The sequence below is a fragment of the Lissotriton helveticus genome, chromosome 5_1 (assembly GCF_964261635.1).
Source record: "Lissotriton helveticus chromosome 5_1, aLisHel1.1, whole genome shotgun sequence".
Taxonomy (NCBI): Eukaryota; Metazoa; Chordata; class Amphibia; order Caudata; family Salamandridae; genus Lissotriton; species Lissotriton helveticus.
The window spans coordinates 1,795,121,338-1,796,274,770 of record NC_136065.1 but is presented as its reverse complement, the minus strand read 5'-3'; the positions used below and the strand labels follow the sequence as shown (position 1 = coordinate 1,796,274,770).

The 1,153,433-nt window shown below is 46.8% G+C and overlaps 2 protein-coding genes across 2 annotated transcripts; one reads left to right on the top strand and one right to left on the bottom strand.

Moving 5' to 3' along the window:
* The first annotated feature begins 219,903 nt into the window (after positions 1-219,903).
* NSF (N-ethylmaleimide sensitive factor, vesicle fusing ATPase) lies at positions 219,904-877,472 on the top strand. Its single transcript, XM_078645103.1, has 21 exons — positions 219,904-220,127; positions 338,764-338,849; positions 392,535-392,634; positions 400,898-400,937; positions 503,486-503,652; positions 511,723-511,830; positions 531,881-531,956; positions 564,243-564,398; positions 642,258-642,457; positions 663,058-663,223; positions 675,172-675,246; positions 676,192-676,379; positions 735,909-736,004; positions 736,253-736,409; positions 736,524-736,657; positions 748,850-748,916; positions 767,695-767,774; positions 822,008-822,142; positions 823,521-823,634; positions 847,878-847,933; positions 874,655-877,472. Exons 1-21 carry the CDS (start codon positions 220,116-220,118, stop codon positions 874,674-874,676), a joined length of 2,235 nt encoding a protein of 744 aa, XP_078501229.1. The 5' UTR covers positions 219,904-220,115; the 3' UTR covers positions 874,677-877,472.
* Positions 877,473-994,900: 117,428 nt separating this feature from the next.
* WNT3 (Wnt family member 3) lies at positions 994,901-1,033,956 on the bottom strand. The gene is made up of 4 exons (XM_078641385.1): positions 1,033,802-1,033,956; positions 1,009,008-1,009,273; positions 1,004,674-1,005,158; positions 994,901-996,753 (listed from the first exon to the last, which is right to left on the bottom strand). Exons 1-3 carry the CDS (start codon positions 1,033,926-1,033,928, stop codon positions 1,004,679-1,004,681), a joined length of 873 nt encoding a protein of 290 aa, XP_078497511.1. The 5' UTR covers positions 1,033,929-1,033,956; the 3' UTR covers positions 994,901-996,753; positions 1,004,674-1,004,678.
* Between the last annotated feature and the right edge of the window lie 119,477 nt (positions 1,033,957-1,153,433).

Genomic DNA, 1,153,433 nt, shown 5'->3' with positions numbered 1-1,153,433 from the left:
CTGTAAAGAAGTGCGTGGTGTGTTCATGGACTACCTTCAGTTTAGCTGGATACAAGAGAGCATATTGGATGCCAGCTTGCATCAGTATTTTCTTAGCTGGCAGGAACTCCTTTCGAGCCGCTTGGACCAGGGGGGTAAAGTCAGGGTAAAAGGAGATGTTGTTCCCTTTATGCGTGATCCGAACCTTTCTCCCTAGCAAGGCGTAGGATGAGGTCCCTGTCCTGAAAATTCAGCAGTTTAGCGAGAATGGGACGGGGCGGTGTGCCCGGCGCCGGTACCTTCCCAAGAGATCTGTGCGCTCTTTCAACTGTGAACACCTGTGAGAGGTGCGGGTCGAAGAGTTCATGTAGGAGGTCCGCCACAAACACCTCCATCTTGCCAGTGTTCGCCGTCTCAGGAATTCCCGTGATGCGAATATTCGATCTCCTGGAGCGCGCCTCCAAATCATCTGCCTTGGCTCGTAGGGATTCCAATTCCTTTTCGATATTGGTGATGTGCTGCTTAGTTTGGTGTTGGAATTCGCAGCACTCAGTTTGCCTGTTTTCTAAGCAGTCTAGCCTCGTTTCATGGGCATCCACTTTGGTTTTAACCGATTCCAACTGCGAGGACATTGCATCCAATTTAGTGTCAATGCTTTTCAGGCTCGCCCGGACTTCCATCATCAGTGCCCCAAAGTCCACGTCCGCACCGGCACCCTGAGACGAGGACTCGTCCGCGTCTTGATCCGCCGCAGTTTGCTTGTTAAGGCGCTTCTGTTCAAAATTGATCTTAGGCTGCCTTGCGTCATTTTTCCCCGTCTTGCAGCTAACAGTATGGCACGTGAGATGCCGCACAGCGGAGAGGGTCTCGTGGTAGCACGCACAGCGACAAGCAGGGCAGCTCACCAGCTCCAGACGTACACAAGGGCGTTGTGCATACAGCCCAGCCAAGCCTTCACGTCGTCGCGCGCCTGTCCACAGTACTGCAAGGGCAGGCAGGGGGGAGTCAAGCTGCAGTCCGGGCCCAGGCGAATGCACTTATTTTTTAAGATGCCGGTGACATCCGGACCTCTGCGCGCCAGAGCAGTCCAACGGCCTCCAGCAGTGAAGCGCCGAGCAGGCCCACCCCGCCAGGCAACGAGCAGCCACAGGTACTTGAGCACTACCGCATATAGGAGGAACCCTGTTCAGAGGCGCGGGTACAAAGCAGCAGACGGGAGGTTAGTGTGTCGGTGTAGGGGGCTGTGTCCAGAAGGCACTCACTCCCAAAGGTCAGTTTCTCACCAATCCACCGCTAGGCAGCGGGAGCAGGCCCAGTCCCCAGCCGCCGTGTGGCTCACCGCTACCAATCACCCGAGCGAAATGGCGGGCTCGGCTCAGGCGCGATCTCACCGTCCGCCCCCGGGAACCCAACGGCAGGTCCCGCAAAGCAACGGGGAGACCGCAAGTGGAGATCCCCGCAGTAGCTCAGCAGTAACTCACCGGCGGCTTCCGTAGAGGACAGCGCAGAATCACCGGGGTCCGCACGCCGCCTATTTCAGGGCCCCGGAAGGCCCGACGATCACCGGTCTGCAGTTGGAAGCGGCGCCCGGTGTAGGCTCCGCAGCAGCGGGTCTCCCGCGTCGCACAGCCCGCCCAGGTCCTGAGAGGCTGCAGCCGCGTCTGTCGGCGATCAGTGCGCTCCAATTTCAGGTCAGAGGAGTAGCTCTGTGTCCGCTACCAATTCACGGCTAGAACCAGGCACTTCTAGGTCATGGAGAAAGGATTTTGAAGGATTTCAATGTGTAGCCGGCGGAGCACACTCACAGAGCGGCCATCTCGCTGCCCGGTTGGCCACGCCCCCCGTTCGATATTTAATTTGGCCTAATTAGATCATTAATTTGTTCTGTAGTGAAATAGTACACCGAGCTTCTGCATTGCCAGCTAACCAGATCTGTCTGTCTCGACAACTCCAAAAAACCAAGAGGGCCGTGAAGTCAGTAGGTAACTGTTAAAAATTAGTGTACAGGTACTTGGGGATCAGGATTCAGACCAGAGCGGCGCGTTACTTAGTGAATTACCGTTTCTGGTAATGCAATTATGCTGTTTCCTTTCCTGTTAGCCGATTGTGAGCCCTTAGAGAATCCACCAGAGAACGAAGCCCGGTAAAGAAGCGTGCTTCTGGTCAGCAGTGCATCATTTGTTGATTGCGGCAGGGCTGCAGAGTCTGTGTTACCATGGCAGGTAGATCTAATAGGAGCCCCCAAAGGGCCCACCACTCACACACAGGGGTGTAGCTTGGGCAGTAAGATTAGGGGAGTGGGGGGAGGGCGGTAAGCTTCAGATTTCCCCAACAATCACGCTGACATACAATGTAAGACAAGCAGAGTGCATGAGAGGGGCCTAAGGGGAAGTGGCAAGGGAGAGGAATGCGAATTGGTAGGGGTACTAAGAGAGAAAACACACTATCCTTCTCACTCCAAATAACTGACTAATATCCACCACTGAGATTACTTTCATATTTCACCATACTAATTCACCACTAATCCTTTATGGGCTTCCGGAGGAGCGTGTTTCAGCACCCCATCAGGGGTAACAAGCGCTATATAAATACAAACCTTTTGTCTTCCTCTATCCTTCTGCTATCATTCCAAATCGAAAAAACTGAATAACCTATCCACCACTTAAAATGTACTTGCATGTTTCACTATACTAATCCAACACTAATCCTCTATGGGTCCCGGAGTAGCGTGCTACTCGCCGAAAAAGTGCTTTGACGCCGCGTCAGGGGTAGTAAGCGCTATATAAATGCAATTACAATACAATATAATACAATATTTAGTAAAATAACCAACATTTTCGAGGACTTGCTAAACAGGGAAAGTTAGTAATGTGCGTTTTTGTCTTTATGAATTAAAAATTCCTGGTAAAATCTGACAGACACATCTTCATACCCGACTGAAAGCCCCGATATTATTTATCAGAACAATACTCCGCACCCTCCTGAAGCAACACCCCGGCCCCCGCGGAAGCAGCAGCCTGAGTGTCTGCGTGATGGGAATACTAGTCATTATCAGGGAGAGTGTCAGAGCATTAGCGTCAGTGTGACGTCTGTCAACGAGTGAGTGCTTCGAGAGCACCCACGCACCTGGCTCTTCTGAAATAAGTGTCTGCCACACGCATCTGAACGCAGACCCCCCTTCACTGCTCCTGCTGTTCTTCAGCGGTTTTGTTGGTTGGGGTCATTGGTTCCTTGTTGTCCTTCATCGCTGTTGTTGAGCGTCAGCCTCCGGTTCTGGGTCTTAGATATTGACCCACTACATGCCATCTCTTTCTCCACACAAACATGCCAGGAGGGGAAACAGTTAGGAACAGGTGTGCAAGGGGCGTCCACTCCTACTTGGGAGTCACAATGAGATGTATCATAGGTTTGTGTCCACAACTGATGTTGCAAACCATTGATAACTTACAGTCCGCAGAGCAGGTAACCCATTTGCAAAGGAGACACCGTCCCTTTCGACATCTGCCCTTTGGAGAATTGACGGACTCAGAAGGAGCGCTGCCACATGTACCCAATGTGGTCTCAAATTGGAACAGTTTTAATGGTTTTTAAAGCATCAACGGTTCCTTTAAGTAACAAGGGCTGCTTCACAAAATTGCTTCTCATTTGGGAATGCCAATGCAGGGGTGATGGTCTACAATTCTTTGCAAACCACCTGTGTTCGTAACCATAATTAATCTTCATTAGGCAGGTAATTTAGCAACAGTTCAACACTGATGCACAAAGTTCCCCTGGGGGATGTATGTGTGTGAGTGATCTATCCGCCTCTCTCCAAGGGTGGTTGTGTGTGGGAGACAGGGACAGTTGCCCCTTATCGGAATTAGGGAAACCTCACACAACAGGTCGGTTCTACGGCTACTGTCATATTACCAACCGATTGCTTCGTGTCATCATCGGCTTCCTGCTCCTACGTCAGGCCGGCGCTGCAATGCCTGACGGGTAGCACTGAGTGCTACTCTTTTGCGGAGATCTTTTATTCCTGGCCGATGTGTGAGTGAGTGTGAGGGGCCCAAGTGGACAAGTAGTGAGCGTGAGGTGAGGTTTAAAAAAAGTTAGTATAGTCTACTCTGGGCAATTTTATTCTTGTAGCTAACTACTTTCTTTAAAAGTAAGAGGGGTATGGGGATTCAACCAGGCTATGTGTGGGAAAACCCGTTCAACCCTCCGAAGTGGTCAGGTCGACATGTTTCATGCCATCACGGCAATTCATCAGGACCTAAAAGTGCTCATATACTAGGGAGGAGCCCAAGGTGGGCCGCACAGTGTAATGGATACAACCTGAGGGGTCAGGAACGGGAACAGGAGGAGTTCCTGTGTTGTAGTCCGCCCTATAGGGGAGAGAAAGCATATAGTCATGTCTGTTCTCCCAGGGGTTGTCATACAATCCTAGAATCATGGTGAGAACCGCTGTGTTTATGCATTCACCCGGATTGTGGATCGACTAGAAAAGAGGAGAGAAGTGGAGTAACGTTTAAGACCATAGTGGTCGTGATCTGGTATAGCATGCCAAGTGAGATTGCCATCATATAAATTCCCAGTTTGTAGGAGTAGGAATTAAAGTTAGATAGCAGTTTGAGGGATTGTGTGCCAAAGGTGGGTCTCTTACAGACCACTAGTCAGAGATAGAGGCCACTTAATGGGACTTACCCTCAGTAGTTGTTGACGGTCCCCGCAGACTGCTCGAGCGGGACCAGTGTTATCGACTGTTAGTCTGGAAGGACAAGGGATAGAAAGAGGATTCTAAGTGGATAGAGACTGAGCAGTAGTTAGGCTCAAGGCAAGGCGGTTCATTGCCAAAGCCGGACACAACAGACAGTCGGTCATGGAGTGATCTTACTACCCAGCCGGCAACAGCGGCGGAAGTATCCCGTGCAGACCGAGTTGTAGCCAAGCACAGAGCCCCACAGGATGGTGTCCGGGTGGTCGCAGCATCCACAGCGCCTCCCCGGATGGGGTCCGCAGTGCCATCGGGGTGACACGCCTAAACAGACTGACTAAACCCAACACCAGAGGCTCAAAAGTGAGTAGATGCAGGTCCTGGGAATGCCAGTCCAAAGACGGCCCACGGGGATAGCGGCCGTGGCGGCCAGGAGCCTTAGCACCCTAGTTCGGTGGCCCCGGCGCGGCGCTGACATCTCAATTGTGGGACACTCCCCCCTGCTGTTTCCCCGCCGGCAGAAAATCCGTAGTCAGTAGACTCGGTCTGTTGTTTACCGGCCCACCTCCAAGGACTAGAGATTGTGTCAAGCCCAATTTGCCCCCTTACCTTGATGGCGTGAGGAAGTACCTCAATACCTAGGTCCGCATGACCGGCGCTGCTCGGTCGTGGAGCAGCTGGTAGTGAGAGACGCCTCCTGACGCGCTTTTAACTCGTAGTTGTTGGTTGTCCTGGGGGCGTGTCGGTTATGTCGGTAACTAAGCGACACACCCTCAAGCAGGCGCAGGGGTCTAGCGTGTAGGGATGACGGCGCGTGTCCGTCATCGTATTAGTCTGGGCGCCATCTTGGGATGGGATGAAATATATTGTATTACGAGGTGAGTGGGATGAATGCGTCTGCGTAGGTCAGAAGCGCACAGAAGCTAAGGTCCCGTTCACAGCTCTGTGGGTTTGTAACAATTTTATGAAGGGTAATGGGGGTTTGACAAGGGGCGCAATTTAAGGCTGGGCATTCACGCTGGTGAAATTTCAGTTTGCTTGTGGCTGGGTGTCACGTTTCCGAACACGCAAAGTGGCATAGTTGATGGAGATGACGGCGTCTATCCGTCATCGAGACAACCTGGGCGCCAACTGGGTGTGAGGTGGTAAGGTGTTTCTATTCGAAATTATATGTGAAGGATACGTCTAATGTAGCCGGGGTGGCGAGGTCTCCACAGTGTCGGTCAAACAGGTCAGGTGACAGAGCAGGGACTTAACGAGTAAGTGTGTTCCAAGGGACGGAATCATTCAGTCCCTCAGTGTCGAGATGCAAGCGATGCACCCATCTCTGTTCAATTTTGAACAGGGTCTGTTGATTTGATGAAGGATGCCACTCCAGTACTACCCACCGCATGTCCTCTGCCACATGGCTCCGTTGTTTACAGTGCTCATACAGGCGGGTATGGGTCTTATGGCAGCGGATATTGCTGTTGTGTTCCATGATGCGGGTCTTCACTGTGCGTGTCGTCATTCCGATATATTTCAGATCACAGGGGCATGTCAACATGTAGATGCATTTGCTGCTGTTGCAGTTCGTATGTCTGTTTAAGTGCCAAACAAATGTATCTGAGAGTTGAACAGTTTTGGTCTGGATGGTTTGAGGGCAAACGACACAATTGCCACAGCGGTAGTGCCCCGTCACTGGGGGCAGATCCCAAAGTGTGTTGTGGGGTCGGGTGCTTGTCTGTTTTGGACGGGTGTGGACCAATTGGTCCTTCAGATTAGAGGTTCTTTTGAACGCAAAGCGTGGGCGAGGGATGTCCAGATTAACTGAGTTCAGTATGCCCCAATGAGAGTTCACTGTTTTCTTGATGAAGGAGGAATTCTTTGTGTAGGATGTTACGCACGTGATCAGATCCTCCTTCTCTTTTGCGTTGTTTTCTAGCAGGGATTCCCTGTTGTTGTTCAGGGCTCTTTTCGCTGAGCGTCGCAGTAATTTTGTTGGGTATCCCCTCTCCTGGAGTTTGTGTTGTAGAAGGTTTGCTTCCTGTTGGTAATCGGAAGTGGTGGTACAGTTCCTACGGAGCCTAAGAAATTGTCCAAAAGGGAGATTATCCCTCAGTGCTCTGGTATGGTGACTGTTATAGAGCAACAGACTGTTTCTATCCGTCTCTTTTTTGTAGAGGGTGGTCGAAATCTCCGAAGGTCCCAGTATAATGGAGAGATCCAAGAAAGGTATAGAATGATGCGAGATGGTACCTGTGAATTTCAGATGAGGATCTTGGTGGTTAATCCATGTACAGAATGCGTCACAACTGGTCCGATCACCTTTCCAAAAGATCAGGATGTCGTCTATGTAACGACGCCACAGGGTGAGGTTCTCACAGAAGGGGTTGTGTTCTGGAGGGTAGATATATGTTTTTTCGAAGGCAGCCATGTAGATACATGCTACACTCGGCGTGAAGGTAGACCCCATAGAAGTTCCACGAATCTGGTGGAATAGTTCTGATTCGTACTTGAAAAAGATTTCTGTGTGGGCTATGTTGGCTAACTCCATGATAAAGGAGACTGGGGTGGGAGATGTCCATTCTTCCAGTCTCAGGGTGGATTCCACTGCCTCCAGGGTTGACTGTTGGGGAATGTTCGTGTAAAGAGCTTCCACGTCCAACGTTAGTAGGAGATCAACATCTGTTCTTCCGTCCACGTCGTTTATCAATCGGAGGACATCACTGGTATCCTGGAGGTAGGAAGGAATCTTTTTCACTACTGGTTGTAGGAAGACATCACAAAACTGGGACAGGGGTTCCGAGAGGGATCCGATGCCGGAGACAATTGGTCTGCCTGGCACTGGAGTCGTGCCCTTGTGGATCTTTGGCAGGGTGTAGAAGTACGGTGTTATGGGTTCTGGAGTGATAAGAAAGCCGGCCTCCTTCCTAGTGATCCACTCATTAGTTTCGGCTTCAATCACCAGGCTCATGATGGTGGTGGTCAAGCGTTTGGTGGGATCCACAGGTAGGGGCCTGTAGTGGGTGGTGTTGGAGAGTTGCCGTCTACATTCGAGATCATAGTCACAACGATCCTGTATGACCGTGACGCCACCCTTGTCTGCTTGTTTGATCACAATTGTGGTATCATTGCTCAGTGCGTCCGTGGCTTTTCTCTCAACAGTTGAAAAGTTGTTGAATTGTTTGATGTTGGGTTTCTTTGTCACACTCGTCAGGACTGCTCGCTCGAAAGTGAGTACCTCAGGGGGAACCATCCCATCCGTTGGGGTAAAGGTGGACGGTTTCTTCAGACCAGAATCTTGGTTGATTGATTCAGGTTTACCATCGAAGAAGGCTCGTAACCGTATTTTTCTGAAGAGATTCTTAATCTCAATCATTTCTTGGAAACTGTCCGGGGTGGGTGTGGGGACAAATCCTAGTCCTTTTTCCAGTACAATGGTTTCCACAGGGGTCAAGGTTCTCGAGGAGAGATTAACAATTAAACTTTTCTTCCTCTGGTGGTGGTGCCGATTGGTCGGACCACTGTACTCCCTTCTGTCCTCCTCTTTTTCGCCCTCTTCCTCTGCCCCAACCTCTGCCTTGAAAAGGTGGCGGATTGAGAGGGTAGAATTGTGGTGGACCTTGTGGAAAAAAGGGATACTGCCATGGGGGTGCCATCTGGGGAGGTCCCTCAAACCTTGGTCCTTGGTGGTATCCTTGCTGCCAGTGGGGCTGATATTGCATCCGGTTGTTCCTGGGAGCTTGTCCTCCACTGGAGTCACTGCTTGCAGACCCTCGTCTATTGTTATCATCTGAATTGTCGTCCGAGGAGTAGTTATTCTTTTTGCTCTTGAAGTCATCCTTAAGGTAAGGGTAGACCTTTTCTTTCTCGAATTTAGAGATATCCTTCTGTAACTTGTCCGTTTTTTGCTTCAACAGGTAGTCATGGTGATCTGCCATCTCCTTGTTGATATCTGCCAGTTTCGTGGTGAAGGAGGTCTTGTTGTTTTTATTGACTGCAGACTTCATTGTGGCCTCTATACTTGATATTTTGTCCAACAGCGCATCCGCGAGACGTTTCGCTGTTTGAGTGACTAGGAAGAGCAGATCTTTTGTGCATTTCCAAGACACTTGGCACCATTCGATCTTGAATTGCTTGTCTTCCAAGAAGAGTCTTGGTATAAGGTTCACTATTAGTCCACGTGGGGCTATGTTGTTCCTTAAATATTCTGTCATCATCACCCCATGTATGGTGATCCTTATCAGTTCTTTTTTTAATTCCGTGAGGGTAGTCTAATCCTCATTGGATGTACCTGAGGTGGAGGAAGCAGGATTATTCAATAGTGGAGGGGCTGATCTTAAGGCTTCGGCAATGGCATCCTCATCAAAACTCAGACCCGGTACATCCTCCATGGTACACAGAGGAATGTCGGGAATGTACGGGTAGGGGGAGGGTATAGAAAAAACGCAGGTGATTGTCTTTATCTGCGATTAGAAGTTGGGCCAGTACAGTGAAATAGTTTCACTGTTGGTAACCTTGGAAGTCCCGTGGGGGTAACCCACGCAAATCAATAACCAACGTAGAGGGACAGGGGTGGAGGGACAATATTTAGAGGGGTCCAGTGTGCACGTCCCACAAGATACAGTTCAACACTGATGCACAAAGTTCCCCTGGGGGATGTATGTGTGGGAGTGATCTATCCGCCTCTCTCCAAGGGTGGTTGTGTGTGGGAGACAGGGACAGTTGCCCCTTATCGGAATTAGGTAATTTAGCAACCCCATGAATGGAGATTTTGTGATGCAACCTATCAGCAACACACAGGTCACATAGCACAATTACAGTTAGGTCAGACAAAGTTGGCGCACAATTACATTTCTTGCTTTCCCACTTAATTTTGTCATCAGTATGGAATGCTAAAAATTGTGTATACGCTGCATGATCCAGGGCAAATTAGCAGATTCATTTCCTCAGGTGAATTTATTCAGACTTTTCCTATCTAACTTTTTCCACTGCTTGTTTCTTTTTTTAATGAAAAGTGGATGTTGAAATTGTTGCGCTGGGGTGTCTGAGGTGACCCACTTGGGCCATATCCACATCAGAATTTTAGGATAAACACTGAAGATGTAAAAAATGCCATGGAGATTAGGGATATGTAAATGTATCCAATGCAGGTAACAAGAAAATCCGGCATGGATCCGGTCCTTGAGCTCCAGTGTTGGGACACCCAATCTAGCTCAGGAAGATTAACACGGTCAGGAGCGTGAGTTTGGAATGCATGTGCATCTCCTCTCTGAGTTGTACACCCTGGGAGGTGGGGTGGTTGGATCTCCTCATACTGTTCTACATGAATTCAGGGATAATGCCTGAATCAAAAATCTTCAATTTTCGCTCCAGATTATGGAATGCCTTCATTTGCCATGCTTGATGGGAAGAGCACCAGTGCTTGGCCTCTGCCTCATTTCAGAAGTGACGGAACATTGCATTGTGCTCTCTGAGGGTGTATGCTTGTGGCCCGCAAACAGTGCGTATGCTGCTTCTTTGGAACGTTGGCTGCATTATTTACACTGCCAACACAGTGCTTACTCTCTAAGACCCCCTGCTCTAGTAAGTGGTTTGTCAGCTTCTGGGCAGCACAAACATCACTATGTGCAGTAGCTTGCCACTTGGGATGAACTGCAGTGGATGTCACACTGTGGGCTAACTGAGAGAAAGGTGACAGTTCCAGTATGTAAGTATCATTCTGTCCTCATGCTCATTTATTTATCCATCCTGTCACTTACTCTTCTAGCAATCACCCATATTTACTGTCATTTATATGCCCAACCCTCCGTTCACACCTGCCCTCCAGCTATCCATTTCCCACAGTCTCATTCTTTCCTCTTTTTATTTACCCTCAGAATTTCATTCAGTCACCCATGTATCCATCCATCAGTCCAGCAGCAGACTTGCATTCATTCATCCATCCTTGTGAGGCAGTTTCTCAGGACTCTGAAGTACTTTGTGGTCACTAGCTAGTATCTGTGGTGGGCATTGGTGATTACAATTGATACCCAAGTCCAAAGATATTGTCTTCAAATTGGATAACGAGGTACTCCTTTACAGATTCTCCAAGGGTAGTAGTAGGTGCCAGAACGCGTCTAGACACTCAACATGGTTGCAAGGTGTCCCTCCAGTCACTGTCTCAGTAGTTTGGACGGAGACCAGTTCATAATGGACGATTCTGTAAGGTGATTTGCTGATGTCTGCTAAACTCTAATTAACCTTCTAGGGCCATAAGTCCTAATATATTGTTGCAAAATATTGGCTGCAATTTGCCACCAGTATTTTTGCAACAAGTAAAATTTTTTAAGAACCAGCCTATGTATTAATAGGTTGATTCGGAAAAATTCTAATGTTAGTAGGTCTGACTCCTACCTACCTTATACATCCTATATTGATTTACAGAATATCCTTATTTACAGAATTTTAACTTTGTTAACATTATCTGTCTGAATTATGGCACCTTTGCACCTTTGTTAGTAGAAACTAAGAATGACAAGCACTGAACAAAACAATAACATATCCCCACTTCCTTTCCCCTCTGCCTTCCGCCTCTCCATACTTCAACCCAAGAAGCATCTGTCCACATAAGTGGAAGATTTAACTTTCAAACTTAGGGATCGATTACGATGGCAGACGGACCTGCGTCCGTCCGCCACCCCCGAGGTGGAGGGACCGTCCGCAGGGGCAGCGGCGTTCCCTCAGTAGGAATTAGGATGTGACCGCCACCCTGGCTGTCACATCCCGTATATTTAACATTGCGGCGGGTGCTGCTCTAAGCAGCACCCGCCGCAAAAATAAAAATGCATGCTGTGCCTGTCGCATTGTGCATGCAACTGCAGGGGGGTACCATAGGTACCCCCCATGTGCACCCCCCACCCCCCCTTCAACCTGGGGGCCCGCAACGGACCCCCAAAGCAGGAACCGTATGCCTTTTCGTGGCAGCATTGCCGCCACGGAAAGACATATCCCCCAGCACATCCTAATATGGCTGGCGGTGTCTGATAGACACCGCCACCATATTAGAACTTGCGACCGTGGCGGAAAAGCGGCGGACGGTCTTCCCCTCTGCCACGGTCCCCCCCGCCATCGTAATATGGCGGGGGAAAGGAAGGTGGCGTACGGGCAGGGATGGCGGACGGATCGCCACCGATCCGTCCGCCATCCTAACTGACCCCTTAGTGCCTGAAGCTCTGGGGTTTGTGTAGGGACCTTCGTCTTGTTGTCTCCCCACTGTGGGAGACTGAATCTCAATATTTCAATAAAACCAACATTTACCTCTGACGGTTCAGCTCCAGGAACCTTGGGGTATATTACCAACAACTAGCGATAATTTTTGTCTCTAACTTGTTTAGAGACAAAAATTATCGCCGCACATCGGCGATTTTTATCGCAGATAAACCTTGCTATTAGCAAGGTTTATCGCAAATGCGATAAAAAACGGCCGCAATGCATGAATATCGCTGAAAAGTCAGCGATATTCATGCATTATCGAGCAAATGCTCTTAGCCATGTTATCCACCTCCCATTGGATAACATGGTGAAGAACTGCTCAGGGCAGGTGTTAGCTTTTGGAGATATTCGCGCTTAGCGCGAATATCTCAAAAAGTTGGTAATAGGAGATAGCGATGTTAGCGACTGTTTCCAGTCGCTAACATCTTGGCACGCCCACTTTGCATGTCATTAGTGATAAATATCACTGACATGCAAAGCGGGGCCCAAGATGGTCGCTATCTCCTATTAGCTGTCACTAACTGGTGTTAGCGACAGCTTGGTAATAGGGAGATAATTTTATCTCCGCTTTCTTGGCTTTTAAAGCCAAAAAAGCGGAGATAAACCCCTTGATAATATACCCCCTTGATCTAGAGATAAACCCTCGATAACATCATGCCCAACAATTTAGCAGTGTGAACTCAAATTATAACTGGGAACCATTCAATAACTGAATTCTTGATTGATAAATAGTTAAAGAGTTTTATTACAAAAATCTCAATATAGCCAATATAGAGAAATACAGACAATACCATGAATGCTCAAGTACAGAGCATAAATTCAGAAATTAGAATCAGAATCTTTTAAAACCTAATAGTAAAAAGTCTCCCAAAAATATAAGTGTCAAACTCATCAAGGGTACTGACAGAATCCTAGGCTAAAATAAATATCTCAAGTAAATCCTACAGCTTATTAGGAGACAAATGAGAAGTAATTCCCCAAACCCCCCAAACCGGGAGTTTTTACACACATTTTATGCTTAATAACTAGCAAATCTGCAGATTCAGGATGACATGATTATCATTAACTCATATTGAACAAATCAGAAACAGAAATATAATTTAAGGCTTCAAAACACTAAGCCATTTCTAAGGTAAAATACTCCTCTTGTTAGCTTCCACAGCAACAGCAATCCAGAGATGCAAAATACAATATGAAACATTCTCAAACAAAGGCTCATACATTAGTGTAGTAGAAGGCCAACTACAGAACTTCAAGTGGAATTGTCCTCCAGAAACATACATCGGGAACACAATGGAAAGTTTCAATCACAATATATGCCTTCTATCAAAAACATCCAATTGTATCACAGTGTGCTGGGCGCTGTGTTCTGTAGAAACCGTGGGGTGAGAAGACTCACAGGGGATATTGATTGGGAGGGGGAATGAGTAGGAGCAAGATGAGCAGAGCACCAGAAACTGCATCCATTTTAATAAAATAATATCTATTAAGGAAATATGGCATAACTTAATTTACATTAACAAACACACTTCTAAACACTATAATTGAATCCATCATTTCAAGTTCATTAGTTAATAAGTTACCACTAAATTCAAAACAAAAATCATTGGCACATTAAAATTATTTGTCACTCAAAATTACATTTTATACAATTTGCCAGCAACACCACCCAGAGGTGTTGAAATGCTGGTGCTGGTATTGGCATCAGTTGTGCATAAGCCTGCACCTCTCAATACCTTAAGATAGAGTACCATGATGAGGGCCAATAAAGCTGGCATTCCCATAGTCGTTGGTAATGTGCTGCGGTGTGCTAAGGCTCATATTCTTCTGTGTCATGACTGTAGCTGACAAGTCTGTGGGGGGGAGGGTCAGTCCCTCCATATCGCAGGGAGAGCAGGTCTGTGGGCTTGTTTCAATTGTCGTGTCTTGATCCGCTGAATCACTTGACTTCCCCACTGCTGCTGCCTTGACAGGGTTTTTTCTCACGCCTCCCCCGCTGCCGATGGGATCTCTTCCTTTGTGGTTGCAGATGTGCCTCTGACCTTAGCACCGCTGTCTCGCCTCCAGGCTGCTTCATCACCTTTCTCTCCTCAATCCAGTCCCATGCTGCTTCCAGTGTATTAAAAACGTAGGTCTGGCCATTGAAGCAAATACAGAGTCTAGTGGAGTATTAACACATATTTTAGTTCCATTGCTCTAAGCTTTTGCTTAACATCCATGAATGAGTGCTCTCTTTGCTGCACAGTACAACTGTAATAAGGGAACACCATAATGTTTTGGTTCTTGTGCTGTTCCGTATCAATGGTGCATGCAGTTGTGAGGATGGCATTCCTGTCATCTAATTAAGGAGGCACACAACGATGGGCATTAAAGGAGCCGCAGTGAGGGCTTGGCCATCAGTGCCAGGTGATCCCACTCAATGAAAAAACAGTAGAAAGAGGTTATCGAAGAAAACCCAGGTCTTCAGCCAGCCCGTGAGAAAGCTCTGTGCACATGCCTCAACACCCTCCAGAATACCCACTATCCTGATGTTGTTCCTCTGGGTTCTCCCTTCAGTAACCTCAGATTTCTTCTAACTGCTTACATCCCTCCAACAGTCAGAGATATTTTCCTGCATTGATTGAACTTGGAGCCCAGTGCTGAAATGTGTGCTTCCACCGCCATCAGTCACTCTACTGTGTTGTTGAGGTCTTGCCTCAAAAGGGACATCTCTACCCAGATTTCTTCAATCAATTTTTCATCAAGGTACTCCCTGGCGTTTTTAATGACCTGTAACAGCAGGTCAGCAGAGGACGACAGCTTGTCACTTTGCACAGGGTGGGGTGCTTCTGATGCTGTGTCCAGATCTCCTTGCAATGCCCTAGTATAATGCTCCATCTTAGCCGCAGCTTGTTGGTTGACTTTATATTTTACCATGATTGCCTTGCTGTTGTGACCTTTGAATTTCACACTGTAGTGTGTTTGTTTACTAGTTAAGCGATCTATCCCAGTCTTACATGCTTAATGCATGGCCAGCTGCGGGGGATTAGGGACCAGCATTATTACCCTGGACCTCAGACGCTCCCCTCCTGTCACCAATCCTCGATAATTAAGACCTAACCACTGTCCACTCGGTGCACCAGAGCAGGATATGGCCATTCCCAAGCAAGGGTAGTAGGACGAGGGGAGACCCCAATGAGTAACTCTAATCCTAGGGCTGTCCAGTCTTTCAGTGGCCTCTCTTCACTTATTTCTGTCCATATTGCTACACCGCCTGGGCTGCAGGTCCAAGGTGAAATGCTCTACGGTGAGGTTCTATCTTGTCCTTGTACCACATATTTCCTAGTGGCGGGGGGACGATCCCCCACTCCCAGCCTCCCCATCTGCCAGCCACCTCTGTTTTCAGGTTCGCTGTGTGGCCTAAGCAATGCGACACCGGGTCTGTGACACCCTCCTCTTGCCTATGGATGGTATGGAATGGGGGGAGTGGTCCCGATCCAGCATACAGGCCCCCATCCACCCACTCCTGGCTTAGCACTTGGCTCCAACATGGCTGACTCCTTTGATACACACCAGGCCGTGGAGCCTCCACCCACAGGCTCCTCCCTGAAGGCTCAACAGCCTGCCACAGCCCTGGGGTGACCGGTGCCCAATTGTGCATTCCCTACTCCGCTAGGGCACTGCTTCTGCCAAGGAAAGGGAAAGTTTGAATAGCCTCCAGAATGCATGCGTCACTGCCACCAAGCAAGGCTACCTGCTATGGCTTGTTACTGTCTTGAATCTGACCTCACATCCACATTATCATCTCCTTCTTGGATGCTGGGCGTGTCCAAGAGTAGAAATTTAGAGCCAATGGGATCCCTTAGTCCCCACAGCTTGTGAAATCCACATGCTCACCTCAATGAAGTACAAGCTATTTTAGAATGGTTACGGATGGTGGAAGATTTCAAGAGGCACCAAATTAAGTGTCCACCATCTTGTCTATTTGCCACCCCTATCCTCACAGTTTTTAATCAGTCCTCACACTTGCATGCATTCCTCCATCCTTTAGTCTATACATTCATCCTCTCACTTACATCCAATGGTGTATTGCCTTCTGCATTCCTTCACTCATCAATCCTTCCTCACACATATATCAGTCCACTCATCCTTAATCTTTCAGTCTGACAAAAGTTATTTGTGATAGAGTAGTAGATCTGCGTAACAAGTTTGAATCCTATGAAAGGCAAAACAGTCATCCATTCTTCTGGTGTTAAAGTAGAGAATAGTAACACTTGATAATGTAATTACAGTGGCACTAGGGTTACACAAAAAACAATTAATATTTTTTCACCCATCTATTTTCTCTCTCTCTCTCTCTCTCTCTCTCTCTCTCTCTCTCTCTCTCCTCTCTCTCCCTCCACCATCCCCCATCAAAGCCTGTCTGGTGGACTGTCACACAGACAGCATCCCTGTGCTCATGACCGGAACCCACACACGCTGGCAGAGCTGTGTGCAGGTCTGTCAAAGTAGCACAAGATGCGGTGAGTGGATTGGGGGTATTGGCAGTGCTTGGCTTCATGTATTAAAACAGATGACGTCTGTGCGTCCGGATGCGCTCTGTATGCTGGACTGCATGGGTCATCCTATAGAAAGGTAAGGGGCAGGATTGATGCAGGTGAGAATGAAGGTGCTTTGGCACCATAAGAGGGTGCCAAGCCTGGAATCCACAGTGATGCTGCAGATCAGGATTGAGAAACACTGGTAGAAATGTATGTACGTCCCTGGTTTGCTACAGCAAGGATGCTGCAGGTTTGTAGTCGGGTGTATTGACTGTGTTGGCTCAGTTAGCAGTTGCAGGTCTCTGTGGCAAAGGTAGCCAGGGCTGATGTTACATTAAGGCAATTTTGGGCCTCTACCTTATGGCACAACCATTGTCGTCCACAAGAAGGCACCAAATTACAAAAAATGAATGCAAATTGACCTGCTGCTAGGAGAAAGGGATTGCAAACACAACAATGATGGACAGAATGTGGATCAATGTCACACATTCACCCCAGTGCAAAGATCTGGGCCCAAATCCATCGTTTTTCCACTCCACACCACCCTGGGTTAGACAATGGCGATATGCAAATCAGCGCTGACCCTGTGCCCCATGGGAACAGTCCAGTCCGAACTACAAAAGCCATGTCCTTCCCAGAACGGAAACAAGCATCCGAGGACCGGCCCGGTTTCGAGGTAACACCTCTCTTCAGCCCGGCTAGCTTGATTCCAGTGGTGTGGAGTGCCTGGGACTCACGTCTGAGCATCCCCAGTACACTTAGAGCGGTAACAGCAAACACAACAATGATGGACAGAATGTGGATCAATGTCACACATTCACCCCTAGGAGAAAGGGAGCACCTGAACGGGAAGCATTATTTGACCTGGATATCTGAATATCCTTGCACCAAAGCTGACAGAACTTCTACTTTGCTGTCTCTGACAACTATTAGGTTCCAAGAGGCCTGGAGGTCACATACTGGATGGGAGGACAGTCTTTCACAACACATTCTAATTGTCACGATTCACTCCCTATGCTCTCGTTCGCACCACTAGGGGGCCGAATTGTGGGGCTTTCCAGATTCTAATATGCTTCCAGACACTCCCCTGTATGCATATCCTGCCTTCCAGGCATTTGGACATCATGTAGAAATTGACATCCATTCAGGGCCGGACTGGGAACCAAAACCGGGCCTGGCAAAGTGCTCGGCCGGCCCCCCCGCCTCCCGGGCGGGAGGGGGGCGAGCGCTTTGCCAGGGCCGCTTTTCAGCCGATTTTGTTACAGGGCCGATTTTGCAGCTATGCTGCAAAAACGGCTCTGCAACAAAAACGTCCCCCAGGGCCCAAAACCGGCCCCCACCCTTGCGGCCGACCGGGGGATTGCCCGGTGCACACAACGGCCAGTCCAGACCTGTATCCATTCCCAATCCATGCGGGTTTCGTGGAAGCCAGTCTGTTCATGCTGGAAAATCCATTACCTATAATCCCCTGCTCAATGCTTTATCTCCACCCCTGAAGGCCAACTCACCTGTGGCTGGCTGCTGCTGGCCTGCTCACATCTGATGCGCATGGATTATGTGAGCTTTTTTAAGCCCCAGTTTCCTTCAGCCCAGAGTTGGTCATTGCAGCTGTTTTCCAGTGAGACCAGTCCTTGTTCCTGAGCTTTTGATATTCCTTTATTCCTGAGCTATAGCTATTCCTTGTGCCTGAATTAGCACTGCCTGCAGTGCTACCTTGTTTCCTGAGTTCCTGAGCTATAGCTATTTATTGTGCCTGAATTAGCACTGCCTGCAGTGCTACCTTGTTTCCTGAGTTCCTGAGCTATAGATATTCTTTGTTCCTGTTCCTGCGCTTCAGCTATTTCTTGTTCCTGATTTGCACTGCTTGCAGTGCTCTCTTGACTCCTTGTTTCCTGAGCAGTAGCTATTTCCAGTTTCCTTGAACCAGTACTACCTGCAGTGCTACCATGACTCCCGAAGCTTTAGTAATTCCCTGTTCTTGAACCAGCACTGCCTGCAGTGCTACCTTGACTCCTGAAGCTTTAGTAATTCCCCGTTCCTGAACCAGCACTGCCTGCAGTGCTAGCTTGACTCCTGAGCCTTAGCTCACTTCTTGTACCTGCCCAGCACTGCCTTCTATGCTTCTTAGTTTTCTTGATTCCTTAACCTGCACTATTATCGTATACCCTTGTAGCTCCCCCTTCTGTATATCCTTTTCTAGTCCCTGCCTTTCTTGCAATTTCCTTGGTTCCAGTTCTAATTTGCTGCCTTTCTATTCTGCTTTCTTGTTTCTGTTACCTTGTTTGTTTGTTACCTGCTTTCTGCCAAGTGTGCCCTGTGATTTCCTTCCTTTACTGTTAAGCACTTCTCCTTGAAAGCTCCTTGTCTATTGTGCTTATGTTTAGTTCTACCCCTTTGCTGTTACTGCCTTGCGTGTTCCGGTTTGTTCACCACATTCCCTTTATTGATAATGTTGTAATATATATATGTCTTGCACTTACGTCCTGGGTGCAGTTCGCCTGAATGCTAAATTGCCTTGTGAGTACCCTTCCTTTCTGAGTCTTAGCCATCTTGTACAGGGTACCCCTTTGGATCCCTTTTCCTCCTCCGACTCCTTGTGTGATCCTGGGCAGGGCTGTACTACTCTTTCTGTGCACGGTACATTGTCTACCCAGTCCCCAGTCCTTGCTCAAGTCCCTGACTGAGTTCCCGACATAGTGCTGGACAGTCACTGACACTGATAGACATAGGTAGCAATAATTACTGGCAGGTAGGAAGGGCCACCTGAATGTCCCCGCCGTGAGTTATAGTGGAACCCTTTAAAGAAATGCATTAACTTAAAGATATTGTGTTTGGTTCACAGCGCAGTTACCACTTGGGACCTGATTGCCCACTCATCCCCAGGCGAGCCCTTGTATCAAGTTTTAGGAGGTGCGCAGAGGTGGGCAAGGCTTTAGGATTCTTAGTTCCAAGCTGTGGACCTCGCTGCACCTCCTGCTGCTTTACAATGAACAATATAGTTTGTTTTGGACTGTCTTGGCTACATGTAAGTATCTTTTACACTTGGATGAGAATGTAGAAACAGCACATGTAAAGTCAGATTAGAACAGACAGCATATAGGATGACAGCCCACATAGGCATCTCTTGAGGACAAATAACTGGGCCGCATGAGGTTGATCAAAGCTGGTCCCACCTTTTATACTATATGGAAGAACGGGTTCCTAGGAATCATTCCTAGTCAGGTGCAAGGGCCAGATAACACTGGCAGGGCAAGCCCACATCACAGGCAACCTTTCCCCATGAAAGCAGAAAATGTTAACAAAACGTGCGTGAAAAGGGATCAGCAGGTTACATTTTAACACGTACATACAATCTTCAATCCTCGAGGCGCCTTGTGTCACACAGCGCCGGACTAGGGCCATACAGGAGCTCCCCTTGATCTGTCCACACTTCCAAAAAAGCTTCCAGACTTAGTTTGACAAAGGGGAGGAGCCATAGTTAAATAAAAAAAATAAGAGTCTGTGGGATCCACAAGCAAGATGTAGTCACCTTTGCTTCTTTATGAGGAAAGCCTTAGCTCCATTGAGAACTCTGGTGTTGAGAATGTCTGTATCCCACCCTCGTCGCCAGTGTAACAATGGGGTGCAAGTATTGAATACACGAGGCCCGTAAATCCAAGGTAGTAAGTTGTTTATTCACACAGAATGTCCCATTCAGTCCCCTTAAACACTGTCTTCCTTCTCCTCACTCCAACCTTCTTTCATTACATTCCACAACCACATTCTATACAACTAGCATAATTTATTACAGAACTGTTCCACAGAGATAGTTCCTCTGGTGTGGTGGTGGTGTGCAGGCTGTAAAATACATCTCCAATGGGTGTAGGTTATCTTATCCACCCTGCTGGCCACTTTTGCGCATTGGAGCTTCAAGTCTTTGAACAATGGACGGCACCTTACTCAACAGGACTTGAGTCAGGGAAAAGCACTACCCTAGCAATGAGAAAAATTACTATACATTTCCAAGCATACATTTACATTTATGAAAATGTTGGTGACCTTGTATTCCCATCAATAATGCATTTGAGCTAACATTCTACCGCTACTCGCTAATCCTTTTGTCCGCTGTGTCTGCTTCTCTGAACCCTTGTCCCATCTCGCTGTCCAATCTCCTCACCCATTCTCCTTGACCCTTTGCTTTCACCTTGTCCCGTCTGCAATTCTTATTCTGCACTGACACCCCCGCCGCCCTCCCCATTGTCTGTCGATTGACATGCCTTCTCCACTTTATGGGTCTGCAGAAGAGCCTCAATGCCTTGTGTGCCACTGTTACAGGTCATGGCTGCTACACATATATGCCACAGCTGCCACGTGTTGCTTGCATTTGCAGTTACAGGCCTGACCTATGTGCTTTGCCAGTTCTTGTTTACAATCAGCTTTACATCTGTTCTGCAGCAGGCGAGTTCAGTTACCACCCTTTGGTTGAGTCTTAGACTTCTGGTTCAAGAGGTCAAAAGAGACATGTAGCAAGCACATCCGGTTCAACAATGTTTGCCACATCCCATCACAATGCCCTTCCTGCATTGGCTAAAGCCTACAAGGTGTGTTGTGGAGGAAGATAGACTACACTATTGGGAGGGGGGGCCTTGTGCCCTACATTAGCTTATTCAAGGGTGGCAACAGCAGCATCAAGATACACACATAAGGAGTTGGCAGATTGTTAAATAAGAAACCTTCGGAAACTTGGTTTTTGGTTGAAGCGTAGGTTTATTTCAGTGAATAAATTCACCCACAACCAGAGTCGTCCAGTCGTGAAGATCTAACGTCCAGAATGACGTTCCTAGGAATCTTCACGACTGAAGAGCTGTGAAGTGGAACATAGAACATAGGACAAGGAGTCACGCGGTAGGTAGCACGTGACTCCTGACCACACACAGTAATAACACATCTGTAATTATACAACATCTTCCCCTCTTTGAAGGGCAACAAATAAAGATGAAATGAAAACAAGAATTAAAAACATTACCATGCAAGTAAGAATAAAAAGTGCATTGCTATTCCAAAACAAAATCTCTCAATCTGCAAGAAATTTGTTTTAAACGTGCTGCTCTTCTAGTTGTCACTTCAGAAGATTCTCCCGCAACTACATCCAAAGGTACAGATAATTGTTCTGTGACATAAGACTGCGCAGATTGGATTTTTGGTGTCTGTGAAAGACCACTAGAGGAAGATTGATCTGAAACAGGTGTTTGTGGTACACAACTAGAAGACTGACCTGAAGCAAGGCATTGTGTGAGTTGGCCTTCAGATGTCCCCAGAGCTCGACTAGAAGGTTGGAAGGAGGGAACCAAATCAAACCAGTCACAATGCTCTGAATCTGAATGCTCTCTGATAACATTGGCTTGAAGTGGAGAAATCTTGACAAGAACCTTTTGTTCCACCACCCCTTATTATCAAGAAGGGCAGAACCTCCACTAACATGTGTGACTAAAGTTGGAGAAGAGAAATGCGATTGCCCCTTCGGAACCCTTTTTGGATTTTAAATGAGTAACCAATCTCCTTTTGGTAAAGGCTGATCAAAGGAATGTTTACCTGCGTCAAAACGTGATTTCATAGAACATTGCTAAGCATTAACACGTTCTTGAAAAGAATTTAACTTAACAGACAAATTTCTATCACAATGCAACCAGCTGGGATTGAGTAGTGAATGCAAACTCCTCTTCCTAAGTAAAGTAAATGGTGCAACACCGGTGGTGGAGTATGGTGTGGTATTATATGCCCAAACTTTGTCATGTACAAAAGACAAAGGATCCAACCTAGCAGAGATTGCAGTTTTTATACCTTCCTTAATTATTCGATTACTCCATTCCTTCAATCCATTCGAAGAAGGAGAATATAACCTTGTAATGTGAAATATCATGTGTTTTGAAGAAAAGAGCACATCTTTTGAGACACAAAATGTGTCCCATTGTCAGTAACTATAGTTTTGGGAAAAGCTTCAACATCAAACACAGATTGTAAAAATTTAACAGCATTATCAGTTGATGCAGAATTGCAAAAGGAATAGTACAACCATTTAGTATGGTAATCAATCAAAACAATCAGATATTTGTTATCAATTGGTAAAACATCATAAGGACAGAAAAGTCCACGCCTACTTTGTCCCATGGATCCACAGGAAGAGGTACAGGACATAAAGGAGTAGACAGAGTCTTCCAATGTTTGTCAGAAAAAAGACATTGTGTACAACTATCAATCATCCTCCTGACATGTGCATCCATTAAAGGCAATAAAATTGCTTAACACGTTGACAGGTTTTGACAAGACCAAGATGACCTTGTTGAGCTGAACGAATAATTAAATTACGTAAAAATTCAGGTGGAACAAATAAATCATTGCGCATAACCATATTGTTAACTAAAGAAAGTTCTTCTGAAACATTTGCAAAAGCCTTTAAATCAGAAGACAGAGTCCTACGCTCAGGCCATTTGTTAATAATAAAATCCTTAATCTTTGAAAGTGTGACATCATCATTGTAGGCCGAATTCCATTGAGCCTCAGAAATGGGCTGACATTCTGCAATAGTATCAACTGTAGCAACAACACACTCAATATCATCATCAACCACTGAATTATCATTTAAAGACATTCTAGATAGACAGTCCACTCTGAAATGTTTGCCGCCTTAAATATGTTTGATAATAAAGTGAAATTCATGAAGCTTTGCTAAAAGACAAACATGTCTGGCAGAAGCCCAGAAGTGCTATCTGAAAGCATGTGCATAAGAGGTTTATGATCGGTGTAAATCTCAAACTCACGACCCCAAATATAAGATTTAAATTTCTGTATAGCCCAAACGCAAGCCAAGGCTTCTCTTTCTATTGCACTGTACCTAGTTTCAGCTGGAAGGAGTGTTCTGGTGCAAAGGCAACCGTTTCTTCTTTGCCTTCCACCGTTTGTCATAAAACAGTCCCCAAACCAGTGAGACTGGCATCAACAGTGATAAAACACTTCGACCCATCTAAAAAAGGATGCAAGGCTGATGAATCCTCAATAAGCTTTTTAACGTGCTCAAAAACGTTTTGTAAGTCTTCCGACCAGGAGAACTTCACACCTTTCCTCAAGAGCGTTCTCAACGGCTCAACAATTTGGGCATAGCCGTGCACGAATCTGGGATAATATTCTGCCAAGCCAAGAAATGAGCGAAGGGCATCTCTATCTTTGGGAGGTATGGCATCTCTAATGGCTTTTATTACCGAAAACTTAGGTTTGATGCCTTTGGAAGAAAGTGAATAGCCCAAATAATCCAATTCTTGAACCCCAAATTTGCATTTGTCATGCCTGACAGTCATACCAGCTTTTTCTAACCCTCCCAAAACCTTATCAAGAGTCTGATCATGTTGAAAAATGTCGTTGGCAACAATTAAAATATCATCCTGGTAGGCTTGCACCCCAGGAATATTCTGCAATAAGTTATCCTTTAGTTTTTGAAAAATGCTAGCTGCCGAAGCTAGACCAAATGGGAGTCTTAGGTACTTGAAAGCGCCAAACTGCCTAATGAAAGTTGTTAATTCTTGAGACTTAAGAGACAAAGAAATTTGGTGATAAGCGGACCTCAGGTCCAAGAGGGAGAAGTACTTAGCCCCACCCAAATTAGCCAGCAAATCATGAATTTTGGGTAAGGGATGGCAGTCCACGATGATATTGTTATTTAAGGACCGTAATGCGGCACATAATCTCACCTCGCCAGATTTTTTACGAACTAAAACTATGGGAGAAACCCATTCAGAGGAATTACAGGGTGCAATGATTCCCTCATCACATACATTTTTTAAAACCTTCTTCAATTCATCTCTTGCGCTCAATGGAAGAGAACAAACTTTGTGAATAACAGGTTGAGCATTGGGTTTAAGACGAATTTCATGCTTGAAACCCAATACCGTGCCCACCTTATCCTGGAAAACATTAGGAAAGGAATTAAGTAGGTTATCCATTTTACGATTTGGAAAAGACAAGTCCGCAACATTGAAGTTTCTAGTTTCATGACTAGTGTAGTAATCATGTGGAATGTCACCTAAAGCAATGGGTTGATCAGAACCAGGTTTAAGAATTAAACCCATCCTGGCTTAATCCAGCCAACCCAAACTGTCTCTGCCCTTAAGAGCAACATAGACTTTCGTGAAGGTGTATCTACCAATACATGCAATATTAGAGTAAAAGAAACCTAACATGTCTATATCCTTCTCGCCAAATGCTTTGGGATTTACATCAGATTTGTAAAGAACAACCTTTTTCCCCCAATTTGAGTAAAATGTGAGATCTGATAAAATGGTGATAGGTGAGCCAGAGTCAGCTTTGACCTGAAGTGGAACAGTACCAACCACTAACTCACACCAAGGACCCTTAATCTTTGACAACTCCACAGAATCACATTCAATTGACAACATTACATCATTAAGTCTAGTTGAGCAAGATTCTAAATTCTCATTAAACTCAATGTTGTTGACTCTAGTAAATTTTTTGCGACCCCTACAAACAGATGGAAAGTGTCCAATTTTCTTACACGAAGAACACTTTTTCCCAGATGCGGGACAACTAGGAGAATTACCAAGATGACTCCTCGAGCCACACCTATAGCAAATGATAGGTTTTTTAACTGATTGTCTGAAAGAATTGTTAACCAAGTCAATAGAACAAGTAGTAGAACCTTGATCAATCGTGTGAATACAGGGTTGAGAAATGCTTTCTTGCAAAATTTTTGACGAATTGGTTGCACGTTCAATACCTTTTGCGATATCTATTGTTTCAGACAAAGTGGGATTTTTACAGCCCGGTAAACGTTCTTGAATTTTTTTTTAAAAACAAGCAAAAATGAACTGATCTCTGATAGAAGCGTCTGTACTTGCACCAAAATCGCACGTAGAAGCCAAGATTCTGAGTTGTGCAATGTAGTCTCTCCACACTCTCATCTATACTTTGTTTACGTTTGAAAAAATTGTGACGTTCCAAAACAATGCTGGGTTCATCATCATTTTGCTTGTTGAGGCGTGCAAGAGCTTCTTGATAGACATTCCAATTGTCACCAGAGTCACCAGAGGGAGAAGGAATAACAGGAAGGTTCTCAAAAACTTGTTGAGCGGCAAAGCCTAGGCAACCATAGAGAATGGCAACCTTGCGAGCAAGATCCTATTTGGTGGCATCGATGGCCACTAAATAGTTCTCAAAACCTTTAATCCAGTTGCGCCAAATGAGAGGAGGTTTGCCTGGAGTTTGTAAAATTGGAACTGGTGTCTGAAACTGCTGTAAAGAAGCCATGAGAATGAATATGACGTTGCAAATGAAAGTCAAAGAACGTGCCTGTCACTGTTTCTTTTAAATGCAGAAAATGTCAAGAATACCACTTGTAGCACAAATAAAACAAAGCAAAAATGAAATGTGAATTTTATAGATAATCGTGCTAAACACTGTGACAAAGTTAAATATAAAGGAACTGAAACCCTGCGCTAGAAAGCAGGATAAGTAAGATTTATCTCGAAGCTAAAAGCGTGCCTATCGCTGTAGTAATATGAAAGCAAAGCGAAGGCAAAGAACATGCAAGATGCTTGAAAGCGCTTGTAAGGAACGATGAAAGATGGCCGTCTGATGCCGTTGTCACGGTGACTGTGGTACGTAGCTTTCGACAGTCAGTGGGCTTGATGAATCACAACTTGCGTTGTGACGTAGCAGGAACGTTGTGTGCATGTGAGGCAAGTTCCCTGGAGCGCGCTGCGTAGTGCGAGATGAAGTCCAACTGCCACAAGATTTAACAATAAAAAATATAAGAATACGACCTGAAAAGTGCCGAAAATAAAGATCTGGGCTGATGAGCTGCGCTGACGTCGTGTTTCTGATGTGAAAGACAAGAGTTGACAAGCAGCTGGGATCCCGGTAAGACTTCAATTTCTTCTCGGCTCGGCTATGTGGCGGTTGGTTTTAAGAAGTTTCCGCTCGTCGCCAAGTTGTTAAATAAAAAACCTTCAGAAACTTGGCTTTTGGTTGAAGCGTAGGTTTATTTCAGTGAATAAATTCACCCACAACCAGAGCCGTCCAGTCGTGAAGATCCAACGTTCAGAATGGCGTTCCTAGAAATCTTCACGACTGAAGAGCAGCGAAGTGGAACATAGAACATAGGACAAGGAGTCACGCTGTAGCACGCGACTCCTGACCACACACAGTAATAACACATCTGTAATTATACAACACAGACCGAAATCACTCTCACCCTGAGGTATCTGGAGGGCAGCCATTAGTTCAAAAGGGTAAGAGAGATGGCTGCCAAGCATAGCAAGAAAGCTTATAGCACATTAGGGGGTGGCACTTTAACATTCACTTTTGTTTGACATCCCCCTCACTTTCCAAGACTAATTTGTATGTCTTTCCCATGACTTAATCATATAGCAATTATTGGATCCCCCAGCTCTCTATAAAAATTATGAAGTAACAATTTATCAGTGTCACGGATTCTTGCATTTTTAAGTAATTCGTGTTAATTTTTAAAGGTGATTGAGGCTTTTAACCAAGAGTGACCCAATGAATTCCAATATGTGTTTTAACCCCTTTTACTGCATAGATAGTTATTATGAGTTTTGTGTCTTTTTTATTACACCCCCACATATAGAGTGCAATAAAAAACACACACCCCGGGTAAATTGCAGCCGGCCAAATCTGCCAATATGTGTCCAGGGAAAATACCCCTAAATGCAAATTTTGGTGCAATAAGCACCTAAATCCGCATGTTATGCCCCATTCAGGGGCAAAACTTGTAATTGACAATAATTAGTGCACATGATAAACAAAACACACAGAAGTGTTGGTTTTTATCATGTGCAATAATTTTTGCACATAAAACCGGTACGCGCATTATGAAGTTCTAAAAGTAAGTATATAGTACGATATGTTGAATGTGTCTTCTTCAAGATCTAATGGCCATAATGCTGACAACTACATCCCCTGTGGCGACACCAGCCCCCAACCCCCAACCCTTGAGGGGGGCACTCAAGTCAGACATAGACCAATGAGCATTTGTGAGATGTGGAAGACTCTGGGGCCTCCACAACATTCTGCAGGACTGCCCTCCATTTTGTGTGGAGCAGGCGAAGTCCCTTATTAAATGACCCAATTATTTACCAGTACTTTTCAGGATCCAATCTGTAGTCCTCCTTGTCAGAGTCTTCATTTGTGGACTGAGGCAATGAGAACGAAGATGAGGAGGTAATGATCCAATTGCTTACCGGTAATCTTCACTACCCTAATTTGTAGTCCTCCCCAAGTCCACAAATAAGGACTGGGACGAGGAGGAAGAAGCTGAGGGTGTAGGTTTTTTTCCACTGGACACCTCTCCAAAGGTACTTCCCAGCACTATTGAAGGGACTGTCGAGCATCGCTCAGAGAAGGCATCATGATAGCATCCCTCACAAGATGTCAGTAAACTTTCGTATTGGAGCCGACCATCACAACAGGGTCAAGGGCCCCTCGACCTTGGCAGAGATGAGGGTCCTCCCTTTGTATTGTATTGTAATTGCATTTGTATAGCTGTTCTCTAGAGGAGATGGAGTCACGGGGGCACTGAGAGACATTCACAGACAGGAATGTGCACATTCTAAGATGGCGGATAGAAGATGTTTCCCTTTGAATTACATTGTTCTGTCAAAACAGAGATCGCTATGGCAACGGGGATGGAGGAAAGTCTTTGCCCAGGGTAATTGGAAACTCCGCGCGCCTTCCAATGGGCGTGGGTGTGTATAGCTGAGAGGAGAGGAGGAACGAGTAATGACTGCTCAGTGGATTACCGCAGCGTTATCTTGTGTTACCGAGCTTTTTCCAGAATGCTTCTTAGGCCCCCAATTGTTCAAGGGTTTGCAATTGCAATCAGCTGTAATTACTGTCTGCGTGGAATCATTGTACACATCGATTTTCCCCTCGCAAATGTATTCGGAAGAAGACGAAAACCATGTTGTTTTACCTCGTTTTTTCCAAATCTGACATTCACAGCTCGACACCTACAGGGGATACAGGCCAGTTTCTGCTAATGCATACTGCCATGAAATATCCTTCTGGAGGTTTAATGTCCTGTCCATGCAGGTTAGGGGGGGGGGGGGCAGATGGACAAGCTGTCTGCATGGTTCAGAACATCTTCTTTTCATATTTCATTCGGTATATTCGATTTATTGCTGGTGATGGGTGGTGGAATCCTGTCACTTCCATTCACCCACAGTTCTTAGCAGCAGTAGTGCAGTTCTAGAGAGAGTCGACCTTGCTTTGAGGAGTCATCTGGGCAACGGGGATTAGCCTCTTCATCGAGGATTGAAACACGTTTCAGTTGTGGTGCCTGTTTAAGGTGCAGTAAACAGTTTTATGTTCCATTGTGTTTGGAAAGGGCAGCTCACATGTTTCCAAGAGCGTTGACAGAATCCACACATGTTCCAGAGGGCGATCATGCAGGGGGTCCTTGGTCATGCAGCTTTTCACCAATCAATCCAGTGTGTGTTCCTTAGCCACTCCAAGGTGTGATTTTGTGTGCTTTTAGTGTAGAGCAAGAGAGTAGCCAGAAAAATAAAATACTGCCCACTTTCTAGCACATAGCAATACGCGAGTTAACAAAGTGAGACATTCCTACCTTTCCTTGAAGGCGCATGGGTTTTCGTATTTCTTTTCTTCTTTGTTTCTTTTCCTTCTTCATTTTTTTCATCTTCAGTCCTTCCATCATATTCCTTCTTTCCCTAATTCTTTCCTTATTAACATAATTTCTATATTTCCTTCTCTACCCCTTTCCTTTGTTTCCTTTTCCATTCTTTTGTTACTTATTACCATTCTGCTTACTATCTTTGTTCTTTGCACGATTCCTTTCTTCCTTCAATCCACTCTCACACTCCATTTGCCATTCACCTATTTATTTCTTTGCCATTTTAATAATTTGTTATTTTCTTGATGGTGGACATGCACGCCCCTTTCTTGTTGCCCCTTACATTCGTTAGTGTCTATCTGTTATATTTAACCTGTCTTTGTGTTATATTTAACCTGTCTTCTTTCTACCTCTGGGGTTTCATGGTCACTCACATGATGTCACCACTAGAACCTTGGGTGACATCATGGAGTGTTTGTGGCTTAGCCTGGTGACAACTGGCAGTTGGAACCAGGCAGGCTGAGTGGCAAGCTAGTCACAAGTGGCAAGTGTCGTATTATTCTGCACCTACAGGGTGGTGTGCATCTATGGCTTGTTGTTTTTGGGGTCAGGAGGGCACTGTACAGTTTATTATAGGAGGAGTTGTTCTTGGAATCTGTATACACGGTTTCCATGTGTGGTTGAGTGTTGGGAGTTATAAACTTATATACTCCTATTTTAAAGATGTGTACCCTGTCTCACTTGTGGTTTTGGGATTATGATTGTATCCCAGTTATGGTTCACGGGGAGAGCTGTACCCTGTAACGTTGTAGAGTTTGTTCTTAAAATTTAAGGCGGTGAGTACCCCATTAGGGAATTGGGGGCGGAGCAATGGTTGCTCCAAGGTGCAGTTCATGGGGAGAGTTGTACCCCGTTGAGTGCCTCATTTAGGAAGTTGGGGACGGAGCAATGGCTACTCAAAGGTGTAGTTCACGGGGAGGGTTGTACCCCGTTACGGAGCAAAGTGGTCTCCATTAATTATTTTTCGTCTAATTTAGTTTGTGTTTGTGTTTCCCAAGGAAAGTGGATGGGACTTGGGACTAGTTGTGTTTGGGTTGTGTTGTCGTTGACTTGTGTTTGTAACTGTTTGGGATGTGTTTGTTCTCCATCTGTGGAATGGATGCTATGTGTACTTTCATATGGATGTGTACACACATGATAATTTTATCTATTGTATTTCCATCTTGTTGATTTCCCTAAAGAAAGGAGATGTGTTGTATTTAGCCTGTCTTCTTTCTACCTCTGGGGATTTCATAGTCACTCACATGATGTCACCACTAGAACCTTGGGTGACATCATGGAGTGTTTGGGGCTTGACCTGGTGACAACTGGCAGTTGGAACCAGGCAGGCTGAGTGGCAAGCGAGTCACTCCTGGTGGGTCTTCTTTGTAACTTGACTTAACATCCTGAAGACTTGAATAAAATAACCTACATGATATCAGGCTCCAGCTTCTATTTACAACACTATCACTAGTCACTGCTGCCTGAATCAGCCCAGAGTATTCCTGTGCCTGTCACTTCTCCCCCTGCCTGAACTGGCTGAAGGAACCCAGTGTCTGTAATTTGCCTTTCTACCTCACAATATCTGTTTGAATAACAATGGAGGGTCCAATCAGGCCCAGTGCTGTCACTCACACTGTATGCGGGACATAGATCCGACCATGTGTGCCCAGTCTGGAGCCAGTTGCTGGAGGGTCAGGATGCATGCAGAATGACTATGCAATCTAAGTACCAAAAACTAATTAAAAGGTCTCAAATGCTGCTATTACTATGGCTGGGGATATATTTGCTGGCCACCAAAGTCCCCTGGTAAAGTGTTGGCCCTAGAATAATGTTGATAATGTTGGCATATTGTGGTCATGTATAGTGCCTTGCACAACCCTCCTAAAATGCTGGCTCTGACATAATGGTGCTAATTTTTGGTTCATTGGGGCATCAATGAGATACAAGTGTTGACTGTTTGTATAATGCTGGCCATGTGACAGTGTTCTTAATTTTTGGAATAGTGTGGGTATCCATGACTTGACAGTGTCCACCCTTGACCCAGCTGACCATAGCATGCTGATGATAATTCTTAGCTTGTTTAGGGACAACTTTTGCTGGTGAGCTGTCTATTTCTCAGACTGTGAGTCATCTGCTGCACAGCAGGGCTGATTGGTGGGGCGGGGGGAGTGCTCTTAAACAGACTGGAGCAGACGTGCAGCTGAGGAGAGACACTTTAAACCACACCTAGGTTGTTTGTGAGTGCGCTAGAAACGCTAGAATCACTGTATTACTGTAATTAGAACGATAAACTTGAATTTGTCTGCTTCTTAAAATTAAGTACTGAATGTATTCATGAAAGCTTTGTTTCAGCTTTCTGCCCCCGGCTTGGCGGGTTTGCTGGTGAGCGGTATGGTTCTTCGCCTGTGAGTTATTTGCTGCACAGCAGGGCTGATTGGTGGGGTGGGGGAGTGCTCTTAAACAGGCTGGAGCGGATGAGCGGCGGGCACACCAAAGGTGCGCCAAAGACAGGCCCGTCTGTGCCTGTTTGCGCCCGTCTGCGTCTGACCGGGTCCAGGGGCTAGATGCCTCGTCAAGTACAGACTTACTCAGTAGAGGAACTATGGAAACTGAAAAGCAGGGACTGGTCCCTGAATAACTTGGTAGAAGGGAAATTAAGGGTAGATAACTTCTTACTAAATAAAGGGGTGTGTGAGAGGAGACTCACACAGATCCAGACTTCAAAGGGTGGGGTGAAGGGCGACCCCCGGGATTAAGGGAACCCATAGCAGCCCTGGCACATTTTGTCTGACCAGTCCTTGTCCTGTGCGTAGCAAGTGAGTGCAGCGAGCGAACCTGACCACTACGAAGAACATTTGGAAACAATCAATCAATCAATCAATCAAGGACATTTATAGAGCACACTACCTACCCGGAGGGTCTCAAGGCGCTTGGGGGGGGGGGGGGGGGGTGCTGCTACTGCTCGAACAGCCAGGTCTTGAGCTTCTTCCTGAAGGAGAGGTGGTCTTGGGTCAGGCGCAGGTCGGGAGGGAGGGAGTTCCAGGTCTTGGCGGCCAGGTGGGAGAAGGACCTTCCTCCTGTTGTCGTTCTTCGGATGCGGGGGACGGCGGCGAGGGCGGGGCTGGCTGATCGGAGGTGGCGTTTGGGAGCGTAGAAGTTGATGCGGTTGTTGAGGTAGCTCGGGCCTTGATCGTGTAGGGCTTTGTGTGCGTGGGTGAGGAGACGGAAGGTGATCCTTTTGTTGACGGGGAGCCAGTGCAGGTCTCTCAGATGTCCGGAGATGTGGCTGCGTCGGGGGATGTCGAGGATGAGTCTGGCTGAGGCGTTCTGGATCCGCTGGAGTCTCTTCTGGAGCTTGGCGGTGGTTCCGGCGTAGAGGGCGTTGCCGTAGTCCAGTCGGCTGGTGACGAGGGCCTGGGTGACCGTCTTCCTGGTCTCGATGGGGATCCACCGGAAGATCTTCCGTAGCATGCGCAGGATGTTGAAGCATGACGAGGAGACGGCGTTGACTTGTCTGGTCATGGAGAGGGAGGAGTCCAGGATGAAGCCCAGGTTGCGTGCGTGGTCTGTCGGTGTGGGTGCGGTGCCCAGGGCGGGGGGCCACCAGGAGTCGTCCCAGGCGGAGGGCGAGGAGCCCAGGATGAGGACTTCCGTCTTGTCTGAGTTCAGTTTCAGGTGGCTGGTCGTCATCCACTCGGCTACATCTTTCATCCCTTCGTGAAGGTTGGCTCTGGCAGCGGCGGGGTCGTTGGTCAGGGAGAGGATCAGCTGGGTGTCATCGGCGTAGGAGATGATGTTCAGGTTGTGTTAGCGTGCGATGGGCGCGAGGGGGCTCATGTAGACGTTGAAGAGGGTGGGGCTCAGCGAGGATCCTTGAGGGACGCCGCAGATGACTTCGGTGGCCTCTGACTTGTACGGTGGTAGACGGACTCTCTGTGTTCTTCCGTCGAGGAAGGAGACGATCCATTCCAGTGCCTTCTCCTGAATTCCGACGTTGCTGAGGCGCTGCACTAGGGTGCGGTGGCAGACAGTGTCGAATGCCGCGGAGAGGTCTAGGAGGATGAGGGCCGCTGTTTCTCCGTTGTCCATCAGGGCTCGGATGTCATCGGTGGCAGCGATGAGGGCGGTCTCGGTGCTGTGGTTGGCTCGGAAGCCAGACTGTGAGGGGTCAAGGGATCCATTCGTCTCGAGGAAGGCGGCCAGCTGTTTGTTGACGGTCTTCTCGATGACTTTGGCTGGAAACGGGAGGAGCGAGATGGGGCGGTAATTTTTGAGTTCGGTGGGGTCCGCTGTTGGTTTCTTTAGTAGAGCGCTGAGTTCGGCGTGCTTCCAGCTCTCCGGGAAGGTGGCGGTGTCGAAGGAGGTGTTGATGATGTCCCGCAGGTGGGGTGCGATGACGGTGTCGGCCTTGTTGAAGACGTGGTGAGGGCAGGGGTCGGTTGGAGATCCGGAGTGGATGGAGTTCATCATGCGGATGGTGTCATCGGTGCTGATCGGAGTCCAGGCGCGGAGGGTGGTGGTGGGCGGCGTTGCTGCGGTCGTTGTGTGCGATGGTTGAATGCTGAAGCTGTTGTGTATGTCCGCGATCTTGTTGTGGAAGTAGGTGGCGAGGGAGTTGCAGAGGTCTTGCGATGGGGTGATGTCGTTGTTTCCGGCGTTGGGTTGGAAAGCTCTTTCACGATGTTGAAGAGTTCCTTGCAGTTGTGTGCGTTGTTGTCCAGCCGGTCCTTGAATGCAGTTTTCTTGGTGGCGCGGATCAGTTGGTGGTGCTTCCGGGTGGCAAGCTTGAGGGTGGTCCTGTTGTCCGATGTTGGTTCCCTTCTCCAGACTTTCTCGAGGGCTCGGCAGTTCTTCTTGGAGCTCTTGAGTTTGTCGGTGAACCATGGGGCCTTCTTGCTGCCGGGTCTGCTAGGCGGGGTCCTCAGTGGGGCGAGTTCGTCCGCGCAGTTGCTGATCCACTTCGTGAGGTTGTCGGCGGCCTGGCTGGGGTTCGCTGAGCTGGCGGGAGGGTGCTGACTCAGGGAAGCGGCGAGCTGGTTGGCTGTGATCTTGTTCCAGCTTCTTCGGACAACCTGTTGCTGGTGGTGGTGGATCGTCGTTCTTCTGAAGGTGAAGTGGACGCAGCTGTGGTCCGTCCAGTGGAGTCCTGTGGCGTGGCTGAAGGCGATGTCTTTGCTGGATGAGAAGACGGTGTCGAGTGTGTGTCCGGCGAGGTGGGTGGGGGTGGTCACCAGCTGCTTGAGTCCCAGGTTTGCGAGGTTTTCCAGCAGGGTGGTGGTGTTGCGGTCGTCGTTGTTCTCCAGGTGGAAGTTGAGGTCCCCGAGGAGGATGTAGTCGGCGGAGAGGAGGGCGTGCGGGCTGATGAAGTCAGCGATGTCTTCGCTGAATTGTGTGCGTGGTCCCGGGGGTCTGTAGATGAGGGTGCCTCTGAGGGTGGTCTTGGGGTTGACGTGGATCTGGAAGTGCAGGTGTTCGGCGGGTGCGATGGTGTCGTCGGTGTTGGTCGAGATGCAGATGCTGTTCCTGTGGATGATGGCGATGCCTCCTCCTGTCTGGTTGACGCGGTCTCTCCGGATGATCTTGTAGCCATCCGGGATGGCGATGGCGATGTCGGGCGCTGAGGAGGCGTTCATCCAGGTTTCCGTGAGGAAGGCGACGTCTGGGTCTGTGGTGTCGAGCAGGTTCCAGAGCTCGACGGCGTGTCTGTGGACGGAGCGGGTGTTGAGCAGGATGCACTTCAGGTTGTTGCTGCTGGTGTTCTGCTCGGTGGACGCTGGTGCAGTGCAGGTCCGGATGCAGGAGAACTTGCAGGACTGGCAGATGAAGGGTCCGTGGGTGCGTCTCGGGGTGGCTCGGTAGCATCCAGGGGTTCGGCCGGCGTTGAGTGCGTTGAGGGTGGCGGCGTCGTACGTCCGGCGGGTGGGCTGGGGTCTGCGGGGGCCAGGGGTCCTGGCGCTGGGCGCGGTCCAGGCGCGGACGGGCGTAGACGGGCTTACCTTTGGCGCACCTTCGGCGCTCATTCGGTGCTCCCGCTGCGCGCGTCCGCTGCGCGGTCGCTCTGGGGGCGTCATAAGAAGCGAGCGGTGAGGGAGGGTCCGCTGGGGGGGCGGGTAGCGCGGGGACCAATCGGCAGGCGGGGGGGCGTGTTCGGGGCTGCTACGGCGGGAAAAACTGTGGCGGGAAAAGCTGGGGGCTCGGCTGGCGGCCCTGCGGCGGCTGGGGCGCTGGGGCGGCCCTGCGGCGGCTGGGGCGTAGGCTCGGCTTCGGCGTCTGGCAGCAGGTAAGGAGGAGCGGCAGGGGGGTGTGGGGGCGACCAGGCTGTGGGCGCAGTGGTCGCTCCTGGGTAGTGGAGTGGGTCCCCTTAAGAAGGGAGCGGTGAGGGAGGGTCCGCTGGGGGGCGGGTAGCGCGGGGACCAATCGGCAGGCGGGGGGGCGTGTTCGGGGCTGCTACGGCGGGAAAAACTGTGGCGGGAAAAGCTGGGGGCTCGGCTGGCGGCCCTGCGGCGGCTGGGGCGCTGGGGCGGCCCTGCGGCGGCTGGGGCGTAGGCTCGGCTTCGGCGTCTGGCAGCAGGTAAGGAGGAGCGGCAGGGGGGTGTGGGGGCGACCAGGCCGTGGGCGCAGTGGTCGCTCCTGGGTAGTGGAGTGGGTCCCCTTAAGAAGGGAGCGGTGAGGGAGGGTCCGCTGGGGGGCGGGTAGCGCGGGGACCAATCGGCAGGCGGGGGGGCGTGTTCGGGGCTGCTACGGCGGGAAAAACTGTGGCGGGAAAAGCTGGGGGCTCGGCTGGCGGCCCTGCGGCGGCTGGGGCGGCCCTGCTGGGCGGGTGGGGCGTAGGCTCGGCTTCAGCGTCTGGCAGCAGGTAAGGAGGAGCGGCAGGGGGGTGTGGGGGCGACCAGGCCGTGGGCGCAGTGGTCGCCCCCACACAAGCATTTACAATGCAATGGTCTCGGCATTATTAAAGGTAGAGCTATTGGCATTGCTCATGACATTTCTTTTTTTTTAAAAATCATAAATAAATGGTGTTAGAAAGGCAACCCCGGGGGAGGCAGAAGATGTCTGACTGACCACCCCTAGGTCCACCTCTCCGTCGAGAAGTAGCCGAGCGTTTACCGAGAGGCCTCCTGAATGAGGGTCCTCTCCTAGGATCGTACAGCAGAGTAATCACAACACTACAGATGGACACCACACAAGAGGTCAAGTTCTTAAGCTTTTATAGATAATAAAAGGTTGCGGGTTCTTGGCAGTATGTACAAACAGATCAAGGGATCTATAAAGTCTCGTAAAAGGGGGTAAGGTAGCGGGACAGTCTTACTCTGGGTGGTGGAAGGGATACCCTACGCACAGCTCTCAATCCTCGAGCTGGGGGGTTCCGAGAGGTCGCGCCGCGGCAGCGCCAGCAGGCTTGCAGGATGGTTCAGTGAGGTAGGCCGCGGCAGCGCCAGCAGGCTCTCAGATGGTTCAACAAGGTAGGCCGCGGCAGCGCCAGCAGGCTCTCAGATGGTTCAACAAGGTAGGCCGCGGCAGCGCCAGCAGGCTCTCGGACAGTTCAACAAGGTAGGCCGCGGCAGCGCCAGCAGGCTCTCAGATGGTTCAGCAAGGTAGGCCGCGGCAGCGCCAGCAGGCTCTCAGATGGTTCAACAAGGTAGGCCGCGGCAGCAGGCTCTCGGACAGTTCAGCAAGGTAGGCCGCGGCAGCGCCAGCAGGCTCTCAGAAGGTCGTCGGGTTACGGGGAGGATGAGTTCGTCTGGTGTCGGCCGTGACAGCGTCAGCAGGGCTTCCAGTCCAGGATACAACTGAAGACCTAATCCAGGGCTGGCCCAGATATAGGTCTGGAGGTCTTTGAAGTCCGGACCCTCGCGCCTGGGGGTCAGAGGGGCCGGGATGAAGGTGTCCAGACACCCAGCAAGGGGGTGGAGCCAGCGCCCAGGGAGGCCACAGGGCGATCGATACCAGGCGTCCGGGGACGGCTGGAGGGCCATCGAAACTCCTCTTCCTCCGGGATCTGTCGAGTGGCCACTCGACCACCTGGGTGGATCTTGGTGCCTCGATGTCGGGACCTCGCTGGGGCCTGGGCCGGGGCCGAGGCCACGTGGTTGTGATGTGGTGGCCCAAGATGGAGTCGGGCACGGCCTCGTGCTTAGGTCGTGATGGGCCTACGCGGGGGCAGGCCTGCGGTGGAGGACCGGGGTGGTAGCCGGCCCTGTGGTGTTGGGGCGTGCAGGATCGGGCCGAAGGGGCCGCCCGAGGTCCGGTGGAGGGCGGATATCGTCCTGGGCCCGCCATGCGGGAGGGGTAGGACCACGCCATGAGGCCGGGTCCAACACGCGTCCCCCCCAGCTGAAGGCAGGGGAGAGTTACCCATCCTCTTGGGGATTCTCCTCGCCAAGGCGGAAGAATCTGGACAGGCCGTCGGCATTGGCGTGGTCATTGCCGGGGCGATGTTCCACTGTGAAATCCATTCCCTGCAGCGAGATGGACCAGCGTAGCAGCTTCGGGGTTTTCTCCCCGCATCTGCATCAACCAACGCAGGGGCTGGTGGTCGGTCTGGACCCGGAAGTGGGTGCCGAAGAGGTAGGGCCGGAGCTTCTTGAGGGCCCACACCATGGCGAAGGCTTCCCTCTCGATGGTGCTCCAGCGTTGCTCTCTCGCTAGCAGGCGTCGGCTGATGAAGGCCACAGGCTGGTCGATTCCTTCGGGGTTGACTTGGGACAGGACCGCCCCGATGCCGTGCTCCGAGGCGTCGGTTTGGACTACAAACTCTCTGCTGTAGTCGGGGGCCTGGAGCACAGGGGTGGTGCACATGGCAGTCTTTAGAGTTTCAAAGGCCGTTTGGCACGCAGGGGTCCAGTGCACCTTCTTGGGTAGTCTCTTGGAGGTTAGTTCTGTAAGGGGCCCCACAATGCTCCCGTAGTCTTTTATAAAACGCCGATAATATCCGGTGAGCCCCAGGAAGGCTCGGACGGCGGTCTGGGTGACCGGGGGCTCCCAGTCCCAGATGGCGTCTATCTTTGGTTGGAGGGGAGCCACGTGGCCGCTCCCCACTTGGTGTCCCAGATAGGTCACGGACCCTTGGCCTATCTGGCACTTACTGGCTTTGATGGTGAGTCCGGCCCGCCGAAGGGCCGTCAGGACCGTCCAGAGGTGGGTCAGGTGCTCACCCCAGTGAAGGCTGTACACAGCAATGTCATCGAGGTAGGCGGCGCTGTACTCCTCTAGTCCGGCCAGCACCTGGTTCACGAGTCTCTGGAAGGTTGCGGGTGCGTTCTTCATGCCGAAGGGCATCACTTTGAAGTGATAGTGGCCGTCTGGGGTCGAGAAGGCTGATCGCTCCTGTGCACCAGGGGTAAGGCCGATCTGCCAATACCCCGCCGTGAGATCGAAGGTGCTGAGGAATTTGGCAGCTCCTAAGCGATCGATTAGTTCATCTGCCCTGGGGATAGGATGGGCATCGGTCCTGGTGACTGCATTTAGTCCCCTGTAGTCAACACAAAACCGGAGCTCTAGAGCCTCTCCGGGGGCGGCGGCTTTAGGGACCAGGACAACGGGACTGGCCCAGGGGCTGTTAGAGGGTTTGACCACCCCCAGAGCCAACATCTTGGCCACTTCTGATTGGATGCAGGCCCGAACCCGGTCGGGTACTCGAAAAGCTCGGTGTTTCACCGGCGGGCTGTCTCCGGTATCCACATCGTGGACACACCACCGGGTGACCCCCGGAGTGAGGGAAAACAGATCCGCAAACTGCTCCAGCAGCTTCCGGCAGTCTTGTTGCTGCTCTGGGGTCAGGGTAGAGGAGAGCCGGACCCCTTCGAAGGAGCCGTCTTTCTCGGAGGTGCTGAGGAGATCTGGCAGTGGGTCGGAGTCGTCTTCCGCTCCGTCATCGGTCGCTAGCAACAGACTTAGTTCAGTGCGGGCAAAGTGCGGCTTAAGTCGGTTAGCGTGTAGAACCCGGAGAGGGTTCCGGGGGGACTCCATGTCCACTAGGTAGGTGACGGGGCTCTTGCGCTCCACCACCTTGAAGGGCCCCGTCCACTTGTCCTGGAGGGCGCAGGGTTCGACCGGGGACATGACCCAGACCTGCTGGCCCGGCTCGAATTCAATGGACGAGGCGTTCTGGTCATACCAGCGTTTCATCTCCTCCTGACTAGCTTCTAGGTTGGCCTCGGCAAGTTCCCGGAACTTCCGAGTCTGGTTGCGGAGTGTCAGGAGGTACCGGTAGACATCAGGCGGGGCGTCTCGGACTGCCGTCTCCCAGCCTTCCTTGACCAGGCTGAGGGGGCCTTGGACCGGGTGTCCGTACAAGAGTTCAAAAAGGACTGAACCCCAAGGACTTCTGGGGTACCTCTCGGTAGGTGAACAGGAGGCAGGGCAGCAGGACATCCCACTTGCGCCGGAGTGGCTCTTCTAGGCCCTTGATCATTCCCTTCAGTGTTCTGTTAAATCGTTCTACTAGTCCATTGCCTTGGGGATGATACGGGGTGGTGAACTTATAGGCGACCCCGCACTGTTGCCATAGGGACTTCATATGCTTCGAGATAAAGTTGGAGCCCCGATCACTCACGACCTCTCGGGGGAAGCCGACTCGGGAGAAGATGCTCATGAGGGCTCGGCCCGCCACGGGGGCTGTGATGGTTCGGAGGGGGATGGCTTCGGGATATCGGGTCGCATGGTCTACCAGGACGAGGATGAAGCGGTGCCCCTGCGAGGTGCGAGGGTCCAGGGGCCCTACGATGTCGATCCCCACTCGCTCGAAGGGGGTGGTGACCACGGGAAAAGGCTGGAGCGGGGCTTTGACTTTCCCCCCGCTCTTCCCGCTGGCTTGACAGGTCGTATTTACAACAAGGGGTGGTGAGGGACAGAGTCTCTGAATTAAGCAGAATACTCTCACCCAGTCAAACGATCAGGGCTTGATCCAACACCGTTTTTTAGCTCATTGCACCATCCCAGTTTCAGAACCTGGCTGTATGCAAATTAGTCTGTTCCTGTCCCAGTGCATGATGGGAACAGGGCAAACCAAACTACAAAAGCCAATTCTTACACTGGGAAGGAAACAAGCTTCCGGGGACCGGTTTCTGGCATTACAGCCGTCTTCGGCCCGGCTTGCTTGAATCCTGATGGTGCAATGAGCAAGGGACTCATGTCTGAGTATACCCTTCCACGCTTAGGGTGGACAAAAATATTTACAACAAGGGGTGGTGAGGGACAGAGTCTCTGAATTAAGCAGAATACTCTCACCCAGTCAAAAGATCAGGGCTAGATCCAACACCGTTTTTTAGCTCATTGCACCATCCCAGTTTCAGAACCTGGCTGTATGCAAATTAGTCTGTTCCTGTCCCAGTGCATGATGGGAACAGGGCAAACCAAACTACAAAAGCCAATTCTTACACTGGGAAGGAAACAAGCTTCCGGGGACCGGTTTCTGGCATTACAGCCGTCTTCGGCCCGGCTTGCTTGAATCCTGATGGTGCAATGAGCAAGGGACTCATGTCTGAGTATACCCTTCCACGCTTAGGGTGGACAAAAATATTTACAACAAGGGGTTGTGAGGGACAGAGTCTCTGAATTAAGCAGAATACTCTCACCCAGTCAAAAGATCAGGGCTAGATCCAACACCGTTTTTTAGCTCATTGCAGGTCGGGCAGGTCCTGCAGTGGTTATGCACATCGTTCCGCATTTTCGGCCAGTAGAAATGGGTCACCAGGCGGCTGTAAGTTTTGTCCTGCCCCAGGTGCCCGGCGAGGGGCACATCGTGTGCTAAGTTTAGGAGGAAGTCTCTGAATCGGAGGGGCACGACCAGCACCCGGCTGGCCCCTAGTTTGGCAATCTTCTGCTCACTGTAGAGAAGGTCGTTGTCCTAATAGACCCAGTGGGACCCCGCGGGGTCTCCCGCGGCCTGTGTAGCGGCTTGCTGTCGAACCCCCTCAAGGGAGGGGCAGGTTTTCTGCTCCTGCCGGAACTGTTCGCGAGTGGGACCCCCTTCTTGGCGCCATTGAGCGGGTTCGGGGAGGTGTTGGAGCTCTGGGAGATTTTCTTGCTCGGGCTCTTGGGAGCCGTGTTCAAGGCCAGGGTCCTCGGGGATGACGGGTGGCGGCGGTGCGGGCCACTCCGGCTCTTCGGTCGGAGCTTTCCCCGCTGGGGTGGAGGCTCGGGCGGACATGGAACGGGTGGTCGCGCAGACCCACTCGGGAAGGCCTAGCATCCCTAGGTGCTCTCTTCTTTCGACGCCCGCCCATGGGGAACTTTCTAGGTCGTTCCCAAGGAGGCAGTCCACGGGGGCATCGTTGCGGACAGTCACTTTTAACACGCCCGACACTCCCCCCCACTCGAAGGGGATGCGGGCCATTTGGCACAAAGTCTCTGAGTTGTCTGCGGACCGGACTGGGCACAGGACGTTAGGAAGGATCTGTTCGGGGTCACCAAATGGCAGCGGACGGCTGTCACGCTGGCTCCGGTGTCACGGAGGGCTTCGGTTCGGTGACCATTGATGGTGACCCACTGGCGGTATTTCTGGGTGTTGCCGGGGATCGGCCCTCGGGGGATCAGATCGTGAGTCCCCAGGCAGGCTAAGGTCATGGCGGCGGGCTCCCACTCGGCCTGCTCGGGGCCGTTGTCCTCTTCCTCACTTCCTTCTTCACCCAGGGCCGCGGCCATTATCTGGCGGGCTGGAGGACCGGTGGTGCCGGGTCGCTGGTTCATCGGGCAGAGGGGGTCATTCGCGTAATGACCCTGTCGCTGGCATCTGTGGCACGTAACATTCGGGCGGGGCCCGGGTCTGGCTGGTGGGCCCCCTCTCTGGCCCAAGGGTGGCGACGTGGAGGCAGGGGATGACCCCTGGGGGGCATCCCGTCCCCGGCTCTGGCCTACTCTGCCGCCTCGGGGTCGGTGGTTTCCCGGGGATCCCCGGCCGGAGTCTTCCGTCGGACCCCGAGCGACTCGGGTGCTCGCCCATCTATCCACTTCGACAGCGAGTTTTCGTGGCTCAGTCAGTTTGCTGTCGAGGAGGTGTTGCCGGAGTTCGACGAAGCAGTTATTGGATAGATGTTCCCACAGAATGAGGTCGACCAGCTGCTGGTAGTTGGTGACCTGACAGCCCCGAGTCCACCCCTCAAAGGCTCTGCTGTAATAGTTCACGTACTCCACCCACGTGGTACCGGGGATTTTTTTGCAGTCTCGAAATCGCTGCCGGTACATCTCGGGGGTGAGTCCGTAGCGAGTGAGGAGGGCGGTCTTCATGTGCTCGTACGAGGTCATCTCGGTATCCGGGAGCTCCAGCAGGGCGTCTCTCCCTTCATTGATAAACTTCCCCCACAGGCCGGCGCCCCAGTCCTTGAGGGGTACTCGATGGGCGGTCATGGCAACCTCGTAGGCTTTAACCCACTGTTGGATGTCGTCGTTCTTATAGTACTCTTTGACGACATCCTTGGGTATATGTACCTTTGTGTCCACCGGGGGAGGTGAGGCCTTCCCCCCGGAGAGGCCAGTCTCGTTGGCCTTGGCTTTAACTTCCATTTCTTTGAGGACGCGCTCGTGCTCGAGCATGAGTTTTTTCTCCTCGAGATCTCTCTGTCTTCGCTTTTCTTCCAGGTCTCCTTCTAGCCGTAGCTGCTCGAGGGCTAACTTCCTTTCTGCCAGTTGGATCTCTCCTTCTTGTCTGAGTCGAGCGAGCTCCAACTCGTGGAGCCGGTTCTTCTCTCGTTCTCGGGCATCTTCGTGGGAGAGGCCCGTGACTGGGTTCGCGGGTCTCCCTCCCGCTGGGTTCGTCGCAGCCTCCGGGCCTCCGTTCGGGCCCGGGTTATCTTCCCTCGGGGGTGGCGCCTCGCCGGCGTCCACCCAGGCCTGCAGGGCCGATTTAAAGTCTTCTTTGGTGCTTAAGCCAGTGGTAGCGATGCCTAGGTCTTTGCAGAATTGCTTTAGCTCCTTGTGACTGTAGTCTTCCATTCTCTCTTTCTGGAATTCTGTGCTCATGGTCGCAGTGGGTTTTTCTTGGTAGTGAGCGAACTACTCTCTGTACGATCTACGTGGGCTCGGATCCCAGCGCTTGCCACCAATGTTAGAAAGGCAACCCCGGGGGAGGCAGAAGATGTCTGACTGACCACCCCTAGGTCCACCTCTCCGTCGAGAAGTAGCCGAGCGTTTACCGAGAGGCCTCCTGAATGAGGGTCCTCTCCTAGGATCGTACAGCAGAGTAATCACAACACTACAGATGGACACCACACAAGAGGTCAAGTTCTTAAGCTTTTATAGATAATAAAAGGTTGCGGGTTCTTGGCAGTATGTACAAACAGATCAAGGGATCTATAAAGTCTCGTAAAAGGGGGTAAGGTAGCGGGACAGTCTTACTCTGGGTGGAGGAAGGGATACCCTACGCACAGCTCTCAATCCTCGAGCTGGGGGGTTCCGAGAGGTCGCGCCGCGGCAGCGCCAGTAGGCTTGCAGGATGGTTCAGTGAGGTAGGCCGCGGCAGCGCCAGCAGGCTCTCGGACAGTTCAACAAGGTAGGCCGCGGCAGCGCCAGCAGGCTCTCAGATGGTTCAGCAAGGTAGGCCGCAGCAGCGCCAGCAGGCTCTCAGATGGTTCAACAAGGTAGGCCGCGGCAGCGCCAGCAGGCTCTCGGACAGTTCAGCAAGGTAGGCCGCGGCAGCGCCAGCAGGCTCTCAGAAGGTCGTCGGGTTACGGGGAGGATGAGTTCGTCTGGTGTCGGCCGTGACAGCGTCAGCAGGACTTCCAGTCCAGGATACAACTGAAGACCTAATCCAGGGCTGGCCCAGATATAGGTCTGGAGGTCTTTGAAGTCCGGACCCTCGCGCCTGGGGGTCAGAGGGGCCGGGATGAAGGTGTCCAGACACCCAGCAGGGGGGTGGAGCCAGCGCCCAGGGAGGCCAGAGGGCGATCGATACCAGGCGTCCGGGGACGGCTGGAGGGCCATCGAAACTCCTCTTCCTCCGGGATCTGTCGAGTGGCCACTCGACCACCTGGGTGGATCTTGGTGCCTCGATGTCGGGACCTCGCTGGGGCCTGGGCCGGGGCCGAGGCCACGTGGTTGTGACGTGGTGGCCCAAGATGGAGTCGGGCACGGCCTCGTGCTTAGGTCGTGATGGGCCTACGCGGGGGCAGGCCTGCGGTGGAGGACCGGGGTGGTAGCCGGCCCTGTGGTGTTGGGGCGTGCAGGATCGGGCCGAAGGGGCCGCCCAGGGTCCGGTGGAGGGCGGATATCGTCCTGGGCCCGCCATGCGGGAGGGGTAGGACCACGCCATGAGGCCGGGTCCAACAAATGGCATTGTCATTTATACTGGCAATAGCTTAATCGCTTGCATATGCGAGACCTACTGCATTAGCACCCACACACAGAGTAAGTAGTAGAGTAGTAGAGTGAGTTGTTGATAGTGAGTAGGAGAGTTATTAGTAAAGAGAGTATTAGAGAGCGAGTAGTAAAAAGTGAGAGTGAGTATTCAATAGTGAGAGTGAGTAGTAAAGAGTTCTAGAGCCACACACATTTACATGCACAGCCACACCCTTGCATATACAAAGTGTATTTTTAGTTTCAGTAGTAAAGAGTGAGTAGTATATATAGAGTGACTAATTATGAGTGAGTAATGTTGAGTAGTAGAGTGTGTGTGAGAGAGAGTGTGTGAGAGAGAGTGTGTGTGAGAGAGAGTGAATGTGAGAGAGAGAGCGTGTGAGAGACAGAACGTGTGAGAGACAGAGCGTGTGAGAGACAGAGCGTGTGAGAGACAGAGCGTGTGAGAGACAGAGCGTGTGAGAGAGAGCGTGTGAGAGACAGAGCGTGTGAGAGACAGAGCGTGTGAGAGACAGAGCGTGTGAGAGACAGAGCGTGTGAGAGAGAGAGCGTGTGAGAGATAGAGCGTGTGAGAGAGAGAGCGTGTGAGAGAGAGCGTGTGAGAGAGAGCGTGTGAGAGAGAGAGCGTGTGAGAGAGAGAGCGTGTGAGAGAGAGAGCGTGTGAGAGAGAGCGTGTGAGAGAGAGTGAATGTGAGAGAGAGAGCCTGTGAGAGAGAGCGTGTGAGAGACAGAGCGTGTGAGAGAGAGAGCGTGTGAGAGACAGAGCGTGTGAGAGAGAGTGAATGTGAGAGAGAGAGCGTGTGAGAGAGAGCGTGTGAGAGACAGAGCGTGTGAGAGAGAGAGCGTGTGAGAGAGAGAGCGTGTGAGAGACAGAGCGTGTGAGAGAGAGTGAATGTGAGAGAGAGAGCGTGTGAGAGAGAGCGTGTGAGAGACAGAGCGTGTGAGAGAGAGAGCGTGTGAGAGAGAGAGCGTGTGAGAGACAGAACGTGTGAGAGACAGAGCGTGTGAGAGACAGAGCGTGTGAGAGAGAGAGCGTGTGAGAGAGAGAGCGTGTGAGAGAGAGAGCGTGTGAGAGAGAGTGAATGTGAGAGAGAGAGCGTGTGAGAGAGAGCGTGTGAGAGACAGAGCGTGTGAGAGAGAGAGCGTGTGAGAGAGAGAGCATGTGAGAGAGAGAGCGTGTGAGAGAGAGCGTGTGAGAGAGAGTGAATGTGAGAGAGAGAGCGTGTGAGAGAGAGCGTGTGAGAGAGAGCGTGTGAGAGAGAGAGCGTGTGAGAGAGAGAGCGTGTGAGAGAGAGAACGTGTGAGAGAGAGTGAATGTGAGAGAGAGAGCGTGTGAGAGAGAGCGTGTGAGAGACAGAGCGTGTGAGAGAGAGCGTGTGAGAGAGAGAGCGTGTGAGAGAGAGAGCGTGTGAGAGAGAGCGTGTGAGAGAGAGTGAATGTGAGAGAGAGCGCGTGTGAGAGAGAGCGTGTGAGAGAGAGTGTGTGAGAGAGAGAGCGTGTGAGAGAGAGAGCGTGTGAGAGAGAGAGCGTGTGAGAGAGAGAGCGTGTGAGAGAGAGAGCGTGTGAGAGAGAGCGTGTGAGAGAGAGTGAATGTGAGAGAGAGAGCGTGTGAGAGAGAGCGTGTGAGAGAGAGCGTGTGAGAGACAGAGCGTGTGAGAGAGAGAGCGTGTGAGAGAGAGAGCGTGTGAGAGAGAGCGTGTGAGAGAGAGTGAATGTGAGAGAGAGTGAATGTGAGAGAGAGAGCGTGTGAGAGAGAGCGTGTGAGAGACAGAGCGTGTGAGAGACAGAGCGTGTGAGAGAGAGAGCGTGTGAGAGAGAGAGCGTGTGAGAGAGAGCGTGTGAGAGACAGAGCGTGTGAGAGAGAGAACGTGTGAGAGAGAGAGCGTGTGAGAGAGAGTGAATGTGAGAGAGAGAGCGTGTGAGAGAGAGCGTGTGAGAGACAGAGCGTGTGAGAGACAGAGCGTGTGAGAGAGAGAGCGTGTAAGAGAGAGAGCGTGTGAGAGACAGAGCGTGTGAGAGAGAGAGAGCGTGTGAGAGAGAGAGCGTGTGAGAGAGAGAGTGTGTGTGAGAGAGTGTGAGAGAGAGCGTGTGAGAGACAGAACGTGTGAGAGAGAGCGTGTGAGAGAGAGAGCATGTGAGAGACAGAGCGTGTGAGAGAGAGAGCGTGTGAGAGAGAGAGCGTGTGAGAGAGAGAGTGTGTGTGAGAGAGTGTGAGAGAGAAAGAGAGTGTGAAAGAGAGTGTGTGAGAGAGAGTGAGAGAGTGAGATTGAGAGAGAGAGAGTGAGATTGAGAGAGAGTGTGAGAGAGAGAGAGTGAGATTGAGAGAGAGTGTGAGAGAGAGAGTGTGTGAGAGTGTGTGAGAGTGAGATAGAGTGAGAGAGTGTACATGTTTTCCCCCCCACTTTCACAAACAAGACACAAAGAATGTTTCAAGCAGATTGTGCATCCCAGCTTGAAATGGACATCCCCATATTGTAAACGGACCTCTGCTCTTTAACGTGATGGAAAATTGGCTCGGTGTTTAGCAGCGAGATACACAAACACTTTAAGGGCATTTTTTTTCTTTATTTCTAACGTTGGCTGCAGGAAAAGGGACTCACTGCCTAGGGTCATACAAGTTGGTCTATTGGCTGGTTCATCCTAAAACAACTATAACATTCAATGCACTGTTGCAATACCAGTAGGGGAATAGTTATTTTTTTCCACTGCTTGAAGAATATTATATACTGGCAATTTATACAGTTGTGTATACAATCTTATAAAATATGAAACCCTGTGCTATTAGTGAATCATTTGCATTATTCTCAATTTTCCACATTATTTGGAAGCAAAATGGAATGTTGGAACGCAACTGCGTGATAACATCTCACTGGCTTGCAGGAGAAGCTAGAAAACAATTCAGACGTTCCTCACATGGAAATGCATAGCTCCTACTGCAAACTCTCACTAATGCAACAAAATAGCCTTCGACAAATTTGAAGATGTAAACAATGAGACTGAGATGGCAAACAATGTGCAAATCAACTGTTCATGAGGTGTTCAGTAAATCTTAGGGCAGAGGGCCGCTTACAACAGAGCTCAGGGCAGTGTAAGATCTCACAGGTTGTAAGTGAGGTAAGTTATAACAGACGGTCACTATATAGTAATCTCTCTAAAAGAAATCCATTTATCTGTGTTTCCGCTTTCCTCTGGACTCAACACAAAGAATGGATTGCATTGTCTATGTGAACTGCAATGCTGTAGTGGTTCAATGTTCTACAATGTGGGCTAATTCCAAACTTTTCTTACCTCCTCTTTGGTGAAATTTTTATCAGTCCCCAGCAGATACGGGGTTATAAAGCTCTCTCCTGGTCGCAGCTGCGTCATGAAGCCATGGAAACAGAGGTAGCAAGCCAGGAACTTCCAGCGCTTGCTTTCCACATCACGCACTGGCACCTCTGGTGGCGGTGCAAGTGGAGGCTGGGGAGCAGAGTCCTCATTATCTACAGCCATTCTCTGACTGTTCGTTACTCTAAGGCTACAGCGCCCTCCTACTGGGAAGATAAAATATGCATCCATTACCCTTGACCGTGCCTGGCAGGAGCTGCTGTTTAGTACATAACTTGAGTCCAGTAGATGAGATCAAGCTTGCAAGCACCAAACCTGGATACTCCATAACTCCTTGCTAAAGTTGCACAAGCACCATTCGGCGAAAAAGTAATCAAAGATTAAAAAAAAATACCACCAAATAAACACTGTTATACTTAAAACTTCTCAAAAAATCAAGGGTTCTGCAACCAATCAGAGTGTGCCCAACACACAGTCAGACACAGTAGCATCAAAACACACTGCACCTTAGTGCGTCCAAATGGAGATCCTGGTCCAGGCCCATCAACTTCACGTTCCTTCCGTTCAGCTCCCCACTATCAATAAAAGGCCTCCTGAACCAATCCAAAAAGCGTGAAACCTCTAAATTTCATCTTAAAGTAGTGTTCTCACCAAAATGTCTTCTTTCACCTGCTACAACTAATGGAGGAATCCTACATTCCTTACCGCAACAAGACTTCTCTGTGTATTACAGTCACAACATTGCACCTTGGATACCGCAATGCCATTACAATCCGACTCTCTGCTAAAACCATCGTTGAATGTGACGGGCTGGGGCCTATGCGGCGAAAATCATCTTTGGACCTTGCTGGTTGGACATCACCCTGATACAGGTTGCCTTGCATCAGTTACAGATCAAACGAAAAATCCCACTTCAAGACACTGCATAGTACCCATGCCACGATCTGGTAGGGTGTAAGTTTACCTTGCCAAAGCCTTGGGCCAATGTAATCACGCTAGAAACCGGAGGTCAGCCTGCCTGCGCCTAGGAGTGAACAGGCTTCATAGCAACTGATATTGGAGGCATCCTAAAACACAAGACTCCTTTGTCTGGAATCCTCTACCCCTCCACTAGCGCAAAGGGAAAATTCCTGCGATTTCGCAGAAACAATCTACGGAAGCCACCATGCTCCAGAGAGGTCATATTCAAATGACTGTAGTTCTAGTGGTCACGCAGAAAAAACCTATAAATAAAATAATACAAGAGGGGGGGTCAGATCGGCAGGTGAACGCACACTAAACATCCAACAACACAGAGGGAATCCTCAATACCACGAGGACAGAGGGAATAAGCACAACACCGCTGGAGAGGGAGGGAGGGGTGGGGGCCCGGGGGAGCGACAGAGGAGAGCTGCGGCAGAGGGAGGGGGGGGAGGCGACAGCGCGACACCAGGACCCAGCCGAGACAAGCTGGGATATGAACCTGTGACTATGAGGTTGTACACAGGCCCGCCCCTACAGTGGATGCATCAGACCACTGAGCCACCAGCGCTGCGGGAGACCCAACGAGGTGCGCATACGAGGAAGCAAGGGGCCATCAACAAACAGAAGTACGGAAGCATGGCGCAACACAGTACCAGTAATCATAGTAGAAACAGCTGAAACACAACCCAAATCTTGGAGGCAGTGAACATCCAACGTTGGATAATAATAAGAGAGTAATGTGCGTTATGGGGAGGCACAAAAGACACCGTAGTAGCGAAAACGAGGCAACTTCCCAAACGCATTGCAGCCCTGCTCCCGTGGGACAGCAGTAGTAAGCGCAACTCGTGAAAAACAGATTGCAACCGCAGGCAGACAAATTACCGTTGCCTACACTCCTGCCACCAAGTAACAACTCCGCCAGGTGAGCGCCAGCGGTCCCGCTACTAATTCAAAAGGTCACGAGTACAACAGATGTTTAATTGTTAGCCAACTCAATCTATTTATCTACCTGTGAAGGATGAACGGCTGAGTGGTCACGATAACCCCATGCCCCAGAGCCCGCTAGAGCCGGGCAGAAATGCCACTAGACGTGGGGGGAGGAGCGGAAATCACAGGTGCCTACCCTGACATAGGGAAAAACAGACGCAATCAACGAGCGGCGGTAACCTGCGTAACGGGAAAAGCAGCCGCAGGCCGAGTCGGGCCAGAGGCCAGAACCGGTCCGCCCCTAAACACAGTATGTAATGACTGGCAGGCAACCTAACACAAATATATGTGTTTTCATATCAAACAAACACGGTTGATAGCCAACCGAGCCTCGAGGCCACAACTGTACATATCAACATTAGAGGGGGCCGGGGATCCTCGTGCTTTCAGGTACAACAGTGACAAACTGGCAGCCGCCCCGGGAGCAGGGCTGGAACCACTCCCCGCCAGAGCACACAGAGACGGGCCGCCAAATGGCATAGCACAAACCCCAGAGCCCGCTATAGCAGGGCATCAAGTCACAAGGTGGGGGTGGGAGCGCTGGGCAGACCAGAAGTGCGAGGGCCAGAAGGTGGGGAACCAGTAACTGAGCCCGCTAGAGCTTGTCCCACTTACCTGTAATCTGGAGGAACTGCATCACAGAGCAAAACAAGACAAGAAAAGAGCTGGGCGAAAACGGGAGGCTCCTCCTGGTGCATTCCCGGGTAGAGACGCTGTGGGCCCAGCCGGGAGGACATGCTCAGCACGGAGCTGGTGGCCATGGGGAGTGCAGGCTGTGCGAGCTGCAGGACCGGGTGTGGTGTGGCTGCTGCTTGTGCGCCCTGGCTCCCGCTCCGTACCTGCAATCGTCCTGCCTCTCCTCAGCTGTGGAGACACCTTATGTTCGGCAGGCATGTCGCGGAGCTCCCCTTACTTCCCCAGGGGTGCAAACAGTCGCTCCTTCTCTGCTGATGCGGGGAAAAAAATGGCGGCCTCAAGCTTCGGAAATTTTTCGAATTCGGGGGCGTGTTTTGCTGTCCTGAGTGGCGGACGACGTCACCAGCTAAAGAACGCAAAAAATCACGCCCCCGAATCCGAAAAAGACGGAGCTTATTTGGACGGACGGCTCTTTCCTCCAATGGCTGGCCTCTGTTTAGGAAGCCAGCCAATGGAGGACAGACAGTACAGGGAGGTGGGTTCTGAAGGCCTACTAAAAAACATTAATTCTCCGGACCGGAAGCTGTGCTTTGCACAGCTTATAGGTCCCGAGACCTAAAAACTGGAAAAATGGTGCATTCTACAACACATTTTTCATGATATATTCAATTGAATCAGCTTTAAAAGCTTAGTATATGTTGACCTTACAGTGCACCAGGATACAACAATCTTTGTTGGGGCCCTTCAATGATTCTTTCACTATCATCCTTCATCAGTGCCCCTCATCTCTCCATAGCCTCTCTCTCACGTGTGTTTCATTTGTTTTATAGTGCCTCTCATATCTGTGTATGGTGTCAGACCATTTTACATCTCACACATACAGAGAGAATGAATCATAAGTGTGTGAATCAGTTGATAGAAAATGTTAGATAAGACATAAAGGAATACAAGGTGTAGGAGTCACGTGTCATCCAAACAAGTAGGCATTTTTTTAAGTGCTTAGTCTAGAGAAGCACAGACTCAGGATTCAAAATGTACCACAGTGGTTTGGGTTGGCTTTACAAATAATAATGTATTTCTACCCAACCACTTTTTAGCAACATCAAGATGATGAAATACTGGGAAAAGCATAACTTTTGAACCTGTTCTATGCAGTTTGCCTGCAGCTCTTTGATGGCAGTTCATAGCTCGCTGTACTGGGTTACGGTTGTAAGTTATGAACTGCAAATAACAAAAGGATCTCTGTTATACAAGCAGCAACCCACTGAGCTATGCACATATGCACATAAAATACAGTTCTGTGATCTGAATGGTACGCGTTCTTTGCAGCAGGCATACTACCCCTCTGTGAAACGTAAGACGAGTCAAAACTGCCAATAGACAAAACAATCCAGCAGGAAGAGGAACCCCCAGCGATATCAATCTTGACACTTTTATTGTTGCCTGAAAACTTCTAGATATACAAGGAACTCTGCAGCGAGAGTGAGAAGTGAGAGATTTTGGTGGCTAGGCTTGCTGATTTTGTTGCGATGCGCTGATATTGCAGCACTTCTGCAAAACCGCCCCCGATAACAAAACCGGCCCCACACGACTCCAGCCTCCCAGGGAAACGTCCAGTGCCCGGTTTGGCCAGTCCTGCCTTGATGAGGTGGCCTTTAAGACTATGCAGCCTTGGTATTCAGCGCACTGACTTTGAAAAGCGCCAGCAGCAGGCTTCTGAGCAAATGTTTGTGCCCTGGCCCTTATTCTGTTACAAATGTAGCACTGCCATAACCTGAATAAATACATATACAATACATATTTCTTATATTTGTTATCGTTGAAACATTTTATGAGTTGGAATTCATTTCTTACAGGATTTTATGTTGTTAACCAAAAAGCAACACAAAGTAATTATTAAAATTAGATATGAAGTGTATACAATAATCTCATGTCACCCTGAATTGTTTACAAGTCAAATATTGAACTATTGCCTGTACATGTAATTCTAACAGTTCTTTGCGCCAGGACAATGTTTACATGAAAGGCTTTCATTCAAAGTTTTCCTCTTGTAAGACAGTTGTTTGTCAAGTTCTGTTTCCTACGTTTAACATGAGTTAAAAAATAAATTGTGCTTTGATAACAACTTTTTCTTCACAGTGTTAATTAAGCAAGGGGCAAATGCCTCTTAATAATTTTAGCTCTTTAGTGTGCTGCTTTCTTTAAATGTCCATGTGAGGAAGCAGGCTTTTTGCAGGCCCCACTCCCACTTTTTGCCCCCTTTTGGGCTACTAACTGTGGGTCTTTCAACTCTGAGAGTGCACTTAGTACTGCTAACCAGACCTCAGTGCCAGTGTTCCAACCACTTAAAAATATATGGTGAACTGGCTACCCTCAATTGACATAAGCTGACTTACTTATAAGTAATATAGGAATAGTATATGGTACCAAGGGTGCCCAGGCATGTAAGTTTGAGTGTCCCCCCAGGGCTGCAGCACTGATTGTGCCATCCTGTGTGTGACAAAGTACAAAATGGATCCCAGCCTGCCACTGCAGCCTGGATGAACAGTTTTAAAACTGCTAGTTCGACTTTGCCAATTAAACTAATGTCAAAGTCCCCACTTCCCTTAACACTATATAAAAGTCTCCCCAAAGGAAGGCCTGTGGAGCCCTAAGCCAGGGAGCTGTATATTAATAAGTAGGACATATTCTTTTAACATGTCCTAGCAGCAAAACTTCCAAATTGTCTTCTTTGCTATGGCTGACATAAAGCTATAGTCTGACCTCTCAGCCCAGCTAATTTCTGAATGGGACTATTTGAATGGGTACTTCAAGGTATCAAATTAATCATGGCAGTAAACCAGACTTGATGCCTAAGTCATATTTGATGTCACTTTAACAGAAATATTTAGTAAGGACGTGGGGAAACCCAATATACCCTTGGCGGCTTGGGAGGAATCAACAGTATCGAGTAAAAGTGCCTACACGGGATTTTGTGTAGACAGAACAATTCTTTTCCACAGATTCCACAGATTCAATATCAATACATTCTGCGAACCTATATGTATTTTTCCCAAATACAGGCACTAAATGCACAATGGTTTTAGTCAAGAACAACAAACCCGGGGATATCTTTTGAAGAATGTATTATCTTTTTAGCCTTCAAAGTTTATAGGGTACATTCAACATTCAAGTTGATTTCAAATGCACACAAATGAAAAAAGGTACATTTTATTTCAACCTATATTTCATAAGCAAAAATCCTCTCCCAATAAAATCATAAGAGTCACTAATATTTTCACTGAATAACACAGTCATTTAATGTATATTAATACATGAGGAGTTGGATAGTACAGTCGACGTTTCGGTATTCTATCGTGCAAATCCTTTAGACCATCTTCAGGACAACACAATCTGCATTTAGCAATGACCCTTCCAGAGACTAGACAAACGTTCAGACCTTGGCCGTGTTGCATAGACTTCTAAAACTGGTTTTCCTGATTGTATTCTGGTATCTTCGATTTTTAACACAGTGAAATCTAAATCTTCACGTAATGTCTTTTCGAAAGGAAGTCTCTCTCATATTCATGTCTCTAGAAGGGTCATTGCTAAATGCAGATTGTGTTGTCCTGAAGATGGTCTAAAGCAGAGGTCTTCAAACTTTTCCAGGTTGAGCCCCCCCACCTGAATTCCCTCAGATGTTGGGCCCCCCCACCACCCAACAGAAACCTCGGGAATCCGGCACACCACATGATCGACTGCCACGCGCACACCACGGGCCATATCCGGCAAACAATGCTCAACACAGCAAGAGAGCCTAGCCAACTGCAGGCCTGTGAGTGGGTGTGGCGAAACGACAGAGGCGTACCACACAGCTCAAAACACAATCCTCCAAGACAAAATGTGTGCAAATTCTCCCCACTAGGATGCCCTGCCTTACACAGGACACAGATCAACATCCATCCCCTCACCAATCCATCCACTCTTCCACCCATCCATCCACCCACTCATCCATCCAACCATTCACACCTTCACCCAAGCTATCCTTCCACTCATCCATCCACTCCTCCACTCATCCATCCACTCTTCCACCCATCCATCCACTACTCCACCCATCCATCCATTCACTCATCCATCCAACCACCCACCCTCTCACCCATCCAGCCATCCCCCTACCCATTCATCCATCCACCCAGTCACTCATCCGTCCACCCACTCAACCCCCCACTCATCCAACCACCCATCCATCCCTCCCGCTCTCCACCCTCCCCCCCACTCATGCATGCACTCTCTGACCCACCCATCTCCATGCTCCTCTCCTCACCCATCCATGCACACACCTGCCCATCCACTCTGCCAATCATTCATCCATCTCCTAACTCATCCATCCATCCATCCTCCCCCTCTCTCGCCATTCCGCCCTCACCCAGCCACCCATCCCTCCATCCACCCTTCACCCATCCACCCACTCATCCATCCACTCATCTACTCATGAATCCATCCATTGACCACTCATCCACCCCTTCACTCCTCCATCCATCCCCTGCCCATCCACCCTCCTCAATCACCCATCCATCCCCATATCCACCCCTTCACTCATCCATCCATCCATTCATTCATTCACCCCTTCACCCATCAATACATCAATCCATCCATCACCTCTCTCATCCATCCACCCACCGGCTCGTCCACGATCCACCCCCCATCGAACCACCCACCATTTCACTGATCCATCCACCCCTCCACCCATCCATCTACCCTTCCAACCATACACACATCTATCCACTCCTATCCATCCCTCCACTCATGCATCCATCCTCTCTCCCACCATCCATTCACCCCTTCACTCACCATCCACCCACCCCTTCACCCATCCATCCATCCCCTCCCTCATCCATTCACCCCCCACCCATACATCCACCATGTCACCCACACATCCACCATGTCACCCACACATCCACCATTCCACCCATCACCCCACCCATACATCCACCACTCCACCCATACATCTATTCACCCACATGGCAACATAACGGATGTCTGTTGGCCGGCTCCACCCGAGATCCCTCACACATTTGATGATTCAAATTCGAATCTGCAGACCAACTTCCATGAAAACACCGACACTTTGGTGCCACACAAAGATCCTCATGAGTTGAGGACCGCAGACCAGAGCCCACCGTCCCGATTCATGGCCCAAACCAGGATTGCAACCTCTCCCTCCCTTCCCAAAATAACTGAAGGACTCCCGCCCCCCCCTCACTCCCACCCCCCTTGAAAGGCTGGGGCCCTGGGCCAGAGCCCACCCCGCCCGTGTGATGGGATAAAAATTCGATAAACACATATTATTGGCCTAATATATACAATATAACCGTATAACTGTATGATTAGCATTGCATCATTTCGTTGTATTAATGTAGTATGAAATGATTCACTTTTAGCTCACATAAACCTATTGATATGACTGAAGCCATTTTGTTTCGTTTCTCTGTGTGCAAGTACTGTTTCCCTGAAATCACGTGATTCAGCCTTCTGTACGAAACCACGATGGCCGGTTTAGCTGTCTGCTCCTCTTGCTAGTTTGTAGCTCAGGGAAACCCAAGGTCACACCTACCCTTCTTGTGGGATGCGCACATTCTAGCAGATCCCGTTCCTGTACTCCCCGAGCTACAGATAGAAAGGGAGGCACCTTACTGACCTGCCCCCGGAATAGCTTAGGCCTAGCTACTAGCAATCAATTGTGCCTTATGTGGGTTTTCCTGCTGGCCCGCTGACAACTTGTATTTCTCCAAGTAAGGTGCCATCGTGGGGTGTGTGAAACGTATATAGGCTTTGTCTCATTTGTATGAAGTCAGTCTCCTCTGCGCACCTCTGAGGGTCGTGTAGACTGAGGCTCCCCTGTCAGGGCTTGTATTTGCTGAATAAACGATTGAACCTTCTCCATTGCCGACTGAATTCTTATTAAAGATATTGGTATATGGGCCATTGGTGAGTATGGTCCATTTGTATAATATTTGAATCCTTCAGTTGGCGACTCCGCCGGGACCCCACGATAGGGTCGTCCCCTCCTGTAAACAGGAGTGAAGGGACAAGGAGGAGTTCTGGCCGAGTGGGTGGATGGAAAGAGGATCCTGATTTGAAACACCCGTTTGTGGTACGAAAACAAGCAACTCCACTCTCGAGCCCAGTATCCCAGTATCCCTCCCAGCTGCTGAAGACCCTACGCCGGAGTCCTACGGGCTTTACCCGAGAAAAGAACAGACTGTGTCGGTCTGTTTAGGTGTCGGCAGTGGAGAATTCGCAATCGACCTGAGTGCACCAGGTGAGTGACTTTTTGATTGGATTGGATAAGAAACGCTTGGAAGAAGTGTTTTCTTTGGTAACGGTTAACTGTTTTTGTTGGTGGCCGGGGAAGCCGGACCACAAGGGAATTTGGGGGTCTGACGTCGCGGCGAAGTGGCTGTACGGGTAGATACCTCACGGACTTGTTTGGTGAAAACTTGAGACCACACCTGGTGCCTTAGCGGTGTACGGATTTACTCGCTCGGCCGAATCCTCTTCGGGAAAGCCCTGGGAGCAACTGGGTAAGCTAGGGTTCTGGAGCTACGTGCCCAGACGCCCGTTCCAATCAGAACAGGACCATGGGATGGCCTGTAAGAGGGTTCGCGATTCGCCTGCCAGGTGATCTCAGAACAGTCTAGTGACTGTTTCTTTTTGTTGTTGAATTTTGTTGGTCCGGAATTCTTTTGAATCGATTCCCCGAACAAGAGTCAATGGGCTCTGTTCGTTTTTTTGAAGACGTCATTTGCATAAAATAAACACTTATTATTGCCTTTCACTGTTTTACAGCACTTTATTGCAACGATTGGAAGAAAGTGAGAGAGTGAGTGATGAGAAGGACGCGTCCGAATGTGAATTGGGTTTTGAAGTTTGTGAATAGAATCGTGTGCTTATTATAATGTCTTGTTTTAGCAAAATATGTTTTGGGTGCTGCTGTCGGCGAAGTACACGGCTCGAAGAAAGGCAGCCTGCCCCTCCCGAGGGCAGTCCCAGTTTTGATATGTATGTCAAACATGGTCTGCAGCCAATTTTATTTAATACCCTTTGGCACAAGTATACAAAGGATAATTCTGATTTACAATGGCCTCTAACGGGGTCATTTGATGAGAAGAAGATTAATTACATACAAAATAAATTGTTTATGAAAAAAGCCGTCAGTCGATGTTTGATTCCTTGAACCTATGGTTAACGGAGGCAAAACGACGACGGATTAGAGAAGAGAAGTTGACAAAGATTAAAACAGGACAGACAGTCACCCAGAAAGCCGTACCTTATGATAAAGGGAAGGTGGAAGAGAACATTGTACGGATGGATAGGCAGTTCCGTTTAGAAACGGATAAAAGTTATGTGGCTCGACCAGATACTGGAGACGAAATAGAAGACTTATTGGAAGCTCGACCACCTCCCCCTTATGCTCCGCAGGGTTTATACCCAGCCGTGCCTTTGGTATGAGCCGACCAACTGGGAGCAGCATCGGCCGCTGGAGCACCGGTGGGAACGGTCACCACGGCCCCTGCTGATGGATCAGTACGGAGTACCTTACTTTCCCCTCCCACTCTTCGACAGTCTACTTCATCCTTGATATTCTTACAGCCGGACCCGGCTGTTCCCTCCCCTTCGCACCCTGTATTTCTCTCCCCTCCGGTTCAGACCGCCATGGATCCACGATGTATGGCTGGCTTGGATACCACGCCCAAGCGACCTAGCTCTGACTTGAGTAGTCAGCGAGCCTATACTTGGTCGTTGTTGGGTGCGGAAGAAAGGAGGGCCATAATAGTTCAGGCATCCCAGTGGATGCAGAACGCTATTTACACCTTGGAGGACATTTGGAGCACTATGAAAGATTTTGAACTAGTTGCACAACAGCTGGCTCTAGAAAGTATGGCGATTCGACTGATTTCACTATGGGAACAGTGTTTTGAGGAGGGACTCCCTCCTCAGATACTGCGTGATATAAGGGATCGAGCTCATAAATTTCAATTACAGGCTGATGAGGTATATCACAACGTAACAACTCTTCTACATTATCGGGAGCGAATGCACCGAAAGTGTGCTGATTGGGGAGCACAGCACCCCTTGAGAGAGGTGCACCCCCTCTTCTATCCCGAACTACCGGAAATAAGAGATGCCAATAATGCAATAACTAGGGCTCGTGTGGATGCTAGGATTCAGGAACAATGGGTTTATACCCCTTGGAAACGAAGCAAGGTCCTCACACTAAAAGCTCAACTCCCCGACCCCTGTAAAAATCCTACTGCATACTATAAAGAATTGGCCGAGGCTGCTAATTCTGCCATCATGACTATACCTGATATAGAGTTATTTTTTGGTCTCTTGATCCCGGTAGACATCTGGAGACCAATACATGATACGGACCATGTTCCCAAATTAAGTGGGACGTGGGACCAATTGAAAAATTGGGACAAGGAGCGAAAGCCTGGAGAAAAACCTAGAGACTAAGTACTAGCAGTACCAGATAAAATTATTGCATATATGAAGACTCTCCTCCCTCCTCGAAAAGTCGATTAGGACAAATTAACAGCCTGTAAACAGAAGAAAGATGAGAGTCTGTCAGATATCTTTACTAGATTTGAAAAAGTCTTTATAGATTTCAGTGGACAGGACCTATCCACGGAAGGGGGTATACGGTTATTTGTGAACAGGTTTGTTACAAATTTGCTCCCAGAAGTTAAGTCCCGCCTCCAAGCGGCAGAGAGCACATGGACTACGGCCGCTCCGTCTGTAATTCTCAGTATGGCCCAATATTATGAACATTGAGAAAATGAAAGTAAAGAAAAGTCAGAGAAGAAGACTAAGGACTTAAAGACTAGAGTACTGTTGCAGCAAGTCAGTAGAGGACAAAGTGCAGGACGGGGAGTGCGTGGCTCATTTCAGAGGGGTGCAGTAGCGGGACGAGGTAGAGGAGGTCCTCCGAACATTGGTATAAATCAATGTTCCTATTGTAAGCAGGAAGGACATTGGAGGGCGGATTGCCCTCTGTTGCTGGCGAGGAATGGTCCTAATAGAGGACGGGGAAGGGGTCGAGGAAATATCGACCGAAATAGTATGCGAAGAGAGGATATGCAACATGAGGGTTCTCGAAAGAATTATTTTGATGATCCCCAGAACAGACAGTATTACAACAAGACTTATAGGGATGATGTGTACGATGGACAAGACTATGCATGAGACAGCCATGGACAGAGCGGGGGCCATATTACAGTACCAGTTGACCAGGAGGGACCTTATGTACAAGGAGAACTGTTGGGAACATCGGGAAAATTTCTAGTGGATACTGGGGCAATGAATAGTTCAGTTGCCCATACACTGGTCCCAGGGGCTGCTCTGTCTGGCCAAAATAACGTATCAGTAGGATTCTCTGGAATACTGGTGGTAAGCCCCGTTTCGAAACCCCAGCCTTTTACCATAGGCCCCATTTCCATGCATACGCCTTTTCTCTTGACTTCTAATTGTGGCGAAAACCTTTTGGTTTTAGACATTTTGAAAAAGTTAAATGCATGGATTTATTGTTCCCCTGATGGTGTTTATCTCACCATGCAGAAGCCACCTGTAAAAGCAGATCAATATTTTGCTAAAAATGAGAACCTTCCCCCTGAGTTCTCTACAATCCCTCAAACCCTGTGGGCTACAGGAGACACTGATGTCGGTCTGTTAAGAATAGCCCAGTGTCAATAACCTTGAAACCTAATGCCCAGCTGCCCCCATTCCTCAGTATAAAATTTCACCAGAAGGTGAACAGGCCTTGTTGCACATTATTCGAGACCTCATTCAAAGGGGTGTAGTAGAAGTGACTGCTGCTAACGTTTGTAACAGTCCGATTTTGCTGATTTTGAAAAAGACACCAATTGATGGTGCCCCGGATTATAAGAATATATATTGTTTTGTAATTGACCTCCGGGAAGTCAACAAAATAGTGGTCCCACAATACCCAGTGGTACCAGATATTACTGCAATATTAACAATGATTCCCCCTATGGCTAAATATTTTTCAGTAATTGATCTAAAGAACGCTTTCTTTAGCATTCCAATTCACCCTGATAGTAGACATATTTTCGGATTCTCATTAGCTGGCTGAAGCTTTAGATTTACACGCGCACCTCAAGGCTATACAGAAAGTCCTAGCATATATAGCCAGGCCTTGAAGGCAGTTCTTGATGAATTAATCTTGCCATCAGGGAATACGATCATCCAGTATGTGGATGACATTTTGGTGGCCTCCAATACAGAGGAAGGCTGTAAGGAAGCAACGGTTAAATTGTTGAAACATTTGGCTGACAAAGGAAATAAAGTCTCCCTTTCCAAATTCCAATATTGTCGACAGGAAGTGACCTACCTTGGCCACTTACTGTCGAAAGCGGGGAGACGATTGACTCCAGAACGGATATCTGTGATAACTAACATGTCTGTACCTCGTACTCAACGTGATGTTCGTGCTTTCCTTGGCATAACCCCTTACTGTCGCCAGTGGATTCCTAACTATTCACTCCTCTCTAAACCCTTGTTGTATTTGACGTCCAAAGATGTGCATGAACCCCTACCCTGGACGGATGAATGTCAAAAAGCCTTTGATTCTTTAAAGTCTGCTCTTTGTTCTGCACCTGTCTTGGGTACTCCGGATTACTGGAAGCCTTTTTCACTTTATGTGCACGAGGTGGACGGTTGTTCGCTTTCAGTGTGAACGCAGGGTTTCGGCGGAAAGCAAAGACCCCGCGCATTCTTTTCATCAGTCTTGGATACTGTTGCACGAACTCTCCCGAGTTGTCTGAGGGCCACTGCTGCAGTAGCTGTGGCCATCCGACAATCGGAAGGAATAGTCCAGAACATGGACCTCACAGTCATGGTACCGCATGCTGTGGATATTCTTTTGAATAGAACTAAGACCCAGCACCTTACGAGTGCTCGACTAACGGGATATGAGTTAACCTTGTTTGCACCCCATATCACAATTCAAAGATGTGCTACTTTGAACCCAGCTACATTATTGCCTCTCCCTTCAAATGATGGAAAGGACGACTGCCATGATTGTATATTTAGAACTGAGGAAGAAAGAAAAGGGTGTGTAGATCTCACTGACACCCCTTTACCAGAACCCCAAGGAGAGCTGTATGTAGATGGTTCTTGTTTTAAGTTACCAGATGGTACTACGACAGCTGCCTATGCTGATACGACATTAAAGACGGTGGTGGAAACCGCAAGGATTTGTCATCACTCAGCTCAGGCAGCTGAACTAATAGCCTTGTTAAGAGCATGCGAGTTGAGTGAAGGGCTTAGGGTGAACATTTTTACAGACAGCCAGTACGCCTTTGGCGTGGCCCATAGCTTTGGGAGGCTGTGGAGGGAGAGGGGTTTCTTTGCCACACATGGCCAGAAAATTCAACATGGTCCTTTAATTGATCGATTGTTATTTGCTTTGACACTACTAGAGAAAGTAGCCATCATTAAATGCAGCGCCCATAAGAAAGTCATTGATTCTACTGGAAAGGGAAATGCTTTTGCTGATTCGGTAGCTAAAGAAACGGCTCACACTAGAATGACTCCCATGTTTCCTAGTACTTCGGCTCGGTGGGTGGCGGAAACATCCTTGTTTGATAATATTATTGAAAGTGTGAGAGAACTACAGAAGGACGCCACTATAGATGAAGTACAGAGATGGGAACAGGAAGTAGGAAAATTAGACAAAAATGAATGTTGGATAGATCGATCTGAGAAGCAGCGATGGTTACTTCTTAATGCATTGGTATATGCTGTAGTGACTATGGCCCATGGCCCAGCCCATATAGGTGCGAAAGGTATTTGTGCCGTGTTGGACCCAGTCTGGAATAACCCACACATTCCCAAGACTGCAGCACACATAGTTAAATATTGCCCTGTGTGTCTACGTTACAATCCCGGGGGTAGAGAATCTGTCCTGAGTGGAAATTTTGCACCACTATCTCTGCCTTTCGAGGTAATACAATTTGATTACATTCAAATGGAAAGAGTGAATAATTTGAAGTATGTATTGGTGGTGGTTTGCGCTTTTAGTAAATGGGTTGAAGCCTACCCCACTTAAAGAAGCCACTGCAGTTGCAACTGCCAAAGCCCTGATTAAAGAATATTTCCCCCGATACTGTTTGCCCCGGATTATCTGGTCCGACAACAGGCCACATTTTAATGCTTTGTTAGTTCAAAGTGTCTGTGAAGGTTTGCAGATCAAACAAAAGTTTCATGCCGCCAGACATCCCCAGTCAGCTGGTCTGGTCGAAAAATATAACGGCACTTTGAAATTGAAATGGGCCAAGATCTGTGCAAGTACTGGATTAAAGTGGCCCGATGCACTCCCATTAGCATTGTTGTCCCTAAGAACAACTCCTCACACCAGAACTGGTTTGTCACCTTATGAAGTGATCTTTGCCCGCCCCACCAATGTGTGGGGGGTCCCCAGACCCCGATCCTTTAGGGATATTGATTACCCTTTGATGACAGACTACTTGTATGCTTTGACTAAAGTATACAGAAACAAGCAAAAGTCCCTACTTGGTGGGGATATACCCTGGGGCGTAGAATAACCTGACCGAACGGCTTTAGGGGTTATCTATGCTCACACAACTGGAAATATATCAACATAACATCATCTTATCATACAAATGGCGGCCAATAGTCAGTGTAGGGACCCTATCTATATACACACACAACAGTTAAAAGACTGTAATCATTACCAGTGAGAAATCAACAATTTATTAAAAAGTCATACATAATCATTTGCAACACAAAAACATTGCACAATAAAATACACAATTAAAAAAAAACAAAGGTCGACGCGGCGTTTCGGTGTCTTTTGATTGATGATGACACCTTCTTCAGGACAGGGTTTTTTTGTTAAAAGTATCTAAAAGGTAAAGTTACAGAAAACACATAATCAATAGGGGCCTATTATACACTGACTGTTAGGCTTCAGCTAGATGACACATCTGCTTTAAGAGCCACTCCGTTATTTTGCATTGTGACATTATTACATAGCAGTTAGTTATCTGCTATCCATTCAAACATTTTTAAACTTTATACTTTGTGCTTAGCTAATACATGTATACCATCGTAGTAACTTTATACCAATTTTCTTGTACAGAAATGTAGAAATTCTATTCAAGGAATTCGTATCAGGATACATAACAGTAGCTGCAGCATATAGAAACATTAATTGTAGCTATTTTCTGTTTTAAAATAAGAAAAGGCCTATGCTGAATTTCAACTGTTATACAATCACTTTTCAGATTTGAGACGTTTTTTACATTGTATAAGCGGCCAAGTTCCATTTCTTTTCTTAACATGCATATAGTCATTCTATCAAATCACACTCTGGATTTTTGGGTAACAGCTTTTTTTAAAATATATGACCTACCTCAACAATTAAGGGAGATATGAAGCATATGTGCTCTCTTACAAAAGCAGATTATTTTATCTTTATTCTGCCATTTGCGAGTTTTTCTTCATTGGCGGAATTATCTCAAATAGTTAATCCACCTGGAGAATAAATAACAAGATTCAAATGTATCCCGCTTTGTTTTAAGACTAAGCCTGCTTTAGTTATAGATTAGTCTTCCCATCAAAAACGCTCATTACCTGAATTTAAAATTTCGTATATATGGTCTTTGCTGTATCTGGGGCGACCACCGTCTATTTTTTAGGCTTTAACCACACGTCACTAAAGAGGGACAGAAATACATAGTAGTCTTGGTAAACAATACAAAACGATGGAGAACCTCAGCCTTTTGGAATAAGGATCAATGAATTTATTGAAGAACCGACTCTACCTTTTGTAGTGGTATCTATGCAGCGGTCCAATTTTTCATTTGTAGGTAGGGCGTACGTTTGCTACTTTTTAACAAAAAAACCCTGTCCTGAAGAAGGTGTCATCATCAATCAAAAGACACCGAAACGCCGCGTCGACCTTTGTTTTTTTTTAATTGTGTATTTTATTGTGCAATGTTTTTGTGTTGCAAATGATTATGTATGACTTTTTAATAAATTGTTGATTTCTCACTGGTAATGATTACAGTCTTTTAACTGTTGTGTGTGTATATAGATAGGGTCCCTACACTGACTATTGGCCGCCATTTGTATGATAAGATGATGTTATGTTGATATATTTCCAGTTGTGTGAGCATAGATAACCCCTAAAGCCGTTCGGTCAGGTTATTCTACGCCCCAGGGTATATCCCCACCAAGTAGGGACTTTTGCTTGTTTCTGTATACTTTCTACCCGGTCCCCTAAACGGTCCCAAGGGTACCTCCCTCCTTGTGTTGTGCTTTGACTAAAGATCTGCGTTCTATTCATCAACAGGTATCGGGCACATTGCAGTCACTACCGGAGGGTCCTGGACATCGTCTGGAGCCGGGCCAGTGGGTCTTGGTGAAGAACTATTAACGGAAGTCAAGTTTGGAACCGAAGTGGTCTGATCCCTATCAAATTATCTTGGCAACGAGGTCTGCGGTGAAAGTGTATGGGAGAAAGCACTGGATCCACATCAGCCATCTGAAACGCCTGCCGCTGCCTTTGCCCTTTGATTTACAAAACCGCGAAGGAATTCCGAGCCAAGAAGGAGAGCTGATTCAAAGCTTTGTGCCCTTTTCAGACGCCCAGGAAAGGGGGCAGCCAAGTGAAGTGTTGCCCACAGGTGAAAGGGCGGCGGCTCAACCAGCGGAGGCTGTTCCTGGTGCATCACAGGTTTCGAATGCATCAGATGCTCTTGCAGCAAAATTGTTTTCTGACCAGGAGCAGCCTGGTCTTGGTAAATACGACCTGCGGCCCCGAAAACAGTGCGGTACCCCAGTTTCTAATGGTAGGAGCTAGACAAAGACTTGAGTTGAGGAACATGGGATAGAATTACTGGGTACTTAGCGAGACACTGGACTGAACCCGTTGAGAGCTTGGAACATTGTGCTAAATAGCTCTGTTCAGGGCCGCGGTCGTTCCACTGGAAAATAAAAGTTGTTTCTCTTTGATGAACGATAGGAGTCTACCTGTGAGGCTCTAAACAGACACAAGGATAAGATCCCTTAGTGGGAAGAAGAACCCCTCTGATGGTGTGCTTGTTTGTGGATACAAGATTAGTTTTGGACTTTTAGAGAGAGACCGAGTTAGATTTTGGGACTTTTAAAGAGCATGTTTCCTTTTGCTCGATTTGCAATTGAGGATGAACGACCACTTGCCCCTCGGCGGTATATTGATAATATGCAATTATTTTCCGGATGGCCCACAAGAGTGAAGGTGGCATTCGTTGCTTTTATTGTCATAATCACAATAATTTTGATGTGTGTATTTGTGTAGTTAGAATTCCAACACCCTGTACAGAAACTGCTAGGAACTACCCCTGCTCCAGAGGAACACCTCTTTTATTCCTTACCTCCACATAAGGCGAGGCATAGAGAAAAATATGCGAAAAATGTTTTTATTGAAATGTTGCATCAGACCCATAGTACGACAAATAGAACGAATTGCTGGGTTTGTGGGTTGCTCCCGTCAGTAATGCATCAGCATGAATTATTTATTTCCTTACCCTTGTCACACTTAGCTAGCTGTGAAGCCTGGTTCCAATTATTGTCACTAATGTATTCTCATTATGTAGCTAATCCTAAAATATATACTGAAAAAGATTATGAGGCTATTCTGAAGTACATAGAGCAGCATCAGGGATTTGATGCCGAAGGAAATGGAGGAGAGGGGTCCTTGGATCCAGATGCTTGCATGAATGTATATACCGAATATAAAAATGCTACGTGGTTACAAGAAGAAATGCAGGATTTTGAGCTTTTCAACTCTACCATGTATTTTCAACATTTCAAAGAACGAAATGTCACAAATGACAAAGCCTTGCCAATTCCCATTATAAACACCACTTCCCCCTTTTGCATCCAGGGACGAGGTCATGTTAAAGTAGGGAGCAGTAAGTGTAATTATACATACACCCTTCAGACGTATAGCACTCCCCCCGTGATCACTCCTCCTAATGTGTATTTTGTATGCGGGGAAAACGCATATACTTGGCTTCCCCGGGGATGGGCAGGATGGTGTTACCTTTCATTTCTGTATCCCCCAGTTTATATTGCCCCATCTAATTATCATAAGACACATCGCTTAGTTAAAAGAGAGATAGAATCCAACGGAAGTATTAGGAGCTTTGATACTGATAGCACTGATCAAACTGATACCTCCTTACAACAGTTTGAGGATTTTGCCAAAGGTCTTACCCCATTTTGGGGACCAATTTTTAATAGCCGTAGTATAAGACGCCTGTCGAGAATAGTGGAAAATGTGGTGCAGACCACGACTGGGATTCTGGCTAATCTTACTGTTGCTTCAGCTGCAGTGGGAGGCAAGGGGTCTCCTCTGCTAAAACTGAAAGCGTGTCTGTTTGTTTGCGTTCGTTTTTAGCAGAGGAGACCCCCGCCTCGCACCGCAGCCGAAGCCGTCAACTCCATGAACCAACCACCTCCTGGGAGAATCACCCAGACAAAGGAACGGGCACAAAGGGAAGATCGGTGTGGAGCGCGCGCCCCCCCTGGGATGGTGCCGCGCCCACCCAGGGGGGCGCGCCCCACAGATTGAAGAACCCTTGTCTAAAGGATTCGCACGATAGAAGACCGAAACGTCGACTGTACTATCCCACTCCTCATGTATTAATATACATTAAGGGCCATATGTAGGTGGCCAAATAGGTTCTGTATCGATCCCCCTATTCCTGACCCTGTTCTGGTTAACAAGTTAACTAGCAGCCATCCCATGATGCAGAAACCGTTATCTGATTAAGCCACACCACGGCACAGGAACGTGTTATCTGATTAGGTCATAACGCTTGCCATCTAATTAGACAAGCGATATTCCTCCAGCCCCTGATAAGGCATACGGAGTTCTCAAAACAAATCAAACCTATGACAACCTGGGAAAAACCCTGCGGCCATTGTTTTGATTTCACCGAGAACTTCAGCAAAAGAATGTGCTAACGACCAGCTCGTATGACATCCTTATTGACGTATCTATGTCCATCCTTACATCAATCTCGGCACCTTACAGGTATAAATATTACCGGTATTGCCTTAAGCAAACACACGCGGTGGTGACGAGATCGGAGCAGCCAGACTTGCCGAAGCCCAGAGCAGAGCAGACCCCGCTGGCGCAGCCCCGCCTTCCTGACGCGCTGAGAACGAGACGCTGCTTTCTCCTGCCGAGAAATCCAGCTCCGGCGCTTCCGAGCAGCCCTCGCAGGCAGCTTGGAATATCGAGACCAGAGACGAGAGATACCATCCCTCATTCATCCTAAATTCCAGGTACAGAACTGAATAACCCCTTGCAGAGAATTCTTGAGTCAGTCACTTGGCAAAACAAACTTAACTTAAACTGCTACTTTCTATTCCCGCCCACGTATTAGGCTTAGGTCAGGTACACTGGGGTAGGCGTAGTTAGAAACACCAGTTGAGTACGATTAGTCAAATGTATATGTGTATGTATCTATTTTATCCATTTTAAACCACCTTATGGCTTAGAAACCATATAAATGTTTTTACAGTATTATTTTATACTTCTGCTTTTATTGTATGCACTTTACTTAACCATAAGTATTGCGATAATATCGATCCATTTCTCTTGTATGAGAAAAGAGACTGATCAATAAATACCATCTTTTATTGAACACGCCCGTCTCTTCCTTTTCTCTACAATCTGATGAAACTAAGAATGCACGTACTGACTGAGTAAAATAAGTTGTCTTTTGTTTTCACACGACTCTAGAGATACACTCTTGAATTAGGGGAGAGCAAAGTTGTCATGTTCTATGGTTGTCAGAAACTAAATCCCTTCTTGTCTATCCAGGGAGGTTCAACTCCTCCTTGCCTATTCGAGAAAGTTTCTAGTGAACTCTGAGCTAGCTGGCAAACCCAAAACTTTAAGTCTAATATCGACAATAGAAGACCTAGTTAACGTCTGGTCTAGGCCTATACTATTGAAGGTATTATTCCAATGCGCAGAGCCTATTGGAATGATAGGAACTACACTACATGGCGCCCAAACGTTTGGAAAGGCGATAAAACTAACGCAAGACATTAGAGTAACTCAGTCGTGCTTTTTCACTCAGACCCCTTTTTTCCCATAATACTCCAAAGACGTCTGGAGTGGGTGAAAGGTCATATCCGCCAAACCTCGCAGGAGGAAACTCCTATGTATGGTTCTTGGTTTAGTCAACGTTGAAGGATACACTGTTCCAAAATATTGTGCATCTAATCTTTGTTTCCATAAGAAACCTGATCTGCAAACAAACGGAATAACCTTCCTGACGGTAAAATGGTAGACAGTGATGAAGAAAGAGAGACAGCTAGATTAGCAGCTGAGCTCGTAGCAGCTGATACTACTATGCAAGAAGCAGACCCGGATATAATACTCATCCCGGTCAACATAAGAAAATCTATAACTTTAAAACTTATAGAAAATGGACTGACACCTAGAGGTGGCACAGTCATATTCGTAATAGAGGCACACGAATATCGGCAGACAGAGGTATTCTATTCATGGATACACTTTCCAGCAGCAAACGCTGTAACAAAACACTTCCACTATTACAAAACAGAGGAACCTCCTATTGAGTACACTCCTTTCGAGGAGGTGGAAGTACCACTCAAATTTCAAGAGCACCTGCTCTTGTTTAATGGCGCCCTAAAACATAATAATCACATCACCAGGCTCGGTCCATTAGGTAGACCAGGAGCAACGTGGCCGGTCCTAGCCGGATACACACCACATCCAGACATCGAAAGAATGTCTGCAGCAGATCTTTTAATACAACTAAAACAATTAATAAAAGTACATAGACAATTAGTCCAATATGTAATGCGGACTTCAACAATTCAACCAGCAATTAAAATTCCACAGCTGACCCCTCATCAGGGGAACACAAATAAAATTACACCACAGAACATACAGTCCTGCCTAGGTAAAGTACCAGCTAAACGGGAACAAATACCATTCTGGTTAGCACAAAAAATCACCCAAATAGAGGCGGTGTTTCCAGACACCACCCCTGTGGATAAACACAGGATTCTGACTATCTGTCTTCCAATGGGAATTGCACCACACGTGGAGGACTGTGACACTTGGGGTACAGTCTTTGCTTCCATTTACACAAATACGCATGGTGTTCCATCCATCTCGGTAATACCAGATGTGCTAAAACAAATTCAAGATGAATACGGTCCAGAACCCGCTTTAACTCTTGGTATGAAATTACTAAAAGACTTCAAGCAGGTCTCGGCAATATTATTAGCCAACATAAAGGGAGAAGCAGCAAACGTGGCGATCCGCCAAAGGTTAAAAGAAACAGATATAGCAGACCAACCAGCTGAAATTGCCAGAATTATAGAAAAATCCTATGAGGAACTAGGTAGAGATAGTTTAGGTGGAATACCAGTAAAACCCCGACTGATTGAAAGTCCTGAAAAAGTATTTTTTAATAATAATTTAACATCACAAAAAAAGAGCTGGGATGGAAACAAACAATCCAACCCCAAAGTGAGCCCTCTGGGAAAAGATACAACCTTAGAAATAGGGATAATATTAAGAAACCTGATAGATATCAAGAAATTGATACACGCCCCTCTCAATCTTTTCAGACTTCCTCGCAGAAATCGGAAAGAAGAGGACGATCAGAACAAAGAGAAGAGCACGCCAAGTCCAAAGACAAGGAACCTGCTCATCTAAAAAAGAAATTACAATTTCCAAAAAAGAAGGTAGCCAGTATTAAAGTAGTTAACAATGCCGAGAATACTGAGGACACAACTGAAAAACGGAGAATGGGCTCAGACAATGCTAGACAGCGCAGCAGAAGTGAGCATAGCTCGCAAAGTCCTTATGAATCATCTGGAGACAGTGGACACGAATGAATATCTTCAAGTGGAAACTGCAGACACCAGAGTTAGCAAACCTCACAAAATATATGAAATAACTTTACGTATAGAAGGGGATAAGACTAGAAAAATAAGGGGACTATTTTGGGATAATCTCTCCAAGGGCTATGACATCCTTCTAGCTGAAAAAGACTGGCCACCAGAGTTTGTCAGGGACTGCCCTCATGGCGAAGAAATAATTATGCCTGCCTTCTCAAATCATATCCCAATTCATAAAAAATACACACTTGCCAGAAAGTGGGCAGTAGCTCAAGCTCCTGCTTTATATAAAAATCACGTAGGATGGGATGAGGACTCTCCTCCTCACAAAATCCAGTTAAAAACACAACCTACTGCACAAAGACAGTACCCAATTAAGCAAGAAGCTAAAAAACAGGTAAAAGAAATCCTAGATCAACTAGAATACCAGGGGGTGATTGAAACTTGCACCTCACAAATGAACAACCCTTTGTTTCCGGTTTCCAAACCAGACAATACATATCGTTTAGTTTTGGATTACAGACACCTTAACTCATGTTGCAAAACTTTTGCAGTGCAAAACTCGCATAGTGCTGCACTAATGAATAACATAGTGCGCAAAAAATACAAAACAATATTAGACATCTCTAATGGATTCTTTTGTCAAAAAATAGCACCAGAGAGCAGATATTTGTCCGCGTTCTCAATAAATGGCGCTCAAAAACAATTCTGTTGGTTACCCCAGGGGTTTAAGAACAGCCCAGGATTATTCTCAGCGGGAGTAACAGAGTTACTACAAACATATGATGACGAAGCATTATCTTATGTCGACGACATATACCTAACAGATGATGACTTGGATACTCACTTGAAGAGAGTGAATACCATAATACTTGGGTTCGCAGCAGAGGGTTACAAATTCAACTTTAAAAAATCTAGAATTGCCCATCTAACAGTCCTGTTCTTAGTATATGAATTATCAAGTGAAGGCAAAAGCCTGGCTGACAATTTCCTAGAGAAATGCGCCGTACTCCAAGCACCTAGAACACTAAAAAACCTACAGTCAATTCTAGGCTTCCTAAATTTCGGAAGAACATACATTGCAAATTACGCAGAAAGGGTCAAGCCCCTTTATGATCTAATAAAACCAGATTTTAAAAGAACCAATTGGACTCAAATACACACAGAAATTCTGAGATCCTTACAAACAGACATGTTAATAAAAACAAAATTAGAAACACGTGATAACACACGCAATCTTGTGATTCGAGTCATCCCAGGAAGATGCGGATTCACATACCTGACCTCTAATGAGGGAGAAAAGGTACCAATTGCATTCAAATCACACTTGTACACAGAAGCTGAAAAGAAGTTCAACATTAAAGAAAACATTGTTCATGCAGTTCAAACCGCAATAGCTAGAGAAAAAGATAAAGCTGACGGTAGACGTATTACAGTCAGAACAGCAGAATCAGCCTTTGAGGCATTAACAACACCGTGTAATTTACCTACAACAGCATTGAATCCGGAATGGATACAATGGGTGAATTCAATTACAACGGACAAAGTAAAATACTACTTTGATCCAGAATTAAAAGAATTGAAAAATCTAGAATATGAAAAAACATTCCCTCTGCCAATCGATATTCTGCCCTTACGACAATACGCCTGTGTAATCTATACAGACGGACATGCTCAACCCTCCGTTTGGGGAGAACAAGCATACAACCCCACATGTGAGATTACAAAAGAAGTGTGGCGCGGAGGTAAACTAAGACCTCTATTAACAAAAACACACTCAGTAGAAACTAATTCAGAACAACAGACTGAAATAATAGCATTGAAAATGGCGCTAGATAATGCAGATCGCGAATTCCCGACACTTATAGTGTCCGATTCATATTACTGCGTCAAATCATATAACAACGATTTGTAGACATGGATTCAAAACGGTTACAAAGATGACACAGGTGCAACAATAAAGCAAAAACTGCTTTGGGAACAAATAGTTCTGTTACAAAAAGAACTACCAAAGACTCACGTGATACATACACTGAGTCATCAACGTGATGGCGTTCACGTTGAAGGGAATTCATTGGCTGAGACAGCCACAGCGGTAGCAACTAAATCGGCTTCCGTAGCTAGAAAAAAGCGTACAGTGAAATACATTGACGGTGAAACAGTGCTGGCGGTGAAAACGTCATCAAAAGGCGACTGCTCAGCGCTACCGATCAACTATCCACTCAATTATACATACACAATCGATGCAAACTCCGTCCCTTTTGCTCGAATCCCTGGAGTGGGGGATAGAGTAATTCCAAACAAGGACAGGAGAACGTTGTTAATAGCAGACGCACATATGGGCGAGGGTCTCAGACACCTCAAACTAAAAGATTCTCTGGAAGAATTACATTCAGTGTACTGGTGGCCAGGCATGAGTCTGCAGCATCACATTTTTGTAAAAAATTGCCCGAACTGCAACAGAGATCGCAGTGGCGAGAGAAACGGTATACTACCGTGGCGTTTCACTCCAGAAAGGATCAACAGTAAAAAGCAAAGCGTCCGATTAACATATACAGGCTAGTTTCCACTTATAATGTAGATCCCCAGCACTCGGCTGACGTCTGGACTGTTATACAAAGATTTGCGAGTCTAAATGGCATATACGCTAGGAGCATGCTACGTTTGACCAATGTTTTCACTTTAGCCCTCAAGCCTGTGGGGAAACATGGCTAAATGAGCATAGCACAGCGGGATTCTTCTCACTTCCTTCCTGAGGGATACGGGATGGTGTAAAGAAAAAACCAAGGCATAAAGCTATCTATAACGGAAAGGATATTAGGTTCGGGAGCTGGGTGGGTCAAACATCTAATAAGTGTCCAACGTAGTCTAAACAACCTGCCAAGAAATTCTCTGAAGGGATTCAGTCCGTACGAATTATTGTTTGGAACTAGGATGTTAGTCTTAGATCTTGACAGTCAGACTTCAGTGGTGAAGGAAAAATGCTTTGATATCAAAGATCATTTGGCTATTTTGCAGGACTTAAACAAAACAAGAAAAGACCTGAGCAACATAAAGTTGAAACAGCAGCCAACAACCACTGAAGAACCACCACCTGTCCCAGCAAGACCTGTCTGGATTCCAAAAGTCGGGGATCTAGTCAGAGAAAAGATTGCGGTAAAGAAGGAATTTGGGCCTTCTTACAGAAAAGCAGTTCCTGTCTTGTCTATCAACGGGACAAGATCAGTTGTACTACCGCCGCTTGCTGGTAAAAAGGAGAACCGAGTTGTATCCATCGACCTGGTAAAACCACAATCATGTGGCCGATAAAAAACAGTAGGCCAAGTGGACTCCCGATAAGTAGTAGAACACCAAGGTTTGCTACCAATACAGAGGTCCTAACTAAGAGGCTAATCACATTCGAAACGCCTACAGAAGAACAACAAGGACTGTGCAACAATGCAATGGAACTTAAACCTCTGACAACCCAAATAAAAACATTTAGTAAAGACACACCAACCTACAATGAAGTAACAAACGAATATGCAAGAAACAGTAATCCTGAAGCAATTGGAACAATTGACAGAACTGCATCCGGCTGCTTCATAAACTTCGATGATTCCTCTGAAGACCTCAGTGAATCAAAGACACAGCCATCAACAAAAACCTTTAAAGATAAAGCTAAAGAACTTTTGAAACAACTGAAAGAAACCTATCTGATTTCTCCATGGATTGAATTTTGGGTGGGCTTTGGTGCATTTATCCTCATACTTTGGCTCATCATGGTACTAACTTTGGGACGCTTCATTGAGGGAAAATATGCTAAAATGGACACAGCAAGTCAGAAAATCAACTTGATCCTCAAACCACACACATCTTCACACGTCGAGAAAAGAGAACTTTCTTCAGTCAACTTCACAGCCAATCCTATACCGGGTGGGGTAGCATGGGACAATACTGACTACGAAATTTATGGTCCGGTCGAAATCCTGAAATATCCACACCAAATCAAGATCTCATTGAGTGACTTTGTAAAACCAAGCTCATTTGCTGATGATTGGGACTTTGAAAGTATAAATAATATGATGTCTGACCTAGTGATGTCTGCTAAATTTACCAAACATGATTATTTGCAGGGTTCGACTAATTATGATAGTATGTACTGTTACAACCACTATGGTAACCATTTTTTACATAAATCGGCACAACCTAGAAATGTTTTAAATTATAATCAATGGGAACATTGTGCAACCCCTCCAAAAGGTAGCTCAAGAACCTTTTATGACAAATATTCATACTTTTCAGGGTTCAACACAAGTAATGCTGAAACATTTTATTTCAAATTGTCAAATAAGACAGGGACAAAGACCATGCTAACAAACACGAAATTGATATATTCAGACTCATTTTTTGAGCAAATGAATACTTTTGGTTTTGATTATTGGGACAAAAAGGTTGAAGTAAAAAGTGTTTGGGGTACAAAAGAATGGCAAGTACAAGGTATAGAATCATTGTTTAGAGCCTGCATGATCCCAGAACAAATTATATTTTTGAATGACACTGTTCAACAAACTACCTGTCTTGGCCTAGCCAAAATCAAAGACTTAAATAAACCGTTCATTCCAAAGCCGACTATAAACAGCAATAGCTCTACAGATGAAGAGATAGACGTAAACTATGTATTAAACCAAAACAGAACACATCCTGATTGGAAACAATGGTTGATCTGGCCCACAGATACTAATAACTGTCAAGATAGATTCCTGAACAAAACACAGGGGTTCACATTGACCAGGCCAGACCCTAGATATTCCCAAAGACAACACCCAGGGATAATCACCACCTACAGTGTGGGCAAACTCTGCCTTCAGTGGCTACAAACTTCCACACTGGCAGAAATTAAGCAACACCTAACTTTACTTACTGATGGTGCTGACTTGCGTGATTTCATTATGGGACTGCGCAAACAGCGTCAAAAACGCTTCATAGCAGCCTCTGTATATGCAGCATACAATGAGGCCTGGAAGGTAACTCAAATTGAGACAGCAGAAAGTATACGGGAAATTGACCGTATTAATTTGGAAAAATCACTTTCTGTAGTGGACAATGGGTTAATGACTCTGTCCTCCAGAATTTTTTCTTTGGACAGCATTGTGTCTTCAGCAATCGACATATTATCGCACGACTTACTGTTGTTACAACACGGTCAGTCTCAATTGCGTTCTATTGTACAGCTTGGCTGGACGTTACAAAATCTGCGTTCAGGCTATGTGCCTTGGCGTTTAATCAACACAACGTCACTATTCAATATCTTTAACCTTACTGATAAACAAGTCAGTATGGCACAGAAGGGTGCTGATTATACAATCCTGAGCATTGAGAAACTCGAGAGATTACCAGTGACAATGTCAGAACGACCTGTCAGTGAATGGATAATACATGGGATAATTAATATTCCAATATCAACCTTCAGGTTTCAATACTGCCAAAAATATATACAGGCTGGCATGTACGAAAAATTGGGAAAAGGGTACATTAAGACAACATGGAATTTGCCCTATTCACATGCATGTGTCAGTAATAAAGGACAGAAAGTGTTTCTTAGTGGCAATAATTGTGCGATGTCACTAAGCGGTACACTTCTGTGTAATGGAATTAGTTTGTATGGAGCCTGTGAAGGGAACTCAAATAACCTTTCATGTCACCAGCTAGGCACACCTGCAACAGAGATAGAACCATTTTTTCAAAGACTCTATAATGGGAGTTACATTCTAATTGTGGACCGCAGATGTTGTAGTCTTATGCCCGGGACTCCTTATCTCGTAACTACGACTGCGAAGGTCAAGTGCTGTGGACGCTTATTGTTCCCCAGCTCCTTTCCAGACAGGGAGGCAAGGGCATGGCCTAACTTGAAAATTACTTCTATTCGAATAGATACTTTAAGCAGAATGAAAACAGTGCTTCTTCAGACGCCGACCAGGCTCACGTCATCAAAAGAAACGTATGATCTCCTAGTCGCAAGGACGACTGCAGAGATTCACTCATTGTTATCAACTAATTCCCCCATACATTTTGCAGAAATCCTGAATGAAATCTTAAATATTTCTGATACCAGTGGAGTCTCAAAAGTATTTAAGACAGTATTTTCAATGGCATTAACACCATTCAAAGCCATACTGGGTATTTTTCCAGATTTCGTCCATTCGATTTTTGGCAGACTTCCCCTCATTTTGGGACTAATTGCAGGAATCCTATTCTTAGTCCTTATATTTCGTTATGGCAAACCATGTCACAGACAAAACACCTGCGACAAGGGAAGAAACAATCCGAGCCATTGGATACCGGGACCGGATATCAAAAATCCTGGGACTTTCCCGGCTTAGAGACCTGAACATGACTTGGTTTCTTTCATTTCGACCAATGTGGCATCGATGTGTTTTACCTGTATTAAGGTGCTTGCTGTGCGGAGAAGAATGCGTGTTGGACACCTGTCTGACGCTACAATCAGATGCGCCAATGGATGCAGAAACATTGTTGAGTCCAATAACGGCTCATGCTTTGTGCTGCCCTCAATGGCTACCAATCCTGATGACGGCATTCGTGGAAACTTCACCACTACGATTAAGGGGTAGTGAAGTTCAAGATGAAAGCAGCATCGATCAGGTACGACCTTCTGTCAGCAATACTAATCAAAACGTCAATGGAGACAATCATGCGCACGAATGCATGGTTACATCTTTTTCCGAGTTAGTGGAACTCTCCCAGGAAGCTGTTGACAGCTTTTTCGACAGTCTAAATGATATGATGTTCTCACCAGAGCAGAAATAGAGACTTTTGAGCAAGCTAGCACACGGCGTTCCCAATACCCTGAATTTGGCCTTCAACTTTAATGATAAAATTACATGAAAAATTTCCCCTCCAGTTCACGGACAGCAATTTTTTCAGCAGCCCCAAAATATTTTTACGATTTTTTCGGGACACTAATCATCTGCTTAAAGTAAGAACTATTCTTAGAGAACTAAAATTTCTATTTTCAGAAACTTTATAGACATTAGCTGCCCGCTGGTATGTTCATAATTATGTTTATTCTGTGATGAAATGGTCTCGAACTTTTTTTCTGTATTAAGAGCCATTTCATGTGTAAATTCTCATATACAACTTAGCAATAGTGTATACATATGCGTGATTACTTTAGCACTATTCTACAGCGTGAGTGCATATAATACATGTGACTGCTTTTTCCGTATATTAGATAAATTCGAAATGCATTATATGTATTTTGGGGTGGTAAGGTATACACGATGCTCTACAGTATGTTTTACTATGCCTAGATTCGTAAATATGGCCATAGTTAGCGTGGAGTGGGTGTGATGTATTCCTATAGGTTCTGTATCGATCCCCCTATTCCTGACCCTGTTCTGGTTAACAAGTTAACTAGCAGCCATCCCATGATGCAGAAACCGTTATCTGATTAAGCCACACCACAGCACAGGAACGTGTTATCTGATTAGGTCATAACGCTTGCCATCTAATTAGACAAGCGATATTCCTCCAGCCCCTGATAAGGCATACGGAGTTCTCAAAACAAATCAAACCTATGACAACCTGGGAAAAACCCTGCGGCCATTGTTTTGATTTCACCGAGAACTTCAGCAAAAGAATGTGCTAACGACCAGCTCGTATGACATCCTTATTGACGTATCTATGTCCATCCTTATGTCAATCTCGGCACCTTACAGGTATAAATATTACTGGTATTGCCTTAAGCAAACACACGCGGTGGTGACGAGATCGGAGCAGCCAGACTTGCCGAAGCCCAGAGCAGAGCAGACCCCGCTGGCGCAGCCCCGCCTTCCTGACGCGCTGAGAACGAGACGCTGCTTTCTCCTGCCGAGAAATCCAGCTCCGGCGCTTCCGAGCAGCCCTCGCAGGCAGCTTGGAATATCGAGACAAGAGACGAGAGATACCATCCCTCATTCATCCTAAATTCCAGGTACAGAACTGAATAACCCCTTGCAGAGAATTCTTGAGTCAGTCACTTGGCAAAACAAACTTAACTTAAACTGCTACTTTCTATTCCCACCCACGTATTAGGCTTAGGTCAGGTACACTGGGGTAGGCGTAGTTAGAAACACCAGTTGAGTACGATTAGTCAAATGTATATGTGTATGTATCTATTTTATCCATTTTAAACCACCTTATGGCTTAGAAACCATATAAATGTTTTTACAGTATTATTTTATACTTCTGCTTTTATTGTATGCACTTTACTTAACCATAAGTATTGCGATAATATCGATCCATTTCTCTTGTATGAGAAAAGAGACTGATCAATAAATACCATCTTTTATTGAACACGCCCGTCTCTTCCTTTTCTCTACAATCTGATGAAACTAAGAATGCACGTACTGACTGAGTAAAATAAGTTGTTTTTTATTTTCACACGACTCTAGAGATACACTCTTGATTAGGGGAGAGCAAAGTTGTCATGTTCTATGGTTGTCAGAAACTAAATCCCTTCTTGTCTATCCAGGGAGGTTCAACTCCTCCTTGCCTATTCGAGAAAGTTTCTAGTGAACTCTGAGCTAGCTGGCAAACCCAAAACTTTAAGTCTAATATCGACAATAGAAGACCTAGTTAACGTCTGGTCTAGGCCTATACTATTGAAGGTATTATTCCAATGCGCAGAGCCTATTGGGATAATAGGAACTACACTACACCTGTATTTGTGAAAAATACATATAGGTTTGCAGAATTTATTGATATTGGATCTGTGGAAAAGAATTGTTCTGTCTAAACAAAATCCCTTGTAGGCACCTTTACTCAATACTTTAACAGAAAGGCAACTTTTGCAAAGTATCCTCTCTGTTGCACAGTTTGCCCAGGGGCCTCTCACAGTTGCTGGCCCCCAAACAACCTTCTGTCGTCCTGGGGAGTAGTGTGAATGACTCCCAGGCTCGAACAATAGTAGCTTGTTACAGAGGTAGGTCTTACCTCCCTTGCAGGAAGCTACTCAGGGTGTTGGTTCTTAAGGCGAGCTTCAAAGGTGAAGCCGTCTTTAGTTGTAAATGATAATCACACTCCTGAGGGGCTGCCCTTTGTTCAAGTACACAGGCATGCGGCAGGAATAGAGAGGGTAGACAAGTGCTGAAGCCGGTTTTCCTGTGGCCAAACTACTACCAAGCGCCTAACATCCAAGGAATGGTTCAGACATCTTGAGAGTGGACATAATGGTGCACTCTGGTATTGGTAGATTCCATACATAGCTGTAAGTCATCATAGGGCTAGTTGGATCCTGGTAGCCCATTGGCTAGTGACTGCTTCATCCCCGATGGCCCTTTCTGGGCATAAATATGGCACACCTGGCACCCTGAGCCTTAGATCATGCCGGAACTGGAGAAAGGAGAGAAGAAGAACTGTCCTGCTGATTGCTGGTTTGCGCAAAAGAGGCTGCACCGTCTGCTGGACTGCACCTGCCGAACCTTGGGTTATCAAAGAGAGGACTGTGCCTGTGTCTTCTGGCTCATGGAAAAGTGACTCCTGAGCCCCAGACCAAAGAAGTTACTCCAAGGGTAAGTCAGCGGACCCCCTAGAAACAGAACCAGGGCCATCAAAGCTGAAGGGCCCATTCTGGCAAGTCAGCAACCAAATTCTCCAAATCACAGCTGACCGCCACTGGGCAACCCAAGAGATCAATCGTTGATGGCCAAATTCATCTGAGTCCAGATTGGCTGTTAAAGATGGGAACCATTCTTCACCAAATGATACCGCTGGACCCGCTGTGGACGGAGTTCAGTAGCCGAGTTGTAGCTGGTCTTCTTCTGGCTCAAAGAGGACTTCGAGGGACACCAAACTCTGTTGCCAAAGTTGCCCTACTTATCTGTGGACCAAGGGATAACAGCAAGGACACCCCAGTCAACCATACAGCACCCAGCTCATCTTTCAGCATCCCCTGCACCCTGTATCTCTAGCATCAGGAACACTCCAATGAAGTCTACGGTGGTCTTAATGTAAAGTGTGGAACTGGACTTTAGACTGCTTTGATGACCAGGTAAATGTCCAAGTGCTCCTTAGTGACCCTCCCTGACCCTTTTCCTGTCAGATTTGGTTGTGGCACTCGTGTCAGAGTAGCCGAAAACTTTACAAAAGTTTCTAAACTTTACAGTTAACAATGCTTGTTTGTGCTTTGGGATTAAAAAGGTGAGATTTACATTTTACTTTAAAATATATATTGCTGGAATCCTCTGTGAATTTTGCTTATCTTTCTGTCTCAAAACTCACAAAATATTATCTATTTTCATGAATTTGTTTCAGATTTCTTTCATGTTGCAGCGCTTTCTCATTTCATTTTTTAGTGCTTCTAAATGCTTTATATTAAAGCCTTTGTTTAAGCCTTGCGGATCGAAGCCACAGCTACCCAGGGTCGAGCTAAAGGTTTTACAAATGACCCCTACTTGCCCCAAGACACTTTTGCAAGTGTATTACATGGTAAGGACAAACAACCATACCATACAATACACCACAAACCTCACAGTCCAGAAGAAATTTCACTTTAAAATAATTAAAGTTCACAGATCAGTGCATTTGGGGATGGAAAGCATCGCCCTGCATCACGAAGACTCTCTGGGGCTCCACAAAACTCCAATAGCGGCCCGCTGGGATGCCATATTGTAGGACTTTCAAACAGCTGGCATACAGACGAGGAGCTCCAGGCTTCCACAGTTGGCACTGACAAAGTATGAGTTGTGGTGCGCTAGTGCACACAGTGGGCACACTAGGTGGCTAAACTATCAATCTGCTCTCCTTTCCCCCTTATGCATAATCCAGATGCATGACTTTCATTATGCATCATTGATACTATCACCGAGTGGCAAACACAGGCAACGTAGAAGCGACTAGGAGCGGCAGAGAAATGCGTTGGGCAGAGGTTCACGTTGTTTTTTCTTTTAACCCATTTTCCCGCCCTCCCCCGCATGTTATGCTCAGCCTTGCATACCACTGAAGCCAGCTACAACAACCAACTCCCATACACCGCGAGTCACATACCAATAGGCGTTCCTGCAGCACTTGCTGCGAGATGCACTAGAGGCCACGAATTGCACTGTTACTTGAACTGTTGTAACCTGTGATGTGTGCGTCATGGTAACTAAGCTGAGCTAATGCATGTTTCTGTACGACAATTCATGCTTAAAAACCAATAAAGAAATAAAATAAAAAATCTCTGCATTATGGCAGTCAATCAATCAATTAATCAATCAATATGGGGTTTGTATAACGTGGCTACTCACAGGTTAGGGTCTTTAGACATTGGGGGAAGGGGGGCTGCAAATCGTTCTCGATGTGGAGATTCAGTCAAAGAGCCAGGTCTTCTGGTCCTTCCTCCATTAGGTCAATGATGCGGATTGCCTGAGGTGGAGGGGCAGGGTGTTCCAGGTCTTGGCAGTGAGGTAGGAGAAGGATCTTCCTGCGCTTCTGATATTGTGTGTAGGAAGGGGGAGTCTCTAGTTGGCGCAGTGCAGCACTGGCGACAAGCAGGGACTCTCTCTTCCCCGTCAGGGCTGAGGGTTACCTTCAAGACAACCTCTGCTTACCCTCTAGGTAGTGTGGCTTAAGCAGTCTTAGGCTAATCTCTGGGGCATGTAGGGTTAAACATTTGCACTATTACACCATCGCCACCAACCCACCACACAATGACACCAAACTGTATTTGTAAAAATATATGTTCTTTATATAAATCTCAAGCAGGCTTGTAAATACAGTCTTGGTTACTTCTTCAATGCAGGTTCCAGTATTCTTTATCACAAAGTCACAGTTCGTTAAATAAATGCACTCTTTTGGGCCTTCTGCCCAGCTTTAGAAAGGTTCCAGTGTCTTATAGCGCTTCAAGGCGCTTCCCGCTGTCTCCGCTCTCGAAATGAGTCACCCTTCGGGGCTCGACTCGGGGAGAGGGGGCCGCGGGCCTCGGAGAGCGTCAGGCGGGGCCTCGGGGGCCAAGAGCAGAGCGAGCCTCTGACTCTGGGGCGGCTCGCGCTGCCAAGCAAACAGCAGCTGCGAGGCTCCCGGGGTGCCTGAGATCAGACCGCGCGGTGCGAGCTCAGATTGCAGGATGCTCGCGCCGCGGAGGGGGCAAAGACAGTACCTTTCACTTCTTGTGGTGATCTTCGGAGAGGGCGGCTGAAGGGGGAGCTGTCCCACGTCGCGTTGCTTCCTTGACGGGCGAGGCGAGCGGCGGCTCGAGGCAGCAGGTCACGGGTCACCCGGGGGCGGCGGTGCTCGATGGGGGCTCAGGTCCTTTTACTCCGTCTTCTCTTTCGGCCTGACGGCGGCGGCTGGGTGTGGCGCAGTGGCAGTACGGTCCCCAAGTGCGGGACGTACCCAGCCAAAGTGCCGGTCGCGGTGATGTCCCTTCAGCGGGGCAGCAGGCCAGACGCTGATAGCGAGGGAGATGACAAGGGCGGCAGTCCGTCGTTGCGGGGGAATCTACGGCGCTTGTGCCCAGTAGACTTCGGTGCTTGGACCGGACGGGTCCTCCGTTACTTTGCTCTCGTGGGGCCAGGTGCAGATGCCGTCACGGTGTTCAGGCCAGCGGCGGGCTGGGCTTCACGTTGTTATGGCGATCTGCTCACCCACGGTCACGGTGTGCAGGGGGGCTTGATGCTCTCGTCTTCCTCAGACAGCGCTGCAGCGATAAGCAGCACACACAGCAGATGCTTGGGTCAGGGGTTAGCGCTCACTGTTCCTGGAGCGCTGGTCAGGGGGCAAGTTCAACAGCAAGCCCTTGGAGATCTTTTCAGCAGAGTTTGGCACAAAGTTCAAAATAAAGCAAAAGTCTCTTGTAGTCTTTTCTCTTCCTCTCCTTAGGCAGCAAGGCACCAGACACAGGCCAGAGTCAGCACTCCTCCTTGTAGTCCTTCCAGGTCCTTCTCTTCGGGCAGAGTTTCTCTTGTAGCACAAACAGGATCTAATTTACAAGGAGCAGGGCTCCTTCTTTTATACCCAGTTTCTTTTGTTCTAGCAAGCCAGGGGGGCCTCTGCATAACTGCTCCAGTCTCTGAGTACTTGTTGTGGGTACTTCTGGCTTCTGTATTCAGTGTGAGGGCAGGCACATCAGCCGCTCCCCAGGGGGGCGGAGCCGGCATTGTGAGGACAGGAGTAGCCTGAGCACTTTGTTGACAAGCTTCGGTCCTTCCGGGACCAGGTGCAGGCTGAGTCATCAGTCGCTCCCCAGGAGGGCGGAGCCAGCATTGTGGTGGCAGAGCACAGCCTGATGCATCATTCAGGGGAAACTCCCACCACCCACTAAGGTGTCATCTGGCTATTCACTACCTGTCAACTCCCAGCCCTGTCACTCACACACACCAGACAGTCAGATCCACATCCAAGCAGAGGCGGGCTGAAATGGTTAGGCAAGCAAATGCTAACTTTCTAAAAGTAGCATTTGCAAACACAGGATATTAAAATAAACTTTACTAAAAGAAGTATTTTATTATTCTGAGTTCAGGCATACTAAACATGAATTTCTACCAGGTTCCCTGAGCCTGCTGGGATTATAGAGTGTAATAATTCCAGCAGCCCATCTGGCCTAGAAGGGAACAGGTAGCCTTACAATAGTGAAAAACGAATTTGGTAGTAATTCACTATTAGAACATGCCACACACCTCAGGGCATGTTCTACCTTATACTTACAATGCACCCTGCCCTCAGGCCTACCATAGGGGTGACTAATATGAAGTTTAAGGGAAGGTTTAGGGGCTGGCAAGTGTGTGCACTTGCCCAGCCAGGGTGACAGTACCAGACTGCACGTAGGTTCTGCAATGGCAGACCCTAGACACATTTTAAGGCTGCTTCTGTGGGTGGCGCAACCAGCGCTGCAGGCCCACTAGCAGTGTTGGCATTCACAAGCCCTGGCACTCCTGGTGCACTTTACTAGGGACTAACAGTAAATCCAATGAACCAATCATGGACATCAATCACATGTACACTTTACAGTAGGGAGCACTTGCACTGCGGCACGGGTTGGCCGTGGCGCAGTGCCCTGAGTAGCAGACACCAGCAAAACATTTGAGGCACAACAGCAAAAAGTGGAAGGGAAACTCACGCCAAGGTGCCAGGTCTAACACGTGTCCCCTCCAGCTGAAATGTGGGGAGAACTACCCTTCCCCAGGGAGTTCCTCATCACTAAGGCGGAAAAATCTGGACAGACCATCAGCGTTGGCGTGATCTGTGCCAGGGCGGTGTTCCACCGTGAAGTCCATACCCTGTAGGGAGATGGACCACCTCAACAGTTTTGGGTTTTCACCCCTCATTTGCATCAACCATCTGAGGGGCCTGTGGTCCGTCTGAACCCGGAAGTGAGACCCAAACAAGTAGGGTCTTAGCTTCTTCAGCGCCCAGACCACAGCAAATGCTTCTCGCTCTATTGCACTCCACCTACTTTCCCGTGGAAGTAACCTCCTACTGATGAAGGCTACGGGTTGGTCCCAGCCTTCCTCAGTCATCTGTGAGAGAACAGCCCCTACACCATGCTCTGAAGCGTCTGTTTGCACTATGAATTCCTTGGAGAAATCAGGAGCCAGGAGCACGGGCGCCGTGCACATGGCAGTCTTCAGGGTGTCAAAAGCCTTCTGACAGGTGTCAGTCCAAATCACATTCCTGGGCTGCTTCTTAGAAGTCAGTTCTGTCAAGGGGGTCACAATAGTGCCATAGCCCTTGACAAACCTCCTGTAATACCCAGTGAGCCCCAGGAAGGCTCTCACTGCAGTCTGGGTCTTGGGGGGTTCCCAAGCCAGGATGGTCTCAATTTTGGGTTGCAAGGGTGCCACCTTGCCACTCCCCACTTGGTGTCCCAAGTACACCACTGAACCCTGCCCAATCTGGCACTTGCTTGCCTTGATTGTGAGGCCTGCCTTGCGCAGCGCCATCAACACTTCCCAGAGGTGTCGCAGGTGTTCTGGCCAGGTGCCACTGAACACTGCGATGTCATCCAGGTAGGCGGCACTGAACTCATCCAGCCCAACCAACACCTGGTTGACCAACCTCTGAAAGGTGGCAGGGGCATTCTTCATCCCAAATGGCATAACCCGGAACTGGAAATGCCCATCTGGTGTGGAGAATGCTGACCTCTCCTTTGCCCCATCGGTCAAGGCGATCTGCCAGTACCCAGACGTTAAATCAAACGTGCTGAGGAACCGGGCAGCCCCTAGCCGATCAATGAGCTCATCAGCTCTGGGGATAGGGTGCGCGTCAGTCTTGGTGACTGAATTGAGTCCTCTGTAGTCCACACAGAACCGGAGTTCAGGTGTGGCTCCCGGCGCAGCAGCCTTTGGGACCAAGACCACGGGGCTGGACCAAGGACTGCTGGAAGACTCAACCACCCTAAGAGCAAGCATCTTGGAGACCTCCTCCTTGATGCAGGCCCGGACCCTGTCAGTTACCCTGTAAGCCTTATGCTTCACAGGTAAGCTGTCTCCTGTGTCCACATCATGGACGCACCAATCTGTGACACTAGGAACCAGGGAGAATAGGTCTGGAAACTGCCCCAGCAACTGGCGGCAGTCTTCCGGTTGCTCAGGGGTCAGGGTGGGTGAGAGGTTAACTCCATCCACTGACCCATCCTTCTCACAGGCCACTAAGAGGTCAGGAAGAGGCTCTGACTCCTCTTCCATTCCATCATCAGTGGCCAACAGCATGCCCACTTCGGACCTTTTCAAGTGGGGCTTGAGGCGGTTGACATGTAAGACCCTTAAAGGATTCCTGGGCGTCTTCATGTCCACCAAGTATGTCACTGAGCTCTTGCGCTCCACAACCTCAAATGGGCCTGTCCACTTATCCTGAAGTGCACAGGGTTCCACTGGGGCCAAGACATACACCTCTTGTCCAGGCTGAAGCTCTACCAGAGTGGCATTCTGGTCGTACCACCGCTTCATCTCCTCCTGGCTAGCTTCCAGATTTGCCTCAGCAAGTTGTCTGAAGCGCCTGGTTTGGTTTCTGAAGGCCAGCATGTAGCTATATACATTCTGGGGAGGTTTCCTGGGAGATTGCTCCCAGCCTTCCTTTACCAAACTCAGTGGTCCTCTCACGGGGTGGCCATACAGCAGCTCAAAGGGGCTGAACCCTAGAGACTTCTGTGGCACCTCGCGGTATGCGAAGAGCAGGCATGGTAAGAGGACGTCCCACTTACGCCTCATTGGACCTTCCAGGCCCATGATCATGCCCTTCAGGGTTCGGTTGAATCTTTCAACCAACCCATTTCCTTGGGGATGGTAAGGGGTGGTGAACTTGTAGGTTACACCACACTCTTGCCAAAGGGACTTCATATACTTGGATATAAAGTTGGTCCCCCTGTCGCTCACCACCTCTAGAGGGAATCCCACTCTGGAGAAAATTCCCATCAGTGCACGCCCCACCACGGGGGCCGTCACTGTCCTCAGAGGGATGGCTTCAGGGTACCGGGTGGCATGATCCACCAAGACCAGGATGAACCTGTTGCCCATGGCTGTCTTGGGGTCCAGAGGCCCAACAATATCAATACCCACTCGTTGGAATGGCGTACTGACCACAGGGAAGGGTTGGAGGGGAGCCTTGTTCTTCCCTCCGCTCTTCCCACTTGCCTGGCAAGTTGGACAGGTCCTACAATGAGCATCTGAGCTCTTGTGCATTTGGGGCCAGTAGAAGTGGGTGACAAGCCGGTCATAGGTCTTGTCCATCCCCAAATGTCCTGCTAAAGGCACATCATGAGCCAGTCCCAGTAGGAAGGCTCTGAACTTCTGGGGTACCACCAGCACACGGGCTGACCCAGGTTCAGCAGCCTTAGGCTCTGAGTACAGGAGGTCATTCTCCCAGTACACATAATGTGTTTTGGCCTGAACACCATTGGCCTGGTCTGCAGCCTGCTGCCGCATACCCACGAGAGAAGGGCATTCTTTCTGCTCCCTGCAGAATTCCTCCCTGGAGGGGCCTCCTTCTTGCTGCCAATGGGTCAGCTCAGGCAGGTCCCCCAGTTCGGCAATCTGTTCCCCAGTAGGCTCCAGGGCATCCCCCTCAAGGTCTGCTTCCTCCTGGACCGTGGGAACTTCAGGGGCCGGTTTCCCGCGCACCCTGCGCCTTCTCCCTAAGGCCGGTTCCTGGGCCTCTCCGTCAGGCCCCAGGACCTCTTGATCACCCCTACTGGCTGCCATTGACCGGGTGGTCACGCACGCCCAGTCAGGTAGACCCACCATCTTCAGGTGAGTCGTTTTCTCCACCTTTTCCCAAGGGGAGTCCTCCAAGTCGTTCCCTAGCAAACAGTCAACAGGCATGGCTTTCCTCACACAGACCTGCAGAGTACCAGAGACCCCCCCCCACTCGAAGGGAACTTGAGCCATCGGACACTGACTCTCTGAATTGTCAGCGTTGACAACCCTACAGTAGGCATGGGGTACAACCTGCTCTTGAGACACCAGGTGATGCCTCACTGCAGTCACACTGGCTCCTGTGTCTCTAAGAGCCTCAGCTTTCTTACCATTGATGGTAACCACCTGCCCATATTTTTTAGTGTTAGAGGGCAGGTAGCTTGTAGGGACCATCTCACTGTCTCCTAGTGAGACTAGGGTCATCTGAACAGGATCTCCACCCCCCGGGGCCATCACTTCTTCTCCTAAGTGAACACTGGTCACTTGTCGGGGCGGAGCACCAGTGGGTGCTGGTTTTCCAAACAGGCGACACTTGGGGTCACTGGCTATGTGCCCCGGGTCACCACATTTGTAACAATTGAAGGGCCCCTTTGGAACAGGTCGACCTGTCGGGGCCCCATTCTGCTTAGGGGGTGGGGGAGGCTGAGAACCTTTCTGCTGGTCCCCTTGGGGATTACTTTGGGGGCCTTTTTGGAACCCTTTCTGTTTTCCCTTGTCCCCCCCACTCTTCTGCTGGGGACCCTGCCCACCCTTGGCGGAGTCTCCCACTGGACCCTTGTGGACCCTGGTGCTGAGCCAGCGGTCCGCCTCCTCAGCAAGTTTCCTCGGGTTGGACAACTTGCTATCAATCAGGTGCTGGCGTAACTCAGGAAAACATTGATCAGACAAGTGCTCCCATGCAATTAAATCAAAGAGACCTTGAAAATCATTCACTTTGTTACCCTTCACCCAACCATCCAGTGCTCTGCAAAAAAAAGTCACAAACTCCACATACGTATTCCCAGGCCGCTTATTACACCCCCTAAACTTCTGTCTATACATTTCAGGGGTAAGCCCATACCTGGTCATTAAAGCTTCTTTCATATGGGGATAGGATCTCTGGTCTTCAGAGGGCAAATCTAGCAGGGTGTCCCGCCCTTCGCTAAGGAACCTTCCCCATAACCCCGCTCCCCAATCCTTCTCAGGGACCCGGTGGGAAAGCATGGCTACCTCATATGCCCTAAACCACTGTCCTATGTCATCCCCCTTAAAGAACTCTTTAACTACATCTTTGGGGATGTGCACTCTTGACTCTACCTGCACCGGCGTTGTGCTGCCACCAGAGGGAGGATGATCCAAGGTTTTCTCTTTTAGACTCATCTCCCTCATTTTCACATCATACTCCAATTGGAGTTTTCTTTCTTCCAGAGCCATTTTTTTGCTTTCAAGCTCCATTTGGCCCTTCAACTTTAATTCTGCCATCTTTATCTCATGATCCCTGGTTGCCTGTCTGTCTGCCAGCTCCTCTGGCGACAGGCCTCTGCCAAAGCTAAGAACGCTGTCTGGTTTTTCCAGACTCACAGGATCCACAGGTGCATCCTGATCCTCAGGTGTCTTCCTAGATTCAAGCCAGGCTCTCATGGCCTTGTAGAACTCAGGTTTGTTTCTGCATCCTGCGTGTGGAACCTTGAGTTTCCTGCAAAAATAACTCAACTGCTTCTTTGTGTAGTCATCCAGCTTTGATGCGTCCCATTCTAGCCCCTGCGCACTAGAGGCTATGGACTCTCCTCCATCAATGCTGTTTGTGCCAGGCATGTTTGCAACACTAGGGATCTTCTTCTTTAGCAAAATTAAAAAATCCAAGAGTCTGTGGCTAAGTTACTGGACTGTAATCACTATGCAATGGTCAGTAGCTAAGGTAAAACACTGCAAATGTAAATTCGCGAATCCTCACCGCTGCGTCCAATGTAGGAAGGGGGAGTCTCTAGTTGGCGCAGTGCAGCACTGGCGACAAGCAGGGACTCTCTCTTCCCCGTCAGGGCTGAGGGTTACCTTCAAGACAACCTCTGCTTACCCTCTAGGTAGTGTGGCTTAAGCAGTCTTAGGCTAATCTCTGGGGCATGTAGGGTTAAACATTTGCACTATTACACCATCGCCACCAACCCACCACACAATGACACCAAACTGTATTTGTAAAAATATATGTTCTTTATATAAATCTCAAGCAGGCTTGTAAATACAGTCTTGGTTACTTCTTCAATGCAGGTTCCAGTATTCTTTATCACAAAGTCACAGTTCGTTAAATAAATGCACTCTTTTGGGCCTTCTGCCCAGCTTTAGAAAGGTTCCAGTGTCTTATAGCGCTTCAAGGCGCTTCCCGCTGTCTCCGCTCTCGAAATGAGTCACCCTTCGGGGCTCGACTCGGGGAGAGGGGGCCGCGGGCCTCGGAGAGCATCAGGCGGGGCCTCGGGGGCCAAGAGCAGAGCGAGCCTCTGACTCTGGGGCGGCTCGCGCTGCCAAGCAAACAGCAGCTGCGAGGCTCCCGGGGTGCCTGAGATCAGACCGCGCGGTGCGAGCTCAGATTGCAGGATGCTCGCGCCGCGGAGGGGGCAAAGACAGTACCTTTCACTTCTTGTGGTGATCTTCGGAGAGGGCGGCTGAAGGGGGAGCTGTCCCACGTCGCGTTGCTTCCTTGACGGGCGAGGCGAGCGGCGGCTCGAGGCAGCAGGTCACGGGTCACCCGGGGGCGGCGGTGCTCGATGGGGGCTCAGGTCCTTTTACTCCGTCTTCTCTTTCGGCCTGACGGCGGCGGCTGGGTGTGGCGCAGTGGCAGTACGGTCCCCAAGTGCGGGACGTACCCAGCCAAAGTGCCGGTCGCGGTGATGTCCCTTCAGCGGGGCAGCAGGCCAGACGCTGATAGCGAGGGAGATGACAAGGGCGGCAGTCCGTCGTTGCGGGGGAATCTACGGCGCTTGTGCCCAGTAGACTTCGGTGCTTGGACCGGACGGGTCCTCCGTTACTTTGCTCTCGTGGGGCCAGGTGCAGATGCCGTCACGGTGTTCAGGCCAGCGGCGGGCTGGGCTTCACGTTGTTATGGCGATCTGCTCACCCACGGTCACGGTGTGCAGGGGGGCTTGATGCTCTCGTCTTCCTCAGACAGCGCTGCAGCGATAAGCAGCACACACAGCAGATGCTTGGGTCAGGGGTTAGCGCTCACTGTTCCTGGAGCGCTGGTCAGGGGGCAAGTTCAACAGCAAGCCCTTGGAGATCTTTTCAGCAGAGTTTGGCACAAAGTTCAAAATAAAGCAAAAGTCTCTTGTAGTCTTTTCTCTTCCTCTCCTTTGGCAGCAAGGCACCAGACACAGGCCAGAGTCAGCACTCCTCCTTGTAGTCCTTCCAGGTCCTTCTCTTCGGGCAGAGTTTCTCTTGTAGCACAAACAGGATCTAATTTACAAGGAGCAGGGCTCCTTCTTTTATACCCAGTTTCTTTTGTTCTAGCAAGCCAGGGGGGCCTCTGCATAACTGCTCCAGTCTCTGAGTACTTGTTGTGGGTACTTCTGGCTTCTGTATTCAGTGTGAGGGCAGGCACATCAGCCGCTCCCCAGGGGGGCGGAGCCGGCATTGTGAGGACAGGAGTAGCCTGAGCACTTTGTTGACAAGCTTCGGTCCTTCCGGGACCAGGTGCAGGCTGAGTCATCAGTCGCTCCCCAGGAGGGCGGAGCCAGCATTGTGGTGGCAGAGCACAGCCTGATGCATCATTCAGGGGAAACTCCCACCACCCACTAAGTTGTCATCTGGCTATTCACTACCTGTCAACTCCCAGCCCTGTCACTCACACACACCAGACAGTCAGATCCACATCCAAGCAGAGGCGGGCTGAAATGGTTAGGCAAGCAAATGCTAACTTTCTAAAAGTAGCATTTGCAAACACAGGATATTAAAATAAACTTTACTAAAAGAAGTATTTTATTATTCTGAGTTCAGGCATACTAAACATGAATTTCTACCAGGTTCCCTGAGCCTGCTGGGATTATAGAGTGTAATAATTCCAGCAGCCCATCTGGCCTAGAAGGGAACAGGTAGCCTTACAATAGTGAAAAACGAATTTGGTAGTAATTCACTATTAGAACATGCCACACACCTCAGGGCATGTTCTACCTTATACTTACAATGCACCCTGCCCTCAGGCCTACCATAGGGGTGACTAATATGAAGTTTAAGGGAAGGTTTAGGGGCTGGCAAGTGTGTGCACTTGCCCAGCCAGGGTGACAGTACCAGACTGCACGTAGGTTCTGCAATGGCAGACCCTAGACACATTTTAAGGCTGCTTCTGTGGGTGGCGCAACCAGCGCTGCAGGCCCACTAGCAGTGTTGGCATTCACAAGCCCTGGCACTCCTGGTGCACTTTACTAGGGACTAACAGTAAATCCAATGAACCAATCATGGACATCAATCACATGTACACTTTACAGTAGGGAGCACTTGCACTGCGGCACGGGTTGGCCGTGGCGCAGTGCCCTGAGTAGCAGACACCAGCAAAACATTTGAGGCACAACAGCAAAAAGTGGAAGGGAAACTCACGCCAAGGTGCCAGGTCTAACATTGTGGATCTGTGGGACGGAGGTCAGGGCGAGTTGGGCGGAGCGGAGTTGTCTGGCGGGTGTGTGGAATGCGAGGCGGTGGTTCAGATATTCTGGTCCTGCATTGTGGAGCGCTTTGTAGGCATGTGTGAGGAGCTTAAAGGTTATTCTCTTGTTGATTGGGAGCCAGTGGAGTTGTCGGAGGTGTTGTGGCTGTGGCGGGTTATTTCAAGTACCAGTCTGGCTGAGGTGTTTTGGATATTCTGTAGTTTCCAAAGCTGTTTCTGGGTGACTCTGGCGTAGCATGCATTGCCGTAGTCGAGTTTGCTGGTGATCAGTTCATGGGTGACCGTCTTTCTGGACTCTGTGGGGATCCATTTGAATGTCTTTCGAAGCAGGCGGAGCATGTGGAAGCAAGATGGGAATACTGCGTTGATTTGGCTATTCATTGAGAGCGAGGAATCCAGTATGATGCAGAGGTTGCCTGCGTGGCCCATAGGGGTGGGAGGGGTTCTTAGCATGGTGGGCCACCATGAGTCATCCCAGGCTGAGGGTGGGTACTTTGGTTGTGTCCTAGTTCAGCTTGAGGCAGCTGTCTTTCACCCAGCTCGCAACAGCCTTCATTCCACTGTGAAAGTTAGTGAGGGAGAGGATGAGCTGGGTGTCGTCCACGTAGGAGACAATGTTGAGTAGTGGCTTCTGATGATGGCTGCAAGGGGGGCCTTGTAGACGTTGAAGAGAGTGGGGGCTCAGTGAGGAGCTCTGGGGCCCTCCGATGATGAACTCTGTTGCTTCTGAGAGGAACGGGGGTGGTATAAATCACTGTGTTCAGCCAGTAAGGTAGGAGTGGATCCAGTCCAGTACCTTGTGATGGATGCCGGCATCATGGAATCTCTTGATTAGGGTGTAGCGGGTGATGGTGATGGTGTCGAAAGCAGCCGAGAGGTCCAGTAGGATGAAGGCTGTGGTTTCGCCCTGGTCGAGGAGGAAGTGGTTGTCGTCGGTGGCAGTGAGGAGTGCAGTCTCGGTGCTGTGGTTGCGGTGGATACAGAAAAGGGGGTGGTGATGAACAGAGTGTCTGAATTAAGCAGACCACTCTTACCCAGTCCAAAGATCAGGGCTTGATCCATCACCGTTATTTATCTCACTGCCCCATCCCAGCTCAGAACCTGGCTATATGCAAATTAGTCTGTCCCTGGCCCAGTGCATCATGGGAACAGGGCAGACCAAACTACCAAGCCAATTCTTCACCAGAAAGGAGACAAGCTACCGGGGACCGGTTTCTGGCATTTCAGCCTCTTCGGCCCGGCTTGCTTGAATCCTGATGGAGCAGTGAGAAAGGGACTCATGTCTGAGTATACCCTGCCACACCTATAGTGGCCAAAAACGATACAGAAAAGGGGGTGGTGATGAACAGAGTGTCTGAATTAAGCAGACCACTCTTACCCAGTCCAAAGATCAGGGCTTGATCCATCACCGTTATTTATCTCACTGCCCCATCCCAGCTCAGAACCTGGCTATATGCAAATTAGTCTGTCCCTGGCCCAGTGCATCATGGGAACAGGGCAGACCAAACTACCAAGCCAATTCTTCACCAGAAAGGAGACAAGCTACCGGGGACCGGTTTCTGGCATTTCAGCCTCTTCGGCCCGGCTTGCTTGAATCCTGATGGAGCAGTGAGAAAGGGACTCATGTCTGAGTATACCCTGCCACACCTATAGTGGCCAAAAACGATACAGAAAAGGGGGTGGTGATGAACAGAGTGTCTGAATTAAGCAGACCACTCTTACCCAGTCCAAAGATCAGGGCTTGATCCATCACCGTTATTTATCTCACTGCCCCATCCCAGCTCAGAACCTGGCTATATGCAAATTAGTCTGTCCCTGGCCCAGTGCATCATGGGAACAGGGCAGACCAAACTACCAAGCCAATTCTTCACCAGAAAGGAGACAAGCTACCGGGGACCGGTTTCTGGCATTTCAGCCTCTTCGGCCCGGCTTGCTTGAATCCTGATGGAGCAGTGAGAAAGGGACTGTTGGACAGGCCGCATGTTCGAGCTGTACCCCCTCCCCGCAATGGGACCAGGACCCTGGCTCTCCCTGCATCCCCCGCCAGAGTCCACCAACGACCACCCGAAGTACCCTGCAATCCCTCCACTACAAGACACCAGCTCCGGACCCAGCTGGCCCGGGTCACCATCTACCCCACGACATCGACCCGGCCGCCATCTTGGGGCACTGCAGCACGAGGCCGCGTGGCCTCAACTCGACCCTCACCCTGGGCCCGGCCGGGCCCGACATCGAGGCACCAACCTCCCCCCAGGAGGCAGAGTGACCACTTGGCGAGTCAATGGGAGAAGGAATCGTCAACGGCTCTCCCCCGCCAGGTGTCGATCACCCCAGGCCGCCTGGGCGCTGGCTCCACCCCCCTGCTGGGTGTCTGGACTCCCTCATCCCGGACCTCCCGGCCCCCAGGCGCGAGGGTCCGGACATCAAAGGGGACCAGACCTATAACTGGGGCAGGACCAGACCAGGAAGGCAGTTGTATCCTGGAGTCGAGAGACCCGAGAAGAACTCATCCGTGACTTGGCCTGCTGGCGCTGCCGCGGCCCTCTGCCTCGTGAAACTATCGTCTTGGCCTGCTGGCGCTGCCGCGGCCCTCTGCCTCGTGAAACCATCGTCTTGGCCTGCTGGCGCTGCCGCGGCCCTCTGCCTCGTGAAACCATCGTCTTGGCCTGCTGGCGCTGCCGCGGCCCTCTGCCTCGTGAAACCATCGTCTTGGCCTGCTGGCGCTGCCGCGGCCCTCTGCCTCGTGAAACCATCGTCTTGGCCTGCTGGCGCTGCCGCGGCCCTCTGCCTCGTGAAACCATCGACTTGGCCTGCTGGCGCTGCCGCGGCCCTCTGCTTTATGAGACTATCACCTTGGCCTGCTGGCGCTGCCGCGGCCCGATCCACAGACCCTCCAGCTCGAGGATTGTGAGCTCGCCTTTTACCACCACCTGTACCGATCCGGTACTAAGACTGTCCCGCTACCCCCTTTCCCTACAGAGACTAGAAGTGAGAGGACCCCCGGGTCCAAGTTATCCTGTATCGCTGATATCCTTGCCTTAAGAACCTTATATAAAGCCTTGAACTCGACTTGGTGTGGTGCCTGTTTGTGGGGAGGGAGGGTACTTGTCTGTACGATCGCCGGAGACGGTCCCCCTCGGGGATCTCTCCCTCGGTATCCGGCCGACCCTCAGGGTCCCCGTCTAACAGGGACTCATGTCTGAGTATACCCTGCCACACCTATAGTGGCCAAAAACGATACAGAAAAGGGGGTGGTGATGAACAGAGTGTCTGAATTAAGCAGACCACTCTTACCCAGTCCAAAGATCAGGGCTTGATCCATCACCGTTATTTATCTCACTGCCCCATCCCAGCTCAGAACCTGGCTATATGCAAATTAGTCTGTCCCTGGCCCAGTGCATCATGGGAACAGGGCAGACCAAACTACCAAGCCAATTCTTCACCAGAAAGGAGACAAGCTACCGGGGACCGGTTTCTGGCATTTCAGCCTCTTCGGCCCGGCTTGCTTGAATCCTGATGGAGCAGTGAGAAAGGGACTCATGTCTGAGTATACCCTGCCACACCTATAGTGGCCAAAAATGATACAGAAAAGGGGGTGGTGATGAACAGAGTGTCTGAATTAAGCAGACCACTCTTACCCAGTCCAAAGATCAGGGCTTGATCCATCACCGTTATTTATCTCACTGCCCCATCCCAGCTCAGAACCTGGCTATATGCAAATTAGTCTGTCCCTGGCCCAGTGCATCATGGGAACAGGGCAGACCAAACTACCAAGCCAATTCTTCACCAGAAAGGAGACAAGCTACCGGGAACCGGTTTCTGGCATTTCAGCCTCTTCGGCCCGGCTTGCTTGAATCCTGATGGAGCAGTGAGAAAGGGACTCATGTCTGAGTATACCCTGCCACACCTATAGTGGCCAAAAACGATACAGAAAAGGGGGTGGTGATGAACAGAGTGTCTGAATTAAGCAGACCACTCTTACCCAGTCCAAAGATCAGGGCTTGATCCATCACCGTTATTTATCTCACTGCCCCATCCCAGCTCAGAACCTGGCTATATGCAAATTAGTCTGTCCCTGGCCCAGTGCATCATGGGAACAGGGCAGACCAAACTACCAAGCCAATTCTTCACCAGAAAGGAGACAAGCTACCGGGGACCGGTTTCTGGCATTTCAGCCTCTTCGGCCCGGCTTGCTTGAATCCTGATGGAGCAGTGAGAAAGGGACTCATGTCTGAGTATACCCTGCCACACCTATAGTGGCCAAAAACGATACAGAAAAGGGGGTGGTGATGAACAGAGTGTCTGAATTAAGCAGACCACTCTTACCCAGTCCAAAGATCAGGGCTTGATCCATCACCGTTATTTATCTCACTGCCCCATCCCAGCTCAGAACCTGGCTATATGCAAATTAGTCTGTCCCTGGCCCAGTGCATCATGGGAACAGGGCAGACCAAACTACCAAGCCAATTCTTCACCAGAAAGGAGACAAGCTACCGGGGACCGGTTTCTGGCATTTCAGCCTCTTCGGCCCGGCTTGCTTGAATCCTGATGGAGCAGTGAGAAAGGGACTCATGTCTGAGTATACCCTGCCACACCTATAGTGGCCAAAAACGATACAGAAAAGGGGGTGGTGATGAACAGAGTGTCTGAATTAAGCAGACCACTCTTACCCAGTCCAAAGATCAGGGCTTGATCCATCACCGTTATTTATCTCACTGCCCCATCCCAGCTCAGAACCTGGCTATATGCAAATTAGTCTGTCCCTGGCCCAGTGCATCATGGGAACAGGGCAGACCAAACTACCAAGCCAATTCTTCACCAGAAAGGAGACAAGCTACCGGGGACCGGTTTCTGGCATTTCAGCCTCTTCGGCCCGGCTTGCTTGAATCCTGATGGAGCAGTGAGAAAGGGACTCATGTCTGAGTATACCCTGCCACACCTATAGTGGCCAAAAACGATACAGAAAAGGGGGTGGTGATGAACAGAGTGTCTGAATTAAGCAGACCACTCTTACCCAGTCCAAAGATCAGGGCTTGATCCATCACCGTTATTTATCTCACTGCCCCATCCCAGCTCAGAACCTGGCTATATGCAAATTAGTCTGTCCCTGGCCCAGTGCATCATGGGAACAGGGCAGACCAAACTACCAAGCCAATTCTTCACCAGAAAGGAGACAAGCTACCGGGGACCGGTTTCTGGCATTTCAGCCTCTTCGGCCCGGCTTGCTTGAATCCTGATGGAGCAGTGAGAAAGGGACTCATGTCTGAGTATACCCTGCCACACCTATAGTGGCCAAAAACGATACAGAAAAGGGGGTGGTGATGAACAGAGTGTCTGAATTAAGCAGACCACTCTTACCCAGTCCAAAGATCAGGGCTTGATCCATCACCGTTATTTATCTCACTGCCCCATCCCAGCTCAGAACCTGGCTATATGCAAATTAGTCTGTCCCTGGCCCAGTGCATCATGGGAACAGGGCAGACCAAACTACCAAGCCAATTCTTCACCAGAAAGGAGACAAGCTACCGGGGACCGGTTTCTGGCATTTCAGCCTCTTCGGCCCGGCTTGCTTGAATCCTGATGGAGCAGTGAGAAAGGGACTCATGTCTGAGTATACCCTGCCACACCTATAGTGGCCAAAAACGATACAGAAAAGGGGGTGGTGATGAACAGAGTGTCTGAATTAAGCAGACCACTCTTACCCAGTCCAAAGATCAGGGCTTGATCCATCACCGTTATTTATCTCACTGCCCCATCCCAGCTCAGAACCTGGCTATATGCAAATTAGTCTGTCCCTGGCCCAGTGCATCATGGGAACAGGGCAGACCAAACTACCAAGCCAATTCTTCACCAGAAAGGAGACAAGCTACCGGGGACCGGTTTCTGGCATTTCAGCCTCTTCGGCCCGGCTTGCTTGAATCCTGATGGAGCAGTGAGAAAGGGACTCATGTCTGAGTATACCCTGCCACACCTATAGTGGCCAAAAACGATACAGAAAAGGGGGTGGTGATGAACAGAGTGTCTGAATTAAGCAGACCACTCTTACCCAGTCCAAAGATCAGGGCTTGATCCATCACCGTTATTTATCTCACTGCCCCATCCCAGCTCAGAACCTGGCTATATGCAAATTAGTCTGTCCCTGGCCCAGTGCATCATGGGAACAGGGCAGACCAAACTACCAAGCCAATTCTTCACCAGAAAGGAGACAAGCTACCGGGGACCGGTTTCTGGCATTTCAGCCTCTTCGGCCCGGCTTGCTTGAATCCTGATGGAGCAGTGAGAAAGGGACTCATGTCTGAGTATACCCTGCCACACCTATAGTGGCCAAAAACGATACAGAAAAGGGGGTGGTGATGAACAGAGTGTCTGAATTAAGCAGACCACTCTTACCCAGTCCAAAGATCAGGGCTTGATCCATCACCGTTATTTATCTCACTGCCCCATCCCAGCTCAGAACCTGGCTATATGCAAATTAGTCTGTCCCTGGCCCAGTGCATCATGGGAACAGGGCAGACCAAACTACCAAGCCAATTCTTCACCAGAAAGGAGACAAGCTACCGGGGACCGGTTTCTGGCATTTCAGCCTCTTCGGCCCGGCTTGCTTGAATCCTGATGGAGCAGTGAGAAAGGGACTCATGTCTGAGTATACCCTGCCACACCTATAGTGGCCAAAAACGATACAGAAAAGGGGGTGGTGATGAACAGAGTGTCTGAATTAAGCAGACCACTCTTACCCAGTCCAAAGATCAGGGCTTGATCCATCACCGTTATTTATCTCACTGCCCCATCCCAGCTCAGAACCTGGCTATATGCAAATTAGTCTGTCCCTGGCCCAGTGCATCATGGGAACAGGGCAGACCAAACTACCAAGCCAATTCTTCACCAGAAAGGAGACAAGCTACCGGGGACCGGTTTCTGGCATTTCAGCCTCTTCGGCCCGGCTTGCTTGAATCCTGATGGAGCAGTGAGAAAGGGACTCATGTCTGAGTATACCCTGCCACACCTATAGTGGCCAAAAACGATACAGAAAAGGGGGTGGTGATGAACAGAGTGTCTGAATTAAGCAGACCACTCTTACCCAGTCCAAAGATCAGGGCTTGATCCATCACCGTTATTTATCTCACTGCCCCATCCCAGCTCAGAACCTGGCTATATGCAAATTAGTCTGTCCCTGGCCCAGTGCATCATGGGAACAGGGCAGACCAAACTACCAAGCCAATTCTTCACCAGAAAGGAGACAAGCTACCGGGGACCGGTTTCTGGCATTTCAGCCTCTTCGGCCCGGCTTGCTTGAATCCTGATGGAGCAGTGAGAAAGGGACTCATGTCTGAGTATACCCTGCCACACCTATAGTTGCGGTGGAAGCGTGATTTGCAGGTGTGCATGGTGTAGTTCTCTTCAATGAACACGGAGAGTTGGGTGTTGATGGCCTTCTGGATGACCTTGGCTGGGAAGGAGGGGAAGGGTCTGAAGTTCTTGAGATCTCTTGGGTCAGCGGACAGCTTCTTCAGCAGGGGGTTGATCTCAGTGTGTTTCCAGTAGTCAGGGAAGGTGGCAGTTTTGATAGAGCAGTTGTTGGTGCTGCAAAGCTGGGGGCGAAGGAGGCGGCTGCTCTATGGAAGATGTGGTACAGACAAGCATCTAATGGGGTTCCTGAGTGGATGCTATTCATGGTCTTGAGTGTGTCGTCTGTGGTGAGCGGAGTCCAGATGAGCACGATCTGTTGGGGTGCGGTGTGGTTGCATGCAGTGGTGTTGGGCCTAGTGGCAGGTACTTGGGTGTTGAGGCTGTCATAGATCTGCCTAATGTTGTGGGGGAAGAAGGTGCCACGTTTGTTGCAGAGGTCTTTGGAGAGGGGGATGTCTGTGGTCTCGCTTTTGGGCCTTGCAAACTCCTTGATGATGGCGAATAGTTATTTGCTGCGGTGTGCGTTGGCATTGATTCTGTCATGGAAGGCTGTTTTCTTTGTTGTTTTGAGGAGAAGGTGGTGCACGTTGATTGCAGATTTGAATGTTGCGTGGGTGTCCAGAGGTTTTATTGTTCTTCCATCTCTTCTTGAGTCGTCGGCAGGTGCAAGTGGACTCATGGAGGGCGGGAGTTAACCAGCTGGCTTTCTTGGAGTGTTGCATGCCTGGTATCTTCTTGAGGGGTGCCAGTGTGTCGGCGCAGTTGGAGATCCATAGGTGAAGGTTGCGTACTGTGGTGTGGGCATCTGTTGCAGTAGGCTGAGCGGTCGTGCTGAGGAAGTCGTTGAGAAGTCTTTTGGTGGCCCTGTTCCAGCTATGACAGAGGGGGACAGCGGTGATGAGGGCGGTAGTGTACGGTGGGCGTGGTGAAGGTGAAATGCACGCAGTGATGGTCGGTCCAGAGGAGTTTGGTGGTGTGGTCATTTGATCTTCAAACCAATAAGGCCATATCAATCCTACTGGCTGTATTTTAATTCTTATGGCCAGATTCAATGTTTAGTGGGTGGATTACTCTGTGTAATTCCTCACAATGTGCCGGATAGCCCATCTGTATTATTACAAGTGCAATAGGATATACTGCACTGACATGTTTGTGACTGAGTAACACACCTGCTAAACTCTAAACCAGGCTCTAAATAATTAGGATCAAGCAAGTGAGCATAGGACCTACATCTGGGCATACCCATTCCACTTAGGGCGAAAAGTGTTACAGCAAACAAATGATGGACAGAATGCTGGCAATGTAAACATTTATTTGCTGTAACACTTTTCGCTTGTTTCTGGTCCAGGGAGGACCTGGCCTGGCAGTTCGGTCTGGACTGTTCCCATGAAACACAGGGTCTAGACTGATTTGCATATGGCTGGGTCCAAAGTGGGGTCACGTAGTGGGCAAAAGAACGATGGATTTAACCCAGTTCTTTTGACTGGGGGAGAATGTTTGCATTGTCAGCATTCCGTCCATCATTTGTTTGCTGTAAAACGTTTAGCCCTCTGTGGGATGGGTATGCCCAGAAGTGGGTCCCTTGCTAACTGTGCCACTGGATTCAAGCTAGCCTGGCTGAAGAAGGGTGACATACCCTTAAACCGGTCACAGGATGCTTGCTTCCGATCCAGGAAAGACCTGGCCTGGCAGTTCGGTCGGTACTGTTCCCATGGGGCACAGAGTCAAGACTGATTTGCAAATGGCTGGGTCCAAACTGGGATGGGGTAGTGGGCAAAAGAACAATGGATTTAACCCAGATCTTTTGACTTGGGGAGAATGTTTGTAATGTCAGCATTCCGTCCTTCATTTCCAGTCCAGGGAGGACCTGGCCTGGCAGTTCGGTCTGGACTGTTCCCATGGGGCACTGGGTCAAGACTGATTTGCATATGGCTGGGTCCAAACTGGGGTGGTGTAATGGGCAAAAGAACTATGGATTTAACCCAGATCTTTTGACTGAGGGAGAACGTTTGCATTGTCAGCATTCCGTCAATCATTTTTTTGGCTGTAACACTTTTCGCCCTAAGTAGGATGGGTATGCCATGACATGGGTGCCTTGCTCTCTTTGCCTCTGGATTCAAGCTAGCCTGGCTGAAGAAGGGTGACATACCCTGAAAGCAGTCCAAGGATGCTTGTTTCTGGTCCAGGGAGGACCTGGCCTGGCAGTTCGGTCTGGACTGTTCCCATGGGGCACAGGGTCAAGACTGATTTGCAAATGGCTGGGTCCAAACTGGGATGGGTTAGTGGGCAAAAGAACAATGGATTTAACCTAGATCTTTTGACTGGGGGAAAATGTTTGTAATGTCAGCATTACGTCCATCATTTCCAGACCAGGGAGGACCTGGCCTGGCAGTTTGGTCTGGACTGTTCCCATGGGGCACAGGGTCAAGACTAGTTTGCATATGGCTGGGTCCAAACTGAGGTGGTGTAGTGGGCAAAAGAACGATGGATTTAACCCAAATATTTTGACTGGGGGAGATTGTTTGCATTGTCAGCATTCCGTCCATCATTTGTTTGCTGTAACGCTTTTCATCCTAAGTGGGATGAGTATGCCCAGACGTGGGTCCCATGATCACTGTGCCACTGGATTCAAGCTAGCCTGGCTGAAGAAGGGTGACATACCCTGAAACCAGTCCAAGGATGCTTATTTCTGGTCCAGGGAGGACCTGGCCTGACAGTTCGGTCTGGACTGTTCCCATGGGGCACAGGGTCAAGACTGATTTGCATATGGCTGGGTCCAAACTGGGGTGGCATAGTGGGCAAAAAAATGATGGATATAACCCAGATCTTTTGACTGGGGGAGAATGTTTGCATTGTCAGCATTCCATCCATCATTTGTGTGCTGTAAACTTTTTGACCTTAGAGGGATGGGTATGCCCAGACGTGGGTCCCTTGCTCACTGTGCCACTGGATTCAAGCTAGCTTGGCTGAAGAAGGGTGACATACCCTGAAACCAGTCCCAGAATGCTTGTTTCCGGTCCAGGGAGTACCTGGCCTTGCAGTTCAGGCTGGACTGTTCCCATGGGGCACAGGGTCAAGACTGATTTGCATATGGCTGGGTCCAAACAAGAACGATGGATTTAACCCACATCTTTTGACTGGGGGAGAATGTTTGCATTGTCATCAATCCATCCATCATTTGTTTGCTGTAACGCCTTCACTATTCCTGGCTTCACAAATTACAACGGTTGGCATTCTGGAATTCTTTTTTTTATAACAAACTTTATTGAGTTTTGTGTAGAGTGTAACAACCCCAAAGCAAAGCACCAGCATGTGGTTTCCCACCCCCAAAACCTGTCAACAATTTACGGTGTGTATTATGTACTGTGGAGGAAATGAAACTGCACTAATCGTAGCCTTGATGAAATGGCAAGGGTATGGGAGGCCCTTTGAGCATCCCTCCAATCTGCATAGCCTAAGATGCAGACACTTTCTTCCCATGTGTGCTTGATGTTTGGGAATTTGTCAGGGGTGTTGCGGATCAATGATTTGTAGATTTGAGAGATACCTCCGTTACCTGGTGGTCCTGTTAGGATCCTGGCACTAAACTCCGGAATTTCCTGCAAAATCGTAGAGTACACTGAAAGTGGGTGCCTACTTTGAAGGTATTTATTGAAATTGCATAGTCAATAGTGAGAAATGTTCCTGTATTTCTAGATCCCGAACCTATTCCACTTGGCGAACCCCTCTACTTGGGTCAACTGGTGAAGCCAGGTGCCCCTCCAGAGTGGCATGAGCTGTGTGGGTTTCTTGTCCCAGCCCATTAGCCGTCTTGCCCATCTCCATATCTGGAGCACCCCTATAGTTGGGCTGGGTTGGTCCACGGAATCAGACCCCCATAGATCACATATAGGACATTGTCTACACTAAGGAGCACAAGCTCAGCTGCGTAGGCCGGGCATCTCAAGCCACGAGTAAGCCATTTGTTAATCACTAGAAGGTGAGAGGCCAAGTAGTACAGCTTATAGTCAGCCATGTGAAGACCCCCATCATATGTTGACTGGCAACATTTGTCAAGTGCAATTAGTCGTGAGCCAGAGTCTTTGGATGGGTGAGATATAGGAGCACATCATCTGAATACAGCACTATATTGTCCTTGCCTCTTCCTTCCTAACCCCAGCCTCTGAGGTGGGTGTCATGTCGAACAAGTCTGGCTAGGGGTTTAATTACCAGGGTGAGAGGAGAGAGCACAGAGGGCAGCCCTACCTCACCCCCTTTGAATAGGAAAACGATCTGAAAGAACTCCATTGACGCATAATGGACAGCCCATGAGGAGTACAAGAGTTGTAAGTATTGTCAGAATCCTGGACCACATCCTGTTTTGACCAGCACTGCATCCAGGAAGGACCAGATGACTGTGTCCAATGCCTTCCCGAAATTGACTAAAAGAAGCACACCAGGTGTATGCAGCTCGTGTCTGCGGGCCAACGCCAAGTGGAGGAACTTGTAACTGGTGTTACAGGAAGGCATGAAGCTGCACTGGTCTGGATGGATCAGAGAGGGAAGCACTGAAAGAAGCTGACGGCAAGGATCTTTGTGAAGAGCTTAAGCTCCTTGTTGATTAGTGATCTTGATCTATATGAGGGCAATGTTATGGTGGTTTCCCAGGTTTGTGAATCAACACTATGGTAGCAAAGTCAAGTTTCGGGAGGAACTCTCCATGGCCTATTGCTTCCAAACAGAAGTTATGTGAAAAGGGGGTCAGCAATTTTACCCGGAAATTGCCTTAGAGTGTTTTCCCAACTCTAAGCTCTGAAAGGGTGTCCTCGACCACTCCGTGGTCAGGGGATGCTCGAGTTGTCCTCTTCAGGTTACTGAGATCATGGGTAGAAGGATATCATGAAGGATGGGATTTGTTCGTTACTCGCAGGACAAGGAGGCATGGACATTTAGTGATCGATAATAATTACCAAAGGTTTGTGCGATTTGTGATGCACATGTCTTTTGACGTCCCCACCCGTCATCAAGTATTTCAGGTACAATCCTAGATGCTAGATCTGCAGTGGCCATCCAGAAGATGAGCTTGCCAGATTTATCTCCATGTTCGTAAACTGACTGGGTGGTAGTGATACAGCACTGACTGCCTTATAAAGGGCAAGTTGTCAAAGTGAGCATTTGTCCAGCTCCAGTTTCTGGAATGTGCTGGGGCTCGGATCGAGGATGCATTGTGTCTCCTGTGCCACAATTTGGGCCTCGAGCTTTGAGATCTGGTGCCGCCTCACCCATCCTTTACAACGGGCGTGAGCCTTAGGAAGCCCTCTAATAGTGGCTTTTCCAGCCACCCAAAGCTTACCTACCAATGAGACTGTACCAATTGCCTTGGAATTAGGTCTCAATTTTTGAAGCCAACATGTTTGTACAGGCTGGATCTGTCAAATGCCATGCATTAAGCCTCCACATTAGCTATTTAGCCACTGTGTGGGAACCAATATGAAGATGGATCAGGGAGTGGTCGGAGATGCCACAGGGGAAGAGTTTCTATGTTGGTAACCTGTAGCACTTCTGAGCCAGGTAAAAGAAGTAGTCAATATTGGATTTTTTGGAGGGCAGAGTTGTGGGTGTAATCCCAGGCGTGGGGATATCAGATCCTCCAAACATTGCATAGACCCATGGCCTCATTCCAGTTTTGGAGCAATTTTGTCATACTGATTTTGTAGGCTGTCGACCTTGAAGTTGTGTCTGTGTGAACATCTGGGGCTGTATTAAAGTCACACGGGAATATCGTGCATCCCTGGGGAAACCGTGCTAGCAGGGAGATGTAAGCACTTTGGATGTAGAGGTGTGTTCCTACCAGGAGGGCCAATGTACCCGCTAAGGAGGTGTATTTTCGAGATGTCCAGGGAAGAGGTTTTCCGTAGAACAATAGCCACTCACCTCTAACCCCTGGCGAAGCCAGAGTGGTAGACTCTCTTATAGCCATATTGGCCCAGGAATCTCCTGGAGCATAATTACTGCCAGAGCCATTTGTTTGGCATATCAGATGACTGCTGTTTGTTTGATATGGTCTAGGAGGCTGATTAAAGCCCAAGAGAGGAACGTGGTATCAGCCATAGAAGCAGGTTGGGGAGGTGGGGGGAGTCTGATATCGCAGGTCGGGTCACTTTCTTGTGGATAGTGTTGCAGGAAGGAACTGACTAGTCACAGGGAGGTAGCGGGACACATGTTAGCTTAATAAAGCAGAAAGAAAGCTTCTTAGAACAAACAACTTTGAACTTAACTGTATACCCCCATACCTCCCAACACCCCCACCCCATACTTACCCCCAAGAAGCATCTGTTGCCCCCAAATGCAGAGCTGGACTGTTCCCATGAGGCACAGGATCAAGGATGATTTGCATATAGCTGGATCTGAACTGAGGTGGCAAAGTGAGCTAAAGAACGATGATGGATTCAACCCAGATCTATGACTGGGGATGAGTGTCTGAAAAGTTTCAGCACTCCGTCCATCATCTCCTTGTATTTGCTTTGTTCGCCCTAAGTTGGCAGGGTATGCCCAGACGTGGGTCCCTTGCTCACTTTGCCACTGGATTCAAGCTAACCTGGCTGATGAGGGGTGTTACCCCGAAACAAGTCCCAGGATGCCTGTTTCTGGTTCAGGGAAGACCTTGCTTGGGAGTTTGGGCTGGACTGTTCCCATGAGGCACAGGGTCAAGGCTGATTTGCATATAGCTTGGTCTGAACTGAGATGGCAGAGTGATGATGGATTCAACCCAGATCTGTGACTTGGGGTAACTATCTCAAAGGTTTCAGCACTCCGTCCATCATCTCCTAGTGTTTGCCAACTTTAGAAAATTGCCACTTTGTTGCTCTAAGTCTCCAGCAGCGATTTTCGGTTGCACAGAATCTTCTGCCCTCCTGGAGAAGGGTAAGAATGACTCTCAGGAAAGCAATCAAAAGACCTGCTGAAGGATCAGCTATGACATTCTTCTAACAGGATGGTCACAAGTGGATGTGTGCCCAAATGGCAAGCTTTAAATGAGAAGCCACCTTTGAAGGGCAAATTGCGATCACACGAGGAAGGGGGCGCTCCTTTGTTAGGGCAGACAGGCTGGCATCTCGGGCAGAGAGAGAGAAGCCATTCTCAAAACTTTTTTTCATGGGGAATGTCACCCCAAATTAGCCACATCTCTGGGTTGGGCTAGGAAGATCCCCACACAAGAGAAGGGTTCTGTCATATTGGGAATGGGCAGAATAGTACATTCTGATCTAGCCAGATGTCAACCTTCACAAAAAGTCATCACTTGGCAGGAGAAGACAAAGAAGTCCACTGGCTAGTGGTCATCATATTCCCCAGGCCAAGATACGGACATAAAAATGGCACTCCTGGCATCCAGGCCACAGATCACATCTGTACTGAAGACTGGACTTAAGAAGGACTGCCCTGCTGTTAGCTGGACCCAGTAAAGAGAAGCTGTCCCAAGACAGGACTAGAAATGCTGCTTCTTGGGTAGCATAGAGAGGGTTGTGACTGTGGTGTACTGCTCGAGAGAACGTCATCGCCAAGCCTCAGACAGAAGAGACTCCAAGAATCAGTTGGCTGACTTCCCGGTACAGCTATATGGCCACAACAGCTAAAGAAGCCTACCTTTGTGAGTTTCCTAGCCAAGAATGCCTGACCACTACTTACCGCCAATGTGCAGTTGTGACCCTCAAAAGTTGCACCCTAGTCTGCTGGACCCAGGAATGCAGTTTGGTCACCCAGCAAGGATATTATCTCCTGTCAAAGTAAACCACTGGTTTTGTTGTAACTAAAGGTCAGTAGACCAGTGACAACTGGTTTTTGGATGGACTTTAAGGGACATAGACCCCTGTGACCATAGTCACCCCACCTTGTTTATGGGCCAAGGAGTAGCCACAGGAAGACCCGTGTCACTGGATCAGCTTCCTTAGCATCCTTCATCATCCTCTATCCCTTGCCTCAGAACAGATACATTAAAGTATATAGTAGTTCGTCCATAGTGTCTGGAAATTGACTGGAGACTGCTTTGACTGTGGGATAACTGTTCTACCAAGCCACTTTAGCCCCTGTAACGTGTTCCTTGCTGGAGCTGGTCACCCACAGCGGGCTGGAGTAGTAGTTTATAACTCTATAAAAGTTTTCCAAAGTTTGCATAGTTGACCGCGAGGGCAGTCATTGAAATGATTTGCTGCACTTATGATTTGTTGTTCCTTCAGAAATTCATATCACCAGAACCCTACAGTGGATTTTTGTCTTTGAGGTGTCTATTTGGAAACAAAAATCTAACTTAACTTTATAAATTGGTGTCGGAAAGTTAATTGAGTCTTGTTTCTTTCTTATTGAGCTCTTTAAAAAAAAATCTTTTTATTGGTATTTCTGTCAATAACAAAGTATTCAATGTACTGCATCATCTCAAAGCAGATACCTTGCTCGCTACGAAGGGCGTCTTTGCCCAAATCATTTAACATATGCGGCGTTACTATATACATTGCTGAAGTTTGTTAGATAACCAATAGCGTATTAGAACCATCCTTAGTTTAAACCATTTGTGCCCAGCCAAAATACTCCTGTTCAATCAAACATAATCACTCATCAGGAACATTTGCACAGTGTAATACACTCACCCCAGTCATCAGGATCCGCCACAAGTGGGTGATGACCAAAGTACTTACATCAACCAGAATGTGCTGTGTTCCCCTCTGGGAACTGCAGTCCAGATGCCTTCCCTTCCTACACTCGAATAATATCAATAAGAGATGCCCAGTCTGCTGATATGGGATGGGAGCAGAGTCCTCTGTGCACAGCAATTGCCCATTTAGCCAATCAAAGTCCCAGGTCAATGAATTTGGAGCTCAATTTGGCAGCTAAGGATTTGTAGTAAAAAGCCAGCAGACAGACTTCTGATGTTTTGATATTCAGACAGTGTGCAATACAGCCCAGATCAGGGGCCACTTGCTGCCAGAATGCCATGATCGTTGGACATTCCCATACCATATGCAGGAATCCCGCATCCTCCAAGGAGAAGCGAGGGCAGGATTTGTCCGCAGTACCCATTATGGCATTCAATCTGAGTAGCATGAGATATATGGCATGCAGGTAATTGAGCTGGGTATATTCAAACCTAGTGTCTCTAGAGAATCTGCATGTGTGCTACAAATGGCAGAAAATTTAAAAAAAGCTCAGGCACCCAATTCTTACCACTCCCAAACGTAAGGAGAGTTTGTATAACATCACGTTACTGAGGTTCCATCTGGTTCTCCCCCTCACAAGGCATGAGCTGAGCTTCTTAGGTCTCCATACGTAAGGAACTGGGACTGAGGCAAGTTTTCCTCAGTCATGTCTTCAAAACTGCTCAACACACCATATACATAATAGTCTCCGATAGTGAGAATCCCCGCTCCTATCCAGCCAGCCATTCGTCGGGCGGAAAGGTAGCCCCCTCTAAGAGTTGGGAGCCCCACAAGTGGGAACGCCTTGGCGTACAAAGGTCTATCCCCAGTTCTGCGCACTATTCCCATTCCAGCACCTCATTGTGATCGTGAGCATCTTCATGGCGTCAAGAGCAGGGATCTTCACATCTAGCTTCAGCGCCGTCAGGGCTCCCTCATTCTGGGCATTACCCAAGGGACCCATCTCCTCTCGTCGCTCCCCTCCCAGCAATTGTGCCAGCCATAGCAGCTGTGCTGTGCATAGTGTAATTTTAGGTCAGGTACAGTCAACCCACCCTCCCCAAGTGACCGCTGAAGGAGGCAGAACGAGACCCTGTGTCAACTACCATCCTATATGAGCTCTCTCACAAGAGTTTTCATGGCCCTAAACCATGTCTGCGCGATCCAATTTGGTAACCGCGCAAATAAATATAGGACATGGGTGAGTATCACCATTTTAGTTAGGGCCACTATGGGAATGAGGCGCAGGTGTAGTGTGCAACAAATAGCCACTTTAGCTCTCAGTGAGCGTAGGGCAGGTCCCAAATTGCCACCAATAATGCCAACATCCGCAAGATTAACTTTGACCCCCAGATATTTAAACGTCATCTGTTCTCACAGTATGCGGAGGTTAAGCACCGATTGAGGGGCCTCCAACATGGTGGGTAACACTGGGAATGCGCATGTTTGGTCCCACTTAGGCCTGAGTCACATGATTTTCCCTTATTCAACTGTTTTGGTACTTCTTAATGCTTTACACTTGTTTCATTGATTAAGCTTGACTGCTCAGAGCCACATCTACCCAGAGTTGAGCTAAGGTTTTTCAAACGAATCTGCCTGGACCCAGTACCGGTAGTTAGTTTATTACATGGTGAGGTCTCACAACCACACCAAATAATAAACAGCTTTCCTCATAAGTTGGTATACCTGTATTATCCGGGGACCAAGGGAACGCAACATGGTGTACACAGAAGTGTAAGACTCTGTAAACTGAATAACCGGAACAGCCACACACAAACTCTAATGGAGACGTCTGCTTAATAGTGGTATGTCAGACCAGAGTCCCCCTTTCTACTGAAGGGTTTATTACATTTATATAAAAAAAATAGGACATCTCGTTATTTTATTGAGATTTGAAATGTAACCAGACTATTTAAAATGGAGGGTGGACAATTATATGGGCTAATGTGTGTTGCATTGTCACAGATCACTGGATGGCACAAGAGGTGCAGTAATATTAGTCTTTACAACTAGTCCAGCTTATTTGACAGAAATATTGCACTCACAGGTAGAATTTAAGACAGTGGAAGTGGCCACTGGACACGTTGGGTAAGCCCATATCCCTCCTACTAAATCTGTCCTATATGAAAGACAGAAGATTCACATTTAATTTCAAGAACACTTGCAGTGGTTTAGTGGGGAGCTGCCTCATGTTGTAGAACCCACTAGAGTGGGACTGTTAAGCTTTCCGGGACACATGTGCCTAATGTTAGTGGGAAACACAGCGCACCCACTGGGGGACAATCTAACGGCAGACCTGTTAAGACACCCATTAGCTGAATTAATAAGAGTCTTTAGATAACTTAGGCAATGCATTTTACAGACAATAGGAAAAATGTAATCAGATAGCTAGACACACTCCATCAAACACAGAAAAGGCGATGAGAGGAATGCTTGCAATGTGTCTAACCATTGCTTTCTCTTAGGGTAGCATACCAACACATTGTTATTTTGCTCACCATTCCACCTCCGTTTGGACCAAGCTATGTGCAAATCAGCATTGACTCTGCTCCTCGTGGGACCAGTACAGCCCAAACTGCTAGGCCAACGCCTCAACGAACCGGAACACAAGCAACCTAGGAGTGGTTTCACCCTGGTAACAGCTCATCGGCTTGGTATAATCCGTACTCAGCCCGCCTCTCAGTCGCTTTGCGACAAACTATCTCAATTTTTTTAGGATAAAATCGAGGCCATTTACTCCTCCTTTCCCATCCCTAACACAGGAGGGCGACAAAATGAACATGTGACCTCCCCGCTTCCGCAGCCTATTCTACTCGAATTTGCATCCATATCAGAAGCAGATTCTATGGCTGAACTTATCAAATGCAAATCAGGTTCACCCAAAGACCCTTGGCCTGCCAAGCAATATAAAAATCTTGCATCCCTCCTCAACCCCCACCTCAACCTTATCTGGAATGACTCCCTCAGAACGGGCTGTTTTCCTGCCAAATGGAAACATGCCTCTTTAGTCCCCATCCTAAAAAAACCCAACCTAGACCCAGACAACCCCAGTAATTACAGGCCTATTTCTCTCCTGCCTGCTCCAGCCAAGATCCTGGAAAAACTGGTGCATTCGCAGTTGTCGAATTACATTGAAACCAATGGGCTTCTCCACGACTCCCAGCATGGTTTCAGATCGGGCCACAGCACCGAGTCGGCCCTTATTGAAATGGCTGACTCGGTGAGGTGGACGCTTGACCAAGGATCGAGGGCGGTGTTGGTGTTGCTGGATCTCTCGGCAGCATTCGACACCGTCTCTCACAAAATCCTGCTGGAAAGACTGGAGGACCTTGGGTTGGGAGGCGCTGTTCTGAAGTGGCTCTTATCCTACCTTTCGGAACGCACTCAGCAGGTCTTCACTCCTCCATTTACCTCTCCTGCCAGACCACTCAAATGGGGAGTTCCTCAGGGTTCCTCCCTGAGCCCGCTCCTTTTTAATGTGTATTTCACCCCCCTGGCCAAGCTGATTGCACAGACGGGGATTAAATCGACTTCCTACGCTGACGACATCCAGCTTCTTTTCACCTTTGATTTCCCCTCTGCCTCAGCTTTTGATCCACTTAAATCCTGCCTTAGGGACATTTCGAGCTGGATGGATGCTAATTCCCTCCGACTCAATGCTGGAAAAACAGAGATCCTCTTTTTCAACACCCCATCCCCCCTGGACTCCAGTATATGGTGGCCAGAAGATCTGTGCCTAGCTCCCACCCCTAAAGACTCGGTGAGAAATCTCGGAGTTCGCTGGGACAATCAACTTAGCTTTAACAATCAGGTGCAAACAGTTGCATCCTCCTGCTTCGCTAAGATCCGTACCATAAAACGCCTCATTAATTTCTTGCTGGCGGAATGCCGTAAAACTGTGATCCAGGCACTGATCATATCTCACCTCGATCATGCCAATGCCCTCTACCTTGGGATCACAGCAGGCCTCTGCCATAAACTTCAGACGGTTCAAAATGCCGCCGCCAGGCTGGTGGAGAGCATTCCTGCTAGACACCATATTACTCCACACCTCCGCAGACTCCATTGGCTGCCCATAGCCAAAAGATGTGAGTTCAAGGCCATGACACTGGCCTTTCGAGCATCAAAAGGCAGTGGATCGGCACACCTGAAAAACACTCTGCGACCCTATGCCAATTCCAGGACTCTACGATCCAATACTCTCCACTTCCTGGAAACTCCCCGATTTAAACGTTCCCGGGCAGGTGGAAAAACTTTTGAGGTCTGTACCTCTAAGCGCTGGAACAAGCTCCCACTAGCCCTACGCACTTGTCAGACAGAATCAGCTTTCCGTAAATCTCTGAAAACACATCTATTCTCCTCTTAACAGTGGAATTCTGACCCCATGACCTCTATTTTTCAGAGTTCTCAGCGCCGGGACGCCCCGTTGGGGTCGCTGCGCGCTCTACAAAATTCTCCCAAAAAAATATATATAACTTGGTTATTATTTGGGCCACGGTATCAACTATCTGTTCCAATTCTTGGTGTAGAAGGCCTTCATCAACCACCTCGCCTCAGTTGCCCAGCACGAAAAAATTGTAAAGTATTGCTTGAGCATGTAAAGAAGCATCATGTGGCTGATCCTGTTCAATGGTCCGCTGTCGATGCTGAAGTGCCTCGAGATTTAGTCCATTATGCCCTTACCTATTCTGGAGCTACACCAAGAAGGAATTAGCTGAGCTCATATCTAGAGAAGGGGAAACCACTGTGCCTCCTGTTTTACCATTGTCAGCACAAAAGTATGACAGCTACCATTTGCTGCTAGGTTACTTCGCTTTACAAAAAGCACTTAGGCATAGTAATGTTTCATTTTTTTATTTACCATTCCAAATGTCATCCACAATCTTGGAGAGGTAAATGAAAAAGCAACAAAATGGTGCCTATATGTCATTTAATAGGTAGACGTATGCGTGATGAAGCATGCAGCTTTATATGTCATCACAGTTGCACATACCAATAAATAAATATAGAATACCAAGGCCCACTGGCAGCACTATTCACTGTATCTAATTTTCCTGATGCGTACAGCACCAGCAAAAGGCTTGGACAAATCCAATAGGCCAAAAAGACAAGACATTTTGGCTTTGCCAATGCATGTTTTTCTATCTACCTGATCTTCTTTTTGCATCTCTTCTTTTGTTTCCTTTGGTTTTGTGTGTTTTTTGGGTTATGGTAAATATTGTATACAAAAAAGAGACTACTGTTATTTAACCTTTTCTCTTTTTTCAATATATATTTCTTTAGGCATAGAGGTACAAATGCTTGAATCCAGAGACCTTGTTCTAACAAGGACACTGGGTAATAACTAATAACCCAGCTGGATCTCACAGACTGAGCCTGGCCTTGTCAGCAATGGGCAGCCCGTTATTACCAAACAGGTATGCAATGATGTATCCACCTCTCATAATGCTCGCAATGCACTGACAATGGTGGTTAGTGTTAATCGAATATTAATGGCATTATGTATTTGAAGGGGAATAGGAGATGGGTTTCTCCACTAAGATATTTCCTCAAGAGATATCTGTCAATTATGTCATTTTATTCACATTGTATAGGAGAATGTATTTTTCCAAGGTAAAAAAAAAATTAACATGCGCATGCATATTTGGGTTGTATTGCTGCATGTGGATTTTTATGCATGTTTAGTGTTTTGCACGCGGGGAGTACATCAGTACTGTGGAAGACTACAACAGTTGCAGGAGTACTCTTGGCATTGTCTGAAATTTTTTTAAAAAGTCGAAAAATCTGCTTCAAACAGGAGTATGCCCAGAGAAGCAAGCTTTTCCGTACCGGGCTCACTGATTACACTGGGTTACACTGAAGCAGGACCACCAAAGATCCACTTTCTAAGATTCTACCCCCTTCTCCCTCAAATCTACACACTTTTCAAATTACTGTCTTTTTAATATATTAATATACCAGATAACTTACAATGTGCTTCTGTATCCCCATATGGCTCTAATTCTTTATGTTATTACTAATGCAATTTTTGCACGTTGTGATAAAAATGCTGTAGGGCTGAGGTCAGTCAAATCCCCGTAAAATCACATCCACAAATGACTGCAATTCCCTGGCTGGTGACGGAGGAACAGCAGAACGCGTGCACGCGGCACTTGTGATGAGGCGAAGGATGACGCACTCGTTTTTGTCTGCAAGTGGGGCTGACATACATTGATTGCTAACAGAGAATTGATATTACAAACGGCGGGGAGGCTGGTCTGTGACTGCTGGAAAGAAACTGCCAACAGAAATATGCTTTCAGCTTCAGGGTGTCTCAGCTCTGCAGGGAGCTTTGCAACTCTGTTGCTGCTGCCTTCAACCACTCTGGCAAAGCTGCTTTACAAGAACCTCGGGAAACTCTGCACAATCCACTTCCTAAAATATTCACCTACCATTTACTTCCAACTCTGAGGAGGCTAATCCTCAGATTAATTTAGTAGTTTGAGAGGAGGCTTCTTCGACACAGTACTGGGGGTCTCTCAAAGGGATGTGGCTGGTGTAATTAAGGGTGTGGCTTAAAAACACGTACACTGAAAATCTGTGCTTAGCATAGTGTGCCACATAGTGTGCCACCGGACTGATATTTTGTTGCGTCTATCACTGCATCCATATATATAATACAACAAGTAACATTACACCTAAAAGGAGCCAGGACTATTGACTATATCAATGATTGTTAGTTGTATATGCTAAATAAGCAACACCTATGGCTTTGTTGTATATAATATTGAAAATGCGTCTGTTCAAGTCTCTTTGACGCTGCCTCAAAGGCTGTGAAGGGTGGTACTGCTGCAGAGTGAAGACTTATTTTTCACCGAGGGCAAAAATGGAGAGTCCAGTAGGGACTGTCTCAGCACCTGCTTGTTAGAACTGCCGGTGCTGAGACCCGCCCCACTTAAAGCTCTGCTTACTCCACAAGGCTCTACCTCATGTTGGAGATAGAAAATCAGTTCTACTTCCATAGCAGAATAATCTCGCGTCACTGTCCATGACTTTCTCCATAAGGCCCATCAAGGCCCGCCTTTAGCATGGGCAGGCTGGGCCCACGCCCAGGGCGCTGACCTTCAAAGGACCGCCGGAGCAACCTGCAGCAACCTCCTTCCAAACTGGCTCTAAAGAAAAGGTATGAATTCTGTTTTTCTCCTTTCTTCTATTCCCCTCACCTTCCACATACCCCTACCATTTTACCAACGCAATGACGACTAGTGGGAGGGAGTGTGTTTTAGCCAGGGCGCTTTCTGAGCAAAGGCCAGCTCTTCAGCCCACTATTGATGATGGCGCGTCCATGACAAACTGCACAGGTGGAATGAGGATTGCAGGAGGAGATCTAGGGAGCCGGCATTCTGAGTAATGTAGTTTAACATTACTTAATTTAAGCAATACCTCCTCACAGTTCTTTAAAAAGATATTTGTTTATGGGCTTTCGCTTAGAAATACAAACATCATTGTACTTATTGCCAGTACAATCTTGCTTTTCCTGATGGGCAACTTCCAATCGTTTCACATAGAAGTCCTATATATTAGTGAAATTCGCTTTTTGGTCAAACATCTGTCAGATCCCTTGTTTTCACTAGGGAAACAGACCTTCACTTGTGCATAACATGCTTCACTATGCTCAGTTGTCACTCTACTGTCACTGTAGCATATGGGCATGTTCTTTGACAATACACTTTTCCAGACATGTCTGGTAGTGGGGTGTTGCCATGCTGTAATCGCCAATTTAATATGTTCGAGGAGCAATTGTTGGACTTTCCTGTTGACTGTAGCTCACAAATATCCTTCACTCCCTAGGATGCGTTTGTCAGCTCTCAGGGATAGTTCTTGTTGTGAATTAAATCCCCATTCATTTATTATTTTAAGGTGAGATGCCCAATACTACTTAAGGTCGGATGTATGACGTTACAACGTATACTTTTACAACGCCTACCTTTACATCGCAAGTTTTACAACGCATACCATTACAACGCATAGTGCTTTGGGGCGCTGGATAGTGAATAGTTTAATTTACTATTCCAACTCCAGTCCCCGTGGATAGTAGGGAAGGTGTTGGATAGTACATTAAACCTATTCCCTATCCTAGAGCGCCCCCCAGCGCAATGCGTTGTAATGGTTTGCGTTGTAAAAGTTGCGTCGTAAAAGCACTGCGTGGTAAAAGTTGCGTTGTAAAGGATGTTTACCCTTAAGGTCTGGCAGAGCTATCCCTCATTAACACATCCACTTCCAATCTTAGTCAGAGCTATCCTTGAAAGACCCCTCCATGTCAGCGGGTGCAATATGTCATCCACACCTTTAAAGAATTCTTTATCAACTCAGTAAGGTATATTTTGGAGAATTGATAGCAACTTGAGCTGGATTAAAACGCAGCTCAACACAAGATCAAAAGTGCAGTAGCCATCTCCAGTGCGCTAGGTGAGCTTTAAATCCCTTTAGGGTTCCTAGTAGGTTCTGTTCATAGAGCATACCCTTGTCTTGTGTGGAATATAATCTCTGATATTGAAAGCCTTTGTCTTAGAACATGCAGGAGCATCTCAAGAAATGTCAAGGGCACCACATTGTCAAAGGGATCCTGCAACTGCGCCAGTTAATACTAAATCTGGAATAATTTCACAATATCGTAAATACTGGCAGTACAGCTTCTATGGATCATTCTGGATCTGCCACGTGTAGGAGAATTTCGTTAATATGTTGCGATATTCTTCCATCCTAGGAGACCACCCACTCAAGTCCCATAATAAGGTAACATGACAAAAGTTCTAATGCAAAAGCATCTAATAATGGTGATCCGGAGCAGACTTTTTTCAGTACCCCTGCCTCTATCATAGACATCTGACAGGACACCACTTACCTTAACTCTTGCCAATAGCACCATGTATAGCAGCTGAGTCCATGATATACTGACCAAAATACTTCTTTGTCCAAATTGAGCAGCATATATGACAATTCAATAGTCAAATGCTTTAGAGGCATCTAGACATAGAACTACAGCTGGTACGCTTACATTTTATGTGTATTCCAAACATCATAGTGCTGCATGATATTTAATCTTGTATACAAAATCGGCATAAAGCCTGAACAATCCAGGTGTGCCAGATTTTTGATGACCTTCCCCAATTTATTTGCTGGTATTCTTGCTAATTTTTTTGTTTCTAACAACGAGATTGGTCTATTTAAGGGGAATTCAGATTTAAGTTTCCTAGCCTTATTCACTAGTACCAACTTGAACATTTGCAAATTTTTGGCCAAATACCCATCTTACTTTCTACTCCTAAATATAAATGTAGGGATCATTGACAGAATATCCGAAACAAAAATACTGTGTGGACAGATTTGGTGATGCAGCGCACGCAATGAAATTCGTTTTATTTATTTCTTTGTTTACTTATCTCTGTTCGGCCGTATGCCGGATTTTACTACCCTTCCCCTCCCCCTACCCACGTCAGCCCCGGCAGCACTCTCACCATGGGCCGCTACTGCTGGGCCTCTACACCCATTCATCCAAACTGACACCTAACAAAACAGTAAAGGATAGAAAACAAAAAACAGTAACTCATGTTGCAGGTTTGGAATGATCTGCGACCTCAGTTCACAGCATGGCTGTCGCTGTCCATCGTACACGAGTTTACTTAAACTAAGAATGATACCCCAAACGTTTAAGGCGTTGATTAATCATATCAGCTATGTTTATACCTTCTAAGTGCTTAAACAAAGAGCTTTAACCCCTTTAGTGCTGCGCACGTTCAGCGGACGTCGCGCGCACTAACTTGGTAGTGCTGCGCACGTCCGCTGAGCGTCACGGCCCCGCCTGCGAAATAGAACGTTCCGCACCTGCGCGGAACGTTCAGCGCAGCAGAGGGGTTAAAACTGTTGGTCCCTTGGTCCTAAGATATGTCTGATACCAAACACTTGTAACCTTCCTCCCCAGTATACACCAAAGCGAACAATCTCCAGTCATGGGGAAAAAGAGTTCTGGTCCTCCAATCCTCCATCTCAGAATCTTGGGCAACAAATACTGGCAGAACATTGTTGGTTGGAAAGGCTACCAGGATTTTGTATATCAACTGAAAGTTCATGTTTCGGAACTAGTGAGAGAGGAAGAAGGGTTAGCATTAGGTTTGTCTTGCTTAGCTAATAGTCCGCCATCAGTGAAACAGGTGTGTTTCTGACCACACAAAGAGCTCCTGGGGTTGCACACTATGCCCCCCCTCCTTGTTTGTTGACCATTGTCAGTCAAAACCAACCTCACATGAAAGTGAACGCATGGAGCAGAGGTGAAAAAAGCCATGTGGATGCCAGACAATTCTCTTAAGTTAGTGGACTACAAATCTTCAGACCTGAACCCCTTTCCTGACCCCTCTCCAAGAGTGACCCCCACGCCATGTGACCGGCATCCACTGGAGAATCAGTAGAATGGGAGGTGGAACAGACACACCCTCCCTCGTTGTTGGGGAAAACAGCCATTGTAGGACTAACTCGATGTCCTGAGTCAGTGAAACTGAAGGTTCCTGATCTGCGCTCAGAGGGTTTCATTATCTTAAGGCAGCATGAATCCAGGGGGAGCCCAAGGAGCAACAACAAACCCTGAGACCTCAACCAGTCTCCGGAGGACGCTCTATACTTAGCAAGCATGGCTCATGTATGGGACAACAGCATCAGTTCTATTTAAAGCATCCACTGGGGCTAACACCTTGGTAAACACATAAGACGAGCTGAAGAGAGAACCAGTGGAAGTATCTTAAAGTCAACATAGTGAAATGATTATTCCCCTTGATGTGCATACTAGGACATGCAACTAAGCATCACGGAGGACAAGTGATGCCAAAATATCCCCCTTCTGAGGCAGAGGAAGGTTAGTCTGGAGACTGGTCATCCTGAAAGTAATATGCCTCACACACTTGTTTGAAGTTGGTTACAGACCTGAATTCGCCTGAGTGGTTGGGTACTAAAAAGAGAATACTATAAAGTTTGAAAATGTTCCTTCTCTTCATTAGGATTATTTCCTGCTTGCCCCTTAAAGTCTCTATGCTCACAGGAGAGCCTGCTGCCCCGGGTGGCATCGCGATAGAGGGGTGAGACAAAAAACAGGGTCTAGAGGATTGATGGCAAAATTGGTGGTGTAGCTCCTTCCTATGATATTCCAGATACAAGATTCCTTCACTTGGTCCATAATTGTTGACACAGAGATGACTTTCTACCAGCATCTGATCCCCAATCAGGAGCAACGAAGTAATGTCTAGGGTGCTCGTGTGAGGTGGGAAGGCTGTGACTAGGTACAATCTCTGGAGGGGCCCTCCATGAAGGTGCTGCAGCCTGTCCGTGTGCTTAGGCTACTGAGAATGGAGACATGTGGGCGCATCCAGATATAGGGTGAAATGCCATGGCCACCCTAGCTATGTGTCTTAGGAATCAGAAAAGAACATAGTAACCATCTCCACTGCTGCCAGCAGGTCCACGCAGTCTTCTTCATTCCCCATGAGCTGCAAGGGGCCTGCCAATGGGAGGAGGTAGATGCAGCAAAGTGCCTTTTCTGGGCCACTACAACCGTACGAGCCCTAGGATCTCCACAAACCCCATTTTCGAAAGAGACTGAAAGATATTTACCCTGAATTCCTTGCAAATTAAAATGTTTAGAAAAGGTCTGAGAAATCAGGACCTTTCAACGTTGTTCATCTCCTTGTACTCCATGCATCAAATTGTTTTATGAAATGTACAGGGCGTTTCACACCTAGGGCATCGGCTAAAAAAGCATTGTCTTCCATTCCAGGCTTAGGGGTGGGTATCTCCCTGATGTACGCCTGGACCTCTTGGATCTGACGATCCTGAACATATCGTCTGTTTGGTATAGGATAAGCCGCTTCTCCATACAAGGAGGCGGCGAGGTCAAATATGGCGGCTCTTTTTGGAGGAGGATCCTGATGCTCAGTAGATTCTACATCTCAATCACATGGCTTGCTGCTTCTCCTGAGAAAGAGAGATAAAAAATAGGCTGGAGAGGAGCAGGGCACTTGTTGGGGGCCTTTGCAGCCTCTACATGCCTCCCCGCAGTGGAGTGTCAACCGGTGAGTGTGGGTCATTGGTACAGTGGCTGCCATGGCATGTTCTGCACTTTAAAAATGCACATCAGTTTGCCTACAATATGTTTTAAAAGGGTATTTGTTTAAAGGTTATGTAAGGCACCATCTTGTGACAGAAAGCCACTTCCCTGCGCTGATAACTCCGGATCAGAAGTTCTTGCTGGCCCCCATCTTTTCAGGATACCTGAAGATCTGTGTAAGGACATTTGGCAATCTCTTAACACACAGTTCAGCGTTTAACCCTGGGAAAGCATGACTTAAATTCGAAGTGGCCGTGTCCCTTCTTAAGCGATAGGGATAGACATAGTATGCTGGTTTCCATGGTCAAAGGTGAAGGCCTCAGTGAATAAGGTTATGTTATGTTGCAAATATTTATGGAGCGCACATATGCGACAACTTCTTGGCTCTAACAAAGATACATACAAATGTAACTATTGAGAATAAAATAAAGATCAGAGTGTAAATAGACAAGACTGTAAAAGATTTGATTTTTGAACGTAAGAAGTTGGCTTTCAGAAAGCATCTTAAATAGGAGGACGTCTCAGGACCTGGCAGATTTTCTTCCAGAGCTTTTTATTGAAAGCTGACACATTGGGAGAGTTCTCCTCTTTAAGGAGAATTTTTTTTCGAGTTGAGCGCCTAGAGCATAGAACGATGACCTCTGACCCCCCTTGGATTGAAACCTGGCCTGTGCAATCAGGTTTGACTTGCTGGAAATCAAGCTGTGATTAGGTGCTTAGTTTACAACGCATCATTTAAATATTTTGGGCCAGAGGCTTCCAGGGAACTTAAAGACAGCATCGAGGAGTCTGAATTTAATTTTCTGCAACACTAGAAGCAACTGGAGGTCTTTGAAGGCTGGCGAGATATGAGTCTTTTTTGAGGTTGAGGCACAGTTTGGCAGCTTGGGTTTACAATCCATGGAGCTCCAGTTTAAGCAACAGTTCAAAATCATATCAGACGGGAAGTCACCGTGAGTTCGTGCAATGAGGAAGTAGCAGGAATGACCTTCATAACAGCCTAGAAGTTGTTATTTAAGATCACTATTCTGGTTTGATGACCACAACACAGATAGATATTCATCAGATTATATTCCTAGATTCGTTACTGTCATAAAGGGGAACGGGGACGCTCCTAATCCATTCGGCCAAATAAAGGGTACACTATTATCTGATGGAAATCGAGTTCTGGGAATCTCAGTCTTAAAGCTAGTCAGGCACAAGTAGCTGTCATTCTTTTTGTTGTTTTTTATGTAACGCAAACTCGGCTCAAGGGCATTGGAGCGCTTTACATGAGCACCAGCTGCAATCTAATCCAATTCAATAACTCTTTATTCAGCTTTGTATAAGCTATAAAAGCACAATAAATAACACATACTATACATTTAGAATCACAGACTATTAAAAAGAAATAATTAATTATATTTAGGAAATCTAATTGATCAAATACAGGTGAGCAAATTATCACTGGCCTTGTTCTAATTTTCATTGCTACATGGACAAAGCTAATGACCCTACTGCAAAGGTGATGTATAAGACACATCGCAGATTTATACCTCTGTAATGGGGTCACCCTGGCGCACCCCGCCATAGGGCGCGAACTGATCAACTGTGCCCCCCCCCCTTTTCTTTCCACAGCCCTCGCAATATTCCGAGTGGAACAGCCCGGACACTTACAGCTGTGATGAGGAAGACGCCTGGCCCTTTAACCAGTCCGGAGGTGGAGAAGAGGAGGAGCCCCGCAGGTGGATAAAGACGGAGAACGCCCATCACCAGGTGTGTCTATACACCGGAGGAGAGGTCAGAGCGGAGAGGTGCGGAGAGGCGGGAAGCAGCGAGGAGGAGCGGAGAGAAGAAGGACGGGAGAGCAGAGAAGAGGAGCGGAGGAGAGGAGGAAGCAGAGAAAGCGTGGCCAAGCAGAGCGGCGGTGTCAAGTGGAGCGGCGAGACAGGAGAACAGCCGGATTGGGAGCGGAGCTGGGAGCAGATCTCCGAGGGCTGCGGGGACCGCGCACTGACAGAGGGAGAAGACGCCGAGAGAGCGGAGAAGGAAAGGGGAACGCCTGGAGGCCAACAACACGCGCCGCCCAGCCGTACGCCTGGAGGGGTACGGCTCACTGAGGTGCGTGATCGCTTCCTGGGGTGGTTCAGCAATAAGGCCAGAGGGTTAACTGGAAGGGGGGGAGGAATCTGAGGGACGACGCACGGGAGACTCGCACGAGCACACGCCCTCCTCCTTGAAGTAACATAACGGGCTAGGAGCATTGCACTGGGTGTTTCCCCTCACTACCCTTTCCTGGGGTTGCTAACTGCCGCCCCGTTATACAGTTCTGATACGTGCCTCTCTTTTCTTTTCTTTCCCTTCGGCGTCGGCGTGGGTGGCCAGCACGGAGCCTCCAGAGCCCCCTAGACGGAGGAGCCCGATTCTGAGGAAAGAAGAGGGTGCTCGCAGAAAACCACGCCAGGAGAGAAGCAGATCTCCTCGGAGGACAGTAGTTCGAAAAACCTGTACAGATGCTCTGTATGACCAATTAAAATCACGAGTCACAAAAACACGTCTCCTGCCCTTTTCTGGTCCCGCGGTTACAACCTCATAATATAAAAATTGAAGTAACGGAATAATAAAGTGTTGCTGTGTAGTTTATACAATGTGCAAAATAGCATAAGGTGCAAAGTGCTCTGTTTCTTAACATTATTGCCAGTGCAAGCTCGGAAATTTCCAAACCAAATACCAGTCAATGCAAATGCAAAGAAAAAACGTAAAATGTTCAGTTTCAATCACATCAAACAAAACCTATACTGATTGTTGCAAACAAAAAATAAAGATGGTTCAATAGTATCTGACGGGGACAACAATAGATGTTTTCCCTGAGGGTTTCAGGGTCTCTTCATCTCCACGCTCATTCATCAAGAGATCGAAAACATATGCTTCGCCTTTTCTTTAGTTATCCCATCAATGCATGCAGGGTGTACAAATAATTCAGGGGTCCTATGTATTTCAAGGGTTAGAACTCCTTTGGAGCATGCCCAGAACCGGTTTAGGCTTGCCGGTTTTGTCTGCTGCTTCAGGCAACACCAACATTACTTACCCTCTGTTAACCCCTAAAACCGCTGCCATGTATCACGCATCCCAAATTAGACTAGCGTATGCTGCCAACTTCTTCCGTTTAAGCAGGAGGGCCCAGAATGCTCTCATATATTAGATAACTGAGCTGCCAGCTTGGGTTTCAATGATGCCATGGCCCTTTGGAGAGGCCACCAGGACCCACTGCTCAGTTTGACCTTACTACCAAAAAATGCCCCACCATCCATGTGACAGAGTTGCACTGATCAAAGGGCAAAATAAGTTGCGCTGCTGCTGCATTCTTAGTCTCATTTTTCTTTTTTTAAGTGGCTTTGGTTTGGGAGTAGATCAGAAGAAATATTGCAGGCTTACTGGATGCTTTACCAGGCTTTTACAAGAATGATGTCTGTTTCATGTTATCACCCTTTTAGGTCTTGCGCCTAGTAGTGCATTGCGCAGCAGTGCTCGCGCAGCGTGAGACATTGTGTAGGTGAAAAACGGAAAATGTGAGCTAACCTAGGAATCGTACATGCTCGTGCGTGTGTGTTTCCTTTTGAACTCCCCCATTGGCCTTTACGTGCGTCTTATTGTAAAAGACCGCACGCATTAGGCTTGAGGCGCGCACATAGCTCCTCCCATGGCCTATTGGTGTCTATTACGCGCACCAAGCGCGTAATAAACACCAATAGGCCGTGGGAGGAGCAATGATCGTGCTCAGACACAGGCGTGATGGGCGCACCACTTGTTTTTCTTTACTTTTGGTATAAGTGCGGCACCCTCGCTTTACTTTTGATGTTATAAGTAAAGCACGGGTGCCGCGATTATACCAAAGGTAAAGAAATAGATTATTTTTTTCTATTTCTTTACTTGTGGTATAATCGCGGGAACCGCTCTTTACTTTTGATTTTATAAGTAAAGCGCAGGTGCCGTGATTATACCAAAGGTAAAGAAATAGAAAAAAACATCTATTTCTTTACTTTTGGTATAATCGTGGCACCCGCGCTTTACTTATAGTATTAAAAGTAAAGCGTGGGTGCCGCGATTATACCAACGGTAAAGAAATAGATTTTTTTTTTCTATTTCTTTACTTTTTGTATAATCGTGGCACCCGCGCCTTACTTTTAATGTTATAAGTAAAGCGCAGGTGTCGCAATTATACCAAAAGTAAAGGAATAGAAAAAAACATCTATTTCTTTACTTTTGGTATAATCGCAGCATCGGCGCTTTACTTTTAACATTCTATTTCTTTACTTGTGGTATAATTGGGCATACTTCAGCCTCTTCAGCCTGAAATCCACTGCTTTGTCCGGGAGGGACGGAGGCCATGTATGAGCCACAGCAGGCTCCATCACCCGGCCTGACATGGTCGGTTGGGGGTTCTTCGCCGTTTTCACTACTACCAAGCCTCACAACTTCAGTTCTGGTGCTTTATGGATAGGGCAAAAGTGGGAGAACATCTCTGAAAATCCTTTTGCTATGAAAGAACTAGACAGCTTGGGGTATGTTTCATCCCCTATAATGAGTGCCACCCTTAGGGTGTGGGAGCTGGTTGCTACTCGGAGGGCTATGACTTTGATCCCCTTTGCTGTTGTCACCAATCCCGGGAAACCCAAAGTTTAACCCAGACCGTCACCCAACCACTTATGCGGCCTGGCAGGTTGCTTGCTGTAGATCGATTGATCACCTGTTTGACATTGAAGGGCTCATTCCCTTCTAATAACTTAATGCGAACAATGGCCTGCCAGAAAAAGAACGGATGCGTTACCTGCAGGTCTGCCATTGAGTCACACATCTGGACTTACCAGGCGGGGATGCAACATGCACTTACACCCTTTGAAAATGTGCTCCTGTCCAAAAAGGGCGAGCAATGCATTTTCACCAAAATATTTGCCCTCTTGCTGCAATCACACATAGAGGAGAAAACATTGGTTCAGAGACAATAGAAACTTCAATTGGGGAGGACTCTGAGACAAAAGGAATGGGGGGGGGGGGTATCTACTACAGGGCAGGCCATACAGCACTCAACACTGCAAGTATAGAATCTGCAACGAAAATCGCAGCGTATTGGTATTTAACGCCATCGAGATTACATAGAGGGGACCCCAATCATAGTTCGGACTGCTGGAGGAGCTGCAGGCATGCGGGGACCTTACTCCACCTACTTTGGGATTGTCCAAAACTCACACAGTACTGGAATGCAGTCCTGATGATCATAGATAAGTATTTAGACACACTGCTTTGAATCCCTGCTTATATTATCCTGCGGGTCCCCAATTCCTTGACCTTTCCTCTTAAATTTAGAAAGGAAGGCACATTGGTTTGTCACTGGAAGAGGCATTGTAGGCAATCCTCTCACTTTGGGGCGCAGAGAAATCCCCAACGCTTACTGCTTGGCTCCACAGATTATGGCGCATAAAAGTAAAGGAATAGAAAAAAAATCTATTTATTTACTTTTGGTATAATCGCGGCAACGGAGCTTTACTTTTAACATTAAAAGTAAAGCGTGGGTGCTGCGATTATACCAAAGGTAAAGAAATAGATATTTTTTTCTATTTCTTTACTTGTGGTATAAACGCGGCACCCGCGCTTTACTTTTATTGTTATAAGTAAAGCGCGGGTGCCGCGATTATACCTAAAGTAAAGGAATAGAAAAAAACATCTATTTCTTTACTTTTGGTTTAGAGTACAGTTCATCATCTTCTGGAAGTGTCTTGTGCTACATTATCCCAGATCCTTGCTCCCTTCCAAAGTCCTCCATCCATTTGGCAGATTTTGCATAATGGGGTGTCTGAACTTAGAGTAACTCATGCCACGCAGTTCTCACCTTCTTTTTATTTCTTAATTTCTCTTCCCTGTCCCCTAATCTGCTCTTTTTCTTGTTATGCTTTACTGCTGCCATTATATGTTTTACCTGAGTGCAGAATTGGCTGCTGTGTTATCCTAAAATGGGAAAAGCACTCATTTGAGTGCTCCCTACATTAAGGATTCGGTAATTTACCGAATCGGTATTTAAAGAATTCGGTAATTTACCGATTCCTTAAATTACCGATTTGGTAAATTACCTAATCCTAACATTTGGCCCCTACATCTGAAAAGCCTAATACCGGTCGGTAACGGCTGAAATTCGGTAATTTCGACCGTTACCGACCGGTATAGGGCGACCTACATCTGGCCTCTAGTACCAAAGCCTCCAAGGTTATCATAACAAGGTAGCTGTTGTTCGAGCTGATCGGCTCACGTTTTAGCCATAACATATATGCTATTCAAAAAGTGGGGGTGGTGATGGACAGAGTATCTGAATTAAACAGAACACTCGTACCCAGTCAAAAGATCAGGGCTTGATCCATCACCGTTTTTTAGCTTACTGCACCATCCCAGCTCAGAACCTGGCTATATGCAAATTAGTCTGTCCCTGGCCCAGTGCATCATGGGAACAGGGCAGACCAAACTATCAAGCCAATTCTTTACTGGAAAGGAAACAAGCTTCCGGGGACCGGTTTCTGGCATTGCAGCCGTCTTCGGCCCGGCTTGCTTGAATCCTGATGGTGCAGTGAGCAAGGGACTCACATCTGAGTATTCCCTGCCACACTTGTGGTGGCTAAAACAATTCAAAAAGTGGGGGTGGTGATGGACAGAGTATCTGAATTAAACAGAACACTCGTACCCAGTCAAAAGATCAGGGCTTGATCCATCACCGTTTTTTAGCTCACTGCATCATCCCAGCTCAGAACCTGGCTATATGCAAATTAGTCTGTCCCTGGCCCAGTGCATCATGGGAACAGGGCAGACCAAACTACCAAGCCAATTCTTTACTGGAAAGGAAACAAGCTTCCTTTTTGGCCACCATAAGTGTGGAAGGGTATGCTCAGACATGAGTCCCTTGCTCACTGCACCATCAGGATTCAAGCAAGCCGGGCCGAAGACGGCTGTAATGCCAGAAACCGGTCCCCGGAAGCTTGTTTCCTTTCCAGTGAAGAATTGGCTTGGTAGTTTGGTCTGCCCTGTTCCCATGATGCACTGGGCCAGGGACAGACTAATTTGCATGTAGCCAGGTTCTGAACTGGGATGGTGCAGTGAGCTAAAAAACGGTGATGGATCAAGCCCTGATCTGTTGACTGGGTAGGAGTGTTCTGATTAACTCAGATACTCTGTCCATCACCACCCCCTTTTTGAAATTATTTTGGCCACCATAAGTGTGGAAGGGTATGCTCAGACATGAGTCCCTTGCTCACTGCACCATCAGGATTCAAGCAAGCCGGGCCGAATACGGCTGTAATGCCAGAAACTGGTCCCGGAAGCTTGTTTCCTTTCCAGTGAAGAATTGGCTTGGTAGTTTGGTCTGCCCTGTTCCCATGATGCACTGGGCCAGGGACAGACTAATTTGCATGTAGCCAGGTTCTGAACGGGGATGGTGCAGTGAGCTAAAAAACGGTGATGGATCAAGCCCTGATCTGTTGACTGGGTAGGAGTGTTCTGAATAACTCAGATACTCTGTCCATCACCACCCCCTTTTTGAAATTATTTTGGCCACCATAAGTGTGGAAGGGTATGCTCAGACATGAGTCCCTTGCTCACTGCACCATCAGGATTCAAGCAAGCCGGGCCGAAGACGGCTGTAATGCCAGAAACCGGTCCCCGGAAGCTTGTTTCCTTTCCAGTGAAGAATTGGCTTGGTAGTTTGGTCTGCCCTGTTCCCATGATGCACTGGGCCAGGGACAGACTAATTTGCATGTAGCCAGGTTCTGAACTGGGATGGTGCAGTGAGCTAAAAAACGGTGATGGATCAAGCCCTGATCTGTTGACTGGGTAGGAGTGTTCTGATTAACTCAGATACTCTGTCCATCACCACCCCCTTTTTGAAATTATAACATATATGCAGCTGCAAGCCAACGTGATTCTGGCGCCTTTATTAATGCATTGTAAGCATGATTTCAGGCACTTTGAAGAAACCCGTTTTTTCCAGAGAGACAGAGAGCTTTTGCAGATCCTGATGTCATACACTTCTGCTGATTCTAGAGGTATGGGGTCCCCAAACAAGCCGAAGAGACCTTCTATATTTTATAAAAATATAGTTCCTATCTAGGGAGGGTGTTATATTAGGTGCTATAAGACCTATTTTCACCATCATTGTAATATGATTTCTTCTTTTGTATTTTATGAAATTGTAACAATGCTGACCATATTATTTCTGATTGTATGTCTGCTTATGTTAGCAAAAATACTGCGTCTTAGAGCACGTCATTAAAACAAATATTTTAACTTTGCCCGTGTCTCTATTTACTCCTGTTGTGGATTGGTATGAAAGTATAACAAAAGAGTGTTTTTATTTCCCACCATTCATGAGTATAACCTAAGTCGCATGCTCTGGGTTGTCTAATCATTGGTTCCTTTGCTGTAGGACGAAGAAGTAATGTGACACTGATGCTAGCTGGTTAGGGTTTCTAGGCACTAAGGTGAGTTTTTTGGTACACCACAATTCACTGAGGTCCTGGGTCTCTGTGCACAGTTCTGTGTAGGAGCAGAATCCCTGCGACAAGTTAACTGCACTCTCTTCAATCTACTTTGTGAGAGATGTTCACGCACAATCTAAAGAATATTTTTGGTCCATCATCATTTTTTTCCACTGCTCTTTCACCAGCTCATGTTAACCTTGCTGTTTTTTGTGACTCAGAGCATTTTTTCATCTCTATGGACATAGAGATAAACCAAGAGACAAAACCCATCAGAATCATGGTGGATTCGGGGGCTACTGGCTATTTTATGGACAGAGAAGAAGTCATTAGACTTGTGGTGTTACTCATCCGCAAGAATACACCGGAACAAGTATATGCAGTTGATGGCAAAGAACTGGAATCCGGACCGATTAGTCATAGCACCCCAGAATGTGTTCTCACCTTTGAGGGGTATCATGAGGAACAGATATCATTCAATATCCTTCAAGCCCCTCATTACGGGGTGATAATAGGACTCCTGTGGCTGCAGAACCATGAGCCTTTGATCAACTGGGCCAATAAGATCTTGCAGTTACAGTCAAACTATTGCCCGGAGCATTGTAACCATTCGACAACTTGACCTTCAACGGTTTTAGCCACCTTGCATCATTTCGCAACGGCGGCGGAAAAGGATGTAGTTCTTTCAGAATGCTATTAAGCCTACATAGAAGTATTCAGCGACACCAAGCAAAAGAACTCCCCCCGCATCGGGATTATGATTGTCGTATCGACTTGGTCCCAGGGGCGGTTGTACCCTGTGGTCGGATTTACGCTCTTATCAAACCAGAGAACCGACATCTACTGAGTTACTTGGACAAGCTCCTGGAACTGGGATTCATTCGTCCTTCGCGGTCTCTGGCAGCCTCTCCCCTCTTTTTTATTCCAAAGGCCAACGGGGAATTGAGGAGCTGCATAGACTTCAGGGCATTAAAAGCCATTAAAGTAAAGAACCAATACCCGCTCCCATTGATCCCTTTTGGAACAGGTGAGAGCGGCAGGCATATATACAAAGCTGGACTTGAGAAGGGCATATCACCTTGTGCGGATGCGCAAGGGTGATGAATGGAAGACTGCCTTTAAGAGGCGGTATGGGCTATTCGAAAATCTTGTGATGCCCTTTGGATTATGTAACGTCCCTGCGGCGTTTCAATTCTTCCTCAACTAAGTTCTGAGGGAATATCTGGATATCTTCGTAGTCATTTACATTGACGACATCCTTATATACTCAGCAACAGAAGAGGAGCATATCTTTCATGTGTGCCAAGTATTGCAGGGCTTGCAGAAAAATCGATTGTTTTGTAAACTCACAAAATGTGAGTTCAATGTGGCTACAGTGGAATTCCTAGGGGTTATGCTCACTCCTTCGTTTCAGGTCATGGCTGAAAAAAGGTTAAGGCCATAGTAGACTGGCCATGTCCACACAACGTCAAAACCAACCAAAGCCTTTTGGGCTTTGCAAACTTTTATAGGAGGTTCATTGGACATTTCTCAAACACGGTAGCACCTCTGACCAGATTGACTCGGAAGAAGACACAGTTTTTATGGATGACGGATGCGCAAAGAGCGTTTGATCTCTTGAAGGAGGCATTCACCACAGCTCCAGTTCTCACTCATGCAAACCCTAAGTTGCTGTTCATCGTAGAGGCCGACGCGTCCGAAGTAGAGGTAGGAGCTGTACTATACCAAAGACACAAGACTACAGAATACCTCCATCCCATCGCATTCATGTCCCGGAAGCTGAACTCTGCCGAGCAGAACTATACAATAGCCGAGAAGGAGCTACTGGCTATCAGGGATGCTTTCCTGGTGTGCAGACATTGGCTTATGGGTGTCACTGCTGCTCGATCCCCGCGGCAGCACACATGGAGGGCGGGGCTCCGATGCTTTAAAAAAAATCCCTATTGTTGCTCGGAAGAACGCTTCGCGTTCTAGTGTTTGAGTCCGGGTTTACCTCACTTCCGGTTCACTTCGAGCGCTTCCGGTTCCCGCTACGCCGCTCCTACTCGAGTGACTCTCCTGCTGGCTCCATATCGGGCTCGTCCTGCCTCCACTTTTTGTCGGACCCGCGCTGTGGATCTCTGGTTGCTCCTGCCACCGTTTCTCCTATGCTGAGGCGGTAACGCGCTTGCGCTGTTTCTCAGTCACTGCCTCTCACCTGATCCTTGGGCAGTTCGTGCTCGCGCTGGTGGCATATTTTCTATGTTTTCCTTGATTCCTTGGCATTACATGCTCTATGATGTGCATACTAATTAATGGGCGTTACGCATGGGCACCTGTATTTTTCTTTAGTTGTTAGTACAAACTGAGCATTCCCTAAGAAATTCCTTGCCGCATTCTCTTGAAGCTAAGGGGAATCGTGGAGTTCTATGATTTCAGTTATTATTTAGCCTCATTATATTTAGCCTTATATTCTCCTAGTAGAAGGAGCCAAGGCTATCTGCTAGTTGTGCTCACATGTTTTATTTGTGCTATTTCAGTCCCTCATGAATTATTGATTTGTACTCACATGTGTCAAACATTGGTGCCCCACTTGTTGTTTTCATTATAAGCGGCACTGATTTGCTGGTTCTAACCCTGAGGGACTTTTCTTCTCTGGCTATATACTCCATTGGTAAGCATTTTCACGTACACTATACATTTAGATACTATAATTTCTGCACCAAATTGACTATTTATCTGGTCTGTATTCCTCTCGGAAGATTATCAATCTCTGCAACATTTACCTCAGTTTTTGGACACAAACGGAAGAGTGGAGTAAGACAGGTAGATTATTACATAGTTCATGTATTGGTGTGAAATGTCTTAGTTAATTACATTGCAGATCAGTGTGTTGACCCAGTTTTTGTTCACAGGATCACAGAAGTCTCCAGTGACGAATCCTAGATGCCGGGCCGTGCTGAGGGATTATCTTCGGGTTTCTCTTCCCCTTCTTTCCCCTCTTCCCCCACGTACTGATCTCGCTTTGACTAAGTTGGGCGAATTAGTTGTGGCTGGAAGTTGGGAATTAACTTCGGTGGTGAGACCCTCGCTCCTGCAGAAATCTCAGGTGAGCCCTGACAGAGGGGGCATCTCATCAAGTAACGGTATATACCGACCACCGCAGCCTCCAATTTATGCAAGCGGCTCGACACCTCACTCCACGACAACTACAGTGGATGTTGTTTTTTTGCTGAATTCTAGTTCATTGTTACTTTCCGACCAGGAATCAACAACAAGAAAGCTGACGCTCTTACGAGACAAGAAAAACTCTCTACAACTGGTAGGGTCCTCGGAAAGAGCTATTATTGAGCCCAGTAGAGTACTTTGTGTAGTACAGACAGACGATTTCCTGCAGAGAACCAGAAGAGGCATACAGGGTTTGAGTGGAGGAAATGGCTCAAGTTCCACCCCGAGTGGCGGATACGTCAAATTCTCCCCATGAAAGTCCGGCAAGTGCTAGTCCCAACTGCAACCCTACGAAAGATGACATTTACTTGGTGACATGACCTTACATGAGCAGGTCATATGGGAGGCGCATATGGGAGCCTTTTCTTTCTCTGTGGCTCCAATCAGGAGGCCAGCCAACTAGCCCACGGAGTCACTCTGGTGGTCCTGGGTTCAAGATGCAGGTCCTGTCCTTCTCACTCAGTCAGCAGGGCAGCGGGGCAACAGAGTAGCAGGGTAGGAGGGCACTTCTTCTGGCAGCACAGCATAATTTTTTGAGTCTTCCACAGATCCAGAAATGTACTGAAGTGTTGGATTTGAAGGTCCAATATTTATACTTGGTGCCCGCTTTGAAGTGGGAGAAACTTCTAGAGTCCTCCCCCTATAGAGATGTCTGGAATTCCTGCCTCCCTGTCCTGACCACAGCTTGTCTGGGGCAAAAAAGACTTGCAGAAGGATTTGGAGCAGCTGGGTCTTAGATGACTGCACCACCAGGAGTAGTCACAAGTTGTATACAATATTGCCCACCTCAAATGATACGCTGCATATAGACCACAAATATAGCAAAGTGAATTGGTTGGATGAGAGGCAATATATAGGCACAGACAAATTAAAAGCACAAAAACACTTAAAGAAAAGGCATTTGCAGAAGAATATTTTCTGTTCTTTTTATTTTCAATTGTGCTTTGTATGGTTAACACCAGCGAATGGGTTTCGCCCAAACATGAGCTTCTTCAGGGCAAATGGTGTAAAAATGCTATGTATCCTCAGATGCGTATGTCAGGAAACTTAAAGCGAATCCTAGGGTGCAAAAGTAGGCTCACGGTAGAGCAAAGTCCTTAAGGTATATTTAGAATGGCATACTTAAAACGGTATTAGCCGCATGAGTACAAAGAAGCCGTGTCCGTAGAAAGCGTACTTAAACCAGCACGACACTTGGGAACTGGGAAGAGCCAGCCAATGCTTTTAAGAGCATTGGCTGGCTCTTCCCAGTTCCCGAGTCAAGTCCGCCATTCTAAATATACCTAAAGGTTCTACACCATTTGCCCTGAAGAAGCCCATGTTTGGGCGAAACGCGTTGGCTGGTGTTAACCATACAAAGCCCAACTGAGAATAAAAAGAACAGAAAATATTCTTCTGCAAATGCCTTTTCTTTAAATGTTCTTGTGTTTTTAATTTGTCTGTGCCTATATATTGCCTCTCATCCAACCAATTCAAAAAAGACTTGTGCTAAATTCTTTGTGAGTTTTTTTCATGTGTAAGTGTGGTATGTGACAACCCTCCCCCTGATCCTGACAGAGATGTTCTAACCTGCCAGCACCTATCCCCACTTCATGTTATTATCTGGGAGCAATACACAAAGATCAATTGGCAGCTACACCTAGTCATGGGGAATGGGATACAGGCAGCAGGCACCAAATGGTTACGACAAAAAAATGCCAGCTTTCTAAAAGTGACATTTTCTGAATTATGACTTAACTTCCAACTTTACCATTAAAGGAGGGTTTTAAATCACAATTCTTTAGAGACCAAACTTGACTTTCTTACCTGCTCCCAACTGAAAGTTATCACTTATTAAACTTAATAAGATAACTCACTGTTATCCTATGGAAAAGACAGGGCTTTTAGTAGTTAAAAGCAAACTAAGAGTTTTTCGCTACGAGAATATTGTAAAAGTTAAAAGTGATTGTCCAACTTTTTAGACACACTGCACCCTACCCTAAGAAATGTTTAGGGTCTTTCCTAGGGGTGACATATGTATTAAAAAGGTAGGTTTGGAACATGCAAACGGTTTATTGTGCAAGATCTAAATGGCAGCTTAAACTGCACGCACAGGCTGCAATGGCAGGCCTGAGACAGGTTTAAACGGCTACTTAAGTAGGTTGCACAATCAGTGCTGTAGGTCCACTAGTAGCATTTATGTTACCGGCCTGAGCACATGTAGTACCACTTTCCTAGGGGTTTAGAAGTAAATTAAATGTGCCAATTGGATGTTAGCCATTTTCAACATGTTTAAAGGGGAGAGCACAAGCACTTTAGCACTGGTTAGCAGTGGTAAAGTTTGCGTAGTCCTAAGGCCAGCAAAAATGAATTCAGCTAAAACAGGAGGAGTAAGGCATAAATCAGGGGGAAAGACCACTCTAAGGCTGACAGGTCAAAGAGCAGCAGCTAAGGTTGTCACTATCCTGTACACAGGAATAGGGGTGAAGCATGAAAATAAATGGTGCAGCAATGATCCTGGCTAAGTGATGTATAAAGAGGTGAAAGGGGTCTTGATGCTGACCTTTCAGGATTGGACAAATAAACTGGCACAAGGGGAGTCAACACAAATTCCCTTTTTCACTGTTCAGTGTATGAGGTTTCAGGCCTTCCAAGGGCGGAGATAGGCTTACATTTTACAATAGGAGTCCATGATTGACACATTCCTCCATAGACACAGAATGTATACAAACCCTGAAACGTCAGGCTACATTCTGTGTGGTGTGATCATTTTGTTCTAATTCTGCTAATTATTCTCAGTTGCAATTGGCTATTTATAGTCATTTTGACATTTGTAGGTCTCGCGGCTAGCGGTGCACTGCGCAGCAGTGCTTGCCCAGCCTGAAACATTTAGTGGGTGAAAAACGGGGTATTCAGGCTGACCTAGGAATCGCACACTTTTGTGTTAGGCGATAGGCCTTAGCGTGTGTCTTTTTATTAAAGACTGCACACAATTGGCTAGAGGCGGGCGCATAACTTCGCCCATGGCCTATTGGTGTCTATTATGCACCACTCGCGGGCTTCTTTCATAGGGAGGCACGCAGTGCTGGCTGACTGGTTTCTTCTATGGCGGTAAGGACATGTGGTAACGCAGCTCCCGTCCTCTTGCACCTCGCTGGTTATTTTGGAGTGTTATTTATTTTACAACCCGGCAAGGAATGTTTGCGGCTGTACATTTCTTAAATTACGTGTAAAAAAATGAGACATAGACTGGGCTAGTACACTACATACGGATATGACATGTATACATAGTTATATATCCACATTTCATAGGCCGAGGATGCAAGCTAATATTTGAGACGTGTAATATTTTTAGCTAAAAACATGAGAATTTGAAATTCGCATTCGGTTATAGTACGTGTTATTTTTTGTTATGGTTAATATTTTTGTTTCGTTGATTGTGCGTGGTGAAAACACAGCTTTTCACCCTTTAAAAGTTGCATGGAATGGCCTACGTGTTTTTCTCGCACCTATATGAGTCATTCAAACCTGAACGCTGAGCACACCATCAAGAAAACAATGTAGTTTAACAACAGCATGTTTGTTGAGCGGATTATTTTCCTTCATAAATGATGTCATATGCAAAGCCACGAGGTAACACAACTGCATGACTTGTAATTGAATCTAACGTCACAAATGCAATACTTTTATTAGTAAAGGTATGGCGCGGATTTCAAACTCATGGTGTCTGGGCCATTCGTACAATTCATGAGTAACTGACGCGCTTTATCATGATTGCAAATCAGACACAGCGTGTCTCGTGGCACAGGCAGAGACCAGCTGTACTTAAAACATTGGGATGATTCATGTAACACAATTTTGTAATGGTGTGCATCACTTCATGGTTTGGTTTATTTTGATATCGATTGTTGGCAAAGATTGAATCCACACAATGTGTTCAATGTTTTATCCTTTCATAGTTACATGCCAGAATCTAGTTCAGCACGTCCCGTATGACATCATAGGCTGGCTAAACTAAAACATCTGGGTGCCCTGGTCGATTTCATTCAGAGCTCGCTATTTTAGATCTGGCTAGATGAAGGTTTAATTTAGTGTTCGAGCTCATGCCGTTGCAAAACAAGCATTCCCAAGAACATAGATCTGGTTTTAATGAGATAACGTATGTGATAAAGAAGTGAAAAGTTGTATATATGCATTTATTCTGCGTCAGGGAGACAAGTAATGAGATGAATGCCACAGTCTATAGCTCTCATCCTGAGACAGAGAACCTGGCAACAGGGAGACAGCGACATGCATCCTGGGAGAGGAGACACAAACAGCGAGACGGGAGGCAACGCTCCAGTGAAAGACATACATAGCTACTAACACCTGGACAGTGACACTGGCGACTCGGAGACACCGATATGCATACCGAGGCGGAGACCCCCAGAAAATGTGGGAGGGGAGACACATAAAATCACTGACGTATGAGACACTCCCACGTGCCACATAACATAAATTCTGGTTAAATGTGACTGTCATATTAATTGTACAACAATTACCTGAATGATTGCAAAGAATTGTGTTCCTGAACATTGAGATTTTCTTCAGCGATAGTTGTGTTTGTTATGTTATGTTATTTATGCTTCTAGAGTACTCGAATGCCCTGAGGCTTCTTGGCGCTAACTAAAATAGCAGAAAGGAGGCCCTAAAAAGGGAAGACTAATTGGCAGAAAACGGCCATGTTTTCACAGCTTTTCAAACAATCATTTACAAACCAATAGGTCTCGCATTATTAAAGTTTGAGCTATTGGTGTTGCATTTTTTAGCAACCAATAGCTCAAACTTTATTAATGCGAGACCCATTGCATTGCCAATGCTTGTTCTTATTTGCTATGAAATCTGATATTGCATTTTATTTGTACCCTCATTTGCACTACCTGAAATGCGGACTAAAAAGTACATTAAAAACCGTGATTCAGGTTTCCCTCTCATTTCCAGAGTGTGAGCCTCACAGGGGCACGATTCACTTCATTTCATGTGAAGCAGGCTGGAGCTAGAAAGGTAAGCAGCCCTGCCAAGTATCACGCTTCACGTGTGATACTAACGCATTTCAGTGTGGTGATCCGCATCACCGCACTGAAATGCATTGTCACGCATTATAGCGCCTCCTCAGCTGCCACGTGGAGCGCTGCTATAATGCTCATATGATGGACTGTGATGCCTCTCAGTGCCATGTGCACTGCTCCCGGTAAACAGAGGCAAAGAGGCTGGCTTAATCAGCTTGCAGCTCTACAAGTACTGAGTGCTACAATGTAATTGTATCCAAGTTAAGCACAAACTGGGGGCCGATTTACGTGGCGCCGAATTTAGACTGACGTCACTACAGTCAGAGTCCAATGGTAGACACTGACAGTGAGATAAATAGCTACCTTGAGTCAGGGTCCGTCCTCCTGCTGCCACCCCGCGCTTTTCGAGGTTCAATTGCGCAGCTCCTCACCTCCCGGCTCTCACTGCAGGTGGTGGATTTCCACCGTCGATGGCTCATTAATCCAATCTGGAAAAGGATCCCACCTGCAGCATTCGGCCACAGGCTGACTCACCAGTCAGTATCATCGAGGCAGCACCGGGGGCCAGTTCCAGTGAGAGAGTGGGTGCAGCATGATTAATGGCACAGCGGCAGCCGTAATATCTGACACAACCAGCGCACCGGGCCTCGCCACCCCCAGCCGGGCTCAGCTGCCCAGCGAGGATCATGATTTTTCAGTAACTCTATTTAATTGGATGGAGAAACGCAAATAAGAAGAGAAAGGTAAAATAACAATGTTTCGTTTTAAAATCAATTAAGCAGACTTAAATTGGGAGTGCTGTCTTCTATGATTGTTACTTCGCGCGGTACCCCACATACTGCACCGCTTAGAATATTGGGACCAAACGGGAAATTCATGGTTAGTTTATTTACATATGTACCTACACTACTATTTAACGCTTTGGCCACGTCATGGACTAAACCATTAAGCACGAGATATTCCTTGCTACGCCCGCACCCAAACATAGTAAAGCAGTGTTCTGCTTGGGAGAGCAGAAAATATTAACTGTAATTTTACATTGCGTCTTAAAAAAACTTCTTTGTGTGCGCTCGCATTTCTAGTGCTTTCGGATGTTTATTTCCTGCCTCAGCCCTGCCCCAGCCCAGGCCCCTAGATTTTCTTGCTGTCGGCTGGCCACACTAGCACTCCTGAACACTGCTCTGAGTCCGGGAGAGGCTGAGCAGGTCGTGTTTACGGCAGGCACGCCTCTCATATACGACTAGCAGGGAACTACAAATCCAATCAAAGAAATTGTTTAACAGAAACAAACCATGCAGGTTTGAAGGATCTCTAATTCAGATAAAAAGGTTCCCATTAGTGCACAAAACATAAATATGCATCTCAGTGACCAGTTTTTCATTCAGAGGTCCTCAGCAGTCGTGACTGGTGTAAAGGTGGACGGTAAGGCCTAACACGTGGACAGAGCACAACTAACAATGGACACAGGCACTGATTACTAGTTAGTCGGAAAGACCACGAGCGGTCTTCCGCTTGTTTATTTATACCTAGGGGCGAGCCCGCCCCAAGGCTGCGTGTGCGTGCATGCTAGAAAGGATACATTGTAGGTGAGAGCCCGAGTGGCTCTCTACATCCCTCCTTGATTTTAGTCCTTTTCAGCAGGCACTTTCTGAGACTCGTGTTCAGGGAGATGACCAGGCAAAGTCCAGCAACCGTTGACTCGGCCTCGGATTGGGCCGCAAGTTGTAGCGACGATCCTGGGTCCGAGGTAGTTCGACAACCCCAGCCGGGGTTGTCCTCGGACCTTCGCTTACATCTTCGACCCTTGGCTGACTCCGCCCGACATACATGCCTGGTGGCATTGGCCTTGGCGAAGTGCCCTCTCTTGACGGGGTAGGTGCTGGACCAGGAGAGTTGTCGAAGTCCACGTCTTCTGGGTCTCTGGGTTCCACTCTCTCTGCTCTCTGAGGCACATCGATGGTGTCGGTTACCTTCCTGAAGCATGAGACATTTCTCGTCACAGCTTGGCCGTCTCTTCTCGCTGTGATCATGGTCCCTTGCACTCGTTCCACTATCCACACTTCGGGCTCAAAGGGCGTCCGAAACTTCCATCCGGGATGGCGATCCTTGACAATGACCGCATCCCCCTGTCGGAGGGCTGGTTCTTTAGCGTGACGATGCACACTTGCTTTAATGTTCGTGGCTTGGCGTCGAGCTTGTATGGCCTCAGCGTCCCTCTCTTCCGGCACCCACGTGCTTGCAGTGGGGATGCCGTCTCTCGGAGCTCGCTTGAACAGTACATGGGAGGGAGCACACTTGGTCGTTGAGTGGGGCGTCTGACGGTAGGCTCCGAGGAATTGGTCCAGGGCAGTCTCCGGGTCTTCACCATTGTCTACGGCTATCCTGAGTGCTCTATTTAATGTTCGCATCAGCCTCTCGACTTCCCCATTGGCTTGGGGCCACAGGGGTGTGATTTTACGGTGCTTGATCCGGAGAGCTTCCAGGTAGGCCTGGAATTCCCTCCCTTGAAAGGGCGGTCCGTTGTCGGACTTGATTTCTTCGGGGAGCCCCATCGTGGCGAACACCCGGTTTAAGACCTTCTTTACTTGCGGGAATGCAGTGGACGCGATGACCTCCACGATTGGGAATTTTGAGAACGAATCAACCAGCACCAGCATGTGCCGGCCGTCCGGGAAGCTGCCAAAGTCAATGCTGAGTTGAGCCCACGGGGTCTGGGGTGCTTCTTCCGTGAGCACGGGTGCTGGGGCAGGCTCCCCGCCAGTGATCGTGCATGCGTGGCAAGACCGTATCATTGCTTCCACCTGGCTGTCCATCGCGGGAAACCACACTTTACTCCTCAAGCAGGCCTTGGTCTTAGCCATACCTTGGTGCCCTACGTGAGCCAGGCTCAGGGCTCGTTGCTGAAGACCTTCGGGCATGACGATGAGATGTCCGCGTAGCACCACTCCCTCATCTCCGATGCTTAGTTCACTGCGTATTTGCCACAACTGCTGCCTGACATGACTCACTTCTGGCCGGAGGCTGGAGGCGCCGTCAAGAAAATGGGCCCAGCGATTTCCTTCAAGGGCCTGTCGAACTTTCACTAGGGTCTCATCCGCCGCCGTGGCGTCGCCAATCTCCTTGAGCGTCATGTTCTCAGGGCACGCTGCTTGGGTGATCATGTGCACGATCTCCTCTACTTCTTCTCCGTCTTCGGCGAGGGACGGTGGCGGGATGACGTCAGGATGTCGCGACAGGTAGTCGGCGGGATTGTGTGCTCCCGGTCTGAACACCACCTTGAACCGGTATCCCTGCAGCTGGACAGCCCATCGTTCGATGCGCGGGGGAGCTAGTCGTGACGTTCCCGCAAAGAGAGGCAGAAGGGGTTTGTGGTCTGTGACCACTGTGAATTCCTGTCCGCAGAGGTAGAGGTGAAAGTGCTGGCACGCCCATTTGATGGCCAGGGCTTCTCTCTCAATTTGGGCGTACCTGGTCTCAGTGTCCGACAGGGCCTTGCTGGCATAGGCAACCGGTTTCCACTCTTCAGGCCCGTACTCTTGCAGCAGAACGGCCCCCAACCCTACTGGACTGGCATCTACAATCAATTCGGTCCGCCTGCGGGGCTGGAAGTAGGCCATGGTGGTGTTGTCCAAAAGGCTGGCCTTGATGGTCTGGAACGCTTTGTTAGCGGCGGCGGTCCAGTCCCATTTCTGATCAGCACGGGTGAGGGCTCGGAGGGGCTCCGCAATGGCAGCGAGGTTCGGGATGAACCGGCCGCAGTATGTGGCCATGCCCAAGAAGCTGCGGACTTCAGTTTGACTCCGTGGGGTGCTGGCTGCTTTGATGGCTTCCGCCTTCTTGGGATCCACTTTTAGGCCTTCCCTCGTAAACGTGTATCCAAAGAAATCCACTGACTCTTGATAGAACGCACATTTAGCTCGGTGCAAGGTCAGGCCGCTGTCGGCGAGTCTTTGCAGGGTCGCTCTCAAGTTGGCATGGTGTTCCTCGAGGGTCGTTGAGTACACCAGGATGTCATCACTCAGGTTGATCACCCCTCGTAGGCCGGATAGCACCTCGCGAATGGCGTTTTGAAAAACTTCGGCTGCCGATGAGACACCAAAGCTGAGCCGAGTGTAGCGACGCAGCCCCACGTGCGTCGAAAAGGTGGTGATGTATCTGCTAGCCGGCTCTAACTCAAGCTGGTGATATCCTGAGTTGAGGTCCAGCTTTGAGAACCACTTCGCCCCGTTGAGGTCAGCTATGATGTCATCCATAGTAGGGGTGATGTGCCGTTCACGCTTGACAGCGGTGTTGGGGAGCCTCATGTCCACGCACAAACGTATGGCTCCCGGCTGCTTCGGCTTGGGGGCGACCACCAGGGGTGAGACCCAGGGCGTCGGGCCCGACACCTTCTCGATTACCCCCAATTCTTCAAGTTTGCGAAGTTCTTCCTCCACTTGAGGCCTGAGGTTGAAAGGCACTCGCCGGTGCCTGAGAGCAACAGGTTTCACGGTTGCGTCGATATGCAGCTTAAACTTCTTTCCTTGGAGCTTGCCGAGGCCTTTGAACAGTTCCGGGAAGTCTTTTAGCATGAAGTCTGCATGAGCCTGGTGCACTTGGTTGGCGAAGAACACCAGTCCCAGGTCCTCTGCTGTGTGGCAGCTCAGGAGGGTGCCCTTCTTGCCCTCGGTGATATGAAACTTGGTCACTGTGGAGTACTCCCCATTGACAACGGTGGTTTGGATCACTCCACGAAGAGGCATGGGTTCCGTCCCTCCATAGGTGTAGATGCGTGCCGCGGACGGTGCCAACGTTGGTTTCGGGGACATGCGCTCGTACTGGTCCGAGTCCATAACATTCACGGACGCCCCTGTATCGATCAGCGCGTTGACACTCGTCCCGTCAACTGAGACGGAACACATGGGAGGCGGCCGCCTTTTCGTGGATGCACGGCTCACGTAGGAGATGACATACACTTCGTCGTCTTCATCGTCTTCGTACCTGGGCCGGCGGTCTTGTGCCTCTGTGTCGGGAGGGGGCCTCTCCTGGTCGAGAGACAGCTGTCGGACACGCTGTGTTACTGTTCTGGCGCGCGGGCCTGCTGATCGGAACTTCCCTCCCCGACAGACGGCGGCAAAATGATTCAGACGTCCGCACTTGAGGCACGTCTTGCCTTTGGCGCCACACGTGGCTGTGGCAGGGTGGTCTTCCCCGCAATACCCGCATTGATTGCCTCTTGGCGGGCCACCTCGCGGCCTTGCAGGCGGGAATCGTCTGTGGACCGCATCCACTCGTTCTTCTTTGATGGTCGGTGCCCTCGCCGCCGACGGGGCGATCACCGGGGTGCGCAGCGCTATCTCCATCTCCTCTGCACGGGCATCGGACAGTTCGTGCGATCTAGCCAGGATGAGGATCTCGTCGAGAGTGATTCCTGGTTGCCTGAGTATTAGCTTCCTCAGTAGCTTTGACTTGCAGCCAACTATGATTTGATCCCTGATTTCGTCACGAGGATTGGTGAACGGACACGTGCTTGCAAGCCGTCGGAGTCGAGTGTAATACATGTCGACCGACTCTGAGTCCATCTGCCATGCACGTTTGAACTTGAACTTTTCAAAGTCATTGTTAAGCTGAGGATCAAAATGCGCGTTGAGGGCCGCGACAGCGGCATCGTAGTTATCCTCAGGCCCGGTGTTGGGGAGCGACTCAAACAGATCATAAATCTCTTGACCCCCATATAGGATGAGGAGCGCCCTCTTCACCGTCCCGTCTGTTTCCCTAGTGCCTTTGAAGTAAAGGTTGAGGCGACCGACCCATGCTTTCCAGCGGATAGCAGCCGTCGCTGGGTCCGCAGATTCGCTGAACGGCGGGATGGGTGCTGCGCCGGCGTGCTGATGCGCGTGAGGCGCAGGTGTGGGGGGACCCACTGGGGCCACCGCTCCAGCTTGAGCTTGAGCCTGTGGTTGAGCTGCGGGCAAGACCGGTGGCGGCTGGATCACCTGCTGGGGGGGCTGGCCAGCCCCGTCCTGGGCTGCCCCTGTCGCGTTCTGGCTCATGGCGTGGCGTCACGCAGGCCGTGCAGGTGCTTTCCGGATGTGGGTGTCGTGTAGACGGGGTCAAGGCACCGGGCGCAGGGGGCGCAGACGCGATGTGTGTGGGGCACTTGGAGCCCTTGACGGTAGCTGGTGTCTCGCAAAAGCCCTTGCTTGCTGTGTTGCGCTATATGCCCTGCAAAAGTCCTTGCATTTGCCAATGCTTGATGTATTGTGCCTTTTGCAATAGTTCACTCTCCCTGATTAATCCCCTTCAATTTTCCTTGTGCTCGCAGAGGCCCACGGAGCAGCTGTGATTGTAGGCGGCCGGTGTGCTGCGAGGGCCGGAGTGGAGCGGGAGGGGCTTGGTGCCATGCTCCGTGCATTCCGCGGTAGGGGCGCTGCACGCGCCCCTCTGCCGGGAGTGAAGGCGGATCCTCCGCAGGCAGCAGCCACGTGGTATGGCGTCGGGGATCCGGGGAACACCAGCGGCCGGCAGGCGCACCTCCTCCGCGCAGTCTTGCGAGAGGAGGCGAGGCGAGGCCGCGCAGGCGGGGCAGACGGCACACTCACCCGCAGGATCCAGAAGCAGCGCGCCGGCTCCACGAGTCCCGCCGGCTGAAGGCGCTCCCTCACGGGAGACGCGTGGGCGGGCCTCGTCAGGAGGGGAACCAGCACACAACAGCGGGTGGGCACCGCAGCAGGAGGCAGGCAGCGCAGCAGGCCGGAGGCACCGGGCACACGTGGGAAGAGAGCCGGCCTCGTCGCCAATGTAAAGGTGGACGGTAAGGCCTAACACGTGGACAGAGCACAACTAACAATGGACACAGGCACTGATTACTAGTTAGTCGGAAAGACCACGAGCGGTCTTCCGCTTGTTTATTTATACCTAGGGGCGAGCCCGCCCCAAGGCTGCGTGTGCGTGCATGCTAGAAAGGATACATTGTAGGTGAGAGCCCGAGTGGCTCTCTACAACTGGGGACAGACTGACTACGATACTGTGCAGCAGGTGAGAGAGTATGCAGCCTGCTGAAAAGACAGATATTTCTCTCAAGGACTTCGGCAGATGCACTATTTTTTATTTTTCCCAGTCTAGGTGCGGGACGGTAGTGTTTTAACTTTACTGAAGAAAAGGTAACAGTGATTTCGCACAGAGGGGTTAAATATCCCTGTTGAAAGGTGTTGGCTGTACAGCAGTTTTAACATTTTCTTAGTTTCTTGTTGCTCAAATGGGTGTCATTTCTAATATTTATTTGTTTCCCTTGCTTTATTACTTGATTTTGTTCGAGAGAAAGTGTCACTCATTGTGGTTGAAATGTCACTCATAATTACACTGAAATTATAAAAATGTCACACATGGCCATCTGAAACCTTGGCAGCTATGGGTAAGATATGGTCAATCCTCTTTCTGTTCACGCCTCTAGTGTCGGGGGGGCGAGAGTGGGGGTCACGGAAAGTCACGTTCTCAGTTCAGTTCATAATTGGTGAACACGTTTATAAATAACTTCATTAACAGCATTGCACCAACAACAGTTGGCAATTACAACATGGAAAACAATTCTTATAAAAGCCTGTAGGAGGCACCAGAGAACCACTTTTGAAACAAGACGTATATATGTTGACAATATTTGCAAAAACATTTTACGAGAGGCAAGAAACATGGTATTAATATGTATTTATTTTTTGGTACTGATTCTAAATGCACAAATACTGAATCACAAAAAGGCCTACTAACTTCCGAAAAGGCTTAGCATCCACAATGATAGGAGACTCACTGAGGTCGCCTGATTCACAAAAGGAAAACGTGCAAACTATATGTCTATGCTAACTTCGACTGGGACCAATTCACCCAAAAAAACGAAATCCAGGCTGCCCATGATACTGGCCTACTTTTTGAGTTTATCGACACATGTTTCTGCTTTCACAAATAATGAATCCTAAATCCTACACCTTCTCTTGCCGCGCGTTACCATTCCTGGTTCACAAAGGCCTCAGGTGTACTCAAGGCAATATTGCGCTTTTCCTAGTTTTTCTTGGAGTCACCCAACCCCCAGGGTGACCAGACGTCCCGGTGTCATGACAGTTTTTGCTAAAACAAAGAAAAGTCCCGGTTTTGAGAGAGGGTCGGGTGAGCCCGCACATTAATCAGCGTGGTGCAGGCCGCCGGTTGCTATGACTCTCTCTTAGCACCAGGAACAGATGTTTAGCGGTAGAGTTGTCTGTTCACAAAACGTAGGAAGTTCAGTTGTACTTGTTTCAAAAGCTGCTTGCTGTGTTGCATCGCCTCATTCATGCCAGGTCCGGCCTAAGGCATGTGCAAGCTGTGCACCTGCACAGGGCCACCAAACCCCAGGGGCCGCCACGCCAATATATATCCTTAGATACATATTTGCGTGGCGGCCCCTGGCAGGGATTTGGCCTACCTACACTCCCTGCTCAGGGCCTCCGTGAGCCTAGAGCCGGCCCTGTTCATGCAGCACTGCAGGATTTAAAGGGAGGGAATAGGCGTCACATCACCCCAAACCTTGCTCATTAGTAGCCTGCTACTGGGTCACATCACAAGAGGGAAAAAAGGGAAACAAGCATTTGCAATGCAATGGGGCTCACATTTACGCGAGTTTGAGCTATTGTCATTGTAAATGTCAATGCCTTTTATTTATGTTTTGGGTTTTAAAGCATAAATAAAAGGCATTGTCATTTACAATACTAATAGAGTAAACTCTTGCAAATGCGAGACCTATTGCATTGCAATAAAGGGCCTTCTAGACAGCTTGTTAGATTGTAAATATCAGAGGAAGAGACCGGCCTGTGACGTCTTCAAAGTAGTGATAAATAGTGGAGTAAAGAAGATGTGCAAGTGTTGTAAATTACACAGACACTAAGTGTGAAGTGAGAGTTACATATGATCCGAGCTATAAAAATTAAAAAGCGCTCCAACACCTTTCGCTCTGTGATTACATTGCCGTGGCTCAGGAGGAAGAGCGGAACGGCAGGCTGTTTCCTGCCCTCTTCATGATTTGAGTGTGCAGTGTGGCATTGCATAATGTCATTGCTATCTTTGGCCTAATAAAAAACACTCCAGCTGTAGTAGTGAACTGGCTTCACCTCCTGGTGCAGGACGGACTGTACTTTATGGCAGGCATGGAGGGAGGGAGAGATGGTCTTGGCTGCAGCTCCGGCCTCGTAAAGGGCCCCTGCTATTACTAGTGAGCGATAAGCGCTGAGGTGGTGGTATTGGTATTGGTGGTGGTGGAGGTGGTATTGATGGTGGTGCTGACCTTGGTGGTATTGGGGGTGGTTTTGTTGGTGGTGGCATTGGTAGTATTCGTGGTGGTATTGGTGGTGGTGGTGGTGGTACCGGTGGTGGTGGTATTGGTGGTGGTGGTACTGGTATTGGTGGTGGTGATGTCTGTAATGGTATTGGGGGTGGTATTGGTATTGTGGTGGTATTGGTATTGGTGATGGTGGTACAGGGAGTGGTGGTATTGGTATTGGTGGAGGTGGTGGTATTGATGGTGGTGGTATTGGTGGTGGTGGTGTTGTTGTTAATAAAAGAGGTTTTTGAAAACAACTAGTCAGGTGGCTTTAGTTCAGATGACATGTATTGATGGTGGTATTGATGGTGGTGGTATTGGTGGTGGTGGTGCTATTGGTGGTGGTGGTATTGGTGGTGGGAGTGGCATTTTTGGTGGCGTTGATGCTGGTGGTATTAGTGGCCATGGTATTGTTGTTGGTTGTGGTATTGTTGGTGGTGGTATTGGTGGTGGTGGTATTTGTGGAGGTGATGGTATTGGTGGTGATATTGGTACTGGTGGTATTGGTATTGGCGGTGGTGGAATCGGTGGTGGTGGTAGTATTGGTGGCAGTGGTATTGGTGGTGTTGGTATTGGTGGTGGTGGTATTGGTGGTGGTGGTGGTGTTGGTGGTGTTTTTGTTAATAAGAGAGGCTTTTGAAAGCAACTGGTTAGGTGGCTTTAGCTCAGATGACGTGTAACACAGATGTGCTGTTGTCAGCTTCAGTCCATTAGCACACGATTATGTGCTACCTTGAATTCACATGACTTGATTTGCTAATCAATCCAAAATCCATTTTATTTGGGGGGTTGTAACAGACCCAAGATAATGCCTGATTGAAAGCGGGCACCCGTATAGCGGGGCTGGCCGTACCTCTCAAAAAACACACGCGGTTTCAGCTGAAGCAGCACATGTCCGGTCTGCAGTTAGAGAAACTCAATAAAGTAAATAGTGCTTACAGACTAAATAACAGGCCCCGTGAATTGGTGGTGGTGGTGGTGTTGGTGGTGTTGGTATTGGTGGTGTTGGTATTGGTGGTGGTGATATTGGTGGTGGTAATATTGGTGGTGGTGGTATTGGTGGTGATATTGGAGGTGGTGGCGGTATTGGTGGTGGTGGTATTGGTGGTGATATTGGAGGTGGTGGCGGTATTGGTGGTGGTGGTATTGATGGTATTGGTGGTAGTATTGGTTGTGTAGGTGGTATTGGTTGTGGTGGTGGTGGAGGTGGTAGTATTGATGGTGGTGGTGGCATTGGTGGTGGCTTTGGTGACATTGGGGGTGGTATTGATGGTGGTGGTATTGGTAGGGGTGGTGTTGGTGGTGTGGTGGTATTGGTGGTGGTAGTGGTATTGGTGGTGGAATTGGTGGTGTTGATGGTGGTGGTATTGGTGGTGATGTTATTGGTGGTGGTATTGATGATGGTGGTGGTTGTGGTATTGGTGGTGGTTTTGTTGGTGGTATTGTGGTGGTGGTATTGGTGGTGTATTGGTGGAGGGAGTGTTGTGGTGGTGTTAGTGGTGGTATTGATGGTGGTGGTGGTATTGGTGGTGGTATTGGCAGTGGTACTGGTGGTGGTATTGGTGGAAGGGGTGGTATTGGTGGAGGTGGTGGTATTGGTGGTGGTAATGGTGGTGGTATTGGTGGTGGTTTTGGTATTGGTTGTATTGTTATGGGTGATGGTATTGGTGGTGGTATTGGTGGTGGTGGTATTGGTGGTGGTGGTATTAGTGGTGGTGGTATTAGTGGTGGTATTGGTGGTGGGGCTGGTGGTGGTGGTATTGGTGGTGATGGTATTGGTGGTGGTATTGGTGGAGGTGGTGGTATTGATGGTGGTATTGGTGGTGGTATTGGTGGCTGTGGTATTGGTAGTGGTATTGGTGGTGATGGTATTGGTGGTGCGGGTGGCCATGCTATTGGTGGTGGTGGTATTCGTGGTGGTGGTAGTGTTGGTGGTAGTGAAATTGGTGGTGTTGATGGTGGTGTTGGTGGTGGTGGTATTGGCGGTAGTGCTGGCATTGGAGGTGGTATTGGTGTTGGTGTTGGTGGTGGTGTTGGTGGTGGTATTGGTGGAGGTGGTGGTATTGATGGTGGTGGTATTAGTGGTGGTGGTGGTAATAAAACAGGCTTTTGAAAACAACCTGTTAGGTGGCATTAGTACAGATGACATGTAACACAGATGTGCTGTTGTCAGCTTAAGCCCATTAGCTCATGATTATGTGCTATCTGGAATTCACATGACTTAATTTGCTAATCATTTCTAAATCCATTTTTCTTTGGGGGGTTGAAACAGACCCAAGATAATGCCGGTTAAAGTGATTGAAAGCGGGCACCCATGTGACGAGTGCGGCCGTGCCGCTCAAAAAAACACACGCGTTTCAGCTAAAGCAGCGCATGTCCGGCCTGCAGTAAGAGAAACTCAATAAACTAAATAGTGCTTACAGACTAAATAACTGAAGTAAAAGGGACAGTCGCCATGGGAGGGTACAAATGAAGACAAGGCCATACTAAGGAGGGATTAACAAGCCTATTAACGAATCCGAAGGTAGCATTTGCGAAAGACAATGACACAAGCCAATGAAATATATGGGAGGAGAGTGGACGCGGCTTCTCTCACATACTCTAGTACAGCAGTCTCAAGTAGCGTATGCGTGCTGCGGCTAGGCTCGACTTAAAAAATAAGAATTATATATATATATATATATATATATATATATATATATATATATATATATATATATATATATATATATATATATATATATATATATATATATATATATATATATATGTGATAGATTAGGATAGACCGTCAGAACCTCCATAATCCTCATGTAGCAAAACCTTGCAGACGCAAAATTGGAACATTACAAAATGGACAACTATTGATTACTCAAATCTTTTGTTGCAGGTATGTGCTACAACTACGAGGGATGTGTGGACAGGCGAGGCACACAGACTTGGAAATTAAATGTGTCAATTCCATTGGAGACATTTGTTGATGACTGCAAAATGCAACTAAAGAGCCAGAATAACATGCAATTTGCTCCCACTGAGGGTTTAAAAGAATGCCATGGTGTTTTAGTGGAGGAATTGGAAAACTTAAAGGGTTTACACATAAGATTCGAGTGAAATCGAATGCTACCCACAAAGTACGTCATATTCCTTTTATAGATAGGGATGAAGTTAAAAAAAGAGCTTAAAAAATGCAGGATGCACAAAATATTGAGCCTATTGAGGTTTCAGAATGGGTTTCTCAAATAGTTATAGCAAGACGTGCCAATGGCAGCATTCGGATGTGCATTGATTTGAGGTATTTAAACAACAATATCATAGTGGACCAATTTCCTTTACCCAGGATTGATGAAATGCTTTCTTTAACAAAAGGTGCAAAATGGTTTTCGACCATTGATCGCTCCTCTGCATATCACCAGATTTCTCTACATCCTTCTAGCAGAGAATACACTGCTTTTTGCACAACCTTTGGTTGTTTCCAATATCGCTGCATGCTTTTTGGTTTGGCATCTGCGGCAGCAGTCTTTCAAAGATTCATGTCAGAAATATTTGGTGATATGCAAGGAGTCATTTCAAGATGACATATTAATTATGGGTGCTAATAAAAAAATCCATGATGAACGGTTGAGAGAGGTAATGAGAATCCTGTAGAGTAAAGATGTGACAGCTGAAATTTTTAAATGTAAATTTGCAGAAAAGAAAGTTACATTAAATAAATCCTGAGATCAATGCTTCTGGTATTAGACCAAAAACCAGCTTAGTAAGAGCCATCATTGATGTTCCTCTTAAATCTTTCTTAGGACTCGCAGAATTGTATGCAAATTTGTGGAACAATTCTCTGAAAAAACTTATGCTATGAGATCTTTACTTAAGAACAAATTACAATTTGTCTGTCGAGAGACTTGTTAGTGTTTTTTTGTAGAAAGTATTAATGCTATTGGCGTAAAAGAGACAAAACTTGCTGACTAATGTGGAAGGTAGTCAACTCATGAGACCACGGGTCACTGCCCCATGGTACTCAGAGGAGCTTAGAACAAAAAAGCGCCACTGCAAAAGGCTCGAAAGGAAGTTGTGTTTGGAATATGCCACCATAGATAAAGCTGTTTACAGGGAAGCCATCAAAGCCTACAAACTTGAAATAAAAAAATCGCAATCAAGATATTATAACGAACAAATAACCAGAGCCAGGTCAAAACTACGCGAGATCTACCAAATAGTCAAGCGCCTAACCAAGCTCCCCCCACCTATATGCCCCGAAGATAATCCAACCGCACGTTGTAACGACCTAGCCGAGTTCTTTTTTCAGAAAATAAATAAAATCTACGTAACATTCGCAAACTCAATCACAGACCCACCCACTGCCCCCCAGCCCCCTTGGGAGGTAGGGATCTCTCCTCGAGAAACTCTGAATCACTTTCCTCTGCTAGACCTAGAGACCCTGGAAAAACTATCACTCCAAGTAAAATCGGGATCCCCCTGTGACCCAGCTCCTCCCCGCACCATGGTTGAGGCCAGCCAAGTTATTCTTCCCACCCTTATGGAGCTACTCAATAACTCCATAATAAAGAGTACGGTTCCATCTGGCTGGAAGAAAGCTATGGTGAGAGCACTCCTGAAAAAGCCCAACCTGGATCCTAATAACCTCACCAACTACCGCCCCATCTCCCTGCTGCCTTGGGCGAGTAAGATACTGGAAAAGCATATCAACCTTCACCTATCCAGATTCCTCGAGTCTAACCATCTACTCGATACATCGCAGACAGGGTTCCGTCCCAAACATGGAACGGAAACGGCCCTCCTAGCAGTAACGGAAGAAGCCAGGCGGATTCTGGATCAAGGAGGATCAGTGGCAGTGATCCTCCTCGATCTGAGTGCCGCATTCGACAAGGTTTGCCATAAAACTCTGCTGGGTCGACTTTCCAATCTGGGAGTGTCCGGAGATGCTCTGACCTGGCTGAGATCCTTTTTGAGCGGAAGGACTTTCCAAGTCTTTGAGGGAGATTCCTCCTCCGCTAGCAGGCCTCTGAACTGCGGGGTACCACAGGGCTCGTCACTAAGCCCCACCCTGTTCAATGTGTACATGGAGCCGCTGGCTGAGATCGTCCGCCCATATGATATCAAGATCATTTCATACGTGGACGATACTCAGTTAGTGGTATCCCTTGCACAGAAGAACAGCGTACCCACACAGACCAACCTAGCGGCCTGCATGGAGGAGGTAAGGGCATGGATGACTACTTCCTCCCTCAAACTCAACGGGGACAAAACCGAGCTTATGTTACTCGGTCCCCCAGCGCTGCCGACCTTTGACCATCTTTGGCCCATCAGCTTGGGTGCTCCACCGACCCCGAAAGACAACATCAAAAGCCTAGGGGTCTGGTTGGACAAATCCCTAACTCTCAACACCCAAGCTACCAAAACATCTGCAACCTCAAAAAAATCCTCCCAGTCCTCCCTTTTGAAGCAAAACAGATTGTGATACAAGGTCTAATACAATCTCGACTCGATTTCAGTAATGCCCTTTACATGGGGGCACCTGAATACGTGTTGCAAAAACTCCAGCGAGTCCAGAACTGTGCCGCACGCACGCTGCTTCAGATTCCACGCAGAACCTCAATAGAAACTGGACTGAGAACCCTACACTGGCCTCCCAGTTAGGGAGAGAATAAAATTCAAGGCTATGTGTGTGTCCCATCAAGCCTTCTGGAGAACCGGACCCAAGATCAACCACTCCCTTCTCTCCCCTTATGGCCCCAACAGGCAGCTCCGCTCCACTCAAGCTTTTTTGGCGGCAGTCCCCCGTATCAAAAGGTCAAGAGTAGGAGGAAGATCCTTCACGTTCAACGCGGCCAAGTTATGGAACTCACTTCCTATACACTTAATATCCAATCCCAACCTGTCATCCTTCCGCAGACAGCTTAAAACCTTCCTCTTTGCTAATTAAACTCCTCCTTAAGCTGTGACCTCATAAGGCACTATCCTTCTTTTTAGCGCCTGGACGCCTTAGGGCAGCAGTCACGCTTAACAAAACCCCTTTTCATTTCATTTCATTTAATTTCATTTCATGTATAATATCTTAACACACCATGAATGCACCATTGAATATTGTTGTAATGTATCGTTTACCGTCACTTGCAAAATGCCAATAAAAAATGTTTTAAAAAAAAACAGAATGCTATTCGCCAAGCACCAAATTTACAAGGTTTTGATCCTCTTGCAGGTACTATTGTCACCACCGATGCTAGCAGCCAACGATGTCCTCACTCAACTGGATGGCAATAATAAAGAAGTTTTGACTGCTTTTGCATCCCATTCGCTCACGCCTACTGAGGAGAAGTACTCGTTTATTAAACAAGAAACTCTGGCATGAGTGTGGGCGCTAGAACATTTCAAAAGGCTTTTGTGGGGCAGAAAGTTTACACTGCGTTGTGATCACAAACCTCTTACCAAATTGTTAACTACAGAAGGTTTGATTAATGCTACTGCAAGAATTGCAAGACTCTCCATGAGGTTGCAATATTTCATGTACGCACTACTGCATGTACGACATTCAATATGTTCCATGGGGTAAAAAAATTCACAGGTGATGTTCTTAGTAGAATGTCTTTACTGTTGACAGAAGTAGACAATAGTCCTTGGAACAAATTCTCTGTTGCTAATGTGTCACTGAATGGATTTCAGAACAGTTTTAGCAAGGAGGAATGGATGGAAGCTGAAAGGTGTTACTTGAAGTGAAAGAATGGATTGTGAATGAATGGAATAGTATAGGGAAAGATGAATACAGAGGTTTCTGGGAAGTGCGTAATGTGTGATTCATTAGTCCTACGTGTAGACAAGGTGGTTCCTCCTTAAAAATTACGAGCATATATTATTAATTTACGTCATGAAGGTCAATCAGGCATCACACGTACTAAACACTGTCTCAAGGAACTATGTTGGTGGCCCAATGTGGAAGTAGACGAACGATTTTTCAGATTATTTGTCAAGTGTGAGATATCTGATAAAACCATGAAAACGTTTAACGTTCCTCTCGTTGTACAAAGCTACCATGGGAGGTAATTGCATTGGATATCATAGGACCCATCTCATGGCAAGATGGTTCAAGAAATACATCCTAGTTCTGGTGGATACCTTTTCAAGGTGATAAGAAGTTTGTGTTGTAGAGGTTATCAACACAAGAACAGTGATTTCATTTTTGGATGAGATATTTTTAAGGGTTGGGTTTCTAGCTGTAATCCTTTCAGACAATGAGGTGCAATTCAAATCTTCTGAAATGAAGAATTACCTTTTTGCTTCTGGGATTTAACAATGGTTCACTGCTTACATCATCCCGTTTTGGCCATCAAGTTTATATGGCTATGCATGTTCAGGCTGCCGTCAAAAGTTATTCCAAGAGATTTCGCCGGGTAAACAATGGTAGGAGGGCAGTTTAGCGCTGTGATGGTCTTGATTCATTTCTGGATGTCTGGATTGGGTTTGGGTGGGGAGATCAGGAGAAATTCAGTTTTACTTGCATTGAGTTTTAGCTGGTTGGCGGTGAGCCAGTGGACTGTCAGCTTCAGGGCCTTGTTCAGGGAGAGAAAGTCCTCAGGGGAAGAGATTTGTATGTAGATCTGAGTATCATCAGCGTACATAAGGTACGAGATGTTGGCGGCACGTAGCACCTCGGTGAGAGGTTCAAGGTAAAGGTTGAAGAGAGATGGGGAGAGGGTTGATCCTTGGGGGACTCCAACCGTAACCGAAGAGGGGGCGGATAGATTACCGTTGATGAGGACTCTCTGTGAGCTGTTCTGGAGGAAGGATCTAAACCATTTAAGGACTGTGTCTTTCAACCCCATCCTAAGTTTGAGACATTCTAGGAGAATTTCGTGGTTAACCGTATCAAAGGCAGACGACAGGTCTAGGAGGATTAGGAGACAAGTTTTGCTTAGGTCAAGGGCTTGGAGGGCGTCATCCACTATGTGGAGGAGGGTGGTTTCCGTGATGTGACCTAGTCTGAACCCAGATTGGAAGTCATCTAGCAGGTGAAAGTTGAAGATGTGTAGGCTTAGCTGCTGTTGCACACATTTTTCCAGAACTTTGGCAAGGAGAGGGATGTTGGATATGGGTCTATAATTCTCGGCGGAGGCAGGGCCCAGCGTTGTTTTTTTTTAGGATGGGGATAACTTGGCCAGCTTTGAGTGAATCAGGACTTGAGCCCTGTAGGAGAGAGGCATTGATTATTGAGGTCCAGGAAGGGATGATGGCCTGAGAGTCAGCAGCTAGGCAGTTAGAGGGGAGAGGATCATTGAAGTGATTGTTCGGTTTTAAGGAGGCAAGAATTCTCGAGATAGAATGTTCGTCATAGGTTTTAAATTTGGACCAGTGCGCTAGGTTTTTGGGTGAGGTTTGGGGGGACAGCGCAGAGAGAGAAGGTGAAGCAGGCGGATTTTGGTTTTGGTTGTGAGTAGCGGATTTAAGTTCATTTCTAAGGGCAGTGATTTTGTTGCAGAAGGAGGAAGAGAATTCCTCGCTTGATATTAGGGGTAAGGTGTTTCTTTGGTGGTTTTCGCTAGTTTGTTGGATTGATGTTTGACTAAGTCGAACAGCTTGCGAGGTCGATTTTTGGTATTCTCTACTTCAGATCTGAAGAATTCTTTTTTAGTGTTGAGGATTTTCTTATTGTAGGCATTTCTGTCCTGGTGGAGAAGTTTTAGATTTGCTGCGGAAGGGTGTTGTTTCCAATTTTGTTCAGTCTGTCGAAGGGATCTCCTCTCCTTGTTGAGGGATCCGCTGACCCAGGGGTTTCGGTCTTCGACCTCGGTTCTTTTTAAGAGTAGTGGTGCCAGGTCATCGAGAATGTCAGATATGGTTGCAGAGTAATGAGTCGCTAGGTTGTCGACTGAGGTGCACTGAGGGGGCGGGGGGACGTCAGACACACAACGCGCTTCCAGTTTCTCATGATCAAGGTTCTTAGTGTCTCTAACCCAGTGTTTGGGAATCGCGGATTGAGGTGTCCATGTTTTGTGGGTTCTGGGCAGGAGAAAGGTGATGGCGTGATGGTCAAACCAATTGCAGGGATCAATAGAGAGAAGTTTGACCGCTGATTCCTTAGCAATGATCCAGCCTAGAGTGGCGCCTTTCGAATGAGTAGGGAGGGAGCAGGCTTGGGTAAGGGCTTGATCGGCCAAGAAGTCTCTGATGGTTTTGACCTGAGGGTCCTTAGGATCGTTCCAATGCAGGTTAAAGTCGCCAAGGAAAATGTCATTAGAGTTTGGTGAAACCTTGGCTGTGATGATTTCCATGAGGAGGTCCGTGAAGGAGTCGTTCTTGTCTGGGGGGTGGTAAAAGATGTGAAGTTTGCACAGCTGAGACTTGTTGTTGGAGATGGAGAGCGCAAACTATATGCAGGAGTCTGTGGGGTCCACTGGCAGTTCCATAACAATGAGGTTGGAGCGGTGGATACAGGCAATGCCACACCCTTTTTTCTTTGGGTGCCTATCCATCCTTACGATGTTATAGTTGGGCGGGACTAAGAGATCTAGGTAGGGCAATGAGGATTCCTTGAGCCAGGATTCAGTCAAGATTGCTAGGTCCGACTTATGACTCAGAATGAGGTCGTCTACATCAGATGCATGCTTTACATCTAACTTGCAGTTTATTAGGAGGCCGGCAAGGGAGGGGTAGGAGTGATTGTCAAGGGTAGCAGCGGCGGTGGGAATTTTAGCTAGGTTGCTGTTGACCACCCCTCTGGTGCGGATGGTAGCAGATCTGTTAGGGTTGGTTGCAACCGTACAGATAGGGTGTTCTTCCCTCAGGTGTAAGGGACGAGGGGTTGTCAAGGCAGAGTCGTAACTACTGAGGAGGTCAGCCACTTCTTCCTCCATGAGTTCAGAGGGATTGATCGTGCCAGGGGTGGGTGTGCAGGTGTGGAGGAGAGCAAGAATTTCCTTCTCCGAGAGGTGGCAAGGTTGTTTGCGTAGGCGCAAGTGTCTCAGGGATAGGGGTAGAGGGTGAAGGAGGGGCTTTGTGAAGGGAATGTGGGTCGCATTCTGTGAGAGCCTGAGATTCGAGAAGGAAAGTTCAGTGATGTGAAGGAGGTGCTTTAGGTCCAGAATCGATTTGTGGATGCTCCGTGTTAATTCGGAGGAACTGCGGTGCAGATTATCAATATCTTTTAGAGAGGTATGTTCTGGCAAGCAGGGGGACAGATGCAAGGGGCGGTGGTTCTGATGGCATGTGCAGGTAGCCAAGAGGTGGGTTTAGGCGGACGGTCAGCATCCCTATGAGATCAAGAGCGTAACATGAGTGGCTAGTCTCCCTCACCCAGGATGGAATTTAGGGACAGTCTGCTGAGGTATAGAACTAGTCAAGAAATTCCTTTCCACTTAGATTCGCTCTGCCACCTCACCTGGCACAGTCATCTCAGTCAGTGGTTCTTGCCATGCCCATTGGCATTACCAACTAGTCCATCTCTCTAGTACATAGCTTGTTTCCCAAACTTTCCATGTCCCAGAGCTTCCTTAAACCTAAAATCTGAGTGGGAAGGATATAAGTCTCCTTATAAAGGATGATTATCGTGTGTGTGAAAGAAGAGTGCACACTCTGTGCAAGACCATAGGCAAAAGGAGGTAAGGAAGAGAATGTCAACATTTTCAGAGGCAGCACCTGAAGTCTAAGTGCCTCAACTAGAAGTAATGCAGGGATCAGGCCAAATGCTGTTTGCGGCCAAACCCGCAGGAAGGGAGTGAAATCCAAAATCAGGCTCTAGCAAAAAAGTCTTGACCAGCCCCAAACGGCATAAGGCGGGAACTAGAATTGGGACATAGATGGTTGGTTGGGAGAGGGCATCACAACCTGCTATGAAACAACACTCTTAGCCTACAGCCCACCTCGAAATTGGGATGCAGGTGGAGCGATTGCCAGTGGCTGAGATTAAGTCAAGCATTCCATCCATCACCTTGGTGTTGTTGAAGTTGCCAAAGTGCAATGGGTATGGCCAGACGTGGGTCCCATGCTCTCTGTGCCACTAGAATCAAGCTATACATGGCTGATGAGCTCATAATGAGGGCAAAACTGGTCCTGGGTTGCTTGTTTTCCAGTTCAGGGAGGACCTTGACTGGCAGTTCGGGCTACACTGTTCTGACTGGAGCATGGTCAAGACTGATTTACATATGGCTTGGTCTAAACTGAGTGGCATGGTGGGTGAAAAAGTGAATTGGGATGCGGCCCGGAGCGATTGCCAGTGGCTGAGATTATTTCAAGAATTCCATCCATCACCTTTTTGTTGCAGTTTCCACCCTAAGTGTGACGGGTATGCCCAGACGTGGGCCATTGTGCCACTGAAATCAAGCTATACCTGGCTGATGAGCCGATAATGAGGGCGAAACCAGTCCTAGGTTGCATGTTTTCTGATTCAGAAAGGACCTGGCCTGGCTGTTCGGGCTAGGGTCAATGCTGATTTGCATATAGCTGGATCTAAACTGAGGTGGCATGGTGGGTGAAAAACAATGGATTAGGATTCGGCCCTAAGCAATTGCCAGTGGCTCAGATTATTTCAAGCATTCCATCCATTACCTCGTTGTTATTGCAGTTGCTGCCCTAAGTGTGACAGGTATGCCCAGACATGGGCCCCATGCTCACATAATGAGGGAGAAACTGGTCTTGGGTTGATTGTTTTCCGGTTCAGGGAGGTCCTGGCAGTTTCGCGGGGAGTGTTCCGAATAGAGCAGGGTCGAGGCTGATTTGCATATGGCTGGGCCCAAACTGAGGTGGCATGGTGGGCGAAAAACGATGGATTGGGATGCAACCCGAGAGATTTCCAGTGGCCGAGATTAATTCAAGTATTCCATCAATCCCCTTGTTGCTGTTGCAGTTCCTGCCCTAAGTGTGGCAGGTAAGCCCAGATATGGGTCCCATACTCACTTTACCACGGGAATCAAGCTATAGCTGGCTGATGAGCCCATAATGAGGGAGAAACCAGTCCTGGGTTGCTTATTTTCCGGTTCAGGAAGGACCTGGCCTGGCAGTTCGGACTGAACTGTTTCGGTTGGAGCAGAGTAAAGGCTGATTTACATATGGCGCGTCCAAACTGAGGTGGCATAGTGGGCAAAAAACAATGGATTGGGATGAAGCCCGACCGACTGCCAGTGCTTGAGATTCATTCAAGCATTCCATCCATCACCTTGTTGTTGTTGCAGTATTTGTAAACAGCAAACTTCTAATCTTAGATCGATGTGCTTATGTGCACCCCACAATGCTGTAGTATTGGGAAAGAGAATGGGTGGTCCAGGGAAGGGGTGCATAGAAAGTTTGGGAATGCACAGAATCATGTGGATTTGTGGGTATTCTCAAATTGTTCTCCAACGATTTCCATTCTAGAAATAGCCTGTGAATTACTTCTAGCCTTTGCTGGGCGGTAACATCCCCAAAACTGGTGGGGGTGCAGAAAATTGGGTTTTTTCCACTGGGTAAAATATATTCCCCACAGATAATAAAAATAAAAGTGCTATTGCATAAATACAATGCATTTTCCCATGTGCAATCATACATTATGTAAAATTAGAAGTACCAACACATATTGGCAAATGTTGATATACACGAACTTTCCAGCAATCCACAAGGAAACCCCCAGGGAAAGGTTTGTGCATAGTACAAAGTTACAAATCCTTACCCATTAAAAGGCCTAGCTAATCCGTGAATTTCCTTACTCTAGGGATGACGCTCCCCTTCACAGCAACAAAATGTGTACAGACCATTGCAATTTAAATATTCTTTACAGAAATGTTTCATATATTGTATTGTATTGTAATTGCATTTATATAGCGCTTACTACCCCTGACGAGGCGTTGAAGCGCTTTTTAGGCGAGTAGTACGCTACTCTGGGACCCATAGAGGATTAGTGTTGAATTAGTATAGTGAAACATGCAAGTACATTTTACGTGGCGGATAGGTAAGTCAGTTATTTGGATTCGGAAGGCTAGCAGAAGGATAGAAGAGGAGAAAAAAGGTTTGTATTTATATAGTGCTTGTTACCCCTGATGGGGTGTTGAAGCACGCTACTCCGGAAACCCATAAAGGATTAGTGCTGTATTAGTATGGTGAAATATGAAAGTAATTTGACTGGTGGATATTAGTCATTTATTTGGAGTGAGAAGGATAGCGGAGGGATAAAAAGGAAGAAAGGTTTGCATTCATGTAGCACCTGTTACCCCTGATGGGTGTTGAAGCGGTTTTCTGGCGAGTAGGACGCTACTCCGGAGCCCATAAAGGATTAGTGTTGAAAATTAGTATAGAAAAAGAAGAAGTCATTTCAGTGGTGGATATGTTATTCAGTTATTTGGATAGAGAATGGTAGGTTGCGGGATAGAAGAGGGAAAGAGGTTTGTATTTATATAGCACTTGTTACCCCTTGATGGGGTGTTGAAGTGATTTATTGGCGAGTAGCACACTATTCTGGAACCCGTAGGATTACTGTTAAACTAGTATGGCGAAACATGAAAGTAATGTGAGTGGTGGATATGTTAGTCAGTTTAGTCAGTATATTTGATGGGAGGGACAATTAAATGTTCTCGAAGAATGTCAAACTAGAGATGGGCCATGAATCACGTACAAATGTTGACATTTAAATTCATTTCTGTAGCAGTAATGTTGACAAGAAACACAGCTCAATTAATGCGTATTTATTGCTTAACTGTACGACGACGCCAGCACCCTCTACGCACTCAATGCCGGCCAAAACCACACCTGCTTCCAGGCCGCCCCGAAACGGACTCACGGACCTTTCTCCTGCCATACCTGCAGCTTTACCTGTGACAGAGCCACCAAACCTCCAAAGACTGGACCCAACCACCTTCGCTGCATACTCCTCAACACCCGTTCCGCACGCAAACACGCCGTTGAGCTCTGGGATCTGCTCGACACCTCCACCCCAGACGTGGCCTTCCTGACCGTAACCTGGTGGAACGACTCCTCGGCGCCCGACATCGCCATAGCCATCCCGGACGGCTACAAGATCACCCGCAGGGATCGTACCAATGGAATCAGAGGAGGAATAGCCATCGTCCACAAGTCTACCCTCAAGGTCGCCACCCACGCAGACGACACCATCAACACCGCCGAACACCTGCACTTCCGGATCCACACCGACCCCAACACCACCCTCAGAGGAACACTCATCTACAGACCCCCGGACCCTGAGCTCAGTTCAGCGACTCCATCGCCAACCTCACCAGCACCCACGCACTCGCCTCCACGGACTACATCCTCCTCGGGGACCTGAACTTTCACCTCAAGAACATTAACGACTCCAACTCCGCCACCCTGATCGACAACCTCGCCAACCTCGGCCTCATACAACTCGTCACCACACCCACCCACGCCGCTGGCCACACGCTGGGCCCCGTCTTCTTCACAAGCACCCACGTCGCCTTCAACCATACCACCGAACTCCACTGGACCGACCACCGCTGCATCCATTTCACCTTCAAGAAACCAACCACGCACCACCGCACCCAACAGCTACCTCGCCGCTGCTGGAGCAAAGTCACCGAAGACCAGCTGATCACCACCCTCGCCCAGAACCCACCCACCGACCCCACCAACCCAGAAACCGCAGCCCGCAACCTCAGACAGTGGATCGACGACAGCGCCAACACCCTCGCCCCGCTGAAGAAACCCTCCAACAACCACACCAGCAAGACAGCCACCTGGTTCACCGACGAGCTTCAGACCTCCAAACGCGCATGCCGGAAACTGGAGAAGATATGGCTCCACAAACGCACACCGGACAACCATGCTGCCCACAAGGACGCCACCCACAGACATCACCACCTCATCGGATTAGCCAAGAGATCCTCCTTCAAAGACCGCCTGGATAACAACGCACACGACAGCAAAGAGCTCTTCAGCATCATGAAGGAACTCTCCAACCCCAGCGTCAACGACATACCGCCCTCACAAGAACTGTACGACTCACTAGCTATCTTCTTCTACCGCAAGATCGCTGACATCCATGACAGCTTCAACACCACGACCGCCCCGACTACGCCAGACCCCACCTCCCCTGTGAACACCACCAGCGCCAACCGCCTGACCTCCTGGTCCAACGTCAACGACGACGAGACATGCAAGGTCATGAACTCCATCCACTCAGGATCTCCGTCAGACCCGTACCCACACCACGTATTCAACAAAGCAGACACAGCCATCACACCCCAACTACGGAAGGTCATCAACATCTCCTTCGAAACAGCCACATTCCCGGAAAGCTGGAAGCACGCCGAAATCAACATCCTCCTCAAGAAGCCCAAGGCGGACCCCAAGGACTTCAAGAACATCCGGCCCATCTCCCTGCTCCCGTTCCCGGCGAAGGTCATCAAGAAAATTGCCAACTGGCCCGCCATCTGGAAGACAACAACATCTTGGACCCATCCCAGTCCGGGTTCAGACTAAACCACAGCACCGAGACAGCCCTCATCGCCGCCACAGACGATATCATGCGCCAACTTGACAACGGAAAAACATCAGCCCTCATCCTCCTGGACCTGTCAGCCACCTTCGACACGGTCTGCCATCGCACTCTAAAGACACGCCTCCTAGAAGCCGGAATCCAAGAGAAGGCCCTTGACTGGACCATGTCCTTCCTCTCCGGCAGAACCCAGAGTGTCCGCCTCCTGCCCTTCCGATCCGAAGCCACCGACATCATCTGCGACGTCCCCCAGGGTTCATCCCTCAGCCCAAAGCTGTTCAATGTCTACATGGCCCCCCTCGCACAAGTGGCCCCCCAGCACGACCTCAACATCATCTCCTACGCCGACGACACCCAGCTCATCCTCTCCCTCACCAAGGACCCGCACACCGCCAAAACCAACCTCCAAGAGGGAATGAAGGCCGTCGCCGACTGGATGAGGAACAGCCGTCTGAAGCTAAACTTGGACAAGACGGTGGTACTCATCCTCAGACCCACCCCCTCAGCCTGGGACGACTCCTGGTGGCCGACCACACTGGGAACAACACCAAAACCCACCGACCATGCACGCAACCTAGGATTCATCCTCGACTCCTCCCTCTCCATGTCTAAACAGGTCAACGCCGTCTCCTCCTCCTGCTACAACACCCTCCGCAAGCTCCGCAGGATCTACAAGTGGATCCTGACCGAAACAAGAAGAACGGTGACACAGGCCCTCGTCAGCAGCAAGACTGGACTGGACTACGGCAACGCACTCTACGTAAGAATCCCAGCCAAACACCTACGACGACTACAAAGCATCCAAAACGCCTCCGCCTGACTGATAGTCAACGTCCCCCGCCGCAGCCACATCACCCCCCACCTGAGAGCCCTACACTGGCTCCCCGTCGACAAGAGGATCACCTTCAAGCTCCTCACCCACACACACAAAGCACTCCACAACGCCGGACCAGCCTTCCTGAACAGCAGACTCAGCTTCTACACCCCCACCCGCCAGCTCCGCTCCACCAGCCTCGCCCTCGCCGCTGTCCCCCGCATCCAACGAACAACCTCCGGCAGCAGATCCTTCTCCTACCTCGCCGCCAAGACTTGGAACACCCTCCCTACCAACCTACTGCAGACCCGGGACCTGCTCGCCTTCAGAAGACTCCTCAAGACCTGGCTCTTCGAGCAGCAGCGGCACTCCCCTCCCCTCAGCGCCTTGAGACCCTCACGGGTAAGTAGCGCGCTTTACAAGTACTCTGATTGATTGATTAACTGTAGTGTACTAATATTAAATATCTACTAAATTACAATTTTGTAAATTTACCTCAGGTCAGTTTTTGTACGATATGTGCAGAACAAGACTGATAGTGATACCCTCAGCCCATGTGACGTCATTTGTGGGATGTTATATAGACTAGTTTACAACACTTCCCCTTTTCGCTGAAATCCACGGTGACCCTGGGTTTTGGAAATTGGAAAGCAGCAGCTTCCCAGAGCCCCGGCTGGCAACCAAGAGTAGAAAGAGCAGGTGGGAAGCAGCCTGGAGGAGACAACCTCTACTGAGATAATCTGAGAAATTGGCGCCAGTCACGGTTTTCTGTCCCGGCGAGACGCCGCTAAGCACTGCGTAATGGCGCAGCACGCTGCACGAGCAGATGGGGTTCCCATGAAATATTCCTGCAAGGGATGGTCGCCACTGCTCGGAATAGGGAGTAATGTAAACCTGTGGTTTTAACCAGGCAGCAGCCCAAGCGGATTCTAGAAAAACAACAAAATCCTCAACTAGTGACAAGATGATTTATTACTACATATCAGACGTTGACAAAAACAACTCCGTTTGCTATATACGACTAAAGGTGCTAGTGCTTGCTGCACAGGCCAAATGTAAGGTTCTTTGAGGTATTTCTACTGGCTTTGGCTTATTTGCGCTAATAAAAAATGACAAGAAAAGAAGCGGCCAACATGCATTCTGTGGTCACCTTATGCTGATGTGTAGCAGGCAGCTGGCACTTTTTGGACAAGATGGGAAGCGAGCAGGAGTATCTTGCTTGCTATCCTCCGGAGGGGTGGTTGGCCCAGCTGGGGTAGAGGTCTTGAGTTTGACATAGATAGAATGGTTCTGGTACGACCACCTACAGTGCAGTTTGAATAGGGGTCTCTACCACGATGAACAGGTGAATGTAGGTGATTGAACCTCACCTTGGAGCTCAGAGAACATGGAGAGCAGGAGCAGAAGGATACTTTTGGAGCAGGGCACTGCACCTGAGAAGTACAAATGGCATACGCTATACTCAGTATAAATAAATACGCCAAAATACCAGTTCACAATAGAAAGCAGGTTTATTACCTGTACCTGCAAAAACACAGTTCAGACATTAAGCAGGTATGTACTGTATCACTGAAGGTCCCAAACCCAAGGACAGCCCCTTGAACGTTCTACCAAAGGAATCCTTTCTGTGTAGGGAGACCAGAATTTTAAAGCCAAATATCTGGACATTTCAAGGAAATAGAAGAAGGACTACAATTTTACTTCAAGCGAGAGGACAGAATCACAGCGCTCTTCAGCATAGCATTACAGATTAGGCAGTTAGAACATACATAAAAAGCAATTTTTTAAACCCAGTAGCTTGCCTGATAATTAAATTGTTTTCTTGAAACAATTGATAACTTTCTCTATTTTGTAAAACATTAAAAAGCACCTCCTGCCGTTTTCCGTCTACCCTTTCTAAAAACCGGGACAGGAGCTACATTTCCTGAAATCTGCCGGGACAGCTGGTGAAAACCCGGGACCGTCCGGGCAAATCCGGGACGCCTGTTCACCCTATTTCTGTGCCTTTTAATAAAAAAGTTAGCCATTGTGGCATGAAAAAATGGTACACATGGGTGATATGGGGCCGTAGCACCTAGTCTTGATGGGAGTAGAGCTGTAGAGTTATTTCACCTGCAGTGTGTAAACAGGGAGAGCGGTAAGAAGGAAATTTAGTTTCTGGAGAATGGATGGTGAGCCCTACAGGAACTAATCCCAAGGAGACATGCAGCGGGAGGATGAGGGTCGCGGATGTAAGGTATTAGGTGGAATAATTAACCGCAGAGTGCTTCAGCAGGGCTTGCAGTGCACACACATGGCAGCTAGGACACAGAGCTTAAAAGTCTGCAATAAATACAGCAGCTGGTAATTTGCTGCAGTGTCACCACAAAAACAACACAGCTCAAACTGCAATTTACTGCAACAATCCATGAAGATCTGGTGATTCTGGTGTATTGTCCTACCTCTACCAGGAATAGGCAGGGTAAAGGCAAATTCTTACAGTTTATAACAAGCAAAGTGAGGGGCGAAGAGTCCCCTTGGTCACCACAGACGAGGACCTCTCCATGCTGTTGGAGCAACCGTGGGTTGGGACCATGAGTCGCATGAGTAGTGGTCACCCACAGCCATTCCAGATCTTCTGGGAACCCCCCAGGAGAACCTTTGGTCCAACCACTCACTGATTCCATGCCCAGAAAATGGCTGACCAAAGGCTTACATTATTCTCATAATTGGAAATTTACTCAACGACTCCTACACCACATTTAGTTCTAGTGAATTTCAACAATAAATATTTGTTTTAGTGTTGCAATTCCTATAATGAAATGACTACACAAACATGCATGCAGTGTCCACTCTCTATATTTACAGTGTGTTGTAGTGAAGTGCTCAGATCTGTCATGAAAACATGCCCATGTCTCTGATGGAGAAGTGCATGTCTGTATGGTGAAGTAAATGTTTAAGGTAGTCAACTGTGGAACAACTCAGACTGCACACCTATAGTTGGTTCTGCAGACACAAGATGATTTGTATGCATTTACACATTTTCCAAAGTCGTGAGTGGACCCAGCTAAGTAGTGTAATGAAGTACATAAGTTGATATACAATCTCAAATGTTGGAGAGATTTGAATTCATTATTTGAAACTGTGGTTCCTTGAGATTTATGGCTGGAGTGTAAGGTTGTGGTTGGCTGGCCAACACAGCAACCGGCTAGAATTGGTCCTAACAATGCACCAGCTAAATAAACAGCGGACAAATATAAGGCGGTGATTGAGTATTTGAAATAAATGAGTTTATTGGAAAGATAGAAATTGGCATAAAATGTTGAAAACCTCACTAGATTCGAAAAATTCAGTGCATTTTTTTACGAGAGGCAAATTAATATTTATAAGAAACACAGTGGAGTTGAAAATCCCAAAAAAGATGTGGTTAGTTGTTTCGTGTTTGCTTTCGCGAATGGATTGAGGCTGGAGATTAGAAATCATATTCAGCAGAGTGAATTGTGTTGGCAGACAAAGAGCATAGAGGTGATCTTGGTGTTGGTGAAATTAATAGTGATTACTTTAAAACAAAGCAGAAGAAGCTCAAAGAAAAGCTGATGATTGCTCGGACAAAGCAGTTTGAGAAAGGGTCCAGAAACACCTTGTATCTGACTCAAGTGCAGATACAAGCTGTTGGTAGAGGTGATGGTATGAATGTGAATGTTGAAATGATGAAAAAGAATATAGCTTGTCACTTCTGTGGGAAGACTAGGCACTGGAAGAGGGGGGTTTCGTCAGAGTCCTAACAGGATTCAAGGAAATGCCGAACATGTTCCACAGTTGCAGATAAATAATATGATTATTTCAAATATGTAGAATTCAGACCTGAATGTGCCAAGTCAGAAATCATTTTAAATGCAAATACTAATAGCTCCACTGATGTAACACATCAGGAGAAACAGGTTGCCCTATTGTGCAGGGTACCAACAGAATCCATGAATTCTGAGTGATGAATTGGCAGAGAGCAGTTCAAAACCACAGTGCCTGAGGGGGATGAGGATTGCATGCTTGGAGCAGTCCCAGAGGTAGACCAGGTTGACAGAGAAGTCTGTAGCCTTCCCATTTGATTTTTGATTGATATAGGGCTACCCATTCTACAGTTGATTCTGTAGAAGTCCCAAACCTACCACTCTCTGGAAGAGAAGTGGACGCTGTAGAGATCAGCAATAAACAAATCGTTTACCAGGTTACAGCAGATGTTCCAGTTAAAACGGACGAGATGGAGAATACGCATTAGTTTATTTTATGTGGCTCAAGTCCTGTTCATTTGTTAGGAAGGGATTTACTTTTTAAATGAATGGTGTAAATTATTATACACAGGATGGTGTTGCCATTGAAACACATGATGAGGATTCAGTTTTTAAATCCAGTTCAGGAGATTCAAGAGTTGAGTTGTTTCCAGTCTTTTCTAAAGAAGACCTGACTTTGGATTTAAAACATACCGTCAAGGATGAGGTATGCGATTATACAGACAAAGAGATTGGACTGATTAAAAAAGCAAAACAAATTAGAATAATAGTTAAACCAGATGCAATATTTGACTGAATGGCAAATGGAGAAGCATACAAGATCCCCGCAAGATTAACATAATTGTTGTTCCATGTTGTCAAGTGGTACAGAACCCAGCAGTGATTTCATTTCAAATTTCATCAAAAGCGGAATGGTATACAGTCATCAACTTATCCTAAGTGTTCTTCTCAATACCTCTTCATGAGGATTCACAATTCATTTTCGTGTTCCAATTTTTTAACAAAGTATTTGTATGGTGTAGGGTCCCACAAGGGTATAGTGAAACTCCTTCAATCTTCTTGCAAATTCTGAAGAAAGATGTAAAGAATTTGAGGTTGCCCACTAATTCAGTCTTTGTGCAATATATTCATGATCTACTGTTCACATTTAAGACAAAAGAGGACTGTGAGCTTTATACAATTGTCTTGTTGAGTTATCTAGCTGAAAATAGACATAAGGTCTCCCCAAGAAGAAGTGATCTATCTTGGACACCATAGTGAAAAAAAGTGTAACAAAAGAACACGTACCTGCAATTCTCAAATTTAGTTAGTCAACCACCCAGAGGGAGGTGTATCATTTTACTCAGGACACCGAGGGGAATGCTGGGTTGTAGAAAATGTGTGCTGGCATGGTGATCCCAATGTGATTTTGTAGCTGTATTTGAGGTTTGCAGGGGATTCTCTGTAAGAAAACTTTGGGGGACCCACGCAAGCCACACAGCCTTGGACTACCCGGGTGTCTAGTTTTCAGGCTTGGACTCCCCGGCTGTCTAGTTTTCAGAAATGTCTGGGTTTGGTAGGTTTCCCCAGATGGCCATCGAGCCAGGAACCAAAAAGGCAGGTGTCCCCCATGCAAAAAGATCATTTTGAGGTCTCCACAATACGTATTGGGCCCTTATCTGTAGCATGCTCGTGGAATGCTGAGTGGTAGAAAATTTGAGTCGGCCCAGTGATCCCACAATTTTCCCATACAGAAATGTGATTTTTTTTTAGCAAAATTTGAGGTTTGCAGGTTTTTTGGGTAAGAAATCCTTGGGAAATCCAAGCAAGCCACACCTCCATGGACTCCCTGGTTGTCTAGTTTACAGAACTGTCTGGATCTGTAGGTTTTCCTAGATGGCCGCAGAGTCCTGGACCAAAAACGCAGATGACCCCCTTGAAAAACCAGGTCATTTTATGATTGATCATTTTTGATGCCTCTACAATAGCTTTTGGTGTCTTCCCTGTCGCTGGCCCTTGGCCCAACCACACAAGTGAGGTAGCATTTTTGTTGAGAGATCTAGGAGAACGCTGGGCGATAGGAAATGTGTGTTTTTGGTGATCCCACAACTTTCCCACACAGAAATGTGAGGAAAATGTGATTTTTTTAAAGCAAATTTTTATGTTTTCAGGGGATTCTGGGTAAGAAAACCTTAGGGGATCCACTCAAGCCACACATCACTCGAATCCCCTGGGTGTCTAGTTTTCAGAACTGTCTGCATTTGGTAAGATTCCCTAATTGGCCACCGAGACCGGTACCAAAAACGCAGATGACCCCGTTGCAAAACCAGGTCATTTTGTGATCGATCATTTTTGATTCCTCTACAATACGTTTTAGGCCCTTCCCTGTCGCAGGCCCTCGGCCCTTACACACAAGCGAGGTACCATTTTTATTGGGAGACCTGGGGGAATGCTGGGTGGTAGGAAATTTGTGTGGGCTCTGTGATCCCACAACTTTCCCACAAAGAAATGTGAGGAAAACATATTTTTTTTAGCTAAATTTGAGGTTTGCAGGGGATTTTGGGTTAAAAAAAATGTTGGGGGATCCACGCAAGCCGCACCTCCTTGGACTCCCCCAGATGTCTAGTTTTCAGAAATGTCTGGGCTTGGTACGTTTCCCTATATTGTCCCCGAGCCCGGGACATAAAATGCAGGTGAACCCTTTCATAAACAAGTTGTTTTGTGATAGATAGGGTGCACTTATATTTTTTGTCCTGGGCTTGGCGGACAGCTAGGGACATTTTTGTTTGGGTGGGTGTGGGCATTGACATGCCTATTTTGGCAGCCGCCATCCTTACATAATAAAAACAAATCCCTGGTGCCTAGTGGGCTTTCTATCCCCCAGGAGGGCAGAAATACTTTTTTTTGTTATTGTGGTTGGGGGCATGGTCTTGCCCATTGTGGGCAGCCCCATTCATCTTTCATAATAAAAATAGAAAACTGTTGTCCAGTGGGCTTTCTGCTCCTCCCTGGGGGCAGATCAGGGGTAATAACCCTCATCTGCCTCCGTGGGGGGATGGAGGGGAGACTGTTTTGGGTGTGTGGGCATTGGCATTCTATCCGGTCCTGGCGGAGAGGGGTAGGCAAACAAACGCAGACACGGGAGCATGAACCTTAGCTACAGAGGCTTGACTCACCGATGTTCATCCCGCCAGGCACTGCTGTTACATTTAAAAATTGACCTCTAGGCATGGAACAATGTATATGCAGGTACTTCATTCCCAATTATGAATATAAGCACTGATACCTAGATAGATCACCTATATTGTAGACTGCGAGTACTTCTGGATAGGTCCTGATGAATCGCTGGTGAATGCACCCTTAGCGAGAAACATGTCGACCACTATCTACACTTGTTAGTATAGTCTTGAGCGTGGAAAACATTACTTTCCAGACCTCCCAGACTAACTACTGTTTTTAGTTGACGCGTGGGACCACCCGAATAAAGTTACTTCCGGTACCCTTGCGTCATTTTAATTCACATTTTCGTCTACAACACTTTGGCCCCTCACCCACACTTCACCCATAGGCAGTTGGATAAAAAGATCTCCGCCAAAGAGCCCCTCTTTGAGGCGTTGCCCGTTGGGAATTGCACCGCCTACCCAACGAGGAGCATTGCCTATGATGAAGCATGACACCTGCAAAGGTGTGTGAGGCCAGCATATCCAACAAAATGGATACCCACTGGTAGGTTACCATTTAACTGCCGTTCTATATCCACACCCCAGTGACCTGCACACATACCCCAGGAACAGCCCAGTCCTTTTGTTTGTAATGGGCATTGGCATGCCCATTTTGGGCAGGCCCCACCGCTAGGTTTTGAAAATAAAATAATCCTTGGTGTCTAGTGTGCTTTCTGCCCCCCTAGGAAGTGACGCCTTTGGCATCCCCCTTCCTAATCGCATAATACTTTACCGACTCGAAAAATAGGGTTAGTACATGTGAAAAGACTATTTAGCGTTCGCAAAAGATCCAATTTTCCATTTGGGACCGCTAAAAGCCACTGTACATCTGGCCCTTGGTTTAGTGAATCAGGGAAAAGTTTTGGTATGGTTGGTAAGTGGTTACGTAGTATAGGTGGTGGTGTTCTTCAGTCAGTTCTACCTCCTATAATAATCATAATCATTTGTGCAATTGTTCTGCTCCTTGTACTAAAGTTGTTAGAGTGAAAATAGTTTGAGGAAAAGGAGAAGATCGATGGAAATAGATAACTTTACAGATAATGTTGACAACCAGTTAAAGATGGTGGAGGAAAATACTTGACAACTAAAGAAGATAAAGACCTCTTCTAAATAATGGCTGATTAATAAAGTTTTCTAATGGGTTTAAGTGAATAAAGCTTTTTCTAATGTGCAGTTTTGGGTAGCAGATAAACTGTGCACACTAATGATTTTACTTAGTATTATAGTTGTCAACGAAGAATTTATGATTTTGCACTTAAAATGATTTAAGTATAATGTTTAGAAGTGTGATCATTAACATAGTTTAGTTATGCCACATTTTCTTTTATTGAAATGGATGCAGTTTCTGGTATTCTGCTCATCTTGCTCCTGCTCATCTTGCTCCTGCTCTTGCTCCTGCTCATTCTGCTCAAGATGGTGGAGGAAAATACTTGACAACTAAAGAAGATAAAGACCTCTTCTAAATAATGGCTGATTAATAAAGTTTTCTAATGGGTTTAAGTGATTAACCGCTATATGTATCAACAAACCATTTTGCATTTCCTAAATAGCGAATTTTAAGGAATCGCTATTTAGGAAATGCAAAACGGTATGTATGTACAAAATCGCTTTCCAATAGCGATTCCTTAGCATTCCTTAATTTGAGATTAGCAAATTGTCAATCGCAAATTACCCCTTCATTTCCATGGGCCAGGAGGCCCATAGGAATGAAAGTGCAATTTGCAATTAGCACTTTGCTGATCGCAAATTAGGGATGTTTCCAAGGGTGCAGGGGTGTCTCAAGAACACCCTGCTGCACCCCTGAAAAAGACATTTGGGGGCATATGGCGCACATACATGCCCTAAGGGCATGTATGGGCGTCATATGGCACCTTTGGTTTTTATCAAAAAAGATTTTTGATAAGAATTCGCAAATTACCACCAACTAGAAGTTGGTGGTAATTTGCTACTCCTTAATGGCATTTTTTGCATTTTATTTGTTTGATACATTGCATTTAAGGAATCGCAAAATTTGCAATTCCTTAAGTGCAATCGCAAAATAAGGATTAGCAAATTTTGCTAATCCTTATTTTGCATCAAACTTGTTTGATACATTCCATTTGTCTATTTAGCATTCGCAAAGGCCGAAATTCGCAGAATTTCGGCCTTTGCGAATGCTAAATAGCTTGATACATATAGCGGTAAAGCTTTTTCTAATGTGCAGTTTTGGGTAGCAGATAAACTGTGCACACTAATGATTTTACTTAGTATTATAGTTGTCAACGAAGAATTTATGATTTTGCACTTAAAATGATTTAAGTATAATGTTTAGAAGTGTGATCATTAACATAGTTTAGTTATGCCACATTTTCTTTTATTGAGATGGATGCAGTTTCTGGTATTCTGCTCATCTTGCTCCTGCTCATTGCCTCTCCCAATCAATGTCCTCCTGTGAGTCATCTCTCCCCACTGTTTCGCAGAGCTTGGCACACTGTGATACAATTGATTATTTTCCTGAGAAAGCATGTATTGGAAAGGAAACTTCCCATCACGTTCTGTGGAAAATTAGTACGGTTTGGTAAACATTATCTGCGCCATCTTGCCTTTCCCCCTGATGCCACACTTTTTCGTGCGCGCCCGCCATTTTAAAATGCCTTGATCAGAACAGCCCTTTTTGCATGCCACTGGCCCCCGACATAGCCCTTCGCCCTCACCAAGCCTGCACGCTGACCAAACCCCCCCTGCTCGCACCTGCCTTGAGTCATAAACCCCTCTTCAGCGCGGCTCTGCCTCAGAACCCCATCCTGTTCCCAGCGCAACACCTCCCTTCATTCCTTTCATGGTCCCCGGCCCTTTTGATGCAAACCCCTTTTTTCCCCGTGTGCCCGTTTGTCTTCCTCGTTCCCAGGCCGACACCCAGCTCTGCCGATACTATTCCTTGCCCCTCCCCGTACAATAGAAAGCTTCCCACATCAAAGGACCCCCGAGTTGATCAAAGCCCCCACCCCATGAGATCCGATCGAACCCCACATTCCATGATTGGCGGAATATCCAGCTACGCGATAATCATCACCTGTTGTGACCAGGGTGGGGACTTCTACTGTAAATGTGTGTGGGAACGGGCCCGAAGGGGGGATTCCGGGAATGTCTTTCCGTACATCAAAGCATTGCCATGAGTATGTAAACTGTAATAAAGCCACCAAAAACCTGTATATAAGGGGCCAGGCCTCAGAAATGAGTTAGAGCACCTCATGACTATACCTGCTGTCTGTTTTGTTGTGTTCTCCTCCGGAGAGAATAAACCTTGTTTCCTGCTTTCCAGTCTCCAGCGCCTGCCTCTTCATTGATTAATAATTCGTGGGTTACAGAGGCAATACCGCCGGGCAAATATCGATTGTCCCCAACCCTAGGTTTTACAGTTCCTTATGTATCATTCTGAAGGACACCTCCACTGGAAGCACTGATGATGGCTTGCTAGCACACTAATGTATGAGTCCTTGTTTGAGAATGTTTCATATTGTATTTTACCTCTCTTGATTGCTGTTGCTGTGGAAGCTAATGGAAGGATTACCCTTCCTTAGAAATGGGTTAGTGTTATCAAACCTTAAATTACAAATTACAACATTGTTTCTGATTTGTCCAATCAATTTGAGCCAGAGATAGTCATGCCATTCTAAATCTGCATTTGCTAATTGTTTGTGCATAAAATGTGTATAAAAACCATCTGGTTTTGGGTTGTGTGAGAAGACTTTCCTTTCGAGACTCTCTGATTTAATTGAGAGTTTTATTTACCCTTAATGTGCTATCAGAACTCTTTATGGGTTTGACAGTTGCATTCAACTTTACTGCTTACTTGGATTCAAAAGATTTCTGATTTCATACTCTGTATCTGAGCCTTCATGGCATTTACTGCATTTCTCTGTATTGCCTATTTTGAGATTTTTGTAATACAACCCTTTTTCTTTTCATTGATCAAGAACTCAATTTGGTCCCAGTCACTCTTTTGATTTTTCTCTGATAAATTGTTGGACCTCATGTTGTGGAGCGTGGTGACTCTTATTGCAAGATCAAGTGTTCTGGAGCAGAACCATCAAAGGTAAATTCTGGGGTGTTCAAATATTGGGGTTCAGTGAATTATTAGCAGGGCCACTGGAATTATCTGAGTGCGCGGCTACAGCTTTGTTTCCGCCCAATTATGGATCTGCCGCCTTTGCCACAGAATCTGTCATCTTTTTATTAATCTGTAGATTTTAACGAAATTTTTTTGTCTCCAGCTCAAACGGGTAAAAAATGGCAAAAATGCAGCAATACCTTGCCGACCACTGAAAGGCCCTTTCCAAAAGTTGACTGGTCACCTTTCTTTTGCTTATTGGTATGTTTGAGTGTCAAACTTGTACTAATGAGGTGCAACCTATGACCATAGAAACACAAATAGATGATGAACGGAATGCTGAACATTGTCAAACATTACCTCAGTCACAGATCTGGGTTAAATCCATCGTTTTTTTGCTCACCGTACCACCCCATTTTGGACCCAGCCATATATAAATCAGTCTTTACCCTGATCCCTCTGGGAATAGTCCAGCCTGAACTGCCATGCCAGATCTGCTTTGGACCAGAAAGCAAGCATCCTGGGACCGGTTTCACCCCTTATCAGCCAGGCTAGCTTGTATCCAGCGGCAATCCACGGATTCCAGCCATATGCAAATCAGTCTTGACCCCGCTCCCCATGGGAACAGTCCTTTTCAACTGCCAGGCCATGTCCTCCCCAGACCAGAAAACAAGCATCCTGGGACGGGTTTTAGTGTTGCTATGGTCTCCCTAAGTGGGAAGGGTATGCCCAGACGTGGGTTCCGTGCTCGCTATGCCACTGAATTCAAGCTAGCCTGGTTGATGAGGGATGAAACCCTAAAACCATTCCCAGGGTGCTTGTTTTCTGATCCAGGGAGGACCTGGCCTGGCAGTTCGGGCTGGACTGTTCCCATGGGGAGCAGGGTCAAGACTGATTTCCATATGGCTGGGTCCATTCTGGGGTGGCACGGTGAGCAAAAAACTGATGGATTTAACCTAGATCTGTGATTGGGGTGAATGCTTGACAATGTTCAGCCTTCCTTCCATCATCTTTTTGTGTTTCTATAGTCGCCGTAAGTGGGAAGAGAATACTAAGAAGTGGGTCCCGTGCTCGCTATGGATTCAAGCTACCCTAGCTGATGAGGGGTAATATCCCAAACTGGTCCCAGGATGCTTGCTTTCAATCCAGGGAGGGCCTGGCCTCTCAGTTCTTGTTGGACTGTTCCTAGGTGGAGCAGGGTCAAGACTGATTTGCATATGGCTGTGTCCAAACTGGGGTGGCATGGTGAGCAAAAAACGATGGATTTAATCCAGATCTGTGACTGGGGGTGAATGTTTGATAATGTTCAGCATTCCGTCCATAATTTTTTTGTGTTGCAACCTTAACCAGACAGTATTAACTAGTGTACAAATGACAAAATAGTTAAGTTATATTATAGGAAAATGTGCTGCACCACTCTGCATAATTTTCCCTTTCTTGCTGCATAATTTAGTCAGCGCTGCAGCATAATTTGGCCATCTCCTACCGCATAATTCCTGACTACCATAGTATTCTTACAGATTTAACGTGTCAAGAGACGTCACTAGACTTCTACACATGCCCAGCACACTCATTTAAATTCATACAGAATTGTTGTGTTGGCGTGTCAATTAGTAAGCAGGTGCCACAGGAATTTCACGCAAAGAAGTCATGGCCATGAGGAATGCATCCCATGCTTCTAGTCAAATAACCGTAAACAACAGGTGAAAAGGCAAAAGATGTTACTGCCTGAAGACATGCACAGAAACACATCAGATACAACAAAGATTAAAACTAGATGCAATACAATCAACTGCCAGTTGTGAGCAGGAATCAGAAAATATAACATTGAAATGGTTCAGTGGGAGAAGCACTTGAAACCTTTATATTAGGATAAGGTGCACAGTTGGCTTAGTAAAAAACTGCCAGCTGGCACACTTGAAATGCTTTAACTAAAGTAATATTCTGACCCATACCAAGTTGCAGAACATTGTACATGATTTAAATGTTGTATCTGTTTTGGAACTGGATGAAGTAGGCTAAGTGATAAACCTTACCTGCAGCGCTGTGCTCAGATACCAGCAAAAATATGGATCTCACACCATCATTCTAGCAAAGTCGGGATAAAACGTCATGCTCAAGAAGCTGTCTCTCAAATGAAAGCCGGGCACCAATCTCTGTATTTACAAAGAGCTCAGGAAAAAGTTAGCAGTAGCCCTTGCTAACAGAGTCTTCCCTGATTTTTTATGAGTAGCCCTATCTCAGTCATCATTACTTCAAAGTGCAGGCTCCACCCTTACAGCCACAGGAATGAAGGCAATACACTTCCACTGTTTGGACAACTATACACACCCTCCATCTCATGCCAAGCTCGACAGTGCATTCCAAAATTGATCCCACTGGCTTCAGTTCTCAGTCTCATTTACACAGAGTCCTGCTGCCATACGTCACATGATCACTGTGCATGCACATTCAGTAGACATGCACATAGGATATCAGTGCCAGGTTTCACAGCCAGTGGAGCTCTGCACAAGAGGGTTCAGTACACTCCTTTCACTGTGACCCATGATAGTCTCTTATTTTATGTCAATGGCCTCAAGGTAGCCTAGCAGTGGAAAGGGCATTTGCCAGTTTCAAGCGCCTCTCAAGAGTACCTGATATAGCACTATCTCACAAGCAAATGCACATGAGATTGCATGCTATTTCAAAAGGTGCCCTCTGTATTCCTAAAACCTTGCATGAAAAATTAATCTACTTAAAACGTCAGACTGTTGCTTCCCCTTGTTGTCTTTCAAGTGACCCTCTCCTCACTCCATCCTCTGCATTCCTCTATTCTCTGAGTACAGCCTATTCATGCATATAAGCCCTGTTATTGTATTAACCCAACATACCCACACCTCATTTCATAGATCACCGTTCCTTCTATAAAACCATACCCCTGCAATCTAATAAAACATAATCCCCTCCAGGGTATCTATTGATCCTACCAATCATTTGCACGAACCCACATAGCCCCCACTAATGATCATATCTAACCATATCAATTTAATATATCACAGAGAATCTGGAACACATGCATAGAATGGTTTCCTGGAACACAAGACTAATACCAAAACTAATACCAACAACCATTAAACATGGGAGTAACCACTATCCTTAGATTCAATGGCAGCATGCTGCCAGGCCTAACATCTTCAACGCTTTGTCAGAGGTAGTAAGCCTCACATAAATGCAATTATAGTTCAGTTACAGTACAAGACACTATCTTGGCAGGGCAGTAGCACACAGTATCAGGATTCTCCTGGTCAAAGCTGCCAGTTATTCTTTAGTTTCATAAGCGTGAAGGATGCCAATCCCAGGGCTAGTAAAAGAGACTAATACATGCTCTGTACGAATCAGGATTGGGTACTTGCAAAGAGACAGGGGCCTGACAGCTATATCTGAGACCGGACACTCCCCTGGCCATTTGATGCCATGGGACGGGGCATTGTTTCAGAGCGAAGCGACAGACTCGAAAATTAAACTTTAAACGGAGAAAATGCAACTGGCTGTGCTGCTAGTCACGAGACAAATCTCAGACCATGTGATAATCCGCGGAATATACTAAATAGCAGTACTCTAACTTTAGATGTGTGACTCTTCTGTGATTCCATCCCCATGTTGGTTCATCCTACCTCTTGCATTACTTCTTTTTAATTTTGTTTACCAATCCATCTCAGACCATTAAAGAAAAAGAAAAAAAAGTCAATGCGTCATTTTGTCTGCATTCCCATGATTAGTGTGTACGCCTAAAACATTATTCTTTTTCTCTTTTTTAGTCATGCTGTACAGAATATCCGATGCTGTACAGCATGGCTAAAACCATAGGGAAAGCCAACAGGTCGCAAAAAATGAGACCTATTGGCTTTCCCAATGCTTGTTGTTGTTTGGAGTGACTGGCCACAAATTCAAGATTTACAACGGCCCATCCATTTGTACTTTGCTACATCCATAGGTACACATTCACAGATGCATGCACATTCGTACATGCACACAGATATTCCAGTCTCTGAGAACAAGGCCCCTCCTGACTTACTTCTGACCAGGATCTCATCTGCGGGCCACTGATCTTTCCCTTTCTGTTGCTGTTCTCTTCTGGCAAGCAACACTAGTATTGATAGACCTCTTCACTGCTCAGGAGAAAGAGTAGCAGCCTGCTCCCTGAGACAGCTTAGCACTAGCAACAGTTAGAAAAACTGCAGTTTTTGCTATTTCATGTCTGCTCTCAATGGTACCCCCTTAACACACAATGGAAGTTCCTGGCTGTGGAAATATTGAACGTGCTCAAAATTACATGCCCAGTGTACGCTTTGCCCTGCACCATCTCCCCTCCGCCTGCACCATCTCCCTCTCTGTCTGCACCATCCCCCCCTCCGCCTGCACCCCTCCCCCGCCTGCTGCTCATTAAACCCTTTCCTCGTCGCCTTCTCCACCCCCCTCCTCCCCCCCCCCCTCCCCCATGGATTCTTCCTCAGAGTTCTCGGCTTTTCTCAAAGTGACGGAAATAAACACATGAAATAATGTGCTTTGAATTCGTGCTCGCGCCGCTGAGAATAAGTTTAAATAGACACAGAGCAGAGGCGAGGCTGAGAGCTGTGTTACATACACAGCGCGTAACCAGATGGTGTCACCCCATGTGAGGGTGTCCCCAGGTGCGGTCCGCACCCCCCGCACCCCCGCTAGTGACGCCACTGCGCTTTTACACTAAATTGCGCTTATATTGACAGACTGGCAATACGAGTGCAACAGACAAGTAGATCAATCTCCTCATCTTCAAGCCCTGGTGCGGCCTCGTGCTAAATGTGTCCAGGAGGGACTCATAGCTGGACCTTCAGGACTTTTTTGGACACCCAAAGATGTTGACCCCATAACAGGGTGAAACACATGCCTGTTTTGTTTTACTCTTGCATGAAATGATACAATAACATAATGTATTAGAAGCAAGTATAACTAAAATACTCATAGGCCTTGATTATAAGGCACCCACTGCTACTTAATGTATCCAGTGAAATCTGACATCCTGGATTTGGAATTCACCAGATGCAATAAATAAAACAAATAACGAGTGGGTCCTAAAAAAATAGGGCATAACATTTAGATTCTGTAGCTACCCTCACCAAAATAAACATGTCCTGATGTTTATTGGACTTGTTCTCCTTCTTAAATTAGGTCAATTAATTGTATGACTTGTAATTGCAACTCTTGCTTCAATTTAAGAAAGCCATAATTTGTTTTCTCATGGTGTGGAGTTATGCTGGCCCCGTGATGGCACACATGCTCTTCACTACTCACTAAAGTATATTCTTGATTACTTGGCTCCTTTGTACAGTGTCCTAACTAGCGCTATCTAGATCCTATCTGGATCAAATTCTTTAGTTCTCTTTGATCATTCTCTGACACAAGTCTCTTTAAATCCTTCTGGTGGATCCTTTTGGGAGCAGGCCTTCTAGGTAGCATCATTGCACCCTGGTTAATGCTACCACAGTTGCTGACCATGTTAGGCTTAATTTGTCCTTCTTAGACTCAAAAACATTGGATTGAGGCTTGACCGGAAAACAAATGAGTTCCTGCGATCCAGCGTTAACTACTTCATATACAGATTTTCAGCAAAGGTAGGCACTACCATATCTATGAAAGTGTATCATATTTAAAGACCCCAGGATGTGGCCCATCCCGGGGGAATCTTGCAATAGGCCAGCAGCGTACTCCACTTTGTCTCTAGTGGGGTGGGGTGGAAGGTGGAGGTGAGCTTTAAATGCTTGTAACTTCAGCTCCATAGGGTCAGTCTTGCTGTTCTATGGCTCATTTTGCTTCTGGTCACCAGCCTTAGCCACCGGGCTCCTGGCCACTAACAGGCACTTTTTATGAGAAGTGGGGTTTCCGGCTCCTTGTGCCAGACCTGTCCTCTGCCTGGGGCTCTCTTTTGCTTGGGGGCACTTTCCAAAGCTCCTTCACAGCCAACAAGCAAAGCACCATCCCTGCCACAGTCCACAGGCTCCATAGCCTCTGATTGTCTGGCGGGGCACCTGTGTGACAGTAGGTGAGTTAAGGACATAGCCACAGAAGGTCCAGGGAAACCATCCAGGGTTCCCCAGCAGGTCCATTCCCCCAACTGTTCTTCATACAGCCAGCATGGACCAGTGCCACTGGCTTTGGAAAAAACTATCCAAGACCTGGGGATCACCTGGAGTCAAAGTCCCACAGTCTATCCTTGCATTTGCATCAATTAGCTCCCCTTTCCAGCTGGGCATTCTTTTGCCATTGTCGTTCCTAGGGTCAGTGTCTTCTCATCTTTCTCTCCATAGTGCAGAGGTTTTTAGGTGGGGATGGAAAGCTCTAGAAGCCAGGCACCCTTGTTCAATCCGAGGGTGCCACATCATCACTCCACCCCTGTCCCAACGCTCCTGCACAGAATTCTGGTACGATCCAACATGGCGACTTCAAGTTATCTATAGAAAGAGCCTCAGATCCACCCATAGGTGACAGAGCTACCTGAGCCCTTCCCACCAAATTTTCAATGGTGAGCTGTCCTGTGTTGGCTTCAGAGGTCTGGACCTCCTCCATTGCTTCTGTGGGCTGAGTCCCTTATGTGCCAGGCTAGCAGTGCCCATATACCAGGCTAGGCAAGACGTCAGTCTCACACGAGCAGCCTGCACATGTGCACACACACGTGCTCACGTGTTCATGTGTAACTGGCTCAGAGTTTCTTATCCTAGCTGTGCTGCAGCAGCCTTGTCTTATAAGGCAGACACCGGCAAGTAGCACTCTCAGTCCAATTACTCTGAATTTACCTTGAGTGGATCTCAAGTAATGAGACCCACTAATAATAATAGTCCAGAAATTGGTTAGTCAAATGCGAAAAATCATAGGGAAAGCAAAGAAGAAGTGTCACAAAACAGATTTGTATTCATAAGTCTGGCTGTCAAAAGACTCTCCAGGATTAGCCCAGAGACCCTTGAGTGTCTGAACACAGAATATGATGGTGGATCAGAATGGGCATATTAAGCATTGAGCATAGCATAGCCTTCTGTGAGTAAGAGCACAATCTGACCTCCAAAAGTCTGAGGGCCTGATTTAGGTCTTGGCAGACCGGTTACTCCGTCACAACAGTGACGGATATCCCGTCCACCGAGATATGAATACCATTATCTCCTATGGGATTTATATTACGGCAGATGAGATATCCGTCACCGTTGTAATGGAGTAACCTGTCTGACAAGATCTAAATCAGGCCCCGAGTCTCAATCTCAATGAGCAGGAGAACATACACCTGACCAGCCTTTCCAGGGGCTTGCAGGGGGCGTGCCAGCCCTGGCAGCCTGTATATTTTATTAGTGGCCTTTGCTGCTTGTTCTGCAGATTTTTCTGTTTGAAGCCACCTGGTGCAGTACTTTTCTTTATTATTTCTAAGTGCTCCAGCGCCACCCACAGCCTAATTCTGCAATGGATGATGCCGGGGGGGGGGGTGTGAAGGTCCCGCAGTGTCTGCTGGTGCACCTCCTGTACAGCATACAGAAGGAGGTACATCATTTGTTCTTCTCCATCCCTGTGGCAGCAGGTTCTCTTCTGGTCATGCCTGCGGATGGGGGCTGTGCACTTCCCCTACCCAGGAGAGGTGCAGGCAGGGGGGTAAGTAATTGACACGTCCGTCCCCTAAGACAAGGGGAAGGGTAATGCGCCCGACAGTTGCTTCAACCCAGGTGGGGGTCCACAGGGCCTTTACTCATGTGCCGCCCTTGGGGCAGATGGGGCCACAAGGTCAAAAATGTGCTTGGGGGGGTGTCCACCAATGGCTCCTATCCAATAGGTATAGGAATAGATGCTGTAAAGACACCACAGTCCAGTAGAGCCATTCTCACTGTTCTTCGGCTCATAATTCTTCTACTTCCCAGCCCTAGCCACCAGGAACATTTTCTTCAGGCCTCCTGGCTCCTGAGGCTCTCTTCTGCTTGGGGGCATCTTTCACAGCCTCTCCAATTTCTGAATGCAGAACAACCTCTCTGCTGCACTCCACGGACCCCTTGGCCTCCTTACAGGGCACCTGTGTGTATCAGCATTGGAGTCATGGTCATCTACAAAAGGTCCAGGGGAACTATCCCGAGTTCACAGCAGGTCGATACCTTCATCTGTTCCTCATGGAGTGTGAGCTGATCAGAGCCACTTTCCTTAGAGAGATCAATCCTAGTCCTGGGGGTCAGCTAGAATCAAAGTACCAATGTAGTGGTAGTATCAGGTGGCTACTCCAGATAGCCATCCTTTCACTGTTGTCACTTCTAGGTTCAGTGTCTTCCCATCTCTCTCCCTTGCGCAGTGGGGGCGTAAAGTTCTAGAGGCCAGGCACCCTTTATCAATTCTAGGGTGCAACATCATCACTACACTCCTGTCCCAACACTCCTGCACAGAATTCTGGGACAATCAAATATGGTGACTTCAAGTTGTCTTTGGAAAGTGCTCCCCTGAAAGGCTCATCTCTGCTACAGCTGCCTGAGCCCTTCACACCAAAATGTCAAAGGTGAGCTCTACTGGTTTGGGTCCAGATGTCTGCCCCTCCTCCTTTGTGTATGTGGGCATGAGCTGTTCCAGCCCAGACGCAGTTTGACAAGCTAATTACCAGATCTAGATATCCTTCTCACCCTTTCCTTCCCCAGGAATTGGGTCAAGCACCGGTATTGGCTCTGTTGCCTGGGGAGGCAATTGATCCTCCTAGCGGGGAGCAGAGTAACTAACTTGGCCAAATAGGAGGGACAGTTCTGGAACTTGATTAGGAGCTGAGCCATGAAAATATGACAATGTGTTAAGTACGGAGGGTAGATATGATGTCGGGGCCTGTAAATCTACATTCAGTAAATCTTTATCTCCAGACTGTTACCTTGCTTGACACTATAGGCTTAACCCCTTTGCTGCGGCGGCCATTCCGCCGCAGCGCTAAGGGGGAGGCGGGGCCGCGCGGCGGTCCCGTGCTCGTGACAGAACCGCTCCGTCACGGCCCTCGGGTGAGCTGTGCTTGTGACGGAACGGTTCCGTCATGGCCCCGCCCGCTCTTCAGAACGTCAGCGCAGGCGCGGAATTCGCGCCGCGCAGGCGCGGAATTCGCGCCGCGCAGGCGCGGCGAGCGGGCCGTGACGGAACCGTTCCGTCACCAGCACAGCCCACCCGAGGCTCGTGACTGAACGGTTCCGTCACGAGCATGGGAGGGGTTAAGTACAGTAAAACTGTACCTTAGTGGAAATTTCCCCTGTAGTGTGTAATGCACCTTAATCATCGGAGACATTCAGTAAACAAGCAGACCTACATTATGAATGCCTACTCAAATTATAAGCAAAAACAAGGTGATGGATGGAATGCTTGAATTAATCTCAGCCACTGTGTTAGAAATGGGTGTTTCTAGTTGGCAGGTTGTTACCCTGTCCAAGTAGGAACCCTTCTTCCTAGTCAGGATAAGGGGGATACACATCTAACATAACCCATGCTCATCCCCTTGGTAGCTTGGCATAAGCAGTCAGGCTTATCTCAGAGGCAGTTTGTAAGCATTTGCACATAACATACAGTAAAAACACTACACCACACCAATTTTAGAAAAGCATCCAATATTGTATCTGTGCAAACAAGAACAAAAACTATTTTTGAAAATCCACCATACAGTCCTTAGAAATATCAATAAGCAAAAACAGACTTAAAATACAGTTCCTTGAAGTCGATAGCTCCGTCCAGGGCTATCACGGCATCGTGAACAACAAATCCAAACAGTTCTGGCTGACCACGGCGTTGCGGGCCACCTACGGTGTTGTAAAGACCCGCAAACATTACTTTCAGAAATTCAGGGCGTCAGTGACCTTGTGATGAGCCTAGAAGAGCCGGCATCGGCAGGTGTCTGTTCTGGAGGTCTGTGTAGGAGTTGTCAGGCCCTTCAAGTCACACATGGTGCAGATCGAACACCGTGCCGTTGAAGTCAGGAGAGCTGGCGATGGTGCTGCAGTGCGAAGTGGAGTGGTGCGGAATGCCCTCAGGTCATGGTTCAGGCAGTGGCTCGGTGAAGGCATCCAGCGGCATCAGTGAGACCAGGGCTATGGTGCGTAGTGGGGCGGTGCTCGCAGCGGTGCTAGCAAGTCACATGCAAAAAGTGTTGTTGACGTTGCTGAGACACTGTCCTCGGCTGAGGAACTGGAGTCGATGACGCAGGTGACGGTAGGCCAAGGCTGCGGAGGGGGACGGGGCGGTGTGTCATATAACCTATGAGTGTTGCCCTCAAACCATGGTGTAAGCAGCGGCGTCAATGTTGGAGTGGAGCAGCGGTGTTGGGGCGGTGCACATAGGTCAGGGTGCAAGCAGCGCCTTGGTGGTGTCGTCGGGCATCGCCGTCGATGAGACCAGGATTGTGGTGCGAAGTGCAGTGGTGCCCTGTGCAATGGCTTCAGGACACAGAGCCAGCAGAGGTATCGTTGATGGCGTCTGGTTGCTTTTTCTTCTATTGCAGCACAAAACAAACAGCTCCCAGTGCTGGTAGCAGATGAACTTGAAGTCCTTGCTGTTCCTGAAACTTCTTGAACAGGGGGAAAGCTCCACCTCAAGCCCTTGGAGAATCGCAAACAAAGAAGTTGCAGAAAGTGCAGTCCTGTTCTTTCTCTGCCCAAGACAGAAGCCAACACAGCAAAGCCCACAGCAAAGTGGTTATTCCTCCTCACAGCTTCTCCAGCTCTTCTTCTTGGCAGGTTCCTTGATCCAAAAGAGGTTCAGGGCCCCAATATTTATACCACATTTACTGTGTGTTTTCTTTGTGGCAAGGGACTCCGAGTCCATTCCAAACCAGTTCTGCCCTTTCTGGCCCAGCTTCACTACAGGAGCTGGAGACAGCATTGTGCAGAGGAGACACTGTCTATTCAGGTGCTAGTGAAAACTCTACCCACCACTCTAAATGCAGACCAGGCCTATTCAGCCCAACTATGAGTCACTTAGGAAAGGCAGGACACACCTCAACCCTCCTTGTGGCTGTCTACAGTGAATGCACATCCCCAACCCCTGTCACTGCAAAACCAGTTAATACATAAACCAGCAGAGGCAAACAGAATGGTTAGAAAATTAAATACTCCCTTTCTAAAAGTGGTATTTTCATACATATAATATAAAAATCATCTATTCTAAAAGGTGTATTTTTACATCCTCAGTTCAGACATACTAAATTCTATTTCCCAATCTTGTCCCAATGGAAAGTTAGGCGTGTAGGATGTTACAAAGCAACTCCCATGTTAGCCTATGGTGAAGATAGCCTGTCAATAGTGAAAACAAAATTGGCAGTATTTCATTATGAGGACATGTCACACACACCAGGAAATGTCCTACCTTTACCTTTCACATACACTGTACCCTGCCCATGGGGGTACTTTGAACCTACCCGAGGTGTGCCTTACATGTAAGAAAAGAGAAAGTTAGGGCTTGGCAAGAGGGGGCACTTGCCAGGTTGACATGGCAGTAAAAGCTGCGTGCAGACACTGCAGTGGCAGGTCTGAAACACCTTTGAAAGGCTGCTTGTGTGGGTGGCACAATCAGTGCTGCAGGCCCACTAGCATCATTTGATTCTATCCTATCGTTCTGCATTGATTTGTTTGTCAGACAGCCCCACATCCTTCACTAGTTTTCTTTGCAAAACATGCTCAGTAGGCTAGTGACCTTCGTTTTCAGGGGTTTTGCAGCATTTCTTATTGCTCAAAGGTGGGCTTAAGTTATGATACTTATTTCTTTACATGGACTTCAGTGCTTGGTGTGCTTGCGAGAAAGTGTCGCTGAAAGTGTCACACATTGGCAGTAGAATGTCACTCATAAGTACACTGACACCTTAGAAATGTCACTCATAAGTGATCCAGCAAAGCTCACTAACAACCCTCAAACTCATCCCACTTGTCTCAGGATCAATTTACTTTTTACTCATCGGTGGGGCCCATAACACCACGAGTCGCACATTCACACACCACACTGCCCCTGAATCAGTGAAAAAGAGATCGAGCTGCTGGTTAGCGGGATACCTCCTTAGCCTACATTTTATATTCTATACATTATATACATTCCAGAAATCATTTAACTTTGTTATAAGGAAAACATAACATCAAGGTACTCCGCTATTTGGTCAATGGACCAACTAGTAGAAGTCAGTTGATGGCGATTAAGACCAGTTCAATCACAGTATGCCTATAACTTTTAGCATTAAATTGTGTGATTACTATAATTATAATAACAAAACAGACTTGAGTTTTTATTTTCAATAGTTTATCTACTTTCAATTAGGAAAGAAATTAGCATATTCTTTAGACAAGCAAAATTCTTAGCATTTATTTAGTACATTTAATAAATAAAGTTAGAAAAGAATATTACCGATCTGTCATAGGTGAATGACAGAGCCGCATTAAACAGGTTCCCAAGCTGACTGTCTCTCTATTCTCCTCAATGTCTCCCTTCCGACATGAAATCTCTGCAATTAATCATCTTCTCTTCCCCATCAAAGTTAAAATCCCCAAAAATATTTCAAAGTCTTTTGCACCATAAAGATCGTTCAAACCGACAGCATGTCGTGGTGCGAAATAAAATTAATGGAACCAACCCAATTCCTCCTTCACACAAGCTCTTTTATGCCCTTTTTTTAACTATCTAACTTAAATTTGAAACTTTTAGGGTCCATAGTAATTTCTGATTGGTCCATTAGAAGGTTGGGGATGATCACCTCATGTCCTCCTTGTTCAAACCAGTTCAAAATGTTGCCTTGTCATCCTGAAGGCTTTCTCATGATTTCATTGTTAAAGTTTGTACTTGTCGTCCATTCATTGTATCATTTGTACATAATGAAAGTTCTTTGACTTCCTTTCCCAGGCTTTTAGATACAGGCATCCTCTGGCACATCTCCCGCTCATAGGCCAAGCGGGCCTTGAAATCTCTCGCTTCGAACATAGTCTGTTCACTCACACTTCTTGTATACACTGAGCATGCGTAGGGGCCATCTTTTCGGATTCTTTTTCTCAATTCACTTAAACAGCCTTTTTAAAACGAGGCCGCACAGGCCTCAATGGGAACTAATGCGAAAATAAACACAACAGAAATTAGATTTAGCATTTTAACCATTCTGTTTACCTCCCACTATTCCTAGCAAAAGCACAAAAATAAGCGTAATTTTACTCACCATCTGCATTCTTTATTGCCACAAAACTTCTAATATAAGCACAAATACACACGTTTATTTAGCTAAATCTACAATACCACAGCTCTATATTAATAAGACTCGTATGTTTTTCATTAGTATTTTATTTCTGCGAAACAGCAATTAGTTTTCCCACGTGTTGTGTCGACTTTACGTGCATTTTGTTGATTAGTTTACATGCTTCATTCTATTAGTATTTTTATGGTTATGAGAGATTAACTTTACAAGGGGTACACAAAAAATTTCGTCTCTCCCTTGCTCCATCAACTCCCCCCTTTGGTGATTTATCACCAAAATCATCCCAACTAAATTTTCTAAGAACATGTTTCAGGTTCTTCAGTTTAGATTTTAGTATCTCTTACATTTTGTCCTTTTGAGTTTTTATACATTTTCTCTTTAAACTCTTCTAATTCAATTTCTCCCATTTCACGTTCTCTTTGTTTATTGTTTTCTATATTCATTTTAATTTGTCTTTCAACTTTTCTTTTCCTAATACAGACACAACCTAATCTTAATATTAATGCTATCATTATTACTATTGTTACTGGTATTAGTATTTTTCCCACTACTGAGCTACCTATTTCTACAAACCATTTCTTTACAGCAGAAAAAGTCTTACCAAGTTTCTCCAGAACACCATCAACCTCCCGTGGAGTAATTTCTTTATATTATTCAGTGATATTTCTGATATATCTTTAAATGCTCTGACTTTTGTTAGGAATGTACGTACAACAATGTTGCACTTTCAATACTCCACAAACTCCTCCTTCTTTTGCTAATAGAATGTCAAGTAAATGAACATAGAAAGGTGCCCCACCATTTATTTTTTATCCCACACTTGAGGGAAGTTGAAAACGCTGTTTGTCGTACTCAACTAGGTATTTTTATTTATACCATCCAATTTTTTGAATATCAAATTCTTTTTTGTCAAAAAAACTTATTATGAACAGACAAACACATATATACAATGTACATTAAACATGTAGTGTGACTTATATACACGGCAACGTGTTATCCAACAAATATTATTCACTGTTGACAAAAAATTAAATGCAGTAACATTTTACAACAGACAGTGATATTTACAATATAATAAATGGAGCACACATTATCAAATGTGAAATACTCTGTGCGAAAAACAATCAGTGATAAAGTGAAAGAATTAGGAAAGGAACGTAAAGGCAAATTCGAAATTAATTATCAGCCAGCAAGTGCTGGTTTCCAAATTGTCCTTTTCTAATTGGCCGACGCGTTTCGAATCCAGGAGATTATGTACCGCATTCTCATCAGGGCACAATTATTCTGTCTGTGAAGTTTGAAAAAAGAGAATAAGTCAAGTCAAGTTTGCCCGCAGACCAAGCCTTCCCGCGCCTAGTGGTTGAAACTCTAAGGTACGTTTCTCGTCACTCAGTTCAGTGCTTGTGGTTCGAGTAATTTGCAGCCATATATACTAATTCCGCACTGTCTGCACACAGCGCCCTGACTCATCCTTCAGTGAGATTCCACAGAAGTACCCAATTTCACACACGAAGGCGACTGCCCCCGTCAAGCAGAGAAGTAGCTGACGGTATGTGCATTTTTGTCCCTGTTCCAACCGAACTCTGCATTTTATACGTTCTGGCCGCACTAATGTCAATTCACCCTCTTGCAGGAAGTTCTGCCCCCCTGACTCCTTTTGGAGCCGGTCCTGCCTGCATTCAAACCTTTTCCCCGAATTTGTTTCTGCTGAAGACCCGGTAGGTTCTTTTGCTGTATGTCACTTCATAGGGAGCCCGGTCTTTTCATCCCGAATACTCAAAAACGTTATTCTCTTTTTTCAAACTTCACAGACAGAATAGTTGTGCCCTGATGAGAATCCGGTACATAATCTCCTGGATTCGAAACGCGTCGGCCAATTAGAAAAGGACAATTTGGAAACCAGCACTTGCTGGCTGATAATTAATTTCGAATTTGCCTTTACGTTCCTTTCCTAATTCTTTCACTTTATCACTGATTGTTTTTCGCACAGAGTATTTCACATTTGATAATGTGTGTTCCATTTATTATATTGTAAATATCACTGTCTGTTGTAAAATGTTACTGCATTTAATTTTTTGTCAACAGTGAATAATATTTGTTGGATAACACGTTGCCGTGTATATAAGTCACACTACATGTTTAATGTACATTGTATATATGTGTTTGTCTGTTCATAATAAGTTTTTTTGACAAAAAAGAATTTGATATTCAAAAAATTGGATGGTATAAATAAAAATACCTAGTTGAGTACGACAAACAGCGTTTTCAACTTCCCTCAAGTGTGGGATAAAAAATAAATGGTGGGGCACCTTTCTATTTTCATTTATCTAACTAGGCCCAGCCTCCCCATTTGTCCATCAGGGCCAAGCTCCTCTTTTGTTTCCCAATAGAATGTCAAGAGCAAGTCGATTTTGCATCACCATAGCTCTCATGGCAACCATTTCAGTGTTTACCATTAAAAATACTCCGGCAGTATTTGTTGATAAACGATCTACTATCGTTGATAACTTTCAAATTTAGTTTGCATTAAATGATATACCCTCTGCTGGTATCAATGCTCCAAAAATGTCACCTATTATCTCTACAAAACTCTCCCATCTTCTACGTGTTAATGGCTTACCTATCTCATAAATTCCATTAGTTCCTCTATCTACATGAAAGATTTTGAAAAGACCAGACCCACATAAAATGTCCCATACCAATGATCTGGCAATCTATAATAAGCTTTGTGTCAACATATAAAATCAATTGCAGGAAAAACAGGATCATTTCCCCCTTTAAACCCCCATCCCCCAATAATTATGTATGTGTCTTCACAATCACCTGCTCCCACAAAATAATTATCATACACAGTATTATCTCTATGAATACACAGTTTTCCCTGTTGGGGAAAATCTATTCCCAATGCAACATTATTGTCACCTTTTACATAATTTTCTTCATTAAATTCCCATGGGGTTGTTTTCATTTTACTTGCAGTTGCTTTTCTTTGATATACAATTCTTCTATCTTCTGCCATTTCTAAAAATACTTCCTCCTCCTTTTTTAGCTTACATGTTAAATTATTTCTAAAAGCATACTCTATAGTTAATTCTTTTGTTTCCAAGAAATATTCACCTAAAACTTTAGCAGGTTCCACTTTGTTTAGTCCATGTATTACAGACTCTTTAGCAAAAATGTCATCTACATCAGAATAATAATATTCTAATTTGCCTGTTTTATAAAATAAACTAGCTATTTCACTACAAGACATTCCATAAGTCAAACGAAGGTGATGATACGTTACACCTTCTGCTACTGATGCAGGTAACTGCATACAAACATAGCGATCACGAACATCCATCATTTCAACATATTCATACAATAATTTTGAAAAAACATTCTTTGAAAAATCATTAATTGATCTATCTTTATTAAGCTCAGTATTATTTATTTATTTATTTATTTATTTTATTTATCTATTTTCTTTGTTTTTATTTTATTTCAAATGTTTTATATAGCGCTACTGGACCCGAGAGTATCAGGGCTCTTTACAAGGCAGGTGAAAAGCAAACAATGGAATAGACTAAAATTTAGGCGAGAACGAGTTACATAATGATGCTGTGACAGCATGTCTAAAGGGGCAGGGAGAATAGAGATAGAGATAGAGATGGAGATGGATAACGAAAGTTAGGAGGGAGAGGGGAGTGAAGAGAGGGGGAGTAAGAGTACGAGGGAATAGAGAGGGGGAGTTGGGAGGAGTGCATAGTAGAGGAGAGGGGAGTGAGCAGGTAAGGAGTCATTAACATAAGATATCCTAATACTTAGATCATGTACAGTGTCATTAACATTGGATACCCCAATATTTGTTGAGAAGAAGTATTTTTAGTTCTTTTTTGAAGAGAGGGTAGGAGGGGTTGCAACTGATATCTTTTGGGATAGAGTTCCAGATAGTGGGAGCGTTACCGGAGAACGCACAAGATTGGGTTTTTTGACATTTTAGTCTAGGAGGGATGAGGACATGGGAGTTTGTGCTCCTCAGGCATCTAGAGCAACCTGCTTTGTGTAGTTTTGTTGCAAGGTAGGAGGGGGTGTTTTGGTGGAGAGCTTTGTGAGTGATGCAGGCAATCTTGTAGGTGGATCTACCTTCTATTGGGAGCCACTTGAGATTTTTGAGGACAAGGGAGATGTCATCAAATTTTCTGCAATCAGAGATGAGTCTAGCAGCAAGGCTGAGGACAGATTTAATTGGAGCAAGGTGGATTTTAGGGGAGCCAGCCAGAGTGGCGTTGCCGTAGTCAATCCTGGAGAGGACCAGCGATTGGACAACAAGTTTGAAATCTTCTGCAGGAATAAAAGGTTTAAGTTTATTGAGGTGGTGAAGGGTGAAAAGAGCGCTTTTGGATGTATTTTTAATGTGAGGGATGAGATTAAGATTTTGGTCAATACTGATGCCTAGGGATTTGACAGAATTAGAGGTGGAGAGATGGCAGTTTAGAGCTTTGATGTCATTTAACCAAAGTTGAATCGGAAGAGAATTATTTTTGGGGGAGAAAAATATGATTTCTGTTTTTTTGGGGTTCAGTTTGAGATGATTCAGATGGAACCAGGTTTGAATTTTTTCCAGGGTCACATTGAGGTGAAGGATGTCTTTGTGAGATTTGATTTTGTAGTATAATTGGGTGTCGTCAGCATAGAGGTGGTAATTGATATTAGCTTGTTTGAGGATGAGGGTGAGTGGTTCCATGAACAGATTAAATAGGGTAGGGGAGAGGATGGATCCTTGAGGGACGCCGAGTGAGACAGGTTAAGGTTTAGAGAGGAAATGGCTAAGCTTGATTTGTTGAGATCTATTTTGTAGGAATGAGGAGAACCATTTGTAAACGGTGCCTTCCAAACCGAATCGATCTTTGAGTGTGCTGAGAAGGGTGGGGTGGTGGACGGTATCAAATGCAGCTGAGAGGTCGAGAAGGATTAGTACTGATGATTCTCCTTTGTCAAGGGAACGATGAATGTCATCAATGATATTAAGCATAGCAGTTTCTGTGCTGCATCCCTGTCTAAAGCCAGACTGGAAGACATCAAGGAGGTTGAAGGAGACGATATGTTTTTCAAGTTGTAATAGGACACATTTTCACGGGCTTTGGATAGGAATGGAAGATTAGAGATAGGACGAAGGTTGTTAGGATCATTGGGGTCGGCAGCGGTGTTTTTGAGAATAGGCGAGATTTGACCAAGTTGAAGGGAGGCAGGGACACATCCAGTGGAAAGAGAGGAGTTGATGATTTTGGTCCATATGGGGGCAATGATGGATTTGAGTTCTTGAACCAGAGGGGGGGGGGATCTTTGGAGTGGGCAGAAGGTTTAAGTTTGACAATGGTGTTAGTGATCATAGCTTCTGTTACTGGACTGAAATCGCTCCAGGAGGCATTGTTTTTAGGAGTGGGGTTTGTTTTAGGAAGGGTATCCTGTTGGAGTAGAGCAGGGGGGGGGAACGGAGGTATAGAGCGGTGCAGAGAAGGTGGTCGAAGGAGAGTTTTGAGTGTTGGGGAGGGTGTGTAGGATGGTGGAAGGTTGTGGTGAGGATGGGAGGGAAGAGAACGAAAGTTCGATCATGTTGATTTTGCTTGTAAAGAAGCTGGCAATTTCTTCGCATTTGTCAATGGAGGCTAATATTTTAGGTGGGCCAGTGGAGGTTTGTTTTTTTACAATTTTAAAAAGTTCTCGAGGGCGGTTTCTGGCCTGATCTAGTTGAGAACGTAAGAAGGAGGCTTTTTCGTTAAAAATGTGTGTTTTGTACTGGGATCTAGCGGTTCTAAGGATAGCCAGATTGTCTACGCTTGGATGAGTTCTCCAGATCCGTTCAGAATGTCTAAGGGATCGTCTTACGTTGTTAAGTTCGGAATTGAACCAAGATTTAGGAGGAATCTTTTTTTGTAGTTTGAGTTTGATTGGGGCAATTTGGTCAAGGGTTTCAAGAATAGAATTGTTATAATGGTTGGTAAGGTCATTGGTGCTGTCAGAGAGAGGGGGGAGAGCTAAGTGAGCCTTAATTGCGGTTTCCAATTCGCCCGGAGGAATAAGGTGAAGGTTGCGGATGGATTTCTTGGATAGTGTGCTGGTGAGGGTGGGGGGAGCAATGGATTCAGTCATGGTGAAAAGGATAAGGTAGTGGTCAGACCAATCTACAGGAAGAATATTAGAGAGGGAGGCTAGATCTTTGTTCGTTATAATAGCATCAAAGGTAGCACCTTTGTTATGTGTGGGAGTATGGCAGAGTTGGGACATATTGGTGATGTCCATGGTATCGTTAAGTAGGATGACAGAGGGATCAACATTGTTGTTCCAATGGATGTTGTAATCACCGAGGAAGAGATTTTTAGAGTGTGAAAGTGACGATTGTATGATAAGATTAGTCAACTCTTCCGTAAAGGGGATGTTGTTTCCAGGGGGGTGGTAGATAGCGTGCAACCGGGTAGTGGGGGAGTCCGATATGATGAGATCGGCGCAAAGGTATTCAAAGGATGAGGGGTCTTGTAGATTGACTAGTGAGATGTTAAGTTCAGCTTTAAAAATTATGGCGAGACCACCGCCTGTTTCATCGATTCTGTCTTTTCTAATGATAGAATAACCAGGGGGGATAAGCAAGTCGAGGATGGGAGTGGAGTGGGAGGAGAGCCATGTTTCAGTTAGGAAAGCAATGTCAATGTTTTCACTAAGAATGGTTTCGGCGATTTCAGTGGCGTGACAGGAGGCAGATCTGCAGTTAATCAACATGCAGCAGAGGGGGTGATGACTGGTGGAAGGGAGGGGTGACAAGTAGGGATAGGTGTGAGTAGTTGGGGTGGTCTGGGGAGGAAGGAGAAAGTGAGAGTTTGCTTGTTCCTAAAGGAACTGGAATGGTGGACAGATGCGTGGGGTAGGAGGCAGATCGGCAGTTGGTCAACGTGCAACATAGAGGAGTGGGTTCGGGCGATTGGGAGGGGGGACAAGGGGGGATAGATCTGAGATGTTGGGGTGGTCTAGGTGGGGAGGGCGGAAGGGGGAGTCTTCTAGTTCCTATGGGTACTGGGATGGAAGATTTATGACTACAACGTAGATTGGATGACAGGGGATGTGGAGAGATAGTTAGGTTCAAGGAGTTGTTGGTTTTGGAGGATAGAGATGGAGAGATAGTTAGGTTAGAGGAACTGTTAGCTTCAGAGGGTGTTGGTTGAGTGCCATGTTGTGGTTGATTGGTCATGTTGGTGTTATATGGGGTCGCGATTTGTGAGGGTTGTTTGGGTAATGTGTCGGTTGTGTGGATGTTAGAGGGAGGAGTGAATTTGTAGGTGATAGGGTTATGGTGAGAGTATGTAGGTGTGCTGAGGAGGGTGTCAGTGTGTGAGGAGATAGTTTTCGAAAGGAGTGAAATATCATTTCTAAGAGAGGAGAGTTCTAAGATGAGGGACATAAGGATGAGTTCAATGGTAGGGGAAGCTGGAGAATGAGTTGATGGGTGTGGAGGGGCAGTACTTATTGGACTGTTCGTCAATTTAGGGTTGTGTGGTGTGGGAATAAAGTGTGGAGGAAGAGGTGAAAAGCCAGGAGGGGGTGGGAGGGAGTTGAGTGTGTGTTTGGAATAGAGGGAGATTTGAGGGTAAGAGGGGGATGTAGGAGGTAATGTTGTTTGGATGTAAGAAGTATTGCAAGGAGGCGGGATGTTGGGGGGAGGTTGAAAGGTGAGGCGTGTGCAATGGAGTGTAGAGAATTAGGAAGAGGCAATAAGGGGGGGAGAAGTGAGGGTAGATGGAGAGGGGGGTAAAGTTGTTAGGGTGTAGGAGGTGATGAAAGGAGGGGGAATGTTGGGGGGAGGTATAAAGGAGAGGCATGTGTAACAGTGCATGGCGAGTTATGAAGATGGGATAAGGGGGTGTGGGAGAAGAGAGGGTAGCTGAATGTGATTAGAGATGAGGAGGGTCTTGGGTATGAGGTAAGAGGGACAGGGATGAGATGGGGGGTGGTGACACTGGGGGTAGAAGACGGCTAATTTGTTGTTTATTGGGTACCGGAGAGGGAAGGGGTGAATCAGGAGGGAGCGATAGGGGGGAGGGAGAAATGAGGGGGGATGGGTGCAATAACAATTGGGGACAGTCAGAGGAACAAGGTGAGAGAGAGGGGGATAGAGTGGGGGTTTGTGGTGTAGTGCTAAGGTGTTTTCCATTGGGAGTAGGAGAGGGAGAGGTAGGATTATTAGGGAGCGATGGGGGGAGAGAGGAATGTAGGCAGATGACGGCGGTTGTTGGGGTAGGTCAGGGGAGTGAGGTAAGAGGGTAGAGGATGAAGTGGGGGGTGAAGGATCTAGGGCTAGATGGGGTGAGAGGGCAGTGTTCGGGGATTGAGTGGTGGTAAGGGATGAGGTGATAATATGTAGATCATTGGAAGTGGGAGAGGAAGGGGGGAATAAGGATGAGACGAGGGGGGAAAGGAATGGGGGAGATGCAGGCATTAGAGGTTGGGATTGGTCGGAGAGACAAGATATTGGAGATGGGGAAGAGAGGGGGGGAGGTGCGTCAAGGGGAAGAGGGTTATAGTGGGCCAGATTCAAGGGTTCTATGAGGGTTTGTGATACGGTATTAAAGTGTTGTTCAAAGATATCGAGGTGCTTTTCAGATGCTTGGATAAGTATGGTACCCGATTTGAAGATGAAGATATCTATTTTGCCAGAAAAGGATGAAGATGGTATGGTGGAGAGTTTAAAACCGTAGGGGATGTTGCGTGAATTAGAGATTAGGAAGTGACTTAGGAATATGCTTTTCCATTTAGAGGGGCGTTTAGTGAAGAAGATGAGGTTGGTGACAAGTAAAGAGTTAAGGTTGTTATGGTGATCAGCGAATAAGGTTTCAGGATGGAGACAGATAAGTTTGAGTTTGAGTTTTTTTTTGCCATGTTTAGAGAGACGGGGTGGGTAGATGATAGACCAAGAGTTAGGGCCAAATTTGGAGATGTGAGGGGTTGAGGTTGAAGGTGGAGGAGTGAGTGGAGGCATCGTTTAGAGAAAATAAGGGGGGGAGAGAAAGCACACCGGAGTGAGTACACACTGGTTTTCTAAGGGAGTGTGGAGGATGTGCTAATGGAAGAGGGGGGGTAAAATAAGTGAGAACAAAGCTGGTTACGCCAGAAAGTTGAGTGGGTGGAATTTAACTTAATCAAAAAAGGTGAGGGAGTAACGTAGTCTAAGGAGAAAACATTTTAGCAAGTGAGGATGTAAACATAAGATCAATGTGTGAGGTATTGACGTAAGTATATAAATAACAGTTTAAGGTGAGGGAGAGGCGGCCCAGAGAAATTAGTAGATAGGGTTGTGTAGTAGGGGAAGGAGTTGGGCAATATCCTGAACCAAATAGACAGTTAGGGTATAAATGTGATCTAACCCTAGTAACATAAGCAAACACATAGAGAAAAAGAAGGCAAAGTGATAGAAGGATTAAAGGATTAAACATAGAGAGCAGTCGGTAGAGTATCGTGAGACATATTACAATGATCGGCAATGGGGGTGGACTGAGCAGAGGAGAATCAAAATATACAATAAAACAGAGTATATAACAAAAAGAGGCTATAGCATAATGAACAGTCCCGTTTACATTGATATAAAATAGAAGGCGTCACAAAAAAGCATAGCCAAACGATATGAAAGAAGTGCACAAATAAAACATTTAGAACATTGTGAACTGAATGTGATCAAAAGGCTGTTAGACCGGAGGGAGCTAGAGATAGAAGTAGGAAATAATGAGGATAACTAGAATAGAAAGGGTATAGGTAGGAGGGGCATTCAGAATGGAGTATCAGTGGGATGGGTGATAAAATTGAGGGAGGTGGTAAAGGTAAAGTAATGAAGAATACGTAGTGTGATTGAGTGGGAAGAAGAATAAATAAAAGGCGGAATAAAAAAAGAAGGAAAGAAGAGAAAGGGAAGTAAGTGGAAAGAGGGAGTTATAATTATAGATAACAGGGGGTAATATATGTTAAGATAGAGTGCAGGGGAGAGAGGGACATATCACCAGGAACAGTCACTTAAATATAGAGAGTAGAAATTGAAAGGAATGACATATAAATTAAGAGAACATGATCAAAATAAAATGTTTAGACGGAGGAAGGACTAATACAAAATAGACAGTAATAAAAATTAAAGAGTTAAAGGCGAAGAAAGATATGCAGTGCAGAATTGAGAAAGAACAACAGTGAAATAATAAATTCAAATATAAATTAATAAAGTGCACAAAGTGAACAACAGTGAAAATAACAATCCAAGCATGAGTTTATAAAGTGCACAAAGTAATAAGGTAGAGAGTAGTGTGCCTATCACAGGGCAATCTAGTGGGGGGGGGGTGGAGATAATATCACAGATAAATAGGTGTAACATATAGTGTGAACAACTACACATCACATCACATCATGTTTCTTTTCACTCCTGGTGTGATCTTGTTTTCCATAAAAAAGTTCAAAATTCGGATTAATTGGAATAATTATTGCTAAAATGAGCCACATAAGCATTAATAAACCTGTGCAAATTAACCACATTCTACACCATTTACGTAAAATACCACATCTAGATTTTCTAGTGTAGTATCTAGGCATTTTCTTTTTAATATATATTTATAATTTCTTGTTCACTTCTTTGCACATGAAAAATATGTGTCCTTTAAAATCCTTTTGGTTGATTATGTCTCTTTTCTTTTATTTTGTTGACTTTTCTCTTAATTTGTCATTCTTGTTTTCCAATACAAACACAGTTCGTTTTCAATTGCCTTTTTCACTCACCGAAATCACTTTGAATCTCTTGACTTGTTTCAACTTCTTTTATATCAGGTAATGCAATGTAAATCCATTCAGGTGATTTATATTTCTGGTTTGGTTTCCTCCCTCTTTTTGATCTTTGTAAAATTTCTTTATTTCCTTCTATTTGACCTTCTTGACTTGTTATTTCATTCATTTGTTTCCTTTGATCTCTTTTCACATTTATCAGTTTGAACTTTACTTCTTTAATTTCTGTAGGCCAATTATCTCCTTTTCTTGGCTTTTTATTTTCAGGCTCAATTATTTCACGTTCAACTTTCCAAGCTCTTTTTCTGGGACTTTTTCTCAGAGCTGTTTCTCCTTCACCAGACTCTGTTTCAGACCTTATTTCACTTCCTCTTAATTTGAACTTAATGATTTCCGGTTCAACAACTGAATCTTGTTTTTCTTTAGCTAATTCAGTTCTTTTTACAAGGAACTTTTCCATAACTGGTACTTGGAGTCTCATCCTTATCGTGAGTTACTTCCTTTTCACCAGTTTCAAGATCAATGTTCCTTGTCTCTGAATTCTCTGTCTGATCTGCAGATTTCTCACTTTCACCAGTTTTATCTTGTTCTCTTTCAGTGTCCAAACTGGTATCTGATACATCCAGATGTCGACTTACAGGTCGATCGTCAAGATCTGGATTTTCAATTATCTCAATCAATCAATCAATCAATCATGCCATTTGTATAGCGCACTACTCACCCGGGAGGGTCTCAAGGCGCTTGAGGGGAGGGGTATGCTACTGCTCGAACAGCCAGGTCTTGAGTTGTTTCCTGAAGGCGAGATGGTCCTGGGTCAGCCGAAGGTGGATGGGGAGGGAGTTCCAAGTCTTGGCAGCCAGGTAAGAGAAGGATCTTCCTCCGGCGGTGGCTCTTCGGATGCGTGGTACGGCTGCGAGGGCGAGGCTGGTGGACCGTAGCTGGCGGGTGGGCGTGTAGAAGGTCAGGCAGTCGTTGAGGTACTTGGGGCCCAGGTCGTGGAGAGACTTGTGTGCGTGGGTGAGGAGCCGGAACGTGATCCTCTTGTCGACGGGGAGCCAGTGCAGGTTCCTCAGGTGGCTGGAGATGTGGCTGCGTCGGGGGACATCCAGGATGAGTCGGGCGGAGGCGTTCTGGATGCGCTGGAGTCTTTTCTGTAGCTTGGCTGTGGTTCCGGCGTAGAGGGCGTTTCCGTAGTCCAGTCGGCTGGTGACGAGTGCCTGGGTGACAGTCTTCCTGGTCTCGGTCGGGATCCAGCGGAAGATCTTGCGAAGCATACGCAGGGTGTTGAAGCACGATGAGGAGACGGCGTTGATTTGTCTGGTCATCGAGAGGGAGGGGTCCAGGATGAAGCCCAGGTTGCGTGCGTGGTCGGTTGGCTTGGGTGCGGTGCCCAGGGCTGGGGGCCACCAGGAGTCGTCCCAGGCGGAGGGCGAAGATCCCAGGATGAGGACTTCCGTCTTGTCCGAGTTCAGTTTCAGGCGGCTGTCCTTCATCCACTCGGCGACGTCTTTCATACCTTCGTGTAGGCAGGTTCTGGCGGTGTCGGGGTCTCTGGTGAGGGAGAGGATCAGCTGGGTGTCGTCGGCGTAAGAGATGATGTTGAGGTTGTGCTGGCATGCGATGGCTGCGAGAGGTTTCATGTAGATGTTGAAGAGGGTGGGGCTGAGTGAAGATCCTTGCGGGACGCCGCAGATGACTTCGGTGGCCTCGGAGCGAAACGGGGGGAGGCGGACTCTTTGTGTTTTTCCGGCGAGGAATGAGATGATCCACTCCAGTGCCTTCTTTTGGATACCGATGTTGCTGAGGCGCTGGACTAGGGTGCGGTGGCAGACCGTGTCGAACGCAGCGGAGAGGTCCAGGAGGAGGAGGGCCACTGTTTCCCCCTTGTCGAGCAGGGTCCGGATGTCGTCGGTGGCTGCGATGAGGGCGGTCTCGGTGCTGTGGTTGGCTCTGAAGCCGGACTGCGAGGGGTCGAGGGATCCGTTCGTCTCGAGGAAGGCGGTCAGCTGTCTGCTGACGATCTTCTCGATGACTTTAGCAGGAAAAGGGAGGAGCGAGATGGGGCGTAAGTTTTTGAGATCGGTGGGGTCCGCTGTAGGTTTCTTCAGGAGGGCGCTGATCTCGGCGTGCTTCCAGCTCTCCGCTGTAGGTTTCTTCAGGAGGGCGCTGATCTCGGCGTGCTTCCAGCTCTCCGGGAGGGTGGCGGTGTTGAAGGAGGCGTTGATGATGTTCCGGAGTTGGGGTGCGATGGTGGAGTCGGCCTTGTTGAAGACGTGGTGTGGGCGGGGGTCAGTCGGTGATCCGGAGTGGATGGTGTTCATCGTGCGGGCTGTGTCTTCGGTGGTCACCGTGGTCCAGGTGCGAAGGGTGGCGGTGGGGGGCGTTGGTTCGACGGTTGGGTGCGTGGGTGGGGCGCCGAAGCTGTTGTGGATGTCGGCGATCTTGCGGTGGAAGAACGAGGCGAGGGAGTCGCAGAGGTCTTGTGACGGAGTGATGTCGTTGGTGCCGGTGCTGGGGTTGGAGAACTCCTTGACGATAGTGAAGAGCTCTTTGCTCTAGTGGGCGTTGTTGTCCAGTCGTTCCTTCAGGGATTTCTTCTTGGTGGTGCGGATGAGCTGGTGGTGCTTGCGGGTAGCGTGTTTGAGGGCGATCATGTTGTCGGTGGTCCGGTCGAGGAGCCAGGCTTTCTCGAGGGTGCGGCAGGTCTTTTTGGAGTCCTTGAGGTCGTCGGTGAACCAGGATGCCTTCTTGCTTCTGGGTCTGCTGGGAGGGTTCTTTAGTGGCGCGAGGTCGTCGGCGCAGGCGGTCAGCCACTGTGTGAAGTTGCGGGCTGCTTCATTGGGGTCCGTTGTGTTGGCGGGTGGGCTCTGGCTGAGGGAGGTGGTGAGCTGGTCTGCGGTGATCTTGCTCCAATTCCTGAGAGGTACCTGTTGCGGGTGGTGGTGGGTCGTGGATCTTTTGAAGCTGAAGTGGACGCAGCTGTGGTCGGTCCAGTGGAGTCCGGTGGCGTGGCTGAAGGTGATGTACTTGCTGGAAGAGAAGACGGGATCAAGCGTGTGGCCGGCGTAGTGGGTGGGGGTGTTGACCAGTTGCTTGAGTCTGAGGTTGGCGAGGTTTTCCAGCAGGGCGGTGGTGTTGCGGTCCTTGTTGTTCTCCAGGTGGAAGTTGAGGTCCCCGAGGAGGATGTAGTCAGTGGAGGGGAGGGCGTGCGGGCTGATGAAGTCTGTGATGTCTTCGCTGAATTGTGTGCGTGGTCCCGGGGGTCTTTAGACGAGGGTGCCTCTGAGGGTCGTCTTAGGGTCGGTGTGAATCTGGAAGTGGAGATGTTCGGCTGCGGCGAAGGAGTCGTTGGCGTCGGTCGTGATGCGGATGGTGTTCATGTGGACGATGGCGATGCCACCTCCGGTCTGGTTGATGCGGTCCCTCCTGATGATCTTGTACCCGTCCGGGATGGCGATGGCGATGTCGGGTGCAGAGGAGGCGTTCATCCAGGTTTCCGTTAGGAAGGCGACGTCCGGTGATGTAGCGTCGAGGAGGTTCCAGAGTTCCACGGCGTGTCTGTGGACGGAGCGGGTGTTGATCAGGATGCACTTGAGGTGGTTGCTGCTGGTGTTTGACTTGGCGGGTGCGGGGCAGGTGCAGCAGGTGAAGGGTCCGTGGGTGCGTCTCGGGGTGGCTCGGCAGCAGGCGTGGGTCCGGCCGGCATTGAGTGCATTGAGAGTGGCGGCGTCGTAGGTCAGTCGGGTCGTCTTGCCTCGGCGGGGAGGGCCAGGGGCCCTGGTGCTGGGCGCGGGCCAGGAGCGGACGGGCGCAGACGGGTTTACCTGTGGCGCACCTTCAGCGATCAATCGACGCTCCCGCTGCGCGCGTCCGCTGCGCGGTCGCTCTGGGGGCATCATAAGTAAGGAGCCGGGAGGGAGGAGCAGCTGGGTGGCGGGAGCGGGGCGGCGAATGGAATCACAGGCAGGCGGGGCCGCAGGGAGGAAGCGGCGGGAAATTCCAAGAAGCAGCGGGCAGCGGGAAATTCCCAGGAGCAGCGGGAAATTCCCAGGAGCAGCGGGCAGCGAGCGAAGGAATCTGCAGGCAGGAGGCGGCAAAGGCAGGCAGGAGCGGCAGCAGTGAGTGGGGCGACCAAGCCCTGTGGAGGGCTGAGCGGTCACACTCTGTGGTCCCCTTAAGTAAGGAGCCGGGAGGAGCAGCTGGGTGGCGGGAGCGGGGCGGCGAAGGGAATCACAGGGGGGCGGGGCCGCAGGGAGGCAGCGGCGGGAAATTCCAAGAAGCAGCGGGCAGCGGGAAATTCCCAGGAGCAGCGGGAAATTCCCAGGAGCAGCGGGCAGCGAGCGAAGGAATCTGCAGGCAGGAGGCGGCAAAGGCAGGCAGGAGCGGCAGCAGTGAGTGGGGCGACCAAGCCCTGTGGAGGGCTGAGCGGTCACACTCTGTGGTCCCCTTAAGTAAGGAGCCGGGAGGGAGGAGCAGCTGGGTGGTGGGAGCGGGGCGGCGAATGGAATCACAGGGGGGCGGGCCCGCAGGGAGGCAGCGGCGGGAAATTCCAAGAAGCAGCGGGCAGCGGGAAATTCCCAGGAGCAGCGGGAAATTCCCAGGAGCAGCGGGCAGCGAGCGAAGGAATCTGCAGGCAGGAGGCGGCTAAGGCAGGCAGGAGCGGCAGCAGTGAGTGGGGCGACCAAGCCCTGTGGAGGGCTGAGCGGTCACACTCTGTGGTCCCCTACAGTCCCCTTAAGTAAGGAGCCGGGAGGGAGGAGCAGCTGGGTGGCGGGAGCGGGGCGGCGAATGGAATCACAGGGGGGCGGGGCCGCAGGGAGGCAGCGGCGGGAAATTCCAAGAAGCAGCGGGCAGCTGGAAATTCCCAGGAGCAGCGGGAAATTCCCAGGAGCAGTGGGCAGCGAGCGAAGGAATCTGCAGGCAGGAGGCGGCAAAGGCAGGCAGGAGCCGCAGCAGTGAGTGGGGCGACCAAGCCCTGTGGAGGGCTGAGCGGTAACACTCTGTGGTCCCCTACGGTCCCCTTAAGTAAGGAGCCGGGAGGGAGGAGCAGCTGGGTGGCGGGAGCGGGGCGGCAAATGGAATCACAGGGGGGCGGGGCCGCAGGGAGGTAGCGGCGGGAAATTCCAAGAAGCAGCGGGCAGCGGGAAATTCCCAGGAGCAGCGGGAAATTCCCAAGAGCAGCGGGCAGCGAGCGAAGGAATCTGCAGGCAGGAGGCGGCAAAGGCAGGCAGGAGCAGCAGCAGTGAGTGGGGCGACCAAGCCCTGTGGAGGGCTGAGCGGGGTAGGCGGGACACGGGGAGGGGCAAGAGGAACTAACACCGAGCCCTGAAGGTTGCTTTTAAGTGATGGCTTTATTTTCATAAACACTCTTCTCTGGCGGCTTGTAAGTCTTTCTCTCGCGAACGCCGCTGGATCCGTTTTGGTGTTCTTTAAGGGATCCAGTCTGTGACCGCTTTGGACCCGTAAGCCCCAAGTAGGAGTTCTCCAGAGTGGTAGGATTCTCTCACACCGGATGGTGCCAGGGACCAAAGAAGAGAAAAACAAAAGGAACAAAACACAAGTATTACGACGGTCGTCCTAGTTTCGAGACTCGAAAGGGGCCGGGAGTGAAGGAAACCGAGTTTTCTGGTGCCTGTCCTTTACAGAGGCAGTGCGGTACGTGCTCGTGGGGGGGGGGGGGGCGTGCAGACTCTTTAGGATCATGTACAACTATGTACAAGTGATGTAGGTCAAACAGGTGTGCTTAGGGAGCAGGAGTGGTACGCTGTCCCACCCAACCCGCTACCTTGCCCTGTACCTGTTGAAGCCACGCTCCTCCCATGGGAACGTGGCGACGCGACGCGTGGGGTCATTGGCCTCCTGGCTTGCCGTTACTGCCGCTGTTGTTCAGGCCACTGGTACCCTCGTCTGCTTCGTCCTCCGCTATCTCTCGATTTGCTCCCCTCTGTTCTCGCTCGTACTCCGCCTCCAGGGAAACGCCGTCCGTTCTCTTCCTGATTCCGTCCTCTTTTGACGGGTCCTGCATGACGTCAGCGAAAGTGGGAGGTGTCTCGTCCGGCTGATATTCCTAATTAAAGGCGCTGGTGTATTTTCCTTCCTCCCAACTCCATACCGGTTGCTCGTCCGGACCCCATTCAGCGCTTCGGTGAGGGTCAGACTGCTGTTGAAAGGGGACATAAGTGGGTGAGAGGGGAACGGCGGACCACCACTCCTTTATCACGTCTGGTCCCTCGGGTGTATGGCCCGCCCCGTCACACTCTGCTTCAGATGCTTAACTTGTATCCGATAGCTCCAGATGTTGCCTCACAGGTCGAGCTTTCTGATCTGGAGTTCTGTCTGATTCATCCTCTGTGTCTGAGTCTGAACTAGCATTTGCCTCTTCCAGATACTGATTTTCAGGTTCTGGTACTCGGATGGTGTGGCTAGTGTGCACCCACCTTTTCACACCTGTATATTTTACTGCCGTGGTGCAACCAAAATCACTTGACGTGGTTTGTCCCAGCATGGAACTAAGCAATTTCTTCTCCTGTGCACCTTTATTTGGACCCAGTCTCCAGGGCTCAGATCATGAGCTTGATGTTTTCTCTGAGAACACACATCAGTTCCAACCTGGTGCAACACAGAAGTCACCATGTCAGACAAACCCTTGCAGTAATCCAGTATGATATCATCATTTATAGTTAGTAGTTTGTTGACAGGTACAAATGCTTGCCTCATTACTGGTCCCATCAGTATCTCCTGAGGACTCAAACCTGTTTTTTTGTCTGGTATGCTCCTTAAGGGCATTAGAACAAGTGGCCATTTAAGTCCTACGGCCAAACACATTTTTCCCAGTCTGTTTTTTATTGTTCCATTTACTTGTTCGACTAGCCCAGAAGCCTTTGGTCTGTAAGCACAATGCAGTTTCTGACGAATGTCCAGTGCTTCACATATCAATTGTATGAGTTCATTTTGAAAATGACTTCCTCGGTCTGTTTAGATTGTTACTCGAAATCCAAATTTCGGGATGACTTCTCTCAAAAGGAGTTTTGCTACAGTTACTCCATCATTTCTCCTGGTTGGATAAGCCTCTACTTTAAAGAGAGGATTGCCTTAGAACTTTTACTCAGAGTTACAATCCTACCAAGAAATATACAGTACTATCAAGTGATATGTACACATACTGCTGCATTAAAACTAAATTAAAAACATATGTATTTTATTCAGCCAATCTCCTGGCACATTTATTAAAAAACACAGTTATTGCACAATATATAGTATATTTCTCATACACTCTCAGGTACAATGAATCTTACAATTCGTTGAGTGTACTTGTTATTTCACAAATAAAATATTTTCATAAAACCATTTTATCACATCAATTTGTCAAAACATATTATTTCTTCCTAGTACATTGATTATGACCTGCATAATTCAAACATTGAGACAACATAAAACAAAAGACCTCAACCTTGTCTAATTACTTGGCACATTGATATTCCTAGCCTGTGGTCAAAATATAATATTTATTATTGTACCCTCCTTTTGGCTAATATTCAATTGTGCTTTCTTTGCGTCGACGCGTTTCGGCGGTTGTCACATCAATTATTGCCGCTTTTTTCAAGACCAGAATTTGTTGTCTCGCAATCTTGTCACAATTCAAGCCTTTCTTTTCATGTAGTGTGGACCCTGTGTCTCACATGGAGTGGATCTCTTTCTATTCCTTGAATGGGGCAGTTCGATGTCTTTAAAATCCTATGTACTTGTGGTCATCCTTTAAAAACAGCTTGCTTCGATTTACTCGCTTCCCACCATTTGTTTGGGCTGGCTTAGAAATTCTGTGCACTTGCGGGTAGACCAGTTGCGGCACCTCGAATGCTGTATCCTTTGCTTTATAGCATTCAGTTTCGCTTTGTGTCTGTTGCTGTGCGTGGTACAGGGACTGGTCCGATAATCTTATTTTAAATTTCAAAGTTCCTGCACGCCAGTCTGCCGTGTCGTGGATAAGCCTCTACCCATCGTAAAAACAAGCAAACAATCACAAGGATATATCTTAGTCATCATCATCATCAAAATACTTTATTCGGTTTTACAAGTAGAAAACCATAAAAGCAACGTTACAGCAATAAAAAGAGGCAATTTTAAAAGACATATACATTAATCATGGACAGATATTATAAATAATTCATTTGAATATTGACAGAAAAATGTTAAAAACTATTGTCCATATAATATGTGCAAGCTCTAGAATAAAATGTAGTTAATACAATAGCCACAGTACGGGGATCCATTAATTCTGGAAGCTTTTTCTCAGACTCAGTGCCGATTTTAAGAATCCAACCACAAATAAAGTACTTTCTGGTTTTAGCAATTGCAAGAAGCAAAGGGCTGGGCAGACCTGGGTAAAATTCATCTTTTTAAAAGGGGTTTTAAAAAGAACCTCCGGGGGACATCATAGTAGTGGCAAAATAACATAAAGTGCGTCAGATCCTGTGGAGATGAATCATCGCAGCCACAGGGAGACAACACCTGTCCTCTGTGGCTTCCCTTTGGAACAGCAAGTAGAAGATGGTAATAATCAAACCTGAACCTTAGGAACCTTTCATAGGGAGAGAGGGGCCATGTAAGAGATGGTTCCAGCGATGGAACAGTTTTGGAACAGTTTTAAGTAGCATGAATTTTCGCACGCTGGATTTTGCCAAATCTGCCTCATCTCTATTGAATTTTTGCCATAGAGAAAAAGTATTTTTTACATAAACCACATCCCCAGCGGTGATCATGTCAGGGCTTAAAAAAAGGTCCGGACGTCCCAGATCGTTAAAGCAGGTTTTTAAATATTTTAGGCAGGGGATATTAAGCATATATATATATCTTAGTCTACTACATGGTGGCATCTCTATGAAATCCAACTGCATTCTGGTAAAAGGGCCTCCTTTCCTTCCTATGGTTCCCAGACTCACAACAGTTTTTCTTCCTGGATTCAATTGTTGACATATTAGACATCTCTGACACAAACTCTCAGCTATTACACGAAACTTGGGATTGTACCAAGTCTGTCTGAAAAGTCTAATCATTGCATCTCTGCCAATGTGTGCCTGTCCATGGTACATTCGAGCCATATTAGAGATCATGCTATCGGGCGTGACTGGTCTTTCATCTCTATATATCCAAATTTCATCTTCCTCTCTTTCTCTACAACCTGATTTTATCCATCTGTCTTTTTCCTCATCACTTGCTTCTTCTTGTTAGTATGCATTGAAGGACTAGAAACATGTTCTTTTTCTCTGTCCCGATTTATAGATGATTGGTTTCTGGCACAATATTGGGCTATAGCATCAGCAAATCGATTGCCCTCAGTGACATAATCATCTCCATTTTTGTGAGCAGCACACTTCACAACCGCTATACTTTTTGGCAGCTGTATTGCCTCAAGTAACATTCTTACAAACTCACCATTTCTGATGGGGGATCCTGCAGAGGTCATATACCCTCTCTGGGACCACAGTTGTCCATAATCATGCACAACTCCAAATCCATATTGACTGTCAGTCACTACAGTAATTCGAACATCTTTTTTCCAATTTGCATGCTCGAATCAAAGCAATCAGCTCAGCCACTTGGGCGGAACGTATTTCTTTCAAACAAGATGCTTTCATGACATCTGCCACTGTACATACAGCATATGCAGCACTCAAAGCTCCTTCATCTGTTCTCAAACATGAACCATCCACAAACAGCACATAGTCTGATTCTTCCAAGGGTTCATCCTTAATGTCAGGTCTTGGCTTTGTACAATACTCAAGCACATCCAAACATTTTTGATCAATGTAATTTTTGACTTCCACGTCCAAGGTATCAGGCAATAAGGTGGAAGAATTCACATTTACACATCTAGCAAGTGTTACATTGTCTGCACCCAGAATCACTTTTCATATCTAGTCAAACGGCTATTTGTCGTGTATTGCGTCTTGGTTCTAGTGAGGAGTATTTCAACTGAATGTGGCACATAGACCTTTACCGGGTACCCCATCACGATACCTTCACTTTGTTCCAAACTCACACTCGTAGCAGCTACAGCTTTCAGACACCCAGGTAATGCTCTTGCTACTATATCCAAAACAGCTGAAAAATACGCAATTGGTCTTCTCATTCTTCCATGCCTTTGAATCAGAACTGATAATGCACACCCATCTCTTTCACTGCAATACAATTCAAATTATTTTTCATAATCAGGCATGCTAAGTGCTGGCGTTTCGCATAAACAGTTTTTCAATTTTTCAAATGCTTCCATTTTTTTTCATTCAGCACTATAGGGTCTTTCACATCTCCTTTAGTCAATCGTTGCAATGGCTTTGCAATTAGTGTAAATCCACGTATCCACTGTCGGCAGTAACCAACCATTCCCAGAAACATTCTCACTTGCTTCGGTCTTTGGTGGATTCATTCCTCTGATAATCTTGATTCTTTCTGAGGTTACTTTTCTCACTCCTTTTCCAATCTTATGACCTAAATATTGTACTTCTTGTTGACAAAACTGCAATTTTGATGGAGACACTTTATGTCCTCCTTCTGTCAAATGCTTCAACAATGCATTTGTATCAGAAATGCAAGCTTCTTTGGTCTTTGATGCCACTAATAGGTCATCAATATATTGAACCAAAACAGATTTTACAGGCATGTTCAGATTTTCTACTGATTTCTTCAGCATTTGATTGAAAATGGAAGGACTTTCTGTATACCCTTGAGGAATTCTGCACCATGCCAAAATACGCTCATCAAACCTAAATGAAAATATTGGCTGGCTGTCAGGGTGCAATGGAACCGTAAAGAACACATCACACAAATCAATGACTGTGTGCCATTCTGCGTCATGTGGAATTTGATATAGTATCACAGCTAGATTTGGTACAATTAGACAACATGGAACGACTATTTTATTAACCTTCCTTAAATCGTGCACTATCCTAAAAGTTCTGTTTGGTTTTTTCAGCCCCATAATTGGTGAATTACATGGACTGCTCATTATCTCTTTCAGGATTCCTTGCTCAATCATTTTGTTTATTACTGGAGTTACTCCTTCAATTATTTCTGGTGTTAGTTTATACTGCGGGACATTTGGGCATATGGCATCTTCTTTCACAGTAATTTTTACAGGACTCACTTCATTCATCAGACCTATCTCTTCTTTCATCAGACCTATCTCTTCTCCTGTGAAGTCCCACACCTCTTCTTTAACTGTTTCGTTTAATTCAATTGGGATCTTCTCTTTGTCAAACACAGGAAATGTTTCACTCTTTTCTGTATCTATTATTGACATTGTCAATTTATACAGAATATCATCAGCTGCTGTTTGGAAAGCAATGCCATCTGGTGAACAGTAAATGGCACAATTCATTTTAAAGAGTAAGTCACGTCAAAGCAAATTTACAGGACTGCTGTCACATACAACAAAGCGATGCATTTCTTTAAAAGAACCAATTTCCACTTCCACGGGCTGTGTGAGTGGGGTTTTAAACTGTCTGTTCATTGCACCTACTACTTGGATGACATCTCCAGAGAGAGAGGAAGGTTTTGAATTTCTAACTGTTGAACGGGTAGCACCTTTGTCCACTAGGAAAGTAACATTTACACCATTCACCTTTCCATTCACAAAAGGACCAGACTGATCTACATCCAGAGTTTCGCCAAGCACGCACTCAACTTCCTCTCTTAGGCACCGTCAATAGCTCTCATCGGACTCGTTTCCAATCGATCTCAGCCAATTCTGTGGAACAGCGGCCACATGCGCCGATCTTTTTACCTGCTCTCCTCCGTAGAATCCTGTCTCTGCACTCTGCTGTGTGACTACCTGTTGCTGTGGTGGTGATTGTTGATTTACCTCATTCTGCACCTGTGGATTTAATGATTTATTTTCAGGATTAACTTTTGGGGGTAACTTACACTCGTTCTTCCATTGCCCTATCTTTCCGCAATTATGATATGGTCATTTCTTTTTAGCCTCATCTATATTCATTTGTCTTTTTCCTTTATTCATATTACCTTTCATCTTTGTCTGACCCATATCATTAGTTTGATTAGCCAATTGTGCTTCTTCTTGTTCTGCAACTTTTACTTGTGCCCACATTGCCTTTTCCTTAAGCTTACACTGCCTAGCTTCAATATCATCACTACAATATTTCGCATACCTCAAAATGTCATCATCAGAACTAGATTACCAACACATCATGTGATATCTTATCATATCCCCTGTTTCAGGTCTCAAACCAAACATGAACCTATATACAAAATTACTCATATCTTTCTCACTCAGATTTTCATATCCACTGTATTGTTTAAAAACTATAGGCAATCTTTCATAATAAGCTTGTACAGATTCTTTGGGTTTTGTGTAGTCCTATCAATGTTTAGCCAATCCGTTTCTTTTGGTGGAATTGTCGTGATATCAGTAGCTCAAGATAAGATGATGCCACTAACCTCGGAAGATCGTCAGCAGGAACGATGACAAGCAGAAAGGCCTCCCTATTCCCCTTGGCGCAACCCCACATAGAGTGAAGCAGACACTACTATGCAAGAATGCACCCCAGGGAAAAGGGAAGTGGATAAAACAATAAACACTGCAGACCAAACGGCTCTTCCTAGTCCTGCTTCCCTTTTCAGAAATACCACGTTCAGTACAGAAGCGTAGGGGTTCTTTTGAGGCAACTAGATATATAAATGAGACAAGAAGCCAGGGATTAGGAAAAGACATAAAAGGAACCAATTATACCAAACTGTTTTTACATAACTCTCACCACTCACAAGCGTAACACTGCAGTCCCCTGAAATAGTGGCAAGATGTTCTCTGTGGAAAGGAAATCCTGAAATCCCAAACTACACTCATAAGGGGTTAATTGAAGTTACATTGATTCAGAGTTGTCAAAGGAGTCAGCATAAAATATAAACCAAATATTCTGTTTCTTCACAGCATATACGTTTAAACGGAGAACCAACACCAGCAAGGGTTAACTCATTAACACCAGAAAGAAGTTTCCATGAAAAGCGCTCCTGCACTGACTTCTCTTAAAACACACCTAAATACCTGAAATAGTCACGCTTTGAAAGGCGCCTTGGTAATGCGGGAAAGATAACACCCCCCCTCCTAGTAGCTCGCTGGTAACGGCACCTGGGGCCCTCGTGACGCAAAGGCAGGCAAAGTAAAAAGGATCTGTCCGCTCGTCGGTAGCTGCCTGGAATCAGAATACAGAGACTCAGCAAAATCCAGCGGGGATCACCTCCCGCTATGCCGAGCTCCGAAACAGAAAACCACTCGACGGTGGCAAACCGGAATCTGAACACGGAGACTCAGAGGAAGCAGCTTGAAATCAGAACCCGGAGGCTTCAGCAATCTGCGGGGAACACCTTCCGCTTGCTGGAGCTCCGGACACGTTCGGGAAGTTTGTCAAGCCCCGATCCTGTTTAGAGGAGGGGCTTTGTAGCCTCTGTGTGGGCAGCAATGCCGGAGTCTGCTTCTGGTGTGCCGAGCACAAGGCTTCTGGGAGTTGTAGTACCTGATGTTCTGTGTGCCCCCAGTGGTCTCATGTGTAATGCGCTTTCTTGGGAATGGAAGGGAGAAGCGTGTCAAATGCTCTTTGCCCTTGTACATCACCCGTGATCGCTACAGGAATTTTATTTTTCAAAAATGTTATGACTTGGTCATATTTCCTCATTACCTCTGGACCTGGAGCACCTGTTTTTGCATCTCTTAGATATTCATCTTTTGGCCAATCGATAGTAATTTGACATTCAATCCATAAATCTGCAGGTACAACTATATCAAACAATCCATCTAAATCCTCCCACAACACCTTCGAAACTTTTACAAACCTGTCTACTTGTCTATACCACTCTACAGGTTTTTCTTGCAATCTTGGATAATCATTTGCGAATGATAATATATCCTGTCTGCTCCATGGTACATGCACATAACCTCCTCCTGATATTTCTCTCATGGGATATTCTGTTGCTACTGGTTCCTTTTCTTTAACACGGAAAGCTAAAGATATTTTATCTTTGGCATCTTCCTTTTCCTTTATCCACCTGCTTCTCCATCGGTCTACATCTCCCCATTTTCTTAGTAATACAATGAATTCTTTTATCTCAGTTAATCGCCCTGCTGTGTTCAGATTATCTATGTCTTTTACAGTGAAATCCACTTGGTAAGGGTTCTGTAATAATTTTATTTTTGCAAATTCTATCCCTAATTCATTTGCTGCTTCTTCTAGTTTATCATGTAGAGTTTTTGCTCTCCATGTTATACTTTTACACATGAACATCAGCTCATCATCCTGATAGGTTTTTAACTTTTCTGTTCCAATAGTTCCGATTATTAGTTCTTCCATATCTATTTTTAATCTAACCAAGTCTAAAAGTTTAGGTTCTGAATCTTTCTTTTGTAATGTTGTAACCCAATCATTTACAGCCAGATTCATCATCCAAAATTGCGATCGCAATCGCTGCGAATCAGCTATTGCGATCGCAATTCAATGATCTGCAATTCATGATAAGAAAAGTGATAAATTTGCGAATTTGCAAAATCGATTTAGCGAAATCGCAAATAAAATCGCAGAATCTAGGTGGAACCCCCTTAGCGAATCGGAATTTGCGAGATTCCAATGATTCTGCGATTTAATTTGCGAAATCGCTAAGTAATCGCTAACCAAATTCATCAAAATTCGCTAATTGCAAAAAAAAAAAAATCGCTAATTGCGAGGCACAATTTAAGGAGAACCCAAACCAGGTGGTAACCATGAAGTCAATGAAAAAAAAAATGAAAAAAAAAAAACTAGCCACAGGTGCGGCCCTGACCAAACACAATTAAGCAGACACAGTAGGAGCATGAGGACATTCACAATGCCAGGACTCTACATGGTGGTTAGGCGGCGAAGGCTCCAGGCTGCAGCAAGGAACAGACGCAGGATCCAGGAGCGAAATTTTCCGCCAGCGGATCACACTTCTGGGACAAACTGAGGAGCAAATCTACTCAAAGTACCGGCTGAATGGAGCAATGATTACCAAGCTCATCCGGGACCTTGATCCCTGATGCAGCACCCAACAAGGAGGACCAATGCTGTGCCCACCCAAGTCCAGGTCTTGTGCATCCTGCACCTCCTGGCCTCGGGTAGCTTCCAGGGGATAGTTGCCGTTGCAGGGGGGATCTCCCAGAGCACCATGTCCCGCTGCCTAAGTAGTTTCCTGGAGGCCATGCTGACCCGGCTACACCATTACATCACATTCCCGACTACCCAACATGACTTGAATCAAACCAAGCTTGATTTTTACAACATTGCGCAACTCCCCCATGTAATTGGATGCATTGACTGTACCCATATCCACATCTGCCCACCTGCACAAACAGAATACATGTACCGGGACCGCAGGTCCTACCACTCACTGAATATCCAGATGGTGTGCAATGCTAAGACAATCATCACGGACATAGTGGCACATTACCCGGGGAGCACACATGACTCCTTCATATTCCGGCACAGCGGCATGCACACACGACTGGCCAGGGAAGACTTTGGCAAAGGACACCTTCTAGGTAAGTACACATGCCAACAATCAGTACTTCGTAACCATGTAGCTGCGCATAACAGGCACTCACCCTCTGCTCCTTTTATTCAGGTGACAGCGCCTATGGTCTCCGTGAGTACCTCCTCACCCCATACCTCAACCCTGCCACACCACAGCAACGGCGTTACAATGCTGCACACATCTGCACAAGAAATTGCATTGAGCGGACATTTGGGCTTTTGAATAGCCGATTCCGCATGCTACACAAGACTGGTGGGGCCCTCAAATACCAGCCTGAGGTCTGCTGCCGCTTCGTGACCGTGTGTGCAATACTCCACAACATTGCTACCAAGCGGAGGATACCTGTAGAGATCTCTGGCAGTGAGTCGGAAGGGGACAACTGCCCACCTGCACATGTGCCTCATGCACGCGGGGAGAATCCTGCTGAAGGACACAGGCGCCGCAACCAAATCACAATGAACTGTTTCTAGTGCACCCACTCCCCTCACCCAACACTTCACTCATGCATGACAAAGGAAATAATGACATGTGTCAGATTAACTTGTGCATATTAAATATTATTGTTTTTCTCACAATAATGTAATTATTTTTTTTATATTGCATGAGAGCTGTATTAACTCATACATCCCCATGTTTGTGAAGAGGGCATTCTTGTATCATCAGCATATCCCTGCCGGTACATTAGAAAGAGTCAGTGGTGCCTCCGGGTGGACGCTCCCAGTCGCCTTTTCGACTTCCTCCACATCTGCATTTGCCCTTGAGGCTGCAGTGGGCCTGGTGCTGCGGCAGGGTACCGTCACCAGCGGCAACGACAGACTACTGTGGCTGGAATTGCCCTCACTGGCATCATCCCCCCCACTTGCTTGGCCATGGCCAGTCGCCTGCAGACTCTGCACTGCTGTGGTGACTTGCTCCAGTGCCCTAGCGATGTCCTGGCAGCATTACACCATTTGAATCTGCATCGCTAGGGAGCGACGCGATAGTTGGGAGGTGGCATTCCCGATAATATGATTGGAGCGTGTGTAAGCTGACAGGCGGGTCAGCAGCTGGCGGTGGCGGCGGCGGTTGACATCCTGCTGGGACAACAGGACCTGGCTGTTTTCCTGGACAGCAGCGGTCATGATTTGCATGCTGTCAGTGAGCTGTCCCACATTACGTGCAGTCTTGTGCAGCTGCAGGTGGATGGCTGCCAAGTGACGGGCGTGCGTCTGATGGACTCGGAGCATCCGACGTTCAATGGACAGGCCAGGATCCCGGACATTTACCCCCCTGCCAGTGCATGTTGTTGTGTCGCGCTGCTCCCTGACCAGTCCGCTGGACTGTGATCGCACAGTGGCTGTGCGCCTTGTCTGCTTCCTGGCTGCAGCTGTTGTGGCCTGTGCCACTGCCATGGGTGTTACACGGGCTGGTTGTGGCGCGCCTGTAGCTGCAGGGGTGGCACTGTCCACAGGGGCAGGTGGTGGTACTACTGCTGCTGGTGCTGCCTGTGATGGTCCTGGTTGAGGGGCAGGATGGCCCTCTCCCTCGGTGTCCTCGGGATTGTCGTCAATGTGTAGGGCCTCACTGTCGCTGCTGGGTTGTTCTGTGCCACCTGTGATGTAAATGGGACCGTGATTAATGACATGTTTCTTGCACATGGGAGGTTGCTACATGCATGCAGGCTAGCATTCCCTGACTGGCTTTAGGAATGACTCTCACTTGACAGGTCTGGCTGTATGGGGCTATCTGGAAATTGTGGTCACACTACAAGTCCCACAATGCAATTGGGCATTTCTGGTGTGCATGGCCTGCATGACTGGGGTTTTCTAATGGGTAGCTCTGGAGTCATGGCCATTGTTAGGGGACAGGGTCGCAGTGGCATGGCACTTACCTTGGGATTGTTGGGTGTGTCGGGAGGAGTCCAGCCGGGTGACCCCCACGCATGCTTTGGGAATCAGGGTGTCCTCCACAAGGTCCTCCAGTGGGGTGTTGGGTGGTACTGTGGGCTCTCCTCCTCCAGTTGAAAGTCGCTCCCCCAACCTCTCTGCAATTCGTTCCTTTGCACGCCCTCTGAGGTCATACCACCTCTTTTTTAGTTTGTCAATGGAGCGCTGGGTCACTCCCACTGCATTGACCTTAGTGCGGATGCGCAGCCAAATGCGCCTCTTGTCTGCCTCAGGAACCCTCCGTGAATCCTTACCGAAAAGCCGGTCATGGTCCTTTGTGACTCCCTCAATTAAATATTCAAGTTCCTGCTCGGAAAATTTAATTTTCCTTTTTCTTCCAGGGGCACTCCTCCCTGCTGCTTCCTGGGACATTTTATGGGGTTGTCTGTCTCCTGAATTGCAGCTGCAGATGGTTTGTAGTGGAGCTCTGGCCAGTGCTGCTTCCACTTTCAGGCTCAGTGAGCGGAATGAGGGAGGGAACTGCCTACTTCCTGGTTGTGATGTCATCATTGTGCTCTAAATGCGACTTCCCGTTTTTGCGATCTCGCAATTAGCGAGATCGCAATTTGCGATTTCGGTAATTGCGAGATCGCAATTTCATTACGGAAAAAGGGCGATTCTGCAAATTTTATGCAATTTTGGCAAAACCGCAAACGGCAATTGCGGCCGATTGCGATTCGCTTTTTTTTTAATCGCATTTCTTCATGAATCCCATTCTGCGAATTCTAAATTGCGATTCGGTAATTATCGCAATTTGGAATTCGCAGAATGTGGCTTTGATGAATCTAGGGGTTAGTTCTTCTGCTGTTGGTCATACTGGAGTTTTAGTCAAATCTATGCTAGCTACACTTTTCTCTGGAGTTTCAGTTGCTGATTCTGCTCCCATAGGAATCCTATATATTGGACTCTGATTCATAGTTAAATCTGGTGGTGTCGTTCTAATTGTACTCTTTGTTTCATTCAGATCTGGATACATTTTTTCTCTTACTTTTTGCAAACTAGAGTTTAAAGGAATAGTTAATGAATGCTCATCTATTTTCAGATTTTGAAAAAACGGTATAACAGGACCTATGGTTACTGGTACAGTTACAGCTTCTACATTTTTAGTTAATTCTTTAATTTTCTCTTCCAATTCTTTTGTTGAGCTCTCTAATTCAGAGGTCTTGAATTTTCAATTTGTACTAGTTCTTGTTTTTCAAGAGCACTTTTTACTTCTAAATATCGTTTTGGGTTTCGGTTATTCCAATCTCCATTGGCGGTGCATTCGGTGTCACCACTGCAGAAGTTGGTTGATATGGAGGGGGTCTCCTATTTAGAATGCTCTCCAACACCTCGTCCTCCGTATCACTCATTCCACATCCACTCTTTTCTGATACCTGCTGTTTTCTTTTCTCCGTACATTTTCTCCCTACAGTTTCATCTACTGTTCGCATTGGATACATACCATCCCACATATCAGCACACCTCCATCTTTTCATTTTACTCTCATGTGTAGTTCCCCATAATCCTCTTGAACTGCCTTGATTTTCTCTTACTCTCACACTAACGCAACAATCAGAGCAGGCTACGTCACAATCTTTCTAACCTATTCCAGCGCGTCTCACACTAACGCACCAATCAGGATTGTATATGTCACAGTCAAGTGGACCTATCCCAGCGCGATTCTTGCTGCTGTCAGCTCAACTCCTGCTTCTGCTGACCCTACCTTTACAAAAATTTATTGGCACAATATTTATATATTTTACACTACCTAAACCTGTTAATTACCACATAAAACACATTTTCATTGTCTGCTTCACTAAAACCAAAGAGATAATTTATCCAAACTTACAAGAATTCTGTATTTCCAGTAGGTAGCGCTTACCTCTTCCCTACCACAGAATTTTGTTTTGCTGATAAAGTAGCACTTCCCTCTACCTTACCCTTCTTTCAAGCTTAGGGGAAAACCTGTTACTCTCCCAGGGATAAGCGTTTTTCAGAGTTCAAAATAGACTCCTATTCTTAAGGCTGAGATTCTACAGGTGGCCTTCACTATACATTCACCACTCTCACAAGGAAAAATGTCCCGAAAGATAACACACAACGATGTTACCACTTTGAAATCAGACAATGCACTGTGCGACTTCACTTGCCACACATTTCCCTGCCTGCATACAGGGCAACCAACTTCCTACTTGCCGGAAGTCTTTAAATTCCGACTACACGTAACATAATACAAACTCAACATATAGTGTTAAACATAAAACATTCATAATCTCCAAACTGACCTATAGTAACCAGACCTCTGCTACCAAAAAATCTGATCCAGCAAAGCTCCCTAACAACCCTCAAACTCATCCCACTTGTCTCAGGAGCAATTTACTTTTTACTCATCAGTGGGGCCCATAACACCGCGAGTCACACATTCACACACCACACTGCCCCTGAATCAGTGAAAAAAGAGAGTGAGCTGCTGGTTAGCAGGGTACCTCCTTAGCCTAAATTGTATATTCTATACATTATATACATTCCAGAAATTATTTAACTTTGTAATAAGGAAAACATAACATCAAGGTACTCCGCTATTTGGTCGATGGACCAACTAGTAGAAGTCAGTTGATGGCGATTAAGACCAGCTCAATCACAGTATCACTATAACTTTTAGCATTAAATTGTGTCATGACTTTTATTATAGTAAAAAAACGGACTTGAGTTTATATTTTCAATAGATTATCTACTTTTAATTAGGAAAGAAATTAGCATATTCTTTAGACAAGCAAAATTCTTAGCATTTATTTAGTACATTTAAGAAATAAAGTTAGAAAAGCATATTACCAATCTGTCAAAGGTGAATGACAGAGCCGCATTAAACAGGTTCCAGAGCTGACTGCCTCTCTATTCTCCTCAATGTCTCCCTTCCGACATGAAATCTCTGCAATTATTCATCTTCTTGTCGTCCATTCCTTATCTCTTTTGTACATAATGAAAGTTCTTTGACTTCCTTTCCGAGTCTTTTAGATGCAGGCCTGCTTTTCACATCTCCCGCTCATAAGCCAAGCTGGCCTTGACATCTCTCGCTCTGCGCATAGGCCGTTCACTCACACTTCTTGTATACACTGCACATGCGTGGGGGCCATCTTTTCTGAGTCTTTTTCTCAATTCACTTAAACAGCCATTTTCAGACTAGGCCGCGCAGACCTCATGGGAACTAATGCGAAAATAAACACAACAGAAATTAGATTTAGAATTTTAACCCTTCCGTTTACCTCCCACTATTTTAAGTTCCCCGGTTAGATGTTACCTAGCAATAGCACACAAATAAGCGTCATTTTACTCACCATCTGCATTCTTTATTGCCACAAAACTTCTAATATAAGCACAAATACACGTTTATTTAGCTAAGTCTACAATACCACAGCTCTATGTTAATATGACTTGTTTGTTTTTTATTAGTATATTATTTCTGCGAGACAGCAATAAGTGTTCCCATGTGTTGTGTTGACTTTACATGCATTTTGTTGATTAGTTTACATGCTTCATTCTATTACTATTTTTATGGTTATGAAAGATTAACTTTACAAGGGGTACACAAACATTTTTGTCTCTCCCTTGCTCCATCATAAGCAGTGTGCAAACTTGGCAGCTATGATAATATCAATAAGTGGAGATCAGGGAATATGTAGCATCACATCAAGAAAGCATATCGACCAGAGCTGCTGACTTTAGGACTGGGGAACGAGGTAGCGAAAGCAACGACTGCTACTACCAAAGTACACTCTGGGCTTTCAAAAGTAACAGAGCAACACTCCGTTGTGTCAAAAGAGATGTATTACATTAAGTGGCATTTGTAGAAAAGCCTCCATTGTTGCGAAATTGCCTCTAGTCTTTTCGGCTCACATGAACTGCTTGTACATAGCAGAGCGTTAAATAGAGTTAGTGCTCAAGTTCTAGCCCTTACCAGATGTGACATTTAGCCTGCTGTGGGTAGAAGTTCAACTTGACCTCCAGATGTGTGAGTCTCACTTATTTTTTTATTTTATTTATTTATTGCGATTTTATATAGCGCGAACATTACCCGAAAGTGTCAGAGCGCTTTACAAAAGAACCAGTTGCGTTACATAAGGACTTTGGATTACATGAGTTGCATGAGAGATACAAACAGAAAAAAATTGCAAATGTACAAGGTGTAAAGTCACTCAAGGTAGAGATAAAAACAGGAAAAAATTGCACATGTTCAAGTTGTAAAGTCACTCAAGGAAGAGATACAAACAGAAAAACTCTAAAGTCACATAGGAATGGTAGTAAGTACAAAGGTCTACTACCCAACTGTTTTCAAGTTCTGGCTTCGAACTGCTGTCTGCCGAACAGAAAGCGCCCGCTGTAAAATGGCCGCCAACAGTTACTAGAACGTAGTGTAGTCAAGTCAGCCAGGCTGTGAGAGTCGCCAACAGCCGGTGCCGCGTGGGAGATGTAGAATCACTTATATAAAACGGCAATACGTTATACCTAAAATTTTACCGCTAGAGGTCTGCAGCCTTTGACAGGAATATTTTTCAGTGTAGTGAACAGAAGTAATTTTTAAAAATCTAAATAGTTTTATTGCAAGATATAGTGGCCAGATAAAAAAATGTTTAAATGATTTTTCGAATATCATGCACCTTTCTATGCGCCGAGTTCAGAGGTCAGTCTACTCTCTCCTTTCTTTTGCTTTCATTCTCAACGCCAACGTCATAAACGAAACGTTTCACTAAAATTACGTATGCGCATTTGCATACCTCTGCGCCAGATAGGGCGGGATTAGGCAAAACAGCATTTTTTCTGTTTCTTTATGAAAAAGGGGCGGAACTAAATCACCTGTTTTTCTAAACGGTGACGTCTGCCTGACTTTAAGATGGCAGTGACTGGGTCATAGTAATCACGCCCCAATGCGCAGTCTGGGGCTCGGGTGCGCGCAGAAACGGGCGAGCGGCTGATTCGAGAACGCGCTCTGTCAGTGCAGTCCCAGAATCAGAAGCGGTCTGATCGGGAGGGGAAGATGGCGGCGCGGGTGAGTCTTAAGACATTTGGTGTGGTGCTGTCGAGCTAAGTCATTCTATAAGAAATGTTGTGTTGAGATTTGGCAGGACAAGAGGCAGAAAGAAGGAAGGTGGACATTGACCCCTTCATGTCACTGTGACAGGGGAAGGAATGGATAGTCAGCACTATGCCCTCTATTACCCTGGTGGGGATGCGCATTGGGAGGGCGAATGTATGCTTACAGTCTTTTGCCCAGACCTCCAGTGCTGCTTGGTTGGCCTTCCTGCAACCCTCGATGACCTTGGCTTTGATCAGCATCTCTCTGCCCACCCGAGACAAGTACGGGAGCCACTGGCATCCATTGAGGGCTCAGGTTCTTCTGACACAAGTAATGCATTTGCCTCAGGTGAGGCTGCAGCTGTTTATTTAAAACAAGTGTCGCATTCCGAATGTGTCCTTCCTTTAGTGGCGTGACTGCCACTGACTACCCTACCCTAGGCTGACACGTCAGTGTCACTGCCACCACTGGTGGCCACTCCGTTCTATAAATTACAATTGACACAGCTCCGATGTGATGGCTACAAGTGGCATCTCACAAGTGAATCGTTGGTTGGTCTTGACCCTCCTTCTTCTCCTAGTGAAGCTAATATAACACAGGTGAAGTGGGTGATGCTGCCAGCACCAAGAAGGTGAAGTGGGTGATGCTGCCAGCACCAAGAAGTGATGCTGCCACCGACATCCCTTAAGTGAATGGCTGCCACTTTTTAGGCAAAGATGTCTCCATTGGCAACTTCACACTGACACTGTTACCACTGACACCTTCACAGATGTAGCCGCCATTCATTATGAAGGACACTGACAACATTTTACTTGATGCAGGAGTAGGTGACGCCCCTTAAATACACGCGTTCCTTCCTTACATACTTGTTTACATCCTTGGGTGATGTGGTTGTCATGGACATAAGTTCATCAAATTTGCTGCCGTTGACACCCATCAGATGAGGTGGATTTTAAGGTTTGAACTAATACCCATTAAGAGGTGGAATGGCCACCGACACCCCCCAGGTGACCCACTTAGCATTAACACTCCACAAGAGTTTCTTTTTTCTCCCAGATGTGAACCAGCTTTTACTGACACATTTTACATGAAGTTACTGCTACTGAAACCTCTTGGGTGATATGGGAGGCATCAACTCGATTGATACAGTGCCTTTGACGCCCTCTGGATCAGATGAATGCCAACACTTGTTCCACTTCATTCACCTAATGCTGCAAGTGATCCCCTTCCTCATGGCAGAATTGATGAAACTGACAGTATGCTTGCCAATTCCATCCTGCATAGATGTTGAGTCTGCAAGTGACATTTGGCATTGTTCCTCAAAGAAGAAATCCATTTATGGGTATTTTGGGTTGTAGCGGTGCACTGTAGAGAAGTGCTGCTTCCCCATTTGTTGAAAAGAAACCATGGGATTATATTTAACTCAGTTCATACTCTTGACTTCTCATATTTTTACAGTGCATATGACATGATTTTCAACCTGTGACTTCTAAGAAAGATGTTTTTATTTCTGTATGCCTCGAAGGTGTAGATTGTGTTTACCTAAGGCTTCCCAGTTTTGCAGATTGCTGCCTGGATTTTGTTATACTTGAAGAAAAGCAGCCACATTTTCAAGTTACTGCGTTGCTGGTCTACAAGAAAAATGTGTTGATGTTCTTAATGTAGCCAGACATTACCATTTCCGTAGGAATGTTAACCTCCTTAAGGCTATGCCCCCAACACCTTCTTTTCAAAATGTAATTGTTTTCTTTAGCTTATTATGGCAGACTTTTCTTCTGGTTACAAGCTGTTTTATATTGGGGAATTCTACCCAATTCTACCTTCAGTTCTGTAAAGCATTGAAAGCTTAATGTTACACACACTAAAGCCTTCGTACGTCTTAGAATGCTGTTCCATTTATTTCCACTGTTGCCCATAACCTTCTTAGATGGACATTATTCCTAATAAATACTCCATAATATGACAGCAGCTACTAAGGCCACTCCATATTTACCTGCAGCTGATAAGCTTAGTTAAATGGTTGCCTCTGATTTACACCATATGACGCTGCTAGCTTTGTGCTTCTTCATTTGTTAAGCGTGTTGTGCTTTGAGGGCTTATGATACTATGCGAGCTTTCAGACTGCTGGCATGGACATATAGCACCGAGGACATTTAACATTATGATGCTTAAGTAAACGATATTTGTAATGAGCTTCCCTAATACCTCCCCATCAATGATCCCACCATCTCCAAGTGAAAATACTGAGAACGCATCTTGCTCTTACATTCCCCTCTGTGAATTTATCCATCCAACCTTCTCACATTTGATTTTGTTCCAAGTTCAGGTCAAATGTACTAACCTTCGCTTGTTGAATGATCATTTAAAAAAAGTCTACACAGATGAAGAGTACTGTTAGTTTTATGGTGGGGCGAAAGAGATGTTTCAATGCATTCAGATCACACCCAGTGCCTCTTGTGACAACAACTCAAAATCTGACCCAGTGTTTCGTCTTTGACAACTGCAGCCTTGACCGTTCCCTGCACCAGTTCTCAGATGCACAACTTCCCTTTTTGGCTTCTGAGCCTTGACCAAATGGCTTGTTTTTGACACCTTCATTAGATCATTTGACCAGATCTTGCCCAATGACTTCTTATTGACAGCATCCTTTAGTCGTATCTATTGGTTCATGTGATATCACTCCTAGACCTGACTTTATGGCTTGATTCTGATGTCACACCTAGGCTTGACTTTATTGCTCATTACTGATTGCACCCTCACATCTCACTCTACAGCACCCATGCAATCGCATCCTTACACCTGACAGCATACACAGACCTTACTTATTGGCTCATCTTTAAAATAAACATTAAAAGGGAACCCTGAAGTCTGTTTGACACCCCCATCAGACCTGATCGAAAGGCTAACAGCTTCCACAGATCTTACTTTAGGTGGTATCTGACATGAATGCATCTGAGCCTATGATTTGTCTCTGATAGTATCACCAAAATATGTGCCTGTGTGTCACCTCTGAAAGTGCCCCTGTTCACACCTTGCACCTTGTTTATGATGGTACCTCCAAGTCTGACTTCCTGGCTCATCTCTGGCAGCAGTCCCGACATGGACCTCTATTTTGTCTCTGAAGACAATCCGAGATTATATTTTATCTGAATTCCCTCCACATTCTCTATGACACTATCGTTATGTCCAACCCCTTCCCTCCCCACCCCCCCCTTATTTGTGTAGTGAAAATTTTGACCTCGCCCACTAGAGCGTTTTACATGATTATCAGTTAACCGCTTCAGCGCGGCGCGAATTTTTGCGCTGTGCTGAGCGTTCTAATGAGCCAACGGGCTCATGACGGAACGGTTCCGTCATGAGCACAGGCCAACCGACGCTTATGACGGAACCGTTCCGTCATGAGCATCGAAGGGGTTAAATTACACAGGGTCTCATTGTTTTTTAGGTCGAGCCTGGCATACGCAGCGCGAAGCGCTGTTGCCAGCGAGGCTTATTGTTGTGGACTTGTTTTTTTAGACATGGGGAGATTAAGTTATTTGCCCAGATTCACAGGATGTGCAACTGATGCCAGGATTCAAACCTAGTTCCCCAATTCCAGAGTCTGCAGATCTGCCGTAACGCCACATCCATGTTCATCTTTGTGACTTTTGTCATCCCCACATTTGCATCTACTCAGTTGTTCTTATGATAGTAATGCCAAGACCTGTCCATGCTGCCCCATTGTGAGAGGCCTTTGCTGCTATAATCGTGATCATATTTCTTGGGCCACCATATTTTAACTAATCTGCTGACAGGCTTTGGAAAGTGAGTACTTATAGGGGACAGCCCATTCCCCTGCAATTTATCCAAAGTTACTTGCCCAGTCATTTAACTATGTCTGCTATTTATAGGAAACATGCCTTAATATTACTCAGTCACATTTATACTCGTAGCCCCAATTATGTGTCCTTGCCAAAGTCTGTCTCAGCCTGTAGTTGGTGGTGCGCCAAACCATGTAGGCATCCTTACTTTGCCTGTATATGCTTCCGGGTACACCATTGCCATACTAGGTAGTCATTACCATGTGTGTATTCTGACAGCATCCTAACTTCCACCTATGCAGCTCGGTAAAAGCATCCAATTACACACTCAACACTGTACAGCGTTTCGTATCTCCCACCCATCGGTGCCAAAGCTCCCATAGTAATCAGTGCAGGAGCAGACAGGATAAGTAGCAAGCGTCGATCCTGTTCTCACAGTCAAGATACTGGAGCTGCCTTTGAGCAGTCGCCTCATAGTGTGGCCGGGCCTTGTGTGGTTTGATGGGCACCTCCTCAATGGATGGCTTTGGGTGTCTGCTGTACTCGGGCTTCGGATTGTACTTCTTGCTTTAGTTCTTCCTGGCTTTCTGCCTTTATGAATTGATTCTCACACACCAGCCATGTGTGTGGTTCAAACTTTCACTTAACCTAAATAATTCAAAGTTTAAATTGACTGTGAATCAAATGCAGCATGCTGTCAATTAGGCTGCGAATCTGTGGAGCCTAAATGACAACGAGATGCATTTATTGATTTTGAAAGCTGTTGAGTTTTGTATTTCACACTTTGAATTAAAAAATAACTATCCGTTTTTAATACATATTTTTATGACAAGTGGATAATTTCACTGATTCAAGATTTTGTGGGGTGAAAGTCTGAACCATCTGAATTGCGGGTATGTGAGAAACATATATCACACCCGATTTCTCTTCGAAAAACCGGACACCGACACAGGAGCAGTTTAGATCATCGGCCTTTCAGGGTTATTTTATTATAAAAGCATGACGCGTTTCGGCATACCTGCCTTGTTCACATGGGCAGCCTTTAAAAATATAACATTCTTATACCAGAGCAAAAGGTCACATGATCATTATCTTCATGGACAACAGACTCATTTGTTTTTTTCGCAATTCACAACATCCGATAAAAATTTCTAATACATTTTCTATTAAAATCATAGAAATTCTGGACATATTTACAAGTTGCAATGTGTTACAATGTTCTTTTACTTTATGCTTTCTGATAAAAGCATTTGAATAGAAACAAAGACCATTATTTACATTTTTGTTTTCTTATTCATTCTCAAAAAATTGTTCTGGGCGTTGCTTCATGCCATCCTGCCCAACCTTTATTTTTTTCACATTACACAGAATTTTTGTATTTGTTCCACAGTAAATAAATTGTCCAGATTAAAATTCATCTTAAAATCCATTTTTTTAGGATTATTCTGATTGCATTACTCGGGTGTTGTTTTGCCATGTATGCATTCTTTTGTATGCTTTTTTTGAGGGTTTTTTCCCCCTTTACTCTCCGGGTTGTATGGATCCAAACTTTTCACCGGCATATATATAAAATGTTTTGTCTTCTTTTTGTTTCCAAGAACATCAAACAATACACTGTATCCATTAAACAATAGATCATCGCAGGCAGCACAGTTCATAAATGCAGCATCTCTCAGAATGTACGGCTTGGTTTATGGTCCGTCTCCAACCCTCAACTCCCCAGCCAGGCTCTGAATATAGGTAGCAGTGACTCTGTTGAACATAAACCCCCCTCCATCCACAGTCTGTGAGCAGATTCCCCCACAGTCTCGTTTTGGTATTAACGTATCATAATGTGTAAAATCATCAGTTTCGCTTTTTATCTCTCAGCGTCACATGGGATGCCTAATAGTTTACATTGTGGGCTACTGGGTGTGTGTACCTCCAGCTCTGCCATCCATCAGTTCAGAAACTATCTCTACCCAATATCTGTGTATGTTACGGCATTCGTGTGGAGGAAGGTCCCTTCAGTGGCACTGCATTTACCACATGGTGACAACATACTCTCGCTCGCATGGATTTTTCTGATGCTTTCATAGGCCAAGTGTAGCATCCAGTGACTTAAAAGCATATTTAATTTCTGCAAGCATGGCTGAACTAATGGAAACACATCTTTGTGAGGGGCTGCTCTAGTATGCGGAACTTGCTGAACCTAATGCAGCATTGTTCTATGCCTGTCACTTAATGAATTCCCTTAACGCACTTACTTCATTTGTAGGTCAGTATTATTCTGTCTCACCAATGTAGTCTAGGTGCCATGTTACTGGGTCTGACCTTTCCCAGCCTGTGGTTCATGGTTGCCTATGGGATGCTGTTCCATGATATATACATAAACCAGATCTAAACATATGAATAAGGAATGTCTTATTCAAGAATGTGCGTTGAAAATATTGTGGCTTTTTATGGAAAGCTGCAATCGGTATTTTTATTTGAACATATTATTTTGTCGCTGATTTTTAGTGCACATGATGAGGCCTGGGAGTGATTCTGCCCACTCTTAAACTCCTTCCTATCAAACAAAACACATGTTCTACATTGCTTTGTTTCATATTGGAAAGTATATGTACATACCAATTATATTCTAGATCATCCGAAGTACCCAATCCGAGTTAAATACTCAATTCACGCTATAAAGCTCATAGCTTTTGTTCATAAATGGCACAACATGCTGGTTCTCAATCTGAACGGAAAAGTGCGAAAATTGTTACCGACTTCTTGTTCCTGTGGTTCCCAGTCCAGAAGCGGAAAGGGAAGCAAAAAAACACGAGTGGAATGTAGAACAGAAGCACATCCGATTTGCTGCTACAGAAATAATGACTGAAAAACAAATGATCGAAAATACGGAAAACAATAATTTGCAAAATGTCTAAATATATTAATCCAGAGGCTCAAAAATCCACATATCTTGATCAAATAAGCCATTGCCATCAGTAAAGTCAGATAATAGGAGTACTGAATGGTGAGGGTTTTTTTTCTTTTAGATGGAAAAGTTTTAATTTATAAATAGAGACGGATGGATGCCTTAATGAAGATTAATGATCCATCCGATTGATGGGCTATAATTAAGGCTCCTGTTATTATGGTATGTATTCCTGTACATTTCTGTCTGCATTGGTCCATGTTTTTTTAATCCGGTTACTGGTATTTACCCATATTTACCCATATTTAAGTTGTTTGCTGAAAAAAGAATTTGCACCTAGTGTATTTCCACACTTGTTTAGTTGATACACGTGCACTCACTATTTGATTTCTGTAAGGTTTTAGTGTAGCAATGAGAGTATTCATGGTGTACTATTGCCAAAGGTGCATTTCTGCAGCAATTTCAACCTCATTATGGAACTGTACTACTTTAAAACGGAGGACTGGGAGCCCTGATGATGAAGCGGTTGGTGCAGATCTCCAAGACATCCTTGTGTGTGTGGTTGAGAATGTACTTGTCTAACTGGATCTGCGGGGCTTGGCATGTGTGAGGGCGGCTGGGGGAGATGTCGTGGCTTCTGATTACAAGCACATTCTCGTTAGTGTAAGGGAGCCCCTCGCTGCTGTGATTGCTCGCTGATGGACGGGTGATACCGGAAGGGGATGCCCACTCAAGGCTCTTCTATTGCTGTTCTGTCTGCATGCATGAATCCGCTGCACGTGGCACGTTTATGTAATGGGTGCAGTGGCCTGTGAGCTCGAGCCGTCTTCTCTGTACCATCTGTCACTTAGTGCCGCGGGTTTCAGATTCAGTGAGGCGGGCCTCTTCACTGCAGTGCCTGTTTGTGCAGGAGTAGACATATTGGATGTTGCAGTTTCTAATTGGGACTGGAGTGGAGGCCCGACACGCAGTGTGTAAGCATCGAACTGCTCACTGAGCAGGGTCGAGTGGCCTAGTGGACTGGACTAAAGCAACGACTGCAGGGAACTATACTATATGACACGGTCAGAGGGTTGAATCTTGGTCCAACCAGTCTTTCATCCACGCGAGGATGATAAACTAAATACTTTGAATTGTGTAGCAATAAACATCCATTTATAAAGCGCCAAGAAACCCCTGAGTGGATCATGCACTTTAAAAACCCCCACCATGGTATAGCCATTGGACATTTCAGGAGTTTTTGCGTTCTGTTAAATGACAGTAGTAAAAATGAGATAGAAGCGAGGAATATAGCGATTTTTCACAAGTAACAATATATTACAAGAGAAGCTGTCCACATCTGTAGATTTGAGCAGATGGACGCTATCATGTATGTTTTCTCACCTTTAAACACCATTTATGTTTATTTAAGCAACTATCCCTTCAGAGGGAGTATGCATAAGTGGACACCACTCGTCTGTGTCTATGGGGTTTTATATAGTACAAACCTAAGTGAAAAGAAACAGAGTTCAGCAAGGGGCTGTAGAAAATCATATATTCAGTGTTTCTAACCTAGTTACTAATGTTTTATAACCAAGACCAGCATGTAAACTATTTCTTTATCACCCTGCCTTTTCTTTCTGTTTGTGTGTATGTTTAAGAATGATAAAGCGTCAACCAACCTGCAAGTAGCAGAACACAGTACCTATCTGGTACAACAGTAAGTAGGGCACATACATCAGCTTGCTCAGGCTGTTTAATGGATACCTTCATGTTTATGGGCTGCCTCGCTTTCTTATTTAATTATAGGATTTGTAAGCAGTGAGTTAGCCATATTTATCCCAATGCGCTTCACATCCGGTCAAAAACATACTGGCAATCTAGCAAGGGGAATTTTGAGGTTATTATGTTATTGGATGACTATAAATTCCCAGGAAGCGCAATAGGTAAGAATTAGTAGTTCAAGCAGGAAGGGAAGGCAACTGTGCTTTTTTTTTAATTTTAATTTTATTTTACACAAATCAAAACAATTGGTACTTGGGCATAAAATCACAGTACTTATGCATTGCGTTACACACATGTATACAGTTACAACAGTTCTTGAATTGTTCTATGTCTTTCCAATTCACCAAAGAATGTTGAGGGTGTAGCCTAAAATGAGCTTCATAGGTAGCACACAATCTCACCACTTAACCAACGCTCAATCGCCAATGTCCGATATTGTGTCTTCTTGAGGGGGCTCGCATATATTGCCGCAGTAGGTGTTCCCTTTCGCCCAGATATGGGCAACTGTGCTTCTTTTAAAGGTTTTATCTCTGTAGTGATACCTGAAAGGAAAGTTTGTATGTTTGTTTTGAAGTAAATATGAGAGAAGCCATTGAAACTCAGCATTCCTCAAGGCTCCTCGCACAGCTCAGCACTGTTAAGCACATAGCCGCACATGCCAGTATCATCTACAACCACTGTCTCAACATAACACCCAGCTCATCCGCTCCCTCTCCACGAAATCCCCATCACCAGATGATGTTATCCAGCTGCATGCCTGAAGAAGCAAACTGGTTTAGGACCAACTGCCTGGAGCTCAACTCCGACAAGATGGAAGTGGTCCTCCCTGTGGTCTGTAGCCTGATGGCACTCAGAACTAGGACTAAAAGCTACTCTTGGAACTCTGCAAGGAACCTAGGGATTGTGATCGATAGTCATATGTCGATGGCTAAGCAGGTCAACATGGTGTCTACCACCTGCTTCCACACCTTCCAGTTCCTCAAGCAAGTCTTCATATGGCTCCCAATAAGCACTTGGACGACCATCACTCAAGCACTGGTCAGCAGCCAACTGACCTATGAAAGCACCCTCTATGACAGAAACACCTTGCACCTCATCAAAAGATTCCAGGTAATCCAGAAGACACAGAAACCGACCTACACAGAAACCGACCTACACAGAAACCGACCTACACACAGACCTACACACAGACCTACACACACACACACACACACACACACACACACACCCACCCCCCCCCACTCCCCCCTCTCTACACCTCCGTGACCTCCACTGGCTCCCTATACACAAATGCACCCTCTTTAAACTCCTTCACCCATACCTACAGAACTTTACACAAGCAAGGGCGTGCATACCTCAATACTCACATTAAATTTCACAGACTGAGCAGACACCTCCGCTGTGCCAACTCCCTGCTTGCCCACGTCCCCCTCATCTGTAGTGCCAGAGGTCATACCTTTTCTTACCTCGTTCTTCTCAAAGCCTGGAAAAAATTCCCGTTATAGATCAGATCCACCACCTTCATCCTAGAATTACACAAGAAACTGACAACACTGCTCTTTCAATAGGTTTTCAGTCAGGACAGCTCCTCACCTGGTCCTAGAAATCTTATTAACAGAAAAACTTGGTTGGAGTGGAGTTCCAGAATCTTGGGGAATATTAAGTCCTGCAAGTGGCTTGCTTCCGTTAGAATTCAATTATACTCTGTTTTTCTTTTCTATGTAAGGTTTGGTTGAGGTGAGTAACATTGTCAATAATGCATCATAATGTGAATTTAATTATTACTGTTGAGGGGGTACAGAGATGGGAGCCATAGCATCTGTTTCCATCCTCTCGGGCCAGAGATAGGCTGCAGACGGAATAATGGCCTTTCTTGTCATCGGTTTGAATTTGGAAAGACCTAAGAGCGGGCCTGTGCTGCTTGGGAGTACCCATGAGTTTGTCCTCCAGTAGTGACGTCTGAACACAGATTGTACTATTGACTGGCCACAGCAGTTCTGTTGCAGCAGTACAGTGTTCTCATGGGAAAGGAGAAAAAGACATCGAGGAAAGATAAAGGAAATGTCAACTCCCGACGCTGATCTGGTTATTTGTGGATCCTTGCTTTGAGCTGCCAAGCATTAAAGAGAGGCTAAATGTCCCTAAGGCATTGCAACATGCACAGCTAGGACATAATGTAGGAAAGCAAAATTACCCTCACTATCCTTGTGATGTCAAAAGCAATTGTGTGTGGTTTCTCATCAGTGAGAGTGTATGTGGTGTCTTTGTGGGGTTGTGTGGTTATTTGTGAAAGAGAGGGGAGAGTTTGTCTTGTTTTTTCTAAATGACTGTACCAGCTGTTTGACGTCTGTCCCACGTGTGAAGAAAAAGGGATGATTATGGGAGGCTGTGCTGTCTCATCTGTAAGGCAAGGGTGTGATGTAGTGTCTTGACATATCTATGAATGCATGACCTGAGTGGTGATAGTGTAGTAGTATATTGAGTGTGGATGCTTTGAAAATGGGATGTGTAGGTGTGTGTGCTTGTGCTAGCCTGCCAGTTAATTCACCCAAGTTTTAGAGCGGTCGTTGTAACTGTACACCATAACCTGAATGAAGAAATCTTACCTCCAACTTATATGGATCCTGAAGATTTTACCTCCTCGCTAAGTGGCTCCTAGCTTGTCTATGTTGAAGCTATAGTTAATACAGCTGTAAATAGTGAGAGCAGATTGTTCAGGGAGAGAGATGGAAACAAAGCTTTTAAGAGGGTTCAGTTTAAAGACTGCTTAAGACATCTAAGTTGTTTTCCATAATGTTCATGTCATCAAATGAAAGGAATATTTTGTTCGGAGAATGGAATCCGGAGAATGGAATCCGGAGTATCACATGCTCCATTTTTGTAATGGCCTGGGGATCCAGGTATTGGATGGGAGTACTGGAGGGAGGCTTTTGAAATATTTTTGGAGGTTGTGGGTGGAGTAGTATAAGGACTGCTCCAATTTAGGAAAGAGTTGAAGACTCACCTTCTTGAAGAACACTATTCAGTTCAACTTGGATTTATAGAGCGCAATTAATCACCCTAGGGAGTTTCAAGGCGCTTGTTCTTGCTGGGCTCAGTCGAAAGCCATATATTGAGTCCCTTTCTGAATTCCTGCAAGGAGGATGCTGTGCGGAGCTGGATGGGGGTAGTTCCAAAACTTGGCGGCGAGATAGGAGAAGGATTGTCGTCCACTGTAGCTTTGGCGGATGCAGGCATTGTGTGCAAGGTCGAGGGAGGCGGAGTTACAGATGTCTGGAGGGTTGGTGGAAGTTCAGGCGGTGGTTGATGTATGCTGGTTCTTGGGCTTGTACGCTTGTCAGCATCTTGAAGTGACATCTTTTCTGGATAGGGATCCAGTGGAGGTTGCTGGTGTGGGGTGGGAGGGTGAGGTAAGTCCATTTGTGGATATCAAGGATGAGTCTAGCAGCTTCACAATCCCAATGCATTAAACGTCCGCAACCCAGTTTATTCGCCCACTACTCTGACTTTATGCTTAAATTTGACCATGTAAGCGCTCTGCTTCTTTTTGGCTCGATTCCCACTATAGAAATTACATATACATACATACATACATACATACATACACACATATTTGTATGACATGCAAATTATCTTTGTTGAAGCATAATTTGCGTGTTAAACCTCCGACATTATCTTCTTGTGCCTAGGAGAGAGAGTATCCATAGAGATATACTTTAATGCCCCATCGACAGAGGATCGGACATTAAGTACCGTGTATCAGGTTTGACTCGACAAAAGGAAGGCAGGTGTTGTCCTTCTAGTAGCAGACCGGTTAATCCGCTGCATGCCTGTGTGGGTCGGTTTTGCGCCGCCTTCTCTCCCCCTAAATGCACACATTGAGGAGCTGAAACCTGTAGTGTTTCGAGAGTGAGCGTGTATTCTGTATAGTAGGTTGTTTAATTAAATGATGCAGTAACGCTTTTGAAAATGAATTTATATATTGTTGATTGTTGTGATGTATGTATTTTATTGTGTGTCCATGTTTATAGCCTTATATAGCCAATAAACCCGTGGACAAGGCATCTGGTGTGATCTGCAGGGTTCAAGTGCCAATGCCTTCCACGTCAACAGACCCTTTCGTCCTTTTCAGGTCGATACCATTACATTGCGTTTTAGTGACAGCCCTTGAAACTGTATGTAAAACCAGATTGTTGTTGTACTACAAAGAATTGTTGTACAATTGGTGTGTCTGACCTAGACCTAAATTGATTGCCCTTTCTATTTCCATTTTTGTACCCCAAAACATTGTTGGCGGCCATGGTCTTGGGCCCAGGCTCAGATCTTCCTTCTCTGCTGTATATTTTCTTAGCATGCTTCAGCTGCTCACACCTTTTGTGCATGCCTGCATGCACACTTCAAGTTCACGCCTTCACCACCGAATTTTACAGCCCGGGAAGTGATGCAGATAAGAGAGTACAGTTAACACGGCCCTCTTGTTCTTGCTAAATATAGCCTGCGGACGGGCATTAAAGATGGACTGCGGCGCATTATAAAAACTGCATGCACCTCGGGCTCATTAAACATGTACCTGGCCTCTGCGGGGCCAGAAACAGACGAGCTTCCCGCCCTAATGAGAGGAATCCAGGCCAGTCCGTGGACGGCGGGGATGTTCTATATTCGGCGGCAAATGCTTTTGCCAAAGCCACTAGGGAGTTTGAGCCCAAACGTGGCTGCTCACTCTAAGATTCTGTGTTTTGAGTTATTTGGTGCTCGTGCCATAAATGGCACAGGAAGGTTTTCCATTTTTTTTAAAAATTTTGAGCAATGGAATCCGAGAAAACCTGATCTTTGTAGTCTCTTCTGCAGTGCCCGGTTTATTCCTAGATTTCCACTTCTTTAGTTTTCTGTCTGACTAAAAAGATGGTCAAACAACTGAGATTCAAAGTTTGTATTAGTGTTTCGTGAATAGAGGGACGTTAAGAAGAGAGTTAAGTTTCGCTTTGCAAACGTAGTATCGTTCTATTAAGGGTGTGTGTTTTAAGTTTTTGTTAAGGAATTTTGCCTGCTGCTTTTTTTGTCTACGAATAATAGAAAAATTACGTTTGAAAGCGATACAATATGATTATAACTTAAGAGGGGAAAGTCGATAAACCTATGGAAGGAACGGGTAAAAAATAGGTCCGAGGTAGAAAGGAGAGGAGGGAAATAGAAAACACTACTCCCGGAGGCATTGAATTTACTAATGGAAGCGTCATACTGGCATGTTTTTCGTTGTTCTCCGTCGAGCCCCTGCCTCTTGCGGTGATCCTCTCTATTACTCGATAATGTGATGCTCGACAAATGATCTTTCTGCAGAGATTTTACTATATTTTGGGCGTTTCTTTGAAGAGTAAGGATACAACTCTCATCACACGTTGTATAAGGAAACATTCTTGCACAGTTCTTGATGTATATTATCTATATTATTTTTACATCTTCTTCAGTTTTAGCTTCTTGTTAATTTTCTTACTTCCCAATATTTTCTTTCCATCCTTTTCATCTTGTTGAAGCCAACCAAGTCATCTTTCTTCAGTACGTGTTTGAGGAAATAAAGTAACTGTGTGCTGTATTTGTCAAAAATCCCTATCCACAAGATGTGCTTTTGTGTCGCAGTTTTTTAGAGATCATTTTTGTGGTATACTGAATTAAGAGTAGAACAATAATGCAGTGTGGGAGAATGTTGAGTTTAGGTGCTTAAGGGTTCCGTTGATGGATGCTCACCTGGCCACCGGTGGGTTATGTTATAGTTTTCCTCTTAATTATACAATGTAAGCACGAACTTTGGAGCTGGCATATTTGCTTTGGTAAGGACGCAGAAGACTCCGATCACGAGCCGGGATTTGACTTGACTGACCCTAACAATGGGGTGATCTCCTGAGCTACCACACCAGTATTACAATCAACGAAAGTGTTGAGTATTTCACTTGATAAATTGAGCCCTGATGAAGTTCCTTTGGTCAACGGAACGAAACATGTTGGCTGATGGCCATTAATACTTCTATTACCAATAAAACAAACTAATGGACTAAAGCATACAACTCTGACTCCATTCCTAGTGCACCTTCTACTTCGAAAAGAACTTGTCTATTCTGGATACCAGCGGCGCATAACGGCGGCAAGTGCCGGAAGCTGATGCGCAGGACTTTTAATTTGCATTGATAGGGATTGATGTACAGAACTTTAGGTCAGCCATTGTAAGGAGTGTTTGTTTGTTTAAGCACAGATCTGAGTCGCCCTCATTATGCGACGCAGTGTTCTTTGTTACTGAAGGGTTATTAAGGTTGCCCCCTTTCTTACATCATGTGCTATGATTTCATAATGGTGTGCACATATTGTATATGAGCCCTAAATTGCCCATTTCTCATTGTAATTGGGAATTTCAGGTAGTGGTCCTGGTCCTGCCCGGTGAACACCAATCTATAAATGTGTCACATATTAATTTTACAACATTCACCTTTTCATTGTATGGCAGTGTTTTGATTCCTGCACCTACTGGCTTATAGCCACAGAGGAAATTGTAGGAGTTGGTATATCTTCCAGAAATTTTCTAGACTGTACTGAGATTATGCATCTTGCTGAAGAGTCCTAACGGTTTTGTTAAAAGAACATGATACTGCATTCCTTTGATGGTAAGGTTTTCATAAGGAGAATGTATGCTTAAGTCTGGTATTACCTGGCTAACCTTTAAATACTCTCTAATGTTATACTAGCCTTTCTTATCCTATACATAAAAGATCTCTAACTTGCAGCCATTAAAAATGTAATGCCCAAAAAGCTAAATTCATGGACTCTGCTGATTTTATTGTCCCAGTAAAATCGCCTTTCCTCTAATCTTGTTTTGGGCATCCCACAATCCTCTTTCATTTTAACTTCTGAATAATAATGCCAGATTCTTTGCTGTTATAATCCACTCTTTACGGGCACTGCTTCAGTGCATTACCTGATCAGGCCAGAAAGCCCAAGTTGTGTCCATATAATGAAAGCGTAAGGCCTATGAAGTAGCGTTTGGGTGCTTATTGCTGTCTCTTATATGAGGCATCTGGGCATATGTATAGAGGTAAAAAAAAAATCAGGAAATTCAAAATTCGCCCCTGATGTAGCTCGTTTTTTGGAAGAAAAAGTCAGTGAGTTGGCGACTTAGGCTGCCATGGACTACATTGGTGCATGCAGCTTACAATATTATCGGTCAGGTGTGGGACTTTTACTTATCTCAAGTAAATTCAAATATGCGCCTTAAACGTAAGGTCTAAGATAGAGTATATTTTGAGAATTGCATCTTAGTCTCGTTGGAATGTACATTAACTGGACCCCAAAGAATAAAGCTTAATACACTCTTTCCAGAAAGGGCTTAAAGCTTTCTTGTACAGGCCTACGTTTGTTTTGTTTTCTAGACATAAATCAGAATGATTATATTCTATAGTTTGGCCGTCAGTGCTGATTAGGCTCTTTAGCCTATAGAATTTAGAATCGTTCATAGCTCCTTCCGTGGACAGAGATAACACCACACAATTCCTCAAACACTAGGAATTCCCTTCTAGGCGCTACGGGGTGAAAGGGTTTCCTCCGAACAGGACCCCAATTTTCCAGAAGCTTTTTGAAAAGCTCAAGTCGAAGGTGCTGAGCCCCCCTCCCAGTCTTCTTTTCAGATTTTAGCGCTTTATCTCCTGCTTGATCATATGTTCCAGATATCAAAAGATTTGTATGTGAAACATTTTATTCCCAGTTGCTGATCCACCTCATCTTGTATGGCTGGACTTTTTTTTTTCCAAAGCAAATCGAGCTTGTTGAACCCTCACCCTCTGGTTACGATTGCAAAGATTTGTGTCTTGTCTGAAGCCTTTGTCTATTCATATCTGAAGGCCGTTCAAGTTGAATATCTGTCTTCTGCAGGGATTTTCCCTACAGATTATTGTGGGTAGGTCTTAAGTATAGCTTTGTGTATGTTCAGTACATGACATTGGGACTCATTAGCAGTAAGGGAAGCGTAAATCTTCGGTACAGCTTCAGTTCGTTGGGTGTGGAGTGGACCACATCTGAGACCTTCCATATCCTTCTTCCTCGCATGATGAGAAAGCATTAAAGAGCTTGTTCAGTCCAACTTCTGCACTCGCTCTCAATGAGACTGTCTAGAGTGACAGGTGTTGATGATTATGGCTACTGGGCAAAAGGCCCAATCGCTCATTTTACACTGGCTGCCAACCAGCAGCTACATTATAACTGTGTCTTCTGTGGGCCAGTGCAGATTTAAGTCCACAACATTAACCTAATCACCAAGTTTGCACATAGTAGGGTAAGATTGTCTTTAAAATCTAATAATTCACAGTAAATGGGTCAGAAATGAAATAAACGTATTCCCGACTTTGGGAGAATAAATACATATTTCAGCCACATATAATTAGGTAACATATAGTCTTGTATGTCTTAATGTTAGCATCTTTTACTGTACCACATTTTGCAGTTTAAAACAAATAATTGCGTATTTTTTCTATTCATATGTTGGCACTTGCCCAGTACAGCTACATGGTGACAGAATTACAATTTAGTAATAACTTTCTAGCTCAGAGTGAGTTGGTTCAGATCTAAACAAAAACGTTATTTTCCTAATGGCTTAATGCCGATTTGAATCAACGAAACATGGATGTAAGATCACCAGTAGCATTGGGTGAAGTAAAACCTTTTGATTTTTTTTTTGTAACACCACCTGCCTGTGTAGATTTGAGCCAGTGAAATTATTGCTTTCTGCATTAGCAACGGCCAGATCCTTGCTCATAAAAATATTCTTTTACTGTCTTGGTATCACCTAGGCGCCGATGCTTACCAGTTACCTAAATATATGGTCTTTACCAAGCTCCTTTGAAGTCAGCAAAGATGAATGCCCTGCATTTACAGATGTAAATTTTTCAGACACCGGTTCAACATACACTCTTTAAGAGCGTAAGAGCTTTCAAATATAATGTTTTGGTGCTGGTTGTGGAGCCAGCTGTGCATCTGGGTCCATCAGACTTTGGCTGCGTTGCTCTTCACTCAAAAACAATTTTGAAGACCGATTTGATTAATTGGATGTTTTGAAGAATGATCTGGATAATTATGAGAAATGGACCTAGTTTACAATTTTTTTTTGCTAATGAAACATTTTCATTGATTTAATAATTGTATATGTAAGGTGAACCATTTTTTGGATTCTAGTTTGTTAAATATGCACAGTTTAATGCCAATACTTTAGATTCTCAACAAGAAGGCTTGGAAATGAGCTCAAAATAAACCTTTGGCTTTATTGGTTGGGATTTTTTTGTTGTTTTTGTTTTCTAGTTTGCACTCCAAGCTCGCCCGCCTTCAGATGAACTGATATAGGTAAAAGAACACACATGCCACTTGTGCTTATGCTGGAAAAAAACAAAAACAATTTAGCAAGGAGGTGTAAACGTTTCTTCAGGTAGTATAGTTCAACCTTTTTGCTAAAGCAGTTAAAGATGCTGAAGGCCACTCTTCAAAGTGAAAATGAAATGATAGTTGATTGAGAATGACAAATATTAAAAAGACAAGTGTTTGGAGAAGTTAGACAAGAAGTTAAACTGAAGTTTGTAAATTGTGACCAAATGGCTAACCACTAAAAATAAATCCTCAAATTCAGCCTATTTCTGATTTACATAAATATCCATCCTCTTTATATTTCTAGTGGCACGAAACTAAAAAGCATTCTCCTGCCTTTTGTACGGTGTTGTATTTTGGTATAGGTTCTATACATAGAACATCTTACTGTGGGATTACCTTTCTCTGTCTAAATCTATTTACAGTAGCCAGATTTTTCCATATGTGCTACTTCCTGATTTTTTTTTTACAAAAAGTGGAAAAGCTGCACCGGCAATGCTAGAGAACTGTAGAGGTGATCATTTATTTATTTATTTATTTATTTTTGGCAATTTTTAAAGCGCTGCAAATACCCGTGGGTGTCTCGGCGCTAACAGCTAAAAGACACTAACCAGATAGTAAACAGAGAAACAGTGACTAAAGTGATCCACAAGAGTGTCATTGAGAAAACAGCCATGTCTTTAGCTGCTTTCTAAAGACAATCAAAGATGGACTGGTCTTTATATTGAGCGGAAGAGAGTTCCACAATTTCGCCGCTGCTATGGTGAAACGTCTGTCTCCCCAGGTCACTTTCCTTGTTCTGGGAATCTGAAGCATGTGAGCCGTGTTGGAACGCAACGTTCTAGGGGTTGGCAGAGGTTTAAAAGAACTTCTCAGAAATCTAGGTCCCATGTTATTTATTGCCTTGTAGACAATACAAAGGGTCTTGAACTTCGTGCGACTTCTGGCTGGAAGCCAGTGCAGTTGGTCAAGATGTCTAGAGACAGAGCTGTATTTAGGAATACCTAGTAGGACTCTAGCAGAGGCGTTTTGTATTAGTTGCAATTTGGAGATAACCTTTTTTTGAGCATTGAGGAAAAGGGAGTTGCAGTAATCGATGCGAGAAAACACCAGTGTGGATATGAGTGTTTTTCCCATAGCTGTGGGAAGATACGGTAGTAGTTTCTTTATCTTCCTTAGGATGTTAAAGGAGGATGACACTACCGAATTCGCATGATGATGGAAAAGGAGCTTGTTGTCGAATATCACTCCCAGATTTCTAACTTTACTGACAGGTTGTGGTGGGGATCCTAATTCCTCTGGCCACCACGAAGGGGACCACTCAGGTTGAATGTTTCCAAAGAGCATAACTTCTGTCTTAGCAGAGTTAAGTTTTAAGCAGTTGGAGGCCATCCAACTGCTAATGGCCCTCATACCATTCTTGAAGTTTGCTGCGACCGTAGGTCCATCTTTGTGAATAGACAGCACCAGCTGAGTATCATCAGCGTAAGTTGTCAAGTTGATGTTATGCTCCTTTATAACCCTCGCTAAGTCCGAAACATAGATATTAAAAAGGGTCGGACTTAGCGAGGAACCCTGAGGGACTCCACAGGGAAGGCTGAATGTGGGTGATGTGAAAGTACCCAGCTTGACCGCTTGGCTACGATCCGCCAAGAATGATGCAATGAGGTCCCTAGCTTTATGTTTAATGCCGATGGCCTCGACACGGCCGACCAAAGTTACGTGATCGACCGTGTCGAAAGCCGCCGACAGGTCCAACAGTATCAGGACAGCTTGTCCACCCTTATCCATTGTGGCCCTGATTTCGTCTGCCGCCTTGATCAGGGCAGTCTCTGTACCGTGACCTTGCCGGAAACCAAACTGGGTTTCATCTAGCAAGTCGTTGGTATGAATGTAGTCAGAAAGTTGTTTGTTCATGACCGATTCAAAAATCTTGGCAGGAAACGGCAGAGATGCAATGGGACGATAGCTGGAGGGTAGTGTAGGATCTAGGGAAGGTTTTTTAAGAAGCGGCCTAATAATGGTGTTTTTCCAAATGGTAGGGTAAGAACCAGTGGCAAACATACTGTTACAGATTCGTGCCAATGGCATTGAAATAATGTCTGGGATTTTATTGAGTATGGATGGGTGACAGGGATCCAAAGGGGAACCAGATTTGATTGACTGAGTTAATTTGTAAATGTCATGTGGGTTCGTGCTGGTGAATTCAGTAAATTCAGTGGAAGCTGTCAGAGTCTCATGTAGCTCGGGGTCAGAGGTATCAGAGGTTAACACTTTGGGGCTGAAGTCCCTAAATATAGATGTGACCTTTTCAGAGAAAAAGTCAGCCAGTGTGTTACAGAGATTTTGGGACGTTTCCGTCCGAGGATTAGAAGGTTCAGCAAGATGGTTGACAACTTCAAACAGTTTCTTCATGTTGCATTGGGCTTGGTTTATTTGGGCAGTATAATAGATGTTTTTCTCAGATATTATATTCTGCTTATAGCTGAGAAGTGCAGCTTTATAGGCACTCTTATCTGCTGAGTTGTAGTTTTTACGCCAATGTCGTTCCTTATTACGACAGTATTGGCGTTGGAGTCTGAGGTTTTCGGTAAACCATGGGGCCGAAGGGGTCTTCCTGTTACATTTTCGTGTTTTGAGGGGAGCCAAGGTGAGAAAAGCTTTTTCCAGAATAGAGGTGTAAGTAACTGCTACATTATTTGGGTCATGTGTAGTGTCTATACTAGCAAAGTCGTCAGTGAGGATCTGAGCAAGTTGATTAAAATCAAGGTTTTTCCAATCTCTGTAGGTGAAGTCAGATTTTAGAGACGTGGTGTAAGGAGCTGTAATTTTTATTCGTATATCAAATAAAATGGCAAAGTGGTCTGACCAAGTTAAAGGAAATATAGCGTTTTTGATAATATGAGGGTCATTAGTGAATATACCGTCAAGTGTATGGCCAGCTTCGTGGGTTGGCTCTGTGATCACTTGTTCAAGACCTACAGCAAGCAGATCGTTAATAAGCGGAGTATTCGGTGGGTGGTGGTTATACAGCGGTATTTTATAAAGCAAAAGATTCTGTGTACATCAAGGCCTGTTTCTGTATTAACTGATGTTCTGGATTTTTTTATGATTTGAACAACTGTAATTGTATTTATATAGCGCTTACTATCCCTGATGAGGCATTGAAGAGATTTTTGGGGAGTAGCACGCTACTCCGAAATCCAAAATGGATTAGTGGTAGATTAGTATAGGGACATATAAGTTGTTAACTTGAGCAGTGGACATCTGAGTGTTAGTTGGATGTAATATGGTAAAAGAGGGATCTAGGAGGGAAGAGTCTAGAAAGTGTTATTTGGGCGATCATAGTCGAATTAGGTTATGGGATGAGCAAAAGGGGGAAGTGTCTAGTGGTTATTGGAGAGCTCATGGTAGTAAAATGACGTTTGGGGTACTGTATTTTTTTATTTTATTTTTAAAGCGATTTTATATAGCGCAAACTTTACCCGAAGGTGTCAGAGTGCTTTACATAAGAACTAGTTGCAAAACATAAGGATTTAGGATTACATGCGTTACATAAAAGATACAAACAGAAAAAATTGCAAATGTACAAGATGTAAAGTCACACAAGGAAGAGATACAAACAGAAAGAAAAATTGCAAATGTTCAAGTAGTAGAGTCACTCAAGGAAGAGATATGAATGGATATACTATAAGAGTCACATAAGAATGGTAGAGTACAAAGGTCTACTGCATATACTAGTGATTAGAGTTATCTCTATATACAAAGGGAAGGGATGCGAATGGATATACTCTAAGAGTCACATAGGAATTAGTAGAGAGTACAAAGTTCTAGTGCATGTACTAGTGATTAGAGTTATCTCTATAAACATATATGTACAGACAGTAGATTTTCTCAGGTCAAGATCCCAAAAACAGGAGAGCAGAGTTCCATTAGGTGAGGGGGGGGGGGGCCTTCAGAGATGTTATGAATTTGTGTTGGAGGCTCGTCTGCTGCCCTCTCTGGGCGGCGAACATGGTGAGCGGGGGCTCGCACATCTGACCGCTTGCGGGCAGCCAGGTAGTGGTCGCAGGCCGAGGGGCATGCGGGAGAGACACTCGCTGTGGGCATGGAGGCACCTGGGATCCTGCAGCTGACGGCGGTGCTCTGTGGGCTCGACCTCGTACTCACATGTTGGCGGGCGGTTCTTCCCCTCCATGATCCGGATGGCGAGGGAGCTTCTATTCGCCATGATCTGGCGGGTTGGCGCGGCTGGTGCATCGGACTCCGTGTCCGGCAGGTCCACGAGCAGCGCAAAATCCGAGGGTACGCAAAGATCCGGGGGTGCGCAAAGATATGGGGGTCTGTGGCGCTGGGAGGGTCCACGGGGGTCGACACCCGGGGCCCGAACCGAGATCCTTGGGACCTAACCAACGCGCCGGGCCCCAAGAGGCGCTGGGCTGCCCGAGCCGCCTCACCTGCCCCACGGGCTCCGCTCCATCTTTTTAATTCCGCCCTAAAAACACGCAGATATCGGCGTAGCCCTAACAGGGCACATGAGGGCTAACACTTTGTACAGTCACTAGAAGAGAGTTCCACAGTATCGCCCTTATTGTTATAGAGTGGATTGGTAAAAACGTGACGTTGTATTTAATGCTGATGGTAGACTTGAACCCACAATCAGTGCCAGTTATGTTAGGACAGGAGCCATTTAAGTTACAAATTTGTTTCTTTTTCCTCAAAGTCCTCTGATGTACCGTGGCTGAGACACACCGGTTTGCACTATTCGGGTAACTGAGCAGATATGTACATACATAGATAGGCATTGTGGTTTTGTGCCTGTACCTGTAGATGCGGGGCTATATTGACTGGTGCGTCCCAGCCACCTATGGGCCGGTCCCAGGATGCTTCGACAGCGAGTCACTGTTAGCAACGACCCTTGGCTGTCTCATTAGCTTCTTAACATTCTGGGTAATACAGCAACCCATATAGGCTCGAATCCAGCCTCTTCACTCAGTCTCTCAAACCTTTTTAATCCACCCGCTTGCAGTCAGGGCATCCGAGGTCACAGGATCTAGGGATATGTTGGTGTTTGTTCAGGGGATGAGACGATGTACGAATATAGCTGGATTTACCTACTTCTTAATCCTGCGCTTCCGGTCCCTCGCGCGCTTCATCTTCCCCCGTGCTCCTGGACATGGGCTTCACAGCACTGGGCCGAAATGGAAGAGCTGTGATAGGCTAGCTGCAGACTTTCTGTCGTTCCTTGGGGGGCACCGAAGAGCTTGGGTGACTGTACCCTCACCGTCGTGCTCTGGTAGCCTGGGTTGCCGTGTAGCTCGCCAAGCTCTCCGAAGTGGCATTGAAGTCGATGCCAATGTTTAGTGGCCCGAGCACCTGCTGCAGAGGCCTGTGTATAACTCATGAGTCACACGCTTCTATCCGGGCTGGGTACGCACCTCTCTACTTTCCGACATCCTGTGATTCTGGGCAAATCACTTAATCTCCCTGTACCTTAAAAAAAAACATAAAAAAACGAGTAGCCTTGTGTGTCGCGCTAAAATAAAACTGCGAACAAATGGGACGTTGGAATAAATCACAACTAACGCAATTGGAGTTCGAGCAGCAGATGACCACGTTGCCAGCTTCGTTCCAGTGGGTGAAGAGTGAAGGTTTAAGTGTGTTCCAGGACATTTGACATACAGTTGTCATCACGCTTTGTAGGTGAAGCGTCATTTAAGTGTAGGGTTTACTTTAGAAGGCGGATTATATTCATTTGTACTAGATGACTGATCACCTTCAGATTATTTTTTTGTTACCCTTTCCGACTATCTGAAACACCTTTCTTTCCGACATGAACGGTGCTAAATGACTAGAAATCGAGTGAGTTATTTATCAACGCCATTTTTATAGCGAGATAGTAGCGACCAGGGCAATGTTGAGTCGGAAAAGAACACAACAAAGACTGGTACAGTAATTCAGTTGGTGGTGTCAGCCGAACATGCAGCACGTTTATAAGGCCACGAAGGTGTAATTCCACATGGCAAAGTGTCCTCGTTTTCTAGCAGCGGTTTGTGTCACGCTCTGAGCCCCTCACGTGCTTCTCTTAGACTAGCAAACTGCGGGTCAGAGTGACTGTAACACACAGGGCGAGAGAGAGCCTGGCATGCGGAAACAGGGAGTCGCGTTTTAGGGAACGCAGGCTGAGGAACGGAGGGGTTTCAAAATCCACCTTCCTTGGATTAGGACTGGAGTGTGCCAGTTAGTTGATAAGAGCATGGGTAATCGTAAACAATTTCTCAGGGGCTAGAAAGTCTGTTCGGTGGTTTCAGGGTGCTAGGCATGAGCAGTTGCCCAGCGCCTCACCCTCAGCCGACCAGCATGGGGCCTGCACAATTGCAACACACTACCGGACCTCATGTACCCCTGCTGATCGAATTGAAAGAATGGTGTCTCTTTGCAATTGTGCTTATGGGAGGAGGCTCCCCTCCCTGGGCTTCTCAGGGATGGTATGGGTAGGCCTTTGGGTGGGGCACATTTCCTCTTGTTCCAGTTGCAAGGAGACACATTTTTCAGGTTTGCATTGCAATTAGGCCCCCTGCCCGGCTGCCCATTCAGTGACACTGCGGGACGCCCTTTGTCCAGCACTTTAGCGATCCCACAGTTTTAACTCTCAGCCCCCTACCAATTCTAACTCGTTCTGCCTGATATTAGCTGTTAAAGATGTGCTTATAGGTGATTGAGAAGAGGAGCTGCGGCCCAGGAGATGTGTCCACAAAGCAGCTTCTGGAGCCCTGAAGGTGTCACTTTGAAAATTAGAGGGGCCTCACACATTGCCCTTTGCCCGGGGCCCCAAAAATCCTAGAACCGGCCATGGGTGGTGTAACTGAGGGCTGCACTGATGGCAGCAGGGTCGTTAGGGTTGTGGACGGGTAATTTGGCTGTAGGGGAAGCAAAGCAGGTACATCTAGTCAGGGACAGTTTAACCCCTTCGATGCTTGTGACGGAACCGTTCCGTCATCAGTCACGGCTGAGCTGTGCTGATGACTGAACGGTTCCGTCACGACCGCACCCTGTTCTGGAATGTCCAGCACAGGGGCGGAATCGGCGCCGCACGGAAGCGGTTAAGGATTTTGAGGGTCCGGTCTTAACGTATTTTGGGGGCCGCTGTTTGGAACAGCTCTGAATTATGGTGCGATTTCAGGTCTTTCATGCCCTCTTCGGTCATGTCACTGACAGGCACACTTGTCCAAAATCTAAAGTTGTTACATCTAATATTCAGGGAGAGTGATGTGTGTTTTCAATATTGTGATATAACAGTTCACTAATATTACTGCAAATAATCTCAGTGACACCCTCCCATTACTCTTATCTGAGCTGCTGTTTTGATCTAAAAGAAACTTTTTTTAACGGATGTTACTTGAAACATAAACACAACATTTCTCTGCAAAATGTCTGTAATAGACTCACACATCACTCACATTAAAAATAAATTAAAGGGAAACAATTTAAAACAATCTGTTTAAGAATCATTCAAGGTCATCAGGACATGTTTCTTGCAGAACAGCAGGCTCTATCAGGTGGTCCCCCGAAAGGCTGGGGCCCTGGGCCAGAGCCCACTTTTTAAAACTTATCTGAATCTAGTGACTAAATTGAATTGCTCTATGTGGAAGCCAAAAACCTGGTATCAATCCTGGCCTTCCCACTTGACCAAATTGTGTGATGCTAGGCAGTTGTTTTTTTTCACTTTCTCTCCTTATTCTTCATTATCACATATAGGAGGACCTCGAAATACACAACTTTAGGTTGTGCGCCATACAAAAACGTCTAAGTTTAATTTAATAAGCTGTAATGTTCATGTTTAATACAACCCCGGCCACCCAAACAGTGCACATAACTGATTTGCTTCTTAATTCACCTTTGGCATTGTTGTCTGGGTGTGGGGGAGGGGGGTATGAATGCTTCTAAATTAATGTTGGAAAACAAAAAAAATATTTGCACTGATATAATCTGATGTACTAAGTTGAAACGGTTCTGCTTGTTAATGAAATACACTATTTAAATTTTGAAGAGACTATCATAGTATTACACATTTGCAGCAAGAAGTCCTTATACATGAAGGTGCTCCTAAAGTGAAGCAGTGCAGGACACCTCAGTTACTTTATTTCTTTAACTGTAATTGACCTTTAAATAAATGCTTGCCAGTTTAACATATTTTGTTAGTCCTGAGTCGAGTTAACAGTAGCCCACTGCTGCTTGTTGACAAGTGGGCCTTATGTAAAGGTCAGGAGGGCCGAGCGGGCCCTGATCCATACTTTGAGTATCACTGGCATAAAGTATCAGTTTCCTTTTTTTAATTTCATCTCATTGGCTCCCTGAAAGATTTAACCGGTGAGTCTTGGAACTGCTGATTGTATATACTAACTAGTTTGTTAGCGTTTTACTTACTCCTCTGTTCCTCATCTCTCCTCCAAAGGCCTTTAATTCCAAGAGCTGGCAGTTGTTCTTGCCTAAAGGATCAACAATCTAACACAGCTCATGGGCTGGAATTTAGCAGTTTTTTTTGTTGCAGTTTTTTTTGTTGCAGTTTTTTTTGTTGCAGTTTTTTTTGTTGCAGTTGTATATATCACATACTCGACTGGAAGGTATTGGAGCGCTTTACATGAGCTCCAGTTGCATTGGACAAAGACAACATTTTTCATTTGTTTTCAGAATCACATGTTGTTGAGCCGATGCTAGACTCCAACCCGATTCTCTAGTTCCAAAGTCAGCAGCTGAGGCTTTTAAGCCAAATCCTCTTTCCATCTCTAAAGGGGAAGTCCAGCTTTTGATTTGCAGTGGTGGCAGCTGCTGGATTAGCACTAGAGTACCCAGTGTTAATATTGATTTAAGTATTGTTTTATAGTAACATCATACCGCCTTAATGGTGCTAGAGGCCTTTGAGGCATTATAAACCCAGAGACACAACGAGAACAATAAGGATGTTAATGTAGTAGGGACAACCGCAAAAATCAGAGCCAACCTTTGTAGGTTGCTGGCCGAGGATACGTGTTTTGCTGCTGAACACTTCTATGGAGGGCGTACTTCCAATATAAACTTCTGACTTGGTTTTCTCTTTGTAAATATGCATCCAAAATACAAAGGTGAATGTAGTGGCGTATATTTCTATCAAAAGGAGGTAAAGAGAATTTGTAAAGAAAGTCAGCATTCTTTTTATTGAAAGCATTGTACTTTCTTCCCCATGCCAGGTAGGTGTTAGTTTAAACAGTGAATTATGCACTTCATCATGGTTAACGAGAGACTTTCTCTTGAACAAGGAGCAGTTTGGAGGTGCATTCTATCTGTTATGAGTGTTGCAGCGTCAGATGGGGGCCAGTGTCCCTTATGCTGGTGGTGTCATCATAGTCTCAGCAGGTCTCATGCCTCCTTATGGGGGATTGGTGTGATAGCCTAAGATGGGGGTTTGGGTCTGTGATGCGGAAAAGGTGGTGTAGCTGTAAAAGGAATTTCTTGTTAATAATGAGGGATGGAAGGTGTAGCCTCTAACGGAACTCCTTGTAGATCATGGGAGATGGGTGGTATAGCTAGGCTGTTCTGTGAGACGGGGAAGGGTATGCAACCCTTGCTGTATCCTTGTATTCATACCATCTTTGTTCTGCAATGGATACATTCTCATGGTCTATGTGTTTAATGTATTATTCCCTCACCTAGTAATGTATCTCATTAGAGTATCTACTTTTTAAGTTTATTATTCTGGTTTGAAACTTTCACGGATGCATTTACTACAGCATGACACGTATAATCTGTACCTTTAGGCATGACAGACTATAATAGGTTTTTGTCTATGGTCATGCGTTTGCACATCTGTTTTGTGTTCCTAGGCCAAGAGTGGTTACTTCTAAGAACATTTTATGCATGGTATCTGTATATTTTGTAGCTCACATTGTATTTTGTTTCCTTTTAAATTATTTTGATTGTATTACTTTTATGGCCAACAGCTGAAATAAAGATAAGATAGGGTAATATAGCGTCAGATCGAGTCTCCTCTTTCTTGAGTGTTGGATGTTTTAGCCTCAGTGGTGTAACAAAGGGACCCTGCAGTGCGAGACCGCCCCCGAGCTCTATGGGCCCATCACCAAGGTACCCTGGCCTGAGCGCTCCTGAGTGAGTCCGGCGGGGGGGCCCCTCTGTGCATTTTGCAGGGGGGACCCCCCTCAAGTTTTGTTACGCCATTGTGTAGCCTGGTTTGTAGTCACAAGTCCTTTATGTGTAATGTTTTGTTACTTCAGATGGAACTTCATGTCATTTATTGTGATAGTGCGTTGCAGCCTCAGATGCCTTAATTCCTTCATGATAGGTGAGCCATAGCCTCATGCTATTGTAATGGCCATCATGAGGGATGATATGCTGGATCCTCATATGGAGCCCTATGCCTATCATGAAGGTTATATATTGTATCCTCTGCAGAACCATTTGTCTTTTACGACGCAAGATAGATTCTCACGTCCACAATGGGGTATGGTGTCGAACCCTGAGTTTCTAACACCTATCGTGATCGTCCTAGATAGCCGCCTTGTCTGGCCTCATGTTTATTCATAAGAGATCTGTGCTATAGCCAACTTGGAACCTCCTATTCGTTGTGAGAAATGAATGCTGTGGTCTCCGATTGAGTCATTGCAGCAAAGTGTTATAGCCCCAGCTGGGCCTAAAGTTTGAGGGTTGATTATTGTAGCACATGAGACTAGTGTTCATGTTGGAATTAACAAGTCATAACCTCAAGCAGCCTATTGTCTATGATGAGTGATAATTATTGAAGCTTCAGTTTGAAGCTTGTGTACATCATGAGTGATGGGCATTGTAGCCAATGAAGAAATCTAACTTTTATCCTGATGAAAGTGTGTCATAGTTTCAGACGAACCTCATTTCCACTCTCAGTAGTCTCACATCCATTAAGAACGATGGGTTTTGGCCTCAGTTTGAGCCTTGTGTCCATGATGATTGAGAGGCGTTTTAGTCCGATTAAGTCTAATGCCTTCTACAAAGCTGGTGATGAGTAATTGGTGTTGTGGTTGTCAGATAAAGTCTCATGTATTGGTCAGGAGAGGTGTTCAGTGTTTTCCCATATGCCAGCAGGGGTTCTTTAGGCTTAGATGAGTGGTAGAATTGTCATGCTCTTAGATTTTCATTAAAAACAGTGTTTTAATTGGGAGCCAGTGGAGTTGTTGGCAATATTGTGGCGGTGTAGTATGAACAACTGATATCAGTATAAGTATTACTATTACCTTTTGTATAATTTTAAGGCTTGCAGATAAAGTTTATAATTGTCCACGAAGATTGGATTGTAGATTTGTCATTAAAGCTTCTTCCTCATCACATCGAGAAAGCAAATTAAAAACATCTGTTTAGTAGAAAAGCATAGAGAAACTATTCATTTGCAAAATTTTATTATCGAGAAAAATTATTTTCAGACAGGGAGAATTAGTCAATTTGAGCAATACAATTGAATAATAATGGTAAAACTAACAATAATGGTAGTCATAAAAATATATTGATAATAAAATAGTAATAATGATGATATTTATCATCAGTGGTTTAAACCACACTGCAGTGTCTAACTTCGGTACATAAGAGGATGTGTTGTTACCAAATTCTTTCATAGTACTCTGTTTGCCAACTATGGAAGACGTTGTCATATTTCAACTATTAACCTGCAAATCACACTATTTCAGCAGTGAACATTCATTACACTGAAGCCCTCATAACAAGTTCAGACTCTGTTTGCACTGAAGAAGGAATTACAAGTTGTGTGATAATTAATGCACCCTCCCGAGTTTTCCCCTGACAGATTCCGGCAGGCTAGACATGCTGGAATTGATTGGAAGAAATGACCCATAAAAAATATGGCTTTTAGAATTGGGTACGTTTAATACTGTATCTACATTCTATGCTTAAGCGTCAAGTTGGAAAAACAGGAAGTATTTACCAAACTTGGTAAATAGCTCACCCTAGTGTATGTGTATTTCCCATGTGCGGTAAATGACCCACCCTATTCTGTCCAATTTGTATTGAGGGCCTACCTCATCTCGCAGACTCACCTCGTAATTTTTGAGGAAAAAAGCTTTGACCGAATTGTTTTGTTAGAACCTGTTACTCCTGGTTGTTTATTTTCTCCAAGATCACATGTGCATTTCTTGTAGACTACGGCTAAACCATGGAAGTCCCAAAGTCAGGTCTCAAAAATATGTCCGTTAGAGTTTACAATCTACATTGTGTCCATATATTTTACTTGGAAAGTAAAAATGATTTTGATCGTTGTCGGTGAGAACAACTCTTAATTGTTTTTCAAAAGAAACAAGACTTGGAAATAGGGAGTGAAAAAATGGGACGATAGCCCATGCACGATTGATAGAATACTGCATCCATAATCGATTAAAATGCATATTGCATTACAGTATTGATCAAACACTCCGACTTGCAGACACGCCAATCTATATTCCTCGAGGGAGCGGAAATGCTAGACAGATTGTGCACATGCAGCAGCGAGTGATATGGGGAAGGTTTCTTTGTATAGCTGTCTGCAGATGCTGAGGTCACTTGGTTGAAGCACTAGTAGGCCTGGATAGTACGATTATACTGTGGTGTATGGGTCGAGTGCTGCATGTTTACTGGGGGCTTTTGGGTATTTTAGGGATAGTCTGGTTATTATGGGGAGCTAAATGAGGTGATGGGATGTTATGATTACATGGAGCTAGGACTAACTTGGGGGTTTTCTGTTTTGTGAGGGATTCAACAATAATGTGGTTATTAGGAAGGTCTAATGACTGATGTGTTTATTATTTGGGATTTATAGCACTTCGGCATGATCTGGTATTGTGAAGGACCAAGTGCTGTGAAGGGGGAATGTGAGGGACTCAGTAGTGGTCTTGTGATGTTATTATATTTTTCTTCTTCAATGTTCTATGTGCCTGCTAATTACGTGGCACTTTATCTGGCTGGCAAGATTTTGCTTATCCAGGCCTATTCACACTTTCCGAATAATGTCCCAAGGCTGTAACATCACCCTCTCTGTTATGTTGTATTGATTTGTATAGTGCACTAGTCACCTGAGAGGGCATCCAGGTACTTGGGCACGTGTGTAGGTTTGTGGTGCCCAAAGTGCTTATACGAAGAGCCAGGTGTTCAACTTCTTGTTTAACTCAAGAAGTGAGGAGGAGGCTCTGATGTGTTGAGGGTGGTTGTTGCATGTCTTGGATGCGATGTAGGAGAATGAGAGACCTTCAGTTATGCTTTAGCGGATGCTGGGAATGTGTGAGTGTGAGGCACAGCATAGGTGTCTGGTGGGGTGGTGAAAGTGTATGTAGCTGTTCAGGTATTCTGGTCCTGTGTTATATAGGCCTTTGTATGTGTGTGTGAGAAGTTTGAATTGGCTGCGCTTTTGAATGGGGAGCCAGTGAAGTTTCCTGAGGTGTGATGTGATATGGGTGCAGCGTGGGAGGTAGAGTATGAGTCTTGCAGCGGTGTTCTGAATGGTCCGGAGTCTGTGTAGGAGTTGTATGGAGATTCCGACATAGAGTGTTGCCGTGGTCCAGCCTGCTGGTGAAAAGTGCTTGCGTGACAGTCCGTCTGGTGTTCTGAGGTAACTGTTAGAAGATTTTTCGCAGTAAGCGTAGGATGTGGAAGCAGAAGGTGCACACTGCGATGACTTGAGTCGACATGCTGAGCTTGTAATCTAGGATGATCCCTAGGGTTCTTGCATGTCCTGTGGGTGTGTGTGTGTGTTGGTCCTAGCTCTCTCTGGCCTATTTTTCCTTGGCAGACCCTCCTTCTCTAACTCATCCCCAGCACTTCTTCTATGCCTAGTTATGCTCCTCTTCTCACACCCCATACTGCTTCTCCATCCCATTTTCCTCTGCCTTTCTTGCCCTTCATCCCTTCTTCTTGACCTATCCCACTCACCTCACTTCTTTTCTCTAAATATTTTCCTCCAGCTTATGAGCAGTCACCTTGATCTCCCTCAACCAGCTTAATAAACAACAACTTGCTGATTTACCTCACCTCCCCATACATGCTTTGTGTTGCTACCTCCATCCTAGTCCTAGGACGCTCCCGCGCCGCACGGCCACCAGCTGCTGCGTGCGCTTCCCCCTCCGCTGTGCCTTGCTGCCCGACTGCCGCCTGTGCCCCTGGTGTATTCACTGTACTGCCTTAGCAGCATTGCCATTGTCTTAACTGTTTTTTCCCACGCTGTATTCGTCTTAATTGTTTTTCCCACGCTGTATCTTTCCTAATTGCTTTTCTCCCGCTGTATTTTACCTAATTGTTTTTATCACGCTATATCTGTCTTAACTGGGGCTTCCCCCGCTGTATTTGTACTACTGTGGTTTATTTTCCCGCTGTTTTCTGGTTTACCGCCCTCCGTCGTCCCTCCCCGCTTCCCGCCACCACCGCTGACCCCGCCCATTTCTTCCTTCTGTTCCCTCCCCGCTCCCGCCTCCCAGCTGCTCCGCGCACTTCGCCATATATGGCGACCGTGCGAACGCGCAGCGTTGACGCGCAGCGGGCGCGCCGATTGTGCGCCGAAGGCGCGCCAAAGGTAAGCCCGTCTGCGCCCGTCCGCGCCTGGACCGCGCCCAGGGCCAGGACCCCTGGCCCCCACCGACGGAAGCCGACCCGACGAACCTACAACGCCGCCGAACTCCTCGCACTCAACACCGGCGGCATCCCGGGATGTCACCGAGCCACCCCGAGGCACACCCACGGACCCTTCAGCTGCCACGCCTGCAAGTTCACCTGCACCCTGACCTACCCTGCACCTGCACCCGCCAAGCCGACCACCAGCAGCACCCACCTCAAGTGCATCCTGCTCAACACCCGCTCCGTCCACAGACACGCCATCGAACTCTGGAACCTCCTCGACACCACAGCCCCTGACATCGCCTTCCTCACGGAGACCTGGATGAACGCCTCCTCAGCGCCCGACATCGCCATCCCAGAGGGCTACAAGATCACCCGAAGGGACCGCACCGCCAACCAGACGGGAGGTGGCATCGCCATCATCCACAGGGACACCATCCGCATCACGACCAACACCGACGACACCCTAACCACCGCCGAACACCTGCACTTCCAGATCCACACCGCCCCGAAGACCACCCTCAGAGGCACCCTGATCTACCGACCCCCGGGACCACGCACACGATTCAGCGAGGACATCGCCGACTTCATCAGCCCGCATGCCCTCCCCTCCGCCGACTACATCCTCCTGGGGGACCTCAACTTCCACTTAGAGAACAACAGCGACCGGAACACCATCACCCTGCTCGACAACCTCGCCAACCTCGGACTCAAGCAGCTGGTGTCCACCCCCACCCACCTCGCCGGACACACACTCGACGCCGTCTTCTCATCCAGCAAAGACATCGCCTTCAGCCACGCAACAGGACTCCACTGGACGGACCACAGCTGTGTCCACTTCACCTTCAAAAGAACGACGATCCACCACCACCAGCAACAGGTTGCCCGCAGAAGCTGGAACAAGATCACAGCCGACCAGCTCACCGCTTCCCTGAGCCAGCACCCTCCTGCCGGCTCGGCGAACCCCAGCCAGGCCGCCGACAACCTCACGAAGTGGATCAGCAACTGCGCGGACGAACTCGCCCCCCTGAGGACCCCGCCCAGCAGACCCGGCTGCAGAAAAGCCCCATGGTTCACCGACGAACTCAAGAGCTCCAAGAAGAACTGCCGAGCCCTCGAGAAAGTCTGGAGAAGGGAACCGACACCGGACAACAGGACCTCCGTCAAACTTGCCACCCGGAAACACCACCAGCTGATCCGCGCCACCAAGAAAAATGCATACAAGGACCGGCTGGACAACAACGCACACAACTGCAAGGAACTCTTCAACATCGTGAAAGAGCTCTCCAGCCCCAACGCCGGAAACAACGACATCACCCCATCGCAAGACCTCTGCAACTCCCTCGCCTCCTACTTCCACAACAAGATCGCGGACATACACAACAGCTTCAGCACCCAACAGACGCACGCCACAACCGCAGCAATGCCACCCACCACCACCCTCCGCGCCTGGACTCCGATCAGCACCGAAGACACCGTCCGCACAATGAACTCCGTCCACTCCGGATCTCCGACCGACCCCTGCCCTCACCACGTCTTCAACAAGGCCGACGCTATCATCGCACCCCACCTACGGGACATCATCAATGCCTCCTTCGACACCGCCACCTTCCCTGAGAGCTGGAAGCACGCCGAACTCAGCGCTCTACTCAAGAAACCGACAGCGGACCCCACCGAACTCAAGAACTACCGTCCCATCTCGCTCCTCCCGTTCCCGGCCAAAGTCATCGAAAAGACCGTCAACAAACAGCTGGCCGCCTTCCTCGAGACGAATGGATCCCTCGACCCCTCACAGTCCGGCTTCCGAGCCAACCACAGCACCGAGACCGCCCTCATCGCTGCCACCGATGACATCCGAGCCCTGATGGACAACGGAGAAACAGCGGCCCTCATCCTCCTGGACCTCTCCGCGGCATTCGACACTGTCTGCCACCGCACCCTAGTGCAGCGCCTCGGCAACATCGGAATCCAGGAGAAGGCACTGGAATGGATCACCTCCTTCCTCGACGGAAGAACACAGAGTCCGCCTACCACCGTACAAATCAGAGGCCACCGAAGTCATCTGCGGCGTCCCTCAAGGATCCTCGCTGAGCCCCACCCTCTTCAACGTCTACATGAGCCCCCTCGCGGCCATCGCACGCCAACACAACCTCAACATAATCTCCTACGCCGACGACACCCAGCTGATCCTCTCCCTGACCAACGACCCCGCCGCCGCCAGAGCCAACCTGCACGAAGGGATGAAAGATGTAGCCGAGTGGATGACGACCAGCCGCCTAAAACTGAACTCAGACAAGACGGAGGTCCTCATCCTGGGCTCCTCGCCATCCGCCTGGGACGACTCCTGGTGGCCCCCCGCCCTGGGCACCGCACCCAAACCGACGGACCACGCACGCAACCTGGGCTTCATCCTGGACTCCTCCCTCTCCATGACCAGACAAGTCAACGCCGTCTCCTCGTCATGCTTCTACATCCTGCGCATGCTACGGAAGATCTTCTGGTGGATCCCCACCGAGACCAGGAAGACTGTCACCCAGGCCCTCGTCACCAGCCGACTGGACTACGGCAACGCCCTCTACGCCGGAACCACCGCCAAGCTCCAGAAGAGACTCCAGCGGATCCAGAACGCCTCAGCCAGACTCATCCTCGACATCCCACGAAACAGCCACATCTCCGGACACCTGAGAAATCTGCACTGGCTGCCAGTCAACAAAAGAATCACCTTCCGTCTCCTCACCCACGCACACAAAGCCCTACACGACCAAGGCCCGAGCTACCTCAACAACCGAATCAACTTCTACGCTCCCAAACGCCACCTCAGATCGACCAGCCACGCCCTCGCCGCCGTCCCCCGCATCCGAAGAGCGAATACAGGAGGAAGGTCCTTCTCCTACCTGGCCGCCAAGACCTGGAACTCCCTCCCGACCGACCTGCGCCTGACCCAAGACCACCTCTCCTTCAGGAAGAAGCTCAAGACCTGGCTGTTCGAGCAGTAACGGCACCCCCCCCCCCTAGCGCCTTGAGACCCCACGGGTGAGTAGTGCGCTCTATAAATGTCCTGATTGATTGATTGATTGATTGATTTCATCACCTAAGACATTTACTTTTCTCACCTTGCAATGACTGCATTCAACTGAACCCTGATCTGCTACACATTACTCTACCATATCTCTCAGCCCTCCACACCACATTTGCCAAAACTGTGAAAACCTTCTAAGGCATTATATTGTATATTCTCCCATTACCTATCTAATGACTAACTTGTGTATCTCCTCTATAATGTTCTCTAGCTTCTGCATATCTCCATCTCTACAAGCCTGCATCTGCGTAGCCTCTACATCTTCTCTATTTCCTCTGTCTTTCTATCTATGCAAACCTTTCCTGTCCACCCTAACCCTGTTTAAATCCTTACTCCTTCTTGACTCATCCGATGAACCCCGTGCCTCCCTTCTCCCTTGGACTCTGCAATCACACCAGCCGGAGAAACAATCAAAATAATATTGCTCATTGTTTTCCCAAAAAAACAAATCCTTAAAATAAAGAATGACATTAAGTAGGATACAAAAGAAATGGGTAATAATGTTTTCATCTATAATTTTTGCCCAGTGGCTGAATTGCAAAAGTAATATACCGTTACGTTCACAAGACCCTTCTGGTCACATAGATATATAGCATTGTTTGCATGGATATATAGCGTTTGTTGGTTTCTAACAACCCATATATATCCAAAGCCAAGAACTGAGCTGCACTTGATAATTATTTTTAAATGTGTACTGACTATGCATCAATTCATATGATAAAATCTAACACATTGGGTATGAAGGAAACCTACACGTTTCTGAAATTTGCCCAAGATACTGAATTTAAAAATGGAGGCTATTTGTACAACTCTGAATTTAGATATACCCTTAGTATCATGTAATGCAGAGGGCAGTCTGTAAACTGTGTTCTTTCTTGCAAACTAAGTCACATTTGGTAGCCAAAAATTAAGAGCAATTCAATTGTTAATAACAAATGTTCTACTATTCTGTGTTCCCCCACGTCTCCTGATCAAAATGGTATCCTACTTGCATGGCTAGGCCTATCACCTGTGACCGGAAAAGGCCCCAAAACGCAATGTGGAGGCATGAAATGTTGCCTTGTAAATGGCCTCATTATCCAGATGTTGGTAGGTGTGGTGTCTGGGCCTGGGATCAGCTTACACCAAGGAAAACGTCTCAAATTGAGAGGTTTCTGAAAACTAGGCGTCAAGGGGAGTCAGTCCCACTACATTTTCTTATTCAGAATGGTAGCAATCACGTTTTCCTCGTTTCTGTGAGGAAAGGTTCTGGAAACTACAGGGATTCAAACAGTTCCTACCACCCAATGCTCCCACAGTTCTCTCAATAAGATTGGCACTAGACTTGTGTGGTTGATCATATAGTCTGCAACAGGTCATAACTTGAAGTGAATGTGGTATCAATTTCTTATTCAGAATGGTAGCAATCACGTTTTCCTCGTTTCTGTGAGGAAAGGTTCTGGAACCTACAGGGATTCAAACAGTTCCTACCACCCAATGCTCCCACAGTTCTCTCAATAAGATTGGCACTAGACTTGTGTGGTTGATCATATAGTCTGCAACCGGTCATAACTTGAAGTGAATGTGGTATCAATAAGGTCTTCATATGGTTACAGTTTTGGTCCGTTGCTTTGATGTGTTAGGTTCACCCATACATGGGTGGGCACCACTTCAATTGTGAGCAGTGTGGGAATGTAGTGTGGTAAGACTTCGGCCATTTGGCTAGGATTGCCTTCGTTTTCTGTTCTAAATATGGGAAAATAGCCTTTTTTGACATTTACAGGGGATTCTGGGTAAGAATCCATGCTGGGATCAATGCAAGCCACCCCACCCTGCGAATTCCCCATTGTCTCTAGGTTTCAGAAATGCCCAGGATTTGTAGGGTTCCCTTGTTGCTGGCTCATCCAGAATCCAAATAGTGCAGCCATTCACCTTAAGAAGTATGAGAAATTATGATTTACCCCCTCTCTGCCAGCTTATGTGTTCAGAAGTACACCCAAAAGAATCCATATTACTTCTCACTTGCCATGGGGATGCTGTAGGGGCTTAAGGTGTACAAAGTATTGCCGGATTCACCCCCACCCCCGTACCCATTCTATTATTTTATTTGTAAAGATAATCCCTAGTTTTTAGGGGGCTTTCTGCAAGGGAGAGCATGTTGAGGGTGAACGATTGTTGTTTATGGGTGAGGGCCAGGCTCGATGGTTGGTTGGACCCCCCACTCTTTTTTTCCTAATTGCTCTGGGGCTAGTGGGCTTCCCCCCCCTTTTTTGGGGGGATGGGGAGGTGGGTGGGGTTGGGGTAGATTGAGAGCCCCCAACCCCCCAGAATCTCTTCTGCCCCAAAAGTGCAAAAAGACAATTTTTTTAACTCAATTTGTACTAGTAGGGAGCTCTTGCCAATGCCCCCCCCTCCGGAAGCCCCCCCCCCCCGCCCCAGATCCTTGGTGTCTAGTGGGTGGATCCGTACTTGGTGATCACTCTCCTGCAGCAAACCTCATGCAGTGATGCGCTAAGAAGGCATCCAACCGATACCTCTCCCACACTGATTGGTGCTTTGGTGGAGAATGCCTCGGAGTATTGATTAAAGTGAAAGCATTTACTGCAGTCTGGTTTCACTTTCATTGTGTGAAATCAGTGCATATCGTTTGTCGCATAATAAAAAATAAAAAAAGCAGGATACAAGGGAAGTTCTTCTCTCCTGTCCGACTTTATTTTACATGTGGAAAATCCTTCTGGTGCTTGTCTCATCCTCCACATTCTGCTGGTTAACTGGATCAAGATCTGCCTGGAAGAAAGTAAAAATCGTCAGGCTTCCTCCGTTCTTCACACCTCCATTACTAACTGGGTGGTTTTCCTTCACAACTATTGCCGCCTTTCTTTTTAATGTTTATTTCCCCACTCGAAGAAATTGTTGCCACCTTTAATCTTCTTTACTACGGTTACGCTGGCAACACCAAGATCACCCTTGAGCTGGAAAAGATATTTGACTTTGGGACATATCAAGGGGTTAACCACTACTTGATTGCAAGTGATACATGGATTCTACAGAATCACCTATTGTTTAGCTACAGAAAAACAGGGATATTTACTTGCTGAGTAGGCTGCAATATTAATCCACAACCGACTGACCCAAGGAAATCCGATCTCCCCAAACATCTCTGCATATGTATAGAATGTAGGAGCGATCATGAACACCAACCCCTCTCTAATGCCCACGTGACTCAAAATACAACCTTCACCTAAAACTCTTTCACAAGATCTTCCGTGACTTGGGACTCTCTCACAGACCTCTCTCTGCCCTTTACATCATTAGTACTGTCACACATAGACTACTGTAAACCCTTACAAATAAATAACAATAGATTCAGAATGCTGCAGCAAGACAATCTTTATACTTGAGCGGGTGTAACCATATCAGCCCTACCCTCAGGCTTTTCTTCTTTGTCTCCCGTTGGCTAGAAGAATTTTATTCAAAGCTCTGCATTGCTCACCAAGTGTTCTGGTGAACAGGATCCATCATTCTCCAATCGCAACTGAGGATCTAGAGCCAGTGGAGAACTATTTGATCCACAGTGGCACTATGCTTGTTATAATAAAATAAAATCTTGATTTCTTTGCTGAGACTTGCAAGCTTGAAGCAAGCAACCACCTGGAGTTCTGTAGCGCCATAAAGACCTGGCTGTTTCCCAAGACATAATAGCACCTTTGCTAAATCCAGAAGAATCACTGGTCAGTATATGCAGGCTGTGATCTACCTCTCTCTCCCCAAAGTGCTCCCCTAGTAGTGTGCTGCAACGTGACTCCTGTTCTTATAGTTATGCAGAGGGATGATTTACACTGCATACTTACGCTACATCGCCAAACCACACATCTCACCCTGCACTTGCCTTATAGCGCTCGCTGACACCCTCTACACCATAGGTTCCAATAGTAGCCCACTAACCTGATGCAAATTGGAGTGCACTGCAAGCCTTAGAAGTGGTATGAACTCCTCTAAAATGATACAAATGGCCTTGATCACCAGCAGACTCAATTTCGACAACACACTCTATGCAAGAATCAGTTAGTCAGCCGACTCCAAAACATTCAAAACACTGCAGCAAGACTCCTACTCAACCTCCCTTGCCGCACCCACATCACCCCCACCCCAAAGAGACTTGCATTGGCTCCCAGTTCACAAACGCATCCAATTCAAACTACTCCCACACATACAGAGCACTACACCACATCAGTTCTCCATACCTGAACAGCTGCATGCATGTCTACACACCTCTCAGCTGTACTCGCTGGCAAGCACACCCCACATCCACAAAGTCACATCCAGAGCATGTGCCTTCTCTTTTTTCTCCCCCAAAGCATGGAACAACCTCCCTCAGTCCATCAGAGCCTCCTCTACACCGCTCGTATTTCGCAAAAAGCCGAAAACATGTCTCTGATGAACCTTCATGTGACATCTGCCGGACCCACTACTAAGCGCCTAGATACCCTCGCAGATGATTAGTGCGCTATACAAGTACTCAAAACATAACCGAAGTTATTTACTCAACCACTTAGAACACGCTTTGAGACTTGCATGGAGGTAGGAAAGTGTTTTTTTTTTAAAGCTTTATTTTTCAGTTTTATGCATACATGAACAAGGTATACAGTACATTGCGGTATATAGTATCTGCAGTAACAGAATATATTTGCAGTATGACAAGTAGTATATGCTACATGTACTGGTGCACGTGGGCGGAAATCTAAGACCTACAATAAGGTGTTCAACAGAGTAATTTGCAGTACATGGAAATCTTCGATACTTGGAGTCCCTACTTAGCACATATAAAACTACATGCGAGTGGCGGATAATAAAGACTTTACAACTTCATGAATATTCGTTCCACACATTTCTAGCAGACCCCCTCAGGAACGATACTACTAGCTATCTGTGATGCATGCTCGGTTTGTTTCTTAGCGATGTAAGTCTTATAGGGACCCCAAATGTCCACTGGTCGAGAAGAGCTAGGGACCAGTGTAGAGTATTCTTCGCAGTTAATATTGCAAAATGCTAAACTGCGAAGCCATGACTGTAGTGTAGGGGCCCTTTTGCAACCCCATTGTAGAGCAATCTCCCGCTTAGCTAACAGGATAGCTAACGCTGCAAATTTCCTGACCTTCCTAGGGAAATTAACCACGTATCCAAACAGTGCGATCTCAGGAGTAGGTAGCAACTGCATGGAGAGTATGTCCCCTAACGTGATGTGTACTTGAGTCTAGTACTGGTGAATTTTAGGACATGTCCAGGAGAGGTGGGCAAAGTCGGCAAATGGAGCCAAGCATTTCTGGCAATGGTGGGGCCTGGTATGGTCTATCCTATGGGATCGTGCAGGCGTGTAATACATTCTACGGAGACATTTAAAATGAAGCAACGTATGCCTGCTGTTCAATGAGACCTCTTTAGTTGCCCTGCAGCATTGTTCACATTGGTCGTCTGTAATGGGCCTGCCCAAATCCACCTCCCAAGCCATGCGTACTTAAGCATCAAAGAAAGGTCTGGACGTCCCACATTGTTTGTATAGTTTTTAAATCAAATGTGCACCTGTAGGGCTTTTGATAAGCAGTGTCAGTGGTGGGGCCGGCTCAGGGGCCGATGGGAAGGAAGGGAACGTGGCCCAAAGCATGGAGTACATGCGCTTCAGAACAAAGGTGTCCATAAAGGAGCGTTCACTGAATCGAGCTTCCTCTGACACCGAGAAGACGTGATCATCAGGAAACAGGTCACCTATCGTGTGAATGTGGAATTTCTCAAGTGTGCGTTGAATCAAGACCTCCCCCGTTATGGGAAGCAATGAAGGGCTTGGCAGGGTAACTCCGGAGAATATAACTGAACAAGGCCCAACAGTCTACGCAGCCTGTCCCATGCCCAGCAGGTGGTGGAGACCGTTTGGATGTCACGGGGGTCTCTGGGGAAGCCCATGGGTAGGATAACGGAAAGATTTTGTGGGAGTACTAGGTCAGCCTCCGGTTTCAAATATGGGACACGTGCGTCCGGGTGGTACCAGGCATATGCATAACAACATTGTGCTGTCAGGTAGTACAAATGCATGTCTGGAACCCCAAAGCTCCCTCTCTCATACGGCAGGGTCAAGGTCTGCCAGTTCACATGCGGTGTCCTGTCCCCCCAAACGATACGCAAGAGGAGTGTACGTAGTTAAAGAAAAAAAGTCTGGGTGAGAGGAATGGGAATATTGTTAAAAAGGTATAAGAACCGGGGGAGGACCACCATTTTAAATGTAGCCACTCTCCCGGCCAGTGACAAAGGCAACCACAGCCATTTCACAATCTGCGGTTCCAGGGAGCTAATAGCCCAACCATAATTTAGCCTGATCATAATAGCGGTGTCTAGATGGATATAGACTCCAAGATACTTGACAGCATCTTGGCACCATTCAAGCGGCAATTCGCAGTCCCAGGAAGTCTTGCTAGCAGTCAACGGGAAAATAACCAATTTGTGCCAATTAACGCTGAGACCTGAAAACCCACCGACTCGAAATATTTCCAGAATAAGGGGTTCAAGGTTAAGATGGGGCAGTCTAACATACAAATTGGTATCATCCGCGAAGAGAGAAACCAGAAGAGGCCCAGTGCGAAATTGTAGGCCGCGTTGTAAATATTTTTCTTGAAAGTGTTGAACTAGTGGGTCCATTGCCAGTATAAAAAGCAATGGGGACAATGGGCATCCCTGCCTCGTGCCGCGCGATAAAGCAAAAGGACCGGAAAGAGTACCATTCAGGCGCAGTCTAGCTGTTGGTTCAGTGTAAAGGAGAGCAACCGTAGAGACAAAACATTCGGGCATGCCCATACAACTCATGACAGACAGGAAAAAGGACCATTTAAGGGAGTCTAATGCCTTCTCGGCGTCAAAGAGAACGGCGGCCGCAGGCCTGTCGCAGTCAATCCTGTGCACCACCATGAACAGAGTCTGCAAATTAAGTGACGTGGATGTATGAGGCACGAAGCCCGATTGGGCGGAGAAATTATGGATTCCATTAATAAAGATAACCGTATTGCGATTACCTTCACCAGTATTTTATAATCAAGGTTCAGTAGGGACAACGGTCTATAGGAGCCAATCAATCAATCAATCAGGAGTTTGTTAAAGCGCGACTACTCACCCGTAAGGGTCTCAAGGCGCTAGGGGTGGGGGGGGGGGTTAGGGGGTGCAGGTTCCATTCCATCAAGGAGGGGGTCTGTCGAAGAGCCAGGTTTTGAGGTTTCTTGCGAAGATGGGGAGCGATGTTGTCTGTCTGAGGTGGAGCGGAAGGGCGTTCCATGCTTTGGCCGCGAGGAAGGAGAAGGAGCGGCCTCCCGATCTGGTCTTTCTGGTGCGGGGGACCGCAGCGTAGGAAAGCTGGGCTGATCGTAGGGTCCTTTGGGGTGCGTGGAATTTGAGTCGGCTGTTCAGGTATGCTGGTCCGGTGCCGTGGAGGGCCTTGTGTGCGTGGGTGAGCATCTTAAAGGTGATTCTCGCCTCGACAGGGAGCCAGTGGAGTGTGCGCAGGTGCTGGGAGATGTGGCAGTGTTTTGGCAGGTTGAGGACCAGTCTTGCGGCGGCGTTCTGGATGTTCTGTAGCTTGCGGATGAGGTTTTTGTTTATTCCGGCGTAGAGTGCGTTGCCGTAGTCGAGTCTGCTGGTGACCAGGGCGTGAGTGACTGTCTTTCGGTGTTCGAGGGGGATCCATTTGAAGGTCTTACGAAGGAGGCGGTGGGTGTGGAAGCAGGAAGATGAGACAGAGTTGATCTGGCGGTCCATTTTGAGCTCGGAGTCCAGGATGATTCCCAGGTTGCGTGCGTGGTCTGTGGGGGTTGGCGGGTTTCCGAGGGCGGTGGGCCACCAGGTGTCACTCCAGGCGTCGGGGTTTGGGCCCATGATGAGTACTTCTGTTTTGTTGGTGTTTAGTTGTAGGCAGCTGTTTTTCATCCATTTGGCGACGGCTTCCATGCCTTCTCGAAAGTTGCGTCTGGCGGTGTTGGGCTCGTTGGATAGAGAGAGGATGAGCTGGGTGTCGTCTGCATATGACACGATGTTGAGTCCGTAGGTTCTGACGATGGGGGCAAGTGGAGCCATGTAGACGTTGAAGAGCGTCGGGCTGAGGGAGGAGCCCTGGGGGACTCCGCAGGTGATAGGTGTGGGGTCCGAGAGGAAAGGGGGGAGTCTGACCCGCTGCGTCCTGCTGGAGAGGAAGGAGCAGATCCAGTCGAGGGCCTTGTCCTGGATTCCTGCATCGTAGAGTCTGCGTATTAGGGTGCGGTGGGAGACTGTGTCGAACGCCGCTGATAGGTCGAGGAGGATGAGGGCTACTGTTTCTCCTTTGTCCAGTAAGGTGCGGATGTCGTCTGTTGCGGCGAGGAGGGCGGTTTCCGTACTGTGGTTTTTTCTGAAGCCGGATTGGGAGGAGTCGAGGATGTTGTGTTCTTCAATGAATGTGGCGAGTTGGCTGTTGATGACTTTCTCGATGACTTTCGCTGGGAACGGGAGCAGGGAGATGGGTCTGTAGTTTTTGAGGTCGGTGGGGTCCGCTGAGGGTTTCTTTAGGAGAGGGTTGACCTCGGCGTGTTTCCAGTCGTCGGGGAATGAGGCGGTCGCCAGGGAGCGGTTGATGGTTTGGCGGAGCATGGGTGCGATGGTGTTGGCGGCTCTGTTGAAGATGTGGTGGGGGCAGGGGTCCGTGGGGGCCCCTGAGTGGATTGACTTCATTGTCTTCAGTGTGTCTTCGGTGGTGAGGGCTGTCCAGTCATCAATCGCTGGTTTCCGGGTGTCGGGGGTGGTTGGTGAGGGTTCAGTGTGTTGGTTGTCTTCGTCGAAGTTGTCGTAGATGCTCTTGATTTTGTGGTGGAAAAAGATGCTGAGTTTGTCGCAGAGGTCTTGTGAGGGAGGGATGTCGGTAGACTCGCTGGTGGGTTGGGCGAACTCCTTGATGATGCTGAAGAGTTCCTTGCTGTTGTGTGCGTGGGTGGAGATTCTGTCTTCAATCGCTTTTTTCCTCGTTTCTCTGATGAGTTGATGGTGGGCGTTGGTGGCGGCTCTGAAGTTGTTGTGGGCTTCTGTGGATTTGGTGTTTCTCCAGGCCTTTTCGAGGCGGCGGCATGTGCGCCTGGACTCTCGAAGTTCGGTGGTAAACCATCTGGCTTTCTTGGCACGGGTATTGTTGTTTTTCTTGAGGGGGGCTATGGTGTTGGTGCTGTCCGAGATCCATCTATGCAGGGTTCGGGCTGCGGTGTTGGGGTCGTCGTTTTCCGCGATGGTTGGGGTGGAGTTGTTGAGTGAGGAGGTGAGCTGGTCATCGGTGATTTTGGTCCAGTTTCTTTGTGGAAGCAGGTGCTGGTGTCTGTGGATGGTGGGTGTTCTGAAGGTGAAGTGGACGCAACGATGGTCGGTCCATGGGAGTTCGGTGGTGTGGCTGAAGGTGATGGAGTTTCCTGTAGTGAAGAGGGGGTCGAGGGTGTGTCCTGCTGAGTGCGTGGGCTCGATCACGATCTGGCGGAGTCCAATGTTGTGGAGGTTGTCCAGGAGGGATGTGGTGTTGGGGTCCAGTTGATTGTCGAGGTGGAAGTTGAGGTCTCCCAGCAGGGTGTAGTTGGTGGATGCGATGGCCTGCGGGAAGATAATGTCCGTGATGGAGTTGGCGAAGGGTCCGCGGGGTCCAGGGGGTCGGTAGATGAGGGTTCCTCGAAGGGCGGCGGTGGGGCTGGCCAGTATCTTGAAGTGAAGGTGTTCCATCAGTTCTGTGGACTCGTCAGGGAGTGTGCTCAGGCGGAGGCTGGATTTGTGGACGATGGCGATTCCTCCTCCTGGGTGGATGGGGCGGTCCTTCCTGGAGATCTTGTATCCTTGGGGGATGGCGATGGCGATGTCCGGTCCCGAGGTGGTGTTGGTCCAGGTTTCGGTGAAGAATGCTACGTCTGGGGTTGTGCTGTCGAGGAGGTCCCAGATTTCTGTGGCGTGTTTGTGGAGGGATCGGACGTTGAGGAGGATGCATTGCAGGGTCTTCAGTTCGGTTGTGTTCTTGTGGGCGGGTTGTGCTGGATCCGTGTTCTTGGCGGTGCTGCAGGTGTGCCGGCAGCGGTGACAGCTGAAGGGTCCATGGGTGTCGGCTGGTGATGCTAGCTTGCAGTTGTTGTTGCAGCCTGGGTTGAGTGCGTGGAGTGCTGCTGGGTCGTAGCATTGGCGGGGCGGAGGTCCAGGGTTCCTGGTGCTGGTCGCGGACGGGTCGCAGACGGGCGCAGACGTGCTTGCCTTTGATGCGCCTTCGGTGCACCAGCGGCGCCATTAAGTAGGGGTCGGGGAGGGCTGGACAGCTGGGAGGCGGGGAGGGGAGCTGGATTGGGCCGGTCGTGCTGGGGGGGGAGGGGCCGCGGGGGCAGCAGCGGCGGGGAAAGGTAAAGGGAGGAAAGAAGGGATAAAGAAAAAAGGGAAAATAGGCAGAAATAAGGCACAAAAGAGCAGAGATGCAGAAAAGAGCAGAAAGGTGAAAGATAGAAAGTGTAAAAAAACGAGTGAAAACGAAAGAAGGAGCAGAGGGAGAGAAAGGGAAAATGGGCAAGAATAAGGCACAAAAGAGCAGAGGTGCAGAAAGGTGAAAGATAGAAAGGGGAGAAAAAACGAGTGAAGGAGCAGAAAGAAAGAAAGGAGACAGAGGTCCACTGGACCACCAGGGATGAGGCGCAGGGAAACCTGCGGGTGGAGGAGGGCCTCGATCACCAACACTCAAGAGTGCAGGGGCAGGGGCACCTCACTTAATGGTGGAGCTGCGAGGGTGGGAGAGCAATTTCACTGACAATGAGTCAGTGGTCTTGCTCGCCTGTCCCCGCAGTGGCCGCCATTAAGTAGGGGTCGGGGAGGGCTGGACAGTTGGGAGGCGGGAGCGGGGAGGGGAGCTGGATTGGGCCGGTCGTGCTGGGGGGGGGGAGGGGCCGCGGGGGCAGCAGCGGCGGGGAAAGGTAAAGGGAGGAAAGAAGGGATAAAGAAAAAAGGGAAAATAGGCAGAAATAAGGCACAAAAGAGCAGAGATGCAGAAAAGAGCAGAAAGGTGAAAGATAGAAAGTGTAAAAAAACGAGTGAAAACGAGAGAAGGAGCAGAGGGAGAGAAAGGGAAAATGGGCAAGAATAAGGCACAAAAGAGCAGAGGTGCAGAAAGGTGAAAGATAGAAAGGGGAAAAAACGAGTGAAGGAGCAGAGGGAGAGAAAGGGAAATGGGCAGAAATAAGGCGCAAAAGAACAGAGGTGCAGAAAGGTGAAAGATAGAAAGGGGAGAAAAACGAGTGAAGGAGCAGAAAGAAAGGAAGGAGACAGATGTCCACTGGACCACCAGGGATGAGGCGCAGGGAAACCTGCGGGTGGAGGAGGGCCTCGATCACCAACACTCAAGAGTGCAGGGGCAGGGGCACCTCACTTAATGGTGGAGCTGCGAGGGTGGGAGAGCAATTTCACTGACAATGAGTCAGTGGTCTTGCTCGCCTGTCCCCGCAGTGGCCGCCATTAAGTAGGGTAGCCACAAAGCTTAGGGTCTCTGCCCGGTTTGGGAAGAAGGATAATGACCGCTTCCCTGAACGTTGGAGGAAGAATACCCACTTCTAGCGCTTCAGCATACACCTCAACCAATCTTGGGACCAAAATATCTTTATACGCTTTATAAAAATCAGCCGAGAAGCCGTCGGGACCTGGAGCAGAAGAGCCCCGCAATGCCTTGATTGCCTCCAATATGCTTTCCTGAGATATTGGAACAGACAAAAAGTCCTGCATATACCGCTCTAGATAGACCATTGCATTTTCCGCCAGGTATTCCCCCTGGTCCCGCAGGTCTCCTGTGACTCTGGAGGTGTATAATGTTTTGCAGTATGAAAGGAACGTGCCCCGTATGTCTGGGGTAGAGTGCAATAGAGTGTCGTTCGGCCCTATGAGTTCCGTGATGTAAGCTGTATCCTCTGGAGGGTGTATGCTAGGATCCTTCCGGGTCTTTCGCCCTCACCATATCTCCGAGCGATATGCTCTTTATGAAGGAACAATAACTCTTGCTCTGCTGCCTCTCTAAATTCAAGCAGCAAAGCTAAGCGCCGGGTTTCCCTGGTCCCGGATACCGTTACCATTAAATCTCGGTCCAGGGCAGCGCTATCTGCCTCAATGCGCTTTAAAGTGGAGCGGAGATCCCGTAGGACCCTAGCATGTTTAGCGATACAGACTCCCCTGACATAGGCTTTGAATCCCTCCCAGAGTACCGCCCAGGTGTCCACCAACCCAGTGTTTGTTTCAAAGTAGTCCTCTATAGCCTGTCTTATTTCCTCCTGAAAAACCGGATCTAAAAGTGCGCTTCCAGGAAAGCGCCACTGTCTCTCATATCCTCCCGGTCTGGGAACGTTAATTTTAAGCACGACCGGAGAATGGTCTGAAAGCGTGCGCGGTAAAGTAAGCAATCATCCCAGCGATCCAGCAACTCCCAGTGAAACCAACCAGTAGTCTATCCTGAACCATGTGTTATGAAATCCAGAATAGTGCGTGTACTCCGTAAGATGTGGGTGCAATTTGTTTTCAACATCTAGTAAAGAGAAGTGGTTACATATGTCGTTAAGTGCCTGTCTTGAACGGGGTTTAGCGTCAGCAGATGGGGAAGTGCTATCCCTGGCTGGATCCAACAATAAATTGAAATCTCCCCCTATAATGGGAAGTCCGGGGTCTAGTGTCAATAGCCGCACCTGCAACTCATGGAAGAAGTCCGGGGAATCCACATTAGGACCATACACACAGACTAGTGAGATCTTGTGTCCCATCAATGAACCAGTAACAATCAGAGTTCGGCCCTCGCTGTCCACCAACATCTTGTGTAAGGAGAAGGGGATTCTTCTATGTATGAATATGGCAACCCCCCTAGCATATCGACTGTAATTTGAAAAAAATCTATGGGAACCCCAGTTCGCTGCGATAGGATTGTGATCAGAGTTGGACAGATGTGTTTCCTGCATGAACACAATATCAATGTTATGTCTCGCGATATAATTAAGGACTTGCCTACGTTTTCTAGTGTTGTTTAAACCTCTAACATTCCATGTAATCAAAGAGAGGAAGGACCGGGCTGGCGACCTAGCTGTACCATTGGAAAACAATCACCTCAAACGCACCGCAATGCATATCAACCTCATGCCGTATACTAGTAACCTGAGCAATGACTACAAAAGCAACATGGAAACCCAGCAAATATCCCCCCACAACCAGGCTCCTACCAACCCCTGCGAGGCATACCCAAACTCCCCATGCCAAATGACGGTGCAATGAAATCGACCACATCAATGTAGGAAACAAATATACACACTGTAAACTTGGCATGAGAAGCAAAGAAACCTTGGTATTCACCATGAGGCGCAGCAACGCCACGCCAGTCGGGCAATAAGGAATGTGATAGTATCAAACAGGATATAGATGCATTCATGATGTAAACACAGCAGTACACAAAAATAAATGCAATGACCGTTCAACCAGTCCTGGGATTAGAGAAGGGTTCAACGCTGGCTTCCGACCCACTCCTTGGCAGGGAAGTGGAACGCGGTGTGGCCGTTGCCCCGGATTGCTTTTTCTTGTACACTTGACAGAACTCCTGTGCCCCTGTCAGTGTCTCAAATATGCAAAATCTGCCGTCCACATCTACTTTTTAACCTCGCCGGGTAAAGCATACCGTACTTAAGACCCAGATTTTTCAGGGTGGCCTTGACTCCATGAAATTTGCTCCTCGCCTTCTGAACCATGATGGTGAAGTCAGGGAAAAAGGACAACTGACTCCCCTGCCACTGGATTTACCCACGGTCACGAGCGGAGCGGAGGGCCGTATCTCTGTCCCTAAAGTTCATGAGTCTAGCAATGACGGGTCACAGAAAAAGGCCCGGTCGAGGGCGGGGGCCCAGCGACCTATGAGCGCGTTCCACTGTAAATCCCTGCATGAAGGTTTCTCTCCCAACAACTCGGTCAGTAGTTGCTCCACAAAGGTGTCCCTGCGCCCGGTGGCGGCTGTTTCCGGCACTCCAATAATTCGGATGTTATTTTGGTGACTGCGAGCCTCCAAATCTTCGTTCTTAATTGCCACATCCTTAAGGATCTTTTCCACCCTTTCTAGCCGCCTCTGTGATGACGATGCACCGTCTTCGATGTCCGAGACCCTCTCCTCCACCACATCCAACCTCCGGTCATGCGCCTGGACTTTTGCACCCAATTTCTTATCCAGCGCATCAAATCTGCCATCTAGCGCCCTGAACCTAGCGCTCATCTCTTTTAGCATAGCTGCAGTAAGGGAGGCAAAGGCATCCGTGTCATCTGAGCCCAAATCCCCATCTTCCATGTTGGGAGGGTTGTCCGAGGTGGGGCAGGAGGCCTTATTGAATTGCAGCGTGCATTGTTTAGGGTCTTTCCTCCCCATACTTCAAGGAGGGCAAGGGGAACCCTTGTTGCCGTAGGAGCCAAACCAATGTCGCAAAACTAGAAGGCCAGAGATGTGCGGAGTCGTTGCGTGGGAGCACCCCAGCGACAGAGCCACTCAATGAAATCTCCAAGTGGCGGTCGGCGTAGTAGGGCACCTGCGGCAGCACCGGCCAAATGATGGGACACAGGCAGAACCCCAAGAAGGCTGGAACGTTGCAGCGCAGGCCAGGCCGCCCACCCAGAGAAGAGCGCAGAGGAGAACCTGGGCTGTCAAGTCAATGCGGTAAGAACAAACTGGTAAATGCGGAGTGTGCCAGGAAATGGCGGCAAGCCGCGGTGGCAGTGCATGAGTGGTATGCCAACATTCGAGGAGGCAGTAGCAGTGTCCAAATGCCCTGGTGAAATAAATCCCCAATGTCGGCCAATATGCAGGGGAGAGCCCAGCACAAAGAAGCAGACGGTGCCCCACAGCGACACACAGCTGGGGGCGGAATCTCGGCGCTACGTGCTTGATTGCGCACTTCTCCCTCAGGCCAGATTGCACTCTTCCTCCAAAATCGAGTGTCTGGGAGGGGGAGAGGGGAGCCGGCTCACTCGATGGGGCCCAGCGCAAACGCGGCTCCCCATCAAGACAACAGGGCCTCCTCACTAGCCCGCCTTACCCCCCGCCAGAACCAGCACGCCGAGCCCCGGCACGGTAACGCCCACAAGGCCTATGGAGCCCCACGAGTGCTCCGCACGCAGCGGGACCCAGCCAGCAGCTACAGCGGGGAGGACGGGATGAAGGGAAGCCTGCCAGACGGAGTGGGGGGAGCTTAAATCAGCGCCGGGCACCCACCAGGGCCACACTCACTGCTACCTCCGGTGTTAGCTCCTCAGTCGGGGAAGGCTGCATGTCTGCGCCCGTCCTCCGCGCAGGTCCTCCTCATGTCAGCCCCGCCTCTCAAAACGAGTTGGTCCGGGCATCAAAATGTTTCGCTCGTTCTCCCGGAACAAATGAAGCGTGTCTTACGGTGTGGGATCGCTCCTACATCAGGTAAAGCAGATTTTGTGTAGCCCGGCCAGCGGAGATTCAGGCAAAGGTGGCCATCTTAGTCGTCTCCATGGCCACGCCCGAGGTAGGAAAGTGTTTTACAAACACTAATACAATTTAATGCAGTCCACTTTGAGGGGCTCTGGGGTTGCCAGGTAATGTGAGGCACTCTGGGATTGCGAGGTGAGAGACTCGGCCATGTGTGCCAGTTTAGACCTGGATGTGAGAAGCTCTGGCGCGGTCTGAGGATGCCACTGACTTAATACTGTGATGTGCTATGCTATTGTATGGCTGATGATGTGAGGGTTTGAGCGTTCAGTGATATGAAAGGTTCAGGTACAGTATGGTGTGTTTACAGAAGGATGTGACCAGTGTAGGGATGGCATGATTATGCTTGTGATGGGATCTTTAATTATGTTGGGGGCTCTGATAAGTTCTAGGGTGGCATTAGCTTGGGGTGTCATGTGAATATAATGGTGGCTTGGCTCTACAGCGATGCAAGCAGGCTCCGTTTAAGTTTTGGACCTTGTTTGTGTCAGGGAACTGCTTGTGCTTAAGGAGCTGATCTGCTCGGCGTGGGTGTAGCTGTTAACGCATAGTCTCTTCAGGAAATCCTATGACACTTATCGCATCAGCTGAGAATATCACCCTCCTGTCTCTAACACTGAGCGCACAAAACCTCCAGAATCTGAAATCAGCATGTACAAAAAGAGCCAGCAGTGCGCACAGTAATGAAAACTGCTGAGAAGAATCCGAATTTTCCCCACTTCCTTTGTAAGGTGAAAAAAGAATGATTGACTGGTCAACCAGTGTGAACACTGCCTCCAACACCATTAAAATAACATTTCTCCATGGAAGATTGCAGATATATTTATTTAGTGTAACATTTTCCTGTCTTTGCCCATCTGTGTCCCAACTAAAGCACAGTAGCAATTAATGAAATGAAATTCGCTGGATTATTAAAAGTCAAGAATTATTCATGAACGTCCAAATAAGCAACACAGTCTTATCGTGTTTGCATTAATAATATAAAGACATTTAAAATGCACAAATCCCATTTTGATGCTGCACGACATAATGTCTCTCGTGGGTGGTGCTGTCGGGTGTTGTGCCGGTGGGAAGAATCTGTGCTGGCGATTTTAGATGGAGGATCCGCGCAGATGAGTTTTCCTGCCGTGACTGCCCCCCTAATCCCTCTCACAGCACTGCTTTCATCTGTAGGAAGGCTTTCAAGGGCTGCGTTCTCAAGCCTTTTTAATTGGGATTTTTAATGATCTGTGTTTTTTTTCATTTAGTGTTTGGCTAGGGATTGACTTTTCATTTGCTTCGGAATAGATGCAATGCTATCAAGGCTTTACATGAAATATGAACGAATGCTGCTTTAACATCTGTAATGGCATCATTCCTACAATGACACTTGCCCTTGATGGGTGACTGACCTTACTTGGCTCCTCAAATACCGGCTACTAATGCAGACAGTATAAGCTCATGTGGGTCTGTCTGACTAATTTCAAACCACATTTGCATTATTACATTGAATAAAAACCACCAGGCTCAATGATCGTTTGTCCAGTTCATTTAAACAATATGCGTTACTCAACATATCATGCTAAAGTTTTAAAAAATACTTCTCAATCTGCATGTGCAGCAGTTCTAGTGATAAAGTGCTCGTTCAGTACAAAAACTGCGCTAATACAAAATAATAATTATCCAACATAAATGTTCTGATTTCATCGTCAAAAAACCTGCCTCCGACCCATTTGCCAACATTCATCTAACAGTGGGACAATTACATGAATTTTATCCCGACCAGTGGCTAGTTGTCCAAGTGTAGGTTATGAAAGTGACATGTTTCGACCCCTTGATCAACATCTGTATCTCATATCGTCCACTGGGGTCTCCCTCAGGACCGAGCCAAAGATGGAAGGCATCCAAGCCTTACAGGGGCGAAGAGCCCCATTCGGTACTCACTCAGGAATCCTAATTTATGGGAATGATCGTTATTCTAAATATGGGTTTTCAAAAGATAAACGTAAACATGCTTCCGAAAAAACTGACAGGAACGTGCACGGAGGTCCTCCTATTCACTCACACGCTGGCTCACTCAACAACTCGAATATAGAAAAAGGTGGCTGGAAATGTGCTTGTCATAAACTACAAGTTGTTGAGCCACACTTATGTAAACATATTTCCTGGAAGCGGGATATAAAAGAGATATTCCTAAAACATATAAAAAACCAAGTCTGAAGAATTGTTGTGAGGGTGGCTACTTTAAGAGCTAAAGCTCACAATTTGAGACTAGACATTTAGAGGCAAGGCCCCGGAGAATCAGTAGCACAGGGTTTGTTAATGCAGTGAATGCATTGTTAATCTTTCACCTAGGTTTAGAAGACGTGAGCAGCAAGGGATCTCGAAAAACCTGTTATAGACATAGTCTCGAGAGCAAGAGGAACCAGTCTTAAGAGTTCCTGGAGAGATACACAGTGTGTATGGCCTTTGCTGTTTCTGCAGGTTGTCATGGTTTTCTGTCTTAAGTATTTAAATTATTTTGCACGCCAAACTTGGCCTTGGTTCCACAAGCGTTGTTGCCCGAAAGCACTTATCAGAAATGGAATGTATCATGCAACGCAACTGGCACAACTTCATGTCTCTAGCATTGTATTGTAGTCCAACTCATTCTCGCAATCCCTTTTGACCTACTTGCAAACAACAAGGAAATGGATAAACGAATAACTAAAAGCGCCTTCACATTGAAAATTCCATTTGTAGACATTACTTAGCTTAACAGTGCTGTTATCTATGGGATCAAAATGTTTCCATTCAGACTCGGGATCCTAGGAATTTTTTTTCATTCACTGTGGTACCTATAGTTTGGCATGTGTGCTCATAGGCGGTATACCTGTGCTCTAAGGTGCTCGGGATTTCTACATATAAGTATTTGTGAAAGGCTGTGTGTTTGCTGCTCCCTTGTATTCTACTGTGAAATAAAGTCTAGAATCGTGCTTCATCTTGTTGGGCGAGATTGCCATATGACACGAAAAAGATTAATTCAGGCTTTAACCGGAAGAATAAAAAGCGAAAAAATGGCAGGTTTGTGTTCAAACTTTGACTATAAAACTATTGTAACCGGTAATTTGCACCAATGCATATATGCCGTATTCATTAAAAAAATATTTTTTTTACTTTTTTTTTTTACTTTTTTCACGTGAAGCTGGCCAATGCAGCAGTCATTATAAAGATCAACAGAAATAGAAATAACAGCTCATGCACATAGTTTGGTTGAAGTTGCATAAACGAGGCACATAGACATCCATATTTTTCTGTTGTGGCCCCCATCAGTTTAGTAGCCCACCGTATCCACATTCATGATTGCATGTCTTCTATTTCTGGGCTGATTTAAGCCTCTATGGTAGAACCCTTAGTACGCTCACTCTGTCTGGTTTCAGGAATTGGCCTTGAAGGGTCCTGATGGGAGGCCCCATTCCCCTAGTCATGCACATCCTGCTACATCGGTCACCCAAGTCATCATGGACTACAGGATTATCTGTCAGCCAATTTAACATTTACGCATGCTCCTTAAGGTCAACCTCTTCGTTCATCTTTTTGGATCGACCTTAATTACAGTTATTCCTTCAGGACCCCTTCCTACATATCCTCACACCACTTTGACAGTCTGGGTCCCCATTGCAACAAGCAAACACAATAAGAAGAAACTTTTCAGACACTCACCCCCAGTCACTACAAGATATGGTTTGAATCCATCATCGTTCAGACCCAGCCATATGCAAAACAGTCTTTACCCTGTTCCTCATGGGAACAGTCCAGCCCGATCTGCCAAGCCAGGTCTTCCCTGGACCGGAAACAAGCATCCTGGGACCGATTTCAGGATAACAGTCAGGCTAGCTTGAATCCAGTGGCAAAGTTAGCAAGGGACCCACGCATACCCTGCCAACTTATGGCAAACAAGCAAACGCAATAAGATGATGGACGGAGCTCTGAAACTTTTCAGACACTGGACCATGACAGTTTCTGTGCTGTGACCCAATCAGAAGCCAGATTGGCAGAGGTCGAGGAGTTGCTTTGTGATTGAAATGCTGAAAGTGTACACATCTTTCTACAGGTTTAGCCAAAGTAGGGAGGTTTGAGATAGGGCATTAGTTTTTGGGGTTGGATTGGTGGGAGTTTAAAAAAAAAAAAAAAAAAAATTTAAGATAGGGGTAACCTGTAATTTTAACACAAAAAAGTTTCTGCCCTAAATTGATAATCAAAAAGGCTCCGTTAGAGTCCAAGCATAAGAGAAAACAGGCGAGCTCGCTGTTACCAGAAAGAGTATTTCACATAATCAAAATCACACCAAGTTTACAAAAAGATATAAATAGGATTTTATTCATTTTTTCAGATATAACAAAGAAATATCATTTCATTTGTGTATAAAGAGTCAACATATACATGATGTTGTACTCAGAATAAACAAATTACAAACACCCCAAACCACAAACACACTCATTCACACAAATCACACCTTCCATACTCACAGGCAAAGTCACACCCTCAAAATTCATTACAAACTCTTCAAGCTTCACGAGTCAGATGTTGCACAAAAAATCTGTCCGGAACAATTTTCCCCCGGCCTGCAGATAGAAACAGAAAGGCCTGGAGGCGGGACAGATAACCAAACGCCAACGTGCGTTTCGGTGCAGGGCCAGATCTATGGCCACACCTTCATCAGGGCAATCAGAGTAAGGGTTTGAGGAGAGAAGGGGTACAGCTTTAAGATCTGCAATAAAACAACAACATCACAAGATACAATCATTACTTGGCGTGAAAGTGGTATTTTATCCTTTTAAAGCAGCAGTTCTATTTATGCTACTAAGTTCAGAGTACATTCTGGTAAAAACAGCGAGCCCAACAACTGTGCACCACGATTTGAGAATAATAATATCAAGCTCAAAATGTGCGTAACCAATTATATCACACAACAAGCAGCATACAACACAGATAGTCTTCTCAACCGATTACAAGGCATCCTAAAATCAAATGGTTTCCATAAAGACTGATTGAAGAACTCAGGAGAGACACCCACCACAATCTCAAGGGGGGGGGGGGGGGGCGGGAGAGTTTAACAGAGAACATTTCTTTCCACAAAAGGCTAAATCTCATTAAACTTACCAGCCAGAAAAAACACAATGTCAGATGTTCGAAGTAAAAAAATCACATAAGATCCCACATCATTCAAAGAAAGGCTGGCGCTGGGAGAAATGATAAAACCTAGCATGAGTCTCAAATTACAAGGTACTGGATAATCTAGCGCTTTAAGATCCTCCGCTGCAAGGACATGAGAATACTAGACAGCATTCGCTTACCCGCAATACGATAAAGATTTTATATTCAATGGAAGCTCAATTCTAGATTTATTCAAGGATGGGCTAAAGAGCGGAATTCGGTCAGGTGCACAGCTCCCATAGGCCTTTCCAGCGTCTCACGATCTGAGGAGAGAAGAGGAAGCCAGTGAACCAAGCTACCAGATTTTAATTTAAGGTCCCAATTTGAATTGGGGGCTCCCGTGATCTCAACCAACCCTCACCTTAGTTTCCGTCTATTTTAAACCGGTATGGCCATAACGGACAGGGGGTCCAGACTTGCATAATAATTAGGGCGGTAAAAAAGCCCGGGGTGCCTTCGCATCGGGAAAATTACCTGATAATAACAGGGCAGCTGAAGCTCCGGCTTGCTGACCCTCGGATGGAACGAGATGAATTCAATAACCTATACATAGGAGAGCAGAATCATATTACAATAAACGCGCGATTTAAAACACAGCTTTTCCATTCGTAGCCTCCGGTATTCAGCGGGGTCATAGGACAAACTAGACCCCACATACCCCGTGGAGGGCATATTACAAAATCCGGAACGGCTCAGAGGGAAGATACATTTATTTTCCATCCCGAGGTCACACGGAAATAAAGTAAACAAAGCCCAGTTTCGCAGGGAAATTTCCCCAGCAACCCTCGGTCCATTTAAACCTAACGCTGTTCGGGGGGTTTAGTAGGTCGGCTTACCTGATAGATCCGAAAAGCAAGGCAGACCGAAATGCCCTCCACTATGTACACATTCCCGGGGGCCCACGTAGGAACCAGGAAGTAAACAACGTGAAGGCCCGCGTAATTTAAATCGGGCATTCGATAACTGAACAACCAATAGGAACCATCCAGCGCGATATGGCAAAAATTAAACTGTGAGATGGAGCCGAGCAGGCCAGCTCAAGCCTTCGATGGCATAAGTACTTGAACAGAATGTCAGCCTAACGAAAAAAGCCGGTCCAATACCCAAGTATCCGATGCCCACTAACCTATTCAATTCGCCTCTCAGAATGCACCAAAGAGATGGAGGCAAGATGGAACAACGGGCAGCTAGGTTCAAAAGCAACCTGGCCACATTTGAGGCAGTCTGGCAGGGAGCATTGGGAGAGTGAAGCATGAATTATCGTATTCTATAGTGGGAGTAGGAGGTGAATGGACTCCTTTAAGAGTTTGGAGGAGAGGGGAGCACTGAAGTGATTGGAGAATTTGAGAGAAGACAGAAGATATAAAGTGCCATTTACATCAAGGGTTTTGAATTTAGACCAGGAGGTTTTCTTTTTGGGTGAGATGGGTGATATTTCGGCCATGTATCATGATCAGGAGGGGATGGGTGAGGGGGTGTTCATGTGGTAGTCTGTAATAGTATTCTCAATATCGTTAGAGATTTGCAAGGTTTTCTATGCAAAAAAAGAGGCAAAGGTTTCACTGTTGGGTAACGTTTTTCTATCTGTGGAAGTGGGATCACTTTTGCGGGTTGATAGGTTTTTGATAATTTCGAAGAGTTTTTTAGGTTTGCAGAGTCTTGTTGATTTTGGAAGGAAGTTGCTTTGGAATACCTAATGTGTCTATTGTAACGGCTTCTTTTTTGACGTACAAGATTGAAGTTGGCCATGGAGGAGAGAATGTCTCCATGCTCTTTTGGCACATCTGAGGTGTCGGCCTTCTTAGTTTAGGTTAGAGATTGAACCGGCGGTTAGATCTTTTAGGCGCCATTCTGCTAAGTTGCTTGGGGGCCAGGGTATCCAAGATTTTGGTCATATAGTTGAAATAATGATCAGTGAGGTCATGTACGTTATTCATAGGGGAGGGTGCGGGCAGGTTGTTGCTGAGAGTTGATAAAGTTTGTAAGGTAATGTTGCGGGTGTCTCTGATCCACTGTTTGACTTTCGTTGGTTGGCCCATGGCATCAACCAGCTCGAGTGCCCTCCGACCTGACCTTGACCTGGGGAGCAGGGTGCTCCATTTTCATGCCCCATCTTCTCCTTTCTGTTGATCTGTTGGGACTGTAGCAGATCCTGAATGTGGTGTCTGGGCCTTCTAGGTGTCCCTGCTGCACCAACACTCTCAAGCCAATCCCACACATCCTCCGGGTTTGTGAAGAATTGTATCCTTCTCTTGTAGATTACTCGCAAATTGGCAGGGAACAGAAGTATGCAAACGATGTTGTTTTCTTTATTGCTGCTTCACCTCTCTATAAGACTTTCTTTGGGCTTGCACCTTCTTTGTGTAGTCCGGTAAGCTACGGATGATTGGACCGTCGAACTTGGGGTACCCCTGGAATTCTGCCCACTTCAGGATACTGTCTCTTTCCCTTTAATTGAGTATACAGACTTTTACAGCTCTTGAGGACACCATATGTGCTTTTTCAACAACAAAGATGGGGTAGGGTTGTCAGGGTCAATAATGCGTTTGAGTCCGCTTTCAAGAAACAATTTGGGAGTGTCCCCCTCAGTCTGTTCCGGGAATCCCACAAAGCCCAAGTTGCACATATTGGATCAGCCCTCCGCATCAAACCGGTCATCAAGATATATTGTTCAGTCCTTAAAGGTGCAGGTTGTTCGGATCTCCTCCATCTCTAGCAGTAGTCAGCCACATGTTGCTCCCTGGCCAGAGAATGTTCATTTACTTTGCTGCGGTCAGCTCTCAGCAGATTACCTCCATAGATATTGTATGCAATTTGTGTTCCAGTGTCTGCGAGGAGCGTCCAATTGCTACAAAGATCTGAACACTAGATAACTCCGATTGAGGGGAAGGTGTTTGGTCATCCCCTTTCTGAGTCCTTAGTTCGCTACGTTCATTGCCTTCTGTGTATTGATCCATTTTAGTTCGTTTCGTTGGCCGGGGTGTTCTATCCTGGCACAGGATTGACCTGTGCATCAAAAACCTCTGGTGCCTCAGGGCCACTCTTGTGGTCCGAAACACTGGCCAAATGTCCTGATGTGTTGTGTCCCCGGAGCTCCATTCCCTTCTGCCTCTTCCCTATGAGATTCACAATGTATTCTCCTCCCACCCTCTTAGAGGCAGTCAGGCCAGCTATACTAGTAGGTTATGGGGTAGTCTGCATCTGAGAGTCTATGCCAGGGGTCATCAAACTGCAGGACCTCAAGAGATCCCAGGGGGGGGAGGGGCGGTGGGGCGGTGGGCGCTAGGCTCTGGCCAAAAGAAGCATTATGCTGATAACAGTGCTTTTTTTTCAGTAGAAAAAAATTTGCGGCAGTAAGTCGCTCTGTAAGGGCCATCACTAATATCTTTTGTCATTTATATCCTGGCTGGATGAAGGTATCAAAAGCGAAGGGACTCCAAATGTTCTTGAAAACCCCCACCCCATTTCTAACAATCACACTGTGGATACGTTTACACGTTAGTAAGGCCTACCTGACTAGAATAGTATGTTTGGCAATCAAGTATTTGATTGCATTTTTAAAACGGTCCGCGCACTTAACTACAATGTTGAAATAAGTCTAGACCTATTTAAACATTGCCCGTTTAATAGAATAATTGTGAAAAATATTGCGGGCCCAGTGATTAATTTTTTTCACTGGGGGCGTGGCATTAAAAAGTTTGAAGACCACTGGTCTATGCTGCTGGGCGGTCGGTGCGGGACCTGTGGTATCATTCAGGTGTGCACTAGGAGCAGCACAGTTAGCCACTGCTCCCAGGTTCTGTTGGGTAGTCTACACTTCTGTGGGAGGGCCCCAGATGTACGTCGCTCTCTGCACATATACCAGTGGGGGTTCAGTAGGAGCGTCTGGCACAATCGGGCCCCATGGGGTCCACACTTTACATTTTCAGGCCTGAGGAGGGGAGCTGGTGGCATCCCCTCTACGTCAGCCAAGGCTCCACAGTGCTCAGCCGCGCCATTCTACCATGGCAGGCACCTCTCGATGTGCTGGTCCAGGCATGCCAGGGCGCCCGCGTGTATTCCGACCTCTGCGCGGCCTTCTTCTCGGTCTGGGCCGCAGGTGCACGGAGGTGCTCTCAGCGCTCACTTCTATCCCTTCATTCTGGTGTTCCAGTTCTGTGCAGGTGCTGCTTTATCCTCGCCTCCCAGGTCCTGCGCCTGGGACACCGGAGCCAAATGCGTCCTCCGTGCTCCAAAGCTGCCACACTGGAGTCCAGACACCTTCGTGGGACCAGCCGCCCTGCAGGCCCCTGCTGGAGCAGGGTGACTCGACGGCCGCTCCCACCATCAGATTCACTTCACAAACGGCCCCAGCACACCGGGGACCGTTTTTAGTGGCTAACTTCCAGGGGGGGGGGGGGCACAGGATGGTGGAGGATGATACAGGGGTTTCAGGGAACCCTTACTCAAGACGTCTGATCAGCCATCTTGGTGACACCCCCCCCCCCCCCAAAAGAAATGCAAGTAAACTTTACCCCATGCGTTGAGATCGATTATATCATTCTCCGTCGTGAGTTCAAAAGCAGGCACCAAAGCTATTGACATGTTTTCAGAGGATCCTCTTTGATAGACTTACGTTTTCATTCTATGTATTTCAGCATTGTGTTGTTAAATCGGGTGACTAACATACAATTTGCCATTCCTTCAGACTCGATAAAAGTGTTTACAAAAGGCGCAAGTTAACTTTTTTCATTTTCTATTTACCATTTTTTCATTTTTCACCTCTTAGCCGTGATCTCAAAGTCCCTGCCCTCCTTTGAGCTCTAGGCCCTGAACCTTTTGTCCTATCTTTCGCTCTTTGGGCATGAACAGCTGGCTTCTTTGTCATGGGCTCTGAGACGCTGCTTTTGCTGACTCTGGTCGACTGTTGTGTAGTTTGTTTTTCTCCCCGTGTGTTGTAGACTACCCTCATGTGTGGGTCGTGGTTTGCGATCTAGATTTACCACTTGGCTTTCTCATATGCACCTCCTTGTCCTAATGCACAGGGCAGCACAGCATTTCAATAGAGTGACGTGTTTCCTGCTCTGACCTCAACATTGTAGTGCAAGTAGGTACAGACTGTTACTGATCCAAATCTTGAATCTTTGTTCTATAATTTAGTCCTTATGTTAATCACATGAGGGGGAAAAGTGAACCTTCAGAGTTGTGCCACTCACTAACCTCTCTTCGGCCTTGTCGTTGTTGTTCTCAAAGGATTAAGTGCTTACTAGAGTTAGTCGCTGAAGGATGCGAGTTTCCCTAAAATGACTAGTGACCTTTTTGAACTCCTCTCTTCGCCTCTGCCCTTTTGTAAAATGGCACTTAAAGTAAATGTTCAGTAGAAACTGCCTTTTCTAGGTTGCCCCCATAAGAAATGTTATCGACCATTCAGCACTTAATGGGCCCGACAATAGGTACTGTGTCGACTGTATTAATTGAGCACTTAGGTGCCCTGCGACACCACGTTTTTGTTAAAACCTAGTCCAGTGATGCTCCAACACTAATTCATACAAAAAAGCCAATTTTCTTCAAAATCCCTGTTCAGTTCACAAGGGTGATGCTTCACTGTTGTAACTCTGGTAATTTGAGGATAACCTGAGGCTGATTTCTCGCTGAAAGAGCCTTAATCGATATTCTTGAAATGGCCAGAAGGAGCATTCTAGTTTTTCTTATCAGGTGTATCAAATAAATAGCCGAGCATGTATGAAATTCATCTTTAATGACCTGTGAGAAAACAAATGACGATCTTTGCAGAGTTGTTTATATCGGCAGTGCTTCTGAACACACTTTGATTTTTTGTTTTTTGCATTGCTTAAGAAACAGTCTCAATATGGCTGTATAACTGTGCACTGCAGAGTAGATGCCATGGTAAGGCAACGCTTGCCGTCAGCCTGCTCCTGATGGCCAGGATTCTCTAGCTTAGTCTGCAGTGTCGGCAGTGTTGGTAGAGCTTTAATAAAACAGTGGCCGTGTGATAGCAATTCCAGTCTCAATGTGTACGGGTGGACCTATCCCAGAAGCTCCAAGTAAATGAATTATTTAAAGGACTTGGAAATTTGAGAGCCTCTTTTAGAATGGTGCCCGCTTTGTTTTTGTTTTTGTTTATTTGTAATGTGTTGGACCTGGCCCTTCCTGCAGGATCACCTCCGAGTTTTGCCTCCCTTTGCTGAGCCCATTTCTGTTGGCTTTAGGACTCTGTGCACTTTTTCCCTGCTTATCATTGGTAATGAGCTTGTTATGTCCCTTGAAAATATAGTAAAATTGGCGTAAGCCTGATTGGAACATTTAATTTACTTAAAAGTCCCTAGTGTATGGTACTACATGTACCCAGGACCTTTATGTTAAATGCAAATTGTGAGCTGCACCTCTCATTGTGCCACCCACAAACGTAGCCTTTTAAAACATGCTTGAGGCCTGCCACTGCAGCCTGTGGTGCAGTTTTAAAGTGCCCTTGGAACCTAGCAAAATAAACCTTTAGCCAGGCCTAAACCTTCCTTTTTAATACTTCTAATTCACCCCAAAGTTGGCTGTAAAGGCTCATAGGGCAGGGTACATGGTATGTAAAAAGTACGATATGTGGACCTAAAGTTTTTCATTCTTGTAATGCCGATCTCTCCCATACACTGGGTTACCTTATAAACACTTTATATTTGCTATCTTCAGTATGAGACCAGATAGACACATACTGTGCCACTCAAATTAATTGTAATTTAAAATCCTCTTTAGTAGGTAGTAAAGTCTGATTTTTTTTGTTTTTGATTTTTTTTAATTTTAAGTTAAAAAAATGATTTTTATTGATTACAAATTGAGGTTTCACTTATACGGTTACAGTACAAATATTGTTATTCAATTTAAGCTTCTCAGTACAGTTATTTCGTCTGTTGAACTATACAGTTGATACCATTGCTTTCCCATAAATTGGTTGATATAGTCCCATGGTTGTTAGAGACAGCTCTAGTCTACTGGCGACCCACTTTGAGGGGAGCACATATATTCCCTCTGTATTTGTTCCACTTTCCCCATATTCGTTTCCATTTCTTGGGGCACCCTCGATGCACATATGCCGCCCTCTCTGCTACCATTGCGCTATCCATGTCCCCACACCATTCTTGGTACGTCGGAGCGGATTGAACTCCCCAGTGCCTGGCTATATTGCGTTTCGCGAACATCATTCCCAGTGTCACCCAGTCTTGAGCCGTGTGTTTGAGATCTGTGGGTTCCCATATGTTTAGGAGACGTCTCTTGGGCTCCGGGTGACAGTCACTACTTCAAATTGTGTAAGTACATGCATAATTGTTTCCCAGTAGGATACTATTACTGGGCATTCCCACAGTGTATGATAGTAGGTGCCAACTGCTCCGCACCACCTCAAAGAAAGCCGGCTGTCGGCCTTTCCTATCTTATGCAGGGTTACTCTGAAGTATTTTTAACTGTACACTGGGGGATACAAGCGCCTCCTGCCAATCAGTCTCGTATAATTCCCCCACCTCCCTCTGCCATTTTTCATGGAGCAATTTTGTGGGATCGGGTTGGTTGTTAATAATTTTGTGGTCGGTTAGGGAAGTGGCTATCTTGTCCATCTGTTCTGTTACGAGTGTATCCTCTAATGGGGAGGCCTTAGGGAATGTAGTGCCCGCTAGAATGGCTTTCATGAGCGCATATATGAAAAAAAAGGTTCTCTTGGACACACATAGAAATCCACCTTTAGTTAAATATGTAATGCTATATCACACATGCATGCATACACATCTAAATCAATCAACAATGGCACCCAAATTTGAACCCAGAGAACCACTGTATACCACAAAAAGATAAGAAATTCCAATCTATACAATACACTCGGAATTTATAAAAAAATATAATTACATTAAAAATGACAAAGTGATGACAATGATAAAATACATACATTCCAACGTACAAAACATCATGAGAGAAAAGTACAGTGTTTGAAATCATTAAATTCATCAAAAACAGTTATTCTCAGCAGGAATCAATTCATAAAACATCATCAGTCTATTACTTCATAATCAAATTAGACATGGGTTAGTTCCTGGATATAACCAAATCTGAACAAGCAGGCGTCGACGTGTTTCGGTAGTAGAGAATTATTGAAGTACCACCTTCATCAGGACAAGAACAATACATTTCTCTCTCAGTAATAGATTAACATTTTTATGAACCTAATTAAAACAAGAACGTTTTTAGGAAACACAATCCAAAATACATCTCACAATATTTACAAATATATACAACCAATTTTGTTTATTGTACCCCCCAGTGATCAATAAAAGAGCCCCGATCTGCCATTTTGAATGATCACTCACATACATATATTGGACAACATGAGATCCTAATTTCTATTATCTCAAAGCTTATGATGTCCAAACAGTTATATAAAGTTCAACATAAACCAGGGAACCCCAAGGCACTCATTCCCCCCCATAACAAGGTTTGTTATCAAGATGTCCACACAGTTGTTTAAATGGTTCAGCCAAGCAATTAATTTGTACATACCCCTCTGTATCAATCATACTATGAACAACACTCAATAAGCTGTATTCGTATTGAGTGTGCACACTTGAGTGGATATTTCAAGTGTTAAGCACAGAATCCAGAGAACTCCCATTCAACCCCAACACAACATATTGCCTCAATCAATCGCATTAGTGTAAAAAGGAAATATCCCTCATTCAGATACGCACCACTTTATAATGTATTTAGAAAAAAAGGAGATGGTATTATGGCCAATCCTCCTCAAACCTTTAAAATTTAACACGGTCCGTTAGATCCACTGTTACTGCATCTAGTTTATGAATAAAATCCTAGTTGGAGGAGAACACAAACAATATATTAAATATGGACCCTATCCAGTATATAATGACTTCGTACAATCTGGACATTAAGGCCCACCACTCACCATGATTAATTTGTATATGTTCACTTATCCCTGAAAGTGGGGTTATCAGAGAAGACTCTGGGCGAAGCCTGATATATGTTATCTGTAATCGTATTTCAGGGGTGGCTCATAAGATTTTCCACCTACAATGGTAGCATATTATATTTGTTATTATAGGAATTATCCTCGGTTCAGTGATTAACCTTCTGTACATTTGTGTTTAATTATTTTATTGTATTGTATTGTATCTGTGCTTATATAGCGCTACTGCCACCCTACAGGTATCCTGGCGCTCAGATAAATGAACACACAATCAACATGATGACGAGCAGAGAGATAGAACCTGAGGATCAGACTTTCGGAAAGAGCCAAGTTTTCATTTTCATTATAAAGATCAAGAACCTCTAAACAATGTAGTTGTCCGTTATTGACTATACTTGCTATTTATTATAGACCATTATCCCCATAAGGCTCACTTAGTATCCTCAGGGGGTGTCTGTTCTCAACCCCATCTTCTATCTAATATGGATCTGTATCCCCATCGAACTTGCTAACTGTCGGTGGCATGTTGCCATATAGTCTATCCATCTATTTTCAACGGATCGCTGACTTCAAAAGACTATGTCTACATCTTCACCGGTTTACTGACTTCTAGAGAGTGAGTATACATATAAGTATGTGTATATGTTTCAACCTATACTGGGTAGTTCATCAGTGTTGTATACATACTATATTAGAGTGCGGCCTCTCTATATCAAATAAACTATCTTAAAGATACCAACTTTCTCGCGTTTGTTTAAAACAAAGACATGAAAAAGGGAGTGCAAATCATAATGGTAAAAGCACACCAACAGTATAGGGCTGCTGTTATTCTACTTAATTATATTTCCTCATTATTTAAATGCGTTTTTATACACGCTCGTTATCACCCTACTTGATCAAGAAATCACGATTATCATTATATTCCTCCTTTCATCTACAGGCTATACTCCTAACTGGGACAAACAAAACTCGGTGCCGTATACCCCAGCAATAACGGTTTGTGCATCATTATATCCCTACTTTCATCTACCAGCTACAATAATAACTCTGTGCCGTATACCCCATCCCCTCTGTCTTTACGCTCAACCTTCGATCGAGGTTGAAGCAGATGGACGTGCGTCCCTAACATTTGTCCCCGTACGTCTCAACTGTAATTTTTGCACCAACTGACTAGCCGTCATTCTATGTTCACTTTTATACACATAAGACGAACGAAATTGATCTCACCTGTGGTGGATGCGTCATAATAGTGCGTCTGTTCCACCACATTTTCCTTAAAGCGGCCCATATCTACAATAAGCATTGGTGGGTCCCACCCCCAAAGATCCTATTACTGTAAGAGATTGAAAAAGTGAAATGCGGTAACAAATAAGGTTATTTTTGTCTTCAGTGAATGTGTCATGGCGAGTATCTACATTCCACATTTACTTAAGACGGCTCTTGCTCAGGACGAAGACCAATGGGTCCCACATGCAAAAAACTACAGATCAACGAAAAATGGGTTGAGACCAGACTGTGAATAATAATAATATTAATAATAACTCCCACTGTATACATGAAGGGGTCATTAAAAACTGGGTGTCCCATCTCTTCCAAGTATTATCGGTGAATCTAATATGTAAAGAATTTTTCTATGAATAAAGGATACTCAAATATTCGCTATAAAGAACAGACCTAGGGGTCACACTCATTTATGTGGGGTCATAGTACTGCCACCATTGTGACAAGAGTGGCTGCCGGTACACTATCACCACATATGAAAACTGGACCACCGTTCTTGAGTGCTTACCTGATCTGGGCATAGCGAAACAGTTCCGTGGGTGCCATTTCATATTTCTCTTGGAGTTGTGTATAAGTGACTAGTTCCACCTTATGCCAGAGGTCCCCAACTGTCGAGATTCCGATGGAGTCCCAGTGTTTAAAGCCTTTACTAGTACCGAGTCTGCCCAGCCGTTGAGTTTCCCAAAGTGGAGTTATTTAAGTTATGAGACCATCCCATCCTAGCTGCTTGAGTGCCGTGTAAGTCTGATTTTAAGTTACTAATGAAACTGCTACTGTTATATTGTTGCCATTTTTCTGTCCTAAACCAGCAGTGCCTTTCTGCCTATGTCTAAGGTCGTCACATGACTGTGTGTGGCTCCCCTATTGTGGGTTGTGTTTTGCTTCCAGGCATTGAGACAAAGAAGGCCTAGGTTTGAGGGGGGTGGGACCCCAGCATAACTGGCACTATAACGATACTGTCCTACTGTCCCTGGGCCAAGACGCCCCTGGGCATTCGTGCGCTATATACATTATAAAATCAAATCAAATTCCTGTCAGGATGGCTGGAGAGGTGCTGTACCCTGCACTGTTTAAACTTCAAAGGACCCGACCTTCATCGCACACAAAGGAACCTGCCACCAGAACAGCTCTCGGCTTTGTCACCCTAAATGGTTTGGAGCCACACAAAGACTGTCACCAGGTATAAAAGTTGGAATGTCAGATCTATCATCAGAATATTCCTTGACCTCTGGAAGATTGAGAAAAAGGACTGCCCTGCTGTCTGAGAAAGAGGGCCAAGGGTAAGTTGACTGACTTCATGTTTGAGATACAGAAACACAACATGCTTCCGGAGTCATTGCTGAAACTGCCCAGCTGACCAGCACCTGCTGGATCTACCTGAGCCCTGCTGCTGGCCTTTGCGGGAGTGATTCATGATCCCTAGGAGGTGCCCTTGAGGTCCTGAACCCTTTACTGGTATCATTGTGAACTTCTGAAGAAAATGTGAACATGCAGGAGATTTGAATTTCTCACAACCGAAAAGTGAAATCTTCATGCCCAGAATCCACCACCCATTGCTACTGCCAATGTGAAGCTCCAGAGGGACCTGCTTTTCGTGCCAACAGTGACTGTCCATGACCAGCAACTCTGGACCTGCACTTTGCGCCCACGGCGACAATCGGAAATGCGAAGCTGCAGCGCTCACTGACATTGTGCAACAGCAATGAGCGTCTGCGATGCTCGACCTGCTCCTTACTCCGACAGTGATCTTCTTATGTCCCCGCCAACGCACGTGGAACTCTTTCACTTAGTTTGAGAAGGTAACTCTCTAGCAGACTAACCTGTTTCCTCTCTGACCCACGCACCATTGCGGTCGGCCTGAACTTGTGACTTTATCCCGGTCCAGAGAGACCAGATCACAGCAAGTGGCGGTTTGTGCTTCTTGATGCGATTTTCACCTAAACCTTTAAAAACTCGTATCTCCAGTTCGACTAATTTTTTTGGGTGTCATTTTATTTATCAATTTCTACTTATTTATTTTTTATTGGTTTGAAATGTTTCTATTGTGTTTTCACTTTATTACTATTCGAGTGCTGCATAAATACTTTACAAATTGGTTTTAACTTAATCTTGGCTTTTTTGAGCCAAGGTACCAGAAGGTCAAGCACAGGTTTATTTCGTAACTTTTGCAGTTCACCCTGACAAGGATTGTGTTTGAATGGGGCTTGCACCCTTCTCAACTAATTGCCTAGTATCTTACATACTGTTTCCCCCTTCATCTATGTAAAGTTTTCTAGAATATGTGGTAATGTCATAGCCAACTGAGGCTGTACACAAACCCTTACTGGAAGGAATTGAAGCAAATGCACTTGATGACGAGGTGAATGCTGCCTTCTCCTAGGATTGGACTTTCTTCCCTAATACACCATGATGTTCTACACCCCCATAATCCAGGCAAGTTTAAACTTGTGTCTGAGCCTTTTCGCTGGCTTTGTCTATCCATAGTTGGCATCACAAAGCACTAACGTTACATTGTCTCAAGTCTTCAGCAGGTCACCCACACCAGTGTAAGTGTAGTCTGCAGACTTTTTATGTTGTCCCACTGAGGAATGATACTTAAGGAGTTTATGCACAGCGTTAGCCTCCAGTCGTGCTAAACAATCCATCTTAGCCCAGTGCATGTTCAATATGAAGTCCAGAGATATCATATTTGTAAAGATGAAAACGATCTTTCTGGCTTTAACCTTGTTGTCATGAAGCCCTGATGCCCATGGTAGGAGATATCGTCCCCCTCTACTTGTGTGAGTGAATCTACACTGTACTATGTCACTAGAAATACCAATCAGTTTGCTGGTTATGATTGTATCTACTAAAGCTTCTCCGTACATTCAGGGTATTTGCTTTCTTTAGCTTAGAAAATACTACTCAGTTTCCCCGTTCTTTTCTAGACTTGGTTGCTGTCATTTTCTAGTTTTCAGTTTCCTGCCCACCACATTTTGGTTTGTCCGAGAGACACTACATTGCCCCTGACAGCATTTCATAAAACTGAAAAATCTAAGCATGAAAATTAATGGAGTGCTAAACAAAACAGTTCAGCAACAACAAAAACAAATAATCCATTATATCAAATAGAACAAGATACATTCTTTTTTAATTGCTGTGCTGAATAGAATAGAAGAGATGGATAGAATTTTAAAAAGGGAAAAGACACTAGACCTAGGGATGGTAACACCGATCATGGCCCCTGAACAACACATAAAAACATGGAAGACAAATGAAGAGCATTTGCACGAGTGTGGGTACCCTAACTCCCCCCCCCCAAATTTTTTTTACCCACTTTATTTTCCATTTCCATGTAAATAAAATCACCGAATAATTCAAAACATTAAGACTTAAAAAATTCAAAAGGGTAAAGGATAACAATCTAGAGTGGGAAGCACAAAGAACTGATCCATATGACATTGTTGAGGGAAATCAAAATCAAAAGATAAGGTCAGAGAAATTGCATAGAATGTCATTAGGTGTGCAGTGCCAATGTCCTTTACAGTTATCAACGGGATTAAAAGTTCAGATCAGTCATTTCGGCTATCAACATCAGAAGGTTGGTTTAAACAGTTAAGGTGCTTTCATCTTCTGATCGGGAGAGTGCACAAACACCTGAGTTGTGTAGGATTGGTGTCACCAAAGGTGGAATCTTACCTGCACCCGCTCTCTTTTCACATGTGACAAAGGGGCACCATGTCTTCTTACATTTGTTCATGCTGTCATGGACCAATGCTGATAATCATTCCATAGCCTAAATCAACCACACTCCCTTCCAACATATCTTAATGGAAGGTGTTGTTTCCATAACTGAGCTATGCTAAGTTGAGCAGCTAGGAGCAAATGAGATATCTGTTTTCTCATTGGGGAAGTCCGAGGTTAAGTCCCTGGGGCTCCCGGGTGGCCAAGAAGGATGTGTGTTATTTGCTGTATTTGATTTAAGATCACATGCCAAAGATTTAAATATGTGGACAAGACCACCAAGTATGGATCACCGTCCCTTGTTCCCCACATCCCGTCCAGCAGATCTCTGAGCAAAGAAATTGTTTTAAGAGCTGAGCCAAACACAATAAGACAAAATGACAGCAGATGAAGAGAAATGATGAGCAGAGTGTTTAGCTTTGTGAAATTTAGAGGCAACAAAAAATCCCTGAATGGCTGCCACTGATTTCTGGGGTAATCTATTGCCTGCAGATTTATTGCAGTTGTCTGTCGGATATTTAGGCACATCTATGACCAGTGCCTTGAGTGTAATGCCTCACTGTTAAAAGCAAATCAAAATCGTAGAGGGAGGCAGGGGCACAATGATCAAGTTCACAGAGTGGAAACAAGAAAACTCTAAGTAAACAGATAACTGGACTGTAAAGCATTGGTGGTGAATATAAATTGAATGATCTGAAAATAGGACATGAGAATGAATGGTTTGTATCTTCTTTAAATGAAACATTAGAAAATAACTGGAAGAGACCCGTTTTTAATATGAGAAATAATTCAATTTGAACCCAAAGCTTTTACTATGAAAGGGACAGGAGAGCTGCCCAAAGTAGAAAGGGGAGACAAACGTGTGTATAGAATGAAGTACAATGAACCTATGAAGAAAATATGAGAAGCTCTGTTCTAGTAGGATTTACTTGTATAAAGTGATATGACAATAAGATAGCAGTTAGGCCAGGAGTTTCCAGAATCTCTCCATGGAGATGAAACCAGACTGGTGACGAAGAAAGGAAAGAAGGGCCATGGGGACTGAGCTTTAATGGTCCCTCTGGGAATTTCCATTAGAGGACAGGCAGTGATGGAGGAACCCCTTCTGCTCCCAAAAGAATGAAACACTGGAGATGTGGAGTGGGAAACAGCTTGGCACGGTCTTTTGGTAAGACTGACTGGAGCTGTCCGTGGGGGGACAGCATAGGAGACATTCCTACCTCCCACAGCCTTAAATATCTGCACATGTGCTGCAATTCTTTCAACTCGACGAGGAAACAGAGTGCTAACCCAGCCCTCCGGTGGTGCTTGCGATGGAGGTAGTGAGCCTTGAAGCCTGCATCATTGGATCAATTAGGGTCATGTGGAGAAGTCAAATGGAAGAACTTTAGGAGGCACACAAATGTCCTGTGTGGGTCTAATTGGAGTACTCACTACCTGACCCAGTCTACCCAGCCAGCCTCGCCCTCACCGCAGTCCCACGCATCCAACGGACTACCTCCGGGGGCAGATCTTTCTCCTTCCTCGCGGCCAAGACCTGGAACACCCTCCCTACCCACCTATGGCAGACCCAAGACCTACTCACCTTCAGAAGACTCCTCAAGACCTGGCTCTTCGAGCAGTAGCAGCACACCCTTCCCCTCAGCGCCTTGAATACATTGATTGATTGATTGACCTGGTTATAATGTAACCCAGTGCATTTATATGGTAGAGCCAACTTTGTTGCAGTGAAAACGTATTTATTGACTTTTCACTTCCAAGGCATGTGAAACTTAAGTACACACGTCCAACTTTTTAAATACCATGCACTCTGCCCTATGGACACTCGGTGCCTAACTTAGAGGTGGCTTGCCATTATTAACAAGCATTTACAATGCAATAGGTCTCCCAGTATTAAAGTTTGAGCTATTGGCATTGTATATTACAATGTGTTACATTAATTTGTTATCAAACTCTGAATTGTTGTATAAAGATGATTTGTGTCACGTGACTTCCCTACCATCTCCTGCATGGCCTGCTGCCTGCAATGTCGTAATGCAAGAGGATGTTCCTGACGGTCATCCAGTACTGTACGGCACTCCAACTGCTTGGTGCAGTCATCTGACCCCCACTAAATCCCAAGAAGGAGCCGACACCAACAAATCTTGAGTCAATCCCAGCCTAAGGCCACAACTGCCTGGAGAAGCACATCCCTGAGTGATCCCAGCCCAGAGGCTGCACGGCACAATGAGCACCCATCCGTTCTTGTGCTCGAAGCGAGGCCTGCCTTGAACTTTGGTCCCTGAGCAGCCCTGCTATGATACTGCTTCCTCACCACAGCTGCAGTACCAAGATAAATCTCTGTTGCAATCCTGCGTCAGCAGACAACTAACACGGTGCCAGACCAAGTACTGCCTGCCGGTGCGAGCGGACACCAACAAAGACAGCCGGTATCAAGGCCTCCAACAACAGACTAAAGCAGAAGCACAGGCCCTGTTCTGCAATGGGCACAGTGACTGTGACCCCCAACAATCCCGTTAGGTTGGGAACACATTTCTGAACAGAACTGCAAACTGCCCTGAGTGACTGGAGACCTAGTGAACAGCACCTGATCCTAAGATTAAAATAAAAGCACTCTAGCCATTAGAGGCCTAGCTCCTAGAATGGGGAGAGATTGCTATAGTAGGTGGGCATTTTTTAGATATGATTGTTAGTTATAATTTTGCACCTGAGACAGCCCCACTCACATCCGAGTCCTGTTACGGTTTGCTTGGGTAGTAAAGTATGTTTTTCCTATTAAAGTAAAGTCCACATTTGTAAAGCGCACAATCACCCGTGAGGGTCTCTAGGCGCTGGGGGCCGTCGGGAAGATTAAGCAAGCTATTGCCCAGAGTCACATGGTGCTGGGCTGACCTGCCGCCGGAGCCGGGGATCGAACCCTGATCCCCAGATTCCCGCGTCAGTCGCCCTGGCCGCTGCGCCACACCTCTCCCTTAATGACAAGCACTGGGCTCGACAGCGTAAGTAGTGTGTCTGTTAATCGGCTATTGAGTTATTAGCTCATGTCCCTCATCCCCCTGAGAATCCTTGGACTACTTTTCCTCGCTACCCTGAGAGCCACATGTAAAAGGGGGTGTACTTGGCCCACTTTACACACCCGTAATAAGATAAACCCCAGGAGACCAATAGTAACCATCTCAACCACCAGGTCGGGAGTCCTGTTGCTTGTAGCTGCACTATCCCCCTCCACCCGGGACTCCCACCCCCCAAACGGGGTCTGACAGATGAGCACTGCAATCCTACGACACAGCTGTGAGAGAACAATAAACACTGCGCATGTATACAGCACTCTTCGCCTCTTCCCAGAAGGTTGCGTTTTTTTTTCGTATTCCATTTCCATCCTTGGCAACTCCCCCTTCGAGAGTTATTGCAATAAACATCCACACAGTAATCATACCCAAACATGTTTCCCATGATGCCATAAGCTGGTTAAAGGAATGGGTGCGAAAGATCCACGAAACGTACATTATGTACGAGCAAAGCGGAAGGCCTGGCAGGGCTGAGAAAGAGTACGTTACACGCCGTGACACACATGTTTTAGTGGGGGAAAATCAACATCGCGTTAATCGCTCTAGTCCCAGCAGACACGAAGTTGAAAAGAAGGAAGTGGGAAGTGGGGGCGGGACTCCAGCTGGTCGTGTGCGCGTGAGGAAAACTACCGTGGGGCGGGACTTCCGTTTCCTGCTGGAAGCCGCGCCCACGGAGTGCCTGCCCAGGAGAGGAGCGGTGGCGGCTGAAGTCCGGAGTGGCGGTAAGTGGGGGCGGGGGGGCGCTCGGTGCACTTGTGGGTGTGTGTGTGCACGCGTGTGTGTATGCGACAGCGGGGGTAGGTTCTCTGTATGTGTGGGTGCGTGCGTGCATGGGCGCGTGTGTGTGTGTGTCTGTGTATGCGTCTGTGTATGCGCATGCGTGTTTGGTGAAAGAGCTTCCCGGGAGACAGCAGCTGAGCGCGTTCGCGAGCGCGTGCCCCGCTCAAATAGCCTCCTTGAAGAGGCAATGCGCGCGGCCAGCGCTGTCTCCTGGGAGGCATAGTCACTGACAAAAGATCTCCTGGCGGACACAGCGCTGACGCGCTGTTAAACGCCAGGAGACCTAAAAAGGAAGATTTAGGCCTGTCAGAAGGGTTACTTTGACAGGTCGATCTGTCAGTTTTTAAACTAACATGCTAGGCTGTAGTGGCAGGCCTAGAGTCATGTTTTCACATTGTCACTGTAGTGGTGGCACAATCCGTGGTGTCGTCTGCTAGTCTACTACTGACCTTTTACTTGCAGGTCCTGAATACAAAGAGTGCCATACTAGGAGCAGATCGGTATGTTATATATGCAAATCCGGTATTAGCCAATTGCACATATAGTTTAGAAAGTCAGAGCACATACACTAGGCTCTGGATGTCAGTGCCCAAGTATTCAGTGTCGATAAACCAGCACTAAATATAGAACAAGCATTAGGAATGCATTAGGGCTCGGGTTTGTTTTAAGTTAGAGATAATGGCATTGTAAATGGCAATGTGTTTTAGGCACTCTGCACTCTCAATCTGCACTCTGCACTCTCAATCTGCACTCTGCACTCTCAATCTGCACTCTGCACTCTCAATCTGCACTACCACTCTGCACTCTGCACTACCACTCTGCACTACCACTCTGCACTACCACTCTGCACTACCACTCTGCACTCTGCACTACCACTCTGCACTCTGCACTACCACTCTGCACTACCACTCTGCACTACCACTCTGCACTACCACTCTGCACTCTGCACTACCACTCTGCACTACCAATCTGCACTCTGCACTACCAATCTGCACTCTGCACTCTCAAACTGCACTCTGCACTACCACTCGCACTCTCAAACTGCACTCTGCACTCTGCACTACCACTCTGCACTCTGCACTACAACTCTGCACTACCACTCTGCACTCTGCACTACCACTCTGTACTCTGCACTACCACTCTGCACTACCACTCTGCACTACCAATCTGCACTCTGCACTCTCAATCTGCACTCTGCACTCTCAATCTGCACTCTGCACTACCACTCGCACTCTCAATCTGCACTCTCGCTCTGCACTACCACTCTGCGCTCTGCACTACCACTCTGCGCTCTGCACTACCACTCTGCACTCTGCACTACCACTCTGCACTCTGCACTACCACTCTGCACTACCACTCTGCACTCTGCACTACCACTCTGCACTCTGCACTACCACTCTGCACTCTGCACTACCACTCTGCACTCTGCACTACCACTCTGCACTCTGCACTACCACTCTGCACTCTACACTACCACTCTGCACTCTGCACTACCAATCTGCACTCTGCACTACCAATCTGCACTCTGCACTACCGCTCTGCACTACCACTCTGCACTCTGCACTACCACTCTGCACTCTGCACGAGCAGGGAAACTGTGTTCTCTCCTAGTGAGTGCCTGCAGCTGGCAAAAGCAAGGTGTGAAAAGCCCGGGTTTCATGGTTCGCTGGAAGGTGCACGTCTAGCAAGGTAAATTCACCATATTATTAAAGATGTGGTTGACGAAGACCCAGGTCATCAACATACATAATGTCCTGACTTTGAAGCGGATATCCATTTGAAAAAAAGAGAAGGTGTATTTATTTATCTCCCCTGTTATTCTTGTTTTTATGCTGCAGTTTGCAGCTAGGACATAATTCCCTGAGCTATTTCACCTGTAGTCTAAAACATGCGGGTTGTACAAGGCTCTAAGCAACAAACTCGCTATCCCACTAGTCTATGTTACACATAAATATGTGATCTACAAATATACGCTATATTCTGAAATAGGCATATTAATCATTTGAACTATTTTAACATTCAAACCTACGGCCAGAGGTTACACACAGATCTCTCGAGCGCAATAACCACAGGTTGCATCTTACCACTATTATACCCCAAGACTTGCAGGTCAGACAGTTGTTTGCAGCAGCCGGTTTATCCCCAAAGAACATTTAATGTAGTCTGTAACCATTACCGTAAGCCCCGGACAACTTTACATTTTGTCAGATTTTTTTTTTTTTTTTTTTACAGCTGAGGGTATTACTGCAATACGTAGCCTGGCTGTCCTGAAGTGTTCTGCTCATGGTGCTGCCTTCTGACAATCGCCTTTACCCAATTGGTAGGTTCGTAGATCATATTTCCCCATTAACCGAAATAAAAAAGATGACAGAAAAACGAAGCATAAGAAGTCACGGTCACCTTCAAGGGGTGGAGCGTGTTAAGAACTTTCCTCAAACTTGTGTGGGGTGCAAACCTGCTTCTAAAAAGCGTGCTAGCGGTCTTAAGCGAGATAATGATTTATTAGGTGACGTTTTTGTTTAAGACAAGTTCTTGAACTACGAAGAAGAGGCAAGTCTCGTTGGTGGCCACAACTTTAGTATTTAAAAACCCTCCAGTCACACAGATGACGTTTCGTTGTCGGCAGGCCATTCCCTCAGATATGCCCTCCTTTGAGCAGGTCATCCATCAACCGCAGCAGAAGAATAGCGCGCCGTCACCGACCAGCACTACGGAAACAAAGAGGCCACATCACGCCTCCCAGCTTTCACCGCCTGTTGCCAAGAGCCCTTTCATGCCTCCAACTGCACTCATTTAATAAACACAAACCGAAAAAAAAACCACATCAATTGTACACTTCCCTTGCATGTCGCCTTTGTGATTTAAACACATGCATGCAAAACGGACCCTGTCAGAATTAAATTCAACTCGTAGAAAACTTTACTGCGAGAGACCATTTTGAATTCGGGACTATATAACAACTGAACTTGTATTCGAAACAGGCCGTGGTTGAAACATTAATCGAGCTGATGTAACCTACCTGAAATTACAAGTCATAAATTCATAACAGACATGACAAAATGTTGTCTTTTCGCTATGACACTGATTCGCTATGCCTGTGTGCACGTGAGGAGGACGCGCGCCCGACAAACGCACTGCTCTATGGTGAACGCGCGCACACCATCTGGAATGCTTTACACGGCCACCCTGACAGCTCCTAATTAAGATTAATAAGTCTGCCGTGCACGTAACCACAGACAATATGCCATGCAACTGAAATAAATGACGGACGAAAAGTAAATATAGCCTATCACGTCAAGGCTACTAAATAGACAGCACAGCGAAGACGAATCACTAGGCAGATGCCATAAAAAACGCGGCGCGCACTAAGGAATGTGCCAGCCAGGACCCCTTTCAGAAATCTTTTTTTTTTCAAATACATAAGAGCTCGGAAGCTCCGCCCCCACTTCGTGGTGACGTAGGCCCGAGCCCTAAAAAAGTAGAACGATTGTGCAAAAAGGACCTTAACGTACAGCACCAAATAGTCCTTTTTCCCCCCTTCTTTTTGCAGTTTTCTTTGAAGTGTCTAGTCTTCTGTGTGCATCAGTCGAACAATGATGAGTCTTGCTGATATTTCGCTTTAATATCTTTGCCAGTAGTGCTGAGGTGTCGTTCTGTTGTCATAAGTTACCATAACGGTGAGGTACATTACTCGTTCCTGTATAGGAATTTTAATTCATAGATTTATACGAATTCTACTTCCCTCTCACGTTTTACAGACATGCCTTCAAAAAATGGTCATGGTTTAAATGGGAATAAGCAAATTCTACCTTTGCATAAGGCGAAAAGAATACATTTTGAGAAAGTGAGAACTTGGAGTAAAAATAATATTAATTACCTCCATTGAGACTGAACTCCCATCGACGCTCCGAGTAAGACCTTCCAGAGAGCAGTGTAACCTCTGCATGAAAAGTGACCAACGTCATTAATTGTAAAGGTAAACGTACCATGGAGAGGCCATTGAGTCTACCGTCTCATGTATGGACCTGAACCTTGACTGTCTTTCTGGGCCACAAGGCCGGAGGATGGCCTCATTCTGAAGTAACGACCGGCAGCAGATCCGATTTCCATTTAGATGACTTTAATGAGGATTTGTCTCTTGGGGGTTCATGGAAACCTTCCAGGACTCTGGCCCTCATCGATCCATATTGGGCACTCCTGTTTCCTTTTCGTTTCGCTGTCTGAGATTTCTCCAGGGAACCCATGTCCTAGCAGTACATGAAGACTGATCTCCTTTCTATAGATTATTTTCCTGACTTATGTATCATGTATTCATGGTGCTTGGTGAGATAGATTACTTAGGTGTGAGGATGGAGTGACTGCACGTGCAGCTGAAATTGCAGCTACGTGTGCTTTGTTGGCTTTGGGGCTATAGTCACTCCTTTGGCAAAGCATCAATTATATTTGCAATTTGAATGCAATTGTGGAGCGCGAGCAAACGCTTGACTGCTTTATTCAAAAGATTAGTGTGCACAGGGAGATCATTTCTGTGTTCACATGATGATTAATTTCTCCACCACCCACAACGGATTCTGTTAGTGTAATTTCTGCTGTTTCCCATCAGGGCCACGGATTTTTCAAAATTGAGATCCTCTTTCAGCTAAAAAAAAAGAAAGATAGGAGCTTTGACGAAGCGGATAGGTTTGGCCTCACTAAGCTGGTGCGGTGGTTATTTTTGTATTACATTATTATTGCGAGCCTGTGGCTCAAAAATAAACAGAAAACCTATCATGGCCTAATGTAGTAACCATATTATTGGATTTTTTTTATTTCAAAAAGTTAACCATCGCACATCATTTTAAAAGAGCAGCTTCTTAGCAGGCAGGTGTACTAGAAAAGGTATAGAAACCCCATTCACTTTTAGCGCGCATCACTGAAAATATTTTTCTTACTGGCGAAAGAAAAATGTGCTTTGGCTGTGAATTATATCTAGTAAGCTGAACTGAAGATTATTTATATATGTACAAAAAAGACTAAAATAAATGTAAAAATATAGAAAAATGCATTGTCACCATATTTTATTGGCACATGAACTCTGGCACGGAATGCACTTATATTCAGTTGGATGTGCACATGGGACAGAGAGAAATGTAATCTGGAGAGTCAATGTTACGTACACTTTTTTTAAAAAAAACAAGTTTTTACTGTTTACTTATGAGATGGGTACAACTATAACTGTCAGGCCTAAAAAAGGTTGGTGAGAAAGAGGCATGAGAACCATACATGTACCAATACAAGGCCTGCTAGAAACTGCGTTTGTCCTTGGTACCTTCTAGATTGATGATCAATAGAATGAGAGGTGAAAAGAGAGCAGCTAAGAGAGTTCCAAGTCAAAGAATATTTCAAATTGTGGTAGGAATACTGGTGACCCTGATTTCAAGCACCCAAGAGACTGATGGATCTCATTGGTGTGGAAAACGCCTGTCTGTCCTCGATGGTACATTACACGCTTCAGTAGTGTCTCAAAGCTGAACGTAAATCACAGTGTGACGGTAATCTTTCATTAAGGTTCTGTAAATAAGTGGGTTCTCCAAGAGGCAACTACAAAAGACACAGAGATTCAGGATGCCGGAGAACAAGGTGTTCAGAGATTCAGGATGCCGGAGAACAAGGTGTTCAGAAGGTTTTGGAGATCCCAAGGGTCAGAAACAAACGCTCCCTGTGCCTGTTGTTTGCCCGGCCCACATAAGATTGCTGCGGGCAATACTCAAATATTCAGGTCCCAGGAAGCGACGCATTTCTTTTCTTCTGTCAGTTGAAAGCGTCTTGCACTGTATTTTCCACAACTAGAAACACTGGAGAGGCGGCGTGGGCTGCATTGCAACTCTTGGTAAGCACTGCCAGCCTCTTGACTCCTTCTCATCGGTGAAACTGTCTCATTTTCATGTGGATTGAAAAGGGGCCCGAATTCTCCTTTGATAATGCTGGAAACCGATTAAACAAGCTGGTAATAGGATGGCCATTTCTGTTTTTCAGAAAGAAGGGTGCAATACTTGGAGTTAAAGGGTTCTGTTTGATCTTACAGTTGAAAGCATTGTACTAAAATGCATTTAAAAAAAAAAATAAGAATCATTCAGGATTGTTGGAGGCATTCTCCTCACGTTGGCACTGGACTACCTCCATCTCAAGTGGATGCAGTGTTCTGGGAAGGTGAAAGGTTGGCTCAGTGACCCATCGGTAGACGAGTAGGGATAGGCTTTGAACTTACACGCTGGTGTTGGCTGTTTCATTCTGTTTGAGCTTTTTTATCAGGGCCTCTAAAGAAACAAATCATACTACCAGAACGGCTTCCTTGGAGCCAAGAGTGGTCGGAGTTTTGTCTGGATTGTGATGTCGCTGGTTTCTGTGCCATATAAACACCCTACATATACCATGTTACTTTGATATCAAGGTAAAGCTCACGTATGGCTTGAAAGTCACAGGATCGTCATCCTAAAGCCTTCTTTCTGGAAAAAGTCTATAATCAAATTATTTTAACAGGCAAATATCTCAATCAGGAACTGGTAGCATTTATGGCTTCCCAGAATATCAGGGATCCTTCACAGAACGGCTTCCGCAGTGGCTAAAGCATGGTATCTGCTCTTTTGACAGCAACGGATCTCTATTGTTGCCAAGTTGATTGGGGACCCTGCCATCTTGGTGTTGCTGAACCTTTCTGCAGTGTTTGACACGGTGCCCCCCTCCAGCCTGGTTTACAGACTTCACCAGGCAGGGTTGAAGGCCACTGCTCTGACCCTGTTGGACTTCTTTCTCACTAACCGATCTTCATTGTGAGCTGTGGTCCGTTAAGGGCAAGCCCTTTCCAGCTACCCTGCGGGGTGCCGCAGGGGTCCTCTCTCAGCCTGCCTGATGCTGTTCAAATTGTATGTGGCCCCTTTGGCCATGTTGATCAGGTCTTTCGGCATCAGTGAACTTTTGTATGCGGATGATACACAAATGATTGTATCCATATCCGACGATATTCCAGAGGTGGCTAAGTGGTTTAAACACTGTAAGATCAACGTTAAGAACTGGATGATAGTGAATTGGCTTAAATTAAATGCCGATAAGATAAAAATCTTGATTTTCGAAGAGCAAATGTCATTATGGCCTAATTTTTGGTGGCCGGAGTCTTGCAGCCTTTTACCTTTTCCTGTTACAGAGGCAAAACCTTTTCTGTGTTCTTTGACACCTCTCTTTCCTTCAACATTCAGGTGAAAAGGATGGGGAGCGTTTGTTTTTACATCATCAAAACTCCAAGAAAGGTCTTTCCTTTTATTTCAACTGACATCAGAGTTGCAGTGCTCATCGCACTTACTACATCACGCATTGACTACTGCAATTTTCTATACTTTAAATATGAATATATCCATGCCTAACAAACGTGTCTTGTCCTGGATATTCCCAACCGTTTGTCAGTTATGTTATGTTAGGGGGCTATTCTATAGCGCTCGACTCACCCGGGGGCATCTCGGCGCATTATCTAAGCGAAACAGTAAGGTCGGAAGGAGAGAAAGAGGATTAGTAGATATCGATTGAAACAGGAAGGTTTTCAGATGTTTCCTGAAGTCCAAATAGGATGTGCATTTGCGTAGGGCCAATGGGAGCTGGTTCCAGTACTTTGGGATGACGTATGAAAATGCTCTACCACCAGTGCCTACGAGACGTATACGGGGAATCTTTAGCAGAGCTAGAGAGTTAGACCTAAGATTACAACCCGAAAACTGTTTAACGAGCTTCTTTTGAAGGTACAGGGGACCCTTGCCCTGCAAGGCCTTAAATGTAAGACAACAAATCTTAGAGAAGGATTGCTTTTTTACTGGCAACCAGTGGAGTTCCCTTAGTAGCGGGAGTGAGGGGGAGCCAGGGGGACGATTTAATGTCATACTTGCTGCAGTGTCAGTCAGAGAGGGCAATCCCTCCCTGCACTGGCTGCCAGTCAGGAAGCGTGTGATTTTCAAAGATCTTTGTCTAGTTCATACTGCTCTCTTCCGTCAGGGCCCTATGCACCTGAAAACGGCTTTTCACTGGTACTCTCCTAATAGACAGCTAAGGTCTGCCTCTCTCAGGAAGGTGGAGATACCGAGATTTTGTAAAGCCTGGTGGGGACGGGGGTGGGAGGGGGGTCGCTGCTGCCAATACTCTTCCCACCTATATTGCTGGTCTTTCCTCCCAGGTCGCCTTCCGTAAGCAGCTGAAAACCCCTGGCTTTTCTCCTTTCCGTGATGCTAGTTGTGGTCTTCTCTCTGGCAGTGGCTCTTCCTTAGCTAGTGCTTTGAAACCCTCAGGTATAAGCCACTTTAGATGTCTGCTTCGGCTATGTCTTCTACTCGAGTCTGCTTTCAATATTTCTTTTATTTATTTGAGCATTCCTGGATAATGCTTAAACCAAGATGTATTAGGATGCTGGACAGTGAAACAACACCATGCATTGCATCTACAGAAGAAATTTAAAATAGTGTGCTAGTAGAAAACTGAATAGAGCTTCGGAGCACTATTACGTGGGCGTGAGATGGAGCTACAGAAGCGAGAGGCTGTCAGAGTAGAAGTCTCAAAGGAGGTGAGGGCAGAGCACAGTTAACATTGTAACTCTGGGTGTAGTTTCCACACATTTAAGTTTGACGGCAAGTGAGCTCCAGAGTGCTGAGGCTGCTCCTCAAAGCTCTGGTAGCTCGGAAGCTCTTAGATTCAGGACTTACAGCTTACATGCTTTTAATATTCTAAGGCGGCCAGACTTCGTAAGTTCAATTATTTCAAAAAACAAAACCACAAAATTTGGACTAATTGGCAAGCAGTTGGAAGATGTATGTGGATATATGGTTTACACATATGTTGGTGTTTACAAAGCACAAACTCCAGGAGTGGCTGCTCCTGGGAAGCAACAGTGGGGCGGGAAGGGGGGAAGAGAGCGAGGACAAGGGGTTTAAAAGAAAAAAAATGTAACCACCTCCTGGCTGGCCGCCGCCGCCGCCTCTCCTGCATTCTGTTCCTAGTTTCTTCTCTGCAAAGAAAGGAGGAAGCAGTAAGCACCCGGCTCCCGGCCTCTCGATAGCCAATCACAATGCTACAATGCAGCGTTGTGAATGGTCTGAGCGCCGTGGTTCAGTACTCAGCCAGGTAATGGAAGGCTGAGCATGTTTTCAATGCAGGCTGTAATGCAGCCTGCATGGAGAACATGCAAAGTGTGCATGACTGTTTAGCCGGCACCTGAGGGCTGGTCAAACATTAATGAGCACTTATATAGTGCCCACCACTCCTCCCCCTGCTCTGTGAGCAGAGCAGATCTGCCCCGCCACCAGAGATGCCGCGGGTAGAATAAAATGATAACGTGGAGTTTCATTTTTCCTTTTTTTCCACTGCGAAAAGCATTGAGCTCCTCTGCCTTAGCTGAGGAGCTGCCACTGGCAAACTCGCTTTGGAGCAACCAAGTGATGTGTGTGAGCGTCATGGTCAAAGGCCAGGCCGTAAATGGGCAGAATAAGGGTGTGAGGCATTTATACACTGCCGCCAAATTATATTAGTTTTATCGTTAAAGAGTGCCCTCATATGAGCGCTGTCGATGTAATTCCCAGGGGGAGTGTTTTATGGAAAAGCACTCTTTATTGTGCACCATTTAAATAGGGCCGGAATACATTGCCAACAAATGGCCTGAATGGCTGCTCCAGTAAAATAGGTGTATATTGTGCTGATGTATGCACTTGCAGGCACCTCGTCGCTGTCTTCTCTTTATTTATTTAAACTTATAATGCGCAACAGCTACCCGCAGTGGGTTTCCCGGCACCAGGGATCGACAAAAGAAGAAAAAGAAAACACAACATAGTGCAATGAGCCAGCTAGTGCGAGGGCAGATCACTAGAAGAGCAGGGTCTTAAGTTTTTTCCGAAAGCAAAGTAGATCAGTCTCTGATTTCAGGGCTATAGGTAGTGCGTTCCAGGATTTGGGGTCTAGATGGGAGAAGGACCGACTCCCCATCTTTACAAGTTTAAATCTTGGAACAACAAAATCGCCATTTGCAGAAGATCTCAATGTGCGACTGGGTTTGTAGGTTTGGACAAGACTCTGTAAATATTTTGGGGCCGAGCCCTGCTTAATTTAAAAAAGATAACACAGGGCTTTGAATTTGATGCGCCTCGGGACCCTAAGCCAATGTAGGTCACGAAGAGCCTGCGAGGCCGAAGATCTCCTCGGTACATTACAAAGAAGGCGGGCCGACGAATTTTGCACGACCTGAAGTTTGTTGATGGTTAAAGTGTCGGCACCAAGATAGAGAACATTTCCATAGTCCTGGCGGGAATTTACTAGCGCCTGGACTACGGTTCTCTGGGTGGCACGGGGCAGCATCCATAGGATTTTCTGAAGCCATCTCAAGGTGGCAAAACAGACGGAGGCCACCTTAGTGGCCTGCTGCCTCATAGAGAGCTGGTCATCTATAAGAAATCCTAGGTTGCGAACCACAGAGACCGGTTGGGGAAGGGGTCCCATGTCACTAGGCCAGTGCTGAGGACCCCAGAGATCTATGTTCTTCCCCAACATAACGATCTCGGTCTTGTCACCGTTTAACTTAAGGAAGTGCCTCTGCATCCACTCAGCGACACGCGACAGTCCGACCTTCAGGACCGATATACTGTTGCACTCACTGCTGGAAAGGGAGAAAACAATCTGGGTATCATCGGCGTATGAAAATATTGTCAGCCCAGCGTCCTCTGCGATGGTAGCCAGGGGTCTAACCTAGATGTTAAATAGTAGGGGGCTGAGTATAGACCCCTGGGGAACGCCATACACCGATGAACAGGTGACAGATACAGCTTTCGTTGAAAAGACCTGGAAAGTGCGCTCACTTAAAAAGGAGGCAATCCAGGCTGGCGCAGGACCATCTACTCCCAGGGACCGGAGAGAGTTCAAGAGGATGGGATGGGACACGGTATCGAACGCAGCGCTCAAATCCAAAGGGATGAGTGCAGATGTCTCTCCGCGGTCGATACCGTGCCGCAAACTCTCCGTCACCCCAAGGAGCGCGGTCTCGCTGGAGTGGTGCGCTCGAAAGCCGGACTGCGAAGGATGTAAAAATCCCGAGCTTTCCACAAGGTGATTTAACTGAATGTTAACATGCCTTTCCAACACTTTTGAGAAAACAGGCAACAAGGATATGGGTCTAAAGTTGGCAAGATTGGACACGTCTGCTCCTGCCTTCTTTAGGAGAGGGACAACCATCGCATGTTTCCATTCCTGTAACACATGAGACTCTGTTAAAGATGCATTAAGAAGTCTCATTAGAACCCGCCGGGGTTCAAGGTCCAGTAACTTTAGGACTTTCGCAGGTACTGGATCACGAGGTGATCCAGATCTAACAATGTTCAAACAGGAAAGGAACGAGGTGTCATCAAACAGTTGCCAGTTTGTGACTTTCGCCATTGAAAGCGGCCGTTCAGTCGCCGCAGTCTGTCCTAATCGAGGTTCAATTACTGTCAAGGGAGTGCTCATAGAATCGTATATGCGTTCGACCTTGGCAATAAAGAACTCAGCAATAGAGTTGCATTGGGCTTCCTCCAAAGCTGGAGGGATCGGGACAGTATCCGCTCCTGTTAACTTCTTAACAACAGAAAAAAGAGTGCGCGGACAATTCTGTGCTTTTGTCACTGTACTCGCAGTGTATGCAGCTTTCGCAATTTTACATTGTGAGTGATACCCCTTCAAAGCTTCTTTATAAGCAGCTTTCCGAGAGACAGAGTAAGAATGCCTCCATTTCCTTTCGAGGGCCTTGCAGTTGGTTCGTAAGATCTTCAAATCATCCGAGAACCAAGGTGCAGGGGGATGGTGAGACCTAGAATGTTTTGGCGTTAAAGGGAGAAGAGTAGTTACAGCATTAGTGATCCAGTGTGATACTGCGGTGTTCAGTTCCAGAATAGGAACATCACTGTCAGGGCAAGTGTTCAAAAGGTACTGGTTTAACTTCGTAATATCAAGTTTACCCCATCGATGGATTAATTCGCCCTTACCGCAACCACCCTTCACCAGGCTCTTAGCATAAGATAAAGAAAAGTGGACTGCGAAGTGGTCAGACCACTCCAGCGGGCGAGCACTCTGAGAACAATCAAAATGTAGGTTGGAAAGAATAGGATCCAATTGATGTCCAGCAGAATGAGTAGACCCAAAGTTACGCAACGATAGATTAAGAACTTCAAGATCAGATAAAAAATGCTTGCTGGTAATGCATAAAGGGTCTTCAAGGTGCAAATTAAGATCACCTAAAATGGTGAAATTTGCCGTCCTGAGAAGTAGGGAAGCTATGGTCTCAGCGAATGAGGACGTCCAGGTATTAGCATTACCTGGAGGGCGATAAACCAAAAGGCCCGACAAAGTAAATTGGGGATCAATTGCTAGCTTAAAAAAGGCAGCTTCGCATCCGAACAAGGGAAAGGCTTCAAGCTTACAGATGTAAGTAGATTTAAAAATTATAGCAATGCCCCCCCTTTTCCGGAGTCTCTGTCTTGCCTTACTATAACGTAATTATTGGGGACTGCAGTGGCAATGTCAGGGCCGGAGCTTTCGTGGAGCCAAGTTTCAGTAAGAAATATGGCATCAGGCTGCTCATCAACAATGAAATCATAAATGTTTTCTTTGTTTCGGGAGGGACCTGCAATTGATGCTCCAAAACTGGAGAGGAGGGCGAGTAAGAGGAGTTTTTACGACCCTCTGTTTACCTCGTGTACGAGTATGATTCATTGCTTTACATCTAGACATTTTACCAGTAGAGAAATTACAGCCTGGACATTTAAAATTATGAATAGGTAGGATGCGGGAAGTGCAGTCAACGTGTATGGGAGGCCGTAGAAATTTTAAAACCTCACCGGTATAAGTATAAGTCCCCAAAGACACGCAGCAGGCTGCCGAACTTGATGCAGGAGTCATGGCCCCTGGGCCCGTCCCGGCGCGCACGGGCGCAGATGGGCTGAACTCAGGCGTAACTCCGGCGGGAATCCGGCGAGCCCACTGCGCGTGTCCGCTGCGCGTTAACATATCCGTATTAAATACAGGTCTAGCGTCCTTATGACGACTAGACTGTCAGCAAAGATGGCGCCGCCAGGCGTCCTTCTCTCCACACAAGATGTCCTCCGAGGAGGGGATGTCCGACAAGGGACCCGCCGAAATAGCGGTGCCTTTACAATTATGGTGCAAGCAAGTGGGCCAGATATTTAAGAACAGGGGAGAAGGCAACGTAAAACAAATTAAATATCAAATAACAGGATTTTAAAATATCGCTAAAATAGCTCGTAAATTAGCGCGATTAGGCGCAGCACGCACTGGTTCCTTGCTCGTGCCACCAGTCAGTTCTCAGTTCTTTGCGATGAAACACCTCTTATCACTTGCTTATTTATTTCTGGATGTGTTGCCGAACTTGCGGCACACTTTCTATTTTTAATGAGCTGGGAATCTGCTACCATCTTTCTGTTATACATGTGTTAGTGGCTGGTTTCTTGGACTCATTAACGCAGTTGCGATTAATACAAATGGTTTGTATCTTTGCTCCTTTCGCCCTCTTACAAGTTGGAAGTGGGCGCCATTTTATGAGCCCTGGTGAAGACGGAGAGTGCCCTTTGCTTAGGGTGACCAGGCATCCCCGTTTTGCCAGGACGGTCCCTGTTTTTAACCAGCTGTCCCAGCAAACTTCAAGAAATTTAGCTTATGTCCCCGTTTTTAGAGAGGGTCGACTGAAAACGGTGGGAGGTGTTTTTTATGTTTTACAAAGCAGGGATAGTTAGCAGTTGTCTCAAGAAGGCAATTTAATTAACAGGCATGCTACTGGGCTTAAAAATAGCATTTTATGTATGTTCTTACTGCCTGTTCTGTAATTTTTTGCTGAGGAGCGCTCTCATCACTTGAAGTAAAATTGTAGTCCTTCTTCTATTTTTGACAAATGTCCCGGTTTTTGGCTTTAAAATTCTGGTCACCCTACTTTGCTGCAGTAGTTTTCATGTGGTCTCAGACCGTTATGCTTCAGACTGTTCGAGAGGCTTCCTGAGGGGTCATGTCTGAGGGAGCCAGTCACACGTCAGACCCCACGGGAAGGCACGCACGGTCTCTGCCCCAGCCCTGCGGGTCTGTCAGGAGCGCGTGCCCGGCTTCGTGTCCTTACGGTGGCTGCATGGCCGCGGTTGCAGTACTTGGCGCGCTCCGCCGCAGCCCTTGGCGCGCTCATGTTTATTTCATCGCTGGTGCTGAAGGACAGCTGCCCGAAGGCCTCGTTAGTTATCCGTGTTTTCTGTGAGGCAGGACATATTTAATCACACGGCCATCATTTCAAGCACATCCCTGAAATTATCCGATGAAGTGCTGAGGCTAGAAGGAGCGTATGCTGGAGGGTGCGCTCGTCACGGCCTGCCCCCTGCTGCTCCTCGCCACTTCAACCACTTGATTCACGGCGCGTGCACAAACTGGGGCAAAGGATTGGCAACGAAGACTCAAAACCGCCCCACGTGATTTGTTTTGAAAGGAGACGCACTCCACCCATGTATGAAAAAAGAAAGGGTTAATTAGGAGGTGGCCTGCACTGTTTAGTTCAGAGGACGTATTATTCCATCAGTTTCACGATCGACGCCATGTCAGCTGTCGCCCAGGCCAGGGGACTGATTGTCCAACGAGCCCCGCCTTATACATTAATGGCTACTGCTATGCCTTCTGTAACGGTATTGGATGGAGCCTCCAAGCCACCATACCTCCCTTGAACCAGCGGTACCTGCGTTGCTGTACTTGCCCTGACTGAGGCTGCCACAAGAATATGTTTCACCCTCTGAGAAGATACATCCTTGGCAGTGATGCATATTTAATACTATTAGACGCAGTCCATACTGGTAACACCCTTAGCAGCTATCTATGATTGATTAAACATGTCAGCGGGCCTGACTAGTGAAGCTGGTGGAACCAAGTGAAACCGCTGGTACTGTCCTGCGCATTACATTTCTGTGGGGTCTTAGATCATTTTAAATGAGGTGGGTGGATGATTTCGCTGCTTCCGCCTTAAACAGCAAACCCCAAAAACAAAAAGTTTTTGGGCATGGGTGGTTCCTAGGCTGTAGTCTGTCAGCACGTATATACACACTGATTAAGTGATCCCCCCCAGTGTCCGTGTGTGCACAGGCACAGCAGCAAGGAGAAGGTCTTGTCTAAAGCCATAGTGTAGAAATCTTTGAGAAGATGGTCAGCATTGACCAAGCCAATAGGTATGACTTTTTGTTAGTGAAAGGGACGGGTAATATTTGGGCGACTTTGTGTGTGTTAACCCCAGTAGTCCTAAAAATGCCATACTGTAGCGACATATTGGGCTACAAAAACATGCAAGTGGGAGGTAGGGCTGTTTTCTTGAGCATGCTGCATTAGCAGAGTTCAGCAGTGGCCTCAACAAAAGTATCATGAAAAAAACCAGAAGATGAGGTTTTCTTTGTTAAGTGGTAAATCTAAAAGCCACACAGAAAATAATGCACAGTAGATAAGTTTGCCAAATGGCCAGTATTGTTGGTGCAACTTTAAGGAAGATTGATTGAGATAATCTATCAATCAGGGTTTGTAGAGCGCACTACTCACCCGTTAGGGGTTCAAGGCGCTGGAGGAGAGGGAAAGGAGTGTATGCAGCTCCGTTGGGGTCATTCAAAGAGCCAGGTCTTGAGGTCTTTCCTGAATTGGTGCAGTGTCGGGCTTCGTCGGAGGTCGTTCCAGGTCTTGGCTGCGAAGTAGGAGAAGGACATTCCACCCGCTCTGTTTCTTTAGAAGTGTGGGACAATGTCTAGGGTGAGGTTGACTGAGCAGAGGTTTCTCTTGGGGGTATGGAAGGAGAGGCAGTTGTTGAGGTATTGTGGTCTGATGATGTGGAGGGCCTTGTAGGAGTGCGAGAGCAGCTTGAAAGTTTTTTTTCTTTCGATGTGGAGCCAGTAGAGGTTGTGGAGGTGTTGGGTGATGTGGTTGCATCGTGGGCAGGGGCGGCTGGTGACATTTGAAAGTGGTGGGCGTAAACTAATTTGCATATTGCACCGCAGCGAGCGAGCCCGAACCACCTTGCATCCATCCATACATCATTCATGCATCCACCCACCCACCCACCCACCCACCCACCCATCCTGCATCCATACATCATTCATTCATGCATCCACCCATCCATCCATCATGCATCCACCCATCATGCATGCATGCATCCATGCATCCATCCATACATCATTCATGCATCCACCCATCCATCCACCCACCCATCCTGCATCCATACATCATTCATTCATGCATCCACCCATCCATCCATCATGCATCCACCCATCATGCATGCATCCATCCATCCATACATCATTCATGCATCCACCCATCCATCCATCCACCCACCCATCCTGCATCCATACATCATTCATTCATGCATCCACCCATCCATCCATCATGCATCCACCCATCATGCATGCATCCATCCATCCATACATCATTCATGCATCCACCCACCCATCCATCCATCCATCCATCCATCCATCCATCCATCCATCCATCCATCCATCCATCCATCCATCCATCCATCCATCCATCCATCCATCCATCCATCCATCCACCCATCCTGCATCCTGCATCCATACATCATTCATTCATCAGTTATGTGACCTGCAGGTTACAGAAGATCACTGCTGTAGGTACATTACTCCCTGATCTATCTAGCTGGAATTCAAACCTGAGTCCTCCAATCCCGAATACACATTAGTACAGCTCAGACCTTATATTCTAGAGTGTCACAGTCATTTGTGTATTGTTCTAGATACTTTTAAATTTGTGACTATGTACAGGAACAACTATTGTCAGGGTGACGTTAAATACGCGGCAAGGGAGGACTAAATTATGTAGCAAGAAATGGCAAAATATGTGCCATAATGGATGTCATTTTGTGAAAGTATTAATCCATTATGTTGTCATTTTAACACTTGTTAACACAGTCGGGCGTAGGTTTCAACATTATTAGTACCAGTGTAACACAGAATGATGACAACAAGTCCGGGTCTGCACCTCCTCTTCTCCTCAACCCCTTGGCACCTTCACGTCGTCGAATGGCACTGGCAGCCCCTTGCAGCCAATCCTGGCGCTGCAGGGGCACATGTTACTCTACGCCCACAGCACGCTCATTAGGAGACCGAAGGGCTCCTAATGGGCATGCGCAAAAAAGCACGAACACAAGTGCGCATGCCTGGGCACGGGTAAAAAATTCACCCTCCGTCCCCACGCATGAGCACTCGTGTTGCTGCCTGCCTGGTGACAATCATGTCAATCAACATGACGCCTCCTGACGTCATGCTGACTGGCATGCATTGTCAGTTCTCCCTCGGTTTCTCCTGCGGGCTGCTGCGGGCGGGGGGGCTACGCCCCCACACCCCTATGGACGCACCGTGCCTGATCGTGGGATATCCAGGATTAGTCTTGCTGCTGCGTTCTGGACTGTCTAGAATTTGCAGAGGAGTTTTTTGTTGCTTCCGGCATAGAGGGCGTTGCCGTAGTCAAGTCTGCTGGTTATGAGGGCCTGAGTGACCGTTTTCTTGGAGTTGGGGGTATCCAAATGAATGTTTTGCGAAGAATGCGGAGGGTTTTGAAGCATATAAGTTTACTAATCGAGGGTGCGCCCTCAAATCTAAGCAGGTCTTTAGTTTTAGGACAAAAATAACTACAAATCAAACATGTTATCATGACAGCAAAGTAAAACAATTTAATACAGAAGGGCGACTAGCTTTGTGTCTTTATACTACATAACAGGCTAAGGGATAAATAGAGCAAGCATTTTCAAAACCAGAAAAGCCATAGACCAGAAATTTAAATGTTGTGACAACAAAGTAAATACACAGTGGCTCTAAACCAATGGTTTTTAAACTATGGGGTGCCACCCTTTGAGAGTTGGGGGTGGGGGGATGGAATGTAGAGTAATCTGAAGGGGGGCACAGGTCCTCACCTTTCAGGGGTTTGCGAGTCCCACAAAATGAAACTCAGTAGGATTTTTCATTGAACTTTTTTTGCTTACTTTTGGCATTTTTTATTTTTTATAAAGGCAGTATGGCTATTACTGCTGATAATCAAAAGGGGAATGGATCACTTGTCCTGTTTTTTTACACCAGGGTTTTAAAAAAACCCTAATTAACGTGAGAAAATGTCGGAGCTGTATATCTTGATTTTCCGCTTCAGTTAATACGTGAAAAGTATCATCATGGGGTCTTTCTCCACCTGGAGGGAGACCAACTGGTAGTTTCAGTAGTGATCAGAAATAGTGAGTAAGTGTGCCAAGTGAAGTCAAAATTACCTCTAATTACCTCTAATTCTCAATGTTGTTTTATTCTTGTAGGAAATGGGGTAAGTGTTAGATTTGGGGGTCTCTAGTTGGCACAGGTAGGTACTTGTGACAAGTAGGGACCCTCTCCTCTAGTCAGGACAAGGGGATTACACACCTAAAATAACCCCTGCTCACCCTCTAGGTTGCGTGGCGCGAGCAGTCAAGGCTTATTTCAGAGGCGTTGTAAGTTAAGCAGTTGTTGCCACATACAGTAACCCAGTGACAACACTACAAATGGACACCACACAGGTTTTATATCAATAATAAGTAGATTTTATATAGAGTTACCACAAGACCATAAACGACAAAAATACACAGTATGATAACTTTAAGATGGTAGATTTAAGCTTAATTCAGTTCAGTTCTTAGATGCGACACTCTGCGTCAATGTACCTTAAGTTGCGTTTCGCTTCCACGACAAGCAATGTCGCAGCAATGGGACATGAGGCAAAGTCAGGTGCAAAGAAATAAAGATGTGACTATCTTCCAGATGCAACAAGGGGTGGTGATGGACAGAGTCTCTGAATTAAGCAGAGTACTCTCACCCAGTCAAAAGATCAGGGCTAGATCCAACACCGTTTTTTAGCTCATTGCACCATCCCAGTTTCAGAACCTGGCTGTATGCAAATTAGTCTGTCCCTGGCCCAGTGCATCATGGGAACAGGGCAGACCAGACTACAATCAGGATTCAAGCAAGCCGGGCCGAAGACGGCTGTAATGCCAGAAACCGGTCCCCGGAAGCTTGTTTCCTTCCCAGTGTAAGAATTGGCTTTTGTAGTTTGGTTTGCCCTGTTCCCATCATGCACTGGGACAGGAACAGACTAATTTGCATACAGCCAGGTTCTGAAACTGGGATGGTGCAGTGAGCTTAAAAACGGTGTTGGATCTAGCCCTGATCTCTTGACTGGGTGAGAGTATTCTGCTTAATTCAGAGACTCTGTCCCTCACCACCCCTTGTTGTAAATATTTTTGTCCACCCTAAGCGTGGAAGGGTATACTCAGACATGAGTCCCTTGCTCATTGCACCATCAGGATTCAAGCAAGCCGGGCCGAAGACGGCTGTAATGCCAGAAACCGGTCCCCGGAAGCTTGTTTCCTTCCCAGTGTAAGAATTGGCTTTTGTAGTTTGGTTTGCCCTGTTCCCATCATGCACTGGGACAGGAACAGACTAATTTGCATACAGCCAGGTTCTGAAACTGGGATGGTGCAGTGAGCTAAAAAACGGTGTTGGATCTAGCCCTGATCTCTTGACTGGGTGAGAGTATTCTGCTTAATTCAGAGACTCTGTCCCTCACCACCCCTTGTTGTAAATATTTTTGTCCACCCTAAGCGTGGAAGGGTATACTCAGACATGAGTCCCTTGCTCATTGCACCATCAGGATTCAAGCAAGCCGGGCCGAAGACTGCTGTAATGCCAGAAACCGGTCCCCGGAAGCTTGTTTCCTTCCCAGTGTAAGAATTGGCTCTTGTAGTTTGGTTTGCCCTGTTCCCATCATGCACTGGGACAGGAACAGACAAATTTGCATACAGCCAGGTTCTGAAACTGGGATGGTGCAGTGAGCTAAAAAACGGTGTTGGATCTAGCCCTGATCTCTTGACTGGGTGAGAGTATTCTGCTTAATTCAGAGACTCTGTCCCTCACCACCCCTTGTTGTAAATATCTTCCAGATGCGGCATGCTTTTCGGGGATGCAAGAAATTCTCCGTTCGATGTGTGGACTGCAGCGGCGATGCGACGGTAACAACTCCAGCGGCGACGCTGTTCTCCACGATGCGTGAAGCTTCCGCTCAATGCGACAACTACAGCGGCGACATCCAAGATGCGACGGCAGTAGCTCCGACGGCGACGCGCTTCTCAGGGATGCGAGGTGCTCTTGGTCGATGCGGTGCAATGCGACAGTTCCAGCGGCGACACCCTCCGGCTTCAGAGTTGCGACTGCAGGCACAGCGATGGCGACACGCTCCGACCTCGTTGCGAGATTCTTCTCCTGATGCGGTGCAGTGCGACAACCACAGCGGCGACACCCTCTTTCGGATTTGCGACGGCGACACGCTTCCTCTTCGTTGCGGCACGCTTCTCTCCGATGCGGTGCAGTGCGACAGTTCCAGCGGCGACACCCTCCTTCGGAGTTGTGACGGCGACACGCTTCTTCTCGTTGAGTCAGGCTTCCAGCTCCTTGCGACACGCAGTCCCTCAGAAGGCCCAAAACAGCAGCAGGAACTTCCAAAAGAACTCTGGGGAGCTGGGGGTGAAGTCTGTTGTCCCTGAGACTTCAGCAGGAGGCAAGCTCTTTTCCAAGCCCTTGGAGATCCTTCACAAGTTGAAAGCAAATTACACAAAGTTCCTTTATCCTTCCTTTTGCAGTAAGGCAACCACTGCAGGCCAATCCGCCAAGCAGCACTTCAGCTTGGGAATAGTCTCCCCTCAGTTTCCTCTCCTCAGTAAAGGTTTCTTCTTGTAGTCCAAAGTGATCTAATTTAATGGGAGCAGGGTCCCAATACTTATACCCCCAAATCCTTTGTTCTCTGAGGGGAGAGGTGCCTGTGCCTAGTCCAAATCAGTTCCTGAGCACTTTGTTTACCAGACTTCTCCTTTCCTTTCACAGTGCAGGGCAGAAACATCAGATGCCCCACAGGAGGTGGAGCCAGCATTGTGGAAGGCAAGTACAGTCCTGGAGCACTGTGTTGACAGGACTCCTTCTCTTCTTTCAGTGTGCAGGGCAGACCTCAGCCACTCCCCAGGAGGTGGAGTCAGCATTGTGGAAGGCAGGCACAGCCCTATTCAAGGTTCAGGTGCACTCCTCCCTCCCATCTAGATGCAGATCTCTCTCTCCGAAGCCCTGCACCACAAATCTCAAACACTTTTTATTATCAGAAGAACAATTTTGTCGTGTTGGCTGAGGCATGCCTATATACACCTAAAGGGCCCACTTGTGCCACCAAGGCTCGGGTGTAGCACTGCAGTTTCGTAGTTTGTGAGCGCACGTGCGCAGGGGCTGTAGATGTGAGTGCACGTACACAGGGGCTGTAGATGACTGTGTTTACTTCCACTATAAATCTGTGCACACTATGCTAGTCATGTCCCCAGTGTACTGTGACTGTTTGACTGCAAGCTGCCCTGTTCTGGGGATCGACTCTATCATCACTTGCCTCGTAGGCCTGTCATGGGTTGAGTGTAGTCCTCGTTCCTGCATAGGCTGCTGTCCTTCTTTGATGCCCGTGCATTTGTGTCTTTACTGTGGATAGAGTGATCAATATTATGTCCCCAGACAGGCAGTACCAGAACATGGCCCCCCAGCTCTGCCCCCCATAGAGTGGATTTCTTTTCTAGAGCAGCCCTTCTCCTGTGAATAACCTGTGAATATTTGGGAAACTGAGCTGACCGGATTGCAGGGTGTAGTTCTGTTTGGAATTACTGTGTGAAAAGTAACCCGGGGCAGCAGCGGACAGGTCCTGGAGCTGCGATTTGATTGATCGGCGGGTGAGGGGTAGGTAGGGGGATTTTTTTGGGGGGGTGGGGGGGGGGGGAGTGTCCAGGGGGTAGGAAGGGGAGTCAGGAGGGGGAGGGCGGGCACAGGCGGAAGGTTGGGGGCGATACAGCTCTGGCCTATACTTGCCAACCCCTAGTTTAACCCCTTCATTGTGGCGCACGTTCAGTGGACGTCGCGTGCACTACCTCGGTAGTGCTGTGCACGTCCGCTGAACGTTCCGGACCCGCCCGCGCAATAGAACGTTCCACACCAGCGCGGAACGTTCGGCGCAGCGGAGGGGTTAACTCTCTGTAAACGTCTTCACCCCTCCCCTACCCTTCTCAATCCAAATAACTGACTAACATATCCACCACTAAAATTACTTTCATGTTTCACCATACTAATTCAACACTAATCCTTATGGGTTTCAGAGTAGCGTGCTACTCGCGCTTCAAAACCCCATCAGAGGTAGCAAGCGCGATATATATAAATACAAACCTCTTTCCCTCTCCACCTACCCTTCTCTACTCAAATAACTGAATAACCTATCCACTACTCAAATTACTTCATATTTCATTATACTAATCTTGAACACTAATCCTTTATGGGTTCCAGAGTAGCGTGCTACTCGCCAGAAAAGCGCTTCAACACCCATTAGGGGTAACAAGTGCTATATGAATGCAAACTCTTCTTTCCCTTTTATCCCTCCGCCATCCTTCTCACTCCAAATAACTGACTAATATCTACCACTGAAATCATTTTCATATTTCACCATACTAATTCACCACTAATCCTTTATGGGCTTCCGGAGTAGCGTGCTTCAACACCCCATCAGGGGTAACAAGCGCTATATAAATACAAACCTTTTTTCCGCCTCTATCCTTCTGCTATCATTCCAATTCCAAATAACTGACTAACCTATCCACCGCTTAAAATGTACTTGCATGTTTCACTATACTAATCCAACACTAATCCTCTATGGGTCCCGGAGTAGCGCGCTACTCGCCGAAAAAGCGATTCGACGCCTCATCAGGGGTAGTAAGCCCTATATAAATGCAATTACAATACAATACAATACCTGCATTGACCTCATGGTTACCTGCCTGCGCCATGACTGGTGCCCGAAACCTGAACATTATACTTACAGTTAGTCCTATTGGTCAGGCTTGTATCATTGAAGAGAAGCGGGGTGCTTCGGTCTCGTGGGCAGGGCATCCATGTCCGAAACATTATGTTGCACTGTGTTCAGCTTGTGAAGAAATGCCTGCACTAGGCGCATGCACAGGGCGCCAGTGGAGAATGTGTCAGGATGTCATTGTCCTACTGAATAGCAATGGTCTACAGTAGCTCTATCTGCTTTTTGTGTAGATGTAAATCCTGACTTGACTGCTGCTTAGTATTGCTTTAAAATAGAAATATTTTTCTTTTTCATATCGAGAAATTATTAAATTAATAAGAATGGCTTTGGAATGTTTTAAGCAAGAGACTTCCCGGATGTTTTTTTAGCTGGAGATCTTCTTTCTTGATCTGGGTAAGGTTTCCTGCAGTCGAATAGCCACTGGGTTCCACCAGCGCCTGCATTTTAGAGTCGAAGTCTCATCTGCCACTGTCTCTCTATTTAAAATTGCTAATGCAGAAGTGCTTGAGGTAAGCAAGTCCTTGTTTCCTTGGCAACCGATGCAACATATTTGGATTTTTTATTTCCCGTCTCCTTCACTCCAACCGAGAGCGTTGGAAGTTGTTCTCAGGAGACTCCTGAAAAATCGGAACAGCCCTGAGGGCATCAGCCAGGCACTAGGCTCGGTGGAGAGCAGTGCCAGCCTCCAGACCATGACACTGCTAGACTGTTATTAAACACATGAACATAATTGTGTTTTAAAAATCTTTACTTTGCTCCCTCTGAGGCCAGCTCTGCGTGTTAAATTGCTGGGGATGATAGATAATACATTTCTCACGGTAGCGCTGCATGTCAACCGGTTGCAAGGGTCCGGATCAGCCATTATACACCCAGTAATTCGACAATAACGGAATTGTATATGGTTATTTAGTTACTTATTTTGGAGCCGTCATCTCACTAATCGTCATCAAACACATTGTCTGCTTGGCCATTTTATGGTGTGATGTGTGTGTAGCGAATCAAGATGCAGGTAGAGGGAACGGCGGTGGGCGAAACTGTTATAGAGTGGAAATGGAGAAGTAAGTGTAAGGGAAGTAGAAGAAGAGGAGATCAGATTGGGAATATGAAGCTGAAATGGAGAGCATGTGGTGAGTGGAACACAAGGATGTTCACTATTTACTCTCGCTTCCAGTAGGTAGCAGTTGTAATATTTCCCATGTTAAAAAATGTGTTCTAGAGGTCTGTCCTTTCACATTTGTCAATAAATCCCAGACTTTCGCTGTCTCCCCTGTCACAGTACTTGCCAGTATACATTTACTGCCAGATCTCCATAGACATAGTTGCAGAGTAAGGGCTGGTTTGAGAAGCAGTACTCCCTCACTTAGAAGCTCCACTATTAGGAGGCGCCACCTCTTCCTGTTCATCTCATGGCCAACCACCACGTTTTACGTGGACAGGCAGACCTGCCCAAGTCTGCCTTTTTGGGAATTACAGGAATGTCCTCTCCGAACTCGAGAGGAACATATTTTGCATTCAAGAGACAACTCCCCTCCGGATCAGGCTGCCAGGTTGGGCCCACAGTCCCATATGCTGGAGGTGAATGGGCAGTTGTGTGAAGAAGGAACTCATATAGCGTTTAAAACAGGAATTAAAATCACAATAAAACACATATGCATAGAGGATCAATTCTTAAAGAAAGAAAACTCTTTAATAAACACTTCCAAATCATAGAACAGTACAAATTAGTATAAATCTTGGTAGTATAATGTTCCTAAGACACAAGACCGAATGTTCATATGATGACAGATCACGTTGCCAGTGTTGAAGTTGCCTTTCACGAACTCATTTGGGTTCTGGTAGGGTGCCACTAAGGCATAAATCTAAGAACTTGTCGTTGTGGGAACCTTTGTGCATCACAGCCAAACACCTCCCTGGGAAACATGGGGAATGGGCTGTACCTTTTGTTTCTCTACGGGGGCAGCCATGCTCCATTTTATCCTTGGGGAGCCGGGGCTGCTCCATGAACTTTTGTGCTGGGACAACATTAGTCTTCCACCAGCGAGGGCTGTGAGTAATGGTGGGGTGGCATCATGTTTGAATAGCACTTCAGATTAGGGGGCACTCAAGTACAGTCAAAAATTAAAAGCGTGTGGGAACCTCTGTGGAGTTTCAACCTTTCATGCTGCCTACCAGTACCACTGAGGAGACATCTCATGTCTCAAGTCTCTCTTGCCAGCTTTTCTTACCTGATCAACGCTTCTTCTAAAATGAGCTGGGGGGGTGAGGGGCCGGGGGAGGGGGGTTGTGTGTGTGAGTGTGAGTGTGAGTGTGTGTGTGTGTGTGTGTGTGTTAGTGTGTTAAATAGAATATTTGATCACATTGTATTTTGTAAATATGGAAGTTTCAGGAAATGCCATCCGAAACTAGAATTTGTAAAACTGTTATTTTTGCTTTTCTCATATTTATGTATTTTTATAGTATGGCCTGCATTCGTAAGCCGCATCAATAAACAAACTAACATGTACATTGCTCTGATTCTACTAGCTTCCCATTTGATTTGTGATGCCAATTAAATATTGATTTATCAACCACAGAGTTCATCACATAGAGGCGCTTATACTTTCAATACATACGTGTTAACTCCAGTCACTTACAGTTAGTCACCTTATTGAACACAACCATCTCATGGACAGTCCCTCAGTATAAGACCATCAGCTGCGTAAAGACGTACCTTAAAAGTAGCTTCCTCCCCACTTGTAGAAAACACCCCTACATGGAAACTGTTGAAACTCTTCTCTTCTTGCAATCTTTGTCCCACCTCCCCAACGCACACAAAAGGTAGCCCTGTTGCGATGCATCTTGTATGAATGAGGTGCATGCTACACGTAGGAACATAAGAGACGTTAGTGGGAGATCGCCATGTTGCCAATAAATGCATGTGTTGTACTGTGCTCATCTAATCACGCCACAGGATCCAGCAGGTGTTGACAGCTGTCAGTTGCTGGCAGGGTTCCTGGCCTCCTGCAGTGACAGTGAATGCTCGTTATGTCAAACAGTCTTCAACATAACAACACTAGCTTTGTCACCTAACAGGCAACAAAGATGGAAACCAATAGTTTTACTGTGTGTGTTTGCTTCATCCTCAGACCACCCCACAGTTGGTCTGCTCGCTCATCGACGTGAGGGAATTCCAGCAGCCTATCAAGGAAGGGGAGGAATGTTTCTTCTTCCTCTGCAATAGTAACACCACAGAACCTCAGGATTTCTGAGAGGGAAAAATGGACACCCTTGTCTAAGATCATCAGTATTTTAGAGCACTGACATTTAGCTCTGAAAAAACATTGTTTGTGCATACAGAAATTGGCAGAATGCAAGTTGGTAGTTGAGATTTTACAACCGTGTGCCATGTACTTTGTGGCCAGTGTTTGATATCTGTGTATTAAATTCGGGACGGTTCGTCCTGATTAGGGAAGGCACTTGCCTGTTGAATTGTTCCACTGTTTTGTTCATTTCAGTTTAATTCAACATCTTCATGACTATATATTAATGACTTCATATTAATCCAAATGAATTTGTAAAATCAATCTCAGTAGTAAATTGTATGCTAAATGTGTTTCAGAACAAAGTTCCTTCTTCGGGAACATTAATTACATATACATTAATTGCTTGAGAAAGCTAGGCAAAAAAAGTTTAATACATTATTTTGTTTGCAGTTATTTCATACAGAATATCAAGCTCATCAACAGTATGCATTTCTGGTATTGTTTACCCAAATACCCAATCCCTATTTTCACCCATTTGTATGCCAATTTGCACACATAATGGCCGTTTCTCTGTGTTCAATCATCACATTTCAATTCGTCACAACAAAAAAGTACTGCTTTTGTTTCTTACATCTCATTGTATTAGTGTTCAAAATGTTGTAGCTTACGATTGAATTTCATGGAGTCGTTTTTGGTATAGGGTATTTAAATAATCAGTCTGCCACACTTTTTTTAGTAGGAATTTGCGAGTGATGTCACCTTCCTTCCTATATTAAGAACGTATTTTACAGTCCTAGAAATTGAATATATATGTAACTGTAAACCGTGTTTTTTTTAGTTCTACATCTAGTTCACAATACAGTTCTTCCTATCTAACCCTTCCTAGTGACTATCTAGTGTCTTGATCTCAAGTTAGGTCAGCCCTACCTACAATAGCAGGGTCTGTGCTGGGAGTGAAGGACACATACATGGCTGAGGCTTCTGTCCCAACCCAAAGCTCCAAGAGTTAAAAAAATAAATGGATAGGGACACCAGTACGAGAAATGTTTAAATGGTAGAAAAAAGCAGCATCTCTCGATCTTTACACGGAGGGGCTACAGATGTTTGTACGTTTATTAATGACTGGGAATTAACATGGAATAAGGAAGTGACTACTTTAAACTAGGAAATAAATAGTGGCAAATTTTGGATTAGACTAATGATGTACTAGAAAGATATCAACATTTCTCAAGGTATCAGTAGGCCAGCACAAGTTTGGAGGACTCAATATTTGCTAATGTTCGTTAGATTTAGACCACTATGAAGGAGGAAATTTGGTCCAATGGTTTGGTTACTGGCATTCCATCAAGGAGATTTGGCTCCAAAAGAGTGCGATTGTTGTCAAACCGCTTCAAATGAGTGTGCCTTATATTTTATATATGTGGCAAATGTGGGTGGAGAACAGCAAGCGCAGTAGAGTCCATCCCTCATCTTTTATTAATCGTATGTGGCTCATGGGAAGCTCTGGGATGAAAGCTGAAAAAGCCATGGTCATTGACAGGTGTGAGGTCCTCCAGTCATGAGTTGGAATGCTTCAGGAAGTCACGTATGAGGTCTCGTCACCCAATATTCCACATGCCAGCAGTACCCAGTACCAAAATGTAGAATGGGTAACTATTTCCTATTGCAGATTTCAACATTTCATTCAAAATTACTAGTAGGATTCAATTTTGATAGCAATCATCACCATCGTTTCTGAGGTTCAACTTAACAGCTGATTTTTCTTTATATTTTATTTTTATATTATGAGACAGTTTCATTTAATTGTAGTGTCAAGTCCTTTTCTGCAGTCCCATAGATGACTGAGATTCTGCAGGCAGATATGCCTGTTCTTCCGCTGCTGCTGTAGAATGGGCATGTTATTGATATCTTGTCATCCTCCTCGGCCACCAGGTCGCCCTACCAGTAGTGGGTGGTGCACTGGGAGGATGAATGCTCACTATTCTAACAGATACAGGGGGCTGAAGCTTGTTCAGCAATCCTCAGAGACGTCAAAATGCCAGCAGTGACACACCGAGGAAACACACGGCAAATGGATTTCCCTACAGTCTGCTCTGTTGAAGATGAGCAATAACATTCAGTAAAGGTGCAGTTTGCTCATACTTCTAATTTGCAAAATACCGTCCCTATTGCAACTAACAGCCGAGCATGTTTGAAAGGTAAATGAGTCTTCTTTCAACAGACATATGTTTTTTAATAACATTTGAACAACAAGCCATTGAAGCATCCTTATTTCGAGTTGTGTCTTGCAGCAATATTGAGGGAACAATATAATTCACCATCATGGCCTGGACAATGGTCAGTGTGACAATAAAAGTTAGGGGAATGGAGAAAATCCCAAAGCCAGTCCTTGATAATTAGTAGTGTAAGGTTATGAGAGGGAAGGTAACGAAGAAAGGGTGTGTGTAAGACGATGCAGCGGCACTCACTCTCGACCTCCCACACCATACTCGCATCACACACACAAATGTGCACAATTCAAACTCCTCACCCTCACTTTCAAGGCCTGCAAAGCACTTTCCCAGCATACTTCAACAATTGCCTGCTTTTCCAAACCTCGCAGGACTACTACTTGCACACGTCCCACGTATAGGGAAAACCAGATGCGGTGTTCAAGCCTTCTCCCACATTGCTACTGATCCTGCACGGCTCCGAACAAAACCCGCAAACCATCATTATACTTCCTAAGAGCTATTCACACATTACTCTTCAGTGGGGCCCATAACACCGCGAGTCAGTTACACACACATTCACCCTGCTCCCAGGATTAGTGAAGATCAGAGAAGAGCTGCTGGATTTTAGCGGAGTGTCTTATTCTTACTCTGTTTACACACTATATACACTTGCAGTTTGTCGATCTTACCATGGTTTTATTTTCAAGAAAACATTAAACACCCCACCATTTTGTCAATGGATCTGCTAGTAAAAGTTAAATAATGGACAACAAGACCAGCTTAATTCTCCATTTATTAAATTTTTATTTAGAGATTAAATCTCCTAGCATGACCTTACTTTATTCGTTCTATTTTAATAATCATTTAAACATTCAATAACCTAGAGAGAAAAAGAAGTTAAATTAGAACATATTTATTAGCATAACAGTTCAGGAAAATAAGTCAAAGTAATATTACCAAGATTTCAGGACAAGGACATCAGAGCAAGGACAGCATAGTTCCCAAAAACCATCTCTCTATTCTGTCTTGATGTTCACCTCACATCCGGACTCCGCACCCATCAAAAGTTAAAGAAAAGAAAATGTCAAAGTCTTTGCACCATTGAAAAGTTCGTCAGTCCGACAGTATGTCGTGTTTGCGAAAATAAAATCTAAAGCAAGCCTCTCTTTTTACTTCCAAACGTCTTCTTTTATACCCTTTTACCCTAACTTATCTATCTAAGATTTGAAACTTTTAGGGTCCTCGTTTATCCTCATTGGTCAAATTAAGGGGTGGATGAGCATAACTTCATCTCCTCATTGTCCATATTTCCGCCAAGTCATCATTATAGTGAAAATAAAATAAGGTCTCGATTTGTTCTTTAACAGTTTTTTTCACTTGTGTCCTTTAAATTGTTATTTGAGAGTGGTTTCCCATGCTCACTATGCGGACATACACATTTTTGTCTCTTGGTTGAATATTCAGGCCACTCTAACCTTGACCCACGCTGTACAGGCACAAGCTGCTTGCACTTCTCTCGAGCACAGTCGCGCATGCGTAGATCATCACAGTCTCAGAGTCTCGCAAACTTCCATTTTACTTTAGGCCTCATGGGCCTTTATGGGAACCATTATATACAAACACAATTAAACGTTAGATTTTGAAGTATAGCCCTTCTGTTTATATCCCCCCATTCTAAGGTAACCCTATTAGTTATTACCTAGACTTTTTAGCCTCAAATAAGCATGGTTTACTTACCATTCTCCATAATTTCTGCCACAATAAGACATACCAAAAGCATATACACATATATTTTCGTTAGATTATGACATTTGCGTACCAGATTGATACAACAACTTTACTTTATTAGTAGATCAAAATTCGCAATACGAGCAAATTAGTATCCCACGTGTATTTGTGTGTGTGCATTCTATTCTATGTCGGTTAATTTCAAAACCCCACGATTAATACATATTACAGTTATGGGGAAGAAATTTCACGAGGGGTATACAGAATTTTTTTTTCACCCTCGCTCCATCACTACTAACGTGTGACCTGCCGCTACAAATACATGATCCTCACTTCTTGAATTCTAGGAGAAACTGAAGACCTGGCTTTTTTGAGTAGTTCCACTAGGCCCTAGGTTTGGCTAGGCTTAAACCTGTTTAGCGCCAGGATACCCTCTTAATGATAGTGCGCTCTACAAATGTACATAACATGTAACATGACATAACATGCTATCACAATCAGTATGTTAGGAAAGACTTTCCAGATATTTTCAACCCTTAGACCTCCGCTTGGCAAGCTTTGTGCTGTACCTGACTCATCCCATTGAACACGGCTCCTTCTCCTTAGGGGAACAGTAATGGCTTTCTCACACTGGTTTCGAGTGTACACAACCTAAGTGATGAACCGTGGTTGGCGATATCCCCAGTGGGAAATGGTTTCCGAATGGAATCTATTATAAGTTAACACGTCCTGAGAGACCTGTCTCTACTACTGGTTAAGATGAGAAGTAGCTGAACTGCTTTTCTCTCTCGCTGTACTTCCTCTTCATCAACCCAGAGGAATCCCGATGCAGTGTTTTCATATCTTGTTTGTGCTAAACGGTGTGAGCAGGAGTCCGATTCAAGTCAAAAGTTGCATCTGGAAAGGTGACCAGATGTTCAGCCCCGTATTTAAAACATGACTTTACCTAGTCAGAAAATCGGATGTTGCTGCAGGTAAAAGCCCCCAATAAATAAATTTTGAGCAGAATGACTGGCTTCAGCGTGAACTTGTAGTTCAGTCCCTCTTATTTTTACTGATGTCACAGCTCTGTTCCATCCTCATTGAAATACCGGTGCATATCTACCAGCGTGAGTGAGTACTTCATTGTCTGAGATCATTGTTCTGATTAACCACTTACCCTTTCACCTACCGCTCTGTCTTTGCTTTGTTCGTGCTTCTGCTTATTTACGCTTGTTCAGCCAGAAGATCTCCAAGTGCTGCCTTGCCTACTGGCATACTCGACCTCACCCAGGTGCCTTAAAGCTTACACCCTGGTATGGCCAATATACCATACTTTTTTTTTCTCTCCTTTTAAAAACGTTATTAAAATTTTCTGAGTAACAGCAAGACATGACACTATACAACTTCATTGCAGGGATGTACAAAGAAACCGTGATCACAGCATGACGGCTCACAGTCAGACTTATCAGTTGTTTGGTTACCGTATACTTGTCCGCAAGGTTAACCAAAGCAAGCAACAAAAGCTCAAACTAAAGCACAGAGCAGGTCACCTCTATCGTAAAGCCGGGCCCCCAAGAAATTCTCCCCATCAGATGGCCCGGCAGCGCCCAGCAGTGTCACAGCGTAAACCCACAGATCCCTTGCAATGTCTGTTCAGTGTTAGTACGCCTAGGTTTCCTCATCATTACCTGCAGCAGCATCAGCACTTCCAGTCGCGTTATCCTTTGTCTGTAAATGTGTCTTGCACAACGACTAGGAGTTTTTACGACGACTATGCTGCGGAAGAAGGCGGCTATAGCTCTGTTTGCGTACTACAGAACACCATGTCCCTGGACCAGTCCGCAATCCTGGGAACCAGGCCTTTCAGCCTACATATCGCCACTCTGCGCCTAGCAATTAACATACTCATATCTACCAATCTGCGAATTGCTTTAGGGAGTGGCTTGGATTATCCCAGCAAAGCGAGCAGGGGATCCGCTATGAGTAGCATATCTATAATGCCTCTTAACTCTCTAAAGACTTGGTCCCAAAAGGTATTTATCCCCAGGCAGAACCACGCTAAATGTAAAAAATCTGCAGTTCTTTCGAGACAGCGTTTGCACTGAGACGTGTCACGCTTTCTTGTATTAAAATAACTACAGGTCAGGCCCCCGCTATTTGAGACGTTTCTCTAGGCAGCGCCAAGATGCCCCAGGGTGAGTCGAGCGCTATAAAAGAGCAACTAACATAACATAACATAACGCAGACCATATCTACATAATCTTTCCAGCGTGTAGTACACCCTATTTAAAAATTTTAAATGGATAAGCCTATGCCTCCCATTTAGCGAGATCTATTTCGTATTTTCGCAGCAATATTTCCAAGTTGCGTCATCTAACTCTCTAAATCAGTTTGCCAAGCAAGGCTCCTCTTGGTGTAAAAGTTTTCTTGGTACCCCAGTACTGATTTTTTTAGATTTTGGACACAATGTGTGTTGGTGTGTAAGCCTTTATTGTGCCTGTGAGGGGTGCCACTTCCGGTGGCTCATCTAAATCGCTGACTAATATGTCTGCAAGTGCATGTCGAGTTCTATCAAAGTGAAATTTAGGCTTCTCACATTCCTCCCATGTCTTCACCTTCCCCTCTAGGAACATATCGCCGATATTCTCTATGCCCAAATAGCCGAGCGCCCTCGTAACACCTCTGTCACGGCATGGAGGCAACCACTGACACCATTCCAAGGGAGCAATGGGGAGTATAGAATTGCCCCAGCTTGGAGCTTCAACAGGTGATACCATGGTTGCCTGGTCGCAATTATGGAGTCTAGAATCCCTCTCCTGCGCTCTGGCTGTGTAAACAACATAGCGAACACAACAAGGTCGCCACCTGCTCTATCTGAATATGTGGGGTACTTGGGGAGCCATGCATCCATTGATAGGCATGGGCACTTTGTGCTGCCCTATAATGCAAATTCAGGTCCCGAGCCCCCGTGCCCCTATTCGGTAATGGAGTGTAAGGACATCCCAGCGGACTCTGGCTTGCTTCCCAACCAAAGCTAATTTTACCAAAAGCGACCCGAGTGTGCAGAATAAAGACTTCGGGAGGACCATAGGAATATTAGAGATCAGAAATAGGAAACAGGGCAGTACCACCATTTTCATGATGAGATTCGACCCAACAGTAACAGCGGCATTCGGATCCATCTTTCTATCTCATCCTCCAACTTACTGATAGCTACTCCATAGTGCTCACAGAACACTACCTTGGAATCAGTATGAAGCTTGATTCCCAGGCATCTCACCGGGTCCGTTGTCCACTGCAGCAGGTAATTGGCGAAAAAGGGCACAGTAGCAGGAGTAAGGGGGAAAATTGTCGATTTCGACCAATTCACCCTGAGCCCCGAAATCGTGCCGTACTTCAATATTTCCCTTAGTATAGGAGACAGATTAGTCTCAGGCTCTCTAACATAAAGTAGCGTATCATTAGCGTACGTGGGAACTATCAGGTCATACCCTGGGAATCTTATACCCCTTTTACTATGGTATTCCCGCAATGCACAAGCCAGTGGTTACGCCACAAGCCCATATAAAATCCGGGATAAGGGGCGTCCTTGCCGCGTGCCCATGGTAGTACATATTGGGTCAGTAACTAAGTTGCCGATTTGTTTTCTGGCAGATGGAGAGTTCTACAATACCCCCATCATTTGTAAGAATATCTTTCCCATCCTCGTCAAAACATGCCCCATGAACATCCAGTTAACCAAATTGAAGGCCTTCTCCTTGTCCAAGAATACCGCTACTGCCTTTAAGTCTTGTCTAGTGTTCTGTGTTGCCCAAACACCGTTCTTCGGTTATAAGTCAGGTTCCTGCCAGGAACGAATCCCGCCTGCTCTGGTGCCACTAGAAATGGAACCAGTGATGCTAGTCCAGTCGCCAGTATCTAGGCATGCAGTTTAGTGTCAACATTTAATAGCGACAGGGGTCGATACGAGGAGCAGTCAGACGGGGCTTGTCCGGCTTCAATATCGCCATGATAACCGCTTCTCTCATCGAAGGAGGCATAACCCCATCCACCACCATCTCCTCAAATAATGTAGCCAGGTGCGGAACCAGGAGGTCCTTAAATTCTTTATAGAAGTTGACTGTAAGGCCATCTACCCTGGGAGCCCTTCTCTATTTCATCCCCGCAAACGCAGATATTATTTCTACCTTCTCCAGCAGACGCATTAAATGCTCACTAAGTTCATTAGTAAGCCATGGCAACTCAACATTAGTCAGATAGTCTAGAATTTCAGTCTCCACACATGCATTTCATGAGTCATATAATGCCGAGTAATACTGTCGAAACCGCCCAGCTATCTCGGTATTGGCCGTAATAGCCTCTCCCTCAGCCCCCTTGATTTCCGAAACCACTGTAGCTTCTCGGCGCTTTTTCAGGAGTGAGGCCAGGACAGCGCCCGGGCACTCACCTTCTCCATACGTACGTACTGTCGCATATTTACCTTATGGCCAATATACCATACTCTATTCAGAACCCCAATTAAAAATGAAAACCATTGTGGACAACATACATCTAGTCTCCAGCTTAAGAGCCTTCTCCATGTCTTTTTATCTCAAAATATCTACAGGTCAGCTGTGTAGTTGCAATGTTTGACTATGTGTCCTGTATGTTCTTCTGTTGTAACACCTAGTGCTGGGAATCATGATCCTTACATCTGCTGCTCTATAAGTACCTAATTGGTATACATGATCTTCTTTTCTGTTAATGTTCTTCCGGTAGTAGTATATTTTGTGCAGATAAAGATTAACAAAGGTGTTGGAAAGTGGATTATTAGTAGTGATAAATATTCAACTACCACTGGCAAATAGGCCACTAACACAGTCTAGGGCTCAGAATAGGTCTCAGAAATGTATTTCCATGCTCAACCCTTGGTAGCTTGGCTGCGAGGATTCTTAACTTTAGAGAGCTCCGTAAAGCATTTAAAAAAAACAATTCAGTAAATAATTAAGACACAACACAGTATAAAAATCCAACAAATCCTATGTAGGGAACTGGAGATATTCATTTGTAAAGATTTAGCACTATATAGCACGTAGAAACCTTATTGGACCATCTGGTTGTGCTAGACTGGGACAAAGTCAAAGTTTCAGGCCGACCGCGATGGAGCCCTGTGTGGCTACCCCTCGCGGTAGACCTCTGTCAAAGTTTTACGTTCTGACTTAGAAACTATTCTGGATCTTTTTCTCCTGGGGTCCCTCGAAGCTCTCCACCAGTCCGGATTCGGTGAAGGATCGCCGGCTTGTCTTGTGGCGAGCTCCCAGTCAAACCTATGGAAGCCAGACCTCAGAAGATTTCCAGCAGGGCGAGCCAGAGATCCAGGCCAGCTCGTGGTTGAAGGTGGGCGGCTTGACTCTCGCGGTTGGTCCCAGTTAACTCTTCTACCTTTGGACTTAGAAACTCTTACTGAGCTTTTTCTGCTGGGTCCCTCGATGCTCTTTACAGGGGCTGGGTTCAGTGAGGGTCCGCCGGCTTAGGTTTCGACCAGCTCCCAGTCAACTCTGGAAGTTGGGCCTCCGAAACCTTTTCAGTGGGATGAACCTGGAGGGGAGGGCGGCTCCTAGTTGAGGGTCGCCGGCTTGGCTGGTCAGGTTGAGCTGTCCACTAATGAAGCTTTTTCCCAAAGTTGCTCCAAACTTCTTCAAACCTTTCCCAAAGTGTCCAAAACTTACTTTAAGGGTCTAAAGCTCCAAGATGGTCCTTGAAAGTTTGGGACTTCAATTCCCACAGTCCACTTGGACAAAATAGTTACAGAACCTCTGTTGCCACTCCAGGCTAGAGATTCTTGGTGGTGATGGTCCAAGTGAGCTCTAGCTTGAAGGGAGTCCACTCTTTAGTCCTTTTGAAGCAAATTATGTCCACAGGGTTGTAGTTCCAGATTGTGCAGCAGCAGGCTCAGTCATTCCACGTGCAGGGCCTGGTTGGTGCAAATCATACTTGTCAGCATGGAACCTTCTTCTGCCTCGTGATTCAAGCATCAGATCTAAAAGGCTCTGTTCCTCTCAGATACTTATTCAGTGCTTTCTGGGTCAAGCAGGAGGGCACTCCTGTCCAATGAGGTTCAGGGCAATACGCCAGAGCTTGACAATTTCCTCCAGAGTGTGACACTATGGTCTCCCAGAAAGCACTATTCTTCCAAAATTCAACATGGCTCTAGTCTCAGCAGAGACTAAACCAACCTCCTCGATGGCTCATCTCCATAGTCTCCCTCCCATGGCATCTGCAAATTACTTCCTTAAGCCTGCCATCTGGCTGATTTCATAGTGGATGGGTGTAACTCCACCTGCCTTCTTCAGCCTGTCCCCTCCTTCCTTTGAAGATCATGGTTTATAAACTCTCCCCCTTACCCTGGCATTCCTGTGCAGCAGAACCCTCTCCTTCCAGGATGGCTCCTCAAGCCAGGTGCCACTTATCACTTCAACAAAGCAGCCTGGCTAATCCATTTAACTCTGACCAATCAGGTCAGACCACAGGAAGGCTGAATTTTGGCTTGCAGACAAAAAAGTCTTAACTTCTTTTCTGTACATTTTAAAACAAATCAACAGCAGCATGTTGCATTTATCAATACCATTCTCATACATCCTTGAATTATATTTTTCTGGAAAGCCTAGCGTTAGTTATTAACCACTTGGCTGCTATGGCTTTTCCCCTCCTGCGCTGAGAATTATTGAAGACCATTATTCATGACTAGCTCACCTTGTCATGAGCACAGCTCCAGTGTCCCTCATGACGAGCTGAGCTCGTCATGAGCCTCGAAGAGGTTAATTAATAACTGAATGCCATGTTAACCTATATGTCTGGGGAGCTACAGTGGGGAAAATGAACTGGGCGATTTCTCCTACACCAGAGCTTATAAAACATATTTTATAATGACCCTGCTTATATCTACAGGGCCCCCACCCCCTGGAACACCTTAGGGAGACTGTAGGGGTTCTGAATATGTAAAAATATTGCAGAGCCTTACTCCACAGTGCTCGTAGCACAGAAGTCAATTTTGGTGAAGCCCTTCCTACAATGAGGGAAGTGAAATATGCAATTTCACTATCCCCAGGGCACACAAAACCGATTGTATAAAGGTCTTCCTTATAAGTACCTGACCCACTACCCCGGGACACCTAGTTAAGACCTTGGGGTCACCTGTATGCCACAATATTTTAGTTTATTAATTTTAAGTGCCCCAAACACCAAAGTCTAGTTTGATCACAATTTAACATTTTAAAAGTAGCCCTGCAACACAGGGCTGCTATTAAACGGATCGCATGCCTCACTAATGCTTACAGAGTGCAGAAAGGGCTGCTGAACTCTAAACTGCCATGCACTATTATATACTAGGGACCTAATGGTAGTTTTAATCCCCCTGCCCTATTATGTGCCAGGGCCTTTTAGGGGAATTCATGCCAATCATAGGAGTACCCTAAGCCATAGTGTATCCTAGTGTATGTAGGTGTTTTCACTGTATTCTAAGTGTGTTTTTGGCATAGCACTGGCCCTGCTACTGGTTAGGCAGAACCCAGGGACAGTCAGTCAGTTACCAGCAGTACCAGTCGGCAAAATAAAATGGGGTTGTCCAGGGCACAGGATCACTTTGTAACAGAAGGAATATATTAATGTTCATAATTGATATGCGTAATCAAAACACTGCTGTGAGCAACAAAACTTTGTCACATTATAGCTGTCTGCACATTTCAAATATGAATTTCAGCGATCTTGTATGAGATGGGCAGTTGCACGAGGCTTCATATTTTCTGCCTAGTCATAGATTGTTTCTGTTCTATTTATTATAATACGGTGCGTGTTGCTGGAAGCATGGGCTACTACTGATTGATCTTTTTTTTCTTCTTTTTTTAAACAAACTAATGCTCATCAAGAAATAAAGTACTTTGTTCTGAAATTCTTGAAATGCATGCAATCCTTGACAAATGTGATAGCCTGCAGAGGCCAGTCATTCTTTCCAAGTATACAACAGTGTGCAACCAAACTGCAACTTGAATGTCAAATTCCAAACAATTGACACAGAAGCATCAGGGCTGCCTGGGCCCTCCACGCGGCAATCTTTAAACGTGTTCATAGGAGATTTACTCTTGTACTTCCTTTCACATTCCCACTGCACATTTCTCATCAGTTTTAAACTTTAATGTCAACATGAGGAAGAAAAAAACCGAATGTATTTATGGAATATAAGCCATTGCACATGAGGTTTGATAAAAATGCAGGGTGATGGTTGGCTTGGTGCATGCTGTTCTGTGGCTTGTGTCACAGTCCAGGTCGTTAAAACATTTCAGAATGATGGGGAGGGGGGCACACCTGGAGGTGTACCTCAATGGTGAAGCAGCCCAAGAGTTCTTCTGCCATTACCAATGTTTTAAACTAGTCGGCGATGAACTTATCAGGGTGCGAGCCCTCAATACCCTCTGGAACTCTCAGACTACCTCAAGCATGGCGTCTCAGGATGCCTGTTCCACTCGCACTTGAGGTGAGTATGTAGTTTCCTCCAATGACTGCATTCTGTGCTTCTGTGGGGGGAGGGGCAACGCGTAATTAACTACATAGCAAGACATAATTGCACAAACATAATCTTTTCATTCTATTTCATAACCAAGTCTAAAACCACATCCCTGCTGGCTTTTTTTTGCAAACGTGGTTCTCTGAAGAAGGCAGTTTGTCTCCAAGGGAGGCGAGGCCGCACTCTGAGTGTTTCCTTTCCCTCTCCAGCACACCCCACTCTAGGGATACCAGTTTCCAGTGTCGTCCCAGCTGTGTACTAGTGCGGGTAAGAGTGACCTGTTTAAACAATTGTTTACAGTCGAGTTCCCCACCAAAAATAGCTTCCTCCAGAGGGTTCTCCCATCCCATTCGTCGGTGGAAGTTGTTGTTCATTTCAGTAGGATATGAGCGATTCACTCAACATATATTTTTCCGGCATTTGCGCTTAACGTGGCCTTCTTTTGAGGCAGTTATTTGATGACATATTGTCAAAGGAGCTCGGAGAAAGCGTTTAGTTCATTCACTTCCTTGGCTTCCGGCTTCACTTTACGATACCCGATCATAAGATAGTCCCCAGTTACAGCTCTCGCAAAATAGCTAGCTATGGTTTATAAACATAATAGGTAAAACTCAAAACAGTGACTCTACAAAATAGTAAAAAAGTGAAGCGAACCTATTTATTTCAAATGTTTATTACGGTGTAATCCCTAAATCGATAGTCGTTTTCCTATGTAATGCACTGCCACAATATAGCCATTCCAAATACAGTCTTACTAAAGTAAATACTAGGCGAAAATAAAGTCTTGACTGGATGTGACATTTTTTTAAACCAGGGAGGATTCTCACAATCACGTGATCCCTAGACACACGGTGGCAAATTAACCATATGAACGCGTGCAACTTCACAACTGATGGAAAGGCTTGTATATTGCATGAGGGAAAAGACCCTAAAGACAAAGCCATGAAAATATGTTGAGAGGTTTCTCAGTTTTACAACCAAAGGAGGGACCTTCTTTGTAAGCGCAGTGCTCGGAGTACCTCTCTGTATAAGCTTGGAGCCCTGCACTTTTCAAGCCACATTCATCCAAGTGAGTGTGCTTGCCCTAAACAAACTCATTGCAGTTCCCCTAGGCTGAACAAATCCCTGGCCTTTCGTACCTTATCTAGATCCCTGCAATTATGTTTCTTGTGCTTTTAAATGGCTTTGGTTGGGTGTAAGAGTGACCGTGCTTTTCTGGTAGAAGTGCTTCTTGTCTGCAGTTTTTGATTGGATTTACAATCTCCATTTCTCAGGCGCTTGGCATGAGGACAGTTCCTCAAGGTTATTACAGTTTTACAGTAAGAGATGTAAGGCTGGGTCAATTGGCCGCCTTGCTGCAAGTATTATTATTATTTAATCTTTATTTCGGCCATGCGGCCATCAAAGATACACAACAACATAAAACATATACACCATAAAACATCATCAATAGTAATAAAACATACTATACATTATAAAACCGTTCATATCTGTAGATTAAAACTATCAGGATTACATATAGGAAACTGGAGCTAACTCATTGACCGTGACTTCAGTAAACTGGTGCGAATATGCCAGACATTGGTAAGAAATGTAGCCAATGCAAACACAGTTGGACTCGAAAGATCAGTTTTTAAAATTCTGTACATTGGGAGATACTCTCTGCCACCAAGGTTTCTAATAAGTGGGAGAAGCCAGTATTTCCTCGCTTTCGAGTATCTAGGGCAAAACAGAACTACATGCAAATCACTTTCCTCAGCATAAGAGCATGTTGGACACTGCTTAGGGGAGGGCGGGTTTGTCCAGGAGCTCGTAAAAGCCCGTAAGGGCAAGATGCCGTATCTCCATTGCAAAAACAGCTTCCTTGCCAGCACGGGGGATATAGCATCCAGCACCCTTTCCATCCTGTATGTATCTTTGCCCAACATAAATACAGAGGTCAGTGATCCCTCTCGCTGATTTTCCATAGCCGAGGATAGTTTATAGGCATGATAAGCATCGACCAAATTTCTGCGTGAGATGTTTAGTGAGGCCTCAGCAGGGACGGACCAGAGATCAGGAAACCCCAGTACCGTGCATGGATTCTGGATATATTTTAGCCAGGGGATCTGTAACGCTTTTGGGTGGGATATCAGCTCCCCTAGTTCAGCCCTATAGGCATAGAGTGCTTCACTGCTCCACAGTCTTCGCCAGAAGACTATGGGTCTCAGTCCTATTTCGTCGGCTATTGGTCTCAATCCCAGATTTAACCTCAGGGGGAGGAGCGGGGTACTTGGCGGGAGTGCAGTTATCTGCCTGATAAAATTATTCTCAGTTACCGACAGACTGCGAGTTGGTGTATGTCCCCACAGTTCCGCCCCATACATTGTGGCGCCCCTGGCCTGCGCTTTGTAGATCTGGATGAGCGGACCCAAAGGCCATTAAGTCGAATTTTTCAGCATCCGTGCAATGCCCCCAGTGGTCTGTACCAGTTTAAGATTGGCCCTGGTCCGGTGTGCCCCCCACGACATGGACTCATTCAAGGTTACACCTAGGTAATCGAAGGTGGAGACTCTTTCCAACCGTGCCTCTCCCAGCAGTGGATTTGGGCGCAATTTTTTACTTGGATTCAGGACCATGAATTTTGTTTTTCCGACGTTAATTTCTAGGCCCCTATCCATACAAAAGGCCACGAAAGAATCAAGGATCCGCTGGATCCCCATGGGGGTTTTGGACAGCAGCAGGGTGTCATCTGCAAACATAATTGCAGGCACCCTGCTGCCGTTCAGTTTTGGAGCATCAGTATGTTCAATGCCATTCAAATGGGCGATTACCCCGTTGACAAAGAGGCAGAACAGGGTCGGTGCAAGCACACAGCCCTGCCTAACCCCCCTGTCAACGGGGAATCTGTCCGTCAACTCCCCCGACTTTCCACACCGCACCCTGCAAGTATCTTATAGATAAAAGCTATGATGTTTTCTTGTTCATTTTGACAAATAACTTCATCTCACTGTACCTCAGTTCGCTTGTTTACCATAATTGTGAGCATAGACCAAGCCCTATATCAATGGCTGGTTAACATTTTACAACTTAATGGGCTGCAAAATATTCTGGCCCGATTCTTGATGCTATATACACGTGTGAGCGGGCTTACACATTCAAAAGTTGGTTTTGTGCTCATAAAAGGATTTAGTTCATGAAGATGGACGCACTCACACTGGTAGTTCCATGTAGTTCCATGGCTAGAATATCTTCGGAATCTGTGTCCAACTGCAAACCTACATGCTTGAGGACATTCACTAACTCCTTTCAAACCCATTTTCACTGTGGAAAAGGTTGGGAATGTACTTTTGAGAAGGGCAAGAGGAAAACGTTTTCCAGGGTGGGAAGGGACCAGTCCCGCCCAAAAATAAGGAGTGGTGTATAAAAAGAAGTTTCTTCATGGGGAACGTGGTTTTCCCATTGAAGGAAAAACCGTTTAAACAGATTAATGAGCACTTGCATTGCAGGTTTTCGTATGAGCACATGTAGCTGTGTATATTTGATCATGCCAAATTGTTATTTACAAACGTTGGTTAGGAGTATCGATTCCAGCCCTATTTATGGAGGTGAGTGTGAATTCCTGAACGTTGTATACCTGCACCAATGCAAGTCTATAGAGTTGCAGGTGCCTTTTTGTGGCTTTCTATACGAATGGGATCCCTAATTGTTTTTTCGCATGTTGCCCAATATGCTTTTAAAAGTATTATCCAATATTTTTTTAATATGCTAACATGCAAACTTATTTTATTGATTGTTACCGTAGAGAAATGGTATCTAAAGTAGTCCTGAATTGCTTGATAGTTTAGTCTGTTTCGTATGTTTTTTTTCAAATTGTAAATATTATTTGTGTACATTTTATTTTAAAAACATCCACCGACTTTGCTTCATACCTACACGTGTATAGTATAAAATCAAGGAGCCTTATGGGAGCATTTAAAATAGCCACCTACTGTTATATTATGCAAATGTGGACCTATTTTTAGAGAGCCCACCCCAATAGTAATAGTGCATTCGTGAAACATATGTACAATTTTGAACATTTTATACCCATGGATGTATATCTTTCCTTCGCTGTAGACGATCCTCTTTCCCACTACCATGTTGCACGCTGCAGATTGCCAGCCAAAGGATCTGTGCTGCAGAAGTTTCGTTCTATTTGTCCAGTGGGCAAAATAAACATTAACATGTGTTTTCCTTTTCACACAAACTATATGGCCTGGACATCCAATGATGGGAATTCCACACCCCTGTTCTTAATGTCCTGTCAATGATTAAGTTGATGTTGCACACGCCACTGGTCATGTATCTTAGTGATACTCCTCATTTCCATATCCTGATTCCTTTTCGTCTGTTTAGTTTTCAACCTGGTTTACTTCTCGGGGCTTCTCTGAAGGACTTTGCTGTGCTCTGGGATGTCTTCCTCTAATGTCCATTGCTGGTTAGAGGTAGTTGTCTTCATGCGAACAGAACTTCCAATCATGTGACAAGGTAGAACAGCAGGGCCCTCAGAAGAGCTCAGCCTAGGTCACACTTTTAGTGGAACGGGTAACACGCAGACTGAAAGGTTTGGGAAACCCCATCAATTCATCCAGTTATGGTTCACTGTCTATTCAATCAGTTTGTTTATAGTTTAGTGTAGAACTTCTAAGAGCTGATCCACTGCAATGCAGATTGAATGCAGTAAGGCATTTGCAGAATAAAACTCGCTGTCTCTTTGCAGGCTTTCTTTCACACTAGGGGATCAGGATCTTGCTTGGACTCGATCTGTTCCCTGTATTTCAGATCCAGGGCAGTTCAGACATGTAACTACATTGTTTTAAAGAGTCCTTCTTACAGACAAATGGTCCAGGCTGTCACATAGTCAAGGTGAAGGCAAAATAAGGAATTTATTCAGTGGGAATCTATAGAACAAAGAATCCTTAAAAAATTATATCCATAGACATAGGTAGATAGGCTTTGAGTCCGCTCTCTTTGGCCATTGGTCTGTTTGAGTGGCATTCAAATTCTTCCGGCCTTTTTTTTCCTTATATGCGTCCACTTCCATTCCTTCATTTGTTTTATTTCTTTTGTCTTGTTGTGTTTTAGAGGCCCGGCAGCTCACCAGACTGCTGCAGGGCTCCTTGCTTTCCGCCCATTTCATCTGCAGGTCACTGCTTCTTATGCAGCCATTGATTCTAAAATGGAAAGCCATTTTGGAATGTTATTGTACGTTGTATATAATAGCTTTACCATTCCACGAGGACCATAACATATAGCAGGAACATATTGCCCTTTTTGGATCAATGCAATAAAGCACAGTATGTATCATACAATAATGGCTAGTACTATCCAAGGTACCATTACAAAATGGCAACCTAGTTCTGAACTTACTGACCACCCATCTTGGAATGGAATTGTGCATAGCGTATCATTGTTTTACCATCCCAAAATGGCCAACCCTTTACTTCTAAATTTGGAGGCCATGTTGGAACTTTAAAACAATAGTACACTATGTACATTACCATTCCATAATGGATGCCTGCCACTATGTTTATTTGTAACTTTTTTTTATTGCAAGCATGTGGCGTTCTTGTGTAGGCAACTGCGTTTTTCCTATCATTGTTGTTTTAAGATGTATCTAGCATATGCCTGTTGAGTTTGTATGTGTGCTTCATTGTGGATGACGGAGTTGGGGAATTAAAGAGTCTGGGTACATCACACTCCCTTAACCTGTTTCAATGCACCACAGTCCTAAATTAATAAACATTTTCATCATTTGATTGACATCCAAATGTTCAAATATTTACTCCTTTTTCATGTGTCCCAATAATCTCCATCTTTGGACATGTGCCTACTGGGTGTGGTCATTTTGATCAGCTCTTTTTTATTATTCATCAAAGTCTCCTCTTTTTCTTCCCGCAGTCTATGCAAGCGGCAAGGTGCCCTACAGATGAACTATCCTTAAGCAACTGTGCAGTAGTCAATGAGAAGGAATTCCAGTCAGGCCTGTGAGTATATCATTTCTCTCAAACTTATAGTTGTAATCAGCTAAGTATGTCGAATATTTTCCATATTAAGAGCATTGACTGATCTGAAATAGGTCAATTACAATGGTCATCGTGAAGTGCATATTTATCCTAGAGTCGAGCAGTTTCTTCTGTTATTGGTTGGTGTGTCTTTTTGCATCTACAATAAAGCTACTTCATGTCAGTCCATGGTGTGTGTGTGTGTGTGTGTGTGTGGTGGTCATGATAACTGGAAAATCAAACCAACAAACCCTGGAAAAATATTTGAAAGTAACTATGAACACAGCATTTCTTGTGTGCAAAGTATTGTATTAGTTATTGTGTACATGTTTTAACATTCTTGGCATGTTTTGGATAGCTGGCACAAAATGGCTGACGGACAGAAGCCGCACTTGCACTTTTCCAATTATGCATTAACTTTGCATCATCAGACAGTTGCATGTGATGTGTGACATCCATTTTCCTTCCAGACTTCCGCCCGTTAGCACCCAGTGGTCAAGTTGGTGTCATATGTACTTGGCAGTGATTTCATCAGGGTGAGCTGTGGCACATGTTCTGAAGCAGTGTGAATTCCAACGATTGCAACACTTATCTGGCCCTTCAGTCTTCTCAGCCCGTATTGCCCTGTATGGCTTTGTGATTAATTTATTTTGCGTGGGAGTGGTCAGTATTCGCTGTAGGGATTGGAGAGCCTGAGGCTCGACCGGATATGTGTGGTAGTGTGATTTTCTAACGAGTCTCGGCTTAGGCTCAGCAAACCGAAAGAGTAGTGTTGGATTGACAATATACTGCAAGTCCTCAGGGGTGTGGAAGGTCGCACCTGGGTAAAGATCTCGCATAGTGCTCAGTCCTGCCTCCTCGAGTAGGCGCATCGGGCCCGCCTCTTTTGTTACCGAGAGCGCCATATGATGCTCCAATGGCATCGCCGTGGCCCGTGCTTTAAATGGGCCAGTACCCACCGGTACTGAGTACCGGCACTTCTGAATTTTCGGGCCCTCAGTACCGGCACCTCTCATTAGCCAGGGAGAGTACCGGTACCCTAAAAGTTGGCACTGCAGGCTCCGGTTGTTTATCTCCTCTAACACAGGTTAGATGCCGCTCTGCCTCTCAGGAGCTTGTAAGGGTGCCAAGCCTCCTGCAGTCGCTGCTGGAGATTCCAGCGTCGTCCATGTGAATGGCCCCACACTGCAGGGGTCTAAGAAGGCTTGCCGTGCGTCACGCTGTGCTTAACAGTGCAGGTGTTTATCTTCCCGAGGTCTATAATTGTCTTAAGTGACTAAAACCCACAGCAAAACAAAGGCTGCAGAATCAGTATTTCTGTAAAGTCATAAATCTGGTGCATTTCTTGACTTTAATTTTCAAGACGGCAAATTTAGGGGATGAGTACAGCATGTAGGGGAGAACAGGAGACTTGTGTGTGTGTGTGCCTGTTTTCTGTGAGAGAAAAGGGAGAGAATCAGGACTTTAGAGGGAATGTGTAGAATGCTTGTGTACGTCTGCTTGTTTCTGTGTATGTGTGCGCACGCTTAAGTGTATCTAGTATTGTGCCAAACACCAACAAATAACAGTATGGCATTAAGAAGCAGCAAATATTACAAAACATGGAACTGTTCACATATCATCCAATTTGGGTTTCATTTTGTGTAATGAGTTAACCGTTTCGTTTATATAAACACATTTCTCATGGGTTTTTCATAGTTGCTGCAACTGATATAAAAGTCATTGTGTCATCATATGTTGCCATAAGCCCCGCCCTTAGCCCCGCCCACTAGCCACGCCTCTAGCTCATATTAATGAGTAACGGCACTTATTATTTTCCATTTAAAGCCGTGGCATATATAGGCAATTTGTCAGCGATCTGCCCTATGGCTTGCCACGCCACCACCGTGGTGTCTATTGTGCTTATTTCCATTTTTGGAGAATCCCGTCGCGTGTGTGTGATGATACCTTGAAGAGGGACCGGAGAAGCATCGCCATCCTCAACTGCCATGTGTGGTATGAAGTCTTGTTTGTTGTACCAATAGTAAGCATATTGTGCCTATGCGCTCAGGTAATGTATGTATAGATCCGGTGCACCAGAACCCCCCCTGTCATAATCCAGGGTGATAGTGTCCCAAGCTACCTGCGCCTGCTTGCCTCCCCAGATCAGTAGACGTAGCGACGTACGCAGTGTACCGAAATATCTCTGTGTCAATTTTGTTGGGATATTGGAGAAGAGATATAAAAAGTGGGGCAATACCACCATTTTTAGGTCTCGTGGCGATTATAGCGCAAAGCGCTGTCTCGCCAGAGATCTATTGTCAGCGACTGTGCTTTCCAGGAGATAGCACCTGGCGGGGCGCATTTCCTCTCCGAGAAGGCGATCGGAGCGGGCCACGCGCACGCGAACGCGCTCGCTGTGGCCAGTTGCTGTCTCCTGGGAAGCTCCAACACCACACATGCATGCGCATACACACAGACACACACACACACACGAGCGCCCATGCACGCACATACATACAGAGACACCCCCCCCCACACATACACGCACAAACACACACACACACGAGTGCACCAAGGCCCCCCCGCCGTCGCACACATACATACATACGTGAGCATACATACACACATACACACACACACACGAGCGCACCGACAACCCCCCCCTGCCTCACCCCCACTACAAGTAAGGGCCACTTACCGCCACTACGGACATCTACAGCCTCCGCTGGGCTCTCCCTCGGGCATGGGAGCCCCGCGTCACCACTGCTCCTCGGGACAGGCACTCCGTGGGTGCGGGCTTCGCGCACAAGACGGAAGTCCCGCCCCCACCATAGGTTTCGTTTTTAGGAGTGCGCGCGCCTGGTGGAATGGAGGGGGAGTTTTCAGAGGGGTGCGCGGCGCTGAGAAACAGGTTGACGGAGGCTGCTGTCCCTCGCTGGACTTCCTGTGCTCGAGTGAAAGTAAGCCTGTGCGCTTCCTGATATAAATCTTCATATCTGCCATCTTCAGGCCTCCTGTCCCTTCCTGCCAGGGTCCGACTTCTGCTCCCGCACGCGAGTTTTTTAAATTTCAGCAGATTCCTGCCCAGAGGTCCTAGCGTATCGTCTCACTGCCACATTGCCTTGCTTCCCTGAGCAATTAATTCCCTGACACTTATTGAGCCCCTTACCGTAGCGTCCTCCTCCGTGTCAGCAACTCGGGGCTTCTCCCGTCTCGTTCCGCCGTCCTCTGTCCAGATAAGAGCTCAGATACAAACTCAGAACAGCTTGTGGCCCCCTCGGAGCTCGGTGCCTTGCTGTGACACAACGGCACTCATTACCGGCGTCCACAGACACCTCCTGCTTCACTCGCAGACAAAAAACAGAATCGGGCGAAAATGACCATGGGCGGCTTGATTCCTCACAGCGAAAACTCCGTGACCGCAGTAAGAGCTCAGGGGCAGGCGGCTAATTACAGCAAGTTACTGGATGAAATCAGAGCCGAGAGAAGCGGCCATCACACAGCAGCGGCTCCTTTCATGGCCATGGGCGGGGCTGTTATGCATTATTTGCTGCTTATGAATGTACTTTTAGCGATGCCACGTTACATGACATTGCCTTTGCTTAGGTTGCAAGTAATATGAACTCATATAATGACTGTTCCATCACCAAAGTAATAATCCGTTAAAAAAAAAAAAATTGTCGAAACAGATGAAACAACAAATTCCACTTGCGATACAATGGGCAGTGTTTCTTCCAAAAAGTATTCTGTCTTTCAACCTTCTTGGCAGAAAGAATGATTTGGAATAAACCATTCCGTAGCTCTCTTTCGTATCCTCCTTAGTGGCGTTTATTTCATGAATCCTGAAGAGCACAGTGCCTTTTGTGTTATTCATCTGCAATCATCTGTCCCTTGGTCCATGTCTCTATGGTGATCGATCTGGCAAGCACCCCTCTTTGTTATTGTGTTGTTGACAGATCCTTCCTGATCACAATCTGAGACTTGCCTGCATTTAGCTGATACACTGATTGTGATTATTAATTAAGCCCTGAAGAGGCTAAATATGGGACTGCGCACAAAAGGGATTTATTAGAGCTGCAGACGAGTGAGCGCCGCTTGTGCAGCTGTTGGGTGTGACCCGGGCTGACCATCCGAGAGCCGCCACGCCCACTGTGTAAACACCTTAATGTGTTTCACAAGATCCGCGGAGTCGCAAGAGATCAGGAAACTCGGTCATGGTGATTGCCACAGGCCTCGTTTCAAAATACCGTGGTTTTCAAACGTAGTTTTAGGTAATGTGGGCAGCTGTAGGGAAGTGGCTCCTGTCATGAAAGAGGAGGCGTCGCCAAGGAATTCTCGACTGACAGACATTTCACTGGCACTTTAAGAAGGCTATTTTGAGCGCTTCCTTTGCAGAGAATTTTAGTTCCCTATTCGTTCCTGCTATTGATATTGCATTTTTAACAAATAGAATGGTTTCAGTTGCCCTAACTTGAACATTGCGTGACACTTCAATGTTTAAGGGCCTTTGCCTAATCTATTGTGAAAGGGAGTGGATCTAACTGCATGTATGTAGTATATACTGGGGACTGAACCACTTATTGTAGTATGGGCACCGCTTTAAATTGGCAGGACATTTACTTCTTTAAATTGAAAGGTGTTGTAATTGCATTTAGTGCCCCCCGCCGAGCACCTTCTGTGGAGAGGATGTTTTCAGCATTCTGCCTCAGTGCACCCTGTATTGTGTGTCTGTTGGGAAAACTGCTTCGAAATGGGCTGATTTTTTTAAAAGGCGTGCCATCTGATAGGCAGGTAGGGCTGGTGCACATTGATTCGTGTCAATATAAATATGCAACTCCACATAAGTTTCATCAGATTTGACTAGCCTTGGAGGCACCGTCCTGCCGATTACTTTGGTAATTTCTCTATTTCCTGAATATGTTGTCACTGTGTGTGCTAATCTCTATTTCTGTCAAGATGTCTTCATGTTTTTGTCTCTGTTCTGCTATAGTCTGTCCTCTGCTGCTCCTCTGATTGCATTCCCTGTGTCCGACCCCTGGTGTGTCTCTATTCTGAGTTTCTACTCTCTGGCAGTCGGTATCCCTGTCTCTTCTTCGTCGCTTTTACCATGTGTGTCCCATGTCGCATTGTGTACTCTTCTGCACCACGGTATGATCTCCCTCTCTCTCACCCCTTCTGTCTCTGTGCGTCTATTGTAGGTCTCCTGGTGTAGCTGTACTTTTGGACGCCCCACACACACACAGCCACACACACACAGCCACACACACACAGCCACACACACACAGCCACACACACACACAACTACACACACACAACTACACATACACACAACCACACACACCACCACAAACACAACACACACAACTACACACACAACCACAACAACACACATAACCACACACACACAACCACACATACAGCCACACACAGAACCACATTGTCAGTGCACACTTTCACCAACCACAGACCCCATCAGTCATCAGAGCTGTGTGAATAATAACTGCGTCAGCCCCGTGCGTGAGGTGCATCATTAGAGCTGTGTGAATAATAACAGCTGTGAGCCCGTGCCTAAGGTGCATCATTAGAGCTGTGTGAATAATAACAGCTGTGAGCCCGTGCATGAGGTGCATCATCAGAGCTTTTTGAGTAATAACTGCGTCAGCCCAGTGCGTGAGGTGCATCATTAGAGCTGTGTGAATAATAACAGCTGTGAGCCCGTGCCTAAGGTGCATCATCAGAGCTGTGTGAATAATAACAGCTGTGAGCCCGTGCCGGAGGTGCATCATCAGAGCTGTATGAATAACAGCTGTGAGCCCGTGCATGAGGTGCATCATCAGAGCTTTGTGAATAATAACTGCGTCAGCCCCGTGCATGAGGGGCATCATTAGAGCTGTGTGAATAATAACAGCTGTGAGCAACAGCATACTCTTGCACACACTCTCACTGCTCCCCAATTCAAAGTTTGCTAAAAAATTTATGCAACGCATTGTCATACACAATGCCAATAACTCAAACTTTAATGCTGCGAGACCTATTGCATTGCAAATGCTTGTTATAATAGCTATGCGTCCGCTAAGGACTGCGGCAGTGCAATCTAGGTATCTATCTAGGCATCTATTTGTTGATCTAGCGATTCACTGGCCTGCCCATAATTCTCCCTTACGAAAATATCAGGGTCTCGGTGAACCCAAATCCCCAAATATTTGACCGGGTCCACTGACCATACTATCGGTTATTCCACAGGCGGTGCAGGGGTGACTGCCATCAGAGGGATAATAATCTACTTATCCAAGTTGATATTAAGTCCTGAGATCAGTCCAAATCTGATGTACTCTCTGAGTACCTGTGCCATATATCGGGCAGGTTCTCATAAAAAAAGTACCATGTCGTCGGCATAAAGTGAGATGCCGACGGGACGGTGATTAAAATTTAAAGCTATCTCTCTGTACCTTTGTTTTATCACGCACGCTAGGCGCTCAATTACAATAGCGAACAGAAGTGGCGACAGAGGGCAGTCCTGATGGGTACCTCGCATGACAGGGAAGGGCTCGGATGTTAGACCTCCTACTTGAACCCTTGCCGGCGGGTCATTATACAGTATTCCTACCCACCCCAGAAAAAGTGTTGGGAATCCCATACACAGCAGAATACGGAACATGTAGTCCCACTCTATGGAGTCAAACGCTTTGGCCGCATATAGCATGACCGCCGCAGCATGCAACTTGGGATCCAGAACATGCATCATCGCAAAAATAGCTCGTAGGTTATGCGACGTGGATCACTCCGGGATGAATCCCGATTGGTCAGGTAGGACCAAACACGACATAAATGGTTGGAGTTTTGTTACTAGGATCTTGGCGAGAATATTTTTGCGTCAATATTAATCAGAGATAGGGGCCGATAGGATTTGCACGCGTCAGGGACCTTGTCTTTCTTCAGAAGAGTGATGATTAGAGCTTGTCGAAGGGATGGTGGAAAAACACCAGCCTCATGCGCCTCAGCATGTATCTATAATAGGTGTGTAGTGATGAGGTCTGTGTAGGCTTTATAAAATTCTATGGTCAAACCGTCCGGCCCGGTGCTTTTGCAGTCCGTAGTGCATAGATTGTGGCTTTTATATCCACCTCGTCTATAGGTTGATTCAAGTACTCCCGATGCCCATCCGCCAGCCATGCACAGGCAATGTCATTTAGATATTCCTCTACTGCGGAGTCGGAACCCGCCCCCCAAGAAGTATACATATTGGCATAATAGTCTCTGAACTGCTCCACTATTTCCAAAGGAGCATAGTGTTCTCTTCCCTGGGCATCAGTTATTTGTTCAATATGATAATGGTCATCGCGTGCTCTGATTTTCCCAGCCAAAGTACGGCCTGGTCTGCCTTCCTCTCCATACTTCCTAGCCGTGTGTCGGCGTGAAATATAGCGAATTTCCGACTCCGCAGCTGTGTGTTAGTCATTAATCAATGCATGAATGCGTGATAATGTATCCGGGTCAGGGTTATCTGTGTAGTCTCTCTCTACGGTTTTTAGTGTGGTCTCTTTGTTGGCGAGTTGTGTCCTACGATCCTTCAGTATGCCGGCTGCGGTGCCTATACATACTCCCCGGATCGTCACATTAAATGCCTCCCAAAGTGTATCTACCGAGCCTTTGTTATCAAAGAAATAGTTTTCTATCTCCTTGCGGACGGTGTCGCTATACAAGGGATCCGATAACTCCTCCGAACGGAAACGTCAAGTGAATGGGCGGTGTATCGTATGGGGGATATGTAGAGCCATTTGCACTGGATTGTGATCAGTGAGCGTGCGTGGGTAGTTGGCTATCTGTCACCCACTCCGCCGCGCCCTCGCTAAGAAGCCAGTAGTCTAGTCTGGACCAGCTGTTATGCGCAGGCATGGTGTGTGTTCCTTCCCTCGCTGTGCTGTTACGTAGTCTCCATACATCTACCAGTCCGAACTCCAGCTTAGCTTGGTTAACACTCCGGGCCACTTTAGGCATACAGGTGCTTTGTGGGTTAGATTTATCCAGAGCGGGATCTAGATACGTATTCAGGTCCCCTCTTCCCCCCACAAAACGGCTGTTTCAGGCCACTGACTTAGCATATCATACATTCGTTGAAACACTTCTGGCTCGTCTGTTATGGGACCTTACATATTGATGAGGGTGATTAATGTAGTGCCTAATTTGCCCTGAACCATTACTCAGCGACCTTCGTCATCAACGTGGGTCTTGTGTGGCGTGAAAGGAATGCCCTTTTTGATCAGTATGATGACCCCCCTGGCATAGGATGAATATGATGAGGGTAATTTGTACCCCGCCCATTTAAGAGCAATGTTCGTTTCTGAGGCCTTGGTCAGGTGTGTTTCCTGCAAGAATGCGATCTGAGTACCATGGCGATTCAAATATGCAAAAACATGGCAAATTTTCTTAGGAGAGTTTAGCCCTCTGATGTTCCATGTTAGAAACCTATAGTTCTCACCCATTGGACCCCCAGGCGTGGCAAGTCTCAAATGAATTGTGTCGCTGTCTGACATAGTACCCTGGAATAAATGCACCGTACCCACAGTTGGTGTCATTACATCCACAATAATCAATCTTCACTGCGTTTATATATATATATATATATATATATATATATATATATATATATATATATATATATATATATATATATATATTGGCTAGTGTTTGACGCATAATACCCCAGAACCAACCTCCTACCCACTCCAACCTCCTAATTAGGTTGAGAATACAAACCCCTCCCCATCCCGACTTTAACCCCTTTCCCTATATAAAACTACTAAAACAATTGGGGGGGGGATCACCCTCGGGAGAAGGAACGACAGCAGACACCTACCAATCGGCAGGGTGGCCAGGCTGCAATACCAGTGTAACAACCTAGCTCTGCAATCCCTGGAAAAGGATACATATCGGACAGAAACCATACATATCAAATATAGTCTGACACTGACAGTAAGATACCGTCAGTACAGTGCCGTGGCCAGATCGCGGGCTTCTCTTTCGTACCATAGGCTAGTGTGCACATGTGCAGTTACGTGAATAAACAGCTATAATGTACATCAGTTTAGCAAGTTATTGGTCAGCATCACTGAGAGATGGCGACATCGTTGAGCTCTTTGAGACCTCTTTAGAAGGTTTACGAGGGCAGATGTGTTTCGTGAATTTCAGAGCGGACTTGGAATCCGTGAAAAAATGTACTTGACCATCGTGGGTGATTTTTAATTTCTCAGGGTATAGCATTTCGTAGGGAACGGAGGCAGACATAAAATCAGTTTCACTGGCATGAGCACCTTGCGGGCGGCCTGCACTGTTGAGGTGTAATCTGGATAGAAGGACAAGTTGTAACCCTGATGAATGATTGGGCTCTTGATCCTCGCCTCACGGAGAATAGCGTCCCTGTCTGCGTAGTTGAGGAGGCATGCTATTATCGGGAGCGGTGGTGCGCCAAGTACCGGTCGAGGTTCGAGTATCTAATGCACCCTCCCAATTATCATGACTGGGGATAGTCCCGGACCAAACAGCTCGCGTAGAAGGTTGTCAATGAAGGGCTCCATTTTCGTGATGGCTGTCGATTCTGGCAGGCCAATTATTCGAAGATTGTTCCCTCCAGAGCGTGCCTTCAAATCCTCATTTTTCATCCTTATGACTTCCATCACCTTCTCCATGTTAAGGATTTGTGTTCTCGCTTCAGCCGTGGAATGGTGAGTATCAAACTGCCTATTCTCCAGCACGTCCAGCCTGGTTTCGTGTGTGTCCACCTTTTTTTTGACAGCGTCAAGGCTGGACGTGAGGGCAACAATTTTTCTATAAATGGTTTTAAGACCAGTGCGCATTTCCAGCAATATGGACCGCAAGTCGTCCGCGGAGTCTGGTGGGGCTTGAGCGGCACCCTGCTCCACCGTCATGTCTACGGTGCTTGTGTGGCGCTTACATTCGAATGGGATCTTGCGGTGTTTAGGGTACGTCTTTCCCATGGTTGAGGGTTAGTGGCGGCTCAGTTAGATGTACCCCATTATGTGCGGTGCTGTGCCAAGCCGCGACGAGTCACGCCGTCTGTTGTAGGCCCAAGCCCGCCGTGGATCGGTGGAACCCAAGTAGTACTTCCAAGGCAAGAGAGGGCTTCCCTCTGCTTCGCCGCGATGTCAAATGGCGCAACACAAACACAGTGGGTCAGCAAGTGATGGGATAAATTCTACGGTGAGCACAGGGGCTTGACGTCAGCACTGAGTCACACTACAGTAGCACCCAGCAGGCAGTTCAGTCACAGGCAGTGAGCACGTGGCATCAGCAGACACACAGGCCACTTCTCGTAATCTCAATCACTGGCGTTCAGCTGGTGCCCCGGCCCAAAGTATTCTCCAGCTATAGGTCAGGGGATCTTGGCCGGCCTGCAGTGCAGGGGAAGGGGAGACCCGGAGGGCACGCACACCGCCAGAGAATCACCCCCCCTGCTAAGGGGGTGCCAGACAGTGCTCGCAGTCTACCTATAGTCGCACAATCCCCCCGACCCCGCAGGGATCACCCTGGGTGGAGGGAGCAGGGCAGGCCCAGGGCCCCCGTGTAGGCCAACCAAGACGCAACGCTAGTCGTGGACTCAGCAAGGCGATACTGCCAATGAAAGCCCAGGCCGCGCAGCGTTAATCTGCCCAACACCGGCCCCGCCGCTCTTACCTCATATCCTTTTGCACTCTGGGCGGTGTGAGGGGGGAGGAGGGGGCGGACGCTGTATAGATAGCCGCAGCCCTCTTCACCGCACAACTTCACGGCAGCCCCCAGCAGCTCGGAGGACATGGGGCCTCCAACGTCCGTCGCTCTCCAGATGTTTAGCGCTGGTGTCAGTAAGAGTGCGATAGGGCACAGCGCCATCACCAACTGCCGATTCGGCCAGTTGTGACGTCCCTTGTCTGGTCAACAGTGCCGCAGCCGCAACTCGTCTCTCATGCAGGTTCCCCTCATTCGGCCGTATCGCGATCGTTGGCGGTAATGTTCTCTTAGTCCCCGCCGCACAGCGCCTTCTTCCAATGCGGCGGATAGCCGTGGATTCCGGACTCGCAGATCACTGCTGCATGTCCCAGGTATGTCCATAAAGCAGTACTCCTGTTTTCAGCGAGCTTAGGTAGACTGTAAGGATGGTAGTAACAGTATTATGTAGCCTGGCCTGTGGAGCTCCCTTAGCAGGCAGCCATCTCGCAGTGCGCCGTAGCCACACCCAAACATTCCAATAAGTTATGTGCCTCTTACCAGTAGAACATTTTTTGCCAGCATATTAAATGTTGCTTTTACGTGATTTAGGGTTTGAGAGCAGAAATATACCTAAAATAATTCCAGAGCTGTTGATGGGAGTTGAAGGGGGAAGAGCCAGGGGAGTCCATGGGATGTCAGTAGAAATGATTGAATTGCACTTTGGGCCACAGATTAATGTGGTACTGGAGAGACAGATGGTTTAAGCCAGGGCACAACACAAGCCTGAATTTGACAGCATCACCCTTTACATACATGTGCTCGCTCTGTGAGAAGCGACCTTGCCATGACATTTTTTCTTGTTTCCTTCTTGGGGATTGATATTGAGATTCTGCTGGAAAATAGATACAGTCTTTGCTGGGTAATCTGACCCCATGTGGAATTGACGCCCACTCTTCACAGTAATGTTTCAGCTAAATAGAAATTGTTATGGTGCACAAGGGAGGGGGAACCACCCAATCTCCCACGTATCATCCTTGCGGATCTGCCTTATAAACAACTCCAAACCCGAGCACACATATATCCAGCTATCTTATTGTTAATTACAACATCGATATTCAAAACGCTGTTCGGCTTCTTGTGATTTATCTTCTTTCTTTGATGTTCCAGCCAACACGTGTTTCATCGTCCGGGAATAAAACCCATGACTTCCTCAGGGCTGTAAAGACAATTGTGTGAACAAACAGTAGAATCGTGTACATGGTCCTTTACATTGTGCATGTACTTTGGGGAAGACCCACATTTCAATATATATCTATGACACCCAGGAAAAAAAAGCCTTAAATTGTGAAACATCATATTCGTGCCCAAGTATGCCACATAGTCAGTTGTTCTGGACTCACATTAATATTCCATAACTTGTTATTGTGGGACGTGGTGCATCTATCAATATCACTGAAAATACAAGTCCGTGATAAGAGCCAAGAATTCATTTGTAAGGGAGGTGGGGAAAAGATGCAGAACAGCGTTATGAATACCGATGTTGTAATTAACAATAAGACAACTGGATATATGTGTGCTCGGGTTTGGTCCTGTTGGAAAATAGCACCACCATCCATTTCATCAAAATACAGGGCAGTGTGGGTTCAGGGACTCTATGTTGGGAGGTGATTCACCTGTGGCAACGGGCGCAGCAACTTGGAATTTTTCTGTTAGGGTCTCATCTTACTACCTCAATGTGAGGTTAGTGATATCCGTTGTTTCTCATTTGAGCACCACAAATGGGAACCACACCCCATTGTGTATCTCTTCACCATGGCCCAGAACAGAAAGTGATTTTGGTTATGTCATACCCTTAACTCAGAATAGTTCCCTGGGAGATGACTTCAGATTCAGCTGGTCTCAGGGCCTCATTTTGTTTAAACTTTTATTTCGTTTTTATGCATTCTGTGTACATTGTTTTCAATGAAGAAAATCGGGATAGTAATCACATTTACAGCCAAAGTATAGCTTTTAAGTGACATCTCAAAGCTGAGGAATAAAAAATTCAAATAGTTCAGAGGGTAGTGCAATCAATCAACTGATCACATAAATAACAAATTGCACGTGTTTAACACAATTCAGAAAGATTAAGCATCAAGTGGTTGACGTGAATCCAATGAGGGTCAGATAACAATACCTTTGCAATAGAGGAGAAACAATACCATTATATGAGAACAAAACAATAGGAGCTTGTAACTTCAGATCCCATCGCCTTGCCCCGCACTCAACCCACACTGACCAATGAAGTATCTAACTACGGCAGTAAATATGGATGATGAAATGCAACCTAAATGGGCCGTGGTAGGAAGAAAGACGGTCCGCCTAGTAAACCGCTAGTTAGTGTGCGTAGCGGCCAGCCGTTGCGCCATCTCAGTTTTCCCTATGCCTGAGTCGCTTCCATCGTTCTCCTATGTGAGACAGTATGGTGTCCCAGTTGGAGACGATGGGGATATTTGGGCACCCCCACAGCATCCTCCCTGTGCACGCCACACTTTCGACCCGTGCCCACACAAGGAAGGACTCCATCCATGCCTCAAGTAAAGGGGGCCCGGGTGACTTCCACATAAGGATGACGAGGTGTTTTGCCGTCAGGAAGCCCAAATCGAGAAATCTGGAGGTTACCGTAGTCTTTCTAGCCCTATGGAACAGACCCAGTAAGCAGTCTCGGCTCGCATGTCTGGCGGGTCGAGGGGCAGTTGGGGGGGGGGGGGGGGGTGAACGCAGAGGGGTTGCGCATGACTGATTTGGTTGGCCCCAGAGTGTGGATCAAACAGTCAGGGCCCACAAAAGTGGGCAAGTCACTCCTCCCCCAATCAGCCCCTCCCCAAACAGGCATACACTCCTGCCCACCCACAACCTGGCATACCCTGCCTTCTGCTTTCTTGCAGCGTGAGAAGCAGAAACATAAAATGGTATTTAAAATACCATTATATGTTCCTGCTTCTCGCACTGCGAGAAAGCAGTGGGGCGATGCTCCTCCACCCTAATGGAGGAGCCGCCCCTGCCAGCATGCATGTTTCCCCTTTATGTAATGCAGGGTACTCTATACAAGACGATAGCCAGGTCGTGATACCCTGCTAGTAAGTATGAAGAGAGGGGCAAGACCACAACATATAAGGTTGGTATGCATCAACCATAGCACATCGGGGGCAGGCAGCATCCAAACTGTGGAGATCTTGTTTGATTTTGGTAGGGGTTAAGTAGGCCCTGTGTTCAATATAAAACTAGATCAGTTTGAACCTCCTATTGCACAGTATATTAGTAGGGCTCGCCAGAATTGCAGCCCATTCCCCATCCACGCAGGGCTTCAGGTGGTGTGGTGTGGGTTTGCAGCAATTCTGCCAGCCAGTGTATCAGATGTCTTCTCTGTCCCATAACCTGCATATATTGCACTAATAAGTGGGTTGGTGGCTCGTTAGTTAAGTTCAATGTCAATGTCAATGGAGTCAAAGTCACCAGTAGGGAGTTGTATAAAATGAACTGTCCTGGTGGGAGATCAGCATCGCCTGTTAGTTTCTCTTAGGAGGAGAGAGCCCCATCACAGTAGAGATCAGCCAGAGCATGTAAGTCTACATCATGCCAAGTTTTGAGCTCCGCCATGGAAGTAAGGGCGGTGTTTCTAGGTGTGCCCATCACAGCTAGCACTGGTGCATAAGTGGGGGGGGGTGGGGTGGTGGTGTTGTTACTGAACATATGAGGTGGAGGCTCCATCGGTAGCAGCGATGTGCCACTCCCAATAACAAAGGGTCTGGCATCTTTACTCAGGTGATTAGGTGAAACAAGTGAAGAATACGTGGCAGTGTTCAGGGCAGCAGCATAGTGGCTGTGTCAGATAACTGCAGGTCGGCTAGCCATTTAGCCACCCACTGGAGTTGAGATGCAAGATAATATTGTTCTAGGTTCTTTACCACAAGGTTGTCCGGATCCAGGGGCGAGTATAATTTCGTCAACACCACTCTGCATCGCCCAGCTTTCGAGATGAATTGCCTAATCCGTTTCTCCAAATCTAGAAAAAAAATAGTCGGGATATATATAAGTAGGTTGGAAAAGTAATACAAAAAGCAAGGGAGGGCCACCATTTTCATCAGGGCATACCGGGCCATCACTGATAACGGCAGTGTCTGCCAAAAATACATCTGGGATCTAATAGTTGCGCTCGGGGGGTTGCCATCAGACAGGTCCACTGGAGAGTGGTATATGAGAATGCCCAAGTACTGGAACATCCTGGGTTGCCAGGCTATTGGTGCCCCGGTGAAGGTAAGGCATGCGTCCGTTAAGCCTGGTGTGAAGGGGAATAGACATGATTTTGCCCAGTCGAGTCGTAAGCCATACAGCACTGCAAAAGCGATGCAGTGCTGCTGCGATTGTGTAAGGGATATTATGGATGTCTCTGAGGAACAATAGCTGATCTTCCTCATAAATTGATATAGCGTGTAGACCATCACCCAGTGATATGCCCCAGGTCTCTCCTTGACACCGGAGCTCTGCAGCTAGCGTCTCTGTTGCTAAAGAAAAGAGTAAGGGGAAGAGCAGGCAACCCTGCCGGGTGCCTCTGTGATCAATATTGGCTCTGGGATAGAGGAGCCAGTCTTGACCCTAATCAGAGGATGTGTGTATAACAATTGCGCCAGGCCCAAAAAACGAGATCCAATGCCATATCGTTGCAGTGCCTCAATGTGAGAAGTTGGCCTGGTAGGGGATGTTTCCAATTCTGGAACCACCTACTACCTGACCAAACAATCCCTTATGGTGTCTGGTTGTAAGTCAACCTTATTAGACAAGCTATCCTAGGGGTAGCATGGACTAAGCAGCCTAAAGGCTTAACTTAAGAGGTCGTGTTAAGCGAGCTGTTTTACCACATACAATCCTGTAATACCAAATGAAAGGACACCACACAAGTATATATTATAAAAATATATGTGTTTATTACTAAAAACAATCCCCAGTATTCTTTATGAATAAAGGGGCACAAGCGTTAAATCAAAAGCACTGTTTAAACATACAAAGTTGCACAATTATGGATGAGGGCAGGGGGCCACTCAAACCATATACTAAACAAGTGGTATAAGAGATGCCACTCGAGCAGTGGTTAGGCCTAGGGCCTAGGGAATCGCTGGGAGCAGTCAGGACAAGCAATGCTGAAGTCGGGAATGGCCCTCGGGATTCGGGAGATGTGCGGAAAGCGCACGCATGCACCAATGTTAACCAATGGTGCGTAAAAGTTGTAAAGTTAAAGTTTAAGGACACTTCCGCTGAACCTAGAGGAACAAAACGTAACACACAGACCCTAGAGATGTGCACCAGTGTGGGAACACCGGCGGAGCAAAGTTACCTCACCCACAGGAAGTGGGTGCACAGGGTCGAAGAGGCGTCGGGTTTTGACACGCAGGTTCTGGGCGCTTGAAGCTGAAGACGCTGCAGGCGATGTGAAGGAGAAGTGTCCGGTGGATCCAAGGGTGGATCTGAAGTGGTGAAGACCTGAAAGCAGAGGGGACAGTGTTCAAAGTCACTGGCCAGTGACCACCGTGGAACCAGATTGGAACCAGGCAAAGTCGGGTGCAAACAGGTGATGAGGTGTTGCTTCTCTCTGCAGCCACGTGGACACGAAGAGGTCAAGGACGTCCAGGAGTCGATCACGAGCTGTCCCTCGAAGGCTCTAGCTGATGGCGGTGTCGGCAACTCGATTGAAGCAAACAAGCCTTGGCTAATGCAAGCCACGGGGAAAGTGAAAAAGGCTTATTACTCGGACCAGCAAGGTCAGAGCGGGTACTCCTTTCTACAGGAGCGAGGGCAGGTCTGGAGCAACCAGACCCACAGTGTAAATCGTAGGTTTCGTCGCCAAGATGGCCGCTGACCACGTGACAAGCGGCCGGGATGGCGAGTCGAGTGGCACAAAGCAAAAGGGCCCCACGCAGATCGTGGAGATGCTGGAGGGCTGATCTTTGGTGCAAATGCTGCTCGATTGTGGGGCTTCTCAAACCCCAAAGCACAGAGTCGAGGGTGCCTCGGGTGCTGCGCAGTCAGCGTCTCGGGGGTCTTTCAAGATGTCCGCTCCCACGTCTCTCGGTGCCTCCACGGGTCCCTTCTTTGCAGGGACTGTGGATCGGGCTGGGAGAAGTCTGGGAAGCTGGGTCTTGTTAGGCTCTGCACTCGGGCTCCGGCGGGAGGCGGCCGCAAAGCAGACGTCGAGGTGCTGGGTGGTGCCTGTGTTCACAGGGTGGCCCCTCCTAGGCCACAAGGGAGATTCTCTTCAGTCTTCTATCATCAGAATGTCGAAGTCCAGTCGTCTTCTTAGTTTAAAGGTGATTTCAGGATGATCTGATGTGCATTGGCACTGCTCCCACTCTTATTCCAATCTGGGGGGCGTGATTACCTGCTAGGTCCCTCCCTATGGGTGGGACCCAGGAAGGGGGTGGATACACCCCTTTCCTTTGATCCAGGCCGCCCTGGCATGAGGGCTGGAGGGCCCCAGAACCGGTTTGGCCGGATTATGCAAGGGGCAGCCTTGTGCGCCCCAGGCAGTGTCTGGTTTCTTTCAAACCTCCCTGCTACAATCCACTATCTCCTGTCTGGAGGGCGGTGACACCCTCCTGTGACAGGAAACCCTTTGTCCAGGACCCCTTTGGCTGAGTTTCGGTCAGCTGCAGGGGTCCAGACATTTGTCTGTGGCAGAGGCATCCATTTTGTGGATCTAAGGTCTTTGGAGAAATCAACCGCATTAAAGCAAAGTAACATGTCTTACCCCTCTAGAGGGGTGGAATGCTATCCCCGTCGCCAGAACTGGCGAGGGGATAGTATTCCAAATCGTATGACACCTTACACGACATGTTTTGATAAAGCCAAACCAAAGTTGCTATATAACCGCGAGGATTATAAGGCACTTAAGAGTATATGGTATGGCATTATCCTGAAACAGCTTAGGGAGTTGTTCCCGACAGCTGCAGACAGGCTCAGCTCATGCTAGAGCTCCATCTCACATGAAACCACGCACTCTGCCTCCAGGATTGATGAGGCCTTCCATAGGAGTGGCTCACAGGTTAATATGTGTCCAGATATAGGTTTAGATATAGGTATACTATATCTAAGCAAGGGGTGATTACACCACCTTACCCCAGCTGAGTGATCAGCCAGTTGTGTCAATTTAAGAACCAGCCAGGGGTGGCAAAAGATATGCTGCAGCCCCTGGTAGGCCTTGGTGGCCCCTATGCCCTGGGCACCTATAGTGCATTATACAGGGGCTGACAAGGGGTCCATTTCCAATTGGGGTATGTACCTAGAGTACATGGAATCCATTTTACAGAGAGAGCAGATGGCCTGGGGCCCTGATTAGCAGGGAACCAGGTCAACTAAGTCAAAAAACCAGCTAAACACAGGCGAAAAAAATCCGGGGTAACCATAGTCAGGTAGCCACCTTCCTACATAACCCCCCCCCAAACGAAAGGAGATAAGGCTATCCTTGGCCAGGTAAGCCTATATTGCCTGAGTGGCCATATAAGGAAGTACCTGCACTAGCATGGGTACCCCCTGTCTCATGGTCCACTAAGCAGTCCCTCACCCTTGGGGTATTAGAGGGTCTCCACCATAGGGAATCACTACCTTGGGTGTGTTTATGCAAAGTTAAAGGCTGGTTTGGATATGGAGTATTGAAGTGAGGCTCTACTAATTTAGGGCTTAGCTTCCTCCAATTATCTTCCACCATGTGTGCCTTTCTCTCTTTAACTGAGTTGCACTGTGCTCTCAGGGTCAACCTCTGGCTACCTAAAGCTGGAGGCTGGGTCCCTCTGTTTGGCTTGCTGGAGGGACAGTTCAGGTTTGGGCCCTTTGGGTCCCAGGTTTGGCTGTGCCCAACAGAATCCATCTGTGGGAGGTCCCTAACTGTTTTTAAGTGGGCTCCCTCAGGAGTTTTTAAAGTTTTCACCTTACTAGGGCTACTAGTTTTGGTGCCCCTAATCTGTTGATGGGGGTGCTTTATTTGACAGGGGGCCCTCTGGGTCTCACTGTCCTTCTTGTCCTCTGCAGCCCTGGGCTGGCTAAGGCAAGGGAGAGAGGGGCAGGTTACCTGCTCCAGACTGGGTCCCACCTGAGAAGGGTCCACTGACATCAGAGGTTCTGTCAGGCTAGGCCCAACCACCTCTGGGGCAGTTCCTTCATCAGGGGTAAGATCAGTTCCCTGAGGAGGCTGATCCTGTCCTAAAGTCTGGTGAGGGGGAGATTTCTCTTCCTCCTCCATGCTCTCAGTTTGTGTGGAGTTATCCATCATTTCAGGCTTCACAACACACATATCAGTTTGAGTTTGGGCTGTGGCCATCACAGCCCCACCAACCTTTTCAGGAGGAGACTCAGTTTGGGTTTCTGCTGTTATCATAACAGCTTTGCTATTCTGTTCAAGAAGAGCTTTTGCTAAAGATGGGGCAGAGAGTTTCTCAGCCCTACCAACCTTTTCAGGAAGGACATCTTGGATTGGGGCTGTAGCCATTACAGCCCCACTAACCTTTCCATTGGAATTTACCATTCTAGAATGGGTTTCCTGTTCAACCTCAGCCCAGGCTGAGATCTCCAAATCATTACCAAGTAGGCAGTCTACAGGCAAGTTTGGTGACACTGCCACTCTCTTTGGGCCAATGACACCTCCCCAGCTGAGACTTACTACTGCCATGGGATGATTTGTTTGGATTCCATCAATGTTTGTAACCTGGTATGTGGCACCAGGTAAAAGTTGCTTAGAGGGGACTATGCCATCAGCCACCATGGTGATGCTAGCCCCTGTGTCTCTAAAAGCTTCAACTTTCAAACCATTGATGATGGGTTCTTGTCTATACTTGCTCAAAGTATTTGGGCAAGCAGAGAAGTTGGCAAACCCCATGCCAGTCTCATAAACAAGATCATTGGGTGATGGGGACCTGGATAGGCCAGGGTCCACCTGAGCTCCAACAGTAAACCCACCCAGATTCCTGGGTGTGCTTCCACTTCCTGGGGGATTACTGCTGACAGTAACAGGAGGTGTTGAAGCTGGCTTTGGAGGTATATTTTCTTTATTGTTATTCTTGGGACAACAGTTGTCTGTTTTGTAATGCCCCACCTGTTTACAGGCATAACAATAAGGCTTTTTCTCAGTTGAAGAAGTGTCTTGGGACCCACCCCCATTCTTGGAGTTTTGGGGCCCTGGGGAAGTCTTTTCTTTATTTTTATCCCCACCCTTATCTTGAGGCTTGGTAGACTCCTTCTTCTGGTTACTGTCCTGATTCTTAGGCCTAATCCTGGTTCTGACCCATTTGTCTGCCTTCTTTCCCAATTCTTGGGGAGAGGTCAGATCAGAGTCCACCAGGTGCTGGTGTAAGAGCTGGTTCTGACAATTACTTAGGATCTGCTCCCTCATAATCAAATTATACAATCCTGTAAAGTCATGTACTTTGCTGCCATGTAGCCAACCCTCCAGAGCCTTAGTTGCACAATCTACAAAATCAGTCCAGTCCTGAGTCTGTGTCTTCTGGGTGTCTCTGAACTTCAACCTGTACTGTTCAGTGGTTAAGCCAAACCCATCTATCAGAACACTCTTCAGGACTTTGTAATTGTTTGCATCCTCATGTCTGACAGTGAGGAGCTTATCTCTCCCTTTCTCTGAAAAGGAGTACCATAAGATTGCTGCCCACTGTTCCTCAGGAACCTGCTGTACCATGCAGGCTCTCTCAAGAGCAGTTATCCACTTGTGGATGTCATCCCCTTCCTTGTAGGGGGGCACAATCTTTGTCAGGTTTCTACTATCATAGGACCTGGGTTTCTCTTTAGGAATATTGCTGCCACCAGTGGCATCTAAGCCACACAATTTTTGCTCTCTTGCCAAGGCAAGTTTAGCTTGAGCCAAGGCTACCTCCTCCCTCTCTATCTGGAGTTTGACAGCCCTCATTCTGGCCCTATGTTCTAGCTTTTGAGAAGCATTCATGCCTCTCTGTGATTCTCTGGAGGCACTAGAAAGATGAGAGTCTCCTGAGGGAGATCTCACTCTTCTGTTGCCTGGGAGAATAACATGTTGGGTTCTGGGGAGGTGCTGGCCCTCTCCATTCCCCAGTAGGTTCAAGTTGGCCTGGCTAAGCCTACCAACTGGAACCTGGCTACCCTGATCCTGTACTTCTAAGTCCTCAACATCTGAGTCCTCATCCAAGTCATCATCATCCTCCTCTTCAGGGGGATCAACTACAGGGGGGTTCCCTCCATTTCCTGTGTCTAGGGAAGCTGCTTTAGCCTTCTCTAAGTCATCCTGTTCTAGGATTTCTACCAGGATTAGGCAGGTGGGGCTTCTGCCCCTTTTTAACCCTCTTGCTTTGCACAAGGCAATCAAGTCTCTGCGGGTTAATTTGTCATATCCAAAAGTTGCCTGGGTAAGGTCAACTGTCACAGGAGTAGACCCTGAGGCTTTTCCTGTGTCAGACATGGTTACTAGTGAGGTGTAAGTGGTGCACTTACCTACACTAAGTGTTTTCCTACTGGACCTTGCTAGTGAGTTGTAGTCAGGGGTGTGCTACTCCCTTCAACCTACAACTACTAAGTTCAGTAGAACTTAATATGCTAAGCTTTTGATTTTATATGTACCTAGAGGTACTTGATGTGATCTTTCAATTTGATATAAAGATTGCAATGGTAAAACAACAGCAAGCTCAAATCCGCACCGCTGCTCACCAATGTGAGAAGTTGGCCTGGTAGGGGATGTTTCCAATTCTGGAACCACCTACTACCTGACCAAACAATCCCTTATGGTGTCTGGTTGTAAGTCAACCTTATTAGACAAGCTATCCTAGGGGTAGCATGGACTAAGCAGCCTAAAGGCTTAACTTAAGAGGTCGTGTTAAGCGAGCTGTTTTACCACATACAATCCTGTAATACCAAATGAAAGGACACCACACAAGTATATATTATAAAAATATATGTGTTTATTACTAAAAACAATCCCCAGTATTCTTTATGAATAAAGGGGCACAAGCGTTAAATCAAAAGCACTGTTTAAACATACAAAGTTGCACAATTATGGATGAGGGCAGGGGGCCACTCAAACCATATACTAAACAAGTGGTATAAGAGATGCCACTCGAGCAGTGGTTAGGCCTAGGGCCTAGGGAATCGCTGGGAGCAGTCAGGACAAGCAATGCTGAAGTCGGGAATGGCCCTCGGGATTCGGGAGATGTGCGGAAAGCGCACGCATGCACCAATGTTAACCAATGGTGCGTAAAAGTTGTAAAGTTAAAGTTTAAGGACACTTCCGCTGAACCTAGAGGAACAAAACTTAACACACAGACCCTAGAGATGTGCACCAGTGTGGGAACACCGGCGGAGCAAAGTTACCTCACCCACAGGAAGTGGGTGCACAGGGTCGAAGAGGCGTCGGGTTTTGACACGCAGGTTCTGGGCGCTTGAAGCTGAAGACGCTGCAGGCGATGTGAAGGAGAAGTGTCCGGTGGATCCAAGGGTGGATCTGAAGTGGTGAAGACCTGAAAGCAGAGGGGACAGTGTTCAAAGTCACTGGCCAGTGACCACCGTGGAACCAGATTGGAACCAGGCAAAGTCGGGTGCAAACAGGTGATGAGGTGTTGCTTCTCTCTGCAGCCACGTGGACACGAAGAGGTCAAGGACGTCCAGGAGTCGATCACGAGCTGTCCCTCGAAGGCTCTAGCTGATGGCGGTGTCGGCAACTCGATTGAAGCAAACAAGCCTTGGCTAATGCAAGCCACGGGGAAAGTGAAAAAGGCTTATTACTCGGACCAGCAAGGTCAGAGCGGGTACTCCTTTCTACAGGAGCGAGGGCAGGTCTGGAGCAACCAGACCCACAGTGTAAATCGTAGGTTTCGTCGCCAAGATGGCCGCTGACCACGTGACAAGCGGCCGGGATGGCGAGTCGAGTGGCACAAAGCAAAAGGGCCCCACGCAGATCGTGGAGATGCTGGAGGGCTGATCTTTGGTGCAAATGCTGCTCGATTGTGGGGCTTCTCAAACCCCAAAGCACAGAGTCGAGGGTGCCTCGGGTGCTGCGCAGTCAGCGTCTCGGGGGTCTTTCAAGATGTCCGCTCCCACGTCTCTCGGTGCCTCCACGGGTCCCTTCTTTGCAGGGACTGTGGATCGGGCTGGGAGAAGTCTGGGAAGCTGGGTCTTGTTAGGCTCTGCACTCGGGCTCCGGCGGGAGGCGGCGGCAAAGCAGACGTCGAGGTGCTGGGTGGTGCCTGTGTTCACAGGGTGGCCCCTCCTAGGCCGCAAGGGAGATTCTCTTCAGTCTTCTATCATCAGAATGTCGAAGTCCAGTCGTCTTCTTAGTTTAAAGGTGATTTCAGGATGATCTGATGTGCATTGGCACTGCTCCCACTCTTATTCCAATCTGGGGGGCGTGATTACCTACTAGGTCCCTCCCTATGGGTGGGACCCAGGAAGGGGGTGGATACACCCCTTTCCTTTGATCCAGGCCGCCCTGGCACGAGGGCTGGAGGGCCCCAGAACCGGTTTGGCCGCATTATGCAAGGGGCAGCCTTGTGCGCCCCAGGCAGTGTCTGGTTTCTTTCAAACCTCCCTGCTACAATCCACTATCTCCTGTCTGGAGGGCGGTGACACCCTCCTGTGACAGGAAACCCTTTGTCCAGGACCCCTTTGGCTGAGTTTCGGTCAGCTGCAGGGGTCCAGACATTTGTCTGTGGCAGAGGCATCCATTTTGTGGATCTAAGGTCTTTGGAGAAATCAACCGCATTAAAGCAAAGTAACATGTCTTACCCCTCTAGAGGGGTGGAATGCTATCCCCGTCGCCAGAACTGGCGAGGGGATAGTATTCCAAATCGTATGACACCTTACACGACATGTTTTGATAAAGCCAAACCAAAGTTGCTATATAACCGCGAGGATTATAAGGCACTTAAGAGTATATGGTATGGCATTATCCTGAAACAGCTTAGGGAGTTGTTCCCGACAGCTGCAGACAGGCTCAGCTCATGCTAGAGCTCCATCTCACATGAAACCACGCACTCTGCCTCCAGGATTGATGAGGCCTTCCATAGGAGTGGCTCACAGGTTAATATGTGTCCAGATATAGGTTTAGATATAGGTATACTATATCTAAGCAAGGGGTGATTACACCACCTTACCCCAGCTGAGTGATCAGCCAGTTGTGTCAATTTAAGAACCAGCCAGGGGTGGCAAAAGATATGCTGCAGCCCCTGGTAGGCCTTGGTGGCCCCTATGCCCTGGGCACCTATAGTGCATTATACAGGGGCTGACAAGGGGTCCATTTCCAATTGGGGTATGTACCTAGAGTACATGGAATCCATTTTACAGAGAGAGCAGATGGCCTGGGGCCCTGATTAGCAGGGAACCAGGTCAACTAAGTCAAAAAACCAGCTAAACACAGGCGAAAAAAATCCGGGGTAACCATAGTCAGGTAGCCACCTTCCTACACTCAAACACAAAGATCCCAGCTTCATGGGATCCTTGTCGGTTTTGGGGAGGGAGACAATCAGTGGCTCTTGCTGGGAGGTGGAGAAGGTAGAGGCAGTGCGGGCTTCCTTTATACAAGAGTTTCAGCCAGGGAGCAACTAGTGGACCATAAGCTTCATAAAATTCGGCAGGTAAGCCGTCGGGACCCAAAAGAATGGTTTCTTGTTTTTCAAACTGTGTATCAGGGTCATCCAGTTATGTTCGCTGCTCAGGAGTGATTTGAGGGAGTGAGATTGTGGAGAAGAATGTACTAAGTTTATCAAGGTAATGTAATGTAATATGCTCTTATATAGCATCTGTCACCCGACGGGTATCCTGGCGCTGAGAGAGTTAACCTTGATGATAACTACATACTACTGCAAGGCAGGTACTGGACAGATGGGGGCAAGAAAAAACTGTATGTTACTCCTCTCTTGGGAACAGCCAGGTTTTCAATTTGTTCTTGAATTGCACAAGATTATCAGTCTGTCTGATATCCATCGGGAGGTTGTTCCTTAATCGGGAGGCCACCGTACTAAAGGCTCTTCCTCCTGTTCTAGCTCTCTTAAAATGTCAATGAATTTCCTAGATAGGCTGGGGAGGAGCGAAGATTTCTCGCAGGCGAGTACCATGAGAATTTCCTCTGTAATGGTTTTGGACCCAATTCATGAACAACTTTAAAGACAACGTAGAGAGACTTAAATTGTATTCTTTGCTGCATAGGCAGCCAATGTAAGTCTCTCAATGCCAGAATTGTAGAAGACCTGTGTTGTCGATTTAACGCCAATTTGGTTGCTATGGTTTGGATCCTTTGCAACTTCCCTTTCAAGTAGTTTGGAGCTGCAATAGTCCAGCCTGCTCATGATAACACTCCTCACTATTTCTATTCAAGCCGAATTAGGAAGTAGTGGGAGTATCTTTCTTAGGGCTCTAATTAGTCAGCCACAGTGTTCAACTGATTTAAGGATGTGTAATGCCGGGTTAGTTCATGGTGTATATCGTGTTGGGTGTAGAGTAAGGCTCCGGTGGTAGAGCGCAATGCCATGATAGGGGAGCGGGATTCATCCTGGAAAATGAGCCAACATAGTCTCTCTTTCTCTGCACATGTTTGCTAATTGGAATGTCTCCTTCAGGTCATGTACGGCTTGGGTTTAGTTACAGAGAAGTGTGCGTTCAATGCGAGTAAGATCGCTTATGCATATTCCACTGGTACCCATGCAGTGTCCGCTTATAGTGACCTTGAATGCGTTCCATTCGAGAAGTTGTGTGGATGCAATGCAATTGATATGCTCAAAATATTCGGTTATGACTGTACCTAGGGATGCCCGGAAAGGAGGATCCTCTAGTGCCCCCGGCTGCAGTTGCCAAGTGGGAACGGCCGGGGTACTGGTATCCCATTACAACTGTAAGTATTGTGGGTTGTGGTCACAATGAGCCCAACCTTAATAGTTGGTTTGTAGAATTGATGGCAGCAGGTTAGTTGTACTGAGTATCCTGTCCAGTCGGACATGCAATTGATGTGGAGCAGAGAACACCCTCGCTGTAGCATTGCTTTGACGCCAAATATCAATCAACTGCCAGTGGTGGAGTCAGTCACGTAATGTTATGTTAACTGGTGTTTGTATAGCGCATAATCACCGACAGGTCGCTTAGCGCTTAGAGAGAGTGGCCAAGGACCACTGCCAGTTGCAAAACAACGCATGGCATCTGTTTAAATTGTGTCCAGAACCTCCCTGAACAGGAGTGTTTTGAGCCGTTTCCTGAAGGGAGGAGTATGGATTCCTTGCGAAGGGGATCAGGCAGTTGATTCCAGAGTTGTGGAAGTAGGACCGAGAAAGCTCTGCCACCTTTGGATGCTGTTTTGAACCATGGATAGGCCAAGCGGCCAACCCTGCATCAGTGTAAGACCCGGCACATAGTTCCCAAGGCTTTCATTAATATAAACTGGGGCTAGGCCATAAATGGCTTTGTGGGCAATGCAGAGACCCTTAAACTTTGCTCTCTGCTTAATGGGGAGCCAGTGCAACTTGCACAGCAAAGGGGTGGCATGAGGTCTTCTAGGAAGCCTGAAGATCGTAACGCTTGTGTGGGTCAAGGCCTGGCTGGAGGACACGGTTGAAGTCGCCGCCTATGAGCAAAGGAAGTCAGCTCCATCGGGAAAGGCCTGACAGTTCGTGCTGGACTGTTCCCATTGGGCGCAGGGTCAAGACTGATTTGCATATGGCTGGGTCCAAACTGGAATGGCATGGTAAGCAAAAAAACGATGGATTTAGGCCCAGATCTCTGTACTGGGGTGAATGTATGACATTGTTCTGCATTCTGTCTATCAATCGTTTTTTTTCTATCAGGAAATCGAGTCAGTTTATTGAGGAAAAGAGTTTGTTCTGAATTCGGTGTATAGACGAGCTGATTAGCACCTGTCAGCCATCTAGGTGTCCCCGCACAGAAACAGATCGATCCTCCGCGTCAATGTCAGATTTGTCTGCTACAAACTGTGTCCCTGGCGTAATCCATATTAGGGACCCTCTAGTGTAGGTGGAAAAATGTGTGGCAAACAGCTGACCACGCCAGCGTCTCTGGAACCTAGTGGCCTCCGGGAGTGTGAAATATGTCTCCTGTAGGAGTGCAATGTGGGTGGAGCGTCGTCTGAGGTATGAGTAGATGAGAGTATCTGGGTGTAGGCGTATGGATGCCCGCACGTGTCATGTTAGAATATTAGTGGGAGCCATTAGTGTAGTTGAAGAGGGTGGCACTGCCGACAGTTTCATAGCGGCCAGAAGCGCCCCATATAAACACAGTCCAGTACGCATGTGTATGCGTGGGGTCGGGCTCCTCCAAACAGCGAAAAAGAACATACCTGAACAGTTATTAACCAAAAAGCAAAAGCGGTAAATAACATCAGAGCAGAGGAACAACGTGTATCCGCTCAAACTATAGTCCGGCTCAACTATTGAAAAGGAAGACAGTACCTTTGGGAGAGTTGGGGCACAGGGAGCCTAGTAGGAGGTGCCCCTATCATGTTGAGGGAACAGGTATTAGCAGGATATATATTGCGTAGCAATATTTGTGACACAGCAGTTGAGTGCAAGTTCAGCACAACATCATATTAATTCAAAATAGGAAAGGAGATTGCGGTATCTAGCTTTTACCTACTTCGTACATACATCGATGTAAGGCAGTATTGACCATAAAACAGTGAGTATTGTTAGTAAGCAGCAGCAAGGGTTCCTCAATGCTGCACATTAACGGAGTTCACCTTAAATTATGTTGTCTGAAGCGAGCAGCAACTGAGAGGACTTAAAGGCGGTACCTATTACAAATAGTTGTGAGGTATCATAGTCCCAATCTGTAGGTACATTTAGTGTGTTCAATGCAGTGCGTCGTCAGGGTAGTGCTATATGTGCTGCAAGACCACGAGCGGAGGGCCTGCTTGCATACGCCAGTATGACCTGGGGGAGGCTCCATGTACTGCCTGCATCTTTACTTGACACCAGTGAGGTCTGTTCGGGTACTTCCAGGAGTTATGGCAGTATCAGAAGTAGAAGCAATGTTGTCACAGTATAGTAAGATGCACGGGCCTCCAGAGCAAGCAAGTCAGTTAGGTGTGACCCCAGTCCCTGTGGCTGTCCAGGTGAGATCCTCAGCAGGGTTTCCAACTGTTCTGCAGGATATTGGGAAGTTCTATACCTCCAAGGCCCAGTCTAGTTGTGGAACAAGACGCGAGACAGAGTCTCAGCCACTTCCACTGCATTATCCCAAGAATGGAGCGCTGCGGGGAAGTCAGCGAGGGAAGGTGGTTCCCTCTTTCTTACAGCGTTATTCATACTGCGCAAAACTTCGGATATAGCCTCACTCAAGACTCAACACAGCAGGCATGTAAATATTATGGGGGCCTCAATGATCCCTGAAGGCTGGGTGCAGCGGTAGGCACACAAATCCTTTAATCTCCAGCTCAAACTCGCCTCTGCAGAAATCTTACCCGGCTACAGATAGACATCAGCGCGGCCGGTGGAGGACCTTACATCCTGACGCTCTCCCAACAGCGCTGCTGAGCCAGGTGCCACAGGCCCCCTGCGGTGTCAGTTGTTTGGAGAGGGCAATTAGGTGAGCACAATTTTCTGCACCGGTGTCCAGCGGCGTCCACTTTCCCAGCCACGCTCCTAGAGTTTCTCCTGTCTGGTTCAAGCTGCACCCGTACTCTGCTCAAACCCGCCTGGTCTCCGCTTCCGAGGGCGTCAAGAGCGACTAGTGGTAAGGGACCCACACTGCCCGGTGGCACAGCGGGGCAGTCAGTACAGTGTGCCTTGCAGGTTTTCACGGCATCCGCGGCCGCACTCCAGCAGCACACTGCACTGTTCTTAGGCCACATATGTCGGCAGCGCTGCCCCTACCATCACCAGCTCTCACAGGCTTCCTGGCAAACAAGGGGGCCGCGCCGCAGCTCTCCAGGACGAGAGGAGTGCATTCTCCTATGTTTCAGTGTCAGATGGTACTCTAGCAAGCAGATAATTGCCGGATAATCGTGGCTTGTGGCAGAGCCTCGCTAAAGCACGTCCACCATCTTGGCAATCCATGCCATGCCCCCTGGTTTCAGGCCCTCATTATACATTTCTGCCAATTCCACTTTGGTTGGAAGTCCTGATTGCCCTAGATTGGGCTAGGATTACCTGGTACGCCTGTATTTTGGCACACTACATTTGACTACCTCTACCTTTTCTGTACTGATTGGATCTACTCTTGTAGCAAGGTGGGCAGGTCCTCCACTCCAATTTGCATCCACTGCAGTTACATGCTTCGAGATTGAGTGGTGCTAGTCAGTATCTTTCTACCTTGCTGACAAAGTCGCAGATTTCATCTTGGCTGCCAGGAAACCCACTACAAAATCCATTTATGTAGTTCACTGAAACAAATTTGCTTAATGGTCCAAGTCAGAAGGTCCAGCTCTACCTTTCAAACATCCTTTGATTCACTTTGCCCATTGCACCGCAGCGTCTGGCAGTGGTTCGAGATGAGGGTTATTTGGCTGCCCTATCTCATCAGCCATCTTACTGATCATGCCCATTCTTATGGTGGTATCTGTATTTCCAGTGTATTTCTTTCCATGCTTTTTCCCTCATCCACATCCTTACCAAGGAGGAGGAATGACTGCGTATATTGGATCCCACACATGCACTGTCCTATATCGACCAAACACAACTGGAGAGAGTAGATCATCCGTTCGATCTAGGCTTTGTTGGAGCTAAAAGGGCAAGGTTGTGAGTAAACGCACCATTTTCACGTTGGGTCAGTCTTTGTATCACTGTCTGGTATGCCCTGGCCGATAAAGGTCCTCCAGGCAGCATTCTTGCCCACCAAAGCTCTCTCTGGAAGAGTTCTTGTCGCCGACATCTTCTGGGTAGCAACATGATTATGATCTGTTTAAAGGATGAACTGGCGTAAGTAAAGAGAACCACGAGGGGACCGTGTTTGGAGTATTGAAGCAATTGACATCTAATGGACCCACTGTTCAGGTACAGAGGTCTCAGTTCCTGGTGTGTTTGGGTGAATACTCACTGCATGCCAGAGAGTGGACCAAACCCGGGATGAAGCTGCTAGAGGCAGTTTTGGAAGTGCTGAAGCATAGTAAATAAGGGCGAGGTGAGGGTCTTTCATTGGCTAGGCGAATATCATCCCGACCTTGTTGATTGACATCTTCATCAACTCTTTCAAAGGGATCACAGTTTCCTTTGAATTCGTTTCAAATTGCATTGCGCCTGGAAAGTAAAGAGTTAAGTGCAATGCCAGTATTTCCTCAGGGCACAGTGTTGATGTGTTTGACCATACATTCAGCTTGAACTAAACAACCATAACGTTTCTCGTGCAGCTTGTTATCCTGAGCTGCTGCGGGTTTCTTGGTTTTGGGACTAATATTATGGAGTTAACATATGCTAGGAGCTTTATTTGTGCATTGTTATAAAACGAACATGACCAGTTTTTATATAGAACAGTGGAGTTACCCTGTTGGGAGTGCCTCGGGTGCAATGTATTTATTGCCGAGCTTCTTCCCAGCCAGAGCCCCAAGGAAGCACATTAAGCAGAGATCAAAGGGAATGGGATTCTGTTAACAACCCTCTGACGCCTGTACAGACAAAGTGAAAGAGAAAGCAGTTCAGCTACTGTTGGACAGGCCACGTGTAAGGCTGGCTCCCTCCCCGCACGACCAGGCCCGAGCCCCGCTCCTCAGGTGTTACACGCAACAACAACCCGTTTCCCGTCTCCTATAAGGCCCCTGCCCCTGAACATCTCACATCAGGGGCCCGATTCCCTACCGGCCCCCTCGCCCGGCCTGGGCGCCATCTTGGACACAGCACCACGAGGCCGCGTGGCCTCCGATCAGCCCTGACCCTGGGCCTGGCCAGGCCCCGACATCCCGGCACCACCATCCACCCAGGAGGTGAGCGGACTACTTGGCAGGTCAATGGGAGAAAGAGGTGTCGATGGCTCTCCCCCACCAAGTGCCGATCGCCCCCAGCTCCCCCAGGCGCTGGCTCCACCCCCCTGCTGGGTGTCTGGACTCCCTCATCCCGGGCCTCCCGACCTCCCAGTGAGAGGGTCCGGACATCAAAGGGCGCCAGACCTATAACTGGGGCAGCTCCGGAGCAGGAGGGTAGTTGTATCCTGGAGTCGAGAGACGCAGCGAAGAACTCAACCTTGACGGACTACTGGCGCTGCCGTAGCCCTGCCTTGCACACTACCGACCTGCCGCTGGCGCTGCCGCGGCCCTCTACAACCTTCGTCGTCATCGGGACCTGCTGGCTCCGCCGCGGACCGTCGTTATCTTCAACCACCCTGGGACCTGCTGGCTCCGCCGCGGCCCGAACATCTAGAACGCCGAGCTCGAGGATTGTGAGCTAATTCACCTACCACCATATCCCCCAGCGTGGTAACGAGACTGTCCCGCTACCCCCTAACCCAACCAAGAGACTAGAATAGAGGGGACCTCGGAGTCCAGACCTCCTTGTACCATCTCACCGTTCTTAAAGAATTGCTTATAAAGTAACGTTGAACCTTATCCTGGTGTGGTGTACGTCAGTGGGGGGGGAAGTTATTTGCCTGTACGATCGTCGGAGACGGCTCTCCCCGGAGACCTCTCCTCTTATCTTCGGCCGACCCTCCCGGTCTGTCTAACATTGGTGGCCAGCGACGGGATCCGAATCAACGCATAATCGTACAGAGAGTAACTCACCCCACGACAAAACCACAATGTCAACCAAAGAAAGCGGATCCACCGAAAAATTCCAGATGGAGAAATTGGAAGAATACAACCATCGTGAGTTGAAACAATTCTGCATTGAACTAGGTATCGCTACCACCGGTCTGAATACTAAAGACGATTTCAAGCACGCCATTGAGTCATGGGCAGAAACTGGGGCCGTCAGACCCCCGGACCAAAATATCGCAGCAACAGAGAAAGACACAACGACTCCCGAGGAGCGAAGAACGGGTCTCTCGCCAGATGAAATCCAAGAACGAGAAAGAAACCGACTGCATGAACTAGAAATGGCCCGGCTCAAAATGGATGGCGAACTCAAATTAGCCGAACAAAAACTAAATCTAGAACATCTGCGGCTCCGAGAAGAACGGGAAGAGAAACAGAGACAAAGGGAGCTCAAAGAGAAGAGACTGGCGTATGAACACGAACGCAAACTAGCTGAGCTAGACTTACGCAAGCAGAACAAAGAATTAGGAGTACCCGAGCAACCACGCACCCCGGGGGCGACAGAAAGGAAGGTACACATCCCCAAGGACGTCGTTCGGGAATATTTCCGAGAGGACGACATACAACAATGGTTCAAGGCCTACGAGATCGCTATGACCTCCCACCGGATCGATCGAAGCGACTGGGGAGCCGGTCTATGGGGGAGGTTCGTCAATGAGGGCCGCGATGCCCTGCTACAGCTCCCAGACCATCTGATGACCTCCTATGACCACATGAAAGCTACCCTCCTCACCCGCTATGGACTCACACCCGAAATGTACCGCCAGAGGTTCCGGAACTGCACCCGGATCCAGGGTACAACTTGGGTGGAATACGTGAACTATTTCAGCCGGGCCTTCGAGGGGTGGATCAAGGGAAGCAACGTAACGACTTACGAGCAACTCTTCAATCTCATGGTATGGGAGCACCTATCGAACAACTGCTTCGTCGAGCTCAGGCAGCACCTCCTCGACAGTAAATTAACTGATCCACGACAGCTCGCCGCCGAGGCTGACCGGTGGGAAATTACCCGAGTGGGCCGAACTGGGCCCCATGAACAGAACCGGAACAACCACGGTCAGCACCGTCCCCGAGGAGGAGGGGGGGGCCAGGGACGAGGACGAGACAACGCCCCGGCCGCTCCCGCTACCAGCACCCCCCCCCCCCCCGGCCAACCGGGGCAACACCCCGGCGCGGCCGGGATACAGAGCCAATGTCACGTGTCACCGATGCCAGCGAGTCGGCCATTACGCCAACGACCCGAATTGTCCACAGAGCCAGACTCCGAGACCCCGCCAGATGGCGGCCGCCGCCCTGGGGGAAGAACAAATCTCCGAAGAAAACGAGGAATGTGAGCAAGAACACCAAGAATGGGAACCAGCCGCCATGGTCCTAGCGTGCCTAGGGGGAAGAGACATGGTCCCGCGGGTCCCCCTACCCGCCAACACCCGGAAGTACAGTCAATGGGTGAACATTAATGGACACCGGGCCGAAGCCCTACGTGACACCGGGGCCAGTGTCACGGCCGTCCGATGTCACCTGGTGACCCCAGAACAGATTCTGCCGAACGTCCTCTGCCCTGTCCGTTCAGCCGACAATTCGGAGAGTCTATGTCGGATGGCTCGCGTCCCCTTCGAGTGGGGAGGAGTCTCCGGCATATTGGAAGTGACGGTCCGAGATGATGCCCCCGTAGACTGCCTCCTGGAAAATGATCTCGAGAGTTCCCCATGGGCCGCCGTAGAGAGGAGAGAGCACCTGGGGATGTTGGGCATCCCGGACTGGGCGTGCGTAACCACCCGGTCCATGGCTGCCCGTGCCCTCCCCCGACCCGAAGAACCTGAATGGCCGGCACCTCCTCCCCCGGTCGCTCCATACACCGACCGTGCCGTCCCCCCAGAACAAACTCCCGAGGGGCTCGTCCAGCCTCAGGACCTTCCCGGACTGGATCAGTGGCGTCAGGAGGGGGGGCCCACCCAAGAACAGTTTCGCCACGAGCAGAAGGCCTGTCCCTCCCTCGAGGGACTCCGCCAACAAGCCCTCGCCCAGAGTGCAGGGGACACCTCCGGAACCCATTGGGTCTATTGGGACAATGACCTGTTGTACAGCGAACAGAGAATCGCGGAGTTAGGGGCCAGTCGAGTACTAGTGGTGCCCCTCCGCTTTAGAGACTTCTTACTAAATCTGGCCCACGATGTCCCCCTGGCCGGCCACCTGGGTCAGGATAAAACCTACAGTCGCCTGGTGACCCACTTCTTCTGGCCCAAGATGAGGAACGACGTACTCCAACACTGCCGATCTTGCCCCACGTGCCAGGCCAGCGGGAAGAGCGGCCGCAAGCTTAAAGCACCTCTGCAACCTTTTCCAGTGGTCACCACCCCGTTCGAGAGGGTGGGGATAGACATTGTGGGGCCCCTGGACCCCCGTACAGCACAAGGACATCGGTTCATCCTAGTACTGGTAGACCACGCCACCCGCTACCCCGAGGCTGTTCCCCTGCGCACTGTGACAGCCCCGGTAGTCGGCCGGGCCTTGATGGGGATCTTCTCCCGGGTGGGCTTCCCCCGAGAAGTCGTCAGCGACCGGGGCACAAACTTTATTTCAAAATACATGAAGTCCCTCTGGCAACAGTGTGGGGTCACCTACCGATTCACGACCCCCTATCACCCTCAACGGAACGGACTGGTTGAGCGGTTCAACCGCACGCTCAAAGGGATGATTGGGGGGTTGGAAGAGCCCCTCCGTCGCCAGTGGGATGTACTACTACCGTGCCTTCTCTTTGCCTACCGAGAAGTCCCCCAGAAGTCCCTCGGCTTCAGCCCTTTCGAACTCTTGTATGGACACCCGGTGCGAGGGCCGCTCAGCCTAGTCAAAGAGGGCTGGGAAATGCCCCCTCTAAAGAACCCTCCAGATGTTTTCAAGTACCTCCTAACCCTCCGCAACCAGACCAGACGGTTCAGAGAGATGGCAAAAGCCAACCTGGAGGCCAGTCAGGAGGACATGAAAAGATGGTATGATCAAAATGCATCCTCCATCGAATTTGAACCCGGCCAACAAGTGTGGGTAATGTCTCCCACCGAACCATGCGCCCTGCAAGACAAATGGACGGGGCCCTTCAAAGTAATCGAGCGCAAGAGCCCTGTCACCTATCTCATCGATATGGAATCTTCCCGAAACCCTCTCCGGGTCCTCCACGCTAATAGACTGAAACCCCACTTTGTACGCTCCGAACTCAGTCTCCTGATGGCAACCGACAATGGAACCGAGGAGGACTCCGAACCCCTCCCTGACCTCCTACGGTCGCGGGAGAAGGACGGCTCGTGGACGGGGTCCGACTCTCGGAGGCCCTTACCCTGGAACAGCGCCAAGGCTGCCGAGTCCTCCTGCTACAGTTCGCCACCCTGTTCTCCCTCACCCCAGGGGTCACCCCCTGGTGCTTACACGACGTGGACACTGGAGACAGTCCCCCTATCCGCCATCGGGCCTACCGCGTACCAGATCGGGTACGGGCCTGCATCCAAGAGGAGGTGGCCAAGATGCTCACACTCGGGATCATCGAGCCCTCAGACAGCCCCTGGGCCAGCCCAGTGGTACTGGTCCCCAAAGCGGCCGCCCCCGGCACCACGCCGGAGCTCCGGTTCTGCGTCGACTACCGGGGCTTGAATGCGGTCACCCGAACAGACGCACACCCCATCCCCCGAGCAGATGAACTAATCGACCGCATGGGAGCTGCCCGCTACCTCAGCATCTTCGACCTAACAGCGGGCTACTGGCAGATCGGTCTCACACCCCGGGCCCAAGAACGATCTGCATTCTCTACTCCTGATGGCCACTATCACTTCAAGGTCATGCCCTTCGGCATGAAGAATGCCCCAGCAACCTTTCAGCGGCTAGTAAACCAGGTCCTGGCAGGACTCGAAGAATTCAGCGCCGCCTACCTGGACGATATCGCTGTGTACAGCCACCACTGGTCCGACCACCTCCACCACCTCCGAGGGGTACTACAGGCCCTCCAACGAGCTGGCCTCACGATCAAGGCCAGCAAATGCCAAATCGGCCAGGGGTCCGTGACTTATCTCGGGCACCAGGTGGGAAGCGGTCTGGTGGCCCCTCTGCAACTCAAGATCGCTGCCATCCAGTCGTGGCAGCCCCCCATCACCCAGACCGAGGTCCGCGCCTTCTTGGGACTCACCGGCTACTACCGACGGTTCGTGAGGGACTATGGCAGCATCGTAGGGCCCCTCACGGAACTCACCTCCAAAAACCAACCAAAGAAGGTCAACTGGACTCCAGACTGTCAAGCGGCCTTCGAGAAACTGAAGGCCGCCATGTGCTCCGCCCCGGTGCTCCAGGCCCCCGACTACAGTCGGGAATTTATCGTCCAAACAGATGCCTCCGACCATGGCGTTGGGGCAGTCCTTTCCCAGCTGAACCCCGAAGGACTTGACCAGCCAGTGGCTTTCATCAGCAGACGGCTCCTGGCCCGAGAACAACGCTGGAGCACCATCGAGAGGGAGGCCTTCGCCGTGGTGTGGGCCCTCAAAAAGCTCCGGCCTTATCTCTTCGGCACCCACTTCCGGGTCCAAACCGATCATCGACCCCTACAATGGCTCATGCAGATGCGGGGGGAAAACCCGAAACTACTACGTTGGTCCATCTCCCTGCAGGGGATGGACTTCACTGTGGAACATCGACCCGGGCAAGACCACGCCAACGCAGATGGCCTGTCACGCTTTTTCCGCCTCGACGAGGAGAGTCCCCAAGAGGATGGGTGACTCTCCCTGCCTTCAGCTGGGGGGGACGCATGTTGGACAGGCCACGTGTAAGGCTGGCTCCCTCCCCGCACGACCAGGCCCGAGCCCCGCTCCTCAGGTGTTACACGCAACAACAACCCGTTTCCCGTCTCCTATAAGGCCCCTGCCCCTGAACATCTCACATCAGGGGCCCGATTCCCTACCGGCCCCCTCGCCCGGCCTGGGCGCCATCTTGGACACAGCACCACGAGGCCGCGTGGCCTCCGATCAGCCCTGACCCTGGGCCTGGCCAGGCCCCGACATCCCGGCACCACCATCCACCCAGGAGGTGAGCGGACTACTTGGCAGGTCAATGGGAGAAAGAGGTGTCGATGGCTCTCCCCCACCAAGTGCCGATCGCCCCCAGCTCCCTCAGGCGCTGGCTCCACCCCCCTGCTGGGTGTCTGGACTCCCTCATCCCGGGCCTCCCGACCTCCCAGTGAGAGGGTCCGGACATCAAAGGGCGCCAGACCTATAACTGGGGCAGCTCCGGAGCAGGAGGGTAGTTGTATCCTGGAGTCGAGAGACGCAGCGAAGAACTCAACCTTGACGGACTACTGGCGCTGCCGTAGCCCTGCCTTGCACACTACCGACCTGCCGCTGGCGCGGCCCTCTACAACCTTCGTCGTCATCGGGACCTGCTGGCTCCGCCGCGGACCGTCGTTATCTTCAACCACCCTGGGACCTGCTGGCTCCGCCGCGGCCCGAACATCTAGAACGCCGAGCTCGAGGATTGTGAGCTAATTCACCTACCACCATATCCCCCAGCGTGGTAACGAGACTGTCCCGCTACCCCCTAACCCAACCAAGAGACTAGAATAGAGGGGACCTCGGAGTCCAGACCTCCTTGTACCATCTCACCGTTCTTAAAGAATTGCTTATAAAGTAACGTTGAACCTTATCCTGGTGTGGTGTACGTCAGTGGGGGGGGAAGTTATTTGCCTGTACGATCGTCGGAGACGGCTCTCCCCGGAGACCTCTCCTCTTATCTTCGGCCGACCCTCCCGGTCCGTCTAACAGCTACGATTTGAATCTAAGCAGTAGAACCTCTCAAGACGTCTGATAGGTGGGTTCGCCTATTGCAGCTTTCATGAATTGTAGATGCTTATGGCTACAGTACCACCCATTCATCTCTTCTGTCCTTCTTCCTGCATGCTGCAACCCACAAAATGTCTGTTTGATTGGAACAGTCAAACTGAGCCCTAGAATAGTTTTTTTAAACTACATAGCCTGGAGGAGGCTGGAAGGGATATGGTGCCTTTAGGTGAGAATTTAGGTTTCAAAGAGTTTTTGGACACGCATTAGTAGGCTCAAGGACCCAGTATTAGACCTTTGGGTGGTGGTTGTTGAAGTGGTGCACTTCATTCAGTTTTTAGCTCTTCCTAAAATATTCCTATTATAGTATAGTTCACTTTTTAACATTTTAATTGAACGATCGCTTGAAGGTTGCATTTGGAGAAAACTGAAGTCATTACCAAAGCTCAATTCACTGTTGCAATCGTGTCAGAGGCCTAAAACTATTACCTCCCCAAACTATTCAGCAAATTACAGAATGCTGCTGCAAGCGGAGGGAGGTAACGGCTCTGCAAATTAGACCAAAATCAGATGACAAAATAGAGCATTCAGAGGTGCTCATGGAACCAAAACGGTATCGCCTTCACACCTGTCACCAAATCCCCATGTCGCATGCCACGCACTACATTACTGAGTGCAATATGAGTAATTGATTATTGTCCACCCGCTGAAACAACTGTGTGACTCGCTCTTTACTATCACTTGAAAAACGAGTAACAGTCCCACCCACTTATGTGAGGTTCGGTTGTGACGATGCGGACACGTCATCTGCTGCTTGCAAAGCAGGAGTGGAAACCTTACACACTGAACCTCTAAGGCTTACCTTTAAGGTTATGAATGTCAAAGGGCGTGGCCAATGTACATAAGGGCGTGGCTTAAAACAGATAAGCTAGAAATCAGTGCCTACTACGGTGTGCTGCCTGACTTGTATTTTGCTGTTTCTGTCATTGCATCCAGATATAGGATACAAGTAACATCATAGCTTCAACAAGTCGGGACAATTGGCTTTGTCAATGGTTGTTAATTGCATAAGATAAATAAGCAGCATCTATGGGTAGTATACAATATTAAACAAGCATTGGCATAGCCAATAGGTCTCGCCTTTGGAGCCTTATAAGTGTTTAGCCATGCGACAGTTGATGTTGTTGCACCAAGGGTAATTGTGCTGGTTAACTAAACACTTATAAGGTCCCAAAGGTGAGACCTATTGGCTATGCCAATGCTTGTTTAACTTGCCTTCAGCGGCCTGCACCTTACAGCTTTAACTGCTAGTGCTGGGTAGACTCTCTGGGCAGGAATACAGCTTCTTCCTGCCTCGGGAACTGAAGCAGAAAAAAGAACAGCTGGAGTTTCTGCACTGATGAGCAGGCTTCAGCTGTCAGTATCTTCCCTTTTCCACACTAACTCCCATATTTTCAAAAGATGGGGTCAGCAAGACTCCTGCATCCTCCAGCCTTGTAACAAGAAGGGAAATAGCAAGGTGACAGCTTGATTGACGGGTAGCCCTGGGTACTGCAAGGATTGCAGCAAGAGTACCAAATGCTACCACTACTTTTGATGCTGTAGTGCATCACTAATGGGAAGGCCCAGAGACCTGGGACTTTGCCTTCCCTGGTCGCGCCCTCTGATGCTTGGTGTGCGCCTGCACCAGACAGATTTACTGCCCCTTATCAGTTTGGTGGGGGCAGAAGGGGGAGCGTTGTGTTCCCCTGCAGTTTTGGGCAGGGCAGTAAGGAAGCCTGCATAGGGCGATTTAATGAGGGACGTGGGTGTGGTGATATGGGCATCGCATGTGCTAGGCTGCCAATGGGGTTGAACTGTATGAACAAAGTAGTCGCCATTTTAAAAGGGTGCTTTAGAAACTCAGGCACCACAGTGGGATACCATCACAGCTCTCAAGGCAGCAATGCTTTACACGTTCTTCTCTGGACAGCCATGTCTGAAGCATTGTGGGATCATGGTGAACAAAATTCACCTAGAAGGACGGTGACGTCAGTGTAATCTTACCAGCCACAATCTGGCCTTACTTGGTCTAGTCTGCTTTTCCCACAAGACACAGGCCACATTCAATTTATGTGCTGCAACTAGCTTAATGAGATGTCTGGCGGGTGAGCCTGGGAACCAGGCAACATCGGAGGCGCGCCCAGCTGGCCGGGCCTGTACCGTCTGCTGAGCTCGCCCTGTGGTACCGAGGTTGGGACAGTGCGGTGAGTACGGCCTGGGTCTTGTGCGTAGCTCGGAGGGTGCTGTGGGACCCGCGGCTGTTGGATCGGGCTGAACGTACTGCCTTCCGGTCCATGACGCTGCTGGGACCTGCGGGACGAGGCGAGTGCCCGGCTGGACAAGGCGAGTGCCCTGCAGATGAGGCAGTCCACCCCGGATGTGGCGTGATGCTCCCGCCCCACTCCGGTCGCCGATTCTGCATCTTACTCATCCTCCTACGGTATGGAATGGCGGATGGAACATTGAGGGGGTGTAGGAGCTGTGGGGTCCGTTCAGTGAGGAGTGCCTCTGTCCGTGTGCTTGGACAACTGAAATCCCAGGCGCTGCAATTTGAGGGAACACAAGTGCTGGGACTACCACGTCTCCTGTGGGGACGGTGCTGTGAGCCAGTAGGCAGCACGGTGGCTCTTAACTGTGGAAGTGGCGAGGCTAAGCCCTGGGGCGGTTTGTGGCGGGGCCCACAACAGTCAACAAGATCTCTTGGACACTTACCTTGGCCGGAAATAACTAACTTCATTTGTGGTGCACCAATCATCCCCGGATTGACTAGTCTAACTCCAGTGCCTTCAAGATGTCTAATGATAAACCACCCCCATCCACAGCAAAGCAGTGTACAATGGATCAATTCAAGCGGTCACAACCCAGCGGCACGGATCAGAGAAAGCCCCCCTAGAGTGGTCCTAACAATGCTGCCCTATTACCTGTCATTACTCAGTCTCGGGAGGCCATGGAGGTCAAAATTGGGGCCATGGGCACTGAGGTGAACTTACTGCGACCGGCACTAAGAAAAGCAGTTGACCGCAGTATCAGAAGTCGAGGTTTCTGGGCCACATTACAGCAGAAAGTAACAGCCCCCCTAACCGCAACAACCAAGAAGCTTGCTATCCGAGTATAGGACGCACAAGACGTAACAACCTGAAGTTTGTAGGCTTCCTGGAAGGGTGTGAGGGCTCCTCGGCGGAACAGTTCCTGTCGCAGTGGCTGAAATCCAGGATTCCGCCCGAGAGCCTATCCACATGCTTTGTAGTCGAGCGCGCCCACTGGGCCATGGTGAAGAAGCCATCCCTAGGCAAACCAATTATTGCAAAACTCCTAAACTACCTTTATCATCATGATGCGATTTTACGCTTTGCACGCAGCCAAGATAAAATTGTCTTCGAATCGGCTCATATAATGATTTACCCGCACTATACCAGAATGATACACCCCTTCCTGGCGGCAGAACAGAAATTGCAAAATCTTCAAATTCAATCTATGTTGCTGTACCCAGCAAGGCTCAGAGTGGTTTACAACACTCAGACGTTGTTCTTCGATACGCCGGAGTCCGCTTTCCAGTGGATAGATGAATCAGTGGCGATCAGACCACATTCCCCACCCTGCATGGACTCCGATTCATTTGCAGAGTGACTGCCGCTACTGACCCACAACTATGCGCTGCAACAGATCTTGCTCATCTTGGAGGAGCTCGTGTGCAGACATCTATCATTTAAACCCCTATAAGACTGCAGTCCTCTGTGAGACTGATATAATGAACACTTCACCCGTCCCCCATTTTCCTCATCACCATCTCAGCATGGTTTACCGGGTTTGCTGCCTTTTTCCTCCTTTATATGATACAACTACAAGGAAATGCAACATTGGTAAGGTGGGTTGACTGTACAGAGGGCACCGGCTGTGGTTGGCAGCCAGGTGGAGTGCAGTGGGGTGCACCCACGATGGTGTATCCACCATCACGTGTTAGTTATTTTGAACAGATATCACATCCGAAATGTTTGTTTATACTTTGGTCCCATGTAAGACGGATACCATGATTAGGACATTATCCCTCAAACCCCCCAACCTCCCCCGGCCCCCATGTTTCAAACCATGTATTGGATTTATAGATTTTCCGCATTCTGGTGAGCATAAACCTTGTATATGCATGCAGCACCCCGGGTGCGGGGTCATCGTGTTGTGGGGGGGGTGGAGTAGTGTCGGGTGGCTCTCCGTGGAGCTGAGAGCGTTCCTTACCTAAATGCTGCCACCCTAGAGTGTCATTCCTAGGAATCCTTTCTAGAGGTTATTTTTTTCCGGGTGTTGGGTTTTTGGGATTCTTTGGTGGCACTCTCTCCCATTCCCGCAGTTGGGGTTTGGTAGGGTCACAGGCCGCGACAGATACTTCCCATTTTGTAAAGTGTTGGGAAGGAGGAAGGGGCGGGAATGTTTGTCACAGTATTGTTTTTTGGATTTTGAACAGTCGCATTTACGTCATTCACACTACCTTAAGCACTCTTTTAGATCAGATCCTCCCTAAGCCGAGACTACACATGACTAATCGCATAACAGGAGACACAAGAGGTCAATTCCGCATTGTAACCTGGAACGAGAGGGAGGTTCTAGATCATATCAAGCGAGGATCAGTCCTCCTCCAGGCCATACACCTCGGGACAGATATCCTCCTCCTACAAGAGACTCATCTTGTGGGGACTAAAACTCCCTGTCTGGCCCGTCTTGGTTTTACCTAGGTGTTTCACTCTAGATTTACATGGGGCTCCTGAGGCACAGCCATTCTAATTCATCACCGGGTCCTGTTTACTATGTCGCTAAGACGTGTGACCTCCATGGGGAGCGGTTCACACAATTAAATATCTACGTGCCCCCCCCCCCCAACTAGGGGCTACCTTTGTGGAGTGCTTCCTTTATGTATTGGGTGATTTGCTGGATGGTCTCCGCCTGGTCGGGCGAGGGGACCAGAACAACGTCATCCATCTGAGGGTAAACACATGGCGGCCTAATAGGGTAAACCTAGTTCAACAAGACATTAAATTATCAACCTTGATAACCATACTGGGGTGGGCAGACACGTGGAGGACCTACCATCTGACTGAGAATGGGTATACATATTACTCAACGGGCTACAGATCCTTTTCTCATCTAGAATATCTCTTTATCCCGACCACATACCTGCACAGAGTGTCTTTGCCCCATATCCAACCACTGGGTCTCTCTTAATACTCCCTTGTCTCTATAGACTTACACACCTGGGCCAACTGCCCTAGGTTCTGGTGGCAGATGTCATCATGGCATCTCCAGAACCCAGTATACGGGCCACCCTACAAAAAGCAATCACAGGATACTTTACACTTAATACATCACCAGCCTCCACAAATGTAGTCCTATGGTAGGCCCTAAAGCCTACTGTGCAGGGGACCGTCTGGGAAGGGCCCAAGAACAAAAAGATTTTGAAATTCAAATCAAGAGGCTAGAAAATGAACGTAGGAAGCAGGACAACCCGGCCGCAAGGCTACAGCTAAATCTGACCCAACAACTATACAAACAACACATACTCGAGGCAAAGACGTCCTGGTTAGCCACACAACACCACATATTTCCCAGACTGTGCATGGCAGGGAGCAGAGTTGCGCCTGTTCTGGTGATGCAGGGACCCACAGGGAAATTTTATTTGTGGGCCAAAGGAAGTTGCCCAAAGCTTTGCTGGTTATTACAGCGAGCTCTATGCCCCAAATGACCATGTGAGTTTGGAGTTGGTCCAAGAATTTCACAAGGATATCCCTCCATGCGTTTTTTCAGCTAAGGCACGTCACCAGCTGGAGGAGAAGCTCAAGGTAGAGGAACTGGCGTCGGCCCTGGCAGAAATGCGAACCGGAAAGTCTCCGGGACCAAACTGTTTCCCGAGCGAGTTTCTGAAGCATTTTGTGTCACATCATTACTAGAGGCCATGAAGGAAACTTCAGACACCGCCATGCTCCCTCTGGACTGGTGACAGGCAGAGATTGTAGTCTTCCGAAAACCGGGGAGAACGCCAGATCTACATTCATCTTACCGACCAATTTCCCTTCTTAATTTCGATGTGAAGCTGCTGGCTAAAACCCTATCTAATAGATTGACGCACATGCCTGATCTGGTGCACTTGGACCAAGCGGGCTTTATGCCACAACGGTCCACACACCACAACATTCGACGCGTCTACAACACCCTGGCAATGGTCAATCGCTTGGCTGGCCCTGCAGAAGTTCTCTTAGCGGATATGGTCAAAGCTTTCGACTCGGTAAGCTGGCAGTTCTTGTTTGCTCTGCTGCAGAGCATTAACTTCGGCCCATGCTTCCTCAATTATGTGAAGCTCCTATATACCAATTTGACAGCCTCCGTTAGAGCAGCGGGGATGTCTTCGACCCCCTTCATGGTAAGTAGGTGAACCCGGCAGGGATGCCCACTCTCCCTGCTATTATTTGCCCTTGAAATAAAACCCTAGCAACCTAGGTCCGTTCGGACCCCCTGCTGACTAGATTTGAATGCTCACAGGACCACTCAGACTCTATGCTGATCATGCATTGTTCTTCCTCACTAATCCACGCTCCTCCGGCCTGCGTCTACTGAAGATCCTGCATATCTTTGGAGAGACGTCAGGATTGCATACGAACGCAGAGAAATCTGCAGTGTTCTTTATGAGAGAGTCTGAGAGAGATAGGGTATGGGCTTCTGATCTCAATATTGTAATGGAGGGTTTCAAATATTTGGGCGTATATATCACTCCGAATGCTGCTCTGGCCTTGGACCATAATATCGCCCCATTACTGCACCATGTGCGCGGGAGTAGATAAAGGTCTAGTCCCTATTGCATCTTTCCCTTTTGGGCAGTTCCATGATCTAAAAAATGGTGGCCATGCCGAGATTGCTCTATCAGTTACAGAAATACCCATACCCCATCCCCAAACATGGTTCAGGCCAACTCAGCACTTTCACAGTTCTTATGAGACGGGAGGCTGTGCGGATTGCACTCTGGACATGTGTTAAGTCCACTTTTAATGGGGGTATTGCTGTCCCAGACATTTAGTCCTACCATGCAGCATCTCACCTTCTCCTTATTAATGAATGGTAGTACGCATCATGGGCCGACCCAGCGTATGCGACAGAACTCACGGCGATGGGAGGTGCCTCACTTGCACACTGTCTTTACGGTGGCAAGATAGGCAGTCACATCCTACAGGCACCCCAAACAGTATTCCGACTGTGGAAACAAACATTGAAACGGATAGGATGGTGGGCCTTATTAACCTAGATGACATCTTTATGGGGGGGAACCTTTATGACTTAGGTGGCGTCCCACTCGGGATTCGATGTGGGATGCCATTGGCATCTCGACTCTAGGGGATATCACACATGGCCCAACTAGTAAATCCTTTCAGGAACTGTAGAATGATTTTCAACTGCACCGTCAACAACTGTATCAATACTTTCAAATACCGCACGCCATAACTCCCTATATACAGGGCTTGCAGGGACTATCAGAATTCAACGCTCTAGAGGGCAGATTATTGACTGGGGCGTTGGGCAATCATAAAATAAGGCAAGTATATCAGACACTAGTGACACATAGTACTTGCACACTCCCGGCCTTGAGTCAGACATGGCAGGCACCCACACTGGACAATGATGATTGGACCAAGGATCTGATGGCCCCACATGAAGCGCCTTATTCAATTGAAATTCCTTCATGGAATCTACTTTACTAGATGTCTGTTATGGTGCATGTGAGTCATTGCCTTGCTGAGGTGTGAATTGGCTGACGGCACCTTTTTACATACAGCCTGGGAGTGCACAATCTTGACGAGCTTCTAGAGAGGTGTAGTGACCTGTTTGAAGAGAGTGCTGTCATGGGAGATCCCCTTCCACAAAAAGATCATATTACTTCATAGTACAGATGGCATTGGAGGGAGTAGATACAAGCTACACTTAATCTTTCTGGGCCTAACCCAGGCTAAACTGGATATTGCTAGATTGTGGCGAGATGGGTCTCCACCCACAATAGGCACCTGGAAGTTGGGAATGGACCATTGCATGGGGATGGCAGTAGCGATGTTCCGAGGAAAGGGGGTGTCCACAGAAACACGTAAAGATTTGGCAGAGATGGGCACGCTACAGGGGTATTGCATTGGCACCAATGCTGTCAGTAGACTCACTTCTTGACACAAAGGTTCGACAGTTTAACGAAAGATCATGAATCGCCCGGTCCCCTTGCATACACTAACACACTGTTGTATTCCCTGAATAGAGCTCATGAGATTATTGTCCGCAATGGTAGGAGCGGTCTGCCTGCAAACTATTTATCAGTATTAAGGAGGGTGGGTGACGGGGTGTTACTGCACTGTAATGTTTTGTCTGGCCATGTTGGCCATTATGTAATATTCCAACAAAATCCAATAAAATGTGCATTAAAAAACGAAAAGTGTGCTGAATGCCCTTACACTAGAACCAGCATGCCTTACAGTGCATGCGCGCTGCTCGGCTTGACCTAAAAAGAAGCAAAAATAAGGGCGAACCTTTCGAAACTCCTCTGAAGTGAATCTTCAAGATGAAGAATTTCATAGCTGCTTTTTCATTGTTTTGTCATTGTAAGTTCTATTCCAGGGTTGAGGACATAGTTGTTTGGGAGCGGATATCTTACTGCCATGTACAAGGCGCTGTGACTGCAAGTAAGTATTCAGTTTGCAGCTGCAGTGTTTCGGGTCTTGACTTGACTGAAATTAAAGACCTGACCAGCTTTAAAATAGTAACATTACCACACATTTCTCTACTAACTAAACTATGTTTTCGGAAAGGTTGTGATCCGCAAATGCTGGCCACTTTATTTGAGGGTACCCAGGCTTATTGTTCGTCCAAATAAAACCCTGATTATCAGAGAGTTGCACCTGAGGACTTGAACTCCTAGCTCTGCATTGTGTCCCTCTCTCAACATGCCAGTTTTAATGTTTATATGTACTCTGCATTTCTAAAAGTGAGTATAACGGCACTAATGAATTTATATTTTGTGTTGTGCTTTAATACTGATTTGGAATTCATCACTTTGCAGAGCATCCGTACTTGCAATATAGCAGCAGTTTTCTCTATACTTAAATCCATTATATGGATTCTCAGGGAGCCTGCTTGTTGTTTTTGCACAATATATTGTACATTTGTTTTGCCTTGAAGTAGGCAGTGCTGGTTCATGCCAAGACATTGCACCCCGAGCCTCATTCCATCCTAGACTAATATCCCCGAACTGTGACATTCTCAGGGCACATGGGTCTTCTCTCCTTCTGGGCTAAGAGAGTTCGTGATTGAGCTGCTCGACCCTTGGCTTTTCGAGCCCTCCACTTCTCTTAGTTTTATCTTCCTCTGCTTTCTCTACAAACATTTATACATTCTCTCCCACAACAGTTTCTGTATTGCCATGCATAGAAATAACAAAATGTGTATTCCCTGCCCCCTCACCTTTCCCCCAATCAGATATTTCACAGATTGTATTTGCTGGTCATTAGTTTGCTTGTCCTTACTGTAAAGACAACATTTTGGATCTAGTTCAAACTAAGAAGACTTTCAAATAATTAAGGGAAAATAAATGGTGTTCTCACGATACAACTCTGTCCCGCAGCATGCATGAATAGTCCAGGAATGAGACATTTACAGCGGTGTTATGAGGCACCTCTCTCATGGCATGCAACAGGCACCCATGCCCCCATCCCACACCTGACACCACCCGGGAACTCTCAAAGAGCAACTGTTCTGATTTACAGTATATGTTCAAAAATCCAAGTCATTTAAAGCACTCTAAAAATTCATTTAGGCGGGAGGTGAAGCAAGTTCTCTGAAAGGGTAAGAAACCGGTCTACACCGAAAGCTGCTTATTCTGCAGATACACAGTTTCGTATTTCGCATCCTTTCATGGTTGATCGAGTGAGTGCCAGTGAGTTTAGCAATAACTTGCGAAACGAGTATTACCACAGATTACTTCCACATAATGCACTGAGCAAATGCTACCTGTTCCATCTACGTAACCCTGTGCGCTGGCTAGAGGGGTGAGCGAATCCCTTCCAAATTCTCCACACTAAGGTTTACGCTGAAAAGGTGAGCGAATCCCTTCCGAATTCTCCACGATGAGGGGGTGAGTGAATCTCTTCCAAATTCTCCACACTGAGGGTTACGCTGAGGGGGTTAGCGAATCCCTTCTGAATTCTCCACACTGAGGTTTATGCTGAGGGGATGAGCGAATCCCTTCCGAATTCTCCACACTGAGGTTTACGCTGAGGGGGTGAGTGAATTCCTTCCGAATTCTCCACATTGAGGTTTCGCTGAGGGGGTGAGTGAATCCCTTCCAAAGTCTCCACATTGAGGTTTACGCTGAGGGGGTGAGCGAATCCCTTCCGAATTCTCCACACTGAGGTTTACGCTGAAAGGGTGAGTGAATCCCTTCCAAATTCTCCACACTGAGCTTTGCGCTGAAAGGGTGAGTGAATCGCTTCTGAATTCTCCACACTGAGGGTTACGCTGAGGGGGTGAGTGAATCCCTTCCGAATTCTCCACACTGAGGTTTACGCTGAGGGGGTGAGTGAATCCCTTCCGAATTCTCCACACTGAGGTTTACGCTGAGGGGGTGAGTGAATCCCTTCCGAATTCTCCACACTGAGGTTTACGCTGAGGGGGTGAGTGAATCCCTTCCGAATTCTCCACACTGAGGTTTATGCTGAAAAGGTGAGTGAATCCCTTCCGAGTTCTCCACACTAAGGTTTACGCTGAAAAGGTGAGAGAATCCCTTCCGAATTCTCCACCCTGAGGTTTACGCTGAAAGGGTGAGTGAATCCCTTCCGAATTCTCCACACTGAGGTTTACGCTGAGCACATGCCACAGAAACTAACTTCGTTTCTGGTGCCATAGTGCAGGCCTGCTCTGTGATCAGGCGTGATCTGTGTGACCTCTGAGTAATATACACAGATATAAGAAGTCTGACTCTGTAGACATGTTTCTCCATACGTCTCTATATAATGCACTAGCAGCCCGACCCCAGCGTTGCCCGGGGCAGAAGGGGGCTGGGGGCAGCATTTGAGGCTTGCGTGCACTAAGGGCTCCCGCCCGTCCCTCTGTGCGCACCCGCTCCTGCCCCGACCCCCTTTCGCCCCGACTCCAATGTGTCCCTTTACCTTACCTGAGCCGCCGCTCCTCCCCGTGCTCCTCACTTCACCGCCGCTCCATGTCCGCCGCTCCTCCTCGTCATGACCCACCTGAGCCGCCGCTTCTCCCCGCGCTCCTCACTTCACCGCCGCTCCATGTCCGCCGCTCCTCCTCGTCATCACGCACGTCGTGGCTAGCGCTACGTCGCGGCCAGCGCTACTTTCAGGGCACTACTTTTTTTTAAAGTTATATTTTTAAATTTACTTTTTAAAAAAAAAATGTATAGCCTATGTCCATCTGCTCACCCTGACAATTTCTACGATGTATCGGGTGTGTGGATTGGCGCTGTGGTTCCCAAGTTTACCTGGCTCAAAGGTTTGTGTTCTCTCTTTATAAAAGTAGTATAGATAACCATCAGGGAGGGTAAGCACATGTGCCTGCTCTCCCGCGCCTCTTCCTGTCCTCCCCAAAAACAGTAAGGATGATTCACCCACGGGCAGATATTCCTCAAAACCTCCGTCCTTCTTAAAAATTATCAGGGGACATCTGCGAAGACGGCACATATTGCCCATGCCGGATTAAAGAGCAAAAGCCGCTTTATTAGGACAGGTGAACTATCGAAACTTAAATACATAACACAAACATCAACATCTTCGCCTTACTAATGTGAAGTTCAATCTAGCTTTCCCCACCCTTAATCGCCCCCCTCCACATCACCATGCACCTATCATTTCATTCATCGTAACTCACACCTGCCCCAACCATCCCTCCCCTGCAAAGGTCCGTCCTGCCATGTCCCAACTCTTCTGGCACATTTCGTGATCCTTTATGCTTTTCTGTCATCCAGAAAAAAACCAGAACAGGCATTTCCCCTCACGCACTACCCAACGCTATCATGAATCTAGTGTTCACAGCAAAGATGTGGCCCCAAGAGCCTCAAATATTTCCCTAACAACGGCTGTGCCTCCAACAGCATGAAAAAAGATTTAATAATACAATTGGGATGCTGCCAATTTATTTGCCAAGCTGTCTCTTAATTCAAGCAAGTACAATTCATTTCCCATGAAGGATAAATGCACCTCGTCTTGCCTATAGAACATAAAGTCCTCCCTTTTGATATCTACGTGCTGTACCGCCCTGTCGCCTCTACCTTGGCAAAAACACTGCGTTTCCCTATTTGTTTTTCTCCCAGTCCTTTCCACTGCAGTGTACGTCACAGCTCCCTGCCAAATCCATGTGCCATGAAAACTGTCCAAAACAGACAAGTGCCTGACCGTATTTGATCAATCATCTCTGAATCTTTCTTCATGTCTTTCAATAGCCCCAAACCTGATAACTGCAACAAATCATTCTCCCCAGGGTGAATTAATAATAGGTCAGAAAAGGGTCTCCTATGTGCACGGGTAGATACCCCTGACAATAGTTGACCCCATTTCATCCCCCCTCCCATTCAATCTTAATTTCCGTGGACCGAAAACCCACGTTTTTTCCAAAAAGACAAGCTTCTGTCTGCTTTGCTGTCCATTTAACAACGTAATGACTGATAATCCACACATAGAAACATACCAGTCTGGGTCCCGCCACTCAACCTAAAAACCAAAATGTAAGAAAACCGGGCTCTTTAAAGATGCCCCCTGCCCCCCCACTTGTTGCCCCCATTTGGACTACAAGATGCTGGTTTTCTACTCAGATAGTGCATTGAAGCCTGCTAACCAGGCTCCAGCGCCAGTGCTGTTCCTAGTATATGGTGCCAGTGGTACCCAGGACATGGGTGGTAAAGGGGTCCCCAGGGCTGCAGCATGGTTTTGTGCCACCCTAAGTAACCCATGTAAACTACTGTCAGCAGGTCTGCCATTGCAGACTGCAGGAGCAGTGCAAACTGTGTGGCACAGTCAATAGACTATCTTTAAGATATGTCAGACACACGCCGGCTTAGCCCAGGAGGCAGGGCGCAGTATATTTAGTGTGAGGACATTAAAGTGCAAGCCTATATGTCCCAACAGTGGCGTTCCCCTTTGGAAATGACTATAAGTGTTAGTGGTCCATAGGACAACGTGGGCAGCCACCGGGCATTCTCGAGGTTTGCAGCTCCATTATCGTACTGCCAAAATAGGTCATGTTTGGTATCACACAATGCACCTTCTCACCCCGACACCAATCTCGTGTCCTGGTTGATGTGGCATGCACCCAGGTGGCTTCCTTAGAGGTTGCCCACCAGATTCTCTGTGCTCTGGCTGGCAAGCCAGTGTTACCCAAGCCTGCTGCCACCAAGACAGGAATCTGACTTCCTGCCCGGCGGGGTGATCACTCCCGGGAGTCTGGAAAAAGGCTTGGGTCAGAAGGAGGTCCCACCTGCCTCCTCCCAAGCAGGCTAGTGAACTGCCACATCAAGGGTGTACACTCCCAAAAGGCTAGCCACACCTCCAGGATAAGCAGCCTGGTCTGTACTTTAAAATTTGACTTCTACTATCTTTACGAGTGGCAGAATAGGGGGTTCTGGGTAGGAAAGGTGCCCACAAGCCCAGAGTGTGGTCACCTCGGGGAGTGGCTAGCTGCGGGTATTAGCTGTCCATTGGCTACTAGCTCCCACACCCCTCACTCCCTTAAATTTAGGATTTAAGAGACCCCCTGACACCTAAACCTCCTTTCTGAACCACTTTCCACCTGGAAGTACCAAGACTGCAACAACAGGACTTTGCCCCCTGCACCAAGGCAAAAGAGGAATACTTTGTCCCTGTGGCAATAGACTTGGAATTGCGTGATCGAGCATTGTCCTTGGCTGAAGCTCAACACTTCCTGGCAGAGGGACTCATGTGGAAGCCTGAAGCACCCTTAGAAATCCCTGGATTAGTGGCACTAATCCCCTGCAAACTGCAGGTAAAACAAACCTCCAGGTCCGAAGAATCATTGGCCTTCGAGCCCTCCATGGGATCGTCCAAATACAGATGGTCTAGTGCATTGTGTGAACTGTAGTCCTGCCTTCCACGAAGTTACAGGCAGCTACCTTGCTCCCCTTGGCCAACGGACGTCGAAGTTACTTTCAACACTGTTTATTGCTCCCAACACTTGTTAGTCCTCAGTCCAGCAACATACCCCTTTACTCGACGCTGCATTAAGAGGGAATTCTATCCGACCATCGACTGACGTCCGCAGCCAGCTTCACTCTGTGGTAAAAGCAGCTCTCTAGCAGCCCCTGTTCAGCACCAAGGACAGCCAGGACAACTATGTACCAGGGCTCCACGGGCCAGTTAAGATTGAAGTAACTGTTGTGGCTTGGTTTTGGGACCCCAATCACCTTTGGCTTGCACAGGTACAACGCAACTCGACCTACAAGTGACAGATTGTCACTATTGTTTTTTCAATTGACTACACTGTTACTTGTAAAATCCATAACTCCAGTTGTATGTGTGCAATACAAAAAGAACAACTGCTGGACACAATGCCAAACAATGTCAAACACTCACCGCAGTCAGAGATCTGGGACTAAATCCATCTCTTTTATGCTCATCACTCCACCTCAGTTTGGACCCAGCCATATGCAAATCAGTCTTGACCCTGCTCCCCATGAGAACAGTCCAGCTCGAACTGCCAGGCCAGGTCCTCCCTGGAACCGAAACAAGAATCCTAGGACCGGTTTTGGGGGTATCACCCCTCATCTGGCAGGATAGCTTGAATCCAGTGGCATGGCAAGCATGGGACCCACAGCTGGGCATCCCCTTCCTATTTTGGGTGACTGATACAAAAAGAACAAAAGATGGACTGAATGCTGAACAATATCAAACACTCACCCCCAGTTAGAGAAATGGGCCTAATTCCATCATTTTTTTGCTCTCCACGCCTCTCCAGTTTGGACCCAGCCATATGCAAATCAGTCTTGATCATGCTACCCTTGGGAACAGTCCAGCCCGAGCTGCCAGACCAGGTCCTCCCTGGAACGGAAACAGGCATCCTAGGACCGGTTTTGGGGTTTCATCCTTCATCTGCCATGATAGCTTGAATCCAGTGGCATGGCAAGCATGGTACCCACGTCTGGGCATCCCCTTCCCATTTTGGGTGACAGATACATTTTTAAAAAAAAGATGGACTGAATGCTGAACAATATCAAACACTCACCCCCAGTTAGAGATACAGGCCTAATTCCATCGTTTTTGTGCTCTCCACGCCTCTCCGGTTTGGACCCAGCCATATGCAAATCAGTCCTGATCATGGTACCCTTGGGAACAGTCCAGCCTGAACTGTCAGGCCAGGTCCTCCATGAACCAGAAATAAGCATCCTATGTCCGATTTTGGGGTATCGCCCCATATCAGCCGGGATAGCTTGAATCTAGAGGCATGGCGAGCACGGGACCCACGTCTGGGCGTCCCCCTCCCACTTGGAGTGACAATTGCAAAAAGAACAATTGATGGATGGAATGCTGAACAATGTCAAACACTCAACCCCTAGTCCGAGATCTGGGCCTAAATACATCATTTTTGCTTATCCTGCTGATTTGAATATGGCTGGGTCCAAACTGAAATCACCTGCCTAACCTGGACCACAGTGTGATGCAGAGTGTCACCAACTGCCACCTCCTACCCTAACCTTTTTAACCCCGCCCTTGATTCCCAAGGGCCAATCCCCGACCACCTTAGGTCCGAAATGAAGCACTCACCCGAGGCACCCCGAGGGTGGGCGTCTATACGGCTGCCGCCCCCAGGAGCCCGCATAATGGCCACCATTACTTTACAAATGTTATGCAGCATGTAAAATTACATTTATCATGTCTTTTACCCTCTTGGTGTCCTGTAACGTCAGTGCTTATAGTGTCTCTTTCCTACCCCTGCCTACAACTTTGTGCCTGCGCATCTTGAGCATGTGCACATGCTGGAACATGTTGGCCTGACTTCGCCATGTGACGCACAGGTCTAACCATACTTTACAGTGCTGTGCTTGGTTGGCCAGCTGAGTAGAGTATTCTGTTTTCTATCAGTGACATTATTGCTAAGCGTTGTGCACATTGTTATTAGTAGATACAGCTACATTCCCACAAATGTACTTAGCATGCAGGTGCGGTCTTCTTTTTTTGCCTCCATGTATTATACACCTAGTTCGTGGCTAGCAGACTCTTTCTTTTGCATGATGTGTCATGATATTTTGAGTGGGTGGGTAGAACTGTTGACAGAGAAGTGTTGATTTGAGTTCTGTCACTTGTGAAAGGTATGTCACTCCTGTCTTACAGAAAAGGTTGACTTTGTCCTATTTTCCTTTCTTAGGCATGTTACAGTGCGAACCGCTGGCAACCACAAATTCATTTTCACTGTAAAAACCCATCACTCTGTGCTTCCGGGCAGTATCGCCTTCAGCCTTCCACAGGTACGTAGACGTCTACTTCTGTGTTGCCAAAGAACAGCAGTTCATTTTTTTCTCCCAAATGTATTAAATCGAACTCTTGATATCTTTTGAATGTGACATATCTATTAAGTTCAGTTGATGCTTGAATTCCTTTTTAATGTAAGGCTTATAAGATATGATGATACTCTCACCTCTTGCTGTCTGTGGCACAAACCTTTTACAGACATGTCAAATCACACGTACCACACGATTTCGTCTCTCTTCTCATGGTCCCCGGTGAGAAGCCGAAATCACATGGTGGCAGGTAAGAGGAGCTGGAAACCAATCAAAAGTGTGGATTTCCAGCTCCTCTTTGGAGGCAGTCAGCAGCTGATGTCCATTAAGATGTGTGAAAACGTCCCAGGACATCTGCACCAACCCCAGCAGCTTTTAGGTTTTATTTTTTTGAGGGGACAGAAGGTCGATGAGAGCGGGGCATGGGTGGGGTGAGGCTGGCGGGTTTCAAAGGTAGTTATTATCATAAAGTTCCACCCTTTCCAAGGCCACGCCCCCTTCTCACACAACAAATTTTATTTTCAAGATGGCAGGTCTGAATTTGAAGCCTGGCCACACAACCTCTCATGGTCAGTTTTGTGGACGAGTGATATTTTGGACTGTACATATGACTCGTGTATATGACTCTTGATGGCATTCCATATAACGAGCTGCTGTGACGGAGTACACTGATAGATTGATTCTTGTGGGAGCCCTCTCAGAATCTGCAGACAATGGGGGATTGGTTTGTTGGTTGGCATTGTTGGTCTTGTCTCGTCAAACCAGTGTAAAGAAATGAACTTTGAGTGTACTCTCTGATTCTTTAAGATCAGTGAGCTGGCCCTGTGGAGGCGTAATATCTTATTCCATAGTGTTGGGTTTTTCTTCAACTAAAGTACTTTGCAATTATTGTTCTGTACTTATTTTAAGGGGTATTGCTCAGAAATGTTACCTCACTGCCCACAACTTGTACCTCCTCAAAGATTCCAGGCTCAGCCGCCAGAGCCCAATGACCATTTTTTTTATTGTCACCCAAGGAGACCTTTGGCAGTTGCATCTTTTGTGAAATCTGAATTTATGTGTTGATTTAATTGTTTGGTGTAAAATGTGCATTTTGAACAGCAGGTATCTCCGTGATGCTACAGTTTCCTAGTTCACCGTTGCTACATCTCCGGCATTTTTTTTTTTACTTTTTTGCCCTCATCTTTTCCTTTTTCACCTTTTGAAATTGTTTTGTGCGTAAAGGCTGATTGTTGAGAAGAGGATGAATGAAAGCAGGGTTGTTGTCTCTCAGCTGCTTGGTTTCTGGTTCCGTACACAGAGGGATGTATACAATGTCTAATAAACCAATAAAGGGTCATCGATGACAGCCATTGTCTACATTTCATACCCAAGTGAAGGGACCAGAGAGCCTTTGGGTTTTTGCTTGCCCATTAGCTGGAAAAAAACAGGCAATTTGGAAATCCTTCTCCAGATAGTTTGGAAATGGGAAGCCGCCTGGTTTCGGAGTCTTTGTTGTGCCAATACTATGACATAGTCTACCAGCCCAACAGAAAACTCTCCGGACCATATCAAACCACCTCCTTAACCTTTTACCTTTGCATATCACAGTTGTAGGATGCCTTCGTTTTTGTGCTGAGAATAAAACTGCTGTTGGCACCAGTGGTTTGAAGGGATCCATACTTTTCAAGAAATTGCTCGGAGTTAAAAGAATAAGCTCTTGTCTCCCTTCTTCGGAAACAGGTTGGCTTTTTACACTTCTGTGTTACCCTGGCATAACAGGTGTGCCTAGAATCGGCCAGCACCATCTGCACTTACTGTGCCTTGTGACATTACTACCACTCAATAATTCACTGTGCCAACCCTGCAGATGTCATTTGAAGTATGTCTGTTTGCTGTAGCTAAACCGTAATGAGATTAGCTGCTGAGATGGCATTGTTTACAGTTTTTTGTTGGAAAGCTTATCCTGAAAGATCACCCCTTACTGCAGATTCTTTCCTTGTAGAATTTTCCAAGGTGCCAGACTGGATTCAGAAAACATAAAAGCAGTGCTACTGTGTGCCGGTAGGTGGCGCGATGCGACTCTGTGTCAAAACCATTCCACTCTGGAAGTGAAGAACAGAGCAGCTGATAAGTGTCACCCATGTACGCAGATGTCGGACGCGGTTCCGGCCCTCTGCTCCTTTCTTCTACACTTTGCGAAGGGATTTCTCCCGAAAAATATTTCAGTATTGAGTGGATGGCACTTCATAAAAAAACAGGATTCAAACCTTGTAGGGACTGTCGCCTCAGATGTCTGTGACAGAGCCCCACAAGCTGTGCTTCTGATACTTCTGTTTTTTGCATGACTTTGGGGCCTGCGACAACTGTGTCCAGATGAAATTGTAAAGCAGAGCTCTGCGTGGCCAAGCACTAGAAGGCTCCGTGCTGAACACAGTCAAGTTGAAGTTGAAAGCGAGGACCCATTCGTGCTGCCAAAGTCGTTCCTGAGGCAGATTTTCCACGCTGTCAAAGTCTTTGGGTAAGTTGAAGGAACCTAAGAAGTCCAAGTGGAACTTGACCCCATCCTGCCACTCTTATCCGTCAAAGAATGCTCAAAGGCATCACTGTACTTCCAGGGTTCGCTCCTGTTCCACCAGTGAAACTTTCTAGCCCTGGTCTCAATGTACACCAAGCCCCCAGGTCCATCGATGATGTCTCAACAGATTGAGGCCTTTCAGGAGACCATGCTGCATATTTTTGGCACCATTTTAGGCCCCTCTGTTGCACTTTCAGGCCCCAAGGATCCGCAGGGGCTCCCAGTCTGTTTACTGCCAAGGGGTTTCCCCTTTAAGCCATCTGGATCCCTTGAATTCTCTTCATGTTCCGTGTTGGGACCGGCACTGAAATCCGTGCCTGTTCATTGAGTGTCCACCCCGGCACCGAAGCCAGAGAAAGACCTGCAACCCAATATAGTGTCTGACTCCGAGCTGGCGTCATCTTGATGGAGGCGATGTCTTGATGTGCCACAGCCTCTATATTATCCCTCTGAATCCGACACAATCCAACTCCTGTGCAATCATCCAGAGACATTACACCAACTTTTTGCCTCTGATTTTGACCAGAGACTGCCTTATGGAGACGACAGTGGTCGGGATGATGAAGAGTTTTCCTCATCAATGATGATGACAACTGGTACATGGACCTAGAGGATGCCATCAGTCTTGGCACCTCACCTGATACTAGGTTGTTCCCCACTAACATTCATTTTCTACAGTGTTCAAGGAGTCCTTGATCTTCCCCTCCCCACTATGAAAGTAAAAACATATGTATTGACAAAGATCGCATAGCCTGGTCAGGCACCGACTTAGCTTCTTCTGCCCTTCTTTGAAGCCCTCGCTGGCACAATGCTGCAGACTTCAGCTATATCATGTTTAGTCACCAGGTAGCCTGGCGCCATAGATCTGCGCCAGGAGACCTGGACTTCTGAACACAGCATTCAACAACTGTTAGTCTGGTGTTACAGGCGTTCACCAGTAAAGTGAACTCTAATGTCTTTTCAACCATGTAAAAACGAATAGACTCATTCGTAAAGAGTATGTTCTCCTCAGCCAGCCTTGTCTTAAGGGTGGGCAATGCAAATTGGTGAGAAGGTGGATTAGACCCTTGAGCGTTTTAAGAGGAGTTCAGCCAAGGCGTGGAGTGGTGTGGCTCACTGGTTAGAGGCGGCAGACCCGTAAGCAGAGAACAGCCCGGGACCAGGGTTCAATTCCCGACGCGGCAGGGTCGTGGACCAGGGTCAAAACGGACTCGATAATTCTCGCCTCGGTGCCTACTCTAACCAGGGAACACACTCGGCAACTCTGGGCATTAAGCTTGCCTCATCTCTACAACGGCCCCCCACAGACGCTGGGGATGCCTGGTTTCACCTTGGAGTTACCCAGAAAGGGACCATCTCACAGGGAAAACCAGGACGGGTTCCCCAGCGGTCTTCAGCGCCAGGATACTCCGTGGAGTCGCAGTGCGCTTTAAAAGTACACCCACATTTACATTTACATTTACTTGGGCCTTTCTGCAGCCATCAGACAATCCCCCACTGATGTAATCCTTTTTCTTGGATATGCTAGGTCAATGGAATATTGGCAGTGTCAGGCCCCATCCCCTGCACAGCAGGCTTGCTAGCCCTTTCGAGGTCATGATGTGGGCCCAACAGACAACGACCTGGCCAGTAGAGACATCGCTTATCCCAGTCTTTTAACCGTCTGGCTACAATCTGCAAACCTCTTTAGTGCACCTATTAACGGCGCACAACCATCTGGTAGGGGGCAGGATCAGCCACTTTCTGCAGGAGTGTGGCTAAACATTAGACTCCACAAATGGGTCTTGCAGATTGTCCAACCAGGCTATACCCTGCCATTTCGTTTCAACCCACTGCGTCTGCCTCCGACCTTAGACCACTTCCAACGGATCATATGTCCTTTTTATTTCAGGAAGTGTAGGCTCATTTGGCCAAAGGAACCATAGAGATGGTGCTGGCATTGGAAGTAGAGGCTGGGTGCTATTTCTACTACTTCCATGGGTCAAAGAAGAATGCAGGCCTCTGTCCTATCCTAGATAATGTGCCCTCTCAATCTCCTCCTACACAAGTTCAAAATCAAAATGCCTACCCTGGACCAGGTTCTATCTGCCCTGGATCCCAGATTCTTGATATCATTCAACCTGTAGGATGCCTATTTTCACAACCTGCAGGCCCATAGTGTTTCAGGGTGGCTCACAGACACTTTCAGTTTGCTGGTCTCCCTTACGGGCTCACCAACATCCCTCGGGTTATCACAAAGTTTATGGTGGTGGTCGCTGCCCATCTTTCGAGGTCAGGGGTAAGAGTCTTCCCTACCTCAACGACTGACTGTTGAAGGTAGACTCGCCATAGTTAGTCCTGAACCACCTTCAGATGACCGCAAACCTCTTGACATCATGGGGTTCTCAGTCAACCTGCTGAAGTTACACCCGACTCCTTCAGAGGCTCACCTTTATCGGAGCAGTCTTGGATACTGTGCGCTTTTGAGCCTTTCATCACGACCAGTGATTCCAGGTCACTTGATATGATCCAGATGTTTCAGCCTCTGTGCTGGGTCTCGGTTTGGATGGCTCTGAAGCTTTTTGAACAAAGATAAAATAATTTTCTGTAGGTTAAACTAGTATTCAATCCCTATCCATTTACCACTTCACTCTTTTATTATATTTGTCTTCTTTATACCACACCAGCAGGGCTAAATGTTCTATAAGCACTAGGAATACAAACCATATCAAATTCCAAAACTATTGGTTAAATATGTATTCTTATTAATAAAAATCATCCTCTAATTCACTTTAGACAAGATAAAAATGACATCAAAACAACATGTAACTTGGGAACACATATTAAAGTATAAGCTCATCTATTACACTTTTAGAGTTGTACATATCCAACACATATGTTACTGTGCAATCATGTGTTGATAGATTATATACAATTGTGCAGTGCTGATGGATTATGCCTCTGTTTATATTCGACGCATTTTGGTTACTAACAAATTACTTATTAAACCACCTTCTTCAGAACGTAACAATTGTATATTTTTCCCCAATTAATATTGTTAAAACATTTATCATAATTGTCGTTGCAAAATCTCTTGTAATGTAAAGATGTAACTGGGGATAAAAAAAACGATGTAATTCTCTGTATAGGTTCCATCAGTTTCTTATCTCAATGAGGTTAAATCCCAATGGGCCTGATGTTCTTTTATTGTCCTCAGACAAGTCTCCTACTAATGTTGTTAGATAGATATAGTTTTATTCAACAATGAATGTCTACGGTCGGTCACATTACACCAACTTCGACAACCGGGCATTCTTTTATTTAACCTACTTGTATCGCCCTGTTTCTTTCTCTTAAAATATAAGGACTGCCAAGGTTGCATTCTCAGCCTCAGGAGCCTGCCCTCGGTTTCTCAAACAATAGAGTTGGGAGCAAAAGTCCTATGAAGCTTAAATAAAAAAAGATCCCTGGTTGTTGAAGTTGATGTGAGATGGCCAACCATAGACGTTAATTGTTGGCAACACTTTTGAGCACTGGAGTTCCAAAGAAGGCTATCTCATGGAGAAACGCTTAACCTGGAGTGGAGCACAGGACTCTTATGTTCTTTCCTGCTGCTATCGCCATGCTCTGAGTTCTGAAGAACAGGAATGACCTGGCCCGAGTCTTCCTAGTGGCTCCAGATTGGGCCAGGAGCGTGTGGTACCTACTTTTAGGCTTGAGCATCTATCCTCCAATCAAACGTTCACTCATTGTGGACCTTCTGTCACTGCAGTAGGGCAGGATCTTACACCCGGGCCTGCGCAACATGCAGCCTTGATGTCATGAGGCAGCCGGGCATCTCATCGAAATCTGTGTACGCAGGGCTCAGGGATAAGCTTGTGGCTTGGTGCAGTACTCACCAGTTGGACCCGTTGAATGTCAGATGTGTTGATGTTTGCTTTGTTTTTTGCTCCGTAAGGTCTTGCTCTGGACACAGAGCTTATTTGTTGGCCTTTTTAAGTTTGCCGGATCAACCGTCCGTTTTGAAAGCAGTGGTTGTGATTTGTTTTCTAAAATATTTACAGCCCGTCTTCACCTAAGGCCTTTGTGGAACTTACATCTGGTTCACATGTTTCTAATATGTACCCCTTTAGAACCAATTCACAGTTGTCTATTGTGCCTACTCACTCTAAGAACAATCTTCTTGGTTGCTATAACATCCGCACGCTGGGTGAGAGAACTTCAGGCCCTTTTGGTGTAGCCTCTCTCATTACCTTTATTCCAGAGAAACTGGTTTTGTGGACTTGAACTGCGTTCCTGACAAAGGTGGCAATGCCTTTTCATGTTGGCAAGCCGTCACGCTTCTGACTTTCTTTGCTTTGCCTCATCTCTCAAAGGAGGAACAGAAACTTCATAGTTTAGACCCAAAGAGAACACTCAGTTTTTACATCAGTCGCGCCAGAGAGCATTGGGTGAATTGTCAGCTTTTGGTGGGATTCTGTGGAGTGAAGAAATTCAAGGTGGTACAGAAAAGGACTATCTCTTGATGGATATTTCTCTGTATTAAGATCTGCTACACATTGGCTAAGAAGGAGCCTCCAGCATACCTAAGGGCCCCCTCCACCAGAGCCACGGCTGCTTCCACTGTGTTGTCGAGGGAAATTCATGTCCTGGATACTTGTCAGGACTTGTCCGGCACACGTTCCCAAAGCACTACTGCCTCGACAGTCGGGTCAGTCAAGATGGGATTTTGGCTTCCCGGTCCTGCAGAACCTTTGTTTGGGACATCCCACAGACCCACCACCCTGGGAGGGGCAGCTTTGGCATCTTACTCACAAGGCGAGGTATCCGCGGTTAGAATTATCCCTTAGAAGAATGCCTTCTTCTGTAGTGCTTTTCTGGTAGATTCTCTGCCTCATTATAAATTACTCTTGTCCCTCCCATCTCCCCTTTCTGTAGTATGGCCTTTTTCATCTCAAAAGATTCAGAGCGAAGACAGCGCACACTGGTTAGTTCAATTTGGGGATGGACTCCGCGTCTAGGTTGGCGGAAGTGTTCACGAAAGAAAATGGCGTCCGCATGTATGAGTGGAGCTTATATGTGGCTCCGTTAGTCACGTCCAGAGAAGAAAATTGTCAATGTAAAGTCGCACAGCACTACCTACTGCTGGGCAGGAACACTGCTTTTACGTTTTCTGAATCCAGTCTTGCACCTGGGGAGATCTCCAAGGTGAGGACTCTGTGGTTAGATGACGCATCCACCGAAAAGAGCTTCACCCAAGGTAAGTAATTTATTCTTTCGAGCTCTTCATTCTCAGCCTTCTAGGCCACCAAAGTTTCCGGTGCAGTCTAGAACGCCTTACGTATCTCACTACGAGTCCATCCTTATTGGATGTGTGTCTGTCTTTCCATGAGATATCCCTAAAAGCTGTTCAGCATATTAAGTTAGAAATGTTGACATTATGTAGACTTGGAGACATGTGTAGAATTAGCTCAAATCTCAACAGGGCAAATTCTGCCATCCATCCTTCCAAGGTCAGTAAATGAATCCCACTTAGTTTGGGTGGTAATAACATCTGCTATCTAAATGCTTTTCGATTAAAGGTCTTTTCACTGTGGTTTTAGTCTAGAGCATTTTTTCACTGCTGCTTTGAAAATTCTTAAACTGACTAATAGTTATCAGTTCATCTTCCTGACCTGTGATTGTGTTTTACAGCGGAAATGGGCCGGACTCTCCATCGGGCAGGATGTTGAAGGTAGGACTCGCTCATTTAATAGGGACCCTACACAAACCTTTTTAGGCTCAACTAAGAGTGCTCTGAAACCATGAAATTGGCCCTGTGTGTTTTTTTTTATACCAAATGCTTTATTTGTTTCAATGTAGTTGCCAGTTTTAAGCTTGCCAGTTGAAGTTACTTTGAAGATTATATCCAAATGATTCTTAACCCCCTGGGAAGCTGCGAAATTCGCAGTGTGATTTATACAGTAAAAACATTTGTGGCCTACAGGGTTCAAGTCTACAGATGAGTTTACAGCAACCTGAAGAGTGAGAACAAGTTTACTTGAGTTATCCTAGAAAACTGTGACACTAGTTAACAAAAAAGAACCTGGGAGCTACTTATTGGTAACCGCAGTATAAGCAATGTGAACACACGACGGGTGACCTTAGATACCCAACAGCAGAGTATTGGTCACCTCACAAGGTCAGTAACTGTCCTTCTGGGTCTTATTGTGAAGGATGATAAAGATATACTTTCATTGAGGATCTCCAATGGCTAGACTTGTTGTGTGCGAAAACCAGGAGTGTGAATCTGGGCACCAGTCATGAGACTAGGCCGTGACCTGGTGATTAGTATTAATTTCATCCGGAAAATTCAGACCTAAAGTACAAAGATTCTGTGCCTTGCAAGAAAAACTTATCAGTAAAATAAATCGTTTCTGTCACAATTCTTGTAGTATTAAGTATGTGGACAATTGTTGGAGACAGAGGAGAGGAGTTTATAATAGTGGTCAAGCCCAATATAGACCAAACCTTGGCAAAACCATCAGGCCTGGCTTTGGCAAACCTGTGATTTTTTTTTTCCGTTTTTTAAAGTTTGCAAATATTAAAAATGTAAAAATATTAACAAGTAAAAATTGACCCTTCTAAAAGTTACATGCATATGTTTAAGAAAACAGTAAGTAAAAAATAAACCATAGCAAAACAAAAGCAGAAATGAAAGCACAGAATATCCTACCAGCTTTACCACAGTAGAGTGGACTTCCTTTTAGGAGGATGTGCCCATATGTAAGAGGCAAATGCCGTTATTCACAACGGTGATCATTTCTCTCTCAGACAAACACACAGACACACAAACATTGCATTAGTGTCAGATGTCATAGATGGTCTTTGACAGGTATGTTTTTGATGCATCTCTATACGAAACTGACGCCTCGGATTCAGCAAACGCATGTGTTCGTATCAGCAAATTAGCCAGTTCATGTTTTACTTTGTGTTTGTACTTATGTCCTTCCCTATTTATTTTTTTATTTTTTTTTATTTTTCATTTCCTTATTGTTTCAATGAATAAGCAACATCAACTTACAGGCATGTACTGAATATGCAATGCTGTACCACATCTATTACAGTTTATCTAACGTTTTGCTACTTGTTTAATGTCACTCTTCCCGTTGCTTTACTTGAATATAAAAAGGACATAATTTCAAATCTCCCAACTCCCCCTCCACCTCAACTCCCCCACACCAGCTTCCTCCTTACCAACTTCTTTTATTGTATACCTTAGGTGGGCCGTTGACTATCACGGATTCACTCGTCCTGACTGTGAATTTCATCCAATTCCTTCCCTGTTCCTTATGCAAAACCTCAAGTACCAGGAAGCATAAATACATCTAAAGACTGGATACTTTCTAGACTAGGGGCTCCTTCAGAGTATCCTTGTCCCCCTGAACTCTTTTCTTCCCTCATCTTGTCACCAGTCAATGAGGCTAACGTACAAGCACACTGGAAAGTGTGAGCTCTTTCCCCAGCTCCTTTCACAGTAGGTTAGTAAGGTCGTTTCATTAGCTGTTGCTCTCTTCAGGTATTGCAGAAAGCAGGGGGTTTGGACACTCTTGAGAGATATATAAGATTTGAGATATGAGGAGGAGAAGTAAAAAGTGGCAAGAGAAGATTGTAAGGTGCCTAGAGTTTCCACACGGTCCCTTTTTTTACCTGCACAACAGAAATGAAAATTGGGAATATTAGTAAAAGTTAGAAACAAGAAGAAACCACTTTGAAGATATTGTAAAGTCTTTTAAGCTGTTCCTAAATAATAAAGCAAACACGATCAGAATTGCTAAGATAGATAACAGAGGGTTTTACCCAAGCTGATATTCAAGTACCAGTTGCAGGCTCTCGAGCAATCTCAATATATGAACAAATGGCTGTTATTTTCTAATAACATGGCAAGTGCAGCGCTGCCAGTCTGCCTATGTGTGATATTTCCATGTTGGCATCACATCACTGTGTGACATTACCAGGTGTTGTATGTTACACTTTGACAATTTATCATAAGTATAGTCACCAATCCAAGCAGTTTCATCTGCCATCAGCACGAAGTTCTTTCAGGGCTATAATCATGGAAACTTAGTAGAATAGTTGCCCTGACAGCAATGGAAATCCCCAGCAGCACTAAGTGCCTACATTGTACCCTCTGGTCAGATCAAACCACCGCACCTTCTAGCAATATTTCCCTGAGGGAGAAATAGCACCATCACCTGCTCAAGTAAAACTTGCACCTGCTTAAGTAAAACTTGCGTGTCCCCTTCCCACCGTCCACCCCTCAGAGACCCTCAGGCCCCTACATGCTTTGATGTCACGGACAACAGCATGGTAGTTCAGGGGAAACCCTGTTTTGGAAACCAAAAAACACACTAATACCCAACACTGCTGTAGATACTTGTTTTGGGAAAGCTACAATGTGATAACACATAAAGGCCTAATGACTGCATTGAAAGAGAAGTTTCATGTGCCACTTATGTGTACAAGAAAGTCATTCGTTACACCTTTAGTTAGTCCTCCTATTGTACTGTGGGAGTCAGGCTGACCTTTAACTATTGCGTTAACGAACTTGTAGTTGTGCATCTACAACGGGAAAAGCAAAACCACGAGCACCAGAATTCAAAGGGAAAAAAAGCAAGTCTCAAACTGCTGACAGCGACAACAAATACCACTTTAATTGATTATCATTATTTTTTTGTATTTTAACGGATTTTTCCCTTAATCGTGTCTTTGTGCCAACCTATGGGCTTCAGAGAATTCCACAACATTGTCAGTTGGCCATCATGTTTTTTTGACAGTTTTATATAGTTCGGACATGGCCCAAAGGAACTGTAGCGCTTTGTGAGCATCAGATTACATAGCACAAGTTCGGATTTCTTTTTTTCTTTCTTGGGGTAGAGATATTAAGGGATTCACCCAGAATCACAGGATGTTGAGCTGACACCTGCACGCTAAGCTGGTTCTCCAGGTCTAAAGTCAGCAGTTCCGGCCAATACACCTCATCTCCTCTTCAGTTCTTCTAAGAAATATGATAACATTGTTTGGTAGGAGGATTTTGTGAGCACAACGGGAGGAAGAGAGAACTTTGACCTGAAGGGATGCCCAGACAACTCAGGCAAGAAGTCTTGTTTTTTTTTATAACCCATTGTATTGATTTTCTATAAAACAAAAATTGGTACAACCTACATCCTCATTTGCTTTCATCAACCCTAGCCCATCTCCTCCAGTTGCCTTCCACTGACCTCTATCGTCCCAGTCCTGATTAGTCCTTAGCAGAAGCTTCCAATGACTAAGGGCTTCGAGGACATGGTTGCAGTAGAGTAGTTGGTATTGGGCTCAATCCTTTCATATCTTCTGCTACTTATGTGCATATCCCCTGGCCAAATAACCCAACTTCCCTAGCCCCGTGCAGTGGTCCGGCCCCTTCATCCACGTCCCCAACGACGGAGGCCCCACTTCTTTCCAGTTCTACGCATATCATTTTAAACACCAACAGGCCAATCCGTAACAAAGGTTGTTTGTATCTATTTCTGTCACCTTCCTCCTCAATATGCATCAGTGTATGCTTCGGATGATGAGGGAAAGTCCACCCTAGCACTGTATCGAAGGCAGATTGAACTCCCTCCTGGAAGGTGGCAGTAGTCTCACAGTTCAAACCATGTATAGCAAATCGCTGTTGTCTGCATTACATTTGAGGCGAAGTGGTGAACTGAGGCAAAGTGGTGTAGAGATCAACCCTCTTTACCACAGTTTTTGTTTAGTGAAATTTGGATGATGCAGGTATTTCAGTTGTATGAGTCTAAACTGAGAGGCGATGGCAGAATATGTGGGGGAGGCTCGGGATTCCCTCCAGTCTTTTACTGGCAGGGACCCAAATCTCCCTCCCAAGCCTCTTTCAAGCATGGGAAGGAGCAGGAGTATTGTTTATTAGTAATCTATGTATTTGTGTAGTCTTATCTTCGTTCAATTCCCCAGTCAATGCTTTTGCTTCTAAACGTCTGTAATCTGAGAACTTCGCTAGTCAAGTAGTTTAAGGTGTGAGTACATGTCTAAGCTGCAGGTATCTAAGCAACTCGCTACGCTAAAGCTCAAACTCTGACTGCAGTTCCTCAAAGTATTTCATCCCTATCCCTCACATAATTGCATCTAGTCAAGAGATACCAATGACATCCCGCTGGTGAAATCCCTGCAACTGAGACACTTGGGGAAGCCACCTCCACAACCATAGTGGGGTATCCTGTGTGAGCTTTTTCTTCCAACTTTGTTGATATCATGAGCAGATCACCACCACCTTTGTGACCTGTGTTAGAGTGATGTGTTGTTCCTCCATACACAAGATGTTGTACCTGTAGCCCTTGCATCACCCATCTTTGGGCCACAAGAACGTGGTTACCCTCTGTGTCATACCAACACTCATTCAAAATCACGCAGTGGGATGGGATTTAGTAAGACATCATGGCGGCTGCCGATATTCCCCCCCCCTCGTCTGTTGACTTAACACATTTCTATTTTTTTTTTTTTTTTTTTTTTTTTTTTTGGGGGAGTTTTATATAGCGCGAACTAGAACCGAACCGAATCAGTTATCAGAGCGCTTTACATAGCACCAGTTACGTTACATGAGGCACGGGGAGATTAAGTGATTTGCCCAGAATCACAGGGGTTTTTTGGCGTCGTTACCGAGACTCGAACCCAGATCCGAGGTCGAGCGCCTTAGCCGTTAGGCCAACCCCTCTCCCCTTTGCAATTCTGGATTCCCTGTCCTGCCAGAGACCCCCCCCCCCCGAGAGTGAAGTCTATTTTTATGAATGGGTTTTGCGGGTTTCTGAATGAATAGTAAGCAGCTAGTGCTGCCATTTTAAAGATCCGTGATCGCCCTAGAAGCAATAAGGGCAAAGGTGACCAGAACTTAATATCTCTTCGGAGTCTGTCAGTCTGCGGTTTTATATTCATCTCCCAGGCACATTAGGTAGTCTCTGTGGTGTATACACACACTATATTTAAAGCCCTCCGTCATGACGCGCACATCATGGGCCCATGCCAGGTCGTTTAGAGGATCACTGACCAGATGTAGGGAAGATTTGGATTTATTAATCTGTACACTAGTACATTTACAGAATACCTGGATAATCTCCAGTATTCTTGGTCCTGGCCATTGCAGATCACTTAGGAAAATCAATACATTGTCTACGTATAATGCCATCTTGTCCGCTATCCCCTGTGCCGAGTCTGTGTTTCACATGGGCATCTAATCCACTTTGCTTGTGGTTCAGTCGCGATAGCGGAGAGAGCAGTGGGGTCCGTGGATTGCCATGCCTAGCGCCTCACTGTTCCCAAAACTCATCTGATGTGCTGTCCCCACACCCTTGTTTGTGCCGTCAGCCTCGTATACAGTAATGACACATTTGTGGGGCCAATATGTAATCCGTCAAGCAGGAGAAACAAGTAGTCCCTTCCCACCGAGTTAAAGTCAAAATCGGTGAAATTTCGCCAATGGGCCCTTTGATCTGCCCAGTAGAGCCAACGCGTTGTGAACTCTTCTATTGTTTGTCGAGTAGCACGGCTAGGCATAAAGCCCGCTCTGTCCTTTTAAACAACTTTAGTCACCGTATTTACAAGAGCCTTAGCTTAAACTCGAACCTCTGTGTTCAACATGGGTAAAGGGCGGTACGACTTACACCGGTCACATGGGTGACCCGGTTTGTGGAGCACAAGTCTGATGCTTTTTAAATTTAAAAACACGTGTTTTCGTATTGCTGCAACTACCGTGTTTTCCCTTTATTATAGCCACGCCACAATGTGTTTCAACAGTTATATGGGTTTTCTACAGTCATTGAAGCTTGTTTTATGATCAGGAACGTCCCTGCTCCTCAAACAAGCTGAGAGGACTTTATAAGAAATCCCCGTTCTAGGAAGGAAATAGTGTGGCTTCAACACCGAAGTAAAAACGGGCCAGTTACAGCATTACAAAACATATCTTTTAAAAATTTTAAATAATACATGACTGGGTACCTTTTTGGCTGCAGACTTCTCCGATTCCATTTGTGAAAATAAAGCGGCCTTGTACGAAGCCTGGCTGAGGCCCTATGAGCTCGGGAGCTGCTGCGCTGTACAAATAAAGAGCTGCTGCGCTGTACAAATAAAGATGCATACAGCAATAGTGGATATTTAAATGCACCTTCCGACCTGCCAGTAATGGGAAGTCACTGAGTGGCCAGCGGCAGTGAGCTTGTAGAACACAGACTACATTGCGCATGCACTTCTGACCCTCCCCTGTTCCCCTCCACCTCTGATGCTACCGTGACCCCGGGGCCAAATCTCTTGTTGATTGGGAGCCATTGGAGTTGTTGCCATGTGGCTGTGGCTGTGGCAGGGGATGTCGAGGACCAGTCTGGCTGAGGCGTTTTAGACGTTGTGTAACTTCCTAAGCTCTTTCTGGGTGAAGCCGGCGTAGAGTGTGTTGCTGTAGCCCAGTCTGCTGGTGAAGAGTGCGTGGGTGACCGTCTTTATGGATTTAGTGGGAATCCATCTGAATGTCTTTCGAAGCAGGGAGAGTGTGTGGAAGCAGGATGAGGATACTGCGTTGATTTGGCGATTCATTGAGAACGAGCAGTCCAGCGTGATGTCAAGGTTGCGCGCATGATCTGTATTATACTGCTGGAGTTTAAACTACTGACAACTGCACTTGAGAATTCTCTGGGATTCTTAGAGATGTAGCGCCTTCTAAACTGTCAAAATCTAGTGAAATGCCCTCATCGCCCAGATGTAAACTAATTCATGGAAAATATTATTTTTGTGACAACACTGGCCATTAAGAGGACGTTACGGTAATTTCACTCATATCTGATCCAACCGTAGTTCCATCTTTCTCATTAGCTAAAGTGGGCACAGCTGAATTAGAGCTTATAATTGGGACCAAGGACACCGCGCAGTGTCCAGCCAATCCCTGTCCTTCCTTCCAACTGAATGATTTCTGTCAAGAGTTCGTGCCTGTCATATCTAAGATAATAACCAGTTCACTTATGGAGGTGCATATTCTAGATTGCTTGAAAAATCCTGGGTGAGACTACTGCTAAAATGCAGACCTGTTTAGATCTTAAGGCTGTAGACCAGTTGTTGGCACCACTTTGTTTGATAAAGATCTTGAAGAAAGTAATAACTTGTAGCTTTCTTTACATCTTTAGCAGCACAATCTGCATGGAGAGCACCAATCTGGTATTACATGGGAATGGTACATAGAAGTTTTTGATTTTTATTAATCTGAGGAAAAGATTGCTCAGTGCCGCAGACGATGCACCTGCAGCATTATTGGTGCCCTTGGCCAATGTTGCCACTAAGGACGATACTACCCTCATACATCACTTTTAGTAATTAGTGTGGGTTACACCGTCGTCCTTTAATAGTCTGAGGCGAATTGGTCATTTCAGTTTATCGGAAATGAGAACTTCTTTGCTCCCACCTCATGTCTATTTTGGATTTCTGCATGGTTCACTCCTGTCCTTGATACTTTTTAATATTTATAGGAAGCCTTTTAACAATCTGATGCCTTCACAGGGGCAGCATGCCATATACTGATGACACCAAAGTGGTCTCGACCACAAGAGGAATTTGATTAGGTTTGACTGTTGATATTTGCAAATGGCTGAAGAAGAGTTGGCCGGCCCCCAACTCTAGCAAACCTGAGTTGCTGCCTGTGGGTTTGAGGGTTGCAGTGCGCAAAATATGCACTCACTATAATTGCAAGATGGTAGCAGCTTGTGCTGTCAACCTTGCACAAAAATGTAAAACCTGCAAGTGGTCCTAGACTGCCATTTTACTATGGAATAGCCGGCAAGTACTGTTTGTGCTTATACACGCTAAACTATAGTTGTTTATCTCCGAAAATAATTGAGCCACTTTAACCTGCTCCAGATTGGATTACGGAATGCTCTTTTTACATGGCACTGCCCAGAAGGTTGTAGGTAGAGCCAGAAAATCATAAGTGCTAGGGCTACTTTTGTGGTGAAGTATTGGGAACACCTTGACCAACTGTTAATAAGTTACACCGGCTTTCTTCCAATGGCAGATTAGGCGAAATACCACATTTTGGTCCTGACCCACAAAGCTAACTAGACATCTGGTCCAGGTAATCTGCCTTTAGGCTTTACATTGTATGTTCCGACTAGGCATCTAAAACCCTATGGCAAGGCTCTGTTGGCTCCATCGTGTAAACAGTTCGACGGCAGGCAGTTGAAAGTAGCTGGACTTAGATGGTGGAATACCTCCTGCTGGACTTAAGGAAGAGCTTATGACTAGAGAGCTTCAGAAAAAAATATAAAAACATTTGATGAAAGCAGGGTCGAGCCCAGAAACTGTGCTGGCACCTTCATGTTTAGGCACCTTATAAATTGACTTGAAGGGCATTACTTTTCTCCAATAAGCAGCGTTATGCCAGGACTGCTGTAGGGAAATTGAAGTTGTGGCAAGTGGAAATATTCATGCGCACAAAACAGTTTGTGAAGTAGCAAATGTGGCTCATAATGTCTAACCATATCTCTTGCATTTGTTAGATTTTTGTAGATTTATAGATAATAATATAAAGAAAATGTGTGATTAAGACATACTATTTTTCCTGGAGGGACATGAAGAATTTTTTGATGGCCAAGGCCTATACCCCATCTGAGGTTTCCGCGGTTGCGTACTCTTTGTTTCCAAAGGCAAGATGCTATGTACATGTTACCCATGTGATCTGGGTGTTAAAGTGATGGGTCAGTAGGCATTGGGCATGTGGGATCACAGCATCAGATGTGATGCTAACGTAAGGCTTCTAAATATTTCAAACTGGCGAGCTTTGTCTTTTGATTTGTAGATGTGAAATACATCACTGGATTCAGACTATGTTTTGAGTAAACCATTTATAGCCCTTTTTTCATCCTTTTCACATAAATAGTAAACACACTGAATTTACCTTCCCCAGCATTATCAACATTATGTAAAATCAAGAATAACCTTATTGTAGGCCATCAGACACCAAAAGAGTACCCGGTTCCGTCTACATCTCCTGCGCAAAGATCTGTTGACGTGACCCCCCTACTGTTGCATTTGTAAATATTTTAGGAACTTTGGGAATTCAATGGCTAGTAGCTTGCTGAAAATATACAGAAGTGGGAAGCCTCCAAACTGAGTGGCTATGTTTTATTCAGTAGATGCAAAGGACTGCATGCTGCTATTTCATAATACATGCCTTTTAAGATTTGGTTTTAATGAAGTTAACTGTGCAGCATGCTTCATTTGGCTGACTTCGTAGGGACTCTGTGCTCTCCACCTCTCACTGTGAGAAGTAGGGAAAAAAGATGCACTCTGTATAAATTATTCTGTCATAGAAGGGAATGCTTGCTTCTTGTTCAGGAATCATGGTTTTGAGGATTTCTTTTCTTTTTTTTCTTCTGGCGGCCGCCAGTAGAAGCTCTACTCTGTCTATTGGTAGCTGGAGGTTATTCCACCTTGTGGATTACTTAATTATCTGGTGGTCTTTTAGGCGGTGCCTGAAGTTCAATGACCAATTTAGTTATCAGATGCTGTGATTAATCCTCTGGTTGAATTGAGATACACTAAGACTAAAAATAAGCAGACTCAAATCTTATTGTTATGCCAGTAAATTTGAATACCTTAAACAAATGCGCAGATGCAACTACCTTTAAAAAAGGGCGAAACAAGTATTATTACCAGGAGATAATCTCTGCAAAAAATGCCTCACAAGACCTCTTTAAAGCATTGTAACATCTAAGCAACCAGAGCTCCATTAGGAATATTCTTTCTCTTCCCAAGAATTAGTTGATATTCTATCAATGTCCTGCCATGACAAAGTGATCAATAACATTACACCAGTTATCCTGATGCTAGAGGAAACCAACATTACTTATGACCTTTTATCTGTCAAAAGCATTGCCTTTACTTCTCTTGTACTTAAATGATAATCTCATGCAAACCCTCCGGTTACCACTGGAAATTTATCTTACAACAAAATCGAAATTGTTTAGTCAGCCATTCCTCCTGCCATCATGTTTATATGAATGCATAATTCACAATAGGGACATTTTCTTTAACACAGCTTTTGTTTGACCCTTACTGAAAAAAACTCTTATTTCAGTTAACACTCGTCCGGTCTCACTGTTACAAAACATGGCCGAATTATTGGAAAAGATAACAACTAATAACCTCAAGCGTTTGTCCAAAACAGTCTACTAGATAGTATGCAAACGATTTTCAGACCATGGTTGGCACCAAACCAGTAATCATCTCAGTCATAGATGACCTCAAGATTTTGGCCTTCAGCGGAGGCTTAGGAGTGGTCATTCTCCTGGAATTATCCACTGTGTTTGAGACAATTGACCATGACGCGTTATTACAATGCTTATAGAATTTAAGCATCAAAGACCCTGTGCTTACTTGGTTGATTTCCATTAGTACTCAGTAACTTGAACAGGGTCCTTTGTACTTGGCACCATCCCCTTTATGTGGGGGTAGTCCCACAGGGATCTGCCTGTCAACGCTATAATTTAACGTGTATGTCCTAAGCCTTAAATCCCTATTAAAGATGTTTAATGTGATCACCAACTGTACACGGACGGCACTCAGATTTATGAATCTGGGAAATGTCTGGGAAAATCCGATCACGAGATAAGTCTGTATCAGAGCTATGAGGTGCATATGCTGGTTTTGTCAGAGCTATGAGCTGAACACTGCTAGTTTCAGAACTGAGATGCACGCCGTGCTGATACCAGAGCTGTGGGGCACGTATCCCGGTAGTGCCAGCTGTGAGATGTGCACGCCATAGTTGCTGAGCCCTGCGCTTTAGTAAAGAGAGAGAGAATAATTTAATCAGCTTTCGCCATTACACTAATAACCATATGCCAATGAATGACAAACAGTCAAAAAATCAAAAGGAGTTCTCCTTATAGTTCTAGTTTAGGGACAAGGAGAGTTAACAAGGCAAAAGAAGGGAGTCCCTGTGTTCCACAAATTTGGGAGTATTTGTGACAGTACCACTCTTTTAGAAGCACACAGGACCTACACATGTATCATGAATAGTTTACTGAATAATGCAAATACACCATTATTTAAGGTTAAACCTGTTTGTACAGTTTATTAAAAATATCGTATTTTCTTTAGCACTTAGTGCTCAAAATGTTTAGAAAATGATACACGAAGAACACAATTGATAAAAAACAAAAATAATTGCACTACAATTACTAACAATAATTGTCAATATACACCAGTTAAAAAACAGCAATTATTATTGCACATAAGTCGGTTAAAAAACAGCAGTAGTTGTTGCACACAAGTCACATAAGTCAGTTAAAAAACAGCAATCGTTGTTGCACACAAGTCGACGCAGCGTTTCGGTTTTATTTTTACACCTTCATCAGGACAGTATTCTAATCAAAAAAGAAACATACAGTTAGGAATCGCACTGATTACACTTTGTTTTTTATACATTGTTGTTGAGTCATGTTCATTATACAATAGGAACGTTGGTTCTTACTGGTGCTCTTACAAAAGGAACGTGTGGTACTAAAAGAGGATACTCTTTTTGTGGGGGTGAGATCACTAGAGGTACGGGTTCAATGCATGCAGTACACACAGAGTGTTAAAGTGTAGCTGTACCTTGTGATTGTCAAGAAAGGGAATAGCCAGGAGTCCTCTTTAATCAATTCGAGGTAATCAATTTTCTCGGGCCATTCGAATTATACACTGGCATCAATGCAGAGTGTAAGGAAATCTATGAAATAATGAATAATGGTCTTATTTATTCTGGAGCACAGCGTGAGATAATAGTACTCGGCTCGTCAGGATTGTTCTAGTTACCTTTATGTTTATAATACACAATCCTTACATCTGAGGGTCGAGGGAGCCACCGTTTTATTTTCTTAGAAGTCTCTTGGAGAGATGATTGTTCTAATTGTCATCAGACAAAGGAAGAGCGGACAAGAAAAGACCGTGAGGACTTATACTTCACTTGATAAATTATCACCCTTCCCCTTATCTTACAGATAGATTAAATTCTGTGGGACTTACCATTTTGGAGTGAAAAACATCTGAATGGATGCTCTTGACAACAGCTTTATCGATTGCCGTGTCCGTCACCGAACAGTCGTCCGTTTAGAAATACTTTTGCATCCGTGTTTCATCCGGATCTATAATTTAATACAGTATTCATTTACTTAATTTATCGTTTTTTTAAAACCAGTGTCTCGCTTAGGATCTATAGCGTTTGCAGGGTTAATGCAGATATTAAATCGGTTTATAAATTGTATAATTTTACACCATTTTATGCTTGCCTGGCAATGCGGTCTGATTTGCATAATTATCGTCTTAGCTCTTGCCTAGTGGGCGGCACTCTATTATGGAGTTTTTTTTTTAAAATGTGTGATTTCGCGCTTAAGTTTGAGGCGATTCATGTAACCCTTTTCAACATCAAAAGGTGACATTTTCGCTCACGTTAGGTTCCCAGTTACATATTTGGGAGTCTTACCCAATGCGGCTAACACTGGGAATGCGGTAAGTTATATGACCTCCCGTCTTTGCCGTTCCCAGTTCGAGGCAATAAGTTACAGTGCCTCAAGGGTTTGTATTAAGCGTAAAACTCATTAGCTAATGGAAGTCTAGGTGGTCGGGCCTCTATTAATACTAAAGCGAGTCCCGCTGCTGGCCAAGATTACGAGTATCCCTTCGTTAGTATCCATATTCTTACCTTTTGTATACAGGTCGGCCTCCCTGCTCCTCTCGACACCCTCGTTTTCCGGTATTCCCTTACACCCGGGGACTTCCTGTTTATAAGTCCGCAAGTGTATCCGGTCAATGACCTATTTCCCGCTAAATTTTGATTGGATATCCTGTCTGAGGCGGGAGCCTAAACTACATTTGTAGTTTTTTGTTTCTTACGCGCTGTATATGCGCTGTGAGGATACTAACGAAGGGATACTCGTAATCTTGGCCAGCAGCGGGACTCGCTTTAGTATTAATAGAGGCCCGACCACCTAGACTTCCATTAGCTAATGAGTTTTACATTTGATAATAAGTTGTCGCTTCCTAAGCGCTAGTCCTTTATCTTAAAGCCCCCTAATACATGGCTGAGAATGACACACGTGCTAAAATATTTTAATTTCGGAAGAGAGCTATATAATCTGCCGCATTCAAAACGCTTAATACAAACCCTTGAGGCACTGTAACTTATTGCCTCGAACTGGGAACGGCAAAGACGGGAGGTCATATAACTTACCGCATTCCCAGTGTTAGCCGCATTGGGTAAGACTCCCAAATATGTAACTGGGAACCTAACGTGAGCGAAAATTTCACCTTTTGATGTTGAAAAGGGTTACATGAATCGCCTCAAACTTAAGCGCGAAATCACACATTTTAAAAAAAAAAACTCCATAATAGAGTGCCGCCCACTAGGCAAGAGCTAAGACGATAATTATGCAAATCAGACCGCATTGCCAGGCAAGCATAAAATGGTGTAAAATTATACAATTTATAAACCGATTTAATATCTGCATTAACCCTGCAAACGCTATAGATCCTAAGCGAGACACTGGTTTTAAAAAAACGATAAATTAAGTAAATGAATACTGTATTAAATTATAGATCCGGATGAAACACGGATGCAAAAGTATTTCTAAACGGACGACTGTTCGGTGACGGACACGGCAATCGATAAAGCTGTTGTCAAGAGCATCCATTCAGATGTTTTTCACTCCAAAATGGTAAGTCCCACAGAATTTAATCTATCTGTGAGATAAGGGGAAGGGTGATAATTTATCAAGTGAAGTATAAGTCCTCACGGTCTTTTCTTGTCCGCTCTTCCTTTGTCTGATGACAATTAGAACAATCATCTCTCCAAGAGACTTCTAAGAAAATAAAACGGTGGCTCCCTCGACCCTCAGATGTAAGGATTGTGTATTATAAACATAAAGGTAACTAGAACAATCCTGACGAGCCGAGTACTATTATCTCACGCTGTGCTCCAGAATAAATAAGACCATTATTCATTATTTCATAGATTTCCTTACACTCTGCATTGATGCCAGTGTATAATTCGAATGGCCCGAGAAAATTGATTACCTCTAATTGATTAAAGAGGACTCCTGGCTATTCCCTTTCTTGACAATCACAAGGTACAGCTACACTTTAACACTCTGTGTGTACTGCATGCATTGAACCCGTACCTCTAGTGATCTCACCCCCACAAAAAGAGTATCCTCTTTTAGTACCACACGTTCCTTTTGTAAGAGCACCAGTAAGAACCAACGTTCCTATTGTATAATGAACATGACTCAACAACAATGTATAAAAAACAAAGTGTAATCAGTGCGATTCCTAACTGTATGTTTCTTTTTTGATTAGAATACTGTCCTGATGAAGGTGTAAAAATAAAACCGAAACGCTGCGTCGACTTGTGTGCAACAACGATTGCTGTTTTTTAACTGACTTATGTGACTTGTGTGCAACAACTACTGCTGTTTTTTAACCGACTTATGTGCAATAATAATTGCTGTTTTTTAACTGGTGTATATTGACAATTATTGTTAGTAATTGTAGTGCAATTATTTTTGTTTTTTTATCAATTGTGTTCTTCGTGTATCATTTTCTAAACATTTTGAGCACTAAGTGCTAAAGAAAATACGATATTTTTAATAAACTGTACAAACAGGTTTAACCTTAAATAATGGTGTATTTGCATTATTCAGTAAACTATTCATGATACATGTGTAGGTCCTGTGTGCTTCTAAAAGAGTGGTACTGTCACAAATACTCCCAAATTTGTGGAACACAGGGACTCCCTTCTTTTCCAATGAATGACAAACACCCTTTCCCCTCTGTCAGGACCAGTTTGCAAAATCAGTACAGCCCTGCATAAAACCATTATTCCATCTGGGGAACGTCTACTACATCCAGAGCCCCATAACATTTCACAGTATTAAACTACATTCACTGGATTAAGCCAAACACTCTAGAAACCTATTGCACTTGTCTTCAAAGTACAGCTAATATAATTTGCTACTGCATACTTAACATGTTGCGTGACGCATAAAAGTGAGAGTGCGTTGTCGCTATTGCACACCCACCATTTAATAAAAAGTGTGTAGGTTCTGCTTCATGGAGTCAGCATACCCTCGGCAGTCTGCCAAAATGTGGGACTGTTTTCTGTAACCCAGGCCCTACTTCCGGCATCAATGCATGCAGCCTCAATCTTGTTCTCTAGTATTCCCCCCGTTCCCCACTGGTACAATAGACACACAGTTTCTAAGTGAGGGTAATTATTTGATGACTGTTAAGTACCGCTGCTGGTTTTGGTGGACTGATAACCTGCAAGTCAGGGCCCTCATAATGTTTTAAGAATATCGTTATGGTAACTTCCAGTTTATAAATAGTACAGCTTTCTTAGTTTCACTGCTGTACAAGGCAGCACTGTTAAACCACAAGGAAAGATTTGGTAGGCGATCCACTAAGGATTAAGGATTATTCACTTCCCACGTTCTTCCCCAGGGTTTATTAATTCTCTTAATGTATTTAATCCACTTGCAGTGGTTCGGAAATATGATCAGAAGATAAGTTGTATTATTGACGCTACTGACCAGCTATGCACACTTTTAACTGTTATATTTTTATTATTGATTTGCTGTACTAATTTGCTCCCTCACGTACCTACCCCTCCCACTTATTATGTTTAAATTCACTCGCTTGTTGGTATTCCCGGCTTTGTAAAGCGCTCTGATATCTGCAAAGATCTTGTTCGCGCTATATAAAACTTTCAAAATAAATAAATAAATAAATAAGTTTAACTCTGAGCCGTAACCATCCAGTACAATTTTCCGGTTGTCTTCATCAAATCTTGGAACCTTGCTTTAAATTCTCAGAAGTACCTTTGGGTCTTTTTCAGCCTGTACTGAAGGCCTTCGAGGTTAAATCAATCAGCCCTTCATCATTGTGAACATTAGTGAACAATATAAAACACTGCCAGTTGAATTGGATTAGGTTAGTGTGTCCTTGAAGGTGAAGAGAGTGATCAAAATCAGTAACAAATAAGAAAAAAAAATTGGCCCTAGCACATTTCATTGCCACACCAGGAACCAGAAAGGTTTCAGAGCAAGAGAGAAAAGGCTCAGTAAAGCTTTCATCCTTGCGAGTTTGATCTAACATAGGTTAAAATGTTCAGTCAAAATGCCTTACTTAGGTCCAGAAAAACAGCATAACAATGTCTTCTTCATGTTAGATGACCATGAAATACCTTGAAAAAACAAGAGGCGTTTGGCAAAATAGGACAGTATTTAATCAAACGTGATGGCCAGGAAAACAGTTACAGGCGCAGGGTCTGTGGACTGTCTCAATTTACAATCGATCTGCGTCATTATTGTATACAGTTCAACGTAGCTAATAAACATTTCCAGCGATCCTTGTGTGGTGAAAAATGCACATTTCTGCCTTTGGGGTCATAAATTAATTGTCTAGTGGATAATACAGGTGGGCCTGGACCTTGCATGGGCACAATGTGGCCAGTGGGTAACGTGTCAAAATGTCTGGCATGCGGAGCGCGTGATCACTGTATGTGCTGGGTCCTATTTGGCAAAATGTTCCTAACTTATGTGGCATTTGACTTTATGGTGTTTATAGGAGCGTGTGTATCCCCCACACATGTGCTTCATTGGGGGCTAATCTCCCCTGACCATTGTAGGACTGATGTCAATTTTCCGGTCCGGGCCTTTGTCTGCCGGCTACATGCCACCCTACCTGTTATCTATCAATCAGTAACCTTGGCCCTTGGTCTCACTGCTTGCCTGCCTACATATTTTCGAGTCGGGTTGATGTCGAGTCCACAATGCGTGAATTAGTTTCATGAAAACACAATTTCGTTCACATAAATGTATTGTTTTTCATACCAGCATCGATTTTTTCCATATTAACAATCAAGTGCCCACATATTTTTTCAAATTGCGTTTTTCACACTGTGCAATGTCAATAGTTTAACTATCTCAAGACTATCTGGCTTGGAGGTGATTCAGTTTACTTTCCGGGGAATTAGTATTTACTTCTTGTGTATCATGCTTATAGAGTGACCGGGTGGAAATATTTGGCATCTGTAGTAGGCTTTTATTTTATTAATTGGTAAAATCAAAAAATGCCGCCAGGAACTGAAGACCGTCTTGATGTGTCCAATAGCTGTACACATTTCTGTAAACAAGTTTGCTCACCTTGCCGGATTGGTCACATACTCGTGCATGATAAATTAAGTGTACCATCCAGTGTCTGGGAGTAAAAGCTGACTCTTAGGGCACACGAACCACCTGTGACCTTGGCTACCATTTTCACAAATTCAATTATTTATTTCTCCTTAACAGCTTCCAGCTTTGTTCCATAGTTTGTAGGTATACATAGATTTAAAGCTCATCTTTATACATAGGTTTAATGAGTTTATTATAGCATTGTTTAACTAGGTCTAGCTTTTGAGCCGGTATATCTACTTGAAGGATCAGAATGAATTTATCCTAGTTATACAGTCATCATCAGGCCATGGGCCTTTGACTTCCAGGGTTTCACATAATACTCCATTGGACATTTTGACCATCAACTTTTAACACCTGGCCAGCAACATAGCAGAAATCTGATATCTCTCTTTTAATAATGAAAACCTTGCTAGGAAGCTCCTTGAGCACTTAGCAATCAATATGATTTCATTTCAGTTTTGAAGATTTTCTGGGTGGGATTAGTTCTGTTCGCAGGTGAGATAGTAACACAATTTCAGTGCTCTCCAAGAGAATGGTTGTTTGAGGATCCTAGTCTTCCCCAGATTGGAGGGTTCCAGCATTAGAGTGTATGGGGATCAGCGTTTTCGTAGCCTGTCCTAGATGGACTGTGTATTTGTTAAATGACTTGGAGTGTCAGAGTGGAGAGTTGTATGGATGCTGCTCGTCAGTTTAAGGTTGCTCTGGTTTTGTCATACTTCCTGGGTTCCATGGCTGATTGGACTGTGGCATGGAGTGCTACCTTTCAGGTGAGTGAGGTGTATCTTGGGGAAGATCTAGAGACTGGATCACTTGTTCAACCATTTGTTTGGTGTCTTTGTCAGGTAAGGAAGGATCACTCTCAGTATAATTGCACTGGATTGAAGGTTGAGATTATTGATCCAGCATTAATCATAATAATTTAGCAGGTTCCAAAATCGAAGGTTTATAATCCAAGATGTTTAGCCATGCTTGTGCAAGGGTTGAACTGTTAGGGTGAGTCAAGAAAGAAATCCGTTTTTACATGGTTTAACCCCTTAACTGCTGGGCCTTTCCCCCTCCTAGGGTGGAGCCCTTTTATGTGCGGGGACTCCCACTGACCTCAGTTTGATCCATTCTTGTCACTGGCAGTAGGCCCAGCCACACATCTGGTGCCGCATTTTTATCGGCACAAGTAGGGTAATGCTTGGTAGTAGGAATTTAGTGGATTCCTGTGGTTTCTTGAAGTTTTCATCACAATAATATAAGGAAAATGTGTGATTTCAGTCAACGTGTGAGGTTTGCAGGGCATTATTGATAAGAAAACCTTGTGGGATTCATGCACGGCACACCACCCTGGAATCCCCTGGTTGGCTAGTTTTCAAAACAGTCTGTGGTTTGTATGTTCGCATGGGTGGCGTCACAGTACGGTCCCAAATAACGCAGCTACCCCTGTCTCAGCTTAAAATTTTAGGACCTTTTGTGTTGTGGTCTTTAGGCTTGCCCACACACAAGTGAGGTATCGTTCTTATCAAGAGACTTGTGGCAACTGGGTGGTAGGAATCCTGTGGCTCTCCACTTATTCCAGATCTTTGTCACAGAAACGTTATAAAAATGAGTCTTTTTACTAAAGGGCGATGTTTGCAAGAGCTGCTGGGTAAATTTACTCCATGACAACCATGCAAGTCTTGCACCCCTGGACTTCCCTGTTTGACAAATTTTCAAAAATATGCAAGTTTGGTAGGTTGCTCTGGGTGGCAGCACAGACGAGCCCCAATGTCGAAAGCTAACCACATTGTGAAAACATTGTGATTTTCAGTGGGAAAATTTAATGTGTCCATGTTGTGTTTTTAGCACTTTCCAATCATTGCCGCTAGGACCATCCACAAAAATTGGGCTACATTTTGATGTGGAGATGTGTGGAATTGCTGGGTTGTTGTACAATTTCCATGTGCCTTTAGTGCACTCACTGTCCTGAATCTAACACCTTCCAGTTTGTGGATGCAACTTTGGGGTGCCCAAGAATGTTTTTTGAAACCTACATTCCTGAAGCGGAGTGAACATATATCTACATTTAAAACTAAGGGAAACATGCTGGGGTTTACTGCCTAAGTTCCCGAAAGTGTATACAAAAAATAACAATGTCTCAACAGGTAATACTTAAAGGCAATTATTTAGAAACATGCACAACAGTTGCACAAAGGAAGGAAACAGGGGGGCATCAATGATTTTTGTAATAATTTCTTAGAGCAGTCTGTATTCAAAATGGATTAGGATAAAGCACTATATTACATTGAATGTACATGTACCTGTACAAACTTGTGCACAATTGTGCTCGTGAAAGAAGTGAACGGCGCAAACTGGCAAGTGAAACCAGCGAGAGGGGGCGCAAAAAAGCAGTTATATCAATATTTATTAAAGAATATTCTTGGTGGCTCAAATTCTTTTAACAAGAACTGAAGTGAGTCAATTAGTGGTGGAAGAGGTGTGGCGCAGCGGCCAGGGTGACTTACTCCGGAACCCGGAGGCTCATGGTTCGTACCCAGTGCCGGAGGCAGATCAGCTAAGCACCATGTGACTCTGGGCAATAGCTTGCTGAATCTTTCCGACAGTCCCCAGCGCCTTGACATCTTCGGGTAATTGTTCGATCTTTACAAATACTCGACATTTACAAATACTGGACAATTAGTTCATGAAACAAAAGAAAAAAGTGCCAAATAATTGACCTGGGAGGTCGAACTCGTTTCAACCTGAATTCAGGTCATCATCAGGACCAGGTTACAGAATTTTGAAGTGCTGGGCAGAGGAGAGGAGATGTAGTTTTCTTAGGAAATATGTGGCTCCCCATGGGAGCCGCAATCGGCCTCCCAAGGGAAAACACACAGTGCCCCCCAAAAACTGGGGTCAGCTTATGCCAGGAGGGTCAACCCCATGACAATTATATTCTTTGTTTTAAAAAAAGATATATATTTTCACTTCCTCTAGAGGTTGTAATGGCTGAATCTACCCCCTCCCCCCGGCCCCCCCAATCAACAGGTCCTTGGTGGCCTAGTGGTTTTCCACAGCCAGGCAAACATTTCAGGAAGGCATTGTTGGAAAAGAGAGACTCTCTCCTTTTCCAACAATGCCTCCCTTAAGCCTGTAGAGAAATCACAGCCTCTCAAGATCCCACCACATGACAGAGCAAGAACTACCTTTTGTCTCTGCCACCGCCAGTGGGAATATGTGATGTTCGCACTACTTTTGGGGCTCTGAAATCATAGATAGATGGCAGGGGCTGATGCAGAAGTGGTTCTGCGTCTTCCCCATTTTTCACCCTTTGTTTACAAAAAAGGGAATCATCTGGTTTAAGCACCGGAGGATCCTTTGCAGCCCTCCCCAGTGGCTGACAGACTGTCCCTTACCGGACGTCCACACCGCCCTGGAGACAGGATCTGCAACGATCCTCCTCGTTCACCCCGGAAGTGAGGCAGAGGGGAGGAGTCAAGGAACGCCATGCGATGCTTAAAAACCGGATGTCGATGCCACAGCAATGTCGTCTGGAACGCGAAAAGGAGAAAAGCCGGAAGACGCAAAGAATATAGCAGGGGAACCAGAGGAGAGCGAAACAGCCGATCCGCTGTGCTAGGAGGAACAACTGAGATCCACTGGCAGGAGGAGCGGGACAGCGGCAACGTGGGAGGCAATGGTACGAGAATCCCAGAGAAGAGTGGAGCCTCATGCTCGTTCAAAGCTACACCGATCCAGCCTCACCCCTGGAGGGACGTGGCTACAACAGGTGCTTGAGAAGTTCACCCTAAGGGGCCTGAGGGCAGTTTTGGGTACAGGAGTAGGAAAAGAAAACCTCACCTGATAGTAACCTGATAAAGAGCCCTTTAACAATAAACGAGGAAAAATATTATATACCTGAACCCATTATTTGGAAGTTCTCTTTTTGTTTTAAGAACCTAGGACACTCTTCCCCTTTCTTACTTCCTGACCCAATGAGACCCCTTCTTTCCTCTTTTCACTCCCCATTACTAACTAACACCAATCACCTTCTGTTGTAGAAAGGTCTGAACTACTCCACCCAGGAAGCAGTACTAATCCACTTGAATTACTTAATCATCTCCCAGAACAAATTCTTTTTAAAAAAAAATCTTTTTATTGTAGTAACTAGCTCCATAAAAAACACACATTGGTCGGCATAGGAAATTCATTGGCACATAAAAGACAAAGTCAATCATACAATCATCGTTAACAATGTGACCTGCATACAAAGACCAAGCTCCTAGATATACGCCCATTTGTTAGCATCTGAACCTCGTAGGACACATAAATGGAGAAGGCCATCCTAAAATCATCAATAGCAGTTCGATCCCCACGTATCACCCAGGTCCATGACATGCCCTTAGTAGTCAATTTCATCAGTTCAGTGGGCTTACAGGAGGTAGAGTGACTCATAAAATCATCATATACAGTGTACTCAGCAATTAAAGACCAGAATACATGCACCACATTAACCGGGGTCAGACACAGACTGGGTATCCATTAATTTTCTCCCCTGTACAGTCTCCATGCCGCCCATATTTTCTCCCATTTCTTGGGGCATCCTCTGCTTTTATATATTACTTTCTCAGCCCGTTGGCACCAGTCTAGGTGCCGTCCCCAGTCCTCCACTGTTGGTAAGAGATTACTACTCCATAGCCGTGCTATATTTCTCTTGGCGACAATACTCGCCAATGCCAGCCAAACCTTGTCCTACTTCGGCCAAGTGATGTCGCTCGTCACACCTAGGATGTGCCATCTGGCTTCTAGTGGAACCTCCGCGCCCACCACTTCCGATGATGTCTGTCAGCCTGGACCAATATGCCCGGACCCTGGCACAGTCCCACAAAATGTGAAAAAAAGTGCCCTCCTCCCCACATCCCCTCAAGCAAAACCGTGAATCCACATAACCTATCCTGTATTGTGTAGTGCGTGGGATGTACGACCGGTGTAAAATGCGTAGCTGTACCAGCCTAAACCTGGCACGAATCTCCACCTCCCGGGGACTCTATAGTGCCTCCTTCCAGTCATCGTCCTCCAATAGCCCAATATCAGATTCCCATTTTTCCCTCAGAGGTCCCAGGGGCTCTGTCAAGTTATTAATTAGTTTTTTGTACGTGAGGGAGATGGCTTTGTCGATCATGGGGTCCATCAGTAACCTATATTCCAACGGGGCATAATCTGGTATTTGCTCCCCGTGGTGTAGATGTTGGTGTAGGGCATGTCTAAGCTGTTGGTAGTGCAGGAACTCCCCGCTCCCCATTTGAAATTCCATCTGTCGGGTAGTGAATCCCACCATACCCCCTCTTTTCCAGATATCGCCCAGCACATCAATACCAATTAGGCTCCATTGGCGAAGACCCAGTAATTTCGCAGCCTCTGGTAGGAAATTCCCGGTCCATAGTGGGGTTTGCGCTGCGAGTTTCGCCTCCCAGCCCAGCAGTTTGGTCGCCCGCTTCCACGCCGCAGCCGTTTGAGGTAGCAGAGGTAGGCTGTGTCTACCCCTGTTATAAAGAGCAGCCAAGTAGGTACCACTGCCGAAGACCATGCGGTCTACCCTATATTCCGGCTCCTCCATCGGGGCAAACACCCACCCATTGATGTTAACTAACTGCGTCGCCCAATAATAAAGACGGACATCCGGGACAGTGAGCCCTCCTTCATATGCCCCCCGCTGTAGCTTCTTGAGAGCAATTCTCGCGCATCCCCCACTCCATAGTAGAGAGCGTTGCTCCGATTCAACCACCCGAAAAATCTGTTCCGGGACCGGAAAGGGCGTACTTTGCAGAGCATATAGCAGACGGGGAAGGGTCATCATTTTAAATAAGACCGTGCCCCCCATTAAGGAGAGCGGGAGGGTTTTCCAATGCTCGACATCCCCATGTAGCCGCTCCAATTGAGCCGACACGTTCAGGCGCAGGAATTCCACTTCCGACTTTGTAACCCAAATACCCAGGTACCGGAATAACTCCTTCCAAACCAGCCCCCTACAATCCTCAGCTAAGCTCGGCAGCGGCTCCGCTAATACATGACCTATGGACTTATCCCAATTGATACGATAGCCGGAGTACTCACCGAACGTGCGCAGAATTTCCATCAGTGTCTGAATGGAGGCGGCTGGTCGTTGAACATATAATAAAACGTCATCAGCGTACAAAGATATACGCTCTTCCCAGCACCCCCCCCGCTCCCCACAAGTCTATGCCCCACACCATTGGGTACGTCCACACCCAGGTCGCCAACGGCTCCAGGGCCAAGGCGAATAAGGTCGGGGAGAGTGGACAGCCCTGCCTCGTGCCCCGCCCGAGTTGAAACTCCCTGGACAAGGCGCCATTGACTCGGACCCTTGCAATCGGCTCGGTGTACAACAGCTTCACCCATGACCGGAAGTTGGCTCCAAAGCCCAATTTTGCCAAAACTGCACATATGTACTGCCATTCCATCTATCAAAAGCCATATGGGCATCTAGAGACAGCAGGGCCGCCGTTACGCTCGGCCGGGTAGACACCGCCTGCAATACTCCAAAAAGGCGCCTTAAGTTGAGCCGCATGCTCCTGTGCGGCATAAAGCCCGACTGGTCCGGGTGGATCAGAGACTGAACAACCGCCCCCAGTCTGGTGGCCAGGATCTTTCCGAGGACCTTCTTTTCATAATTAAGGAGAGATATGGGCCTGTATGAGCTGCCCAAGTCTTGCGGTTTGCCGGATTTATGGATTACAACGATCATTGCGGACCTAAGATCCTTCGGAAGCATCCCCTTCTGTCTGGCCTCATTGAACATTCGTAACATATGAGGCGCAACTCTACTCGACACACATCCAAACGCCTCTGCCGGGAACCCATTAGGGCCCAGCGCCTTCCCTGTCTGTAGATCTCCCATAGCATCTTCTACCTCTTTCACTGTAATTTCGGACTCCAAGATTTCCCTATCTGCCGGATCCAGGGTAGGCATCTGTAAGGGGGCCAGATATTCCTCACACGCCCACTCTCCCCTTCTAGTTTGCGACCGATAAACCGCCGCATAATAAAGCACGAACTCCTCCGCTATGCCTACACTCGTGTCTTTCACCGTCCCATCTGTCTTTCGGATCCCGGGCACCCAGTTACGTTCCCTTTCCCATCTGTCTTTCGGATCCCGGGCACCCAGTTACGTTCCCTTTCCCGTTTCTCGAGCCAGGCTATCATCTTATTGGCCTTGTCCACTAAATCATAAACACGCCTCTGGATAGCTAATGCGCGCGATCTCGCCTGGTCAGATAGCACATCTTTCAGTTCTTTTTCTATGAGCTGCAACCTGTGTCGACGGTCCAGCTCCTGCGTTTCCCCCCTACCGCCCTCTAAGGCGTGAAACTCCAGTTCCGGTCTGTCAATTTGTGCATACTTGTCCTTTCGACGTTTTCCCACCTCCGCCTGTACAAAACCCCTAGCCACGGTCTTGTATGCCTCGCACACAATACCATGTGAGCTAACTGAGCCCACGTTTTCCTCAAAATATTGGTCTACGCACTCCCGGAACTGTTCCTGAAACTCTTGGTCCTTAAACAGAAAGGCATCAAGCCGGGGGCCGTAATTGCACCCCCACCGGGGAGTGATCGGATATACCTCTTGCCTTATGACAACCACCATGAAAGAGGCCCATATGACCCACCTGTGTGAATAAGTAATCTATCCTGGACCCTGAACCATGCGCTGCGGATATGTGTGTATTGCCGAAAGTGAGGGTTGTGTGCCCTCCACAGGTCCACCAAGCCCATAGCATGCGCAAAATCTCAGAGATGTCACATCCCCCCCTGGCCGGCAGAGCTTGTGACCTATCAATCTCCCTAGCCATGACATCATTCATATCCCCCCCCCCCCCCCCTAAGAGCAGGACCGCCGCCGGCATATCCAGGAGCAGCTTCCCAATATCGGGGAGAGTACTGCTGTGCAGCTTTGGGGGAATGTTAGGTGAACAGAGGTTAAGTGTCAGTCCCTCCCACTGTCCAGAAACTGCCGCATAGCGCCCCAATGGGTCTAACCATTGCCGCCCAATCACCAGCGGAAGGGAATTTTTAATTAGGATCCCAGCACCCCTGGAGTCAGTGGTGAAACCTGCATGGGCCCGGAACGTGTAGCCGAATCTATTAAGGGCCTTGTAATGGTTCCCGATCAGGTGTGTCTCCTGGAGTAGGACAATATCTGGGGCATGCCTATGGAGATATTGGAGTACCATGGTGCGCTTAATCTTGTTCTGCAGGCCATTAACGTTCCAGAACAATATAGTGACTTGTTGCGCCCTTGATGTGTGCATCATTGACATCTATCAGAAAGAACTTTAAGGACGGTTGCCCATCCCCACCGCCCGCCTGCCCACCATTAGTGCCTTTGGAGCCAAAAGAATTATACAGTGCATAAACAGAAATGCAAACATTCTACTCCCCCTCCCCCCCCCCACAACCTCGAGAACCCCCCCCCCCCGCAACCCTGCTTCGCAGGCCAACATGGCCCGACATACCCCAACAAGCAGAGCGCCTGTAGCCCTTACAACGAAAACCTAGAGGGTGAGTGTAACTACCAGTCTGGCAACCTGAGGGTTTCCCCCGGCCCTTCGCCATGTCGATCTAACCGTCTCACCATGTCGTGATACGGGAGACCAGGCAAGAGGTATAAGCCTCCTGAGTAAATACTTGCAACTTACAACTATTGCTGACAGTTTGTTGTGACATGTCCGATAGAGGTTAGATACACCCCCATGCCTCCCCGGGCCACCCTCTAGGACAGTGCCCCCTCAACACATCAGTGTCCCAGCAGTCCTATACACAGGAGGGTCAATATACTTTACGTTCACTCCATCTGCGCCCTTCATACCAGGACGCCCACGGCAGCTTCATCCTATGTCCGGCGAGGCAGACCGGCTCCGCGCCCTGTTCCTGTCTGGCGGTCGAGGACCGCCTTGCATCCGACGCTCCCTCCCCGTTGAGCCCATAGAAGAAGTCAGAGACTGGGCAACTGTGTTCCTCCAACTGTCTCCCGGCCTCGGACCACCCGATGACTGCGCATTCTCCTCCAGCCAGGCATGGACTTCCTCTGGGGATGTGAAGAAGAAGGATTTCCCGTTTGCTAGAAGCTTGAGATGTGCCGGAAAGAACATCATATATTTAATGCCACGATCACAAAGCTCTTTCTTGACTCCATCGAACGAGCAGCGCTCCTGCTGGACCTTAAGCGTAAAATCGGGAAGAATCTAATAGTGGCGTTGTCAATCCGAAGATCTCCATGTTGGCGGGCCGCCTGCAAAATGGCGTCCTGGTCCCTATAATTGAGGATCCGAGCTATTATTGTTCTCGGGGGAGCTCCGGGACGAGGCGGAGGCATCGGCGCCTTGTGTGCGCGCTCAATGACAAAAAAAATTGAGGCGTTTGGGCTTGAGGTGATTTAGGACCCCTCCACGCTGTCAGGAACAAATCAACACTCGGCCCTTCCATTTTCTCCTGCACTCCCACCACCTGTATATTATTCCTACGGGCCCTTCCTTCCTGGCCCTCCAGCCTGGCCGCTGCTTGCTTCTGTTGGTGGGTCAGGTGCTTGACCTGCTGCTGCAACAGCTTGGTGGTGCACTGAAGCTCCACAGTGTCCGCGGCGTTCTGAGTGGCCTTCTCTGAAGTTTTATTTAGGTTCACCCATTGCAGCGCCATCTCAATGGTCACTTTGTCGATCTTAGACTCTAACGTGGTGCCCAAAGTTTGTATGGCCTGCATGATGGAGGTCACGGAGGGTTCCGGCGCATCGGTCAAGTTCCTGGTGGGGGCCTCACCCCCCCACCTGCTGAGGCCGTATAATTGTCCATTGTGTTGGTTTGAGTGGTGGTGGATTTTTTGGGCTTAATGGCTTTCCTAGATGATGTCCACAAGGCGACAGAGGAGACGCACCGTTTTCCCGCGTCCTCAGTCACTCCGCCACTACACCGCTCCTGGCGCCGTCCACCCTTATCCCGACAGGCGTCTTTCCTGTATATTGCCTGGACTCTCGACTGGACTGCCTGTCCGTGATGTCTCCTCGCGGTGGTCAGTGCAGCTCAATCCTCGGCCTCCTCCACAGCGTGGGGGGCGACCCCCCCCGGCCCCACCAGCTCCACTCTTCCCCGGGCCTCCTACTGAGGGCCAACAGTGCATGCCACCCCCGGGAACCGTCGCTGTTGGGGGGCCCTTCCGCGGGTCACCCAATGTACCCCCGGTCCGGGGCCACAGTACCTCTCCAACTACCTCCAATCTCGTCCAGGTCCGCTCGCCAAACCCCTTGCTCGCCTCCACTCCCAGTCGCCTCGGGCTGCCTCTGTCCGCCGCCACGTGGATCAAAGACCAGGCCTTCCGGGCCCTCCGCCCTTCTGATGTGCGGGGCTCATGGCCGATCTTCACTCCTCGCCAGAAGGCGCAAAGCAATGTTGCTGGGGGGGGGGGGGCTGCTGTCAGGACGGGACCTGCCGCTCCCTGCCCCCGGGCCTCCGCTCTTCTCCCGGTTTAGCGCCGACGCGCCCTGTGCTCTTTTCCGCTTCCCCGGGACTTGGGCAGCTGTCTCCTGCCACCACGTGGGTCCAAGACCCGTTCTCCCAGGCCCTCTACTACTCCTATGCGCGCGGCTCGCAATCGGCCTCTGCCAGAAGGCTCAAGTCAATATTTCCGGGAGAGGCTGCTGATAAAATGGGGCCCGCTTCTCCTTGCCCCTCCACGCTGTCTGGCGCCGATGCGCCCCTGCTGTACCCGGCCCGCTTACCACGCAAGGCCGGTGCTCTCCTCCATTCACTTTTTCGGCCTAGGCCCCGGGGGATTCCCGGCTGCCGGGCGCCGCCGTGGTGTCACCCGTTGCCGGAGAGGGACCGGAGTAACTACCCCCCGACTCCGGAGCACACCCGCCGGCGAAATCTGGCTTTAAGGTCGGTGAAACAGCAGGATTGATGTAGGATTTTCGGGGCCTTCGGTTCGCCCCCAGCAGCGCCGCAGTATTATGCGACCATCTTGGTTGCCGCCAGGCCACCCCACCACCCCCAGAACAAATTCTTACCTGCTAATATTTTCTTTTTGCTGAGGGTATTGACGGGCTGGAACTCTGGAGACCCTGAAAAGGAAAGACGGTGCTTTTTCATTCTTCCTGGAAGCTACTTCAAAGCACTCTACTCCTAATGAAAAGCCTATTTCTTTTTTTTTGTTTGAAAACAATAGCTGTGAACCACGATGTTGTGAAATATAGAAACAAAGAGCTACAACACACCCTTCTCGGATATTCTTATGTGTCTCGCCATGTCAATAGCTGACACAGACGCACTGGGGAGGAGGTGCGATGTTGGTGGACACCTGCACCAAAGAAGTTAATATAAGGTGATATGTCATATGTCAGTGAATTTTTTTAAAGTCTGAGTAAAAACGGAAGTGTCTTCAGAAGAGGCTTCTGTCACCAGCATAAAAGTGGTAGAAGAAAAATTTGATTTCTTAAAATTATTATTTATTCTATAAGACATCTACTGCATTCTTTGTTTGCTCACACTTAAAGCGATATTAGGTAAGCTTTTAGTGTGGCAGAACTGGGAGTGTGAATAAGATCCTTAATCAAGTATATCTGTGGAAAGTGGAGATGTGTGCGGAGTGTGTTGGAAATTATTTGCTTCTGCTTAGAACGGTCTGACTATAGAAAGATGTGATTGAGATCATTAGGAAAGAGAGACAAGATCTTGTGGAGGATATTAGAAAGTATGAAGTCCAGAGGGTATCTAGCTGTAGTGCATCAAGCCTATATTCTGCCTTGCTGGCATGTAGAAGGAGGTGTATCAAGATGATAAACAGTAGAGATGACTAAAAAACTTGTGGGAACTGGTTGAAGTGATTTGGGCTGGGTATGAACATTCAGTGAAGAGAGAGGAGATGGGGACAAATGGGGTGATGAGAGGTAGAATGGCAGTGGAAGAAAGAGTAAAGGGTCAGAGCTCTTGATTTAATCAATCCGTTTGTCAATCAGCATTTGAAGAGCGCAGATGCATCACCCGTGAGGGTCCCGAGGTGCTGCGATATCATGCTGCCTGTTATCCTATTGGTCGAACATCCAATATTGAGTCTTTTCTGAACTGCTGGAGCAAAGGTGAGGCTCTCTGGTGCAGTGGGAGGTTGTTCCATGCCTTGGTCGCCAGTTGGGAGAAGGTGCCGCATCCACTGTTGGTCCGGCAGATGCGTCGGATGGCGGCTAGGGAGAGGGATTCGAAGCTGAGTTTCCTGATAGGTTGGGTTGATATTCATTTGATTGTTGAGGTACGCCCATTCTTCGGTGTGTAGTACTTTGTGAGCTTGGGTGAGCGGCTTGTACTGGCATCTCTTTGCGTTTGGTAGCCAGTGGAGTTTCCTGAGGTCAGGGGTGATGTGCCTCCATCTGGGGAGGTTAAGGATGAGTCTAGCTGCTATGTTCTGGATGGTCTGGAGTTTCTTCACAAGTCGGGCGGTGATTCCCATGTAGAGGGAATTGTCATAGTTTAATCTTTTGGTGACGAGCGCTTGTGTGACTGTTCGCCTGGTGTTGGGTGGGAGCCATCTGAAGACCTTCCTGAGCTTTCTGAGGGTCACGAAGCACGTGGAGGAGACAACGCTGATCTTCATGGATAGCTGGGTGTCGAGGATGATGCCAAGGTTGTGTGCTTGTTCGGTGGGTTTGGGAGTTGGGCCCAGCTCAGGTGGCCACCATTTGTTGTTCCAGAGATTGTCCTTGCCTTTCCTGAAGATTAGTACTTCGGTGTTGCGCTAGAGACCGTTGTTCATCGCCACATCTTTCATGCATCTTTGGAACTTGTCCTTGGTGGTAATTGGTCAGGAAGTATCAGTTGGGTGTGGTCGACATAGGAGATGATGATGATGAAGATGTTGCTCTTGACTATGTTGGCCAGGGGTGTCATGTATACATTGAAGAGCGTTGGGCTGAGGGATGAGCCTTGAGGAACAGTGCAGCTGATGTTCTTAGGTAGCGAGGAGTAGGGAGGATGACCTTATGCGTTCTTCCCGTGAGGTAGGATGTAATCCACTTGAGGGCTGCTCATTGGAATCCTGATTTGGTAGAGTCTGTTGATATGTGCGTGGTGGGATACAGTGATGAACGCTGCTGAGAGGTCAAGGAGGGTGACTGCTGCTGTTTTTCCGTGGTCTAGCAGCATTTTGATGTCGTCCGTGATTGCGAGTACGGCTGACTTGGTGCTGTGGTTTGCTTTGAAGATTGTGGTTCTCCAGATGTCTATTAAGCTGGATGTTGATGGCTTTCTCGATGACCTTTTTGGGGAGGGAAGGGAGATGGGAGATGAGTTGGTAGTTCTTAGGGTCTCCTGGGTCTGCGGATAGCTTCTTCAGCAGCAACTTCTTGTCGGCATGTTTCCATTTCTGTGGGAAGTGTGTCATGGTGATTGAGGAGTTGAGGACCTTCGTGAGTTCTTTGCTGATGGGTTGATTGCAGAGGTTGAATGTATGGTGTGAGCAGGGGTCTGCTGGGGCTTCGGAGTGGATGGATCTCATGATGGACGCCGTTTCCTTCTCAATGAGGGTGTTCCACAGGTGACCTTGTGTGGGTGTGCTGTTGTTGATGCGGGTGGCCAGGGTGGTCTTCTTGGTGTTCTTCAAAAGGAGAGCTTGTAACTTATGACAGAACTGGCAGATTGAGGGCAGTTGCAGAGAGGGGGAGGTAGGAAGAGGGGGTGTGAGCGTAAACAATAGGGAAAAGAAGATTTTTTGTGGGCTCAAATCAAGGCCATGAAATTTACATCAAATAATTACAGATTAACGAGAAGATTGTATCATAATCCTCCTGTATCAAAGATCAAGATTGAAACATTAATTTTGAAACTTGAAGAAGAGTAACCTGTCATTTATATCCTGAAGGGATGTTGAAGTTACAAGAAACATTTGGTTCTTTACAGAATGTTTGAACCGATAGAAAGGTGATGTGAGAGAAAAAGATGAGGTCTGTTTTTAATGTATCGTTTCTGCACAATACTGATGGTCAATGAGAGTTTCTGAATTCTCTCTCAGTTGCCTGGTAAAAGGATGAGGAGGCAAGGGTTCAAAAGGAGCCGTGGACAAATAATGGCAGTGGGAGACTCGAAGGTTGGAAAGTGTCATGCACTGACCTGTTTGTCCCACAGAGTCACCGCGGCGATTCAGGTGTTAGTTCCCAATTCCATCAGGATGCCCACAGTCTTATTCACGGTGGAACATGTCTAGTGCTGGGACAGTCCGTGGCAAAAGGGAATGGAATGAGAGAAAGAGAGAGAGCGAGAGATAGATATTGTTGTCACTTGTCTCAGTTCTGTGAATAGCGATGTCGTTGGATGGGATATTGTCCACATTGGATGCTCACCAGATAATTGGGACAGGCTGTAATTTCCTAAATGAAGATCACTCAGTTATTACTATGGCCTAGCCCAGTCTTTCCTTACAGCTACCCCTATTCATCCCTAAATAACCAGGTTTTATCCCCTTTCTCTCCTCTGTGGCTCCTTTCTCTCTTCTGAAGATGTGTGGCTAACTTGTGGACCCTGGAAATAAGGAGGAAGTGGTTAGTAGAAACGTAGTATAAGGTATGGGCTGTGTGAATACAATGAACACCAGAGCGGGTATTAGGTATGCACAAAGAGTTTATTTAAAGTCTTTTGGTTCAACGGAACAACAATACTCTGTTCTCTCACATCTTCCACTCAGAGGTAGGGTACTTCACAGCAGGTCATCGTCATCCAACCAAACCAAGGTTATCGTGAATTAAAAGAAAATAGGAAAGGAGGATGATTTAGGACAAGTGGTCAGATACTTGCTTTGGCTAAGGGAGGGGAGTGAGGGATGAGCGCCAACATCCGGTACTACCACCACCTGTATCGCGGTTCACAGCTATTGTTTTACGCTGCCATAAATGCCAGGGATGCCTGTTAAGCTCTCAACCCTCCCTTTTCTTTGCTAATGGCGTCACAGTGGCTGAGTTACCCTTGCTAAACCACCCCCCCCCCCCCCCAATTTGTCCACGTAACTCTGGGAGCCACGCTCCTCCAGGATCGTGGTACCGGATAGGGTCCGGCTCCCTATGGTTCTGGACTCTGGTCTTCGGATAGGAGATGGCGTCCTCTGTACGTCTTCAGCGGGGTTTTCTTGGTCGGAGTCCTTGAGTTCGATGCTGCTCCCGCACGTGGTCTCCGTCCTGGTTTCCTCGTCCTGCCACGTCACCAGGTTTTTCTCCCTCTCGTTGATTTCCACCAGGTTTCCGGATATAAAGACCTCCCGCTCGACCTCGATGGCTCAGATTGGTGCACGTGACAGTGTGACACATGGGTCGGCCTCGGTTCCAGGAAATGTAGCTGATTAAAGGGACTGGTACAGCCCTTAGCACTTTGACCAAAGGGAGACTGTAAATAAAGTATAGGAGAGACATAAAGGGGAATGCATCCTTGTTCTCCTCTTCCTCCCGATCCCGTTCAGGTACGTTGTGACAGGCTGTTTTAACACCTCTGACCGTTGCACCTGCCTATTGTAAACCTAGCTGCAGATCTTCCAGTTTTTTTACTAGATGAAAATTCTGGTCCTATCCCACTGTACCTGGGATTGGATTATAGTGGCAGACACATACATGAACTCAAGAGAATTTAAAAAATACACCTACAACTGACCATAACATACATGTCATAGTTCAGGTGATTGACCGATGTACACCGTATAATATTGACAAAATGTGGTAGTTTACATCATCGATCAATACACTATCCATGGATTAGCAGAAAAACAAAAAAAACAATATTAGCACACCAGGGTTGCTATGTTTCACATATCACATGACATAACATCACACTACGAACAAGTACATTGCAAGAAATATTGTATGCGCCAGGAGTTTTCAAATCATGGTCAATACATGAGAATTGGTGCTACTCATGCGTGTCCGGATCAAATTGTGGACACGGTTATCAGCACAGTGTAGAAGTTGTTACCTCCCAGCGTTCTGCCACATTTGGTCTTGATATGCTCCTCTCAAATTTGCCTAAAGGTAGGGGCTGATGCCTATTTTAGAATGGTTCTCAAAACACAAATCCTTAATCCGAGCTTAAAACCTAAGTGTTTCCGAGCGAGAGTTCTAATTGTTTACCAGGGACCCTAAATAGCGCAAAGCGGCACAAATGCGTTAGCACCAGGTTTTTCTCTTCTTTTCGTGGAATGAAGATCCTTGGGAGAAATCTGAAAATGCGGCCCACGTCTTCACACTGTCCGTGGTCCTCATCTAGGCTGTTACCGTGAGGAATTATTCTTTGTACAGCAAGCACAAGTACCATGGTGACGTTCCTTTTATAGCCACTGCTGTCAGCCACGACCCATCTGCAACATACTTGAAACCATAACTCTCTAGACCCATGGAAAACCCCCTTGCCTGAAAGGTCCCCATGCTGGAAAGTCCCTGACTTCAGGAACATGCTGAAATCCTTCCAACTCTTCTAGGACCAGGTGAAAACCTCCTGCTGGAAAACCCCTAGAAGTTTCAAGGTAGCAAGCATTGGGAGAGGCAAACTGAAGCATACTCAGTAAACATAATATAGCAAAGTGCCAGAGTACATGTCTAATACATCTACCAGTTTTCCTAGTCATAAATGGAAGGGGCACTTTAATGTTTTCAATTGGTTCCTGCTTTTTTTTCAAGGCCCGACAGTATACCCCTCCCAAGGTGCCCCCGACTGGTATAGGTTTCTCTGCATGGCGTTGGTGTCACTGGCGGATCAGCCCTGAGGCATGGACCTGTCCGGGTGGCTCCCATTAAAGGTCCTCGGGCCGTGCCTCTTCCAATCCAGTAAATAGTACAGTTTGTTGCGTATTCCTTTACTTCATACTCTGGTTGATTGTTCACCAGGATTGGGATGGGCGTTTTGTGCAGTGCATAATATCTGGTACTGGCTTTAATAACGAAATGTGGAATACTGGGTATATCGGTAGGTTGGAAGATAAATCCAGCTTCATTGCTACCTTATTGACCTTTTTAAGGATTGTACAAGGTCCAATAATTCTGGGGCGGAATTTTTGTCCCCTTTCATATTGATCTGTTTAAATGACAACCACACTCATTTGTGATATTCAGGACTTGGCCATCTCTTTTTGTCTGTGTATAATTTGTATGTCTTTTTGGCCAGTTGCAGGTTTTCCTGTGCTTGTTTTTGGAAGGGAAGCCAAATAAATGTGTTAAAAAGTCTTGTGCTGTGAGTGTAGGCAACTCGGGTTCTGCATCCATAAGTGGGTGGAAACCATAAGAATAGAAGAATGATAAGAATAGAAGAATGCACTGCATTATTGTACGCAAATCTTCTGAGCGTAAGCGATAGCACCGTAGGTGCTGTTCCATACACTGGGTCACTCTTTTGGTCTACCTATCCATTTGTGGGTGATGGCTTGATGAGAGGCGGACGTCCATATCCAATGCACTGCAAGGAGATTTCAAGAGGTTAAATACAAATTGTGCATCATGGTCAGAAATCAGTTTGGATGGAAGACCATGGAGGGGAACTACTGATTTTAGGAATATTTGAGCCAGTTAGGCTGTGGGTAAGCTTTATAGCGGAATAAAATGTGTCATTTTGATAAATTATCTACAGTTATGAGAATCGTAGTATAACCGGCCTTGGTACTTGGGTACTTACACCACAAATTCTAGTGAGGCTGTGTGACTTGGTGCAGGTGGAATGGGTTATGACACCAAAGAACCCGCAGAGGCTTGGCAAACACGTAGTTCAGATGCAGATTTCACCACCGGCGGAGGAAATCGACTACGACTATGAAGCGGATGTCGAAGGCCTAGACGTAGAAGAAGTCGTCGACGAGGTAGGAGACGACAATGAGGCCTATGGGGCCATGGAAGATAGCTCAGAGGAAGAGCTATGCCCCGTTCGAACAATTACAAAGGCTCAGGTCGAGGGATCGCCACACCGCCTTACCCAAGACCTTCTACCAGGATCCACGGCCCCGCCTCCGGGCCCGGCTACGGACACTTCGGCGGAGCCGCCATTGTCGAAACCGAAAGTGAAACCTTCGGTGTCGACAACAACTAAAGTGGTTGAAACGCCATCGAAACCGAAGACGTCTGCTCCCCTGTCGACACCCTCGTCTTCCGAGGTGTCGGGGCAACCCAAGCCGAAGAAAGCTGTCGACCCGGTGAAATCGGGCAAAGGCGTCGAGCCGAAGTTGGTCATGGGCGTCGAGCCGAAGTCCAAGAAGGGCGTCGAGCCGGAGTCAAGCAAAGGCGTCGAGCCGAAGTCCAAGAAGGGCGTCGAGCCGAAGTCCAGCAAGGGCGTCGAGCTGAAGACTGGGGCCCCGAAACTGGTTACCCATGCCGCCGATCCGAAACAGTCGGCGTCGACGTCTGCTGTCACGGAAGGAGGGCGTAGCGCCCCTAAGAAGGATGCTCCTACGCCTCGACCGGAAAAGGCCAAATCATCGACGCTCAAGTCTTCACATGTTGGTGGACCGAGATCATCTGTCGGGTCGACGAAACCGTCCGCTTCCTTTACGAAGCAGGTCTCGGACTCCCTGAAACGTATCAGGGACAAGGCTTCGGCGGAAGAACCAAAAACACCTTCCGCCCCGAAGCAATCTGTCCCAACGTCAAAGTCTTCGACGCCAATCCTCTTCACGTTGCCGCCGAAAGTGGCACCAAAGGCCTTCGCACCACGGTCCGTGCCCGAAGCGCACTTGCAGGGTTCTGCGGGGTCGAAGCCTACTCACCCGGCTGGGGGCTTGAAGCATCGACCACCATTGGTAGAGGAGCAGTCGGAGCGTTTCATCGATGCCGACACCGGGAAGCTTACGCTTTACAAAAGAAAGATTACGGCGACACAGCCTTTGGAGTCCTACACGATTCTTCTAAAGCGCAAAAAGCCTGCTTCAGATTCACCAGTCTTGGTCGAACCACTGGTTCCTCGGACTCCAAGAATTGCCACACCCTCACCAACTTATTCAGATGTGGAGGATGCTAGGGATGAGGACGAAGAATACAACTTTCCTGCCAACACAGATCCAGATGAACAACAGGACTCATGGGTAGGGACAGGAGACCAAGGGGATCAGCAACCCACCCATGACCCTCAGGTCTACAACCTCAAGACCTCTCCCACTGAGGATTCTGCGGCATTTAATGCCTTAATTGAGAGGGCGGCAAAAAACCACGACGTTGAGCTGCATGCTGACCCTGTTGAGGTGGACTTCCTCTTTGACACCTTTTCAACAGCTGAAAAGACTGTAAAGACTCTCCCAATGCTAAAGGAGGTCCTGAAACATTCTGCGGACATTTTTAAGGAACCCACGCGGTCAAGGGTAGTCAACCCTAGAATTGAAAAAAAAATACAGACCGGCACCTGGCGATCCTACCTACATCAAGGGCCAGTTGCCATTGGACTCTCTGGTCGTTTCTAATGCCCACAAAAGGGTGAATTCGCAGACCACTGGTGACGCTCCTCCCCCGGACAAAGAATCCAAAGTGCTGGAGGCATCAGGAAAGCGAGTAGCAGCTCAGGCGGCCAATATCTGGCGTATCTCTAACACGCAGGCACTCTTGGCTAGATACGACAGGGCACACTACGACACACGAGAGACCCTGTTGCAACATCTACCAGACCAATATAAAGAGGCAGCGGAGATGCTTATCCAGGAAGGGAAGCTCATCTCCAACGCTTCCATTAAGTGTGCCCTAGACGTTGCGGACACTGTAGCCAGGGCAATTAACACCAGTGTGATGTTGAGACGTCAGGCATGGCTCAGAATCTCCGGGTTTAAGCCGGAGATACAAACTACCATCCTCAACCAGCCGGTAAACCCTGACAGATTATTTGGTCCTGAGGTGGATACCACCCTGGAAAAAATAAAAAAGGATACCGAGACTGCTAAGTCCATGGGAGCTCTCCAGTCCCAACAGTTTAGAGGGAGCACTTTTCGTCGCTCAGGCAATAAAGGTGTTTCCAGAGGCCAGATGTCCCAGCAAACACAATTCAATAAAGGTGGGGCGCAATCCTCTTACACCAAGCAAAGTAGAGGAGGTTACCGGGGCAACAGCACCAAGGGCAGAGGCAGGGGCAACAACAACTCCCGTTCCTCCGCCTCCAACAAACAGTGACGCCCTGTCACTGACCCCGACCATTCCACACCTGTCGGGGGAGGCTCCAGCAGTTCCTGCCAGTCTGGAAATCCATCACCACAGATAGGTGGGTCAGGAAACGTATCCAGTTCGGTTATTGTTTGGAGCTCACGTCCACTCCACCCAACATACCACCAAAACACCGTCCTATGTCCACAGAGCATTTGCACTTATTGCAGCAGGAGGTTCTTGTCATGCTGCAAAAAGGCGCAATAGAGCTCGTGCCAGTGGAGGAAGAAGGCACAGGAGTGTACTCCCTGTACTTCTTGATCCCAAAGAAAGACGGGTCCCTCAGACCTATTCTGGACCTCAGGCCCCTAAACCAGTATATTCTCTCCGAACACTTCCACATGCTAACGCTGCAGCAAGTTCTTCTATTGCTCAATCAGGGATACTTCCTCGCAACCTTGGACCTCAAGGATGCTTACTTCCACATTCCACTCCATCCATCACACAGGAAATACCTCCGATTCACCATTCAAAATCGGCATTATCAATTCAAGGTCCTTCCTTTCGGAGTGACCACGGCCCCCAGAGTGTTCAAGAAATGTCTGGCGACAGTGGCTGCGCACCTCAGGAGACAGAACGTACATGTCTACCCTTATCTGGACGACTGGCTGGTTCAGGCAAAGTCAGCCCAGCAGTGCGCCACCAACATGTCCCACACCATTCACCTTCTTCACGGTCTGGGCTTCTCACTAAACTATCCGAAATCGCACCTTCAGCCAGCCCATGTGCGGCAGTATCTGGGGGCGACGATAGATACTCTGGCGGCCACGGCTCAGCCAAATTCAGTGAGGATCGACAACATCCAGTCGCTAATCCAAAAGTTTAGACTGCAACACTCACTTCCAGCGAGAGTGTTCATGCAGTTGATAGGCATGATGGCCTCCTGCATCCTCATAGTCCCGCACGCGAGGTTACATATGCGTCCGCTCCAAGAATGCTTGGTGCATCAGTGGACTCGGGCTCAGGGACAGTTGAACGACCTAGTGTTGGTGACCGGTCGGGCATACAACTCTCTGCATTGGTGGAATCCACACAACCTTTGCAAGGGCCGACCGTTCCAGGAGCCTGTGCCACAGATTATCCTGACGACGGACGCATCTCTCCAGGGATGGGGAGCTCATGTACTCCACTACACGGTGCAGGGACTATGGACGACGCAACAAAGGAAGATGCACATCAACTACCTAGAACTGATGGCAATCTTCATGGCGTTGAAGGCATTCAAAGTACATCTGTGCCACAAGGTCGTGTTGATCCGGACGGACAACATGACGGCCATGTACTACATCCAAAAGCAGGGAGGTACACACTCTCCACAGTTGTCTCATCTGGCTCAGAGCATGTGGAAGTGGGCTATTCAGAGGAACATCTTCCTCATGGCGGAACACCTCCCGGGCAAGGACAATCTGATGGCGGACCTGCTCAGCAGGTAGAGCCACCAAATGCACGAGTGGGAGATACATCCATCAGTACTCCGCCCGTACTGCCAGCAGTGGGGTCATCCAGAGATAGACCTGTTCGCCACAAGGGAAAACGCAAAATGCCAAAGCTTTGCCGCCAGGTTCCCTCACCCACAGTCGCAAGGCAATGCGATATGGATGAACTGGTCAGGCAGATTTGCGTACGCTTTTCCCCGAGCGCCTCTCATACCGCTGGTGGCAAGAAAGCTAAAGCAACACTCGATGACGCTCATCCTAGTTGCTCCAACGTGGGCACGCCAGCCATGGTACACCACGTTTCTAGAACTCTCCGTGGTCCCGCATCAACGGCTGCACCTCACACCCAGGCTTTTGATGCAGAACCATGGCGACATTCAGCATCCAGATCCGCAACAGCTCAATCTGGCGATCTGGCTCCTGAGGTCTTAGAGTTTGGCTACCTTGACTTGCCTCCAGAATGCATGGATATCATTCGGGAGGCGAGAAAGCCCACCACTAGAGCCTGCTATGCAGCGAAATGGAAGCGGTTTGTCATTTACTGTACTGAACACCACATCAACCCGCTAGATGCATCCATTCCCAACATCATATGTTATTTGTTACATCTTTACAAATGCAATCTTGCATATGCTTCCATTCGGATACACTTATCCGCCACAGCGGCTTATCTCCAAAACAGGCAGCATCTCTCCGTTTTCAGAGTGCCTGCCATTAAAGCCTTCCTGGAAGGACTAAAGCAGGTCATCCCTCCAAGGACCCCGCCAGCTCCTGTATGGAACCTCAATGTGGTCCTCACCAGGTTGATGGGCCCACCTTTTGAGCCTCTACATTCATGTGAGATTCAGTTCTTAATGTGGAAAGTGGCTTTTCTCATTGCCATTACGTCTCTACGACGTGTTAGTGAGCTGCAGGCGCTCACTGTACAAGAGCCATTCATTCAAATTCACTCTAACTGGGTGGTGCTGCGCACTAACCCTAAATTTCTTCCTAAAGTGGTTTCGCAGTTCCATGTCAATCAGACCATTGAACTGCCCGCGTTCTTTCAAAACCCAGAGACAGTAGCCGAAAGAATGCTCCACACTCTTGATGTCAAACGAGCTTTGATGTACTACATCGATAGGACCAAAGAATTTAGGAAGACACAACAACTCTTTGTCGCCTTTTCAGCCCAGCACAAAGGCAACCCCATTTCCAAAGCAGGTATCGCCAGGTGGATCGTTAAGTGTATTCAGATTTGCTATCACAAGGCTAAGCGCACTTTAACGGTCCCTCCCAGAGCCCACTCCACCCGCAAGTTGGGGGCCTCTATGGCTTTCCTTGGTAATATCCCTTTGGAAGATATTTGTTGAGCAGCCACATGGTCTACACCACATACATTTACTAAACATTATTGTGTAGATGTGCACTCCAAGCAGCAGGCAGCTGTAGGGCAGGCTGTTCTTAAAACACTTTTTCAGACTTCTGCAGCTGGCACAGGCGGCCGCCGTTAATGGAGGGACTATGTATTCTATGCTATAGATATGAATTCAGCAGCCCACATGCCTCGAACTGAATATGCTACTTACCAGTATGCATCTGTTCTTGGCATGTAGGGCTGCTGACATTCATATCGCCCGCCCTCCTACCCGGCGCCTGTAGCGGCTGCAGACTTTTTACACTTACTCTTAGCATGGCCATCGCTTACACTGTTACACTCCATCTTTGCCACAATGGCTAAAAACAATCTGAGGATGGAGTCGATGCCCATGCGCACTGTAGTCCAGGGGAGGAGCCACCCATCTCGTGATACTTCGAAGACTCTTCCAGGACAACAATGTGCAATCATCCGGACCCAACACTAGGCGGCGATCTATGCTATAGATATGAATGTCAGCAGACCTACATGCCAAGAACAGATGCATACTGGTAAGTAGCATATTCATTTTCTTTTCTCCTTGATGGCCAGCTAGTTTACCAGCATGACACCATTCTAACGCCTTAATCTGTGACTTATTATTATGGGAAAAAACATGTTTTGACTTACTCCATCATGAAGTGTAACCTCTGTTGTGTAGGATTTTAACAGTTCAGTGGCCTCTGGGCTTTTCTGCTCCCTTTTTGACTTCCTGTAGGACATCTGAATCTACTGTGGTGGCACCTGACAATCTATTTGAGGGAATACTTAAAGGTGGTTCCTCCCCTTGTTGGCTACAGGTGTGCCCATACCTAGAGAGTGCCTATGCCTTTCTTTGTGCGCCAATGTTGGAATTGGATGATGAAATTATACTCGCTAAAAAATTGGGACCATCTGAGTTGTTTTGCCGATGGAGCGTGTGCGGATTTCAAGAATTGTAAGTTCCTGTGGTCTGTCAGTATGGTCGCTGTATGTGTACTCCCTAAAAGGTAGTGTCTCCACTCCTTGATGGCCTTCTTAATTGCCAGCAGTACAGGATTGGCTACAGAATAGTTCACTTCTGCAAGATTCAATTTTTATGAGAAATATGCTACTGGATGCAATTCCCCAGTGAGGATGTCATGTTGGTAACGGACCCCTACTACCTCCATTTGAGAAGCATCAGCCTCAACCGCGTAAGGTTGAGTCAGGTCTGGGTTATCGGCGAATTATAGCTTTGCTAAATTTGTTCTTTAGTGACTGGAATGCCTTTTCTGCTTTGTTATTCCATTGAAACGTCACCCTTTTGCAAAGCAATCTGGTAATTAGGAACACTATTGTAGGAAATGAGTGATAAAGCATGTATAAAAGTTAGTGAAATCAAGGAAACTTTGCACTTCTATAAAACTCAACCTCCTGCACGTGAAGGTTACATTTTTCCTAGTTGGCATACAAACGGTATCATCAAAGTTCGTGGGGAATAGCTGTGACGTGGGCAACATGTTCCTGATATGAGTTAGAATAAACCAGGATGCTGTCGATGTAAACGAAGGCACATTGATCTATAAACTCTCTCAGGGCCATGTTGATAAAAAACTGGAAGGCTGCGGGCACGTAGGAAGTCAGAAAGGCATGTTGAGGTATTCGCAAAGACCGAACTTGGTATGCAAGGCTGTCTTCCACTCGCCGCCTTCTGGACTTTCACCAGATGGTAAGCACCCGCAGATCCAGTTTGGTGTAAAATTGCACATTCTTTTGGGCATGAAAATTGAGGTGACGATACTGGTGAGTGTGAAGGTCATATGAAACAGATAGCCAGGATTTCATCAAGATATTGTCAAAGATAAGTGTTTTCTTTCTCAGTTAGGACATACATGTGGCTACTCGTAATTTGAGAGCCAGATTGGAGATCGATCTGACATTCAGAGGGACGGTGTGGGGGTTGAGTGGTAAGCTTACTCTTATCAAACACATCTGCAAACTCCTGGTGTTCATAAGGCAATTATGTAGGCGAAACTGGGTTGTCTTGGGTAGCGGCATTTTCCTAGTGTGATGTGCGAGGGTGTTTCACCAACGTTTTGCACAAAAAGAGGATTCCAAGTTAACCTCCCTCTTAAACCAATCTAGGACTAGGTTATGCTTTTGGAGCCATGGTATACTGAGACGGCTCTAAACTGTGGTGCATGAATGAGATTGAACTTAATGGTTTTGCTATGATTCTCTTGCAAGAACATGGTAAGTTCAAAGGTGCTATTGGTTACAGGGCCAGAGGTCAAACGGCTACCATGAATTGTATTTACTACCACTGGACGTGTCTTGTGGAGAAGCGGTACGCCTAATTTATGGGCAACATCTGTGTCCGTGAAATTTCCTGTTGCCCCAGAATCAAAAAGCAGTTCTATTTGAACACGATTGTCAGTTGCTGCCCAACCTATGCGTACGGGCTGTAACAGGTGCCGAAAGTCAGTCTGGGCATTTGCTTGGGCTAAAGGATGGGAGACTATTGGCCGACAGATACCCGAACGACTAATCCCCACCATCATTGGGTGAATTAATTTCCCCTCTTAACCTTGACTTTTCCCAGTCCAGGTGACTCTGCCCCTATGTCTTTTTCTTGGGCTTAATGCTACAGTCCTTTAAGAAGTGCCCTTTTTTTATCGCAGTATAAGCATAATGTTCGAGGCATGTGGGCTGCTGATTTTATATCTATGCATAGATCGCCGCCTAGTGTTGGGTCCGGATGATTGCACATTGTTGTCCTGGAAGAGTCTTCGAAGTATCACGAGATAGGTGGCTCCTCCCCTGGACTACAGTGCACATGGGCATCCCCTCCATGCTCAGATTGTTTTTTTCCGCCATTGGGTTCGGATGTACTTCTTAACTCACGTTCGGAATTTATATTAAAAGTTACTCTTTCGAGGCCAAAAGGCCTTAGGGGCGTCGGTATTGTCTTTCGTTAGGTGCCTTTACCTTTCCAGTTCTTTGAACTCGACTTCGGAAGGTTTTTGCCTTTTGACGCCAAAGGCCCCTCGACGATCGACGATGAAACGGAGTCCGTTCAAGCGCTGCCCCGTCTGCAACTCAAACTATCCACACATCGACGTGCACCCGGTGTGCAACAAATGTCTCTTACAGGACCACGACGAGGCCAGCTGCATGGCCTGTTCAAAATTCAGGTCGAAGAAAACTCTCCGTCTTCGATGCGCTGCACGACAGACGGCGCGAGACTCGGCACCAGACCCAGAAAACATCTTCGGTGGTGACGACGAAGAACATGTACATGAAGAGGATCCGGAACTCTCGGACCCTGCGTCGGAGCCCGACGCCACCTACAACGAGGACGAGGGAGAACTCTACGTCCATGATGAAGACATCGTCGAGGTAGGAGACGACGTACAACCTATCGGCGCCGTCAACGACGACTCCAGCGAGGAGCTAGGCCTAACCGCAGTAGCGGGGCCACATAAAGACTCTTCCACGGCTCAGGTCGAGGCATCGCCGGAAGGCCTTAGCCAAGATCTTCAACACCGTTCTATAGTCCCGCTTCAAGGCCCGACTACGAACATTTCCAAAGAGCCCTCGGTCGATCGCCCACGCTCTGTGGAGAAATCAAAACCGAAATAAAAAGACATGAAATCGAAACCGACACTGGTTAAAACAACCATCGGCTCGACAACTTTGGAACCTTCCAAATCCAAACATTCGATCGACCCCTCGGGGTCGAAAGGGGGCGTCGAACCGAAGATCGGATCGACTACGCCTGTGTCTACAGTGAAGCACGTCACGCTCCCGTCGGCGTCGACTTCCGGCTCCAAAGATGGCGGCTCTTCCGAAGGCCTCGAAGCCCGGAACACCATCGATCCGAAGTTGAAGAAGCCGCTGCTGGTCAAAGCCTTCGACCCGAAGCCAAAAGTCGGATCGAAAGACCCTACCGCGTCGAAGCACAAGGGCGTTCCTGCAGCGCAACAACAGCTCGACTCGACGCAAGGCCTCAAACGCACTAAACTGTCGAAGTCGGTCGAATCGAAGACACCGCCTCCATCGAAGGCAGTCAGTCCGTCGCCGATGCTTACGGCGCCGATACAGTTCGGACTACCCCGGACAGCACGGCCTAAACCTGTTCAACATGCACAGGCTACCGGATCCGCCAAGTGGACGTCAGTTGCTGCATCCGCTCAGCCTCGGACGGAAGACGTTGTGTTCCAGCCACCGTCCCACGACAACCAGTCGAAATTATACATCGACTCCGAGTCAGGTAAACTTACAGTTTACAAACGTAAGATCAGGCCTGACGCACCTATGGAACATTATAGGATACCGCTGAAGAAAAAGAGCGACTCTACCACCTCTCCTATACTTTTTGAGCCCGTGCAGTCATATGGTCAGGAATATGCCTACTCTCCCACATATACCATTGAGGATGTGGAAGGAGGGGACAATGAGGACCAGTTCAACTATCCCATTGATACTGATCAGGATGAGTCTCAGCCGTGGGCTAACACCGTGGACCCTGCTGACCCTCACACCACCCCTGATACTCTTTCATATGCTGTCAAGCCTTTGCCTACTGAAGACACTGCTGCGTTCAACGCACTAATTGAGAGAGCGGCACATAACCATGACGTGGATATGCACGCTGACCCCGTAGAAGAAGACTTTCTTTTTGATACATTCTCCACATCAGAAAGGTCTATCAAAACTTTGCCTATGCTCAAAGGTGTGCTCAAACATGCAAGTGACATTTTTAAAGAGCCCACTAAAGCACGGGTGGTGGACCCAAGGATTGAGAGGAAGTACCGGCCTGCGCCCGTAGACCCTACCTACATCAAGGGCCAACTCCCACTGGACTCCTTAGTGGTGGCTAATGCTCGCAAAAGAGCGAACTCTTAGACAACGGGTGATGCTCCTCCTCCGGACAAAGATGGCGGAACATCTCCCAGGCAAGGACAACCAGATGGCGGACCTGCTCAGCAGACACAGCCATCAGATGCACGAGTGGGAGATCCACCCCTCAGTGCTCCAACCATATTTCCAGCGGTGGGGTCATCCAGAGATAGACCTCTTCGCCACACACGAAAACGCAAAATGCCGCACCTTCGCCGCCAGGTTCCCACACCCGCAGTCTCAGGGCAATGCGATATGGATGAACTGGTCGAACAAATTTGCGTACGCCTTTCCTGCAGCGCCACTCATACCGCTAGTGGCACGCAAACTGAGGCAACACTCCATGACGCTCATCCTGGTTGCTCCAACGTGGGCAAGGCAGGCGCGGTACACCACGTTTCTAGAACTTTCCGTGGTTCCCCACCAGCGCCTAAGACTCACGCCCAGTCTCCTCACTCAGAGCCATGGACACATTCAGCACCCAGATCAGCAACAGTTGAGTCTAGCAATATGGCTCCTTAGGTCATAGAGTTTGGCTACCTGGACCTGCCCCCTGACTGTATGGACATCATTAAGGAGGCTAGGCGACCTACCACCAGGGCCTGCTACGCGGCAAAATGGAAGCGTTTTGTTATCGATTGCTCCAATAATAACATAAATCCGCTTGATGCTTCCACGCAAAACATCATATGTTACTTGCTGCACCTATACAAGTGTAATCTAGCGTATAGTTCCATCAGGATACATTTAGCTGCTATGGCAGCTTATCTACAAAATAGACAGCACCTGTCCCTTTTCAGAGTTCCAGCCATGAAAGCTTTTATTGAGGGCCTAAAACGAGTCATTCCTCCAAGACACCCGCCTTCGCCGGTCTGGAACCTCAACATAGTCCTCACCAGGCTCATGGGCCCACCATTTGAACCTCTTCACTCTTGTGAGATACAATTTCTCACATGGAAAGGGGCTTTTCTCGTCGCAATTACGTCGCTACGACATGTTAGCGAGCTCCAAGCCCTCACAATTCAGGAGCCTTTCATTCAAATTCATGCTAATAGGGTTGTGCTCCGCACCAACCCCAAGTTTATGCCCAAGGTAGTGTCACAGTTCCACATAAACCAAACTATCGAACTACCTGTATTCTTCCCCAATCCTGATTCAGTGGCAGACAGAGCACTGCACACACTTGATGTTAAGAGGGCTCTCCTGTATTACATAGACAGGACTAAAGACTTCAGGAAAACTAAACAACTGTTTGTTGCCTTCTCTCCACAGCACAAAGGCAACCACATCTCTAAATCAGGTATAGCCAGATGGATTGTTAAGTGCATCCAGATCTGTTATCAAAAGGCTAAACGCACGTTAACAGTTCCCCCAAGAGCGCATTCCACACGCAAATTAGGGGCATCCATGGCTTTCCTAGGTAACATTCCTCTAGAGGACATATGTAGAGCAGCTACATGGACCACCATACACACATTCACCAAACACTACTGCGTGGATGTACACTCAAAACAGCAGGCTGCTGTAGGTCAGGCTGTTCTCAGAACTCTTTCAGACTGCTGCAGCTGGCACGGGTAACCGCCAATAAGGAGGGTACTACTATTTATTCTATGCATAGATATAAAATCAGCAGCCCACATGCCTCGAACGGAATATGCTACTTACCAGTATGCATCTGTTCTTGGCATGTAGGGCTGCTGATATTTATATCGCCCGCCCTCCTCCCCGGTGCCTGTCGCAGTTGTAGCACTCACACTTATTCTAACGCATGGTCATCACTTACTATATCACACTCCATCTCTGCCACAATGGCGAAAAACAATCTGAGCATGGAGGGGATGCCCATGCGCACTGTAGTCCAGGGGAGGAGCCACCTATCTCGTGATACTTCGAAGACTCTTCCAGGACAACAATGTGCAATCATCCGGACCCAACACTAGGTGGCGATCTATGCATAGATATAAATATCAGCAGCCCTACATGCCAAGGACAGATGCATACTGGTAAGTAGCATATTACTTATGGCCTAATCAACGTTGTTGTTCTTCCGTCTAGAAAAGGCCTCTAATGCCACCAATCTGCATTGGTTCACTTTGATCAGTTGTTTTGCTTGTCTCATGTTTCTTGTCCCTAATTACTACAGCCCTACTGTCTAAGCGACCCCGATCACTATGCCACTCCTAAAGGCGATGGTTCAGTTTTACCACCAGGTCTATTAGTTCCTCACATGTCGGATGGATTTACTACCTGTGTTAAAAGATCCCTTAGTTCATTTTGTAACCCTTTATAAAATAAAGACCCTCTCTTTTCCTCAGGCCACTCTGGTTCAGTAACCAGTCTATTAAAAGTGGTGATATAAGAAAGCAAATCTTTGTTACCTTGTCTTAAGTTAAGTAATTCAGTATCCACTGATTGCATAAAAGGGTGTTTATCAAAGAGCTTTTTCATTTCTGCTTTCAAGGAATGGTAGTTATATAACAAAGGATGATTTCGCTCAACGAGCAGAATTGACCAAGATGCTGCGGTGCCTGCTAAGTAGGCAAGCACAAATGCTACTTCAGCTTGTTCTTCTGTAAATGATGCTGGGCGGCACTAAAAGAGAAGCAGACACTGATTTAGAAATATTGCAACATAGCAGGATCCCCTGCAAAATGTTCCGAGGGGGCCAGGGGGAGCACTGGAGCTGCGGGTGGCATAGTTATTTGGATAACGGGTGCGTGTCCCGAGTCTTGTCCTTCATGATTGGCAGTAGTTTTTGGGAAAAACCCTGAGGTTCGTGAAACACCCTGAAGTCGAGCCCCATACTTCGTTTCCCAGGTTATCTTGGAAGGATTGTTCAAGGATTGTACAAGGTCCAATAAATCTGGGGTATATGCTTTGTAATTCATCCATGCACTGTGATATTGCTTGAGTCTCCCTCTGCAGGTTACCCAACCTGTTTAAGGATAACAAAAAGGGGGAGATTGAGTATATTCGTGTGGATTCGTTCTCCCTAAATTAATATGTATAAACAACAAGAATCCACCAGTGGGTGCAGCGTGTTCCCCACAGTGGTGGGGAGCACATAGTGTTTTTAAAATACCCCTCACACACAAAACGGACCCTTGGTGTCATGCTTCATCATTGGGGTCTTCGCACCCCTCTACAGGATGCGGCGTGCTACTACCTACGACTACGCGGGAGCACTTATTTCAATGACTATGCGTGGTGCGTATGAGGGTAAATGTGAGTGGGTGATGGGGTAATAGAGCGAGTGAATAATTAAAAAGTACCTGGCTCGTGGGATAATTAAAAAAATTTGTAATGGGCCCTGGGCTGGTACTGTTAAAAAGGTGAATTTAGAGGTGTTTATGTAATGTTATGTACATCACCTCTTGTGTGCGTCAACATGTTTCGGAGATGAACTCCTTCTTCAGGACGGGGTGCACAAATCCCCACCTTACTCACGTTTATCTATGCAAAAATCCATAGTTTATTTACAGAAAAGTGAAATGTGATGCAGGCTAAAATGTACCTACTACAGAAGTATTCGAAGGTTTCTGCAACTTGCACAACCTAATGAAGAAAAAAGGGGGAAAAAACAAAGATATTGCCTTCCGCTCCTTGTATCATTACTGGTTCAGTGACCTGAGAAAGATATACATATATATATATATATATATATGTAGTGTGGGCTACAATCACTAGACAAATGTTGTCATTCTACCTGTGACGGTGCACCCTGTAATAAAAAGGACAAAGACACGACATACACACTTTAAACATAAAACACACGCTCTATTTGTTAGTCCATCTGTGAATCTGGGACTTAATTTTTAGTGAGGAGGGTAAATAGAGAACGTTAGAATGCCTACTTGTTTTTCAATACATACATATATATATCTTTCTCAGGTCACTGAACCAGTCATGATACAAGGAGCAGAAGGCAATATCTTTGTTTTTTTCCCACTTTTTTCTTCATTAGGTTGTGCAAGTTGCAGAAACCTTCGAATACTTCTGTTGTAGGTAAATTTTAGCCTGCATCACATTTCACTTTTCTGTAAATAAACTACAGATTTTTGCATAGAGAAACGTGAGTAAGGTGGGGATTTGTGCACCCCGTCCTGAAGAAGGAGTTCATCTCAGAAACATGTTGACGCACACAAGAGGTGATGTACATAACATTACATAAGCACCTCTAAATTCACCTTTTTAACAGTACCAGCCCGGGGGCCCATTAATTTTTTTTATAGTTACCCCACGAGCCATGTACTTTTTAATTATTCACTCACTCTATAACCCCACCACCCACTCACATTTACCCTCATACGCACCATGCATAGTCATTGAAATAAGTGCTCCCGCGTAGACGTAGGTAGTAGCACGCCGCATCCCGTAGAGGGGTGCAAAAACCCCAATGATGAAGCATGACACCAAGGGTCCTTTTGGTGTGTGAGGGGTATTTTTAAAAAACTATGTGCTCCCCACCACTGTAGGGAACACGCTGCACCCACTGGTGGATTCTTGTTGTTTATACATACCCAACATGTTTGCCAGGTCTGTCAGAGTGACTTCCTGTGGCTCCATGGTGTCTGGGTGGGAATTTTTTAACGTGGGCTAGCGGTACTGTCAAGTACTGACCTATTTGTCCCATGGAGACACCACAGTGGCTCAGGTTGTTAGTTCCAAATTCCACCAGGATGACCCAGCCCTTTTCACAGTGGAACGTGTCTAGTGCTGGGACATATGTCTCCCCTAAGGTAGCTTCTAGACATCCCTAAGGGCAGGGTGCAGTATATTTAAAACGCAGGACATGCACTTTTCAGTTTTAAATGTCCTGGTAGTGAAAAACGATGACATTCGTTTTTTCACTACTTCAAGGCCTATCTCTCACAAATTTAACTTGGGGATTACCTTATTACATTTTAGAAGTATCATTTTCAATTGGGAAGAAATAGACATTTCAAGTTTGGTGTCTCTTGACTCAAATTTTTAAATCACAACTTATGGTAAGGTTGGCTTTATAGTTGCAGGTATGAAAATGCCACTTTTAGAAAGTTAACAATGTATGAGAGCGGGTGCTGCACTCTAATCAATTTTTGTGTCTTTGTACGATATGTGTGTGCTGTGTTAGACTAGTGTCTGCACACTAACGTAATATTTGTATATGGCCTGGCGCCAAGAGGCCCCCAGGACTCTAACACGCACTACTAAAAATGAAATACTTCGTTTATCAAGATACCAAAATTTTTATCCAATAAGATTCATCAAAATTCATCACATTACAGTCATTGTAAAGAAATACACTTATTGAATTGTCAATTTCACATTACATTTGGATTACATAAGTAAATCTTTATACGCAATAGAAAATGCAAAAACACCCAATGCATTTCGGGGCTTCAGCCCCTTCGTCAGGGGTCTGTGGAAAAAACAAAAAGGAAACCTTATTACTTTTGGTGTCAGGGGGAATCAATGCTGCCGTGTGTTAATTCCTAAATTATAGTGCTTACCTCGTAATTGCAAATACTCAATGCTACAGTGTAATGTGAAGCATTAAGAAAATTCTGATCTTCATTTAAGTGTGCAGAGTCTGTGAAAAAATAATGATCACAGGCTTTCAATAATAAGACTCAAAAATATATAAACAATGACATTTTAACGTCATTAATATCATGTGAAGCTCACCTGATGTTTTCTTAAATATGACCTTATTCCATCATATCTGTAATGAGCAAATAAGCAAAACTCAATATCTCAGGTCACATGCTTAAAAAAGCAGTATGGGTTTTAATATATAGGTGCTCTTATTACCTGCAAGGCTTCAATTAAAGCTTGACCTCGCTTTTTCACCTGCGGACTGTTCTACCTACAAAACAGTGAAGTCGAGGAAGTAAATGTACCGCTGCTAAACCTAGCACTGAAAAACTCTACAATCCCTCCTAATCTAGTTCCATGCCGCTTACCTGCGGGTTTCTGAATCTGAAGCAGGTCCGCTTCGTATTTTAAATGGTGCTTCGTTGTTTAATAACTCTGCGAGAAAAAAAGGGGGGTACACGCATGAGTTAGGCTACTTTGCGTGGACTCGGTGACAAAATTCACCGTTGGAATACTCGGAAAAAAGTTTGGCTTACCTATGCTAACGCTATAGCCCTGCTATCTGCACAACCGGAGACGCGAGCATCCATGCTCCGTCCGTGTTGCACTGTTTATGAAAAGGACTTTTCATAAACAGTGCAACACGGACGGAGCATGGATGCTCGCTTCTCCGGTTGTGCAGATAGCAGGGCTATAGCGTTAGCATAGGTAAGCCAAACTTTTTTCCGAGTATTCTAACGGTGAATTTTGTCACCGAGTCCACGCAAAGTAGCCTAACTCATGCGTGTACCCCCCTTTTTTTCCACGCAGAGTTATTAAACAACGAAGCGCCATTTAAAATACGAAGCGGACCTGCTTCAGATTCAGAAACCCGCAGGTAAGCGGCATGGAACTAGATTAGGAGGGATTGTAGAGTTTTTCAGTGCTAGGTTTAGCAGCTGTACATTTACTTCCTCGACTTCACTGTTTTGTAGGTAGAACAGTCCGCAGGTGAAAAAGCGAGGTCAAGCTTTAATTGAAGCCTTGCAGGTAATAAGAGCACCTATACATTAAAACCCATACTGCTTTTTTAAGCATGTGACCTGAGATATTGAGTTTTGCTTATTTGCTCATTACAGATATGATGGAATAAGGTCATATTCAAGAAAACATCAGGTGAGCTTCACATGATATTAATGACGTTAAAATGTCATTGTTTATATATTTTTGAGTCTTATTATTGAAAGCCTGTGATCATTATTTTTTCACAGACTCTGCACACTTAAATGAAGATCAGAATGTTCTTAATGCTTCACATTACACTGTAGCATTGAGTATTTGCAATTACGAGGTAAGCACTATAATTTAGGAATTAACACACGGCTGCATTGATTCCCCCTGACACCAAAAGTAATAAGGTTTCCTTTTTGTTTTTTCAACAGACCCCTGACGAAGGGGCTGAAGCCCCGAAATGCATTGGGTGTTTTTGTATTTTCTATTGCGTATAAAGATTTACTTATGTAATCCAAATGTAATGTGAAATTGACAATTCAATAAGTGTATTTCTTTACAATGACTGTAATGTGATGAATTTTGATGAATCTTATTGGATAAAAATTTTGGTATCTTGATAAACGAAGTATTTCATTTTTAGTAGTGCGTGTTAGTCCTGGGGGCCTCTTGGCGCCAGGCCATATACAAACTTTTAGAAAGTTGGCATTTTCTTACTTTAAACATTCTGTGTCTCCACCCGTCTCTGAATACAAGTTTGGGGTCGTGACAGCTGAGCTTTGTGTATTCCCTCTAGACAGCCGCACACAAAGCAAGCTTAGGTGTGGGACATCCACATCCTGCTGGCCTATTGACAACCTAATTGGCCATCCTGGGCAGGATGGGAGAGAAAAGCTGATGCTTGCACCTGAATAGGCTCAACCTGTCTCCAAACACAGAGCTTCATAGAGCTGGGCTTCATCCTGGACTCCTCCCTCTCCATGACCAGACAAGTCAACGCCGTCTCCTCGTCCTGTTTCAACATCCTGCGCATGCTACGTAAGATCTTCCGGTGGATCCCCACCGAGACCAGGAAGACGGTCACCCAGGCCCTCGTCACCAGCCGTCTGGACTACGGCAACGCCCTCTACGCCGGAACCACCGCCAAGCTCCAGAAGAGACTCCAGCGTATCCAGAACGCCTCGGCGAGACTCATCCTCGACGTCCCCAGACGAAGCCACATCTCCAGACACCTGAGAGACCTGCACTGGCTCCCGATCAACAAAAGAATCACCTTCCGGCTCCTCACCCACGCACACAAAGCCCTACACAACCAAGGCCCAACTTACCTCAACAGCCGCCTCAACTTCTACGCTCCCAAACGCCATCTCCGCTCGACCAGTCACGCCCTCGCCGCCGTCCCCCGCATCCGAAGAGCGACAACAGGAGGAAGGTCCTTCTCCCACCTGGCCGCCAAGACCTGGAACTCCCTCCCGACCGACCTACGCTTGACCCAAGACCACCTCTCCTTCAGGAAGAAGCTCAAGACCTGGCTGTTCGAGCAGTAGCGGACCCCCCCCCCCTAGCGCCTTGAGACCCTCCGGGTGAGTAGTGCGCGGTATAAATGCCTATGATTGATTGATTGATTGCATAGCCCCCTGTGGCGAGTCTGAAGCCATTACAGGAAGGGCAGGGACTTTCTAGATTTCAGAGGCCTCTTTTTGAAGTCTATTCCACTTCAAAGGCACAACTGGGTAAAGTACTGGACCTCAGACGCCACTACTCTGGTACACTTCTGGTCCTGAGGACCGTCTGCCAGGAAAAAGGACTGATGTGCTGCTGAATGGACTGTCACTCTGCTGAACTTTTAGAAAGTTGGCATTTTCTTACATTTGCTGGACTTCTATTTTGGTGTGCCTGCCCTGCTGCCTGCTGTGCTTCTTGCCTGGGAGTGAGAAGGACTGGACCTGCATCTCTGCATCCCTAGAACCAGAGTAACTCCAAGGGTTTGCTGGCTTGTCTCCTGTTCTAAAGTCTCGGGGACATCAAAGACTCTGCTAACTAAGAATCCTGCCTGACCAGGTGGTGCTTTTCCAGTCTTGGGCCCTTCCTTGGAAGTGGGTCTTCTGGCTTTTCTCCTGCATAATCCATGCATCGGTGTCGTTGTGCCAGTCAGAACCAACATACCTCTCCTTGACATTATCGCTGAGGACGAGGGCGATTTATCGCCCCCTCAGCTCCCCGCATTTGGTCTTCGACGTTGATGCATCCTCCATCCAAAGGTACTTTATTCAGCGGGACAGGGTTGGTCCCGGTTTCCGGCCCCGGCTCTATCGTGGTCGGCTTGAACTTTGAGATGTGACCTGGTCATGCGCGCCCAGATAGCCTCAATTGGCGCTTTGTTTCTAAACACTATATTTCAAGATATTCTTTAAAAAATCATAACTCTGGTTCTACTTAATGGATTTTTGTCGTTTTGGTCATTAAATTGAGCTCTATTTGTGTAACCTGGTGTAGATTATTTTTGTGTAGTATTTCTACTGTTTTTAATTGTTGCACAAATACTTTACACATTGCCTCTTTCGCCTGGCTGCTCTGTGACAAGTTACCAGAGAGTTAGGGCGAGTATATGACTTTCCCTGACTAGAATTGTGGTCCCTACTTGGACAGGGAGCATATTTCTGCCAAAAAGAGATCCAATTTCTAACAGTAGCTCAATGTGGTTAAAAAAGAGGGGAGGAGAAACTACCTGGAGGATGAGAGTCAAATGGTTACATTGGATTCCTCTATTAAACTGGGCACTTTTCGGGTAGCTAATCAGTTAGAGCAGTAGCATTTGCAGTAGAAATAAGATACAATCTTTTTACCAAATAAAGGTGAAGTCCATGACATATTCTTGTTTCCTATTCACGGGATTCATGTAAAACAGGTATTGGTGTCTCCAAGTTTAACAATTCGAATAAATTCTCCAGCATTTCATGTTTCATGTATTCACATGCTTAAATCATTCCTCCTCGTCAGGCTGAGTATGCCTGGTAACTTGAAATAGTATTAAAAGAGTGTAAATGGATAATGTTCAGTAGCACATCCACCTCATTTGAAACAACCCAAACTGCAGCCAGTGAGGTGCTGTGATGCGTGTGAGTAGATGAAGGAGTCCAACGCTGTGGAACTGGAGTCCCAGGTAGGTAAGTAACTAATTTCTTCTCCAGCCCTCAGTCTTACATATATTCACATGCTTGAATCGGAATAGCAGGCAGTAAATAATATTTTAATAAAGAGGGAGGCTGGCTCACCTTTAATGACACAGTTTGTGGAGAACTCCCTGTCCCTGCCACACTGTGCTTGTGTCAGAACTGTTTGTGACACATCCTGCTGGTGTCCGGGCTCAGAGCTGCACAGCTAGTGCCAGAACTTAGAACTACACACACAATCCCAGTGTCCATGTACTGGAGAGCTCTGTTTGTGTCAGTCCTGTGTGTGACACGCCCTTGATTGTGTCAAGGCCCAGGTCTGCACAACCTGCTAGTGCCAGAACTGAGAGCTACAAACACACTGCTAGTGTCCATGTAGCTGGAGAGCTCTGCTTGTGTCAGTCCTGTGTGTGACACACCTTGCTGGTGTCAGGGCTCAGAGCTGCACAGCCAGTGCCCATGTAGCTGGAGAGCTCTGCTTGTGTCAGTCCTGTGTGTGACACACCCTGCTGGTGTCAGGGCTCAGAGATGCACAGCTAGTGCCAGAACTGAGAGCTACAGACACACTGCCAGTGCCCATGTAGCTGGAGAGCTCTGCTTGTGTCAGTCCTGTGTGTGACACACCCTGCTGGTGTCAGGGCTCAGAGCTGCACAGCCAGTGCCCATGTAGCTGGAGAGCTCTGCTTGTGTCAGTCCTGTGTGTGACACCCCCTGCTGATGTCAGGGCTCAGAGCTGCACAGCCAGTGCCTATGTAGCTGGAGAGCTCTGCTTGTGTCAGTCCTGTGTGTGACACACCCTGCTGGTGTCAGGGCTCAGAGCTGCACAGCCAGTGCCCATGTAGCTGGAGAGCTCTGCTTGTGTCAGTACTGTGTGTGAACACACCCTGCTGGTGTCAGGGCTCAGAGATGCACAGCTAGTGCCAGAACTGAGAGCTACAGACACACTGCCAGTGCCCATGTAGCTGGAGAGCTCTGCTTGTGTCAGTCCTGTGTGTGACACACCCTGCTGGTGTCAGGGCTCAGAGCTGCACAGCCAGTGCCTATGTAGCTGGAGAGCTCTGCTTGTGTCAGTCCTGTGTGTGACACACCCTGCTGGTGTCAGGGCTCAGAGCTGCACAGCCAGTGCCCATGTAGCTGGAGAGCTCTGCTTGTGTCAGTCCTGTTTGTGACACCCCCTGCTGATGTCAAGGCTCGGAGTTGGACAGCCTGCTAGTGCACGAACAGAGAGCTACAGACACACTGCCAGTGTTCATGTACTGAAGAGCTCTGCTTGTGTCAGTCCTGCGTGTGACACACCCTGCTGGTGTCAGGGCTCAGAGTTGGACAGCCAGTGCCCATGTAGCTGGAGAGCTCTGCTTGTGTCAGTCTTGTGTGTGACACACCCTGCTGGTGTCAGGGCTCAGAGCTGCACAGCCAGTGCCCATGTAGCTGGAGAGCTCTGCTTGTGTCAGTCTTGTGTGTGACACACCCTGCTGGTGTCAGGGCTCAGAGATGCACAGCTAGTGCCAGAACTGAGAGCTACAGACACACTGCCAGTGCCCATGTAGCTGGAGAGCTCTGCTTGTGTCAGTCCTGTGTGTGACACCCCCTGCTGATGTCAAGGCTCGGAGTTGGACAACCTGCTAGTGCAAGAACCGAGAGCTACAGACACACTGCCAGTGTTCATGTACTGAAGAGCTCTGCTTGTGTCAGTCCTGCGTGTGACACATCCTGCTGGTGTCAGGGCTCAGAGTTGGACAGCCAGTGCCCATGTAGCTGGAGAGCTCTGCTTGTGTCAGTCTTGTGTGTGACACACCCTGCTGGTGTCAGGGCTCAGAGCTGCACAGCCAGTGCCTATGTAGCTGGAGAGCTCTGCTTGTGTCAGTCCTGTGTGTGACACCCCCTGCTGATGTCAAGGCTCGGAGTTGGACAACCTGCTAGTGCCAGAACAGAGCTACAGACACTGCTAGTGTCCATGCACTGGAGAGAGCCAAGTCTGTATATTCCCTCCCATGCTTCCTCTCTTCTCTTGCGGCGAGGTAGGTGGGTGTCTGGCACAGGCACTGCATCGCATTTTGAAGTGTTCTTGGGCAGGCGCTTTTGTGCTGCGTTTCTGAGTGTGTAATCCTCTGCAGTGCTTTACTGCTGATGTGTCTCCGGGGTGAATGACAGGCTTTCCTTGTTTAAGACCATAGTGTTCTCAGAGACCTGGCACACACAGCTCCCCTGAGAGCTCTTTAACACATTATGTACAGTACTGTCAGCAACTCTGTCCCTCCTTTCGCACACCCAGTGATGGATCTCTTCACTGACCACGGTTGCTTTTGGCCTGTGCTCATCAGTTGGAATCTACACAGGACTTACTGAAACGTGGCAAAATAACTTACTACTGGCAAAGTTACTGCAGCTGACCGTTGCCAGTCACGTGCTGCTAAGCAATTTCACCTTTTACTCGATATCTCTGCACTTTATAGGTTCTCTAGATGAGAAATGCAATGGAATTGGTGACCTTTTTGTATTTTGCCGAAATAGAAAAAAATATTCTACAGGCTGCGTTAGCTGTCTTTTGTTGAAGACCAGTTCTCTTGTACATTAAAATGTATAGAGAAATAGTGGACTTTGGGTCAAACCCCTGCTCATGATTGGATGGATTTCTTGTGTCTCTCATTTCCCTGCTTGTTTTTTGATAGCTTTTCCCCTTGTTTTTTTTTTTTTTTTGCCCTGACTCAGCAGCATTTATTCTTTACTGTCTTCTGATTGGATGATTTGTGGCCTTCCACTGCTCCCATTCACAGACCTAGTTTGTTCTTTTTATTTTAGCACTCCATGGCAGTGCTTGCGTTTTCTTGCTCTCTCCCCTCTCATTTGTCTGAGGCTTTACCTCTTCACCACTCTTCACACTCCGTCTTTCCCACCCCCCAGCTCGTCTGTTGCTTCCCCATTCCTGCCTGTCATGCTCAGTTTTTAACTTGACCTTCCCTCCCCGTTACTCCTCTGCCCCTCCTTGCTCACTGCTGCCACCATTTGCATTTGATTGCTCTGCCCACCTCCAGGACCTACATTTCTCCCCTGCCCCTCCCCATCCTATTTTTCATCTTTTGTTTTTTATTTTTCAATGTTTAGGAGAGCCTGCAACTGCAATTCGCTAAGGGGCGCTTGTTTTTGTAAATGCAATTCCATGCACATTTCATTTCATGTTTTTAAAATGTACTTCTACAAGATGGGCATCCACCATTTTGAAACAGTAAATAAAAAACCACAAAATGTCAGCCTGCAGAGACATACACATCTGCAAGTGTGGTGACACAAGCATAGGTATACGTCATCACACTGTGCCTGCGTTAGTGTCATGAGACATACACATGCATGCGTGATGATGCATGCACAAGTATACATCATAACACCTGTTTTTTTTCCTTTTAACAATCTTCATCATCATTGGCAAAGCCAATGCTTGTTTTTAATACTCGTCCTCCATCTTCCATCACCTTTTCTCTATTCTTAGACTGTTCACTCTTTTACTTTGCTCCCTCAGTGGTGAAAAAGAAGAGGGCGAGGTGTTTATTAATGGACTTTGGAGTCTGTGCAACAGGACATCTCAAACCCTTTGGCTGGAAGAATGTGACGCCCAAGAGTTCTATTGGTAGCAATAAGCAAAAGGAGCTTTTAAAGGTCATTAGAATGTGATGTATTCCTATAGGTTCTGTATCGATCCCCCTATTCCTGACCCTATTCTGGTTAACAAGTTAACTAGCAGCCATCCCATGATGCAGAAACCGTTATCTGATTACGCCAGACCACGGCACAGGAGCGCGTTATCTGATTAGGTCATAACGCTTGCCATCTAATTAGGCAAAGCAATATTCCTCCAGCCCCTGATAAGGCATACGGAGTTCTCAAAACAAATCAAACCTATGACAACCTGGGAAAAACCCTGCGGCCATTGTTTTGATTTCACCGAGAACTTCAGCAAAAGAATGTGCTAACGACCAGTTCGTATGACATCCTTATTGACGTATCTATGTCCATCCTTACGTCAATCTCGGCACCTTACAGGTATAAATATTACCGGTATTGCCTTAAGCAAACACACGCGGTGGTGACGAGATCGGAGCAGCCAGACTTGCCGAAGCCCAGAGCAGAGCAGACCCCGCTGGCGCAGCCCCGCCTTCCTGACGCGCTGAGAACGAGACGCTGCTTTCTCCTGCCGAGAAATCCAGCTCCGGCGCTTCCGGGCAGCCCTTGCAGGCAGCCTGGAATATCGAGACCAAAGACGAGAGATACCATCCCAGATTCAAGGTACAGAACTGAATAACCCCTTGCAGAGAATTCTTGAGTCAGTCACTTGGCAAAACAAACTTAACTTAAACTGCTACTTTCTATTCCCGCCCACGTATTAGGCTTAGGTCAGGTACACCGGGGTAGGCGTAGTTAGAAACACCAGTTGAGTACGATTAGTCAAATGTATATGTGTATGTATCTATTTCATCCATTTTAAACCACCATATGGCTTAGAAACCATATAAATGTTTTTACAGTATTATTTTATACTTCTGCTTTTATTGTATGCACTTTACTTAACCATAAGTATTGCGATAATATCGATTCATTTCTCTTGTATGAGAAAAGAGACTGATCAATAAATACCATCTTTTATTGAACACGCCCGTCTCTTCCTTTTCTCTACAATCTGGTGAAACTAAGAATGCACGTACTGACTGAGTAAAATAAGTTGTCTTTTGTTTTCACACGACTCTAGAGATACACTCTTGATTAGGGGAGAGCAAAGTTGTCATGTTCTATGGTTGTCAGAAACTAAATCCCTTCTTGTCTATCCAGGGAGGTTCAACTCCTCCTTGCCTATTCGAGAAAGTTTCTAGTGAACTCTGAGCTAGCTGGCAAACCCAAAACTTTAAGTCTAATATCGACAATAGAAGACCTAGTTAACGTCTGGTCTAGGCCTATACTATTGAAGGTATTATTCCAATGCGCTGAGCCTATTGGGATAATAGGAACTACACTACATGGCGCCCAACCGTTTGGAAAGGCGATAAAACTAACGCAAGACATTAGAGTAACTCAGTCGTGCTTTTTCACTCAGACCCCTTTTTTCCCATAATACTCCAAAGACGTCTGGAGTGGGTGAAAGGTCATATCCGCCAAACCTCGCAGGAGGGAACTCCTATGTATGGTTCTTGGTTCAATCAACGTTGAAGGATACACTGTTCCAAAATATTGTGCATCTAATCTTTGTTTCCATAAGAAACCTGATCTGCAAACAAACGGAATAACCTTCTGGACAGTACAATGTCAGACAGCGAAGGAGAAAGAGAGGCAGCTAGAATAGCAGCTGAACTCGTAGCAGCTGATAATACTATGCAAGAAGCAGACCCGGATATAATACTCATCCCGGTCAACATAAGAAAATCTATAACTTTAAAACTTATAGAAAATGGACTGACACCGAGAGGTGTCACAGTCATATTCGTAATTGAGGCACACGAATATCGTCAGACAGAGGTATTCTATTCATGGATACACTTTCCAGCAGCAAACGCTGTAACAAAGCACTTCCACTATTACAAAACAGAGGAACCTCCTAATGAATACACTCCTTTCGAGGAGGTGGAAGTACCACTTAAATTTCAAGAGCACCTGCTCTTGTTTAATGGCGCCCTAAAACATAATAATCACATCACCAGGCTCGGTCCATTAGGTAGACCAGGAGCAACGTGGCCGGTCCTAGCCGGATACACACCACATCCAGACATCGAAAGAATGTCTGTAGCAGATCTTTTAATACAACTAAAACAATTAATAAAAGTACATAGACAATTAGTCCAATATGTAATGCGGACTTCAACAATCCAACCAGCAATTAAAATTCCACAGCTGACCCCTCATCAGGGGAACACAAATAAAATTACACCACAGAACATACAGTCCTGCCTAGGCAAAGTACCAGCTAAACGGGAACAAATACCATTCTGGTTAGCACAAAAAATCACCCAAATAGAGGCGGTGTTTCCAGACACCACCCCGTTAGAAAAACACAGGATTCTGACTATCTGTCTTCCAATGGGAATCGCACCACACGTGGAGGACTGTGACACTTGGGGTACAGTCTTTGCTTCCATTTACACAAAAACGCATGGTGTTCCATCCATCTCAGTAATACCAGATGTGCTAAAACAAATGCCAGACGAATACGGTCCAGAACCCGCTTTAACTCTTGGTATGAAATTACTAAAAGACTTCAAGCAGGTCTCGGCAATATTACTAGCCAACATAAAAGGAGAAGCAGCGAATGTGGCGATCCGCCAGAGGTTAAAAGAGACAGATTTAGCAGACCAACCAGCTGAAATTGCCAGAATTATAGAAAAATCCTATGAGGAACTAGGTAGAGATAGTTTAGGCGGAATACCAGTAAAACCCCGACTGATTGAAAGTCCTGAAAAAGTATTTTTTAATAATAATTTAATATCACAAAAAAAGAGCTGGGATGGAAACAAACAATCCAATCCTAAAGAAAAGAAATTCCAGTCCAGAGGAAGGTCTCCTCGGCGGAGAGAAATATCTCCGAACCAAGGACGCAAGTCTCCCCAAAGGGAGCCCTCTGTGAAAAAATACAACCTTAGAAATAGGGATAACATAAAGAAACCGGATAGATATCAAGATTTTGATACACGTCCCTCTCAATCTTTTCAGACTTCCTTGCAGAAATCGGAAAGAAGAGGACGATCGGAACCCAGGGAAGGGCACGTCAAGTCCAAAGACAAGGAACCTGCTCATCCAAATACAAAATTACAGTTTCCCAAGAAGAAGGTAGCCAGCATTAAAGTATTCAACAATGCCGAGAATACTGAGGACACAGCTGAAAAACGGAGAGTGGGCTCAGACAATGCTAGACAGCGCAGCAGAAGTGAGCATAGCTCGCAAAGTCCTTATGAATCATCTGGAGACAGTGGACACGAATGAATACCTTCAAGTGGAAACTACAGACACCAGAGTTAGCAAACCTCACAAAATATATGAAGTAACTTTACGTATAGAAGGGGATAAGACTAGAAAAATAAGGGGACTATTTTGGGATAATCTCTCCAAGGGCTATGACATCCTTCTAGCTGAAAAAGACTGGCCACCAGAGTTTGTCAGGGACTGCCCTCATGGCGAAGAAATAATTATGCCTGCCTTCTCAAATCATATCCCAATTCATAAAAAATACACACTTGCTAGAAAGTGGGCAGTAGCTCAAGCTCCTGCTTTATATAAAATCATATAGGATGGGATGAGGACTCTCCTCCTCACAAAATCCAGTTAAAATCACAACCTACTGCACAAAGACAGTACCCAATTAAGCAAGAAGCTAAAAAACAGGTAAAAGAAATCCTAGATCAACTAGAATACCAGGGGGTGATTGAAACTTGCACCTCACAAATAAACAACCCTTTGTTTCCTGTCTCCAAACCAGACAATTCATATCGTCTAGTTTTGGATTACAGACACCTTAACTCATGTTGCAAAACTTTTGCAGTGCAAAACTCGCATAGTGCAGCACTAATGAGTAACATAGTGCGCAAAAAATACAAAACAACATTAGACATCTCTAATGGATTCTTTTGTCAAAATATAGCACCAGAGAGCAGATATTTGTCCGCGTTCTCAATAAATGGCGCTCAAAAACAATTCTGTCGGTTACCCCAGGGGTACAAGAACAGCCCAGGGTTATTCTCAGCGAGAGTAACAGAGTTACTACAAACATATGATGACGAAGCATTATCGTATGTCGACGACATATACCTAACAGACGATGACTTGGATACTCACTTGAAGAGAGTGAACACCATAATACTTGGGTTCGCAGCAGAGGGTTACAAATTCAACTTTAAAAAATCTAGAATAGCCCATCTAACAGTCCTGTTCTTAGGATATGAATTATCAAGTGAAGGCAAAAGCCTGGCTGACAATTTCCTAGAGAAATGTGCCGTACTCCAAGCACCTAGAACACTAAAAAACGTAGTCAATTCTAGGCTTCCTAAATTTCGGAAGAACATACATTGCAAATTACGCAGAAAGGGTCAAACCCCTTTATGATCTAATAAAACCAGATTTTAAAAGAACGAATTGGACTCAAATACACACAGAAATTCTGAGATCCTTACAAACAGACATGTTAATTAAAACAAAATTAGAAACACGTGATAACACACGCAATCTTGTGATTTGAGTCATCCCAGGAAGATGCGGATTCACATACCTGACCTCTAATGAGGGAGAAAAGGTACCAATTGCATTCAAATCACACTTATACACAGAAGCTGAAAAGAAGTTCAGCATTAAAGAAAACATTGTTCATGCAGTTCAAACCGCAATAGCTAGAGAAAAAGATAAAGCTGACGGTAGACGTATCACAGTCAGAACAGCAGAATCAGCCTTTGAGGCATTAACAACACCGTGTAATTTACCAACAACAGCATTGAATCCGGAATGGATACAATGGGTGAATTCAATTACAACGGACAAAGTAAAATACTACCTTGATCCAGGATTAAAAGAATTAAAAAATCTAGAATATGAAAGAACATTCCCTCTGCCAATCGACATTCTGCCATTACGACAGTACGCGTGTGTAATCTATACAGACGGACATGCTCAACCCTCCGTTTGGGGAGAACAAGCATACAACCCCACATGTGAGATTACAAAAGAAGTCTTATACACACTGAGCACTGGGGTTTGGGGCTATAGACAATTGCACTTATCCACTAGTGTCAATATTTGTATCTACAGAATTTAAGGTGCTAAGGACAGGAGATCCAAAACCCCTCGATCTCCCCAAGACTAACAAGTCTCAAACAACACAATTCAAAAAATGTCCAGCACTACTTAACAAAGTGAAAATAATCTATTGTTATACATTATAACAAGTTGTAATAAACAATATTGCATCTCAGTGTTCCATTCATTGAGTCCTGGTAAATGATGAGTCTTCAGTGGAAAATTGATAAATCTTTATTTAATTCAAAAAAAGGAGGTTCTTTCTTCATAAAAACAAACTGTAGCCGGTGCCTACGCGTTTCGTCCAAACGGACTTCTTCAGGGCTACAAACAACATATATATACATTAATTACACACTAAACATATTTTATAAATTACACGTGTCATCAAATAACTTTGTTATAAAAACAATACATATACACTATTTACAAACTTTGTACATATTCAACAATTATTATCGGTTCCACTGAAGCATTTTCTTTCTGTACATTAACTCTATTTATACATATCAAAAATCAGACTCTATATATTTTTGGACAGGAAAAAACTGTTTATAGTATACTTTTTTTTAAAAATCGGTGGGTTGACGTTCTTTCTCTTGATCATGCTCGTACTGATTAAGTGATTTTGGAGCAACTGAGGAAAATAGTATTTTTTCATAAATATTTTTTCAGGATTTACATCCTCATGGTACATTAAATCAGGACATTATTATTATTTCTATAGTTGTCTAATTTTCTTGGTAATCCAAAACTATTGCAATGTTCCAGTTTTCAATGCAGTCATCCAAAACCTGACCATTGACAGAAAAAAGGGAAACAGGTATACATAGTATTCTTACCAAATAAATTGCTGTCCAAGTTTTCCCAATATTTGAAAAAGGGTTTTGCTAATTCTTCCTATGATAACTGTTGGCATAGGTCGCAAATCCTGTGTGGCTACCGTGCTATAAGAAAAAGGAAGCTGTATTCAATTTATATAAATGTCTCCCTTCTAGTAGAACTGAAATCGTGGAAAGCGAAAATAATATCACTTTTGTTACCTATGTAGGTGCATCAAAAAAAATTTATTTTATAATAAGCATCTTTTGACCTACCTTGTAAGTTTGGAAATCAGATTTCTCCTAGTTGATATCTCTTAATCTTTCGATGACAAATAAACTGCAATGCGCTGGCTTTTTACAGGTCCAACATACTGCAATAGTAGATTAAGTTTGTGTTTTATTCATCAAATATTTTTTAAGAAAATAAGTTAACACTTGAAAAGACCATAAATATTGTATTTTTGCTACATGTTTTATTGGCGAGTTTTATAACTGGATGTGAGCCTATCCAGTTTAGTAAAAAAAACTCAGGCATTTTGTTACCTCCCTGCTATAGTACTGGGGCAAGTTACACATATGTTGAGTGAATGGGAAGTAATTATTAAAAATAACTAAACCCATGTGAACTTATAAAGGAGTGGAGCAAAGATAGGTAGATCTTATACATTAGTCGGCTGTATTAGTAGTGAAAATGCCATTCTATTAAAAAAGGGGTTTTTAGCATAACGTGAGAAAAGGATTCAGAGCAGAGTAACCCCTTAAACTTACTTGTATTAGAGTCGGCAACTCGCTTCGTGGCGTCGTATCTGCAATGGTTTGCGAGGGTATGTCCTATTCTCGGTGTTTAAATAACCCGCTCGGATTCAATAATAGAAAACAGGTGAGTCTAATTTGCGCGTCAGCGTGTTTCAAGTTCATACATGCGCGCCATCTTTAAATGCCCAAAAATACAGCGTCTTGTGCTGAACAATTGAATAACATTTCTTTATTTAAAAATTCAAGTCTTTTAATCACTCGATGTGGTGTATGGTTTGTGTTATTTAAACAAAGTTGGATTTCTCGATTTGTTAGGTTGGTTTGACATATATTACTCGCCAATGACGAATTTAAGTCGTCATTTCCATGGGCCGGTGTTTTTTGCCACAACCGAAGGGCGCCATCTTAGAACAGTAAAGAGGCGCTATATTATTATCGAATGAGGGCAATAAATCGAAGGTGTAACAAAATGATAACGCATTGTGTGGTCCTACCCAGTACGTGCCACATGTCCTGAATATTTCTATTCAGATACCGATTTTTAATATTAAATTAAAAACAACGTTTAGCGTGAGAACATTTTTATATTTATTGGTAATGATATTGATTTGAAGAAAGTATGTTGGTTTCCTAACCACCCTAGTTCATACACTTGTTCATAAAATTAAAAAGAACACAAGAAATGGTCTATCAGTTTTGGACACGATTATTTAGTCTATCGCGGCCGCCATCTTTAAGTGGTCAAGCTATCTTTATTGCGCATATTACGATCTGTGCACAGCGTCAAGATTGATCCACACCGATATCGAATTTGTCTTAAATGTTACATGGATTTTGTATTCAGTACAATCACGGAAAGCATTCAAGTTGTATTAAGCGATCGGATATGATTATTCAAAAATTATGTGAGTGACTTGAGAAACTGAAATGTCACATTGTTGTTAAATCTCAGTTCCCTAATTCATACACTTTGATATATACAGTAATCTGCAGAGCATGTCCAATCAGCCGATTGGAGAACTAGTTTATCTTTGGCTCTTTAGGATTTATGCTTGGATAAAGGTAAATCTGTATATTCTGAACATTTTTTGTGTGGTAATATGCCAGCCTGCTAGTTGTAAAAACAGTATCAACAGGTATATAATGGCATATTTCTTTAACGTTAGCCAGAAAACTTCCAGGCTATCATATGATTCTATTACTGTCCATAAAAAATAAATAAACGTATCATAGAAAGTGATGCAGTTCATTGTTGATGTTAAGACCCAACGTCGTGGCCCGCAATCTACAAATCCATCCAGCTTCAGCTTTTCTTAGTAGTGTTTCCCTGTTTCCTCCCCGTAGTGGGCTTTTTATATGTTCCAAGGCATGGAACCATATATCACTTTGCAGTGGATGTTGTTCCTGTATATGAACAGCTACAGGATATTTTGCATCTTTATTTTTAATCGCTCGAACATGCTCCTGAATCCTAGTTTTCAGGCTTCGAATACTGCTTCCGACATAAATTTTTCCGCATGTACAGCCCAACACATCAACTGTATGAGTTGTATTGCAGTTTATGAAGGTTCGTATAGTGTAGTTTTTGGTGGTGTTATATTTGAACTCCATTTTTTTATTGAGTCCAATCTTGCACACTGTACAAGACCCACAGATATGGAATCCTACTGGCCTGGTGGGTATCCAATTTTTAGAGGAGGGTTTACTGGTTGTGTTGGTCACATAGCTGGGGCATAATTTTTTCTTGAGAGTTTCCCCTCTCCTATAGACCACTTTTGGTTTGTCAGAGACAGTCCCAACCGGCATGGAGCCAGAATTGATCAAGTGCCAGTTTCTGCGAAGAATATTATAGATCTGATCGCTGTACGCATTATATTTTGTTATAAACAGTACCTCATCTCTCTTATTATCGTTTTTAGAACTACTTTCTTTTGGCTTAAGAGTAGTTTTACGTTCTACTAAAAGGGCCTTAGATTCAGCTTTTTTCAGGCACTGTTTGGAATATCCTCTCTCACCAAACTTGTGTTTGATGGTTCTGAGTTGTTTTTGGAAATTGTGGTTTTCGCTACAGTTCCTACGAGCCCTGATCATTTCTCCGTAGGGTATCGCATTAATAGTACTTCTGGGTTGCGCACTTTCTGCGTGCAGAACACTATTGCAGGCTGTGGATTTCATGTGAATATCACTGTTTATTTTGGTGTCCTTTATATACAGTCTTAGGTCTAGAAAATCAATTTGTTTTTCAGAGTAATTCATGGTCAACCTTACATTAAATTGATTGTTGTTAAGATACTCCAGATAGTTAGTTAGATCGAGGACACTCCCATTCCAAATCATTAGGATGTCGTCGATATATCTGCCGTAAAAGATGATGTTATCATTCCACTGTCTGGAGCCAGGTCCCCAGGCATGCTCCGCCTCATACAGGCCCATGAAAAGGCCTGCATAAGACGGAGCAAACCTGGATCCCATCGCTGTCCCCTGTTTCTGCAAGAATCATGTACCGTTGTGCAAAAATGCATTTAGGTCCAGGATCATGCGAGCCATTTCAAGCAGCATAAGCGTATGTTCTAGATTACTGGCATCCCGTTTGTAAAGAAAATATTTCAAGGCTCTCAAGCCGCAATCAGTTTTGATGCACGTATATAGGCTTTCCACATCAAGTGTGACAAATAGCAGATCTGGACTGTCCCAAGAAAAGTCCTCCAATTTACAGAGGACATCACCACTGTCCTTTAGATAGGCGGGTAAGTTCTTAACAAAGGGCTGTAGGTATTTATCTACATATTCCGAAAGATGTTCGGTGGGCCCTCCATTCCCTGATATTATGGGTCTTCCGGGGGGGAAACCTGCCCCCCCCCTTTGTGGATTTTTGGAAGTACATAGATACACGGAAAGCGAGAATCTCGTGCCTGCAAATATTTATACTCGGTATCTGACAATAGACATGATTCATGCCTGTCTTCTAAGCATGAATTTATGTTCTGTTCAATCTTTTTAGTCGGATTTTCAGTCAGTTTCATATAGCAACTGGTGTTTCCTAGTTGCCTGTCTATTTCGTTTAGGTAGTCTGACCGGTTCATGATGACAATATTTCCGCCTTTGTCAGCTTCTCGAATGACTAGATTGCTATTTTCCTGTAATGCATTGATGATATCTCTATCTCTTCTAGACATGTTGTAGTCGTGTTTGCAATATGAGTTCGGACCATGTTTGTCTTCTAGTTGGTATAGTTGTTGTGTAACCCTCATATAAAACTCATCAATAAAGGTGTCCTGTGGTCTAATTGGGACAAATTTGGATTTCAATCTCAAACCACTATCATTGCTAACATTTTCAGTTATATTTAACATATTGGCTGTGTCAGTAATCTCAAGATTGTCATCTTCTCCATCCAAAGTGGATAGAAGATACGTAGCATGTAAATCCCCAATAGACATTGTTAGTTGACTTGTTTCAGTAGGCAAAACATCATGTACAACAGATTGATGCTCAAAGAATTTTTTTATCTTAGTTTCCTTGTAAATTTATACAGATCAACATGTAAATCAACAAAGTTGCACGTATTAGTTACACAAAAATTGAGACCTTTCTGTAGTGCAATATTTTCTTCATTAGAAAGGACTTTATCCGACAAGTTAACAATATGCAATTGATTTGGTATACAATCATTACTGATATCATTCTCTACTTCCTCATCTGAGTCTTGCTTTGCAATCTTGTTTGCACCCCTTGTTTTTTGTTTCCTCCCTCCCCTTCTGATTCTGGATTTGGGTTTTTCTTTTTGTTGCCCAGCCTGTATCGCTGGACCTCTTTTAAAAAAAGGGAAGAATTGGAGGTGTTTTGTTTACTTGTTCCCTCACCTGGGTCACTATCAATTGAAGACAGGGAGGTACTACTAGAGGATACACTGGCGGCTCTCTCACTATTATTCTGAGCCGGTGTTTGCTTTGATGTAACATCATCATATTTCTTTGAGAAAGTAAATATGCGCCCATTGGCATAGTCTTTCGTCCCTCAACATTTTTTTCAACTTTTTCTCTTTTAAGTAAACTTGATATGCTGCCAGTTCTATTTTCAGGATGTCATAATTTTTAAGTGTGGCATCCTTCAAATTCATATCCATTATCTCTTTTTCAAGTTCTGATATTTCTTCCTTTATCTTGCTCACTTTCCTTTCCGCATTAGTTATAAGGATTTTCATCATGCGATATGAAGCGTCATATAGACCTTCCTCCCAATCGTCTAATAAGTCCTGTTCCAAGTCCTCATAATTTGGAAAAATTAGGATTCTCAGTCCTCGAGGTATTTTTTTGTTATCAATATATTTACGCAGGGTCGCCCCATCCCACCATTTGGCGAGTTCCTGTTTTTTCAATTTTTCCAATTTATAGAATTTCTCTTTTAATCCCTCATTCTTTGGAGCTGAGGATTTAGGGGCACTAGTGCTGGGACCTTTAGATTTAAATAGGTCACCTGCCATCTCTTCTCGTTTATCGTCAAAATCCATATTGTGGAAGGATAGTGCTAATTAGCCCAATTAATTAATTTTATACACACTGAGCACTGGGGTTTGGGGCTATAGACAATTGCACTTATCCACTAGTGTCAATATTTGTATCTACAGAATTTAAGGTGCTAAGGACAGGAGATCCAAAACCCCTCGATCTCCCCAAGACTAACAAGTCTCAAACACAATTCAAAAAATGTCCAGCACTACTTAACAAAGTGAAAATAATCTATTGTTATACATTATAACAAGTTGTAATAAACAATATTGCATCTCAGTGGTCCATTCATTGAGTCCTGGTAAATGATGAGTCTTCAGTGGAAAATTGATAAATCTTTATTTAATTCAAAAAAAGGAGGTTCTTTCTTCATAAAAACAAACTGTAGCCGGTGCCTACGCGTTTCGTCCAAACGGACTTCTTCAGGGCTACAAACAACATATATATACATTAATTACACACTAAACATATTTTATAAATTACACGTGTCCTCAAATAACTTTGTTATAAAAACAATACATATACACTATTTACAAACTTTGTACATATTCAACAAATATTATCGGTTCCACTGAAGCATTTTCTTTCTGTACATTAACTCTATTTATACATATCAAAAATCAGACTCTATATATTTTTGGACAGGAAAAAACTGTTTATAGTATACTTTTTTTTTAAAAATCGGTGGGTTGACGTTCTTTCTCTTGATCATGCTCGTACTGATTAAGTGATTTTGGAGCAACTGAGGAAAATAGTATTTTTTCATAAATATTTTTTCAGGATTTACATCCTCATGGTACATTAAATCAGGACATTATTATTATTTCTATAGTTGTCTAATTTTCTTGGTAATTCAAAACTATTGCAATGTTCCAGTTTTCAATGCAGTCATCCAAAACCTGACCATTGACCGAAAAAAGGGAAACAGGTATACATAGTATTCTTACCAAATAAATTGCTGTCCAAGTTTTCCCAATATTTGAAAAAGGGTTTTGCTAATTCTTCCTATGATAACTGTTGGCATAGGTCGCAAATCCTGTGTGGCTACCGTGCTATAAGAAAAAGGAAGCTGTATTCAATTTATATAAATGTCTCCCTTCTAGTAGAACTGAAATAGTGGAAAGCGAAAATAATATCACTTTTGTTACCTATGTAGGTGCATCAAAAAAAAATTATTTTATAATAAGCATCTTTTGGCCTACCTTGTAAGTTTGGAAATCAGATTTCTCCTAGTTGATATCTCTTAATCTTTCGATGACAAATAAACTGCAATGCGCTGGCTTTTTACAGGTCCAACATACTGCAATAGTAGATTAAGTTTGTGTTTTATTCATCAAATATTTTTTAAGAAAATAAGTTAACACTTGAAAAGACCATAAATATTGTATTTTTGCGACATGTTTTATTGGCGAGTTTTATAACTGGATGTGAGCCTATCCAGTTTAGTAAAAAAAACTCAGGCATTTTGTTACCTCCCTGCTATAGTACTGGGGCAAGTTACACATATGTTGAGTGAATGGGAAGTAATTATTACAAATAACTAAACCCATGTGAACTTATAAAGGAGTGGAGCAAAGATAGGTAGATCTTATACATTAGTCGGCTGTATTAGTAGTGAAAATGCCATTCTATTAAAAAAGGGTTTTTTAGCATAACGTGAGAAAAGGATTCAGAGCAGAGTAACCCCTTAAACTTACTTGTATTAGAGTCGGCAACTCGCTTCGTGGCGTCGTATCTGCAATGGTTTGCGAGGGTATGTCCTATTCTCGGTGTTTAAATAACCCGCTCGGATTCAATAATAGAAAACAGGTGAGTCTAATTTGCGCGTCAGCGTGTTTCAAGTTCATACATGCGCGCCATCTTTAAATGCCCAAAAATACAGCATCTTGTGCTGAACAATTGAATAACATTTCTTTATTTAAAAATTCGAGTCTTTTAATCACTCGATGTGGTGTATGGTTTGTGTTATTTAAACAAAGTTGGATTTCTCGATTTGTTAGGGTGGTTTGACATATATTACTCGCCAATGACGAATTTAAGTCGTCATTTCCATGGGCCGGTGTTTTTTGCCACAACCGAAGGGCGCCATCTTAGAACAGTAAAGAGGCGCTATATTATTATCGAATGAGGGCAATAAATCGAAGGTGTAACAAAATGATAACGCATTGTGTGGTCCTACCCAGTACGTGCCACATGTCCTGAATATTTCTATTCAGATACCGATTTTTAATATTAAATTAAAAACAACGTTTAGCGTGAGAACATTTTTATATTTATTGGTAATGTTATTGATTTGAAGAAAGTATGTTGGTTTCCTAACCACCCTAGTTCATACACTTGTTCATAAAATTAAAAAGAACACAACAAATGGTCTATCAGTTTTGGACACGATTATTTAGTCTATCGCGGCCGCCATCTTTAAGTGGTCAAGCTATCTTTATTGCGCATATTACGATCTGTGCACAGCGTCAAGATTGATCCACACTGATATCGAATTTGTCTTAAATGTTACATGGATTTTGTATTCAGTACAATCACTATAACATATACGGAAAGCATTCAAGTTGTATTAAGCGATCGGATATGATTATTCAAAAATTATGTGAGTGACTTGAGAAACTGAAATGTCACATTGTTGTTAAATCTCAGTTCCCTAATTCATACACTTTGATATATACAGTAATCTGCAGAGCATGTCCAATCAGCCGATTGGAGAACTAGTTTATCTTTGGCTCTTTAGGATTTATGCTTGGATAAAGGTAAATCTGTATATTCTGAACATTTTTTGTGTGGTAATATGCCAGCCTGCTAGTTGTAAAAACAGTATCAACAGGTATATAATGGCATATTTCTTTAACGTTAGCCAGAAAACTTCCAGGCTATCATATGATTCTATTACTGTCCATAAAAAAAATAAACGTATCATAGAAAGTGATGCAGTTCATTGTTGATGTTAAGACCCAACATCGTGGCCCGCAATCTACAAATCCATCCAGCTTCAGCTTTTCTTAGTAGTGTTTCCCTGTTTCCTCCCCGTAATGGGCTTTTTATATGTTCCAAGGCATGGAACCATATATCACTTTGCAGTGGATGTTGTTCCTGTATATGAACAGCTACAGGATATTTTGCATCTTTATTTTTAATCGCTCGAACATGCTCCTGAATCCTAGTTTTCAGGCTTCGAATACTGCTTCCGACATAAATTTTTCCGCATGTACAGCCCAACACATAAACTGTATGAGAAGTGTGGCGCGGAGGTAAACTAAGACCTCTATTAACAAAAACACACTCAGTAGAAACTAATTCAGAACAACAGACTGAAATAATAGCATTGAAAATGGCGCTAGATAATGCAGATCGCGAATTCCCGACACTCATAGTGTCCGATTCGTATTACTGCGTCAAATCATATAACAGCGATTTACAGAAATGGATTCAAAACGGTTACAAAGATGACACAGGTGCAACAATAAAGCAAAAACTGCTTTGGGAACAAGTAGCTCTTTTACAAAAAGAACTACCAAAGACTCACGTGACACACTCACTGAGTCATTAGCGTGATGGCGTTCACGTTGCAGGGAATTCATTGGCTGAGACAGCCACAGCGGTAGCAACTAAATCGGCTTCCGTAGCTAGAAAAAAGCGTACAGTGAAATACATTGACGGTGAAACAGTGCTGGCTGTGAAAACGTCATCAAAAGGCGACTGCTCAGCGCTATCGATCAACTATCCACTCAATTATACATACATAATCGATGCAAACTCCGTCCCTTTTGCTCGAATCCCTGGAGTGGGGGACAGAGTAATTCCAAACATGGACAGGAGAACTTTGTTAATTGTAGACGCACATATAGGTGAGGGTCTTAGTCATCTCAAACTAAAAGATTCTCTGGAAGAACTACAATCAGTGTACTGGTGGCCAGGCATGAGCCTGCAGCATCACATTTTTGTAAATAAATGCCCGGACTGCAACAGAGATCGCAGTGGCGAGAGAAACGGTATACTACCGTGGCGTTTCACTCCAGAAAGGATCAACAGTAAAAAGCATAGCGTCCGATTAACATATACAGGCTAGTTTCCACTTATAATGTAGATACCCAGCACTCGGCTGACGTCTGAACTGTTATAAAAAGATTTGCGAGTCTATAATGGCGTATGTACGCTAGAAGCATGCTACGTTAGGCTAAAGTTTTTCCACGTGCCTTATTTGCGCATGGAAAAACAAGGTCAAATGAGCATAGCATGGCGGGACTCTTCTCACTTCCTACCTGAGGGAACGGGATGGTGTAAAGAAAAAACCAAGGCATAAAGCTATCTATAACGGAAAGGATATTCGGTTCGGGAGCTGGGTGGGTCAAACATCTAATAAGTGTCCAACGTAGTCTAAACAACCTGCCAAGAAATTCTCTGAGGGGATTCGGTCCGTACGAATTATTGTTTGGAACTAGGATGTTAGTCTTAGATCTTGACAGTCAGACTTCAGTGGTGAAGGACAAAAGCTTTGATATCAAAGATCGTTTGGCTATTTTGCAGGACTTAAACGAAACAAGAAAAGACCTGAGCAACATAAAGTTGAAACAACAGCCAACAACCACTGAAGAACCACCACCTGTCCCAGCAAGACCTGTCTGGTTTCCAAAAGTCGGGGATCTAGTCAGAGAAAAAATCGCGGTAAAGAAGGAATTTGGGCCTTCTTACAGAAAAGAAGTTCCTGTCTTGTCTATCAACGGGACAAGATCAGTTGTACTACCGCCGCTTGCTGGTAAAAAGGAGAACCGAGTTGTATCCATCGACCTGGTAAAACCACAATCATGTGACCGATAACAAACAGTAGGCCAAGTGGACTCCCAATAAGTAGCAGAACACCAAGGTTTGCTACCAATACAGAGGTGCCAACTAAAAGGCTAATCACATTCGAAACGCCTACAGAACAACAACAAGGACTATGCAACAATGCAATGGAACTCACACCTCTGAAAACCCAAATAATAACATTTAGTAGAGACACACCAACCTACAATGAAGTAACAAACGAAGCTGCAAGAAACAGTAATCCTGAAGCAATTGGAACAATTGGCAGAACAGCATCCGGCTACTTCATAAACTTCGATGATTCCTCTGAAGACCTCAGTGAATCAAAGACACAGCCATCAACAAAAACCTTTAAAGATAAAGCTTAAGAACTTTTGAACCAACTGAAAGAAACCTATCTGATTTCTCCATGGATTGAATTTTGGGTCGCCTTTGGTGCATTTATCCTCATGCTTTGGCTCATCATGATACTATGCTTGGGACGCTTCATTGAGGGAAAATATGCTAAAATGGACACAGCAAGCCAGAAAATCAACTTGATCCTCAAGCCACACACATCTTCACACGTCGAGAAAAGAGAACTTTCTTCAGTTAACTTCACAGCCAATCCTATACCGGGTGGGGTAGCATGGGACAACACTGACTATGAAATTTATGGTCCGGTTGAAATCCTGAAATATCCACACCAAATCAAGATCTCATTGAGTGACTTTGTAAAACCGAGCTCATTTGCTGATGATTGGGACTTTGAAAGTATAAATAATATGATGTCTGACCTAGTGATGTCTGCTAAATTTACCAGAGTTGCAAAAAAGGGGGGGTGCTGCACTGTTCCTATTGAGAGATAAAGTAGGGGGGGGAAAGGATTTATCTGGCGTGACCAAGGGTGTTCCAATGATACCCTGGGGCATCCATTATGTTGGACGTAATTGCCTCACACACCCAGAAGGGTGTCATGCTTCATCATTGGCGGTTGCTCCTCGTCGGGGAGGCGGTGCAATCCCCGACGGGCTCACCTCAAAGAGGGGCTCTTTAGCGGAGATCTTTTTCCAACAGCCTATTGGTGAAGTGGGGGTGTGTGGGCAGATGGTATACTCCTGTGATGGGATGATTAAAATGTAGCTAAGGGTACCGGAATTAACTTTATTCTGGGGGTCCCTTGGCTGCAATTAAAAAGTGGGGCTAGCTCGCTAGGTGTCAACTAATAAAGGTTGTGTGACCCTAGAGGAGACTAGTAGTGAGTGTGGTCGACATGTTTCTCGCTAAGGGTGGATCACCCGCGATTCTTCAGGACCTATACACAAAAGGTGAAGTGCAAAGACAACAACGACATGCTTGTATCATATGTGTTGTGTTACCTCAGTGGATTCTCCTATGCCTGTACATAGAGAAGGAACAAGGAAACAACAGTAATTTACATTCAGTACAGATATGCAAGTCACAACATTGGCCAGAGGAAGTAAAAATATATTGCCATGCTGGTGGTACTAGGAGTGATTCTATATAACCACCGCATGCCCTGTGTATTGAGCGTGCAAAGTTCAGGGTGAAGAGCACACGCAATAACTCTATCTGTGGCAGGGTCTGTGGTTGGTGAAGGTGAGGGTTAAAATCAATATTTAAAAAGGTATTAAGGTTAAAATGCAGCAGTTCTAAAGTGATTCTCTGCCTATAGTGTGTTGGAGAGATAGGCAGGTCTCATGTGAGGACACCATTTATAATAGTAGCTGGATGCAGTAAAAAGCTCACACAGTGATATGTAAAGCAATGCAAATGAAACACTTATATGCTACCCTACTCACCTATTGGTCATGAACTAATAACCACATGAGGGTTCGGCGGGGCAGTACATCAGAGCAGAGCCCAAAGGTTTAGTAGCTGGTATAGCGGAAGAGGTAAAGGTAAAGAAAAGCGCCCCTTAGTAACTGCCTGAAGACTCAATCGGGATGCAGGCTGATGGTCATGGTGCCCGCCCCCTACTCTGCGCTAACGCACTCACCTCCAGTCCTCCGTGTCTGTGTCCAGTGACCTACCCATTCCCGCCGAGCTCGAGTAGATGTCTGAGCTCGGCGGCGCGGGTCATTTAAACAGCACCGGAGGACCGGCGCGCCCAGTCAAGTCTCCGCCTACCGCCATAGGTCACATGGGCAAAGACGAATGCGTGGCGGCCATCTTAAAAGGGTGCCGTATTTGCGGAGTTGAGGCATTTATTCTCGTCCTTAAGTTAAGGCTCAAATAGTGGCTCTGACAGCAGTGGAGATAACAATCCTGCACAGATGCCCCCCAGAGCGAAAAGAGGCAAGGGACGGGGACAACATAATTTCCCCAATTACCATAATCAGGGGCAACCTGAAGGTCCACCGTTTTGGCAATATCCACAGTTCCCCCATTTCCAACCTCCTTTTGGAGCACAATATCCTCCATTCTATCCCCCGCAGAACCCTACACACCCTCCTTTTTTAGGCAGAGGTTGGGGCAGAGGGCGAGGGCGAAAAAGAGGGAACGCAGCAGAGAAAAGAGTCCAGTGGGAGGACACACGCCCCCAAGGGATGGACACGAGGAGCACGAGCCGGTCAGGGCAACAGTGAGCCTGGTAGTCAACTTATCTGACCGCCACCTCACTCGAGGAGAGGAAGAAGTCTTGCAAAGAGGTTTGGGCTTCGTCCCAACACCCAGGATTGACCCATTCCAACAAACCAGGGAACTGAAAGCTTTTTTCAGAAAGATAAGGTTGAAAACATTTTTTTGAAGGGAAACCAAGTGAGCCCACGGAGGATTCCGGTCTCCACAACCCCTCAACCTTCACACCACATAATGGAATGGTCCCAAACGAAGTATTGACATTCGAACAAGCGGTTTTGAGAGATATCAATAACCTCAACCGCCAGATACCACACTCCAACATCTCTAAGAATGAGTTGGCAATACTAAAATCATTGGCAGATGACCCCTCTATTACAATCAAACAGGCGGACAAAGGGGGAGCCACAGTTCTAATGAACACAGTGGATTATGAGCTGGAATGTACGAGACAACTCAGCGACCAAAGGTACTACACTCCAATTACTAATGACCCAACCATGAGATTACAAACCAAAATCACAAGCCTGGTTACTAGCGCTGAATGTGATCAATGGATCACCAGAAAGGAGGCAGAATTTCTGATAAAACGGGACCCGAGGGTACCATATTTTTATATCCTGCCAAAGATCCATAAAGCCACTAGACCGGTACCAGGGAGACCAATAGTCTCAGGGATAGACTCAGTGTTGGAGCCCCTATCACAATTCTGTGACCATTTCCTTCAACCCCTTGTAAAAAGCATCCCTTCCTACATTCAGGATACCACAGATGTCCTACGAATACTGGATACTGTCCAGGACACAGGAGAGATTGACCTTTTGATAACCCTAGATGTAGAGGCCCTTTACACCAACATCCCCCAGAGGGCCACTCTAGAGGTTATTGAGGAAAGACTGGGTCATGAACCTTGGAATTCGAACACTCCTCAAACCTTTATCATGGAGTGTGCCACCCTAGCCTTGACGGAAAACTATTTTGAATATAAGGGCAAGTTTTACCACCAGACCCAGGGGACCTCTATGGGCAGTACCTTTGCCCCTTCGGTGGCCTGTCTGTATATGGCCAACTTCGAAGAGGCACACATACACCATGAATCAAATCCCTTCTTGAAAAACATCAAAATGTGGAAACGCTTCATAGATGACATCCTGATCCTGTGGAGCGGTCCACTAACCTCACACGAAGGCTTTTTGGTCTGGGTCAACACATTAAACCCCCACCTACGCTTCACAATGGCCTCCTCACCCCATGAAATTGCGTTCCTAGATCTAACTATCAGACTAGAAGCAGGATCCATAAACACCACCATGTATCGCAAACCTACAGACCGCAACAGCTTACTGCACTACAAAAGTCATCATCCAAAGGCATTACGTACCAACCTGCCCTTTGGCCAATTCTTACGAATTAGGCGCAACTGCAGTGCTGTGTCTGATTACAAGAAAGAATCCGCAATTCTCTCAAGGAACCTACTTGACAGAGGGTATCCCAAGAGTGATGTTTCCAAAGCGAGGAAACGGGCCAGAAATAACAACCGCGAAGCACTCCTTGAAAGGCATGAGAGAGTCCCAGTTGAGAATCAACCGATCACTTGCGTAACCACATTTACCCCCTTGTCCAATAAGATCAGGAACACGATCAAACACCACTGGGGCATACTCAATACAGGAGACATGTCCCTAGAGGAACCTAGGTTCGCCTTTAAGAGGTCACAAAATCTGAAAGACATCTTAATCAGCACCAGGCCAAAGCAAGTGAGGAAACAAACCCAACTTACCTTATGGCATCTACCCCCTGTGACGGGCCACTACCCGTGCGGTATGTGTGGGGTTTGTAAGTACACCTTGACACTCAAGACCATACAACTTTCTGAGACCTTCAATTGGGAACTTAGACAACATACAAATTGCAACACATCACACTGTATATACTTACTCATATGCCCTTGTGGCCTGCAGTACATAGGGATGACTACCCGCCCTATCAAGACACGGATCATAGAACATCGCAGCAATTTTCGCTGCAAAAAGACCCACACTAAAATGTGCAAACATTATGTGGAGTCCGACCACGATGAAAATTCCATGAAATGGGTGGTTCTGGAATCTAGCCCCAACTGCCCTACTAGAGCCCTGTTCAACAAAGAACAGAGATGGGTACATCGCTTGTCCTCTGATAAACAGGGTCTCAATGAAGATATACCCTGGCACTCATTATAATATTTGGAGCTGCACCATGAGTTGCCTTGATCAGCCATATTCCTGGATAAGAATCTGACTTTAACACTTATTACAAGCCTATCCTACCCGTAGTCACTACCACCTATTCAGCGCCTTTGACAACCTTGATCCTTCCACTGCCTACTGTCCTCCATCACACGAACAGTAAGACCTTACTATGAAGAGGGGGCACATAAAATCATACCTGCACCACCTTAAGATGGCCGCCACGCAACCGGCCTCTCCCTTGTGACCTATGGCAGAGGGCCATGTATTCTTGAATGGTTCGTTCTATAGATGGGCGAAATCCCTGACCCCCCCAACACAACGGCCACTAATAATCTATACACGAATCGGCCCGACCCTATCCACATAACGCCGGATATTGAATATACATGACATCCTCCCAATATACCCCAATTACAGGGCTTCACCGCCGTAATTAAACTATATATTACTCCCCGCTAGCGAGGTTGACATGTGGCTAAACTAGCGGCGGGTTAACTTAAGGACGAGAATAAATGCCTCAACTCCGCAAATACGGCACCCTTTTAAGATGGCCGCCACGCATTCGTCTTTGCCCATGTGACCTATGGCGGTAGGCGGAGACTTGACTGGGCGCGCCGGTCCTCCGGTGCTGTTTAAATGACCCGCGCCGCCGAGCTCAGACATCTACTCGAGCTCGGCGGGAATGGGTAGGTCACTGGACACAGACACGGAGGACTGGAGGTGAGTGCGTTAGCGCAGAGTAGGGGGCGGGCACCATGACCATCAGCCTGCATCCCGATTGAGTCTTCAGGCAGTTACTAAGGGGCGCTTTTCTTTACCTTTACCTCTTCCGCTATACCAGCTACTAAACCTTTGGGCTCTGCTCTGATGTACTGCCCCGCCGAACCCTCATGTGGTTATTAGTTCATGACCAATAGGTGAGTAGGGTAGCATATAAGTGTTTCATTTGCATTGCTTTACATATCACTGTGTGAGCTTTTTACTGCATCCAGCTACTATTATAAATGGTGTCCTCACATGAGACCTGCCTATCTCTCCAACACACTATAGGCAGAGAATCACTTTAGAACTGCTGCATTTTAACCTTAATACCTTTTTAAATATTGATTTTAACCCTCACCTTCACCAACCACAGACCCTGCCACAGATAGAGTTATTGCGTGTGCTCTTCACCCTGAACTTTGCACGCTCAATACACAGGGCATGCGGTGGTTATATAGAATCACTCCTAGTACCACCAGCATGGCAATATATTTTTACTTCCTCTGGCCAATGTTGTGACTTGCATATCTGTACTGAATGTAAATTACTGTTGTTTCCTTGTTCCTTCTCTATGTACAGGCATAGGAGAATCCACTGAGGTAACACAACACATATGATACAAGCATGTCGTTGTTGTCTTTGCACTTCACCTTTTGTGTATAGGTCCTGAAGAATCGCGGGTGATCCACCCTTAGCGAGAAACATGTCGACCACACTCACTACTAGTCTCCTCTAGGGTCACACAACCTTTATTAGTTGACACCTAGCGAGCTAGCCCCACTTTTTAATTGCAGCCAAGGGACCCCCAGAATAAAGTTAATTCCGGTACCCTTAGCTACATTTTAATCATCCCATCACAGGAGTATACCATCTGCCCACACACCCCCACTTCACCAATAGGCTGTTGGAAAAAGATCTCCGCTAAAGAGCCCCTCTTTGAGGTGAGCCCGTCGGGGATTGCACCGCCTCCCCGACGAGGAGCAACCGCCAATGATGAAGCATGACACCCTTCTGGGTGTGTGAGGCAATTACGTCCAACATAATGGATGCCCCAGGGTATCATTGGAACACCCTTGGTCACGCCAGATAAATCCTTTCCCCCCCTACTTTATCTCTCAATAGGAACAGTGCAGCACCCCCCCTTTTTTGCAACTCCAGTACTGTGTACGGACACCCTGCTGCTACTGGACCTTCCACCATCCTGAGTGGTAAATAGTGTCCGCTGACCTCCCTTCTTTTGAAATATATGCTAAATTTACCAAACATGATTATTTGCAGGGTTCGTCTAATTATGATAGTATGTACTGTTACAACCACTATGGTAACCATTTTTTACATAAATCTGCGCAACCTAGAAATGTTTTAAATTATAATCAATGGGAACATTGTGCAACCCCTCCAAAAAGAAGCTCAAGAACCTTTTATGACAAATATTCATACTTTTCAGGGTTCAACACAAGTAATGCTGAAACATTTTATTTCAAATTGTCAAATAAGACAGGGACAAAGACCATGCTTACAAATACGAAATTGATATATTCAGACTCGTTTTTTGAACAAATGAATACTTTTGGTTTTGATTATTGGGACAAAAATGTTGAAGTAAAAAGTGTTTGGAGTACAAAAGAATGGCAAGTACAAGGTATAGAATCATTGTTTAGAGCCTGCATGATCCCAGAACAAATTATATTTTTGAATGACACTGTTCAACAAACTACCTGTCTTGGCCTAGCCAAAATCAAAGACTTACCCGTATTTTCTGGCGTATAAGACGACTGGGCGTATAAGACGACCCTCTACTTTTCCTTTTAAAATATAGGGTTTGGGTTATATTCGCTTGCTTATTAAATGATACCGGCGTATAAGACGACTCCCAACTTTTGAAAAGATTTTCAAGGGTTAAAAAGTCGTCTTATACGCCAGAAAATACAGTAAATAAACCGTCTATTCCAAAGCCAACTATAAAAAGCAATAGCTCTACAGATGAAGAGATGGACGTAAACTATGTATTAAACCAAAACAGAACACATCCTGATTGGAAACAATGGTTAATCTGGCCCACAGATACTAATAACTGTCAAGACAGATTCCTGAACAAAATACAGGGGTTCACATTGACCAGGCCAGATCCTAGATATTCCCAAAGACAACACCCAGGGATAATAACCACCTACAGTGTGGGCAAACTCTGCCTTCAATGGCTACAAACTTCCACACTGACAGAAATTAAGCAACACCTAACTTTACTTACTGATGGTGCTGACTTGCGTGATTTCATTATGGGACCACGCAAACAGCGTCAAAAACGCTTCATAGCAGCCTCTGTATATGCAGCTTACAACGAGGCCTGGAAGGTAACTCAAATTGAGACAGCAGAAAGTATACGGGAAATTGACCGTATTAATTTGGAAAAATCACTTTCTGTAGTGGACAATGGGTTAATGACTCTGTCCTCCAGAATTTTTTCTTTGGACAGCATTGTGTCTTCAGCAATCGACATAATTTCGCAAGACTTACTGTTGTTACAACACGGTCAGTCTCAATTGCGTTCTATTGTACAGCTTGGCTGGACGTTACAAAACCTGCGTTCAGGCTATGTGCCTTGGCGTTTAATCAACACAACGTCACTATTCAATATCTTTAACCTTACTGATAAACAAATCAGTATGGCACAAAAGGGTGCTGATTATACAATCCTGAGCATTGAGAAACTCGAGAGATTACCAGTGACAATGTCAGAACGACCTGTCAGTGAATGGATAATACATGGGATAATTAATATTCCAATATCAACCTTCAGGTTTCAATACTGCCAAAAATATATACAGGCTGGCATGTACGAAAAATTGGGAAAAGGGTACATTAAGACAACATGGAACTTGCCCTATTCACATGCATGTGTCAGTAATAAAGGACAGAAAGTGTTTCTTAGTGGCAATAATTGTGCGATGTCACTAAGCGGTACACTTCTGTGTAATGGAATTAGTTTGCATGGAGCCTGTGAAGGGAACTCAAATAACCTTTCATGTCACCAGCTAGGCGCACCTGCAACAGAGATAGAACCATTCTTTAAAAGACTCTATAACGGGAGTTACATTCTAATTGTGGATCGCAGATGTTGTAGTTTACTGCCCGGGGTTCCTTATCTCATAAGTACGACTGCGAAGGTCATGTGCTGTGGACGCTTATTGTTCCCCAGCTCCTTTCCAGACAGGGAGGCAAGGGCATGGCCTACCTTGAAAATTACTTCTATTCGAATAGATACTTTAAGCAGAATGAAAACAGTGCTTCTTCAGACACCGACCAGACTCACGTCATCAAAAGAAACGTATGATCTCCTAGTCGCAAGGACGACTGCAGAGATTCACTCTTTGTTATCAACTAATTCCCCCATACATTTCGCAGAAATCCTGAATGAAATCTTAAATATTTCTGATACCAGTGGAGTCTCAAAAGTATTTAAGACAGTATTTTTGATGGCATTAACACCATTCAAAGCCATACTGGGTATTTTTCCAGATTTCGTCCATTCGATTTTTGGCGGACTTCCCCTCATTTTGGGACTAATTGCAGGAATCCTATTCTTGGTCCTTATATTTCGTTATGGCAAACCATGTCACAGACAAAACACCTGCGACAAGGGAAGAAACAATCCGAGCCATTGGATACCGGGACCGGATATCAAAAATCCTGGGACTATCCCGGCTTAGAGACCTAAACATGACTTGGTTTCTTTCATTTCGACCAATGTGGCATCGATGTGTTTTACCTGTGTTAAGGTGCTTGCTGTGCGGAGAAGAATGCGTGTTGGACACCTGTCTGACGCTACAATCGGATGCGCCAATGGATGCAGAAGCATTGTTGGGTCCGGTAACGGCCCATGCATTGTGCTGCCCTCAACGGCTGCCAATCCTGATGACGGCATTCGTGGAAACTTCACCACTACGATTAAGGGGTAGTGAAGTTCAAGATGAAAGCAGCATCGATCAGGTACGACCTTCTGTCAGCAATACTAATCAAAACGTCAATGGAGACAATCATGCACATGAATGCATGGTTTCACCTTTTTCCGAGTTAGTGGAACTTTCACAGGAAGCTGTTGACAGCTTTTTCGACAGTCTCAATGATATGATGTTCTCACCAGAGCAGAAATAACGACTTTTGAGCAAGCTAGCACACGGCGTTCCCAACATCCTGAATTTGGCCTTCAACTTTAATAATAAAGTAGCATGAACAATTTTCCCTCCAGTTCACGGACAGCAATTTTTCAGCAGCCCCAAAATATTTTTACGATTTTTCGGGACACTTATCTTCTGCTTAAAGTAAGAACTATTCTTAGAGAACAAAATTTCTACTTTTAGAAACTTTATAGACATTAGCTGCCCGCTGGTATGTTCATAATTATTTTATTCTGTGATGAAATGGTCTCGAACTTTTCTTCTGTATTAAGAGCCATTTCATGTGTAATTCTCATATTCAAATAGTAATTATGTATACATATGCGTGATTATTTTAGGATTATTCTACAGCTTGAGTGCATATAGTATATATGACTGTTTTTCCGTATATTACATAATTTCGAAATGCATTATATGTATTTTGGGGTGGTAAGGTATACACGATACTCTACAGTATGTTTTACTATGCCTAGATTGGTAAATATGGCCATAGTTAGCGTGGAGTGGGTTGATGTATTCCCATAGGTTCTGTATCGATCCCCCTATTCCTGACCCTATTCTGGTTAACAAGTTAACTAGCAGCCATCCCATGATGCAGAAACCGTTATCTGATTACGCCAGACCACGGCACAGGAGCGCGTTATCTGATTAGGTCATAACGCTTGCCATCTAATTAGGCAAAGCAATATTCCTCCAGCCCCTGATAAGGCATACGGAGTTCTCAAAACAAATCAAACCTATGACAACCTGGGAAAAACCCTGCGGCCATTGTTTTGATTTCACCGAGAACTTCAGCAAAAGAATGTGCTAACGACCAGTTCGTATGACATCCTTATTGACGTATCTATGTCCATCCTTACGTCAATCTCGGCACCTTACAGGTATAAATATTACCGGTATTGCCTTAAGCAAACACACGCGGTGGTGACGAGATCGGAGCAGCCAGACTTGCCGAAGCCCAGAGCAGAGCAGACCCCGCTGGCGCAGCCCCGCCTTCCTGACGCGCTGAGAACGAGACGCTGCTTTCTCCTGCCGAGAAATCCAGCTCCGGCGCTTCCGGGCAGCCCTTGCAGGCAGCCTGGAATATCGAGACCAAAAACGAGAGATACCATCCCTCAACCATCCCAGATTCAAGGTACAGAACTGAATAACCCCTTGCAGAGAATTCATGAGTCAGTCACTTGGCAAAACAAACTTAACTTAAACTGCTACTTTCTATTCCCGCCCACGTATTAGGCTTAGGTCAGGTACACCGGGGTAGGCGTAGTTAGAAACACCAGTTGAGTACGATTAGTCAAATGTCTATGTGTATGTATCTATTTCATCCATTTTAAACCACCATATGGCTTAGAAACCATATAAATGTTTTTACAGTATTATTTTATACTTCTGCTTTTATTGTATGCACTTTACTTAACCATAAGTATTGCGATAATATCGATTCATTTCTCTTGTATGAGAAAAGAGACTGATCAATAAATACCATCTTTTATTGAACACGCCCGTCTCTTCCTTTTCTCTACAATCTGGTGAAACTAAGAATGCACGTACTGACTGAGTAAAATAAGTTGTCTTTTGTTTTCACACGACTCTAGAGATACACTCTTGATTAGGGGAGAGCAAAGTTGTCATGTTCTATGGTTGTCAGAAACTAAATCCCTTCTTGTCTATCCAGGGAGTTTCAACTCCTCCTTGCCTATTCGAGAAAGTTTCTAGTGAACTCTGAGCTAGCTGGCAAACCCAAAACTTTAAGTCTAATATCGACAATAGAAGACCTAGTTAACGTCTGGTCTAGGCCTATACTATTGAAGGTATTATTCCAATGCGCAGAGCCTATTGGGATAATAGGAACTACACTACAAGAACTTCGGAATGTTGGGAGCTCCATTGAAGACAATGGAGTGCTCCGGGCTTCTAATGGCCGGTAGAAGCCCGGAGCATCAACATTCAAATGTTTGTTAGGAGCAACAGCTGTGAACAATGGCCTCACAGCGCCCGAGGGGATTTCAACCCCCTCTGGCTGTGGTAGGCCTTTGTTTTACAAAGGAGAACCATTTGCCTTCTAGGGGCAGAATGTTCTAATAGCCTTAGAGCAATCCGTAGCGGGCTGTACCGCCAATTGAAGGCCCTCTCCTTCAGCTAAGGCCTTTAACGCTGGAGCAGGCCTTTAATGGCCAGTAGATCCCGCTATGGTGGTCTCTAAGGCTATATTAATGAACTGACATTCAGAAACGGTATAACTAACCTTATTACTTTTTCTTAGCACTTCTGCAAAGAGCTTGTCCGCTTCTTTATATTTAAAATGAAACAATTCGGATCTCCATTGCTAATGATAGCTCAAACTCTGCATAGTTGTTTTCTTTTGCAACGTGTCCTATGCCACATGGTCTGAAAATCACCTTCTAGATATGTTAAAACCTCTTTAACTTCTGGCATACTGTGGACAGATTCCCCTTTAGACCAGTTCTGGCAAGTCTTTTATGCCTCTTTATAGATTATGTAGGACTTTCCCTTTTGGAGATTTTAAATTCCCTCACTTTCAGCAGGTCATGTTTCAGCTTCTTTCAAAGTTGGGTGGGTGTATTACAGCTCGTGAGAGTTGGTGTCAGCATACCCAAAATGGTTTATAGTTCAATACCAAAGGCGCTTTGTAAGATGTATTTATTATGTGCACATCCACTTGCATAATTTAATGAGAATACAATGTAACAGGCGCTGTACTTGTTTAATTCTCTTCTAAGATCATAAAACCCTGTAAGGACTCTGTTGAGGGTAGAGAGGGTGTCTGTTTTTGACTTTCCAATAGTTAAAGCTGCTAGATATTATTTAGTGCTCCTTTAGAGGCCCCATATATGAATCTCTTCCCTGGCCCTTATATCTGCATCCAGAGACCATAGTTCTTTTGAAGTTCCTGTCATCAACCTTTAGTTCCTGCGGGATTATGGTTGAGGTGTGCCTCTCATTTGAGATAGTGAATAACTGTATTTCACAATAAGTTGCATTTGAATATTTCCCAAGGATAAATTCTGTTCAAATTTCCGAAACACAATCCTGCTGTTTTTATGCTATCTTGTGGTATTCTTTGCTCTCAAACACCTAAATCGCCCTTTTCAAAAAGGGAGTACAGCTGCATATTTTCTCTGTGGAAAATCAATTAGCTCTATTGTAAGACAAATTTGTGTGAATTTTGCATTATTTGTTAAGGGGACTCAGATTGGTGATTGGTAATTCGCGGGATTTCCTTTACTTTTAAATAAAATTTTGATACCACACTACTTAAACACATTTTTGGGGTGTTTCCCTGCACATTACCGCACTTCTTACCGCGTCTCATTAAGCTAGGTATCCCTTGACATTTCGCAGGTAGTTGTACTTAGTTAAATATTTACTTCCCCTTTATACTCAAACATCGAGGGCTACGCTTAGATGGCTTCTAATTGTGTTAACTAATAACATTTAATACAGTTCAACACTACTGAAGTGAAGTTTGTGACTACCAGAAGGAGAGCAGCTTTCATGACTTTACGAAGTTATGCCTTTTCCTAAATGGATTGTGTGAACCTTAATCACATTGTGATTAAGGTTTTCTCAATTCTTTCTAGCTTGATTGTCAAGCTAATGAGGTGAATTGAATTACCGCTTTGCTGGTTGATCTCAATCGGGAACAGAGTTTGGTCCTGACTGAAATGTACCTTGAAGTTTTATCTGTGCCTTATCGTAGATGGGTAGGTAGTGAGTGAGAAGAGTGGGTCTTAAAAGTGAGGTGATATCTGGATTTAGGAGAGAGTGCCTTATAAAGGATTGATGGCATATATAAGAAGTCATTACTATCCAGGAAGGGATGAGGAGAGTGTGCATTACTGTGGCAACTGGTTGTTGGACAGGTGAGAAATTACATTTCAATGGAAAATGAATACATTGAAATGTTCTAAGGTGGAAATATTAAGACTTTATAAGAAGGAAAGAGGAAAGCAGACCTTTCTAGGATAGGTTATAATCAATAAAAGGTATAGGAGTGAGAAGACCCCACGTGGGAAGGTTGGAGAGACATGAGAGGTTGATATCTGATGAAAAGGACAAGAGATTAGGTCCCATGAGAAAAGATGTTAATCCGATTGACGATTGAGGTCTTGCTAAAAAATATAAAATCTTGATAGGGTATACTGAGCAGAAGGGCTCTTTCAGTGGAAGGAGAGGTACACATTCAGCAACAGTACCTTACTTGGGAGTGTGAGGAAATAGAACAACTTCAAAGGAAAGTTAATATCTGAATGGAAAGGATTCAGGGGAGAGAGTTTTTAGGGAATGCATTATACGCAGTGAGGAGAGCATCTTAGCAAACTAAATAAGATAAAGGATTTATTTGAAAGAGGAGAGGCAGAATAGGAGGAAGAAGGAAAGAGGCTTCTCTGCCCGTGTGAGAGCAGCTTTGGGAGGGCAACTGCCCAACATGTTGGCTGATAATGGCTCCATGTTCTCTGGATTACCGAATTTGTAGTCTTTTGTTTAAAAAAACAATCCAACCTCAAAACTTGATGTTTGAGGCATATGAGCTGCAGATTACACACTATGCATAGATGGCCACCTAGTGTTGGGCCCAGATGTTTGCAGTTTGTTTTGTTGTAGAAAAGTCTTTGGAAGTCACGGGATAGGTGACTCCTCCTTTGGACGATACTGCGCATGGGTATCGGCTCCATCCCCAGATTGTTTTTTTCCGCCACCGGGCTCGGATGTGTTTCCTTCGCTCCGTGTTGGAACCGATTTCTGTCGCCGCGCAATCCTCACCAGCTTTGAGAATTCAGTTTAGAACGCGTTTCCAGTCGACGCTACTCTATCAACATCCAGGACTTCGATTCCGGTCGCCGTCGAAGGCCTTCGGGCCCAACTAGGCCTCAACTCCAGCTCATGGAAAGGACGCCATTTAAAAAGTGTCCTCAATGTGGGTCGAAGTTTCCCCACACCGACCTTCATGAGGTGTGTAACCTTTGCCTCTCCCCGGAGCACGAGGCCAGAAACTGTTCTGCTTGTGCCTCCTTCCGCTCCAAGTAGACGATCCGGGACCGAAGAGCTCGGAGAACAATGGCTCAAAGATCTTCAGCTCCGATTCCAGACGACATCTTCGAGGAAGGCGTCGACGTCCCAGAACAACATGGCGTCGACAGCAACTCCGAGGCAGAAGATTCCGATGTCGAGGACCTCACTCCAGCGCAGCGGGTCGTGAGTAAGACAGTCGACCCCGACCCTTCCTCGACACACCCCAAAAAGGCTTCGGTCACACCCTCGCCCTCGGGCTCGGGTACACACCGAGACACTGCTTCTACTGCCCCACCTTCGGGCCATGCTAAGAAAGCCTTCAGGCGACTCTGGCTCGAGTCGACCTCCACACAGTGGCGACGCACAAATACCGGCACCGAAAAAGACACCATTGGTTGCCACATCGAAACCTTCGGCACCGAAACAAGCAGTTCCTACCTCGACACCGAAACCAAGGTCGGAGCCAGGCAAAGCTTCGGATCCGAAGAAACAACCCGATCCGAACCCTTCATCGGCACCGAGAAAATCGTCGGAGCCGAAAAAACATTCGGAGCCGAAAAAGATCCCAGCTTCTCCTGTAAAGGACATCATCAAAAAACCAAAAGAAGCAACTTCGGTGCCAAAACCTTCCTCCACACCAAAAGATCAGTTCTGCAGAGGACTTATTTCACCCGGACCCTGCACAAAAGACTTTGGTGAAAGATCCAACTACTGGTCGACTAACTTTAAGTTCAAAGAAACGACCATTAGAAACACCAGCACCGGCTCCTCCCCCAAAGAAGAAGGACATAGCCACTTCCCCGCTAAGAGTGCCTTCCCCTTCTCCTCCACCTATGCCATCACCACCTGTTCCCCTGCCACAGCATTCCCCTACACACTCTATCATACATGATGATAATGGGGATGATAACTCTGATGACATAGGAGGTAACCCAGATGATACATCTATTCCCCCAGGCTCACCTGACCCATGGGACGATTATAACACTTCAGACGTTCCAAATGTCCCTCAAGAAGACATATACCCCTCTAGGCCACCAGAAGACACTATGGGCTTTAATCAGTTGGTACAAAGAGCTGCGCAATATCATGGGGTGGATATGCATACAGACACAGTAGAGGAAGACTTCCTACTAGATACATTTGACAATGCACAAAGATCTTCATCCATTTTACCCATGCTCAAAGGAGTTATTATGTAAATAGGAACAGTTCCCAACAGGTGTTATTTAAAAGACAATTTTCACAATGTATGCATTTTGCATTACAAAAAATAACCAACAAGGAGTCACTAGAGTTTTTTGAAAAAGGTATTATTCACCAATTGTAAAAAGGTTTTTTTTTTCATGGCAATACAGTTAGACAGCACTGTACAGAAGGAATCCTGTGACAACCCAGTGGCACTTGGTAAGTGGTGATATATACACAGGGATGTGGAATTCCTATAGCCCGACGCCCAGGACATATTGTTTAGGGTCTAGGGCAACAAGTTTTAATGTGTATTTTGTCCTTGGGACAAGTAGGCCCAACCCCCTGCAGCACAAATCCTTTGGCTGCCAGTTTGCAGTACCACATTAAGGATCGGGGAAGGGTACTGCCTGTAGTTTAGTTAATATTTGTGTACATGTGTTAATGCTGTTCAAAACTTGCATTTATGGTTCATTACTTGAAAGCCTTTATTATTAGGGAGAGCTCTCTAAGTAAATGTACGTTCTGACTGCACTACTGACAGTGGTTCCAGTATGAAAATGTGTACACACGGTTTCAAAGTTTAGCAACATGAGGCTATGCATGATGCTCACAGAATGCTCTCTGATTAGATGCAAATATTTGCAGAAGCTTGAAAGCAAGATTAATGTTTCTTTGCTTTCAATATAAAATGTTCCTAAAAAATGAAAGTAGGGAAATAACTTTTTGCTAAACTACTGTAAAATTTCAGGTACCATTTCTTTGCCGCATCATTTAGTAAAATGTGTTGATGCATGCTAGTATTTACCAAAAATATTCATATTGGAAAATTTGTGTAACCAGTTTCAATAGGATTATGGGAAACAAAAATAAACAAGCCTTGGCAAAGCCAGAAGTTCTTACATTGGTGGTCAGCTTTTTAGTTTTGGCAATGTGTGACTTGTTTTGGCATGGCTTTTGTAAAACATTATTGATGTGAGAGCTGCCAGGCCCTCACCATTATAACAAACATTGGCAAACGCAAAAATTGTTTTGGGTCTCAAAAAAGCACACACTGCCACTTTAGTTACTGGCACTGAACATAACTACTTTGTGTACCGATATGCTCCTTGTGAAAGAGCAGAATGCTGTCACTCACAGTGATGCCAGCCGATTCAGAGAGAGAGAATTTTAATAAACACAAAAGGTCATGGTTAACGCCAGACCAAATTAGGGGCTCAATTATTAAAGAAAGTCTCAAAAGTGCACCTTTGGTATATGGCTTTCGTGAATTCACAAGAAATTGTACTTCTACAAAATATTTGAGAACTGCATTTTAGCATGAGCAAATATGCATGTGTAGATTTGCTCATGTGAAAACCTGCATGTTTGAAAGTTCATTTTCCCTCCAACTACTTTTTTCCCAACTCTGAAAGAAGGTTTACGTATGCCACTCTCAGGAGTAAATTTCCAACATTTCTCAGTATGGGAAAGATTAGAGAAGATTTGTTGAAAACCCTAAAACATGCAAGTAAGTAGGTTTGCACAGACACAATAGGACATTCCAAGCCTGGAACTACTGCTTACCACCATCTTCAGTCCCAGTATGTGGAGCTGCGGAAACGTGGCGACATAAAATGATTACTAGTATTCAAACACTACTATGGGATATGCCCTGGCATAATCCGAGAGGCTATATTAGAGCTCTTATATAATGAGATTGCTGCCATAATTTGTGGCAGCACTACATGGCACCAAAGGGACAAGTGGATTTTGTTACAGGACAAGTAGATTTATGAAGCAACCTGCCCCATGGACAAGTAGATATTTTAATAAATTCCACACCCCTGTATACAGTAGGTGACTGTGAAGGTGCAAGTGCTAAAGTGAGCAGCGTGATCGGCGCATAGTGACAAATAATAAAACAATGATGGCTCCAAAATAAGATCAAGTTGTAGTCACTTAGAACATGATTCAAAGAATTTAACAGGAGCACAAAACTTAATATGCGTCTTATGATTATGCTGTAAGGTCGACGGCGTTTCGATCCCCGTGAGTTGGGATCTTCATCAGGACAGGGTTGTCGATATAACCAGTGATCGTCAGCCAGGCGGGAGCTTATCGGTGGCTTAGCGTCCAAAGATATCTTTGACTGAGGACACCGAGCCCCACGTAGCTCCGGCATTAGTTGCTAGCTCGACTTGATCCAACAGAGCCCTCATCGCCCCTAGCTGCCTTGATTCATACAGGCGCCCGACGACCCCCTCGCTGATCTGACTCTACTCATTGCACGATCAGCCTTCAACTCCTGAGCGATCACCTGGACGCTAAGCCACCGATAAGCTCCCGCCTGGCTGACGATCACTGGTTATATCGACAACCCTGTCCTGATGAAGATCCCAACTCACGGGGATCGAAACGCCGTCGACCTTACAGCATAATCATAAGACGCATATTAAGTTTTGTGCTCCTGTTAAATTCTTTGAATCATGTTCTAAGTGACTACAACTTGATCTTATTTTGGAGCCATCATTGTTTTATTATTTGTCACTATGCGCCGATCACGCTGCTCACTTTAGCACTTGCACCTTCACAGTCACCTACTGTATATATCACCACTTACCAAGTGCCACTGGGTTGTCACATGATTCCTTCTGTACAGTGCTGTCTAACTGTATTGCCATGAAAAAACCCCCCTTTTTACAATTGGTGAATAATACCTTTTTCAAAAAACTCTAGTGACTCCTTGTTGGTTATTTTTTGTAATGCAAAATGCATACATTGTGAAAATTGTCTTTTAAATAACACCTGTTGGGAACTGTTCCTATTTACATTATACACCCATCCCAACCTGGTTTATGGGTCCCCTCCTGTTACTCTTATACAAAGGAGTTATTAAACACGCCATTGAGGTTTTCAAAGACCCAGTTAGAACTCGGGTCATTAACCCAAGAATAGAGAAAAAATATAAAGCTGCACCCTCAGATCCAGCTTACATTAAAGGCCCAGTTCCCCATGACTCGCTTGTAGTGTCAAACGCACGCAAAAGGGCTAACTCACAAACGTCCGGTGAGGCTCCCCCACCTGACAAAGAGTCTAAACTCCTTGATGCGTCAGGGAAGAGAACCGCCTCACAAGCAGCAAACATGTGGCGTATCCCCAATACACAAGCACTATTGGCACGTTACGACAGAGCACACTATGATGAACTAGAGTCACTGATGCAGCACCTCCCGGATAAGTACAAAGATAGAGCTAATGAGCTTATCCAAGAAGGGAAAAATATTACTAACACCTCAATTCGTTGTGCACTGGACGCAGGAGACACCGCCTCCAGGGCAGTTAACACAAGTGTTTTACTGCGTAGACATGCGTGGCTACGCATATCAGGTTTTAAACCCGAAGTCCAGAGTGCTATACTCAATCAACCCTTTGATGAGCAACACTTATTCGGACCCAATGTGGACGTATCCCTCGAAGAAGGATACAGACACAGCAAAATCTATGGGAGCCTTGCAGTCCCAGGCTCCCGGACGTTCATTTCGACGCTCATCCTATAGAGGTAACAACACAGGATATGCTTCAGACACAGCTTCCACCTCCTACAAAGCCCCCACACAATCTACATATAGTAAGGGCTACCAAAGGGGTGGTTACAGAGGTAACAACAACAAGGGCAGAGGCAGGACCAACAATTCCCGCTCTGCCTCCACCCCTACCCAATGACTCCCCTCCCCTTCCCCGCCCCATTCCACTCCGGTCGGGGGAAGACTACAGCAATATCTACCAGCCTGGGAAAACATCACATCAGACAGGTGGGCGCTTCAAATAATCCAGTCAGGTTACTGTTTAGAACTAACATCCACCCCCCAAACATACCACCCAGACAGCGTCCAATGTCACAAGAACATTTGACACTGCTCAGACAGGAAGTGGTATCTCTCCTGCAGAAAAATGCAATAGAAATAGTTCCAAAGCATCAGCACAACAAGGGAGTATACTCCCTATATTTCTTAATTCCAAAGAAGGACGGATCTCTGAGACCTGGAACTGAATGGAGTGGTGCACTACCAAAGTTCAATGATATTCAGTTAGGAAGCACAATCAGTTTCTTCTTTAAAATGTATTCTTTATTGAAGTTCATCAAAGACTTGTATGAACATAAAACCTCAGCCAACGTGTTTTGTTCTAGACGTGAACTTCGTCAGGGCCCGGAATTTGGATGACAAGTCTGAGTCACGGTACATCAGACGAGGATGTGGTCTCATCTCAGATTCCACCAAATCTTACATCAATTCTTGCAGCCTCCATGATAAGGGCGAATATGAACTCAATTCGGAGTGTAGGTGTCTCGGGTCTTCTACGATCTCTGAGACCTATTCTAGACCTCAGACCTCTAAACATTTGCATACAGTCAGACCATTTTCATATGGTCACACTTCAACAAGTTGTTCCGCTCCTGTTACAAAACGACTTCCTTGTAACTCTAGATCTCAAGGACACCTACTTCCACATTCCTATCCACACAGCGCACAGAAAAGATCTCAGATTTGTGCTAGACGGGCAGCACTACCAGTTCAAAGTGCTCCCATTCGGAGTCACAACAGCACCAAGAGTGTTTACCAAATGCCTAGCAGTCATAGCAGCACACTTAAGAAGACCGCAGATTCACGTCTTCCCATAACTGGACGACTGGCTCATAAAAGCAAGCGAATACGGCCAGTGTGTACAACACACTCACGCCACATTTCTACTACTCCACAACTTGGGATTCACAGTAAATCACACCAAGTCACACCTGCTACCCTCGCACACACAACAATACCTCGGTGCTACAATAAACACCCAATTAACACTAGCTTATCCCTCTCCAGCCAGGATAACAAGTGTACAAACGCTACTAACAAAATTCAAACCACAACACTCGCTTCCAGCTCGAGTGTTCATGCAACTCATAGGAATTATGGCGTCTTGCATTTTTATAGTACCTCACGCAAGACTGCAAATTGGTCCACTTCAAGAGTGCCTAGCACGACAGTGGAACCAGGCTCATGGTCAATTAACAGACATAGTGTTGGTAGACAGTTGGACTCATCGCTCTCTGCAATGCTGGAACACAAAAAAACCTTTCAAAGGGCCGACCGTTCCTAGAGCCAGTTCCCCAAATAATCATGACAGTGGACACGTCGCTCTCCGGCTGGGGAGCTCACCTACTGCATCACACCATGCAAGGCAGGTGGACACCGCAACAAAAGCTACTCCACATCAACCACTTAGCGTTGCTAGCTGTCTTTCTAGCCCTAAAAGCATTTCAAACTCAAGTGTCAGGCAAAGCTGTCTTAGTCCGCACAGACAATATGACAGCAATGTACTACATAAACAAACAAGGCGGGACACACTCTCTGCAGCTCTCTCAGTTAGCACAGCAGATATGGAGATGGGCTATACCTCTAAAGATCTTCCTCTTAGCCCAACATGTCCCAGGAGTACAAAACACCATGGCAGATCTACTAAGTTGACAGACACAGCAGATCCACGAGTGGGAACTTCATTCGCAAGTTCTTTAAACGTTTTTCAAAACGTGGGGACACCCTCAGATAGGCCTCTTCGCCACCCACGAAAATGCAAAATGCCCAAACTTCGCCGCCAGATACCCACACCCATTGTCCAAAGGCAATGCGATATGGATGAACTGGTCAGGACGATTTGCGTACGCCTTTCCTCCTCTACTTCCATTAGTGGTACGCAAACTACAGCAACATTCCCTAACACTCATTCTAGTTGCTCCAACTTGGGCCAGACAACCGTGGTACACCACACTGCTACAACTATCTGTGGTGCCACACCAAAAACTAAGCCTATCTCCACACCTATTAACACAGAACCATGGAGAGATCAGACACCCGGACCCAGCTCAGCTCAACCTGGCGATCTGGCTCCTGAAGTCATAGAGTTTGGTTACCTTAACCTTCCTGAAGAATGTATGAACGTCATCAAAGAAGCTAGACGTCCCACTACCAGAGCATGTTATGCTGCGAAGTGGAAAAGGTTTGTGATATACTTTCAAAACAATCACATAAACCTCCTGGATGTGTCTATTCAACACATTATAGGATACCTCCTACACCTTCAAAAGTGTGACTTAGCATACACATCTATCAGGTTACATCTTGCTGCTATAGCGGCATATTTACAAAAAAGACAACATCTATCTCTTTTTAGGTACCAGCTATAAAAGGTTTCATGGAAGGGCTGAAAAGAATAATCCCTCCCAGAACACCACCTTCACCAGTGTGGAACTTAAACATCGTTCTCACACGTCTCATGGGACCGCCCTTTGAACCTTTACACAAATGCGAATTGCAATTCCTAACTTGGAAAGTAGCTTTCCTAGTAGCCATTACTTCTCTTAGAAGAGTAAGCGAACTTCAAGCATTTACCATTCAAGAACCTCTCCTGCAAATGCATCATAACAAAGTGGTTCTTCGTACTAATCCTAAATTCCTTCCAAAAGTAATTTCACCATTCCATCTAAATCAATCTGTGGAGCTGCCCGTATTCTTCTCGCAGCCACAAACAGTCGCTGAAAGAGCTCTACACACTTTAGATGTTAAAAGAGTGCTACTTTATTACATAGAAAGAACACAAAGTTTTTGCACAACAAAACAACTGTTTGTGTCCTTTTCACCACCACATAAAGGAAATCCCATATCAAAATTTGGGATTGCAAGGTGGATTGTCAAATGCATACAAATCTGTTGCCAGAAAGCCAAGCGTACGTTAACAATTCCCCCAAAAGCCCATTCTACAAGAAAGTTAGGGGCTTCTATGGCATTCTTAGGGAACATTCCCTTATATGACATATGCAAAGCAGCTACATGGTCTACACGGCACACATTCACAAAACACTATTGTGTAGATGTGCAAACTAAGCAACAAGCCACTGTGGGCCAGCCTGTACTAAAAACTCTATTTCAAACAACTGCAACAGATAGGGGTGGTCGCCGCTAAGGTGGGTACTGCTATACAATCTATGCATAGTGTGTAATCTGCAGCTCATATGCCTCGAACGGAAAATGCTACCTTTATCTTTTCCAGTATTATCTTGATTAGATACAGACTACATGGACATCACTACTTCTTGTACAGCTCCATCACTTCCCTAATGGCGAAAAACAATCTGGGGATGGAGCCGATGCCCATGCGCAGTATCATCCAAAAGAGGAGTCACCTATCCTGTGACTTCCAAAGAGTTTTCTACAACAAAACAAACTGCAAACAACCGGGCCCAACACTAAGTGGCCATCTATGCATAGTTTGTAACTCTGCAGCTCTACATGCCAGGAACAGAGGCATACTGGTAAGTAGCATTTTCCTATTGGGACATACTCGAACTCACTGGCCACCAGCACCAGGTTGCAGTTGTTTCTAAGCAGCAAGCCTGCAGGTGCAAACAACATTTCGTGATGGTATGAAACCAAGCTGTCTCCCTACTTGCATGGGAGGGGTTTGTGAGAACTGAATACAGGTGACCAGTGCGCTAAAGCAGTCTTTCAGCCTTTTCTATGAAGACAGCTACTTCTGGTCAACTAAAATCATCCCGATCCACGAACAAATATTGCCAGCATTGCAATAGCAGCCACAATAGACGGTGTTGCTTAGTGATTGTCCTTTGCAGAGCGATAGGCAGTGACCACCCAGTTGAATCAAGCAGGGGGCAGCAGTCAAATAATGAAACATTTTTATAAATATGCATGCGTAAGGAAATAACAAACGTAACATCAAGTGCCCTTGGGTACAAAGAAAACTACATTGGCAATTAATCTCACATACTCTGCATAAATTACTATTTAATTACCACCTTAAATGTATTTAACAATGAAATAATAATGTTGTCTTTAAACATCAGCGCATCAGTTTTAAAAAAAATGCACCCATATAGCCTTCAAATGTACACTTTTGGTAAACAAATACATTTCCATTAAGCAAAACTTGGAATTTTATTAAATCATTCTTTTCACCCAAAGGAACAGTTTTTAACTGTTTAGTGAATGCTCAGTTTAGCCCCAAAATCAGCATCTCATTTAATCAAGTACAGTTGTCTCGTGTGTCAGTATCTTACCATTTTATCACATACCAGAGATGGTCATCATAAATCCGGGGGTGATCACAATATGCCAAATATTGCCACTACTCCCCTAAGGATGAGCATCAATTGGTGTTAAGGCTACCCCAAATATATCAGGAAAGGCCAACATGATGCTAGAGTTGGATATTATGATACCTTGGATGCCCACAATATGCCAAGGATGGAAATCGTGCAAGAGGTTGCCACCATAGTACCAGATGTGGCATGGTTAAGCCAAGGTTGAGCACATTATGCATAGAATGGGGACCAATATGCCTGGTCTGGACACCTGAATTCCAGGGATGGCCACAGTATGTCAAGAATAGACATTACTCTGCTAGTCTGCCCACCTTTATTGTGGAAAAGGCTACCATTATACCTGGGCTGACCACCAGTATGGCATATGCAATGATTAGGCCATGGGTACTTCGAGAGAGACCACGGGTGTCCTTTTTTAGGTTGGTGGAGGGCTATTATGCTCTGGTTGCTGAAAATGTTGCCTTTGCCTACTTTTGTGCTGAAAGGACATACATAGACCATGGATGTCCAAAGTATGCCGAGAAGAATCGCAAGTATGAATAACTATGCTGGTATGGCTACTGTTATGTCTGGAATGGCCATCATTATACCAGAGGTAATCACTGCATGGCAGCAGCAAGGCCACCGGGTGGCAGTGGTGTCCCAGGTGGCAGATAGTGCCACCAGTGGTGGACATTGTGTGCTGGCGATGGTCTCCATACCAGACACACATCCCACTCAAACGTCTGCGCTCTTGCTCCTGTTCTCATAGCTCTTTAAATGGATGTGCATCCGGCTCACAAACTTCCACGTCCGATCGAGCCGTCCTGCCTGACACTCGCCTTCTACTCCTGTCCCCTATGTGTGGGAGCACGTGACCTTGCCATTGGTGGGCCTGTCATTCCAAGAGTTGGGCAGTGCGGTGCTTCCTTCTTGATTGAGTAGTGCTGCTCACCTACAGACTCTGAAGGTCTTAGGGAGATGGACTCCAAATTCTTAGGCTTGACTGGCAGATAGCCAGCTGCTGGAGCCTCATGAGCTACTAGTCTGAGATCCTTGCTCTAGTCAGAAAACCCACCCGTTAATCGATACAGAGTGTCAACTGGTTGCCCAACTTGAGCAGTGGGTGAGGAATGAGCAGTGGTAGAAGTATGCAGGAACGGAAGGGCACGGCGTGCCCCTACTTCTAAAAATAATTTCAGTCCGTTCCCCTACTTCTTATTTTCATAAAAGCATCCTGGGACAGCAAGAATAGTCCTACTTAAAAACAAGAACTTTTTTTCATTCAGATTCCAGGGACTGCTCGCACTTCTCTGTTGAACTCCAGAGGCTGCAGCAGCCCCTCCCTGAGCTTGCACAGACCAAGGGCAGGCCCATTGTCATTCCGATTGAGGATGATTATCCCCTTTCGAATGACAATGCACCGCCCTCTGCCTTTAGCATGTCAAGTGCCAGTGAGATCGGAGTTGGTGATTACAGAGGAGCTTTCCGCAGACAGAGTACTGTGGGGAACTTGACACCTTGTGTAATGTGTTGATGTTGTACACAGAGTGAACTGGGCAAGGACAGAAGAGGCGACAGGAAAGGAGAGGTACTAGGGCAGGAGAGGTGACGGGGCAGGAGAGGTGACGGGGCAGGAGAGGTGACGGGGCAGGAGAGGTGACGGGGCAGGAGAGATGACGGGGCAGGAGAGGTGACGGGGCAGGAGAGGTGACGGGGCAGGAGAGGTGACGGGGCAGGAGAGGTGACGGGGCAGGAGAGGTGACGGGGCAGGAGAGGTGACGGGGCAGGAGAGGTGACGGGGCAGGAGAGGTGACGGGGCAGGAGAGGTGACGGGGCAGGAGAGGTGACGGGGCAGGAGAGGTGACGGGGCAGGAGAGGCGACTGGGCAGGAGAGGCGCCGGGGCAGGAGAGGCGCCGGGGCAGGAGAGGCGCCGGGGCAGGAGAGGCGCCGGGGCAGGAGAGGCAACTGGGCAGAAGCAGTGATTAGGCATGAGCAGGAGCAGTGACCGGGCAGGAGCGGGGAATGGGGCAGGAGCGGGGAATGGGGCAGGAGTGGTAAACTGGGCAGGAGTGGTAAACTGGGCAGGAGTGGTAAACTGGGCAGGAGTGGTAAACTGGGCAGGAGCGGTAAACTGGGCAGGAGCGGTAAACGGGGCAGGAGCGGTAAACGGGGCAGGAGCGGTAAACGGGGCAGGAGCGGTGAGCGGGGCAGGAGCGGTGAGCGGGGCAGGAGCGGTGAGCGGGGCAGGAGCGGTGAACGGGGCAGGAGCGGTGACGGGCCAGGAGAAGGGAGGGGGCAGGGGAATTGATGAAGCAGGAGTGTTGATCGAGCATGAGCAGGAGTACTGACTGGACAGGAGCAGTGAAAGGGCAGGAGCAGGCGTTTCCCAGGGCGACTGGAAGGGAAAGGGGCCAGTTTAGTTTGGGGGAATCGCTTTTGTACAAGTGCAGAAGTTTTAAAAACACTGCAAAGTTCTTTGTATACTCAGCAGGTTTCGGTCAACAATACAAGCGCCAAGATAACTTTGGTGATCAATGTACCTGCTGGAGAGAGATGGGAGCAAGTTTTGTCTAGTGGCTGTTTTACTCATCTAAGGTAGTGCAGAGGGGTAATATGCCTGCTGCAAAAACATGTACCATGCATATTAAAGAGCAATATGTTATGTGCATAGTTCAGTGGGTACTGCTTTGTGTTCACTTCCCGAATGAAAGGACACTTGAATACATATGGCCTGGCAGTTCGGGCTGGACTGTTCACATTGGGTGCAGGATCAAGACTGATTTGCATATTGCTGGGTCCAAACTGGAATGGCATGGTGAGCAAAGAAACAATGGATTTAGGCCCAGATCTCTGTACTGGGGTGAATTGTTCTGCATTCTGTCCACCAGTTGTTCTTCTTGCTATATTATGATTGAGCAGCTAGCTGGCTGACATGAATATGAAGGAGCCTTTGTGGGTTTACGTGAGTCTAGAATCTAGACTCACGTAAACCCACAAAGGCTCCTTCATATTCATGTCAGCCAGCTAGCTGCTCAATCATAATATAGCAAAAAGAGAAAGGGACTCTTCAGGAGAATCTAGACTCTAGATTCTCCTGAAGAGTCTCTCTCTCTTCTGAGTTAACACATGTGTACAGGAGGAGCCCTGTATTCGTGACCTCAATGTTTGAGACAAAAAATAATCATGGATTTCTGAACAATGAGAGTAAAAGCATTAAGGTAACATGTTGTTCCTGCTTATATTTCACACGCTTTACATAAACCTGTATTCCCTATGAGTGTTTGCTTTCTCCTGAATGAAACCTCAAATAAACATGTTTATCCATTGTTTTAATTAAATAACGTTATAAGCTGTAACTGGCCAGTGAAATGCTAAACGTACTGAAAATTGGTATGTTTTGCTATTTCTAGCCACATCCCTGACTCCGCCCACTGATTCAATCTTCGGTTATTCCCGCCCCCTGATTCTACACCCATAGTTCCCCTACTTTTCTTCCCACTTAGACCACTGGGTATGAGGGAGCTGTGGAGTGTGTATGGTGTTGGTTTTCTTCCATGTCTTCTGCTTTGGGGTTGCACAAGAACAGCTGCGTAGATTGATGTCTTGTGGAAAGATGAAGCTTACAAACTTAACATGTATTTCTTTTTCTCCCAAGTCTGCCTGTATAATTTTGACAAGACCAAGCAGTGCATCGGCACCATGACCATCGAGATTGACTTCCTACAGAAGAAAAGTGTTGATTCCAACCCCTATGACTCGGACAAGATGGCGGGAGAATTTATTCAACAGTTTAACAACCAAGCCTTCTCCGTGGGGCAGCAGGTGAGGTCCAAACCAAGCAGACCTAACCACTTTTCTGGCGAGTAGAGACCGTTTCTTCACCCTCTTCATCAGGAGTATTGCTGTGAGGCCACATGGAAGGCACTGTCACTGCTGTCACTGGGGTGGGGTAGAGTGGGGAAGGATGCCTTGTGTGTGCGCAAATCAACTCTTTCTCCGGTTTAAGAATCAACTGAGTTCTGAGCCGTGGTCATTCCTCTGGCAAAGATATATATGACTCGGAATGATGCATGGTTAGGTCATGGGCGAATTGCTTCTCGGATTGTGGGTGGGGGAGGGTGTGACAAGGAATGAATTTATTGCTCCAAAAAATTAGTGCCGATTGTCCTCGCCTTTAAATTCCCTCCTAAAATTAACTTTTAGGTGAATCTCACTGCTTCTGTAGTGTGGGCTTGTGAAAAAAATCCCACAAATAAGGACTTAATCAGGGCTTTAAGTGGGATGAAAGAACTGGAGGGTGCCCCAAAGGGGCGTGGTCGATGTAATCAAGGGCGTGGCTTACAAACACCTAAGCTAAAAATCTGTGTTTAGCATAGTGTGCCGTGTGACTGGTGTTTTGTCTGTTTGTGTCATTGCATCCAGATATATAATAATACAGCAAGTAACATTATACCTACAACAAGCCAGGTCTGTTGGCTTTGTCAGTGGTTGTTAGTTGTATAAGATAAATAAGCACCAACTAAGGCTTTGTTGTATATAACATTTAAAATGCTTCAGTTATGAAATGATAGGAATGTGCAAGAACTAAAACGACTCTCTTCGAAGTTACATCAACGGCTTTGAGCAGTGGCACTGCTACAGAGTTGAGATTTTCTTCACCCTGGAGGGCATAATTGAGGGACCCTTCTCAGCACCTGCATTTAAGAACTTCCGGTGCTGAGCACCGGCAAGACCCGGCCCACTTAAAGCCCTGGACTTAATTACGTTAATTCCAGCCTTAATAAGGAGTTCGCTAGTAGCTGAGAGTAGAATATTTTGGACTGACTAATGTGATGTGACGCAATGGACGGGTCTTTTACAAAAAAATCAAGATGCATGAGCTTTAAAGGGATACATCCGTAAGCAACTGGGGCTGGTGACAGGACTCTGGGAATGGGACGCACGTGCCCAGCACCGTCTCTGTCCCACCTCTTTCCATTGGACCATGGCCTCCGCTTTGCCATCTGACTGGACCATGCCCTGGCCGTGTCGTCATAATAAGCGCTTCGACGCCTCGTCAGGGGTAGTAAGCTCTATATAAATGCAATTACAATACAATACAATAATGCGACCTGCTCTCTTTGCAGAAGTGCTGCTCTGGTTCGAGCTGCCTTCTATAATCTCTGCCTCGGCTCGGACTGGCCTTGAGCGCCATCTGGCAGTGGAGTAAATGGGCCCGGTTTTTTGGCTGTTTGTGGGTCTGTTTCATGGTTTGTTGGGAAGATTTTTACTGTCGACTCTCCTGATTTTGCCACACACATTCGCTGCAGCAGCGCCCAATGTATGCTGCTTCCCACATCTGGCAGACAACTATAATTTCAAAAACAGCCCCGACTTGCAGAATTTGGACCACTTTTTTTTTTTTTTACTGTGTTTTGCTAATAGGAGCCTCTTTTTTAGGCCTGGGCCTATTTTTAATCCCACACGGCCCGGTCACAGCTCCTTGCTCGTAGGCATGGACAAGTTCTGGGCACCTCGTGCCTTGCCACATGACTGCGGGAGTGCTGTCTGGTTGCTGCTACCGCCGAATACAGCACCCCGCCACAGTCTTGTCACTGCTTCCCTATGGCTGCACCCTCTGAGCTGGAAGCTCGGGGGAGGGGTGAACCCTGTGACTTCCCCGCCCGATCTCACAATCTGAAAAGAGTGCTAAATTAGCAGTCACCAGTTGACTGTAACTGTAGAGGTGGGTGACCAACACATTAACAGGGAGAGCCAATCAAGGCTCGGCTCTAAGACCCCGTGCACGAGCCAAGTCCTTAAATAATTGGAACAAACAATGCAGCAAAAATCATGTAAAAATATGATACAGATGCTTGGAAATTCAAAAGAGTGCATTTATTTATCGTGCTTCACCTTAGTACATTCAATGATATCCTTATATTGAAAGGCATTATGTAAAGTTTTTATGCATGAATTTAGAGACATTCCTCCCCCCACGGCAATGCTATTAGTGAACTAAGGGCCAGATGTAGGTAGCCCAATACCGGTCGGTAACGGCCGAAATTACCAAATTTCGGCCGTTACCGACATTGGGCATTGGGATGTAGGGGAGGATTCGGTAAATAACGAATCTGTATTTACCGAATCATCATTTACCGATTCTGTATTTACCGAATCGGTAAATGACATGTAGAAAGCACTTTGAAGAGTGATTCTGTGCTTTAAGGATTCGTTCTTTACCACCAACTATTAGTTGGTGGTAAATAACGAATACCTCTGTAAATGCAAATCTGTGCATTTACACCTGTGCCATGTGACAGACATACATGCCCTTAGGGCATGTACGTGTGCCACACGTGCACACAAGCACTATTCAGGGGTGCAACAGGGTGTCAAAGTGAAACCCTGCCACCCTTGACTCTTTCCCTATTTTACCGAATCTGTAATTACTGATTCAGTAATTGCCATTCATTGCTATGGGCCTCCAGGCCCATAGGAATGAATGGCAATTACCGAATCAGTAAATACCGATTCGGTAAACACTGAATCTTAACGATTCGGTAATTTTTACCGAATTATTAGCTACATAGGATTTACCGATTCTAAAATACCGAATCGGTAAAATTCGGTATTTTAGAATCGGTAAATCCTATTTACCTACATCTAGCCCTAAGAGGCAAGTGAGTTGTCACCTACATTCGATAGGTTGCCTAAATTATTAGACATGGAGCAACATTATTGTCTATTATTGCCTATTAAATCAAATCCGAAGATTGTGTCCAGCGCACTTTCTGAACTGAAGTAATTGAAGATGCTCTTATAAATGGTAACGAATGGTAACGAATAAGAGGACGCCTGGTGAAGTAAAATCTTTGCCTAGTATAACACAGTTTGGTTAAGCGGGGAAGGCAGGATTGAGCCCAAGTTTTCTGGTTTAACATTATGCTATCTCTTTCTCATTTTTCGCTTCATAGTTTTATGCTATGTTTTTAATTCGTGGTGCATAAGATTAGGGCTTGGGTGGCAGGCAGAAGCCACATAAAAGCTCGGCTCGCTTTGGGCTCGGGTCCAAAGGGACCTCGAGCTGAGTCGTTCCCCTGGCTCAAGCCTTCAGTGCCAGGCCCACTTCTATCCAAATGCATTAGGGATACCTGACAGCCACTATTAATGGTGTTGTAGGGTTGCTGAGTAGTGATTATCTAGGATCGAGGATGAGTTTATGGCTCAGCCACATCTCTGCCCGATAATTATTTTGAATCTTCTGACAGTGGTACAAGAGTTATGGTTTAGGGTATATTTCCGCGCCAGGATACTTGTTAGTAACAGAGCGCGTTATAAAAGTTTTTATAACATAACATAACATAAATACCGTTTCTTGTTCAAAACCGGCCATCACCTTGCTTTGATCGATACCATGGCAAACGAAAAAGCTTTTATGCTTTCAGTGCAAACATGTAGTAAGAAGAGGCCCACTCTACAGTAGACCCTAGTGTACTTGTAGACTTCCGGTTTGTGCGCACATAGACAATTCAGCCATTACCCGCTACCGCTAGTGGGTTTGAACGGGGATTCAGCAAAACCAAATGTCAGTCAAGAAACCCTAAAAGAAAAAACAGCTGTTTACTAGGCAAGAAGCTGAAAACCAACAGTTGATGGACAGAATGCAGAACAATGTCATGCATTCAACCCAGTACAGAGATCTGGGCCTAAATCCATCGTTTTTTTGCACTCCACACCACCCCAGTTCAGACATGGCCATATGCAAATCAGCCTTGACCCTGTGCCTCATGGGAACAGTCCAGCCCGAACTGCCAAGCCAGAAACCGGTCCTCGGAAGCTTGTTTCCGGTCCAGGGAAGGCATGGCTTGGCAGTTTGGACTGGACTGTTCCCATGAGGCACAGGGTCAGACTGATTTGCATATGGCCATGTCTGCATATGGCAGAGTGGGCTAAAGAACGGTGATGGATTAAACCCAGATCTGTTGACTGGGTGTGAGTGTTTGATTGGTTCCGATGCTCCGTCCATCACCACCCCCTTTTGTATCACTTTGTTCACCATAAGTGGGCAGGGTATGCTCAGACGTGAGTCCCTTGCTCATTTTGCCACTGGATTCAAGCAAGCCGGGCTGAAGATGGCTGAAATGCCAGAAACCGGTCCTTGGAAGCTTGTTTCCGGTCCAGGCAAGGCATGGCTTGGCAGTTCGGGCTGGACTGTTCCCATGAGTGAGGCACAGGGTCAGACTGATTTGCATATGGCCATGTCTGAACTGGGGTGGCAGAGTGGGCTAAAGAACGGTGATGGATAAAACACAGATCTGTTGACTGGGAGTGAGTGTTTGATTGGTTCAGATGCTCCGTCCATCACCACCCCCTTTTGTATCACTAGGCAAGAAGCGCTAGGCTAGATGTTGTTCTACTCGTCCCGCATTCAGAATGGCGGACCCTTAAATGGTTTCTTGTGTTTATATGGCCATCCTTAATTACTTAAAGCGAGATTCATCTCCGGGGAACTCCATTCGGACGCTTATTTATTTGAATCTGGTTTAATAAAAACGCCGGATGGTTTAAATCGTCTTCATCCGATGTTAATTTCATTTTCGCCATTAGATGGCAGTATTGAGCTATCGTCAAGCGTTTCTTTTTTTTTCTGGCTTCATGTGGACTCTTTTTCTATGTAACCGGAGTTATTTTTTCACCTGAGAAGTCCCGCAAACCCTTTAGCACTTGTAGCCCTCTGTGTAAGTTACTTTAGTTTGTTTATCGCATGCTTTACTTTCTACACTATATATTGACATTTTTGCTTTAGCTCCGTGTTTAGATTGCTTGCTTCTCAATATTTCCATTCCCTCTTTTTTATTTCGATTTAATTAATCAGAAATATTTCTATCCCCAATTTATTGAACCGAAAGGCTAATGTTGAAGATGATGCTCTTCAATTTTAAAGCAATGCTGTTCTCCCAAATTATTATACCATACTTTCTTGCTGATCTTGAGGAGGCCATTTTGCCTGCAAGATCCGTTAAGGTAGACCAGGCACGTCACAAACCTTTATAAGCAATTGGATTAAAGGAACCGATCCATATCTAACACTCCGACTGAGTTGCTAGAGACATTAGGCCCAATGAAGGTGATGTTTCCGGGCTCAAAGGTTATGAGCACAGCCAATCCATGCGGAAAGCATTTTAACAGATTTTTTCCCAGGCTTTGAAGAGAGGAATGCATATACCAGAGTGATTAGTTAAATATCCCGATTGGGGCCGCCTGTCTCCAGCTCTTAACAGGACTATTAAGTCCATGCTGTGCTGGAACTGGGGGTGCAAGCAGACAGGGGGGCACATGTTGTGCCCCCCACCCCTCAATGCATCCACTTTGTAGGAGGTATGGGGGCCCTGTAGGGCCCCCTTTGTTCCCCAACTGCCAGCCTTGTTGTGGAGGCTCACCGCCATGAAAAGGCTGGAGGTGAGAGGAACTCGTAATATGCTCGGCGGGATTGTGCCAGTCTCGCTGAGCATATTGTATTGCCCCTCCACCCTGCCACCGCCAGGGAACAGCAGTTTCTGACACAGCTGGCAGTCGAGCAATGAAACGACGCAGAGAGTCAGAATCTGGCAGACGGAACACTGCCACAGTGAGTCTGTGGACCATGGACCGCCAGACTCATAATCAGGCCCCATCTCATTTGTTTCTGACTGCTTTCTTTCTACTTCTAAGATTGCCCATGTTCTTCTTGAATCCATTGATACATCCCACAGCTACAGTGACAGTCTTTCATCTGATGTCTTCAGGGGCGCATATTAAGAGCATGACAAAAACAAGTCGTCTGATGAAAAATCTTTAAAACCAATCCCTATGGAAATTAATCTTGGTCATTTTGTTCCTTTCCCTAACCAAATTCTGTTTTAAAAGTTTTAATTACTTTGATTCTACTGTCTCATGTTTAGTCAGTACATTGTTCAATTTGCGTTATACTCATGTTACGACATAAAGAAATGACCGAGTGTAAATGAATCTCAATAATATTCTCACCCTGTTTAGGACTATTGTGCCTCGGTGTTTTGCCTTGAAACTGCCCAGTCCTTTGACTTTTGGGCTGTGATCTAAATCTAGCCTTCTTCCCCAGGAATGTGATCAAAGTTAGCTTGTTCAACTATATTTTTTAATGTGTACTGCAACTTTTTGCTTGTGGTTATTGTTTAGTGTTGGTTTGGTGCTTGATACTTGGCGTGTAATTTTAAACTGAGGTAGCCCTCCTTCCGTATGGAATATTCTAAATATGTATTGTCTCTGTTTACTTGTGATTTTGGTGTAAAGTTAGGCTGGACGGGTCCGCTCTACACATGGTTGGTCCTTAATGTTCGTATTCGTTTTTAATTGTATGGTGACTCATGTGCCTCATGGCTGGGTTCCAACAGTCCTTGTTTCTCAGGGACGTGGTCTAAATTTGGGCAAGTGTTTATTCCCCAGAACCTTGATCGAAAGTTATTGGTTATTGATCTCATTGTTTTGATTGAACTCCTCAGGATATCCCCAACTGTCCCAAGTGGATTTTTGTACTGGACCGATCCTGCATCTCCAGTGCTGGTTTGTAAGAGGTGTATTCTCAGACTGAGGTAGACCTTATTCCAATGAGTTTTAATTTTAATGCTGAGCTCACCACATTCTCCTTAGTTATTTTTTTAACCTGAACTCACCATCCTTTTCCAGGGTGAAGAATTGCATCTCCGACTGGCCTTCATCTTCACAGCTACGGTCTAAATTTGGTCTGAACCGCCGGGTCATTGCCTTAGTCTGGTTCAGGTTCCTCGGAGCTGTGATTTCCAGGTTTAAAATGGTGCTTGTTCACCACAGTCTGCGTTTGTCCCCTGCTACTCAAAGCTGCTATCTCAGACTTGAGCCTAGACTAGCTTAGACCTAGTTACCTGAAGTTTATGGCATAAATGTGCCGGTTCCTAAATATTAGGATTAACTTTCATTTATCTGACGCCTGGGATTTTGAGGTCCAGCACTGGCCATCCCACTGCTTCTCAGATGTCCAAGTTCCAGCAGACCAATTATATCATTCTTGCACAGTATACATTACAGAGTTTCTACTCTTTTTGAATCGTTGGAATTTAAAAGTGAAAAAAGAAACATTTTAAAAATGTGAAACCAAAATGTAGAATTAATATGGATTCTATTCATTTCTTAATTCATTTGAAAGGCAAAAGTTTGAAATGCCAATTTTTTTACATTTGTTTTGAATTTAACTCTCGCCTAACCTCAAATGCTATGCTAACCGTAATGTTGACCGCAAAACGTACCCCTTAGAATTATGAACCCTAACATTTACTGTTCCCAAACCCATCTCTATTCGTAACCTTTACCCTTATGCTTTGCGTAACCTAAGTTCTCACCCTATCCCTGACTTTAAAACAAGTCATTATCCTAACCCAGTTTCTTCCCCTTAACTCGCCTCTAAAATTAACCGTATCACTGAGTAGACCCTAGCCCACATCGTCTGTCTTCCCTAACCCTAGCCTGACAAGACAATATGTTTTCTCTTACCCTTGGCCTAAAGCTCACCCTAAGCCTGTCCCTTAACCGTCTTATTTGGGTTTCCCAATTTTTGTTTTAGAAATTTAGAACAAATACCGCGTTCACACTGGTGTTTTTTATTGCCAAGTACGGCAAAGCCATTATCACAAAAAAACTCTAATAGACCCATTGAGTAGATTCAGATTAAAATATGCATAGTTAATTCAGCAAATATTAATTTATCCAGTAGTATGAGGCTATTATTCACATTTTCAAGGAACCACCAGGAAAAGTGAGTCCAAAAGACACAGAGGCAAATGGTGTAGTACAAAACAAAACAAAACAATGCATATACAAGATTTTCTGTACTCAGTTGCCTTCTCTGTTCTGTTACAGCTAGTCTTCCAGTTCTGTGATAAGCTTTTCGGTCTGGTGGTAAAGGACATTGAGGGTATGGATCCCAGCATCCTGAAAGGAGAGAGCGCCACTGGCAAGCAACCTAAGGTAAGAACCACATGTCATACTGAACTGAGTACAAGGGTTTTGCTATAACCCCGAACATAAATATGTTAAAATAAGTTCGTAATATAGAGGGCAATAGTTTCGCCTGTCACAGCCCATTTATGTGGAATGTGTGCCCAATGATGTTTAGACTGAAACTGGTTCAGCTAATTCAACTTTAACCTTTGAACAGACTGTTGCATAGACCCCCATAAGTTGATGTTGTAGTAGATTCCAGGCATCCACAGTTATGTCAGCCATTTCAGATGTCAGGTGTAGGAAGGTAGGATCCTTCTAGCATGGTTAACGCCACTTTTTGCCAGGTGTCGGTGTGTTTTGGACTGGTCTGACTGGGATCCTGCTAATCAGGATCCCAGTCTCTGTGCTTTCTCCCTAAATCGGACTATAGTAAGTGCTTTTGTACCTTTCCAGTTGGCTACTAGTGTATCCGTATAAGTCCCTAGTATATGCTACTAAGGTGCCAAGGGCATAGGTACACTAGGGGTAGCATTTATAATGCCACCCATGAGAGACTATTCCAACTGTGACTAAAAACCTGCCATTTCCACCCTGTGTGAGTTGGTGTTAGCACCACATACAGCAGATATAATTTTCATATTATCTGAGGTTACTGCACTTAAAACCTATAAGTCACCCCTAAGGCAAGCCTTTCAATCCTGAAGGAAGGGTGCTAGGTTATAAGTGTAAGGGTGCCCCTGCATAAGCAGGACACCCCCTGCAAACCAGGAGCCGATTCTCAAGGCTTTGTAAGCGAGGTCAGCCATTTAATACATATAGTTGACATTAAGTCAATTACGAGATTTCTAACTATATATTGGCTGCACCAAAACTGGTCATGTTTGGTATCAAACATGTTGGAATCCTACCCCCAACACTGATTTCTGTGTTAGATGTAGAAATCCCATGTACTGGGGGCCTCCCATAGGCAACCCACATGTATTCCCGGTATCAGCCTTTTAGTGTATAACAGCAAGCTAGTGCTGCTGACCACAGACACAATTCTGCCCTCCTGTTGCTGAGCTCCTACAAGGGAAGGTAGAACAATAGGTTTCCTGTCACCGGTAGGTGTAACCACCTCCCAGACAGGACTTTGGGTATTTGGCTGTGGTGGGGGCACTTGCCAGCACCACCAGACTGCTTTGAAGGGCACATATGTTGCCCTCCTTGCATACTCCAGTTTCTCTACTGACCATGATCAATCACAAATCCTGCACCAGCATTCAGCCTCTCTTCGGATGCATGCTTGGCACCTGAATTCAATTAATTCAAAGATTTAGACATCCCCCCAGGACTAGAGGAATGTTTTTTTCCAGGCCTAGAGGTGAGTCCACCATAAAACATGCATATTAAAATGGAAGTGTTTTTGTTCTTGGTGCCTTCGGAATTACATCCACCCTCTTCTCTCTTCTCTGGAACAAGTTTTGCGTTCTCTACTCCCTCTGGCAAAGTCAGGACTGGTGTACGCATCGGTGAGAGTCCACCTCGCAGCCATCTCCCGATACAGGCATACTTCTGATACTTCCTCTCGTATCAACAAACAATTCATGAAAGGATTATTTAGGACATTTCCTCTCATTCGGCCCCCTCCGCCAGTCGTGGCGTCTCAACATAGTCCTGTCTCAACTGATGAAAACACAGTTTGAGCCAAAGCACAAAAAAGAGAGTTTCTGACTTGGAGAGTGGCATTACTTCTTGCTCTTACCTCTGAGGAAAGTAAGTAAAATCCAAGCTTTCACTATGAGAACCTTATCCACGATTCACAGAGGACTACGTTTCACTAAGAACAAATCCTAAATTCATCCCGACGGTTCCAACTCAATTTCACCTTAATGAGCCTATTGTCCTCCGCACATTTTTTCCAAATCCATCCTCTCCAGCAGAGAAATCGCTTTACTCTTTAGATGTCAAAAGATGTCTGAAGTTTTATTCGCAAAGAACTAAACAACTACGCAAAATGAACCAATTGCTGGTCTCATATGGACCTCAAAGACTGGGTGCTTCAGTCACAAAGAGTATTATTGCAGGATGGATTGCTACAACTATTCAGCTCTGCCATACTAAAGCAGGAACACCGCTCACAGTCCAAACCAAAGTACATTCCACAAGGGCAATATCCTCTTCTGCTGCTCTGTTTGCTGACGTCCCGTTAGACAAGATTTGCCGTGCTGCAAAATGGAAGAGTATGCGTACTTTCACGTAGCATTATTGTCTGGATCTGACAACTTGCAGTGACGCAGCTGTAGGACAGGTGGTCTTGTGGTATCTGTTTCAGTAAGGTAAGCCTCTACTCTTAGTTATTTTTTCCTTCATTTATGTGGTTTTACCATTATAAAGTTTTGGGATGCTTCTTTACCTTCACATGTTACATGCCTGACACAGTGATAAGAACTACATTGTGTGTGTATGCATATATATATGTGTGTGTGTGTGTGTGTGTGTGTATGTGTGTGTATATATATATATATATAAGTTACCCACCATCCTCTAAGGGTATTTTTTTTTGTTTCTATGAATATTTGTTTATACAACTGCTATCTACTATGATTCAAGCATGTGAATCTATGGAAGATCCAATACTGAAGAGGAAAATGAGTTACCTCTAACTACGGCTCTCCAGGATTGGTGTCTTGCATAGATTCACATGCGACCCATCCTCCTCCCCTGAGTGGCTTCCCTTATTTCCTCAAATATAAAGTTTCACCCTTGTGCTTGAAAATTTGAGGAACTCAGCCTCTCTTTGGAGTGTCCTACAGGGCGCTGTCGCCTTATTGTTTGTTGTTTAAGTTTGGTCCTTTTTTACAAAAGAAGGTAGACGGGCTATTGCAGTGACTATTCATTGTATTGTAGCCTATGTTAGTATTATCTACTGCTTTTATAATGATACCATGGGACTCCCACTATGATGACAGGGATGATTCAATCATGTGAATCTATGAAAGACTCCAATATTGGAGAACCATAGTTACAGATAAGTAACTCATTTTCTTTCCACATATCGCAGCAGGACTAGGATGCCATGTTGGGATTCCTGGGGTCATATTATGTATGCCGCTCTTTTTCCTGATTATCACTGGTGCACCTTTCAAAAGGTGGGTCCTTCCTAACCAGGAAAATGTGGCCTTATGGTAAACGAGCAGTGTATTAAATTGAAAAGCGGAGCAGCTGCTTTAAATGCTGTCCGTGTTTTCACAGTGCAGGTGGCAACCCGCCTGCAATTTTAAAGAGAATTAAAGATTCCCTTGCAGGTAGGTCCTTGAGTGACTGCACCCGCCTGCAAGGGGATTTCTGTGGGGTTCATGGGACCTCCTTTCCCCCGCTAGAGGGCTGTAATCAGGGTGCGCACTGACAGTGCTCCACCTTTTAGGTGGAGCACTGTTGGTGCACCTCCTGGGAGCTTCTTTGCTTCTGTTCCTGCAATATGGCATGGGCTTAGATTTAAAGGGATTCCCTCATTTGCATGGGGGCACACTCCCATGCAAAAGAGGAAAGGCCCTCTTGAGGAAATGCTGTATGTGTGTCAGCACTTTAAGTATTACAGAAGGGGAAGCACAAGCGTCAGTTGGTGATTTTTAATCACTTTTTTTCTGGTAGAAATTACATTTTTTTTACTTCACTTGGCGTCTTTAGTACTTAGCTGACTAAGTATACAATTTTTTCTGATTTTTGGCTATTTTTTCCTGTCAAAATGCCGGCCTTCTTTAATAAGTGCCCGGCCTGTGGAAGAAAGATGGCCAAATCAGACCCTCATTCGGTCTGTATTGCTTGTTTACCTTCTTCTCACAAGCCAGACCAATGTTACCACTGCAGCAAGTTGTCTAAGAGAACCCTCAGGGAAAGGGAGAAGATTAAGCTGCAATCCATGCTGGAGAGAGTAAATGAAACCGTGAGTGGGCAAGAAGAAAATCACTCAAGAAAGCCCTCCTCTCAACCAAGAGAGCGCAAAGAAAAAGGTGAGAAAAGCAGGCATCGGTCTCCTGCGCCATCGAGGGACAGATCGACATCCAAGGTACCTTTGTGCTCAGAGTCGGCGTCGAAATCGCCGTCGAGTTTTCCGTCGATGTCGAAACATCCTTCGCCGTCGAGACATCCTTTGCCGTCCAGACATCATTCACCATCGACATCATTCGCCGTCGAGACTTCATTCGCCGCCGAGACAAGGTGAGAAGACACATAGGATGAAGTCGACATCCACGTGTAGGCGGTCCAAGTCTGGCTCGCCTACGATGCCAAGAGGCCAGGGCTCCACGTTGACACATCAACGTCGCCGCCGAGAGGTTCTGGACCGACGTCGAGATCGCCGCCGACGGCGAGAGGTCCCATGGCATCGACGTCGAGCCGAACACCAAGGACTTCGACGCCGAAGAGACCCAGACAGTCGACGTCAAGACACATGCCATCGACGTCGTCGACGAGGAGATCACCGTCAAGGAGATCGACGATGATATCTAGGAAAAGGCCTACTGAATCTAAAAGGTCGCGATCCAGATCGACGTCGAGGGGGTCGACGTCGAGGAGGTCCACGTCGAGGAGATCACCATCAGATCATGGATCTCCGCCAGCGAAGAGGCCTAGAGAGTCGTCGAAGGACCATTCGACGTGGGACGCCCAGGTGGTGACGTCAAGGAGTGCTTCCTCCTCCCCAGGGCTTCAAATAGTGCAAGTGTCTACAGAACAATCACCAGTACCGTCTCCAGCCCCGCCAACTAATATCTTGCCGAGATGGCTAGGAGACATTAGAGAGTGGAAGATCCACAGGATTAATCTACCACATTCTCCATCAAGGTCCAAGTCACCTTTGATTCAGTCTGTACATTCTTCGGAAAGACAGGAACGTACCACTGCAAGAAGGTCTCCATCGATAAGAAGGCGGTCATCACGCTCTCCTAGGAGTCGGGTACCTAGATCTCGACACCGATCTCCTAGAAGACGTAGCCTTAGATCTTCTTCATGGTCGTCGGATTCCAAGGCTGACTATTCTCCGACTCTTTCTTCCTCTCCTCCAAGTAGAATATCGCCTGTTGATGATATTCTGACCTTCAATGAGGTTCTCTGCCGGGGGGCGGCTTCACACTGAAATGCGGGTCTCTACCACCATAACATCGGTGATCTTTGAAACCCTGCACCAAAAGTCGTCTTCTAGACCGTTGCTCCCTCTAGTGCCAGGATTGTTGGAGCCCGCTCTGCACAAATTTCTCACTCCAGTATCGGTGGAAGCTGCACCATCTCGGATCACCAAGAAATATAAGGCTCCTGAAAATGATCCTTTCTTTCTGAGGGCTGAACCTCCACCAGACTCTGTTATTGTCTCAGCTGCTTGAAAAAATCAGACAGGGGCAGCATCATCAGCAGTGCCCCCACATAAGGACAGTAAAGCTATGGATTCTGTGGGGAAGATGATGTGCACGCCCTCGGCTTCTCACATGAAAGTAGCCAGTGCCTCAGCCTTTCTGGGTCGATACAACCGTTACTTATGGGACTCCATTTCACGGAGAAGCTCCCAAAAGAGGACAAGCAAGATTTCTTAGAAATTCTGCATAAAGGTGGCTTAGTGGGCAATCAAGTGATCAGTGCAGCGACTGATGCATCAGATCTAGCTGCCCAGGGCTATTCTCATTGGATTTGTGCCCGACGCTTTGCCTGGTTGAGATTGCCGGGGCTAAAACCTGAAGCACAACATCGCATTCTTAATCTCTCCTTCAATGGAACATCACTCTTCGGCTCTCATGCTGATGATGAGATGTCTAGAATGAAAACCGAGCTGGATACAGTGAAAGCTGTGGGGCTCGAGAAGAGGAAGGACTTCAGGCGACGTTACCGCCCTTACGACCGGTGACAAAACCAACAGAGGGTTCAAACCCCTCAGTGGTCCTCCCAGCAAAATCAAGGAATATCACAATTCTCCCAGCGTCGTCCTGGTAGAGGAAGAGGGGGTAACTCTAGACAGTCCACACCGGCTGCCAAGAAACAACAACAAAAGCAGTGAGTACTTGCTTCCCCTATCTCCATCACCCACTCCGGTGGGGGAAAGTGTCAGTTTATACCTGGAAGAGTAGACAAAAATCACACTAGACAAGTGGGTGCTGAATATTGTAAAGAATGGGTATACCATCAGGTTCAAGTCCCTGCCACCTTCCATTCCTCCTCAGAGGACTGTCACCCATCGTATAAATCTTTTGAGGAAAGAGGTGTCTGCTCTACTCTTAAAGAACGCCATCGAGGAGGTTCCATGGCATCAACGTCGGCAGGGGATCTACTCTCGCTACTTTTTGGTCCCAAAGAAAGGTCCAAACAAGGAGTTCAGGCCTATACTAGATCTCAGACGTCTCAACAAATTCATTCTACGAGAAAAATCAGAATGCTGGCATTACATCAAATAATACAGCTTCTGCATCAAGTGGACTGGATGTGTTCCATAGTTCTCCAGTATTAGGGGTGTCTTTCATAGATTCACATGCCTGAATCATTCCCTGTCGTCGGAGTGGGAGTCCCACGGTACATAAAAAAGCAATAATATGCTATAAATACATAGTAAATATCAATAAAAACAAACCAGGAAGTAAAGTAGCCAAAGCTACAGTAGAAAAAACTTCCACACCTATGACTATCCTAGTCATTTTGTATAGTCCAAAATACAGCCAATCAGGCGCCAGCACCCACCAGAAGGTTCTCCCCAGAGGCTCAGGCTCTCAGATTTTCTACCGCACGTCATGTGAAGGGAGTCTCCCTGAGCTCTGCTCAGTTTTCTTCTCTTTCTTCCTTTTGGATCTTTTCTTCAAGAATGTCTTCAAAGAAATCTCTGTTTAGAGCCTGTGATTCTTGTGGTAAGCTCCGGCTTTTTAAAGAGGACCCCCACAAAAAATGTATTTATTGCCTGTACCCAGATCACCAAGTCAAGGACTGTAAGATCTGTAGAACTTTTCCTCAGAAGACTCTCAGAGATAGAGAGGGTTGGTTGCTTTTGTGGCTACAACAGCTTAAGGATTCTGATAATCCTGTCTCTGAGATTGGCAGTATTGCCTGTGGTTCCACTTCAGCGTCTAGAAAGAGGCCTGCGTCTGAGGTATTGCCATCTCCTGGAGCTAAGGTTGCTAAAAAACATCAACCTTCTAAGGGATCTGACAAGCCTTCCACTTCTAAGGCTATCCCCACAGGCAAGGACATGGAGTGTTCTTCTGCACCTCAAAAACGGTCCACCAAAAGATTGCCTCAGACAGTTGTCAAAGTTTCACCTCAGGCTGTTTCTTTATCGTCGACGACGCAATCTACTGTCTCATCGTCGACGAAGACCTCCGTCGACGCTGCATCTACGTCGACAGTGACATTCTCATCTCCCAAGCCCCAGATGATCATGTCGACGGCAGCTTCTTCACCAACTATGGTCTATGTATCTGTTAGACCTCTCTCGTCGACGACGGCCATCGTTGACGCCTCGTCGTCGACTCCTCTGAAGGCTCTACCGTCAACGAAGAAGAAGACACCATTGACGGGCTCGTCGGCGAGCTCCGCTCCGTCGACGAAGTTACCACCGTCGACGAAGGCATCGACGAAGATGGTACCGTCGACGACGATCCTACCGTCGACGAAGCCCAATCCGTCGACGACTGCCATCCTGTCGACGAAGCCTGTCCCGTCGACTATGTCTATACCGTCGACGAAGCCTGTACCGTCGCCGAAGCTCGTTCCGTCGACAAAGCCTGTACCGTCGACGAAGCTCGTTCCGTCGACGAAGCCCATTTCGTCGACGAAGTCCATTCCGTCGACGAAGCCGGTACCGTCGACGAAGCCTATTTCGGCGTCGAAGTCTATGCCGTCGACGACGGAACCATTGACGTCTGCTCCATAGGCAACGGCGGACACACCGTCGACGCCGCAATTGTCATCTTGCACTGCGTTGCAGGTCTGGTCACCGTCTACGGTGTTCTTGACACCAAAGCAGTCTTTAGTTCAAAGGCGTGAACCAGCTCTCCAGCTCTCACCCCTACATATTTCACCTCAGAAGTCGCCGTCGCAGGTTCCTGACCAGCTTTTAGACTCTGACAGTGAGGATGAAGTGGTTCAAAGGACATTCGGAGCAGCCACTAGTCCTTCTGAGTTAAATATAAAGTTTCAAGAAGAGGAACAGGAGGATATACAATCACCTGTACGAATGGAGTCCCCTGTAAGCAGTGTCCCTGTCTCGCAGGTGCCAATTGCTTCACTTACCAACCTACAGTATATGTTGGATGATTATTATAGAAGGTTTCCGCCATCTGAATCTACAGGCTCAGTGCCTGTTACTCCGGCTACTGAAGCGCCTTTACCAGTTTTTCAACCAGCAAATCCTTCTACACCTACACCACTCAATCAGCCTGCGGATCCTCAATCTTCGGATGAAGATGATCAAAAAGAAGACGCAGAGGTACAGGATGAGTCGGAGTGGGATGAATACCAGGTGCAAACTCCTTCTCCTCAGACTGTCTCAATTTCACCGCCGGTGGACATGGGCAGCTTCCACCTTTTGATGGAGCGTGCAACTAAACGCTTCCATATTGATATGGAACATATGGAACAAGACTGTTTTCTATATGACTTTAAAGATCAGCCCAGAAAACAAATCAAGTCTATACCCATCATTGACTTTATTTGGCAGGAGGGAATAATGGTCATGGCAACCCCGGCATCCATTCCTCCCGTCTTGCCACGAATGGAAAAAAAGTAAAGGGCACTGGACAAATCACCTGCGTGCCTCATTAGACAGCCGAAGCTTGACTCTGTAATTGTCCAAGCAGCCCAAAAGAGGGCTAGAAACCCTTCCTTTCCTGTTACAGCCCCGCCGGACAGAGATGTCAAACGCCTAGATTCTATTGGGAAGCGTGTCTCCACCATGGCGGCTACGACTGTTCGAGCGGCTAATTCATTGGCCATCTTAGGAAGATATGACCGACAGATGTGGTCGGACATCGCACCGTTCATTGACCTCCTTCCTGAGCCTTCCAAGGCTGAGGCGCTGAAAATCCTACAAGAAGGCCAAAGAATCTCAGAAGAGATTATTGAGTCAGCAGTTGATGTAGCCTCAACTGGCTTTCGACAACTAGCGGGCGCTGCGGTTCTCCGTAGGCAGGGGTGGCTACGTTCCATTTCCTTCAGACAAGAGGTCCAGAATAAGGTATTGGACATGCCATATGATGGTGAATATCTGTTTGGCCCCCAAGTGGAGGAAGCCTTGCAGACGATTAAAAAGGATACGGAAACAGTGAAATCCTTGGGCAGCCTTCAATTCCGCAAGCCGCCCTTTCGAGGAGCGAGAGGACGGGGATCATCCTCCAACAGAGGTGGATACAACCAGCAATCCTCCTACAGACAAGGCAATCAGCGCTTTCACACCCAGCGCTACCAATCTTATGGCCAGAGAAAGTCTACTTATACCCAGAACAGGGGAAAGACAAATTACCGTGGAAAGGATAAGCGCCAATGAGACATTTCACCTGCCACCACCACAGCCCCACTCTCGAGAAAAAATTGGAGGACGAATATCAAAATTGTACTCAAATTGGCTGTCGCTAACGTCAGACAAATGGGTCCTGGAGATGGTAGCCAGGGACCATGCCCTAGAATTCGAAAAATTTCCTCCAAATGTCCCACCGAAAGGACAACCTCCAGCTCACCTGAAGGAGCTGTTTGCCCAAATCAAATTGATGATTCAAAAAGGAGCGATCGAGAGCGTACCTCAGAAGATGAGGGGAATGGGGTTTTACTCCAGATTTTTCCTAATAAAGAAGAAAAACGGAGAGTGGCGCCCGATCCTAGATCTTCGCGCTCTAAACAAGTATTTAAAGAAGTTAACATTCAGGATGTTAGCGCTTCAGGAAATATTACATCTTTTGGCAGCGGGAGATTACATGGTCACCTTCGATCTCCAAGATGCATATTTCCATATCCCCATTCTACCTCGCCACAGGAAATTCCTGCGCTTCAGGGTGGCTGGCAGGGATTACCAATTCAAAGTCCTACCTTTCGGACTACGGTCAGCGCCAAGAGTATTTACGAAAGTTTTGGCCCCGGTGGCGGCGCACCTCCCGCTGGAGGGAATTCAAATTTTCCCATATTTAGACGACTGCCTTATAAAGGCCAGTTCTCGCGAGGTTGCACATTATCATCTACAACAGTGTCTACACCTGTTTCAGTCTCTGGGTCTGTCCGTCAACCTCGACAAATCCCAAATGAAACCTTCTCAAAGACGAGCTTTCTTAGGAGCAACATTGGACACCCAAAAGCTCCAAGCCTTTGTCTCGGAGGAGAGGCAAATGAAGATAAAACACATGGCGCAGAATCTGCTATCAAGAAGATTAGTTTCAGTTCGACTGTACAAGTCTTTTCTGGGGATGATATCTTCTTGCATCCCATTAATACCAAACTGCCGCCTCAGGATGAGACCGCTTCAGGAAGAACTGAGCCTACAGTGGCTACAGGTCTCCGGCACCTTCGAAGATCTCATCAGGATCACACCGCTCATGCGGAATTCTCTCCTCTGGTGGACAAAAAAGCGACATCTCCAGCAGGGGTGCGCATTCCTTCAAGAGGCACCAAGCCTTACCATCACTACAGATGCGTCTCTCGAGGGCTGAGGAGTGCATCTTCAAGGCCTCACAATCAGCGGCAAGTGGACTGCTCAACAAAGGCGGTGGCACATCAACCGTCTGGAACTGAGAGCCATTTTTCTTGCACTCAAGGCGTTTTGTGCAATCATTCAGGATGCCAATGTGTTGGTGAGAACAGACAACACAACAAGCATGCACTACGTCAACAAGCAGGGAGGAACACGGTCACTTCTCCTGTCCCAAGAAGCACAAGACCTATGGGCATGGGCTTTAAAGCACAACATAAATCTTCAAGCAGTGCATGTTCCGGTAACAGAGAACGTCCTGGCAGACGCACTCAGCAGGACGACGGTCTCCACTCACGAGTGGGAACTGCATCAGCAGACAGTGGAGCGCATCTTTCACCTGTGGGGTCGACCAGACCTAGACCTATTTGCGACAAAGACCAACAGCAAATGCCAATTCTTCGCAAGCTGGCATCCCCACAAGGACTCTCAGGGGAATGCGTTTTCGATAGATTGGTCTCTGACATATGCGTACGCTTTTCCACCAATTCCACTAGTCTCCAAGGTCCTGCGGAAAATGAAGAGGGAACCATGCCGACTGATTCTAATTGCTCCCAGATGGCCACGCCAGTATTGGTTTACAAAGCTCCTTCTTCTGTCGGAGTGCGAACCGATTCAGCTGAATCCAATCCCGAACTTACTCAGCATTCAGAACGGACAGGTTTACCATCCGGATCCAACATCATTGAGATTAGCGGCCTGGCGCCTGAGTACCATGAGTTCGCCCACCTAAACATCCCGGAAGACTGCAAAGAGGTTCTGGCCAAGGCAAGGGCGCCCGCTACCATAAAGACATACAGTCTTAAATGGAAGCGTTTTTGCATCTGGTGTCGCTCAACCGGGGTTCAACCTTTTTCAGCAAAGCCGGAGGAGATTCTGCCTTTCTTCCTGCAATTAGCAAGATCAGGCCTGTCTCACGCAACCTTGAAGGTCTTTCTGGCTGCGATCTCAAGGTATCGACAGGATGGGACCAATTCCCTTTATTCTGCGAGGATTATACAACAATTCTTTAAGGGCCTCTTTAGAAGGTTCCAGTACGCCGTCCACCTCCGGCGTGGCATCTAAATGTGGTCCTGGTCCTGGCACAACTCGTGCGTCACCCATTCAAACCCATCCACAAAGCAGACCTGAAATATCTCTTGTGGAAGGTATCATTGCTGCTGGCTTTAACATCCTCCAGGAGAATCAGTGATATCCAGGCTTTCACTGTTCACCATCCTTTCCTGCAGTTTACAAGTGACTCTGTAATGCTCCGCACTAATCCGAAGTATATCCCCAAAGTACCTTCGGATTTTCACCTCAACTAACCTATAATTCTAAAGTCATTCTTTCCTAACCCACAAACACCGGCGGAAAGAGCGTTGCATACGCTGGACGTTAAAAGGTGTCTTAAATTTTATCTGCAGAGAACATCCGCTTTGCGCAGTTCTGACCAACTATTTATCACCTACGGTTCAATTCGTAGGGGGCAGGCAGTTTCTAAACAGACTATTGCGAGATGGATATCTTCTGCCATTGCCTTTTGCCATGCACAAGCAGGACGACCGTTGCAAGCAGCTCCTAGAGCGCACTCTACAAGAGCAATGTCGTCATCTACGGCTTTATTTGCTGGAGTTCCCCTTCAGCAGATCTGCAGGGCGGCTACTTGGGCCAGTCGCCATACATTTACCAGACATTATTGTCTGGAGGCAACCAGCGAAGCTGATCCTTCTGTGGGTCGAGCAGTTCTACGGAATCTTTTCCACTAATGTGAGCCTCTGTTTCCCACCTCCTTTTACTGCTGTCAGACGCTTCCTATGTTCTATTTGTTGCACTCTGCTTTGCTTAAAATGCTTGTAATATGACTTATATGCTGACAAGCTTGACTACAATTGGCGTCTGCCTAGCACGGATGTGTACTGCTAGCTACTCTGATTCAGGCATGTGAATCTATGAAAGACACCCCTAATACTGGAGAAGAACAATAGTTACTTACCTGTAACCTGTGGTTCTCCAGTATTGGTGTCTTTCATAGATTCACATGCAACCCGCCCACCTCCCCTCAGAGGCTTTTAGGCTATATTGGTTTACTTTCACTCCTTGCGAGAAAATCTGAGAGCCTTAGCCTCTGGGGAGAACCTTCTGGTGGGTGCTGGCGCCCGATTGGCTGTATTTTGGACTATACAAAATGACTTTACTTCCTGGTTTGTTTTTATTGGTATTTACTATGTATTTATAGCATATTATTGCTTTTTTATGTACCGTGGGACTCCCACTCCGACGACGGGGAATGATTCTATGAAAGACACCAATACTGGAGAACCACAGATTACAGGTAAGTAACTATTGTTCATCTTCAAGATGCTTATTTCCACATACCAATCTCTCCAAAGCATTGGAAGTTCCTAAGGTTTCGCATCCAATCAAACCACTTCCAATTCACGGTCCTGTCCTTCGGTCTGAAGTCGGCTCTTCGCACATTCTCAAAGTGCATGGCAGTAGTAGCTGCTTTCTTGAGGAAACAGCACATATTCGTGTACCCTTACCTAGACAACTGGCTTTTCAAGAGTGCGTCACCCACTCTTCTGCAACAGCACCTCACGCACTGCATTCGCCAGTTGCATCGGCTCTGGCTGCATGTAAACTTCAAAAAGTCCATCCTCAATCCAACACAGAGGATACACTATCTAGGTGCAAATCTCGGGATCAGTCAACGCAAGAGCGAATCCTTCGGAGGAGAGACTGTCATCCATTCTCCACAAGTGTCAAAATCTCCTGAAGATACCTCAGCCCACGGCTAGGCAAATCTCCTCTCTGCTGGGGTCCATGGCCTTGTGCATTTTTCTCGTTCCAAATGCCAGGCTTCAAATGAGGCCTCTGCAGCAGACTCTGGAGGATCAGTGGTCCCAAATCTCTAATCGTTGGGAAGACGAGTTATCAATACCTTTGTCAGTCCGACTCTCCATCCGATGGTGGATGTGACGGGCTCATCTCATCGTGGAAGTTCCTTTTCAAGAGGAAATGCCTCAACAGACTCTGGTGACGGATGCGTCCCTTCAGGGATGGGGTGCTCATATGGGATCATTACAGATTCAAGGGATGTGTTCAGAGAAAGAGCAACTATACCACATAAACATGCTGGAACTCAGAGCGGTGCATCTAGCTCTCAAAGTGTTTATTCCTTCAGTCACAACGACTACTCTACTTGTTCAGACGGACAACACAACAACGATGTACTACCTGAACAAACAGGGGGGAACCAGATCCAGACTCCTGTCTCTGGAAGCACAGACGATTTGGAAATGGCTTCGAGCAAGAGACATGAAAATATCTGCGATTCACTTACCGGGCATCCTCAACGTCCAAGCGGATGACTCTAGCAGGCACTTCGCAGAAGCACACAACTGGGTGCTAAAACCAGAAGTGGTACAAGACATCTTCCACAACTGGGAAACACCAGACATCGATCTCTTTGCGGACGCAGAAAACGCAAAATGCCACGTCTTCGCCTCCAGGTACCCTCAACCAGGTTCAAAGGGGAATGCTCTGTATATAGATTGGTCAGAGACATTACTCTACGCTTTTCCACCAATTCCACTTAATCCAATGGTAATCAGGAAGCTGTACAAGTCCAAAACAGACATGATCCTGGTTGCTCCAGAGTGGCCTCGCCAGTGGTGGACCTTCTTCACCTGTCCAAAGTACCACACAGGAGGTTCCCATGTCATCCAGATCTGCTGACCAGGGCGGGCAGCAAGGTGTTCCACCCCAACCTGCCGTCCCTGAGATTAGCAGCATGGCTCTTGAGTTCATCCAATATGGACATTTAGGACTTTCTCAGAACTGCATGCAGATCTTGAAGGAGGCTAGGAGAGCTTCAACGAGACAGTCCTACGCTTTTAAGTGGAAGCATTTTTAAATGTGGTGTACTGCTGCATGTCATGACCCTATTCGAGGTCAGCAACAGGTACTTTTACCATACTTACTGTATTTGGCCAAAGCAGGTTTACAATACTCCTCCATAAAAGTTCACCTGGCAGCGATAACAGCATATAGAAAGTCTCCCACTCAGGCTGCGTTCTTTCAAATGCCAGTTGTTAAGGATTTCCTGGAGGGTCTCAAGAAGGTTTATCCTCCCGTTAGGGCCCCATCTCCTCCTTGGGAGCTGAAGGTAGTCCTCTCTAAACTAATGGGTCCCCCATTCGAACCCATCCACAAAGCTTCCCTTCAGCATCTTTCGTGGAAGACTGCTTTTCTCGTGGCAATCACATCAGGGTGCCGGGATGGGCTTGCTACTCTATTCAGTGCTTATGACTATTGATGAGTATCCCCTGGAAGAGAATGATAAATTACTGACCTGTAATCCTAGTTATCTTCTAGGGGTATACTCATCATAGTCATTAGCAACCCTCCCTCCTCCCTGGGCGAATACCAGACCTATATATGTACCTGTTACCCACATTGTGATTACACTCTTATACCCCATCCAAAATAACTGACCTAACTGTCACCTGTGGTGCATGATGGGAGCCTGGGGGTTCCTGGAGGTCTTAAAGGCACAGCGCCAATTTTTCAAAATGGTTTCTATGCAGCCTGTCTAGACTAAATCTGCCTCTATGATCCTGCCTTTTTTACCTTTGAAAATAAAGGTTGTGTGTTTCAAATCAAACTCAGGGCAGTTTTCTTCTTTACATATATCATATATGGTGACTTATATGTCTTTATTTTGTCAAATGTAAAAGATTTACATGCTATGATGGCAGATTTGGAGCCTAATATGGTGTTTTTCAGGCTGCATATGTATATGCATATTATCTATATACATGGGTATTTATGTATATATATGTAGATATATGCATATTATTGGCTATTGCTCCGCCGTCCCGCACGTGGGCGGGACTATTCAGTGCTTATGACTATGCAGTGCTTATGACTATGATGAGTATATCCCTGGAAGAGAACTAGGATTACAGGTAAGTAATGTATCCTTCTCAGACCTCCATCCTTCTTGGTAACTAATAACTGAATGGTATATAATCCAATGCGCCTGCCCTCTGGAGGAGCCACCTCTATGGCCCCTTTTTTAGAGCAGGGCAAGAACATGTGCACCAAAATAGTGGTATGTTCTAGAGTGCACGTCTTAGTGAAAAGAGGTCAGTCTGGAGAATAGGACAAAAAAGGTAGGGTGTAGCCCTCGTGGATTAGCAGGATTACCCAGAGATTCTTTTTCGCCATCTCCCAATTGGTGGAAGAATGGTAGACCCGTCTCTCCACTGGAAATGTAGCTTAAGGAGGTTTGCTGACTCTGAGAGATTTTGAGGCCGTAAAGCCAGAGATTTATGGTCAGGGACTAGATCTGTTCTTGGTAATCAGTCGAAATAGATCCACGCCTCTCCCAAAAGGAGTTGTACATTTGTTGGGGTTGGGGGCATATTCGTAAGAAGGATGTCTCTTCTGGGACCATTGTACCCTGGAATAACCTTTAGACCTCCTGAGCTGGTTGTGACACTGCATCACAGGAGATGCGAGTTTCAACAAGAAAGCCCTAACTTTGTTATTTTAGAAGCTTTCCCGGGAGGAATAAAACTTTTTGCACCCAAAGCCATTTGCCATTGAATGGCATGTCCATAAGTGTGGCTTGTACATCTCCAGAGAAGTTTCTGCAACGCATCGAAGCATGAATGCGTATTTCGACCCCTATGCCCATGGATTGAGCCATTATGTCAGTTGAAAGCAAGCTGGCTTTAGGATTTGGTTGGAAGAGGGTCAGAAATGGAGTTATTAATTTAGACTGAGGATAAACTCTCCCAACTTAATGTACACAGCCTGGTTAGGCTAACACACCGTATTTAGAGCATCTCTGCCTAACCCCTTGTAACTGGTACAAAAATCAAGCAGTCCCCGGAAGAATACTTTTTATGTTCAAACAGTACCAACAATTTTATAGTCAAGAAAACAACAAATCAATTTATAAAAATAGAAATGTAATGAACAGAAAGACTCATAATTGGGTAAGTGAAACCGAAGATATGTTTTTAAAAATTGTTTAAGACAAAAGCTACATAGAAAAAGTAAAGAATCTTTGAAAAACAGGAGTTTTCGGTTGACTGGACTGAGACGCAATTTCAGGCTGACTTCATTGCTGGATACCCCATGCAGATGTCTCTGATAAGATTTACCCTACGGACTCAGTCTCTTAAGTCAGTAAAAATCCTTCAGCAGTGTAAGGTCTAAGACAAAGGCTGGCAAGGGTCCTTTGAAATCCAGTGCGTTGTTGTCAAACTCCTACTGAATCCATTTGTTTTGGCACCAATAACTCAGAGTCATTGAAAAGGTTGCTTTGCATGTTGAATAGATTTGCTGCCTTGCACCAAACTAAGATTTAACTTTCGTACTTTGGCCCTTATTTAGAGTTTGGTGGATTGGATACCCTGTATGAAAACGCTGCAGAAGTCCCATCAGCTCTATTACAAGTGCATTAGAGTCCATGGCACTTGCGATATTGCGGACGGGATATCTGCTACATTTTGATCTGCTAAATAAAATAAGGCTCTAAGTAACTTTTTTGGTTCTCAGCATCCTCCAGCAGGGCACGACTGGAAACTGTGGCTGCCCAAGGCTCCATGGGGCCAAATACCTTCACTGCGAGGTCCTGCTGAACTAGCTTTCAGTAAGGCAAAAAGCTCTGAGCCAGACAAACAAGGTATTCTTGTCCGCATTTTATGCAAACGCCCTGGGAAACCCCAAACACCTTGTCCTGGTCCTCCATAGGTGGAAAATAGGACTATATAGGCCTATTTCTCCAGTAACCGTAAAGTTTCTTCTGGTCACTACTGCAACCTCTACCTCCTCCAGATGTATCTCCTACCAGGTATCCTTCAGTATCCAGTCCTCTGTGATAAGCTGGGCTCTCTAGGAGTCAGGGGTCCTTCTGCTCTTTGTGTCCTTGAAGCAGACCAATAGGTGGCCCACTACTTGACTATTGGAGAGCAGTTATAGTCCCTATGTGCTAGCAAGTGTTCGAGTTACTTGAATCATCTTCTTTCAGTAGTAGTCCGGAATGGTCTTTCTTCATATAGCCTTCTTCAGGGATAGTTGTCCCAGGTCCAGGAATGTTCTGACGACTTGGTGGTGAGGTACCAGTTTTAAATGTGCAATAACTACTGATTGGGGAAATTCAGCTGCCCAACCCTGGCTACTTTATCTCTCTGTGCTCACCTCTTTTAGCAGCACTTCCTATTGGCCTTCCTACAAAATTACCTCGGAGGCCCTGTTTCAAAAAGGCAGGACATTTTTTTCTACCAGGTATGTCTGTCTTCTACTGCTAGACATGTCCCTATTTAGTAGAACTCTCCTCCCACCTGACAGGGTTCAAACTAGTTCTGTCTCCCATTGTGATGGGGCTCAACCTTCTAAGAGGGTTCTGGGAATAATTAGCAGCAGGCCTCTTTGCCAGCTCTAGTTGAAAAAGCAATGTCAAGGCCGTCCTTTGTTCTGCCAGGTATACCTGTCTATTTCCAGATACCTAATGCCTGCTTTGTGGCCAGTAGTTAACACCACGCTGTTCTTCCTGAGCTCCAAGCAGACTATTGCCTTCTGATCAAGGGTTGTTAACCCTCGCAGCTAAGGATGTGGGGTCCATCTCAGAAGGGTGTGATGAGTGACAGAACTGGTTTTAAGCCAGGTCTGGCTCAGGCAGCCTTAAGCGCACCTCAAGTGTTATATGTAAAACCTTTGCAGACATGTCAAGCAGTATTTGACATTCAAGCAGGCTTTTGGCAATCAAATGACTAAAAAGATGCTCACAGCTCCACCCTGCATATTCTTTCAGGTTTGGAGAGGTCATCTCTGTCCAATCATATCACCTTATTTGCTCCTGGAAAGCATTTCACACCCATTCACACATAATCACATCCTGATTACTGGCTGGCAGAAGTGTGAGAACAAGTGCAAATGGGCCCTCAGAGAAGTTAGGCAGGGAAAAGATAACTTTCTCAAAATAATTTTCTGTAATACTTATCATAAATCCAGCATCACCATTGAATTGGTGGTTTTATACAGTATTAAAAATATCGAAATACTTATCTAGCTCTTTTCTAACTAAAATTAGCAGTATTAGTTGTAATAATGTAACCCAGCAGTTATGGAACAGCCAGCCTTGCAACAGTAAAAACAGATTTTGTATCTTTTTCACTGTTGAGGCATGTTTAACATTAAAATCCTGCATGTCCTACTTTTAAATACCGTGCATCCTACATTACTAGGTGAATTATAAATATTTTAAAGGAAAGTTTTAACCTGTTGATGGGAGTTATTTTGACAGGTCGAACTTTGCAGGTAGGCCTGCAGAAATGTTTGCACTGTCAATATAGTGTGTGGCACAATGGGTGCTGCAGTCCACTAGTGACAATTAACATGCAGGCCCTGGGTACAATTTGTACTATATACTAGGACTTTTAGAAATGTAATTACAGGTATGCCAATTTCCCCATGTTGAAAGGGGGAGCACAGGCATTTTAGGACTGGTCTGCAGAGGTAAGGTGAACAGTGATGTTCGGCCAGCAAACATATAAAGTCAAGCAAAAGGCAAAAAATCTGGGGTGACCCTGAAGAAGGGGCAAAAGTCCTACAGCTACTGTGCTTGAAAGTCAATGTGTCCTTTTACACACATAATATGGTGTGATGGTAATGGGGGTAACGTTTTACACAGAGCGAAAAGAGGTTAAGAGCCAGAAATGGCTAGAATGCCATTGATTATTAATCGAATTGGCTTAATAAACTGCGTACATTCACTATGTTTCCTGGTATTTAAATTTTTTTATTTTGAGTGCTGGATTATGTTGTTTAGAACTGACATTGGATCACACAGGAGCAAAGCCTCTTGCAGAAAGAAAATGTTGATGTATTTGTGCAGTAAGAAGTCCATACGAGTCTCTGCAGTTAGAGGAACTGAGTTGCAAGAAATATGGTGATGTCAGTGAAGGATTATTCAGAACGGCTTTTAAAGTAGTTCGCAGGTTTCTGTTCTTGCTATTTTCTAAGATGTTAAGCTGTGATTGTGAAATGGGATGCCTGAAGGAATATTGTTGTAAGGCGACCAATGTATGTGAAGAATAGTATGCCCGAAAGCAAGTAGTGCTTATAAAAATTGTACATGTGTCATGTGTCTGGCCTGCGTGAACACCCTGTCTGAAAAAAATCCTATACCTATGAAGAGCAGTGCTTTGACGTTATGCAGAGCTGTAATTAGTAGTGTTTATAGAAATTTGGAGAGAAAGGCACTCCAGTAGTAGTGTTTTAGGTCTGGCCTGGTGCCTTTGTTCGTATTACTGTTGTGCTAGACTGTGGTGACAAAGTAGCCTATGGTAGAGACCCAAGCTACATTGTTGATTGCTTTTCTTGCTTTTCCAGATTGAAGCAGGCCTTGTCGTTGGAAACAGCCAAGTTGTGTTTGAAAAGGCGGACAGCTCTTCCCTCACCTTAATTGGTAAGTCTTGCATGGCTTTTAGAAAATCCTTTCTTAGCTCCTTTATCATTTATAGTGGTCATATTTCCAGCAGCTTTCGACGTCTTGATTTCTTTTGATCTGTGTTCCCAATGTTTTACTTTGGTGGTGTTGGTTGGAGAGAGACCGATAGTTAACCAACACCTTTTGACTGGCAGTTGGGTTCTTCAGAGGAGGCAGGATGGTGTCTTTCTGTGGTAATGGACAGATCCTTTGGGGGGGGGGGGGTGGCATTACTCAAGGGTGAGACTTCAAGAAAGGAGATAAACTGCTTGAGGCATGCTCCGTAGACCGTTTGGGAATTTCAGCTTTCCAGGCTAGTTTCAACATCTCTTTGGTCATGTGGTAGAATGCTGAAAGAGAGGACTGAAGAGGACGACCTAAAACTGAGGTAATGGAGGTTCTGAGGTAAAAGAGACAGAATAATGCATTTTGATTCATTTTGGCTCGAAGAACGTCCGATGATTCTCGCAGCGCTGTTGGATCATATAGTTGAGAATTGTAAGTGTCCAGTTTTGGCACCTTCTGATAGATGTTGAAAATTCCCTTGTTTGGTTTAAGCCTCAAAATTAGTTTTAGTTACTCTTTTCTGAATTTCTTCAGTACCTTGTAGCCCCACTATGTATCTTACATTAGATCTTTTTTTACACTGGCCATGCAGTTGAGCTTTGACTCTGAAGAATGTGGCTTGTTCCTTTTAACTTGGCCACCTCTCTATTTCTTGGGGAATATGATTCCTTTGGCCCTTTCGATTAAAGTGGTTTAAGCGTGTCCAGTGAAAATGAAACATTGATATATGGATGTTACCACAGGGTTCGGGTTGTGAGGATGTCTGAGTCTGTGTGCCTAAGCTATAGGTTGCTTATCATTTCTTTACAATAAAATTGTTATGGATGAGATGAGTTGTAGTGGGTGACATTTCTGGGGTTAAGATAGTGTAGCAGGTTGGAAAGGGGATGGGAATGAGGAGTAGTCTGGTTGGAACTGTGATCGCACGGAAATGTTGGAAGATTGATTTCTTTTATGTAGAAGTACTAGATCCAGTGTGCTACAACCTCCGTATTCATCCCACCACCCACCTGATGGAAGGTCAGCACCTGATTATTTAGAAGAAAGTCTGTACTAGCTGAGTCTACAGTCAGTTAACCTGCAGATTGAAGTCATCTACAATCAGAGGGTTTCTACGCTAATATTTGTAGATGATTGGTGCTTTTAGGAATTCATGCACTTCTATAATGGAGGAAGGTAGATTACTGCACCAGTAAATGTTTTTGGGTTGAAGGTGCAGTAAACAACTGCGCGCCCCACTCCCTCAGAGTCCGTTATTATTTTGAATCCTGCTGGAAGGCAGGAGGGTGTTGGCACTGAGCCATGTTTCTTTTAACACAGCAACATGGCACTTTATCTATAAAAGTAGATTGTGAGTGTCTAGGTCATGCATATGGCCCCATTCTAAAGTTTAAGTTTCTTTTTGCTGAAGTGTTCTACCAGACGTTTAAGGTGGTCATTAACTGAAAATACATTCCATAGGAGATGGTACATGGTGGTATAAATGTCTAGTCTACAGTTCATTGGATAGGTCTAACTCTGAACTGGTAGGTTGGTGCTAGTGGAGCCTGCTCCATTTTGTTAGTAGTCTTTTCTGGCAATGGCAATAGATAATGAATCAGAGGGGAGAAAACCATCAACGTGAAAGCCCTTGAGCGTTCATGTTCTTTATGATAGTGAGGTTCTTCTGAACCATAAGCCTCCACACTTCTTACTTCTGGCTATGTCTGTTTTTGAGCTTCAATCGATCAATCAGTTGATTTGTAGAGTGCTGCTTGTCACCCGTGAGGGTCTACAGACACTGGCAGGGACCCAATGGTTCAGTCGAATAGCCAGGTCTTGAGCATCTTGGTGAAACCTGGTAGAGTGGCAGAGGTCCAGAGGTGTAGGGGGAAGTTGTTCCATGCCCCTGCTGTAAGGTAGGAGAAGTTGTATAAATGTCTACTGAAAAACTGTGTTTTTAATGATGTATTTGGCAGGTAGGTGAAGTTGATCAGGCCTAAAATTGTAGTTTAGAAAGTCCGGATGGTGGTGAAATGCCAGTGCAGTGACCTGATCTTGTTCTGAGATGCTTGTAGAGGGTAGTACTGGTAGAGTGAGAAATCTAGTCAGTCAGGGGGTTCAGGAATGGTAGGTGTGAGTCAAGGATATTTGTAATGGTTAGCTTTAAGGTAACATATATTTCCTCTAGAGACTGAGGTACATGTACTGGAGATATTGTGTTTTTACAAAAGCAGTGCTGTGCAGTACAATTGTCTTTGCAGATGTAAACTGGCAATTTTCAATGTACTATAGTGGATTGCTAGTAGGAAGTCTATTGGCTTGTTAAATAATGTCTACCCCCTCCCACTCCCTTTGTAGCTTTCAAAGAAATGAATCAATACTACTTCACAGCTCTTGGAGTCGCAAAGCATAGACTCCTATTTGCATTCGTTAATCCTTTGTAAAGCCAAAGTTGTCCATGGCTGACTACTTCCTCTGTGAGAATGGTGGCTGCCTGCATCATGGTGGAACAGAGATGTCGATTCCTCCCTCACAGGAACTCTGCGATATTCTGGCATATCACTTTTACACAAAAAGATATCCACCATCTACAGGAATTTCAACCCCTAACCCACTGATCTCCTCAGCCTTGCCACTCCTCCAGAAGCCTCCCTCGACCACCATCTCACCACATGGGAACAGCTCAACACAGTGGACACCACATAATGAACTCCATCCACTCAGGAGCACCCACCGACCCATGCCCCCACCACCTCTTCAACCTAGGAAACAATGAGTTCAGCCACCAACTCACCACCATCCTCAATGCATCCATCACGGCAGCCACCTTTCCCAACTCATGGAAACACGCTGAGGTCACACCTCTTCTCAAGAAACCCTCTGCAAAACTTTCCCCCATCTCGCTGCTCTCGTTTCCTGCCAAAGTCCTGGAGAAGACCATCAACTGTCAGCTTACCGAACACCTGGAGAGAAACAACCTGTTAGACCCCTCCCTAACAGGTTTCTGAGCCAAACACAGCACCAACACCACCCTGATCGCTGCCATGGGCGACATCCACACCCTTTTTGACAGAGGAGAATCGGCTGCCCTGATCCACCTTGACCACTCTCCGCTGCCTTCAACATAGTCTCCCATGCCACACTCCTCAAAAGTCTGCACCAGATCGGAAACAAAGGAGACTCACTGAGATGGATGGCATCATTCCTCACAGGATGCATGCAGAGAATCCGCCTACACCCTTTCAACTAGCAAACCATCTGTGGTGTCCTCCAAGGTTCCTCCCCCAACACCACCCTCTTCAACATCTACATGACGCCACTAGCCGGCATCGTCCGAGCACACAACATCAAGATACTATCCTATGCTGATGACACCCAGCTCACTGTTCGTTCTCAGCAGACTCCACTACAGCAAAGACCAAGTTCCACAACTGCATGAAGAACGTTGCAGCCTGGATGAAGGACAACTACCTGAAGCTCAACAAGAACAAGACCGAAGTACTGATCTTTGGCAAACATATCTCCCTTTGGAACAACACCTGGTGTCCTGTGGAACTCAGACCCTCCTCCCCACTCCCCAACCTTGGCGTCATCCTGGAAAGCAATCTCACCATGAAATGACAGATCAACACTGTCTCCTCAAACTGGTTCTACATTCTCCGCATGCACCGAAGAATCTTCGAATGATTCACCACAGGCATCAGGAAAACACACATACAAGCCCTAATCACCAACCGTCTGGACTACGGGAATGCACTCTACGCAGGAACCACTATTGAGCTCATGAGAAGGCTCCAGATGATACAGAATTCAGAGGCCAGGCTGATCTTCAACATGCCAAAAGAGACCCACATCACCCTGCACCTGAGAAACCTCCACTGGCTCCCCATTCAGAAAAGATGCCAATATAAGCTGCTGGCACACACCTACAAAGCCCTCCATGGCCAAGGTCCATCATACATGAACCACCGCCTGAATACCTCCAACCATCCAGAATCCTTTGATCCGCCTCCCTAGCCCTAGCACAGACATCACGCAACTGCCGTAGCCACAGCTGAGGACACTCCTTCTCAAACCTCACCGCAGAGTCCTGTAATGCCCTCCTTCTCTACATCCGAACATCACCCTCACCGACCGATTTCAGGAAGGAACTCAAGATCTTGCGCTTTGAATAAGCCCAGCAACCCAGTGCCTGGATACCCTCACGGGTCATAAGCCGCTCTATACAAGTACAGACTGATTGATTGATTGAATAACCTCACAGACCCCTGCATTCTGTGGTGAAGTGAAGGCATAGAAGAAACTTTATTGTTCCCTTCCTACCTCCATCCTTGCATTTGCTGCCATTTGCACGTACTTGCTGAACAGATCCTGCTTAATAAATATATTACAGCAGCAGAAACAGTACGATACCTTGTAGGCGGGCCCTTTGCGTTGCATGTGTTAACCGGAACAGAGCAAAGATCGTGCCTCGTTGGAGCACAGATGCTGTGCAGGCATGCATGTGCTAACCCTAACCGAGCAAGTACCTCCCTGTGTTGGAGCACAGATGCTGTTCAGGCATGCATATGCTAACCGTAAGAAAGCAAAGTCCTCACCACGTTGGAGCACAGATGCTGTGCATGCATGCATGTGCTAACCGGAAGATAGCAACGACCGTGCCTCATTGGAGCACAGATGCTGTGCAGACATGCATGTACTAACCGGAACAGAGCAAGTACTTCGCCGCGTTGGAGCACAGATGCTGTGCAGGCATGCATGTGCTAACCGGAACATAGCCAGGACCGTGCCTCGTTGGAGCACAGATGCTGTGCAGGCATGCATGTACTAACCGGAACAGAGCAAGGACCGTGCCTCGTTGGAGCACAGATGCTGTGCAGGCATGCATGTACTAACCGGGCTTTGGAGCACAGATGCTGTGCAGGCATGCATGTACTAACCAGAACAGAGCACGTACTTCGCCGCGTTGGAGCACAGATGTTGTGCAGGCATCCATGTGTGCTAACCGGGCATTGGAGCACAGATTATGTGCAGGCATGCATGTGCTAAACGGGCATTGGAGCACAGATGCTGTGCAGGCATGCATGTGCTAACCGGAAAAGAGCAAGGACATTGCCTTTTTGGAGCACAGACGCTGTACATGCATGCATGTGCTAACTGGAACAGAGCAAGGACTTCCCCGCGTTGGAGCTCAGATGCTGTGCAGGTATGCATGTGCTAACGGGGCATTGGAGCACAGATTATGTGCAGGCATGCATGTGCTAAACGGGCATTGGAGCACAGATGCTGTGCAGGCATGCATGTGCTAACCGGAACAGAGCAAGGACATTGCCTTTTTGGAGCACAGACGCTGTACATGCATGCATGTGCTAACTGGAACAGAGCAAGGACTTCCCCGCGTTGGAGCTCAGATGCTGTGCAGGTATGCATGTGCTAACCGGGCATTGGAGCTCAGATGCTGTGCAAGCATGCATGTGCTAACTGGAACAGAGCAAGGACTTCCCCGTGTTGGAGTACAGATGCTGTGCAGGCATGCATGTGCTAACCGGGCATTGGAGCTCAGATGCTGTGCGAGCATGCATGTGCTAACGGGAACAGAGCAAGGACTTCCCCGTGTTGGAGTACAGATGCTGTGCAGGTATGCATGTGCTAACCGGGCATTGGAGCACAAATGCTGTGCAGGCATGCATGTGCTAACCGGAACAGAGCAAGGCCCTCCCTGCTTTGGGGCACAGATGCTCTGCAGGCATGCATGTGCTGACCCTAACAGAGCAAGGACATCACCGTGTTGGAGCACAGATGCTGTGCAGGCATGTCTATGCTAACTGGAAGAGAGCAAAGCCCTCCCCGCGTTGGAGCACAGATGCTGTGCAAGCATGAGTGTGCTAACTGGAACAGAGCAAGGACCCTGCCGTGTTGGAGTACAGATGCTGTGCAGGCATGCATTTGCTAACCGGAACAGAGCGTAGACCTCCCCGCGTTGGAGCACAGATGGTGTGCAGGCATGCATGTGCTAACCGGAACAGAGCGTAGACCTCACCGCATTGGAGCACAGATGCTGTGCAGGCATGCATGTGCTAACCGGAACAGAGCACAGACCTCGCTGCGTTGGAGCACATATGCTGTGCAGGCATGCATGTGCTAACCGGGCATTGGAGCACAGATGATGTGCAGGCATGCATGTGCTAACTGGGACAGAACAAAGACCTCGCCGCATTTAAGCACAGATGCTGTGCAGGTATAGCACAGCAACCTAGCAGCTTTTGGGCCAGTGCTGCAATTCTGTCTTCAAAACCGTGCGTCTGAAAATTCGAATTGATGTGATGTCCCTTCTCTTTCGTAAGCAAAGTCTGACGCTATAATCACGGAGGGGCTTTCGACCTGTGATTGGATGTGTCCTCACGCCCCTTCCCCTAAAGCTTTCCATAGGGGCCGGGACTGCCTTCCTTGCAGATTCACGATCAGCCGAGAAGGCACCGGTGTACCCGCTAGGATCTGCGGATACTAGTGCAGATTTGATGAAAACGGGCAAGCATGCAGAGAGCCTTAGTGGGGCAGAGAGAGACACATGATGACATTACGAGGCACAGAGAGGGCAGACCGGAACGAGGGAGACAGAGGCAAAACTAGAGATATAGAAGTAGATAACTAGATACATAAACGGGCCAGTAGATCGCTCAGCTACATAAAGAGACGGCGATAGAGGTACAGAGATAAAGACAGATATTTATAGATGTGTAAACACAGATTAGGTAGATATCGACAAAGAAGGAAATGTAGGTTCAGTTCGGAGTGTCTCTGCCTCTTCCTTTGTTTACCTCTCTCGCTCTCTGTTTGTGTCTCTATCCTCCCCGCCTCTTTCTGTCTCTCCTGGTCTGTCTCTTTCTCCCTGTCTGTCTCTTTCTTTATCGCTCTTTGATCGTCTTCCTCTACCTCCGTCTCTAACCTCCCCCTATCTCTTTGTGTCTGTCTTTCTCTCTCTTGCTATTTCCCTCTCACCCTGCCTGTCTTGCTCTGTCTTGCTCTGTCTCAACCAATATTTCTCCCTCTATCCGTCTCTCTCTCTCTCTCTCCCCTCGTCTCTACCGGTCTCGCTTCCTGTCTGTCTTTATTTCACCCAGTCTGCCTTCCTTTATTAGTTCTCTGTTTCTTCCTTCTCTCTATCTTTCTCCTCACCCTATTTCTGTCTTTCTCTACCCGTCTCTGTCTCTCTCTTCCTATCACTCTCTGTCTGTAACAATGCTTTTAGTGCCAATATCGGCCCACACACCAGCCCCCATAACATAATGTATATCCCATAAATAAACAGACAAGACAACTGGTTGCTGGGAAAATGTAGCTGCAGGTTTATTAGCATAACTTATGCCAAAACATGGTGGGTTATCTTACAGACGATCCAAAGGCAAGCCGCCCCTCGCAGCTTGCCACCTGATGGGCCAAGTAGCATCGCGGCCTTGGCCAGATGGTGCTTAGCGGTTGTGGTGAGAGGATAGCCCCTGCCATATCCGGTGATCCATTGGACCACCCTCTTGCTCACACCCCCCACCTACGAGGGGCGAAGCGTTCAAGCGACCCCCGGTTGTCCAGGTTTCCAATGGCCCGTAGGATAACGGGCCGCCGTCGCATCCCAGGGTCCACCGCACAGATCTCCCGGGAATATTAGGCCTCAGCAACCTTTGTGCCTCTGAATAGGGTACTCCTGAGTACTTTTCCGCCTCTGGATCGTCCTGTAACTCCGCCTGCAATACAAATAACAGATATTAAAACATAACCCCCCCCCCCCCCCGCCTCCTGAGATGCAGGGTAAGCGGACGGGAGGGAAACATCGAGGGAGAGGAGGTCAATGAGGCCGCCTAGAGGGAGGGGGAAGCCTTATGTACTTCTGTCCCACCCCCCCACCCGGCCGGAAGTGACGCACCTTTGCCGAAGGAGCAGCTGACTCCCGGGGCTGCCGTGCTTGCCATCTTGTGGCACTAAGGGGTCTGCCCTCTTATGAGGGTCCCCTGCGGAGACGAGTCGGTCGGCCCGCATAGTGCCAACATCGGCCCGCACACCAGCCCCCATAACATAATGTATATCCCATAAATAAACAGACAAGACAACTTGTTGATGGGAAAACATAGCTGCAGGTTTATTAGCATAACTTATGCCAAAACATGGTGGGTTATCTTACAGACGATCCAAAGGCAAGCCGCCCCTCGCAGCTTGCCACCTGATGGGCCAAGTAGCATCGCGGCCTTGGACAGACGGTGCTTAGCGGTTGTGGTGAGACTATAGCCCCTCCCATATCCGGTGATCCATTGGACCACCCTCTTGCTCACACCCCCCCCTACGAGGGTCGGAGTGTTCAAGCGAACCCCGGTTGTCCAGGTTTCCAACCGCCCGTAGGATAACGGGGCGCCTTTGTACCCCAGGGTCCACCGCACAGATCTCCCGGGGATATTAGGCCTCAGCACCCTTTGTGCTTCTGAATAGGGTACTCCTGAGTACTTTTCCGCCTCTGGATCGTCCTGTAACTCCACCATAGCCCTGGTTGTGGCGACCGTCGCAGCCAGGGACACCCACCTGAGCTCACTTCCTTACTTGCATCCTGCTGCTACCAAAGCTTCCTGAAGGTCTCACAGGAACAAGTCCATGCCTACCCCGGAGAGGTGAACTCCTTCCTCATCGAAGCATCCAGTGGATTTGGCGTGAAGTTCCCCATGTCTAATAAAGCCAAAACCCATCTGCTCGGAGAATTTACGCATGGCGCAGTTAACTCTCCTGCGCGCTACCTCTAACGCTTGCCCAGAGCGTGCCCCGTGCCACGCCAGGCGCGGCGTAATCTCTGACCACCACAGCTCACAGGTCCCTAATAAGTTACCTATCTTGCTCATGTCCCTCAGCAGAAACCTTTTGCCCAGTACTGGTAGGTCGTTCCCTCCAAGGTGTAACACTAGCACGTCTGGAGGATGGAGGGTCCCCTGTAATTCTTGTTGCAATGTGCCCAACACCCCATTCCAACGCAAGCCATTGAATCCTCGCCATACAAATTGAGTTTTGAAAACCCATGTTTCCACTTCCTGCTTTCGGCCCACTGAGCCAACTTGGAGACACCCTCTTGGCCCAACACCCAGACCGTTGTTCCTGGTAAATAAAGAGAAGTGGTGTGTGAAACTACTTTTACATAACACAACACACTGCTGCGGGACCGGGGTCCTTGAAATGGGAGCTCAATGACTTTTATGGCTAGCGGCCATGTTGCTTAAAAATTACTGCCTATAACTCCCTTTAAAAAACTCCTAAAATTCTGTTGTTTGAACTGAATCATTGATATTGCTCTCATGGTCGAATGTACCTCTTGTAACAATTCGAATGCCATCTCCCCACTTGCTTGATACTTTCTATATGTAAGCCTTCGGAAAATGCTGTGGTGGCTGCGCCTATGCAGAAGGAGTGCGTGCAAAAGTGCTTGCCCGGGGCAGATACACCCGACAACACTAAACATGCCTGCATGACGTGTTCCACTTGATATTTGGAAAGAGGGGTGCCATCTGCATGTATGAGGAGATACCCGTCCACTGCCGGGCGTGCAGCAAGATAGGCAACCACTAAACTGACTGGGCAAAACTTGTTCACTCCTAGGCTCTGCAACCAAAACACTTTACCTCTCCCCCGCTTGTCAGTTTTAGATTGTCGCAGCGTGATCTTGAGTGCATCGCCTATCAATGACACATCATGCAACTGCAGTGCCACACCATTCGTGTCGTTCTTAGATCTAGCCACCAACTCGCATATCCTGAACGCACCAAAGAAAGCCAAGCTGAAAGTGGTGGCAAACAGTGCCGCCTCGAACTCTGAGGTGGTCGCCTGGGGCAGCCAATTGATCATGCCTTGCAGAGTCTGGAAGTCGATGGGTAAATGTAAATGTAAATGTACAGGAATTTATATAGCGCAAATCACCGAGCGGTTTCTAAGCGCTTGCTTAGGGAACCCGTCCTGGTATTCCCCTGTGAGATAACCCCGGCAGGGTATCCGCAAGGTGAAAGCCAGGCATCCCGCCACGAGGGGCCGTTGTGGAGATTAAGCAAGCTATTGCCCAGAGTCGCAGAGTGTGAACCCGTGAATCGAGTAGGCACCGGAGCGAGAATTGTCGAGTCCTTGGACATTTTAGGACTCAAGACCCCGCCGAGCCGGGAATTGAACCCTGGTCCCGGGCTGACCTCTGCTTCCAGGTCTGCCTCCTCTAACCAGTGAGCCACACTTCTCCACCGGTGATCTGCTGTCAGGTGCCTTGGGTTCACTTCTAGCCCACCCTTTTAGAGCTGCCCTAATTACAAAGGTCTTGGTAGGGTCAGCCTGTCCCTTTAGCTTGGCATGGTGGCTGATGGCTGCTAGGTGGCCCGCTATCCACGAGTGGCTCTTCTTGTTGTCTTTAGCCCACAGGATGAAAAACTGCACTCTCATCTCTAAGGATGCCCCAATTTCCTCCCACGCCCCAACTGTGGCACAAAATTTTTCCACGCATGCCCTGTATGTCTTGTTAGTCTTTGGTGCCAACGACAGCTCCCCCAGGGCCCTCATTCGTTTTAGCACTTCAACAGGTACCAGAGATGTGCCGGGAAGGGGGTGGCTTCGTCTCTCACTCTCGGCCAAGCTTCTCGAAACCGTTGCCGCTGAAAACGAGAGAGAGCGTCAGCCGCAATGTTCTTGGTACCTTGAATGTGGCGCGCCCTGCATTCGACATTGTTGTACAGGCAAGCTTGCACCAGCTCGCGCAGGCGGCATAACACCAAGGGGCAACTGGCAGATTGGGAGTTTATGGCTTGTTCTACTGCCAAGTTGTCCGACCAAAGCAGGACCCTTTTGGCTGACAGTATTGCAGGCCATAAGTGGAAAGACACAACAATGGGAAATAGCTCTAGGACAGTGATTTTAGCTGTAACCTTTTTCTTAAGCCAGGCATTGGGCCATTTCTGAGCGCACCAGTCCCTGTCCAAGATGGCGCCAAAACCGTGCTTACCAGACAATCAGTGTAGAGGGCAAGGTCCGGACTGCCGGCCCAGGGAGCCCTCCAAATCCCTGCCCCATTAAAATTGACCAGGAACACAGCCCACATGGCCAGGTCATGCTGCATGCCTTTGCTCAGCTTCACCATGTGGTGCTTTTTGGTGATATTGGCAGTGGCTCTTGCGAGTCTCCTGGCAAACACCCTCCCTGCTGGGATGATTCTAGCAGCAAAGTTGAGGAGACCTAAGATGCCTTGAATGCACTCAAGGGAGGCCCTGTCTAATCCAGCTAGAGCTTGAATTTTGTTTGCCAGGTCGCGCACTTTCTCTGCTGGTAATCTAGACTCCCCTGCAATAGTGTCAATCTCTATTCCCAGGAAAGTCAAAATTTGCGCTGGCCCCACTGTCTTACCAGGGGCGAGGGGGACCCCCAGGTGTTCCGTAAGAAGTACGAAGTCTGACAATGCCTGAGAACAAAGCTGTGCCGCGTCGCTCCCGATGAACAAGAAGTCATCCAGGTAATGCGTCACCCCTTCCACACCGTACGTGTTTTGGAGTGCCCATTGCAAAAAACAACTGAAAGCTTCGAAATACGCACAGGACACAGTGCAACCCATGGGCATGCATTTGTCATAGTAGAACTTTCCGTCCAGCTTGCAACCCAGTAGGTGATAGCTGCTCGGGTAAACTGGTAGTAACCGTAAAGCCGATTCAATGTCTGCTTTGGCTAACCAGGCCCCTCTGCCCGCCCGTCTGAAAAGGTCCAATGCTACGCCCAGCGTACAATATGACACAGAGCATGATCCCTCCTCTAAACCATCGTTGACAGAAGTCCCTTTTGGGTAGGAGAGGTGATGTATGAGTCTGAAGGCACCTGGTTCTTTCTTGGGCACTACCCCAGGGGAGATAAGACAAAGTTCTCTAGCGGGGGAAGCAGGAATGGTCCCCCCACTCTGCCCAAAGCTCTCTCCTTCTCCACTTTCACCCTCACCACTTCTGGCTGTTCTTTTGCAGATCTCAGGTTGTCTGCATCCTTGCTCCCCAGGGCACCTGTAAAAGGGATCTTGAAGCCTTCATGAAAACCAAACAACAGCAAACGGCTGTCTGCCCCTAATGGATAGCGCCTAAGCAAGGGTGTGATGTTGTCTAGGATAACTGGAGACACACCTACAGGAGCTTGCATAGGAGTGGGGGGGGAAGTACTGGGGAAAAGGCAGGAGGAAAGCAGCACCCTAAATTGCCCAGGTGCTGCGCAGGGGGCGGAAGGGGAAAGCGGGGAAGGGGGAGACAGCGCTGGAGGCTTGCTGACCGACTCAATTTTGCTGCCCCCCTCTCCCTGCTGGTTGCAGGCTTTGTTACGTGTGGCAAGAGGTTGCGGGGTGGGGTCCCCCACAGGTGTGACACGCATGCAGGAATTTGCAGGTCTTACCCCATGAGCATGACCCGTTGTTAAATAGACGACATGTCCCTGGGGGGGGGGGGGATCTCTTGAAGCCCCCTCTGCTTGCCCCTACCCCGGAACTGAAAGGACCCCCCAAGGAAAGACTGCCCCCCAGGGAGACTAACTTGAGCGCCAGCAGATGTCTGACCACGATTTTTGATCCCAGTTCATCTCTGGGCATTGCGACATTCTCCTTCTAAATTCTCTGTCATAATTGGTCCAACCATTGCCTCCCCATTTCATTGCCTCATTGTGGATAATCCTGGAGTACTGGACCAGCCCAGGGCCCTGTTCGGGGAATTTCTCTATAGTAACGGATGCTAATATGGAGAACGCTTCTAACCAGTTAGCAATGTTCTTTTCAGGCCATGGCTGGTACTTGCCCTTTTTGTCGTCTTCCTTAGCCCCTATCTTCAAGTCAAGTCAAGTCAAGTCATAAAATTTATATAGCGCACTACATACCCAGAGGGTTTCAAGGCGCTTAGGAAGGGGGGGGTGATTATTTGTCAAATATCCACGTTTTAAGCTGCTTTCTGAACGCTAGGTGATTCTGGGTGAGGCGAAGGTAAGCGGGGAGTGAGTTCCAGGTTTTGGCAGCCAGGTAAGAGAAGGATCTGCCTCCCATGGTGGTCTTGTTGATGCGAGGTACAGTGGCGAAGGCTTGGCTGGAAGAGCGGAGTTGGCGGGAGGGGGTGTAGAAGGACAGTCGAGAGTTGAGGCAGTCTGGTCCGATGTCGTAGAGTGATTTGTGTGCGTGGGTGAGCAGTCGGAAAGTAATCCTCTTATTGACGGGTAGCCAGTGGAGATCTTTAAGGTGACCAGAGATGTGTTCGTTGCGTGGGATGTCTAATATGAGCCTGGCTGAGGCGTTTTGGATTCGTTGTAGTTTATTCTGGAGTTTAGCGGTGGTACCTGCGTAGAGGGTGTTTCCGTAGTCCAGTCGGCTCGTGACCAGAGCATGGGTGACTGTTTTCCTTGTTTCGGTGGGGATCCAGCGAAATGTTTTTCTGAGCATGCGAAGAATGTTAAAGCAGGAAGACGATACGGCGCTGACTTGTCTGCTCATTGAGAGTGAAGAATCCAGGATGACGCCAAGGTTCCGTGCGTGGTCTGTCGGGGTGGGAGCATTTCCGAGGGCTTCTGGCCACCAGGAGTTGTCCCATGCAGAGGGGGAATTACCTAAGATGAGGACCTCTGTTTTGTCTGAGTTCAGTTTCAGTCGGCTTTGTTTCATCCATTCGGCGACTTCTTTCATTCCTTCGTGAAGGTTAGTTTTGGCGGTGCTGGGGTCCTTGGTGAGAGATAGGATCAGTTGAGTGTCATCTGCGTAAGAGATGATGTTGAGGTTGTGTTGGCGGGCGATGGCCGCGAGGGGGCTCATGTATACGTTGAAGAGGGTGGGACTGAGTGAGGATCCTTGTGGTATGCCGCAGATGATTTCAGAGGCCTTGGACTTGAATGGTGGGAGGCGGACTCTCTGGGTTCTTCCGGTGAGGAACGAGGTGATCCATTCCAGTGCCTTTCCTTGGATTCCGATGTTTCTGAGGCGTTGTAAAAGGGTGCTGTGGCAGACAGTGTCGAAGGCTGCAGAAAGGTCGAGGAGGATGAGGGCGACTGTGTCTCCATTGTCCAGTAGAGTTCGAATGTCGTCTGTTGCTGCGATGAGGGCGGTCTCAGTGCTGTGTTTGGCTCGGAAGCCAGATTGTGAGGGGTCGAGTGATTTGTTGGCTTCGAGGAAGGCGGCGAGCTGGTTGTTGACAGCTTTCTCGATGACTTTGGCCGGGAATGGAAGAAGCGAGATGGGGCGGTAGTTTTTGAGTTCGGTGGGATCTGCTGTTGGTTTTTTCAGAAGGGCGGTGAGTTCAGCGTGTTTCCAATGTTCTGGGAAGGTAGCGGAGTTGAAGGAGCAGTTGATGACGTCTCGGAGGTGCGGAGCTATGACGGAGTCTGCTTTGTTGAAGATGTGGTGAGGGCAAGGGTCTGTGGGGGATCCAGAGTGGATGGAATTCATCAGGCGGATGGTGTCCTCAGTGGAGATAGGGTTCCAGGCGTTAAGGGTGTTAATGGGGGGAAGATGGACAGCTGATGGTAGGGTGGGTTGGCTTCCGGGTTGGTTGTCAAAGCTGTTGTGGATGTCAGCAATCTTGTTGTGGAAAAAAGAGGCTAGGGAATCGCAGAGGGTTTGAGAGGGGGTGATGTCGTTGGAGTTGGCCGAGGGGTTGGAAAATTCCTTGACGATGTTGAAAAGTTCCTTACTGTTGTGGGCGTTGTTGTCAAGTCGATCCTTGAATGCTGTTTTCTTGGCTTTACGGATCAGTTGGTGGTGAGTACGGATGGCGCTTTTGAAGGCGTCTTTGTTGCTGGTGGATGGGTCTTTTTTCCAGGCTTTTTTAAGGGAGCGGCACATTTTCTTGGATTTCTTAAGATCATCGTTGAACCATGAAGCCTTTTTGCTGCCAGGTTTGCTTTGACGTTTCTTCAGTGGTGCTAAGGTGTCGGCGGTGTTGGATAGCCAAAGGGTGAGGTTGGAGGCGGCTTCGTTGGCGTTGGAAGAGAGGGCTGGGGAGGTTTGAAGGAGCGATGTGGAGATCTGCTCCGTGGTGATTTTGTTCCAGTTTCTTTGTAGGGTTGGTTGGAGGTGGTTGGTGGGTTTCGGCTTGTTGTAGGTGAAGTGAACGCAGCTGTCCAGAGGAGATCCGTAGTGTGGCTGAAGGAGACATGGTTGCTGGAGGTGAAGATGGGGTCGAGTGTGTGACCTGCGATGTGGGTGGGGGAAGTGACCAGTTGTTTAAGTCCGAGGTTGGCGAGGTTGTCTAAGAGGGTGGTGGTGTTGCGGTCGTTGATCTTTTCAAGGTGGAAGTTGAGGTCTCCCAGAAGGATGTAGTCTTTGGAGGGGAGCGCGTGTGGGGTGATGAAGTCCGTGATGTCTTCACTGAATTTTGCGCGGGGTCCTGGTGGTCTGTAGAGGAGGGTGCCTCTGAGTGTGGTCTTGGGGTCGATGTGGATCTGGAAGTGAAGGTGTTCGGAGTTCACGAGGTTGGCGTCAGAGCTGGTTGAGATGCGGATTGATTTCTTATGGACGATAGCGATTCCTCCTCCTGTATGGTCGGTGCGGTCCTTGCGTGTGATCTTATAGTCTTCAGGGATGGCAATGGCGATGTCAGGGGCGGAGGAAGCGTTCATCCATGTTTCCGTTAGGAAGGCGACGTCAGGAGAGATGGTGTCTAGTAGGTTCCAGAGGTCAATGGCGTGCCTGTGGACCGAGCGGGTGTTGAGAAGGATACATTCTAGGTGGTTGTGGTTGGGAGTCTGTGTTGTGGTCGTAGCGGGGATGTTGGCGGTGCCGATGAAATTGCAGGAGTAGCAGGAGAACGGTCCATGGGTGCGTCCCGGAGCGGCTTGGACGCAGTTGGGGGGGCGACCGGGGTTAAGGGCTAGGAGGGTGGCAGCATCGTAGGTAATGCGGTGGGGCTGGGCAGCGCGAGGGGCAGGGGGTATGGCGCTGGGCGCGGTCCAGGCGCGGACGGGCGTAGACGGGCTTACCTTTGGCGCACCTTCGGCGCGGGTTGGGCGCGGTCGCTGCGCGTGAACGCTGCGCACGGGAACTACTGTCATATATGGATAGTGGAAGGGGAGGGGCGAGGGCGGCTCAGCTGGGAGGCGTGGCGGGCTCAAGGGACGGAGCACAATAACAACAAGCACAAAATGGAGGGGAGGGCAGGGCGCCGGGGGCTCTTACAAACAATGCGCAGGAATGGTCAATGAATGAAAACGGAATGCAGACGCTTTAAATATGGCAAACTAGTTACAATGCAACTTAGAGATAAGCACGATATGAAAAACTTAACTGCATGCGCTTTTAAATCGCCAAACTCGGACACAGTGCAGCGAGAGTAATAAGCAGGTAATGAAAAGCTAAATACTGAATTCACACGCTCTAAATACGCAGATCTTGGAGTCAGAGCAGCATAAGAATAACGATACCACTTTCAGAGGGAGCGCAGGCAGGGGAGCGAACACTCGAGGCAGGAAGCGAGGAGTGAATATCTTCCTAGCGTCCATGCCCTCCTGTCCCAACCTAAGAAGCGTGAAGATATCTAATAACTCCCGTTTCCATATCCCCTCTTTGGCGGCCTGCGGCGCTTGCCAGGCCAACGAGCGACGCCCGGAAAGGAGCGGGCGGTGGAAACAGCAGGAACTATGGAGGGCAGGGAAATGGGCAACGGGCTAACAGCAGGAAGGACCCCTGCGCTATTGTTTAATGGAGTCAGGGCGGGCTGGGAACCAAGGGAGGAGTAACCGGGGAGGCACCGCGCTCTGTGCCCCCACATCTTTGACAATTAACGTGCTCGCTACCTGAGATGCTCCGCCCTGACTGTTAGGCTGACCTGAGGACCACACCATAGACGCTGCCGGAGCAGGACTCACATTATCAACGATAGTCGCCCCCCCTTGAGACGGGCCTGCAACTGTAGCCCCTGCTTGGAAACGTCCCATGAAAGCATTCAAAGTATCCATCATTTTTGCAAGGTCGTCTCTAGTTGGGAAATTACCTTGGGCAGCCGGGCTGTCCCTTGTGAAGACCGGAGTCGGTGGCGGGACAGCAGACACCCGCGAGATTACCTCCCGGGGGGTCGCCACAGGTCTGCTTTGGGGTGGTGGCAGAGGTTCCTGCGGGAAATCCCTAACAGTGGGCTTGCGGATCCGCTTGGGTCTGGAAGGGGCGGCATCGGCACTGTTCGGCAGTTCCGAAGGTGGCGACTCGCCTACAAATCCAGAGTCCTCTGGCTCAGGGGCATGCATCACGCTCTGAGCCCAAGCAATGCCTTTAAGTTTTGCCATTTCGATGAGGTCTGCCCACTGTGCGTCCTGGGAGGTACCCGGCAACGAGTCCTCCACTTGAGTAGTCTCCGGAAAAAGAGGGGGGGAACCCTGGCTTTCCATTCTCGCTTCTGCTGGCCCTCACGGGATATAGCACTGAGAGGAAAGAGACGTTAACCGAAAATGCGCTCGATGCGGATGAACCTCTGCGAGCGATGCTGAAAGTGGGCTAGGAAGGAAATAATTAACATTAGTAGGTACACTTGATCGTGACGCTCCTCCCGGCTTACACTCTGCCGGTTCCATCGCCCCCGTAGCGGGCTAACCGCCCCCCTTTGTCCTCCTCTAGACACCTTCCCAGCCATATACCTGCTTCTACAAAACTCTATTTTCTGCTGGAAGGACAATGTTGGTCGTCCGCTGCACCAGCTGTTTTGCTTTGACTCCTGTAATATAAAAGAGATTTGTCAATAACGTTTTTTCCTCCCTTCCGCTGGGTCTTTTGTCCGCCTTGTTCCTTTAGCTTTGGCGTCGTAAATCCCCAGCCCGGCTCTCCTTTGGCAAGTCCTCCGTTGAAGTAAATAAGGTAATCAGCTCCTGTAAGTACAGACATGTTAGCCCAGCATATCACAATTTGTTTCGTTTATGCATTGTCCAGCCTTTTGCCCGATAACCTTACCATAACGCTAATGAGACAAAAGTGATAGAAGGACAGCACTGTCTGGCCGGAAAAAGTTTGCAGGCACTAAACTTAACCACGTGCCCTGATATGCAGTTCCCCATAGCAGGTGTGAGACGATAAGCCTGTCCACCCTAGGCACACTCTGCTGAGGGCCACTCTCTCCCAAAGAACACGATAAAAACGTGAAAAATGCACCCCCTCCCCCTACAAGGGAAACCATGCCCGGGGGCCTATAGGACTGACCGCAATGCCCCTAGCGCCCCACCCGTGTGGTGGCTCCAGGCAACCAGGCCCGAGGCGAGCGGCAGCCGTGGTGGATAGAATATCCGCCGCCTCGTGCACCCATTCCCCTAAGACAGCGCATGACAGGAGCACCGGCACACGGAGTGTTACCTCACACGCATAAATACCAGTGAAACTTGCACAGGTTGCCTGCGTAACGTTTGTTCTTGTGCCTGGGTGACTAGCAGCAATGCAGAAACTACCTCGAAAAGTACTTACAATATCGTGTAGCCTGCACCCTAGTCACTATTCCTCCTATGCCCTGATTGCTACCTCATGATATTCGTATTCTCACCACCGTCACTTTTACCCAAAGAACATAACGTCCGTATGACTGTTCGCGTGACATGCTCCTTCAAGTTTCAATAATGTTCCTATTGTGGAGCGCTCAGACGCCTATCGGTACAAAACTGCCCTAAACAAAACCATAAAACCTAAATATATCCAAAGCAAGCATGTGCCTCAACGATGGAGGCCGTGCCCATCGCTCGCCCGCAAAGAGAACGCCGAAAGTTAGGCGTCAATAGGCAGAGGCGAGACAACACACCACTATGCCGGAAACTTGGCCCGAAGAATTGTCCCGGAGAAAGAAGGGTAGGAAAACCAAGATGGCCGCACCTGGGCACCATTTCCCCACATGGGCGATGCACCTCTGCCGCTATGAACGAACATCCCTAAAGTCGCTGCACTAAGAAACAAGCCTAGCACAGCTAGTTGCCAAACACCGCGCCGAAAGAGATACCCCGGGCTCGGGTAAACCGGCAACAACAAATACATCCCTACCCTCCCACGTCTGCTCGGACCCGAGGATAGAAGATGGCCGCCCGCGTGGGCGCCATTTTCCTCGGGCCTCGCCTAAACCCACAGCAAACCCCCACATGCGTGTCTCTCTCGGAGCACACCTAGAGGGTGTCCTGGGAGCAGGGGCGGGGGACCGGCCTAAGCAGCAAGGGTGCCCACTAGAGACTGGTGCCTAAACCCGACGCCCTCGACCACTCGGCCTAGACACCAAACGGAGGTGCAGCCGCAAGGAAGCCCGCATCACCTCCCCAGCTCGGCTCCGGGACACCGCTGCAAGGAGGGAGGGAAAACACGGGCGGACCAGCAGCCCGCCGCACCAGCAACAACCCCGCCCCCCCCCTCCCCGATGCCGACGAAGGCCCGCACTGGGAGGACCAGGAAAATGAGGCTGTGAATAACCCTCCCAGTTACAAACCTGCGATCACCGCCGTAGACGCTAGCTTGAAACCATTGGCCAAACCTTCCATATATGGCCAGCGACCACAATAAATCAACCATCCCCGTGTCAAAAGCCGAACGGGGAACACGTTCCACAGTGCCCAGATCACCACCCCCGAACCGCAAGTATACCAAACAATCAAATAATAATTAATAAACACCGAAACATTGATTGCCAGCAATCCCCAGCTTCAGCGGCCCGCTACTATGCAGGCCCAGCTCCGACCCCACTAATTAGTGTGACCAACCGTCCGTAAATTTCACGGACAGTCCGTAATTTTGCAATCTGTCCGTTGTCCGTGAAGGATTCTTTAACGGACGCCATTTGTCCGTAATTTTAACCGGGCAACGGTCGCACCTCCCTAAAGCCAGCACAGCTTCCACTCACCTCCCTTCTTGACTTCGCATTCAGGGCTGTTTGCATCTGAATAGATGCCCCTGCTCTTGGAGCTGCAGCCCCCACCCCTCACACCTCCAGCCCTTGATGAGCTGTTAAGAGGTGCTTGAAAGGTGACAGAGGGAGGGGCTGCAGCTTCAGGAGCAGGGCGCATCTATTCAGATGCAAACATACGTCATGTCTCTGCAATTTGTTTGAGACATTCCCTTTCTGCCCAGGGCCCCAAACATCCTACAACCGGTCTGGATTACACCGAGGCAGCACGTGGTTCTCTTACAGCACAGAGCTTAATTACTGTCACTAAATTGTAAACAAACCTCGATTCTTCAAACATCAAGTCTTTAATGTAATAAAATAAAGAAATGGCACAATCGCACCCACACTGATTAACAAAGTAAGGAGGACAATCAGTTAAGTCAATTCTCTTGGAGTATCTCCTTTAAGTACTGTACATTACAGTGGGGGATGGCAAAAGTAACATTTTGGAAAGAGAGACTGACTTCTCATTGTCTTGTCCAGGAGGGGGTGAGGAGCCCTGCCCCCCCCTGGAAGATACCAAGATGATATGGCTTGGCTTACTTATATACTATTGCCCGATCTCTGATGTGTCTGTAAAACTTATCCAATTGTCCTGAAGTTTTGTCCTGAATTTTGACCTCCTGTCCTGAATTTTTGTCCTGAATTTTGACCCTTTGTCCTGAATTTTTACACTCACCGTCCTGAATTTGCACCAATGCCAGTTGGTCACCCTACCACTAATGGGGGGAGCAGGCACGAAGGGGGTAGCATAGAAGCTCACCTTGTTCCAAGCGATTCCTGGGCACAACCAAACATCGAGGGAGAGGAGGTCAAAGAGGCCGCCTAGAGGGAGGGGGAAGCCTTATGTACTTCTGTCCCACCCCCCCACCCGGCCGGAAGTGGCGCGCCTTCGCCGAAGGAGCAGCTGACTCACGGGGCTGCCGTACTTGCCATCTTGTGGCACTGAGGGGTCCACCCTCTTATGAGGGTCCCCTGCGGAGACGAGTCGGTCGGCCCGCTTTTCTCTTACTCGGTCTCTCGGTCTCTTCCCGTCTCTCCCTCTTTCTCCATCTTTATCTCGTGTGCTCCTCTCTACCGGTCTTCCTCTGCCGCTCCACTTATCTTTCTGATGCTGCTGCTCTCTCTCGCTGTCTGTCCTCGTTTCTCTCGCCGTGTCTTCCTGTTTCCCTTCCCTCTGCTGCTGCTGTAAAGCGAACTGAGAAGCTTCAGCTCTGAGATGCTGCGGGTGGCCTGGTCTGCAGCACTGCAATGCTTTGGAAGTGCAGTGCTTTTTAGGTCTCGCGTAACCGCGCGACAGCGCGGTCTCGCCGAGACCTATTGTCAGCGAGTCTTCTTTCCAGGAGAGGGGACAGGAGCTGGCCGCGCGCAGGGAATTGAGCGGGCCACGCGCACGTGAACGTGCTTGCTGTGGCTAGCTCCTGTCTCCTCTCCTGGAAAGCTGCCACACAGCCACACCTCACCCCGCACGCATGCGCGTTAAACAGAGACACACACACACGAGCGCACCTACACACACGCACACACACATACAGAGACCCCCGCCCACCCCCCGCCACACACGCACGAGCACACCTACACACACACAGAGCTCCCCCCCGCCGCACACACGAGCGCGTACACACACCCACACACACACACAAGCGCACCCCCCACCCCCACAAGTAAGGCTCACTTAACGCCACTCTGGACTTCAGCCGCCACCGCGGGGCTCTCCCCCGTGCATGGGAGCCCCGCGTCACCAGCACTTCTTCTCTCCGTGGGCGTGTGCGCGGGCTTCTGAAGACTGAAGTCCCGCCCCACGGAAGGTTTCGGTTTCGCTCACGGCTTGTTGGATTTGGAGGGAGTACGGATAGACCACTAAGCGTGCTGTGGATTGTAATACGGGGTGGATCATGGCACTTAAGTACTAAAGTTACAAAATTCGGCGACAACCATATCTGTGTTTAGAGCCTTGAAGGGTGGACAGCATGCTCCCAGCCTCTGCTTCCCTTCTACAAGTGACTGCTTTCAGCCATGACAGTGGACTAATTCTTCACCGAAGACTACAACTCCCATAATGCCCCAAAATGTTAAACTCAAGTGTAGAAATGCTTTTTACTTGTGTCCTGCCAATATGGGAACATGTTGCAGCTCTCGTTCTATACCATATATGCGGATATATCTGCAGGGCTGCTAGTACGTGTGGGCGAAATCAGTGCCATATAGGCATCTGTGAAGTACTGGAGTTAATGAGTGGTCCAGCGGGGCAGAGAGCAGCAGGCCGATCCCTGCTCCAGCCACCAGCAGCAGATCGCAACTGGATACCTGCCAATAAGAATGCCCAGAATGATGATGAGCCTCCTGCGTGAGCTGGAATTTGAAAGTGAGAAGCACTAATAAAAGTGCGATGTTGATGATTTATTACTGATCGAGCAGGAACAGATGAAGAGGGGGATGAAAAAAGTAGTATTTGTGCCGGCGGTTCACACATAGCAACACAAGCCCCCCGGGACCGACAGGGCGCTGCCGGAGGAAAGTGGAGCTCACACTTAAAACCGGAAGGGGAGGGGACCTATGAGGGGCCAGGAGGGTTGGGGCAGAGTCAGTGACGCTGCAGTGTTCTGAAATGGCGGGTCACCGGCACTTCTGTGCTTGCTTCTGGCAGCCAGCGAGAGCCAGAGTAGTCCGTGTCGACTGGCTCTTGCCCCAACTCTTCTGGGCTTTCCGAGCCCTTGACCTCTGGGGAAAGACCTCCAAAGCCAGTCTGCCAGATTTGCTTTGCTGTTGTCTTCGTGCTCGTGCAGTTGGTTGTGTCGCAAAGCTCACTGATCCCACTTCCCTGAACCGAGCTGCTTTTGATCCATCTGGTTGTTCTGAAATATTCCGATCAAATTCTGCACAATGATATTTTCGAATGACGTTTAATTTGCAGGCCATGTCCATATTAATTAGCCCTCTGTAATTTGCAATGCAATAGGTCTCGCATTTACGCAACATTAAGCTATTGGCATTGTAAATGACAATGCCTTTTATTTATAATTTAAAAACGAAAACATAAATAAAAGGCTTTGTCATTTACAATGCCGATAGCTCAAGCTCGCGTAAATGCGAGACCTATTGCATTGCAAATGCTTGTTGCGTTACTTGAAATTGTACATCTTTGGCTGTGACAAGCTGTGACAAGCGTTCTCCGGATCTGTCGATCACGGGGTGTTTTTCAATGCCTTATTTCACTGCAGCTGCGAGGGACAGACACTTCGTTCCAGGAGAGCTTCCCCCAGCCCCCACCCCTGCGCGCGCACCGTTTTTTTTTTATTATTATGATTGAGACTTTGTGGTTTAAGTGCTGATGAGAAGCGTGCCTCCTTATGGGAGAGCCACATGTATCATTTGCATCCATTGTGAACACACACAAAAGGCAATTACCAAATGTAGCCAATAGGTGCCAGCAAAAATCAAGGAAAAAACTTACGGCGTTTTAACTTTCAATTGGCATTCTAAACTGGCTTTCACCAGTGCCGGGCAACTGTGATGGGTAGGACAGGGTGCAGGGAGATATTGTAACATTTATATAGCACTTACTACCCCATTGTGTGATGCTGAATCGAGAAAACACTCCGACTCGAGAGTCCAGCATATGAAAGAAGATAATATTGTAACATGTATAAAGTGCTTACTGCCCCTGTGTGTGGCGCTGGAGCGCTTGCCTTAATGGCTAGCATGCTACACCTCTGCAGGTTTGTTGTTAAGAGTATTTTCTGTGTTTTGATCCTAGGTGTGCAGTTTTTGCAGGGTTAGCATGGATGGGTGAGGGGGGTGGGTGGGTTGGATTGGATTGGGATTAACAATCGGCCCGGGCACACGCAAAAAAAAAAAGTGGCCCACATTTGCATATTGCCTTTCCGCAAACACTGCAGTTTGTTTAGATTTAAAAAAATGCACTGATTAGTTCACACTGGTTAAACACACCTGAAAACAAGTTAGGCCACAAGTGGAGAGGGGGAGCCATGTTCTGTATAGAGCTCGCTGAGCTCCAGGCGTAACCGAATACCGTTAAGAAGAGAGCAAAGTTGTGTTGGAGGCCCCACATTGAGACGGGATTTGAGCTGTAGATGGGGGAGAAGGGTGATTTCAAGTAAATGCATGGAAAGTGCTAGTGAACACGCAACCAAAACTGTTGAGTGCGTGTAAAGGTTTGTGAAATACATGATGAGTATGAAGGATCAGATAGAAAATCAACAAAAGAAGCCGTGCAGTAATCTAAGCAAAAAGAAATGTGATGGATAAATGCTCAACAATGCAAACACTAACCCACAGTCACAAAGATCTGGGTTGAATCCATAGTTTTTTTGCTCACCACAACACCCTAGTTTGGACCCATCCATATGCAAATCAGTCTTGACCCTGCGCCTCGTGGGAATAGTCCAGCCCGAACTGCCATGTCAGGTCTTCCCTGGACCGGAAACAAGCATCCTGGGACCGCTTTCATGGTATCACCCCATATCAACCGGGCTCGCTTGAATCCAGTGGGACAGTGAGCCCGGGAGCCACGTCTGGGCATACCCAGCACACTTGGGGAGAGAAAGCAAAAAGAACAATTGATGGACGGATGCTGAACAATTCAAACATTCACCTCCAGTCATAAACATCTGGGTTTAATTCATTTTCTTTTGCTCACAATGACACCCCAGTTTGGACCCAGCCATATTCAAATCAGTCTTGACCCTGCTCCTCATGGGAACAGTCCAACCTGAACTGCCAAGGAATGGGTATGCCCAGGCGTGGGTTATTTGCACGCTGTGCCACTGGAGTCGGGCTCTGAAGGCATGGTGCTGCCCCTGCCACAAAACCAGCCCATCCGTGAGGGGCCCTGTATCGGCCTCCAGGCCACAACTGCCAAAGACCAGCACCTCCCTGCATTGGCCACAGGGCCTGCAACTGCCTAAGACGAGCATCTGTCTGCATCACCCCCCAAAAGCCACATCTGCCAAAAAAGTACACTAGACACAGGCCAGAGGCTGCAACTCCTGACTAACTAGCCAAGCTGCTGTTATACCTCAGCAATTCAGGGAGATGCTAGACCCCTCTCTGTGACTCTCTTTTCCCCGACTCTGTAGCTGAGAAGTGGCTGACTGTACCAGCTTGTGCTGCTGATTCAACACAACGTTCGAGCGAATACTGCAGGGCTGTGCACACACATACTGAGACACTGTGCCGAATATGCGCAGAGGAAGTCTGCAGCTCGAACGCTAACCTTTGCTAATATGAACTTACTAGGCTAAAGACGATGTATCTGACCTAGGAGCTAACATTTGGACTGACAGTAGCCTTCCCCTGTGCCTAATCTACACCTAGGCCCATATCTATGACCACATTCATCTAGGCAGGGAAACTTTCATGAGGGAGAAATGGGGGAAGCAGACACCATAGATTATATTAGTATTTCACTATGTCTCATAACGAGATTGCAACCCTGTACCTGACCACCTTCGGAGTGTGCATTTCATTTCACTGTATTATTACAGTACTTTCTTTTAACTAAAAGATAAGCACTTGGCTGGGCAGCATATAATTGGTTGGCTGTTCTGAGCTTTGCCGCTTCCCCCAGTACCCTGAAAGGCAAGTGCTGAAAGGGTGTACTTGGTCGAGTTTTCAGAGCCTTATTAGGATGCACCCAGGACACCAGCAGCAAATTATTTCAACCACCAAGCTCGGGCTCAGGAGCCTCTGTCTACCCTGTGGTCTCCTGAACCGGGTCTGACACCGCATCATCTGCTCAACAGAGCACTGACCTACACTGAGTGCCACAAAGATATTTCTTCCCATCACAGAGTACTCTCAGTTTAGCGTGTCATACTATTCAGATCTTCGCTCCAAGAACACAGAATGTCTTCTTCATTGCTTTGCAGTGGACCTGCCCACATAGTGGAACATCAAGTTATAGGAACCCTTAGACAGGACTTTTCCATTCTTTTTCCAGGGTCATTCTCTTGTTAAGTCATCTCTGAGCCACTAAAAATTGGAGGCTTCTTCTTTTTCTCTGGGTTTCCCCTTCTTCTAATTGTTGCAATGACTCTGCACAGAACCAGGTTACAGACTCCTACATCCAATCTTTCAGGAAACCTTTGAGGTCCAGCCCTTTACACTGTGGTGAAAATACGAGAAATTGCAAAAGGTTGCTCAAAAATGATTTTCTAAAGATTCAGCACAGCTTGCTAGGTCCTTATTTCCTCTCACCAGTTCATTATTTGGTCCTTTAGTTTCCTTTACTTTAGAAAGCAACGCTAATGACTGAATCTACCATTGCCTGATGTTCAGCTTTATTACGCTGATTTTTGTCTGCAGTTGAAGGAGGCAAATCAGAATACCACTTTCACATGCAATTGGACATTCAGAGCAGGGGTACATGCCTGTTCACCATGCTGGGGATAATCTCATCCCAACACTCTGCAACTGATGAGATGCCAACAATAATGGAAAGCAGGGCTACGGTGCAAATTACATTTTCATTGTGGGCAAACTAACTTTCTGGATGCTGATTTAGAAACCATAAGTGTGACTAAACTGCTAAATAAATAAATAAATACAAGACGAAAATTCATTTAAGGGACAAGGATGGACATCCTGTTTGGAGGGCGGCACTATTAAAAATTCAAAAGAAACGACATTGATGTTCATTCTACATATATGCCACGTTCACACAAATTGTGTAGAATGGTTTTTTAGAGTCACCTTATTTGTTATACATGGTCAAGTAAAATTGTTGTTCGGTTTGCTCAAGTTTCTAAGAAAATCCAGGTCACAAACAAGCTTTGGCCTGCTTGCTTTAGCCCGCTTGCTTTAGCCCCCTCACCAGCTTTTTTTTTTTTTAAGTTTAAAGAAGAATTTTATTAAGCAATAAAAAAGTAAAACAGAATAGACAAAATATATTACATTGCAAATTACTGTTAAAACAATATATTCTATATAAATAATGAGGAGAAAAAGGGAAGAAAAAAGGGAAGAAAGGAGAAAGAAAACAAGAGAAAAAGAGGTGAAATAAGTAGTCAAAAGTAATAATAGTTGCCTGTATAAAGTCTCTTAAACCATTTGTAAAAATGTATATAAGCAGAAGAATTTATAATACAACAGATGAACGAAATATGCATATTCATGGCGGTTTAGGAACTTCTTCAGAACGTGGGGAATGTGAAGGGAGAGATCTGGTAGATAAGTCTAAAAAATGTATAACAGGTAACCACAATATATCTCTTTTAATAGCAAGAGTAACAGGGTAAACATAAGCTCAATCTAATCTGTGATTGTAGCAAACGCCATACCACCAAGCTTGAAAGGAAATCTTGGAGGTATCCTTCCAGGATTTGGTGATTTGTTGGAATGCAACAGCTATGAGTAAATCAACAATACTAGAATTATCAGCGGATTGAGACCATATATCAGCAATACTTCCCAGAAAAATGTGTGACCAAGTGAGGGGAAAGTGGGAGGAAAAAATCTTATTGATCTGACCCCAAACCTTGGACCAAAAAGAATGGACTAAGGGACAGGTAAACAGCATATGCTTAAGATCTGCATCAATAGCAGAGCATGACCACCAGGCTAAGGAAATGGTAGAGTCAATTTTATGTAATTTGACTGGGGTAATCAAAAGTCTATTATAAATAAAAAAAATAGGGTCTGAGTTGTGTTTGCTGCTCTAGAAGATTTCCTTATTTTAGACCAAATCTTGTGCCAAGTTAAAATGGAAAAGGACTCATTTAGGTCCAACTCCCAAGCAAGTTCAGTGACCGACTTGCTGCGGGTATCAGAAACTCCCCTCACCAGCTTCTTTCAGACAAATCGACAATTGCTGCTGAACATCTGTTAATAATTTGATTTCTTCATTGAACTCTTCTTTGTCGCTTCATGATTCAGCCCTATTCACAGGAGCTCTTCTTAGTTTCTTATTAGTTGTCACTCATGTTTCAAACAGTTGATTCCTTGGCAGACCTCTCTCTCTCTCCTCACTTTCTAGGCATGACTGAAACCTGGGTAACAAACCAGCCAAGCACATATTGTACAATACCCTCTTCCATCTAGCTACAGCATCCTCTTTTATAATGCAATCACATGCAAGCTGGGGTTACAATTGTCCACCATGACTCCTTACAGTACAGCTTCCAGGCTTGCGCTATGATTTGTTTGAGTACGGCTTGTGTAACACTTTCCTGGTCACATCCTCCTTTGCTTCGCTCTCAAGAGTGTTTGTTACTCACAACCTTCAGCTGGCCCTATGTATGCTGGTCATCAAGAAGAGGCGATTCTTTCTTGGGGTCCTGATTATCTCAGTGGCTAATACACAAGAACAAGGAGTGGTTAAAGATATGGGTTATCTTGGCTTCCCACAGTTGTTCATCCCACTTGTGAAGCCTGATTCCAAGGTCAACTATATGAGACTGTCTCCCACTTGCCCGATCCATTTCCACCCATACACGTTTCTCCATACACATTTAGGTAATGGTCAAGGAGGCTCCCTTTTCTAGTGCACTGGCAGCTTTTTTGTCTTGATACTTGAGAAACAGTAGCCCTTATGCTATGCTCCCTGTTCTCTGCATCTTTAATCTTGATCAAGGTTGTCACTCTTCACCAGTCTTCATTCTCATCGACATAAGGTCTCAACTGATCTTTTGGTCTAGTGGCATCAAACACCTAATGCAAGTCCAAATTGATAAAATCACTGAAAAGCCCACTGGTTCTAAGAGGCTTTAAATATTAAGGAAAACTATGGAAAATATGGTGGAAAAAGTCAAATCGATAACATGACTTACGTCTTACATTACCTTGGATACAAATGTTTTTTTCAAGGAATGGGAATGGTCGACATTCATACATTGATATCTGAAGCCAATAACTCAAGGAAAGAAATTTTCAGAATACTTGCTGCCATGGCTGTGACTTCAATCCAGCAGCCTTTTGAAGACCTTATGTCACAATTTCGAACCATGACAAGTTAACATTGCTGTGAATAATAATACCCACAGCCTCAGACTATCTCTGGGTGGTGCCATGCCGTACCATACTGCGAGAATTCTCTGCCTTCCATTAGTCTAAGAGCTCCAAAATCATTAGTTCACTCAAGCCCACTACACTGCCCCCTGTAACATCCATCGCAGCAGTCGCTTGTGCTGTGTCAACTCCGTTATCCCAACCATGATCCTTTATTAGATCAAAGTGTCGCCCCTCCACAGTTCAAACATGTAGTGAGCACCCCTTTAGTGCAGATCTTGAGTGTTTGGAAAATCACTGTCCAAACTCCAGCCTCCCTTGCCGTAACAAAATCCTCTTGATAGTAGGTAATGTCCAACTCTTGTCAGTGATATCTTGTTTGGATTATACCAATGTCAAGGGGTGGGCACCCCCTGATGTACAAAAGAGAGGAAGTACACGCCGCATTGGCAGGCTTGCGCTCTTTACTCTTATGAGTCAAGAGCGCATGATTGCTAATAGTTAGTGAAAGGTTCTCATACACAGCAGGAGGCACAACTTAACCGGTTTGAGCACTAACAGTAGGTTCCTGAGATGCTTTTGTAAGTGGCAAGGCTTAACTCCTCCACACAGGTTTGAGTACTAATAGAGTAAGATCCTCATGTACGTAAAGAAGCTTGATACCTGCAATAGAGTGTTAACTCTTATCAGAGTAGGGCCCCGTGATTCTCTTGTATGGAGGAGGTCTCACTCCTGCATCGGGCTTTAATTCCAAATAGTGATGGGTCAGGAGGATGCTGTTTAAGGCCGGAGGCTTGATTCATGTACAAGTGCTGTGAGTTCTGTAAGTAAAGGATCTGGAAGTCCTACTCTAAGGGATGGAGCTCTTGACTTCTACAGTAACAAAAATCTCTATACATATAGCTGCAGAGTGTATTTCCTTCTATATAAACGTTGGGACAGCATGTGCTTCTGTACACGAGTACCATCTCCGCACATAGTAACCTTGCATGCTACCTTTTCAGCGTTCAAAACATGAGCCAAATCCAATTCTCAGCGACATATGGGTGTGAATGTCGCCTTCTATGGATCTGTAATAATTTATAAAGTTACTCAATTCAGGTCTTTGCATGCATTGCTCTTTTATGTCTGTCACCAGTTGGCAATCGAGCATCAGGTGGCAATTAGATTACCAGACTTGTACCCCATTTAGAACTACTACCCATTCACCATCCTTGTCTCTAAGGTAGTCTGAAGCTGCTGTGAACCTTGAAGCAGATCTTTGAGTGGTGTGAAGAGCAACTGGATCAAAAACATAGTAAACACTGAGTGGGTGCTTCCATATCAAAAGCTAATAATTAGAGCATGAAAAGAAATGTATCCTCTAATGAGATCATAAGTTCAGATTGGTTGAAGCCTATCATCAATGAGAGCCATAGGTGACTTGTCCCCATCACACTGGCTTTGAGCTCTGCATGCTTCTTTACTGCAGGACTGGAAGCCATAAAGTAGGTTTCTTAATCACAGGGCCTATGATTGCTGTTTGGTGGTGCACCCTGAGGATTGCGATCTAAGTGTCCTCCCATCAGAGGGCAACGTTGCGCCTATCCTTTCACTCTGGAATAGGGTTAGATTTATATTCTAGGCTCATGTAGCTGTGATGACCAGGCCTATTTCCATACTTTTTGCAAAGGTTGCCTTGGGGAAATCATCGGTAGGATTCCTCATATACTGTGCTAGCTAACACATCTTCTCCATCTCTATTGCACTTGTTGTGATAATGGATTAATTCGCTCAATTCATGCATTTTCCCCAAGCATGTGAATTAGGGGAAAGAGGTTCCCACTTATGGGGGCCAACTCCACTTTCTGAAGTGGTTGGTAGGCCACGGGTCTGAGCAGGAATCCACAAACATCTACTCATCACTGTCACTAACTAGACAACATTCCTTATAAGGGAGTTAAGGGTGGTACCCCCTTAAGGTTAAAGATGGTTGCACTTTTGGTGTGTGTCATTGCTCCTCACTGATAAGGAGCACTGAAGTCTGTGCTATAATCATCCCAGGGATTAAGAGCTCAATAAAAAACTAAATAGGATACCTTTATTTGGGAAATTAAGGGAAAGCTTGGTGAAGGAGTTGTACTAACATCTGAGAATGTTTGTCCCTAGATCTTAGCTCTTTCTTTTCCTTGTTATACTTCTAAATGATGTGTTCTGTGGTTTAACTTAAGTTTAAGCAGTACTATTGGGGTCTTTGAGGTCAAAACCTCAAAATATACATTCATGCAGACTTTCGATTTAGTTATTTTTCCAATAGAATTTGTTGACATTGCATCTGTTCCACTCCTACGATATATCCCAATTTCTCTTTGTATTGGATACAAAGTTATGAGAACAACCTACTGAATCTCTTTCCATTCCTCAATGTTGCTTGCACAAGATGCATGCAGTGGATGCAACAAATCAGGGATACTTCAGTGCTTCTACACACAATAAGTTCAGAATACAATTAATGTAAGAATTATTATGAATCAAAAGCAAAAGCCATATAATGAAAACGCTCAATTCCAAAATGTAAGGAAATATATTGCCATATTTAATTATAAAAGAAGATTATTAAAACGCTTTTAATACTCAATAATTACAAGTGGGTAGGGTTTAAAGAACATTAAAGTGACTATAGAGTGGTTAATGACAATACAGTCTCAATGATAGTGATACTTACTTGATCCTTTGTTACTCAATTATCAACGTTTTTTTTTGTTCTTTCAATTGTCAGTGATGTTGATGATGTTTCCCATAAGGTCATCATCAGGACAATAAGCTATGTAGCAAATTTGGAACTGTGAGGCCTGTAAGATCTTATAAGAATGGAGAGAGCTGATGGCCGCCACTGTAAAGCCACTCGATATCTAAGTTTGGAATAGAGGTGTGGGTTAAGGCTAAGTCTGACCAAAAGAAGCAATCTGAAGGTAAGGTACAGAAACACATCAGTGGGCTCTGGCATCATCACAACTTTGTACGTGTCCGAGTTCAGCAACATAAATAACTGGCATAGAGGAGTTGTCACCAAGTTAACTATGGCAATTCATGATCAGTCAGGCCAAATTGAGCAATCTGGATAGGAGGTACAGAAAATTCTCAACTGGCTCTCGTCTTGGCGTGGCTTCATTACTAGTCCATGGTTGACGGCAAAAAGTGATTTTTCTGCATATAAAACATTTTTACAGTAATTGTATTTTAATTTATTGTGTGTAGAACCACTGTAGCATTCTAAGTGTGTACTACCCAGGTTATAGGCAGTTACTGAGTTACCCCTGATGTAAACAAGAGTTTGTGGCTGCAAGAGAGACATATGGTCACTATTTTATCTTATTTTTAACAGGCAAATCAAAGACCAAGCAAGGTCGACAATCGATCATCAACCCAGACTGGAACTTTGAGCGGATGGGCATAGGTGGTCTGGACAAGGAGTTTTCTGACATCTTTCGGCGTGCATTTGCCTCCCGTGTTTTCCCCCCAGATATCGTGGAACAGATGGGTAAGAACACTAAAATGAATAGTCCCAAATGAATAATGTTTGAAACCCTGTGTTGATCATGTTGCACTAGGAGGGACCATGCGAGATTTCTTTTGACCCTGGAAGCCAGTGACACCAAATGAATACAGAATCCTTTTGCGCAGGTTGCTGATACCAATGACCCAAGAAGGCTCAAAGCTGAACAAAGCCCATTGCAAGCACACAGTGATCCAACAAGAATATTAAAAGAATTGAAGGAATTTCCTTTAGATACCATGCACCTACATTTTGCCTTTATGGATGATTAATTGTGTTTTACCCAACCTTGATCCCTTGGTGGAAAATGTATGATAGTTTGGAGGTGTTTCAGATTTGAGAAGTATAGCTTGTGCGACGGTATTTCAAGACCGCATTTAGCCATCAGAGTTCAACGCTTGTTAATTATTGAACGGCAGAATACGTGTTATACAGGATTAGGTTGAGTTATTGGAGGCAGTCTGTGTCCTCTGTTGGCATATTCTCTCATGCTGATCAAAGGTTTTATTGGCTAGGTGAATGTTGTAAAGATGAACGTGTCACAAGAAAATGCTATATACGGAGTGTAATACGCTATACACCAAATACTGGTTTAATAGGTGAAACATGATAATATTAATGCTCCTTTGGAGCAGTAAAACACAACATATGCCCCTTTCAAAGTTAAAAAGAGCTGATTAGCCAAGGGGATAGAACTGTTTCTAACTGATGACATAACTGGGTAGCCCCTTTGCAGTATTTATTAAGAATTTATCGAACAGTCCTGTAATTCAACTTCAAACTTACTCCAGTAAGGTAAGGTACTGGTATGGTTTGATCAGTGGGCAATATGTAGCTAAAATCTATATGGAGAATCGAAGTATTAGAAATATGTAAATCCGGCAATGATCTGGCATTAGCAATTCACGGAATTCTACTTCTATATAAATGATGAGTCACCAGTACAACTGGAATGATATCATAGATGGACAATACATGGTCTTCATTCAGATTGCAGATTTCCTGTAGAAATAGAATAGTAGTTTTGTGATAGTTTGGGATATTTAAAAAATCTGTGAATCATTAGATGTTGCAAATTGTTTCTCATTTGAATTATAACGAGCATTTTTGCATGGTAAAAAACATATTCGGTCTGAACTGCAGAATCGAAATTTGCCTAGCATAGTAACGGGAAGTTTCAATTCTATTAAGGACACGGAGGCGAGGATTATGCTTTTCTCTCTCCACTATTTATTTAACAAAAACCACATAGCAGCCAGAAAAGCAACTTATTTTTCGAAAAAATCTTTCATGTACCCAACACAGGGTTAAAACATATCAAACATCAGAAAACACATGGGATAAACTACAACTCCCATCAGTCCATGAACAATAGTCCTTCCATAGTGTCCATAACATTAAGGTAGGGCGTCCATCTTATGCTCCCTTCCTCTTTCTTCGCGCGAGTCACGCCAAATCAACCACGGTCCTGTTTAGCCTCGTTACCTGGTAGGAAAAACAACCACAGCGTCAGCGTTGTAAATCCCACCGGACAGTAATCAACTCAAACACAATGCATAGGCAGAGATATAGAAAAAACCAGTACAATCCAACAAAGTTGTTTACTTACACCAATACGGAGAGGGATTTCCGTAGGAAAAAAGGGTGGGATAATCCTCGCCTCCGTGTCCTTAATAGAATTGAAACTTACAGTTACTATGCTAGGCAAATTTCGATTCTATGTCAGGACCGGAGGTTTCAGATTATGCTTGTTTAAAGCTGACTGACCACCAGACTCGCAATATCCACCACTGGTTTAAAGTAAAACCGTTTGAAAGTGGAGTCTGAGGACCAATCCGCAGCACGCATTAGGTCCTCCAAACGCGCTCCCAAGGAGAAAGTTTTTGATGCCATGGCCCCTCTGGCCGAATGTGCTCCAAACTGTTTGGTATCAATGCCAGCCTCCTGCAGCACCCACCGCACCCAGCGGGCTATGGTGGGAGAAGACACCGCTTTATGCGGTTTTCGCAATGCAATCAGGAGTTGCTGTTTGCCCGGAGGACGAAGTTCCAATGTCACATCTTCGTATGTTTTCAGGCACTGAACAACACAAAGTTTGGGGACGTCCACAAAAGCTGGGTAAGATATAGATCTCGTAGCAGACTTCGTACGACGACAACCCCATCCGGGGAAAACACTCTCGCTGATATATCTAAAGCACGCACATCAGATACTCTGCGACATGACACCAGGCACAAGAGCATGGCCAGTTTTGCTGATAGTTCTTTCAAAGAACGATATCTGATCTGCTGCCACGAAAGAAAGAGATTCAGAACCACATTAACATCCCAAAGGACGGAATATCTTGGTTCCGGGGGCAGACTAAGGCGTACTCCCCGAAGGAGTCTACAAACCAAAGGATGTTCTCCTACCGGGCCCCCGTCTATCGGCTCGTGCGTCGCGGAAATCGCTGAGCGTATAGCATTGATGGTCCGGTACGCCAAACCACTCGCTGCCAGTTCCGCCAGGAAATTCAAAATGTGAACGACGCCTGCGACCAGGGGATCCAGGTCCCGTCGAACACACCAACGAACCCACCTGGACCATCCCGATCGGTACCTCTTCGTGGTACTACTAGCCCATGCCTTCGACAGGAAGGATTCAGCCGAGCCCGAAAGTCCCGGGAGCGACCAGCGTCTCCGGAAAGCCTCCACGCCATGAGGCGGAGAGAGCCCTGCGTTATCAGGTGATGCGGGCTCCCGTCCGGATTGAGAAGAAGGTGAGGGAGCTGGGGGAGTAGGATTGGAAAATCCCAAGAAAGTTCCAGAAGAACTGGAAACCACACTTGCGACCTCCGCCATGGCATCACCATCACCGCTTCCGCCTGCTGGCGGCGAAGAAGGGCCGCCGATCTCATTACCATGGAAAAAGGAGGAAAGGCATAGGGCCGTTCCTGACTCCAGTCCTGGAGGAACGCATCCGTCGCTTCCGCCAGGGGGTCTGGTCTCCAACTGAAGAACCTCGGTAGTTGGAAGTCGAGACGAGATGCAAATAGGTCCACCGAGAACGGGCCCCATATGGTCTCCAACCAATGGAACACCCGCGCGTCCAGTTTCCACAGACTCGAGTCCCGCAGGTATCTCGAGTGCCAATCCGCCACTTGATTGGCTCGACCAGGCAGGTATTCCGCCGTCACTGAGACTTGGTGGGCGAGACAGTAATCCCAGAAGTCTCTCGCCAGATCCGCCAGGGCTCTGGACCGAGGGCCGCCCAGATGGTTGACATAGCGGACTGCCGATATGTTGTCCATTCTCAAAAGGACGCACGACGTCGCTGTGTCCTTGGTCCAACAACGAACCGCAAAGGAGCCTGCGAGGAGCTCCAGGCAGTTGATATGGAGTTGTTGTTCCTCTGATGACCAACCTCCGCCTGTGGAGAAGTCGCCGCCACGGGCGCCCCAGCCCGATCTGCTGGCGTCCGATTCTATTATTAAGTCTGGCACCGACCTGAAAAAAGCTCGACCGTTCCAGGCCTCCATATGGGTGAGCCACCAGGACATCTCCTCCTTCACCTCGTCGGACAACTGAACCAACTGGTTGTAGGACAGGCCTCTTCTGAGGTGATATGCTTTGAGGCGCTGAAGGGCCCGATAATGAAGTGGACCTGGGAAGATCGCCTGGATGGAGGACGAAAGAAGGCCTACTATCCTGGCGATCTGACGTAGGGACGTGTGTGACTTGGTGATTGTCTGCCGGAGTTCGTGCTTTATCTTGGCCAACTTCCGCGTCGGGAGACTCAGAGAGGCCCGCACCGAGTCCACTTGGAACCCCAGAAACACCCTCCTCTAAGAAGGTGTCAAGACAGACTTGTCCTGATTGACAACGAACCCCAGGCCTTGCAACAAGGTTATCGTCAGGTTGAGCTGGAGGGTCAATTTGTTGGGACATTGCGCCATTAGGAGGATGTCGTCCAGGTAGACAATCATCCGAATGCCCTGACTCCGAAGGACCTCCACCGCTGGGCGCAACAGCTTGGTGAAACACCACGGGGCCGAGGAGAGCCCGAAAAGAAGGGCTGTGAACTCGTAGATCTGCTCTCGCCAGAGGAACTGAAGGAATCGCCGGTGAGGCGGGTGGATGGGAACCACCAAGTAAGCATCTTTGAGGTCCAGACGGACCATCCAGTCGTTGGACAGAAGGACGTCCCTCAAAAGATGGATGCCTTCCATCTTGAAGTGGTTGTAGACCAACCAACCATTGAATTCCCGGAGGTTTATCACCGGTCTCTGGCCCCCATCCGTTTTTTCCACTAGGAAAATATTGCTGAGGAAACCTGCGGGATGCCTTGTCGACCGACAGATGGCCCCTTTTCGGCACAGCGAGGAGACCTCCTCGTCGATCAACCGGGCATCCTCCTTGGAAAAAAGAATGGGACGTGGATCCCTTAATTAACAAGGGCGGTCATAAAAGTCTATGTGGAACCCACGTACAGTTTGAAGAACCCACGCATCGTTCGTGAGCGCCGACCAAGCCTCTGGAAAACAGGCCAGCCTCCCCCCCTATTCGGACGTGGTCCGCCCGGATTACACTCACCGTGGGAATTGTTGCTTCCTGCATCATTTCTGTAGTTGCCGCGGCCTCCTCTGAAAGGTTGACCTCTGGAGGGGTAGAAGTTATTGTAATTGGCAGAGGAATTGTATTTTACCTCTGCCGGAGCCTTGTCCTTTGTTCGGTTGGTTCTGACCGCCACGGCCGGTCGTGAGGCCCCTACCACGACCGGCCCCCCTAGAAAAACGCTGGTTGAACACCCTCTTGATGGTGGACTGGGCTTTATCTAGGGATGAAAAAGTGGAGACGAACTTCCCCAGTTCTTTTATGAAAGGGTCTCCGAACAGGCCGCCCTGCGCCACCGCTCCTGCCTCCGAGGAGGCCAAATCCCCCAATTTGGGATCTAACTTGATTAGCAGTGAGCGTCTACGCTCTGTTGGAAGGGCACGATTAGCGTTCCCCAAAAATATCACTGCTCTCTGCGCCCAGTTGGACAGAATCTCCGGGGAAATGGTGGAACCTGAGACTTTGGCTTCCTCCGCCATATCGAGGATTTTAGTTAGAGGGCCTATGGTGTCCAGTAACTTATCCTGGCATGATCGCCACGACAAATTAGCCATAAAGGTGGCCATCTTCCCGTCCAACTCAGGGGTCAAGGCCACTTTGCCCTCCAGCGTGGGTCGCGGACACTCTCCCCTTAGGCAACTACGTGCCTCCTTTTCCAGCGGCTTGCGTAGACGCCCCGGCACGAACTTCGCGACTTTGTCGCCCGGCGCCCAGGCCGCCGACCTCGGATGGATTATATCATCCGGATCAAGCATTCCTGAAGCGTCGTGGGGCAACTCAGCCGCTGATCCGGACGGGCGCCACGAGCGCACCGAATCACCGCCATCGTCCGTATCCACTGGGGAGAGCCCTCCCAGAGAGGAAGGGGCTGTCACCGTCGACGCTGAAGGACCCGGGGTCGGGAGCGACGCAGAGGCCTCCGGTTCGGTCGCCTTAGCTAAAAATGCGTCTCTGAGGCGTTCAAAGGCGTCCTTCTCCACGCCCTGCGCAGCTCCCGAGCTACCGTCCCTACATGCTTTCTTGGGGGCGGGGGGTTTACCCTCAGTAGAAGTGGGGGTACCGGGGCCAACTTCGCACACTCTTCTACTATACGGGCCGAGAGTCTATCCTCCATAGGGCCCACAATCTCCTGCACACACCTGTAAATAGGCTGGTCAACAGCCTCATAAAACTCGTCATCCCCCAGGTACTGGTGGGTCTCCTCCTCCTCCACGTAGAAGCCCTCTGCCATGACTAAAAGCCCGAGGGTAGGGGAAGGATTTTAGAACTAGTTCCAGGCACCAGAAGGTATAGGCCAACCAAAGGCTAGCAAAGCTTTTCAGATCTGGGACTCCAGAAACTAAGAGGCAGCACCCCTCTAATAGCGTGCTGGCCCTCTTATAGAAGACCGGGGCAATGCCACATCCCTAGCGCGCCTATAAACAAAGCTGCGGAAAATACGCCGTGTAAAAACGGCAAGTGCTGAGGGTACGGCCCGCAGGCGTCGGGAGCGGTAATCCGCTAATACAGACCCCACACGGGGCGTCAGAAGTGTAATGGGGCAGTACAACCCTGATCGGGCGTCACGGTGAGGCAGCAAACAAGGCTCCGACGCTGTCGCTCTCCTCAGCGCGGCTCCCGTCAGAGGGAAAGCCGCGCCGAGGAGAACGAGACGCGACGGCGCCCTCTAGCGGCAATGCAAACAAGCCGCAACTCCAGGGACAGTCCCGTCAGGGGCGAAAACGTCCCCGCGACAATAGCAACAAATCACGGGGCTCTGAAAAGGAAAACACACTTGTGAAACCCGCAATTAAGAGCCCCTCAATCGAGTAAAGAAAAAACACAGTGCCAGCACCCAAAATGATCCCACTACACAATTACGAGGGGAGATAGGGGAAAAGGCACTTAACTGGCTGCGAAGCAGCGAAGAAAGAGGAAGGAGCATAAGATGGACGCCCTACATTAATGTTATGGACACTATGGAAGGACTATTGTTCATGGACTGATGGGAGTTGTAGTTTATCCCATGTGTTTTCTGATGTTTGATATGTTTTAACCCTGTGTTGGGTACATGAAAGATTTTTTCGAAAAATAAGTTGCTTTTCTGGCTGCTATGTGGTTTTTGTTAAATAAACAGCGGAGAGAGAAAAGCATAATCTGAAGCCTCCGGTCCTGACATAGAATCTCTTAGTTTCATTCCTTCTATGTCAGACTAAGGATGGACAAGATTAAACAAGCATGGGATAGATGAGGCTTAACTTTGGAAAGATGTTTTGCTGGTATGTTAGGAAACACTGTTAATGAGTGTTATTTAAATTAAGTCAATTTGCTGTACTGCTGAAAAATGTTATGCGCTTTCATATGATCGGACAGGGCATAGCCATGTATGACTTAATGACATTGGGAATTTGGCCCGTATGTTTTGCTTTAAATTACTTCCATACTGTGAATCTTGTGTTTCAAGTAATCAATGAGAGGTAACATTTAGATGTATTTTCTTTCCTCTCACACTTGCAGTCTTGGATGTTGTCCGGGTGTTTGTTTTCCCAACCACGGAAACCGACAATCTGTAGCAAAAGAGAATGGCTGGTATTCCCAACTAATCACAACACTGAGAACTGGGTCTGTGATGGAAACGGCCTCGGGAGCTTTGTTGACTCGGAGTACACATAATAAGTAGCTACGGCCTCGCTGAAACAGAACAGGATGTTGTAGGGTTGAGTTTAGGTACATACATTACAACCCAGATCCCCAGGCTGTGAAACATTTCGCTAATAATTCGCCATAATTTTGAATCAAAACTTTATAACAGGGTAACAAAAAGTCTCATTTAGCAACTGCCAAATAAATGGTAGTATTTCCACATAATGCACAAGCCCATCCACAGGGATTGGCCTCTATATCTCTCTTTACAGAACAGCACTGAGACATGCTTAGCGAGACACTGGAGTTCAGTATAGGAAACCATACTTCTCGGGTTTGGTTTCTAGTTCTAGGTTACCTTGTCCTTGGGCCCTTTTTCCAGTTCATGCTTTTCTGGGCTTGATGAGATCGATATAGTAGGTTGATGTCTTGCTTTTCCCTCCTTGCCCCCTGCCACTGTTTGGAAATTCTGTTGCAGCTTCTTAATGCAGGTTGGCTACTGCTGAAGCCAGTTCTATGGTTCCTCTCACAGCAGTTTATCTTCTTTGGGTCCCAGTAGTTGAGGTATATGATGCTCTTCTGCAGAATCCCTGTCTGCATCCCAGTCAGGTTGAGATGATAACTAATCAGGCTTTAAATCTGGAGAAAAGGAGACAAGACATACCTGCAAGGACAAGTTATCCAACAAACTGATTCTTGTGCTGGTCTCTGACATGAGTGACTTGTGGTTCCCCTCTTTGCAGACAAAGGGGTCTGGGGATTTCAAAGCAGCAAGTGTAGTTGGGGAGGAGTGCTGATGATGAACAAAAATGATTTGTGTTCTGCATCTTATTGCTTGAATATCCATATCTAATGCGTCTGGATAAAAGGGGGACTATGGGCTGCCATTCTAGATCCTTAGAGTGAATAACATGTACACATTAAGGACTGCTGCTTGTGGTGTTGACGTAAATGCATGTGGTGCTTCCTGCGTGATATACCACATACAAGCACGAGCCTAAAGTTGTTTTCGTTTAAAATGATCAGATTTAAGTTGGTGAAGATTATTGATGCCATAAACGGATATAGATGCACTTTTCACGCCTCTGAAGTGTATGTGGCTTCCAAAATATGTCTTTGAAACATAGAACTTAGAAAACGGAGCCCACTTAAAAGACCCTAGAAGGTGATTGAAGACATTGCCTGAAGAGCCACGAAGATGGTCTTGGAACAAATAAAAGTCTTGGAAAGAACCTATGGCCCTTTAGCCACAACAACAAACAGACTTATATGGCTACCCTGAGCTCCTGTGCAAAAGAGAGTTGTCTGGCAAATTCATTGTTGACTATTAAAAACATTTAAACCTCTAACGAACCTTAATTGAGGAAGCATATAGCACACAGATCTCCACTGAAACGCCTACTGGCATCCATGGAATGTGTCACACTTGCCATGCAGGGCAATTTCTGCACACTATGTGCTTAGAAAGGCTTTTTAGATACTGAGAGCCTCACAGGGTTGCTTTACATGTAGCAGTGGATGTTCAAGTCTATATAAAGTGCTTTCTCCTTAATCGAAATGGTACCCTTTTTTCAGGGTAACGCAAAGTCAAGATCAGAAAGTGCCATATCGGAAGGAATTAAGATGAATCCGTTTTTCTTTTTTTGAAAGTCTTGATACTGCTACATCTTCAGCTGTATTTCCAGCTCCACTAGCATTTTGGGAACCTGGCACACAAGTCTTCCTAAACCATTCTGCAACTTGCCTTTGTAAACCAAGACTGGAAAATATATATAAGGGTATATTAAGTGACCCCTGCCTTTGTAATAGGAGACAATATCCCTGACTGGGCAGTGATATACTCACTACAAGGTTAATTAAACATGCTTCTCCTAAATAAATGTTCCTCCAGACTATGCTTGATAAAAGTCACCAATCAGAGTAGGTTGATGTCTTCTACAGTTGCTACACACGTCACTGCCAATAGGCCTGCTTTGATAGAACTGGTAGAAGAACTATCAGCTAATAGATACTAACATTCTACTTAATAGACCTTTCCCTTATTTAGACCTTAGGGGCTTCTATCAACCTGAAAGAAGTGCTGCATTCAACTGGTCACATCATGTCAATCTTATTCTTTGCCAGTGCCTTTCCTGGCAGCCGACAACGTGGTGCAGAAGGCTGGCTATCAGTAGGATAAGGCTACAAGCCTAGCACAGGCCACAGTTCAAATCAGCTCCTGCCTAGGTATATCGGATCATACGATTCACTGGTGCTTCCTCCGGAGTATTGAACTCTCCTGCCGCTTAGCCAATTCTGTGGTCTGTAACTTAAAATAAAGCAGAGATATTGCGTCTGATAAATACTGAGCTTTGCAGTATCGATATTTACCAAGTGTTCAATTTGCATAGGGGGTTGTGCACCATTTGGAATGAGGGTGTTTGTATTGCTGTTCTCTATAAATATATGAATTAAAACAAAACAAATGTTGCTCCTTATAAACGTTTCAGATTCGTCCACGTAAATAGTAAAGTCCACTTACCCCAAAGATAAGATTAGTGACTGTTTCAATCAATCAATCTATCAGGATTTTTAGAGCGTGGGAAATCCCCCGATAGGGAATCCAGGTGCCTGCCGGCTCCGGAGGCTTATTCAAACAGCCACTTCTTGAGGGCCATTAGGAATTCCTGAAGTGAGGTGATGGTCCAGAGGTGCATGGTTAGGCTGTTTGAGGTCTTTGCTGCGATGTGGGAGCAGTAGCGTCCTCCACTTCTGCTTCCGTAGATACGGGGAGTATGGGCAAGTGAAAGAGAAGTGAAGCATAGTCTTCGCGATGGTTGGTGGAAGTTCAGGCGGTGGTTAATGTAGGCGGGTCCATGGTTGTGAAGAGCCTTGTGTGCGTGGGCCAGCAGCTTGAAATGGCATCTCCTCTGTACAGGGAGCCAGTGGACTTTTCTGACGTGGGGTGTGATGTGGGGGTTTGTTGGGGAAGGCAGAGGATGAGTCTAGCTGCAGCGTTCTATATGGTCTAAAGTCTCTGTAGAAGGTGTGCAGCAATTCCTACGTAGAGGGCATTGCTGTAGTCCGGTCAGCTGGTGAGGAGGTCTTGCGTCACGGTGCGTCTCTTGTGTAGGGGTAAGCACTTAAAGATCCTACATAGCATTCGCAGAGGGAGTAAGAAGTTGGAAGATATGGCGTAGATCTGTGATTTCATGGTGATCTTGTTGTCAATGATGAGTCCGAGGTTTCTGGCATGGTTGAAGGGAGTGGGAGTGGGTGCGGGTCCTAAGTCTGGCCACCAGGAATCATTTCACATGTTGCTGCTGTTGCCAAAGATCAATACTTCCGTCTTGCAGTATTTTTTCATCCAGTCAGCGACGTTTGTTATGCATCTATGGAAGTTGGTTTTGGTGTTGGTGGGGCCGTCGGTGAGTGAGACGATGAGTTGGGTGTTGTCTGCGTAGGAAATTATGCTGAGACCTTGGATCTGGCGATGTTGGCCTGAGGGGTCATATATGCGTGGAAGAGTGTGGGACTGAGGGATGAGCCATGGGGAACACCGCAGGTGATCTCCTTGGGTTTAGAGGTGAAAGGTGGGAGGTGGATCATCTGGGTTCTTCCGGTGTGGAAAGAGGTGATCCATCTGAGCGCGTCTCCCTTGATACCCTTGAGATGGAGTCTTTCGATCAGTGTGAAGATCACTGTTTAGGTATAATGCCTCGTAAATGAATGTGCACTTTACAAACCCAGTTCCAACCTTCTTTAACTATGTGTTATATGGTTCAACTAAGATCTATATTTTACCACCACCGTTTTTTTAAAAGATACCTCTTTTGCTCTTAATTGAATGCTGAAATTCATAACCAAGAGCAGTTTGTCTTTATAGGTTATATAAACAGCAATTGATATAAACCACCTAGTTTCCCTAACATTGACTGCGCACATGCACTACTAAGAGCCCTTATCAAACTTCACCTGGCACCACATGAAAGCTGTCCTGCATACAGCTTTAGGATTCATATCGAAGAAATACAAGGTTTGACCATCACTCTAGTCCTAATTTTCTGCAGTTGGATTCCCAGTGAAGCACCAAGAATATTTCATCTGGGATGCATAGTGCATAAGATCTTAAGTTCTGGACCACCCTGTATCTGGCACACCGTTACTATCATAGAGAGCCCACTCCCGCCCCACTTCAGATACGTTTATTCTGGAAACTCCTATCTCCAAGAAAAAGCACACTTAAACGAGATATGTCAGGAAGAGCAGTCACGATCCTCCCTCAGTTAAAACCTATCCCATTTAATGAGCATTTAAAAACACGCTGACATACTTCTTATGCAACGATACTGCTGCCCCTAATGCCGCATTTGACGCAGCGATTAACCGATATCCTATTTCATCCATATGCTTGATGTCTCCTGACTGTGTACATATATGTGTGTTACCTTCTGGGTTTTACTCTATGCTCCAGTTCAATTTGTTACAACAGTGTGTATTTTTCTAGCCGCTACATGCTTTTCCACAATGTACCGTGTGAGTGCGTCATAGCTTACCGACCGATGGCAGCCCTTGGGATTCAGCGTCACTACAAGTTTGTGATTATCCACTGCCTGCTCTGTCGCTCACTCTTTTTACATCCTTCGCCCTTTTCATATCTTGTGATCTGCTTCTCTTTGCCTCAGCCCCCTGCACTCTCAGGACACACCTGTGCACCTGTACCAGCAGGTAAAGGTTGGATCCTGAAAGGATTAGCGAGAGATGACAGAGCAGCTCATCTCGCATGTCCTGCCCGTCATCACCTGAATGTTAATGCCTGCAGAATAAATGTGCAGCCTGGCCTTCTCAACTAAACTGTAAAGGGCAAGTCTGCTGAACAAGCGGCAGTTATTGTATTTGTGAAAGGTCTGGGAAGGACGGGAGAGCACAAGAACTCCTTGCTGTGATTGGGAAGGCCAAGGAGGCCAGTTAATACTGCAGTGCTTGAAGGCCAGGGTATACTTCAGTGCCTGAAGGCCAGGGCATACTGCAGTGCCTGGAGGCCAGGGCATACTGCAGTGCCTGGAGGCCAGGGCATACTGCAGTGCCTGGAGGCCAGCGTATACTGCAATCCCTGGTGGCCAGGGCATACTGCAGTGCCTGGAGGCCAGGGCATACTTACAGCTGATAATATGAAGGGTTTGCACAACTCTCCTGCTCTCCATTCTGCTACCTTTGGGACACTTCTTGCATCTCTGTCCGCTCTGTACTGGGTAGACCTATGAATGCTTTCGTCAAAGCCACCAAGTTACTGGAACATTTGTTTGCCATCTGTCTGCGAATAGATACTTGTTAAGTGCTCTAGTATTTATGTATTTTGTGTATTTTTTTGGCACCTATTGGTGCTCTGATTTAAACGCAGGAAAGAATCAGTGTGTTGAACAACCAAGTTTTAAGAGCTTTCCTGAACTTTAGCAGCTCTGGAATCTCTGTATTCTCTTGTGGGATTTTACTCCAAAGAGTAGCTCCTTTAAAATTAAAGGATCTGTCTCCGCATCTGACCAGTTTGAAAAGGGGGGGGGGATGACCAAGGTACATTTGGCCCCAGATCTGTGAATTCTGCCTGGAATATACTTTCTGAATTTGAAGGCACAGAGTTTGACAGAAGAATAAGACAGGCCTTAAAGAGACTGTTATGATAGTTTTAGATGTTTTGGTGCCTGGTAGCCCCAGATATCCAGAGTTGCCTTAGTTAAGTCGAGACAGCACCAAACTGTTGGTGATGGTAATTTTATGCAAGAAAACGAGGAATGGCATAACGTGCCTCAACAGTCTCATATGCAAATAGCATGGTTTCGTAAACTTAGCTATTTGTGGTTCTAGACCAAGTTTGGAGCCTATGATTTCTCCTAGGCCATGAACTCCAAGCACGAGGTTGGGGCAATTGCCCACCTACGCAGACCAAAAGTTATCACACCAGTTGATGATGTTATATATTGGAAGGATTTCAACTTTGGTGGGGTTCAGTATGAGGTAGCTTTTGTCCATCCACTTAGTGATGGTGCACATAATAACACTGACCCTAACTGACTCCGGGGCTCCCACGGACCCCTGCCCCTACCACATTTTCAACAGAGCCACAGACACAATCGCACACATCAACCGCACCCTGGCAACCGCACCGTTCCCAGATGACTGGAAACACGCCGAGATCAACCCCCTCCTCAAGAAACCCTCGGCGGACCCCACCAACCTCAAAAACAACAGACCCATCTCCCTGCTCCCCTTCCCAACGAAAGTCATCGAGAAAGCCGTCAACAGCCAACTCGCCACCTTCATCGTAGAGCACAACATCCTCGACTCCTCCCAATCCGGCTTCAGAAAAAAACAGCATGGAAACCGCCCTCCTCGCCGCAACAGACGACATTCCCACCCTAATGGACAAAGGAGAAACAGCAGCCCTCATCCTCCTCGACCTCTCAGCGGCGTTCGACACAGTCTGTCCTAAACACAGAATCCAGAATCCAAGACGCAGGGATTCAAGACAAGGCCCTTGGCTGGATCCTCTCCTTTCTCTCCAGCAGAATGCAGCGGGTCAGACTCCCCCCCTTTCTTCTCGGACCCTACACCAACCACCTGTGGAGTCCCCCAGGGGTCATCCCTCCGCCCTAAGCTCTTCAACGTCTACATGGCTCCGCTCGCCCTCATCGTCAGAACCTACGGACTAAACATTGTATCATACGCAGACGACTCCCACCTCATCCTCTCCCTATCCAACGAACCCAACATCACCAGACACAACTTTCGAGAAGGCATGGAAGCCGTCGCCAAATGGATGAAAAAGTGCTGCCTTCAACTAAACACCAACAAAACAGAAGTAATCATTATGGGCCCACACCCCGCTGCCTGGCACGACACCTGGTGACCCCCCCGCCCTCGGAAGTTCGCCCACCCCCACGGACCATGCATGCAACCTGGGAATCATCCTGGACTCCTAACTCAAAATGGACCGCCAGATCACCGCTGTCTCATCCTCCTGCTTCCACACCCTCCACCTCCTAAGCAAGACCTTCAAATGGATTCCCCTCGAACACAGAAAGACCGTCACTCACGCCCTGGTCACCAGCAGACTTGACTACGGCAACGCACTCTACGCCGGAATAAACAAAAACCTCACACGCAAGCTACAGAACATCCAGAACGCCCGCAAGACTGGTCCTCAACCTGCCAAGACACTGCCACATCTCCCAGCATCTGCGCACACTCCCCATCGAAGCTAGAGTCACCTTCAAGATGCTCACCCACGGTCACAAGGCCTTCCACGACACTGGACCAGCATACCTGAACAGCCAACTCAAATTCCACACACCCCAAAGGACCCTACGATCAACCCAGCTCTCCTACGCCGTGGTCCCCCGCACCAGAAAGACCAGGCGGCCGCTCCTTCTCCTTCCTCGCGGCCAGAGCCTGGAACGCCCTCCCTCTCCACCTCAGACCGACAACATCTCTCCACATGTTCACAAGAAACCTCAAAACCTGGCTCTTCGACATACCCCCTTTTTGATGGATTGGAACCCTCGAAACCCCTCTCCCCCAGCGCCTTGAGACCCTCACGGGTGAGTAGTAGCGCTTAACAAATGTGGATTGATTGAACCGTTAACTGCTGGGGGCTTTCTTGAAGTCTGATATTCAGTTGGCTGTCATTTGTATTCAAAAAGGCGGTGGCACCCTGCTGTTTCAGGATAGAAACCAGTTCGAGGAGGTAGATATTAAAGGAGCAAAGCGAACCCTATAGTTCGACGCTTGCTGATTTATACACATAATAGTATATTTTCCATTAGCTCCTTTTAGTATCACTTCAAAAGACTCTGCTGGAAATCCAACGTTGAGTCCTTTCCTATATAAGTGAGAGCTTTTTTAAGAACATCATTTCCTTGGTAAAAATTAGTGGCCAAACTCCTGTGGAGTGGGATTTGAACTGCACTTTTTAACAGTTGGGGGCTTTATTAATTCTGTAGTGGTAATAGGCGAAGGAAGAAAGCAGAATGGACAAGGTGGGGTTATAGGGGCTGCACTTCAAGATCTCCCACAAACTTGTAGGATTGTATTGCTGGTGCTTTCAGTCCAGGCCTCGCAAGAGTGGGGACAGCTGTGACTCTGGCACCTACCCAGGGATCGAACATCAGCATGGTACAGAAAGATGAGCAGCCGGTGCTGCTGATATGCATGATCGCAACTACTCAGTCGTTTATCAGCTGATTTATTCATGATGTGTACGTAGGAGCTCTTGCGGTCGTCATGTTACCACACTGCAACACTCTCTTGACTGAAGGTCACACGGGAAGCGACTAATGACTGTCTAAGGATGGATGATGATACATAAGACCAAGTCTAGACAACTATAGGCTTCTGCCTCATTTACGTCCCTTGACATCTATTTCACATTCCAGGAAGAGCTTTTTTAAAGCCATACTTGCTATCATAGAACATAGAGCATTGTAGCGACCAAGGTCCATTTCTAGAATAAAACATTATCTGACACAATCCTTTTCAAAAGGTGGAAATTCAGTCTTGCTGCAATTTGTACTGAGATTCCTTCCCAGTGCTGATGGAACTTGCCTGAAGATCTTTTTTTCGCTCCAATATTTCAATAACTTTGTTTTCCTTCCTCGGATCAGTCATAACTTGCTCCTCCACAGCATTGCTTCGTAAATGCCAACGTGGCGCCCGCTAATCTGTGCCTAATTTACGAGGGGAGGGAGTGCGATGGTCGGTGGTGAAAGCCACAGGCTCTGCTGCTATTCACAGCCTGGCAGAACCCTGCTCCTCGGACACCAGGTCGTAAATAACCTCTCCGGCGTGGCCTTCGAAGAGAGATACAGAGACAAGGAGACAGGAAGGGAGGACATGTATGGGAAAGATAAAGGTGAAAAAGTACCGAGAACAAGGGCGAATAAAGAAGCCAGTGAGGGGCCTTCCTGTGCAGGTGCGTGGCTGCAAAGGTGAAATGATGGCCACAGGAGCCCTGACCATCCCTCATGCCATGAGAGCGCCCCCAAGCACCTTCAGTCGAGCTCTGCCCAGGAAACGCATTAGCACCAACAAAAACAGCCATCTGCAGCCACGTGCTGAGTGTGTGTGTTTCAAACTCAAAAAACACTGGTGCGGGGAACTCTTTTTATGTACTATTACTTCGCCAAAGACTCAAAACAGTGGTTGCAGGCATTACACTTGAGATCAGCTATAAGAATCTGTTGCACGTTTAATGCGAGCATCGCTTGCGTGTGCATGACTCTGTGTAGTGTCTACATTAAAAACATACTTGTGAGTGCGCTGCAGGCACATCTCTTCTTTGAGCATCTACCATCTTCCAGTATTGAATGTGCTTCGGCAGGATCAATAGCCGTAGGATTGACAGTAATGTTAGATCTAAGGCATGCCACAAATGATGTGTCTATTTGCTTATATCTCCCGATGTTACTGGATGAAGACAAGGTATCCCCATTTCTTACTCCATCAGTGCTTTGAGGTGAGTGACGCGGCGTCCTGAGATTATCATTTCTCTTTTGCCAGCTCGGCTTCTTCCTGAAGGTCTGTAAACAAGAGGTTGGTGCCTTTGATGAACCACACTCTGCCTCCCTCTACGTTCCCTGCCTCTTTGCAGCAGTACTTGACTCACCTTACTTGAGTCTGAGGCTACATCTACCAACCTCAAAACCATGAACTTGCAAGTGGTCTAAAAAATGCTGCTTGCCTCCCTCAGGGGCGGCTGGTGACATTTGAAAGTGGTGAGGCGTAAACTAATTTGCATATTGCAGCGAGCGTAGCGAGAGAGCGCAGCGAGCGAGCCCGAACCACCTTGCATCCATCCATACATCATTCATGCATCCACCCATCCATCCATCCACCAACCCATCCATCCACCAATTCTGCATTCATCCTGCATCCATCATTCATTCATGCATTCACCCATCCATCCTGCATCCATCCATCATTCATTCATGTATCCATCCACCCATCCATCCTGCATCCATTCATGTGTCCACCCATCCATCCATCCTCCATCATTCATTCATGCACCCATCCATCCACCCATCCATCCTGCATCCATCATTCATGCACCCATCCATCCATCCACCCACCCATCCTGCATCCATCATTCATTCATCCACCCACCCATCCACCCATCCATCCAGCATCCATCATTCATTCATGCATCCATCCACCCATCCACCCATCCATCATCCATCCTGCATCCACCCATCCATCCATCCATCATTCATTCATGCACCCATCCATCCACCCTGCATCCATCCTGCATCCATCATTCATTCATCCACCCATCCTGCATCCATCCTGCATCCATCATTCATTCATGCATCCACCCATCATTCATCCACCCATCATTCATCCATCATCCATCCATCCACCCATCCTGCATCCATCATTCATTCATGCACCCATCCATCCACCCTGCATCCATCCTGCATCCATCATTCATTCATCTACCCATCCACCCATCCTGCATCCATCCTGCATCCATCATTCATTCATGCATCCACCCATCCATTCATCCACCCATCATTCATCCTGCATCCATTCATGCATCCACCCATCCACCCATCCACCCATCCTGCATCCATTTATTTTTATGACCATATAACTTGCACACAGCTTGTCAGTGTTTAATACCAGTCTCGAACCTTGTACTCCAGCACCAATGATACATGATTAATATTAATTGTTTTTAAAAACATGTATTTATTCAACACCAATTTCACACCTTAGTCGGAACGTCATTTTTATTTGTTTTTTAAAATATCTATTTATTTAACACCAAAGTAAGTCATGTATAAATTTTTATGGTTCGATAAGAGGCTCGAACCTGGTTTCCCAGCACCAAAGTCGGCCGTGCTATCCGTCAGGGGTTATGTAACCGGGCTATGTAGTGACCAGCCAATCCTGCGCCAGGATTGGCTGGGGGGGCACCATGACTCGTCGCCCTGTGTAACCACGGGGGCTGCGGCCCGCCCCCTGGTCCTCTCTCTAAGGGGGAATTCACAAGAAAACGATCTGCGCATGCGCGGGCATGTTTGTGCCCAAAAATACACTTGCGCAGCTGCAGCAGCCCGATCCTCCCCCCCGCCCCTTGCGCACTCCGGGAAGGTCGGGTGTCTCCCGGTTTCCCGGCCGGCAGATAGCGTGATTTTTTTAAATAATTGTGTTTGGCTTCTAGTGACGACGTGGTGGGTCCATGGGGCTTAGTGGGGCTTCGCCCCTACGCCCCAATGGACGCACCGCGCCTGGCCCTCCCTCAAGATAAAAAATGCCAGCATCCGTTTCTACTCACAGTTTATGGTTAAGGCATCCACAATCATGGGTGGGGCATAAGTGCTCTCTCGGTAGATGTTTGGAGGTAAAATAAGGCACAGTGTGTTGTAGACCAGTCACAAGGTGTTGAAACCTGGCTCCGAATTTTTAAGCAACAAAACAGCTACCTTGTCTTTTGATCTTTATGTAGAAGAGGAGGCGGCAGAGAATGTAATTGTGGAACATATGTTGGTCAAATAGGGGTTTAGCTCCTAGTTCGGTAATTGTATGTTGCTCTTTGAAAATGTCAAACCACCCCCAAATCAATTTGCAACTGATGACATGTGCTGGTCTAACTTGCTGTACTTCCCAATAATTAAATATTCCTTTTCAAAACAGCTGTTCTTTTTGGGACTCATGTTACCAGTTGCTTCCATAACCCTCGCTATACACTTGGTAAACAGCAAACCTAAGCCAGCAGCTGTAAAGCCAGTCAAACCCTTACGCCTGCCCAAATACATCCTCCTCGTAAACCCTACATCAACAGTGAGAGCACAAAGATACACTTTGATGGCTATGTGGAACACAGCCTTAGAACGTAGGCCTCCCTTGCCCTGCTTATAGCAGCGCTTCACCACAAACCCCATTCTATGACAGGGAAGTATGGGACAAGAGGGCCACATTCATTTAGATCCCCACACAGCTGTGCTGCAGGGAAAGCAAAATTCTGATCTCTCAATCCGGCATCCAGTTTTTTTGATTTCAGTAATTTTTTATTGAAAGAAAGTTTATATATACAAGGTGCAGAAATACGAGAGGCAAAGAGAAAAACGCCCCAGGGGGGCGAATATAGCAAGAATGGTAATGGCATTCCGAAACGGATACATAGTTATATCATTACTTCAAGCATCAAGTTCGCATAGTCTTTGGTTCTTTGCGTCTCAGGCTAAATGTGATGCTCTGAAAGTGTGGGAGGCTGGAATAGCTCTTTGAGGGATGAGGAAGCAGGAGTTAGATAGCAGAGGCTACAACCAAGTCTGTTTGGCGTGCTTTGTTTACGGTCCATAACACCTTGAAAGGTTGGTCACATTAAGTCTTTACTGCAAGCCGTGTAATAACAGACAAAGCACGCACGCAGTCTCTCCCTCTCCCTCTCCCTCTCCCTCTATCTCTCTCTCTCCCTCTCTCTCTCCCTCTATCTCTCCCTCTATCTCTCCCTCTCCCTCTCCCTCTCCCTCTATCTCTCTATCTCTCTATCTCTCACAAGGCTGTGTTTTTTAAATCTATTTTTTATTCTTTTACCTAAGATTTGCAAATAAAAAGGTTGTTCTAAGGGGATCCCTTTTTTTATGCATGCATTGCCTCTCCAACTTCTCAGCCTTTCATTTTTCAATGTTTCGCAAATGGATTTCGGTTGCAAAACATCGACGCATCACATATTAGATCACAATTTGGAAGGGACTCCTCCAGCACGCCACTTACAAATTGTAAATTGGCATCCAGTCACAGAGCTATTCTAGGAGTCCGTAAAGGTTAACTGACTCCTAAACTGGCTTTAACATTCAATAAAGCATTTTACCAGTTGCAAACACAGATTCGGAGTGCTTGCAACCGTTAAAGGCTTAGTACATTTGGCCTTAAACGCTTTTTTCCCTTCAAATTAAAAAATAAGTTATTTTGCAATCCCTTGAATGGTAACTGAATCAGTAGGTTCTGCTAAAAACATTTGGGTAGGAAGAAGGGCGCACTTTCACTAGTCCTTTTCATCACAAAACAAAGTGTAAAATATTGACCGTTTGCGTTTATTTTCAAGTTGAGTGACGCATTCTTGCTGTGGTGAGTCCCCTGTGATTTGGAGCAGTGTCAGAAGTTGAGGGTTTCACTGGGAGGTAAACATACTCCTTCTGAATGACACATCTGAGAGCTCGGACAGTAGCAAGTTACTGGTTATTGAGTTGACCTAGGATTTCAGCTTCTCAGTCAGCAGGACAGGCACCTTTTGGGATTCAGTGCATCTTTTGCATCCATGGACAAAAACTCACAGCACAGTCACCTCGGTCTCTAACCTGAGCTCAGAGTCCTTTACCCACTCTTACAGCCACAGACATGACACACCTTCCATATACTGAACACCTTTATTGGTGTACTCGTAAATACAAGATCTGCAGTCTGAAACGAGGCAACATTTATAACCTTAATACTTTTCGCATCATGAGATTTTCCAAAATTTGGTCCATCAGTTCATCAGGTGAATATATTGCAAGAAAATTACAAAGCCATAAACAATAAGCAGGCTACAGGAATATGGAGATAAACAACAATTTTTATCATTTCTCATGTTCCTATCCTCCACCTTTGAGCCATGGATGCAGAAAGGCCCAACTAAGTACAAAAATCCCATTTCAAGTCTCTTCTACGAAGCAACCCCCCCCCCCCCTTGAGGAGTTCCTCATAATTTATAAAGCACCGGTTGCTTTCTTGTCCGAAAATATTTACTGGCTCTCCTCTAATGGGAATGCATTACCCAAATCTATTTTTTTTTACTACGCCAAACTTATCGTACTCCCTTCTCCCCAGGGTTTTCATGTGATTGTCTGACCCGCCAACAATGATCTGCTTCGCTTGACCTTCTATTCATTCAGCTAACTGTGTACAGCAGGCTCCGGGTAAGATGTCTACATGTTCTAGGCTCCTGACATAGGAACCACTTCTTGCATCTCTCAACCCCCCCCCAAAAAATTCTGTGGTTTTCGTAAAGTATGACCGGCCTGTTCCTCATCTCCTTTGGACGTGTAGCGGAATATCTCACTCTGCGTCACCACTTGATGCGTTATTCTCTGAGGCATGTGGAACTCAAGGGCAACTTGGTAATCCTTGTGACCAGAACTGCAGCTTTAATTGGAACCACAGAAGCCTCGTAAAACTGCAAGCCCTCTACACTTTTATGTACCTCCTTTTTTGGCTTTGACACCCAGGCATAGGGATGTCAGGCTAGGCTTACTCTTGGAGGGTAGTGTGGGGTAGGACCTGTTTCCTTTACAAAAAATATAATATCCAACCAGCGTTGTGCCAAATCAATAAGACTTTATTTACATTCACAAAAACATGCTCTGTAACCTCAGTACGTCTCATGGCATTAATATTTATTCTAGGATAAGTATTATATTTCCGCTGTGACTAGTTTTCTTAGGACGTACATATTCGAGACGGGGATATACACACACTGAGTGATCTACCCCTTTCTACCTCTTTCTCTCTCTTTAAGTAGCAGCTACAATCCTGGTCTTCAGTCCTGAGGCATACCTGTTAATTCCGGGAGATGGTAAAAGATTCTGCCTGTTACTTCATGTAGGTCCATGAGTAAAAGGTTAGCACCTGGGTAAGCCAAAAGGGTCATGTCATATCCAGCATACTGGCAATTGATTCCCTGCCAATTAGCCATGCAAATTCAAAGGTGAGTTTCAACGTTTGGAGGGAGACAATCCTGCTAAAATGTTTCCAACTCGTGGACTGTGCCACAGCTTCATAACAAGCAACCGGCAGGAAAATATCACAGTCTCGTTCCCAGCCAGATACTGTTTCCTCTCCAGTGGCACAGGACACAGTAGACAGGTTACCGGAGGCAGCCTATATAGTTGTTTAAGGTGGGCAGCTTTGGTCATGCCGTTGGCCGTCGTCTTCATTCGAGGGTGGTACCCCTCGTGACAGTGTCTGAGCTGACATGCAGGCTCATTGCTCCGGACATGAACAAAACAGATCAATGAATGTGATTTCAAATCCATATGCATAAAGCTGTCTTCCAGTCTCTTCTGTAGAGAGAGGGGAAGGGGTAATCGGGGCAGGGAGTCAGGCAGGGAAGAGAAGCAGCTGTACGTACTACCACTAAACGCTAAGAAGCACCATGGAAGCTTGGGAGCTGCATACACACAGGGAGGAACTCCCAAGAGGGCACTGCACGTCACAAGCACTCATGACAGTACATACGTGAAGGGGGAATCAGTGGCCCAGTTATGTGAGACTAAATGAGTTTACAGATGGAAAGTCTGTAGGTAGTACCCTTGTGGTAGTACATGTAAGAAGATCTTTACGCCATGACTATTAATCAGCAGCCACTCACCATTATGTATGTGCTGGTTAAGGAGGCATAGCCACCAAGGATAAAAAACAGTACCACTTTGGTTTTGCCTTGAATACACAACAAAATGTGGTTCTATGTTAGTGTGCTACAGACCAAACCATGTAGAGCACTTGTCAAGGTACGCATGACACCACCAGAAGAAAACACACCAGGTCAGGCAGAATGAAAAAATGAAGGAGCATATTGTCACACGTGCATTGTTCTAGGGACTTTCGCTTTTAATCGCCAGCTTACAATGTGACATTTTCCATTTTCTGTTCATATGACTAAATACATGGCTTACAGAAGTGCCAAAAGAGGTGATTAGCTTTTCGTCTCTTCCATGTCCATGGTATAATCGTCAAACTAATCAAAGTCTTTATTTCCTTCTGGTTCAGCAGACTAATAGACAATTGTGATAGTACTTGGGGAACTTGGTCAGTTAGCCCTTTTAATTGTCATTCTACCTAGTCAAAGTGACGCGCTTTTAAGCAGATAAAAAGCAGCAGAATCTCGACTAAAACATTAAAAATTGATGACCTGCTCTAGATCATGTCATTTTGGAGCAGATTTCTTTAGGATTGTTGCCATTTCTAGGGCATCAACCAAGAAGGTTGTTTAATGGAAACCTCAGTATCCTACAACATATTTGCTAACTATGTCAGAGATGTTTGTCTTCTCTTCAGCAGCTCAAACCACTGCTGCCTTATTGGGTTGGACTTTGGGTGTCAAAGAAATCTTAAAACCTGTATTAGCCACCCTCTGCTTCACCCTTACCCCGCCTCAGATACTGCCATATTGGAGCCTTATCTTTAGAAGTTTGACTTCACCTCCTATCCACTGGAAATCTGGACTTTGACTTTAAGATGGGTCTATTCCCGGACTGCACCCTCAACGTGTGTGAGTTCTGCTAGGATTATTCATAGCAGTAGTAAAAATGATTATTTAAGGTAAAAAGCAATCCATAAAACGTATCAAGTATGACATAATAACACACTTAAACACATCATTTACAATAAACAAATGACTGCAATCTTTAAGCACTATACAGGAATGTCATATACATTCAAAGAATCCATATTAACCATGGAATTGCATACTTTTAAAAAGAATTGCTAAACATTCTATTTTCCAAACACATTTTCTCCCTAAAGCGTTGTCTGCATGAGCTGCCCTTAAAGATATCCCAGGGCAGAAATAAATAACTTAATAGGTCAAAAAATCAGGTGCCATTTTAGAGCCACCTGGTGACAAAGGGTCCATATATTCTACACTAGAGGGACCAGATATTGTTTGTGGTCTAGCGTACAATGGTAACACAGAAATATGCCTCTGTTTCCTTACTCTACGTACAAGAATGGAAGAACGCTACATTGTATCTTAGAGATCTCGATGTATTCAAAAATGAAAGTAGTGGCAAAATGCCTCATCAAAATGTCCCAATGAGATTCTTCACTAGGTGGGCCCCAACAGAATCTATGCAATGTTCAAAGCTATGCACACCTTTCACCATTCTATAAAATAGTCAGCTTCCCTGTCCTGTGATCGCTAACAATCTAAAATTAATACCGATTTTGGAAGACCAATTTTAGGTGCTAAGATTTACTCACTGTAATCTGTTCGAAACTAGACAAACTAGACCATTTGTGAATCCTACTGATAACCTCAAGTTCCTTATTAACGCAGTTGAGCCAATTCATTTTGATACTCCCTTTTAACCCCAGTATTTCTTTGAGAGCCTCTCTACAAGGGATCCAATTGTTGTATAGCCATTATCCGAATCAAGTAGAACTAGGTTTTAAGATGAACCACAAGATTGCTATTTAGGTGATCAAGTTCATAGCATAAGAGCACATTTAGGAGTGCTTTGTGGTAAGTCCATAGGATTTTTAAAGAACTATTTATTTTTACACAAGCTTGAATGAAAATGTTGGTGTGGTCCCAAATTTCAGGTTCATAATCGCTGCTGTTTGAGATTTGGCTCTGGTCATCGCTAGCATATGAAATTGGTCTTTCTCCCAGATTTGTTACACAGCACTGTGTGGCTCCTCAGCACTGTTTGAATAAGCCCATGCATTTGAAGATCTAATTGTCTTATTTAAGGCAATAGTAGTTCATAATTACCGGATGATGAATAACATTTACCCTCTCAAGTCTGGATTTATCTAAGCTTGGGTTGCTTCCATAACATATATGTGGATGGGATGAATGTTAAGGCCATTTGTCATACAAACAAACAAAAATTAACACATTTCTCTAATACCTTTTGCAGTCTATTGTAGAGTATTGTCTACAAACAGTGTAGATATTGTTTGGCCTTCCAGGCTTGGTGCATAAGTATCCCAGTTGTTAAGGTGTACCACTACTTAATTCATTTATAATGTAAATACGGTGGTGCAAGCACGTACACGTGGCATACTACTTGTTTGAGTGGAAAACAGTTAATAGTCTCTTCGTTGGGCCCCACCTCAATTTTTCAAAATTGATGTCATGTAGATGAATCAGGATGTCAACTAGGTCTTCAAGCACGTCCATGTATCTGAGTACAGTCTATAACCTGTGCAGTGGTATGTTGTCAAATGCAGAATTTGGGACCACAAAGACATCAAATAGAGACTCTTTTTTGATGGTTACGTATTTGTCCACTAATAGCTGTAACCTAAAGACTTGATATACCGTGCTGATCTATTTCTGAACCCTGCCTGGCAAACTGAGAGAATATTTTTGCTCACTATCAATGTCTTTATTCTGGACAAAATCATCCTCCAAAAAAGTCTTTGACTGCTGTCAGTTAGACTAATAGATGACTAATTACTGGGGTCACTGGAGCTACTCCAGGAGGAAGGAATCGGGCCACCAAGGATTATTAATGAGCTAATTTGACAACATTACAGCCCCAAATTAGTGGTTCAGATATAAACAAATTCACTGAGATCTTTTTGGGGGTAAGGGCTCTTCTTCCCTTCTGACTTTTATTTTCCAATATGGCTTCCTCCATAGTGAAAAGTATCAACAAACTTTTTTTATGGGGGTGGGTTAGTGAGGATGTACACTCTACAACATAAATTTCTGATTAATGTGTATTGCACGTATAAAACGCAGACATATATGGATACTAGCTATCCTCAGTGATATGTGATTCTGGAATGAATATAATTGCTTTTCCTACATTTGCTGCCAGATGCCAAGCATTATGTCTCTTGGAGCCTTGCTGCTGACAGTAGCTCTGACCATAGTTGTTTCACCCATTTTTTTTCATTCCCTGCAATATAGTTTGATGTCTTCCCGTTTATGTCTCTCACTGCTGCCAGTAGCTCTTTTTCCCCAAATCTGCATCATTCCATGAATTTCATCCAATAACTTCCTTCTAGCAGTTGCCAATTTTGGTAACCATTGGAGAGGATGACATCTGTCATCTCTTTGTGCAACGGTGTAGAAGATATTGTTGCCAAATTCACATCAAAAGGCTGTTCCAGGAAACAGTGTGGCATGGTTTATTAAAGGCAATACGTTTACCTCGAAAATGCTGCTGCAGTTGAGCCTTTTGCTGTTACATGCTATATGAGTTTTATCACTTATTGTTTCCCTCTGTGGATTAACTAATCCAGTGGGCCTAAATTGGGGTCAAATGTCAGGACTAGTGGCTCGTGATTAATGTACCTGACTACCTCCATATGTTTTATTAAATCCTAATTTGATTGGTCTCATAGAACTAGATCAATAAAACAACTGTGTTTTTCCCACTTAAAAGTGCTATTTGCAAGATATCAGACCTAAATCTGCCATTACTTGCACGTATTCCCTGCGTCAAAGTTAGTAGGGAGATTTCTGTAGCTCCTATTGTGGGATTTCTTACCACAGGAGACCAGGTTAGTGGAATAACCCAAATATTGTCTTTTACAAATGCGTTAGTAGCTTAATGTAATATTAAAATCTTCCGTCAATAACCTATTTTTCAAACTAGCTGAAATGTGCTTAGAACTTATTATGGTCTCATCAAACAACACTGGAGTGGGGGGTACCACATTACAATTTAGGCCTTTGTTATAAACATTCAAAATACTACCCCTGTCTCTCAAAGGAAAGGTGAGCTGTAGTCCTGTATCGGCACAGTTCATTTTAACATGACATTCAATCAGTAAAACCTCCTGACATCAGTTAGAATCCAGTGTAATTTGTTTCTGCACACCAGGATTTAAAATGGCACCCAGTATGCCTTGATCTTGTCTACCAAAATCGTTTTTAAGATTCTTCGCTTAATACATTTTTTTAAGTATCCTACGATCTTTAAGACTCAAAAGTTTAACATTGTAGCCCATCATCTGAATTGCAAAAATGCCAAAAGCCTTAGGTTTAATATCGGTGCACAGCAGTTGGTTAATTTGCCAGAGGTGATTGGAAGTATGGTCAGCTAAGATAGTTATTAGTGACCTTGAATCAGCCATGACTTCCTGCCAACCTCGCCTATACCAATAGTACAGAACAGTCCACCCACATACTCCCATCCAAAACAGTCAAAGTAACACTGCCCAACTTGTCATACACTTCTTTCTGTGAAGATCTATCATCCACAATAAACTGACATATACGCTCAACTCTTTGCGAACATTACTAGTACAGCCGTCTCTTTATATGGACACTTCAGAGGAATGACTAACTTTTCCCACATTTCAAGCATTTTATACCCACACCTGAGCAATTACTGGCATTTCCCAAATTAGTGTTTTGAAGTACATCTAAAACAAATGTAATTTTTGAAGCTCTTCCTTGCCATCTTTCCTTCCATTTATAATTACAGCTCCGACACATTTTCAACAGCAGCTAAACAGACTCAACCTCTTAATGCCCTCTGCCATGCTAACTACCTCCAAAAAGGAAGGCTTAAGAGTAAGCATAAGAACTTCTCTGTTTGTTGTGCAGAAACACCCTAAAGTAAGTCTATACCTTAAAAAGGTGTCCACATTATATTTGAAGTTACTTGAAGTTGTTAAAATCCTTAGACTACCAGCGCACCCTTTAGTCGGCTCATGTCTCTTCTGCTTACTGGAGAAAGATTTAAAATGCTCTACCATGGCATTAGGCTCTTCATATGAGAAAAAACAAGGACCCCCTGAACAATGGATAGTTCAATTCCTAGGAGAGGGACTTAAATGGTAGTGACAAAAAATCCTAGGCAATGTCAATAAAGCAATAATTTCTTCTCATAGTATGCCTATTGAGCGAAATATTTGGAACACTATCGCATATCTAGCAGTTGTTCCAGTTTCTTCGTTGAATGTCTTCTATCGCAAGAGGCTTTCCAGAATATCAAATTACTGATTTTAACATTTAGCGGGACCAGTTCGCTTTTCAAATATACCTACACGAGGCTTGTTTGATAACCAGACATCCGACCTTTTCGTAAAACCGTTGATTTTAAAACTAATAAGACATCGTTGCACATTCGGTGCACCGCATTTTTATCAGCTACTTATTCGAATCAAGAACATCCACCAACTATGGAGTTGCAGGTTTTAATCACTAGGAACTAATCACATTGAAACAGAATCTATAATTGTGTGGCTTTCCTGAAGAAGGCGTTGTATACGCCGAAACGCGCGTCGAGTTAATAAAGATATTGCCACTTTTGAACCCTTTATTTATACATATTGATTAAATGTGATGTGTTACATATTGTTTCATTTTTTAAATGTTTTGTATAAATATAATTTTTTAGATAATATGAGAAGAAATTATTAAAACGGCAACAACTTTGAATATATTTTTTCCGTCTTCCTTGGTCTTCTGAATGTCATAGATACTATGTATATTGTTTGCTTTATTGACATTGCCTAGCAGTTTTTGTCACTACCATTAGGCTCTCGATACTCATCCATGCATTCAACGCTGTTTTGAGAAGTTTCTGCTTGTGAAAGGTGATCAAAAACGTCCTTGCCAACAGTTTCTTAACAGCCCAAAAGTAACACATTCCTCCTTACAGAGTCAAACTTTTCTTCATCATTCACAGTCAAATAATTACCAAAATTCCTGTTGCACGTTTTCCAACATACTGGCAGTTTGCCATGTTTCTGGAGTGAAGGACTGTGTTGTGGACGGACACAATCTTTACTATTGCCATGTCAGTGAAGAGATTATATGAGAGTAACTGGTTCACTACAAAATAACCTTTACATTGATGAGCAAAAAGCAAGAAACCTCCCAAAACAATAAAACCAAGAGTTGGGATCACAATGAAGGTAAATAAACAGTTGGTCAATAGTCCAGAACATGAGAAAGGGAGGTGGGGATAAATTAATTTTATTAATATGTCTCCGTCTCAGGTGAGAAAACCGTATTCCAAATAATTCAATGTGTGGCTAGTGCCGCTAAATCTCACATTAATTTGGTTACAGCACTTTGCTTTAATATGAAACCTTGAACGCTCCTCACAAAATGAACCAGTACACACTGCTCTGCTAGAAGAATACTCTCATTCAGAAAACCTGACACCACGTGCTGATATCAGTCTGAAGAAAGTTGAATAAAAAGCCTAACCTCACAAAATGGCTGCTGATCATGATGACGCTGGCCGTTTAGCTTCCATCAAACGTCAAGCGAGGAATGCCTGACTATGCTTGACCAAGGATAGTTTTAACACCTTGTGAACAGTGAAAACATGCCTTACGATGCATGGCCACCTTTGTAACTGATGCTAGGCCAGAATTGGATGCAAGGCAACCTCCTGAAGTAGTCTGGCACTGTGATGTCTTAGCCTGCTAGAACCGTGCTTGTTACACGCTTTACTACTGGAGAAGTCCACTTGTCACCACAAATATTGTGTGTTCTGAGGGAAAGAATAAAGGTCTACGTCACAGCTTTCCAAACTGTGTGGCGCGACACGTTACTGTGTCTCGCGATGACGTCTTCCGGCCGCTATTAGGGGAATGCGACTCGAACGACGTGCAAGGCGGAAGTCGGAGCAGCGGCGGAGCCTCGTGGTCAGGAGCTCGATCCCCTCCGGGAGTGCTACGGCACTGCTCATGGCCCTGAGCGCACGGCCTTGCTGGGACGCAGTGATATCTGAGCCGCCTCTACCCTACCATCCCAGGCACTCACTCGGTTGGTACACTCCAGCAAGCACATCTCCTTCAACCACACCACAACTCTCCATTGGACGGACCACAGCTGCGTTCACTTCAACTACAAAAAGACTACGACCCACAACCACCCACAACCAATTCCCCGCAGAAACTGGAACAAAATCACCACCGACCAGCTCTTCACATCGCTTCACCAAAACCCTCCTACTACTTCATCGGACCCAAACCTTGCAGCCACCAACCTCACACAATGGATCACCCACAGCGCTGACGAATTAGCACCCTTGAAAAAACATCAAATCAAACAAGGTAGCAAAAAAGCCCCCTGGTTCAACGATGACCTTAAGAAATCCAAGAAGATCTGTCGCACCCTCGAGAAAGGCTGGAGAAAAAACCCAACCACTGACAACCTGGCCACCTTCAAAAACGCCACCCGCAAACACCACCAACTGATCCGATCCACCAAGAAATCTGCATTCAAGGATCGACTAGACAACAACACCCACAACAGCAAGGAACTATTCAACATCGTCAAAGAATTTACCAACCCCACCGCCGGCACCAACGACGTCACTCCCTCCCAAGACCTCTGCGACTCCCTAGCCTCATTCTTTCACAACAAAATCGCCGACATACATAACAGCTTTGAAAACCAGCCCGGAGACTGATCCACCCCGCCCACATCCGAACCAAAACGCCCCTCCAACAACCTTTGCACCTGGAACCCAATCACCACTGAAGACACCATCCGCCTGATGAACTCCATCCACTCAGGATCGCCAACCGACCCATGTCCCCACCACATTTTCAACTAAGCAAACTCCATTATCGCACCCCATCTCCGAGACGTCATTAACTGCTCCCTCAACTCCGCTACCTTCCCAGAAAGCTGGAAACACGCCGAACTCAGCGCCCTCCTGAAGAAACCCACAGCAGACCCCACTGAACTTAAGAACTACCGCCCCATCTCGCTCCTCCCATTCCCTGCCAAAGTCATTGAAAAAGCCGTCAACAGTCAGCTCGCCGCCTTCTTCGAATCCAACAAATCCCTCGACCCTTCACAGTCCGGCTTCCGAGCCAAACACAGCACCGAGACCGCCCTCATCGCAGCAACAGACGACATTCGAACACTACGGGACAACGGAGAAACAGCTGCCCTCAACCTACTCGACCTCTCCGCAGCCTTCGACACAGTCTGCCATAGCACCCTTATACAACGCCTCAGCAACGTCGGAATACAAGGAAAAGCATTGGACTGGATCATCTCGTTCCTCGCCGGAAGAACCCAGAGAGTCCCCCTTCCCACTTTTAGATCAGAGGCCACCGAAGTCATCTGCGGCGTACTACAAGGATCATCACTCAGCCCCACCCTCTTCAACGTATACATGAGTCCCCTTGCATCCATCGCGCGCCAACACAACCTCAACATCATCTCCTACGCAGACGACACCCAGCTGATCCTCTCCCTCACCAAAGACCCAAACACCGCCAAAACCAACCTACACGAAGGGATGAAAGAAGTAGCCGAATGGATGAATAACAGCCGTTTAAAACTGAACTCGGACAAAACGGAAGTCCTCATCTTAGGATCATCCCCCTCCGCCTGTGACGAATCTTAGTGGCCACCGGCCTTGGGAAACGCACCCACACCCACGGACCATGCACGTAACCTAGGCTTCATCCTGGACTCCTCCCTCTCGATGACCAGACAAGTCAACGCCGTCTCATCATCATGCTTCAACATCCTACGTATGCTCAAAAAAATCTTCCGTTGGATCCCCACCGAAACAAGAAAGACGGTCACCCATGCACTGGTCACAAGCCGACTGGATTACGGAAACACCCTTTACGCCGGAACCACAGCCAAACTACAGAAAAAACTCCAACGCATCCAAAACGCCTCAGCCAGACTCATACTAGACATCCCCCGCCAAGCTCACATTTCCGGTCACCTGAAAGACCTCCACTGGCTCCCCGTCAACAAGAGAATAACATTCCGTCTCCTCACCCACGCACACAAAGCTCTCTACGACCTAGGACCCGAATGCCTCAACACGCGCCTGTCCTTCTACACCCCCACCCGCCAACTACGATCGTCCAAACAAGCCCTCTCCGCAATTCCATCCATAGATCCACCATGGGAGGAAGATCCTTCTCCTACTTAGCGGCCAAAACCTGGAACTCTCTCCCCACCCACCTCCGCCTTACACAGAACCACCTCTCCTTTAGAAAACAACTAAAAACTTGGATCTTCGATAAGTAAAGTACCCTCCCCCCCCTCAAGCGCCTTGAGACCCTCTGGGCGAGTAGTGCGCTCTACAAATGCTAAACTTGAACTTGAACTTGAACACACAGTTCAGGCCGGAGAATGTAAATGTGACTGAAGCTGCGTGATGCTGTGTGATGCTGTGACGGTGTGGAAGACGAGAACAAATGATACCCAGTAATACAGTGTATCAACTATAACGCAAAAGCAGCTGGTCGAACAGACTTTTTCATGCTGCGGTTTCATCCTTGCTCTCTATTTCAGATGTTTTAACCCCTGATGGACTGCAGGGAATAAAAGATTGCCTAAAAGAGCCTGCGCTTTAGATGACATCTGCATAAGTATGATTGGGGGAGGGAGAAAGGTGGGTCCTCAAGGAGTAATTCTAAAAAGCAATTACGTTGATAAATTATGGAAGAAAACATCCTTAACGCTTTACCACGCAGCTTTTGCCAAACCTTTTTGTTGAGCAAACTAGAGCCGAAGGTATATGAGCGCTTTACATGAGCACCAGTTGTGTTACAGACGGACAGTTGCATTTGTTTGTGTGTGGGGTTGTGCGTGTGTGTGTGTGTGGGGGGGGGGGGTTGTGTGTGTGTGGAGTTGTGGGGGTGTATGTGTGTGGGGGTGTATGTGTGTGGGGTTGTGTGTGTGGGGTTGTGTGTGTGTGGGGTTGTGTGTGTGTGGGGTTGTGTGTATGTGTGTGTGGGGTTGTGGGTGGGGTTGTGTGGGGTTGTGTGTGTGGTGGGGTGTGAGTGTGTGTGTGGGGCCCGAACCCCCCTTAGGTGGTTCGGGCTCGCTCGCTGCGCTCGCTCGCGCTACCGTGTCCCTGAACATTTTTTCACAAAAAGGTGTGTCACCGACATGAAAAGTTTGGAAAGCTGTGGTCTACGTAGATGAAGATGGAAATGGGTACAAGCATGCATTCAGACCAGGGGCCCTTGCTGAACTTGCTCTATACCAATTCTAGCTCCACCACAGCTGTCACAGATTCAACCAGCAACAAGATTCCAGAATGATGAACAGGACAGCGCGCTCTCAATAAGAAGGCTAAGTTAATGTAAATGCAATGTGTATGTAAAACCAATGGTGTTACCAAATTCGCAAGAGTGCTTAACAAATGCAGCATAAGCCATTATACCAAGTATAAAATACAAGATGTTGGACACGGCCTCGTGGCGTGGTCCGACCCCGTCCGCATGGAGGGCCCAGGACGACATCGGCCCTCCCTTTACCTACTATCGACCCAGCGGACACGCACATTCACGAACCGTCGGCGCGAGCAGCCCCCCGGCCACCTACAGCTCTCCGCCTCCCTGGTACCCCGGCGGAACCTGCTCGCCAACGCTGCCAGCCTGGCACCCTGACCAGGCCACCCTTTCCGGCCCGACTCCATCTTGGGACCCTCACCCCCCGAACACGTGGCCGCAGCCATCCCGGGCCCGGCCCCAGCGAAGTCCAGACCTGGAGGCACCAGGATCCTCCTAGGTGGTAAAGTGGCCACTCGACCAGACCCCGGAGGAGGAGAGTCTCGATGGGCCTCCCACCGCCCCGGACGCCTGGTATCGATCGCTCTCCAGGCTCCCTGGGCACTGGCTCCGCCCCCCTGCTGGGTGTCTGGACACCTTCATCCCGGCCCCTCTGACCCCCAGGCGCGAGGGTCCGGACATCAAAGCCCTCCAGTCCTATATCTGGGCCAGCCCCGGATCCAGACGGCAGTTGTATCTGGAGTTGAAGCCCTGCTGACCTCGTCGCGGCTGATCCTGATCCGAACTCTTGCACCCTGAACTACCTTCGAGGCCCTGCTGACGCTGTCGCGGCCTGACCAAGCTAAACCACCTTCGAGGCCCTGCTGACGCTGTCGCGGCCTGACCAAGCTGAACTACCTTCGAGGCCCTGCTGACGCTATCGCGGCCTGACCAAGCTGAACTATCTTCGAGGCCCTGCTGACGCTGTCGCGGCCTGACCAAGCTGAACTACCTTCGAGGCCCTGCTGACGCTGTCGCGGCCTGACCAAGCTGAACTACCTTCGAGGCCCTGCTGACGCTGTCGCGGCCTGACCAAGCTGAACTATCTTCGAGGCCCTGCTGACGCTGTCGCGGCCTGACCAAGCTGAACTACCTTCGAGGCCCTGCTGACGCTGTCGCGGCCTGACCAAGCTGAACTATCTTCGAGGCCCTGCTGACGCTGTCGCGGCCTGACCAAGCTGAACTATCTTTGAGGCCCTGCTGACGCGGTCGCGGCCTGAACCCTCGAACTATCCACGCACCCGTGGGTGCCAAGACTGTCCCGCTACCCCCTTTTCCCCGAGATCAAGACATTACGGATCCCTCGATCCTTGCCGCTATCCTGCCAAGAACTTGCTTTGAGTACTTATATAAAGATTCTTGTGAACATCCTTCCTGTGTAGTGTCTATCTGTGAGTAGTGTGATTACTCTGCGGTTACGATTGTAGGAGAGGAGCCTCGCCAAGGAGGCCTCCCTACGGCGCTCGGCCTATTCCATACCGAGAGGTGGGTCTCGGGGCGGACAGTCAGACACCTTCTGTCTCCCCTGGGGTCGCCTTTCCAACATTGGTGGCAAGCGACGGGATCCGAGCCCACGCAAATCGTACAGCGAGTAACACGTCACTACTGACAGAGACCCACAGCCACGATGACTACTAAGGAAGCCGGAACGACCGCAGAATTCCAGAAAGACCTGTTAGAGGAGTATACCCATAAAGAACTTAAACAATTTTGCAAAGACTTGGGTATCGCTACCACTGGACTAAGTACAAAGGACGATTTCAAAGAAGCGCTGCAAACCTGGGTGGAGACCAGAGAGACCCCACCCCAAACGAACGATGACATTGTCCGAGAAGTACCCGTGAGTACCGTCATAGCCCCCATAGAGGAAAGAACCGCCAACCGGGACCCGGGCCTCTCCCACGAAGATGCCCGGGAGCGAGAGAGGAGTCGGCTCCATGAACTAGAGCTCGCCCGACTCCGGCTGGACGGAGAACTCCAATTAGCAGGAAAAAAAATGGCCCTTGAACAACTGCGATTAGAGGGAGATCTGGAAGAGAGACGGCGGCAAAGAGAATTGGAAGAAAAAAAACTCTCATACGAACACGAGCGTGGCCTCAAGGAACTCGAAATCAAAGCCAACCTCGAAGGAACTGGCGCCACGATAGCCCGGAACCCCTCACCTCCTGCCGACCCAAAGGTCCACATCCCGAAGGATATCTTCAAGGAGTACTACAAGAATGACGATATCCAGCAATGGTTCAAGGCGTACGAAGTTGCCATGACCGCGCACCGCATTCCGCGATCAGACTGGGGTGCCGGCTTATGGGGGAGATTCGTCAGCGAAGGAAGAGACACCCTGCTGGAGCTGGCCGACGACGTAATGTCCTCCTATGACCACATGAAGGACGCCCTGCTTGTCCGGTATGGCCTCACCCCCGAGATGTACCGACAGAGATTCAGAGACTGCAAGAAAATCCCCGGTACCACGTGGGTCGAGTACGTGAACTTTTATAGCAGGGCCCTGGAAGGATGGATAAAGGGCAGCGACCGAGGCCGCCCCGACCGAAGAGCCGGAGTGGCCCGAGCCACCACCCTCGGCCATCCATGAAGAATGCGACTCCGAGACCAGGCCCTCGGAGCCCGGAAACCACCACGAGCTCAGCGACATCCCCGAACTCGCCCAATGGCGCCAAGAGGGTGGTCCCACCCGAGAACAGTTTCGGCAGGAACAGAAGACCTGCCCTTCTCTCGAGGGGACCCGCCAACAAGCCGCTGCCCAGGCTACCGGGGACACCTCAGGGTCCCACTGGGTCTACTGGGACCACGACCTCCTATATAGTGAACAGAAGATTGCCGAGCTGGGGGCCAGCCGAGTGCTAGTGGTTTCCCTGCGATTCAGAGACTTCCTTTTGAACCTGGCGCACGATGTGCCCCTCGCAGGGCACCTGGGGCAGGACAAAACTTACAGCCGCCTGGTGACCCATTTCTACTGGCCCAAAATGCGCACTGATGTACATAACCACTGCCGCACCTGCCCGACATGCCAAGCCAGCGGAAAGAGCGGGGGGAAGGTGAAGGCCCCGCTCCAACCTTTTCCAGTAGTGACCACCCCCTTCGAACGAGTGGGAATAGACATTGTGGGGCCCCTGGACCCTCAAACCTCGCAAGGGCATCGCTTCATACTTGTCCTGGTGGACCACGCCACCCGCTATCCGGAGGCCATCCCCCTCAGAACCATCACCGCTCCCGTGGTGGGGCGAGCCTTGATGGGGATCTTCTCCCGAGTAGGATTCCCCCGGGAGGTCGTGAGCGATCGGGGCACGAACTTTATATCTAAATATATGCGGTCCCTGTGGCAACAGTGCGGGGTCACATACAAGTTCACCACCCCGTATCATCCCCAAGGGAATGGACTTGTGGAGCGGTTCAACCGGACACTCAAGGGAATGATACAGGGCCTAGAGGAGCCCCTACGACGCAGACGGGACGTCCTGCTGCCCTGCCTCCTGTTTGCCTATCGGGAGGTACCACAGAAATCCCTGGGGTTCAGCCCCTTTGAACTCTTGTACGGACACCCTGTCCGAGGTCCGCTCAGCCTGGTCAAAGAGGGCTGGGAAACTACCGTCCAAGGCGCACCCCCGGATGTCTACCGATACCTCCTGACCCTCCGAAACCAGACCCGGAAGTTCCGGGCCCTTGCAGAGGCCAACCTGGAGGCCAGTCAGGAGGACATGAAACGCTGGTACGACCAGCACTCCTCCTCCATCGAGTTCGAGCCGGGCCAGCGGGTCTGGGTCATGTCCCCGGTCGAACCCTGTGCCCTCCAGGACAAATGGTCGGGGCCCTTCAAGGTGATCGAGCGCAAGAGCCCCGTCACTTACCTCGTGGATATGGAGTCTCCCCGGAACCCCCTCCGGGTTCTGCACGCCAACCGGCTCAAACCTCATTTTGCCCGCACAGAACTGAGCCTGCTACTCGCTACCGACGATGGGACCGAAGACGACTCCGAGCCCTTGCCCGACCTCCTCAAGTGCACCGAGAAGGACGGCTCCGTCGAAGGGATCTCTCTCTCCCCCGACCTGACCCCCGCACAGAGCCGGGACTGTCAAGAACTATTGGGACAATTCACAGATCTGTTCTCCCTCACCCCGGGGTTACCCAATGGTGTGTCCACGATGTCGACACCGGGGACAGTCAACCAGTACGACACCGGGCCTACCGGGTCCCCGACCGAGTTCGGGCCTGCATCCAGAAGGAAGTCACCAAGATGCTGGCCCTGGGGGTAGTCGAACCCTCCGACAGTCCCTGGGCCAGCCCAGTGGTCCTGGTCCCCAAGGCCGCCGCACCTGGCACCCCGCCAGAACTCCGGTTTTGCGTCGACTACCGGGGGCTGAATGCTGTTACGAGAACCGATGCACATCCCATCCCCCGGGCCGATGAACTGATCGACCGCCTGGGGGCCGCCAAGTACCTCAGTACCTTCGACCTCACCGCCGGGTATTGGCAGATCGGCCTCACCCCTAGCGCCCAGGAGCGCTCAGCCTTCTCCACACCCGACGGCCACTTCCAGTTCAAGGTGATGCCCTTCGGCATGAAAAACGCCCCGGCCACCTTCCAGAGACTAGTAAACAAAGTACTGGCGGGGCTAGAAGAGTTCAGTGCCGCCTACCTAGATGACATTGCGGTGTACAGCCTCCACTGGGCTGAGCACCTGAAACACCTCTGGGAAGTCCTGACCGCCCTCCGCCGGGCCGGGCTAACTGTGAAAGCCAGCAAATGCCAGATAGGCCAAGGGTCCGTGACCTATCTGGGACACCAAGTGGGGAGCGGCCAAGTGGCTCCCCTCCAACCCAAGATCGACGCCATCCTGGCCTGGGAACCCCCGGCCAACCAGACCGCCGTCCGAGCCTTCCTGGGGCTCACGGGGTACTATCGGCGCTTTATCAAGAACTATGGGAGCATTGTGGGGCCCCTCACGGAACTGACCTCGAAGAACCGGCCACAGAAAGTGCAGTGGACACCCGCGTGTCAGGTGGCCTTCGAGACCTTGAAAGCAGCTATGTGTACCGCCCCTGTGCTCCAGGCCCCCGACTACAGCCGAGAGTTGTGGTCCAGACCGACGCCTCGGAACACGGCATCGGGGCGGTCCTATCGCAAATGGACTCCACAGGAACTGACCATCCTGTGGCCTTCATCAGCCGACGGCTGCTGGCCCGAGAACAGCGATGGAGCACCATCGAGAGAGAAGCCTTCGCTGTCGTGTGGGCCCTCAAGAAACTCAGGCCCTACCTCTTCGGCACCCACTTCCGGGTGCAGACTGACCACCGGCCCCTAAGGTGGCTGATGCACATGCGTGGCGAAAATCCTAAACTGCTGCGATGGTCCATCTCCCTCCAAGGCATGGATTTCACTGTGGAGCATCGCCCTGGCAGTGACCACGCCAACGCTGACGGCCTGTCCCGGTTTTTCCGCCTCGACGAAGAGAGCCCCCAGGAAGATGGGTGACTCTCCCCGCCTTCAGCTGGAGGGGACGTGTGTTGGACACGGCCTCGTGGCGTGGTCCGACCCCGTCCGCATGGAGGGCCCAGGACGACATCGGCCCTCCCTTTACCTACTATCGACCCAGCGGACACGCACATTCACGAACCGTCGGCGCGAGCAGCCCCCCGGCCACCTACAGCTCTCCGCCTCCCTGGTACCCCGGCGGAACCTGCTCGCCAACGCTGCCAGCCTGGCACCCTGACCAGGCCACCCTTTCCGGCCCGACTCCATCTTGGGACCCTCACCCCCCGAACACGTGGCCGCAGCCATCCCGGGCCCGGCCCCAGCGAAGTCCAGACCTGGAGGCACCAGGATCCTCCTAGGTGGTAAAGTGGCCACTCGACCAGACCCCGGAGGAGGAGAGTCTCGATGGGCCTCCCACCGCCCCGGACGCCTGGTATCGATCGCTCTCCAGGCTCCCTGGGCACTGGCTCCGCCCCCCTGCTGGGTGTCTGGACACCTTCATCCCGGCCCCTCTGACCCCCAGGCGCGAGGGTCCGGACATCAAAGCCCTCCAGTCCTATATCTGGGCCAGCCCCGGATCCAGACGGCAGTTGTATCTGGAGTTGAAGCCCTGCTGACCTCGTCGCGGCTGATCCTGATCCGAACTCTTGCACCCTGAACTACCTTCGAGGCCCTGCTGACGCTGTCGCGGCCTGACCAAGCTAAACCACCTTCGAGGCCCTGCTGACGCTGTCGCGGCCTGACCAAGCTGAACTACCTTCGAGGCCCTGCTGACGCTGTCGCGGCCTGACCAAGCTGAACTATCTTCGAGGCCCTGCTGGCGCTGTCGCGGCCTGACCAAGCTGAACTACCTTCGAGGCCCTGCTGACGCTGTCGCGGCCTGACCAAGCTGAACTACCTTCGAGGCCCTGCTGACGCTGTCGCGGCCTGACCAAGCTGAACTACCTTCGAGGCCCTGCTGACGCTGTCGCGGCCTGACCAAGCTGAACTATCTTCAAGGCCCTGCTGACGCTGTCGCGGCCTGACGAAGCTGAACTATCTTTGAGGCCCTGCTGACGCAGTCGCGGCCTGAACCCTCGAACTATCCACGCACCCGTGGGTGCCAAGACTGTCCCGCTACCCCCTTTTCCCCGAGATCAAGACATTACGGATCCCTCGATCCTTGCCGCTATCCTGCCAAGAACTTGCTTTGAGTACTTATATAAAGATTCTTGTGAACATCCTTCCTGTGTAGTGTCTATCTGTGAGTAGTGTGATTACTCTGCTGTTACGATTGTAGGAGAGGAGCCTCGCCAAGGAGGCCTCCCTACGGCGCTCGGCCTATTCCATACCGAGAGGTGGGTCTCGGGGCGGACAGTCAGACACCTTCTGTCTCCCCTGGGGTCGCCTTTCCAACACAAGATAGCACAGAATGTTTTATAGAAAGTTTGATACATACACATCAGGACTTCCCTAACTTGTGCCTATGAATAGACGGTATGAGTTCCTCGACTGCTATGAGACTTGTCTAATGACTCAGCATGTGGGATAGGTATTTCTCTTTAGAGCCTGAGGACCTTTGTTATGCGCTGTCGTTCCAGCTGCTTAGTGGTGCGGAAGTGCATCACTGTCTGAGATATCTCCAGGGGTGCAGTCCTCCGCAGACTCATAAATGCGTAGCCACTCTCAATAAGGCATATGTCAGAGATATACACACGTGGAAATAAACAGTTTGTAACCTTCTCCAAACCCTTCTACTGAGTGGTGTTTGTTCTGTCAATGGAGCATAGCTAATTACATTCTCACTCCACCACAATTCCCCCCTGCCCCAACACCCCCCACTGATCTGTTATGTTCCTTTCTGTGTCTTTGTGGCATAGCATATTGTTGCTGCAGTTACAAAGTACATCATTTCGCGTCCTCCTCAGCCCAGGCACATGTATATGATCACGCCACACACAGAGCTTGATATTGCATGTCTTTATTCATCAAAGTGTAACCTTTAACTGCCCGTGCTACATCATGAATTTTATTAACCACACTCAAACACTTACGTCACTGTTTTACAGAGTCTGTCAGGGACCAGAAGGGTCCCACTATCCCTACCACACACAAAACTACACCTGCCCCGTTCTTAAATAACAAGTATACAAAAATAGAAATATACATCATAACTTTTAAATAAGTTGTCGAGGTGCTCAAATCAATCTTCCTGATCTTGTTACGTCAGGTTGAGGAGACACAGGAGAGGCATCAGTGGCACGCACATGTGAGAGAGACAGACATAGGTACAGTCTTTGGGCTTTCCTGACTCCCAGATGGAAGGGTCTGACTCTAAATGTCTGGAGTCAACAACCTTGAGGCATGTGTTTGAAATAAAAGGTTGGTCTTGTGATGGTCTTTCCGGGAGTATGAGCAGTCACCATGTTTCCTTTGCTAGTCACAACTCTCAGTGGGTCAGCATCAAAAGTAGCATCAGACTTGTTTTTCTGTTTCTGTCTAACAATGACTTGGTTATTCTTTTGAACACAGTACTCCTAGCACAGTGGCGTCTATCCTCATAGGTCTTCATTTTGCGTTGGTGAGACGAATCAATAGTGCTAAGTTTATCAATGTCAATATATCTTTCAGTGGTCCATTGTGGCAACTTGGTTCCCCTGGTTCTCCCAACATTAAGGGGAGCTGACCTGTATGCATGAAGTGTCATGTATTCCTATAGGTTCTGAATTGATCCCCCTATTCCTGACCCTATTCTGGTTAAACTAACTATCAAGTTAACTAACAGTCAGCCCATGAGGCAAGACAAGCCCCCATGATGCAGATACTGTTATCTGACGCAGTCACACTACGGCACAGGAACGTGTTATCTGATTAGGTCATAACGCTTGAGATCTAATTAGACAGGCGACATTCCTCCAGCCCCTGATAAGGCATACGACGTTCTCATAACAAATCAAACCTATGACAACCTGGAAAATCCGTGCGGCCATTGTTTTGATTTCACAGAGAACTTCAGTAAAAGAATGTGCTAACGAGCAAGTCGTATGACATCTTTATTGACGTATCTATGTCCATCCTTACGTCAATCTCGGCACCTTTAAGGTATAAATATTGCCGATCTTGCCCTATGCAAACACACGCGTGGTGACGAGACGGAGCAGCCACACTTGCCGAAGCCGAGAGCAGAGCAGACCCCGCTGGCAGCAGCCCCGCCTTCCTGACGCGCTGAGAGACGCGCTGCTATCTCCTGCCGAGAGACCCAGCACCGGCGCTTTCGGGCAGCCCTCGCAGGCGGCCTGGAATATCGAGAGCAGAGAAAGAGATACCATTCCTCATTCATCCTAAATTCCAGGTACAGAACTGAATAACCCCTCACAGAGAATTCTTTAGTTATTCACTTGGCAAAAACAAACTTAACTTAAACTGTAACTTTCTATTCCCGCCCACGCATTAGACTTAGGTCAGGTACACGGGGTAGGCGTATTTAGAAACACCAGTTGAGTACGTTTAGTCAAATGTATATGTGTATGTAAATATATTTTAATCATTTTAAACATCATATGGCTCAGAAACCATATCGATGTTTTTACAGTATTATTTTATACTATTGCTTTTAATGTATGCACTTTACTTAACTATAAGTATTGCAATAATATCGATCCATTTCTCTTGTACGAGAAAAGAGACTGATCAATAAATAACACCTTTTTATTGAACACGCCCGTCTCTTCCTTTTCTCTACATTCTGATGAGACTAAGAATGCACGTACTGACTGAGTAAAATAATTGCCTTGTGCTCACACGACTCTGGAGATACACTCTTGATTAGGGGAGAGCAAAGTTGTCATGTTCTATGGTTGTCAGAAACTAAATCCCTTCTTGTCTAATCAGGGGAGTTAATTCTTTCCTGAACATTCGAGAAAGTTTCTAGCGAACTCTGAGCTACGCTGGCAAACCCAAAACTTAAGTCTAGTATCGACAGTAGTAGACCTAGTTAACGTCTGGCCTAGGCCTTTACTGCTGTAGGTATTATTCCAATGCGTAGAGCCTATTGGGAAGATAGGAACTACACTACAGAAGAGTAGAGTGAAGAACTGATTTGAGTTCCAGTCTTTCCAGTGCAGCCGGCTGAGCGGTCTTTTTTGAGGGTGCTCAGTAATCACTTGACGACACCATTTGCTTGAGGCCAGAGAGGTGTGCTTTTTTGATGCTTGACATATAGGTGAGTGAGAAAATCTTTAAACACTTGAATGTGGAAAGGCGAGTCAGGGAGAGGTGTGGCGCCGCGGCCAGGGCGACTGACGCTGGAATCTGGGGATCACGGTTCGATCCCCGGCTCCGGCGGCAGGTTAGCCCAGCACCATGTGACTCTGGGCAATAGCTTGCTTAATCTTCCCGACGGCCCCCAGCGCCTAGAGACCCTTACGGGTGATTGTGCGCTTTACAAATGTGGATTATTATTATTATTATTATTATTGTCAGATTTCAAACTCGACGGAACACCCCATGTTGCAAAAATACTTTCTAATCTCTCAATGACTTTGTCGTGAGTGGTTGACGACAGATCATCCACAAGAGGAAAACAGGAGTATTTATCAACAATTACTTGTAGATTATGTCCATTGTCAGGGGGCCCAAAGAAATAAATTGCAGTCTACTCCGATGGATGCTTCAGAAGCTCAGACATGTTTAACAAAAGTGGGTTGTTTGGGTGACAAGCTGTTGCACAAACGACATGCCCTTAATTCCTTTTCAACTTTTTCATCAAGACGTGGGAACCAAACTCCGTCCTATAGGGATCGTTTAATAGCAACAACTCCACAATGTCCCTCATGCGCCAGTATAATGACTTGTTGTCTCAGTCTCTCATGTGTAATAATTCTTGACCCTCGTAATAAAATGCCATCTAGGGTAATTGAAATTTCTTATTGTTCATTTCTGGATTTCTGGTACTCAACTCCATCATGAAGATGTTGAATATGTTTTCTCCATGATTGATGTGTAACAATGTCTTTTACTATATCTCTGTCAGTTTCTATGGCAGTAATGATTTGTTCCCCTGATATGGTAGCAGGGGTACTAGATTTTATGACATAAGCATCTGCCGTTTTAGATGTGGTGCCATGACATGGTATTGGTACTCGTGAGAAGTAGTCGGCAGGGTTTTGATCCTTCCCTGGATGATGCACAGCCATATAATCATACTCATGTAGTCACAACCCCAACCTCTCAATGAGAGGGGCATCTTGGCTTTAGGATTGTCAAAAATGGTAAGTAATGGTTGGTGATTGGTGACAACCGTGAAGTACTTTCCATACAGGCACACATGAAAATGCTCACAAGTCCACACCACAGGCTGTGAATAAGCATGTTCCATGTGTGTCATATTCCTGCTAGCTTAAGCCATAATGTTTCTTGGTGCATTATGATGTCCATTGTGCTGGGCAAGTATAGCACCTAACTCCACTGGGCTAGCATCAATAACCATCTCTGTTTGTAGTTTCAGATCAAAGTATGCCATTTAAGTGGCATTCTCAATTGCATGTTTGTTTTTCTTGAAACGTTGTTCAAATTCACATAGACATTAAGTTGAACATTTTGCCTCCTGTAGTCTCTCAATGGGGCACTTACAGTGGCAAAGTCACAAATGTACCTTGAACTGCAACTGGCCATATTAAGAAAGGATCACAGCATAGTTAAATTGTGTGTGGCACAAGTGGATGACAAAGCTTGTACTTTATTAGGATCTGGAGTCATTGCCCCATCACAAAAGATCTGACCAAAGAACTTTTGTTTTGTGAAACTCATACTTTGCTGCATTTAAAGTGAGACCGGCATCAGCAAGTATGCGGCATACTTGTGTAAAAGCTTTCTCATGTTCCTTTCCTTTTCAAAAACCAGTATGTCATCCCTGTAATTGAAAGGTTTTGTGACTGGCTGTATTACACAACGAATGACATCCTGAAAGAATTCTGCTGCTGATGACACTCGAAACTTAATATATCAAAATAAAACAACATTAGTCAAAAAGGTAGTAATGTACCTGCAATTTTGTTTGAGTTGGTGATACCCTTTGTTCAAATCAAGATGGGAACAGACTTTGGCTCTATTCAGCTGTGTAATCATGTCAGCAATATGCGGACCTGGATGTAATTTTTTTAATCACCTTGTTAGCTTGGCGCATATCAATGCAGATGCGCACGGCTACTCCACATCCTTCTTAGGCACTATCACAATGGGTGGCACCCATGGCGTCGGACCAGTGGATCACTCAGTGATGTCATGCATTAAAAGTGTCTCAAGTTCTTTCTCAACAGCCTCTTGTAAATAAAACACAATTTGACAATGTTGTTGAGCAACAGGGCGGATGTGAAGTTGTACTTTAACTGTCCTAAGTCTTTCTAGTCCATGAAACAAGGATGGAAACTGATCCACTATCTCATGATGGGCATTGTCGTTGTAGTACCCAGAAATCAGCCCAATGTCAACAGCAGTGCTGCAACTGAGTAAACATGCATGCGATGAAGTGCCTGCAGGACTTCTGCGTTTTTATGCTTCCCAGTTGCTATAAAAGAAACTCGACTTTCTAGTGATGTTGAAGCCGCCCACGGATCCACTTTGCTTTTCAACCGGTTTAAACTGGTCACTGGAGACAATTCATTGTACTTTTCCGCTGGTATAATGTTTATTAACATGCCACTGTCTGTGATAAAAGGTATGCAGGGCCCATTCACCTTCAGTGTGATTTAGTGACAGTGTCCAAATGAATTTCTTACTTTCACTTGTCGATCTCGATTCAACGGCGTTCTTCCTTGCAAGAAACTAATCCTACATGTGCATGTTGGCCAGTAGTCGACATTAACATCACACAGCCATCTTCCTTACTGTCGCTTCACAATGACTGTGACAAACTTTTAGGTGAGGAATTTGACGGCGATCCACATAGTTCAGTTGATACTTGCCTCTACTGAAGTTCCCACTTGGCCTTCTGGGTGTGGTTGGAAAACCTCGGGCACTTTCTGCCATCCATTTTGTTTTCTCGACGTGACGCACTGATCCTTCCCTTCCTTTGCAAACTGTTACAAAATGGATCTCTGTCCCGCAGTCTTTGCATATCTGTTTAATGTTGAGACATTTACCTTCATGCGGAAAGGAAAATCCACATCGAAAACATAACTTCTTTTTCTTTGGAGACATTTCTTTGTGGTCTTCTAACTTATGTTTCGGCTTACTTTTCACATTCATCGCAGTTTCATTTTGGGCTGATCCAGCTTCTATGTTAGTGGCTTGTCTGTCAGCTTTCTTCTGCTCTAGCACCCATGAGTACTCACTGCAAGCTGAGTGTTTCAGCATTCGTCGTCTGAAGGAATCGGAGAGACAACCATCTATTACTATGTGATGCATGACCTCTTCATCGTTGAACTCCTTGAACTTGCAATGCTTGATGAGCGAATTAAGTCCTTCTACAACGTCATCCATCATTTCAATAGGTTTCTGTCTTTTTTAATGAAAATTTACCTTTCATAGTCGACATTTGGCTTTGCATTGAACTTGGTGTTTAACGCCTCTTTGATTTGACGGTACATCCCTTAATCACAATTCAGTATTTTTTTTATCACTTCTTATACTCCTTCACCCATCAAATTCTTTAGATATTTATAAAAAAATGTTGTCACATCCTTCTTCCAGTTCATCAATGAAATCATTAAACGATTCAATCTAGGCAGTCCATTTAGGCCAATGTTCTTTTTGGCGGTATCAAAGACAGGTGGTAATTTTAAGTAGCTGACTGCACCGTATGTGACGCTCTTTTCAGCAGCCATTGAAAAGCTTAACTATTCCAACCTCTGCCCAAAGCCTTTCAGTCAGTCCGACATGATTCGCCAGCCTCTTAAGCGCAGGCTCCGTGCTTCCACTTGGGTTTTGGTGCTGAGGTCGGATGACTCTCTATATTCTCGTTCTGGTAAGTGTAATCGGATTCTCTATATATTTGGTTATTGCCCTCTCCAAATGTTTCTTTGCATTTAGCTGCTTCCACTCACTGCTTTCTCTTGCACCTAGCTGTCTCTGCTTTTTTAACTTTACGTACCTGAATGTCACTGCCTTTAGCGTTTCCTTGTGTCAGAAAGGCTGCCACTTTTAGCACTTTCTTGCACTCAGCAATCACTGCTTTAGGTGCATCTCTGTACCCGGTTGTCGCTGCCTTTAGTGTTGTACTGTATGAATGACGGCTCTGTGTTCGACTGTAGCATAGTATCTCTTGACTCTACTTTACCAGCAAATTTCTAGCTGACTCCAAACAAACTTTCTGTAAGGCGTTCACTTTCTTTACAGGTCATGTGCTGGAGTGGCGATTTGACTCCACATACTCCAATCATCAATCTTTCACTTTGACTGAGATGCACGTGGCACGCACTATCAGTTTCTGTACCATGGCAAACTCTCGGGGAGAGCACTCTCGGTTCTTCGGGTTGCGGGGTTTACGTAATTCCCTATCTTGTTGCCAGTTGTAGCAACCTCCCCAGCCCAGATACATGTAAAGATCATGCCACACAGGTAGCTTGGTATTACATGTCTTTATTCTTCAAAGTGTAACCGTTAACTGCCCATACCTCGTCATTAATTTTCTTAACCACATCCAATCACTTATGGCACCATTCTACAGAGTCCGTTAGGGACCAGAAGGGTCTCGCTAGCTCTATCACACATGACACTACACATAAGAGGAAATGGTCGAGCAGAGATTATGTGGTGCCTCGTGAGCACTGCTAAGCCCCAGGTAAATAGGGACGTTCTAGCACGGTCACCAAGCCTGCCATCGAGGATAGCTCGCATATGGGGAAGAAACTCCCCATTGCATTTTCATTGTGAGGTGGAAGCTGTGCCTTTGAGCAGGTAGCGGCCTGACCATCCTCTTCAAACTTGTAAGTAAGTGCTCTGCTGCGAGTGTTGTGCAAGCCTGAAGTATGCAGGGTGGAACTTGCTGCTAAAGATCCTTCTCCGCTGACTAAAGCATGACCCAGTTGGACACGTGCCTTGAGGATAGTGCTGATGCATACATTTTTCTGAAATTGTGCCCTGAATCACCCCCTTGTCTATTAAGCATGTGCCCACGCTTGACATCTCCTCTATCAAAGCTTATGCCTCCTTCCCACAGTATACATATATAAGAGAGGTATATCCAGGGGAACAACCCATGTGCAAGACCTAAGCTTGTAATAGCTGTATTCCCATAGGGGTGTCACTAATGTAGTCTTAGTTCCATTGTAAGTGCTCACGACAGTGCACAACAGTGAAGTTCTAGGAGATGTAATCTGAAGGACAATACAGCTGTTCAAGATATGAGCGTGAATGAGCTGTACATCTTGATGCACAGTTCTCTTATGACTAGTACACGTTTTATAAGAATAGAAGTGCTGCATTGCCAACGTATCGCTCTGGCTTGCAAAAACTGTGTATTTGACACTACATTCAAAGTCTCTTACATGCCTGGAATGAGCAGAGCGTGAAATGGAAATTTCGAAGTGCAGGTAATCACTATCCCAGAGTACCTGGTTTCTACTAAGAAAGTGCAGATACTCCAATTAATGGGACTGCACCACTAATGCGAAGTGCCTCTACTCTCCCTTTTAATCTATAGAAGTGCAGGTACTCCGCACCTGACAGTATACACATTTAAAGCATGCAAGGAAAGGTGAACAGTAGGTTATGGAGATACAGATGACATTAAAGTGCATGATTCTGCTCGGACTTAAACAAGTCGAGTTTTAATAAAAAACAGTGCACTTGTCTTTGTTACATAAATGTGGTGGTAAATCTTCAGTGGTAGGAGGCCTGGAAGGTCCACCGACACCCTCTCAGGAGCGATACTCAAGAAAGGTCGTAGAGTTAAAGCTGAAGAGACGGAAAGGAAGCCAGGATGGGAATGTTCAGAGGGCTGGTTGAAATATTGCTTTGAGGGCTGAACCATCTCTAAACGCATGTGGGGGTTTTAAGACCACTTCCTCGACCCTGGGGTGTGCTGGCAGTTGTTCCACTGATCCTTGTACACGCACAGACCTCCTAGAATATTTCGTTTCTAGTTGAGTGGATAGTAAGTATACAGTTGTCTATCCCTGACGCCTGATTAGGTGGAAGGGCTTTACCCAGGACTTCAAGGCCTTAATGTCATGTGTGATGTGGTCATATCCTCTTAATAAAAAAAATAACCTGCATGGGTTATCAATTCTAAGAGATCGCTTTGTTTTCTAAGCATAATCCGAGTAACCACTCTTCAGTGCAAGGTATCTGTAGTTTTAAGGACAGTGTCCTGACTCAGGCAAGAGCGTTTAAAAACGGCATAATATGAGCTGTTCTATATAGGGGATTCTGAATCCATTCTAGTCTTGAGAGCAGATAGCATTCCAGCAACCTTACCCTGGGTGACCCTGTCACCAGGTTGGTCGCCCCCTAGCCACCGCGTGGTCCTCCCTGTGCTGTGTGCTCCGCTCTGACCGCTGTTGGTTCCTTCGTCTCCCTTTGGCCTTTTGCCTTGTTAACTGTGCCTGTGAATCGTGCCTGTTATTCGCGGTTTTGACCCCTTGTTCCCCGCTCCCTGCCCGCTCTGACCGCTGTTGGTTTCCTTCGTTTCCTTTTTGCCTTTTGCCTTGTTAACTGTGCCTGTGATTCGTGCCTGTGACTCGTGGTTTTACCCCCTGTTCCCCCCGCTCTGACCGCTGTTGGTTTCGTTCGTTTTTCCTTTTTGCCTTTCTTCCGTGTTAACTGTGCCTGTGATTCGTGCCCTTACCCCTTGGTCCCCTTCCTTCTGTAACTGTTGGTTTCGTTTTATACCCCTGCTCCCCCTTGACTTCTGTGCCCTCCCGCTTCTCGCCTCGCCCTCGCTTCCCGCCACTGTTCCCTGCGGCCCACCCCCCCGCCGTTCCCATTCACCCCCCCGCACCCGCCTCCCAGCTGCTCCTCCCTCCCTCAGCCCCTCATATGCAGGCCGCACGGCGAACGCGCGCAGCGGACGAGCCGATTGTGCGCCGAAGGCGCGCCAAAGGCAAGCCGCCTGCGCCCGTCCACGCCTGGACCGCGCCCAGTGCCAGGACCCCTGGTCCCGACGATGCCAGCGCACCCGACGGACCTACGACGACGCCGCCCTCAACGCACTCAAACCTGGCCGGAACCCCGCCTGCTACCGAGCCACCCCGAAACGCACCCACGGACCCTTCACCTGCCAAGCCTGCAAGTTCACCTGCATCCAGACCTGCACTGCACCCGAAAAACCAAGCACCAGCAGCAACCACCTCAAGTGCATCCTGCTCAACACCCGCTCCGTCCACAGACACGCCGTCGAACTCTGGAACCTGCTCGACACAACATCACCGGACGTCGATCACCCGGAAGGACCGCGTCAACCAGACTGGAGGAGGCATCGCCATCGTACACAAGAACACCATCCACATCACGACCAACCGCCGCCGAACACCTCCACTTCCAGATACACACCGATCCCAAGACCACCCTCAGAGGCACCCTCATCTACAGACCCTCGGGACCACGCATACAATTCAGCGAAGACATCGCAGACTTCATCAGCCCGTAGGCCCTCCCCTCCGCTGACTACATCTTCCTAGGGGACCTCAACTTCCACCTGGAGAACAACAAGGACAGCAACACCACCACCCTGCTGGACAACCTCGCCAACCTCGGACTCAAGCAACTGGTGAACACCCCCACCCACTACGCCGGCCACACGCTTGACCCCGTCTTCTCCTCCAGCAAGCACATCTCCTTCAGCCACTCCACCGGACTGACCACAGCTGCATCCACTTCAGCTTCAGAAGAACAACGACCCACCACCACCCGCAACAGATTCCTCGCAGGAGCTGGAGCAATATCACCACCGAGCAGCTCACCACCTCCCTCCGCCAGAACCCTCCCGCCAGCACAACGAACCCCAACGAAGCAGCCAGCAACCTCACACAGTGGCTCACCAACTGCGCAAATGACCTCGCACCACTGAAGATCCCTCCCAGCAGACCCGGCAGCAAGAAAGCCTCCTGGTTCACCGACAAACTCAAGAACTCCAAGAAGAACTGCCGCACCCTCGAGAAAGCCTGGCGTCATGACCAGACCACAGACAACATGACTGCCCTCAAGCACGCCACCCGCAAACACCACCAGCTGATCCGCACCACCAAGAAGACAGCATTCACAGAACGACTGGACAACAACGCCCACAACAGCAAGGAACTCTTCAGCATCGTCAAAGCCCCAGCGCCGGAAACAACAACATCACCCCCTCGCAAGACCTCTGCGATTCACTCGCCTCGTTCTTCCACCACAAGATCGCTGATATACACAACAGCTTCGGCGCACCTACCACGCACCCAACCACCGAACCAACGCCCCCCACCACCCTCTGCGCCGGGACCCTGGTCAGCACCGAAGACACCACCCGCACGATGAACACCATCCACTCCGGATCACCAACCGACCCCTGCCCCCACCACGTCTTCAACAAGGCCGACTCCATCATCGCACCCCAACTCCGGGACATCATCAAAACCTCCTTCAACACCGCCACCTTCCCGGAGATCTGGAAGCACGCCGAGCTCAGCGCCCTCCTGAAGAAACCAACAGCAGACCCCACCGACCTCAAGAACTACCGCCCCATCTCGCTCCTCCCTTCTCCTGCCAAAGTCATCGAGAAGACCGTCAACAGACAGCTTGCCGCCTTCCTCGAGACGAACTGATCCCTCGACCCCTCGCAGTCCGGTTTCCGAGCCAACCACAGCACCGAGACCGCCCTCATCGCAGCCACTGACGACATCAGATCCCTGCTCGACAACGGGGAAACAGCGGCCCTCATCCTCCTGGACCTCTCTACAGCGTTCGACACTGTCTGCCACCGCACCCTAGTGCAGCGCCTCAGCAACATCGGAGTCCAAGAGAAGGCACTGGAGTGGATCATCTCGGTCCTCGCCGGAAGAACCCAGAGAGTCCGCCTCCCCCCGTTCAGATCCGAGGCCACAAGGATCATCACTCAGCCCAACCCTCTTCAACGTCTATGTGAGAAGTTGGCCTGATGTGCAGTGTTCACTATTCTATTGATCACTATATATCAGTCCAAACAACCCTTATTGATGATTGGTTGTAAGTCAACCTTATAGACCAGCTATCCTAGTAGCATGGATACGAGCAGTCTAAGGCTAAGACTCTAGAGGGCGTGTTAAGCCAGCTGTTTTACCATCACATTACCCCTTGAACACCCAGTGAAAGGACACCACACAAGTTGTTATGAAAATAAACAGTATATTTATTTATAACAAGACTACCCTGGCTCTTTATGAGACAGGGAGCTAAGCACACAACAAAACTCTTATAAAAATACTTTAAGTCGCACAATTTACACAAATACCCGAGGGGCACGAAAAACCATATACTCTAAAAGTGGAATGCGAATTACTAGCAGGTAAGTAACGATTCTCAGAGGCTTTTGGAACGCTAGGCCTACAATACTGAACACTCAGGTTAGGAGCAGGAGGCCTAGGGACACCACGTGCAGAGTGGGAACTCTCACGCGTAAGGCGGGAAAAAGCCTATGGAAGCTAGTGTTCACAAAGTTAGTGTTCTCGGGCGAACCCGACTAGGTAGGTCAAAAACGAAAGTGGATCTGGACCCTTGGATAGTGAGGCTATGCTGGGGCACCGAAATGCCGAAGTTACCTAGCCCAGGGGCTGCAGCTGCATAGGTCTGAAAAGACGTCGGGATTCTTAGTTGACGAACCAGGAGCCTGAAGGAAAGGAGTTGCTGGCAGGCGACCAGTGAAGATTGTTCGAGTGATCCAAGCCTGGATCGAAGATGGATGACACCTGAAAGCAGAGGGGACCAAGTTTGTGACTACTAGCCAGTAGTCAGGTGGCACCAGGAGGGCACCGGATGGTAGTCACCTCGACTAGGTGAGTGGGCGACGCTGTGCTCTGTAGTCTCACGGACCAGGAGGCGTTGTCGGCGACCAGGATGGAGGTACGAGCTGTCCCACGATGGATGATGCTGTCGACGTCGCTGGACCCAGGATTGGGGCAACAAGTCTTGGCAAATTCAAGCCCACGCGGTGGACCTAAAATGGCGTCTGGAGTGGACCAGGAGGGTCCGGGGTGCTCCTCTTCTGGAAGGGAGCAAGAGCCAGTCTGGAGCAACCAGACCAGCAGCAGTGATGTCGTCGGGCGTCGTTCAGAAGGCCACAAGCCAGCGGGCTAGTAGCCAAACAACGCGGTGAGCAGTCGTAAGCAGAAGGGCCCCACGCAGATCGTGGAGATGCTGGGAGGCTGAACTTCGGTGCTGGGGCTGCTCAGGGTCGGGGCTTCTCGGACCCCAAAGCACTCACCAGAGGATGTCTCGGCGGTCGTGCTGGAAAGAAGTCGTGCAGTCTTGAAGATGGCCGGTCCCTCGAGGTCTCGTCGCACCCACGGTTCTCAGCTTGGCTGTAGAGGTGGGTAGAGGTCAGAGGTGCCAGGGAAGCCGGTTCTCGTCGAGCTGGGCAGTCGGATTTCGGAGGAAGGACTTGCAGCAGACCGCAGTGTTCTTAAGATGGTGCCTGCGGATGCAGGGTGACTACTCCTTAGTCACAAGGGAGAATCTTGAAGAAGAAATTTTGATGTCCTTTCGTAGAAAGTCGTGTCTTGATTCCAAAGATGATCTAATTTGGAAGGGGGCCTGCTCCTACCTTTATCTGGGAAAAGGGGGCTGGCACGCGACTAAGTCCTGCCCTATGGGTGGGACCAGGAGGGGGGTGGTTACACCCCTCTCCTTTGGCGGGCTTTCCCCAGGCCAGGGGCTGGAGTGCCCTTGGAACTGGTTTCAGCCGGCCTATGCACAGTGAGCACCGGGGTGCCACTTGCAGTCACCTTCCTCTGAAGCCCTGCCTACCTAGGATACACAAAATCCTGTCTGGGACGGTGCTGGCACCGCCCCTGGCAGGAAACCCTTTGTCCTTGCCTCCTGCTCTGGGAGGACTCCCAGCAGCAGGAGGGCAGACTTGTGTCTCGGTGGCAGCATCCATTTTGTGGAGCTAAGGCTCTGTTGGACTTTACCCGGGGTTACAGGTTACACACATGTCGTGTCCCTCTAGAAGGGTGGAATGCTAACCCCGTCGCCAGAATTGGCGAGGGGTTAGTATTCCAATTCGTATGACACCTTACTCGACATGTTTTGATAAAGCGATACCAGAGTTGGCATATAACCGCGAGGATTATAATGCACTTAAGAGTATATGGTATGCGATATCATGGAAACGGCTAACGGATAGATCCCGAAAGCCGCAGACAGGCTCAGCTCATGCCAGAGCACCATCTCACACGATTCCAAGCACTCTGCCTTCAGGATTGTTAAGGCCTGCCATAGGAGTGACTGATAGGAGATCTGTGTGTCCATTTTGGGGTTAGATATAGGTATACTGTATCTAAAGCAAAGGGTGAGTACACCACCTTGCCCCAGCTGTCGTGCAGCCAGTTGTGTCAGTTTAGTTAGTCAGTCCAGGGGTGGCACAATACATGCTTCAGCCCCTGGGAGACTTCTGGGTGCACCTCAGCCCTGGGTACAGGGACTTGGAGAGGGCCCAGTGCCAATTCAGTACCTGAGTACAATTTGGATAGAGAGAACAGCTAGGCTGTGGGTCTGATTAGCAGGCCCACAGCCAGAGAAAGTCGTAAACCAGTGCAGCAAAAAGCAAAAATCTGGGTGATCATAGGATTGCAGACCCTACTCTCCTACAGTCTACATGAGCCCTCTCGCAGCCATCGCACGCAAACGCAACCTCAACATCATCTCCTATGCCGCCGACACCCAGCTGATCCTCTCCCTCACCAACGACCCCGCCACCGCCAGAACCAGCCTGCATGAAGGGATGAAAGACGTCGCAGAGTGGATGAAGAACAGCCGCCTGAAACTGAACTCCGACAAGACGGAAGTCCTCATCCTGGGATCATCGCCCTCCGTCTGGGACGACTCCTGGTGGCCGCCTGCCCTGGGCAACGCAACCAAACCAACGGACCACGCACGCAACCTGGGCGTCATCCTGGACTCCTCCCTCATGTTGACCAAGCAAGTGAACGCAGTCTCATCATCCTGCTTCAACACCCTGCCCATGCTCCGTAAGATCTTCCGTTGGATCCCCACCGAAACCAGGAAGACGGTCACCCAGGCCCTCGTCACCAGCCACCTGGACTATGGGAACACCCTCTACGCTGGAACAACAGCCAAACTCCAGAAAAGACTCCAGCGCATCCAGAACGCCTCAGCACGGCTCATCCTGGACATCCCGCGCCGCAGCCACATCTCCGCCCACCTGAAAGACCTGCACTGGCTCCCCGTCAACAAGAGGATCACGTTCAGACTCCTCACCCACGCACACAAGGCTCTCCACGACTTGGGCCCGAAGTACCTCAACAGCCGCCTCACTTTCTACACACCCACCCGCCAGCTCCGATCCGCCAGCCTCGCCCTCGTCTCCGTCCCAAGAATTCGGAAATCCACCGTCGGAGGAAGATCCTTCTCCTACCTGGCAGCCAAGACATGGAACTCCCTCTCCACTCACCTACGGCTGACCCAGGATCACCTCTCCTTCAGGAAATTACTCAAGACCTAGCTGTTCTAGCAGTAACGACCCCCCCCCTCCCTCAGCGCCTTGAGACCCTTAAGGGTGAGTAGCGCGCTATACAAATTTCTATGATTGATTGATTGATAGATGCAGTTTACACAAGGTTCCAGAGTGATGTGCTTATTTTGAACCGCCTTTTGAAACCATACTCTGCAAAAATGTTATTTGTGGAAAACCATGTGAAATAATAAAATAAGCATCAAAATACATACAAAAAGAGACTTTGAATGTATTTGTCTTGAATAACAGGGAAACGGACGCTCATCACCTTCACTAATTCCGTGTATGAGATGGAGTTGGCCCAGCCCCTACGGAGTGTCATAGCTTTTCCAGCCAAATACAATGAACTAGGCATACCAGAGAGTACGCGGAGAGGGTTGGGCCTACAACTTTGTTACAAAAACATATTTTCGGAAATACTAGGAGATGAGCATTTTGAGATGAGGCTTGACCGTGTCCACAGCGCTGACCCTGGATGGACAGGCCAGCAACAAAAGCCAAGAAACATCCTGCTCAAGTTTCACTACTATTCAGAAAAGCAGTAAGTCCTAAGGAAAGCACAGAACCTTGGTAGCATCTCATTCCAAGAACACACGTGCTCTAATTGTCAAGATGTCGCTTAGGCCACTCTACAGTGCATAGCAGAATTCAGGAAGGCCACCCAGAACCTGCATGAAGGTGGCAATAAGTATTGTTGGACATATCCATTCTGTCTTTCTTTTGAACTAGGAGGCAAACAAAAACATGTCGCAGAGAGAGCCCATGCCTTCTACTTGCTGAGAATTCCCAAACCTGAGGGCACATTAGATGCTTCAAAGTGGAGGAACAAGACTGGGGCATTTTCGACGAGATGGGACTCGGCCCTTTGGATTCATCGTAGGGGCCACACCTCTTCATGGGGGGGCTCATGGGATCAAGAACTGCTCTAGCTGGTGACCTACTGAGCTTCCACTTGGAGACACTGATAACCCGCCAGATGGGAGGGCTTATACTTTACATCCCTCTGCCAGTAGTTCTAAACATTGATGCCCATGGGATGGGTCCCACAGCTGTAGCTGACAGCAACTGCGGGCTAACACAGATGACCTAGCCAGCACAATGGCCTTGGGGACAGTAAGAGCCATCAATGACTAGTTGGTGGTCATGGGTCAGCGTGGGGCAGGAAGGGGACAATGCTGACCATCTCTGGATTTGGGATTTGGCCTAGTGGAGCCCACCCCAGCCTGAGAGCTGTGCCAGGAGGAGGGCTTCTCTTGCCCCCACAAAGCGGCAGTTAGGGCATTGTTGAGCCGTGAGATGTGTACCTGAAGGAGGTTTGGCCCTTTACTTTTTCTTACTTTTATTTTGTTATGTTCTGGTTACAGTGAATGTAAACATATTGTTTTTTTTTAATTATATATTTTTTTATTTAACAGTAAGGCAAGAGGAGGCGATACAGAATCAGGTGTCAGACAGTAAAATGCGGAGCAGGGACAGGCAGGGGAGCAACACATAAAGTACAACAAAAGAAGGGGTACATAGCGCAGCACAATTACGGATATTGGAAATAGGGGAACAGGCAATCAATCGTACGATCCAGAACATCCCACCCGCGAGACCCTGTCCTAAGTAAAACAGGATAAGTAAGAGCAGTGCAGACACCCAAACAGTAAAGGATCCGTGCATACTAAACAGTCCACCTCTCGTTAAAGAAAAGGAGAAAGCAAAGGGGCCATAGAAAATAACAAAGGCAAAATAAAAAAAAACTCCCCTAACCCCCCACCCTGCACCCCTGCAATGGCTACGGCCTAACCCCACTAGCAGCGTGCCTGTCGCCCAAGAACTACCCCAAGGAAAGGGGAAGATAGAGTGGAGGAGGAGGAAGCAAATACACTCCCGGTCTCCCGTACCCCCCGTCAACAGCGACCACCCCGAGACGTAGTGAAGCCAATATGCAATAGAATATACAAACCAACCGGGGGAGGTCCGTCGAAAAAACCATCCGACTCCCATCACAATATAGGCACAACCCCAGCCTTGCATAAAACCATTATATCAAGCCCAAGCGATCGAATTCAGCCCTGGCCAGTACGGTCCAAAATAAGAGTCTTTCCCACTCGAGCCGCCATCTTGATGGAAAAGGCAAAGCGTCCATAAAAGTTCAAGTCGGTGCTGAAGGATCGAAGACAGGATAGAAGTTCACAAAGTCCACCAATCGAACGAGGAAAGGTGTCCAAGAACAGCAAGTATCTCCAACAGTCACTGAGGAACTTTTCACCATAGAAAAGACGGTCTATAGACGTATTAGGCGTCTGCGGAATCGGGCAGGAGGTGCTGGCGATAAACACAGGCTGGCTTGTCGATGATCAGAAACCGCCAAGGCTCGTTAAATCTGGGATCTGCACAGGGACCTCGATCTCAAGCGTACAATGCACCGCTGGTACCGTTGCTCGCTGGGGACTGAACAAAGAATCATCCTCCGGTCCCAGGATACCGTCCACTTTCACGATCAGTGTCCGGAACACAGCGAGAGTGTGCGAGTGGAGCGCCCCAATGGCGGCCATAACGGCCTGCAGCGATGGCGTGCCTTCCGTCCGCCCCATCCCCTCTCAGTAGGCGACAGAGAACTTGAACCCCGGAGGCCGGCTACTCCGGGGAAACAGGCCACGCAAATCAGATGGTGAACAGCGGGCGCTCTTAGTCTATCAGAAAACACCGTCGCCACCAGCGAGGGCCCCAGCCCGTCGACCCCGGGAGGTCAGCAAGGTCTTCGGGCACCGGAGCCCCACCACGGCAACCGGTGAAACATGCTGGTGTGTCCTCGATGTAGGTCATACACAGGATCGTCACCGGAAACACCAATTCACGGCACACTTCGGGAGACCGGGCTCAGTCCAGGTCTCACGGCCGATGTTATTCAACTCCAACCCGGATAGGCTAGAAATTGAGGTCCCGGCTTCCACACGTCGTTAGGCCGAAAATGGAGACACGGCGTATCTTCGACAGCCGATGGGGTAGAGAACTCGGGATGGCACCTTTAGCGTCAGCAAAACTTCACGAACAAGGGAATCAGGTGTGAAGTCAGGATAAGAGACAGGATATTCGAGCTGTTGGTGGAGGTCGGCGGAGCCGGGAGCTTACGTGGCCATCTTGGTTGCTAGCGTAGCTCAACTGCCCAGTAAACATATTGTTGATCACCTACATCATTTATCAGACTACATACACACATACCATCTACCTTAATTTATTGTCATGGCACCCATGAAATATCAAGGTCCTACCAAGAGGGGGTTGTTTTAGAAGGCTCTTTAGCTACATAATAGATCCAAACACCTCCCAGGATGAAACTCATTTCAGTTCTTTGTGGAGTAGCCGAGGGGCAAATTAGCCTCACTGGGGATTTTAATGAGACATGGGACCCCAGAACTAAAGGGAGGCTGGCCAACTGCATCAGACTGGCACCTTTTTAAACAATTAAAAAATACACTGGCAGAGCTTGGCCCCCGAGACATGGGCGAGAGTTGCATCCATCTGACTATGAGTACACGTATTACTCGCATGCCCACAGAATGTGCTCCCACACTGATTACATATTGGTCAGATCGCCACTGTTATCTGAGGTCTGGGGGGCACGAATAGGGGTGAGCGCAGTCTCAGACCATGCACTAGTGTCTGCATGTTTGATGCTAGAGGTCAGGGATGCCTCGCACAACTGGCGCCTACACCCAGCAGGGGCACCAGTGAAGAAATTGACCATCGAATGTGTGACTATTTCAGCCGGAATGTGGAGAATGGCGTGTCTGGGATGCCTTCAAAGCGGTTTGTCATGTATTCCTATAGGTTCTGAATCAATCCCCCTATTCCTGACCCTGTTCTGGTTAAACTAACTATCAAGTTAACTAACAGTCAGCCCATGAGGCAAGAAAAGCCCCCATGATGCAGATACCGTTATCTGACGCAGTCACACTACGGCACAGGAACGTGTTATCTGATTAGGTCATAACGCTTGAGATCTAATTAGACAAGCGACATTCCTCCAGCCCCTGATAAGGCATACGACGTTCTCATAACAAATCAAACCTATGACAACCTGGAAAATCCGTGCGGCCATTGTTTTGATTTCACAGAGAACTTCAGTAAAAGAATGTGCTAACGAGCAAGTCGTATGACATCTTTATTGACGTATCTATGTCCATCCTTACGTCAATCTCGGCACCTTTAAGGTATAAATATTGCCGATCTTGCCCTATGCAAACACACGCGTGGTGACGAGACGGAGCAGCCATACTTGCCGAAGCCCAGAAGCAGAGCAGACCCCGCTGGCGCAGCCCCGCCTTCCTGACGCGCTAAGAGACGCGCTGCTATCTCAAGCCGAGAGACCCAGCACCGGCGCTTTCGGGCAGCCCTCGCAGGCGGCCTGGAATATCGAGAGCAGAGAAAGAGATACCATTCCTCATTCATCCTAAATTCCAGGTACAGAACTGAATAACCCCTCACAGAGAATTCTTTAGTTATTCACTTGGCAAAAACAAACTTAACTTAAACTGTAACTTTCTATTCCCGCCCACGCATTAGACTTAGGTCAGGTACACGGGGTAGGCGTATTTAGAAACACCAGTTGAGTACGTTTAGTCAAATGTATATGTGTATGTAAATATATTTTAATCATTTTAAACATCATATGGCTCAGAAACCATATCAATGTTTTTACAGTATTATTTTATACTATTGCTTTTATTGTATGCACTTTACTTAACTATAAGTATTGCAATAATATCGATCCATTTCTCTTGTACGAGAAAAGAGACTGATCAATAAATAACACCTTTTTATTGAACACGCCCGTCTCTTCCTTTTCTCTACATTCTGATGAGACTAAGAATGCACGTACTGACTGAGTAAAATAATTGCCTTGTGCTCACACGACTCTCGAGATTGACTCTTGATTAGGGGAGAGCAAAGTTGTCATGTTCTATGGTTGTCAGAAACTAAATCCCTTCTTGTCTAATCAGGGAAGTGAATTCTTTCCTGAACATTCGAGAAAGTTTCTAGCGAACTCTGAGCTACGCTGGCAAACCCAAAACTTAAGTCTAGTATCGACAGTAGTAGACCTAGTTAACGTCTGGCCTAGGCCTTTACTGCTGTAGGTATTATTCCAATGCGCAGAGCCTATTGGGAAGATAGGAGCTACACTACAGGTTATCCGTGGCCAACTACTCATGGCTGCAGCTGATTTCCAGTGCTTTAGAACATTAGAAGTTCAGAAACTAGAATGTGAAGTACAAGAGCTGGAGTAAGAAAGGGCAAGGAACCCAACACTGCAGAAAACCCCAAAACTGATTGCTGCAAGAGGATAACTGTCCCTGCACTACACCACTAAAGCTGAACTTGCCCTATTGCATTTAAAGAAGAGATCCTATGTCACATAAAACAAGGTTGGCATGCTATCTGGGCTGTTGCTCGGCAGACAAGAAAAGGATTACGTGCTAGAAATACTTACCTCCACCTGTAGCAAACTGGCTGAAGATACAGGTAGGGTCGAAGAGTGCACCTCGTAAACTCTGACCTGTACTCTGGGGAGGCAGGTTCTCTACCCCAACAATTAGTATACCTTATTGATATAGAACTCTCTGGATAACTGGGATTTATAGGGACGCCTTGGAGAATCCTATACAGCAAGAGAAATTGTGGTAGGTAATAAGAGCTTTGAAATGTAATAAAGCCCCTGGAACCGATGGGTTTACATCTAGATTTTATAAACTATTCTCTTGTAAACTTATATCTAAACTAATAGCACTATTCAATTACTGCGGTAAGGTGGGTTATACAACTCCCACAATGGAGCAAGCAGTCAATTCGGTCCTTCCCATACTAGGCAAAGACACATGAAATTGCCGTCCCATTACTCCTTGAATACTGACGCATTGAAAATCTTGTTAGTTTGGAAAGGCCTATAGCTAGTAAATATTTAGATACACATAACTTGGGACATACATGTATATTTCATAACCCACTACATACAAACTTTTCACCAACTCCATAAATCAGTTATGTAATTTTATTATTTAAATTCGTATTGATTTTTTTATATACATTATCTCTATTTTTTTTAAGTATAAATATATTTTTGTAGCTGCAAAAGTGTTTTTGATACTATTTGTGATAACATATACAGTTTAGTTCATATAAAACACATAACACACAAATCAATGAGCATGAGACAAGAAAAATGATGGAGGCAAAGCGGTAGGTGTCACACTACGCGCGTTTCGGCCTGGCAGCCTTCATCAGGTGACCCGTTGTTTTGCAATAGATAGCTCAAGATGTGAGCAAATGGCTTAAAAACATATATTACGTCAGAGCTTCACAACCCAATAGAAGATATTGAGTAATTCATTCGATGATGTTTTATATACAAAAACGTTATTGAAAATAGGCATCCTTAAAATTGTGATGATGATGAATACATTTTACTTCTAGAGCAGTGTTATTGTTCCAACATTCAAACGGCACAGGATTTGTAGGTCAAGCCTATAGTGTCGACAGCGGATATGGGTTTAGATATATCTTGTCCTAACCGGGGGCCAGGTGGATGCTGTAGTGGGGTGATGCATCTGATGTTTGGTCAGACTAGTGGGGTATGGCCCCTCACGGCTTTGGGTGCTCTGAAAACCGGCGTCTCTCCTCGGTCGTGGCAAAAAAAAAAAAAATTGAAAATCTTGGCCACTTGCTTCAATGAGGGCCTCGATTCCTGGTCCATCTGACCACAGTGGTTTTGTACAGGAGTCCCCAACCAAAGATGATATAAGGGCTGCCATCTATCTGGTCGAAAAGTCTTCATTTAAAAAAACTCTGGCGATTCTTCTATTACATGCAGATACGCAGAAAAGGCCTTCCACCTGGTCCACCTCGGTCGAGAGGTCCTTTTTACGCCTTGTCCTCTAGCGAATGGGCATCGCCGCACCCCCCCCCCCCCGCCCCCACGCCTGCTTCTCCAATATGTTTTTTTCCCAACTGTGTAAGCCCCAGGGTCGCTCTCAATGGCAGACATCCCACGACTTTAGGCTGTACAGGAGCATTAGGGGTGCCTTTTGTCCTCACTACTGTTTGTCCTTTTCATAGAGCCTCTAGTTTGTAATCTGAGGAGGTGGTAGGCAATACATTTGGTGTCCGAGAGTATAAACTCTCCCTGTATGTAGATGGCCCATTGCTGACCATGGGGTCCCCACGATTGTCCCTCCACGCAGTGATGGCCCTCGTGCGGATTTCGAGTTGATTTCCAGATACAAAATAATTTATGAACCATGCCAGCTGAAGACGTGCAACGGGGATTCCCACCTTAGTTGGTCCAAGAAATGTATCAGCTACCTGTAAATGCGGATTACCAGGACCCTGGTAGAGCTATTCCACTCGATTTGCCACTTGCTGTCCAGAATTTGCAGTGACTTTCTCCTGGGGCCACTTTATCATATCATGGGTGGGCTGGATTTACATCATAAAGATGGATGTACTCCTGTGCTTACTGTACATGCATCAAACACTCCTGATCTGACCTTGATAAGTGATACCGTAAGCAAATACAGCATCAAATAATATCATTTGTTTGGAGTGGGAAGGTGTCAAGAGTCCTCCAGAGACTCCTAATGCAGAGCAGAAAGGCTAAGGAGTTGGTCCTACCTCATCTGTCCCTATATTATGCTGCATCACAACTGAGGGTAGCAGTAGAGTGCTCTATGGTTAAGTCCCAAAAGAACTGGAGGCATATGAACGACTCAATAGTTCGTAGGCTGCTGTGAGACCTGGTTGGACAAAAAGCTTAGGCCACTAAATGTGCATACCTCAGCGCACCAGTTGCCACATTCCTAAGTGTTTGGGGCACTGTATAAAAGCCCATGGCCTAGTGAGCTATTCCTCGCCGTACATTTGCATCCATACCCCAATCTCTCAAGATCAGCTGCTTTCTCTGTGCAGCAAAATTAAATCTGGCTCTTCTGCTGACCCTCTCAAGTCCGATCAATTCAGGAAAATTCTGCCTGTGCTCTTGGCACCTTTTGGCCAGGTGATTAATAGGTCTGTTGCCACGGCAGTTGTTTCCAGGGCATGGAAACTGGCCACAGTGGTACCTCTGCTTAAAAAACCCACCCTGGATTCATCTAAGCCAGAGAACTTCCGCCCTATATCCTCTTGCCAAGGGCATCTAAGATCACTGAGGCCTATGTCCACTCCTTACTAACTGATTTCCTGAAGACCAATAACATCTTAGACCCCTCTCAGAATGGTTTCCGTCCTGGCCACAGCAGGGAGTGAGCACTTCTGGCTGTGACTGAACATCTTTGGACAACACTACATGCCGGGTGCACTTCGGTACTGACATTACTGGACCTTAGTGCGACATTCGATACGGTTTGCCACTCCATCCTGCTGCAACGTCCGGGGGAGGTAGGCTTAGCGGGCACCGCTCTAGAGTGGCTCTCCTCGTTTCTGGCAGGGAGGACGTTTAAGGTGTCAGCACCCCCTTTCACTTCCGGGGTTCACAACATCAAACAAGGGGTGCCACAGAGCTCCTCCCTGAGCCAATTGCTGTTTAACCTGTACGTCCATCCCCTGGCTCTGGTAGCCAAGAGTAGAGGTCTCACTATGGTCTCCTACGCCGACGACACAGTTGGTAGTGGCACTCTCAGACGACCCCATGCGGTGCGCTCCCAAGTTTTGTAGCGATCTTGCGGCCGTCGCCAAGTGGATGACTGCCAACTGTCTCCAGCTTAATGCTAACAAGTCAGAGGTGTTGGTTGGGAATTACCCCGGGCTCTGGAGCGAGCACTGGTGGCCCGAAACCCTTGGTAATGCCCCCCCGCCCCCAAGCAGGTGGGAAAGAATCTGGGGGTGTGGGTGTACTCGGCCCTTAGCTTCCAAGTCCAAACAAAGAAGGTGGCTGGGACCTGCTTTGGGCTACTGCGAGGGCTCAGACCCTTACTGGGTTGTTTTTTTACGCGCCAACACAGCAAGTCATCATTCAGGCCTCGATTTTGTTGAGACTGGATTATGCCAATTCACTGTATCGAGGCTCAAACAAGGCAGAAATTCCTAGACTCCAGAGTGTCCAAAATGCGGCTGCCAGAACTCTCCTTGGTCTCCGTAGAGCCTGTCCTGTGTCAGAAGCCATCTGCCAACTCCATTGGCTGCCGGTGGCCAGGCGGATTGAGGTTAAGGCTCTCTGCTTGGCCTTCAAGATTTTGAAGCATGCCACTCCAGGAATCTTGGGCAACCTGCTGCTGCCATATGTACCTACACGCCAACTCCGTTCCTTGGGCAAAACTTGGTAAGGGTTACCCGGGTGAGGAGGGTACGCGTGGGGGGACGCTTGTTTCGCACTATGGCAGTAAAACTCTGGAGCTCGCTTCTGGTACAGATCTGCAGTTTGAACAACTACCTAGCTTTCCGGAAGTGAGTCAACACACCTCTTTCCACTGTTGTAGACCTCTCTGTCTTACCTCTATTTGGTTCTTACTGCTGTTAGCACCGGGACGCCTCTTTGCTGGGGCAGTTGTCGCACTCTATAAAATGTTATATTATAACATAACATCACAATAAAAATGAATTTCCCGTGCAGCAGAGTGCACTGCATTTCAGGAATGGAGGGGGTGCAGGGTGCTCGTGAACCCCCTCCGCCACCCCCTCACCCCGACTTGTCCCCAAAACAAAGAGTGAGAACAAAGTAATAGGTAAACAGGTATCAGAAAAACAGTGGAAATGGCTAAGAAGGGACATACATTCATCTCCTGCTAAATCAGCTTTGGGTAGGTAGGGAGATTGGTTATAAAATATGGTGTGGTTGGCATTATACTCCCTTCCGTTTGCATTCGTTGTTCCTGAATGTTTATCCCAATCGGTGGACCGGTGCAGGACCAGAGGAGACGGAATGCATATTTGGTGGGAGTGTCTCACCTTTTGTCCCAGAAGTTCAATTGCTTAGTCTGAGGACCAGCGAACTCGAAATGAAGTCTAAAATTGATTGCCAGATAGTGCTGCAGTGCTCAGGTGCGACCAAACTAACGATTGCCTTTCACTGGAGGAGAAGGACAGTCTGCCACTCTCCCATTTATCATAGGCTCTGGATGAATTTAGCCAAGGCTCAATTAACTTACAGTATGAATTGTATTTGCAGGTTAATGGAAGCCAATGTACAGTTATGTGCAATCAGCTGATGCTCCTCTTTAAGAACGTAAGGGCTTTGCCCCACTACTTTGAGCCTCCACCTCCCTTGAAAATAAAGCAGTTTGAATTCTTTATTTTCTTTTCTGTTTATTGTTTAAATTAGTTTTTGGTGAGGCTTTGTTCCGTACCTTAACTGGGCTGTATTTACTTTTATTGATGTCACATGCCAACAGGGAGGGAGGGGGCGTGGATGTTGCCATGAAGAACTTCGTTGCTGTTCAATTAAAGTGCACATGACCGACTGACCGGTCTCTGGACTCATCCAGTCTGACAGGCGTACTTGAGGCTTCTCAGTCCAAATCCACTCTGCTTTGTGCACAGGGACTGGGCCAGCAAACCATTTCTTTGTGTCTTCACTGGAGCGCTGTGTTGCCATGTCAATCCAATCCACTCCCAGCGCAGCTCTCATGCTATTTAATGTAATAAATATCTTAAGAGCTACGTTGGCATTGGCTCTTTGCCAAAATGCAACTTCTAACCTTGGGCATGATAGGGCCATACAGCAGTGGGCGGAAAGAGTGTAGGCTGAACATGGCCAATTATGTTGCAACTTTTTTTGAAGTGCACAATAATTGACTATGGTGCTATTTTTCAGGTTACTAGTGACATTAACCCATGTGCTTATGATTTGAAAGGCACAGGTTATTTTTATATTTCAGCCAGAGTTTGGTGTATTACACTATGGGTAAGCTGCTCCCACGAGGCTTGTAACACAATAATTTCATGTATTTAAAATGAAAATAATCAGTAAGTTCCCACCACTTCAGAGTTATGTTGTGGGTGTACGATAATGTAAAGCTCATCTGCATACATGTGTATGCCTAGTGAATGTGGAGACAATGTCCTTCACCCTGAAACTCCCTTAGGTCAATTGGTGTTGAACCCTTTGCTCATACAGTGAAAGGTGAAGATGACTTATGTGCCCTTCCACTTTCAAACATCTCTAGCCACCACTGTGCGCGAGGGCTTCCCGAGCACCTTGCTTTCTACCAGGTGGAAGGCTTTGGAGCATGTTGATTGAGGGTCGCGTTGGGGCAGATTATAGGAGCTCTTCCTTTCGAGTGAGATTGTATGCCATGGCAGATTGAACAAGGATGACAAATGTAGTTCGATGGATAAGAACGTCCACTTCCTTATAACCTGTAGGTGGCTGAAATGCATCATTTTAAAAGCTGGTAGGAATGTTAATATGTTACGTCTCCTTTAACATCTTGTGTCACTCCTTTGAAAGTCTTCACCTACAAATATTACCCTGATTCTTGTCTGAAATGATTTTATATACATTAACATGGGGACTTAATTGTTGACCTGCTGTACTTGGGACACAATGCAATGTTGTACAAATAAAAATTCGCCAATAAAAAGATTTATAGAAATAAAAACAAATATACAAGACAAATGCTATGACATAAAGCATATATACATACCCTACTATCTATTCATTACCATTCGCTTTGCCTTGTGTGTGTCCGTTCCCCACACTCAATAATGGCAATAAATCGCATATTACACGCTGCACATCTATTTATTTATGCACACAATGCAGTATGTCCTTTATTAATGTATTACCATGGTTTGCAAGAGGTTTAAATGTGTACAGTAATATAAAATCAGGTTTAAGAGACATGAATTATCACGAGAGGTGTTTCCCTGTGAAAATGCGTAATTTGTGAGGCAATAAATAGGATATTACTCTCAATGCATCGGCACCAATGGTTTATGCCATGATTTTCGTCCATGTGCAGTTGTTGTAAAGGCAGGCCTAGACACAGTCTCATCGGACTGGTGCATAATGTGAAGCAGTAATGAAGTAGGACAATGATCTTGGCTGGGGCAAATTACTCCTAAGCTGCAGTTTTGATATTGCAAAGATACGGGCTTTGACCTTTGTACGTGGATAAGGTCATACTAGCTATTGCGAATTAATGGAGTTTGTAGATAGGTGATAAAGGTTTAGTGAGAAGGGTGCGCTTTACGCTGGGGCTATATTTCGAGTGGTTTTGGTTTATGAAGCGTTCATAGTAGGCCATTGAGAACCGAAGTAGTTAATACAGTTCGTAGCAGTGGATAATATTTGCATCGGGGTCGAGGTGGGATATTTCACACTTCAGACTTCAGTTAGAACATAGCCTGAAGCATGGCCTGTGATTTGAGGGAATTTGCTGCAGGTCCTACCCAATCACGAGGCTCCTCCGCCGTCGCGTGCGAGGCTCCGGCTGCAGGTCACTGGAGTGATGGCGCAGATTGGAATGAGAGTTGCGTCACCGTCCAGAGCCGGGAAGCACTTGGGCTCTTCCTGCTGGCGTGTCTGGTCTCATTGCGGCTCACGGTGCAGGTGTACATCCCTCGGCGGGTGGGGCGGGGGCGGTGGGCGAGCAGAGGCATTCTTACATAGACGTTCAGCGTGCACGCGTCCCATGAGGAGCTCCCAGGCCCCTGCAGTCCGATGTGCCCGGGCGTGTCTGCGTTCCCCCTCTCCCGCAGCGCTGGGGCTGTCTCGGTCTGGCTCTAGCTGAAAGGTGGGCTGGGGTTCCCCGCAGGCATCACTCATCGCGCAAATCCTGCTTCACACCACTTCTCCGTTACACAGAAGATCTTGTTCCGCCGCGCGCACCCATTACCAGCCTTCACCCTGACACTAATTTGACAGGAATCCATTCTCGTTCATCATCATCCTGCTCACTCTTGTGTAAAATGAGTCTTAACGTCGGCACGTTTTGTTTTTTTCTAGTTATCTGGCTCCCTTAAAGTTGAATAACAATCTTTAAGAGCTACAGAAGTCTGCCAGCGCGCAGTCTTGTGTGGCAGCCGTGCGCTGTAGCGCCTCACACAAGGCGGTCTCCCTACACCTGGCTTGCAATTACTGCTGAGGCGCTAGAGCGGGAAGCCAACCAGTCTTGTGACTAGAAGACCTTGGTGGTCGACAGGCGCTTTAGCACATGGATACAGCAGGCCCTTTATGAATATCAGATAAGATAGCTACCAGCTGTCGGGCCGCGGTGAGACAGGGTGAAGTGCACGGCCGATAGGAGGGTCTTTGTTCTCAGAGGGATGCATCGTTTGGCCGGACTCTGTGGGGCTACCCTTGACCGTCAGAGCACCCTGTATCTAAGGCAGCCATTGCTGTGATGGAGTCCAGGTTTGTCATATTGCAGTTGGCCATCCAAACTTTGCGGGCACGGGAGGTTTGCAAACAGTGGTTATGTGGCAAACACAACAAATGCAGGTGAACATAGAATATTAAAGCACATAAATCCGAGATTATATTAAACGGCCCATGCATGGGTGATGTCAAAATAGGTCTCGAAATCCAAACAGGTATCATCGTCCATTGGACCATCCGAGGACGCTGGTTGTTTGTGGTGGAAGACTGGACGGGCCCTTTAAGAACCAGTATCTGTCCAAGGCCACACTAAGGTATGTGGCTGCTTCTGATTCCTTTCACTCAATCTAATGAACAGGTCAATTTCTTGCCAGTTTAAATATATTTTAGGAATTGGCAGTTTCCACCTGGGGGAAAAGAAGAGTGATGTTTGAATGGCAGTTTGTAGGGTCGGTGAAAGCACTTCACATTGTGAAGTAAGGGTCTTAGTTACAATGTTGGATGTTAATTACTAATGTGGTAGCGAAGCAAGGCTGGCATAATGTAATGCGTAACATACTAAGTTAAACTCTGCAAAACGTATGGCCCAGTAATTAAGTAAGAACAGATGGGAGTTTGGTCGTAGCATTCATGGCAAGTCAGAGCTTGTATCAAAGTGGTAACAGCTGGCAAGATGCGGATTACAGAACCCATTGCACACACCCTTAGAAGTCATCTGCCCAGAATCAGGAGGGCGCGGCTCTTCTTTGTTTGAGATTGTAAAACTACTATTTAGTTTAACTGGCTTAAACTGACTAAAGCATCCACACAGCAGATCAGAATAAGACGACATCTCTTTTCTTTCGGCAACGGTGCTGTACCATGGCACCTCCGCAATATACCATCTTATGTACATTACACCCTTTGCAGAATATAAGCTATGTAGCCCCCGTGTACACCATGCTATGTATTGAAACTTGGAGCTTAAAGGATTGAGGGGGCACACTGACACCAACAAATGCATAGTGTGGTCTCTGCTAGCATCTTTTCTGGCTTACCTGCCTCGGAAATGCTACAGAGCTAGAAACGTATTCCTCAGTCCTTCCTATTCTTCTAGGGGCACTCACATCATTACCACGAAGTGTGTACCACGCTTAGTATCATATTCTGCTTTGACATACTTTCAAGGTCTAATCACAGTAGAAAATAGATCCTGTTGGTTGCCCAGTTGAATGAATTAAATGCATGGAACATCTGATAGATGGAGAACATCTGTACACAAATACAGATGAGCCCTCCAGTGTCACCAAGATAACTTTGAATTTTTTTGGGGGGGATTACGGGCAAGTGGCATAAAGGCTTTAAGCAAAAAACTCCAATCAGAAGGCAGAATTTATTTATCGCAATCCAGGATTTCTCAAATTGTCGGCATAGTTCCTGAATAAATGGAATTCTTCTATCTACTTATCACATCAGTATGCAAGAAAATGTTGGTCAAGGATCCACTTGAAGTCTTCCTTTGGTGTCTAGATTCCAAGCATGACACGAAGTCCTGCTACAAATGCCCCCTGATGCACCTGAAAGCTATCAGGCACTACGTAGCAAAACCATATTCCACAGTACACTCCAAGCAGCAGACTCGCTCTAGGTTTTGGTCCCATTCCAAGTCACTGTCCTCGGCGAAGATGAATGTCAGGTCTTACCATGAATGCAAGAAGTCCAAGCAGGCGTAGAGATGTAGCACACTGGAGAACACTACTGATCTCCCTGAAGGGGAGATCCGTTCTGTTTAAAATGATGTCACTACCACGTATGATATGTCCTCCAGAACACTCCATACAGGATACCTGACGTTTTTTAAAGAGAGATAGATAATGAATTACGTAAATTATTATGGGATGGGGTGGTGCGAGAATAGCGTTGGGCAAACTCCAGAGAGGAGTATATGAGGGCGGACTGGCTGTACCAGACCTTAGGAAGTACTATTGCGCATCGCAGCTGATGACTATCAGTGATTGGATATTTGGGGCCAGAAATGTCCCAGCATACCGAGTTGATCACCTAGTTATGGTCTCTAGAGCCTATTCAGCTGCATTGCATCTTAGACTGGCTGGGAAGTTCATGCCCCCACATATGCAGATGGTGTTGGAGGCATGGAATAGGGCTAATAAGTTTCTCGATGGGACAATAAACTGACGGATCGCACCCCGCTATGGAATAGTGACAGGTGAGAGAAGGTCGGCAGACTACAGGGTTTTGGTAAATGGAAGCTGTTGGATATTGCCCCCTTGGCGATGTATGGAGGGGCCCAGCGATCATCTCGTTTAGGATTTACAGCAGGAATTCCAACTAACGGAAAGGTATAGATATATGCAAGAGGGGCACGCACTCCGTAAACATATTAGAGAGGGAGATTGCATTCCGAAATATAGTCCCATAGAGGACCGGTTCCTCCTAGACGCAATTCCGGAAAAGGCACTGTCCTTCACCTATAAGAACATTATTAATAACTCACCCGATACCCTGGGGGTGTTGCGTGAGGCGTCGGAAACTGACATTGGCTTGCTAGAAGATGACGATTGGTTGGAGCCCATACATAGTCCGAGAGAAGTGGCAGTTAGAGCGAGATTTAGGCTCGAACAGCTAAGAATCCTTCATAGGTCTTACTACACGAGTACTCTCATGTACGAGTTCGGGCGCTCCCACACAGGTAACTGTATAAGGGGTTGTGAACAAAAAGTAACTTTTCCACATCATCTGGGAGTGCCCAGTTATACATTGCTACTGGGGCAGGGTAATACGGGTGATATCAGAGGTTTTGGGACAAGAGATTCCTATAGATGCCAGATGGCATGTACTATGTGTAACAGGGGAGCAGGTGTGGCCGAAATACATGAAACTGGCCTATGGTGGCAGCAGTGGTGGCTAAAAGAAATATCGCCAGGGGGTGGGGGCTGCCCTTCCACCAAAAGTGGACCAATGGAAAGTTGATCTCGATTGGTGTTGCGCTGCAGAAAAATCAGTGTATGACGCCAGGGGTTGCCCTAAGAAGTGGGAAAAAGTGTGGCGCCAATGGGTGGCATACAGAGGCCTGCAAGCTGAGGGAGGATGGGAGGGAAGGTGGGGGGCCCGAGGTTAGACGAGGAAGCTTAGTGTATGAGGGAGGTTAGAGATATTGGTTCCAGAATGTCTAATGTACCAGCGGTTTTTGAACTGGGAATGTATGCCTTGTTGATTTTACCATCTAATCCCCGTTGTTGTTGTACTGTACAGTGCATATGATATATATTCAATAAACAGATTTGTTTAAAAAAAAGTCCAAGCAGGACTTGTCTCCATCCTGTTACTCTGTAAAAAATACTGTCTTGATGCACGTACTGTGCAAGGTGCACATTAAGAACTAAAGGACAAAATTAAGGGATAATGAAGGGAGAAGATGGAAAAGTGTATGAACCTTTAAAAAATGCATCACAACTGGTGACTTAAAAAAACGAAGGTTGATCAGGGAAATGTGGAAGGACTAAGAGGGCTGACAAACAACCGTTAACCATGCCCCTTGCAAAGCTTTGCTGGACCTGAAATAGAACAAATAGCAAAACATTTAGCAGTTTTACCTCCAGATGCTCAACTGGCAAGTCTCCAGGAAAAGGCCATAAACCTCACCCAATGGGCAGAATAAATAAACTTGGTAGACTGGTGATGAGCTACAATAATAACATCCATCACTTCAGCAGGTAAATCACAACTATCCAAATAAGGCTGCTCAATTTCCACACATGGAAGTGTAGTGTATGGAGATTAAGATGCAGCACCCTACCCTGTTGCTGAGACAAAAGATTCTCCAGAAGATCTAAGCCCAGTCTGGCCTGAACTTCAGAACTTTAAGAAGGAGCGGCCGAGAGGGGACGGTGTACAGGAGTTCTCTGCCACACTTCAGGGGGAATATGTCTCTCCAGCAAACTTTTGGCAGATACTCAAACAGACATATACATGGCACAGGCAGACAGCTGCTCCTAATCAGAAACGGGCATCTGGGTCAGATCCAGAGTAGGTACCACTGGAGTCGAGGCCGGCACTGGAGTGAGCAGAATTAACAAATCCTCCGGTTTAGGAGTTGAGGCATAGGCCAGTTTGGGAAGGGGCATGTTGGAGGACCAGTGGGGTCAGTTGTTGCAAGGGCATGGCCCACCAGTGGATGTTGAACTGGGATACCCCTAAGGCTCCAAATAGACGGATCTGGCATCAGCCGGAAAAGTTGCATTATGACCTTCCTGAAAGCCTCGATCTGCTGCGGAGTCGACAATGGGCCGGGTAACTCTGGGCACACCAGGACCAGGCTTGCTACAGATTCTGTGTCTAACAATGGGGCATAATCATGTCCCTTAAGTGCCGACTGCATGGCTTCTCGCAGTTAATTTTGTGCGCTGTGTTCAGTGCAATCTTCATGCACCACCTTTTACCTGATAAATTGTTGCTGCGAACTTACACTTAATCACCCCCCCAAACAACCATTGTGAGAAACCTCCGGCTTAAAATCGTATCCTACGCCCACGACACCCAGCTCATCCTCTCCCTCACCAAAGAACCCCACATCACCAGACACAACTTCCAAGAAGGGATGAAAGCCAACGCCACCTGGATGAAGAAGAGCTGCCTAAAACTCAACTCTGAGAAATCAGAAGTCCCCCCTCCCTCTTGGGCTTTCTCATCAATGCAAGATCCCTTGTTAAGAATAAGGTTGCTTTCAGGGACTTTGTCTCGCTTCGCAAGCCGGATTGGGTGTTTATTACTGAGAGATGGATTAGGGATTGCTCGAGTCCCGATCTTGTGGAGGCAATTCCCTCTGGTTATGTCCCAGCTAGATATGACAGGGTAGGTAGAATGGGTGAAGGTCTGGGCATTCTTTATAGGGATGTCTGTCTATACCTGTAACACCGACCCACTCACCACATCTCTTTATCCGTACCAGGCTTTATACATCTCAATAAAAATCCATCTGACTGAAAGCTTCACTGGTGTTGTGACTTACTGCCAACCTGGACAGAGATCATCATTTAGCCAGGATTTTAGTAACCTCATCGAACCGTACCTGGCAGGACCTAATCTTACCCTCCTGGGTGACTTTAATTTTCACCTAGATAAAATTCTTTGTAAGGATACCCAAATGTTCTTGGAAACTCTGGGTTGTTGTGGTCTACAATTGGTCAGGAGCCCCACCCATGTAGCAGGACATATATTAAATGGCATATTTTCTAATGACTCCCAGATCATGGCAAGAGAGCCTATACCTCTCTCCTGGTCCGACCATTACGCCATTTCTTTCAATCTCCAGATACCGGTACTGTGAACAGTCCCATCCAATAAAAAGGTAATGGAGAGGAAGAGAAAAAAATCATGGATATATATTCCTCGTTGAAACTTTTAAAGCTACTCACCACCCCCATTTTCCCCCTCCCTGTCTCCAGAGCTTACGGCCCACACCTGTTAGGAGGAACTAAATCTGGCTCCCCGATGGAATCATGTCCTTTGAAGATATTGAAAATAGGAAGGGAGGCTATTGTTCCCCACCTCACCTCAGTACTTAATGTAGCTATTTCACTGGGGCAGTACCCCATCCCTTGGAAGACTGCGGTGATCAAACCTCTTTTAAAAAAAACTTCTCTGGATCCCTCTGAATTAAAGAACTATTACCCGATCTCCCTGTTACCTCTTCCAGCGAGAAATCTGGAGAAACATCTGAACTCTCACCTCAGCTCCAATCTAGGGGAGCACCAGCTGCTCGATGGCTTGCAGCACGGTTTTAGAAGTGATCACAGCATGGAGACACGGAGACAGCGCTAACCTCTGTAATCAGCAATATTTGTGTTCAGGTTGACGCAGGGCACACCACGCTGTTGATTCTTCTTCACCTTACCGCAGCTTTTGAGACCCTATCTCCCATGAGACTGGTAGAACGACTTGGCCCTCAAGCTACTTACCTCCTTCCTTCGTGATCGGGCACAAATAGTGAAAATGGGTCAGTTTGAGATAGATAATGAATTACGTAAATAGCTCCTAACCATCTGTTATGTGGAGTCCCTCAGGGCTCCTCCCAGAGCCCGACCCTTTTCAACATTTATGTCGCCCCACTCTCCTGGGTTGTCAGATTCTTTGGATTCAACATTCTTCGCTTGCTCAAAAAAACATTTCGCTGGATCCCCACCGAAACTAGAAAAACAGTCACCCACGCTCTGGTCACGAGCCGACTGGACTACGGAAACACCCTCTACGCCGGTACCACCGCAAAACTCCAGAAAAAACTCCAACACATCCAGAACGCTTCAGCCAGGCTCATATTAGACATCCCGCGCAAAGAACACATCTCCGGTCACCTGAAAAACCTCCATTGGCTCCCCGTCAATAAGAGGATTACTTTCCGGCTCCTAACCCACGCACACAAAGCACTCTACGAAATCGGACCCGAATGCCTCAACACACGACTGTCCTTCTACACCCCCCCCCCGCCAGCTACGATCCTCCAACCAGGCCCTTGCCACTGTACCTCGCATAAACAAAACAACCATGGGAGGTAGATCCTTCTCCTACCTGGCAGCTAAAACCTGGAACTCACTTCCCGCTCACCTTCGCCTTACCCAGAACCACCTAGCATTCAGAAAGCAACTTAAAACGTGGATATTTGACAAATAAGTCCCCACCCTTCTTCAAGCGCCTTGAGACCCTCTGGGTATGTAGCGCGCTATACAAATTTATTGACTTGACTTGACTTGACTTGTTGTCCTATGCTGACGACACGCAAATCATGGTGTCTATTACCCACAGCATTAGGGAATCAGCCACTAATTTCAAAAGCTGTAGGAAGGCAGTCTCCTATTGGATGGTTCAGAATGATCTTAAACTCAACGGGGACAAAACAGAGGCCCTGATCTTTGGACACCAACAGAATGTCTGGTCGAATGATTGGTGGCCAGATACGCTTGGTTCTTGCCCTTGCCCTGTATCCCATGGAAAAAATCTAGGGGTCATAGTGGACAACTTTCTCTCTCTGAGTCCTCAGGTTAATAGAACGGTGTCCATTTCCTTTGGGATTATCAGGACTCTCAGGAAAATCTCCCGTTTCGTCTCCTCACCTCCCAAAAGCATGCAGTTATTGCCTTAGTGCTGTCCAGATTGGACTACTGTAATGTCCTCTATTTGGGCATTAAAAAGGGCCTTGTTCGTCGTTTGCAGCTGGTGCTGAATGCAGCAGCCAGGCTGGCGATGGATCTCCCTAAATACCACCTAGTCTCGGCTTCTGTCAGCAAACTGCATTGGCTCGCTTTAAACCGCAGAATTTTGTTCAAGGCTCTCTGTCTTACACACAGGGCCTTCAATGACCTAGGTTAAGATGGCATTAAAGGGCTTTTCAGGTGCTATGCTCTCCCACTAAACAGCTTAAATCAGCCAGTAAAAGTCTGCCGGCAGTCCCCAGGTTCAAGAGAGCTAGATGGGGTGGCACAGCCTTCACCACCACCACTGCTAGTCTCTGGAATTCCCCCCCGCTGATCTTTCTGGACACGTCCCACTCTCTCTTCTGCAAGGCTCTGAAGACCTTGCTCTTTACAGGTATATCAGTCTGAGCCTTACTTCTAGTTCTGTCTGACAGTCCCTTCTGCAGCTCCTTGACACCTCTGGGCTAAGTTTGCGCTTTAGAAGACTAATATTCATTCATTCGTTGGCTCCACCCCCTCCGCATGGGCCGACACCTGGTAGCCCCCACCCTCGGAAACCCCCCACCCGACGGACCACGTACAAAATCTTGGCATCATACTAGACTCATCGCTCATCATGAACCACCAGATAAACACTGTATACTCGGCCTGCATCAACACCATCCACATACTCCAAAAAACGTTCAGATGGATCCCATGTGAATCCAGAAAAATGGTCACGCATGCCCCATCAGCAGCAGACTGGATTACTTCAACGCTCTCTACGACGGAATCAACAATAAACTACTTTGCAAACTCCAGACCGTCCAGAACGTCGCAGCCAGAATGATTCTAAACATCCCCCGTCACAACCACTTCACCAAACACATCCGTGATCTCCACTGGCTCCCCATCGAAAGAAGAATAACCTTCAAGCTCCTCACTCACCCATACAAAGCCCTTCACATCATCAGTCCTGCATACCTAAGCAACAACCTGTCCTTCCACGCACCCAAGAGACACCTCCAACCAGCTGACCTTTCTCTGTCCACCATCCCACGCATCTACAAGACCAGAGGGGGAGGAAAGTCTTTCTCCTACCTCGCAGCCAAGGCTTGCAACAACCTCCCCCTCTCCGACAAGTCCCTACACTGCTCCAGTTCAGGAAGGACCTCAAGACCTGGCTCTTTAGATGACCCCAGCACTCAATGGACCCCCCCGTCCCCTCTAGTGCCTTGAGACCCTCGCGGGTGAGTAGCTGGGCTTTACTAACCCTGATTGATTGTGTGTGTATACACTCTCACTCACACACACACACACACACACACACACTCAATCACACTCTATATTTTTAAAACAACTTTTATTGGGTTTTTAGTTGTCCGCATTGCACTATCACATGCCGATTACATTTACCATGTGTGCACTGTCCCCAGGACCTAAAGTGTTGATCAGTGAAAATCAGAAGGATAGTTCGAAGGGATCAACCTTTATATTAAACCCTGTGTCCTTCTCTTGTATCAATCAAACCCTTGTGTCAGCTCTGAAGTATACATCACAACCATGTGTTCCCTCTCCATTATCCTCCACAACTTTGCGTTTTCTCTCTGGGGTTCTACACACGATATCGTTCATTCTCTGGTATTGCAGCTTTGTATCTTCTCTCTCTATCCACCACAGCCTTCTGTAACCTCTACAATGTCTATCGAGGCTACATTTACACCACATCCCTCTATCTCCTACCCCTTGTACGCATAGCCTCGTGTCTCCTCACTGGTCTTCACCGCGACCCTGTGTACTCATTTCTATATTGCGTCTTGTGTTCCCTTCCCCTGAGTTAAGCAGAAATCTGTCTCTATACCGAAATCTTACACATTGTTATCCCATATGATGTAGGGAGAATTTTTTATATTGTCATTGCACCACTTACTGATACCCTTTAACCACCACATCTCCGTCTTAATGTTGTTCCTCATTGCTCACTTGAAGACCCTGACACTCTAAGCAGAGCACTCAGTAAAGCTCGGCCTGTGTTCTTTAAGTTTCACTTGCAAGATCCTCTCTAGAAAGTTGCTCATGCCAAGCTATGTTAATCCACTACACGGTTCATCTGTAGCGTGCACAGCTTTCCGCTTATGTGGAGCTGGTACAGGCCTGCCAATACCCCTTAGTCCTGGATAGCCACATGTTGTATCCTTCCCACATTCGCTGGTGCTTGTTACAGCCTCTTATTTTTGTTTGTTGTAGAGACCCCAGAGTACATGTTTACGTATCACTCATTCTTTCCACGTGTCTTAGGGTGCAAACATGTGAAAGGTATCCTTCTCTTTGGACCCCCTGGATGTGGTAAGACGCTGATGGCTCGTCAGATTGGAAAGATGCTGAATGCTCGAGAGCCCAAGGTGGTAAATGGACCCGAAATCCTTAACAAATATGTCGGTGAGTCCGAGGCCAACATCCGCAAGCTCTTTGCAGACGCCGAGGATGAGCAGAAGAGGGTAAGTTACACAGAGGTGTTTTGGACATTTAGGTTTGACTATGTGACCCTTTTTAAATTGGAAGTCTTAAAATCCTTTGGATGAATTCCCAAGGAAACTGGAATAACCAAGTCAATAACATGTCCTACTTGTGCCCCAGTGATCCACCCAATCCTATAGGTGAATAGATTTAATTGCCTGTGCTAGTCCATTATTGATAGGACCAGGACCCATCGATTACATGATGCCTGAGGTGGAACAGCAAATACGTGTTGCATATCCATATCAGAGGATTTCTCCCTTAATGTGATCGTTGTCTACACACATGCACTTAGTTCAAAAGACGCACTGCAGATCTACTTAAGACAACATGTTTATAGAAGTCTCTGAAACGCAATGTATTATCTTAGATTTATGATGCATGAACATTAACTGAACTAATATAAAATATTATAAAACGCTAAATTATTTGGCTACTATTTAGCCTCAATATTTGCTCAAAGTAACATAATGATGGCCATCTCTAACAAGGTAATACTTCGTATAATCAAAATGCTTCACACATTACATTTAAACAAAGCACACTTGATACAACCCTACACATTCACCATACAGTACACTGAGGTGACTACAAATGATATTTATGCTTTCAACAGTACTAACCAGTAAACAAACATCATGCATCAGAACACATTAAGGTAGCATACACACAACATAGGTCAGTTCACATAGGTTGCTATCATACAGCATGTCTCATAAATACCACATGTACAAAACTGACTCACTGAATACAGTAGAGATATAACTCACAGTTGAGAATCCCATGCTCACAACTTCACTCTACAGCTTGACTTGGCACATAGTATGGGGCTGATACAGAGTTTTACGGAAGGGTTACTCCGTCACAAACGGGTATCCTGCCCACCGTATTACAAGTGCATTATATCAGATGGCACTTGGAATATGGCGGATGGGAAATCCGTCATGTTTGTGATGGAGTAACCTGCCCGCCGAATTCTAAATTAGGCTCCAAGTCATGATAGACCACAATAAACAGAACTCTAACATACACCCGGCACAGCTCATCCATGTTAAATAGGCTTGTAGGTTTTTACCAGCAGCATGTGTCCAACAGGCACCACATGCATAATATCAATCATTGCACGCACCCCCCCTAAAACAACAGAGCTATGCTGTTTGAATGAGTATCGCTTTGATGGCATAAACATCAGAAACTAGAATCGCTCAGGAGATGTAAAGTTCATGTACATTTACACATTTGCTCTGCCATATAACACTAGTCTTTTTACTAGTGCACTGAAATAGAGCACATGACAAGACAGCGCATCCGGTTTGCCTATCCTGTTTCCTAAGTTTATGTATATATTTGCTTTGGTGTCCACAACCACGCAGTAACTACCACTTGAAGAATTTTTCCACCATTGGATTCCAATCCTAAAGCACGTTAGAAGTTTCAGAATGTTAAGATGCCACCAAATAACAACTAAACCCACATGGTAACTACAACCCAGCATTAGAGAAGAAAGGGACTGTGTCTTTGTACTAGTATACTATCTAATTTGAAGTGAAGTCTGTATCCCTTTATCTGTTACCCATACAGCTGAAGGGGACTTTGTACTAGAATACTCTATTATCCAATTTGAAATGAGGGCTGTAGCCCTTTATCCATTTACTCTACCATCATGATCTGGAGATAATTGGATCACTGTCTCTGTACTACTGTACTCTACTATTCAACTTAAGTTTGTCTCCTTTTTTGTGTCCCTTCATTAGTTTATTCTATCATCCGGTGCTATAGTCAAAAAGCTCTGTCTTTGTACTAGTATACTCTACTACCAAACTTGAAATGAAGTCTGTATCTCTCTACTAGTTTACTCTACCACCAGCGCTATAGGTGAAAGCATCTGTGTCTCTATACTTGTATACTCTAACCCCAGCTTGAAATGAAGTCAGCTAGAGATGAAATGGTCTGTCTTTATACTAGTATACTCCATTATCTAATTTGAAATAAAGTCTCTATCCCTTTAGCTGTTTATTCTACCACTCAGCGCTAGAAATGAAAGCGTCTGTCTTTTCAGTAGTATACGCTACTACCCAACTACAAATGAAGCCTCTGTCTCCCTATTCGTTTACTATGCCATCTAGCCCTAGTGGTGAAGTGTTTGGCAGCACAGTGCTACTTTGTCCAGCCAAGACATTAAATGTTGTACCTGTATACCACCCAGCTCTAGTGATACATGGGGCTGAGCCAGTTATTTTTACAAATGCACTGGAGTACAGCCACCTCCAGCACCGTTCAACATAGGTATTTAATGCTAGGGCTGTATACTGATAAAACACTTCTCAAACAGGCCTAGACACTCATCACTTAGAATGTTATAACCACTAATCAAATCAAATCAAAAGTCTTTATTTAGATATAAAACAAATATCTTTAAAAGAGAATTTCCGGTTCAAAATATTTGCAAATACTAAAAACAGTACAAACAGTCAAATGAACGGTGAGAATATAAATAATCATCTCCTTGGTCTCCTAGTTACAAAAATTATTAAAACTGCTCCCCTGAGCTGCGATTACATACATAAAACAAACCATGATCACAAGGTACTGTTTAAACTATTCTTATCACTAATTGCCTAGTGGTTTGAAATTTTTAAAATGCGTTAATTAATTTAAAACCGGTAAGGGGAAAGCTGTGGCGGACCGCTTTTGTTTAAGATTGCGATATGCATGCTGGATCAAGTTTGTCAGTCTTATATTTAGATCTGTGTTATCTGGGTTCAATGCCGCAATAATGGCTTGCCTACAGGTCCGAACACCCAACCGATTCCATTCCCCCCTCAGCTCAAGCCTACGTTGGAGGTCGAAGGCGGGGCAAATGCAAACCACATGCAGTAGCGTTTCTGCTACTTCTCCGCACCCTCTGCAAGTTGTGTCCTCCGTGCGACGCCAGGGGGGTAAATTTTGCAAAAATCGCCAGTCGCCCATTCTAATAGTTATGAAACTGCGTTTTAAGTACAGTGAATAAGGGCTGGAGAGGTAAGTGGCAGGGATTAGCCAATTGTAGGAGTTAATAACTGCCCACGAGTGACTTCGTTTTGAAAACAGTGCTTTATTAATAGTGAGTGATCGCATTCTTACACATTTTTTGATTGCGAGCTTAAATGCAGGCTGACTGGGATTGAGGTCCCAGAGGCCGTCTGCTGACATTTGTTGGATATAATCCTTAAAAAGACGGCCGGATGTTCCTCCTGGGTTTTTCTCAGTTATTTCTTGCCAGGCTAGGGACTCTAATGTGCCTGGGTTGGATTGTCTTAATTTGTGGCAAAGATTAAGAAATATCCCAATACTGGAAACATCATAATTCAGTAACCCCATCTCTAATCTAATCTGTGGAGGGGATGCAGAATATGGCAACTGAAGAACCTTTTTATAAATTTTAATTGTATGCTGATTTAAAGCAGTGTTCAGTTTGCCCTTGAATATCCCTATACCATACGACAGGGTAGGGACAATTTTCGCTTTCAGGACTTCCAGAAGGGGTGACAAAGTGGGACCTGAAAGGTTTTTCAAAAGCTTAGTCAATTACACCGCAAGCGTCGTTGCTTTGACCGCAATCTCATCACGCTGCTTAATAAGGTTGCCCTTGGAGTCTAAGTGGACCCCCCAGATATTTATACGACTTGCCTGTGGCGAGGCTATTGTTATTAAATGACCATCCACCGCCGGCATATCACTTCTTCCCAAACGGGACAACCTGGGTTTTCTTCATATTGACTTCTAACTGGTTCTTAATCGTATATTGCAGCAGTGTGTCAAGAAGCCTTTGCAACCCCAACCTGGTGAGGCTAAACAGAACCAGATCATCGGCATATAGAAGATTGCTTAATGCCGTACCTCCTCCCTTTGGCGGGTGGCTATTTACATCGTCCAGGGTACTAGATAAGTCAGCTATGAACAAGTTGAAAAGGAGAGGGGCCAGCACGCATCCCTGCTTAACGCCTCTCGTTGTTGGAATTTTTCGCGAGAGATGCGTGCCGGACCCTAACTTCACTCGAACCCAGGTACGTGAGTGCAGTTGGATAATTGCATTCAATAATTTATCAGGGATTCCCCACTTCCTCAGCTTTTCCCATAGGGCCTCCCTAGGGACCCTATCGAAAGCGGCTTTGAAGTCGACAAAGCAACAAAACACAAACCTAGATGTAAAAAGGGCTTTGTCGACAATGGATGACACCACTAATAAGTTGGTCATGGTCCCCGAGTTGGCAGTGAACCCGGTTTGGTTCATTGGCACCCGATTGTGATCGTTTGCCCAATGCCTCAGGTCCTCCAAAAGGAGCCCTGCATAGTGTTTCGCCTCAATATACAGAAGGGCTATGAGTCTGTAGGTATTGGGGACAGCACGCGAACCTGATTTATAAATTGGGTGAATTATTGCGCCCCGCCACGAGTCAGGGATTGTTGCAGTTCTCAATCCATAGTTAAAAAGATTTGTTAACAATCCAGACCAGAAGGTTATGTCCGATTTAAACAGGTTTTGAGGGAGGCCGTTGGGACCGGGTGCTCCATCTTGTCTAGCCTTTGTCACTGCAATGATGACCCTGTCTTCGAGGACCTGGTAAGCCTCGTCAGACAGGTTTGTTGGCTCAATGGGGGTACACCCTTTAATTCCGAGACCGGTGCCCGTTTCTCCTGGCGATCCGTGTCCTGCAGGATCTGGGTGGGCTTGTGACTTAAAGTGGTCCGTGAGGTATTTTACCCATTCTGCTTCTTGAATATTTGCAGTTCCAAAGCTTGAAAAACTCTGGTTTGAATGATTGATTAGGGCCCAGAATTTCCTTGAGTTTTTACTCTTACTCTCCCACACCAGTTTGCACCAGAATTGGTTTTTGTATGTCCGCTTGTCCTTAGTAATCGCCAGCCTGAGAGCCTTTTGGGTTCTGTGATATGTATTTAAGATTTCACTGTTCCCAGGGAATTTAACGAGTTGCCATAGCGCGTTGTTACTTGCCTTTCTAAGCGTTTTTGTTTTTAAGGATGCTGCAAACTTGCGAGACTGGGTTCGGCTATGGACCTGCGTTTTAGCTGGGAAACTGCTGGTCAGGTGGGAGCAGAGCATCGTCCATGTAGCAATCGGTGAGGCGTCTAGATTGTTACAGCCTTTTATAAAGTCCATGCACACTTGTAGAATTTTAGGGCCGGTGTCGTCGCTCCACTTCAGGCGCCTTAGATTTTCGGTGTATATTCCCTGACAGGTTGGGGGTGCTGATTTATGAGTCCCTGGCCTTGTGTTGAGAGAGATAACCTGGGGCCTGTGGTCACTTTCGGTACGTGGAAGAATACTAAAGGTGTCTAGATAGTAAAGCAAATCAGCGTTGCAGATGGTATAGTCCAGATGGGAATATTTACTACCATTTGACCAGGACCAATTTGGCGGAGTATCACCTGCAGATCTACTATTCATTACCAGGTAGCCCGCACTATAGTCTCTCGACACGCAGAGTTCTCCCAGTTGGCTATGGACTTGATTAAGCGGTCTAGTTTGAATTATGGCCTCAATGATGTTGAACAAAAAAGGCTCATCAGTATCCGCTGTTTTCCCCTGGAATAGATTGATGTTTGAAGTCCCCCGTAGCGATACAATCTGAATTTGGGTGCTCAGCGGCTATGTTGCTCATGATTTCTATTAGGCGGGCCAAATGGACTTTTTTGGTGCGAGCGTTTGGGTTAATGTACACATTTAAAAGAAATAGTGAACGCAGATTTCGCCACCGATTGATTTTAACCCCTCATATCCAGTCTTCTTTGATGTGTAGTTGTTTAATTGTGCCTTTTAAATTGGTGGATATGTAAGTTGACAGGCCACCTTTAGCATGACCATGGGGACTATCCCTTAGGGCTGGATTCCAAAATTCAATAAACCCAATAATAGGGTGGCCGTCAGTTGCCCAGGTTTCCTGCAGAGCTATTGCTGTGTGCTCACATAGAAAAGAAAAGGTTTCTTGGTTCTCGATTTTTTTGGTGAAGCCCACTGATGTTCCAGGAGCACATTGAGAATGTAGCATGCCCTTGATGTTCATCTATAATGGGAAAAGCTGCTGACCGGGTTGGCACGCCAAAGGTTTGTTTATCGTGACCACTATGTTCTACCATCAGTTAAGAGGTGAATGGCACTGAAACTGTGCAGTTTATCTAAGCACAGAGTTAAATGAGGCTGTACCCATGTCCAAATGTTTTTTGCTATGTTTACTATCCAGCCCTAGACCTCTCCAGGCCAAGCAGTTAGAGAAACTGTCCCACTGCACCAATACAGTCTGCCATGCAGGCTCAGGAGAGAATAGCTCTGTACCACAGAACAGTTCAAGTCTGGGGTACTTACTCCTGTACTATTACAAGGCCACCTAGTATGTACTTAGTGTTACCTCCGAAAGTTGTCTAACTGCAGATTCCTCATCTCGTGAATACCCCCAGGCGCCAGGCTGGATCTGTAGAATTTTCAATAGCAATACCCTTGCTCAAAGGTAGATGGCATTGTGTGGCTCCTTGACCAATCTGTTCCATCTCGGATGTGATGCTGGGGCCATTATATCTGCACGACCTCCATGTGTTCATGGCAGTGGATCCGGAGCTCCTTCAAATCGTGTCAGCTTGACCGAATTTCTTTCCGTTAGAGAAAGTTTTCAGTGCGCTATATACATGCCCCCACCTAAAACTACAGGGTTCAAACCTAGCAGTGACTGTAATCGCCAGGTGATGATCGACACCCATGGTTTCTGTCTCCGGTGTCTCAGCTCCAAGCACGACTTGACGTCATGCGACTGCTGCATGAAAATGAACCAAAAGGCCATCTGCGCCCGCGAAGAAAAAACTTGCCGTCTCTGAACTCTGAAGAAAGTTGAAGAAGTCGCAGTTGAGAGTTGTGATACTTTCTTGCCTTCGAGGTCAAATTCACAACTAATCATTATCGAAATCACAAAGTTCAGATACGTTCAATAAATCCCCAAAGCACAACCAGTCCGAACATGGCTCTTCTTTGTAACCCGCCAACGTCACGGTTTGGAGTCTTGTGACACCCTGGGTACCTCCAGGCCATGGATTCGTTTCTTGAATTCAGAACTGATTCTGACCTTGCTCACGATGTACCCAGACTTCCACAGGCCATTGGCAGTTCCCCAACAGCTCCATGAGCTGGTACAAGTCATGAATCAGATCTTTGTACCCCTCCAAATCATTCTGGAGTGCCCTCGGGTCCTAAGGATCTGAGATGGCCTCCAGTCAGATTACAATTGGCAGATCTGTCCCTGACTGTGCCACTCGTTCTCAACCCAATACCAGCCCTCTCCTTGATCTTGGCTTTGCTGGCTCTGGATCCAGAGAAACGTTGGCCACCTGGGCCGATGCCACCAGTCTGAGCCTCAATGCCGGTACTAATTTTACCTTTGTCAGAAGTGGAGACAATAGCTTTGTCAGACTTTGAGACTACTCTTATCCTCCTACCGTGAGGTTGCAAATAACGTATCTGTACTCCCATTCGGAACCCTTACCAGCCAAACAATTTGATGGCGAAGATGCAGATTATGACAGTTATGAGGATGAGAACCTTTTTGATGATTTACTAGAGGTCGGTGGCCTGGATACTTCTCAGGCATTAGCCTTTCCTCCCCTAATCCTGCCATGGGAACGTTAAAATCCACGTTCTATATAACTTTTCAGGAGAGCTTTACCCACAACAGAGGTCAAAACCAATGTTCTGACTGAGGTTCTTAACCTAGGACACATGAGCCAAAAAACCTCTTCACCTCTTTATTGAAGCTCTTTCTGATGTGCTGATGAGCATCTGGGCAAAACCAGGATCTTGCCCCCCGTTCAACAGGCAGGTCGCAAGGCGACACAGGCCTGCCCCCAGGAAACCAGATTTTCTCTTGCAACATCCCAATCCTGAAAGCCTGGTGGTGCAGATATCCATGAGCAGATTTAATCCAATTGCGTTTCTGATCACCCTGCTGATAGGAAGTCCAAACGCATGGAAACCTATGCTGAAAGCATGTTTTCATCCACTAGCCACAAACACTACCGACTCAGTATTTCAGCCGGGTTCGGTGTGGTACTTAGGCGCAGCTCTTGGATTCACTCCTCTGGCTCTTACATTGATTTCCAACAATCTTTAATGAATATTCCTTTTGATGGCTCTAAGCTCTATAGAGTAGACTTGGCTCTGGAAAGAGAGCAAGGCTACTACCCGGTCTCTAGGCCTAGGTGTGCGTGATGGGAAGTTCAACCTGCAACTTTATCCCTTTATAGGCATTAGTACAGTATACCAGCAGACACAGCACCAGAACGAGCCCCTGCAACAGCAGGTCTTCTCAGTCCTTTCAAGATAGAGGCATGGGAACACATTGTACACAGAGCCAACCCCCCTTCCCTCCCACTGCCACCCCCCATCGGCAACTGCAGCAAGGCGGCTTCAAGTCACCCCCTGCAGTACACAATCACCCAGTAGGAGTCTGCATCACCTTTTACTTGCCCCGAAGGAGCATCACACCCAACCAATGGTTGCTCCAAATTGTGGAATACGGTTACTCCCTACCCTTTTTGTTATACCCCACCCTTCCTGTTACACCCTCCAGATGTGCCAACTACACCACAACACCTCCAAGAGGCTCACTTGCCCATACTCTGTGAAGAAGTTCAAGGTCTCTTGGTCAAGGGATGCATAGAGCGAGAGGTGCCAGCAACGAAGATCGGGACTGGCTAGTATTACCATTATTTCCTGGTGCCGAAAAAGGATGGAGGCCTCTGAACCTTTTACTTTGGAAGGACAGTTCAAAATGCCCCTTGTCCAAGTTCTGTCTACCGTGCATCCAGGAGACTTAATGGTGATGTCAGATTTGCAGAACACCTATTTCCACATCCCTGTTCTGCAACCCCACAGAGGTTACTTGCAGTTTCAGGTAGACCTCAAGCACTTTTAATTCTCCAACTCCCCTTGACCAGTGCACCTCAGGTGTTCAAGAAAGTGGTGGTGGTGGTGGTTGCAGCCCATCTGTGGAGGTTGGGAGTACTAGTCTTGCCATACCTAGACAACTGGCTTTGAAGGTAAACTCTCCTCCAGACGATGGCCAACCTGTTGACATTGTTGGGCATATCCATCAAGGTTACGAAGACACACCTCGCTCCTTCACAATAGCTGCCCTTCCTTGGAGCCATCCTGAACATGGTGCTCTTCTTCGTATTTCGCCTGCCTCATAGTCTAGGGCATTTGGTTATGTTCCCAGTATTTCAACCCTCGACCTGGGTCTCAGTGGGAACGGTTCTGTCCTTTTGACCTCCTGCATCATGCTTGTGAAGCATGCCACATGGCACCTGAGAGCCCTGCAGTGGGATTTGGAGTCTCAATGGGCTCAGATCCAAGAGAACCCTCTGAATTGCATCCGGGTGCCAGCGGGGACTGGGAGAGACCTGCAATGGTGGCTGCCTGACCGCTACTGGACCTGTGCAAGACCCCTCTTCCTACTCCACCAAGAATTGACTGTCGTGACTGAGGCATCGTTGCTGGGTTGAGGTGGTCACCTGGGAGAAGCAGAAAACAGAAGGCTCTGACCTCCACATCCTCTTGCTGGAGTTACGAGCGATTAGCGTGGCATTGAAGGCATTCCTCCCAAGAACCTAGGGACAGCGGGTTCAGGTTCTCACGGGCAACACAACCGTAATCTGGCACTGCAACAAACAGGGTGGTGTGGGGTTGTGGGCCCGGAACCAGGAGGCTCACTGGTAGTGACTGAACGCAGAAGGCTTCTCCCTGATCGCCCATCACCTGGCAGGATCTTTAATTGTCTATGTACTCAAACTCAGCCATTGTTGTTTAGTAGATCACAAATGACAGTGCACTCAAACGTGCCATATGGCATCTTCCAACAACTGGAAGAATCCTGGCTCAATCTGTTCGCCACCGTAGAGAACACACAGTGTGCAAATCTTTGCTTGTTGAAGCGCAAAGCGATTATGCCTTGAGGACGCCTTTTGCATTGACTGTGGCTCTGGACTCCTGAACGCCTTCCTGCCCCTACCTCGCCAGCCTAGAGTTCTGATAAATATAAAAAAAGACCAGGCCCAATTCATTCTAGTAGCCACGTACAGGGCGAGTAGAGTGTGGTACCTGGAACTTCTAGCCACTAGTATTTGTCCTCCACTTCGGCTGCCGCTTTGGGAGGACCTCCTGTCGCAGCCTACCCAACCTGCACAACCTACACCTCCATAAGGCGACAGTTGATAGCTTTCGATCTTCCTCCCCAGATGATTGCTGTCATTCAGGCATCAAGGTGTCCTTCAACCAGTACTGTATATGCAGAACACCGGAAGGAGTCTGCTCTCCTTAGCCCAGAAAAGCCTGCTGTGGCAACAGTTAAAGGTCATCTTTTGGCCCTTTCGGCCTTTTTGCTTTTGCCAGATGAGCCATGTCTTTTCAAATCACCTGCTCTGATCCATTTTTAGGTCTCGTGCCTAGTGTTGCAGTGTGTAGCAGTGCTCGCGCAGCGCGAGACCTATTGAAAGGGGGTTCTGGAAGCTGCTCACACGCTCGTTCGTGTGAGCAGGCTTTCGCTTTCGTTGGCTTCAGCGTGTTTTTTTTTATTTAAACGGCACAGGTTTGGGCAAAAGCAGGCGCATGTCCCACCTTTGCAACGCCCATTCCCGCCCATGTCTAGCACACGCAGCAGGCCTCGCTTTCATGCTCCCTCATCCCCGCTCCTCTGTGGTGAGTGCGCACCACTGTTTTCCTTTCAGTTTAGCGCCGCGCAGCCGTGTCACTTTCACGGCCTCACAGCCTTTGCTTGTCCACTGGGTTTTAGCTCAATAAAAAAATCAAATGCATGCGTTTTTTCTCCCAACCTGCTTACTCAAGTACAGAAAATGTGCAATGTGATTTTAATTTCATTCTGGCCCTGGTGGAAAACTTTATGCATCGCGGCACGGCCGGTCCAAAAACTAATCCAGGGCATTGTTTTTAAACGGAGAGTTTGAGGACACTATTTCTGCCAACCCAGTAAAACTACAGTACCTGTCACGGCCGTACTTAAACATGCGCAGCAGAGTTCACGGAAGTGTGTTTCAGCACCGGTGCGAGCTCGTGACGGACTGCAGCACGCGCTCTTGTGAAGATTTCCCTGCCCTCGCAGTTGTTGTAAGGTAAGAGAAGACTACTATCCGAGTGTGAGTGAGCAGTACGCACACAGCTCGGCCTTTCTGATTAAGGCCTGCTAAACGAAGCAGTGTCTTGCCTTTGCCGGTTGAGCAGTGAGTTCCCAGGGAGGTAGGGCACCGGATCCAGCCTTCGTCGAATCTGGATGATGCAAGTAGAGCTTGCTGTGTGCGGTTCAAGTTTAATCCAGTCCGGGGTTTGTAGCTCACTTTCATTCATCCAGGACAGCAGAAGCCGGTTAAACAGTTCTTCGATCTACCTATGGTGGCTGGTTGCGAGAATACTATTTATTTTGTAAATCAAGCCTGAGGGAGTATACTCTTTAATAAAATAAAAAAAAAATAGGGAAACCTATTTCAATATAGAAAACTGTAAATATCTATTTTAATTGTGTCTCCATAAGACATTATCCAACAGTTGTCGAGACGTCCCACAGTCATCCCGTTTTTTGAAAGTTGTCGCTTCCTCGGGCTTAAATAGGCAAGTTGACGTATGACATTTTCCAGCTAAGTTCACAATAAATAATTGAAATATGAAAAGGTGTAGGCAAACAAACGCCACTGGTAGCAAAAAAACAATCATGAAATCTTTTAGTAAATCCACAAAATCTACAATACCTAAAGATCGTTATATTAATTCCTCCACACGTTTGTGATTCCTAAATCTCTTTGCTAAAATATTTCTCAACACGGACATCTGCTTTTGTGTGGAAAGAATTCTGGGTGATGTAGTCTTGTTGAGCTCCGGTTAAATGAATGAGACTAACACACTTGATAGCAATGATTTGCAAGTAAAAAGTCCTAGACTGAGTAAGGCGAACAACTAGGGAATTTTGGTGGTGGGTGGAGGGGGGGAGCGTGGGGGAGCTCAGGCTTGCGATTTGAATTACCAGGAAGTTGCAGGTGTTCATGCAGGTGCAAATACCTAATCTGTGACAAGTTGGTATAAACTCCATGGCGATAAAACTAAATAACATCAGGATTTCAAAATGGGATAACTTCATGGTTGCTGTCTAATTAACCTGAAGGTCGCTTACTTGGTTTATCCTGTGCTCAAAGGTTCATATGGTGGCAGTTTGGAATAATCTCTTTCTTGCAGGTGTAAAGAGTATTGCAATCACAGATGTAGATAACCATAGGCCGACAGGTTCAACTAGCCCAGAGCTCTGTCTGCGAAAATCCTCAGTGTCAACATTACCTCAGAGCCACAGGAGTGCTTATGCTCAAGGAATGCAAATGACCTCTTTTTTTGTGTTGTGCTTAAAGTACGTGCACATCCCGGTTTTGACAGTATTGCACAGCAGCACTCATTGGAATTAAATTGGGCACGTGGTGTAGTCAGGAGAAGGTTGTAAGGCTCAGCTAACTGACTACAGACACCTGCAGAAGGTACATCACTCAGATGGCTGTGAAGAGACAATATCACATGGTATGCAAACAATTCACTGGAAACCCCTGCAGAGAGTAGGTTTCCAGCTAATTGTTTTAAGGTTCTGCATTACGAGGCATGAAACCAAGTAGGGACATCGGCAGCAGCTTCAAGAGCTTTGTTAAGTCTGGCCTGGGCAGAGCTTGCGCTATCTCTTCGAGACATGCTGTATTCAGGATATGAGCATTAAGCCCACACCCACTTTCCACCCATCTTTTTAATCGGCTCCTGTTACTGTCCTTTATAAATGGTGGCTTTTCATTGGTTAATAGGTTTAGTAGACCCTCGTTAGTACCTCCTTTTCTCCTGTTGTAACCTCTCATGAGGACTGCCCCTTATACATGCAATATTCTAGAGGTTTTAATTTCGATCTGTGATCACCATTTTCTTAAAATACTTTCTCCTGCCTGCTGTTGCTGGCAGGACACGCTCTCCCCAAATGCCTTTTTTTTAACCAGAACAGCCATGACGTACATTGTTTAAGCATGTTATAGAAGCCATGCTGCTTTTCACTCCAATATTTCGTTACATGGGTGAGTATGACTGGCTCACAGGCACAGAGCATGCCTATCCTGACGTTGGAGTCAAACTCTGCCACACTAGTATTGCCTCTGAATATGTCCACCATGGTGGAGTGGAATCACCCTTCTTCAGAAATAAGAGTGAGCTAAGATAGTGGCCTTCCCCAAAATCAATTCTGCTACATTCTCTCACATAGACACTTGATGTTCATTATTAGCATATCCCCAAGAGCCAGGAATTGTGCTGTCCTGTGCAGTGCTCTAAATGGACATATAGAAATGCAGGTATTTAGAGTACCTGTTTGCTCCTGAGAAGTACTGGTACTCATCTATTAAATGTATTGCATGCCTACTGAGAAGTGCAGGTTACTCTCACTTTCAAAATAAAGAAGTGCAGGTACCCAGTGCTGGACAGTAAATGCCCTTTAAAAATAACAGCCCCTGTCCATATGGACTCACGCTCTTTACCCATGCCAACCAGGCCCTGCCGTACTGCCTACTGTAGACACTTCTCTACATGGTAACTGTTATTTCTCATCAACCCACCTATGTTAACAATATCTGCTGTTATCTTAGTTCGATGGCCAGTTGCCAGTGTTTTTATTCCTAGGTGTTCATTCCCGCGGTGGCCTCAACTTAGAGACTGTGACCACTTAATATACGAAAGGGAGGCTTCAAAAACATACCATGACCTCATCTAACCGAACGTGAGGTTATAGCATGAAATAAATAGCACAACACCATACCACTGCACGCAACATGATTCAACCCCACATACCTACACTCTACTCAATACCACATAAATACACCCCACATAAAACCACTGTCACATAGCAACAATCCACATAAATACTCCAGACCATGCCTCGCAATCCAGGCAAAAGCGTTATTCCTGTTGAAGTATTGAAAATGTTCACGGCATTTCTCCTAGGATGATCCATCACTTTACCGTCTTTGTACACTTCACCGTGCCTATCCAAGGAAGAGGAGATGCTTCGCCGGCTTGATCCTAAGAAGGTCCTCAATTTTTTACATTGATCAGATGAGAGAAACATTGATTAGACCAAGGGTCTCCAAACTCTCGAGTAATAAGAGCTACTTATGCTCAAAGAAAACCATCAAGAGCTACTAATATTATTAGAATTGGAACAGTGTCACGTCAGACAAGATTACATTAGTGGCCAAAATTTGCACGATTGCCAGCAGTGATCACCTAAATGCATCAGTCATGGGTGTCCGTATTCGTTTAAAAAAAATGCCTTGTCAATGTGGAGTGTCTCTACATTGTTAATATTATTATTAACTTGGTTCCATGGGCATTGCTTCTAATATTATGAACAAGTCTCTCCAGTGCTGCATGATTTATCCCTCAAAACTTTAAACATGTTTTAAAAACTCAAACCATTATTCTACACACATAAGCTGTGTCCTGAATACATTCTCATCAATTTTGGTATACATATATTAATGCAACCATGCAAAAGCTTACAATTTAATAGGATGGGCTGCACATAGGAAAGGTACTGGTAGCTCCTGAGCTACTCGTTGGAGAAGTCTGAATTAGACTATAAACATTTTGTAGGCTTCTCTGAAGCCAAAAAGGGGAATGCAGTACAGAAAAGAACCATCTCTTGTGCACAAAAAGTGGTGTTTCTACTTTGTATTTGTGTGAGGCTGTAGAATTTCCTTAAATCGCTCCTTATCCTGAACTAATGCTGTCTCCTCTCCAGGTTCAGAAATGAATAGTTCTGTTCCTCTATTTTATACTACCCCGTCATGGTGGTGAATGCCTCAGTTCCACTGCAGCATTCCCAGAAGAAGTACAAATATCATTTGTTCGTACAATCTACCTTCTATTCTCAGACGAGAATGACTGTGTAACACTGGACTATTCCAGCCTATAATCCAGGCCACAACAGTAGTTCCCTACTCCTATCAAATATCCAGGTTGACAGCGGATTAGTGTTTCCCTTTAGTGTACCTTCTAGGAGGAGGGTGAGGCCAGTTGTAAAAAGGGTGATCTTCTGCTACCCATCCAGATGTTAACAACAAAAAATGTGTGTTCCTACCTTTGTAAAAGTGCGAGGTTCTGAAATTCCCTTGAGTCTCTCCTTAGCCCTGAATCAGTGCAGGCTCCCCTCCCGCCTCAAGGATGACTAGTTCTGCTTCAGAACAGACCTCTATCTAGGCTTGAGGTGAATATCTCTGTTCAACTGAACTAATACAGTCTACTATCCCACATTATGGGTAAATAGTATACACGTATCTTAAACTAGTACATTCTGCTAGCCAGGCACATAAGTGTCTGAATCACTGCACCGTTGCAATCTACTACTCAGGCCTAGGGATAAATAGCGCCTCATCCCTGTGCTATTATGGTCTGCTGTCCAGGCCCACAGGTGAATATTATTTCCTCATGCCTGTGCCAATGTAGTCTATATCAAACTCCAAGTTTAGATAGTGTTGTACCAGTCAATGAATGAATTCTGCGGATTAGGGGTGGGTAGCTCTGTACTGTTGTCCCAGTTGTACACTTAAGCATCCAGGCTCAGGTTGAACATCTCTGCACCATGTATCGGTACAGTCCACCACCCAGGCCCGTCATCAGTACAGAATGCTGTACAGACCGACAGGTGAAGAGCTCTGTACCTTTGTATCAATACAGTTGGCTACCAAGCCCTGGGCTAATTAGCTCTATATCACTGCACTGTACCAGTACTGTCTCCCTCTAGACCCACATGTGAATCGCTCTTGACCTCTGTATCAGTACTGTCTTCTACCATCTCGGCCCAGGATTGTGAATAGCCCTGTACATCTGTACTAGTTCCCTCTACCATCCAAGCCTAGAGTTGAATGGCTCTGCAGCATTGGTACCAGTACTATCTACGGTCCAGACCCAGTGGCGAGTAGCTCTGGCCACGTTTATAGACGCTGTCCCATTAAGGCCCAGAGTTGTACAGTGCCTTACTCGTGTACCGGACAGTCTATGACTAAGTACCATTGAGTTGAGTAACAATAAACATCGGTTATTCAGCGCCAGGACACCTTTGGGAAATCGTGCGCTTTATAAATACATCTGTTATCAGGCTACAAGATCAATTCCGATAAAACTGAAATTCTCCCCTTGACCAACTCTTGTCTTCCTCATCTTTTTTCCGCGACTGGCTTTGCTTGGAACAGTGCGAAGATCAAATATCTTGGTATTTGGTTCTCTAACTCTATTGCCTCCTCCATTAAATTAAATATGTCTGCTGCTCTATCTCGAATCGACCAGCTGTTTTCCTCCTGGAATCCTCTTTTTCTTTCTTGGTGGGGTTGTCTTGATTCTATCAAGATGATGATTGCCCCTATTCTTATCTACATCCTCTCCATGTTACCTGTCCATATTCCAGCCCTTTATTTCAAGAGTATTGACTCCTCTCTTTCGAAGTTCCTTTGGAAAAATAAAAAATCTAGAATTTCTCTTGCAGCTCTTCGTCTTTCTATATCGAATGGTGGAGTCCACGTTCCGGATTTCCGTCTTTACCACAAATCCTTCTCTTTACGTCAAGCAGCGCTGGCTTTCGTCAGAATCTTCCCCCTTTTCTCCTCTTTGGCTTCGCATTAAACAGACCTTATTACAGCCCTTCTCTTTTGAGGAAGTTTTGCATTTTTCTACCAAATCTCCCTATACCTCACTTCCTTTGTTTAAACACACCTCTTCTCTTTTGAAGCCCTTGATCATTCCGATAGGCATATCACGTGATTCATTTCTACACACCCCCATCTGGTATAATTCTCTTCTTCTCTTAAATAATAGGCCTATTTGTTGGACGTCTTTGAGGTCGAAAGGTATCATATAGGTTAATCATCTTTTTGATGGCGTAGCTCCTTGCTCTTTTCCCCAGTTTCAACTCCGATTCCGATGCCCTCGCTCTTTCCTACAGAAATGTACTGTGCTTATGGGATTAATCCTTGATTGCTACTATTCTCTTCCTTCTTCCTCCTCATTAACCCCTCCATCTTACCTTCTTGTGATTCTTTCTACCCTTCCTAAAGCTTCTATAATTTACAAATGTTATGCCTCTCCTAACCCAGATCGTGTCAAAACCAAGTTGGAGCTTTCTTGGGAAAAAGACCTAGAATGTACCTACCCCATAGCTCTCTGGGATCAGCTCTGGTCCAGAACTTTAAAAATTTCTCGTTCTGCGTCTCTTACTCAATCTCTATTTTTTCTATATCATAGATTGTACTTTACTCCCTCTTCTCTTTCTCGCTTTACATCCTCCTCTGACTCTAATTGTTGGACTTGTGGTACCCTTAATGCTGATCTTTTGCATATGTTCTTTCTCTGTCCTACTGTGTCTGTTTTCTGGAATAAAGTTTGGTCTTGCATTTCTCGCATTTTCACTCTTTCCATTCCATTCTCACTACATCGTCTCTTTTTAGGCTCTCTCTCTGACTCTTTAATTTTACCTTCACACTCACAAGGTCTTTTTGATCTAATGCTCGCACTTGCATTTCATCACATTTCTTCTAATTGGAAATCCCTTGCGAATGTCTCCATACAATGTTGGTGGAACTCTCTGTCACTTTCATAGACTTGATGTTGCCTTTTCCTCTTCCTGTAAGCCAGTTCCTAATGTAGATCTTTACTGGTTACCTCTTACCAACTACCTAGATCAATTGGCTCGCCAGAATCCTAACCATGTCAATTCAGAGAATTTTAAACCCCCTTGAAGGACTATACTCTCTCCCGCTTATTTATATAATATTGTTTACAGTGTGTTCACAGTGCATTAATCTCGTACACTGTTCAATTTTTATTATTAATTGTGCCATTTGCCTTTTTGCCCTTATTCTCTATAGATTTATCTTGTTATAGCATTTCCTCACTTCCCCTCCCTCCCTTTCTAGTCCCTTAGAAAACCTATAAAATGCTTTTATATCTTTGTTGACATTAGCCATGCTATGCTTTTAAACTGCTATATTCGCCTTATGTCTTTTTGCTGATGTCATAGTATTGTATTTTATTATTGTTCTTCAAATAAAGCTTTCAAACACCAAAAAACAAATACACCTGTTATGTTATATCCAGGACGGCTCAGTACCGCTGAACTGAAACACTAGCCACGAAGTCAGGATGTGCGAAGTTATGAACTGCAGTGTTATTCCTTACGGGCGGCCAGTCGTAGAAGGCATTGGCGACCGACATGTACCATTACTGTGCAGTTGAGCTATTTATAAGCCCAGCCACAATCTCCTGAAACATCCAGTTAGCCTTGTGTGTACTGTACCGCCGTGCCGGCCCAGCAGTCTTTTCTGGTTAGCTCCTGTTTCTCTCCCTCCAGCCGTCCAGGTTTGCAGGTGCAAGGCTCGGTACCTCTGCGTTAGTGTTTAGCTAGCTAGTTTATGAGACACAGGTCTGTCACTCTGCTCCTGGCCCACGTCATCCAGAACCCAGAAATATGTATTCTGTTTTTAATCGGTTATTGGAAACAAAAGACAAATGACGGGGGTCTGCTTTTAATGAGTGCATGCTCTCTTACACCTGCCTGCCCTGACCTCCCTCGCAATGGTGATCTTATCTCCTGGCTCTCTGCTGGGATCTAGGCACCTGTGAAAATGGAAGTTACAGTATATTGGCTCAGCAGGTTTGTGATGACAGCCTGTTCCAAGATAAGGTTGGACCAGAAAAGGTCAGTAAAGGAATGTATTGTACTCAGCCAGCCCATCAGCGAAGCTGTGTAGACACAGGCGGGAGCCAACAGCTTGCTGGTGCTTCGGTTGCCCACATACTGCGGTAGTATTGAGCAGGGAGGTAGTGGCTGGACTGGGCTGAAGATATTCCAGCATTGAAAGCAAAGTTACTATAGTTACCATAGCACCTTGTAATACCGATCAAGTTCATAACGAAGCATGCAGACAATAGATTTTATTATGCAGGAGTATGATCTTATTTTGTGTATTGTTCTTTGAGCCTGCTGTTCCATTTTCAGATGGGTTGAATGCAGTGATAGAGTGCCTTTGCAGCACAGTTGGTGCAGCATCTGATGGGTTCAACTGCCGTCTGTGAGGCGCTGATAACATTTGCCACATTTGTAGCATTGGAATCGCAGAGTGTAGAAGGGTGAGTGGGCTTTGCCCTTCACCGATTGACATCTGTGGAGCTGGAATAGTTGCTGCCATCAGTGTTACTTCACTGAACTCGTACATCCAAGCACCACACAGATAAGTGTCACAACAGAGCCACGCCCATTCTGCAGGAGTGGGGTAAGGAGACAGTATGTAGCTGGTGTTTTCTTTAGAAGCACACTGTCAAAAAGAAATCACTGTAGCATGTTATGATAGTACACTGTTTCTTACACACACCATATTTTCCATTGAGATCACCATTACATTTGCACAAAGACACAGTTTTACTGATAAAACTAAATAGCGCATAAAGATAATGTGTAGAAATTGGGTTTCAGAGAACGTTTATCATTTGGGCATCACCAAGTAAAGTGTATTGATTTGTCTTGATCCTATTAATATCTTTTTTTATCACACCTCAGAATTAGAAAAAAGTGATTCATTTATGCTTTCCTAACTGCTTATATATTTTGAAATATTTGTACAATTCATTAATAGGAATCTACATTTTGTTGTATGTTAGAAGAAAACTACATCCTGCAGCCTTTCCTTTCACACCCCACAAGATTGTCACATAGTTCACTTTACAGAATTCTCAGTCTGGTGTTAGAGAGTAAAAGTAAACACCAGGCTCCATGTAAAAAAAAAAAAAAAACATACGCAGTAGTATGCCGGAAGACTAGACTGACATTTGACCTCTGTCTTTGAATGTCCATCAAATGTGACAAGATAGAAACAAAATGTAGTCGTCTTTAATGCTCGTTCACCTTCGGAGTTCCAGCATGGTTATTTTGGGGCGCTGCAGCACCCCTATTTCCAGCGCCTATGATTAGCATTTGTTGCATTTGGAGTGAGTGCTACAGGCAAAAGTATTAGTCTGCAAGTCCAGACGTGGTTGGTGGTTCACTCCTAGGCTGGCTTTAGTGACGCTCACTCAAAAAAAGCTGCTTACGATACATGGAGGTAGCTCTAATCACTAACTATAGACCCAACTTTGTAGGCACTTCTAAGATGTCTAGTTGAAAATGTTTGCAAAGGAACATCAAGCCACAAAACAGGGAAGGGTGACCTGACGTGTAAACAAGTAGAAGTAGCTACTGGGCACCATTAATCCCTCGGAGGGATCTTCAAAGCCGTACCCTGTTTTTCAGCCTTCATTTTAGTTATGATTAGTTTGCAGTTTTATATCCATATTGAAGCCTGTGCTATTCTTTGAGGTTTGCTTTGAGCGTCATAAGACTGTTCAGCTGTTTTTGTGTGGTGAATGTTGAGTGATTGTGAAAAATAATTCTACACGTATATTGTTAATTAGCTCCGCATTTCTCCTTTATTCCAGCTTGGAGCAAACAGTGGACTTCACATCATTATATTTGATGAAATTGATGCCATTTGCAAGCAGAGAGGTAGCATGGCGGGAAGCACAGGCGTCCATGACACTGTTGTCAACCAGTTGCTTTCCAAAATCGATGGAGTGGAGCAGCTCAACAACATCCTTGTTATTGGTACAGAATGATGTTCACTTTTTTTTGCGAAAACACATAAGGGATAATAGTTCTCTTAGCCCCTAATTCCAAGTTGTGCGGAATAGGGTGGAGTGTTTACAACACCCAGTAAAGACCATTACCCAAGTGTGAGGCATTTATCATGTGTTTAAAATTAAAGCACCTCCTAATCTGCGTCTTCTACATCAGTTATAACATGAAAAACTGTTTTTTTACTGTCAAAGGGAAAGTTAGAGCTTTTTAAAATGTAGTTTCATTTCTAAAATATAAAGTGATATGCTAAATTCTAGCATATTCCTGTCATTTTTGCTCCTTAGGCATTCTCTTTTTTTGTCATTGCAATGGATTGCTGCTTCAATTGAGGTCACCCACAGTCCATGTTAGATTGCTGTTCTTTCACTGCTCCCTCAATTCAAGATAATTATACTAATTTAAGTTTTAGTTTCAAATTTCTTCATACTCACAGAACGTTTTAAAGCTTTTAATGTTACTTTTTAATGTGTAGATATATTTTAGTAATCTACTAATATTACTTAAAGTTATGAACAGCTGCAGACCCCCTGCAAAGGCGTTGTGGACCCACAGGTTAAGAACTATTGTCTTAGTCTGTTTTGTCTCACTACTTGTCCCAATTGAATTGGAAAATGTTAATAACTTTCCAGAAAGGAAGCTATTTTTAACCTCTTCTATGCTCATGACGAGCTGAGCTTGTCATGAGGCACAGTGCAGCTGCACTCATGACGAGCTGAGCTCGTCACAGCCGTTGGAACGTTGCACGCAGGGATAATTACCCCGCTGTGCTGACCGTTCGAAAAACGGGTGTGGTTGTGATGAGCTCCTCTCGTCATGAGTGCAGCTGCACTGTGCCTCATGACGAGCCGAGCTCGACACAAGCACATCGCGCCACGCGCGACCTCCCTCCCCCCGCACAGAGAGGGGGAAAACACCCCGCAGCGAAGGGGTTAAGACTCACACTACTTGGACAGTGAACAGTGTTCTCAAGGCGGTAGCAGCAGCCAAACATAGAATTCCCTTTGCAGTACTTTCCAGCAGTACTCTCTCAACCTGCAATTTTCCAAGCTGTTCAAGTCAAAGGATCAAAATAAGCTTTATTTCGATATAAATTTCATATCATAAAAGCATACAATTATCAAAACACATACAAAACACAGTGCGCATACAAATGTATGTCACAAGGAGCCAGTACCATTTCGAATACGATAAAAGTAGGGGAGACATCAATCACATTTATAATTAAAAATGTATCCGGTTCTCAGAACCCTATGCATTAAAACAATTTATAAAATATGTACAATCCGTTTATTTATTACATCGAATCTCTGAATTTTACCAATAATTTCAAGAACTTAGTTAAACTATATATCACTTCCGGAGTCTCCATCCTTTGTAGTCTAAAAAAAGCATCTCTACAAGAACGGAGACCCCACTCCTTGAGAATTGATCTAAGCAAAATTTTTCTGGGAACTTGATAAAATTTACAGAATAAAGTGCAGTGCAAGTTCGATGGGGGGGCTATATCGTCACTGGGGCAAGGCAGCATTTGTCTCGACCAATCATTACAAGATGGAAATGTGATTAGTCGGAAAAAAGAACCCATTCTAAATCTAGTTAGGAGCGTTCTAGCATAGCAATTAAAATCACTAATAAGATATAATTGGAGGCCCCGGTCAAGAGTAATGTTTTGATAGGCTAAGACAGACTTTTTTATTTTCTCCATGTTCCATCTTTTATTCTCTAAATGGTCCATGACCAATTTGCGTAACCCTTTCCTTGAGATTGATTCCATGCTAAGCGGATTTTTAAAAAACTCCCGGTGACCAATGTCCTTCATCATTTTTTCTACCACAGACAGCCATTTAATTCGCTTTGCACCGTCTAATTGCAGGCAATCAGTTATGGTGTTGCGATTAAAGGTTGTCTCAGGGGTTGAACAGAGTTTATGCCATAGCAGAATGGGTTCCGTCGTTATAATGTCTGAAATATATGGTAGACCGAGTTCTATATGAATGAAAAAGGTAGGGGTTGATTTAGGAACCCCTAGGAGGAACCGGAGGAAACGATTCTCCGTTTGTTGGATACAAAGTGCAGAGTCGATCCCCCATACCTCTGAACCATAGATGGCCGTGGTCACACATTTAGCCTTATAAATAACAGACAACTCCTTGACAGGTCTGCCCCCAATGTTAATAGCAAAATTCTTCAGTGCTCCAATCGCTTTGGAAAAAGCTAATTTTCTAGCTATAATTGCATTTTTCAAAGTGGATTTCTTATGAAAACAAATTCCAAGGTACGGAAATTGGTCTGTTGTCTCTATTTTTCTGTTTTGAATAAAAATGGGGCAGGGTATTTTCTTCGTTCCCTGATGGCAGGACGTAGAAAAAGTTTTTGTAATGTTGACCTTCAGTCCCATTTCCCTCATGAAAAGTGTGAACTTAGTGACAGCCCTTTGAAGGCCCAGACTAGTCCGGGATAAAATTGCGGCGTCGTCTGTATATAAAAGGATGGGAACAGGGCGGCCCTGCACTGCGGGGTAGTCATAGGAAAAGCTATTCAGATGGTCGCCAATATTGTTTATATAGAGGGAGAAGAGTAGGGGTGCCAAAATGCACCCCTGTCTTACTCCCCTCCTGATAGAAAATCTTGGCGAACACTCTCCCTTTTGTCGAAAGCGTACCCTCGCTCCTGCATCCCTATAAAGCTCTCTAATAAAATTGAGGATTGGGGGGTCCGGACCAAAACTTTTTAGAGTTGCCCACAGTTGTTTATGTTCAACACAATCGAAAGCTGAACTTAAATCTATAAAAGTAATAAAAGGTTCCCTCTTTTTGCTAGGGTATATTTTGAAATTAAAAGATGTAAATTAAGACTCTGCTCAACCGTCCCCATGCCTTGTCGGAAACCATACTGGAAAATCGAGAGGGTGTTAGTTTCCTCGACCCAGTTTTGCACACGTTTTAAAATGATACGTCCCGCTACCTTCATTAAGGCGTCTATAAGAGAAATTGGACGGTAGCAGGACGGATCATGCCTGTCCCCTTTTTGGGTCTCGCTGGAAATGCATCCGTAAGGATGCATCCAGCTGGAGACCAGTAGCGATCACTCTGGGGGGAAGGACGGACCGTAGGGTGTGCGAGCTTTTGTAGCTGGATTCGTGTGCGCGAACGCACACGTCGCGTCCCGCGCCGTACACATCGCAGACAGACACTCGCTCACACACACACACCCCCTCCCCCACAGTCACACACACGCACTCCAAGACACATACACACACACACACACGCACGCACCCACATACACAGGCGGCCCCCCCCCGCACGCGCGCGTACATGCTCCCCCCCCCCCCCCCCCCCCCGCCCGCAGCAGCTCAGCAACGCACTCACCGGCTTCCTCTCCTCAGGGTAGGCTCCTGCCTGCTCCGGTGCTCCAAACACGGCTCCAATCGCGGCTCTTCCGTGGGAGGCAGGGTAGGCTCCCGCCCTCCTACTTCCTGTTTCCTGTTGTCGCGCTGGCCTGCCTGACTTCCTGGTTGCAGGCCGGCAGAGTAACGAGGATGTTTTGCGGTATGTATTTATTTATTTAATTATGCATTTTTATATAGCGCAGACTTTACCCGAAGGCGGTATTTATTTATTTATGTATTTATGCATTTTTATATAGCGCGGACTTTACCCAAAGGCGGTATTTATTTATTCATATATTTATGCATTTTTATATAGGGCGGACTTTACCCGAAGGCGGTATTTATTTCTTCATGTATTTATGCATTTTTATATAGCGCGTACTTTACAATTTTGGTGCTTTGCCCCTTTGGGTAATTAATTTGAGTATTTTAGCCAAAGATGGCACATAAATCTTTTCTTCGTGCCAAGTATTAGTTAAAAACTCTGTCTTGAAAGCTTCCAGGCCCTTCTACATACTTGTTAGCTCTGGGTTGTTTTCAGAAAACCTCACTTGAGTTCCTCCATGTCATTGGTGCGATTTTCCCACAGTCTTGCACGGGACGTGCATGAGAGAGAGTGAGCTGGGGCTGCTTATAGCCATTGTTTAGTCTAGTGTATGCGTGTTTACATCCGTGCTCTAGATTTATAGGCAGCCATGGGGGGAAACAGATTGTGCCAGATTGATTGAGGGCATCAGGTGAAGAATGTTTTCTTTTTACTGTCCTTTTTCTTTACAATTTAGTGTGTGCTTTCGCTTTTTAAATGTAAAAACGTGTCATGTTCAATCATTTTTTCCAGAAATCCTGTCAGTAATGTTTCATCCCCAGAGAAATCTGCCTGCACGTGTGCTTAGATTTGTATAAGATCATTATGCTGAAATGTGAAAAATTGCTGCTGTTGAAGTACTTTAGTGTGTTTAATTTTTTAACAGTGTAATAGTTCAAGTTTTATTGGAACTAATAGTTCTGTTTTATCTAACAGTTTGAGATCACCCCTAACCCTTTATGTTGAATGGCTACACAGCTGCAGTATTGTTCAGTATTGTTTCTCTCATCTTCTTTGTGTCTTTCTCTAAAAGCAGAGGCTGCAAATCATCTTGCTATTTCATGTACTGCTTTCAATTGAATGCCACCTGATAAACTAGGGCATTACTATTGCAGTTCTGTGTGAGTTGTGTGTATGTAAACACTTTACTTAAACGATTTTAATAAGAACAATTAAGTGTTGACCTATTTCTGTTATGTGTTTGTTTTTGTGAAAACGTGTTAGTCTGGGACTGTCTTCATATCTTGTGTTTCTAGTAAATGTTTTCCTTATAGACCAGCTTGAGTTCCTGACCTTGACCACTGTGATCACAAAATTCTTAAGCACCCTGCAACACTGGGGATTTACAGGAATCCAAACACCAGCGTAAAGTACTCGAACAACAATAACGTCTGTCTTATAAATGTCACAAAAAAATGTTAATATTTCACTTCTGTTCTTGGATTTTCGTGAAAATACAACACATATTGCATTACAAATGCTATAGGTGTCACATTTGTGAAAGTTAAAACTATTGGCATTGTAAATGACAAAGCTATTACTTTAGCTATTACTATAGCTATTTTCACAACCAACACATAAATAAAAAAAAATGTAATTCACAATACCAATGGCTCAAACTTTCCTAATGCGAGACCTATTGCATTGCAAATGCTTGTTTAAAAATGGGGACCATTATTGCTTCTGACCATGTTTGTATTAAGCCGTGGGTGTTTGCAAAGTTCATCACTAAGGTTAGTAAGGGGGCCCACAGGTCCAATTTCGCTTTAAAAACCTCGATTGGTATTAAGTCCGGGCCCGGTGCCTTGCCGGAAGGGCTTTCTCTAATGGCCAGACTCACCTCCTCACATGAGAAGACAATACCCAGGGGGAGATTTTTCTTGGAAGATCCTGAATTATCGGATGGCACAGTACTACCCTCCGAGAGGATAGGTTCTGGCTCAGGGCAATCATACAGATTTTTAAAATGGGCAGCCCAGATATACCCATTTATAGCAATGTCTAGCTTTTCTGGTTGGTTACCTCGTACAAAGGGGGCGTTTACTGCCTTCCAGAAGGCCGTAGCATCTTTATTTTTTGAGGAGGAAATTAATGCCTCCCAGGCCTTTTGTTTCAAAGCTTTCTCTCTGTTCCTAATGGCCTCGCGATAATGGCGTCTAGCCTGCCTAATAGCCTCTAAGGATCGCGGAATAGTGTGCAAAGCCTTTTTCAGAGTTTTTAGAGCAGAGGTACAGTATTTGTCAAACCAGCCTCTATTTTTATTGAGTCCGGTTTTGAATTGACGGGACAATAATGATTTTATTGTCTCCTGTATTTTTCTAAAAGAACCTAATATTTTTAATGGATCTTCTAATGGGGAGAGACAGGTGATAATCTCCGATCTTCTTATTGATAATACATTTTTAAGAAATATTTCAGGGACCACTTTATCCCATTTAATGGTGTAACCATTGGTCCTCCCCATGGAGATTTGTGGTTGATAGCTCGTGACCTTTTCCTTAATTTGTGCCCTCTCTATATGCTTGCTTATATTAAACGTTAAAGCGTAGTGATCCCCATAAACAGCATCCAAGGTTTTCCATAAGGAAAGCAGAGAGGCGTGTGATTTAGAAAATAGTGTTAAATCAATCACGGTGTTTGAGCCTCTTCCATGGAAGGTAGTGTGAAAAGGTACGGGCGGTGAGTATATATCTTTAACAAAATCCAAATTAAAATAAAAAAGGAAACTGTTTAAAATATCCCCTATTTTTGAGTGAATGAAATGGTTTGTGCTATCGTCCATTGAGAAGTCTAAACCACATACTTCTTTTGGCCCATACTGACAGATGTTGCAATTAAAATCGCCCAACCAGGCGAACATACACTCCCTAGAAGTGGATTCTTTTAGTGTAACTAAAGTATGACTTAAATCATTTAGTGTTCTATTCAACACTTCTGGGGATAGATTATTATAAAAGTTTACAATGATGAAATTGAGGGAATTTCCCCAGCCGATTTCAACTATCTGGTAAAAGTCTTTGGGTATATGTGTCAACACGGTTAGTCCACTAGAAATGATAATGTATATGGCTATGTTTTCACAAAGACAAGGGAACCCGAAAGGTATACCATAGGGACCTTGGGCAGTATCAATTTACAAAAAACAGTGGTCCCTACATGTGGACAAGATAACATACAAAAAACAATAATCATACACCTGATAAGTAGTATGTCTTTTGTCCAGCCGGACAAGAAAATTTATTTTAAATGTTCTGGTTGATAAAGTGAATTTTAAGAACCAAAAAAGATAACAAGTGGGCACAGCCGTGACCCACAACAATCAAGACAAAACAACAAAGAAATGGCCAAAAGGGCAAAGCGAAAATCTGTCTGTATACTTGTGGTCAGTGCTACAGACTCAATCTCTTAAACATAACCATACCATTGCTCAATAAAGAGGAACTGCATTGGATTTTAAAAACTGACAATATCAGAAAATGCCTCAACCGCCTTGGAGACTGGACCTCCTTATTGTAATCTCTGTTATATGTCATTATGTTAATGAAAACCGTTTTTAGAAAGTCACCTGTTGCCCTTAGTGCATGCTGCACTATTAGTCTCACACACTCACAATGATCTTTTCACCACTCCAAAATGGCCGCCTCACTTCTGCACATTCTCCACCAGATACCAAGTCACAGTAAGTCCTTCATCGGTTTCCACGGACCATGTGGCTTGAAAAGCCTGTTCCTCTGGCTGACCGGAAGATCGATCCCATCGGACTGCCGTATTCGCCATAGCGCTCTGGCCATCACAAGTAAGTGACTCTCGCCCTTCGGTAATTAAGCAAGGAGCAATCTGATACACTGCATCGCAGGTATCTAACTCTCCTACCCCGCTCCGTTTGTTTAAATTGAGGCATCACGCTCCTTTCCTGGCAAATCCATACAATCCTGATGGAAGCCCTGGACTTGATGTGAAAGGTAAATATGTCCTACCCCCTCACTCCAGCACTCCGCCTAAGACAGACGACCGGAATCACTAACCCAACGTTTTTTTCCTCAGAAAGCACATCTATCAGCGTTTACTCATCAGTATTCCTGAACCTACGAGGAAACCAACATGTAGGTTACTCGTTCCTTCTCCTGCCACCGCCCGCGATTATTGTCACATCCAGAGACCTAGTCCCATTATTTCTTCACGTCATTCACGACCCAGCCATGCAATTGCCTTAGACACTCGGCCAGAATTATTTCCATTTGATCACTAGAACGACCGCTTAGCCAGAAAGCCATTATTGATTAAATTATTTCTACCTCACATCCCATTGATCTCAATAGAGACCTTGAACCCGTGTTTATATCACTATCCCCTTCACTCGCCGATTACCCGCTCCGTCCAACCACGCGCATGCCTGAACACCTCCTATCCTCACCTCTTCACTCGCCGCAATTCTCAAGTCACTCGTTTTTTAAAATAAACTTATATATATTTCCTGTTTTTCCTTCCCCCTTGCCTCCCATTTTCTTAATGCAATGTAATGCAATAATAGGCATTGTGTTAATAACTGTTGTACAAAACAATAATGTTGATAATTCTTGTCCTGATGATGATGTCACAAATGTAAAAAGGCATCGAAACGTCGTCGACTAAAAAACCCCATATGCAATATGATAATGCTATATTATTTGATGCAATGGTATGGTTATGTTTAGGAGATTGGGTCTGTAGCACTGACCACAAGTATACAGACAGATTTTCGCTTTGCCCTTTTGGCCATTTCTTTGTTGTTTTGTCTTGATTGTTGTGGGTCACGGCTGTGCCCACTTGTTATCTTTTTTGGTTCTTAAAAGTCACTTTATCAACCAGAACATTTAAAATAAATGTTCTTGTCCGGCTGGACAAAAGACATACTACTTATCAGTTGTATGATTATTGTTTTTTGTATGTTATCTTGTCCACATGTAGGGACCACTGTTTTTTGTAAAATGTATATGGCTAAACCGCCCTTGTTTCTACCCTGGTTGGTCACCGATGCCGGTGCGTGGAAGGTCTGGTACCCTAGTAGGTGTATTGGGTTTAAAGCCCAGGTTTCTTGGAAACTCAGGATTGAATAACTATTCACCAGGTATAACCACGAGTGTAAAACAATTTTTGATGCGAGGCCGGCAACGTTCCAGCTGAGTATAGGATGTAAGGCATAAACGGGTGTGGATGTAACGGACAACACCCCTGTTTTTTCCTGACCCATAGGGGCGCATTTAGCAGGCAAAGATGGAATATCAACACATTCTATAGTCCTGTCTCTTCCCTCTAAATTAGGTTCCAGGTGTTTTATAGGGGAATTTAAAGAATTTCCAATATTTAAGTTAGTACGAATAGACAAGACAGAAGTATCATCATCTAGCAATCCCCCCCCCCCCCCCCGACCACTCTTCTTTCGCTTCTGATGACAAAGGAAAAGTCTCCATATCATGCAAATTCAGTGAAGGAGCAATATCATTATGGGTGGTGCTCAGATTACTTAAAGCTACACCACATCCCTCCCCTCTATCAGCTTCTGTTTCAATGAAGCTACTCCTTGAGGCAGGGTTTACAGAAGAGGAAACATTTTCTTTTTCATTTAAATCATATAATGTGTAAAGAATACTCGTGCAGTCTCTAGTAACCCCCACGTAAGGATATGGCCGGTGAAGTCATTCATTTGAGTCTAACCCTGAAAGGGGTTCAAATAAATTGTATAGCGGGATGTTCCAATACTCATTGGGATTTATGGGGTAGTGAGTGTTGGTAGGTGGAGGGAGATATCTAGAGGGACGTTGACATGGGAAAAAAGGTGGAAATTGTTTACTATATTTAGCAGTAAAAGCAGAGTGTGAGGTACGGGGGTCAAGGTTTGGGAGGTTGACGTAGCGAGAGGTTGGTGGGTGGTATGGGGGCATTAATAAAGCTTTCGGATAAAAATAACTCAGATTACGACTTGAAACTCCCCCCTCGCTTCTCCCTGGAAACCAATTGCTAATATGCGTAACCACTCTATGATCCCTGAAGTTCACTATCACGACGTCCCCCTCAATGTCTTAAGGTCTAGGGCCCACTCATTTGCATCGTCTGACGGAGATTATATCTCCGTTTAGATGTGAAGGAAGGGGTCTATTATTTCGCAGCCAGAAGATGACTTTATTTTTGAGGTTTGCATTATATTCAATATTTCCAGTAGGAACAATAGGAACTCCAGTTAAGATAATCACATAGCTGGCTGACTCTGGGGGTAATTCCGCTATGTTCCTAAGATTTGATTTTGCACTCTTAGTTTTTATTGTCGTCGGCTTCAGTGCTGAGGGGTTGGTAGGAAGGGGAGGTTTTTGGGGAGCCGACGCAACCTTCTCTTTGTGTATGTCAAGGGCGGCCATCGATTTAGTTGAATTTGGGGGAGCAGATTTATTTTTAAGTACTGGGTTTTCTTTCTGTGGTCTCGATGTTTTCAATGTATTAGATGTTGGCAGCTTATTAATTAAGGAAGGATCCTTAGGTTTAACAGGAATGGGATTTTCACAAGCTGCCAGAATACAATCCATTTTTTTCCCAGCCTTTTAACTGTCTCTATTAATGGAAACAAGAGAGATTTTAAGAGTCGTTCAATCATCTCCATTGTCTCTTTGCTCGACAATACTTCTCCCCCTAAAATTGGTGTTATTGGAAGCCCCGATGATACGTCCTTCTCTAGTTGACCAAGTGGATTTTCTATTTCAGTCGGGTCAGCCTGAGGAGGAGGGATGCGTGGAGTATTCACGCCTTTTTTTACCCCACCCTTTCTCCTCCTTTTCTTCGGTGGGGAGCAATATGCTCTCGGGGGTTTCTTGGGTTTATCTTTACTCACACTAGATGTAATCAGTGGAAATGTCTCTATAGGGGCGGCAGACTCAATTGATTGATTGGAAGAACTTGACTGATGCTGAGAGACAAGATCCAAAATAATAGGGGAATTTAAGTCTATAAGACAGTTGGAAACAACCGGTGGCCCGTTTAGAGTACAATCATTAATGATATCAATGGGGATAGGAGATGTGATGTGATCCTGAAAAATGAGTGGAATGTTATCAATGCTGAATAACTCAGCATCTGCTTCCGACGTACTTGTGTTATGATGTTGTGAGGGGAGAGGTACCTTCTGGGGCGAAGTTAGTGGTTTCTTTTTTAAAAGATCAATGGAAAAACGGCGCTCCGCACGTTTCTCCGCTAACATAAGTTCTTTATCAATTTCTTTAGTTGCCCTTGCAAAATATTTGTCTAAAGGGCCGAGAATGGAGACCCCAACCGTAGAAGGTAGGGGATTCAGTATGCCTGAAGACATCCTAATAACTCAGGTAAAGCAATAAATGGCAACGTAGAAAAAGAGCCAGCGTATATGAAGCCTGTACAGAAACTGAATGGGTACTACAACCGTGTTGCGAATATATACTATAAATGCAATAACACACCACCCCGGCTTACCACAAAATAATATCAGCTGGAGGAAGGATACCAAGGATTAAACGTTAGAGGGAGGGCCCAGTCCAGCTTCTCCTGGCGCGCTCCCGTGCGCGTCCCGCGGGACGAGGATCCGGTCCGTCCTTTAAGCGCCTCCTGGTGCCACGCTGAGATGGAGGCAGCGTCCTTGCCGCTGATAGGGCAGCTGGGAAATGAAGTCCGGTGAGGAGGGGGCTCGGCGGAGCCAAGCCCGGCCGAGGGGGAAGGCGGAGCAATGCCCGGCCCGTTGGTTTGAGCAGAGCACAGCCCGGCCCGATTGCTGCAAAGTTTGTGCCCAAAAGGAGGGAAAGCTGTTACGCCGGGTACTCGGCCCGGTCCGTCCTTTAAGCGCCTCCTGGCGCCACGCTGAGATGGAGGCGGCGTCCTTGCCGCTAATAGGGCAGCTGGGAAATGAAGTTCGGTGAGGAGGGGGCTCGGCGGAGCCAAGCCCGGCCGAGGGGGAAGGCGGAGCAATGCCCGGCCCGTTGGTTTGAGCGGAGCACAGCCCGGCCCGGTTGCTGCAAAGTTTGTGCCCAAAAGGAGGGAAAGCTGCTCAAGTCTCAATTATTTAAAATTACCCCTATTATGATTTTCTTTATACATATGCAGTTTAATAGTCATCAACACCAACAGGCCTCCTTCCTGGGGACTTTGTGTTAATATTTGAGGTTGTCAAGCTTGTCCTCATGGCATTACTTTCTTTATCCTCGCCCTGCTAGCCTTATAATTCTCTTACACTTAAAGACAATAAGATGCAGAGATTCCATTATGGCAAGAACTTGAAGGGATACAAGTGTATAAATAGAAAAAGACAACCACTCTGAAAAGTTATGTTTTCTGTTCTTATTTAATGATGTGCCCTTTAAAATGATGGTTGTCTTTGACATTTATGTCTCTTTCCTTAACTGTTTACAGTAATATCCCTAAATGCCAGTTTTCTATGGTTATTTCTAGGCATGACCAATAGGCCAGACTTGATAGATGAAGCCTTACTCAGACCCGGAAGGTTGGAGGTGAAAATGGAAATAGGTAAGTAGATTAGTAGTTTATTTAAATTTTTGTTGATGACTTTCTATGGATTAAAGTTATATGGGATAGTGTAGGAATATGCAATGGAAGTACACTTTTAGCAGCTAAAGGGTAGGTTTTAATGTCCTACCCTCTTCTTAAGGGGATTAAGCCTGCTCTGTGTTACATGGAGAATGGCAGTTTTACTTGGACACCTCTATGGATAGATAATACAAACCAACGGTGAAATATGTCTCCATTGCCTGTTTATTAGATAGTCTTCTCTAACTCTTTCTGAAGGAACTACCTCAAGTGAGAGAGAAGGAGTTTATCATTTGCACCAGTTAACCACTGGGCACTCTAAAGAGTGGTGATGAGTATTCACAGCCCCTTGCCCTTGAATATTTACATGGTGAGGAGGATATTTATTCTTCCACATCTGCCCATACTTTGATTCCATGCTGAAGGGCTCACCCATAGGAGATCAAGTGGAATTTCCATCTACAGGCCCTTTCATGTTCCCATCCTCACCGATGGAGTTAAACGTAGCTACCTAAATCACCCTCACTTTATCTTCCAGCTGTGGACCAGAGTAAGTTCCGATGCAACGTGTCTCAAAGAGCTTGGCCTGTTTTTCAGAACGATGTCCTACTTATTCCATTGTGAGGAAGAAAGCTTCCCATTGTTATATCTTGGGGATGGGGACAGGGGAATATATGAGCCCCATAGAAGGTATTAAAGATGGATACAGTTGGATCAAGTGTAATGTGTGATATCCTGTAAGATGTCTCACGCGCATTTGCAAACGAGTACAGCTGTCCACAAAACAAGCCCAGTAATTGAGCTAATAAGCCTAATTATGTTGACTTTGAAAGTGATCTGCTGTTATTGCACTCTGGCCTTGCTTAGGTGTAAAGATGGTTTTAAGAAGCTGCTTCATTTTCATCTTTCATTCTAACCCGACAGGTTTACCGGATGAAAGGGGCCGTGTTCAGATCCTTAATATTCACACATCAAAGATGAGAGATCACAAATTGTTAGCCGCAGAAGTAGATATTAATGAGCTGGCCACGGAGACGAAGAACTTCAGTGGTGCTGAGCTGGAGGGCTTGGTCCGAGCAGCCCAGTCTACGGCCATGAACCGGCACATTAAGGCAAGTGCCCAGAGCTGCTTCTGTTGTACTCTGAGATTCCTGTCTCTTCCTATGTCTGCTTCCGATGACACATGAAAGAAAAGCACATTGTCATGGTCCTTTTACTCCTTGCCATTTACTTCCGTTGATTGTGCAGTTCTTTCACCAGAAGAATCAGAAGTGTCAGTTGTGCAAACAGGAACGTTTCTAGCTTTGTGTCACATTTTCAACCTATGTGGTTAGTAGACGGTGTTGTATTTTTTTTAAATGTCTTTTCAAATATATGCCTTGTCCTCCGTTTTCTTGCTTACCTAGAATTATTATTACGGTATCCTGCAGTAACAAATAAGCATGTCATCATGTTGGTACTATCATGATACACCACTTTTATCCCAACGATTTATACGAAACCTTAGATCTCACATCTTCCCTTTGCCTCTCCTTCACACTTCTCGCCTGCTCTCGTCTTTGTAGATGACCAGTGCAACATACAGTAATGCTTTATGGTATCCTGTAGTAACCGAGAGGTGAGATGCCAGACTCTCCTATCTCACCCCAGACTACGGCAAACCTCCTGCTCCTGCTTGTGCTGAGATTCACTACCAATGTACCAGAGTCACACTGACTCCTCAAAAGCTCCCTTTCATTGGAGCTGTTCTGGACACAATGCAGCTTCGGGCCTATCCTAATGAGCGGCGAGTCCAGAATATTCAGGCTATGATACTGATGTTTCAGCCTCTATCCTGGAATCCGATGAGACTGACTCTGAGGCTGCTGGGCCTCATAGCCTCCTGCTAGTGACACATGCCAGATGACATATGCGGGCTCTGTAGTGGGACCTCGAGTTCCAGTGGGGGCAGGGTAATCTCTCTGACATGATCCAGCTCTCTGAGGGAACTTCACAGGACCTGTGGTGGTGGCTGACCAACCGTGATTGGGTCAGAGGCAGAACCCTCTCCCTTCCCCAACCAGATCACACAGTATTGGCAGGTGGTCACTCCTGGGATGGGGCGGCCATCTGAGAGAGGTGGAGATCAGAGGACTCTGGTCTCTGGTCTCTGACGGAATCTTGACTCCACCTCAACTTGCTGGAGCTCCGAGTAATTCGATTTGCATTGAAAGATTTTCTTCCATGAAGGGAAAGCCGGTTCAGGTATTTACAGACAACACAACCACCATGTGGTACTGGAACAAACAGGGCAGTGGAATCGTGGACCCCAACATCATGCGGAGTCAGGCGACGCCACCTACCGGCACACAAAGATATTGCTCAAACAAAAATCTTCTGAATCCAGCCTGACGCCTGGTAAGGAATCTGCGGCTAGATCCTGTATCTACAATGCCCTACAATTGGGAGGGTGTGGGGAGGATTGGGGTGGGGGCGGGTGGGAGGGAGGAGTGGGTGTTTGTGTAGGTGTGTGTAGGTGTGTGTGTAGGTGTATGTGCGTCGCGTGCTTGGGACACTTCAATGTTTATGACTTTGATGTAGTTTTCCCTGGAAGAGAACCAGGATTACGGTTCAGAAACTTTTCTTCATAATAATTTGAACCCTTACTTTACTGTGGTCTCATCATTATCTGAATGCTTATGTCATGCAGTAATAGTACACTGATGGCTCCAGACAAAAGCTACCTCTCCAATCAGTCGTTAACTCTGTCTTTGCCTTTGTCAGTTAACAGTATCAAAAAAGAAATTGCTTCAGTTACATGTTGGAGCTAAATACTACACAGTTGATGGAAAAGACATGGTGTTGATAATTATGATGCTATAGACGGTGAATGCAACATTCCACCTTTGTCTCTCCTCTGTAGCCTACCTTCTCCTCCTGCTATAGTCCCCTACAGTTTTTAGGCAAGTGGCAATAGTTTCATTTTGCTCGCTTATGAACTGCGCATCTTCAGTTCAATGTTTTTGCGCCCCTTCTTGGCAAAAATTCTTACCAAGAGCAGCAGACCCATCTGGGCATGTTCTTTACACCCTTATGCATGCTTGGCGCCACATTGTGCTTGATGGCTTCTGTAGCAATTCGGGCAACATAGCGGAATTATACCTGCTTGTGTCCTCATAACAGCAGCAGTTCTATGGTGTAGACTAACAAGTTACTTACCTCAGTAACATCTTATCTGTTAGAGCCTCTATCTAGCTGCAAATTCCTTACATTAAAATATTCCTCAGGCTTCAGACTGGATCTGTAAATTCTTGAACAAGTACCCCTGTGTGCCAGTAGGCGGCGTAGAATGGCTTCATGTCGATTTCACAGACATCATCCGCGCCGGATGTAACATGCGCAGCACCAATGTAGGTGTCGCCCCACCATACAGATATCATTTTTTGTGTGGCTATTTTTGCACCAGAAGCACAGAGCCACAACAGAAGGCCGATCGACCAGTGCAGATACTAAGGGCCTAGAGAAGGCTTAATTGGCCAGTGTACAGGCACCTAGGGACTACAAGGCTAGGTAGAAAAAAATAGTTCACAGAAGAGGAAGTATGGGAGAGTCTATAAGGAATATGTGCCTAGATAGAGATTCTACCAGATAAGGTGTTACTGAAGGTAAGTAACTTGTTCATCTGATCGACATCTAGCCGCAGGTTCTTTGTCTTAGAATAGATACCAAAGCAATACCTCCCTGGAGGTGGGTTTGCGAACCAGCTCAGATCAGAAAGTCCTGGAAGAACGAACTAGCAAAGTCGCAGTACGATGGGCCTGACTATCCAGACGTATGCAAAGATGCAAACGTTGCAGTCTGATAAATATCCAGAACAAGGATTCCATGAGCTAACGCAGTAGTCGCAGCTTTGGCTTTGTTGGAATTAGCCCACAAGCCCTTAGGGGGTTGCTTCCTGGCCAAAGTGTAGCAGGTCTTCATACAGAATACTATCCATCTGGGGATGGTCCATTTCTACACAGCCTTCCCCTTCTTTGTTCGAGTGAACCCGACAAATAGTTGATCGTCCACCCAGTATTCTTTGGTACGATCTATATAGAAGGACACTGCCCTTGGAGGGTACAAGTGGTGGAGTCTCTCTTCCTCCTTGGAGGAATGAGGTGGAGCAAAGGAAGTCACCAAAGTAATGTTTTTGCTGACGTAGAAGGGTGTCATAACCTTTGGCATAAAAGATGCATTGGTTCAGAGAAGCAGGCTGTCCAGGAAGATGCTGGGGCTTAGAGGTTGGACAGAAAGAGCCTTTCAGTTTGCATACTCTCCTGGCCAATGTGATGGCCACCAAGAAGTTTGTCTTTATTGTTAAGAGTCTGAGAGGACAGGCATGCGTGGGATCCAAGGGAAACATTTTTAGAACCAGACTACGATCCCTTGAGAGTATAACAAAAGGTTTGGGAGGAAACCTGTGCTGTTGACCTTTCAGAAATCATATCACAACGGGTGACTTAAACAGGGAGAGTTGGTCCAGCAACTGCACAAATGCAAAGATGGACAAAATATACCCCTTAACTGTGCCCAGAGCAAGGCCTTGCTGGGCAAATGATAAAACAAACAACAACCCTTCGTACAGGGCTGCAGAAAATGGGTCAATGTGTTTCTCAGCGCACCAAGCCACAACCTTGTTCCAACGACTGGTGTTACAGTTTTTGTTGATGGACACCTGGCTGAGAATATAACGTCACAGACCTTGGGAGGGAAATTGAATACTTTTCATTGTTAACACTCAATCTCTGTGCTTGAAGGTGGAGCGTGTGCATGTCTGGGTACAGGAACGTGCTCTTTTGCTGCGACTGTAGATCCTCCCGAAAGGGCAGCCTAATCAGAGGACCGGTACCCATGCTCAGGATATGTTCTGGCTATCATTCTCTCCTTGCCCAATCCAGAGCCACCAGCATGACTTAGACTCGGGCAGTTCTGATCTTTTTCAGAACTCTGTGAAGGAGACGTATTGGTAGGAAGGCATATACTAGTTCTGTATTCCAGTTTAGTCTGTATGTGTCTCAGAGCGAGAGCTTCTTTGGAAAGTACTGTGCACTGAAGTGCTGTCATATTGATCTTGACAGTGTTGAAGAGACCTAGCCAAGGTTCTCCAAGTCCTGAAGGGGACCTTGAGCCACCCCTGGATGCAGATGCCAATCGTGGTCTGCAAGGCAATGAGGGCTGAGTTCGTCTGCCCTGGTGGTGCCCCAGCCCAGAAGCAATTCATCAGTCACCACTGTCAACTCTGGGTGGTGAAGAGAGACTGGTCTGCAGCTTACTTAATCGTGGTCCATTAGCCACCACAGCAGATTTTTAGCAGTCTCCTTTGAAATCTAAACCAGGTCAGAGAGATTTCCCTGGTGCTGTGCCAACTGGAACTTCACATCCCACTGCAGTGCCCGTATATGCCATGGAGCAAACTTCACTAGTAGGATTCAGGAGGCTATCAAACCCAGCAGTCTCAGTCAGTCTCACGAAATCCAAGACTGAGGTTGAAAGATCGGGATCTTGACGGAATGTCCTAGACTGTGCACTGGAGAGTAAATGCGGAATTGCCTGTGTCCAGAATGGCTCATATAAAAGGAAGCATCTGAGGAAGAGTCAGGTGGGACTTCGGCACAGTGATAGTGAACCCCAGAGAGGGCAGGGGGTCCTCCATAGTATGGAGATAGGTAATGACTGTCTGTGGTGAGCCCGCTTTAAACAGCCAGTCATCAAGGTAGGGGAAGACTGGTACCCCTGACCTACACAGATTTGCTGCAACCAATGCCATCACTTTTGAGAGCACCCAATGGGTACTGTTATGGCCAAAGCAGAGCACAGCAAACTGGAATTTCTCCAAGTCCACCGTGAACCACAGGTAATGCCGATGGGCCTGCAGAAAGTGAATATGAAAATAAGTGTCCCACAGGTCCAAAGCTACTATCCAGTCTCCAGGGTCCAATGCAGACAGGACCTAAGCAAGTTTTTGCATCTTGAATTTATCCTTTTTCAAGAAGGCATTGAGGGAGCACAGATCTAAGATAGGAGAGAGGACTCTCCTATAGCAACCACAACCTACTTCTGATGTCAGTACCCTATCGATGGCCCTTTTGGCCTAAATAGTTTGTACTTCCTGGCACAATAAGGAGAGGTGGTCCTCCGTCAGCTGATCGAGGTTGGTGGCAGGGGTGATAGGGTTTCCAAGAATGGAATGGCATAACCCTGCTGGACAATTCAGAGCACCCACTTGTTCGAACTTAGAGCTTGCTTTTGGGGCAGGTGGTGCCTGCTTCTGCCTCCAGCAGGTTTGTTGTGAGAGTATACTAAAGGAGATTGGAGGCTGTGGCTGTAGCTGCAGAGGTGGCGGACTGGGCAGATCTCTTGCTGTGGTTCCCACAGAACTTATGGGAGCCTCAACGATGACCCTACTCTCCTTGAAGCACTCAATCGTTGAATCAGATTTGTCATCAAACAGGCGAGTGTTATTAAAGGGCATGTTTATGAGGGAAGTCCGAACAGTCCCCATGAAGTCACCAATGAAGCAATATTCTTGCCCAGCAAATCTGTGGGGTTCAGCACGCATCTATTGACTAACTTTGCCTTATCCCTACCATCGGCAGTAGCCTTGTTCAGGATAGCTCGGGCCTCTTCTTAGACCATAGTAAACACTTGTTTAACTGAGTCCCTCACGATGTGGCTATATTGGTCCAAGAGGCACGGTGTTCACCAACCACAGTGCAAGGCTGTCGGTTAGGGAAAATCCTCTTGCTGAAGATATCCAGTCTCTTGGATACGCTGTCTAATGTGGTGGAAGGGGATGTGTCAGGATTCACCTTGGACATTGAGGCCTGTACCATCAAATTCTCAGGGGTGGGGTGTTGGGTAAGGAAAGCTGGTTCCTGCGGAGCGGTGGCAATGTGCGGTTGTCCTGTGCATGGGTGTGCCCATGCAGGGCTTGGCCTAGACCTCAAGCTAAAGATCAGAGCGGGGCTTCATTAAAGCTCAGTAGGGGTTCTGTATGGGATACCCCCAGCTCAAGCATCTCCTTCAGAACATTAGTCTTCACTTCTAATGGAGGGCAGCTGGAGTTAGCGGACCTCAGCCACCCTCTTCACCACTGTAGCAAAGGAGGCCCTTTCTTCTGTAGCCACAATAGGAGGAGATACAAGACCAGTGCCTGGCAAGGTGTTCATGCCTCTGGCATCTTCCAGCTCTTCATACAGTTATCATCCAACAGGGCTAAAAAGTCTATCTTGGGGTCAAAGTAGCCTTAAGGATCTTCAGATCCACCTCAATCAAAATCCCTCCCAGGGCCAGCAAGAAAAGTCAACACCGTCTCTGACCTGGACAATCATTCTGTTAGATACATCTGCCAGTGGATTCCTCACCTTGTGAATATCCCCCTACGTCAGCAACATTCGGAAATTCTTTTTGTAGTTCGCGCCAACGTGGAACGACATCACAGAAGCACGGCATCGCGCGCGGCTCTGCTGACGTCACCGACACCATAATAGGCCCACGTCGGCGTGATGACATCAGTTCCCTTTTTTCCGCGTCGTCGACGCCAATGGTTTTCGAGGGATCCTCTGTAGCTTGATAGTAACTTTGTTACTGTTTTTTTTTTTTTTTTTTAAACCTTTATTGAATCATGCAAAATACTACAGGCGCAGGCCTACAACCATAGAGGCCGGCCGCAAACTCAGGAAATAGATCAGGAGACATGTAAATATATATGACCAAGTAATATCGACGATACAAATACAGCATGTGATTGTATGTGCCACAAAGCGAAAGGATATCTAAGGTTTCGTTTTAAGTTATGAAGAAGCAGTAGTGGCTGCACTATCAATGGCGTCACACCATGCAATAAAATTGAGTAGAGATGGGGGGACGTGCCCCGCAGTGCAATCAGGACCAGGTGATAAACAATACAGCTTTAGACACACTACGCCCGCCGAGGCAGACTAGGAGTAAAAGGCAATATAATAGCGAGCGATTTAGCAAGAGCATCACCCCGAAAACCCACCCTCCAGAGACAGCGAGGTATAGGCAACATAGGCGCCAGGTAGAGAAAAAAGTGAGATAAGGAGATACAGCCAACCCTACTGAGGAAGAAAGAAAGCCCATCGAAAAAAGAAAGAAGGAAAGGGACCATCGAACAAAACAAATTAAAATAACAAACGCACCCAGCACCCCTGTAATGGCTACGGCCTACCCCACTAACAGCGTGCCTGTCGCCCCGGAGCTACCCCAAAGAAGGGAAGAAAGAAAGCGGAGGAGGAGAACAACAGATACATTCCCGGCCCCCGTACCCCCCGCCATTAGCGACCTCCCCAAAACATATTGTCCATTATTAAAAGCAAGTATTGAGAGCCTACATGGGGAGGACATCAACCAAAACCGCCCGACTCCCAGCCAGATACAAGTTACAATCCCGATATAGATCACATAGCATAGCTAACTCCAATAGCCAAAAGCAACCTAATCAGTTCAGTTCTTCACGAAAACCCCATGTCACCCAGGCCATATCAATCTCGAAGAAAGCGAAGCGTCCCAGACAGTTCAAAGCGATGGTATCGGGCCGAGGACAGGATACTGGGTGAGGTCAGCCCCGACCTGTGCGATACGTTATGGAAACCCATGTCGCCCAAGTCACAATAAGCATGAGGTAAACGAGGCGTGCGTAGCAGTTTGAGTCAGCAGAATCGGATCAAAGACAGGATACAAAATAGTGCACTGTGTCAACACAAATTGCCGAGTTTTAACAACAAAGTCGTACGATTAGTGGGATCATTATTAGCCAGCTAGCTTTCCGTACCCCAGTAACACAAGTGAAAATCCCGCACAGGCACCAGACAGAACAATCATGCAATTATCAACCCAGACCCGCCCGATCCAATGCATGGATGCGACCTGTGTCAGTCACTGCAGCTGTAAGCAAGTACCGAACTGGACCGAGGTAGTAATGCTGGAGTCCGGCAGCATACAACAAAGCACTGTGAAGCCCCACATCACCAACAGATCCAAAAGCCATCAGGAAACCCCGTTGCAGTCGCACGGTCGATAGCACAGGGTCTGGGAGAAAGAAGAGAGACATGCCCTGGCGCCACCACAGCTCCTCGACAGTGGTCGGAGGGGGAACAACACTGATTAGCAGTCCCACAGACAATGCTTCCAACCGACCCTCCGGTTCCGCCATGAATACCGGGCACCGCTCGTTAATGCCGAGTGTCTGGCTACCTTGGGCAAACAAGCCGCTTCTCACACACTCCCGCACCGTGAACCCCAGGGGATATTCGGCAGCCGTCTGCCAGTCCGCATCATGTCTCACAGCTGCCGAGGAGCCATCCACAGCAGTGAGGTCCGCGCTGCATGGACCCATCCCCGACGCTACCACATCAAAGCCGCACTCCAGGGCTTGCATCCTCCAACACAAAAAGGAGTGTAGTTCCACAATAACCGCCATGACATCGCTCAGCTTTATTTCCGTTTTCTCTCCCCCATTAGTGGCCCCCATCGCGTCTGCCGGAGCTCCACCATAAGAGGCAAAGCTGTCCGGAGCAGTAAATCGGACCAAGGTATTGTCATCGGCGGGTCGAGTCATGATCGCATCCGGGCCCCCTTCAAACGCCATCACATGCATTGCCGCACGTAATGTGGACCACACTCCGACAGGCAGAAAAACGTCCCGTAGTTGCTATCGGCCAGCCGGGGAATAATCCCGCAAAAGTTGGGACACAGCCGGCCGGAGTCGGGCGTCCTCCTCTCATGCAGGATATTTGCGATCGGCGTGTGGGGAATCCATTCTGCAGGGCAGCCAACAGGGGGGGGGGGGCACTTCAGTCACAAGCAGAGCAGCGTATTCTGTTTCCGCTACTGCCACTGATAGAATGCGTGTTCTCCCGTCCAATCCGGGAGGGTCCCAACTTGGTACCCCACTGCCGTTGTTATTCAATTCGGGGCCGGCCACTCCAGTACCACAGATCCCGGTCTCAGAGCAGGGGCCGGCCGCAATCCTCGTGATGCCATATCTCCGTCCATCCAGCAGGTAGGACACTCGGGGGTACACCGATCGGCAGCATTTCCTCTCAGCCGCGCTGGGACATGGCAGGAACGCAGGATAAAAGACAGGATGTAGTGGCAGGAGAAGGAGGTCAGCGGAGCCGGGAGCCTAAGCGGCCATCTTGGTCGCCAGCCTGGCTTCTCCCCCCTTTGTTACTGTTTGTTGGTTATCATGTTTCTTGTTCTGTCCAGTCGACATGTCATCGAAAAAGACCGGATTCAAGCCGTGTGGTGAATGCGGTAAGATGATGTTGATCACAGACCTGCATGAGGACTGTGTTTGGTGCCTGAGCTCGGACCATGATGTCCAGTGGTGTTCTTCCTGTAAGAAGATGAATGCCAAGGCTCTTCGTGAGAGAGAGGCGAAGCTCCTGGTTGCCAAGATGAAAAGCAAGAAGGACAGGAAGAGTTTGAGGTCACGGTCTCGGCGGTCGAGGTCTCGTTCGAAGTCGCACTCGAGGTCGTCTTCGGGGCATGCTTCCAGATCGGCTAAGAAGAAGCACAAGAAAAGGAAGCATGGGTCCCAACATCATTCTGGGAAGGATTCGGATTCGGATTCGAGACCGAAGTCGCCTGTGAGAAGACATCGTAAAGATGAGATTTCTCCTACTCCAGAAGTTCAGGACCTGGAGGGTGAGGCTTCGCCTGTGGAGTCGCTGGAGCATTCACCGGCTCCGGTGTCGAATCCTTCTCCGGTTCCTTCTCAGTCAGCTAGAGAGGAAGAAGAGGCTCCGTTGCCAGAGGGTTCGACGACCCCGGTGCACCAACCCGAGGTAGAGGTCGATATGACTCCGGTTCCTCGAGAGCAGCCTGTGGGTTCTTACCCTCCCTTTCCGGCTCCAGGTCAAGACCCTACACAGTTTTGGAACGCGATGTATGGAGTCTATTCCAGAGCCATGTACCCCTCTGGAGCACCAGCTGGTCCCATGGGTCCGATGGCTTTTAATCTGGGGGTTCCCCGGACGTATGCTCCGGCGCCCTTCATGCCATTTATGCTGGCTCCGATGCCGCCTTGGCATTTCTCGGCGCCGTCGAAGCATTCGACTCCGAAGCCTTCGACGCCGATGCCCTCGTCACCGACGCCGAATCTGGCCTGACCTCGAGAACAATGTCCTGGTCTTCCGGCTCCGAGCTCGGCACCGGCTCCGTCTGAGTCGATTCCGGATCCGCCTACGCCATTCCCGAAGGAGAGGTCGAGGCGTGAAGCCCAGCGACTCCTGGAGCAGCAAAGGTACAGAGAAGCCGAAATGGTAGAGGGTGAGCTGCAAGATTCAGAGGATTTCTTTGACGATCTGAGGGAGGCTAGTGGACTGGAGCTGTCTCCTGATTGGGATTTAGCCTCTTTTTCTGATGCCCCTTCTAAGGATGTGGCGCCATACCACGTTGTCATCAGGAAGGCGGCGGATCTTTTGAACTTAACTCTTCTAACTGCAGAGTTCAAGTCGAACATTTTGACAGAGGTCCTCCATTCGCCATCCTCTGTTGTGGAGCCCATGCTTCCTTTCAATGATGCTTTGATGGAGCCAATTTTAGAAGTATGGAATAGACCTCTTACAGCTCCTGCTGTTTCAAAAAGCTGTTGCGAAAAGGTACAGGGTGGCTCCTGGTGACCCAGACGTTTTATCTTCGCATCATTTGCCAGAGAGCTTGATTGTGCAGGCTGCCTGCTCCAAAAAATCTGCAGGTGCTTTTCCTCCGGTTCCTGGGGACAAGGAATCAAAAAAGCAGGACCAAGCTGCGAAGAAAGTATTTTCATCGGCGAGTATGGCTCTCAAATCAACAAATGCTACATGTCTCTTGGGACGCTATATCCATGCTTTGATGGATTCTGTCAGACAGCTGGCTCCTAAGATCTTATCTTATCTTATCTTAAGGGAGTTTTGTATAGCGCTCTGTCACCGTAAGTTTCCTGGCGCTGGGTGAGTGCTGAGGAGAGTAGAAGAGGGGAGCTAGCCAGACTGTGTAAAGAGACAGGTTTTCAGAAGTTTTCTGAATTCCAGGAGGGAATTGGAAGATTTGAGTGGTAACGGCAACTGATTCCAGAGTTTGGGAGCCAAATGAGCGAATCTGCGGCCACCATGTTTTTTAAGCTTATAGGAGGTGCAATCAAGAGTTGGTGATGAGAGGACCGTAGATTACGTGCCGGACAGTAAGGAATTACTAGGGATTTGAGAAAAGCTGGAGAAGTACCCGTCACAGCTTTGTAGGTCAGGCAGCCGATCTTGAATGCGGCTCTCTGTTCGACCGGCAACCAGTGGAGTTTGCAGAGCAGTGGTTTTGCAGACTGCCACGTCGGGGTTTTATAGGCCAGTCTGGCCGCCTGGTTCTGCACAATTTGCAGCCTATGCAGAAGATATTTGGGTAGGCCATGGTACAGGGAGTTGGAGAAGTCCAGGCGGGAGAGCACCAGGGCGATCAGAACTTGTATCAGGGCCTCAGGCGAGAGGAGATGGGAAACTTTCCTGATTCTCGTAAGCTGGAACATGCAGGAGGACACCACTGCACTGACCTGAGGCTTAAGGGAGAGCTCTGTGTCTATAATAACCCCCAGGCTCTTTGCCGACTTTGCCGGGGTGGGCGGGGGGCCCAGCTCCGAAGGCCAGAACTGAGGGCCCCAATAGATGGAACTATTGCCCGGAAGGATTAGCTTGGTCTTCCCCGGGTTCAGCTTGAGCTGGTTAAGGTTCATCCATTGCTGGATGTGTAGCATGACCGCCTGACAGTCGAGAGCTGCGTTAGGAGTATTAAGAGGGAAAATGATTTGCCGATCGTCTGCGTAATTGAAGACGGTGATGTCCCAGCTCTTCAGAGAGTGGATGAGCGGGCGGAGATAAATATTAAAAAGCAGGGGAGACAGGGAGGATCCCTGAGGCACTCCACAGGTGGATGGTTCCTTGGAGGCCATAAAAGGACCCAGGTGAACAGCCTGGGTTCTGCCTGTCAAAAAAGATTTGATCCAGGCCAGGGCCAGGCCCCGGATGCCGGCTTGCTCGACACGGTGGAGAAGGATGTTATGGTCCACCGTGTCGAACGCTGCCGACCGATCCAGTAAGACCAGTGCCTGAGGAGACCCTTTGTCGGCATTGCCCCTGAGAGAGTCCATGACCGCCAAAATCACAGCCTCAGTAGAGTGGGCAGGTCTAAAGCCGGCTTGATTGGGCTCAAAGGAACCGGAGCACTCGACGAACTGAGAGGCAGCTGGTGACGTGTGCCTCCAAGATTTTGGAAAGATAGGGCAGGAGAGACATAGGCCGATAAGATACCAGAGGAAGATAGAAAAAATTTCAATGAGGTGTTGGTTGACACTCAGGCTGCTGCTCGGCAGGTTATCCAGAGTGGGTTAGACACTGCTGACTCGATGGTGAGAGTGATGGGATCTTCGGTTGCCACCAGAAGAGCGGCTTGGTTGAAGTCCTCAGAATTTTCAGCAGATGTCCAGGGGGCCTTAATGGATCTACCCTTTGATGGTTCGGGCCTTTTTGGAAAAAAGGCTGATGCTGCGTTGGAGAGGTTCAAGGACAGCAGAGCTACGGCCAGATCCTTGGGTTTGCAATCCAGGGGGACTGTAGGCAAAAGGTATAGGGGATTCGGAAGGTCCTCCTTTCATGCCTACAAACAGCCGCAACAGCAGCAGAAACAGCAAAATCCGCTGTACAAATCTTACAGGGGTAGACAGACAGCTTGTCCTCGAGGACGTCAAGCTTCCTCCTCCTCCTCCTCTTCCTCTTCCCACCCCCATCCAACATCAGCAAAGCAGCCCTAGATCCGCCATTCCGGATCATGCAGGTCCTGTGGTGGGTCGGCTTACCTATTTTCTGCGGGATTGGGAAATGGTCACATTGGACCTTTGGGTTCTCAATCTCGTGGATAATGGGTATGCTCTTCCCTTTCGGGAATTCCCTCCGAACTACCCTCCTTGTCAAGGTTTTTGCTCGGAGGACCACCTGCTTCTCCTGCAGGAGGAAGTCCTGGCGTTGCTGAGAAAAGGCGCAATAGAGGTGGTTCCGGAGCAGGAAAGGGGTCAGGGATGCTACTCCCGGTATTTCCTGATACCCAAGAAGGATGGCAGACTTCGTCCAATCTTGGACCTCAGGATCTTGAACTTGTATCTGAAACAGGAGAAGTTCAAGATGCTCACCCATGCGCAGGTTCTTCAGGCGCTGCTGGAAGAAGATTGGATGGTGTCGATCGACTTGCAGGAAGCTCATTTCCACATCCCCATCCTGAAGTCGCACAGGTAGTATCTCCGTTTCACGGTGGGTTCGCAACATTACCAGTTTGCGGTCCTTCTATTTGGTCTTACTACTGCGCCTCGAGTCTTCACCAAGGTGATGGCGGTGGTGGTGGCCCATGTCAGAAGGTCAGGGATTCCTGTATTCCCTTATCTGGACGATTGGCTGATCAAAGCGGAATCTCCAGAGAAGGTGCTCCATCATCTGCAATGCACAACTCAAATGTACAGATTAGGCTTTTCGATAAATGTGCCCAAATCTCACCTGGTGCCCTCCCAGCGCAACCTGTTCATAGGTGCTGTACTGGATACAACTGTGTCGGGCATTCCCTCCTCCTCAAAGGATTCACGACATACAGGAAATTATTCCTTTATTTTACAATGGAGCGGTCGTTCCAGTCCTGAAGGTCTTACGCCTGCTCGGTCTGATGGCTTCCTGCATTCTGTTGGTCAACCATGCACGCTGGCACATGAGGGCACTCCAGTGGTGCCTTCGCAGGCAGTGGTATCAACACAATGGAGATCTCAGGGAGTCGGTGAGGATCTCCAGAGAAGCTGCAGGGGATCTGTCTTGGTGGAGTGTGGAGGACAATCTGTCACAAGGAAAGCCCTTTCAACTGCCTCCATCGGTGGCCACAGTGATAACGGATGCATCCACTCCAGGGTGGGGTGCTCATCTGGGGAATCTGGAGATCAAGGGTCTTTGGTCACATCAACCTTCTAGAATTGCTAGAGCTTGGCACTCAAGGCCTTCCTCCCATCCCTTCGCGGTCAGTCTGTTCAGGTCCTGATGGACAATACGACCGCGATGTGGTATGTCAACAAGCAGGGAGGAGTGGGGTCGCGGTGCCTTTGCAGAGAGGCTCCGCGTCTCTGGTCCTGGGTCCAGGACCATCAGATTTGTCTGATGGCAAATCATCTGAACGAAGTTCTGAACGTGCGTGCAGACAGTCTCAGTCGGCAGTTCTCGGCCGACCACGAGTGGAGGCTTCATCCGGAGGTGGTTCGTCACGTCTTTCGGACGTGGGGAACTCCTCAGTGGACCTCTTTGCCACTTACGAGAATGCTCACTGCCCGTCATTCTGCAGTCTCCAGTATCCAATGCAGGGAGCTTTGGGGGACGCGTTTCTGTTGGGTTGGAGCTCTCAACTCCTTTACGCGTTTCCTCCCATACCCTTGATTCCTCGGGTTCTGAGGAAGATTCGCCAAGACCGGGCCAAAGTCATTTTGATCGCCCCGGATTGGCCAAGAAGGGTGTGGTACACAGATCTTCTCCACCTCTCCTCGTGCACGCCGCTCCGTCTCCCTCTCAGGGCAGATCTCCTCTCTCAGAGGGAGGGGCAGGTTCTACACCCCTACCTCCAGACCTTACACCTTCATGCCTGGAGATTGAACGGGGCAACCTGAATACTTTTTCTCTCCCACATGATGTGGTGGATGTCATCTTATCAGCCAGGCGTCATTCCACCAAGTCTATCTACTCTTATAGGTGGTCCAAATTTGTCTCTTGGTGTGGGGAGAAGTCTATTGACCCTTTGAAGGCTCGATTGTCTGATATACTTCAGTTTGCGCTTTCTTGGGCTCAGCAAGGGTTTGCTGTAGCTACAGTGAAAGGTTCTCTTTCGGCCTTGTCGGCTTTTCTCTGTTTGCCGGATCAGCCGTCCTTATTTAAATCTCCTATTGTTTTAAGATTTCTAAAGGGCCTTACAAATACATTTCCTCCTACTCCCTTTATTATGCCTCAATGGGATTTGAACCTTGTGCTTACTTTCTTAATGGGATCACCTTTTGAACCTTTGCACAAGTGTCCCTTGAGACTGTTGTCTTTTAAAACGGTCTTTCTTGTTGTAATTACCTCGGCAAGGAGGGTAAGTGAGCTTCAAGCTCTTAGTTCAAGGCCTCCATTCTTGACCATTCATGCTGAACAAATGGTTCTCAGGACCAGGGCTGCTTTTCTGCCTAAGGTGGGAACTCCCTTCCATCTAGGACAGTCTGTTACCCTTCCTACCTTCCATCCTCCCCCACATCATTCCAAGGAGGAGGAGAGACTTCACCGCTTGGACCCTAAGAGGGCGGTGAGCTTCTTCCTGGACAAAACCAGAGAGAAACAGCTCTTTCTTGGTTTTGTAGGAGCCAGAAGAGGCAAGGCAGTGCACAAGCGCATGCTGTCAAGATGGATTGTCTTGTGCATCAATATATGCTACTCTCTGGTGGGTAAGGAACCTCCTGAGCGTTTAAGAGCACATTCTACTAGAGCAAGGTCTGCTACATCTGCCTTATCTAGAGGTGTTCCTGTTGGGGACATTTGTAGAGCGGCAACATGGGCAACCTCCACACTTTCGCGAAGCATTACTGCTTAGATTCCGAGGTGAGGAGGGACGACCACTTTGCGCGTTCAGTCCTCCAGGATTTTCTGGTATAGGAGAGTGGACACCCTCCTCCGGGAGTGGGGACTGCTGTGGGACTCTATTCACAAGGTGAGGAATCCACTGGCAGATGTATCCATCAGAAGAACAAGTTACTTACCTTCGGTAATGCTTTTTCTGGTGGATACAGTATCTGCCTGTGGATTCCTCACTCACCCACCCGCCTCCTCGTTGTCCACTCTTCTATACCTGATTTTCTGTAATGTTAATATTTATTGTCAAAAGAAATGTGTTAATGTTTTGCTTTCCTGCATTGGCAACACACCGTGTTATTTTGATTATTTGGTACTGTGTACTTTGTGTGTATATCTACTGTTATTGATCCGTCTGTTTGCCTCGAAGGCACAGAAAAAAGGGCGGAACTGATGTCATCACGCCGACGTGGGCCTATTATGGTGTCGGTGACGTCAGCGGAGCCGCACGCGATACCGTGCTTCTGTGATGTCGTTCCACGTCGCCGAGAAGCTACAAAAAGAATTTCCGAATGTTGCTGACGCAGGGGGATATTCACAAGGTGAGGAATCCACAGGCAGATACTGTATCCACCAGAAAAAGTGTTACCGAAGGTAAGTAACTTGTTCTTTAGGACTAGTCTGCACAGGTGTCAATGTGGAACGATGCCAGTCTGGCTCCGTTCTGAAGTCAGAAAAGGCTAGGGGCTCGGCAGTGCCGGAAATGGCACCATGTGACCGAATTCTAAGGAAGGTCATGGATTCACGACTGGAATTGGTCCATATCCAGGAGCCGATCCAAAGTACCGGACAGTAACCAAGGGTGATCCCACCAGTGGAAGCCTAGTCAGTGCACCACACAACCCTTTGGAGCCCGAATGCACTCCACAGTGAACACACCCAAATATGAGGTACATCACCTCAATTCCTTAAGTTGGGCGGGAGCTGCTCTGGCTCTGGGAAATTCAAGAAGGTGGTGAGCGGGCACAGGCTCCGGCTCTGCAGATGGAGTGCGGAAGCGGGGCCTTGACTTGCAGCGCCGTTCCCTCGTCTCGTACGATGACACTGACCAACGCAGTGAAGTTGAAGAGTGCTTCAACTTCTTGGATTTTTTAATGTTTGTGGGACTTATCCGAGAACAACTTGACCGTCAACGGCAACTTACTGGAATGACTCTGAGAGGGGAACCAGTACCTTCCATGCCACAGGGACGTGAGGCGGTGCAGAGTCTTGTGTTAGGCTGCCAGGAGCTTCATCTGCCACTCCTAAATTGCCTCTAGATTCATGCTGTGGCAGTTGGGACAGTTCCTGGAGTCGTGGTCCATCTCCAGTCACTGCAGGCAAACCAGGTGTGGGTCCGTCACAAATATTTGCCTGTGACATGCCCCCAAAGGGTTTAAAACCCGCTATCTTCTTAGGGGATATCACTAGCACACTGGAATAAAGAATTCTCAAAGGTCTAACAAAAAGGTGGGAAAAGTGGTCAAAAGAATGACTAGGGTAGATGTTCCAGATCAACGCTGTTGGGCAAAAAGAAAATAACTGATGTTCGCACATTAGAGTGGCTTCTATGTAGACACCGCACAGGTCACTTCTGGGGCTGACACAAAGCCATTCAACGCCACCTAGGGACACGCAGGGGTACAGCTCAAGATTTCCAGAGCTATTCTGATGCCTGGGGAATATTCTAGGGAAAGGAATCTGCGGCTAGATGTCTTTATCAGAAAGCCTCGCTTTGGACAATGGTGTTGGTGGTGATTACAGGTTCTGGCCTGCCTTATGATGGTGTCTTCAGGCAATTGCATCCTCCGGGCCGAGTGAGGGGGCTTCCCACTCTACGGTGATTCTCTCCTCTGGTTATCAAGTCTGCAGTGGGAGCTCCAGTTTCTTATTCTGTGGTAGTGTGGTGGGTGATATGATTAGTGATTCAGAAAAATATTTCAATGCAGTTCACATAGAAACTTTACAGGGTGAATGGGGCCCATCACGACCAAGGTTACTCCTGGCTTTGAGGAAAGGGGAAAGTCACCTTTCGCTCCCTAAGAGCACTGTAGATTTCTTCTGGACAGTCTTTTCTCATGCTGGGCCAGTCAAGCTTCTTACCTCTCGCAGCAGGCAGGCAGGCTTCGAGGTACTAGGCAAACCCTCAACTCCTCCAGCAGAAAGTGCTGACTTCAAGTGATCTCCCTCACCTCTGGGAGACTAGCTGTCAGGCAGACAACAGTCCTTGTTGCACAGCAGCTCTTCGAATACTCTGCGGAGGACTCTCTAGCTTGGTCAAGAAGAACTTCGGACTGGAACAAATTGAGATAGTTTGGATCCCACATTTATATATATTGTCATCAAGAGGATGTTGATCTACTGTCTCAGGATTCAGAAACATTTTGGGTTAGTTTTCTTTCTCATGTAATTTCAGGACGCTCTCCAGACACAGCATTTGGGCAAAGTGATGGTTCACACAGTAAGTAGCAATGGGACTGACTTAATTCTGAAGTATCCAAATTAGGGGCAAAATGAAGTGTGACATCTTGCACTTAGCCGTCATCAGCCTTCTTGAATCAGTCATCGGAGTCACACAAAATGGCAGGTCCTGCCTAGAAACTTTCACACCCTGAACAACAACAACCTCAGTCCCATCCCTCATCCCTACGACCTACCAAATGGCAATGCTCAGGAAAAACTAATCAGCAGTCCTTTGCTAGCAAGGTCAAATAAATGATTTCCTTGAGTGGAAATTAATTCAAACACTTTTAGTGCTTCAATGCAGTAGTGTATAAGAATCACAGGTGAAAACATTGATTATCATGCAGATTATGAATCATAAGTGCAAAGGTATAAAGAAAAAATAGAACAAAGACTGGTGTATAGAGAAAAGTATTCACTTTTTATCTTGATCAATCAAATCAGGGTGCTATTTTTTTTAAAGAATACAAACAATGTGACAAGAAGGTAATGGTATAGACTTGAAGCCTTCACTGTAACAATTGCTAACACCTTTCTTCTTAGTGCAAATTAAAACAAATTTCAGAAGAGAAAGTGTAGGTCGACGTTTCGGTCTCTACTTTTTCATATCTGAGACCATCTTCAGGACTGATAAGTATTACAGTTTTATACAGCCGTCTTTGTTCTATTTTTTCTAAAATTGTTTGAATTAATTTTCACTCAAGGAAATCATTTATTTGACCTTGCGATTTGACTATATAAATAATCTAAATTGAGTACTTGAATCCCTTGAAGGCAAATTTACCCTACCATTTCCTTGTGCCTGAGCCCTCCAGGGTAGTTTAAGTTGCCCATTTCACTGTATACTACTTTGCTAGCAAGGTCCTCTTTTAATTTCTAAAGGGAGACCTGTCTCTATCCTCCTCACTTCAGTGTCTGGGTCTCAGCCCTCCAACGACACAGAATTGCAGGCAATATACTTTCAATCTCTGAGGGATATGCTAAACCAGCAGCATCTAAAATGAGTCCTACTTGAGAGAGAACTTAGACTCACACAACACAGAGTTTTACTACCATACATATGCCACAAATGTGTACTGTACATACATACAACCATACATTCAACATGCACACAGGATGTCAAGACCAGGTGTAGGGTTTCACCTCATAGAAGCACTTTATACGAGTGAAGCCTGACAGCACTCACTCTGACAAAGAAAAAAGGTCTGATCACACAATAGATTAAAAAATATGGTACACTGCAACCACTGCTAAATCTAATGTGCCCATCACATGGACAGTGATCCACTGCTTCCTATGAGTGCATGATTGATATACCCTTACTGGTCACTGGCCAGGTCCTGGTCCTTACATTACTGAGGACAGACCTAGGCCTCTGCGCATATGATACGTTAACTTGATGCCAAGTCCAAAATAAAATCAGGATACCAGTTTCACATGCAAACAGGCACTCGGAGCAAGGGGATGCCCCTACAGGGGACGCAAAAGGGGGACTGGATAGAAGTTGGTTTACAATCGCTCACAGTGCTTGTTTCGAAATCTTGGCAGAGAGCCTCATGATGGCAATGTCTGCTTCTCAAACCTTTTCCTGAAGCTAGTATCTAAAACCTATATTGGCTCTTGAAACAGGCTGTGTGGGTAAGAGCATAAGGACACAAATTCAAGTGAGTCATTCGTGATGACCTACACTTAGCTTTTCCTTGGGTTAGCAAGTTTTCATCAATGTAAGGATGTGAGAAGGACGCATTTTGGTAACGTACAAGAAGACTATGCTAAGTGTCATGTCCGAGCTGGCACTGAGGCCATCTTCGGTTCATGAGCCTCTAGTTGAAAACTATTACAAGCCTGTTAACTAAGATCAGTGATAAAGCAAAAAGAGGAAGGATGGAAATAGGATTCCCCAGACTTTTGTTCTACAATATACCACCCATTCAGGGCATCACAACAGCAATTGCACCTCTTGGTACTGTGTACACCACTTTAATACTTAATGATGCAAGAGAGTTTGTGTCACATAAAAAGTGTCTAATCCTGCTGCAGTTTGGCAAGTGTAAGAAATCGGGATATTACTTGAGGGTGGTTGGTATTCACCTTGGTTAATAACCACAAACCTTATTGCCGTGAATCACTAAATGAACCTGAGGTCAACCCCCTGGTAGCTATGGCACAGAGCAGAAAGTTTAGCTTATATGTAATGTGTAAAGTATAATGAAAAACAATAAAAAAAAAAAAATGTTAAAAAGTAGAGTAAAATGTAATAAAGATAATGACAAAAAAATTATAAATATCCAGTAAGGGGAACCGGAGATATAAATTTCAAACTTTTTAAGTAGAAATTGTGCCAAGAAGCTCAGTGCCATTGACAGTCAATGGCTGTGGGAGAAGAGGACCTTGACCTTGGTTCAATTTAACACTGACCGAGCTGGAGCATACATTGGATACACTAACCAGGTTATCCTGCTCAAATAAGTTACCTTCTGACCTTAGTCCCTATCCACGACAGGAGTATACTTCTAAATCCCCCCAGGACCTCAGGCGTGGCACTTACAGACTGGCAGGTTAAGGCCACAGAAGGGTTCAGTTGCAGTTTGAAGTGCCACACAGCTTTAATTGGCCCAGTGTTGTGATTCAGCTCATCGATCAACTGCCCCTGTATTTGAGTCTTGCAACAAGACCTCCAGGACCAGTGCAATCTGTTACATAGTGGGTACCTCAGAATATGAAATTAAGTCACCAATGGAACTGAAAGTGATAGTATTCCAACAATTATTTCAAAAAAGACAGACACCATAGGCATGTTAGCAACTACTGAAAAGACCAAGATTTTCATGTAGATGGTTTCAACAAGTCTTAATGGGAAATACTCCATCCTTGTACAGTTTTCCACCCTCTTCCTAGAATCCTAAAAGTCATTCAGAATTAACAGATCAAGCTGTTAAAGCTTCTTGTAAGCAGTTGTAATTTGTTAGTGATTAGAATCAAGCAACCGGTGACATATTGTAGGAAATAATTAGTTCTTTTATTTACACTATCAATGAATCAAAGCGTAAAGAATTATAGTTGAAAAATCATGCCGAAAGGTCTCCTAATCCTTCCAGAACTAGGTAATTTTCCAAGTATTAATTTTGCATTATCAATGCTGTAACTTTCAGCCCTGTGATTCATGTATTCATATTGATGGTGATTTAGATATGAGCAGTGCACCGCAGATCCCACGGACTGTATCGATGCATAGAAATTAAGCATTATGAAATATCATTGTCTTCGATACTGACTAGCTCCCCAGTGGAGGCCATATCCGGCACTCGTAGTTATCTTTGGGGAAACCCTCGCTATTGAACATAAAACTTGTTGCACAGCAGTACGCCATATAATTTAAAGCTATTCTGTTGGATAACGATAGACTGGATTAATATGAATAAATCAAAAATTAGGAAGTATGATTGCTTTAGAAACTGACTGTCTCCCCAGTGTAGTGCACATTCGGCACTCGCAGAGATCTTTGGGTAAATCCTCGTGATTGAACATAAAACTTTCCGTTGCATTACGTCGCATATCTTAAAGCCATTTTTTGTTGGACAACAAGAAGAGTTTAATCCCCAAAGTAAGAGGACCCAATCTTGTCACATGTTCGATACCCAGCATATCACCTGATATTGACAACAATAAAATCATAGGATTGTCTGCTCTTTTCTTTATAAACTCCTTTGACCACTTCTTCTGGCAACAAGTTAAATAAGTGAATCACCCGATGAAATTATACTCTTTCAATTTTTTTTGCAATAGATGGTTCCCTGATGAAGGCAGTAGTGCCAAAACGCGCGTAGTTCCCATCTACCGCTTGCCCTCATCAAGTTGTCATCTTCTGCATGTCTGAGTGAATAAATTAAGGACTATTATATATCATTATCCCATGATCTAATTGGACAATATCAAGATGAAATTTCTTTTGTCACTATTTATTTCTTATGTAATGTTGTTGTCTTTAAAATAGTAATATTTAAAAACTCTTGATTATATCTTGAACAAGAATAATTCAGATGAATGAACTAATCAAGCTTTACAAAAGTTGAAGAAAATACATTGAAAATATATTTTTCTAAAATATTGTTGCTTTGTATATTTGTATGTATATTATTAATTGTGGTTACTGTTATGTTGCACCTAGATTATGTTTGATTAAAATACATAAAGTCTAAACGTCCCTACGTATAGCAAGCTTATTTGTTTGGTAGGGGTCCCCTTTTTTCAAAGAATATGTTAACTATTGAGCCAGGCTCATTGTAAGCAGTGTTATCTAGCCAATGACCATGGGGCTGGAACACTCTGTGTTGTGTACTCCGGTAATTTATAACGCAAAAAAAGTTCACTCGCAGACGAGAGGAAATCTCCCTAGTTTGTGCAGGTAAATTGTAACATTGTGCTCTGGTTTCTTAGCAATTGTGATTTCATACGGGAAATATAATAGTGCCTGCTAGCTCTTAGCCTGAGACTAGAAGCTCAGCACTCCACGTCACTGCTCTGAGTAAACCTCACCCACAAACCCACAGCCTAAACAAAATAACTGGATTTATTTTCTGTATGGGTGCTAAACAGCCACTGGAATTTGGACTAAAAGCAATTTCAAGTAAATGTTCTGATAGAGACATCCAACCACAGTTTCCTAACACGGTAAAATTCCCCAGATGCCGCACTGGATCCAGAAACTTTTACTAGCAATTTCCTCACAATTCAGCAGGTGTCGAACAGGCCGACAGCATCCAGACCTTCAGAGGTAACGTGCTACCCCGACCTCACCTGCCTCCTCCCCCCTGCAGCTACCTCAGAAACTCTTTAATTTGACCGCGGCTGCAAACAGCCGCCCAGATGGAGGTTGCATCACCTTTCACCTCCACGGATAGAGGAGCATCACGTCCGACCAATAGGTACTACAGATCGTGCAACCGTGCTAATCCCCTACCTTTCCTGTCCCATTACCCGGGTATGCCTCCAACACCACAACACCTTCCGGAGGACCATTTGTCCATACTCTGCGGAAAAAATGAAGGCTTTCGCAAGAAAGGGAGAGATAGTGAGGGGGCAGCACCAGAGATCGGGACTGGTTATTACTCCCAATATTTCTTGGTGCTGAAGAAAGACTTAATAATTAAACAACAGGGGGTGGTGATGGACAGAGTCTCTGAATTAAGCAGAATCTCTCACCCAGTCAAGAGATCAGGGCTAAATCCAACACCGTTTTTTAGCTCATTGCACCATCCCAGTTTCAGAACCTGGCTGTATGCAAATTAGTCTGTCCCTGGCCCAGTGCATCATGGGAACAGGGCAGACCAGACTACAAAAGCCAATTCTTTCACTGGGAAGGAAACAAGCTTCCGGGGACCGGTTTCTGGCATTACAGCCGTCTTCGGCCCGGCTTGCTTGAATCCTGATGGTGCAATGAGCAAGGGACTCACGTCTGAGTATACCCTTCCACGCTTATGGTGGACAAAATAATTAAACAACAGGGGGTGGTGATGGACAGAGTCTCTGAATTAAGCAGAATCTCTCACCCAGTCAAGAGATCAGGGCTAAATCCAACACCGTTTTTTAGCTCATTGCACCATCCCAGTTTCAGAACCTGGCTGTATGCAAATTAGTCTGTCCCTGCCAGAAACCGGTCCCCGGAAGCTTGTTTCCTTCCCAGTGAAAGAATTGGCTATTGTAGTCTGGTCTGCCCTGTTCCCATGATGCACTGGGCCAGGGACAGACTAATTTGCATACAGCCAGGTTCTGAAACTGGGATGGTGCAATGAGCTAAAAAACGGTGTTGGATCTAGCCCTGATCTCTTGACTGGGTGAGAGATTCTGCTTAATTCAGAGACTCTGTCCATCACCACCCCCTGTTGTTTAATTATTTTGTCCACCATAAGCGTGGAAGGGTATACTCAGACGTGAGTCCCTTGCTCATTGCACCATCAGGATTCAAGCAAGCCGGGCCGAAGACGGCTGTAATGCCAGAAACCGGTCCCCGGAAGCTTGTTTCCTTCCCAGTGAAAGAATTGGCTATTGTAGTCTGGTCTGCCCTGTTCCCATGATGCACTGGGCCAGGGACAGACTAATTTGCATACAGCCAGGTTCTGAAACTGGGATGGTGCAATGAGCTAAAAAACGGTGTTGGATCTAGCCCTGATCTCTTGACTGGGTGAGAGATTCTGCTTAATTCAGAGACTCTGTCCATCACCACCCCCTGTTGTTTAATTAAGAAAGACTTAGGCCTTTGCCCCATCCCAGATCTTCACCCTCTGAATTTCTTCCTCTGAAGAACAAGTTTTAAATGCTCACCCTAGCCTGCTTCCAGGAAACTGGATGGTGGTGTTGGATTTACAGGACACCTATTTCCAAATTCCTGTCCTACGTTCCCACCGGTGCTACATGTAGATTCAGGTAGGCCTAGAGCACTTTCAAGTCAGTCAAGTCAAGTCATAAAATGTATATAGCGCACTACATACCCGGAGGGTTTCAAGGCGCTTGGGGAGGGGAGGGGGGCTAGATATCCTTAGGGAGGGGGATTATTTGTCAAATACCCACGTTTTAAGTTGTTTTCTGAACGCTAGGTGATTCTGGGTGAGGCGAAGGTAAGCGGGGAGTGAGTTCCATGTTTTGGCAGCCAGGTATGAGAAGGATCTGCCTCCCATGGTGGTTTTGTTGATGCGAGGGACAGTGGCGAGTGCTTGGCTGGAAGAGCGAAGTTGGCGGGAGGGGGTGTAGAAGGACAGTCGAGAGTTGAGGCAATCTGGTCCGATGTCGTAGAGTGATTTGTGTGCGTGGGTAAGCAGTCGGAAAGTAATCCTCTTATTGACGGGTAGCCAGTGGAGGTCTTTAAGGTGGCCAGAGATGTGTTCATTGCGTGGGATGTCTAGTATGAGCCTGGCTGAGGCGTTTTGGATTCGTTGTAGTTTCTTCTGGAGTTTGGCGGTGGTACCTGCGTAGAGGGTGTTTCCGTAGTCCAGTCGGCTCGTGACCAGGGCATGGGTGACTGTTTTCCTGGTTTCGGTGGGGATCCAGCGAAATGTTTTTCTGAGCATGCGAAGGATGTTGAAGCAGGATGAGGATACGGCGCTGACTTGTTTGTTCATTGAAAGTGAAGAGTCCAGGATGACGCCAAGGTTCCGTGCGTGGTCTGTCGGGATGGGTGCTTTTCCGAGGGCTTCCGGCCACCAGGAGTCGTCCCATGCAGAGGGGGATTTACCTAAGATGAGGACTTCTGTTTTGTCTGAGTTCAGTTTCAGACGGCTTTGTTTCATCCATTCGGCGACTTCTTTCATTCCTTCGTGTAGGTTAGTTTTGGCGGTGCTGGGGTCCTTGGTGAGAGAAAGGATCAGTTGAGTGTCATCCGCGTAAGAGATGATGTTGAGGTTGTGTTGGCGGGCGATGGTCGCGAGGGGGCTCATGTATACGTTGAAAAGGGTGGGGCTAAGTGAGGATCCTTGTGGTACGCCGCAGATGATTTCAGAGGCCTCGGACTTGAATGGTGGGAGGCGGACTCTCTGGGTTCTTCCGGAGAGGAACGAGGTGATCCATTCCAGTGCCTTTCCTTGGATTCCGATGTTTCTGAGGCGCTGTAAAAGGGTGCTGTGGCAGACTGTGTCGAAGGCTGCAGAGAGGTCGAGGAGGATGAGGGCGACTGTGTCTCCATTGTCCAGTAGAGTTCGAATGTCGTCTGTTGCTGCGATGAGGGCGGTCTCAGTGCTGTGTTTTGCTCGGAAGCCAGATTGTGAAGAGTCGAGGGATTTGTTGGCTTCGAGGAAGGCGGCGAGCTGGTTGTTGACAGCTTTCTCGATGACTTTGGCCGGGAATGGAAGAAGTGAGATGGGGCGGTAGTTTTTGAGTTCGGTGGGGTCTGCTGTTGGTTTTTTCAGAAGGGCGGTGAGTTCAGCGTGTTTCCAGTCTTCTGGGAAGGTAGCGGAGTTGAAGGAGCAGTTGATGACGTCTCGGAGGTGCGGAGCTATGACGGAGTCTACTTTGTTGAAGATGTGGTGAGGGCATGGGTCTGTGGGGGATCCAGAGTGGATGGAATTTATCAGGCGGATGGTGTCTTCAGTGGTGATTGGGTTCCAGGCGTTAAGGGTGTTAACGGGGGGAAGAGAGTCAGCTGATGGTGGGGTGGGTTGGCTTCCGGGTTGGTTGTCAAAGCTGTTGTGGATGTCAGCAATCTTGTTGTGGAAAAAAGAGGCTAGGGAGTCGCAGAGGGTTTGAGAGGGGGTGATGTCGTTGGAGTTGGCCGAGGGGTTGGAGAATTCCTTGACGATGTTGAAAAGTTCCTTGCTGTTGTGGGCGTTGTTGTCGAGTCGATCCTTGAATGCTGTTTTTTTGGCTTTTCGGATCAGTTGGTGGTGAGTACGGATGGCGTTTTTGAAGGTGACTTTGTTGCTGGTGGATGAGTCTTTTTTCCAGGCCTTTTCAAGGGAGCGGCATAGTTTCTTGGATTTCTTGAGGTCCTCGTTGAACCATGAGGCCTTCTTGCTTTTGTGTTGGCGTTTTTTCAGTGGTGCTAAGGTGTCTGCGGTGTTGGATAACCAAAGGGTGAGGTTGGAGGCGGCCTCGTTGGCGTTAGAAGAGAGGGCTGGGGAGGTTTGAAGGAGCGATGAGGAGATCTGTTCCGTGGTGATTTTGTTCCAGTTTCTTTGTAGAGTTGGTTGGAGGTGGATGATGGGTTTCGGCTTGTTGTAGGTGAAGTGGACGCAGCTGTGGTCAGTCCAGAGGAGCTCCGTAGTGTGGTTGAAAGAGACATGGTTGCTAGAGGTGAAGATGGGGTCGAGTGTGTGACCTGCGATGTGGGTGGGGGAGGTGACCAGTTGTTTAAGTCCGAGGTTGGCGAGGTTGTCTAAGAGGGTGGCGGTGTTGTGGTCGTTGATCTTCTCAAGGTGGAAGTTCAGATCTCCCAGGAGGATGTATTCTTTGGAGGGGAGCGCGTGTGGAGTGATGAAGTCCGTGATGTCTTCACTGAATTTTGCGCGTGGTCCTGGTGGTCTGTAGAGGAGGGTGCCTCTGAGTGTGGTCTTGGGGTCGATGTGGATCTGGAAGTGGAGGTGTTCGGAGTTGGCGAGGTTGGCGTCAGAGCTGGTTGAGATGCGGATTGATTTCTTGTGGACGATAGCGATTCCTCCTCCTGTTTGGTCGGTGCGGTCTTTGCGTGTAATCTTATAGTCGTCAGGGATAGCGATGGCGATGTCGGGTGCGGAGGAGGCGTTCATCCATGTTTCCGTTAGGAAGGCGACGTCTGGAGAGATGGTGTCTAGTAGGTTCCAAAGGTCAATGGCGTGTCTGTGGACCGAGCGGGTGTTGAGAAGGATGCATTCTAGGTGGTTGGGGTCGGGAATCTGTGGTGTGGTCGGAGCGGGGACGTTGACGGTGCCGCTGAATTTGCAGGAGAGGCAGGAGAACGATCCATGGGTGCGTCCTGGAGCGGCTTGGATGCAGTTGGGGGCGCGACCGGGGTTAAGGGCTAGGAGGGCGGCGGCATCGTAGGTAATGCGGGGGGGCTGGGGAGCGCGAGGGGCAGGGGGTCTGGCGCTGGGCGCGGTCCAGGCGCGGACGGGCGTGGACGGGCTTACCTTTGGCGCACCTTCGGCGAGGCCGAAGCGCGTGGACGCTGCGCGTGGGGGCATTGGCCATAAATGGAAGGTGGGGGGGAGGGGCGAGGGCGCTTCAGCTGGGAGGCGGGGCGGGCAAAGGACGACGACAACAACAACAAAATGGAGGTGGGGGGGTCAGGGGGGCAGGAGCGCTAGGGCAAACGAATGCTGAAGAGAAAAAGCGGCGAGGTGAACACACAATGAGTCACGCTAGCACAAATGCACAATGAGTCACGCTAGCACAAATGCACTTACAATCGGCAAATCAGTAAATACAATGATTAAAATGCCAAAGCGGCAGTTCCAGCAAGCAGCGTAATGGGGGCACACAGCAGGCAGTAATTGTGAATGCAGACCAGGTCAGGGCTTAAGCGCTGCAGAAACGATACCTGAGCAGCATCAGCAGGGGAGCGACCACTCAGCTTGGAAGCAGAGAGTGAGTCACGGCGCTTCCTGGTGTGGGCGCGCTGTTTGTTGTCTGTGGGAGGGCGCTTCAGCTGGGAGGCGGGGCGGGCAAAGGACGACGACAACAACAACAAAATGGAGGTGGGGGGGTCAGGGGGGCAGGAGCGCTAGGGCAAACGAATGCTGAAGAGAAAAAGCGGCGAGGTGAACACACAATGAGTCACGCTAGCACAAATGCACAATGAGTCACGCTAGCACAAATGCACTTACAATCGGCAAATCAGTAAATACAATGATTAAAATGCCAAAGCGGCAGTTCCAGCAAGCAGCGTAATGGGGGCACACAGCAGGCAGTAATTGTGAATGCAGACCAGGTCAGGGCTTAAGCGCTGCAGAAACGATACCTGAGCAGCATCAGCAGGGGAGCGACCACTCAGCTTGGAAGCAGAGAGTGAGTCACGGCGCTTCCTGGTGTGGGCGCGCTGTTTGTTGTCTGTGGGAGGGCGCTTCAGCTGGGAGGCGGGGCGGGCAAAGGACGACGACAACAACAACAAAATGGAGGTGGGGGGGTCAGGGGGGCAGGAGCGCTAGGGCAAACGAATGCTGAAGAGAAAAAGCGGCGAGGTGAACACACAATGAGTCACGCTAGCACAAATGCACAATGAGTCACGCTAGCACAAATGCACTTACAATCGGCAAATCAGTAAATACAATGATTAAAATGCCAAAGCGGCAGTTCCAGCAAGCAGCGTAATGGGGGCACACAGCAGGCAGTAATTGTGAATGCAGACCAGGTCAGGGCTTAAGCGCTGCAGAAACGATACCTGAGCAGCATCAGCAGGGGAGCGACCACTCAGCTTGGAAGCAGAGAGTGAGTTTTCGGGCGCCCCTTTGGCCATACAAGTGCACCTCGGGAGTTCACAGTGGTGATGGCTGTGGTCGTAGCCCAACTGCAGAGGTCGGGAATACCAGTCTTGCCATGCCTCAACACCTGCTTTTTAGAAGGTGTGCTGTCTTCAAACAGTTGTAAGCCACTTCCAGGCAAGAGACTACCTTTTGACATCATTAGGATTTTCCATCAATGTGCCAAACTCGCACCTTACCACTTCACAATGGCTCCCCTTCATCGAAGCCATCTTGAATACTGTGCTCTTCCTAACCTTTTCTTTGCCTCAGCTTGTCCAGGACTTTCGAATTTTGATCCAGATGTTTCAACTCTTATCTCAGTGAGTACAGCTCTGAGCCTTTTGGGTCGCTTGCCCACCTGCATTCTGCCTGTGGACCACGCCAGGTCCCCGGAAGCTTGTTTCTGGTCCAGGGAAGGCATGGCTTGGCAGTTCGGGCTGGACTGTTCCCATGAGGCACAGGGTCAGACTGATTTGCATATAGCCATGTCTGAACTGGGGTGGCAGAGTGGGCTAAAGAACGGTGATGGATCAAACCCAGATCTTTTGACTGGGTGTGAGTGTTTGATTGGTTCTGATGCTCCGTCCATCACCACCCCCTTTTGTACCGACCACGCCAGGTGGCACATGAAGGCTCTATTTTGGGGTCTGAAGTCTCAGTGGGCTCAGCAAAAGGGAGGCTTGTCAGAGTTTATCTACGTCTCAAAGAAGACTGCGGAAGACCTGCAGTGGTGGCTGCTCGACCACAATTGGACTGGTTGCAGACCTCTTCCTATACCACCCAGAGCTGACAGTTGTGACGGATGCATCATTGCTGGTTTGGGGAGGTCATCTGGGAGATGCAGAGATCAGAGGACTCTAGTCTCCGGTGGAGACTTGCCTTCACATCAGTTTGTTGGAATTGTGGGCAATTTGCGAGCTTTTGTGCATTAGAGTTCTCAAGACAGCTCTTCCTCGACGACGCCTTCCACCAGCATTGGAGAGTGGGAATCATATATTCTTTTCCGCCCCCTCCTCTTCTTCCCAGAGCACTGAGACCGATCAAGACAAACTGGGCCCAAGGGATCCTAGTGGCTCCAGACTGGGCGAGGAGAGTGTGATAACCGGAACTTCTGAACATGAGCACATGTCCTCTGATCCGGATGCCCCTTTGTAGGACCTTCCGTCGCAGCAGCAAGGCAGAGTTCTCCACCGAGCCTGCACAATCTACACCTCCATGTGTGGAGATTGAACCGTAACAGTTGGTGGTTTTCACCCTTCCTCTTCCAAATGGTTGGTTTTATCTTTGCAACTAGGGGTTCATCCACCAAGACTGTATACACCAGGCCCTAGGAGACGTTTGTTTTGTGTTCCTCTTGTAACATCCAACCCTTAAATGCAAATTTCTCTGATGCTCCCAGGTTTCGTTTTCCTTTGCCAAGCAAGACGTTGCTGTTGCAACTGCTAAGGGTTTCCTTTCGGCCTTCTTACATTTGCCAGATCAACAATCCGCTTAGTCACCGTTGTGATGTGTTTTTTGAAGGGGCTGATCCATATATACCCACCAACACCATTTATAATGCTGCAGGGGGAACTTGCACACCACCGACTCACTAGCTCAGCTTGAAAATGTTAGAATGCAAACTTCCCAGGGTGGGCGTTCATGTGGACAGAGAAGGACCAGAGTTGTATTTGTTTTCCCACCAGCACCACCATGATGCTGAGATCTCAGGAAGGAGTCCATCTCGGAGGCCTGTCTCTATTTTGCTACATTATGTTTACTGCCCGTTAGCTGTCTATTGCCTGTACCTCCATGTTGTGCCAAAAGATTACAGTTAAAACTATCTCTCATGCCTTTCAGCAGGATGCTATTTGTTGCCCTTACATCTACTTGAGATACCCACTGCATGCTGGGGAAATATCAGCCTTCAGTGAGTGGTTGTACAGGTGCAAATAGAACCATAGATAAACATATATGTTCCCTTGAAAAACTGTTTGGCCTCCTAGTTGATTAAGTTGTTCCATCTTACTCTGAAGGGCAAAAGCCTCTGTCATTTGTAGCACGCAATCAGTGGATGATAATAGCAGAAGACCAGTGTTGGAAGATGAAAGGGGGATGCAGTTGTGATGTAGTGAAGCTCTGTGAGAATCTTGTAGATCCTCTGGCCTCTTTGGAGTGATGCCTCTAGCAGTGTGCAGGCAAGAAGGCCTACAGAACTGTAGACTAGATCAGGCCAGGCAGTTTACTTCTCCCTTTTCTGCAAAATTCCAGTTTATTATTGAGTGACTGAGGCAGGAGGAGGTAGTAGTTTGCAAATGCTCTCGCGGTGGGCCTTGTGACCAAGTTTTAACCTTTCTCAGCTGCTCACCAATGGAGCCATACTAACCTTCCGCCATTGTGCCTGATGATGCCATGTCGGCTAGAGTTGTATCTGTAATCTGTAATCTCAGCGCCAAGACGCCCACGGGCATACTTATGCGCTTTACAAATTGTAATAATAAATAAATAAATCTGCTGCTTTCATTGGCGACCTCTGCAGAGCTGAGTGCAGTTTGGCCACTAGTCCAGTGAGAGTGAGTATTCTGAGCTGAGAGCAGTCCAGTGGTGTCTCCGCCCTGAGGCATTAATTCCACTGCTGCGGCGGATCGCCGACCTCTTCACCGGGGAAGGGGGAGGTAGACTTCAGACTTGAATCAGTGAACTGGGCATGCTTGTTTGACAACGGATCCATGTACTGAATATTGTGAAGTTTTTATTTTTCATTTTTAGTCCATCACTTCTACATTACCCTAAAAAACAGCTGGATATGGGCGTGTTATGGCTATAGTCCGTTTTTCCTGTGTACCTTTGTAATTTATTTTTTTGTCTGCATTCCATCAATTTTGTCTCATCTTATTAATATGTATCCATATTTATAAATTGCATCTAATTTATTCCCATATGTTTTTAACTGATAAATATACACTTTGATGTCTGTATGCTGTTAGTGTCTAAATACGGTGTATATTCACTAAAGCAGACAAATCTGACAACAAAAGCATTTTAGCGCTAGCCCAGGAGCTCATCTACAGCAAAATAAGCTTTATTCGAAAATATCTGACTAAGGTATATAGAGAGAAACTAAAATGAAGACGTAATATTTGCATATTGTCCTTTGAAAAATAAATATAAATGTAGCCAGAAAACATTGTTTTGGGTGTTTATATAGTAAAATCAATCAAATGGAAAACCCTGAGACTCCGATATAATTAATTACTGTAGATGTACATTTCGGTCTCGTGGTCCGTCTGTGGCACACGTTTGCCCCGCCGTGCATGAGGGTATATAATCCTGATGCCGGGCTCGCCCTCCCCGCGGCTCGGAGGGCACTCGCAGGACAGAGTGCTCGGGCACGGATGCGCAGAGTACGCAGCCTGCTCTGGGCCCACGTCACACATTTCATTAAACCTCTGTGTATTTTTAAGCTGGAGGTGATAAGGCCTGCAGGAGGCCAGGTAAGGAGAGCTGTGGGATTAATAAAACCCAAAGGGTAGGGTTTGATATTCGATAGTGTTGACATGCGGTGTGCTTAGCTTGTACAGGTGTCAGCCACAAGGCCTCCTGTTCTTCTTTCTTCCTCCCTTGCCCTTCAGTAGTGGTGGGGAGGCGGGGTGGCTGCGCACGCGGATTATGTGGTATTAGCGATTTTTAAAAGTGGGACGGGCGGGCAGGGTTTAAAAGGAAGATTTAAACCCTCTTTCAAAGGTGTTGGCACCGTGCGCTCTCTTGTTGGGAAGGTGCAGGGCAGTGCTCAGGGGGCTCTCAGATCCTCGGCTTTTATGCTGCGGTCAGTACATCAAGGGTTGTGCAGGGCCGGCTCTCAAGCGCCCTGTTAGATCTCATTTCAAACCTCATTAAAGATGAGAAAAGCCTCTCACCGCACAGACGACATTAAGGAGGCTGTGCTTTTTGTCTAAAAATACAAGTGATTCTTCTAAACTGAGAAGAATAGATCCTAAAGTTTCCATCTACATTGCCCCCAACTGGCCCATGTCATAAGAGCAGGTCACCAGGTGACTCTGGCCCATTATGTCTGCTACAAACCATTGTAATGTAGAACGTTAGCCCAGTTAAAGAGAACCAAAACGACCCCATCCAAAATATATACGTAAAGCGAATGCTTGCAACAGTGTCACCTGTGACATTGAGACATTTGATGACTATATTTCCTTATAAATTGTTTCAGAGCACTACATGAAAAGCATACATAGCATTCGAGAGGAATAGGTTTAGGGGTTAGAGCCCAGCCAGATTCAAGGTCTGGTCCTATATCAGGAATTATGATAAAAACAAAAAACGTTTTGGGCAGAATGCTTAAACTGATCTTGGTCAATGGTAATTATTCTGGGCTGTGTTGTAGTCCAGTTTTTTTTTTTTGCTTACTGTGTCTCTACAGACTGCCAGGCCACGCCCCTGAGCTGCCTGGCCATGCCCCCTCTGACCAGGAAGCGAAAGCACCCCTGTCAAGTTTAAGCTTAGTTGCGTCTCATCAGTGGGGTACAGCTAGATTCGAAATTTTCCACCCATGCGTCTTGATATGTATTTCTCGTGCTTAATTAAACACTAATCTAGATTACTCCATTTTCAAGAGTTTCTAGAGTTTAGTGAATAGAAGGCGGCTGGATTTTGATCGGTGTTGAGAGCAAAGACTTATAGAGTTTTGGTCCTGATCCCTGAAACGTCTTCCACCATACTTAAGTCTCCCTGAAAGCTCATTTTTTTTTTCTCGAATGTGGTGTGTAGAGGCCAACTGCAAGTCCCTTGCTGCTACCTAGTCAAGGTGTATGACCTTGGTACCAGCAGGCTTTGTACATCATGAAGAGTTCACATTTGATCCTGCAGTAGAATGGAAGTCAAAAAAGTGCTTTCGTAGGACTGAACTACAGCCAGACCTAGTTTTCATCCAACTGCTCTACCATTTTAAGACTTTTCTTCACAAAAAACAGGGACAGCTTAAACGAGCAATGGATGGGATGTTTTATATAATCGCAGCTGCTGGGACCCACTCTTAGCCGAATTCTAGCTAATCTTTACCATTACAGATTAGTTACCAACTATATGCAAATAAGTCTGGGCGCCACCGTAAAGTAATTCTGTAGCTCTAAGTGCTAGGCCGCGTCCTCTGGGAATGGGAGCATAACTGCAACCCCAGACTGGTTTCTGCCAAAAACCAAGGTGGCATTTAAGGCATCCATCCATAGGGAGCTCTAGAAGCTGGGGCCGTACTTCACCTGCAGCAGTTACCTTTCTCTTCACCTTCTCTTCTTACTTCACCCCCTGACCCAGCCTTTTGATGAGGTGTTTACTCTGTGACATTTTAAGCCATTTTTTTCTCTCTGTAAAACACAAACTTCATTACGTCTAATTTAAAAGCAACCCTAAACTACCCAAATTACCTCGAGAACAAAGCAGGGGTCTGGTACTGGAGTATCGGAGTGCAGGCCTCTCAAAGGCCCTGCTCGCCTCGCCGCAAGGCCGGGGGCTCACGTTCCACTGGAATATACAGTGACATATGTCAGGTGAAGGGAATGAGCACCCCGTGGTCGAAGTGGGGGATCTGAGGGGCACGACGCGCACATACTTTTTTCATTTAAGAAAAACAGTTCCCCTACTTTTTCATGAAAAGGCAGCCGTCCAAGGACGGTTAATTTCAAGAATTGAAATGCTTCAACTGAAGTGTAAGGCAGGGAGTCTCCTGTGGTGTGAAACCGAGGGAGCGGCTGACAGAAGCCTTCTTGTCAGGGTGTCTGCGGCCTGCTGGAAATGCGAATGTGCGCATCTGGTTAATCTGCAAATGGAAAGGGTCCTTGGAAGCGTGTACTCGCTTCAACTGATGGAATCACTGGAAGCTTTCTGAGGACACACATTTATGTTTTTTCGAGAGGTATTGTAAGAGAGCTACCAGTCAAGCTGTGAAGTCTGTGCTTTAAAAAGACAATTATTTAACAAGCATTTGCAATGCAATAGGTCTCGCATTTACGTGAGTTTGAGCTATTGGCATTGTAAATGACAATGCCTTTTATTTATATTTTGCCGTTTAAAACATAAATAAAAGGCATTGTTATTTACAATGGCAATAGCTTAAACTTGCGTAAATGCCAGACCTATTATATTGCAAATGCTTGTTTTCCCTGGGGCTGCTCCTATCTCTGGGTCTTTGCCGTCCCGCTCCTGCAAGCCAACTGTTGATGTGACACGAGAGAGACAGAGTATTTCATGCAGCCAGACCACCAATTCCAGTCAGGGGTGGGGTCCGGTGGATGGGGGTTGCTGCTAGCTGCCCCACTAATGCTTTTTTAGGATGACCCCCTTGTATCCCCTTGGTGTCTAGAAACAGGTACTAGTAATTACTACTCATTATGTATGTATGCATTTATTCATATATTATTCCTGTATCCATGAGGTTTGCATAGCGTGGGCATTGCGGGAGGGATTAGAGCACTTTATGACAGAAGAAGCACTATACCACACAGCAACAGAATTAACAATTACACCAGCGATAAATATGTATGGTGTCATGGCTCCTTACAGGGTTCAACAGTGGAGTCTCAGTCTAAGAAGAGCGGATAGGAAGAATGGAAATCAATTAAAATGTCTTTAAAAAAGGAAAGTCTTTCAACTGTTCTCTTTCTGCTTCTTTGAAAGGACGACAGCAAGCCCTGGTTGAACTGGAACCAGAGACATGCAGTTTTTACACACCGATCCTTGTAGCAGGCGCATTTCCCCCCTGAGCTATTTTCCCTGTGTTAGAATGTATGTACTCCAGCATATACAGATTTCTGCAGCAAGCTCTTCGAGTCTTAAGGCGCCGCAGTAAGACGCGATACACAAGTTACCCAAATGTCCTATATGTCACTTAAAAATGTAGCACTCTCTTTCTTCCTCCCAATACGCTGCAGTATGCGGTGGGATGCACATGTGAAAATACTACTATAAATAATGCTACTGAATTTAGCAAGTTCTCCCCAGTCTCAAAGCCCTGCAGGAAGCAGTGTTGTGCTGCCCTCGCGTGCATATTTTTATTTTTCATAGCGCTATATGATTTTGTTCTCCATCGCAAGCCTGTGAAATAAAACGTGCAATACAGAATAGTATGTACACATTTGTGTATATAGCGCTTGTTCCCGAAAATCCGTGCAGAACCGTTTGAGGCGAAGAGGCCCAAAAGTCTGCTTTTAACAGCTTAGAAAACCTGGGAATTTCCCACTGGGCACTAAAATATCAATATTGTAAAAACAATTATATATTTTGTTTCACTGTTCCCGTCAGGAACCACCGCTTTCAGTGTAGTGGGGGCCGTGACCACGAAGATGGACTCGTGTATATACTCAAACACCTTTAAAGAAACATCGCGTCGCGCTCTCTCAAGCTGATTTCTTGCAACACCAACAAACGCGCTTCAGCCACTTGGCCTCGCTCAATGTCAAATTGAAAATCAGCTTGAGAGTGCGGGACATTCCTTCAGCTGGACGGGACAATGCGTTATCTCTTTCAACTAGAAGTGTTGCCTTTATGTAACAAATACCTGGTCTCCACGGGACGCTGCTTTCACTCCATCTTCTCAATTTTAGATGCATGCGGGGGTCGAGCGAGGCCACTGCGTACGAGGTTATCAACAAAAATAAATGCTGTTGTATTAGAAGTATTTACTTTGGTTTTGACGACGCCATTGCGGCCTATCAGCTGTATTGTGAGGTACATACACATCTGCGTAACTTTTAAACTTCTGAGACTTAAAACGGACTCCTAGAGCTTAAAAATTGTTGGGCACAGGTGCTTTAATGCAGGGTATGGCGAGGTCTTTGTCGGATTTCACTTGGGAGTTTAACATACACACAGAGACAAGGAAAGGCGGGGGAGGGAGGGCAGGACCGGAAGTGGGAGGTGTTCGTGGCGAGCGGCGGAGAAAGGGCGGTCAAAATAAATGATGGACCACTTTGCGACTGAGAGCAGCACACTGTAAAATGAGAGGAATAAAGCATAATGGCGGTAAGTGGGGCTGGGGGGGCGCTTCAATGTAGGCGGCGGCAGGGGGGCTTGTATGTATGCGGCGGGGGGGCTTCTATGTATGCGGCGGCGGTGGCGGCGGGGGGGCTTGTATGTATGCGGCGGGGGGCAGGGGGGGTGTCTCTGTATGTATGTGTGCGTGCGTGTGTGTAGGTGCCTCCTGCGTGTGTGCGGGGGGGGTGCCAGTGCCAGTGAGTGGGGAGAAGTAGGGGGGGGTGCGCGCGTGTCTGTGTATGTGTGTGTGTGTGTGTGTGTGCCTTCCTGCATGCGTGTGCATGTGTGTGTTTAGGGAATCTGTGGCAGGGGACGTGCACGGCGCCGGCCTGGGCGTGCGCGCTCACGAGGTCAAATCTCGGCCTGCAAATGCGCGTGGCACTTTGCTGTCCACATTCCCCGAAAAGTAACTTCATAAGTTGTCTCGCATAGACAGCAAAAGCTTCGCTTTTGCTTTCGTCTAGCGAGACCTAAAAAAGCACTATGTACAGTCTAGCTGTTACTAAAATCTATATTTTAGAAGCACTTTTTCATCTTAAACCTTTTTGCACATTTTGTAGCAGCCTATCTTATACTGTGTGTAATGCAAGTTTAAAGTTAATAAATTACATGTTGACAGTGCTTTGTGTCACACACTTGGGATATTGCAGCACTAAAAATACACAAGTCACTATTCTCTGCTGCACCAAACTAGGATTCAGTTCTGTGGCTCTCTTGTGCAGTGCATTAACTAACAGAGGTTTCATAATGTACGCTAGTACATTTTCCCACTGATTAACATACCTTCCATTTATTTTTTATTTAGGCTGTATGTTATGTTACATCTAGTTACATAAATGTGAACAAGCGACAACATATTTTGTTTTTTTAGGCTTGCCTTTGGCTCACTCTCCCCTGCCCCCCTTGCGCGCCGCATCACAGTTTCCATACTTTTTAAAATGCACTTCGACCACTAGTGCAACCTATTGAGCCCTGAGCCCTAGCCCAGTCTGGCCGGAAACGGGCTCTTTCTATGGATAGTTTCGGTTTTCTTTTCCTTGACTTGCTGTCGAGTTGGAGGAGGCAATCTGGAGCTTTTACCAATGTGCTGAGTTGGAAATCCGGCCCGGGAGCAGTGCTGAGGAGTGTTTTCGTCCCAGGCCTACATGCTCCTCCAGGGTTTTTTCAGATTGCGGCCTCACCTGCCCATGCCAGCTCCTGCTATCGAGCCACACCATATTGTGTGTAGTGCTTTCCCAATGCACTTTTTACGGCTAAAGCATGTGCATAGTTCCTCTTCATTTGATGACAGCTCGCTCGTAGTTAATCTTCATATGATGAGAACACGTCTGTAGTTCCTTACATATGCAATGGCAGCATGTGTGCTGTTCCTCCTCATATGATGACCGCATGCTAATAGGTAATCTCCATATCATAATAGCATGCCCATAGTTGATATTCATGTGGTGATAGCCTGTCTAATGGGTCTTTGGCGTTCAGTAGTTCCTGTTTATATCAGCAGGTCTTCTTCGTGCAGTGGCAGGCTGTGTGCTCTCGGCATGTGCACAGTTCGTCGTCATGCGATGACCCCATGCCGTCCTTGGTTCATGCGGTGATACATTACCGTCGTAGCTCTCTGTGAGATGACTGCATGTTTCTAGTTCCTCTACGGGTGATGAAAGCAGTGGGTGTCTCTCACGTTCTGCTTTCTCTCATGTTAGGGGGTTATATTCGAACGGTGCAGTCTTTGAGACTTATTGCCTGGTCTTTGGGAGCTTCAGTCAGAGGTGGGCCGTGCTTTATTCTGGAAAAGAATACATCCTAGCGCCAACATGTGTCTAAGAAACTTGCTGGCGCTGTTGCAGAATGTCGGGGTGGCCAAATGCCAAGGCCGTCTAGTCTGTATGTCACATCATGCCTGTTTATCCACCAGTATACCTTTCCTACACCTACGTTGGACACGCCTGTGTTCCTTTTCATCCCTGAGTTTTCCCTTTGCCTCTGTTGTCTGTCTTTCTCTCCCTCTTCCTTTCCACCGTTGGGTCAAAGACTAATGACTAACAATGAGTCCAGTTCCCCAAAGAAGAGTGCCGGTGGGCCCCACCTGCACCCACCGGATCACATGAAGCCCTGGGGATGTGGTGGTTGTGTTGGCTGGAACAGTCTGTATTGAGGCCTCTGGCGCGATTGTGTGGAGCACCCACTACCCCGTTGTAGCATTTTGCGACAGCGGGATTCTTCCCTCGAACAGATCACCCGGGCTTCTTATTTACTTTCATTTTCATGTCAAGGGCCGCCCAGCAGCCTTGTCTGGCCGCACACTAGATACCTTGTGCCCCCTCACCTCCTCTCCTGGGCCCAAGGGGCTTTAAACAAAGCATTTCTCCGCTTTGTTGCAGTGTAACGGATACTGTTGAGCGAAGAAGATTCAGCCTCTTCAGTAAGACGCATCTCCAGGCCCAGGGCTGCCCCTGTCTGGGGACCGCAGAGGAAAGGAACCAAAGAGCAGGCTTGATCCGGCTGCCTCAGCACCGAGAGGCTGGGCAGGGGCTTGACACAGGCCCCTGCGTCACAGGTCGGCCCCAACCCTTCTGGGACCTCTTAGGGCCCCTGAACCCATCAAGGGCCTACATCGAGCCCAAGGTCAATGAATAACTGTGAGATATGGGAGACCTGGGGACCTCTCTTCACATATTGCAGGGGGTTTCATCATTTGGTGTATGCCACTGGTCTGAGACAGCGCCAACCTTGTTAGTGGGGGGCGAGGGCTAGGGGGGGGTTGGGGGGGGGGGGGGGATTTTAGAGAAGTCCAAAGATGAGGGTCCAGGAGCCTGCCCAAGCGTATTACTTGCCGATAGTTTAATAGCATTATAGCAAGAACACCTCATTTCTTTGAGTTGGGCAGTCACTAAAATTAGCAGATGGTGCCTCCTGCTATGCAAATCAGCCTCTGTTTATCAGTGGGGGGCATTTTTGTTTCAGCTGTCTGTTTATCAGGGCAATGCTGGCCGGTTAGGGCAGTGCTGGCCGGTTAGGGCAGTGCTGGCCGGTTAGGGCAGTGCTGGCCGGTTAGGGCAGTGCTGGCCGGTTAGGGCAATGCTGGCCGGTTAGGGCAATGCTGGCCGGTTAGGGCAATGCTGGCCGGTTAGGGCAATGCTGGCCGGTTAGGGCAATGCTGGTCGGTTAGGGCAATGCTGGTCGGTTAGGGCAATGCTGGTCGGTTAGGGCAATGCTGGTCGGTTAGGGCAATGCTGGTCTAATAGGGCAATGCTGGTCTAATAGGGCAATGCTGGTCTAATAGGGCAATGCTGGTCTAATAGGGCAATGCTGGTCTATTAGTGCGATGCTGGTCTATTAGGGAAATCTTGGTCTTTTAGGGCAGTGCTGGTCTATTAGGGCAATACCGGTCAATTAGGGCAATTCCGGGCAATTCGGGCAAGGTTGGTCTATTAGGGCAATGCTGGTCTATTAGGGCAGTGCTGGTCTGTTAGGGCAGTGCTGGTCTGTTAGGGCAGTGCTGGTCTGTTAGGGCAGTGCTGGTCTGTTAGGGCAGTGCTGGTCTGTTAGGGCAGTGCTGATCTGTTAGGGCAGTGCTGGTCTGTTAGGGCAGTGCTGGTCTGTTAGGGCAGTGCTGGTCTGTTAGGGCAGTGCTGGTCTGTTAGGGCAGTGCTGGTCCATTAGGGCAATGCCGGTCCATTAGGGCAATGCCGGTCCATTAGGGCAATGCCGGTCCATTAGGGCAATGCCGGTCAATTAGGGCAATGCCGGTATAATAGGGCAATGCCGGTATAATAGGGCAATGCTGGTCTAATAGGGCAATGCTGGTCTAATAGGCCAATGCTGGTCTATTAGTGTGATGCTGGTCTATTAGGGAAATGTTGGTCTTTATGGGTAGTGCTGGTCTATTAGGGCAATACCGGTCAATTAGGGCAATTCCGGTCAATTAGGGCAATTCCAGTCGATTCGGGCAATGTTGATCTATTAGGGCAATGCTGGTCTATTAGGGCAATGCTGGTCTATTAGGGCAATGCTGGTCTATTAGGGAAATTTTGGTCTAGTTGGGCAGTGCCGGTCTATTAGGGCAGTGCTGGTCTGTTAGGGCAATTCCGGTCAATTCGGGCAATGTTGGTCTATTAGGGCAATGCTGGTCTATTAGGGAAATGTTGGTCTATTAGGGCAATGCTGGTCTATTAGGGAAATGTTAGTCTATTTTGGCAGTGCTGGTCTATTAGGGCAATGCTGGTCTAATAGGGCAATGCTGGTCTAATAGGGCAATGCTGGTCTATTAGGGCAATGCTGGTCTATTAGGGCAATGCTGGTCTAATAGGGCAATGCTGGTCTAATAGGGCAATGCTGGTCTATTAGTGCGATGCTGGTCTATTAGGGAAATGTTGGTCTTTATGGGTAGTGCTGGTCTATTAGGGCAATACCGGTCAATTAGGGCAATTCCGGTCAATTAGGGCAATTCCAGTCGATTCGGGCAATGTTGCTCTATTAGGGCAATGCTGGTCTATTAGGGAAATTTTGGTCTATTAGGGCAGTGCTGGTCTATTAGGGCAGTGCTGGTCTGTTAGGGCAATGCCGGTCTGTTAGGGCAATGCCGGTCAATTAGGGCAATGCCGGTCAATTAGGGCAATGCCGGTCAATTAGGGCAATGCCGGTCAATTAGGGCAATGCCGGTCAATTAGGGCAATGCCGGTCATTTGGGCAATTCCGGTCAATTCGGGCAATGTTGGTCTATTAGGGCAATGCTGGTCTATTAGGGAAATGTTAGTCTATTTTGGCAGTGCTGGTCTGTTAGGGCAGTGCTGGTCTAGTAGGGCAATGCTGGTCTATTAGGGAAATGTTGGTCTATTTTTTTTAAATTTTTTTTTTTTTAAATAGACCTTTATTGTCCAACATACATTGTACACAGCATGTAGCTTACAACCCAGCCGGGCCAGCTGCGAGGAATGAAGCATTGTATTGGAAATGGTAAGTAAACACAGCTGTAAGGCCGACAACCCTGGGGTTCGGCAGCGTACGTTAGCATTTCACGACATTGTGCTTTCATAGAACCATTCAGTGTTACAAAAGTGTGTGGTCTACTCAGTTTTCCATATGTAGTTTATGAGGTCAGATTTGTGATTTTGGGCTGGCACTCCTCAGTGGTTCAGTTTCGGGTGATGCCACCATATCTTTCGCGCGTCATGTGGAAGGGCATCAATGTGGGTCAGCCTTCAAGTGAGCGGGGTGTAATATGAATGAGTGGCCAGGTTGCATAGTATCTAAGCGTGTTGGGAGCTCGTGGTCGCCATGCTCGCCCACCCTGTCGAAAGGTACCGCCAGTGTTCGCGACACTTAGATAATGCGCCTAGGCCCTGGCTGTGACGCCCTAAGGCCGTACAAAGCGTGAAAATGCAAAGTGGTATCGGTATGGGCATGGTCTAAAAGGAAAATAGAACTGGTTCATGAACGAACTATAAAACAGTAACAGAAATTATATAGAAGGCAGGTAGGGGTGGATAGGGGCAGAGAGAGCCATATTGTCGGGAGGAGGAGGTGTGGAGCCAGTGTGGCAGTCGTGTCCGATGAGGCGAGCAGGCGGGAAACCGGGGGGGGGCGGAGAAAGTCAGGTCCTAAGCGCGGCAAGGGCACGGGGGGGGTCTGTAGGGCCTACTGGCACGCTAGTTCGGCGCGATCTCACAGGAGTCGGGTCTGTGCTGCAGCGCCGCGTGTGTCGGCGCATGAAGGGAAATGTTGGTCTGTTAGGGCAGTGCTGGTCTGTTAGGGCAGTGCTGGTCTGTTAGGGCAGTGCTGGTCTGTTAGGGCAGTGCTGGTCTGTTAGGGCAGTGCTGGTCTGTTAGGGCAATGCCGGACTATTAGGGCAATGCTGTTCTATTAGGGCAATGCTGGTCTATTAGGGCAATGCTGGTCTATTAGGGCAATGCTGGCCTATTAGGACCATGCTGGTCTATTAGGGCAATGCTGGTCTATTAGGGCAATGCTGGTCACAGAGCACTCTGGTATTCATAATTCTTTTATGCTCCGTCCTGGGAGAGGCCCAATAAACTCCGATAATTTGGATGTTTACGGAGAGGCCCACAACACTTTGTCTATTACTACTTGCAACAGCATTAGGACTATTTAAATGTATGATTTCAGGCTCCAAGGCGAGTAGGCCAGATTATCAAGACTGGTCTTGGATAGCAGCCCCATTGGCTACCAGCAGTGCTGTTTCATCGTGGGTGGGGGTGGGGGTGGGGGGGCCGCCTGAATATTGTTGTGTCCATCTTTCCCAGCAGCTGCTGTGGACTTCTGTGAGCCTCAATGGAGTAATAAAATGGGTGCTTCCTGTATGGACTGCTTGTATTTTGTCATAACCTGTTTTTCTATTGTGGATCCTTGTGTTGGGAGGACATATGCTTTGGTGGTGGACCTATATAACTCGTGGCACCTCACTTTGTAGGCACCTTCAATATAAGGCCGGATGCATTTAGTTCTCCCTCGTTAGAGCACTGTAAGAACATCATCCCAAAATGTCAGTGTGAGAAAGTGCCATCTTTCTTGCCTTGGTATGCCCCCACTTTTTTTTGAACTGCTGATGTGCTTTGACTGAGTGTGCCGTGGGTTCCTGCCAACCAGGTACCCAGGGCCTGTGTTCCTTCCCTAAAACTGCTGAAACTAAAAACCCAATTGGCATCTCTGGCCACCTGTCAGCCCCTAGTAAATGGTACCCTAGGTACCCAGGGCATGGTGACCAAAGAAGACCCCTGAGGGCTGCAGCACTTATTGGGCCACCCTCAGGGGCCCTGTACCCTGGCACCCACACACTGCCTTTGCAGGCTGAGTGCCTAAGTACATAACTAAACCAAGAGTTGACATGGCACACATCCCTGTGTGCCATGCCCGCAAACCCACTGCCCTGGCTTACATCAGTCACCCCTCTAGCTGGGTGCCCTATGCCAGAGGTGTGGGCACAGGTTCAGGAGCCCTGTGCCCCTACAGTACCCAGGGCCATTCCTGGGCACTGTAAGTGCAGTGATGCCATTAAGAGTATATGGTGCTGGGAGGTTGTCATTACGAACTCCACAGCACCACGATGGCTACACCGAATACTGACAAGTTTGGTACCAAACTTCTTAGCACATTAAACCCGCACTGATGCCAGTGTGGGATTTATTGTACAATGCACCAGAGGGCATCTTAGAGATACCCTCTGAAAACCTAACCTACAATCCACGTCTGGGCTGAGTAGCTGCAGAGGCTTATATAAACAACAACTGTGGAGAGAGGGTCCAAGGGAAATTTTTAAAGACCTATCACAGATACGTCCCCCGACAAAGACAATGTATACAAACCAAAATATAACTGTGGGTCTAAATTCTACTGCTCGTGTTTCCTGGGTCTGACCAAGGGACTCCTTCAACAAGAAAAGGATCTAAATGGCAACTAAACCAAAACGAGATACTCTCAAAGTGTGAGAGTACCCATCAGTTATCGTCCTGTACCGCCCTTATCATCTGGGCCTCTTCACTCAAAGAAGAGTATGGCGTACAACCCCTCCTGAGATGTTCAGAAGAGGGGTGGGTGTCCCAGTGTGATATCTATATATAACAGTAAAAAGACGTGTACTGGTAACTGGAAGGCAGTGCGTGTGATAAAGTGATGTGCAATATGTGAAAAGGGATTATATTGACCTTACCCATTGGATAACAATGAGCGCTCAAGGGCTCAAGAGCACCCTGCACCCAGCCGCCCGAGTGCAGCTGGCTGTGCCACCTTTGCCCTACCCTACTTCCCCCTTGCCCTGAGCAAGTGACCAGGAGCCAAGCTCCCACAGCCGCGTGGCCTGCTAGCCAGCAGCCACCAACCGAAGGCCCCCTTTCCCCCATTGGATATCCTTGGGCCTACCTACCTCTGCACCCGGCCGGCCCTGCGCTGCTGGGGCGGAACAGACAGTACTTACCTGACCCTAGTGTACCCCTGAGTCTATACCCGGAACCTTAACTTCACCAGCCATGTACTCGCCTGAAAACCGGTAACTCACTTACCTGCCATTGGGTAACATTGACCCATTTATGACTCGAAAATTTTCTAAGTGTGAAGTTTTGAAAACTTCAAATATTCACATAAAATCAGCCGAAGTCCGAATTCCGAAATACTGCAAGTAGGCGAGAAGCCAGTACTGTACCTTGCAGCCCAGTACTGAACCGCAAAAGTAATCCTTACCGGGTTTACTAGTAAACTGTATTTTCTCCATAGGAACCCATTTTCTGCTTTTCTATGAAATTTCTTCTAAGTGTCTACTTTTGAAAACTTTAAATATTCTTTAAAAATCGTACGAAATACTGAAACGCAATTACCTACCTGTTTTAAGTTCAGACCCCAGTGCTGGCCCTAGAAGCCCAGTACTGGATTACAAAAGTAACGCGATCATACTTTACCTGCAACCGGAATTTTCTCCCATTGAATAACATTGCCAGATTGTCATTCAAAAGTTTCTAAGTGTGGACTTTTAAAACCGCTTTATATTCATGAAAATTCACCACAGTAACTAAAACGTTTTTGCTAATCTGGTTTCAGCTTAGACCCCAGGACTGAATCTAGGATCTAGTCCTGGAACTACTAAAGTAATCTGTACTGTAATCAACTGTACATTTAAGGTAACAATCCATTGAGCTCAATGCTAAAGTGTGCCTAGACTTGAGTTGCCTTCAGCAACTCCTGTACCTATTGTGTTCACCAACGTTATTGCTTCCTTGCAAAGTAATTACATGAGAGTTCTCATATCTAGCAAAGTATATTTTTATGCCTGTTGGTTCTAAAAATAAAACAACCATATATTTGGATATAAAAATCATTGGCCAGGAGTTCAGTCTTTGAGTGTGTGAAATCCTTTGCTGACTGAGTGTGTACAACAAATGCTTTGCACTGCCCTCTGGCACTGCCTTACTGCTTGACCAAGCTATCACTTTTGAGAGTAAGGTCAGTCCTGACTTTAACCTCTGTTATACCTTTGGGGTTTGTGGACTCTATACACACTGTACTTCATTATTGTCCAGTGTATGTATAGAGCCACTTTCTCACAGGCAGGAAATTATCTTCTTCAGATTGTGATGTCCATGTGTGGTTTTCTTTGCTGCCACCCTGACCAGGAAGTGTCCTCAGTTTTGTGCATACACCATCCTTCCAGTTTCGTGTGGGTATGGGGGGGTGCCTACAAGTACAACTGGTTACATGGTCGACTTGTCTAAATCCCACTGAATCCGCTTCTGTCGAAGGTCCTACAGAAGGTGCGGGAGAACTGAGTACAACTTATTCTGATTAGTGCAGACTGGACGAGGAGGATTTGGTTCTCCAATATTTTGGCAGTCAGCAGGCAGTCCCCTGTTCTCCCAGACATGGTGGGCTTCCTTTGGCAACAGAATGGTGGGATTCTGCCTTGCAATCCTCTAATGCTGTGGCTGCACTTCTGGAGATTGAGCTCTATGTGCTAGAGACCTTCTGTTTAGCAAAAGAAGTAGTAGAGTTCATCTTAATTATCAGAAAACTTGCAACAGAATCCATCTGTACGGACTGATGGATAAGGTTTACTGCATAGTAAGAGTCAGAAGGATCTGATGTAGACTTTTAGCTGCAGATTCCTTACTCTAGAATTATCCCCAGGTGTCAGACTGGATCTGGAATTTAGTTGTGAGCAGTACCACTGTGCGCCAGTAGATGGCGTCATTCGGCTCCGCATGGTAACATTGGCATCTGCGTCAAAAGTGACGTTTGTGATGCCTATATAAGCTCCACCCAGGCGTGCTGACGTTTTCGCACCAGCCAGCACAGTTCTGGAAAGAGCTATCCCGTAGTCATTTTGACAAGTTTTTTAAAAAGTTTTGTCGAACTCTTTTTTGAGGTTTACCTCCTGGTGTGGCAGTAATGTCCTCCAAGAAGGCTGACTTCAAGCCCTGTTGTGCCTTTCATGACAAATGTCGGTAACAGACCCACACTTTGTATGCCTTTGGTGCCTCGAGTGGCATCAGGACCCAAATGCCTGCTCCAACTGCTGTGCCATGCACCCGAAGGCCTTGAGGCAGCGCTCCCTCAAGCTTATAGTGGCTCAACCTGCGATGCTGCGACTATCATGGTACCAATCTAGACGAAGGTCTCAGGAGCTGTCTCAGTGCCAGAGGTCCTCATAGCATTCAAAGTCGTCTAGCCATTCAGGTAAGTCCAAGTCCTACAAAAATAAGAAGTCAAAGCATGCTTCGAATTCATGTTGGCTGACGAGACGAGGGAGTGTCCCACTCGAGGACTGGCTCCGCAGTTGAACCAGCGACTGGGATGGCTCCGCTCCTCCTAGAGTTTCCGGGAGCCAGAGCAACCCCTGCCCAATTGAGAGTTTTATGAGGTCATCCACCTCCTCTTTGGGCGGACTGTTCCCTCCAGCATGCCTTCCGGCCCGCAGGTTCAAGAAGCGCCTATACTGGATTTCACGTTGGCGGCTCCAGTGCCAGTCAGGCCCCAAGGATCTACAAGTGGATCTGGTCTTACCACCTCAAACTTCACCAGCGCCAATCCTGAAGCAGATGCTCCCAGCGCCATCCACCAGCAGCGCCATCCCCATTCTCATCCATGACTCTGAGGGGCATCATCCGACGCCGGCAGCACCTGGGGCCATGCCTTTCAGGCCGAAGTCCTAACCTTATGGGCTTGGACTCTGGGAGGATTGGGAGGGGGTGGCTGGACCCTGAAGAATGCCAACCTTATGAAGAACTGGACTGGGCTGAGGATCTGGGTGAAGCCAGTGGACTGGATACTTCTCCAGATACTGGTATGCTTTTTACATCTACCATGCCTATGGAGGAGGGAGCTTCATTCGCAATGGTGTTGTGGAGGGCAGCTGAAGTCCTGGACCGTAGCTTGTCCTCGGTGGCAGTCAAGACTAATGTCTTAACGGAAGTACTTCAGCTGGGAGTGTCCCCATCAGAACCGCTTCTCCCTTTCAATGAGGCACTTACTGAAGTACTTCTAAGGATTTAGTCTGAGCCCAGCACAGGGGCTCCTGTGAACAGGACAATGGCCCGCCGCCACTTCCCACTCCAGGGGACCCAAATTTCCTCACCCAACACACACCCTACCCCAAAGAGCTTGGTGGTCCAGGCCTCCACGTCTCACATAAACACTGGTGCATTCCCTACCGCCCCCTGGCCCCACCCCACTCCAGACAGGCAATCCAAGAGGCTGGACAATCTTGGAAAGAAGATGTTTTCTTCTGCCAGCCTGGCACTGCGGTCAGTGAATACAGCATGCCTTTTGGGCTGCTATTCCCACATGCTGTGTGATACAGTTGCGCAGGTGCTGCCAACTGTCCTGTAGGAGGCCCAGGCCGTGCCCTCCCAGGCTGTTGCTGATGGTTCGCCAGCCGTTGTGGAATTGAAATCACGGTTTTACTAGACAGAGCGGTTTCATTCACAGTGGCCCTGCGACGCCATGCCTAGTTGAGGATGACTGGCTTTTCTGAGGATGTCCAGCCTCACTCATGCTCTTTGATGGCTCCCATCTCTTAGGAGTGAAGGCGTATTCGGCACTGTAGCACTTTATGGACAGCAGGGCTACAGCCAGATCCTTGGGCTTTTCTATGACCCCTCGTTACCGTCAATCTGCCTTTCGCGGTCACGGAAGAGGGATGCAACCTCATCTTTACTCATCCATTCCACACTGCTTGCAAGTTTTCCAGCCTCTGCATGGCCATGGATGCGGTTTTTACCTGCCCCCTGGGTTGGATGGCCAGCGGTCGGGTCAGTTCACAAGCCTCTTGCAGCTTCCAAATCCTCCTAGTCTGCCCACTTATAATCATGGGCTTCCAGTAGACGGCAGGATTCGTCTTCACCTGCCCCGCTGGCAGTCCATAACATCAGGCAGGTGGGTTTTGCAGATTATCTGAAGGGGCTACTCCCTCCCCTTCGAGACTACCTCTCCTTGTATGCCACTTACTTAAGAAAGGCAGACAGAGGACCACTTATGTCTTCTCCGCCAGGATGTGATGACTCTTTTGGCCAAAGGAGCGATTAAGAGAGTGCAGGTATCAGAAGTAGGTCATGGTTGCTATTCTCACTCATTTCTGGTGCCCAAGGATGGAAGCCTTTGTCATATCATCGACCTACGCACTCTCAATTTCTTCTTGAGAAATTAAAGATGCCCCCTCTGGCTTAAATCCTACCTGCCCTGGGCGGTAGTGTTGGACTTGCAGGATGCATAGATCCACATTCCCATTCTGCCTGCCCATGGGTGTTACCTGCTGTTCACGGTGGGCCATGAGTTACTTTCAGTTTACTCTGCTCTGTTTTGGCCACACCTGCGCCCCTTGCGTGTTCACCAAGGTGATGGTGGTGGTTGCAGCCCGTCTGCGGAGATTATGACGTCACACCTGACTCCCTCTTAGACGCTCCCTTTCATCAGAGCTGTTCTGGACATGGTACAGGTGTGGGCCTATTGTCCCGAATGGCGATTCCAGGATATTCAGCCTATGTTACCAAAGGATCAGCCTCTATCCTGAATTTCAGTGAGACCTGTCTCTGAGGCTGCTGGGCATCATGGTCTCCTGCATCTTGCTTGAGACACATGCCCTTTGGCATATGCTGGCTCCGCAGTGGGACCTGAAGTTCCAGTGGGCACATCATCCGGGGAATCTCTCACACATGGTTTAGATCTCGAAGGGAATTGCAAAAGACCTGCAGTGGTGGCTTTCAAACTTCAGTTGGGTCAGTGGCAGGCCCCTCTCCCTTCCCCTGCCAGATATGACAGTGGTTACAGATGCTTCTCTCCTGGGATGGGGCGGCCATCTGAAAGAGGTGGAGGTCAGAGGACTCTTGTTTACGGCGGACTCCGGATTCCATATTAACCTGTTGGAGCTCCGAGTGATCCGATTGGCATTGAAGACCTTTCTACCCTCCACCCAGGGAAGGCTAATGCAAATGTTCATGGAAAATACCACCACCATGTGGTACTGCAACAAACAGGATAGGTTTATCAAGAGGCATGAGGACATGACTGGAACGTCACAGAATTTCCCTGGTGGTTCAACACGTGGTGGGCTCTCGGAACGCCCGGGTGGACAAACTCAGACGCCGATTCCTCATGAATCATGATTGACCTCTCCATTCAGAGGTGGTGCAAGGTCTTTTTCAACAGTGCGAATAGCCTTGGTGAGATCTGTTTGCCACCAATGAGAATGTGCAAGCTCAGTTCTGTGCACTGGAGTTTCCAAGGCGGCTCTCACTCACAAAAGCTTTTCATCTCGAATGGAGCACAGCCTCCTAAATGCCTTAACGTCCAAACTATTCCTGGCCAGAGGTCTCAAGAAGATCAAGAATGACCGGGCCCAAGTCATCCTTGTAGCTCTGGATTGGGCACAGAGAGTCTGGTATCCCAAGCTGGGGAGAGGAGTTGGCCTAACGGCTAGGGCGCTCGACCTCGGACCTGGGGATCTGGGTTTGAGTCTCGGTAACGACGCCAAAACCTCCTGTGATTCTGGGCAAATCACTTAATCTCCCCGTGCCTAAAATGAATGTGTGTCCGTACTCATGTAACGTAACTGGTGCTATGTAAAGCGCTCTGATACCTGATTCGGTTCGGGTCTAATTCGCGCTATATAAAACTCTGCAAAGAAAAGAAAAAAAAAAGATGTTGAGCATGGTCATTGGTCCTCCAATTGGGCTACCCCTTCGGGGGGCTCTTCTGTCGCAGCAGCAGGGGAGGTTTCTCCACCAGAGCCTGTCAAAGCTCGGCCTTCTTGCGTGGAGATCGAATGGCAACAGTTGATGGCTTTCGAGCTTCTGCCCGAAGTCTGAAAAGTTATTTTGGCAGCTAGGCTTCCCTTTACTAAGATGGTTTAAATTTTTGGTATGTTCAGAAAGACACATTGATACTCTGTCTATCCCCCTTTCTCAGGCGCTCCGGTTTGTTCTTTCCATTGCCCAGCAGGGCTCTGCTCTGGGCACTGTTAAGGGATATCTATCTGTAATCTCTGCTTTTCTTCGGTTTCCTGACCAACCTCTCCTTTTCCAATCCCCTATTGATCATAAGTTTTTGATAGGTTTGCAAAATATGTTCCATCACACTCCTTTCGTTATGCCCCAGTGGGATCTCAATCTCGCCCTCTCCTTCCTTATAAATGCTCCATTTGAGCCTTTGCACAATTGTCCACTCAGGCTTCTTACCATCAAGACAGCCATTCTCGTGGCGGTAACATCTGCCCGGAGGGTCAGTGAGCTACATGCCTCATCACCCAAGCCTCCTCTTCTTAACAAGACAAACTGGTGCTTCGTACTAGGCTTCCTTTTTTTTAAAGTGGTCATGTAGGTCAAATCATCTTTCTGCCTACTTTTTGTGTCCTGCCTCAACCTTCCAAGGAAGAGGAGTGACTCCACCATCTGGACCCCCCAAAAAAGTGTTGTCATTACACCTTGACCATGCACGAGAGATCCGGATGGAAGACAAACTCTTCATGGGGTATGTCGGAGCAAAGAAGGGCAAGGCTGTGCAGAAGTGGACCATTTCTAGATGGATTCTGCTCTGCTTTATAATCTGCTATGCATTAACTAAGATGCAACCGCCTGAAGGTTTGCATAGTCATTCCACCAGAGCTAAAGCTGCAGCTGCTGCATTAGCTCGCATAGTTCTGGTCCTGGATATCTTCCAGAGAGCAACGTGGGCCTCATTGCACACATTCACCTAACGTTACTGTCTGGATAGTCAGGTCCATAGAGAGGGGCATTTTGCCTGTTCGGTCCTGCAGGACCTCCTCATTTAAAATTGGGCCGCAGACCCACCTTCGGGGAGGTATTGCTTGGGTATTTATTCTAAGGCAAGGAATCTGCTGCTATAAGTACTTACATTCTGTAACGCCTATCTAGCCGCAGATTTCTTACGACTTTCCCATCCTCCCCGCTTTGCAAACGGTTTTCTAGGGACAGGGTTTTTTCCCTTTCAGGGCCCTAGTTTTCCACCCCAGTGGTCAGTGTACTTAGTAGCTCCTCGCTTCTGGCATGGAAAGTTGTGAAAAGTAACAGACATCAGCACGCCTGGATGGTGCCTATATAGGCAACGCAAGCATCTCTTCACATTACGCCAACAAAACTACAAGGTGCCAAACAGCGCCACTATCCTGTGCGCAGAGGTACTGCTCACAAAAAATGTATGGATCCAGTCTAACGCCTGGAGATAGTTTTAATGTAAAGAATTTGCCGCTAGAGTGAGTCTCACCAGATGAGGCATTACCAAAGGAAAATAACTTGCTCTTTTAATCTTTTCTTGTAATTTCTTTACGTTAGTCTATGCTTCATGCTATCCTTTGCCAGCAAGGCTTGAAAGATGCCACTATAAAAGGACATTTGGCTATCTTTCCCACTTTCAGGCATCTCATGGCCAACCTTCTTAATCAAAGAAAAAATGTAAATAAAGGTAGGTAACCTTTTCTTTACAGTTAATGAGGACATGTTTGTCACTGGTTATGCAGCATAAACAAGCATTCATAAACCATTTTCTGCCATTAGCAGTTTGGGCATAACTAACACATTTTAGAAAACTCCTTTTCTGTGCATAATAAAGTGTTTTGATGCATTTTGTTGAGCTTACATGCGTGTTTTTCACATAGGCACTATGAAACACACTTAGCTTAGATGGTACTAATAAATATGAGTTTTGGGTATATAGCATGGGAACCTGTGAATTATTCCCCCATAATGAAAGATTACTTTGCCAGGGTAAGCGACATTGACTACAAGGGTTAGTAAATTTGAGGTCTTTGGGTTTATGAGCATTCACTGTTTTTCTCTGTTGATAAAGTGGTACTTGGAATGGAAGTATCCCAGGGTATTTGCGGGGATTTTCACCTGAATCAGTCCGTTCCTTTTTTATAATTTCTCCAAAGCCTCACATTCCGAGAGTGGTAGAGGCTATCCTAAAACTTTAAGATTTGCCCTTAGGCTTTCTGTAGACCGAACTGGTTACAAGAGAAGCTCTCTGTAACTGTTGGTCACTGATAATGAATATGCTGCTCCCAAAGAAAACGTTTCAGTCCTCTGCCTCCAGACGGGAAGTATCCTACATCATACACCTGGACCAAGTAGCAGGTAGTGTTAAAAGGGCAAGGAAGCATGCTTTAACATGCAGTGCCTAACTAGCAAAGTCAGCTGATCGATATAGAAATGAGCAGCTGCCACAGAAACATTAAAGCATTGGCAAAGCCACTTGGTCTCGCCTTTGCAAGAGCTAGTGGCTTTGCCTCTGTGCTTTAGCCTTGTTGTACACCAGTGTGGCTGCAAAAGCTGTTGCTACTATGCCCTCAAATAAGCACTGTAGTCTTCAGCCAGAACCATATAGTTTAAATTAAAAATAAATGATAATGAGTGAACGTATCTATTACTTCCTAAATCCTTTTAGGAAGGACTATGCCGCCACCATAAAACTCATGCGGCTGTTTTACTCAAGTCCCAATCCACGCTGGCTAATTCCCAAGCAAAAAAATCTGCAAATTATGCATCAAATGATGGTAAGTATGGCAAATCCATGATTATGTGGTGTTGGAAAACGAGACAGCATCTGTGAGTCCTGCACAAATAACATGACTACATTTGTCCTTCACTGGGAACCAAACACCCAATTGCAGCGCCTGTCTCTCAGAGGGTAGCGTTGCAGAGCAGTCTGAGGCTTACTCAAGGGAGGTGGTGTGGGCTAGTAATCGCAATTTGCATGTGCGCAAAAATAACACTCAATAATGGATTGTCCAGTCTGTACTTTGCTTTATAAAAGTAAGAGTACATTTATTAAGCACACGCTACTCAGTACTATGCACCAGTTTACAAATATACATAATCTGTTGGAATTACTTTGTGACATTGCATAACATCTCCACCCCTCCCCCCAGGGGTTGGGGGCTAGTACCACCACTCCCATGTATGCACATCATCTTGCCCCCAAATGCGGGTAGTTAAACATAACCTGGAGCGTCGACTCTGCGCACTGGCACCATCCCAGTGGCGAACCACCCAATTACCTCAACAAGCATTAACAATGGGTATACCTTCCTTGGTGACAAATGACCCTGACTGTGCATCTCCTACTGACCATAAAGTATGCACCTCTATATCTTAGGGGCCAGCAGTCTGGGGTCTTCACCTTAATGCAGCAGCAAGAATACATGTTTACGCACACTTTAGAATGACAGCACTCGGCGCATTTGGGTATCATTAGAATGCTTTGCAATTACAGCCCCTAAAGGCATCACAGGTGAAATCACAGGATTACTGTCTATACAGCCAGACACCCTGGCAGGAATGTCTGACAACATAACCCCACTTTCATTGTGACATTGCCTTACACCAGTACTTCACATTACACATGTGACCTTCAGTCCCTTTAAAAGAAATAACCATTAGTAAATGCATTTCGGTGCAATTACACCTCTTCACCTCCAGGGATGCCCTTCCTCGGACATTCCAGACTCAGATCTTCATCCCTTAGTGCACTTTTCACAACATCCCTAGCTGTAGAACAAAGGTTCCAGCTCAAGAGATATTTACATGCTGGCTGAGCCCTTGAGGGGGTTATTCTTTTAAGTCCCTCAGACACTGAGAGTGGGACTTTTCATCTTCGTGCTGGGGGAGATTGCGTTGCTCCTGCAGCTCCCCCGGCATCTGTGCATTCAAGTGGTGGTGACAACGTCCTCCTGGGGTCACCATAAGCAAAGACATGCTGTTTTGACCCTGCAGGGTGGTCCTGGCCTGCAGGGCCTTATGGGTAGGCTCGCATAACTGATGAGCGTCTCTCCCGCTGCTTCGGGTAGAGCCGCGCTGTGGCCTCCGGCCGCGTCATGGGGATCGGTGAGGGCCCGGTCCCACCTGGACCCCCAGGTGAGGTTAGGCGGCTCGAGGAGCCCACCCCGGCCGCTTCGCAACTTGTCGGGAGCCCAGTCCCCCCCAGGCCCCTGGCTCCTTCATCACCTCGGGGAGACCAGGTCCCACCCGAGGTCCGAATGCCGCTCCATCATTGGAGGGGAGCCCACCCCTGGCTGTCCCCGCCCGGCCAGCACTCGTCTGTGCTGCCGCATGAGCCGGCACAACTCTTCTCGTCTGCCTGCCTCCGGGACCTGACCCAACCTGAGGGGTCCAATACAGACTGCCTGCGGAGCCCCACGCGCTTCGTCGCTGGTCTCATGAAAGGTCGCCTACCTTCGAGGGGCCATATCTCAACCCCTGGGGGTCCGATCTTCTCCATTTGTGGCTCCTCTTGCTCCTGGTGGCGCCCCTAGGAGCCCTAGCGTTCTCCTGGACTGCGCACGCTAGGAATCACCCCTGCGCAGCCCCTACACTTGTGTACACGCATGTACACATGTAACCAGCACGGTGTCCCATACTGCAGCGGCCTAGTCAAGCCAGGGGGACACAAGTAAAATCCCCATGCAGTCTCCTTCATTATGAGTTCACTGTGGTGAGTCCCAGATTATGAGGCTCCCCCACAGTAAAAGCTCAACAATTAGGTGCTCAAAAAGCAAAGAATCCGGGCGGCCCCTAGTGTCAGAACCACCTTCTAACATGTGGAAACTGCTGCAGCCACATTATCCCTCGGGCCTTCTGGCTCCATTTAAAAAGCAAAAGAAGAACAATTTGTGGACGCCACTTAATGCAAACAACAGTGTGAGGCTTATAACCATAAAGGTAATATAGAAAACGTCTGAATTTTCTAAACCTCATTAGACTGCAACCTAATAAGTTCAAAATATTGCTTTTCACCTAAGTTGGTCATGTAATAGGTGAGGTCACTTGCATTTTAATATGTAATACCATCAAGAATGTGATCTTTGATGTGTGAGGTTATATGGAGGACATCAGGTGAGTAGAACTCCCAAGAGGAGCGGATCCAAGTCAGTATCAGTAATGTCCTATTGGGTACTGAGACTGTTTTTAGTATTTGTTTTGTGCAATGTATAGTTTTTAAGCTGAGGTCCTTCCCATTCTAAGTCTGTTAATATATCACATTTAGAGGAGAGGCTTAATCTGTCCTCTCTGATCCACCAAAATATATCTTGCTTCTCTAGTAAAAGAAGAAGTTAGATTGCACATTGACTAAGGATGATTTCTAGTTTGTCTTTATTACACGCAGGTTGAATGGTCAGATAACTTGGTCCGATGACTTGGTCTTGAGGAGACCCTTAATTCATACATGATCTAACGTCGACAAAAATCCCCCTTGGTTGTTGTTTCAATTCATAAGAGCAGGAACTATGGTGGAACTTACAACAACCCACGATTGAAATCAAGGAATACTGTGATTAAGCAAGGGTTTACCCAGTGTCTTAATGTATATGTATTTTTAAACATTGTATCACGTTTGAGCACTGCGTCATCTGCAGTCTGTTCACCCACCCCTATATGATTGCTTGTAAACTGCTAATACATATAATTGACAGAAAACCAGTAGTAGTCCATTGTTGGTTCTGGTCTCCAGTTTTTCTCTAACATTCTTTGTATGTTGATGAATGCCAATGTTATTCATTATTGGATTCCTTTCAATAATTGAGGTTTTCTAATTTTGAATGAGTCCAACTGGACTATTTTACATATCCAGGATGCTGGCCCTAATCCCTGGCCATTTCTTTAGTAAGATCCAACCTTTTGGTTGTACAGTGGACAACTGGTGTATAACAACAGGATGTTTTTTGGTTGTAGTCGAGTTATGTGTGATTAGGGTGTATGAGTGAGTGGTTGTGTTTGTGGTTCTTGACCTAGTATATAATAACTATCTTGTTTTTTTAAGAGATGTATATTTTCTTCATGTAATAGAACTATAAAATGAATTTTTGTGTATGTATTTATAATAAAATGATCTGAAATACAGTGAATAACTATCTGTTTTCAAAAAAGAGGGAAAAATGATTTAATGAAGGATAAAAAGACTTTACAAATAAAAATAAACAAAAAAAGATGAATATGTGGTTTATGTATGCCTTTGATATTAGAGGTAGTTCCCAGTAGCAAAGTGGTTTCAGGTCAAGAGGGAGTTTCATTTTCGCTACTAATCCCTGTGGGCATATAGGGTTGTACTTGTTTGATTATTTATTTATTTATATATATCATTAATATGCATGAGGTAGGTCATAAATTGCAACCCCCATGTATCACTGCCATCACCATGTCTGAGATTGCTTTTAAATAAAGCACTTTTTGTTTTTTAACGCAGGCTGTTTTCCTTAACCCCTTCGATGCACCCGTCAGCCAATGACCGTTGCGAGCACTACCTCCATAATGCTGCGCACGTCCGTTGGCCAACTGGGCCCCGCCCACTCAATAAAACCGCCGCACCTCAGCGGATTTGCCGCAGCTGTTAAAGATAACAGGATGTTATTAACCAAAAAATAAGAAAACTTTCAAAAACATTTTTTACGGGGTAAGCAGGGGTCCTAGGGACCAATGCCTACTCCTAAAATGTTTTTTTTTTACAACATTGACAAAGCGGATGGGTCCCTAAAGGACTCCCTACCATTTGCAAGAGGTTACCACATCTTTGAGGTGTCGGTAACCTATCCATGGTTGATACATACCAGAAGAATTTGCATATTGGAGAGAACGCCCTGAACACGCCCCTTTCAATTTGCGATTTGGTAGGTAGTCACAAACCTATTTTGCGATTCGTTAACGAGTTACCGAATTACAATTTGTGTTTTAAACATACCCTATAACTAATTTGAGGTCACAAAGGCTACGATTTTGTGAATTGAAGTGTTTGCGACCACAAAATAACTTTGTACATAATGCCCTTGATTCCCTCAAAATTTTTGAGTGCACTTACCACGTCTACTCAGATGTGGGATTTATGCTGCCATCACATTCTTACTAATCCAAAGCAAAACTATCTTCCTTCTGATAATAAGCATGTACTTCAGACCAAACCTAAGCCAGCTGCTTCTGCAGCTACCATAAACAAAGGTTCTGCAACATCTGGATGATTTACCATTAGGAATGTTCTTTTACTTGCCGGGGCATTCTGGAGCATGCATTCCCAATAGAAGACAGACAGACTTAATTTTTATCACCAATTGACTCCACTTCTCAAGACCTTTTAGGCCTGGTACAACATTAAAGAATGTTACATTCTTCTCCTTCTTCCATTCTCTCATCTTATCCTTCAAGAGACCAGACTCTTCTCTAGAGCCACTGGTAGATAAGAATGATAGCCTTGGGTGATTTCAAGTGCATAGAAAATGAGATTGGAGCAGCTGTTTAGTAAATATTGTTTCTAGCTTTAAAGAGCAGAAAGGGTATTATCCCAGTTTTGGAGCTCTACAGCTTGATTCAGTTCCTCTTAGTGGAATATTTTGTTTTTTTAGTTATCATCAGTAGTCTTAATACAAAAAGTTAAAGCACTCAAAAAACAAATATTGAAAATGTTAAGTTACATTTCACATGTTTAATGTGGAAAACCATTTTTCTTTAAGCGAACATGCCATGCGTAGCTGCAATATGAAGTATTATATTGACCTTTTGACCACATTTGAAAACTTTTAATACTATTTTAATGGTGTCATCTAACTTTTAAAGTTTGTTTCTGAAAGGTCTTCAGTTTTGTAGGTCAGTATGGATTTCATTACTCCTGAAATCTGAGTCAGCTCCATTGCTAAGAAACATCTCTTCATCAGATCATGACCAGTTCCTTATTATTGTAATATTTCCTAGATTCTACATGCTGGTGTTTGACCAGCTAAACATGTTTTTAAGGATTAAGCCATCTCAAATTAACAACATGGATAACTTGCCCTGAGCACACAAGGTCGCTTCTCATCTCATAGGGTTTATGTGGGGTCTTAGACATGTTGGATCATACCTTTGTTAGATTGCACTTTTTTCCTAATGCACTTTTTTCCTAATGGCCTTTGACAGCTAATTATAAGTACCGATCCACACAGTGCTTCGTGCCATTGTACTTACAGACAAGTGTGCACCATACTGTTGTTGGACATGGGGCATCCCACTCCCCTTTAGGAGGGAAGTAGGCGGAGCATATTACTGGTTAACTACCTTAACAGCCACACAGGTCAGTGGTCTGAATAATCATGACAAGATGACCCTCTGGTGCATCTTGGTATAAGCAGGATTTTTCTAGCTAGTACAGTCCTATCATCACCGAGGTAGGAAGATCCACTAGTACAGCACTTTCCAATTAGTTTATATTGCTAACCAAATGTATATTCAAGTAAAACTATTTCTCCTATATTTTATCCTTTACAGAATTGCATGCTTGTCTCCCAGTGTTAAGCCCGGAATCTTGGATTATAAAAAGGATATTGTGGTGGTCTTGCTTTATAGCACAGTGGCAACATTTTAGGCTCCTTGATATCATGTAGACTTCTAAAGCATCTACCCCGATGGACATTTCAAATGCCTGTCCATAATCGTACTACAAATTTATTGTTAAAAAATTGGGGCCTGCCATGTGTAAAATTATTGGTCAGTGAGGCTTGGTGTGATCTCCAATAGGACACTTGAGTCCACTTCCGAGCATTGTTTTGATGTGTTTTCTCCACAACTTGGAGTTGAACTCTGTTACTTGTATCTTTCAGGCTAGCGCCAAAGTGGAAGTGGACACAGAGAAAGCACAGAGTCTGCAGGTCACAAGAGGTGACTTCCTAACATCACTGGAGAACGACATTAAACCCGTGAGTACATTCATGACATATACAACCTGTATTTATCCTTTGAGTAAAGTTTTCAAACAAGTGTGTGAAAGGGCACTTCAAAGACAGCGGTCACATGCTACAATAGCCCGAAAGGACGTAGAGTTTTGATGATGTTTCAAACAACTAGCGATTGAGGCCTAAATCTCACTTCCGCTGTTCCTGAAACATCCCTGTTGTTGCCTTTGCTGTCACAGTGACATGTTTCTATTGTCTCCTTAATCACAAAGGCCTTCGGTACAAACCAGGAGGACTACGCTTCTTACATCATGAATGGCATCATCATGTGGGGAGACCCTGTGACCCGTGTCATGGAGGACGGGGAGCTGCTGGTGCAGCAGACCAAGAACAGTGACCGTACGCCACTGGTCAGCGTCCTTCTGGAAGGTATTGTCCAGTCTCCAGATCTAGGAGCATATTGTATTTTCAGATACATTTTCGGTCTGTTGAATGCTCTATAGCTTAAGGCCTTTATCACCATATCCGCTTCCTGTTTCACAGGCCCACCACACAGTGGAAAAACTGCCCTGGCAGCAAAGATTTCTGAAGAATCCAACTTTCCATTCATCAAGATCTGCTCACCTGAGAAGATGATTGGATTCTCTGAGACAGCCAAGTGTCAGGCCATAAAGAAGGTATTGCCCTCCGCTCTCCTTTCCTTCCTTCCCTGTATTGCCTGATCATCTTTCCTTTATTCTGTCTTATGCAATCCATTTGTTTCACTGTCCTTTCTGTCTCGTCTGTCCTTCACTTTGCATTGCTGATCACATTAGCAATCCTCCCCTATTACTCCTTCCACTCCCATACTTTTTGCTCTGCATCATCACCTGTTTTGTAAAAGCTGCTGTCCTTTATCCCTTTTCTCCACCCCACTCGCTATTGTGGTCGTTAACGTTCCTTGTGCCTCTTCATTTTTTTTTTTTCTGCAAGTTTTTGCCCTGACTTCCATTCACGATCCCTTAATTTAGCCTAATTGTTTTCTCTCTACTGTTACTTCTACCTTGATTTCACCCTTTTCCTCGTGCTTGTACTTAGCTCTGTTTTGTTCTCCTTCCGTAACCATCTCCTTCCTCTCACTCCCATCGTTCGCATCTACTTCATATCATCTTTTCTCTTACCCTTTTCTTGCTGTCTTCTTTCATTCTTGATGCTTCCAATTGAGTCGTTTCTTCTATTATACATCTTCTCCATTGCATATGTACTCCATTTCACCCCCTTCTTTCTTTCATTCTGATTAAATTTATTTTCTTCCTCACTGCAGATTTTGATACCTTTTATTGGAGGTACTTAAAACAAAAACCTCTGAAAAAGCATTAGCGTTAAAGGCCACACAGACTTCTTCTTCCAGTGCCATTCTTTCTCTTAAACTATTTTAAAACTTTGTACAAGTCTGTTGTGTAATTCTCACTCTTACTAAGTGCCTAGTCGTAATCTGTCCATTTATAAGTGCAGTGTATAAATCCCAGAGCCCATTTGGTATATTGCCCATTTCTACAAGGAAACCCATTTTTAACTATGCATCCTCCAATCTTATTGAATGGTGGTACATTTGTGGATGAAACTGGAGCCCTCTTCATACCCAGGACTACCTGAAGCTTTCATTGATCCAATTTCAAAATTGAAAATGTGGGTCCTCCTCTCTGTAAAATCCAGGGAGGAGCATTACCCACCTATATCTTTTCGCAAACATTCATCTGTAGTCTTATTCGTCAGGTTCAACATTAACCTCATCCAACGATATCTTGAAGTCTGAGGTTAAAATTTGCAGCTGGCCATCAAGCTGGCTTTCCTCTTAACATTTAGGGCGGCCAATGAGCTTTTTTAGCGTTAGGGCGTAAATACCTACTTAAGACCTGATCAGCTGCTGTAGATATATAACTTGTAGGTCACAGGCTCAAATAACATCTCTGGGAACTTAACTATGAAATCTAATATTGTTGTTTACATGCAGAAAATAAAAGAATGCATTTGTTCCATCAAGTTTCACTTTCTGCACCTTTCATTGGTCTTTTAAATCAATCCGTGAAAAACTAACGCTGCTTCCTGCTCAGGGGAGAACTACTATCAACTAAAACAAAATGCGTGCACATTTTATCCAAGTACATTTCTTTTTTAATTTTGAAGTCTTTATTATATTTTTATATGATATTTGTTAAACAATTAACATGGCAAGTATACTAAAGGCTCAGTTCATGCTCTGGCTTGTACTAGCAGGGGGCACTGAAGAGTACAGAAGGGGACCGAGGGAGCCCTCGCTGCAGGGCCGATAATCATAGATGGGCACAGTTTAGGCAAGAATGAAAGTAGCGACTGGTCACACAGTACACTGAGACTGATTGACTTCAGGAGGTGGCAGAAGAGATGAAGCAGACAGGATCCCTGGGAGGAAGAGTGACTTGCTTATGATGGTAGCTGAGGCACGGGCAGTCTCCTGCAAATCCAAATCTCCCATGCTGTGCTGACTAGGCCCTGCTGCAAACAGATAAACTGTGTGCTCTTACCTAAGCATGCACAGTGCTCAGTGTAACTGTTTACTCCATGTGATCAGTGCCCTGGTGATACCAGGTCACAAGGTAACAGACTAGCACATTCCCGCCTCTTACATGGGCACTAAGCCTCCTGAAGACTTTAATGATTGGCCGATAGCCCTGGACAGTACCGGGCTGAAGCCCAAAGCACCTGGAGCTACCTTAAAAAGCGGGTCCTGATGTTTGGTAGCCCTAAATAATGGCAAGCAAAAACTGAATCAATGAGAGCGCGGTCTTAGCCCACAAAATTACGATGGGTGGCATATCTGCTTTGTAAAATGCTTGGCTGCCTGCCCTTTGCTCAAGTGAGAACCATAAAGTGACAGCAGTATTAATGCTCTAATTACTATTCTAAACGTAATAGCAATTAGAAAAGTGGCATGGTTATGATTCAGGAAAAAGGTTCCCCTTGCTTGCGGCTGAGCCCAGGCTCAAATACTGCTGCTGCCCACATTGCCAAAATGGGCTATTTGTCATGGGGAACACTTTGATGCTTCCACGTTGCCTATTGAAGCATTTCCTGCTCTAGGCAATAACCCAAACCAGGAATGTGAGCTACTGTTTTTATTAGGAGAACTGCTGGAACACAGAATAGTATACTATTCATTATTATCAATTGCATTTCTCTCTATTTTTAGCTTCCAAAAGAAAATGTTTTGCAAAATGCCCTGTAAATCACAATAGTATGGGAACCGAAGATTCAGAGTTATAAAGATAACCAATGTTCCTAAACTCCGTATCATGGGCACACACAAAAAATTCATAGGGTTTCCTTCACACCCCTATTTCATTCATTTTTTTACCATGTGATTTGTTTCATAGTCAGTACACAATAAAAAAACATTCCTAGCTGAAGCGCAGTTCTTGACTCTGCGTGTTTTCTTTTTTTTTGGGACAACCCACAAACACTGTATTTCCATGTGACCAGAAGGGTCGGACAGACTTAACAGTGTATTACTTTTTTGAACTGGGCATCAAGGCAAACAAATACAGCAAAAAACATTGTTAACTATGTTGGACCTGGCCCTCCCTGCTGGGTACCCCCAAATCTTTTGCCTTTATCTATCATCTACTTTCTTGCCAAATTTGTTTAGCCTTTGGACTCTTTATCACTGCCAACCAGTGCTAAAATGCTTGTGCTGTCTCCTTTAAACTTGCTGAAATTGGTTTATACCCGATTGGCACATTTAATATACTTTTAAGTCCCCAATAAAGTGGTACTGCACGTACCCAGGACCTGCAAATAAATGCTACTTGTGGGCTTCCAGCACTGATTGAGCCAGACACACACACACTTAAGTAGCCCTTTAAACATGCCTCAGGCCTGCCATTGTAGGCGGTCTGTGCAGTTTTAAACTATCATTTCAATCTTGTAAAATAAACCTTTTGCCAGGCAAAAGCCTTCCTTTTTTGATACATATAAGTCACCTAGGGAAAGCCCTGGACAGCACATACGGCAAGGTGCAGTGTTTTTAAAAAGTTGGACATGTACTTTTAAGTTTTACATGTCTTGGCAGTGACAAACTCTTCAATTTGTTTTTTACTACTGCAGGGCCTACCTCTCCCATAGGATAACATTGGAGTTACTTTGTTACATTTAATAAGCTGTAGCTTCCAAATAGGAACAGGTTGCCAGTTCATGTTTTTGTCATATCAATTGTGATGAAAAATCCTCTCTTCTGGTAAAGTCGGATTTTAAATTCCAATTTTAAAAATGCCACTTTAAAAAAGGTATGGGAAAAACACAAGAGTCTTGGGTCCCAGGTCGTTATTTCACAGGTTTATCATTTGTGTTTTTGTTGTAATGATGAATTGTGTTATGTTGAGAAGTATGGAATACTAAATGATGTGTTATCTATCTCATGGCATCAACAAATGTTTTAATTCACATGTGCTAGAAATAAGTTATAAATGATGTGAAATAAATCACACGAACTTAGAATTGTTGTCTAAGCTCATATATGAGTAAATATAAATAACCTATCTGGTCAATGTTTTGTTGCAAAACGTTTAGAAAGTTGGCATATGACTGGGTTCAAATTGGAATGGCATGGTGAGCAAAAAAACTATGGATTTATGCCCAGACCTTTGTACTGGGGTGAATGTATGACATTGTTCTGCATTCTGTCCATCAACTGTTGTTTTTGCATTTGTCACCCAGAGTGGGACGGGTATGCTCAGACGTGAGTCCCGTGCTCTCCATGTCACTGGAATCAAGCTATCCTGGCTGATGAGGGCTGAAAGCCCGAAGCTGTTACTAGGATGCTTGTTTCCAGTCCAGGGAGGACCTGGCTTGGCAGTTCGGGCTGGACTGTTCCATGGGGCACAGGTTCAAGACTGATTTGCATATGGCTGGGGTCAAACTGCAATGGCATGGCGAGCAAACAATGATGGATTTAGGCCCAGATCTTTGTACTGGGGTGAATGTATGACATTGTTCTGCATTCTGTCCATCAACTGTTGTTTTTGCATTTGTCACCCAGAGTGGGACGGGTATGCTCAGACGAGAGACCCGTGCTATCCATTCCTCTGGAATCAAGCTATCCTGGCTGATGAGGGCTGAAAGCCAGAAACCGGCCCCAGGATGCTTGTTTCCAGTCCAGGGAGGACCTGGCTTGGCAGTTCGGGCTGGACTGTTCCCATGGGGCACAGTGTCAAGACTGATTTGTATTGTATTGTATTGTATATGGCTGGGTTCAAACTGGAATTGCATGGTGAGCAAAAAACGATGGATTTAGGTGCATATCTTTGTCCTGGGGTGAATGTATGACATTGTTCTGCATTCTGTCCATCAACTGTTGTTTTTGCATTTTCCTGCCTTAACCATTTAGTGCATGCAGCCTTCCTCTGGGTCACATGACTAGGGGAAGCCTACAGTTGGGCTTTTCGTATTCCTCCTAGACAGCCATACAAAATAGAGCGTTTAGGCGTGCCTGGATGGGCCATCACTGCCAAGATGGGGGATGGGGGGGGGTGAATAGGCTATGTCTGCATACCCTCTGCAGTTAGTCTGGAGCCAGGGCATGAGAGGCAGGACACCTGTGCACTTCAAAGGGAAACTTCTAGAAGCTTCTCCCACTTCAAAGGAGGCACCATGAGTAGATATTGGACCTTAGGCACCAACTCTAAAAAAACACTTCTGGACGTGTGGAGACTGCCAGAAAGAAGGACTGCTGTGCTGCTCAAAGGACTGCCACTCTGCTTTTTTGCTCCCCTGCTGCCTTACTGGATTGCTACCCTGCTGCCCTCCTGCCTGAGTCAGGGAATAAACTTGCACCTGAACCCAGGACTTACAGAGTGACTCCAACGCCTAGTCTACTGGCTTCCTGTTCAGAGCCGCGGGGATGTAACAGGCTCCTTAACACCTGAACCAGCACTCAGATCCAGCTTGAGTAAGCTCCTGATCCCCCAACTTGTGCCCCTCAGGTCCTAGATCCTTGGTGCGGCCTCAGTGAAGCTGAATTTAAGTTTTTAGGCTCTTTGTGGCCGCCAACTGGCCAGTTGGCTCAAAAATCATGTTGCTTGCACTGCCAGCCAATGCAAAGTTATGTTAACACCACTCTTCGTGCTACAGCATCGGCCGCTCGTCAGTGGTGCTCCCCGAAGCTCTGGCCCGACCGTTCGCAATGACAACAGGATCTTTGCCCTACAGCGAAGACCCTCCGCAGTGCCAGGCATTCTCTTTGCGCTACATCAACGACTGTCTGCTGTGCTTCCCTGCTCTTCAAGGCTCCCCCACCGTGAACATGAGTCTGCGCTGGACTGAGACAGTAACTTTTCAGCTGGACTGACCTGGTCCCTGTATACGACCCGCGCTCAATTGCTGTCAGCCTGAACTTGTGACTTTTTCCTGGTCTAACACAACCAGAGAGTATCGCGAGTGGAACTTTGGAGTTTTTGGTGCCATATTCACTTCAGTCTTTGCATCTCTCCAGTACTACTGATTGGAGTTTAGTCATTTTGGTGTCAAATGATTTATTAAATTGGGCTCTATTTTTCTAAATTGGTTGTGGAATTTTTCTTGTGTTGTGTTTTTACTATATTACTGTTTGAAATGTTGCACAAATATTTCACACATTGCCCCTAAGTTAAGTCTGACTGCTCTGTGCCAAGATACCATAGGGTTGAACACAAGTTAGTTTCTGGATTTCTTGTGACTTCCTGCCTGACAAGGGTTGTGGTTCTTGCTTGAGTAGGGTTCCCCCCCCACAGCCTGAATCTCATTTTTTTATAATCTATTTCTGGGTTTTTTGCCTATACATTTTTTTTTAATTCAATGATTTTTTTTCTATGGGAAACCCATGAGCGATCTACAAAAAGCTCCACTTGCTGAATTAAAAATTGTTTAATTTTCAGAAATGTATAGCTGTCGGAGTTCACCCATTGGGTTCACACCTATTTCCACCACAAACTGCAAGTAGGTGAAAACAACAAAAAATAAGAAAAAAAGCTGCTATTTAAAAAAGGAAAAAACAGTGGCAAAATATTTTTTTACAACTCCCTTTGTTCCTTATTAAAGCATAACAACCTTTTGCTGATTCAATTTTTAGGAAGAAAAAACACCTGGACAGCACTTTTTCCAAATTCCCCCCCCCAAAAAGATGTTTGCAGTTTATGATGGAAACATCAAACCGCAGATTTCTCACCTTCAAATATTCCCCAGGTGTCAGACTGGATCAGGGAGCAGTACCTCAACGCGCCGGTAGGTAGCGTTGTTTTGGCTCAGCGGCGTCTGTGTTAGAAGTGACATCGCTGCGCCCATTCAGGCGCCACCCCTGCATGGTGACATCAATTCCATTCCTTCTGCATCAACAGCGTGGATCTGGAGAGCTGTCTTAGTCACTTTCTGACCAACTTTTTTCAGCTTTTGTCGAACACTTTTTTTTTTTGTTTCAGCTTTGCTCCCAGTGTGCTAGGGACATGTCCAATGCTAAACCTTCAGGGTTCAAACCTTGTGGGGTTTGTCACAGACAGATGTCTATGTCCAATCCCTGCTTGGTCTGTCTCTGGTGCCACGGTCGGAGAGCAACCATGACCACAAGGCCTGCACTGAGTGCAAGTCCATGCAGATAAAGGCCGTTTGCTAGCGTGCAATGAAGCTCCTGTTGGAGAGCAGAAGAAGGTGCTATGTTTTTTCCCGTTGAAGATCTGGGGCCGTTCCAGGAGCCATTTCCACAGACAGTTGTCTTCCTACTCCAAAAGCGCCACGTCAAAGTCAGGTAAGTCGAAGAATTACAAGAAAAAGTCTAAGCTCTCTTCGACTTCACCCACTCACCTCGTGCTTCTAGGCCTTCTCCCACACTTCACCTGTGGAGCCAGCATCAGGGCCTGTTCTGTGCTATCCCGAATTTCTTAGCACCTGAGCGATGTCCGCGCAACTCAAGGGGTTTTACCACACCATGCACACTATCTTTGGGCCACCAATTCCCTCTGGAACGCCTTTGGACACCATGGAGCCTAGATGTGCCCCTGATGGACTACCATTGGTGGGTTTGCCCTTCACAGCTTCCAAGCCCTTGTGACCCTCTACTGGATCCAGAATGACACCCCATGGCTCCATTTCAACTAGCGCCCCTGGCACCACTTGACGATGAACCTATTGTCATCCCAACACCGATACAGTTCTGCCCCGGAGCCGCTCTACGCCATCCAGGCCCTACCATCACATGGACTTTCCTCCCATTGACAATCCATACCACTCTGAGGCGGAGGAGATGAGAAGGAGGTGTATGGTTCCTTGGAGGAGGACTCTGAATAGGAGAATTAGTACGAAGAGCTGGGTGATGCTAATTGCTTGAACACCTCCCTAGATTCTGGCATGCTTTCCCCTCCTGGCCAGGCTTCAGAAGAAGGCTCATCCTTCCCTACTGTGATGAGCAGGGCGGTGGAGGTCCTCAACCTCCTGATGTCGAGTTCAAACTAACGTTTTGACAGAGGTTCCCCTTCAACACAGCTTCACCGAAGTCCTCCTGCGGTCTGGTCGAAACCTTGCACAAGGGCTCCTGTGCACCAAATGATTGCCGGTCTGCATTGACTCGCTTTTTGAGTCCAAGCCTTCCCCTCTCGACACCCCTCTTGAGAGAGCCAGTTGATGCAGGCCTCCATTGCAAGGTCAACTGTAGCACATTCCCTAACACTCCATTGGCTTCCGAATCCAAGAGGCTGATCACCTTTTGGAAGCACATTCTCTCTTCCACCAGTCTTGCCTTGCAGTTGGTGAACAATGCATGCCTCTTGGGCCGATACGCCCATGTGTTGTGAAACTTGGTTATGCCACTGCTTCCCGTGCTGCAAGAGGATGGCTGTGCCATCCTCAACCAAGCCTTGGTGGATGGCAGGGATGCAGCAAAGTTTGCCAACCGGTGCAGACTCTAAATCATGATTTCCCTGGCTCGAACCATGGCTTCTAATGTGGCACTGCATTGGCAAGCTTGGTCACAGTCCACTGGGTTCTTGGGGGATGTCCAATCATCACTGATTGGACATCCCCCAAGGGGTTTCTAGTCTTTGACAAAAAAATGACTCCACATTAATATGTTGGAGTTGCAAGCTAATCATCTGGCTCTGAAGGCCTTCCTGCTGTTTATCTCAGAGGGGGTGATGCAGGTTCTCATGGACAACACCACCATCATGTCATATTGCAGGACGCAGGACAGAGTTGGGTCCTGGATGCTGTGCCATTGGGCTCTGTGTCTCTGGAGTTGGGTTGAGTGCCGGTACATTTTTCTGTTCGGGATCCACATGATATGGTTCCTGAATGCCAGAGCAGATTAGCAGAGCAGGCAGCGTCTTTAAGATCATGAATGGCATCTAGGTAACACATGGCATCTTCCAACAGTGGCGACAACCATGGCTAGATCTTTTTGCCGCAGTTGTGAGTTTACAATATCCAAATATCTGCAGGAACACTTGTTAAGAGATGTGTTCCAGTTGAAATGGAGCTCAGGACTCATGTATGCCTTCCCACTCCTCCCTGTCCTTCCCAAGTTCGGAATAAAACCAAGAAAGACCAGGCCCAAGTCATCCGAGTGACTCCGGACTGGCCAAGTAACGGTGGTACCCAGAACTTCTGGGCATGGACACCTGTCCTCTGATCAGACTATCACTTCTGGAGGATCTTCTGTTGCAGCAACAGCACATGCATTGAGCAGTGGTAACTAACTGTATTTGATCTGCTGTCTGAATTGGTGGATGTCATCCTTGCAGGTGTCCTCCACTAAAATCAATTTACGCCAGCCACTGGGAGAAATTTGTGGCCTGGAATAGCGCTCATCAAACTGGTCCTTTACACACAAAGCTGTCTGGAATTCTCTTGTTTGTTTTGTCTTTGGCTCAGCAAGACCGTGTTGTGCCCATTATCAATGGTTGTCCGACCATTTGGCCTCTCTATGTTTAATGGACCAATCATCCTTGTTTAAATCACCTGTTATGATGAGATTTGTTAAAGCTTTGACTTGCATTTTCCCTCTCAAGCCTTTTGTGAAGCCAAGTGACACCATATCTTGGTCTTGCTGTTTTTCATGTGTGTTCTCTTGGAGCTGATGCATAGTTGCTTGTTACATCTCTGAATTTGAAGACTGTTTTTCTTGGTGTCGAATGCTTTCTTTTGACGATCACCTTCTCCAGGTGAATAATTAAGTTGCTCATATTAAAAGGGGATCTTCTAGGAAATTGAAACCTTCTTCTCAGTTGTTCTCCCTTGACCTTAAAGTGGCTACACACTACTGCAAGCAACTGGAAATGGGGAAAACGATATGAAATTTCAGCTAAAGAAATCTACAAAGAGGCTCTAAAAAGCTTTCACAAACTCATTTAGAAAGCTCAGGCTACTCATGTTTTCTCTGCAATTAATGCCCTGAGGGAATTGTTTTTTGTTGTCCACTACTTTATCTCCTGTTGCATGTCAACAACAATCTACTTCAAATCACTTTGTGATAGTTTATCGAATCAGAAATTACCTTTTTAGTCAGTCTCTGGTTTTGAGGATTGTTCTATTAAGCTATAAGAGAGCTCAGTTACTACCTCTTCAGAAGAAACCAAATGCCGATCCCTTGATCCCAAGCAACTCTAGAATAATTTCTAATTTTCCCATTGTTTGAAACACGGTGTCCCAAAGGGGTCGGCCCTTAGTCCCCCTCCTTTTCAAAATATATATAGCTCTCAAGGTAAGACAGTGGAACATTGGTGCTTCAAAATTGTCATATGTCAATGGCACTCAATTGATGCTCTCCTTCCACCAGGTGGAAGAGGAGGTAGTGGGAAGATTTCATAGATTTCTTAATGCAGTGGCAAAGTGGATGCTGAGGAGCTGCTTAAAAGTAAATTCAGATAAGTCCAAAATACTAATCTTCTGCAACTCTCCCAACCCTGCTTGAGTTGTATAGCTGGTGGGCAAAGAACCTTGAAAAACCTCCTTCCCCTTCTACCACTGTAAGGAATCTGGGGATTAAATTTGACCAAAAGCATTCCTTCAAACCACAGATACAAGTTATTACGGCCTCTTGTTTTGCCCTACTAAAATCTTTTTTTTAAATCTTAAATTCCTCCCATACCACACCTGCAAAACTATTGTTTACTTCAAGATTAGTTTGTGCGAACACTCAATATTAAGGAGTTTCTTCTGGCCTCACCTGAAAGTTGAAGACGGTGCAGAATGTAGCCTCAAGGTTGATTCTCAACTTGCCTAGATGGCAGTCCATCTCCCCATTCCTGAAGCAACTTCCCTGGCTCCCAGTGGACAAAAGAAGTACATTTAAGGCTGTTATGATCAGCTATAGTGCAGTCCTAATAAGGGTCCCTCTTATCTTAGAGATATACCCCTACTAGATCATTTCGATCTCCTAAAGTCCATTTCAGAAGACAAATTACAAAAGGTTTTGAAAATTTTCCTTTTCAGGTAGAGGCTGGCTATGGTTGATCAGTTCATTGCAGTGCCAGGCTGGCTATGGTCAATCAGTTCATGGCAGTGCCAAGATGCTTCTATTGGAGAAGCTATTGCACTCTACAGAAGGCATTCATTCATACATTCATTCCGTATTATCTTTGCATGAGTGAAATACAGGCACTTTAAGCGTACCTGCCATGGAGCACCTTTTTCCAGGACAAGTTGGTGCTGAGAACACTGCCAATATTTTTGATGGAAGTCATGACTCCCTTTCACGTTAGGCAGTTCATCACTCTTCTCTGTCAGTTGAACCCCAAAAGGTGTTATCACATTGAGCACACCAAGGAACCCCTTGTCAGCTTTTTTTGGGATTCTCTGGGGTGTTGAAAAGGAAGGCTGTGCAGAAACAGACAGGTCAATAAAGATAGTCCTCTGCATCAAGATCTGCTATGTACTGGCCAAGGAACAGCCCCTGGAAAGATCTAAGAGTTTATTCCACGAGGCCTAAGGCTGCTACTACCACGTTGGATATTGGCATGCCCGTCCTTGATATCTGCTTGACTGTGAGCATGTGTTCATACGTTCATGGAGCACTACTGTCTTAAAAGCAAGATGGAGTGGGAAAGACATTTTGCCTGTTGAGTCCTGCAGGACTATTTGGTCTGATCCTCCACCTTGGGATGTACTGCTTTGGTATCTATTCTAAGGTGAGGAATCTGTAGTTAGAAGTGTTCATCAGAAGAACAAGTTACTTCCCTTCAGTAATGCCCATTCTGGTGGATACTCTAACTGCAGACTCTTCACTGACCACCCACCTCCCAGTTCAGTGGCTAAGCCTCTTTTTAACGTCTAGAAAGGTTCCAAGTTAGTATTCAGCACACTGCTAGCAGCAATTTTTCACTCTGCATTTGAGGGCGCAGAAGGCAAAACTAAGAAAATGAAGTCCATGTGCAGAGGTGGCGTTTACAGGCTCTCTACACCATCACTTACGGCCGGGCAAAATGGGACCAATGCAAAGTCGCACAGGGCCATCTAGCAGCCCTCAAGAGCACTGATAAGAAATCATTCTGGGTTCAATCTGGTGCCTGGGGAGTCTTCTGCAGAGGAATCTGCAGTTAGTTAACAGTATCCACCAGAAAGAGCATTCCTGAAGGTAAATTACTTGTTAACTTAGACTTTTTGTTTAGTAGTGCTACTGAGTATGAATTGTGAGAAGCTTTTGATACTGTGACCAACCTTTGGATTGAGTCGTCTCAGTTATATACCCCCAGAGAGCAGGGCACCAAACCGAGAGCTTAGTTACTTCAGAGGGCCCTTAGATTATTCAGTTCACAAAATGGAAGTACAGGTGTTGGTGGATCTCTCCCAGGCCTCTCTTAAAATAATTCATCATTTGCTGATTCTTCTTTTTCTAGATATTTGAAGATGCATACAAATCCCAGCTCAGTTGTGTGGTGGTGGATGACATTGAACGACTCTTAGGTGAGTGGAGAACTTAACACAGTTTGAAGTTACCCCTTACAGCTATGAAATCGGTTTCTGAAATCTCTGGTTCCTCCCAACGTCAAGTACAATAAAGGGTTGTCTTCGTTCCCCAAGTTCATGGACTGAGAGGCAATCTGGTTCTGCATAATGATGGTCTTATAATGACCACCTTACTGATTTGCATGCAGGTTATTTTCTGGTTTTATTCAGGCCATGAAATTAGAAAATTAAGAGCTTTTAACCTAATTCATCATATTGAGATAGTCCTAAATAATCATAAACACCGTAACATAAACATAGATGTGCAGGATCCCAGAGCGCTATGTATAAAGTGAATCAAAATGTTTGGCAAACATTTTTATTTCATTAAGATTAACAGTCACTTTTAGGCAACCTTTATGGTTGCACTTGAGAAAAATTAAAACATATCAGAAGACTTAGTGTAAAAGAATTGGTATATAACACTTCAAGGCAAAGAGTCTTCATCAGAGTCCATTGATAGATTTCACTAACAGTTAGCCCTCAGTTCGTTTTCATGATGCTCTGTGGAGGAATGATCTTTGAACACTTGCACCTCTAGTCTTTCATTAACCTTTCCCATCAATATTTTTCATTTTATCTGCTTCCTCTATCATCATACTACCATTTTGACTAATGTCCCTCCTCTGGTGTGGATGCTCTGAGCAAAGAAGACAGTGCTTGGTGTCTAGCATGTATTCATGAAAGTCCCACAATGGATGAGTGCTCAGTGTTTCAGAACATGTTCTCTATGAGGCGGAGGGGACAGGTTTGTAAAGCATTTACAAGACAGGATCATTGTCCTGAGAAAATGATGTAAGTCTGCCAAGATGGGAGTGTTTCCCTGATTGGAAAAGGGTCACAGCTCAGCAAAAATGGAGAGTGCCAAGTGGAGATGGAGGATGAACTACACCTACCTCTGAGCTTTATAGGCCATAATCTGATTGCCCTAGAAACCACTATGGGTTCACTCTAAGAGACAGCTCCATCACTGTGGATGTTCCATTCAATATTCAAGAGACACTATTTACTACCCATGACCTGGTTGCTGAGAACCTCAACATCATCTGTGTCCGGGTTGGCATTTAGTAAGCCAGAGGAGACACCAAAGTCGCTGGCATCCTAGGTTAAAGGTTTAATGAGTGCTCACAAGCTCCTGCACTAATCTGCCGCTAACCTTAAGGAAAAAACGACCCATGTGCATCTAAGCTTAGTGGACTCATCTGAGTTCATTATCTCCCATTCCCGTTATTCAAAAAGTTGTTGTACAGAAGTGCGTAGAGACAAACATAGCTTCTTTAGCGCATCTTTGGAGTCTAAATCGCTCTGTGCCCCCAAAGTACAGGTTTGGACTCAAGTTGAAGGTGAGATTCATTAACTTAACATCTGCTGAAAGATACATACCAAATATCCTTTATCGTCCTCTACTGTGCCATCAGCTAATGATTCTGGAGAAAATGTGGGGCCAGTCTAAGAATAGCAAGTGCTACAGTTTTATTGGCCAAATAGAATTGATAATTGTGGTAATCCATTGATGCTATAGAAAAATGCAAGTCAGCATACAGAGAACTGACTTTTGGATTATGTGAATGGTGGCCTATTTGGGTCAACCCAGTTTATGAGTAAAGTGGCTGATGGTAGACCATATAGGCCATAAATACTTTCATGATATTATTATTCTGGTAGTGTTTATCAGGCCTTAATTTAGATGCCCTGCAAAAACGACTGTATTTTCCGGTCTCATTTGAGTATCCTCTGATGAGGTTCACATGATGAAGAGAAAGGCAGGCACACCCAAGAGAGTAGATAAAGAGAAACGTTAGGTTTTGGCAGACCATAATAAAGTGGGAGCTCAGACTATTTCAGAATATGGCAGCTGCAACAATAAAAACGCTATTAACATCAAAAATACATGTACCAATCTAGAGGAAGAAGTGGTTGTACAGGTCCAGTAAAGTGAAGCAAGCACTTGTCCATGTGGTCACCTTTTCCCTCTGTGCTATTATTTGTTAGTAGACTGACTGGATAGTCTAGTGATGAAACTTTCCAATGGGCAGAGGGCTTCTATTTCTCACAATCCCTACCCTATCAGGCGAAGCTAAATATCTGAGGCAGCAGTCTTTTATGATAGCTGTAGATTTCCTTGTAGGCCAGTTTGGTATTATACTCTTGTATTTATATTCAAGATAGTATTTGGATGTGAACATTTAATGTATACCTGTGGGAATCTGGCTCTTTATATACTATACCAAAAAGAGGTATAGTGGGCAGAGAGTCCAGTGGATCTCGAGATGTTTTACAGAGTGTGGGGGAGCAGTTAGGCTTATCAGAGAGTAGTGTTAAGCATTTGTTGCCACACAGTGGCAATAAATGAGACACACACTCAATGAATAAATCTGAGACCAAGTTATAAAAATAATACTTGGTTATATTTATTTTATAGAACCACAGAGCTTCGCCGTAGTTAAGTAAGTTTTGCAATAGAAATACTTTTTCATTTTAAAAGTGGACACAGTGCAATTTTCAGACTTTGCAATGTTAACCTTCGGAAGGAAGAGAACATTCAGCATACAGGTAGGTAACATTGACTTGCAACACTAGTCTTCTGGATTTAAGATCCGTATTGGGCATAGTTCAATTCAGCACCAAAAGTACACCCCCACCAAATGCATCTCAATCAAGAATGTGGCAATCTGACAGATGCTGCTTACAGGTAAGTAAGAGCGGCTTGGAGGCAGTCTCCGGGGGTTGAAGCAAGCACTGGGCAGGGTCCAAAGCAGCACCCACACTACACCCCCAGCGGCACAGGTGCGGCCGTGTGCAGGCTGCCAACAGAGCTTCGGATGCCCAATGTTAAGCAATGGAGACCGTGCAAATCAGAAAAGGGCTGTGGGCTCAGGCCAGGAGGCCGATCGAAGGAAACCAACAGCTGGAGAGTTAAGATGTGACGCTCTGGGACGTGGGGACACCTTTGGTCCACTTCACCAAGGCCCAGGGCTGTATTTTGATGTCGGACACAGTTTACCAGAGCAGGTCACAGTTGAGGGGGTCTCTGTGCAGAAGCTGCAGGTGATGTTGAGGAGTCCGGGATGGTTCAACACACAATGGACTCAGGCTCTGGGCACTGGGGAACCTCACTGGGACCGGTCGGCCACTTGGACTCAGGCCAGAGGCGTTGAGTGCAGAGGTGGAATTGGGAGCAGGGTTTCGCACCTATTCAGGTCACAGGGCCTTGCATGATATTTGTTGCTTGTGTACAGTTCCACCGTTCTTAGGAGATCTTGATCTTTGTCGAAGTCTGCCAGTCCTGCCATGGTTTTTGAGATTGCTGGGCTGCAAGACGAGTTGTCTTTTGGCGCAAGATCGTTGAGGGCTGGAGACAGGCCGGTAGGGCTGGGGCCAAACCAGTAGTTCTCTGCAGTTTTCTCTGCTGGTGCAACTCTGTGGTGTTTGGTTCTTCTTAGGTCATCAGGAACTGAAGTTCGGGGTATGGGGATGCCACATAAATAGTAGATTTAGGGGCATTACAAGGAAGTGGCAGGTAGTGGCCAATGGACCCCTTACCCGGGGTGTCTGCACCCTTTATTATGCCCACTTCTTGTGGGAGGGGGACATAGCCCTAGCCCTGGCTGGAAAGGCCCTGAAAAGTATACTTCACCTCACCTCCAGCACCTGAGGGGTGGAGTTGGCAAACTGGGCACACCTCCTACTCTTGCTGAGTTTTCCCTCCTGTTCTTCTGCCAAAAGTGGGTGAGGACAGGGTTGGAGCCTTCTCATTCTAACAGGAGAGGCTAGGGTCATGTTACAAAGGCGGCAAGGCCTTTGAAGCTTCCTGCCACAGGGGAGGTGTGAACACCTCCACACTAGTATGGCATTGTGCTCAACTTCTGAGCACGCAGGCACTCACCCAATGAGGTCAGAATACTATCTGGTGGTAGCAGGATGGTTTAGGCCACTCAGTGACCACACTAAGGGTTGGTAGGTTTCAGGGGACCCCTCGAAGGGCTCCTCTGTGTGCAATTGTTAATAAATTTGACACTTGGATCAGTACTGGTTTATTATGATGAAATGTTTGGTGCAAAACATCTGTGGTTACAAGGAAACTATCATGGGGCTAGAAAATTTCCAGCCCATGTACTCATTATGTTTTCCCTGGGCACTTGTAACATCTAAGAATGGACTTGAATATTACAGGGACATGTGTGCTCATGCAGTCATGCCCTCACATGGGGTATAGTGCACCCTGCCTTAGAGTTGTAAGGCCTGCTGTTGAGGTGACTTACCTATGCCCCATGCAGTGTGGTGCAGACATGGCAAACAGGGATGTGGTTATTTGTAGATAGGTTGAGAGTATGTTTTTTATATGCATGTGAGGCTGGAGTGCAATATAGATCTGAAAGAAACATGTTAGTTATAGATTCCTTACCTTAGAATTACCCCCAGGTGTCAGGCCAGATATGGAAAGTTTTTCGTCAGCAGTACCTCTGCGCGTCGGAAGGTGGCGTTGGTCGGCTCCGCGTTCGTCGTTGACTTTGTGTTGCCGGTATGACGTCACGGTAACTACTTCGATGCTGCTTTTGTGCGCTGACGTCAGTTCCTTGTTTTCCCGCGCCCACCACACAGATCCGGAGAGAGCGGTACTTCCAGTCACTTTTTAACTGACTTTTCCCGATTTTTGTTGACTTCTTTTTTGAGTCCATCGACTCCTGGTGCACGAGGGATGCCCGGCTTCAAAGCATGCGGATCCTGTAACCGACAGATGTCGGTGACTGGTCCGCACTGCATGTGCCTCGTTTGCCTGTAGCGCGAACACAACCCTACGTCATGCTCCGACTGCCGGTCGATGGCGCCGAAGGCTTTGCAGGAGTGGTCCCGAAAGCTTCTTCTGTGACAGCAGTCAGCTCAGTGCCATTTGAGGTCTCGGTCGCGAGGGAGGTCGAGGAGCCACCACCAATCGTCCAAGTCATCGAAGTCTTAGCACTCAGGGTCGGGTAAGTCGAAGCATAAGAAGTCGAAGAAGTATCGTCGCTCTTCAACTTCTCCTCGTCGGTCGGTCGACGCGCTGAGGGATGCGGGTGGTGCCCCACCTGCGGCTCTGCGTGCTGAACCCAAAGAGTCGACTCCGTGTTTCCCTCCCTTCCCGGGACCCGGAGCGACTCCCGCCCAGCTTTGTACGTTCTACGAGGCGATGCAGGACCTGCTGCCATGTCTTCGGGCCCCCTTGGATCCAGGGCTGGATCCGTATCTGTGCTGGTTGACCTGATTACACCTCCACCGCGCCGCTTCCTCCGGCACCATTACCGCATGCGACCCCAGATGCCCCCCAACACAGCCGGCATCGACTCCGGCCTCCATCTTGATGTGGATCTGGCGCCAAAGGGGGGGTTTTGTGCCCCTGTTCACTCCTGGGGTCCCTTTTCGGCCAGATTGGTACCCAGAGGATGAGGAGGAGGACTAGGAGGGGTCAGATGACCCTCTGACTGACCAGTTGGACAGTGAACAGGACTGGAGAGAGGAACTGGGGGATGCCAGTGGTCTGGGCACCTCCCCTGACCATGGCATGATGTCTCCTCCTACCGCGGCTACGGAGGGGGGAGCTTCGTATTCAGTGGTGTTGCGTAGGGCAGCCAAGGTTCTCAACCTCGAACTCCCTACTTGACAGAGGTGCTTCAGCTGGCGGTGAGCTCTTCAGAGCCTCTTCTTCAGTTCAATGAGGCCCTTGCTTACTGACTACCTTTTGGGCACCTGGTCCAGGCCCAAGACTGGTGCTCCCGTGGATAGGATGATTGCCCGACGCCACCGCCCGGCTCAAGGCGACCCCACTTTCTTTTCCCAACCCAACAACCCTGAAAGCTTCGTGGTCCAAGCCTCTATTTCCAAAAGCGCATTCCCTACCGCTCCACCGAAAGGTAACCAAAGAAGCTGGATCATCCTAGAAAGAAGATTTTCTCTTCCGCCAGCTTGGGACTGCGGTTGGTAAACACTGCGTGTCTGTTGGGCCGTTATTTCCACTCTGTGTGGGACTTGGTTGCGCAGGTGTTGCCTCAGTGACCAGAGGAGGCCCGGGCAGTGCTCTCCCAGGCTATTGCCGCCGGGAGGGATGCGGCCAAGTTTACCATCCGTTGTGGGCTGGATACTGCTGACTCTCTGGGTAGAACGATTTCTACGTTGGTAGCTCTTCGATGCTACGCCTGGATGAGATCCACTGGCTTTTCTGGGAATGTCTAGAATACCCTCATGGACAAGCCCTTTGATGGCCGTCGCCTTTTTAGCGAAAAAGCAGACAACGCTTTAGAGCGTTTCAAGAGCTACGGCCAAGTCCTTGGGCCTCTCCAGCTGCTCTGCGCAGTCCGCTTTTCGGCCCTTTCGTGGCTATGGAAAGGGTTGCCACACTACGTCACCGCCCAGAGCCACAGGCAGCAGCAAGTTACCCAACCTTCGCACGCCCGGGGACGTGGGAACAACCGTCGTGGTTCCAGGGGGCAGTGGGCGGGTCAGTCCACCAACCCCCCCTCTGCAGAAACCTCCAAACCATTGTAGTCCAACATTTCAGGCCCATCAAACGCCAGTGGGCAGCAGGATTTGCCATCACCACCACCACTGGCACACCATCACATCGGACAGGTGGGTTTTGCAGATAGTGCAAAGGGGCTACTCCCTCCCCTTCGTGGCAACCCAGCCAGCCATGCCACCGCAATACCACTGCATGTCGGAGGATCATCTGGGCCTTCTTCAGCAGGAAGTTATGGCTCTCTTGGCCAAGGGAGTCATAGAGCGTGTTCCTGTCCCAGAAGTCGCTTGTGATTGTTATTCCCACCACTTTCTGGTTCCCTAGAAGGAAAAAGGCCTGCGTCCTATTTTGGATCTCAGGAATGTCAACTGCTTCCTCTCGAAGGAGAAGTTCAAGATGTTGATGCTTGCTCAGGTCTTGTCTGCCCTCGACCCGGAAGACTGGATGCTAGCGTTGGACTTACAGGACGCCTATTTTCACATCCCCGTCCTGCCGGACCACTGGCTTTACCTGAGGTTCACGGTAGGCCACGAGCATTTTCAGTTCACAGTGCTCCCCTTTGGCCTTACCAGCGCCCCTCGGTGTTCACGAAAGTGATAGCGCTGGTCGCAGCTCATCTGCGCAGATCAGGGGTTTCAGTCTTCCCCTATCTCGAAGACTGGTTGTTGAAGGAGGGCTAGCCCCAGACAGTTGTCTCCCATCTCCAGTCTACGGCCAACCTCCTGCATTTGCTGGGGTTCCCCATCAATGTGCCGTAGTCACACCTGAGTCCCTCTCCGAAGCTCCTCTTCATCTGAGCGGTTCTGGACACAACGTGGTTTCGGGTCTATCCTCTCAAACAGTGAGTCTGGGATATTCGGGCTATGAGTCCGATCTTTCCGCCTCTATCCCAGGTTTCGGTCAGACTGACCCTGAGGCTGCTGGGCCTCATGGCCTCCAGCATCCTGCTGGTCAATCATGCCAGGTAGCATATGCGGGCTCTGCAGTGGGACCTGAAGTTCCAGTGGGCGCATCAGGGGAATCAGTCCAATTGCGTTCAGATCTTGGAGAGCACTACGCAACAACTGCAGTGGTGGCTCATGAACCAGGATTGGGTCAATGGCAGAGCCCGCTCCCTTCCCCAACCAAAACACACAGTGGTGATGGACGCGTCCCTTCTGGGATGGGGCGACCACATGGGTGAGGCAGAGATCAGAGCCTCTGGTCTACTGCGGAGTCCGGGCTCCATATTAACCTTCTGGAGCTCCGGGTGAACCGTCTTCCACTGAAGGCATTCCTTCCCTCTCTCTGGGGAAGAGTAGTGCAGGGGCTCACGGACAACACCACCGCCATGTGGTACTGCAACAAGCAGGGCGGGGTGGGGTCGTGGACCCTATGTCAGGAGGCCCTCTGCCTCTGGACATGGCTGGAACATCAGGGCATATCCCAGGTAGTTCAACACCTAGCGCGTTCCCTGAATGCCAGGGCCGACAAACTCAGCCACAGGTGCCTGATGGATAACGAATGGAGTCTTCACTCGGAGGTGGAGGTGGTGCAAGGTCTTTTTCGACATTGAGGAGAGCCTTGGTTTGATCTATTCACCACCGAAGAGAAGGCGCAAAGTCAGCAATTCTGCGCGTTGGAATTTCCAAGGCGGCACTCTCTCGGCGACGCTTTTCATCACGAGTGGACTTACGGTCCGTTGTACGCCTTTCTGCCTATACCAATTCTGCCCAGAGTGCTGGAGAAGATCAGGCGCGACCGGTCCCAAGTCATCCTTGTGTCTCCAGGTTGGGCACGAAGAGTCTGGTATCCCGAGCTGCTCAACATGGCCATCGATCCTCCGACCTGTCTGCCTCTTCGGGAGGATCTTCTGTCACAGCAACAGGGGACGGTCCTCTACCCGAACCTGTCCAGCCTCCACCTCCTTGCGTGGAGATTGAGCGGCGGCGGGTTGATTTAATTTGACCTGCCTCCCAAAGTCTGCAATGTAAACTTGGCATGCAGGCGTCCCTCCAGTAAGACGGTATACGCCTGTTGGTGGAACAAATGTGTGGCATGGTGCACACCAAAGTGCCCCTCTTTCTGAGGTTCTCTTGTTCCTCCTTTCTTTGGCTCAGCAGGGTTCTGGGCATTATCAATGGCTATCTATCGACAATCTCTGCTTTTCTTCGGCTTCCAGATCAGCCTTCCATTTTCAAGTCCCCGGTTGTAAATCGTTTCTTGAAAAGCATAACTCATCTCTTTCCTCCCATTCCCTTCGTTATGCCTCAAGGGAACTTGAACCTGGTTTTAACTTATTTAAACCAGTGCTCCCTTTGAGCTGCATCACAACTGTCCTTTGAGGCTTTTAACTCTCAAAACTGCATTCCTGGTATCCATCACGTCTACCAGACGAGTGAGTGAGCTCCAGGCGCTTTCTTCAAAGCCTCCTTTTCTACCTGTGCATCCATACAAAGTTGTCCTTAGGATCCGTCCATCCTTCCTGCCCAAGGTTGTCACTGCCTTTCACATCGGAAAGACCATCACTTTGCCCATCTTCTTTCCGCCTCCGCATCCTTCAACGGAGGAAGAGAGCCTGCACCGTCTGGACCCAAAATGTGTGCTTTCCTTTTATCTGGATGACACCAAACAGTTCCGGGTGGACGACCAGCTCTTTGTTGTGTACGTGGGCGCCAAGAAAGGTCGGGCCGTACACAAGCGGATTATATCCCGATTGGTCTTTTTGTGTACCAAAGCCTGCTATTCTCTGGCGAAGAAGGAGCCTCCAGTGGGGCTGTGCGCCCATTCCACCAGGGCGACAGCAGCAACTACTGCTCTGGGAAGAGGTGTTCCTCTGAATGGCATCTGTCAGGCATCGCAGCACATGTTCCCCAAACACTAATGTCTAGACAGTCCAGTCCGGAGAGACGGCTTCTTTTGCCATTCTGTTCTCCAGCACTTCCTGGTGTGATCTTGGTTCGCAGACCCACCTCTGAGGTTGGTATTGCTGGGGTATGTATTCTAAGGTAAGGAATCTGTAACGAACATGTTTCTTTCAGGTGAACAAGTTACTTACCTTAGGGAACAATATATCTGTAAGAAACATTAGATTCCTTACCGCCCCACCCATCCTCCCCATTCTGCACACTGATTTCTAGGGTTAAGGTTATCCTTTCAGGGCCCTAGTTTTGTGTACCAGTGGTCAGTATCTTGCATGGCTCTGCCTTTCTGGCGCAGAAGGTCATGTACAGAACTGACGTCAGTGCCCGAGGGCGGTGTCTAAGTAGCTACCACGACGTCATCCCGGCGACACGACGCCAACGACGAACGCGGAGCCGATTGACGCCACCTTACGATGCGCAGAGGTACTGCTGACGAAAGACTTTCCGGATGCAGTCTGACGCCTGGCGGTAATTCTAAGATCAGGAATCTATAACTAACTAATGTTTCTTACAGATATATTGTTACCGTAGGTAAGTAACTTATTCAATAGGTGGCTAGAGCAGATGTGGGAAGGGGGAGATTGTGGCTGAGCAAGAAAGATCCTGGGTGGAGCTGAAAGATTAGAGTCATTGAGGGTGGTTAAGTGTATTAGGTTAAAGGTGAGCACATTTTGGGTGACATGTATATGTGTGGGAAGGTTAATGTGGCGATAAAATGAATGTGCAGAGGATGAGCAAGTAGAGGAACAAGGCGTGGTGTAAGAAGGCGGCATCACAAAGTAAGACATAGGGATTTACTAGAATTTGCAGTTGCAAACCAGTTGCAAACCAGATTCCTCCTTGCTCCTCTGCCTCTGTCAGTTACAACGGGTGTCCCGCAGGGTTCTTCCCTTAGCCCCCTTTTATTTAAAATCTATATGACTCCCCTGATATACTTAGCAGAGGCGATGGGGCCTAAGGAGTTGGCCTATGTGGATGACACCCAGCTGCTTTTCACCTGGTCCAAGGGGGCAGATTCGGTACTCCAGGCGCAGATTCGGTACTCCGGGCTCAACACTGCCTGTCATCTATTTTTAAATGGATGGCAGAGGCACAGCTCAAGTGCAATGAGGGGAAAGCAGAGATTTTACTTTTTGGCTCATTCCCTGCGAATTTTAGAGAACTGCTCTGGCCTCCTGAGTTTCCACGTCCTACCTCCACTGGGCAGCCAACAAAGAATCTTGGGGTCTGGCTCGATGAGATCTCTCTTTCGCTGATCACATCAAGAAGCTGGCCGGTGGCTGTTTCGCTTCACTGAAATCTTTTAGATTTTTTTCCCCCTTTTGCCTCCTGCAGCAAGGCAAACGATCACATGTGCGTTGATCTTGTCCCGGTTGGACTACGCGAATGCCCTGTTCGCTGGTATTCTGGACTACCGGCTGAAGAGGCTACAGGTGGTACAGAATACCGCGGCCAGGCTATTCTCGGGTCTGCCATCCAGGGACAGTGTTAATCTCCAGCTGCGACTGTACCATTGGCTGCCTTTGGCTGCCAGGGTGAAATTTAAAATATTGATCATGGTCCACCGCGCGCTTCATGGGCATGGCCCTCTCTATCTGCAGAAGTGTGTCTCTTTCTATGCTCCTACGCATTCTTTGCGCTCCTCGTCTCTATTTTTGGCCCAGGTTCCTCATTTTAAGCGTCAGAGGATAGGGGAGTAGCTCCTTCTCAGTCAAAGCAGCAGCTGCCTGGAATGCTCTTCCTCTGGTCCTGCGTACCATCCAGGATCCAGGTATATTTAAGAAAAAACTGAAAACCCATTTGTTCATGTGAAGCCCTCTGCTATACCCTATGGTTCCGCGCCGGGACACTCACAAGTAGCCGATAGCGTGATAAATTCATATAACATACCTAAATAAATAAATACATAACATATTGAGACTCAAATGATGCCCCCCGAAGTGTAGTCTGTTAAAAAAGAGGCAAAAGCTCTATAGGGTAGTCACATTGAATTCTGAACGGTACAGACTTTAAAATTGATTTTGATACTCTGGTGGATGATAGCAAAGATGGAAGTGCTTATATTTTGTGTGATCAGCAGTATCAGTGTCCTAGTGACAACACCTGTAGTCTCTTCAGAAATCAGTAGTTGCAGGAGTGAGCTGTGTAAACTGTAACATTACAGTGTTCCAAAGCCTGGCCTGTTGTTTGACTCCAATACTCGTTTCTTCATTTTTTTGTATCCCTCTAACACCAACTGTTTCCAAAGACTAGCGCTCTTAACGCCTTCCTGCGGATGGACAAATTCAAAATGCTCGCCCTGGCCTAGGTCTTGTCTGCATTCGAGACAGGAAACTGGATAGCACGCAAGACGTGAAGATTAGAGGTGCTGTCGAGCGGCCGACCGAGGTCCCACAATTGGTGAGAGCAAAGTGGTGCTCCTACTTACATGAAGAGGACAAGGCCACGGATAGCCAATTATATTACATTACACTATTGTGCACGTCGAAATTCAAGAACGTGGATATTTAAATATGATCCAGACACAACAATACAGAAGTGACGTTGAAGCATACGGTAGTTTTACTCATCTTTATAGGAAGAGACAAACTCAGATGTCACTTGTGAATTGATTAAGGATTTGCATGGGATTGGCGTTTTGGAGCCTTGGGGAGCCCCGCCCATTATTGAGCCGAATACTCTGAATGTTTGAGCCACTTTTTGACATTATTGAGGAAATTGTTGTTTCAATTTGAACAGAGAGACTGTTATACAATTCAAGTCTTGAGAAAGGTGGTTCAAAACTGCACAACACCACCGAATCGCGTCGACGCTTGTGTTTTTAATCGGTTGTATCCCAGGAACATGTGAATGTCCAATAGAATATGAAGGGCTGTGGCCATTTAAACTCATAAGAATTGGAATTGCATAGGGAACAACCTATAATAGATGCAACTACTTATTTGCACGTAGCTTTTTTTGTCTCTCATTTTATTCATTATTTTTTGTAATAGTGTGTTTTTAATTAATTTTACTTGATGCATTGTGTCTTTATTTACATTGACTTTTTGTGATATCTTTGATCAAATAATTAAAAAAAACGTTTTTCATGTATTACCTTTGTAGCTCTGCATAAATTATAATTGACTAATAGGGTCTGGGGCCGCTTTGACTGACTGTGTATGATTGTGGTTTACTATTTGTGGGTGAGATAAGCAGTGGATCATATGTTGATGTGAACATTTCTTTATTCCCTCTCCAAGAGAATTTTGTTTTTCATTTACCTGTGGTACACCCTCTCTTGGACAGTGGGGTCGCTCCCTTCTTTTCTAAATAAACTGTAACATTACAGTGTTCCAAAGTCTGGCCTGTTGTGTGACTCCAATACTTGTTTCTTCATTTTTTTGTATCCCTCTAACACCAACTGTTTCCAAAGACTAGCCCTCTTAACGCCTTCCTGCGGAAGGACAAATTCAAAATGCCCACCCTGGCCTAGGTCTTGTCTGCCTTCGAGACAGGAAACTGGATAGCAGTGTTGGACCTGCAGGACGCTTAGTTCCATCTTCCTGTCCTGCTTGCCTATCAGCGCTACCTGCTGTTCACAATGGAAGATGAGCATTTTCAGTTTGTTGTCCCCTTTGATCTCACTAGCTCCCTCGGTGTTCACTAAAGTGATGGTAGTGGTGGCAGCACACCTTCAGAGGTCAAGTGTGCTAGACTAGAGCAAACTTCCTGTCATCCTTAGGGTTTGCTATCAATGTGCTGAAGTCACACCTGAGTCCTTCTCCAGTGCTTCCCTTCATCAAAGCCATTCTGGACACTGTTCAATGTCGTTCCTTTCCCCAAGAAAGAGAATCGATTCAGGCTATGACACTGATATTTTAGCCTCAATCCTGGATTTCAGCGAGGTCGACTCTGAGGCTGCTGGAACTGATGGCTTCCTGCATCCTGCTAGTCTAGTGTGCAAGGTGGCATATGCTGGCTCTGCAGTGGGATCTAAAGTCCTAGTGTGCCCAACATCATCAGGACCTCTTCGACCATGTTCTGATCCAGGAGAGGGCTGCTTCAGTGGTGGTTACTGGACCACAATTGGATCAGTGGCAGACCCCTTTCCCTTTCACCTCAGAGCTGACAGCGGTGACTGATGCATTGCTTCTGGGTTGGGGCTGCCATTTAGGAGGTGGAGATTAGAGCCCTCTGGTCTCTGGCAGAGTCCCAACTCCACATAGACTTCCTGAATCTGAGGACCATCTCCTTGCTGTTGAAAGCATTCCTTCCGTCCATCCGAGGCTAGTATAGGTGCTCACAGACAACACCACTACCATTTGGTACTGCATTAAACAGGGTGGGGTGGTGTTACAGACCCTGTGCTAGGAGTCCTTGCACCTCTGAAAATGTCTGGACAACCAAATACGTTTCTTGGTGGTGTACCACCTGCCAGGGTCATTGAATGCCAGGGAGCACAAGCCCCTCCATCGACGTCTGGTGGATCACAAATGGCAGCTACACCCAGAGGTGGCGCATGGTCTCTTCTGCGAATGGGGAGAATCTTGGCATGATCTTTTCGCCATCGCTGAGAATACTCAATGTCAGCGCTTCTGTGTGTTGGAGTTTCCAAGGAGTCTCTTGCTTGGAAACGTGTTCTTCCTCGAGTGAAACGTGTATGCTTTTCGACCGATACCACTCCAACCCGAATTCTCAAGAAGATTAGAACATTCCGAGCCCAAGTCATCCTAGTGTCTACGGATTGGGCATGGGAGAGTTTCGTATCCAGAACCCATTGGACTAGAGCATATATCCTGCAGTCAGGTTGCCCTTCTGGCGGGACCTGCTGGTGTAGCAACAGGGCAGGGATCTACACCTGGGCCTTCACTTTTTCCACCTTCATGCTTGGAGATTGAGCTGCAACCTTGAACCGTCCTACGGAGGTGGTTAATATCTTGTCAGCCAGGTGTCCCTCAGTAAAGACTGAGGACAAATTTGTGGCTTTGTTAAATTGACCCCTTTCAGGCCAAGGTATCGAACAATCTGTTATTTCTTCTGTCTTTTACCCAGCAATGCTTTGCTTTTTCGCACAGTTAAGAGTTATTTTCCGGCCTCTTCTGTCTTTGTACAGTTGCCAGATCAGCCCTCATTGTATAAGTCACTGGTTGTGATGCAATTAATAAAGGAGCTGCAACACATTTCCTGCTTCTCCTATCATTATGCCCCAATGGGACCTTAGTTATATGGTGTGCTCTCCATTCGAGTTGCCATACAGCTGTTCTTTGCTTCTCCTTACTTTCAAGACTGTGTTCCTCATTGCCATCACCTCGGCATGGCGTGGGTCCGCTTCAAACTCTTTGTGTAAATCCACCCTACACTTCCTCTTCCCAGACAAACAGGTTCTATGGACACCAGAATCCTGCCAAAAGTTCTAATGCCATTCCACATCGGTCAAACCATCACCATGTAGGGGTTCTATGATTGGCCTCTCCCTTCGAAGAAGGAGAAGAGACTTCATCGCTTGGACCCCCAGAGGCGCTGATCTTCTACATAGATCATACCAAAGACCAAGGGGTGGACTATCAGCTCTTTGTGAGGTTCTCTGGAGCGAAAATAAGCAAGGCACTGCAGAGGAGAACCATCTCCCGCTGAATCATTCTCCGAATTAAGATTTGCTACACATTAGCCAAACACCAGTCTCCAGAAGGACTGCATGCTCATTCTACCAGGGCCATAGCTGTTACCCCTACTTTGACACGTGGAGTCCCTGTCCTAGACATTTGCCAGGTGGCTATATGGGCACCCTCAAAGCAGTGAACAGTCTAGATCGCAGGGAGAGCATTTTTGCCCGCTTGGTCCTGTAAGACTTTCTGCTTTGAGCGCTTTCACAAACCCACCTCTTAAAAGGTATTGCTTTAGGATCTATACTAAAGGTGAGGAGTCTGCGGGAGAAAGTTTCTAACAGACAAACAGGTTACTTACCATCAATAAATCTGTTTCTGGTAGAAACTCTATCTAGCTGCAGATTCTTACAAGGGATGCATTTCTGCTTTGCCTGCTATTGCCAACGCTATCACCTCCCATTGCATGGTCGTTTTCCCACTCCCCTGATCCATCCTGGGGGCGGCAAGCACATCCACCTCTGCTGTCGCTCATCTAAGTAGATCTCCCAACCACTGACTCAACTTTGGTGCTGTGTGGGATTTCCATGCCATTGCTATGTATAATTTTGCCAGAACATTGACTAAGTCTGTGAACCTTGTGAAGTATTTGGATCCTTTCGGTCAGGGCATTAATGCTAGCAGGCTTAGCAGTGGTACCCACTGTACCATTTTTCAAACCAACTTGAGTTACCCTCAATTACCTCCCTCTAGAACTGTGAAATGACCGGGCATTGCCACACCATATGGAAAAATCCTGTCTGTGGGGATTTACAGCTAGGGCATCTGGTATATGCTTCCTCATACAATCGGGCTATATGTTTAGAGGTGAGATAGGTCTGGTGGAGGAAGTTAAACTGGGTGTATTTTAGGCGGACATTGCAGGACACTGATAAATTCTAACACCCGAGGCCATTGATCGCCCGTTATATATGACCCAATGTTCTGTTACCAACCAGCCTTGGAGGGCAGAGTTGGAGCAGGTGCAGGGCCAAACGGAACTTTACAGTACAGATACTGCCCTTTGTGCTGGCCCATGGGTAGGCGGCATCTTGAGGGCTAGCGCATCCAATCCCTCCTGCTCCCATAACTGCTGCAATATGTAGATTAATACATTGTAAGGGATGAATTGGTCCGGTCCCAGGTTGAACTTGTCTTGGAGTTCCAGTAACATACAGTGATTTCCATGTATTTAGAGGTCTCCCAATTCAGTGACATCGGCTGTGTGTTGTGTATGGCTGTGAGGAGATGAAAAAAGGAGGGGATCAAAGCAGGAGTTTGGGTGCAGACAAATGTCTTTGGTATTTGGCATGTATGTACCATTGCCTGCAATGTCCCACAGTCTAGCCCAGTTTGTGTACTACTCACTGCCACATGACCACAGCCATCAACAAGTGTACTATCTCAGGGACCCACATGTCTCAGAAAACATCTTCCCTTTCCAGATCTCGGCTCCGAGACCTTCCTACCCATTGCAACTTAGCTGCAGCATAATATAGTTCAATGTTTTGGGGGCCCTAAATCACCAGCATCAATGGTACATTGTAGATTACAGAGGGCAATCTGTGTCCTGCCCTACCCCCAAATCTGATCAGAGAGAATCTTCTGCAAGTCAGTAAAATCCTTTCTGATTAGCTGAACTGGAAATGCAGAGAAGAAGTAAAGTAATCTAGGGAGGACGAGCATTTTAGATATCATTGTCCTACCCATTGGGGACAGCGGCAAGGAGACTCAGAATTTCACAGACTGCCGTGCTGACGCTTACAGCCTGCTCAGACTCCCTTCAATTAAGTCCGCATCCAATTGATATACAGTCTTCCCCATGTATTTAAAGGTCTGGAATCTCCTCTCTTACCCTACCAAGGGGAGCACAACGTAGTCCTCGTCCCATAAGGGGCCGGTGAGGGAAACTGCTTTCTCACTGGAGAATCAGAAACTCAATCTCATTTCGAATCTATGAAGTTTGCTTTCATGGACTTTCAGAGAATACATTCTCAATAGATCCACTTAGCCAATAAGTTGGTAGAAGTATAAAGTTTACAAGATCCAGTCTAAATACTTTTCCTCCTCCAGTTTATTAACCAGCCATAGATATCATGACACAGGCATTTATTGCTCTGCTAAGTGAATGAATGAACGAATGAAAGGCGTTTTATAACGCGCAAACTTAGTCCCAGAGGGAATCAAGGCGCGATAACAAACAAACAGAAAGTAGTGCTATACTTACATCTTTGTGTGCCATTGCTCAGTGGCACCTGTCTTGTGTACTTACTTACCCTATTTATTATATGTTTTTAAAAGGTTACAGTGTCTCAGACCACTCAGGTAGAGAAAATGCAGTTTGTTAGCATTTCACATATAGGGAATAGATTTTCACTCTTTTCATGTTCTTTATTTCGTTCAATCTTAATCTTGCCTGCGTTTGAATGTCATCTTTGCATAGCTGTCCCTAGGCCTTCACCTCACCTCCCAGTCTTCCAATCATATAGTCCATTCCTCACCTTGTGCTATCTCCTCTGATCATTGCTGTAATTACTCCAAATCCAGACCATCTTTCTATGATTCACCCCTGTTTTTGCTTCCCGTCCTCCCACAGAGGCTCTACCTGACCCTAGGGCCAGCAGATTCTGTGGTGCAGCAGGGCTTTACCTTTAAGTAGGGCTTCCACAGTGCCAAAGCTTTTGAATGTGAGAGACGTGACCTGACTGGTTGTTAAGTACTGAGGGACTAAGGGTGGCTCCATTCATTTTATATTAAGCAACTGCCCAGCCACATTTCTTCTTGGAGTCTTAACAACCACCTATTGATTCTAGTACAAAAGACGGAATTGAAATAAATAATAAAGAATGTTGCACAAGGACAAGCAGTTTCTACAAATAAGGGCTCTGAAGTCACTGGATTGTGCAAACCTTTGCAGTGTCTCACATGAAGTCCTCCTTGGTGGCAGTTTCTGGTTTTATTCTGTCATAATCCCATATAGATGAGATCTCCTCACAGTTGAATCCTTTAACACCACCTGAGCCTCTCAATTGTTGTCCTCTTCCAATAAAACTTGGTCCGTGATCTCTCTCCTGCCTGTGTAATTGACTCCTGATATACTACGTATTCCTAAACTAGGAAAGCACATTCTACAAAACAAAAAATATGTTGTTTTGTTCAGTAGAAGTGTTTGTATCTCCCTATCCTATAAATTGGAATATACTGTATGTTGGTATATCATGTTGCCCTCCTTGGGTGCATTTTAAAATATAAACTGTTGGAGATTTTGTTTGTCATTTGTTTGTCATTTAAATAAATTATCATGCTTCTACTTTTATCTCGTCTATTCTAAGAATAAATGCCACCCATGTTTCACTGAGAATGTGCCCCACAAATACCCAAATGGGAAACAGTGTCTAAAAAAGTTTTTGTTATTTTTAAAGTATTTATTGGTAGATGTGTCTTGTATGTTATGTATGTAGGGAGTTAGAACAACATGTAAAAAATCATTTGGTGCTGTAAATTTGAACAAGAAATACATGGGGGAAAAGACATTTGTATTACAAATGAAAGACAAAACTCTTGAAGATAGTGGTTTTACTGTTTGGAGAGTCAGAAAAATAATATACGAGTTATAAGCAGAGGCATTAGATAATACATAAATGTAAGCACCTAGATACTCTTCAGTAGTATAGATCATGTTTGTGCCATCTCCTTATATTCACATTATCTTTCTTTAGATTATGTTCCTATCGGACCTCGCTTCTCCAATCTGGTTCTGCAGGCTCTTTTGGTGTTGTTGAAAAAAGCACCCCCACAGGTAAGAGAGTTTTGAAATTCTTTGAGATTGCCATGGTTTGTATTTTTGATGACTTGCCACCCATCACAGCTAATCAACATTTCTCCAGTATTAGGGGTGTCTTTCATAGATTCACATGCTTGAATAATTCCCTATCGTCGAAGTGGGAGTCCCACGGTACATATCATCGTAGTAAGAAAACATATATACATTATATATATATATAAAATATACATATATAAATATATATATATTTAAAAAATAATATTCATAATGATAATATTTCACAGTATGTATAATTTAAAATAAGTCTTGAAGTACCATAGAACAAAATGAGCCAAAGGTTTTAAAGTAGCATAGAACACAATTAGGCCCATAGAAAGCATTGACGGAGAGCTCACTTTAGTAACATATCTAAGTCATTATAATAGTCCACATTCCAGCCAATCAGGCTACAGCACCCTCTAGAACCTTCTCCTCAGAAGCTCAAGCCCTCAGATTTTCTACCGCACGTCGTGTGAAGGGAGTCTTCCTGAGCTCTGCTCGTTTTTTTTCTCACAACTTCCAAATTTTGTCAATTTTCTCAAGAATGTCTACAAAGAAGTCTTTATTCAGACCCTGCACTTCCTGTGGGAAGCTACGCCTGTTCCATGAGGACCCTCACAGTAAGTGTATTTACTGTTTATACCCGGACCACGAGGTGAAGGACTGCAAGTTTTGCTGGACATTTTCTTCAAAAATCCTAAGGGATAGAGAGGCCCGTCTCCTTCTGTGGCTTCAGAAGTTGAAGACTTCAGATAATCCAGCTTCTGATGTGGAGAGTGTGTCTTCTTACCACTCTAAGGTCTCCTTAAGCGGGGGTCAGACACTGAGTTGCCTTCTCCTTTCTTGAAGAAAAAGAAATTTTTGGAAAAGTCTGTCTCTCCACGGGATTTGCCGGCCTCTACGCCTGCGGGACCTGGTTCTCTGGCGTCGCAATCCCAGGCTGTGCCCTCGTCATCTAAAACGAGCGCCAGCTCGTCGACGTGACCGTCGACGACTACAAGATCCATCGACGCTTTACTCACTAAGACGACGACATGTTCTTTGTCGACGAGAACGACGACTACGACGACGACCTCGTCGACGACGATCCCAGAGGTGAGACCCACCTCCTCTATTATTAAGATCTCGTCGACTGCGAAGAAGGCTGTCTCGTCGACGACCCAGGCTAAACGACTCTCGTCGACGCGCATCCCGTCGTCTGCATCACCTTCGTCGACGGCGCCACACCGTCAACGACAGCACCTTCGTCGACGGCTCCACTCTCGTCGACGACATCATCATCATCGACGGTACTTTCATCGTCGAAGGTACCTTCATCGTCAACAACTGCCTCGTTTTCGACAAGATCTACGTCGACGGCTATCTCTTCATCGACGGCACCGTCGACTGTGAAACACTCATCATCGTCGACATCTGCATCTAAGGTGACGGTCCAGCCTCCGTCGACAACTTCTGCGTCCTCGTCGACTCTTGGTCTTGAAAAGTCAAAAACCTCTAAGAGTTTGTCAACTGAACCGTTGAAATATTCCTTGGCAACTGCAACTACATTTACAAGTTGACAGTTTCGGTTGTCAAACGTCCCGCTCCGCTGGATTTGAGTCCTCTCAAGGGTGATTCTCAGCCTCCGGCTAAGTTATTTGAGTCTGCAGAAGAGCACTCTTCCCATGGTTCCTATGTGGATGAAACTTTTCGTCCAGCGTCAAGTCCTTCTGAGTTACACATTAAGTGCCAGGAATATGAAGATGACCACAATGAGGTCGAGGAAACACTCTTCCCTGTACATGATGATCACTCGGATGTTGACCATGGGGTCCCTATGACACACATTCCACTGTCTCTAGTGTCGAACCTTCAACACATGTTGGATGACTATAATCGCATATTTCCACCTTCTGCACCAGCTTCTTCCGCTCCTCAACCTCCAGCACCAACGCCGAGACCTACTGCTGCTCCACCAAGGTCTCCAGTAGGCACACAACCAGACACGGACTATGATGATGATGTCCGCCAAGATACTGACCAGGACGTCGACGTCCTTGCTGATTGGGATAACTACAGGGCCCAGACACCATCTACTCCACCAACATCCCCCCTGGCTTCTCCACCAGTGGACATTGGGGGTTTCCACACTCTGATGGTGCGTGCCGCAAAACGTTTTCATTTGACTATGGAAGTCAAACAACAAGACTGCTTCCTCTATGATTTTAAAGATCAGCCTCAGAAGTAAATTCATACCATGCCAATTATTGACTTCATCTGGCCAAAGGGGCTCAAACTCATGGAACGACCGAATTCCTTACCGGACGTGCTTCCCCGACTTGATAAAAAATACAAGGCGCCTGCAGACTCACCGGCATGCCTTATATCACACCCCAAGGCTGATTCAGTCATTACGCAAGCGGCACAGAAGAGATCGCGCAATCCGGCGACACCTCTGACTTCCGCTCCAGACCAGGAAGGCCGCCGTTTGGATTCCATTGGGAAGAAATTCACCACTATGGCAGCCACGACGGTTAGGGCAGCTAACGCCTTAGCCATCCTTGGACGTTATGACTGTCAAATTTGGTTTCCCTACTTCCGGATTCCTCCAGAGCCGAAGCCCAGACGATTGTGCAGGAAGGGGAAAAGATCTCCTCGGATATTATCGACTGCGCAGTTGACATTTCATCGACAGGTTTCAGGCAACTCGCAGGTCTTAAGGAGGCAAGGCTGGCTCAAGTCTACAGCTTTTCGGCCTGAGGTCCAAGCGAGAGTGCTCGACTTGCCTTTTGATGGGTAAAACGTCTTCGGCAAGCACGCGGATGACTCACTGGAGTCCATCAAGAAGGACACGGACACGGCTCGTGCCCTGGGATCCCTTCAATACAAGAAACGGCCTTTTCGAGGGGCACGTGGCAGAGGTGCTTCCTCCAATTTTCGTGGCTCCTCCCAGTATCGTTTCTATGGAGATAACAAGCAGCGATACATCAGAACCAGAGTAGGCAATCCGATTCAAGACCTTATAGGAAAAAGAACACCTGCAGAGGAGGTGCTACTTCCAAAAAACAGTGACGTTCCCCACATCACGTGTTCTCCTACTCTGAAGATTGGAGGTCGAATCTCCCAGCACTTCTACGATTGGTCAAAAATTACTTTGGATCGCTGGGTCCTGGACATCATCTTAAAGGGCCACGTTCTCGAATTCCCCAAATTTCCTCCCACCCGTCCACCCTCTAGCCCTCCCCCAGCTCATCTGAAGGAACTGTTTGCTCAGGTCAAGCTCATGATACAGAAAGGGGCTGTCGAAGTGGTTCCTCGATTACAACAGGGAAAGGGCTTTTATTCCCGCTTTTTTCTAATCAAGAAAAAATCAGGAGAGTAGTGCCCAATCCTGGACCTTCGAGCTCTCAACAAGTTAATCAAATCCCAAACATTTCGGATGCTGACCTTACTGGAAATTTTACAGTTCCTCAACCCAGGAGAATTTCTCTCCACCATCGACCTCCAAGATGCATATTTTCATGTGCCAATACATCACAAACACAGGAATTATCTTCGCTTCACTGTGGGATCGAAACACTACCAATTCAGAGTATTACCTTTCGGACTTCGCTCTGCGCCGAGAGTCTTCACAAAGATCATGGCTCCGGTAGCGGCATTTCTTCGCCTTCAGAGCATTCAGTTCTACCCTTATTTGGACGACTGCTTGATAAAGGCTCAAACTTTCCAGGCAGCGGAACAACACACTCAAACTTGCCTGTCTGTTTTTCACACCTTGGGCCTTTCAATCAATCACGAGAAATCCCATCTTCGTCCATCCCAGCAAAGAATCTTTCTGGGGGCAATGATAGATTCTCGTCTGGCAAAGGTGTTTGTCTCGCAGGAGCGACAAACTTGCATGATAAAGTTAGTGGCTCTTCTACGATCAAGAAGGTCCGCTTCTGTCCGGATGTTGAAATCCTTTCTCGAATCCTTTCTCGGCATGGCATCCTCCTGCATACACCTGATTCAAAATTGCAGGCTTCACATGCGAGTTATCCAAGAGGAATTGGACAACCAGTGGAGACAAGTCTCTGGGTCGTTCAACGACAAGGTCAACTTGAACCCCCCGCATTCAGAGTGCATTGGAATGGTGGGCTCATCTCCCAAACATCGCCACCGGACGGCCTTTTCAGGCTGCGGATCCCATGCTTACCCTCACAACGGATGCCTCTCTGGAGGGTTGGGGAGCACACCTCGAAGGTTTGTCAGTCAAAGGCAAATGGACGGCAGCTCAATGCAAATGTCACATAAACCGCCTGGAGCTCTTGGCCATCTTCCTCGCCCTAAAATCATTCCGGACGCTGGTGGAAGGAAAATCGCTACTGGTACGTACAGACAACACCACCAGTATGCACTACCTCAACAGACAAGGGGGTACAAAATCTCTTCTGCTGTCAGACAATCACAATAGATCTGGGATTGGGCAATTTACCATCACGTCCAGCTGTCAGCGGTTCACGTGCCTGGTGTCTCCAACGCCCTTGCCGACTCCCTCAGCAGATCGGCAACGGACAATCACGAGTGGGAACTCCATCAACCGACCCTGGAGTACATATTTCGCTTGTGGGGCCAGCCGCGGTTGGATCTGTTTGCGACTCCGATCAACCGCAAATGCCTACGCTTCGCAAGTCTGCATCCCCACAAAGGATCGAGCGGGAATGCGTTTTCGATCAACTGGTCGAACAAATTCCTTTACGCTTTTCCTCCGATACCTCTGATCCCACACCTGCTGCACAAGATGAGACTTCAACCATGGCATGTCCTACTGATTGCGCCCAGGTGGCCACGTCGCCCATGGTTCACGGATCTCCTTCTGTTCTCCCAGTGCGATCCTGTTCTCCTTCACCCTCTTCCTCATCTGCTCACCATGAGCCGAGGGCAGATTTGCCATCCGGATCCGGCGTCTCTCCAGTTACATGTTCGGAACCTGAGCACAATGAGTTTGCACACTTGACTATCACTCCTGAATGCAGAGAGGTGCTTGCTCATGCACGTGCTCCTTCGACGATTAAGACCTATAAATTGAAATGGAAACGGTTTTATGTCTGGTGCCACAAGGAACAGCTCAATCCGATGCTCGCCACACCTCAGCAGATCCTGCCTTTTTTCCTCCTGCCTGGCAAAGTCGGGACTTTCGCATTCCACTCTTAGTCTACCTGGCTGCGATATCCCGTTTCCGCCATGATGGTACCACGTCAATGTACTCCTCCCGGATCATTTGTCAGTTCTTTAAAGGCCTGTTCCGGATGTTTCCGCCTATCCGGCGTCCACCACCTGTTTGGCGCCTAAATCTGGTCTTATCTCAGCTCCTTAGACCTCCTTTTGAACTCATTCATTCAGCGGAATTGAAATTCCTCACCTGGAAGGTTGCTCTCCTGCTCGCCCCTTACATCCTCAAGGCGAGTGAGCGACATTCAAGCTTTCACCGTCCAGCCTCCTTTTCTCTAATTCTCCAAAGATGCTGTTACTCTTCGTACAAATCCTAAATGTATTCCTAAGGTCCCTTCGGACTTCCACCTCAATGAACCCGTCATTCTCAGAACTTTTTTCCCAGACCCTCAGTCTCCCGCTGAGCGCTCTCTCCATTCATTGGACTTAAAACGCTGCCTTAAATTCTATGTTCAGCGTACTGCTTCCTTTCGCAAATCAGACCAGCTGTTTGTGGCCTATGGCCGAATGCGCAAGGGACATCCAGTCACTAAACAATCCATTGCTAGGTGGATTTCTTCTGCCATCTCTTTCTGCCATCAACGGGCTGGCAAGCCTCTTTCTGCTCCGGTGCGAATACACTCAACGAGGGCTGTTGCATCCGCCACTGCCCTCTTTGCTGGAGTGCCGATACAACAGATCTGCAGGGCAGCAACATGGTCCAGCAGACACACGTTCACAAGGCACTAATGTCTGGAGGCAGTCAACGCTGCGGACACTGCTGTGGGTCAGGCGGTGCTTCGAAACCTCTTCAAATAAGGTGAGCCTCTGTTGCTTCCCGCCTCCTATCATAAAAGGTTGTATTCACGTTATGCAATGTTGCCGGTATGTTTTATGCACTGCAACTTTCCTCTTTGCCTTTTATGATACTTATTATGGCGTACTGCTTTCTACTCTTATTCAAACATGTGAATCTATGAAAGACACCCCTAATACTGGAGAAGAACAGAAGTTACTTATCTGTAAACTGTGGTTCTCCAGTATTGGTGTCTTTCATAGATTCACATGAGACCCAACCTTCCTCCCCTCAGAGGCTCTCTTCTCCTCATGCACTTGGTCACTTTGGTGCTACGAAAATCTATGGGCTTGAGCTTCTGAGGAGAAGGTTCTAGAGGGTGCTGTAGCCTGATTGGCTGGAATGTGGACTATTATAATGACTTAGATATGTTACTAAAGTGAGCTCTCCTGCAATGCTTTCTATGGGCCTAATTGTATTCTATGCTACTTTAAAACTTTTGGCTCATTTTGTTCTATGGTACTTCAAGACTTATTTTAAATTATTCATACTGTGAAATATCATTATGAATATTATTTTTTAAATATATTTATATTTATATATGTATATATGTATATTTTATATATATATTATGTATATATGTTTTCTTACTACTATGATATGTACCGTGGGACTCCCACTTCGACGACGGGGAATTATTCAAGCATGTGAATCTATGAAAGACACCAATACTGGAGAACCACAGTTTACAGGTAAGTAACTTCTGTTCTTGCGTTTTGTTCTGTCTGAAAAATTCTTTGTGTTGAACCCGTGCTTTGGAGATTCACTCTGAAAGTTTCTAGTGTTGCTGTAACTGTATTACTTTCTTCCATCCTGAATCTCAATTTTTGAAGTTCTCATTTGGGAAATGTTTGAAGTAGAGCTATGACTTGGATTTTGGAGAGAGCATGAAGAATCTCACTAGATTCTTTAAGAAAGCCCTCACTCACCAACCTAGTTGGTGACCTGCTTCATCGCCATATTTTTGATTGTACTATTTCACTATTTTTCACTTGCACGTCCTCTGGTTAGGGTGGGCCTTAGCGCGCCCATACCACCAAGGTTTAGTCCTTCTGGTCCTGATGAATGCCCAGTAATTTATACCACTTGGGCAGAAACATGTCAACCCCACCCCATGAGAACCAGCTGAACAATTAATTCAGCTTTTGTTTCCTACACTTTGTTTTTGTAGTTTTCTGATTGGCCATTTAATAAAACTATTTTTGGACACAATCCAGACATTTTTAAAACATTCAATCACACCATCACCTATAACAACAAAAACCCAGCTCCGCAGTAACTCTGGCGTTGCAGCACACCGGGGAGGCACTCGGCCTCTCCCGGTGGTGCCCGATGATGAAGCATGTCACCAACCAGGTTGGTGAGTGAGGGCTTTCTTAAAGAATCTAGTGAGATTCTTCATGCTCGCTCCTTTTTGAAACTACACTCTTTCGTTGTTTATACAATTTAGACTGGGGGACCAAGAGTGTTCTATTTATACTGTCCCTCACTCTCCTGTTGATACCAGTTGTCATTTAGAGAGTCAGCCTTTGACTTTTGAAGGTAAGCGTTACTCAGTGGGACACTTTAATAGTCCTGTTTAGGTCTCGCCTAGGCAGCGCGTGCGCTGTCTCTCTGAGACCTCAAGTAATCTGTATGTTGGGTGAAACTTCGCCTATTGCCGTGTAAGTTCTCTTGCCGCTTGCCATTAGTTTATCATTGGCATTGCTCTTTTTAGCTGGCTTTGTATTGGCTGTTGATCCGATACTCACTTCAGTTTATTCCTGAAGCAGCACCGACCATCTACTATTTTCATCTGCTTTTGTAGTTTGTGTTTGAGGGGAACTTTCTTTTACGATTTTTGCAGCCCAGCATGCTGAGTTGCAGCATGACACACTCACTTCCCTACATATTCAGCATGTCACTCGTCATGAGCGCCGCGCTGTTAATTGTTTCATTGTTTTCTCCACCCCTCCACACTTTTTTTTATTTTAATAGTTTCCTTCTCTTCCCATCGCTGCCCTCTACCTCCGTGGAATTTTTGTTTCCTACGCCGGGCTGAGAGCTCCTTGTCATAGCAACTTGCCATACAGGGATACATTGTTTCTGCTGTCTCTGTCAGCCCCGCCCACCCAGCCCCACTGAGACCCACTTGGGGCTGCTGGATCTTCCATTGCGGGCGGCGCGCCTTATCGTGTGTGTGTTGGGCTACGACCATGTACACCCGTGCCAGCAGGGACCCCGGGAACACATTTGGGGGTGCTTTCCACGAGCACCAGTAACATTACTCAATTACATATTCATAGTTTTTGTAATACGAGGAGATTAATCGGCAGCTCATGACATTACTGTCTTTAACAGAGTGCGGATTAATCTCTCCGTGTCTACAAAAAATATGAATAGGTAATTGTGAATGTTACTGGTGCTCGTGGAAAGCGCTGGTTGTTACCATTTCAAACAAGCAGCATTAGTAACTCCTCCCGCCATGTTTCCGCATTTTTTTGTCGTTTTGTTTTACTTTGAAGCTGAGGCTGCGCTTGTTTCAGGAACACTGTGCTTTGTTTCTGCAATCTCTTGCCCATTCCTTTGCTCTGATCAAGCGCGCACTTACATTGTGCTCATCTCTTTTTTGCAAAGGTAGGTTCTACTTTGTATACTTGTATGTAACTCTGCCTCTGTCTGGTAGTCCACGAATCGAACAAACGACCAACCTTTAATGTTACATCGTCACAGGTGTATTTCCATTTAAATTACTTTGTACGGTATAGGTAGTGGATTAATGGACCTTTGGTCTCATTGTGTTCAAGTGGGTCTTATTAACTTCTTAAAATACAGATGTAAAATGTGCAATAGTCATGATTTCACACAAAAAAGTGTACGTAATTAGAAATTACTTCATGTTCTCTTTTTCATACTTTGTCCACCATTTTTGTAAGAGGTGCTTTATCTGTAAACAGATGTGTGTTCGAGGCATGTGGGCTGCTGAATTCATATCTATAGCATAGATCGCCGCCTAGTGTTGGGTCCGGATGATTGCACATTGTTGTCCTGGAAGAGTCTTCAAAGTATCACGAGATAGGTGGCTCCTCCCCTGGACTACAGTGCGCATGGGCATCGACTCCATCCCCAGATTTTTTTTTTTCCGCCATTGGGTTCGGATGCGATTTCGACAACTCCTGTTCGGAATCGTTATAGAACTTTTTCAAGGCCAAAAGGCCTTCTTCGAACCATCGGTATTGTTTGCGTTCGGTGCCCGCCTATATTCCAACTCGTCGAGTCGGATATCCGGGGAGTCGTGTGACTCTTTGGTGGTCGAGGCCCAGTCAACGCAGCAAGACTTCGACGGCATGGAACGGAGTCCGTTCAAGAACTGTCCCGTGTGTGTTTCCAAGTACCCACACATTGAGGTCCATCCTGTGTGCAACAAGTGCCTGTCGCCGGACCACAACGAGGACAACTGTATGGCCTGTTCCAGGTTTCGATCGAAGAAAACGATCAGGATGCGGCGCGTGGCGCGCCTCGAGGCCCAGCGATCGGCTCCAGCACCGGTGGACATCTTCGACGACGCGGAAGCGGACGAACAAGAGCTTCAACTGCAGATTTCACCTCCATCGGGGGTGGTCGAGTCAGACTACGAAGCGGACGTTGAAGGCCAAGACCTAGAGGAAGTCGTCGATGAGGTAGGGGACGACGACAAAGCATATGGGGCCATGGAAGATAGCTCAGAGGAAGAGCTATGCCCCGTTCGTACTCTTACAAAGGCTCAGGTCGAGGGATCGCCACACGGCCTTACCCAAGACCTTACACCAAGATCCACGGTCCCGCCTTCCGGCCCGGCTACGGACACCTCAGCGGAGCCGCCATTATCTAAATCGAAACCGAAACTGAAACCCTCGGTGTCGACGAAAACAAAGATGGCCGAGACGCCATCGAAACCGAAGACGTCTGCTCCACCATCGACGCCATCGTCTTCGGAGGCCTCAAAGCCGCGGAAAGCTGTCGACCAGGCAAAGGTGCCAAAGGTGGTCAAGGAGCTAAGCTCGAAAAAGGCCGTCGAGCCGGTGTCACGCAAGGCAGTCGAGCCAAAATCCAAAAAGGCTGTCGAGCCTGCCTCGGGCAAGTCTGCCGAGCCACAAAGCAGCAAGCCTGTCGAGACCAAGTCGGCCAAGGGCGCCGAGCCACGGTCTGGGGTCCCGACGCAAAAAGTCAAGGCTGCCGATCCCAAGGCGTCGACGTCTGCGGCCGTGGACAAAGATCGAAGCGCACCGGTCAAGGATGCTCCTGCGCCTCAGACAGACAAACAGAAGTCATCGGTCGGATCGACGAAACCATCCGCTTCCTTTACGAAGCAGGTCGCGGACTCCCTCAAGCAACTTAAGGACAAGGCTTCAGCGTCGGAACTGAAAACGCCTTCCGCACCAAAGCCGACTGCCCCACCGAAAAGGACTTCCATGCCGATCCTCTACACGTTACCGCCTAAGGTGGCGCCTAAGGCCTTCGCACCATGGTCGGTGCCCAAGGACTCTGAAGTGTCGAAGCCAACTCACACGGGTGGGAGTTTGAGTCATCGACAACCTTTATTAGAAGAGCGGTCGGAGCATTTCATCGATGCCGACACCGGGAGGCTCGCGCTTTATAAGAGGAAGATAACATCACAGCCTTTGGAGTCATTTACAATTCCTCAGAAACGCAAGAAGCCTGCACCAGACACACCTGTACTGGTTGAACAGATTCTTCCACAGGCTGGGAGGAGTGCAACACCTTCACCCACTTACTCTGATGGAGGGGAAGGGGAGCAGGATGAGGAGTACAATTTTCCTGCAAACACAGAGCCTGATGAGCAGCAGGACTCGTGGATGGACACAGGTGATCAAGGGGACCAGCAGACGGTCCATGACTGATTTATAACGTAAAAACGTCTCCCACTGAAGATTCTGCGGCATTTAATGCCTTAATTGAAAGGGCAGCTAGGAACCATGATGTGAAATGCATGCTGACCCTGTGGAGGTTGACTTCCTTTTTGACACTTTCTCCACTGCTGAAAAGACTGTCAAGACTCTTCCGATGCTCAAAGGGGTCCTTAAGCATGCGGCAGACATTTTCAAGGAACCCATGAGGTCAAGGGTTGTCAACCCTAGAATAGAGAAAAAATACAGACCGGCACCTGGCGATCCAACCTACATAAAAGGCCAGTTGCCTTTGGACTCTTTGGTGGTCTCTAATGCCCGCAAGAGGGCGAACTCCCAAACCACGGGTGAAGCTCCTCCCCCAGACAAGGAGTCAAGAGTGCTGGAGGCATCGGGGAAGAGAGTAGCAGCTCAGGCGGCCAACATCCGGCGCATCTCAAACACGCAGGCACTGTTGGCCAGATACGATAGGGCACACTATGACACCCTAGAGCAGCTAATGCAACACCTTCCAGACCAGTTTAAAGAGGGAGCTGAAATGCTTATCCAGGAGGGAAAGCTCATCTCCAACGCTGCTATAAAGTGCGCGCTAGACGTTGCGGACACGGCAGCGAGAGCAATCAATACTAGTGTGATGCTGAGGCGTCAGGCATGGCTCCGCATCTCAGGGTTCAAGCCAGAGATACAGACTACTATCCTCAACCAGCCGGTTAACCCAGACAGGTTATTTGGTCCAGAGGTGGACACCACCCTGGAAAAGATCAAAAAAGATACTGAGACTGCCAAGTCCATGGGTGCTCTCCAGTCACAGCAATTTAGAGGGAACACTTTTCGTCGCTCAGGCAATCGAGGTGTTAACAGAGGACACATGTCGCAGCAGACGCCCTTCAATAAAAGTGGTGCGCAATCCTCGTACACCAAGCAGGGCAGAGGTGGATATAGAGGAAACAGTGCCAAGGGTAGAGGCAGAGGCAACAACAGTTCCCGTTCCTCTGCCACGAACAAACAGTGACTCCCTGTCACTGCCCCCCGACCATCCAACACCTGTCGGGGGGAGACTCCAACAGTTCCTGCCAGTCTGGAAGTCCATCACCACAGACAGGTGGGTCAGGAAACTTATCCAGTTCGGCTATTGTTTGGAGCTGACATCCACTCCACCAAACATACCCCCAAGACAACGTCCTATGTCAGCAGAGCACTTGCACTTATTGCAGCAAGAGGTTCTTGTGATGCTGCAAAAAGGCGCAATAGAGCTTGTGCCGGTGGAGGAAGAAGGCACAGGGGTTTATTCCCTGTACTTCTTAATCCCAAAAAAGGACGGCTCACTCAGACCGATTCTAGACCTACGCCCCCTGAACCAATACATTCTTTCAGAACACTTCCACATGTTAACACTGCAGCAGGTTCTTCCATTGTTAAACCAGGGAGACTTCCTCGCAACCTTGGACCTCAAGGATGCTTACTTTCACATACCACTCCATCCATCCCACAGGAAATACCTCAGGATCACCATCCAAAACCGGCATTACCAGTTCAAGGTCCTCCCTTTCGGAGTAACCACTGCCCCCAGAGTGTTCACAAAATGTCTGGCGACAGTAGCGGCGCACCTCATGAGACAGAGCATACATGTCTACCCTTATCTAGACGACTGGCTGGTTCAAGCCAAGTCAGCCCAGCAGTGCGCCGCAGACATGTCCCACACCATTCACCTCCTTCACAGTCTGGGGTTTTCACTAAACTATCCAAAGTCGCACCTTCAGACAGCCCATGTGCGGCAGTATTTGGGCGCGACGATAAATACTCTGGCAGCCACAGCTCAGCCAAACCCAGCGAGGATCGACAACATCCAGTCGCTAATCCAGAGGTTCAGACCGCAACACTCACTCCCAGCGAGAGTGTTCATGCAGTTGATAGGCATGATGGCCTCCTGCATCTTCATAGTCCCGCACGCACGGTTGCATATGCGTCCGCTCCAAGAATGCTTGGCGCATCAGTGGACTCAGGCTCAAGGACAGTTGAAAGACCTAGTGTTGGTGACCGGTCGGGCATACAACTCTCTGCATTGGTGGAATCCACACAACCTTTGCAAGGGCCGACCGTTCCAAGAGCCTGTTCCACAGATCATCCTAACAACGGACGCTTCTCTCCAGGGTTGGGGAGCTCATGTGCTCCACTACACGGTGCAGGGACTATGGACGACGCAGCAAAAGAAGATGCACATCAACTACCTAGAACTAATGGCAATCTTCATGGCAATCAAGTCCTTCAAGGTACATCTGTGCAACAAAGTCGTGTTGATCCGGACGGACAACATGACAGCCATGTACTACATCCAGAAGCAGGGAGGTACGCACTCTCCACAGTTGTCTCATCTGGCTCAGAGTATGTGGAAGTGGGCCATTCAGAGGAACATCTTCCTCATGGCGGAACACCTCCCGGGCAAGGACAATCAGATGGCGGATCTGCTCAGCCGGTTCAGCCAACAGATGCACGAGTGGGAGTTACATCCATCAGTACTCCGCCCGTACTTCCAGCAGTGGGGTCATCCAGAGATAGACCTGTTTGCCACAAGGGAAAACGCAAAATGCCAAAGCTTTGCCGCCAGGTTCCCTCATCCACAGTCGCAGGGCAATGCGATATGGATGAACTGGTCAGGCAGATTTGCGTACGCTTTTCCCCCAGCACCTCTCATTCCGCTGGTGGCAAAAAAGCTAAAGCAACACTCGATGACGCTCATCCTGGTTGCTCCAACGTGGGCACGCCAACCATGGTACACCACGTTTCTGGAACTCTCCGTGGTACCGCATCAAAGGCTGCACCTCACACCAAGGCTCTTGACGCAGAACCATGGCGACATTCAGCATCCAGATCCGCAACAGCTCAATCTGGCGATCTGGCTCCTGAGGTCTTAGAGTTTGGCTACCTTAATTTGCCTCCTGAGTGCATGGGCATCATCCGGGAGGCGAGAAAGCCCACTGCCAGAGCTTGCTATGCGGCAAAATGGAAGCGGTTTGTCATTTACTGTACAGAACACAATATCAACCCGCTAGATGCATCCATTCCTAATATCATCTGCTATTTGTTACATCTTTACAAATGCAAAATAGCATATGCTTCCATTCGGATACACTTATCCGCCATAGCGGCTTATCTCCAAAACAGGCAGCATCTCTCTGTTTTCAGGGTGCCTGCGGGTCATCCCTCCCTGGACCCTGCCGGCTCCTGTGTGGAACCTCAATGTGGTCCTCACCAGATTGATGGGTCCCCCGTTTGAGCCTCTACATTCATGTGAGATTCAGTTCTTGACATGGAAAGTGGCCTTTCTCATTGCCATCACGTCTCTGAGACGTGTTAGTGAGCTACAAGCGCTCACAATACAAGAGCCATTTATACAACTTCATTCAAACAGGGTGGTGCTGCGCACTAACCCCAAGTTTCTTCCTAAGGTGGTGTCGCAGTTTCATGTCAATCAAACCATCGAACTGCCCGCGTTCTTTCCAAACCCTGAAACTGTGGCAGAAAGAATGCTCTTCAAAAAAAATTCCTTTCTGTGTAATTATTCTTTCAATTGGTGACCATGAGGCCTACACATATAAATCCATGACTTTTGATTTACAGCTGACACTTGAAAAATGTTATTGCTCCACACTAGGATAAGTTGTTTGTTCTCTCAAAATTTATTTTCATAAAAATTCTCTTATATTTGATAAAAACATATTCAAAAATGCATTCAATATATACTTGGGTGCTCTGGTACAGTATTACACAAACTATCTAACAATTCCGTATTACGGTATCTAACTCAGAGTCACTCATTAATAGTGTAAAATCATATAGTTTCAAAATCACAAATTAAATAGAAGAATAGATACATATCATATACATTTAAAAAGTCCCATTGTCGACGCGTTTCGGTGCGTTGGTTACAATTATGGCACCTTCCTCAGGACGGACAGAATTAAATACCAATTTAGTTCTTCTTTCTAGAAAAAAGAATGCATTCAATTAATACAGAGTCCCTATTGAGAGTTATTGCTAGTAGTGGGCATTTTTCTGTCATTATTACGAGATTTTTACACGAACTATCCTTACTTGTATTGGTAGGATTGGCGTCCTTCTATAAATTATCCGGACGACTGAATCATCACTAGTAAACTTTGTGATAAGAGCCACTTCAATTATGGGCCGGGGAAGTATGGAATTCTAAAATTGACAACAGCATGGAATTAATTGCCAAACTTTTTTTTAGACTTTTTAGTTTTTTTAGGTTACGTCTTATAGACTACACTTAGTCTATACGAATAAACCGACATCTATTGAGTAAGATTCTTTTACCGATACAGGTTAAGAGATTACTGTAACACATGTTCGACACTACCATCTCCGTGCACACAGCTCTGGAAGAAAAGAGGAGAGCGTTGTTACATTCAGGCTGCGAAGTTACAGTGTACGCCCTAACCGGTATGTACTGACCCCCCTACAATAGGAGGAGTGAGAGATTGGTAGAATTTTAGCCATAGTCATATGCACTTTCGTTAAATTGAACTAGCACGTTATGTTCATTCCATATAGGCACCAAGACTATCAGCAAAGGTGTTGAAGTGGACAGCCTGAGTCTAATCATTAGGCATAAACCTTACTGGTATGTATAAACAGGCCCTGTTAAAAATAGACTTTAGATCTAGGAGAATATTATCTAGATCACATGGTACTATCTATATATCCTACAGGCACGGCAAATGATTGAATATCAGTAGCGCACATTTAAAGACGCTCCTGCTTGAATGAAGACACCATTGGTTACGTGTCACCCTGATTTTTAAGAGTAAGTGTAGTCTATAAGACGTAACCTAAAAAAACTAAAAAGTCTAAAAAAAAGTTTGGCAATTAATTCCATGCTGTTGTCAATTTTAGAATTCCATACTTCCCCGGCCCATAATTGAAGTGGCTCTTATCACAAAGTTTACTAGTGATGATTCAGTCGTCCGGATAATTTATAGAAGGACGCCAATCCTACCAATACAAGTAAGGATAGTTCGTGTAAAAATCTCGTAATAATGACAGAAAAATGCCCACTACTAGCAATAACTCTCAATAGGGACTCTGTATTAATTATATGCATTCTTTTTTCTAGAAAGAAGAACTAAATTGGTTTTTAATTCTGTCTGTCCTGAGGAAGTTGCTATAATTGTAACCAACGCACCGAAACGCGTCGACAATGGGACTTTTTAAATGTATATGATATGTATCTATTCTTATATCTAATTTGTGATTTTGAAACTATATGATTTTACACTATTAATGAGTGACTCTGAGTTAGATACCGTAATACGGAATTGTTAGATAGTTTGTGTAATACTGTACCAGAGCACCCAAGTATATATTGAATGCATTTTTTAATATGTTTTTATCAAATATAAGAGAATTTTTATGAAAATAAATTTTGAGAGAACACACAACTTATCCTAGTGTGGAGCACTAACATTTTTCAAGTGTCATAGATGTAAATCAAAAGTCATGGATTTATATGTGTAGGCCTCATGGTCACCAATTGAAAGAATAATTACACAGAAAGGAATTTTTTTGGATAATCACTTGAAACCCAGTCCTTTCTGGTCCCTGGGAAACTCTCTTCTTTATGAGGCAGAAAGAATGCTCCACACGCTTGATGTCAAAAGGGCGTTAATGTACTACATTGACAGAACCAAACATTTTAGGAAGACACATGAACTCTTTGTTGCCTTCTCAGCCCAGCACAAAGGCAACCCCATTTCCAAAGCAGGAATAGCCAGGTGGATCGTTAAGTGTATTCAGATTTGCTATTAGAAAGCTAAGCGCACTTTAACGGTCCCCCCCCAGGGCACACTCCACACGCAAGTTGGGGGCCTCCATGGCATTCCTAGGTAACATTCCTTTGGAAGACATTTGTAGAGCAGCCACATGGTCTACACCACATACGTTTACCAAACATTACTGTGTAGATGTGCATTCCAAACAGCAGGCAGCTGTAGGACAGGCTGTTCTTAAAACACTTTTTCAGACTTCTGCAGCTGGCATGGGCGGCCGCCGTTAATAGAGGGACTGCTATGTATTCTATGCTATAGATATGAATTCAGCAGCCCACATGCCTCGAACTGAATATGCTACTTACCAGTATGCATCTGTTCTTGGCATGTAGGGCTGCTGACATTCATATCGCCCGCCCTCCTCCCCGGCGCCCGTAGCGGCTGCAGAATTTACACTTACTCTTAGCATGGTCATCGCTCACACTGTTACACTCCATCTTCGCCACAATGGCTGAAAACAATCTGGGGATGGAGTCGATGCCCATGCGCACTGTAGTCCAGGGGAGGAGCCACCTATCTTGTGATACTTCGAAGACTCTTCCAGGACAACAATGTGCAATCATCCGGACCCAACACTCGGCGGCGATCTATGCTATAGATATGAATGTCAGCAGCCCTACATGACAAGAACAGATGCATACTGGTAAGTAGCATATTCATTTTCACTGATTATGCACATCTTAATCGATTTCTATATACCATCACTCCAGCTACAATCATGGTGTGTACTGATTGTACTCATCTTCATCGATTTCTATATATCATCAATCCAGCTACATGCACGGTGTGTGTGTGTGCTCAAACCACTGACTTCCCACCTCTATTAACCTTTTGGGATATACCCCTTTCCTTGACAGCACATCCTGCTTTTCGTATTATCTTTTAATCTCCAGTGTATTTTCTTTATCATTTTAGCACATTTAATGAATTACGCATGCGTCATTATGTTTCTACATCATAGGTCTTCATTGATGGCCATAAACACTATGATAATTCCTCTCTTCCTACGTGAAATTCTTTATTCACGTGGAATCCATTTTAAAATCATAACGGGTGTTTAGATCCAACCAATTTCATGATGTTCTAGTCTAGCAGAGGCTAACTTTATTTTTCCTGGAGAATACAATGGCTTTGAATGCCAGTTTCAAAGCTTAATTGCAGGATTTTGTGCAGAAAGGTGAAAATGTGGGAAGAAGGGGAAAATAAATGTTACCCTGATAGGCTTTCATTGTAAAGAATGAAACCGGGTGCTCTGCCTTTAAGAATCACAGAAGGTGCTCTACCCACAGTGCACCCTACTAGAAGTTTGACTCAAAAAGCCAGTTCTTTTTTTACTGCTCATTTGAGCAGGACATTGAGAGCACATGTGAGGGTTTGAACCTCAGTGTTTTTCTAATTAATGTCAAACATTTTGCAGCTTTAACTGCTTGACTTGATGTTTTTATACTTTTTCTGTCATTCAATACCAAAACATCTGTATTCTTGAGAAGTTTTCCTTAAAATGCATTTTTTTTCCCAGATGTGCCCTTCCTGAGGCAGAAAAAAGGCAGTGTCAGACCCCCACAAGCTCTGTGTGGTGTGTCACTCAAAGATGCCTATAATGAAAGACTGACCTCTGCAGTAAGGTCAAAACATACACTTGAGGAGCAAGAAAGCATGAGACTAGATGAGCCTCACAGAAGACATGATAAAGGAGGAGGAACTAAAGAAAAATATTTTCGTCTTCTCGTGTCCCTTGTAAAAAGCAGCCTGTTGACATGGGCTCCTACACAGGGATATCTAAAGCAAAATCATATTCTCCAAAAAGACTTCAACATCGTTCTTAATGTCAGAACAATTGCAATCTAGTGGCTGAGTCAGCTTTGCGCAACACAAACTAACATTAGTTATTTTCCAAATTAGATGGCTCAAGGGAACAAGGGAAAAACGGCCACTCACGTCCCCAAAATCCTCTGTAAACAAAGAATGCAACAAGATAAATGTTGTCCCCGAGCACAGATCAACGGTTATCAATATTTTCAGAGAAAAAGAAAGAAGAACCAAATCAAAATCTTTCTCTTTCACAGTTCTTTAAACAGTTCCTTTTTATTTTATTTTTCTTTTTTCTTTCTCTTCAAATTATCAGAAGATCGCCATTTCAATTTTCACAATTCATTCAGTTCACACAGAATGTAGCCAATACAACAGAAACCATGCCAACACGTGTTTCGTCACGGGAAACAATCACCCGATGACTTCTTCAGGGCATACGCAAATTTCCTTCACAGGTACACCAATGTCATTCCAAGGTGTTATCTATTACTCATGTAGTAACATCAGTTTGGGTTCCGAGAATGTGATTACATTCTCGGAACCCGAACTGATGTTGAAGGGAGCACTCTCCCAGACATAATTTTATTATTCCCTTTGAAATTCTTGATCTGTGGAGTCAAAATGAGTGACTGAACGAACTAATGAAGGATGTAGATTATTACATGTGCAGAATAACTGAACCTAAGTAGTGACATAGTACTAAATGAGTACTATTTTGAAGAATGGGGTACTCTTGCTTTTGACCGCTTTGCAACCGAAGAAGTTAAAAAATACAGAGGCTTCGCATCCAGACTCCCAGAACATGCATCTCCAGGGAATGCCCTTTTGTTTGCCTTCCTACCGATACCATTAACACCAATGGTGTTTCTGAAGCTTTGCACGTTGAAGATCATTCTAATACCTCCAGGTAGGGTAAGATAGTTATGGTACATGGGCTCGTTATAAATGTCTAAAAAACCACGCCAGAAATTTCCATAGAGATGCTGATCTGTTAACAAGACTCTAGGGTCAAATTTGACATGCAACCCTTCCATCATTGAATTTGGCTGCATGACTCTTGAGGTCCCAGACAACATGGTCATCCAAATCTATCAAATAAAAATACACCGGGGAGAAGGGGGCGGTAATGGGAGTGAGAAACCCAACCAGACACATGCTACTCCCTAAACAATCAAGAACACACCAAAGTGCGTCTGGTTAAAAAGGAAGATGGATGTTATTATTGTGTGTGGGAGAAAGCTTTCTTAATTACAAGAACCGTCACCCACCCAAGAGAGGCATGCCTCATCATTTTGTTCCCTTCTCACACTTGCACCAAATGGTGCCTGGTACGAGCTACAACTCCATCGGAGAGGAGCTGAGGTGTTCCCAGTTTCAGATGTGCGCTATGTATGGGTGAGAAAAGAGCAAACACAAGGAGATGATGGACGGAGCGCTGAAACTTTTCAGACACTAACCCCAGTCACAGATCTGGGTTGAATCCATCATCGTTCTTTAGCTCACTTCGCCACTCTAGTTCAGACACAGCTAAATGCAAATCCGTATTGACCCTGTGCCTCATGGGAGCAGTCCAGCCCGAACTGCCAAGCAGTGTCTTCTCTGGACCAGAAACAAGCATCCTGGGACTGGTTTGGGGCCAACAGTCCTTATTGGCCAGGCTAGCTTGAATCCAGTGGCAAAGTGAGCAAGGGACCCACGTCTGGGCATACCCTGCCAACTTAGGGTGAACAAAGCAAACACACGGAGATGATAGATTGTGAATCGCATGCTGATGCAAAAAATGATAAAGAAACATTAAGAAATCTATTTAAAAAGTGAATTCTAATAACGTTTTAAACTGGTTAATTTCCTACCCTCAGTAAATGTGAGAAACGTCATTCTTTTCCTGCTGCCCAGCAGCCACTTTTTAAGGCACTCATTAGCTTTCTATTCTATTCTAGTGTTTATGACCATCAATTAGGATCGTGCAATACAGAAGAAAAGGTTACTTACTTGTATTCCTGATTCTACATCATTGAAAGTTTAAACAACCCACATACCTTCCCGGCTATTATTGTTGGGCATTGGAAGATGAATAACAGCTTACAAAGTCTATACATGTATTACCGTAAAAAAACAGAACTGCCTCTCTGAGGCAAACTGTCTGTAGGGCGCACTGTGGGTAGAGAACCATCAGGGATAGCACCCTTTTTCATTCTTTACAATGAAAGCCTACCAGGCTACATTTTATTTTTCCCTTCTTCATACATTTTACCTCTGTTGCAAAATTCTGGAATGAAGGTTTGAAATTGGCATTCAGTCGTTGTATTCACCAAACAATAGAAAGTGAGCCTTGTGATAGGTGATCATAGGGTGCATCTCATCATAAAATCAGATTGGCATGAACATTGTAAGTGACTTAAAAATAGATTGTACATATATTGGGTAGTGCTCTGGAGTCACCGCAAGAAGCGTGGAATTATTGTAGTGTTTGATTTCAATGAAAATACCAACGATGCAGAACCAGGACCTCAAGTAAGTAACTTTTGATTGTCATATTCATGCCGTCGCTTCCAGTTGTAATGAAAAGTATAGAGAGGGGCTGGAAAAAAGCTTTCAAGAACGGGATTTGATTGAAGGTGGACATGAAGCATAGCCAGCTCTTCCCGAAAAAACATGCAATCCGGACTAGAGTATCCTTATGAAAAGTAGCTGGGAGTGAGCTGAAGTTTGGCCCCCTGGACTGCCCTTTTACTGAATGGACCTTGATCTTTGGATCTCAGTGATTGGCTAACCACAAATCTACCATGTATTATGTGGATATATAGACACCCATGTGTGTGCTGCTATTTTTATTTTTATTTGAAGTGTTTAGTCATATGTTAAAAAATGGTGCAAAAGGATCAGAGCTCCTTCTCTCAATTTGTGGGAAGGGAAATGTTTCAAAAAATTGTTAAATACCCCTCACACACTAAAACCTGATTCAGGGTCATGCTTCATCATTGGGGTCTTCCCGCCCCTCTACGGGACGGGGCTTGCTACAACTTACGTAGACGCAGGAGCACTTTATTCAGTGATTGGTGAGTATGTGTAGTGCGTGGGATTGTGAAAAGAAAATGTGAGATGGTTAAAAAGTTCTCTGGCTAGAGGAACGAAAATACTTTGTCTTCCCTGGCTGAGAATAGTAAAAATGGGGAGGTGTAGGTGGTGTACTATGAGTCAACTCCTATAAGGTCGACATGTTTCAGAAGCCATCCCCTTGGCTTTCTTCCTCCGGAACAAAAAAAACGATCCCTGTACCTCAGTGGGTGATAGAATAAATGTACATATGCCTGATAGTCGCAAACACTGTCCTTTGTTCCCTGTTATGGGAGTAGAAAAATATACCACTTGTATATCTTAAGAACTTTAGAATTTAACAGTTATCGCTCCATGAGCTCACACGAGCGGTGTAGGGCGCCTTCAAATAGACAATGCTGGAAGGAGCGCGATCACCAAAGGAAGTACCTTCTCGTGGCTGGTTGGAACCTCATCAACCCCATCTAATTTGCTGCAACATTATACTTGGGTGTACTGTAATGCATACTTTGCGCTCTGCATGTCTATGTTGAGGTACTGATTAGGTATACTTGTACAGGTATGTGGATTAGATCCTAATGTAAAGAGTGAACACACGGGGCACCACAGCTATTTGGATAGTGGTATTTTGCCCAACCAAACCGTAGTAGACAGTAAATGAGAGGAATCAAACAAATTAATAAATCCAGGTAAGAGATGTGGGCCCCTTTTTGTTCCCCTTGATATCCTAAACCAAATTATCTAGTGTCACAATTCTCAGGAAACCAGACGTATAGGAAAATTATAACCACAGCCATCAGGAACCTAGATACAAGGATTGTTCTTCAGCATTGGATCTTTCATAGATTCACATGCAAATTATATTGACGACAAATTGAAAACAACCAAACAACACCATTAGCCCATCCATCTCATTTTATGACTGTAAGTCCAGCCAATCAGGTAGATGGCCTCAGAGCGTCAACCCTCCTTAGCAGCATCCCCTGTTAGATGTTTTACCAAGATGTCTGGTGAATGGATGGGAACCTTCTCTGCTGTTCTCCAAAAGTTTTTTTCCAGATGAATTTCAAGTTTCTGTCCCTGGATGTACATCTAGCACCTCCTTCTGGAAAAGATGAGTCTTGTACTTCCTTTTGTGGCTGGGTCACTGAACAAGAGACCTGTTTTTTTTCTTCCTCATGACAGTCTTCCTAGAAGAAATGTATCTTTGTGACACCTGTGGGGCTATTAGTATTTTGTTAATGATCCCCGCAAAGTGATTCCCTTGCCTGCACAACAATGAACATTCAGGCAAGAAAACACTCCTTATGTAGAACTTCATTTTTAGAACCTTATGGAAGAGAGAGTGCTGGCTGCTTTTGACACTTAAAACCTGTTCACCTAGTGGTGAGTCTGTTGACATACTTCCCTAGAAATTAAGTCCAAGAAGAGCAAACTTGAGATCTCTGGAGATCTGATAAAGCTATCGTCTTTTGCTTCTGAAGGTCCGCTGAGCTCTGTCAGCAAAGACCAAACATCTGGTGCAGGAGATAAGCCCTCTGTCATAGGAAACATCCAGAAAATCAGTGACATCTTCTAATGCTACCTTGAAGAGGTGTGCCAAATCCAGCTAAAACAATACACCTTCTTTCAACAATAAACACTAAAGTTGACAAATTTGTTGACCATGACCAAAGACGCCATTGATGACTGCCAAGACCCTGTCAATGACAACCATGCTCTTAACAACATGGCACCCAACTACAATAGCATCTCCTTCGATTATATCTTGTCGATGATGAGCGTATGCACAGTGATCCCAAAATGCCCACTCCTAAATTCTAATAGATGTTTCTGTCCGTAGATTCCTCACCTTGTGAATTCTAGTATGAGCCAGACTGGATCTGGAGAATTTTGTTAACAATTTCCTTGAGAATCGATTGGTGGCATTGTGTGGCTTTGTATCCGATCCTTCCCACCCTGGATGTGACATCAGGCCACTATATCTGTGCCACTTCTGCATGCTGATCTGATGTCAATTATTTTATATACGAGCCTTCCGATGCGTATCTGGAGTCATTGTTTTTCTTTACCTCAAATGTATACAGTGTGCAAGGCACATGTCCCTTCTAAAAACCATAGGGTTTAAACCTTGCAGGGACTACAATCTTCAGGTGTTGGTAACAAACAGTATGTCTGTCTCTTGTGCCTCGTTTCCTGTCACGACTCTGCATTGAACAAATGCTGCATGGAGGTGAGTAAGAAGGTTACCCTCGACAGTGAAGCAAACTTGCCATCGCAGAACTTTAAAGGTAGTTGAAGAAGGCCCGGTCCTTGTCAAAGGCAGTGACGCGCTCTTGCTCCCAGGGCTGTCCTCTGGACCATTCATCTTCCAAGTCCAGAAGTTCAGGTAAGCCCAAGAAATCAAAAAAAGCACCAGAAGTTGAAGAATGGGTCTCCTTCGTCCTCTCACTCCCACCATTCAGAGTCGCATGATGACTGGTACCTCGAGGCCACTGAGTTCTCCTTCAACGCCCCACTCTGGAGAGCTTGGTGGTAAAGGCGTTCATGAGTTACCTTAACTCTGTCTTCCCTACAACCCTTTCTGAGAGTCAAACCACATGGCAACATTCGCCAAGATTATGTTATCCTCCATCATCCTTGCCCTCTGCTCTATCAATATTATTAGCCTCGTGGGAAGTACTAGCATGCGTTGTGCGACAGGGGGCTGACATCTTGGCAGCTGAATTACATACAGCCAACCCTGAAGCACCTCATCACAGATGGTTAGGACGCAGCAAGGTACTTCATTCCCTCAGGCTTGGGTATGGCCAACTGTCTGGGTAGGGCATTTGGGACCAGTGTCGTGCTTCAGCACCACACCTGGTTTCAATTCACATGTTTCTTTTTCAAGGTCCGATAATCCTTCACAGACATGCCCTTCTACAGCTCTTGGTTGTTTGGAGCGAAGGCCGACTCGATCTCAGAAATATTTAAGGAGAGCGAAGCCATAGTTTGTTATTTAGATCTAGCCTCATCTGTTTGGCTGTTCACCTGGCAAACTCTCCTCTTTTGAGGCTTTGTCAGGGGATACCAGTAGAGGCAACATCAGGACATACCTCAGCATCAACATGCTTCCCAGTTTTTTCAGGTGGAGGACCATCACTTCCGACCAATGAGAGCTCCAGATTGTTGAGCGCTGTTACCCCCTATCCTTCTTATCACATCCTGTAAATATGTAATCTACACTGCAACACCTCCTGTATGATCCCATCTCAATACTCCAAGGAAAAGTTAAGGCTCTCTTGACCGAAAGAGCCATAGAAAGGGTGTCCGCACCTGAGATCAGTACTGGTTGTTACTCCTGTTATTTCCTGGTGTAGAAGAAGGATGGAGGCCTTCATTCCAACCTAGATCTTCACCCTTTGAACAACTTATTCCAAAAGGAAAATTTCAAAATGCTCACCCAGGACCAAATTCTGTCTGTCCTGGATCCAGGTGATGGATAGTGGCATTGGATTTGCAGGATGCCTATTTCCACATTCCCGTCCTGGAGTCCCACAGAGGCTACATGCAGTTTCGGGTAGGCCAAGAACACTTTCACTTCTCTATTCTGCTCTTTGGTCTTATCCATGCAAATTGGGTGTTTCTGGAGGTGAGGTGATGGTGTTAGTTACAGCCCACCTGCAAAGGTTGGGATAACAGCAGGGCATGAGTCGGGGGTCCACGTGGGTAGACTGCATCCCCCCCACTTGTTTCACAGGGTGGATGCCATCCACCCTGCCAAGAAGTTGGGCCCCACTAAAAAAGATGCTGAATTTGTCCCGGTGTAATTTCCAAACACGGGACACATTCAGCAGCGCCTGCACGTTGTTGTCTGCTTTCGATCAAAACAACGTGCCGGCGGGACGGGCTTTCTTATTTCTGACTCCTGCTAGCCCTTAACAAAGGCCGAGTCTCAGGGGTCATCAGGCCTCCTTTTGTTGGAGTTTCCTGGCTGGCAGCAGTCAAGGGTTTCACTCCTGATGCAAATGCAGCAGAGGTAAAACAAAGGCTTGCACCTTGTTAGCACTTCACACATACTTAAGAAAGGCAGCTTTTCACTTTGTTTAGGCTCTGTTTAGGAGATATGCATGCACTGTCAGAACGTCAGATGTGTTGATCTTTCCCACTATTTCCACAAAATAAATAGAATTTATATACGCTTACTGCCCTTGAAGAGGCGTTGTAATAATTTAAATATCACGGTTTCTTTTAAAGCACTATGGCTATAGAAAGCTTAACGCTGACAAAAGGTAACATTGTTTTATGTGTAGTGTGCAAAAGTGTGAATCTTCTGCCTAAATCAGGAAGGTTTGCAAGTATACTCGAAATGTGCTCAAATGTACTCATAATACACCTGCTAAACATATATGTGAGGGCTTAAGATCTGATATAACTTCTTGTGATGCCAGTGCCTGTAATGTCACGTGCCGTGATGTCACACGCTGCGATGCCACTTACATATTGATTAACTAGGTTAGTCCCCCCACTTCTTTTTTTAGGACTTGTGCCCTGGATACCAGTCTTCGCATACCTTGATGATTGGCTACTGAAATGGGCTTGTCTCAAACAGTCATAATACACCTCCAGATGACAGCCAACCTGTTAACGTTTGGGGTTTTCCATCAACTTATCGAAGTCACACCTACCTCCTTCACATCGGCTCACTTCATTGGAGCCATCATATATACTGTGCTCGTCAGAGCCTTCCTTCCACCTCAACAAGTCCAGGACACTGTGGAAGACCTATGGCTTCTCAACCGCAATTGGACCTGCAGTAGACTCCTCTTCTTACCCCATCCATGTACAACTGACAGTGGTGATGGATGCCTCATAGCTGGGTTGGGGAGGTCATCTGAAATGGTGGAGATCAGAGGACTCTGACGGATACTTGCCTCCTCATCAACCTGCTGGAGTTGTGCGCAATTTGCTTGGCTCTGAAGGTGTTCCTCGCGACCATCTAGGGGGAATGGGTACAGGTTCCCATGGACCACACAACCGCCATGTCGTATTGTAACAGACAGGGCGTAGTGGGGTTGTGGCTTTAAGTCTTTGGAAGTGACATTTCCCGTATTGCCCAGCGCCTGGCAGGAATTTTAAATGTCTGAGCTAACAAACTCAACTGTTGCTTATGGTGTGATCTTTTCGCCCTCTCAGAGTACGGGCAATATTGCCGCTTTTGCACATTAGAGTTTCCAAGGCAGTTCTCCCTTGTATGCACCTTCCTTTTCAACAGAGGCAAGGACTCCTGTATGCCTTTCCGCCCCTACCACCAGAATGCTGAAAAAGATCAAGGGAAACGAGGCTGAAGTCCTCTTATTGGCTCTGGACTAAGCAAGGATAGTGTGCTACCCAGAACTTCTGGCCATGAGCATTAGTCCTCCAATCGGCTGCCCTTTAAGGAAGACCTCCTGTTGCAGCAGCAGGGCCGGGTCCTGCATCCGAGCCTGCACAACCTGGATCTCAGTACATACGGTGACAGTGGATGGTTTTGATCGTCCTACCGAAATGGTTGGTGTCATCTTGGCAGCCAGGCATCCATCCACCAAAACAGTGTACACAGGACACTAGGGGAAGTTTCTTTCCTGGTGTCCGTTGCACAATGTCCAACCATTGGATGCAAAGTTGTCTGACATCTTAGTGTTTAGTCTGTCTTGAGCCCAGTAAACCCTTGCAACATTTAAGGGTTATATTTTGGCCTTTTTACGTTTGCAAGATCAGCCATCACTTTTCAAATCCCTTGTTGTGATGCATTTCTTGAAAGGGCTAATTCACATGCTCCTGCCAACACCTTTTGTGACAACACAGCAGACGCAAGAGCAGCAAGGAAGGCGGAACCCCAATTACGGCCCCGCGGCGATTAACTCCCGGCGAGACTCAGTGTAACACAGTGATCGTGGCGAAAAGATACCCATAAGTACTGCACGAACCACGAAAATAAATTACATTGAACTTCAGATAACCTGACAAGAATAACTCGTGAATCATTAAGAGGTGTGGACTAGACCTAATCCCCTCTGGTCTCAGTTTCATATCCAATCCCTGATTGAACCCAAGACAGATACTCACAGATTAAAGCATCCCAAAGCTGAGCCATTAAAGAGACTAATTTCAGGAAGCTCACCCTGTCCTGATGATGATCTTAAATTGTTAAAGAGCGAAACGTCGTCGACCCACCCAAGGAAAATCCCCCACTCCATTGTATATAGCTCTGTGAATTACACCTTGTTGTTTTCATGTGACATTTCGTATACTTTCACTTTGTTTACTCAAGTCACGATATGCACTCGGTCACTCATGTGAGCACCTGAATGCATCTTTACGTGTGAAAATATGAAATAAATATTTTTCACGTTACCCTACATGTTTTGCTCCAAAGATTGGCTCAATACAACACTTAAGTTGTTGTTATTCAGGACCCACTTAGGCCACCCCCAAACCATTGTTTGTCCTAAAATACGCTACAACCCCAGGTTCACTTTATGGGGTACCCTTGTTTCTCAAACTATCTTGGCAGCCAGGCATTCATTCACCAAAACAGTATATACAGGACACTAGGATAAGTTTCTTTACTGGTGTCCGTTGCACAATGTCCAACCGTTGGATGCAAAGTTGTCTGACATCTTAGTGTTTAACTGTCTTGAGCCTTGCAGTGGCAACAGTTAAGGGTTATCTTTTGGCCTTTTTTCGTTTGCAAGATCAGCCATCACTTTTGAAATCCCTTGTTGTGATGCATTTCTTGAAAGGGCTAATTCACATGCTCCTGACAACACCTTTTGTGATGCCACATTGGGACCTTAATGTGTTTCACATTTACCTGATGTGCACTTCCTTTGAATCAATACACAGCTGTCGTCTACACCTGCTAACCATCAAGATGGTGTTCTTTGTCTCCATTACATCTGCATGTGAACTCCAGGCTCTGCCCGTCTAATAGTTATATACGTTGTTGTTTTGGGACAAATGGGTCCTCTGGTCAAAAGTGACATAGGTAGGCCTATTGCAGAGTGCAGTAAGTTGCCCTGTTCGCACTGATTTTTAGCACCGTAATTTTGGCCCGTGCTGTAAAATCAGCGCGAACTGCAGCATGTGCACTGCCAGAGGGCACTGCTTCTTTCTACAGCTCAAGAGGATGTTCTGCTCGAGCAGCGGCTTCCTCAACGTGAGCAGCAGGTTTCTCAACGCACGCGATGACCACCTGCTGCGACCGCCTGCTTTTAGAAATCTCTCCAGGTGGTAGTCTAGCGTATCTTTTTATTCACTCACCAAGCCGCGCGAGAGAAAATACTCTGCTCCACAACGTTTTTTGGGCAAAACTCCGCTGGCAGAGGAGAGTTCACAGCCCACCCCTAGAAGTAGGTAGACACACGCTTCCATATTGGGCAATGCATCACATTGCTGACTTTCAATGCTCCACCTCACCCCTCTAAGGAGGTGAAATGGCTCCACCATCAGGACCCTCAGAGGGCCCACAATGTTTGCATTGACCGAATCAGACTATCAGCTCTGTGTAGGCTTCTCCGGCTGTGAAAACAGGGGCTGGAGAAAGGAATAGGTGGTCCAGCAAATGTCCTCACCAAACATATTAACTATAAACAAAGTAGTGTGCTGTTACTTTAATCCACCAACACTGCACTGAGGTGATTGGATTGTAGATGGTCACGAAGGGCATCCTTTATAGGATGCACTGGCCCTCCCCCACCAAAGTAGCGTGCTTCATCATCGGGTCATGGTCCATGCTGGGTGGGCGCTGCTATACCCAGCGGTCCCCTCAGGGGGCTCTTTGCCGGAGATCTTCTAATCTTAGTGACTGAAGTTGTCCAGACAAACAGATGGTACCACTCTATGAACTCTGGGTGGGTGGTGCCAAGTTGGAGATTGGGATACACACTTTAAAACTGGCTATCGGCAATCTTGTGACAACTTTATTCCTAGGAGTTGCCCATGTCAAGGTTAAACAAATCATGTGAACTAATAGGGGAAGCAATGAGCCCTAATTTTTGGTAGTGGTCGATATGTTTCTTGCCTGTTATGCCCGAAAAGGGTAGCAGTAATCCTTCAGGATTGAAAGTCTGTGTGTGCCCTAATCTACTCAGGGTTGGATGTATTTGTACGTGTTGCAATATACCTTTAGACTCAAAAAAGGGAAACACTTCTAATTTTAGTATAAGAGGAGATTGACGTTGGAGTCGATTTTGCCCTGTCAGACCCGTATAGCGATTTAAAGTAAGAGTACCTTGGAGCTGCTTCCCCTGTACCAGAAAGGATCTTTGCCATTAGCCTTCGTGCTTGTATGGTCTCCCAGGCAAAAACTGTAGAGTAACTGAACAACACACTACTTTGTTTAGAGTTAAAATTCTACTTAGAAAGAAGTCAGTTAATTAAATCCGACCAACCTTTTTTTTATCATTTTGCAACAAGAAGTAAGGTGCTCCTATTGTAAAACAAAGCATTTCTAGCTGGGTCTTCCTTGCATCCCCTTCTCTCTCATTCCAAGGCTGGAAAGGAGTAGGTTACTCAACGAGAGGCATACCAGCCACCAAATCACTTTTCGTCTGTGTTCCACTTAGACGTGCACAGCTGCATCTATGCACTCCCTTATAAATCACTACTGCTTGTACATCTAGTCCAGATCAGTCAGCGGTTGGACAGGCAGTACCAAGCAATCTTTCATTTGTGTGAGCCTCAGTTCTGCCTAAGCCTTATGCATGACTCCATACACTGCTTTGGCAATCTTAATTCAAGCATGTGAATATATATAAGATCCAGTGCTTCGGAAGAAAAAATTAGTTACCTGAAAGTAGTTTTCCAGCATTGGTATCTTTCATAATTCACATGCGCTCAAGAGGCTACCAATATTGCAAAGAAATAAGCTTTCAAAATCAGACTGGAGGGTTGGAGCTCTCATTCTATCCATTTGATTGGCTGGACTTTGGGTCATAAAATGAAAGGCATGGACTACTGGTAGTTCTATGGTTGTCATACATTTGTTTTCAGCTTTAGTTGTTGTAATGGAATGCTGTTGTGTTAACATTGACTACCGGAAGTTCTCAGTCGTCAAATAATTCAAGCATATGAATCTGTGAAAGAGCCAATGCTGGAGGGCTACAGTTACGAGTATGTACCTTTTTGTGGTCACCTGTGGTCCCTAATCATAAGGGCAAGCTAGCCAAGGCTAGTGATTTAGAAAAATTGACGTGAAATAAAAGAAAATGGATTTTAGCTTTTACTTCGGTTTATTTCTCTAACTGTGCGGCTCCAGAGATAAAAAGGGGCTGTGAAAAAAATGGATATCAAATGTTGCGACCTCAGTCGTCCCCACATGAGGTCTATTATAATGGTTGAACTGCCTTTCTGTATAGACACGGTTATGGAGCTCTCCGTGGTGCTGAAATCTTTAAGGCAACAGCTGTTGACCCTATGCTAATATTGAACCAAAGACCCGACTCACAGATTTTCGAAATCACTATGGAGTCCTGTCTGTCCACCGAAGTCCTGGTCCTGGGTTAGTAAATAGGAATATGCAATATCACCTCTGAAATTGTTGGCTGCTCCAAACATCCTCCAGAATTAGGAGGGAAAAGCTTGGCACCGCTTTTTGGAATAGTGCTTTATATGCGCTCGTCAATGAAGTCCCCATGTAGTTAGTATAGCCCTGTGGACTGGTGCATCCACTTCGCTGATCCTGTGTGTTTGACACTGGGGGTTCTAATATCAGCCGTACCACTTAGCCTCGTCATTCCGAAATCCTTCAAACGAGTCCCCTCCATTGAGTTGCTATCAATAATCCTAGGATCTCGCCCCTCTTTTTCCTCATGTTTTCCTCTTATGTGTATCTTCCCTGCCTAATGTTCCCAGGGTTCTTCTCCCCTTGCGTTCTTGCCTTTTCTCGCCCCCACCCTAACCAGTTATTCCCCCTCTCTCGCCCGACATAATTCGCCCCACTCTCGCTGCTCCGGCCTCCTTATCCTGTTAGTTTAAGCTCGGGCTCTTTCTGATGCAGGGCACTCATAATACGTACGCTTCCCGTCGCTCGGCGTTTTGCGGTGGCTGGTGCATTACTTTCGCTTGTGCTTCCTGAACGACGTACTCCGCATTCCTAGAGTCTTTATCCTCACATTTCATTATGAGGATTTCCGCGGGATCGGTGTTTTTGTCCAGAAGCTGAAAAAGGCTGGTATCTGTGTTCATTTCACTTCACGTTGGAACAAAAAGGGTGATGAGGAATTGAAAGGCTCTCGGGGTGTTTGTGTCGAGTCTGTGTGTGCGTGCAGACAGAGAGAGCGGAGGATCGGGGAGCAGCGGGAGCTGGGGTCTGAAAGGGGCTGCCGCAGCGGGGCGTCCGGAAGGACTAAAGGGCTCCTCTGAGAACGGAGCGAGAGCTTTCTGAGGCCCGAGCGGCCGCTTCATCCCCGCGATGAGTCACACAGGGCCTGGTGGGAGGCACACACACCGCGCTCCCACGGGGCACGACGGGCGCCTCGCTGGGTGAAGGGCAGCTTAAGGCAACGCCTGTGACAGCCGTCCTGTCGCCGTAGCCCGCCTATCAAAGCAGCATTAGCACTCCAGACAGCCCCATCCCATCTAAAAAAAAAATTTAAAAACAACTCCCGTCAACAAACTGCCTGCTCTTTTCTCTAGGTTTCACAGCAGACCTCCCCAATCTCCGCTTGTCAACCAACTGCTTTATCTCCGCTGTTAGTATCACCACAAACTACCCCATCTCACCCAAGCCCTATCACAACAATTACCCCATCTTCTCTTAGTCATTGAGCTGCACAGAAAAATGCTATCTTCCCTCTCAATACTATCATCACAGACCGCCTTCCATCTCCCCACTGTCAAAAAGCATCCTGCTCCCCTCTCAGTAGTAATCGCCACACAAACCAACCATCAAATCTTCCTGTATCAACAAACTTCCACCTTTTTCTGTATGCCCATAATCTCTGCAGCTAGTAAAGACCAATGAAGATGATTCGCGTAGCTCACATCCAGCCACTCAGGAAAAAAAGTAAATATATGCAAAAACCAGCGATACTTCTTAGCTACAGGCCTTTGCTGCAGATCTTGGAAGCAAGTCTACCAAAAGTGATTGCTGGAGGGAACTTGCAATCATGGTTGAGGGCTAGATATCCCCACACGCGGGGCCACTTCACTCCAGGCCTGAACTTTTCACCTCTAAATCATAGTTTTCGGGTGTGTTATCCTAATTAGCTCAATCAAAGCAACTGAAGAATGTAGCATTCAAGGTACATTAGGTTATCACACACATCAGGAATGAAAACGTTGTGACCTGGAGGAAGAGTTTCACTCTACTGAGGATACTAAGATTAACCACGGCATCCAGAGCCAGCCTTTGCTAAGATAGCACCCTGGGAGTGAACAGAGGGAAACCTGGCGCCCTTGCTGATGGTAGTGACTCAAATGAGGCAGCAGGGTCCCTTTCCTGTTCACTGGTCAGTACCTTCCACGCATACTTCCACCACAAGATAGCAACCATCTATAGAAACTTAGATCCCCAACCCTCTGACCTCCAAAGCATCAACCACCACCGCCGAACACCCGCTCACTGAATGGGAACAACTCAGCATATTGAACACAACAACTCATTAACTCCATCCACTCGGGAGCTCCCACCAACTTTTCAACCTCAATAGATTTGTGATCAGCCATCCCCTCACCACCATCCTCAATGCCTCCATAAACACGGCACCTTTTCCCGATGTCTGGAATCCCGCGAAGGTGAGATTCTTCCTCAAGAAACCTTCAGCAAACCCCAGTGAGCTCTAGAACTACCGTCCCATCTCTCTGCTCCCGTTTCCTACCAAAGTCCTGGAGAAAGCCATAAACCTCCAACACACTGAACACCTGGGCAGAAACAACCTACTGGACCCATCTCAATCAGGTTTCAAAGCCAACCACCGCACCAAGACACAGCCCTGATCGCTGCAACAGATGACATCCACACCCTACTTGACAAAGGAGAATCAGCCGCCCTAATCCTGCAGGACCTCTCCACAGCCTTTGAAACAGTTTCCCACCACACATTCCTCAATCAACTGTGCCAGACTGGAATTACAGATGATGCGTTCAGATGGATGGCATCCTTTCTCACGGTTATTTACAACAAGGGGTGGTGATGGACAGAGTCTCTGAATTAAGCAGAGTACTCTCACCCAGTCAAGAGATCAGGGCTAGATCCAACACCGTTTTTTAGCTCATTGCACCATCCCAGTTTCAGAACCTGGCTGTATGCAAATTAGTCTGTCCCTGGCCCAGTGCATCATGGGAACAGGGCAGACCAGACTACAAAAGCCAATTCTTACACTGGGAAGGAAACAAGCTTCCGGGGACCGGTTTCTGCCATTTCAGGCGTCTTCGGCCCGGCTTGCTTGAATCCTGATGGTGCAATGAGCAAGGGACTCACATCTGAGTATACCCTTCCACGCTTAGGGTGGACAAAATTATTTACAACAAGGGGTGGTGATGGACAGAGTCTCTGAATTAAGCAGAGTACTCTCACCCAGTCAAGAGATCAGGGCTAGATCCAACACCGTTTTTTAGCTCATTGCACCATCCCAGTTTCAGAACCTGGCTGTATGCAAATTAGTCTGTCCCTGGCCCAGTGCATCATGGGAACAGGGCAGACCAGACTACAAAAGCCAATTCTTACACTGGGAAGGAAACAAGCTTCCGGGGACCGGTTTCTGCCATTTCAGGCGTCTTCGGCCCGGCTTGCTTGAATCCTGATGGTGCAATGAGCAAGGGACTCACATCTGAGTATACCCTTCCACGCTTAGGGTGGACAAAATTATTTACAACAAGAGGTGGTGATGGACAGAGTCTCTGAATTAAGCAGAGTACTCTCACCCAGTCAAGAGATCAGGGCTAGATCCAACACCGTTTTTTAGCTCATTGCACCATCCCAGTTTCAGAACCTGGCTGTATGCAAATTAGTCTGTCCCTGGCCCAGTGCATCATGGGAACAGGGCAGACCAGACTACAAAAGCCAATTCTTACACTGGGAAGGAAACAAGCTTCCGGGGACCGGTTTCTGCCATTTCAGGCGTCTTCGGCCCGGCTTGCTTGAATCCTGATGGTGCAATGAGCAAGGGACTCACATCTGAGTATACCCTTCCACGCTTAGGGTGGACAAAATTATTTACAACAAGGGGTGGTGATGGACAGAGTCTCTGAATTAAGCAGAGTACTCTCAACCAGTCAAGAGATCAGGGCTAGATCCAACACCGTTTTTTAGCTCATTGCACCATCCCAGTTTCAGAACCTGGCTGTATGCAAATTAGTCTGTCCCTGGCCCAGTGCATCATGGGAACAGGGCAGACCAGACTACAAAAGCCAATTCTTACACTGGGAAGGAAACAAGCTTCCGGGGACCGGTTTCTGCCATTTCAGGCGTCTTCGGCCCGGCTTGCTTGAATCCTGATGGTGCAATGAGCAAGGGACTCACATCTGAGTATACCCTTCCACGCTTAGGGTGGACAAAATTATTTACAACAAGGGGTGGTGATGGACAGAGTCTCTGAATTAAGCAGAGTACTCTCACCCAGTCAAGAGATCAGGGCTAGATCCAACACCGTTTTTTAGCTCATTGCACCATCCCAGTTTCAGAACCTGGCTGTATGCAAATTAGTCTGTCCCTGGCCCAGTGCATCATGGGAACAGGGCAGATCAGACTACAAAAGCCAATTCTTACACTGGGAAGGAAACAAGCTTCCGGGGACCGGTTTCTGCCATTTCAGGCGTCTTCGGCCCGGCTTGCTTGAATCCTGATGGTGCAATGAGCAAGGGACTCACATCTGAGTATACCCTTCCACGCTTAGGGTGGACAAAATTATTTACAACAAGGGGTGGTGATGGACAGAGTCTCTGAATTAAGCAGAGTACTCTCACCCAGTCAAGAGATCAGGGCTAGATCCAACACCGTTTTTTAGCTCATTGCACCATCCCAGTTTCAGAACCTGGCTGTATGCAAATTAGTCTGTCCCTGGCCCAGTGCATCATGGGAACAGGGCAGACCAGACTACAAAAGCCAATTCTTACACTGGGAAGGAAACAAGCTTCCGGGGACCGGTTTCTGCCATTTCAGGCGTCTTCGGCCCGGCTTGCTTGAATCCTGATGGTGCAATGAGCAAGGGACTCACATCTGAGTATACCCTTCCACGCTTAGGGTGGACAAAATTATTTACAACAAGGGGTGGTGATGGACAGAGTCTCTGAATTAAGCAGAGTACTCTCACCCAGTCAAGAGATCAGGGCTAGATCCAACACCGTTTTTTAGCTCATTGCACCATCCCAGTTTCAGAACCTGGCTGTATGCAAATTAGTCTGTCCCTGGCCCAGTGCATCATGGGAACAGGGCAGACCAGACTACAAAAGCCAATTCTTACACTGGGAAGGAAACAAGCTTCCGGGGACCGGTTTCTGCCATTTCAGGCGTCTTCGGCCCGGCTTGCTTGAATCCTGATGGTGCAATGAGCAAGGGACTCACATCTGAGTATACCCTTCCACGCTTAGGGTGGACAAAATTATTTACAACAAGGGGTGGTGATGGACAGAGTCTCTGAATTAAGCAGAGTACTCTCACCCAGTCAAGAGATCAGGGCTAGATCCAACACCGTTTTTTAGCTCATTGCACCATCCCAGTTTCAGAACCTGGCTGTATGCAAATTAGTCTGTCCCTGGCCCAGTGCATCATGGGAACAGGGCAGACCAGACTACAAAAGCCAATTCTTACACTGGGAAGGAAACAAGCTTCCGGGGACCGGTTTCTGCCATTTCAGGCGTCTTCGGCCCGGCTTGCTTAAATCCTGATGGTGCAATGAGCAAGGGACTCACATCTGAGTATACCCTTCCACGCTTAGGGTGGACAAAATTATTTACAACAAGGGGTGGTGATGGACAGAGTCTCTGAATTAAGCAGAGTACTCTCACCCAGTCAAGAGATCAGGGCTAGATCCAACACCGTTTTTTAGCTCATTGCACCATCCCAGTTTCAGAACCTGGCTGTATGCAAATTAGTCTGTCCCTGGCCCAGTGCATCATGGGAACAGGGCAGACCAGACTACAAAAGCCAATTCTTACACTGGGAAGGAAACAAGCTTCCGGGGACCGGTTTCTGCCATTTCAGGCGTCTTCGGCCCGGCTTGCTTGAATCCTGATGGTGCAATGAGCAAGGGACTCACATCTGAGTATACCCTTCCACGCTTAGGGTGGACAAAATTATTTACAACAAGGGGTGGTGATGGACAGAGTCTCTGAATTAAGCAGAGTACTCTCACCCAGTCAAGAGATCAGGGCTAGATCCAACACCGTTTTTTAGCTCATTGCACCATCCCAGTTTCAGAACCTGGCTGTATGCAAATTAGTCTGTCCCTGGCCCAGTGCATCATGGGAACAGGGCAGACCAGACTACAAAAGCCAATTCTTACACTGGAAAGGAAACAAGCTTCCGGGGACCGGTTTCTGCCATTTCAGGCGTCTTCGGCCCGGCTTGCTTGAATCCTGATGGTGCAATGAGCAAGGGACTCACATCTGACTATACCCTTCCACGCTTAGGGTGGACAAAATTATTTACAACAAGGGGTGGTGATGGACAGAGTCTCTGAATTAAGCAGAGTACTCTCACCCAGTCAAGAGATCAGGGCTAGATCCAACACCGTTTTTTAGCTCATTGCACCATCCCAGTTTCAGAACCTGGCTGTATGCAAATTAGTCTGTCCCTGGCCCAGTGCATCATGGGAACAGGGCAGACCAGACTACAAAAGCCAATTCTTACACTGGGAAGGAAACAAGCTTCCGGGGACCGGTTTCTGCCATTTCAGGCGTCTTCGGCCCGGCTTGCTTGAATCCTGATGGTGCAATGAGCAAGGGACTCACATCTGAGTATACCCTTCCACGCTTAGGGTGGACAAAATTATTTACAACAAGGGGTGGTGATGGACAGAGTCTCTGAATTAAGCAGAGTACTCTCACCCAGTCAAGAGATCAGGGCTAGATCCAACACCGTTTTTTAGCTCATTGCACCATCCCAGTTTCAGAACCTGGCTGTATGCAAATTAGTCTGTCCCTGGCCCAGTGCATCATGGGAACAGGGCAGACCAGACTACAAAAGCCAATTCTTACACTGGGAAGGAAACAAGCTTCCGGGGACCGGTTTCTGCCATTTCAGGCGTCTTCGGCCCGGCTTGCTTGAATCCTGATGGTGCAATGAGCAAGGGACTCACATCTGAGTATACCCTTCCACGCTTAGGGTGGACAAAATTATTTACAACAAGGGGTGGTGATGGACAGAGTCTCTGAATTAAGCAGAGTACTCTCACCCAGTCAAGAGATCAGGGCTAGATCCAACACCGTTTTTTAGCTCATTGCACCATCCCAGTTTCAGAACCTGGCTGTATGCAAATTAGTCTGTCCCTGGCCCAGTGCATCATGGGAACAGGGCAGACCAGACTACAAAAGCCAATTCTTACACTGGGAAGGAAACAAGCTTCCGGGGACCGGTTTCTGCCATTTCAGGCGTCTTCAGACATGAGTCCCTTGCTCACTGCTCCATCAGGATTCAAGCAAGCCGGGCCGACGACGGCTGTAATGCCAGAAACCGGTCCCCGGAAGCTTGTCTCCTTTCTGGTGAAGAATTGGCTTGGTAGTTTGGTCTGCCCTGTTCCCATGATGCACTGGGCCAGGGACAGACTAATTTGCATATAGCCAGGTTCTGAGCTGGGATGGGGCAGTGAGCTAAATAACGGTGATGGATCAAGCCCGGATCTCTGGACTGGGTAAGAGTGGTCTGCTTAATTCAGACACTCTGTTCATCACCACCCCCTTTTTTGAATCGTTTTTGGCCACTATAGGTGTGGCAGGGTATACTCAGACATGAGTCCCTTGCTCACTGCTCCATCAGGATTCAAGCAAGCCGGGCCGACGACGGCTGTAATGCCAGAAACCGGTCCCCGGAAGCTTGTCTCCTTTCTGGTGAAGAATTGGCTTGGTAGTTTGGTCTGCCCTGTTCCCATGATGCACTGGGCCAGGGACAGACTAATTTGCATATAGCCAGGTTCTGAGCTGGGATGGGGCAGTGAGCTAAATAACGGTGATGGATCAAGCCCGGATCTTTGGACTGGGTAAGAGTGGTCTGCTTAATTCAGACACTCTGTTCATCACCACCCCCTTTTCTGAATCGTTTTTGGCCACTATAGGTGTGGCAGGGTATACTCAGACATGAGTCCCTTGCTCACTGCTCCATCAGGATTCAAGCAAGCCGGGCCGACGACGGCTGTAATGCCAGAAACCGGTCCCCGGAAGCTTGTCTCCTTTCTGGTGAAGAATTGGCTTGGTAGTTTGGTCTGCCCTGTTCCCATGATGCACTGGGCCAGGGACAGACTAATTTGCATATAGCCAGGTTCTGAGCTGGGATGGGGCAGTGAGCTAAATAACGGTGATGGATCAAGCCCGGATCTTTGGACTGGGTAAGAGTGGTCTGCTTAATTCAGACACTCTGTTCATCACCACCCCCCACCCCCTTTTCTGAATCATCCTTTCTCACGGAGCACACCCAGAAGGTCTACCTCCTGCCCTGCACCTCGAAACCCAAGCACACCATCTGCTGGGTACCCGAAGACTGATTCCTCAATCCAACGCTCTTTAACATCTAAATGACACCTCTCGCAGACATTGCCAGATCACACAGCATCAACTTCTTCTCCTGCGCCGACGATACCCATCTCATCCTCTCACTCTTAGCTGACCACACCTTGACAAATACCAACTTCCACAACTGTATGAATGTCTCAGCCTGGATGAAGGACAACTGCCTGAAGCTCAACACTGTTAAAACGAACTTTCTGATCTTCAGCAGACATACCGCCCTGTGGAAGGACTCCTAGTAGCCGGGTAGCTCAGACCCACCCCCATACCGAAAGACCACGCCCGCAACCTCAGCATTATCCTGGACAACAAGCTCTCCATGAAATGGCAGGTCAGTGCAGTTTCCTCAGCTTGCGTCCACACGCTCCGTAGAGGCTTCAAGTGACTCCCCATCAGCGCTAGGGAAACGGTGACGTAGACCCTCATCACCAGATGACTGTACTACAGCAACGCACTTTATGCAGGCACCCCTACCGAATTTATGCAAAGACTCCAGACGATCCAGAACACAGCTGCAAGACCTATGTGCAACCTGCCCACAAGGACCCACATAATCCAGCACCTGAAGGACCTCCACTGGCTCCTCATCCTGAAGAGATGCCAATTCACGCTTCTGACCCATGCCTAGAAAGCCCTCCACAACCAAGGACCTGCCTACATGAGACCTACACCTCCATTTCCATTGACTTATCAGGAATCTCCTCTGCGCGCACCTTGCCCTCGTACAGATACCACGCATCCACCACTGCTGTTCCAGAGGACACGTCTTCTCCCACCTTGTTGCCAAAACCTGGAAGTTTCTTCCCCTTTACCTCTTCACCACACTCTCGCTGACCCACTTAAGAGAGGGACTCAAGACCTGGCTCTTCGACTGATACCGGCGGCTGTGCACCTTAATACCCTCTCGGGTGATAAGCTGTGCTATACTAGTACAACTTGATTAAGTTGTACTGAACCTGGATGAAAAGGGCCTGGACACTGACCACCAACATCCCTGGACTTCCCCCAGCTCCCCAAAATCACAGATAGCTTAGCTGCCTCTCACAGATGATGGTTTGGTTGATGTGTCCAACAGGAGTGAGAGGGTGAAGGGAGGGCAAGCAAAGTGCCTAAAGGGTTGTTAAAAACTTTGCCCGCCTTATGATAATGAAGGAGTTAAACTACTTTAAAATGGCAAATCAGACAGAACTGAACAGGCAGGGATAATAATCTCCACACTATGTCCACTCCAGCACACACACACACATCCCACACACACACACACACACACACACACACACATCCCCCCCCCCACACACACACACACACACATCCCACACATCCCACACATACACACATACACACATACACACATCCCACACATACCACACACCATACCCATGTATACATTGCACAAAACAGATTTAAACGAGACATGGTTACTTTTAGTTTGTGGAAAAACATGGCAGCAAAGAGTTAGTGTCATAAATCATGGTGGCACAAAACATCATTTGTTACACGGTCATAAATCATTCCAAAAATGACAGGTCATCAATCAGGTATTGCTGCGAAATCATAAATCAATGCTGTCATATCACCACCCAGTCCTGTCATCGGTTTGTCCTCCTTGCTGGCACCTTCTACTGCTGAGGTGATCATACATGCCGCTTAAGGGGGTCATTGGGTTTCTTGCTGGTTTAACTCTTCCTCCATTCTCAGGTGAGTTGTCTTTCTTTTGGCACGCCCCTTACCAGGTGAACCACCTTACCAACAAATGTCCCCCATTTTGCCGCCATGCTGCTTGTGAGGCTCGTGTCTCAGTGTAGCCCACCCCACCCCCTATCATAGTCCAGATGGGGCAATGCCGTGTACTTATTTATTTCATCTCTCCCATTTCCTTTCATTTTTTTTTTTGCCTGCCTAGACCATGACGACCCACTGATAGGCCCAAAACCCTCTCATCCCCTCCTCGGACAGGTGCACTCTGTCTGACTCGTACAACTGCTGGCGTCTCGGGTGAATCAAACCATGCCGTATGCTCTCCATGCCATTGGTCTCAGAAAATTTGCTCACTGCAATATTCAGCTTCCTTCCGGAGTTGTCAACAGCACTGTTGTACATGGCCCTCCGCCATGTGATCCTGGGGATAATTTCTGGTCAGATTATGGTTGAGCTGCAGAAAGCCCTTGCTGCCGCAGTTTGCCCGAGCTTGATGTTGCAGAGGAGATCCTTCCTGCCCAACTGGGCGAGGTAATTGATCCCTAGGTGAATAATCAAGACCTTGTGGTGCCTGGTGGATAATGCGCACAGTCCATCAAGCGTTACAGAAAATGGCCCTTCTCATCCCAGTGTAGCCCCACCATTTTATCTCTGTGGCTTTGGTGCCATTGGCTGAGCTGCTACTGACTTGTCTACACCTTGTTTTCATCCTTCGAACAAATGAGTGCCCGACAACCCACACTATTCTGGGTCAGCCCCCTATCGAGGCAACAAAGTTATATCTGTCCGATTTGGTGGCAGCTAGCCCACCGTCTGTTCATATCAGTTGGGATCTGACGTACGTCATGTAATTGTTAGAGCGCCACCTACCCACTTCTTTCATGCCATCATCTGGTACCACATGCTGCGCCACTGTTGTGGCCACCCCTATCCTAAACAAGTGGGAACCAAAACCGGAGGGAGAGAAACCTGTCTGGCCCAGGTTTTTCGCATGACTGTCGTAAACTGGAATTTGCTCTCAGCACATCACTGTTGCCATATATGAAGAGTCCACCCCTTCCGTATTGCCAAGTGGTTGTGGGAGCTACACAGGGGACAGTACCTTGGATCTGCTATGCAATGAAACCGCACCCAGGTTCCCTTGCCTGACTGGTCCTTATTGGATCGCCTGAGCAAGAACTGGATTTTGTCTGATTCTGGCCTGGTATTGGTGGCTTGTAGGCACATTTGACCTACATATTTCTTTGCTCCGGCAACAAGTTCACTTGGCCTGAATTCACCGGAAAATGGTGTAGTGATGGCAGCCGTGTGGAGTGTCAACTCAAATGAGTCATTCATAACTATCTAAGGTGTCGACCACCTGGATCAGTTTCTCAAAGTCTATTGGGCGCCTCATGTCTTGTTTCTTCTCTTCCAGGTGCTTCTAACCCTTCAAGGCTGTTCTAATGTAATGGGAGCCATGGGATCCCTGCCTGACCTCAGTTTTGAAAAATGGGCTACTGCCTCTAAGTGAGTTGTGGGAAGGATTTTGTCTTCTTCTCCTGATAGGCCCATCCAGTGAAGTGCTCCATTGCCATGTTCATGGCCTCGCTGTCCCCCAATGACTCTAGTCCCCCGATCTGCATAACTGTGTTGATATATCTGTCATAACGCCTTGCTGTGGCGGGTGTGAAGGCTTGCTCGATTAGTACCGAGAGTTCCGTTCCACTAGTTCCCACAAATGTTCTGAAAAGGGCGTCATTCTCTGATGGGCGTCTGGCGCTAATCTCCTGAACCTGTCTATCTGGGAACGAGTGAGCGCATCTGCCAGTGAGGTCTGGATGCCTTCAACATGCCGTGCCCTAATTTCAAGGTTCCCATCAAGCTGTAACCTAACCATATGCTCCAAGAGCCTTAGTATATCTGGGCAGGTGGTCGTGCCCCTGTTTATAGCCTGCACCACACCCTGATTATCGGACCATAGCGTGATTTTTATATCTTGCATCCTCCTTTGCCACACAGTCAGGGCTACAACTATGGGGAATAGTTCGAGGAAGGTGATATTGGAAGGGACCTCCAGGTAATGCCATCTTCTGGGCCACTGCCCTGCGCACTACTCTTGACCCAGTATAGCTCTGAAGCTGTGGCTGCTGGCCACATCGTAAATAGGGATATTTGCTTGGAAGTGACCCAACCCTCTCGCCAATTGAAGAGTCCATTGAATTGGGTCCAAAATGAATTTCACATAGCCAGGTCCCTCTTTACTCCTGCCCCGAGCCTGATGTGGTGGTGTTTCTCTCTTTCACCTGCTGTTAACCTCGTTAAGCGCCTTGCAAACACCTGTCCTGCTGGGATGGCTCCTGCAGGGAAGTTCAGTTTGCCACTCAAACGCTGCAGTTCACTGAGGATTGCCTCCACTCTACTGTACATCGCCCTTATCTCTCTCTCAATTCACTGACTTTATCCTCTGGCAGCCTGGTTGTGCCCACAACAGAATCAAGCTCAATGCTCAGGAACATCAGGGTTGTGGCTGTGCCCACCCTTTTTTTCTGACAAGAGACCGCCTAAGTCCTCAGCTAATTAAGTGTGTTCCTGCATTCCTCCATCCCCGCCTATCCCACAAACAAGAAATCATCTAGATAACCCAATTTTCCCACTCGTAGGTGCCACTTGTGTAGGGCCCTTACCAGAAATGTACTGAAATGCTCGAAATATGAGCAGGCTATGGAACAACCCATCGGCATGGCTTTGTAAAGTTATGTCTGCCAATTGTATTGGAAGCCCAGTAAGTGGTAACTCTCAGGATGAACTGGGAGGAGACAAGTGGACGTAATGTCCGCTTTTTCCATGAAGAGTTCCATACCTTTTGCCTTCACTAGCTTTATAGTATCCTCAATAGTGGAGTACCCCACTGAGCATACTTCGGAGCTGGTCCTATAGTTGACCGATGCACCCTCTGGGAATGACAGGTGAATGAGCCTGTACTGCCCGATGCCAGGTGATCGCCTCCACATGAAAACCAGGGTGCCTCGTAAAGCCATAAATCAGCAGCGCAGTGGGGGAACTTTCCGACTGTGCCACATGCCATGACCCTGAAAGAGTATAACCAATTGTTGAAGTTTCTTTCCTTCCTCACTCTCTTTCTTTCCCGCGTGTCTTCCTCCTTTTTATCAAATTGGGTTAAGTCTAAGCCCTCTATTTGTACTTCTAATAGCATGATAATGTTGATAAATTCCTTCCTCCAGATTCTTTCCTTAATTGCCAAGTGAATAAGGCTTGTTTACCCTGTCGCCATAGTTGCCATGGAGGGCTGACCTAGTGAGGGTCTAGTATATGCTTCCGGCGCTTGTCCTGAGGATGCTGTCTGTGCTCCTTGTTGCATCTGCACTGCCCCATGCTACTATGGGTGATGTCGAACAGCCTCTATATGCCCCTCTGTATCCATCCCAGTGGTGGGTGCCCCCCCCCCCTTCGTCGAGGAAGCTTGTTCTTCTGCTGCAGCTTTGCAGCTGAAAAGTATTGGGGCAAAAGATTTTAAGCATTCATGAACAATTGCGCTTATATTGTAATTGCATTTATTTAGCGCTTACTACCCTTGATGAGGCGTTGAAGCCCTTTTCGACAAGTAGCACGCTACTCCGGAACCTAAAAAGGATTAGTGGTGAATTGGTACAGGGAAACATGAAATTAATTTGAGCGGTGGACGTGGGAGTCTGTTTTGTGGGTTGAAATGGATAGTAGTGGGATAGAAGAAGGAGGAGTTTGCATTCATATAGTGCTTGGTACCTCTGATGAGGCGTTAAATCGCTTTTCGGCGAGTAGCACGCTACTCCAGAACCCAAACAGGATTAGTGGTGAAATAGTATAGGGAAGTATGAAATTAATTTGAACAGTGGACAGGCGAGTCTGTTAGTTGGATTCGAAAGAATAGTGGAAAGATCGAAGAGGGAAGGGTTTAGAAAATGTTTATTTTGAGATCTTAGGCAGCAGGAGGAGGTTTGGGATGAGTAGAGGGGAGGAAGAAAGCACCAGGGAAGGGTTTAGAAAGGATTGTTTATGAGATCTGAATAGTTAGAGGTTTGAGATGATGCAAGGAGGGAATAGTCTAGAAAGGTTTATTTTGGGGGGCATAGTAGTCTTTAAAAAAAAAACCTTAGAAATTCACTGAAAAAACCAAAGGTTACAGGGATGTTGTAGTTAGGAAATAGAATTTTAAAAAACCTTAGACATTCACTGAAAAACCAAAGGTTACAGAGACTTTATAGTTAGGCTCAGGTTTCAATTGTGCAAAATCAGAGAAATGCAGCAGTTATTAATTAGCTGAGGAAACTATAGCTCGTGCTCCTGCAATGCACTACTTATGTACTCACATATAACATCACTCATGACCTGGTTAGTGACATCACTCATGACATCTCAAATACCCTCACCTATGACATCACTCACAGAATCTCTGATGCACCCACTCACACCCCAATATAACCCAGCCTGTAGTGTGGGTGCCCAGGGGGGAGCTGCCTGAAGGCCACCGCAGTCCAGCTGGCTCCCAGCCACCTGTTGGAGCCAGCATTGCTTTTTACACACGGGGAGATGCTGACATGCAGCTCCCTGTGTGTAAAAAGCAAAGTTTGCTCTGCTTTGAGCAAGCGAGAGCAAGATGCTCTTGCTTGCTCTAAGTGAAGCACACGGTTTGTTATGGCCCGGCGGGAGCGGTACACCCAGCATAGCAAACTGCAATGTCCCGGGGAGTGGGCACGCTGGGACATTGCTGGAGCCAGCCCTAGGGGTGGTGGTCCCTTGGGCTCCTGATGGGGGGAGGCACGTGGCCACCCTCCTTTGTTCACATTTGCCCCGGGAAGTGGTGGTCCATGGGGCTCCGAAGGAGGCAGTAGTGCGTCCCCTCTTTTTTAAGTTAAAGTATATGCCCTGGGGAGTTAGCGGTACCCGTGGCAGCTAGTGGAGGCCCTAGGGCCTTTCCCTCATTACTTAAAATAGGAAAGTGTGCTCCGGAAAGGTGGCGGTCCCTGGGATGGGGAGGTTCTGCAAGACCCCCCTTAATATTGAAATTAGTCCTGGGGAGCTGGTGGTCTCCCGAGCAGTTGGGGTCCACAAGCCCCCGCCATATTGTTTTAATTAGCCCTGGGGAGGTATTGGTCCCCAGGGGAGGGTCCGTGAGGCTCCCCCCACATAGTTGTAAATAGACCTGTGGAAGTGGCAGCCCACGAGGCTGCGGGTGGGTCCAGAGGGCCTGTCCGGGGAGGTGAAGCTCACCCCCTCCTAAAGTTAACATATGCCACTGGGACCTGGCCCACTGGGTTATTTTAAAGCAAGTGCGAGAAGCCAGCGATTGCTTTTTTCCCGGTGGATTTGCAGCTAAAATTACCACCGGTGGGGTCCCTCAGGGACCCTCCTCCCACCATATCTGGGAGGTCAGAGTATTCCTACCCGGCCCCCTTATCTTTAAAATAAAAAATAAAAAACTTTTTATATGGGACTCTGCTTCAAGCTGAGTTCCAAGATGACTGCCATCACTTCCTGGTTGAAGTGTTGGCAGCCAATCAAATTTTAGCAGGATTTGTGAGTCCACTGCAAGCACTCGCGTCCCCAGATATCTATATTTTTTAAACACAGATAATCTCAAAAACTATTGAACGGACTTGCACCAAATCACAAAAAGCATGCTTTCTGGACCAACATCTAGCTTTCTGCCAAATTTGGTGTAATTTTCTTCAGCAGTTTGGGCTGTAGTCATGTTCAAAAAATGAAAAATTCCCATAGACTTAAAATAGGGAAAACGTGTTTTGGGACCCCCGTTTTTTCTCTGCCCCCTCGATGGATCACCCCAAAACTTTCAGCACAGCAGCTGAACCAAAAAGGGGAAGTTTTGTGAAAATGTTCATGGAGATTCGTCAAGCGGCGCCAAAGTTATTGGCAAAACAAATACGCTTTTCCTATGGAAACTTTGGTCCTTACTATAACTAAAAAAATAAATATATAATTTCATAGATATATTTCACCCCCCAATAGTGAAGCAATTGTATATGAATAGTTATGATAAACAATTACCTATGTGTGCAGTGACCTATATACATGTTAAACGTAGAAAAATATAACCATAAATAATATGTACATTTGTTAAGCAGAACTAATGCAAATCTATATATTATAAATAAGATTATTATACACATTTTATATGTGTAGGTACACATATAAAATACAAATGACTGCTTATATTCACAGAGATATTTTGTATATTTAAATTTGAGTATGGCGTTTATGCGGGGAAGAGCCAGCACTTGATCTTCTGAAGATAAGGTAGTTATCCATGGATCTTATGTTTGGGAGGTAAAGATTTCCATAGTATGGCTGCTTGGACTGAGAATTATGCGCCACCTATGTTTTTTCTTGTATGGGGAGATTTTGAGGCGAGGTGCGAATCTAGAGCAGCGGTTCCATTGTTGAATGTATTTGGTGATTCTATCCCTGATGTAGAGCGGCCCTGTTCCATGTATTGCTTTGTGTTTAATGCAAAGCAGCTTGAATGTGGATCTTCGCAACTGGTAACCAATGTAGAACCTTCAAGGCAGGGGAAATGTGGGCTTGTGGTTTTATATGTGAGAGTAATCTAGCAGCAGAGTTCTGAATCAGTTTTAGTCTTTTCAAAGTTGTTACAGGTAGTACGTGGTATAGACTATAGGCATAATTTAGTTTTGACAGAACAAGAGAGATAGTAGCCTGGGCCTTTTTTATCGGAAATCCCAAGTGGAGTAAAATGTGTCTCAGAGTTTTAATAGTAATGAAGCTAGATCTTGCTAGTTTGTCCACTTGGGTGTTCATTGATAGCTTGGAGTCCATGGTACTTCAGGGGTTTCTTACTTCCTTCGATACTTTAGGTGGTGTTCCCAGATCGTTTGGCCAGGCGGCGAGTGGGTCATAATTTTTCCAATCGCCACATGTTATTTCCATTTTGGAAGCATTCAATTTGAGATTGCTTCATGTCATCCACTGATCAACGGTTCTGAAGCAAATGAAAATTTGGCCGTTTCCAATGTCTTTGGGGCTTTCCAGATTAAGTAGTATGTGTGTGTCATCTGCATAATTATAGCATGTGAGGTGAAACTGATTGATCATTGCCAGTCATGACTTCATGTAGGTTTTGAAAAGCATGGGTGAGAAGAGCCTTGAGGGACCCCTGCTTTTGTGAAGTACTGTTTGGATGAAAAAGGTGGGGTATGGATGAAATAAGTTCTGCTTTGAAGGTCGGATGTGATCCACACGAGAGCAGTCCCCTATATGCTAGCTTCGCAGAGTCTTTGTAGGAGAGTCATGGTCAACCATGTCCAAGGCGGCTGAGAGGTCCAAGAGAAGTAGTGCAGCAACCCCGTCTTGGTCAACTGTATTCTTAAGATCTGAAAGAAACAGTTCGTTATAGATTCCTTACCTTAGAATTACCTCCAGGCGTCAGACTGGATCCTGAAAGTTTTTTCGTCCGCAGTACCCCTGCGCATCGAAAGGTGGCGTCAGTCGGTTCCGCGGAGTGGTCGCTGGGATGACGTTGCGGCAGCTACTTAGATGCCGCCCTCACGTACTGACATCAGTTCTTTCTTTTTCCGCGCCAGCAAGCGCTGATCCGGAGAGAGTGGTAACTCCAGTCACTTTTTGACTGACTTTTTTGCGACTTTTGTCGACTTTGTTTTTGAGTCTTAGATTCCCGGTGTACAAGGGATGCCCGGCTTCAAGGCAAGCGGTTCCCATTACCGACTGATGTCGGTGACTGATCCGCATCGCGTGTGCCTCTACTGCCTGGAGCACGATCACGACCCTATGTCGTGCTCCGGCTGGCAAACTATGGCCTGAAGTCTTTGTGGGAGCGGTCCCGAATGCTCCTCGAGGCCCGGCAGTCAGATTTGTGCCGCTCAAGGTCCGGTCGTATGAGAGGTCGAGGGACTGATCACGGAGTCATCTTCACTCCTCTTCTAAGTTTTCGCACTCTGGTCAGGTAAGTCGAAGAAGAAGTCGAAGAAGCATCGTCGCTCTTCGACTACCCCTCGTCCGTCGGCCGACGCGATGAAGGGTACATGTGGTGCCCCTCCCGTGGGTTCGCGTGCAGAGCCTTCAGGGTCGACTCCGGCCTTCCCAGGACCGGGAAGCGACCCCAGCCCAGCTTTGGCAATTTTACGAAGCGATGCACGCTATCTTTGGGCAGCCCAAATCTGCTGGCACGCCTTCATACCTCTCGGTTATTTCATCCTTTGTTAGGCTTCCTGATCAGCCTTCTCTTTTCAAGTCCCCTGTTGTAAATATATTCCTTAAGGGCATTACTCATCTCTTTCCTCCTGTTCCCTTCGTAATGCCTTAGTGGGACTTGAACTTGGTTCTTGCCTATTTGATGTGCGCTCCGTTTAAGCCGCTACACAACTGTCCTCTTAGGCTTTTAACCTTGAAACTGCTTTTCTGCTGGCCATCACCTCTGCACTCGGGGTGAGTGAGCTACAAGCTCTTTCTTCCAAGTCTCCCTTTCTGGTTATTCATCCAGACAAGGTCGTTATCAGAACTAGACCTTCCTTTCTCCCCAAGGTGGTCACTTCATTTCATATTGGCCAAACCATCACTTTGCCCACCTTTCTGCCTCCCCATCCTTCAAAAGAGGAAGAGAGGCTCCACCGTCTGGATCCAAAATGTGTTCTTTCCTTCTACTTGGATTGCACCAAACAATACCGGGTTGGCGCTAAGAAAGGTCGGGCGGTACACAAACAGACCATCTCCAGGTGGGTCGTTCTGTGCATCAAAGCCTGCTATTCTTTGGGAAAGAAGGAGCCTCGAGTAGGGCTGCGTGTCCATTCCACCAGGGCGACGGCAGCTACCACTTCTTTGGGACGAGGAGTGCCCCTAAATTACATCTGTCAGGCGGCTACATGGGCATCTCTGCACACTTTTACCAAACCCTACTGCCTGGACAGTCAAGTCCGAAGAGACCGCTTCTTTGGCCGTTCTGTTCGCCAGGACTTTCTGGTGTGAACTTGGTTTGCAGACCCACCTCCGGGGGTTGGTATTGCTGGGGTATCTATTCTAAGGTAAGAAATCTATAACTAACTAAGTTACTTTACCTTCGGTAACGATATATCTGTAAGAAACATAGGTTAGTTGTAGATTCCTTACCGCTCCACCCATCCTCCTTGGTCTGCAAACTGATTTCAAGTGTTAAGAACGACTTCCTTAAAGGGCCCTAGTTTTTTGCACCAGTGGTCAGTGTCTTGCATGACTCTGCGCTACAAGCTTGGAAATTTATGTACAGAACTGATGTCAGCGTGCGAGGGCGGTGTCTAAGTAGCTTCTGTGACATCATCCCGGCGAACACGACGCCGATGGCGAACGCAGATCCAACCGACACCATCTTTCGACGCGCAGGGGTACTGCTGACAAAAATACGTTCCCAATCCAGTCTGACACCTGGGGGTAATTCTAAGGTAAGGAATCTATAACTAACCTATGTTTCTTACATATATATTGTTACCGAAGGTAAGTAATTTGTTTGTCATCCTAGATGGCAATGAAAGCAGATTCCGTGCCTCTTCTTAGAGGGCATCCTGTTTGGAAGTCTAAAAGTATGGAATTATTTGTACTGAATTGTGACATCTGGGCAAATGTTGTGCTTTCTACCAGTTTGCCCAGGAAAAGTTCCATTTTGTAATTGGTCTTTAGTTGTCAGGGTTAAGCTGGTCTAGGTTTATTTTCTTTAGTAATGGGCATATGTATGATTTTTTTAGGTCTTCTAGAAATATTCCTGTAGTTAAGAAGTTAAGAAATTGTTGATGATTCTTCTTACTGGTGTGTTAGCAGAGGTAGAAGAATTGTCTTGAAATGTTGTGGTGGACACATGTCAGAATGGTTGCCGTCAAGCAGGTCCATAAATTCATTGTGTGATATTTGTTGGAAGGAATGCAGATGCTGGGTTAGTTTACTCTTAGAGGGTTGGTTCGGAAAAGGGTTGGTGCTGGTGTTTTTTCTTTGTTTTAAATAGGATTCCAACATGTCTGCTTTGGTCGTGTAATGATTTGCCAGTTTGTCTGTGAATTCTTGAGTAATGGGATGTGGTCCTTCTAGTCAATATGGTTTATGAAATTCGGTGAACATTTTATAGAATTCTTTATTAGCACATTTACCATTTTTAATTCTGTGTGAATAGTATCTTTTCTTGGCATTTTTGATTACTGACTTGTATAACCTGTTAAGTTTCTGTAAGTAAAGTTTGTCTTGATTGGTGTTTGTTTTGAGCCCAGCGCCATACCGCTTTCTAATTTGCTGTTTTATCTCTTTTAGCTCTGTATTTCTCCAAGGTGCTTGTTCTATTTTGTTCTTTTGTGTTCTGAGTGGTATTAGGATATCAAAAGCTTGCTGTACCACTCATAAGGTTCTTGAAGGGAATTTATTGTGTCTAGATCTATATTGGCTGTTAGTTGTGTTTGTAAGTGTTCAAAATTGAGTTTTTTACACAATCGATCAGTGGATGCATGTACAGTTGTTTTAGGTGTGTTGCTTTGTGTTTTATGTTGGAAAGCAAATGGTGGTCTGACCATGTGACTGGAGTAATCGTTTGAAAGGGAACTATTTCTGAATTTGCAAAAATGACATCTTGGATGTGTCCAGCGATGTGTGTGGATTTGTGGACAATCTGATCTGATGTAGGTGCAGTGCGTCTAGGCCAGTGATTATTGTTTTCGGATGTGGCATATTGGGTTTGTCAAACCACATTTTTTGGTGATCTAGAATGCATAGGTTGGAGTGTAGTTTGAAACTCTGTCTAGAAGTGCTCCTGGGAATGTTGCATTGCTAGGTAGAGGTCTGTAAAGGAGTAGAAAGTTACAGGAGGAAGATGGTGTAGGGTTGCATCTGGTGAAGAGGGCTTCACAACCTTGTATGGAGATGTCATCAGCTTTAGTGATATTTAGTGTTTACTTGTACACAACAGCTAGGCTGCCTCCACTTTTAATTATACAAAGTGATAGTTTGATAGCCTAGAGGAACGGCTTCATGCAACACTAGAGTCATGTCATCTCCCAACCATGATTTCGTTATGAAGAGTATGTCAGGTTGTGTGTCACTGAGAAGGTTGTAGATGTGATGCTTGTTTTTGGATAGTGATCAAGCGTTTATTAGTAGGCAGTTTAGAGAATATCTTATAGTGATGGTGTAACTTTGTTATGTTGAAGAGCGAGCAGTGTTTTGTGGACTTGTAGTAGGTTTGTCCGTAGTGCTGGTATTAGCTGTATGAGGATAGCAATAGTGCAGTTGTTCTGTATGGTATTCCTGGTCCAGCAGGCTAACAAGGCATTTTGATGGGTCTGCATGTGAAGGTGGTGGGGATGGTGTTCGAGTGTGAGGTTCTAATTGTCCAGTGCATGAGAGGTGGTTAAAAGAGAGTTACTGTATATGTGTAAGGTATGGGGTAGAGAGAATGCTTGCAGTAGAGTTGCTTAAGGGTATGTATTGTTTGTGTAATTAGTAGGGTCAGAGTAGGTGTATAGTTCCAGTTTGTGACGAAAAGTATTATGAGATAGTGTATGTGTGAGATTTTGTTGTGCTGGTGTCTGTGTTATATTTTCTTTTTGAGGAGTAGTGAGAGGAGATGATGATGTATTTGTTTTCTGAAAGTATTTGTATGTGAATTATTGTTGGCGAGTGAAAGCTGCAAGGTAAAGGGGTGGTTGATGTGTTTTGGAAGAGTGTATGTGGTGTGTGATAGGAGAAGAGTTGGGAGAATTTGTGTTAGATTTGATTGTTGGAAGAGTGTGGTGGAGTGTAGGGGTTGTGTTTTTTTGGTATAAAGAGAAGGAGGGTGTTTCTGGATGAAAAGATTACATGTTGAGTATAGGTTTCATGGTGACAGAAAGGGGTTTGTTAGGAGTAATTAGAGGGTAGTGCTGGTGCTTTGTATGAGCTAGGAGTATGTGCCTGGATAGGATATAAACATACTTTGACGAGCGGCACTATGCCTGGGCTGTCATCTGTGTCAGTGAGACTGTGTGGTCTTTGGGGATGTATGAACAGGTGTGTATTAATGGGATACGTGAGTATGGGTGACAGGGAGCCGGTATCGTATGTACTTGTTACACAGGACATACCTTTCACCAAATGTGACCCCTTACATATAGAACACAAACGTACAACCATTTTTTTTAAATGGGAAAAATAAAAATATTGCAGCAAAGAAATCATACTTTGGAACATTCTCTGCTCTTTAAACTTCTCCCACTTAAAATAATAGCTTTATTTTTAGATATAAATGTGGCATCTTGCCTACCAGCCACTAGGAGCAAGATGCCTGCTGTGTGGAAATGTATACCTTTAAAATGGGAGAAAATTAAACTGATGAGTTAACTTCATGTTTCTATGGATTCCATTGAATTCATAATTAAAATGTTCTCTCGTTTCCAAGTGTTACATTTACAAACAACAGACATCTTGCTCCCAGTGGCCTGTAGAAATAGTGCAATATTTATAACAGAAAAATACAGCCATTTGTTTAAATGGGAGGAATTTAAAGTGAAGAAACATGCTTCATAAAACATTAAGACATAATTGGCTTTTTAAAAGTGGAGCAAAACATTGACATAATATTTCATGGAAATCTTTTTTATCACTTTAAATTTCTCCTGTTAAAAATGAATGACTGTACTCTTCAGTTATAAAAGGCACAGTGTGTACTGGCCACTGGGAGTAAGATGCCTAATGTTTGTCAATGCAATGCTTTAAAGTGGGAGAAAATTTAAATAAAGAGTTAAGTTAATCATTAGGGTAAATTTTCATTTTCATTTTCTCCCATTTTAAAGCATTCAGAAAACTCATTTTGTTCTCACTTTAATATTGAGTTGACAACGAGGACATTTAAGAGTTAAATATCTCAGTGCTTTAGTTCTTCACCTCTCTGACCCAGCCTGGGTCAACCATCTGACTGAGCACTGCCCATTATCAGGCCCTGCTTTCTGCAGCCTAATGAAAATAATGTTGAATGCACACAACCTTCCCTTAGCTTTAAAAGGAAAATGTGACCATGTGTTTATTTAAAAATGAATTCAGGCCTGTGAGCTACTCTGAAACTGTTTGCAAGCTACTGGTAGCTGGCGTTCGACTGGTTGGAGAATCTGGTTTAGAGACCAAAATGTGTAACTCGAGCACTGATGACTTTTACAGTCTCCCTTATTATTCTCTTGCTTTCCTCAGAGTCGCAAGCTGCTGATTATTGGGACCACCAGCCGCAAGGATGTCCTGCAAGAGATGGAAATGCTGGATGCGTTCAGCACCACCATCACTGTGCAAAACATCTCCACTGGCGAGCAACTCATGGAGGCATTGGAGGTGAGTCAACCTTTAAGAGAATGTCTCAGCAAAGATCTATCAGAGGCTACAGCCAAATGGAAACCATACGCAATACAGTGTAATATGAGTCCTCCTTCCTCTAAAGTCCCTGATAACCCTGCATTAGTCTGGAAAGGTCACTTAGGCAGGAAGTGGCCTGAAAGGCAGGCAAAGTACAGGCCAGAAAGAGAAAACTGTAGCACTTGGGATGTAGTGTAAATAAGGGGCACTGGACAGTGCCCAGGAGAGCAGGACACTTGTTGTATGAAGTGTACTAGAGTGGGATCACTCACAGAAGGGCGAGTGCTTGAAGAAAAGAGTTGCATTTCCAAAACGAGAGATGGGTATGTGTTCTAACCAAGCATGTGGTTAACTACACACAGTAATGGTAAGCAAATCAAGGTGGAGGCACTGCACTGCCAGTGAGGTGCATGTGTCCCACAGTCCGGCCCAGACATCAGGGTGGGGCACGTGCTTGAGGAGTCTAGGCTACAGTGCTTTGATGTGCATGTGAGAGCAATAATCACAGTGAGAAAGTCGGGTACATCTCTGCCTTAGGAGGAGGGATGTGACACATATGTGCCGCAGAGATACCACATGGACACTGTGTTGGCCAGGGGGAGGCTGAATGTACACCGCAAAGTTATGTAGTGGTAAGGGCGGGGGAGGCTGTATGTACTCAGTAACATTAAATAGGGGTTAGAGTGGGATTTAATAGTTCCCAGAAGTTGCCAGTGGAGAAACTGCACTGTTTAGAGGCATGGGAAGGCTGTGCAAATGGCACCTGTGATGGAATACAGCGCTGCCTAGATTCTGTTGGGTGAGAGACAGTTCACTAGGGGCTGGATACAGTACTGTTCAAGGGTGTGTGCAGGACACAGCACTGCGTGGAAAGTGGAAGCTGGGGTGTGGTCATTTGTAACACCACAAGGAGTGGGGTGCGAATGTGGGCTACATCACTCACCAGGACTATAGAATGAAATACATCTGGATCTCCTGATATTGCTCGGATATTCTGCTGTGCAGCTAATTATTTCAGAAGTACATTCTAAAGCATCCCTTATGTTGTGTCATTTTACACCTCAACATTGACACCTAATCGATTTCTGGTTTTAAGATAGCATTTAAAAATAAAGAAAAATACTTTTTCATTTTGAAAGTGTGTATACTCAAACAATAATGAAGTGGTAATATTGCACAGTTTTGTTGACATGCAGCACTAAAATATTTTTATCCGACCAGTGTATTTCCCACAGGCTGCTGCTTAGAATGCCAGGGTGAGCAGGGTTAAACACTTCCTATAGGCTAGTGCCCCCGGTGTATTGGCTGTAGGTGTCTGACTTTGTACTGATTATTAACTGCTTCCCTTGCATCGCAGCTCCTGGGTAACTTCAAGGACAACGAGCGTGCTGTGATCGCCCAGCATGTCAAAGGCGCCAAGGTTAACATCGGGATCAAGAAGCTGCTGATGCTCATCGAGATGTCCCTGCAGGTGAGAAGTCAAAGTCCTGGTCCGTTATCGAGGCGTTCAGGCCAATGCTGGCCCCTGCTGGGCGCCCTTCCTGGGAACTGCGGTGTCTATCCATTGACTTGTAGATAATATAGGTGATGCACTTTAGAGTGGCCATTCTTTGGGGCTTAGGGCATCACCACAGCAGTCGGATGGCATACATTCTCTGCTCATTTTATGTTTCCAGCATAAAGGTTTACTGTTGGCTGAGGGCCGGTACAAATCCTGCTTCTCACTGGAAATAATTTGGGTTTCTCTCCATTCCACCGTTCTCATGGTCTTCTTGAACGGATGCAACCTCTCCCGGTGCCATTCGTTTCTTGGTGTAGCGGGAAGGATGCAGCTTCTGCCTGTTCTACCATTCTCCTACTTTATACGGAATAAGTTATCAGAGGTACATTTCTGGGTCACGTTACCCTGGTATCCAGTGCAAAATGTGTGTATTTTGTAAGTAATCATAGAAAGTGAAGTCCATGTATGTATTTAGCAGTTCTATAGAGCACTAAATGTCACCTAGGCTCTACAGCACCTAATAGAAAAGGAAAAGCATGACATTGAAAGGAGATGATAGCATGCAAGAGTCCTGGCAGGTCCATCGGCTTAATCTAGACCTGTCAATATCCGGCCATTCCCATTAAGATGAAGGACCAATAGAACTTATTTTGAAATGTTTGGTTGTCAGGAGTTTTCTCACCTGATGGTTATAGAATCCATCCGGAGTTGTGGGTTGAGGCACTTCCTTCAGAGTCCTGAAAGCCTAATGACCTTCCCTCACATTGTAGTTTCTCTCTCTTGCTGCAGGCATTTTATTAAACATAAGTAAAATCACAATAGGCAAACCATGTGTTCAGTCTTAGAATCTGACATAACAAGTAACTTCTGTCAGAACCAGGACCACGGCGCAAGCAGTGGTTACAAGGCCACAAGCCTGGGGTTGTGGTCTTTTACTACTGATATCCCAGAGCCTGATCAACGATGGCACGGAAAACTACGTGCCAGGTACACCCTTTCTACACTTGACTCTCATGTTGCGAAGACAAGCAGTCAAGGACTTCTCAAAGAGGTAGTTTGTGGGCTAGAGACAGAGAACTAGAACAGTTATGCAATAGAAACAATAAATACTGGCTTGAATAGTGCTTTTATTGGTATCCATACTTTTGTTACACACCAAAACGCAATACTACACAAACTATGGACAACAAGCACAGGGTTCTAATATGGGTGCTGCAGGATTATATTCACATTGAATATGCTTACGCAAGATTATGGAAAAGATGTGAGCTCACAATGGCATGTGTGGTTCTATAACCTGTAGGGCAGGTCAGTTCTGTACCACTACTAAAATGTTCTCTGGGCCTCAGTCTATAAAGAAGCACTTTTTTGGGTTTTGGTTGTGGATGCGTTTGCACTGGCAAGGCAGCAGCACAGGCCCAAGTGGTCCCACCCACCAAACTAGAAGGAGCGCTCCCCCAGCGTTGGCGGTCAGAGGCCTTCCAACCGCGCTGTCAGTTCCCTGAAGGGTCAGCTCAAGTCATCCTTCACCTGATGGTTGGTTGCAAGTTGTGGCCATTTTGATGGTCATGCTCTCAAGCTGACCTGTCAGCTGTGGAGGCATACAAAGCTTGGTTTGAAAAATTATGGGAAGGCATGAGACCCCCTCCCTCAGGTTGGCACCAATTACACTCCCTTGATTCATTCTGCTCTACTGGGCTCTTCTACGCCTCATCACAGCAGCTAGGTTTCTCCTCAGGCAGTCATCTCTCTTAAGCGTAAGGCTTTTCTTCTGCTCTCACAGCAGGCATGCGCCAGGCTCCAAGGCACCATGCAGACCCACAGCTTTTCCAGGCCGATCCTGGTACTGGAAACAAGTGGAATCGTTTAGGTCCCACTCTGTACAGTCATTTTAAGGACGGGAATGTTGCTGCCACTGTCTGTGTTGTGCAACTGGTTTGAAGCATTTCCCTTTCAAAAGTACATTCTCCTTCTGCAGAGGAGGCAGTCTTTGTTGTAGGTGTTAGCTCTCCATAAGTTAGTGACTAGTTTCTCTCCAAACTGGAGCAACCAAAACATAAGTCTGATTAAGTGTGAAGACTCTCCACCTGGCTGCTACCAAACTTCTGGAGTAACACTCTGGGGAGAGTCAAATGGGCAGGCCCTGCCTAGAAGAGTCCATCTGCACAACAAAGATGATCCCCCCTTATCTAACCAACAAACACTATCAGCCAGTTCCCATGAAGGGATGATAAGTAGACCCTTGCTAATGAATGGTTACTGCTGCCCTGTCTCCATCCTCCCACACTTCAGTGTCCGAGGCTTGTCCCTTCTTCTCTGGAATGTGAGCCACACACTATTACTGTCTTGGGAGGCTGTACCAAAAGACCCAGTGTTCGGTGTTGCAGGTGCATCCAAAATGCACCCCTTAAGGCTCTGCAACCATAAAGTCAAAACAACCCTACATACAAACACACAGGGGTGTCAGCGCAGGGCCTGGGCCTTACATTAAATTTGAATTTTACTCTGGGGGTCATGGGGTGGCAGTAGGCATCATACTCTTACCTAAACAGCAAACTGTCTGTTTAGTATTCTTTTTTTCAGTTTAACCTGTTTAGTATTCTCAATCAGAAAAACAGAATGCTGCCACCTCTGTGTAATGTAAATGTTCCAGGTCATGGACAATAGTCCCATTTCGACAAAAGAGTGCAACTGGAACACCCATCCACACCTCAAAGCCTAGCCCTGTGTGTCATGGTCAGATTCAAGGCCTTGGTCTATCAGTGTACATGCAGATATTTTTGTGTGGGCTGGGTCAAGATTATCAGGATACCAGATAACCCATATGTAGGGTCACTCAGGGCAGTGGAGCACACCTGTACTACCATGCATGGAGTATCCCCATAACTTTGGATTCTTAATTTCTCATCACCATCATTTCTGAGCCATAAATTCAGATCTGTAAAAAATGTGGATCCCAAAATTTCCAGATAAGGTATATGTACTCAAATTACTTAAACTGGACGTTTCAGGGGGAGTTAATTGAATAATATAAAATTATGTTTGTTATTAATAATTATACATGTAATATACCAAGAATAAAACAAATTATATTGGTGAAATAATTGTATAGGCACTTCAGTCAATTCATATTCACAGATCCAAAAAAAGTAGTTTGAAATTATGGGGCTTAAACTTGTAAAATACAATCCCAAACCGAGGTTATTCCCACTCCAACAAGTGCATTTGTATTGAAGTAATGAAATATGTTACAATAAATGTGCCTGAAACAATGTAAATATGAGTGAAACGGCATATAAAATGTATAGAAAAACCAAGCTGATACAGTAAGGCAGACATGCAGAACAAACTAATAAATCCAATCGGCAAATCAGTTATTATTAACTGAACATAGATCATATCTCCTCATGTTTTCCAAATTCTTCCTTGTTCGACACTGCATTACCTCATACTTGAATAACAATACTCCATTAATAAGACTAATCTTCAACTATCAAAAGCTTCCTTGATTTCCAGACTTTCAGGATCTGCTTCTTTGCTTTCACCAAAACACAGAGCAACCTTATTCTTTACGGAATTTCAGGGTCAAGTTATCAATTATATAATTTAATATTACAATAACTATTGATAGAGGATTAGATTGTCGATTTATCAGACTCAACTTATTAGAAACAACTTTCCTAGAAATGTAACTCACGCATTTCTATAATAGGAAATAGAGTAATTAATATTCAATACATCCTCAGCATGTGTCTTTATTAGTCAGTGCTAGCTTAGCCATTTACACCAACGTACGTCCAATCTGTACAACATAGCACAATCATTTAGATTAGTCTCAAGTTGAGATAAATGACACTATTAACTCGTGACTTAGATGTCCAATCTCGCCTTTTACCGTTTAGAATCTCAAAAGGTTTATCATCCATTTGTCTCTGATCTGTAACATCTATACTGGAACCACTATATGTGGTAGATAAGAAATTATCGCAGATCACCTAATACAAACTTGAGGCATTTCGATTACCACGATAACCATTTCAGGTAACGCGATTCGCCAGGAAATCAACTTCAGATAGTTTTACTTTTCTTTATTGTGAATATTTATCTATATTTGAGATATTAAAAAAATAATGCATTATAAGACCAGATTGTTTTTTTGGAAATCCCTCCATTAATCCAACTTTTCCAACTACATTTTCTATCTCCTGTTACCCGATAAGGATGATTCGTTTCGCACCTAGTAGTTTAGTTGTAGATCTTCACACGTTTTTGCCACACTTCGGGAGAATGTGATGTTGTGGGAAAAACGTGTTTTATAATCACTTTACCTTCCAGCAGAAAAAAATGTGAGGGTGTTATAATTTCAGACCCTTCATCCCCTCCATACTTTTTTCTGTTCTACTTGATCCGCTGGCAGACAAGGAACTCAGGTTTCTGGATGTAGAATAGTGGCAGTCCTGATCTTGTAGGTCTTTGGGCCCTTTGCCCCAGTGTCTTTGTGCATTATGCACAGCTTTTGGAATACACGCCAGAATTGTACTCTTATATGTTGGCCAAGATTACCCTACTTTTGCTCAAGCTGTACCTGTTGTTTCATACATAGACAACTTGTTTCATTACCCTTGTTCACTGTCCATTCACGAAACACAAAATACCGATGTTACAATCTGCACTGCTGCCATGGAGGTGAGATGTCATTAGGTTGAGCATTCAAGACCTTTTAAAAGTTCTTATGTTGGGTTAAAGACATCCCCCAGCATTTGATTTGTTTGCGTCCGTGTGCTTCAAAAATTATTTCTTGCCAGTGGTCAGCCCTGCCTCCTTGTCCCTCCTTTCTCTCTTCCGTTCCTCTCATGCAGCAGGGACTAAGTACTGTCTGACTCCACTATCGTTCCTTATCTGTTCTCTGGGGGACTCTTTTCTTTCTTGGTTTTCTGCTCTGTTAATGTTTGTCTGTGTTCAGCTTCAGTGCCCTAGCTTCTTACATTTAAATATAGCATTCTTCCTCCCACCCCTCTTAACACCACAGTTGTTTTAGTGCTGCTTTCCCTGCCTCCCACTTGGTTGCTTGTTAATAATTGTCAACATTATCTATTAGAATTATCTATCAGCACTGCTAGCATTTCACCAGCACTGTACTGGTTTCGTTTTATTGTGTATTTCCTGTTTTTTTGAATGCCAACAATTTGAGGCCATGCTCTGATATTGTGGAAATGCATGCTGATCTATACTGAGAATATAGTTGTAATCCCACCTCCGGTGTAACTTTGTTCTTTTGGAAAAAGAGTTCTAAAGCGGTCTTGTTGACACACATATACATATATTTTACAAGTTTACGAGCTTTTATTGTGAAAGCTGAACTCAAGCAAGATGCAACATATGTAGGGCTTCATTGCTGTGATTGTAAAAGGTGCATCACATGTGAATACATTTTATAAACATCATCGGTAACCAGTTCTGTTATAAGAAGAATCTATGGAATAAAACAGTCTTACCTGTCAATCAGCATGCATTATATATGTGATTCAGTGCCAACGCCAAAGCTGTAAAAAACATAATGTAGGCCAGACAGTTAACAACCTTACATGAATCAGGCATTATTAATAGGTAATAATAATAAGAAAACCGACAAGCCCGTAGCCAATCATTTTAACTTTGTGAACCATTTGCTATCAGATCAGAAGATTTTTCCTGTGGAATGTATTACAGGAAGAACTAGTAGACTCCAGAGTAAACTTCTGGATGTACTGTTTAAAATTATTACATCCAGGTGGACTGAGCGTCACTGACCACACCACCTGACTACTGCTTTCTGGAAAGGATCTCAGGACTTCACTGATTCCATATTCCAAATGGAATTTTCACTCATGATGCTTTTTGAAAATCCAGCAGGGCCAGCTATGTGGCTACTGAGCAAGTAATCTTGAACTATTGTTCTGCCTGAGGACGGCAGAAGCCGAAACATTGCAATAGAAATATAATGGCGCATGCCATAACTTATTGATGAACGTTTCAGTGGGTCTGCCCAGATGGGCCATGTACAGAACGGAGTTTCTTGCTGCCTTATTTTTTTGTCCTCCATGGCACTGCAGACTGCAACCCCAGAGTCTAGTCTGGCTGCTACGCAGACTCTTCTGTTTTTACACTGGTGGATCAAAAGTGAACCTTTGCCTTCAAAGACCCTTAAGAAGTGTGCCTGGGAAGGTGAGATATAACTGTCATATTTCAGTACTCTGCTGCATAATCAAACTAAACCCACACCTCTTCCCACAGAGACACCTGGTGAGCTGTCCAATGCGCTCATCGGATGGTTATATTTGAATTGAGCTTACTGTTTAAAGCTAAGGCGATGTAAGGCTTGTGGAAGTCGAGGTGTTTAGGGCTCCAATTCAGTTTCACAGCAAATAGCAACAGCTCACCTTCATAGTTTGATATGCGACAGTGTGTCATATGTATGCACTGATGATGTAGCATCTGCTAAACTTGTATTAATATGCAATGCCAGCTAACCGTTCTGCTATGCATATTTATGCAAAAAACACAGTTGATGGACAGAATGTAGAACAATGTCATACATTCACCCCAGTACAAGGATGTGGGCCTAAATCCATCGTTTTTTTGCACTCCACACCACCCTGGGTTAGACACTGGCTATATGCAAATCAGCTCTGACCCTGTGCCTCATGGGAACAGTCCAGTCCGAACTACCAAGCCATGTCTTTCCCAGACCGGAATCAAGCATCCAAGGACCGGTTTCTGGCTATCAGCCTTCATCAGCCTGAATAGCTTGACTCCAGTGGTCTGGAGAGCCTGGGACTCACGTCTGAGCATACCCAGCCCACTCAGGGGTGAAAATTGCAAAAAACACAGTTGATGGACAGAATGTAGAACAATGTCATACATTCACCCCAGTACAAGGATCTGGGCCTAAATCCATCGTTTTTTGCACTCCACACCACCCTGGGTTAGACACTGGCTATATGCAAATCAGCTCTGACCCTGTGCCTCATGGGAACAGTCCAGTCCGAACTACCAAGCCATGTCTTTCCCAGACCGGAATCAAGCATCCAAGGACCGGTTTCTGGCTATCAGCCTTCATCAGCCTGTTCCCATGAGGCACAGGGTCAGAGCTGATTTGCATATAGCCAGTGTCTAACCCAGGGTGGTGTGGAGTGCAAAAAAACGATGGATTTAGGCCCAGATCCTTGTACTGGGGTGAATGTATGACATTGTTCTACATTCTGTCCATCAACTGTGTTTTTTGCAAATGCATATTTATGCGGCACGCGTTCCGCCTTTGGTAAGGCCTTGCAGTGCTGCTCATCTCTTCTTTTTGGTGTGAAACACAGCCAATCTTTCTTTGGACTTGTAGCAGCAGCTCACCATTCTCAGTTATATATATTTGTTCAGCTCTACAGGAATTTGTCAATTGTGATATGTACTCTATGCTTGTGGAGATAAAATTATGTAGCAGGAGCTAACCTCTGCTGTGTAGAGCGTGGCACCACCGCCTCCACAAGTGCATCATGTCACTGTTAATAGGTACAACACCAACAGTTTAAACAGAAGCTCAACCAACATCTCACATGCAGCGAAAGCACATTCTGCACATTTGGGGTGGCTGCAAACAGATGCTCAGGGTGGTGTTGCTGTTCTTCATACATGAGCACCGAATCCTAAGTCTACAACCTGTAGGTGGCTGCACACACAGGCATACAAAGGGGCAGGATTCTTCACAAAAACACTAAAGGCCCAGTCTACACCCTAGAGTTCGCTACAATCAGGCGAAAGACCGATTGGATCCTATTGGTGCACTATCTCATTAATGGCTTTCAGGGTCTTCTTTTGACTGTACGTATGAGTCCTAATCTGAAGTTACCAGATATATTATACGCACTTGTAAATTGTATGATTTAAAATTAATGTTTTTGCATATAACCACACATACAGGCCCATATACCTGTCGCTGATGAGCTGTGAAGCTGTGTGGCAAAACATGAGCTTACTCTTAAAGTAATGCATGTATGCATCAGTAAACAGTCAATCATACCTATCAAGCAGTGAAAAGCAAACTAAACGGTTTGATAGGCTATGCATAGCTGTTACTGTTTATATTTGAAACTTATAAAGTTCTCAGTGATGTAGTATCATGTAAAACAAAAGTATACCTTGGACTTCCTGATATTCCTGAGCAAAAAAATCTTTTTTGATGACATTGAATTGAGTTTATTAATCCAAAGTAGACATTTTGCTTTTCACGATGAACATCTGTATTTTTAGAAGGAACTGTTAGGCTGATGTTTTAAATAAAATGAACAACATTTCAGAATTGTGTGCAGGGATGATGTTGGAGGGATAATTCATGCATCCTTAGGCAGACGTCCTGTTAATTTTGCTTGACTGATGGCACTGACACCAGTGGCTGTTGTTTAAAGACTTGTGTGAAGGCATTTCATCACAGTATTGAAAAATGTTACCCTGGTATCACTTCTGCTGTCTGGGGCCTGGGCATGTAAGGCTAGTGTAATCCATCTGCTCTCTGATAATGGAAGCTCTGTATAATTCGAATTGAGCAGCAGTACTGTTGTATGAGCATGTAGGGTTTGCCCAATGCAGCTGTATGACCCAGCAATTCAACTCTGTCTCCTCCTCCTGCTTCAACACCCTCTGCATGCTCCGCAAGATCTACAGATGGATCCCGACCGAAACCAGAAGGACGGTCACCCAGGCCCTCAGCAGCAGGCTAGACTACGGCAACGCCCTCTACGCCGGAACCACGGGCAAACTCCAGAAAAGACTCCAACACATGCAATAATCCTCCGCACGCCTCGTCCTCGGAATCCCAAGCCACAGCCACATCACCACCCACCTGAGAGACCTGCACGACTCCCAGTCAACAAGAGGATCACCTTCGGGCTCCTCTCCCAGGCTCACAAAGCAATCCACAACGCCGGTCCAACATACCTCAATTCGCTCTGCTGACCTCGCTTCCGCCACCGTCCCACGCATCCGCCGAACGACCACCGGCGGCAGATAATTTTCCCACCTCGCCGCCAAGACATGGATCACCCTCCCACCCACCTGCAAAAGGACCTGCTTACCTTCAGGAGACTTCTCAAGACCTGGCTGTTCGACCAGTAGCTGCTTCTTCCCCCACCCCCCTCTAGCGCCTTGAGACCCTCATGGATGAGTAGCGTGCTCTACAAATGTTTGATTATGTAAGTGATTTTTCTACGCTGCCCCTTCCAAACAGATAACATAAAAATATTCCTTTTAACTGACTATAATACATTCAGCACCTTAGGGAAATAGTGTTGAAAAGTCTGTTCTTTTGTCATCATTTTTCATGTGGATGGTGAGCCCCCATAACACTTGGGGAGCGTAAGGCGTGTCTGGCACACCTCAAAATTATTGGAATATTTTATTCGATTTCCTTCAGTAGCTCTGGATTTTTAGCACGTTTCTTTAAAAAAAATGTGCTGCAAACCTCAACCTATTGTTTGTTTTTCTTCCAAATTGTATTGTGGGGGCGTGGGGTAATGTGTAAGAAGAGGGTTCTCCCCAACCCTCTCTACCTATGAATCCTTCAAAAAAATCAGGTTTGCCCTATTCTGTTCTTGGCTGTTGTTTACTCTCACCCCTTAAAAACGTCACTAGCCGTCACTTCTTGCTACTAGCACTGAAGGGGGTTTCCAGCGCCCACGGTGGTAGTGGGTGGCCCTAGCAGTAACGGATTATGGGCCTTAACGCTTGTTTTTGGTGAATCTATCCAGTTCTCGTCTTGAACTGTATGTTGCCCTTTCACAGCTGGCGTCCACACTGCCTCTTCACGTTTGAAGGCCCTGTCCAGGGGCTCTAGGTGAACCAGCTCTCACCGCAGGTCCACTCCACGAGAGAGTTCAGCGGAGCGCATGCGGGCACCTCCCTCCGCTCTGCACCGCTCTGTTAAAACTTGCACGGCATGCAGGATCTGCTCCGACTGGATGTCCCCTCGGGGAATAAAGGCATTTATTTTTTGCATTATATTTTCCTCTCGGTCTCTCGGCTTTTAATTCCATAGCTACAGGCGAGCCAGTAAAGCTTTGCTCGCGCATGACACTTCTCTGATAGGCACAGACCTGCAGGGACTACGTTCCGGGAGCTGGAGCCAGTTCCTTGTATTTAATGTCTTGTGTCACGTATGACCCCGGATATTTGTAAACTCTCCGCTCCGAAGTGCTAGGCTTTGTCCGCTTCCGGTGACGATATCCGTTCACAACTCTCGTCCTTTCTTCCCTCCGCCTTCACTGCAGGTCAACGAACTGTTCCAAAGCAGGGGAAGATCTGAAGTGTTGCCTCCTCCAGTCAACCCCTTTCCTTTTGTAACCCCGGCGCACTCCTCGCACCACTGACGTTGATATCAGGAAGGAGTACTGTTGTGTCTTTGTATTTTTTGACACTGTTGTTTCTGAAGGTGTTAAGGTTTGTATGCAAGCAAGCACGTTTTGCGCTGTACACGGGGTGTTATATCTTTGGATCTATTGTATCCTATCATTGTATTTTGTTTCACCAAATGCCAAGTCACCTTGATTAGCCCTGGCCACCAACTTCACTCTCTAGGAGCACATTGTCAAAAAAAACTAAAGACTTGTACTAGCTCACTCTCTCTTAAGACAAGGAAACCATTTATTGCAGAAAGTGCCTTCAGAACAGCTGTTCAGGCACTCATACTCTTGCATGGAGATGGAGGTAATGCCCTGCTCCATGGCCTACTAAAGCTCACACTGGCACCTCTTAAGGGCATTCGACACACTGCAGCAAGTCTCATCCAGCGCCTTAAGCAATGTGATCCCATCACCCCAATCCTGAAGGAACTTGATTGGCTCCACTTGCCAGCCTGCTCCATCTTCAAAACGACCTGTATCATTTACAAATCCATCACGACCAGCACCCCGGCTTACCTTGCAGACAAGCTCACCATTTCAGGTGGTTCTCAGCACACCCACAGGCATGGCCACATCAGACGCAGGCCTTTACAGTCTATGTACCCAGGATCTTGAACATTGTCTCCTTATCCATCAGGACTGCCACAGCGCTGCTCCAGTTTAGGAAAGAGCTGAAGACTCACCTCTTTAAAGAACACTACATTACAGTACATTAACCATCTACAACCCATCTAACTCTCAGCACTTATTCAATAGTTGATTTTATGCATGCCTTTTACCATGTTCAGTGTTTTGCTGCCTTTCGGCTTGGTTCATACATACATATAAACATTTGTCTGCTGTCTACTCAAAGCTGCTTCATGGTTGTATCCATGGTTTCTACGACGGTCTAGAAGGGTCCAGAGACCATTCAGTTTAGGTTGGTACCAAGTACATGGAAGATAGTCTACAGATAGAGAAGACTGTGATGAAAAGCATCAACAAATGTTTCCAGAGCACTGGGAATTCCTTAAACTGTATTTTTCAGGGTTTGGTAGCCAATCTGTAATTTTATAGAATGCCACCTTTGTGCAAATCAGTAGTTTTGCCCCAAACTAATAGGCCACAACCTACCCGTCAAGGTAAAAAGCAACTGAAGAGGCTCCCCTGTCTTCGTAGATATTTGTAAGTTTGGGGTTGTGGTTCTGAGGGATCATTGATGTATGTTTTATGAGTGATGGCTTGGAGTTCTGTTGTTAAATGCATTTGTGTGTTTGTGTCTGCGCGGTTGTTTTGAAGGATTTATATTTTTGTGTTTCTGCTTGTGTTCGTTTCTAGTTTCTTGCTTGTATGCTTTAGTGGAAGCTCAGCAATTCTGTTATTTTCACGTGTGCATGCTATGCTATGCTATTGTTTGTTTTATATCAAAACATTTTTGTAATACTCTGAAGCTGGTTTCGTGTATTTTAGTTAGTGGTTTGTGATGCAAGTCAGGTGAATATGTCATGTCTGTACGTGTTGGCTTCATGCTGCAGGTGCTGGTTTTAAATGATCTGTGTGGTGTCTAGATTGTTTCTTCTGTATGCGTGTCCTCCGTGCCTAGTAATCTTTGTGCAATGTGTTGTGATGGTGTGTGGTATGTGTTTGTGGTTGAGGTGAGGATTTGATTTGCCTTGTGGTGTTGGCGGTCATGGTTTTTTTAGAGTGCGAGTGTCTCTTTGATGTTTTAGATGCGATTCTGTCAGCGTTTGTTATGCTGATGAGCTGGTTTGAGATTAAAAGGCCAGAGGGAAGAACGTTAGAGTGAAGCTTGCAGTCCTCTTTCTGCATTAACCGTAAACGTGCTGAAGCAGAGGGAGAGGGAGGAGGGCCGCGGTGTGATAGGAGAAGCAGCAGAGTGGAAAAGAAAGCGGGAAACCAGGCTGAAGGAAGAAGGAGGGAGCAAGGGAATAGAGCGGGAAGAGGGCACGGATGATATGCAAAAATAAAGGTGAACAGGGGGCTAAGAAGGCCAGTGGGCCACGTATACTGAGATACATTGAACAGTGAGTGGTAAAGGGGACAGAGGTGGCAAAGGGGACAGAGGTGGCAAAAGGCACGCATGATGAAATGGGATAGGTGGTACCATGTACAAAAGTGCGTGTGAAAAGGTTGCTTAAAAAAAATCACAAACTCGTCTAGAGTGGTTAGAATTGTTTATCCAAATATGTTTGTTTTTTAACCGAGACTGGTATTTTGATATATATTTTTCCGTTTAGTTTGAATTTCCTCTTCCACTTTAAGTGGACAAAGACCCTCCCATTCCCACCCTTTGTATCTCCTTCGTAGCTGCCAGGTTTTCCGTTATTGATTTTTATGCTGTCCACTTTTGTCCACACTGGACCACTCCCTGTGTGTGCTTTATAGCTGCAACACACTCCTCTTGTACGTTGCTGCTGAATGTACTTTCTTATTCTCCCTCAGCCCATCTGTACCTCTAGCATAATGTCTCAGACCCTGACCAGCATTGGAGGAAGTAAATAATTGAGTTCTATCCCATCCAGATTCTCCTGAATGGCCTGGGGGAGAACATGACTGTAGGCAATTCTGAGTCTCCATGTACTCAATGTTTGCCCAATTAGAGCTTCAATTTATTTATGTTGATACAGAGTCTTATCCCCCTCTGCAGCCGGGTCCTATTCTTGATCACAAATCCACGAGGTTTATGCCTGGATAATTCTTTAACAAGGTACTCTATTTGCGTTAAATCCTGCACTCCGAATATTTAGCAGCTGCTCTTAGGAAGAAGGGGATACACAGATCGGATGGATCCTTGTAATCTCTGATTCCTGACCTAAGAGTCCCTCAAGCACCAGACTGGATTTGTAACATTTTGTAGCAGTGCTCCCACGTGTCGACACGTGGCATTGTGCAGCTCCACACTGACTCAATGCTCCTCCAGATGTGACAGAACGAAGTAATATGTAAGTACCACACCAACTTCAGTTCCTTTCTTTACTTGCCATCCAACGTGAATCCATAGCTCCACTCCCACCTTGTCGGTCTTCCAACAACTCAATGCTCCTCCAGATGTGACAGAACGAAGTAATATGTAAGTACCACACCAAGTTCAGTTCCTTTCCTTACTTGCCATCCGACGTGAATCCATAGCTCCACTCCCACCTTGTCGGTCTTGCAACAACTCCTAAGCACGACTCTTGAACATTGTGCTGAGGAACAGTCCCCATCGAAAACAACAGGTTTCAAGCACTGTGTCGCTACTGCAGGAAGCAGATGTCGGCCACGGACCCCCACAAGATTCGCCTTTAGTACCTGAGCTACGGACACAACTCAGAGTCACGTGGTAAATGCCCCCATTGCAGCCAAAGGTGATTTGAGACCAGAGGCGAAGTTGTATAATGCCAAACACAAGAAACAGTTGTGGTCTTCGCACAGGTCTCCCTCCAAGTCACAAAGGCATTTTCCAACAACAGTCCAAGAGCAAGCATGAAAACATATGAAACAGGTGCAGAACCCATTCCACCACTTTATTATTATTATTATGTGAGATTTGTAGAGCGCATAGTTGCCCTAGGGCTTCCCTGCGCTAAGGGACAGGCTGCAGATAAAGTCTGGGAGATTAGAAATGCTGCTTGAACAGCCACGTTTTTATTGATTTCTGGAATTCTAGTTCCTTGTCCATGGACCGACATTCCCTTGGTAGGGAGTTCCAGAGTTTGGGAGCAAGGTGGGTTTGACACCAAAGAGAAGACACCAGGGCATCAAGATTTAAGTCCCACTTCCTCAAGGTCACCGTCCATGAAATTGAGTCCTCAGTTGGTCCCGACATCCCCAGAGTTTCCCAAGCCATTGTCGACTCTGCAGAAGATCAATGCCTTAAAGGTGTCCATGTTACAGATCTTATGTGCACTTCTGGCTCTCTTTGGTGTGCCTTTAGATCCCACAAAACCACAGGGGCCTCCAGTTGGGTTACAGCCGACAGGCCCGTTGGGACCAATTGCTATGGCTGAACCAACACCAGTACAGACCTGCTCTCCTTCAGCGAAACTCTCACCTTTGTCCTGCTGTTGGCCTGCATAGGGGTTCCTGTGCATCGCATGAAAGTCCATTGCCACCACCCTGTCCCAGGAGACCTAGTCTTCTAGAGCCTGGTTGGGCAGGCTTACACAGCCAAGATCAATCCAAAAGCATTTCCTTCCACTCTACCGGACAGGGGATCCAAGAGGATGGACACCTTTGGGAAGCTTATTTTCACTTCCACCAGCCTAACCTTGCGGTCCGTGAACACTGCAAATTACAGATGGCGACTCCATCCAGAAGTGGCAGGGCGTCTCTTCCAAGAATGGAAAGAACCCTAGCTTGATCTGTTCAGCACCACCGAGAACACGCAATGTCGGCACTTCTGCGTGTTTGAGTTTCCAAAGCGGCTCTCGCTCGGAGACTCATTCCTCCTTGAGTGGAATCAAGGACTCCGGTACATCCTTTTCACCAATAACACTCCTGCCACAAGTTCTTGAGAAGATCAGAACCGACCGGGCCTAAATCATCCTGGTGGCTCTGGATTGGACATGGAGACTCTTGTATCCAGAACTCCTGAGCATGAGTATTGGTCCTCAGATCAGGCTGCACCTTGGGTAGGATCCCCTGTTACAGCAGCAGGGTAGGATACCTAGCACAATGTCCACCTTCATGTATGGCATTTGAGAGCTTTCTTGCTGCCAGCCTGGCACTGAAGTCCTTAAAAGCAGTCTGTCTATTGAGCCGCTTTACATATTTTCTTTGAGACATAGCAGTGAAATCTTGCTGGCGGTCCCAGAGTATTTTAGGGCCTCTTTGGCTCACACAATCCATGATTGGCAGGGCACAGCCAGGTATGTCACGTACACAGGCTTGGACACCATAGACTGCATCAGTCTTTGCAGACATGCCTGGATGAGATCAACCAGATTTTCCAACGTTGACCTATCCCTAATGTATATGCCCTGTGTTGGAGAGAAGATGGACTCCACTTTAAATTTATTAAAGATAGCCGAACTACAGCGCATGCCTTTGGGCTGTTGACCCCTGCAAAACAATTTCTGCACCACTTCTGAAAGTTAAGGGGTTATTCAAAGTGGCTGGCATATTGCAGAGACATCATTTCCATTCAATGATACAGTAGACATCACAATTCTTTTGGGGCCGTGGATGTGGAACCAGCAGATTGTGCCTATGCCGGCAGGCCCACCTGCCCTCCAACTCCTTTTCTCTTGCTACAAAGGCCAACAAACTGCTTTAGTTTGCTCTCAGGGGCACATACTAAATCAGTGGGCTAAGGGGTTTTGTTCCAGTATTTCATCCCAGATTGCAATCCATCATGCCAGACAGATGGGTCTTGCAAATTATACCTTTTATCTCCTTCCTAAACACACCAGATTGACTTTCAGAAGAGCATCTGTCCATTCTGCGGCAGGTGGTATACCTGTTGCTGGGTACCGCACTCTGAAAAAGGTGCTGGTTGTTGTTCTCACAATTTCCTCAACCTGAAAAAGGGGTGGGGCCTCAGCCATCCTTTGACTTTCGAGCTCGGACGCATCCCTGCAAAAGGAAAAATTAAAATTGCACACATTGGCTCAGATCCTTTCTGCCCTTGACCCGAGAGACTGGATGATGTCCCTGGACTTGTAGAGCATGTATTTTCATATAGCCGTCCTGCAGTCCCAAGGTGTTACCTGTGATTAAAGGTGCACCTGGAGCTTTTTATTTTGTCTAACTCCCCTTCATTCTCACCCGGGCCTCTGCGGTCGTTGCCCACCTTATGTGGTTGGATATTCATTCTGGAACATCAGTGATGGGCTGCTGAAGGGGGGCTCACAACAGTAAGTCCTGGACCACCTCTGGACATTGGCGGCACTCCTTAGATGGTTGGGGTTACCACTTATGAGCCATTGTCCCACATGAATCAATCACAGCGGCTCCCATTCATTGAAGTAATCTTGGACATGCTGGAGCTCAGGGCTTTTCCTCCACTGCAACAGGTCTGGACATTTGGGCTATGATGCTAATATTTCAGGCTCAATCCTGGATTTAGGTGAGGTTGGCTGTGATGCTTCTTGGTCTCTTAACCTCATGCATCTGTCTTGTCAACTATGCTAGATGACACATGATAGACCTACAGTGGTCCAGCATCAAGTCAGCCTTACTGACACTGTCCAGGTCTTGGTGGAGGGGGCCATGTTCTGCAGTAGTGGCTGCCCAATCACAATGTGTCATGCAGTCTACTCTACCTTCTCCACCCATGGCTCGTCAATGGTGATGGAAGAATCACTACTGGAATGGGGAGAGGAGTCACTTGGGGGAGGTGGAGATCAGAGGCCTTTGGTCTCCAGTGGAGGGCCGGTTCCAAATCAGCCTGTTTGAAGTTACAAACCATTTAGCCTTGAAGGCTTTCCTGACCTCCATCAGGAGATGGTGTTGGTTCTCACAGACATCACTGCCATGTACTGAAACAAGAAGGGCCACGTGGAGTCCTGGATCCAGTGCCAAGAGGCTTTGCATCTCTGGAGGTGGCTGGACCCCCAGGACATCTCCATGGTCACCAACCACCTGGCAGCGGTCCCCGAATGCTTGAGCAGACGTTGTCTAGCAGATCACAAGTGGCTGTCGTCCACTGTGGATACCCCTGGCAACATCTTTTCACCACCACTGAGAATGCGCACATTGGAGTTTCCTCAAGAACACTATTTAGCCCAGCAGGTCCTTGGAATTGACATTATAAAAGATTATCTGTTGGAACTTTCCACATTTTTACATTTGCCAGGCCTACCATCCTTGTTTAATTAAATTGTTATGAAAAGGATTATTAAATGTGTGACTCATGTTCCCTCCCAAACCATTTATGATAACACAGTGGGAAAGTAACTTGTTGTTGACATTCCTCATGTATATACCTTTCAAGCTTACCACATTGGGCAATTGATCACTTTACAAGCCTCCAGTGAGGGTGCGTGTCCTTTGCTCAATCTCACTCATCGAAAGGGAAGTTGGATCCCAAAAGGGCTTTTGGGTCTTACATTGATCGCACTAAGGACCATCAACTTCTACATGGGGTAAACTTTTTGTGGGGTTTTGCAGAATAAAGATATCACCCAGAACAACTCTCTTGTGTTGCGTTATTTTACACTTCTTCTTTCACCATTCTATTACATCCTGGTGATTCAGAGGGGGGCTGGGATCACAGCCTAATCCCCTCTGCCTGATGGTTTTCTTTTCACAGGAGATTTGACAGGAACCTCATTAATTGTTCAAAGATAATTCCCTGATTATCTGGGTGCCTTTCTCCATCAGAAACTGGAGTTCACATCAGATCTCCCATTTTATATGAGGGGTAGATGTACTGGCACATATCCTCACCCTTTGGTATCACATGGGTAGTACCGTCCATACACACATATTGGAATTAAGACACTATACTTGGCATGCAAGGTCTCTACTCGAATGTGGAGAACCTTGGCTCGATTTGTTCACTACTGGCGAGGTGTGCAGTGTCAGCACCTGGACGCATTGGAGCTTCCAAGGCGTCTATCACTCAAAGACGTGTTTTGCCTCAAGTGGAACTTGATGCTTCTGTATACCTTTGCACAGAAACTACTTCTGCCCCGAGTTCTCAAGAAGATCGCTGAGAGAAGTTTGTGATTTGGTACGACGTATGCTAAATTGACCCCCTCCATGTCTCGTTCTCTAATGTTCTGTTTGTTTTGTCTCTGGCCTGCTAAGCCCTTCTTTGGGCCTGCTGGGGCCACTGCTAAAGGTTATTCTTCGGCCCTTTCGACCACTCTACGGTTGCCTAATCAGCCTTTATTGTTTAAATCATGAGGTGTGGTCCGTTTTTATGTTGCCCCTCTTCTCCCTTTATGATGCCCCAGGGGTACCTCAATCTAGTCCTTGCTTTTTTGATGTGTATTCCTTTCAAGCCGCTTAACATTTGTCCTCTTCAGCTCCTCACCATCAAAACTATGTTTCTAATTGCCATCACGTCCGCCCAGCTTGTGAGTGAGCTACAGGCTCTGTGTGTTCATACACCATCTTCTTTCCAGATAAGCTGGTGCTGCGTACTCGGGCATCCTTCCCAGGGGTGAGCGGAACTCTTGGAGTTTCACCCCTCAAAATTCCGTGATGTTACATAAAAACTATCTGAGATTCTGTCAAATTCCACCAACGGGCAGAAAATATACACGTCTCACTGAAACTTTGCGCATAGAGTGCGAGCAGTGCCGAAAAATCAGTCCAAACTGCACCATGTGGCACGTAAGAGCTCACACCCATTTAAGTTGATTTTGCTGTTGCTCGAGTAGAAAATCTACTAGAGAAGCAGCACTCTGACCGTAACCACCCACGTTAGAAAATTCAGCTAGGGGATGCTAAATCTCGCTTGCATTCGCTAGCTCGCATTTCTGGAGCCTTGCGAAATTTGGCCAGAACTCAGCATTACAAGAGCTACGCGGAGTCGCCAAATTCCTCCAATTCCAAAGGCGGAAGGAAACATTCTGCCCACCCCTGCTCCTTTCTACCGAAAGTTGTGACGCCATGCCAAGTCGGTCAGATCATCACCTGTGTTTTTAGCGCTATCTCACCCATCAAAGGTGGAAGAGAGACTTAATGGTTTGGACCCCAAGAGAGCTATCGGCTTCTACATATATTGTACCAAAGACTACCAAGTGGACTTTCAGCTATTTGTGGGTTTTTCTTGGGTGAAAAAAGGTAAGGCTATGTTGAAGTGTACCATCTCATGCTGGATCCTGTTCTGTATCACCTACGCATTGACCAAAAGCAGTCTCCAGAAGGACTTCCCACCCTTCCCACCAGGGCCAAGGCTGCTACTATTGTGAAGCAGAAATAGGGGACTCTACGTGGCAGTGGCTTGTACCCTGTCCAAATGGGGACCCTGCCTTCTAGTCAGGGTAAGGGAGTTACACAACTAAGATGACCCCTGCTCACCCCTTAGTAGCTTGGCACGAGCAATCGGGCCAATCTCAGAGGCAATGTGTGAAGCATTTGTACCGAAATCACACAGTAACACAGTGAAAACACTACAAATGGACACCACAGCACTTAAGAAAAAAAACAACCTTTATCAAAATCAAGCAAGACCACAATCCAGCATACATAAACAAAGATATCACTTTTTAAAGGTTTAAGCAGGCTTGTCCATACAACTCCATAGATGTGTTGATTTTAGCACAAAGTACCTCTGATGCGTTAAATCTTGAATTAAAAACAGCTGCAGAGGAAGGAAGCGTTGAAAACACAAGAGATGCGTCGATTCAGACTTCTCAGTGCACTGGAGGCGTCCGTTCTTCCTGCGCACAGGAAAAGTGTTGTGTCAAATCCTTACTGTGATGGGAAGCGATGCATCAAAATTTGGACATGCAGTCCTGGTTCCTTACTGCGGTGCTCCATCGAGGAAAACTTGGCGCACAGGTGTGATGCATGCAAATTCCAGGCTCACTGGGTCGATGAAGCAGCAAAAAAGGCTTGGCGTCAATTTCCACAGCCTCAGACGGGGAATGCATCGATTCCTTCAGCCGCACAGCAAGGCTGGCGTTGAAGTCTGAATGGGGGTCTTGGACGTTGGAGACACAGTACTCTGGACTCTGGCTGCAGTGGTTTTTCCAACCGCATTGGCAAGCTTATGGCAGAAAACAATGGCGCAGAAGGCAATGCATGAGTTTTCAGTCCCCGAAGCAGCCAAACCACCTACAAGGGCCCAAAACTGGAATTGGCACTACTTGGCAGGTCAGAACCCCCCAGCAGAGGAGCCCTGGGGTGCTGCTGATAAAATCTTTAATGGCCCTGAAAATTCCAACAGGAGGCAAGCACACACAAGCCCTTGGAGAACTTTGGAAAGCAGGATTTAAGAAAGCAAAGTCCACTTCTCTCACTCCCCCCAGACAGAAGCAGCGACGGCAGGCCAACCCAGCAAAGCAACACTACTTTTCAGCTTTTCTTCTTGGTAGGGTCCTCAGTCCATAGGTGTTCTAAAAATGTGTGTTTACAGGTCCAGTGCCTATACCCCTTTTGGCCTTTGAAATGGGCATACTTCAAAGGAAAGTCGTTGATGTTCACAAGAGCCCGCCTTGCCCTGTTTTGGCTCCAGACACCCTGCAGGGTGCAGAGACAGCATTGTGTGAGGACAGGCACAGCCCTCCTCAGGTGTCAGTGGCAACTCCTCCCACCACTCTAGCTCAGAAAGGCCCATTAGCCTGGTGATGGGCCATCAGGATATGCAGGGCACACCTAAACTCCCTTTACATGACTGTGACTGTGTATTATGCCTAAACCAGACATTGATTCCACAGGCAGATAGAGAGACAGAATGGTAAGCAAGAAAATGCCCACTTTCTAAAAGTGGCATTTTCAAACGCACAACTTAAACAACAACTTCACTAAAAGATGTATTTTCATAGTCTGAGTTCAGGGAGCTCAAACTCCAAATCTCTATCTCTTCCCAATTGAAACGTACTCTTATAAGAGGTTACAAGGCAGCTCCAATGATAACCTACGGGAGAGACAATCCTTGCAATAGTGAAAAATGAAATTACCAGTATTTCACTATCAGGACATGTAAAACACATCAGTACATGTCCTACCTTTCACATACAGTGTGCCCTACCCACAAGGGCTACCTTGGACCTACCATAGGGATGCCGTACATGTAATAAAAGGGAAGGGTTGGGCCTGGACAGCGGGTGCATTTGCCAGGTCAACATGGCAGTTTAAAACTGCACTGGCAGACACTGCCGTGTCAGGCTTAAGACATGGTTAGAAGGCTACTCTTGTGGGTTACACAATCAGTGCTGCAGGCCCACACGAGCATTCAATTTACAGGCCCTGGGATACACAGTGCACTTCACTAGGAACTTACTAGTAAATCAAATATGCCAATCCTGGATAAACCAACTACCAATATAATTTACACAGAGAGCATGCACTGATTAGCAGGGTTAAAGTGCCCAGAGTCCTAACACCAACAAAAACAAGTCAGAAAAAATTGGATGAAGAAGGCAAAAGGTGTGGGGATAACCCTGTAAAAAGGGCCAGGTCCAACAGGGGTGTCCCGCCATGCGTTCACAAAGCACTATTGCTTGGATAGCCAAGTCTTTTGAGAAGTGCACTTTGCCAGTTCTGTCCTGCAGGACTTTCTGGTTTGAGACCATTCACAGCCCACCTCCCCTTCATACTGCTTTGGTATCTATTCACAAGGTGAGGATTCTGTGGTTACAAGTCTATTTTAGAAGAACATGTTACTTAGTTTTGATAACTCTTTGTGGTAGGGACTAGTCCTCACTGACCCTCCCATCCTCCTCGTTCTGTGATTAGACTAGCTTCATTAATAAGATCCAAAGTCTAAGGATCTGCACTCGGGTTTATCAGTTTGCTTTTGGGACGCCACTTATGGGGGCGCAGACATGCTCTAAAGCAACTGACGTCAGCACGCAGGAGAGGCACCTATATATGCCCCACACGTCACTTCTGGAGCAGAACGGCGTCAGTGCGGAGCCGTATGGTGCCACCTTTCCACTTGCACAGATACTATGGAAAAAGTTTCTCTAGCCTGTCTGACACCTGGGGAATATTTACAAGGTGAGGAATCTATGGCTAGATAGTCTTGCTACCAGGAAAAGCGTTACTGAATGGAAGTAACTTTATTCTTTTATAGGAACCATTTGCCACACTAAAACTGTTTCTCCCGATTTGTGGTTCCTGTCACAATCCTGTATGCAAAATATGCACACGGTAACAATACTTTGCAGTCAATAAAAATTGAAAGTAACAGCAAAGTCTTGCAGTACTCTGTATAAGAAGAGGGTGTCAGTATTAAACACACGGTTTTCATTTGTTCAGACATTATGGCGCACCGAGCCCTGCTCCCCAGTATAACAAGCTTCAGATGCAATAGAGAGGCAGACTAAACCAGCTCCTCAGTGTAATAAGCCTCAGACAACATGAAGGTGCACCAAAACAGAAAGAATGGCATACCCCATCCAGCAGGACTCAGAAGCAGACGAGTTGGCCCGGACTCCTCTGGTGAACCCCACCATCAGTTTTTTTGTCAGTAAAATGTTAATACTTAAATACATGTTCCAGCTTGGCAAACCATTACATCCAACATTCCATGTCATGGAATTCATAAAGAAACCTCATACCAGAGCACCAAATAAAGAGCATCACCAATGCCTCCGTGCTCTTCAGAAGGAGATTTTCAGGCTTATTCTCAAGATTATTCTGGGGGTGCGATCTTGGGCCACAGAGTTCTGGTACAAGGACCTGTGGAACTTGACTACGGAGACTCCAATAGGGTTCAGCCATAACGTTCAGTTAATAAATGTGGACCACAGGAATTGCCCATGATCCCTGCCAATAAACCTCTGGTTAATTAAACTTTATAATATGATTCTATGAACATTACCAAGGACAACAGAAAGCTCATCTAAGGGGCTAGAGAGATTTCTGCACAAAAAGACCAGCACGAATGGCAGAGAATCCATATTTTGTCAACACTTGACAGTTACTCCTCAAAAGATACTGCCTAGCTTGCTCCAGCCTGTAAATTCAACTGTAAGTACTTATCATTAGCAGTACATCTAGTAGCATTCTCTAGATATCTAAGAACATCTGGCAAACAATGGATTTTTTTCCAACATATCCTTGAAAGTATTTGTGAGGGTTTATATCAAACGTTTCTGCTGATAACATGGCTGAACACTACATTTTGAGTTCTTAAGAAAACTGAATTAATCCCCGGGCGTCAATCTTAATTGATCTCTTGGACGACTCCTCTCACATTAGCCATCTCCTCAGCAAAACGGCTTGGAGAGCTTCGAGCACTCATCATCAAAGAACAGGTTCTACAAGGACAGAGTTTGACTTGGAACCATACCCAAGAGGACAACTTTTCTCCCTTAACAGACGGATATATCTTGCAACATTTGTTTCAGAACCGTACACAACAGAAAGCTCTCTTTCGTTGTCAAACATTTTTTTTAAATTCAACTAGACAAAACTGAAGATTTTCAATAATGTGACCACTTCTTTATCTCCTTCAGAAACTTCAACAAAAGGCAACTGCTTTTGAAGCAAGGCATTACTCGTTGGTTTACAGTGTACATTACCTAGCATCACTCTGAGGAGAGCAGGCCATTGCAAAGTAAAGTGGGAGCTCACTCACCCAGTCTCCTTTATCCATACCTCCATACCACTGAACTAGCAGCCAACACAATATTCCAATTCTCATGCTTCTGAATCTGCTCATGTCTAGACAAGATTGGTGACTGCAGATGTACGAGGGAGTTCATGTAAACCACTGTAGTGACTTTATAATGTTGTCCTTTTACCCAGCTCACCCAATACTTCTGTAGGACACACCTACCTTCTTCACTCTCTAACTGTTTTTACGTATTTATTTGTTGATGCTAAAGTATTAACTGAAGATAAGGCTGTGTGAAGCACTCAAGTCCTGTCCCATATCAGAAGTAAGCATCCCATCCCTTCAGTGTGTATAAAGAAAGGTTGAGACGGAAATTATTTACAACTCCTTATGCAGCCCAACGCTGCTTAGGGTGTGGACTACAAATCCTGAGTGGAATTCTTCTATGATTGGCACCTAGTTGTAAGTTCTCAAAAACAATAATAAATGAATGACTTTCCTATATTTTTCATCTTTCTGCCCAGGGTCGTGTTTCCTAAAACACGTTCTGTTTTTTAATACTTGCTTGTCCAGATTAAATGCTGTGTTTGCAGCAGAGATACTAACATTCAATCTTGTCTTTAGATGGATCCTGAGTATCGTGTGAGCAAGTTCCTGGCACTGCTGAAAGAAGAGGGAGCGTAAGTAGCAGCATTCCTTATTTTTATTTTTAATATACTAAAACAACAGAAAAGCTCCTCCAATTCCTGGTTCAATCCAGATCTCAACAATGAGCATCACACTCTCAGGTCTACTGAACGCGTTTGGAGGCAAAACCCTTCCCCCTTTAACCTCCGCTAGATCCAACTATAAAAAACACATCCTCAATGCTAAGACATCATTGTTCCACTCACAACTCGATCGGGCCAAAAACAGACCTTGGGAACTCGTCACCATTGTGAAAAACCAAACCTCCTCTGCTCCCCCCCAAGGTGATCGCCTCCACTGAGAGATGCAAGGAAATTGCCAACTACTTCGTAGAAAAAATCTCCAAAATAGATTAATCCTTCGCCCTAACTCCCCTCTTTAACCCACTACCCTCATTAGACATTTCCTCTAATTCTCCTACACTCGCAACGCTCCCTCATGACTCCTTATCGCTCCCTCTTATCGTCCCGATTCTTGAACCCGGCCCCATCACACTGGAACTAAAAAAGAGTTCTTCTTGGCATGACTTCCATCCTGTCACTGAACTGGATGTCCTTAACGTCATTTCCAGGCTGAAACCATCTTCTCACACTAATGATCTGCTCCCGTCCAACCTTGTCCAAGACCTCAAACATATCATTACCCCCTACTGGACCTCCATCATCAACTCTTCCTTTACCTCTGGCTGTGTCCCTGCCTCCCTCCAACTAGGACAAATCACTCCCATCCTCAAAAATCCAGCGGGTGATCCCAATTACCTAAATACCCTTTGTCCTATCGCTAACCTTCCTTTTCTCTCAAAAGCCCTTGAAAAATGCACCCAGTTACAACTAGATAAGCACATTGATTAATTCAATCTTTTAGACTTGTTCCAATCTGGCTTCAGAAAGGGCTGTAATACAGAAACAGCAATGCTAAACATAATTGATAACATCCAACACGCCCTTGACAAAGGTGATTCCTCCCTACTCATTCTCCTTGATCTCTCTGCTGCTTTTGATACCGTAAATCACTCTACACTACTCAACACTCTTAAAGATCGTTTTGGCCTCAACGTTTCAATCCTTTAAATGGTTCGCCTCCTTTTTCCAACACAGAACCCAGCAAATTAAAATCCTTGTCTGCCTCTCTAAACCTCTGCCCATCTCCCAAGGGGTCCCTCAGGGCTCCATCCTCTCCCCCTCTCTATTTAATCCCTTCATGGAACCCCTCACCCTTAAACAAGCAGAAATCAATTACCACTTATACGCCGATGACACCCAACTTAACTATAAAATTCAACCACGCAACAGATGTCCTTCACCTCAATGATACCTTGAGTGAAATTCAATACTGGTTCCACTTCACCCACCTCAAACTCAATCTAAAAAAGACCGAAATCATTATGTTCGAGGCATGTGGGCTGCTGAATTCATATCTGTGCATAGATCGCCGCCTAGTGTTGGGTCTGGATGATTGCACATTGTTGTCCTGGAAGAGTCTTCGAAGTATCACGAGATAGGTGGCTCCTCCCTCGGACTACAGTACACATGAGCATCCTTTCCATCCTCAGATTGTTTTTTTCCGCCATTGGGTCCGGATGTACTTTCCTGCACTCCAAGTTTGGAATCAAGAAAATCTTTTCAAAAGGCCAAAAGGCCTTCGGATCCGTCGGTATTGTTTAGCGCTCGGTACCGATACACTTTTTGAACATCTGTTGCACTCCGGTCGTCGAATCGGGCCGTGAGGCCTTCTCGACACCACGTCGATGGAACGAAGTCCATTCAAGTACTGCCCGCAGTGCAACTCCAAGTTCCCGCACACAGATAAGCATCCAGTGTGCAACAAATGCCTATCTCCAGATCACAATGAAGATAGTTGCCTAGCCTGTGCCCAGTTCCGATAGAAAAAGACTATCCGGAATCGACGGGCGGCGAGGCAAAAAATGCAGAGGTCGGCGCCAGAGCCCGATAATATCTTCGATGATGAGGAAGATCTAGCTAGCGCCGAAGACTCGGATCAAGACGAAGAACAATACTTGGAGCACGACTCCGAATATTACCTCGAAGCGGAGGAACTAATCGTCGATCTCGAGGAATACGATCAGGACATCGTAGCGGTTGAAGACGACTCCGATGACGACGAGGGGCGAACCGTGAGTACACCGCCCCATATAGACACTACACCAATATCAGAGACTCAGGTCGAGGCATCGCCAGCAGGCCTTAGCCAAGATCAACATTCTCGTTCTACAGCCCCGCCATACCGCCCGGCTAAGAACACACACAAAGAGCCCTCTGAGACACGGCATACGACACCGGTTCCATCGAAACCGAAAATCGTCGACAATACCGTCTTCGGACCGAATGTCGTCGAACCGAAGGTCATTAAGCCGAAGGGCGTCGACCCGAAGGCCACAGTTCCAATACAACCCTCGAAGCCAAAGACCGTTGAGTCGACATCGAAGACCAAAGCTGTCGAGTCAAGCTCTAAGTCAAAAGCCGTCGAGTCAACCTCGAGGCCAAAACACGTCGAATCGACACCAAAACAAAAGCACGTCGAATCGACCCCCAAAACAAAGCACGTCGAATCGAGCAAAGCAGCCTCAAGTATCGACAAGGGGAAGAAACTGGTCGACCAAAGCACAAGGCCTACGCCCAAAACTACAGTCGAACCGAAAGCGAAACCTAAGGTGGACAAAAGTAAATCGTTCGAGCCGAAGCCCATCGAGCCGAAAAAGAGCATCGAGCCAAAATAGCAGGCTCCAAAAACACCAAAAGACACTGTCGAACCGACAAAAGCGCTCGGTCCGAAAAAGGTGGTGAAGCCAACCAAAGACGTTCAACCACCAAAAGCTGTCGAAAAACATCAAAAACCGATCCAACCACCAAAAGCGGTCAACCCCACGAAAGACATCGACCCGAAAAAAGTAAAACCAAAGGCTATAGTACCAAGGCCAAAAACTGTGGAAGAAGAGATTATTCATCCAGATCCCTCCACAGAAGACCAGTCAAAACTGTATATTGACCCAAAAACTGGTAAAGTGACTGTTTACACAAAAAAGAAAAGACCTCTGCCAACTGAAGACTTTTATAGAATTCCTCTAAAAAAGAAGAGAGACTGTGCTACCACTCCTATACTCTTTGAACCTATCACTCCAGCTATGCCTACTACTCCATATGCCCCAACATCACCTACACGCTCTGACTACAACCCAGATGAAGATCTGGACGCAGATGTAGGGTTTGGTTATCCACAAAACCCAATTGGAGAACCCAACTCACAGCCATGGGGTGGGGGGGAGAACCAGACACTGAAGGGATTCTGCCCATCACAGACCCTGCAGTATACCCAATTAAGCCATCACCCACAGAAGACACAGTAGCTTTTAATTCACTACTAGATAGAGCAGCAACCTACTATAATGTAGATATGCACTCTGATGCTATTGAAGAAGACTTCCTTTTTTGATACATTGACAACATCTGAAAGACATGTTAAAACACTCCCCATGTTGAAGGGCGTCTTAAAGCACGCAAGTGACATTTTTAAGGACACTGCTAGGGCACGGGTCATAAACCCTAGAATTGAAAAGAAATATAGGGTGGCACCTATAGATCCCACATACATCAGGGGGGCAACTACCCCTAGACTCCCTAGTGGTATCCAACGCACGTAAACATGCAAATTCCCAGACTACTGGGGAAGCTGCTCCGCCAGACAAGGAGCCAAAAGTCTTTGAGGCATCAGGCAAGAGAGTGGTAGCTCAAGCAGCAAACTCTTGGAGAATAGCCAATACACAGGCCTTGCTGGCCAGATATGACAGGGGGCATTGCGACAGTTTAGAAGAAATTCTCCAACACTTGCCTGATCCCTACAAACAGCAGGCAGATGAACTTATACAAGAGGGAAAGCTCATCACTAATGCCTCAATTAAATGTGCCCTAGACGCGGCAGACACAGCTGCCAGATCCATCAATACAAGCCTGCTGCTAATGCGCCACGCATGGCTTCGCATATCAGGCTTTAAGAATGAAGTCCAATCCACAATTCTTAATCAGCCCATCAACCCAGACTTTTTGTTTGGTCCAGCAGTGGACTCAATTCTGGACAAAATGAAAAAAGATGCGGAGACTGCAAAGTCTATGGGAGCTCTCCAATCCCAACAACACCGGGGCTCCTTTCGTCGCTCCAATTATAGAAGAGGAGTGTGAAGTAATACCTCACAGCAATCCTCCACCTACAAAAGTAACACACAATCCACATACAACAAAAACACCAACAGGGGTGGATACAGAGGAAATAATACAACACCTATCTGGGAGTCCGCATCTACCACGGGGCTGATAGCATGATAGAAGGGAACATAGGCCGTTGTATACGGGCCCTGAGGGGCTGTATGGCGTTCTGGGCGACCCTTCCCCTTTCGGTACAGGGCAGGGCGGCGCTACTCAAAATGGTGGCTTTGCCTCGGCTGCTCTACTATTTTCGCACGCTGCCACTGTGGATTCCACAGAGGTTCTTCAAAGAGTTACGCACCCTAACGACGGATTTTCTGTGGGGCCACGGGAGGCGACGGGTAGCCCTGGATACGCTGCAGAGGCCAAAGGCAGAGGGGGAACTGGCAGTACATAATTTCGAACTATATTATCTGGCGGCGCAGCTACAGATCCTCACACAGAATGTAGCGAAGGAGTTTAGAGGTCCTGTCCAGACCAGAGGGGGGGGGAATACAGAGACATATCCTGTCCTATATTATCATGCAGCAGAAACTCGAGTTACGCGGCTTAACACTAGAAGAACGGACCCTGCGTTTGTGTTGGAACAGGAGCCAGAAGCAGGCAGGGGTGGCTCACCCGTATGCCCCGGAGATCCCACTAGGTGTGCTGACGGCGCTGCCGCATGGTGGGGACTGGTCCCCGCTCATGGATTGGGAGGATTTGGGACTCCATATGGTGGGCGACTTATATGCTGATGGTGAATTACTACCATTCCGGATGGTGCAAGAACTTTTTGGCCTCCCGGATGGTGGTTTCCTCCTACATGCGGCCGTTACAATGGCGATACGCAAACACTGGAAAACTGGACAGGCAGAGCCCAGCACGACCATGGCCTGCCAATACGTGGTAATGGCGGCTGGCACATTCAAGGCGATCACCTGCCCTCATTCCCGAATGCTGACTGAGGGCTTAGCACCACTTACGGTATTGAAGCTGAAGTGGGAGGAAAGCATCGGTAAACCTATACCGGAGGCGACCTGGGGCCACATACTTAGAAGAACTTGGAAAGGGAGCAGAAATGCACGGTTTCAGCTGGTACATTTTTTTGTAGTGCATAGAGCCTACCTTACCCAGGGGAAGATTAAGAGGCACTTCCAGGTTCAAGGGGCTGCATGCCCTAGATGCCTGGCACCTGATGTAGAGCTAGACCACATGTTGTGGAGCTGCCCGGTATTGGGGACCTACTGGTCGGAGGTAGGGGAGCTCCTTAGGGCAGTCACTGACCGACAAGTGGAATATGACATGGCAACCTGTTTGCTGCTTTGGTTTCCGCACACGGCGAAAACGAAAATCACTAGTAAATTTATCAACCTGGGCCTCTTTTTGGCACAAAGGGAAATTACTTGGCACTGGAAATCAAGGAAGGGCCCGTCCAGTAGGAGGTGGACGAGTGAACTACAGAAATTGGCCCATAGGGAAAGCACGATCAGGTTTCAGCAGGCCACTCGGACGGCCGATGAGAAGAGTATGGAGATGGCAAGGGCGTGGGAGGGGCTAGTGCAATCGCTGAAAGATTATCTGCTGGCGGATGACGAAAGGGATGAGTGATCATTAGAAAGTTCAGTGAGGCACAATCAGGACTATTGACCCCCGGTTCTCTTCTGAATTTAAATACATTTGGTTAGGAGGAGGCCCACACCAACAGCGACACGGAGGGGGGGAGGTGGGAGGGGGAATCGGGATTCTTCTAGAAGTGCATTTGCGGATGGATGACTGCGGGGATACAGAAAAGCAGATAATGGATCATTTACTGGTCTGACAACGATAACTGTCTTGCATGTTTTCTTTCTCCTATATTTCTCGGTTCTTGGCATCCTATTGCTGACGCCGCCCGAACTCAGGGTTGTGGGCTGAATGGCTGTGTAATGTTTCAAATATGCTCCGTTGATTGCAGCTGCCAGACACCAATGTACCGAAATAACTGCCTGTATACCCCATGAATCTGCAATATAAATATAGTTTACAAAAAAAAACAGAGGAAATAATACAAAAAGAAGAGGTCGTGGAGGCAATGCAAATAGATCCTCCACCAACACCAAACAGTGACTTCTGGGCACTACCCCCAGACCATATAACACCAGTCGGGGGAAGACTACAACAATTTCTGCCAGTCTGGTTAAATATCACTACAGACAAGTGGGTCAGGCAAATTATCCAACATGGCTATTCCCTCGAACTCACCTCACCACCACCCAACATACTACCCGTGCACCGTCCAAGGTCACAGGAACATATAACGCTACTACAGCAAGAGGTCATCAGTATGCTGCAAAAGGTGGCCATAGAACCAGTCCCACTACAACATCAAGGAACAGGAGTATACTCCCTATACTTCCTAATTTCAAGGAAGGACGGGTCTCTCAGACCAATATTGGACCTCAGGCCCCTTGTGGAAAAGTGAATTTTGCCATGTTATATGTGCCTACGTGTTCCCCATCCTATGCTATATGTGCATGATCGATATGCATGTATCCCCCTATGATCGATTAAAGACGCAATTATAGTTGTGTCCAACTCTAGTATGCCAGTTTCCAGTTCTCGTGAAAGCAACGAGTATTAGGCCTATGTTGCCACGCTTTACAGTGTGCACGTTAATTCATTGAATTGTCCCCGTTTCCTAGGCCTCAAAAGGGGCCCGGACACCAGATTCAAGCTCCAGTCTCCTGAATCCACTCCGAGGAGCGATGCAGCCCCCACCTGCATCCCTGACCCTTCACTTACTTCCTGCGGCGCAGCGCGATGCCCGGCCTGGCCCTGCCTGCCCGTCTGCCAAGAGTATGTTATGCTTCTAGTTATCAGTCCAGGCCTCCTTCGTTGCATTCCTAAGCTACCTGTACATTTTGTCGGAGCATTTCCATATGCTCACTCTCCAGCAAGTCTTACCGTTGCTTCGCCAGGGAGACTTCCTAGCAACTCTAGACCTCAAAGACGCATACTTTCATATACCAATACACCCTGCTCACAGAAAGTATCTAAGGTTCACCATTCAGGGACAGCACTACCAGTTCAAAGTCCTACCATTTGGTGTCACAACAGCTCCAAGAGTGTTCACCAAATGTCTAGCAACAGTGGCGGCACATCTCAGAAGGCAACACATCCACGTATACCCTTATCTGTACAATTGGCTAATACACGCGCCATCAGCCCAGCAATGTGCTAACCACATGTCAAAGACCATACATCTCCTGCACAGTTTAGGATTCTCACTAAACTACCTAAAATCACATCTGCAACCCTCCCACGTCCAACAGTACCTGGGAGCAACGATAGATACACTGGCAGCAAAAGCATATCCCAACGCAGCACGGATCAAGGGAATGCAAACGTTGATCCAAAAATTCAGACCCCAACACTCACTACCAGCTCGAGTGTTTATGCAACTGATAGGCATGATGGCCACGTGCATATTCATAGTCCCTCATGCCAGGCTACATATGCGTCCGCTCCAAGAGTGCCTAGCAAGGCAGTGGAACCAGGCTCACGGGCAATTAAAGGACCTAGTGTTGGTGACCAGTCGAGCATACAACTCTCTGCATTGGTGGAATCCACAAAACCTTTGCAAAGGACGACTGTTCCAGGAGCCTGTCCCACAAATAGTGTTAACCGCGGACGCATCCCTGATAGGATGGGGAGCCCATGTCCTACACTACACAGTACAGGGACTCTGGACCGTACAGCAAAAGAAAATGCATATCAACCTTCTGGAGTTGATGGCGGTCTTTCTAGCCCTAAAAGCTTTCAAGACACACTTATGCAACAAAGCTGCGTTGATCCGGACGGACAAACATGACAGCTATGTATTACATTCAAAAACAGGGAGGAACGCACTCACCACATCTGTCACACCTAGCTCAAGCAATGTGGAAATGGGCCATTCAGAGGAACATGTTTCTCATGGCAGAACACCTCCCAGGCAAGGACAATCAAGTAGCCGACCTGCTCAGCAGGCACAGCCAACAGATGCACGAATGGGAAATTCACCCCAAAGTGCTCCAACCATTCTTCCGGAAGTGGGGACAACCGGAGATAGATCTGTTTGCCACAAGCGAAAACGCAAAATGCCAGTACTTTGCCGCCAGGTTCCCACATCCACAGTCGCAGGGCAATGCGATATGGATGAACTGGTCAGGCAAATTTGCGTACGCTTTTCCCCCAGCTCCATTAATACCGCTGGTGGCACGCAAAATGCGACAACATTCGCTGACGCTGATCCTAGTTGCTCCCACATGGGCAAGGCAACCATGGTACACAACGTTCCTAGAACTGTCAGTGGTGCCTCATCAAAGACTGCGACTCACACCCAATCTTCTAACTCAGAGTCATGGAGAAATCCAACACCCAGACCCCCAACAGCTGAACCTGGCGATCTGGCTCCTGAAGTCCTAGAGTTTGGATACCTAAACTTGCCCCCAGACTGCATGAATATTATCAAAGAGGCAAGAAAACCCACTACCAGAGCATGTTATGCAGCAAAGTGGAAAGGTTTTGTCATTTACTGTAGCAACAATGACATTAACCCACTTGATGCTTCTACTCAAAACATCATTTGCTATCTCTTGCACCTACAACGTTGCAATTTAGCCTATTCATCCATCAGGATACATTTAGCTGCGTTAGCAGCATATCTACAAAACAGGCAACACCTTTCACTATTTAGGGTGCCAGCAATTAAAGCATTTATGGAAGGACTTAAACGCGTAATTCCTCCAAGACACCCACCTTCACCAGTCTGGAATCTAAACGTTGTTTTAACCAGACTTATGGGACCACCTTTTGAACCACTACACTCATGCGAACTACAATTTCTTACTTGGAAAGTGGCTTTCCTTATTGCCATTACTTCACTTCGAAGAGTTAGCGAGCTGCAAGCCCTAACTATGCAAGAGCCATTCATTCAAGTACATGCAAATAGAGTAGTTCTCAGAACAAACCCTAAATTCATGACAAAGGTGGTATCCCATTTCCATATAAATCAAACTATAGAACTGCCGTGTTCTTTCAAAACCCAGCTGAAAGGGCCTTGCATACTCTAGATGTCAAGAGAGCTCTGCTATACTATATTGATAGAACTAAGGCATTTCGAGAAAAAAAAACAGTTGTTTGTTGCTTTCTCACCGCAACATAAAGGTAACCCTATTTCAAAATCAGGTATAGCCAGATGGATCGTTAAGTGCATCCAAATATGTTATTTAAAAGCAAAACGCACCTTAACAGTTCCCCCTAGGGCGCATTCCACACGCAAGCTAGGGGCATCCATGGCTTTCCTAGGTAACATTCCTTTACACGAAATCTGTAGAGCAGCCACATGGTCAACCACACATACATTTACCAAACACTATTGTGTAGATGTACATTCAAAACAGCAAGATGCTGTAGGACAGGCTGTTCTCATAACTCTTTTCCAGACTGCTGCAGCTGACACAGGTAGCCACCGCTAAGGGAGATACTGCTATACATTCTATGCACAGATATGAATTCACCAGCCCACATGCCTCGAACGGAATATGCTACTTACCAGTATGCATCTGTTCTTGGCATGTAGGGCTGCTGACATTCATATCGCCCACCCACCTCCCCGGTGCCTGTCGCAGCTGCAGCATTCACTCTTTGCATGGACATCTCTCACTGTACTATACTCCATCTCTGCCACAATGGCAAAAAACAATCTGAGGATGGAGAGGATGCCCATTCGCACTGTAGTCCGAGGGAGGAGCCACCTATCTCGTGATACTTCGAAGACTCTACCAGGACAACAATGTGCAATCATCCGGACCCAACACTAGGCGGCGATCTATGCACAGATATGAATGTCAGCAGCCCTACATGCCAAGAACAGATGCATACTGGTAAGTAGCATATTCCTTTCTCCCCTAAGAACGACTTGCTCCCCATTCTATCCTGGATCTCTGACCTTACTGCACTCTCACCATATCCAACTCTGTTAAATCACTCGGTTTTAACATTGACCTGAAGATTTCTCTTATCCGTGACGTAAAAAAACTCAGCCAAAAGCACTCTCTACACACTCCATAACTTGAAGAAAATAAAAACCTTCATTCCAGCAGACGACTTTAAATTAGTCGTCCAATCACTGGTTCTTTCAAAAATCCATTATGGAAACGCCATCCTCACTGGAACTCCTAAAGCACAGCTCGCCCCATCAAATAAGTTCTTAACCTAGCCGCTAGGCTCATTAGCGACCTTAAACGGTTTGATCATATCTCCCCCGCCCTTAAAGCCCTCAAGTGGCTACCCATTGAAGGAAGAACCTCATACAACACAGCGTGCATTATGCACAAAGCCCTCCATCAAAGCTCCCTGCAGTACCTCACTGATAAACTTCACATAGCTGTCAGCTCTAGATTACTGAGGAGCTCCAACACCCTCGCTCTTGTACCTCCTCTATTAAACAAGAAACTCACACAATCTCGATCCTTTTCCGGGAACGCACCAAACATCTGGAACTCCCGCCTCAAAGATCTTCGTTGCAACCCCTCTTACGCCAGCTTCAAAAAAGACCTCAAAGTTCTCCTTCTGATTAAATACTGGGGTCCTTAAATCCGCCCCTTGGTGCTCATCCCACCCTTACCTCCTATTGCTCTCCTTCCCCTCTCTCATCTTCCCTCTCCCATCTTCCCTCTCCCAACAACTACTCCCTCAGTCCTCCCTATAGGACATGCCCCTTCCACCAGATATGATTGAATACTCACCCCCCCTCCTCAGCATAGCCTTACACCAACCCTACCCCCTTCTTCTCCATGCTTTCTCCCCCAAGATAAGGCTAATATCTCAGGACTAGCAGGCAACCCTTCTCTCAACGTATGCACTTATGTAATAGGACGGTGTGAATTCCAGAGCTGTTTTGACCTTCTTGTTGGGTTTTTAATTCTACCTCATTGTTAACCTGTTAATCAATCTTATCTATGTATAGTTGTATGACGTTGCCTTAATTATCCCCCTTCCTTCCTCCCCCCCCATTCCCATACCCTACTCCCTCCTTTGTTTTTGTTTAGACTGTGCAATATATTTAATAGGCTTTCTACCGTTTGTATTGGTTTTTGAATACTACCGCATTGTTATTTTTGCCATATTGCATCGAATACTCCTGTAAAGCGCTCTGATACCCCCGGGTCCAGGTAGCGCTATATAAAACATGTTCAATAAAATAATAAATAAAATATTCTAGTGTGTAAACCTTAGGGGAACAACTGGTACCAAACTCATACGAGCAAAAAGAAAAGAGGAGCATTATGATGCCCAAGTAAAAGTGAGCCTCAGTGATGGAATGGCATTTGTGTTTCTTAAACCTTTACCTGTGATTTTGATATATTGTATTCTATTTTCATATTATAGAAGTTGTTGCAGCAGCCTAGCGTTCAGTGTCTAAATGGTATCTCTTCTTTGTTTGCTACGAGAGGAGATGAACAACTCGTTGTGCTCTCCTTTTAACTGCATACCTGTTTCTTACTTCAAAATATCTTTGATGATAGACTAGTTTGCAAGGTGTGTTTAAAGTATTTTAAAGCTCAGAACCATCTACAATACACAGAAAACCCTCGGATCACCATGTAAACCACTCCTCCCCACAGCAGCCACTACAATTTACTTTTTCACTGCATCAACATAGTATGCAGTGACTGGCCGTCCTCTTGTGCTTCTACAAAATGTCTTTATGGAGGCACCAAACCATATATAAATAATATTACATTAGTCCATAAATGATATTACAAATGTAATTATTTTTGGTATGTATAATGTATCATGTATAAAACGCCAGTCCATCCTTTTGTACTACTTGACATGTATTTTGTACAAAGTATTAAACATACCTACTTAAATTCTCCTCAAGTTAATTAATTAAATGGACTCGTACTATTACTTAAACGTGTTTGGTGCCTCCAGAATGACTTCGTGGGTACTGTGTGATACACCAGAGAGGGTAGCTAAGCTGGATTTTCCAATAGCCTCTATTCAAGGCGGCACCATCCTTCTTTAGGTGCCAGGATTTCAAGGATGTGTGCCATACAATAAATATAAAACAAGTGTGTTATGAGGGCGCTGGGCACTCTTTCCCCTTTGTACCCTTTTGCACTTGCTTTAACTGGGATTATTGCACCAAAGTTATACCTGCAATTGAAGTGGGCTCCCGTGCTGTTAGACTTCGAGTAGCAACAAGGGAAGTGACATCTTACTGCAGTTCACCTCAATGACACCACATGAAGTGACATCACATAGCCTTTGTCCACGGTTGTTAGTTATTCAATTACATTTCAAAAATGCTTAAAAGGTTTTCGGTCCTCAAAATACAATTGTGTACAGGAAAATCAAAATAAAAGTCTTCTTTTTTTCTTATAGTTCTTTTACTTTTTTCCAGGTTGAAGTCATCTTAAATGTACTTACTAGCTAACATGTTTGTCCTCTGGGTTTTTTCTAAGCCATTTAAATTGTAGTTTATTATTTCAACTAGCACGTACATTCCTTTAAATATATACACCAAATCGGAAATCAACTGCAGCCGTTGAGCATAATGGGTCGTCTGCTGACAGTGTGAAAATCCAATATGGGGGTTGAGTAGCCTAAGGTATACTAACCATCCTGTTAGATGAAAAGTGGATTTAAAAGAAACTACTAGCTTTAAAGAGCCTACAACTAAAAGCAGCTCACCCTCCAGACTGGATTTTGATTCTCAAAGTAGCAAAAACCTGATCCCAGATGTACTTAGAATATCACAGGGAATGTGATGTTTAATGTCTTTTGTGGCATAAGGTAATGTGTTAGGATGTGGACCTCACTTCCATTTCCTTCATGGAATCCCAGAGATGCCACTCTTTTGTTCCAGCTCTGACAATTCATTGTTCAGACTAATTCCTCTCTCTTAACACCCAGAAAGTGATTTCAATGGCCCACACATTACCTGCTTGATAGTCTGCTTTTCTCCAGTTTTGGATAGAAAATCCATTTGTGAAAGATTGGAATGAGTAAGGAGCTTGTGCATGACTGCAATCAAAAGCAGTGAAATGCTCGCAAGCAGTGATTACAATGCTAACCCCATGAGCTGTTCAGCTGTTGATCATATGATGACTGTTAAGCAATTTTTATTCTGTTCACCTACTTTCTTTTACTACACTTATGATTGATTTGCACAGTAAAATGAATCTTGTTAGCCTTTTGCACTATAATTTGAAAGTATTAAATGATTGTATTGGTTGGGGCTCTGGCCAGACTCAGACGATCACGTAGTCTAAGAGATCCTAGCCTATACTTTTACTGCTGTCTCCTTTAAAGTTGAATCCTGTTCAGAAAGCAACCATCGCCCATAAATTATAACCTTGCTGCCTCAAAGTACAGTTGTTTCTGATTGAGAATTCTAGACGCAGATTCCTCACCTTTTGAATATTCTTTAGGTGTCAGACTAGATATGGAAGCTTTTCAGCAGTACTTCAGTGTGCTAGTAGATGGTGTTGTGCAGCTCCTCACTGATGTGCGGTGTCTATGTAGGTGCCACTTCTACGAGCAGATGTCAGTTCAGTTATTACCACGTCACCAGATTCAGAACTGGATCTTTCTCAGACATTTAAATCCGATATTTTTTGTCACAAATTACACAGTGTGCAAGGGAAGATCACCCCCAGAAATGACGGACAACTGATAAACTTCTAGCCACAGATTCCTTTCTTTTGAATATCCCCCCAGGCATCAGACTGGAACCAGAAGTTTTTTTGCAGTATCCCTGCGCACCAGTAGGAAGCATTGTTTGACTCTGCGTCATCCACGCCAAAAATGATGTGAACGGTGCCTATAAAGCATCCACCCTTGCACACTGATGTCAGTTCTTTCCGTGCCAGACAGGGCTGATCCAGTTCGAGCTACCCTCAGTCATTTTTTGACTGGCCTTTTCTTGCCTTTTGTCAAGACTTGTTTTGAGAGATTCTCCCCTGGTGTGACAGGTTGTCCCATGAGAAGCCAACTGGTTTCAAACCATGTGGTGGCTGTCACAGTCAAATATCTGTCACAGACCCACACTTGGTGTGTTTATGGTGCTCAGAGAGGGACCACTACTCCAAGACCTGCGAGAACTGCTGCGCAATGCACCCAAAGGCACTGAGGACGCGATCCCTCAAGCCCTTCACTACCCGACATTGGAGGACTCAGTGATGCTCAGGATCTCAGTCATGTAGAAGGTCATGGGACCATTCACGGAGCCGCACCCGGTATTCGTCGTCCCACCTGAAGTCATCGGGAAAGTCCTACAAACACAAGAAGTCAAAGCGGTCAAAGCCTTCTGACGAGGTGCAGGAGCATTGGCCCTCCAGGGCTCATACTTCAGTGGAGCCTCATCAGGGTTCCTGACTTTCCCGGGGCTGGAGCGACACCCCCTCCCCTCCCCCTCTCCTCCCCCTCTCTCCCGACCAGCTAAAGGAATTATATGAGGCCATGCACCTCATATTTGTGGGTCCCGGCCAGTTTGGAGCGCCTTTGGGCCCCACGGGCTTTGGAGGGCCTCCTATTGGATCCTTGCCAGTAAGTTTACCCTTAGCGCCAGTCGGGCCCATAAATCCCATGTAGGGTCCAGAGCGGAGCTGCGGGCGAGACTGAGACGTTCCTCGGCACCCGCTTCAGTGCTGATGCTGATATTCCCGACTCCGACACAGAGCTGGATGGACGTCACCTAACACCGGTTCTGTCACCAACCGCGACTAGGCTCTCTGGATCGGAGCCAGTGCCCTTTGCATTTGGCAGACCTGCAGAGGGAAACTAATGAGAGGCGCGCCTAAGGCAAGCCCATCTGCACCCGTCCGCGCCACATCCGTGCCGAGGGCCGGAAATTCTGCCCGTTTATCCAATCTGCAATACTCTAAATAAGACTTATGTAAATTGGATCAACACCGCTGTGACCACCCCACCAAAACTGATTTTTACAACACTGATACTATCTTTAGGTGTTCTTCTTGCGGCTTCCTTCCACCGATCATCCCATTGCCTATTACTCTTAACCCTTCGGATAACAGTTCCCACTTAAGGCCACACAGCACATCCCTTAAATGCATCTTACTTAATGTTAGGTCTATGCCTAAACATAAATACGAGATAGAAGCTCTCCTTATCGATCACAGCGCTGATCTCATGTTTCTTACGGAAACCTGGGCATCTCAGGCTTCTGGCCCTGACTGGAACACCGCCACGCCCGCAGGCTACTCTGTTGAATGCCTGAATCGAACAGGATCGGTAGGTGGAGGAATTGCGATAATATATAAATCACACCTTAAAATTATCGTTTGCCCTCTACTAGACTTAGAGGCCGAAGCTATGACCTTTAAACTCAAAGAAAGTAATCATCTGATCTTTGAAGGAACCACGTTTGATACAGTCACCTATACGATCTTAGGTGACTTTAACTACCACCTAGAGCTAAATAATGACTCTGACACAGCCACTCTTCTTGATATTCTCCTCAGCTTTGATATGAAACAGCTGATTGACAAACCCACCCATTCAGCAGGGCATACCCTCGATGGGATTTTTTGCAACAGCCACTCTATTAACATCGGATCCATTAATCCTGTACCTTGGACGGATCATAACGCCATCTTTTTTAACCTACAAATTAAAAATCCGCCAACACAAGGTCGAAGCTACCAACCTCCTGAAAAATCCCGTCCCTGGAAAAAACTTGACCCCAACCTTCTCGCGGAGACACTGGATAGAAATCCCCCTGACTTCGTAGGTGGCAACAGCGATGACTGGGCCTCCAACTTCACCAGTTGGATCACCGAGGCTACCAATCTGCTGGCCCCAGTCGAACTAAAAAAAAACACTAAACGGCTCGTCACCGCTCAATGGTATACGGCTGAGGTAAAAGCAATTAAGATAAAGTGCAGACGGGCAGAGAGATCTTGGCGCACTGATTATAGCCACGAGAAAAAATTGGAATATCTTAAAACCCTACATGAGTATAAACTCACTATAGTTCAAGCTAAATCCGCCTATTTTACAGAGAAAATACAAAATTCCGCCAATTCCTCTAGAGAACTGTTCAAAACTGTGCCCCACCTAACTAAAACCCCTCGCGACACGGTATTTAGTCCTGACCAGTTTTTCGTAGATGGTATGGCCACCTTCTTCCAGAGGAAAGTACAGATAGTATATGACGATCTCAGGACCATGATATCTGTCACATCCTCCAATGTAGCTGAATGTACTGACAATCCTCACCCCCCTTTCTCGAACTTCTCTGCACTTGATAATCAGCAAGTCTTAGATCTACTTACCCAGATGAAATCTGGCTCCCCACTCGACCCATGTCCCCCGTACGTGCTACACCAGATCCCTGAGACCATCGTAAACAACCTAACCCCTCTGCTCAATAAAATCATCTCTCATGGAGAGTTTCCAAAAAAACTGGAAAATGGCCTGCATCAGACCCATTCTTAAAAAAGAATCCCTTGACCCCTCGGAGCCCAAACACTATCATCCCATCTCCTGTCTGCCCTTACCTGCGCAAAAATTCTTGAAAAAGCTATGAACCAAGAATTGATGCAACACGCAGAGGAAGTGAAGCTATTCGATCCTTCACAACATGGCTTTAGATCCCTTCACTCTACAGAATCAGCCCTTATCATGGCTACCGAAAAAATTCGTAAAACCATGGACGAAGGTGGCCGATCGGCCCTGATCTTATTAGACCTCACAGCGGCCTTCGACACCGTAAACCACTCGGTCCTATTAAAAAGACGTGCGTCCCTAGGTTTCACTGGCCCTGCCCTGGCCCTCAACACCTCCTTCCTAACCTCCTGCACCAACCAACTAATCTGGAACGGACTACAATCCGCTGAATTCTCTCTTCCGGGTGGAGTCCCACAAGGCTCGGCCCTGTCACCGACGCTATTCAATTTTTACGTCACCCCCCTTGCAGCCCTGATTAGATCCAATGGTCTCCAACTGGTGTCTTACGCCGACGACACACGAATCATTGTGTCTATTTCACACTCCATTGATGCTACGGCGGAACGTTTCAGGCAATGCCTCACTCAGGTAAAAAATTGGATGAGCGACAATTTTCTACGCTTGAACACAGATAAAACTGAAATCATTGAGTTCGGTCACAAACCTTCCATTTGGAATGACTTATGGTGGCCCACTGCTGCAGGAACTTGCCCTCTCCCTGTTGACAAAGTCAAAAATCTTGGCTTCTTCTTAGACAAAGATCTCTCCTGCAAAGCCCAGGTGAATCAGGTGACGTCCACCTGCTTCTACAACATCAAACTGCTCAGGAAAGTTCTACCCTACATCCCGGTCACACTAAGGAAAACGGTGATGGGAGCCCTGGTAATATCCCGGATAGACTACTGCAACTCCCTCTATCTGGGAGCAGGGGAAAAACAGCTATCCAAACTCCAGGCAATCCAAAATGCGGCGGCTAGAACATTACTGAATCTTCCCAGACGTCACCCCACGTCTAGTGCCATCCGGGAGCTGCCCTGGCTCCCGGTTAGACGTTGCATCCAATTCAAAGCCCTTTGCCTGGTTCACAGATCTCTACATGGCAAGGGACCTGACGACCTCAACAACCTCCTCCTTCGCTATGTACCTTCACGTACATTGAGGTCTGCTACCCTTGACCTAGTATGCCAACCCAGAATAAAAAGAGCCCGATGGGGCGGTAAGTCCTTTTCCTTCCAGGCAGCAAAAATCTGGAACTTGCTACCCCTTACACTCCGTGCCCAAAAATCTAAAGCAAACTTTAGAAAGGACCTAAAGACATGGCTCTTTAATTAAATCGATCTATTCCCCTGTCCTCCTCTCTCCTTGTATCTCAGCGCCAAGACGCCGCAGCATTCGTGCGCTCTACAAATATTTCAGTCAGTCAGTCAGTCAGTCAATGGAAGGGGTCAGAGGAAACTTATGAATATCAACATTCCCTAAATGAGAATGAGGACAACTGGTATTTTGGCTGGCAGAGGCCAGTGGGTTTTACTCCTCACCTGACACTGGCTTGGTCTCTACTCTTACCATGGCTACAGAGGAGGGAGCCTCTTTCAGTAAGGTGGAGCATAGGGCACTTGAGGTCTTGGACCATCAGCTACCCTCAGTGACTTTCAAGACTAACATCTTGACAGAGGTTCTTTAACTGGGAGTCACCCCATCCGATTCTTTACTCCCCTTTAATGCAGCCCATACTGATGTCCTACTTTGGGCCAGGTCCAAACCCTGCACAGAGGCTCCCGCATCACAACACTCCTGGGTACCCCATTTTCCTTACCCAGCACCCCACCCCTGAGAGCTTGTTTGTCCAGCCCTCCACCACTAGGGTCAACACTCGGTGCATTCCTCTCCAATGCACTGGATAGGGAATTCAAGAGGCTGGAACCTTTGGCAAGAGAATGTTCTCTTCCACCAGCCTTCTGGGATGAATTCCCAAGTGATCTGGAATTTGGTTGCGTAAGTGCTGCCTATGGTCTTGGAGGAGGCCCGAACCATGCGCTCCCAATCTATTGCTGATGGGAGAGATGTATCAAACGTCAACATACGATCTGGCCTCAATACGACCTTCTCGCTTAGTAGAGTGATTTCATTGTCTGTAGCCTTGGGGTGCCAGGCCTGGCTGAGAACCAGTCACCCCGCCACCCCATCCCCCACACATCCACAGCCTCCAAACGCCTTTAGTTTCCCCTCAGCACATCATGGGCATCCAGTGAGAGGCAGGATACGCCATCACCTTCACCACGTGATCAGTAACATTGGACCTTTGGGTTTTGCAAATAGTCCAAAAGGGCTACTCCCTCCCCTCTGTGAATACCCCTCCACCAAGAGAGGGTGCCGTCACCAGAAGTAGGTTGTGGTTGCTATTTCCACTACTTTCTGGTGTTCACGAAGGCCATTGTCCTATCCTAGACCTGTGCATTCTCAATCTCTTCCTGAAAAAGGAGAAATGAAAAATGCTTGCGCAAGTTCTGTCTGCCCTGGACTTGGGAGACTGGATTATAGCATTGGACTTGCAGGATGCATATTTCCACATCCTCGTCCTGCCTGCACACAGGTGTTACCTGCAGCCCACAGTGGGGCAAGAGCACTTTTAGTTTGCCATGCTTCTCTTCGGCCTTACCAGCGTCCCTCAGGTGTTTGCGAAAGTGATGGTGGTGGTTGCAGCTCATCTGCAGGGGTCAGGCGTTCCAGTCTTTCCCTACCTGGATGACTGGCTGTTGAAGGCAGGCTCGGACCAGGCTGTCGTTTCCCACCTCCAGACTACGGCAAACCTTATGCACTCTCTGTGGTTCAATACCAATGTGCAAAGTCACACGTGACTCTCTGACATTCCTTTTCATCAGAGCTTTTCTGGACACAGTGCAGTTTCGAGCCTCACCTCCTGATCAGCAAGCCCAGGATATTCAGACTAGGATACCGATTTTTCAGCCTCTATTTACCTGGATTTTCTGTGAGAATGACCTTGAGGTTTTGACCTCCTGCATCCTGCTTGTAACTCATGTCTGTTGGCACATGCGGTCTCTGCTGTGGGACCTGAAGGCCCAGTGGGCGTAGCATCAGGGGAATCTCTCCGACATGGTCCAGATCTTGGAGGGAACTGCACTGATGGCTGATGAACTGGGATTGGGTCAGTGGCAGACTCCTCTCCCTTCCCCAACCACAGCTGACGGTGGTGACAGATGCGTCACTTCTGAGATTTGGGGGACCATCTGGGAGAGGTGGATATCAGAGGACAATGATCGCCAGCAGAATCTGTGCTCTACATCAACCTGCTGGAGCTTCTGCAAATTCATTTGACATTAAAAGCCTTTCTTCCTTCGATCAAGGGCAGTCTGTTGCAGGTGTTCACGGACAACACTACTGCCATGTAGTAGTGCAACAAACAGGACGTGGTGAGATCGTTGACCCTGTGTCAAGAGGCTCTGTGTCTCTGGGCATGGCTGGAACCCAGAGCATTTCCCTGGTTGTTCTACACCTGGCGGGCTGTCTGAATGCCATGGCGTACAAACCCAGTTGAGTGGACCACAAATAGTGTCTTCGCCCATAGCTGGTGCAAGGCCTCTTTTAGCAGAGGAGAGAGCCTTGGTTAGAAATGTTCCCCACCATCGAGAATATGAATTGTCTGCAGGTTTGCGCACGAGAGTTTCCATGGTGACTTTCGCTCAGAGTCACTTTTCGTCTTGTGGAGCTCTGGCCTCCTGAGCTCTTTTTCACCTATACCACTCCTGCCCCGAGTTCTCAAGAAGATCTAGAACGACCGGACCCAATTCTTTCTTGTGCTCCAGATTGGACACAGAGAGTCTGGTATGCTGAGCTGTTGAGCATCATCATCAGTTCACTGATCAGGCTGCCTCTTTGAGAGGATCTTCTTTCGCAGCAGCAGGGGAGAGTTTTGCACCCAAACCTGCGCACTTTTCACCTTCATGCGTAGAGACTGAGCAGCGACAGTTGACTGCTTTCGTACTTCCTTCCGAAGTCCATTATGTTATTCTGGCAGCCAGGCTTTCCTCCACCAAGTTGATATAGGACTGCCATTGGGAAAAGCTTGTGACCTGGTATACTTCTAAAAATATTGACCCTCTTTCTTTAAGGTTCTTCTGTTTGCTCTATTGTTGGGCCAGTAGGTCTCTGCTCTGGGCACAGTTTAAGGTTATCTATCAGCCATTTCAGCATTTTGGCAGTTTCCGGACAACCTTTCTTTATTCAAGTCACCCGTGGTGGCTAGGTTTCTTAAAGGCTTGCAGGACATGTTTCTCCTACTCCATTCATCATTCCGCAGTGGGATCTAAACCTTGTCTTAACCTTCTTGATGTGTTCAGCCTTTGAGCCTCTGCACAATTGCCCTCTTAGGCCCTCTTAGCCTATTGGCCATCAAAATGCCCTTTCTAGTGGCCATAAAATCGGCCAGGAGGGTTAACAAATTGCATGCATGCTCGGCACACCCTCCCTAAACTCCCTTCCACCTGGACAAGCTGGTCCTCCTGACATGTGCCTCCTTCCTTCCAAAGGTTGAAACTCCCTTCCTTGTAGGCCAGAACATCACCCTGCCTACCTACTTTGCGGAGGTAGGCAGGGAGAGGAGGAGAGACTCCACTGTCTGGACCCTAAAGAGCATTGTCATTCTTATTTGAGTTTTGAGTTTTATATAGCGCTGGCTAGACCCGTAGGTATCAGAGCGCTTTACAAAGGGTTCCTACCTAGATCGCACAAAATAATTCTAGCTGTATAATCAGCCGTTATTGGGGTACGTAGGAGCTGTGCAGAAATGGACCATCTCAAGGTGGGTAGTGCTCTGCATCAAGATGTGCTACGGACCGGCCAGAAGCAACCCCCTGAGGGTTTGCATGCTCATTCCACCACAGCTAAGGTGCCAACCACTGCGTTTGCCCGCATGTGTGCCAGCCTTCCCCAACCTTGACTACTGGCTGTTAAAGGTGGGCTCGCTGAAGGCAGTCATCAGCCACCTCCAGAGTATGGCAAGCATCCTGTCATCTTTGGCATTCACGAACTATGAAGTCACACCTGACTCTTTCTCAGGCGTTCATCTTCATCTAAGCCATTCTGGACATGGTTTGTTTTCATGCCTTTCCCCCGTACAAGAGTGCAGATCATTTAGACTATGATCCCAGTCTATCAGCCTCAGTCCTGGATTTAAGTGGTAACGATTCAGAGGCTGCTGGGACCGATTGCCTTCTGCATCCTGCTGGTCGAGCATGCCAGGAAGTCTGTGGGCCCAACATCAAGGGGACCTCTCCAACCGCATCCATGTTTTGTAGGAGACTGCAAAAGACCTACATTGGTGGTTACTGGATCATGATTTGTTCAGTGTCAGACCGCTCTCCTTCCTCCACCCAAAGCTGCCAGTTGTGACTGACGCATTACTGCTGGCAACCATCTGGGAGAGGTGGAGATCAGAGCCCTCTCCTTTTCTGGCAGAGCCCCAACTCCATATCAACTTTTGGAATTGAGGGCCATCCGCTTGACGCTGAAAGCCTTCCTTCTGTCACTAAAAAAGAGGCTTGTACAAGTGCTCACGGACCACCACCATATGGTATTGCATCAAACAGGGTGGGGTCACAAACCCTGTGCCAGGAGGACTTGCACCTCTGGAAGTAGCTGGACCACCAAGCAGTTTTCCTGGGAGTGAACCACCTGACAAGATCATTGAATGCCAGGGCAGACGAGCTCAGCTGTTGGTGCCTAGCTGATCATGAGTTGCAGTTACACACAGAGTTGGCACAAGTCTCTTGTTCCGCAAATGAGGTGAACCTTGGCTCGAACTGTTTGCCCTCTCAGAGAACGCTCTATGTCAGCCATTCTGCGCGTTGGAGTTTCCAAGGAGTCTCTCGCTCGAATAAGAGTTCCACCACAAGTTGAACTCGGGACTCCTGTATGCTTTTCCGGTGATGCCACTCCTGCCCCAAGTTCTCATAAAGATCAGGATTGACCAAGCCCAAGTTATCTTAGTGGCTCCAAATTAGGCATGGAGAGTATAGTATCCAAAACTCCCGGGCTCAAACATCTATTCTCTCATCAGGCTGCCTCTCCTGGAGGATATTCTGTCACAGCAGCAGGGCAGGATTTTATACCTGGGCCTTCCCAATCTCCACCTTCATACTCCGAGTTTGAGCGGGGACAACCGAACACCTTCAACCTTCCTCCAGAGATGCCTGATGTCATCTTGACAGCCAGGAGTTCCTTGACACAAACTGTATATGCCTGTCATTGGAACAAATTTTGTGGTTTGGTGCGACCCATGCCAGAAACCGCCCCCCTCCTCCAAGCCAAGTTAGCTGATATTTTGTTTATTTAATTGCTATCCTGGATGAGCCCTGCTCTGGGCACAGATGTCTTTTTGCAGTAGCCCGATCAGCTTTCTTTATTTAAGTCTCCAGTTGTTACGTGATTTTTTAAATGGTTGCATCATTTATTTCCTCCCTCTCCCTTTGTCATGCCACAGTGAGGCTGTGAGAAGCTGACCTGGTATATGATGTCTACTATGTAAGTGGGCACCCTGCACCAGTCCAGACAACCCTTATGGTGATTTAAGAGGTCTTAGACAACCTTAGAAAGCTCTCTAAGTGGTAGCTGTATAGAGCAGCCTTCATGCTTAGTCTAGAAGAAGTGTAAAGCACCTTGTTTTACTAGAATGCAGTATTATAGTATAGATTAAGTGAAAAGAACCACACCAAGTATTTATAAAAATATGTATTATATAATGCTCTCTAATACGTTGAAGTATTTCCAACACAGAGATAAATACAATGCACACAATACTTTAGCAAGAAATACAGTAAATAGCACGATATACACAGTGGGCTCCAGAGGAGGACCAAACCATATATTAAGAAAGTGGTATAAGAACCACAACTCAGGTCAGGACGATGTTGAGGGGACGCAGAATTCCTAGGGGCAGACAGAAACACCCAAGGTAAGTAGATTGGGACCCCTTGGAGAGCGTGTGCAGTCTATGTGCAAGTCGCAGTCGGATTTTTCAAGATTAAGGACCCTTCCCAGTGTACCTTGAAGAAGACAGAAGGTTGGAGAGCCACCCCACCTGTGGATACCCTAGTACCTATGTTACCTACACCAGGGAAGCCGGGTGCATATGTGTGAAGTGGAGTCAGAAACCGCAGTCTAACCCGAAGGGGGGCTTCAGGAAAGTGCCGCTGTGGAAGAAGGAAGAAGTGTCTGATGAATCAAAAGATGGATTCTTGATGAAAGGTGCCTGCAAGCAGAGGGGACAGAGTCTATGTCACTCTGGGGGTGACTAGAAGACTTGGAAGATGAATGCCGTCCCATGTCGGGTGTTGCAGGGTGGATGACGAGGACCTTGACTCTGCAGCTGTGAGGAGCAGGCTTCCACCTGTGTTGCAGAGCCTTACGGGGTCCGGAGGAGCTCAGGATCAGCAGACCAGTCAACTTAGTTGCAGTGCCTGTTAGGGACTCCTTCACTCCAAGGGAGATTCCTTCAACTGTCTTTGATGCTTCACAGGCCTTGGAAGGTTCATGTATGATGCACAAGCACAGATGATGCAGCAGACTGGAGGGGAGATGAAGTCAGGCCCAAACAAAGTCCAGCGAAGTCCAGAGTACCCAGAGGGTAGAAGTAGAACTGGAGTCTGATCTGAATCTTATCCCACGACGAATCTAGGGACCTACACCCAGGTAAACCCTTAAGTACGCTAGGTAAAGGGTTGGGAAGATTATGGGGACCTTCCCAGGGGATGGTGTGGACAGGGGGGAGGTTACTCCCATGTCCTTTGTTCTGTTTCGCGTCAGAGCTAGAGCCAATGGCTCCCAGAACTGGTTTAAACTGGACTATGCACGGGGACACCAAGTGTGCTCCTCATGCAGACTTTCTGGCACTGACAAGTGCACCCACCTGGTCCCAATACACTAAATCCAGTCTGAGAGGTGGCCACACTTCCCTGTGACAGGATGCCTATTGTTCCACCTTCCTCCGCTCATGCTTGGCTCAGCAGCAGAAGGGCAGAAATGTGTCTCTGGTCGGCAGCAACCATTTTGTGCTTTCCAGATCTAGAAGGTTGGCACCGGGAACACTGAGAGCCTAACGGAGGGCTCTTCCAAATGGTCATTGCGTGATTACGCTTTGCCCCTCTATGTTGCATATGGCTGCTTCACTCACAACCCGGGAGAATGGACTCCGTAGGCTGCAGGGGTGTCCTGCTCATGCAGGGGCATTTCTCACTTAGAACCAAGCACCCTGCCTTCAGGATTGCAAAGGACTGCTATAGGGGCGACTTATAGGTTTTAAGTGCAGTGACCCTTAGATATAGGAATCCTATATCTTAAGTAAGTGGTGCAAGCTCCAACGTACACAGGCTGCAATAGCAGGCCTGTAGTTCCCCTTTGCATGGTCTCTTATGGGTAGAATAATGCATGCTTCAGCCCATGGGAGAAATCTGGGGTACCCATGCCCAGGGTACCTTAGTACCATTTACTAAGGACTGATAAGGGTACCCCAGTATCCAATCTGGGATGTACCCAAGTACTGAACACAACTCTTTTGGGAGAAAGCAGATAGGCTGGAGTCCTGATTAGCAGGATCCCACTCAGGCTAGTCAAAAACCAGCATAGTACCAGGCAAAACGTGGGGGTAACAATGCAGAAGGATCCTACCTTCCTAAAGAGACTTTAGCTTGGTCCTCACTTTCCTGGTATGAATTCCATTTGAGTCGCTTTACTGCTGTTCATTGAGGCTACTCTGCCTCAAGACAGTGTTTCGTGTTGCAATACCATCGGTGCGGCTTGTGGGTGAGCTTTAAGCTCTCTGTGTTAACCTGCCATATACCACTTTCTTCCCAAACTACGTAGTTTTGCGGACACTGGCATCTCGCTTGCCTATGGTTGTGACACTGTTCCACGTCGATCAATACAACACCTTGCTGGCTTTCTACAATCTGCCTCACCCCTCTAAGGAGTAGGATAGACTCAATAGTTTGGGCTCTAAGAAAGCACTGAGCTTCGCATATAGATCATACCAAGGATCACTGGATAGACAACCAGTTCTTTGTGGGGTTTGTTTGAGCAAAAAAAAGGCAAGGCTGTGCAGAAGAGAACCATCTCCCAATGGACCGTGCTCTGCTCTAACTTCTGCTACTCCTTAGCTCAAAAGCAGACTCTGGAAGGAGGGCATGCTCATTCTACCAGGGCCAAAGCCCCTACCACTGTGTTAGCACATGGAGTCCCTGTCCTAGACATCTCCTACGCGGCTACGTCAGTGTCCCTACATATGCCCACAAAGCACTATTGTCTGGATGGTCCGGTTCACCGCGAAGGGCAATAAGGTACTTACCTTCGGTAACGCTCCTTCTGGTACAGCCTCTGTCTAGCTCAGATTGTTTATTGATCCTTTCTGTTCTATGAGTGGATTCTGTCCGTAATAATGTCCCAAGTTTAGGAATCTGCACACTAGACATACCAGGCTCTATGTCTGGGGGCGCGGACAGGCTTGAAAGCAACTGACATCCACATACGGGAGTGGCACCCATATAGGCCCCACACACCATTTCCAGAGCGGCAACAGTGCGGAGCTACCTAGTGGTGTAAAGAGGTACTGCTGAAAGGTTTCCAGATCCAGTCTGACAACTGGAGAATATTCAGAAGATGGGGACTCTGCAGCTAGATAAGAGTCTCTACCAGAAACAGCGTTACGGGAGGTAAGTAACTTGTTCTTTAAGTAAAGAGTAATGTGTTATGTCACTTGAATTCTCATGACTTCTGTAAGCAAAATTCATTTGAGATTATTTTCTAAAGGATTTTAGAAGTGCAAGACTTTAATGTGTAAGCCTCAATGTTGCACAGTTAGGACACCTCCTGATGCACGTACTATTTTATTTGGCGTCATATTTGGTTGTATTTTACTATCTGTTGGGCCCATCCCATTATTTGAAGCATAAAGAGAGATTGCCAGCCTTAACCCCTCTTCCTTTTTTTTTATCTTGTCAGGAGTCGCCGTGGCTATGATTGAGGATAAAGCCATTGCTGCCATAGTTGGGAGCCCCCCAGTGGCAGAAGGAGGTGGTGACTGAGGTGCAGAACGTGGGAGGATCTTTGCCTTGGGCGCCCCTCAGAGGACAAAGTGAAACTCTCATCTACCGTTAACAAGCACTCGGACTTGTGCATGTTTAGTGCAATAGCCCAGCCCCTCGTTTACTCATGTCTGTAATATTCTGGTGTTGTCTGGCAGATGTTCTGCTGTAAAATCTTTTGCTTGTTTGGCACACAATGGACATTCTCACTTGGTTACAGTTTGGTTGAGGTTGTGGGAACCTCTTCAACCTGTAGATGACTTGAAGCAAGTTGGGGGGTACCATACCTCACTCGAAGGCTTCTCCTAAACCATCAGTGCCCCTTTCTCTTGCCGCAGAGACATCTTCGCACCCTCACTCAGCTGGGAGGAGACATGCCATGCTTTGCCTCCACTCTGGTAGATTGGCATTCGCATGCAGTGTCATGAGTTATCTCAGATGGCAGTCTGCCTCAATGCGTGGTGGTGGCAGGACGCCCACTGCTAGTATACATTCTCATCCTCCAGTCACTATCCCGGGATAGGTCTCTGAGAAATGCTGCTCCACACCTCCCTTTCCCTGGGGACTTAGGTTTGTGTATATTTGCTTCGCATATGAGCAGGGAGCAGCTTCTGTCCAGGACCTGGTATTCGAAATACAAACCGTGCAGAAGAGCAGAGTGTTGGTGTCCGCTCCTTTTAATCGTGGCTTAGCTGGTTCTTTTTATGTCAAAGAAAAATATCCATGCCAATGAAGTTTACACTAGTCGTGTCCTTTCCTAGATTTTATAAAGTAAAATAAAGGTTCTGTTGTGTGTTCATTTCTTCTCTCCAGGCGTGGGCGCCTGGGCAGTGCTTCATTTGATGGGTCCTGTGGGTACTAACGTGATCTGCGGCTACAGTCGTGACAAAGTGGTGTTAAAGTGTGTGGTGTTTGTGTGGTGCGAGAGGACCCCATGGTATTATCCCGGTTGTTGATGTATTATTGCTTTTCCAAGAAAAGGCAGCCCAACTCCAGCCCAACACGACCTCTGATGAAGATTACAAAACACCAGATCCGCAGAGTAAGCGGCCATTCCTTAGGAGAGCTTTAGAGCAGCATTTCATTGTAGGTGCGCGTATATTGTTTCGGGTATCCTTTACCCTTCCCTGATATTCAAAGGCAGGGGTCTTTCCCCTCTGTTCTTAAATACCTCGTGTGTTCCACAGGATGTGATCTCCCTGCTTAGCGCCCTATGTGAACTTGCCTATGTAATGTGGCACGAAATGCCATCTTTAGGTGTATGTATTCCTGTCTGATTTTAGTCGTTCTGTTCTCAGCGCCATTCCACAACTGTAGTTTAGCTTCGAGTCGCACAGATAGTTTGGGGAATTAATCTTTTCAAATCTTTTATTTTTTTTTCCTGCCTTCCTTACTTTTACTCTTGCAAACTGTTTCGTGGCTGTTGGTACATGGCCTGAGTGTGCTGATTTCAGTGGTTTCTAGCATGGTTTCTTTCTTATTCTTTGAAAATTTAATTTCCATCACACGCTTTATATGTCAACTTTCTTTTGAATGAGTTGGTGTATAGCAGTGAACAAGTCACATCAGATGTCTATAAAAGGGTATTGAAAAACTGGACAGGAGACATTCAGGGTTTGTTGTATTACTTGAACGATGCAAGTGTGTTTTGATACAGATTAGAAGAATCTATCACACTTGCGAATATTATTACAAAGACTATGGATATCGCTTTATCAGGAAAAGATCACATAGGAAATCTACTACATAAACTCTTTGATCACTAAATGCAATATAGATTCGCAGGTAGACTCATTGTAAACACGCATGGATTTAGCATAGACTACTTTTTATTACAATATCGGGTGCTACGTCTCTATGTAGATAGAGGTACAAGTGTAGCCTGCCCCAGACTTCAGTCACTTGTGATCTGCTGACCATTATAGTTGCAGCTTTCGACTAATGTGAGCTGGAGAACTGCACAACAGCTACATTCCAGTGCTCTGCTCTGCTTCAGTGTTCTCTTTTTGAAGTTGTACCCCACATGCTCAGTAAAGACAATCGCAGATTGCTTGGCTTTCATTTAGAAGAGCATGGCTAGAAAATATATTGCTGGTTCTGCTCAATAGATCCACGTATGTGCACACGCTTTTTCAAAGTCTCTGGGGCAGAATTCCCAGATGAAGGGAATGCTTTCCTGGCTGCTAGTAACTAAGTGTGAATGTTACTCACCTGCTAACCCAGCTCACTTGCTTTGCTGCAATAGTTCTCATGTATGCCTCCACTTTCCAAGCCTCCTGATCACCTCTTGCCCGAGGGGAGCTAAAGCCATCTCCACAAACTCGGAGCCACTAGCTGATGGGAGCCCCATTGGCGAGTCCCACCCCTCCTGTCAGCCCAAAACGCAAAATCCGCTCCTATTTTTGCCACTCTTTTTGTCACAACTGTGGTTTCAGCCTCCTTTGTACCTTTTTGAAAGGTTTTTTCTTTGATGTTGTAAGTGAAGTGCATTGTATTTTAAGTGGCTAGTGCTCTTATTCTTTCCTCAATTGTGTATGTAACTGCAAATTCCTTTCCCAGTCTGCAAAAGTGACACCAACACAGAATGCAACACAACATTGTATTAATTTATCTCTTTGGATATAATGATGTAAAACTTTTTATTGTATTTTGATCCAAAGCTATTCTGAAATATGTATACATATCTGGATTACTGCAGCTGATTGGTTGCAATAAAAGAAGAACAGATAAATGCACTCGGGTGATTTTATTGTGGATTTCTGTGAAATATATATGCCTACTCAGTGTCTCCTAGTTGGAAAGACTGTTGGTTGTCTTTAATTGCTATTCGTTCAACTTCATACAAGGCCCAGTGCGGTATCGTCATCAATGTTCGTGCTTATAAAGTTTTCATCTGAGCATAGAAGATAAGAATGCTTAATGGTACCTCCATCCCCAGAGGAGCCACATGAGGAATCCCTCAAGGCTCTCAATCATTTACTTAAGGCTGCTTGTGACCACCAAATACAAAATGCCTAAGATTTTATTCTCACACCGAAGAACCATTTCTGAAGGATAATTCTAACTGCAGATTTCTCACCTTGTAAATAATCCCCGTGGCCATACTGGATTCAGAAACTTTCAGAATATGTCTCCTGCGCACTGCTTGGTGGCATTGTGTGGCTCTGTGCCTACATCGTTTCACTCCAGCAGAGCCGCATTTAAGGGCTACCGCTTTGAGCTGATATCAGTTCTTTTTTTTCTGCTCCTCCAGAGGTGGATATTGAGCTTTTCCCTGGTCTTTGACCAGACTTTGTCAAAATGTATCCATTGTGCAAGCCAACAGTTCAAGCCTTGCAGGGACTTTTGCAAACAAATGTCTGTGACTGACCTATTTGTGGTGCCTGGGGTCAGACCACGACTCCATAGCCTGTGGCAACTACACCCAGATGTTCCCAAAAGCTCTACGGGAAGGCCGAGCCAAACTATATGTTGCCAACCATAAGAAGACTTCGTACTGCGACCGGTCAGTGTCAAAAGGAAGTTCTCATTCCCCCTCCCAAAGTCATTCCAGCGACAGGTCCTCTCTCTGCCGAAGTTTTTGGGTAAGTTGAAGAAGAAACATAATAAATCCAAACAGTAAATGGCCCTTTCCTGTCAATCTCGAATACCAAAGAGGGCGTGAGGACGTCAACCTGCCATTCAGTCTCATTCCAATCTCTATCAGAGATGATTCCATTTGTTGTCCTGATGCATCCTGACTTTCCAGGTCCTTCGGCAACATTGCAGCAAGTTGAAGCCTTCAAGAAGTCTATGCTGCAACTCTTCGGCACTGTACCAGCTCCCCCTGGTGTGCCTTCGGGTGCCAAGGAACCACAGGGGCCTCCAGTCAGATGGTCTCCAGTTAGACTTCCACCAGCAGGTCTGTCTTCTGCGTCATCTGTGCCCCTTAGCCCCACATCAGATTGAGCACCAACCCCAGTGCCAGTTTCAGCCCCAGTACTATTCCCTACACCTACTCCGATCGATTTAACGCGGACTCCCTCAACACTTGTAGCCTATAGTGCTATCCTACTCCTAAGTGAATCCACCATGCCCTAGATGGAAGTATCACCTGGCACCATCCTGCGCAACCAGTTGGCAATCCCACTGAATCTGACACCTTGTCATTACCACATGATAGGGTCCAGACTTTACATAATTCATCTGAAAGAGGCAATTAGTTATGGATTCCTCACCGTAGAATTACCCCCAGGCGTCAGACTGGATCCGGAGAATTTTTTCTTCAGCAGTACCCTTGCGCTATAGGTGGTGTCGGTCGACTCCGCGTTGTGGTCACCGGAATGACGTTGCGGTATCATTTAGACGCCGCCATCACGCGCTGACGTCAGTTCTTTCTTTTTCCACACCAGCCAGCGCATATCCGGAGACAGCAGTACCTCAAGTCACTTTTTGACTCCGTTTTTGTGACTTTTGTCAACACCTTTTTTGAGTCGATTGATGCCTGGCGCACGAAGGGATGTCACGACGGACCGTCTTCAAGGCTTGTGACTCTTGTCTCAAATTGATGTCGGTCACGGACCCGCCCCTCGTGTACCTTTGGTGCCTGGGGCAAGACCACGACTCGGAGTCGTGCTCCGACTGCCGGGCCATAAACATGAAGTCTTTGCGGGAGCGGTCTCGAAAGCTTCTCAAGGCCTGGCAGTCCACTCCACACCATTCAAGGTCCCAGTCAAGAGGGAGGTCGCGGGACCGGTTGCAGTGCCACCACCACCACTCGTCATCAAAGTCTTGGGGTAAGTCGAAGCACAAGAAGAAGGCAAAGAAGCATTGCCGCTGTTCGCATTCTCCCCGTCCGTCGGCCAACGTGGGAAGCAGAAGGCAGTCCAACTCCGACGACGGAGCCTTTTTGGTCGTCTCTGGCCTTCCCTCCCTTTCCGGGACCGACCCCTGCCCAGCTTCGAAGCTTTTAGGAAGCCTTGCACTCTTTAGGCAGCCCGATTCCACCAGCGTGCCCTCTGGCCCCGCGGACTTGGTTGGGGGCTCTAGGCCTTCGATGCTGGTGGCTTCAGCTCCGGCGCTGCAGGGTCCCCAAGGATCCAGGCCTGGATCCGGATCAGCGCTGGTCGACCTCGTAACAACTCCTCCGGCACCGAATCCAGTGACAACACCCATGCCGCCTCCGACGACGGTTGTGTCCCCAGCCGGCGACGGCCCCGGCCTCTCCTCGTTAAGGACACGGAGCCGGACCAACGTCGTCCGACGCGGGGATGGTGCCGACCAGTACGTTTTTATCCCTGTTCTCCACTGATATTTCCTACCACCCTGAGTGGCTACTAGGAGAGGGTTAGGAAGACTGGGAGGTGTCTGTGGACCAGTTAAAGGAACCAGACTGGAGAGAAGATTTGTGTGACGCCAGTGGTCTGGACATCTCCCCAGACCTTGGCATGCTTTCTCCCCCTACCGTGGCTACGGAGGAGGGTGCGTCTTACTCCTGACTTGTGCAGAAGCGGTCGCTCCCCACGCTCCCGGGTGAACTCGGTATCGTAGCGCTATACTGCACATCGCTTCCAGAATTAATTGTGCCTGATTGTGCTCGCATTGCTTATATAATTAATTGTGCCTGCCCATATTTGCTCGCATTGCTTATATAATTAATCGTGCCTGCCCATATTTGCTCGCATTGATGATATAATTAATTGTGCCTGCCCATATTTGCTCGCATTGCTTGTATCGGTATTTTGTGCCTGATTGTGCCGGTGCCACTGCCCATATTCTTACTATTGCCAGATAGCCCCTATCTCGTCCGGTATCGCTTTTGTTTCTGCTGCCATTTTGTTGTTGTGCCTCCCAGCCCGTCTCTCCACCCCGCTCCCACCTCCCAGCTGCTCCTCCCTCGCTCCGCCCCCTTCACTATCCACTTATGTCAGAGCAACATACGCGCAGCGTTAACGCGCTGCGAACGCGCCCCATGCGCGCCGAAGGTGCGCCTAAGGTAAGCCCGTCTACGCCTGTCCGCGCCTGGACCGCGCCCAGCGCCAGACCCCCTGGTCCCCACAAAATCCACTCCACCTGCATAACGTACGATGCCGCAACCCTCTCCGCACTCAACACAGGACGCCTCCCAGACTGCCACCAAGCCACCCCAGGACACACCCATGGACCCTTCACCTGCCACTCCTGCAAGTTCGACTGCATCAGGACCCACACTAAACACACAAACGCCAAACAGAGCTCCGACACTAACCACCTGAAGTGCATCCTGCTAAACACCCGCTCGGTCCACAAACACGCCACCGAACTTTGGAACCTACTAGACACCACATCTCCGGACATCGCCTTTCTTACAGAAACATGGATGAACGCCTCATCAGCACCCGACATCGCCATAGCCTTCCCGGACGGCTACAAGATCATCCGAAAGGACCGCATCAACCAAACAGGAGGAGGCATCGCCATCGTACATAAGAACACCATCCACATCACGACCAGCTCCGACCACAACCTCGCAACCTCCGAACACCTTCACTTCCAAATTCACACCGACCCTAAGACCACACTCAGAGGCACCCTCATCTATAGACCACCAGGACCACGCAAACAATTCAACGAAGACATCACAGACTTCATCAGCCCACACGCCCTTCCCTCCGAAGAATACATTCTACTAGGAGACCTCAACTTCCACCTGGAGAAAAACAACAACAACAACACCACCACCACCCTTCTGGACAACCTCGCCAATCTCGGACACAAACAACTGGTAAACACCCCCACCCACCACGCCGGACACACGCTCGACCCAATCTTCTCCTCCAGCAAGCTCGTCTCCTTCAATCACGTCACAGAACTCCATTGGACGGACCACAGTTGCGTCCACTTCAACTACCGAAAGACTACGACCCACCACCACCCACAACCAATGCCCCGTTGTAGGAAGGTAGATCCCTGACTATGGTTGCCCCCAACTTTTTGCCTGGTGTTTTGCTGGTTTTCTGACTTAGTTGACCTGGGGCCCTGCTATTCAGGGCCCCAGGCCTACTGCTCTCTCTGTAAAATGGATTCCATGTACCTTAGGTACATATCTAAATTGGATACTGAGTCACCTTATCAGTCCCTGTACAGTGTACCTTAGGTACCCAGGGCATAGGTGTACCCAGGGCCTACCAGGGGCTGCAGTATGTATTATGCCACCCATGGCTGGCCATCCAAATCTGACACAACTGGCTGCACGACAGCTGGGGCAAGGCGGTGTACTCACCCTTTGCTTTAGATATAGTATACCTATATCTAACCCTAAAAATGGACACACAGATCTCCTATCAGTCACTCCTATGGCAGGCCTTAACAATCCTGAAGGCAGAGTGCTTGGAATCGTGTGAGATGGTGCTCTGGCATGAGCTGAGCCTGTCTGCGGCCTTCGGGATCCATCCCTTAGCCGTTTCCATGATATCGCATACCATATACTCTTAAGTGCATTATAATCCTCGCGGTTATTTGCCAACTCTGGTATCGCTTTATCAAAACATGTCGAGTAAGGTGTCATACGAATTGGAATACTAACCCCTCGCCAATTCTGGCGACGGGGTTAGCATTCCACCCTTCTAGAGGGACACGACATGTATGTAACCCCTAACCCCGGTTAAAATCAGACAGAGCCTTAGCATCCACAAAATGGATGCTGCCACCGAGACACAAGTCTGCCCTCCTGCTGCTGGGAGTCCTCCCAGAGCAGGAGATAAGGACAAAGGGTTTCCTGCCAGGGGCGGTGCCAGCACCGTCCCAGACAGGGTTTGTGTATTGTAGGTAGGCAGGGCTTCAGAGGAAGGTGACTGCACGTGGCACCCCGGTGCTCACTGTGCATAGGCTGGCTAGAACCAGTTCCAGGGTCACTCCAGACCCTGTGCTTGGGAAAAGCCCGCCAAGGAAGTGGGTGTAACCACCCCCCTCCTAGTCCCACCCCTAGGGCAGGACTTAGTCGCGTGCCAGCCCCTTTTTACAGGATAAAGGTAGGAACTGGCCCCCTTCCAGATCAGATCATCTTTGAATCCTGAAACTACTTTCCACGAAAGGAACTCAAGACTTCTTCCTAAGATTTCTCCCTTGTGACTAAGGAGTAGTCACCCTGCATCCGCAGGCACCATCTTAAGAACACTGCGGTCTGCTGCAAGTCTCTCCTCCGGATCAAGACTGCCCAGCTCGACGAGAACCGGCTTCCCTGGCACCCTGGCACCTCTGACCTCTACCTACATCATCAGTCACGCTGAGATTCGTGGGTGTGACGAGACCTCGAGGGACCGGCCATCTTCAAGACTGCACGACTTCTTTCCAGCAAGCCCGCCGAGTAATTTCCTGGTGAGTGCTATGGGGTCCGAGAAGCCCAGACCCTGAGCAGCTCCAGCACCGAAGTGCAGCCTCCCAGCATCTCCACGATCTGCGTGGGGCCCTTCTGCTTTTTGATGCTCACCGCGTTGTTTGGCTACTAGCCCGCTGGCTTGTGGCCTTCTGAACGACGCCCGACGACATTTCTGCTGCTGGTCTGGTTGCTCCAGGCTGGCCCTTGCTCCCTTCCAAAAGAGGAGCACCCCGGACCCTCCTGGTCCACTCAAGACGCCATTTTGAGTCCACCGCGTTGGCTTGAATTAGCCAAGGCTTGTTGCCCAATCCTGGGTAACTTCGACGCCGACAGCTTCATCCATCGTGGGACAGCTCGCCTCTCCATCCTGGTTGCCGACAACGCCTCCTGGTCCGTGAGATCTGCAGAGTCAGCGTCGCCCACTCACCTAGTCGAGGTGACTTCGCCCGGTGCCATCCTGGTGCCCCCCTTAATCACTGGCTAGTGATTCAAGAACTTGGTCCCCTCTGCTTTCAGGTTTTCTTCTTCCTTGATCCAGGCTTGGATCCATCGAACTTTCCTTCCCTGGTCGCCTGCCAGCAACTTCCTTCTTCCAGGCTCCTGGTCCGGCAACAAGATTCCCGATGTCTTTTCAGACCTATGCAGCTGCAGCCCCTGGGCTAGGTAACTTCGGCACTTCGGTGTCCCAGCATAGCCTCACTATCCTAGGGTCAGGATCCACTGTCGTTTTCTTCCTACCAGGTCGGGTTCGCCCGTGAACACTAACTTTGCCTTTACTAGCTTCCATAGACTTTGTCCCGCATCCCGCGTGAGAGTGCACACTCTGCACCCGAGTTCCCTAGGTCTCCTAGAAGTAATCTAACGATTCTATAGTCAAGTCCTAGCGAGTCCAAAGCCTATTAGTACTGTACTTACCTGCTAGTAATTTCGCATTCCACTTTTAAAGTATATGGTTTTTCGTGCCCCTCGGGCATTTGTGTATAACGTGCTAACTTAAGTATTTTCGTAAGAGTTTTGTTGTGTGCCTAGCACCCTGTCCTCATAAAGAGTACAGGGTTGTTGTGATTCTAATAAATACATTGTTTATTTTCATAACACTTGTGTGGTGTCCTTTCACTGGGTGTTCAAGGGGTAATGTGATGGTAAAACAGCTGGCTTAACACGCCCTCTAGAGTCTTAGCCTTAGACTGCTCGTATCCATGCTACTAGGATAGCTGGTCTATAAGGTTGACTTACAACCAATCATCAATAAGGGTTGTTTGGACTGATATATAGTGATCACTAGAATAGTGAACACTGCACATCAGGCCAACTTCTCACATTGGTGAGCAGCGGTTGGGATTTGAGCTTGCTGTTGTTTTACCACACATGCCCTAAGAATATCTTGTGAAAGATCACATAAGTACTAAAGGTACATATAACTTAGCTTAGAATACTCTGAGTTCTACTGAACCAGCTGTTGTAGCTCCTAGGGCCTAGCACACCCTAAACTACAACTCTAGCAAGGGATCAGTAGGCAAACATATAGTGTAGGTAAGTGCACCACTTACACCTCACTAGAAAAGCATGTCTACCCAGGGAGATTCTACTGAGACTCCCCTGGTCAGTGTTGACCCTCCACAGGTCACTTCAAGATATGCAGCTCTCAGTTTCCAGGAGATGAGACAGATCTGTGTCTCCAGAAAACTGAAGCAGGGGTCTAACCCCACCATTCCCTTTCTGATAGGTCTCTTAGAGACATATGATGCCAGAAAGCTTTCTCAGTTACATGAGAACATGCCAGCCTTAGAGGGAACCTCTGGGGATCCAGATCTCCCCAACATTGCTACTGCAGTTGAGGAGGAGGATCAAGAGGAACTCTCTGGGGATGAGGTAGACAAAGGTCTTGAGGTAGTCAGAAGGCTAACCAGGGCCAACTTAGACTTACTTGGGCTAGGATCTGGGGGACCCCCAGTACTAACCCGAAGTGGGCCTAACCTTGGAGTTAGGAGAGATAGATCTCTTTCTAGGGACTCCAATAGATCTCTGCACTCTAATGCCTCTTCTCAGGGGAGAAGGAATCCTCCACAGAGGAGATTTACTTCCCCTCAGAGAAGGGATCATGAAGCTAGGATGAGACAAGCTGAACTGAGGATTGAAAGGGAAGAAATTGCCCTGGCCAAAGAGAAGCTTGCCCTGGCAAGAGAGCAGCAGATGAGTGGGTTAGCTCCCACTGGTGGCAGCAATCTCCCAAGAGATAGAGAGAAGGGTTTAGATACTAAACACCTGACTAAGATAGTGCCCCCCTTTAAGCAAGGGGATGATATCCAGAAATGGATGGCTGCTCTGGAGAGGGCCTGCACTGTGCAGTGCATTCCCCAGAGTCAGTGGGCAGCTATACTGTGGCTCTCCTTTGATGGTAAAGGTAGAGATAAGCTCCTCACTACAAGAGTGGAGGATGCTAACAATTACCAGGTCCTGAAGAATACACTGGTTGATGGGTTTGGTTTAACCACTGAACAGTACAGGTTGCTGTTCAGAGACACCCAGAAAACTCAGTCTCAGGACTGGTCTGACTTTGTGGATTGTGCCACTAAGGCTTTGGAGGGCTGGTTGCTGGGTAGCAAGGTTACTGACTTCAAAGGATTATATAATCTTATTATGAGAGAGCAAGTCTTAAATAATTGTCAGAACCAGTTATTACACCAGCACCTGGTAGACTCTGATCTGACCTCTCCACAAGAATTGGGTAAGAGGGCAGACAAATGGGTCAGAACCAGGATTAGGCCCAAGAACCAAGGTGGTGACCAGAAAAAGGAATCAACCAAGCCTCAAGAGAAGGGTGGGAATAAATCTCCAGATCAAACCACATCAGGGCCCCAAAAATCCTCTGAGGGGGGTGGGTCCCAGAATCCTTCCAACAACCAGAAGAAACCTTATTGTTATCCCTGTAAACAGGTGGGACATTTGAAAACTGACAGCAGTTGCCCAAAGAATAACAATAAGGAGAACATACCCCCAAGTAACATTCCCAAACCTCCTGTTACTACTAGTAGTAATCCCCCAGGTGGTGGGAGTGCCCCCAAGAATTTGGGTGCATTTACTTTGGGAGTTCCTGGGGACTCTGGCCTAACCAGGTCCCCAAACTTAGATACTCTTGTCTGTGAGACTGGCATGGGGTTTGCCAACGTCACAACTTGTCCCAACACTTTGGGCAAGTACAGACAGGAGCCCCTCATCAATGGTATAAAAGTTGAGGCCTATAGAGATACAGGGGCTAGCATCACTATGGTGACTGAGAGTCTAGTCCCCTCAAGGCAACTTTTACCTGGTGCCACATACCAGGTGGTAAACATTGATGGAGTGAAGAAAACTCATCCCATGGCAGTAGTAAATCTCAGCTGGGGAAGTGTCACTGGCCCCAAGAGAGTGGCAGTGACATCCAACTTGCCTGTAGATTGCCTACTGGGGAATGATTTAGAGACCTCAGCCTGGGCTGAGGTAGAGCAAGAAACCCATTCTAGAATGGTAAACCCCCATGGTAAGGTTAGTGGGGCAGTGTTAGTCACAGCCCCAGTCCAAGATGTCCTCCCTGAACAGGTCAGGAGGGTTGTGCCAGTCACAACCCAAACTCAGACAACTCCCTTCCCAGAACAGGTTGTCAAGGCTGTCATGGTAACAGCCCACACCCAAACTGAGCCCCCTCCTGAAAAGGTTGGGAGAGTTGTGATGGCCACAGCTCAAACTCAGACAGATGATAGTGTTGTGAAGCCTGAAACTATGGATCACTCCACTCAGACAGAGAGCATTGAGGAGGAAGAGAAATCTCCCTCCCACCAGACTTTAGGAAAAGATCAGCCTCCTCAGGGAACTGATCTGACCCCTTGTGAAGAAACTGCCACAGAGGTAGTCAGGCCTAGCCTGGCAGAACCCCTGATGTCAGTGGACCCTTCCAAGGTGGGACCCAGTCTGGAGCAGGTAACCTGCCCCTCTCTACCCTGCCTCAGTCAGCCCAGGGCTGTAGAGGTCAGGGAGGCCAGTGGTGGACCCCAAGGGGCCCCCTGTCCAAAAGAATTTCCCAATCAGCAGATTAAGGGCACTGAAGCTAGTAATCCTAGCCAAGTGAAAATAAAACAGACTCCTGAGGGATCCCCCTTAAATTTAGTTAGGGACCTCCCACAGATGGACACTGTTGGGCACAGCCAAACCTGGGACCTGAGGGCCCCAAGCCTGACCTGTCCCTCCAGTAAGCCAAACAGAGGGACCCAACCTCCAGCTGTAGGTAGCCAGAGGTTGACCCTGAGAGCCCAAAACAACTCAGTCTTGGAAAGAAAGGCCTATATGGTGGAAAATGATTGGAGGAAGCTGAGCCCAAAATTAGTGGAGCCTCACTTCAGTACTCCATTTCAGCACCAGCCTTTTACTTTGTCAAAACACACCACAGGTAGAGATTCCCTATGGTGGAGACCCTCAGACACCCTTAGGGTGAGGGATTGCTTAGTGGACCATGAGATAGGGGGTAACCATGCCAGTGCTGGTACTTCCTTATATGGCCACTCAGGCAATATAGGCTTACCTGGCAAGGCTAGCCTTATCTCCTTTCGTTTGGGGGGGGGTTATGTAGGAAGGTAGATCCCTGACTATGGTTGCCCCCAACTTTTTGCCTGGTGTTTTGCTGGTTTTCTGACTTAGTTGACCTGGGGCCCTGCTATTCAGGGCCCCAGGCCTACTGCTCTCTCTGTAAAATGGATTCCATGTACCTTAGGTACATATCTAAATTGGATACTGAGTCACCTTATCAGTCCCTGTACAGTGTACCTTAGGTACCCAGGGCATAGGTGTACCCAGGGCCTACCAGGGGCTGCAGCATGTATTATGCCACCCATGGCTGGCCATCCAAATCTGACACAACTGGCTGCACGACAGCTGGGGCAAGGCGGTGTACTCACCCTTTGCTTTAGATATAGTATACCTATATCTAACCCTAAAAATGGACACACAGATCTCCTATCAGTCACTCCTATGGCAGGCCTTAACAATCCTGAAGGCAGAGTGCTTGGAATCGTGTGAGATGGTGCTCTGGCATGAGCTGAGCCTGTCTGCGGCCTTCGGGATCCATCCCTTAGCCGTTTCCATGATATCGCATACCATATACTCTTAAGTGCATTATAATCCTCGCGGTTATTTGCCAACTCTGGTATCGCTTTATCAAAACATGTCGAGTAAGGTGTCATACGAATTGGAATACTAACCCCTCGCCAATTCTGGCGACGGGGTTAGCATTCCACCCTTCTAGAGGGACACGACATGTATGTAACCCCTAACCCCGGTTAAAATCAGACAGAGCCTTAGCATCCACAAAATGGATGCTGCCACCGAGACACAAGTCTGCCCTCCTGCTGCTGGGAGTCCTCCCAGAGCAGGAGATAAGGACAAAGGGTTTCCTGCCAGGGGCGGTGCCAGCACCGTCCCAGACAGGGTTTGTGTATTGTAGGTAGGCAGGGCTTCAGAGGAAGGTGACTGCACGTGGCACCCCGGTGCTCACTGTGCATAGGCTGGCTGGAACCAGTTCCAGGGTCACTCCAGACCCTGTGCTGGGGAAAAGCCCACCAAGGAAGTGGGTGTAACCACCCCCCTCCTAGTCCCACCCCTAGGGCAGGACTTAGTCGCGTGCCAGCCCCTTTTTACAGGATAAAGGTAGGAACTGGCCCCCTTCCAGATCAGATCATCTTTGAATCCTGAAACTACTTTCCACGAAAGGAACTCAAGACTTCTTCCTAAGATTTCTCCCTTGTGACTAAGGAGTAGTCACCCTGCATCCGCAGGCACCATCTTAAGAACACTGCGGTCTGCTGCAAGTCTCTCCTCCGGATCAAGACTGCCCAGCTCGACGAGAACCGGCTTCCCTGGCACCTCTGACCTCTACCTACATCATCAGTCACGCTGAGATTCGTGGGTGTGACGAGACCTCGAGGGACCGGCCATCTTCAAGACTGCACGACTTCTTTCCAGCAAGCCCGCCGAGTAATTTCCTGGTGAGTGCTTTGGGGTCCGAGAAGCCCCGACCCTGAGCAGCTCCAGCACCGAAGTGCAGCCTCCCAGCATCTCCACGATCTGCGTGGGGCCCTTCTGCTTTTTGCTGCTCACCGCGTTGTTTGGCTACTAGCCCGCTGGCTTGTGGCCTTCTGAACGACGCCCGACGACATTTCTGCTGCTGGTCTGGTTGCTCCAGGCTGGCCCTTGCTCCCTTCCAAAAGAGGAGCACCCCGGACCCTCCTGGTCCACTCAAGACGCCATTTTGAGTCCACCGCGTGGGCTTGAATTAGCCAAGGCTTGTTGCCCAATCCTGGGTAACTTCGACGCCGACAGCTTCATCCATCGTGGGACAGCTCGCCTCTCCATCCTGGTCGCCGACAACGCCTCCTGGTCCGTGAGATCTGCAGAGTCAGCGTCGCCCACTCACCTAGTCGAGGTGACTTCGCCCGGTGCCATCCTGGTGCCCCCCTTAATCACTGGCTAGTGATTCAAGAACTTGGTCCCCTCTGCTTTCAGGTTTTCTTCTTCCTTGATCCAGGCTTGGATCCATCGAACTTTCCTTCCCTGGTCGCCTGCCAGCAACTTCCTTCTTCCAGGCTCCTGGTCCGGCAACAAGATTCCCGACGTCTTTTCAGACCTATGCAGCTGCAGCCCCTGGGCTAGGTAACTTCGGCACTTCGGTGTCCCAGCATAGCCTCACTATCCTAGGGTCAGGATCCACTGTCGTTTTCTTCCTACCAGGTCGGGTTCGCCCGTGAACACTAACTTTGCCTTTACTAGCTTCCATAGACTTTGTCCCGCATCCCGCGTGAGAGTGCACACTCTGCACCCGAGTCCCCTAGGTCTCCTAGAAGTAATCTAACGATTCTATAGTCAAGTCCTAGCGAGTCCAAAGCCTATTAGTACTGTACTTACCTGCTAGTAATTTCGCATTCCACTTTTAAAGTATATGGTTTTTCGTGCCCCTCGGGCATTTGTGTATAACGTGCTAACTTAAGTATTTTCGTAAGAGTTTTGTTGTGTGCCTAGCACCCTGTCCTCATAAAGAGTACAGGGTTGTTGTGTGTTGTGATTCTAATAAATACATTGTTTATTTTCATAACACTTGTGTGGTGTCCTTTCACTGGGTGTTCAAGGGGTAATGTGATGGTAAAACAGCTGGCTTAACACGCCCTCTAGAGTCTTAGCCTTAGACTGCTCGTATCCATGCTACTAGGATAGCTGGTCTATAAGGTTGACTTACAACCAATCATCAATAAGGGTTGTTTGGACTGATATATAGTGATCACTAGAATAGTGAACACTGCACATCAGGCCAACTTCTCACACCCGTAGAAACTGGAACTAAATTACCACCAACCAGCTCACCACATCGCTATACCAAAACGCTCCCACCAAATCATTGGACCCAAACCAAGCAGCCATCCACCTCACACAATGGATCACCCACAGCGCTGACGAATTAGCACCCTTGAAAAACCTTCAAAACAAGCCAGGTAGCAAAAAAGCCCCCTGATTCAATGACGACCTTAAGAAATCCAAAAAGAACTGCCGCACCCTCGAGAAAGCCTGGCGGAAAAAACCCAACCACTGACAGCATGACCGCCCTCAAGAACGCCACCCGCAAACACCATCAGCTGATCAGATCCACCAAGAAATCAGCATTTAAAGATCGACTCGACAACCACGCCCACAATAGCAAGGAACTTTTCAACATCGTCAAAGAATTTACCAATCCCAGCGCCGGCACCAACGACATCACTCCCTCTCAAGACCTCTGCGACTCTCTAGCCTCGTTCTTCCACAGCAAAATCGCTGACATACATACCAGCTTTGGCGATCAACCCACCCCCCTTTCCTCCGATCTGAAGCCCCCCACCGCCACCCTTTGCGCCTGGAACCCAATCAGCACTGAAGACACCATCCGCCTGATGAACTCCATCCACTCCGGATCGCCAACCGACCCATGCCCCCACCACATCCTCAACAAAGCCAACTCCATCATCGCACCCCATCTCCGGGATATCATCAACTGCTCCCTCAACACCGCTACCTTCCCGGAAAGCTGGAAACATGCCGAACTCAGTGCCCTCCTGAAGAAACCCACAGCACACCCCACCGAACTTAAGAACTACCGCCCCATTTCGCTCCTCCCGTTCCCTGCCAAAGGCATTGAGAAAACCGTCAACAATCAACTCGCCGCCTTCCTCGAGTCCAACGGCTCCCTCGACCCTTCACAGTCCGGCTTCCGAGCCAAACACAGCACCGAGACCGCCCTTATCGCAGCCACAGACAACATTCGAACACTACTTGACAATGGAGAAACTGCTGCCCTCATCCTTCTGGACCTCTCTGCAGCATTCGACACGGTCTGTCATAGCACCCTTATACAGCGCCTCAGCAACGTCGGAATAAAAGGAAAAGCATTAGACTAGATCATCTCGTTCCTTGCAGGAAGAACCCAGAGGGTCCGCTTCCCCCCTTTCAGATCAGAGGCCACCGAAGTCATCTGCGGCGTACCACAAGGTTCATCACTCAGCCCCACCCTCTTCAACGTCTACATGAGCCCCCTCGCATCCATCGCGCGCCAACACAACCTCAACATCATTTCCTACGCAGACGACACCCAGCTGATCCTCTCCCTCGCCAAAGACCCTAATACCGCCAAAACCAACCTACACGAAGGGATGAAAAATGTAGCCGAGTAGATGAAGAACAGCCGTTTAAAATTGAATTCAGACAAGACTGAAGTCCTCATCCTAGGATCATCCCCCTCCGCTTGGGACGACTCATGGTGGCCATCGGCCCTGGGCAACGCACCCAAACCAACGGACCACGCACGAACCTGGGCTTCATCCTGGACTCCTCCCTCTCGATGTCCAGACAAGTCAACGCCATCTCATCATCATGCTTTAACATCCTACGTATGCTCAGAAAAATCTTCCGATGGATCCCCACCGAAACAAGAAAGATGGTCACCCAAGCACTTGTCACTACCCGACTGGACTACGGAAACACCCTCTACGCCGGAACCACAGCCAAATTACAGAAAAAACTACAACGCATTCAGAACGCCTCCGCCAGACTCATTCTAGACATCCCCCGCCACAACCACATATCCGGCCACCTGAGACCTCCATTGGCTCCCCGTCAACAAGAGAATAACGTTCCGTCTCCTCACCCACGCACACAAAGCCCTCTACGGCCTAGGACCTATATACCTAAACACGCGCCTGACCTTCTACACCCCCACACGCCAACTACGATCAAGCCCTCGCTGCGATTCCATGCATCCAAAGATCCACCATGGGTGGGAGATCTTTCTCCTACTTAGCGGCCAAAACATGGAATTCTCTCCCCACCCACCTCCGCCTCACACAGAACCACCTCTCCTTCAGAAAACAACTCAAAACCTGGTTATTTGATAAGTAACGAACACCCCCTCCTCCAAGCGCCTTGAGACCCTCTGGGTGAGTAGTGCGCTATATAAATTTTAACTTGACTTGACTTGACTTGACATGGTGTTGCCATGACTCCACCCTGGCAACCATGACCCTATTTTCCTCTCTTCCCATCCTACTCTAGAGAGCTTGGTAGTCCAAGCCTCAATGTCCAAAGACGCATTCCCTAACGCACCACCTGATAGGGAATCCAAGGAGCTTGGGAAGATGATGTTTTTTTCCTCCAGCTTGGGACTGGGGTTGGTGAACACTGCATGTCTATTGGGCCATTACTCCCACTCGGTGTGGAACACAGTTGCGCAGGTGCTGCCACAGTGCCCGGAGGCGGCCCGGGCTGTGCTCTCCTGTGCTGTTGTCGAAGGGAGAGACGCAGCAAAGTTCACCAACTGGTGTGGACTGGACACCGGGCAGGAGTCGGCAGTTTCCACGTCGGCAGTTTCCACGTCGGTAGCACGGAGGCACTAGGCCTGGTTGAGGTCCTCTGGCTTCTCAGGTGATGTTCAAGCAACGCTTTTGGACATGCCCTTTGATGGCCGTTACTTTTTTGGCGACAAGGCAGACAACGCGCTCTAGCGCTTTAAGGTTAAAAAGTATTGGGGTATCTTTCATAGATTCACATGCTTCGAATCATCCCCGCCGACGAGGTGGGAGTCTTGCGGTACAATACAACATATACATTATAGTCATAATAACATCACGCCATAGGCTAAAGTATATAGCAAAGTCACTACATTAGCCTATCTTAGTCCTTTTGCAAAAAGAACCAAACTTGGAAACCAGCCAATCAGGCAGCAGCCCCCTCTAGAACCTTCCCCACAGAGAGGCAAACCCTCAGGTTTTCTACCGCACCTCGTGTGTTAGGGAGTCTCCCTGAACTCTGCTCAGTTTTTTCCTTAAACCTTTCTTCTTGAGAAAAAGAATGTCTGATTCCAAGAAAAGTTTGTTTTTGGCCTGTATTTCATGTGGGAAGAAGAGATTACACTTTGAGGATCCACATAAAGAATGTATCTATTGCCCCACCGTCGACGGTGATTTTAGTCTTGACGACGAGTCCACCGTCGACGACAACTTCAACCATGACGTCGACGACCACATAGTCGACGATGTCTTTTCCGCCGACAACATCCATGACTACAACGTCGACGATGCCGTCTGTTACGGCCATCTCAGCAGAATATGAATCGCCATCCACTTACATTTCAGCTACATTAAAGCGTAAAAAACCTGCGCCTTTACAAATTACGCCAGTTTTGAGCTCTAAATTATCATCTACCAGGCAATTTTACCATGATGTGTTTCACATTTCGCCTTTACCTCCTAGCCATTATTTGGAGGAATCTGATGATCCCTTTGGACAGGCGCATGATCCTTCTCAACTCAGAATAAAATATCAAGAGGATGACGATGAAGAGGAGTTCTATGAACCATGTGACTCTTTAATAGGACCCCAAGAATCGTTCCATCAAGAACCTATGGTTCAGATGCCTGCAACTTTGCTTCAAGGCCTTAAAAGACTATAATAGCCGTTTTCCTCCAGTCGCACCTCCACAAAGAGCTCCTGCACCTACAGAGATGCAGCCTGTGACCCCTGCAACACCAGTTTCTGAGCCCCAAGTGATGTTGCCTTCACAATTGCTGCAAGATGATGACGGAGACATGGTGGCAGAAGATGGAAAATTCCTAATTCACCCACTACCGTAGATGAATAGGACGAGTATCTGATCCCAACACCGGCTTCACCAGTTCCTCTAGCTGTGGACTCCCCTTCTGAGGACATAGGAGGTTTCCATGCAATTATGGAAAGGGCAACCTCTAGATTTCACCTTTCCATGCCAGTACAGAGTGTTTTATGTATGATTTTAAAGATCTGAATAGTAAATCCACCCGTTCAATCCCAATGATTGGTCATATATGGGAGGAGGGAGTAAAGATCATAAACTCAATTTTCCATTCCTGCGATCCTCCCTAGGATTGACAAAAAATACAAAGCGCCAGATGATGCGCCTGCCTGCCTTTCTGTACAAAAGGGGGTGGTGATGGACGGAGCATCAGAACCAATCAAACACTCACACCCAGTCAAAAGATCTGGGTTTGATCCATCACCGTTCTTTAGCCCACTCTGCCACCCCAGTTCAAACATGGCTATATGCAAATCAGTCTGACCCTGTGCCTCATGGGAACAGTCCAGCCCGAACTGCCAAGCCATGCCTTCCCTGGACCGGAAACAAGCTTCCGAGGACCGGTTTCTGGCATGCCTGCCTTTCTGGTCACCCTAAACCAGACTCCGTTATCTCTCAAGCAGCGCAGAGAAAATCTCGGAATCCTTCCACTCCAATAACAGCTCCACCTGACAAAGATGGTAGGCGCCTTGACAACATAGGCAAACGCTTTACTACCATGGCAGGCGCTACAGTTCGGGCTATGAATTGTTTAGCTATTTTGGGCAGATACGATCGACAATTGTGGTCGGACATTTCGCCTGATAAAGAATATCTGCCTGATCACAAGAAAATGGAAGCAAAGAAAATTCTTATGGAAGGTGAAAGAGCTGCTTTTGAAGTCATAGATATCTCTATGGATATAGCTTCTCTGGGATCTCGTCAACTCGCCGGAGCAGCTACCCTTAGGCGTCAGGGCTGGCTGAAATCCACCAATTTTCGCCCTGAAGTCCAAACAAAAATCCTGGACATGCCTTTTGATGGCGACCTCTTGTTCGGTAAACATATCGATGACGCACTGCAAGGAATAAAGATGGTCACAGATACTGCCAGATCTTTAGGTACCTTGCAGTATAGGAAGACACCTTTTCGAGGAGCAAGGTATAGAGGTTCGTACTCCTTTCGTGAAGGTTACCAGAAGTACCAACAACAAGGGAGCCAGGGTCCATACGGATATAATTACCAAAAACAACAGCAAACCTATAGGAATCCTCCAGCGGCTGCTTACAGACAACAAGGCAGGAAACGTCAGCCTCAGGGTAGAGACTCTGCCGGAAAACAGTGACACTCCTACTGCACCTGCACCAGATATGCCTCAAGCATTCAAAATTCCAAGAATTTCCCAACATCTCAAAAATTGGACGCAAATAACCAAGGACAAGTGGGTATTGGCTATAATAAAATTGGGTCACACCCTGGAGTTCACCAAATTTTCCCCCTCCTCATCCACCTTTAAAGAAAAACCCACCGCATCTTTCTCTACTCAGAAAAGAGGTGAAAGCTATGCTGTCAAAAGGGGTGATAGAAAAGGTTCCTCGCTCTCAAACAGGAAATTCTTCAGCTTCTTGACCATGCGGATTTTATGACAACTTTAGATCTCCAAGATGCGTATTTCTACATCCCAATTCATCCCAAGCATCGAAAGTTCTTGAGATTCACTGTGGCAGGTGCACATTTCCAATTGAAAGTCCTTCCATTGGGCCTGCGCTTGGCTCCAAGAGTCTTCACCAAATTTCTAGCTCCGGTAGCAGCTCATCTCAGGCTGCAAGGCATCCAACTATTCCCATATCTGGACGACTGGCTGATAAAGGCTCCATCCTTTCGTCAGGTTTATCTCGCAACGACAAAATGCCTGCAAATGTTTCACTCTCTGGACCTCTCTCTAAACGCCCAAAAGTCAAGCCTCTATCCTTCCCAAGTAATTCAATTCCTGGGAGCAAAACTAGACACTATTCAAGACAAAGCATTCTTGTCCACAGACAGAATTTCTCGCCTCATCTCTCTGACATCAGATCTTCTAAAAAGAAAGTTTGCTTCAGTGAGAATGATCAAATCTTTTCTGGGGATTTTGTCATCGGCAATTCTGCTAGTGCCTCAGACACGGCTAAAACTGAGGCCAATTCAAGAGGAGCTGGACAATCAGTGGCTCCAAATCTCAGGTTTGTTCGACGACATAGTTCGAGTGACTCCAGTTATGAAAGAAATGCTTTCTTGGTGGAGGTTTTCAAAGAATGTCTCCGTAGGGCTCAGTTTTCAACCTCCAATTCCGGATTTTATCCTCACTACGGATGCTTCCCTGGAAGGTTGGGGTGCCCATCTTCAGACCTCAGCATAAGAGGATAATGGTCTTCAGCAATGGCAAAAATGCACATCAATTTTTTGGAGCTTCAAGCAATTTCCCTGGCCCTGCAGTCTTTTGTACCTCGACTCCAAGGGTCTACAGTTCTCTTCAGAACCGACAACACCATTTGAATGCATTATTTAAACAAACAAGGGGGCACCAGATCTCGCATTCTGTCCACGGAAGCTAAAAAAATCTGGAAGTAGCTTCTCTTGGACAATATTGTAATCAAGGTGGAACATCTTCCAGGAGTCCAGAACACATTGGCAGACCCTCTCAGCAGAACAGAAAAATCTTGCTACGAATGGGAACTGAATCAAATGATTCTGGACCATGTCTTTCGGAAGTGGGGCAAACCAAATCTGGATCTCTTTGCCACCAAGAGCAATCGTAAGTGCCCTTTCTTTGCGAGTTGGAAACCAGAGAAGGGCTCCTGGGGGAACGCTTTCATGATTAGATGGACGGGAATTTTTGCTTACGCTTTCCCTCCTTTTCCTCTGATCCCGAGACTTCTACACAAGATAAAGAAGGAACCATGTTGCATAATTCTGATTGCACCGAAATGGCCATGTCAGCACTGGTTCACAGAACTTCTCCTTCTCTCCAAGTGCAAGCCATTCCGCTTTCCAATACTGCTGGATCTGTTGACAATGAGCAAAAGCCAGATTCTTCCTCCTTGCCCAGCTCAACTGCAACTCCATGCTTGGTTTCTGGATTCACCCATTTCAAGGATATAAACTTACCTCAAGTATGTAGAGACATTCTGAATAAAGCAAGAGCCCCTTCTACATTACCGACCTATGCCTTAAAATGGAAAAGATTCTGTCACTGGTGCTGCAACAACAATTTGCATCCACTGGAATGTTCTCCCGATAAGGTTCTGCCTTATTTATTGTCATTATCTAAATCTGGTCTCATGTTCGCTTCAGTTAAATTGCATCTGGCCGCAATCTCCACATACAGACGATCCTCAGGGGCGGCATAACTTTGTTCCAATCGTCTCATTAAGCAGTTCCTGAAAGGCCTTTTTAGAACTTTCCCGCCTATTAGAGCTCCTCATCCAGAATGGAGGCTGAATCTGGTTCTACAACAACTGATGAAACATCCGTTTGAACCCATACATAAAGCACAAATATCTCTCATGAAAGACAGGTCTCTTGTTAGCACTCACCTCTTCCCGGCGAGTGAGTGAAATACAGGCGTTCACTATAAAACAGCCATATTTGATTATGTCTTTCTGAGAACTAATCCCACGTTCATACCTAAGGCTCCTACTTCATTTCATCTCAACGAACCTGTGATATTGCCGACATTCTTACCTAATCAGTCTTCAGCGACGGAAAAGTCAAAACATACTTTGGATGTCAAAAGATGTTTAAAATTCTACATATCTAGGACTGTGTCCATCAGAAAATCAGACCAGTTATTTCTCTTGCATGGTGGTCACAAGCCAGGATCAGCAGTCTCAAAAGCTACTATTTCAAGGTGGATTGCATCCGCTATTCAATTTTGCCATTGCAAGGCAGGCCATCCATTGTCAAAGAAGTTTAAAGCTCATTCCACCAGAGCAGTGTCCTCATCTACGGCATTGTTCGCTGGTGTGTCCCTGGACAAGATTTGCCGAGCTGCAACCTAGAAAAGTGTGCACACTTTCACTCTGCATTATTGCCTAGATCTGGCAACAGAGGTTGAGTCAGCAGTTGGGCAAGCAGTACTACGAAACCCTTTTAGATAAGATAAGCCTTATGATAAGAGTATATTGTCTCTGCCATTCTATATAACTATTGTTGCATACATGTTTGACTTACTCTTTATGTTGGTACAGATATATATATGTATATGTATATATATATATATATATATTTATATATATGTATATGTTTTGCACTGGTTTGGTAGGGTGTATTTTGGATTCTTCTTATGAAGCCCACATGCATCTATATATTGTTTACTGCTGGTTTACTGCTAGCTACTCTGATTCTAAGCATTTGAATCTATGAAAGATACCCCAATACTGGATAAGAAAACGAGCTACTTACCTGTAACTTCAGTTATCCAGTATTGGTATCTTTCATCGATTCACATGCGACCCTCCCTCCTCCCCGGAGAGGCTTACCTTATCATTTTGGCATACTTATTGTCACTTGTGCTACGAAAATCTGAGGGTTTGCCTCTCTGGGGAAGGTTCCAGAGGGGGCTGCTGCCTGATTGGCTTGAATCCAAGTTTGGTTCTTTTTGCAAAAGGACTAAGATAGGCTAGTGTAGTGACTTTGCTATCTACTTTAGCCTATGGTGTGATGGTATTATGACTATAATGTATATGTTTTATTGTACCGCGAGACTTCAACCTCATCGGCGGGGATGATTCTAAGCATGTGAATCTATGAAAGATACCAATACTGGATAACCGAAGTTACAGGTAAGTAACTAGTTTTCATTCTAGTGCTATGGCCAAATTCTTAGGCCTCGCTTAAACCTCCCGCCCAGTGCAGCCTGCTTTTCGCCTCTTTCTTTGCTACGGAAGGGGTGCCCCGCCACGTTCCGCCCAGGGCTACAGGCCTATGCAAACTGTCCAGCCTCTGCGAGTCCGGGGTCATGGATCCCTCCTCCATGGATCAGGGGGCCAGTGGGTGGGCCAGTCCACCAGCGCTCCCTCTGCAGCAGCCTCCAAACCCTCCTAGTCCAGCCTTTCAAGCCCATCAATCACCAGTGGGCTGCAGGATACACCATCACCTCCCCCACTGGCTCAACATCACGTAGAACAGGTGGGTTTTGCAGATAGTCCGAAGGGGCTACTCCCTCCCCTTCGAGACTACCCTCCATCCATGCCACCTCAGTTCCATTGCATGTCGAAGGATCACCTGGCCCTTCTCCAGCAGGAAGTTACAGCTCTCTTGGCCAAGAGAGCCATTGAGGGAGTTCCTGTCCCAGAAGTAGGTTGTGGTTGCTATTCTCACTACTTTCTGGTGCCCAAGAAGGACAAGGGCCTGCGTTCTATCTTGGATTTCAGAAATGTGAACCGCTTCCTCCGGAAGGAGAAGTTCAGAATCTTGACACTGGCTAAGGTCCTGTCTGCTCTCGACCCGGGAGACTGGTTGGTAGCGTTGGACTTGCAGGATGCTTATTTTCACATCCCCGTCCTGCCGACCCACTGGCGTTACCTACGGTTCATGGTAGGCCACGAGCACTTCCAGTTTACAGTGCTCCCCTTTGGCCTTACCAGCGCCCCTCAGGTGTTTACGAAAGTGATTGCGGTGGTCGCAGCTCATCTGCGCTGATCAGGGGTTCCAGTGTATCTGGACGACTAGCTGTTGAAGGCGGGCTCGCCCCAGGCAGTCGTCTCTCACCTCCAGATTATGGTGGACCTCCTGCATTCACTGAGGTTCACTATCAACCTGCAGAAGTCACACCTGATTCCCTCTCAGAAGCTCCTTTTCATCAGAGCAGTTCCGGACACTATGCAGTTTCGGGTTTATCCTCCTGAGCAGCGAGTCCGGGGTATTCGGGCTATGATTCCGATCTTTCAGCCTCTATCCCGGGTTTTGGTCAGAATGACTCTGAGGCTGCTGGGCCTCATGGCCTCCGGCATCCTGCTTGTGGATCATGCCAGGTGACATATGCGAGCTCTGCAGTGGGACCTGAAGTTCTAGTGGGCACAGCATCAGGGAAATCTGTCCGATTGCATCCAGATCTCGGAAGGCACTGCTCTACAATTGCAGTGGTTGCTCACAAACCAGGATTGGGTCAATGGCAGATCCCTGTCTTTTCCCCAACCAAAGTTTACCGTGGTGACGCATGCATCACTTCTGGGGTGAGGCGGCCACATGGGAGAGGCGGAGATCAGAGGTCGCCGGGCTCCACATCAACCTTCTGGAGCTTCGTGTGATCGTCTTGCACTAAAGGCATTCCTTCCCTCTGTCTGGGGAAGAGTAGTGCAGGTGTTCACGGACAACACCACCGCCATGTGGTACTGCAACAAACTGGTCGGGGTGGGGTCGTAGACCCTATGTCAAGAGGCGCTTGGCCTTTGGACATGACTGTAACATCAGGGCATATCCCCGGTAGTTCAACACCTGGCAGGTTCTCTGAATGCCAAAGCGGATGAACACTGCCGCAGGTGCATGATGGATCACGAATGGCGTCTTCACTCAGAGGTGGTGGAAGGTCTCTTTCAGCAGTGGGGAGAGCTTTGGTTAGATCTAATCGCAACTGACGAGAACGCTCAATGTCAGCAGTTCTGCGCGTTGGAATATCCTAGGCGGCACTCGCTAGGCGACGCTTTTCGTTGCGAGTGGATTTGCGGTCTTCTATACACCTTTCCGCTTATATCACTTTTGCCCAAAGTGCGGAACAAGATCAAGCGCGACCGGGCTCAAGCCATTCTTGTGGCTCCGGATTGGGCATGAAGAGTCTGGTATCCCGAGCTGTTACACGTGGCCATCGAGTCTCCGATTAAACTGCATCTTTGGGAGGATCTTCTATCGTAGCAGCAGGGGACGGTCCTCCACCCGAACCAGTCCAGCCTCCACCTCCTTGCATAGAGATTGAGCAGCGACAGTTGACGACTTTCGACCTTCCTCCCAAAGTCTTTAACGTTATCTTGGCAGCCAGGCGTCCCTCCACTAAAACTGTATACGCCTGCAGATAGAACAAATTTGTGGCATGGTGCACAGCAAAGGCTGTGGATCCCCTTTCTGCCCCTCTTTCTAAGGTTCTCTTGTTCCTCCTTTCTTTGGCCCAGCAGGGCCCTGCTCTGGGCACTCTTAAGGGCTATCTCTCAGTCATTTCAGCCTTTCTTAGGCTTCCTGATTAACCTTCTCTTTTCAAGTACCCTATTGTAAATAGATTCCTTAAGGGCATTACTAATCTCTTCCCTCCTATTCCTTTTGTAATGCCCCAGTGGGAATTGAACTTGGTTCTGACTTATCTTATGTGCGCTCCCTTTAAGCCGCTACTGAATTGTTCACTCAGGCTTTTTACTTTGAAAACTGTCTTCTTGGTTACCATCACCTCTGCTCGCAGGGTGAGTGAGCTTCAAGCCCTTTCTTCTAATCCTCCTTTCCTGCCTGTTCATTCGGACAAAGTTGTCTTTAGCACTGAGCCTTCTTTCCTTCCCAAAGTGGTTACCTCTTTCCACATAGGACAGTCCATCACTTTGCCCACCTTCTTCCCGCCTCCGCATCCTTCGAAACAGGAAGAGCGGCTCCATCATCTGGATCCAAAACGTGCGCTTTCCTTCTATCTGACAAGACAATGCTGGGTGGATGACCAACTTTTTGTTGGCTACCTGGGAGCCATGAAAGGTTGGGCTGTACAAAAACAGACCATCTCTCGGTGGGTCATTCTTTGTATACAAATCTGCTATTCCTTGGCGAAAAAGGAACCTCCAGTAGGGTGGTGTGACCATTCCACTAGGGAATGGCAGCTACTACTGCTTTGGGACTTGGAGTCCCTCTTAATGACCTCTGCCAGGCATATGGTCTTCACTGCACACATGTTTACCAAACACTACTGCCTGGACAGCCAAGTCCGGAGAGACGGCTTCTTTGGCCGTTCAGTTCTCCAGGACTTTCTGGTGTGAACTTGTTTCGCAGACCCCCCTCTGGGGTTCGTATTGCTGGGTATCTATTCTAAGGTGAGGAATCCATAACTAATTGTCTCTTTCAGATAAACAAGTTACTTGCCTTCGATAGTGATATATCCGTAAGAGACATAGATTAATTATGGATTCCTCACTGCCCCACCCATCCTAGCCCATTCTGCGAACTAACTTCTAGAATAAGGTACTCCCTCTCAGGGCCCTAGTTTTCTTGCACCAGTGGTTAGTGTCTTGCGTGGCTCTGTGCTTCTGGCCTGGAATGTCGTGTAAAGAACTGACAGCGCGCAAAGGTGGCGCTCTTAGTAGATACCGCAATGTCATTCCGGCGACTACGACGCCAACAATGAACGCGAGTCAACCGACGCCATATATCGATGCGCAGGGTACTGCTGAAGAAAATATTCTCCAGACCTAGTCTGATGCCTGGGGGTAATTCTAAGGTGAGGAATCCATAACTAGTCTATGTCTGTTACAGATATATTGTTACCGAAGGTAAGTAACTTGTTCATTTGGAACGGATTCTGATAATAACAACTATGATGACAGTATGATTGTTTCCCAATATGATGAGAACAACTGGAATGAAGAGCGTCAGGATGCCAGTGGGCTTGACAATTGACCTGATACAGGTGTGATGTCTCCTCCAGGTCCTGCTACAAAGGAAAGTCTTTTTCACTGTCATGATGCTGTCAAGGTTAGCTGAATTATAAAACCTATAATCCCTGGAAATAAAAAAAAATCTTGATCTAAGTTCTATAACTCAGCCAGCAGCAGCTGCTTCAACAAAAATAAAATAGTGGGGCAGCGCAGTGGCAAATAATAATTTCTTTTTAAAACGCACTTACCTGCTTCTGCCGTTCTGTCTGCTGGACACCTCGTGCTTCTTTTTTCCAGAAGTACTTTGGCCAGCATAGGCTCCTAGACTCTCCACCCAATCCAGATCCTGCACTCATGCTGTGAGATCAACGCATGGATTCGTCTGAATGGCCTGGTTAGGCGCTCACGAAGGGACTGGGAGCCTGTGCCATTTCTCCACCCAGCTGAACAATACAGCTGGGTGGAGAAATTCTAAGTGTGCATTTCTGTTTGGACGGGCTAAGATAGCCGGCCAAATTGACATGCGCACTTGCAAGTGCCCTCCAGTCCTCCTTCCAGTTCCTGGCTAGTGTCGAGAGGATTGCCTAGCCCACCCTAGACTCTGCAGCATCAGCTGCAAGTGAAAAAAAAATTATAATAAAATTGTTTTATTATTGTTTTATTTTTCATTCTCAGCGGGGTTAGGCTCCTCCCCCATTGCGGGGGAGCTGCTGTTTCTGGTCAGGTTCCCACTGTTAAAATAAGCAAAGCACTTACTGTGGGAGTAAACAGGCTCATGGAATGTGTTCCATTTTGGGCTCCTAGGCTAAACCCTGTTCAGAGCTGCCTGTTATTAGACAGGCAGCTCGTCGTCTTCACCCTGCGCCTAGCGACTCTGCCTCCCTAATATGCCCTCCCACTCCTGAGTCTGATAGTTCAAGCTTACACAGCAGGGGCCATCCAAATGCTTTTCCCACCACTCGTCCTGACCATGAGAATAGAGACTTTTGGCTAAACTATTTATACCTTCATGAGCCCAACTCTGAATTCGGTCCAACCCAGCTGTTTCCTTGGCCATTATTCCCACGCCTTTGGGATACGGTAGCTCAAATTTTACGTTTACTGGCTGTTCTGAATGACCTTGGGGCATCTATCATGCAGGCTAATCATGATGGCTCCAATGGGGCAATATTTGTGATACGTTCAGGACTGCACACACCTGATTGCCTAGGATGTGCCATGGGCACCAGTGTAGCTCTCCTCCACCATGCCTTTGAGGTTTACAGGTTTCTCCAGGGACATTCAGGCATTTATAATATACATGCCAATTGACGGATCTCTCCTTTTTGGGGGTAAAGCAGACTCATTCTTGGAACACATTCCATGAGCCTGTTTACTCCCACAGGAAATTCTACCAACAATTTTAACCTTTGTGGCTGTGGTAGACGTTTCCCTGTCTGTCAAAGCCAGACCCCTCTTCCAGTAGACCAGCCTTCCCAGCCGTGGTTCCCAGAAACCATGAAGCCAGCATCAATAATGTGTGTGTCAGTCCCTCACCCATCTCACGGCAGTAACCTCAAAACTACTCCAGTGTGTCTTAGGTGGCAAGCAGCCACCCTGTTAAAGGCTGGTTCCCGTATTTCCTCCAGCGGTAGCAGGCCATTAAGGTGGACAAGTGGGTCCTGGGCATTGTCCATGAGGGCTATACCGTTCATTCATTTATACCCCTCCGCACCTTCCAACGCTTTTAGGGTGGCTGACGGAGGACCATTGGTTTGTCTTGTGGCCGGAAGTAGTGGCCTTTTTAACCAAAGGGTTCTGGCCTCAGATGTAAGAACTGGGTGTTACTCCTGCTACTTGTGCCAAAGAAGGGCGGCGGTTTAAATAGCATTTTTAGATTTGTGTCCTCAAAATGCCTTCCTGCGGTTCAAGATGCTCGTACTAGCCCAGATCCTGTCTACCCTGGACCCCGGGGACTAGATGGTGGAGTTGGACCTGCAGGGCTGGTATTTTCACATCCCTGTCCTGCAAGCCCTCTGACACTACCTGCAGTTCACAGTGGGCCAGGAGCAATTTCAATTTGCAGTGCTCTCCTTTGGCCTCACCAGTGCCCCTCGGGTGTTCTCAAAAGGGTTGGCGGTGATCTCAGCACAATTAAGGAGAGCAGGGGTACCCTTCTTTCCCTATATCAATGACTGGCTGTTTAAGCTGGGCTTGCCCCAGGCAATTGTTTGCCACCGCCAGACAGTTGGGATTCACTATCAACGAGCCAAAGTCACCCCTGGCTCCTTCACAGCCACTCCTCTTCATAAGAGCCATTCTGGATACGGTACAGTTTTGTGTCTTTCTCCCAAAACGGAGAGTCCAGGCCATTCCGGCTATTGTCCTTTTGTTTCAGCCTCTGTCCTGGTTCCCAGTAAGGTGACTGAGGCTGCTGGGATTGTAGCTCTCCTGCTAGTGTTACATGCGGGCTCTGCAGTGGGACCTGAAATTCCAGTGGTCACTACATCAGGGAAATCTGTCAGATTGTATTCGATTTTTGTAGGAGAATGCAAAGATCTGCCGTGGTGGATCCTTGACTTTGAATTGGTCAGTGGCAGGCCCCTCTCCTTATCGCACCCAGAGTTGACGGTGGTCACAGATGTATCACTACTATGCTGAGGAGGCCATCTGGGAGAGGTAGCGATCATAAAACTCTGGTCTTCCAAGGAGGCTCGACTCCACATCAGCTTGCTGGAGTTAAGGGCGATTTGCTTGGTGCTTAAGGCCTTCCTGCCCACCATCAAAGAAAAGGTGGTGCAGACAACACTATATCATGTGGTACTACAACAAGCAGGTTGGAGTAGGATCCTGATCTTCTAAGCCACCAAGTGGGATATTTAAATATCAGGGTGAACAAGTTCAGCCTAAGGCACCTAAAGGATCACAATTGGCAATTCTACCCAGTGGTGGAGCAAGCAGTCTTCCAGCAATGGTGAGAACCCTGGCTTGGCCTTTCTGCCATTGCCAATGTCAGCACTTCTGCACGCTGTAGTTTTCAAAGCAGCTCTCCCTTGGAGACACCTTCCATCTAGAGTGAAGCTCTGGATATTGTATGCCTTCCCACCACTACCTCTTCTGCCTGAGGTGTGAAGATCAGGAACAACCGGGCCCAAGTCATCCTAGTGAGAGTGTGGCACTCAGGACTCCTGGGCATGAGCATTGGTCCTCCGATAAAGCTACCGCTTCTGAAGGATTTTGTATAACAGCAGCAGGTAAAGGGGTTTCACCAGCATCTCCATGCTTGGTGATTGAACAGCGATAGCTGACCTCCTTTGAGCAGCATCCCAAAATCCTTGATGTCATCTAGGCAATGAGGCATCCCTCCACTAAATCAGTATTTAGTCAGCCAGCCGTTGGGACAGGTTTTCAGATTGGTGCGGTTCCCTCCACTTTGACCCTTTTTCAAGATAAGTTGTGTGGAGTTATATATTGTTTGTTCTGTTCCTACCCCGGCAAGCACTTGCCTTGGGCATTGTTATGGGCTACCTATCTGCTCTTTCAGCCTGTCCTCGGTTGCAGGAGAGGACTCGATATTCAAATCACCAGTTGTGCCATGGATTTTGAAAAGTTTGCAGCATTTGTTAACACCAACACAGTCTGTGATGCCTTAATGAGACTAGAACTTAGTTCTCACATTCTTGATGTGTACCCCATTTGAGCCATTGCACAGTTGCTTTTTACTTCCGACAGTAAAGGCAGTCTTCTCATCAACATAACTTCAGCTAGTCGTGTAAGTTACCTTCAGTCTCATTGTCTAAATCCACCTTGCAAAACCAAAGGGGATGATGGACGGAGTGTTGAACATTGCAAGCACTCCGCGCCAGTCAACTGATCTGGGTTTAATCCATCATCATTCTTTAGTTCACTCCGCCACCCCAGTTCAGACAGTGCCAAATGCAAATCAGTCTGACCCTGTGCCTCATGGGAACAGTTCAGCCCGAACTGCCAAGCCATGTCTACCCTGGACCGGGAACAAACATCCTCAGATCGGTTTCTAGCTAATCAGCCAGGCTAGCTTGAATCCAGTGGCAAAGTGAGAAAGGGACCCACCTTTGGGCATGCCCTGCCAACTCACGGCGAACAAAGCAAAACCAAAGGGGATGATGGACGGAGTGTTGAACATTGCAAGCACTCACCCCCAGTCAACCGATCTGGGTCCCAAGTGGGACGGGTATGCTCAGACATGAGTCCTGTGCTCTCCATGCCACTGAAATCAAGCTATCCTGGCTGATGAGGGCTAAAAGCCCGAAACCGGTCCAAGGATGCTTGTTTCCAGTCCAGGGAGGACTTGGCTTGGCAGTTCGGGCTGGACTGTTCCCATGGGGCACAGGGTCAAGACGGATTTGCATATGGCTAGGTTCAAACTGGAATGGCATGCTGAGCAAAAAACTATGGATTTAGGCCCAGATCTCTGTACTGGGGTGAATGTATGTCATTGTTCTGCATTCTGTCCATCAAGTGTTGTTTTTGCTTTAAATCCACCTTGCACCAAAACTGATACGTTGGTTTTGAGGACCCAAGGTTCCTTTCTACCGGAAATAGTTACTCCTTTCCATGTTGGTCAGACCATCACCTTCCTGGCATTCATTGCTCCTCATCCCTCAAAGGAGGAAGAGAGTAGCTATATAAATCGTGCCAAAGAACACTGAGGGGACGTTAAGGTCGTTGTAGGGTTTCCTAGAGAAAAGAAGGGTAAAGCAGTGCAAAAATTGACCATCTCCCATTAGATTGTTCACTGCAGAAAGACCTTCTGCACACTGGTGACAAAACAGCCCCTTGAAACTTATGGGGGTCATCCTACCAGGGCCAAAGCGGCTATCACTGAGTTAGCATGGAATGTGCCTGTCTTGGACAATTGTCAGGCAGCCACATAGGCTTCGATACACACCTTCACAAATCACTACTGCCTCGGCAGTCAAGACTGTTAAGAGGGACATTTTGCCCACCCGGTCCTTCAGAACATTTCGGCCTGTGCCAGTTTACAGACTCACCACCTTATCAGCACCACACTTGCTCAGTCTTGCCATTAGTTGCTGGAGAAAAGTGATAAAGTATACGAATGCGGTGACCTCATATGCGCCCACCATACCCCTGTTAGGGCTTCCCCTCGGAACAGGTACGCTATCAGGACGCAAACTCACTACATGGCATGACGCAGGCGTCCTGCAGATAGGAGACCTGTTTGTAGATGGCAGTATTATGTCATATGCGGACTTTAACAGAACACACCAGACTCATGGGAGGTTATTTCTATTATACGCTAGGGTCAAGCACTACATTACTACGACTTGGGCACCAACAGGTGCAGAGCCACCCACAAACCCACTACTTACTATGCAATATTTAATGGGGACGGGCAGTCACTTGACGAAATGGATAACAAATGGCATCAGAACTGGAAAGGCAATTTCACTCCAACCCACTCGCGAATGATGGAAGAGAGATATAGGCAGGGAACTTAGGGACAAAGAATGGGAGAGAATCTTGCAATTCCCCAAAAAGGTTTCGAGGAATCCTAAATTCAAATGTATTCAGTTAATGTCGTACATAGAGCATACCTCACCCCACACCGAATACACGCTAAGTTTCCCGATGCCGCAGACACATGCCCCCGCTGCAGGGCTGACGGCGCAGGACTAATACACATGTTATGGGACTGCCCTAAAATAGGGCACTACTAAGCAACAGTGCATGAGGCACTTACAAGGGTAGCACCAGCCAGACCATACACCTCTATGGCATATAGTGTATTGGGGTTGGGCCATACCGAAAAGAAAAAGAGCGTAGCTACGCACTTTGCTGACATGGCCCTTCTACTGGCAAAGAGAACGATCATGATGCGGTGGAAGTCAGCTAGGCCACCGGACCCTGAGGTTTGGCATGGGGAGGTATTACGCTGGGGGAAGGCGCAGAGGGCATGGAACTGCAGAGGGAGGAGCGAAGAGGCCTCCGAAAAACTCCTATCTCAATGGAATGGAATGCAATGATTTAGGACTTTGAAGCATGTACTGACAATGAACTGAGTCAATCGGTGGCTGGTGAACCCGGGGATGAGGACCACCATTAGAGGACAGGGGGGTATCCTCCCCCCCTCCCCCTTTCTCCCCCCCCTTTCTCCCCCCCTTTCTCCCCCCCCCTTTCTCCCCCCCTTTCTCCCCCCCCCCTCAGGTGTCTCTTCCTAGTTTGTCCTCCCCCCCTCCCCCGTTGTCCCCCCAATAGCAGCTGGAAACACATGAACAGGTGCAAGTGGAGGAAATAACGCAGAGATGTTTAGTAAAGGGAGTAGGAACGGAAATGGCAGGAACCACAATGAATGATGTTATTCTAAATAATGCATCTGAAAGAAACAGGTTAGTATTAGATTCCTTACCTTAGAATATCCCCAGGCGTCAGTCTGGATCCGGAAACTTTTGCGTAGCAGTACCCCTGCGCGTCGGTAGGCGTCGTCTGCAGGCGTCCCCTGCGGCTCCGCGTCGTCGGCGTTGTGCGCCGTGATGACGTCGCTGGAGTATATAGACGCCGCCTCCGCGCGCTGACGTCAGTTCTTCTTTTTTCCGCGCCAGTTAGCTCAGATCCGAAGAGCAGTACTCCGGTCTTTTGACCTAGTTTTTTGATAACTCTAACTTTTTTGGTGCCGGTAGGATGCCCGGGTTTAAAAATTGTGACGGGTGCGACCGCCTGTTGTCGGTCATCGACTCTGCCTCCGGTGCCTGGGCGCGGACCACGACGTCGAGTCCTGCGACGACTGCCGGGCCTTGACGAGTAAGGCTAGGCGGGAGCGGTCCCGCAAGCTGCTCGAGCTCTGGATGTCGGCCCCGCGTCGAGAGCGGTCCCGGTCCGGCCGGAGGTCGAGGGAGCGGTCGAGAGAACGGTCGGGGAGCCGCCACGAGCGCTCCGGAAGTCGTCACCACTCCTCCGGTTCCTCAGGTAAGCGACACAAGAAGTCGGGGCGTCGTCATCGCACCCCCGACTCCCCCCGACGCTCGCGCGATGCGGCCGGGGGTTCGGGTGGCCCCACCCCGCGGCTCCACGTGGGTCGCCGACGCTGCCTGCTCCATACCCGTCGGTCCCTGGGCAAGGCGCGTCGCGCGAGGAGATAGAGGAGTTCCTCATGGCCATGAGGGCGCTGTCTCCTCCGACGGGGCCTACGGCGCCTGCGGGCCCGGTGGTCCCGTCCGGGGGCCCGAGCGGTTCGGGTGCTCCTGCACCGACGCCGTCGGGTGCTCCGGCCCCGACGCCGCCGGCGGCTCAGGCCCCGGCGCCGCTGGGCCCTTCAGGGTCGTCGCCGGCTGGTCACCCGGCCTCTCCGGCGTCGATTCCATCGGGGCAACCCGTGGTGCCGCCTCCGCGCGGCGCCGTGACTCCGACGCCGGTTCCGGCCGGCGTCGGGGCTCCGGCGCCGGCTCCGGGCGGCGCCACCCCCATTCCCTCTCCAGTTCCGGACGCGGAGTCGGACCGGCGTCGCCCGCGCCGAGTCCGGCGCCGATGGGGCCCATTGACCCCGAGGAGCCGGTCTACATCGTCGAATCCGAGTACGGGGATGATGAAGATTATGGAGAGGGTTGGGAGGGGTCTGAGGACCCTCTGACACGCGACTGTCAGTACGACGTGGACTGGGCAGGTGACTTGGGTGATGCCAGTGGTCTAGACGAATCACCTAACCCTGGTTTTGTCTCGCCTCCCACTGTGGCGTCGGAGGCTGGGGCTGCCTACTCTGTGGTGCTGATGAGGGCTGCCAAGGCCTTGAACCTTGAGCTCCCCGTCGCAAAGGTGAAGCCTAACATCCTCACCGAGGTATTCAAACCGCAGTCATGCCCACAGGAGCCTCTGCTGCCGTTTAATGAAGCCTTGACGGACGTTCTGTTGGGCACGTGGTCCAGGCCCGCTTCAGGTTCGCCTGTTGACAGGAACGTTGCCAGGCGCCACCGTCCGTGTTCGGACGACCCTAAGTTTCTGTCCACCCATCCCACCCCTGAGAGTCTGGTGATCCAGGCCTCCACATCCCAATCCGCATTCCGGGAATCAAAGAGGTATGACCAGTTTGGCAAGAAGGTCTTCTCGTCCCTGAGTGCGGGACTGCGGTCTTGCAATACCGCATGCCTCTTGGGCCGCTACACCCACTCTCTGTGGGATACGGTCGCGGAGTGTCTGCCGCAATGCCCGCAGGAGGTACGGGACAAGCTCGGCCAGACTATGGTTGAAGGCCGGGATGCGGCGAGGTATTCGATCAGGTGTGGTCTTGATACGACCGACTCGCTGGGCAGAGCGATGTCCACGACGGTGGCGATTCGTCGCCACGCCTGGCGGAGATCCGCCAATTTTTCGCCGGATGTCCAGAATGCCTTGATGGACATGCCGTTCGATGGCAGTCGCCTGTTTGGCGACAAACGGACAACGCGCTTGAGCGCTTCAAGGACTCCAGGGTCACGGCCAAGTCCTTGGGTCTCTCGACCCAGCGCCAGCAAACGGGTTCGTTTCGCTCCTTTCGTGGCCACGGAAGGGGCGGTCCCACACGTGCTTCCAGCCACGCACCGCAGAACACTTCTCAACGCGGTGGCGGCCGTGGATTCCGCCGTGGTGGCGGTCGGGGACAGCGGCGAGGTCAGGCCACACCTCCCCCCGCAGCAGCCTCCAAATCCTCCTAGTCCGAGCTTTCAGGCCCATGTGACGCCAGTGGGTGGCAGGGTTCGCCATCACCACTCCCGCTGGCGCACTATCACCTCGGACAGGTGTGTGCTGCAGCTCGTCCGAAGGGGCTACTCCCTCCCCTTCGAGACCACTCCTCCAGCCATGCCACCGCAGAACCACCGTGTGTCGGGGGACCACTTGACACTTCTGCAGGAGGAAGTTACGGCCCTCTTGGCCAAGGGGGCCATCGAGCGCGTTCCTGGGCCAGAAGTAGGGTGTGGTTGCTACTCCCACTACTTTCTGGTACCCAAGAAGGACAAGGGGGGCCTGCGTCCTATCTTGGATCTACGGAACGTCAACGGCTTTCTCCGGAAGGAGAAGTTCAAGATGTTGACTTTGGCTCAGGTCTTGGCTGCTCTAGACCCGCAAGACTGGATGGTAGCGTTGGACTTGCAGGATGCGTATTTTCACATCCCCGTCCTGCCGGCCCACCGGCGTTACCTGCGGTTCACGGTAGGCCACGAGCACTTTCAGTTTATCGTGCTCCCATTCGGCCTTACCAGCGCCCCACGGGTGTTCACGAAGGTGATGGCGGTGGTCGCAGCTCATCTGCGCCGGTTGGGGGTTTCAGTCTTCCCCTACCTCGACGACTGGTTGTTGAAGGCGGGCTCGCCCCAGACAGTCGTCCACCACCTCCAGATGACGGCAGACCTCCTGCACGAGCTGGGGTTTTCCATCAACGTGCCGAAATCACACCTGTGCCCCTCTCAACAGCTCCTTTTCATCGGAGCGGTTCTCGACTCGGCGCAGTTTCGGGTTTATCCTCCGGAACGGCGGGTCCGGGATATTCAGGCTTTGATTCCCATCTTTCAGCCGTTATCCCGGGTCTCGGTCAGGTTGACGCTGCGGCTTCTGGGGCTGATGGCCTCCTGCATCCTTCTGGTGCATCACGCCAGGTGGCGGATGCGGGCTCTGCAGTGGGACCTGAAGTTTCAGTGGGCCCAGCATCAGGGCAACCTATCCGACCACGTCCTGATCTCGGAGGGCACTGCGAGACAGTTGCAGTGGTGGCTTACGGACCGCGATTGGGTCAGGGGCAGATCCCTCTCCCTTCCCCAACCAGAGCACGTAGTTGTGACGGACGCGTCCCTCCAGGGCTGGGGAGGCCACTTGGGAGAGGCGGAGATCAGAGGCATCTGGTCTCCGGCGGAGTCCCGGCTCCATATCAACATGTTGGAGCTGCGGGCGATTTGCCTAGCACTGAAGGCATTCCTCCCCTTTGTCAACGGGAGTGTAGTGCAGGTGTTCACGGACAACTCCACCGCCATGTGGTACTGCAACAAGCAGGGCGGAGTGGGGTCGTGGACCCTTTGCCAGGAGGCCCTGCGTCTCTGGCAATGGCTGGAACGTCAGGGCGTGACTCTGACGGTTCAACACCTGGCAGGTTCTCTGAACGCCAGGGCGGACGACCTCAGCCGTCGGTGCTCGGTGGATCACGAATGGCGTCTGAACTCGGACGTGGCGAAAGGCCTCTTTCTGCAATGGGGAGAGCCTTGGTTAGATCTATTCGCCACAGAAGAGAACGCGCAATGTCATCGGTTCTGCGCGTTGGAGTTTCCAAGACGGCACTCGCTCGGCGACGCCTTTCGGCGCGAGTGGAGTTGCGGTCTATTGTACGCCTTTCCGCCTATACCACTTCTGCCCAGAGTGCTGAAGAAGATCAGGCGCGAACGGGCCCAAGTTATCCTTGTGGCTCTGGACTGGGCTCGAAGGTACTGGTATCCCGAGCTACTCAGCATGTCAGTCGGTCCCTCGATCCGCCTGCCCCTTCAGGAGGACCTTCTGTCGCAGCAGCAGGGGACGGTCCTCCACCCGAACCTGTCCAGTCTCCACCTCCATGCTTGGAGATTGAGCGGCGACAGTTGAGGCCATTTGACTTGCCTCCTGAAGTCTGTGATGTGATTCTGGCAGCCAGGCGTCCCTCCACAAAGTCGGTATACGCCTGCCGGTGGAACAGATTTGTGGCATGGTGCACAGCAAAGGCTGTGGATCCTCTCTCTGCTCCCCTTTCTGAAGTTCTCCTCTTCCTTCTTTCTCTTGCCCAGCAGGGCTCTGCTCTGGGCACTATCAAGGGCTACCTTTCTGCCCTTTCCGCCTTATTAAGGCTACCTGATCAGCCATCTTTATTCAAGTCCCCTATTGTAATGAGATTCTTGAAAGGCATCACGCACATGTATCCACCTGTTCCGTTCGTGATGCCTCAGTGGGACTTGAACCTGGTTCTGACCTTCTTGATGTGCGCTCCCTTTGAGCCGCTTCATTCCTGTCCTCTCCGTCTTCTCACTTTAAAGACGGCCTTCCTGGTTGCCATCACCTCTGCCAGGAGAGTGAGTGAGCTCCAGGCTCTTTCTGTGAAACCTCCTTTCTTGTCCGTTCATCCTGACAAGGTGGTTCTTAGAACTAGACCTTCTTTCCTGCCCAAAGTAGTTTCTGTTTTTCACATCGGGCAGTCCATCACCTTACCCTCCTTCTTTCCGCCTCCGCATCCTTCAAAAGATGAAGAGCGGCTCCATCATCTGGACCCAAAACGTGTGCTTTCATTTTATATGGATCGCACACGCCAGTTCCGGGTGGATGACCAACTGTTTGTTGGCTACGTGGGTGAGAAGAAGGGAAGGGCGGTACAGAAACAAACCATTTCTCGATGGGTCGTCCTGTGCATCAAAGCATGCTACTCTTTGGCTCGGAAGGAGCCCCCTGTTGGGCTGAGGGCCCATTCCACTCGGGCCACGGCGGCTACTACTGCCCTGGGCCGGGGAGTCCCTTTGCAGGACATTTGCCAGGCGGCTACGTGGGCCTCGCTGCACACCTTTGCGAGGCATTACTGCCTGGACAGTCAAGTCCGGAGGGACGGCTTCTTTGGCCGTTCGGTCCTCCAGGATTTTCTGGTGTAGGATTGTATTGGTTCGCAGACCCACCACCGGGGTTGGTATTGCTGGGGTATCTATTCTAAGGTAAGGAATCTAATACTAACCTGTTTCTTTCAGATGAACAAGTTACTTACCTTCGGTAACGATATATCTGTAAGAAACAGTAGTTAGTATTAGATTCCTTACCGCCCCACCCATCCTCCCCGTTCTGCGAACTGATACCTAGGGTTAAGGACATCCCTTTCAGGGCCCTAGTTTCACATGGCACCAGTGTTGGTTCTCACATGGCTCTGCGTGTTCTGGCGCGGAAAAGCTGTGTGCAAAGAACTGACGTCAGCGCGCGGAGGCGGCGTCTATATACTCCAGCGACGTCATCACGACGCCGACGACGCGGAGCTGCAGGGGACGCCTGCAGACGACGCCTACCGACGCGCAGGGGTACTGCTACGCAAAAGTTTCCGGATCCAGACTGACGCCTGGGGATATTCTAAGGTAAGGAATCTAATACTAACTACTGTTTCTTACAGATATATCGTTACCGAAGGTAAGTAACTTGTTAAACAGTGCAAATGGATATGGATAAGACTGTAAAAGTGCCGGGGAAGTTAGCGGGAGGGGGGAGTTGTCGTTATCGAGGGGAGAAAAAGAAAAGCACTGCAATGTCTGATATTCTGAGTGGTTACATGGATATATAGCACATACTACTTAGCTGATGTAATGATGTAAAACTGTAATTGTTAATGATCAGATGCAGAAATAAAAATAATTACAAAAAAAAAAATACAGACCCACCACCTTGAAGCGTGCATATAACTGCTCTGAAAGTTTACGGATCCAGTCTGCGCCTGAGGATTATTCACAAGGTGAGGAATCTGCAGTGAGATATATTTTCAACCAGAAACATAATTACCGAAAGTAAGTAACTTGTTCATTTAAGCCTTTCGGGGTCTAGATTATTTCTGGGAGCACCCTTCCCTGGTGTGGTAAATTGTGTAGTTGTAAATCTTGCCAACTTTATACCAGTTTTTCTGGCGAAACTCCCTTTTTTCAACCAGCTTACATGAATTCTCCAACCCCTGTCAAGTAAATTTTAAGTTTTGGTGTATGTTATTGGCACAGCATTTTTTAATTTGTGATCATTTAAAGATACTCTTGCAAGACACTAAAAGTCTGTATTGAAAATTAAATCCAGTAAACTTTAAAATGAAGGGCCTCTTGCACATAGCCCTTAAGCGATCATAAACCCTGCGATTTAAAATAAATCGTAGGGTTTGCAACCACAAAAGGATTTTCCTTGCATACAAAAGTACTTTTACAAGTCATTAAATTATTTCTGACTCGGAAAAGGGCTTTGACGACCTTGTCCTAATTGCAAATAGGAGGGGGTATGAAAGGGGCTCCACCTTTCATTTATGAGTTAGAGGAAGGTGTCAGGCCATTGACCATATACCAACACCTCAGAAGTGGCCGTATTTGCTTTACAAAGGGGAAGGAGTCCTGTTTGAATCCCTCCCCTTTGTGAATCTTAAAAACATTTTCGGGGAGAGTTGCCTGTGGTCCCAAGAACCACTGCCAACTGTCGGTGAAACTTATTAAAAACACAAAATGATTTTTTAAACACAGCCCCTTTTCTTCAAGGAAAAAGGGCTGTATTTAAAAGTTTTCTGTATTTAAACCCAAACATGGCAGTCTGCTGTTTCTTGCTGGCCACCTTCCCTAGACTGTGGCCAATCGCAGAGGGTCACAAATTGCGGCCTGCCTAATTAATATTCATTAGGCCAGTCGTTCTACAACCCCATGCAATTTGGTATTTTATGAGTCGTCCAATGTGTACATAAGTCGGTTCAGAAATGCTTTGCAGACAGTCTGGACAATTTGTGACCAATTACCTGCCCGAAGAGAAATCTACTCCGAGATGATCATCATCCCAGCTCTAACAAAAAATTCCTGGTTTTGTTGTGTTTTGGCACTCACATGCTTTGAAATGCACTCTACTTTGCAAAGTTGTTGTCCATAGAAACTCAAGTAGCACAGAAACTGAGCACAGTGACCTTTTCTGTGGTATTTGCCACAACAAAGGACTTGTACCTGCCAACATTTCTGCTGGGGACATTATACTGCCACATTTTGCATAGTTGGTTGGTCAAAAAAGGTGGCTCAATGAGAGTTATGACAAAAGGGTGTGGAAATCTCTGCATATATATGAAAAGTCTAAAGCACATGTGATCATTTTTTTATTGTTTTGATTTTGCCTATTGGTAGCAACTATGTCACATGATTAAGTGGTTTCTACAAGCTTTGCAATTTCCACATTTATAAAAACCTTTGGCTCTTTCTAAGCATGAATGTTGTTCAGGGGTTTTAAAGTGGCTATTAACTATCATGTGTTAGAGAACTCTAACCTTTCTATAGGTGGTGGAAACATGTGTGCCAATAATTGATCTAAAAGCTGTGTTGGATTTAAGACTATTCCAGTGTTTGTTCAAAAGTGATCTCGAAGTATGTGACTTCTTACAAAAATGGGTGATGGCCCTTACTTGGTTGTCTTTGGTGTTTATTTATTTTTTTGTGTTAAATAAATTATTATCTAGCTCCTTGTTTTGAACTATTCAACTTCAATTATCATGAAATCATCATTATATCTGAGTCACAAAACTATATGGGAGTGGACTTCATCCTATACAGACCACTTGCCCCTCCCACCAGCCCATAAAAAGAGTTGTAATGCTGAGGGTGAAATAGGTCCCGGAGATTTGGCAGTAGTAAGTGCTACCAAACTCAACAATGTTTTGTTCCAGACAGTATCTCATCATGTGTTTTAACGTGTTAGCATGGTCAAGCAGTTTGATAGATCTGCTACTAAGGAAGTGGGTGCATGTCTGTCCCCTGGTCATGTTACTGTTCGTATAAAGAGAATTAACGCCAACTGTAATTTAATTCGGAACGGGTATCCTGCATCTCCGTAAAAAAATCTGATGTGCCTTTACAATAGGGTTGTAATAAGAGTACATGGGGTGCCATAAAGAAAAGTAGGTAAATGGACATGTTTTCAAGTAATCACTCGGATGACAGTGTAGGTCTGACTGGTAGATTGGTAGTGTGCTACTTAATTTTTGGCAGACAACAGTGGGAACTAGCGGTTTGTCAATTCTAAGAAAGCCATATTTGTGAAAGTCAATGAGCTCTCGTCTGCATTACAAAAGAGGGACTGTTACATGATTGATCATTTGGTATGTCCAAAAGGCCTTTTGTGCATGATCCTCGACCCTCAATAGAAGCATTCATGCACTTTGGATATGCAGTCCCCGATGGTGTGAGTGTTTCTTGATAAAGAGACTAAACACTCATCCCTTCTCCTTTACCGCCCTTGCATATCGGTAAGGACAGCCTCAAACAATGTGCCCATCTTTGCCCACTTAGGCACCATAATAACTGTTACATGGTTCAATCACTTGGCCAAAATGTTTTTCTGGGTATTACTGCGGTTCATAATCACATCTCGGAATAGAATCTCCCATTCAGTGAGCAGATTATTTTTCGATCTATAATTAAGGAATGTGATAGTGAATTATTTCTTTTCAGTGGTAAAGTGCACAGAATCCTAATGCCAACAAAACAGAATTCTGCAGAACAGGCGGAATGAAAGGCAGCATGTACGAATACCAAGCTTAGGATGTCAAGTCTAACATGTCATCCTGGAAGTCATGCATGCCTCAGCTATTACTGTATGTGCCTGCCTTTGGGACAGGTTTGTGGCATGTTGCTCCTCTCAGCAAGTGGATTCACTTTATGCATCGCTGTCAGAGGTGCAGCTGTTTGTATTATCTTTAGCCTGGCAAGGCCCACTGTTGAGGGTTACCTTTCTGCTTTTCTGTGGTGCCGGATCAACCCTTCCTGCTCAAGTCTTAACTGCGGAAACAAAAGCTGCTCCCAGCTGGGTGGAAGCAAACTAGTGAAGACTGCCTCCGCCTGCACAGGAGGTGGCTGCTGGCTGAGGAGCCAGTGGGTCTACGGGGGTCTTGAGTCTCCCCCTACTGTCCCCAATGTTTCAGATTTGTTGGGGGCCTTGGGTGGGAATGGGGCATCTGCGATACAAAAGGATTGTCTACGAGGCTTGGGCTGAGGGGAAGCATATGCCCCCTCTAAACAAACAAGCATTTGCCCTGCAATAGGTCTTGCATTATTAAAGTTTGAGCTACTGGCATTGCTAAATAATGCAACAACACCAATAGCTCAAACTTTAATAATGCAAGAACTATTGCATTGCAAATGCTATATATGTATATACATTGCGTACATGTAATACTATGTAATAATAAATAATGCCCTTGCACTTTAATAATGTGATTAAATGATGGTGACCTGTCACAGAAAAATTATAAAAGTCCGAATTGTACTCCGTATGACATAAACACACTGAACAATTCTATCCTGAACAAGTCTATGCATTAACTTAAAAAGGTATTTTTTCTTGGAAACTCTCCATGTGTTGTGCTAGGTTGTTTCACTTAGAAGTAAGTTTTACGTGGCTTCATCTTCACTCTGTGGCAACCCAGCCATCAAAGTAATTCATGTTTCGAGATTGCTTTTCCTGAAACCACCACCAGGTGACACTTGGGAAGCATAGGTAGGCATATGCACTCCAAGGAGCAGGCTGGCAAGATTGCACTGAGGTGTGTTCAGCTGCTTATCCAAGCACAAAACTAGTTTGGGGGAGCAGTCAGCCTGCAGTGAACAGCTACGCATTCCCAAGTGCACGCTGTAAACATACTACTCCATATAATTTGGGATAAGTGAATTATATGTAAACTTACTTTCAAGGAAAACGTTTGGTTTGAATGAAATAATGTAAACACTGGTTTCCTGATTCACGTCATGTTTTGTGTCATTTAAGGCTTTTCCTAGAGGCAAAGTAGTGGAACGAGGGCAGTGAAATACATTGATTTTAAAACAAAACAAAAATAAGCATTTTTCTGATGAACGTTTTTATCGTTTACTCTTAGTTTAAAATAGCTAACATTTTATCATATATGTCCCTAAGTTGGCAAATTATTGAGAAACCGTCCCTGTGTTCTCTGTTTTGCAAAACTAAAGGTGTTGCCTTATTATTTCATTAGAAGTGAACATTTGCGCATAGCGGTTGCCCGGACATGAATTCTTGCAGACAATAAAATGGACTGAAACGGATTCAGCTACAGACTTTTCCATCGAACTAAATCCCCCAAAATACTCTTAAGTATATGATGCTGTTGGGTGCCAAACATAGAACAGGCGACCCAACCACCCCACCATGCACCACACGATATATAACTCGGATGCATTTGTTTACTGCATTTCTCGACTGAAGCGCAAGTCATAAGCATGTAGCTGGCCATCTAAATGTTTATAGCGAGGTGTGTCTACAACAGTCGCAGTCGCATGTTAACTAGTTCATGGCTGCCAATGTTAACTGCTGACCTACGTTTTGTCACCTGCAGACCGCCCCCTGCTCCTTCACACCACCGTATGTGCCCTCCTTGACATTTCCCCGAGCATTCTTACTTGCAGCCCTCTCGTGCCCATGTTTACAAGAAGAATGCACGCGCCCAATGGTCTCCAAAGGTCCATGCAAATATGTGAAGGCCCTGCTTGCTCGGTTTAAGGGAGAGGTGTGGCGCCACGTCGACTGACCCTGGAATCACGGGATCACGGTTGGATCCCCGGCTCTGGCGCCAAATTAGCCCAGCACAATGTGACTGGGCAATAGCTTGCTTAGTTTTCCCGACGGCCCCCACTGCCTGGAGACCCTTACGGGCGATTGTTCGCGCTTTACACATGTGGATTATTATTATTATTTAAAGCAGAAACGTCAGGTGGGAACAGAGTTATATTGAATTCTACCAGGCTGTATAGTGGGAGAACACTTGGCCTACGGAATATAAATCGGACCATCTACCAGGCGCGGTTCATCCATTGGGGCGTGGGGGCGTAGCCCCCCCTGCCCGAAGCCGCCCGCAGCTCCCTCGGCGTTTTTGCGTTAAGAGATGTCAATGAATCAACATAACGTCAGACCGCCGGGCGGGCGTCATGTTGATTGATTGACTTGATTGTACAGGCGGCAACACAAGTGCGCATGAGTGGGGACGGAGGGTGAATTTTTGCCCACGCATGCGCACTTGTGTTTTTGCGGCGTTGCGCATGCCCATTAGGAGCCCTAATGGGCGTGCTGCGGGCTAGAAGGTACCTGTGCCCCTGGCGCCAGGATTGGCCAGGGGCGCTGTGAGCCTGTGACGTGTGGGGAGCAGAGCCCAGAGGTGGCGCGGACCGGGACCGGCAGCAAGGTAAGAGTGTGTGTTTTTCTTTTATTTTAAAGTGTTTGGTGCGAGCGTGCATGTATGCATGAATGTTTGGTGGAGAGTGTTGTGAATGGATGTGTTTGTGTGTATGCGTGTGTGAATACATTTCTTTGAGTGTTGTGTATGTGGGTCGGGGAGGGGGGGTCGCCGCCGGCCTCAGTGGCCTGGGGCCCGCATTCGCAAATCAGTTTGCGCCTCACCACTGTAAAATGTCACCAGCCGCCCCTGCCATCTACCAAACTGTATGAGAGAAACAGTTGTCCAAAAACAGAAAAAACAGCAATCCCACAATTTAGGTTTATGCTTGGTTAAAACTAACAAATGCCACCTTAGTTTACAGAGTTGCGCCAGAATCTTTGCTACTGTAAACTCTGAAAAACTGCATGCGAACTGTGGTAGCATTCAAATACAAAAAACTAAAATCCGCATCAGTGAAACAACCCACTGCCAGGAGTCGGAGTGTATCAACTTTTCTTCAGGAGGCGGCGCTTGCACCCGAACTAAAAGCAACTTTATAAACTGCTGGTTTCATGCGAACTTCCAGTGGGCTCTGACTTCAGCCACCCCCGGGCTGGACGCGTCCACTGTTCGCCACCCGTTATTGGAAGAAAAGAGGCAAGACGTACAGACATGGAGGCAGCAGCGCACCTTGTCACAAGAAGCCGGTGTAGAGATAGTAACGGTCCTCTTACCCTTGTTGTGCAGGGACAATAGCATCATCTGGGACACATGGAGCTGCCAGCTGGGCTCCTCCAGCCAGCCCATCACGGCGGTGGCAGCGGTACGGTGCAGCGCTGCTCGCGTCCCCGGGCTCGCCTGCTGCTGCTGCTCCTGGCTCCTTCGCCTCACTCACAGCCCTTCATGCGGCAGTGGCAGTGCCTCGAGACGCCTGGGAGGAGAATGCAAAACACACACAGCTAAATTCACAAGAAATGGCCCTGCACCCTTACCAGATGACCACATAATGGACGGATGACGCGTACCTGCGGATCGATACTTCGTTTGAGAAACTGCACCTGAACTTTATTTTGTCCTTTGAAAAAGATTCTCTTAACCACTTATCTTAAAATTGACTGAATAATTCCAGCAGCTAAAGCTTTGAATCACGGCTGTTATGATGCCAACGAAGCCCTGAAGAAGTCCGGTAACGGACGAAACGCGTTGGCTATCCATTTTAAACAGAAAATTGAATAAAGAATTGAACACAACTGAAGAGCCTTCTTTTTACTTTTTCTTGGGAAAATTGTTAACCATTGTTGTATTATATGTTTCTTGTCGAGAATACCTAAATATCATGTTGAGTAACTAATGGGTGCAGGGCCATTTCTTGTGAATTTTGCTGTGGGGATAGGGGTTCTGTCACCTTTCCCCCTTATTGGACGTATAGGGATTGCGTCCCTGGCCATTAGCACCTTCTTTTGAGATTCATACTTGTGGAACTTCAGTACCGGTGCAGGCACTCTAGCCTTGATCCCTAATTTTTGTTGTCAAAACACACACAGCTGTTACTGCGGGGCTCTGCCACCCGGGAAGGGGACCCCGCCGGCGCACCTCGTGGGAAGGAGCACCGCTCGGCTCCCTGGCTGGCTCGCCTCTGGAGGCACTTGTTGTAAACACTTTCAAGCATTTACCCTCGCGCCGGCTCTTTAACCCCTTCCTAACTGCAAGCGGCGCGCGCACAGGCTGGGCAAGGGTACGAGGCTCGTTTTACACACGAATACTATGTCCGGTTGTAGCCCGCGTCAAGGGCGCACAGACTTCAAATTTAATATTGAAACTCAGTGCGACTATACAAACAAATAACACATTGTATAGTATGCTCTGCCATTTATGATATCGCTATTGTGAAAAAAACCACGCTCGCTAGTAGTACGTGTGCGCACGCCACAGCCAGCCATATGTCCTCAATTATCGCGCCCGTGTCCTGGCACGATAATTGAAACCATGTGGCAGAAATGCGCGTAATAGACACCAATAGGCCATGGGCAGAGCAATGCGCCCTCCTTTGGCCTATTGTGTGCTATCTTAAAAAAAACACGCAGGCAAAGGCCAATAGCAGGCCACAAAAGTAAAAACACACGCCCCACGTGTACAATTCCAGGGTCTGTTTCGGAACCCCGGACAAAAGGACTCTCGCCTGCACGAGCACTGCTGGCCAGTGCAACGCAGGGCATGAGCCCTAAAAATGGCCCTGGGGACTGGTAGTATTGAACGTATTAACGGTGAGCTGAATGCAATACAATTGTAGACTTGCCTGTTGAGTTCCAGGGCATAATAGAAGTAATGGGATCAGTAACATAAAAGCAGCATGGATTGTGGAATCTTGCCTTGCTTGAGGGAAAATACATTGGTAAACAAAGGAGGATGATTTTGAGTTGATTCAGCTATTGCTGGTTTTGACAATCCAGCCAGAGTTTTATTAAGCAATGCTGAAGTGTGGACAAATGAGGGATGACCGCTGTCGTTATCAAATGGGAAAAAACTGTATTTTGACACTTAGCTACTCAGGTTTCAGTTTCAAAAGTAGAGGCTGTCACCTAAACCTGAAGGATGTTTCCTACATCGACAGTGCATGCAATACTAAGTAAGTAAAATATTTTGTGTATAGTTGATTAAAACCATAACAATTAAACAAAAAAAATCAACATGATACTCAAACGTTTCATGTATTTAATTAACAATAAAATTAGCGATATTCCATTATTCTGGTAATCTGCGCAATATACCTTATTAAAGTACTTAGTGCCTTATGTAGCCCAATCTAAATGAGCAATTTCCTTCATAAAAGTAAAACATAATCTCATAACCACTAAAATTCATATTCAATATAAAATGTAAATAATACAGAGTCTGCAATATACACACAGATCTGGTTTATAGTTCTGGTGAACCGAATTACAATAATGCCTAAAGCCTTTCCATGGGCACCAATGGAGCAGTACAATCTAAGAGGACAAAATGATTATTGCACTCTAGTCTTATCATACTTGGAGCCTCCGATAAACCTACTTGAACTTAATGCGTACTGGACTTGTCCCTCCAATTAACTAAGACCTACCCTCCTGGTGCCTCCCTCTCCAGAAGGAATGCCAAAATACACGGGTACCCACAAAAATGCCCAACATAATCTTCTTTTAGGAGCCTTAAAATTCCAAATATTCCTTCTTAGAAGGTTTAAACCTCACTCACAGGTTCCATCCATCCTTGGGGCAACTTTCCTCCAAATCCACTCTTACTTACACCCCAACTGTTGAGCAGGTAGCCCATTACAAATTGTAAATTATGTAATTGTTAACTGACTTTGTTTCAGTGGAAAGGCTATCGCCTGGGCTTTGACAATAATTGATTTAAAATATTCACAAATTTAGCACGTCTCCCCAGCCCCCAGCTGATCTGCTGAAGCCGAAGGAAGATGCCTGTGCACAAGAACGAACTCCCTCTGTCAAAAAAATAAAGTTTAAACAGTAGTCTCCTTTGATGATATCGGGCAGGGCAACCACATAACAAATGAAACCATGATTCTCGATAATCGTAGCATAGCCTGCAATTGATGTTGCCCCCTAAGCCAGCCCAGCGCGGGTTAAAATCTCTTATTGGTAGCGCAAGCACTCTCATGTAGAGGATTTGATCCCAAGTAGTTGTATTAATGAGATCCCAAAAACATTTTTGTGGCTTCCCAACATGATAGCAATCCATTAGGGTCTGTGCCAATTCTCGGCACTCAAGGGTACGTACGTCCTGTTACCAGGAAGACTCTTTCATTTGCTTGTTAATAGCTCTCTTCCATGCCCGATATGTGATCTCACTGTCCCCCGAAGCAGACTCCTCAACAGCGCCGGACTGGGAACTGAAAGCAGCCCTGGCAAATTTTGCAAGACCAGCCCCCATTCAGCGCGATAGCGAGCGAGCCCAACCACCACTGCGTGACAAGCAGGTAATGTCCAACAGAAGGGGGCGCAAATGGTCACAGAATCTCGGGCCAGATGTACCACCATTGATGTTTGCGATTCACAAATTGCATTAAATTGCGAGTCGCAATTTGCGAGTCGCAAACATCAATGTACAACAGTGTCTGAGACACTGTTTGCGATTCCCAATGGCGCCACAAATTGCATGCCTCATGCATATTATAGAGGCTGTCGCAATTTGCAATCCCATTGGGAATGGCTGGCACTCTCAGGGATGGTGGCCTGGTGAGGTCAGCAGACCTCCACGTCTAGGACTGCTTTTAAATAAAGCAGTTTTTCTTTTTGAAATGCAGCCCGTTTTCCTTAAAGGAAAACAGGATGCATTTAAAAAATAAAAATGTAACATTTCGTTTTTTAAGAGCAGGCAGTGGCCAGCCCTTAAAAAATATTTGTGCATGCTTTCCCAAAGGGGAAGGGGTCCCCTTGGGACCCGTTCCCGTTTGCGAGTGCTCTACCAACCTTCTGAGAAGGGTGGTAAACTGCACATTTATTGCGACCGCACAAAATGACCTAAAACCCCTTTATGGCCGCAAAAACTGGTCGTACATCTGGCCCGTCGGCAGTAAAACAAAACGTAAAACTAAACAAATACAAAAGAAGAAAGGTCGGAATAATAAGATACAGACCTAAAAGAGACAAAGAGGTAGTTAAATAAAAACGTTGCGCAAAAATGGAAACAAAATACAATTGACGCTTTGTAAAAGGCATTTGATGTTTGTAAATAATACAGATATTTTCTGCATGAGGTCAGGTGGAACAAGAGTAAGCATACGTCCAATAAGTCGTTTAGATTCATTTGTTAAAGGTATTAATGATATTTACATCCGTTTTATCGTTTAATAGATTTTCAATACAAATTGCGCCCCAGCTCCTGGGATTGGGGGTTCAGGTACCAATACATTCTTACTGGAGTGAATGAACAGTGGTAAACGGGCATAAATACCTCGGTGCTCATGATTGACCATTTTTAGCTGCTAGTTGTAAATCAGGTTTTAAAAAGCCAAGAGCAGGCAGGGCAAATGCAGCTTGTGTTGTTCCCTCACACCACCGCAATTTTATGTCAGACAGTGGCAGAGGATGTCGGAAGTCACCTGAACGGTACCTCAGAGAAAAGCTTGGTGAACACCATGTGAAACCACTCAAGGTCACCGGAAGGAAGGCGCCAAGGACACCTTGCTGGCAGGCTGATAATAGGAAGGTGATCTGTCACGGAAAAGCGCTTCGACAATTGTCAGGGGTAGTAAGCGCTATATAAATGCAACTAGAATTACAATTTTAATCAGGGTGAATGTGACATAAGTGAAGTGGGGACACCCTGGAGGGCTTGCATTCAAGGCATTTGCAATCACGAGAGAAAATATGTTACCATGATCTGAGAAATGCAACATTCAAAACGTTTCTAAATACAAGGGGGGGCCAATAGGCCCCCACGCAAGCATGGCGGGGCCCGGTCCCTCCCACAACCCGTCCCCTTCGGGGCCGCGTTCCCCGCCCCCTCGCCCCGGAAGTACTGGTGTGCTTCCGGGGCGAGGGGGCGGGGTCGCGGCGGCGAAGGGGTTAAGAGCCTGGGGAGCGCGGGAAGCGGCCTCTTTGTGCCCGCGCTCCCAGGCTCGCTCCTCGCCCCGCCGTGGGGCCGTGTAATTTTCTTTTCTTGTTTCCCCTGCAGGTCCTCTTGCAAGATTCCGCAGCGGAATGGATCGGGCACAGCGGGAGCGGGCTATGCGGCGCGGACAGAGTCTGAGGGATCCGGAGCGGATCGTCGCCGTGCGGTGCCGTAGTCGAGTGGAGGTGGTCCAGCAACAAGAGAAGCAAGAAACCGGAAGGCGCTGGGCATAGGCATGGCTGTTGGCGGGGTGCTGTTCTTAAGGTGAGACGTTGGCGCGTGTCCGACCCTCAAATGCCCGAGCGAGATAAGATGTTGGCTCCTTAGGGGCACGTATGCTAAATATTTTAAAATATATGTACATTTGGAGTTACATGTGTATGTTTCTCCATTGACTCATGAGGCGGAAATGCATCAATATTGCTTGTTACCATGATTTTGTATCTGTAAATGTTGTGAATACAGCAGCAGGTGTCTGTACAGAGCTAGCACATGAAAAACAGGTGCTGGCAAATGATGCGAGAATATGCCAAGCAGTTCGGAAACTCGGGCAGGTTAAAGTTAATTGGGTTGTTACATGCACAATATATCTTGCAGTTTAAGCGCAGTGCGCGGATGTGTGCCGTTGGCGGAGGGTTATTCCATGGCACGCGTTTGTTTCCTGGCCATAGAACGTGAGGATAAGTTACAGCGCAGAGAAGGCAGCGCGAGGGTTTACCCGTTTTTGGGTCTGGCTTCACCCGTGTGTGGGGGGGTTAATGGACTACGGTCACATAGGAGTTATTCCTTTTCTTTGTTTCTGGCCTTCCGGATAAGGGAGCGTAATTAGAAACATCTCGAAATACGATAACGAGGCAGGCATGGTGTGGGTTGGAGCCAGGAAGATAGGGTCGGGTGTGTGCTAGGGTGTTTATACCGAGTTCCGGCCAGCGATAGGTTTGTTACTCTTAAAGGCACGCGGCCGGCGTCGACCTGGATGCACGAAGGGAGCTCATTTAATTTAGGCCTTGGTCAACTGTGGTAATAGGGTTATTACTAATGGTGTGGCGGACTCAGCGGCGCCGGTTCTTGAATTTGCCGAAATGCCTCTGAATGATAAATATTGCTGTTATCTGGCGATTCAAAGGGCAGTTTTAATTACAGTGCGCTGATTAGAATGGGGTGGCAATCACAGCAATTAGAAAGAATTATTCGATGGAAGCATGAGGGACTGATATGCCAGCAGGGTTTTCATCTTAACTCTGCCTTTCTTAAGTTATGTAATTTACTAGCTGCTTACCCTGCAAGCGTTAAGCCACGGTGCGCCGTGGAAGGAAGGCAAGATTATGAAGTGAAATGTAGCCGAGTTTTTAGGGATAAATTCTGGACGTTACAGATGTTTGGCCACAGCGTGGCAGGGTTGTCCGCATAGGGGTCTGGCGAGTGCCTCTGGGAACGCTGTCAGATACTACTACAGCGCACGTGAGAGGTGAAGCATCCAACAGGGCATAGCCCTACCCGTGACATACGGCCAATATGTATATTGTCTTTCAGATAGGCATGGATTATAAACGAGTTACTGCTGAATAAGAAGCTTAAGCAGAGGCGCGCGACAGACAGGCTGCGTTTGGTGTGCGCCGTGGTGTCAACTGATACAACAATACAGGCGGTCACTGTGTTCCTTAATGCTTGGAAATGTCTCTGTCAGAGTAATGGGGGTTTGATCTTGCACTGCATTGTTAACCTGGATAGACTGTGGTTTAGGAGCAGACTGATGCTCATGGTATGTATGTGGATTTTCGCAGACAAAACGTGTACCAGTCGTGTTCCTTACCGTTTGGGAATGCCTCTGATCAGGGTACTGGGTGTGTGATCTTGCACGGCATCGTGAAACATGGATAGACTGGGGTTAAGAGCAGACTGATGCACAGGGTATGTATGTGGATTGTTTCGTAGACAACACGTGTACCAGTCATGTTTGTGAGCACGTCACACGTGACTCAATACTGAACACCTCTATGTTCTTATCGACTCTTCTGGCATAATCCATAGGGACTTTGCTGTGAGTTATTGCTGTAGTAAGTGTGCCTTCCTGGATTTCCACGAGCAGGCCGGGTGTATGTCAGGAGATCCCGAATTGCCCTCGGATTTCAGGGATACTCTAACAAGTAAAGTACTACAACTGGGGGAAAAAACGTGGTGAGTCAGTCCATTATGCTCAACATTTCAGGGAACCTGTTAGTGAGGATCTTTAAGCCCAACTAACAAACATTTTGTGTAACTAAGTCGTACTTTACTGCGCTACGCAAACAATTTGTGATTGAGCTAAAGTATTATTTTGATGGTGGAAAGCAGCGCCGGCTTTAGTGTTGGTGGCGCCCAGTGCGACAATCTTTGTTGGCGCCCCCCCCCCCCCCCATGACAGTGACACCATAAACACCTGATACAGAGAGAATAAATCATACAAGGGTGTAAATAAAGGTATAGGAAATGTTATTGTAGACAATGAGGAATACAAGACATATGAGTCACATATAATCGCCGTGATTATAATAGATTAAGCCGAGGGCACCATTTAAATGTTACGTTCCCCGCCTTTCCTCATGCAGGTGTAAGGAGGTTGGGCAGATAGATGCTAGGAGGGGGACCTATGGTTGAGGGACTGGCATTTAGGCCCCTCCCCCCCTCCTTTCTCATCGGTATGGAATAGCATTCTGCCATGGAACGTTAGTTGGTTGAATTACGAGCTACAACAGCAGCAAGTCTAGGGTTTTGTTTTCTTGCTCCGTTTAATGGAAGGGACTAGCCCAAAGCTCACGATGGCTCTTGTATTCAGAGTCGAAAGGGGGCTCATTCCTAGGTGGGGGCGTCATGTAGTTATCCCATGAACAGCCAACTCTTCTCTTCTGACCCTTATGCGTTACTGAATGCAACGAATCTCAGGTGAGTATGTCGTCCAGGGCTTGGCCACGGGGTAAAGGGAGTCCTCAAGTGGATTCTTTAGTGAATCTTGAGTGAGAATCAGGGGTGTTGCCACTCTGGTTGTCCGCATTGCTGACATTTTGTTTGTAGTGTTCCTCCTTTTCCTGAGAGGTTTTGTAGATGGTTCAGAAGGCCTTAAACATTGATCTGGCCAGATCAGGGAGCCAGATTATGTGAGCATAGTGGGAGAGAGTGGATTGACATTATAAGGGGCGCACTGCACCAGTCTAGGCGACCCTTATTGACGGTAGATTAAGGACAACCTTATCAGAAAGCCACCCTAGGGGTAGCTGTGGTTAGCAGCCGTCAGGCTCAAGCGGCTAGGGAGGAAAAGCAGCTGGTTTTACCAGTCTAAAAATTCTCACGAGTGAGGAAATTAAAGTACTACCACACCGGGTGGATATAGATGTGGATATAGGTATGTATTCTGAACACTTTCCTCGGGTCCCTTTAGGAAATTACGAGGCAAAGAACCCTGTTTTGCCTACATCACTTGCAGTTGATTTATAGTGGTACTCCTGTTCATTGAGATGCTCTGTAGAGGGCGCTAAATGCGTTAAACATTGATCTAGCCAGATCTATCAAAGGTGTAGCACAGGTTAGCCGTCACAATGCGATGTAAGCCTGGTTACAGTGGAAGAAAACCTTTGACACCCCAACCGAGGTAAGGCTACTTACCAACGGTACCATGGTAAAGGGGCTACGTAGGGGATACATCCATCAGGAATATTGACAATACTAGTTCTGGGTCACCTGGGTGCACTTGCGTGTTTACTTAACAGCATTTCGCACTTAATTCTTCCTCCCCTGTTTTATTGCTTAAATAAGTCAGCCGTACCAGATGTTAGCCAGGAAATAGCCATTCCATAGTAGGCCTGTTAGTTTCAGGTAATTTACTCAGAGGCCTTAGAGCACGCAAAGGACTCACTATTGTAGAGTTAATCTAAAGTGGAAGATCGTGCCCATGCCTAAATCCCATCTCTGATACTGATGGAGCTCCTGTAGGGGCAGGAGGGGCAGACAGATGTGTATAGGAACAGGGCTGAACTGGGGGAAGCAGAATGGGTTAATGAACGGTAACACATTAAACCCTGATCGGTTGAAACTAATGTTGCATCATGAATAGGTGGCGGTATACTATGAATTGTGGAAAATCATGTGTGGCAGTTGGAGGGCCACCGGTTACTGCAACTGGTTAAGGGAATGATGCTCAGTCAGGTACCTTAAGAATAATATATATAGTTTGTGGTTGCCCCTGAGTTATATTACGCGTTACGGTCCAAGCCAACAGTCAGGCACGAGGGGTGCGAGACTTAGAATACATATATCCCATCAGGTTATGTTTGGGTGGGTGCTATTACAAACGGACTGTTCCTTTTGAGCTGAGATCCTAATTATCCTTAAGGGGTCATGAGGGCGTTATGGTATGCACTGGGGACTCCATGCTTTGTGTCACTGCACTGCACACTGGGTAGTGTTTGTTAAGGAAGGCCATTGTACAGGGCACTCCTCGTAACACTAATACAGTCACGCTACAAGGGAACCCAAACTGAGCTATGCTCAACACTTAGTCGGAAGTGTTTAGGAGTATGCATCTGACGCTAATCGTATCTCAAACGTGGCAAGGGATGGCAATGTAAGACTAGCACATGTACTGCAGTTATCGCCAGAAACACTAATGGTTTGTGTTTATCTGTTTCATTTATGTATGGCCGGGTCCATGGTGGATATCTGGAGTGCTCCGCATCACAACAGCTGCTACAGGTGGACAGCCCAAGGGATGCTGACGTCAGGTACAGGATGGCAAACAACAACGCAAGTGGGATGGGCGAGCGATCAAAAGACGCAAGAGGTGCCAACACAAAGTGGATTGTTTCGGTGTGTAAGCCCGTATATTGGGCTGGCGGCAGTAATGTAGCAGGATGTGGTTTCACAAAAATGGCAGTATTTGCCGTAACAGGAAAATGTATACCTACAGTAACGGCGCCTGTGCACGCAGGGCCACCAGTGTCAGCATGATATGCATAGATCACCGAATGGTAAGTGACAACGGTAGAGATGGGATAGTACACAAGGGTGTACATTCCTAGCTTCGGCAACCCCAGGATTGATAGGCCTATGCAACGCCTCAGTTCCCCGGTTCAGGAAGTGGGGTAAAAGTAGTACCATACACTTAAACACTTCCAGAGCGTAGTGGCTGGGTGTGGATGGTTAGCAGACTGTACAGTAGGCCAGTGGGAAGAGTATGATGGGAGTACCAGGATAGCCCCGGTCACAGCATCTGCAGGGACCCTCGAGAGGCATGCCCCCACACCCTCGTTCATTTTAGGACATGGGGTAACGATGATAGGACCCAGATTGCACCATGGGGGGGCTGCGTTTTCCCCCGGCTGCACGTAAAAGGGGGGGGGGGAATTAAGCGAGTGCACGGAGTCACTCGGTGAAGAATCACTCGATAAAGAGGATCTACACTTGGTTGGAGAAACTATTTCCTACACTTTAATGACAGAATATCCCACAAGGGGTCATATCAGGACACTTTAATGACAGAATATCCCACAAGGGGTCATATCAGGACCAAGTAGACTAACAGTCGGCTGATAATGAGGAGTTGACGTTTATTAGAGGCTCTACTCACAGGGTGGGGGGTCCAGTGGACAGAGTCAGGGATGTCATGGGGGTAGGGAACAAAATAGCAGGGGTAGAGGGGTTTGGATTAGGAAGTTATGACCTTTCAGTGTAGGCGGTTGGGGGGGGGCCAGATAGTCGGTAAACTACCTGGCCTGTGGCGGTAAGGTCATTAATCGGTGAGCAGCATTTTAAGGTCCTTACGGGGGGGCGGACCCATTCACGAAAGGGGCCGCCCGCGGGAGGGGCCATTGGTCTCTCTCAGAACTTCAGGGGCAGGATATGATATCCCGTTGTAAAGGGTGCGGGGGAGGGAGTCTACGCTTTCCTCAGGCTGGTAGCCACCCCTCACAACACTGAGACGTCACTAAGGTGCGCGAGTGTCTGGGCCCTCCTGTTATGGTTAAATGGAGTTCCGGGAGCGCACGTGGGTGAAACGTGCCCTGGGTTGCGCATGCGCATCTTCAACGTGAGAGCGCAGCTGTAAAAGGATCTGACACCGGTTGGCGACCTTGCCGTAGGCCTTTATTAAAGTTATTAAAAAGTTATTAAAAAGTATTGGAAATATTAGAATGCAGTTTAATTTTCAGGATGATTAGATTACGTTAGGAGACACGCTGTATTAGCTATTTGTTAAGGTTAGCCCATCATACCATGTCGAAACGGATGTCAATCTAATATTCTGAAAAGTGTGCATTTTAATAATTGTCAGAAATGTTTATTTGATTAAAATTTTTGATTTGTTTTTATATTTTAATAAATACGGCCAGGGGGGGGGCCCCGTACCCCCCCTTGACTTCCAAAGACCCCCATGTGTTGACTGGTTGAATTGGGTAATTCAGTCGGTGTTCAAGGGGGGAGGTGGCCGGCAGTCCAAGACCATGATACAAGGGGGGGCCAATAGGCCCCCACGCAAGCATGGCGGGGCCCGGTCCCTCCCACAACCCGTCCCCTTCGGGGCCGCGTTCCCCGCCCCCTCGCCCCGGAAGTACTGGTGTGCTTCCGGGGCGACGGGGCGGGGTCGCGGCGGCGAAGGGGTTAAGAGCCTGGGGAGCGCGGGAAGCGGCCTCTTTGTGCCCGCGCTCCCAGGCTCGCTCCTCGCCCCGCCGTGGGGCCGTGTAATTTTCCCCACCCTCCATCCCTTGTTAGCAGACCTTGGGGCCTGGCAAATGGTGAGAATCAGGTTGGTCAATGTGCCAGACTATAGGTTTAGGGGGTTTGATCCAGTAGGCCTTGAAGTTCCCGTCTACTGGAAGGTAGAACAGAAGTAAATATTTTGTGCAGTGCCATGATATTTAACTAATTCTCTCCTTAGGCCTTTTTTCCCGCTTACAGGAGTATCTGTATATGTATATGTTTTGTGCTTTGCTGTGTATTAACAATTTTCTCCTTAGGCCTTTTTTCCTTTTAGAATAGCAATGTCGTATTTATTATGTGTGTCTGGCGGTAAGGTCATTAATCGGTGAGCAGCATTTTAAGGTCCTTACGGGGGGGCGGACCCATTCACGAAAGGGGCCGCCCGCGGGAGGGGCCATTGGTCTCTCTCAGAACTTCAGGGGCAGGATATGATATCCCGTTGTAAAGGGTGCGGGGGAGGGAGTCTACGCTTTCCTCAGGCTGGTAGCCACCCCTCACAACACTGAGACGTCACTAAGGTGCGCGAGTGTCTGGGCCCTCCTGTTATGGTTAAATGGAGTTCCGGGAGCGCACGTGGGTGAAACGTGCCCTGGGTTGCGCATGCGCATCTTCAACGTGAGAGCGCAGCTGTAAAAGGATCTGACACCGGTTGGCGACCTTGCCGTAGGCCTTTATTAAAGTTATTAAAAAGTTATTAAAAAGTATTGGAAATATTAGAATGCAGTTTAATTTTCAGGATGATTAGATTACGTTAGGAGACACGCTGTATTAGCTATTTGTTAAGGTTAGCCCATCATACCATGTCGAAACGGATGTCAATCTAATATTCTGAAAAGTGTGCATTTTAATAATTGTCAGAAATGTTTATTTGATTAAAATTTTTGATTTGTTTTTATATTTTAATAAATACGGCCAGGGGGGGGGGCCCGTACCCCCCCTTGACTTCCAAAGACCCCCATGTGTTGACTGGTTGAATTGGGTAATTCAGTCGGTGTTCAAGGGGGGAGGTGGCCGGCAGTCCAAGACCATGCACTGAAATGATCCTTCCCTGGCACTGCAACCAACCTGTGGAGCTCGTTTCTTCCTCGGCTAAGAGAACACAGTGGCATGAAAGACTGGCAGAACTGGCAGATGACGGAGAGTGCAAGCGGGGTGGGGAGGGTGGGGGGATCGTCACCAGTGCCAGGGGACTACAGACACATCAGGCAGATTCCAATGCAGGGCCAGTACGCAGCAATAGACGTGTAAAAGCAATGTGGCAACCACAGGGGGCCTCCCAGGATTTGTGAGACCAGCACTTACTTTACCAGTCGGCAGAAGGGTGCGAGGCCGTCAGGCCGTGCCAGGCACACAAAACACGAGGCCTATTCCGGCCCGGTCGTGACGCACCCGCACCCAGACAGATCAGGCAAGGTCATAGGATCAGGACTGCCTGCAAATTAAACGACTGGACGGACAATAAGACTCACCTGCGGGCAGCACACATGGGGGCTAGAAATAAATACATTATGGGGTCAGGACCGGGTGCCTCTCTTTCTCAGTCACCTCTCTGGCCTCTGAGATGCCTGCCTCCTCGACCTTCGCCTCGCTCTCACCCTCAGTCACGCACGCATTTTATTGTGCGGCCGCGACCCACCCTGGCCCCAGCAAATAGCAATGTCCATGACATCACCAGGCAGACCCAGGCCTGGGCAGACCCCGCCCTAAGGTTTAACTGTAAAACTGCGCGCAGACGCGGCGGCGCCCCGGCGGAGATATCTGCGTGCCTGCTGCGCACAGCATGGAGGTACTGGTGCAGGTGGATTTAAAAAAAAACCAATTATAATAATCATAGTAGCCTCGCTAGCCTGCCTGCCTGAAGGGAATTGAAATCGGGTCACAAAATAAATCACGGACAATAATGGACGATTATTATAGTATGATGCAGCACCAGCATTATGCACGGTCAGGGTCCAAACCGGCCCCCTGTCACAAAACCGGCCCCCGTCACAAAACCGGCCCCCATTTGAATCAGCCGACCGGGGAATTGCCCGGTGCCCGGAATTGCCAGTCCGGGCCTGCTCCTCAATCTTAAGTAACCGAATAACCTCATTAACTGAGTTCCACCACCACCGCCTTCAACGCAGAAGATAGCTTCTCCCCAACTAACCCGGTTGAAGACAACTATAGAGCCTTTTGCACTAGGATAATATCTATCTCGGACTCTATTGCCCCACTAAAAACATGCAAACCTAAAGGCAGAGCACCGGCCCCGTGGTATAACGACTCCCTGAAAACCCTCAAACTAGCCTGTAAACAGGCTGAGAGGAAGTGGAGACAAGGCTACTGCGACTTGAATAAAATCAGCTGGAAAAATAAGATCCTTGAATATAAATCAGCCATCGCAGAGAGCAAGTCCACCTACTATTGCTCCACCATAGTCAACGCCGCAAATAGCTCCAAAAGCATCTTCCAGATCCTTGATAGCCTTATCCATCCTGACTGCGCCAAGAAAACCATTCCCCCTTCACAGACCCTCTGTGATAATCTCGCTCAATTTTTTACGAACAAAATTGAGACAATCATTCAGAATCTTGCAACTCCCCCACTACAAGATAATCTAAAATCCGCCGCTGCAGCTATTACCAACTCTGATCTGCCAAACTCGGGATACCTACCAAGGGAATGCCTACAGGCTCTCCCCTCCATCCCCGAAGCAGAGTTCGAGAGACTGGCACACGGAATCACTTCAGCATCCCCCCTCGACCCATTGCCCCCCAAAACGTGGAAAGCGTGCGGAACTGAACTATTCCATACCCTCCGCAGGATCTGCAACCAATCGCTGTGCTGTGGATTTGTCCCCACCCCCTGGAAGCAAGCACTCATTACCCCGCTGCTGAAAAAACCCTCCTTGAACCCCGAGAGTCTTTCCAATTTTCGACCTATATCCCTTCTACCCTTTCCAGCGAAAGTGGTGGAAAGCTGGGTTAGCTCCTGTCTCTCGACATATCTTGAGCGGAATCACATCCTGGATGACTTCCAATTCGGTTTTCGCCCTGCCCATGGCACCGAAACGGCTGTGCTTACAGCCATGGAAGAACTTCGGATGCGTGCAGACAGGGGCCACGCAGTGGCCTTGATCTTATTGGACCTGTCTGCCGCATTCGATACGGTTAACCATGTGATTCTACTGAAGAGGCTTAGAGAGGCAGGGGTCGATGGCACCGCCCTGCTCTGGTTTCACTCATATCTGAGCGATAGGAAACAGGCTGTGTCCCTCCCCCCTTTTCAATCCGTTTTTCCCCCAGTACCTCATGGTGTACCCCAGGGCTCGTCCATTAGCCCGATCCTTTTTAATATTTATTTAAAACCACTGATTACTTTAATCAAATCCCACCGATTGAAAACTGTAAACTATGCGGACGACACCCAGCTCATCGTCTCCTGGGAGGGGGAAGAATCAACCCCCTTGGAATCGTTCCATGACTGCTTAAATGACACAGCCGGCTGGCTGCACATGAACTCCTTGCAATTCAACTCCGCCAAGACCGAGGTCCTGTTCTGCTCTGGGAGCCGGATTCCTCGCCTATTTCCCACAGAATTCTGGCCCCCGGAACACCCAGAAAAACCACAGCCGGTTACCAGTGTCCGCAATCTGGGGGTTATGCTAAATAACAAACTCAGCATGGAAACGCAGGTAACTAAAACAGTCTCTACTTGCTCGGCCTTACTGCGTTCCTTACGAAAAATCATGCCATTACTGCCCGCCCAGGCCCGAGCACAAATAGTCAGGTGCACTATTCTCAGTCGCCTTGACTATTGTAATGCTCTTCTGCTTGAGTCCCCAGCTGTGCTGCTGGACAGACTCCAAAGAGTCCAGTCGGCTGCAGCTAAACTGGCCCTTGGATGGACCAGGAGATCCTCGGCCACAGCAGCCTTAGCCGAGTTACACTGGCTCCCTCTGAAGCAGCGAATAGCTTTTAAAGCACTCTGCCTTGTCTTCAAGGCACTACACGGAACGGGCCCTAGATCCCTTCAAAAAATGTTTTCCTGGTACACCCCCACCAGAACTCTCCGATCCAGCTCAGCATGCCTTGTGTTGGTACCCAGATTTAACAAGGTAAGAACTGGGGGAAGATCCTTCAGAGTGGCCGCCGCCAAACTTTGGAACAGCTTGCCGGCCGACATTCGCCAAATTCCACTACTTCTGCCTTTCAGAAAGCGAATTAAAACTTGGCTCTTCCCCAATCCCGGTCACTGCTAAACGCCCTAATTGCCTCCCGTCTCTTTCCATCCTAGGAGTGAGTTTCCAGCGCCAGGATACCTGTCAGGTGACAGTTGCGCTCTACAAGTGTTTTAAATAAATAAATAAATAAATTAAGTTGTCTAGATCATGGGTAACCTGTTTTTTCGTAAATCGATTTCAAAAGATTTTTTTGCGAATTATTGGAAACCATCCTATACTTGATAAAATATTTTAACATGGATGCCTTACACTCGATTGATTGAATTACTAACCCTAGCTCAAGTCTTAATCTGGAGCGTCGGACGTGTTGCGGTTGATGGAATATGTTTTTGTTTGCTCTAATGTGACATAACTTCAATGCATCATCCAGTGTGCCAGGATAAGCAAAGTGACCATGCTGCAGGGCTAGGGTCAAGTTTGCCTTTATTACTCTTAAAAGAGGGGAAGCAGAGGCGTTAGTGATTCAGTTGATCAATTCCCTAAGTAATAGCTGCCGTTTTCTTGTTAAGATCCTTGACTTGGACAACAGCAGAACCAGATTCACTAAACCACTTGCCCAGATCTTTATAATGCCTTGCTGTAGTAATGGTCTTACCCTCCAATTGCCAACGTGCCATCTTCTTCCTTTGGGTACCCCTGAATATCAAGACTATAGTTTTGGACTGATTTACCAATAGATGATTAGCCTTGTTGAATCTACCCAAAGCGTTTAAAGCCCTTTGCACACCCAAACTTGTTATGATCCATAAACACAACATCATCAGCATATTGAATTATTTGTAATCCTACTAAGCTTAGATTAGGGAGAACCAAACTGCTTCTGTCCAGTGCTTTCCCTAGACCAGCCGTGTACAAATTAAACAACATGGGAGCCAAAACGCGACCTTGTTTTAGCCCACGGTTTGTTTTTACTTTCTGTTACTGTTGTTGCACTAGTTTTCCCCCGAACCGAGGTCTCTATATATAGTGATATAATAGCTCATTGCAAATTGGATAGTATACCCCATGCCGCAAGCTTCCTCCAAAGGATAGCCCTATCCACTCTGTCAAAAGTTGTGCTGTAATCTATAAAAAAAATTAAGGAAAACAAGGGGGACCCTAAAGGTAGCTGTGGACCATGGGTATAAGTCAATTAAAGGGAACAGAGGTCCTAAGCAGTTTCAGCGATATAGGGCAATGCTATATAGACCATAATAGGCGGCTATATATTTATCCATGTCCAGCCGGACAAGGAGTTTATTTTGAAAACAAACATGGAATTATAACATCTCGATACATGAACAACAATTCATAAACGTAGGGCACAATCCTGTACCATACTCAGAATGGAAAACACAGTACATACAAAAATTAATACACATTGGTTTAACTGTATGACTACTTTAAAAAGGTCTAGACCTTTTTAAAGTAGTCATACAGTTAAACCAATGTGTATTCATTTTTGTATGTAATACTCTGGCAAACACTTCTAACACTGATCTAAAAAGTGTCCAGATCGCTCACTCTTCTTTTGCCTGAAAAATGTTCTTCTGTCTCACCAAACTATTCTTTTTTTCCACTGTGTTTTCCTTTCTGAGTATGGTACAGGATTGTACCCTACGTTTATGAATTGTTGTTCATGTATCGAGATGTTATAATTCCATGATTGTTTTCAAAATAAACTCCTTGTCCGGCTGTACATGGATAAATATATAGCCGCCTATTATGGTCTATATATCATTGCCCTATATCGCTGAAACTACTTAGGACCTCTGTTCCCTTTAATGGTAATCTATAAAAAAGCACAGGAGAGGTGGTCTATTATTTTGAAGGATATAGTGCCTGAGGACAAAGAGAGCTTGAATATTGTCTACCGTAGATGCCCACGTTCTGAACCCTGTTTGAAAGAATGGAAAAATGCCCTCCTAGGCCACCCAGGATTCTAAGTATTTTAATAAAATTCGGGCATACCCCTTTGTCTCAATATCAAGTAGGGCGACCAATCTATAATTTGCGGCTGAAGTCCGATCTCTGCTCTTAAATATAGGACATAAAATTGATCCTCTCCAGACATCTGGTATATCAGCATTTAAACAACAGTAGTTATAAAAAGCTGACAACACTGTTGCCCAACCTACATGCGCCTCCTTAAAAAGGCCGGCAAGAAGGCCATTCGGGCCAGGGGCTCCATCGGATTTCAGCTTTTTTAATACGTTTGCCACCCCACCACTATTTGTTGAATTGCACTGAACCACCTGGGTCTCTTCCTCAGGCTGGCCCAGCCCAGCCTCCAAATCCTCTTGATGTTTTAGACTTGGTTCAGATGCCACCAAATGTCCTTTAAAGGTTAAAATTGGGGTGGCAGTCGATTCAGCCTCTGTTGGATTGTCAGTCTGCTCCACATACAGCTTTACAATATGGCGCAGTCAAGCTGCTTCTGAAACACCATTTTCCCTGACCATATTACAATGTTTAAAATGTATTAATGTGGGCCCAAAATCGTGCTTGATTAAAATCCTTTAATAGCTGAAAGATTGTGGCCCGTTCTTTATCCTTTCTTTCCTTCTGTTTCTCCCAGGCAGTTTTTTTGTGTAACCTTCTAGCCAATTTTACTGCTGCAGCTGTGGTTTTAGAAGGATTACACCAGTGGACACGCTGCGCTTTACACGATGTTCTTTTAGAAACAACGATTGCCTTGCAAAACTTACCTGGCCTTACTGGTTTGTGCCCCCTCTGTTGAATTTTGGGCCTACTCTCCTGTTCCAATAAATACTTTGTTAGGTTCTCAATAAGACTTCCCATCACCTGTAGTGCACCATCTAAATGATTTGATGTTAAAAAAAAACTCCAGATCTTTCAACTAGGTACTAACCATGGATTTGTATCAGCCACTTAATTCTTCTAACTAGCTTCACAGACTCTTGACCTGTTGAAATACCCACATTGATGGATTTATCAGCTGCTCAAGGCAAGACTTGGCGTGCTCCTTAATGGATTATGGTCACTTCTGCTCTAATTGAAATATCAAAGTGACCTAATCGTGCGGCCAGACCTGTAGATAAAAAGGTATGGTTGATACATGTTTTCAGGTTGGTGGAAATATCAACTCCTTATTTCTCACCTCAAATTCCGTCTGTGCGTACACTAAATTGTGGATTTTCAAACAAACCATTTCTTCCATGATCAGTAATTACATCAGGAACTCCAACAATGTTCTCCCCCAGCCCCGAATATTAAAATCTCCAATGATTATAAATTTGCAATGCGGATACTCTAAAAGGAGGTCTTCAAGGATTTCAAGAAAATCATTTACCAAGTCTATCCTTGCTTTCCTGGAAGCATTCAAATAACAATTGACCACAATCAAACCCATTTGTTTAGTGTTTGTTTTCAAGCCGTGTATACAAACCGCTTTGGCTGCCGAACAGTTACTGTCAAGAGCCGTCACTGTTAAATTGGCAGAATGCTTGATGAAAATTGATAAATCCCCTGAGGGACGACTTAGGCGAGAGGCAGTAGAAACAAAATCTCATAGAACCCTGGTAGAGCAGTGGGGGTCAATGTCCATGTATCTTGTAGACAAAGGAAGTCATCAGTACCCAAATACAGACACCCTTCTTTGCATCCCATGAGTTTTTTAAGCCCTGCCATGTTCTATGAGATAATTGAGGTCTCAGAATTTGACATCCGTACAGATTGTTTTGGTTCTCGTGAATTTATTAAGGCCCTCAAATTTGATTTCCAGTTTGGTTGACATATACTCATATCAGGACTGAGGCATAAGGCCCAGTGATCTATGTGTGACCTTTGCCACTCGCCCTGCCTAATAGTTTTTTGGGACTAAATCTCACCTCTCGCTGATGACGCAAAAGTACGATCATTAGTGATTCCCAGTTTCTGCTTCCGCCTGATGTGCCCTTAAGAGCAGTTTGGGTTAGCTGATCTATGAACGGGTTTAATAAAACAATCAACATATATACGGGACCCTCTCTTAAAGTGATTTTGGCCAGGGAAAGGAGAGGAACAAGGTATCCAAAACAAGAAATAATTCCCACGTGGCCTTATTCCTTTTTCTATATTATATCATTACTACTTTCACAGAGATCCTTCAAAACATGGCGGACACATACATTTATTTCATATTTGTATCTTCTTTATTTATTTATTCGGGTTTAATAAAACATACAGGTACTTCAGGTGAGTAGATTTCACACGCTCAATCCCCCAGTCAGCAAAGATATCTTTTTCACCCCACACTGCGTCTTTCAAGGTTACACTCCTCCTTGCAGTTCGAGAGACTTGTCCTGTAGCATTCAAACCAGGAGGGTCAAATTTTACCCATAACAAATCTTCCGCGGTAATATGGTTAAGAGCAGTGCATGCAATAGTTAATTAACTGTTTTGGGACTGCATCATTTGTGTTTACCAATTTTTACGTATTTAAATGAAGCACCGAGATGGCATCTTTTAAATTGATAAAGGCAGTTGATCTGCCGAAAAGTATCTAATTTCATTGCTAGGTTGAGGGGGGGGCCAACGCAATAAAGATTCAGTTGAGGATTTTGCAGACTTTGTGTGCATGCCCTTATTTTTCGTGGAAGCAGGGATGTGTGTGGATATATATATATATGTCTGCTCCACTCACTCCAAATTCTCCCAGCCGGGATTGAAGACAAAGTAAGGCACTCACGGGGTTCATTTAGCTCAGCAGCAGTATTTATTTTACAGACGCGTTTCGGGAGAACGCTCCCTTCGTCAGTGTTTTACAGAAAACGCGCGCAGTGGCAGCATATTATATCATTTCATTTCCGGTTTGCGGGCATAGACATTAACATAGGACAAGCTTCGAATCTAATCATGCGTGCCATCTTGTAATGTCTATTGCCAACTTTTGCAAAAATGGGTGTGTAGTTTCCTCCAACCAAATCACCTAAATGAAAGTTGACAGGCAGACCAGTTGGTCTGTAGTCGCATTGCACTATGTTGGTGCTTGTAAATAACGGCAGCGTTATTGCTGCTATAGCCGATCCACGGCTATATCTTGACCACCTATTTAATTAGCGGGTCACAAAATACGCATTATGGCGTTTGTAAAGTGTTCACAAATTTTGATTTGTGAATTACCAGTAAGCATCATGGCCATAAACATTGAATAATATGAATGATAACTTTCATTTAGGTGATTTGGTTGGAGGAAACTACACACCCATTTTTGCAAAAGTTGGCAATAGACATTACAAGATGGCGCGCATGATTAGATTCGAAGCTTGTCCTATGTTAATGTCTATGCCCGCAAACCGGAAATGAAATGATATAATATGCTGCCACTGCGCGCGTTTTCTGTAAAACACTGACGAAGGGAGCGTTCTCCCGAAACGCGTCTGTAAAATAAATACTGCTGCTGAGCTAAATGAACCCCGTGAGTGCCTTACTTTGTCTTCAATCCCGGCTGGGAGAATTTGGAGTGAGTGGAGCAGACATTTTTGATCGCGGAGCACCACCGCGAAAAACGGCACCCGCTGCAGGAGTGACTCGTAGTTGGTGTGCAGGAGCGTGGATATATATATATATATATATATATATATATATATATATATATATATATATGTATGTATTTATACATTCATAACCATTCACCACAAAAACCAAAGGTTAAAGATAAGTTATAGTTAGTAAAACTTTATTCATGTTTGCTATACAAACTCAACTCAAGATACACACACATTAGACATTCTAAAGATATATATATATATATATATATATATATATATATACATACATACATACATACATACATACACACACACATATATATATATATATATATATATATATATATATATATATATATATATGTGTGTATGTATGTATGTATGTATATATATATATATATATATGCCCAACAAATTACTCTCCAGCTTCCTTGTGGCGAATAGAGAGACACAAACCACTTTCAGGTAAGGCTTGATGTTTCTTTATTTCCTCAAAGATATGACGCGCTTCGGACTGCTCTAGTTCTTGCTCACATATATATCAGCAATAATTATTCAACTTTAAATTGGACTACTGCAACCTCACACTCTAAAGAGCAAACAACCCCCTATGGTAGAAACTCAGGGTCCTCCAATATTCAGAAGACATGTTTTTTTTTAACTCAGTTGATGACAATATGTATTGGATCCCAAACTAAGAAAAATAAGAATCATTGACAAAGAAAGAAAATAAATATGGAATCTAAATTAATGTCTTTGAAACTACAAACTAAAAGTGTGAAAGCAAGAGGATGAGGAGCACCTCAAAGAGCTGGATGGGATAATGGAAGAGGCGGAGCAGAAGCCTCGTGTACAGGAGTATTTGGGTGTGCTTGTGATCAACCAGGGCAATGGAAAAGAGACTGCGCTAATGCGCTTTCAAATATGCAAGGACTCGCTAACCATGTCACACACAACTCTTGCCTTAAATGTTAGGACATTCCTTGAGGTTTGAACTGTGCCCTGAATACCCTATATCCAGTAGATCATAAAGGTTCCTCTGTTGATGGCATGATAAATTGTAAATGGACTGTTTGTCATATCGACGTCGGTGGTGCTAGCCACTCTGTTCTGAAAATGCCTGGGTGCCTTTTCTTCGCTCTCTCTGGCTTGTCCATGGAAGCAGTTATTATTGCTAACCAGTGTGGTCCCCACCATATTTTTCACCTGACTCTTTCTCCTTGGATCAATTACTGATAAGCATGCTTCCTTGCTGAGTCCTACCATACCAGCCAATCTGTTCGGGAGAGATATACTTTGTAAATTTATCTGCATGATGTTCTTCCTCATTTTCTCCGTTATCCCCTTAAACATGAGGCAGAAATTTGTTCTGTTCTCACAGACCTTATTAAGCTGGGGTTTTAGTAATAATTATTAGCAGATGCACATACTCTGATTCTTCCTATCAAAAAACCAAGAAAGACCCTTGTCTTTCCTGCTTTTGTGTCCAAATTCTCTGTTAATAATGTGTTCTCCCAAGCTTCCTTGGGTTCCCCAACATTGCCACCATCCGTTCTTGCATTTCCACAAACGGCCACTGGTATACTGTTGAGGGCCTCTGCTCTGCCTTCTTCTCCATCCCCATATACGAAGAGTCACTTCCTCTTCATGTTCTCGATGGATCTCACTTTTGCAGTGATCCCTCACACAAGGATTTACAATATCTCTGTCAATCATTTACCAAACTTCAAAAAGAGATTTGGAAAGGGAGGGGCCAAGATGGTGGTATAGGACGCTTGTTCCAGCTCCTCCAACTGCCCGCCACCACCATGAGCTGCCACAGCTAGTGCATTCCCTAGTGGGTCCCCCACAGACAAAGATTGCAGCTATGAGGGCTCATAGAGCTGCTACCTGGCCCAGGTGGGAGTGATTGGGCGGCCACTTCCTCAAAGTGGCCCGATCAAGAAGGTGGCGGTGAATGGGTGTTCTGGGCCCACCGAGAGTGGATAGAAGAGGTCTCCACCCCCTTCCCGGGGACCACTTGCCGGAGGTAGCCACTGCAACGGGCCAGGCATCCAGTGAGCCTTATCTCGCGAGGGTGGCCCACCAGGGTGCAATGGCCTGAGTCATAAAAGGCTATAAGAGAGGGGGACAGGGAGCGTAAAAAGGTAGGTCCAGTACCATTGCTCCCAAGGACTAGCATATATTCACTGGCTGGTAACTGTTCCTAAATAAAAAGCCATAACCTATTCAGGTTACATAGAAAAGGAAGAAAGAAATGGTTGTCTATATATGGTTCAAACCGGACGAAGGTGGGGGGAATTTCTCCTTAAGAAATTAAAGCCCTCACACACTCTTGCGGGTGTCGTGCTTCATCATCGGGTGTTGCTCCTCGTGGCGGTGGCGCTGCTGTCTTCCACTGGCCCAGCGAGAGGGCTCTTTGCTGGAGATATTTTTAGGAGACGCCGCAGTTGTGCATGTGGGTGTGTGGGCCTAAAAGGGATAAGTGCAAGTGTATTCAAATTACCCCCCGGTACCCTGAAGTCAATTTTTATTCTTAGGTCTGTGAGGTAAAAGTAAAAGAATTTATACAGGGGAGATGGAGCACCGCCAGTAACAAATATAGTAGAAGTCAGGGTAATACTCTGCTGCTCTCAGTGCCCGTGTGTGTTCGTGAATGTGTGATTAGGTCAACATGTTTTGCGCTAGGAAAAGCGTCCTTAATGGATCCTAGTGCGTGCCCTGCCGCTGATCGGAAGCCGGCTTCCGACCAGCGGTAGGGCAGGTGGGCAATTACAAAGGGGCGCACTAATAGCCCCCTTTGATGCTGTGGGGATTCGCTGTGGAGGCACTCCATTCTATTGGAAGGGGTAATAACTTGAACACGATTAAGATGTTCCCATGAACGCTATGACGTATACTCACCTTAATAGAGGTATCATAGGAATATAGGGAGTTCTTTTTCCCTGCTCCTAGTTTTATTCGCGAACACACATTTCAAAGTCCTGACAAAGCGCACTAGGATCCTTTAGGGACCTTTTTCCCTTTTTAATACACTTGCACTTATACCTTTTAGGCCCACACACCCGCATGCAAAACTGCGGCGTCTCCTAAAAAGATCTCTGAGAAAGAGCCCTCTTGCGGGGCCCGTGGAGGACAGCAGCACCACCCCCACGAGGAGCAACGCCCGATGATGAAGCATGACACTCGCAAAAGTGTGCAAGGGCACTAATTTCTAAAGGAGAAATACCCCACCTTCATCCAGTTTGAACCTCTTATAGAGACAACCATTTCTTTTTTCTATTTCTATGTAACCTGAATTGGTTATGGCTTTTTGTTTAGGAACAGTTACCAACCAGTGAATATATGCATTGGCCTGAGAACAGCATTGCACATGCAAGGTGACCCACTGAGATGTGTGTGAGTGGCCGCCTTGCCCATTGATATCGACCAGCCATGCAGTGGAAGGGACTGTGCCCTCCACTAGAGAAGCATCGGGGGAAGAGCTTCCCATCTTGGAGCCACGGCAGTGGAGTTGGCCGTCCAGTGAAGACTGTGCCCTTCATCACACTGTGGTGCGCCCATGGGCAGTACTGAACGCCGGAGGTGGCCCGCTGAGTCCGGAGGTGAGTGGCCACCTACCCCACTGACATTGACTGGCTGTGCGGCGAGTAGGACTGTAGTCTACACTACAGCTGTATTGGGGTAGGAGTGTCCTGCCTTGGATTTGTGAAGGCAGCTTGCCAGCGGAACCACCCATGGCATGTGTGCCTGCCTACCCTGCATAGTGTTATGCAGGCCAGAGGGAAATGTAGCTGTTCAGGGACGCAGGGTGGACTGACCCCCTATGCTGACTTGAGATGTGGCTGACCCCTCCTCCTGGTGCACCAAGACACACCTTGTGCTGGTCCCTGAGACTGGAGGTACACTATGGTAACAGCGCAGGGACAAAAAGACCAACGTCATAAAGGACATGCTCGCATGCATCTCAGGGGTACAGATTGGAGATGGACCGCAAACCCGGCTGTGGTCAACGGCACTGGAGGGCAGAGAAGAAGAGGCCCTGCTAACGAGGACATTAATGGAGGCCCTCTTCACTTCCCTATGGGAGGGCATCCAATGGATGAAGTACAAACTCTCGCATGGCCTCAAAGATGTTACAGACCCACGCCAAAGACCTGGAGAATCGCTCTCGCAGGAGTAACATTCACATTCAAGGAGTGCCACGGGGGCTGAAGGCACAGACGTAAAGTATTATGTACAGTCCCTCTTTTTTCATAATTTAGACACCGGGAGGCTAGCATATAGTTCGGCAGGGTACATAGACCTGGGTACCCTAATGCTGGTGGACATTGTCCCCCAGACATCCTAGCAAGCGTCCCCAACTTAAAACATCCTGCGCAAACCCAGGCCACCCAATCAGTGCAGTTTTGCAGCAAATAAATCGCACTGTTACAGGACCTCTGAGCTTTGACATTACAGAAACACAGAACCTTTTGGCCTGCCAGAGTTCCTCAAAAGTAAGGGGGTCTCGTAGTACAGCCAGGGTCACCCATTTCATCTAATCTTCCGCTGGGACGATGCCCTACACCAACTCAAAACCCTAGTACAGGCCCACCAACATCCCGGAGGACGCTGACAGGGAGATTCCCTCATGGGCTCCTCAGTTTCGGGAAAGGCGCTCACAATACTGGTGCCAGGTTGGAAGGTCGCCCATGGGGCTCCATATGGACTCAGAAACTATGGCTATGGCAAGACAAGTGGTGCTCAATAGCCTGGTGGCGATATGGAATGCGGCAATGAGACACCAGCTGTACTGTTGCAGCATGCTCCTGATGGCACCTGCAGCGGGGTCCAGAGTCACAACCCTAGGGCATTGAATGCAGAGCATCATGACCCCTGTTTTAGGATTAACCACATACCTTATGCCCCGAGCCTGGCATAGAATGAAGTCATGCCACTACCCAAGCCAATACTTCTCCTCCAATCCCACTCAGGTGGGAGGTGGCTATACTGTCCCCCCATTCTTTTAAGGGCTCCATAGGGGACACAATTACTGAAATCCAGGGGAGGCTTCTGGCATATTGCATACAAGTAGGGGGCTCTCCTTTGCCATTGCTTTTATCTATGCTCTGAACGACAGCCAGGAGCCAGGACCAATCGGTCTTGCTCAGAGGGGACCATAGCCTGGTGTTCAACAACGAGTATGATAGATAGGGCCAATGCTTTGGACAGACGAGTGCCGTCTCTGAGGGGGGTGTGCAGTGGTTGCAAGATGTGGGGTTGAAAGACCTGTGGAGATCAACCCATCCCCACTGTCGGGACTACACTTACTGCTGCCTGGCCCTCAAATCTTCTGCCAGGATAGATTACTTCTTTTAACCCCTTCCACGCTCATGACGAGCTGGGCTCGTCATGCAGTAGCCTGCTCACACGCTCATGACGAGCCCAGCTCGTCATGAATAATGGGTTTTTGAAAATCCCAGCGCATGGTTGTAAATCTGCGAGCATCGATGCGGTTAATCACTGACACTGCAGACGGATCTCAGTGGGATCGAGATGGAGCCTAGAGCTCTGTCAGCTCATGCCGCCTTTACTCTTCTGGCCTTGGAGGATGTTGGATAGTCTACTTTACCAGCAGTATCCAGTCCAGAAACTTACATGCGTCATCACCGACTTGTTAGGTATTAATGACACCCGAGTACCAGGGCCGGACTGGCCATAGCGGGCACTGGGCATTTCCCCGGTGGGCTGCTAGGGTGGGGGCCGATTTTGAGCCCCTGGGGCCGTTTTTGTTACAGGGCCGTTTTTGCAGCTTTGCTGCAAAATCGGCCCCTGTAACAAAATCGGCCAAAACTGGCCCTGGCAAACAGCTCAGCCGCTCCCAGGGGGGCCGGACGAGCTCTTTGCCAAGGCCAGTTTTGGTTCCCATTCAGGCCCTGCCGAGTACCACCAGTGCCATGCTATGCCAGATATTGAAGGCTGTGGTAGGAGATGAGCTCATAGCCACCTCTGCTGCCGACAACAGGGTGTGTAAAGATAAAAGCAGGGACCTGGAGGGACGGGTGCAGGAATTGGAGGCCATTCATAAGAACACAGGAGCCTGGCGGCAGATGGAGACCACTGTATCCCAGTTGTGTAGCTTAGATCAAGACAGAGCAGAATACATGCTGCTCCACCTTAAGCATACCTTTTAACATGAGGGGCAAATGTGGCGGACTGCTTGCTCATAAGCTCCAATTAAAGTGCCAGGCAGAGAGGGCGGTTGAGATCTTGACCCCAGTTGGCACCGAACCACTGATGATGAGGGTATAGCGCCAATTTTAGGGATAACTACACTGTGCTTTACGAAGTCCAGGACCTCCGGGTGGCTGATGCCCATGAGTATCTTCGGGGCTCTAATAGCCCCCGCCTGGTCTTGCGACAGGTGTATTCGCTGGAGGTGCCCGTTCGAATAGAAGATGGGATCTCAGCTATAGCCTGCCTGCAACTGCTCAATTCCCCTGGCCGAGACCATTTCACTGCTCTATTCTATAAAACGTTCTGCCAGATCAAAGCACCGACAATTCCTTCACGGATACATGGACCCTCCCCCTCACCATGCTGATGGCCTCGATCTCTGTGATGCACAAGCCTGGGAAGGACAGGCGCAGCTGTGGCTCCTACCGGCCTATCTCGCTCATAAATATAGTTGCCAAACTCTTCACCAGCATCCTGGTGGCACAATTAAACCCTTTCGTGCCAGGCCTGGTGGATTCAGACCAGTCCGGATTTTTCCCCCCACCGACACGGTTGGGACAACACCAAAAGGGTCCTACACCTAGTGGGTAAGGTGAAGTGTTTGCAGCGAGAGGTGATGCTCCTTGCTATAGAGGCTATGAAAACAATTGACAGAATGCATTGAGCCTATCTGGAGTCCACCCTAGCCCACTTTGGTTTCAGCACCAGGTTTAGAAATTGAGTGCTCACCTGCTATAGTGACCATAGAGAGGGGGTATGGGTCAATGGCCTATTCTCGGCTCCCTTCCCTATATGCTGAGGGACCAGCCAGGGCTGCCCATTGCCCCCTTACCTGTCCTCGGCATGGAGCTCATGGCACAGAGAATCAAAGACCGTCCTCGGATTACAGGGGTGCAGTTCGGAGGGGACGTACCCACCATCAGCTGGTACGCTGATGATGATCTGGTCGCACTAGACCCCTTGCAGTCATTGCTGGCATTCCTGGTCGAATTAGAGGGGTACAGGAAGGCATACGGTTTACTCATCAAGCTCCAGAAATCACAGACCCTGAACTTGTCGCTCACCCCTACTTTTTGGGAGCAGCTAGCTGCACAATACCCTTTAACATGTGTTGCTTCCTGAATAATGTACCTCAGAATCCAGATCACTTCTGCAATTCAAGACCCGGTTCTTCACAGCCACCAGAGTGTATTATGCCAAGTCAAGACTGATCTCATCCAATGGAGGAACTAAACCTTTCTTGGTTAGGAAGAATAACAACATTGAAAATGACAATTCTCCCTAGGATTCTATTCTCATTTCAGGCCCTTCCACTGACCACCCCTGTGGGCATGGTCAAATCAATGCAGGGGGATCTCAGGCACTTTGTATTGGAGGGCAAATGCCCTCGCATACAATGCAACCAGGCTCAATGTCCCATGGCGGAGGGCGACTTAAGAGTCGCTAGCCTATTGCTGTTACCAAGCAGCCCAGCTCTGCTTTGTGGTGGAGTGGAGTTGCCCAAAAACTGAAAAACATTGGTGCTTTATGGATTGCGCCCTAGCGGGCGAGCACCTCAGGGAAAATTTCCTGCTGGTAGCAGAAGTATAGAACCTGTGGCCTATACTCCTCCCCGGTAACTCTCACTCTGCTGGTGGTCTGGGCTAGAGTTACCATTCGGAATGGACTGACTTCCATCTTCTCTCTGCTCATGCCCATATTGGAAAACCCTGACTTTGCTCCAGGCCTGTATCAAACAGCTTTTTCAATGTGGCAATAAGCCAGCTTCAGGTCCATCGGACACTTCTCAGAAGCAGAAGGACTGATCCCTTTCGATCAATTGAAAACTGAGCGGCCTGAGGTTCCTGAAAAGACACTAGGTTACCCACCCCGACGTGCACAGGGGAGCACAGAGGGTACTCGCGCCCTTAGAGAAATGGCTTCTTTTCAAGGATGGAGATAAGTTTATCATCACTGAATTATACTCCCTCCTGCTCCTACCCCTCACTGAGGAAAAGACACTGGGCCAGGAAAAGTGGGAAATGAGCTGGGGCAACCTCTGACCCACAAAGACAGGGGGGGGGTGTTACTACAAGGCACGCCACACAGAGGGCGTGGAAACTGCCACCAAGATAGCGATGTATTGGTATCTCACCCCGTCAGGCTCCACAGGTAAAATCCTACTCACCTGGCACACTCCTCCATCTACTGAGAGATTGTCTGAAACGGATGTAATACTGGGATACAGTCCTATTGGACGTAGACTCGCATCTTGGCACACAACCTTTCCTCTGAAATCCAGGCAGGGTAGACCCTTCATTCTGGCACGACGCTCCAGACAACGCGGCTGCATAGGCTGTAGCGGATCCTTGGTATGGAAAAGATAACTCTGTCGACAACCCATAAGCCAGAGTTGTACCGGGAGTTGTGGGCCCCGTATATAACATTGCTCGCCACAGAGTTTCGTGAAATTACATTTACTAAATATCTCAGAATGTTACACTTGACGGCCCCATCACATGGCATACACAGAACTGACTGACACATCAGCAGGGACAAATGGTTAATGAGGGTAGGAAATAATAGGTGCACGTTATTGGAGTGAGTATGAGGGAGAGGGCATGGGGGGCTATTTGGGTATTCTTTTATTCACTTTCATAGTTACCTCTTAGATGCTGCTCAATACACAACTAGTCCCCTCAGGGCGACACCGTTAATCACAACCCTGTTTGTATTCTTCCTGCTCTGAAAAGTCAATAAAACAGAGTTGAACCATAAAGGGAGATTTGGACACTTTGGTATTTCCCAGGGACACTACTCTAGTGTAGTAAGTGGATGCCTTATTATTGGTTACTTTTGGTCACTGCAATGTTGATTCTCTCTATTGACCTACCAGATTGGCTATGAAGGGGCATAAGCCTTCTAAGAAGAAACTACAGATTTGCCTCCCTCGAGTGCGATACATTGGTCATGCAATATCAGCCAGTGAGTGTCACCTGTTACAAGAGCAAATTGAAACAATCCTTAAGTTACCCCATCCAGTGACCAGGTGTGAACTCTGTTGATCCTGGTCTGTGCCACCATGGCAAAGCACTTGCAAAGTGCTTTCAGAGACGACACTCAAGCCCTTGCAGTGGTCTAAAGAGGCAAAAAATACAGTTGTGCAAATACAATAAGCCCCGACCTCTGTGTCCATTTTGGGGTTCCCTGATTAAGATAAACCCTTTACTCTGTATTGTCATGAACGAAATGGGCTTGCTGTTGGATTGCTGGTACAGGATTATGGGTACTAGAAAAAGCAGGTTGCGTATTATTCTTGGGGCTTTGGACCCAATTGCGGCTGGGCTCCCTTCGTGCCTCCACTCATGTAGCTACTGCAGCCCATCTTGTTGAAACCTCTCAAAAGATTGCATTGACAAGCACTGTAATTGTTGCTGTGCACCATGCTGCTGTTGCTCTTCTTCACCTCAAAACCCAGCACCTCTCTACTACCAGATTGTCTCGATATGAAACATTGTTGTTGTCTGCGTCTCACATTACCTTTGTTCACTGCCCCAGTTTAACCCCAGCCTATTTGATGCCAATGCATGAGGAGGGACGATCTCTTGGTTGTGTTGTTGCAGACACACATGTAAACAAGCCCCTGATTTCACTGACACTGCCATGCCAAACTGTGCATTAATGTATTTTGTGGATGGTTCAAACCTCAGAAAAGCTAAAGGTGTCCTTTTAGTGGGTTACACTGTCTGTACTGTATATCATATTGTTGAAAGCTGCTGCTCGTCCATTGTTAAGTCTACTCAGGTAGCTGAACTCAAAGCACTCATTCAAAACTGTATTTTGATCAAGAAAAAAATGGTAACCATGTATGATGGCTCAAGGTATGCTGTTGGAGTGATGCATGATCTTGGGCTCAGCTGGATTAAATAAGGATTCTTGACATCTGCTTGCACAACTATTAAGAATGGTTTATATGTACTGAAGTTGTTGAATGCTTTAATGTTACCCCCACGAATAGCGGCGATGAAGCGTGCTGCCTACTAATACCCATATGATTCAGAAAAGGGGGTGGTGATGAACAGAGTGCCTGAATTAAGCAGACCACTCTTACCTGTGGCTCACTGGTTAGAGGCGGCAGACCCGAGAGCAGAGGACGGCCCGGGACCAGGGTTCGATTCCCGGCGCGGCAGGTTTCTGGACCAGGGTCAGCGGACTCGATAATTCTCTAGCCTCGGTGCCCACTCTGATCAGCGATCACACTCGGCAACTCTGGGCATTAGCTTGCCTCATCTTCACTAACGGCCCCACCAGACCGCCGGGGATGCCTGGTCTCACCCTGGAGATACCCATTAAGGGACCATCTCTCAGGGAAGCCAGGAAGGGTTTCGCAGCAGTCGAAGCGCCTTGGGACCCTACGGGTAAGTAGTGCGCTATATAAATGCCTATACATTTACATTTACATTTACACCCTGTCCAAAGATCAGGGCTTGATCCATCACCGTTTTTTAGCTCACTGCACCATCCCAGCTCAGAACTTGGCTATATGCAAATTAGTCTGTTCCTGTCCCAGTGCATGATGGGAACTGGGCAAACCAAACTACCAAGCCAATTCTTATACTGGGAAGGAAACAAGCTACCGGGGACCGGTTTCTGGCAATTCAGCCTCGTCGGCCCGGCTTGCTTGAATCCTGATGGTGCAATGAGCAAGGGACTCACATCTGAGTATACCCTTCCACGCTTATGGTGGACAAAATGATTCAGAAAAGGGGGTGGTGATGAACAGACTGCCTGAATTAAGCAGACCACTCTTACCCTGTCCAAAGATCAGGGCTTGATCCATCACCGTTTTTTAGCTCACTGCACCATCCCAGCTCAGAACTTGGCTATATGCAAATTAGTCTGTTCCTGTCCCAGTGCATGATGGGAACAGGGCAAACCAAACTACCAAGCCAATTCTTATACTGGGAAGGAAACAAGCTACCGGGGACCGGTTTCTGGCATTTCAGCCTCGTCGGCCCGGCTTCCTTGAATCCTGATGGTGCAATGAGCAAGGGACTCACATCTGAGTATACCCTTCCACGCTTATGGTGGACATAATGATTCAGAGAAGGGGGTGGTGATGAACAGAGTGCCTGAATTAAGAAGACCACTCTTACCCTGTCCAAAGATCAGGGCTTGATCCATCACCGTTTTTTAGCTCACTGCACCATCCCAGCTCAGAACTTGGCTATATGCAAATTAGTCTGTTCCTGTCCCAGTGCATGATGGGAACAGGGCAAACCAAACTACCAAGCCAATTCTTATACTGGGAAGGAAACAAGCTACCGGGGACCGGTTTCTGGCATTTCAGCTTCGTCGGCCCGGCTTGATTGAATCCTGATGGTGCAATGAGCAAGGGACTCACATCTGAGTATACCCTTCCACGCTTATGGTGGACAAAATGATTCAGAAAAGGGGGTGGTGATGAACAGAGTGCCTGAATTAAGCAGACCACTCTTACCCTGTCCAAAGATCAGGGCTTGATCCATCACCGTTTTTTAGCTCACTGCACCATCCCAGCTCAGAACTTGGCTATATGCAAATTAGTCTGTTCCTGTCCCAGTGCATGATGGGAACAGGGCAAACCAAACTACCAAGCCAATTCTTATACTGGGAAGGAAACAAGCTACCGGGGACCGGTTTCTGGCATTTCAGCCTCGTCGGCCCGGCTTGCTTGAATCCTGATGGTGCAATGAGCAAGGGACTCACATCTGAGTATACCCTTCCACGCTTATGGTGGACAAAATGATTCAGAAAAGGGGGTGGTGATGAACAGAGTGCCTGAATTAAGCAGACCACTCTTACCCTGTCCAAAGATCAGGGCTTGATCCATCACCGTTTTTTAGCTCACTGCACCATCCCAGCTCAGAACTTGGCTATATGCAAATTAGTCTGTTCCTGTCCCAGTGCATGATGGGAACAGGGCAAACCAAACTACCAAGCCAATTCTTATACTGGGAAGGAAACAAGCTACCGGGGACCGGTTTCTGGCATTTCAGCCTCGTCGGCCCGGCTTGCTTGAATCCTGATGGTGCAATGAGCAAGGGACTCACATCTGAGTATACCCTTCCACGCTTATGGTGGACAAAATGATTCAGAAAAGGGGGTGGTGATGAACAGAGTGCCTGAATTAAGCAGACCACTCTTACCCTGTCCAAAGATCAGGGCTTGATCCATCACCGTTTTTTAGCTCACTGCACCATCCCAGCTCAGAACTTGGCTATATGCAAATTAGTCTGTTCCTGTCCCAGTGCATGATGGGAACTGGGCAAACCAAACTACCAAGCCAATTCTTATACTGGGAAGGAAACAAGCTACCGGGGACCGGTTTCTGGCATTTCAGCCTCGTCGGCCCGGCTTGCTTGAATCCTGATGGTGCAATGAGCAAGGGACTCACATCTGAGTATACCCTTCCACGCTTATGGTGGACAAAATGATTCAGAAAAGGGGGTGGTGATGATGAACAGAGTGCCTGAATTAAGCAGACCACTCTTACCCTGTCCAAAGATCAGGGCTTGATCCATCACCGTTTTTTAGCTCACTGCACCATCCCAGCTCAGAACTTGGCTATATGCAAATTAGTCTGTTCCTGTCCCAGTGCATGATGGGAACAGGGCAAACCAAACTACCAAGCCAATTCTTATACTGGGAAGGAAACAAGCTACAGGGGACCGGTTTCTGGCATTTCAGCCTCGTCGGCCCGGCTTGCTTGAATCCTGATGGTGCAATGAGCAAGGGACTCACATCTGAGTATACCCTTCCACGCTTATGGTGGACATAATGATTCAGAGAAGGGGGTGGTGATGAACAGAGTGCCTGAATTAAGAAGACCACTCTTACCCTGTCCAAAGATCAGGGCTTGATCCATCACCGTTTTTTAGCTCACTGCACCATCCCAGCTCAGAACTTGGCTATATGCAAATTAGTCTATTCCTGTCCCAGTGCATGATGGGAACAGGGCAAACCAAACTACCAAGCCAATTCTTATACTGGGAAGGAAACAAGCTACCGGGGACCGGTTTCTGGCATTTCAGCTTCGTCGGCCCGGCTTGATTGAATCCTGATGGTGCAATGAGCAAGGGACTCACATCTGAGTATACCCTTCCACGCTTATGGTGGACAAAATGATTCAGAAAAGGGGGTGGTGATGAACAGAGTGCCTGAATTAAGCAGACCACTCTTACCCTGTCCAAAGATCAGGGCTTGATCCATCACCGTTTTTTAGCTCACTGCACCATCCCAGCTCAGAACTTGGCTATATGCAAATTAGTCTGTTCCTGTCCCAGTGCATGATGGGAACAGGGCAAACCAAACTACCAAGCCAATTCTTATACTGGGAAGGAAACAAGCTACCGGGGACCGGTTTCTGGCATTTCAGCCTCGTCAGCCCGGCTTGCTTGAATCCTGATGGTGCAATGAGCAAGGGACTCACATCTGAGTATACCCTTCCACGCTTATGGTGGACAAAATGATTCAGAAAAGGGGGTGGTGATGAACAGAGTGCCTGAATTAAGCAGACCACTCTTACCCTGTCCAAAGATCAGGGCTTGATCCATCACCGTTTTTTAGCTCACTGCACCATCCCAGCTCAGAACTTGGCTATATGCAAATTAGTCTGTTCCTGTCCCAGTGCATGATGGGAACAGGGCAAACCAAACTACCAAGCCAATTCTTATACTGGGAAGGAAACAAGCTACCGGGGACCGGTTTCTGGCATTTCAGCCTCGTCGGCCCGCCTTGCTTGAATCCTGAGGGTGCAATGAGCAAGGGACTCACATCTGAGTATACCCTTCCACGCTTATGGTGGACAAAATGATTCAGAAAAGGGGGTGGTGATGAACAGACTGCCTGAATTAAGCAGACCACTCTTACCCTGTCCAAAGATCAGGGCTTGATCCATCACCGTTTTTTAGCTCACTGCACCATCCCAGCTCAGAACTTGGCTATATGCAAATTAGTCTGTTCCTGTCCCAGTGCATGATGGGAACAGGGCAAACCAAACTACCAAGCCAATTCTTATACTGGGAAGGAAACAAGCTACCGGGGACCGGTTTCTGGCATTTCAGCCTCGTCGGCCCGGCTTGCTTGAATCCTGATGGTGCAATGAGCAAGGGACTCACATCTGAGTATACCCTTCCACGCTTATGGTGGACAAAATGATTCAGAAAAGGGTGTGGTGATGAACAGAGTGCCTGAATTAAGCAGACCACTCTTACCCTGTCCAAAGATCAGGGCTTGATCCATCACCGTTTTTTAGCTCACTGCACCATCCCAGCTCAGAACTTGGCTATATGCAAATTAGTCTGTTCCTGTCCCAGTGCATGATGGGAACAGGGCAAACCAAACTACCAAGCCAATTCTTATACTGGGAAGGAAAAAAGCTACCGGGGACCGGTTTCTGGCATTTCAGCCTCGTCGGCCCGGCTTGCTTGAATCCTGATGGTGCAATGAGCAAGGGACTCACATCTGAGTATACCCTTCCACGCTTATGGTGGACAAAATGATTCAGAAAAGGGGGTGGTGATGAACAGAGTGCCTGAATTAAGCAGACTACTCTTACCCTGTCCAAAGATCAGGGCTTGATCCATCACCGTTTTTTAGCTCACTGCACCATCCCAGCTCAGAACTTGGCTATATGCAAATTAGTCTGTTCCTGTCCCAGCGCATGATGGGAACAGGGCAAACCAAACTACCAAGCCAATTCTTATACTGGGAAGGAAACAAGCTACCGGGGACCGGTTTCTGGCATTTCAGCCTCGTCGGCCCGGCTTGCTTGAATCCTGATGGTGCAATGAGCAAGGGACTCACATCTGAGTATACCCTTCCACGCTTATGGTGGACAAAATGATTCAGAGAAATACCCATATGGCAAAGTGTCCCAGGGGGGATGCCCCTACTGATTCAGCCCCCCGAAAAGCGGCCTTGTCACAAACCACTGATGCTGATGTGTATGTTGTACAGATTAGTTTGTTTCCCATTGCATCCCTGAGAGATTTGTCTCTTCTGTTGAGACAAGCCTCTGAGGTTCTGAACCACCCACCCTCTTCATTTGCAAGTCCACCACTGCCTAATGCTGCTGCCATCACCCATTGCTGTTACAACCTTCACTCAAGGTAAGTGGCTGTCTCCTGGGTACTGCCTCTTTCACTTTTGGTGTGTAATGCAGCTTTCTAAAAAAACGTTCCTGTATTGTATCTGTCATTGAATGGACCTGCAGTTCTGGACTCTGTGAGGTTCAGGGCTTTTCCCCTGCTGCAGGCAGTTAAGGACATACAGGCTCTGATTACAATGTTTTAGGGCCCCCTATAACAGTGAGAGTGGCACTGTGGCCTCTTAGCCTCATGCATTCTCCTCATCAACTATGCCAGATGGCACTTGCATACTCTGCAATGGAATTTGAAGTTCCAGTGGGCCCAGCATCAAGGCACCCTGTTTGACACCATCTGGATCTTGAAGAAGAAAGCTCATGATTTGCAGTAGTGGATGCTCAAATGTAGTAGGCCCCTGTCTCTTCCCCACCCAAAGCTGACGGTAGTGACAGACGCCTTACTGTTATGTTGAGGTCATCTTGAGGAGGTGGAGATAAGAGGACTCTGGTCTCCTCCACCTCCTCAGCAATCGGATGGAACTGTGACCCATTCCCCTGATTCTGTGGTACTGAAAATTCTGGACCTGTGTTATAAACATCGTCGTATCATGACGATTTTGATATCAGCAGACCGAGAATGGCTAGTATACTATGCACAAGCATTTTCGTCATATTCGAGTGACGATTTCACCCTGAAACCAAAGATTCCGTCCTGAACCCTCGGGTTCCATTTTGTGAACGACAGCCATTTTGTGATTGCCCTCACATAGGCCGGTGACTAAGGCCAAAAACGAGTCTGAAGGACACGTACACCTTTGCTGACTCCTGCACGACCTGGGCAAGCTGACTCCATTGCCCAAGGCCAAACCTGTTCGGTCAGTTCCTCTCCCAGTGGCCGAGCGAGATAGTATCAAGGCACAACATGCCATAAACCTTTCATCGCACACAAACCACGCCTAATCTTACACACACCTGTCCCTGTTTCTTTCTTTATGACTTGCTTTACGAGGAGGAGGTGCCCGTTTTTATTGGGGGTTCGTCGATATCTGATGAAAATACTGAGCCTCGCCGGGAAATTGATTGTGGGCAGGACAAACTGAAATATGGGCTTGTCATCATGACTCTGCTTTTTCTTTGTAGTGAAAATACGTGAATGGTCAACTGTAAAATAAGGAATGTTTGCCTGAAGCATAATATTTTGTATAAAAAGAGAAGGCTGGCTTTGTAAGATTGAGCAGTCTCCTGAGAATATACACCGTGTTGTACTTCTAGGATACCTGTTACTGGCTGCAGCCAATAAACTCGATCTTTGACTTCACCTAGAAGACTCTGTGTTTCTGTAGTCTGAAACAGGAAGGACTCGAAGTCTTAGGGTGTACCCCTGGCACCACTGGGTTCCGAAAAACCCAGTACTTCAGTTGGCGCCCAACGTGGGGCGATATCAGCGGTACCGGTCCAAGCCAGAGGTTCGTGAGGAGCTTTGTGTGAAAATTCTGAAGGAAGGCCGCCACTTCATCGACCCCTGTATGTCGACGTGGTCCGAAAGTCTTTGCTGCGAGGTTCCCCGCTTCCTAACGGCTACGAAGGACTGCTGCCCTGACTATCGCCCTGTTTTGGACCCTTGATGATTGGTAGAGCGAAACGATAGACGAGTCTTCTGGTGACGTCATCGATACCTCAGTTAAGTATGAGTGGAGCGTCTCCCGGTCCTTAGTTTGTTCTTAGTTTGGGTATCCCCTTGGGATCTTTGATTTGGAACTTGCAAGTACCAAAGCCGAGGGACTCGTGTATTCACGAGACTATCGTATTCGATAACCCTTTGAAGTTTGAAGCTAGACTAGAGAGCGAAGATGACTTGGAAATTTGTTTTGTCTTGGTTGCAATAGGGATTCCCGATTGGAGGACTCGTGTCCGGTTCCTCCGATTGGAACTCCGACCTATGAATTGTATGTGAAACATGGAGTAGGGCCCATCACATATAATGAAGTATGGATCCGATACACCAGAAAAGATGGTGTTTTAAAGTGGCCCCAATATGGTAGTTTTGACACCGAAGTTCTGGATAATTAAGAGGTTAAACTCTTTAAGAAGAAAGCCCGGCCGGCGATGTTTGACTCTTTCCGCCTATGCGTAAGGAAGCCAAACAAAAAGAAATTAAATTAGCGAAGAAAAATAAGAGAGAAAGGGGTATCTCGATAATGCAAGTTGCTACGCAGTATAAAGATAGCGAAGAAGAACAGGCAAGTGAGCAGTTGCACAGGCAACGTAAAATGGTAATCGATAAATGTTATCCAGTTTTGCCGCCTCTTCAGCAAGATGTAGCAAAAGAACTTGAAAAAGACCCCCTAATGTCACGCCTATTGAGTTCGCCACCCCCCTATGCGCAGAGTGCTACAGCACCTCCGCAACCTTTAGTTGTGCAACCTCCGGTTATTGTGCCACAGGTTCTTCCACAACCGCCAGCTCCCCTTCAGTTGGCTCCTACTCCTATGGCACACCCCTCTCAAGGGCCGCCGACTTTGCTACCTGCTCCATCTGCACTTCCTACGACTTTGCCTACTGCATTGACTGCCTCTTCTGGTATTTCTTCTGATACTGCCTCTGCGTCTGCCTCTGTTTTTCCTCCTGTTCTTTCATCGACTTCTCCCTCTGTTCGACAGAGAATGACTGATACCGTTGTTAACCTTCTATCTCCTTTATTTGGAGCAGCAAGTATGACCCCTGTTTCAGCACGCAAACAGTTGCGTAGTCAATTGCCTGATTCTAGAGAGCGGGAGATATTGGATCATTTGGCACATAAATGGGTTACAGACCCGATAAGATATGAGCTAGAATCTGTTATGGATGTCTTCAATCAATGGGAAGCACCAAAGGAGAGATATGTCTTTGATAAAATGTGTGCTTTTCTTTGTGAGGAATTGGAGGAAAATGATTTGGAATCCAATCCGCCTGAGTTGTGTCGTGTCCGGTTCGAGTTTGCAAAAGGCACGATTGTGGGTTCTGACGTTAAGAAAGCAGTGGCGACATTGTTGTCGTTTAGAATTGAGGGTATCTCTCAGTCGTTGTTTGAGCCTGATTCCTCCGTTAGAAAGAAGGTGAGACAATATCCCATGAGAGAAGTTCCCCCAGTTTGGAGAGAAGGGGACCCAAATGCTAATCCAGCCATTCCGCCACATTTTCAGCGTGTTTGGGTACATGTTCCATGGAAGCGAGCTGAAGTCTTGGCCCTCAAACAGACATTGCCTGATCCCCGTAAAAATCCTGCAGGGTATTATAAGGAATTGTCACAAACTACAGGCTCATGCATTATGAATTTAGCTGACATAGACATGTTGTTTGGAAATGTTGTTCCACAGCCTTTATGGGGAAAAATTTGTCATGCGGATCATGATCAGGAGTTAGGTGACTCATGGGCTAATATTAGTGCTGCAGATGGCCGACAAGTTGGTGGTGCTAAACCCGAGCCTTTAGTAGCAGACCTTCCTGGTAGGATTATAAATTACATGAGGACTTTAATGCCTGCGATGCGTGTGAATTGGGACAAGTTGTCTGCATATAAGCAGAAGAAAGATGAAACTGTGTCTGATTTCTTCACCAGGTTTGAAGAGACGTTTGTCGACCACAGTGGTCAAGATATGAGTACAGAAGGTGGTCAACGGTTGTTCGTTGACAAATTTGTGCACAATTTGCTTCCCGAGTTGTGTAAGAAATTGAAAGATTCAGAAAGTTCTTGGGCCGTTTCCTCTTCAGCACAGATATTGGCTACTGCACAGTACTACGAAAATAGGGACAAAGATGAGAAGGATAGAGCAGACAAGAAAACTAAAGAGTTAAAAACGAAGGTTCTTTTACAACAGGCGTATCTGCCACGTGGTGGTCAGAGTAACTATCAGCAACCTCAACAGTTTCAGAGGAACTCGCAAAGGTTCGAGTATCCTCAACAGCGTGTCCCTGTAGGTCCCAATCAGTGTGCGTATTGCAAAGAAGAAGGTCATTTTAAAAGTAGCTGCCCTGCTTTGTTACAGCGCATGAATGGTGTCCTTAGCACAAGAGGTCAAGGTATTTCTCAAGCTCCTAGAGGTAGAGGACGTGGAAATTTCCCCCAGAACGCGCGACCTTTTCCCCCTCAAAATTCAATTAATAGTTTTGATCAGCAGAATAACGCGTCTGGTAGGACTGCTCAGTACTATGCTGATGACTACTGTGCAGAAGATGAAAATATGGAAGGTAATGATTGTTAGGACAGCCATAGACAAAGAGAGGGAGTTGTTTCAGTTCCAGTAGATCAGAGTGGACCTTATGTTGAGGTGATTACATCAGGTGTGTCAGAACCTTTTCTGTTGGATACTGGTGCAACGAAGAGTTCTATTATGCAATCTAAACTCCCTGGCGCACCTTTGTCTGGCGAAATGAATGTTTCAGTAGGTTTTTCTGGCGCCCCGGTTAGGAACCCGATTTCTAGTCCTATGTCCCTTTCCGTTGGACCTTGTGAATTCGAAGCACCCCTTATTCTGACGACAGGTTGTGGTGAGAACTTGTTAGGATTGGATCTGTTGAAAAGATTGTATGCAACATTGTACTGTTCCCCTTCGGGAGTGCAACTTACACTGGGTAAGAAAGTGGTCTCTCCAATGTATTTGTCGAAGGATGAACTTCCGACAGAATTGACTTCTCTTCCTAACGTTCTGTGGGCTACTGGTCCTAATGATGTGGGTCTCTTGGAAATACCGCCATATGTTGTGACATTGAAATCCAATGTTAAAATGCCACGAATTCCCCAATATAGAATTTCTAGTGAAGGTGAAAAAGCGTTGCTAGCGATCATTTACGATTTCATTGAAAAAGATGTAATTGAAGAGACAAGAGGCAATGTTTGCAATAGTCCTGTTCTGCCTGTTTTGAAACGTACTGACCCTTCTCAGCCACCTGTTTACAGGTTTGTGATTGATCTTAGAGAAGTGAATAAAATAGTTGTGCCACAATTTCCAGTTGTTCCTGATATCACTGCCCTATTGACTATGATTCCAGCTTCCGCTACTTGGTTCTCGTGATTGACTTGAAGAATGCTTTCTTCAGCATCCCGATTGCCGAGGAGAGTAGGGATATTTTTGGCTTCAGTTTAGGAGGCCGAAGCTTCCGCTTCAAACGCGCTCCCCAGGGCTACTGTGAAAGCCCATCGATATATAGTTAAGCTTTAAAAACACAGCTTGATACGATTGTTTTACCAGATGGCGCTACCCTTATTCAGTACGTTGATGATTTGCTTGTTGCTGCAGATACTGAGGAAATATGTAAAGAAGCCACGTTGTCGTTGTTACGTCATTTGTCTGATTTGCACCACAAAGTGTCCCTTTCAAAGTTGCAATATTGTCGACAAGAAGTGACCTACTTAGGTCATCTCTTGTCGAAGGAGGGAAGGAAACTGACCCCAGAAAGAATTCAGGCAATAGTGAAATTGAGTGTGCCAAGGACACAGAGAGAAGTACGTGCTTTCTTGGGTATTACATCATACTGCAGACAATGGATACCAAATTTTTCTTTGTTGGCTAAACCTTTGGTGGCGTTAACCTGCAAAGATACACCGACTCCCCTTCCGTGGTCTGAAGATTGTCAGAAAAGTGTTTCCGAATTGCGCAATGCATTATGTTCGGCTCCTCTGTTGGGTACCCCCGACTACAGTAAGCCCTTTACATTGTATGTCCATGAGAAAGAAGGTTGTGCATTGTCAGTGCTGACCCAGTCTTTTGGGGACAAGCGGCGCCCATGCGCGTATTTTTCGTCGACTTTAGATCCGGTGGCTAAAGCGTTGCCGAGTTGTTTAAGAGCCACAGCGGCAGCAGCTGTTTCTATTCGACAGTCTGCTGGTTTAGTGATGAATAATACATTGATTGTGATGGTTCCACATGCAGTCGACATATTGTTAAACAGGGCCAAGACACAGCACTTAACTAGTGCTCGATTGTCAGGTTACGAGTTGACACTTTTAGCGAGTCATGTACACATAAAGAGATGCAACACGTTGAATCCAGCTACGTTGTTGCCGATTGTAGCAGAGACAGATGCTTCTGAACAGCATGATTGCTTTCTCAGAACAGAAGAAGAAACGAAAGGGAGAGTAGATCTTCAGGACATTCCTCTTGTGAAGTGTGATGGTACCTTATGGGTGGATGGTTCATGCTTCAAGCTTCCGAATGGTGATACGACTGCAGCATATGCTGTCACGACTTTGCATACGATTGTTGAAGCTGCACGTATCCCACATAATTCAGCTCAAGCAGCAGAGTTGATTGCACTTACGAGAGCGTGTGTGTTGTCGAAAGGAATGAAAGTGACCATATATACCGACAGCCAGTATGCATTTGGTGTGGCTCACAGTTTTGGACGATTGTGGAAAGAACGTGGGTTACTTACTTTGCCCTTACAAGTTGCGATAGTGAAATGTAGTGCACACAAAAAGGTTACTGATGATGTTGGTCGTGGCAATGCATTTGCTGATGAAGTCGCAAAAGAAACAGCAAGGGGTGTGATGAGTCGAATGTATGTTGCAGGCCCTGCAAGATGGGTTGGTGACGTTGGAATGTGCGAAGACACGATAGAGAGTGTGAAGTCTATTCAAGCAGCTGAAGCTACAGAGACAGAGTTGAGCGTGTGGAGAGAGAGTACGGGTAAAATGGATGCAAATGGTTGTTGGGTTGAATTGTCAGAGCATCAGCGATGGTTGCTACCCGATGCGTATGTGCTTGCAGTGGTTACAATGGCCCATGGAATGGCTCATATCAGTGTGAAAGGGATTTGTAAGTTGTTGGCCCCGGTATGGCAAAATGCTGGGATTCCTAAGTGTGCAGAGAATGTGGTCAAGAATTGCATGGTGTGTCTGAAATACAATCCGGGTAGGGGAACCCCAACTCCAGCTGGTCATTTTGCGCCTCCAACGTATCCGTTCGAGGCTTTGCAGCTAGATTTCATCCACATGGAAAGGTGCTACAATTTGAAATACGTACTCGTTGTTGTTTGTGCCTTTTCGAGATGGGTAGAAGCATATCCCCTGAAAGACAACACTGCCTTATCCACAGCTAAAGCCCTTGTCAAAGAATTTTTCCCTAGGTTCGGTTTGCCAAGAATTGTCTGGAGTGACAATGGGAGTGAATTTGTGGGTCGATTGATGAAGAAAGTATGTAAAGGGCTAGGTATCCAACAAAAATTCCACGCTGCAAATCACCCCAATCAGCTGGACTAGTAGAATGCTACAACGGCACTCTAAAACTTAAATTGGCCAAAATTCAAGCGAGCTTTGGTCTGAAATGCCCTGACGCTCTGCCTTTAGCACTCCTATCAACAAGAATGACTGTGCATTCGCGAGTGGGACTTAGTCCTTATGAAATAGTGTTCGGCCGTCTGGCCAACATATGGGGAGTGCCAAGGCTGACAAAATTCAGTGAGATCGAACACCCTGTACTGCTTGACTATTTGTATGAATTGACGGCTAAATTGCGTGTTTTACACCAACAGGTTCACGATACTCTGCCTCAGGTCTCTGAAGCTCCAGGACATCCTATTGATCCTGGATCCTGGGTGCTGGTCAAGAATTTTCAGCGGACAAAGAATGACCAGGCCCGTTGGACCGGCCCCCACCTAGTCCTTCTCTCAACAAGATCAGCCGTTCGAGTGGAAGGAAAGAAGAACTGGATCCACGGCGTGCATTGCAAGAGGGTCCCTTTGCCTCTGCCGTACGACCGGTGGGTCCAGGAGGGTATCGCTGACTCAGAGACTGAAACTGTGCCTCGTTTTGTGCCTTTCAGCGATGCACGTGTAAAAGGAACAATTTCTGAACAAGAAAGTGACAATCGTTTGCAGGAAGCTGTGCCACCGACAATCCGATTGGACACTACAGAGCCTGAACTGTTGTTCCATGACCAGACATTACCGGGAAAAAGACGCTATAACCTGAGGCCGAGAACTATGGACTAATAAAAATTTCCTTTTCTTTGCTAATTTTTGAAAGAGCAGCTCTCTCATCTGAGAAACTTTTTTATTTTTGTTTTTCGAACCACCATCCGGGTTCAGCTGTAGGGTCGCGGTTGCATAAGTCTTTGGGGTGCAGCCGAAGACGTTAGGTCGACGGTTCTGGTTGGTCTAAGGGAGTTGCCCTGGACTGACAGAAGCATTCCTTAGCATAGAACACCCTACCATCGCGAGCAGCAATTAGAGAGGATGGAGTTTTTCGAGATGGAGAGACCTGCCAAACAGATGAACTTTAAAGCTAAAATATGTGGAATGATGACCAAGAAAAGCTTTTTGATATTATGCATTTTTATGTTGTTCAGTGTAATGATGTTTTTAATAGGCTATGTTTTATTCTCTTTTCGAGTGACATTTGCACCCACTACACAGCCCATACCTCCTCCTACTGTTTCCTTGCATTCTTTCCACCCTTTTCCTGAACATGAGTCCGTTAGGAGATTAGAGTTTATTAATAACTCCTTCGTTCAGCTTTTACACCAACACCAACCAGTAATGAACACGACTAACTGTTGGGTGTGTGGTCTTATGCCTCACACAACGGACAAAGGTATCCCTTACCTGGTCCTGCCTTTCAGCCATAATGGTTCTGTGTGGACATACAGAACAATGTTCATCTACGCACATGAAGTCTCCCCCCTATGTTCTGTAAAAGATAATCTAAAGAATAGTGCTCTAGTTAAGGGTATAGTAGATATGATTAGGGAAGATACTTCCTATGAGACTATCCCGAGAGATGAGACACTAGCATATATTGGATGGAACGTGACCGGATATGGAGTTACTCTGAGTGAAAAACAGCGAGCTAAGGGATCCTCCCCGATTTGGATTATACCCCATCAGGGTCACCTATGGAGTACCTGCACTGAAACATATGTTGTTGCGTCTCAGACTTCCCCTTCGTTCCTAGCAGCTAAGGGTACCTATTTCATTTGCCATTATAGAGCCTATACATGGTTGCCCCCTGACTTTTCGGGCACATGTTTTGTTTCGTTCCTGTTGCCTCCCACCTACACAGCTGCGGCAGATTACCACAGACAAGGATAGTTAGAGGTGTCTTCAGTAAAGAAGACACTGCAGGACAAGAATTTGGAGACTTCGTGAAGGGTTTTCTGCCGTTTTGGGGACCCATGGTTAACAGTAGGAACATAAGGCAATTGACAAGGGTGGTTGAATCCACCATAGTTGAAACTGCCGGTGCCCTGAGTAACTTGACTGCTGAGCTCCAGTCGGATCGTCTTATGACCCTTCAGAACAGGGTCGCGTTAGACGTCATCCTTGCAGACCGAGGTGGGGTATGTAAAGTGATCCAATCGAGTTGCTGTGTTTTCATTCCAGATAACGCTCCAACAGTATACCAGGCCATTTCCAAACTGCATAAGATTTCCGAATCTATTCATGTGGATAAAGGAGATTGGTCATTGATGGGATGGCTCTGGGGGCTGTTATCCGCCTGGGGATGGAAGATTCTGATGGTCATTGGGATGATCTTAGCCATTCTTTTCCTGTTCTGTCTGTGCGTACAGTGTAGTCCTGCTATATGTGGCCTCTGTGCTACATCGTGTGTAAGGAAACCTGTATCGAGGGACGAGCTAAGTAATAGGATGCGGCTACAGCAACATCTCAATGACTTTATGAATATAGACCTGGACTCAGATTAGCGTGAGTATAGGTTATTGACTATGTAAGGGCAAAAGGAGGATCTGTGGTACTGAAAATTCTGGACCTGTGCTATAAACATCGTCGTATCAAGACGATTTGGATATCAGCAGACCGAGAATGGCTAGTATACTATGCACAAGCATTTTCGTCATATTCAAGTGACGATTTCACCCTGAAACCAAAGATTCCGTCCTGAACCCTCGGGTTCCATTTTGTGAACGACAGCCATTTTGTGATTGCCCTCACATAGGCCGGTGACTAAGGCCAAAAACGAGTCTGAAGGACACGTACACCTTTGCTGACTCCTGCACGACCTGGGCAAGCTGACTCCACTGCCCAAGGCCAAACCTGTTCGGTCAGTTCCTCTCCCAGTGGCCGAGCGAGATAGTATCAAGGCACAACATGCCATAAACCTTTCATCGCACACAAACCACGCCTAATCTTACACACATACAGACCATACGTGCATCATCCGCTCCGTGTAGTGTGTTCGACCTTTGGGAAACCCCACCAGCGGCAGGAGGGGGGAGTATGGGGCTATTGTGCGATCCATTCTGTGGAAGCGTGACAGACAGGCATGTGCTGTCATCACCTGGAGTGGCTTGGCCTGAGGTGGCGCCGCCCCTGGTAATAGCATGCGGTGAATGGTTGGAGTTTGAACTCGCCCGGCTGCTGTGAGCAATTCCCCTTGTGCCCGGCCCGCTGTCCATCGTGATACCCATTGCAGCTGGGCAGCCAGGAAGTAAGCCTCAAAGGACGGGGCAGCGAGTCCCCCCTGATCGAGAGGTAGCTGCAGTTTGGCAAGGGCTATGTGCCTACATCTGGATCCCCAAATGAGGGTCTCGAGCAAGGTGTTCACCTCCTTGAAAAAGGAGCGTGGAGGAATTACTGGAAGGTTAGAGAAGTAGTACAGAAGTCATGGAACAGGGATCATCTTGGCAACTGCTATTTTCCCTGTAACCGCCAGCGGAAGATCCTTCCAAAAGTGTATGGAGGATCTGATCCTAGCCATCGCTCTACGGTAGTTACCCTCGTAGCTGTCCTGAGGTGTGTGTGATACAATCGGACCCCCAAGTATCGAATTGCCTGTGAGCTCCAGTAGATATTAACGTTGCTGAGCCGCAGAGGGCACTGAGGCATGGCCTGTACCAGTGGATATATGGTGGATTTTGACCAATTGACTTTGAGCCCCGCCACTTCCTCAAAATCCAACAATATGCGTAATATAGGGGAGAGGTCCGCCGCTATGTCTCGAACATACATGAGCACAACGTACGCGTACATGGACACCATATGAGTGGTGTCGGCAATTGGGATTTCCCACCCTTCACCCGCGGTGCGGAGGTGGATCGCCAGAGGCTCCATCGCTGTGGTGAGGAGCAGGGGGGAAAGTGGGCATCCCTGCTGAGTGCCCCGTCGCCCGGGATTGGGGTGGAGATGAGGGCCCCCAGTCGCGCTCTGGAGGTGGGCGCAAAGTATATCAGCTTGGTATACGCCAGGAGACGAGGCCCTACCCCCATGCGTACCTGAAACAGGTACGGTCATGAAAGGGTATCGAATGCCTTTTCGAGGTCCAAAACCAGGCATGCTGCTTGGGGAAGCGGTCTCGTATCTAGTCCTGCACATGGAACAGTCGCTGTATGTTGTAAGAGGTGTTCCTACAAACCCGTTATGATCTGGGTGGATCAGTTTTGGGAGGACCATGGCATACCTGTCTGCCAGAATTTTCCCATAGATTTTATAGTCCGCGGGCAAAAGAGCTGTGGGCCGATAGGAGCCTATTTGGTGGGGGTCCCTGTCTGGCTTGAGAAGAGACACTATAACCGACTCACACATGGACTGGGGTAACGCGCCGGTATCAAGGGCCGCTTGAAATTAAGTCACCATCTGGGGTACCAACTGGGCCGCAAAGGTGCGATAAAACTCCAGCGGAAGGCCGTCTAGGCTGGGGGCCTTGCAAGTGGCTAAAGCCCCCATCGCCTACTCAATATCAGTCGCGCCAATGGGCTCATGAAGTTCCAGCCGGTCGTTGCGATCAAAACAGGGTAGCTGGTGCCATCCCAGGAATTGGGTAAGGACTTCCGCTTGTACCCAAAGCGGGGCTTGCATATAGCAGTGTATAGTGCCTTTGGAAGACCTCTAAAATGGAGGCTTGTGAGTGAAGGAATGTGTCTGGGCCACTCTGGATGGTCGTGATTGGCGGGAGGGCCTAGTCTTGCTTGACGAGCCAAGCTAATAGTGTGCCCGCCCTGTTTCCTTCTTTGTGTGCCCGGGCAACATACGCCACAAAGTTATACCAACGCATGCTCGCATATGCCTCTTCATATGCATTTCTGGCATCAGCGATTTGAGCCGGCATGGCCTTGGCTGGGTTCGTCTCTCTCGTGAGTGCGGCCAAAGCTAGCTAGTGTTCTCTTGGAAGTAATTACATACATGTTCCGCCTGAGTTTGTGTAAAAACCGGGTCATCTAGACAGTCCTTGGGGAGGTGCCAAGTGGGGACAGTAGGGCAGGGCGGGCGCCATTGAAGCGTGATTGTGTGAGCGTCATGGTCTGACAGGGTCCCTCCTAGGTAGTTGGAGTCATAAATAATGGGCAGGAAAGTGGGGGAGCAGAGAAAACTGTCCAATCGTACCTTGAGGTCATGGGGCAACGAGTGAAATGAGTAGAGCCTGGTGATGGGGTTCCGCGAGCGCAAGTCATCTATTAGGGACAAGTGTGCAGCCCATGTTGCAAATCGTTTCGCCTGCACAGCAATGGCAGATGCTGGGTGGGGGGGGGGAAAGGGGTGTAGGATCTGTCCAGTGCTATATCTTGCACGCAATTAAAGTCCCCTCCCAAAATCCAGGGGGCATGTGCATATGTACTTAACGGGAGGGAAAGTGTGTCCCAGAATTTGCCTTGGTCTGCTTTGGGTCCATGTCTACTCCCCAGTAGCACTGGCTGTCTGTCTAGAAGCCCCTGCAAAATGGCGTAGCGTCCATCGGGGTCAACGGTGCGGGATTGCTCTAGGAAGGGGACACCAGGCTGTATCCATATAAGGGTACCTCAGACATAAGCTGAATGGATGTATGACGTTACAACGCATACTTTTACAACGCCTACCTTTACATCGCAAGTTTTACAACGCATACCATTACAACGCATAATGCTTTTGGGCGCTGGATAGTGAATAGTTTAATTTACTATTCCAACTCCAGTCCCCGTGGATAGTAGGAAAGGTGTTGGATAGTACATTAAACCTATTCCCTATCCTAGAGCGCCCCCCAGCATTATGCGTTGTAATGGTTTGCGTTGTAAAAGTTGCGTTGTAATGGTAGTTTGTTGTAAAAGTTTCGTTGTAAAGGCTGTATACCAAGCTGAATATGTGGTGGCTCAAAGGATTCCTCGCCAGCTCTTGCGCAGCCTCATTACTTCCCCTGAAGTATTTGTATTTGTATTTGTAATGTCAATTTATAACGCGCTAGCAATCGCTCCAAGGAGCATCTCGGCGCCAATAGCGAGACAACTAGATGTGAAGGTTGCCTTACTGCTTAAGGAGACCCGGACCGGGATCACACTAGTGCTCTGGCCATTGAGTCTGGAAGATTGTAAATCCAGGTTTTCAGTTGCTTGCGAAACTCAGATTCCTTGTCCAGTGCTCTTAATGGGAGGGGTAGGGCATTCCATGCCCTAGCACCCAGTACAGCTAGGGATTTGCCCCCGCGGGTTTTGAGTCTAAAACTAGGAATGGTCAAAAGATTGGCATTTGAGGACCTTAATGCGCGTTTTGGACAGTATTTTACAAATTTTTTCCTTAGGTAAATAGGGCCTGAATTATGCACAGCGCGAAAGGTGATTGTCAATACTTTGTGGAGGACCCTTTTAGTTATGGGCAGCCAGTGTAATGCATTGAGGGCTTTGGTTGCTGAGGATTTTCTCGGCCATTTCAGAACCAGCCTTGCAGCCGCGTGCTGGACCATCTGGAGTTTATGAGTAACCATCTTATTGGTACCAGCATACAGGCAATTGCAATAGTCAATGCGAGAAGTAACTAATGCAATCGTAACAGATTTCCTTGCTTCGAGGGGCAGCAAGTCGAAGAACTTTCTGAGCATTTTTATTACCCCGAAGCAAGTGCCTGCCACTTTTGACGCCTGATGTTTAAAGGATAAATCGGCGTCAAACTGTACCCCAAGGTTGCGAGCCGAGGAGGTAGTGTGGGGTGGTATTTCCGCCTTCTCAGGCCACCACAGTCTGGGGATGAATTCATTATTTGGGCCTATGGGCATGATCTCGGTCTTACCTGTATTACATTTTAAGTGGTTTTTCCGCATCCACTCGAAAGTGGCCGTTAAACAGCACTTAAGTTTTTCCTCCCAGGCCTGATTACCTTTGTCCATGACCAGTATCAGCTGAGTATCGTCGGCATATGCTATTACCTCTATGCCGTAGGACGATATCAGCTGTATCAGGGGTGCAGTGTAAACATTGAACAATGTCGGACTCAGACTAGAACCCTGAGGTACTCCCGTAGACAGTGACTTCTCACTGGAACGGAATTCCCCCAAGGTCACCACTTGTCTCCTGTCACTAAGAAAGTTTTTTATCCACTCTAAGGCAATACCTTTAATGCCAGATGTTGTTAGCCGGTCTATTAAGATGGCATGTGAGACCGTGTCTAAGGCCGCCGACAGGTCTAATAGTATCAAGACGGCCTTCTTGCCTTGGTCTAAAGCTGAGCGGATGGTTTCCGTAGTGAACAGGAGAGCCGATTCGGTGGAATGCTGAGTCCTAAAGCCAGATTGATTAGGGTGCCATACCTCGTTATCTTCCAAAAAAAGTGTCAGCTGTTTATTCACTGTGGACTCAGTGATTTTACACAATGATGGAAGTAATGAAATTGGACGTAGATTGGAGAGTGTAGAGGGGTCAGGGAGTTGTTTTTTTTGTAATGGCTTTACAGCTGCCAGTTTCCACTCAGGGGGGACATAGGCGGTGGACAAAGAGTTGTTAACAATAGCATTTATGTCCGAACTGACAACATCAACAATAAGATGTAGGAGTCCTATAGGACATGGATCAAATGGTGATCCTGATTTGGTTGCCAGGATGGCCCTTTTTGTCTCCTCCAAGCTCATTGTACGGAAAGCTGTAAGCTGGGTGGCTTCCTGCCTAGCATTATCATCCTCATGAATTTGGTCCAGGATAGAAGCCTCAAAGTCTTTCGTCAGACCCCTAACCTTTTCCTCAAAAAAGTCTGCGATGGAGTCACACAGCATTTGTGAGGGGGGGATATCCTGCATTAAACATTTGGGTTTACTAAAATCTTTTACAATATTAAAAATCGCCTTCTGTTTACAGTTGGCTGTTGCTATGGCTGACGTAAAGTATTTTGTTTTAGCCTGTTTAATTAGAGCATGATATGCTTTCTTTGTCTTTTTATATTTGCTGCGTTCTGTGCTAAGGTAGTTTTTCCGCCAACTACGTTCAGCCCGTCTTAGTTCCCTCTGTTTGTTTTTGAGCTCTAGGTCAAACCAGGGGGCCGATCTCTTCTTATTCCCGGATTTGACCTTGCGCCTTCCCTGTCTAATTATGTTTTTTAGTTCCGTCATCCATTCCCTAAAGGTGTTTAGGTTGGGGGATCCTGTTAGCTTAGGTCTACATTCTCTAGCTATTGGTATCAATTCAGGGTGCTTCATGGTGGCCTTCCAGTCCTCCTGTCTGGCCTGGTTACCTTTGCAAGAAGTCTTTTTATTGGCAATCGTCTCTGATGTAATCGAGAAAGGCATTAGTACATGGTCAGTCCATATTTGGGGTTTCAGCTGGTCTATTGTTAAGATGTCTAAGTTAGTGGCAATACAATCATTCGTGTGTCCCGCCTCATGAGTGGCTGGGGTATCACGTATTTTAAGACCAAGTACTTCCATGGTTTCTCTAAAGGATGCAGTAGATGCCTCAGTTGTAGACTCAAGATAAATATTCACATCTCCCAACAAGGTAAAGTTAGAATATCTGAGTATTAATGAACTTAGCGCTTCTCCCACACTTCCTAAAAAGTCAGTGCTGGAACCGGGAGGGCGGTAAATTAATGCCCCAGAGAAAGAGAAGTTGTCATGAATTTTAAGACTAAAGGCCATCCCCTCTGCATCCTTTATATCATGGAGTTCTGTCATTACACACCCAAAGATATCTCTGTGTATAATGGCCACTCCCCCCCCGTTGCTCTTTACCTCTGTCAACCCTCTGGATACCATACCCTAAAGGTAGGGCATGTACCAGATCCGGGGTACACCAGGGTTTGAGCCAAGTCTCTGTAATGAAGAGACAGTCTAAGTTGTCATCTATGAGGAGGTCATGTATGTGCTGGGCATGTTTTGATAAGGATCTGGCGTTAATTAGGCCCGCTTTTAAGATGTGGGTGGGGGCGATAGGTGTCGTAAGGGCGGATACCTGAGACCATGATAATGTAATATGGCATTTTTGGCAGCTCACAGGACCTATCCAGTCCGAAGGGTCTAAGTTGTGGCGATTACAATCATGGACGGGTTTTAAAGCTAATAGTTGTTGCCTGCTATAATTTCCTTTAATAATTCCAGCAGAGTCCTTAGCCCTGTGCCCGACCCGTGCACGGACGGGCACAGACGGGCTGGACTCTGGCTTGACTCCGGCACGAGTCCGGCACGTCCGCTGAACGCGTCCGCTGCGCGAAGTCATGGCTGTCTATTTTTATAGCGGTGACTCTCGCCCCTAAGGAAGGCTCGCCCTACCCAAGATGGCCGCCGCAATAGTACCACCCTTGCCAGCAGGTCAAACAGCCCTAAAATCGGCTGTATCGTCTGGGGGAGGCAGCGCTATGCAGGAGGAGTGCAACCAGTCAATTTAGAAGGTCAGAAGTTAAAATAATGTTTCTGCCTGAAAATCGGCAGAAACACCACAGCGTCGCGCTAAATCCGCGCGCTGGTGCAGGGGGGGGGGAGGACACAGAGGGCAAGTGAAAACAATAAGCAATGGTTTAAAAATAACAAGAGAGAAGAATGACCGCCCGGCTCAAGCCTCAGGCGAAATTAGCAGTAATGGTATGCCAAAGTCCTTCTACTCTTTTTATAGCGGTGACTCTCGCCCCTAAGGAAGGCTCGCCCTACCCAAGATGGCCGCCGCAATAGTACCACCCTTGCCAGCAGGTCAAACAGCCCTAAAATCGTCTGTATCGTCTGGGGGAGGCAGCGCTATGCAGGAGGAGTGCAACCAGTCAATTTAGAAGGTCAGAAGTTAAAATAATGTTTCTGCCCGAAAATCGGCAGAAACACCACAGCATCGCGCTAAATCCGCGCGCTGGTGCAGGGGGGGGGAGGACACAGAGGGCAAGTGAAAACAATAAGCAATGGTTTAAAAATAACAAGAGAGAAGAATGACCGCCCGGCTCAAGCCTCAGGCGAAATTAGCAGTAATGGTATGCCAAAGTCCTTCTACTCTTTTTATAGCGGTGACTCTCGCCCCTAAGGAAGGCTCGCCCTACCCAAGATGGCCGCCGCAATAGTACCACCCTTGCCAGCAGGTCAAACAGCCCTAAAATCGGCTGTATCGTCTGGGGGAGGCAGCGCTATGCAGGAGGAGTGCAACCAGTCAATTTAGAAGGTCAGAAGTTAAAATAATGTTTCTGCCCGAAAATCGGCAGAAACACCACAGCGTCGCGCTAAATCCGCGCGCTGGTGCAGGGGGGGGGGAGGACACAGAGGGCAAGTGAAAACAATAAGCAATGGTTTAAAAATAACAAGAGAGAAGAATGACCGCCCGGCTCAAGCCTCAGGCGAAATTAGCAGTAAGTGAGGTGTGTTTCTTGCAGAAATGCGATCTGCGCATGGTGACACTTGATGTACGCGTACACCGAGTATCGCTTGTGTGCGGTATGCATACCTCTCACATTCAGTGTAAGAATAGTGGTGGTGCCTTTATGTGCCATCGATATGTATGTGAGGCAGGTGAGGATAAAGGGGTGCTTGGTTTGCCCTACAAGCCTCGATCCCTGATGTGCCCCTCAGGTGCCTGCCCAGTTTGGACCCCTGTGCGATCATTCAGTGGCGTAGTAATGAGGACACAGTGTAGTGTGGGCGTGTGTGGAGGGAGCGGAAAACTATGGTGAGGTAAAACCGCCCCAATGCTGGGGACCTATCGATAACATCGATACGTCCAAACTAGCTCTTGATTGTTTGAGACCATGAACATTCTGTGGGTAGCAGTGCATGCCTGCGAGGAATCCCAGTGTGTGGGCTATGTATGCTAGCTATGGTTGCCCGGAGACGTATGCGAGACTGGATGGGCGCAGTCACTGCTAGTACTGCGCGCGGGTTCTAGTGTAAATGATGGCGTGTGTTGTGCCCTGGGGAAGAGGCAAGCCCTCCCCCCAGTACCTCCTAAATGTGTCCTGAGTTCAGTCAGATCAGATCATCAGCAGATCGTGGGGTGACTGCTGGGAGGGCCACCAAGTCTACGCCAGATTGCGTCTCCTCGCTGTCTTTCTCCTCCTCTGAGGAAAGAGGTGTGGAACTCATTCAATGTCCGTCGCGGGGGAGGTGGGTCGGAGACTCGCTGCTGCCTTCAGTGCTCTGCGTCACTCTTGAACAATTTGTTCCAAGTCGGGTGATCCCAGAGTGCACTTGAGTAATTTGGTGCCTCCCCATCGGTTGCGGCGCTGCGATCGGGGTCTCCCGTGGCCCGATGCCCTCGGGTGTGGGTCCTTTGGTGCTTTCAGCCGGGTGGTCTGTGTTAGTTCCGGTCTGCCCAGTTGTTCGCCTCCTCTGAAGATGTAAAGAAGTAGGTGTTGCCTTCGTGTATGATTTTGAGGCGCGCGGGGAACAACAGGGAGCACTGAATGTTGTTTGTTCGCAGCCGCCGCTTCACCGCCAAGAAGGATGATCTTTGGTTTTGGACGGCCCAAGAGTAGTCTGGGAAGAGCATAATGACTTTGTTCTCAATGCGAAGCGGGCCAGCCATACGAGCCGCACTCAAGACCGCGTCCCGGTCTCGAAAGTGAAGGAATTTTGCCAGCATTGGACATGGTGGAGCTCCTGGCAAGGGTCGACGTCCCGGGATGCGATGGGCCCGTTGTATGGAGAAAAATGTTGTCCGTTCCGCATCAGAGGGGATAGATTTTGTCCAAGTCTCCATGTATCCCACCGCGTCAGTCCCTTCAATTCCTTCGGGCAGGCCAAGAAAGCGTATGTTACAGCGTCTTGACCGCCCCTCCAGGTCATCAATATGCTCTTCCATAGTGGACATGCGGCCCATTAAAGTTTGTAGCGAGTCCTGGTGTGCCTGCACTTTAGGCTGTATGAGGGAAACTGTTTTTTCGTTCTCTGACACTTTTTCAGCCAGTTTGCGGTGGTCATCCCAAATTAGGTTGATGTCGGTCGTTAGGGTGCCCAGCTGCTGCTCCATGGACACCCTAGAGTGTTCTATGGCCTCCAGCACTCTGTCCAGCTTGTCTGAGAGGGAGTGGTTCGTTGCCGCTTCGATGTCTTTGGAGGTGGCAGGCTGATTGTTGGTGGGAGTGTCTGAGGCAGTTCCTTGGGTCACTACCGGTGCCCTAGGTTTCCCCATGTCAGCAGTTATTATTATTATTATTATTATTATTATTATTATGCGTTCTTATATAGCGCTCGATTACCCGTAGGCATCTCGGCGCTTGCCTTGGGAACCCGTCCTGGCTTTTCCCTGTGAGATACCCGTACTGGGCATCCCCAATGTGAAAGCCAGGCATCCCGCCGCGGGGGGGCGTAGTGGAGATTAAGCAGGCTGATGCCCAGAGCTGCAGAGTGTGAACCCGTGATTCGAGTAGGCACCAAAACAAGAATTATCGAGTCCGTGGATATTTTGGGCTCAAGACCCTGCCGCGTCGGGAATTGAACCCTGGTCCCGGGTCTGACCTCTGCTTCAGGGTCTACCTCCTCTAACCAGTGAGCCACACTTCTCCACAGTGGAGTCGTGACGGCTTTAGGTAAGCGCTAGTGTCTCTGAGGGCATCAGGCTCCCGCCGCGTGTTCGGTCACTATCTTGTGTCCCCTACAAGAGTGAGTAGATGAGGCAGAGGAGGCAAGGCCCCCAGCAGGATGAGTCGTCAGGCCCGCACGGATGAAGGATCTTGGTGGGCAAGCTGTGTGTAGTCTTACTGGGCCGTCTCTGTAGGATCGCTGCACCTATTTAAGGTGGTCCTATCCAGATACTCCCCCTGTGCCAACACCCACCTCGCCGCCATCCCGGTGCCGCCCTCTGCTGCAGTCGCGTCTCCTGTGTCCGGACGCCCTTCGGTGTGCACCGTGGCCGAGCTCTAAGACAGCTGCATGCTGGGAGCCATGTTAAGGTCAGGCAGGCCCCGTGTGCGGTCCTGGCGGGTTCTGGGCGATGTTGTGGGCTCCCTCAGTCGCAAGCCATGGGGATGAGCTCAGTTCCAGTGAGTGGCCACCAGGCAGGGGGAGTACGGGCCACCAGCCCCTGGGAGCAGCTGCCTGTCGCGCCACCGGGGCTCAGGAGCAGCGCATAGGTGCCATCATGAGGCCAGGCTGGCCATACCTTTGTGTCCCTTTACCTGCTTCTGTAGGGATCTTGGCACAGGCTAGGCCCTCTTCGCTTTCACGAGCACAGCGGGGGATCTTCGAGGCCTCACCCGTCAATGTGCTCAGTCGGCGGTATCTGTCAGCTGTAGCTGCAGAGGGCGTCCCGTTTGAACCCAGCTCTCTGGGTCACCCGCACAATCAAGCACGCGAGCTCTGATGCGGCTGGGCGGCTGTATTGTATTGTATTGTATTAGAGACTTATATAGCGCAAAACTGTCACCCTACGGGTATCCTGGCGCTTGGCTGCAGTCTACAGAACCATCGCCTTCACTCCAGTGTGTGTTGATGGCTCCAGGGGGGCTCTGGCAGGGGTCCATCCAAGGCGCCCAGCTTGTTGTCCACCTCTGGGCCCCCAGCGCCGCAGGTGAGGAGGAAGGGGGGAGGGGCCAGCCCCCCTGATACGTAGTATCAGTCTCCAGAGGTCCAGAGCTTCCGATGGGGGAGCTGCACTCTCCCGGCCGTCCTCTCTGAACGCCAGCCCCCTGTCCGATGGGGCCGAGCAGCAGACCGCGAGGGTCGCAGGCTGCAGGGCTGCCCCGGGATTAGGCAGCGAGGTGGAAGCCCGCAAGAGATATAGGTGCCATCTTGTCCTCCCTGTGAATCAGTAGGACCACCATCCAGCTCCGCAAGCCCACGATTCTCCTGTTGAGAGCTGCACCGGATACCCCGCTCAGTCCGGTGTCAATTGCGGCGTGCAGGCATCAACGGGGCACCGCGTGAATGGGTGAGGTGACAGCCCCTGCACGGAGCCTCAGCAGAGCGCGTCAGCCATTGCAGCCATCTTGGCCATACCCCCGCCTCTCCTTGATATCTTGCAGGTTGCAACATGGGTGTTGGTGCATTCATTCCCAAAGCGCAACTGCCTTGCATCCGGTTCTGGCTAAAGGACAGTTCGCCCATTTGATTCTGCAGGACTTTTTGGAGTGAGCCCACACAACAGACCATCCTACTTCGGGATGTTCTGCTTTGGCATCTAAGGTTACTTACCTTCGGTAATGCTCTTTCTTGTAGTTAGTCTATATACCTGCAGATTCTGTTGAGTTGCTTCTTTTTAGCATTTAAAAGGGTCCCAAGTTAGTATTCAAAAACACTCTTACCTACAGTTGTTCATGCTCCATGTCTGACGGTGCAGAAAGGGTGGAGATAAAAAATTTACATCCATGCATAGGGGTGGCAAATACATTCTGTTCTGCTGCATCACTTCCGGGGTGATATGCATCCAACACGCCACAATCCGACACTATCTAGCAGTGCGTTGGAGCAATGCTACGAAACAAATCTCTGATCTAGGCTGGTGCCTGGAGATTAGTCTAACTCTAAGGTGAGAAATCTACAGTTATAATATGCACCAGAAAGAGCATTTGTGGCAATAAAGTCTACATTTGGCTGCCTTGAGAATGGACTGTGGCCTGTTACCATGGCTACATTGTTCCTGCTATCAGACAGCCTGCTGTTCATCCTCTCCCAAAACATCAGGGCTGGTGTGAGGTCCCCGAAACTAACAGATCCTTCTCCATTGTATTCCCTAACTAGACACAGTGCTCAGATGCTGGAAGAAGTAGCCAATGACACAGCGTTTCGCCAAATGTAGTAGCAGAACAGTTAGACTCGCAGAAAACCATGCTCTTTCATAATAGACAGGGGACGGAGAGCCCACCTCGAAAACAGAGCTTAATCGGGCAATTTTTCGCCCTTTCAAACTGTGGAAAGGAACCTGGCAGGGGTGCCCCTTGTCCCCCTGCTCTTTGCTCTAAGCATTGAGCCAGTCACCATAAACATTAGAGGGGATGAGAAGGTAAGATGACTCCATATCCGGCATAACTCTGTATGGCCAGTACTCGCCATGCTTAACCCTTTGGGCGTGACTGGAATTCCCCCCGCGGTGCGGGCGAATTCCTCGCGTGTGCAGTTCGGACGGCTGGGGGACGTGCGACGCACACGCCCACCGTGACGTCGGACGGCCGGGGGCCATCCTATGCATGCAAGGGGTTAAAGACAAATTATGGAAGTGGACAATGCTTACTGCCTCATAGCTAGGTTGGATATACTCCATCAAAATTAATATTCTGCCAAGGGCGCTTTCTCTTTCAGGCCTTACTTAAACTAATACCCAAAAACGTTTTGCCTATCTTAAGGCCATGTTTTCAAAATACAAATGGAAGATCGGCCGTCCGAGGGTATCAAATAAAATGATGTGCCACCCTAGAGAAGGTGGTAGGGGTAGATTGAGAGGACTTGTTCTTCTGGTCTTGAAATCTTATTCAAAAGTGGCTCAGTCAAGAATAATGTCAAAGTTGCGTTGAAGAGTCTCTGAATAGTGTTCAGTGCGTGACTGCCTGGGGCCCCCTGGAGCTTGCCCCTTGCTCTTCAACCTCGGAAGCAAAGAAAACAGCTGTAACTCACCACCATTTGCAAAGCATCCATCACCAGAGCCACCTTTCCTGAAGTATGGAAACACGTATACGTCAGACCCCTTCTCAAGAAACCCTCCGCCTATCCCAGCTAACTCTAGAACGAACACCCAATTTCGCTGTTCCCAACCCTGCCAAAGTTCTCAAGAAGACCTTCAACCATCAGCTTACAGAACACCTAGAAAGATACAACCTGCTCGACTCCTCGCAATCTGATTTGCGCCCCAGCCACAGCACCGAGACCACGCTGATCGCCGCCACCGATGACATTCGCACCCGTCTTGACAGGGGACAATCAGTGGCCCTGATCCTCCTTGACCTCTCTGCAGCTTTCAACACTGTATACCACCACACACTCATCGAGAGACTCCACCTCATTGGGATCCAGGGAGACACTCTCAGATTGATGGCATCCTTCCTCATGGAACGAACCCAGAGAATATGCATACCACACTCGGAAACAAAGAGCACCATCTGCGATGTACCTCAAGGTTCATCCCTCAGCCTCACCCTCTTCTACACTTACATGACACCCCTCGCTGACCTCGGCACAACCCATGACTTAAACATCTTATCCTACGCAGATTACACCCAGCTCTCATCCTCTCGTTCTCAGCAGACCCCTCCGCCACGAAGACCAACTTCCACAACTGCATGATGATTGTCACCAACTGGATGAGGACCAATTGTCTAAATGAAGCTCAACGCAGACAAGACTGAAGTGCTAATCTTTGGGAACAACGCCTCCCCGTGGAACGACACCTGGTGGCCCGCCAAACTCGGACCGACACCCACACCTACAGACCATGCACGCAACCTCTGCATCATCCTGGACAGCAGACTCTCCATGAAACGACAGATCAATGCAGTCACCTCCGCCTGCTTCCATACACTCCGCATGCTCTGAAGGATCTTCAAATGGCTCACCATCGACATGAGGAAAACAATCACTGAAGCCCTAGTTACCAGTGGGCTGGACTACGGCAACATGTTATACGCAGGAACCACCACACAACTTGTGAAGAGATTACAGACGATACAGTACTCAGCGGCCAGGCTCATCCTCAACCTACCCAAACTGACTCACATCAGCTGAAATCTCAGAAACTTCCACTAACTCCCCATCCAAAAAAGATGCCAATTCAAGATGCTGCCACACTCCTACAAAGCACTCTACAAACAAGGACCAGCGTACCTCAACCAATGCCTGAACTTTCAAGCCTCCATAGACCTTCGCTGTGCCTCCCCCGCACAGACATTATGCATCTTTCGAAGCTACAGTGAAGGTTGTTCCTTCTCCTACCTCACCGACAAGTCCTGGAATGGCTTCCACCTCCAGAAATCACCTTCTCTGGCAGAATTCAGGAAGGGACTCAAGACCTGGCTTTTTGGCTGAACCCAGCAACCCAGCGCCTGGATACCCTATCTGGTGAAGAGCTGTGCTATACAAATACGGATTTCTGCCCCTCCCTTTCCTACCCAGAGTACTGAAAAATATGAGGAGAGAGCTGGACCAAGTCTTCTTAGAGGCACCAGACTGGGCCAGGAGAGTGTGGTACCCAGAACATATAGCCATGAGCATATGTCCTCAGATCTGGCTGCCCCTTCTGGTGGATCTCCTGTTACAGCAGTAGGGAATGGTCATGCGGCAACAGTTCATGCCCTTCGATCATCCTCCCAAAGTGGTTCATGTCATCTTGGCAGCCAGGTGTTGATCTACCAAATTTGTCCTACATAGGATGCTGGGAGAAGTTTGTTGTCTGTTGTTGTTTTCCACCCACTGAACGCACAGCTCTCTAATGTTCTGTTTTGTTTGTCCTTTGCCCAGCAAGGCCTTGCTATGGCAACATAAAGGGTTTTCTTTTGGCCCTTTCGGCTTCCTTTGTTTACCAGATCAGCCTTTTCCTCTTCAAGTCACCCTTTGTGATGTGCTTTTGATGGGGTCGATCCACATGTTCGTGCCAACACCTTATAGGATGCCACAGTGGGACATTGATTTGGGTCTGGCCTAGCTTATTTGTACTCCCTTCAAGCCTATGCACAGTTGTCCTGTTCGCCTGCTCACCATCAAGATGACATTCCTCATCGCCAGAACATTAGGCGAGTGAGTGAACTTCAGGCATTGGATGTGGTCCCACCATATACGTCATTCTTCCTAGACAAATTTGTCCCCCGGACGAAAGCAGCATTCCTGCTCAAGGTAGTCCAGCCTTTCCACATGGGGCAATCCATCGCTTTGCAGGCTTTTTGTGCACCGCCTCATCCCTCCAAAGCGGAAGAATGGCGCTACAGCCTTGACCCTAAGAGGGTACTTAGCTTCTACGTAGACCGAACCAGGACAACCCCATTTTTGCCAGTATATTGCATTAATATGTGCTATGTGCAGTGTGCTAGCTCAAAACAGCCCCCAGAAGGCTTGGGCGCTCATTCTACCAGAGCAAAGGCTGCTACCACTACATTGGCATGTGGTATGCCAGTTTGGGATATTTGCCAGACCCCTACGTTGGCATCCCACCACAGGTTCACAACAAGCATTACTACCTGGGCAACCAGGTTCAGTGGGGCGGCACTTTACCCGATTTGTCCTGCAGGATTTCCTGCTCTGAGTAATTCTACAGATCCCTCACCCAAGGAGCCAGAGTTGGAAATCTATTTTACTAGGGGAGGAATCTGCAAGTAGAAGTCTCTATCAGAAGAACGTTACTTAACTTCCATACTACATTTTCTGATAGAGACTCTAAACACAGATCCCTCAGTGACCCACTCTCCTCCCTGTTCTGTGGAATGGACTAATACAGTCCCTTAAAAAGATCCCAATCAATCATCTGAACACTGTCATCTTGATTTCTATGGGCTCCACATCCGGCGATAAGGACAGAGATCAGAAATAAACTGCAGTCAACGCACGGAGGTGGTACAGACACAGTGGTCTGACGTCACATCTGACATGCAACAGATCTGACGTGGAACTGCATGATGCCACCTACCGACGCATGAGGGAAGTGCTACAAATGTTTCTGGTTCCGGCCTGGTGCCTGGATAAAATTCACAAGGTGAGGAACCTGCTGTTGGATAGAGTCTCTCCCAGAAAAGGCCTTATCGAAGGTAAGTAACTTTTTTATCCAGTGCTTCTCAAAAGTCTTTGTCCACAGTGTCTACGTCTAAAATGATCATTGGCATAACTACAGCATTCATCTATTTACTCATTTTTGTGTAAAAGTTATATTATGATAGTGCTTTCCACAGATAGTATTTGGTTGGGTTCTACAATAGTTTGCTTTCAGCTTCTCCATGCTGTGAGTCTCTGACTTACACCATGATATGAATATCAGAGAAATGATAGACAGGAGTGATAGAAATTATATATTGGCTTGCTGCTTTTTCCACTGCAGACTGTGGCTGTGAGAGCACATTGGCTATTATAAGGCCATTCCAGTTGACTGAGGCAGTGGGTGGTCCTTCCTAACATCATGCTCAGTGAAATGTCTGCATGCTGGCCACTTGGCTTTCTGAAAGACATGCCTAACTTGTCAAGCTACGAGGGTGAGGGTCCCAAATATTGAGCAGGTTGCCATATCCGGGTTCCATCGCATTCCTGTCCGAAGCATGCAGGCCACGCAGCGACTCACATATAGAACAACTTTGGTTGCCCTGCCACCCTGCTCCGGTAACATGACAGGATGTGTTGCACTCTTGACGTCCTGACACCTCAACACAATGAGGTGTGTGAACTCAACATAACACAAGGGGTTGAAGATCAACTACAGGTACGTTTTATTGCCGCTCGTCGCCAAAACAGTTGCAGTGAGAGCTACACATGAAATCAGAGGAGCTGTGTGCAAAGTGTTATAAATTTAAACTGCTGTCGTTTATATCTAGTTGTATTGTATGTTTCCCTTGTCATTCTCTCCCACCCCAGATCCTCTTCTGTGTTGTGTATATGCGCATGCTTCCCCATGCACTATAGGAATGTTATCAATTTTCATCTGTTGGAGTGGCAGTAGTTAGTGCTCTTTTTTAGTGACTAAACCTATATTTCTGAACTGCCACTGTTCTCCTCAGCGCTGTCTCCAGGACCACTACATGTCGATTTGGCAATAAGGATAAGGGTCCGAAGCCATCCCTACTGATACCAACTACGCTTGTGTGGGTTTGCCAACAGTCTAGTGAACATGCTCTTTGGAGCTGCTGAAGTTTAAGATGGGTTGTGCCCTCACCAGTCCTACACTATGGTGCATCCCCGCTCCTGTGAGTTCCTTTCAGTGCCCGTTGACCGCAGGTGGAACCACCTACATCCTATGCAGCTTCCCATGCCATTCAGTGGTGATAAATGTAGGTCCTTGTGGATACTGGTTCAAGAATCTCCATAGTATCTAAGGAAACATGGGAGAGACTCAACAACAAGAAACATCTGACTTCAAGTCAAACCATACCTGGGGCCTAGGGTGGCCATAGAACAATTAATGAAGGGGTATTCCAAGCAAGACTTATCTTCAAAGAAAGGAACACCACATTGAGGGTATATGTTGTGGACATCAACATGTTAGTGTAAACGGAACAGTAGAAAATTAAGATATTAATAAATCCATGCATACCATATTTCATTTTTAGTGTACAAGAGTTTGATATTGCATTAGCACTTGGTGGATATAAGGACGTTTTTAGCAACAACTCGCGGTGTTTGAATAGTTTTAAGCATTGCATCGTCTTAAAGGACTATGCTATTCCTGTTAGGCAGAACGTTTGCAATGTACCTATGTCACCAAGATCTGAAGTAATGGCAGATGTAGATGAGGGGTGCCAGAATGGGGTCGTTGGACCAGATGACACTGCCAAAGGGTTGTTTCTTGTTGTCATAGCTAAAAAGAAAAGCAGCAGTATTAAACTATGTATTGCCCTAATAAAAACTCAGTTGTAATGTTGTAGCAGCCTGGTACTCCTTGTCTCTAATTAATGAGATGATCTTGACTTTAGGAAAATCGAAAATCTTTACTCGACTGATTTCAATTCTGGTTACAATAAAATACTTTTTCATGAGTATTCTCGGAGGTACACCACTTTCATCACTCCTGAAGGGGCATATTAGTTCTGTAGGATGCAGTGGGTAATGAACAGAATATTTGAGGCTTTTGTTTCCGAGCTTAAACAAGTTTTGTGCAGAACCAGGGAAAGTGGGCTGACTGCAAAACAAAACGCGTACATTTCCAAAGCTAGTGTTCAATATTTGTGGCACGGTATTGGGGAAGATGGTGTACAGCCCAACCCGTCACTTAACACAACCATCTCCAGATCACCAACACCGAGTAATAAGGAAAAATCCTTCCTTGGTGTGTGTGAATTGCAAAATTGGCTTGTAAGCTACACATTCAGGCATCAATCACTGCTATAGGCCTGCTTCTGTCAACTTTACAATGTCCTAACCCACAGCCTCTGGCTCCCTCGCTTCTCCAGGATATGTGGATTGCACATGGGAATGAAAGAGAGAGCATTCTCCCCTGCTTTGTCTCCCTTGCTTCTGCCAAATAACATCATTCAACCTCCTGTCACAGCTCTTGCTTTCCATATATGATAGCTACTACCATGGACCAATTCAAATTACAACACGTATCAGGAAAATTAAATGTGTCTGCCGATTATATCTCTCGTACCCCATGTGATTGAAAACCAAAAAGATGAAGACAGAAGGGAGGATGGTGAAGATCTAACTGTAGCATGGCTGTCTGGTGATAGTGATAAGGTTGGGTCAGTAACTAGGAGCGAGTGGTTGGAGGCCTTGAGTACTGATGATGTATTTAGCAGAGTAATGCAACACATCATCAACGGGATAACCACTTTAGAGAGTGCTGAATAGGAGTACCCAACCTTTCACGAAAGAGAAGGATGCATTCAGTGGTGAGGCTGTGATTGTTCTGCATGGTGATGTACTTATTCCTGCATGTTCCCGGAAAGGATTATAAGTTATCCTATCACATGACGGCCATATGGATATGACTGGTACCAAAAAGAACTCATGCATGGCATGCTGGTGGTGATCCATGGATCATGATGGGGATGTTTGTCGGCAAGTGTCATACACAGCGTTGGCAGCAACAATCACACAGTACGCAAGTCTCCTTAGGTCGTCTTTTGAACTGCCAGAGAACCCTTGGAGAAAGGTTGAGATTGACTTTATCAGTCCATTGAATGCCTTGTCACTTGACATGCATTATGCCATAGGCTTTGAGTTGCTTTAGTAAATGGATTGAAATCAAATTTGTCCCTCAACCTAACACTGTCAAAGTAATCAATTTTCTCAAACAAGTTTTTTGTAGTGAAGGGTTCCCTAGTCCGTGATAATGGGGTACAGTTCACTTTTCATGAGATGCTGAATTTCTTCAAGAGGAATGTATAGAGCACCGAGGTTCCTAATTATATTACTCCCAGAGCAATGGGCAGGTTGAAATGGCCAACCGGCTAATCAAGAAGACCAATCAAATGGCCGTCACATCAATGTAGAAGTTTCACTCAGGAACAAGCTATGGTCTCACTGTATGACTCATCATGGCGCTACAAGGAAGACTCCTTCCAAATGTTCCATGGCAGATTGGCGCTTACTCACATCTAACCCTTTCGGTCATTGGTGTTGAAAAGGAGGACAAGTAGTGTTGAGAGGGATGCCACTGATTGGCGCAGAAGTATTAAAGAGAAGCAACTTAAGATACGTATTACAACTCCAGAAATGCTGTTAAGACCATGTCTAATGAAACAGGTGACAGGGTTAAAATGAAGCCTACTAGGAAGAGTTGTGGTGGAAGTAGGTTTAGGGAGCCACTGCAATTCTTTAAAAACAAATAAGCACTGTCCTCCTCCTAGAAACTGGCTAGTGCTGGAATGGCTGATGTGTGGCTTCTTCTGAGTCTACATATGCTAATAACAATAATCTTCTCCAGATTGGAACTGCTTCATCTGACCAAACAAGCTCTTCCCGTACTCTCATGGATGCGTTACCAGAAGCCAGCAGTAGTGTTCCATTAAGGAGTGTCCTGAAGATTGGTTGTCCCCCAAGCATGAAGGAACATAAGACCGCGGATATACCCTTACTTTAGGGTTTCACTAAGAGAAATGCTGCATTACCGTTCAGGTTCAAAGGCTTTACGATGGATTGAACTTCCTTTCATTAGAAGGACAGGGATGTAGTATGCTGTAACTTTTAATTGCTATTACTAATTGAATTCATTTTAGGTTTATCTTGTCATCATCTCCTGCCCCAGAGCTTCTTTTGTGTGTGTGTGTGTGTATATGCTCCCCCCTGCGCTGTTGGAATGTTATTAGCATTCTTTGTCCGTTTGAGCAACAGCTGTTGGCACTCCTTTTCAGTAAATAAACATGTTCCTATTACCTTTTATTGGCCTTTTCATCAAGAGCTGTCTTCCGGACCACTACCCAACGCTTATCGGCATTCACCTCTTAAGTATGACCCTTTTTATCCCAATTACCACCCCTGAAACCTACCCACACTGACATCCTTAACACAATAACCGGTGAGGTGTGGGAGGAGCTGGACAGCGGCCATGACCTCAGCACCTTCAGAGCTCAGTGTGTGGTGCCTCATACATGATCTCTTTTTTTTTTTTTTTTTTTTAAAAAGGATTACCTGGCCACCAGTTTTGGAACTGCTAATTACTCATGCAGATTTGGAAATACAACGCATCACGTCATTGCATTTTACTTTCACAGTTGTATTGATTCAACTTGATTTCAAACATCCTTTCATTTTTTTAAAGCATGAAAAGAATACACATTTCATTCATTTATACATTCCTCATGAATAAATGTTAATATACACATAGAAAACTGGACAATTCAAAAACTTAAACATGACGACAATCAATTCAAATCTAACGATTAATTCAAACAATTACACCAGTCGGTGATTCAAACAATGCCTGTAAGCGCTATGACATTAAGTATTGTTCAGTTCGTTGAGCGCTTCAAACAGGTATACTGCGGGGACAACTTTCTCTGGAAGTGATTTGCTCTCGGGTTATATTTCATGTAGTGGCACCCTGTCTAGAGCTTCAATTAATGTGAATCCCTCGCAGGCAAAATATTAATGTGCCGACGCGTTTCCAATCCCCCTCTGCCTCAGGGGATTATCATCAGGGCTTAGACCACGGTGTAATGATCTCAGCACCTTCAGAGCTCAGTGTGTGGTGCCTCATACATGACCTCAGCATCTTCAGAGCTCAGTGTGTGGTGCCCCATACTTGACCTCAGCATCTTCAGAGCTCAGTGTGTGGTGCCTCATACATGACCTCAGCACCTTCAGAGCTCAGTGTGTGGTGCTTCATACTTGACCTCAGCACCTTCAGAGCTCAGTGTGTGGTGCCCCATACTTGACCTCAGCATCTTCAGAGCTCAGTGTGTGGTGCCTCATACATGACCTCAGCACCTTCAGAGCTCAGTGTGTGGTGCCTCATACATGACCTCAGCACCTTCAGAGCTCAGTGTGTGGTGCCTCGCACTTGGAGTCAGAATCCCCCTTACAGGTTGTTTCAAACCCCAGGAGGCACTGGAAGGAGCATTGAAGAGATGGACATGCAGCTACAACTGTGTTAAATCAAGAGGCCCATAGGATTGCACAAACAGAATAAGAGACGTTCTCTACCTTACGGAGCTTGAAGGCAAGAGGGCGGCAAGTGTGAATGGCACGAAACGAGCCGACCTTGCCTGTGAGATGAGTGGTCTATGACCACCAGGCCTCTCTATCCTGGTAGTAGTGGAGACACATCCTGGATTCCTCAGAGTGTGTAGGTTGAACCAGGGCCTGTACTTTATAACGCTTCACGTGTCCCTTCTCTCTGGGTTTAGCTATATACTAGAAGATATCCCTTGAAATCGTCAATGTGGCTGACGAGCCTAGAGGGATTCTCCCTATGCCCCGTTGCAGTGAGGCAAACAGTGGTACACTATACCTCAGCACGGGTATGACAATATAAAGAGCAGACGAGAGTAAATATGGACTTTGTTTACATCGCAATGTAGATAGAGGCGCGGGGAAGGGGATGAAGAGCAGGTTAGTGCAATGACTGGAGGTAACCAGAGATAAGAAAACACGCAAGTTCGACATAGTGGAGAAGACAACTTTGGCAGTGGACTTGATGGATATGCCCTGGTTAAATGGACATACACCAAGGCTTCTTACTCCCTGGGCACCGGTGACCGGCTCACAATCATTTTGGTCCTACCTGAACAAGACCTTCACAATCCATTTCTAAGCAGGGCCCTGACCTGAAGCAAGATCTGCAAATGGGAGGACTTCCCTGGCCTGAGTTCAGCCGCACAGACAGTCTGGACTAGGAGGAAAGAAAGGCAACTGATACCCAAGGAACTGGAGGACATGGTAGTGTGGGCATTGGTGTGGTTTCCTGTCCGTCTTAAAGTGGTGAGGGATGGGATACCTTATGTTTTTGTCAAGTTGAGGCAGAAAAATCCTTGGAATCTCTGAAGACACCCTCTGGATGGCATACTGGCCGTGGCTGACAGTCCTGGACTGCAAAGCTGTGGTACATCCAGGGATTGAGAACTTTGAAGGTCGTTTGGGCCACTGGGGGTTGTGGTTTGTAGTTGTTCCTGGATAGTTTCTTCTTTTATCATAGTGTGCTACTCTGATATTTTTGCAACGTTCCCCCTATTTAGCTAATCCACATTCCACTGTCTTTCTGTCTTATTTCCCCACTCCAGTGAATTCCTTTTCGATATCCATCTATTGGGCAAAATATCCTTTGTATCAAAGGGCACCACATCGTTTGATTTTTGAGTGGTGCTTTACTTCGGTTTTATTTAGCCTTTTTTGTCTCTGCTTTTAATTTTGTTGCTGGTGGAGTTGGTTATTGATGCTTTTACGTTTACTGTACAATTTAATAAAACATAAACAGGATAACGGGGTGTACACAAGGAACAGTCAGGTATGGAACAAAACAAATATGGAAAAATAACTATAGAAGTAGACCTCGTTCTTCCCTCCTCTCCTGTACTCTGTCACCTGCACGCAGAAGTGCCCACCACAAAGCCCACTCAAAGACAACTTTATTCAGTCAGTCGACTGTCATCCATCGAGTGACGTCTTCTATGGGCATGCAGAGAGCTTCCGGTTCTGCGCAATGGCAGCTGCTTGTGGGTACGTCTGAGGTCCACCCTTCTCCCCCACAGTGGCCACCAAAAGATTGATTATAAAGCCTGCCTTCTCCTTTGGTTTAGGTCAATGATGTATTTTGATCAAACTATCTAATTTTCTGACAAAATATGTATTTTGTTATAAAAAAAGATTAAACATACGATCATCTCCATGCCTACATGTGTCGGCTTTATTGTTGTTTATTGACATAGGAGTGAAGTATTTGTACCAGCAGCTCGATGTAATCTAGAATTTAATATTAGTAATTTATGTAAGGCTAGATGTACACAGTGCTGGTCTCAGTTTGCAACTAATATTTGTGCGACCAGTGTGGTATTTTGCAAACTGACCTATGTACTAATTGCTCAGTACGCAAATTATTGATTCCCAATGGGTCTTAATTTGATCTATCTAATGAATGTTAATGAGATGTCACAAATTGCGACCCACTAAGTATAGCTGCTATCACTGGGATCGTGGCCTGTGGAGGTCAGCAGACCGCTATGTCTGTGATTGCTTTTAAATAAAGCAATTTTTTAATGTAGGTCGTATTCCTTAAAGAAAAATGTGATGCCTTTAAATAAAAAAAAATGTTTTAAACAGTTTTAGATGTATTTTGAAGGGTCGCCCTAAACTCGCACCTTCCAAATGCAGATTTGGACTTTGGTCCCAAACCCAAAAAACGATTCGGTAAAGTGTTACAGAATTGCAATTTGATGTTTGTACATACAAAAAGGCCATTTTACCATCGCAAACAACCTAATTCTCTGAATCGAGCCGTTTACTCAAGAAAAAAATACATCTAAAACTGTTTAAAACATTTTTTTTTATTTAAAGGCATCACATTTTTCTTTAAGGAATACGACCTACATTAAAAAATTGCTTTATTTAAAAGCAATCACAGACATAGCGGTCTGCTGACCTCCGCAGGCTACGATCCCAGTGATAGCAGCTATACTTAGTGGGTCGCAATTTGTGACATCTCATTAACATTCATTAGATAGATCAAATTAAGACCCATTGGGAATCAATCATTTGCCTACTGAGCAATTAGTACATAGGTCAGTTTGCAAACAACCTAATTCTCTGAATCGAGCCGTTTACTCAAGAAAAAAGGCTTTGTATATCTGGCCATAGTTTCCTGGATTTGCTGAAAGCCACCAACCCTGTATGCAAAATTGGGTGGTGTTTGTACATGGATGTTGAAAAGGGCTCTTGTGACCTTTTTTTCCTGGGGTACAAGCAGCTACTGAGGTGGACTGACTGGGAGGGTATTACAAACAGTCCACTTTTTCTGGCAATAGGGTTAGGGGTAAGGATGTCAGATGTCAGATGGAAACGGGAAACGGCCTTTACAACGAAGCCGTTTCCACGAAATCTTTAACCACGCATGCAGTACAACGCATGCGTGGTTACCACTAATGCCTTTACCACGCATGCCTTTACTACGATGTTTGTAGTAAAGGCATATGTGGTAAAGGTAAAAAAAAAAAGGGGGGGGGCTTGGGGGGGTCTCCCCCCCAAATAAAACAACTCACCAGAAGTCACGTCGGCATCAGAGTCGTTTAAGAGAAATCTGTAAAAAATGACATTTTCTCTTAACGACGTATGACGTCACCACGCAAATAGTCGAGGAAAAGTTTATGCGTGGTGAACGAATTCCGTTGTAACGCATGCGTGGTAAAGGCATGCGTTGCAACGGAATTCGTTGTATCGTCATATATTCATGGAAACAGTACTCCGGTCTGATATACGCTGTGGAAAAAAAGGTTTATGAAATCTGAAAAGACCAGTTTGTTTCTTCTTCCACTTGGGCAGTGGAGTAGCGGCAGGCAACAACCACTGGTAAAGGCCCGCTTCTGTCCTAAGCAACAGCCTCTGACTCCTTCGCTTTTCCAGCCTATTTGGATTGCACCTGGGAATGAAAGAGGCAGAGGCTGTGGAAGGGGGGAAATATGAAGCTTACTCCCTCTGCCCTCACGTGGTTTAAAGCATCACTGAAGCCAGAGAAGGAGGAAAGGGGGGATGATTCTCCCTTGCTTTGCCTCTCTTGCTTCTGCCAAATAAAGTAAATCATTCAACCTTTTGTCACACCTCTTGCTTTCCATATTTGACAGTTACTACCATTTAACAAAGGTTCAAAATCTAATAGCCTCATATTCCGCCATAGCTGGACAGAACGACCATTAAAATCCTAATGCCGACCCTTAAAATCCTAAGGCCTCATTTATGAAAAGTGACGCATCGCTGCGTGAAAACAGCGATGAGTCACTTTTCACTGCGTCCTCCTTGCAACACCAATGATGCGTCATATTAACAGTATGACGCATCATGGCGCAAGCAGTTACAGATACGTCAGTATTTCTAACGTATCTGTATGGCGTAAAAGTGACGCATTGTTGGAGTGTGTCACAAAAGTGACGCAACTCCAGCAATGTATCCTTTCACATGGGGCAAGCCACATGTGAAAGGGCCTGCATCAGTCTTTCGCCTGCTGTGAGGCAGGCGTAAGAAATTGACGCATTTGTGTCCTAGAAGTGGCGCAGTGAAATCTTATAGATTTCACTGCGTCACTTCCATGACCCTTTCTTACGTCAGAAGGCCCCCCCTGCATACATTATACCTGGCGTAGGTATAATGTAGCGCAGGGGTTTACAAAGTGACGCATCTAGGTAGTTGCGTCACTTTGTAAATATGGTGCAACAAGGCACATTTTTTACGCTGCTGGTGCGTCACAAAAAGTGACGCATGGCCTCATAAATGAGGCCACTAATACCGACCCTCAAACCCTTTTAATGGCTGGGATAGCCTGCTACGGCAGGCTGTAAGGGTACATGAAAGGTCATTTGCGAGCTGACCTAATCATCACATCAACCCTCAATTGGGATAGAAATGGAAATAAATGCTTTGAAAAGGCGCATTAAAACTTGTAGAATAGACCTTGCAGATTGCTTAAAAATCAACAAATTCGCAGACTCTCACTAGCATATTTCTTCTTCCACTGGCTTATGAATATCATTTATCACGGTCCAAGAACTTGCAACTTCATTAAATGTTTCTAACATACATGTTTGCTGGTATTGTTGGAGTGCTTTTAACATGCACATTAGGCATTTGAAGGTCACAATATTATTTTAGCTATCTGCTTCAAAAGTTAACACAAAGACTATAATGCACTGTTAACCATTTAAGAATTCAAAATATTACACATGAAATCTGAAGAAGTCTAGAAACCTGAAGCACTTCTGTGGTAAGTGCTATAATCTCCTTCCTACAACTGTAGTCAGAATTTTATAGGGAAAACATCTGATATCATCTACTGAGTGTGAAGCCCAGATTTTCAAAGGTTTAGCGTCAGGTTAGCGTTACTTTTGTAGCACTAAACCTTTTTTGGGATTCACCAACCAACGCAAATTGGTATATGTGATTCAAGGGGGCGTTACATGGGGGTACCCATGCTACCACCAATGCTTTTTGACACTAAACCCTATTCTCAAACATCAGTAGCAAGGGTTTAGCGCCAAAAATGTATGTTGCTGAAAATCAAGAATTAAACAGAGAAATGTTTTCATTTCTCCGTACTTTTCCGCCTTTGCATGTGTGCTGCGCTGTGCAGCACACAGACAAAGCAGGACAATCATTTTCACTTGTCTAAGCATCGTATTATGTGCAGGAAGGATACCTTTCCTTTACAAAACATATGCTAGAATCATGTACACACCCTGGTATGTGTGCATGGGGCTCAGCAGCTGAAATCAGCACCCGCGCTAAGGAGAGGGGAGGAGAGAACCATTTCTATGTGAATATGGCATTCTCATGTCACGCAATGCAGTACAGCATCTTTGGGTGCTGTGCTGCATTGCCTGTCAGTCTTCAGAATCTGGGCCTGAGTGTTTTCTAGTTTCCCCTCCAAAACAAATTATTACATTCCTAAAAGGAATGTATGCTTGCTGTGAAATTTTAAGCACATTGTTACCAATGCAAAATTAAAATGATAAGCAAACAATTTACATTTTAAGACCGAAAGATACTTTCTTTTTAATAATTTAGCAGAAAACAAAAAATGCAGGACCATTTCTCTTTCAAATAACATACATATATATAATATATATATTTATATAATATATCATCTCAGTTTACTCTCCGAATGTATATACATGGTATAATAAATAATATTTATAAAAACGAGCCATTTATGAATATAAAATAAGGAAGGATGAACAGCCTCTACAAGTTCTGTACAAAGCTTTGGATGCAGAGTGTCTGTGAAGGGGAATCCCTCAGTGCTAACTTATCAGCCTACTGGTAAGAGAACTGCAGGATGAAAGACCAGCGCCATATTGTTGCATGTACCAAAGTAGTGGAGAATGCCAACAAAGTCTACTTGGCCAAAGAACTGGAAGGTATCTGGCACGCAACAAAAAAACCAACATTAAAGAACCGGTCAACCTGTCACATTAATGTACTTGTTGCTTCCATGCCATATACAGATTAGGCCCCTCGTCATTCCATTGCTCGCAATGCATAGGTGAGCATTTGCCAAACGAAATCTCTTGCAGGATCATCTAACCTGGTACCAGTCGTAAATCTCTGTCTCTTCCATCAGCCATGAGACTTTAACGTAAGCAAACAGGACCTTGATCTATATTCTCGGTGGGATATATTTATCGAACAAGCCCCCGGATAGACTTGTGTCAGATATAAAATGTAGCAATTTGAATGTGTTCTTAAGCGCTTTCGTTGTTGTTTCGGTGGGATAAAGTTCATGTTCACAGAAGACCAACCCATATATTAAGAAGCTGATGCAGCTGACACTATGTCTAGTGATAACTTTGTGGTTCTTGATCTACACTTGGGGACCTCTGATGCATGTGTCCCGGCGTTCGCGGAGTAATCCGGTGATCCAGATGCACGCCTTGATGCCCAGTCTCTATTATAGATGGTCTTAATACTCAACACTGGGTCAAGAGGTTGCGAGCAGAAGTGGCAATGATGTGCATGGTACACTATACAAGATCGGTCCCAACATTTTTGTCGACGTTTCAATGGGTTTCTATTCAGGTATAAAGCCATGGTCATTATTAACAATTAATGTAGCCAAACCTTGAGATCTTCACCAAATCTTCCCCTTAACAAGGATATAAATTAATGGCAGTGATTTTTACCATTTGAAATGAAGGCATGGGAATGTCATGGGTTTATCAAAGCATTGGTTTTGACCTGCTCCCCATGATGACCAAGTTATATGGATAACTAAATGCATTTTGTCCTCTGGGCCTCTATCACTGCTCCACTCATGGTTTCTTGCTCAAACTGTTGCTCTAAGCTCTTGCACTAAAAATGTCCACGTTATGAGCCACAAAGGGGTTTATGCGGTGAGTGCACAGTTGCTATTATCCAATGTTCGTCAAGGATAGCAGATTACTGGAGACTTCTAAAGATTTCTGAACAGAAGAGACCGCCCATTATAAGAACCAATGAATTCCATGTTCGGCCATCCCCGCTCAATGTTTCCAAGATAGTTTTTGTTTTATAACATCTTTAAATATGTGTGTAGAATGTTGGTAAAACTCTTTGATACCATCCCAAAAAATCCCGGTCAACAGGACTACCCTCTTTTCTCAAAATGCAATTCCCAACAAGCAATCTGACCAACGGGTGGTGAAGTGTGTGTGATTTGAGTGCTGAAAGGACACCTCATTGGAAGAAGCTCCCACTGGACAGGTAAGGTCCAGCTGACGTTCTACGTTAGACTTCAAATATTTATCCTGCTAAGTCTGCTGCCAAGATCTCTCAAGCCCATGAGGCAGGTTTTAAAATTCCAGTGGGGTTGTCATAAATATTCCTGGACAATCAGGTTGCTTTCTCCCAAAGGACTCCTAGAAGAAACAAAAAGTAGCAGTGAATAACAAGCAGTCCTGAAGGCAAGTACTCATCAAATAACATCACCAAGAACAATGGTTCATCTGGACAATTTTCAGGTTAATATACTACCACAAAGGGTGTGTGTGTGTGCGTATATATATATATATATATATATATATATATATATATATATATATATATGTATATATATATATATATATATGTATATATATATATATATATATATATGTATGTATATATATATATATATATATATATGTATATATATATATATATATATATATATATATATATATATATATATATATATATATATTGCTTCACATGGCAGGCAATTTTCTGGCTTGCAGAAATGAAAGGCACACGCGGAGTTGATTATAAAGCTTTGAAATGCTTTATTCGGTGCTTGAGCCCTCTCCCCCCCTATGGACAGACGCGTTTCGCCTCGCGGCTTTTTCAATGTCGATTACCATTAAGTGACACAACCATTTTAAACCCTCCATACGTCATCATAGCCATGAAAACAAAAGATGGACATTTCACCAGTCCCAGCGATATCAGTTATGCGGTGGCCATCTTATAGTGGGTTAATAAAATGCAAAAATATTAATTTCATTTATAAAGTGCAAGTGCTAAAAACTTTAACAAAGATGTAAACCAAAATTAAGGATTTAAGAACATTTTCTATAAACAGGTGTAATTTTGTAGGCAGAAAAAATTAATTACATGCAATACATATTCCCTGTTATAAATCTTAACCACAGCAGGAATAAAGAAAGATCAAATTAATATCTACACAATTCGTAAACATTGGATCAATTTCTTATTGTCGCAAAACCTGTTGCGGTAGCAGAATTGTGCCCTGGATGGGCTCATTATTATATATATGTGTCTGGCAAAGCTTGCTGCTATAGGACATTCCTATTTGTGTTGTTTCATGTAGAGCAGCAATATATAGCGTAAAGGGTTCGGGGGAATGAAAGGATATATGTGTTTTTACATGTGTAAATTACATATTTTACATTACATCCTTTTTCTTACAATGAAGCTGTTTCTTTCTAGGTATAACACTGCCACTTGTTATTCTAGGTGTGTTCAAAGTTCCTCATCATTGTTGAGTCCAGCCGGACTCATACTTTGGAGCTCTATAATATAACGGGACTCTTAGGCTCTGAGTTTCTTCAGCCTGTCTCCACCCCTTTCATATTTGTCTACCCCGTCGATGCAGTAATATTGCAACAGATCCTTGTTACTTTGATGGTATAGTTCAAAATGTCTTGCGACGGGGTAGGTAGGGTCTTTGTTCGAAATGGCCCGCATATGTTCTAATATTCGCTTTTTAGTGGGGTTCTTGGTGCTGCCGATGTACCTTTTATTGCACGGACAGATGAGACAGTATATGGTATACTCAGAATTACAATTATAAAACTTATTAATTGTTCTTACTGGCCTAGGGTCCCCTGGCCCACCTTCGAAAGTAGTGATTTTTTTACTAAATCTACAGGCTTTGCATTTCCTACAAGGAAAGAAGCCATTTATTCCTAGTTTGTTCTGTGTGGCATTGGATTTAGTAAAGTGGCTGTGTATTAGATGGTCTCCGATTGATGGACACCTTTTGTATGTGATAGGCGGGCGTTCTGGAATGTGGGCTTTTAGTATATGATCGGTTTGGAGGATATGCCAATTCTTTTTGAAAATCTGGACAATTTGTGCAGATCTGTCATTGTACGTTGTGATCATTCGTACAATGTTGTCATCAGTTTTAGATTGTTTAGTTTTTTTGTTTTTAGAAGATAGTAGTGTTTTCCTCTCAATCTCCTGCACTTTCAGTTCAGCAGTTTTCAAGTGTCCTTTCCTATAACCTCTATCTGAAAAGCGTGATAATGCATCATTTTTAGCACTTACATAGCTCTCCTCGGTGGAGCAATTGCGCTTTAAGTGCAAAAGTTCCCCATAGGGTATGCTTTTGATTAGGCTTATTGGATGATGACTGCCTGCGTGCAGAACTGCATTACCCGCAGTAGGTTTTCTGAAAAGACGGGTTAGTAGGACATTGTTTTCAATGTAGACCTGTAGGTCCAGATAATTGACCGCCCTATTGCTAATATTCCCTGTAAACATGAGGTTCAGGTTGTTATTATTTAGAGATGCGATATACTCCTCCGCTGAGGGTCGATCGCCTCTCCATATAATAAACAGGTCGTCATTGTATCGCGACCAAAGCACGATCCTATCTAACCATTGGTCATTGGCCTCCCCCCAGGCTACGTGCTTCTCCCACCAACCAACGAAAAGATTCGCGTAGCTGGGGGCGAAGCACGTACCCATCGCTGTACCACGATTTTGTAGGTACAGTTGTCCGTCAAATACAAAGATGTTATTGTGGAGACAATATGAGACCATCTGCAGCAGCATTTCATTGTGTTGTGTGAATTTTGGATGTTTTTGGCCCAAAAACCATCTTATTGCATTTAAACCATCAGAGTGACAAATACAGGTGTATAAACTTGTGATTTCCAAAGTTATAAGCAATAAATTCTCTTCCCATCTAATCTCTTCTATATGTCTAAGAAAATCCTGGTTTTTCACAAAGGGAGATAGAAATGAAAAAAAAAAGAAAAATATATATATATATATATATATATATATATATATATATATATATATATATATATATATATATATATATATATATATATATATATATATATCAAGCTCCTTCATGGAGTGAAACGAGTCATGGAAGACACCTATCTTATAATGCCGGATTAAAATTTGCACTGCTTGCACTTTGATCCTCTGTGTTGGTCCGTGATTTTCGAAGGGAATTTGAAAGAGGTCTACACCTGAAGGCTTCCCGCCGAGCACTAGGCGGTCAGGAAGTTTATATATATATATATATATATATATATACATATATATATATATATATATATATATATGAATAAATAAAAGAAGTTTCCTTCAGATAATTTGATCAATTCTCAGATTATGAGGCAGTGCTCAGGTGAGTGAAATAATACAACAATAGGGCAGCCTCAAGCAGTTGAGAGAGAAGGGTTGAGAAAAGAAACTGAATGGAGGGGAAAAAAATCTATCTTTGAAATAGGATCCTTCAAGGACAGTGACTGCTCTTATGTCCAGTTCAAAACAGTCAACGCTGGCCATGATCAGGGCTAAGAAGTGATTGGGGAGCATTTGAGGAAAAAGTAAAGGGCAAAAAGCCACTCACTATACATTGTAATGTGTTGGGTGGAAAAAAGGTTAAGACACTTATTGGTAAGACTTTAAAATCTTAGGGCTCCTTGCAGGCCCTGAAGGACCTAACTGTGTATTTATCAAACAAGTACGCATTCGTGACTCAACGTTTCCACCTTAGCTATCAAAGGGTTCTCAGGCAGGGGTTAGAGTGCATGAGTGTAAGGTGTTGGGAACGCGGTAAGGCCCACCGGCATACTAATTGTATCCCAGACTGCTAGGGTAGTGTGTGTAGGATGGTTAGACAGACCCTGTGGGGTCTTTCAGGGTTTGGTATCCATGTCGAGTCTCAGAGAGGCTCAGCAGTGACTACTCTTTCGATGTGTGTCCAGATTGCTTTAAGGACCAAGCATTCTTACATGTGCAGCTCTGTAATAGGACTGTAAATCGTGAAAAGCCAGTTTCCCTCCCAACCTCAACAGTGTCAGCATATTTTATGCTGTCTGGGGCCGACCCTCCTTCCCAAACAAAATAAATAATAATAATTAAATAACACATTCTGTTTTACTGGTCCAGGAAGAACCTGACATAAGGTAGCACATTCATCTTAATGGTTTGCGCCCAGTTACTCCAGTAGACTTCTTACCTGTGGCCCTCGGAAATGTGATCCCTAGTACAGAAAAACCTGTGATCTTATTTTAGAAACTAACAAACCCCCCCCCACACAAAACTCCCTTCTCCTATCCACACCAAAAAGTAAAAAATGACAATGCCTACCTGAATGTTCCCTTAATGTGTCACATAATAATGTGGAACTTAGTCAAAAAACATTAAAAGGGGGCTAGCCAAACAGGAGTCCCCTGGGACGTGCAACCAAGCTTGCTCCATCGTGCTGGGATATTGGGTCTTGAATACGAGACTCCCCTTGACCCTGCCTTGTGTCTTCTGCTACATGAGAAGAAATATAAAGACTACATCGCCATCCTCAAATGTAATCCCTTAGCCTTTGCTAATACCGCCCTAAATAATCACAGTCCGTCCTAGATAACCGCTGAGCTAACAATGCCTCCGCCCATAGTTCGATCTCATTTCATCAGGTATTACCAAGTGTAGAAAGTTACAAAGAGTTGGGCTGCTCTAAATCAGATTCTAGCCTTCATCTTGGCAGCTCATCTGCACTGAGATCTAGTCTTTGACCATTAATGCATTGTATCATCTTCAGAGTAAATCCCAGATCACTTGTGTCCCCACCTGAGTCCCACACCTGCTCCTGACTCCTGAGCTGCTTCCTCCCTGTCTGCGAAGTGGTGTACCTTGTTCTGCCAATTCAAAAGCGATGCCAAATGAAAACATCCATCGGTGTTTGATCTTGTCTTTTTGCCGCTTCTCTGTGATTGGGCGGAAGTACTTTCTAGGCTGAAGGGTGGTGGGTGTGATATCCTGGAAGAGAGAGCATTCAGACTTCTAAAAGGCACTTGAGCCTTTGAGTCTGGCAGCTCGCAGTGCTCCTCCTTCACTTTGAAGCGAGGATATCTTTGCGCCAAGTGTCTTTTGTTCGCTCCTGGCCAACCCGTGGACCCTTTCCAGATGGACTTCTCAGCGGTGGGGTAGCATTAGCCCCTGCGGTGCGAGGAGCAGAGCTCCAGGGAGCCCCTGCAGCACAGTACACAGACTGGGTCTTGAACCAGTTAGTGTTAATTTGATACACTCTATTTTTTGGTGGTGGGGCAAAGTGACGGGCCCTCCTTTTACTTTGCAGGGGGTTGGGGCCTCAAGTTTTGTTACGCCACTGCTTCTGAACGCTTCTACCCTAGCATTAAAAAGAACAGCCCCCCAATAAAGTCTGCAATCTATTCCATCCACTCCCTCCTCCAGGCCTGTAACCCGATGTTATCCCTTCCTAGAGCCATTCTCTAGGTCTTCACAGTGCACCTCTATAGTCTCTCCCTGTGCATATAGGGTGTCAAGATTTATCTCGAGTGATTCTGGCTTCCTCCAGGCATTCGATTTTACCCTCAATCTCCATCACCCTCTTGTTTACCAAGTTTGTGTCTGATCTTAGAGTGTCGATCTTTTAAAGAAGGTCAGAGTTTAGCTCCTGAAGGACATAGGGCACATCACTTTATTTCCTCATAGACTCAATTCTAAAGGAGTAGTAGGGTGAAAAGCATCACCTTCGTAAGCACAGCCACAGCGGCTGGTGTTGATGTATCAGGCTTCTCAGCTGGGTCAAAGACCGTGTTTGAGATTTTGTTTGTACGAAGTGTGACCATGATGACAAAGCTTCAACCCAGTGCTGGGCTGGCCGTAGCGGGCACCAGGTGTTTTCCCGGTGGTCTCGGAAGGGTGGAGGTCTATTTTAGACTATGGGGGGCATTTTTGTTACTGTGGGGACAGTTTTGCAGCAGCGCTGCAATATCTGCCCCTGTAACAAAAGCAGCAACAGTGTTTCTACCAGCACCGTTCCCCTCCCCCACTCCCGTGCCGCTCTGAGTTAATGGCCAGGGCTGGTTTACATTCCCAGTCCAGCCGTGCTTCAACCCAGCTTCCCCCTCATTACTGTGCCAACTTTTTTGGAGGCTTTAGATTTCTTCTGGGCCAATGATGATGAACCATTTCCAAAGAGAGTGCATTCAGAGGGTTAGTTGGGCATATTATCAAGGACCGGTGTTAAAATGATCGCTGTTTTATCGCCAGGAAACTGCCGATAAAACGGGGATAATGGGCTTGATAATACGTCCTTGTTAATTCCCATAGAAGCCCATGTTCTGGTGTTAACATGGGCTTCTATGGGAATTAACAAAGGGCGTATTATAAAGCCCATTATCGCCATTTTATCTGAAGTTTCCTGCCGATAAAACGCGATAATTTTAACACCGGTCCTTGATAATAGGCCCCCTTCAGTTTTGCAATGTAAACATTAGTGGACATTCAAATTGAGAGGCTCCAGCCACTTCCAATAGATGCAGGATAACAATATCCGAAGCTAGTCACCAGTCCTTCCTTAGTTGCCACTGGCATCCAGAGCAGAAGGGTACAACATGTCAGGGCGCCCTTTCTGATTTAATCCAAGCCCATACTAGGAAACCACCTGGTGGAGGGAGGGCCAGTCCTGATTGTTGCATTTCTCATCTCATCAATTAAGGTTAGAATCAGCAATTTCTGTACAGGTGTGTGGCTAGCCTCACAGTCTTCTCTCATTAAACAGCTGTGATATAGTGAAGGCTGCGCCCATGGTTCGTGCCAGCAAGTACCTTCAGTCTCCTGCTGTGCGCTTCTCTTCTTGGCAGGGATCCCTTGGTGAGGATCGATGCCTCACCAATGTCTCTGGGCACCCATTCTGGCACCCTATAGGCAACTGAGTGTCACTCTCAATCAATCAATCATATAATTTGTACAGTGCACTACTCACCCGTGAGGGTCTCAAGGTGCTGGGGTTGGAAATGCTGCTACTGCTCGAAAAGCCAGGTCTTGAGGAGATTTCTGAAGGTCAGCAGGGCTTAGGTCTGCCATAGCTGGATGGGGCGGGTGTTCCAGGTCTTGGTGGCGAGGTGGGAGAACGATCTGCCACCGGTGGTCGCTCTTCAGAAGCAGGGGACTGTGGTGAGGGCGAGGTTGGCGGAGCGGAGCTAGTGGGTGGGGGTGTGGAAGCTAAGTCGTCTGTTGAGATACGTTGGTCCGGTGTTATGGAGTGCCTTGTGTGTGTGGGTGAGGAGCTTGAAGGTTATCCTCTTGTTGACCGGGAGCCAGTGCAAGTCTCTCAGGTGGGGTGTGATGTGGCTGCGGTGAGGGATGGCGAGGATCAGGCATGCAGAGGCGTTCTGGATGAGTTGGAGCCGTCTCAGGAGTTTGGCCAAGGCTCCTGCTTAGTCCAACCTGCTGCTGACAAGGACTCATCAAAATTGGGCAAAAGAGGTTCCAAGGCCCACCCCTTTCCTGCTGTTCCTCAAAGGCGTGTCTCTTCTGAGGCTAAGGCAATGGGTGCCATCTTAGGATGCTGTGATACTGAAGTTCTGAGTCTTGTGTATCTTTCTTTGAGGAGACAGCTCAGGCGGACAGCTCTTCCCAATTCTTAGTTGCTCCAGAAAGCTCCATTTGAACCTCTGTTCTCCATCCTCAATGCTGGGACTCGAGACACAGACAGCACTGGTTAAAGGCCCATTAGGTGTGGGCCATTAGGGAGCTTCAGGATGGTGTATCTGCTCACATTGCTGCCATACCCCATCCCATACAGACCATCCTTTTTTAAATGACTCAAATGCTTCAGAAAGTCCCCTTACCTCTTCCCATCCATAGCTGGTTTGGGACATGATTTGAGAGATTTCCCCCCTTTATTTTCAACCAATGATGCTCTATTTTGGTGTTTTTGTACTTTCTACGTATGGCTTGCCCTATTATGTGGCCAGTCGAGAAAAAAGAATCGCACAGCTCTAGCTTTCCTTGAAAAGGTCATGTGATACCTTAACATGCAAACAAGCCAACTGATACATAGTTACAACTGGCCGTGTTTACCTGAATGTATACTAGAAAAACGAAACTATAAGTAAGTCCCAGCATGCAAACTGGTCTTGGCTAAAAGGTTTGACTGTATAAAGTTCCATCCGTTGCTGAAATCAATGAAGAAAATTTGCAGTTGGACTGAATTTTCTGCCTAGCATTTGATTATATGTAGACTAAAACCTGATGGAAAGATTTAGGCATAAGGTTTAACATACCCATTCTACTTGCAGGTATGGACGTCATAGACCCGTATACACTCCTGGCAGCTCACGTAGCAGCACCAGTGGAAGATGCAGTGGCACTTCTCTTTGCGCTTCTCCGTTCTCGTGTTGTGTCCCCGCCCACAGCAGAGCAGGTCGCAGCCATCAATCCCATGGGAGGTTACATTGCATGTCCTGTCCTTGGTCCCGAAGGACCCTGTTTCTGGGTTGGGCTCACAGAAGTTAGGAGAACCTTCATAGTAGACCAAGTCTCGCTCAGTTGGAGGTTTGTAGAGGGCATACCTCGCCCGGAGAGTCTCCACCCATCCGCGAGACTCTCTGTGCTTCTCCACCGCCATCTCTGAAGCGCTGTCGTACTTGTCCTTGAGATAGTCGCCAATCGTTCGGAAGTCAGGTTGAGCCCACCAGCAGGTTTTCACCTCACAGCTCCCGGAAAGGCCGTGACATTTGCACTTTAAATGCAGGTGATCCAAGATTGTCTATTGGGAGACACAAAAACAGGCACATTGAAATCAGCCACATTCATTTAAAATGGATATTTTGTGGGATAACAATTATATGAAATGAGTGTTAAAATTAACATGAAAATGTGACAAGTTATTAATATAATTTAGAAGAAGAAAGAAAAAAGATATATATTATGGAATGATTTCCAAAATGGAGGCAAGTTATGGGTCAGCGTTAGCAAAATTACATGAGCGTTGTAGTTGTTTTTATTAGAAAGAATGGCTGGAGTAGCATACAAAGTCACTTTAAATGAACTGTTTGTGCTTTTGGACTCTTGGGTCCAGTTGAAGGCGAGAGCACCGAAACGTGTTGGCTGTCTATTTTTGTGATAAATAACACAAGAAAACTGGTGGTCTAGTGAGAGAAAGGAAAAAAAATATATATACACAGAACGAAAGTAAGCGCAAGACCTACAACAAATCATTCCTCTGTCTGACTATAAGTGATAGTAAGAGAATGATGACGCAAATGCGACTTCATATCAGGAGAAACCCTGAGGAGGGCAGAAAAGTAAGGGTTTCCATCAACTGCCCTTGGTGGCCAGTGTCATCATTTGGAAAACCAAAGGCGCACCTGTCACCTCAGCTCTTCTGGCAATGAGCCAAAAGTTGGGAGGCTAGGCGTGTTGTGACAGGGATAGAAAATGCAGTGCAAGAAAGATTAAAGTATAAGTGAATTAAAAAGATACAACAGTGGTCCAAGATACCTTTATTAATGACCACAGGTGGACTTGTTAAAAAATACAGTATCGGTTTTGAATTAATCTACCGAAATTTTAGGTTTTGCGCTTACATTCGTTCTGTGTATATATATTTTTTTTCCTTTCTCTCACTAGACCACCAGTTTTCTTGTGTTATTTATCAGTAGGATTGGGGATTGAAACTGGAAGGGTCTTTAAATATTTTCCCTAAGACCCCCTCTCTCTCCCTCTCCGGGAGTTGAGCAATGTGTGATTTGTCTATTTTTTTGCACATTATGCACTTTGTGATGAAGGATGAATAAAGATTCAGTGGTGCTGGAGGATCGTAGTGCCGCTTGTCCTTTCCAACAAAGAGAGAGGAAATTGTGTGTGTGTGTATATATATATATATATATATATATATATCTGTAAATTCTGATTACTGAACAATTAGAAAAAATTCTAGTAGGTCCATCTAGTGCTTTTTCTCTTTTTTAGCGAGTATCTGGTCTCTTTTAGTCTTATTGTTTGAACAAAATGACTATGAATGTTTTTTAAAGATATAAGAACTTCTTTTAGATTGTTATTTGCATTAGAGGCCTAATTCAGTTTATTACAAAATAAAACTGTATATAGTAGTGATATGAACTTTAATTAGAACAACCAACTTCCAATTTTAATTTATTGTTTTTAATCTGTGCAAAAGGAAGTCTGTATGAAATTTGCTCATTTGTTTTTATGTTTGTAAACTTTTTTTGGCCTGGTGCTTGGGCCAGCTTTCGGGCATTTGGTGGAACATATTAATACGTGGCCATCTGAACCGTGGGGAGGAGCACCATCCGAGTTAATGGAAATGGGAGGCTACGATAGGGAACTGATCTCTGGTTGAGTGCAGCACAGCAAGCCAAGTCTTAAATATACTTGTTCTTTGTAACTGGACCTTACTAAAAGGAGAATAATTGTTTTTAAAAAGACACATGCAAGTACACCCACTTATGGAGAATGTGTACTCGTTGTTTCAGGGACTACATATCCCAGGATGCAAAGTGCCAAAATATGTGTGAGCAAAGCCCACTTGGGGGCCACATACTCAATAGAAGAACTATGTTGTGTGAAAACACACACACACACACTGTCCTAAGTGTGTCCTAAGTCTGTCCTAAGTCTGTCTTAAGTCTGTCTTAAGTCAAACTTAAGAAAAAATCCTAACTTCACTACTACTAAATGCCTTCCGTGAATACCAAAAGTAGTAGGACAGACTTAAGACCGACTTAAGACAAACTTAGGACAGACGTAAGACCGACTTAAGACAAAATCCTAACTTTACTACTACTAAATGCCTTCTGTGAATACCAAAAGTAGTAAGTTTAGGATTTTGTCTTAAGTTAGTTCTGTGAATCGTGCCCGATGTTACTGAACAGCACCCTAGGAAAAGTTACTTGCAGGCCTGAATGCAAGTGTCCTCTTCTGCTGTCAATTGAAATGTTTTGAGCATTGAGCAAGTTGTTCACTCAAATCTATTGTGATAAACTGGAAAACACCATTCAATATAAGTTTTTGTCAGCAGTTCTTGACGGAAATGCTCTCAAGCCCCAATTCACTGTTTAACATTTTAATTGTGAGAAAATGTTATCTAAAGTGGGTCCTCAACAAAGTTTTTATGTGATGGGGCTCAGCATGAAACCTAGTGAGATATCTCTAACGAGGCCAACAGGAGGGGGCCAGTTGACAATATAATTATTGAAGAAGTACTTCATATTAGGAGTCCTCTGCTTTTATTTAACAATGTAATACATTCTGAGATTTATTGTTAAATGTTTTAGTGAATTGGTACCAAAACATCTAAAATCGGAACATTCAGGAAATATTTCATGGAATTACTACAAATAGAAAGCACTGTGCCCTTTGCACAGGGAGCTCAACATTCAGGCCCAATTCACAGGACCATTCCTGATTAGGAGAAGTAGTACTCTGTAGTACTAGTTCACATACTAATAGATGCCCTCGTGAATTGGCCCCCTACATGTCTTATAGTGGTTACTGTAAGTCAGCGGTTTATTGCCTCCCACACCTTATCCAATGTTAAGTGGCTTTTTGTAACAAGCAGGAAGCACCCAGGTGCCACTGCAGATCATATGATGATCGAGTAATTTAATGGACCAAGTATAGGAAACAAGCAGGCTTCCATAAAGGCCACCAGCCTACCTCTCCACCTGAAAGGTGTGCAACGAGACATGCACAATGATCTCTTTCCTGCACCAGTCCTACTCACTTGTGTATGGTGTACAAGTCTCTTTGGGCTTTTGATCATGACTAGTGAACCACATTACTGGAGCGAATTGGCTGCATGACATACAACACAACATGTATTGTAAAGAGCACGTGTCCCCATCTGGGTATCTGGATGCTGAATCAAAGTTGTTTATTACTACCCACCTCAATGGTACTCACTTTATCAACCACAGAAGGATAACGGGTTGAGTGGACCCACCAGAATTTGTGACCAGTTCAGACATTGATCCTTTGAGTGGATACTTTAAACAACACAAACACCAGACTGACGTGGAACTGCTCATCTAATCGAATATTTAGCTAACAAAATCCAAGAAACCTGTTGGGAGTAGGGAAGCCCTATACTATGTGGGTGACTTTGAAGCAGTCAAGATATGAGCATGGGCATCTGTCTGCTCAAAAAGGCCATGTGCCAACAGGCCGTTTCAAAGAAGAATGAACATCTGAGTAGGCGGGTCCTGATAACTTTGAGGTGGATTTGATGTTGGATGTAGAATACAATGGCACAGGACCTAATACCAGCGCTCAGTTCTGTGGTACTGGTCGGAAATGTTCATAAACCAGGCCTAACATTGTTGCTCATCACTGGTTCCATCTTAAGTCGACCATGGTTCAAGGGTGCCTGCCTTGGTAAGTGACTGCTGTTTGTGCACCAGCAGAGGGGAGAGCACAGGGGTGCCAAGCATTTTTGTAAATACGGGGCATTCCTGCATTTTTGAAATTATGCACCTCAGCGCAGCAAAATTGCGTGTGGCGCCGTGCTGTGCCATTTCATTGTAAATATGCCCCCAAGTGTCCTTGTAGGGATTTGAGACTGGAAGACTACGAAGGCCAGTTAAAGCTCACTTACCGTTCTTCCTGCCTCATTGTTGTGCCGGTTCATGGCAGAGCGGGCATCTGGGCGGTTCTCCCTGGCATCAGCGAACTCTCTGGACACGAGCACGCCAAACTCAGCATCTTCACTGCAGCCGCCCCATTTCCAGCCCTCTCCGGGAGGGCCCTTGTGATGCGAATCGCAACCGCAGATGGTGGACGTCCCTTCAGCACACGATCGGGTGACGGCGAACGCCACCCCAGCTGACGCAATGGCGTGGACAAAGGCGGACTCCCGAGTAGCTGAATTCAAAGAAGAACAGAGAAAAGGATGGTTGGTTGGGATTTGAATCTCTTTTCAGGGTAGTTTGTTGTTTCAATGGGAACTGGTATTTGTGGGTGAAATAATGCCTTACATTAGGGTTGCCATATTTTGAAGATGAAAAACCGGGACATTTTGCAAAATTGGAGGACTACAATGTCACCTCAACCAAGGCGATACCTGCTAATGTAATCGCTTTCTAATATGAGCTGACATCTATTCCTGCTTTGGAACGCACAAAAAACATGGCTCCCACTTTTTTCAGTCAAACTTTTTGAAAACCGGGACCTGAGTCAAATTTGTCAAAATCTGCCGAGACAGATGGTGAAAAACCGACTGTCCCAGCAAGGGGGCTGCAAAACGCCTGGTCAGCTTACCTACCTTAAATGAATGAGCATGTGGTGCCATGTAACAGGGCAACTGTCTCCACACCTGGCTTTCACTGAATAAATGATTGCATCCTAGGAGTTGGGATTCAGGTACACAAGTGACTTGAATGGACTACTAATAGAAAAGCCCAGGTCTGGAGACATGATGACCAATGTCACAAGATTACACTTGCTTAAACACTTAGGGGCAGATTTACAAGCCCCTTGCAACAACTTTACGCTGCCGTTGTATCACTTCTGTGACGTAGCGGCGTCGTAAACAATGCGCCACGTTGCAACATATTTACAACGTGACGCATCTAGGGAGAGGCGTCACGTTGTAAAGCCCTGCACTACATTATACCTGCGTCAGGTATAATGTATGCAGGGTGGGTGTTCAGACATAAGAAAGCCTCATAAAAGTGACGCAGTGAAATCTATAATATTTCACTACATCACTTCTACGACGCCACTGCGTCAAAACCTTGCGCCTGCTTGATAGGAATAGGCATGCCTGACCATTTCTGGAGTTGCGTCGTGCTTGCGACATAACTCCAGCAATGCACTGCCTTTATGCCAAAAGGTGCATCACGCATCTGTCTATCCTTGCGCCACGGTGCGCCTCATTGTAAATGCAATGCATCCATGGTGGCGCAAAGGTTTGTTTATGTGACGCAAATTCACCGACGCATCTCTGCTAATATGCAGAGATGCGTCAGTTTTTGTAAATCTGCCCCTTAAAGATTTACCACCTCTGTGAACTGTGAAAATAGGTCGAAATTAGGTGCGTATTAGTGGGCACGGCCACGGATGAAAGGGCATTGAACGACTTTGCACCAGTTACAGTCCTCAATCACTGCAGTACAATCTAGGGTGACCAGATTTTGGAAAACAAAATTTGGGACAGTCCACAAACAGAGGTAGAACTACAAGTTTGCCTTGGCCATGGGGCACGGAATGACAGCGCTCATCTCACCAACACACAAAACACAAACAATGAGGCACAAAAGAGAATGAACCTCAACTTTTAACACACAGTATTACCTGTGTTCGCTAAACCGCTTTCTAATAAGGTGCTTCTAATTCTGCACAGAACACAGGAAAGCTTGCCTTGTTCAGACGACCCTCTCTGAAAACCGGACATGTGTTATATGTACTGTCATTTGTTCTGACAGATGTGAAAATACGCAACTGTCAACCCTGGATTACTACTCTACCCAACACAAGCCTGCTCGGAGGGTACCTCTGTACTTGTGTGAGGACGGTGGAGTAACACATGCCGCCTCCCCTGTGCACCTTCTGGCTGGAGGCTAGCACAGGGGAGTGTAATGATGGGTCACAGTCAGGATATCTTCTTTAAGTATTTTATTGGCAACTCTGCTTCACGTAGCAGGAACGATCTCAATAAGTCCTCAGTGTCCCACCCTGGAACCCCACATACACGTTCTTATTCTAAGAACCTATCTACGTTCTTAATAAGAATACTACAACACAACACATCTTCCCCCTTACAATAATAAATGACAAAAGGAAACTATATACAACAACATGTAGAGAAAAAAAACAAATAATAAATTGATCAGACTAACATATAATCTTTAAGTCTGTGAGGAGTATGAATGACTCTTCCAAATCTTCCCAATCTCATTGTATCTGCACAAGTTTGTTCAGTCAAACCTTCACCTTCTATGCGACTCCCTTCCTCAATTCTCTCTTCATCTTCCATTGTATCTTCCACTTCATCTTCCCACAACCATTCCCCAAACATGGCTGCAGTTCCCTCAACATCCTCTTCCTCCTCTGCCTTTTTAACATTTTTACATTTTGCAATTCGACTCATATGCCATACCCGACCATCGCTAAGTCTGGCCGAATTCTTTAGACACTCCACAACCTTACAAGGTTTGGAAAAAACACTTTCTCCCTTTGCCACTTTTCCCCATTTTTTGGTTTTAACCCAATCTCCTACCGCAAGCTCTTCCACTCTTGTCACATTTTTCTTATCATAGTTCTTTTTGTACACTTGTTGTGCCTTTATGATATTCTCCTTTACTTTTTCTGGTGACCATTCAACACGTTTAGTACTATTCATCCAACCAGTATTGTCCATTGTGATAGGTTCTCTACCCCTCATCATCACAAATGGACTCAAACCAGTGAGAGAAGGTGTGAGACGATAACCCCACAACATTTTTCTTAGTTCAACTTCCCAATTCTTTTTATTCTGGCATGCAATTTGTATTGTTCCTTTAATGACGCGATTAAATCGTTCTACAGCTCCATTACCAGAGGGATGATACACTGATGTTAACGCATGTGTAATACCATTCCTTTTTAAAAAATCTTCTACATTCACTGCTGTAAAATGTGTACCATTATCACTGATAATTCTTTTCGGCAATCCTTCTCTCAAGAATATACTCCTAAGAAAATTGATCACAGTCTCAGCATCAGCTTTTATGACAATTTCTAATTCAACCCATTTGCTGAAATAGTCTATCAAGACTATAATAAACCTACCCTCATGCTTGTTCTGTACCGGACCAACAAAATCAATTGCAATCAAATCCCAAACCATTTCAGGACATTTTACTTTTTCTGGTGACCATTCAACACGTTTAGTACTATTCATCCAACCAGTATTGTCCATTGTGATAGGTTCTCTACCCCTCATCATCACAAATGGACTCAAACCAGTGAGAGAAGGTGTGAGACGATAACCCCACAACATTTTTCTTAGTTCAACTTCCCAATTCTTTTTATTCTGGCATGCAATTTGTATTGTTCCTTTAATGACACGATTAAATAGTTCTACAGCTCCATTACCAGAGGGATGATACACTGATGTTAACGCATGTGTAATACCATTCCTTTTTAAAAAATCTTCTACATTCACTGCTGTAAAATGTGTACCATTATCACTGATAATTCTTTTCGGCAATCCTTCTCTCAAGAATATACTACTAAGAAAATTGATCACAGTCTCAGCATCAGCTTTTTTGACAATTTCTAATTCAACCCATTTGCTGAAATAGTCTATCAAGACTATAATAAACCTACCCTCATGCTTGTTCTGTACCGGACCAACAAAATCAATTGCAATCAAATCCCAAACCATTTCAGGACATTTTACAGGTGACAATGGTGGTTTTAACGTCGTCAAGCTCTTATCCGAATCAGCACACTCCTTGCATTCCCTCACCACTCTTTCCACTTCAATATCTACACCTGGCCACCAATATGAGCTTTTGACTCTTCTCTTGGTCCTAACAATTCCAAAATGTCCTTCATGACATAGATCTACTATTTTTTTTCTCAGAGTTTTCGGTGGTATAACTTTTCCTCCCCTGAAAATAGATCCAGACTCTACACTCAACTCACTTCTCACCTCCCAAAAACATCTTTCTTCTTCCCCATCTGGTTTCCTTCCACCCCAACCTTCTAAAACTTTCTCTTTTACCCTCTCCAACAACTCATCTTTTCCATAATGCTCAAACCACTCCTTTTCACCAATCAATTCCTCGAATTCTTCCTCCACCACAGCAATTTGATAATCATCCCACTCACTCCTAGGTACTTCTTTTATAGGTAAGGGTATTCTACTTAAACAGTCTGCAATTTTATTTTGTACTCCTGGAACATATTTTATCCTGTAATTGTAGTCCTGCAATCTCATAGAAAGTCTTGCTATTCTCGCTGATGCCCTAATCATTCCTTTTGTAGTCAACAAATTCACCAGTGGTTTATGGTCCGTTCTTACATCAAACTCATTCCCCCATAAATACACTCTGAAATGCTCCATACCCCACCCACAACCAAGGGTCTCTCTTTCAATTACCGAATACAGTTCTTCTGCTGGCGTCAAACTTCTCGATGCAAATCCAATTACCACTTCTTTCCCCTCACCTTCATTTTGCGTCAAAACTGCACCCAAACCTTTCCCGCTTGCATCCACAGTTAACACACTTCTCAATTCCGGATCAAATCCCTTAATTGGTGTGGCACAACAAATATCTCTTTTAAGGACCTCAAAACCTTTTTTACATCTCTCATTCCATTCGAACTTACATCTTTGTTTCAACAACTGTCTTAAATCATAGGATTTCTCTGAGAAATTCTTTACAAATTTCGAATAATACTCCGTCAGCCCTAAAAATGAACGGAGTTCATCCTTATTCTTAGGCTCCGGAGCCTCACTCACTGCCTGTAGTAATTCTTTCTTTGGAGAGATACCATCTGCACCAATATTATGACCTAAATAAGCCACTTTTTGTTTAGCAAATTTACACTTCCCATATTCTGCCGTCAGCCCCTTATTTCTCAAAACATTGAAAACATCCTCCAATCTCAGGTCATGAGTTTTCCTATTTTCTCCCATCACCAATATGTCGTCCTGAAAAAACAACACTCCTGAAATCCCTCTTAAAATCTCACTCATAATCCTTTGGAAAACCGCCGCCGCAGAGGCTAACCCAAACGGCATCCTAACATATTGGAAACAACCAAAAGGTGTAATAAAGGACGTAATCTTCCTGCTCTCTTTGTGCAATTGAACCTGATGGTACGCTGACGATAGATCAACTGTCGAAATCCATCTCATGCCCTTTGTTTTTGCCAACAACTCATTAATCTTAGGTAGGGGGTACTTATCTACTAAGATCTCTCTGTTCACACCTCTCAAATCCACACAAAGTCTAATCTTTCCATTTGATTTCCTTGCTACCACAATCGGAGACATCCATACAGACGACTCTATCCTCTCGATAATTCCAGATGTCTCCAACCTCTCCAACTCTTTCTCCAATTCATTCCTCACTGTAAACGGAACATTTCTTACTTTATAATTTACAGGAACAGCATTCTCTCTCAGCTTTATTTCATGTTTGAACCCCTTAAGCACACCAATTTTTCCTGAGAATACATCACTGTACTCTTCTTTAATTTTTCTTTTAAACTCATCATCCTCTTCTAGTACCATAACCTGTTCTTTCGCATTAGGGTTAAGTATTATATCTAAACTCGCTTGGTCTTTCCAGCCTAAAACACTTGGTCCATACTCTGCCACATACATCCTTCCCTCTGCTACTCTTCCTTTGAACACAAATGTAACATCTCTATACCCTAGAATAGGAATTTTTTTCCCAGTGAATCCTCTCGGATTGATGTCACTTTCCATTAAATCCATGCCAATTTCTTTCTCAAACTTTTCCTTCCACATATCCAAATTGACAATAGTATAAGGTGATCCCGAATCAGCCACTAATATAACTTTAACTCCTGCCACTTCAACTTCACATTTTGGTTTGTTCCTACCATTACTCTTTATATCCACAATAAAATCTCTTATAATCCCATCCTCGTCGCCAAAATTGTAATGATGGGTCACAGTCAGGATATCTTCTTTAAGTATTTTATTGGCAACTCTGCTTCACGTAGCAGGAACGATCTCAATAAGTCCTCAGTCTCCCATCAACTGTCCCACCCTGGAACCCCACATACACGTTCTTATTCTAAGAACCTATCTACGTTCTTAATAAGAATACTACAACACAACAGGGAGGCCCATGGACTCCTTCCGAGACCTTCCTCCTTATAGTAAACCAGGCACTCTCCCAAGCTCCTGTTTGTAAAAGTGTGCGAAGTTGTAAAGTTGAGCGGCTCTCAAGTCTGCAAATTTTTTTTAAAGTTTCAAAGCTCAGCAAAGCGCATAGATTTCAAACTTACAGTGAGGACCGTTTCCCATGCAAGGAGGGGGGGTGACACTGAGAAGCCATTGCCTGCCACTACTTTACGGCAGTCCATGCTTCTTGCCTCGAGTCGTGGCTTCGGGCAGCAGTGAGGACCGCGGATACTGACAGGTCAAATGTACTATTGTAACTACAGTGAAGGTTAAAAATGCAACTCCCCCAAGTTTTATTTTATTTATTTTAATGTTTTATAGAGCGCGAACTTGACCCGTGAGGTATTATGGAGAAAGATAAAAATGCCTCACATAGTTTAAGAAAGATTGAAAAGTAGTACTTTGTATTGTGGAAAGGGCTGCCCTCAGGCAGCCGCCACTCAAGCCCCAAAACTTAGAGAATCTTTTTCGAACGTTTATGGTAGGAAGCTGATTGACTCCCAGGGTAGGAGAGGGAGTGAGTGTTGGACACGTGTGGGGCAAACAGACGGGTGGATGGACGAGGCGCACAGGTTTAGCTCTCCCACCGCACTGCCACGTGGTGAACCATCTTAACTTTTATTTAACCACACAACATGTCATGGACCAGTCCTTGACGGTTTCATTTGAGGGGTCTATTTTAATCAGCTCTTCAATGTTTATGGAAAATCTGAATTAAAGAATAAACCTCTTTCAAGAACACTACATCACAACACTTTAACTGTCAACAAACCAGCTAGCTCTCCTCTCATCTGTTGACTTTATGCTTGTTTCTGACCTGATACAATGCTTCGCTGCCTTTTGGTTAGATTTGTGCTATAGAAATACCACATACATACAAACATACAAGCATATGTAGGGGCAGATTTACAAGCCCCTTGCAGCAACTTTACGCCGCTGTTGCGTCACTTCTGTGACCCAGCGGCATCGTAAACAAGCACCACGTTGCGACATATTTACAACATGACGCATCGAGGGAGATGCATCACATTGTAAAGCCCTGCGCTACATTATACCTGCGTCAGGTATGATGTTTGCAGGGTGGGCATTCCGATGTAAGATTGTCGGCTTGGCCTTGAAGTGGTTCACTTCATTTCTCAGTGAGAAGTAATTTATGGTCAGTGTTTCCCATTTTGCCTCAAGCATTCACCCTATTAAACAAGGTGTTCCACAAGGGTCCTCCCTCAGACTCCTTTTATTCAATCTCTATGTCCAAGCGCTGGCTGCGGTGGCTAGAAATAGGGGACTGACCATGGTCTCATACGCCGACGACACTCAGCTGGTGGTGGCACTCTCAAGTGACACCAAGAGGGATGCCCTGAAATTTCAGGGCGATTTGGCGGTGGTTGCTGAATGGATGACCACCAACTGCCTCCAGCTGAACACCAGTAAATCAGAGGTGTTGTTGGTGGGAAAGGACCATGGTCTATGGAGCGAACATTGGTGGCAAAAAAGCCTGGGTAGTGCACAACCTCCTAAGCTAGCCGTCAAATATTTGGGGGTATGGTTGAGATCATCGCTTAGCTATCAAGTTCAAACCAAAAAGGTAGCAGAGACCTGATTTGGGCTCTTACGAGGGCTTAGACCCCTACTGAGGTTCTATGACCCCTGACGCGTCAGACTATCATTCAGGCAGCCAGAGACCCGATTTGGGCTCTTACGAGGGCTTAGACCCCTACTGAGGTTCTATGACCCCCGACGCGTCAGACTATCATTCAGGCAGCCATAATGTCCAGATTGGATTATACCTGTTCTCTGTATTTAGGGCCAAATAAGGCCGAGTTTGCTCGGCTACAACAGGTACAGAACGCAGCAGCCAGATCGCTGATTGGCGTGCGCAGGTTCTGCTCGGTGTCAACCACGATCCACCGACTACACTGGCTGCCGGTGGCTAGGAGAATTGAATTCAAGGCCCTTTGCAATACTTTTAAGGCCCTGAAGTTCAACACTGCTAGTATTTTGGCCAACCTAGTCACTCCCTATGTCCCCACTCACCAGCTCCGTTCACTTGGCCAGCACCTGGTGAGGGTCCCAAGGTTCCGGAGAGTGCGGGAAGGAGCCCGCTCCTTACGCAGCAGGGCATCCCTCCTTTGGAATTCACTGCCCACTCGCATTCGAAGCCATACTAATTATTTGGCTTTTAGGAAGGCCATAAAACATATCTATTCCCCATTGTGTAGTCTCTGCCTCTCCCTCCGTGTTAGCTGCTTTGCTGACAGCGCCGAACATAACATAACATAATATAACATAACATAACATAACATAAGAAAGCCTCGTAAAAGTGATGGAGTGAAATCTACAAGATTTCACTGAGTCACTTTTACGATGCCACTGCGTCAAAACCTTACGCCTGCTTGATCCTGCTTGCGACACGACTTCAGCAAATGGTTGCCTTAACGCCATTAGATGCATCACGCATCTATCAATCCTTGCGTCACGGTGTGCCGCATTGTAAATGCGACGCATCCATGGTGGCGAAAGTTTTTTTTTCCGTGACGCAAATTTACTGACACATCTCTGCTAATATGCAGAGATGCGCCAGTTCTTGTAAATCTGCCCCATAGTGTTATTAGTGCATGCCATATTACACCACACCTGGATCGCATGCTGCTCCTGCGTCCTGAGCACCACTGATGCTTCTACTACACAGCTCTGTGGCAACGCTCCAGTCCGCACCTGAAGCACTACTACTGCTTCAGGGTTAAGCCTATCACGTCGACACAGACAATCCGTGAAGTGCCCCCTGCCAATCTTCCCACCAACGTACATGTCTCACCCCAATACTTCATGGCTAGCTCAAGCATATAGCTCCTCCTCTGCACCAGAGTCCTGCCTGGGACTACCACTGACATATTGCTAAGTCCATCACCTAGGCACCACTCGGGCTGAAGTGTGCATTCTAATGGTTTGCACTCACTACTGAACAAGTTTTGTTTCCATTCTCCTGTACACAGCTCTTTGATGCCACCCCAGTCATGACCTGGAACCGATCGCAGGAAGTGACCTGGCCCGCAGTGGGTATTTGTTCATGTTTTTTGCACCTCTGGGGCACTTTTGTTACATAAGGGGGTCACAGATGCTTGTATGGCCTCCTGTAATAAGAGCACATTTGCACCCACATGATGACAAGGGGGTGTGTCCTCTTGAAAGACACACTAACTGTGCACACTGAATGAAGTAGCACCCAACGCATCCTGAAGGCGACTTTTCTGAGGGCCTATCAGAGTCAAACGTTCCCACAGGTATCCACCCCCCAAGTGTGTGTGTGTGTGTGTGTGTGTGTGTGGGCACACACGTTATCTGACTTTGGAGTGGGATTCCCGCCTCTCTTAAAAATGAGACAGGTGCACCACATTAAAATACATACTGATGGTTTGAAGCCACTAATCCACCTCTCATAGGTGTCTTTCACTGCTGTGTTGTCCAAATTGCAGACGAGGGTTCGTTTGTACACTGGGAAACTAGTCTATTTTTTTTTCAATATGGCAATCAGTATATGGATGAGCACATGGCATGTGCCAATAGAGTATTCCGCTTTCAACAGACATGCTTTTGGAGTGACACATACACACAGTGTGCAATATGGGAGCACTGGTGCCCAACTCATGAATAGGGCTGAGGGGTAGTCCTGGTGCCAAAGCTTGGGTACTTGATCACTAAGCATTCTTCACATATTTATTCCACGTGTCTTTAAATACTTTTGCCGCAGATCTAATTGGTTGACCAGCTGAATCCCAATCATGGTGGCTAAGTGCAGATGGCAGGTCTGAGTGGTGAACCAGTCTGGTAGACACACTCAATGCACCAAATACTTCCTTCAAATCAAACCCCCTAACCCTCCATTGTTAGAGCCCCTGAAGAGTCAGTATTTCTGCACCATCTTCCCATGAAGGACACCCTCCTGGAAGCCCCAGTCCCAGAACATATTGATAAGCCTAGATTGTATTGATGCTCACTACTTTTCACTTTTGACATCTACCAGGATGTGTTGAGCATCAGTGATTTTACTGATTTTAGGATGTTAGCCTAAAAGCCTCAGAACATATTTATCAAAGTTTTGTGTCGCCATTGCGCCACATAAGGTAACGCCAGGGCGACGCAAAACCTAGATGAGATTTACCGAGCCACCCAAAGCTGCCTTGTGTGGTGGCCCTGTGGAGCTTGGTAAATCTGGGGTAACGCAAGGCAACGCAAGTCCCCGCCTTGCGTTACTTTGCACCAAGGAGGCGTTCCATAGGTGGAGCGTGGGTGTTCCATGCATCCACCCATGGATTTTGGTGCACTCCCAGATTTACCATGAGTGGTAGACCTGGGAACGCGTCAAAATTTTATGTCTTCCCAGGGTGGCTTAAGGTATAAAAATATCTTTATTTCTTCCTATTTCCACGTGTGCTGCATTCTGAGGCACACGTAGAGGAAAAAGCCTCAAAGGATTGTTTTAGTGCAGGAAGGTGTCCCTTCCTGCACAAAAACAATCCTGCTTATAACACTAGCATCCTTGCACCATGGCACAAGGATGCCTGTCTTGGCGCTAAGCAGCACATTGTGCGCCAGTGCAAGAAGAGAGCTGGAATTCGCCATATCTTAACAGATGTGGTGCATTCCTGCCCTCTCCCTTTTACCCAGAGCAGTGCAGCAAGGTTTTTGGCTGTGTTGCAATGTGTGAAAAAATTATAAATATGGTCCCTCATATGTACTCATAAAGGGGATTTGGGTCAGCGTCTTGCTCCTCATTCAATGACTTTTTGCCTTATTCTTGTTTCTGCCAAGGGGCATAACGCCCGCACCTGAACCCCCATGGTCCCCTGCGGTGCAGGGGGACCACAGCCCTCCAGAGCCCCCCAACTCTTTGAGGGGGGCCCTATTCAGGCCAAGGACAAGGGAATTTGGGAGACTCTGAACCCTCATCACATTCGACAGGGGGGCTCATTATTTCACGATCCGCCCTGTGTTTGGCCTGCCTCTGGAGCATTTATCTGATTGGATGAACTGTATGGGTCCAATGCTGTGAGGGGACTATTTTTTCTTTTCCTTTTAGCACTCCATGGGCTTGCCGGGCTCACTTCCTTTGGCCCTTTATCCCTACTCCAAATACTTTTTTATTTTTCTGCAAAGCTTGACACAGACTGCTACCACTTAGCTGACATTTTTCTTTCTGCACATCTTCTTTATTTTCTAACTTCTCTTGTCCAAAACGGTAGTGCAAAATGTTAGCATGGTCAATTAAGAACAATGATTTTAAAAACAATCCAACATGGCTAATATCTGTGCTATTGCCTGCACACGCACTGTTGCTCATCTTGGCATCATTTTTGCTTTTGTCTGAGAAATGCACACTCAGATGCTGCCAACTTGAAGTGGTTTTGTCCATAAACTGTGCCAAAACGAACAAGCGCTGGCACAACCAGTAGCAGTGTGTCCGTATTTAAAAGGCGAGAACTACTGGCTTTGCCAGTGCTTGTTTTACTTGCAATGAGACAGGTAGTAATGAACAGCTGACCACCAGTTGATAACTAGATGCCCCAGCTCAGTGGCCTTTGAGCCAGGCCGAAGCAAATGTACAGGACAAAGATGCAACCTTTCCTGGCCTACCAAGACTAAGGCAATCCTGGGAACCCAGAAGCTCCACCTAAGATGGTTTCGATCTGCTCTACCATAAGGTTGACCATCTTCTTTTTAAATTAATTTGATTATATGATTGATTATTGTTCTCTGAATTAATTTAGAGCCGAATATGCTGCACATTTTTTCTTGGTTGCGCTTATTATTTTTATGTGTCCTGATGATGACCTAGGAAATTGTAGAGGTCGAAACGCAGTTGATGCTCCCCTGGCAAATCAGGATAAAGCATTTGTTGCATTATGTTCCTGTCATAATACACAAGCAATACGAATATGAAGAGCACTCCTGTGTGCTAAGATAAGAAGCTGAGAATTAAACAAATGTATTCATCGTTTCAAAGTTTTTGTTCACTTTGTTTTGTAGCGTAGGTTTAAACATATACGTGGGTTATATCCACTGTATTCAGTTCATTTATGTCAATTTCAAGAAATTCCCCAACATGGATTCAAAATAACGTGCTTTATCTAAATAAAGAGACACTTGAAAGTCCCCGATGCATTTCGAGCAGTGGAGCTCTTCTTCAGGGGGTCCATGTGGTCTGAAGGCAAATGAGAAAAACCGCAATTTAAAATATAACAGGGCCCGAGGTCTGGAATAGTAACAGTAATTGAAAGTCCACAAGGGTGGTGTAACGTATTCAGAACGGGGTGAAAAATGAATACATTTGTTTAATTCTCCTGGACAGAAGGGGATCACCCTGAGCACCCTAAACGTCGGACATTATAGTACCTATATAGCACATCGAATACTTTTTTGGAGTGCAGCGGACCTCGTTTTTTCTACATAATACACAGGCAAAAATACAGACACCCTATTATATTGTTATCTCTCTGTCGTTGTTTTTTTTTCTACATTGTATATATTTTTTGTAAATGTTTATTTAGTGTAACATAGTGTGCACAAATTGTCTGTTCATGTACAATTGTTGTATTGTTATTTATGTGAGAATTGTTTTCAATAACAAACCTTTTTTGCTTTGAAGACATTTCTTTTGTGGGTACCTTCTTTTCTTTTGATTGTGCGCTATACAAATGTGGATTATTATTATTATTATTATTTTGCTTAGGGGGGCGTGGCTTAGCACGCAATGGTGGAAGACGTGCTCGGGTAGAGCTCCTGCTTGAGCTCCCCTACCCTGGGCCATTTCTCCGACAACATTTGCCCTGCCTGACCTGAAACCTCTGGCGGGTCTGCCCGTGACCCTTGGCAACACCTGGGCCGAGTTTGGCGGAACTCGGCGGCGGAGCTCCGCACCGCGACCGACGGCGACGTTGTGGCCGGCCTGCCTGCGGCGCGGCCGGATTCTACACTACGCGAGGCCGCGGCTTCTCCGGGCCTACTGGGCCCTGCCCTGCGACCCACCTGAGGCGACCCGACCGCCACTGAGGGCGAACGAGGACAGATGCGGTGCACCCCACACAGAGGCGCAACTGCCGGCCCCCGCGCTCCGGGCCCTGGTGACTGCAAGTGAGGAGGCGGGCGAGCCGGAGGCGGCCGGAGTCAGACGCGGGTCGGGCCGGCCGGCCCTGCGGAGGAGCGGACGAGGGGGAGCGAGCACCTACATACTGCTGCCGAGACCTAGGCTACAGCGAGGGAGCAACACGAAGGCACTAGTACAGGAGTGGGGCCTCCCTTCGGCCCTCCCGCTGCTGCGTGTCATCCGGAGCTAGTGGGCACACACTGCGACACAGTGAGTAACCTCCCCCCCCCATTATAAAGGGGACTGACGGCGGAGAGCTGCGGAGCCACTGTCGGGACGCACCCGCCCACGGCCGTTGCCTGGCCCCCTGTGCGCCCCGGTGAGGCCCAGCTGCTGTTTGGCGCTGTCTGCTGGATGCGGCCTTCCCTCTCCTGCTCCTTCTGTCGCTGCATACTGCCCCACGCTGGTGCCACGAGCTGGGGACCTGGGGAACAGCAAGCCCTTCCAGAACCGCAACAGATGCCTGGGCAGGGGAATCCCCCTCTCCCCCCCTCATAGCTGGGACCACGAGTGGAGGGCCACAGAGCGACGACAACAGGGCACGGTTACCCACGGAGGCTGACTGAGCCCCCACGCGCCCACAGCACCGATATTCCGGAGAACACCCTGACACCGCTGCTTGCTCTGGTGGAACACGACTGGCGCTTACAGAGGGTGACGGTCCCCCACTCTCTAAGTCTGGCCTAGCGCCTCGTCCTCCTGCAAACGGAAATCTGCTACACTGCAGACCCCTGGGCGCCTGGCTGACATCCGCGCCACGAACCCACGGTTTGGAGGCTGGGGGAGTGGGTGCACCCACGAGGCTTCCGCACCACACCGAGGACAGAAGGCGGTGGGGGTTTAACATGACGACGTCGCTAACCTGTGCAACCTGACACACCTTGGACGTCTCCTGCGAACTTGCCCCCCCCCAGACCACGCGACAGTGAGCAAGAATCGCCCCTGCTGCTGCCCACGCATGCGGCCAACCCCATGTCTGGTGGGGTGAAAACGCGCACCGGATCGGGTGGCATGTCAGTGAAGGGGAGGGTGGCGAAAACGCCTTCTAAAATGGACGCCGACCACGTGGCGTCGAAATTGGACTCTGTCTTGGCGGCCGTGGAAAGGATGGAGGAATCTCTTCAACAGACGCGCACCTCTCTGGAAACCAGGATAGACGGTGTGGCGATTGATCTAACTCATCTCAGAGCTGACCACAAGAAATTGCAGGAACGCACCACAGCGCTGGAAGGAGCGGTGGCGACCATGGAACCGACGGTGTCGCAATCGGACAAACACATACAGGACCTCCTTAACAGGGTGGACTTTCTAGAGGATCGCGCGGAGGATGCAGAAGGGAGGGCGAGAAGGAACAACATCCGCCTGGTGGGCATTCCGGAGAAATGGGAAGGGATGGACCCCACGCAGAGAGTGGAGGACTGGCTCCGTGAACTACTACCGGAGGGAGTGTTGTCGCCCCATTTTGTGGTGGAACGAGCCCACCGAATACCCACGAAACCCCTAACAACTGGCTCGAACCCCAGACCAATAATCCTCCGAGTCCTCAACTACCGAGACCGCGACACGATCTTGCGGGAAGCCAGGAAATTAGGTGAGATCAGGATCGACAACACCACCGTGATGTTCTTTCCGGACTACACTGTACAGGTCCAAAGGCAAAGACACTCCTTCCTGGAAGTAAAAAGACGATTACGGCAGGCTGGACTTCAATACTCGCTTCTCTTCCCGGCCAAACTACGGGTGGTAGCGAAAGACAAAACGCACTTTTTTACGGACTCTAATGAAGTTGAGGCCTGGCTTGATGAGAACATGCCGGATGTGCCCAGACGAGCGCAGGGAACTGCTACTGCGGAACACACGCGTGGGGCGCGGAGACGCCGCAGACGGAGGGCTCCTACACCTACCAGGACGAGGGAACCACCAGCTCACTCCCCGACTGCGAGCGAGATGCTGCAGGAACAGCGAGACGCCCTCCGCAGGGTGGTGGAAATCAGCAGCTCCCCGACTCCGTCCCCTGCCCCGGACACAACTCCGACGCCTCTCCCAAGCGACGATGAGGCGATTTATGGCCTACAAGACTCCCAGCACACCGAAGACCTTCCGGACGTCACACCGCAAACAGCAGACTTGTTTGGTTAAGTGACCCATGCCGAATCTAACTTCCTCGCGCTGGGAACGACGGACCTGTGCGAAAGCTATGCAGGCCTCCACAAAGGGGGGAGAATCAAGCAACTCTACTATGCTGAATCCTGTTTGCCTGGGGACGCTGAACTCCGACCAGGTATTGTGCTTGTTCTATACACACATGGCCCAATCGCTCACTGTTGAGCACTGATCACCTGATAGACAGCTACACACGAGCTGACCAGAGACAGCCGAACTGTTTGAGGAGCGGCCTCGTCCCCCCCCCTGAGAGCCCTGCTCTTCCAAATCGATACTTGACGAGCCGCTGTAGCTCTGCGGAAAGATGAGACCTGGGCACCTGCCAGACGGTAATGGCCTCCTGACCCTGCCCGGGAGGGATGCTGCATCCACTATGGTTAATTCTGTTTAACGTACTGTTACAGCTTAAGCCACAGAGTACCCCTTAGAACTGTATAGTTTACGAGCTCATACGAGCATTTGGACGGCAACATGTTTAGTAGCCGCCCTTTTGGCATTTTAGGTTATGTAGCCATGTTGAGGCCACAAGTTATCATCCCTTCCCCTACCCGTTTCCTTACTCGGGGATCACCACACACAACACTGACACTTTGGGGCGCATTTGTATTGGGAGGGTGGCTCTGGACCGAGCGGGGAGCACTTCTTGGGGGCATGGGGGTGGGGGTTGCGGGGGGGAGTCACAGCCTGCAACACAATGGCTGAGATAAGATTTTGCACTTGGAACATCAGGGGAATGCACACACCGGCTCGGCGCTACCAGATTTACTCGTACCTGAAGCGACATAAGATAGGCATAGCACTACTACAGGAGACACACTTGAACGAGGCAGAAGTCCGGGCACTGCGCCGCAAGTGGCGCGGACAGCTTTACGCAACGTCCTATTCCTCATACGCCCGAGGCGCACTGATATGGGTCCGCCCCGGGATCCCCTGGACAGCTACAGACACCACGATAGATCGGGAGGGTAGATTTGTTGCGATACAGGGCAGACTTGATGGGCACCAGATGGCACTGGTGTCACTGTACGCTCCAAACACTGATCAAGGTGGCTTTCTGGCGCGCCTCTCTGCGATACTGGCACCCTGGCATGGGATCCCCTGGCTCCTGGGTGGGGATTACAATTGCACACTAGACACTGCGCTGGACCGCTCCTCCCCGCCCCCGGTTGGCGCACCGACACGCGGGGCCACGAAGGCACTGCTGGAATGGGCCGAGCAGTGGGACCTCCATGATGTTTGGAGGTCACACAATCCTGGGACGCGAATCTACTCCTACTATTCGGGCGCCCACGGCTTACACGTCCGCCTGGACCGATTCATGTCCACTACTGACCTCTTACCCCTTGTGACTGACACACTATACATGGGCCGCACGCACTCTGACCACAATCCACACTTTCTGACCATGGCCTGGGACCGACCACGTCCTCCTGTCCCCACCTGGAGACTACAACCGGCAATGCTGCTGGATGCGGAATTTCGCGACTCCCTTCTCACATGCACTGCACAATATTTCGAGGACAACGCGGGCACGGCGTCCTCCCCACAAGTAGAGTGGGACGCCTTCAAGGTAGTGATCCGGGGCCACTGCCTGAGGACGCAGGGCCACATAAGACACCAGCTAGAGAGCGAGCTCACAAGATTAGAAACTACTCTGCTTGAGAGGGAGGGGGAGGCCGCTGAGGGTAGCGCTGACTTGCTCCAGGAGGCACACGCAGTCCATGCGGGCCTCCTGGAGCGCCTCCGGGACATTAACTACGCAGCACATTCGGCAAGGACACATCACATGAGTGACAGACCTGGCAAGTTACTGGCCTGGCTGATATCGCAGGAGACGCGCTCAACCCCAGTGGCAGCGATACAGGTGGAGGCCTACTATACTCGCAGCGCCAGATCCACGACGCATTCACCACACATTACACCGCACTATACCGCTCACGGCTACCTCACCCGTGCCCCGACATTGCTGGCTACCTTGCCCCCCTGCCGATGCCGCAACTGACTGCTGCGCAGCAGGACGAACTGGGAGCCCAGCTCGACTCTGACGAGGTTCGCGACGCAATATTTAACTTGTCTAATAGCAAATCCCCGGGCCCGGACGGGCTCCCAGCCGAATTTTACAAAGCAGGCTCGGCCATACTCATCCCGGAACTCCTGAAGATGTACGCCGCGGCCTTAGAGGACGCTGCCTTGCCCCCGACGTTGAATGAGGCGACCCTGATCTCCATTCCTAAACCGGACAAAGACTGCACGCAAGTGGGCTCCTATCGCCCGCTGGCACTGCTCAATACCGACTACAAAATACTGGCCTCCACTCTGGCTCGGAGACTGGCCCCCTATGTGCCCCGGCTGGTACACCAAGATCAAAATGGCTTTGTCCCAACGCGCCACACCTCCCACAATATCCGCCGCCTCTTCCGAGTGCAGGAGTATGCCACCCTGCGGTGGCCTAGAGCGGGGTGCTTGGTATTGGACCTGGAAAAAGCTTTTGACTCGGTGGAGTGGCCGTACCTGGGAGCGGTTTTGGAAAAATTCCAATTAGGTGGTGGTTACGAAGCTATGGTGGAATTGCTTTATGGCAGACCGACAGTTCGGGTACGCACGGGCGCGCTGCTCTCGGACACGCTCCGAGTCTGCCGGGGCACTAGACAGGGCTGCCCCCTGTCGCCTCTACTGTTCTCCCTAGCCATGGAGCCCCTGGCCACGATACTTAGGGCACGGGGAGCCGACTGGGGCATCCCACTGGCGGACGGTCTCCATGCAGTTTCGCTATATGCGGATGACTTACTGTTGTACGTCAGAGATATCACCAACATCCCGGACTCGCTGGCCGACGTCTTCCGCACTTTCGAGGAGATGTCGGGACTGCGGGTCAACTGGTCCAAATCGGGGGCTTACTCCTTCCACCCGGATACGCCCGAATGCGACGTGCGACTGGGCGGCGGCAGGCTGCAGTGGTATCCCACCACGTTCCGATATCTGGGGATACGAATCTATCGGACTCCACTGGACGTCCTAGAGGGGAACCTTCTAAGAGCGATTGCCTCGGTCCGGGCGCAGATCGCGTTCTGGAACACCCTACCTCTTAATGTCCCAAGTCGGATAGCACTTATCAAAATGATAGTACTGCCTAGACTCCTATACTATTTCGCTAATGTACCGACTTACGTGCCGAATAAAATTTTCCGAGACCTGGAGACCCTACTGAGAAGCCTTATCTGGAATAAGGGCCGACCCAGGGTGGCGTTGACTAAACTGTACATGCCAACGGAACTGGGAGGCCTGGCGGTTCCCAACATGGAACTATACTATCTCTCGGCGCAAATGCAGTGGGTGTCGGAGTGGCTAGGCGGCAGACACCTTGAGGATACTGCCTCGGACGCAGCTGCCTGGACGCAAACGCAAATAAATACTCTATTCCACCCCCTAGCCCGAACCCCCCGCCCCCCCCAGATACACTTAGAGGTGGCACGCAAATGTTTCCTACGCTGTTTGAAGCTTACCCGGGCCGTGACGCCATACGCCCCGACCATGCCCATTCTAGGCACTCCGAGCCCTACAGGAGTACTGACTGTGACTTGTCTGACCAGTTGGTCACAGGCCGGGGTGGATACCCTGGGTGACCTGTATGCTGAGGGAGTACTACTCGCCTTTGAGGACCTAACTGCTGCCACGGAACTCCCAGCTGGCCAGTTCCTGCTACATGCGTCCCTTTTGCGTACACTCACTACCCACTGGGGAGATGTGACGGAGGAACCACCGATGCATTGCTTCATGCAGTACCTCCATGTTATGGGAACTGGCTCACACATCATTCACTGGCTGGCGCAGGCTCTACAGGCACACTCGAAGCCATCTGCGCTGCGGTTGCGCGATGGGTGGGCGGCGGACAGGGGGCGGGCCTGGACCGACAAGGAATGGGCAATGATATTAGCCGGACCGACATATATCCCACGCAGCCCCCGCTTTAAGATCATACAATTCTACATCCTGCACCGCGCATACCTAACGCCTGACAAGATAAATAGGTACTTCGCCACCACGGATGCTGCCTGCCCGCGCTGCTCTCTGACTGGGGCTGACCTCTTGCATATGTTGTGGCATTGCCCTGAGGTAGGCACATACTGGGACGAGGTCGTGATGCTCCTCACACGCAGCGCTGACGAGCAACTACCACACACGTGGGAGGCATGCATCTTGGGGCTATATAAACGCACGAAGCTCAACAAAGTGCGGACCCGCTTCTGGGACATGGGGCTTATAACAGCAAAACGCCTGATCACCAAGCATTGGAAGGCGGCGACCTCCCCCCATGTTCGGCATTGGCGTGCCTCTTTCACCAACTGGGCACGTGCAGAGGGCACGGTACTTCTCCGGGAAGAAACAGCGGGACTCCGCAAATTCCCCATCGCCCAGCTCTGGAACGACCTCCTAAAGGCGTTCCACCGCGCTTGCCGGGAACGGGGTGTTACATGAGCTAAGCGACGACATAATCATGGTGATACAGGCTGATACTGGGAGAGGATCCAGGCCTGCCCCCCCCCCCTGCCCCTCCCTCACACACTCGACACGCGACCCTGAGGGGAGATGCTACCGCTCCCTCACCACGCACTGGACGCCTTTGAGACACTGACAGCGCGCTGCTGCCCTGGCCCTGGCGCGCCTGCGACAACGACAGACATCATCGCTGAGGAAGGCACTGACCCCCCCCCCGTCCGCCTGTTCACCGGCAGGAGACGGCTCACCACATAGCTGACCTGCGCCGCCGCCCCGCACGTTGCCGGCTTAAGCCCTGACCCTACACTACAGACGTCGCACACATGCACTTGAAGGAGATAGGAGCCTTGCGCCCCCCCCACCCCCGCCGTGCTTCCTCCCCCCCCCCCTTCTCGACTGTCCCCATACCTTACATGTGGCCTCGCTGGGCCCCTTCCTGCAATAGACGCCTTGCATTGAAACCGGCAGTGATCTCCCCCCCCCTCCACCCCTGCCTTTTACTCCTTTCCCAACCCCCGGTTCTCCCAGCCGATATACGGGCATAGGGAACAGTTTGTTTACTGGTCCAGTTCCCGGACTAGACTCAATTACCTAGTTTTCTTTTCTTTTTTAATGAAGATACAGGAGAGACTATGTTACTACCAAGAGACAATCCCTTGGGGCCACATGCCATCTGCGAGGCGCAGGGGCGTGACACCACTCACATACCACAGGAGGTACATCCAGACACCCGATTACAAACGCGTGGTACGTGATCAGACACACAGCTTATTGGTTGCTGCCATGCCCCTAGCGCCCTCTCAGTGATAAGCCTGGGAGCACACGTAGGCACACTACTACTGAGTACTCTGACCCCAACCCAACTTGGCTGCGGACTAACCCTGCTGACTCCAACTGCGCACTCCTATGCCTCAGTGAGCTATACTAAAGCATACATCGTCAATACAAGAGCAGCAATACTGACTCAGCATCGAAAACGCGCACATAATTGACCCCCCTCCCCCTTTCTGACTACCCACAGCTGATTAGTGCACGACCTATGGGACTTTGGGGAGACACATACGGGAGGCAAATGCTGGGTGATCATTGCGATATGAATATTGAGGGGGAAAAAATGTAAAAACATGGGATCTACCATTCAAGTCGCTAGTCAACAAATGATCATACCGATTAACACATGTAACTCGCCGCCGGACCCCCGGGTTGTCGGCTAAATGGCTGTGTCATCCTGCTTAGTACCTGACTAACTAACGTCTGCCCATGCAGCCTTTATCGGGATGTGGATTGTGAATTGTATGATAACCGCATATTGTATAATAAAGATCTTCTTAAAAATTTAAAAAAAAAAAAACATTTATTCTTTTGCTTAACTATTCATGTTGTTTATAAAAGAATTGGTTACTGAAACATTGAGGTTTTGTTATTGTTTAATGCCCCAGGTTCTAGGTAATAGGGCTGCCCCTGTAGGGTGTAACCGTCCAGACTATTCCATGCCCCCAAGTTTTAAGAAAGGATTGGCCGGCGGGTATTGTCATTTTTAATGTAAAATGAATTAATAAAAAACGGTTGTGTTCATATTTAAATTAGATTTTTAAAAAGTGCCACCATGTGTCAGGCTATCATAAGTGCCAGTGTTGACAATTAAGTGCCAGTGCCGAGCACCGGAAACCACTGGCTCAAATTAAGCACTGGACCTGTGTTGGACTTGTTCTGTGTGCATGAGGGAGCCTTGCATCCTACTGCTGTCACCTGCCCTGTACCTGTTATTGGTTTCATGGAAGCCTGCACTGCTTATGCCCACGCTGTGCCTCTGTTGCGTGCTAATGAACTTTGGTGAAAACCGTTTCAATGTATTATAGATCAAATGAGCACATTACTAATGCCTGTTTTATTGGAGGCGCGAAGAGAGCGCATGATAAAGCTATTCCTTGGTTTGGGTTTTCGGATTAATACTGTAGCATTTTTTAAAACTGTGTATATTCAGACATATGCTTTCTAGTGATTTCACATAAAACCAGGTACGGTACATCTGAAAAGCTGACTTCCATTTCTGAGTCGCATTCCATGGTTTAAGTTCCAGTTGATTAATTGCAGATAATTTCTGATTGACCGACAGAGGAAAAATGGAACTTAAATTGGCACAAAACAGAAGTGAAACGAACAGACACACATGAACCTGTTCAAACTTGCACCAGTAGTAATGAACTCGGATTTTCAGCCGAATAAATCCATTAGAACCCATTTGTGACTGGCCCACTGGAAATTCAACCAAGGTTCTACTTAGACATTTTAAGACGTTTCACAAATCATACATTTAATTAGACACGTGTGGTATACGTGCAAAATTACCAGGAGCCAGCAGTGGGGAAACACAGATTACAAGAGGCCAAGAAGCGAAGGGGGGGTGGGGTGGTGCGGGGGCTTGGAGGGGGGGTCATGATCATGGCTGTTTCTATGGTGCCAGTCCACTGAGCTCCGAGGGCCCCTGCAGATGCCACCTAACACTCATGGTGGCCGAAGCCTCCAGCACTGTAGAGGTGTAGTAGAAAGCGGGGTAGGGGGCAATCAGGGGAAGAGGGTGGCTAGGAAGCTAAAGTGGGGTGGGGCGGGAGTGTGGGGAGATTAGTCTCTGGACTCAGTTGCTGACAGTAGTGCGGTTGTCCCCCTCCGAGGCCCAGTTACCTGCTGGGGCGCTCAATCTGCCTTTGTTCCCTCTGTGTCACAGTGCATTACTGCAACAATAGACAACGTTTCCTGGGGCCAGCGCAACCAGTCCACGGGGCTGGCATTCCCTGCCTAACCGTGGCAACGGGCAGCTCCCGGCCTGCCCCACTGTCTGCTTCGAGCCCGCGCAGCGCCCGGTGGGAAATCCCCGCCGATGGTGCTTTTTTTCTTCTTTCGGAGCAAAATCTGGGTAAAGGGCGTGTGAATGGCGTCGTGGATTGAAATAACTAGGGCTCTGGGAAGATCGCTATGGCCGCGCCTCACAGTGGGGGAGAAGGCTTAGCCCCCTTTCATGGACCTAAGCTCATTCTATGCCTCCTCTTCCCTCGCTTTAGGCCCCGGGAGCACGTTCTAAAATGGCGGTAATCTTTCCGAACCTGTTTAAAATGCAGAGGATTTGGGTGTGGGGCAGCAACCAAACACCCCGTGCAGAAGCTGCTCGTTTAGTCACCTGGGCTGGTCCCTTGGTATGTGCCAGCCCAAAAATGACCCAGAGTAACTGTGATATTGGGCTTATCTTGCCCTGGCCAGGCTAGGACCTTGGTGATCTCACAATATTCTGTGATGTCACTTTGGGTTCTGGCGTGGCCATGGTCCGTTATGTCAGTTGGGGATCGTTGGCTGCGGATGGTTGGATTCTTCTGACTTCTGAGAAATAAACTGCTCTACTCCTACACTAACGTGAGTGCGACCTTTGTTATTACATTTTTCGGGGACTATTCAGACCAGCGAGGCTTTCTGAGAGGTCAGGAAATCCACACAGGAATCCACACATTTATTTCGGAAGGGCGTACGTCAAGCAGGAAGCCATCTTACGTGAGTCAAGGAAAGGAAAGAAATCTATACTAGTGAAAAAGATTGCACATGCTTGAGCAAAAGGACCAGCCACAGTGATGTCAACAGCTAGACCAGCTCGTGACCAAGCAATATATGTTGCAAGAGGGTCAGCTAGAGTCAGGCCAGCGGCTAGATGAGTGCTTGGACCTAGCAATTCCGCATCAGCATTGCTGAGAAATAGTCAAAGTCAAAATTGAAATTACAAATGTTGGTGAAGCAAAATGACCACAGAAGTTATTCTGAGAAAGACGAAGTCAGTGTGCATTTGTAGAAGGATATGATTCAGGTGGAGTTTTAGAAAGGTAGGGTTAGGGTGGCCTGGAGAACAGCAAGGGCTGAAGTGAGATTGGGTGAGGCTGGGCTTGAGAAAGGAAGGACTTGGATTAGATATTCAAAGGTTTGTGTTGGTTTTCTGGAAGGTTATAGTTGTGTTAAATGGATAGTAACAACGGGTATATGGAAGGTTAGTGTTGGGTCCAAAATTAGTTTGGTTTTGTGGATGCAAGTTGAGTAGGTTTGTCTAACCTCAGTTTTAGGGTTGTAATAGTTAGGACGCAGTTTGTTGAAAGCTGTTGCGCAGCTTGTCCAAAGTCTGTGCTGAGTTTGTGGAAAGTTAGGGTTGTATTTCTGCTAAGTGAGTGCTTTGTTTATCAATAGTGCTGCATTTGTTAAAATGTAAAGTTAGATTTAGGTCAGGTTTTCACTAGGTTTTGTGAGATCAGAGTTGGGGGGTTAGTAGAATGTTAAAGTAAGTTTTGGTTTTTCACTCGGAAGGGTTTGGCTAATGGAAGATAAACCTCAGATTGTCTTTAATACTGGAAAGAGGCTTCATGAAATGACCCCTGAACACAGCTCTAATAAGACATTACATCAGATTGATGTATACAGTATTATTTCTCAGCGCAAGAGAGTTCTTCAACAAAGGTCATGTGTGTTAGTTTCTTTCATGGACACATTTAAATTTCAGATTTTGTCCAAGACTATTGGAGGGGAGGAAATAACAAAAAACAAGTTGGACAGTCCATCCCTGTAGGGGGTATGGTGCATGTTCAGGGCTGCTGAAGAGTTTGTACATAAATGTACAAGAGTAGAGGCTTCTGCTTTACACCACTCACCACTTCCTGGAAAACAACTTTGCCAGACCAGTAATGCCTCCTACCTTTATCTAGAACAGGCCCGAAGATCGCGAGGCTATCATCGATGGTCGTGCAGTTCCACCGCCTCCCGCGGAACTGGTGCTGGCATTCCTGGATGCCCAGCTTCACCCCCTCAGCAACACTGGGCATGATCTCAATGTAGTTCCGGCAAAAGCGGAGCTGCTTGGGGACGAGTCCGGGAATCGAGCCACAGAGGATGGGTTGCGACCCAAGTGAAGTATACTGTTGCCCCAGAGCCAGCGACCTAACGGAACAAGAAACAACATTTGTTAGCATCCAACTACGTCCTCTATCTTGAAAGATCAGAGGTTGGAGAATTTAATGGTGGGGTGTTTCACTACACACATTCTAACTCAAGAGGCAATCAGACCTTCAGCTGAGTAATTTCACCACTTTATGAGAAACCATAAACAAAATCCATTCGGCTATTTATAATTTTTCACCTCCTAAAAGTAATATTACTCTGGATTGGTTAATTCAGTACTGGCCCAGTAATATATAAAGTCTTTGGCTTGCATATAGAGACAGTCTAGAAGAAGGCTGTCACATGCCCCATGCCAGTTTACCAAGATAACTACAATGCAAATGAATCTATGAATATTTTTTATTTAGTGTAGAGATATTGAAAATCTTTGTATATTTAATAAGTCTGCCTAGACTTTCGGTACTGGAGTACAGAGCAGGCGATAAATACTGGTGCTCATGTAAAGCGATCTGATATCTTTGGGTCTAGTTTGCGCTATAAAAAACTCCCACACTCACAAAAAAATAAATCACAAGAGTAGATTAATGCATCATTTGTATTGCTCATATTTACGCAGAATTTGCCCAGTGAGTTTTGGCATCTCTGTCACAGGGTCTTAAATCCCTAATTGTGGTAATACCAACCATGCATTATTTTTTGCTTTAGTTATCATGTATAGCCAATTGATTTATTAAGGTGTATGGAAACTTACCTTTTTCCATGACTTTCCACTTGACCTCTATAGAAGATAAACCCTAAAAATGTGGCCAGATGTAGTCAGTGCTTAATGTGTAAAAAAATAAGCGCTCAGGCTCTCGTCAGGATGCCACGGCAGCTTGCACCATACATTGCCCCAGCCATGCTGACAATGATAGTAACAACACAACTGCTAACCATCACACTCCTACAAGTGTGACAATTCAGGCTATTTCAGGCCTCCAAAGCTATAAGAATGGCTTAGGCGGCAGGAAATAATAATTTTAATATATGTTGAATTATTAATTATCTGTTGTTATGGTCATCTCTAAATTAGCCAGACAGTGCAATCTTGTGGCAGACTGTCACAAGCACTGGTGTTGACAATTAAGTGCTAGTGCCAAGGACCGGAAAGCAGCGGCTCAAATGAAGTACTCGATGTAATCCCTACTGAGCCAGGGCATGAATGTAGGAGCTCGAGAACGAACCCCTTGTCCGCATCAATGTGACCTTTCTGTGACTGGGATCTGCAAGAGTGAGATGACACCGTTAACTATTTCATAAGACCACTCCTTAGAGAGATAAACCAATGATCCAGCGGTCATTCAAATTAAGTCATAGAAGTAACCTATCCAATAGTAGCCATGGGGCAGAGCTCCCTTTACTAGTGGTGTTCCCTACAGCAACAAAGCAAGGGGTGAATGGACACTGAAGACATACTCCTTTCTATAACACTTGCAGGCTGTCTCTCCAGTCCTAGGATAATACAGGATCTGCAGCTTGTTCCCATATCTTCATCGATGAAACCTCAGAACAATCAACGACTATAAAACTATGAAGACATCAGGCTAGTCTAGCCCTATTTTCGAGCTTTTAAGTATTGGGGTTCTTATCACGTTGAACCATCCCTGGATCCTTCTATGTACTATTCCTATTTTAACTTGGACCTATTTTGATTACTATATAGAATATACTTTTTTGCAGGTGGAACTCCTGAGGAAGGTAGCGTGAGTTGCCGAAACGCGCGTTGAGACAGAACTTGGAAACCACCCGATAAATTGTTGTTCCAAGGACATTGTTCTCAACTACTTGAATTGCTGTTTAATTAATTGCTTTTTATCTATATGAATTATCGTACTTGAATAGGCCTAATAATTGACTGAAGTACATAATATTGCTCATGTCATTTTTTGCCCAGAGATGTATAACCATTATACAACCTCTTTTTAAAAACACTGCCATGTATAACAAATAAAAAAAATTGTATTTTCCTATATATTAGTGTCACTATTGATTATTTGTCTAATTTTATGCATTTTGCTTTTGTTGAGTTGTTCAAGATTAATGAATGATGGGCAGAGTATGGCTATCTTACGAACACGTTTAAATAGTGTGTATACAATGAGGCTTGCATGAATAAGTAAGGCTTCATCAAACATGCATGGGTTGAAGGTAGAGAGACATCAGCACCCCTTTCCTCCAGTTGATACAGCTTACCCCTAGATTTTCAGACACCAAGAAATGTTTGAAATGCCGGATGATTGTCAGAGCTCTCAACTTTCCCAGTGCCATGGTGATATATTTATATAACCCAGTTTTTTTCTTTTCATTATGGTATTTGTAGGCACATTTTATATTGGGATGCATAGAACTACAAGTCCCAGAATCCAGAGCAAAAACTGGACTGGTTCGCCTTCTCATGCATGGACCTACGAAACACGATAGCTCTTGATTACGCAGTAAATAAACGTGTAAGATAACAAACCAGGAAGACAGATCGATTAGGCGGGAAGAAAGGTTCCAGTGAAAGCCAGGTCTAGACTGTGGAGCACAGGAACAGCGCTTCCGTGCTGCAGATTGTTTCGGCGCCTAAGTGCTTGGGGGCTGCGACATCGAGTTGAGAGCATCTCGAAGTCTTGCTTTCTCTCTCTCTTTCTTTCCCCGGTGACCTTTCGTGACCTTCTCTTCTCCTCGGAGGCAGCCATTGTGAAAACACGTGTCTGTGGTGCATGTAATCAATGCCTCCGAAGTTAGGAGGGCGGTGAATGTTTTCACTTTCTATTGTGGTGCTTTCTGTGCCCTTTGTGGTGTCAATGAGTGGGGGTTTGAGGGGATGAGGAGTTAACGAGGCAGGAGGGGAGAGGAGAACTTCGAGTAAGGAAAGAGAAGCATACAACGAGGTTCAGTCGTGGTGCTTGCTCTCCACTACCTCGCGCCAGTTGTTCCCTTCGGTGTCAGGGCAGGGATTAAGAAGCTACACCTCTCTGCAGCAGAGTTAGGCTATGCAGGCAAACATGACGCGACCACTGTGCCACTGCTGTTCCGGATTACCAAACGGGTAAAGTGGGCACCGGCCTATGGGCCCCACTCTTTTAAGGGGCCCGCGACAACAGATTAAAATATTATTGATTTGATCTTGGAAGAAAATTACAATTAAGCTTTCTTAAATAGTTTCCAAACGATAGATAAAAATGAACCAACTCAAAGAAACAAACACTTTACATTAAAAATTCGGTAGAGAAAATACTGTATTAATGTAATGTACCCATTGAATATTTAACGTTTTGTTGGTTTATTAAAATAAAAAATAAACATTAATTTTTGTTTAATAACAAAAATTGTTAATGTCTAGTTTTGTATGAAACTTATATAGCGCAGGACTTACCCTGGGGCATCTCCGCGCTTGCTTAGGGAACCCGTCCTGGTATTCCCCTGTGAGAAACCCCGGCAGGGTATCCACAAGGCGAAAGCCAGGCATCCCGCCGCGAGGGGCCGATGTGGAGATTAAGCAAGCTATTGCCCAGAGTCGCAGAGTGTGACCCCGTGAGTCGAGTAGGCACCGGAGCGAGAATTGTCGAGACCGTGGAATTTATGAGCCCGAGACCCGCCGAGGCGGGGAATCGAACCCTGGTCCACGGTCGATCTCAGATTCCGGGTCTGCCGCCTCTAACCACTGAGCCACACTTCTCCACTTTGTGTAATAACAATGGTTAATTAAAATTGTTGAATGGTAACATTAAAAACATATTAGGAGTCAATTCGCTATGGGGGGGCACACAATTTGAACTGCTCAAGGGCTTCCATAGGATTTAATCCAGCACTATGCCACGGCATCAGGCATTTGATTCTTCTCGAGCAGTTTGTCTATAAATTCATCCCTGATAGACAACCAATCACATGAGGAGCAGTGGGTTGGAGGCTAAATTGCTGACCTGCACCCTGGGTTCTAATCCTGGGTTTGGCAATTGACTGAAAATTGTGTTTTACTGAGCAGATCACTTTACCTCCTCAGTAATGGGAAAATGGTATGAAGTTTGGCTGTCTTGACATCATTAAAATGTTGTGCTATGATTAAACTCCTCATTGTCTCTGTACTTCAATACTTAGTGGTCCTCTAAAGAGAAGCAAACTACTCAATGCTTAATTTGAGTTGGTCGTTTCCAGTGCTCAGCACCGGTACTTAATCGCCAACACCAGCACTTATAGCACAAACTCAACCCAAAAGTATTGGAGAGCTTTTCATGAGCAATAGTTAAGGACACATTATTTTTTTGAAGGCATGTGGAGATTAAGTGATTTGCCCAGAATCACAGAATGTTGAGCCTACACTGAGACTCAAACCTGGTTCCTCAGCTCCAAAGTTGGCAGCTCTGGCTGTTACGCCATATCCTCTCCCCACTTGTAGGGTTTCTTGGTTAGTAGTTAGTTCTGTTATAGGCAATGGGTTGGTGCAAGCTGCCTCCTGATGAGAGCCCCAGCCCTTATTTTTTCTTACTCCAGGATTGCTGTGTTGTTGCTGCCCGGATGAACATTCACCCTGTGGAAGTTATCTCTAAATTGAGATGTCTATATTATTTGCGTTGGGGACTTGCACCCAGCCCGAGCCTCCTGGTATATTCCTTTGATCTATCTCTAGGCGTGGCTGCCTTGAATGGCCACGTCCTCCTCTGGCCATCGATTGAATTGGAACATTTACAAGGGCCGATTTGGACAACGATTGATGTACACCGGAGCTTATTTTTCCCTTCCTGGAGCCTAACAATAGTTGGGGGAATAACCTTTTTGGTATACAGGTGTGTTGTCCCACACCACTTGTCCATCCTTGCCCTGATGAAGGTGTAGCACCTGCCGGGGCTAGACACCGAAAGCGTTGGCGTTTCAACCGATGTGGGGAGCTGGATTGTCTCTACCCCTACTTTCTGATGATGTCTGAGAACCTGTCATCCAATCATCATGTGGCAGCTTAACCATCTTGATGTACTTGTTGATGTGATTATATTGTTTTGTGTTGCATGAATGACTGTGTTATTTGGAATGCATGATAGTATGACTGTGTAACTTGAATGATGTGTGTGGGACATGGTAATTATAATAATCTGTTGTTGGGTACCATTTTTGCTATGCATTTATTCTATTAAAGCCTGATTAAGTGTCTTTTGATAATATGAAAATAAAAATGAAAAACTATTTTGTTTAAATAATGTCATTATTGGATCATTATGATTTGTGCAGTTGTCTGCACGGGTAGTTGTATGTAAGTATTAGGACCCTTCCCTCAGGGTCTTTTTGTAATTTTTAGGCAGGTATTTTCTTTACATTGGTTGTTCTTATTTCCCCTGCGTTACCTGCCTCCATCTATCTTTCAGGGGTTCCCCCTTTTGAGCTCTGGCTGTTACATCCTCTCCCCACTTGTAGGGTTTCTTGGTTAGTAGTTAGTTCTGTTATAGGCAATGGGCTGATGCAAGCTGCCTCCTGGTGAGAGCCCCAGCCCTTATTTTTTCACAAATTAACCACTGAAACTACCTCTCTGGTTTGGCAACCCTGTAAAGTAAGGGCACAAAGCTGGATGTTTGGGGTACAAACCTGAGGTGAATGAGGGCAAAAAAAAACAATTCTTCCTACTCGAGCCTCTCAAGAAACATCAGCCCCATAACTAAGGAAGCAGGTCCTCTTGCTCCAGCAGAAGCTCCTTAAGAAGACATGTAACTCAGAACTCAGGGAAAGCCCTTTGCGTTCCAGCAAAGGGCCCTCAAGAAGACCTGTATCCCAGAACCCAAGAAAAGGACCCTCATGTTCCAGCAGAGGCTCCTCAAGCATACCTCCACCACTGAACTCAAAAGCATGCCCCCCTGCTCTAGCAGAGGCTCCTCGGGAACACCTCCACCACCGAACACAAGAGCATATCCCCCTGCTCTAGCATAAGCTCCTCAAGTACACCTCCACCACAGATCAGAAGGAACAGCCCCTTCTGCTCTATGAGAGGCTCTACAAGAACAGCTGTACCACAGAACTCAGGGAGTAGTTCCTCCCTAGCAGAGGCCACTCAAGACGACCTCTACCCCAAAACCCAAGGGGCATGCTCTCATTCTCCAGCAGAGACTCCTATGAAGACCTTTACCCCGGTACTTACCCTGCTGTAAGAGGTCCTCTCGTTCTAGCCGAGGCTCCCCCAGAAGACCCGAAGCGCAGAACTCCAGAAGCAGGCCATGTTTCTGTTCCAGTAAGATAGCTCAGTGGACTAATGCATGCATGGTTGAGATCTATGTGTATCCTAGAAGTCATAGATTCGAATCCTGGTAGATCCACTGTGTCTTTCATTTGTATGAGGTTGATGAAAGGAGTACCAGTGAGTCTAGTAATGATTAACACCCGTTATCTGCACATTGCAGCCAGATTAGTAGTTGAGTGTGCTGTATAAGTGTAGTAATTATTATTATTAGAGGAGGCTTACCCCGGGCCTCATGAAGCAGGTCTGGGATGATTGATGGATTAGTGGTTCATTGCTACATGCCTCAGAGCAAGATGACGTAGAGGCACAAGATGTTATAGAGCAATGATTCTTAACCTTTTGACTTTTGGGGACCCCCACTAAATCATTACTGGAAGCCAGGAACTCTGGCCTAAGCAATGTCTATGATTTGAACCTTAAAGCAATACACAAAAATACTGACACAAACATACATCAAATAAATATACAAATGATTAAATATTTTATTCAATGCACAAATATAAAAAAATAGAACATTTAATGGGAAGTTTGGAGTATTTCTAACAGAGCGAGCATTATACTACACTCTAGCATATCACTTTGCCTTTTTTGTGTTGTTAGACGGGGACCTGGAGGGTCGGCCGAGCACAAGGGGAGAGGCCTCCGGTGAGGGCCGTCTCCAGCGATCGTACAGACCAGTAACTTCCCCCCCACAGATGGACACCACACGAAGATAAGATTCAACACTTTTTATAGGCCGTTCTTGGAGTAAGGTAATACGGTACAGTGAGGGTAGGACACGAGGATCCTCTCAATTCTAGTCTCTAGTAAGGGAAGGGGGTAGCGGGACAGTCTTGGTACCCACGGGTACTGAGATGAGACGGCGGTAGCTCACAATCCTCGAGCTCGGTGTTCGGACAGGTCGGACCGCGGCAGCGCCGGCAGGTCCCGAAGAGGTCGTAGGTGGCGACGGGCCGCGGCTGCGCCTGCAGGTCCCAGCAAAGATGGCAGTTACAACGGGCCGCGGCAGCGCCAGCAGGTCCCCACAAAGATGATGGTCACAACGGGCCGCGGCAGCGCCAGCAGGTCCCACGAGGATGAAGGTTACAACGGGCCGCGGCAGCGCCAGCAGGTCCCCACGAAGATGATGGTCACAACGGGCCGCGGCAGCGCCAGCAGGTCCCACGAGGATGAAGGTTGCAAAAGGCCGCGGCAGCGCCAGCAGGCAGGACAATAGTTCACAAGGCAGGGCTGCGGCAGCGCCAGCAGTCCGTCAAGGATGAGTTTGTCGCGGTGTCTCTCGACTCCAGGATACAACTGCCTTCCTGTCCTGGGGCTGCCTCAGTTATAGGTCTGGCGCCCTTTGATGTCCGGACCCTCGCTCTTGGAGGTCGGGAGGTCTGGGATGAGGGAGTCCAGACACCCAGCAGGGGGGTGGAGCCAGCGCTCGGGGAGGCTGGGGGTGCTCGGCACCTGGCGGGGGAGAGCCATCGACACTTCTTACTCCCATTGACCTGCCAAGTGGTCCGTTCACCTCCTGGGTGGATGGTGGTGCCGGGATGTCGGGGCCTGGCCAGGCCCAGGGTCGGGGTCGGGCGGAGGCCGCGCGGCCGCGTGGTGCCGTGTCCAAGATGGCGGCTGGGCCGGGCAATGGTGCTGACGGTGGCCCGGGCCCGTGACACAGGGACATCCGGGAGCAGGCGTCCCATGGGGGGCGGGGTGCGGGTTTGTTCTGTGGGTAGTACCTGGAAGGCTGGGACCCGGGCCCTGTCCTGCGGGGAGGGAGCGAGCCCTTCGTGGGGCCTGTCCAACATGCGTCCCCCCCAGCTGAAGGCGGGGAGAGTCACCCATCTTCTTGGGGACTTTCCTCGTCGAGGCGGAAAAAGCGGGACAGGCCGTCCGCGTTGGCGTGGTCTTGACCAGGGCGATGCTCCACAGTGAAGTCCATCCCCTGCAGGGAGATGGACCACCGTAATAGTTTGGGGTTCTCCCCCCGCATCTGCATGAGCCATTGCAGGGGCCGATGATCTGTCTGTACCCGGAAATGGGTTCCGAAGAGGTACGGCCGGAGCTTCTTGAGGGCCCATACCACTGCGAAGGCCTCTCGCTCAATGGTGCTCCAGCGCTGTTCTCGGGGCAGTAGGCGTCTGCTGATGAAGGCCACTGGTTGGTCCACTCCTTCGGGGTTCAGTTGGGAGAGGACGGCCCCAATACCATGGTCGGAGGCATCGGTCTGAACGATGAACTCGCGGCTGTAGTCGGGGGCCTGGAGCACAGGAGCGGTGCACATGGCGGCCTTCAGCGCCTCGAAGGCTGCTTGACAGTCGGGAGTCCAGTTGACTCTTTTTGGGTGGTTTTTAGACGTGAGTTCCGTGAGGGGCCCCACAATGCTGCCATAGTCCCTTACAAACCGCCGGTAGTATCCGGTGAGCCCCAGGAAGGCTCGGACCTCGGTTTGTGTTTCGGGGGGTTGCCAGGACTGAATGGCAGCTACCTTGAGTTGGAGGGGGGCCACCAGACCGCTCCCCACTTGGTGTCCGAGGTAGGTCACGAACCCCTGGCCGATTTGGCACTTGATGGCCTTTATGGTGAGGCCGGCCTGTTGGAGGGCCTGCAGGACCTCTCTGAGGTGGTGGAGGTGGTCTGTCCAGTGGCGGCTGTATACCGCGATGTCGTCCAGGTAGGCGGCGCTGAATTCTTCGAGGCCCGCCAATACCTGGTTCACCAGTCTTTGAAAAGTGGCTGGAGCGTTCTTCATGCCGAAGGGCATCACTCTGAAATGGTAGTGCCCATCCGGGGTGGAGAAAGCGGAACGTTCTTGGGCTCTGGGGGTGAGGCCGATCTGCCAGTAGCCCGCTGTCAGGTCGAAGATGCTTAGGTAGCGGGCTGCCCCCATGCGGTCGACTAGTTCATCTGCTCGGGGGATAGGGTGAGCGTCGGTTCGGGTGACCGCGTTCAGACCCCGATAGTCAATGCAGAACCGGAGTTCAGGGGTGGTACCCGGGGCCGCGGCCTTGGGGACCAGGACGACCGGGCTGGCCCAGGGACTGTCCGAAGGTTCGATGACTCCGAGGGCGAGCATCTTGGAGACCTCTTCTTGGATGCATGTACGTACCCGATCCGGTACTCGGTACGCCCGGTGTCGAACAGGAGGACTGTCCCCCGTGTCCACGTCGTGCAGGCACCAGGAGGTGACTCCGGGTGCGAAGGAGAACAGGTTTGCGAACGGCAGCAGGAGGGCCCGGCAATCTTGACGCTTCTCTGGGGTCAGGGCCTCGGAGAGTTGGACCCCGTCCACCGAACCATCTCTTTCCCGGGTCCTCAGTAGGTCAGGGAGGGGCTCGGAGTCTCCTTCTGCGCCACTGTCGGTAGCCATCAGCAGGCTGAGCTCGGAGCGCACGAAGTGGGGTTTGAGTCTGTTGGCGTGGAGGACCCGGAGGGGGTTCCGGGGGGACTCCAGGTCGATGAGATAGGTGACGGGACTCTTGCGCTCAATCACCTTGAAGGGCCCTGTCCATTTGTCCTGCAAGGCACACGGTTCGATGGGGGACATCACCCATACCTGCTGACCCGGTTCAAACTCGATGGAGGAGGCATGTTGGTCGTACCACTTCTTCATGTCCTCTTGACTGGCCTCTAGATTGGCTTTAGCGATCTCCCGGAATTTCCGGGTCTGATTGCGGAGGGTCAGGAGGTATTTGTAGACGTCTGAAGGGCTTTTAGGGGGGCCATTTCCCATTCTTCCTTCACTAGGCTGAGAGGCCCGCGAACGGGGTGTCCGTACAGGAGTTCGAAGGGGCTGAAGCCGAGGGACTTCTGGGGGACTTCTCGGTAGGCGAAGAGGAGGCACGGTAGTAGCACGTCCCACTGGCGGCGTAGAGGTTCTTCCAGCCCCATAATCATCCCCTTGAGAGTGCGGTTGAACCGCTCGACCAGTCAGTTCCCCTGGGGGTGATAGGGGGTTGTGAATCGGTAAGTGACCCCGCACTGCTGCCAGAGGGATTTCATATACTTTGAAATAAAGTTCGTACCCCTGTCGCTGACGACTTCCCGGGGGAAGCCCACTCGAGAGAAGATCCCCATTAAGGCTCGACCCACTACTGGGGCTGTTATAGTGCGAAGGGGGACCGCCTCAGGATAGCGGGTAGCGTGGTCCACCAGGACCAGGATGAAGCGATGCCCCTGTACTGTTCGGGGGTCCAGGGGCCCCACAATGTCTATTCCCACCCTTTCGAACGGGGTGGTCACCACGGGGAAGGGTTGCAGGGGTGCCTTGAGTTTGCGGCCGCTCTTCCCGCTGGCCTGGCAGGTCGGGCAGGACCGGCAGTGGTTGGAGACGTCATTTCTCATTTTTGGCCAAAAAAAGTGAGTCACCAGGCGGTGGTAGGTCTTGTCTTGCCCCAGGTGCCCAGCCAGGGGGACATCATGGGCCAGGTTCAACAGGAAGTCTCTGAAGTGGAGGGGCACCACCAGCACTCGACCAGCCCCCAGTTCTGCGATTCTTTGCTCGCTGTACAAGAGATCATTGTCCCAATAAACCCAGTGGGCCCCGGTGGTGTCTCCTTGGCCCTGGGCGAGCGCTTGCTGTCGCAATCCCTCGAGGGAGGGGCAGGTCTTTTGCTCCCACCGGACTTGTTCTTGGGTGGGCCCCCCCTCTTGACGCCACTGGGCCAGGTCGGGAAGCTCGGGGGGCTGTGTGGACCCCTCTGTGGTGGGGTCCGGGTGGTCGGTCTGGAGGAGGTCCTCTTCTGGAGCGATCGAGGGCGGAGGTGCGGCCCATTCGGGTTCTTCTGGTTCAGGGATGGCGCGGGTGGCCATGGACCGGGTGGTCACGCACGCCCAGTCCGGGAGGCCCAACATCCCCAGATGCTCTCTTCTTTCAACAGCTGCCCACGGGGAGCTCTCAAGATCGTTCCCCAGGAGGCAGTCCACGGGGGCATCGTCGCGGACAGTTACTTTCAGCATGCTGGACACTCCTCCCCATTCGAAGGGGACGCTCTCCGAGTTATCTGCCGATCGGACGGGGCAAAGCACGTTTGGCAGGATTTGTTCTGGGGTCACCAGGTGACAACGGACGGCCGTCACACTGGCCCCGGTGTCACGCAGGGCCTCGGCCTTGCGCCCATTGATGCTCACCCATTGGCTGTACTTCCGAGTGTTGGCGGGCAGGGGAGTCCGCGGGACCATGTCTCTCCCTCCTAGGCATGCCAGGGTCATGGCGGCGGGTTCCCACTCGCACTGCTCCGACTCGTAGGCCTCCGAGTCTTCGGAGACTTGTTCTTCTCCTAGGGCGGCGGCCGCCATCTGGCGGGGCCCGGGAACCTGGTTCTTCGGGCAGGTCGGGTCACTGGCATAGTGGCCGACTCGCTGGCATCGATGACACGTCACGTTGGCTCGGAACCCCGGGCGCATCGGGGGGTTTCCCCGGCCCGCTGGGGGCGGGGTGGCGTTAGCGGGAGCGGCTGGGACCGCGTCTCTGCCCCGGCCCGGTCCTCCACCTCCTCCCCGGGGGCGATGATGACCTTGGTTGGTTCTGTTCTGCTCGTTCGGCCCACTCCGGGCCACTCGGGTGCTCTCCCACCGGTCAGCCTCGGTGGCGAGCTGCCGTGGGTCAGTCAATTTACTGTCAAGGAGGTGCTGCCTGAGCTCGACGAAGCAGTTGTTGGAGAGGTGCTCCCACACAATGAGATTGAAGAGTTGTTCGTAAGTGGTTACGTTGTTGCCCTTGATCCATCCCTCGAAGGCCCGGCTGAAATAGTTCACGTATTCCAACCATGTTGTACCTGGGATCCGGGTGCAGTTGCGGAACCTCTGGCGGTACATTTCGGGTGTAAGCCCATATCGACTGAGGAGGGCGGCCTTCATGTGGTCATAGGACGTCATTTGATGGTCCGGAAGCTGCAGCAGGGCATCACGGCCCTCATTGACGAATCTCCCCCATAGACCGGCTCCCCAGTCGCTTCGAGCGACCCGGTGGGCAGTCATGGCGATCTCATAGGCCTTGAACCACTGCTGTATGTCGTCGTTTCGGTGATATTCTCGGACCACATCCTTGGGGATGTGGACCTTCTGCTCGGTAGTACCCAGGGAGCGTGGTGGCTCGGGCACCCCTAGGTTTTTGTTCAGTTTGCGTATTTCTATCTCCGCTAGTTTGCACTCGTGCTCGTATGCCAGTCTTTTTTCTTCGAGATCCCTCTGTCTCTGTTTTTCCTCTCGCTCTTCTCTGAGCCGTAAGTGTTCTAAGTTTATTTTTTGTTCCGCCAGCTTCAATTCTCCGTCTAATTTGAGTCGTGCCAAGTCTAACTCGTGTAATCTATTTTTTTCCCGTTCCTGGATCTCTTCTCGGGAGGGGCCTGTTCTCCGTTCTTCCGTCAGGGAGGTGTTGACTTCCGGGGCTACGGGGTCCCGGGGGGTTGCGGTATTCGTCTCTGTCCAGGCCTCTAGGGCGCTTTTGAAGTCTTCTTTTGTGCTTAGCCCGGTGGTAGCAATGCCTAAGTCCATGCAAAACTGTTTTAGCTCTCGGTGGTTGTATTCCTCCAGTTTTTCCATCTGGAACTTCTCTGCAGATCCGCTCTCTTTGGTCGTCATTGTGGTTTAGTCGTAGGGTGAGTTACTATCTGTACGGTACGCGTTGGTTCGGATCGCGCCGCTGGCCACCAATGTTAGACGGGGACCTGGAGGGTCGGCCGAGCACAAGGGGAGAGGCCTCCGGTGAGGGCCGTCTCCAGCGATCGTACAGACCAGTAACTTCCCCCCCACAGATGGACACCACACGAAGATAATATTCAACACTTTTTATAGGCCGTTCTTGGAGTAAGGTAATACGGTACAGTGAGGGTAGGACACGAGGATCCTCTCAATTCTAGTCTCTAGTAAGGGAAGGGGGTAGCGGGACAGTCTTGGTACCCACGGGTACTGAGATGAGACGGCGGTAGCTCACAATCCTCGAGCTCGGTGTTCGGACAGGTCGGACCGCGGCAGCGCCGGCAGGTCCCGAAGAGGTCGTAGGTGGCGACGGGCCGCGGCAGCGCCTGCAGGTCCCAGCAAAGATGGCAGTTACAACGGGCCGCGGCAGCGCCAGCAGGTCCCCACGAAGATGATGGTCACAACGGGCCGCGGCAGCGCCAGCAGGTCCCACGAGGATGAAGGTTACAACGGGCCGCGGCAGCGCCAGCAGGTCCCCACGAAGATGATGGTCACAACGGGCCGCGGCAGCGCCAGCAGGTCCCACGAGGATGAAGGTTGCAAAAGGCCGCGGCAGCGCCAGCAGGCAGGACAATAGTTCACAAGGCAGGGCTGCGGCAGCGCCAGCAGTCCGTCAAGGATGAGTTCGTCGCGGTGTCTCTCGACTCCAGGATACAACTGCCTTCCTGTCCTGGGGCTGCCTCAGTTATAGGTCTAATAAAACCAAAAACAATGTTGTCCCCCAAAATAATTTTCTCTCGCAACTTCGAGACTACAAACAAGGGAAAAAAAGCCTATTGTTTGTATGGGTTATTTTATTCAAACCCTTTTAGAAATTTTTATTAAACCATTTTGAAAGGCATTTTAAAGTTGAGAAAAACACTACTTACAAACATTTACACTATTTACAACTATCATACAAACAGTTCTAAACACCAAACAATAACTATGTACAAATGAATCCACAGTTATAAACAAGCTTCTTTTACAATAAGAAAAACAACAATTCTGTTCGCACAAATAATCAATCTTTGTGAAAAATACAACTTATTAGAAAGCCCAACCAGGGTCAAAACAACAGGAAGAGGCAACAGAAAAATCACTTTGTACTCAACAATCAGTTACAGTTAACAAATGACTGTTAATTTTGCTCAATCAAAAGTGCCTATTCGCCGTTATGCCGACGCGTTTCAAATCTGGATGGAATCACAGATTCTCTTCAGGGCTCTGTCAGTGTGGTATTCTATAAAAATAAAGGAAGCTTGATTTAGCCACTATTTACAAAGGTTGAGAACCACCCCCTAGAACACAGGGACAGAAGTCGCAGGTTTTTTTTACCTTTTCACATGGATAACGCGATCCCGCGGTCCAATCATTCAAATAGAGAGGGGCCTTTTATTATGCAGAGGTTCTGTTTAGAAAGATTATGAGAAAGGGACTTCGTCCTCTGAGTCATCTGGTTCGGACTCAAGTGGAGGGAATAACAAGAAACAAACTCCTTTTTTAGACAAAGGCCAGCAGCAAAAGGTAAGGTTCAAACCACAATGGGAAATGCGAACCCGGAGGAATTACTACAAGTCATAGAAAATCCGTCCACCGTAGTTAACTTATCAACTCGGGCATTGTCAAAAGATGAAGAATCTGTGTTGAACTTGGGGCTAAAATTTGTCCCAACGAGACGTACAGACTTCACCAAATTAAAACTTGAGACATTAGAATTTTGCCGCAAAATTCGTCTTAAAGCGTTTTTTGCCAACCAACCTCCAAGTAGCAACATGGAGACAACGGGGCTTAGGAATAAATCCACTTTCATACCCACCCAGAATGTACCTAAGCAAGTACTTGCATTCGAACAAATTCTTTTGTCATCAATAAATAAATTGGAACATCAGCAGAAATTTGTAAAACCCAATATCACGAAGGGACAACTGACAGCAATAAAAAATCTTAAGGAAGATTCATCATTAGTGATAAAGCAGGCTGACAAGGGCGGTGCCGTTGTCATTTGGCCAAGAGACAAATACTTAGCTGAAGGTTATTCGCATGTAAACAACCAAGATTGGTATCGAAAATTGTCGGAAGACCCCTTACAGCAAATTCAATCTTTGATTGCAGATGCTGTACAAAATGGCAAAGATAGTGGTTTCTTAGGCCCCAAGGAAACTGATTTTTTAATCAAAAAATTTCCCAGAACTCCAGTGGCATACTTTCTGCCGAAAATTCATAAAAATTCGTCGGATCCCCCCGGGCGACCAATTGTCTCGGGCTGCGACTCGTGTCTCGAGCCCTTGTCCAAATTTGTGGACTTCTTTTTGAAGCCATTTGTTACGGAAGTGAAGGCATATCTACGGGACACAACGGATTTTCTGTCAAAAGTAGAGGGCACTGTATTTGATGACACAGTACAATTAATGGTGACAATGGACGTCACGTCCCTCTACACTCAAATACCTCAGGAGGAGGCATTAGAAGTGATTGAACTTTATTTGGACTCCAGAGAGAGACCCCACAAAGTCCCTACATCCTTTATACTGCGATTGGCAGAGATTACTCTGAAAAAGAATTATTTTCGTTTCAATGACGATTTCTACATGCAAGTTAAGGGCACCGCGATGGGGTGCCCTTATGCTCCTGAAATGGCCGTCCTTTTTATGGCGGCTTACGAAAAAAGATTCATAGAGACAAACAACCCCTACTCACGAAATATAATTCATTGGTATCGTTACATCGACGACGTGTGGCTCCTGTGGCAGGGGAGCCCCGCCGACTTGAGTAACTTTCACCAATGGATAAATTCGAGACATCGTGACATACAATTCTCACTAGATTCAAGTAACGTTAAAATGACCTTTCTTGATGTTGAAATGAGTAATGTGGGAGGTATCTTGAAATCATCACTTTTCAGGAAGAAAACGGATAAAAACACCATCCTTCATTATGGCAGCTCGCACCCAAGAAACCTGAGGGCGAACTTGCCTTATGGACAACTTCTCAGAATTCGGCGAAATTGTTCAGAAATTGACCAGTTCGAGGAACATGGCCAACAGTTTTGCAATGATTTGGTCAAACGAGGCTACCCAGGTAAACTACTTAAGCATTCGTTTAAGAGGGCCCGTTATACACCAAGAGAATGTCTCTTTGAGAAAAAACAGAAGCGTGAACTTGAAAGCTTAGTTTGCGTTACCACGTTTTGTGCGGAAACTCACAAAATCCGACAGATGGTTTTGAAACATTGGCATTTGTTAGAACAATTGGAAATGCCATTTCCCCGCCCAATATTTGCCTTTAAAAAAAACCAGAATATTGGCCAACAATTAGTTCGCGCAGACATTAGAATACCAAAACCAAAAAGCGACTTATTGTCTAAATGGGGACTGAAACCAATCGAGGGCCACCATAGATGTGGGAATTGTATCGCTTGCGATACAACGATTGAAGGGAAAACTTTCTGCCACACTACTACAACGTGGACCCATTCGAACTTCACGAATTGTAGAACTAAAAACGTGGTGTACGCTATTATTTGCCCTTGCCCTAAAATTTATATAGGCAAAACAAACCAACAGGCCAATACACGCATGACGCAACATAGGTCACGCATTAAGAACAGAGTGCTCACAGCGCCCCTTGTCCAACACTTTACTGATCAAAATCATGGGGAAAATGAGTTCAAGTGGACTGTGCTGTTCAACTTGAATCAAACTAATTTGGGTGGAAACAGCGATGAAATGCTTCTGAGAAAAGAAGCGTATTTGATACTCAAATTCAATAGTACCCAAACGGGGCTAAACTCTTTATCTGAGATTTCCCGCCTATAAACCCGAAGTATCTGTTTAACTACAAAGTCCATAATGCTCAGCGGCGGATTAGCTATGAAGTAGTTGCCTCACATGGTGGTTTTCCACCAATGAGTTCGCATTTCCTGGTACGTGGTTGGAAAGAGAGGTGAGTGTTGGCGCGTCTCCTGTAGATAGCAGACAAGTAGCTTCTTCGCGCTTTACAATTTTAATATAACTATTGCAGATCGAAGCGAGATTGAAGCACGCAGTGTTATACCGCGGAGGCATCCCCGCCTATCAGCGAGAGTCCGGCATAACAGCTAAATCACTCACTGCCCCTCAGAAAGAAACCCAGGTACGCCTAAGGTTAGGAAATCCGCGGTTTTAGACCGAGCTAGCAAAGTTAACGATCATTTAATAAGTCCAGCACATGTCTGTTGCTTTTCAGGCGGCAGCATTAATGAGTATACAGCGCATGAACCATGTTCGGAGAAAATAACTAGCGGCGCCTCCGTTTCAAATAATTTAAGGTACGAAATGTGTGCTTTGAAATTGTGGGACCACCTACCTGCATGTCTCTGATAGGCTTGGTATTAAAATCCCTTTCTCATAATCTTTCTAAACAGAACCTCTGCATAATAAAAGGCCCCTCTCTATTTGAATGATTGGACCGCGGGATCGCGTTATCCATGTGAAAAGGTAAAAAAAACCTGCGACTTCTGTCCCTGTGTTCTAGGGGGTGGTTCTCAACCTTTGTAAATAGTGGCTAAATCAAGCTTCCTTTATTTTTATAGAATACCACACTGACAGAGCCCTGAAGAGAATCTGTGATTCCATCCAGATTTGAAACGCGTCGGCATAACGGCGAATAGGCACTTTTGATTGAGCAAAATTAAGTCATTTGTTAACTGTAACTGATTGTTGAGTACAAAGTGATTTTTCTGTTGCCTCTTCCTGTTGTTTTGACCCTGGTTGGGCTTTCTAATAAGTTGTATTTTTCACAAAGATTGATTATTTGTGCGAACAGAATTGTTGTTTTTCTTATTGTAAAAGAAGCTTGTTTATAACTGTGGATTCATTTGTACATAGTTATTGTTTGGTGTTTAGAACTGTTTGTATGATAGTTGTAAATAGTGTAAATGTTTGTAAGTAGTGTTTTTCTCAACTTTAAAATGCCTTTCAAAATGGTTTAATAAAAATTTCTAAAAGGGTTTGAATAAAATAACCCATACAAACAATAGGCTTTTTTTCCCTTGTTTGTAGTCTCGAAGTTGCGAGAGAAAATTATTTTGGGGGACAACATTGTTTTTGGTTTTATTATATTACGGTCCAGTTGACCCCCTGTCCCAGGACCAAACTCCGTTTTTTTGCAAATCAGTTATAGGTCTGGCGCCCTTTGATGTCCGGACCCTCGCTCTTGGAGGTCGGGAGGTCTGGGATGAGGGAGTCCAGACACCCAGCAGGGGGGTGGAGCCAGCGCTCGGGGAGGCTGGGGGTGCTCGGCACCTGGCGGGGGAGAGCCATCGACACTTCTTACTCCCATTGACCTGCCAAGTGGTCCGTTCACCTCCTGGGTGGATGGTGGTGCCGGGATGTCGGGGCCTGGCCAGGCCCAGGGTCGGGGTCGGGCGGAGGCCGCGCGGCCGCGTGGTGCCGTGTCCAAGATGGCGGCTGGGCCGGGCAATGGTGCTGACGGTGGCCCGGGACACAGGGACATCCGGGAGCAGGCGTCCCATGGGGGACGGGGTGCGGGTTTGTTCTGTGGGTAGTACCTGGAAGGCTGGGACCCGGGCCCTGTCCTGCGGGGAGGGAGCGAGCCCTTCGTGGGGCCTGTCCAACATGTGTCTAATGCATGCTCTTGTTTTGTCTGTGCTGCAACTGATGCCACTTATTGTCCATACTATATTCAGTTTGCTGTACTTGTGCCGCTTCCATGAACCAACTTAAGGATACCAATGTAATTTTTAGCCCCAGTGTCAAATTCCTTCATGCTTATATAACATTTTAAAATGATTGATTTTACATTTGGATATATATATATCCCACTTGCAACTGAATGGTTATTTATTCCTTTACCCATTTGGGTTAGTTGAACAGAAATATGAGGATTTGTACTGTATGGTTAGGAAATTAAGATTGCGAGGTAGGGTGCTATGATACTATAACTATCCACTCCTCTTAATGTTTCTACTTTTTGTATTATTCAGAAAATCAATGTAAATATATAGTTATATGAAATTTTATGGATTTATCCTTGTAAATATAACATGTAAAATTGGTTTTTAGATTGTAGAAATGTTTTTAACATTTTCTATTTATGTATATTTATTTTTTCTTAAACATTTGGAAAAAATATGTTTACATTACTTTGGGCACTATGCCCTGAATTTACTGTTTGCTGCTATCACATTTAGACAGTATTTCCTCTCTGTTCACTGTTTCTAATTACAAATAGCTGCTATAACGTAGTGGGTTTGACTACAAATACCCTCATCTATGTTGTTGACACATCATGTGATCAAGCCTCTTCGAGAGGCGAAACGCGTCATGACAGATTGCTGGCACGATTTTGCACTGACAAACACTAAGGATTAGCACTTAAACGGCGGTTTCACTCCACGTTATTTGGTCTCCATTGGAACAGGGGACATGGCGAATGGCGTTTTTCTACATATTTATATATATATATATATATATATATATATATATATATATATATATATATATATATATATATATATATATAAATATATATATATACAAATATATTGAACAACACAATGGCAACCAGGAAACAAAAGCAACAAGGGCGCTCAGCAGTGTGTATAGGTAATTATAGATCATAACTGTCTATGGGTGGCACTCAAAGGAAACAAAGGGTTGGTTACCATACCTCCATATAAAGTCCACCAAAGGCAGAGAAACAGGTAAGCAGGCAGATCCAAGCACTCAACAAGTTTAGAAATTAATTTCAAGTCCAAAATTGATAGCTCACAGTCCACTTTAATCCATTTCCTTTGTTCAGGTGTGAAGGGTTTCATCCAAAGTCCTCTTTTCAGTCTAATGAGAACTTTTACAGCCAGTATACTTTCCAGACAGATAACGGAAGTACAGCCAACATGTGTTTCGTCATTAGGTAGGTAACACCTCGACTTCTTCAGGGCTGATTCCTATTCCTCCAATTATCAAGGATCAGGAAAAGTGCACAATTGTGCCAGCACATACAATAGTACAACGTAACTAACAAACTATGGGGCATATTAGCAAGAACCTTGTTAAAAGCAACAAGCCGCGGACGCTGCGAAACTCGTCGGGTGGATTTTGATAGTAAACCTCACTAAGGAGCAATTGGGCCAAAGCTTGGTGTCTGGTTATTATTGAGACAACTTCTGTGTTGGATATATATATATATATATATATATATATATATATATATATATATATATATATATATATATATATATATATATAAGATTTTCTTTTCCAAACAGCTGCGGACATCCTGAGTCTACGTCACAGACCATAGATTAAGAACCGCTGTTCTAGAGCACAGCACATGCCATATAGATCAACTAGATGTATTATTTTGTTTTGAACTGGTAATGGTGCTTTGGTGAAAGTGCAGTCAGCGGGCAGTGTATGTCAGAGGAGGGCCTATCATCTATGCAAGACAGTGGGCCACGTTCGATCCATTAATGAGTCTCTAAACAGATGAGTATTGTCTGCCTAGTCACGCTGTAACACCCTACCCTGTCCCACAGGTAGAGAGGACCTTGATTCCGAAGGTCTCCTTGAACTAATCATAGGTTGCACGTAAATGGTGTCTAGCAGTTTCTTCTCTGCATGACAGTGCCATATTTTATGTTTGTGTTTGCAGACACTGCTTCTCAGATAGTATGCAGTCCATGAGCTAATGTGCTGCTAATTTTTAATGCTTAGTTGAGGTGAGGTACCTTTCCTACATCTCTTCTGGCTCCCTCTCCTGTGGTGCATACCACAATTGCTATCTTTTAAAACTATCTCTCAAAAACCTCACCAACATCTTCAACTCCCTCACAGCCACTGACCACAGGCCAAGTCTGACACCAAGGCTGTGTGCAGAAGGGGTAGCAAATTAAGTTTATCGTAAAAAACATTGAAATTCACTGAAACAAATATGTTCAAACCTGGGTTAGGGTTCTGGCTCAAATGTATAACACTCCTAAAATTCACTGGTTATGAACGCATATAACACATGCCATAACTTAGGGTGTCCGCAATGCGCAAAACCCTTATTTGCCAAAATTGCACAGATAGGATCAAAAAGGATCAAAATAAGCTTTATTCGGCTTTTTAGTTTAAAAACCATAAAAGCAGCAAAATGAAGTGCATTTCATACAAAAATATCTCAACAATACATTTCATAGTTAAAAATATGAATTGACTTGAACCCAACTAAAATAGTTTAACAAAAACTACTATTCAAAGTAATAACCCAAGATACACAGAATCCCCCCTGTTTCACCCGATGTTATGGTGATTCGGTGCTCGGGGACCAGGATAGAAATCGTGCAGGTCCCAGATACAGATGGAACCATCTCCAAGTTTGGGTTTGGTAGATCTCAAATAGGGGGCAATGTTCCTATATTTAAATTTAATTAAGATCAGGTCCCCCGAAACATTTTTGGGTAGATGACCAAGCCACCCCACTCTTCTGACGCTCATTATCCCACCGTCTAGTGTAGGTGGTAATGATCTATTGTTTTTAAGCCAAAAAATGGCTTTGTTCAGTAGGTCCTGGTGTAGCTCGCGTTTGCCCGGACTGAGAGGGGGGACCCCAGAGAGAACAGTGACGTATGGGGCAGCTTCGGGGGGTAGATCAATACGATGTCTTCTCTCTAGGGGGATCATATGAGCTCTATGTGGGGCATGTTCAGAATTACAAGTCGCTTTTTTTCCAGTATGAGTGGGTGGTATCAAAGGGGAGTTGCAAGTTTCAATTATCCTGGGAGCATTGTTAGACCTTTCACGGGTGTTATGGTGGATATTTGAGGGGGTAGAACGTGTGGGTATAACAGTGTTACCAGTTGATGGGTATGACCCAATTACAGTTTTTTCGATTCTGGCCAGCCTGTCTCCCAAGTCATTTATTTTTACTACCAGTGGAGATAGAGCAATGATAAACAGTCGCTCTATTTGGGCCAGGAGGGTCACTTGAAGGGGGGATGCGGAGTCATTTGGTCGAGTCTCTGCTTTATCCAACATAAATGAGGCTGGGTTGGGAGCAAGTAGAGAGGAGCAGCATTTATTGGATGGAGAGAGGGTTATAACGGGAGATGCCTGGGGAGAGAAATATACTAAATCAGTGTCTCTGGCCGCTATGGGGGGGGTTATAGCATCTGGGATATAGTTTGTGCCACAGAGGTCGTTCAGCTCTTCCCAGATGGACATTATAGTTTGTAGTCTGGATCCGGACGACAACCGTAATTAGTAATTAGTTCAGAGCGCTAGAGGTTAAATGGATAGAACCTGACTGTACCTTATACTATGATGGAACCAAGAGTGGTGGCCCGTCCCGTCCTCTTTGTGCCTCTGAGGGCCACAGAGGGCCCGCCCTTTGCCCGGGCTTAGCCCGGGCTTAGCCCGGCGCCGACCCGCGCGCGGTCCCGCGACGCGGATGCTGGAGCCCTTTTGAAGCGCCTCCTGGCGCAGGAAATCCGTGTGGCGGCGTGTCCCGCCGCTAGGGCTGCTGGTGAGTGTAGTTCTGGGCCGGGCACGCCCCCCTCGCACTGCGGCCGCTGGTCAGGGATAGCGGCGGCAGGAGGGAGCGTCGGAGCTGTGCTGCAGTGGCCCAGGGTATGTCCCCCTAACGGTTTTGGCTGTCTCCCTGCTCCACCGATGCTGGAGCCCTTTTGAAGCGCCTCCTGGCGCAGGAAATCCGTGTGGCGGCGTGTCCCGCCGCTAGGGCTGCTGGTGAGTGTAGTTCTGGGCCGGGCACGCCCCCCTCGCACTGCGGCCGCTGGTCAGGGATAGCGGCGGCAGGAGGGAGCGTCGGAGCTGTGCTGCAGTGGCCCAGGGTATGTCCCCCAAACGGTTTTGGCTGTCTCCCTGCTCCACCGATGCTGGAGCCCTTTTGAAGCGCCTCCTGGCGCAGGAAATCCGTGTGGCGGCGTGTCCCGCCGCTAGGGCTGCTGGTGAGTGTAGTTCTGGGCCGGGCACGCCCCCCTCGCACTGCGGCCGCTGGTCAGGGATAGCGGCGGCAGGAGGGAGCGTCGGAGCTGTGCTGCAGTGGCCCAGGGTATGTCCCCCAAACGGTTTTGGCTGTCTCCATTGCACAGATACACAAAGTTAACAGGAGAGCAAAATGACGTGCCATGTGTTTACTCGTGTGTTGTGTGCATTCATAGCCATAACTGGTGAATTTCAGTGGTTTTACACATTTGAGCCAGAACAACAACTCAGTTTTAAACTTTGTTTCTTTGAATGAAAATATATTTATACCACGGTAGTGAACATAAATGTCGCCACGTTAATTAAAGCAACTGTACTATTAAATGCACATACAGACAGTTATTATGAGTGCAAAGATCATATTCAGGTTTATTACCAGAGTACAATGGGATCTGTTATCACAGGTAATCTATGGCAGTTTATAAAGAGATTCTAAGATGTTTCAGATCCTCGGTGACCTTGAGCCATGCGTCATCATTTACTAGGGAATCCCTCCCATTCTGAAAGGGAAGGCTGGGAGGAAGGGGTGAGATGGAGAGACGGTCAAGTGAGATGGAGAAGCCTAAATGAAGGACGCACTAGTATGAGAGTAAATGTAAGTGTGAAAATGTAAAGATGGGGACGAAAATAGGAAAACGAGAGTATAATAATGGATGCAAAGTGGGGGACAAAATTAAGAGCACAAAAGGGGGGAAAGGGAAGGACGAATGAGAATAAAGAATGGGAGTGAAAGGAAAGAAGAAGCAGATGTAGAAAATAGGAAAAAGAAGACTAGAATGGGAGGAAATAGGAGGAATGATGAAAAGAGAGGACAGGAGACAAAAAGAAAGAATTCGAGGAAACTGACAGAAAAGAGCGGGAATATGGAAGAACGAAAGAAAATGAAAACAAGTTAGGGTAAAATATTTCGGGTAGGAGAGGATGAAGAAGCAAGAAAGAGCTGCCTGGAAAAAACAACCGCGGAAAGAAGAGAAATATAGCCAAATGAAGACAGAAGGAGCCAAGGAGAAACTCGAGTCTCAGTGAAGAAGGAGCGAGATTATCGCATGCGGACCCAGCTATCTTGTGAAATCGGAGATACCACCTCCGCAGGGGAGCGCGCCCAAGTGATCGTCGTGCATGTGGACAATAGTGATACTCCTGCTGGTGGTAAATGTTTAGCCTCGTTTTAACTGTGTCCCTGGGCCAGAGGAGCCTCGGAGGGCTGGGAGCGGGGAGAAGACATTCTTTCCAGGGCGGGCGGTCTCGCTCACACGTCTCCAGTTACCCATAAACACACCCGGCACCCTCGCGAGAACCAGTGGGACGTGTTTAGAAACCGAACACGCCGCAAACGCTTCAGGATACGTACAGGTGTGTACGACGGGCGCGCCACCCCTCCCCTCCCAGCAGTGCACGAGAGGTAACAGCAGGGAAGAGAGGGCCCTCCCCCCGGATCTCAGGGCCGGCACAGCGTCTCCTGCTGGAAAGAGAGCAGAAGACACGGGCTAATTCCTCAGATCTTATCTATCAACAGTGCAGCAGGTGCAGTGACACCAGGATCCAGATGTGTAAGGGGTCCGATGCACCCAAAATATAGCAATTTTTTTACTACTCATGGTACCTTTACTACACCGCTGGGAGTGCCAGAGCCCAATTCACATGGGCTCGCTTCCTGGGTCTGAAGGCCATCAGAGTGACTCCTACAGGTTAGGATCGATAAGGCATAGTCTCACTCCTTACTATCACAGAGCCTGAGCCATCTGCTAAAAGAGACAGAAATGGTCTTGCTCCGAAGGTATGAAGATGCCCGAGTGCCTCTGACTCAAAATAGTAGGGATGGTTTCTCCATCGAGTGAAGCCTCTTCAGTGCTTCTTGCTGGAAGGAGTGCAGAAGACAGTCTCACTCTCCAGGTCAGAAGACTGTCCCCAGGTTTCTTGCTGGATGGAGAAGAGACAGCATGGTCTCACTCCCCAGGTATGAAGGCTGTCACAGCGCCTCCTGATGGATGGATGAGAGGCGGTATGGTCTCACTCCCCAGGTCTGAAGGCTGTCACAGCGCCTCCTGATGGATGGAGAAGAGACACAATGGTCTCACTCCCCAGGCATGAAGGCTGTCACAGCGCCTCCTGATGGATGAGAGGCGGTATGGTCTCACTCCCCAGGCATGAAGGCTGTCACAGCGCCTCCTGATGGATGGATGAGAGGCGGTATGGTCTCACTCCCCAGGTATGAAGGCTGTCACAGCGCCTCCTGATGGATGGAGAAGAGACACAATGGTCTCACCCCCCAGGCCTGAAGGCTGTCGCAGCGCCTCCTGATGGATGGATGAGACACAGTATGGTCTCACTCCTCAGGTCTGAAGGCTGTCACAGCGCCTCCTGATGGATGGATGAGACACAGTATGGTCTCACTCCCCAGGTCTGAAGGCTGTCACAGCGCCTCATGCTGGATGGATGAGAGGCAGTATGGTCTCACTCCCCAGGTATGAAGGCTGTCACAGCGCCTCCTGATGGATGGAGAAGAGACACAATGGTCTCACTCCCCAGGTCTGAAGGCTGTCACAGTGCCTCATGCTGGATGGAGGAGAGACACCATGGTCTCACTCCCCAGGCATAAAGGCTGTCACAGCGCCTCCTGATGGATGGAGAAGAGACACAATGGTCTCACTCCCCAGGTCTGAAGGCTGTCACAGCGCCTCCTGATGGATGGGAGGCAGTATGGTCTCACTCCCAGGTCTGAAGGCTGTCACAGCGCCTCCTGATGGATGGATGAGAGGCGGTATGGTCTCACCCCCCCAGGTCTGAAGGCTGTCACAGCGCCTCCTGATGGATGGATGAGAGGCGGTATGGTCTCACTCCACAGGTCTGAAGGCTGTCACAGCGCCTCCTGATGGATGGATGAGAGACACCATGGTCTCACTCCCCAGGTCTGAAGGCTGTCAGAGCGCCTCCTGATGGATGGATGAGACACAGTATGGTCTCACCCCCCAGGTATGAAGGCTGTCACAGCGCCTCCTGATGGATGCACGAGAGGCAGTATGGTCTCACTCCCAGGCCTGAAGGCTGTCACAGCGCCTCCTGATGGATGGATGAGAGGCGGTATGGTCTCACTCCACAGGTCTGAAGGCTGTCACAGCGCCTCCTTAGGGATGGATGAGAGGCGGTATGGTCTCACTCCACAGGTCTGAAGGCTGTCACAGCGCCTCCTGATGGATGGAGAAGAGACACAATGGTCTCACTCCCCAGGTCTGAAGGCTGTCACAGCGCCTCCTTAGGGATGGATGAGAGGCGGTATGGTCTCACTCCCCAGGTCTGAAGGCTGTCACAGCGCCTCCTGATGGATGGATGAGAGGCAGCATGGTCTCACTCCCCAGGTATGAAGGCTGTCACAGCGCCTCCTGATGGATGGATGAGAGGCAGTATGGTCTCACTCCCCAGGTCTGAAGGCTGTCGCAGCGCCTCCTGATGGATGGAGAAGAGACACAATGGTCTCACTCCCCAGGCATGAAGGCTGTCACAGCGCCTCCTGATGGATGGAGAAGAGACACCATGGTCTCACTCCACAGGTCTGAAGGCTGTCACAGCGCCTCCTGATGGATGGGAGGCAGTATGGTCTCACCCCCCAGGTCTGAAGGCTGTCACAGCGCCTCCTGATGGATGGATGAGACACAGTATGGTCTCACCCCCCAGGTATGAAGGCTGTCACAGCGCCTCCTGATGGATGCACGAGAGGCAGTATGGTCTCACCCCCCAGGTATGAAGGCTGTCACAGCGCCTCCTGATGGATGGATGAGAGGCGGTATGGTCTCACTCCCCAGGTCTGAAGGCTGTCACAGCGCCTCCTGATGGATGGATGAGAGGCGGTATGGTCTCACTCCCCAGGTATGAAGGCTGTCACAGCGCCTCCTGATGGATGGAGAAGAGACACAATGGTCTCACCCCCCAGGCCTGAAGGCTGTCACAGCGCCTCCTGATGAATGGATGAGACACAGTATCGTCTCACTCCCCAGGTCTGAAGGCTGTCACAGCGCCTCCTGATGGATGGATGAGAGACACCATGGTCTCACTCCCCAGGTCTGAAGGCTGTCACAGCGCCTCCTGATGGATGGATGAGACACAGTATGGTCTCACCCCCCAGGTATGAAGGCTGTCACAGCGCCTCCTGATGGATGCATGAGAGGCAGTATGGTCTCACTCCCAGGCCTGAAGGCTGTCACAGCGCCTCCTGATGGATGGATGAGAGGCGGTATGGTCTCACTCCACAGGTCTGAAGGCTGTCACAGCGCCTCCTTAGGGAAGGATGAGAGGCGGTATGGTCTCACTCCACAGGTCTGAAGGCTGTCACAGCGCCTCCTGATGGATGGAGAAGAGACACAATGGTCTCACTCCCCAGGTCTGAAGGCTGTCACAGCGCCTCCTTAGAGATGGATGAGAGGCGGTATGGTCTCACTCCCCAGGTCTGAAGGCTGTCACAGCGCATCCTGATGGATGGATGAGAGGCAGCATGGTCTCACTCCCCAGGTATGAAGGCTGTCACAGCGCCTCCTGATGGATGGATGAGAGGCAGTATGGTCTCACTCCCCAGGTCTGAAGGCTGTCGCAGCGCCTCCTGATGGATGGAGAAGAGACACAATGGTCTCACTCCCCAGGCATGAAGGCTGTCACAGCGCCTCCTGATGGATGGAGAAGAGACACCATGGTCTCACTCCACAGGTCTGAAGGCTGTCACAGCGCCTCCTGATGGATGGGAGGCAGTATGGTCTCACCCCCCAGGTCTGAAGGCTGTCACAGCGCCTCCTGATGGATGGATGAGATACAGTATGGTCTCACCCCCCAGATATGAAGGCTGTCACAGCGCCTCCTGATGGATGCACGAGAGGCAGTATGGTCTCACCCCCCAGGTATGAAGGCTGTCACAGCGCCTCCTGATGGATGGATGAGAGGCGGTATGGTCTCACTCCCCAGGTCTGAAGGCTGTCACAGCGCCTCTTGATGGATGGATGAGAGGCGGTATGGTCTCACTCCCCAGGTCTGAAGGCTGTCACAGCGCCTCCTGATGGATGGATGAGAGGCAGTATGGTCTCACTCCCCAGGTCTGAAGGCTGTCACAGCGCCTCCTGATGGATGGATGAGAGGCGGTATGGTCTCACTCCCCAGGTATGAAGGCTGTCACAGCGCCTCCTGATGGATGGATGCGAGGCAGTATGGTCTCACTCCCCAGGTCTGAAGGCTGTCACAGCGCCTCCTGATGGATGGATGAGAGGCGGTATGGTCTCACTCCACAGGTCTGAAGGCTGTCACAGCGCCTCCTGATGGATGGATGAGAGGCGGTATGGTCTCACCCCCCAGGTATGAAGGCTGTCACAGCGCCTCCTTAGGGATGGATGAGAGGCGGTATGGTCTCACTCCACAGGTCTGAAGGCTGTCACAGCGCCTCCTGATAGATGGAGAAGAGACACAATGGTCTCACTCCCCAGGTCTGGAGGCTGTCACAGCGCCTCCTGATGGATGGAGAAGAGACACAATGGTCTCACTCCCCAGGTCTGAAGGCTGTCACAGCGCCTCCTGATGGATGGGAGGCAGTATGGTCTCACCCCCCAGGTCTGAAGGCTGTCACAGCGCCTCCTGATGGATGGATGAGACACAGTATGGTCTCACTCCCCAGGTCTGAAGACTGTCACAGCGCCTCCTGATGGATGGATGAGAGGCGGTATGGTCTCACTCCCCAGGTCTGAAGGCTGTCACAGCGCCTCCTGATAGATGGAGAAGAGACACAATGGTCTCACTCCCCAGGTCTGAAGGCTGTCACAGCACCTCCTGATGGATGGATGAGACACAGTATGGTCTCACTCCCCAGGTCTGAAGGCTGTCACAGCGCCTCCTGATGGATGAGAGGCGGTATGGTCTCACTCCCCAGGTCTGAAGGCTGTCACAGCGCCTCCTGATAGATGGAGAAGAGACACAATGGTCTCACTCCCCAGGTCTGAAGGCTGTCACAGCGCCTCCTGATGGATGGATGAGACACAGTATGGTCTCACTCCCCAGGTCTGAAGGCTGTCACAGCGCCTCCTGATGGATGAGAGGCGGTATGGTCTCACTCCCCAGGTATGAAGGCTGTCACAGCGCCTCCTGATGGATGCACGAGAGGCGGTATGGTCTCACCCCCCAGGCCTGAAGGCTGTCACAGCGCCTCCTGATGGATGGAGAAGAGACACAATGGTCTCACTCCCCAGGTCTGAAGGCTGTCACAGCGCCTCCTGATGGATGGATGAGAGACACCATGGTCTCACTCCCCAGGTCTGAAGGCTGTCACAGCGCCTCCTGATGGATGGATGAGAGGCAGTATGGTCTCACTCCCCAGGTCTGAAGGCTGTCACAGCACCTCCTGATGGATGGATGAGAGGCAGCGTGGTCTCACTCCCCAGGCATGAAGGCTGTCACAGCGCCTCCTGATGGATGCACGAGAGGCAGTATGGCCTCACTCCCAGGCCTGAAGGCTGTCACAGCGCCTCCTGATGGATGGATGAGAGGTGGTATGGTCTCACTCCCCAGGTCTGAAGGCTGTCACAGCGCCTCCTGATGGATGGATGAGAGGCGGTATGGTCTCACTCCCCAGGTCTGAAGGCTGTCACAGCGCCTCCTGATGGATGGAGAAGAGACACAATGGTCTCACTCCCCAGGTCTGAAGGCTGTCACAGCGCCTCCTGATGGATGAGAGGCGGTATGGTCTCACTCCCCAGGCATGAAGGCTGTCACAGCGCCTCCTGATGGATGAGAGGCGGTATGGTCTCACTCCCCAGGCATGAAGGTTGTCACAGCGCCTCCTGATGGATGGATGAGAGGCGGTATGGTCTCACTCCCCAGGTATGAAGGCTGTCACAGCGCCTCCTGATGGATGCACGAGAGGCGGTATGGTCTCACCCCCCAGGCCTGAAGGCTGTCACAGCGCCTCCTGATGGATGGAGAAGAGACACAATGGTCTCACTCCCCAGGTCTGAAGGCTGTCACAGCGCCTCCTGATGGATGGATGAGACACAGTATGGTCTCACTCCCCAGGTCTGAAGGCTGTCACAGCGCCTCTTGATGGATGGATGAGAGGCGGTATGGTCTCACTCCCCAGGTCCGAAGGCTGTCACAGCGCCTCCTGATGGATGGAGAAGAGACACAATGGTCTCACTCCCCGGGTCTGAAGGCTGTCACAGCGCCTCCTGATGGATGGAGAAGAGACACAATGGTCTCACTCCCCAGGTCTGAAGGCTGTCACAGCGCCTCCTGATGGATGGATGAGAGGCGGTATGGTCTCCCTCCACAGGTCTGAAGGCTGTCGCAGCACCTCCTGATGGATGGAAAAGAGACACCATGGTCTCACTCCCCAGGTCTGAAGGCTGTCACAGCGCCTCCTGATGGATGGAGAAGAGACACAATGGTCTCACTCCACAGGTCTGAAGGTTGTCACAGCGCCTCCTGATGGATGGATGAGACACAGTATGGTCTCACTCCACAGGTCTGAAGGCTGTCGCAGCGCCTCCTGATGGATGGAGAAGAGACACCATGGTCTCACTCCACTGGTCTGAAGGTTGTCACAGCGCCTCCTGATGGATGGATGAGACACAGTATGGTCTCACTCCACAGGTCTGAAGGCTGTCACAGCGCCTCCTGATGGATGGAGAAGAGACACAATGGTCTCACTCCCCAGGTCTGAAGGCTGTCACAGCGCCTCCTGATGGATGCACGAGAGGCGGTATGGTCTCACTCCCCAGGTCTGAAGGCTGTCACAGCGCCTCCTGATAGATGGATGAGAGGCGGTATGGTCTCACTCCCCAGGTATGAAGGCTGTTACAGCGCCTCCTGATCGATGGATGAGAGGCGGTATGGTCTCACTCCCCAGGTCTGAAGGCTGTCGCAGCGCCTCCTGATGGATGGAGAAGAGACACCATGGTCTCACTCCACAGGTCTGAAGGCTGTCACAGCGCTTCCTGATGGATGGATGAGAGACACCAAGGTCTCACTCCCCAGGTCTGAAGGCTGTCACAGCGCCTCCTGATGGATGCACGAGAGGCAGTATGGTCTCATTCCTAGGCCTGAAGGCTGTCACAGCGCCTCCTGATGGATGGATGAGAGGCAGTATGGTCTCACCCCCCAGGTATGAAGGCTGTCACAGCGCCTCCTGATGGATGGAGAAGAGACAGCATGGTCTCACTCCCAGGCCTGAAGGCTGTCACAGCGCCTCCTTAGGGATGGATGAGAAGCGGTATGGTCTCACTCCACAGGTCTGAAGGCTGTCACAGCGCCTCCTGATAGATGGATAAGAGGCAGTATGGTCTCACTCCCCAGGTCTGAAGGCTGTCACAGCGCCTCCTGATGGATGGATGAGACACAGTATGGTCTCACTCCCCAGGTCTGAAGGCTGTCACAGCGCCTCCTGATGGATGAGAGGCGGTATGGTCTCACTCCCCAGGCATGAAGGCTGTCACAGCGCCTCCTGATAATTGGATGAGAGGCAGTATGGTCTCACTCCCCAGGTCTGAAGGCTGTCACAGCGCCTCCTGATGGATGGATGAGAGGCGGTATGGTCTCACTCCCCAGGTATGAAGGCTGTCACAGCGCCTCCTGATGGATGGATGAGAGGCGGTATGGTCTCACCCCCCAGGCCTGAAGGCTGTCACAGCGCCTCCTGATGGATGGAGAAGAGACACAATGGTCTCACTCCCCAGGTCTGAAGGCTGTCACAGCGCCTCCTGATGGATGGAGAAGAGACACCATGGTCTCACTCCCCAGGTCTGAAGGCTGTCACAGTGCCTCATGCTGGATGGAGGAGAGACACTATGGTCTCACTCCCCAGGTCTGAAGGCTGTCACAGTGCCTCATGCTGGATGGAGGAGAGACACGATGGTCTCACTCCCCAGGTCTGAAGGCTGTCACAGCGCCTCCTGATGGATGGATGAGAGGCAGTATGGTCTCACTCCCCAGGCATGAAGGCTGTCACAGCGCCTCCTGATGGATGCACGAGAGGCAGTATGGTCTCACTCCCAGGCCTGAAGGCTGTCACAGCGCCTCCTGATGGATGGATGAGAGGCGGTATGGTCTCACTCCCCAGGTCTGAAGGCTGTCACAGCGCCTCCTGATGGATGGAGAAGAGACATCATGGTCTCACTCCCCAGGTCTGAAGGCTGTCACAGCGCCTCCTGATGGATGGAGAAGAGACACAATGGTCTCACTCCCCAGGTCTGAAGGCTGTCACAGCGCCTCCTGATGGATGAGAGGCGGTATGGTCTCACTCCCCAGGCATGAAGGTTGTCACAGCGCCTCCTGATGGATGGATGAGAGGCGGTATGGTCTCACCCCCCAGGCCTGAAGGCTGTCACAGCGCCTCCTGATGGATGGAGAAGAGACACAATGGTCTCACTCCCCAGGTCTGAAGGCTGTCACAGCGCCTCCTGATGGATGGATGAGACACAGTATGGTCTCACTCCCCAGGTCTGAAGGCTGTCACAGCGCCTCCTGATGGATGGATGAGAGGCGGTATGGTCTCACTCCCCAGGTCCGAAGGCTGTCACAGCGCCTCCTGATGGATGGATGAGACACAATGGTCTCACTCCCCAGGTCTGAAGGCTGTCACAGCGCCTCCTGATGGATGGATGAGAGGCGGTATGGTCTCACTCCACAGGTCTGAAGGCTGTCGCAGCGCCTCCTGATGGATGGAGAAGAGACACCATGGTCTCACTCCCCAGGTCTGAAGGCTGTCACAGCGCCTCCTAATGGATGGAGAAGAGACACAATGGTCTCACTCCACAGGTCTGAAGGTTGTCACAGCGCCTCCTGATGGATGGATGAGACACAGTATGGTCTCACTCCACAGGTCTGAAGGCTGTCACAGCGCCTCCTGATGGATGGAGAAGAGACACCATGGTCTCACTCCCCAGGTCTGAAGGCTGTCACAGCGCCTCCTGATGGATGGAGAAGAGACACAATGGTCTCACTCCACAGGTCTGAAGGTTGTCACAGCGCCTCCTGATGGATGGATGAGACACAGTATGGTCTCACTCCCCAGGTATGAAGGCTGTCACAGCGCCTCCTGATGGATGGATGAGAGGCGGTATGGTCTCACTCCCCAGGTATGAAGGCTGTCACAGCGCCTCCTGATGGATGGATGAGAGGCGGTATGGTCTCACCCCCCAGGTATGAAGGCTGTCACAGCGCCTCCCGATGGATGGATGAGAGGCGGTATGGTCTCACTCCACAGGTCTGAAGGTTGTCACAGCGCCTCCTGATGGATGGGAGGCAGTATAGTCTCACTCCCCAGGTATGAAGGCTGTCACAGCGCCTCCTGATGGATGGATAGAGGCGGTATGGTCTCACTCCCCAGGCATGAAGGCTGTCACAGCGCCTCCTGATGGATGGATAGAGGCGGTATGGTCTCACTCCCCAGGTCTGAAGGCTGTCTCAGCGCCTCCAGATGGATGCACGAGAGGCGGTATGGTCTCACTCCCCAGGTCTGAAAGCTGTCACAGCGCATCCTGATGGATGGAGAAGAGACACCATGGTCCCACTCCACAGGTCTGAAGGCTGTCACAGCGCCTCCTGATGGATGGGAGGCAGTATGGTCTCACCCCCCAGGTCTGAAGGCTGTCACAGCGCCACCTGATGGATGGATGAGAGGCGGTATGGTCTCACTCCACAGGTCTGAAGGCTGTCGCAGCGCCTCCTGATGGATGGAGAAGAGACACCATGGTCTCACTCCCCAGGTCTGAAGGCTGTCACAGCGCCTCCTGATGGATGGAGAAGAGACACAATGGTCTCACTCCACAGGTCTGAAGGTTGTCACAGCGCCTCCTGATGGATGGATGAGACACAGTATGGTCTCACTCCACAGGTCTGAAGGCTGTCGCAGCGCCTCCTGATGGATGGAGAAGAGACACCATGGTCTCACTCCCCAGGTCTGAAGGCTGTCACAGCGCCTCCTGATGGATGGATAGAGGCGGTATGGTCTCACTCCCCAGGTCTGAAGGCTGTCACAGCGCCTCCAGATGGATGCACGAGAGGCGGTATGGTCTCACTCCCCAGGTCTGAAGGCTGTCACAGCGCCTCCTGATGGATGGGAGGCAGTATGGTCTCACCCCCCAGGTCTGAAGGCTGTCACAGCGCCTCCTGATGGATGGAGAAGAGACACCATGGTCTCACTCCCCAGGTCTGAAGGCTGTCACAGCGCCTCCTGATGGATGGAGAAGAGACACAATGGTCTCACTCCACAGGTCTGAAGGTTGTCACAGCGCCTCCTGATGGATGGAGAAGAGACACCATGGTCTCACTCCCCAGGTCTGAAGGCTGTCACAGCGCCTCCTGATGGATGGAGAAGAGACACAATGGTCTCACTCCACAGGTCTGAAGGTTGTCACAGCGCCTCCTGATGGATGGATGAGACACAGTATGGTCTCACTCCCCAGGTATGAAGGCTGTCACAGCGCCTCCTGATGGATGGATGAGAGGCGGTATGGTCTCACTCCCCAGGTATGAAGGCTGTCACAGCGCCTCCTGATGGATGGATGAGAGGCGGTATGGTCTCACCCCCCAGGTATGAAGGCTGTCACAGCGCCTCCTGATGGATGGATGAGAGGCGGTATGGTCTCACTCCACAGGTCTGAAGGTTGTCACAGCGCCTCCTGATGGATGGGAGGCAGTATAGTCTCACTCCCCAGGTATGAAGGCTGTCACAGCGCCTCCAGATGGATGGATGAGAGGCGGTATGGTCTCACTCCCCAGGCATGAAGGCTGTCACAGCGCCTCCTGATGGATGGATAGAGGCGGTATGGTCTCACTCCCCAGGTCTGAAGGCTGTCACAGCGCCTCCAGATGGATGCACGAGAGGCGGTATGGTCTCACTCCCCAGGTCTGAAAGCTGTCACAGCGCCTCCTGATGGATGGAGAAGAGACACCATGGTCTCACTCCCCAGGTCTGAAGGCTGTCACAGCGCCTCCTGATGGATGGAGAAGAGACACAATGGTCTCACTCCCCAGGTCTGAAGGCTGTCACAGCGCCTCCTGATGGATGGAGAAGAGACACAATGGTCTCACTCCCCAGGTCTGAAGGCTGTCACAGCGCCTCCTGATGGATGGAGAAGAGACACAATGGTCTCACTCCCCAGGTCTGAAGGCTGTCACAGCGCCTCCTGATGGATGGATGAGAGGCGGTATGGTCTCACTCCACAGGTCTGAAGGCTGTCGCAGCGCCTCCTGATGGATGGAGAAGAGACACCATGGTCTAACTCCCCAGGTCTGAAGGCTGTCACAGCGCCTCCTGATGGATGGATAGAGGCGGTATGGTCTCACTCCACAGGTCTGAAGGCTGTCGCAGCGCCTCCTGATGGATGGAGAAGAGACACCATGGTCTCACTCCCCAGGTCTGAAGGCTGTCACAGCGCCTCCTGATGGATGGAGAAGAGACACAATGGTCTCACTCCACAGGTCTGAAGGTTGTCACAGCGCCTCCTGATGGATGGATGAGACACAGTATGGTCTCACTCCACAGGTCTGAAGGCTGTCGCAGCGCCTCCTGATGGATGGAGAAGAGACACCATGGTCTCACTCCCCAGGTCTGAAGGCTGTCACAGCGCCTCCTGATGGATGGATAGAGGCGGTATGGTCTCACTCCCCAGGTCTGAAGGCTGTCACAGCGCCTCCAGATGGATGCACGAGAGGCGGTATGGTCTCACTCCCCAGGTCTGAAAGCTGTCACAGCGCCTCCTGATGGATGTAGAAGAGACACCATGGTCTCACTCCACAGGTCTGAAGGCTGTCACAGCGCCTCCTGATGGATGGGAGGCAGTATGGTCTCACCCCCCAGGTCTGAAGGCTGTCACAGCGCCTCCTGATGGATGGAGAAGAGACACCATGGTCTCACTCCCCAGGTCTGAAGGCTGTCACAGCGCCTCCTGATGGATGGAGAAGAGACACAATGGTCTCACTCCACAGGTCTGAAGGTTGTCACAGCGCCTCCTGATGGATGGATGAGACACAGTATGGTCTCACTCCACAGGTCTGAAGGCTGTCGCAGCGCCTCCTGATGGATGGAGAAGAGACACCATGGTCTCACTCCCCAGGTCTGAAGGCTGTCACAGCGCCTCCTGATGGATGGAGAAGAGACACAATGGTCTCACTCCACAGGTCTGAAGGTTGTCACAGCGCCTCCTGATGGATGGATGAGACACAGTATGGTCTCACTCCCCAGGTATGAAGGCTGTCACAGCGCCTCCTGATGGATGGATGAGAGGCGGTATGGTCTCACTCCCCAGGTATGAAGGCTGTCACAGCGCCTCCTGATGGATGGATGAGAGGCGGTATGGTCTCACCCCCCAGGTATGAAGGCTGTCACAGCGCCTCCTGATGGATGGATGAGAGGCGGTATGGTCTCACTCCACAGGTCTGAAGGTTGTCACAGCGCCTCCTGATGGATGGGAGGCAGTATAGTCTCACTCCCCAGGTATGAAGGCTGTCACAGCGCCTCCAGATGGATGGATGAGAGGCGGTATGGTCTCACTCCCCAGGCATGAAGGCTGTCACAGCGCCTCCTGATGGATGGATAGAGGCGGTATGGTCTCACTCCCCAGGTCTGAAGGCTGTCACAGCGCCTCCAGATGGATGCACGAGAGGCGGTATGGTCTCACTCCCCAGGTCTGAAAGCTGTCACAGCGCCTCCTGATGGATGGAGAAGAGACACCATGGTCTCACTCCCCAGGTCTGAAGGCTGTCACAGCGCCTCCTGATGGATGGAGAAGAGACACAATGGTCTCACTCCCCAGGTCTGAAGGCTGTCACAGCGCCTCCTGATGGATGGAGAAGAGACACAATGGTCTCACTCTCCAGGTCTGAAGGCTGTCACAGCGCCTCCTGATGGATGGAGAAGAGACACAATGGTCTCACTCCCCAGGTCTGAAGGCTGTCACAGCGCCTCCTGATGGATGGATGAGAGGCGGTATGGTCTCACTCCCCATGTATGAAGGCTGTGACAGCGCCTCCTGATGGATGGAGAAGAGACACAATGGTCTCACTCCCCAGGTCTGAAGGCTGTCACAGTGCCTCATGCTGGATGGAGGAGAGACACCATGGTCTCACTCCCCAGGCATGAAGGCTGTCACAGCGCCTCCTGATGGATGGAGGAGAGACAGTGTGGTCTCACTCCCCAGGCATGAAGGCTGTCACAGCGCCTCCTGATGGATGGAGAAGAGACACAATGGTCTCACTCCCCAGGTATGAAGGCTGTCACAGCGCCTCCTGATGGATGGAGAAGAGACACAATGGTCTCACTCCCCAGGTCTGAAGGCTGTCACAGCGCCTCCTGATGGATGGATAGAGGCGGTATGGCCTCACTCCCCAGGTCTGAAGGCTGTCACAGCGCCTCCAGATGGATGCACGAGAGGCAGTATGGTCTCACTCCCCAGGTCTGAAAGCTGTCACAGCGCCTCCTGATGGATGGAGAAGAGACACCATGGTCTCACTCCCCAGGTCTGAAGGCTGTCACAGCGCCTCCTGATGGATGGAGAAGAGACACAATGGTCTCACTCCCCAGGTCTGAAGGCTGTCACAGCGCCTCCTGATGGATGGAGAAGAGACACAATGGTCTCACTCCCCAGGTCTGAAGGCTGTCACAGCGCCTCCTGATGGATGGAGAAGAGACACAATGGACTCACTCCCCAGGTCTGAAGGCTGTCACGGCGCCTCCTGATGGATGGATGAGAGGCGGTATGGTCTCACTCCCCAGGTATGAAGGCTGTCACAGCGCCTCCTGATGGATGGAGAAGAGACACAATGGTCTCACTCCCCAGGTCTGAAGGCTGTCACAGTGCCTCATGCTGGATGGAGGAGAGACACCATGGTCTCACTCCCCAGGCATGAAGGCTGTCACAGCGCCTCCTGATGGATGGAGGAGAGACAGTGTGGTCTCACTCCCCAGGCATGAAGGCTGTCACAGCGCCTCCTGATGGATGGAGAAGAGACACAATGGTCTCACTCCCCAGGTATGAAGGCTGTCACAGCGCCTCCTGATGGATGGAGAAGAGACACAATGGTCTCACTCCCCAGGTCTGAAGGCTGTCACAGCGCCTCCTGATGGATGGATGAGAGGCAGTATGGTCTAACTCCCCAGGTCTGAAAGCTGTCACAGCGCCTCCTGATGGATGGAGAATAGACACAATGGTCTCACTCCCCAGGTATGAAGGCTGTCGCAGCGCCTCATGCTGGATGGAGAAGAGACACCATGGTCTCACTCCACAGGTCTGAAGGCTGTCACAGCGCCTCCTGATGGATGGGAGGCAGTATGGTCTCACCCCCCAGGTCTGAAGGCTGTCACAGCGCCTCCTGATGGATGGAGAAGAGACACCATGGTCTCACTCCCCAGGTCTGAAGGCTGTCACAGCGCCTCCTGATGGATGGAGAAGAGACACAATGGTCTCACTCCACAGGTCTGAAGGTTGTCACAGCGCCTCCTGATGGATGGATGAGACACAGTATGGTCTCACTCCACAGGTCTGAAGGCTGTTGCAGCGCCTCCTGATGGATGGAGAAGAGACACCATGGTCTCACTCCCCAGGTCTGAAGGCTGTCACAGCGCCTCCTGATGGATGGAGAAGAGACACAATGGTCTCACTCCACAGGTCTGAAGGTTGTCACAGCGCCTCCTGATGGATGGATGAGACACAGTATGGTCTCACTCCCCAGGTATGAAGGCTGTCACAGCGCCTCCTGATGGATGGATGAGAGGCGGTATGGTCTCACTCCCCAGGTATGAAGGCTGTCACAGCGCCTCCTGATGGATGGATGAGAGGCGGTATGGTCTCACCCCCCAGGTATGAAGGCTGTCACAGCGCCTCCTGATGGATGGATGAGAGGCGGTATGGTCTCACTCCACAGGTCTGAAGGTTGTCACAGCGCCTCCTGATGGATGGGAGGCAGTATAGTCTCACTCCCCAGGTATGAAGGCTGTCACAGCGCCTCCAGATGGATGGATGAGAGGCGGTATGGTCTCACTCCCCAGGCATGAAGGCTGTCACAGCGCCTCCTGATGGATGGATAGAGGCGGTATGGTCTCACTCCCCAGGTCTGAAGGCTGTCACAGCGCCTCCAGATGGATGCACGAGAGGCGGTATGGTCTCACTCCCCAGGTCTGAAAGCTGTCACAGCGCCTCCTGATGGATGGAGAAGAGACACCATGGTCTCACTCCCCAGGTCTGAAGGCTGTCACAGCGCCTCCTGATGGATGGAGAAGAGACACAATGGTCTCACTCCCCAGGTCTGAAGGCTGTCACAGCGCCTCCTGATGGATGGAGAAGAGACACAATGGTCTCACTCCCCAGGTCTGAAGGCTGTCACAGCGCCTCCTGATGGATGGAGAAGAGACACAATGGTCTCACTCCCCAGGTCTGAAGGCTGTCACAGCGCCTCCTGATGGATGGATGAGAGGCGGTATGGTCTCACTCCCCATGTATGAAGGCTGTCACAGCGCCTCCTGATGGATGGAGAAGAGACACAATGGTCTCACTCCCCAGGTCTGAAGGCTGTCACAGTGCCTCATGCTGGATGGAGGAGAGACACCATGGTCTCACTCCCCAGGCATGAAGGCTGTCACAGCGCCTCCTGATGGATGGAGGAGAGACAGTGTGGTCTCACTCCCCAGGCATGAAGGCTGTCACAGCGCCTCCTGATGGATGGAGAAGAGACACAATGGTCTCACTCCCCAGGTATGAAGGCTGTCACAGCGCCTCCTGATGGATGGAGAAGAGACACAATGGTCTCACTCCCCAGGTCTGAAGGCTGTCACAGCGCCTCCTGATGGATGGATAGAGGCGGTATGGCCTCACTCCCCAGGTCTGAAGGCTGTCACAGCGCCTCCAGATGGATGCACGAGAGGCAGTATGGTCTCACTCCCCAGGTCTGAAAGCTGTCACAGCGCCTCCTGATGGATGGAGAAGAGACACCATGGTCTCACTCCCCAGGTCTGAAGGCTGTCACAGCGCCTCCTGATGGATGGAGAAGAGACACAATGGTCTCACTCCCCAGGTCTGAAGGCTGTCACAGCGCCTCCTGATGGATGGAGAAGAGACACAATGGTCTCACTCCCCAGGTCTGAAGGCTGTCACAGCGCCTCCTGATGGATGGAGAAGAGACACAATGGTCTCACTCCCCAGGTCTGAAGGCTGTCACAGCGCCTCCTGATGGATGGATGAGAGGCGGTATGGTCTCACTCCCCAGGTATGAAGGCTGTCACAGCGCCTCCTGATGGATGGAGAAGAGACACAATGGTCTCACTCCCCAGGTCTGAAGGCTGTCACAGTGCCTCATGCTGGATGGAGGAGAGACACCATGGTCTCACTCCCCAGGCATGAAGGCTGTCACAGCGCCTCCTGATGGATGGAGGAGAGACAGTGTGGTCTCACTCCCCAGGCATGAAGGCTGTCACAGCGCCTCCTGATGGATGGAGAAGAGACACAATGGTCTCACTCCCCAGGTATGAAGGCTGTCACAGCGCCTCCTGATGGATGGAGAAGAGACACAATGGTCTCACTCCCCAGGTCTGAAGGCTGTCACAGCGCCTCCTGATGGATGGATGAGAGGCAGTATGGTCTCACTCCCCAGGTCTGAAAGCTGTCACAGCGCCTCCTGATGGATGGAGAATAGACACAATGGTCTCACTCCCCAGGTAAGAAGGCTGTCGCAGCGCCTCATGCTGGATGGAGAAGAGACACCATGGTCTCACTCCACAGGTCTGAAGGCTGTCACAGCGCCTCCTGATGGATGGGAGGCAGTATGGTCTCACCCCCCAGGTCTGAAGGCTGTCACAGCGCCTCCTGATGGATGGAGAAGAGACACCATGGTCTCACTCCCCAGGTCTGAAGGCTGTCACAGCGCCTCCTGATGGATGGAGAAGAGACACAATGGTCTCACTCCACAGGTCTGAAGGTTGTCACAGCGCCTCCTGATGGATGGATGAGACACAGTATGGTCTCACTCCACAGGTCTGAAGGCTGTCGCAGCGCCTCCTGATGGATGGAGAAGAGACACCATGGTCTCACTCCCCAGGTCTGAAGGCTGTCACAGCGCCTCCTGATGGATGGAGAAGAGACACAATGGTCTCACTCCACAGGTCTGAAGGTTGTCACAGCGCCTCCTGATGGATGGATGAGACACAGTATGGTCTCACTCCCCAGGTATGAAGGCTGTCACAGCGCCTCCTGATGGATGGATGAGAGGCGGTATGGTCTCACTCCCCAGGTATGAAGGCTGTCACAGCGCCTCCTGATGGATGGATGAGAGGCGGTATGGTCTCACCCCCCAGGTATGAAGGCTGTCACAGCGCCTCCTGATGGATGGATGAGAGGCGGTATGGTCTCACTCCACAGGTCTGAAGGTTGTCACAGCGCCTCCTGATGGATGGGAGGCAGTATAGTCTCACTCCCCAGGTATGAAGGCTGTCACAGCGCCTCCAGATGGATGGATGAGAGGCGGTATGGTCTCACTCCCCAGGCATGAAGGCTGTCACAGCGCCTCCTGATGGATGGATAGAGGCGGTATGGTCTCACTCCCCAGGTCTGAAGGCTGTCACAGCGCCTCCAGATGGATGCACGAGAGGCGGTATGGTCTCACTCCCCAGGTCTGAAAGCTGTCACAGCGCCTCCTGATGGATGGAGAAGAGACACCATGGTCTCACTCCCCAGGTCTGAAGGCTGTCACAGCGCCTCCTGATGGATGGAGAAGAGACACAATGGTCTCACTCCCCAGGTCTGAAGGCTGTCACAGCGCCTCCTGATGGATGGAGAAGAGACACAATGGTCTCACTCCCCAGGTCTGAAGGCTGTCACAGCGCCTCCTGATGGATGGAGAAGAGACACAATGGTCTCACTCCCCAGGTCTGAAGGCTGTCACAGCGCCTCCTGATGGATGGATGAGAGGCGGTATGGTCTCACTCCCCATGTATGAAGGCTGTCACAGCGCCTCCTGATGGATGGAGAAGAGACACAATGGTCTCACTCCCCAGGTCTGAAGGCTGTCACAGTGCCTCATGCTGGATGGAGGAGAGACACCATGGTCTCACTCCCCAGGCATGAAGGCTGTCACAGCGCCTCCTGATGGATGGAGGAGAGACAGTGTGGTCTCACTCCCCAGGCATGAAGGCTGTCACAGCGCCTCCTGATGGATGGAGAAGAGACACAATGGTCTCACTCCCCAGGTATGAAGGCTGTCACAGCGCCTCCTGATGGATGGAGAAGAGACACAATGGTCTCACTCCCCAGGTCTGAAGGCTGTCACAGCGCCTCCTGATGGATGGATAGAGGCGGTATGGCCTCACTCCCCAGGTCTGAAGGCTGTCACAGCGCCTCCAGATGGATGCACGAGAGGCAGTATGGTCTCACTCCCCAGGTCTGAAAGCTGTCACAGCGCCTCCTGATGGATGGAGAAGAGACACCATGGTCTCACTCCCCAGGTCTGAAGGCTGTCACAGCGCCTCCTGATGGATGGAGAAGAGACACAATGGTCTCACTCCCCAGGTCTGAAGGCTGTCACAGCGCCTCCTGATGGATGGAGAAGAGACACAATGGTCTCACTCCCCAGGTCTGAAGGCTGTCACAGCGCCTCCTGATGGATGGAGAAGAGACACAATGGTCTCACTCCCCAGGTCTGAAGGCTGTCACAGCGCCTCCTGATGGATGGATGAGAGGCGGTATGGTCTCACTCCCCAGGTATGAAGGCTGTCACAGCGCCTCCTGATGGATGGAGAAGAGACACAATGGTCTCACTCCCCAGGTCTGAAGGCTGTCACAGTGCCTCATGCTGGATGGAGGAGAGACACCATGGTCTCACTCCCCAGGCATGAAGGCTGTCACAGCGCCTCCTGATGGATGGAGGAGAGACAGTGTGGTCTCACTCCCCAGGCATGAAGGCTGTCACAGCGCCTCCTGATGGATGGAGAAGAGACACAATGGTCTCACTCCCCAGGTATGAAGGCTGTCACAGCGCCTCCTGATGGAAGGAGAAAAGACACAATGGTCTCACTCCCCAGGTCTGAAGGCTGTCACAGCGCCTCCTGATGGATGGATGAGAGGCAGTATGGTCTCACTCCCCAGGTCTGAAAGCTGTCACAGCGCCTCCTGATGGATGGAGAAGAGACACAATGGTCTCACTCCCCAGGTCTGAAGGCTGTCACAGCGCCTCCTGATGGATGGATGAGAGGCGGTATGGTCTCACTCCCCAGGTATGAAGGCTGTCACAGCGCCTCCTGATGGATGGAGAAGAGACACAATGGTCTCACTCCCCAGGTCTGAAGGCTGTCACAGTGCCTCATGCTGGATGGAGGAGAGACACCATGGTCTCACTCCCCAGGCATGAAGGCTGTCACAGCGCCTCCTGATGGATGGAGAAGAGACACAATGGTCTCACTCCCCAGGTCTGAAGGCTGTCACAGCGCCTCCTGATGGATGGAGAAGAGACACAATGGTCTCACTCCCCAGGTCTGAAGGCTGTCACAGCGCCTCCTGATGGATGGAGAAGAGACACAATGGTCTCACTCCCCAGGTCTGAAGGCTGTCACAGCGCCTCCTGATGGATGGATGAGAGGCGGTATGGTCTCACTCCCCATGTATGAAGGCTGTCACAGCGCCTCCTGATGGATGGAGAAGAGACACAATGGTCTCACTCCCCAGGTCTGAAGGCTGTCACAGTGCCTCATGCTGGATGGAGGAGAGACACCATGGTCTCACTCCCCAGGCATGAAGGCTGTCACAGCGCCTCCTGATGGATGGAGGAGAGACAGTGTGGTCTCACTCCCCAGGCATGAAGGCTGTCACAGCGCCTCCTGATGGATGGAGAAGAGACACAATGGTCTCACTCCCCAGGTATGAAGGCTGTCACAGCGCCTCCTGATGGATGGAGAAGAGACACAATGGTCTCACTCCCCAGGTCTGAAGGCTGTCACAGCGCCTCCTGATGGATGGATAGAGGCGGTATGGCCTCACTCCCCAGGTCTGAAGGCTGTCACAGCGCCTCCAGATGGATGCACGAGAGGCAGTATGGTCTCACTCCCCAGGTCTGAAAGCTGTCACAGCGCCTCCTGATGGATGGAGAAGAGACACCATGGTCTCACTCCCCAGGTCTGAAGGCTGTCACAGCGCCTCCTGATGGATGGAGAAGAGACACAATGGTCTCACTCCCCAGGTCTGAAGGCTGTCACAGCGCCTCCTGATGGATGGAGAAGAGACACAATGGTCTCACTCCCCAGGTCTGAAGGCTATCACAGCGCCTCCTGATGGATGGAGAAGAGACACAATGGTCTCACTCCCCAGGTCTGAAGGCTGTCACAGCGCCTCCTGATGGATGGATGAGAGGCGGTATGGTCTCACTCCCCAGGTATGAAGGCTGTCACAGCGCCTCCTGATGGATGGAGAAGAGACACAATGGTCTCACTCCCCAGGTCTGAAGGCTGTCACAGTGCCTCATGCTGGATGGAGGAGAGACACCATGGTCTCACTCCCCAGGCATGAAGGCTGTCACAGCGCCTCCTGATGGATGGAGGAGAGACAGTGTGGTCTCACTCCCCAGGCATGAAGGCTGTCACAGCGCCTCCTGATGGATGGAGAAGAGACACAATGGTCTCACTCCCCAGGTATGAAGGCTGTCACAGCGCCTCCTGATGGATGGAGAAGAGACACAATGGTCTCACTCCCCAGGTCTGAAGGCTGTCACAGCGCCTCCTGATGGATGGATGAGAGGCAGTATGGTCTCACTCCCCAGGTCTGAAAGCTGTCACAGCGCCTCCTGATGGATGGAGAATAGACACAATGGTCTCACTCCCCAGGTATGAAGGCTGTCGCAGCGCCTCATGCTGGATGGAGGAGAGACAGCATGGTCTCACTCCCCAGGTATGAAGGCTGAATAAACAGAATAGAGAGGACATGGCCTTGTTCTTCAGGCTGAGGTCTATAACAGTGTCTGCTGATGGGAGGGAGCAGACAGGGTGCGGTCACAGCGCCTTCTGATCGAATACCATACAGAACACATGGTCTCGCTAGACAGGTCTTAAGTTTGTGACGATGCTTTCTTTTATTAAATAGAATGTGCCTTGTCACCCCCTTTAACCCCGGCCCTTATGTCTGTCACTGTGCTTCTTGCAGGAAGGAGTCACAAGTCAAGATTTCTCTGTATGACCCAAAGATGTCACAGTGACTCCTACTGGGAGGAAGAGGGACTGTCTGCTAGGAAGTTCAATTGACCAGTATCAGTACTTTCTCCTGGATCCAGGTCCAGCTTATGGTTTGTCGAACATTTAATATATATATGCCCAGTGAATAAAACAATTGCAATTATACCAGTATAAATGAAACCAAGAGACACAGCTAAATACCATTAGGAGCAACTTACAGGGAGTTAATATCCCTATGAGGGATCAGGTGATCCACTGTAACTCTGCACATCTGGTGGCTTTTACTAGTCTACCCCAGCTGCAAAAAGGCAAGTATCGTCTTTTAATAAAATACTTCTTGGAAACTGAGAAATAATGCAGGAAATCGAGACTAAAAGTTCCAATTTCCTGGTAATTTGTATTCCAATACCATGTGTTATACCTGGTAAGTCATCCCCTGGAATTACTGATATTTGTAACTCAGTGTGTGGAGTAGCCAGATATCTGGGGCACCAGAAGTGGGGTCCTTATTTTTCAGCTCGGCTTCGGTATTTGCGTTGGTTTGTAAGAATAAGTAACGCAAAGCAGCGCAGCGCTTTTCATTGTATTACTTTGCATCAAGGGGCAACCCATAGGTGGTACATGGGTGTTCCTGTGCTACCACCCATGTTTTTTTATGTAAAATCTATGCTAGACTCTCACAGACACCTTTGCACTATGGCGCAAAGGTGTGTGCGTGGCGCTCGGCAGCACAATTCTGCGCTAGGGAAAGAGCAGGATAACGCTATATCTCTGTAGAAATGGCACTGTTCTTCTCTGTCACTCGCACGCAACGCAGCACAGCGCAGCAGCTCGCTGTGCTGCATAAGTGTTTTGTAAATCCGGCCCTGAGGGTGAAGTTGGGCGCACTTTGCAACAATTTAGTGGTTGCGCAAATTAGTTCAATGCTGGGATTTGCATGAGCTATTTAATTAATTCAGGAACTAACGGGATGAAACTGCATTTCTGCACATCTACTAACGCATCACTGAATGAAGCAGTGCGATCTTTTGGCTTGAAACGTGATTCAATCTTGGAGGATTCGGTCACATAATGGACTGAAAACTTTTTCACTTTCGTCTGAACAAAGAGATTCCCGTGGCTGCCACATTCTTTCTGGGATCTCTTTGATTGTGCTTGCATCACACCTGTGGGAGAAGAGCACTGATGACTTACCATCCATGGCCGCCCCTCTACAGTACCTCTTACTTCATCGCTTTGTTCTGCGCATGCACTCGGACACCCTTTTCACCTCTGTGGTTTGAAAACCGCTGGGACGTAGAGATATCTCTATAATATGTCCCCTCCCCAGACTATACAGTCATTCTTGATAGGATTCCTAGCTCAGACCTTGCGCTGCCTTGTATTGTATGTGCATTGAGACTTATATAGCGCTACCCAGATGTCAAGCAATGAAGCGCTGTACATAGTATAGAGGTGGGAAGAGGGAGGTTGATCTATATGCGATTTGTCCCACAGACCGGTAGGAGCTTGAGGTTTCTATCAAGTTAAGAGAAGATCCTTCTCGAGGGCTCAACTCTTCCCTGTCTTCACTCTTGTTTTGTCTATATATGGCTCCAGATAAGGCCTTGCCAATGCGGTAGATGCTGTTGACACCTCTTCTGTCCTACCATTGCATGGAGACGCGATCCGCCGTATGGCGGTCTCTCCAAGAGTCTTTGCGTCTGGTGTTGGTAGTGCTTGGTTACTAACCCCTCTTCCGATCGGAGAAGTTTAGGCCTTCGATACACTGGCGGGTCTTTGAGGAAGGCTTAGCTAACAATGGCCGGACCACCTCCCTCCATGGATTACAGCCTTCCTCGCGCCGCCCCTTCTGAAGACGCTCTAAGACGAGCGGATACGCGCCATGCATTGCTGCACCAGGCCTGCTGCTCTCTAGGACAACCTCATTAGAAAGAGCTTAAAGTCTCATCTCGGCGCCCCCCCTCCACAGCCAGAGACAATTGTGGAGGATAATCCGGGAAGACACAATGTGTGGAGATTACTTGTCCTCAATGCCCCTCGGTCCAGGGAATGGGGACCTCTTCTGGCCTTGCTGGCCCAGATCACAGATCAGACGTGTTAGAGAGCTCTTGCTGGATGGAACAAAGCATCCTCTTTACCAGTATTGGCCGAGTGCTCTTTACCAACACTGACTGATAGGAACCTCTCTTCAATCGACACAGCGTCTTCAGATAATTAATTGCTTTTTAATATCATATGTTACTTTAAGTGTATTTCTACAAGCTTTTCTGCCAACAAACTAAAATAAAATAAGCTTAAAAGTAGCGAGAATAAGGTTGAGATTGCAAAGCATGCATTTACTGAGTGTTTACATGTCCATGAATATCAAATGGTTCCTTAGAAGTTTTAAGGCATGGGCGTAGTGGGAGGCCCCCACCTTCCAAGGGGACCTCTCGGAAAGTGAACTTTTTCTCTTTGACCTCTGCTTATTTTATTTCTTTCTAACTCTCTGCCTACTTCTTCCTCTGTCTCTCTATCCTGTATCATCATAACAATTTCTGGGGTCCCGGGTAAAGCATAATTCAATTGTTTTTCTGTGATCCTGTTAAAGTTTAACATATCATTTGGTTTCCTGCAGGCTTGAGTTAGCAGGAAATGGGTAATACAATTTAAACTTTGTTTTGTACAGGGGGTGCCAAAATATGTCTTCCTGAGGGTCCCCAAATCCTTAAATTGACACTGAACTGTTCTTTTCGAACATGTCCCCAATTTCCCATCCTAAACCGCCATTGTAAGCAGTGGCACTTGCTTTGATAGGAGCTGAGTAAGTGTAAGGGCAGATTCTTTTTACAGGGGAGAGTTCTGGAGGGGATGTGCCTGGTGGCCTGGAGCTGCCTACCTTGGGACTGGGGTACAGTGTTCAAGTCCTGGCCTTGGCTCAGCATCCTGCGAGTTTGTACCAATCACTTAATCTCACATGTTATGTTACGTCGATTTATAGAGCGGACTAATCATCCACTAGGGTTTGCAGGCACTTGAGCAGGTGTGTGGGGGTGTGTGCCCCGCAGAATTATTTGAAGAGCCCCATGCCTAAAAAACATAAAAGTGTAATGTAATCGGTGCTCATGTAAAGTGCTCTAATGCCCATGGGCTAAGTTTTTACCATATAAAACTGCCAAGCAATATATATATATATATATATATAGTCTCGACATGAGACTGTCTGAGCAAGAAACTTGTTACAAGCCCTTTCCGATTGGAGATACCCCGGGTTGTGTACTGGGAAGAACACAGCGTGATTGAAATATTTGAGTCAGTGCTTCTTAACTACAGGGGTTATTGCTTTCATGTACTAGAAAAAATATTCCTATATTCTGTTTTGTTTGATGCATGAGGGTAGGTACTGAGACAATGGCATGTCAAAATATTAATTCTGACCTTGCTCTAAAGAGAGAGCGGAGTCTTAAAACTTCTTCAGGGGAAAACAAGGACAGATGTTCACTTGACACTGATGGCCATTCCTTGACCAGCTCCTTGTAACGCGCTGACTCCAGAGCAGACCCTACACTAGACCCCATTGGACAAGACAGCAGCGCTTTGCCTTGCTCCGCTGATCTGCCATTGGACAGGTCTCCATTTAGGTCTTAAATGAGAGCCTGCACATACGGGCAGAGAGCAGTAAGGGTTTGGGCTAAAATGAGTGCTAAAGTTAGGTCTGGAATTGGGTAAGGATGAGGGATTGTGAAACATGGTGGCAAAAGTGAAACCTTTATTCGAGATGTTGGCCAAAATATGTCCACATACTTGAGCTGTGTTCCACCTGCAGGATGTCATACCAATAACTTCATGCTTATGAAAGATCCCCCGCCCATTATACTTAGTAGTGTAAGGCTAATTTGTGAAAATGTACACAGAGTACGACATTTCTTGGACTGAAATGGAACATAGAGAGATTATTTGAAAGAATACAGAAGAACGGTCTGTGAAGGAGCCAACCTCGTCTACAGGCCGCGCAGCATGGTTTCAGGGGCGTAACGAAAGCCCCCAGATCCCATGCGGTGCGGGGGGCCTGAGCTCCGGGGGCCCCATCTGACAGGTCCCTGGGCCCGGAGCGTGGGGAGACCTTGCATGTACTTTGCAGGGGGGCCCCCTCTAGTTTTGTTACGCCACTGTATGGCCACCTTAGAGTCCTCACCCATAGACAAGGCCAGGACTGCTGAAGGTAACAGTTACCCTATGTGCTAATGAAAGGACACTGCCCCTTCTAGTGTGATACAATTAAAAGTAACTGAGAGTGAAAACACCAGATTCTCAGCCTTACTCGGGGGAGAGTGAGAACTCTCTGTCCCACTCTTGGAGTGTACAACACATGAAGTTTTCACACAGCACATGCTACAGATTTATAGTGAGTTGGCACCAGCGGTGGCTCCTCCGCTATGGTGGAAGGGAATCGCCCCACCCTACCAGCCTTAAAAATAAAATATTAATAAATATGTTTATTATTGTTTTACTTTTCTTTCAAGAGCCGAATCTTGGGGGCAGGCCTAATTGGGGGCCGTCATGGAGGGGGAGTGGTGGGCACGGCACTGTTGTCAGTGCGCATGTGGGTTTGGCCGGCCGTCTCAGAAATATAACTATACAATATCATAATGACCATTCACAATCAGTTATCATAATACATTCATCCAAGAGAATAGTACACAAGCTATAGAAACATCAATTCCAAGATGCTAGTAAACACAAAATATCGTGGCTGATGATACAGAGGGAATGGCAGATCATCTAAAAAAAAGGTGCAAAATGAGCATGAGCAAAGAGGATGTAAGACACTGTTCACAAGCCCCATTACATCCTGCCTTGAAAAAAGTGGCAAAATGCAAGAGGTAAACATCTCTGCCAAAGAAGACAGACAACTCAGAAGATTACAGACTAAAAGATAAATAATCCCAAAACATGCGGTCAAGCCACAGTTAAACAGAAAGAGGCGGGCCAGTGGAAAAATATAACAGCAGCTCCTTAAGGGAGATGGTTGGCGAGAAACAACCCATCTTTGTAGCGGGACCCTGATCTGTTAATCGCGTTTTCTGGCTTTCTCGCCATTCTGCAAGTATCAGTGCCTAGTTTGAGCCAATTGTTTCTGGTGCTCAGCACTGGCACATAATCATCAACACCAGCAATTTTCATGAGCACCAATTAAAGACACATTAATTTATGGTAGGCACGGGGAGATTAGGTGATTTGCCCAGAATCACAGGATGTTAAGCCGACACAAAGACTCGAGCCTGGTTCACCAGCTCCGAAGTCGGCAGCTCTGGCCGTTACCCCACATCCTCTCCCCACTGTCATGGTTAGTAGTTACTTCTGTTTTAGGCGGCACCAACAGGAGAAATGGGCTGGTGCAAGCTGCCTCCTGATGAGAACCCCAGCACTTATTTTTACGAATTAACCACTGGCAAGTATAGGCAAGTTACCAGATTATAAATGGACCGTTGTCAATTTAGCTATTGACGAAATGTGGGCAGATGTAGGTTTCGCCAGTTAGACGCCATGGATATACGGAAGACTGCCATGGCAACGAAAACAAAATACTGCCCTGCCCCAGTGACCATGCCGGAATGTATACCCAGCACAATTAGCTAAGGAGTGATTGTGATATCCAGCAGCAGCTCTGTTACCATGAACCTAGCGATACCCTGCTTCAAGGCATCAAGGGCAGAAGCCAAATGTATGCACTAGATCTGGCTCCCGACTGTGGCAACGGGGCCAACTCACCCCGGCGTTCTCACTCCATTTGGCAATCTTAGCCGGAGTATAATAAAGATTAAATATTGTTTAAAGTTCTGTGCCTGCAGTCCACCAAATAGCAAAAGAGTATGCCCCAATTCCTATGACTCATAAAAGCCACAGTCATTATTAACAACGCGTACCTCCCATTTACCCAACTGTTTTCCAGATCACCAGGCATACCCTGGTTGAGATATTTATAAACCTGGCTAGTGCAGGCCGCACTCGATCTCACTCCCAAGAGGCTGACTTCTTTCACATGACATGGTATGCCCCGGATTGCCCCATACTGGTCCTGTGTTGGCTCCACCCTCTCTGCGGTCTTGGCTCTTCACCTATACTTATCACCTAAAGTAGCATTGTTGGGGATATTGGACGGGTTGGAGGGGTCTTGTGGAGATCAAACGCTGATTGGACTGGCAACCCTGGTTGCGAAGAAAGACATTGCTCGAACTTGAAAGCAACTGTCCCCCACTGACCCTAAAATAACAGCACACTGGCATGGACTGGTGTGCTTAACTATAAGAACCTATTTATGCTGCCTGGTAAATGGTGGAACCATTATGTTTTGTCTTCGACATCAGGTTCTTTTGCGCATCATGTCAGTTAAATTATTTTGAGATGGGTGAGTGAGGGGTGGTGGGAGGTGGGGGCTGTGACCTCAAAGCACCTTTATTATAGCCTTTGTCTTTATTTCTTTTCTGTAGTTGTTTTCTTTTGTCTGAAACGCAATAAAATCTGTTTATCAAAAAAATCTGACTAATGCAACAGCCACGATTTTCTAATGTCAATCTGTAAACAAGATGACTTGAGATCAGTGGAGTCATTACATAACAAGCATTGACAAAGCCGATAGGTTTCGCCTATGCGGGAGCTATTGGCTTCACCATTATTTTTTAGCCATGTTGTACACCAGAATGGCTGCTGTTCAGCATTGCTAATAGTTAGTGGATTAAAAGAGAGTGGAGTGGAGTGCCGTGGAGTAGAGTAGAGTAGACTAGAGTTGAGTGTTGTGGCGTGGCGTATCGTATAGTTGTGGAGTGTTATGGAGAAAGTAGAAGGTCATAGATTGGAAGGGTGTAGAGTGGAGTAGAGTACTGTTGAATTGAGTGGTGTAGAGTGGAGAACAGTGTTAGCGGAGTAGAATGTAATAGAGTGGAGTGGCATAGATCAGAGTAGAGTAGTGTAGAGAGTGTTCTGTAGAGTGGAGTGGAGTACTGTAGATTGGATTAGATTGTTGTAGTATAGAGTGGTGTAGAGCAAAGTACATTGTCGTGGAGTGGCATAGACTGGAGTAGAGTGTTGTAGAGTGGAGTGTCATACAGTGAAGTGGCATCGAGTGGAGTAGTGCAGTAGTGTGTCATTGAATTGAGTGGAGTAAAGTGGCAAGGAGCGCTGTACAGGGAGTTGCATAGAGCATTGTACAGTGGAGTAATGTTGTAGAGTGGCGTAGAGTGGAGTAGAGTGTTGTGGAATGTCATAGAGTAGAGTACATTGTCAGAGTGAAGTAGAGTTTAATAGAGTGGAACGTCATAGAGTGGAGTATCGTAAAGTGGAGTGTTATAGAGAGGCCTAGAGTGAAGTGGTGTAAAGTACAGAGAAGACTGGTGCAGAGTGCATGGGCACAGAGTGCATTGGTTTTGAGTAAAGTTGTGTAGAACACATTGGAGTAGAGTTTAGTGATGTAGAGAAGAGTGGCAAAGAGTGCAGTGGCATAGATTAGTGTAGAGTAGACTTGCGTAGAGTGGAGTTCCACAGCATAGAGTACAGTGGCACAGAGTGGAGTAGAGTGCAGTGGCGGACAGTAGATTCTTTCAGAGTAGAATGAAGTGGCAAGTGAAGTGGCATAGTGTGGAATGGTGCAGGGTAGAGTGGAGTGGTGCAGGGTAGAGTGGAGTGGTGCAGGGTAGAGAGTAGAGGTCTAGAGTAGAGTGGCGTAGAGTGCAGTGGAGTGTTGTGCAGCAGTGTAGATTAAAGTGAGTGGAGTGATGCAGAGTAGAGTGGCGTAGAGTGTAGTGGCATAGAGTGCATTGGCGTAGAGGGCACTTGAGTGGTTCCGATTAAAGTGTAATGGCAAAGAATCCAGTGGTGCAGAGTAGCCATTTCAAACAACACATCTTCAATTGAAATTACCATTACATTTTCACAGACAGACAGTTTTACTGATAAAAGTATACAGCACACAAACGATAATGTGTGGAGCTGTCATCACCTATTGTATTGATTTTTTAAAAATTGTATTTAACTATTTGTTTCCACAACACTTCAGAATTGCCCAAAAATCAACTTCATTTGTGCTTCCCTAATTCTGATATACTCTGAAATATCTGCATAGTTAAATTACAGACATTTAAATTTTGTTGGGTGCTAGAAAAAAATAACAGCGTACAGCCATCCGTCCAGCTCACCCTAGTAGCCAGCATGACTGTCCCATAAATCCTCCCACTTTGAAATCAAAGAAAGAAAAGTAAACACCAAGCTCCCGTGGAAGATTGAGCCTGACATTTGACCTCTGGCTTTGAACGCACAACAAATGTGACAAGATAAGAACAAGTTATAAAGGGGCCAGTTTACAAAAATCGAGCACTGGTGGAAGGATACTAGGAATAAATAGGACATGGGCTACGGGAGGGACGAACTAAAGCTGGACAGCCTAAAACAAATAAAGCCAGTAAATGAAAAGCAAGCAAATGTGAGTTACAAAATACAAAGCCAATGGTAAGCAATGGGCAGAATGCATTCACAGGGAAGCTTTTTCAAGATGTCGCTAGCAGGCTTCGACCTAGAAACGGCAGAAGCACCAGAATATTTGGCTCTTGATAAGTTTGCAAAAACTGACACCACAAGACGTTTGACCAGAACGACTTGCCATTTTCTGTTTGTCTAAAACAATCTTGACCAAGGTATTGATGATTACACCCTATAAATCAGGTACTAAGGCTATGAAATGCTAAAGGCGTTCTTACTCTAATAAACCATCAATTACACGAGAAGCAAAGATGCACAACAGAGTAGCAGGTGCCATCTATACATGAAACCCGTGGATACAACTTGACTCCTGTGTCCTTCAGCAATCCAGTTTTTCTTTTACAATGCATGGCAATTAGTTCATTTGAACTTTACTAGGACTACAATGCCCAGAATGCCTTGCTGTAGAACAGGACAACTACCATTTCCTCACAGACCTTTGCTATTCCTACTATTTGCTAGTGGCTTTTTCCACTTGGGATACCATTTCCTCCTCCGCTATCTCCTTGTTCATGAAAGTATTGCATTAGAAATATATACACATATATATGTAAGTAATTATATAAATTAAGATAATGTATCAATACCTTAATTAAAAAATAGTATTTGCCCTGGATTGTATTTTAGCAATAATTGAATTGGGATCGATGATTTAGCAGGGTATTGTATTACAAAATGGGGTGGACTCAGAGGTTCAGGACCAGGGTGAATTAGATGGTCCCCCAGAATACTAATACATCAATTAAATTGAATGTCAAAATAATTATAGTAAACAATAAAAATGAAATAAACTAAAAAGAATACAAAAAGGACATGTAAACCCCAAAATAATGCAAAAATGTATTAAATGATTAAATGAATTTGGAATGGAATTCTGATTAAGAAAATGGAAATTAGCGTATTAAAATAAATTAAAGATGAGCCGTACCCTGACGAGGAAATGGTCCCTGAGATAAAAACTATTGAGAAATGCAAGGAAGGGATATTTCAGGTGAAAAAACAGTCTGTATCTATAGAATAAATCGTAATGTTACATATTTGGTAACTGCAGGGAGTTGCAGCTGTCTCACACTCCTATTTCGCAGACATAGGAACCAGGATATATGTTGTTTTAAAACTTCCGTGACTTTGGTCAGACTCATTGGAGGAAGGGTTGGGAGGCGGCTCGTCCCAGCTTCCTGTCTCCCTTCCTTTAACTCCCACCCTCGAGCCATCTCATTCACCCTTTCCCTTAGTCTATGTATCACTCGCTATCTTCACGCTACCCTTTCTTATAGAGTGACAGCCTCTCCCAGGCCTTCTTTGGAACAGAAACCCCCTAAAGGTAAATGAGACATTCCAAGTCCCTCCTCCTCCCTGCCTACCACCGGAAGAGAGGATCCAGATTGGGGTAGATCACGCACAAATGGGCTGTATTTTTCCCGGTTGTGCTGTAAAATGTTGTGCTAGTTGCCAGATTATAAATATATATACAGCACTCCAGCAAAGTAGTAAGTTACCACGCTTTAGTAGACAAATATTTACTTCTGCAACATCAATTCCAATGCATTCACTGCCTACTTGACGATGTCCCTGCCCCTCCTTCCTTACAGTAGCAATATTGGGCTACCTTTAGGTTGGCTTTGGGCTATAGAAAGCTTTAAAAATCTGACAACACTGGATCCTTCCTCTCCACTGTACGCACGCACGTCATAAGGGACCGGCCATGACCTAGCATTAATGTCATGAGACACAGAGGAGCACATTTACCAAACTTTCACGCGACGCGTGGCAGCAAGTAAAGTTACCACGCTGCGTGAAAGGGAGAGAGCAGAAATGCTTCATATTTACAAAGATGCGGAGCATTTCTGCTCGCTCCTTGCGCTGGGGCATTGTGTGCAGCCCTACAACATAGTGCAAGGGTGCCTGCATAATATGCAGGGCTGTTTATAGCAGGAAGGTGTCCCTTCCCTCCCTGCACAAAACCAATCCTTAGAGGCGTTCTCCTCTTTCTAAGTGTAGTGCAGAGTGCATCGCACGTGTAAAGAGGAAATAGTAAGGAGAAAGAAATACATTTCTCCTTGTTACACCTCACTTGGGAAGGCGTCGCATTTTGACGCACTCCCTGGTTTACAGGTCTTTGTAAATCTGGGACCACGCCAAAATCCATGGGTGGAGGCATGGGAATGCCCATTCTCCACCATTGGACGCTTTCCAAGTTGAAATGTAACATAACGCAGCACAAGCAGCTGTCTTGCATTACCTTTCTTTACAAAGCCACGCAAGGCCACACAAATCAGGCCTGGTATGGTGGTGTACATATTACTGAAGCCTTTGTGACGCAAGGACAACATAAAGGCTTCATAAATGTGGGGCCAAGATGTGTAGTCAGTCAGTCATCATTGCTCCGCACTCCGGGCACTTTAAAGCAATCTGCAAACATGATTAATGCATGCACAGAGAAAATCCATCCTGATCAGTGCTGATGCTATGGTGAGACCACAGCGGGACTCTGGTACAAATGCCCACGAGAGATTTCCAGATGTCGACAAATGGTCCAAAAATACATTATTGCCAGGGAATTGAGAGTGCGTGAACGTCAAAAAGTAATTTTTCCTGGGGCTCCAAAAATCCTTACGTAGTAGTTTATTTATAACGTCACTGACAACATTGTACTGTCACAACTAGGTTATCAGAGGAAAAAAGGCTAGGAACAGGCACCGTCATCATGGACATAGTGAAGAGACTCAACACGCGCCTCTTGATGACACTCATAAGTAGGAGTCCTGAGCCTGTAGGCACAGCCAGGAGCAGTGTTCTTTCAAAAGTCTTCGAGCATTCTCACCAGAGAAAGAGAATGTAGGCTTTTGTGAATTCACAAACATTCCCAATCGGATGGCTGCGTTTTAAGGAACACTTGGTATATGGCATCTTCGTACTAGGGAAATGTAGACTGTCGTGCAAATGCACCCTCTTTTCTTTTTCATTTTTTTTTATCTCCACATGGAAAACATTTCCACAGTGGAAAAAGACTTTACTCCAGAACTGAACTTGGCTGGAGTAAATCGTGGGCCATTTCCAAGGCTGTAAGCTGACAAGTTTGTGGAAGGTCACCAACCAAAGTAACCACTCCTTGAACTTCCTACTCTGCACCTTTGCCTAGGGGTTTCTACTACATAATTAAACCCTTCTGCGGTGTACAATTACACAGTAGTTACTATTTACATATGTCATTTATCCTATTTTAGATAGCCGTCATGGGCCAAAGGAGCAATTTTCGGGCACCAGTGTAGATTTATGGTGCTAAATGACTTCATGAATCGAGCCCTGGATGTCCAATGAGACATCACATCTTATTATCTGGAAGTGATTGTGTCAGAGAGAAAACAGTCAAAGCTAAAGGGACATCGAGGGATCTGTTACCTCTCTCTGGTGGTGATCGCCCTAGAATGAGACAGTACAGTGGTTTGGACGGGCACTGCCTAAAATCGCGTGTATATCACCTTTAAATGATTACATCTTAAAACTAGTCCTGAAAGCAGATGTCACACACAAGAGCTCACACTCAAGCGCATACGCAAGAGCTCAAGCACGCACGCATTGCCACATGCACACAATGATGTTCACAATTTGTTTAAAGCTGTGAGTAGCTGCCTGAATGATAGAATTAACTGTAAATGAAGCAATATTAATATTACCTCGAATTACAGGTTTACAAGTCGAGGTTGTGGTGAGGAAAAGCAACGAGAGTGCAGGAAAGCGTACCCAACATGTTCAATCTGTGTAATGGCTGGTGGGGTGTCAGACGGGCAAGGACACCCGCAAAAGAGCAAGGTTTATTTATAGGCTGCAAATAACTACTCTCAAAATATAACAACATAACAAACAGGGCACTTTGAAATACGAAAATAGTAAATGCAATACCCTGCTATTCATTAATGTCGACTGCGCTGCAAAAAACATTTGACCTAACATCCTGCCACCGATTTCAGAGATGAATGCTTTATTTAGAAAATTGAAAATGGGAGGGCCATGTGCTTCTTCCGGTTTCTGTATCTGTAAGGCACTGCTGGGAGAAACCAATGTTTGAGACATCTGAAGGGTGGGGGCTCTCTGGTGTCCCAGGGCCTGAAGGGGCCTGTGTTAAGGCCATTCCAAGGTAATCTCTTCTTAACTGTGGGGTCTCCTGATGTCGCAGGGCCTGATGGCCATTCCAAGGTCATCTCTTCTTAACTGTGGGGTCTCCTGATGGCCATTCCAAGGTCATCTCTTCTTAACTGTGGGGTCTCCTGATGGCCATTCCAAGGTCATCTCTTCTTAACTGTGGGGTCTCCTGATGCCGCAGGGCCTGATGGTCATTCCAAGGTCATCTCTTCTTAACTGTGGGGTCTCCTGATGCCGCAGGGCCTGATGGTCATTCCAAGGTCAAGAGGTGTGGCGCCGCGGCCAGGGCGACTGGCACTGGAATCTGGGGACCACGGTTCGATCCCCGGCTCCGGCGGCAGGTTAGCCCAGCACCATGTGACTCTGGGCAATAGCTCGCTTAATCTTCCCAACGGCCCCCAGCGCCTAGAGACCCTTACGGGTGATTGTGCGCTTTACAAATGTGGACTTTTTTTTCTTAACTGTGGGGTCTCCTGATGCCGCAGGGCCTGATGGTCATTCCAAGGTCATCTCTTCTTAACTGTGGAGTCTCCTGATGTCGCAGGGCCTGATGGCCATTCCAAGGTCATCTCTTCTTACCTGTGGGGTCTCCTGATGCCGCAGGGCCTGATGGTCATTCCAAGGTCATCTCTTCTTAACTGTGGGGTCTCCTGATGCCGCAGGGCCTGATGGTCATTCCAAGGTCATCTCTTCTTAACTGTGGAGTCTCCTGATGTCGCAGGGCCTGATGGCCATTCCAAGGTCATCTCTTCTTAACTGTGGGGTCTCCTGATGCCGCAGGGCCTGATGGTCATTCCAAGGTCATCTCTTCTTAACTGTGGGGTCTCCTGATGTCGCAGGGCCTGATGGCCATTCCAAGGTCATCTCTTCTTAACTGGGGGGTCTTCTGATGCCGCAGGGCCTGATGGCCATGTCTAGGTCTTCTCTATTTAATGGTGGGGGCGGCTGGTAAATGTTCAGAGGTGAGTAACTAAAGACTTACCACTTAAACTTGGCTTTGTCTTGTGCCCCTGGAGAACTGGTTCTCACTGGTACGCATTTCAGAACAGGTGGGACTAAGGTGAAATTTTAGGTAAGACTGCTCGTTGAGTGGTGCTGAACCAGCACACATTTAAGAAAAAATGTTTGACTTATTAAAGAACTGTACCATGAAGTAATGTTGCTGCTATTGCGATATTACGTCTGTTTGTGACTGGTCGTTGAAATGTCTGCTAGTTCTTGTAGAGCTCGGTGCTAACGTCAGAGTCCATGGCATTTATATTGTAAATGGGCAGTGCAGTCTGGTGGCAGGAGTGGTACCAGTGGATAGCAAGTAGGATTCACAAGGAGGTTTCTGGGAGTAGTTGTCCAGTAGCTACACTTCGGTGAACGTCCAGGCGTAATATGTGTTTACTTTCGGGAAATAATCTTTGTGAAACGAGCCACATATGGCTGTAGCAACCAGGCGAGCATGTGATTCCGTTCCTTTTCCTTTCACCTCTAGGGCCCCAAACACCAGTTCAAACTACGTGCCTGGGAGTGAATGGCGCCCTTCGCTTTGGACGAAATCTGGGTGCGGGGCGGGGGAGAGAGCTGCGGTAGTCGCACTGCCCAGTCTTCTGAGGTGACGGAGAGAAGCTGGACATCTGCCAGGGCACCGGAAGTAAATGACAAATGACAGACGCAAATGTATACACTAGGGGTGGGTGGAATTTGTGTAGTCGCGCTACGCAAAGCTCAGTGAAACGGTAAAAAATCTCTGTGAGCACGCAGAAGTTCTGCGAATGTGCGGAATTGCTTGTTCCATCAGTTTATGATGCTTTTTTCCTGTTTGCGAACGCTGTTTGCGTGCTCGGGGAATAATATCTCACAAACTCGCATTTTGAAAGCGCGAACAAGCAAAAAATTCTGCGAAGCAGCAGAATTTTTGGCAATTCTGGGTTCTCCGCGGAATGCAAAATTACCCAAATTACCCAAATTCTGCGAGCGGAACGGAATTTACCGCCCGGCCTACACACTATGCAGGTCATTTTGAGACCAGTCCATTGGGAACCCAGGTGGAGCAGGGCCCAAGCCGGTCTCCCCCTGGGCTATTTCACTCAAGCCAACGGACGCACGAGGGATCAGGTGGAGATAGTTAGGCAGGAGGGAGGGATTCAGGAGGTGATAATTAGAGGCAGTTTAGCGGGAAGGCACTGCAGCGGCAGAGCCCTGGGGTGTTTCGTTGCTGCTTTTCCCGTTGTGGTCGCTGTTTTTTCCAGTTGCTGTGTTTTTCCCATTTCAGGTATTTTGTTGGCTAATTGTGATATTGTGCCTCGGTCCAGTAAATATGGCCGGGAGTGAGGAGGTGCGCGCTGCCATTCGCTTGCTGTGTGACGCGGGGCGCGAGAACTTGCTGCGGCTTGGGGTCCCTGGCGAAGCGTGGGTGGGTTGTGCACGCCCTAAGAGGGAAGCAACAAAAGGGGTGGAGAAGGCCGTTGCTGCGTGCTTGCCGCCGCCAACTACCTTTCCGGTACCGCTTCCATCTGTCACGGGAGCGGGCGAGGTTTGCAGCCAGGCAGGAGTGTCTCTTTAGGGCCGAGGGTCGAGGCGGCTGTTTCCTTTCCATCTCACTCTGGGCATTACATAGCGGAACAGCTTCCCAGGTCCCGTGCAGGACATAAAATGAGGCGTTTTAGGTCACGGGGAGGAGGGCTTCTAGGGCTAAGTTTGCTAGCTCTCTTCCACGTGGGACAACTCTGAGTGGGCGGGTTTGCGGCTGCAGTCTCCTCCTTCAGGAGTTGTCATGGGGTCTGCCCCTTTACAAGCTGAGGCTATTACAAAGGCTGGAGCTGCTGGATTTTCAGCACCTGTGGGCAACTTTGGCACTCATAAAGAACAGTTGGGGCATGTTGAATGTTTTTGTCGTCGCTCCCCTTCCCTGGTTGCTTACTCTAGTGACAGTGGTGAGGAGGGTGTTTATGAGTCTGCTGGGACAGTTTTGCTTTCTAGCTCGGGGGATAACACTACTCCCCTGGTTGGTGGTTTTTCATGTCAGGCGTCTGACAGGGAGGGGGCTCCTTCTGGTTCAGTCACTGTGGGATCGCACACAGTGGTGGGGACTGATGAATTTATGCAGGTTGACCACGAGGTTAGCGCGGACAGTGAGCAGGTTCACACAGGTCTCTCAGGTAGGGGTGTCTCGTGGGGATATTTTTGATGTACCCTTAAGTTATACTGTTCCTTCAAAGCCTCCTCATTCTTTTGACTCTGTGATGGGTTCACAGTCTGGTCAGTGGGTTTGGGTGGAACATTTGGAAGGGGCCTCTGCAGCAGGGCCCCGTAGAGCGTCTTTGCGGCATTTGAGAGGGACACGGGGTGCTACGCCTTTTTCCAACACGAGCGGTTTGAAGACACAGGCTATTCCATACTCAGCGACGGAATGGGGTGGCTCCACAGATTAGGCGGTGGAGCATCATGCAGCTTTGCTGGATTGGTCTGCTGCACAAGGAAGTTCAGGTGCAGAGTTTCCTTCACATACTGGACATCGGAAACGGATGGCGGCGCAGCATTGGAGGTCGTATGATTGGGGTGTGGGAGATGGGGAAAAGCCGGGAATGAGTACTACTCGTTTCAATCCAGATGATGATATTTTGATTCATGGGGATGACAGTGATTTGGAAGAAGGGGAGTTGCGAGAAGTGGGCGGTGTTGAATCATTGACGGTTCCACACTTAAAGAGTGGTGTAAAAAGGGGTTCATTGGGGGCAACGACTGTGCTTAGTATGTTTCAGAAGTCTGGAGCGGACCGACCAACAGATCACGATCGGCTAATCGGCCCTCGTCAGCGGGATGACCCTAAGGAATTCCAGAAATGCTCCGCTCAATTACCATCAGGTAAGTCAAAATGGTGGGACATGTGGACTCATTCTGATCTTAGAGAGCCCAGTAAGCGTTCAATTGGTGTTGGGGATGGGTTGTTGGTTGCTGATTTGACATCTTAAACTGAAGTGGGAGGACATAATTCTGTTGTGCCAGCCAAGGTTAGGGGTAGTGTCCCATTAGATGTGGCTCCCACTAGTCAACCTAAACAAAAGACTGCGTTACTTCTTTCTGGAAAAGATGTACAGGAGGAAGATCGGAATATTCATATAAAGCTGCCTTATATGGGTATTTCCATGCCTTTGGGGTCCCACCTTTCAGAGAAAACTAAGGCTAAGATTTGGAAACATGAGTTTGTGGAAGTTTTTAAGTTGTTACATAGGGACGTTCAGGCTAAAGAGGGATCCAGAGAAGAAGAGTAGGAACTTGTCAGACGGCCTAGGGTTCCTAAATATTTTGACAACTGGACATCCGCTTTCCTCATATATGCAAGTGTATATTGCGAGCGTTATCAGGACAGGGCAGTGGCTTTGTTCAAATATATTGATATAATTCGCAAGGCCCAAATGCACTTTGGTGGATATGTGTGGCTCATCTACGATGAGGAGTTCAGGGCCCGGCTCAGTATTTTTAATGACAAGCCATGGGGGGAGGTGGATTCCGAGCTGTGGCTCCAATGGAATGTCATCCACTCACTCACCGCCAACGACTCACACTGCCAGCGGTTTACCAATCACCTACCGGCCCTTTCAACCTCGTCCCGCCCAGGATGGGGCGGATTGGCATGGGAGGGGACAACTACCGGTCCCAGGGGCCTGTTGGAAGTTTAATACAGGATTCTGTAGCAGACAAGTTTGTTGCTACAAGCATAAATGCTCACAATGTGGGGGAAAGCACCCAGTCACTCAATGCTTCGCAGGTCCTAAAGTCGGAGATCAACCAAGGTTCCAGAGGGGGAGAGGGACAACTTTGCAGTATCCACCAAAGGGCACCTACCCCAATTAGACTGGAAGTTCTAGAACATTAGTTGGGCTGCTATCCTTATGTAGATGCGGCATCTAGTTTGTACTGGGGTTTCAAGGAAGGGTTTAAAATTGGATACCAAGGGCCACGTCAGCAGAGATGGGCTGAAAATGTTAAATCTGGTAAGGAGCTTCCGCAGGTGGTGCAACAAAAACTTCATGCTGAATTACAGGCAGGTAGAATAGCTGGCCCCTTCCTGCAGAGTCCTTTTGCGAATCAGATTGTCTCACCCCTGGGAGTGGTCCCCAAGAAAACTGAAGGGGATTATCGTTTGATACATCATTTATTCTGGTCGGAGGGTCAATCTATCAATGATTTAATTTCCCCAGCATACACCAGTTTGTCATACGCTTCTGTGGATGACCCCCTGAAATTGGTGAGGTCGGTGGGGGCTGTGGCGGAGTTAGCCAAAAGCGATATAAATCGGCTTTACGCCAACTGCCGATACACCCTTCAGATTTTGAACTACTGGGCATGTTTTTTGATGGAGCCTTTTACTTTGACAAAGTCCTTCCCATGGGCTGTTCTGGTTCTTGTGCCCTTTTTGAACGGTTTAGCACTTTTCTACAGTGGTGCTTTACACAATAGCAAAAAAATAAAATAGGTGCAGTTTAAGAAAGCTCAGTGATTTACATAGTTGCTGCTGAATTCTCTTTGTTGCCTGCTAGCCACAGGTTGGAAATCCAAGTGGGGCCCGACTCAGCATTTCATCCTTTTCAAACTCTTAAACTGTTTGCCGGGAGTTGAGCAATTGAGAGCTTTTCACAATGGTAAAAGTTAGGTAGCAAGCACCATATAAAGATATTATTTCTAATTGCCAATATGTTATGTTATGTTATGTTAAACAATTTATACCGCGCACGTACACCGAGACGGTTTCTTGGCGCTCATAACAGACCTGGCGAACCGGGGCGGGAGACATTACTCAAGAGCCAACTTAAAGAGGTGAGTTTTCAGGGTTTTTCGAAACAGTTCGTAGGTGGGACAATGGCGAAAGGAAGAAGGGAGGGAATTCCAGAAAGTGGGGCCTAAAAAAGAGAAGCGAAGGCCGCCGTGTTTTTTGCGGCGGATCAGTGGAATGCAAAGAAGATTATCGGCAGAGGATCGAAGATTACGAGATGGGAGGTAGCGCTTGAGTTTGGAGGAGATGAACTCAGGAGCGAGTTTGTGAAGGGACTTGAATAGGGTGCAGCCGAGTTTGAAGAAACACCGTTTAGCCACCGGGAGCCAGTGGAGGCTCCTCAGGAGAGGGGAAACATGCTGGTGTTTGGGTTGGTGAAACACCAGGCGGGCAGCCTGGTTCTGAATCAGCTGAAGTTTTTGAAGCTGGTAGGCAGGGATCCCCACATACAGGACGTTAGCGAAGTCAACCCTGGAGATGACCAAAGCCAATATAGCTAGTATGAGTGCCTCTCTGGTAAGGAATCTACAGATCTTGCGGATCCTGCGCAGCTGGAAAAAGCAGGAAGATGTTACTGCTGAGATCTGAGGTTTCATAGATAGATCCTCAGAGATGATCACTCCTAGACTTTTCACGGTGCTGACCGGGCGAGGGGGAGAGCCAAGAGAAGAGGGCCAGAAGTTGTCATCCCAGGGATTGGAAGGGCCGCCCACCAGAACAAGTTCCGTTTTAGACGGATTCAGCTTGAGTTGGCTATGAGCCATCCAATCAGAGATGAGTAGCATTGTAGTTTGGAGGTTAAGACGGGAAGAGGGTGAGGTATCCAGAGGAAAGATCAGTTGCAAGTCGTCTGCGTAGTTATATATGTTTCTGAATATCGAAAGGCTCCCACTGGGAACGAGGAGGGGTGACCAGGGCAGTGAGGAGCAGCAGTGGTGTTATGATGATAGTTATTGCCATACTCTCACAAATGCCTGCTTGTCCCCTCAGGACACCAACCATCCTCCAGCTGTCTGCATACATTGTGACGTAATCAGCTGGTATTCTATAATGCCAGGTGATCCCTGAGCAACTGTCATCTTTGTGAGACGGCGATCAAATAGAGACATCTAGCTGCAGATTCCTTAGCTTTGAGGTTTCCAGGTGTCAGGCTGGATCCGGATCTTTTGCTGAGCAATGCCCCTTGTGCATGCCATAGAGTGGTACCATTCAGCTCCCCGTGATGTTGTCTGGAACGTCAGTTATGAGGTTGCGGTACTCATATTGGTCCAACCCAGGCGTGCGGACGCCAGTTCTTTTACTTCCGCACCAGTTAAGCGCCGATTTGGGAAGAGCTACCCCTCTGTTGCTTTTTGACAGCCCATTTCTCAACGTTTTGTCGAATACAGAACTTTTTCTAACTTTGCGTGGGAGGATGTCTTTGAGGAAGACATGGTTCAAGCCGTGCGGTGCCTGCCACCGCATGATGTCGGTTACCGACCCCCACCTCGTCTGTCTCTGGTGTCTTCAGCATGACCATCATTCGAAGTTGTGCTCGGACTGTCGGGTCAATGCTCCGAAGGCCTTGCGTGTGCGGGCTATGAAGCTCCTTGCGGCCCAGCAGTGGACACCATCCAGTGAGACTCCGCGGAGGTCCCGGATCCGATCGAAGAAGAGGAGGCCACAGGACCACTCCCAGAGCCCAAAGTTTTCTTCGTCCCACTCTAGGTCTTCGGGACACTTGGGGAAGAGGCATAAGAAGAAGATAAAGTCCAAGCAGACTTCATCTTTGCCTCGACTGTCGTCCGTTGATAAAAGAGGTAAGGAGCACCGACGAGCTAGGTACGGTTCTGTGGAGCCAGAGCTAGTGTCGACTTCGCTCCTCCCTCCATTTCTGGGAGCCGGAGTGACCCCCAGTCAAATTAAACAATTTTACAAGGCCATGTGCCACGTATTTGAGTGGGTCGACCCCTCTGGTGAGCCCTTTGGCCTCGTGGGGTCAGAAGGGGCCCCATCGGATTTGACGTTGTCAGCTCTTGCCACAGCACTGGTGTCAGGGATCCAAACCCGGGTTGATGCCGGTCGTGCCATAGCGACTGCCACCGACGTTGGACCTGAAGTTGGTGCCACCAGTGGCCACTGGCGGCACCAGCCCCATCTTTATCCGTGATGACACAGATTCAGAACGACATCGCTCGATGCCGATTCCAGCGCCGATTGAACCCTGGGGTTCTATGTTGTCCCCTGAACACTTTGAGGATGTGTTAGGCTCTGGAGAGGAATGGGAGGGGTCTATAAACACTTTGGAACACCAGGATGACTCTGCAGAGCAGTTGGACTGGTATGGGGAACTTGGAGAAGCCAGTGGAATGGACACTTCTCCAGATACTGGCAAGCTCTCTCCGCCAACTGTGGCTAAGGAGGAGGGGGCATCCTATGGCATGGTGGTTAACAGGGCAGCTGAGGTCCTCGGACTAAACCTGCCTTTCGTGCAGGGCATGACTAATCTCCTGTCTGAAGTGCTTCAACCTGGGGCTTCCACCTCCGATCCCCTTTTTCCCTTTAATGAAGCACTGAGTGATGTCCTTCTAGGCACATGGTCCAGGCCTAGCACAGTGGCTCCTGTGAATAGGACAATTACATACAGCCATCGCCCAGCCCCAGGCGACCCAAAGCTCCTCAACCAACACCCCACCCCAAAAGTTTGGTGGTGTAGGACTCCACATCCCAGGGCGTGTTCCCTTCCGCCCCTCCGGATAGGGAATCCAACAGGATTAATTAATTTGGTAAGAAGATGTTTTCTTCCTCCAGCCTGGGATTGAGGTCGGTGAATACCACATGCTTATTGGACTGTTTCTCCCGCTCCCTCTGGGAGATAGTTGTGCAAGTGCTGCCACAAGTCCTGGAGGAGGCCCGGGCTGTGCTCTCTCAAGCTGTTAAGGACGGGAGAGATGCAGCAAAATTCACCATAAGGTGTGACCTTGATATGACGGATTCGCTGGGCAGATCAATTTCCATGCCAGTGGCTAGGACAAATGTAAGCTCAGGAGATGTCCAGGCACATTTGATTGACATTCCATTTGATGGAACCCGTCTTTTCGGGGAAAAGGCAGATTCCACCCTAGTGAGGTTCCTGGACTCTCAAGCTATGGCCAGATCCTTGGGCCTCTCTTCTACTCCTCATGTCCAGTCTACCTTTGGCCCCTTTCATGTCAATGGAAGGGGTTTCCTGCCGTGTCAGCCCTATCCCATCCAACGTCCTGCACAGGCTTCCCAAATCGTGCGGGGACATGGATGCAATTCATTCCGACCTAGGAATGGAAGCCAGAAGTCATTGGCCACCCTTCCCTCAGCAGCCTCAGCCTCCAAGCACTCGTAGTCTGACACTGCAAGATCACACCACTCCGGTACGTGAGAATCCATCATCATCTCCCCACTGGAGGTCCATAACGTCTGACAAGTGGGTCTCGCAGATCATTCAGGAGGGCTATTCTCTACCTTTCCTTTCTTTTCCTCCTCACATTCTGCCAAATCAGGAAGGGCTGACGGAGGATCATGTACAATTGCTCCAGGAGGAAGTTACAGCTTTCTTGGCCAAGGGAGCTATAGAGAGGGTCCTGGTGTTAGAAGTAGGCAGTGGCTGTTATTCCCACTACTTTCGGATTCCGAAGAAGAACAAAGGGCTGCGACCCATTTTAGAACTTCAGACCATCAATCTCTTTTTCAAGAAGGAGAAGTTCAAGTTGCTTACTCTAGCTCAGGTCTTGTCTGCCCTAGACTGAGAAGACTGGATGGTAGCAATGGACCTGCAGGATGCATATTTGCACATCCCCATCCTGTTGGGCCACAGGCGTTACCTGCGGTTCAAGGAATGCCATGAGCACTGTCAGTTTACCGTGCTCCCCTTTGGCCTTACCAGTGCCCTTCTGGTGTTCCCCAAGGTGATCGCGGTGGATGCAGTTCATGTGCTCAGGTTAGGGATGTGAGTCTTCCCTTACCTCGATGACTGGCTGTTGAAGGCGTCCTCACCCCAGGCTGTTGTCTCCCACCTTCAGACTACGGCAGACCTCCTGCATTCGCTGGGGTTCTCTATATATGTGCAGAAGTCACACGTGACTTCTTCCCAGACGCTCCCTTTCATTGGAGCTGTTCTGGACACAGTGCAGTTTCCGGCCTATCCTCCCGAGGAGTGAGTCCAGGATATTCAGGTTATGATTCCGATGTTCCAGCCTCGAGCTTGCATTTCGGTGAGGCTGTTTTTCTTCATGGCCTCCTGCAGCCTGTTGGTAAAATATGCCAGGTGGTGTATGCGAGCTCTGCAGTAGGACTTGAAGTTCCAGTGGGCACAGCATCGGGGAAATCTCACCAACATGGTCCAGATCTCGGAAGGAACTCCAAAGGATCAGCAGTGGTGGTTGACGAACCGCAATTGGGTCAACTGCAGACCCCTCTCCCTTCCCCAACCAGATCTCACAGTTGTGACAGATGCGTCACGTCTGGGATGGGGAGGTCATCTGGGAGAGGTGGAAATCAGGGGACATTGGTCTCCAGGGGAGTCGGGCTCCACATAACTTTCTTGGAGTTCGAGCAATTTGATTGCCATTGAAAGCATTCCTTCCCTCTGTCAAGGGGAGGTTAGTGCAGGTGTTCATGGACATCACCACGCCATATGGTACTGCAACAAGTAGGGCAGGGTAGGGTTGTGGACCCTTTGTCAATAGGCTCTGCATCTCTTGACATGGCTGGAACAGCAGGACATAACCCTGGTGGTTCAACACCTGGCAGGTTCTCCGAACACCAGGGCGACAAACTCAGCCGTTGATGCCTAGCGGATCACGAATGGCATCTCCAGTTAGAGGTGGCGCAAGGTCTCTTTCAGCAGTGGGGAGAACCTTTGTTAGATTTGTTCGCCTATATAGAGAATGCGCAGTGTCGGCAATACTACGCGCAGGAGTTTCAAAGGTGCCTATCCCTCGGTGGCGCCTTTCGTCACAGTTGGAGCTCAGGCCTACTGTACGCTTTTCCACCCACACCACTCCTGTCCAGGGTTCTGAAGAAGATCAGTAACGACCGGTCCCAAGAGATTCTTGTGGCTCTGGACCGGGTGAGAGTCTGGTATCCAGAGCTTCTGAAAATGAGCTTCAATCCTCTGATCAGGCTGCCCCTTCGTGAGGATCTTCCGTCGCAGCAGAAGGGAGGGTCCTCCACCCGAACCTGTCAACTATGCGCCTCCATGCGTGGAGATTGAGCGGCAACAGTTGATGGCTTTTGGCCTTTCTCCTGAAGTGTGTACCATTATTTTGGTGGCCAGGCAGCTATCCACTAAGTCGGTATACACCTGTCGTTGGCAGAAATTTGTATCATACTGTACAGAAAGGTTTATTGAACCTCTTTCTGCTTCACTTTCCACTAGTCTTCTATTCATTCCAATCCTTGCCCAGCAGGGCTCTGCGTTGGGCACTCTCAAGTGTTATCTTTCTGCTTTATCCACTTTTTTGCGGCTGCCAGATCAACCTTCTCTCTTTAGGTCTCCAATTGTACATAGGTTTCTGAAGGGGCTGGCTCACCTGTTCCCGCCCACGCCCTTTGTTATGCCGCAGTGGGACATTAATTTGGTCCTCACCTATCTTATGTGTGCTCCCTTTGAGTCTTTACACAACTGTCCCCTCCGGCTGCTTACCATCAAGACATCCTTTTTAGTGGTGATTACATCTGCCCGGAGGGTGAGTGAGTTGCAGGCATTGTCTTGCACGCCTCCCTACATGATGTCTTTTCCAGACAAAGTGGTGCTTCCCACCTGGGCTTCATTTTTGCCAAAGGTTGTGACCCCATTCGATCGGGGTCAAACAATCATGCTGCCCACCTTCTTTGCTCCCCCGCATCCCTCTAAGGAAAAGGAGCGTCTCCACTGTCTGGACCCAAAAAGAGCGTTGCTGTTCTACCTTGACTGCACAAAAGAGTTCTGGGTGGAGGTCCAACTCTTTGTGGGGTATGCGGGAGCTAAGAAGGGCCAGGCAGTCCCCTGAGGGATTAAGGGCCCATTTCACCAGGGGAAAGGCTGCGGCTACGGCCTTGGCTCATGGTGTCCCAGTACTCGACATCTGTGAGGCAGCAACATGGACATCCTTGCACAGATTTGCCAAGCACTACTGACTGGACAGCATTTTGCCCGTTCGGTCCTGCAGGACGTCCTTGTATAAGGTATTGGTACACAACCCACTGCCAGGATGGTATGGCTTGGGTATTTAATTCAAAGGTAAGGAATCTGCAGCTAGAAGTCTCTATCAGATGAATAAGTTACTTTCCTTCATTAACACATTATCTGGTAGAGACTCTTTCTAGCTGTAGATTCCTTACAGCCCCACTCATTCCTCCCCGCTTTGCAGACTAATTTTGTAGGGCTAGGGTTACTTCCTTTTCAGGGCCCTATTTTTGCACACGACTACGTCAGTTACTTCATGGCTCTGTGCTTCTGGCAGGTAAAAACCAAAAAGTACTGACATCTGCATGCCTGGGTGGGCCTATATAGGTGCCGTGACATCATAACAGCCGCTACCGATGCCGACAACGTCATGGGGAGCCAAATGGAGCCAGCTGATGGCATGCGCAAAGGGTGTTGCTCAGCAAACATTTCCGGATCTGGCCTGACGCCTGGGAAATTCAAAAGTAAGGAATCTGCAGCTAGAGTCTCTATCAGATAATGCATTAACTTGTTTGTCAGCAGAAGTCCTCCTGTGCTCTCTGTCAGTAGTGGTCAGTGGTGGGAGTGCTGACGGGCAGTGACATGGGGCAGGGGAGGGGCAGGATGGGGGGTAGTGAACTACAGAATATGACCAAATACAGGTAAGTTAACATGTAAATAAATAAAACTAATTTCGTTGCGCGCACTGCAGCGCCAAATGCGATGCAGTGCATGCAACGAAATTCATTTCCCCGCCCCAGGTCACCACCCGGCAGCACTCCCACCACCGACCGCTATTGCCCTCTGTGCGCATCACACCCTGATGTGCTGGTGTGCTGGTGAAATATACTTCAATAAAGAACTCAACCTACAACTCAGCGGTCAGATTATCATTACAAGTGGGTCAGAATACAGCAGAGCCCGGGGCAAGGGAAAGGTGGTGGGGGAACCAGGAGTTGTGAAAGGGAAAGAGCCCAGCCGAGGTAGTCTCCCGATCACTTTCTCATTTTCATTCTTTAGAAGTTCGAACGGCCTCCCTGCACCCACGCGGAACTTGATATTCTGGAGAATATCAAGTTCCGCGTGGGTGCAGGGAGGCCGTTCGAACTTCTAAAGAAACAAGGTTCCTCGCCATCTTCAGCGAAGTACCAGCAGACCAATTTTATAGTCTTACTTATATTCATTTCAAGTGGTATATATTCATTTTTGAATACCTCGGTGGAACCCACAGACGGACGGCCATTTTGAATATTCTCTCACTATAGGGTTTCCAATTGTGGACCCATACAAACAATTCAATGTCAAAGGAATTGCTATGTTAATCATTTTATAGAAGTTGAAATCTACAGTTGGCCCTTTAGCCAATATAGAAAACAGTCCTGAAGAAGGTGTATATAGTAGAAAATTCACCGAAACGCTGCGTCGACGAATGTTTTCTTTTAACTAGTAGTTGAATCATTGGGAATTGTATTTACTTTGTGATTGTGTTATTTTAATATGTTTTTACATGTGATATTTTTAAACTATCAATCTAATGTACTCTTTGATATCTATGAAATGATATAATAAAATGTGTTAAAGTTTTTACTTTGAGAGTAAATTTTGCTTTTATTACTATCTGTTGTTGTTTTGACCCTGGAAATACCTTTAGTTAGCATAAGACATCTGAAATTCCTTTTTGACACAATATATGGCCTGGCAAACATACTTTAATAGATATTTATTCCTTGTTTGAGGCACAGTTCTGAGAACAAACTTGAGGGACGGTTTTACTTTTCCTTGAATATTGCTGTAACATAGTAATTTACAGTCATAGGCCCTTCTTATAATTGTTTTGGAAAACTTGCTCAGAATATCCCACCCTGGATATATCCACTGAAAAAAGATCAGTATGGCAGGCGCCTGTTTCGGACTGTTAGGGAGCCTTAAGTCTATTTTAGGTTTTTCCGATTCCCACACCCGGCAGCTGATTATCCAAGCCATCATCATGGCTAGACCGGAATATTGCAATGTGTTACTCCTAGGATCCATCAAAGCGGTGATCCAAGGGCTCCAATGCTCCCAGAATGCGACAGCCCACACTCTGTTTGCACTCCCTAATCATTGCCATATCTTCGATCTCCTCTGCCGGCTACACTGGCTACCCATGGAACATAGAATTCACTTCAAAGCTCTCTGTATCATCCTTAAGATCTTTTCGGCCTCTGCCCTGGGATCTTGAGCATCATGTGCTCCCCTGATGTACCCACCCACACCTTGCGCTCAGCATATCTGCATCTGGCACGAGTACCTTGGATACACAGGGCCAGAGCGGGTGGCCGATTGTTCAGAGCATTGGCACCTGCCCTGTGGAACGCTCTACCTCCCCCGATCCGTAGCATCACTGATCATATGATCTTTAGAAGGATGGTCAAGACCTGGCTCTTCTCCAATTGCTAAACTACCTCTGCCTCCCACTTTACTAGACATTTAGCGTTGGGACGCCCGGTTGCTGGTGCAGCCATGCACTCTATAAATATTTTAACATAACATAACATCTTCCCTGCAAACAATCAGGAGGAATTAAGAATTTTAACCCTCGCAATCTAGAATAACAGCAGGAATCAGTCCTTGCACATCAATTTCCCCATGTTTAGCACCAATTCTAGGACTGTGTTCCACAGAAATATTTTGGCAGAATTATTCTGTCGAAATATAAGCAGAGAAAAAGTAACGCTAGTGAGGTTTCAATGCATCATTTAAGATTCCTGATTTATCTAGTAGCTACTGTCGCCTATCCCTTCGGGAATTACAGGCACTCGCGATAAAAGGCCGTAGTCTACGGATGAGTAACAGCTGGTCCATGCAGCAAATCAAGCTAATTATCATACAGGTACCAGTGTGATATACTCTTGTAGGGCACCACCCCCAGACCATTCTCAAGGTAATGATGTTACCCTAGCCATTGTACTCTTCCCAATCAAGAGTATTATCATCCGAAGCCGATGGTCTCATACATTCATAGATTGCCCAATCTTTTGGATTATTGTTGAAATTCCTTATAATTATGTTGCTGTAGAATAACAGATCCAACATATTATCTCGAGAATAAGTCAGGGATGTGTAGAAAGATAAACCTCATCATAATGTGTCAGCTGAAGCATAACCACTCATGAGTAATAAAAAAATGCCAGGACACACACAGCAGCCATTATCATAGAGAATTCACTGTGATACCATCTCACAGGGATACTGCAGGCATTTATAGAAAACAATAAATGAATCTAAAATAGAAGTATTAACATAGGGAATGTTAATACTTCCATAAGTAGCCTTTATTGTAAAGGTAGCTTTTATGTGTAAAGGTAGCCAAGTCTGTTAACCCCTTCGGTGCTCATGACGGAACGGTTCCGTCATGAGCGTCGGTTGGCCTGTGCTCATGACGGAACCGTTCCGTCATGGGTCCATAGGTTCTTTAGAACCTTCAGCACCGCAGCGGAATTCGCGCAGCACTGAAGGGGTTAATAATGTACACAATCTTCAGCATTGAGCTCATGCCTATCACTCATAACCAATCCATGTACCAAATCCAGGGCCTTAACATAGAAATATTGTGGTAAGATCAAATCCCAGTGGACGCAATAGTGTCTTAGAGTCTGGAATTTAGTACGATTAACTTTAGTAGTATAGTGGTAGGGTAGCACACTGTGAGAATGTAACCATGGAAACAATAAAGGAAGATCTTTTTTTTCATGAAGTTGGACTGATGAGTGATGACTACAACAAGAGTTCAAATTATGAACCTACATTTTTGCCTTAGAGACTCAATTCGTAATTTGGTTATGGGAACAGTCCAGACTAAAGAATGTGGTGACAGACCCCTGTCTGACTCATACACTTCAAGAACTCAAGAAGAAAAGGCAAAGTAATGTACAATGTTTAAACTTAGATAAGTGAGGCAACATCACTTCCCTCAATCACCATGTATGAATCAAACATTTGTGTGCATTTTAGTTTAACAGAATACAGGGAAATGGCACACATGATTTAAAAACATAGCACATATGAACCATGAAACTGCCATGCAAAAAAGTTTTTAAAGTTTATAAACAAACGTTTTCAGGTTGATACAGATCTCTGTGGTTTATCAGCCTTCTTCATGAAATCAATTGACAAACGTAACCTTTTTGTGTTTAATTTATGCAAGAAGCCTACAATGCATTCAGGTTTATGTAGCGCTCTAGGAACAGTTCAGATACAATCAAATCAGAGCAAACGCCATTGCAGTTTACGTAGGATATAGCAAGCCTTTCTCAACCCAACAAATTGAAAGAGTATAGGACTATTATATATACATATGTATGAACGCGGAGAAGACAGAAATAATGCTTTTTAAGGATGCTGTCACCAGCTGGTCCCCTAGTTGCTGGCCAGAAGAATTAGGCCCAGCACCATCCCCCAAATCAGTAGTTAAACATTATGGGGTACTAATAGATAATGGCTTAAATCTGGATGATCATATAGCAGCAACTAAAAGAGCTTGTTTTCACGCCCTTAGCCTGCCTCGGAAGGTTTTCCATTTCCTTCCGGTAACAACACGCAAAACTCTGATCCCCGCCCTAGTGCTTAGTCGGTTGGATTTCAGTAATGCTTTGCTGAATTCTGCTAAGAAATCTGCCGTGCAAAGTCTTCCGGTAGTGCAGAACACAGCGGCTCGTCTGGTAAGCAGTGCACCTTATCGTGCCCGATCACTTCCTTTATTACACAAGCTTCACTGGTTGCCCATCCGTAAAAGAATTCAGTTTAAAATCTGCTGCATAGTGTTCAAAGGCTTAAAACAGATGGGCCCTGCCTATCTGGCTGATGAATTAGTTAAATATACACAGTCACGCTCTCTTCGTTCTGAAGGGAAAGGCCTTCTTGTTATCCCCCGTATCAAGCAGGTCAGACTGGGAGGAAAGTCGTTTTCCTATCTGGCTCCCAAGTTGTGGAATCAACTGCCTCTGGATATCCACCTTACCACTAACTATCTGGGCTTCAGAAAAAAACTTAAAACCCTGCTTTTTTAATTCTGCACCTCATACCCTTCATGTCCTCAGCGCAGAGATACCCCGTTTGGGGTGATTCAGGCGCTTTTTAAATGATATAAATAAATACAAATAAATACACAAACAAACACACATATATATATATATATATATATATATATATATATATATATATATATATATATATATATATATATATATATATATATATATATATATATATATATGTGTGTGTGTGTATATATATATAGATAGATAGATGTATATGTAACCTTTTTGTGTTTATTTTATGCTAGAAGCCTACAATGCATTCAGGTTTATGTAGCTCTCTAGTAACAGTTCAGATAAAATAAAATCAGAGCAAACGCCATTGCAGTTTATGTAGGTTATAGCAAGCCTTTCTCAACCCAATAAATTGAAAGAGTATATATACATATACACACACACAAATATACTACAGATCAAAGGGTAGTATAACTGTAAAACCGAGTATGCTGTATATGTATTGAGATGTTCATGTAATTTACAATATGTTGGTAGTACCATCTTGCCAGTACATAAACGAATTCTGCAACATTTAAGGGCTATAAAGAACGGAGATAGATCGTACCCAGTAACACGCCACTTTGAACGATTCCATAATAAAGACGTTCAAAGTTTAATCTTTTATGTCATAGATGCGATTCCATCTAATAGCTGAGGTGGGGGCAGAGAGAAAAAGCTGAGAAGACTTGAATCTTGTTACATTGTAGAGCTAGATACAAGAAGTCCTGCGGGTCTAAATATGGAAGAAGATCTGTATACCCATTTATGAATCTGTCGAAAGTAATGAATGAATGTCTAGATTTTAAGCTGTGATTATGTTCCCTTTTCCAATTTCAAGTTTTGTTTCAAATATAAACATTTTTTTTGCAATTTTTGTATCATGTAATACACAACGTTAGATAAGTGAGATTATAGAGGTTGCCCACTTAGGCTTAATAATCAGACAAGGCATGGTGTTCGGATATAAATATTAAAGTGATGTTATAGTTAGTAATGTTTTACTTTACATAAAAAAAATCTCAGATATTCACTGAAAAAAACAAAGATTAATGTGACTATATAGTCAGGGGAAAACTATAACTATAGGTGAAAACGTAACATTTTAAAACAAAACAAACCCTAAAATTCACTAGTTATAGTTTACTCAATTAATTGAAACTTGCACCCTCACCATGCACAGTGATGTCATCTATGATGTAATTTCAGTTGCCATCAGTGATGTTATCAATGGTGACATAGAGCATGTCATGAGTATTGTGATGTGTGAAGCCATAAGCAGTGCATGGCGATTAAGCAAGTTACAGTTACTTGAGTTAACTGTAGCTGGTGAATTCTAGTGTTTCTTTAAGTTTCAATAGTTCACCTAACTATAACGCCACTTTAGCCTTTGTTTTTTTCAGTGAATTTTGAGGATTTTTTAATGTAAAGTAAGATATTCTTGACATACGTAACTATAACATCACTCTAACCTTTGTTTTTCAGTGAATTTCTAGAGGTTTTTTTTCAATATAAAGTAAGATTATATTTTCATAACTAACTATGCCAAACCCTGAGGTGCACTAAACCCCTCCCTCACCCCAGCGGCCAATCATTTCCAACCCTAACGTACACCAACTCCACCCCTTTTTTAAAAAATTGCTATCCTGGTAATCCTGTAGGAGTCCAGGGGGGCGTGCTGGCTCCTGTAGGACTCCCACAGGAGTCTAAGGGCCAGCACTGACTTCTATGGAAATGAGAATTCCAACAGGATCCTGCCACCCCTCAAAATCACATCTAAAAAATGTTGATCCTAAAGCAAGGTCCAGATGATTGTTACCCCTATCTTGCCCCCATACATCTTACTTATTTTATTTTCAGGACATTGGGATTGAATCCCCGAGTCCTGGAATGGCGGTGGCAACATTTTTGTTCAGGTAGCGGCCAGCCAATCAGAGTGCGATAGAGTGTGTGCTCCCATGGGAGCTGACGGAAAAAAGAGACCTCTCTTCCAACCAGAATGCTTCATTTTTTGAATTTGCAAGCCTGCAGGATTCCGGTGAGACTCCTGCGAGCCCAACCCTCCGGATACCTAAACATTTATAACCTTAATTTCTCCAAAACTATTGAACTACTGTACTGCACTGTACTGTACTGAATCACTATAAAGATCCAGTTGTCTGGCAAATTTAGGGTAATTCTGCTCAGCCATTTTGGCTGTAGAACTATACTATATTACTATTGGTATTTTGTGACCGTTCCCCTTTCTTGGCTCCTGCTTGATGGGTCACCTTGAACCTTTCCAGGAAGAAGCTGAGGTTAATTAACCTTTTTGAAGTAAAATTTCATGAAGATTCATCAGACGGCACAAAAGTTATAGTAAAACAAAAAACGTTGCTCCTCTATTCTAACTATAACTGACAGTAGTGGCTGCCACTGTGTAATATATAGATATATTATGCATATAGATATATAGATACATATCTATCAAACACTGTTTATCTCATCTTAGCTTACGTTGTACAGGCCTGTTCAGTGTGAGAAGATTGAGTTGTGGAATGTAAATGCAGCAGATGTGGCGGTGAAATTGTGTACTTCTAAGATAAACAATATATAGTATTTATGTATGTTTTATTTTAGGAGAATGATGCCCTTTCTGTTCACAATGCATCAGTCTGGAATGGAAGTGAGTGTCTGCTGCTAGAGATTTTGCAAGTACTGGCCTGCTGATATCAACAGCAGACAGTTTCCCACCTCTCCTCGTGCCGTCCTCCTACCTTTTAATTTATGAGTTACTGGCAGTCCTGACTTCCTGCTCCAAACCTCTTATCACCTGCAGCTATTCGTAGAAAAACCAAGCAGTTACTGGCAGCAGAACTTGTCACTGAACTGTGCCTGTCTGCTGCAAGGCAGTGGTTTTGTATTACTGTGGCATTCTTGGGCTAGTTCTGTGGCTACCACAATGACATGCGTTAGACTGTAAAAGGTAAGTGGACCACATCACCTCCAACCGGATCAAGCCACACTGGCTTCGGCTGAAAGCTTGCACCTTTTTGTAGACTTGTTGCATCACCTATAAACCTTCACCTTCAATCCATCATCTTTTCCCCAATGAAGCCGCAGTCCAATCCCTATCCAGAACTGAAGGACGAGAAGACCACGAGACAAACCTCCATCACCTACGATATACACTAACAATGATACTATATTAATAATATATATTTTATATACATATACATGTTTCATATATACGATATGTATTATACACACACACACATACTTATGTCTATGTATATATCATATTATATATGGTATATATTATACCTATGATATATATTTCCTATATTATTAATGATAATGATTATTACTATTATTGTTATATTGTTTTTATCATTATATAGTGCCTTATAACGCATTCTGCCCAGCCTACGTGTTGTAAAAGACAGATGTTACTATCACCTTACTTTTAATGGTACTCATTTTCTTACCCCAGAAAGATGGAGGGCTGAATAGACTTTGTCAGGATAATCACTTGTGACCTGCAGTTCACTGCATGTTTCAGCAATGAGCATTTAACACATTGAACCATTTTTTCTGCCAAGTATCATTAGTGAAGTATAGTGGCACTGAGGTTCAGCCGTATGGGGTGGGGGTGGTCAGGTGTCCCAGTTATGACTGCCTTTTACTACCAAACCACGGGGTATGGGGCCCTTACCTGATATGAATAATCTAAACCAAGTGAGTAGTTTACACCTGGTTTACAAACCATGTATCAAATGCACATGGTGTACGTGGGAGTACAGTACTTACTCACGCCTACGTTTAACATGTACTTTACCACTCTGTTTACATGAGAGGGAAGTATCAGAGTATGGCGTCATATAAATCAATCGAAGTGAGGTGAACGCCCACACACTTTTGATACACATAAGCGAAAAAACGATTCTAAAAGTAAAGACAATCTAAGGAAAATAAATGAAAGTCTGCTAACTCTTGTCCCAAAGGATAGGTAGTGTACTCAGTAGGGGTGGGCGGAAGTCACGGAAGGGACTATCGCGGAGAGGCACGGAGATTGCACCAATCTCTGTGCCTCTCCGCAATATTTCGGTTTCGCGAGCCCGCCGCCCGCCTCCCGCCGGCCTTTTAAATTAAATTTAAAGGCTAAATATAAGTTTAAATCAAACTTACCTAATTGCGCCCGCAATCTTCTCCTTCCCGGCTTCATCTTTAGAAACTGTGCATGCGCGGGAGCCTGCGCATGCGCAGTCACTGTGCATGCGCAGGCTCCCGCGCATGCGCAGTTAACAAAGATGAAACCGGGAAGGAGAAGATTGCAGGCGCAATAAGGTAAGTTTGATTTAAACTTATATTTAGCCTTTAAATTTAATTTACAAGGTGGGCAGGAGGCGGGCGGGAAGCGGAAAACAGGCAGGCGGGAAGCGGGAGGCGGGCGGGCGCCAACTTCCGTTCCGCCTGCTAATGGGCGGAAATTTGCCCCGTTTTCGCCTTCTTTGCAGAAGGCGGAAAGTGCAAATTTCCGCCCATTCCATGGGCGGAACGGAAATGTCCGCCCACCCCTAGTACTCAGAGCATTGAGTATGTACAAGTAAGGGTAGAAACGCAGGCATGTCATCAAAATCTCATCAAATTACGCAGATGATTTACTATGGCTGTGTTACATAATGGATACCAGACATAGGGGTCGAATCCGAGGTCGTTCAAAGGACTCTGAATCGGATTCAGGTTTGCGAATCCGATCCAGAGCCCTGGTTTCCAACCGATTCGTTCCCAGTTCCGAACGACCAAGTACGATGCCTGGAAAGGATTAGGGCTGACCGAATCGGTTCCAAAAGGCATTCAGACAGGTCGAGCCTTTCCGGAGTCAATTCGTACTGCTCTATGGACTCGGTTTCCGAGTGAGCGAGTACGATGACCGATTCGGACAGCCCTTCCGAATTGGCTTGCCTGGAACAAAGTGGCTGACAGAATCGATCTTTGGGAGTCTGTAGCAGGCCCACCTTTATCCAGGGCCCTCCCAAATCGGACCCGTGGGGGTACCAATGGGTCCCCTCTTCCCAACCATGCGCAGTGTGTGCAAGGTTTTCCTCAATCACCCTTTCTTCAATGGGAGCCTGTGTTCACGTTCGGAACACAGGCTCCCATTGAAGTCAGTGGGAGTTTGACTAGATCCGGATGCGTACGGATGCATCGTACTCGGAGTTGCACGGAAAGCATTCCAGAACCGATTCAGTCGGTATGCTTTCCGAACGAGATCTGAATCGACCGTTATATTGTTGAGATTTTCCCCTCTTAACCAAGCAAGCAGTAATTTACAAATGAGGACTCTAGACTCTTGAACAATGTCTTCCTTAAAATCGCTGTCGTTTCCAGGCACCTACAATTCAGAAAATAACTCAGTGCTAGAAGCGACTCCCATAGAACTGAAGATCTGGGCTTAGTGCTTCAGCAGTGCTACCATCAAAAGTACTTGGTTAATTCCTGATGCGAAGTTAGTGCTGAACATTTATCCTAAATAAAATGTGGCAGAGTAGCTATTATTGCCACGTGTATGCTAGCCGTCCTGAGCAGATATATTGTGGTTGGTGTATTACTGTGGCATATTTACATTACCACAATGGCATCGGGGCCCAATACATTAGACCAGGATATGATATTACCACTATATAGGGTCTGGGCTGAACACACTGGATCTAGATAATACAATGATATTACCACTATAACATTATGGTCTTGATAAATTGGATCTGAATATTTCAGTAGCATTACCATTATAACACTTTACGTCGTATACACAAGACTGGATATCACAGTGGTGTTACCACCATATCACTCTGGATTAAATGCATTGGTCTGGATATTACAATGATATCACCACTATAACATTATGGCTTGGATATAGTGGGCCTGAATATTTCAGTGGTATTACCGTTATAACAATTTGCGTCGGATTCACCCTGCAGGATATCACCGCGGTATTAGTAATATATTTATCTGGATTGAATGCATTGGTCTGGATATTACAATGATATTACCTTGCTAACATTATGGTTTGGATACACTGGAGCTGAATATTTTGGTGGTGTGACCGTTATAAAATGTTGCTTTGGATACACCGGACTGGATATCACAGCGGTATTACCACCACACCATTCTGGATTGAATGCACTGGCCTGGATATTACAATGATATCACCTAGATAACATTATGTTTTGTATACACTGTACTTTCAGAGGTATTACCATTATAATGCTTTGTTCTGGATACACCCTGCAGGATATCACAGTGGTATTACAATCATATCTCTCTGGATTGAATGCATTGGCCTGGCTATTACAATGATTTTACCACTATTACATTATGGTTCAGATACACTGGACCTGAATATTTTGGCGGTATTAACATTATAACCCTTTGTGTTGGATACATCGGACTGGATATCACAGCTGTATTACCACCACATCACTCTGGATTGAGTAGATTGGACTTGATATTACAGAGATATTAGCACTGTAGTACTCTGGTTGGATATACAACTAAAATACTTGTATTCCATGTAGAGACACGTAGAAGAATCATGCACATGAAAATCTATGTTTGAGCAATATTATTATGAGAGTTCAACCATCTTTTGTGAATTTCATACGTGATTTTACACTCGATAAAAACGAGCATTTGCAATTATAAACTAAACGTACATGGACAATTAGCTTTGTGGATCGATTTCAGTTCATGGCCTTTTCAGAGGGAGCTGAATGAGTGTTCAACTCTCTGGCTTTGTGGGTCGGATCCAGGGATCAGGTGTGCTTTAAGTCTTTCAATCCACAGAACCGTTCAAGACTTGTGGTTTCCTTTTGGCTCCACCCTGGTATTTTTCAATTCATTTCTTGGTGTGTTTGATACTGCCATGAATGCCACTGTTCGGTAACCTCCCCTGTATAGAGGCTAAGACACATTAGGACACATTAGGAAGTGAGAGGTAATTCCACATCTGGCTTTCTACATGTTGGAATGTGTGGCGGCTAGTAGGGAATGGTAACGGGGGACAGGGGCAGTGGCGGTGGTAGGGAATGATGGAGGGGGGCGAATTTAGAAAAAGAAAAAAAAGAAGGCTTATCTGCTCATTGCCGGTCACCATCCGCTGCCTCTCCTCCTTCCTCGCTGTTCTCCTGGCTCCCGGAAGCACCCAGGCTCCCAGACTCCCTAACCAATCACAACGCTGCTGTCCCCAGCATGACAGCAGCATCGTGATCGATCTGAGTGCCGTGGTTCGGTGCTCAGACAGGGAGTGGCAGCCTAAGCATGTTCTCCACCAAGGCTGTGCAATACAGCCAGGTGGCGAACATGCTAAGTGCGCATGGCGGTTTGGCCGACCCAAGATGGCCAGATGTTATAACCCATTTTCTGTCCGAAAACACTCCGATTCACAAAAAAGGAGTGATTTTAACCCCAAAATAGGTATTTCTTATGTACAAATTCCATTTTAGGACTCAATAATGTTTTACCAACTCCTAAAATGGGATTCTGAGTAGTTACTGAATCACAATACGATAGGGACGTGTTTTGGATGACCTTTCCAAATTAGGCATTTGCACCCTAGGTATTCATGGTTTGTGACCTGTCACAACCCATTGAGAAGCTACCGACTCCCAATGTGGGTCATTATCCTATCCGCCTCTGTTAAGTGGGCACTGCTCGATGGGATCGCTGCCAATTCTTAAAGACATTGTTTTTTAAAGTTTACTCTATTCAAAAACAATTACGGGCATGGTTACCTCACAACCTTCCCTGTGATTATGATCAATAGGACAGAGTCGCAATTTGCGACCTAGCTAATCAATATTACTTAGGTAACTCGAATTGCAACCTAATTAACATAGTTAAGGTACAATCACTCACAGACGCCTACAATTCAACCATCTTTAACATCATGGAGAATATTGCTCCACTCCAACTAAAAAATGCCTCAACAAAAATATCCAAACCTTGGTATAACGAAAACTTAAACTCAGAATGCCGCAACCTTAGGGCATTTGAGTGGTCATGGTGAGTCAATCCCTCCTTGGACCAACTAAAACTCCTTAGTGACGCCAGGATTCGATACAACAAACAAATCCAGAGTGCCAAGGCGACTTACTACAGACACCAACTGGATCAAGCGGCAAACCGCCTCAAGAAACTCTTCGAATTGGTCAAACAACAATCAGTTGTTGGGTCTAACCAATCTGATCATGGTGGCAACCCAGCCTCTTGCGCTGATCTTGCTGCCTTCTTCACGGAGGAATCAAGAATCATCTCCATTGACCTCGCCTCTAAGAAGGCTCTACTTCCTTCTTCCATTGCTGCCTCATCCATTGACTCCTCTGTAAGGTGTAAATCGACCTCCATGAATTCCAAGAACAATTCTTCATGGGGCTCCTTTACCACATTTAGTGAATATGATATCTTCAAGATTCTTCAGAATATCAACCCTTCCAACCACTTCAGCGACCCGCTGCCCCCTTCTATCTTCAAAGAAATCAAGAATGCACTGATCCCCACATGGACTAGGATTGTAAATGCTTCCCTAGCACAGGCATGATCCCAGAATGCCTAAAAGCAGCTCAGGTAACACCCATACTAAAAAAAACTAACGCTGACAAATCTGATCTCAATAATTTCTGCCCCATTTCCAACATCCCCACTTTAGCGAAACTACTAGAAAAATGTGTGCAATCCCAACTCTGTGCTCACATAGAGAATTACCAACTCTAGACCAGCATCAATTGGGCTTTAGGAAGTGGCACAGCACTGAATCGGCTCTCACTCACGTTTTTGATGACATTTTAATATTGCTCGACCAAAATGAATCCTGCCTCCTGATCCTCCTCGACCTTTCCTCCGCATTTGACACGGTTAATCATTACAACCTCCTATCCATCCTGCAAAATAGAATGGGTTTTTCTGATCAGGTGTTACAATGGTTCTCATCCTTCCTTCATCACAGAACTCAAAGAGTCAAGGCAAACCACTCTCTCTCCCAGCCCTCTCCCGTACTCATGGGGGCCCCCAAGCATCCGCTCTATCTCCTATCCTCTTCAACCTTTTCTTGGAACCTCTTACGCATTCTCTAAATTCCATGGACATTCTCTTCCACTTGTATGCGGACGACACACAACTATATCTGAAAATCTCATCCTCGGGAAACATCCTTTCACTCAATACTACCCTAATGTTTACCCAAAACTGGTTAACGGAGAATCATCTACTGCTCAACACTTCTAAAATGGAATTCCTGCTCATCTCCCCTTCGAACCTCATCCCCAAGCTAGACTTACGGCTGAGTCACCTCACTGCTTTCAACTGTACTCCTCTCATCGCAGACACAGCCAAGACTCTTGGTATCACCATGGACAAGCACCTGAACATGAAAGGTCATATCAGCAATGTATGCAAAGGAGCTAACCACTTGATGAGATCTCTCTGAAATATCAAACCTTTCCTTCTTCTAAATGATTTCAAGCAAGTGGTCTAAGCGCTTGTCTTGCCGAGGTTAGATTATGACATTGCTACCCTCTGTGGCCTTCCCAAATATGCTCTGGCTTCACTAAGGATTTCACTTAACTCGGCTGCTAGACCGGTTACGGATACCAAGCGAAAAGATCATTTATCCCCTGCCTAAAATACCTCAATTGGTTGACCTTCGAAGCATGAATTCAAGCAAAGATTGCTGTTCTTACACACAAAGCCCTTCACCTTAATACTCCTACGTACCTTGCGCAAAAACTTAAAACTATCCTGTGGCGTAAGAGCTTCAAGAAGCGCCTCTACCCTCCTCCTGAAACCACTCATCCTTAATAAAAAGAGAAGTTGTCACCGAGCTTTCTCCGGAGCTTCCCCTAAGATTTGGAACTCTCTCTCACCGGAAGTTCGCAGAATCTCCTCATTGACGGCGTACAAAGTGGGAGTCAAAAGATTCCTAATGAACAAATTCATACCCTAATAGGGTTAGACTCACAGGCCGGTTGACATTGCACCTGCTGACTTTGGGCCAGATGTAGGTAGAACTTATTTACCGAATCTTAATTACCGAATTTTACCGATTCGGTAATTAAGAATCGGTAAATAAGAAGGGGGGGTATGTAGGAACATCCAGATGTTCCATTTACCGAATCGGTAAATATCTGTATTTACCGATTCGGTAAATACCGACCGGTAATGCTCCATTCATTCCTATGGGCTTTAAAGCCCATAGGAATGAATGGGGCATTACTGGTCGGTATTTACCGAATCGGTAAATACCGATTTTGACAAGGGTGCAGGGGGTGTCACTTTGACACCCTCTAGCACCCCCAAAAAAGGTTCGGGGGCCATGTGGCAGGCATACCTGCCCTAAGGGCAGGTCTGCCTGTCATATGGCACAGGTGTGCATGCACACATGTGCATGCACACCTGAATCGGTATTTTACCATCAAATTGAATTTGATGGTAAAATACCGACTTTGTAGGGCTTGTGGGACTCAGAAGAGTCCCACCTACATCTCAATTTTACCGATTCTGTAAAAATACCGGTCGGTAAATTTACCGACCGGTATATTTACCGAATCGGTAAAATTACCGAAATGGCCTGTTGCAATCCCCCTACATCTCAAAGACCAAATACCGGTCGGTAACGGCCGAAATCGGCCGTTACCGACCGGTATTTGGCTACCTACATCTGGCCCTAAGTTCTTACATTTGATACAGCTCCCCCTTATTGTACACTGTGTCTCACCCTTGCTGCCCGCCTACACCTGTTTATTGTACCCTTCTAGTTGTATTTTGCACTGTATTTCTTTCTCTCCCTTCCTCTTATGGATATTGTTATAGATATTGCTTTTGTTCTTCCTCCCATCATATTATAAAGCTCTCTGTTATCCCTCGGGATCTTGTTCGCGCTATATAAAACTTTATAAATAAATAAATAAATAATCTGAATCCTTCTTTTGTGAACTGACCTATTAAAAGATACGTTAGGCAGCAAAGTAAGTTCTGGTTGCCAAAAGACTGGTCGCAAATTGTGGCCACTTTTTGCGAAGAGAACCTTAATTAATCAAGCCCTTAGTTCAACATACACCTTCCACTTTCATTATATATTCTTGTTATAGCATCTGGTTAGAGATATTGCTTATTTCTACTCGTGCTCGAAATGTGACATGGTTTGGATAGACTTTTTTCCCTGAGACTAGGACATGGTAAGTTTGGGGCTTTATTAATTCTTGGACAGGGTTTGCATATCTACCTCCTAGAACAGACAGTGGTTTGGGCAGGTTTCCCTGCTTTGGAACACTACTTTGCTACTTTCTGTAGCAGGCATTGTTTTTGATGGGGATTTTTAGTTTGGCGTGTTTTGGGATGTTCCGTCCTGTCCCCCTTCAGGCACTGAGTTCACCTCCCAGATCTGATAAGATGTGACATGACTCTGGCAAATGTTTCATATGTTTTCTGTATTTCAGAAAAACATTCAGGTTCTACAAGGAAATAGGAAATAGGGGCTGAGAACAGTGCTGCTGGAAAAATTTTCAGAGTGAGGGTGCTGGGCATTGACTTCACATTACTAAAGTAAACATGGGTTGTAACATTATGAAGTGCTACTTAGGTACAAGTGTGTCAAATATCTCCAGTGGTAAATTTTGGAGCACATATTAGATTGCTGAAATATGGTTGGATATACTCATTTGTGGGGAACACATTCTTCATCAAAATGCCTCATTATAAACAACCTCTGAAACACAAACTTGTTTTAATTGGGTAAGAATGAGGTCTTAATTGCTTTTTATTCTTGTATTTTTATTTTACGGAGTTTTATATAGCGCGAACTTGACCCGATTCGGGTATCAGAGGGCTTGACATAGCACCAGTTGCGTTACATGAGGATATATTAATTTTTTTGTTAGGGACGGGGAGATTAAGTGATTTGCCTAGAATCACAGGATTTTCAGCATCGTTGCTGACGTTTTTTACAAAGTACTGCTGTCTTTTTTAAAGTAAGACATGATGAACTCATGTGTCAACACATACATTGACCCTGTGCTATAAGCCTACTGCTCCAGCTGAACATTGTCTATCCCAGCCTCCCAACAACCAATATGTTTTGACCTCCAATATTAAACAGGTCACTAAAAGTGTCAAACCCTATGTTAAGACTATATGCAACAGCTTGTTTGTGCTCAGTTACCTAGGTGGTAGAACATTTAGCCACATAGCATTTCGTATAAAGTAACTGTGCTTCTCAGAATGTGGGCCAATACCAAAGGTACAAGATTGTGAGATGCGGGTTTTAATTAAGCAGGATTTAGGGCATAAGCAAACTCATGCTGTATACATAGGACTACAAGATTGCAGCATATTCACAGGATACCATCGACCATGTAAAAGAAAAGTACACACCGGCAAAAGCCCACTGTGCCTACTTTTGTACCTAAGTGTGGTCCAATCCATCTCATGTAGTGTTGAGGTTGTCTGTGTTTGTCATTAGTGCCTATGTTTGCATTGTTTATACGTGATAGCTCATCTTTATTGCACGTGTTGCTTGATGCTCTTCTCATACATAACATCAAGATTCACCAATATTCTAAAGAAATTAATTAATCAATCCAGATTTCTAAAGCGCTGCTATTCACCCGTGAGGATATCCTGGCGTTAACGTGTCCAGGTGCTGAGAGCCCAGCTGCTCGGGGGGAATCTGATGAACAAACAGGTCTTGAGTCCTCTTTTTAATTCCTGAAGCGAGTGTGATGTCTGGATGTGGAGGGGGAGGCCGTTCCAGGACTTTGCTGCGAGGTCAGAGAAGGAGTGTCCTCCGCTGTAAGTTTGGTGGATGAAGGGGGTTTCAGCAAGGGAGAGGGAGGTGGAGCGCATGTGTCTAGAGGGTTGGTGAAAGTTCAGGTGGTGGTTGATGTTTACAGGTCCTTGATTGTGCAGGGCTTTGGAGGCATAGGTCGGCATCTTCAATTGGCATCTCTTGTGGACAGGGAGCCAGTGGAGTTTCTTTAGGTGAGGAGTGGTGTGGGTCCATTTGAGGAGGTCAAGAATGATTCTGTCTGCTGAGTTCTGTATGGTCTGCAGTCTCTTCAGTAGGTGTGTGGTGATTCCAGCATAGGGTGCCTTGTAGTCCATGTGGCTTGTGACGAGGGCTTGAGTGATGGTACGTCTGGTGGTGACTGGGGGTCACTTGAAGATCTTTTCGAGCATACGAAGGGTGAGTATGCAGGCGGAGGAGAAAGCGTCGATCCGGTTTTTCATGGTGAGTTTGTGGTCCAGGATGATGCCAAGGTTCCGGGCGTGGTATTTCGGGGTGGGTTATGGTTCCACTTCAGCAGGCCACCAGGAGTCATTCTATGAGGAGGCATTATTCCCGAAGATCAGAACTTCTGTTTTGTACATGTTGAGTTTGAGGCAGTTGTCCCACATCCAATTGGCGATGCTGGTCAAGCACAGGGGGAAGTTGGGTCTTCAGATAGGGAGAGGATGAGCTGGGTGTTGTCTACATAGAAGATGATGTTCAGTCCATAAGCTCTGAAGATGTTGGCCAGGGGGGTCATGTAGGTGTTGAGCAGGGTAGGGCTGAGGGATGAGCCTTGAGGGATGCCACAGAGGATGTTCTTGGGCTCCAAGTTGAAGGGTGGAAGGCGGATTCTCTCAGTTCTTCCGATGAGGAAGGATTTGATCCATTTGAGGGCATCCTCTTGGATTCCGATCTGATGGTGTGGTGGGAGACGGAGTTGAAGGCTGCTTAGAGGTCGAGGAGGATCAGGGTTGCCGCTACTCTATGGTCAAGAGGGTTCTGATCTTGTCGGTGGCTGTGATAAGGGTGATTTTGGTGCTGTGGTTTGTGCGTTATCCAGATTGAGATGAGTCCAGAAGATGGTTGTTCTCCAGGTATCCAGTGAGTTGGTGGTTGATGAGCTCGTTCAGGTCTGTGGACTGTTTCTTGAGGAGGGGCCTGACTTCAGTGTGTTTCCATTATTCTGGGAAGGTGGAAGAGGTGATGGATGTGTTGAAGATGGTTGTGAGCTTGTTGCTGATAGTCCTGTTTCTGAGGCTGAACATGTGATGGGGCAGCGGCCCAATGATGCTCCTGAGTGTACGGAGTCCTGTCGAGAGCTAGACCCAGGCGGTGATCCGGTTATCGGAGTTTACGTCTATGGGAGCGAGCAGACTGAAAATGTCAGCGGCGGCAGGTTGGGGGTTCGAAGTGCTTGTAAGTGGTGGAGCTCCTGTCATGGAAAAAGTGTGCAAGGGTGTTGCAGAAGTCTAGAGAGGGGGCAATGATGTTCTTGGTGGCTATGGGGTAGGAGGACTTCTTGATGATGCTGAAGAGTTCCTTGTTGTAGTTGGAGCTGATTTCGATGCGTTCAACTAGGGCATTCTTTTTTGTTTCTTTCAGGAGTCTGTGGCAGTGGTTGAGTGATGTCTTGGAGGTGGTGTGGTCTGTGGTCTCCTTGCTGGTGCACCATTTCCTTTCTAGTCACTTGCAGTTTCATTTCATGGTTCGCAGTTCTGTGGTGTGCCAACTAGCATGTCTGGTGGATTTCTTGAGTTTGGTGGGTTTGACTCTGTCGGTGCAGTCAGTGGTTGATTGTGTTGTCAGGGTGGAAGGTGTTTAGTGTGTTGGTCCATTGGCCTTTGGATACTTTCTTCCAGGTGTGGTGAGAGGTGCTGGGTGGCTTGGTGGCATTGCGGTGAGCTGCTGTGCTGGGGAAGTGGATGATGGAGTAGTCCGTCCAGGTGAGCTTGGTTACATGGCTGCACTTGACTCTGTTGCTGGCTGCAAACATGGGTTCAATCATGTGTCCTGCATTGTAAATGTAAATGTAAATGTATTTCGATTTATATAGCGCACAAATCACCCAGGGGTCTCAAGGCGCTTGCTTAGGGAACCCGTCCTGGTATTCCCCTGTGAGATACCCCGGCAGGGTATTCAGGGTATTCACAAGGTGAAAGCCAGGCATCCCGCCGCGAGGGGCCATAGTGGAGATTAAGCAAGCTATTGCCCAGAGTCGCAGAGTGTGACCCCGTGAGTCGAGTAGGCACCGGAGCGAGAATTGTCGAGTCCGTGGAATTTTTTGAGCCCGAGACCCGCCGAGGCGGGGAATCGAACCCTGGTCCACGGCTGATCTCAGCTTCCGGGTCTGCCGCCTCTAACCACTGAGCCACGCTTCTCCACCCATTGCAAGTGGGGTCGGTGACTTATTCAGTGACTTATTCACTGAGGCTGATTTTCTTCATGTTTTGGAGGAGGTTGACTGTGTTGACATCGTTAGGGTCGTTGAAGAGAAAATTGAGGTCTCAGAGGAAGATGTAGTGTTTCCTGTGTTAATATGGAAAATAATAGTGTTGATATGGAAAACAATACTTTCATTTATGAAAGTGAAATCATGTCTATATTAAGGAAATCTCCCCTCGTGAACACCAAATCAACCCTGACTTGCAAATACATAGTCAGTCAAGCCCTGAGACCCAGGCCTGGGGTTACTGATCGATAGGTCACAGATGGGAGGGTGCTTAGCTGGCAGATAAACACACAGGCAGGAAACTCTTGAGCAATCCCATAAATAAGTGCCGTAACAACACAATGATCAAGGAAGATTGCTCCCAAAAAAGCACACATTTCCTGAGGGGGTATGCAGGCTTCACCATAAACACCATATAGTCAAATGCCACATGAGTTAGGAACACATAGCCAGTCAGGATCTAACACACATAGTGATCACGTGCTCCTCATGCCGGACATCTGGACATATACAGCACTGGCCACACCATGTCCAAGCAAGGTTGAGGCACACCTGTAGTAACCATTTGACCATTAATTTATGACTCTATGGCAGTAACCAACATTCCTCACCATATAAGGTTTGAGGGAGAACTTTTAGAACCTGATGAAAACTGTTTTTCGAAGGATGCCAACTGAATGGAAATTAAAACAGTCCCTGTAACTCTTCTCCCTACCGCTACATTCTATTAAACAAGCTATTCCTGTTTTGCCTAATGCCTCTTGTCTCCTATTTTTAAGGTATTTTGTACTCAAGTACCAGCTGTTGAACGCTTGTGGTGCAATGGATTTGACGGTGGCGTTGCAGAAGCGGGGCGTGGTTCTGGAGATCTGTAGGCAGGGTGCCTCAGATGGTGGTTTTACCATCTGTCTTGAGTTGGAAGTTGATGTGTTCTAGGATCAGGTTGGTGTCGTCTTGTAGTGTAGCTCCTATTTTCCCAATAGGCTCTGCGCATTGGAATAGTGCCTACAGCAGTAAAGGCCTAGGCCAGACGTTAACTAGGTCTACTACTGTCGATACTAGACTTAATTTTTGGGTTTGCCAGCTAAGCTCAGAGTTCGCTAGAAACTTTCTCGAATGTTCAAGGAAGGATTAACTCCCCTGATTAGACAAGAAGGGATTTAGTTTCTGACAACCATAGAACATGACAACTTTGCTCTCCCCTAATCAAGAGTCAATCTCAAGAGTCGTGTGAGCACAAGGCAATTATTTTACTCAGTCAGTACGTGCATTCTTAGTCTCATCAGAATGTAGAGAAAAGGAAGAGACGGGCGTGTTCAATAAAAGATGTTATTTATTGATCAGTCTCTTTTCTCGTACAAGAGAAATGGATCGATATTATTGCGATACTTATAGTTAAGTAAAGTGCATACATTAGAAGCAATAGTATAAAATAATACTGTAAAAACATTGATATGGTTTCTGAGCCATATGATGTTTAAAATGATTAAAATATATTTACATACACATATACATTTGACTAAACGTACTCAACTGGTGTTTCTAAATACGCCTACCCCGTGTACCTGACCTAAGTCTAATGCGTGGGCGGGAATAGAAAGTTACAGTTTAGTTTAAGTTTGTTTTTGCCAAGTGAATAACTAAAGAATTCTCTAGGAGGGGTTATTCAGTTCTGTACCTGGAATTTAGGATGAATGAGGAATGGTATCTCTTTCTCTGCTCTCGATATTCCAGGCTGCCTGCGAGGGCTACCCGGAAGCGCCGGTGCTGGGTCTCTCGGCTTGAGATAGCAGCGCGTCTCTCAGCGCGTCAGGAAGGCGGGGCTGCTGCCTGCGGGGTCTGCTTCTGCTCTCGGCTTCGGCAAGTATGGCTGCTCCGTCTTGTCACCACGCGTGTGTTTGCATAGGGCAAGGTCGGCAATATTTATACCTTAAAGGTGCCGAGATTGACGTAAGGATGGACATAGGTACGTCAATAAAGATGTCATACGACTTGCTCGTTAGCACATTCTTTACTAAAGTTCTCTGTGAAATCAAAACAATGGCCGCACGGATTATCCAGGTTGTCATAGGTTTGATTTGTTATGAGAACGTCGTATGCCTTATCAGGGGCTGGAGGAATGTCGCTTGTCTAATTAGATCTCAAGCGTTATGACCTAATCAGATAACACGTTCCTGTGCCGTAGTGTGACTGCGTCAGATAACGGTATCTGCATCATGGGGGATTTCTTGCCTCATGGGCTGACTGTTAGTTAACTAGCTAGTAAGTTTAACCAGAATAGGGTCAGGAATAGGGGGATCGAATCAGAACCTATAGAAATACACGACACCCACTCCACGCTAACTATGGTCATATCTACTAATCTATGCATAGTATAACATAGTACAACATACTATAGAGTATAGTGTATACCTTACCACCCCAAAATACATAAATGCATTTCGAAATTTTCAAATATACTGAAAAATTGCAGTCATATATATTGTATGCACTTAAGCTATGAATTAGATGCAAAAGTGAACACGCATTGTTATGCATTATTGATTGTTGGTATATGAGAAATACACATGAAATGGCTCTTAATATGGCTATACAGAAAAAAAGTCGAAACCATTTCATCACATAAAATCTATTGCGAACATACCAGCGGGCAGCTAAAGTCTATAAAGTCTATAAAGTATCTAAAATAGAAATCTTAGTTCTCTAGGAATAGTCTCTTACTTTAAGCAGAAAATCAGTGTCCCGGGAAAAAAATATATAGAAAAATATTTTAGGGGCTTGCTGAAAAAAGTTGCTGTCCGTGAACTGGATTGTAATTGTTCATGTGACTTTATTTTAAAGTTGAAGGCCGAATTCAGGGAACGCCGTGTGCGAGTTTACTCAAAAGTCTCTATTTCTGTTCCGGAGAGAACATCATATCATTCAGGCTTTCGAAAAAACTGTCAACAGCTTCATGGGAAAGTTCCTCTAAGTCGGAAATAGGGGTAACCATGCATTCATGCGCATGATTGTCTCCATTGACATTCTGATTTGCATTGCTGACAGAAGGTCGTACCTGTTCGATGCTGCTTTCATCTTGAACTTCACTACTCTTCAATCGCAGTGGTGAAGATTCCAGGAATGCCGTCATCAGAATTGGCAGCCTTTGAGGGCAGCACAGTGCGTGAACCTTGGTAGGAACCAACAGTGTATCTGCATCCACCGGCGCATCCGATTGTAGCGTCAGACAGGTGTCTAACACGCATTCTTCTCCGCATAGCAGACACCTTAGTACAGGTAAAACACACCTTTGCCACATTGGTCGAAATGATAGAAACCAAGTCATGTTTAGGTCTCTAAGCCGGGATAGTCCCAGGATTTTTGATATCCGGTCCCGGTATCCAATGGCTAGGATCGTATCTTCCATTGTCGCGAGAGTTTGATCTGTGACATGGGTTGCCATAACGAAAAATAAGGACTAGGAATAGGATTCCTGCAATTAGTCCTAGGATCAGGGGAAGTCCGCCAAAAATCGAATGGACGAAGTCTGGAAAAATACCCAGTATGGCTTTGAATGGTGTTAATGCCATCGAAAATACTGTCTTAAATACCTTTGAGACCCCTGTGGTATCAGAAATATTTAAGATTTCGCTCAGGATTTCCGCGAAATGTACGGGGGAATTAGTTGATAATAATGTATGTATCTCTGCAGTCGTCCTTGCGACTTGTAGATCATACGTTTCTTTAGATGACGTGAGCCTTGTAGGCGTCTGAAGAAGCACTGTTTTCATTCTGCTTAAAGTGTCTATTCGAATAGAAGTAATTTTCAAACTGGGCCATGCCCTTGCCTCCCTGTCTGGAAAGGAGCTGGGAAACAAAGAACGTCCACAGCACTTGACCTTCGCCGTCGTAGTGACGAGATAAGGAGTCCCGGGCATAAGACTACAGCATCTGCGGTCTACAATAAGAATGTAACTCCCATTATAGAGTCTTTGAAAGAATGGTTCTATTTCAGTTGCAGGTGCGCCTTGCTGGTGACATGAAAGGTTGTATGAATTCCCTTCACAGGCTCCGTGCAAACTAATACCGTTACACAGAAGCGTGCCGCTTAGTGACATAGCACAATTGTTGCCACTAAGAAACACTTTCTGTCCTTTGTTACTGACACATGCATGTGAATAGGGCAGGTTCCATGTTGTTTTAAGGTACCCCTTTCCCAATTTCTCGTACATGCCAGCCTGTATATATTTTTGGCAGTATTGAAACCTGAAGGTTGAGATTGGAATATTTATGATTCCGTGGATTATCCATTCACTGACAGGTCGTTCTGACATTGTCAACGGTAATCTTTCTAGTTTTTCAATGCTCAAGATTGTATAATCAGCACCCTTCTGAGCCATACCGATTTGTCTATCAGTAAGGTTAAAGATTTGGAATAGTGACGTTGTGTTGATTAAACGCCAAGGCACATAGCCTGAACGCAGATTTTGTAACGTCCAGCCAAGCTGTACAATAGAACGCAATTGTGACTGACCATGTTGTAATAACAGTAAGTCTTGCGATAATATATCGATTGCTGAAGACACAATGCTGTCCAATGAAAAAATTCTGGAGGACAGAGTCATTAACCCATTGTCCACTACAGAAAGTGATTTTTCCAAATTAATACGGTCAATTTCCCGTATTCTCTCTGCTGTCTCAATTTGAGTAACCTTCCAGGCCTCATTGTATGCTGCATATACAGAGGCTGCTATGAAACGCTTTTGACGCTGTTTGCGTGGTCCCATTATGAAATCACGCAAGTCAGCACCATCAGTAAGTAAAGTTAGGTGTTGCTTAATTTCAGGCAGTGTGGAAGTTTGTAGCCATTGAAGGCATAATTTGCCCACACTGTAGGTTGTTATTATCCCTGGGTGATGTCTTTGGGGATATCTAGGGTCTGGCCTGGTCATTTTGAAACCCTGTGTTTTATTCAGGAATCTATCTTGACAGTTATTTGTATCTGTGGGCCAGATCAACCATTGTTTCCAATCAGGATGTGTTCTGTTTTGGTTAAGTATATGGTTTATGTCTATTTCTTCATCTGTTTCAGAGTTATTGCTAAACATTGTTGGCTTTGGAATAGACAGGTTATTTAAATCTTTGATTTTGGCTAAGCCAAGACAGGTGGTTTGTTGAACGGTGTCATTTAAAAATATCATTTGTTCTGGGATCATGCAGGCTCTAAACAAAGCTTCTATACCCTGTACTTGCCATTCTTTTGTGCCCCAAACACTTTTCAAATCAACATGTTTGTCCCAATAATCAAATCCAAAAGTATTCATTTTTTCAAAGAAAGAATCTGAATATATCAATTTTGTGTTGGTTATCATGGTTTTCATCCCTGTCTTGTTTGACAATTTGTAATAAAATGTTTCAGCATTAGTTATGTTAAAACCTGAAAAATATGAATATTTGTCATAAACGGTTCTAGAGCTCCCTTTTGGAGGTGTAGCACAATGTTCCCATTGATTATAATTTAAAACATTTCTAGGTTGTGCAGATTTATGCAAGAAATGGTTACCATAATGGTTATAGCAATACATACTATCATAATTTGTAGAACCTTGCAAATAATCATGTTTTGTAAATTTAGCAGACATTACTAAGTCAGACATCATATTGTTTATACTTTCAAAGTCCCAATCATCAGCAAATGAGTTTGGTTTTGCAAAGTCACTCAAGGAGATCTTGATTTGGTGTGGATATTTCAGGATCTCGACCGGACCATAAATTTCATAATCAGTGTTGTCCCAGGCTACCCCACCAGATATTGGAATTGCTGTGAAGTTGGCTGAAGAAAGTTCTGAAGAAAGTTCTCTTTTCTCGACGTGTGAAGATGTGTGTGGTTTGAGGACCAAGTTGATGTTCTGACTTGCTGTGTCCATTTTAGCATATTTTCCCTCAATGAAGCGTCCCAAGGTAAATACCATGATGAGCCAAAGTATGAGGATAAATGCACCAAAACCCACCCAAAATTCAATCCATGGAGAAACTAGATATGTTTCTTTCAGTTGTTTCAAAAGTTCCTTAGCTTTGTCTTTAAAGGATTTTGATGATGGCTGTGTCTTTTGTTCGCTGAAGCCGTCAGAGGAATCATCGAAGTTGATGAAGTAACCGGATGCAGTTCTGTCAATTGTTCCAATTGGTTCAGGATTTTTGTTTCTCGCATTTTCACTTGGTACTTCTGTATAGATTGGTGTGTCTCTGCTAAATGTCTTTATTTGGGTTTTCAGAGGTCTAAGTTCTATTGCATTGTTGCATAGTCCTTGTTGTTCTTCCGTAGGCGTTTCGAATGTGATGAGCCTCTTTGATAGGACCTCTGTACTGGTAGCAAACCTTGGTGTTCTGCTACTTATTGGGAGTCCACTTGGCCTACTGTTTGTTATCGGCCACATGTTGTGGTTTTACCAGGTCGATGGATACAACTCGGTTCTCCTTTTTTCCAGCAAGTGGCGGTAGTACAACTGATCTTGTCCCGTTGACAGACAAGACAGGAACTGCTTTTCTGTAAGAAGGCCCAAATTCCTTCTTTACCGCGATCTTCTCCCTGACTAGATCCCCGACTTTTGGAATCCAGACAGGTCTTGCTGGGACAGGTGGTGATTCTTCAGTGGTCGTTGGCTGTTCTTTCAACTGTATGTTGCTCAGGTCTTTTCTTGTTTTGTTTAAGTCCTGCAAAATAGCCAAACGGTCTTTGACATCAAAGCTTTTTTCTGTTACCACTGAAGTCTGACTATCAAGGTCAGAGATCAACATCCTAGTTCCGAATAATAATTCGTACGGACTGAATCCCTTCAGAGAATTTCTTGGCAAGTTATTAAGACTACGTTGGACACTTATTAGATGTTTGACCCACCCAGCTCCCGAACCTAATACCTTTGCCGTTATAGATTGCTTTATGTCACGGTTTTTTCTTTCAACAATTCCGTTCCCCTCAGGGTGAAATGGACAAGAGTACCGCAATTGCACGCCCATGCTGACCATGGCCTCCTTATAAGCCCGAGAGCTAAAAGCAGGACCATTGTCCGAATGCAGAATGCCAATTGCGTATGTGCCGATAAAGACTCGCAAATCTTTTATAACAGTTCTGGCGTCAGCCGTTCGCTGGGGCCACATCCATATGAATCTCGTGCATGAGTCCACTGCGACCAAGATATATTTATAGTTACCATCCCTTTGTAAGGGACCGCAGTGGTCTAGATAAACACAGGCTAATGGTTTATCCGAGATTAGAAGGGGCGTCTGTGCTGGACGTCTCACAGTTGATACTTTCATTTTTTGACATATTTCACATGCTAGAACATAGTTCCTTGTTTGTCTTCTCATTTGTGGCCACCAGTATCTCTGTTTTAATAATGATACAGTGGCTGAGACGCCAGCATGGGTAGAAGCAAGCCCTTCGTGTGCCGCTATTATCAGTCCTAACCTATGTTCCATGTTTGGAATTGCCCTATCCCCCACTCCAGGGATTCGAGCAAAAGGAACATTGTTTGTATCAGTTATGTATGAGTATTTTACTGGAAAGCCTTTAGGGAGTGGTTCTATCGAATCCTTTTCTGAAGCGCTGACAGCTTGTAATATTTCGCTGTCTATTTTTTTTTTTTTTGACCGGGTGACGGCAGCTACGGAAGCCGTTTGCACAGCTGCCTTCGCGGCCTCATCAGCCAATGAATTCCCTGCAACGTGAACGCCATCACGTTGATGACTCAGTGTATGTATCACGTGAGTCTTTGGTAGTTCTTTTTGTAAAAGAGCTACTTGTTCCCAGAGCATTTTATGCTTGATTGTGCCACCTTTCGCATCCTTGAAACCATTCTGAAGCCAGATCTGCAAGTATTCATTATAAGATTGAACGCAATAATACGAATCGCACACTATGAGCGTGGGGAATTCTCGATCGGTATTTTCAAGCGCCATCTTGAATGCTAGTAATTCAGCTCGCTGAGCTGTACAATCTCCTAGAGATTGTGTTTTAGTGAGGGTTGGTTTAAATTTCCCTTCGTGCCAACGACCTTTAACAATCGCGCACGCAGCACTGTAAGCTTGTTTACCCCCTACTGCGGGTTGTGCTGATCCGTCTGTATATATTATACAGCCGTAGTCATCTAGAGGCAGAATTTCGGTTGGCGGAGGACATTCAAATTCATATTGGAGAAATTCTTGTGTTTTTAAATAAGGATCAAATTCGTACATCACGTCTGTTGCAGCAAGAGAGTTAGCCCATTGTATCCATCTTGGATGGAGTGCTTTAGCATTTGGAATGCTTGCCTTTGTTACCGCCTCTAAGGCTGGTATTGGTGTCACGATTATTATTCGTTTACCTTGTGCCAGGGCTCGTTCTTTTGCTATAGCTGTCTGTGTTGCTGTAAGAATTTTTTCCGTTGGGCTAAATTTCATTTCAGCCTTAGTGTACAAGTGTGATTTGAATGCAATTGGTACCTTATCTCCCTCATTAGAGGTTAGGTATGTGAATCCGCATCTCCCTGGGATGACTCGGATCACAAGGTTGCGTGTATTATCACGGGTTTCTAATTTTGTTTTAATTAGCATGTCTGTTTGTAAGGATCTCAAAATTTCTGTGTGTGCTTGAGTCCAACTGGATCTTTTAAAGTCTGGTTTAATTAGATCGTAAAGGGGTTTGACCCTTTCTGCGTAATTTGCAATGTAAGTTCTTCCGAAATTTAGGAAGCCTAGAATTGACTGTAGGTTTTTTAGTGTTTTAGGAGCTTGGATTACGGCACATTTCTCTAGGAAATTGTCTGCCAGGCTTTTGCCTTCACTTGATAACTCATATCCTAAGAATAGGACCGTCAGATGGGCAATTCTGGACTTTTTGAAGTTGAATTTGTAACCCTCTGCAGCGAAACCAAGTATTATGGTGTTCACTCTTTTCAAGTGAGTTTCCAAGTCATCATCTGTTAAGTAAATGTCATCGACATAAGATAATGCTTCATCATCATATAGTTGTAGTAATTCTGTTACTCTCGCTGAGAATACCCCCGGGCTGTTCTTGTACCCCTGGGCTAACCGACAGAATTGTTTTTGAGTGCCATTTACTGAGAATGCAGTTAAATATCTGCTCTCTGGTGCTATGTTTTGACAAAAGAATCCGTTGGAGATGTCCAAGGTTGTTTTGTATTTTTTGCGCACTATGTTATTCATTAGTGCAGCACTGTGTGAGTTTTGCACTGCAAAAGTTTTGCAACATGTGTTAAGGTGTCGGTAATCCAAAACTAGACGGTACGAATTGTCTGGTTTGGAGACCGGAAATAAAGGATTGTTCATTTGTGAGGTGCAAGTTTCAATCACCCCTTGGTATTCTAGCTGATCTAGTATTTCATTTACTTGTTTTTTAGCTTCTTGCTTAATTGGGTACTGCCTTTGTGCAGTAGGTTGTGATTTTAACTGGACTTTGTGAGGAGGAGAATCCTCATCCCATCCTACATGATTTTTATATAAAGCAGGTGCTAAGGCCACTGCCCACTTTCTAGCAAGTGTATATTTTTTATGAATCGGTATTTGATTCGAGAAGGCAGGCATAATTACTTCTTCGCCATGAGGGCACTCCCTGACAAACTCTGGTGGCCAGTCTTTTTCAGCTAGAAGGATGTCATAGCCCTTGGATAGGTTATCCCAAAATAGTCCCCTTATTTTCCTAGTCTTATCTCCCTCTATACGTAATGTTATCTCGTATATTTTGTGGGGCTTGCTAACTCTGGTATCTGCAGTTTCCACTTGAAGGTATTCATTCGTGTCCACTGTCTCCAGATGATTCATAAGGACTTTGCGAGCTATGCTCACCTCTGCTGCGCTGTCTAGCATTGTCTGAGCCCATTCTCCGTTTTTCAGTTGTGTCCTCAGTATTCTCGGCATTGTTAACTACCTTGATACTGGCTACCTTCTTTTTTGGAAATTGTGATTTCTTTTTCAGTTGAGCAGGTTCCTTGTCTTTGGACTTGGCGTGCTCTTCTGATCGTCCTCTTCTTTCCGATTTCTGCGAGGAATTCTGAAAAGATTGAGAGGGACGTGTATCAATGTCTTGATATCTATCAGGTTTTTTAATATTATCCCTATTTCTAAGGTTATATCTATTCCCAGAGGGTTCACTCTGAGGTGACCTTTGTCTCGGGTTCGGAGATTTCTCTCTTCGCCTAGGAGACCTTCCTCTGGACTGGAATTTCTTTTCTTTAGGATTGGATTGTTTATTTCCATCCCAGTTCTTTTTTGGTGAATTATTATTAAAAAATATTTTTTCTGGACTTGTAGTCAGTTGCGGTTTTACTGGTATTCCACCTAGACTATCTCTGCCTAGTTCTTCATAGGATTTTTCTATGATTCTGGCAATTTCAGCTGGTTGGTCTGCTATATCTGTCTCTTTTAACCTCTGGCGGATCGCCACGTTTGCTGCTTCACCCTTTATGTTGGCTAGTAATATAGCCGAGACCTGCTTGAAGTCTTTCAGTAATTTCATACCAAGAGTTAAAGCAGGTTCTGGACCGTATTCATCTTGAATTTGTTTTAGCACGTCTGGTATCACCGAAATGGATGGAACACCGTGCGTTTTTGTATAGATGGAAGCAAAGACTGTACCCCAAGTGTCACAGTCCTCAATGTGTGGTGCGATTCCCATTGGGAGACATATAGTCAGAATCCTGTGTTTTTCTAATGGGGTGGTGTCAGGAAACACCGCCTCTATTTGGGTAATTTTCTGTGCCAACCAGAATGGTATTTGTTCCCGTTTAGCTGGAACTTTACCTAGGCAGGATTGGATGTTCTGTGGTGTAATTTTATTTGTGTTCCCCTGGTGAGGGGTCAGCTGTGGAATTTTAATCGCTGGCTGAATTGTTGAAGTCCGCATTACATACTGAACTAATTGTCTATGAATTTTTAGTAGTTGTTTTAGCTGTATTAATAGCTCTGCTGCAGGCATTCTTTCGATGTCTGGATGTGGTGTGTATCCGGCTAGGACCGGCCACGTTGCTCCTGGTCTTCCTAAAGGACCGAGCCTTGTAATGTGATTGTTATGTATTAGGGCGCCATCAAATAAGAGCAAATGCTCTTGGAATTTGAGTGGTACTTCCACCTCCTCGAAAGGAGTGTACGTTTCAGGAGGTTCCTCTACTTTGTAATAGTGGAAGTACTTTGTTACAGCATTTGCTGCTGGAAAATGTATCCATGTATAGTATACCTCTGTCTGCCGATATTCGTGTGCCTCAATTACGAATATGACTGTGCCACCTCTAGGTGTCAGTCCATTTTCTATAAGTTTTAAGGTTATAGATCTCCTTTTAATGACCGGAATATGTATTATATCCGCGTCTGCTGCTTGCATGGTAGCATCAGCATCTGCTATTTCAGTAGCTAATCTAATTGCCTCTCTTTCTCCATCGCTGTCTCCCATTTTACTGACAGGATGGTATTATTTTTGTTTGCAGATCAGGTTTCTTTATGGAAACAGAGATTAGATGCACAATATTTTGGAACTGTTTTATCCTTCAACGTTGACTAGACCAAGAACCATACATAGGAGTTCCCTCCTACGAGGTTTTGGAGGATATAATAACCTTTCACCCACTCCAGACGTCTTTGGAGTATTTGGGAAAAGGTGTCTGAGTGAGAAAGCACGACTGAGTTACTCTAAATGTCTTACGTTAGTTTTATCGCCCTTTCCAAACGCGTTGGGCGCCATGTAGTGTAGCTCCTATTTTCCCAATAGGCTCTGCGCATTGGAATAGTGCCTACAGCAGTAAAGGCCTAGGCCAGACGTTAACTAGGTCTACTACTGTCGATACTAGACTTAATTTTTGGGTTTGCCAGCTAAGCTCAGAGTTCGCTAGAAACTTTCTCGAATGTTCAAGGAAGGATTAACTCCCCTGATTAGACAAGAAGGGATTTAGTTTCTGACAACCATAGAACATGACAACTTTGCTCTCCCCTAATCAAGAGTCAATCTCAAGAGTCGTGTGAGCACAAGGCAATTATTTTACTCAGTCAGTACGTGCATTCTTAGTCTCATCAGAATGTAGAGAAAAGGAAGAGACGGGCGTGTTCAATAAAAGATGTTATTTATTGATCAGTCTCTTTTCTCGTACAAGAGAAATGGATCGATATTATTGCGATACTTATAGTTAAGTAAAGTGCATACATTAGAAGCAATAGTATAAAATAATACTGTAAAAACATTGATATGGTTTCTGAGCCATATGATGTTTAAAATGATTAAAATATATTTACATACACATATACATTTGACTAAACGTACTCAACTGGTGTTTCTAAATACGCCTACCCCGTGTACCTGACCTAAGTCTAATGCGTGGGCGGGAATAGAAAGTTACAGTTTAGTTTAAGTTTGTTTTTGCCAAGTGAATAACTAAAGAATTCTCTAGGAGGGGTTATTCAGTTCTGTACCTGGAATTTAGGATGAATGAGGAATGGTATCTCTTTCTCTGCTCTCGATATTCCAGGCTGCCTGCGAGGGCTACCCGGAAGCGCCGGTGCTGGGTCTCTCGGCTTGAGATAGCAGCGCGTCTCTCAGCGCGTCAGGAAGGCGGGGCTGCTGCCTGCGGGGTCTGCTTCTGCTCTCGGCTTCGGCAAGTATGGCTGCTCCGTCTTGTCACCACGCGTGTGTTTGCATAGGGCAAGGTCGGCAATATTTATACCTTAAAGGTGCCGAGATTGACGTAAGGATGGACATAGGTACGTCAATAAAGATGTCATACGACTTGCTCGTTAGCACATTCTTTACTAAAGTTCTCTGTGAAATCAAAACAATGGCCGCACGGATTATCCAGGTTGTCATAGGTTTGATTTGTTATGAGAACGTCGTATGCCTTATCAGGGGCTGGAGGAATGTCGCTTGTCTAATTAGATCTCAAGCGTTATGACCTAATCAGATAACACGTTCCTGTGCCGTAGTGTGACTGCGTCAGATAACGGTATCTGCATCATGGGGGATTTCTTGCCTCATGGGCTGACTGTTAGTTAACTAGCTAGTAAGTTTAACCAGAATAGGGTCAGGAATAGGGGGATCGAATCAGAACCTATAGAAATACACGACAGTCTGTGGTGGTGGTGCAGTGGATGGTTTCTTTATGGATGATGGAGATTCCACCTCCGTGTTTGTTGATGCAGTCCCGCTGTACAAACATTTAACCATTGAGTATGACCGTGTATGCTGGGTTGAGTTAGGCCCTGGTGAGCAAGACTTCGTTGGGGTGAGGATTGTGAAGGTGTCTGAGATCTCAGTGGCATGCTTGCAAAATGAGCGGGTGTTGAGCAGGAGGCTGTGGAGTTGTCTAAGCGTACTTGTGGCAGGCATAGTGGTGGATGTTGCATGTGTGGGTGCCCCGGTCTTTCAGAGAAGAGACAGTGGCGGCAAGTGAAAGGTCCCACTGTTGAGCGTGGAGAGGTGCGGCTGTTGAAGTGGAGTTTAAAGTCCAAGGCTCTGAGCTCGGGACCGGTGTAGCTGTGGGTGTCATGAGATCCAGGGCTCGTGGAGCTGGGCACGGCCCAGGCGCGGAAGGGTGCAAATGGGCTTGCCTTTGCCGCGCACTCGGCACACTGGCAGCACAGCCGCAAGGCACGCCGGCGCTCGGTCTCCATTAAGTAAGTCCTGGGAGGGGTGCTAGAAGGCAGGAAGCTGGAGACGGGTAGCAGTGGGAAAGCGAGCAAAAGCGGATGGAAAGCAGCAGAATAGCAGGCACTGAAACAGAATAATGGGACACAAAGGTCAGCAAAAGAGCAGAGGCAAACAGACAGGAGCACAGATCAAGGGCAGTGAGAGAAGCTGGTACAGAGTAACACAATTTCAAAACTGGCACAAGGTAACAAGTATCCGAATAACAGGCACAGAAGCGGAATAATGGGGCACAGGTCAGCAAAAAAGGGCGGAGACAACGACTGAAGCACAGAGCTACAAAGGCAAGGGGAGCTGGCACAGGCGTCCGCACAATGATACACATCTCTACTTGAAAGTCTCCTCTGCCTCAGACATCCAAGGTCTGAAGCACAGCCTGCACATCATCCAGACCTGAATGTCAGTAGGCACCTAAAGTTCAACCCAACCAAGACAGAATTCCTGTTATTAGCAAAGAACAGAAAACAAGAAACAGTACAAACCTGGCTCAATTACATGAACCTTGATGGCTTCGAACCATATATCACTGAATGCCAAGTGACTTGGATTCACCCTGGACACTAACCTCATCTTCGAACAATACATTGCTATACAGCAAAGACAATCTGGTACCAGCTGTTTCTTCGGAAGAACGTGAAACCATTTATTCCAGCAAGTGACTTTAAAACTATTGTTTAATCCCTTGTACTTTTGCATCTGGATGGTGGTGATGCACTACTCAATGGCCTTGCACGCTAGACACTGTCACCCTTAAGGGCAGCTGACACACTGCAGCATGTCTCATCCAGGGCCTGAAGACAAATGATCACATCACCCGTATATTGATGGAACATTATTGGCTCCCCTTGCTGTCCTGCACCATCTTCCAAACCAGCTGCTTCATTTGCAACATTTGAAAAGCCATCATGACCAGCACCCCCACCTATCTTGCAGACAAGCTCACCATCTCTGGTTGTTCTCGGCACACCCAGAGCCAGAACACTAACAGACTGCAGACTAAGAAGTGTAAAAAATAAAGTAGAAAACCTTTTCCTTCTATGCGCTGAGGGTCCGGAACAACATCCTTGTATCCCTTAGGACTGCTCCAACATTGTTTCAATTTTGGAAAGAGTTGAAAAGTCAACCCTGTTCCGAATGCTACATTAGAATTTATAAACCGTCCACAAACCTGCTACCTCCCCTATAAATTGTTTATAGGGTTGCCACCTTTCCAATAGAAAAATACCGCCCATTTGTTGCTGTTTTAAGAGTCTGCAAAGTGCCGCACATGATGCTAAATAGGACTTTAAACAAAATTGCAAGGTAAGTATTCATTTGTAACATGACTTGTCTGCCTTTGTTTACTTTAATTATTAGTTGGGATTGTGAACGGCGCCCCAGAACATATTTTAAAGTGTTTTCTATTTATATTTGCTGTTTGAATTACACATAGATAAAGGCTAACAATACTGCCGTTAGGTGATTTTGCTTATTTTTGTACCGGCCGGGATATCAAAACACTGGAGGTGACGGTAGAAAACTGGCCTGGTGACAACCATAAATGTTCACTTTTTGCTGGTCTTTGATCATGTACAACGATCCACTGCCTTTTGGTTAAGTTCATACTATAGAAATACCACATATATACATACATGTGCCTACTACATATTAGTGATGGAGCTGCTAAGTAAGTAAACAATCAAAATGCATGTTGCAAACCGAAAGGCACTTTGGGCCTTCTTTATGAAGGCCTTGCGCCGCCGGTGCGTCACTTTTTCCCATGTTAAAAGTGACGCACCGGCGGCGCAAGGCCTTCATAAATAAGGCCCTTTGGTTTTAGTGGAGCTGCATGGATTCTGACAAGTACTTTTTTGCATATCTGCAGTTGTGACGTTAAAACGTTCAGTGATGGACTGAATTCTTGAATGTTTGCAATGTTTTCTCTCCACATGTGCAATTTCATGAACTTGGTATGCCTACTGACTCACTGGCCGCAAGTAAATAGCAATAACATTTATTCAAAGATATGCCTGTGTCTTGCTTGTTTGGTGAGGGGCATACAAAGCATTTCCTCATGCTATTAACACATACCAGTCTTTAAAAGATATTCTTGCAATCGCAAGTATGCCAAGTGTGTGCTGTTGCATAAATCTGCCTCTGTATTTATCACCAGAGTTTTGACATTGGTAATAGGGGATGTTTTTTTTGTATTGCTAATGCTGTAAAAGATCATCACTTAAGCAGCTTTCCTGTGAAACATGGGAGAAAGTGACTTTCTGAACGTTTACAACTTGCACAGCATTTAAATTAAGTGCAAACAAGTAACAAGCACTGGCGAAGCCAATATGTCTTGTGTTGGCTACTAGCCTACTGGTTTTACCAATGATGGGGGTTTTAATGCTTTGTAAAACATTTTTACAAAAATATTAAAAACAGAAACCTGTTCACACATGCGCATGCAAACGTACAGGTAGTTATCTTATAACATTTTTATAATAAAGTTTCATATGTGTATTAAAAGATGGCTGTGCACACACAGGCTAATGTCTTTGAATGTTTTTGTTAATAAATTTTAATCAAAACATTCGAAGATTGCCAACATTATATGGGCAGGCGTGCACATGCGCAGGCAAGGGATGCTATTTTGTATGGGCTTGATAGCCATTCAAAGATGGCTGTTCTTGTGTGCACATGTGCATGCATCCCTACATAGGGGCGGCCATTGTGGAATAGGTAAAAACCCCATTGTAAAAATTGGCCATGAAAAGCACTGCAGGTAGCAGTGTCTGCGGGAACTGCTCATAACGGTTACAGTAATTTAAAAAAATCCAAAACCCCACACTGGCCAGCAAGTGCCTGGCACTGAAAGGGACTACTTTCTCTGTTGGTGACAACATTGTGCTTTGGCAGACTGCCATCCCTTACAGAAAAAAGAATCAATGGCTCAAGTGGGCTAATCCAAAGGCCATGTTGTAAACTGTTGCTAGACGGAAGTAGAATGTGAATAACAATTGAACAATCCGAAGAGGGACGGATGAAAGCTATGCTTTTTAAGTCTATTTTTTTTTAAGTATATCAAAAACAAAAGGCCTTCTTGGCTGGTGCCGGGCCTATAACAAGGGTATGAAATGACATAATATCTGTATCTTCTATGCCATAAAATACAATTAACCTGTTTCCTGAAAATAGGTATATGGAAAAGTAAGGACAGAGATGTACACTTTCATCTAAGCTTACGTCAGTGTTTATTTACTATTTACTAATATGCCTTGGAGTATGCCTGAAAGCTGCACCAGGCACTGGTTTCCAGACATACTACAAAGAAAGTCAGGTGACCTTTGAAAAAGTCTCAGTTCCACATATTGGAGAAGTCTGCACTGAGGAATGGATCTCTCAACAGATACACACATTTTTTTTTTCTCTGTGAGGAGGTTTTCTTCACATTGGAGAAAGTTTATCGCATACAACCTCACTAAATGTGGCCATAATCGACTCCTTTTTCGACCATTAAAGTGGAGTTTCTCCAGCTATATACTGGAGTAAATGTCCAAACTCTACCAGGGTAGAAGGGGGCAGACGGTAGTGTCGGAATGACCACAAATGTACATGTTTGTGGGTGTTCCCAAAACTTCCAAGGCAAACCTGGGAGCGTCCTCTTTTCACCCATTGAGTGCACTTTACGAGTGAGGAGGAGAAATTCACACCTGTAAATGAGTATACACCAGCCGGGAATTCTTTTGTCGATTCATAGTAGGTGAACAAAATGTTAATTTGGTTGGTTTAGATCGCATTTACCTTTGTGACTCACCTCCTAGGATTCTGGGATTTGGAATTGTCACATCAATTTTAAGATTAAGAGAATTATTCTTCACTGGTAATTTCCATGCTATTTTTAACTCTCCTGCACCACAGAAAATTGTCCCTAGCTTGAGCAGTGCAGGCTCGTGTAGGGCGTTCCACCGGGCGGTGACGTGGGACGGGGGAGGGGCAGGGCGGGGGGGGGGGTGTAAAAACGCGAACGGACGATTACAGGTAAGTAACGTAAAAAATAAATAAAACAAATTTAGTTGAGCGCGCTGCAACGCCAAATGCGATGCAGTGCGCGCAACAAAATTCGGTTTATTTATTTTTTACGTTACTTACCTGTAATCGTCCGTTCCCGTTTTTTACACCCCTCCACCCTGCCCCTCCCGCATCCCACGTCACCGCCCTACACGAGCCGGCACTGAGCTTGAGCTTCAACATTTCAGCCAGAAAAAGGAAACTAAATATAGATCCCTGTTTTAAAAAAATGCAGGGGCTTATTTATGAGCCCCTTGCGACACTTTTGCGCCACCGTTGCATCACTTTATGTGTAAACAATGCACTATGTTGCGCCCTAATTACAAAATGGCACATCTAGGCAGATGCATCACTTTGTAAATCCCTGTGCCACATTATACCTGCGTCAGTTATAATGTATGCAGGGTGTGCATTCCCTGCAAGAAAGCCTCGTAGAAGTGGCGCAGTGAAATCTATCAGATTTCACGGAGCCACTTCTGGGACGCTACTGCATCAAAACCTTATGCCTGTCTCATAGCAGGCATAAGGGTGACGCATTGCAATGTGTATAGGACTCCCATGCATTGCTGGAGTTGCTTCATAGTTACAACACAACTCCAGCAATGCTTGAGTTTTGAGCCGACAGATACGTTAGGATTCCTGACGCATCTGTCATTCCTTGCGAAATAGAGCGCCGTACCGTAAATACGGCGCATCCATTGTGTCTCAAGGAGGGTGCAGGGAAAAGTATTGCATCATCTGTTTTATCGCAGTGATGCGTCACTTTTCATAAATGAGGCCCGCAGTGTTTTGTCAAAAATAATTGCTCAACCTCCAATAGTCTGTTTTACCCTTGCAGTAAATCAGTGGTCTCTCTATTGTCTATTCTGTTTCTGAACTGCTTCCAGACAATCTGGGGATGCTGCACCAGCCCCCACATCCCTACTTTCAGTGCATTGGATGAGAGTGATGAAAATGTGAGAAAAAAAGAGGTTCTGCCATCAGAAAGAAAGGCCGTGCCCCGGTGGGTTGAGTGCCTGCTGCAGAGTATCCCGACAGGGCTGATTCCTGTTCAGTTTAGTAAGATCAGTAATTTAATCTCCAAATGGCAATAAAGTTTGTCTGTGCTAAATAAGTGCCTCCTCTTACTCTGGAGGAAGACAGTGGCCCATTCTCACACTTCGGGGTAACGAGGGCATGGCCTAGGAGGGGGGGTTAACTTGAGGAGGAATCCAATAGCAGCATTTCTACTAATGATGACATTGGTTATTTACAATGAGGAAAGAGTGGAGGGTTTATCCTGCTGAGGGTAACTGTTGAAGGTAACCTCAAATGGAAATACAAGTTAACAATTTCATCAACAGAAATTAGACTTTAATAAAAAAGAATGGCGAGATCTACAGAAAACGTAGGCGACAATGTTAACAGGACTCAGTAACTACACCTATGTTCTATATATATGGACGCAACACAGATCATAATCTCTATTCATGGCCCAAAGTCACAGCTTGACTTCAAATTGAAACTTGATCACCGAAATGACATGATCAAAGTCTGCAAATCACAGTCACCATCTCTTTCATGCAAAGACCAGTCTGCCAAAGAAACCCCTGAAGAATCCCCTCCTCACAACCCAGTGACTCATCTCCTACATTTCACACCTACAACCCTCCTGAAATGTAGGATCTCCGTATCACTGTTTTACCACTCTAATACACACCTCTGACCTTGATAAAAACACAAAACCTGATGAGGAGTACAATCCTGACTGCTTACTGCCCATGTTGATGGTTATGTTGAAATGCTAATAAAAAGACTTAAAAAAACTGGTGGGGAGTAGCTTTTTTCTGAAAGGACTTCCAACTCGATAAACTCCTTGTTCTGAAGCCCCACTCTGAACCCTACAAACACATCGCCAACATCTCTGAGGGGGAACATCTTATATCACCGGTCTTGCAACAAAAAAGTGATTTATTGATCTTTCTCACAATTATAGCTCTCATCAAATATCTCTTCTTGTGATCAGATCCTTGTAACTTTCAGCCTCCACTAGGAAAAAGGTGAAGACCCCCAAAAATCACCCCTCAAATCCTTCCTGTTGGACAAGAACTTATTATTGAATTAAAAATAAGGCAGAGATAAAGGAGTCACAGAAAGGGGCAGGTTGGACTGAAGCACAGCACACATATTCTGTCCACATGTGTGCATGTTTGTGTTTACAAAACCAGGCCTACTGGCTTTGCTGATGGTTGATTGAGGTGCTCAGGGTACTAACATATGAATAAGCATTGCTCACCTTATACTAGCCATACTAGCACCACAGAAGTACTTTCACGTATTTCAAATATAAAATCCGGGCTTTCACGTTTAAGCAGAAGGTGCATAATACGATGCTACTTCGGTCTTAGCACCTGTGAATCAATTCGGATCGCTGCTCAAGGTTTCGGCCGGAAATGTTTTAACACAAACTTGGACTTGGGCTTCAGTTCAGCACAAGTGACAGAGGATTGAGTCAGGTTGTTGCCAAAGGATTGCGCTGCCGGCTTTCGGCTAATCTCCAGACGTGTGTCTAGCATGCATGCAGACAGCTCAGGTTATAATTATTCCTTAAATTCACTTTTTTGCCTAGAAATCGTTCTTTCTGCTCGCATGTATCTGCTGTCTTTTCTCGTAACGGGTTTCTATCAGCTTTCTTGTTGAGTCACAGCTCAGGGGTTTCCACACTTATTTATTTAGTATGTTGCTCTTCTTTCTCTGGTTTCTGTCTCTGGGTTAGTTTTTGTTTGCTTTCTTCAAAAATAAATAGACATCGTATATCAACGACACGTGCCAGAAACGGAAGAACCGATAGGACAATGTGAATTATGGATGAACAAATTTGGAATCAACGTCAGTGTGATAGGTTCCTGGATAAGCTGTATAACGGATTATATGAAATCAAATCAACCTTATTGTTTACCTCAACAACCGGATCAACTTCTACACTCCCAAGCGCCTCCTCAGATCAACCAGCCACGCCCTCGCCGCCGTCCCCCGCATCCGAAGAGCGACAACAGGAGGAAGGTCCTTCTCCTACCTGGCCGCCAAGACCTGGAACTCACTCCCAACCGACCTGCGCCTGACCCAAGACCACCTCTCCTTCAGGAAGAAGCTCAAGACCTGGCTGTTCGAGCAGTAGCGGCACCCCCCCCCCCAACCCAGCGCCTTGAGACCCTACGGGTGAGTAGTGCGCTCTATAAATGACCTGATTGATTGATTGATTGATTGATTGATTGATTGATTGATTGTTGAACGCTATCATGATTAAAGCACTCCTAGTCTTGGCAGGGGAGGGAACTGAGGCCTAGTGCTACCAGGTGGCTCCATGTTAATATGGTGCTACTCTGGAAGACATGGGATGTTTTCACGTGTTACTGTAATCAGGACATTCTCCCAAAATGAAGCAGACAAAAACTACTACTCCCAAGATGCTCTAGTACTTTAAATGAAAGCCTAATGCTGGAAAGTTGGGTGCATATTGACGAGAGAATGGCGGAGTGCCGTGTTACGCCACAATTGCTAACGCCGCGTTCCGACATTCTGAAAATGCAGGGATGCACCGTATTTACAATAATGAGTACCACAGCGCCAACGCAGGCAACCTTGCTCAGTAGTGCAAGGGTGCTTGTGTTTAAAAGAATGTCTCTGAAGTGTGAATCCATAGCTAAAACTATGCAAGCTCAGTAGAGGTTACCAGCTGTAAAGTATTGGTACCTATAAATGTATGACAAAACGCCTTCTAATACAACAATTTACCAAATGTGTTCATGACTATACAGGGCTCGACAAAATAAAAAAACAATAACGTGTGTTTTAAAAAAGTGCAAGGGTGCCTGTGTTGCAGGGAATGATTGTTCATGTGCAGGAAGGTGTCCCTTGCTGCACATAAACAATTGCTGGTGGCGATTTCGTCTTTCTAGTGTGCTGCAGAGTACAGCTCACATGGAAACAGCAAAAACGAGGACAATTTAATAATTTCCCCTTGTTGCGCCAGTTTAAGATCAGGTTTTCCCTGGTCTTATTTTTGGCGCTGCCCCATATTTATGCCAGCCTTGTAAATAGGTGGCAGCGTCAACAAGCAATGGGTGTTGCGGCAGAACGCCCAATGCAACATCCATTGCCCATCCCTTTCGCGCTGAGTGGTTCATGAAAATGGTATTATTTACAAGTGAGTGTTAAGCCACGAATTCAGCCTTGTAAATAAGGCAAAGGGGTTATCACCAGCAGAACATCATAAAAAGTGACGTTTTTGTACACCAGCGCTTCGAAGACCAAGACACTTTCACACATGCACTTTCTTGCTTCTCCTCATTCAGGTGACACTGTGAGGCTATGACAGACGGCAGAAGCTGCCAGTCGTGGTCTCTACTTGGGGCATATTTGTCTGGCGCATCTCTGGAAATCAGCAGGGATGCGCCAGAACAGATGCGTCACGCAACCCCCCCTTGCGCCACCACGGAAGCGTCGCACCATAGAGCGGCGCACCGTAGTGCAAGGAGGGGCAGATGCGTGGCACATCTTGTGGCATAAGGGCGGCGCATTGCTGGAATCGCGTCACATTGTAAAGAACTGCGCCACATGAAACCTGCATCAGGTTACATGTGGGCGTTCTGTTGCAGGGTGGACGTTCCCTCGCAAGAAAGCCCCGTAAAACTGACACAGTGAAATCTACAAGATTTCACTGAGTCAGTTTTACGATGCCGCTTCATCAAACCCTTACGCCTGCTTGAAGCAGGCATAAGGAGTGACGCACCACGTTAAGTATGGAGGCCTCTGTGCATTGCTGTAGTTGCGTTACGCTTGCGACAAGACTCCAGCAATGCGCCACCCTTCCGATGGGAGATGCGTCACGCATCTGTTTATCCTTGCGCCACGATGCGGCGCATAGTAAATGTGGCGCATCTGTGGTGGCGCAAGGGTAAACTTGCATGACACATCTTACCTGGTGCATCCCTGCTGATTTGCAGGGATGCGCCAGTCGTCATAAATCTGCCCCTCTGTCTTCGTTTTAAGGTATCCCCACATTATAATTAGAATGATCAAATAGAAAAGAAAAAAAATCTGTTGCTGATAGTGTAAGTATTAGGGAATGTGACATCAAAGCTTAAGTGGTTTAAAAGAATATATCTAATACTGCCCCTATCTGCTACAATGTCCCAGGGCTAAACACCAATCCTAATCGGAAAATGAAGAATTTACAACCAGTCAAAACCTATCCATCTGTGATAAATGCGACAAAGAATTTAAAGAAGCGGAGGGTCACCAAAACACCTTCCTCACGAAAGAAATGAAAGCCTCAAGATGCTGTCTTGCTCAACACCTCAGAGACTGTCAGGACAATAAAATAATCTATTTCGACGTGTGCAGCACTGGTAAGAAAGCAAATGAAATGAGCCCGATAAATAGACAACTATCTTTCAACATTGGCAGCATATTCTCTCAATAACATTGGTTCAAAGGACATCAAACTTGTAGGCTTTGTAAATACGAAGGGTCTGATTTAAAGTTCACGAAACAAGTTTCTCCATTATAAACGTGAAAGATATCCTGTTTGCTATATTGCAAGTGCATTATATTCAATGGCACTTGTAATACGGTGGACGGGATATCCATCCCATTTGTGACTGTGTAACCCGTCTGCCGAACTCTAAATCAGACCCTTAGTCCAGTACAGATATAACAAAAGTGATGCTGTACTTAATGCTCAATTTTGATATCCACAAAAATTCAGGAAGCCGCCGAAAATTTGGTTTGATGGATTATGGATTGTACACTTGGATGAGCATCTTATTTCTGAGGATACAAAAGAAATTGAGGAATGGAAATGTTCTGCATTGTCAGGACCTCAACTGACAAGAGTATTTGATGAGGCAAAATTGTGCAATAAAACCATTCCCTCTATTTGAGATGCTCAACCCTGATCTTAACTAAGGAGATTCTAGTGTGTACAGATCAAATAAAAGCTTAGTAATGGAGCACAATCAAATTAGTGAAGAAAGGGAAAGTATTGTTCCTAGTCACCTGATCATGTCATAACGTTCAATAAGCTGGCAAGTGACATCATGGATGGCAGACATTTAGGAGGAATGGGGACATTGGTTTCCACTCAATTATATGCAACAATGTAGAAACTGAAAACTAAGGGGCTCATTAGGATGATGGGCGGACTTTGCCCGCCCGCCATCCTCGTGCAAAACGGGACCGCCCGTCATAGGAGCGGCGGTCCCGCCTTGAGCATTAGGATTGCGGCGGGCGGTGCAGAAAGCGCTGCCCGCCGCACTGGTAAAATTGCACGTTGTGCATTTCAAAGCACAACATGACAGGCACCGCGCGGTGCCTGCCATGTTGCACTTTGAAATGCGTGGGGGTACCATAGGTACCCCCCATGTGCATCCCCCACACCCAGGACTCCCCCGCAAGGAGTCTCCGCATGCCATTGCCGCCACGGAAAAGCATGTCAGGAAGGGCATCCTAATATGGCTGGCGGTGTCTGATAGACACCACCACCATATTATTCCTTTTCTGCCCCGGCCGCAAGGTGACTGGGGCGGAAAAGCGGCGGACAGTCTTTCCGTCCGACAAGGTCCCCCCCGCCATCCTAATATGGCGGGGGGTCTTTAGTGCAACGATGTCGGGCGGATTGCCCCCGCCAAGCTGGCCCCCCGCCATGCTGGCGGTGGCTACCGCCAGCCTGGCGGGGGCAATCCGCCCGACATCGTAATGGGCCCCTAAGTCACCAGGGACTCTCCGTTGATATTAGTGATCTGCGTATTATGTATAAGCAACTGGTTTGGTTTAATTTTTGTTAAAATGCTAAAAAAGAATACATTTCGAGATGAATTGAAACTTTTAAAAATTAATTTGCTGTTTTTGAGGTCTAAATATCAAAATCCTCAGTTTCTCCTGGGTATTATATGATTGCAAAATTAGACTTTCAGGAACTTGAGTCTCTAAGATCTGTTAATTGATGGCAGCTTATGATATCCTCCAGGGAGAATACCATCTAGTGAGCTTCTTCCCCAAAGCTCAAAAACTGGGGAAAGTTTTATTAGATCTGTGTCTGGTGCACACGAATTGCCACTCTCTGAGTGACCAACCTGCAGGTAAAATATTTAAAATGGAAAGTGCAGGGATCTAAATGATTTTATATTTGTTTCTCCTGAACTCTTTTCATTTTGCAGAAATTCCCATTTAATTGACTATAATGATATGATAGTGGCCGTCTATCCCTGTCAGTATCTGATGGGCTACTCAGTGGTAAAGAAAGTGTATTTTTCGTATTTAGCTGCATATACCCACAACTTTATAGAACGCAATATTGTGAATCTGCCCTAAATAAACTGGTTATACCCCATAACCTTATTGAAATAAAATCAGCTGGCGAGGAAATTAACCCTCTATGCCCCTATGACAATACAACACGTCACATCACAGACTATGTTCAGATACACCTGAATAGCCTTCAAATTGATCACACCGTGACAAATGGTTATGTTAAAGGGGGTAAAGCCTGTTTTGATGAATGCAAAGCTTTAAAAAGAGTTTAAAAAGCCACAAGATTATTAAGAAGAGAAAACAATGATTTAAGTATAAAATCGCTTATGGGACAAAAACAGCAGTGCCTTATGACTAGGAAGAAAAAAAGGATTTTATTGAAAAAAATTAGAAGAGATGTTGAATATAACCCAGTCAGGTGATCCTCGTCTACTTTGAATGAGGAAAGATATGAGTAGGGACACAAGGTATCAGTCTCAGGAATGACATATAACAGAATCTTTTTGGCTCGAATGTTTACTATTCATGGGAGATGTTTTCATGTAGTCCTCAGGACGAGCTTCTGGAGTTGATGGAAGCGATTGTAAAACTATCAAGCCAATCAACCTCTTCAGAGCAGCTGGACCTTGCGGCATTCCGGCATTTGTCTGCGTGGGAAATCCTGATTGGTAGGCACATTTGTATTCCTTCTACAGATTGGATCCTTTTCAATGGCATAATCCCCTCTCCCGGAACTGTCTCAAAATTTAGCTTTTTTTAAAGGTAGAAGAAATTATCCTGCATGTTTCTGTTTTATCTCATTAATAGATATGGCCAAAATCAATTTTCAAAATGTGTTTGCTTAGTAATTGGCCTGCAGAAAAATGCTTCATCCCCAAAACAAGCTGGATTTCAACGTGGTCAATCCATAATGGACCAACGTGTTGTGCTTGGGAAGTGGCTGTGAGGTTTATTACAGCCTCAGTGGATTCTACATTGTTGCTTTGTAGATTTCAAAGCTGTTTTTGATTCAATAGATCGCTCTCAATTGTGGTCCAAATTGGAGAGCTGAGGGATTCCTCTTGGGCCTATGTCAACTGTACTCCTGCTTCAGTCCGACAACTGAATAGAGTAGATGTCATGTTAAGTGGGATATTAGCCTACAAATGCTGATCAGAAACTGGTAAGACAGGGTAGTTTGATGGCTCCTACATTGTTCTGTCTGTCTATTTTTGGCTGAGTTTATGGATTTACCGGATAAATCACATTCTTTTTCACCTAAAATTAGAAGATCTCATATTGGTTCCCTCTTGCGTGCTGATGATCTTGTACTACAGGTTCAAACTCTGGTGGGACTACAGAGGCAAACTGAGGCTCTAAAGGCCTGTTGTGATGTCAACAAGCTGAGAATAAGTGCTGGCAAAGCAAAAAGTATGTGTTTTGGCCAATAAAATATCAAACAATAATGCTTGCTGGCAGAAACGAAAATGCAGATGAGTAGGAATACTGATATCTGGGGTTGACTCTCATCTCCGCTCTATCCTGGAGCTCGCATTGGTGGAAAACAAAGCAAACGAGGTAGGGTTGCTTAGGTCTCTACCACACTGGCAGCCCTCCGTCGTTTTGATAACTTCCATGGGAGCTTTTCATCCAGAGCTCTTGTAAATCCAGTTGCATTTGGCACCATTAGTTTAGTATGGCTATAAAATTGTATTGCTAAATGGGCATTTAAAGTATTCTGAAGTTGAAGGCATGGCAATGACAAAGCCCTATCCCTTCCAAGCTGTACAATACTACAAAGTATCAAAACAGAGGTGGGATTATGCTTTCAGGATTTATACCAAAATACTGAGTACTACATTTCCTAACAAATAGAAAGGAACTTGATCGGACAACGTTTTCCAAGATTTGTCTTAGTACATCCTCGATGGTTCTTGCTGGGACATTGATCTAGTATATTAAAATATGTGTTTTCTTTATGATTGGCTAACTTTACACCCAGGGATGACCATTACTTTGAGGAAAAAAATAGGTAAAAAATCAGCAGTAAAGCTTGAGTCTATAATAAATTTATTTGAATGAGAAATCCCCTGAAACACTGACATGAGATTACCCCGGCTCACTAAATACTGTAAAACAGATGATGTCCTTCCCAACTCTATCCATAAGGAATGCCCTTTGTAGACAAAGAAGGGGAGGTTGTAATTTAGGTTGCAATATGAGAATTTTATGTTGAGTATGAACTAAAGCTAAAGTTGGCAAATGCATTTTTAAAATAATTCTTTTGCGTGAAGTCATCTTGTGTTGGGATGTGGTCTTTTTTTAAATATAAAGGGTACATTATATGTATTAACAGGCATATTAACAACGGCCAGCGATAATCATCAATGGCTGTGCTTTGCGATAAGTATATTATCGCAGGCTCTCTCTGGTATTTATCGCCCTGGTATCGCGTAATTAACAATGTGTTACTCCAGGGTGATAAAAATTCCAGAGATAGCGAGGTTATCTCCCTTTTGCAGGTAACATCGATGGTTTTCCAGCGATGTTCCCTGCAAAAAGGCGATAGCCTTGCTGATACAACATACAGGGTCGTATAGCATAATCCACCCCCTATGTTAGGGATGGCTAAGTCAGGATTTTAGCAGACGTTAGATTTTGGCGAAAACTGCCGTTTTTGCCAAAATCTAATGTGTGCTAAAATCATGTTGGCTGCCGTGTAAATATCGCGATGTAAACATCAGCGATATTTGCAGGGTCGTCCATCTGGGGTACGCCCAGTAACACCCACTTTGCATCTCATTGGAGATGCAAAGGGAGGCGTTGGGAAAAAGGGTGCTAACAAGCAATTATGCATGTTAGCACCCTCTTGTAACTAGGGCACTGGTTTTATCTCTGCTTTTTTGGCTTTGTAAGCCAACAAAGCGGAGATGAAGCCCTTGTAAATATGCCCCTTTGTTTTTTAAATATAACTAACTAACCCTCACAGCAGCTAAGGTACTTTCAAAAAATATATATTTATGTAGCCTAATAATAGAAAATGTTATATGTGCAGTGAAAAAGAACTATCTTGACGTGAATGTGTAATGTCTGTATTTAAAAAGCTTACTTTATGAAATAATTTTCAAATAAATGTTTGTGTACTTTCAATTTGTAGCTGAACTGTATGCACGGTACATAACATACACACACACACACACATAGTATAGATGCAGATGTGCAGAGCAGCCGCGGTCGGTAGGGGAGTACCTGCTGGGGCGGTGAAGTGGGGAGGGGGAGGGGCAGGGTGGGGGTTAGTAATGTATGGATAATGGAGGTTTGCAGGTAAGTAAACATATAAATAAATCAAACGAATTTCGTTGCGTACACTGCATCCCCTATTGCAATGCAGTGCGCGCAACGAAATTCGCTTGATTTATTTAAATGTTTACTTACCTGCAAACCTCCATTATCAGCCACGGCCCGTGGAGGGAGTTACGGTGGGGCAGGGATGCGGGGAGGGGGAGGGGCAGGGTGGAGGGTGCTAAAAACCGGCATATGGATAATTGCAGGTAAGTACACAATTTAATTAATAAAACGAATTTCGTAGCGCGCACTGCATCGCATATTACGATGCAGTGCGCGCTACGAAATTCGTTTTATTAATTACATTGTGTACTTACCTGCAGTTATCCATATGCCGGTTTTTAGCACCCTCCATCCTGCCCCTCCCCCTCCGTGCCCCACCGTAACTCCCTCCACGGGCCGCGGCTGTCCAGTATCCATACATTACTAACCCAACCCTGCCCCTCCCCCTCCCCACGTCACCGCCCCGGCAGGTACTCCCCTACCGACCGCGGCTGGTGCAGAGTGTTAGATGCTATTTATTATCATTGTTAAGTGTTGGGAGGTGGCATGACTCATGAGAGGCGAAACCTCAAGTAAATCATGATGCTCCATCCCTCCCTTATCAATGGTAATAAATAATATATTATACTGTGTACAGCCGTAACAAAATGTATTTAACAAAGTTGCTTCTTATGTGTGTCTATATTAGATGTTTATTTTGGGGTACTTGGCTTGAAAAACAGTTTTCTTGAAAGTGTTGTTAACAGTGGCCGCTGATGGAATTACAATGTTTAGGTTTACCTTTCCTGGGTAAATTGTTGATATAATAATGTCAAATGGCAAGGGCCAAAGGATTTATGAAATGATGTGCCTGCAGCCTTTATCAGATAACTTTGTTTTTAATGGCATTTTCCCCATGAATTACATATTTCACAGAAAAAGTTATATTTAGCTGACATGGGTGAAAAAATACTTATAGAGAATGTGCCACGTAATTTAGCCTTTTGGCCAATAATTTAGAGAACATTTTCCCTTTATACTAGTAGCTGTGACAAAGGTGAAGCTCTGCATAATCCTTTGGGGCTGTTGTTGTGCTGATGAAACCTGTATTTCACAGCAAACTCTGAAATATGTCCCATAAGTCACAGTTCCCTGTGAAATAGGGGT

Coding starts and splice junctions, on each gene's coding strand:
- NSF (XM_078645103.1), top strand. Junction 503,653..511,722: donor CCTTCTCCGTGGGGCAGCAG/GTGAGGTCCAAA, acceptor GTTCTGTTACAG/CTAGTCTTCCAGTTCTGTGA. Junction 642,458..663,057: donor CCGAGGATGAGCAGAAGAGG/GTAAGTTACACA, acceptor CCTTTATTCCAG/CTTGGAGCAAACAGTGGACT.
- WNT3 (XM_078641385.1), bottom strand. CDS start 1,033,928: ATGCCCAGTGTTGCTGAGGGGGTGAAGCTGGGCATCCAGGAATGCCAG. Junction 1,009,274..1,033,801: donor CGGGCCTGTTCTAGATAAAG/GTAGGAGGCATT, acceptor CTTTGAATTCAG/CTACTCGGGAGTCCGCCTTT. Junction 1,005,159..1,009,007: donor ACAATGAGGCAGGAAGAACG/GTAAGTGAGCTT, acceptor GTCTCCCAATAG/ACAATCTTGGATCACCTGCA.